General features: G+C 37.0%; 6 protein-coding genes, 6 long non-coding RNA genes, 1 other non-coding gene and 2 pseudogenes across 21 annotated transcripts; 5 read left to right on the top strand and 10 right to left on the bottom strand.

Moving 5' to 3' along the window:
- The first annotated feature begins 216352 nt into the window (after positions 1 to 216352).
- LOC118354254 (uncharacterized) lies at positions 216353 to 221375 on the top strand. 2 transcript variants are annotated; one of them, XR_004814413.2, is made up of 3 exons: positions 216353 to 216484; positions 217897 to 218035; positions 220795 to 221375. It is a non-coding gene; the product is annotated as an uncharacterized LOC118354254 (long non-coding RNA). The 2 variants fall into 2 exon arrangements; XR_007409722.1 differs by lacking the exon at positions 220795 to 221375 and having other exon boundaries at positions 217897 to 218180.
- A 120480-nt stretch (positions 221376 to 341855) lies between these two features.
- On the top strand, positions 341856 to 396564 carry LOC112654143 (uncharacterized). The gene is made up of 4 exons (XR_003132831.3): positions 341856 to 342256; positions 347075 to 347351; positions 348288 to 348413; positions 396487 to 396564. It is a non-coding gene; the product is annotated as an uncharacterized LOC112654143 (long non-coding RNA).
- LOC112654139 (uncharacterized) lies at positions 363620 to 373529 on the bottom strand. Its single transcript, XR_003132817.3, has 2 exons — positions 364835 to 373529; positions 363620 to 364079 (listed from the first exon to the last, which is right to left on the bottom strand). It is a non-coding gene; the product is annotated as an uncharacterized LOC112654139 (long non-coding RNA).
- On the bottom strand, positions 378107 to 397328 carry CETN3 (centrin 3). 2 transcript variants are annotated; one of them, XM_025437558.3, is made up of 6 exons: positions 397190 to 397328; positions 394835 to 394970; positions 393023 to 393137; positions 386459 to 386650; positions 384622 to 384701; positions 378107 to 379779 (listed from the first exon to the last, which is right to left on the bottom strand). In XM_025437558.3, exons 1-5 carry the CDS (start codon positions 397204 to 397206, stop codon positions 384631 to 384633), a joined length of 531 nt encoding a protein of 176 aa, XP_025293343.1. In that variant the 5' UTR covers positions 397207 to 397328; the 3' UTR covers positions 378107 to 379779; positions 384622 to 384630. The 2 variants fall into 2 exon arrangements, with proteins under 2 accessions (XP_025293343.1, XP_025293344.1); XM_025437559.3 differs by lacking the exon at positions 384622 to 384701.
- On the top strand, positions 397221 to 500379 carry POLR3G (RNA polymerase III subunit G). Of its 7 annotated transcripts, XM_049108278.1 has the most exons (9): positions 458399 to 458549; positions 463848 to 464022; positions 466734 to 466883; positions 470032 to 470161; positions 475270 to 475326; positions 479271 to 479321; positions 487965 to 488047; positions 492777 to 492923; positions 498004 to 500379. In XM_049108278.1, the coding sequence occupies exons 3-9, from the start codon at positions 466767 to 466769 to the stop codon at positions 498088 to 498090; spliced, it is 672 nt and encodes a 223-aa protein (XP_048964235.1). In that variant the 5' UTR covers positions 458399 to 458549; positions 463848 to 464022; positions 466734 to 466766; the 3' UTR covers positions 498091 to 500379. The 7 variants fall into 7 exon arrangements, with proteins under 7 accessions (XP_035570331.1, XP_025293340.1, XP_025293338.1 ...); XM_035714438.2 differs by lacking the exons at positions 458399 to 458549; positions 463848 to 464022 and adding an exon at positions 397221 to 397330; XM_025437555.3 differs by lacking the exon at positions 463848 to 464022 and having other exon boundaries at positions 458391 to 458549; positions 487968 to 488047.
- On the bottom strand, positions 440651 to 458255 carry MBLAC2 (metallo-beta-lactamase domain containing 2). The gene is made up of 2 exons (XM_025437552.3): positions 457549 to 458255; positions 440651 to 443922 (listed from the first exon to the last, which is right to left on the bottom strand). The coding sequence occupies exons 1-2, from the start codon at positions 458000 to 458002 to the stop codon at positions 443537 to 443539; spliced, it is 840 nt and encodes a 279-aa protein (XP_025293337.1). The 5' UTR covers positions 458003 to 458255; the 3' UTR covers positions 440651 to 443536.
- A 2509-nt stretch (positions 500380 to 502888) lies between the features above and the next one.
- Positions 502889 to 513492, bottom strand: LYSMD3 (LysM domain containing 3). Its single transcript, XM_025437550.3, has 3 exons — positions 512983 to 513492; positions 509952 to 510214; positions 502889 to 504774 (listed from the first exon to the last, which is right to left on the bottom strand). The coding sequence occupies exons 1-3, from the start codon at positions 513008 to 513010 to the stop codon at positions 504112 to 504114; spliced, it is 954 nt and encodes a 317-aa protein (XP_025293335.1). The 5' UTR covers positions 513011 to 513492; the 3' UTR covers positions 502889 to 504111.
- Positions 513493 to 541822: 28330 nt separating this feature from the next.
- On the top strand, positions 541823 to 1059190 carry ADGRV1 (adhesion G protein-coupled receptor V1). The gene is made up of 90 exons (XM_025438360.3): positions 541823 to 541968; positions 574712 to 574896; positions 576868 to 577017; positions 578515 to 578610; positions 580897 to 581001; positions 583005 to 583118; positions 585951 to 586516; positions 586863 to 587133; positions 587518 to 587847; positions 594365 to 594541; positions 596959 to 597182; positions 601398 to 601524; positions 601627 to 601812; positions 602547 to 602727; positions 603462 to 603625; positions 604868 to 604991; positions 606591 to 606857; positions 611551 to 611677; positions 612310 to 612527; positions 613155 to 613898; positions 616168 to 616541; positions 627733 to 627909; positions 632327 to 632507; positions 633412 to 633614; positions 637871 to 638000; positions 640072 to 640152; positions 641547 to 641686; positions 643221 to 643830; positions 647015 to 647230; positions 649112 to 649327; positions 650033 to 650277; positions 651472 to 651653; positions 652466 to 653277; positions 655765 to 655974; positions 662400 to 662530; positions 663563 to 663662; positions 664613 to 664792; positions 665575 to 665738; positions 669169 to 669262; positions 671149 to 671227; positions 671330 to 671468; positions 672116 to 672257; positions 676614 to 676876; positions 679023 to 679198; positions 679983 to 680107; positions 682782 to 682939; positions 683025 to 683171; positions 683813 to 683920; positions 686783 to 687047; positions 687766 to 687888; positions 693815 to 694037; positions 694360 to 694564; positions 699397 to 699543; positions 702218 to 702473; positions 704220 to 704422; positions 705607 to 705783; positions 706284 to 706466; positions 708709 to 708888; positions 712576 to 712740; positions 713298 to 713415; positions 715202 to 715322; positions 716376 to 716514; positions 716690 to 716875; positions 717230 to 717462; positions 720647 to 720795; positions 723176 to 723377; positions 723886 to 724105; positions 726636 to 726875; positions 728143 to 728292; positions 729574 to 730047; positions 732427 to 732570; positions 735293 to 735467; positions 736272 to 736407; positions 738318 to 739426; positions 743135 to 743252; positions 744120 to 744291; positions 751965 to 752207; positions 757654 to 758061; positions 763979 to 764163; positions 769616 to 769865; positions 770387 to 770526; positions 772060 to 772220; positions 780898 to 780998; positions 873450 to 873566; positions 886473 to 886651; positions 966577 to 966734; positions 994488 to 994609; positions 1046634 to 1046825; positions 1049701 to 1049878; positions 1058728 to 1059190. The coding sequence occupies exons 1-90, from the start codon at positions 541947 to 541949 to the stop codon at positions 1058844 to 1058846; spliced, it is 18927 nt and encodes a 6308-aa protein (XP_025294145.3). The 5' UTR covers positions 541823 to 541946; the 3' UTR covers positions 1058847 to 1059190.
- Positions 630925 to 631477, bottom strand: LOC112654067 (40S ribosomal protein S23-like; annotated as a pseudogene).
- On the bottom strand, positions 717744 to 719475 carry LOC112654065 (40S ribosomal protein S11-like). The gene has a single exon (XM_035714425.2). The coding sequence runs from the start codon at positions 718892 to 718894 to the stop codon at positions 718547 to 718549; it is 348 nt and encodes a 115-aa protein (XP_035570318.1). The 5' UTR covers positions 718895 to 719475; the 3' UTR covers positions 717744 to 718546.
- Positions 741881 to 742055, bottom strand: LOC112654231 (U4 spliceosomal RNA; annotated as a pseudogene).
- LOC118354252 (uncharacterized) lies at positions 817484 to 821156 on the bottom strand. The gene is made up of 2 exons (XR_007409720.1): positions 820990 to 821156; positions 817484 to 819680 (listed from the first exon to the last, which is right to left on the bottom strand). It is a non-coding gene; the product is annotated as an uncharacterized LOC118354252 (long non-coding RNA).
- Positions 1017144 to 1036155, bottom strand: LOC118354251 (uncharacterized). Its single transcript, XR_004814404.2, has 4 exons — positions 1035929 to 1036155; positions 1030738 to 1030865; positions 1028052 to 1028192; positions 1017144 to 1017277 (listed from the first exon to the last, which is right to left on the bottom strand). It is a non-coding gene; the product is annotated as an uncharacterized LOC118354251 (long non-coding RNA).
- Positions 1059191 to 1096537: 37347 nt separating the features above from the next.
- On the top strand, positions 1096538 to 1129396 carry LOC125754837 (uncharacterized). The gene is made up of 3 exons (XR_007409719.1): positions 1096538 to 1096922; positions 1099020 to 1099087; positions 1129260 to 1129396. It is a non-coding gene; the product is annotated as an uncharacterized LOC125754837 (long non-coding RNA).
- Positions 1129397 to 1137278: 7882 nt separating this feature from the next.
- Positions 1137279 to 1137385, bottom strand: LOC112654245 (U6 spliceosomal RNA). Its single transcript, XR_003132894.1, has one exon. It is a non-coding gene; the product is annotated as a U6 spliceosomal RNA (small nuclear RNA).
- Positions 1137386 to 1153433: the final 16048 nt, after the last annotated feature.

The following is a 1153433-nucleotide window of genomic DNA, read 5'->3' as shown; positions in this document are numbered from 1 at the left end:
ACTTATTCTCAAACAGCTTAAGAAAGGTGGTGGGGAAATGATTACTACTCAGGGAAGCTGAGTGTATCCTTAAACACTTGTACTATTTTTTCAGTATTTCTGAAATTTTTAATTATTTTAAGATGGAAAGTTAAAAAAAAATATTCCCCCACTTGGTGGATATATAGATTATGGCATAGAAAATTCAGCCAGGAGGTTAAAGAATAATCTCAGGAGATAATGGTGTTATTGTTACTAGTCATAGGGAAGCAAGAACAAAGGTACTTTAATCAAGGAGAATGATCTTCTACTGGAAAATGCAAAGTAAGTACTAAAATAGAAAATGAAAAATGCAAAGGCATAGTAAGAAAACACCATGCCCTTTAAAATGTATGTAACCATTGAAATCTAAAGAACAACATCTTGGCAAACTGGAAGGCATATCTAAAGTTTTCTGGGAGAAGCAACTTAATTAACAATTGCAGTTTTTTTTAAAGATTTTTTTTATTTATTTATTGAGACAGAGAGAGGCAGAGACACAGGCAGAGGGAGAAGCAGGCTCCATGCAGGGAGCCCGACGTGGGACTCGATCCCACGTCTCCAAGATCACACCCCAGGCTGCAGGTGGCGCTAAACCGCTGCGCCACCGGGGCTGCCCTTGCAGATGTTAAAGTCAATCTATCTTTGGGGAATTCAAAAGGACCGCGGTGTCAGGGTATCTAGGTGCTACTCAGAAGACAAGCAGATGTTTTTATTCATCTTAAAAAATGAAGATCTTAGAAGAGGAACACAAATTTGACATTATACAGACAAAATTCTGAAACTGATTTTCAAATATTTAGGTCATGAGACTGAAAGGATCACTAAGATCAAACCAAATCAAATTAACCTTATTTCTTTTTCTGAGAAGTCCAGTAGATATGCAGGTCAGGATGCAGGTCTTTGCTACCAAGAAGCCACTAGCAACATTCTACAGTGAATCATCATGAACAAAACAGAAGGGTATGGGTTGATCACACATTCTAAAACAGTTGACAGGAGGTGGGTTTAAAATCATTTAGATCATTATTTCAAAGTGGATTCAAACTGGAGAGAATGATCTTATACTGTAAAGGATTCCATCCTGCTCAGTATGCACTAGAAAGGCAAATATGCCAAATTATTGGACATGGCTTCAGAATTGAACTATAGAAGCAGAAATGAAGGATATTTTTACAAGTTGGAATTGCTGGTGGAAGATAACAAGGCTACTGGTTCAATAAATTTTGCCTGATTATAAACTATAGAAAATTTGGAAATTACTGAAAATATAAAAATAAAACATAATGACCAACATAGAGATTGACATTGCCAGTATTTTGATGTTTTTTCTTAATTGTGTGTATATATGTGTATGTGTATTTTTAAGTGGAAACATACTGCGCATTCATTCATGATTTAGCAAATATGTACAGCATGCCTGCCAGTGCCTGGCACTATTCTACGCACTGGGGACAGTCAGCTATAAATAAAACAGACAAATACTCTTGAACTTATAAAAGTTACAGTCTATATATACTTGAATACTTTCTTCACTTAAAATTACAATGAAAGCATCCTTTATGTCATTAAATATTTTTTGAAAATGATACTAAATAACTGCATAATGTTTCATTAATGCTATTATGATGCATTTAACCATTTCCCTACTGTTGGATGTCTAAATAATTTAAAATGTTGTTGTAAATAACACTGGACAATTTGGGGAACAAATCATTAATCTTATTACTCATTTATTTCCTTATGATTCACAAAATGTTACTAATGTTCAATCCTTCCTCTATATTTATACCCAAACCAGTAATAAATGAAAGCTTGTATCTTTCCTTACCATAAGTGTTAAATTAAAATTTGAAAACAACCAACCACCATTTGGCAATTTGATGGGCTAAAAATATTTATTTTAGTGAGATTTCAATTCACATTTTTATTACAAGGGCTGGAGTTTTGCATGTTTATTGGTCATCTTCATTCACTTTTTTGTGAATTGTCTGTCATGTTTTTTCTATTGGTAAATAAAAATGTCTGTCTAGTTTACATTATTTATAAACACTCTTTATATAGGTAGGGAGAATAATTCTTTGACAAGGTAAACTTTAATATGGAAAAAGAAAAAGAAAAATGGAGTTAATCTCCCTTTCCCTCCTTCTCCCTTCGTCTCTCTCTCTCTCTCTCTCTCTCTCAGACACACATACACATCCATGCAGAAGATGAACTCCTAACTTAACTGCACTTCATCTCAATTTCAAAATCTCAAGTTTTGAGATAATTTAAGTAAATAATGAACAACACTGAAATGTATGGGGGGAAAAGCGATATTAAGAGAAGGCATGTATTCAACTGTGGAAAGCAATAGTTTTACCAGTTTTAAATAAAAAAGATCCCCCCTATTTGAGTGTACATTTTAAGAGGGATATCAACATACAAAGGCTTTTCAGAAGGCAGTAATCAGAAACAGAATGGAGGGGTGCCTGGGTGGCTCAGGTTCTAATCTCAGGGTCCTGGGATCAAGCCCAAACCCCATGTTTGGCTCCCTGTTCAGTGGAGAGTCTGCTTGTCCCTTGTCCCTCTCCCGCCGATCCTCCTCTCCACTTGTGCTCTCTCTCCCTCAATCCCAAATAAACAAATAAAATCTTTAAAAAATCAGAATATTTTAAAATTATATTGTGTCAGCAAAAGTAGAAGTGAGGATATTTATATTCACGAATGTAGTTTTTTCTCTTTCCAACTATAAGAAAAAGAAAGATGGTGTATACCAGAATGGACTAATTTTGTATACTCCAGGGCCCTGAGCTAGTGTAGCCCCAACAATGGTAGAATCTCAACAAATAACTAAATAATTATTAAATGCATGTATCAATGAGTGAGTGAGTGAATGAATCACCAAATGAGGAAAACTAATGTACTAAAACAAGTTTCAATATATATGTTTTTAGTGACACAAGGATTACCTTTCTAATCAGGAGGTTTTCCCAACAAAGGAAGAGCTGCCTCAAGGAATAATAAGCACCCCAGCATTTTTAAGTATAGAGGAGAAGGAACTGGGGTGCCAGAAAGATGAGTTAGCATCCAGCCAAACATTGAGTAAGACCACTCTTACTTCTAGGATTCTTAAATTGTATGAAAGAAGACAAATTTTATATATATATATATATACACACACACACACACACATATATATGTATATATATTCCATATATATATATTCCATATATATGTGTGTATATATATATACATATATATATATATATATGGAATCAAAAAAGAAATGAATGGAATAAAAAGGAAGCTGAGAAATAAATAGACAAAACTCTGATTTCAAGCCTGAGGTAAAGAGAATAGGCTGAAGAAGAAATTATTGGAAACAGCCGAGTATTTGAAAACCAATTTCAAATTGGAAACCTGAGTGTCCAGAGCTCAGATTTTCAGTGTCGTTTAAAGTAATTCATATCTGTTTATACTATTTTTTGTATTTTAGAAAGGAATCATAAGTTTGAATGTGATATTTGACCAAAATGTTGAATGAATAGAAAGTGTTAGTGAAGTACACTCCATTCATATTCAAATTTTTTGGTTTTGTGGTTAATGAAGAGCACTCAATAAATATGATGTTTCATGATTATTAGCATTCGTCATTTAAAGATAGCTGCATTGACAGAATAAGTTATTCTAGAAAATGGGTATAACTAAAATGAGAATTTTCCTCTAAACTTTTCTACCTAATACATTAACTGCAATCATGTTTCCAGCCAAATTAATCAAAGAGATATATAAACTATTTAAGACGTTTGAGTGGGAGAGCCAGAGCCACTCTTTCTAGGCTCAGTCTGCCAAAAACCATTGGAGGCGTCTCTATTTCTAATATTAGATACTACAATTGGACCTCCGCCTCCTGTCTCCAGATAGCTACTCAGTAGGGCCGACTTTCTCTCGGCTTATGCGAAGCTAGAGGAGAACAGGATTTGTGACATTCTGGGATTTTGCCAGAATTCAGGGGGAGGTAGGACCGAGGCTGAAGGCCAAGTGACACATCCACTAGATAGCTGCACAAAACATACCCTCATGCTTTTGTTGATTAAAGTGTCATATTATATTTTTTTTCCCCAAGCGTGGGGGTAGGGAGGAAATAATCTACTTTTTGCAAGTATCTCTCCAAGAAAAATAGTTCCAAGTTGAGGCTGGTATACTGTGAGGGGGAAAAAAAAACAACTAAAATAAAAAGCTTAGCTGTAGTTCATTAACTTTAATTGGTTTTGGTTGCCTCTCCTCAGGTTTCCTGGATCCTTCAGCTATCTTCTCCCCCAACTCTCTGCTTCCCCTTCTTCTACCTCTCGCCTCCTCCCCCTCCAATCTGGCTTTCCCTCCTTCCTGGCAGCAGTTGGAGCTTTAATTTGATAGTAAAAAACTGAATCCAAAGTTACAAAATTCTTCAGATTCAACTTCTTTGAAAGAAAAAGAAGTTTTGGAAAAAGAATAGGTCTCTCAGCTTCCAACCAGCACTCCCTCAAAGGCACAGGTCTCCACAGGCTGCAGGTGCTCTAGGAAGGTGACATGGAGAGGACAAATGCCTGAAATCATTTGTCTGTTTAAAAGTGTCTTTTGGAGGACTGACTCAGTACAGGCACTGTTCTGGGCCCCTAGAGGCAAGCAGAGAACAAAACTGAGTCCCCATTCTCATGGAACTTACAGTTTAGTCAAAAGACAGGGAAAAAAAAAAATGAACCACTATATTAAAACCTGTTAATGAAAAATGCTGTCTAAAAAATAAAAGCATGGAGAAGGAATTAGAGCATCGGAGTGTGCCTTAGAGAGTTTGGTCAACAGAGGCGTCTCTAAGGAAGTGCCTCTTGAGCAGACACCTAAAGAAAATGAGAGTATAAACCATGTGACCCTAGACAAGGGAACACACAGCAGTAAGAAGGCCAATATATCTAGAGTGCAGTAAGCATGAGGGACATGAGAGAAAATGAGGTCAGAAATAAATAGAAATATATGTGTCTGTCTCACACCCCTATCCCATGGAAAATAAGACTGCATTTTATCAGCCATGTTTGATATTTAAAATGTGGCTTCAGAAATTACAAGAACCTGCCTATTTTAGATCCACTTAGAACTCCCCGCATATACAGATTCTTTTTAAAACCAAAGCAAAAACAGAAAGGAATGCTAAATTGCTTTTAGGTCCACTGGATGATTTCCATTAGCCTTGACTTATTTTAAGCTCAAGGCACACACAAGTGCTAATTTTCATCACTAATGTAGTCCAACCTGATCTATCCAGGCAGAATTGCACCTAAACCTCAGACTTAATTCAATGCTTCCTAATGGAAGTAGAAGTCAATTTTGGAAGAAAAAAAAGTTTTGGAGAAATGAAATATAGCAATAATGACTAGGCAAAGAATATTGTCCTGGACCATGAAAACAGAGTTCTAATCCTAGTATATGATAATCAGAAAGTGATTTTATTTCTCTGAGTACTCACCTGTGTAAGAAAGGCATAATGAGTTGATGATTTCTACATTAAACTTCAAGTAGATTCAAAGATTTGAAATAGATTCTGGGATAATAAATCCATAACCATGACTTATTATCCTATGATGACACTGTAGCAAACAGAATAGTAGTCAAAGCTGACAATTGTTCCTTATGGAAAAAAAGACAATGTAAGAATAAATGGAAAAGGAAAAGCAAAACAAGGAAAGATTTTGAAAAGAAGAAAAAAAGGTTAGGAAAATGAACTAAAAATGAAACCTTAAGCCCAATATAATTCTATAGATACTCAAAATACTCACCGAATGCTGAGAGTAGAACAGGAAACGAGGAAGTGGATATAGTTCAACACTAGGAAGACAAAGAAGTTCTCTTAATAGCAGCTTTTCCACCTTTAATCTCCCCTATATCCCATAGGGTTAAAGTCAAGTTGATTCAAACATGTCCCAGGACCTTAAATATATGTATATCACTAAAAATTTATATATAGTTATACACAAAATATATTGTATGTATTCTATGTACATTTATATAAAATATTACATGCTATACATATTTGACACATCTGTATACACACAAGGTCACTCAAATTAAAATACTGGCTGAGGTCCTAACCTCTGCTGTGATGATATTAGGAGATGGGGCCTTTGGGAGGTAACTGAGTTTAGGTGAGTTCATGAGAGTGGAGCCTCCATAATGGGATTAGTGCCATTACAAGAAGAGAAAGACACTAGAGCTTCCTCCTCTTCATCCCTCCCCTCCACATGAAGATAGAAGAAGAAGGCAACTGTCTGCAAGCCAGGAAAAAGGTCCTCACCAGAACCAAACATGCCCACCTTGATCTTGGACATCTCAGCTCCAAAACTGTAAGAAAAAATGATAGATGTTGTTTCAGGCACACGGTCTATGGTATTTTGTTATAGGAGCTTAAGCTAAGTCACACTCATTGCTACATTGTTCATGAGCTATTAAATCAGAAAGGTCACCTATAAAATGAATTTAAACCCAGAAGTCTTTTTTTTTTCTTTTGAGAAGAGAGACATATTAAGAGATTTTACAAATTCTATATTAAAAAAGATAACAGGGGCAGCTCGGGTGGTTCAGCAGTTTAGTGCCGCCTTCGCCCCGGGGCGTGATCCGGGAGGCCTGAGATTGAGTCCTGCATTGGGCTCCCTGCATGGAGCCTGCTTCTCCCTCTGCCTGTGTCTCTGCCTCTGTGTGTGTGTGTGTGTGTGTGTGTGTGTGTGTGTGTGTCTTGTGAATAAATAAATGAAATCTTTAAAAAAAAAAAAAAGATACAGGATGGGCACCTGTGTGGCTCAGTCAGTTGAGCATCCAAATCTTGGTTTCAGCTCAGGTCATGAACTCAGGGGTCGAGACTGAGCCCACCAGAGGTCTCCATGCTCAGTGGGGAGTCTGCTTGAAGATTCTCTCCCTTTACCCCTCCCACATCCCTTTCTCTAAAATAAACGAATATATCTTAAAAAAAAAAAAAAAGATATGGGGGGAGAAAGAGGAAGTTAAGTAGAGACTTCAAGAAGACAATGCTTCAGGGCTCCTCCATTTTGTATTCTTTCCCTTCAGCATGTTCCCTCCTGGGCTCTGGAGAAAACTATCAAAGGACTCTATTCTTCCAGAGAAAGAGGGATGAGATAGAATTTAGGTAAGAAAAGAAAAAAAGAAAAGAAAAGAAAGAAAAGAAAAGAAAAGAAAAGAAAAGAAAGAAGAGAAAAGAAAAGAAAAGAAAAGAAAAGAAAAGAAAAGAAAAGAAAGAAAAGAGAGGAGAGGAAAGGAAAGGAAAGGAAAGGAAAGGAAAGGAAAGGAAAGGAAAAGGAAAGGAAAGGAAAAGAAAGAAAGGAAAAGAAAAAGAAAAGAAAAGAAAGAAAAAAAAGAAAAGAAGAAAAAAGCAGAAAGAAAGAAAAGAAAGAAAGAAAAGAAAAGAAAAAGAAAGAAAAGAAAAGAAAAGAAAAGAAAAGAAAGAAAAGAAAAGAAAAGAAAAGAAAAGAAAAGAAAAGAAAAGAAAAGAAAAGAAAAAGAGAAATGAAATTAGGTACAGGGACATTGGGTCTAGCAAAGATAAGTGTCCAAATCCAAGAGGCTGATACTGAAGCTTTCCCTATCCAGAAAACACTGCCCCCCCCACTATGACAAATGGCATATATTTGCCAGAATTAATATTTAATCGATAGCCATTTATGTAGTAACATGGCCACTCAGATGAAGGCTTTTAAAAAATTGAGTATTTGGCTAGTTGTTTCTCAAATAATCCTCAAGCTACCCTTTTTGTAAATCTATGTTCCCTAGAATTTCTCTTCTTCCTAATCTTAGTCTGACTTACTTTATTTGAGAAACAGGATTAATTCTGTTTTTAAAAAGTGGAGGGGGCACGAGGGTGGCTAAGTCCGTTGAGCACCTCACTTTTGGTTTCAGCTTAGGTGGCTCAGGTCATGTGATCAATCCCCCTATCAGCTCTGGGCTCAAGCAAGGAGTCTGCTTGAAATTCTCTCCCTCTCCCTCTGCTCCTCTCCCCTGCTCATGCTCTCTCTCTTCAATCAATCAATCAATCAATCAATCAACCTTAAAAAAGGGGGGGGAAGGGAAATCCTGCCATTTGCAACTACATGGATGAAACTGGAAAACATTACGCTAAATAAAATAAACCAGACAGAAAAAGACAAACACTGCATGGTATCACTATCATGTAAAATTTTTTTAAAATTATACTACTCAGAAACAGTAGAATGGTGGTTGCCAGGGGTTTTGGGGTGGAGGAAGTAGAAAGAAACTGGTATAAGGGCACAACTTTCAGTTAAGATGAATAAAGTCTGAAGATCTAGTGTAAACCATGGTGACTATAGCTGGTAATACTATACGGTATAATTGAAATTTGCTAATAGGGTAGAACTTAAGTGTTCTCACCAAAAAAGAAAAGGTAAATATGTGAAGTGATGGAAGTGCTAACTTGATGGTGGGAATCCTTTCACAATGTAACAAATCTTCACATAGTACACTTCAAATATATGTCAATTTTGTAAATTAAGCCTCAAAAGGTGAAAAAAAAAAGAAAAATTAATATTTTATGATAACTGTGAAATTAGGAATGGGATACTTGTTCCCTGAAAGTTCAGAATCAAAACATGATTTTAAAAGAGTATAAAAAATGCAAGACACCTGGATTGCTCAATGGTTGAGCATCTGCCTTTGGCTCAGGCCACGATCCCAGAGTCCTGGGATGGAGTCCCACATCAGGCTCCCTGCCTATGTCTCTGCCTCTTTCTCTGTGTCTCTCATGAATAAATAAATAAATAAAAATCTTAAAATAAATAAATAAGAGTATTAAAAATGCAATTAATTTGCTCTTACATGGATCCTTTGCCCCTAAGTACTCTACTGCAACAAACCTACAATAGCTTTTCTCAATTATTTGATCATTAATTAGCACCTATAATTATGAACCACTTTTATGCCTAAGCATACTATTTTTCTAAGAAAGGGCACACAATGATAAAACCATATAACATCAGCACATTATTTCCAGGGTGTTCTGGGTGTCAATAGTCAGTCAGCTCAACCTCTTTTCCATTACATGTAGAGCTGCACTACTGGATAAGGATCACTTCATATTCTGTGATAATCTTGAGCACCATGATATCTTTAATCATCAAAGTCTGAATCATGCTGGCTCTAAGCTGATAGGAGTAAGAAAGCATATTCATAAGTATGTTTGAGGAAAAGGATTATAACAAAATGAAAAATCAGATTTTAATTTTTCATGCAATCTCATCCTGATAAAACCTACCTTAATTTCTTTTCTAGCCTTTAGGTGTATAGTAAGAAAGAAATGTTTTCTCTCAAATTTACTGACAAAATTCCCTAAAAGACTTTACTTCTGGTGTCACCTCTTAGTTGCATTTTGTGAGATAAAGGCATAAGATTATATTTTCAGTTGCCTTGATCCCCTTATGTGGCTATTGATATTTACAATAATTTGCTACTAATATGTTTCTTAAAAATAAAAATATTTTACAATTTCATGTTCCTAAAATTCATTAATTATGTATGAACATGTAAGTATGAAGATGACAGTGTCATCCAGTATACACAACACACCTTCTCTTGAGCAGAATAATAAACCATTTATATCTTGTGATATCAAGTCATCACAAGTAGATTTGCTACTCTTTGAACCAGTTATCTTGCATACCTTCATTTCCTGTACCCCATACTGGAAGTTAACTGAAATTCCATTTCTGGAATGTAATTCCTTTAGTTTGAATTCTATTAAAATTCAAAAGTATTATAGAATGATAAGAATGAATGAGTGAATGAAAGGATGAAACTGCTATTAATATGGGTTTCAGGTTCATTCTTGAGAACTGACTCAGATTGTGAGGATTTATGGCCTCTTTCCTATAACTGAATAATATTCCATTATATGTACAGACACAACAACTTTTTTATCCATTTATCTGATGAAGGTTGTTTTTCTAGCTTGGCTATTATGAATAATGCTGCAGTGAATATGGGGATACAGATATCTCCTTGAGATAGTGATTTTGTTTTCTTTGGATATATTCCCAAAAGTGGGATTACTGGATCATATGATAGTTCTATTTTTAGTTTCTTGAGGAAAACCCATATTGTTTTCCACAATGGTTGTACCAGTTTGCATCCCACTAGTTACACAAGGGTTTCCTTGTCACCATAGCCTCACCAACATTTGTGAACTCTTGTCTTTTGGTAATAGACATCCTAACAAGTGTAAATTGGTATTTTATTGTGATTTTGACTTGCATTTCCCTGACATTTACTGAATGTTAACAGTACCTTTTTCATGTACCTGTTAGCCATTTATATGCCTCCTCTGAAAAAATGTCCATTCAGGTCTTTTGTCCACTTTTTAATTGTGTATTTGTGTTTCTGCTATTCAGTTGTATAAATTCCTTGTATATTTCAAATATTAACCATATTTAGTTATGGTTATATATCCATATATTGGACATATGGCTTGCCAATACTTTCTCCCACTCTATAGATCACCTTGTCATTTTGCTGATCATTTACTTTTTTGCACAGAAGCTTTATGGTTTGATGTAGTCTCACTTATTTATTTTTGTTTTTGTTCCCTTTGCTTTTGGTATCAATTCCAAGACTTTATTGCTACAATCAATGTCTAGGAGCATGCCCCCTTTGTTGTCTTATAGAAGTTTTGTAGTTTCACATGTTATATTCTAGTCTTTAATCCCTTTTGAGTTGATTTTTATGTATGGTATAAGACAAAGGATCCAGTATAATTCATTTGTATCTGGCTGTTCGGTTTCCCCACACCATTTATTGAAGAGACTATCCTTTACCCATGGAACATACATGGCTCCTTTGTCATAAATTAATTGACTAAAGGGGTGCCTGGATGATTCAGTCAGTTAAGCTTTTGACTCTTGGTTTTGGCTCAGGTCAGGATCTCAGGGTCAAAAGATGGAGTCCAGCATCTGGCTCTGCACTCAGCAGGGAGTCTGCTTGAGATTCTCTCCTCTCTCTGCCCCTCCCTCTGCTTGGGTATGCTCATTCTCTCTCCTCTGTGTCAAATAAATAAATAAATAAATCTTTAAAAAATTTAATTGACTAAATATGCATGGGTTTGTTTCTGGACTTTTTGTTCTGTTCTATTGACCTATGATCTGTTTTTATATCAATAAATATACTGTTTAGATTAGTAGAGCTTTGTAATATAGTTTAATATTAGGAAGTGCAATGCCTCCAACTTTGTTCTTCTTTCTCAAAATCACTTTAGTTGTTTACAGTCTTTTGTAATTCCATACACAATTTTAGTACTGTTTGTTCTATTTCTTTGAAATATGCCATTGGAATTTTGATGGGGAGTGTACTGACTCTGTAGATCGCTTTGGGTAGTATGGACATTTTTATAATTTTTCCAGTCCATTAGCATATAATATCTTTCCATTTATTTGTGACTTCATCAATTTTTTTCATCAATGTTTTATAGTTTTCAATGTACAGTTCTTTCATCTGCTTGGTAAAATTTATTTGTAAGTATTTTATTCATTTTGATGTTATATTAATGGAATTGTTTTATTTTCCTTTCTGACCATTTGTTTTTTGGTGTATAGAAAAGCAATTGATTTTTATATATTGATTTTGTATATAAAACTTTCCTAAATTCATTTTTTAGTTCTAACAGCATTTTGATGGAGTCTTTAGGGTTTTCTATACATAATATCATGTCATCAAAAACGAGACAATTTTACTTTTTTTTTTTTTTGCCTTTTATTTTACTTCTTGCCTAATTGATCTGCCTCTAGTACTATGTTGAATAAAAGAGGCAAGATTAGGCATACTTATCTTGTTCCTGTTCTTAAAGGAAAATCTTTCAGCTTTTCACCATTGAGTGGGATGTGTGCTATGGAACTGTCATATATGCCCTTTATTATGTTGAGGTACATTCCTTCTGTACTCAGTTCACTGAGAGTTTTTAATTGCAAAAGGATGTTCAATTTTGTTAAATGTTTTTTTCTGCATCTATTAAACCATGATTTTTAGCCTTCATTTTGTTAATGTCGTATATCACATTCCTTGATTCACATACATTGGACTATCCTTGCGTCCTGAGAACAGATTCCACTTGGCCATGGTATGATTCTTTTAATGTATTTAAAAGTTTTAGTTTGCTAATATTTTGCTGAGGATTTTTGCATCAGTGTCTTATTTATCAGGGATACTGGCCTAAAATTTTCTTTTCTTATAGTGCCTGTGACTAGTTTTGGTCTTAGGTAAATTTTGGCCTCATGAAATGAGTTTGGAAGAGTTTCCTCTGTTATTTTTTGAAAGAGTTTGAGGATTGGTATTAATTCTCCTTTGAATGTTTAGGAGAATTCATCTGTGAAGCCATATACTCCTGGATTTTTGTTTGCTGGGAAGTTTCTGATTAGTGATTCTATTTCCTATTCTATTACTGATTCTATTTCTCTCAGAGGGAATTACAGATTTTTTATTTCTTCATGGTTCAGTCTCAATAGTTTTAGGATTCTAGAAATATACCCATTCCTTTTAGGCTGTCCAATTTTGTTAGCATACAATTATTCATAGTAGTTTCTTATAATCTTTTGTCTTTCTGTGGTATCAGCAGTAAATATCTCTTGTTTCTGATTTTATTTATCAGTCTTCTTTTTTCTCGGTAAGTCTAGCTAAAGGTTTGTCAATTTTAACTTCTCAAAAATCAGCTTTTAGTTTCATCTTAGTTTCATTTTGGTTTGATCTTTTCTATTGTCTTTCTATTTCTCACTTCAGATCTGTTAACATTTGCTTTATATATTTAGGTGCTCCAAAGTTGAGTGCATAAATACTGACAATTATTTCATCCTCTTGATGAACTGACCGTTTTATCATTATATAATGACTTTATTTGTCCCTTGTTAAAGTCATTGATTTAAAGGCTTTTTTACCTGATAGAAGAATAGCTATCCTGCTTCTGGTTTTCATTTGCATGGAATATTTTTTTCCATTACTTCACTTTCACTTTATGTGTGTCTTTAAAGCCAAAATGTCTCTTGTAGGCATGTAATTGAGTCTTTTTTTAATCCATTTAGCCACTCTATGTCTTTTGATTGGAGAATTTAGTTCATTTACATTTATCTTTTTTAAGATGTACTTATATACGTTAGAGAGAGCATGTGTGCAAGTGGAGGGTGGGGAGAGGGAGAGAATCTACAAGCAGACTCCATGTTGAGCATGACCAGCCCGACACTGGGAGCTGGACACAGGGGGCTTGATCCCATGAACCATGACCTGAGCCAAAACGAAAAAGTCAATGCTTAACCAAGAGAGCCACCCAGGAACCCCAGTTTATTTACATTTAAAGTGATTATTGATAGGTATACACTTACTATTGCTGTTTTGTTCTTGTTTTTGGCTGTTCTACAGTTCTTTTGTTCCTTTCTTTCTCTTTGCTTTCTTACTTTGTGCTTTGATAATTTTTTAATGGTATGTTTAGATTTGTTCTTTTTATCTTTTGTGTATCTACTGCAGGTTTTTGCTTTATGGTTACCATCAAACTTACATAAACTATCTTCTCATTTTTTAAGCTGGTAAGTATTTGAGGGTGTGCCAAGACCCATCAGTGTTCCAAAGGAAGGATGCAACCTTCAGCATGTAGATGCAACCTGATTAGAAGCTGTACCCTCTGACAGCATCTGAGAAAATATGTATTGAAGCCCTTTCCAGGGAAAAACTGCGAGGTGGGCATTTTCACCTGCTTCTTCCTCTGCACAGAGTCCAAGTATGTAGCTGCAGGGGGACGTATGGGGGGGGGGTGCTTCTGTTTCTGTATAAAAACTATTTCTTTTTTTCTTTTTCCTTTTTTTTTTTTTTTTTTTTTTTTGCCATAGACCTGTGGGACTCATGAACGCAAACCCCACTGACTATCAAGATGATTTAGCAACCCATTCCTTGGGTAGCAGTTATAAAAGTTAGAACACAAGATGTTTGGACAAGCTCATACTAGCAATTTGGCTTTACTGTTGGAGTGAGCCAGAGGGAGGAGGTAAGGGAAGTGTCCACTGGCTTCCTTGCCCTCTGGGAGAACAACAGCTGGCCCCTAGATGCGTGCAAATTAGAAGCTGGACCCTCAGGCAGCGGCTTTTAAACTATGCATTCAAACCCTTTCAGGGAAAGACAAGGGGACAGGTCTTGCTACCTGTTCCCCTCTACCCTGAGTCCTGGGAGGATAGTTGCAGAGAGTGCTTGCACAGCTATTAAGAACTGCTTCTTTGCTTACTACAGTCTTTGGATCTTGCAAAAGTAAGCCCCATGCACTTTCAGATATTGGGGTTATGAGGGCTCATTCCTAAAGTGGGAGCTTAAAAGTGGGGTACTAGAAGTACAGTAAAAACTCTTTACTGCCCAGAAAGAAGCTGGGAATTAGAGGTTCCCTCCCAACTGCAGTCACTGTGTCAGAGATGGAGAATATGGCAAGAGTATGTCTCAATCTTTCCTATTTGTTTCAATATATATATTTTTTCTCATTTGCCCAATTTGTAGGACTCACTCAGCTATTTTCTGAATTTCTCTCAGAGGAAACTGCTCCACGGGTGGCTGTATGTTTAGTGTCTGTGGGGGGAAGGAGTTTAGAAGCCTACTATGTCTCTATCCCTACTGTGCTGTTATCTTTTAATTGTGCTAGGGATTGATGATTACCCACGGCTCATCATGAGTCTGTTTCTCAACCAGAGAAAAGTCTGATTTTTTTTCTTTAACCAATTTATATACTGTTCTTCAAGCTGTTATACATGTTCCTTCCTCTATAAATCAAGTATTTTGAATATAATTTTTTATATCAACAAATATATTTTCAAGCAAAATACTGAACTTCTGAAGTGCAAAGATATTTTAATAAAAAGAGTGTTAGCCCTCTGAACTCACAGCCTAGTTAAGGAGATAAGGATGTCAGGAAATAACCATGTTATAAGCAGGCCCATTTCTAATATTTGCTGGACCTGCACAAGCATACAAATGGAGGTTCACATACCCGATGTCTATATACTTTTTAAAATCATAAACTAAGCTACAAACATTTGAATAAAATGTTTTATTATTCTACCTTGACAAATATGCCTTCTTAACAACATGGACTACCAGGTTCAAATTTAGAATTCCTGAATTCCTCAGAGTTCCAGGTTGGAGATCAATGTCATCAAACAGGCTGCCCTTCAGCCCCAGGCCTATAATATTCTTAGCCTTCTCTCACCACCCTCAGCTCTGTCTTTTAAAAGTGTGGCACATGGGATCCCTGGGTGGCGCAGCGGTTTAGCGCCTGCCTTTGGCCCAGGGCGCGATCCTAGAGACCTGGGATCGAATCCCACATCGGGCTCCCGGTGCATGGAGCCTGCTTCTCCCTCTGCCTGTGTCTCTGCCTCTCTCTCTCTGTCTCTGTGTGACTATCATAAATAAATAAAAAAAAAAAAAAAAAGTGTGGCACATGTCTGTGGACACCACAGGCAATAAGTCCAAGCGCCAGCCACATTCCACCCAACCTTCAAACTTAGTGGTGCTCACACCAACTGCATGGACTACTCTCAGATGTAAAGACCCAGAAAAGGATCCTTGGCAGTTTCTGGGTGGGAAATTTTATGGTACCAGGTATCCAGAGTATAATTCAGAAAAGGGGAGATTAGTGCTTAGGGTAATAATCTTTTGACCACATGGACATCTCTCAAATTAGGGGATGGTCAGAGACCTTTAAGTCAGGGCCCCTCTAGCCCATAGTTGGCACAGTTGGGGGTGGCACTATGTACAGTTATCTTAAAAGAGGTGTCCACAAAAAGCTAGTGGATCTCTGAATGGCAGTTCTTCTTTGCAGAATTGGGGAAGTTTTCAGAGAAGAGATGGCATTTGAGCTGGGTCTTACAGCATGAGTGGGAGTTTGCCGTGCAGAGAAAGGAGGGAAGGGCACTCCAGGAAAAGAAACAGCATATGGGAAAATACAAAGTTTGAAAGAGTGGCATATTCAGAGAATGGTGAGAAGTTCCTTGTGGCTGAAGCGTAGGGGGCATGTGGGAGATGAGAAGAGATGAAGGTGGCAGGGTTTGTGGAGGGGAAAGATTGGGGAGGCATCATGATGAATGTCGTTCTCCCAGGAGGCACTGGAGATTATGTAATGGTAGCATGGCACACTCTAGGATCCGCCTTGTGATTTCAGAGAGGACATCTGGCAATGTGGACAGATTAAAACTGGGGAGACTGATAGGCAGTTGCACCCAGAAAACAATGATGCATAAAGCCCCTGTTATCAAGCATTGACAGCCTATATATGAACATTCTTTGTTACACCTAATCTATGGGATTGGAAAAGAAACATGAAGAATGAAGAATGAAGAATGAAGAATAAGGTCTCAAATGTGCAATAATCCCCCCAAACAAAGCCATGTATATTAGGACAGAGACCCAAAATGAAAAGTACTTAAGAGGGAGAATCAGTAGGACTTACCTAATTGGGTAAGGAAGGAGGGGAAAGGGTAAAGGGAGGACTGAAGATGACTCAGAGGTTTCCAGGGTCAGTAGTTTGTGACACTGTTAACTGAGATGAGACTATGAGAAGGGGAACAGCTCTTCTAGAGTTGGCAAAATTCACTTCATTTCTATGGTATTATCCTAATGTGGAAGTAGACTGTCAGATCACAAGATTCCTGGCCTACACTGAAAAACCCCCAAAGTTTTGCAGTTTTTCCTTTTTCTATTTTTTAAACTTTCTGTCCTAATCCTTGTTGAAAGATTGTATTTTGTCTGACCTTTGTGTTGTCAAAGACCCAAAAAGACCTATAAATCAAATTATGCTATACGGTACAAGATTGAACGAGGATCAAAAGATGGACTCAGAGATTCCTCTTGATTAAAATGTGGAAACTTCAGGGCATCTCTGCTATTATTTCTTTCTTGGTTGCTTAAGAGCCCTAGCCTAATAAACTGAAATTGTCGAATTTTGACCTCCAAATAAGAGGTATAACTGCCAAAATGTGCAAAAGAGGCCTTGAGGTAATCTGAAAGAATAAGGTGTTTGTTTTTAATCTTTCAGTCCAATGGCTTTATCTTCCATGAAATACTAATTTTTTTGAAATGCTCATTTTATATTCTCCGCGATCACATCAACACTGTTGGAAAATCTCTTTATACCAACTCGGTACATGTCTGAAATATACAGGCAAACTTCAACTCAGCCATTTAAATTTCTCTCTCCCATTTCTCCCAAACCTTTTGGATAGTTTAAAGGATTCTAAAAGAAGCATTTACAGCTAGCTCAGTCCTAAGAGAACAACTGAGTAGCCTGACCTAGAAATAAAGCTGGCATCTTTAGCTGAGGCCTGGTAGAAATGCTGGAGCATGTACCAGCTGTGCTCTGTGGAGTTCACCTCCCTGGCGTGGGAAGCAGAGCCTCGCCTACTGTGGCAGGGCTGGGAGGGGCTTTCTCTGACTCCACTTGGGCTGCCGGCATGCTTCTCACCCTCCCAGCCTGTCAATCTGGTACCACTCAGTGATTACTAAACAACAGCCAAAAAATCAAATACAACAAAAACAATATTAGCCCAGGAAGGAAAACGACGATAAGTAGAATATAGATATGTTAGTGATTGCTTTCAGTTTAATAGAAATATTTCTGTTTCAGCAACTTCAGTTATATAGATATCTGTGATTGGGACTGTCATATACAAAAACAATAACGAATGTATTTTTTTTTTTACATTCTTTCCAGCATAGAATTTTTTTCAGGCATATAATTTTAGAGACTAATTTCTTCCAATTATATAACCGTATTAAGAATTTTCTCATAATTTTTAAAAATATTTTTATTCCTCCATATTTTGGTTGCTAATTAATTCAAGGTTTGGGGGTTTGTTTTTTGTTTTCTTTTTTTTTTTTTTCTTCAATAAAAACATACTTCTGAAAGACCTCAATTATTTGCTCTCCCTAAATGTTTTTCATTGCAAGGATTAGAGGTGATAAATCACATTCAGTTTATCTCCTACGGTTTCTTCTAGCACATTGTCAACTCCCCTCTCACCCTCATGTGCACACCCCCTGCATAGTAACTGCATATGGGACAGTGTAAAGGCTGTGGGATAAGTGACACTATTAGCACAGTGTGGTGGCTTTGATGTGTAGCTCTCCGCAGGGTTGCCAGAAGAGTGACAGACTCCTGCTCTAATGCAAAGACTATTTCTCATTTACTCGGTTCACTTCTAATAGTCTTATAGATGAAAAATTTTACATCCTTGGAATTAGATTATTAAGTGCCAGTTTTCTGTATGCAATAAGACTTTTATTAAAAATAAAAATAAGGAAATATACTTTTACAAAGAAAAATACTCAAATGTATAATACTGGTACGTACCAAAATGAGGTCGATCATTTTTACTTTAATCACCACCACTTCACACTCAGGGGTAGGGGTACGGAAAACTCAAAATTTTTCTGTGCAATTTTATAAGGCAAAAGCTGTCCTACTCTCCCTGCGTGTGCCAGTGTTCTACAAATGTAGTTTGCCAGTTTCTAAGCCTTGAGCAAAATGCTGTTCCTAAACAGGAACAAAAAAAAAAATTAATGAATAATTTTGTATCTAAAAATGAACTATATTAACAGTTGAAAATTGGAAAAATAAAAAATAAAAAAATAACGATCCAAGGCACCCAAGAAAATAGAGTGGATTGCACTCTGTGAATGAAGAAGGAGTTAACCAATGAGCAGTTAACCAGTAGGTTTAAAACAGAAGCCAACCTACCTATAAATGTGGGAACATTTAAAGTGTGAGAAAGCTGTTAAAGGGGACTTAAAAGAACAAAAAGTACCATTTGTTCCCCTAATTAACTTTGAAGAGTCTAATTAAGGGCAACATAAAAGCCTAAGAAATGCTGGTTATTAGGCATGTACTTTAACTTGATCAGTGAGATGGTATTCTTGTAAACAAAGATGCTAATTTCACCCAGCCCAAAATAAACTTCTCTGCAAATATCTCACAACATAATCATGCAGTACCTTGGGAGCAGAATTCCTATCTAGTATAGGCTGCCTCTTGAGGTTCCTAATTCTCGGCATTAATGGTACTCAATTTAAAGACACATGGGAGGATAAAGAACATTCTGATAATTTGGTCTGAACACAGAGACTCCTCAGAGGAGTCTTCTTTATGTCATATTATGACTTGCCTAGGCAACTCCAAGAATTGGCCATTTTAATCATAAATTGGTAGAACTTTAGATCCAAAGTGGAGAGGAACAGGACAAAGATAAGAGTGTTTATATGTGATTAAAACAATACACCAGTATTATTCAAGGTTAAGTTAGGCTTTGCTTTTGCATCAGGAATATGCTTTGATTTTAGTTGGAACACTCAGATTTAGAGAAAAAAAAAAACATATCCCTTTTTAGAGAAGGAATCTGCCAGAATTATAAAAGTTATTATAATATTAGAATAACATTCTAATATTATAATAGATACAATTGTATAGATACAATGATGTTTTTATCTAGTTTTTATAAGTATTGAGAACCCTCATCCCAGAGTTTAAAAGTGTGACTTCTGGGAACCTGTTTCATGTTTTGATTTGGTGAAGATCAGTGTCTTTAGTTGGGGAAACCCGGATGGAGGTATTTTCAAGGAATGTTTCACAGGAATGCTGGAAAAAGACTGTTTTAAAAAGCTCTGCATTTCTTATGAAAAATGTATGATGATTCTTATTATTGTCAACACCAGTGCTAAGCACAAGTGTGTCTAAAAGTAGACAACTGTGGCTTTATGATACATTCCCATCAAATGGGATTCCCAATCTTTCTTAGTGTTTTGAACTAGCCATAGCCAGCAGTAGCCTTGCAATTGGCATACTATTAAAACTAACCCTAAAGCTTGCAGTTAGGAAAAGAGTAGCTTCTGTGATGCTTTGAGACTTTGGTTCTAACATCAGCACTCAAAAGGACAGCTTGCAAAAAAGGGCAGTGTCTAACAGCCTTGAGATGAAGGATTACAGATTATAAATAGAATGAGTTTTAAATATATATTTTGGCATACAGATACTCTTAAGCATTTTCTCCTGCTGGAATCTCAATAGCTGACTGCCTGTACTTAACCTGGCAAAACCTGTAGGAATAGCTACTTTGCTGAGGGCCTTCTGCACCTGGAGAACCAAATGAATGTAGACATTATAGACCACAAAACTACACATACCAGAGTCAGACTGGAAGAGTTACACAAAATTAAGCACCCTAGACTTGGTAACAGAGTGACCTAAACTTTAAATGTGAAAACAATACTCCTAGTTGTCTCGTGCATCAATATGCACAGGGTATGTACAGAACTGTCTGTACTATTACAAAACACCACGTGTATGTTTTTAAGAATAGCAAAAACCTGGGTAGAAAATAGATGTAAGGGGCAAGAAAACATTCAGAGGACAGAGCCACTGAATCACTTCCTTTAAGCTTAGATCTTTTACTTTTACTTTACTGAGATCTTTTAATTCAGCCTTGAAATTAATATTTAGAAATTATGGGGCCCATGAAAATTATATTGCATTGCTCCAAACTGCAATTATCTTGTCTGATTATACTCCTGCTGCTCCCCACCTAGCCATTTCCATCCATTTCTACATCCTTTGCATCATTTAGGTATGAGAATGCCATCATCTTCCAGAAGCAGAAAGAGAAACTCAGGTTAACCACACCAAATCCCTTGCAAAAAATTGACAAGAACAAAGGGCAGAATCCACTTCAGATCCATTTCCAAAGCACTACCTAAAATTTTATAAGCCTTAATCATATCATTCTTAACTACTTTTATCTCCATATTTCTCCATCACCTAGTGATAGGAATTATCCCCAATAAAAGCAACGGAGACAAGAATCATTTCTTCCAGTGACAGAGATTCAAATATAAACATTATATAGGTTTTTTTTTAAGATTGTATTTATTTATTCGTGACAGATACAGAGAGAGGGAGAGCAAGGCAGAGACACAGGAAGAGGGAGAAGCAGGCTCCATGCAGGGAGCCTGACGTGGGACTCAATCCTGGGTCCCCAGGATCACACCCTGGGCTGAAGGTGGCACCAAACCACTGAGCCACCATGGCTGCCCCTCTATAGGTTTTTGATTAGAATATTCCTCTCTGATTTGACCACGGCTATTTATGGTATTTTTCTGCTACACTGGTCTGTGAGCCTTCGATAGGCCTATAGCACTCAATGTGTCTTTACTTGCAGCAAGAGACTAATTTAGTGTTAATTGCTCAATATTGTCATCAAATAGTCCGTGTTGTCTGCAACACCTCACTACCTGCGCAGAGCTTTGGGCAGGAATGCTCTCAGTCTGCATATATATCCATTTATTAGCCTTTTAATCCATCATAGCCTTTCTTTTCCACCTTAGCCAAATTAACATCAACAACAACAAAAATTCATCGTAACTGAGAACACCATAAGTGCTGGCCTGTAAGTAATATATGGATCATTCTCCACTCTTTTCTAGATTACAAAGTTGAGGGAGAAAAGAAAGAATTGAGAAGACTGAGAGGAGGTACCTAGGTCTGTATTCCAGATCTCTTTTTCAATGTAGTGCATATCTGTATACAGATTTTCTCAAATCCTCCACCCTTACACCCTAGGGGACTTCTGTAAAGGAAGAAGTACTTCTCTGCCTTTCTCCTTATCAGAGGTTAGATGATTACATATAAGATCACTTAGCAAACTGAACATTCCTCTTCTTATCAAAACAAAATCAGGAGTCATTTCAATACCCTATGAAAAGCCAACCTTCTGCTTCCTCCCAGTTGTTTCTCTGAGCATCTAGAAGCACGCTCCCTTTTTTTTTTTTTTAAAAATTTTATTTATTTGAGAGAGAGTGAGAGAGAGAGCACAAGGAAAGGGAGAGGGAAAAGCAGACTCCACACTGAGCAGGGAGCCCAATGCAGGGCTCAACCCCAGGACCCCAGGATCATGACCTGAGCCAAAGGCAGACGCTTAACTGACTGAGCCACCCAGGCACCCCTAGAAGCATGCTTCCTGTGGTTATCTTACTCAGGTTTGGGTCCAGTCCTGATAGAAAACAGAGAAAATCTTCGTAAAATTCCATTAAACATTTCTCTTCAAAGCTGCATTTCTTACAGGTGGTTTTTGAAGGCGTACTTACCAAATTCCACATTTGTATTGAAAGGCACTGAATATGCTTTCCCTCCAAAGAATATTTTCTAACAGCATATTCAGATAAGCTGTGGGAGCCAAAGTTTAGCCTCCAGAGTACAATACCTAAGATATGTTGTCAACCTGTGTCTACCTTGCTTGATACTTGGATGGGTGAAATGCTTTATAACCAGATGTTCTAACACCTCAGTATTATTTATGACTACAAAAATACTTCAACAAGCTTCGTCAGAATACATTTTTGTTGTATTTTGTTGTGTGGGGATCAATGATTTGAGATGGGAGTTACAGACACTCACAGCCACAGGTAGCAGCCTGTTTCCTGCCATAGTTGGAAGGAAACTCACTGACGAGCATGGTGTTTACCAAGACACAGAAGAATAGCACTACAACTCACTTTTTATTGCAATCCATACTTCAGGGTTTCTACACACAAGAAGCAATGAAATTGTACTAATCAATCCATATTCCGCTTCCCAATCTTCTCGTATGGACCAACCACATCTACCCAGGATAAGTAACAGAAGGTTGGAGTCTCTTTGTAGACATAGGGCAGACAGGAGGTAATTCAGTCTCAGGGATATAGACTTGGATCATTGAGAAAATGCTATATCTAATCCACTGAGCTAACCATTTGGACAAGGGAAGAAGTGGTGTTAGAATAATGTGGGTGGGCCGACACAAATTTTTTGTAAGAACTGCTATATTTCAACCATTTAGATTGACACGTCCCTGAAAAATAGGTTTCAACAGCATGCTGCAGGTGAATCTAAATTGCACAAATGAAGGAAAAAAAAAGAAAAAGAAAGGTGCTAAAGATAAAAGTGCAAATTTACATACCATCTCCTAAAAGTTATTCATTATTAGCATTGTGAAATACCTGAAAAACATTTGTGATTTCTGTGCGACTTGTTTTATTTTTTAACAAAAATTCTGCGTTGGTGTTAAACAGATTTTCAACCCTCAACAAACCAGATGGCTAATCCAAAATTATTACATGAAATATGAATAGGAAACTAAGAACTGTACTCTACAAAAAGATAATGAGGATTTTTCAGCATTTACATTTTTACCAAATAAATTATTTCTATTTCATTGGTATCTACTTTGTAATTGTAACAAATAGTCCCAGTGATAATTACCAAATGTCTATATTTAGGGAAAACTAGCACATGTGTATCATAAATAATAGCACAAATTGATATTTCTGAATTGCCTGTTTTTCTAGATATAGACATTTGGTAATTATCGCCAGAGCTGGCATGTAAAGAGGTGTTCAGACAATTTTAAAAATGCATATTGCTTACTCAGACTATGCACTAATGATATTCTGCAATGAAACCCCAGATTTAGGTTTGGTATGATAAGGTGAGATCTTGACCCAATAGATAATAAAGGAGAAGTATACACTTTGGCTTCGTGAGCACAATAGCTTCCCTTTAGGACCACCTAAAGCTGTCCTGTCAGTGCCTGATAAATCACTTGTTAATCTAATAATGGTCCCAAGGTGAAACAACTTTGACCTTAAAACGAAAATGTTTACTGCTCAAATATTATTTTTGTACTTTGGCACAAAGAAGTTCATTAATTCTGCATCGCTTTGTCTGTCTCCTGCAGCTTTTAGTTCTGACTTATTGCCTGACTGGCAAAGAGTAACTTCCAACAGAGAAAGGCTATGCACAACTTGGCCAGAAAGGGCTTGCTTTTGGCTCCTCACCTGGTAAAACTGCTGTCTATGGAGGCAAGTCTCTTTTTCTGCTCAGGTAATATGCAGGATATACACAGACAGCAAATGCAGGCAGCAGATGGAAGGCTTGCTTGATTCCGTCCACTATCATGTCTGGCCAAGCCTTGGCAAATACTATTTTCAGAGCACAGGGAAACACGTGAAACACCATCAGCCATTACCAGGTGACGCTAACAACAGTGATGGAAGCTGTGACTTGAGCAATGGGGAGGACCAACTGGCTGGTGGTAATGTGGAGCTACTAAACCGAAGCTCTCTTGCTTGTTGCCACTGTGAGAAGATGATGCAGCTCAGTGGGCTGCTAATGAGAAGCACAAGAGGAATATAAAGGCAATGCCAACAGGCGTAAGAAAAGGAAGGAAGATAATTAAGAGACAGCATTTAAACTTCAAGTGAAATCTAAATTCTGTAGCATGTGGATTAAGGAACAGGCCCGCTTGAACTGACTTATAGTAAGAATTTAACAAATATGTATGTGATGCTTAGGCGATAAGAACAATAATACAGCATAACAAAATAGTTGGAATGGAAAGACAAGAATGGAATTTATTAAAAAACATAGTAACACAATTAGATCAAATATCAAAAGGACCTCAAGCTGGGATAAGTTAGTATGGTAGGTGCTTGCTGGTTCTTGACAGTTTTCTAAGAATTGGATAAAATTTTTCTAGATTACATGTCTTCCAATAATCTACTAGTTCAATTTAGATAATGAAATGTGCAAAATTATATAATTAAATGATTCTTCTCTTTCTTCTCACACATCAACTTACAGGGCCATTGATTCACATATCTTTTTTGTTGTAGTTGTTAATGAGTAATCCCTCATGAGACATAGTATAATGATCTCATATTGTGATAGAGACAGAGCTTACCTATTATTCCACATGCTCCCTTGCAATGCTTTTCTTCTTCTCCTCCCCTGCTTCCTCCTCCTCCCCCTTTCTCTCCGTCCTACTCCTTCTCCCCTTCCTCCCCCCTCCTCTTCTTTTCATGTGGCAACTTTTCATGTGGCCAGCTACAGTAATTCAAACACCAGTAGGTGTTGCTGTCAAGGGATTTCACAGATATAAGTAAGAAGCCACAATCAGCGGAATTTAAGTAACAGATTATCTTGGATAATTTGGGTGGGCCCGATTTAATCAGTTGAAAGGCTTTGAAAACAGACGTGAGGCGTCCCTGGGACAGAAAGAAAAGTCCTCCTTTGGATAGCAGCTTCAGCCTGTGCCTCTGAGCTCCAGCCCACTTGTGATCCTGATTTCCTTGTGGCCCTCTCTATGGATTTCAGACTTCCCTATCCAGCCCTAACAATTTTATAAAACAATTCCTTATAATAAATCTCTTAGTATCTGTATCTCCTAATAGTTCTACCTCTCTAGTCAAACCCTGGCTGATATACCCCACACATTTTCCCAACCTCCCTCGCCATTAGTTTGAAGCTGTGTGGCTAGTTTGGCATATGGACTAAGAGGTGAGAACCGACACATGTCACTTGGATACTGAGGGAGTTAAAATAAAAGTCGGTGTGCTGCCTCTGTCTCTTCCTTTGTCAGGGGCAACCTTAGAGGCCATATGTCTAGATGATAAAGCCACAGACTTCTAGAAGCAGCCTATAACCCTGAGTCCTAAAAAGGAAGTGTCCATTGAATTACATCCAACTTGGTAAAACTGAGAAACAAATCTTCCTTCTATTAAGCTTCAGATTTCTTAACCTCATTTACAGGTTTGTTTATTAGGTCAGTATAGCTTTCTTAACATATTCCCGATTTTCCTTCAGATCTCTATATTCATAGATGGAAGGTACCTAGGCAGAAACTACCTAGGCACGTTTTCCTCATAAGTTACAAAGAGTAGCACTAGTACCGAATCATAGGAAATTTTATTTTTGTTGGCAATGATTTACACTAAAAGTAAAACAAAGGTGGAAAACAAAAACTAGGTCAAAAGCATAAGCTGTAAATACTGAATTGATAGTAACTATTTTAGCAGAATCTTTGTTATTTGTAAAATGAATTTTACACTTGTTTGTTCTTAGTTTCACTGTAGCCCACATTTATTAAAATCCAGATTCTCCCAGGATCACAGAAATGTGTAAAGGGCACCACACCACAGGAAGGAGGAGGAAGAATTAACACCCTATTATTGGTGTTCAAGGATGACGAAAGAATCCACACAATAAACTGGAGAGATGGTTGACTGAAAAATACCAAATTATCAACTCTTCAGTCTTACTGGATCCTATTCTATTCAGCTGGGCTACTGATGAATAATTTCAGATTAGCCTCCTTGACTTGTCTACAGTGTTACAACCCTATCTGAAAGTAACAGATGCCCTTCTATTTGTGCAAAGTATTATTTTTCTTACAAAGAGGAGAGTAAGAACACTAAAACTTTCACCAGTAGGAAAGGTGATTATTCCAATGGTGGAATAATAGGCAATTTTAAAATTATTTTCTCTGCTCTCCTATTTTCCAATTTTTCTAAAATGAAGATGTATTATTTTAAATCAGGGGAAACTTTTATAATATAAGCACAATAAAGGAATTAATTAAATATGAAATACTGAGATAAGCATTGCAAAAGATAACATTATAAGTACAGGTCCTTGCATTTATTATAACGTTTGCTTTCCAGATAGATTTTCATCGAAAATTCACAGCACTTGGATTATTAATAAATACCTTTTCTACAGAATTATCTAAAGTATTTTTTTAATGAACATCTAATCTTTCCCTAGCAACTAATTGATGACTTTAAGCAGTAAAATCTCAACTTGAATGCACATTTCTCATTTTAACAAATATCTACTTAGCTTCCTTAGCAGATTTTTTAAAAACAAATGGGTAGGACTAAGTCATAATTAACATCATCAAATGTGTTTTATGATAAAAGATGCTACTAAATGCATAGATACACTGGAAAACACTTTATTTCTAGTCAGTATGAACATTATATTCACTTTCAAAATGTGTAAATATTAGCTTCCACTACCTTCTGCTAAGCAAAAGTAGGGTTCAACTAGTCCCCACCCAAATGATCATAAGATCTTTATTTGCAGGAACTTATTAACAGGTTTTAATGATTACTCAATTGTCCTACCACCACCCCATTTACCTATTTTTCACTATTTGTTTATTTTTCTTGGTGATACCCTTGATTTTGTAATTGTATTCTATTAATTCCAATTATGTCATGGAAGTCATTTCTAGCTTATATATACATGTTATTCCCTTTCATGTACTATATTTGCCAATAACTGATTTTGTCTTTTCTCCATTTTAAAATCTTTACCAATTGTAAGGTCGATTCAGATTTATCTTCATGGATGCAGAATTGGCATAAGTAACTAAATAAGTAGGTAAACAAATAGATAAATAAGTGAATAAACAAATTTTGAAAAACTAACCTATTACAGAGACCAGCTAATAGAGTTGAAGGCACTTCGTGACTTGTAAAGATTTAAAAGTGTTCAACCTTAGAAGTGAAGGGACAAAGGAATATGAAGGTGGTTTTGATCCATTTGAAGTTTTAAGGTCCCTACAAGTTGAAAGGGAAAGAATAAGCTACTTTATGATGAGGGGGTTCAGGGCAGGCCTCCCCAAAATATGCCACTTTGCCATAATGATTATTTTGAATTTAAATTATTTAAGAAACAACTGATGCAAGAAGGACACACTGACCCTCTGTCTCTCTGAAAGTAGGAAGTAAGTCTCTCATATGAAAGGTATCCTTTCTGAAGCAGGAGAGAGATATCCTTGGTACCAGAAATAGGGAATTTAGGGCCAACGCTATAGTAATAAACCCCGTTACTTCTTCACTATTTTACTACCCCAAGCTCAAACTTCTCTCTTGCCAATTCTTCACAAATCTATTATTCTTGGCTGAAATATATAAAAGTTGCCTGTTTTGGTCTCGTATCTCTATGAGCTCCCACAAATAAAAAATTAAATGTTTTTCTCCTGTTAATCTGTTTTATGTCAATTTATTATTAGACCAGCCAAAGAAGCTAGGAGGGAAAAAAGGAAAAGTCCTCCTCTCCTACAACAATTACTGTCTGATCTGTTCTTCTCTGACTTCTGCCTAACTTCAGTAACTCTTTCCTTCTTTCCTTTAACCCTTAATTATACACCAACCTCAAAATACTGAAATGTTACTTTTACTATGTCACCGGATCAGTCTAAAGACCAAATATAGTTTTGGTTTAACCTGTTTTACCAAGAGGCTCCACGTTTCTTGAAGCATTTTCTAGACTAGTTTTGGGGTTTGTTTATTTTAGAAAAGCTCTTTAATGTTTTTCAAAAGATAAGTAAATAAGAACAATTACACCTTTTTCTTAACGAGCAGAAGGAATCAAGGGTGTCCCTAAGGCTGTGGTGACTAAAAGAGCACCTGAGGTGAGGGCAGGGGACTGTCTCCTTCTGAGGTATTCTGCTTTGCTGTAGAAGTGCAGGAAAATGGAAGCTTTCTGTATCTTAATAAATGTAGTCATGTCATCGCTACCATAAACATGTGTACCACCCTGCCACTAGAGAAAACTACAGAATTAATGACTTTGGGTGTCTATCTACTCTTCTGGATCCCATGACTCTGACCACAGTGCCCACACCCCTATAAGTGGTTTTTGAAATTAGAAAGCCACATATATTCCCAACCATATATACAATGCATGTACAGAAATACAGCAAAAACAGCCCCGTGACATTTTCAATGAACACTTACCCAAAATACCAAGTGACTGTTTGCTGTTCCAAGACCTGTTTACTGAGAGACATAAATATAAAAATACAAATAAACATGCAAATAAAACACATAAAGTCGTCTCTTAGGCAGAAAAAATCATGTTCACCATGCGCAGTTAGTTGTAATGATGTAACCAACATTTATTTAAATTCTAAAATAATGACCCAGTCACAGAGTATACAAGTTTTTTCATTTTAATTTTTTTTGGTCTCCCAATGCTGAGTTACCGCAGGCATTACCAATCCCCATGGGGAAAATGGAAAGTTTTATATGATGGAGGAATTAAATAATAATGATAAGAGCCAGCCTACGAATCAACCCAGTTACTGGCTTAAACAGGGTTTCTTCTATACTAGGGTTTTACAGAATAAAAGAGAAACTATCTCAGATGCCAAGGCTAGCATAGATATGCACACAGAGTAGTCCGCCTGTTCATCTTGAAATATGTACCACATGTACAAAGAAAAAAAAATAAGATTCATTATCACTAATTAGCTAGCATGTAATAAAACCCAATGACAATTTTTTACAGTTCAGTATCACCCCTCTACACTACAGCTGAGTATTTTTCTTCTTCCTGAAGTGCCACAGCTGTTTCTGATTCTTTTACTATTGTTATAATTTAAAGACCAAGAAGTTTGTTTTCATTTGCACTGTATTAGATTTTCAAACTATTTGCTAAAAACTGCTCTCTAATTTCTGCTGTTACTGTTCTTCTATTTGAATAGCATTAAAAAGTCAACCTTTTCCTGGTGTTCCAATTGAAAAAGTACCCCCAGAAAAAAGTAGGCTGACAGAAAGACAACAGTCAAAATACATCGACCATTGCCCTGTAGAATTAGACCTTTATCATGTCTGTTCATCCCCCAATCAACTAGCTCGTGGTTTTATCAGATCTGCTGGCTTTTTAAAAAGAGTAAATCAAATGCCAAAATGGGCCACAAACAGGATGTAAAGGGGCATATTTATATATTTGATACACTATACAAGACCTAAAGAACTTAACAAAAATGCAATACTGTGGAAAAGTGTTACTTTTTATTTTCTGTCAATTTATGTCTTCTGATTTACACGATACCAACTATTCACCAAATCTAATAGCATTCCTCTCTCTCCATAAACTGTGCCCTGCCATACATTCTTTTCCTGATGGAGGAAGAGTAGGACACATTTCCTTTATCACAATTATCACCAAATAACTTTTGTACCCACAAAGTAGCTGCTTGGCCTTGCCTAAATTATTTAACCTCCCTGTGCTTCAATATACCCACAAATGAAATGGAGATAATAATAGTTTCAACGCTATAGGGCTGTTATAAAGATTTTTTTTTTTTAACTAACAAGTACAAAACAGGACATTCCTGGCATGCAGAGGACTTGATTAATTGTTAGATACTGTCTTATTTTTATTATCATTATTCTTTCATCATCATCACATTTCTCAACATAGAGTTTATCACAAATTTCTCAATCATGACACTCCTAAACTAATCAAATATTTCAAGACCATGGAGCCCAAAAAGATCTTACAGTAATACCAGAACCCTGTCTATGGTAGAGTTCCATTCTCATGATCATTTTTAATATTCCATATTTGGATTAAGTCATATACTTCCATAACAAAAGAAATTTCTCCTAAATTGAATTAATTTTTCAAATCTTAACATAAATTCTATACCACATAAATAAAAATTACATTTGTGGGTAGAGGTCACTTCTATTTAGAAACTGGAAATATTTAATTATGTCTTGTAATTCCTATGAATTTTCTAGAGAATAAAATATTAGTTGGAAATGTCAATTGAACAGTTTAGACTAGTTTCTGTTAGATCTGTTAAGTTGTACACATGTGTTTGTATGTATGTGAAAATACAGCCAATCTCCAGCAAAAGAAATAAATCAGGTTGGATTTTTATCATAACCTGTTGATTAACTACTAGCAATCTGTCATGTTTTGAGTCACATTACTACAGAAAATGGAGCGTCGCCTCCTGGAGTGCCCCTTTGAGAACCTCAAGTTCATGGGAATGAACAGTAGAAGGGACCTTTGAACTCTTTCCCACAGCCAAATGACAGCTGTGATTCTTTGGCCTCAGCTTGCCTTCTTAAGCTGATTCGGTATGAAATTTATGGTGCTTCCTCCACAGTATCCCATGCCAGCTCTGAGCATTTATTATCCTGGCTAGTTATTGAAGGATATATGTTTTTCCTATCATCCAGTTTGATCAAAATTCCAGCCTATAAGATAGTAGGAACAAGGCACAGCTGAGGAATGAGGTAGGCGTGTATTGGATACGCTGCCAAGTTCTGTTCCCTGCATCTCAAGTACAAACTTAAGCACACTTTGATACTGTTTTTTAAAAAGTCATGATAATGCTTCATTTTGTCAACAAATTTCTCACATCAGAACAATATAGAGGAGAAAAAAAGACATCAAAGTGGCAGATGAAGAGCCCAAATTCATTTTACAGGAATGTTAGGTTTCAAACTTTTTAAGCTTCTACTACTTATGAGAAGTGGAACCGTTGGTAGTAGATTCCCTAATCTCATTATGCCTCAGCTTTCTCACCTGCAAAATGGAAATAACAAAGCATAGTTCACGGCATTGTGAAATTCAAACAAAGTAATATACATTTAAATATTTCATACAGAGATGATTTCATGAACATTTGCTTTTACTGAAATGATCAATGAACTTTGGGTTCACATGTACTTGCTTTGGTCTTTGTTGAGATTTTTTAATTACTGACTTACCTCTTGAATACCTGAGTCTTAATTAGCTTGTGTACTAAGTCATTTAAAATTGGAAAATTAATTTTTCATCCTTAAATTTTAAAAATAAATGAGTCTTTATTTGTATGATGAGTGTGTTTCCATTTTAAGTATGATGAGCATACTCCATTTTACTCACACATAGAGGCATTACTATATTTACACAGAGAGGAATTATTATATTGGTTTTTATTATTAGCTTTATTTTTAGTTTTGTAGGATTTTTTCAAAACTATAAGAAAACAAATGTCTTCATGAATTTTATTGCTATATCCCAAATATGAAACTTTGTACCAGCATTAATTCAGCCAATATTTATTGAGCACCTGCTTTGTGCCAGACACTCTTCCTGGCACTGTGTAGTCAATGGTGAAAAGGCATGGTCCTTGTATTTAGAAAGCTTACATCACTGAGGAAGGTAGACATAATTTATACATAATAACAGTCTGTGTAGGGTTATGGAGGAAAAGTAACAGGGTGATATGAAATGACAGAAACGAATACTGGGAGAAGTGGTTTGAACACAGCCCTCTGAATAGGGCTTTTAGATAGGTAGCCATGAAATGATCTCTAAGAAGTAGCATTTAAAGTAATTCACAAGAGGCACACTTGGGTGGCTCAGTCAGTTAAATGTCCAATTCTTGATTTCAGCTCAGGTCATGATCTCAGGGTCACAAGATCAAGCCCCATGTCAAGCTCCATGCTGGGCATGGAGCCTGCTTAATATTCTCTCTCCCCCACCCAGCACTCCTCCCCCAACCCTGCTTTCTCTCTCTCTAAAAATAAAAATATATAAATAAAGTGTTTCACAAGAGATCAGAGAAGGACCTAGCCACATGAAACTTTGGAAAGGAGCATCCCAAGGTAAGTTAATGCTGTCAAACATTACAAGTGACCTTGGTGTGTTACTGGAACACAGAAAAACAAGATGGTGCAGGACTTGGAAGGCCATGAGTAGAAGCTGGTTTTATCTTAGCAGTAATGGGAGATCATTGGATACGAAATGGTCTGATTAGTCTTTGAAATAGAAGTTAAATAAGAGCACTATGAAAAAACCAGCAGGGATACTTGTTAGAAGTTAGGAGACAAACAATAGAGATGTGAACCAAGAGAGGTAGTGGAAACAAAGAGAGGTAGTCATATTTAAATACTATTTGTAGATAGAATCAAAAGGATTCTCTGATGTATCATATTTGAGTGTCGAAGGCAAGGATCAATGATGACAAATGGTGGTGCCATTTGCTAAGATGGGAAAGAAAAAAGTGAGGTATGAGAATGAGGTATCAGAATTTATCTTTTAGGACATGTAATATTTATGACGATCATTCGACAAGCATGCAGACGTAGTTAGGGCTGAGCTCACTGATCATCAAAGTTGTCATCGTATCGATACTGAGGAGTCAGTTTTAATTTAGCCAGAAATGCTTTATAATGATTTGATGCAACAACAATAAGCCCCTCCCATATAAAATTCCCTTAATTAAAGTGTCAAATATTTACTGGGAAGAAACGTTTCCTTGTTATGTGACAGGGAAAGAGAACTTTGGCTGATTGAAATTACTCTATTAAGTACATAGCCATGTGCACCTTTGTCATTATCTAGGCCTGAGACAGAGTCACATAATCATGTCAGGTGTGGGACATGGAAGATTTGGATAGAGAACAAATCAATCAGAAATCTTAGGCATACAGAGAACATTATTTAGTGTAGAAAGTAATTCCAGAGATGGCATCTAGGATAGCTAGGTAGGGTGGAACAAATCCATATCAGATGTAAAAGATAAACTTCTTCAGAGATTTCCTTTGAAATGGTAATAGGTCCAGTGAACTCTTAGTTATGGAATCATGAAATCTTGTGTCTCCAAATATCTATGCTACATATTAAACTCCTCCAATTCACATTTATAAAACAATCAACAATTCACCATACACAGACTTATATTGAGCTTTGCACTTGTTCTCTTCATTCTTTTCCTCAAATACTGTGTAATAAAATGTAAAATGAGGGCAGCCCGGGTGGCTCAGTGGTTTAGCGCCGCCTTCAGTCCAGGGTGTGATCCTGCAGTCCCAGAATCAAGTACCATGTTGGGCTCCCTGTATGGAGCCTGCTTCTCCCTCTTCCTGTGTCTCTGCCTCTCTCTCTCTGTGTCTCTCATGAATAAATAAAAAAAATCTTAAATAAAATAAAAATAAAATGTAACATGAAAAAAAAAAGGCACCCAAGGAGAAGAGACAGTACAGTCAATATATTCCATGTTTCAGGATAAACAAGGCTTTGTAAATATCCAGAACTACGATTATTTCTGAATATCACTTAATATAAATCAGAGCTGCTGTTCATAGAATGTTGAAACATATCTTGAACAATTTTCTACTCTCTGTCTAAAGGATAATACTTCATAAGAAAGGTGAAGTGTGTGTGTGTGTGTGTGTGTGTGTGTGTGTGTGTGAGAGAGAGAGAGAGAGAGAAAGGAAAAGAGAGAGAGAGAGAGAAGACATTTTGAAACACATCCAAAATATCATTTAAATTCTAAATCCTAGCATGGAATCATAGCAATTGGTCTTTGGAACCCTGGTGATCCCTGAGCTGGTGTTAGAGTTCTAAGTCTGAAGTCTTCCACAGTGTGGGGTAGTGGAGTGCTGCTGTCCTGCAGCTGAGCCAGCAGAGTTACACTTTCTTTTGGTCTTTCCTTCTGAGCTGCTACACAAAGACCAGGTTTGGAGCAGGTTCTTAGAGCATGAAGCCATCAAGACTGAAGCTTGGTGCTCCAAACACAGACACATTCTCACTTCCACGAATGTTTAAGTAAAAAGAATGTGCTGAAGGAGGAAATTGCTCTTTTTGTTTCCTTCCTTTCATTTTCTTTTCCTGCACAAGCACACCTCATATGGTGTTTTGACTTACAGAAATTGAAAATCAAAGACTAATTCTGAAACTGCTAATGGTGTAAAAAGAGGATTTTCAAAGAAAGTAAAAATTTTTTCATTTCCATGGAAAAACTTTTGAAGAGAAAGTTTTAATCCTTTACCTTAGAATCTTTCTTCTGAATGAAACATATTTGGCAAAGATTCATCAGAATCTTTCAATCTGTTCAAAAAAAACCTGCCATCACAAGCTGAAACTGCTACTGTTTCTATAGATTGTATTTAAAATTAGTATAATTTCTAATACAGAAATATTCCCCTATATAACAGATTTTCACTTAACAAAATACATTGATTTCAGATAATGATCACTGGAATTAACATAGTTTACAATAATGAAATAAAATCCATACTTCTCTTAAGCCAAGGAAAAGAGAATAGAATGGTTAGACCAAATAAATTGAAAATTTCCTGGTTAAGGGGATCCCTGGGTGGCTCAGTGGTTTAGCATCTGCCTTCCGCCCAGAGTGTGATCCTGGAGTCCCAGGATCGAGTCCCACATCGGGCTCCCTGCATAGAGCCTGCTTCTCTCTCTGCCTGTGTCTCTGCCTCTCTCTCTCTGTGCCTCTCATGAATAAATAAATGAAATCTTTTAAAAAAAGGAAGGAAGGAAGGAAGGAAGGAAGGAAGGAAGGAAGGAAGGAAGGAAGGAAGGAAGGAAGATAGATAGATAGTTAGTTAGTTTGTTTCCTGGTTAACTATTGCCAGAAATCAAAGTTAAAAATCTCATCCATCTCTGGCTTTTTCCAGAGCTTTCTTACCATAGCTCTGAGATCTGGCAAACCAACCATGAAAATTAAGAAGACTCTTCTCTAAAATATTACCCCTGACAATTTTGGGAGGAGAAATTACATATTTAGACACTTTGGGGAAAGGTTGGTGTCTTCTAGTGGCATCCTGTCCAGTTTACTGGTATACACTTTTGGTGTTAGCCATTGGTATTGAATCCTGTACACTTAGCACCTTGCTTACTGCCCACTCCACAGGAGTGAGAGATTAAGTGGTTGTGTGCACAGTTACCTTCTGAAATAATAATCCCAAAGGGAACACAACTATAGTTGGTTTCTTTGGGAAGAAGCTCACATGATTTTATGAAAATCATTCAATGTGTTCCTTCATTTGACTTTTGTAAAAAGGAGAAAACAATGTGAGGCCTGCAAGGAGATATTTATTTTTTAAAACTATAGGAATAAGTTGGTCAATTACCATTTGCTGACAGATTAAATAACCTAAATCAACCTTCAAAATGGGTAACAGAATCTTGATGAAGAGTACAAATCAAAATGCTTTATTTACTGGCAAATTAAAACTATCCCAGGGATTGTGGAATAAAACACTCCTCATCTCTGTTTCCACTGTTCAAATGCTTCCTCTGCTTTGTGAGCCCCTTGGGAAATCACAGTTCTCTTTAAGTTGCACTTTCCCCTTCAGCCAAGTAAACTTATGATGCAATTGCACTGCCATTTAATCCAGTATAATTGTAGTAATATATACAGTGGGGTCCACTCAGCAACAATGCCCCTCTGCCCAGGGGGGCAAAAGCCTTGTGGAATCTGGGCACTACAGTGCTAGGAAAGAAGCTCCCATTGCTCGGGATGCTGAAATCATTTCCCCCAGTGGCTGGAACTGAGAAATATATGGGTTTCCTTTTCTTAAGAGATGACAAGCTAAGTAAATCATTATGGGGAAAGACTGCAGCAGGTTTCTGGATATATGCTAACAACACTAATGCTCTAGTAAAAAAGAAAGGGGGCATAAAAAAAAAATATTAAGACTAAATAATGCTGCTGACAACAAGCTTGTCTCTCAGTGGTCATAATATGTTTTCACTCTCTTGCTCTCTTCATCTGCTTTTCTCTGGCAAAGTGAGAGGTGAATCACTTTTGTTCTGCTGTGATTATTTTTACCCCTCAAAACATAGCTTAAGGGCTCCATTTTAGGGCATAATTGCACACAGAGCCAACTTGCTCAAAAGGTTAAAAAAAAAAGAACTCCTTTAGTCTCAGTAAATATCAAGCAGCAGATGAGTCAGGTTCAAGTGAAAGCAGAAGAAACATTAACCATTTCTTACTAAAAAACAGTACATACTTCATTGTTCCTAATCAACCTCGCTCAGCTCTTTATCTGTACTTCAAGTTTCCTCTATGCAGTACACACAATAAAGTCTCCATCTTTGCAAATAGTTTGAAATCCAAAAGCATATTTGTAAATCAGTGTTTGAGCTCAAAATGTGTCTTACTATAAGGAAAAATATCACATGGTGGTAAGATTTCTAAGCTAAGGGTGGTTAATTTAACTTTGATGTATATAAAATGGTGAGCATTGTATTTGTGGTGAAAACTGCAGAATTCAATATTCTTAGACTACTAATAATCCTATACAAAGAAAAACATTTGAACTGGTGCTTTGAGTTTTTCAATGTGGAAAGCTGAAAATTTGAGTTTTAAAAGAATACTAGATTTGGGCAGCCCGGATGGCTCAGCGGTTTAGCGCCAACTTAGGCCCAGGGGGTGATCCTGGAGACCTGGGATTGAGTCCCACATCGGACTCCGTGCATAGAGCCTGCTTCTCCCTTTGCCTGTGTCTCTGCCTTTCTCTCTCTCTTTCTATGTGTGTCTCTCATGAATAAATAAATAAAATATTCAAAAAATAAATAAAAATAAAAATAAAAATAAAAGAATACTAGATTTGGTTAGAGGCCTCAAATCATTGCCTCTATGAAGGACACTAAATTTAAGAGTTAGGTTTTGATATTACAAAGAACAAAATGATAAAATTCAAACCAATAATTTGTTGACAAATTGCAAGTTACATCATCAACACGTGTGTTTATTTTGCATGAGTCTTCTTCTATGAACAAGAGGCTGAATCACACCTGCCAATGATTTTATTTCAATCTCCACATCTATTGTAGGTTTCAATCCTCTTTGGGCACAAGATGAATGAAATAAAAAATAAACCAAAAAAAATAAAATAATAAAATAATAATGACCACTTTGAAGCTTTCTTGAATCTTGTACTGCATCTCATACCTGATCAATGAGAAGGGTCTACCTTGAGCTACTTACATTGCTTGTCTTCAAGACCTGCAATAACACAACATGCCGAAGTTGTCCCCTTTACTTGTTTGGACTCTTCAAATTGGACAGTGGAGGGGAAAAAAGACATACCAGACTGAAGAGAGATGCAGCATGAGGAAAACCATGTCATCAACAGGTTTCCCTGCTTCTACTATTTTTCTATTTCCACATAACCCACAGGGTTTTATGAGATGTTGCATCACAACTCGGTCCAGATCTTATGTATTCAGTGGCTTCCATTCATACTTGGAGAAAAATCCAAACTTACTACCCTCACCTTCCAGATGTCATCTGACTACCTAGCCCCCCTCACCTCTCTGAGCTCAGCTGACATCACTCTTTACCTCATCCCCAAGCTCCTCCACGTCTGAGTACCACTTTACTCTTTCTTCAGCCTGAAGTGCTCTGCTCCAGATCTTTGTATAACCTTAACACAGTTTTGCTCTCTGTAAAGTATCATTTATTATGTGACCACTATTTTTAAAACTGCCCCTGATCTTTCTAGTTTCTATCATTCTGTGCTGCTTTACTTTTTTGAGATAATTTATACCTATCTGAAATCATATAACTTATCTTACTTGTTTCTCTTTGTTGTCTTTTTCCTCTCCACTAGATTATAAACTTCATGAGGACAGGGACTACTTATGTCATAGCTAACATTGTTTCCCTACCACCTAGCCTAGCACATAGTAAACAATAAATATGTATTAAATGAATGAACAGCTACTTATGTTAAAAAGACATCCTTGAATTTATGTTGATGTCTGTAATCATTACATTATTGTTAAATGTTATTATAATTAAATCATATTGTGACCTAGCAAAGGAAAATCACACCCTTTTTGACTGAAATGCCAAGTTCAAGAGGTGAGAGTTCAAGACACAAAGTCTGAAAACACTTTAAGCTGATTCTTTCACAAATGAACTGAAAGGAAAGGTTAAAGGGATCGAGTTTTTAGTCTACCAAATAGAAACTCTAAAAGATTAGTTAATTATTGTCTTCACATATATGGAGACATTTTTATCATGAAAATGTCAAGCTTTTTCCATCTATGAAGGGGAAAGAAAAGGAAACAGATTTAAATTAAAGCTAAAGGCAATCAGGGTGAACGTAAGACTCACTAGGCCACAACAGAATGGGTTACTAGTAGTGGTTGGGGAATATAGGGGCCAAAATTCTGACAAGACAGAGTTGAAAACATCCTTTCTGAACACATGGACAATAATTTGAGTGAGACGTGGGCACAGTTGAAATTCCCAGATGGCCTCATTTTGGTAAGGAATGTGTTGAGCAATATAAGGTTACACAAACTGATACATGTTTACATAAAATAGTTCAAATTCATACAAACTCTATAAACACATTTCACTCTTTTAATAGTCCTCTGCATCCATCTAATATTCTCTACCTGTCTGTCCAAACACACAGCTTATCTTCCAAATAGGAACTGAGTGCATCATAATTCTGTCATGGCTGATTTCTCCTTCTCCCTCCTCTCCTCTTACTTAGTTTATACAGTAGATCCCATAGGAAAACCAAAGATAAATGTCCAAACAGAAAACCACCTGTTGTATAAGAGGCATTGCTCCTATCTATTCTGTGATATCAGAAAAACAGTTTTTCTACTCCAAAGTTAGCTAAAAATAATATTGACAGTTACTGAATATGTATTATTTGTGAGGTGTTTTTCAAAGGGTTTACATGAATTACCTCACTCAAAACTTACAACTATTTAGGAAACAGAAAGGTAAAATTCATTTGTTCAAGTTGACTCAGACAGTAAAGGACAGAGCCAATCTTAGAACCTGCCCTGTTTGCATTGGCTATGTTCTGAACTCCTCTGCTAGATTAAAGTGAAATAGAGTAGGTACAGACAATAATTCACCATACAGAGGTGGCATTTTCATTTATCAGAGAACATTAGCATCTTCCTGAGTCCCATGAGAAAGTGATTATTCCTTTTTTCCTCCCATAATCTCTCCTTTGAGAATTCCTTCCCATCCAACATTATCCAAAATTGGCGACCAGCCAGTAAGTATTTTTAAGTCAATCCGTTTAAATATTGGACAGACAACCATGCTGAGACACAGAACAGTTCCAAGAGTGTGAACTGGAGAAATGCCTACAGTCTCCAGCTCTGTTTTCAGCATCCCCTCATTGTGCTCTCTCTGAGATGCCCAATTGGGATTATAGTCATATGAACTCTATCCAGATGCATACTCTAAAAAGCATTGTTATTCTGTGTAGAGACATAAATGCCATGTTAGTTGGGGCTTCTTGAGGGCAATAGGGCACGATATAAATATTTTTCAAGTGTGCATAATGTTTGCCCTAACAATTCTGCAAATTCACAAAGAAGATAATCACAATGCACACAAAGTTTAGTTAAAATTAAGGGTGTTCATTGCAGTGCTTTTTATAGTATTAAAAATAAATGAAAACAAACTGAGAATCCCCACATAGTGGATTGGTTAAATCAGTAATGGTACATCCATACAAGGGTATTAATATGATGTCTAAAAAGAAAAATTAGTTTCATTTAAAAAAAAGTTCATAATATATTAAATGAGAAAGCAATAAATAAACAATATGCACATTATAGGCTCATTTTTGCAAAAATGTTAAGATGTGTATAAACGTGCTTAAAAAAGGAAAAGTTAAACATTAAAAAGTTAATAGCTATCATTACATGATGAGATTGTATATTAATTTTATTTTTTATTTTTTGCACATATGCTTTCTAAAGCTTTTTTTTAAGATTTTATTTATTTACTAGAGAGAGAGAGTATGAGAGAGCACAAGTACAGGGAGAGGCAGAGGCAGAAGCAGGGTTCCCGCTGAGCAGGGAACCTAGATGCGGGGGTGGATCCCAGGATTCTGGGACCATGACCTAAGCCGATTTGGGCAGATGTTCAACCAACTGAGCCACCCAGGAACCCCGAAACCTTTTTTTTTTTTTTTTTTTTTTTTTGAGAGAGAGTGCGTGCACATATACATGGGGAGAAGAGTAGAGGGAGAAGGACAGAGAATCACAAGCAGGCTCCAAACCCAGCATGGAACCCGAGGCAGGCTTAATCCTACAACCCTGAGATCATGACCTTGAACTGAAATCAAGAATTGGACACTTAACCAACTAAACCACCCAGGCGCCCCACATATATATACTTTCTAAAAATCACATGTATTACTTTATGAGAAAATCAAAAGAAAGAAAAAAAATGCAGTCTACTATATTGTCCTTGCATAAAGAGCATAAACTTTTGTTTTTTTAACAAGATTACTATTTGTATCAAATGATTTTAATAAAACTGTATGCCTAGGGATTTGGCATTTAGTCAGAAGTAGAAAGAAAGATTTATCATAGGTTTAAGATAATGGAAATTTCTTATTTTCATCTCTTCATGGAATTGTGAAAGAAAATGTGACATTTGATATTTATAGACATAGCTAGCACCTGAGCAACCCCTATGTGGCAGAATGGATGGAGGAAGCCAGCCAAGGTGCCCAGAAAGAAATCACTGAATACATGTTAGTGAGTTGAAAAACAGCCAGAAATTAATTGAAAGTGAAATATAATGAAAGACACCATTATGCAGAGTATTAAAATATTTTTAAAGCAACAGAATACAAAAACTAATCCTTGTATATAGATTTCCATATATTCAGTATATGGGAAAGGTGGCATTTCTTTTTTTTTTTTTTTTTTTTTAATTTATGATAGTCACTGAGAGAGAGAGAGAGAGAGAGAGAGAGAGAGGCAGAGGGAGAAGTAGGCTCCATGCACCAGGAGTCCGACGTGGGATTTGATCCAGGGTCTCCAGGATTGTGCCCTGGGCCAAAGGCAGGCGCTAAACCGCTGCGCCACCCAGGGATCCCAAAGGTGGCATTTCAAATCAGCTTTAAATGTTGAACTCTTTAATAAACAATGTTCAGATAATTGGGGAAAGAAAAAGAAGAAATTAGATTCCTACCTCACACCATTCAATGAAGTAAATTTGATAAAGATCCACATGTATACAGCCAATTATGTAAGAAATGAGAATAAAATAGTGCAATGTGGAAGTGGCTTTTGATGTCATACGTCAAAACTGCCAAGAAAATTAGTGACAGATAAAAAATAAAATATAATCTAAAATTCCTGGGATGCAAAATATACATTAAACAATATAAAAGATAAGTGGCACTTTGGGACAAATTGTAATGTTTAATGCATAAAAATCAGCAGACATTCTTAGCACAAAGGTAAGCTCTCACAAAACGATAAGAAAAATAGAAAGGGTGTATAGGAAAATAAGCATAGGATAAGAACAGGCAGTTCAAGAAATAATCCAAAGCTAATCCATGAATATAAAAAAAAAAAAAAGAAAGATTCAACATCACGAGTAATTGAGTGAGCACAAAATAAATAATGAGACACCATTTTGATCCCTGGAAGATTAACAAAAAAATGTTTTAATTAGGAAAAATATTAGGGTTGGCAATGCTGCAGTGAAATGGAGATGTTCATACACTGGATTAATGGATTATACTTTGAAACACCTGTTTTGAGGGTCAGAATAATATTACCTATCGAAAATTTAATTGTACTTCTAGGCATCTACTCCGTAAGAAAACCTCATAGTTAATAAAGACATGCATCCAGCACTGTTGTTAGTTGGTAAAACTACATACTAATCAACATGGGAATGGCTAAAGAAAATACACTACCATATACACACAAAAAGCAAAACTTGTATGTACTGTATATATTTTACAAATAAATATATGCACATTAACAAATGCAAAGATAAACCCTAAAGCAAGCATAAGTCTAGAGAAGTATAATCTCTTCACTATGTGAGGGAAAAAACGGATGAAACCTAGGTTATTAAGTAGAAGTCTGAACCGCAAAGTACATTATCTTTTTATATGTGAAGAAAAACTCACTTCTTGGTTTCAGAGAAGGACCTGGAGAAACAAAAATTTTCTATACAATAAAATCAGATGATATTTTTTTTCCTTTTGAGAGTAAAATTCTTGCTCTTGGGAGAGAAAAAAAAAAGAGGGGGCAGAAAAACATGGTGGAAGGGACAAAGGAATTCTAGGAACTACAATGAATAATTTCATCCTAAATTGTTTGTGCTGCTGTGTCATCAAATACACTGTCTTCCCAAGCTTGCAAAATCATCTGCTCTACACAAAAACTTGGTGTCTATGTAGAGGGCATGTGGTATAGGTACATGTGTGTGCAAAGTAAGGAAAAGGTCTGAGGTTCCACGCGTTGGTTGGAGCCAGGGCAGAAATAAAGAAACAGCTAGAAGAAAGGGAGAAATGAGGAAAGTAAAAAGAAGCAAGGAAGTCAGAGCCATGAAAATGTTAAGTCTACCAGTATTACTCAAAAATCTTGGAGGTGACATGTTCTTACTATAGGTCAAGTAACAGGGGTTCAAGAATATCTTGCCTAAATCATAAAAAGCAGAGATATCTTAGCTAGTACACAGGTCACAAATGTTTGTAAACATAATGGTATAATGTTTACAACATTCAAAAACTATAAAAGGAATATTATACTGGTATAAAAAATATCATAGATTAAAAGGAGAAAGCCTCTTCAGAGGCCTGGGTGGCTGAGTCAGTCAAGCGTCCAACTCTCAATCTTGGTTCAGGTCTTGATCCACACTGGGTGTGGAGCCTACGTAAGAGAAAAAGAGAGAAACCCTCTTCTCACTAGCTTCTCTGTCATTCCCACTCATTCATACAGTGCAGCGTTCTAGGCATTCACGTATTCATTGATATATAGAGAGGCTGAGTTGAACTGTTACTATTATTAATGTTGATGCTTCCTGACTTTCCATGAACTGCTCCACCCTGACAGCCTAGCTAGGATATACTAACAAGTGATACACCAGCTATCTCTATTTAGATAGGTAAAGGAGTATAATTGTGCACATTAATTGACCAAGTAGAGAACTGGAGAGTCCTAAAATGTAGTCAGGCTTACATGTCCAAGTGAACCAGAGAATGAAGAGAACTGCATCTACGCAGAAAATGAGATCAATGAATAAAATATTGTTTTGTAGAAATTGAGAAAAAAATTGTCAAGCTGATCAGATGTATTGATTATTAAATTCAGAAAGTCAAAAATCTATTTCTTAGTAAAACTTAAGGCAAGCTCAAGTATGACCAGAGATAGTGTCTAATAAAAAACAGAAAGACTAGAGACATCATGCATGATGAAAAGGCATTGACAAAGATATCTCTAAATATCTGACAAAACCAGGGATAGACTAAGAGTTAGTTTGCTGCTGGTACCTATTACCTCAACATATCAGACATTACTAATTGATCCCACCCTGTTTTCCATTTATGATAAATTCATAGTCCTTGTTTTTTTAATTTGTTATTTAAATTCAGGGATCCCTGGGTGGCGCAGCGGTTTGGCGCCTGCCTTTGGCCCAGGGCGCGATCCTGGAGACCCGGGATCGAGTCCCACGTCGGGCTCCCGGTGCATGGAGCCTGCTTCTCCCTCTGCCTGTGTCTCTGCCTCTCTCTCTCTCTCTCTCTGTATGACTATCATAAATAAATAATAAAAAATTTAAAAAAATTAAAAAAAAAAAATTCAATTTAGTTAACATATAGTATATTATTAGTTTCAGGGGTATAATTTATGATTTATCAGTTGCATATAATATCCAATGCTCATTACATCACGTGCCCTTCTTAATGCTCATCATCCAGTTGCCCCCACCCCCTACCCACTGCCCCTTCAGCAATCCTCGGTTTGTTTCCTATAATTAAGAGTCTCTTTTGGTTTGTCTCTCTCTCTCTGATTTCATCTTATTTTATTTTTCCTTCCATTCCCTTATGTTCATCTTTTTTGTTTCTTAAATTCTACATATGAGGGATCCCTGGGTGGCGCAGCGGTTTGGCGCCTGCCTTTGGCCCAGGGCGCGATCCTGGAGACCCAGGATCGAATCCCACATCGGGCTCCCGGTGCATGGAGCCTGCTTCTCCCTCTGCTTGTGTCTCTGCCTCTCTCTCTCTCTGTGACTATCATGAATAAATAAATAAAATCTTTAAAAAAAAAAAAAATTCTACATATGAGTGAAATCATATATTTGTCTTTCTCTGACTGACTTCTTTTGCTTAGCGTGAACCCTCTTTTTCTTTTTTTTTTTTTTTTTTTTTAAATTTTTTTTTTTTATTTATTTATGATAGTCACAGAGAGAGGGGCAGAGACATAGGCAGAGGGAGAGGGAGAAGCAGGCTCCATGCAGGGAGCCCGACGCAGGACCCGATCTCGGGTCTCCAGGATCGCACCCTGGGCCAAAGGCAGGCGCCAAACCGCTGCGCCACCCAGGGATCCCGAACCCTCTTTTTCTATCCATGTCATTGCAAATGACAAGATTTCACTCTTTTCAATGGCTAATATTCCATTGTGTCTGTGTGTGTATACACACATCTTCAACCATTTGTCTGTCAATGGACATCTGGGCTCTTTCCATATTTTGACTATTGTGGACACTGCTGCTATAAATATTGGGGTGCACGTGGCTCTTCAAATCACTATTTGTGTATCCTTTGGATAAATACTTAGTAGTGCAATTGCTGGGTCATAGGGTAGCTCTATTTTTAACTTTTTGAGGAACCTCTATACAGTTTTCCAGAATGGCTACACCAAACTGCATTCCTACCAACAGTGTAAGAGGGTTCCCCTTTCTTCACATCCCCACCAACATCTGTTTCCTGAGTAATTCAGTCCTTATTAAAAAACAGCCCAGGCAGCAATTACCAATGGATCATAATTAATACAAGAGATAAAATCTTTTCACCACTTAAATGACTGCACAGAAATGTGCAGAAATAAAAATATCTCTAAGATATCTCCTTACCAAAGAAGAATGCAACATATATGGAATATATATATTCCAGGAATATATAATGCATCATTATATGTGTATAGCTTTTACTCCAAAGATAAAATAAATTCCTGTCAATCACTGTGTCATCAAGTATTACAGGACAGAGATGCCCTCAAAGCTATAATCAGGAAAAAAACCCATGTCAGTCTCTAAATTTTAACAATAACAACAAATAGCCTAGTCATGGTATAGAAATATAAAATGCCGGAAGGAATACAGAAGATCTCGTTCCAACTTTCAACTTCCTCTCTCCTGCCTCACCACAAAAAAAAAAAAAAAAAAAAAAACTCGAAGCAGGAATTACCAGCTCCCCTGACAAACCCATCAGCCTACTCCACTCCTAATCATGCAGAGAACAAAAATCTCCTGCTACACAATATTCTGTGCCTGGGGGAGGGGGGGCAGGATTTCTGCTCAAGATCAGAAGAGCAGAGAATTGCATTTGTCCTAGAGAAGGCTCTTGCAAAGTTTCTGCTGAATTGAGCTTTACATGCGGGTGGAAAACCTAGTGTAAGGCATGTGGTTGCATTAATTATAAGATTTCAATTTGACAGTTTAATTAGGAAAAGGAGAGTTAGTGTAGGGCTTGCAGAATTCATGATGAATCACATACTCCAACAGACTTCATTTTCATATTTCAATTACACACATTTCTAACTGATGAACAGCAACATAGCATTTTCTGTTTAATAAATGTGATATCTGTTGGAATTGATAACATTAGTTCAGTAATTACTGAGCCATTATTGTCAGGCTTTTAAAAAACATGGAAAGAAGCCTTAGTTATTAAAGTTTAGCATCAGCACAAAACTACATTTTCAAATGTTCCTACTAAAGAGCTTTTTAACAGTGCATTAGCTATCCCTTACATGGAGAAAGGTAAAACTCAATAGCAGATATTTGCACAGGATTGATTTTGATCTAATCACACCTATTTGATTCCCTGACATACTACTGTAGTTATTATGTTCCTTCTAAATCTTTACTCAGAATTTCAGACCAAAAAAACAAAAAACAAAAAAAACAGGGGAGCGGAACTTAGATTTGAGTGACATAATTTAATGCAAATCATGCAAAGATTCTCATATTTACTTAAAATAATAACAAAATATAACAAAAAATGTATTTTCATCAATCTAAAGATAAATGTAGATTCAAAGGGGAGCTAACTTTAAGTGACTCCGTCTGTCAAAACATGTGGAAACTTATGAGTCCATTCTCAGAGTGCCTGCTTTGAGTACTGGGAACGAAAGTTGAAAAGCTGGGTACGTTCATAGATGCACTAGGGTCTTTTCTTTTGCATGGGGTTATGAACAAACAGAAGTTCATTAAATCAAATACAGATGTCAATTTCCTCAGGGACCAAGAAAAAGATCATATCCTATAATAAACACAACTGCATATACTAGATGAAGCACACTTCTGTTTTTAAAATTACTTCCAAATTTGTTCATAATGAACTTCTGTCTACCTGAAATACCTGCTTACTACAGTTTGTCTTCCAAAAATCTTGATATTTTGCTTAATAAAGTACATTTATGTGTTTGCGTAACATATATATGTAACAAATATTTGATACAAATATATATATTTATATCAAAAGTGTTTCTAAACATTCAAATCACAAAACATAGGTAAGAAAAACAGTCTTGTAATATACTACCTATTGCTTGTTAGAATTATGGATGTAAAGAGTTTGTGTTTTGTAGTTTCAAAAAGTCTTATTTCTTCACACGATTGGTAATTCACTTCTATTAGTTTAGGGAGAAACTAATAGAGTGGAATTGAGTATTTTGTTGATTGCTTCAGAATGTTAAATACGGTAATGACTTTAAAGTAGCCAGCATACTGCCTAACACATTGCTCAATAAACGGTAAACTCTGATTATTGTTAGCAGGCTTGATTTTCTTGTACAAAACTTAAAATAATACAAAAATATAAAAGTATAAAAATTATAATCACACAAAAGTAAAAAAGTCTGAAAATTATTTCACATTTAAAAAGAAAAATCAGAAAGAGGGCATTCCTATCCACAAATGGCACTTAGAGAATATTTAAAATTAACATTCTTACTTCCTTCTCTGACATGAACTGCAGCTTGACTAATGGTCAAAGGGCTATTTTCAGGACTTAGAATTGCTCTGCCCTGCCAAGTGGTGGCAATCTAGAAGATGCAAACAAAAGAAAATCAGAAAAGCATATAGTATTTAAGGGCTAGAGATTTTCACTTTTCCTCCTGTTGTAAAGTAACTGAGGCCTAGAAAAGCAAACTTCTTTTTTCAAAATAACAACAGCTAATACATGTCAGACTAGATTGTTCTGTCTATCTTAGTAAGAGTTGCCAAAATATGGCCCACAGAGCTCAGGAGGCCCCTAATTCCCTTTCAGAGCCCAGAAACTCAAAATTAGTTTCCTAAAAATCCTAAGATATTATTTTTTTATTAACTATTGACATTTACACTAATGGTGCAAAAGAAATAGCAGATAAAACTGCTGGCACCTTTGAATGAAAGCAGTGGCACCAAACTCTATTAGTAGTGTTTGCATTCATTGCTGCCATGCTCACTATAAATAAAAATAAAAAACCAGCTTCATTAAACTTCAAGTTTTAAGTACACATCTGTGTATTTAAGGTTAATGGTAGTCTTTGGGGGAAAGCACTATGTGATTGTTCGAGTTTCCACTAAGCTAGACATTTTTCTCAATGGGACAATTTTTTTTACTTGAAAGAATGAAATCTGGTTATTCATATTTGCTTATTTAGAAGACATTACCTTGGAATTGACAAAAAGGACTCTGTCACTTCAGGGAAAATTATCTGGACAATATTTTTGCCAAAGGTAAAATTCAAGCTTTCAAGCATAAGTTACAATTTTGGAAAATTTGCACCTGTCATCATGACATCATCCCAATATTTAAAGACGTTTTTGATTAGTTGCTGATGACATTAATGAATGTACTTCATTGATATTTTAAAACAAAACGTGTGAGCCACTGGTAAATACATAACTTAATAGACCATTATTTTCCAAATCATCAATAATGATGTTATAAAATCATGTATGGGTTAAAGATAAATTTAAAGTAAAAATTGTCCAGTAGAATTTAATGTAATGAGTACAGAAAGTTCTTGGCATGCTTTCAGATTCAACAATGCAAATTACCTTTAAGATTATTAGCACTTGTTGAGTTCTGGTGTAGTATCAAAGAAGAATATTCATAATTGTCTGAAAATGCTACTTAAATATTCCCTTCTAACTATGTATGTGTATAATACTAGATTTTCTTTATATTACTTGACCAAAACAACACATAACAACAGACTGAAGAAGCAAATATATTTTCTATTAAACGAGACATTAAAGATATTTATAAATATGAAAAAGAATGCCATCTTTCTCATTAAATGTGTATTGAAAAATATAGGCATTTTCTCATAAGTATGTATGCTACATTGTACTTACAACAATGGCTTTAAAATTATCTTTAAATCAATACAATTCTTCAGTATTCTTAGCTTTAATTTCTAATATGGTATATATTGATAGTTCTCACAAAAACAAAAGGTCTTTTTGATCTTCAACAATTTTTAAGTATATAAAAAGCTCGTAAGTCCAAAAAGTTTGATAACCACTATACTGTGTTGTCCAACAGAGATGACAAATGGGTTTCAAATAGCATATAAACTTGGTAATGGCTGTATGGAATGGACAGAGAGGGAACTAAAACCTATGTTTTGAGCTATGAAGATAGAAAATTAGAAAATGTGGTGTTCAACATTCCAGATCTTTCAGAACATTCCAGATAGTCCAATATCCTACTCAACTTTCTCTTCCTCACAGCGTTAATTAAGCACAATACCTAGACAGAGTAGATGAATAAATGTTTAAAAATTTAACTAAGTCTAATAAAAATCATGTCAATAATTCTTTCTCACAAATTCTGGTACAAGATAGAGGGCCAATGGTTATGGTTCTAGGAAACAAATGCTAAAAAGGAAGTTTCAAGGTGAGGAGAAAATAGAGTGGACAACTACAAAGGTTGCATGATATCAAGGGAACAGAATAAACTTCTACCCTTAAGGAAATTTTTCTTAAACCTCTTAATTAGTGCCGAAATTCATTTTTATAATTGAAGAGATGGCCTTTTATTCTACAATGAAATCCCAAAATACAAATATTCTAAAGAGAGGTAGCATATTAATTTGAACTCACAATAAATTAAAAATGATTAATATTATCCAGGTTTCAAAGTGACATGATCAAAAGGAAATGACAGGGTAGTAGATCCCAAATGAAAGACACTAAGAGAAGATAAAAGAAACAACACTAAGTGGAAAAATCAAAGATTCAAAAAGAAATGTTATTTCATAATTTGATATAAGGCCAGTCATATTTTCAGATTCCCTAGAACAATAACAAAATTCTAGTCATGTATTTTCCAGCCCATACAAAGTACAGTAACCTACATAGAATAAAAATCTACTAAATAATATCCCAAATCTAAATCTAGCCTACTGGACTCCTACATGGCAGCTAACATTCTATCAAGTTACTGCACTGCATGTCTAGTATGAAGACTTCAACAAGACTTCCCTCCTGCAATGAAAGGAAAGAAGGGAGACTTTCAAATACACAGTGATGGCTCAGCATAATGGAAATAGAACTAGAGTTGAGATAAGTTAACTTGGGTTCCACCCAACCCTGACTATCGATCATTAGCCCTATGACTTTGGGTTAAGTTTTTTATGCTCTCTTGGTCTCAGTTTTCCCTTAAGGGAAAGGTTCTAATGATCTTTTTTTGAAATATAAAATGCAATAGTTATAAATTTAATTATTTAGATAGGAAATTAACATTTCTGTCACAGACATTATTTTTAGCATGTCTCATTGGAATTTTGTAGAACAATATTTCCTTCAAGGAAAATCAGAATACAGAATATTAAAAGCATTTTAATGAGACAAATTATGTGAGGAGAAAAATCTATATTTAAGCAACACTTTTGTTTATCTCAATTTTTCATTAACCAATTAAGTACATATACTTTCTTACCCTGCTTTCCTGAGCAATGCCCAAAGGGCTACTACCTGAATAATAAGAAAAATGCTTATAAAGAGTTTAAAATGGGAATTTGTTTCTATCAAAATCCATCTCTGGCTATTTCCTAGGGGAATTTTAAGAGTTCAAGATGTCAGAATCATGCAATTTCCAGCCCTTATAAAAATGTTACACCATATAGAATAAAAATCTACTCTTCTTCTTTCTGTTACCTCAAGAAATACCAAAAATAATTTTGTGTGGTACAGTGTTTGTCATTTTAAGTCTGCTGACAACTATGTTTAGTCAAGGTTCCCCCATTGTTGTTAAATATGACTTCAATCCTAGAGTCACTTTAGAATAGAAAGAGTAGTCTTTTCTAATATAATGGCTAGTGTCACATTACGAACTCTCAATCACTTTAAAAATCTCCCTGCCATTTTTAAAATGTGCTGTACCATGATGTAAAGAGCGCTGGATTTTATAGAAGACTGATGAATCACTGAACTCTACCTCTAAAACAAATAATACATTATGCATTAATTAGATGAATTTAAATAAATAAAATAAAATATGGTGTATCAATTTTTTTTAAAAAATACACTTTTTACCAATAACAGCTACACACTAGATTTCATAAGACCACCAAAACGACCCATCATCCAAATTCTCTGCCTGGGCTAAGTTATCAGTTACTACCTCTAATCCTTCCTTTTACTTTTAGCTTCTCTTTTTTATGTGGAACTCTCTGACATCTGTTGATATTTGTATGAATTTCCCCTAAGCTCCTAAAAAAGAAAAGAAAAAGAAAACCTAACAAACACAATGTAATTAAACACCAGAAAACAGAATGGCTGTCAAATTATCCCATGATTACAATAGATTTATTGGGAGAAATTTTCCCTCTTACTTGCCAAAGGCTGCATAACTGACAGAATTATTGACTTGGAGCATGAAATGAAGAACACTTGTCAATATGGAGCATTTTTTTTTAAAGCCAGTTAATCAACAAAGATTCCTATTTGGTCTTCAGACAGAGTAGTGCACAGTAATAATACTTTAGGTTATAAAATTTGCTCTTTGTGCTGTACTGCATATGGGCCATCGCCTTTGTGCCAAAGATCTCATCACTCACTTTGGGTTGGGGGGAGGGAGATGACTTTAAGAAGATAAAGTCTGGGCTGGTCACCATGGTAATTCACATCCAGAATAATTGAAATAATGGTCTCCAGACTTCATTTGTTTCTTATGTTCTTTTTTTTACTGGAGTTTCTAAATTATTTTTAAAATTCCAGGAAAAGCATTTGTAACAAATATAGAAGACCTCTAAAATTTTGCTGTCCTTTAAAATATGAGTCAAGGATCAATTATCAAAACAAACTCATCCCGTTAATCAGTTTACAAAGGTGCAAATTATTTGTTCAGAATACAATGCCAGAGAGGCTGCTTTGTTTAATGACAACCCTAACAGCAAGAATCCCTGGGGCAGGAAGCAAGTAATCAAGAATCCATCTCTGAAACTTTGAGAATGCTGGCAACAGTCTATTATAATGCATAGTTACAGGGAGACCTTGTACAGAAAACAATACACTGAAATAGACCAGACTTGTTATGAAACAATAAACTTAAATATAGCTCTGGACCTGACTGGCTAAGTGATTTTCGCCTTCTAGGATCGAATTTAACACTCTAGGCTAAATATTTCACACAGATTTTTTACTGTCCACTTCATATGCCTAAACGCATATACCTTAATCACATCTGGTATGCAATTTTAACAACGTGTGTGTCCACAAAGGGTCATGACATCATTAAAACCCAACTTAAATGGCTAAAGGAGCTGATGTAAAGATTGTTTGGTCATGAAACAGATTATTTGAGTGCTTCCAGTGCTCACTCTATATTAGAAGAGATAAAGGATACCAAAAAAAATTGTTTTAATACATTCCACAAACCCAGGAGCAAGAAATATGTATGCAAGTGAAATATCAAGCGAAGAGAGGCCTAGGATTTGAGAGAAAGGAAAAGAGGGAGGCTGAACTGAAAGAGCTGGGTTTGGATTGAGCTTAAACATTAAAGAGGCAGAGAAGCAGCTACAGCAGACACTGAGGAAAGGTGTAGAACTATACATTACGTAGAATAGACAGTGAGTCAGCCACCTGGGCTAAAAGCAAGGGTCCCTGAGAAAGAACAGCTAGAGGGGGTCAAATCCAGCAAGGCAGGTTGAGACCCCACTGTGCAGAATATAGGGCTGGCCTTCTAAACACAATTCCCTCCCCCCCACCCCTTTTTTTTCAGCACAGTATCTCATGGCTTTGGGAGAATGCTGTGAGGGTTTCATGACAAGTATTATTTTCCCCAACTCAGAGGTGGGGTCAGGAATGCTGGGAAGAGGTCAGGGTCACACAGAGAGTGACACAGGGAATGACAGAGAGTCCTGTTTCCCAGTCCAGCCATCTCTCAGCCAAGATACACTACAATCTCCCTGCCTCTTTCCCAGGTTCCAAAATACTGAAATGGAATGACCGTGCTGGAATGAGCTAAAATACTGGAACCGCCCCTTATTTTTTCCTTTCTCTGTGACGAGAAAGAAAAGAGAGGAGGACTATTGAACTTTAAACTTCCTGATAAACTCTAATGTGGGAAAGTGCCATTTTTAGGTTTACATGAAGGAGTTACCTCTGAGAATGGCCTCTTGGCCTGTGAAAAACTAGAAACATCCCAGGAAGTCACTGAAATGTTGTAGCACTGTGAGAATTTGTATAAAAATAAACACTGGATTATTTCAGGCCTACTCCCTTGAGAAAATGAACCAGAATTACTCAGAACTACTAGCCTAATCTTGACAGAACAGAGGAAATTAACAACTGAAGCCAGATTTTTTTCCCTTCAAAAAAACCTATTTGTGATCTTTGGAAAATGAAAAAAAGAACCAGGTTAACATGTGATTCAAATGACCCTGAAACCAAGATGGCTGAGTTTCCTGATGAGAAAATGCAGCGCAGACCAGCACTTCTTAGAAGGTGTCTGCTGGAAGCCACAGAAGCACAAGAGCTGAAATTCATGGATTCAAAGAGGCACATAATTCAGCTCTCTGTAAACTCTACTCTCTAGTGCCTGGGAGATTCTTTAAAGCTTTGCTCAATTTCTTTTTTTCCTCAGGAGAAATAAAGATTTAAAAGCCAAAGAAGCACACGCTATATCACTGTGGAAGCTGCCCCCAAGTTTGACTAAAGTACTTCCTTTCCACTGAAAAATAATTTCCCACTGAATCTCTGGTTTGAAAGAAATCTCTTTTAGGTTGCCAAGTCAGTCCACAATGCACTTCATATTTGTAACAAGAATGACTAAAAGGCAGCTCAGAGTCATTTATTGAGATGTTAAAGACAATCACTTCTTGGCAACAGCACATTATATAGTTTATTTAGTTCAATCAGTACAGCAGGTATATTGTTCAGTACCTTCTAGGGCCCAGCGCTACTCCTTCAGCTGTAAAAAAGGAAGGCCCAAGCCTTCTGTTCAAGAAATCAAGCCACTTGTACTCACAAGCAGAGAACTGTTAGTGTCATAGCTTCCTGACTTGTACCTTTCTGGGGCCACAGAGACAATCTGGGGACATAACAAAAAGCAGAGAAGGAAAATGAAGTCAATATCACGCCCCCTTATCCCTTACACCTAACTAGGAGCACTTTATTCCTGATGTAGAAAATTAACTCATGAAAGAGAAAGAGATCACAGGAAAGGCCACAAGAGAAGACAGAGCTTCTGCTAAAACTAAATGATTGGCTGGGCAGTTTGAGGTTATTATGCTTAATCACACAGAAAAATGAAAATTTAAGTGGCTTTTTTTCTTTCCAGGACTGAGTGTGTTCCTGAGAAGAGCCTGTTCCATTTAGGAGACAGGATCTCTATCATAGAGAGCTCAGTTGTAAGGACTCCTCTAGGGGATCCATGAGTGGCTCAGCGGTTTAGCGCCTGCCTTTGGCCCAGGGTGCAGTCCTGGAGTCCCGGGATCGAGTCCCGGGATCGAGTCGAGTCCCGGGATCGAGTCGAGTCCCGGCATCGAGTCCCGAGTTGGGCTCCCAGCATGGAGCCTGCTTCTCCCTCCTCCTGTGTCTCTGCCTCTCTCTCTCTCTCTCTATGTATATCATAAATAAATTAATTAATTAAAAAAAAAAAAAGGACTCCTCTATCCACTTCTTCCACACAGAATAGGTGATCAGGTCTACCACTAGAAACTCTGACAATGGAAAAGTCTTTTACTTTTGTAAAGCAACCACATCCATTTTCAGTGTGATCCACATAATGAATCAATGTATATGATTATTTAGTGAGGACTCCATTGATTATTTGGGCTTTTTTTCTCTTTCTTCAGCAGCATAAAAGACCTCCCCAGATGACCCAAAATATGAGCTAAGGAAGGGTTCTGGTGCAGACAAAGGGGGAGAGATCTCAGCTACCTGCCCATGCAGTTTTCTTGTGCTTTCTGGTCTGCTCAGGCCCAACACAAATTTATCCTTTATTCTTACAGTTCCACCCAACTTAAAGCCTTCAGGCATCCAAAAGAATCTCTACTAGGATCCAGTAACATCTCAGGAGCTATTTCCCCACTGCAGATGGCAGGGCCTTGCTCTAGAATTGTAGGACCATCAATATGATTCTCGCAGTGGGCTTGCCATAAGCTGTGGACTGCATCTTTTCCCACTACTGACATCTCCAGCATCTTAGACTCTGCTAGAAAGTATAGAGGATGTTTGCTCACCTTATAACCTTAATCTGCTGCAAAGTCCTTTCCCATTCTAGGCCCCACTCAAAGCTAAGCCTTTTGTATCATTCACATATCAGCTAGATCATTATTTCAAATATGGAACGTATTGCCTCCAGAACACAAAGAGGTTTACCAAATGTTATGTCTTCTTTGTGGTAGGAGATAAAAGAAGCTATTTGTCTTTAATTTTAGATGAAATATCCCAGCATGCCCTTGACTACCATATCTCTAAAAACTACAGACATATCAGATCTCTGAATCTTCAGTGGGTTTGTTTCCCACCCTCTGAGGCACATGTGCCTTACTGAGACCTCACAGCATACTAATCACATGTCTCTCATTCTTATCAGCTTTATTAATGCAAGATAAACCAATGTGATGCTCTGTGGAATGTCTGATTGTTCCAGGTATCTTCTATGTCAATGACAGACAGTGGGAGAGTTAATATATACCTGGAACAAAACTTTAAAAGTATATTATTGCCCTTTCCACATTAGTTCAAACTTTTTCAAATCTTTTTTTTGACTATGATAGAAAAGAATCAATTAGCTACATCAAGCCTCATGCCATATACCTGAGAATGTATTCTTTTACTCAAGCAAAGATAGCACATCCAGCACAGTGGCTTCACTCAAGTCTATACTTGGTTGAGCTTGTGGCAGTCCACTTCTCAACAGTCTATTCAGTTTCTACAGAGACCAGACTTGTGAATTAAATAGAAATATGATACAGACCACCATTCCTGCATTCTTAAGATCCTCTAATCTCTGCAACCCTTCCCAGAAGTCAATACTGGTTTAGATTCACTATCTTGGTGGCAGGAGGAGGCAATTCCAAAAGCTTCTACTTGATATCCTCTACTGTAATAGTTCTTACTCCATAGTCTAGGGATTCAGTTGGTGTTATTACAACAGCTGATTATCAGTGTCAATTCAGACTCTGTGTCAAATAGTCCTGGAAATATCTGGCATTTCCTTTCCCAACAGCATCGGTACTCAAGAAAATATCCATAGATGCTCTTGGGAAAAAATTAGGGGAATCATTACAGTATATACTTGACGCTGTGTTGCCAAGGGTTCTCTGGGGAATTTAGTCTCCTCAAAAATCATTGGACTCTGTGTCTGAAAACTAATTCAGGAACCAAAATTGGGTAGGAGAATACAGCTTCTGATTAGAGCAACCACCATCAGACACCTTATCAACATTCTTGTCTTTTTTTACATAGCACATATTAAGTAGCTCTCATAATAGTTGTCTATTTTTGACCTAGGAAAGCCATAATCTATTAACCACAACCTTTCCTATGGACAGCATCCTTAGCCCCTTACCTTGCCTTACCCCTCTTACCTTGCCAATTCTTTTTTTTTAAGATTTTATTAATTTATTAATGGGGGGGGGTGCCAAAACATAGGCAGAGGGAGAAGCAGGCTCCACGCAGGGAGCCCGATGTGGAACTTGATCCCTGGACCCCAGAGTCAGGACCTAAGCCAAAGATGCTCAACCACTGAGCGACCCAGGTGCCCCTTTCCTTGCCAATTCTTAAATAATTGTGACACCTTTGGCTTTTAGGGATTAAACACAGCTTATTGTTTCAGAGACCCATTATTCTCATGAGGTCATGAAGATTCCCAGTTCACTGACTCCTGCCATCAGCCCCAGCCTACAGAGAAAAGCTACCACTACACCTCTCAGGGTTGCTGACAGTCCCCTTACCAATGAGTTTCTGATGGTCTTAGTGAATGGGGTGTCCCCTGGGACCTCCCTGCAACATAACTCTCTGGTGGGTCTTTTGACCTCACATAATATCTGCATGCCAGCATGCCCACTTCCCTGAGCCTTGCAATACCTTCCTCCACTATCTGCCCCAGCAATTCAGGCATTTTATTGTACAAGTATGGGCCATCACTGTCTTCAGACTTGACCAAACACCCTCAAAATCCAATCCTGTGGCCCCTACCAGTACACACTAGCTCATCCTTGCAATTCCCTCAATATGACTGTTATAAATATGCCCTTTCTTCTAATCCTCAAATCCCCAAAACATCTCTGATTTGTCCTCAATAACATTAAGATCAAGCCATCAATTACACAGTCATAATAAAGAACACAGCGATTCATTTTTGCCACAGAAGTATGTAATTTTGGGATCCCTGGGTGGCTCAGCGGTTTAGCGCCTGCCTTTGACCCAGGGTGCCATCTTGGAATCCCGGGATCGAGTCCCATGTCGGGCTCCCGGCATGGGGTGGAGCCTGCTTCTCCCTCTGCCTGTGTCTCTGCCTCTCTCTCTCTCTCCCTAGGTCTATCATAAATAAATAAATAAAAAATCTTTAAAAATTTAAAAAAAAGAAGTATGTTATTTTAATTCAAACAACTGTATGTATTCAGATACTTTTAGAGCAGACAGTGGTTGTTATATGTTCTGATTCATCCTAAACCTGGTCCCCTCACAGCCCCAAAATGGCTGCCAGTGGCAACTAGGCCGGACCACTGTTTTGTTTATGTCTAGAGGGAAAGAAAAAGAAAAAAAATATTTTTATTTTCTGCAAGCAGAGATAAAAACCTGTTCTTCAGTCTGAGGAAGGCCATTTGGCCAGCATACCCATCACTAGCACTAGACCATGAGAATAATTGGGAGCTGCTGTGGCCTGAGTGGCTTTACTTTAATTCATTAACTCCAATCATAGTACGTAGGTAATTTTGTCTTTTTATATTGCTTTGGTTTATTTGTGATATTTGGCTTTGTTGTTTTGTTTTATTCTATTTTCACAGCTATATTCCCAGTGCATCAAGCAGTGCCTGGCCATAACTGGCATTCACTACATATTTGTTCAATGAATGAATGAACTGATTAATTAAAATGCCCTTCTGAAGCTGAGGATAGGTGAAATCCTGAACAGACTTGAGGAAGTCGTTAGCAAAGGGAAATTGACATACAGTGGCCAACAAATATAATCTGCCTTTCTATTTTGAAGCCGACTTTAATTTTTCCTTGAGCTGTGGGCTGCTCGTACCTATCTCAATAAGAGAAAAACACCATTTCAACTGATGAGAGAACTAATCAAACAAATGTTCTTTGTCCCTAAGAGCTAGTTCTGCCTCCATTTGGAAATATTTAGTTTTCTTGGTATTAATCAAAGTTAAGGTACTTTTTTTTCTATTTAAAATAACTAGTACTTACAATGCTCTTAAGGAGGTGTTGTAATTTTAAGACCATCATATACTCATATGTCTGATATTCAAAATAATCACTCTGAAGCAATATAATATCTAATGTGAGAATTCAATATCTTCTGCCATTAACAACATCATTAATAACAAATGTCTGTTTAATTACTCTTGCTAAGATTAAAAAGGCCATTATTCTTGTAACTTGAGAAATTCATTAGCTGGAAAAGGCTGTTTAATGCCAAATGCACTCCTTAAAGATGCAGTCTTCGATATCTGAAGGTATTTCTGACATTCATGCATTTGCATTACTTTAAAAAAGCACTACCCAACTGTGCTGAAGATCATGCTGTGACAATAAGCAAGCACTGTAACATTTCAAAATCAGAAATGAAGCTACAAGACATTTTACAATACCATACAGAGTCTGTTCTTTCGAATATTTAAATTCCACACACTGAGCCCATTATTCATCATTCACCTCTCACTAATTCTGTGCTCAAATGAGTCTTGTACCAACACAGTGCATCCTAAGGTACAGTTAATATTCATAAGCACCTCCTCCAAAGGGATTCAGAGCCATAACTTAAGATCTCTGCAAGTCAATTTTAAAGTCTGAGACTTCAAGGAATTTAGACCCATTAAATGAAAATTACAAGATGGGATTTAGATCAACATCTTTCTTAATCCACTGTTTCAGCTCAATATATTTTTAGCACAAAAACCTGCTTAACATTTAGTAAAAATTAGATCAGTGACAGTATACTCACAGAAAGCAATTCAGATTGCTTCAGTAGTAATGGTTATATACAATATGCTGTATGACTCTCTCACTTTTTTGCCATGGTGAACAATAAATCAAGAGTCATAAAATGAACTACAGTGAAGCATCTCTTCTTCTAGGATCTATCTTCTTACTGAATTTGATTTACATTTCATACTCATGTTTTGGGCTCTGAGAGACAAGATTTCAACAACAGAGGGGCAGGAAGAATTGCAGAGTCCAAGGCAACTAAGGTGAATTATTATCTGGAAGGAAGTTGCTGTTCAGGAGGACAAAGAAGTATAAGTGTCTTGCAAAAGGGAATGCTTCTTCTTCTTACCTTTCTTCGTAATCTTAAGTAAGTATAAATTGAGTACCTCTTCAGTGTCAGGAATTAGCCTACCATCTATTCAGAGTTGAATAAGCCATGGTGCCTGCCATCATGGAGCTCTTAGAACTTGGTTCACATTGCTAAACCTGGAGGCCAGTGGATACAATCATGTTGTAAGTGCCTGTGCTAGACATTTGTGCAGGACATAGGACACAAACAGGAAGTGAGAAGTTTTGTACAGTCAATAAAAGCAGTTTAAAAAAACACATAGAAGAATTCAATTTTGATGCTCTTAAAGAATCAAAGAGGGTTTTGGTCATTTTTTTCCTACTGCTCTTTCATGTGATAGGGAAGATTGGAAGAAAGGTCAGTCTGATACTAACACTGAGCTTTATCAAGTGAGTTTGATCCTGTTCTTCCTGGACACTGGAGCACAGTTTGTCTTATTTCGTTTGTTTGTTTGTTTGCATCTGGCACTAGACCCAATAAACTCATAATTTTAGCACCATTTGCCACATTGCTTCTTGGGATACTTACCTTTGAGATACTCACATATCCTTCAAACATGATTGATTGATTACATGACTTGCCATCTCTAAGATTTTTACCATTCTATAAGATATATATTTATTTAAACAAAAGGAATTCCAATTGCAATAATCTTTTTGGTCCTCAGAAATTTCAAGGCAGCAATACCTGTCTGATTTCGCATATACAAAATGAAGGTAACAAGAAAAGTACATTAATCTTGGCATGTTTTCTTACTTGGAACTTTTTACCAACTTAATGCTTATGAATTTTAATGAATATAAGTAATGTAGGGCCAAACATAAGATACTAAGTGGCATCTTCATCTGTATTGACAACACTCTTATAAACACACACACAGTGTTTTTAGGTGACATGAACTGCTCTTTGACCTCGGCTGGAGCTTACTGTATTTAGCTATGCTACCCATTCCTGAAAGAAGTCCAAGGAACAACAGATAGAGTTTTATCTGGGACTCTTCAGCAGTTATAGTTCTGATACAGAATCAGAACAGGAGTCTATGACCATGGAATCCCCTCAGGCTTTTAAAGACTGCAAATAAACACAATGAGTCTCTTAGGGCTGAAACCCATCTTCATGAGAAAGGTCTGGTGTCCAAGCAGTGCTCAGAAATAAGGTTGAAAAAAAAAAAGAAATAAGGTTGAGTCTCTCCAGGCATCAGTTTCGCTCTGTTTTCCTTCTAACTTATGTTTTTATTTTTGAAGTTTCTAGTGAAGGAAATCGTATATAATTTTTCAAAGAACGAAAACTTTAGAAGGTGCATTAAAATAATTCAAATATACTACATGTTTTCCTTAGAACTTTCCCTTATTCTCCTTCAACTTTCAATAACCCTAGTCCCTTGAGCTAGCTCCATAGAAGACAAAAGGGTCTTCTTGCCAAACTTACCTGATTTCATTGTCAGAATAGAACATTAGCCTGCATGACTGGTGCTTTACTCTTAGCATGATTTTCCTCATACACATACACAAACACATGCACACAGATATTTTAAACTTGAGTTTGCATTTCCATGGGAACTAAATAGACGTTTATAGTACAGATAAAAATGAAAAGAGAAGAGACTTTTTTTCTTCTATAAAAGAATCATTTTTATTCTGTAAAACTCTACTGGGAAAAATTTAAAAGGTAAGAGTATAACTCCTTAAGTGGAAAAAAAGCTTCAGTTTTTGCTCTGAACATTAAAATTCACACCAAATTGGTTGAAAGTCTAGCCCAGGAGAAGAAAATGTGTGTGTGTGTGTGTGCATGCGCATGTGTGTGTATACATATGCATATATATTATAAAAATAGACAAATATGTAATGTTCCAAGTTATTTAAAAATTGTGAAGTTTTTACTTTAAAAAAATCCATGAGAATAAAACATATTGAAATATTTTACATGGAAATTAATTTTCAGTGAAAGCTTTCATTTCATGAAATAAATAGCTTCACAAATAGCACAAAGAGTTTCATATTTGATAAACCACCTTGAATCTGAATCTTTAGTATATGGTTTTAAGACTTTGGAGGAAAAATTTGACAGGGTCACAGCTTTGTATTCAAGACATGGTAATAAGTAAAGGATAGAATGGACCATGTGATTGCTAGTATAGTTCTAAATGAAAACCTTTAATGCTAGTCTTATGAAAACAGGTGAGATTTAGTATAAGGATAAAGGAACTCAAGAAGAGAAATGCAGCTGAGCTTCAGGAAGAAATATACTGAAAGCAACGACTAATGTGTTATACATAATTTGGGAAGTCATCTCTCCTAATCTCTCATCACCTACATCTTTTTACCCATATGTTTATTCTACTCAAGATCTCAGCCTAATACCAACTCTCTTGGCTTCCTAAATCTTTTAAATAAAAAAGTTCCCTTAAGTTCTTGATTTTATAAAAGAGCAGTCAGAGTGAAGCCACAATGTAATAGGTATAAGTCCAGTCAAACACTCTGATGGCATATTTTGGGTAACATCCCTAACTTTGGGCCGATCAACTTGGCAAGGTGAGTAAATGCACATCATCTGCAAGTGATTGCCTCTGCTGTTAGTAGGTGGGCCAAAGGAAATAGCAGTATTCAGAAAAGTGGCAGGCAATAAATTCAACCATCATCCTTGTGCACCACAAAGATTTCAAAGGCCACCTGAGCGAGAAGTACAGCCAGGGAGCAATCACAATAAGCAATGAAGGAGTTATTTGACCAATTCTTTAGCTGTGGATTAAGCAGAAAGTCAGAAACCTATGCTGGAATGAGTGTATTGGGAGATAAACTATGGCAGGGAGAATTAAGGAATTTTTTTAAATGTCAGCTACTTAAATAATAGAAAGAATAGTACACTTATTAATGTATACAGTGATGTTAGGATGTCACCTAGGAAAGTTCTCATGGGATCAGAGATCCAGAGATCAGGGATCAGCCTCAGAATCACATAGATTGTCAGTGAGAATTTTCCTTAGGTGAGGCCCTGTTCCTTAGATTTGCAGCACCTGAAAGTCCTCTCTCTAAGGCAGATGCATGTTAACTCCCCCTCTAAATAAGTCACAAGACTGATAAGTTCCAGTGCAACAAAACACCGCACATTTATATATAAGTTATAGATACATAGAGTGTGATATAAATCCAAATGCAACACACACTCACATGTGCCATAATATTCATGTGAACATAACAGACACATTCTTTCTTAAAATTCAGAAAAGTGGAAAACAACTTCTTAAATGTATCTTACTGACAACATTGCATGTGCTTAGAAAGTATGTAAAACAGATGTTTATAGCATTATTTGTATAGCAAAACATGGGAAAAAACCTAAATGAATTGCATGTTTGTTAAAGTAAACAAAGAAAAAAAAAGACAAAAAAAAAAAAGAAAAACAGACTCTTAAATACAGAAAACAAGCTGTTGGTTGCCAGAGGAGAGATGGGTGGGGAGTTGGGTAAAATAGATGAAGAGGATTAAGAACACACTTATGGTGATGAACAATTAGTAATGTACATAGAATTGTTGAACCATCATATGATCATTGTACACCTAAAACTAATATAGCACCATATGTTAATTATACTTCGGTTAAAAAAAGTAATTTAAAAAAAGATCACACTCATACACACACTCAAGTAAATGGAAAACTATACAACCATTTAAGAAATGTTCTTTCTCTTTAATATGCAATACTGCCTTTTAAAACAGACACATGGGAAATAAAATTATAATCAGAACACCAAGTTAACAATTTACAGTGAGAAATACATTTATTTCAGCAATCAGAACTCTCTTGTCCAGATAAACAGTCAATTTTCTTCCTAAAAGCAGACCTATATGGAAAACCAAATAATAATCAAGAGCTTGCCCAATGAGCATGGAATTAGAACACAAGAGGATTTAGTTAGCTAAATCAATGTTTAATGGCATCAGGATAACAGAGCCTTATGTCACCATTTGCAGATAAAGGAGATGGTATTTTATTAAACTTGGCTGTTGTTAACTACAACTCATTGTAGACTTTCCCGCAGAAATTATGGTTTAGTAAATGGGACTGCACAATACCAAAGCCCTTTAGCTAGGGGAGGCTCACCTCCTTTGGGAAAGCTGCATGGGCACATCCAAAGTTTATCTCTGTGACTTTCCTTTCTCTAAACTTCATAGACAGATACTCCCTTTATTGTCAGACAAATTCTCTGATACCCTCATTTGGAACAGATTTGCCTATGGTGTATCTTTGAAAAAGCTTAACATTTCCCAGTTTTGATGCAGTTATATAAAAATTTTAATTTAGAAGGCAGGGGGAAGATGGTGGCAGAGAAGGAAGAACCTAGGCTTGGGACACCTGGGTGGCTCAGCAGTTGAGTCTGCCTTCGGCCCAGAGCGCAATCCAAGGTTCTGAGATCAAGGCCCGCATCGGGCTCCCCGCAGGGAGCCTGCTTCTCCCTCTGCCTGTGTCTCTGCCTTTCTCTCTCTATGTCTCTCATGAATAAAAAATAAATCTTAAAAAAAAGAAAAAGGAAGAACCTAGGCTTGCCTCATCCCACAAAAAACATCTAGATAATTATCAAATCATCCTAAATACTCCCAAAAAAATCAGCCTGAAGCCTGGCAGAACTAACTCCACAACTAAAGGCACAGAAGAGGTCACACTGAAGAAGGTAAGAAGTGTGGAGAGAAGTGGATCATGGCTGCTGTGGTTGGGAGGGAGCCACCAACGCAGAGGAGGGTGAGAGACAGATTAGCACACAGGGGAAAGCATGGGAAAATGAATCCCCATAGCAATTGGCTTGGAAAGGGGAAGGCCAAATTTCCTGAGTTCTTGCAACCAGTGGCATTTAAAGCCTGCAGTTTTAAAGGTCAGCATGCTTGGCTCTGGGAGAGTTGGGAAGACATGGGTGCTGCTCTTGGGAAAAAGGCAGGGCAAACAGCCTGCAGACATAAAGCATGGAAACCATGTGAAGAGTACATGGGGCACACAGTGAGGAGGTTAGCTGCTTACCTCAGAATGTGTCCCAGAGTGGCAGTGTTCACAGAGAGACACCTCCATGAACAAAGGAACTGGCAGGCACCATTTCCCTCTCTTCCCCCTCAGCATAAGCATAGGGCCACCTGCAGGAACCAGTGTAGCATCAGCATTCCCCACCTAACTTGCTTAGGCCAAGCCCCACCACCCTCTCCCTCCATGCTCTGAAGGAACCACCCTTCCTATTCATACTTGCCTCAGTCTCAGCCCAGCCCTCCCTCAGAAGATCAGCCCAAACTCCTGCCAACACCATGTCTCCTGACCCAGGAGTTTTATGAAACTTCAATTCCTGTGGCAGCAGTGACAGGTCTCATTTCACAAGACCTAGTTTAACACGTAGTTAAAATGCACCACATTCGAGCCAGGGACCAAAGAAACACTGCCCACTATAGGCAAAGAGAGCCTCTGCAGATGACTTGCCTGAAGGATAAAGCATGCAGGACACAATAACAGACTGCAGGCAGCACATTAGAGACACTCTGGAAGTGCCAGCCCTTGAGGAACAGGGGATACTACACAGCAAGGCCATTACCCTCAAGAATGAGAGATGTAGCTGTCTATCCTAACACACAGAAACAAGCACAGAGACTTAAACAACATGAGAGAACAGAGGCATTTGTCCCAACTAAAAGAACAGGACAAGGCAGAGGCCAGATATCTAAGCAAAACAGACATAAGTAACATGTCTGATAGAGAATTTAATGGCAATGGCCATAAGGATAATCAGTGGACTTGAGAAAAGAGTGGAAGACAGGTGTAAGACTTTTAACACAAAGATAAGGAAAAACATAGCAGAGATAAAGGGCTCATTAAACAAAATGAGAAACATGCTTGATGGAGTAAATAGCAGGATGGAAGAAGGAGAGGAATGAATTAGTGACCTAGTAGACAGAGTAAAGAAGGTAATCAAGCTGGACAAAAGATACAAAAAAAGAATTATGTAAAACAAGACTAGACTTAAGGCACTCAGGGATTTCATCAAACATAATAACATTCATACCATAGGAGTCCTAGCAGAAGAAAAGAGAGAAATGGAAGCAGAAAATGTATTTGAAGAAATGATAGCTGAAAAACTTTCCTAATTGGGGGAAGGGAACACATCTAGATTTAGGAGGCACAGAACTCCCAACAAAATCAACAAAAGCAGATATATTATAATTAAAATGGCAATAAATAGTGATAAAGAAAAACTTTAAAAGCAGCAAGACAAAAGAAGTTAGAAACTTAGAAGGGAAAATGCATAAGTCTAGCAGGACATTTTTCAACAGAAACGTTGGAACCAGAAGGGAGCAACAAGATACATTTAAAGTGCTAAATGGGGGGGAAAAAAGTGCTAAATGAGAAAATGTGTAGCCAAGAATACTATATCCAGCAAGGTAATCACTCAAAATAGAAAGAGAGATAAAGAGTTTCCCAGATAAACAAAAAATAAAGGAGTTCATGACCACTAAACCAGCCCTGCAAGAATTATTAAAAACTATCTGAGAGAAAAGGAAAGACCAAAAATGACAGAATGAAGCTAGAAAACAGAAAGGCAGTATAAAAATGAATCTTCCGGTAATTCAGTCAATGAGTTCACAAAATAAAAGGATGCAAAATATGACACCATATACCTAAAACTTGAGGAAGAATAAAGAATGGGTTGAAACTTAAATTACTATCAACCTAATATAGACTGTTATGTGCAGAAAATGTTATATATAAACCTAACGGTAACCACAAATCAAAAACCACTAACAAATTTGCAAAAAATAAAGACAAAGAAATCTAAATATATCACTAAAGAAAACCAGGAAACCATTAAAGAGTAAAAGACAAGAGAGATACCTGGGGACTCAGTGGGTTAAGTGTCTGCCTCCCGCTCAGGTCATGATTTCAGGGTCCTGAAATTGAGACCCCTTGTTGGGCTCCCTGCTCAACAGAGTTTGCTTCTCCCTCTCCCTCTATCCCTCCCTCCATTTGTGCTCTACCAAGTAAATAAATAAAATATTTTTTTAAAAAGAAAAAGACAAGAAAGAATCAGAGAAAGTCTTCAGAAACAACCACAAAACAAGTAATAAAATAGCAATAAATATATACACATCAATAATTACTTTGAATATAAATGGACTAAATGCTCTAATCAAAGACACAGGCTGACAGAATGAATTAAAGAGCAAGACCCATCTCTATGCTGCCTACAAGAGAATCATTTTAGACCTAAAGACACCTGCAGATTGAAAGCTAGGGGATGTAGAAACATTTATCATGCAAATGGATGTCAAAATAAAGCCAAGGCAGCAATACTTTTATGGGACAAAATAGACCTTATAACAAGAGACAAAGAAGGACATTATATAATAATTAAAGGGGACAATCCAAAAAGAAGATGAAATCATTGTAAATATTTATGCATCCAACATGAGAGCACCCAAATACATACAACAGTTAATAAGAAATATAAAGGAACTAATCAATAGTAATACAATAATGGTAGGGGATTACACACCCCACTTACATCAATGGACAGGTGATTCAAAACGATAATCAACAAGGAAACAGTGGCTTTGAATGACACACTGGACCAGATAGATTTAAAAGATACATTCAGAACATTCCATCCAAAAACAGCAGAACACAGTTTTTTCAAGTGTATATGGAACATTCTCCAGAACAGATCATATTTTAGGCCACAAAACAAGCCTCAAATAGTTCAAAAAGATCAAAGTCATACCATGCCTCTTCCTGATCACAATGCTATGAAACCAAAAATCAAACATAAGAAAAAATCTGAAAGAGAACAAATACATGGAGGTTAAATAACATGCTATTAAACAATGAATGGGCCAACCAGAAGATCACAGAAGGTTAAACAACATTCTACTAAACAATGAATGGGTTAACCAGGAAATAAAAGAAAAATAATAAAACAGTGAACAGGCTAACTAGGAAATAAAAGAAAAAAAATAAAACCATACATGGAAACAAATGAAAATGAAAACACAATGGTTCAAAACCTTGGGGATGCTGCAAAAAGAGTTCTAAAAAGGAAGTTTTTAGCAACACAGATCTATCTCAAGAAGCAAAAAAAAAATCTCAAATAACCTAATCTTACACCTAAAGGAGCTGGAAAAAGAACAACAAACTGTAAAAATAGCAAAGGAAGAAAATAATAAAGATTAAAACAGAAATAAATGATATATAAGAAAGTGAATCAGTAAAACTCCAGGACCAGATGACTTCACAGGCAAGTCCTATGAAACATTAAAAGAAGAGTTAATACCTATTCTCAAACTATTCCAAAAAAAAAACAGAAAAGGAGGGAAATCTTCCCAATTCATCCTATGAGGCCAGCCTTACCCTGATACCAAAACCAGATAAAGATACCATTAAAAAAGAGAACTACAGGCCAGTATTCCTGATGAACACAGATTTAAAAATCTTCAGCAAAATACTAGCAAACTGAATCAACAATACATTAAAAACATCATTCACCATGATCAACATGAGATTTATTCCTGGGTTTGCAAGGGTGGTTCAGTATTCACAAATCAATCAACATGATACATCATATATCCATCCACAAGAGAAAGGATAGAACTACATGTTCACTTCAATAGATACAGAAAAAGTATTTGTCAAAGTACAGCATCCACTCACGATAGAACCCTCAACATAGTAGGTATAAAGGGAACATACCTCAACATAATAAAGGCCATATATAAAAAACCCACAGCTAATGTCAACTCTAATAGGGAAAAACTGAGAGCCCTTCCCCTAAGGTCAGGAATAAGATAAGGATGTCAACTCTCACCACTGCTGTTCAACATAGTACTAGAAGTCCTAGCCATGGCGATCAGACAACAAAAAGAAATAAAAGGCATACATATCAATAAAGAAGAAGTCAAACTTTCACTTTTCACTTTTTTCATCTTTTATCAGATGATATGATACTATATACAGAAAACCTGGAAGATTCCACCAAAAAACTGCTAGAACTAATAAATGAATTCAGCAAAGTCACAGGATAGAAAATCAATCTAAAGAAATCTTTTGTATTTCTATACACCAATAATGAAGCAGCAGAAAAATGAATTGAGAAAACAATCCTATTGACAGTTGCACCAAAAATAAGATACCTAGAAATAACTTAAACAAAGAGGTAAAAGACCTGTACTCTGAAAATTATACAACACTGATTAAAGACATGAAAGACAACACAAAGGAATGCAAGGACACGCCATGCTAATGGATTGGTGGAAAAAATAGTGATAAAATCTCTATACTACCAAAAGCAATCTACACATTGAATGCAATCCCTATCAAAATACCACAAGCATTTTTCATAGAGCTAGAAGAAACAATCCTAAAAGTTGTATGGAACTGCAAAAGACTCTGAATAGTCATAGCAATCTTGAAAAAGAAAAGCAAAGCTGGAGGTATCAAAATTCTAGACTTCAAGTTACATTACAAAGCTGTAGTCATCAAAAAAAGTATGGTACTGGCACAAAAGCAGACATATAGATCAATGGAACAGAACAGAAATTCCAGAAATAAACCTATAATTATATGGTCAATTGATCTCGACAAAGGAAAGAATATCCAATGGGAAAAAACAGTCTCTTCAATAAATGCTCTTGAGAAAACTGGACAGCAACTTGCGAAAGGATGAAACTGGACCACTCTTACACCATACACAAAAATAAATTCAAAATGAATGAATTACTGAAATGTAAGGCCTGAAAACATAAAAATCCTTTTAAAAAGAGCACAAGCAGTACTTTTTCTGACATTGACTCTAGCAACCTTTTTCTAGATCTGTCTCCTGAGGCAAAGGAAACAAAAGCAAAAATGAGCTACTGGGACTTCAAAATAAGAAGCCTCTGCAGAGCAAAGGTAACAATCAACAAAACTAAAAGGCAACCTGAGGAATAGGAGGATATATTTGCAAGTGACAATTCCAATAAAGAGTCAGTATCCAAAATATATAAATAACTTACAAAACTCATCACCCCCAAAACAAATAATCCAATTAAGAAATGGGCAAAAGACATGAATAGACATTTCTCCAAAGATGAAATCCAAATCACTAACAGACACATGAAAAGATGTTCATCATCACTTATCATCAGGGAAATGCAAATCAAAACAACTGTGAGACTGATATATTTGACTCATATCTGTCAAAATGGCCAAAATACAAAACACAGGAAACAGTAAGTGTTGACGAGGATGTGGAGACAAAGGAACTTTCTTGCACTGTTGATGGGAATGCAAACTGATGCAGCCATTCTGGAAAACAGTATGGAGTTTCCTCAGAAAGTTAATAACAGAACCACCTTACAATCCAGCAACTGTACTAATAATATTTACCCAATGAATACAAAAATGCTAATTCAAAGGGATATGTGTACCCAATGTTTATAGGCACATTATAGTAGCCAAAATATGGAAGTAGCCCAATTGTCCATCAATTGATAAATGGACAAAGAAGAAGTGGCATGTTATTCAGCCATAAGACAGAATGAAATCTTGCCATTTGAAATGACATGGTTAGAGCTAGAAAGTATAATGCTAAGTGAAATAAATCAATCAGAGAAAAGATAAATGTCATATGATTTTACTCATATGTGTAATTTAAGAAAAAAAAAGGGGGGACGAATTAAAAAGAAAAGGAGGCAAACCAAGAAACAGACTCTTAACTATAGAGAACAAATTTATGGTTACCAGAGGGGAAGTGAGTAGGAGAATGGGTGAAACAGGTGATGGAGGATGGGTGAAAAAGGTGTTGTGATGAGCACCAGGTGATTAAAATAAAAAAATAATTGAGTGAAAAAAGCAAATTATGGGGAAAAAACATTTTTGGTTTAATTTTCTAGGGACAATCTTATTTCCTTCACTTTCAAATTCTTTGGGGAAGCTTCACCTTAAACCTCGTGTGATCAATCTGCAGATTCTCTTATACATTATTCTTTGGTTCCATGGAAGTCCACTTCAAACGAGAGAAACTGGATAACTGACTACTGGATGTTTAAAAGTTTCACATCTCACCCTAGCTAACACAACTACAAGCCATCCAGGAGTCTTCACAGTGAGCCACAAGAAGAATGTAGAACCACCCAAGAAACAAATCCAAATGTAGAACTTGACCCTGAAAAAGACAGCTCGTGATTCATATCCAGAGTGAGGTCATGACATCAGAAAGTGACAATATTTGAAATATTCTGGTTGGCAATATCATAGTCCTGGGTGGTATCTTGGTTTAGATTAGGAACTCAGTCAGTGGCTAGATAAATGTGAAAATGTGCCAATTTTCAGAAGGAAGATATACTGTTAATTCACAGAAAATATTAAGCAAAACAAAGCTGATATACCAAGATCAATAGCAGACAAAATAAAATTCACGGCAATTAGTATTAATAGAGATAAAAGGGAGCCTAAATAATATTAAAATGATTCACTAATAAGAGATAGTTGACTTCACAAAGAGATAGTTGACTTCACATATACCTAAAAAGATAACTTTGAATAGATTTTTTTAAATACTTACAGAATTACAAGAAAAATACTGACAAAACCTCACTCAAGAAGGGATATTTTAGCATTTTTCTTTCTGAAACTAACAAAACAAACAAAGTAAAAGAGATATATACAACTTAACACATTTAGATGTCTCTGTTAGAAATATTTAGAACACTGTGCTCCCCAAAATACAAAACATGTATCCTTTTAAAGCACAGATGGGAAATTTTACATATATTGATGGAGCATTAGGTCACAAGGAAATCTCAACAAATATAAAAAAAATTATTACCACATACACTATGTCATCTGACCACAAGTGAATAAGAAATAAATAATAAAAGCACCATACAGTATATGTTTGGAAACTGAAAACACATTTCTAAACAGCTCTTAAGTTAAAGAATAAATCTCTAAATAAAGCATATGATAAAGAGTAGATCATGAAATAATGCATTGGTTAAAGAGTAAAGGGGAAATTATGAAATATTTAAAATTGAATAGCAATGGAAGAATTGCATTAAAATAACTAGTGGACTGCATCTAAGGCAAAATTTAAAGGTAAGTCTATAATCTGAAATAGATTTGTTAAAAAATAAGGATGATTCAAAATAATTAGCATTGAATTCAGAAAACCAGCAAAAGAGCAAAGTAAAATAAAAAAAAATAGGCAATATGGTAAATTAAGATAGTAAAAGAGAAACAATTACAGAAATTAGCAGTGAAAGTTGGTACATTAGAAAAACTAGTAGAAAAATACTTCGAAGACTAATCAAGAGAAAAAAATGCAACTATTAAAAGCTTCAAAAAGGATGAATATAGAATATAACCACTGAAAGAGTAGAGATTTTTAACATCATAGTACTAAAAGCAAATAAAGGATAATATATTTTTTAATTTCAATGAAATTTACTTTTCTAGAAAAATACACATTATCAAAACTGACTAAAGAATAAATGGAAAATTAAAGGGGTCATGAATATTCAAAAACACAAATCATTAATCCAAAAGCAGTTCCCATGAAAAAGATATGAACCAGAGACAATATTAGAAATGATGCTACAAAGCCTTCAATAAACAGATAATTCCTATCTTACAAAGTCTGTTCAAGAGATCTGGAAAGAGAAAATGCTACCCAACTTATTTCATGAAGCTAACATAAGTATGATTTCCAAACCAGGCAAAACTATTCATGAAACCTTAAAAAAAAAAAAAAAAAGGATTCTAAAATTCATACCTAAGAGTAAAGAGCCAAAAATAACAATGGCAATTCTGAACAAGAAAGAGGAAGAGGAGGGGTTTACTGAACAATGGAACATAATACAGAGCCCAGAAATATATGTGCGCACAAATGGCAACTTTATATAAACCAAATATTTATACTTTGGTGAGAAAAGAACAGATTATTTAATACAAAATTCTGGGTCACTTCACTAATTACATGGAAAACAATTTCCTGTTTCTCTAGGACAGGAATATCAAGTAGAATAAGGAAACTGGATCCCTCTATATACCACTTACAAAATCAATTCCAGATACCTTCAGAAGGTATTATGTAAAGGATAAAACTTGAAAACTTTTAGGAGGAAATTTGAGAGAATATTTTAAGGTCACAGTAAGGAAAAAAGTGTCTTAAATAACAAACATAAAACAGGGTAGAAAGTAAACTGGCTATAGTAAAGTTTAAAACAAGGCTATGACAACAGATTCCATAAACTTAGCTAAAAGATACATTCATTTAATTTCAAAACACTCTCTTGGAAAATGTAATTGTATCCTGTATAACAAATGAAAGTATTCATAATATAAAATATACAACAAATAAGAAAAGTAAAGTTATCAAATAGAAAAATGGGCAAAAATTATGTACATTCCCAAATGAAGAAAGTTCATGTCCAATAAATACATGAACATGTACTCAATCAACCTCCTCCACTTGAATGTGGGAAATTCAAATTAAAAATAACATGACATTTTACCCAAATATATATTGACCAAAAAAAATCTTTTAAATGCTAAGAGTTGGTCAGAGTGTGGTAAAGAGGATCTAATATACAATGCAGGTAACTGTAAATTTGAAGAACAATTTGGCAATATCTCATTAAGTTAAAGATATATATACATAAGGTTAGTAAAACATTACATGTACTAAAATGCACTGATTTTGAAAACATAAATTTGAATTAAGGAGTTTACAAAATGATGTATATTGCATGCTTCCATCTATAAAACTACACAAGCACATAAACAATATTCTCTATTTCATAGATTCATACATAAGCAGCAAAAGGACAAAAGAGGAAAAATATCCTTCCGAAGGATACAAACCAACTTAAGAGTGGTGACTCAAGAGTGGGAAGAGAAGAGGATGTGCAAGGACTACAGCAAGGGGGCCATCAATTTTATCTGGAATTCTATTAAAGTCTGAAGCCAAAATAACAAGTTATTAAGATGCTTAAAATTTGGTAATTATATGGGTGTTCACTGAATTAATCTTTATAATTTTTTATGTTTTTATTATGTCACAACTTAAATAAAATTTTGAAAACTTCAAAAAGAGAATAAAGAGATATAAATGGCCTCTGTCTTAACATAATCCCTTTGGTATTGCTTATCTAAATCAAGGTACCCATAGCCCTTGGAGCACACAATACTGTGCTGAGGACTCATCAAAGTCACATAAACACATTACATCTTCCAGGAACATCAATGTTGTTCAGGCACTGGGGAAATACACATAATTATAATAATGTAACAAATACATATTTCCATGAGTGAGAGTTTGCGTTGCCTTTTATTACCTGTAACCATCGCACAGGTATCTCCTCCATTCTACCCTTTCACCACAAATGTGTTCACTATCACCTACAGCTACCTAATTGCATCTGTAAAAGCAATGCCCTAGAAGAATTCACAATACCCCATCAAATTCCCTTAACAACAGAAGAATCTATACAAAGATGAAGAGCCCAAAGGGAGGACATAGGGTCATATGGATTTACCCAACATTTGAACTATTGTATTAACAATCCTCTTTCTTGGGGATCCCTGGGTGGCGCAGCGGTTTAGCGCCTGCCTTTGGCCCAGGGCGCAATCCTGGAGACCTGGGATCGAGTCTCACGTCGGGCTCCCGGTGCATGGAGCCTGCTTCTCCCTCTGCCTATGTCTCTGCCTCTCTCTCTCTCTGTGTGACTATCATAAATAAATAAAAATTAAAAAAAAAAAAACAATCCACTTTCTTTAGCTTCATGATGTTTATGTTCAGGTATAATATAGTATGATAAATGCCAGTGAATTTCTTTTATGAATTGTGTTTTGGTGTGATACATTAATCTCATATTGAGAGACAAGGTAAACAACCTCACAAAATTCTAAGAACACTGCTAAAAATGTTCATGATACTATATAATGTCATTTTATGAAGATTCTCAAAAGTAATTTCCTTCTGATCTTATTCCAATGAAATCTTTGTTTTTTCCAAGTCCTTGATTTCTCATTACATTTTGAATAAAGTGAACTATAGAAGAGATCACACTTCTGAGTAAGAATGAAATGTGGCTCTCCGAGTACAGGTAATGAATGCTACTGGTGTCTTTTTCCTTTTTTTAAAATGTAATTTTATTTGTTTGTTTATTCTTTAAAGATTCTTTAAAATGTTTCTGTTTTGTTTAATTTTAGGGAACTCTATAAACTGCCTTAAGTCTGAAATAAACTATAGTAAATAAATAATAGCCCATAAAATAAAAATATACACTTCAAAATTTATGAACTGGAGATGTATTTTTTGCTGCTTAATTAACTATTTGGGATTTTTTAATCAAGCCCTTTTCTAATTTTTATTCTAAAATTCAATGTTTTTTCCTTTTATTTTTGATTTATTCTTAATCTGACAGTAACTGTACTCTGAATTTTTGAGTAATGAACAATGTAGAAGGCATTGATATTTGAGTAAAAAAATCATGAAATCAAGAACTGACTCTGCCACAAATGAGTTATACAATTTTGACCATCTTAGTGGGATTTTTATAAAACACACTTGCCTTGGCAAAATGTGTCCACAGGTATGTTTTTAGTATTAAGTAGATAATGTATATAAACCATATTTTAAATCATAAAATTGCCTAAAAATATAAGCCATAAGAAGAAAAGTAAATATCCCAAGTTTAACATGTAAAAACCTAAATTTAACTTCTGCTTCCATATTTACTGTGAAGCCTTGGGCAAGTCTCTTAACCTTTAAAATCTCTGAAAAGTAGGGGTAATAAGCTACTTCAGAAGTAGCTGCTAGAATTACATAAGGAATAAAAATAAAACTCCATAAAAATAAACCACTATTTTTATAAGTCACTCTTTACAGAACACATGATTATTAATTTTGTATTGCCAGAGTCTAAGACATTGCTTAAAATATAATTGCTATTTAGTAATTATGGTAAATTGAATGAACTACATTTTAGAATATAAAACACTTGTGAAATGGACCTAGCTTTTTAATATATATTTTATCTCAGAACTGTTTTTCTGAAATAACTGATTGAAAGCAAAAAAAAAAAAAAAAAGAAAAGAAAAGGAAAAGAAGGAAGGAAGGAAGGAAAGAGAAAGAAACTAGGGAATTCCATTTATACACGCAATGACTTTTCTGGTATTTTTCCTACTACACTGATTGGTACATTAACTAGATTTCCAAACTATTTTAAAATAATTTTTTTGCAGAAAAAATAAGCTAGGGATGCCTGAGTGGCTCAGTGGTTGAGCGTCTGCCTTTGGCTCAGGGCATGATCCCTGGGTCCTGGGATTGAGGGGATCACAATCACAAAGGGAGCCTGCTTCTCCCACTGCCTATATCTCTGCATCTCTCTCTGTGTCTCTCATGAATAAATAAAATCTTTTTTAAAAAAAGAAAAGAAAAGTTAACAGCATATAAAATAAAATAACCTCTGTGTTTTAAGTGGTCTTTGGGGAAATATCTCCCCACACATATTTCCTTTTAGTAAACCAGTTTATCTTCCTGCATATCAACCAACATTATCATCTGTTCATCTGACAAATATGTGTATGCATGTTGACTTCATAGGTACATATGTATGTGTGCATATTCATTATTTCTTACTATGTATCATATACTGTATGCTGAATATTATGAATGAAGAAGGATAAAGGGAACACAGAATGGAGTATGTTAGGGGGAGGTTTCCCATTTTACCAAAAGTGGAAAGGAAATGATTCTTTGAGCAGTGACCTAAGTAAGATGAGGGAGCCAGCAGTGCTGATAGCTGGTACATGTGAACTTTCACATAGTAAGTAAAAGGCTAGAGGCTGGAACCCCTCCATATTTTTGGAGAGCAATGAGGAAGTCCATATACCAAGAGCAGAATGAACAAGAGGAAAATTACTAGGAGATGAAGTCAGAGAGGTGCTGAGGGGTAAGTTGAAGGGTGCTCGATGGAACTATATGGATTGAGGGGTTGCATCTCGAGCTAGATAAAATGGGAAGAATGTAGTGAAACTGAAAAGGAGCATGGAACTATGATTGTTAATTTTATGCATCAACTTGACTAGGATGACAGGTTACCCAGATATATGGTTAAATATTGTTTCTGGATGAGATTAACATTTGAATCCTAACAAAGCAGATTGCATTCCCCAATGTGGTGAACATCATCCAATCCAATAAAGGCCTGAATAGAACAAAAAGGTGGAGGAAGGAAGAATTCATTCTCTCAGTCTGACTACTGATTTGGCACATCACTCTTCTGCACTGAGAGTGAGACTTTTATACCATCAGCTCTCCAGCTCTCAGGCCTTTGGACTTGGAACTTATACTATCAGCTTATCTGGTTCTGAGGACTTTGAGCTAGAACAGGAACTGCATCGCCAGCTTTCCTGGTTCTCCAGCTAACAGATGGCAGAGGTGGAACTTCTCAATTTCCACTCTTGTTTTCCAATTGCTTATAAATAAATTCTTTGTAGGTATAGACAGATTGAAAGCTAGAGAGAAAGAGGGAGAGATACTATTGATTCTGTTTCTCTGGAAAACCCAAAATGATGACTACAGTAAATTATTTCCAAATATAAAGAGAGAGTAGAAAGCCCTCCCCTAGAGGCCCTGGTGAAGTGAAAATCAAGATGAGAGCCAGAGGTAGAGCAAAAAGGAATCAAACTTGAGGAGGAGTCATGGAAACTCTAAATATCTATGCAGAAATTTGGGAACATTAAAAAGTTGCAAGTATTGGGCAGTGTGGAGGAGGAAATGCAGTCTAGCACCAGTAAAGAGAGGCAGCAAGAGACATAAGCCAGAGACAGTGCTCTCATTACAAGCAGTCTGCATGTAGAGGCCTATGCATACCTTGATGAAGAGTGATGGAGGTTCTGAGGGGAATGGTGAAATAACAGAAGCCCAGGATCAAGATCAAGAAATTTTAGGATATGAGGGCAATCTGGCCATGACATCTGTAACCTCATGGATCTCCAGGGTTGATGTGCCTGATCTGGCTGGCTAGACGAGTGTCCCCTTCTTCCCTCACCACTCCACATGTATCCTTCCCATAACTGCATGCTCAGTCTAAGAAATGACCTTCCCTGAGAGGGGATCTTTTTTTGGTCAAGGATATGCAAGTAGCTGCACTCTCCTAGTAGAACTCCAAACAAGCTCTTGATGTCCATTTGTAGGAGAATATAGGGTAGTCAAGCTTCCAAGACTCTACACATCTAAATGAGGCACTGCATGTGGCAGTCTGCCTTTCTTTTTAAATAAATAAATGAAGTTTTTTTGTTTTTTTAAGAAAAGAAATTTTAGTGAGCTTTTAGTATGCTTGTATGCAAGTAAGTGGGGCCATGGACTTTAGTGTGGCTTCCTTCATGACAACCATAGAGGCCATATGAGACTACTCACATTGCCCATTGCCATCAATCTACCCAGATGGTATCTGGGGTAAAAGAGGAAATCCAGAGGACTAGCATTGTTATAAAAGAGACTCTTAAATATGAAGAGGCCGGGAGACCAATGATTGTGAATATTTCTTCCTTAACACCCCTCCCTGCATACTTCTCAGTGATAAGAGTGTCATAAGAAAGATGACTTATAGACCACACAATTCAGTTGTAATTTATGAATTGTGAATCCACTCCATGCCACATTTTGGAAATCTCAATTTTATATGTTGTTTACCAAAGATTTATGCCATACATTAAAATGAGTTTTCCTACTTTGTACAAGCAGATGTGACCAATAACATCTAGTTAAAAAAAATAACGATGCTTAAAAGTAACTTGACTTTATAATAAAATTTAATTGTTTGAAAGTTTGATAGGGCATCTTACTACATACAGTCTACTTAGTAGGCAAAATCTGTTGCCACTGATCATTTGCTAAAGTGCCCAACATTGTCCCGACACCTCAACTTACTGAATGGGTCTACTAAAAGCATGAGCTATATAAGTCCTGCAAATAATTTTTTAAGTATTAGAGTAACTGACTGAACTCTTCCTAAGGTTTACTATTTATAGTCAATTGAAACCAAAACACTAGATCTGAAGCTTACTGAGGAACTTTATCATTTTCTTCCTCTCCATTTAAGTTCAAGTCAGATAATATTTTGAAAGTTATATTTACTTGGATAATATCAGAAAACCAGCCTAAACAAAGTCCTTCTCATGCTATTAGTCCATTGCTATTTTTTGTATGCATTTTTTTCCCTCTTCCTTACAATCCTTATAACTTAATCCTCACTGGGGTTCTTCTGTATTAAAGCAGATAAGCAAAAGTGAATCCTTATATTAGCCGGAAGGCAGCAGGCATGAGAAGAAAAAAGAAGTAGTGGTCACAATCGAAGGACATGCTTTTCAATAGTGGCTCAGACATTTTAAAAAAGCTTACTCATCTCCTTTCATATCTGCTAGTATGACCACCTTTTTCTTCTTTTTTCAGATTGCCTTCAGGGTTATCTGCTGTTTGAATGTCATTACAAAAGTCAGGTCTGCTCAGGATCATGTCAAATAATCTATCCCCGTGTCCTTATTTTAACTCCCCATTGCTTCTTCCCAGTCCTGCACTCTGGGTCCTCACCCATACATCATGTATGCTTCCTTGCATCATTTTCTCTCTCATTATGAGTACCTATGTTATGCAAACCCCTCAAGAGTGTCTCAGGTTGTAGTTTTGCTGTGAAATCTGAACAAATACTAAGCCTCTAAGGGGGAGTAAAATAAGGCATCCTCAGAACGTATTACCTCTACAGTTTATTACACTGGGATTTCTAATCACTTAACAAAATATAATTTCAAAAATTAATTATACTTTATACATACTTTACAAATAAATCCATACTTTTAAAATTACATGCTGCTTTAACTTTGTCTGGAATCTTACCTTCTGCCCCCATATTTAACAGCTTAGTTATCTACTGTCTAAGCATTTGCCTTACATTTGAATAATACAGTTTAATCAGATTTTCTAAAGCTTTTATTAGATTATTTTAGAGTGGCATAAATAATGTAAAGTAAGCCTAATTTCATATTAGATACCTTCTGTGGTTGCTCATGCAGCTCAAGTTCTTTTTTTTTTTTTTATTTTTTTAATTAAGGCGATTCTAGCAGTCACTTCTGACTTCTGTGGCATCTTCCTACAAATCCTATCTACTTTACTGCTACACCGAGGTTCATTTGTGTCATTCAAATCTTTGCTCTTTAAATATCCACTTATAAATTTATTATGGCAATACATTCATATCTTTACATTTAATCTGAAACTTCGATAACAAGCAGGAGATGGAATAAATGAATAGCAGACACACTTGACAAAATTAAAATGCTCTCCTGTCAGTGCCCATATGAACTATTACAATGACAGAATAGCATTTTAATTTTGTCCAGTTCTTCTTTCTCCTTTTCACTCACATTTCTCCTTCTCCAGCTTGCTGTGGAACCTTTGATAAAAGACCCAGACTTTAAGTGCCCAACATCCTCACAAAAATGTTGGAGGATGTTTTAGAATCATGGATTTTGAATGACAGAGATGAACTTCGCTGCAGCACTGCTGCAGTAGGGGATTTATCATTTTGTTAATTAAGGAGGGTTTTCCAATAGTCACTCCAGAAATTGCCTCTGGAATATCATTAATTAACAATCTCACTTCCACCATGGGAGGGAGGAGGAAGGCCAAGCAGCAAAACTGACAAAAGGAGTAACTATTAAAATACACACACATACAAATTTGAAAAGCATAGAGAAAATTTGGAAAGAAGGCAAATTATTTAAAGCTGGTATTATAGGATCAACAGAGTTAACAAAAATCCAATTCATAGAATTAAAGCTATCTCTGTTCACAGGCCTTGCGCTAGACTCTAAAAAAGTCAACAGTTCAGAAACTCTTTACCTGAATTAAATAATTTACCATGTTGTTTGGAATTTGCATGTTTTTTTTTCCCCCACAATGACTGTTACCTTTCTAGGGGAGAAGAAAACAAGCCTTTTTTTCCAGTTTTCTTATTTGTTGAGTATCCAGGTAACAAACTACTTAAAATCAACCAAACAAAACTTGATAATTGGCCCCTATCCCCATCTGAGCCACAGAAGAATGTAACCATGGCAACCTGTCATTTAGAACAGACCATCTCGTGTACCTTTCAGGATTTAAGTATGTGAGAATCTATCCATTCCTAAGTAGAATTACCGTGCCGGGAACATTTTGTTCTTTATTGTAAAGGAAGTATGAAGCCAGGTTCCTAAATAGTTCTCAACAAGGTATTCAGGTGAAAGAGAGGTTCAGTAGCTGTGAAGATGCACATACATACTCTAACTGAAGTTCTTTCTGTTAAGGAATAAACAAGAAGTGGACTTTATGAAAGGGCAGCAATTAAAGCCACTACAATTGTAGCAGGGTAGCCTGCTGAAACCTTAGTTCACAAAGTAAGAAGCTTTTATAGTTAGAATGCAGTCACAGCCAGACACAGAATCAAGTCACCTTGCCTTGATTTAAAGTGGTTTCCTGTAGGAACATTTAGCATATAACAGTAAGTACTATTCCCCTTACTTTTGTTGTTGTTGTTGTCTTTCGGCAATCAAAACTACAAACAGGACATCACCTGTCTGGATTACATAATATCTGAGAACAATTGTTTTTATTTCTAGTGACAGAACTTAACCTGCCAGGTAATGATCTTAAAGACTTCATCTTCAGTTGTCCCAAACTGGTGAAAGAGTTTCAAAAGTGGTCCCTTCGGGCACCTGGATGGCTCAGTCAGTTAAATGTCTTGAGTCTTGATCTCTGCTCAGGTCTTGATCTCACACTCATGAATGAGTTCAAGTCCCAAATGGAGCTCCATGCTGGGCTTGGAGCTTACTTTAAAAAAAAAAAAAAAAAAAGTGGCCCCTTATTGACAAGAGCTAGTCTCTTTAACTGTTAAAATATTGTTAGTTATGATTAAAATATGTGATCAGTTTTAATTCTATCAATGAAACTGGCAGTCAACTTCTCTATTTCCATTAGAATAATTTTAGAGAGTAAGAAGACAAAAAAAGAACTTACTGAGTAGATATTTCAAATTGTGAGACTAACAGGAATAAAAAAAGTTTTCTTAGAGCTGGCCGTACTCTCTATGTAGTTTCTACCTCAAGGCTACAATGAGTATGAGAAGAGAACTCAAGGGTGAATTTTGTACTTTATATTTATTAACATGTTGTCAGCCAATTTATATTTCTATGTCATTGCTACTGGAGATTACTGTGAATATGGCTAACCTTTTAATCTATATACAATATCAAAGCAGCCGTGATAATTCTCTAATTCCTATTCAAGTCAACAAATGTGTACTGAGCACCTATTGTGTGAAAAGTACTTTGCAAAGTATAGTAAGGCATTCAAAGGAGCAGTGGATGATTTCCCATAAAGCTAGTATAACTTTAGTATTCCCTTCCATCTTTTTGCAAGGATCTGGCAGGAAAGCTGGCAATTTTTTAATTAATAGAATTCATAATTTTATTTATTTAAATACTTTTATTTTTATTTTATTTATTTAAACAATTATTATTTTCTTTTAAAAATTCTTCTAAAATGGTATGACCTTTAGGTTCCACAAACCTAGATGTTCATCTCTATTATCTTCCACTGAGGTTTAACAGAAATTTAACACTTGCACATTCTTCAGTGTGAAACTATTGCAAGAAGAATGGTGAGGTGCTGACTGATGGTGCTGCTAGAGGTTTGGAGACTTTTCACGGGGAAAAATAAATGTGGCTTGCTTGGGGAACATAGCACTGAAACCTAGAATAATTTAAAGGAGTCTCTGTTTTACTTATTGGGGCATATATATATATATTTATTTTGGGGCATATGTATATATTTTTTTAAGATTTTGCTTATTTATTTGAGAGAAAATATGAGCAAGGGGAGGAACAGAAGAACAAACACACTCCCCACTGAGCGGGGAGCCTGCCCGGAGCTCAATCCCAGGACCCCAAGATAATGACCTGAGCTGAAGTCAGAGTTTTAACCAACTGGGCCACTCAGGCACTCCTGGGGCATCTGTATTTAAAATTAATTTTAATATGTATAAGTTGTTAACATTAAATTTAGGAAACCATTTTAGAAATTCCCTCTTGCTAGCAAATATATGAAGTCTAAAGTAAAAAAATATATAAATGGTATAATTGCTAAATACAAGGGCACTTGTAATCCTAATAACGTTTTGTGTTGGCAGCAGGCAAAATATTTTTATATATTAAAGCCTCGTGAGGTAGATCCTATTATATTCTCAACTTTACAGAGGATCCTGGGGACAAGAGAGATTAAATAAATTTCCTAAAGTTATATTACCTTTATTTAAAATCTCACAAGAAAAAAACAGACTGTTCAGTCACTATTTCATCACAATAGATACAGGGCTCTCTTATGGAATCTTGGTTTGGTATTATAAATTAGTTGGGCTGCCCCTGAAAGAAATTTGACAACATGTGTTTTTTTAACTATAGAATTTTCATACCTTCAACTCAATAACTCCATTTCTAAAATATTAACCTAAAGAAATATTCTGAAATTAGACAAAGATTTATATCTAAAAATGCTTTTTCAGTATCATTTATAACAAGAAATAACAAATATTCAAAATTAGAGATATATAAATATAGTGGAATGTAAGGCAGATTTATACACTAGAATGATATACAGCCATCAAAAGTTTGTTTAAAGTTTTACCTAAAATTATGATATAAAAGTATTAAAGACACAAAAATGCATTTTAAAAAAAGGACTGGAATAAATTATGCCAAATTGTTTGGGTTTATGGCCATCTAGGTGGAAAAGTTTTGTGTGCAACTGAAGGTAAGAGACTGAACCTGGATTTTAAGACATTATATCAGGCTCCAAAAGGGAATCATCGAACTAATGATGAAAGTCAGTCAGCAAGACAGCATTACATGATATTTACATGTATTTTTTTTCAACTTTTTGAAGCTTTTTTGGACTTCTGAAATCTTATTTTTAAGTCTGTATTGTGTTTATAATAAAAAATTTTTAATGTGGGATCATTGAAAACAGAGATGTCGAAGAAGGATTTCAAGAGGCAGTAAGACTTAAGCTGGATTTTGAAGCATCAGCAAGATTTATATGAAGAAAGATGAAATGGCAATCCAGGCTAGTCCTAGGAGTAAAAGCTTGGAGTAGAGAATGTTCCGGCTGCACCTGTGAGAAAATGTCTTACTTTGATCTTAATTTGATGGAATGCAGGATTCTCTTTGGAAAGATAGAAAATAAACTTTAGCAATTAGCATGTGCAATTTGATGCCATCTTGAAGATTCTCAATGTTATCTAATAATAAATTGTAGATCAGTACCAACACTGAGCTACGGACTAGCATGTAAAGCTGTACGAAGATGAAAGGAGTGGCAATGTGTGGATGAAACAAGAGCTCTGGAGGTCTGGAGAGTAGAGAGTACCCTACTACAATCTTCAAAGCACAGGATTATTAGTCTTGAAACTAGTGTATTCATAATGATAATAGCAAAGAATATAAAAACCTCAGAGAGAGTTTAGGGAAAGAATCATTAGCACTTGATGGACATGAATATATGCGATTAAAATGACGGGGAGGGTACAGACCTTGAGTTCTGGTGACTTCAGTGATACCATTTTGCCCATAAAGGAGAAAGGCATAGTTTATTTGTAAAGAAAATGATCTCAAATTTTAATGTTTAGTTAGAGGAAATAGGCAGTCCATCAAGGGAACAAGTCCCAAAAAGCAATCAAGATACAGACCTCTGACGCTGGGGTAAATGGAACAAAAGTTTCTCTTATGACTCAAACAAAGCTTTGAGCCAGAAGAGAGGAAAAAAATAATCAGCTCTGCCTAGTACCATCAGAGGGTGTTAGCAGTTACTCATTTTAAGCGTCACTTTGCAAACAGACTTAAACCAACCTTTTGGAACCTAACCAAATTATAAATAGAAGTAGTTCTGTGAAGAGGAGGGCCATCAACATGGAAGTGAAAGTCAAAACCATGAGTCATAGTTGATCCAGGGAAAGTATATAAAAAGGAAAGAGAAATGGCCAAGAATTAAACTCTGAGAATGTTCACAGATAAGAAAAAAAGAAAGAATAACTTAACTCCAAAACATAGTGCCTTTAACTATTTAAAACTCTAGGATGTAAGGCCAAATTTGCTTTTCCGGTCAGATGTGGATAACACACATTGAAACTCTAGAAACAAAAGCCAGAGGAAAATAAAAAATAAACCTACTGAATTAGAATTCAGGGTCTATTGTTTACTGAAAAACAAGAAAACTCTTAAAATCAACCAGTAAATGTGTTTCACAAAAAATCAATCCATCACTAAAACAAAATGTCTTTAGGGTAAATAAGATGGAGTTAGTTACATTTTGGTTTCAAACTCCATGACCACGAGATTAAATAAGAATATATTTACCTAGTAAATAGCCCAATTAGCAGAATTAACCTGTAATGCTGAAACTGAAATGGTTATATTTTCCTTCTAAAGATACACATGTAAGTCAAAAGGACATTAAAAATAATTACCTACGTAATACAAATTTTAAATCTTTTATATGTATTTTTTTTAAGATGGCAAATACAGTAACCTGCTTTCTCTTTAAATATTCCTTCTCTAGCTATGATTTCAGAAAGATAAACTCTACTCTTAGAGAAGCACACATTTATGGGCTCTCAAGATACGATTTCACTTTCACTTGAATTAAAGCAATTATGTTCTTTTTCCTAATGGCCAAACCCAAAAAGCCCAGTTAAATTGAATCTGGACAAAGGTACCAGGTCTTGAGAGCACTTATTACTGGGAATGTAACATGTCTTGTCACCAGAGTTAGAGTAAAATACAGCACCAACCATGGAGGTAAGAGATTGTACATCAAAAACAATTAAAAATGTTAAACATGTCGGGGTCCTGGGTGGCACAGTTTAGCTATCTGACTCTTAATTTCAGCTCAGGTCATGATCTCAGGATCATGAGATTGAGCTCTGAGTCAGCTTCTGTGCTCAGCAAGGAGTTTACTTGAGATTCTCTCTTTCATCTCCCTCTCGAACCCACCACCCCACTCAAGCGCACATGCTCTCACACACTCTCTCTCTCTTTTAAACAATTTTTTAATATTACACTTGTTCTATAATGTATGACTAAAAAAAATAAAGCTCCTATTAACATACCTTTATTTACATTTAAAAATCACCCAATTTTTCTGTATTTTTTTCAAGTCCTAGTTTAAACAAAAAAAAGCAGTGCAGATAAAACCTAAAGTCCTCTATAACCATCTCTTATTCCCATTTCACTCCTTACCTCCCTAAGGCAAACTCTATAAACAGATTTCTACTTAGAAATCTTAGAAATTGGTCAATCTCACTAGTAGCTAGGGAAGTGCAAATCAAAATAATGAAACAACGATAGATAGATATAGATAGATATAGATATAGATATAGATATAGATATAGATATATAGATATAGATATAGACAGATCTCGGATTGGCTAGAAGTTACAAAGTCTAACAGTGTCAAAGCTCAGTTGAATCTTTGAGGAAGCAGGGATTTTCTTATACATCTCATGGGAATGTAAACTTGAAGGCATCACTTTGGGGAGGAATTTGCCAAAATCTTATAAATGCAGAATGTGTTTACCCCATAACAAGACAATTTCATGGCTAGGTTATAAACTATTCTTTCCTCTTTCTGGGTATATAGAAGAATTACACTCCTCAGTACCTGTGTCTTTAGGTGGGGCTAGTTCTGGGCAATAACTGGGAGACAGAAATGGATGTCACATGTTGCTGGATATATAATTATGAGTGTAAGACCTCTAAGCTACTACTTGTCTTGCCAAGATGATCTTGGAAGCATATGTTAATGTGTCAGGGACATCAGATTAAGGCAATCAAGGCAATGCTGAGCCAAACACAGCCAAAGCTGCCCCGGAGAGTCACCTGAATCCATAACAGATTTCATATGAGCAAGAAACAAATTCCTTTTGTGTTAAGCCACTGAGATTTGGAGGGAGTTCTCTATGGCAGCACAAAAAGCTTACTCTGACAAACACAAAAATATATACATCACACAAAAATTCTCACATATACACAAGGAGATATGCATCTTTGATGCAACCCTTGCAATAGTACAAAAGTGATGAATATCTCAATGTTTATGAGTAGTGAGATTGATCAGTTGTGGTATATTTATACAATGATACAATAACTGAAAATACAGAAAAATTTATGTGTGCATGAATTAATCCTAAAAACACAATTTTGACAGAAACAAGTTGCTGAATGATAAGTATAATATGATAATGCTAGAACATAAACTCAATTAGAGGAGGAAATCTACTACCATATTCCCAGTGCTTAAAACATCCTGGTAGGTGAGAGTAATGACTCAGTAAATATTTATTAAGTGAATATACAAATGGTTATTATTTTGAAAAGTTTAGAAATATATACTACATAATATCTATGGGTTAATATATGTAGCAAACATGTACTAGAAACATTTTGTTAGCTCATTTTCAGCTCAATAAAGAAACTATGACATTAGCTTAATTGCCTTGTCACTCTCAAATTAATCTTTCTTTCTGTTAGGACATTCCAATTTGACATTTGTTGTTGACTTTAGGCAAGCTACTTAATTCTTTTTTTTTTTTAAGATTTTATTCATTTATTCTAGAGTGAGAGAGAGAGTAGGGGGAGGAGTAGAGAGAAAAGGACAAGCAGACTCTGAGCTGAGCATAGAGCCTGATACAGGGCTTGATCTTAGGACCCTGAGATCATGATCTGAGTCAAAACCAAGAGTCAGACTTTTAATCAAATGAGCCACCCAGAACCCCATAAGCTACTTAATTCCTTGTTGCCATGGTCTCCTCACCAGTAAAATGAGGATTAAAATATAATATTCATAAAATTCTTGTGATGATGAAACTAGATAATATATAAAGTGCTCAGAACAGGGTGATGCATAAAGTAAGCAATCAACAATCACTAGCTGCTCCTGCTGCTGCTGCTGATTACTGCTATTATTTCTCATCTGGCCTTTAAAGCAAAGGTAAGTCTATTTTTTTAATTTTTTTTACTTGTGAATCATGATGTACATATTAAAAAATAAAATTTTCTCTTCTGTTTGCTTCTTGGCAATATATTAAGTTTTTAAGTAAACTTTTCCAATATTTAAACATTTATAGTAATAAGGAGTCCAATGGTCTAAATAAATTTTTGAGGCTGAAATACAATGGGAAAAGAAAATAGGTTAAGGAAAGAAGTTTTGAGGCACTGGCTTTCTTTTCTTAACAGTTTCCCAAATTGTTCCATTTCACACTGCAAAGCTGGATAAAAGAAAAGGTGTGTGTGCGTGTGTGTGTGATACAAAAAAAAACATTGCCATCAGCCAACTGAAATTTAGAGGTTAAAATGAATTGGCAATGTGTAGAAGTTCAAAATTCAAAGTTATTTTCTCCACTGATGAGAATTAACTTTAGTTTGGGATTGTACTCTTAAGAGTGACAATGACCCTTACCAAACTTTGTGATCACCTAAACAGACTCTCTTACATTAATCCTTCATAACTATATCTTTCTATTCTGTTTCTCATTGACAACTACTTAGAATTCTAATGTGATGGGGCACCTTAGCTCAGTTGGCTAAGCAACGGGACTCTTGATTTCAGTTCAGGTCATGATCTCAGGGTCTTGAGATCAAGCCCCATGTCAGGCTCCATGCTCAGGAGGGAGTCTACTTGCAATTCTCTCTCCCCCCTCTATGTCTCCTCCTACTTTCTCTCTCTTTCTCTCTCTCTCTCTCTCTCTCAAATAAATAAAATCTTTAAAAAAAAGGATTCTAAAGTGAAGACAAGTTGGCCATATTTAATCTTTTGTAATTTGTAATAATAAGATTGTTATTTCCAACAATGCTTTGTTCTATCTTGGGTCATGTGAAAGAGTCGCAGTTGATAGTAGACATCTGTTCACCACAGTATTTCTTCAGATAGAGTGTTCCTTTTGGAAATATGCATTAGTTAGGAAGTGACAGTGGGTATCCGAAAGAAGTAACAGTTTACAATGCCCTACTTTAAATGAACACAGTGGTTTTACTGTTTTCATTTGGAACAACTTTTGACTACTCTGTACACACCTGCAATTAAAATAATAGATACAAATTATTTTTAAAAACTAAGAGACTTCCCAATATCAGGCAAAGAAGTTTACCCTATAGCTAAAGTTCAGTGTGAAAACAAGTAACATAAACATGTTCTATGTCCATTGCACAGTTTTATTTGTATCCTTTGAACCCTCTGTGTTCTATGCTAATATCAATAATTTATAAATGTGTGTGTTGAAAATAAAGCAGATAAATATCAGATATTTTAATTTCCAGAAAGCAAATACTGCTATACCACTAAACTTTATCCTTGGAGAGTTTTATATTTCATAGATATGGATAGAAATAAAAGCTCATTAACAAAATAGTTTTTACCCAAACCATTACAACTTCATCATTTTGAATCACAGCTCATTAAAACAATTATAATCAAATGTTTCATTTCTTTTTTCCCTTGCGAGAAACAGCTGAAAAGGTTATGTTTGTTTTTCTTTATCTAAATCTCTACGGTGATATAAACAAGCTACATAGATTTGTGTGCTGTTTTTCATTTATGTTTCAATGTGTCTCTGATGCTAGTTTGAGTTTTTTCATATTTATTTTAACATTATTTCAACAGGATTTCAGAAGTTGGTGTTACAAGCATAGTTAAATTAACAAGACATTTAATACCATCCTCTCAAAATTCAAATATTGGCAGATGATTGCTTAATGGAATTCACTTACATGTTCCTGCAGGTGTATTCTATTTTGGATCTCTCTAAAGTTGTAAGAAGATAAATTCTCAATGGTTAGTTTTAAGTCTTCCTCATACTTTGAGGTCCAATATAACACACCACATAACCTGAGCAACCCTGAACAACAACAGAATAAAACCAAATCCTGGCTACAACCAAAGCCATACATATTGTAAGAGCCACAAGTCTCTAACTGAAATAGCCCCAATCTCTCCTTGTATTTTTTTTGTTTCTACTTATTCATTCTAAATACATTTAAATTAAGTATAAATCCATACTTAAGATTTGATTCAGATTGATTCACCCCAGGTCTCTGAATTGATAACTAAAAAGAGACTTGCCACTAGGATAATTTTTTAAGATTTTTTTTTTTTTTTGAGAGAGAGAGAACATAAAAGAGAGATCAAAAGCAGGGGGAAGGGGAGGAGGGAGAAGCAGACTCTTTACTGAGCAGGAAGCCAGATGTGGGACTCAATCCCAGGATCTCAGGATCAAGACATGAGCCAAAGACAGACGCTTAACTGACTGAGTATTCAGATGCCCCAGAAAGACATTTTTAAGCAGAAGTTTGGCATCTGACTGCAACTTCTCATATGAATGCTATTCCACTGTAATATGCTATATTTTTCAACCATTTCAACAATATGTATAGTTAGAGTTTTAATTAGCAATTAACAAGTGCACAATTACTGACTTAAGTTGACAAAACTCTAGATTCAAAACTAATATTTTGCATCTTAACCTACATAGGGTAGGCAAATGTTTTGTATTTTATGTTTAAATATTTATAATTTAATAGATATTTATAAAGAAATTATTCTATGTAGAGTACTGTTCAAAGTGTTATGGAGAAATATAACAGAAAATCATCTTCCTGAAGCTCATGTTCACAACCAGAAACACATCAAATTTCTTTAAGATTACTGCATGTACAATTTTACTTCTTTTTCATCAGTTCTTTCCCAGTGACATAGGCTATAGACTTGCTAGTCATACATGAAAAAAATTAAGAAAAATAAAATTTTCTTTTTATGTGGACCAAAAAAATATTTTCTGACTTTTTTTCTCTCTAAAGTATACCCAATCCAACTGAATGGTTGTGTAGGCAAGTCAAAGAGTATAAAGCAGATTAAGTAAATAAGATGAAAATTCCAGGTTACTATATTATATACTGGATCCATCTTCCTTTTAAGTTTCAAATCATGAATAATCAAAGGGAGGTTATATTGTACCACGATGTTTAAGGACTTAAACTGAGTTGACTTTCCTTGAATGACATGGATTTCTTTCTAATGCATTTATGTTTTAAATGGTCAATAAAAATACTAAATGATTTTCTGTGATATAACTTCAAATTCTTGACAATATTTCAAAGTTGCAAAGAAAATCCACTTTCATCCAACAGGTTTTTATCAATGTATTTGCCATGAAGCATAAATGGTTAAATAAGGGTGACAAGGTCCAAACAATGGAAGCTAGCTAAGTTTACCTTCCATAAGTCAATTTGTCTGTCAGTCTATACAGCTCAAATTATTCAGGTACCCAAGAGCCCAGATAAAGACTCTCATTCACTTTGGCTTTAAATATGACAGATTTATCATTATATTAGTCTTTTCTATAATCAATACCACATGTAACTAATTACTAATTATGAGACCAGTATCTATTAACTTTAAAAATGTAATTAATCCATGCTCACCTTTATGCTATAGATAAATCCATGTTCCCCTTCATGCTAAAGATAATCCACATTCACATTCATGTTTATTAGATAAGTTGACTTAAGTGGTATAGAAAATTAAAAATGTACTAAAACATATTGAAAACTGAAAGAAGTTGTTTCACCATGTAAATGAAAAAAGTGAGGCCCAGAGGGCAAGTGACTGGCCAAAGGTCAAGTTACAAGCTACAGAGATGGTACCTGAACTCACGTCTTCTGATTCCTAATTTAGCTTTTTTTTCATTCAAACCATATGTTTCCTTGAGCATGACTATGTAACAAATGACCCCAGAACCTAGTGACTTCTTTCATACCCACTAAAATGGTTATGATCAAAAAGACATATATTAACAACTGTCGGTAAGGATGTGGAGTGATTGGAATCCTCATATATGACTGACGAAAATGTAAAATAATATAACCATTTTGGGAAACATGTTGGCATAACTCAAAAATTGAACGTACACAACCCATATGACCCAACAATTTAACATTAAAATAACAATAACAATTTAATAATTTTTTAACAATTAAAATAATAACGTTAAAAAACGTACACAACCCATATGACCCAACAATTTAACATTAAAATAACATTAACAACCTAAATGTCCATTAACTAATAAAAAATAAAAATGAAATAAATAAAAAGGTGGTATATCCATACCATGGAATACTATTCAGTCATAAAATGAGTGAAATACTGATATCTGATACAACATGGATGACCCTTAAAAGCACTATGCTAAGTTAAAGAAGTAAGCCACAAAAGGCCACATACTGTATGATTCCATTGATGTAAAATGTACAAAATAGGTAAATCCACAAAAATAGAAAAAAAAGTAATGTTTGCCAGAGGATAGGGAGAGGAGAAGAATGGGGAGTAACTACTAATGGATATAGGGTTTCGTTTTCTGGTGATGAGACATTATTAAATTAGACAGCAGTGACGGTTACATAAACTTGTGAATATACTAAAAGCCACTGAACTTTATGCTCTGAAATAGTGAAATATATGGCATGTAAATTATATCTCAAATAATATAATTAATATAATATCAAACCAAAATATCTCAACAAAAAATATTTTTTTAAAAACTTGATTTAAAACTATAATAACATATATCTTCCTAACAAATCTGCAGGATTGTCAGGGCTTTGTGTGAAATCAAGGTTGGCTAGTACTGCTCTAAGACTGAGATTTGGAGTTATCTGTAGGCTCACTCACCTATGTGTCTTTGTGCCTGGGCTGAAATTTGCAAAGCTGGTGCTGAATCAGTTAGAGATCCTCTTTCTCTACAGCAGCTTTAGGGCAAGCATACTGCCTACACATGGCAAGTTTGGCTTTCTTTGTCATACATCCTGAGAAAGAAACACAAGCCTTTTATGACTTAGCTTCTCAAGTCATGCTGCATTACTTTCACCACCTTCTCTTGCTAGAGGTGGTTGTTATATAGGTTGGCCCTGGCTCAAGTGGGAAAGAACATAGAACCTACCTCTATGTGGTGGCAGAGTATCAATGTTACATTGCAAGAAAAGCATGTGGGCTAGGTGCAACTACCTTTGGAAAATGAAATCTGCCACACCATACTTAGTAGTCATTATAAGAAATCTAAGTCTACGACATTAATATGTGCATGTCTTCTGGGGAGAACATACAACAAAACAGCAATAACAAAGACATTAATTGTGTGGAAAAAATGAAATATTGGCCACTTTGAACCAACTTTTTGGTGATGCCAACAAAATAATTCCTGCTTCCCTCTTTCAGATGTCGACTCCACACATACACCCTATACCACTCATTCTGCACTGGTTTCTAAAATTTCCTTGATGACAAGTATTTAGTAATTCCTGGCCTCGCTTTCATTTTGTCTCTTTGATTTAATTTAGGTAACTAGGTTTTAGTGTGTTGAGTTTGAGGTAGTTTTCTTTTACAAACTAGAGAAACACAAAGTAATCTTTAGTAAGGTGGAAAAATATCTAAAATACAGGTTATGAGTGAAATCTTAACACTTCCCCCTCCCCAAACCAAAAAAAAAAAAAAAATTTGAATCAATAGTACATAGAAACTCTTATTTACTTACCATCCTGAATTCAGCTTCCATGCTTTGCCCATACATATAGTAATAATAATTTGAAAGCAATGGGAGAATGAAGATAGAGTGATATCATGATTCTAAATTTTTGCTTATTTGGTATTTTTTCTCTGAATATGAGTAATTCAATCTTCCCCAAACTGAAGATATATTTAAACAAAAGTCATTGTTTTCTACAATCAGCACTGTTTCACCCTCTACATTACTTAAGATATGAAAAGTTATGCTGTGATAACAAGCTCAAAATTTCAGTGGCTTAATACAATAAAAGTTTATTTTTTCCATTATGCTAAGCCAGCTACTAACCCAGGCAACTCTTGACACAGCTATACTCCAATCGAAAATCTGTAAATCCAGGCTAATCCGATTTTGTGGTTTATCATCTCAATCCCTTAGGATCCCAGAGATTGCTTCCACAATCCCGGAGACAAAAAAAAAGTCTAGAGATGTCAGCAGGACCTCACACAGCCTCAGACTAAGAGCACCACACATGACTTTTGTTCATGTTACACTGGTTAGAATTAGAAATTAGTGCCTCTTATCTGCAAGGTAATAGAGAAGTATGTCCTTTCTTGAGGAAGAAAAGGAGAATCTGTATTAACAAATTATAGAGATGTCCATCACAATTTATTATGGTTCCTAATTCAACTGGAAAAGAAAACACTTAAGTAAATTCATAGATGCCTCTCAGACAACCACATTAGAAAGTCAAATGGTCTGAATCTTGCTAAGATCCACACTTGCTACAATGATTACTGTAGAAATCTCCTTTATGCTCACCAAAAAAGCAGAGAGTGAAAGGGTTATTAGATATTTTCTATCAGCACAAAGATGGTGTTTATAATTCACAACAACTCTAGAATTTCTGCATAAGAATACTTTAAAAATAGTAATTTCTTGTAAGATAGGGCTTTTACCTTAAAGGTCAATATTCATAGAAGGCACACTCTATTTGCAAAATTGTATGCTGATAGAGGTTTGTGGGATGCTAAAGTGCTGTCCCTGAATGTAGCATGGGTGACGTTCTGACATCTCTTCTGTTAATTTATATTAACCTGAAACTATTAATTTTTATTAACCTTTAACATTTTAACTAAAATATTTGTTTCATCTACTAATCTTATATGTCACACAGATTACTAAACATGACCTATGCCCAAAGCGATCACAACCTGCTTTCCATGGCTCTGTCTGCTAACACTGTCCATTCTGTCTTCTGAAATAATCTGCTACAGTATATTCTTATGGTTGATATTTTATAAACCAACTGCAATTCTGTGTTATAAACTGCAAACCATTTAGGTATACAAACATAGTTCAATTCAAATGCCTCTGATATGGCACTGTAAAATATCTGTGGAGGTGATGATTCTAATTCTGAAATATTTTAGAATTATAAAGTCCAACTGAGCTACGCTGGAAATAATAATCTCCACTAGATTATTACTCCTAGAGTAATAATTTCTAGGATTTATTGAACACTTACTATAAGCCAGGCACTACTCTAAATACCTACTGAGTACCTACCAGTGCATACTTCAGAGATACTAATCAGCACAACTCCGAGATACATCCTAAGATTTTCCAATTTTACAGAAAAAGGTTATGTAACTTATCCCAAGGATACAGTTAGGTAATGGTCAAGAGTTCAGATCCAGACACTTTGAGAGACTTTTGTCCTCTTTCCTACAGGCAATGTAGATAAAGTGGCAGTTTGCAACCACAGGAAACATATAAAAGTGCTGGTTATGGTTTGATTTATTTCCTTCTCTCTTCCTTATCATTTCATTCATCCCAACTTAATAAATTCTAGAACAATCTATTTTTTCACTTCCATCCATCACATTATTTGGAGCCACCAGCATTTAGAATTGGGGAGAAAAAAAAACAGCAAAAGAAACAAGCCGTTTACTTGGGGTAGCTTAATGTGTTTCCAGACCCTGAACTCAAACCCCAGTTACTAGGACTCTGGAAATGACTCACCAGCAAGAATATAATGCTTTTTACTCGTAACATACGGAAATGAATTAATACCTTATGGTTCCCTATCACAAATGTCACAAGGACATGAAGATAGAGTGGCGTAGAGAAATTGAGAACAGCTGTGTTGGTGCATCAGAAAGGAAAGCTGAATCACCTGAAAGCCTCCTGAAAAGGACTAGAAAAGGAGCCCCTTGATAAGAACTTTTGTTACATTTCTTCCATTATTCTTCAAGGTTGCAGTATTTCTAGAACTTTTAGGATAAAATTTAGGATAATAGATATTTGAATTTTCTTCAAATGTCTTTTAAGATATGGCTTCCTTAATAAAGAGTTATATCATTAGGCATCTAAATATTTTGGGTCAAAGTGCATTGAAAAGGAAAAACAAGAGTCTAAATGTAGGAGGAATACAAACACAATATTCAGATTTTCTTCAGAAATTGAAAGTACAAAAACACTGTGCTTTATGGAATTCTTTATTAATCAATACAGCCAAGTCCAAGCCTGCAAAGTGTTAATGTCTGATACTACAGACATTTAGTTATTCCAACCTCATTTACTTATGTAATTTTCCCCTAAAGTCTTCCTGTTTTCTTCCCTCATTTGTTCAAATTGTATCCCTCACTTGGGACCAGTTTTTCTTACTGCTTCCTTGATGGGAGTTGTCTCCAGATCTTTGAACTCATACTAGTTTCCTCTTTTTAATAAGAATTCTTGGACCCGGGCAGCCAGGGTAGCTCAGCGGTTTAGCGCCGCCTTCGGCCCAGGGCATGACCCTGGGGTCCCAGAATCGAGTCCCATGTCGGGCTCCCTGCATGGAGCCTGCTTCTCCCTCTGCCTATGTCTCTGCCTCTCTCTGTGTGTCTCTCATGAATAAGTAGATAAAATATTAAAAAAAAAAAATTCTTGGACCCTTCACTGCCTCTACTTTATAATAACTGTTATGCTTACCTGTTATGGTAAAATCATTAATTTCTTTGTACTGGAACATTAATTTCAGTTTTTCTGGTATCACTCAAAGGATATAATGCTGTGTTTTCCACTAAGTTAAACTTCAACAAGTATGTCTTGAATTTAACTGAATTTTTGTTGTTGTTTTGTTAATTATATTTCAAAGTATTAAAAGGTAGATGTTGCCGTTTTTATGATCATGCAATTTTAGCGAAATTATATGTCATGTACTGGAGTTATACTTTACTCAGAGGAATGCTGGCATTAAAGAAATAGATTTCATTTATCAATCTATCTTCTCCAATGGGAAGGCAAATCTTCATTTAAAAGTAAACTGACTTGTATGTTACATTTGAATTTCAAAAATAAAATCATTGTACATTTATACTTTTGAAAATCTGGATTCCTTAAAAAGCAAATCGGGATGTCATCCAGTGAAAATTACTTCAGAAAGCACTACTTAAGAATAGAGTTTGAACTGACCCTAGATTTTTAAATATACCCAAATTTAAGAAAGTCACAAAAAATAAGTTACCACAAAACTCTTTTGACTAATTATAGCTCTCTAAGATTATCGTTAATCATACAAATATAAGCACTTATTTAAAAAGAACAAAGTTCTGACATACTCAATATGAAGCCTCTGAGCCACTGGACATTGAATTTCTTCCAAAAATGAATTAGTTTATTTAGCAATGTCAAGCTGTCAATCAAATTGTCATTCATCTATCCAAAACTGTCAAGTTTGATAAGAAAAACAACTTCTAAAAGAAGGAGAACTAATAAGAACCACGGGGCAGTATTAAAATGGCCTTTTGAAAATGGAGTCCTTAAGAAATGCTCTATAGATTATTAATGGCTATCTTTATTTCAGTACCTGAAACTAACATTTAACAATCCTTCTCTGGGCTCTGTGCTCAGGATTTCTTGGGCTTAAGTTTTGCTTTCTTCTTATGAAAGTCTTATTTGGAGAAATGTAGCAATTGTGGCAATCCTGTTCCCATCACTATATCCTATAATGAAGTGGAATCTACAACTATCCTTAGTTGCTCTGCTCTTCGTCAAAAAACTATTATCACATTTTCTCTTCCAGCTATGATATAATTATAACCAGTCATATTCTTTTGTGTCAACTCAAGTTCTACTGTTTTTTGAAACAACATAACCAATCTGGCTATCTTAAAATATATCTACATATATACCACTCTGAACTTGTAATGAAGGGTGTTAGTTAGGTCTATTGTCATTGAGATTTAAGTGAACAAATTATTTTCGCAGAAGAAAGGAACCTCCAAAGTGTTGCATAAAATTAAGAGGTTGGCTTCTATTATTTTATGTTAGAGCCAATTAATGCCAACATGAGCTATTAGCAAAAAGTAATAGTATCCTGACTATAATACACATTTCTCATGATAAGCTGATTCTAATATTAACCATGGGTCCACTGTTCCCACTAGATATGTGTTTGCTCCAAAGATGAAAGGGATTATGAGAGTTAAAAACCAAGGAAGCAGACGAATAAAAATGGTCAAATGTTCCTCCATGTTTCTCCCATAATATCAAATTAAATAATATTTTTGCCTTTTATATAAATTTAATAATGCATTGTATGACCAACCTTCAAAAAAAAACTTGAACTCTTTTTGTTTTTTGCTTCAGCTGCATTTATCAATGAGTAATGCATCATCCAAATACCTTTTAGAAATTAGACCTTGTATTCCATTATGCATTCAGACATTTATAGCTGGATGATAAACCTATGTGTATCTCTGGGAGTTGGACTTATAAATCAGTGCTCACTGTAAAAATATTACACTCATATTTGAAATTATTGGGGTTCTATATCTTGTTCTGGCTTTTCCAAAGAAATATGAATTCTTTGAAAAAATATACAAATATTTGATTAAATGTACAACGTACTGTTTCCTTTATTAAAGGATACTGAGTTACATGGGTCTCCTTCTAGAACCCAGATGATTTACTAACCTCTCCACTAATAAAAGATTCAGAACAATGGTTTCTCCCACACAGCATATCACCATAAGCCCTACAACTTCCCTAATTTCTTTGAGAAAATGCGTTTGAATAAAATTGTAGAGAAATAACCTATTTATCTACCATTCTGTAGCTATAAACTTGTTGGGGAAAGCGTTAACTTATCAGAGTTGGGCTTTTCAAACCCTGCCCATTCCAAAGGAAAACCTGTCTTAAGAATGGCCCTTGGCCTGGCTCCTGGGAGATGACCTCTGACCCCTGGGAATATTCTGCATGCTAAGAATGGTTTTATACGACTGAAGCCATACTCTTACTTCAGTATGATCTGGGGTGGCTCTGGAGTCTGACTAGCTGAGGTCAGTTATGAGGACGCCTACATGACATAGCCCTAATAAAGACCCTGGTCACCAAAGCTTCAGTGAACTTCCTCGCTGGTAACACTTTACATATTCTGTCACACATTATTTCGGGAGCATTAAGCACATTCCCATCCAACTCCACTGGAAGGGAACCCCAGAAGCTTGCCAGTGGTTTTTCCCAGACTGCCCCACAAGCTTTTCTCACTCTGCTGATTTTAATCTATATCCCTTCACTGTAATAAACCATCACTGTGATTATAACAGCTTTTCAGAGTTCTATGTGTCCTTCAATCCTCAAGCCTGAGGATGGTCTTGGGGACCCTCAACATAAAATCCAATGCCAGTTTTCAAAAGAAATGTATTGGTTTCAGCCAGGTCCCCATTAATCTGCACTGCAATTACTAATCAGAATTTGGAGACCCACCCAGCCATTTTGCAGGCTTTTTTGGTTGCTCTCCAAGCCTGCTAGCACAGTCATATTATTCCCTTCTCCGCCATATTCCACACTTTGTGGTATGTCCGCATTCCTAAACTTGGATTCCTAAACATACTGGTTGATAAAACAGAATGTCTATTATCAAAAATAATGGGAATAAATTTGTGTCTTCAGAAGTGGTTCACTAGTAATTACAAGTAAGATCATATAAATTTACAGAGAATAGGATTCAGGATTTTCAAGATATAAAAATCCCAACAAAAATCTTTATTATGACCAGAACTAAAGAACTTGCCCCTTATCATTGATTTTAAAAGATTCTTCTCTCTCTCTAAAGTTGAGAGTAAGTCATCACTTCATTATGTTATCTAGGCAATATTAATATTTTCTCTGAAAGACTTTATTTCAACTGGATACGTGCTTTTTTAAATCTATATAACCCATCTGCACTTTTAATTTTATACAAAATGGTAGGCATTCATTACTTTACTTGGATTCAATTAATCTTTCACACTAAAAACTAACCCTCAAGTCTCAATGAAAATAAATCAAGATTTATATTCTAATTAAATGACATTTTAAAAATCATAGGTATGTAGTTTTCAGAGATTCTTCATAGTATCAATCTCTATTTTTACTGTGTTGCTGACATGGAGTTTGTTGATTTTTCTAAATCGGTTGAAAAAATTATAATATCTCTCCAAAAATCCTAAAAGGATTTTTCAAATTAAATTTGAGGATCAGTAAAATATACTTGAAATTGATTATCACATCATAGTTTTTTTTAAAGCCTGTGTCTAAAATTTAAATATAAGCAAAACAACAGAAAAGTAAAATATTCCCCTCTCTGCCAATCTCCAGGACTGTTATTTAGATATTAATATCAATAAAAAGAAATAATAATTACTGAATAGTATAGGTGCATATGAATAATTTCCTTTCATCAGTTCTGTCCTTCATACATTTGTAAAAAGTAAAGCCTATAGCTATAAAAGGACAAATGATGATTATATCTGCAAGATTCTGGGAAATGGTGAGAGTGTTTCCTTTTGTATAGAGAAAGAGAAAAGTCTCACAATTCAGGGACAGGAAGCTATGATTTACATAATGAACATGGCACAGAGACCCACAAAGTAGCAAGACTTAGATGGCAGGAAAATCACATTGGCTTAATTCCAAGACACCAGGCACATCCCTGGAAAATTCTGATGTGCCGGAATATAACAGTATGTACTTTTCCCAGAGCCAGAATCAGTTCAGTATTTGGCTTTCCCACTTATACTTGGAACATGGGATTCTTTTTCTCAAAGCCTATCAGGGTTCCATTTATGTTTAGCACCTGCATGCAGCCTATGGGCTCTAAGAGGGACTTTTTACATATAGGTATGAATTTCTTAACATACAGTCATTTTGTAACTTAAAGGTATAATATCTGATAATCATGAAGATAAAAGTGTTACACTTATATAATTAAAATAATCCCCTTTAAATAAGTTTCTACAATTCTTTCATAACCATAAGTAGTGAGAAATTGCTCAGCAATATCATATACAATGATAAAAGTTTATCAATAATAAAATCCAGGCCACTCTATATTACCAGACTTAAGAAACCAACCTGTGAAGTGTGAATTCCAGCTCTACCATTTACCAGCTCTGTGATACTTAGTAACTATTATAATCCCTTTAAACACCAGTAAATATGGATAATAATTAGTAAATAGGGGTAATAAATTTAGCTAACTTAAAGCTAAGGTAAAACTGAAAAGAGTATGAATGGATATAAAACACTTTTTCATAGTGCTTGATTCAGACCAAGTGTTCAATTAAAGCTACTGAGGTAAGAAAAAGGCTATGAACATGAGAAAGTCCACACCCTTCCTTCTCTCTTTGCCAGTCATGTGGAAAACTAGATGGGAAAAGAGAACGAAGTTAGTACATGCAAATTCTCAGAAGAAAATCATGAGATGAACAAACAACTTTTCTTCCAGAACCTCCACTCTTTAAGACAAGATCTAGTGAGCAAAATAGCAGAAACAGGTGGACATAGAGGAGGGTCCTAAATGGGATAAAACTGAGTAGTTCTGAAGAATCGGGAATGTTCAAAGATAGGAAAAGACAGGAGATAAGTGTTAGTGTTGACAAAAATCATTAGATGTTTATTAACCGAAAGAAGTATGATAAAAGATTGAAATTTTTGCCTGAAGCCCATTTTTTTCTAATGTACACATTCCAGAAGTGGATTTTTGGGGTCACAGATTATAGAGGTGTTATGGGCTGAATGTATCCTTCCAAAATTCATATGTTGTAGCCCTAACTCTGAGGACTCAGTATATGGCTATATTTGGGTCAGAGGGTCTTTTAAGAGGTAAGTTAAATGAAGACCATAAGGTAGGTGGTCCCTAATCCAAACGACTGGTGTCCTTATAAGAAAAGAAAATTTGAGCACACAGAATACATCAGAGATGTATGAGCAAAGAAGGACCAGGTGAGGACACAGCAATGAGATGGCCATCTGCAAGCCAAAGAGAAAGGCCTCAGGAGAAACCAAACTAGCAGACACTTTGATCTTGAACTTCCACCCTCCAGAACTGTAAGAAAGTTTATTTCTGTTGTTTAAGTCATCCAGTCTGTGGTATTCTATGGCAGTCCAAGTAAACTAATACAAGAGATAAATATTTATATTAGCTATTAAGGGGCAATAATATGCTTAGTGGTTAAAGTAGTTTGCCTGAAATCAGAATGATTTTGACTTCTCAGTTCAAATTTTAGTTCTATTACTTTGTTTGTATGACCATAAACAAGTCGTTTACTCCCTATCTCAGTTTCTTCATTTAAAAAGGGAAAGGGGGATTCATTATAATGGTGTCTACTTCATTTGGTTGTTATCAGACTTCAAGGAACTGAAATTATTAACACCTAACACAGTGACTGGCATATAATATTGATCAATGATCTTAACTATTTTAATTGGCTATTATAATTCTCCTCAAGGGTTCTCTATCCTTCTGACTTGCAGCATTTTCAAAGACTATGGCAACGCTGTGGAGAAAGTCTCCAGGTTAGCAGAAGCAATTCTGGCTGTGGAGCTTTCGAGGGACAGCTTACTCCAAGTCATATATCTTCTTTCATTTCAGTTACAATGAGAAAAGGTCTTGGATGCCAGGACCCCAGGATCACAACCTGAATTGAAGGCAGGCGCTCAACCATTGAGCTACCCAGGTGCCCCGGAAGTATGATTTTCAAAATGAGACTCATCATTGGTTCTTGAGCAGGAGGTTAAATTAAGCAGTGTTCTAGAAGGGATGTGCAGAAGAAATTAAAATTGGGGCTGTGAACAGAAAAACCATCACCCTATTTGCAGGTGTTACATAGTAAGGACCTGAACTTGGTTTGTGGCAATAGCCATGCAAAAATAGAAAGCAATGAAAAGTGTTGTGAAAGGAAAATCAGATTTGGCCACTCATTAAATGGAAGTAGAAAAGAAAAACAAACTAAGATTCAAAGAAGATCGAGGCTCCTTGAGTCTAAGTTCATTGGCTCATTCAGAGGCTATCAAGAGAAAGTAGCAGGAGGAGAAGATCCTGGTTTTAAAAAAAGATTAAGTTTGATTATATGAAATAAAACTAATATAAATACATTTGTGCTATTTTTACCTTAAGAAAGTAAAGTTCTCATGATCTAAAATAACAGGGACCAAGGAGAAACATCTTTGAATTAAAGATACATAAATTCAACATTATTTGATTTTCAGTGAGCCAGGCAAGCACATAAAGAAATTCCCCCCAGGCAAACCCTTTGCTATTGACACAAATTACTATTTGACAAGGGATTAGAAAAAAGAGTCCCAAGAAAAAAATAAAATGTAAACAGTGCTTTATCCTCTTCCTTTCTGCTTTTCGTTAAGTGCCTTACAAATTGTGAGCTAATTCTGTTTTCAGAGTTTTAAAAACAGTTGCTTGATGTTAGCCGTTTCTAGAGACATAATGCACTAGTACCAAATTTTCAACTTTTGTATTTGTACAGATACTGTAATTTATGTGACTTGGGAATAGCTCTTCACAGGAGACCTAGTTTTAAAATACCAACATCAGAGACGCCTGGGTGGCTCAGTGGTTGAGGTCTGCCTTTGGTTCAGGGTGTGGTCCCAGGGTCCCAGGATCGAGTCCTGCATCTGCTTCCTGTGTGGAGCCTGCTTCTCCCTCTGCCTATGTGTCAGCCTCTCTCTCTCTGTGTCTCTCATGAATAAATAAATAATGTCTTTAAAAAAATACCAACATCAAGTTAATGAAATTTCACTCAATTTTTAGGAATTTCAGAAATATGGAGATTTTACAGAGGCACTGAGGATTATTTGCAAAACCTTTAGCAAAATCTCCAGAGTTCTGTTGTTTTTTGTTGTTTTTAATAAGTCATTATGCTTCTACAGAAGCCAGCATATTCTCTGGAATTTTAACAGATGACATTCTTCACTTTGCCAGCATAGTACTCCAGGATATACAACAGATCAATGAACTACTCCAGCAGAGCAATAAATGGGGGCCTGAAAAAGTTAATGCACTTCTTAAATGCCAAATTCTTATAAAGTGGCTTATTTTTAAAGATAGATGTCAACCCAGAGTACTATACACATTAAATTCTTTAATGACAGATATTACTTAATAATATAAAGCTAACAAAGAAAAGTAAACACACTTTGGGAAATAATTTCTTTTTTATTTTTCTGACTTTTTAGGAAAATAAAAGTCTGATAAAACCATTAAAACTTTCTACACACCTCCTGAAATATAATTAAATGCAAAGGAATGTTGGTAATTTCTGCATTTTGGTATTTTAGTCAAGTACATAAAAGCAAAGACTAGGGACACCTGGATGGCTCAGCAGTTCAGCATCTGCCTTCAGCTCAGGGTGTGATCCCAGAGTTCCAGTATTGATTCCCACATCGGGGTCCCTGTGAGGAGCCTGCTTCTCCTACTGCCTATGTCTCTACCTTCTCCCTGTGTCTCTCATGAATAAATAAATAACATCTTTAAAAAAAAAAAAAGAGCAAAGACTAATTTACTTGCTTTTAGTTGCTCCAATATTATAAACAAGTGGATATATATATATATACATGAAATATATACTTGTTTATATATACATATACATACATAGATACACATATATACATATCTAGTTGCTTGTTGTTTTACTATTGTACTTCATATATGTAGTTCCTTTTTTTTTAAAGATATCTTTAATGAATGAATGATATCTTAAATGAATATCTTTAACGACTTCAATCCATTTAGAGGTGAATCTTTACTTTGGAAGCCCTTGCTTTGCTGTCTGCCTTTTCTTCTGCTTAGCATCCCCTTTCTTCTCCCTTTAGGGTCACTCATTCATCTTTCAAAACCAATTTCACAAGTAACTTGCACAGGGAAATACTTTTGATATCCTGAGACTTGAATCAAATCCTCTTCATTTGACCATTAATTCAACAAATATATGAACACCTACTATGTGCCAGGTACTATTTTACACATGGAAATACAATAGTGATCACATTAACTAAAATCCCTCCTGGAGCATACCTCCTAATGAAGGAAAGAAGAGAGAGATAAAACACCAAATATACCACAGGGAATAATGAAACATGTAAGTGAAAGGAAAACACAGGATGGCAGAAAAACAAAGCAGGCTAGGGGAGCTAGGACATTCCCATCAGTAGGGTCATTGCTGTTAAATAGGATGATCAGGGAAAGCCTTAAGGATACAAAGGCATTTAAGCAGTAATTCCAAGGAAGTGAGGGAACAAACCTCTGTATATTCAAATGGAGAATGCTCCAGACTGAAAGGACTGCAAGTGCATAAAGTCTGAGGTAGGAATGTGCTCAGTATGTGTTAGGAACTAGAAAGGATGCCTTCACAATTGGAGCTCTGTGATTGCGGCAACATGGTGAGGAGAGGTAACATGTGAGGCCTCTCACCTAACAGACCTCGAGAACTTGAGCATTTGCTCTGAGTGAGCTGGGAAGCCACTGAGGGGGTTGAGTTGAAGAGTGTCATAATGTGACATAGGTTTAAATGAACTACTCTGATTTCTGTCTCAAGAATGGGCTTTAAAAAAAAAAAAAAAAAAAAAAAGAATGGGCTTTAGTGGGACCAGGGAGGAAGCTAGCAGATCAGTTAAAATTTTATGGTGGTTCAGAAGAAAGATAATAGGGGCTCCCTATGTGTTCCTTTTGCAAACTGACCACAAGTCCAGCCTACCATTATCCTACTCCTCTACTTTTTTCTTGATAAAAGTGACATCCCTAAAAGGAGAAACAGAATCTCTTATCACTGTATCATCAACATTTTACAAAAAACCTGGCATATTACAGTGCTGGGTAAATGTTTACTGAATGAAAAAAATCTATTAACAGAGACTTTAAAAGAAATTAAAACCCTGAACCAAACCAAATATCATGGCTTTTTAAATGGAAATATTTACGTTAACGAATAATTTGGGCTGATTCAGTGGGGGGAGAAAAAGAACTAGTATTAGCCTATATTTTTTGAGATATTGGTCTCCAATTCCATGCAGTAAAAATGCAAAGGAATAAATTAGGGCTGTGAACCAATCCCAGAAATGGCAACTAAAGTAATAAAGGTAATGGATTTTGATCAGTACATAAAATAAAAATCATAAATAATGTACATGAAAAATGTAAAGTGACATTAATAAATAAGCATCTGTTTAATATTATTAAGGTCAATTGAGAAAACCTAATTGTAGTAAATATTTTAATTAGTGTTTTGGCAAAAAGCATTTGAAATTTGAAAGATAAGGAAAAATTTTATGAATAAAGGTAGGTTTTAATATCCTACTCTCATAGTGAATCACAAAGAAAGCACTTGCCTATGTATTAGTTTGCTATTGCTGCTGTGACAAATCCCCATAAACTTAGTAAGTTAAAACAACACAAAATTATTAGCATAATTTGTAGGTCAGAATTCTGACACAGGTCTCATTGAGCTAAAAATCAAGGTGTTAGCAAAGCTTCATTCCTCTCTAGAGGCCCTAGGAGACAACATGTCTCCTTGTCTTTTCCAGCTTCTAGAGAATGTCTCAAATTATGATACATCCATATGATGGAATACTATAGAATCATTAAAATTAAGTTTCTGGAATTTTTAGTTATACGACAAAATATTAAAAGTGACAAGTGTTACAAGCCACATTAATATATGCAAAACTACTTCAACTATACAAAAATATATAAGCATGGACAAATAACTGAAAAAAGGTGTGACATGACTTCTAAATGTTGTAGTTATAAGTATCTATTTCTTCCTTATGCTCTTTTCCTAATTTTTAAATGAACTTGTATAACTTTTAAACTAGCACATTTTTAAAAACAGCACCATACATTTAAATTAATGTCCATGTTTTCATACAAATATTTCATTATCTCCTTCTGATACTTTCTTCTCCCCTTTTCCTCCAGTCAAACATGGAATTAAGACTTTGTTTCAATTTAAATGAAAAAAGGCAAACGTTGCATCGTACTCTTTCCCCTTTTATTCCATAGCCTAAATTCTTCAAAGTACCATACCCAATGCCATTTGGATTTTCTGATTTAAGTTTCAAAGATATCCTATTTCTACGAATTCCTCTTACTCTCTAGCTAGACAGTAGGTAACCTTTTCAGAAAAAAACAAGATTTTTAATTTTAACTCTGCAAGACATTCTCTTAGCTTTCAGATCTATTGAAATATTATAGCATCCTAGAATTTCTGGTATATACAAAATTGAAAGGAGGTACAAAACTATGAACACTTTAAAAAGATGAGTAGTTGTGGGGTGGTGAGGTGGGAGGAGGGATGAAGAGACAAAACACAGAGGACTTTTAGGGCAATGAAAATATTCTGTATATTAGAATGGTAGATACATGTCATCATACATTTGTCCAAACTCACAGAAGTTTGGACAACATCAAGTGAACCATAATGTAAACTAAGAACTTTAAATGATAATGCTGTATCATCATAAGTTCATCAATTGTAACAAATGCACCACTCTGGTGGGAGATGCTGATAACGGGGGAGGCTCTGCATGTGTGGGGCAGAAGTACATGGGAAATCTCTGTAGCTTTCTCTCAAATTTGATGTGAACCTAAAACTTCTCTAAAAGTGTAAAATCTTTACAATTGAAAGGACAGGTAAATTTTTAAAAAAGAAATATAACGTTGGCAAATTGAACCCCAATTTAAAAAAAATGAAAAAGAAAAAGAAAGAGAGAGAGAGAGAGAGAGAGAGAGAAAGAAAGAAAGAAAGAAAGAAAGAAAGAAAGAAAGAAAGAAAGAAAGAAGAGAAAGAAAGAAAAAGGGAAACTCACACCTCCTCATCTATTTAAAACAACAGGAAAATTAACAAAGCTTTGTCTTTCATCTGCCAAATTTAGCTACTACAAATAAAAGGCCAACAAAATCATTTCAGCCATTTTGTTTTCATACATGTTATACATATGTACATTTGTGCATATCCATACATCACTTTCAAACAGGAAATAAATAGCCTATTATTAGATAAATCAGGCCGGGAATCAAACATATTCTCCTCTACCACTTGTCTTTCGATAATCACTCTTCTCCCACTTTGAAAAGAAAAAGCATACCCATCTTTATTCATCTAGAATCTCACAATGGTGCACTGCACTGAAGTATACATTTCTCTGGTGCCTATCAAAGGAACAATTTGAAATACTGATTATCTGTGAAGACTTCTTTAATCAAGGCACAATATACGCATGCCATAGCTCTGTATCTGTCCTTATATTTATACCTATTTCCACTGAGGGCTAAAAGTGAAATTAAACACAGGAAATTTGGCCCACATTGGAATCATTTGAATTTAGATAAATTCTGAGTAGGGTAGCATGAGTGAAGCAATTTCCATTACCTACTCCATCTTGTCCTTTTACTGCCTATGGACACTACCTCTGAGAGAGAGACCATGGGCACATAGGCACAAAATACTAAAGGTGAAGCCACCTCACTGGCAAATTCATGTTAAGACTCAATCCCTGCTTTTCCCAGCAAAATCACCTCTGGAAATCAAATGATGCAGTTATCATGAAAAAAATACCAATTTTTATAAATTTAAAAATGAAGTAGGACATTGTGTGACAGCCTGCCTTGGCTGATCTATTTGACAATGAAACTAATCTTTCCAATTAGGTTTAAGATGAACATTTTCCATGAACTGAAAGAGTTAAGTCTACAACTGAAGTTTTGATATAAAAAAAATATAACATACTTTACAAGAAAAAACTACTTTATCAAAAAATATGCATTGGCATAAATGTATTAAAATAAATGATACTTTATTTCACCAAACCTTTCTAAGTATACTGAGTTAAGCAAGGCGCCCTCATGTGAAAAACAGGAGTGACTGTCACTTGAAAAACTTTGGGAAAGCCTTTATATTGTTGATAAAGTTCATGACTAATAACTGGATAATAAATTATTTTGCAAGAGAGATGATTCCTAATTCTTTGCTTACAATGAAATTGAAAGAGACCTTTATCAACTTGACAATTAAAATTTTAGTAACATATCCCCATTATGATTTTTGACATATGACTGATAAAAACTTAAAATAGTAACAACTCGATAAAAAAAATTTCTACCTACTTATTTAGGTGAAAATATTTATCAATGTTTTCAACTACAAAAACAAAAAATAGGAATAGAAGGGGTGCAAAACTTGCCTCATTCTAGTAATATATAAATTCATGAAGATATAATACTTTTCATACCAAAAAAAAGACCTGCTACACAGCAAAAGCTGATAGATTAAGTAAAATTTCTTTCACAGAAGCTGTGGTAAAGATCAATACATGTTACCACCCATCCTCTCAGTACAGAACTTTCCTGTATATTCCATCTGGTATGAATTTGTTCTTTCCACTTTCCTCAGTTTCTTCACTAACAAAAGCAGACACCTGTGTTTTTTCTTCACTTAAATGACTTACGCATCCCTCCTTTGACAGCGTCTAGAAGTAGATGTTGTTTTGCAAGCCTCTTCCATGCATTTAGTTTTTTCACTTTTACTTTTTATTGAGATACAACGTAAAGTGCATAAATCTTAAATGTACGGCTTAATTAATTTTTGAAAATCATATGCCTTTGAAACTTCCTTCCAGATCAAAATGTAAAATACTATTTAACACCATAGGAGCTTCTTATTGCATCTTCCCAGTCATTGCTACTCACCCCACACACCGAAGGGTAAGCACTGTCCTGACCTCTAATAGGTAAGTTCTGCCTGCTTTCTAAACTTTACACCTCAGGATCATACAATATATCCTCCTTTATGTCTGGAAATTGAAGAAAAAAAAGTCATTGGATGAGAGAATATATTGACAAAACATAGTTGACAAGAGACTTGTACCAGGACATATATGTACAAATCAACAAAAAGACAGGCAATCCAGTTTTAAAGTGTGCAAACGATTTGAACAAGTATGTTACTAAAGAGACTAACCAAATAATATTTCATACATTTTGAGTACTTTCCATTTACCCCGAGTCTTTTGCGATCTCAGACGCCAAAGCTTTCAGTTCCCTTATTTAAATTAACTAATCTCTTCATTCACATATCCATAAAACATTTGTTTCATATCTCCTATGTTCAAGGCACCATGTTGTACAATGGAAAAAAAGATAAATAAAGTTCCTGGCCTCGGGGAATGAAGGGTCCAGTAGTTGAAATAAGCCATACAAAAAAAAATCCATATTAAATAGCAATACTGGCCATAATAGAAATAAAATTATTGACTGTTCCTACTTGACATTAGGGGAAGGTAGAGAGAATTGATTAAAGAAGAAAAGGTGGGATCCCTGGGTGGTGCAGCGGTTTGGCGTCTGCCTTTGGCCCAGGGCGCGATCCTGGAGACCTGGGATCGAATCCCATGTCGGGCTCCCGGTACATGGAGCCTGCTTCTCCCTCTGCCTGTGTCTCTGCCTCTTCTCTCTCTCTGTGTGTGACTATCATAAATAAATTTAAAAAATTAAAAAATAAATAAATAAATAAATAAATAAATAAATAAATAAATAAGAAAAGGTGATATTTGACAGATTTAATATCTTGTGTGATTAGTGTCATACACCTAAAACAAAACTTAGACAAATATCCCCAGGGAATGTCTCTCCTGATGATTTTCTTTCCTATGCTTCTCTCATCGTGGAAGTCAGACGTCAGCCCTATGAGAAGAGGCTATAAAAAGCTTTATAGCAGTAATTTGCTGGATCAGAACACCAAGAACCATTTTTACTTTTAATTCTACTCTGACCTTAATACTCCAGAACTAGGTAACTCTTTTATCTGAATCACATTCTACAAATTATTGGATCTTCTAACCCTTAATCCTAATATCCTACTAACTGCATTCCTCACATCTACCTATAAACCTTAATCTAGCATTTTTAATGCTTAGATCACCATCCATTATCTCGTCTTTCCCTCCTGTTCCTGTATGTTATATCTGGAACCCTCAGTTAACGGTAGCTATATCTATAATATGTCTATTTGTTTGTTTTGATTTTGGAATTTTTTTCTTTGTGTTTTAAATCCATACTCACTTCCAAAAACAACAAACAGACCTGGGTCTTCCTCTTGAGTTTAGACACCTGGTTTTCACTGAATTCTGAACTATGTCCACTCTCAAGATTCAAGGCTTTCTCAGCCTAGCCCATCTTACAGCTATGGAAGTGCCAGCCACAACAAAAGGAAAAGAGGAAAGGAATTTTTTAATAAAAGCATACCATGAACACAACCTATTCTTTTCAAATCAGGATATCAACTTTGAAATTGTTGCATCTCTCACCCAAATGTACTTCATGAATTTCCCTTATGCTTTGTAATAAACTGAGTCATAACCGAGAACAATTTTCTCAAAATCTAGCCTACCTACATCAGAAAATCCTAAGCATACTTACTTTGATTAAGATCCTTAGACCCCACTGCAACCTACTGAATCAGAACCTTTGGATCTGAAGTTCACATATCAGATTTTTCCCTAAGAAGCTCCAAAGGTGATTCCAAAAGGTGGTCCAAAGAGTCCAAAGTCTTAAAACAACTGAAATGGAACAATTCCATGAACAGAATGAACACTAACCAATTTAAGGCTTTATTTTTACCTACTCATGGATAGGCACTATGGGAGAAATTCAAAGAAACTCTCCTAAAGAGGCAGGGATGACTCTGATACCATGTAAATAAACCCAGGATAGCTTCCCTTAAGGGATGAGAGATCATATGTGAAGATACTCCAGCTTTCCCTTCTAAAGCAGCTATGTGACTGAGGCCATCCGAGATTATCTAATCCAAACCTAAACTGACTCAGATGAGAAAAATTATCCTACTGATGCACAGGATTATGAGAAAAATTTTTAAAGTGTAACTTTAAGCAACTAAATTTTGAAGTGGTTTGTTATACAGCAAACACTAACTGATACACCCACTAAAATTTCTTTCACAGAAACTTTGTGGTAAGGGCTGATACATTTTACCACCCATTCTCTCAGTGTAGAACAATCTTCCTGTATATTCCATCTGGGGTGAATTTGCCTTTTCCACTTTCCTCAGTTTCTTCCATTCATTCACAAAAGTCTTGCCATTTGTTTTCACCTTAAGAGGTTCTAATCATTTTTTAAATTTTGTTTACTACATTTTAATTGCACTAACCCATCATTCACCATCTACTACATACAATGTTTTATAACAGGGTCAAGACATTCAATGAAGTTCTTTTTACATGAGCACAAAAATTGGGAACTGCCTAAATCACTAACAATAGAAGGATAGCTAGATAAATTATGGAATTTGATTGAAAAAATATTCAACTACTGAAAATCGTATTCTTTAAAGAACATTTAGTGACAAAGAAAATGCTTACAATGTAATAAAAAGTGAAAAGGTTTAAAAACTATACATATAGCTATTCAAATACCCATATATAGAAGGACATGCACTGGGATCTTAACAGTGCTTATCTCGAGATAATAAAATAACAAATGATTTTACTATCTTCTGTACTGCTTTTCTTTATCCATAATATAAATAAGCATTTATTGTTGTGCCCAAGATTGCGAATCCAAGAAACCACCAAGGAGCCAAGACCGATACAAGCACACGAGGGTTTATTAGCAAGCTCGAGCTTGGGTCCAAGTATACCCGACACAGTGGAGCAGGGACTTGGACCCCGAAGTGGGTTACGGCTGGGTTTTTTATAGGCTGGTCTAGGGGATTTTCAGAAGAGGTGAAGGAATTTCTCAAGTTCTGTTTACATTCTGATATGGGGCTTAAGGGCATTGAGCTCTGTTCTCATTCTAATATGGGACTTTCTACCACGGGCGTGGGCTCTGTTGTCTTTCTGATATGGGATTCCCTGCCAAGGACATTGAGGACGTTCTGCAGTTTTTCCCATAAAGTTCAGCTCTTATTCACAGGGGCCTAAGATGGCTGTACTTGTGCTAATGCTAAACTTTAGGTGGGATGGCCTTAATTCTTCTTGGCCTCCACATTTATTACTTTCATATTTAAAAAAACATTAAAAATACATAAATGAAAAAAAATACATAAATGGTATTCTTGCTTCCTACCAGTTCTCCAAATTAATCTGTAAAATCTTTCTAAATTACATGAATAAAAACAAAAATAATAAGGAAATGTTATTTTTGGCCACAAGAGCTTACATTTGGTCAAAATGGTATCTAATATATACACTGTTTTAGATGAAAAAATTAAAAACCAAAAAAATATATATAAAAGAAAGGTACTGCTACAGGAGTGCCTGGCTCAGTTAAATGTCTGCCTTCAACTCAAGTCATGACTGCAGGGTCCTGGGATTGAGCCTGTCAGGATCCCTGCTCAGTAAGGAGTCGCTTCTTCCTTTCCTTTTGTCCCTCCCTTCCATTCATGTTCTCTCTTGCTATCTTTATCTCTCTCTCTCAAATAAATAAAGTCTTAAAAAAAAAAAAAAGGTATTGCTACAGCCCCAACCACTCATGCACATTCACTGCTTTTACATATAAATGATCACACTGTGTTTTTCTCAAAATACAATTTTTCTATTTGATATGGAATAATGCATTAAATTTCTTGGGAGTTGGGATAACTAACCCATGCATCTGTGCAAAGCAGTTCTTTTACTATATACTGCTAGAGCAGAGACATGAATATTGTACTCTAAGTTATGTTTGTTTTCCATAGGAGTGTAAGATTAACAATTGTGAAACTACCTTATGTGTCATCTAGGATTCAGCAAATTAAATATATTATGGTATCAGAGACAGCTATCTCATTGTCAGAGTAAAGATTAATAAATAGGATAAAAGAGAAGGCTAGAATGGATCTGGTGGTTTGGATCAGAAAAGGATTAATCAGTATAAACTCGTTGTTGCTGTTGTTTTTAATACAGATAGACCTAGAAATAGATATAAATGTGTATGATGCATGTGTATGTGCACGCATGTGTGCATAAATCTTTTTCATATATTTATGTTTGTGTGTGTGTACGTCTTTCCTAGTTCTGTCCACTAAGAGTGTCTAGAAGAAAGATTACCCAATAATAATGAACATGCCTAACACCACATTTTGTTTTCCAAATACCATTTTTCAAAAAAACAGTCACCAGGGCTAGGCTAGGGAAAATGCTGTCAAAGGTTGAAGAGTATCTTCTGACATGATGCACTGAGGACACAAAATTACCTATTTTTGGCAAAAATGCATTACATCAACTCTAACATGAGATAACATCAGGCAAATTCAATTTTAAATAGATTTACTCTACCAAATATTGGCTAGTACTCTTCCAAGATGTCAAGATCACAAATGAAAAAGTATGACTGAGAAAATGGCCCAACTAAAACAGACTAAGGAGCCATGATCAGGGTTAATTTCCAGGCTTTGACAACTGTATTATAGTTATGTGAGATGTTACTGTATGGTGAAAATGAGTGAAGGAACTCTCTAGGCATTTTGTAAGAGTTTTGTAAGTCTGGAAATACTTGAAAATTAAGAGTGTAAAAAAAGATTTACTGTAGGAAAGGGAAATTTATTTTGATATTGAAAACTTTTTAAAATGTTGTTCCTAATTCTGTATTTAATTATCATTTTATCTTTTTTAAAGACCTTCCTTATTGTACCACTAATGCCCCTATTGGCAACAAGAAGAATCAAGAATTAAATGTTCAATGGTAACGTTTTACCCTTTCTTCTTCCAATACCTTTATTCTATCCTTTTAAACTTGAACTGGATTATTCTACCATTAAACCTGTAGAAGAAAGAAGCCCTTGCTTATCTCTCTAAAATTTATGTATTGTACAGCTTTTTATATACTTCCAACATCACTGAAATACTATAATAATGTGATTTTGGACACTATGGTTAAATAATTGCTATTGTCTTCATAGTTACTCAGAATAATGTAGTTAAAGTATTATTCCAAATTCCATAATAATTAGGGTTGTCTTGTTTGCATGCTACTTTCATTATTAGTTCTGTTTTTCCTTATTTTTGTCTTCCTGAGGCAATGCTGCTGACTTATCTCTGGAATGTAGTGGCTTTTTTTTTTTTTTTTTTTTTTTTGAGTGCTGCCTCTAGTGGAATGACATGACAACTTAAGTGTTTTCTTCCCTTTCTTTTTTTCTTTATTTTTATTTTCTTTCCTTTTTCTTTTTTTTAAGTTACAGTAAAATACACATAAGATAAAATTTACCATTTTAACCATTTTTAAATGTACCGTTCAGTAGCATTTAATATATTCACATTGTTGAAAAGTTCTAAGGTTTTTTGTTTTTTTTTTTTTTAGTTTTACTTATACATCCAAAAAAGATGCAAAACAAAGATGATTTGCTTAAATTTGGAGGACTAATAAGGAGATTAGATTTCCTGTACCACTTTTTCAGACATTATTTGGAATCATTCACATGAGAGATGAATGAAAGGATCAGAACTAATCTTGATCTCAACTGATTAGGAACAAAAACGAAAAAAAACAGAAGTAGAGAACTGAAATAGTTATGTACCTCCTGTATAGAATTTGTCTAGCCAATAAACTCAACTGTCCAGAATACAACTTTACCAGAAAAAGTAAGTATATAAAGGTCTCCAAGATACAAAATTAGTGTAACAAAATTCATGTTTTTAATTTTGTATACTTTAGGCACAAAAGAATTTCATGCCTTCAATCAAGATTTTACTCTTATTTGGGGCACCTGGGTGGCTCGGATGGTTAAGCACTGGTCTCTTGATTTAGGCTCAAGTCACGATCTCAAGGCCCTGAGATCAAGCCTCTACAAGAGCTCCAGAATAGCAGGGAGTCTGCTTGAGATTCTCTCGTTCCTCATCTCTCTGCTCCTTCCATCCCCCGCTCCAGCACATTCATACTCTTTCTCTCTCTCTTTTTCAAAAATTAAACAACAACAACAATAACAAAAAGAGCTCTTACTTTAAGGGCAACACAACATACTTGGCTACCTGGTGTCTAAAAATAGCAAATACGAAGTAAAAAGAGGAATGCTTGTAGGCAATATTGGTAATATACTGAAAATAAGTTATATGTGGAAAGGATGACCATGAAAAGCAAAAAAAATGAGTGTATTGTTAAAGAATTGTGAAAGAATAAAAATATCTTTCATATCTCAAAATTCCTGGAGGCTATAAGAAATTAAAAAATGTTTTAATAAGTGATTCTTATAATGATATGTTCAGCATATTCTATTTTTAAATACAGGTAATGAAAATAAAATCATACTTAGTGTGGTGGTATCAACAGGTTTGTTATCAGATATATACCACATTCAGAATGTAAAAAATAAAGTGGCTTTTCTTTTCTTTTTGTGGTTGTTTTAAATGTGGGTGCTTCACACTAATGTGGGGGAAGGGAGACATACTGATGCAAAAAATTGCACCAGAATCTTTTTCCCCAAGATATTTCACAAAACTAGTTATCCTAATTCTCTGATTTAAAACAAAATGCTAGAAATATGAATTCCATTCTTTAAAAGTTCATTTTTTTCTCTAAATGTTGACTTTCCATTAAAATGTTACTAAACATATAGCATTAGAACAAGATGACAACACAAACACTGAAGAAAAATATGGAGAGATATTTTTTTTTTTAGACTAGAAATGCTTAAAGACATTCACTGAGAAATGACCACAGGCATTCACAGAAGATTTTATGTCTCAGAAGATGCCCAATTTGACAACTGATTAAGGCTTAAAAGGAAAATCCCAATAAAAACGGAGACTATAAAAGCTCCACGAGGCAAAGAATCCTGTCTCTCATTACCATATTGCCAATGCTTATTATGTAGAGCAAAGACTTTATACAGCAAAATTAGGACCCAGATGGGGTGCTTTCTACACACTATTACTCTTCATTTTCTCAAGTGTTCCACTGAACTACTGAGATATAACACCTGCAGCAAATAAACACAGTTCCTTTCTAGACTTAAAGTAATTTATTGCAACAGACCCTGTGTATCTAAAGTAGTATTATATTTGTTGTTGTTTTTAAGCCAGCTCACAAAACTTCCTGAGTTTTTGTGATGATAGCTTTATTAAACATTTCAATAAGCATATTAGCACCATATTAACTGTGATGTACACAAAGCACAATTTTTGGCCTAGTACACCTCCTCAAACTCTATGTCTGCTTTAATTATAGCCAATGAAAGAAATTTCAGAATCTAGGTTCTCTATATTCTTGCAATGTTTTAAATTTAATATGAATAACTGACACTTTTCATTCATTTCTTTATCAAACATGTACTGAGTGTCTACTCTTAACCAGTTACTCTACTAGACACCAAAAATACCGCGGTGTGGAAAACAAACACAGCATTTTCTTTCATGAGTCTTATACTCTGGTATGAAAAACAGGTAAAATATGCAACAAAATTAACAAAATTTTGAAATTGTAAGAATAAGCAGCAGGAGAGGTGAGAGGGAGGATCTAATTTAGTCAATAAAGTTTTCCCGAAGAGGTGACACTTCAGCTAAAATTTGAAAAAATTATGCAGCACATAGATTGAAAAGAGATTGAGAAGACAATTCTCTAAAGCTGGAAGGAGGGATCCCTGGGTGGCGCAGCGGTTTAGCGCCTGCCTTTGGCCCAGGGCGTGATCCTGGAGACCCGGGATCGAATCCCACGTCGGGCTCCCGGGGCATGGAGCCTGCCTATGTCTCTGCCTCTCTCTCTCTCTCTCTCTCTCTCCCTCTCTCTGTGACTATCATAAATAAATAATAATTAAAAAAAAAAAAAGATAAAGCTGGAAGGAGACTGTCATGTTAAGGAATTGAAACAAGACTGAGATAGCCAAGATCTAGCAAAGAGGTCATAATACAGAGTAAGGTTTTTCCCTAAAAGGGCTGAGAAGCCATTGAAGGAAGTTAAAGAGGAGTTTATATGGCTTTATATATTTTTATTAGTTCTTAAACTAAATTAAATAAACACTGCTAACTTAAATTTGATTTGCTCTGAAGTCTTCCATAAGGCACTTGAAATAAAGGTTTCACCAATCTTTATTGTGAACCTATTTGTGTTAAAGTAAAACTCAATTTTAATGGCGGTTTTCCAAAGTCACTCCTAACTGAACTCTTATAAACTCACAACCACTTAGGTCCTTAAACATCCTAGTTGGAAGCTCTGTTTTCCCTCTATCCTCATCATGACCACGGAGATCTACAGTTCCCACTATAATATGACAAAGTGCATTAACTGTCTGCACCAAGGGGCTCCATTAGTTGTGTTGGCAGTTTTTGTTCTTCCTTTCACCTCCCTAATGAGGCCCAGTCCCACTCACCGATGTCCTATAGCAGTCAGACAAACCACTGTCTCAAGTTCTGCCAGGAATCAAAAATAACATTAATTGCATTCTATATTGTGTATCTATATTTAATGATAATGGATAATATCTCTGATGACATTTTTTCAAAATTTGTTTCTCCATTTCCCCTTCATTTGGAAAAATGCCTTCCCGAGTATCTGTCTACCTCGCTTGTTTTAAGAATGTAAACGCTCATTCATCCTTTGACTCCTATATTATAACCTACTACAGAAGTGCTTTAAAAGATCCTGATTTTACCACCTGGAAAGAGAGTAGGCTTCATAATTGTTTAGGAGAGTTATCTATATAACCCCCACTGGGAGCCCATGCAGCTAACATGATTCTGCAAATGGGCTCACGGATATCCTGGCAACTCCTCAAGGGAACAGGAGTCTTTTCCCAGGGCACAGGACATTTCAGAAAAGGGATAAATGGAGATACCTTCTCCTTGAGCACTCCTGAAGCTGCATAATTTATATCTTTCAGGCCCCAATAATCCTTACTTGTGGCAGTCATGTTTCTCTAGGCTTTACAGTTCCACACTCTTTCCAAAGTAACATGAAAAGGTGCCAGACCAAGATATAGGACATGACTCTTCACAACGTTCCCCTGCAGACTCTTATGACCTGCATACACCAGCAAGACTAATTATCTCTCTGAGGACACAGAATAAGCTAATACATGCAAAAATATCCTGAAAGATACAAAATGGGGTATAAACATAAGGTACTAAGAACATGGCTTATTTGCTTCTGTATTCCCACTGGCTAACACCAAACCTGGTGTATAGCAGGCTCAGAGGAGATAGGTAAGTAGATAGGTAGGTGGATAGATATATATATAAATTTTATATGTAATATGATATTTATGATAAACTATACATGAAGGTAGAGAATAAATAAATCTAATAACTGCATTTTTGAGTACCAACAAATTTAGCTAGGTAAACTTTGAAATTCTCATCTTATATTTTATTGTTATCATCATGAAAATATTTTGTATTTGTTTTTGGGGTTATCTCACCTTATCTTTTCTATAATCTCCTATTACTCAACTTTCCCTAATATACACATATATATATCCAAGGTCTTCCCCACTGGCACATGGTGCCCCCCTTCCCACTCCTTAGCACCTTAGCTCTGTTTACCTCTAACCTTTTTCTAACCACTTTCCCATCAGCTATTAAGTGGAAGAGCAGAAATTCAATTCCAGGGATGTCTGTCTCTAACACTCTTTTCACTAATCTCTGCTCCTTTCCAAGGAATTTCTGGTTTTGATGACTTAACATTGATGGAAGGATTTTCCTGGAATTCCTCATACTGCTCATCATGTGGTACTGTCTCTCCTCCCATTAGTAACTGCAATACTATTTAGAAGTCACCTTTATGTATCAGGAAGCAAATGCTTTGAACTTTGAAAAACTTGAGTTTGAGGTGTTGAATTGAAAATGAAGTCATCTGAAGACTGAGATGAGGACAAAAATTCTATCTTGTGTTGTTAATTCTTATGCTCTTAAGCCAGTGAGTGTGAGAATCAGACTTGAGGAGTATTTTAGAGATACAGCCAGTTGTCTTATCACTCACTGACTCAAGAGCAGTCCCTGATGAGTCACACATTGCTTCTGTCACAGCACATCGGCCATGAGCCAAAAGTCATCAGTTGCATGGAGAGCTGTGCTATCAGTGATTCAGAGCATCTTTTCCCTTTTTCTTCTGAGGACCAAAAAGGATTCAGTTAAAGCACAAAGAATTTAGAATGGATTTGGATAAGAACACAGAGTGTAAAAGTGGTAAGAAAGTGAAATTTCCCAGTGCTAACATAAATCAGAGGTCCTCCCCCTTTATTTTAATTAAAGGATGAGGCAGTTTAAGGTGGCAAAATAGGAAAATCCCGAACTCACCTTTTCCCATGGAGACAACAAATTTATAGCCGTGTGTGGAACAATTATCTATGGAAAGATTCTAGGTAGCTAAACAGCTACTCCACAACAAAGAATAAGGGCCAGATCAAGATGGTAGGACAGTCAGAGATCATCTTGTCAAAAGCTCACCCCCAGCACAGTGACCCACCATCAGGAAGGGTCTCACAAATATGGAACTCCATCCTGAGGAGTGAGGGATTTGTACTCCACATAAGACACCCCAACAATTGGGACCTATATCAGAGAGATAATGTTTCAAAGCCAAAATGTTTGGCTTTGAAAACCAATGGGCCTTATATCCAGGAGAACCATAGGCTATAGAGAATGGAGATTATGCTCTTAAAGGGCTCCTGTGCAAACTCAATAACCCCAGGATCCAATGCAAAAGCAGAAGTTTGAAAAAGACCCAGATCATATGTGAAAAAGATTCATTTGCTAACCTTAAAGCATCTGCCAGAGGGGCAAAAGCCTGTTGAGACTCTCTACAGAGATGGAGGTACTAGCAGGCACCATTTTCACATTTTCTCTCTATTTTGCTAGTGCTGGCACTGGTGGGAACCATTTTTGCACCATTTTCTAACACGCTAGTATACTCCCCAACGTGCTGCTGCCATGCCCCACCCCACTAAGGCAATGTGTGAGGGCCTCGCCCCCCACCTAGGACCTTCTAAGCCAGGGTACACATACACAGACCACACAAGAGACATGCCCCCTGGAGCATTGGACTTTAGTAGCCAGGAGGGGTTGAATTTCTGAGATTTCGGGCCTAAAACAATCTAAGTAACAGTTCAAGAGACAACCAAGAACTAGGGAAGGTAAGCAATAAGGTTTATCTTGCTATAAAGGGTAATCCCTTCATGACTCAGAAAGATAGCTATTCATCTAACACATAGAAATAAAAACACAGTTAAGCAAAATGAAAAATCAGAAAAATATGTAACACATAGAAACAAATACACAGTTAAGCAAAATGAAAAATCAGAAAAATACATTCCAAATAAAAGAACAAGATAAAACTCCAGGAAAAAAAAAAAAAAAAACTTCAATAACATAGAAGATAAGTAATTTATCTGATAACAAGCTCAAAGTAATAATGATCAAAAAGATACTTGCCAAACTTGGAAGAAAAAGGGATGAACACAGAGATAACTTAAAAAGAGACAGAAAATATAAGAAAGTATCAAAACGAATTCACAGAGCTGAAGAAAATAACAACGAAAATAAAATATGCTAGAGGGATTCAATAGAAGACTAGATGAAAGAGAAGAATCAGTTATCTGGAAGACAGGGCAGTAGAACTCACCCAAATGGAGCAGCAAAAAGAAAAAAGGAATTTTTAAAAATGAAGATAGAATAAAGGACCTAAGGAACAACATCAAGCTGAACATCATTCACATTACAGGGGGTCCCAGAAGGATAAAAAAGAGAGAAAGGAGTATAAAATGTATTTGAAGAAATAATGGTTAAAAAATTTCCCTAACCCAAGGAAGGAAATACATTTGTATGCAGATCCAGGGATTCTGGAGAGTTCCAAACAAGATGAACTAAAAAAAAACTCACACCAAGACATATTATAATTAAGATGTCAAAAATTAGAGATTTTTAAAAAGCAGTAAGAGAAAAACAACTTGTCACATACAAGGGAACCCCCAATAAGATTACTGGCAGATTTTATGAGCAGAAATTTTGTAGGTCAGAAGAATGTGGCATGATATATTCAAGGGGCTGAAAGAAAAACACTTCAACTAAGAATATTGTACCCAACAACATTATCATTCAGAATTGATTTTTTTAGACAAGTAAACACTAAAGGGGTTAGTCTTTACTAAACTAGCCCAATAAGAAAACTGAAAGGGACTTCTTCAAGTTGAAAAGAAAGGACACTAGTTAGTAATAAAACCTATGAAAGTAAACATCTCACTAGTAAACGTAAACATTAAGTAAAGGAAGTAAATTACTCACTTAGACAACTAGTAGAAAGGTTAAAAGACAAAAGCAGTAAAAATAACTATTAACTATAATACTTAGTCAAAGAATACATGAAATGAAAAGATATAAAATGTAATAACAGAAACATAAAATGTGGGTAGTGGGAGTAAAAATACAGATTTAAAATGTGTTTAAAATTAACTTGTTATCAGCTTAAAATGGACTTTTATATATAAGCCTCATGGTAACCACAAAACAAAGACCTATAATATATACACAGAAGACAATGAAAAAGGAATCTAAACATAATACTACAAAAGTCATCAAACCACAAAGGAAAAAAATGAGAAGAAAAGAACAGAGAAACTACAAAACAACCAGAAAACAACAAAATGGCAATAAATACATATCTATCAGTAATTACTTTAAACATAATTGAACTAAATTCTCTAATCAAAACACGTAAAGTAGCTCAGTGGATTAAAAATAAACCATCTAGGGCAACCCAGGTAGCTCAGAGGTTTGGTGCTGCCTTCAGCCTGATGTGTGATCCTGGAGACCCAGGATCGAGTCCCACGTCGGGCTCCCTGCATGGAGCCTGCTTCTCCCTCTGCCTCTCCTTTCTCCTCTCTGTGTTTCTCATGAGTAAATAAATAAAATATTTAAAAAATTAAAAATAAATAAACCATCTATATGTTGCCTATAACAGACTTACCTAAGATGTAAGGACACGCACAGATTGAAAGTAAAGGGATAAAGAAAGGTGTTTCATGCAAATGGGAAAACAAAGAATAGCTGGGGAAACAATACTTGTATCAGACAAAATAGACTTTAAAACAAACAAAAAAAAAAAAAAATGTAGTAAGAGACAGGACAGGCATTACATGATAAAGGAGTCAACCCAACAAGAGGGTTTAACAAATGTGACTATCTATGCATCTAACATAGGAGTACCTATATATATAAAGCAAATGTTAAAGGACCTAAGGAGAGAGATCAACAGTAATAATAGTAGGGGACTTTTATACCCTACTTATATCAATGTATTGATCATTCAGTAGAAAATAAACACCAGCCTTAAATGATGTATTAGACTAGACAGATTTAATAGATAGATACAGAACATTCTATCCAGAAACAGCAAAATACACAATCTTCTCAAGTACACATGGAACATTCTCCAGGATAGATCATATGCTAGACCATAAAATAAGTATCAATAAGCTTAAGAATAATGAAATATAACAAGTATCTTTTTCTGACCAAAATGGTATGAAACTAGAAATTACAACATGAAAACTGAGAAAAATCATAAATATGTGGAGATTAAACAATAAGATCCTGTACAACCAATGAGTCAATAAACAAATCAAAGAAGAAATTTTAAAAAATACCTTGGGACAAGTAAAAATGGAAACACAATGGTCCAAAATGCTTCGGATGCAGCAAAAGCAGTTCTAAGAGGAACATTTATAATGACACAGGCCTACTTCAAGAAACAAAAAAACCTCAAATAAACAATCTAAGTTTACACTCAAAGGAACTAGACAAAAAATAACAAAGCCCAAAGTTAGTAAAAGGAAGGAAATAATAAAGATTAGAGGTGAAATAAATGACTAAAGACAAAAACAAAAACAGAAAAGCTCAATGAAACTAAGAGCTGATTCTTCAAAAAGATAAACAAAACTGACAAAACTTTACCTAGACTCATTAAGAAAAAAAAAAGGTTCAAAAAGTAAAATCTGATATGAAAGGAGAGAAATTATAATTAACACCAAAGAAATATAAAGGATCATAAGAGACTACATGAACAATTACACACCAACAAACTGGACAATCTAGAAGAACTGGATAAATTCCTCAAAACCTACAATATTCCAAGACTGAATCAAGAAGAAACAGAAAATCTGAATAGAATGATTACTAGTAAGGAGATGATTCAAGTAATCAAAAAACTCCTGACAAACCAAAGTCCAGGACCAGAGGCTTCACTGGTGAATTGTACCAAACATTCAACAAAGAGTTTATATCTATCCTTCCCAAGTTCTTCTCAAAAATTGAGGAGAAGATTCTTCCAAACTCAAGGTTGGCATACCTTGGTATCAAAACCCAGACGAGGAAAGAGAAAGAGAAAGAGAAAGAGAAAGAGAAAGAGAAAGAGAAAGAGAAAGAGAAAGAGAAAGAGAAAGAGAAAGAGAAAGAGAAAGAGAAAGAGAAAGAGAAAGAGAGAGAGAGAGAGAGAAAGAGAGAGAAAGAGAAAGAGAGAGAAAGAGAGAGAAAGAGAGAAAGAAAGAAAGAGAGAAAGAAAGAGAGAAAGAAAAGAAAAAAGAAAAAGAAAACGAAAACGAAAATTAAAATTACAGGCCAATATCCCTGATGAACCTTACATGCAAAAATCAACAAAATATGAGCAAACTAAATTCAACAATGCATTAAGAGGATCATATACCATGATCAAGTGGGATTTAACTCCAGGAAACAAGGATGGTTGAACATCTGCAAATCAATCAAAGTGTTATAACACCTTAACAAATGAAGGATAAAAATCATATGATCTTCTCAGTAGATGCATAAGAAGCATTTGACAAAATTTCAATCCATTTATGATAAAAAGTCTTTAACAAAGTGCGTATAGATGAAATGTAATTCAACATAATATAGGCCACACATGAGCAGCCAAAATCTAATATATTGAACAACAAACTGAAAAGTTTTTCCTCTAAGATCATAAGCAAGATAATACCCACTCCTGCCATTATAGTATTGGAAGCCCTAGGCAGAACACTAAGCAGGAAAAAAAGGCATCCAAATTGGAAAGTAAGAAATAAAACTCTTTTTTTTGCAGATAGCATGTTTTAAATATAGAAAACCCTAAAGACCCCACCAAAAACCTGTTAGAACTAAAAAACAAATTAGGTACAAAATTTGCAGAGTACAAAATCAATATACAAAATTTCTTTGTTTTTATATATTAACAGCTATCAGAAACAGAAATTTAAAAAAAATTCCATTTATAATTTCATCAAAAAGAATAAAATAACTAGGAAAAAAATCTAACCATGGAGATGAAAGACGTATACACTGAAAACTATAAGACACTGATGAAAAAACAGAAAGATAATACAAATAAATGGAAATATATCCAATGCTTGTGGATGAGAAAAATTAGTATTACAAAAATGTCCATATAACCCAAAACACTAGAGATTCAATGCAATCCCTATCAATTTCAGTGGCATTTTTCAGAGAAATAGAACAAACAGTTCTAAACAAACAAAAAACCTCACAGCTACAGAAACCAGATTGGTGGTTGCCAGGGGGAGGGAGGCTGGTTGGGTGAAATGGCTGGGCACAAACTTCCAGTTACAAAATAACTAAGTCATGGGGATGCAAGGCGGCTAGCTCTAATCAATAACATTGTATGGTAAATATGAACATTTCTAAGAAAGTAAACCTTAAAAGTTTACAGGAAAAAAAAAAGATTTTTCTTTGTAGCATTGTATTGTGAGAAATGGTAACTAGACTTTGTAATGTTTACAAATCATTTTATTGTATACCTAAAATTAATACAATGTGTCACTTATACTTTATATGTTTTAAAAAAGAAAAAGGAAAGGAAAACTCATTTCCATAAATTTTTATCAGGTGGAGCTGGGAAAGGAACTGCCAAAAAAACCAATAGGCTGAAAGCAAGACAAAGATCACTCCTCCCAAATACAGCCCCAGAGCCCATCCCAAACCTCTGCCTACAATTTAAGGAATTGTAATAGCACAATCCAGTACATGTGTGAAACCTACTAGTTCAATTTTGAAGTGTTACTTGGAATCTAGTGAAACAAAGACTTTCTGAAGAGAATTTTTTTTTTTTTTAGAACACAGTTTTCCCAAATGATTGAATGCCATTTTATTTAAAAGCGGAGAGAGAACCATAAGATACCTAGTAATAACTTAACCAAAAAGGTAAAGGATCTGAAAAGAGGTAAAGGTTCTACTCTGAAAACTATAGAGCGTTTATGAAGGAAATCAAGGAAGACACAAAGAAATGGAAAAATATTCCATGCTCATGAGTTGGAAGAACAAATATTGTTAAAATGTCTATGCTACCCAAAGCAATCTATACAATGTAATCCCTATCAAAATATCATCAATATTTTTAACAGAGCTGGAATAAACAATCTTAAAATATGTATGGAACCAGAAAAGACTCCAAATAGCTAAAGGAATGTTGAAAAAGAAAACCAAAGGTGGTGGCATCACAATGCTGGACTTCAAGCTGGAATCATCAAGACAGTATAGTACTGGCACAAAAACAGACATATAGATCTATGGAACACAAGAGAGAATCCAGAAATGGACCCTCAGTCCTATGATCAACTAATCTTTGACAAAGCAGGAAATAATATCCAATGGCAAAAAGAGAGTCTCTTCAACAAATGGTGTTAGGAAAACTGGGCAGACCCATGCAGAAGAATGAAACAGGACCACTTTCTTATACCATACATGAAAATAAACTCAAAATGGATCAAAGACTTAAATGTGAGACAGGAATCCATCAAAATCCTAGAGGAGAACACACACACAGCAACCTCTTGGACCTTGGCCACACCAACTTCTTGCTAGACATGTCTCCAAAGGCAAGTAAAACAAAAGCCAAATGAACTATTGGAACTTCATCAATATAAAAAGCTTTTTTGCACAGCAAAGGAAACAGTTGATAAAACTAAAAGATAATTGACAGAATGGGAGAAGATATTTGCAAATGTCTTATCAAAGGGCTAGTATCTAAAATCTATAAAGAATTTATCAAACTCAACACCCATAAAACAAATAATCCAGTTTAAAAAAAATGGGCAGAAGACATGAACAGATATTTCTCCAAAGAGGACATACAAATGGCCAACAGACACATGAAAAAATACTCCACATCACTCACCATTAGGGAAATATAAATCAAAACCACAATGAGATACCACCTCACACCAGTCAGAATGGCTAAATTTAACAACTTGGGACACAAGAAATGTTGGCAAGGATGAGGAGAAAGGGGAACCCTCTTACACCGTTGGTGGAAATGTAAGCTGGTGCATCCACTTCAGAACACAGGATAGAGGTTCCTCAAAAAGTTAAAAATAGAACAACCCTATGATCCAGCAGTCACAATACTCAGTATGTACCCAAAGGATACAAAAATACTGATTCAAAGGGGCACATGCACCCCAATGATTATAAACAGCAACGTCCACAATAGCCAAACTATGGAAAGAGCCCAGATGTCCATTGACAGATGAAGGGATAAAGAAGATATGGTGTGTGTGTGCGTGTGCGTGTGTGTGTCTATATATATATATATACACATATACATATATACATATGCATATATACATACACATACATACATACAACGGAATATTACTCAGCCATCAAAAAAATGAAATCTTGCCATTTGCAATGATGTGGATAGAACTAGAGGGTTATGCTAAGTGAAATAAGTGAGTCAGAAAAAGACAAATATATGAATTTACTCATATGTGGAATTTCAGAAACAAAACAGATTAACATAGAGGAAGGGAAGGAAAAATAAAATAAGATGAAATCAGAGAGGGAGACAAACCATAAAAGACTCTAAACTAAAGGGAACAAACTGAAGGTTGCTAGAGGGGAAGTGAGTGGGGGCTGGGGTCACTGGGTGATGGGCATAAAGAAGGGCACTTGATGTAATGAGCACTAGGTGTTATATGCAACTGATGAATCACTAAATCCTACCTCTGAAACTAATAATACACTATATGTTAATTAAATTGAGTTTAAATTTTAAAAACGAAGAGAGAAAACTTCAATAGGTAAATTTTTTAAATCTTTGAAAATCTGTAATTCTGATGTTTATTAAAATAAATATATAATACAAATCTTTTTATATATCATTAGCTCTGGATATTTCTATTGTTAACAATTATATTCTGTGAAGCTAAAACAAAATAAATGCTACAAAAGAAGGAATGTCTTGGCAACTTGAGTTCTACAACCAGCTATCTGCATTGGACATATAAGCTAATAATCTCAAGCCAAAGGTATTTTATAGAAATAAACGAATATTGCTGTGTATTTGCCTTCCTAAACCTTGAGCATCCTCTAAAGGAAGTGATACAACCCAGTTGGTCAAGAGTTGTTTAGATACTTATGCAACTGAATTTAATTTCAAATTAATCTAGTATTTTGAATGCTAGTTACACCTGAATTTTTTTAAGGTCTTCTATTTTTAGTACAGCATAACTTTAGTAGCTGATATTGGGTTCTCAAAATGCACTACAGTAGGGGAGGGGCGACCAACCAACCTCTTAAAGAGAGTAATACAATGAATATACATTTGTCTATCTATCCTCTCTGGAAGATAGGAATGCAAAGAGTTTTTATTTCCTACTCTTCACCCAGGGCTAGAACTTTATCAGGTCCCTGCCAGAGCTGAGTTCTGCTAGTTTCAGAAGGAAATCTTGTAAGCAGTTTAGTAAATTCTAAATGGAAACCCTGGGGAATCTGACTACACAAAATTCAAAAGTAATAGTTTAATAATTCAAAACAGAACCTCTGTGTCTCTCCTAACAGTATGTTAACCTAAGTAGAAAGATCTCTAGAGTTTCAGCAACTCTAATTGTGCCCTTTTTGCCCCTATTACCTATAAGCAATGTTTTCTTAAGAACATTAACAAAGCAACGTGTGAGCTATTTGCATATTTAATCATAAAAGGGCCCAAATCTTACTTATATGTGTTTGTTTCTTGGAGCCCTGATAAAAAGTTTCAATAAGTGTCCAGTCATAACATTCCACGTGAAAATAGTTTTAATTTTTGTAGTCACAGAACAGCTCCTGAAGAGTTTCCTTGCAGTTTAGTTAAACCAATATTTAGAGAGCATTCTATTAAGCAAAGACTCTCAGCCTCCGGTCATATAAAATGTATAAATTATGGTAGAAAAGAGAGAATAACAATTTAAGAGCTATTTGAAACGTAGGTTCATAGACAGCTATAAAAATTGAAAGTGTGATTGAAACAGACTAAAGTATATAAGTAGACATATACCAGCACCCTATGAACTCCTCAGGGAGGAGGCAAAACACTTGTGGGGCTCTCTCAAGCTTCAGTGCATTAGGAGCCAAAGCATTTTCTAATTCTGAATTCATGGGGAATAATTACAGCCTGGGTGTTCTTTTTAGGAAGCTCCAGAAACATTTGCTACTTTGAAGACATTTTTTCTTTAAAATTGGTGATTTTTTAAGCATAATTCTCAGAGAATTATACTTCAATGGATAAGTCACATAAGAATTTATATAAAACACTGTATGCCATGGCAATATCAATTAAAGTTTCTGCGGTAGATATACAGATAAAGGATAGATGATAGACATTTTAGGCTTTTGCAAGTAGGCAAATTTCAAGATTTATTCAGTCATTCTCAGGAACTAGAACAAACTAAAGAGAAGAATTCAAGGGTTAAATCCTTCAGGTTTTTATCTTACATCTGCCTTTATTTACCATATTCCCCATACACAAATGTTTCTGGAAGTCAAAGTGTTTTTTTTTTTCTTATAATCTGAGTCCTGGGGCTTAAGGAGCATGGCTATCTAGGGTCTGACAAAATTCTCTCTACATGTTGCATCTCAAATTCACAGAAGAAATCACTTTGGATTTCCCATGTTCAGAACAATTTATTTTGTGGCTTATTCATGGCCAAATTTTAATTTTGGCCTGTTACTGTATTTTACCTGGTAATTATATAAAAAGGAAATCTTATAAATAGATGATAATCAACAATAGAAATCTATGTAACACTTCCTAAAGCACAGTATAACTGATTTGCATACTTCCATTCTACAATATCTATGTTGTTACTGACAAGATGGGTAACAATTTAATTTTTTAAAAAAAGGTCGGGATCCCTGGGTGGCGCAGCGGTTTAGCGCCTGCCTTTGGCCCAGGGCGCGATCCTGGAAACCTGGGATCGAATCCCACGTCGGGCTCCCGGTGCATGGAGCCTGCTTCTCCCTCTGCCTATGTCTCTGCCTCTCTCTCTCTCTCTCTCTCTCTCCCCCATCCTCTCTCTCTGTGTGACTATCATAAATAAATAAAAATTTAATAAATAAAAATTTAATAAATTTTATTAAATTGTCATTTAATAAACTGACACAAAAACAGCCATCAAAATTATGAAATTTTGAAGTAATTCTAACTCAGCTTTCATAGACATTTTAATTGTATTAAACAATGCTTATCAGTGATAAAATACCCAAAATTTATCTACATTAACTTGCATTAGTGGGTAATAGCATAGATTTTAGAGACAAAAGCTGAGCATACTCCACACTGCCCTGTTTTGATTCAAGTGTTTTAGAATCCATGGTTTGAACTTCTACTTAAAAGACGATACTTGTGGGATAGTAAATTAAAATAGTTTTCATATGTTCTTAATTATCTACAGTTGAGGCGGCAAAAATTTTAAGTTGTTAAAGGGAAAGAGATACTTTCAAACCCAAATCAGCTAAATATTAATAGGCTGAAGCTAGAATATCAATAATCAAAAAGATGTCACCTTAAAGACACTTGATTCCTATAACCAACTGTTATTTGCTGAGTTTACTTGTTATTTTTGTCTTTAGAGAGGAAATTAGTATAGTACTTTAAAAATTACCAAAAGAATTTAGATGATTGATTTAGCTCTCTTACTTTTATTCTTTTATAACACAATCTCTGAGGTTTTACCATGTCTATCTTGATACTTACCTTTTAAAGCTCATAATCTTGACACCAAAGTTGGCCAGCAATATATCTTTATTTTATTATAGGTCTGTTTTGTTCTAGATACCTGCAGCTTTCTCAGTCCTATTAGGCTCATATTATTATTTTTTTTAAGATTTTATTTATTTATTCATGACAGATACAGAGAGAGAGAAAGAGAGAGAGAAAGGCAAAGACACAAACAGAGGGAGAAGCAGGCTCCATGCAGGGAGCCCAACGTGGGACTCAATCCCAGATCTCCAGGATCACACCCTGGGCTGACGGCGGCGCTAAACTGCTGGGTCACTGGGGCTGCCCTTGGCTCATATTACTTTTTTTTAAAAAAACCTGTTCTTTGTAGAAATTTTGGAATATCTTACTATTGAATATCTTGCTCTTGAATCTCTCCATATATGCTAATTCAGTGTCTCATAAATGTGGAACTTAAATGGTAAGGAAGTCAATTGAAGTAAGATTGATAAATCAAATATAAGGCATTAAATGTAACTATTTCCAAAGAGCATTTGGAAAGGGTCCTCATTTACTCTGAATGGACAGAACTGGTCAATAACTGGAAAGAATTTCTCAACCCTAATATTAGTATCCCAAAGAAGTGGGTAATCTTAACCCAAAAAGAAATATAATAAAAATCAGGAAATTTAAGGCTTGGAAAATGGACAGGTTAAAAGTATCAAAGGCAAGATCTGTGTAGCTGGCCAAGTACTGAAAGTCAGATGAATCTCAGGCGTTGTTGCAATAGTGTTTATAGGACAATCACAGACTTCGAGAAAAGTTATAATTGAAATCCACTAAGCCACTGTGTCCCAACTTTCTTTCTTCCCATTGTATTCCACATGTCAGATAGTGCTTACAAGAGCCATACAATTCAGTGGCAAAATTAGACTTGTTTAAAAAAAAAAAAAAAAAAGGAAAAGATAAAAGTGAAGAAATCTGAAGAATAAACCAAATAGTACTAATATCTTATTTTCATTAGCACAGCATTCAAAACATATTTATAAAACATGAAAATTAAATATTTTTAAAGATGTCAAAATAGTTTTTATAGGGAAAAATAAATGACTAATATTTTCTTTAATATTAAACCATGTTTCTTAAATACAAATTTTGAACTTTCTAGTTTCTAGAATTCTACTTAACAAATAGCATTAATAAGTTGAGCAACTCTGTAATACTAAGGAATATTCATAAGTAAATATAATTCTTTTATTACTATATATAACATACAGGCTATAACATTTTTATACAAAGAACATTCTCAAAAAGACAATTGTATTAAACTCTAAGCACCAATGTTTTATTTGGTCTCACCTTCTTTTCACTAGAAATGTATTCATAGGTAAAATTACAAAGACAATGAAAGTAAATGTAATGTCATTTTTCACAAGTTCTACAAAATACTCCAAGCCACAACTTAGTCATAAATCATTAATGGCTGGTCACTAGAGGTTACTGTGTAGCTCTGTCTCTACTTGTGATCTCTCTCACCCTTCTCAAAATCATATCCAAATACATATGAGGGCATGAGTGCAAGTGACAGCATTAGAGGAATAACCTTGACTCCTTTTAGATACATGAAAAATTCATGTCATTCACAAACTTTAGATCTTTGACTATTATTAGTAACATAGTACTTGCTACACACCCCCAAATAATACAAATATTCTAGTTCTGCCCCCAATTGAAAACACTTTGATGAGATTGTTAGCTCTTTGAGTTTCCAGGATTAGTTCTCAGCATATGGCACAAGAAGGGCACACTGTCAGCATTCAGTAATTGTGGTTGGAATTCAACTTGGCATCCGTTAGGTGACCCTACCATTGAGGAATGGTCTCCCTTCACTAATTGCAAATGAGAACTGCCAAATACAATTTGGTCCTCCAGACTGGCTGTCAGCACTTTTAATCCATATTAAAGTAAGCATGCTTACAAAGGAAAAAAATAGCTTACTTTTATAGTTTTTAGAATGATTGATAAATTTTTTATACATATATAATATTTTAGTCTTATTTTGTCTCTTTATTGAGATTCCATCAAAGCAGAGTAAGTGGGGGTGGCTACCTACATCTGAAAGTTTTGTGTTTATAAACGTGTATGTGTGTATATGTTAGAAAAAAAGTGGCATTGTTTAAAAAGGTCTCTGGAAGAAATCTAGGAGAAGAAAGATGTTGATTCTATATGATGGATGACATAAAGGATAAATCTTAAAATCTGGGATTCACAATTTATATTGATTCCTGGAGAAGACATTTTGTGTCCAATTAGGCTGTCTCAATCTCTCACAATTCAGTTTCCTAAATAAGTTTTTAAAGCTAGGTTATAATAACAGATGGGCCCTCATTCTCCAATCCTTTTTTTCCATTCAAGAAACAAAATCTTCAATTGCAATCTCATTCTCAGTTGAATGGTTAAAAGAATCAATACATGATACCAAACTTTCACAGAAACTTTAAAAGTTACAAAAACTTTGTAAAAGTTTTTTAAAAATTGCAAGGAACAGAGCTACATTTCTTTTAAAACACATTTTACTTCAATGAACACATGTAAAAGCGCCCCAATGGAAGCAGCAGCTACCAGATCATATTGAGCAGGTCTCTTTTGTTATCTGTGGATAATTATGTCCAAGATTAGTAGAAAAATGTTTTTTCTCCTTTTTTGGCAGAACTGATCTGGAATGCCTATTTAAATTAGGACAAAATGCATTAGCATTTCATAAAACTCCCATTTTTTTTTTAACAATGCAGCAATTTCCTAAACTTCTACAACCTCAACTGCAAATTAAATTTCTATGTCAGTGCCAGGTTAATTTTCCAAAAACACTTTTTGAAAAGAGGTTTATTGAATGTTCCTTATGTGCTCAGCACTATGCTAAGCAATTTTCAGGCATTATCTCATTAATTCTCACACCTATGAGGTAGGTACTATTAAAATTCTCATTTTACAGATGAGAAAAAGCAGCTTGGGGAGATGTCACCATTTGCTCAAGGTTGCAACAGCTATTACATGGTAGAACTATATTTTAGACAGAGGTCATTTTAACTTCAAAACCCACGCTACTTATCATTGTGCACATTTCTGTGTGAAAAATCTTCACTTTGGGCTTCTTCTTGCATATAGACAAAAAGAGCTTGTAGAATCTCACCTTTAGAAACACCTCTGGTGATCCTCTAGTCTCCTAGTCTTACCTCTCTGTTCTCTGATGGCTCTAAGGCTAATGAAGACATTGATGGTTATGAGGTGAGGATAGTATCTTACTTCTGCTTATTTGTCAATGCACAGAACTCTGCCTTTAATACAATAAAAGGGCAATTGGTCTTTGATGCAGACAAATTCAAAACAAGGTTTTTCACAGGATGGACCCGATCTGGGCTTATTTAATGTGTAGTCATTCAAGAAATACAGTTTTTACTGATCATCTATTACATGCTTTTCTAATTTTCTTCCCCATTTTCCAATTCAAGAATTTTTGAATGAATGAAACAGGCACATAATATATTCCCTACACAGTAAGTAGAAGTTACCCAAAATTCAAAAGCACACTAGAGATATAGGGAGTTCATTTATAATCCATATCCTTTAATAATTCAAATGTAAAAAAGAAAGCTATACAAGTTTTAAAAGTTCCTTAGTTTTAAAGGCAACCAGTTTTTCTTAGGCCAAATAAAGCAGAAATAAAACCATCAACTTATTTTTACCACTCTAATGGAATATCTACTTTAAAACACTCCTAGAAAAGACTAACTCTAACATATAAAATTAAGAAAAACATTTATTACTACTTTAAGCAACATGATATCTAATATTCTCTTTCATATCCTGAAAATATATTTCCTTAGAATCACTTTTTAAAAGAAGCTTCTCATATATGTGTGTATGTGCCTATGTGTATACGTTTCCACTATTTTACCATTCCAGACCTGATTACATTGTTATGTTACCCATTGAAAGGTTTACAAAACATGAAACCTCATAACCTCTTGACAGATTTTCCTCTCTCTTCTTAACTGGTAATGAAAGAGTGAAAATATGTGGTGAATGATATCCAACCTGAGGATCTGTCTACAAAAGAGAAACAGACATTTTAAATCCTTCTTCCTCTCTTTTTCTCTGAAAATATAAAGAGGACAGTTCTCCATGGGGACTTTTCCTTTCAGAGTAACAATACTTGAAAGTTGAGAATTCATCCACTTTCACCACCTGTTTAAAATGCCCAAGCCTTCCTTGGCCTATTGCAGCAAGTGGTCTGTAAATTTGAACAAACTCAGATTTCTTACATTCCTCCCACCTGCCACATTTTCTTAACTGAAAGCAAAAAGTGTTGCAATTGTATGTATTCCCGTGAGCCTGAAGAGATTCACAGAGTTCTAACAGACATTGCTTTACGTTTTTAAAATAGGACAAAGCAGTCTGAAAATAGTGAGGTTTTGGGGTAGATCTGTTTTTAAAAAGACTTAAATATGGTAAAATCAATCTAAAAACTGTTCTAGGCAGCCGAGAGGCTGGGGATAACACGAGCAAAGGGAATAAAGAGAGCGCCGAAGAGCCAGTACCAGTTGCTAATACTTAATCTCTTTAAATAATGAATTAGCTGCTCATATCTAGTGTGGCTGCTAAGAGAAAGCACTTTCTTTGTGGAGTGAAGTAAAGCTTGAATACCCATGAATTATTCAATATAAAGTGTGCCAGTTAAAATGCCTTGATATTGGAAGTCAAGTGTAAGATTATCTCTTGTCTGTCAAAAAGCATCTCTACCGTGTTACTGAGCCCTAGAGGAGGGGCCCAAGGAGGGGGAAAAGAAAGAAGGAAAGCCATCCAGAAACAACATAATAAAGCACTAAGCATTCAAAATGAGCTGGTAGCAGCTTTCTCACTGTAGGGAAACCTTTATTGACATGCCCTCTTTAAACAGAAGGCATTGCTTACTGCCTACTGTCACTACCTCCCTGTCCGCCAGGATGCAACACGGAAAAGTTGACTAACTCTTCCATTGGAGATAATACTTACTAATTCACCACGGCTTAATTTCCCTCACGGTGCCTGGGTGGCTCAGTCTTTAAGCTTCCAACTCTTGATTTTGGCTCAGGTCATGATCTCTGGGTCATGGGATCAAGCCCTTCCTAAGACACTCTCTCTCTCCCTCAGCCCCTCCCCCCACCCTGCACATATACACACACACACACACACACTTTCTCAAAAAAAAAAAAAAAAAGCTTCCCTCCTACTTTACCTTTTGATCAATTTAGAATTTTTAAAGCAAAATGATTAACCACAAAATATACTGGAATGTAGACCACAGAAAAATCTCAATGTACAGTACTGCATTATTACTCTATGAAGTGATTTCATATTCAGCTGGATTTCTTTTCATTGCTGGAAATTCTTCAAAAATTTGCCTTTTTTTAATAATTTGGGGAAATAATTTGGTACATAAAGAAATCCAAATCCTAAAGTCACTGTGCTCTTTTTAAAAATAAAGTACTTGGAAGCTAAATATGCTCTATCTTCAAAAAGCATTCATTAAGCACTAGTTATGGGAAGGCACTGTTCTAGGTCCTGAAAATAAAAAGATCAATAAAGGTAGTCCTGGCCCTCCAGGTATTTGCAGTATAGAAGAGGAAGCAGACATATACACATTAAACCTATAAAATGTCATAGATGATATGATAGAACATCTCAAAGGATAGAGGGCAATTATTTGAGTGGGGACAATCAGAGAAAACCCATAGAAACTATAATTCTAGAGGCTAGATTTGAAAAAAAAAAAACATGAAAGATGTTCATTTAGGCACACTGGCAAAGGGTCTTTTATTATAAGGGATGAGGATGAGTAAAAGCAGTGCAGTGAAAGCCACCTGTCATGTTTGGAGAAGTACAGCCTTCAGGGTATGAGTGAGGCATCATTTAGAGGAAGGCAGGTAATAACAGGCTAGGCTACAGACAGAAGGCTGATTGTGGATACCATGCTAAGGAGTTGGAATTGTTCTCTAAGCAATAAAAAATTCAAAGTGTTAAGCAGAAGACTTACATCTTAAGGTTCTCGTTGAGAAAGATCCCTCTGATGATGAAGTGGACAGCAGACTAAGAAAGTGCAAACTGGGAATGCGGGGGACCAGCTATGTTCCAAGAACTAATACCAGGGCAATGAAAATGAAAAAGTAAAAATAAAAAGGGTTGGTGAGGAATGGTAGTAGCTGAGGGATCTAATCCGACTGCCATGTATCTGATTCAGATGAATGAGTAGAAGTGATATTGTTCACTAGAAGAGAATAGGTGGGATGGTTAGGAGATAAAGATAGTGAGCTCAGTTCTGGATATGATAAGCAGAGATATCCAGCAGGGATTTCATCATTGTAATCTGGAGTTCAAAGTGGTCTTGGCTAAAGATGGAAATATGAAAATCATCAATTTACACTGATCAACTTACAGTAAGTGAAGACATAGGGATGGATGAATAAACCAAAAAAAGTACATAAGACTCACAGAAAACCTGTGAATACATGTGAGGCACAGGAAGAGTACAGGTCATAAAAAAAAAATTAGAACTTCCTAAAAACTTCTTCCTAGAGAAGTAGGAGAAAATTATGAATGTATATTTGACATAAAGGGATAAAGAAGTTTTAGGTGAAGAGAAGTGGCCCACAGGTTCAAAAGTCCCTTTAGAGGTCAAGTTTGAAGAGGATTAAAAATTACCTGAAGGATTTGGGATCACTGGTGACTTTTTTCATGGCAGCTAATTATTAGTGATAGGAAAAGAAACCAAATTATACAGGATTAAATAGGATCAGAAGAAATTCAAAATGATGAATACAGATAATTCTTCAGAAAACAGGTACAATAGGTGGGACAGTGGGTTGAATTGTTTCCTCTAAAAAGATATTCAAGTCTCACTTTCTGGTACCTGTGATACAGCCCTTATTTGGAAACAGGGTCTTTGGAGATGTAATTAGTCAAGCAGGCAGTCCTGGGCACTCCTTGGCCTGTAGCTGCATCACTCCCATCTCTTGCCTCTGTCTTTTCGTGGCTATCTTCCCTTTGCAGGTCTCCAAATCTCTCCCTTCATATAAGGACATCAATCATACTGGATTAAGAGCCCACCCTTCTCTAGTATGACCTAAACTTAACCAATTACATTTGCATGAATTTATTTCCAAATACAGTCACATTCTGAGGTACTGGGGATTAGGATTTTCTTTCTTTTTTAAGATTTTACTTATTCATTCATGAGAGAGACAGAGACAGGCAGAGAAATAGGCAGAGGGAGAAGCAGGCTCCCTGAGGGGAGCCCGATGAAGGACTCAATCCCAGGACCCCAGGATCACAACCTGAACCAAAGTCTCAAGACACTCAACCACTGAGCCACTTAGGTGCCCTGGTTATGATCTTCAACATATCTTTTTGGGGGACACAATTCAACCTATTATAGTATTCTAAAGACAAAGTAATCTAGCAAATAGATATAGATGTGGATAAGAATATTAAAAAGGATACTGATATACAGATATGAATACATGAAATAATTAAGGCCTAGAGGTTCACATTTTCAAGTCATACAGCAAGTCATACAGCATGAGAATACAGGTCCACTAATTGCCAGTTAGCTGCTCTTTCTCTAATGCCAGCACCCTTTATAGTTTATCGAGTGGCTTCATCTGGTCCTATGGATATTGTCCGAACTCTTTAATATGGTCTAAGGATGTGCATTATCTGGCCACAGCTTTTACTCAAGCTACTTCTCCTACTCTCCATGCTCAAGTCACACTGGCCTTCTAATTTCATAAACTGGCCTCTTTCCACTTTAGCCCCTCTGGCACAGGCTAATTCCTCTACCCAGAAAATGATACTCAATCATTGGTCCTGCTCACTTCTCTTCATTTTTCACATCTTACCAGAAAGTCATTTTCTTGAGAAAATCAATGCTGAGGTTAAATCTCCTACTATATTCCTTTATGGCATCCTCATACTTTGGAAAACTTCTCACAGGTATAATTAATGTTTTTAAGGGTTTAATGTACATTTTCTCCCACAAATTGTAGGCTCTAAGAAGCCAGGAAACATGTTAATCTTCCCCAAAGCCCAGCAGGCATTTGCTATGTATTTACCGAATGAAGGAAGAGAGTCTTGATTTCCCATCCTGTCAGATGACAAGGCATGCTGGACATGGTGAAACACTTGGATCCCTGCTGTTCCTGCAATACACATTTCCACAGGGGCATTCTTTTCAGGACATTCATTCATTCATTCTGGACTCCCCACACCCAATGTGAGGCTTGAACTCATGGCCCCGAGATCAAGAGTTGCAGGCTCTATTGACTGAGTCAGTCAGGTGCCCCATTCTTACCCAAGTTATCCTCCTTACCTTCTTCAAGCTTTTTTTTCCCCAATATCATCTCAGTGAGGACTAGTCTGGACTTACCATAATAACCCAATCCTGACCCTGCTTTACTGTTTCTTTTATCCATAGCACTTACTACTTTCTAACATATTATAATTTACATACTTATTATTTGGCTATTATCTGCCCTGCTAGAAATGTAAATTCTAGGGCAGAGATCCTTGTCTTTTCTATTCAATAATGTATCCCAACCACCATGTACTGGCATGCCCGACATGCAGTAGACCTTTCAAAAATGATTATTAAATAAATGTATTCCAGCAGCATGAAGAGGCATTACTAAAACTATCTTTATAAGAAATCAGTACAGATGCTCTGCTGCCTACATAATAATGTAAAAGAAATAGAAACAGGTATATGGTCTGAATTTCATTTTGATGCAACTCTTTTTTTTAGAGTAAAAAAAAATGGCTATATTTTGTATGCTTTGTGGTCCACATAAAAATGTCAATTGCAATCAAGAAGAGAAGTATTAAAGTAAGAGTAATAGCTAACCTCTGTTTTCCAGTATTATTTGGGAAAAAAAAAAAAACCTAAACATGAAATTCAGTAACTAAACTAATCTCTGATCCTTCCTGACAACTTAAATCACTTGACATATTGCAATATTTTCTGTAATTTTCAATGATTTGCTTAAAGCCAACTTCTACCTACTACTCTGCACATAAAGTAAAGCCAGCTTAGATGTAAGCACTCTGTGGACATTTCATAAATCTAACAAAACTATAACAATAAGCACTGTCCCAACGTTTACATTTAAATTTAAAGCTGTAGCACAAATTGTGGTAGAAAAGAGAATCTTGGAGCAATTCAAGCTAATATACTAATTCATGTGGTAACCCCCCTTTCATGCTCTCATGATCTCTTTTAGTACTCAACTGCCTGCAACTGTTCAGTGAGGACAACACCATAATGTACCAGTTGAAGGCACTCCAACTGCCTACCACACCCTTGTTGGCTCACCATTTCAGCTGCTGCTTCCAATACTGCCTTAATCTGTTGAGACTGCTACAACAAAATACCATTGACTGGATGGCTTATAAATAACAGAAACTTATTCCTCACAGTTCTGGAGGCTGGGAAGTCGAAGATCAAGATGCCAGTAGATTGACTGTCTCGTAAGAACCCATTTCCTGGTACACTGACTGTGGTCTCTCCTCCCTCTACCCTCACATGGCAGGAGTGAGAGAGCTCTCTGGGGTCTCTTTTATAAGGGGATTAATCCCATTCTTGAGGGTTCCCTCTCATGACTTAATCACCTCCCAAAGCTCCATCTCTGGTTGTCATCACATCAGGGATTAGGTTTTACCATAATAATTTTTAAGAGGACACATTCACTCTCTAGTAAACACCACTAATAAGCATTCTTGAACTCCAGCTCCTCCAAAGTTACTTTGCTGCTTCTGTCCATATAGCCTTCACCTTCTCCTTCACCGCTTCTACTACTTGACACTACCCTGGATCAATACTCCACATTCAAAAACACCAACAAATGCTACCATTGTTATGGTCCCCCAGAGTAGAAGAGTATTTGGTCATGATTTGATGGTGCTCTATAAAGTGTTCAAAAGATCGTTGAAAGTTATTTTTAATGTATTTAACTGTCTGTAGGTAGACAATATGCTTTTAATATGCTATTTTCCATTGATTCATAGAAAAAAGTTTTCAAATATTTGGACAAGTTTTGAGTTGCAGAACTCACAAATGTTTAAATAATAAAATGCATATTTTACTACCTTTAATGGTGGTGGGGAGAGGATTCCAGAGGGGAAGAAAACAACAAATGATGAAAAAGTGAAAAATAAGGGACAAAGGTAGGGAGAAAAAGAAAAAAAGAATATTTGCCAAAGAAACTATCCTGTTATAAAGCTGAGTATTTCACATAGCTTTAAAATTAGGACCACTGTTCAAGAATAATAGGCATAGAAATCCAAATCTTTTAGGTTAGAAAACATCAAGGAAGAAAAAGAAACTGCCCAAAAAAACAAGAAGGAAAATGCAAAATGTGTAAAATACCCCGAAGGTAGTTGTACATACGTGTATAACTGGCATTTTTCCCAGTTGAACCCATAAAGTTGCTATTTTTCTCAGTAGTAAGAAATAGGCCTAACTTGCCATGATGAAAAAGAATTCCCTTTAAATATTAAGACATACTAGATTTCAACATCTCCCTCATTGCTGACATTCAGTAAATATTTATTTTTACTATTAATCTCAAAAAATCTTGGAATTATGTTTGTCAAGGATATGACAATCTTAAAGGAGATCTCCAAGTAAAAATATAACTTCCTTTTGGATAATTTCAAAAAGAAACTAAGTTTGAAGCCTGGCAATCATTTTAGGTATTATGTTGTCTTTGTATCTTCCATGATGCTTCCAAAATTTAGTGAAGTTCTTTTCCTACTCGGAGATATCCATCTTTGAAAGACTAGTATAAGATAGATCTTCAGGCCTTTTGAAACCAAGTCCCCTATATTACAATATAATTCCAAATTGCTATAAATTCAAAAGGATATGTCAAGAATCTTGAGTTTGTGTTCATAATTGACTGTTTTCATTTTTTAAGCAATAGGATATATGGATAATTTGCAAAATGCATTTTAACTATTTTTTGTTTTTCTCTTAGTTCTCACATTAGATATAATTCTAAAATTAATGCACAGTTTAAAAGCTTCATTTCAAAGATATAGCAGTGGGTGTATATTTAGAGAATTTTAGAGAATTTTTATTCATTGAAAATAAGTCTACTCAGAAGGTATACTGTCGATTTTCTAACAGACATGTATCTTATTTATTTTTTTATTCTTTTTCAGGTTTTTATTTAACGGACATTTAAACAAAATATTTCTCCTACACCATTACTTTTGACCAAGGTATAATCATCAGGGATTTTTGAAAAGAGATATTAACATTAAAAAAGAAAAAAATATTTATGTATCATGTCATATAGATCATATAGCAATCTAGCTGTAGCTGCCTTTCTCTTTGATTTCTCCTTCTTCATTACACATACTAAGTGATTCTATCTGTAAAAGGTTAGGCAAAATCTTCTGCATTGGGAATTAAGAGTCTCCAAAAGCTAGTATTACAGAGATCAGCTAAGTACAATGTTTCCTTGTGGCAAGTAGGACTTTATTTTGGCAAACCTCCAAGTCAGAACTATGAGGACCCCCTAATAACATAGAAAAAAAGCAAGTTCTTACCAAAGAGGAATACACACACACACACACACACACACACATAATTTCATCTACTTGGTTTACTTTAAAAAGCAAACCCACAACTTTGAGCATTGATGAGCTTGAATTTTCATATTGTATCAGATTTTCTAAACTGTGTGTGTGTGTTTTCTATACATATTTTACATATATGCGTATATATGTATTTTATGAATACATACAAATCATATACATACATATACAAATCACAGTTACAGTCTTAGTAGAATAGGAGGTACACCCTAGTTGTGAATGAGAACAGCAAGAGACCAGTTAAGTATACTACCTACCAACCACATCTCAGCAGAGACCAGCCAATCCTCACCCACCAGCAACACACCTGTAGCACCCTGAAGCAAAGACCAGCACAAGATCAAAGATCATCCCCTCATACCCCAGTGCCTCAAATCATTGGTATTTCTCCTGAACCCAAGGGCTACCTTGAGAAAAAGAAAAGGGAAAAAAGAAAAAGGTCTGTGGAATAATCAGAGGATCAATTAAACTGGAAGAGAGTGAAGTACCACAAACACTACAAGCTTAAAATTATAGGTTAGGCTTTTTTTCCTCTACTACATAGCACAGTTGGGGTCAGATAGGGGGAGATACCAGTAAGCAAGATTACAAGAGTTGTAGAATAAAGAAGTAATGTTTTCTTTGGCCATCTCATAGACCATGAATACATCTTTAAACCACTATAGAACCAATACACATTTGAGATTTAAAAAGATGAGAAGTACATATATAATCTTTTTTTTTTTTTTTTTTACCTTTCCCCCTTGGTCACTGTACTATATTTCTTTTCCATTTTCCTCCCCTCTTGTGTTTATTTGTCTTCGAAATAACATAAAAACTGAAGAAAAAAAAAAAAAAACAGAACGGACTTTGAAAGTATTTAAGTATTTGTTCTGGTCCGCTGTTTATCATTTGGGTACCAAAACACAGAAATTACATCTTTCTGTACCTTAATAAGCTCAATAAAATGGGGATACATACAAATTCACTTCAAATAAAGTTAAGAGCAAGAGCTTTAAAAAAAAAAATGCTTGCACTTTGCAAATGTTATACAATATAAATAATTCTGTATTTTTCCAAGTGTTCCCAAAAGAGAATCAGGGCCTTGTCCTACTCTCTAGAGGTCAAGAGAGAGAACTCCCTCCTGCTCTGTTACATTTCCTAGTACCTATTGACCGAACCAGATGTTGGCAGGTATAAAATCTGAGACAGCTGGTTATCCAACCCCTTAGGGCCAAATGCTCCAAAAAAATCACTTTTTTTGCAGCACACATCCTGATTCAGAATCTCTAAGCTAATTATCAGGGTTGTGATTCTCAACCTAATCATTTCTCCTATGCCTCCAGAGTAAGAGGGAATCTCAAAATTAACACTTAGTATGCGGAATTGTACACAGACAATATGCAGATGGCCCACACAGGTTTAAATCCTTAAGGCAGTTTCCACTTCTGTTTACACTCCTCTTAGGTTTATAAGTTATCAGAACTATTTACTGAGCTCCTACTGCATGCAACCCACTTCAGAGTGACACCAAGAACTAACCTGTTTCCTACCCCTTACTGAACTCAGGATTTGAAAAAATTATAATGCAGACAAAGATGCAACTATTCAACTGACAATGCACAAAAAATAAGGAAATTTCACAAGTATGCAGGCTTAAGTTCATGACTTTGGGCATAGAGCAGCTGATAACAAGAATTATAGGCCATATTGGGTTTTCTTCTGGTCTGTAGAGATACCAGACCAGAAAATCTGGAGTCATGTTTCAAAGAATACAGGAAACGTGAAAGAAGTAGGGTTTGGCAGAGAAGAGTATGAAATTATCCTGATCATAGCAGACAGTGACTGCAAAAAGCACAGAGAGGAGAAACAGAAAAGGGATTTTTCTGACAGCTGTTGAAATTTTACTTAGTACTAAGATCTACAACCCATATGCAATCATATATCTGTATCATCACACATACTGGGGACAGGGCAGCATAATGGTTAAGAGAGGAATGATATTATCTGGGGTCAAAATCTGGCTCTCCCACACAGCAGCTTATTCTCAGTTTCTTCCTAAGTAAAACCAGAATAATAGTGGTACCTACTTCATGGGGTTGACATAACAATTAAGAGATAGCACATATGAAGCCTACCACAAACACTGAGTAAAGTTAATTGTTAATGTTGTTTTATTGTTATTTAGAAATGGATTTCCTGTATCAGTCTTGGAAAAATAGGAATTCCAAACCTATTTTCAATCTTCTTATCATGTAGTAGAGTACCTGATACTGATAGTTTATTTATAAAAAGTAGAAAAAGACTGCTTGCTCACCTCTTTAAATATATTATTCATTTATAAAATAACTATGTTAATAGTTTAAATCAAAATTCTTTGGGGATTCTCATTACCAATTATCATTATCAATTAGGCAAGGAAAAATTAAGACTCCGATAAAGGATATGTGCCTGAGAAGAGAAATGAATATGTGGAGGATGTATTTTTCTCTACCTACATTCCCAACTGGGAGTGGCATGGATTCTTACCGGGATACAGATGAGGCTGGGTAATTGATGAAACTGAGATAAGCAAGAAGAGGCTTGCTCTTGATCTTAGAAAGAATTATTAATACGCTTTTACCATGTGTGCCAGGCATTGTGTTAAGTATTTTACAAACATTGGCTCTTGTGAACTGAGATAAGCAAGAAGAGGCTTGCTCTTGATCTTAGAATTATCAATACGCTTTTACCATGTGTGCCAAGCATTGTGTTAAGTATTTAACAAACATTGGCTCTTGTGATTCCCCAGACCTAAATTGTAAAATATGAGCTACTGTCACCACCCCTGTATGATCTATGCACACCTTAGCTTGAGAGGAAGAGCGTCTTGATCAGTCTCATAAGTAGCAGGGGACAGAGTCAGGACCTGAACCTAGGCCTACCTGGTGCTAGTTCAGTTTCTTATCTACAATGTGACACTGGGAACTCTGAAGGAGGAGCCTAAGAGAAAAATAAACCAAAAAGCATCTGTGAGACAGTGTTTTTAACTTAAAAGCCAGAACTGTTCATTCTCCTGTTAGAAGCCCATTCCTCTAGAAATGTGTTTAGTTTTTATCATGGATATTATGCACATTTTAGAATTTTTTCTGAGCACTTGAGTCTTCAGAATTATTCTACTCATGCTGGGAATCTACTACAGTATTTTGTACAGCTTAGTCTAAACAATTCACAGGTGAAAAGGAAACTTAGCTTAACTTTGAAAAATTAAGCTTAGTCACCAAAAGCAAGTACATACGTGAATAAGTAAGATACCAAGGAAATACATACATATACATATATATATGAATGAATGAAGTATTTGGGATAGGAAATCAGACTTTTAAAAAAAACTGCTTATAACCATGAGATACTTCCCCATATTCCACGACATTGTCAATTTCTCCGTCAATACATGTCAAAGGTTGAAAACACCCCTATCTGGGAAGACCATGGTATCTGAATGCTAAACAAGAGTGTATTACACTGCCAAGAGAACCCCCCCCAATCCATGAAATAATAAATCATGTCAATATTTATCTTTGGGTTTTATTATATCAACCATAACTTATGTTTTGGCACAAATAATAAATTACTATATCCTCACGGTAAACAAAAAATTAAACATGACACCTAAAGCAAAAGTCCCCCAGCACATACACTTTGATCCCTCTTCAGAATAAAATTATTGAAATAAGGTATATCCTTCTAAACATCTTTTTATGTATGACTCAAACTGTGATGCCTGGACCAGCAGCAACATCACCTGGGAACTTATTAGAAATGCAAATTTTGGGGAACGGCCTCAGTGACTCAGTGGTTGAGCGCCTGCCTGGGGTTCAGGTCATGATCCTGAGATCGTGGGATCGAGTCCCGCATCGGGCTCTCTGCATGGAGCCTGCTTCTCCCTCTGCCTGTGTGTCTGCCTCAGTCTCTCACAGAGTCTCTCATGAAGAAAAAGAAAAAGAAAAAGGAAAAGAAAAAGAAAAAGAAAAAAAGAAAAAAGAAGGAAAGGAAAGGAAAGGAAAGGAAAGGAAAGGAAAGGAAAGGAAAGGAAAGGAAAGGAAAGGAAGAAAGAAATGCAAATTCTTGAGTTCCATCCCAGATCTAACGGATCCTAAACACCGTGAGTGGCACCTGGAACTGTCCTTGGCAGACTCGCCTGGGTGGCTGACGCCCCCTCAGGTTTGAGCTGCCCAGGGAGCTCTCAGTGCTCCCGGGCTCTTGTCCTCCGGGCCTCGCTCATGCAGCCGTCGAGTCGAGCCTCATCTTCCCCAGACAGGCCATCCTACCTTCTCCCGCCAAAGCAGACGCAGCGGCAGCCGCTGACCGCAGTTCCGCCATCTTGCTCTCTCAAGGCCTGGTCCTCAAACGCGCCAGTTGAGGAGACACGGCAGCGGCGCGAACCGCGCGGGCGGGCCGGGCCGGACAGTGCCGCCCGGGGGCCGGAAGTGCGCAGAGGCCTGTGGGAGGCGGGCTGACCCCGGGCGGGGGCCTCTCCTCAGGGCTCCCGCCCGCCTCGTCCTGTCAGCCTAAGCCCACCAGTGCCTCCCGGACGCGCCGTACGCACGTGAGGGAGTCCGGCAGCTCCCGGTGTGCGTGTGCGGCCAAAGCCCGGAAGCTGATGGCGCCGGAAGATGCTCCCACCGCCCGGAAGTGGCCCTGCGTGGGGTCCGCGCGGCCGAGTCCACCCTGGGCACCCACCCTAACTGACCTTCTGAATGTCTCATCTTAAAAACCTCTGACAATGTGAATCTAAAAGTATGGACCATGCAGTTAAGTTTTTATTTTTCCACCTTTAGTTCAATTCCTTTTTTTTTTTTTAACTCCAAGTAAATGGGTAGAAACAAGAACTGTGACTTACTTCACTAAGTACCAATAACTTTAGAACACATATTTCAGATCCCAGTTAAATTAAAAGTTGAGTCAGGTGGAACACACAATTACATTTCTCCACCGTCCTCATTAAATTTCATTTCAATGGGGAATGCTGTCATTTCTTCCAGTTTTTCCTATTATATTCTTATTTTAGGCCAATACCAGCATACTCTGCAGCAAGTACTTGCAGATCCTAAGTAAATAGCGTTATATTACCAAGGAGCGGCGTGTTTAATTGTTTCTAATTTTTCTACACAGTTATTGCTTTGGTGTGAATGATCACAGATTGTTTCAAAACAGACCCCAGGTGACTACTCGGCAAAAGTCAATAGGCAAAGCTGAGGCCTAAAGTTTTCTCTTGGGGCAGCTCTGCAGTAAATTGTGTTCCTCACAACAGCTTCAACTATCTAATTTTTCAAATCTTGCTGGAATAACAAGTGGCAAATTAGTCTATCTGTCACATGAATGCTATTTGCAATTTACTTATAGTACACTCTTACTTCACGGTCAAGTTTTGTCTTGATGTTATTGACTTAACAGGCAAGTATTTATCACACTTACTGCTAGCAAACATTAATTACCTTTGACCCTGCTGAACCTCACACCCACTTATGTTAAGAAAACTTGACGAGGTTAGAGTTAGATGATTACAACTCATTGTGTACTAGCAATTCCTTAGTATAGAATGTTGCATCCTTAGGAGTCCACAGACTTATTCAAACATATTCAGAAATGTGAAGCAAAATATATCTAACAGTAAAGTACAACATTCCAGAAGAAACTGGCCAGTACTATGAAAGTAACTTCAATAGTTACACCTTTTCTTTTTTTTTTTAAGATTTCTTTTTTTTTTTTTAAGATTTTATTTATTTTTTCATGAGAGACACAGAAAGAGAGAGAGGGGCAGAGACACAGGCAGAGGGAGAAGCAGGCTCCACGCAGGGAGCCCGATGTGGGACTCCATCCCAGGTCTCCAGGATCACACCCTGGGCTGAAGACAGCACTAAACCACTGAGCCACCGGGGCTGCCCAGTTACACCTTCTCAAAACTGATGAAGCTCAAGTATTTTAGAGTGCAATATCCTGTGTCTGTGTTAATGTGACCAAGGTCCTGATGGGAAGCTGCAACACACCCTTTCTTAAAAATAATAATAATAATATAAAGACCATGTGATCTTTACTTTCTGGGAAAACTTAGATTTTATGTTTTATGTTCAAAATTCACTGCTAATGAAGAAAAGTTAAAAATTGTTTCAGATGCTAGAAGGGTTCTGAACACAAATCAAACAGTGGATAGCATTAACTATTTCATTTGTAAAATTATCAGTATGTCCAAAATTTATTCTATACATATATGAGTGTATGTTCAATGGAATCATGGCTTAAGTTCATTTAACTTATGCAAAATTAATTATATACATTTAAGAATTTAAAAAATAAAGGGGGCAGGCGATTCTCCTCACCTTCCCACTCAAAGAGCATATAGACTGGGATGTTAGAGGGACACCTGGGTGGCTCAACGGTTGAGCATCTGCCTTTGGCTCAGGGCATGACCCCAGGGTCCTAGATCGGGCCCTGCATCGAGCTCTGTATGGGGAGCCTGCTTCTCACTGTCTGTCTCTGTTTCCCAACCCCCCCCCCCACCATGTCTCTCATGAATAAATAGATAAATCTTTAAAAAAAAAAAAAAAAAAGACTGGGATGTTGGGAGTGGGAGATGCAGCTCCATGGCCCCTCAGTCATCATAGTTCGTGTATGCCTTTCATAATCTGAGCATCCTATCATGCTGAATATGATTCTGAGGTTTAACAACATGCATTTTGATGTGAGTGTGTCCTCTAAACAAGTTAGCTAGTCATTTGTTTCACAACTAAGGAAAGAGCAATTTTTTAAACACGAGGAGGAAAATATGGATATTTTGGATTCAATGAGACAATAGCTCACATCCATCTCCCATGTAACAACTTCTGAAGGGAATTAAAGTGTTATTTTGATTCTATGCAATTTTTGCCCCTCTTGTTCATATAAGAACCCAATCTACATATAAAAGAAGAATTCACTGTACCTAAAATTCACTGCAGCCATCTATTATCACATGTTCATACCCAAGTAGTATGAGAGCGGGACTGAGAACAGTAGTGCCAAGAAGCACTTTACCTCAGTGCAAAGTAGATTATATTTGCATATTTATAACTGACATGGAAGCATCGCATACCCATAATGCACTGCATACTCATAATGCAACTTGATTTAAATATGTAAATACTGATAAATATGAATATTTACATCTCAAAGAAGATTTTACATAGAAGTAGAGCATATCCATAATGTAACTTGATATTTGCCTAATATTATACCACAATCAAAAAGTTAGTGCTATCAATTGGAGATGCCTAGTAAACAAGCTGTTCCCCACCACGCTGAAAAAGCCTGCCTCAATTGAACTCAGTTTGATTCCATGCCAGGAGGTTCTCCAGGACTGAAGACAGAGGGGAATTCAATCAGAATTCTTCCTGGACAGATTCACCTTTCTTCTTGATCATTCTTAACACAAATGAAACCCAAGTGTGGTTTTAAAAAGTCACAAATATTTACTGAGTCCCTACTATATGTATAAGGAGCTGTCCTTGTTACCACAGGAAATGTAAGATATTTTTACAAGAATTCTAACTATCCACTTGGAAACAGAATTATATCCACATGAAAAGTTACAAGTAAACTGTAGGGTGGCTAGAAATCTATTGCAGTAATCTATGGAAAAAGTGATGATGGCCCAAAGCAGGACAGTAAACTGGGAATATAATGGAGAGAGCCTTTAGAGACACCTAAGAACTAGATTAGTCTTAGTAAGTAACTCCAGTTGGAGTGTGAGAGAGAAGTTAAACTGCTCTCAGTTCTAACTTGGGATAGATGGTGATAACATTAAACAAGACAGAGGATTACAGGAACGAGAAAAGGTTTAGGTAGGGAAAGAACACTTTTTTTTTTTTACTTTGTTGTTTTTGGCTTTGTTTTTTAAAATTAAGATATGGGGACCTTTTTAAATATGAGTATTTTGGAGGAAGTTGCAGATCATCTATCTAAAGTGAAATAGCAGGATCTACTGATCTATAAATCACTGTCATATAGATGATTATTCATTCAATGAATATAAATGAAATATCCAGTGAGAGTACATGCAGTATAAAGAATTGAATCTAGCAGTGTCCACATTTAGGAGCTTAGAGCAGAAATAAAAATGATGACATGGAGCGAAGAAAAACTCATGGAATAGAAACTGATGAATCCAAAGAAAAGAATAGTTTCAAGAAATGAGAGCTCAGTAATTTGTCTGCTATTATGTTGAGGTCAAAAAAAGACAAGAACAGAAAATATACTGATATTTATTTTAGTAATTAGGTCATTTGTACCTTGGAAAAGATAAGAAAGGAGCAGGGGAAAAACCATATTTTATGCTAACAAGACGGAATTAGGGGTTAAAAAATGGTATTAGAACTATAGACCAATCATCCAAACAAGAAAGGAAAGAGATCAGACGGTCATTACAACAAGTTAAGAAATGCATTTTTCAAGGTAGGGGAAAACCTTCCAATAACAAATCACACAGTTTCTCTCGAGAGCAGTTTAAAACATAATTTCTTTAGATCCCTCCCCCTTCTTTCAAACTCCCTCACTCACACTCTCACCACTAGAGCCACACTTTTCTGGTGGAGGCATGTCAAAGTTTGACATGATAAGTGTATGTCACAACTGTCCCAGCATGAAGATGGCCGAGATGCCATCCAACCTTCCTTAGGGTTCATCTTTATGAATATATGGAAGAAGTTGTCCCTTTTATTCTAAGAACTGAAGGTATGTGCTAAGATGAAAGTTCTTCTTGATTTAGTGGAAAATGGAAACTCCAGCTCTAGCATGGGGGCTAGTTCCATCTTGGAATAATGTTAAAGAAATACAATACCAAATCATGTATCCAGATGGTAAGCCCTAGGCCAATTTGAGTATAAATACTGTCTAAGTAGAAACTAGTTAGCAGAAACTAGTAAACAGGGGTAACATGAAAGTTCAGCTCTTCTTTGTGTACTTAATACAATACCTAGCATGAAGTTTCAATTACTATTTGATTGAACAGCATTTTCTAAATATTATACCAATCTAAAATTACTCTACCAAACAGCTTGTTATAGTGACAGAAGCATAAGACTAGGACACAAAAGGTTAGGGTTTTAGGTGTGCTCCAAAAATTTTTTTAAAAAAAGATTTATTTATTTTAGAGTGTGTGTGCAAGCTAGGTAGGGAGGTGAGGGAGAGTGGCAGAGGGTAAGGAGGCAGATAGACAAATAGATTCCAAGCTAAGTGCAGAGCCCCAACACAGGGCTCCATCTCAGGATCCTGAGATCATGACCTGAGCCGAAATCAAGAGTCAGGGGCTTAACCAAGTGAGCCACCTGGACCATTTTAATAAGTCTTTTATCTCTCCAATAGTTCTCTCATCTGCATTCCCATTCTGCCATACTTGACAGGTTTTAGAGGGGCACTCATGAAAAAAATGCACATGAAAATGCTTGGTATATTTTTCTATACTATACAAATATTAAGGCAATTTTTATTATTACTATTAATATATCATTTAAGATGATCAGATGTTGATATAAATTGTGCATTCTTTTTCTAAGTTGCTTTGCTACAAGTGTTATTTTATTCTTATTTACCCCTGTTTATCTAATCCCTGTTTGAAATCTGCTAAACTATTTGCCTATTTATCAGGGTGGCCCTAATTTGGAATACAGAGACTAATGGCATTGGAAAATTGCACTGAAAGGAGCCACCCATGTATTATGATAGATCATAAATATGGATGACTAGAAAGTAAGATGCTTCGCTTAAGATGCAAATTAGCAAAGAATGAGATGCAGTGAGTTGTGCACCAGAGATTCAAATCCTGATGGAGAAGTCCCTGTAGGGTCACCGACAAAAAGCAGGTTTCTGCTGTCACTCCCCAGTGAGACTGTAGACACTCCCAGGGCCTGTCATGCAACACTAATTGAACAGGATACTAATAGGAGAGAAAGTGTGCCAGCCACATCCCTGAGTGTGGAGCCACCAAGTAGAGTCTGGGGAGGCACTCCTTGCAAAAATCACACAGGCACAGAACCACAACCCAGAAATCCACAGCCAGGCCAATCCTAGCAGCAGAGTGGCTGAGAAACTGAGAAAGGCAGAAAGGGAGAAACGGAAGCTTTGCAGGAAATGCAAATGGTCATAATAAGGATAAACAGTCCTCAAGGAAACTCTAGTGCTCTGTAATCCAAACTCTCCTCCCTGCCCTCCCACAACTTGCAAGGTTTGTCACCTAAGTCCCCGATCCTGCCACCCTTCCAGATAAGATTCAGACAATGAGGTCCTGGCTGTAATATATCAAACAACAAAGGTTTGCAGTATGTCTATTCATGTAGACATAGTAATAGCATATGAATCTGTAATCTTGAGTATGGCCAATAGCAGAAATAGGGGAAGAATTTAGAAGTCAAACAGGAAGATGACCACCATGTAAAATAGAATTACAAAGTGTCTGCCATAACAGTCCCTAATAGAAGCAGAAAGTAACCAGAAACCTGGCTTTAGTTTCATATGTACTCGCATTGCCTTCTTTTTACTACTGTTAGTTCTCATATCTCTTCTCCCCTGTCTCTGTTATAAGTCTCTTCTCAGAACCAAAGTTACAATCCAAACAGGTCACATTCTTTGCAGTAATGAGTGGGAGATGAAAAGGCCAAAAGAAAGAGGGAATATGAAAAAGTAAAAGTGGGAGCAGAAAGTAAAAAATGACAGTGAATTAAAACACCATGGTTTCGTTGTCATGACTCCAGTCACCTACACACTTTTCACAAATTCTAGAACATAGGCAGGGCCATGTTCATCAGGATCACAGTCTCAGGAACACCAGACCTGGAAACAGGCATCTCTCAAGTCTGCCTTACATGACCCTCTTCCCAGAAACTCATCTGTTAAACTGAACTGCAAATTTCTCAAAAGCAGATCACTGATTCTTTCTGCTTCTGGTCACAAGATGAAGTCTTTGAAGGAACTGCCTCTCACCAAACACAAGAACTTGAGATTTAAAAGAACCAAGAAAGGAAGATAAACAAAAACACATTTAGAGCTTCTACTCCCTTGGTGGATCAGATTTCATAAATGACTTTAATAAAAGAAAAAATTACGATTGAGGAAATTTGTAATTTACCCAAGTCTTGTTTAACACAAATAAATTCAAAGCACTTTCAATCCAACAGCCAAATCATTTTCTTAAATACATGAATGGATATATCAAATGATACTTATTCATTAAGAGATCTTCACTCAGCCTCAACTATAATGAGCCTCAATACATCAGAGTCTTGCCATCAAGAATGCCATCTCTAATAACTAAAATCTAGGGGTGGGAATAGGTTGTGTGGAGGAGTACACATTAAACCAAGATACCTGCTATTACATCATATGCACGATAATCCCAAGTGTATAACCAGCATGAAGAACAGATGCCAGGTCACAGAGCAAATTAACCTGAGTGTGATCCACGGTGTTGACAGGAGCTATCAACAATAGCTACAGATCATAAGTCAAAGGAGGACAAGTAGTAATAATAATAGCTCACATTTATTGAAACCTTACTATTCGTCAGGCACTGCTATCTCACTTAATCCTTACTACACTATCATGAGATAAGCATTATAACTAGGAAACTGAGTTTTGAGAGATTAATTTGCTCAAGGCCACACAGTGAATAACTGGCTAGATTTTGAATCTGGGTACTTGACACCAGAGCTTCTACTAACCCCCATCCAAAGTTTCATCTTCCAACCTTGCCCCTCACTGAAAGATCCTTCTATGAACTTTCATGATCTATTCTTCTAAATGGGTCTCTCATTTTCTCCCCTGAGTGTCCTTCCTTCTCTTATACCACTTTTGTGTCTATTAATTTCTCCCTCTTTTCTTAACATTTCTCTTTTCTCTCCCTCTTCTTTTTCCCTCCCCCCACCTTCCTTCTCTTTCTCTCTGTCTCTTTCTTTAAATCAAATTGAATATGGAGTTCAAATAGTTCTTAAAATGATGACTATTTTATATCCTATATTTTCAACTCAAAATGCATATTGGCACTACAGGAAAAGGAGGTATTCTTTTCTATATCTAGTTCTCTTCCTCCACAGAGGAAAATATTAAAAATAAGTAGCTTTCTACTTCTTTGTGGCCCCTCAGTGATCTGTTTCTGGAATTGAGACTTATTTACATCAAAAGGTTTCACACTACCCACAACTGATGCTGTGGACTGAATTGTGTCCTTCCCAAGATATGTATGTTGAAGCACTAGTTCCCGCGCATCTATATTGGAAATAGAGCCTTTTAGAAGTCATTAAGATTAAAGGAAGTCATATGGGTATATCTCTGATCCCATAGAACTAGTATCTTTGTAAATGAAGAAGAGACACCACAGATCTCTATGTTTCCACCATGTGAGGTCACAGGGAGAAGGTGGCTGTCTGAGGCCAGGAAGAGAGCTCTCACCAGCAACCAAATCAGCTGGTACCTTGGTCTTGGACTTCTCAGGATCCAGAACTATAAGAAATAATTTTTTGTTGTTTAAGTCACCCAGTCTATGGCATTTGTTATGGCAGCCCAAGCTAATATAATTGGTTTTAAAAATATGGCTTTTCTTTATGCAAAAATTTCACTGCTTAAATTGTTAACACTATAATTTCAGTATGGGCATTCACATCATTACCAGTTTTGAACTTACTGAGTCTTGGTTAAGATGTTTCCCAGACAAAGAAGAAATACATTACAAAAATGCATGTATATAAAACATCTATTCTTTAAATCACACCAAAGATTTACCTGGCTACTTAGGACAGAAAACCACTTCTCTGAAAAGCCAAGAGATTTTGACAGATGTAATGTAACCTGGATCCCTCCTATAACAATAAATAAATAAATAAATATTTTTTACAAAACCACACACACACACACACACACACACAACACATACACACAGCAAGAAGAAAGGAAGGAGGAAGGAGAAGGCCCTAGATTTATATACATGTGAGTGTGAAATTTGGTGATCTTTTTTCCTGTTATTTTATTCAATATATAATAGATGACCCTGCTACCAATTCTATCTATATATGATAAAGAAAAATAAACTATGCATCCAGCTATCAGGTCCAAAAACTGGAAACAACCTAACACAAGAAAAATATTTTTTCAAAGTCCCTTTATCTTCCACGCTAACAGTAGTGTGTATGCTATTGTTTTGCAGCCAGTTACTAGAGCTGTTGAAATATTAAACAGTATGAAGAAAATACCAGCAGTTTTAATTATTCCTCCATTGGGAATCTTTGGCTTCATTGAAAGGGTATAGGAGTTGTTTAATGGCCAAATAGCAAAATAAAAAGCAAATGATACAGAGAATACCTGCATCAACATCTAGGTTTCATGAAACTTCAACATGAAGTTTGATAGCCTCTTGGATGACCTGAGAGGGGAAGAGTTACTGTGAATCCCTACCTCTTCTTCCTGTGAAATAAGCTGAGAAATTTGAGACAAGGGGGCCTTGTATTTGAGCCTGACTCAGACATGCTTTTTCTGATTCAGCCATAGCTTTGTTTGGAAACCTGTACGTCATGGCCTTGGCGGGCCCCCAAGCATCCTCCTATGCAGTCTGCTATTTTTCCTCTAGCTTACCCAGAATAGCTGGGCAGAGATTTAGTACAGTTGGTATGCCGGTGTTTATAGGCCAAAGTGCTGTCGACTTTCTGTGGGCAAGCAGAGGTGCTTGGAGACTGGCAAGAACAAAAGGAAAGGTGCTTCTGGCCTTCTGGTTTTGTTTCCTGGAAGAATTAGAGATCCACTTTCCCTCTTCCAAACAAGCCCAGGCTTAGAAGACCCTTACCATGTTGAACCTCCCTCATTATCTTCTTTCATTCTCTGAAAAGTCATTATCCCATTCTGAAATCCAAGTGCTTAGGTTTATAGTATATCATTAGTCATATATTTAAACGTATTTATTTATTAGGATCCTACACCGGAAAGACAGGTATAGAAATTTCCCTCCAGAGAATTTTCTGGTATATTATTTCTAGGTATTGTATTTTAAAATGCAAAGGCTGATATTTGGGGGGAGAAATGGAAGGAATAAAGATCCTATCCTAAGAAAAGAAGAAAGAGATTTGCTAACTTTTAACTATTCTATCTAGAAACTTTGTTTCTTTCCACTTATGATACAATACTTACACCTTTGTTTGCTGGTTTTATAGAAATGGAGACATGATTCTTCACTATAGTCTCCTCTTTTCTGCTCATTGTAGCCCAATAAAATAAGAAAATGGTCCCGATCTTACTTATCCATCACACTCTCTTTGGCAAATTGCTACTCCTTTTGCAATTTCCCAGCTATACCATTGCTGTTCCATTAGGCCATGCTATGAAATAACATTCAAGTTGGTGCCTTGATTCAGGTTTCACTCTTTGAAGGCCCAATTATAGATCAAGCATATGTCTCTGCCATGAAGAAAAAAAGGCAAGAACAAAATTACAGATTATACTCAGGAAATCTTCCCACTTAGAATCCCTGACTTCTTCCTGCAGCCATAAGAAAAACCACTCATGGCTCTCAGCTGCTATTTCTTCTCACCAGGGCAGGATTATGGAGCTTGGATGCCCTAAGCACTCTCCAGGTCCTTGCTCCTGACCCGAATGCATCATTAGAAACAAAACCAAACAATGAGTGACTGTTTTATAGTTTCCAAAATTACACTCATATGTATGAGTATAACATATGTTTATATATGTATGTAAATATGAAACTAGGTTCTGTCTACATCTACTAACATGTGCATTGTGTATCTGTGTTTGCTTTGCTGGGCTTGTAAGTGCTGGGGTGTGGAGCATGACTGTGTCATGTAATCATACTTGAGGCTCCTGGATTGGGTGCTGGTCTTCTTACTTTACATGTGTATGAAATGACTGACCGAACCTGACATGGCTCATCCCTGCAGAGAATATCCTAGGGAAACTGTGAGAAAAACATCAGAGAGGATCAAATAGCAATGTTCTGTCCAGCTGCCAATGTAGTAGCTCCCTAATAATAGGTTGGAGGCACCAGGAACACTAGATGTTTACATTTATTTTAAAAACACAAGCTCCAAAAGAGAGCTCTTCTTGGCACAGTACACAAACATTTATAGTGAACCTTTCATCCCCAGCCCTTTTTTAAGCATTACCTCATTAATCTTCAAAGCAGCTATACAAGGCAGGTAGAACTATTTTGCTCTGCAATTTTAAATGTGCCACTTAATATGAGTAGGAAAGTGTGCAGGGACAGCGCTACCAAGGTAGACTTTCAACAGCAAAGGTCACTCTCCAGAGAGGAGGAACCTCTCTGGCAACTTCATCTGGCCAAGTCTTCCCATCCATTCCCATCTCTCCGGAACAATTACCTACCTCTTTTAGGGCTATATCCCATCTATAGGAGCTTCCCATTGTCCCTCACCCTTAAGTTCCCATTCAAATTTGCCCATCTTTCTAGAATCCCCATAACTTTGCCTTTAGTCTGAGCAGCACTTAAATCCAAAAAATGTTCTGTGCTACACGGTCAATATGCCCTACATGTCACCCTACTATTTATATCTTGACAGAGACCTTTAGGAAGAAGACATCTTAATACAAATAAAATGAAAGGAATATGGGGGATCTGGGTGGCTCAGTCAGTTAAGTGTCTGCCTTCAGCTCAGGTCATGATTTCGGGGTCCTTGGATTGAGCCCTGTATCAAACTCCCTGCTTGTTAAGAAGCCTGCCACTCCCCCCTACTTGTACTCAATCTCTCTTTTTCTCTCTCTCTCTCTCTCTCCTCTCTCCCTCTCTCTCTCTGTCAAATAAATAAATAAAATCCTAAAAAAAAAAAAAAAGGAATAATACCTTAAGCAGGCAGAGCCGGTGAATGTCTCTTACATGACATTAGACATTGTAGGATTTACCTTATTATTGAGTCTGTCCAGTAAAAACATAAAGTGGGTAGATTAGAATGAAGCTTAACCATCTCTTATTCTTCTTTACCACCTAAAAAATTGTGTGTGTGTGTGTCTCTGTAAGACTAATACTTCCTACATCTCTACTTCTGCACTCTAACTTTCATCAACATATAGGTCCTCTGTGTTTTCTTTTAGAGTTTAGATATTAGTTTGCATTTTAGATATTCCATTTATTATTTAGTGGAGAGATACCTGGTGTTCTGCGCTTTCACCTTTAAGAAAACTGACTATCCACAGCAGTTCTGGAAAGATTAAAAGCATCAGAAATATTATTATATCCTTACTGTAACCATTTAGAAATATTAGCTTTGAGAGGCAAAAGAGAGTTATCTAACACAATTTATTGGTTTGTGTGTGACTTCCTTCCTATTCTAAAAGAACGCTAGTTCAGCTTCATTAAATCTTCTTCATACTTACTGAGTTTTCTCCTTAATAGTGTAATTCAGTTTTAATCACCTGACCCGACAATATGGCTTGTCAAAGGCAGAATTTGCCTCCTAGTGTATTGAGAACATTTGTTGTATCTTTACTTAGATTATATCTCAGAAATTACATTAGAGGCTAACATTTAATCTATATAATGACAGTTCTGTTGACATCCCAAGTCTCTCTGTGCAATTTGCATACAAAGATACCAGCTAATCCAGGAGGATTCCTCCGGGGACAACTTGAGAAAAAGCAAATTTTACATTAACCTAAGGAAAAAAAGTCAAGTCCCCACTAAGAGTAGACTTCTGGGAGAAATGAAATATAGGACGAAAAACAGCTTCTCAATAGCTTCTCTACTGTTTAAAATTGTAACCTAGGGCAGCCCAGGTGGCTCAGCGGTTTAGAGCCGCCTTCAGCCCAAGGCGTGATCCAGGAGACTAGGGATCGAGTCCCACGTCAGGCTCCCTACATGGAATCTACTTCTCCCTCTGCCTGTGTCTCAGCCTCTCTCTCTCAATCTCTCTCTCTCTCTCTCTCTCTCTCATACATAAATAAAATTTAAAAAAAAAAAAAAAGGATTGTATGCTTAACTGACTGAGCCACCCAGGTGCCCCAACCATAAAATTGTACCTCTAACGTTTTTTCGATGATGAAATTCTAAATTGACTTCCATGCTTATATTCAAATAAGCACATATATCTCCAGTGCCCAGCACTGTGTCTGACTATAAAGATGCTCAGCAAAGTTTTGCTGGAGAAAAAATGAGTACAGAAACATTCAAATGTCAAATATTAATAATTTTTGGGCTATCTTCCATTTTTTATTAACCAGAACTCAGCTTTCTTCCATTAGAGGAAATCATCAGAATTGGCAATAGTTTAATTATATTTGAGAAGATATACAAAATCATAATATCTATGCTTATAAAACATGAGCCAAAAAACATCTAACGGTCTAAGTATGGCCATTCTCAACTGCCCTCTATTTCCTTTTTAAGCGCCACTTAAATGTTCCCATATTGCCAATTCCAGATATGTGTCTTAAATAAGTAATAAGATAATTAGCCCTGAAATACACACACTCAATAGGCTAACAACAAAAATAATAGAAGACCTTGAGGAAAAAATAATGCATTATAAAAAGAAATCATGAAGACCCAGTGGAGAGTAAGAAAAGCTGGCTACAGGACAGAATCAAATAAGCATGTACTGTGGTGTCCATGATTCCTCTTCAGCATGGCAATTTCTGAACAAAGCAAGGATTGTCATGGAGATCAGGAGATCTGGGATCTGGCCTAAATGTAAAACTACCCTGCTCTGAAGTCTGAGCATGTGATAGTCTCCTGTCTGAGTTTTGTTTTGTTTCCTTGCACACTGCAGACACTGAAGAAATATTTGAACCAACTTTCCTCATCTGTAAACATGATCATCTCAAAAATCCTCCTTTCCAAAACCAGCACGCAGTGATTCGAACATTCTGTTTCGCTGGCATGAAATCAGACACTAACTCCAATGAGAAGGGGGGAAAAATAAGAGGAAACTGTTGCTTCTGCATCAACTATCTCTAAAACACTAGATCCAGCCCCAAATTGACATGAAGGCTTCCTATTTTCTCTAATACTTAAATGCCTTATGTCCAAAATGTTTTACTTCACACTGAAAATTTGAATATTTTGAATTTTAAGAAACCACATGGGCTTGGTACTGTGTTCGTACTTGAGGTGCATCCTTACATGAGAACCAGTATTGGAAGCCATGTCATAGTCTAGCAATCAACAGGATAGATCAGGCTAGAGTGTCCTTAACCTCAGTTCTCTCCCATCAGCATCCCTATAGCAATCCAAACTGAGATCTTCAAGTAGCCAGCTGACTCAGTTGAGTAAGACTGACTTGGCCCAGCCACCATCTAGATCCATTTAGACCTGACCATTCAATAACTATTTCTTGTCTCCCTCCTCTGCATCTGGTACTACCTTAGGCAGTGAAGATTCAGAGCTGAACATTACTTAGCCTTTCCTTCAAATGTCATAGTCTAGTAGTTCATATACAGAAGTAAAGAGAGAAATAAAAACCATGATATATGTGCTAGGATGGGATAAGGACAGAATGTACAGTAGTTCCTACAAGAGGCATCTGAAAGTGTTTGGATGTAAGAGGAGGCAACATCTGAGATCTACATGTCAACTGGAGTAGAATAAAATGACAAAATCTTCAGAAAGAGGCACCCCTCTGATAGAACAAGAAGTCCAGTGTTGGCCAACATTCATATAGCAACAGACAATGGGGCAGTGTTTTTCTCCATCCACCTACAGAGTCCTACCTAGGGAAGCTGCTAAATATGCAGATTTATAGGATCCTCTGCAGCCTGACTGAATCAGAATCTCTTGGGGGTGTAACCCAGAGTTCTGAATTATAAAAGTTCAAGTGAAAAAATAAAAAATAAAAAAATAAAAGTTCAAGTGATTTTGGTGAAAGCTGAGGTTTAAGAATCACTGCAATACCATGTAGCCTCTTTATAGACACGGCTGCCAACATCCAGCAGCTGAAAATGGTCACGGGTCTGCACAGGAAGATAGTCAGCAACAGAGAATCTTGAGTGTGTTCCCAGCCACTAAGTTACAGTTTTAGAACAGATTGGAGTTATGGGGGGAAAAAAAGACTGTGAACTTGAACAAATGACCAAGCCAGAACTCTAGCAAGAGGAAAATGGACCAGAGCTAGAAGATAGAGTAGGACCATGTCATAGGAATAATGAAAAAGTTTAAATGATAATTAAATCCTAAGATCAGAGACAAAATGGTACGATGAGCGATCTTTCCTGAGGGCCAAAATATTGGGCCAGGTCTGTGTCTAGGAGTCAACTGGACTCCAATGATGAAAGAAGACAATTTCTGGGGTGTCAGCGTGGCTCAGTCAGTTGAGTGTCTGCCTTTGGTTCAGGTCATGATCCTGGGATTGAGCTATAAATTGGGCTCCCTGCTCAGCAGGGTATCTGCTTCTCCCTCTGCCCCTCACCCTGCTTATGCACTCTCTCTCACTTGCTCTGTCTCTCAAATAAATAAATACAATCTAAAGAGAGAGAGAGAGAAACAAACAAACAAACAAAGAGGGCAGCCTAGGTGGCTCAGCGGTTTAGCACCGCCTTCAGCCCAGGGCCTGATCCTCCATCCTGCATGGAGCCTGCCTCTCCCTCTGCCTGTGTCTCTGCCTCTCTCTCTCTCTCTCTCTGCTCATGAATAAATAAACTTTTAAAATCTTAAAAAAAAAAAGGAAACAAAGAAGATAGTTTCTGAGGCCTGATAAATCAGGCCCATATACCCTGGGAATGATAACATGGTGTGGTATGCCAGCTGATGTTATAACTTGGTATTCTAATAAAGCCATTGAAACCCTTTTGCCCTATTATCATTCTCAGTGCTTGTAGATACATAGTTCTCAATATTTGAACATTCCTGTCCTTTATAATTAAGCAGAATCTGTTCATATTCCTAATGAGAACCAAATCTCAAATTGAGGTGCCCTCCAACAGGATTTGAGACCCATTTTTCTGATATTGAGATCAACACAAGTTTGTGATTGTAATTTAGAATCACTGATCAATGCTGGCCTTTCTAGTGTAACACAAACAAACAATCAAAATCCCTTTATTCCAAGCATTTTTTTCTGACTTAAGCTGCATTTAGAGCGTAATTAATTTCACTTGTTGTTCCTAAATGATTAGCATAGTTTCTGCAGGTCTTAGGATCAGTTGAAGGAACTATAAGCAATACTGAACAAAAAGCCCCAGCTGCGTCCTGTTATATTAATGAATCCAACACTGGTATTCATGGCTTGGTATAATAGGCTGGTTGACATTCAACCATCTCCAATACTTATGGTAGTTCTAACCGAAAGGTGTACAACAACCTCTTCAGCTGGTTTTTTTTTGTTTTTTTTTTTTTTTGTTTTTTTTAAGTAAGAAAACAAAGTATAATCTATGGCATGGGCTCTGGAATCAGAAAGATTTGATTTAATCTTGCCCTGCATTGATTAACTTATGTGAACTTGGCAAGTTATTTATCTCCAAGATGCTTATCTGTAAAATGATGGTATTAATATTACCTAGCTCTCTAGCTCATTGAACTGCTTTAGAGATTGAGATAATCATATGTAAAGCATTCGGAAGAGCTCATGATAAGTTAATTATTACCATTCTTGTCCCTATTGTTATTGAGGCCACCCCAGTTTATAGGTACTATGAACTCACATACACAGGAATCATCTGTGTTTTACTGGGATATGTCTTCTTTTGATAATACAAAGTGCCCCACAGATTTCCTGTGGAACACCTATGGGAATGTTGCCCGTACTCATGACCAAGTGCAATCTATTATACTGTGGTCTTCATGATGTTCTGGCTTTCCTGCTTGGTGACCTGAGTAGTGTCAAAGGTCCATAACTTGAGACCACTGTAACTGCAGCTGGTACCAATGCTCATGTCTGGGATGCCTGAGTGTCTCAGTGATTGAACCGATGCCTTTGGCTCAAGGCATGATCTTGGGATCCTGGGATCAAGTCCTGCTTTGGGCTCCCTGCAGGAAGCCTGTTTCTCACTCTGCCTATGTCTCTGTGTCTCTCATGAATAAATATTTTTAAAAAAAAATACTCATGTGTGAACCTACAATGTTGCCCTTCAGTATTCTCAGAGCTGCAGTTCACTGAAGACCCAGTGATGTCACACTCCATCACTTTGAGCAAGTTGATTTAGTACCAGCCTCCATAGTTTCTGGTGAGAATAGTTTTTTCAACTAGTATGTGCAGCCCCACCCTTCACAGAGCTCAACTGTAAGTCTATGCACTGAGTCAAGTTAACTATTTCTGAAAGGAACTCTAAGCTATCCCTCCCATTTCAAATTCCTTTCACCAATTTCCACAAATCAGTATGTCAATAAGCCTTTATAACAGTGATTACTGGAAGAGAGTACAGTTCAGTTGTAAAAGTAGAGAATAGAGTCAAACTAACTGGGTTTAAGGGGGAAATGACAGCCGCTCTGTGCCTTGGAGTTTTTTGGGTTTCTTTTTCAGCAATAAAATTGATAAAATAATTAATCTAATCAACACAAAAATTTAGGGGCCTAAGTAAGATGAAGTAAACAAAATGCTTTAGCATGGTGCCCTGTACATAACATTGGCTCAGTAAACGGTAGACTTGGAGATTAGCTATTATTCCATTTCTGGTAGTAACATATGGATTGAGTGTTTGTGTCCCCCAACTAAGACTTCTTCCATAACCTATCAGAATCACAAATATTTCTATTCCCATAGGGATTTTTTGCCCCTCATTTTAATGTTTACTAAGTACTTGACAGCTATTGAAATAAAATCTCTTAAATTATGAGAAAATTATATGGAACTTTGTTTTTCAAAACCAATAACAAATTATATCCTATGTAAGGTTAAAACATCGGGTTTACAAAAGATGAATTCTTCATTTCTATAAACTTGCCACCCAACCAAATAGATTGACACATAGATTTCATTACAGTTTTATAACCATTGTTCCCCAGACTTATTCTCTTGTTGTAAAAATTAACCACGAAATATGTCCACATAAATATGTATTAAAGCAGCTCAACCCATAGTAATAACATTTATATATCACCTAATAATATAAAATATTATTTCACTTCTGTAATTTAAGCCTCACAACAACCATGTAAGGAAAATACAGTGGATACTGTGCCTATGTTATAGATAAAAAAAACTAACGCACAGAGAGGGGATAGGTCATTTGTACTAGTCACCCAGCTGGCAATGGTGAAGGCAGCACTTGAATCCAAGACTTTCTAAATCCTACAGTGATGCCTATTTACTGTGATACTGTTGGTAAAAATTAAGTGTTTGCTTTAATTTCGCCATATTGTATTTTGATATGCCAGTCCACTACCCTCCAAATCTTCCCAATTCACTTACTAAACATTTAAAAAGAATTCATTCCACCACGTACTACAATACGATGCCAAGTATCATCAATTCCTTCTCCTTCTCTGACCTCTCTTTTGAGCTTCTTACCTGAGAAAGATTGTGGACAAAGAGAATCCAGAAAGCAGTTTAGGAAAAGAGTCAGGAACCATGGATCACCACTGAATTCACCAGAGACTGGCCACACTGGGTTTTGTGAGGCTCTGGGGGACCTATGGGAAAACATTAAATTGAGAATAAGAACTATGGCTGAATTTCAGATTGTGATCTCTTTCTTCTTCCTTCTCCACCATAGGTTCTCAATTCTAGTTGTACCTTAGAAATACCTGAGGAGCTTTCCATATTCCCAAAGCCTGAGCCCCACCCAGGCCAATTAAATCAGAATCTATGGAGGAGAGACCAGGATGTGAACAAGTTATAAAAACTTACAGGTGCTTCCAAGGTGCAGCCAGGGTTTGAGAACCAGGCAGTAGGCTAACTTCACAACTCAAAGGCAAGGCTACATTGGGAAACAACAGTGGCTCTTAGGATAAGCACTCACTTCTATTATGGAGAAGGGCAAAGACCATGAAAGAACTGCTGTGCCTGGTCCCTGGAAGAACTGGAATCTGGGTCAAAAGACAGTCAGATCCAGAGTCAATGTACCAGCCCTGGCAGCAAATGCTAAAATAATACAGTGAAAATTTTTTATCTCACCCGGGGTAAGCCTCCATTCCTATATGTTGCCTGAGTTCTTTCTGCGCAGAAAGATTACTCCCAATTTTCATTGTGCCTTCTATGACAGTGATGTTAATGTTAGGGGTTTGGGGTTTTTTTTAGGATGATTCTTCATTACAAAAAAAAAATCATTCAAAATTCACTCTTTTTAAAAAAAAAAGATTTTATTTGTTTATTCATGAGAGACACAGAGAGGCAGAGACATAGGCAGAGGGAGAAGCAGGCTCCATGCAGGGAACCCAATATGGGACTTGATTCCAGGACCCCACGATCACGCCCTGGACTGAAGGCAGATGCTCAACCACTGAGCTACCCAGGTGCCCCTCAAAATTCACTCTTTAGAAAGGAATCCAGAAATATAAAACCTAACATTTTATCCCCATATACATATATATATATATATATATATATCCTTTTTTTACTCTCTGAAATTTCTTTCAAACCTGGATGATTTTGTGAGGTAAAATCTAACAACAGTCTTAATTATAGGTATTAAATGTTAGGGAAATAAATATAACAAGAAAAAATAAATATAACAAGAAAAATACATTTCACATTTGTTATATAGTATGTTTAATTTATAACTCCAATCCTCTCATTGTCATAACTGCTGATATTTATAATATACTTAAGGTCTCAGCATTTATCAACCTTTCTTTAAACTTAAGTGACCCATTGTTTTTTGCACCATAACTCACATATAAGAAAAATCCTAAATTTGTCCTTGATTTATATGACTAAAAATATTTTTCAATGTGAAATCATTCTTTATGTGTTTGCAGTATATTTCAGATGAAGATGTAGTTTTTTTGCCACTATTCTGAACTTCTCCCATCTGCCCTGATAAAAATACAAGTTATAGATTCAAGAATCTCCATAGGAATTCTTTAACTCTGTATCAACAGACAAAGAAATCATTCTTGAAATACATCTGATGACATGATAGACTGGTAAAGTCAAATCTCTCCAGAAGCAAAAATTAACTATGATTACTTGATGTAAGACATCACTCAAACCAATCAAATGTTATTTTGGGAAATCATAAATTTATATCCAGCGTCAGTTTGTCACTCATTAAGTTCTTATAAGAATGATTAGGAAATTATCTTAATAAGTAAACGTTAGTCTTAACCTCTTCTTAGTTTGATGGCTTAAAAATATAAGTTTATATCAATCCATTGAGTCTCACTAAAAGTCTCTGCCTGCTTGGAGAGTTATTTATTGTATTATTAGTAAAATTTATCCAAGGTGAAAGAGAAAATTCTTGCATTGCTCCATTATGCAACAAATCTACCTATAACATGTTAGCAAAGGCTTTAAAATATGGTTCTACAGTAAATATTAATAAATATTGACCAAGTAGATACTATGTTCCAGGCACTGTGTGAGATGCTGGGAATATACGAAAACCTCATTATCGAAAAGTGTTCCCCTACACAAAAACTCCGGGAGCAGATTGCAGTCTTGCCAAGGTGTCGTTCTAGTGACTGACATGGATCACCACCTCCAGCAGTCAACAGTGACAGCAGGCAAAGCAGCTTAACAGGGAGTTACTGATTTTGCAGCTGTATTTTGCTTGTCGCTCCTTTGAAAGATGCTTACTTTGAAGATCCTGATCGTGTGGAAGAGAGGAAGCACGATATAACCTATAAATTAAGGAACAGAGAGATTTTAGGGCCACAAATAAATCACCTTGCCAGTAACTCAAAGAGATCACAGGGGAGGTAAACAGAATGAAGAAAATACAAAAAAGGTTCCATGACTTGATGATAAAGGAGTCAATTTCTTCTCCAATAAACATTTTTTAAAGCACTGCAGCAAGAAGAGAACTGAATAGTCTCCCTCTCACCCCTTGTGGAAAGGAAGAAAGATCCAGTCAGAGGAACTTGTCCCAGCTCTTTGAGGTACCACAAGGAATAGTTCTGGTAACAACTACCTTTTAAGGAAAAGTATGTGCTTCTCAGATTTGCTTCCAAAGTACTAATCAGTACTCTCTTCCACCCTTACTAAACCTAAAGAAAAACAAATTTCAGATACGTTACCGGTCATGTATCAATTCCTAGAACTGAGAATAACAAATTTTCTTAGGTTGACTATTCCTCAGGATTATGCAGAATGTGTGTATGAGTCTCTGGGTTTTATATCTGCAGAGATTTCCTCATTTTCACAAAAATCATGAAATAAGATGGTGATATAACTTACATTTCCTCCAATTTGTTACATTTTAAATATTTTGAACATGAAGACAATGAGGCATTGGTCATAGAAATTGTCTAAAAAGAGGACCATGTTAATGACTCTTAATTTAGCCTAATCCACCTAAATTATAGTAAAATCTCATTTAATTAGACTTCATTAATTTTAAATGTGACAAAACAACATGACATTTGGCTGAAGTTGATTTGTTGACTTCTAGATATAGATTTGAATATCAGTTTATCACTTATATAAAAATTGGTTAAACTCTCTTTACTTATCTGGAAAATGGGAATAGTCTCTTATCCATTTTTACTTTTTCTAATCACCCATACTGTTAACACTCTATTGCAATCTATGAACACCTTGTGCACAAAATCATACAAAAGCCTCCGGTTAGAGCCTTCTGCCACCATTCTTGCCCACCTACCCCCTCAAAATTATAGGCTATTATTTACACAGGGGCCATAGTGATATCAAAAATCTAAGTCAGAGAATATTACCCCTTTGTTTAAAACTCTGCAATGACTTCTTACTTTACTCAGTGAAATTCAAACTCCTTCCCATGGCTGACAAGGCCTACCTGAACTCCCTGCCCACACCACTTCCCCAACCTCATCATTTTTTCCAGCTTAGTGAGATGTGACTAAGATTGCACATATTTAAGATGTACAGTGTGGTGTTTTCATATAGATATACATTTGGAGGTGATTACATTTTGAAATGATTAATGAAGCTAATTTAAAAATCCATTACCTCACATGGTTACCTCTTTTCTTTGTGTGTGTGTGTGTATGTGTGTGAGAGAGAGAGAGAGATGAAGGCTTAAGGTTTACTTTTTTAGCAAGTTTCAAGAATACAACACATTATTATTAACTAGTCACTATGCTGTACATTAGGTCTCCAGAACTTATTCATCTTATATCTGAAAGTTTATGCCCTTTCACCAGCATCTTGGTATTTCCCCTACCCTACGGCCCCTAATAACAAGCATTCTGCCCTGAGTTTTACTTTTGTAGATTATTTCACTCAGATTAATATTCTCCATTTTTGTCCATATTGTCACTGATACAATTTCCTTTTTATTAAGGGTGAATAATATTCCTCTGTGTGTGTGTGTATCTATCTCCCAAATGTCCATTTATGGATGATGAGTGGATAAGATACACACACACACACACACACACACACACACACACACATATTTACATGTCAGTTTCATTTGAGATCTAAGAAGATCCTGCCCTTAATAAATGTGGTTAATTATATAATAGCTGGTACAAAAGTCCTACTAATTTGGTATTAAGAGTTATAAACTTAAAAATCACAAAAGCTAGGTGTGGTGATTTTAAATATGGCCCCAGATTCTTTCACATTTCTTTTTATTTATTTTTTAAATTTTTTATTGGAGTTCAATTTGCCAACATATAGCATAACACCCATTGCTCATCCCATCAAGTGCCCCCCTCAGTGCCCATCACCCAGTCACCCCTACCCGCCATCCACCTCCCTTTCTACCACACCTTGTTCGTTTCCCAGAGTTAGGAGTCTCTCATGTTCTGTCTCCCTTTCTGATATTTCCCACTTCTTTGACATTTCTTACATTGGGTGTGTCTACCTCTCCTTTATTTGAATCTGGGCAAACTTAAGACATTTACTTAGGGAGCTAAGTCACTATAGATGATGAGGCTTCCACCTCATTCTCTAGGAAAACGCACTGGGATTAAGCTAAGCACCATGTAAAAATTTTGACCACTCCAAGATCTCTGGTGAAGAGGACACATGTAAGAGCTCTCATCAACAGCTAAGTTTGCTGCTGCTGACCAGCATTAAGCATCAGGTGTCTTGGATCTCCAACCCAGTCAAACCCACAGATGACCACAGCCCTGGCTGACATCTAACAAAAACCGCAAAAGAAACCCCAAGGGAAAACTATCCAAGCAAGCCCTTCCAAAATCTCTGACCCACAAAACAGCATAAGCTCAAATAGTTGTGGTGTTACACTTCTAAGCTTGGAATCAATGTATTACAAGGTAATAGAGAATCTTACATGAAGAAATGTCAAAATTGACTTTCTTGTCACATACTATTTTCACCTGTATTGTTCTGACTCTACTTGCCATGTGGTAAGAAAATGATTCATGTAAAATTTGGCCATGTATAACATTGACTTTGATTCACATAAAAGGATAAAAAAATATTAAAAATGGGAAGTGTTGATTTAGGGCCTCCTAAAAATGGAGCCCAGGGAGATTGTGGCTCATGAGGAGCACTGAGAGCAGGGTGGTCAAATCACAGGACTGTGCGCCAAGTCCAGCCCACTTCCTCTTTTGTATAAAATAAAATAAATATGGCCCACAATGCCTAAAAGGTTTACTGGCTTAACCTTCACCAGAGAAGTTTGCCAATACCTGAGTTAGAAAATGGCAAAATTGAAATAGGAACTTAATTCCTCTAATTCATAGACCAGTATTCTTATTCTCATATGCTGCCTGATAAGAATGTTTCATTAACATCAGCATATTTTAATGAGCTTATTTCATGATTCTATGAGTTTAATTTATATCAGTACTTCTTAAATTTTCTAGGAGCTTTCTCTTTTTGTTTTTTTTTTGGGGGGGGGGAGACCGTTGTTTTCGTACTTTTAGTTTTGCTTTTGAAAAGAGAGGTGTTAGTCATAAGAGGGTAAATTATATTATTCAAGGTCTTCTGTGATACTATCAGAGAGGAAAAGAGAAGAGAACTGATATCCTGGATTAGGGGTCAGCAAACTTTTTCTCTAAGGGTCAGACTATTTTTGGCTTTGCAAACCACATAGTATGTGTCACAAATACTCCACACTGCTTTATAACACAAAAGCAGCCACAGACAAGGCTTAAATAAATGGGCATGGCTGTGTCCAGAAAGACTTTATTTGCCAAAGCAAGTGGTGGGCTAGAGTGGGCCTCCAGGCCTAGTTTACCAACCTCTGTCTCAGATAATCTGGGGACATATGAATGTGTAAGAATGCAATGCTGCTGCTTACAGTAAGCTCGTGGGTACAAATTCAACCGAGAGAAGTAGGGGAATATCAAACGTGACATTCATGTAACAACAATATTTTGCCTGTGTACTACATGTTTTGTTCCCTATAGTTTAAAATAATACTTAATATCCAGACTGGGCATACTATTAAATTAGATTTGAGTGAATATTACCAACTGTAAGTTAAATTTCAGTCTTTATTAGTACAGCTTGAAAGTCTTAATATTTTTACAGTTGATTTATTTCCCCAAGAAATAAAAGGAGACCATTCTAGATGTCAACAGCCCACTAAACAGCTACATCCTAACTGTAGAATCCTAAAATGGGGTCTGTTTTCACTCCGTTGCCAAAGTTTCGTGAACACAGTCTTCTCAGACAGTGTGAGATTTTTTCTTGCTAGTTTGTAGAACCTATGAAGTTCTCCCAATACCAAAAACAAAAACCAAAAAAAACAAAAAAAAAACAAAAACAACAACAACAACAACAACAAAAATAAATAAATAAATAAGACTTATTCTTACCAATTAGTAGAGGACATTCCACTTTCAAAGAGAGAGAATTTCTAACTTCCACAGGACTTTACACCATCATATATTTCCTAGACATGTTGTCACCCACATAAAAAAGGCCCGATGCCATCTAACTGCAAACCACTCTGGGACAAAGTGGATAAGGTGAGGAAGACAGTAACCCAGTCTCCATCACACTTGGTTGAAGGAGATATTAAAGTAGACTTTTAGAAAACACAGAGTATGCTTTATTTTTCAACTTAAGGTAAATGCCTACTTGAACAAAAAATAACAAAATTTTTTCCAGTGCTAAAAGCAAATAAGTGGATTTTCCAGAGTTTCAAAAAGAAAAAGAGGATTTCCTTTGTGCCTAAGATATATATAGATCTCAAAAAGATTTTTTAAAAATGCAGTGATAAAGTAAGAAACCAATCAACTACAAATTCATAGTAATGTTAATTACATTATTATATAAGTGTGTATATGTAATAATAACTATGAAAAGCAAACTAAAAACACAATATTACTTTCAACCACTTCAGTTTAAAGAATAGGAGATTTTGAAGTGTTTGCTTTGAAAACTCATAGAATTATCCACATGTGAAAAATCCAAAATTGCTGTAAAGTGTAAAAATTATCCTTTTCTCCACCTACAGGTAAGTCAAAATTGCTGTGCAAATTTTCTTCAAACTTCTTGAAAAGTAATTATCCGGAAAGGAAAATCTCTGAAGCTGCACAGTGAAAACTTGAGAGACAGAAGAAGACTTCCTGGTGCCTGCATCTACAGAGCACAGGCAAAACAGACCACCCGCCCTGCGTGTGCACACACACACATGCTATACACACATACTCTCTACAGCATGTTTATTAACTCATTCAACACAACTTTATTGGGTGTCATGTTCATTAATTCTATATGATGTTACATGTATGAACATGTGTACGTTATGTGAACGTAACCTTATGTATGAATATATCTGTGAAAGCAAAGCCAAGAGAAAGGCCTTACCTGTAAAGAGGACATATGCAGGTAAGATGACACCTTACCATGAAAGGACACCAGAAATTATCCTCTGAAGCAGGTTATACATGCACCATTCTTCTCTACACCTTTCAAATCAACATTTTAAAAAGATATATTTATTTATTTAAGAGAGTAAGAAAACACAAGTGGGGGAAGGACAGAGAAGAATCTCAAGCAGTCTCCCACTGAGCATGGAACCCCACAACCAATGAGATCTTGACCTGAGTCAAAATCACGAGTCAGATGCTTAACCGACTAAGCTACCCAGGGACCCCTCAATTCAACATTTCAAAGTGAAATTATATGAAAATATTTCTGAAGTTGCAGGGAAGACTGCTTAAATTTGTGGTTTTTCAGGTTGTAATTTGCAGTGCAACCGCACCACTGTTTTCACTGGTAAAGTAAGAGGAAGAGAGCTGGCCATTCACTTTTCTCCTTAAGGTCTGACAAACTTCTACTTCAACAGCCCTTTCATATTGATGAGAAAAGATACCAAATTAGAGTACTAGGGGTGAGATCCTGCTCATGTGGGAAGCAATTCACACATTAGAGATAAGGACTGCTCTTGTCAGAGCGACCCAGCAATCTCCAGCCTCACAGGCCACCATGTTTGTTTGAGTTAGCAGGTAGATCATAAGGATACAAGTAGGAAAAATCCAACATGGTAGAACGATAAGCAGCAACTTCTGCAAAGATGAAAACACCCTAGTAATTACAAAAGTCAGACCCTAGATTTCCAAACTAATAGAGATCCAGTCTTAATTCTGATTTAGAAATATGCACACATTTTAGAAGTTATTTCCCAAGAGAAGCAAGCAGGAAAAAAAAAATACCTCTGGGTCCTAGGAATTAAGAAAAAACAGTTTAGTTTTTAAACTGTCAGAATAATACCTTACAGAATGCAAGATGGGGGAGGGGATAAAAGAACATTCCCTCCTCCATTGCTGCTCCCAGGGAGACCAACCCTTCCCTTACTAAGAGGAAATGGCCCACTGTGAAAACACAGGGCCAACCATGAAGCTGAAGAACCAAACAGACCTGACTACTTAAGATCCAAAAGTCTCCCCAAAAGACAGAGCACTGAAAAGAGGGGAACCTGGGGAGTCCAGAAAAGCATCAGAAACTGTCCAGGCTTGGGACACCTGGGTGGCTCAGCAGTTAAGCGTCTGCCTTTAGCTCAGAGCATGATCCTGGGATACGGGATCGAGTCCCACATTGGGCTCCCTACATTGAGCCTGCTTCTCCCTCTGCCTGTGTCTCTGCCTCTCTGTGTGTGTGTCTCTCATGAATAAATAAATAAAATCTTTTAAAAAACAAAAAAAGTTTCCAGGCTTGGAAGCAATTGCTTTGCCACCTTTAGCTCCAAGCTTCTTGCAATACCTGACTTTATACACCAAGATCCCTTTATCCTGTCCTTTAGAGCTAGCACCAGACCACGTCTGCTCACCTGGTCATCCTTTATTCCCGCCTAATCAGCTCATGACGTCATTGCAGATGGCCAGACAAGGCTCCCTTCTGGGCACTGAAGGAATAAGCTCAGACACACCACCCATGAGATATGCCACTTTGGTATATTGCTTATTTTGAACTGAAAGATACTCAAAAACAGCAAATGCAGAGAGGCTGTCTCTCAACCTGTCTTATCTGCCTAAAGATTTCTCCAAAAGGAATTCAATTGTTGTAAATCCCCTCCCTAGGAGTTTACTCACCGGGGGAAGATTGATTCTGGTCACAGAAGAGACTAGATGTTGACACCACCCCCTGACAAACTGTCACAAACTACCAGACCTCCTATTTATTCCAAGGGTCCATTCATCTTTGTTAAGTGGCCTAGATTCCCACTAGCTCACATTTTGGGGAGGATTTTTATTTTTCCCTGTGATTCCCCCCATGTATGTAATGTTAAAAATGAATAAATACAATAGAGCTTTTTTTCTCTTATTAACCTGCTTGTGTTTTATTTATTTCCCGGACCCTGCTATCAAACCTCAGAGAGTAGAGGAAAAAACTTTGTTCCCCTACACAATTTCCTCTCAGCACCATCTCATCTCTGCCAGGCTGCAGGCTGCCCAACACAGGCACTTCAGAAGGAAATTGTAAAAGAGGATGAAAATGGCCTTTAATATCTTGAGCAAGATGATAACTTCTTGATAGGTTGCGCCATAATGGCACTTTTGTTAAATCGTAAGCATCTCAACGTCACATTCATTTGAAGAAGCCTTTGCCAGAAAATCATCACGATTATCCTAATGATAGTGGCATACAGGGATTTGTTCCATTACCAAAGGATGGGAATCCTTTACCAAAAGTAAGCCGTGTCTCTAAGCCACTCCTGAGCCTCTGCGCAGGTCAGCTGCCAGTTCACCTTGACTCAGGAGCCAGGGCCCAGGCAGCTAGAGCCTTCTATGCCTCAAATCAGAGGGTGCTGGAAGTTTGGCCTTTACCAGACCACCCCACGCCCACTTTCCCCAGCAGAGGTTGCTGAGAGCAAAAACCACCCGGCTCAGCCATCACAACTGGTCCACAGCCAAGTTGGCTGAAACTTGCCTATACCATACCCAGTATGGCTAACAAGAACCTTTGTTCCTAGTACATTTGATCATCAAAATAGCATTGCCTTTCCCCCTAGAGAAATGTAATTTTGTCTCTATTACAAGTAGTTTGATGTGTGGTAATCGAAGGGAGACACATTTTAAATTTGAGCTTTATGTTGTGACTAACATTAATTTAAATACCCTACATCAAAGGGCTGTGCTATTTCTCCAAACTGCTTTAAAACCCACCATGATTTTTTGTTGTTTCAAAAACCCACAGTGCAATCTGCAATGCATTATAAATTTTGAGCACAGAATCTTATCTATATTTTCTTGTGCATTCCAAAACCCCCCAAAATACTGATCAGAGACAGTTCCCACATTCCAAGACTAGTGCCACAAGCTTGCTGCAAGTTGAGAGAGAAAAGATTGAAAGTAACAGATGTTTGAGTTGCCTAGTCTTGTTATTTTCAAGACTTCATCAACAATGCAAAGTTTTAAATTAGAAATGTACTATAGTTCTATTGTTCCCTATGGAAATTTCTAACTAAAACCAGAGTCTAAGAATTCATTGTCAAACAAAAATTCTAACTTTGCTTTTAAGAGGGTGAAAAAAGTAACCTCTCCGAAGGGAAGAAAGTTCAGTCTGATGAGTCCCCCCATACACACACTCCAGTCAGCACCACTTAGGGGAGCAGGATTCAATGAGTGGCAACGGTTCTCCCACTTCTCGCAGACTTGGTGACTCCATGGGGTGGGCGCCCTGGGAAAAGGGAGGCCGTGGGGGATGCTCACAGCCCCACTACAGTGAGAAAGTTTTGTGGGTCTGTTCTCACTACACTCAGGATGGTTCCACATGCGGTATCCCGACTTGGTTCAAAGAGCAGAGAGCTTCAGAAGCCTCTCCAGAGAAGGTTTGCCTGCATCAATTCCCCCATCCATACTGCTCATCCCCTGCTAGGTTTTGTGCAACCGGGAAGGAAAGTTATTAGCTCCCTCCTGGACTCAAAGGGAAGTATGAGCAAAGTCCATTGTTTGCCCTCAAATCTGCATCCCTGGTGGCTGTTGGTTCACATATTAGCCTACTTCAAAGAGACAGCAACACAGGGCTTAAATTATACAGGATTTCAGAAGAGCTCAGATCCAGGGTTTCTAGCTGAGGATAGACCAACCAGTGAAACTGATAAAGCACTGACAGTTTGAATTGAATAAAGATTTATAGAAGGAAGTCAATATATTGTTGTCATTATTGTTGTTCCTAAAATCCTTTTGTCCTTTTATCCCAACCCTTTAAAAACACTCCTGACTACTCTAGCCCACAATGATCCCTCTGTTCTCTAAACTCTTAAAAAAATACGTATGGTATCTGTTGCCAACTAAGCACTTTATTATATACCCACCTGTATTACTGTCTGTATTATATTTTTAATACTGACTCCCTAAATTGATTTTGAGTGTCTCAAGGGCAGACAAAATGTCTTACACTTACTACCGAGGACCTATCATGGAGATAGTGGGGATGGGAGAATCCAAGAGAACCATTTGGCATAAGCTTCATATTCAAAAACAAGACTCAAATTTAGATTTTTGATGATATCTCCAAATGAGATTATACCTAGACTTTCATAGACATACTGGCAAGAGTTTTAAAAAGAAGCATTCCATCCAACAACTTTAAATTCATCACAGTTTCTATGATCCTTTTTTGGCATTACTTTATTTTTTAATATCCCAGGAGCCTCAGGGAGAGAGAGAGAGAGAGAGACAGAGAGACAGAGAGATGGCTCAGTTTGCCTCAGATTTTCTGTATTTTCTGGCACCGTGTTACAAAAAATATGCTCCGAAAATATTCTTTAAGGGTCAACAGACAATCTGTGGCCGGAAAGAGAAAAGTACGAACCTGGCATGGCACTTTCTTATGCCACAACCAGAAGTCTGAGACCCAGTGCCACTGAAAAGGGCCCTAGGTAGGCTGGCTAGAGTCCATCTCCAAAGTGATTTTGTCTTCAGGGCCCTCTGTCCTTCCATCCTTCTGTAGGGAGGAAAATATTATCAAAAGAGGGAGGATGCCTTCTTCTTTTTTAATGAGGTACCCTCTAGAAACTTGGAGATAAGGTGGCCTTTCTAAGTTTAAACCAGCAGAATCCAGAGACAATGGCTATGCTTACTTAACCAGCTGTGAGAGACAGTCATACAGGAGACTGTCATGCATGGACATGGGGATCTAAAAATCCCAGAACTCCCAATCAACGTAGTCTCTCGAGGTAATCTCAGGGAAGCAGGACTAGAATGTAATTGTAGCGTTCAAAATAACACATATTCTTAGAAGAAACATAGTGTGAAGCAAGTGTATGAGTAGTAAAGGGAAACACAAATTTGTCATGAGTTCATTGTGTAAGTTCATTTGTAAAGAGACTCCAGGGCAGCTGGTAATCTTCTGGTGACATGTCCAAAACTGCCCTTGGATCTCTTAGGTACCTCTTTCTGCTCCATTCTTGATTTTAGCTGATGTGGTAAACATTAGTCCTGTTTGCCAAATCTTTCTGGCTCTCTGCCTTCTGGAACTTTATAGAAAGCCATTCCCTCCTTCTTCTTTGCAGCTAGGCATGGTCTTGTAACTTGTGTTTCAGTCAATGAACTGTGAGTGATATAAGAACTGGTGAACAATTCACCACATCTCCATTGTCCTGCCTGGCCTAACACAGACCATAAAGGGCAGAGATGAAGCATTCCTCTTCCTGGGCCCTGAGTGAGAATGAGAGAACTTCCTCGCTGACTGGTGGTGACTATTCGCTATGAGGAAAAAAATAAACCTTTATTATTTCAAACCACGGAAATCTTAAGATTACTTTTACTACAGTATAATCTACCCTGTTCTGATTGATACGTGCAGGGAAGAGCTAAAATGGTTAATCTGCTACATCCCCAAACTGAAGTAACTTTGGCAGTTACACTATTACATACCAGGGGATTGTAGAAGCCTCCGAATAAGAAAGGCTCATCTTGTCACAGCATCCACTGGACTCGTTAATTTAAATGTTATTTTTATACTTGAAAGCTCCTAAGAGAGTAAGATCTTAAATGTTCTCACTACAAAAAAAAAAAAATAGTAATTATGTGACGTGATGGAGGTGTTAACTAATGCTAGGCTAGTAATCACTTTGCAATAGAAAAGTGTATCAAATCAACACACCATAAAGTTTAAACTTATACAATGTTATATAACATTGTATATCCCAATAAAGCAGGAAAAAATTAAGCAAGTGTTTAGTGGAAAAAGAAATGAAATGTTATTTTTGTGTTAAGATAAACATACACAGACAAGTGCAAAGTCTCATACATTTTTAAGAGAAAATAGAAAATATCAAAGAGTTTCGGAAGCATAGGTTTAGGGATGAAACAAGGAAATTAGAGCAGAAAAGGGACCTTTGTGAGGAACTTTGAGAGCCTCAGTGAACAGAAGAGGAAACTGAGATGCAGAGAATCTACATGATTCATCCAAAGTCTCCAGCCACTTAATGCAGTCCTGGTAAGCTGATTCCAGTTCAATACTCTTTGCCACACCTCGAGTGTGTAAGATAATGATTTTCCTAGTATTCTCAACGACACAGGGAAGAAAGAGATTTTTGTGCAAAAACCAGGCATCTTATCTTGTCTTCACTGTTCACTTGCAAGTGATTCCTCAGGTTGGTGGCAATAAGGTGCCCAGGAGATAGCAATGGGGTGACCCACTATTAAACTGTCACTTGTTTATAGAGAGATCTAATATTCTGTTTTCCTTTCCCAATTCCTCACTTTATCTAGGTGGACAGGTTTTAAAAATAGAGTTGTCTTCCCCCAAGGTCCAAAATTTTCCAGTTTTTGATCTTTATTTTTTTAAGATTGATTGATTGATTTGAAAGAGAGAGAGAGAGAGAGAGAGAGAGAGAGAGCATGTGAGGGAGAGGCAGAGGGAGAGGGAAAATCTTAAGCAGACACTGCTGAGCGCAGAGCCTGACAAGGGGCTTTATCCCAGGACCCTGAGATCATGACCTAAGCAAAACCAAGAGTCAGATGTTGAACCAACTGAGCCACCCAGGCACCCCACAGCTTTTGGCTTTTGATCTTTATAATCTAATCAATTATCTGCACTTTGAGATAATTAAATATAATGAACTATTTAAAAAATACATATATATATATGGGGTATATGTATATACCCCATATTTATTTTTTTAAGATTTTATTTATTCATCGGGGCGGGGGGGCAGAGACAGGCAGAGGAAGAAGCAGGCTACATGGAGGGAGCTCGACGTGGCACTCGATCCCAGGTCTCCAGGATCACGCCCTGGGCTGAAGGTGGCATTAAACCACTGAGCCACCTGGGCTGCCCTATATATATATATATATAAATATGGTACGTGGGTGGCTCAATCAACGAAGCATCTGCCTTCAGCTCAGGTCATGATTCTAGGGTCCTGGGATCAAGTCCCTCATCAGGCTCCCTGCTCAGTGGAGAGTCTGCTTCTCCCTCTCCCTCTGTCCCTCCACCCTCACTCTCAGTCTTCTGGAGAAATAATACTTAAGATAACTTGGTTTGAAACTCTAGAAGCAATGATATGAGCACTGGGTGTTATACTATATGTTTGTAAATTGAATTTAAATAAAATTTTGAAAAAAAGAAATTCTAGAAGCAACCTAATTAACATTCTTTGCATCTATAAAATCAGCTTATAACAATTTCAGTTCAGTAACTCATAAAAGTCAACATTCAAGTTCTACATCTTGTAAGTAGGCCCAATTTCTACTCCAGACATTACTGAACACTGGCACTGTGAGAATGCTCTGAGCCATGTTATAGTCCTATGTCATACAATGTCCCTGAGCATTGACTCAGGTTCTTGCCCACTCCCCTCTTTGTGCACATTACTCACAAAAGAGGAATTTCTTTTGCTTTGGCTCAAAACCCTGTCATTTTTAGAGAATAAAGCTTTAACAAATCAACTTTTATTTCCCTATTGTCCTCTCAGTAAACATTTTTTTTTCCTGGGATGCTCTTTACATGAACAGTGTTTCTAAATCAGTGATGACCACCTGAGTCAGATTTTAGTGATTCTATTGTTATAGCAGCTATGGAAGGAAAGTTCACAAGAAATTCTCAAAAGATCCCAAACTGAATGCTCCAGGAACATTCCCATTCTACCTGTCCAAATTTGTCCCCACTGCTCTTTACCAAAATCTTCCCTCTTAGGGTCATCTCTCCAGCAGTATTCCACACTGATTCCATTTTTCAAGCTTTCTCATATTATTTTAACTAATGCACACACCCCATGTTTGTTGCAGAAACTCTTCTGTCTGCCCATCTAAATCCTAACAGCCTAACTTTCAAAGCCTAATCCAAGTTAAAACTTCCTGGAGCACTCTCCATATTAAAATCTACTCTCAACAATAATCCAATTCTGTGAATTCTGACAGTAATTTCTGTGCTTACCATTAATTCGGATGTTTAGTTTCATTCTGCTTTGCATCATCATGCAATTGCTTCATTGCACATGTCCTGGTTCTTTGATTTGATCAAAAGCCCATGGAGAGGAGGAATATGTATAAATCAAAGAATGAAATTCATCAGGAAAAGCCTACATGGCAAATAAAATCTTCATATCTTGTCCAATTCTTAGTTCATTCACTTTCAAAAATATTCCATATTATCTACAATGACCCAAGGAGGTAGACAGAGCTTCACCTCTATCCATCCACCACAAAAGCCATCCCCAATGGTTTGCCCTTTGGAGTCAGACTAAAACAAAGGCCAAAACTCAGATGATTCAGCAAGCCATTCTACCAAATGGACTATTTCATCAATGAAGCTGAAACATTGGCCAAGGCCAGGTGGCGTGAATTTTACAAAGCAGCAGACAGTGGTGATGTGTCATAACCAGAGAAAATCAATGCCCAGCCACTATCAGCTGCAGACTCTGCCCTCATTCCCTACAGGTATAATCTACTTCCAGAAATAGTAAGCATCACAAAGATGGCCACAGAGCACAGGCATCCTTGACACGTCAGGAGATATTATCTCAAAAAAGGCAACACACCTATGTCATATAGGCAAGTTTCTCACTGTAAATAAAAGTAAAGATGGGGCAGCCAGGTGACTCAGTGGTTTAGCGCTGCCTTCAGCCCAGGGCCTGATCCTCGAGACCCAGGATGGAGTCCAGCGTTGGGGTCCCTGCATGGGCCCTGCTTCTCCCTCTGCTTGTGTCTCTGCCTCTCTCTGTGTCTCTCATGAGTAAATAAATAAAATCTTAAAAATAGGGGATCCCTGGGTGGCTCAGCGGTTTAGTGCCTGCCTTTGACCCAGGGTGCGATCCTAGAGTCCCGGGACCGAGTTCCATGTCGGGCTCCCTGCATGGAACCTGCTTCTCCCTCCTCCTGTGTCTCTGCCTCTCTCTCTCTCTGTGTCTATCATAAATAAATAAATAAATCTTTTAAAAAATAAATTAATACATAAATACATAAATGCATAAATAAAAGTAAAGATGGAAGTAGATTTCTATTACCTTGGCAGATAATATGTAGTTCTATTTATGTTTCAATGTTTTGGCTGTGCGGCAGGTTTAGTAGAGAGTGGAGAATTTTTGGTGTTTTTTTCTGCATTAGTCAATAATAACATTGTAAGATGACAAATCAGTTCACTTTTCCCAGCATCATAGACTGTGTGCATGCACGCACACACACACACACACACACACAATCTTCTTTGTACTTTACTTTTTTTGGTTAACGTTATAGTCAACATGCAGCACAGGTGGTCATCCATACAGAGGAAAAATGCTATTTTAAAAGCTGCTGTCAGTTTGTTCCTTTTGTTCTAGGGCAGCAGTTTTCAACTAGGGGTGACTCTGCCCCCAGGACACATTTGGCAATGTCTGGAGACATTTTGAGTTGTCATGACTGGAGTGGTGATGCTACTGGCATGCTGCTAAAATCTTACAATGCACAGGACAATCTCCCACAGAAAGGAATTATTACATTCATAATATCAGTAGTGTCAAGTTTGAGAAATGCTGATCTAGAGGTAAAAGCAACATATAATTTTAGGAAGAGAGTGCTTTGGATTTAAAGGAAATTACTTTAATCGCCTTTGTTTTATGCAAAAGAAAAACTGAAGTCTTATTCTGAAATAGGGAATTTCAGACTAAAGTTGAATGATGGCTTTATGAACAGCATCTCTGTGGAAACCAGTATGTTGTTAACTTCATTTTAAATTCCTTGGCTAGGATGAGAAATGAAGAAGGAGGCAGGAACAAATGTCCCAGATTTCCAGGAAGAACTGATTTGAGAGGACTCCCTTTTAAGATAAAATGACCTTGAGTAATGTCACAATAGACAAAGGGCTAAGCAGAGTCAGTCAAAAGAATGCTTCCTGTGATGAGCATGATTTGAACCAGTGGTAAGTCTTTCTTTTTCATATTATTGTTCTCTTCTAATACCCCCCAAGCCTTCCAAAGAAGTTTTGTAAAGCACCACTACCTACTACTGTTCATTGTGTTTAGGGCATAAAGATTATCAAGACAAGGATTTCATTAGGGCAAGTAGAGGTAAATGTAAGGAGAGAGCCAAGGGAAAATGGAAAAATGGTGATATCCACATGCAAGTCATAACCCGCAGGGCCTAAAAGAGAAAGAAGATTGGGTGCACTCACCCAATAGCCTAAGGGAAGTTCTGCAAGGCCGTAGGCTAAGTCTATGAGCCTAAGTTGACTGTCAGAGGCGTCATGTGTCTCCCAGGAAAGAGTCTGCCCTAATATGCCTCCCTAGCTCGATTACTGGCTAGAAAGTGTGGCCCTGGTGTGAAATGGCAGAGTGTACCAGCTGGGGAACCTTGGTCAATTACACTAACTGGACTCTGTTCGGTATATTCTCACAGTCATCTCACAAATATGACCATCACCAGCTATTGGACTGTGTCTTTTGGACACCAACTTTCAACCCCATCATCTGTTCAAATGCCTTCCTTTTTGTCACTTGCATTGATGCTTTAATTATTGATCAACAGCTCAGTAGTAGTTTCCACCCAACTGAGAGTTGAAAGAAAAAAAACAAATCCTCTATGATTGCCAGAGTAGTAGGAGAAAACTAGTAGACTTCAGAGTGCTCCAAACCAAGAAACCCTTCACCTATATGATACTTTCACCTGAAACTGACCCTGACTGTGCTGCTCAAAACTCCAGCTCAGTACCTTAGCATGTCACCAACCTCTGTCATGCAATGACTGCCAGCCCCCTTTCCAGACTTGGAACCACTCCATTAGAGACCCATCATTATCCACTATAGAACTAAGAGAAAATTGAGCTGAATAAATTATTAGCAATTTCATAATAAACTTCAAATCATCTTCCATACATTTTCCTCAAACTGCCAGAGTAATTTGTATATTAAACATTTAGATAGTACCATCCTTCCTTGTCAAGACTCCCATCTGAGAGATTGCTAAGCAAAGAGGAGACCATTATATTCCAGGAGAGTGTAAGTTCAGAAAGGCCTCAAGGCAGACCGTAAGCTGGAAGACTTCTCAGAAGTTTGCCAGCTCTGAGATTTTGTGATTTTATGATTTCAGATGAAGAACCAAATAAAATACTGAGAAACTTTCCCCACGACAGAAAAGAAAGTCAGTGGAAAAGCCAGCATTAGAGAACGCCTGGCTTCTTCAGCTAGCTCCTAAAACATGAAATATATTTTTGAACTATAGACAATCAGAACGTCTTCTAGAAGAAGTGGACAGTAGAAGATAGTATTTGTCTGCATTTGCAAACAATTCCAAAAACAGTATGCAGAAGGACAAGTGAGCTTAAAAGACCATCATGAGATTTTCGGTTTGAGTGCTGGACAGAACTTCAAGCCTGCCTAGCAGTCATGTTTTGAGTAAGTGTGGACCTAAATTCATTTCGTCCTTATATCTTACACAGTATGTTCACACCTACCAGCCCCAAAAGAAGAAATATTGATACAGTGATTTTAGACAAAGTTACAGTCAAGTTGGCCTAAAACACAGAAACGCCCTTTAGTGTGTTCTTCACACAAATCCATATGATTTTTCGTTGCTCTGACATTAAAATTACTGTACATATTGTTCCCATCTTCTGTTTGCCTAGTGCAAGAACACAGAAATGTTATTAACTCATAGAGTGAGTGCCGATGCGCATGCGCGCGTGCACACACACACACACACACACACACACACACACACTCATGCAGGCACACAAAAAAAGCTCAGCTTGTCAACAGCTTTGGCGGAGTAAAATACAAATGATAATTAGAAACATGTGTCCCCAGCAAAGAGGCACAGAAACTAAAAGGTCATCTTTTTCCAAATGACCTAATTAGAAAAGCCTGGAGTGCTGGCTACAGTATAATGGTTTTACACAGCTTTTAACTCAGACTTCCTGTTTTAAAACAGTGCAATTTACTGCTCCTGTAGCAAATATGAATTGTCACTTAATGCCAACAGAATTACGCCTCACAACACCACCTGCCTCCAGCAATCTCCTCATTGTTAGACCCATCAGCTGAGGGCTGCTGATTTACCATCCCAGAATGACCATTTAGAACCTAGTGCCAGGATTGCTGCCAAGTTGAGAACAAGGATTTCATGTAGAAGAGAGCCCACGAGGTACTTTACATTAATGCCGATTGAAATATGCATGAATAGAGCAAAGGGAAAACAGTTGTTCGGAATCCGACTATCAGTGAATGCTTCTTAGATTCTTTTTTCCTGGTCCCAGAGCTAAGATTTTGATGCTGAATAATTTTAATTGCCAAGAGACAATAGACACACACTGGCTGAAAATGCCGCGTGGTAGAAACTCACACAGGCACCCAAATAGAATTGTCGTTTTAAATAGATGCCTCTGTAAATTTGTATTTAATCTCTCTCATATTTATTCAATATGTTGTGATGTTTCATTAAGTATTCATTTCGCTTGTCTGTTTCATTGCCTCAGTTCTCCCAACTGCAACACCTACCCAATGCTATGAGGAAGAACGTTTATCCTAGACCCTAAAGAATTTGGGTCTAGGATGCAGTCAATAACAGCAATGGGTACTCAGCTATGAACTATTTTTCCCAACCTCTCACGAATGGAAGGGATGAGTACAACTTCCGAGTCACCTTCGTATAGACTGTTTGCCTTGAATGCTCTCTGTCCCCGTCACTGGCTGTGGAATGGTGATGACTGGAGCCACCCTGGGTGACAGAGCTGCTCGGACAGCCCCGCACTATTCACCCATACACTTCTCTGTGAGAGAAAACCCAACCTCTATCACTCTTAAGACTCCATAGAGCAAGTACACTTTGGGATTTTTTTTCAACTCCTACACATCTTTTTTTTTTTTTTTTGTAGTTTCAAGTTTTTATTTAAATTCTAGTTACTTAATAAATAGTGTAATATTAGTTTTGGGAGTAGAATTTAGTGATTCATCACTTACGTATAACACCCAGTGCTCATCACAGCAAATGCCCTCCTTAATACCCATCACCCATTTAGCTCATCCTCCCAACTACCTCCTCTTCAGCAGCCCTCTCTCTTCTTTTTCCTTCTATGCTGCTTCATTTTTCTTTTTTTTTTTTTTTTAAGATTTGTTTATTTTAAGAGAGAGAGGGTGTGAGCAGGGGGAGGTGAAAAGGTAAAAGGAGAGGGAGACAAACAGACTCTTCACTGAGCAGGGAGCCCAATTCGGGGCTCCATCCCAGGGCCCTGAGATCATGACCTGAGCTGAAATTAAGAATCAGTCACTCAAATGACTGAGCAACTCAGGTGCTCCCATCTATTTCATTTCTTAAATTCCACATTGCGTGAAATCATAGTTGTCTTTCTCTGACCAATATATTTCGCTTAGCATAATACATTCTAGCTCCATCCACATTGTTGCAAATGGTAAATTTCATTCTTTTTTATGCCTGAGTAATATTCATATATATATATATATATATATATATATAACATCAATTGATGGACATTTGAGCTCTTTCCACAGTTTGGCTATTTTTGATAACACTGCTATAAACATCAGGGTGCACGTAAACCTTCAGATCAGTATTTTTGTATCCTCTGGATAAATACCTAGTAGTGCAATTGCTGGGTCATAGGGTAGGTCTATTTTTAACTTTTTGACTGTTTTTCCAGAGTGGCTTCACCAGTTTGCATTCCCACCAAGAGTCTAAGGTTTCCCTTTCTCCATATCCTCACCATCTGTCGTTTCTTGTATTGTTGATTTTAGCCATTCTGACCAGTTGGTGTGAGGTGGTATTTCATTGTAGTTTTGATTTGTATTTCCCTGATGATGAGTGATGTTGAATACCTTTTCATGTCTGTTAGTGATCTGTATGTCTTCTTTGGAAATATGTTTATTCATGTCTTCTGCCCCTTTTTTAACAGGATTATTTGTTTTTTGGATGTTAAGTTTGATAAGTTCTTTAAACTCTTTTATTTTTCTTAAAGGTTTTATTTATTTATTCATGAGAGACACACAGAGAGAGAGGCAGAGACATAGGCAGAGAGAGAAGCAGGCTCCATGCAGGGAGCCCGATGCAGGACCCAATCCCAGGACTCCAGGATCACACCCCACCTTTAAGGCTGGCGTTAAACCCCTGAGCCACCCAGGCATCCCTGATAAGTTCTTTATGGATTTTGGATACTAGCCTTTTATCAGATATGTAATTTAGAAATATCTCCTCCCATTCCAAAGGTTGCCTTTAGTATTGTGGATTGTTTCCTCCATTGTGCAGAAGCTTTTTATATTGATGAAGCCCCAATAATTTATTTTTCCTTTTGTTTCCCTTGCCTCAGGAGACATGTCTAGCAAGAATTTGCTATGACTGACATCAGGGAGGTTGCTGCCTGTGTTCTCCTCTAGGATTTTGTCTCACATTTAGGTCTTTCAACCATTTTGAATTTATTTTTGTATTTGGTGTAAGAAAGTGGTCCAGTTTCATTCTTCTGAGTGTTGCTGTCAGTTTTCCCAAAACCATTTGTTGAAGAGACTGTTTCCAATTGGATATTCTTTCCTGCTTTGCCGAAGATTAGTTGACCATAGAGTTATGGATCCATTTCTGAGTTTTCTATACTGTTCCATTGATCTATGTGTCCATTAATGTGCCAGCACCATACCGTCTTGATCACTACAGCTTTGTAATCTAACTAGAAGTCTGGTTCTTCGGAGTCTTTTGCGGTTCCATACAGATTTTAGGAGAGTTTGTTCTTGCTCTGTGAAAAATGCTGGTGCTATTCTGATAGGTACTGCATTCAATGTGTAGATTGCTTTGGGTAGTAAAGACTTTTTAACAATATTTATTCTGCCAATCCATGAACGTGGAATGTTTTTCCATTTCTTTGTGTCATCTTCAATTTCTTTCATAAGTGTTCCCTAGTTTTAGAGTACAGATCTTTTACCTCTTTGGTTAAGTTTATTACTATGTATCTTATGGGTTTTGGTGCAATTGTAAATGAGATCGATTCCTTAATTTCTTTTTCTGCTGCTTCGTTGTTGGTGTATAGAAATGCAACAAATTTCTATATGTTGATATTGTGTCCTCCAACTTTCCTGGATTCATGTATCAGGTACACTTTGTCACAGCAGATTAGCCTGTACCTCAGCTGATAAAACAGATGCATCAAGAAGTTGCACCCTCAAAAAAAAAAAAAAAAAAAAGAACAAGAAGAATTTGCACCCTCTTATTTTTCCTTTGATTTTGTGTGTATCTTAAATTGTTGAATTCATTAGTAAACCAAAGAGAAAGTGATTTTAGGCTAATCCTTGCTAATCCTCGAACCTAAACCAGTCTTTAAGATCAAACAGAGTTCATGAGATCTTTTCTGTAAAATAAGAGGATGAGTGTTGTTGGGAGTTTCAAAATCCTATGTTCTAAGGTTCTATACTGCACTATGACTTGAAGTAAATCAAATCTCAATTCATTTTCATGCATTATATCAAAAGAGATATACCTAAAGATTCTGTTTTTATAATTTCCCAGATAGACTTTTGATACATGCATTTCCTTCATTTAATACTTCCTTTGTAATATTTTAAATTCCTCTCTTTTTACTGGCTCCTCCCCATATCCTTAGTCACATAAAGGTCTATTACAATTTATAAAATCTTTTTATTAGCTTCTTCTGCTCAGATAATTTTATTTTACATATTCCTTTCTCTGTCCAAATTTCTCAAATGTGTGGTCTAAGCATTTGTCTGTCTCTAAGCCCTCATTCTCATTCTCTCCTTAAATCCCTAAGACTTGTGCCTCCCTCCTTCCAATCTACTATGATTTTAAAATATAACTACTCTATTTTCCCAATTCTTATATCCCTGAACCATTTTATTTATACATGCAACAAACATTTGCTGAGCCTCTCCTGTGTATGGTGAAATAAAGGAATTGGGATACAAAGCAAAGTGCTTGAGGATTTCGTCATTCTGGGCTGTTTTAAAGAATCTCCTAGGATTTGCCTCGATTAGCATGGAAACGCCATTCTGCTTCTTATACTTCAGCTCTGATTATTCCACAATCTTTCTTGGCTGTTCTCCCTCTTCTAATAGCCCTTAATAGGGGTTTCCTCCCATGCTCAGTAGCAGGTCCTCTGTTGTGTCTCTCTACTCTCTTCCTTTGGAAATAGTATCAGTTCTCCAGCTTTCAGTTATCACTTCTTAGGAATGATTCTCAAAAAAAAAAAAAAAAAAAAAAGGAATGATTCTCATCTGTCTCTAGGCATAAAATTTCACCCAAGTTTCAGTAATAAATTCACAATTATACCTCATTGCCAAACTGCCCTTGATGTCATGTCCCAACATGTCCAAAACTAACATCCCAACATGTCCCAACATGTCCAAAACTAACCTAATTCAGTTTCCTTACACATACTCCCATCCCCACATTCTATCTAATATATTCCCCTACTGACAAGTACACTAACTTCCTTAGCTTTCCCTCTCTCTTCATAGGTTAGCCACACCTTCCTATATAACAGTAGAAACAGAAGTTTCATTTGAAGTAACTTATTTCCTTGGCTGCTTTAATTTGAGCAACTCACTCATGGTAACCAGAGAGCAAGCATTTGCCCTTTCTCAGAACATGGTTTCTTCTATGCATTGCCAAATAGTTGGGAGAACAAATGAAGGAATGTCAATAAGCAATTACATAATTTACTACCAACATTAACCTGACAAGAATTAGTGGGAGAGGTAATATGCTCAATCCCCAAAGAGTTCTCAAATATTCAAGCTTCAATGGATATATTTATAAAAGCATTTTACTGCAGAACCAATTAGATGAGCACTCCTTGTTCCTCCCATTTTTGTATTATTATATAATGGGAAACTACATGTTTCCTTTCCTTTCCTTGACTATGGTTGATGTTAAACTTACCTGTCTATTGTCCTCTTACTTTTGGTTCCACTTTATGTCAGAAACCTGTTTTTTCTTGATTATGTGTTATACGTTTGCCTATCTAAAAACAAACAAACAAACAAACTATGAGACCTACTTTTGTCTTCTTTTATACCTCATTTCACACACACATACTTCTTGTTTGCTTTATCATTTAGAGTTCTCAGAAGCAAGTGGACATAGAAGGGTTCTTAAAGAATGTATATAGAGTGTCCAAGATCATCGAAAGGTCAGGCTTGGAGGCTACTTAGGAGCAATGCCCAAACCAAACTGCAGGACCACCCAGAAAAGCCCCACTTACACAGCCTAGGGCACCCAGGACAGGACACCAGAAATCATTCTACTGCTGCTCTGGAAGGCCAGATGTGTCTGCCACCATCTTCTCCTGAAATGACTTACTCATCATGCCTACTTTTTTCCCCACTGTTCACTTCTAAACTAAAGTCTCCCCAGTGGCTGTCTGATTGGAGATACCTCCGTTACGTGAGTACATCATATCTGCAAGGGAAGTTGTGAAAGTGAATTACTGCCCTCAGCTTTAGAGAAGGACTAACAGGATAAGTTACAGGATCAAATTAGAAAAGGTATCCAAGGATTCTGTGGAAATAAATAGTTCTGACACAAGAACACTACATTCACTGGCGTCTCTTCCCAACTTCTCTCTTTACCAATATTGCTATATTTTACCAAATAACCAGGACTTCTACTATAAGTCATGTGTACCTTTTTTCTCATTCAGTTCCTGGATCCTACTAATCAATAATTATTTTCAAGTCATTCACTGCTTGCCCAGCATACATGTATTGGTGCTAGGGGGATTCAGTATATGTGCTGCCAAAGTGAGCACGGTGCTGGGGGATTCAAAAGAAGTAGAGCCATAAATTAAAAAATCTGGAATTATCCTATAGAAAAAGATAAAGTATTATAAATGGCAAAATAAATGAATTGATTTATTATAACAGAATTTTGAGGAGAGATCTATCAGAGTAGATAAAGAAGACAAGAAAGGAAGATTTTATAGAAGAATTTAGTACTTCAGTGGGCCTTAAGTTTGGACTAAAGACCAGGACTGTATATACAAATTCACTGTGTTCTTCCCAGGACTTCACTAAAATAATAGCAATAAAATAGAAAATTATGAACCTATAACAAGTGATACTTACTCAGGAACAATGATCAAGCCACAGTGAGGGAATGTCCAGGAGAGATCCTCCAGTGATGCCCAGGCACTCAGCATAGAATCTGGAGAGGATCCATCAGCAGACATCAGGTTTCAGCAAAATTATAGAAGATGTTAAGTAAATAGGGAAATAATAACCAATGTGGACAAAACCACAGATTAGAAAGCTTTCACAAAAGGTTGCAGCTAATAAAGAGGTCAATTAGCCCCCACAAAATCTAGACTCATTTACCATGTACTATAGTGACTGGTCTCTACACCATAGGAAAGAGAATGAATGTTTTACCTCTGGAAAAACTGAATAAGCCTGGAGAAAGACCATAACATTCTGATACATAGCACTTCTCTAGTCATAAGCATCAGCTCCCCGAACAATAACTTCAGAATAATCCCTTCTAGTCTATGAGCCACATCCAAAAATACAAATTTGCGTTCAATTTTTTTTTTTGGTCTTTCTTTTAATGTAAACAAGATCATCAGATTTGGGGAAAAAATTGTTCAAAGTGTAAGAAAGAAGTAAAAAATCAGCTCAAATATATAACCACAGAGAAAGCAAATACTGAAAATATTTTTAAACCCCTTAATCATTACATTGTGATTGGACTAAAAAAAAAAAAAAAGGTGCTATAAAAAAAAGCGAGAGTCAGAGAACAAGAAAGAACACTTGAAAATTAAAAATACTAATGAAATAAAAGTGTAAATGATGGGTTAAAAGATAAAATATAGGTAGATTGAAATGATAAAGCAAAACAGAAAAAAAAAGATGGAAAATCTGACAGAAACTATGTAAATAAAAGGTTGTGATCTAGGAGGTTTAAGAAATGAAAGAGAACAGAACAGAATGGAGCTAAAGAAATTATCAAAAACAAGTATTAAATTTCCAAAGCTTTTCAGAGGGGTTTCCACCTTCAAATACTCTACTAAAAGAACAGAAATATTAATAAGTAAATGGAAATAGTCATACCAGATATCCTAATAATATTTCAGAACACTATTTAAGAAGAGGAGATTCTCCAAGGTGCCTGGCTGGCTCAGTTGGTTAAGTGTCCAACTGGCTCAAGTCATGACCTCACAGTTGTTGTGGGACTGAAGCCCATGTTGGGCTCCGTGCTCAGCAAAGTGTCTGCTTAAGATTCTCTCTCTCTCTCTCCTTTCCCTTTGTCCCTCCCATAGCTCACAGTCTCTCTCTCTCTCTCTCTCTTTCTCTCTCTCTCTCAAATAAATAATTTTATTTAAATGAGACAATCCTAAAATTTTACTATAAAAAGAAGGGGAGAAAATGGAGCAATGCCTTCAAATTTCTGAGGGAATATAATTTTCCATATTGATTTTTATAGAATTTTGCCAAACTACAAACTATACAATTAAATGTCTATGTATAAAGACACTATCAGACATGCAAAAACTCATACAATTTTCCTCTTATGCACTCCTTCTTGGGAAGTTATTTGGGAATGTGCTTCAGCAAGAGGAAGGAGTAAACCAAAATATATAAGCTGATAAAGTAAATCCAAAAAAATCAGTTGATTCAAACCAGTAAGGTATTGAGGGAAGTTCTAAGATTACTGTTTTATTGCAGGTTTGGTAATAACCATCCCACATGGCAAAAGAAAAAAAGGGGGGGGGGTCATGAGGACATTAAAAGAAAAACATTTTAAAAACTTGAAAAAAAAAACACCTGATATGATAAAGGGTGTGAAAAGTTATTAGAAAGAAACCATGACAAGAAAAAAAGGGAAGATTTGAAACTTCAGAAAAAATATTCAGAAAAATAAGAATAGCAATTTTCTTAGATCTAGAGAGAACAACATTCACACAGTCATAATAATGAAAACTGACTTGAAATATCACATTACTGTATAGAGAGTATAGAAAAGGGAAATGAGGAGTGTAAGAGGCCTTTATCCTATGTTCAGGGCCTAGAACAATAGTTTCTAAAATTTTTCATCACAAAATATCAGCATAAAGAGTTAAATGACTTAAAGCGTTAAAGATTCTTTCCTCTAGGATATAGTCTAAGGGTTGACGGAGCAAGAGAGAGTTAAGTCTTTTTTATCAGCCTGTCCGTCCATGCTATTTGCTTTTACCACGTGTTAAATTTTGTCTTTAAGGGGCACCTGGTTGGGCATATGCCTTTGGGTCAGGGCGTGATCCTGGGGTCCTGGGATCGAGTCCCACATCGGGCCCCTACAGGGAACCTCCTTCTCCCTCTGCCTGTGTCTCTGCCTCTCTCTGTGTCTCCTATGAATAAATAAAATCTTCAAAAAAACTTTTTTTGTTTTTAAAGTGCTTTTGGTTTTTTGTTTGTTTTGTTTCTTAAGTAGAGAGCTTAAGGCAATGACTAGGATTCAGCAGAACCAAGGCGGGAAGGCACATCAATATCCTCCAGGAGAAGTGAAAAAGCAAAAGTACAGTGTTAATCTCAGGCACCGTGAAACGCCTTGTTGACCAGAACTGAAGGGTCACCCTAGGGTAAAACACATTTTGGGAGAAAAGGTGAGGCTAGCAGCTTATTGGGAGCTTTCAGAGATACCTGGAGGAAAGCAATGTTTTAGGAAGATCTGACTGGCTGTAGTGTGCAAGATGACAGACAGGAGAGAAAGATTCCACTTCCGGTGCCCCCCTCCCCGCCGCCCCGTCTAATACATCTATGGTCAATTATGTCCGCCAGTTCATTTTCCCCTCATAATCATAAAGCGTAACCATCATGCACACCTCTCACTTGTCAACTGGGGCCATCATAAAATCCAATTAGCATTCAGGGCTTTCCATGATCAACAGCAGTGGTTCTCACTACCAGCTTCTCACTAGTATCATCTAGGAATACTTAAAAAAAAAAAAATCATTTCTGGGCAACATCTCACACCAGACTTTCTGGGTAATGGTTTTCAAAATAAGGTCCGCAGACTAATAGCACCAATGTCATGGAAACTTGTTAGAAAGTAAATTCCTGGTTCTCACCCTATAACATTGAGTCAAGCGGGGCCCTCCAGGTGATTCTGATACTTGCTAACCAAGAACCACTGCTGTATGGTATACTGGTTCTGGGTGAGGCTTTGAAGTCAGGCAACCAATTATATGATGCTGAACAAGAGGCTTAGCCACTCTAAGCCTTGATTTCCTCATGCAAAAAAAAAAAAAAAAAAAAAAAATGAAGATAGGAATGTCTACCTAACAGGTTTATGGAAATGATTAATTTGAATAATAAATTTAGTGTATAAGAGCTCAATAAATTATTTTAAAATATTAGGGTTTAAAGATCTATATACTATGTAAACTATGTACTTTTAGATTACATACTATATGAACTATAAACTATATTCTTTTATATTCTCTATGGTCCAGGCAAGCCAATCTACTTACCATTTAATACACCTGCGTCCACATTCTATTAAATGTCAGGAAAGTGGTTTTTCCCTCAAGAAACTTGCATTGTAATGGAGACCCACACATGCTCACACACTAATAAAATTTAATAAATGCTGAAACTCATATTCAAACAAAATGCTAATAGAATAAAAAGAAATTTCAAATTAAGTCTTCCTTAAAATGGCTCAGAGAACAGCTTAAGGGGGAAGGTGGAACTGAAAGGCTGCCAGAGTATCAGCAGCTAGAAAGGGGGAGGAAGAGAGTAATGCTAACAGTCACAACAACGTGTGGCCAGTTGAACAGAACTCCTTCCAGCACATTTAATGTCCTACAATGGCACATCCCTCCTTCTCTTACTGTTTCCTCCTCCAGCTACAGCTTAAAATTGATTTTAAGCTACATTTACCCTGATCATGAGCAGCACAGGCAGTCTTCTGTGGACGAACATGGAGCTCATTACATGGAGTGTCAGGGGCATGCGTGGACCTGCAGGTGGGCATTTCAGCACGCTGGCCCCACCGCCTTTCTTCTCTTTGTGCCCTCTCCCCTTCTCATCCAGCTCCTTTCTACTTCCCACCATCCTGCCCTCACCCACATCAACTCTAGGCCTCTGAGCTCCAATATTTTCTATACTGAGAATGCTCTTCCCCTGGTGTCTCTCAAAAATCACATTTTATTTTTGGACTAAAATTCAAATGTTATCTTTTTTTTTGCAAGTTTCAGATATCCCAACCAGAACTAGAGTATTCCTAAGTAATCTCAGAGCATTTCTGTATTTATATCATAGGCCTTAACATGTGCATGCTTTCATACAGCCACCAATACACCTCCTACTATATGTATGAAACTTTAAAGAGCAGGGATCATATTTTGTTCATCTTCTTATGGTCCTCTACAGTTCTTTATAATAAGTTTTCAGTTCCTGTTAGTTGAATCGAACTGAATTGACTTTTTGCCCAGAAATCTTCAGTTATACCCTTGTGTCTATGTCATCATGACCAACATCAGAATCTTGCCATCTTCTGTGGCTATTTAGTGCCCACTCAATTTTATTCCCTACTTGACCCCAACACAAATACACCAATACAGTGACTCAGCACGGGCTGCACCTTAGAATCCCCTAAATAGCTTTTTAAAATTCCATTGCCCAGGTCCCCAAGTCTCTCCACCAAATATTTTGTAAATTGGTCAAGGGTAGGGTTTAGGTCTTTGAATTTTATTTTAATTTTAAAGATTTATTTATTTATTTGAGAGGGAGGAGGGATAGAGGGAGAAGAAGAGAATCCTTAAGCAGATGCCCCCTGAGCACAGAGCCCAGTACAGGGCTCCAGGCAGGGCTCTATCCCAGGACACTGAAAGCATAACCTGAGCCGAAATGAGAGTTGGTCCCTTAACAGACTGAGCCATCCAGGCACTGGTAGGTCTTTGCATTTTAAATAGCACTCTAGAGTATTATAATGTGAAACCATAGTTAAGAAATGAGCTAGTGTATTTGCCTCACTTTTTCCTGATAGCAATTCATTGACTTATATTTTTTTAATTCATTGACTTTTAGTAATGTTTTCATGTTTTTCTACCTATTTTGGTGACTTTTAAATACCTCTGTGTTTGTACAGGATTCACGTAGTCTCACCTCCTACAGAAACTAGTCTTCTCCCGCACTATCCCTAGCTACTCCAATCTTCTAGTTTCACATTTAATGAGTTATTATTTCATAGTTTCAAGATTAGTGCTTGACTTTCTACTACAAATGCCTGCAGGGCAGGAAATCTGACTTAAACTTGGTAAATATGCCACACTTTCAATTATCTCTGATTCGATCACATTTTAAGATAAACACTTCGTACAAAATAAATAAAACTAATAAAAACTAAATGTATAAATATATTATGATTCTATTTCTGTAACATACTATTAGGAGCCCAAACTCTAGAGTCAAGAGAACTTGGATTTGAATCCTAGCTTCAGCACTGGCTAGCTGTGTCAACTTGGGCAAGTTAACATTTCTGAGTCTCAGTTTTCTGATATGTAAAAAGTTTGTAATACTTCATTAAATTGTTGTGAAGATCAATTTTTTTTTTTTATGATAGTCACAGAGAGAGAGAGAGAGAGGCAGAGACACAGGCAGAGGGAGAAGCAGGCTCCATGCACCGGGAGCCCGACGTGGGATTCGATCCCAGGTCTCCAGGATCGCGCCCTGGGCCAAAGGCAGGCGCCAAACCGCTGCGCCACCCAGGGATCCCCGTGTTGTGAAGATCAAATGAAAGCTTAGCAAAACATTTGGCACATAGTAAGCAATCAGTTCATAAATATAAATATAATTATTATTTGAGTGAAATCTCATGCCCAACTCCTTTTAAATCAACACTTTCTTGAGAAGCATCTACCTTGTAAGTATTTTCTTCAGAAATAAAGATAAGTGATTCTTTATGCCTTATTGCTATATCTAACTAGATTATTTCCCCATATCAAAGCTTAACTGTGTTATTATTATGTTAGAATGTTCATTACATGAAATGTTCCAAGCAATTTCAATGCTTATGGATATATCATTGCATTATATGCAGTTGCCTACAATTTACAGATTTTAATTTAGTTACCAAATAGTAGGAAATTCTGATTAAGAATTCGCCAGAGGGGAGAAACCAAATTGAAGGGGAGTGAGGTCCGTATCATGGGCCATTTAGCGGAATTAAACCCAGCTTCCATGGGATGGTACAGAAAATGATTAGAACGCTACATCTACATCTCCAGTTACTACAAACATTGAGTCGATTACCAACCAATCTGCATCTCTACATTTTCACTCTCACCACCCATGACTTCAGAACATTTCAATAATGAAACTCTACAGGGAGAAAAACTTTGAGTGTTTTTCCTTCACCTTGTGTAATCTCACTCAGCTATCTCACATTGTTGCATTGCCCTCAAATGACACCGCTGAGAAAGATGGAAAAAAGGGAGGAGGAAGGGAAGGAGTCAGAGAGAGGAGGACACAGGGGGAAAGATCACAGATCACAAAGCATGTAACTATAAAAATCAATGGAAATTCATTATAAAAAATGCAGGAGAAAAAACTTTCAAGTTTATTTACTTTGCTCTGAACCATACTCTTCAAAATAGTTTATTATTTTGCTACTTAGAAAGTGCTAAGAGATTTCTACAACAGAAGCACTTCACTGTTTTATTAGAGATTATTTTAAAATGAGCACTGAGCAATTTATAGAAAAATCCATGTTCTCTTTGGCTCGTGTGATTCAACTCTACCTGTTAAAGGCTCAATAAACTGTTATTGCTTCATATTATTGAATAGTTGCAACTATAAAAACAAAAATATAACAGCTTCACATTCCCATTCATTCTTCACATTTCATCTCCTTCTAGAGGTTTATTCTTTCCTTAACCAATGTCTTTACTTTCACTGTGTACACAAATTCACATTCTTTAAATAGTGTTTTCAGATCAAAGTACAAGTTTTCATCTGAAGTGTTTGTGTTTAGCAATTAAAAAAGAAAATGTAGCTTGATGAGTTCAGATTTTTACTGTTCAATTTCACATACTTGGTACAACTGAGGAAACTTCAAATGTAGAAGCTATATAATATGCACGAACTGTATTTTTTTTTCCCTCAGAGCACATACTGAAATCATTGGCTTATTGCCTGAGAATCAATTAACAGAATTTTTTTAAAATTTAAGAACTCATCTTTGAATATAGAAATTGCAAACATTTTTCTCTTTTAAGTTTTTGGTTTTTGCTTAGCAAATTTAAGTAAAAAACAGAAGTAGTAGCGTCTGTTGTTTCTGCCTAATAATTAGTACAGGCGGCAGGGTTACAGAGGTTAACATGAGGAAATCATTTGTTTCTGCCTACACATAGGAATATGAAAACACTTTTCAATGTAAACATACTTGAGATGCTGAGGTATATTGTGAAGAGTTAAACTGTGGGTCTTGTGTAAATTCACTTGTCTGACAAACTAGAGCATGTTTCAAAGGTTATCTATGCCTGGAAGCTATACCAGGCAGAGAGACTCTCCCCCACGCCTTCTTTATGTGCATTTGGGACACAGCGGCAATGATAATATGTATTATGAATGAAGTGCAGAAATTAAGAGGAGCAAAAGAAAGAAATGGTCTTTTTTTCCAGTTAACACAAATTGGTTATTGCTTCTTCCTGTGAAGGCCAAAATACTTTAACTATTGAGAAGTCAATGAAATAATTTTCCAGTCTTATGAATTGACACAGCAGAATTTATCTTCTTAATTTAAAAACAGATTTTGCAGTCAAAATAATCCCATCAAGCCTTCAGTATTTGGTGGCAGTGTTTGGTAGCAGCGTTTTGATCTTTGAGAAAGAATACACAAATTAGGATTATTTGGGGACACACTCACCACAAAGTGACCAGTTAATTTTTAGAGTCCACATTAGTGCTAGCATAGCAACACCTACTGGTACGTTTATGAAGTAAAATTGAAACCAACATGGCCAGAAATCGGTTCCTCCATCTTAATAAGAAAAGTTACAACCTGTTTTTTTTACCTGTGATATTGACGCATAAAAACAACTACTTCCAAACTAAAGAATGGAAAGGAAAGCTATAGTTGTTGAAGAAAAATAACTCTCTATGTTTACAGTGCCACTAAGGTGAATGTTGCACTTCTCTGAGGTTGCCATTCAGCCTGCTTCTAAAAAAATGATGCCATATAGTTCATGTTTGAGGCTGAGCTCCCTCCCCCTCTCCCCTGCCCTCTTTCCCTCCCCCTTCTCCTCCTCCTCCTCCTCCTCCTCCTCCTCCTCCTCCTCCTCCATCTCTTTCTTCTTCATACATTCTTTAAAGGCAGTCTACACAGTTACAGGAAGCCATTCAAGAGAGTACTGAATGGATTGAAGTAAGCTAAGAGGCATCATGTTTATTTTTACCACAGATATGAAGTCTAGTCACCAAACAATGAATAATACAGCATGTAATGTCATCGTCTGCCAACTCTACCAACTCCTAAACATCTTAACTTAAAGAGACCACATAGAGCTGCAGAGAGTATAACAAGCACCAAAAGGAAAATAACCCAGAGCACTGCTAATCCCGAGGTTCAGTAGAACTTGACCTCACGATATTTAGAAAAGCCATAGCCTCGGTTAAATCCCTCTGTTCTGTAATAATTTCTTGAAAAAAAAAAACAGCCCCCAAAAAGTGAACATTCTTGTTCTTGTGGCTTCTGCCACATGCTGCTAGTTAACCAAATTGTAAGCTAGGACACTAACGGGCTGCCCTCTGTTTTCTCAAGAAAGGTAACATAAAGTTTTCGTTCATTGTCAAGTGGTCCACCAAGAGAATTTAGGAGGTAGGCAATATGAACTCTGTACTAATCCATGGAAAGGCCAGGCCTAAGGGGAAACAAAGAAGATCCAACCAAGGCAAGTCTGGTCCATCTCTAAAACCCTGAAATAAAAACCCTTTCCCTCCTCAATGAGGTAGTGACTCTTCCTTACAGTCTTCAAGGATCATATAAATTGAGCATCTGCTACTCCTAGTCTGCAATTTTACATTTCAGTTAAGTTGGACTCCGTAATATTTCTATTTCTTTAGTTACCAGTGTGGATACATTCATAATCTCTACAGACATTTTTTTAAAAAGATGTTATTTATTTATTTATTCAAGAGGAAGAAAGATAGCTAGAGAGAGCATGAGCAGAGGGGAGAGGGATAAGCAGACTTCTGGCTGAGCAGGGAGCCTTGATCCCAAGACTCTGGAATCATGACCTGAGCCGAAGGACCTAACTTACTGAGCCACCCAGGTGCCCCACTACAACAAATTTTTAAGTATTCCATTTGGCCTAAAACTCTTGAGATTTATGGCCTTTTAAGGAACACTGGGGAATTTTGTGCTCCCAAAACACAGATACATGTGGGTTTTGTACAGAGCTGGCTTGAGTCTTGACCTTTATCACCTGATGCCTGGCTTCCTAGGGCCACCTCCTAATTGCTCTCATTAATACTAAGCTTAACTCTTTCTGAACATTCCTGTCAGATTTGCTTGTCTAAAATCCTGCTCTCACCAAGTCAAGTCCCTTCTCAGAAACCTTAGCTGCTCATCTAGCCCAAGATTCTTCCAAATCCATAGCTTAATGTGTGCTGTTTTCAGCCATGGTTTTTTCACCAGCCCCTTAACACAAACCTTCCTCCCCTATCAAGCCAACTGGCAAGTTACTCTGCTTCTGTCTCTTGTGCACAGGTTCATAAACATTGCCTCCGTGTCCTAAGCAGTGCTGTTTGCCTCCTCCTTGCTCTGTTATTATAGCGTCTACTCCCTCACCCACCCCCGCATCAGTACTTTTGCCATTTCCTCTGGGTCTCTTCTAGAAACTTCTATATAGACTTCAATAGTTTATTCCAACCCCACATGGAGAATTCCTGATTTCCTTACTAAGTTTTTACTGTTTGAGATACATACTATCTTGTAATTTAATTTTTCTTCTGTATATGCTCCTTCTTCCTAATGTGGTGATAAACTCCTGTAGGATAGGGATGGAACTTTACACTTTTGTATATATAGCCTCTGTAACTCCAAACACAAATCAAAAGGTGAAAAGGGCAAAAGTAAAAAGTTTCAAAATTACTAGAAATACACTCTGAGAATATGAAATAACATCTAGAATAAAAAATAACTCCCATGTTTAAGCATTTTCACATGCATTTGTTCATTGAGTGTAAAATATTAGTATCTCAAAATAGAGCCAAGAAATTCAGGGAACTCTCATAGTTTCCACAGGAGAAGAAAATGGAAAAGCCGGTGGAATCAGAATGTGGGGTACCTATAATATCTTTTCAATGACTCAGTAACCTTTACTTATTTAAGGAGAATCCATCTCCTGAAATATTGCCATGGTATATTTTCTATAACTTGGAGTGGTATCACTGTACTTTTCTTTCATTTTTTTATTATGGCAAAATAGATATATAATCACTGCTACACAGAGTGGCTACTTCGTAATTCAGACCTCCCTAGTTTTTCCTCCCTGAATGTCCCTTTTTTTTGCTTTATAAAAGTTATATCTTTGGACTTTTGTACTTACCTACTAGGAACATATCTTGGGAAAAAACTGGGGAATCCTTTTAAAAACTGCTTTAGAGGTTCGTGAGATGATAAATGTAAAAATATGCTCTGAAACATGAGTCACTCTACAAGTTCCATCTCTTTTTATTATTGCTACAGTTATTATGGAATATTCTTAAAAAGTAAATTTTTCTCATAATACAATGCATTTGGCATCTCAGCAATCAAACCGTCTTCTACTAAACCCTCTTTTAAAGCATATTGAAGGTCCTACGCATTCCAGTGGTCTGTTTTTCCCACCGTGACATCTCAAATTATTGTTTAGGGAAGTCAAATGTTATGATCAATGGTTTGTGATGAAGTTGCTTTTGGATGTTCTTTCACTGCAGTATTTCTTTCCAGTCATCCGTTTTGAGCTAGCATCACTCAAGGTTCTCTAAGGGTAAATGATAATAAGTAATCTTCAGAGCCCCAGAGATCAGCAGGCAAACCGTCCTCCCCACAAACGTTATTAAGTTAGGGGACTTCTAAGAGGAAACTGAAAGCAGGAATGGGCGGTGGAGAAGAGGGGAAAACGTGGCATTCGTACCATGTCATTTCCATATAAACTACTACGTGAACCAAAGTAACATGCCTAAAAGCTAAACAAAGTCAGTACAAACTCTGTTCAAATCACTGGCATTGAGGAAGATAAATAAGCTACTATTGATCTGCATCCTCTTTGCTCTTTAGATCTCACTAGACATGACACAATGGTATTTCCCTCTGGGACCCAGTGTCTTGATCTGAAAACATAACCAGTCATTTCTCAGCGAGGGGGAGAGAGTAGTTTTGTTAACATCTGTTTTCTAGGCTTCTTTATTTTTAAGTTCTTGTTGAAACCTCCTTGATCTGCCTACCAGGGAATTGGAGCACATACCATGTGCCTGCTGCCTAAATCTCTCTTCTCTTTATTTGTTCTACAGAATATTGATTTAGATTTTGGCCTATTCGCATCACTTTAAACTTTTAAACACTGGCTCTTATAGCTAGAGGAAACACTTTGCTGATGCTAAAATGATCACCCAAGAGAACTTATTGGGGAAATACATAGACCAAAATTAGCCCTTGGCTCTGAATGTACAGCTCCCATTGAAACCAGTGGAAGCTGAACTCTAAGGATTTGAAGACACATTTTCCTTTACATTGAATATAAAGGCTTTTTGAAAGGGTTGGGCTTATTTGAGTTCCTGTTAAAGAAGCTGAATTAGCTCTTTGTCATATTATAAAAAGAGAGGCAGCATTGCTTCTCCAATTTGTCTTCTAAGGGTTCTTTTGATATCTAACAAAATTGCAAAGACACCCTTTTTTGTTTCTCTACACTGATTGTTTAATATTACAAAGGACCAGGCATTACACCAAGCACTTTGAGTTTTCTGTAGTTCCTACGACATTTTACTATAACATTCTCTAGTCCTTTACAACCCAAGTAGCAATAAAAACAGAGTAATGTGTAGAATCAAGATAGGAAAAGGAAGAAAAGATGGTAGAAAATCAGCAGTGTGAGATCCCTGGGTGGCGCAGTGGTTTAGCGCCTGCCTTTGGCCTAGGGCGTGATCCTGGAGACCGGGGATCGAATCCCGCATCGGGCTCCCGGTGCAAGGAGCCTGCTTCTCCCTCTTCCTGTGTCTCTGCCTCTCTCTCTCTCTCTGTGTGACTATCATAAATAAATACAAATTAAAAAAAAAAAGAAAGAAAATCAGCAGTGTGATACTTTAATAATAGAAAAAAATTAAGTTCTGACTTTACCAACTGACCACATACATCCTTCTCACTCTTCAGAAAGCTCTTTCATCATGCTGTGGATAGTGGTGTTGAGACAGAGCAGTTTTCCAAATGCCTAGCGGTGTAGCCAATCTTACTGCTAATAAGTGTGAATTAACAGGCACAGACTGATTCTAAGAGTCTGTGGCTCTATACATTCTGAAAGATGCAAGTGGTGTGGCTATGCTGACCACAGGAAGCCTCCGCACCAGTGCTAATCCTCCCACAGCAAGTGGGACTTCTCCAGGATTCATCCAGGTGCCCATATAGCACAATCAGGTTGCTAATTTATTCAAAGGAATGTTGCCCTCTTCCCATCTGATCATGAACATAAAATGCATGTCATATACTTTGAGGTAAGCGAGGGCCACAGCCTTGCCTCACTCAGTTTTGCATCTCCCATCCCTAACGTAATTCCTACACAGAACCAATTAACTAATGTCTCTCAAATTCAAATGATGAATGAGAGATGCCAGATGATACAAGCAACCTTATGGGTTCATAAAAAAACAAATTTTGAACGACCTTCAGATAATTTAATCCGTTTCTCTGCTTATAAAGTAGGACTACACTTAGACCATAGGCCCAGTCTAAGTGATAGAGCAATTTCAGGAGCACTGAGGTGGAAGCCTGACCTACCCTAAGAGGGTGATAGAGGGTTTCCTGGAAGCCTTGAGTCTCGAAAATAATAAGAGGGTGTGTATACATATTCCAAGCAAAGACAACATGCAAGCCAGAGGCAGGAGCAGGAACAATGGCACAGAGATATGAATCTATGTAACAAATATGAGTCAGGCTGTGGAGAGCTGGGCAGAGACCAGACCATCAGGAACCCTGGCTGACAAGTTAAGGGACTTCAAATTTTCCCGTCGGCCATGAGCAATCACTGAAACACTATTTAGGCTAGATATGACAGGGCCAAAGGTATTTCAGATATAACACTTTGGATGGCTGTGGGAAGAAAGAGTTAAGGAGAACAAACCTGCAAGTATGTAAGTAAATGTTGGAGATGTCACAGTAATTCAGGTGAGAGAAAATGAAGGCAAAAACAAGGGAAGTGTGAGAAAGCGAAGTCAACAGGCCTTGGTGACTAATTATCTGGGAAAGAGAGGGAATTGGCATGATGAAGACAGCAAAGAAGTTGAAAGACTAATGAGTCAAAGGTTTATGACTTGGGTGACTGACTGACTACCTGGTTACTGTCCCTACCGAATGAAAGGGAAAATACGAAAAACAAAAACAAACAAACAAACAGATGTTGTGAGAAGCAACATGAATAAAATGAGGAGAGTTGTCATGTCAAGCAAACAAGAGAACAAAGCACTTTTTTAAAAAAAGAGAATATAACAGGTAATGGGTATATTTAGCAAGAAGTCATCATGGATTGCAATCACACAAGCAACTTGATCTTGTCTCTAGTCCCCTTAAGTTTATTCAGCGAACATAGCAATTCTTCCCCTCTGGAAAAAAAATTCAGAAGTCCTCTCACTTTTCTGCTTATTTTCAGGTAACTGAAACTGTAACAATCACTTTAAGTCACAAGCACATTTTTAAGTTTTTTTAGAAATAATTAGACATTCACAGGAATTTTCAGAGAGGCCCCAAGTACCCTTCACCTACATCTCCCCAATGATTAGTTACATTTTAGATAACTATAGTGTGCTATGGAATTCAGGAAATTGACATTGGTACAATGTGTGTGGTGTAGTTCCACATCATTTTATCCATCCCTGCAGTCACAATATCAAACTATTTTATCATCACGAAGATCCCGAACTGCCTCTTAAATGTCACTCCTATACCCTTCGGCCACCACCCCAAACACCTGGCAACCACTGATCTGCTTTCTAACTCCATAATTTTGTAAATTCAAGAATTATGTTTAATGTAACCTTTTGAGATTGGCTTTTTTTCACTCGGCATAATGTCCTTGAGATCCACTAACAAGTTGTGTGTATCAATGTTTTATTTATTCCTTTTTATTTCTGAGCAGTATTCCGTAGTATGGATGTGCCAGTTCATTTAATCACTCACCAATTGAGAGCCATTTTGGTTGTTTACAGTTTTTGACTATAACAAATAAGGGTGCTATGAATGGTCATGTGCAGGTTTTTGTGTGGACGTTGAGTGTTCATTTCTCTGGGATTGCTGGGTTGTATAGTAAATCCATGTCTATTTTTTCAAGAAACTGTCAAACTTTCTTAGAATGGCTTCACCATTTTATAATCCCAACAGGAATGTATGAGAGATCCAGTTTCTTTTCATCATAGACAGCTTTTTATGTTCTCATTATGTTCTCTTTTTACTGGGCTAATAAGTGGTGGTGATATCTCATCATGGTTTTAATTTATATTTCTCTAATGTCTGGTTATGTTCAATACTTTTTCACATAGTTATTTTTAATCCATTTATCACTTCAATGAAATGTCTCTTCATTCTTTTATCTATTTTCTGGTCGAACTGCTTTGGGGTTTGTTTGGTGGGGTTTTTTGTTGTTGTTTGGGTTTTTGGGGGGTTTTTTGGTTTTTAGTGGGTTTTTTCACTATTCAGATTTGAAAGTTCTTTACATATTTCAGATATGAATGTCAGACATATGTTTTGCAAACACTTTCCTCTTAACAGAGACTTTCACAGAACAAAAGTTTTAAAATTTGATGAAGTCCAATTTATTATGCTTTTCTTTTATGGATAGTACTAGTAGTGTGATACCTAGGAACTCTTAACCAAGCCCTAGGTCTTGAAATTTATCTTCTATTTTATCATCTAAAAGTATTATAGTTTTTATCTTCATTTAATTCTATGATCCATTTTGACTTAATTTTTGTACAAGTAAGGTTTAGGTCACAGTTCATATTTTTACCTATGGATAGCCAATTGGTCTATGGATAGCATCATTTGTTGAAAAGACTATCCTTCCTCTATTAAGCATCTTTTGCACCTTTGTCAAAGATCACTTAGCCTTAGAATTTTTGTGGAGCTATTTTGTAGCTTTCTATTCTGTTGTATTGGTCCAGAAGCTTATCCCTCCACCTATAACATATAGTCTTGAATATTATAGCTATATATTAATTTTTGACATTGGGTAAAATAATTCCTCCCACTTTATTCTTTTTCAAAACTGTTTTACCTATAATATACCTTTTCTTTTTCATATAAATTTTAGAAATAAGTAGAAAAGTTGTCTTAAAATTTTCTGCTAAACTGGTACTTAGATGAGAAAGAGCAAGAATTTGTTATGTGTATGTTTTTGCTTTGTTTTTGTTTCTACACCCATTGGTCTGGATTACTGACTTCTATAGTCTTCAGTCTGAAGACTACTAGCAAAAAGAAAATCCAGGAAACTCCCCGTGCTGTCCCTCAGGTCCCAAGTTCCCTAGTTAGTCTGTCTTCTCTCCAATGTTCACAGTCTATGTCTGTTTTATACATAATGTCCAGGGATTTTTAGCTCTACTTAATGAGGGGAATATGGAAAAGAACATCTAGTACATACCTTTGGAAAAATAAGTCCTTCCAATCATAAACACTTTCTGTCTCAATTAAATTACTTAATTTTTCATTTTCCCAGTTAAGACCTCTACTTTAGGAAAGGAAGAGTAGTTGACTTCTTTTTTTTCTTTCCATCCTTCCTTACCTCCCTCCCTACTTTCTTTGCCTTTGCCTGTCTGCCTTCCTTTCCTTCCCCATCTTGGAATTTCTATACTGCCACCAACTTGGTAACCACAGCTTCTAGCCCCTCTGTGGTTGAAGGATTTAAAAGAAAGAAAGGTAAAAAGGCATCATACTCTTTAGAACAGGTGTCTATTTCAAGTTGACTCTTTTTCTTATGGATACTTTCACAGCTTCTCAAGAATCTCTCCACCCAAGTCCCCCTGAATGCCAGTCTCTTGTCATAGGAAGTACCTCCTTTTTTGGCCAGGTGCTACTGATCACACTGCAACTGCAGATTCCAGGTAGTACTCTCCATTGCCACTTGCTTCCATGGCTCTCCTTAGGCAAGATTTCTATTTAAAAGTTTCCAACCACCACCACCAAAAAAAGTCCCCAGGAAACATTTCTACTGAGAGTTCCACATCTATTTCTTAAAATCTAAGTTCTTTTGGCTATGATGGATGGAAGAGAAGTACTGCGTCAAGATCCCTAGACATGGCATCTATGTAGCTGCCAAAGGCTTTTAATTTTTTTCCCAAATGGAAGTAAGGCTAGTCTACTGTGTCCCTTTAATTAGGAAACACTTGGGGGATCCCTGGGTGGCTCAGCAGTTTAGCACCTGCCTTTGGCCCAGGGCGCGATCCAGGTGTCCCGGGATCAAGTCCCGTGTCAGGCTCCTTGCAGGGAGCCTGCTTCTCCCTCTGTGTCACTGCCTCTCCCTCTCTCTCTCTCTCTATCTCTCTATCATAAATAAATAAATCTTAAAAAAAAATTAGGAAACACTTATAAAGCACTTTCCCCACCCTTCCTGGCAGGATTTAGAGGAAAAAGAGAGAAGGAATCACACCTCAGCCTTTTCCAAAGAAATGCCATTTACTTGGGTGCCCGGGTGGCTCAGTCAGTTAAGCATCTTTCTTCAGCTCAGGTCATGATCTCAGGGTCCTAGGATCAAACCCCACATCAGTCTCTCTGCTCAGTGGGGAGCCTGCTTCTCCCTCTCTCTCTCTGCCTGCCACTCTGCCTATTTGTGCTCTCTCTCTGTGTCAAATAAATAAATAAAATCTTAAAAAAAAGAAAGAAAGAAACCCCATTCACCAAATCATCTTGAATTTTTAGCTCTCCACCTTTTTAAATGCTCAAAATAAACAAAAGGCTCACGAATCCTAAACCAGTTCTCTATCACTCCCATTGAAAATACGCATAATCATGTGATACCTCTCCCTGGCTTATGATATTATCATACCTGGTATGTGAGTCAACTTTTACCATTTAACACCTTGTTACACAGTTACAATAAGGGCAAATTCAGTAGGCATTTCATAAATATTTGTTGAATGAATGTGATATTATTGCATTTATTTACCACTTCCCTCAATTGATTAAAACAAAATGATGAGCTCCTAGAAAGAAACTGAATTTCTTCTCAATCTTAACTAAGATATCTATACATAAACTACACATAGTAGGCACTCAAATTGTAAATTGCTGAATTAGTTACACAGAAATACTACTGTTTAACCAAAGGTCAAGTAGCATATAATGAATTAGATGGCATGCAGTAATCATGTGTTATTGAATTTGGTGATGATTTACTTATTATCTGCAATGGGTTTCTGAAAAATATTTCTCTTTCCATTAAGGATTTCATTTTCAGCATTTGCTTGTCAGTTAAATCCTCACATCACTAATGTAACTTCTCATCACAGGCAAAATTGAATATTCATGCCTAGCTCAAATCACTGTTACTCTGGCCTGTTGCTTTTTTTTTCCCCCAGATAGTTAACCCATCATTTGTATGGAAAATTTATTACAGTTTTCCACTTATAGACTCTCTTTCATTCTGTTCTGTTATATAAACTGTAAATTTGCTAAGAAATTGTATTGGATTGTTATGGAGGGTGGGGGGTCATAAAAAATAGACACACAAGTAATAATCTTATATTTGTTCCACCTATTGAGATATTTACTATTCTTCTTACTTTTGCTGAATATTCCTACATGTAACAGAATTCTTCTACCACTGAAGTGTTCTTCTAAAGTTATATATTCATAATAATGAAGAAGCTTATTAAAGATCAAGGCAAATTAACCAGTGTAAGTACTTTCTATGCATATGGACAGGATGAACTGCTATGATGTCATATCACAGAAAAAGTGTACTGTTCTTTCTACCTGATAAATAGACTTGCAATTTAACTTTTTATTAGATTATCTGGTAGTAGACCAATAAATGTACTCTAGCATCTTTTGTAGATGTAATGAATTCTTTGTAATAAGAGATTTCATGACAGCCATTAATAAACTTCACTAAGAGTAAAGAGAGATGGCTGAGGTTGGTTTGAGAATTATTGGATCTGCAGATTAGTGAAATGAATGAGTCAAGTTCTACTGTATCAAAAATATTATCCATAATAATTTGTATGCTAAACAGTGTATAATGATTCTGGCCAGCAGCACAAGAAGCCACCATTAATTCATACTGATAACCCAGGGCTGGCATGTTCCTTTACTAGGCAACTTATGAAAATAAGTCCAAATTATTGTTGATGTTTAATATTAATTAGGCTCTCTCTTGCCCTGTGGCTTTCCCAAATAACTCTCTGATAGTAAGTAAACCATTAAATGGCTAAGCATGACCTGAAACAATATGTGTGCCATCAAGAGAGTAATGCAAAAGGAGAATTGGATTAACGGAGTCTCATAAACAGCATATTCCACAGAAATATGCTTACTTTCTAGGAGCTTACATTCTGAAACCTGACATTCATCATTGATATGACACACATTTTAGCATAAACACTCCCTAAATGAATATTAGTTGCATATTAACAATGTAACCCCCTTGTAATGCTCTCATAGAAAGCCAGAACTGTACAATTCATTATCAAAAGAATATCTTATTATTAACTAAGCAATAACAAGCACAAAATCCCTAAGTATATTCAGGCTTCAGTTATCTACTATAATCCACACAGCATCCATTCTAGATGTTTCCACATTATAATTATATTCAGCTCATTCTAACCACACTCTTTCATAAAGAGGTACAATCACCTTGCATCCTCTCTGTTTTCTTATATCCCCAGAATCTCTTCCCTCTCTCCTTCATGACAGTTCCTATAGTTCCTTAAAATCCATTTGCTTCTCACCAACAACCCCCCTACACCTCAGCGTACCCTCATATCTCCTATTCAACTTTGGACTAGTTGCCAATGTTTTATTCAGTTTAAGAAACTTTTGTTTATCTGTTTGTTCTTTAGGATTAGGTGTTTTTGTTTTCTTTTCCTTTGAAGGAGATGAAGGAGGCTTCTTTCAATGACTATGACTTAGAATCAAGCAACCACAAGATAATCAGAATTTTTAAATGCCAAGGGTTATCTAATCTCAGAATATACAAATCCTCTGAGTTATTATGCAAAAAGTCTTTGTCTCTTCTTTTCCCTTGTGGTACTTTTACAAAAGGCCTCTCACTGTTACCTTAGCTCAGTTAGAACCTGGCCTGCCTTAGAAGGCAGATGGCTATGTGCAAGGAACCAGTATGGTGGTAGTGAGGGGGAGCAGAGGTTGGTGGCAGGGAAAATAAACTCTATCCTGCCATAATACAGATTAATAAAAATGTTGTCCTTGACCTTAAAAAAATGTATTTGTTAAGGTTGATTCACCAAAAATGAGATAAACCAACAAATAGAATCCTAGAATCTTATGGTTATAAGGGGCTTGAGAGACCATCTTGTCTATGCTTGACCATCTAAAAATACCCTTCAACTGTCTTTCAGACAAGGAAATTAATTCCTTGGGTGAAGGTCAATAATTTGAGAGAATGATCATCATTAAAGGATTGTATTTTCCATGCATACAATCAGGCAACGTGTTGTATGAAGAGTTGAAATAGCATGGCTCTGGGACCTAGAATATTACCAAAAAGTTAATAAAGTAGGTAGCAAAGAGCAAGGGGCTAAATAACATGCTTGGACCTGGTCAAGGTTAAAAGCAGAAATTACCATCCATAGAAAAATGACTAAATGTAAACTCCAAATTACACTGACAAACCAAAGCAGTCTCTGGAAATTTAACAATCTTAGCTGTAAAGTGATGGGTTAACAATCTACACTTTCAGGGGGGAAAAAAATGTAAGAGGCCAAAATAACAGTGATTTGAGCTAGGCATGAATATTCAATTTTGCCTATGATGAGAAGTTACATTAATGATGTGAGGATTTAACTGACAAGTAAATGCTGAAAATGAAATCCTTAATGGAAAGAGAAATATTTTTCAGAAACCCATTGCAGATAATAAGTAAATTATTACCAACTTCAATAAAATATGATGATGAACACGTAAACCTTTAATGTCTAACATTAGGCATTACTGAACAATAGAGGTTTCAGAAAGATGAGCACCTTTTCATGTTGCTCCTTTTATTTTTAAAGTATCCACCTCTCCTTGAGATTTCTTTTAGCTACTAATAAAAGAAAAGCTGTTAGAGGGTTTTAAAGGTATTCTTTACTTCTTAAAGAATAAGGGAAATTGGAAGGTTCCCTTTTTTCTTACTAATAAATGTGATTTTTAAGAGAAGTAGGTGATTGTGTTTTCTTGGACATGTCAATAAACACATATTTATAATTTGTAGTTTAAATTTTTACCAATAGACTTCCACTAAATTAGGCTTAAAACAGAATTTATTTTATCATATTTTAAATCTAAAGTGTCAGTGTTCTCCAGTCAGTGTTACTTTGTTATTCTCAGGGGCAAAGAAGAAAAACCAACCTTTCAGAAGGTTCTTGTTAACAGTGTTACTTCACAAAGCAAAATGTATTCAGAATTCACAGTGGCTTGGCCCTTCTGGAGGAAATCCCCAAGCAGAGGACAATTTGTCAGTCAACTAACTGTGCAAGTTTGAACAGACACTGATTCCTTTCTCATCCCGGTTTACTATCTCAGCCTCTTACCGGATTAGAAAATCATCAGGATGAAACCCACCAGGATGAAAAGAAAATCAAAGACCCGTTCTGAAGGAGACTAGAAAAGGAAATCTGTAACTGCAGTAAGGTGCTAATTTCCAGTATCTACAGTGACTGAACTAGAAAGAAAGAAAGTAAGTCGGCCCAAGGTGGTGGGTACTTGGTTGGGAACCCTAAGAGTCAAAATTCCCAAGAGCTTTTTGGCTACAACAGCCTTCGAAGTTCTGCAGATGTCCAATCAGAATGGACTAATCTCTCCTCCACATAGTGATCTGAGGTAACGGTTACCTCAGTAGAAGCCAGGGTAATTTACCACTGAATGCTTGGAAGTATCTTCCTGATGCTTTCTGCTGGGAATAAAAATTAGGGAAAAGGGGGAACAAAAATTATTTGGAAAATAATTTCTTATCTTCTCTTGATCCCGGATTGAATTAACACGATTCTAATAGTATTAAGATGGGAATGACCTCCAAAAATAAATTGTTTCCATACTGAACATGATCTTACTTAGCATAATACTGGTTCTGAGTAGTCCTGAGTAAAGAACTCTATATATTCTCAGTGAGTACTTTTCATTGTATACAAGTATTCCTCTGGACTTGTATTACAAGTATTTCCAGTTGGGAAATACTGCCCTGAGCTGTAAAAAATTAAGTGAATCTTCCTTTAAGCAATATTAGCCCTGGTATTTGCCCACTAGATTTCTGTCTGCTTAGATCCTTTATCTTTCTAGTATACCTTAATGATTCAAGTTGAATTTAAAAAGAAAAAGTAGCCCTTCTATCAAAAATCAACTAGGATAGCTGAATAAAATTATAAAGAGGCTTATAGTCTGTTTTTTAAAAACATGAAACCTGAACTGAAATGACAAATGGCCACGAAAAGGGTAATGTGGCCAAATCACACAGGACATAAGACCAGGACTAGCATATGCCCCAGCCTATAACCCATTTTATTAATTCAGCACAGTGGCCCAAACCACAGACCTACTTTTTCTCTCCATGATTGTCCAAATCTGCGTCTAATTCATCCACTCTACTATTCAGCACTCTCAGAACTCCTGATTTATCAGTCTATTCCCTCTTCCTTTTCCTATCTCTCTTTCTTGATTAGATGCCCTGGTTGTGAATTGTTTCTCCCCTTCACGCTTCAGCTACTATGACCACTACCCTACTCTTGGATACAAATCTTATCCCTGATTTCCAGATCCACATACTACCCTGGATCCATCAGTTCTCTGGATCCGTCTGAAGGAATCAAACAAAACCCAGATCTTCAAACTACTAATCCACACATCATTCTTTTTTTTTTTTTTTAAGATTTTATTAATTCATTTGACAGAGAGAAGGCACAAGTAGGGGGAGCTGCAGGCAGAGGGAGAGGGAGAAGCAGACTCCCTGCTCAGAAGGGAGCTCAATCCCAGGACCCTGGGATTATAACCTGAGCCAAAGCAGTCGTTTAACCAACTGAGCCACCCAGGTGACCCACACACATCATTCCTCATGTTAGATTCACACTCACTATCTCTTCAGTAAATGCTCTCATTTATCTTATTCAAAAGGATAGTCAAGATGGCAGGTTTCCAGTTGGAGCAGGGGAAGAGGGAAGTATGCAAACAGTTTAACATAGCAAAAAATATTATTTCCCTATATTTGATCTTTGAACTAACCAAATACAGTATTAAGCTTTTATTTTAGTTTTTAATTGAAAACTGTATATTTAGCAACCGATTTATCACAACTTGAGTTTATACTGGCCAGGATGATCACATAGAGTTATCCAGCATAAGCAATAAAATTTCTTGTGTAATGGAAATCTGAGTTTTCCAGATAGGCATTGTATGAGAGGAAAGAAACTTTTCCTCTTCCCTCTAGTGTTAGTGCCAGGGTCTGTGAATTAAATTGAGAAAAGATAGAGTAAGAAGAGAAAAAAGAATTTATTTACATGTATAATGAGCATGCACATAGGTGAATTCAGTGATGAGTAATTCAAAGGAGTGGTTAAAATTGGGGGCTTCTATACCATCTTAACAAAGGGCAATAAATTATGGAGAAATGACAAGACAAAGAAAAAGGATTTGGGCTTCTAGGGATGGTAAATTGTAGGAAGGTAAACATGTGAGGGGAAACTAATGGAAGGTAAGAGTTATGTGAGTAAGGTTTGTTTATAAGGACTCATCTCAGTGCTAACTTTCTGCCTCCTATGATAAGAGTTGTTCTCCTTCTGGTACAAGATGGAGGAGGGAAGCCTATCTTCACAAAGGGAAATGCATGCCCTGCTTTTAGATAGAAAGAGGAAAGGGAGAGAGTTCCTCCTGCATTGGCTGTTTCTTAATTGTCTTCAGCTCAAAATAATTCTTATGCCAAAGTGGCATATTTCAAGGTGACATATTCTGATTCCCTTCAGCATAAAATGGAATGAAAAGAAAGTTATATGCATTTGGAACTGTAAGGATAAAACACAACCAGGCTTCAACCTAGAAAAAAAATTATTTTAAAGTGATGGCTTTTTATTTCACTTTGTGTGAACTGATACTTGATTCATATCCTATGAACCATATTTGATTCTACAGAAAATAGGAAGACTTGAAACTATAAATCAAGAGATTAAAAATATGAATAATCCCTAAATTCTCTATCTGTATAGCATATCTAGACAACTTACCATATTTATCTTCCTTACTAGGGAGTTACACAAATGTATATATGACTGTTTGGGTCCTGAAAACTTCAAGTAAAAATATTTATGCTCTGTAAGTAAATGCCCCACTGCTGGCAAGATGGTCTTCTCATTTATTATAGCTGCTAATATACCTGAAAAATGGATAAGCAGCTTTTTCCTAATTATGAAAAGTAAGAATCCCTAATGAAAGAATGAAAAAAGGATGTTTCTCAGAGCAAGTATTAGAGGAGAACTTATGTAATTTTTCACTTAATACCAGTAGAAGGCCAGGACTCTGCTTATTCTGGTGATGAGTATAAGGAAGAAGTGAGGAGCAACAAAACTCAAGGATAAGCTTACAGAATTCCAGACCAATTATAACAGCCTCCAGCCTTCCCTCCTCCTCTCCACTCTTCTTCTCTCTCTCTCTCTCTCTCTCTCTCTCCTCCTTTCCCAATCCTTGTAATCAGTCTTTAGTCTTTTTTTTTTTCTTACCCAGAGAACTAAGATTTGGGGTAACATGAATATTTTTTAATTTTAGTCTCACGAGTTTTTATGTATATGATGCTTCCTGCCAAATAGCTGAGCCATTAGAATTATAGATCTAGCCTGAAACATTGTGTGTTGTCCTTTAGTTGACCGTCTGCGCCAATGAAAGGCACTGTTGTCAAGGCATGCCCCTTTGCCCTTGTGGTTACCATTTTACTCCAAAGGATTTCCAAGGGTGAGCTATTATATTGCTTCAGCTACTGTATTCACCCTACTGAGTCACATTTTGGCCAAAAGCCTAATAGAAGGCAGAGTCAATACTGAATTCAGATGAATTTATTCTTCAATATTTTTTAAAAGACACTTTTATAACAAGGCCCTACTGGCAATTAACGGCAATATAATTGACAGTTATAAAATCAAAATAACATAGACACATGTGTCACTTAATTTAAGTAACACTTTAAAAGAAAAAAACATTCTTATGTAAAATGAATTCCTTTTAACCTGTCATTGATTTTAATCTAAATTCAGATACACATTCTGCTGGCAAAAATTTGCCCTCTGTATGTGGTAGTAGTTATAACTAAGAATATGGTTACTTACGCAAAACCAAATATTTAAAACAAAAGTAATATTGTTCTGATAAAACATTAACCAAACCTTCAAAATTATGATATAACAAACAAAAATAAATAATAAGACTCTACTATAATACCCTGAGAAACTCTGGAAGTACATCTCATTATGCCTCATTTGATACTGCTTCTCTCGAGAAAGCAAATGTTAAATCTAAAATATCCCACTTTCCCCAGGCTTCAAAATACTCCCATGCTTTAGACAATCATCTTAATTTTTATTTGTACTTTAAACACAATTTGAAGAAATTGATCTCTAAGCACTTAGGTTTAATAATCCTGAGTCATTTGGCTGTTAACTTGTTGTGTTACCCTGGACAGTTTACTTTAAATCTCTGGATTTTAGTTCCATTTACAGAATTAGGAGTAATAGGAAGTACATACTTCACTGGTTTTTCACTTTAAGGTTCCTTAGAGATGCTTGAGAGACAGCAGGAGAAAAGCTCAATTTTGTCTCTATCATGTACTCAGGTCCCACACAAGGACACCATGAAAAATGGATTGTTGGATATTTAACTGACTCCAAAGGAGCTATCTCAAATAAACATACGACCTAAGTAAAAATAGCATCCTAGCTATGTAAACATAGCTTCAAGACGAGACCTCAGCCATAACATACCTACAAACAAATTATTGCCCCCAAATCCTTCCATATAAAAATTCTTAAGCCACCACTGGACCCACTTACTATTTCATTTTAAAAGGTTTTTGGGAGAGCTTTTGCTATTTTTTTTTATTTATTTTTTTGAAAATGACTAGAGTATTCAAATAATAATGGGTTTTATAGTTAGTCCAGTTAGGACTCATATTTGCATTCTACTTTCTGTGAATCTTGGGCAGATTCTTTAATATCTTAGAGCTTCAGTTTCCTCATTTTAAAACCAAGAATAATAATATCCAACTCACAACGTTGCTGGAGCAATTAATAAAATACATATTAATTAATTAATAAAAACATATAATGGATGTTAAAAATTGGGTGGCTCTCACTGGGCTGTGAGAACTTCCCAGTTCTTCAAGCTAGCACTTCCAAGATTTCTGATAATCCCCGAGGCAATTATACACATTGTGTCCTTTGCTTCTGAGACTTTGGCTTCCTTAAATTTTACCTCTGCCTCATTACACAGGAAAATCTGTCTCCTCATTTCAGTTTTCTCTAGTGTTCATCAGTAAAAGCATGATCACATAAGGTGGTTCAAATATTTCTCTCTCTTCCTGACTTTCTCTCCCACATCTATCTCTACATTCCCATGCCTCCCTCCAGGAGTGGCCTGGAAGCTTTAATTTTTTCTCTCTCTATTATGAAAAAAACTTCTCTTACTATAAAACTTTGGCAATAGTTATTATTCATATCCGGATTCCAGTCCACACATTGTACAAGCATTATTTTCAACTGCTACCAAAAATATACTTGTAAACAACTTTAAGCATTGTGATTATCTCCCCAACACTTATTCTATCAATCTCTCATTATTTAATAGTTATGGTGGTTAAATTTAGTTAAATCTTGCTACTCAAAGTGTGGTCCATGGACCAGAAACTGGCAACTTCACCTGAAAACTCATTCAATACGCAAAATCTCAAGACCCACTCCAGACTAATGAGCTGGACCCACAGATAACCCCATCTCTCTTGCCACACAATCCTGAGAGTTCAAGCAACTCATGTCTAAGCCAATAAGTGTCATAAATTCCTGGTTTCAAGAATCAGTCTAGAATGTGGATAATGCTAACATTCTCCAATCGGAGTGATGCTCCGGATTCCTGCTTTGTGTTTATCAGCAGAGCCTTTATCTACCCTACCATATTATACCTTACACATGAAGAAGCATGGAAACCAAACTGTTCTGTGCCACCACCTTGTAATGATGAAGGAAGAAATAGGAGGACTAATCCAATGCAAAGACGGTCTCAGTAAGTCTGAATGGAGTGGAACCAGAGGTCTGATGAACTGTCCTCCAAATCTCACCCTACCTTTCAACACACAATCAAGCAAATTCATTTTCATTTCTAAAGCTGGGTGGGAAATCATGACCTAGAGCCAAATCTGGTTGGTACTGCTTCAAACTCAGAATGATTTCTGCATTTTAAAAAAGTATAGGAAGGAACTCTGAAACTAATAGTACACTATGTGTTAATTAATTGAATTTAAATAAAATAAATTTTTTAAAAAGAAGCGAATTATAAATACCAAATAAATGCTGAGAAAAAATTTAAAAATAAATAAAAAATAAAAAGGTATAGGAAAGTAGGAGGAGGAAGAGGAGGAAGAGGGAGAAGGAGGAAGAAGAAGAGGAGGAAGAAGAAGAGGAGGAAAAGGAAGGGAAAGAAACAAATATATGGCCCACAAAACCTAAAATATTTACTATCTGGCCCTATATAGTAAAAGTGTCCTGACCCCTAAGCCAATTGAAGCATCCAAACAGATGCTGTCTCTACCTCTTCATGCATACAAATGACCGGCACTTTGCAAACAATTAATATTAGTTCTCACCTACACCGTCCTGCTAAATTCTCCCTTCTCTAAGATTTTATGATATAACACATAAAATTAGCAAGTGAAATACACAATACTATGTTATATAAAATCATATTTCCTTACATCTGTAATGCTGTATATCCATCAGGAGATTGTTGTACTCTACAGTAGTTAAGGGGACTAGTTCTAGAACTAGAATGCCTGAGACCTAATCCTAATCATTCACTAGCTGTGAGATTGTGGGCAAGTTATTTAGCCTTTTTATGTCTCATTTTCCTTATCTAAGTTGGAAATAATATTAATAGCACCTACCTCATTAGGTTGACATGATGATTAAATGAGTTGTTATATATAAAGGACTCCAGATTGTGCCTAACACATGGCAAAACAAATCAACAAAGGTTATCTTTATCACATCTCTGCTTTATAATTTTCTAAAATGTTAAAATACCAATCAAGATTCATCCTAATGTTAGTAGAGAGATGTAATTGTTCAACAGATGCTCCACAACTGTGGGGAATAAAGAGCAGATTGTTCCCAACCCTACAAACTTTCTCTAGCTGATCACCGATATCCTCACCCATACTTTTAGTACATTGTTCTTGGGTAATGATGGTTTGGGGTTGGTAAAAGCATACTTTGTTGCCCATTGGTTCTCAAATTATGGGCATTGGGAAATGAAGAAAGAAGACTAAAAAGGTACCTGGAGAAATTGCTATTCTGCTTTCTCCTTTATTGGTTTAAATGCTAATCAGCCATTTCTAAAAACAAGAAATTTCCCCTAGAGCATTCCTTTTGACCTTTCTTAACTTCCTCTCCTTTCTTTCCCTCTGATTTTATTTTTAGATGGATATCAAACAGGAAATTCCAGTCCACTAGGAAATGGTGAATTTTCTAGCTAAAGAGCAGAGGGTGGAGCCCATTGGGAAATCAGTAATGGAGAACAGACCAGAGGTTTGGGCAGAGGAAGAATGGATAGATACTGGTAAACCAAGAGGCAATCTCTTTCTTTTTTCTCCTACTAGTGATGAAACCAGTAGCTTCCATCTATGCCTAAAGAACAAGTTAAAAAAAAAAAAAATAGACCAGTTGATTTAAAGCAAAATTCAAAAATCGAAAGACTGGCAAGACCTACAGAGCAGATGTAGCCACAGGACTGTTCTAATGCCCCAATACCGGATGGATGAGGGTGTGTACGGTACCAAGAGACATAACGATGATTTGCCACTTACTGCTAAGTGTTGCCAAATGTGCTTTAAGTACCTTATGTACTGGAAATACACTGCAAATTACTTTCTTTATGTTGTGAATAGGAAAAGGAGCTTTTTCTTTCTTTCCTGTTTATATTATCGATCACTGCATATTCAAATCCACCTCTTCTGCCTTGTAAGAAATTGATGTCTAGGGTGTACTTAATAATACTTTGTACTTTCAGGGTTTGAAACTGTAAGATTTCACACAGTATGACCTTTCTGAATGAGTTTATTAGCCTGAATGTAGTTTCAACTTCTTAAGCCAGTAAATACAAAATCTTAAACAACTGCTAAATTTTTCACAAATTATTTGGGATTCTCAAAGGTAGCACTATAGAGTTAGTTGATTCTGGATTAAAGAATCCACTGGAAACTTAAGTCCACAGATTGATATTACTAAAAGCCTCTAGCATTGGTTCCTGTAGTGTAAGAGATCTGGAAGTAGACTTCCCGGCTGGAAGAACAGCATCTTTGCTTAATGCTTGCACATAACAAGGAAAAGACTGTTATACACTTACATTACCAAACTGGTTAAGTTCACATAACAAATGTAGATCATAAAACTCCTTCTTATAAAAATAAGGATTCAGAAATGATTTAACACTATGAAAGCTTTCATAAAGTTTTAACCTATTAAAACTCATTAAAACTTAAGGTGCATTTTTAGTTGGCCCTCTATTTTTCTAGTCAAGTAATACTTGCTTATAGTAAAAAATGGAAACAGTACAAAAAGGTAAATATACCCAAATATTTGACTCCCTTGTACCATAGTCACCATCACAGAGGAAACTATTACTAATAGTTCATTGCATCCTTCTCAAAATTTCAATACAATATAGTAAGAGGTATCCTTCTTTAAACCCAAAGGGGAACATCTTCTGCACTTTTTTTTTTTTAACTTAACATTTTTGGATAAACTCTCATCCTACAATCTTTCAATCTAGTACTCAAATCCTAAAATCTGAATACCATAACACAAGCGCCAACTGTCATTTATGTTTCTCAGTGCACCTTCTACTTATCCAATATATGCTAAGTGAAAGAATGGTTGATCAGACATATATGAGAAACACTTGAAAAGGTAACACTTTAAAAAAAGTAAACAGCCTTCTTTCTTGCTGAGCTTTCCAGACTCCTGAATGCACTAGTTTTCATAGTGGCTCAAAAAGTTTAGGGCAGCCCGGGTGGCTCAGCGGTTTAGCGCTGCCTTCAGCTCAGGGCCTGATCCTGGAGACCTGGGATCGAGTCCCACGATGGGCTCCCTGCGTGGAGCCTGCTTCTCCCTCTGCCTGTCTCTCTCTCTCTCTCTCTCTCTCTCTCTCTCTGTGTCTTTCATGAATAAATAAATAAAATCTTAAAAAACAAAGTTTAGGGACGCCAGGGTGGCTTAGCAGCTTAGCGCCGCCTTCAGCCCAGGGCGTGATCCTGAGGACCTGGGATCGAGTCCCACATCAGGCTCCCTGCATGGAGCCTGCTTCTCTCTCTGCCTGTATCTCTGCCCCTCTCTCTGTGTGTGTCTCTCATGAATAAATAAATAAAATCTTAAAATAAATCAACTGGAGTAAAAAAAAAAACAAAACAAAGTTTATGCAGTACACTACATTTCACAAATTAATTTAAGCAAAGAGTTTCCTCCCAGAGGAGTACCTTTTGCAATTGGTATTCCAAAGAACACACTTTGGGAACGGCTTAACTACAATACCTAGTTTAATCATCCTAAAAATCCTGGCAGATGGGTTCTATTATGCCCGTTTTATAAAATAATGAAGCTGAGACACAGGAAATTTAAGTGACTTTCCTATGGTCACCAGCTGTTAAGTGACAGAATTGGCATCAATCCACCAACTCTAGAGTTTCCTTCCCATAGCACCCAGAGCTCATCATCCTTTTAACATCACTAGGCACTAGTAATATTCAGGAAATACACCTTGTCTTTAATCTACCTGAGAAGGCTGAGCTTAAACATATTTTGACAGTGTAGGTCTGGATACCGGAAGGGCCAAAATCACACTATATATAAAATGTGCAACAGGATTTTAGAGAAGAAATGACTGTGGACAGAGGAGCCCAGGAGAGGCTGGTCTGTCTGACCTAGAACACGTTAGTCACACCCCTCCACAGCCAGTTTCATCAGCTACAAATCTAACATAGTGCCCTTCTGGTAGCATTTCAAATCAGATAAATGAAAGCTTTCACACAAAGCCTGACTTCTTAGTCAATGTTGGTTCTTATTGCCATCTTCAAAATTTGTCTCCAATTTCCTTCCACCCCTAAACTTTATATTATTTGGAGAATGGATCATATTGTAGAAAATCGCATATTCTTACTGCATGATTCACATCAATTTCTAGCTTCCTGGAATTCAAAAATGCTAACTCTTTAAAAAATATATTTTTCTGAAATAAAAGTTCAAAAATGTTTGAAGATTTCCAAATCAAAAAGTATAGATATTTGCAAAATAAGTATCAAGCCCTGTAATTTTTGCTCACAGATTAGAAAATGGAAATGGCAAGCTGAAACCAGTCAGAAACAATTATGGCCTCAGATAATGAAGATGGGAGAAAGTTCTTGCTTGAGGTCAGCAAGTGGTGTGGAGGAAGAGCAAGGAAGACACAGACTTCTCCCATTTCCCACTGAATCAAAATGGAAAGTGGATGGGAGGAGTTTAGGAGATGTCTATCGGACAACTGAGCAGCAGAATAGAGGGTATCACTATTCCTCCATAAGGTATCAGAATTCTCTTGGCGTCATAGTTTTCTCTTCTAATCACATCCACAGCCCCAGGAATAACAAAATCCTGAGACATTTGGTTTCCAACCTTTGTTTTTAGTTGCTTCTTTAACCATTACCAAGCTGACCTATCTCTTGCTATTTCCTGAATTTCTGACAATGTCTCCTCTTCCTTGCCATAGTTATCTATGACCTCTTACTTTTGGCAGAGAAAAATGTCATTTCTTGGACTAGTTGGCCTTTTGTTCCAGTAAGATGCAATGTCTCCTAGTAAATTTCTATAGTAATATAATTTCTAGTAAATTTCTATAGTAATATAATTTAACATCAACTACATACTGCTTATTGCCTTGCTCAATGCTTATTTTATACAGGACTGATCTCCCACGCACTCTCACCCTTACTGGATCTAGATACCTTTAAGGAAGGAACCGAGTTGCAGCTCATACATTCTTCAACTATTGATTTAATTTTCTCACCCTGAGATTTTAGCGAAGTTTTCATAAGACATTTGAGAAAAGATTTTTAAATATTCATTATTTATTTTGGTAATTATACCTAACACCCCTATATACTAGCTTACACATTCTGTTGGCTTTAACTAGTATTCCAATCACTGCTGCGGCAACCAGTTCTCTGCAGGCTTCAACCACTTTCAAGCTAATGTAATCTGGCAGGACTTCACTCTGAACAATGGACATGGAAGCCAAAAAATAAAAAACTTTCTCCACTCTTTCCACCATTAGTTCTGAGATATATTTACATGGTTTCTCAGAAAGTGCCATGGGATTGAAAAACCAGTTGCCCATCAGCATGACCAACTTGATAACACATTGTTGTATTGTCTCTTCCTTCTTCCCACTTCAGTCCCCTGTCCTTAATCTCCAGCACTCTAAGAGTACATTCTCACATAGGCCTCTGTCTCAAGCTCCAATTTTGATGGCAAGTTGGTGTATTGATCAGAGTCCAGCAGGGAAACAGAAACCACCCCAGAAATTTGAACAGAGAAAATGTAATATAAAAAATTATTGGCTTCTACCAGAGGATTAACTACAAAGGGATAAGAGAATAGTAAAGAACATGATAAGAGCAGATAAAGGAAGCAGTCACTACTTCTAGGGCCAAGCGAGAGAATAAATCTGGAAGAGGGCTCTCCCCAAAGCTAAGAGTTGAACTCATTAGGGAGGTATGGCTGTGGCCTTTGAGTAGCTGAGGAGTTAGCTTGACCACCACTCGTCAGGGCTGGCCAGCAGCAGACTGCCTGGTGGAGCACCAGAGACAAAGAAAGCCATCCCCTGGAATGTCAGGAAGGCTCTCTGGGAAGCTGCCCCCCAAGGCTAGGTGAGATCCTTTAGGAAGCCATTACTGCTGTTGGTGAACTAGCCAGAAAGCCACCCTCTGGAGTATTGGTGAAACTCGCTGAGAAATGACCCCTGGCATCGGTAAAACTAACAGGAGACTGATCACTACTGGGAGCAAGAACAAACAAATACACTGAAAAGATGAAGAGAAACCCCTTTCTCCTGCAGTGACCTTCCAGTTCTTTCTACCAACAAAGCTAACATTATGCCAGCTAGCTAAGGAAAAATGTTTACAAGTTCTAGCTCCGGTAGCACAAAGCAAGGACAAAAAAGAGTGGATTGAGAACAGACAGGCAATAAGTAATAACTACCACACAAGGCAAAGACAGCTTTCTACCAATGGGCAAAACACGTTTTTTCTCCCTGGCCATTTACCAAAGTAGTTGGGACAAGGGAGCTCAGCCATGAGCAGAGTTTCAGGCCAGGTCCTACCCAAACCACATCCTACTCACTACTGTTCTTTCCCCTTTGATCCTTTCCCTGTTTCCCAGTTCACAACTGCACCTGGGTCTTCCTTCTTTCATGACTTATACCTTCCACTCAATCAGCTCCTCATACCCGTGATTGTGTGTGAGAAGTGTTCTTACAGCTCAGTTTTGACCACAAGATCCGACACAGGCCATGCCAGCTAATGAGCATCTCTGCCACCAGGGAGAGACAGTCAGCACCTACCTTTCTCTCACACTTCCATTCAGATATAGTTCTTACATGTAAGGTGCTAACTGAATCCCAGAAGTCCAAAGTGTGTAGGTGATCTCATCCCGTCAACTTCTTTTGTACTCAATAAAGCCATCATAATCACTGTTAACCTTTGGACTGGTAACCTCTATTAATCAAAATGTCACCAAGGTCTTGTTACTAAGACATTCATTTGGAAGTCAGACAAATCTGTGTTCAAATTCTGGCTCTGGCTCTACCATTTGTTGTCATGTGCTCTTAGTCAAATTTTTAGTTTTAACCTCATTCTCTTCTGTAACATAGAGATAAGGTTTGCTTTATAAGGTTATGTCGAAAAAATTTTTTTAAAAAGGAACAAAAGGCATTCACTCACCTAACAAATATTTGTTGGACATCTACTATGTGCCAGAAATTTTGCTAACCACAAAGAGAAAACAACGTATGTAAATATCTGGCTCTTAGTAGAAACTTAATACAAAAGAATTTCTTTTCCTTTCCCTTCCCTTTATGCCTGAGAACATCATCCACAGTAAGTAAGCAACACAATTTAGTTATCATTATTCCTCTTATTTGTGTTTCTTTGTTTTATAGGAAGCACAATAGAAAATTCTTTAGAGATTACATTCGTATACTAACATCACTAGGGCTAGTGCCTGTAAGGATACTCAGGTGACTGCTATGCATAATTAAGATCATTGTTAGTGATCATATATGCTCTTTATTGCACTCATTATAAGTAATAGTACATATGTCAAATACCTTTGACAATCTTATTATTTCAAAGACTTTTGTAAGTGTGAAACAGTTACATTTTATGTATGGGGATGGAGAGGTTAAATCATTTGCCCAAGGTCACTCAGTACATCAGTGACATAATTACTAGCTAAACCCCAGGCTTCTGGTGTCCTGGTCCTCCTTCCTCGCCCTCTCCTTGAGAAAACATTCGCCTACAGGGATGCCTACTTGCCTTTTACTCTTCTCTTAAAAAAGTACACTGAAAAAAAAAAGTACTTGCATTTTTCCCCCAAATCAAATTAATCAGAAAATGAAATTAAAGTACATTTATTTAGCAGAAAGCTACTCTTTCCATTAATGAGAATTTTATTAAATATAATAAAATATTTCAGGCAATTCCTTTCTTTCTGGTGTTTTTTTCCCACTTCCTTTCTCAGATTTATTGAAAAGCATTTTTATTAGTGCAATAATAGGCTCCAGGACATGCAATTATATTGAGATGCTGACACTTTCCTGTTAGTTGCAGCCTTTGGCCTGAGGCCAAACACTGAACCCAAGCACATGAGTTTCTATGCGAGCAGTCCTGGCATGTCATTCGTGTGCATTTGTCCTTACAGCAACCTCCAATTTTCATCCACTATAGAGAGAATTAACTAATTTTTCCCTCCCATTACAATTAATCCAAAGAGATACTCTCATCTCTCTTTTAGGGGAGACCAAAAATTCCTTATGAAATTGTTGGAGGATGCATTTAAGGACAGACCTGATTAAAAGCTTTTGACTTCAGTTTCATGTGGGGAAATACTATAAAGGGTTTCATTACTTTATGAGTCATTTACAAACATGAAATGCAAATGCTTGTGCCTTTGTCATGAGTATTCTTTATGGCCTTCACTTCTGTATGTTTTTTTATTACAAATCCTCCTCCTTCAAGCTCTAAACCAGAGTATCTCAGAGTAAAAGTGTAGATATTAACTATAAATAAAATACAGACCCATACCTCTAAACTTTCTTTAATTGCTTAGGCAAGAATAAACTATCCTTTAAAAAGAATAAAGAAACGACCAGAGGATGCTTCTGAATACACTCCCACTTTTTGTTTAAAAACATTAGTTCTAATCTTAAAGGAGTGAAATCTCTTATTCTTGCTAGATTCTGTGCCATAGACCTTTCCCACATATCCCAACCTCCTTCTTTGAAATACTCTATGTGTTGTTAGAAAATCCACATGTGTTGTTAGAAAATCCACCTTAAAAACTTAGCTTTTCAATTAGATATAAAAAATGAGAACACACACAATTAGACTCCGCCTTCTAAAGATGTCTCTGGTCAAAATGAGAACAAATCAAAGAGCTAAGTTGGTTCCTGTTTTCCTGAGCTTTGCCCAGAGATGCCCTGATGACCTTCAACCCCTATAGGTCGTATGACTGTTCTAATAAAGCTTGGGAGTGTTTTGGGTGTGACTTCCTCAGCTGGGAAGGATGGAAAACACTTGTTTTTCAGACCTAAATTTGGTGTGGGGGGCTCCTGAGAGAAGTCCCAAACACCTGTGATGCCCATGAACCACAGTCCCCTAGAAAGTGACCATATTTCCCTCTTTTTCTAATGACTATGCTTAGTTTCCTGGGGTCATTTCAGTCCTGTTAGATTAGGACCCTGACTCAGTGCAGCTCTCATCTGTCTCTCTTCCTGAGCACTGGCCAGACTCCTACTTGAATCTAGCCAGACCTCCTTGGAAGCAGAATGTCCCAACCTGCTGATAGAAATCATTGTGAGCACTTTACACATCGTTGCCAACCCAGATCAGGCCCTGCAGGCAGAGTCCCTTGGACACTGGATGAACTCTGCAAACTTTCCCTTAAGTTAGCCCTACAGCCCAGTACCAGGCAGATGAAACCCTAGTCCTACCCAACTGCCACCCCAGCCACTGCCCTCCAGAGATCCCACAAAACTCTAAGTAAGTCTTATTGATACAAGTGATGCAAAACTCAGAAATGACCATTTTCCATTATTAGGGAGTTATAAAGGAGCAAAAAAGAGATTTCTAGAGAGAAATCTCAGATTCAGAATGATGTGAAGTTGGGAGCAGTGGGGTGGAGGGGAGGAGAACTGAATTTGTAACCAGAATAGCCTTTTCGTAACAGGTGGGAAGTTATGATGAGGTGATGCTTTGCTGACCACCAAATCACCTCCATTGCAGCATCCCAGAGAGCTAGGATGGAGGAAGGAAAACTGCTTGGCAGATAGGAATAGGTAAGGGCCTAGTTTACAGGTAACAGATGAGGCTCCAAGTCACCTCTCCCTTACATACAGAGTATAAGACAAGGAGCCACATTCTCACACTGATAAAGCAAGATAATACAATCTACACACTAAAACATTTAGTTACTCCATTCTTTTAATGTAATCATAATATGATTAAGCATATAAAACATAGGAACATTCACATATATATGTACATATGTGATGTGATCATACCTATAGATAATGGTGATTCATTAGATTTATCACAGACTGATACCTCTCTTATCAGTGAAGACATTCTCACCTCTTAACCACAGGTATACCCCTCTATATATTCCCTCACAGCACTCATAGTTTACCTGAGTTCTATTCCCTTCCCACCTGCCCCCACACCCAGATTACAGGTATTGATTGTTTTATATGTTCTATCTCCTACCCTTTTCTTTCTATCATCAGCCAGTGAATCACTGATTCACCTTTCTCCTTAAACCAGCTTCCTTGTCTCTTTACATATCAATATTTTACCGCTTTCTTTAAATAGTCTATTCAAGGATAAGAAATAATACCCATATAATTTTGCCCTTATAAATATCATTCAAGTACATCAAATTTTCTTTGAAATTTGAAATTACTTCTCTGTTTTTATTCAGAGCCTTAAAATGACTTGACAAAGACTAAATGTAAGCAGGTATAACTAATAAATTTTCTTCTAAATTAATATCTGAGTAACTGTGTGGATAATAATTGCCATTCATACCAGTAACAGTTTAATTTTGAAGCTAGACCCAGAGAATCCTAAAGATCATACATATTGGGAATTACTCTGTTTGAAATGCTTATTTCATTGGAATCTGGTTCTATAAAATATTTCAGGGAACCTGTTTCTAAAACAACATTGTAACACTGTATCCTAATGTTTACGTTTCAAAACCATACATTGGTCACATTTTATGTATAAAATAAATGAAAACTTTGCCCGATTCAATAGTCACATAATTTACATGTTACAAAGGATGAGCATATTACTGCTTACAGCTTAAGTGTCAACTCCAGGCAGAAACAAAGAAAATACAGTTTCAATATTTGGTCTACTTGACCCACCCGGTTTGAATGGCGGAATTATTAGAATTTTTTTTACTTAAGAGGAGTTGCTTCAAATTTTGAACATAAAGTGAGACTTCATTTTCTCAATCCCAAAATGAGCAAACAGTGCTCAAAGTTAAAAACAAAAATAAAAAATAATTTTAATACCTGCAAATTTTAAAGAGATTTACCAATGATTTCGGAGAGAGACCTTCCCCAAGGCTTACTAAAAGTCAGCTGAGAGGACTGTACCACTTAACCACTGCCATCCTACCACTGCCTCCACCATAGATATTAGCCATAGCCAGGAAAAAGGAGGAAGAAAGAGTCATTAGGATCATCAGCCTTATGAGAAATTCAGAATTCATGGTGAGAAAAGGTTCTCTTGCCTCCTCATGGGGGAAAGGAAAAGGGTGCCTTCTCCCAACCAGACAAATGAAGAGGGATCCAAGAGAATCACTTGTGAAGTTCAGAGGAAGCTACATGGAGAAGGAGCTCTCAATATGATAGTTTTTGAGGTAGCAGACTTGCTCATCACCTGTTTCAAGAGAGAAAAAAAGAGAATTGGGGATGTGGATAGTAGGGTGGGAACAGCTGGCAAGTTCACACCAGTTTTCCATGATTCACATGAACAGTGAAGACAGCAGTTGGCCTGAGCTATCTAACCTGAATTCCACCCAGACAGGAGACCACCATTCAAACCTAAACCCACACAGCAAGGAAATCAGAGTGAGGTAGCTCCCCTAACCCCCAGAGGTCTTTGAAGAACTTGCACACATGCCCTCAAAGGAGCCAACCTGCAGATACCCACCATGCTGGCGTCCCTATATGTGAGCCAGGCAAGCAATGATAACTAAGTGAAAACTGGTTAAGGGACACATCCCCTTTCCCCTCATCCCATCTCCTCCTACAATGCCAAAGGAGCTAGACCCAGCATAGGGAAGAAGACAAGACATTCAAAACACATAATGTGAGACCCTCCCTTCCAACATGCTAGAGTGAGAACAAGAGCAGGCCTCATTCCCTTCCTCACTTCTGGCCAGCTCTGCTCCTGAAGTAGGGATGGTGATCCAATTCAAATCATTCAGTAAACTGAAGATTTTAACTGAACTAAACTGATTCAGCCCAGGAAGTTACGCCATTTGCCTAGAATGTGTCTATGGGCTCCACAACCCAGACAGATTCTTAACAGTACACTTAAAAGTAGATATTAAAGGGTTAATAATCCACTTGCTTAAAACTCTTCAATAAAGCAGATACATTTTTATAAACCCTAAACATGAATTTACCTAACTTGGATTTGTATTAAATTACTACTGTGTACTCTACTTTTGAAAAGTATGATGTTCTGGAATTTGAAAGGGTAGGTGTAACAGTGGTTTCCAATATGTCATAAGAAGGAATATTAATGAATTTAGCCTAGATGAGTAAGAGAGGAATTTGTAGCTATGCCAGATGATAACCTAGGGTCAGCCCATACCCAGCTAAGTCTAGCTGTACTGGTCTCAGTCACAGCAAGTACAAATTCTCCATGTTCTTAACTAGTAAAATGAATGATTTATTTAATATTCTTGCTATAGTGCACTTACCAAAAGTCCAAAACTAATAAAATCTGCCTTTGCTACAAGCAGGAGGCACCAGTCCAAACTTTTCTATTTGTAAATTACAGGCAAATGCCCCATTTATAATTCAGCCATGAGTCAGTTTTAAAATGAACAGAGCTACAAATACAACCACTGCCTGCACAAACACAATTGCTTTGGTTGTATAAACCTAAGTACTTAAATTTATACCCATTTTGCTCAGCTTTGGAAAGCACAGAAATCCAAGCTTAATACTAATGGTAACAAGTATGATATTTTGATTGGGTTTTCTGTGCTTGTGAATATCAAGGAGCCCATATTATTTAAAAGTAGAGTCCTTCATTTTCTCTCATGTTAATAGCAGACGGTCGTAGCACAAACACAGTTCATCAAAGCTTTCTGTTGAGAGGAGCCATGTTAAAGCAATAGTGGGTCAAGCAGCAAACAGAGCCAAATTACACAAGGTGTTTTTGATCATGGCTTCTTTCTTGAGCAAAGAATGGCAACACATACATAGGATATCAGAGGTTGGAACAACCTTCCAATCGCAAAACTGAAATTCTGATCTGTTTAAGGTATTTTTTCTATAATTATGATAGTTCAAAAAATAATAATAATTATTATGATAGTTCACAAAATCAAAATCCAAACACCCAAATTTATGTCTGTATCTATGATATTTGGGAGCATATTTAGTATACCAGTGATAATAAAAACCAGGAACTCATAAATATGATTGTATTTAATAAAAATTTAAGCTATCTGGGTGTGTGGGTGGCACAGTCAGTTAAGCATCTAACTCTTGCTTTTCGGCTCAGGTTATGATCCTAGGGTCATGAGATCGAGCCCCGTGTTGGGGGCCACACTCAGCACAAGGTCTGCATGTGATTCTCTCTCTCTCCATCTCTCTCTGTCCCTCTCACTTGTGCACGCACACACTCTCTCTCTTTCCTCCCTTCTCAAAATAAGTTTTAAAAAAGCCTTAAAAATTAAAAAACTAAAAATAAGAGCTATAAATCAATATCAGTTATGCTAGAATACAGGTTTTATGAAAAACTATGATTATATCTCTTTTTTTCTTACTTCATTCAAATAATTTAAGCTTTTACTATATAAATTTATAATTTAGCTTCATAAAAGCAACAAATTAATTTCTTTTGTTTGGATTTCTGAAGTCTCTGTTTAAAGAGAAAACAAGTTGGTGCAAGCAATTTAACTCCATTTTTTCTCAAAATAGTAAAACCATTTTTCACCTACAGAATTTCAAGAGGATTCTCCTTATAGAGTTAACTCATCCTATGCAACTGCTCCCATCGACTTTGTAGCCAGTGACAATGTGACTATCTAAGTATTCTAATGATTCCTGATGGGAACCAAATTTAGCTACCGTTCAGCTTTTCACTATTCTGACACTTTATTTTGAATCAAAAATAAAAGTACAATCTGTTTTTCTGACCTGAGCAGACACAAATAATTCATAAGTTCAAAAAGCTAATTTTAATATTAAATATAAATATATACAGATACATATATTTAGTTTTTGTGTATATTCAGGTTGTCTTAAAAATAAGATGGAAAACAATCTGCAAGAATTGTTTCTTCTATCTGTTTTGATAAAGCTTGTAAATAACACTATACTCATGAGAAATTTCAATCGCATAAGGTTTCTAGTTTGACATTTAGGCAAGATAAAGGCTCCACATTCTTTACTAAATAGCTGAAAATTCCTTTCCACTTCTCAAAAGGATGGAAGGAAAGAAGGAAGCAAAAATGAATCTTATTACAAAAGCTAGCACAAATCAGTAAACTATTTAGGTAGTGTAATACTTCTGAGAGTAAACAGATATTGTAGAAAAAGAGGAGAGGCTATTGTTCAAAAATTAAGAGTCATAAGGAAGTTTACTTTCTTTGTCAATAAGTGTCTACAAAGTGGCTTCAATGTGCCAGACACTGTCCTAGAAGCTGGTGAAACAGCAATGAACCACATATATAAAATTTCTCTCATAATAGAGCTTGTATCCTACTGGGAAAGGCAGATAATTAACTATTTAAACCAATATAAAATGCAATGGTAGGGAGTAATAAAAGCTAGGAGAAAAAATAAGCAAGGCATGGGATAGTGAGATGTGGGCAAGGAGATTTTGGTGAGTAGGTTGGTCAAGGATGGCTTCCAGCAGAAGTGACCTGTCTCCAAAGACCTGGAAGATGGGGAGAGTGCCAGAGGAGCATCTAGCAGATCATTCCAGGAAGGGGAAAGAAGAAAACCAAGGTAGTGATTTTCTCTTGATCACTCACATATGATTCACATGCCAGCCTTCTCCAGCTCTTACTGACCCACTCAATTTTTATCAGCTTTTTAATAATAATTTCTTACTGAAGAATGGCTATGTTTTCAGTGCATTAAAATGTACATCATATAAATGTGCCCTCTTTTTAATAATGTTTATTTAAGGGAAAGGATCTTGGAGACAAAGCAGTTCATACTCTCATATTACAGATGTGGAAACTAAGTTCCAGAAAGGCTCTATGGTCTGCCTACTGTCACATAACTAGTGGATAGCAGAACCAGAAGTAAGTGTAAATCTTAGCCTGACACATCACAATCTCTCTTGCCTTATAGTTATTTGCATCTATCTCATTTCCTCAAATTGACTCTGAGTTTCCTAGGAATAAAGAAAAAAAAACATGTGTGTATATGTAAATGTATGCATATATACATATATATGGATATGGATATGGTCCAGAAGGATGCCTTTCATACAACTGTTTGGCAATTAATACCTCATGAACAAATATTCTTCTAAGTAAGCCATTTTTCAAAATCCCCTCAGATTTCTTTAAATCTTACATTATCTCTTTGGTAAACTTATTTTGTCTCTCTTACTGGAATTCTTCAAGAAACTGATAAGGATCTATTTCGCTTACTATTCTGTAAGTGCCGATAGGATTAAGCATGGTTCTTGCCAAATGGTTCATGATCTAAATTAGAAATAAAGATAGAATATAAACACAGAGGATACAGTAACATGTTCATTTCATGCCTGGATAGTCCTGCTGAATAATATGTAATTTTGACAGTAAACCCTTAAGGAAGAAACTATATTTACTGTAGAGACCTGAACACGTCTTTGGCATGAAATAATCAATACTGCTAACTCCCTAAATTTAGGTAATATGCTCTCAATAAAACACACTGATCTTTGTTGATTGCTATATATGCTATTAATACACATTTTCTTACAAACAATATTAGGCTTACTATACTTATAACACATATAAATCCAAATTGGGGCTACAAAGGCTATTATCACTTGATCCCTATAATTTGTCAATAATAACAAAATACACTGTTATATGGCATGGGAATATATCACTGGGATAGTTGACAGTTGTTAAAGAAAGTTCTTCCTAAAGTTGTTCTTCCTTTATACAAACAATATAAAAAATAATTAAATCCTTGCAGAAAGACAGCAATAAAAAAAAAAAAAATGACCTGGTTTCTGTGCCCAAGTTCCCAGTGCTCTGCAGAGCATAAGTTAAAAGTCTCAGCTTTTCCACCGTGCAATTCAGAGAATGTGGTGGGAACAGAATTTGAAGGCAACTCAGCTGGAAAATATCTTAGATGAAATATTTTTATCAAGCACTTTTCTCATGTGAATTTGCTTCTAGTTTGGTATATACCAGTCACCAGAACATGGCATTCATTTTACCTCATGTCTTGAGGATTTTTTTTTATTAATCAACAAACCGCCATATATGCCAGCAGCACAAAAGCAAAAAACAAAGCAACCATGTTTAACAGGAGCTATATCTGTTATAAGGTCAGTAGACAAGAGTCATATTTTAATATTCTCAAAGGTCGTGTCCTATGATAAAATAACAATGAGGAAAACTGCTTAAGGCTCTCTGCCCAGTTGGCTTTCTTCTCAAAATCAGATTCATTATTACCCCTAAGGATTCATTTCTATTTTTTAAAGATACATGTCAAGTTTGATAGCTTTTTATTCAAAGTGAATAATAACCTAAATATTAAAAGCATGTTTTCCCCCAGATGTGCTGATGTCTCAATAGGTTTGTTTTAATATCAAGGAAAAACAAAGCACACAAACTGCTTATCAAATTAACAGCCTGTAGAACTGACGTCCTGGAGAAAACAGCAGCCTATCTAGTAGGTGTCATCTGATCAAAAATATTTCATATATACAAAAAAAGAAAGTTAAGAGAACTGTATGAAAATATGATAGCCAGAAAAACAACCAATCTAGAAATTAACTCCTTAAATGATAAAACAAAATTAAATTAGTTATCTTGAACCCATTAAAAGTCTACATTCCAGAGCAGTGATTCTGAATTGCTCTCAAATTTCATTGTTCTGGGATAGGGGCCAGGTATCAAGATTTTTTTTTTTTTAATTCCATAGGTGACTCTAATGTGCAGAGATGGGAATCAGTATACTATATTAACAAGAAAAACTGAAATAGAAAATGGGATCTAATTCCAAATAATTTCTCAGAATACAACCATAAAGCAAAAAGGAAAATAAAAAAGAGCCTTATAAATCTAATCCTGTTCATCCAAATCATCATTTAACTTTACTTAACACTGATCACCAACTAATCAGATCCAGTAGAGGTGAATCTTCCAAAGTGCAGCCAATACTATACCCTCCAGGCCCATCACAATCCCATAAACTCCCTCCCACAGAGTACTAAGGAATGTTTTTCTCTCATTTGTTGTTGTTCTATCTGGACTGTATCTGGCTTCAAAATTGCCAGAGATCACACAAGACACAAAAGAGATGGTCGTTCTACACTTATTTATGATGATGATGCTGGTACAGTCTTAGAAGCCCTTCCTAGAAGATTAGCCTACAAAGAGGAGGTCGTCTCTGATGAAAATTTGTCACATTTTTTCAAAATTACTTGAGGTAAAGACTCCTGTGTTTTTCCAAAAACCCAGAATTTCTCATTATTTTAACAGTCACCAAGATTCAAAGATAGGCAGGGAAGAATGAATTAATCAAGATGTAGACTTTCACTTCTTTTTTTTCCATAGCTTTATTGAGGTATAATTAATGTGAAAAGTACATATTTGATGTATACAATTTGATGAGTTTGGACAAGTGTATATACCTATGATGCCATAATCAACGTAAAAAACCCATCCATCAGGATGCCTGGGTGGCTCAGCGGTTAAGCGTCTGTCTTCAGCTCAGGGTGTGATCCCAGGGTCTGGGATCGAGTCTTGCATCAGGCTTCTTGTGGAGAGCCTACTTCTCCTTCTGCCTATGTCTCTGCCTCTCTCTCTCTGTCATAAATAAATAAACCTTTAAAACAAAACAAAAACAACCATCCATAGCTTCCAAAAGTTTCCTTTGTCCCTTTGTTGTTGTTGTTGTTGTTGTTGTTGTTGTTGTTTTTGGGGGGGTGTTTGTTTTATAGTGAGTACTCTTAACATGAGCTCTATTCTCTTTATGAATTTTAAGTGCATTTTTAAATACCGTATGTTTGGGGATCCCTGGGTGGCTCAGCGGTTTGGCCCCTGCCTTTGGCCCGGGGTGTGATCCTGGGGTCCAGGGATCTAGTCCCGTGTCGGGCTCCCTGCATGGTGCCCGCTTCTCTCTTTGCCTCTCTCTCTCTCTCTCTCTCTCTCTTTCTCTCTCTCTCTGCCTATCATGAATAAATTTTAAAAAATCTTTTAAACAAAATAAATAAATACATACATACATACATACATACCATATGTTTAACCATAGGCAATATGTTGAAGAACAGATCTCTAGAACTCATTCATCTTCTATAACTTTAATACCCCTTGAACAAGAATCCTCCATTTCCACTTCCCTTGGAAATCACCATTCTACTCTCTGCTTCTATGAGTTTGACTATCTTATATTCCTTCTCTAAGTGGCATCATGCAGTATTCGTCCTTTGACTGACTTATTTCACTTAGCATAATGTCTCCCAGATTTATCCATGTTGTCACAAATGATAGAATTCTTCTTTTTTAACGCTGAATATTATTCCATTGTATATTTTCCACATTTTCTTTACTCATTAATTCTTTAATGGATATTTGGATTATTTCCTTATTTACGCTATTGTGCATAATGGTACAATGAGCTTTGAAGTGCAGAAATCTCTTTGAGATTTCAATTATCTTGAATATATATATCCATAAGTGTAATTCCTAAATCACATGGTAGTTCTGTTTTTTTTTTTTTTTTTTTTTTTTTTTTTGGTAGTTCTGTTTTTAATTTGGGGGACTACATCAAACTAAAAAGCTTCTGCAGAGTAAAAGAAACAATCAACTGAGGAAAAAAGGCAATCTACAAAATGGAAGAAAACATTTGCAGACCATATATCTGGTAAAGGATAAATATCCGAAATAATAGCAAAAAAGTTAACTCAATCGCAAAAAAATACGTAAACAAATTAAAAAATAACCTGATCAAAAATGGGCAAAAGACTCAAATAGACATTTTTAAAAGAGGACATACAGAAGGCCAACAGTGTATGAAAAGGTGCTCAACATCAGTAATCATTAGGGAAATGCAAATCAAAATCACAATAAAATAACATTACATCTGTAGGATGACTATTATCGCACGCACACACAGACATATACAAAAGGTAGCAAGTAAACAAATGTAGATGAGGTTGTAGAGAAATTGGAGTCCTTGTATACTGTTAGTGGGTCTATAAGATGGTGTAGCCACTATGAAAACAGATCTACACCTGATACCAATGAGCCTATAATTTCTCTATGTAGTCACAAAAAGAAAAGAAAAAGAGAAATAGACTGGGTTAGAACTTCATCCTTTAAACCTCTTTTTAGAATTAGTAAATAATTCCCCTTCAATTTAGTCAGAAAACACATCGTCTGCTGTTATCCCTTTTCTACAAAGAAATAGGAATATTGTATTTTCATGATGGGGTCTATGTGGCTCATAAAGATACGTGTGTCAAAAACAGTCTTCAGAGAAAGATAACTGAACAGAAGGACACAAGAGGTGGGGGTGGGAATGAGAAGAAACCTTGATTTATATTTTTTGTCCATTTCCACATTGTAAAAACTTCCATCATGGCAGAGCTCAAGCTTCCCAATATGATGTCAACCAATTAACATAATTCTGAAAATGCAATAATTGGTTCTGGTGAGCCAATACATGGGGATTTCAGCACATTGCTGTGTATTAGTTTCCAGTTTGTTTTACCTAATTCTCCCTTGTATACATCCTAAAAGCTTGATCCTATTGAAGTAATCTTTCTCCACTCACAAATGCTAAAATATATTAAGATTATATTCTATGGGAAGACATGACTTGAAGGAGAAACTCTCCAGTCAAGATTCATACCCTTTATTTTATGCTACTTGCCCCATTTCTAGTCCCTCAGAGGAATCACATTTAGAATCTCATTCTTAAGATAAATTTGAACTTGGTCGTTTTAATTTGGACATAATATTGTGGTATTATATTGTGCAAAATGTTGTCAGATTTCTAATCCTAGCTTTGCAGGTCCAGGATTTTGTAGCCCTGAAGGAAAAATCGCAATGCCCATGCAATCTTCAGTAGATTGCTATTAATGAAGGAAGTATTCTCCGTCAAGCAGGGGCAATGTTACTATTAACAGTGGAAAGTGCAGGAATGACATTCCAGAATCTCTCATTAGGAATTAGAAAGGGCAGAAGGATATTTTGTAACATAAATTACAATACAGATCAATTATATGACCCTATGAAATTTAGCAATCAATAACCAAAAGTTTATTTATATAAATTACATAAATAAATATAAATTAAAAATCATATTTTAAAAAGATTTGTTTATTTGAGAGACAGAGTGTGAGTGCATGTGTGAGCAGGGGGAGGGGCAGAGGAAGAGGGAGAGAGAGAATCTTAAGTAAGCTCCATGCCCAGCGCAGACCCCACAATGGGCTTGATCTCACAACCCTGAGGTCATGACTTGAGCTAAAATCAAGAGTTGGAGGCTTAACTGACCGAGCCATCCAAGTGTACTAAAATAAAGCATATTTTTAACAAATTCTTTTTGAAGTCAGGGAGGAACTTCCATTTCCTTGGATGTTATATAAGTTAGCCCATTCTCAGTAGGTACTGGAGGAACACTAAGAGAAAAAGGAGATCAAGAAAGGACATTTAACATTTGTTAGTTGATGAGATCTGGTTGTGACTGGTCACTTTAGTTATCTTTTAATATATTCTTTGAGTCTCCTCAGGAGGGACATGAGAACTTAGGAGAGAGAGGTATTTTCCCCAAATTTTTAGATAATCTCTTGTCATTTGTCCCCTCCCAAACACATCTAGTCATAGATACTAGGAGAGCGTCACTCACCTAGTAAAAGAGGGAAAAAATACTGAGGGAGGAGAACCATTCTACTATACCTGGAACAGAGATGTATTCGTTGCAGGCTAATATAGGGCAAAACACAGTTATTAGATAAAGCAAAAACCTGATCTTATATTGGGTTTGGGGGAAGCACAGAGTCCAGAGATTGGCCAAGTTTTAAAAATGTGAGTATAAAGGTACTGGCTAACTTTCAGTGTGTTTAGTGATTGGCTAGCTTTCAGAAACATGGATACAAGCGCAAGGCTGCTGATTGTTTAGGAAGGGTGTACAACCAGTTTTGTGGTTCCTTGCTGACAACTTGGTACTAGAACCAAACAATTGCTTCTTGTACTTCCTTTCATGAACTTGAAGAACAGGAACACCTCAGTCTCAATCAGAACAGTGACTGTTTCAATCTATTATAGAATTTCTGACAAGTAATACTTTCCTATTACATTTTATAAGAAAATATGTTGTCTTAAGAAATTAATTTTTACCTCATTAATAAACACTAATTAGTATTTACTAATAGGATAATCCATTGTATTTTTGCAATTAATCATCAAATCTCTCATGTCTCAAATATGTGATTAAATCTAGCTTTAAACCTGAGAGAATAAGCCTGAATAACCAAAGTTAAAAATGTTAAAACATGGACTATTGCATTATTGCATGTGATAGCTTGAGGACTTTTGTCCGGTATTTATCTACACCAAAAATTGGAAATTTGGGAATCAGCTGGATCTGTTCAAAATCTGTCATTTACTAGATGTGTAGCTACAGAAAAATTAGTCACATTTTCTTCACTAAAAATAAAGATAGTAATAACTTTCAATGTTGTGAGAAGTATATATAGAAGAGATGTCTGCACTCACATACAATACATTGTTGAAATTATAACCAGAAATGGAATGTGAGAAAAGTAAATGATAATGTTCCATGTCACTGCATCTATAAGAGTTGTTGCTAAATAATGATGAGGATGTTAATAATAAAATTATGTAAATCCCAAATTATGTTTGGCAGTATATTTCTATCATTTTTATATATGATTTTATCTTTATTTTTTTCCCCAGGTTAGGTTGAGACAGAAGTTTTGCCACTTTCGGGACACTTAATAATTTCCTCCCATGTCTTAATTGTACTTAATTGATGAGACACAAATTTATTAAGACTAGTGATAGCATTTTCATTTTTCTATTTCCATAAGGCAGTTAGAGAAAAATATAAAATATTCAACTCATTGCACTAATTGCCAAAGACAGCAAGAGTGCCAAACTCAAATCACTGGCTAAGAGACAACACTGCCAATGCAATACTCAAAATATCCTTTTATCCACTCAGGTGTGGATGCTGCTGCAATTTGTTATGGAAGAGATACTGCACTTATATAGTAACTATTAGCTACATGGGGCTGTTTAAATTTAAAATAATTAACATCAAAACTTCAAATTCAATTTCTCACTAGCCATATTTCAAGTGATCAATAGTGACATGTGGCTAATGGCTGCCATATTGCACAGTGTGGAGAAAATTTCAAAAATCAGAAAGTGCAGTTGGATAGAGCTGACCTAGAGACTTTTCCTTGTGTAATGTTTGAAAATGTAAATATTTTCTGAAGCCTGTCAATTCTTCCCTCATTATTTTTCATCCCTTTCTATTCGCACAGCTATGACTTTCTGAGTTCAGGATCCTCACAATTAGCTATTGCAATAATCTATTAAATGGTCTCACTGTTTTTAGTCTCTTCCCTAGCTAATACATCCTATAAACTAAAGCTGATTAATTTTTCCCAAACAATGTATTTTTCCCCATCCCAAACTTTCAGAGTCTTCACCTTAATCATGATATACGTGCTAAGTAAAAGTGTTCAGTTCGCAAGAATCTTCTATCAACTGGTTTATTTCCTTCTCCTATAAAGGGATTCCCAAACCTATGCAAGTCCTCAGTTTCATCACAATTATCAGTTCATTGTCCCCTAACTATCTTTTGCCCATTTCCACTTTTGCACAAGCTATATTTTTCTAACTGGAAATACTTATAGTTTCTATCCCACGTGCTTGAATGTTATGCCATCATCCTATCAAATCCAGTTTGTCTGATTATATCCATACTGCTGAACTTGACCACCTCATACTACCTCTATTAACCCATGTTGGTGATCTCTCCACTCTGTCTTTATTGACTATCATATTTTTCGATGTTCATCATAGCTGCTGTCCCTCATATTCAAGGAATTTACAATCTGTTTTCTAGAGAGAATTATATATCTATAAACGTAAACAAGACCTGTGGGAGGTTTTTGTTTTGTTTTGTTTGTTTTTTGTTTTTTTTGCCCCTAATCCTTCTGTGACTTCTGACCTCAGTAGCATACCCCTTAGTCTCTTACCCTGGGATCCTCTCATCCTGACTCACTATCTTCTTTTGCAGAGTCCTGTCTCCCCACCGTCTGCCACAAGTTTCATGAAATATATATATATATTTTTATTTATATATTTATATAAATTTATATATATATACATATATATAAATATGTATATATATATACATATTAAAGATTTTATTTATTTATTCCTGAGAGACACAGAGAGAGAGGCAGAGACACAGGCAGAGGGAGAAGCAGGCTCTGGGCAGGGAGCCTGATGTGGGACTTGATCCTGGGACCCCAGGATCACACCCTGAGCCGAAAGCAGATACTCAACTGGTGAGCCAACTCAGGCATCCCATGAAGTATATTTTTTAAAGTAAGAGATTGAGATTTTATCTAGAAAAGGTAGAGAAAAGTGGTATTTCTTGAACATTAACACTGTCTTTTCACAAATGATTATTAGTTACATTTTATAAAGGAGGTTCAGAGAAGTTATGTAAATTTTTCTAGGTTCCAGCTAAGAAACGGTAGATCAGAAATTTTAAAAACTTTTAAAATCTTTTAACTCAAAGGCACATCTCCTTCGAGAAAGTGCCTATGCTTTTTCCTCCAGAGCCAATACTTTGAAAAGTACTCAAGGCATATAATCAAAAGTTATCTCTGTGATTTCTATCTTCCTCTGAACTTTTAAACATGATCACAAAAGGAAATCCATCCCTGTCATTGGATTAAAAGTCAAGCAGTCCCCATGATTTTCTAGTCTCTTCTTGGTAACAGAAATTCCTATGGTCACTTTAATCCTTCACTAAGACATCACAATATTTAATCCAACAAATGAATGAACCCTTCAAACTTCATTCACAACTAAGACTCTTACACTGCTCTCCATCCAGCAGATGTGCCACCTGCCTTCAGGAATGAAATGTGGTTCATTTCTTCTCTCTTTCCCTCACTCGTCTTATCTTTCTCCCTTAATCAATAACTGCTGTTTCTTGACCTTCCAGGTTCAAATACCCAGTGGTAGGTAGGAGAGGTAAAAGACATAGAAAAGTTCTCAATGACTTTGCTGTCATGGAGAGACACCATGCTCTTCAGACCTTGCAGGATCATTCTCTCATGGGTGCTTTTGCAGATTCTTAGGAGACTTTCAGGCCAGACACCTACAAAAGTGATTCCCTTGACCAAGGCAGTGTCTCACCCACGACTGGCTGCCCCTAATCCTTCTGTGACTTCCGACCTAAGAGGCCTACCCCTTAGCCTCTTACTCTGAGATTCTCTCACCCTGATAAATCATCTTCTTTTGCAGAGTCCCATGTTTAAATGACTTCAGCTTGTGTTTTTACTGAATTTTCCCCATGGCTACAATTCATGAACCTTTGCCCCCTTAACAGAGGCATATACAGAAACTTTCCAGACCTGTTCCTTTTTCCTTAAAGGCTGCTTTAGGTTACTCAGGCATGAATCAGACATCAATCTACTCTCTTCTTAACTGTAAAAAACACGGAAACTGAACTTCTCTCAAAAGACTCCACTCACTCCTATATAGAGGAGAGGTGACACCATAGCACTTAGAGTTCTCTCCCAAACTCCCCTCACAAAATCCTAATCTCTCCCTTCTTTCTTGGTCCTCAACATAAGTTTCAGAGCAATCTCACTGATTCTCAGGCAAGGGGTCACTCTCATAATCCATTCTCAAATGTAGCCTCCAGTGTCTTCATGCCTCAGCCAAAGCTAAAAGAAGAATCTCGTTTTAACATCCTGTTACACATGTTAATGTGCAATTACCTCAGCCAGAACACAATCTCTGTTGTGGGTTATACACTGTATTGATCACAAAGTGGCAACTTATTTCTCTAAAATACCCATTTTCTATGTATCAACTCACTCTGCACCCATTCAGTCACCCAACTATTTTTTTCATGGCAACCTAATTTTTCTTTTTACTTTTTTCATCACTCTCTATATATTATATCTTCTAAGTACTTAATTATATTTTGTTTTAATTTTCATCTCAAGCATTATTCATGGCTTTCTTACTGTTTTCATGTTTCACTTTTTACCTGGATAATATTGTTCAATAATATTCCTCATCTCCACACATTTTGAGTCAGAAAAAAGGAAAAGTAGATATTGTTCTCTGCCTCTGATTTCAGATAAATTGCTAGTCTTATTGCAAGTAGTAATCTTCACTCATCCAGTTGTCTTTCACAAATAGAGCAAAGCAGAATCTGCTTCTAAGTTAAACAAAAAGCAGAAATCAGAATGTCAAATTATAATTGGCATATCCCAGACATAATCAATATTGCCTTTTGCAAGTTCCTCCCACAGTAAAAGCAAACCCTGGTTAGCGCTGGCCAAATCTTGACTAATTTGGCTTCAAGTTATTACCATACTTAATATCTCTGAATCAACAGTGATGACTAAGATAAAGTGAACTACAAGAAATGATCAGTCTTCATTGCAAAAACTTTTTCACTTTGTGCCAACTATTGCTGGTGCACCTGTTTTATGTTCAGAGTGGGAAGAAAATCAAAAAGACATGGCCAATTTTGAAAGAAACACAATGTTTTCAATGTCTCAAAATAGCTCAAATACATAGCATTGCTTCTACTACTTATTCAGGCTACAAGGCTGATTAAGCATATGTGTAAGGCAGCATGCAAATAAAAAGATTACCTACTCACATCACACCTTACTCTCCCAGGTCCCAGTTTCTTATCTAAGCATTGATACTGCACCAAGTAGAGGCAGAGAGAAACCAGTAATCCAAGGGGTTTTCAATGAGGTATACACAAGGAAGCAATATGAGAGGAATTCCAGCTTTCTGATACTGCATTTGTTAGGGACTCTAGAAATAATCTAAACCTATACCTGCTTTTTAGGGGCAGAACTTAAATTTTAGTTAAAGTAGATTGCATTGGTTAAGCTAACATAATAGTTCAATAAAGCCTCTGTGATCTAAATCCTAGAAAATTAAGGAGTGGATTTTATACTAACTAGAGTCAGATTTTTCCCAAAATTGTCATCCTAGAACCATGACAGGACTCAGAGATTGGTGATAAAAATGTATTTTTTTTTAGGATTTTATTTATTTATTCATAGAGACAGAGAGAGAGAGGCAGAGACACAGGCAGAGGGAGAAGCAGGCATCATACAGAGAGCCCGACGTGGGACTCGATCCAGGTTCTCCAGGATCACGCCCCGGGCTGCAGGCGGCGCTAAACCGCTGCGCCACCCGGGCTGCCCTAAAAATGTATTTTAAAGGATACTAAGTGAATAAGCCAATATCATTTGCCTAGAGAGCTCACAGAAGAAAAGTGGAAATGTGAAGAATCATGTTCTAGATTCATTTCTCAGTTTTGTGGGTCCCGCGGGTCCTCTCAGGGTTCAGGACAAAACGTGGGATTAGATACGTAGGGACAGTCTGAGACTTACATTTGTGCAGATCAGATATAGGCTGTGTGTGACAACATGAGAGTATGCACAATCACCAAGCATACCGGATGAGCACACTGTAATGACACTAAATATGACTCAAAACTGTGGGTAAATCCCTAGGAAGAAAAGATATCTACAGTTTTCATACAAATAACGAAAAATTCAAATCAAGTCAAAATTCAGAGTGTATGCCCAAGAAATATGGAATAGGAAGGGGTTAGAAGTCCAGATGGGTAAGGATCTACGTCCAAAGAAGATTTCAAGCACCCAGTAGCAGAATAGTGGAGAACATGACGATGCAATGCCTCCTTGCTGGGTGAATGCACATTATTTATATGGATTTTTCTCTATTGATCAAAAACGTCATTTCCCCTCATCTCCAAGGGAAATTTTTTAAATGAAATTGATATACTGACATTTTAAATAATCCACCAACATTTCCTAAAACTCTTAGGTCACTTTTTTGGGCAATTGATTCATAAACTAAATTTCAGATCAACTTCCTATACAATGGAATGCAAAAATACATTTCGTTTAAATATTGGGACAAAGTAACCAGGATACAACGATGAACAAACCATAGGATTTGCCTTACTAGAATTCATAGTGTGACAGTGAAAATACCCAAGCAATTAAAAATGTGATGAATGTTAGGAAATGAAAGCTATGGGAGTACCACGTGGAGAACTCAGCCTAATATACGGAATCAGAAAACATCTCCTAGACACACTGATATCGAACTGAGATTTGGAGACTAAGTCTACATTTACCAGGTGAAAATTTAAAAATATATGGGGGTATTTTGGACTGTCACCATGACTGAAGAGGCATGACTCAACTGACATTCATAGGAATTAACTGCCCAATAGCCAACTAACTCATGAGAAGAAATAACATATTATTGTTGTCTTCAGCCATTCAGTCTTGGGGTAATCTGTTCTTCTGCCTTCACATGGCCTAGGAAGGGGCTGATAAAGTAACAATGGTCTTCTGATCGTCCTAAGAAACTACTGACGGCAGAGTCTGATTTCTTATGCTTTTGCAGACTAAAAATTGTGAGTGCTCAAGAATGGATCAGGCATTTAAGTATTTTGTTGCCACAGTGATGGAGGGTGCTATTAGCATTTTGTGGATGGAGCCCAAAAATGCTGGACACCTTGGACCACAAGAAATTATTCAGCATCTCTTTTGACTTGAGAATATCATGCCAAATATTCAATTAGGTGAAAAATTTGAGCTTACAACTTAAGTTTCTTTTACATATAAACACAGCGTATACTTGACACAGTTTTTAGATCCACAACACTGGAGGAATGTAACTACTATGGAAAGTGAAAGAAGATTGCATTTTATTTTGTTTGAAAGCATACTTATAGTTGTTCATCATTCTGGAAAAATCACATCAGTGCACACCACTCATGGCGTCTGGGCTGCCAGTATAACACAACTGTGTCAGTTTGCATTAATATCATTAAATCCACAGCAATTCTTCAAATGGGAGCATACATCTGACTACTTCATTATGTCTTTTAGGATCACTTTGCCAGAACATTTACATATGGAAATACATACTATTTTAATATTAATCTTTTCATTTATTTCTCCTCTATGTAGAAATGGTCATATTATTGACTATTCGTGGATTTTGTTTCAGAAAAGTATAGATAACATTACCAAACAAATATTGTGAAAAAGAGAATTTTGTAAAAAGAGGACTATGCTCTCGGTCACTTGGATAGCTCAGTTATTTGAGCATCAGACTCTTGATTTTGGCTCAAATGATGATGATTGAGAGACCAAGTCCATGTTGGGCTCTAGGCTCTGTGAGGACTCTGCTTCAGAGTCTTTCTCTCTCCCTCTGCCCCTCCCACTGCTCTCTCTCTCTCTCTCTCTCCCAAGTAAATAAATAAATCTTTAAAAATAAATAAATAAACAGAGGACTAAGCTCTGAAGGAAAAATGTATCCACCATGGTCCATCAAATTCCTGTAAACATTTTTAAATGTTGGCATTTTAAAACAAGATGTTATCTTTGCATCAAGCTGATAGTTGCCCTATTCTTAGACAACTCCTTTAGAATGAGATATGAGTTAAATGTGCAATGTTTACAGCCAGTCATAATGCATACAGCTATTGAGTGCCATCCATGTGTCTCACAGCTTGAATGAATTTCTTAAGTTTGTCCCTATTTTCCCCCGAACCCAAAGACAGGCTTTCTTTGGTCATTATTGCAGCCCAATCTATTTTAGTCAGGGTTTCAACCAATTCTTCTATTGAATATCAAAATTGCCTTCTTTGAACAATTCAAACACGAATCAGCATCAGGACTGTACTCCATCCACACAAGTTCCCTGAATTAACCTTTCTCACTTTCCTCAAGTTATTTCATTTTCCATCTTTACTCACTGCTTTATCTATATATAGATTATTCCCATAAAATTCCAAAAGATATATTTCTTGTATGTTGAATTTTCCAGCACTCTTACAGTTTCTATACTACCATCTACAGTGCCATCTGAATCTTCAAATCTCTCCTGGTCACTAAATCTTAACTCAATGAATCCCTAAATCAGGTACCCATCTCCTGATTTTTGCCTTTTCCTACACAAACACTTGTAACCATCAGTCCACAATGAGTTCTATAAAATATTTTTGTCATTCAAGAATAAACGTGGGAGGGATCCCTGGGTGGCGCAGCGGTTTGGCGCCTGCCTTTGGCCCAGGGCGCGATCCTGGAGACCCGGGATCGAATCCCACGTCGGGCTCCCGGTGCATGGAGCCTGCTTCTCCCTCTGCCTGTGTCTCTGCCTCTCTCTCTCTCTCTCTCTGTGACTATCATAAATAAATAAAAATTTTAAAAAAAAGAAAAAAAAGAATAAACGTGGGATATTTTCCAAAACCTTAAGTTTTTGTGTAATTTAGGCAAATCACTTAACCTCTTTTGGCCTTAATATCCTGATATGTAAACTGAGGTTAATAAAAGGAAATTAATCTAGCAGAGTTATGAGAATTAAATGAATTAATACAGGTTCAGCAATTAAAACCGTGTTTACACATAGTAAGCACTATATAATATATTATTATTATTACATGCAATTTTGCAAGCTATATTTTACAGTCTAGTTTGGTGTTTAAAGGCAATAATTTTAACTATACTTAGTAAAACACACTAATTCCCACTTAATTAGAAAATGTGCTGATTACACAAATATAAACATGCACTATAAAATTCTAGAGTCCCCCAGGAGACAGAGAAAAATCTGGCCCATTTCCAAACAATTTGCTTCAATACCAGCAGCATGGGTGAGGCAGTCAGCAACAGTCACTAAGTAAGCCCTTGGCTGGACCTTGGCATTCACTGGGGTTTTGGTCCAACTAAGGCAGGGTAAGCCCTCCAATTTGGCAGCATCACATGTTTGCTCCAGGTTATAGGATGTGAAAAGTCATCCACTGGGCTTTCTAGAAGCTTTGGTCTCTTGGGGAAGATGGCCCACCATTTAAGCAGTTGTTCTGTGCATGCCAAATTACTATGAACTTTAAAGCCCAGAGAAGGTAAGAAATCAGCTTAAGGTCTTACCAGTATGAAAATTAATCAGAATAATGTTCAATTCTTCCCCTTAGCCTTCAAATCTGTGCTTTAATTAGACTGGTGAGGGGGAACCAGACAATAAGCTGAAACCAGTCATGAACCCCATTTCATTAAGCCCCTAGGAAACTTCCTTATTAATTGCCTACCCAACATGCCTTTCTTGACTGATAAGTTCATCCAGTTGTACAAAAGTCCAAATTAGAATTCTAATTGTATGGTTGAGGTCCTGACATCATGTGTAACATTTCACTCCAAGATTCTCAGGAAAGAGCCAGGTGTGTCCCAAGCAGTTAGTTTCAGAAGTTAAGATTGAGTGTGAGAAGGAAATATGAACACTGCAAAAGAACAGGACTTAAATCACCAGAAGAGTGATGGTTTAAAGAGGCGCTGGTTCCCATGTTCCCACCAGGGACACTAAGAGGATCTTGGCCTTCAGATAAAGGTGGACTGTAGGGAGAGACAGAGGTATGGGTCACAACAAGAGCAGAGTAGCCAAGAGATAGTGGGTAACAGGCAACAGTCATGGATTTTTATAGCCATTGGGCAGGAGAAAGATGCTTTTCTAAGCCTTTGGAAAGAAAAGTCAGGGCTTAGGCAGTAGAAGAAAGAAATATAAGAATTCAAAACACAATGAATGAGAGATTCTGTCTTCATACCCTTCCCTTTTCTCTTTCCCTCAGTGTCTCTCATTCCTTAACTGGCCATGATATAAAACTATTTTTATATGACTTGTGAAATGTATATTTATGCATCTTAATAGGAAATAGATTAAACTGCTTGAGCTTGGAGGTTTGGGGCTTTTCTTTCCTTTTTTGGGTAATGATCACTTGCCCTCCAGGAAAAAAAAAAGTAGCTACTTTGAGTAGCTACTTTGCTAAAGCAGTAAATTGTATAGCATAGTTACCAATTTTTTTAAAGGACATGCAATTTATCTGAAGAATTTAGTTGATTGAAGATGTGAATTAGCATACAGAAAACTCATCACTTGGATGGTTCACTCAATCATAGAGAGTTACAAAGTTACAGAAGCAAAATAATGATTTCATTGACAAGTCAAAAATATTATCTCTATTTCTTTCAATTGCTTATTTTCTTAACAAAGAGATTTCAAAACCATCCTTAGTGTGCTTTTATTCCCCTTTATGCCTCGCGCCATTTCTTAAAAGGATATTTATTAAACATTTTAAATGATATCACTTCCTATTTGTATGGGGTATTTGTTTTATAAGATGTTTTCATATCATGGCATTTGACAATCACCACAATTCTATAAAGGAGATAGAAAAGTCATTTTTTACTTGAATTCTATAGATAAGGAAATTCAGACTCAGAATATGTGACATTCCAAGCATTCATATTGTTATGATTGGTGGAGCTAATATTCAAGGAAGGATCTTCCAACTCTAAGTGTAGTTAGTGTATTTCCCCTATGCCACAGGACTTTAGTTAGAACGACCAACCAAGGGAGATCACAGTTGGAGCAAACGATTTACAACTATGCAAGAGATGAAGCCATGAGTAAAGAGAAAGTACAATACTTAGTTCTTATCTTTAAATAATATGTTTTCATGTCATTTAAATATATGCAAATCTAAATAGGAGAGACAACCAACCACTTTTCAAGGGTTATATTGACAGAATATAAGCAGTGCTTCTACTCAGAGAATACAGAAAATATTAACAGCAAAGTGGGGTCAGATAATCCCCACCAGTTCACACCCCAACATAACCAGACATATCCAGACTAGCTCACTGCAACCATGAAATCTCAAATTTCTTAAGTGAGACCTTATGTTAATACCCTGAGTGTCCTCAACTCTTCCAACTGTATACAATCTCCCCTACATTTAATATTTTTTAAGAAATTAAACTTATCTCACAATATGATGAATAAATAAATCCAGTCTCAAACCTACCTACTCCCCCAAACATCCTCAATGTTCCCTGCTACATTATTATTTTCCTGCTCACCCAACGGTGAAATATGGTCCACTTTTCCGTCAATTCTCCCTTGCCTCAAGTACCAATAATAAAAGGCAATAGTGAATAAAAGGCATTGTCCAAAGTATAGATTTTTAACTATAGATTAAGTGGACTGTGTCTGAAGATGGAAGGCAATATATGGAAGCATCATGCAAACCAAAAAATTAAAAATGTATTTCAGACATCCCTACCTCCTAAGTGCTTGTGCCAATCCATCAGAACAATTTCTTTTCCACAGGCAATATCTTCTCTTCAGGCCCTGGCCTCTGGTCATCTCATGGCACTCTCTCCCCTCTTGCTTTATAGCTACTGGTTTCCCCCCATCACTTGCCCATTACCCTCTCCCTCTTTGGAAGCCCTCTTTTTAAGCAGAGCCAGAGCCAGTGAGCCTTCCCTAGCAGACCACAACCTGAGACCTATCTTTTCATACTCAAATGGGCCAATTACTTGCTTTACTAAGAGTAAATAAATAAGTAAACATTAAAAATCTCTCCCAAAGTAAAAGCGTGATTAAAACTTTTGGAATAACTTAATTTTTCTCTCATCAGGAAAATCTTGATGTTTATCTTAGAAACTCCAGAATTTCTAGTAGAAATATTCTAGTCTACTCTATAAAATAACCATTTTTAATATAAAGTATTATATTAAGGGACTTTTCATCAAGTAAAATCAATACTCGGAATATATTCACAAATAGCAATTAAGACAAATACATGGGAAGTTACAGGAAAATAGGGTTTCGCTCAAAAAAAAAATTAAAACACTCCCTAGAGTTATTTGAAGTCTCACAAGTGAAAGCCATGCTTTCACAAACTGGAAAATGTTAGAGACACTAGATAAAGACTTATGAGATGGGGCGTGGAGAGAAACATCCATTATGTAGAAAGTTGGACTCCACAGTCTCTAAAGTCCCTCCTAATCCTCAGAGTCTAGAGGCCTAATTTCAGTGCCAATCAGGGCAGGAGTCTCTGTACACTTGCAGCCCTGCCTGTGGTTTGTAGTGTATCTCTGTTGCTTGGTTCAAATTCTTTACTATGTCCTAATATTTGTACTTAATAGTCAAACGATAATAACAAAGCACATTACAAATTTCATAAAGAAAACATTTAGAAAGTTGTTTACACAACTAATCTGATTCATTGGTACATATGACCAAGACTTAGTTACATTTGTTATTATGAATAATACTTGGAGATAAAAAAATTTGTTCTAAATATAATCTTATCTAATTAAATATGTTAAGGATCACTAATTACATATATAGAGTTAAGGAAAAAAAGAAGGACAGTCTTCAAACATCTACATATCAGCTGACTCACACAGGAGAATAAATAACAAGCTCTGTATAGAATTTAGGAATTCAGGGTATGGAATCTATAATCTAGTGGAAACATCCTTATGCCATGTGCCTCATAAAATGCTTCCCAGAAGTCTTCTTTATATTATTCATAATTATATGGTGTATATTAGAATTATGCTAGGTAATACCAACAATTTTAATTAAGTGAACACTTACAGTTTTTGTTTCCTAACCCTGCAAATCAAGTAGCAATTATGAAATCTAGAGTATTCTGTATTCATATCCTTGACAATACAATGTGAAAATGGTCAGGTATCCAAACTGCTTTGAACTTCAGATAGTTTTCCCATAAGAAATTCAGATTTAAAAAAAAAAAAAAGAAATTCAAATTATCCCCAAGCTTTATAAGCCAATTTTCTTTGGTATAGACCTATTTATTCAACCAACCAAAATTTACTGAGTATCTATTAAGTGATATATACCAAGTTAGAAACTAAGGATAAAAGACACTATTCCTAATAATACCATCAACAACAACAGATGATATTTGTTACACACACACGAAGTATGCACCAGGCAGAACTATGCATTTAATTTGCATTATCTTTTTTAATCAATAACCCATCATAACAGATTTAGTTAGTTTTCCTGGTCACACATTTGATTAGGAGGTCTGCATAACTCCAATGGCCACATTTCTAGCTACTATTCTATATACCGAGATACACAAAAAGATGAACCAACAGAGATAATACAATAAAATCATACAGTAGAGTCAAGCACACAATGTAAGAAAAATCTCCTAATTCAACCCAGGAAGGGGGTGACTGAGTCAGACACAGGAGCCATACAAGTGCTTATCAGAGACAATTTTTGAGCTGAGTCTAAAGGAATGATTTGGGGAATCCCTGGGTGGCGCAGCGGTTTAGCGCCTGCCTTTGGCCCAGGGCGCGATCCTGGAGACCCAGGATCAAATCCCACGTCGGGCTCTCGGTGCATGGAGCCTGCTTCTCCCTCTGCCTATGTCTCTGCCTCTCTCTCTCTCTGTGTGACTATCATAAATAAATAAAAAATAAAAAAAATAAAAAAAATAAAGTCTAAAAAATAAAAAAAAAATAAAGGAATGATTTGGAGATAGCCAGAAGATTGAGGATGAAGGGGAGAGGCAGGAAGAAGGAAGGGAATTTGAAAAGTCACAGAATTATGAAAGTTCAGGTGTATGTTGGAATTCACATTTCAGTGTAACTTAAGTAGAAATGGCACGAGATGAAAAGAAACAAACAGGTAGCTAGGAGGCATCAGTCATTTATCAAAGACTTTGTCTGATTTGCCAATAGATTTTAATTGTATTTGAAGACAATAAAAAGTCAGCGAAGAATCTTAAGCAAATGAATGAAGTGATCAAATAACGCATTTAAGAAAAATCATTCTAACTGCTTTTTCTTTTTCTTTCCTTTTTTTTTAAAGTAGCCTCCACACCCAGCATGGAGCCCAACACAGGGCTTGAACTCACAATCCTAAGATCAAGACCTGAGCTAATATCAAGAGTTGGACACTTAACCAACTGAGCCATCCAGGTGCCCCCATTCTAACTGCTTTAATTAGTCAATAGACACGGAGGAAAGCAGATGGATTCAAGAAATCAGTTTAGGGACCAGATGAGGGTGAGAAGAGAAAGAACAGAGGAGAACATTATAGATACTCAGTAAATTTTGGTTGATTGAATAAATAAATCTATACCAAGGAAAATTGGCTTATAAAGCTTGGGGATAATTGAATTTCTTATGGGAAAACTATCTGAAGTTCAAAGCAGTTTGGATACCTGACCATTTTCACATTGTATTGTCAATGTGAAAGGAGAACATTATAAAAATGTCCAGGTTCTGACTTAGTTAAATGGGTTAATGGAGGCACATTTGCTGCAATAATGAAGAAAGCAATAGACAACTATAGGGTAAAAGAGATGTTCTGTTCTGCTTTAGATTGTTGAGACCTAAGGTTGAAGATTTCAATTATTTTAAATTTAAATAAAGATTGAATCAAAATTCCTCAGCTTTTCACTCAGTGACCTCTCAAATTCAGAAATCAAAAGAGTAGAAACAGTGGCCTTTGGATGTCTAAACTTGAACCTCCTTTACACTTGGAGAACATAGAAAGGTGGAAGGAGAGGGACGAATATTGAGTTTCTCTCTATTGGCTTATATCCTATCAGCAAAGGAGGGAATCTGTTGTAAGTGGTACCAATGATCTCTGGTTGTGAACATGTGAATGAACACTAGAAACACTGGACCTAGGATTCCAAGGTGAAAGCAAACAGTGATGATATAGGGGTGGCTTGCTTAAAGATCTTACCTACTCAAGTAAATGTAACTGGGATATGAAAATTGAGCCAGAAGCTTCGGATTCTAAATCTCCTACCTTGATGGACAGATCCTTCTTATTACTATAGATAATTTTCCTCTGAGGTCTATTTCATCTCCAGTTTATAAATATTTTTGCTAATATCCTGTCTACCATCATCTTGCATGCTTTCAAGAGGTGGATTTGTGGTATACATGTACTTGACTAATAGAAACAGGGCTACAACTAGTACTTAATTAGAAGAAGATCATTCTTTAGGATACACAAATTATATAAGAGCAACACTTTGGACAGTGAATTATTAAATGTTCCCTAGCTGGGATAGACCAACTAGCAAATGGTACCCCCCGCCCTTCCTAGAGACAGACACAGTCTCCTAATAGGGTGTAGTTTCCAGTCCTCAGCCAGCCCTTCAGGAGAACATAACCAGACATGGAGACCCTCAATCCAACTAACATCCCATGTTAGAATCTTTACAGGCAACAAAACACAATCAATATTTCACAGCCCCAGGGCCATTGCATTGCACAATGCCAGGGGATACCAAGCACACGGAAAAGTTGTGAGGGTCCCCCTGAAGTTGTTCCACATGGCTGCGTTGCATTGTATTTCTCATACAGTCATGTGGGTGGTTGGTGGGCTAGGGAATCTCTGACAAATGACACTTTTCTTGCAAACTCTTCCCTAATACACATCGTTTACCAGATATCTGATTTATCAATTCTACCTCTCGATTCAATATGTATTCAGTATTCATAATCTAATAATCAATTCAAAGTACATCTTGAATCCATGTCCTTCTCTCCATCTCCACCTTCTTATCAAGGCCCCATCCTCTCTCAGCTTTACCGCTGTTCTCATGTTTCTACTATTTTCCCTCCTCTGGTATATTTTCCACAAATAACCATAGTGATTTTCTTTCAAGAAAATTCTAGTCATGTCAACCCTTCTTAAAATTTTTCGATGGTTCTCTGTTTCTCTTAAAATAATATCCTCAATCCCATGTCAGCAAAGTCTCTGCGTGATCTCCTCATGCTCATGCTGTTAGCTTTCCCTGGAGTTCTCTTCTTTCCAACTTCCAACTGGCCACTCCTGCTAACTCTACAGGTGTCAACAGAAATGCCACTTCCTTAGAGAAGCTTCCTAACCTAAATCAAGTTCCATCATGAGGCAGTAATCCCTCATCTTCTCTTGTGCAATTTATGATTAAGTATGTATTTGTATCCTGGATTGAATGCAACTCCCAGGGTGTAAATGTTTACGGAGGGGGTAAGTGCTGCCAGGGCAAGAGCAGTGTCTGCTCTGCTAAACACTGGATCTACTCACTGTACTAGCCCACCCAGTGCCTGCTATTTTTGATGGATAACGGAGTGGATAATGGGCTCATTAGCCATTAACCCATCAGCCCATTGTTCCAAAACATTCACAGTAAGGATATATGGCCAATGACTGGAGTCTAGGGATCTCAAATATCCCTATGTATGGACAGGCCTTATGCCCAACCAAGTCAATTCCCAGCTACCCAGATGAAAAAAGAAAAGTCCATGTGAAGATGAGGGTAGTATTTGTAGCAGTGGTATTGAAGGTAGCAGTGATGTTGACAATGGTGATAAAGAGAAATCCTTATTTCCTACTCACCGTTTCCTGAACAATTTTAGTAACCTATTTTGATGTCAAACTTTATCACAGCCGAGTTCTAACTTCTAAGCATATAAACTACAGAACATAAAATCCTCCTCTTTGAGAACCATAGGCAGTTTTGACAATATATTTGAATTCATTAACCTCTTAACTCTGGTACAAGTCCATATTCACAAGTATGACAATGATTAAGTTAATGAGTTAATCATTCCCTTCTAGTTACAGTCTTTCTTAATTAGTTGATTTAAATTGGGGAGTGGGAGGAGGAAGGGAAAGAATCTTCTGTGGAGTCTATTTTCATAGTGCCAGATAAAATTTCTGAAGGCTTTTTTTTGAAAGATTTAGAAATGTAGACATCTTTTCCATACCGTTTATGATTTTTTTAAGCTACCAAGTCCTACTAAGCCGATTATCATATTTTAGCAAAATAAATCACTTGGCAAGCACTTCTTACATGCCTGCCCTGCAGAGACCATACCCTTAAATCGGGCCCTCCAGGAAACACCAAGAGGCCAAGGGGTGTGACATGGGCTTTGCAAGCTTGCAAATTTCAAATTTGTTAGTCATCTAACCAAAAATTAAGGGCCATGGATCCGATTTTCAGGATCAGCTGCATCCCCTTATAGGGCCTTAGTTCACATGCACTAATCTGTTATGAGGTTTAAAAAAAAAAAGAGTAAAAAAAATTTCCTCTTATGTCCCCACATAAATTGAAGCAAACCCCACAAATGCCCTATCATTATAATATGCAGACATTGTTCAAAAAATATTATCGGCATTTTAATTCCCCTTTCTCATTTATGATTTTAAGAGCTCTCTCAAGCAACCTTAAATAAATGCTAGATGAGTCTCAAATTTCCTCACTTCAATAATTGTTCTCTTATTGGTGCTCTTGTGAGTTTTTAAATATCTTTGCCCTTCCCCCTACATGGTGTACATAACTGGGATAATGCATGCTTATCCTGAACCTTGGGAGTTCAGGAGTCCTTATAAAATTTTATATCCCAGTGTCTATAGCAGAAAGAAGCAGAAAAGATGAGTTATTTAGTAAAAGAAAATGTAGCTAAAGAAGTTGGATGATCATACCAGAGATTCACTTGAGTGAAGTGATTTATACACACCTTCTCTTTCTACTTCTGCTCTCCTCCAGTCCCTAAGACATTTCTCACTTTTTGCATCTATGAGTCTATTTTACGTACCTCACGTAAGTGGAAGTACGCAGTAGTTGTCTTTCTGCAATGGGCTTATTTCACTTAGCATAATGTCCTCCAGTTTCACCCATGTCACATGAGCAGGATTTCCTTCTTCGTTAAAACTGAATAATAAAAGCAGAGAGTGGAATGGTGATTATCAGGGACTTGAGAGACGGGGAAATGGAGAGTTGTTCAACTGGTATGTAGTTTCACTTAGGCAAGATGAATGAGCTCTAGAGATCTGCTATACAACACGTGCCGGTGGTTAATAATACTGTATTACTGTACAATTAAAAATTTGTTAAGTGGGCAGAGCTCATGTTAAGTGTTTTTACCACAAAAATAATAATTATTTAAATTTCTCCTTCTCTCCCTCTCTTCCCCTTCATATATATTTTTTTTCTTCTTACTAATATGTTCAATTCTTAAGATAAAAATCTTACCAGGATGAATTGATTTTTTTTCTTTCTGCTACTTTTTAATCAAACTCAAAACATGCTTTGATTTAAATATTTTTAGGGTTTTTTTGTTTGGTTGGTTTTTGTTTTTGTTTTTGTTTTTTTACTATGCATTAGTCTCCAGGATCCAAAGAAATAAAAACTGGGAACTCCATGACACTATCATCTGGAAACATTGGAAAGAGAATTTTTTCTTTAGAAGGTTTTTGAGAGATCATCTAATTGCTTATATATTTTTACAAATTTATCTTACTTTACAAATGAGAGTATTAAGGCCTCCCTGGGAGTGAACTGCTGTAATTCTCTTTAGTAAATTTAAGGATTATAATAAAGAAAGAAGGCTTTGTGAGGGCAGGAATTTATTGAAAACTGAATCCTTTTTCCAAAAGGCCAATGACCCCAGGACTTCTACATGGGTCTACAGAGAGGTTTCAACCTTTGTTTGATTTCTACTTGGCTTACACATTGCTCCCTCCTCCCCATGCAGGGGGAATGGGGTCTCAGTGTAGCTCTGAGGTCCTTAATAGGACCAAGGAGAAGAAAAAGGGGGTATGTGGGAAAGAAAAGCAAGCCAAGCACTGACTTTGCACTGACTTTGCACTGACTTTCCTGTCATTTGGTTACTGATTTGCATTTTTTTCACATATTCTGAAAAACAAAGAATATAACAATTATATGTAAGAAATCAAGAACACTGTTCTGAAAAGTATTAACCTAACATTTTCCACTTTAATACAAAAGAACAATTTTATATTGCTTATATCTTTTACATTTATTCATATTATATTGATTCTAATCTTATTTTCACACTAGATTAGAAGCATCTCGAAGGCAAGCAACTTGACACAGGGCTTGTATATACTGCTTGGGCAAATTATAAGGCGCCAAATACACAGGTGCATGAATGCTGAAATGAACGTTAGTTCGTAAGCAGTTCATAAGAAGGAAATGTTTCCTATTGATTTTACCTGTATTCCAGTAATTAATTCAAAAATGCATTTACGAAATATTTTTGATAACTATACAAGTGTTTCTTGTTTATCTGTAATTTTCAAAGACTAAAAATTGCAGAGTATGATGATCCCAGTCTAACCTTGTGTGTGCCTACCTATGAGGTTATGTGTACATTTATTCATGCGTGTATGTGGGAGGAAATGTGTGTGTGTATAATATGTGTACAAATACACGAGAGAATGGAAGGAAAGAAGCATCTCTGAGCACCTGAGCAGCCACTTGGCTGAAGAGGACTACAGCCAGCATGGCTTCTTGCCCTTGAGATTAAACACTTAATCAGTGCCTGTCTTAACACTTGCAAATCAAAAAGCTATTGATTTGCAGCTTCCCTGCTTCAGAATGTGCTACTGGTCCAGAGAGTATCTGGCAAGTGGGAGAATCAGAGTGCAAGGCACTGAGGGAGAGGGTTGCTCCGCTCAAAAACAGGGCACAGGGCTTCCGTCTTCACGATGCATGTAAAGGAAAAGGAACAGCAGCAGGACAGAGAGTAGTATAATGCATCCAATGTGATCAGACAAAGAAAAATAAGTCCCCAACAAATAACAATGTGCAACTATGAACTTGACTTGATGCAGCACGGGATAAAGAAATCATTTAACCATTATAAGTCCAACAGATCAATATTAAGCAGTCAATGTTTAAACTAAAAAGGGCATTTTTCAGACTGGTTTATGCAATTTGACAATTTCGCTTTCTAAATCAATTGGTTTAAGCAGATTGATCTATGTCACCACCCAAGTTCTTTCCACATGGATATAGTCTAAGAATGTTACAAGAATCTAAGAAAGCACATATGCAGAGTCATTTCATAGATGACTGACCAAAACTGAAATTTCCAACACTAGATAAAACAATTACAATTATGTGGATGGTGGTGGAAATTGTGTATGTAGTTTAAGGCTCTAAAACATAGGATACCTTCGATGTGTATCCAGTTTTGTTTTATTTTTAAAGATTTTATTTATTTATTCATGATAGACAGAGAGGCAGAGACATAGGCAGAGGGAGAAGCAGGCTCCCTGTGGGGAGCCTGATGCAGGACTTGATCCCAGGACCCTGGGGTCAGGACTTGAGCCGAATTAGACACTCAACCCCTGAGCCACCCAGGCATCCCTGAATCTAGGTTTATAAAGCTGCCCCCAGGCAGCCTTGCCCTAGAAGGTTCAGGGACAAGGTAGCAGAGACTCACTGAAGCATCTCCGGGCTATGAAAGGGGCTTTCAGGCCACAGCACTGTCGCGAGTTCTGAGAAGTCATTCCCAGGGAGAGGGACCACATTCGAAGAGGATTGACAGTTTAGAGTGAAAACAGCTTTCAAAGAGACTAATCTTATAAAGTCTTGCAAATGAATAAGGGCAACAGGAGTAGGTGTTCACCTGCCAGTCTCCGCCGTGCAAGATGAGAGCCTGTCTGCACTCACACATGTGCTGACTTAAAAAAAAAAAAAAAATCACATAAAAAACAACATCTTTGCTTCGGAGACGTTTTTAACAAGTATTACAGAAAGAGCACCAGCTACCAAAAAGAGTTGCCAAGGCCAGAAGGAGCCATCAATCGAAACAGTTTACATTTCAAAGTTTTTCCAAGAAGAGTGAAAAACGTCTCCCTGCCTTGATGGAAAACAGAGGCGCTGTAGTAGTCTCTGCGCTGCCTTCCCGGGGAAAGCTTGCCTTCCCTAGAGAGGCCTTTTAACCTCAGCTTGGTACCTAGAGGTAGAGAGAAATAGAGGTGTCTGCCTCTCCTGGAGCTTATGCTCTGAACAGTTTACCAGCCAGTGGAATCAGGATGAAAATCTTCCTTTCATGAGTTTGATAAGAAAAAAGCCTAATTGCTCTTGGGCACTATTTGAGATAGTAGGTCACTTTTGCTTCTATACTCTACCTCCTGACATCACTTAACAAACAATTATACATATCTGCTTTGGAATGCTCCCCCCCACCCATCCCTGGAGATAATTCAGGAATTGACTCTTACTTATCTCAGCCTCTTTTACAAGGGAGGAAATGAATGCTAACAATGCTACATTTTAACCAGGGTGTACATTTTTTTGTTTGTCCCCTAAAAAAAAAAAAATTTTTTTTTTTCAATTTGAAAGAAAAAGTATGCATGCTTTTCTGTGGCCCTGGGAAGAAAAAAGAACATTTCTTAAATTTAGTAATAATTTTCAAAAGGTACATAATCTAATGGATACTTTTGTTTTTAGATTTTAATTTTCTGCTTAATTTTTCCATGACATTACCAAACTACCAAATCTAATTTCCTGAATCTATTAGAATAAATTCTGCATACTTTCATTTTTCGTTCTAGAAGCAGGTCAAATGGAAACACTAGTCTAAGAAAAAAAATTTAATTTCATAATTAAGACTTGGCGAAAGAAGATACAGTGAGAACCTTTTGTCATTGATTTGTGTCCCATGAAAATGGTTGTTTGTGCATCTCCCTCCCACACACAATATGCCAAAAATCCCTCCACTAGATCCAAATGTGTCACCACATTTCTTTGACCGGTAAGCAATTTGTACAACCATAAGGAGGACTCAAATGCCCTGATTGCCCAGAAGTATTGCCATGACTATTTTCTTAGATTGCAATAGAGGAGATTGAAAATGACCACATGACCATAGTCTCTTTTTGCACACACAATACATATGACGTTCATTATGATTAGAAAGGTCACAGTCACTTTCTTAGATTGACCTATTGATATAAATTACATAATATCACTGAAAAATATTACGAATTTCCATACCAACGTCCTTTGTAAATACCACTGGTTCTCAATGAACTCCTTCTGACCTCCTGGTCTGAGGCTGTCACCATATGATGTACATAATTCTCTCAACACTGATCCATTACTTCTGCTCAGTGTTGGGGGTCAGGCCAATAGTGTAAAGTCAAAGATAATTAGCAGCCCTATCAATAACCAGCTACAGAATTGCCGCCTAAGTGACAGGCCAGAAAAGCCAAGAAAAGAGGTAGCAATATAAAGTAGAAGAAAAGTGCTGGTACATTCTGTGGTTCGAGCAGCTGCTATGGACTATCAGCATCACCAGGAGACCTCATTGCATTAGCATAAATTCAAATGACAAATGCACAGTGCTATTCAGAGACTCATTAATTTGCAATGGGTGCAGTGCTCATGACATATTAGTGCAAAATTCAAATGTCTTTGTAGCGATGTGAATTTAGTTGTGAGACCAAAGTCGCTAAAATGAAAATGTGTGGCTTTTTTAGCAGTTTATTAAATTATGAACTGTGATGACTATATCCGTGCATCTTTTTAAGCAGATGAGGTCCAGCGTGCTCCAGCGGCAAATCGCATGGTTTGTGTTGATATTTTCCTGTCAGACAATTTCCAAGCAGCAGATAAGATCCTAGACTGTCTGCTTTGCTCTGCGGCGTGCGGACTGAGAGCTCCCCCTTCTGGACAAATGTCATGGCCACTCTAAAAGAATACAGGACCATTTATTGTCTTCTTTTTAGATCTTTTAACAACAGGTTTTGGATGCAAAGAATTTCAGTGACCGCCTAAAGCCAAAAGAAAATAAGTTGGTATCGTTTGTTGTAAAGGAGAGTAGGTGATAACTTTCTACAAAAATGAGAACGAGTCACCCTCAATTGAAGTTGGTCTTACATAATTTTATATGAAGCTACTCCAAGACCTCTCATTTACAGGCATCTTTTAAAAAATAATTGCCTGATTTATGTATATGAAGAATATATGCAAAAATATTAAAAATTGTCGTATTCATATCGCTTCCATGATACCATAAACAGCTTACAATTACTAAGCAATTGAAATTGCAATTGTAGAAAGAAAAAAGCATGCATATACATAGACAGAGCCTGTTAAACAAAGCTACCGAGTGTATATTGTACTCAGCTCTACTGAATGAGATTATGAACAGACACAGACAAGGAAAGCCAGATCATACCTGTGCCACTTGTGTCTGGTGGACTAATTTCTCTTTTTAACATAACAAATCTTCTACCCAATTATTTCAAGCCAGTCAAAGCAAATGTATCACTGTTATGCCTTTTAAAAATTGGCATCCAATATATACATAAAAAATGACTCAGAATAGTACGATAATGGGACAAAGGAGGTTAACTTTGTCTACAGCATTGACATAACTCAATTATATGAAATGTCAACACCTGCACTTCTCAATATCCAGAACTCATAATTTCTTAGAGCAGCCCTGAATCTTCATTTATATTATACAGATACTCACGTTCATAGTTAATACTTATAAAGACATACATTTGGCATTTTTCAGTAGAAGCTATAACTTTCCAAATGATGTGTCATACCTCTGCATAAATTAAAAAGCAGGTTACCGTTTGAAAACTGCTTTGAGGAGAAGTAAAAGATTTGCCCTTTGGCCATTTGAACTAACTAATCGCCACTAGGCTATCAAAAGTGTGCTTTTGCAGATCCTTTAGAAAAAATATGTTTATCACTTTCTAAACTTTGAATACATTATACCACGTAAAAAGGAGACTATGTCATCCTATTATTGCTTCTAGACTTAATTACGTACTCTCAGCACTCGATTTATGGTGAATTTGGGGAAAGCTATTCCACTAAAAGCTGTGTACTTTTAAATTACGTTTTATAATATCATTGATGCTTTGTGTCATCTTCAACAATTAAAAGTAAGATCATTGTAATCTATTCTACTTACTTGAAATTGAATTGGTCTTGAGTTATTTAGCAGGCTCATTTTATTTTACAGTAACTGCTACATGAAAGATACAGAGCTAATGAGGATTGAGAAGGATCGCTGTACATTAAACATGTGGAGAGAGCATGTAACTCAGCAATATCAAATTTGTCACTGTAGCTGGATGTCTAGGCACTGTTTTTCCCTTTTACGTTCCCTTTCACCAAGTAATTAGAATCCTAGACTCACAGAATGTTAGAGCTAGAAGGGCCATTGTTGATCATCTCTCATTTTGCAGACACAAGAAGCCGACTGAGAAAAGTTCAGCAAATTTACCAAGATCTAACAGCTAGAAAGTGATAGAATGGTGAAAAAAGCTCTGGTCTCTAGACATTCCTTCTTAAACTTTAGCACACAAAAGAATCACCTAGAGGGACTGTGAAAAGAGATTGCTGGGGCCCCTCCCAGAGTTTCTGATTCAGTACTTGGGGAAGGGGGGTTCTCATTTCTAGCAAGTTCCAGGTAATACTGCTGTTCTTCCTGGTCCAGTCATCACATCTTGAGATCTTAAGAACTACTGCTCTCTAAACCAGTTTTTTGTAAACTGCTGTTATCTTATTTCTAATAACTTCTCTAATCATGATAAGCAAAAACACACTCAAGAATACCTCATTACTTTTCTGTCATCTCTCTAGTAGAGGGCAGGGGTCATACCTACAGCGTAAAAAGTCTCGAAGGGCACAGGAAGGAAGAAAGAAAGAAAGAAAAAAAAAAAAAAAAAGAGATACCCAGAGCCAGAATAAAGCATTCAGGGACACTAAACACTGAAAAGATTACGTGGCCACTGAGATGAATCGCTATCCTTATCCAACCCATCTAAATCTCAAGGCAGAAAGCAATATTAAACCACACACAGTGTAAAAGAAGACAATCAAAGCCTTAAAGCATTAATATTCTCTCCCTCCCCCTTCCTCCCTCTCTCTCCTTCTCTCCCTCCCACCCCTACCCCCAGCCTCAAAGGCCTCTGTCACTTATACCCTAGCATCTCCTAGTGTATCTCTCAAGCTATTCTAAAGGCAGCTCCTTGTCTACATTTCTAAACTACCCTTTTTCATTATATCTTATCATGATCACTTGTATATTTTGTGAGTGTAAAATGATGTTTGAGCTGCAGTTTTCTTAAATTATGACAGAGTCTACTTAGAAGCCAAATGGAGGCAAGATGGCCTTATCTCCATTGCCTTCCCCGACGAGCTATCAATATTTATGCAAACACAGAAGTTTGCATTGTTTTCAGACTCTAAATAAAATAGCATTTACAGACCTCACGAAATCAAAGTGCAACTCATCATTACCTATATAATATTGTCAAATTTAGGTCACAAGAACCAGAAAGAAAGAGTTCCTGGATAAAGTAGACTTGAAATTGCCGGTGTCTGAAGAACCAGCTCAGAAGAACAGAAATATATTCAAGAGAAATTTCGCCCCGGCATTTGCTAGTTCCTTAGCCTACTGCACAGAATTCAACAAACCTGCTCAGCACTCTGGTCTCACAGTTGTAATATCATTGCCTTTTTTCCTAGTTTGGAAGATGACTATGATGAAGTTAATCATCAACAACATCAACAACAACATATATATATATATATTACATATATATATATATATATATGTTTTTAAAATAGTGTCAGTTTGGAAAATGAAAGTGACCGATGATAGGAAAATATTTTAATTCTACATATAGCCTTTCTGTTCTCTCTGCCTTTTTTTATTACGGTATATAATTACCTCTTTTTTCATAAGATTTTAAGACTTACCTTTTATCAGTTCTAGAAACTTTTGAATTCATGGAATAGATCTTATCTCAATTCATACCATAAATACTGCATTTTTCCAAACATAAAGAGTCCTCCCCCAAAAAATAACATCCCTATTTCTAGAGTTCTTTAGTAAGTTATGACATTAAAAATCTGCTTTAAAATATTAAACTTCTACAGAAAATAAACTTTTCATTTCAAAATAATTTTCAAATATAGTTCCCAAGCAAATTTACTATGCTTTTGCCTTATATTTTCTACCATCGTCCCCATTTTTTCAGATAAGTCAACTAATCACAGAAAAATTAACATAAAGTTTCTCATGATTACAGGTGCACCCATGGTGTTGCTGAGCTTACTATATGCCTAGAGCAACATTTTATGTTCACCATCATTTCACCAGACCTTCTAGTAATACCCTCCTAATCTCAAATTCTTCCCCACTCAAGGTGCTTTCTTTTGCATTTCTTCTTCAGGTGTAGATAAAATAGACCTCCTGTTTACCACAATCCTTGAATGCTATGACATTTCTGAATTGTAACAAAACTTTTAATTTCCTCTGTCTAAATTAAGCTGAATTATTTAGTGTTTCAATCATCACTGTAAAAAAATCATGAGTGGCAAAATGGAATTTGTTTATTTAGGACAAAAGACTATGAGAATATGATTCTTCTTTACAAGACAGTGAAATACTTATTCCTTCAAAAAAAACTCTGTCCTTTCAAAAAAATTTAAGTGAGATCAAGTATTGTAACTCAGAGGTTTTTTGGCAAAAACTTTATTAATGTAAATGGCTAAAATCTAGCCTCATGTGAATACTAAAGCAGATAAAATAGCAGTCTATTAATTCAGGTTATCTGCTCTACAACTGCATTTTTATTTATACCCTTTCATTTCAAAATATATGCGCATATACTATTTTTATCCCTCAGTAAAAATAAAGCCAGATATTTTCTGGTATATTAAGCAAGTCTTTTTACCTGTTTCTAAAATCTTCTCTCTGATATTTTTAAGACAGTTATCTTACACAGACTCTAGAAATGCAAAGGCAATAAAAATGAATCATTTTGTCTCAAGCAGGAATCTTTATTAATGAATATGTGAACATTCTCTGTACAATTTAATATGCTATACCCACCCATAAAATTCTACAAAGAAGTATATTTTTGTGCATAAGCTGATTGGTAAATTTGATTTTAATAAGAAATCAGTAAAATATGCATATTACAAATGAAGAGAGTACAGGTTCCTATCTGCCATTTATAGTAAGATCTTATATTTCAGAGCTTAATAATGAACCTCCCTGGGGAAGATTTAATAAAGCAGGTGCTCTGGTATTGCAGGCACTTTTGCTTTTCTGTCTCCCTTTTTATTTCCTACCCCCACGGGGGAAAAAATCTCAATAAGATTCATGACCCTGTTTATCAAGGATAAATCTAGTATAGTCTGGACTATATACCACCCAAGCTGACCCAGATCTCCAACCCAACCCACTGTTTGTCACTGCGTTTATAAAGCACAACGTGCCCTGTGAAATTATATGTTTAAGCATTCTCTCTCCATCCTTACCACAAGAAGTATAAAACCAGTTTAGAGTAACTGTCAATAGTACAGTGTTTCAAATTTTTAAAAATACAAGTTTTGGGGGGAGGGGGGAATAGATCTTAACTGTTCTTTTCTCCTACAGAACACTGAATGTCTAAAACATGTTCAATCCTGTTAATGCTTGTCAAATATTTCACAGTTCAGCTTTGTTCAGATTTCTTACTGACTATGAAAAATCAATTTGGTGGGATTCAGATTCTAGAGCTGGAAAAGACCTTAAATGACCTTGTTCTACCAAATCTATGGGTGAAAAACTGAGTCCAAGAAAAATAAGTGATTTGCCCAAGGTTTTGCAAAGAATCCAGTTTAAAACTCATGTCTACAAGACACCTAGTTCAGCATCCTTCTCATTGCTCATTTCATCTGATTTTTTTTCTTTAATAATTAAACAATTTCAAAAGGATATATAGTGTGATTTCACAATTAAGATACAGTAGTCACATTATATCCAGGATAGTGTAGAATTTTACTTGTGCAGAATTTCATTTGGTATTTAGTCATTATAGTCGAATAGTATCATTATCTTTCAATTACAGAGATCAATTCTATTCATTAGCAAAATAAAACGCTTGCAGAAGGTCCACATGAATTCCTCAAAGCTGCAATCTTCCTAATGTCAAAAGTGAAATACATTTCATAAAAAAAAAAAAAAATTTAACAAAAGTATTTGAGGTTAAATCAAACTGTGCAATCCTCACTGACCTGAGTTATCACAGATCTACTTTAGAAAGTGTATTTCAAAGATCTGAAAAGGAGAATACATGCCATGACCAACTAATAATAGCCATTTCCCCCTATTTCATGGTTTTAGCAGTTTTTCCAAGAAAGATTAGGGTCACAGCATATTATAACATGACTAAAGCATTATAAGTATAGATTCAAGCTAAAATGACTTAGAGGCTACATAAAAGGAAGACTAGATTAATGTTTAAGCCTTACAAGAGGATTCTATCTACAGGTAAAAACAATGGCCCAAACAATATAGCTATTAAAGGTAGTGGCAATCCTATCAGGCTTTCTGAACTGACAGGCTTAATTGCTATGCAAGCAAACCCAGCCAGCTCAGCAGAGCGAACAGCAAAGAGATAACAATATTATCAATCTAAATTGATGCTAATATCCTCTCAATAAAACTATATTGGTGTATCTTGGAAGAAATCATTTACAAAAAAATATATTTATGTTCAATTATTATACAGTTGTCATATTAGAGTTTCTAAGATGATATGAACATTTCAGTCTTAAATTGTTAGAATATGTGAACCAAAATTATAGGCTTTGGCTTCCCAACATATTTTTTATTGTAGTTTTTTCTAAAGTAGTAATTGGTGATCTGCTCAGACTATAAAATGACCGACCATACTAATATCACAACTAGTTATGATCATGGTATAAAATAGGCTTGCAATAAATGGGATTTTTCCCCCACTAATAGGGACAAAAATTTAAAACCAAAAAAGTTGAAGGTGGCTACATTATGCTTTTATACATAAACCCTTTTCAATATAAGTCAACCCTTCAAAGTTTGGTTATGCAACATAAATATTACATTATCTCATTCTTCTTAGTAATAATTTGTTTCATGGGACACAATCCCTGGAATTCTAAATTAGTAGAAACTCAAGATGTTAGTTTGCTAATATAGTAGAAAGACTTTTTTGTGTCACACTGGACAAAGTGCAGTAGTAGTCAGGAAGCCTGCACAGTGTGCAAAGCAGGCAATTAGGTAAAACGGGCGATCAGGGGTGCAATGAGTTGTCAGTAAACAAGAGGAAGAACCATGTAAGAAATTAAGAGAACAGAAACAGATATAGCCTAATAAGTGAAAGAACCCTAAAAAGGATTAAAGAAAAGCCTGGCCTAGATACTAAACTTCTGAGGAAAAAGATAATACTGTTGTCTGATGGGAGGGGAAGGATGGTCGAGTGACTGTGGGATTCTCAATGGGCAGACACTGAAGCAACTCTGTGCCCAGCTATGGGGACTCAGAAGGGAAGAGTTGTGTATGTGATTAAAAAGAGGGGCACTGAGGATCCACTAAGGAACACTCAGAGTCCTCTTCCTTTGAAAGACCACATGGGTGAGCCCCAGCCATGTTTGCTGCAGCATGGACTAGCAGATGGAGAAAGTCTGAGGCTCAGCAGCAGCAGAACTCAGTGAAAAGCAAACTGATAGCAGTCAGGGACACAAAGCTGATGCAGGGAGCATCTGTATGCCTGAGTGCTGTTGGGGAGGGGCTTCCTTTTGTCTGCATAACCCCTAAAATTCTTAGATAAACATGTAAACTGGTTGGCCCCAATGCATGCCATTTTGTATTTCTAACCAATCTGACACATGGAGGCTTGAGCCAGTCCTAACTGAACCTAGCAAAGAAAAAGCTATGCATCAAGAGCCTGGAGGCTGGTTTACCCAAATTCTGTAAGTACCATAGTGTGCTGCTGTCTCTTCTACTTTAAAAATACCACAACTGACGGTAACTGCTACATATGCAGATGAAACTGAAAACTCCAGTCAATGACTTGATGGGTTCTGCATTTTTCACCCGAAAACTTAGTGTTTTGGATTATGATATTTACAAGTAAAGACTTTATGCCACAGAATGTGGTGGTGTTCCTACTCTTGCTCTCACACTTTGCTCTAGAAATAATTCCATGTTATTAGGGATGCTGATAGTCAAACTGTCCTGAATGCTACCATTACTTGGAAATTTCCAGCAATGCCCTGTTGTTTCATGAAATGTTGCTCAGCATTTTTCACTTATATTCACTTTTTAAGAAGAAAATAGAATCAAAAGAAATGCTTAGAGATATTTATGTCCACTTAATTTGACTTAGAGATCAAGGAAAACATTTTAACCATGGAGTCTAAAAAATACTAGAATGTCTAGGAATGCAGCTTTCCATAGATAACTTTAAAGTAGAAAAATAACAGGCTATCTTGAACAGCTTAGATGTCTGTTTAAGGGCAAGCACCTAGAAAAGATAACTCTGTAAATTATTCTAATCCTCAGTGTCTCAAGTGACACATTTATGCATGTGCACTAAACCACAAATGTTACAAAGAACTCTAAAGTCCCACTCAATCATCACCCCAATCCAAATCCACTCCTAAGAGGTAAGCATTGTTACCAGTTACAAGTGTATTTCTCTAAACTATTTCTTATGCATTTATAAAGAATAAGTGTATAACTGCCTTTATACATATAATTAGTGCATTGGGATATATCTTTTTATTTTTTTTTTGCTTTTACACAAACAAAGAGAAGATACCCTTTAATTCTAGCATTGCATAATTTCATTAATTGTTCTGAGCAAAATAAAACATTTCCCCGGAGCTACCAGCCTGGAAGATAGAATTGCACTTTGCTCCTGAAATAACCTATTAGTAGGAGCATCCCTTGACTAAGGAGGACAAATCTGCTTTAGTAGCCCCATCATGTCCTCAGCAGCCCTCTGACAGTGTATATTTAGCTTCAGGCTCATCTACAAACTACGGATGTTATTCATAATCAGTATCCATTATAAAAATTTGTACCTGGTGAACCTCAAAGCAAGTTTCTGGATCACACACCCTTCTGGTCCAGGAACCCACTTTACTCATCTTTTATCGCCACTGCTTGTTAAATTTGCAATGCACACACGTACAAGCATGCAGCCATGGAGAGAATTAAACCCCACACTGTTGCTCCCTTGGGGAGAAAGGAAGGAAAGAAAAACAGGAAAGTCAATATTCAATATTTGCTGTGGTTATTTAAGTATATATACATTTGTGTGTTTCCCCTTGGAGGTTGCTTGATAGAGGATGGATTTACAGAAACTTTAAATAAGTAGGTCAATCGCTATAAGACACGCAGAGACTTAACTTTTTTTCCAACTCTATTATTTGGGGCTCTTTGATTTGAAATTAAAAGGCTTAAATAAATGCTTGGAAAGTATACTGGATGGCAGTATTTAGCAATCTTGTTTTCTTTACATAACGTAACACACTAATGGACTACATTTTTCTTTGCTTTTTGCCATTAACTCTGAAAATAAGCAAGTTACTGTCCAAATCAGAGCCAAAAACACCACAGGGTTTCTGGCTGCAAAGGGACACTTCATGCATAAATGTGGGAAAGGAAAAAGTTGATAAACAGCCAGTTGGGAAGTGTGAAGAGATTATTTTTATTTCATGGTGTTTTCAGTGTGTAGTATCTCAGATGTTCAAAAATATATCACTGTGCCTGAAAGTTTACAATCCCCATAGTAGATATTATCCAATGTAGTAGATGTGAAACACTTATAATGAGGACGCTCTCCTCTTGCTCTTCCTCTTTCTTTCTCTCCCTTTCTCTACTCCAAATCTAATAGGGTTAAAACGCAGCTTTGCAGAAAGCAAGCATAGGCACATTGGAATTTTAATGAATGGGTCCATGAGATGCGGTTCCTAAAAAAGTGAAACAGATGCTGCCCCTCTGCTGCTGTTCTCTCTCCCTGGTTATTTTTATTTCTTTGCCAGTCAAAAGAGTCTGGTACTTCAGGGTGATTTTCCTTTACTAACCATCCTCTTTCCAACATTGAACACCAAAGTATTATTGTCAGACCTCAAGGTTTGCAATCAGTGTTTTAACAAAATGGGGGGGGGGGGAGCCCTAACAATTACAATCAGCATTCCACTGTTAATTCTGTAGAAAAAAAATTTATATAAATTATATATAAATTATGTATATATATGTATATATAAATGCACACACAAATGCCTACACACATATACAATATGACTAGCCTGGATCTCTGAAATGATAAAAATTAGTCATCTGACCAAAGTTCCAACCTTCAACATCTTTGCCAGGTTTCCAGTGTGTGGTACACATTTTCAGTCTATGTGAAACATTACCTCTGCTAGTTTTGCTCATTAGTTCATTGTTCTCATTGTCATTGCCTCTGATTATTTTATTAATTATGAGCTCAAATTTTTTATTATTATTTATAGTCTGTGCTACTTTTATAATAGAGAAAACATTTGAAATTTAATAAAGCAAAACTATAACTGACTTATTTAATCAATAAAGATGTGTTGCTTGGGAGCATAAATGAGAAGTTAATTTGTTTTGCAAAATAAATGCCACAATAAGGGAAAGACAAAAAATAGTCAAATTTCTCTTAAAATAAAGGACAAAATGGAGAATATTTCCATCTGATATCTTGGAATAAGGAAGAATGAAAATATAATCAATTGACCATTGTACAATCATACAATTACACAATATAAATAGGTGTATATGTCTACCTCCTAAAACAAAGCTATTTAAAAACAAAGAAATTATCACATATGAGCTCAAAAGTACTCACATCTATAGGATACATCTTTTGCACACACATAATCTGTTGAGGGAACATTCTGAAAGGCAGAGACTTAGAGCTTTTGTGAAGCTAGAAAACAATTTGAAACCACTGTCTAGTCATAATAGGTAGTGATTACCTGGGTAACTCCCCTAGATATCCCATGCCTGTTCATTAGTTGCAAACAAGAAAACTCAGGATAAAGCTTGTTACTTGCACCCTCCATCCAAAAGAAATCAAAGTATATTACAGTATTCCCAACTTAATTTTGGAAGCTAGTCAACCCTCTGTTTAAACTTCTTAAATAATATTGGTAAAATAGTCAAAAACACAGACTCCTATCTGTTAGCTTTCCAAAGACATGTGGTCCTTCTGTTCTTAAGCAAAGAAAGGGTTTATTTCTAGTAAATAAATTATTTCATAGGAAAATTTTTTTTCATAAAGATAAGAATAATACTTTTCAAAGGAGTAAGGGGGAAAAACCCAGTGTGCTTATACTACATGTCCGTTTCTTCTTATATTAGCAGCTTTCTATCAAAACAAGGGAATAACCTGTTCTGATGATATTAAAAGATCAGCCTCTGAAGGATAGTGGTGCTTGACAAATACAAAGTACAAAACAGTGATGCCTCCTTTTATAACTTGTGAAGTTTGGTAAATTCAAAATAAATCTAAGAAATATGATGGACTAAGGAGAGTGGGCGGGGGGGGGCGGTGTTGGGGTCACTGGGTGACAGGCACTGAGGAGGCCCGAGCACTCGATGGTCACTTGACCGGGCATTTGATGGGATGAGCACTGGGTATTTTATACTATATGTTGGCAAATTGAACTTAAATAAAAACAAGTGAAAAAAAGAAATATGATGGACTCAGTAGCATCAGGAGAAGTGTTGGATACAGAGAAAAGTCTTAACCGAAAACTCCCCCCAAATTTCCTATCTCATTTTATTTAATAAATAATCAGTTGATGGAGTAAGGGGTTGGGTGTTAAGGCTTCCTTCTTGAGTCTGCTTAATTTAGAAATAACTAAGCAAATATGCTCCCATTATGTGTTAGATAGTGATATTCAGGGTGCCTGGGTGGTTCAGTCAGTTCGGTGTCTCTGGCTTCGGCTCAGGTCCTGGTCCCAGTGTGGCTCCCTGCTCAGTGGAGGTCTGCTTATCCCTCTCCCTCAGCCCCTCCCCCACCATGCACACGGGGTCTCTCTCAGTCTCTCTCTTTCTTAAATAAATAAAATCTCCTTTTAAAAAAAGTGATATACATCTTCGGGTCTTAATCTTTTAAGGAAATGGTCTTATACATTGATGGCCACTCCCAAATCCCTGTCCTGGGTGACCTCTCAGAGCTGTCCTGCCCAGAAAATGAATTCCATGGTTTTTCAAAAATATTTAACAGAGAATTACCACATAACCCAACAATTCTACTCCTAAGTATGTATACCCCCCAAAACTGAAAACAGGTGTTCAAACAAAGACTTGTGTAAGAATGTTCATAACAACATTATTCAAAATAGCCAAAAGGTGGAAACACCCAAATGTCCATTAATAAAAAAAATAAACAAAATATGGTGTATCTGTACAATGCAATATTACTTACCCATGGAAGATAATGAAGCATTGATACATGCTACTACATGGACGGACCTTGAAAATATGATGTTAAGTGAAAAAAGTCAGACACAAAGGGGCCTCTATTGTGATCTCATTTATATGAAATATCCAGAAAAGGCAAATGCATAGAGACAGAACACAGTTTACTGATTGCCAGGGGCCAAGAACGGTGGGGAATGCAGACTGATTCCTTAATGTGTATGAGGCTTCCTCTTAGGGTCATAAAAAAATGTCCTATAACGAAATCATGATGATGGTTGCACAGCACTGAATGCTAAAAGACACTTAATTGTAAATGGTTAAAACGGTACATTTTATTTTATGTGAATTTTAGCTCAATTAAAACAAACAAACAAACAAAAACTCAAACTAAACTCCAGTGCATGTGACCTGGCCCAGAAAGTCATCAGAATTGGTGTGTGCCTACCACAAGTGAGCTGGGCAGCCAAGATTCTTCACAGCAGCAAGGGAGATGCTGTTTTTAAATTGGGTAAAGTTTCCCCCTTGAAGCCTAAATAAACTTCCTTGAAATGTGGCCCTAAAGGCAAAAACCCTAACATGTTGACATTTATTAGTTTAACAGTATGCATTTTCAAGAGTCCTAGATTTTGGATTTTTTTTTTTTTTTTAATTTAGCACTTTCTACCCTTCAGTTATTTGGCCATTAGACAAAAGAAAATTTTCAGAGGAAACAATGAATTGGCTTCCTTATGAGACAACCATATATCCAGTTTCCTGGAAGACTTCTAGTTTACATCTATTGACCTAGAAACTAATAGTAGTGTCCATACCACTTTCAAAACTGTTCCAGTCCGGCGGGTACATTAAATGGTCTCCCTACTTCACAGGGACCACTGTTAGGTTTCCCTGACTGATCTGTCCAACATGAGTCTTTTTCTGTGCCAGCTTTGATCAGTTCTCTGGCAAGTTAAATGTGATTTGTCTTAATATATGCATTCTGTTTGCCAAGGCATACATAGCATGTTTGGACAATATGGTCTCATTTCATGATCTTTTGCTCTTATTTTTTCTTCATATCCTATGGTAAAGCTAATCGTTTGTGGGAACCACAATGTTAGGAATGATGCCACAGCAAACTTTCCTTATAGCAATAGGATATACTTTTTAAAGTGGATTAACTAAAAAAAAGTCTTAATAAACTCAATTTGGGTAGACCCTAGTGTTACTATATGGTAGTGTTGGGCTAAATCTAGATGAAGTTTCACACAAGTCTATTTGATAGGATCAAGTCCTATAGTTGATTTCATAGTTGTCTTCCTATGCTTACTAACATGCCTTTAGGTAAAAAGTAATCATCTTTAAAAAAAAAAAAAAAAGATTTTATTTATTTATTCATGAGAGACACAGAAAGAGAGGCAGAGGGAGAAGCAGGCTCTATGCAGGGAGCCCGATGTGGGATTCCATCCCAGGACTCCAGGATCACACCCTGAGCCAAAGGCAAATGCTCAACCGCTGAGCCACCCAGGCGTCCCTCATCCTTCTTTTTTTATTTTTTTAACCTATGCAGAGTTTTAAAACCTATGTTCATACAAGATTAGATCAGAGAAGTAGGTGGGCTGAGAAGACAGGAATGGACTGATTTTGAAATTAGGTTACCAGTGAGCATATTAAATTTAATGCCTTCCTCCTAAACAACGCGATCTGCTTCTTATATCTACAAATTTCTTCTAGAAATTTAGTGACATAGTGATCACACACTTCAGTATTTTCTGTCAAGATCATCCTAAATAAAAATTAACCAGGCAGTATTTTAGTCGGCTTCCTTTGACTACAAGAGAGGTTGGCATAGGCCATTGTAAGAGCAAGAAAGTTTGCTGTGAGATTATTACCCAGGGACTTGAAGAAGCAGTTACTCTCTATGTCTGCCTCCCGTGGGCTAGGTGGTCATAATTACTGCCTTCTTTTGCCTATTCAGAATGTAAGCTCCCTAAAAACTTTGGTTTCATTATGGTCTACTCTGGCACTGACTTCACACCATCACATCCTTTCAGCTCTAGCTCTAGCTCTTACTTCTTTCCATTAGTTTAGGTCAAATAACTAAAAAGGAGAGTCTAATCGGTCCAATTCACCTTGTATTAGACCATGGCATAGGTCACTGGCTCCTCTCTAAGACAGCTGCCCCTATTTCAGATTCATTACCCTCTGACTATGCCCCCCAAAGCAAGATAAACTGTTTTGGCTAGAGAAGAAAGGTTGAGTCATGTAGTATAGTTAAAATCCTCACCACCGCCCTGTCAGCAGGGGTTTAGAGCAAGCCGGTTCCCTCAGAATGGGAGATTCCATATGCCCAGAGCTTTTCTCTCATGTTTTCCTCTCACTCCCTCCAGCCCATCTCCATGAAAAGCTAGTCCTGGAAAAATGTTTTATCACCATTCCTGGTCAACCGATCTTAGACCCCATTCTTATTACCTCTAACTCTTAATTAGATATCAAATATTTCCAATATCAATAGTTAATGACAACTTGATCCTGCCCTCAGGAGATTACTTTTAAATTAGTGACTCCTCAGAGCTAATGGCAACATATTGAGAACCTCTCTATACTGTTAGAGAAATATTTAGAAACAAGAACTTCTGCCGAGCACCTTCCCAGCCCCCAATCACACTATATCTGCGTGTGTGCAGTTTCACCAACTCAGATGTTCTTGCTTTTCCATTTCATTCAAACCAATACCCAATCAAGAGATGTTCTGCTTTATGTTTATCATTCCATAATTGTTTCAAGGCACAAAAACTAATAGTCTTATTTAAAGTCTTATTTTGAAAGTATTCTTCAATTATAAATACAAGGTGCATCCGGAAAGTCCTTTCTGGAAATTAAGGCAAGCCATCGATCAGGATGGAGGATAGGATCAAGCATACTGTGTATCTGTGCTCTCTGTTGCACAGTCTGTAAAGCAGTTTCTATGAAATGCTTAAAATTGAAAAATATCTACTATGGGACTACTTACTATAACATAGCGGTGCAAAATAATCTATTTCTTTTATAAAAGTGATCTCCCTGCCTTGGAAGAGCCTATCATGGGTATTCCCACCTTTACTCAGTTTCTCAAGTTGTCTAAATGAATACCTCATACAGAGACCAGGGAAAATAGCAAGTGGGCAGCCCTAAAAAGCTTCTCTGGACAGAAAAAAGAAAAAAAAAATCCCATAAAATTTAATGCGTTAAGAAAACATCTTTCCTATCTCTCTGGTCCCCTAAGCAAGCCTACAGAATTTTGTTGTTTGTCAATGCAGAGGACAATCAGGGACTGTAGCAGTAGTCAAGGTTCAGGAGTGAAGTGTAGGAAGCAGAGGGAGGCACCCAGAGCAAGTGCAGAAGATAAAGGCACACCTATCTTTAAGGAGCTGCGTCTTTAGGCTATCCTTTGTTCTTTCTGTTTTCCTAGGAAACTGCATTTTGGTTATGACACATGGAGAGGAAGCAAAGATATCAGACAAGGAAAAGGGGGGCAGGGGTAGATAAAGAGCCTGGCATTTCAGTATGTGAGGATTTTCCCATCTATAGGAAGTTAAAAAAAAAAAAAAGTTTTCTCAAGGAAATTTAACACTTTCATACTATGATTAATGTATTAACACTTAAAAAAATAGTGATATAAACTGTAGCTAATTCTGTGCTGAAAATACTGTATTCAGGCACAAATCATGCAAAGAGTCCTCAAATGTACAATGAAATACATTCCTGGAAGAGGAGCCATCAATTACATGGTGCCACTAGATTAGATTTTTCAATAGAAGTAATGTCATAAGTGGGCGGAGGAACTTCGTCCCTGGCTAAAGACTGACGTCAAACATTTTATAGACTAGGCAGCAAAAAAGCTATTTAATCTCCCCAGTAAAATGTTTGTTTTAAAATTGTACAGATTAAAACCTTCTAAACTGTACTGAAATTGAATAGCACCCCGTTTTGAATTCCAGCTCTATCATTATCAAACTATATCATTTCAGTAAGTTTTACAGGGAAACTAAAGAGATCCCATGAAAAACTGCTTTTTTTGCTCCTTTACCTGGTTCTAGTTTTGCTAAAACCTACACTTCCACCCTACCACATGCCTTATAAAACTGATAACATATGTCCTCTTTGTAAAGGTCAAGGAGTTAATGATTTCTTTGGAGTCTTCCAGCACAATCGATAATATCTAAGGAGTGACTGGAGAGAGTCGTCAAGGACATTTTCTAAGACTACTGACTCACCATGACCCCTGCCTCCAGGGCATAAGTGACTTACGGAGGACACTTGAGCACTGGTCCTTGTTTTGGTCAGTTCCTAGAGGCCTGAGAGGACACACAAACCAGATCCCAATCCTCAATAAAAACCCCAGATCCCTTGGGACACCTGGGTGGCTCAGCAGTTGAGCATCTGCCTTCGGCTCAGGGCATGATCCCATGGTCCCCAAATCAAGTCCCACATCAGGCTCCCTGCATTGAACCTGCTTCTCCCTCTGCTTATGTCTCTGCCTGCCTCTCTCTTTCTGTCTCTCATGAATAAATAAATAAAATCTAAAAAAAAAAACAAAAAAAAAAACACGGGCCCCAAACAAAGACAAGACTCATTTAGCTTTCCTTTCTGAGTCTCCCAGAGGCTCTGTCCATATCTACACTCTCTATATCTTCAGTAAACTCTGTTCTTACTTCCTCTCGGCTCGATTTTGATTTTTATTGTACCCAAAGCCAGGGACCCTCTTGGCTGGTCCTGTGGGACCTCCTCTGGGTCCCCAGACTGGACCTGCCTGCCTTAATCCTCTCAAACTCAGTTTTCTCATCTATAAAATTGGATTATAATGATACCTACCTCATGGAATAAGAATTTAGGATAAAATAAGCAATATATTTTCGTCTTCATTCCCGGGCTTCTGGCCAGAGCTCCTAAAACCCTTACAAGTCCTTCACTGAAAAAGGTGAAAGGAATATCTTTTGTTGTAATATTTGGTTTTTGTCCCTGGATTCTGATATGGCTAGCTGTAGAGGGATAGAGGTGAAAGGAATATCTTTTGTTATTTATAACAAAATCTTTTCAACCACACCTGAGTTTATGTTAATGAGGTGACGTTTGGAAAGCCCCTAAGAATGGGAAGGCTTATTGCCAGAGGAATCAACAATGGGATTAGAGGTTGGAACTTTCAGCCCCATCCCCCCAACATGCCTGTGAAGGAGAGGGGTTGGGGGAGTGAGAGACGTTAAGCACCAATTGCCGTGATTTAATTAGTTATATTTATTTAATAAAGCCTCTATCAAATCCCTGGCTAAAGGGGCTCAGAGAGCTTCCAAGTTGGTGAAACCATCAAGGTGCAAGGAGAGTGACCCACACAGAGAAGTTACTGAAGCTCCACAACCTTGCCACATATATTGTCTTATGCCATTTGGCTGTTCCTGGGTTGTATCTTTATTTTTTTTTTAAAGATTTTATTTATTTATTTGAAAGAGAGAGAGAGAGAGAGTGCAAGCTGGGTGAGGAGCAGAGGAGAAGCCGACTCCCTGCTGCACAGGGAGCTGATGCAGGGTTCCCTCCGCAGACTTCTGGATCATGACCTGAGCTGAAGGCAGACACTTAACTGACTCAGCCACAGAGGCACCTCCTGAGTTGTATTTTTATAAAAACCAGTATTTTTATAATAAAGCACTTTCCCGAGTTCTGTGTGAACCATTCTAGCAAATTATCAAACCCAAAGAAGGGGTTGCGGGAACCCCTGATTTATAGCAGGTCAGCCAGAACTACAGGTGACAATTTGGCAAGTGACATTGGTATCTCAAGCCGGGAGCACACACTCTTCTAGGACTGGGTCCTGAACCTGTGGGGCCTGCACTAATTCCAGTCAGTGTCAGAATTGGGTTAAATTGTAGGACACTCAGTTGGTATCCTCCAAGAAATGGAGAATTGCTTGGTTTATAAAAATCCATACATTGGGTGTCAGAAGTGTTATAAGAATAGAGGGGAGGAGTTTTCCTTCTATACGGTGTTTAAAAAAGAAACAATAGGTCCAAAATAGAGTGACTTGTGCTAAACCCTACATCAGCAACCAGGACTTAAAACCTAGCCTAATTGTAGTTTCAACTTCTCCCAAGATTGGAATTTTAAGCCTATAGTCCAGAATTCCCTGATCAATACTAGAGAGGAAATCTGCCTGATAGACCCATGCCCACTCCCTTTCCCAAAGGAAAGTGACCTTTCCTGAAATAATTCTACCTTCTGCTTATGACAGAATTTCCTTTCTCCTGACCCTTCTGCCTATAAAAGGCTTCTATTTTCTACAGATCCTCAGAGCTCCTTTCTACTTGCTCTAGATGGGATGCAACCCAATTGTTGAATAAAGCCAATTAGTTTTCAAATTTAATCAGTTAAATTTTTGTTTTTAGCAAGGGTATTATAAGAGTTAAATAATCTATGCAAAACACTTAGCAATGCCTAACAAACACTATGCATTTAATAAAAGTTAGTTGTTATTATCATGTGTACTTATTAAGAAACACGTTCCTGTCTTGACACTCAGCCTCTAAAACCATATCACATAGAGTCTTCCATACTTATTTCTGATATCCTTTTTTTTTTTTTTTTTTTTTTCTGATATCACTTTTGTTCAGTCACTTAACCAGGCTTGAATCATACCTCTGGCTTCCAACAGCCTCACTGTACCCTCTTTCCCTGTAGCCATTATTTCAGCCCCCAACACTTAGTTGGGACCTGCCCAGATGAGCTATGCCTCCTGCACCAACCTTCCCAGCTCAGTGAAAGGATTTAGGTTACTGTAATTAATCATGTAAAGTTATATTTAAATAATCCAATATAAACGTATACAATACTATGTTCTCATATTTTTCCCTAATTTAATTCAATCTTGACTCTTCTCTTACTTCTATCTCATCAAAAACTGTTCCTTCCTGAGAACTTTTCATTTCAATAAAAAGCCCTCCCCCAAGTTCCCCAAATTCTAGAGGTCAAGTCCTCTTTTTTTCCACTCCCTAAATTCAATTCACTGCCAAGTTCTACCCCTGCAACTGTAAAATATATTCTGAATCCTTCTCCTTTTATCTGTATTATTAACATCTTTGTCCATTGGAGAGTCAGCATCAGTATCATCTGGGAACTTGTTGGATATTTCTTAGGTTCTGTCCCAGAAATACTGAATCAGACATCTGGTGGAGGGAAAGAGAGGAAGGGGCCTCAAACTTTGTTTTAATAGGCTCTCAGTGTGATTCTGATGAACACCCTGGACTGCAAACCACTGTTTCCAACAAAACCACCATCAGTTTCCAGTGTCAGGGTATGGGAACATTTTAACAGCCTCTTGAATCATCTCCCTGCTTCTCCGCTTGTTCCCCTACCATCCGTTTTCCTCACAGCAACAGGAATAAGATTTTTGACCTGAAATCTTCCAGTGATTTCTTATGTCCATTAAACTAAAATCTATTCCCCTTACTCTGGCTTACAAATTCCTACATGACCCAGCTACCTGCTTCTTCTCCAACCACATGCCCTCTATCTCTTTTGCTCTAGCAACAATGATCTTCTCTTTCCATAACTTAAACGTATCATGCTGGGCCTTTGTAAAAACTTGTTCCTTTGCTGGTATCATGCTTTTTGTTCAGGTCTCAGCTACAATGTTTCCTCCTCAGAAAGGTCTTCACACTAGTTCAAGCTTCTGGGGTCTAATAATTAGTCACTAACAGATAACCAACATTCATTCTCTACATATCACTTGCCATGATCTCATAGCTTTCTTGTTTCTTATTTTTAAATTCATTATCTTTCCTCTACTAGAGTAGGCTTCGAGTAAGGACTTTGTCCATGATGTTCACCTCCGTTCATCCATAAACCAGAACAATCATGGGCATATAGCAAATGTCTAATAAATAATTACTGAAATAATTAATTAATTGTAACAAAGCAGCAGAGGAAAAAATACTTCCAACAGTATCAGGGAATTTGGAAAGTCTTTGAGGAGACTGTGTCAAGTGACTAAAACGAAACAGAGTAGGACAATGGATCAAAACTAAGCTTTGGAGTAAGATCCAGCAGAGCTCAAATCCCAACTCCACCTCACAAGGTACAGGACCTGGAGAAAATTTCTATTTTTTAAAAAATATTTTATTTATTTATTCATGAGAGACACACAGAGACAGGCAGAGACATAGGCAGAGGGAGAGGCAGGCTCCCTGTGGGGAACCTGATATAGGATTTGATCCCAGAACTCTGGGAGCATGACCTCAACCACTGAGCCACCTATGTGCCCCAATTTCTATCTTTTTTTTCCCCTTCTCTTTTTACCTTTTCAACATCATCGCATCAGGGGTGCCATTGGGAATAGCTAAAACTATAGAATAGGAAACTTAGCACATGGTAAATATACAGTAATTATAACTTGGAACCTTACAGAAGATTTGGAGCTCCTTGAAAAATATGTTATATATTGCATATGAAAGGAATGTTAATCAAAATGAAATAAAGGAAGAAATTTACCTATAATCTTGTTACCTCAAACAATTTCATCTTGTCATTTCCTTTTTATATACATAGAATATTTTTACATAATAAAAATCCTATAGTACAATCAATTTTGTAATTTCTTGACTTTTTGAAAACTCAATTCAGAGATGTCTCTTTTTCTGTCTCATTTCAAAATCTCCCTCAAGCAGGCAGAGAGAAGCGATCAAGTTGCTGGTCTTCCCTGCCTTTGAAGCCAAAACTTTTACTACCTTCTTGAACTGCAATCTCTACATTAGCGATTTCATCTTGCACTCTGATATTATGAATGTCATGTCTTTAAAATGCATGAGCCAACCTTTATTTCCACTAAAAGTTCCCAGCCTTTGATCATTTCCCATCCTTTTGTCTCAAAAATAACTGCTCCAGGTTTTGACTAGAATAGTGGTCAACTTACAGACACACATTTCTGTGTTTGATCATGAATCTACAAAATTAAAAGCCTTTGTTCTCATTGGAGCAGTGTTAGTAACAGGGAGAGGAATGAATCCTGGAGGCAGATGGAATCTGGAAGTCACAGTAGCATGATGACTATTATTGTTCCAGAGAAACCCTGAGTGCCATAGTTTTCAGGGTATTCTATTCGTGGTCATTCTAAGTACTGGGAAAGGAGATAGTGTAGTGAGAAAATCATTGTAAACTGATGAATTCTCAAAAGTGTTTAACGGGGAAATGTGAAAGTCTCCAAATTCATAATCTGTCTAAACAATATTAATCAAATGGTTGGTATGTCCATGCAATATGTTAAGTGTTGGGGGAGATTATGATGATCAAAAATAAATAAATACATAAAACTGAAAACTAAATATGGTTCCTATCCCCATAAATTTATAACCTAGTGTATGAAACAATAATGAGCCCAAGAAACATACCAATAAACATAAATTTATAACTGAGATGACTACTGGAAAAAAAGACACATAGTGTTATAAGATCATTAAATAATTGGATCTCACCTAGATTTGGGGATAAGAAAGGCCTCTCTGAGTAGAAAGAATTTGAGCTAGATCTGAAAGTAGATGTTAACTAAATGCTTTGAGTTGATAGGTGGGAATGAGTGTGCAGAACATTCCAGATAGAGAACAGCATTCACAAAGGCCCTGAATAAGGAGGAATAAGGCATGTTAAGGGATCTGATAGGATGGGGCACCTACGTGGCTCAGTCGGTTGAGCCTCTGCCGTCAGCTCAGGTCATGATCTCAGGGTCCTGAGATGGAGCCCCACGCCAGGCTCCCTTCTCAGCGGGGAGGTTCTTCTCCCTTTCTCTGTGCCTGCCCCTCCTCCTTCTTGTGCTGTCTTATTCTCTGTGTCAAATAAATAAATAAAAACTTAAAAAAAAAAAAAAGGAACTGATAGGAAATCAATATTATGACCAAAGCTGTTCAGAAGGTCAGCTGAAGCACACTGCCAGTCAAGGTTAGATATATGTGAACCAGTGATGGGATTCTAACTCACAAAGTCTGTTACTGGGCTTAAATAAGCTAAACGAGAACATCCTGGTAAAGTTCAGTGCATGGCACAAAATGAAGTGCCTTGTAAGTGCTCTCTATTATTATAATCATTTGTCATTAGCATGTCTACTGTTTATACATTAACTATTTTCCTTGTTTCTGCCACTGTATCAGGTCAGTTCAGGTTGCAATTGTCCCTCACAAGGATCCCTGCAATAGCTTCCTTCAAATCCATTCTCCACACTAAATCTTCTCATTCCCACATGAAAGAATTTAGGGTTTCTACCTCTAGATATAGATGGAGATCTAGACAGAGATAGAGATGATAGAGATAGAGATAGAGAATATTGTTTTGGGATATGATATACTGCATGTAAAGATTACAAGATTAAAAGCCAGAAGTTATTTATACTGGCCAAAATGTATAGAAAATATAATGTCATTATTTCCTGAGACTGGTACAGAGGGTTTAAATTATAAATTTAAAATACTAGGTGGAATTAAAATATTCAGAGTAATTATAATTTTAACTAAGAATCATCTGTCAGGTACAAGCTGTAAATATCAAAACCTCAAATAGGGTAGCTAGGTAGATTGATAGGGTAAGGAAAATCACACACAGAGGGAAGATCTAGAGAGGCCAGGAAACCCTCACTGGATGCTCTCGTCACCTCAGAGGAGGACCAGCCTTTAGTAATATCCCTCCACAGTGAAGCTCCAAGAAAGTCACAGCTCTCTGCTCCTCTCAACCAATCTAAAACCCCAGCCCAAGTGTCTCCCTCACTTTCTGACCCAGGATTTTAACTTCCTGTCCAACAGGTAAGAGGTGAGGCTGGGAGGAGACAGAAAAGCAATAAAATGAACACTTGACGGACCCCAACGTGACATTTCTTCCTTTACTTTCAAATTACTCCTTCCTAGCCTCCAGGTAAATACCAACTATAACAAAGGAACCTAATCAGAGGACTCTTCAAAACCAAGAGAAGAACCAAAGTAACGGAGGACTTAAGTGATCCAGACCCTTCTAACGAGTCACCAGTTGCCTCAAGATAAAATCAAAAGGTCTCAGCACTCCATGTAGGGCCTCTTAAGATCTGTACATTCTGGTGCCTCCAACTTCACCTCTCATTACAACTGCACTCACAGAACTCCAAACAATCCTAATCATAGCTTTTAAAACTTCTTGAATAGACAACACTAGAGCCCACCTGTGGTCTTGGTGCAGATGTGCTGTTCTCTGCCTAGAATTTGTTTTCTCCAGATGAGAAATCATCTCCTATAAGAAGTCTGTCCTAGATGGCTTATCCTGGGATTTTGCGTCCCACCTAAATGCCCCATCTAAAAAAAAAAACAAAACAAAACCGACCCCCCTAAACAAAAACAAAAACAAAAACTACCCAAAAAAACAGTACCCTTCTTTCTATGCTTATCATGCTGTATCCATTGCCCATTTAATTTTTGCCCCAACTAGATTGTCACTTCCATGAAAGAGAGAAAATAATATCCTCACTCATTTCTTTTTCCATTCATCTGCCAAATTGAGGACTTTCTTTATAGCAGTGAATAAATCCCGTCCTCTAGAGGCTTATGTGCTTCATTTAGCTTGTCTTTGTAACATGTAATAGAGAACCTAGTATATAGTAAACACTCAGTAAGTAGGCAGAGAGGAGAGTTTGGGTGGATAGCAGTTGTTCCTGATAGTGTTATTGATTGGGAAACCCCTGAGAACAACATTGCCTGGAGGATGAGAGTTGAGAACATTTACTTTGTTTGTAATATTTATTTATTTTTTGGTTACTGAAAAAGATATTCAGTATAGAGAATTTTAAAATATATATACTAATGAGCATGAAGCAGTAAGTAGAAAAACAGCTAAAACACACGAGGGTTTTATTAATATTTCAGTGTATTTCTTTACAGTATGATTCTGTCTGTGTATGTGTTAATGTAGGGGTATCCTTGTATGCATACTTTTTTTTTTAAGATTTTATTTATTTATTCATGAGAGACAGAGAGAGAGAGAGAGAGGCAGAGACACAGGTAGAGGGAGAAGTAGGCTCCATGCAGGGAGCCTGAAGTGGGACCCAATCCTGGGTCTCCAGGATCACACCCTGGGCCGAAGGCAGGTGCCAAACTGCTAAGCCACCCAGGGATCCCCATATGTATACTTTTAACAGCTTTATTGACATATAATTTATATACTGCTCACTTTGCCCTTTTAAAATGTGCAATTCATGTTTTTTAGTAAGTTCACAGAGTTATGTATCCATTACCACAATCAGTTTTAGAACATCTACTTCCTCCCCCACAGAAACCCCAATACCCTTTCATTAACAACCACTTCCTACTCCCTCCAGTGGCCCACCACCCAGCCCTAGCAACCATTGGCTACTTTCTGTATCTACAGATTTGCCTATCCTGGGCATTTCATATAAATAGATTTATACAATTTGTAGCTTTTATGACTTGCTTCTCACTTAATATGATGTTTTCAAAGCTCATCCAGGGTGTAGCATGTACTTCATTATGTGGATATACCATATTTTTTAAAAGATTTTATTTATTGGATATAGCATATTTTATTTATCCATCAATTAATGGACATTTGGGGTTTTTTTTCTACTTTTTGGCTATTAGAAATAATGCCACTGTGAATATTTATGGACAAAAGTTTGTGTGGATGTGTGTTTCTATTCCTCTTGGATACATACTGAGGAGCAGAATTGCGGGGCTATATGCTAACTCTGTGCTTAACATTTGGAGGAACTGCTGGCCTGTTTTCAAAGTAGCTACACCATTTTACATTCCCGCCAACATGTATGAGGGTTTCAATTTCTTCTATACTTTTTAAGTTAAGATCTTAGTGCATATGAAATTGTGCCCCATAGCGTTAATGAGGTTATAAGTGTCACCAGCAAGACCCCCACTGACCCCAGGCTTCTTCACAGGAATGTTAATCCTTTCTTTTAGAGGCAAACAGCTGGAAGAGCTCCTGCTGGCCTAAACCAGTTAGAGCTCAACCTGCACAGATGGACCATAAAGTGTCCAACAGTTACCTCTACCTCCTTCTAATGTTAAACTCTCTACCCAAGTTGAAGCATGGATATACATATAGGCATGTTTCCTAAGTACAACATGTGCAACCTTATGCCCATCTCTACATATAATGACAGAACTCCTTCCGGAATATTCATCCTAATCCCAACAAACAGAACCCCCTGGCCCTCCCTCCCTTGTTCTGGGAGTCAGGACTTTAGAAGTTATTCCCCATGATCTCTTTATTCACTGCACATAGTTCCCAACTCCACTGGTGTAGTCTCTATCTGTGACTTGCCAAGGAGCAAACTCTCATTAGTTGGGTTACACATAGTTTTGTGTCCTGCTTTACAAACTACACGAGTGCTTCTCTCTTTAAAAGAATTTCTTCTTCTTTTTTTTTTTTTTTTTTAAGATTTTATGTATTTATTTATCTACTGTGAGAGAGCTGGGGGTGGGGGCGGAGGGGGAGAGAATCTCAAGCAGACTCCTTGCTGAGCCCTATGCAGGGGCTCAATCTCATGACCCTGAGATGGTGACTTGAGCAGAAATCAAGAGTCAGATGCTTAACTGACTGAGCCACCCAAGCGCCCCCTAAAAGAATTTCTTTTAAGGGTATATCAGTTGCTCAGGCTGCTGCAGCCAAGTACCATAGACTGGATGGCTTAAACAACAGAAATGTATTGTCTCACAGTTCTAGAGGCTAAAAAGCCTAAGATCAAGGTTCTGGCAGGGTTTGGTTTCTAGTAAGAACTCTTTCCCTGGCTTGCAAAGGGCTACCTTTCTGCTTTATCCTCAAGTGGCCTTTCCCCGGAGCACTTGTGAGAAAAGAGAGACATTTGGTCTCTCTTCCTCTTCTTATAAGTACACCAGCCTCAGATTACGGCTCCACCATTATGACCTTATTTAACCTTTACTACCTCCAAACAAAGTCACATTAGGGGTTAGGGCTTCAACATACAAATTTCAGGGGGGCAAAATTCAGTCCATAGTAATGGCTAAACAATAGTCTACTGAAAAATTCCATATGAAAATAATGCTCCAGGAGCAAGATACTAAAGTTAAGAAACTTTTTCCTTAAAATATATTATTTGCAAATTTCCTTTAAAATTCATTTTGTTGTGTTAGCTACATACCCTTCACGTCCAAGTGTGGATAAAAGTGTCTTTCTGAAATTTCTCACCTGCATCTACTTGCAATCTGGAAGAACAGACTTCACACTCTTTCAAAAGATATTTAAATTTTCTGTGTAGCTCAACTGTTGTTGTCTCTAACTCCATTTCTATGCTAAAGAAAATGATGCCTTTTACACCATTGAGAGCCTGAATAATCTTGAAAGTTTTCATATGAACTGATGAAGGAAAAGAGGCCATCCTAGAGTTAGCCTTATTGGAAGCTTCTACTAAGCAAAAAACTTTAGAATTCCAAAGAAAACTAATTGGAACCCTGAAGCAGATGGGAAAAGCAGAAATTTCAGAACACCTTTGTGACCTCATTACAAGCATAATGAAGGAGGAAACGATGGAGTTAATTAGAAAAGAGGCAAGAAAAAGATTAAATGAGAGTACAAAAACAACAAAATGTAACTCACAGAAAGGGAGGCATTCAGCAAGAAATAGAATATGCTGATCTCTGCAAAACTATTCAGAACCTAAGAAGATGGGAGCTAGAATCAAACAAAAGGAATATAAACCAGGTGGCCACTGAGGATGAAAAGTCTGTAGAAAATACAAAGGGCAGGCACCTGGGAAGAAACTGGCAGATATCTGCATCAAGCAAAAAATATAGCCCTAGTAGCCAGGGGAATTTAGCTGGTTATACAAGAGGAATCATTCTAAGTTGGGTGGCACTAATTGTGTACCTGTGTAGGTGATGGATAAAACTCATGAGTTTCTTAGCAGCCATAAAGAGACATTAGTCCACATTGGTCCTTTGCCACTTAAAACCATCTTAAACTATTGACATCTTTACTAATTTCCACTACGTGTAGAGACTGAAAATTACCTCTAAAGATCAATGATTATTTTCACAAGCAATATATGTCTTTCGGATATAGTCTGTAGACAGTAAATTTTAAAACTTGTTAATAAGGTGGCATTTTACACATGCAATTTGTCCATCTATCTACGACTCACATTTGTTTTGACAGCAGCAAAGAGATAGCGTCATAGTCCCAATTTCACTGCAAAAGTTTCTGATAAACATAGACTGCCATGCTTTATGATTCAAATATAATCATGTTCCTTGTGTAGACTGACGGTTTAGATTGTGAGGAATAAGAGAAGGGATCAGGGAATTACTCAGTTTATACGAGCCAAATTCTAGCAGGTTCAGCCCCAAATCTTGTTTCTGAATTATATAGATGCATTAGATATGATGAGTACACAGACTAGATATTTTCCACATATTTTTTTATTTATATTTAAAATAATTCATATCTACATGCTGTGGTTGAATTGAACATGAAACCATGAGATATCATTTGCTATAATTCACCTTAATACCACAGCAGTAATAAATTTAAGGCTCCAGGTTTTCACTCATGCACTGCCCCAGGGATGTCCAAGCACCAAATTGAACTGGCCAGTCATTTTTGCTATACTTATCCAGCTCTGTGTATCCAGAATGTAGGATTTCTTCCAGCTCATGATTGATACATGAATAATGTAGAGGATACATTTCTCACATGTACCACATCTTTAAACCTCTCACAGCCACTACATTTTAAAGGTAAATGAAAAGTTAATGCTGCAAACTTCCTTTACAGTGTAAAGGAAGAACTGAAAATTTGAAATATAACCAGAGAAAAGGGTCAAATTATTTTGAATATGATTTTTGCAGAGTTGATTTTACTCGAGACAAAGGTAGTATCTTGTTGGAACTTATTTAAGAATTTATACCATGACAGTCTACATTACTTAACGCCATCATGACAATTGTTTCCTAGCAATTAGTATCTCCTAGAAAGTCAGAACCTCATTTTACCTAGTCCACAAATCTCTTTAATCACTCCACCTCCAAACCCTTCCAATTAACTGCCTGGCCAATTCCAAAGCTTAAAATTCCTAATTATTCTCTTCTGCTCTGAGACAGTAAACAATTTCTTTAAAAAAAAAAAGTCAGATAGCAATATGGACTGGCTTCCACAAACTCCTACTATGTGTTTTTCCTGAATGGCTTTTAACTTCCAAGATTGCTACCACCGAATCAATAGCACCAGCTGTCCACATGTCAGCTCTGGAATCATTCCTGGCCCATCTTTTTTATAACCTCATCCTAATCTTTTTCAAGTTTTTTTTTTTTTTTTTTTTTGTTAATAACTTTGGCTCCTTATGTAGATTTCTCTCTTGACTGGCCACTTGGATTTAAACTGTGTTTTGTTTTGGTGTGGGGGGGTAGTTTTATGTTTTTTTTTTTTTAAAGATCTATTTATTTTATTTTTAGAAAGAGGGAGAGAAAGAGAGCGGGGTGGGGGTGGGGAGAAGAGGGACAGGGAGAGCGAATCCTAAGCAGACTTGGTACTGAGCACAGAGCCCAAGGCAGAGCTTGATCCCACAACCCTGAGATCACAATCTGAGCAGAAACCAAGAGTTGGACGCTTAACCAACTCTGCCCCCAGGCGCTCCTAAACTGGATTTTCAACTGTAGTTATTTGATTTTGGCTTTGCTTTTTGATAAGCCACATTCAGTGCAAAATACACTATTTACTCTTTGAGGATAGGTCTTAGTCACCTTTAATTCCCCCACACAAAGATACCATTGCAGTCACTGAATGGTATCCTGACCCTATCACCTACCTGAAAAGTTCCTACCTAACCTGGTGCTCCTTCTTGGCTCCTTCCAGGTGGGGATCCATTCCAAATATTTTTCTTTCTTTTTTTTTTTTAAGTTTTTTTTTTTTAAAGGTTTTATTTATTTATTCATGAGAGACACAGAGAGAGAGAGAGGCAGAGACACAGGCAGAGGGAGAAGCAGGCTCCACACAGGGAGCCCAATGTGGGACTTGATCCCAGGTCTCCGGGATCACGCCCTGGGCCAAAGTCAGGCGCCAAATCACTGAGCCACCCAGGGATCCCATTCCAAATATTTTTCAATCTTATTCAGGCCTCAACATTACTTGATAATCCTTTTCCAATTTCTGGTTTAATTTTATCATGTTTCCTTCTGTGTTCCTCCCAGCTTCTACCATTCTCCAGAGAGTTGCCAAACACTCTACTAGACTAGACACCCTACTCCACTAATCAGTCCAAAGTCATTCAACAATATAAAGGCTCTCACCTTCTTAACATTCTAGGGGCAAGAATCATTTTCTCAAGAGCTGAGTTTGGAATGTCCATCTGGAGCCCTAATACTTGATGCTACTTGCAGGATCCTTGCAAGAATGGCAAAAACAAGGTGGTCTCCAAACTTAAGGCCCCCCTCCCCCATCTGGAGTTCTGCTAGCTAAATTGGTTTTGTTTGAAATAGATGGAAAAACTTAATAAAGTGTGTAAAACATTGAGGTACAAAGAAGGAAAAAGGGGTTACTGATATCAAATTGAGCTCATGAAGATCTTGGAAAACATTTTAAACATTCATCAAACAAGGCCTGAAAGCCAGCATCAGTCTCTAGGAAAAGTATGAGTAAACAAGCAGCAGTGAGAACTGGGTATACCAGGATGACCGTGCAAATAGAGCAGGGTGGGGAATAAAGGCATGCCTCTCCTTTGGTGGAGCTGAGCTAGGTGACAGCAATGCAGGGTGATGACAGGGGTAGAATGAATAGGATTGACTGAGTCCAGAACAAAGTGTCAACAAGGCCTCTGCTCTCACAGCAGAGGGGAAGAGAGGAAATAAGCCCACATTATTAACAAATCCTGCTCCTTTTAAAATAAATCAGGAATTCTATTGTTATAAATTGAAACATAGTCTTACACATTTTATTCTTATTCTTATTCTAAATCAGAATTACAGGCATGAAGCAACTATGTTCTACATTATATATGAAAGTTTCATGGACATATTTGGCAGCAGGTGGAAGGCATAAGGGTACAATAATAACACCACCATTGTACCTATATAGTATTTTATCTCATGCTTTTGGACAAAATAGTTAATTTTAAAATAACAGTATATATGTATAGTATTTTGTTATATAATAACAAAGACTATAATACTATATACATATATAAAATCTCTCTCTATATATACATACATATGTATGTATATATTTATATATATAGTATAATAACCAATACTATAAAATGATATTTGTCTCCAAGCCTTCCACTAAAAGACCTATCATCTTCCTTTCACTTCTGGCTGGCTTCTAAGTTCTTCACACAACTCTTTGTGTGTGATTGGACTTTTAAGAGTACTTTTCTACTCAGTGAAGACCTTGCTCTGTGGTTCCTCTTTTCACTGCTTAAAAAGAGAAGCCATCCCTTTAGCCTCCGAGGCTACTGCTGCTTTTTGCTTCTCTACCTCCATTATCACCCCAGTATCAGTGTTCAGGAACATATTCTGCTCATTTATCTCATCCACTCTCAAAGCTTTCTCAATAGAACCAAAACTTCTATTGCACAGTCGCCTGAAAGCAACCAGGTAAACATCAGTTCACATTTTCAAATCTCAAATATTATGCAACGTGCAAGTAAATAGAGATTAGGGACCTGCTCATTCCAGCTTCCCTAGAGAACTACAGCAAAGAAAGACAGTCTGTATTGTAGGCAATCACTTACTGTGTACTCAGGTACATAGATCATCACAGAGGAAAATTTTTTAAAAAGTTGATGGCACGCAAAGGCCACTGAATAGTCTACTGGGGTTATCTTTAGGTTCAAAACCTGTGGAAGGCAGGTAAGTATGAAGATGGAGGAAGTAGTAATGGACAGGAAGGGATGAAGAGGAGGAGAAGGAAGAAAATAATGGTGTTCTTATTTGAAAATACATATGATACCACCTATATATAAATTGACTTAATGAAACGAAAAGTATATTTGGAAAACAACCACTGCTCAGTTAGAACCTAGATAACCACTTACCTTGATGGCTTATTTCATTCCCACAGTTGTCACTTTCCCCTAGCCATAGAGATACAGGTTGTCAAATAGAAGATACTGTAAGTTTACCTACGTGTCACTTAAGCTTTTAGCCATGTATAAATACTTGTGTTGTTCTACTTCTCTTCCAAGGCTGTAGTGCCTAATCAAACCTTGGTTTTCTGAGGGAAACCAGTGTTTAACAAATGTTTAAAGATTATAGAGTTAGTGATCCTTCAGAATGCAAAGTAATACAATTAGGATTCTTTTAAATGGTGCTGTACTACTCTTTCTGAGACTACAGACTATAACTTCATTTCTGTAAAACGTTTATAGTATATGTGTGTGTGTATATAACTTTCGAAATGTAACCATTTGATATTTTAAATTTCCTAATACTAAGCGTGAATCGATTTCAAGTAATAGAGTTCTTTTGCTTCAGCTAATTCTTTGGTCTCTGTCTTTAATGTCTTAGTGCCACATGATAAGTGCAATTCAAACTGAAATAGAGCTAGATAACACAGTATGATATAATTAGAAAACTCTTGTCCCTTGCAAATATAGCATAAATGTCTCTGAAAGAGTTAATGTAATTTCCAAAAATACCAAGCCAGGGACTATAGGAAAGCAGTGAGAAAACTGGTTCAATATGCTATTGATTTGTGGAATTCTTGAGTTCAGAGCAAGAGTTCCCCACTTGGTCTATATAGATCTAGGTATTCCTGGAACCAATATCCATAGTTCAGACACAGCTCACTAGAGATCCAGCAATCTCTAAACTTTGACTAAATTAATTGCAGGATGGTTTGGTTACAGATGCACAAACAATGGTGCCAATGTGCTCCTGTAAACCTTAGACCCTCCCATGCTAACCATCTTGCTGTGAAATGTCCAGATATACCCCAGGAGCAAAGTAAATAATGGGATTTAATAAAAGCAAATAAAGTTTAACATGTTTAACGTTTTGAATCCATTTCTTTCCCTAATATAGCAGCAGAAATTTAAAGCAAATGCTTTAATTGTGCATTTCCTCTGGCCAGTCTCATTCTAACATTAAAACAGTTCCTCCTACAACTGTGTCACTCCCACCTGCCAGTACTAATGTAGTTACAGGTCCAAATTTAAAGTATTATGGAAGTTGGTGTTCCTTTTCAATGTACATTTCTATATACAAACAGGAAGAAGTTAAGCCTAGACAAAAATCTGCATCTCTTAAGACATTTGTCCTTTTTGTTTTTTGAAGTATAATTAACATAGGACATTTTGTCTTAAGCATTTTCCTCACACTTCTTAATCTTCTTCATAAAATTGCTTTGTCAAATAAAAGCTGCTAAATTCTTAACAAAAATAGCAGAAGATTGTAAATAAATAAAGAACAGTTAAATAGTTCCTTGTTCCAAATTAATACATTTCTCATTATATTTTGTCAGTGTAGTTACAGCTTAACAGATATAAAAGGGCTCTCCGAAGCAGCAGTGTAAACAATAAATATTATCTAAAAATGAAACTCATTTTATTAGCTATTTAGGACTTTCTATTTCTTTTGGCTAATAAAGTGAATAATTCAAATATTACATTTGAAGCTGAATCATAAATCCATCAAAGAAGCTTATTTTCCTTAAATCCCAACTTCCAAAACATATGGAAAATTGCCTTAAGGTAGAGAAAGTTGTTGCCTTTATCACACTGTGCATCTAAATTCCCAAGATGATTGATTTAACGAGGTTTGCACATTAGAAAGCTTTTCCATTGTTACAATAAGAGGAAATCACAAGAAAGATTAATGCCCTCCCCATGGTGCCACTGTATTAAAATGTCTTTGAAATGTCTTCACTCCAGGAGCACTTCCTACCCATGCCAGTGCTTAGTAAAGATGGTCTCAGTGTAAAGAATTTATTAGCAATGGCGATGAAGCTGTTGTGCTGGAAATAAATACCTGTGACATGCTTACTTTCAGAGAGAAGTATAAGCCAGTCAGTTTCCAAACAAAATTTGATTTCATGGCTTGGTTACAAGGAGAGCACATCTCTGAGGTGCTTGCAAGTGAGGCCACCCACAGGTCTGCCATGGTATCTAGGATCTTGTCACAACAATGCAGTGTTAGCAAACGGGAGCTCAGCCGAGCAATCCTCCTATCACTTGGAAAGCTTCTCACACTTAGAACCTTCCTGGTGTTTTCTCTGAAGTGACAATGTTTTTCTTACCCTTACCTTCCCTCTTCTTCACAGACACAGAAGAAAAGAAAACATTTCAATCCACTCTTACAAATCACTGGGATGATGACATACACACATGAATCTGTCCCTTCCTACAGATTATATGTATATATACGATTATATAAAAGAGGTGACTTCAGAGAATAATTTTTTTGAAAACCTAATTAAGCCCTATATAGCATATGTAATCAATCATTCCACTAATAACATTAACAGGGCACCAATCATGTGCCTGGTATTGTGCTAAATGCTGGGATACACACATGAAACAATTTATGAACCAAGAAAATATTACTATTACATGAAGTAAAATAATAAAGCCCAAAGAGTGTAGCCCATAGAACAACAAAATAAGTTAGAAATATTGCAAAGCAACAGAATTGTGACGGACAGTTACTAAAATGTGCATGGCATAGAAAGACAACTGTTGGCACAGATCAAATATTAAATCACCAACCACAAAAGCAGGAAGGTTTCTATGTATCACTTCAGTCTTACTCCCTGGCATTCATGCATTTCTGTTTCTTTGCCTTGACTCATGCTCCCTTGGTTTGGAATGTTTTCTCTCCTCTTCATCAATCCAAGGGATGCTCTCCTTAAAGAGCCAGCTAAAACCCCACTTCCCCATGTGGCAACTCCAAACCCCAGCAACCTCTTTCTTCTGTGAATTCTTAATACTTTTCCTAATCTCCACCTTATATTTTGGCAAATGTCCTATACTGCTTGCTATTGTTTTCCTAGGTTAATTTTACAATCTTAACTACCTTGCAACTGTAACTTCTACCTCCCCACAATACTTATTACAGAAGTGAACACATTATTACATGCATTTAATAAATATCTGACAATTTGATTTGTGCCAGGATGGCCTGTTACCAAAAGGTTTCATGAGGTTACAAAAAAGTTGAGAATTACAGATTAGAAACATGTATTTACTCGCCACTTTGAAGTAAAACATGAAAACAATTATCAAAATATATAGAAAACTCAGACATTGAGGTACAAATAATAGAGAGGTAAGCATTTAATTAGGTCATCAGTTTCAAACAGTAAAGATAAGAATTATGAAAAATCCACAAACACATATAACAGGAACAAATATTAATGTGAGAATTCATAGCCTCTTTGCCTTACTCCAAAAATTCTAGCATTGCTTCCTGGACATCTGCTTCCCTTGCATTGGAAAAGTTAAGATATACTCTGTAGATTAACGGAGATCATGAGACTATTGGGCACAGAGGCAGAAGCAAGGAATCTATACACATGAGGCATTCGGGGAAAGAATTAAAGAGAGGATCAAGAGCAGGGCACTCGGGTGACGCAGTTGAGTAAGCAGCCAACTCTTGGTTTCAGCTCAGGTCAGGATCTCAGGGTCTGTGACATCCATCCCCATGTGGCTCCATGCTCTGTGGGGAGTCTGATTGAGATTCTCTCCCTCTCTTTCTGCCCCTCTCCCCCTCATCTCTCTAAAATAAATAAATATTAAAAAAAAAAGAGAGAGAGAGAATCAAGAAAAAAGCTATTGAGGAAGCTGCTGGTAAGAGAGGTAGGGGTGAAAACAAAAATTAGGTTTTCAGTTCTATTCAGCTACTACTGAGCAGAAAGACTTGGAAAAGTTATTTAAACTCTTTAAATTACAGATTTCATGTTTGTAAAAATCAGAGTAGTAAAACCTAGCACACAGTGTTGTTGGGAGGATTAAATGAGTTCTTAGCCTATCATTGATTCTCATTAAATGGAGTAAATTTAACAATATTATTATCAATAGCAGGTTTTGAAATTTTGACTGATAATTATTTAAAAGAAAAAAATGTATAATTTATTCCTACTTGAAAATGTTTCATCTTACATATCAGTATATCCGTAGGCAAGTTATAAGAACTGGGCATAATTGGAGGAGTTAACTAGACCAGAGACTCATCCAGTGTGATGATAGTGCAGAGTGAAGCCAGGTGAGCCGGGCAGACAGTAAACTTTCCACACATCTCCTTTCTCTCTATTTTGCAGTTCACCTTTCCCTTTCTTTTCACTATTTCAACAAGCATTGTTGCCCTCTTCCTACTTAAATCCTACAGTCACCTAATCCTCTTTCCCTACATTTTTGCATGTTCTCTTTCATCTACTCTATTACCTACACATATTGCTCCTGGGACCACAGAAATGCAAAAATAAAAAGAAAAGTATTGACTTTCTGCATGTAATAAACTGAACCACATGAAATCATCATTTTGTAGGTAAAATCTAAACAAATAAACAGTATGTTTATAATAGTATGCCTACAACAAATATCTCCTAATGCTCTTACTATCTTGAGGTTGTGAAAAATGAAGATAACTTCACTTTGGTAACATTGCAAAGTCATGTTCAAAGTGTGGTGAAATTTCAGTTGGTTTTGAAAAACCTTAAAACTTCCTTGCATTTGGCCAAGATGTGACTACAATTTGTTTTTTTTTTTTTTTGTGACTACAATTTGTAAGCCAAAAGCTTTTTCAAAAAATAAGCCATAAAAAACGGGTATGTGCGGATATACAGTTAGGATTCTTTGGTTTTAAGCAATAGAATGCAACTCTGGCTAACTTACGCCTAAAAAGTAATGCAAAGAAAGGTAAAGGATAGTTTATAGAATTTTTAAAAATCTGAACAATCAGTTCTTGGAAAAAAGAGAAGGTCAATCATGAGATCTCAGGAGCAGAAATTCATATTTAGAATCCTTAGGGCGTTCCTAAGAATGGTAAAACTCCACTTTAAAAAAAGTTAATAGAATTTATTGTTTTAAAGATTTATATATTTGAGAGAAAGAGAAAGAAAGAGAGCGCACAAGCACTCACACACACCTGAGCATGCAGAGGGAGAGAGAGACTTTTTTAAAAATATTTTTATGGTTTCAGTGTAATTAATATTCTGGGTACATCTTACCTGTTTCTTAAAGTATTTAAAACATTTAATACAATCTTAAAGTTTAGGCCTCTGATTTTAATGAAATGTTTAGTGTATTTAAATTTGAAATCAGTGGGTTTTTTTGTTTTGGTTTTATTTAAATTCAAATTAGTTTACATATAGTGGGATTTTTTTTTCTTATTTATTCTTTTATAGGGGTATATTCCATAAGTTTCCCCCATTATCAGTGTCCCCCCCAGAATGATACATTTGTTACAATAGATGGATCTACAGTGACACATCATTTTCACCCAGAGTGCAGAGTTTACACGAGGTTTCACTCTTGGTATTGTCCATTCTATGAGTTTTGACAGATGTGCAATGACATGTATCCCCCATTCTGGTGTCATACAGTGTAGTGTCATTCCCCTAACAAATCCTCTGTTTTTCACCTATTTATCCCTCTTTCCACCAACCCCTAGCAAATAATCTATTATTATGACATGATCTTGGCTTTCCTCTGAACTCTCTCTCTCTCTCTCTCTCTCTATATATATATATATATATATATACTTTTTTTCCCCTCAACTCTCAGAAAACCAACATAGAACACTCCTTTTCGTTAGACCTAATTTTCTTCCTACTCACATATTGCCCCATAATCAATCCCTTAATCTGATCTCTTATGACTTCACATATGTGAACAAACCAATGAGGAATCTGACCCTAGGTATTCAAGACATCACCCTCATATTGTATAGGAAAGATACAAACAAAATGTACTCATCCAGGCTTTTTAGGATTTGTTTTTTTCCACTAACCAGTTGTTGATGAATGGCACATTAGTGCAACACTGCCAGCTGAGATGCCATGTGGAAAAGAGTGAAAGAGGACCCAGGGATTTTGCTAATGTCACTCCCTCTTCATGCCCCTCGGCCCTGCTGTGGTGTGGGTATTTGTCTCCCTAGCGCCAGCTTCTGTTTACTAAGTGTGAGATGAAGGTTGAACATCAGCTAGTAAGGTCATTTGTCATCCTTAGGATGTGCCAATGAAATGACAGTGAAAGTTCCTTTCTCTTTGGTGAATTCTTCCCCCATTAATTGTATACATATGATCCAGCAAAATGCAATTTCTAGTGCCTTCTCTCAAATCTGTTCTTTCCTCAGAGTGAGATGTCTACAGATTTCTGGCCTTGTTTTGCAACATAGTCCCATTCACACAAATATTTTGGGGATATTAAAGCAAAATAAGCCACTAAAAAAAAAATAGAATATAGCTAACTTGGGATAAAATCCTGTATTATGGAAATCTGAGCCATCTCTGCTAAAATTATCTTCCCAATGTTCTTCTATGCTTCAATCTCACACAGAGGTTTCAAATATTCACCAGGTACCTTGGGTAGCAAGACCTTGGGTATTGAAATCAACCCCAGGAAAGGTTTCAGGCTGTGGAATCTTAGAACAATGGCAGGCCATTGAAAAAGAAGGAAGTAACACAAGGTAAATTCACTATTACAAATTGCAATGGATTTGGTTAACATTAAAAATAGATTCAAAGAAACTAAAGAGTACTCAGAATACACAGGTAAAGGGTAAGGTTTATTTTAGTAAATTCAGTTAACTTGCTAGTGATCAAAAAACAAGCAGGTAACAATCCCATGCAGATAGACAGTAGTGTTCCACCTTACATTGTTATTGCCTACCCACTAGCAATTTATCTGCTTTTTCTTTACTAAAACCACCCAATTCACTCAAATATTAGGTCAGCCATGTTCTTCTCAAAAGACTGGGTTTGTGTGATTCAAGTCAATTTTGGTAATTTCATTTCCCTTGCAAGTGATTACTTTAAAAAAGGGCATGTGTTGCACAAGTGCAAATAAGAAGTAAGGAAAATTTTTGAAAATGGTTGATGGGTGGATTTCATCACTCTTGGGATGCCTGGGTGGCTTAGCAGTTGAGCACCTGCCTTTGGCCCAGGATGTGACCCTGGAGTCCCAGGATCAAGGCCCATGTTGGGCTCCCTGCATGGAGCCTGCTTCTCCCTCTGCCTATTTCTCTGCCACACTCTCTGTGTCTCTCATGAATAAACAAATAAAATCTTAAAAAAAAAAGAAAAGAAAAGAAATTCATCACTCTTAAAAAAGGAACGGGAGAAAGTAAAATATTAGGAAAAGAAAGTATAAAGCATGTATTCTCTCTCTCCTGAATTTTGAGTAACCGAATAGTTGATGAGGAAAAATTCTTTATTCAAGAATTCCAATTAATAAATACAACCATTAAGAGATAATGAAGCTAGGCAACAAGCATCAGTAGATGCCAAAATATTATGCAAAAGTTGACATGGAATTTTATAAAGAATGGAACTATTGACAGCTTCCAAATTCACAGATGAATCATAATATCACTAAAAGTAGAACCACCAGACATTATCTGTGCTCTGATTTGAACTTTTAGGAAGTATCCAGTATCACTTATGTAATATTCTTGGAAAACAAAACAAAAGTAAATCTAAATCTGTTAAAGTCTCTATATTTAAATGTCTAGTTTGGAAATATAAGGAAGAAGATCAAGTTAAATGCATCACCAGGAAGCAATCAGCCCAATCCAGAATATGGATAGTCTACAGGATAAATGACACAGATCCTTCAATAAAACAAATAGAAAGAGACAGTTAAAGACTAAATAGGCTTAGAGAAATATAACAACCAAGTTCAGTGCCTGGGCCTTATTTGAACACCTTTATTTTTTCTCTAGATAGTTGGGGAAAAATTGAACACAAATTAGTGTATAAATGATTTTAAGGAATTACTATGACTTTTATATGGAATAAAGACATTATAGTTAAGTAAAAATGTCCATATTTGCTAAATGCATGCTGAAATGTTTATAGGCAAAATATGTGATGCTTGATGTAATATACTTAAAAAAAGGAGAGGAAAGAAATAAATGAAACAGATTGGCAAAATGTCAGTAACAATTAATAAGTAACAAATGCTCTATTATTTCAGATAATTGTAAGGTGAGTTTCCTATTATTTGCAGCCAAAAATATCCTATGTCATCCTAAGTGTTACATAAAGTTATTATATTGCTGTTTTAAAAATTCTCTTTTTAATTAAACAAGTAATTGCACATTCATTGAAACAAGTGACTACACACTCTTTGAAAAGGAAAACAAACAATAGAAAAGAATATAGGGCACAGAGTTATTACTTCTCTTCATGGTCCCCCCAATCTCTTAGTCCTTATCAGATGTGACCACTAACACATTTTGATTTAAATGTCATTGGAATATCTGTACCTATGTTTGCCTAGATCATACCGCTTGTGAGGACTGCTTTGTGAGTCCCTGTGCCTGTGCATCTGTGTGTATCCTCGTGTGGGACATAATCCTTTTGGCACAAAGGACTTATCTTTTCATTCACCTATAATTATCTCCCCAAGTGGCTAATGTAGCACTAAAATTTCACCCGGCACTCAGTAAACAGTTGTTTATAGGTGATACTGATGTTAACAAGAATAACTAGGCTTATAAGAATTATTTCCAAACTGCACACAAATTGAACTCCGAGTCTGAAAACGCAGTATTGCACCTTCCCCATCCCCACAGAAAAATAACAATAGAACACAACCAAAGACACCAGCAGGTGTGCAACATGCAAATGGCAAGCATGGAAACTAAAGTGACTGACATTCTGAAGACATTTTCCAGCAAGATAAATTGTCAAAGCTGAGAACATTTGAACAGCAGGGCACAGCAAAGAGGCATTACATCTTCACATTTCAAGTCATTTGGCTGTGCACAGCAGAGTTACTTGTAAAACTTAGTAAAGAGAAATCTACATTAACTGTTGAGCCATCCATAGGACTGCATTTGGTTAGGAGAGAGGGCATATGTGCCCATCTGTTCCGGATCTAGCTACCTTCCCAACCTTCCCTCTCTTGTCATTTTTAGAATGTAAACATTTTGAATGTAGGGAGGAACTGGGTTCTGTGGTATGTTCTGAACAGTTTCCAGCACTTCGAGCACTTAGAACATTTTTAAGGAATAACAACATTTTGCATTGGACTGGAGGGAATAGAACTTCCCCTTCATTTGCTAAAATGAGAATATCTTTTATTCACCAAAAGCTGTTCTTTGGCTGACCAATTTAGTAAAAGAATAAAGAACTCCTCCTCTCATGCTTAGAAGAGACCTGTTCTTAAACAATGAAATGGTAATTCAAAGAGACATGTAGCAGCAGACAGCCAGTTTGTAAAAGTATTTCTCTGAACAAGAAACATAGTTGTGGAATGTAGATGCTCAGTTGGGCCCAGCCAGGGGTTCTGTTTTGAAAGGTTCATACTCTCTAGAGCAGAAGTAGGAAAAAAAGTGTGCAGTATTTGGCCAGTTGTTCATAAAAGGGACAGAAAACTTTTGATTCCACATGCCCAAGTTTCAAAAGGGGGAGTGGGTTGGCGTCAGTCTTGTAGAATCTTTAAGAAGTATTAGTAACCTGTTTCTTAAAAAGAAAATAAAAAATTTTTAAATCTCATTTGAATTTATCCTACAGATATCATTGCTGACGTGTGAAACAGGTATAAAAATAAAGTATGTCATTATGCACTGTAATAGTGAAATATTGGAAACAGTATAAAAATCCACTAAGAGGGGACCAACCGAGTGACTTATACAGCATTTATATAGTGGAATACTACGTAGCTATAAAAAAGAATGGAAAAGTACTCTATATAGTCACAAAAGGATTTGAGTGCTACAATGCTAACCTTTAAGAAAAATACAGAATAATGTGTGTAATATAGTGACAGCTTTATGATAAAAAATGGTAAGTACCTGTATTTGTAGCAAGTATATGCATCAACAAAACTCTGTAAGGGCACATTTAGAAACCTCACAGTAACTACCTGGCAAAGAGTAGGACCAAGCATGTGAAAAAGGACTGGAGGGCTGCTTTTCATCATGTAGTTTTTCATAGTTTCTCATTTTGAATCACAGAGCTCTTAATAATTTTAATGAAGTTTCTTATAAACCTTTATTAAAATGTAAAATCAATTACAGACTAAATTTCTTCTTTAGAATGATTTTTTAAATATATTCTTCCAACTACTACAAAAGGAAGGCCATGCTGCCTCTCCTGATTGCCTCAAAAAATAAAAAATAAAAAATAAATCAGAGCTAGTAAAAGGATTTAAGTGTACAATACACTATTTTTCCCTAGACAGCTGATAACCTGAATATATAAATATTTGAAATGGTGAGTTGCTAATGTAAAATGAAAGATGTAACCTCAGGGGTAGAACTGAATTCACAAGGGAATGACTACAATTTAGAGGAAGAAAAATACATATAGTCAGACTAATGCTGAAACCTCAATTGTGTCCACAGAGACTGTAAACAAGAAGTCTAGGTGAGTGACAAACATTATAAGATCTTCAACAATGAATGCTAGTTTATATGCTCCATTCCATTTATGTCAATAACACTTATATTTATGGAATATATAGATGGCCTCACCCAAAGGCCCTATTACCATAGAAAATAAAAGTGTGGGATAAAGGGCAACTTTGCCCCTCGTCCCTGGTGAAAATAAATTGTTGAAGATACAACCTAGTCAAAGAATAAATGCCTAAAGGCCTCTGTTAAAAGTTTTAACTTAATTTCTGAAACCTTTTGTTGCATCTTTATTTTCTGTTATTTCTCAATTGTTTTGAAAATAAGTACCCATACTAGTAGGGGAAATAAGAGCTATATTAGGTTCTGTCAAGGCAATATGGATCCTTTTCCCTCAATAATAACACATAACAAAACAATTCAAGTACTATTGTTGCCTTCATTTCACTCTTTTATTTAAAAAATGTTTAAGAGGGGCACCTGGGTGGGTCAGCAGTTGAGCATCTGCCTTTGGCTCAGGTCATGATCCCAGGGTCCTGGGATCAAGTCTCACATCAGGCTCCCCATTGGGAGCCTGCTTCTCCTTCTGTTTATGTCTCTTCCTCTCTCTGTGTGTCTCTCATGAATAAATAAATAAAATCTTTTTTTAAAAAATTAAAAAATGTTTAAGAAAATCACCAATACTTTTTAATATTAATTAAATGAGAAATAAACCAATGTTACACTTTAAAATGCAATGAACATAAATGATAAACCAGTCAACATTACTGTATTTGCTATTTAATTTATAAGATACTAATTATAAATGTAAATCAGGATAATGGAGGTATAATGTTTTCTTAAGTGATAAATAATTACATATTGTGATTCATATAAAAATATTGCATTTAGGGGGATCCCTGGGTGGTTCAGCGGTTTAGCGCCTGCCTTTGGCCTAGGGCATGATCTCAGGGTCCCAGAATCGAGTCCCACATCAGGCTCCCTGTGTGGAGCCTGCTTCTCCCTCTGCTTGTGTCTCTGCCTTTCTCTTTCTCTCTCTCTCTGTGTGTTTCTCATGAATAAATAAATAAAATATTTTTAAAAATCTTGCATTTAAAAATGAAATCACTTTTTCAAATCAAGGAAAATATACTTGGGAAGATTGGAGCCTCTCCAAATGACACCTAGAAGCATAAACATGAGTTAATAATCTGAGCGTCACTTCAATTAAGTGTTTGTGAGGCGTCAGATGTACAAGAAACTATGGGGAAGAACAAGGGGAAAACATGCCTCAACAAATTATTGTTAAAAGATATTTTATTTCTATATATGATTTTGAGGTTTGTTTTAAATCAGTAATCTTTCCTAAAATCCAGACCACAGTATATCATTGAAATTTATACCCAAGTGGCTATTAATAGTTGCAACTTGAATTATAAAAGGCTCTTCAACAATTTGGGTATGCCGTACTGTGGACAAAACAAACAAAAATCCAAATACAAAAGTACAAGTGCAATCACTCATCTTAATATTTTGCTCTATGTCTCTAAATATCTGAAAGTAGAAGTAAAAACTCTTGAGGACTGGAAAGCTCTTAGAGGTTTCGGTAATCCAGCAATCCTTGACAGATGATCATTTACACTGGATAATTGGTGAGTGCTCTCAATGATGGGAAATTAACAGCCAACGGTTCCTTGCTGAATAGTTCTAATTCTTATTGGAAAGGTTTTCCTGGTTCCAATAACTAGCCCCCATACCTTACACCAATTATTCCAAAGTAAACAACAAAAAATTCTCTTTCCCCAACATGGCAGCCTTTCAAATATTCAAACATTGCTGACATGTACCCAGGTTGTTTTTGGTTCCAAACCAAACACCTTCACATTATTCAAGTGTTTTCTTATACTTTCCAGACTTTCTACCTTCTACCTTCCCCCTTTCTCTTTGATATTCTCGTATGTCAACATCCCTCCTAGTATGACACCTAAACCTGAATATAACACAAGTTTGGTCTAACTAGCAAACACTGCCCCAGGAAACGTCTCTCTCTTGATGGGGATCATGCCATGCCTCAACTAATGCAGCCTGTAATTATATGCCTTAGCAGTCAAAATGTATTTTCTTTGTCTCATATTGCATTTAGGATTAACCACAATGCTAATAAGGTCTTGGCAATATGATACTTTCTGACTATTTATATTATTTTAATAATCATAGGACTTAACATTAATATCTGCAAAATTTTATCTGATTGGTTTTATTCCATTTTTCCAATGAGTATTAATCTTGTTATCCAATATATTCACTGTACCTCAAAGTTTATTTTAATTGTATTTATAAGTTTGGGAACTGTTTCCAAAGCAGTAAAAAAATTAAATTAAATTTTTTTGCATTTAGTTCACAATTATATATAATCCCAGTTAATTGCATTATCATGTATTTCATTATCTGCTCAAAAAGCATATAATGAGCAATTGTCAAGTGAACAAGCCAGTCTCTACCATGGAATATTGCTGACCCATCAATTTAGCAATCCCTTAAGAGAAATGAAAATGGCATTACTTAGAAAGGACTTTTTGCTAGTGAATACATGCTGCCACCCAGAGATTATATTTCACATTTCTATGCATCATGTACAAACTTATTTCTTCACCAAAAAAAAAAAAAAATCTACACATATGACCATAGAATTTGGAATGCAAATGTTCTGAAGTGTGAGATTTTCAAAAACCTAAACACTAATGAAATTACTAAGAACAATCAAAAGAAGGAACAGAATTCAAGGAGGATTGATTACTCAGTTCCAGTTATATTTGGATATCCTCTACCCAGTTCTATCTCCCGTGTAGTAATAACATAAGATATTCCAGAAAAGATAGGCTTCTTTTAAACATGAATCTTATTAATGTTATTCAAAGTTGCATGTGTGTTTGTTTAAACGGCTACTCTTCTGTCAACACTTTTTATCTTCTTGGCAAATAGAGGAAGATGCTAGTCACAAAGTACTCTTCTTTATGATAGTATCTATGGTGAGCAAATGAATGAACTAATAAACAAGAAAAAGATGGGAGAGAGGGAGTGAGAATTTTGTTTACTAACAAATTAGTCCTGGTTTTTTAAAGATTTTATTTATTTTTGAGAGAGAGAGAGAATCAATGAGCAGAGGGAAGGGCAGAAGGAAAGGGAGAAGCAGACTCCCTGGGGAACCTGATGTGGGACTCGATCCCAGGGTCCTGGGATCAGGACCTGAGCTGAAGGCAGATGCTTAACTGACTGAGCCACCCAATTGCCCCTACTAACAAATTAGTCCTGTAGCTCTCTCTCTCTCTCTCCCTCTCTCTCTCTTTTTAAGATTTTATTTATTTATTCATGAGAGATACACAGAGAGAGGCAGAGACATAGGCAGAGGGAGAAGCAGGCTCCCTGCAGGGAGCTCAGTGCAGGACCCAATTCCAGGACCCTGCGATCACGACCTAAGCCAAAGACAGAGCTCAACCACTGAGCTACCCAGGCGTCCCTGTAGCTCTTTTTATTAGGGTATAAATGCTTTCCTTAAGTGGCTTATCTTGGGAGAGTGAATTCACTAAGGAGAGGGGCACAGAGGCAGTGAGAAAGAGGTATACCAATGACAAGACAATACCATCCAAATCTTTCACACAAGTTCTTGGACAGAGTTGGTTAACTTACTCCAAAAGAATTTTTAATTTTTAATAATGGGATATAAACCCTTTGAAATCTAGTCTGTGGATTATTTTTTTTAAGATTCTATTTTGTTTATTCATGAGAGACAGAGAGAGAGAAAGAGAGATAGGCAGAGGGAGAAGCAGGCTCCACGCAGGGAGCCTGACGTGGGACTCGATCCTGAGACTCCAAGATCATGCCCTGGGCTGATGGCAGGCGCCAAACTGCTGAGCCACCTAGTGATCCCCCAGTCTGTGGATTAATACAGAAACATCACAAGCCAGTTAAGAGACAGTGGTGTACCTATATGTAACATTTTAGAAGTCTTAATTAAAATTGTAAAAATGATAGAAATTATGCCTTCAATTATTTTTAAAAATATTCTTTTCTTAAAAATGATTTTAACAAAAGGCACTTCTTTTCCCCAGAGAAAAAAGTATACTTGAAATGAGTAGATTTCTGAAAAAAAAATAACTGAGTTCATGTAACTGTATAAGAAAACATTCATTATAGTACAGGTAGACTATTTAGAGATTAACTGGTCTAAAATGCCACATATTGTGAGATAAAGACAACTTGGTATCACAAAGCAACTCTATAAGGCAATCCAAAGATAAGGTTCAGAGATCATGGAAAAGTCTCAGTTTGACCTCTGCAGATTCTTTTCTTTAAAATTTCCTTTAGATTTTTTTTTTTTTTTTGAGAGACAGAGGGGCAGAGATAATGAGAGAGATAGTAAGAGAGAACATGAGCGGGAAGGAGAGGGAGAAGCAGGCTCCCCGCTGAGCAGGGAGCCCAATTCAGGGCTCAATAAAAAAATTCCTTTAAATTTCCATTTTCATTGCAGCATATCTGCAAACTCTTGCTTTCCTTGTGGATGATGAAGCATGACATATCTAATTATTTCTCACAGAACAGTGGAAACTAAGATTTAGAACTATCGGAAAGATACCTGATATATTGGTTTTAAGGATATAAGAGTGAACTGGAGTTGGAATCTCTGGGGATGGAGCTTTCACATCTATATTTATAGAAAGTTCCAAGCATGCTTCTGAAGCGCAGCCAGGTTGGAAAAGCCTTCTACTACAGCGGATTGTAGGGAACTCCCTCATGGTTTAAATTAAGATTAACCCAGACTTTGAAACTACTCAAGTTGGGCTATTATGTTCTGATGTGATTGTTTGGAGCAAAGACACACCAGAAATATTCTAAGACTGGGGTTTCCTTAGAAAGAAGTGGAAGTGGGAAGATCCAGGGACAGGAGAGACCACCTAAGACAAGTGTGAGACTGGGATGGTGATGTCTCTGCTCATGCTGGGCCTCACAGTTCAGAGTACAGGATCTTGGAGCATTAAGAGTAGAATGTGCTTTTAGCTATGGGATATGCTGAACTTCATTCGTGGAAGCCGACCAGGAGCTAGACTAGAAAGCACATGGGAATGGACAGGGCATTGACGACTTTACCTCCATTCCGTTAAAGGATCACGTGTGCGGGGAGTTTGCACAATATTGCCCAATTATCCTTCTATATCTTATTTGTGTGTGTGTGTGTGTGTGTGTGTGTGTGTTGGAGTTTGCTAAATTTTATTCTGCTTTAGGACACAGATTTTCAAGAAACTATAATCCAGATATCCTTTACACCTGGTACAAAAAAAGGGGGGCAGGAAAGTTTTATCTGTCATCTCTTTTCATTTGACGTCTTCTCCATCAATAGCTCAGGATGAAATGCAAGGGCTCGCACGTGCTCCAGGCCCTGATAGAAGCAAATGTGTGGAAACCAGCAACTGCTGCTACAGTGTTCAAATTTACATGGACCGTGGAGATGACTTTGCAGGTAGCGTCAGATTCAATGATGAGGCTACATTTCATGTAAACAAGAAGTGTATCACCATAATATTTGCATGTGTACACTGAAAACTAACATGCTGAAAAGAAACATGCAATATCCACAATATTTAATGATTTTTGTGCCATTTGATGCACAAAGTCCTTCAGACCCTTCTTTTTTGACTGATGGATCTCATGACTAAATGTGCCAATATCGTGCATTTTCCCATGGCTATAGGTAGCCTCTTTAACAATTTGCACAGATGTATCCTTAAGATTCCTATTGCTGGGTAAAAAGGAACAAGTCACCTCTTGTTAGATACTGCCAAATTCCTTCCTGAGAAGTTGTACCATTTTATACCTGCTTCCCCCAGTAATATAAGAAAGTGCCTATTCCTATACGCTTACTAACAGAGTGTATTACCAAACTTTTCTATGTTGATAATCTGATAGGTGGTACATGCACCTTGGTGCCATTTTAACCCATCTTTCACTTATGACTGAGATTGAGTATCTTCTCATATGTCTAAGGATCATGTGAAATTTTTCTTTCTGTGCTGTCTCTGTTCATGTCCTTGGCTTATTTTTCTATTGGGTTGGTGGTCTTTCACTTCTCAACTTCTAAGAATTTAAACATTCCCTAACGTAGCTTACAAATTTAATACCAAGTCCAATAAAAATGCCAATATATTTGTCTTTTTTCTGAAATAGACAAGAAAGGCTGTTTTTTTTGGGGGGGTTACATCTTGCTTGTTTATTTTTTTCTATAACTTGAGAAACAACTTGGGTTTCTATAAGTATATAGAACAACATATACAATTTGCATATTTCTTGTTAAGTTTTATCTAGGTACTGTATTTCATCTTTTTTCTTGCTGTTGTAAATGGGATATTATTTTTGATGATATCTTTTGACTCATTTTTTGTGTCTGTTAAGGCTATTCATGTATATTAATTTCATATCCTGTTAACTTTCTGAGCTTTGTTTGTAATCATTTTTAAATAGATTCTCTTGCAATTTTCCAGTTATTCATTCATAGATTGTCTTTTCTTTCCTATTCTTGTTTTAATTTTCTTCTTACTTACTGTGCTAGTTAACATTGCCAGTAAAATTTTAAATAGTTGTCATTGTCTTATTTCTGAGGCCAATGCTTCCTTATCATGTAAGATGTTGTGTTGGGGATGACACACAAATATGCACATATGTTTCTACATTTCTACATATATTTTATCTATTCATTGCCATTTTATTTTTTTATAAAGCAGAAATGGAGATTGAATTTTCTCAAATGTTTTTTTCAGCATTTATAGACATAATCATATGATTTTTTCCCTTAATTCTTTTAAATTATAGTATTAAGCCATCCTCACTTTTCTGGAGTAAACCCCTACTTGGTCATGAAGTGTTCTTTTTAATGTATTATTGAATACTGTTTGCTTATATTTTATTGAATATCATTGCATCAATATTTAGAAGTAATATTGTTCTGTGGGGTTTTTTTGTCTTATGCAACTTAAGTGGTTTTGGTATCCATGTTAAACTCACTTCATAAATGAATTTGGATACATACATTCCTATGTTTTCTTTATTAAACTGGAACAGCTTAGGGCAGCCATGGTGGTGCAGCAGTTTAGCACCGCCTGCAGCCCAGGGTGTGATCCTGGAGACCCAGGATCGAGTCCCACGTCAGGCTCCTTACATGGAGCCTGCTTCTACCTCTGCCTGTGTCTGCCTCTCTCTCTCTCTCTCTCTGTCTCTCATGAATAAATAAATAAAATATTTTTTAAAAAATAAATAAACGGGAACAGCTTAAATAGCATAGAAAACATCTAGCCATATAATATTTTAACAGTTTGATAATTTTTCTATTTCCCCTAAACTCTTCTTCCCCCACCTTCTTTTCTTCCATCATCAAATTTAAGTCGATAATTATTTTTCATAATGCTTATTTTCAGAATCTTATATATGCTTACAATTCTACTACTTGATTTGTCACCTTAAAATGATATTACTCACTTCCCACTTATGACTTACAGAGCATTATTGGGCTTATTCTACTTTCTACTATCTGTACCCCCTCACCTCCCATTTTCCCTCAGGTGTTCCATTCTTACATCATCAAGGCATGTGACAATTGTACACCATTATTTCACCTTCATCCCTCTATATATTTGCTCTATTCTTGGTACTATATCTATGTATTTTTTACCACCAGTTATTGCTTCCTAGTTGGAAAAATGCATCTGCAAGTTCTTAAATGTTTTAGATTTTTTATCTGAAACTTCCACATGTGAAGGAGAGTTTGGCTAGATGTATATTTCTTGACTCCTACTTTTTTTCTTGAGTACTCAACCCTACAACAGTCTCTTAACATTGAATACATATTGAATATTGCTATTGAAAAGTCTGATATAACTTGATTTGACTTGGACTTCTTGCCTAGTTATCCAGAGGACTTATTATTATTGTTATTGTTGTTTTATTTATTTACTTTTAAGTAATCTCTACGACCAACTTGGTGCCCAAACTCACAAGCCCAAGATGAAGAGTTGTATGCTCCACTGACTGAGCTGGCTGGGTGCTCCCAGAGAATTATTTTTTTATTCTTTAAAGTACAATAATTTTATTAGCTTGTTTCCTTAGGTCTTCTTTATATTTGTTATGTTTTTTATTTGTTATATGTTTGTATATCTTCTTTGTCTTCTCTATCATTTTTCTCACTACCCTTTTTTGTGTTTTCGTCTTTTTTTCTTATTGTCTTCCCCATACCCTTATGTTCCTTGTGCTTTCTGTAATTAATTTGCATTTCTGAAATAATTGTATCTTTTTCTTTGGTTTCTTTCCTGAACTCTGTCAATTCCCATTTTCATCTTCCTATTTTCTGGCCATCTTTTCTCTAAGTTCCTTTATTTCTATTTCATGATATTTTTATAGCTGCAATTGTTTTATATACATATAGCATTCCTTTCTTCCATTGCTAAGCTCTGACTTTTCTTTCCTAATGACAACTTTGTGTGGATGTAGCAGTTTTACATTTTTACTCATAACTGAATATGTTTCTTTGTCCTGGAGAAGAGAGGTAAAGGTTGCTTTTCCAGTTTCTTAGCTCAAGGGATCTGCCCGTTGTTGTTGCTGTGACAGGTATATTCTTTAATGACTCCTAGGGCAACTTTCCACACTTCTCCCTGCTTCTTCTTGCCCCAACACCCACAGCAGTTCTCACTCAGGGAGGGCTCCCTCCTTTGGAGGGTGAATATTCGCCATTACATTTTGTGTTCTGCTTCTGCTATAAAAATCTCACTCCCAGTTCTGTCCTATAGCACCTGCCACCCTGCAACACCATTTGGTATCCCATGCTGTTCTTGTTTCATATGTTCTTCCCCAACTTATATTTTGTTTGGAGTTTATAGACCTTCCTAACTCTCCCAGTTTTACTGAAAGAGTAGAATGTGGGGTTGTAATTTTTGTTGTGGGCTCTTGTTTTTACCAGAACCCAGAATTCCTCTAGTATATATGTCAAATTATTATCTCCATTGTTCTTACCTTGTGTTATCCAGGAACCTTCAGTTAATTTTGATAAAACTCAGAACCAGGTCTCTGACAGATTGTAGAATGCTAAGAGAAGCATCTATGCTCATGTGTGGTATCAAATAAAGAGTGTGGAGGCTGCTCTTAGCCTAAGGATGGGCAGCCATCTGAGACTAGAGAAAGAATTCAGAGTAGAAGAAGGCTAGAGTCAGAGAGTGTATCTGCAATGTGGAAACAGCCAAAATAATACATGATGTGTTATTATCACTAATATTATTATTTAAGAAACTAGTAGGTAAAGTCAGGCACCCCTGCGAGTTCTTGTAGAGGAAAATAATAGTCACAGCAACGAGAGCTAATACAGAGTACCTGCTATGTGCCAAGAACTGTACTAAGTCCTTAATGTATATTAATTCATTTATCTCTCACAACACTACGAGATAGTTAGTGCTCTTATCCCTATTTTACAGATAATAAATTGAGACACATAAAGTATGAGTAATTTACAAAAGATCACACAGCTAGTGAATGGTAGAACTGGGATTCAAACCCAGTCTGCTCCAAATTCCATGCTCTTGACCACTGTGTGATCTGTATCTGTCAATCTTTTTGAAAAAAAAAAAAGAAAAGAAACAATAAGGCATCTTCAGGAAAGCTGATTTTTAGATGTGTCCAAAATAGAGAACTGTACTTCTTCAATTTTTTAGGATGCATACCTAAAGCTATCTCTAAGTGGTAATGTTATTGTGGCTGCAAGTGAGTAACAAGATAATAGGTCAGAGACTCTTCACTTCAGGTATATATATGTAGAATAAATACTACTCTGGTATTTTACAACCCAATGGTAAAAATTCAAATCTGGAAGATAGTCATTTAATTGAGAAAGTAAATGGTTTACTTCAAGATGGCAATGACTTGACGTGCTCCACATTTTAAATAGAAAACCCAGTTAATTTGGGGGGGCTCCTGGGGGGGGGGCTCTAAGCATCTAACTCTTTAAAAAAAAAAGATTTCATTTATTTATTCATGAGAGACACACAGAGTGAGAGGCAGAGACAAAGGCAGAGGGAGAAGCAGGCTCCTCACAGGGAGCCCGATGTGGGACTCAATCCTGAACCTGGGGATCACAACCTGAGCAGAAGGCAGATGCTCAACCGCTGAGCCACCCAGGCATCCCTAAGCATCTGATCTTGATTTCAGCTCAGGTCATGATCTTAGGGTGATGAGATCAAGGCCCCCTATCCTTCCACAGGCTCCAATAATGATACTGGAGTCTGTTTCTTTCCTTCTTTCTCTCTCCTTCCATCTGCCCCTCCCCCCCAAAAGCGTGTGCTCTCTCTTTAAAATAATTAAATACATTTTTTAAAAATTTAATTTTAATTTTCTAACAACTGCCACGATCTTAACAACCACCATTGACTTATTAGCCTCACAGTCATCAGAAAGTATAGACTCTCATAGACTATTCAAGTTCTTGATCCCAAACCACTGATCTTTCTGAAAAAAAAAAAAAAAAAAAATATATATATATATATACACACAAATGTGTATATACATACACACACACACACACTTTCAGGAAAGCTGATTTCCCATCAACATTTTGAAATATTTTTATCAGAAATGCCTAAAAAATGGTTACTCTGATTCATATAATAAAATTTCCTAAAAATTTTTTGAGGAAACTCACAGTTTCAGAATTAAAAATTTCTGCTCACCAGAAAAACACCATTAAGAAAATGGCAAGACAATGGCTAGGAAAAAATATTTATAATACTTATATCTGAAAAATGATTCAGGATATGTAAAAACTCTTGTAAATAAACAGTAAGAAGATAAGCTAATAAAAATGGCCAAAAAATGTAAATACTACAGAGAAGATTTGCAAATGGTCAATAACAAAGTTTCTTTTAAGTGCTTAGCATTATTAATTTTTAGAGAAAAGTAAATTAAAAAACACAGTATCATTCCAAATAGACTGAAATAGCCAAAAAACTTTTTTAAATGATAATGCAAAATGTTGGCAAGGGATCAGAGCAACTAGAATTCTTATACCTTTCTCATAGGAGTATAAATGGTACAACTACCTTGAAAAATAGGTCGACAGTTACTTACAAAAGCAAACATATATCTATACTGTCATAGTGATTTCACCCCTATGTACTTACTCGAGAAATTAAAACAAATGTCCACACAAAGCCTTACATGGGGATATTTATAGCCAAAAACTGGGAAACAATCCACATATCCATCAACAGGAGAAAGAATAAATTATATTCATACAATGGAATACCATTTGGTAATAAAAAGGAATGACTTCTGAAACACACACAGCATGGATGAATCTTAAAAACATTACGTTGAACAAATGAAATAGGATACATAAGAATATCTATTGTGTGATTCCTTTTATCTAAAGTCCAAGAATAGGTGGTCTGTGGTGATAGATATCAGAAAGTGATTACCTCTTGAGGGTTGGGAGAGTGACTAGAAACAATCCTTATGGGGATCCTTTGGGGATAATCTAAATGTTTTAATCTTGATGTTTATACATGTGAATTCAATTATCAAACTCATCAAACAGAACACTTAATATCTCATTTTATATTTTATTTACATTAAATTTTATTTTACTTTTTATTCTACTTTTTTTTTTTTGGATGAGAAATATACCTCAACAAAAAAGGGGGACATTAACAATGGTTATTTTTCATTTATCTATCCAAAAACATTTTTTGAGTAAAGGTAGTATAATTATATACGATTTTAAAGTTTAGGCTTTTAATGATAAAATGCAATATATTTCCTGCCACTAAGGATCTTAAAGTTCATTATTATTTCTTTCTATTAAAAACAAGGGAAGACTTGTATCTGGAGTGATCCTTAAATTTTTTGGCTGGTAAGGAAAGAGCCTAAGTCCAGATTACTTCAAATAATAAGAATATTTATTGTGAGCATGCACATTCACATAGTCTCCAGAAAATCCAGAAGCAATCATGGAATAGACCTCTGGAATTTGGAACAGCTCAAAAACTGAAAGACTCAAACCACGTATGGGAGATAGCCTATCACCCCTTCAACAGAAGGGTTTTGTCGATCTCCTTCTGTTACTCACTTGTATGGGTATAGATGTATGTTTACAACTTCTGCTTCTTCCACTCTAGCTACCAAGCCAACTATCTCACTCTGTGCTGTAGTATGTCTTTTGCCTCCTGCTTATGATGCATGATTTCTGCTTGCTCATAGCTTACTCTCTAAGTGACAACTGCTTACTTCAGCTCACTTAGCCCTACTGCTGCTAATAAAATAATTCTTGTCTTCTCCATATATCTTCAGTAGGATGTACCCAGATAGAACATCTGAGTTGGCCTAAATAATCATCCATGTTTCTACACAACTTTTTTTCTTTTTTTTTTTTTTAAGATTTTATTTATTTATTTGAGATAAAGCTCAGGAGAGAGCACAAGCGGGGGTATGGGACGCAGAGGGAGAGGGAGAACCAAGCTCTCTGCTGAGGGAGCCTGATGCAGGGCTTGATCCCAGGACCCAGGATCACCACCTGAGCCAAAGTCAGATGCATAACTGACTAAGCCACCCAGGCATCCCATGAAACAGAACTTTCACGCAAAGTTACCTCATAGGCCATTCACTGGACAGCCTGTAGGCTAGCTGCACTGAGCTAGTTGCTCTTCCTTGGGTCAACAAGCTTGACATAAAGATAACATAGGCAATACTATCATAGCAAGATACAGGCAAGAAACTATATATGGCTTTTCCTTCAACAGAGGGTTTCTTAGGAGCAGAGCAATCTCCTTTATTTTTTTTTTTAAGATCGTATTTATTTATTAATGAGAGACACAGAGAGAGAGAGGCAGAGACACAGGCAGAGGGACAAACAGGCTCCATGCAGGGAGCCTGACATGGGACTTGATCCCAGGTCTCCAGGATTCCAGCCCCGGCTGAAGGCGGTGCTAAACTGCTGAGCCACCCAGACTGCCCTTATTTACTCTTTTGATTCTCATACACTCTATGAAGTAAGGAAGAGACATATGTGGAATAAGTCAGTTGTTCAATGCCAAATATCTGCTAAATGCCAGAGGTGGGGGTTTGATCATAAGCAGCCTAGCTCCAAAGTCTGTTTTAACCACTATGTTGTTTGGCATCTTTGTAGCTATTTACCAATTTACTAAGATAGAATCTAGTTTGAAAATGGAGGGCTTATTTTGTTTTGTCCTGTTTTTTTTTTTGTTTGTTTTTTGTTTTTTTTTTTTTAAGTAAGTTCTACACCCAACATGGAGCTTGAACTCACAACCTAGCAACCAAGAGTCACATGATCCACTGACTGAGTCAGCCAGGTACTACTGATGACAATTTTAAAGAAGATAACAAAACCCTACTCTCAAAAATGACTACTTCCATGGAAATGACTTGATTAAAACTGGTAAGAAGCCACTAGGAAAGTGGCTCTTTAATTATTACTTTGAGAATAACATCTAAGTGACTCTATATCTGAAGGGGAAAAAAAAACCCACAGGCTCCATTCCTGATACTCTCTGAATATTAGTGATGCGAGAGAACCTTCTTCACCTGTAAAGTGGAAAATAGATACAAACAAGAACCAAAGTCAGACCCACAAGGCAGCAGCTGTTCACTCACCAGCAACATATGCACCTAGGAAACACCTCCCCTCCCCTCATCTTACCTTACATTGTTATACAGCACCTAATGATTTTCAAAGCATCTCTACTCCTATTTTGAGCTTATGTAGACTCACTAAAGTAGGTGGGCCTTTTCATCCACATTTCCAGATTATTATGCACAGGTGCCCAGAGGCTAAGTGATAGTGCAAGGCCACATAAAAAGTTAAATAGTGAGAAGGGATGAAGACACAGGGTTTCCTGTCCCCAGATGCAGTATTTTCCCCACAGTATATCACTAACGGACATGTGAGTGACAACCCAAGTGCTTTCACATAATAGAACAATGGGACAACTTGGCCAGGCTTTCCAGGTTAGGTCCTAAGATCAATAAGTCAGACCCCTAAAAATACCACCCTACATATATGGCAGTTCATCACTTCTGATTTCTTATCCAGCAAAGATTATAATTCATTTGGTTTTCTGTGCATTTGCCTTTTGAAGCCATCCATCTATTCACCCAGTCAGTAATAACTGGATATTACGAGAAATGTTAAGTTTGTTAACCAAATGTACACTTAAGTTTTCATGGGGGCAAATAAAAGACTCACATGGGTTAAAATAACTCAATTTCCACTACAAGTACATCCCAAAACATTAAAATCAGTTGTCCTAAACCAACACAAATGATCCACCTATATGATATTTAGGTATAACACAACATTTTACTAATAGTCTATTTTTACAAAAGCGTGTTTTAAAAATGAATTAAATAATTCTATGATTTCTAAATTATGAACAAAAACACTGTTTAAATTTCCCAAGAAATTTATCACTCATTAGGAAATAATGCATTTGTTTTGAAAATCAAACTGCATTTGATCAAGACTTTATGGATTCAAATAATTCATTCAGGAAATACATCCCCAACATAGTTTCTTTGTATGCAGCAAATACTTTCTAAAGTTCTCACTCATTCAGTTACTTATTCATTCAAAAACAGTCACTGAGTACCTGTTCTGAACTATGCTTGACACTAGGGATACAACAGTGACAAAAAAACAAATTAAAAAAAATCCTTGCCCTCTTGGAGATAGCAGTGGGGGAGGAGGCAAGCCAAATGATAATAAACAGAATGAGACAGTAAAATTTATGGTATATTAGATGGTGATGAATGCTAAGAAAAAAATAAGAAAGAGGGATCCCTGGGTGGCGCAGCGGTTTAGCGCCTGCCTTTGGCCCAGGGCGCGATCCTGGAGACCCGGGATCGAATCCCACGTCGGGCTCCCTGCATGGAGCCTGCTTCTCCCTCTGCCTGTGTCTCTGCCTCTCTCTCTCTCTCTCTCTGTGTGTGTGACTATCATAAATAAATAAAAAAATTAAAAAAAAAAAAAAAAAAAAAAAAGAAAAAAATAAGAAAGAGAAACCAGATAGAAGAAGCTGCATTTAAATAGGGTGGCCAACACATCCTAGTTTGCGTGAGACTGAGTTTTAAAACTCAAAGACCTACGTCCTAAGAATCTTCAGTCTTAGGCAAAACAGAACACTTTGTCGCTTTAAATCTACAGTGAGTGGGGCCACCTGGGTGGCTCAGTTGATTAAGCTTCTGACTCTTGATTTTGTCTCAGGTCATGATCTAGGGGTCATGGCATCGGTCCCCTCCCCACATTGAGCTCCCCACTCAGCGGGGAGTCTGCTTGGGATTCTCTCTTCTCCCTCTGCCCCTCCCTGACTCAGGTGCACAAGTGCTTGCTCTCTCTCTCTCAAACAAATAAATCTTTAAAATCAATCAATCAATCTATAGTGAGTGGTCAGAGGAGGCATACTATGAAGATATTATTTGATTAAAAAACACATTCCAGTAGAGGAAACAAAAATGCAAAAAAGGCTGAGGCAAGAACAGGCCTAGCTTATCTGAGCAAGAGCAAGAGCAAGGACCAGTGTGGTGGGAAGTGGTGTAAGCAAGACATGAGAAAAGCAAAAGAAAAATGAAACTATGACCCAACAAAGTGCTTCAGGGAAATGCTCAGTTTCCTCAGAAGGATGAGGGAATATTGTCAATACTGCTACTCCTTACCAGGAAGAAACCTGTCGTGGATCCTGGTTGTTCCAGTTCTGACTTGTGGGACTTCTGGGGAAACCAAGGAGCAGAAAGGGACAAGGAGAATATTTGAGGAAGTGGAAAAAAATGAGCCCAGTCCCAGGGTAAAAGATTCCTCCCACAGATACATCTTCCTCAAGGAAGTTTCAGGTTAAATCCTTGGATGTGCCTGTGTATTTATCCCATCTCTTCATTTCTTCCTCTCTAATCCTGTTCAACTAGGCTCCTTCTGTTTGTTGACAATTCAGGGTTTTAAAGTTAGTACTACCACCAGGCATTCCTGCTAATGGAAGAAATCCAAATTCTATTTGGCCACGAATACAATTACACCCACAGAAGTATATTTTTGCTCCCAGCTCCAGTCTTCTTTTTGCCAGGTAGATAATTTATACAGAGCTAGAAAAAGATTGCTTAGGGGCAAATGACACAATATACTTGCCACAGATAGATACAGCACCATCTCAGAGACCAAGACACTAAGCAGTTCGCTTAACTTTTCAACTCCCATTTCAGCATCCTTTTTCATTTAAATGGAGTGGATATTTCTTTACCGTCTACTAGTTCCAGAAGGGTGTCACGAGGACATCTTTAAATGCTTTAAACTACCCAAGATGAAAGATACTTTAGGAGGAGTATGCGATGCTGTCACTGAGTCTTCCTTCTCAGTAGCCCTATTTATGTGTCTCTCTTTTTTATTTTCAACAAACATAATCATGAAGTACACCCATTGTCTGCATACTTGGCAAATTGGCTAACTATGAATTTGTGTGCTACTTCAGGTGTTTCATCCATATTTATTGATATTCATCAAATAAGCAGGAGTAGTGATGTCGCCTGTTGGCTCTTTTTTTTTCCTGCTGCTCTAGTTGCAGACGAATTAAATTGTCTCTCAGATGTTATCAGCAGCTGTCAAAAAGCATACCTTACTCAAAAATCTGTTTTGTATTCAGAAAGCATGAAATCGCACAAGTCACTCCAGCAGCAAATTCGATAGTTATCTATAGCTGTTTATTGAAGGCCAACTATGTGTCAATCACCAACTTCTTAAGATTGTATCTGGGGGCATTCCCAGGAATGGGTAACCAGCATATGAGATAAATGATTTCAAAGACGCCCAACAATAATCCTTCCCCTTAATGTATTTTCCTAAACAATTACACTCTAAATAATGTAAGACGGCCCATTAATAGTCTCCAGGCCTTGAGTGGAGGCTTCACAAATAAATGAAGCCCAAACACCCTCAAAAGAGGGATGGAGGGATCCCTGGGTGGCGCAGCGGTTTAGCGCCTGCCTTTGGCCCAGGGCGCGATCCTGGAGACCCGGGATCGAGTCCCACGTCGGGCTCCCGGTGCATGGAGCCTGCTTCTCCCTCTGCCTGTGTCTCTGCCTCTCTCTCTCTCTCTGTGACTATCATGAATAAATAAAAAAAATTAAAAAAAAAAAAAAAGAGGGATGGATTTAGACTTGGAGGAGGGGGAATTAGAGGATAAAAGCAAAAGTATAAGAAATGCACATGAGGGACATTGAACTGCGTATGTCAGAAATGTAAAATCTGCCTAACAGGAAAATGAAGAGCAAAAATGAAAATACTGTATTTGAAAGGGCACTTTTTTAAGGTACCTTAAGTCATTCAATTTCTACAAATTCACAACTGCTACTTTGCAAGAGTTCCTAATCCAGCAAATGTGTACTCTCTAGAAATTACTCATTATGAATATTAATATAATATTAATATAAACATAGTAGGTTTTGTTGTTGTTCCACTCTCTTTTTTCTTTTATTTTCTTTGTGTTTTGTTTTGTCCCCTTTCCTTGGAAAAAATAAAATAAAAGAGGGACGCCTGGATGTCTCAGCAGTTGAGCATCTGCCTTTGGCTCAGGGCGTGATCCTGGGGTCCTGGGATGGAGTCCCACATCGGGGTCCCTGCATGGAGCCTGCTTCTCCCTCTGCCTGTGTCTCTGCCTCTCTCTCTGTGTCTCTCATGAATAAATAAATAAAATCTTTAAAAAAATAAATTAAAAAAATAAATGAGAGGAAAGTAAAATGTTTTACTAGAGCACATACACACACACACACACACACACACACACAAACATACACTAAGGAAAAAAGTTTGAATTTCTGAACTCATTTGTCCACTAGAAATAAGGAGCAATTCATTTAACTTTCATATATATTGATCTCCTAATCTATAAAATGGTTATAATATCACCATCCTTCTCTTATCACAGAGCTACTTTATCATGTGAGATAACACACACAAAAGCACTCTGAAAAATATGTCGCTATGCAAATATTAGGTGGAAATCATTATTTTTCTTGTAATTAAACTATTAATTTTATGCTCCCTTCTGTTCATCAAAGGTTGCCCTGAACCAACTTGCAAAAAGAAACCTTTTGTGTTTGCATATATAGTTGCTTTCTGTCACTTCCATAAGAGCATATGCTTAGGTTTGTCCAGCCTCTGGCAAGCACATCACTCCACCCTGTGTAGCCAGAGGGAAAGAATAGTCCTGAATAAAAAATAATGGTCAAACATTCAATTGACATAAATTTCTTCTGGTTCAGGCACTATTTGTCATGATGAGAAGCAACAAGGCTACGCTTGTATAGGAAGTTCAAAAGGAAAATTAAGAGAAAAGAAAAAGAAAAACCTGAGCAATCATTGCATATTTTTCCTTTGAGGGAACATTCCTCAGTCTGTGTTTCAAGAAGGTATTTTTGTTAAGGATTTTTTTTTTTTTTGTAGATTTCCCAATATGTAACCTTATAATGATGTAACCTGCATCTCTATAAATTATATAGCATGTGTCAGAATCAAATGCTCTTAAAATATTATCAAAGGTTGCTAAATATATTTTGCACATTCCTTCCTAACTCTATGTTATACAGTAATTGATACAGAGCCCACAAAACATCTAAAAATACTTTTACAGCAAAATAAATGCCTGCAATTTCTTTCTACTCTATGGTAAACGTGGACCACAAAAACCAATATAGAAATTCAAAAGTACAATTCAGGAAGCAAAGGAAAGGAAAGATAAAACAGTGGTCTCCGCAACTCAAGGTTTACTTCATCTCCCCCCCTAATTACCAAACTACACATGGTTGAAAGGGAATCCATTAGAATTATGACCTTTTTTCCCCAAAGATATGGAAGTATTTTTTTCTCTGGTCAGGAGACCAAATTTGAATTAAACAAATATGAAGGAACAGCAAACAACGTGGTTGGACACACTGTTGTTTTTCTATCCCACATCCACTGCCCCTTTCTCCTTCCTAACAGAAAGATGATTTTTCTTAAGTATCCACGCCTCCTCTCCATGACTCAAGGGAGGATACCCTGATTTGTCACCAACTTTAAGGGTACTTATCCATGGAGCAAATGAAAAATTGTGTAATTCTCAAAACTGCTTTGAGCCCAGGGTAAGACATGTCCTCAATTACACCAGACTAAAGTGAACCACTTGGTTCCATACCTGAGGCAGATCTCACTCTAGCCTGCTCAATGTGAACAAGAAATCATATAGCTCTGATGGCCCTGATGGTAACCATAAGGGAGAAATAGGAAAAAGATGAAGCTGGTGCCACATATGCCAGAACACACAAGAAGAAAGAACCTGGATCGTCAATGACTTGACACCAGGAACTGTATGACAAAAGCCTGCCTTACTCTTGACTTGCCAATTCTATAAAATAAATTACATAACTGTTTAACCAATTTAGTTTGGATTTGTTGTTGTTACTTGCGGCCAAATACATTGTAATTATTCCTTTTAAACATTCTTTTATTCATGCAGCTTCTTAATGAGTATAGCTGTTAGGTAGGTACAAGCAAGGGCAAACATGCACGCTTACATTCATTGTATTATATGCAAGTAAGGAGTCCAGCTAGTTGCTCTTACTAGGGGAGCAGTCAACAGTGAAAAGGCTTCATGTGTCTCCATATGAAAGTATCCACTTTAGCACTTGCACAAAGCAAATAGTCACTCTTCCCTGCTAGGAGTAATTTAAAACACCATTCCCATCACCGATGTACAAGAAGTATTTATGTACAGGAAATCTAATCATTTTAAGAGTGTACAAGCTATTTCATCAGGGAAGAGTCTTTTCATTCTTCCTCTGTATCTGATCTAGCTCTTCAGGTTTTAATTTCACTGCCTCTTCTCCTGGGAAAGACCTTGACCCATGATGACTAACCTAAATGCACTTCTTTGACATGATATGCCCATTTTTGAGAATGATATGTTCCCATAGCATTCCCAATTTACCCCAAACCCCACTCTCTATTATATGGCAATTACCTATTTGTTTATTTGTACTCTCCACTAGCAAGTAAGAATCCCTAAGGCTGGGATGGCATCTAATTGACTATTACATCCATAGTATCTAACACAATGCCTACTCATCATAGGTGCTTAATAAGTATTTGCAGAATGAACACTGGCCCAAAATGCTTTGAATAGAACAAGACAGAGAGCTGCAGCATAATATAGCCATTCCTTTTAGATTTAATAGGATGGAGCGCCTGGTTGGCTCAGTCGGTAGAGCATGCAATGTTTCATCTTGGGGCTGTGAGTTAGAGCACTGCGTGGGTATAGAGATTACTTAAAAATAAAATCTTTTTAAAAAAGATTTATTTATTTATTTGAGAGAGAGAGAGAGCGGGGGGAGGGGCAGAAGAAGAGAGGAATCTCAAGCAAACTCTCTGCTGAGCATGGAGCTGTCATTGCAAGGTTTGATCTCATGACCCTGAGGTCATGATCTGAGCCAAAACCATGAGTCGGATGCTTAACTGATCGAGCCACCCAGGTGCCTCAAAAATAAAGTCTTTTTTTTTAAGATTTTATTTATTTATTCATGAGAGACAGAGAGACAGAGAGAGGCAGAGACACAGGCAGAGTGAGAAGCAGGCTCCATGCAGGAAGCCTGACATAGGACTCAATCCTGGATTTCCAGGGTTACACCCTGGGCTGAAGGTGGCACTAAACCTCTGAGTCACCCGGGCTGCCTCAAAAATAAAATCTTAAAAAAAAAAAAAAAAGATAGAAAATTAAGTGAGAAATATTTTGGAAAAAGTAAAATTTCCAAAAGACTTTAAGGTAAATTTATCAATTTGTAATTGTATATTTCAAAAATTTTAATAAAGGTTCTGCTGCAAGAAAATAAATAAATCTTATGCTATAAAATATGGAAGAAAGAAAAACCAGGTTTACAGCAGAGAAAATGCCTTTATCCACATTGTCTAGAGCTATCACCAGTTTCTTAATGAGAAGGAACTAAACATGGAGATTAGAACTCATTTTATGTCCTTTATAGTTTGTTGTTCTTAAATACAGCTATACAGTTCAGCCATTTTTAACAATTTTGTAGGGTTCATAAATAAAGGTCCAGATTAAAGGATCCTTTCAAATAGTTTTGATATAGTCAAATCCTACTTGGCTGTTTTACCCTAAAGACTGTTGCCCAGAAATGATGATTTCTATTATGAATGAAGCTTTTAATAATTATTATCTTTTTAAATTTTAATCACTAGTAACATTACTCTGGGTGCATATAATTCTAGAGGTCAATTACTATTTAAAATGGATAAAAGGACTACTAAAACTATTTTATTACACTATAATTTTGGTATCAAATAATTACAAAAACTCAAGCTTCACTAGAACTTGGAAATCTCTTCAAAACACTTTTCCAATAGAAGACTTTGTTAAAAATAAAACTTGTATTATGCCATTAGAAAATGTCAAAATATTAATAATATAAATTGTAGCAGAAGGCTTTCATTTTGCCTAATTAGAGCAAAGAAATTTGTTTTGTTTTTAAAGTAATATTTTTATTCATAAACAGCAACACCCCAAAGAGGCCATAAAGGGTGTGAAGAGCAGATTTTATGAGAGATAAAGCAGAATAGTCATACTAGATTTCCAGAGTATTTGCATTTGGTTTTTATTTGATGCCTATTTATACTTATGTGATAGCAAGATTTTCCAATTTTATTTCTGTTGAAAGATAATGATTTTAGCTGCACACCTCAAGATGACACCTATAGAAGTTTTAAGGTGCCCTTAATATGGATTCTCCAGGTATAATTTATTAAAAGCAAACAAAGTAGATTAACTGAATTTCTTTGGAAGGTTATCATTTCTATTCATAAACGTTTCCTGAAAACCTGTTGTAGTTACTACTCAGCTCCTGCGTGGGTGCAGGGGAGTTGAAGAGGTGGTATTTAAAATACTTTCATCTTGCTTCCTAGCACCTAGATTCTTGCCTTTCACCAATAGAAAGAACGATCAAGAGATGTAAGGAGAGAGGACAAAGTCAGTGACCAAAGCTAGCTTCATAAATGCTAGGGCCCCTTTGGGCCTCTTATAACCATATGAAGGGTTCTGGTTCACTTTTATTGAGCATGTAGCCACTTAAATCTGAGCTTGTTAATTGGGACAGCCTATTCTGTTATTTCATTGGTGGTTGACGGGTTGATTTTTGTTGCTGAGGAAAGAAAGATATTATTCCCTAGACTACTATTTGTATTACTAGTTTGTTGCTATACTAGTATGTTTCTCTTAGATAGTGACTGTTCTTGTATGCCACATTAATACTACCTCCAAATATATTATATTTGTGTCTCAGTCTCATGCTCTAGTTTTCTGTCTCACTTCTCTTCTCCAATCCTATTCCCCTATGGGAAGTCACTTTTGAAAAAAATAGCTAATAATATTAAAAATGAAATTTTACACCCTACAATTATATGCATCCTGTTTTTGAAAAGAAGACTAGATAGGAAAGAAATCCAAAACCACCAATAGATTGTACCTACATAGCAGAGTTGAAATAAGAGATATATGACTACCAAGCTGACTAACTTGAGAGAGACTAAGTAAAGTTCCAAGAAGGAAGGTATTTGGAGCCTAAATTTTTGTGAAACTACATTTCACAGTGCACCACATAGACCAAAAAGCTTATGTTAAGTGAAGAGAAGTGGAAATATTAGAAACCTGACATATGAAAGGGAGAAAGGTAAAAGTTAGTTACAATCCAGAGATTAAATGGGAGGAAGGTGGCACTGAGAACAGTGAGAAAGAAATCTGAGAAATCAGAAATGCTGCTGTCCAATCCCAATCTCTTCTATAGTAGGCACAAAGGAAAAGTAGATAGTAAAGGGGAACTAAAGAAAGAGTTTATTTAAGAGAAGAAGAATGTTATCATCAAAAGTGGAAAAGTTAATAAAGGGAAAAATTAAGTAAAGTGGGAGTGCAAATTATAAAAATAATTGCATGAGATCTTGAATATTTACTTACACATACATATATGAAATATCTATTTAACAAACTGAATGCAGAACAATGGAGAACACATTGGGGCCCCTTTATGGAGTGGAAGTCAGTCTTAGGATCACACCTCCCTATGCTTGCTAAGACATTAATGTCAAAACCTAATATTGATATTAAATAAATCACTGAGTCTTTGCTAAAGTCTATAATATATACCTAGAAATAATTTTCTAAAGATGTGTGGATAAATGTGAATACTCATAATAGTGTGCTGTGAGTACTACTATAAGCACTTTTTCCTTTTTTGATATTTCAATATCCAGCAGTGTGTAATTATATAATGTCAACCTGTTATGTTTGAAAATAATACCCCCACAGGGGTTGGCTTATATCACAAGATCTTTGAATATGAATGTGGTTATAAGAATTTTCCTTTTGATTATACCTATGTTGAGGTAGATTGTTGCTATAGGTTATGGTAATAATACTTCACATTTTATAGCCTTTTCATCCAAGGATTTGGGAGATGCTGCTAAAAATAGGAGAGCTAAAATTCAATAACTAGAAAACCTAAAGTTGTGGTTCTTTACTTATTGTGGAACATTTTTGCTTACAAAAAAGTAAGATTATTTTTTTACTATTTTTTCAAATTTTTCTTTGGTAACACTGAAGAAGATTATGCTAATATAAATGTAGAGGCAATTATAAGAAACATACATAATGAATTAGAATATATATAATTGAAGAAAAATTTATATCTAAAGCAAAGATAAGCAGTTAAAAATTGCTTTGAACACTAATGAAAATATGCTATATTTAAAAGTAAGATGACACAAGTGAGCTTCTTTTTTATAATTGCTTTCTTGGGAATATAACTGGACCCATGTTTGCAAAACAGTAGACTATGTCTTGAGTGTTAGGCTAATTCACCACTTGGAATTAAATGTACAACTACTCATAAATATAATCCATTGAGCAAATCCATGATGCAAATGGCAGCTCATCTTTAATACAAAGAGTAGACCAAAGAGAAGGACTAGCAGAGGAAGAATATGATTTAGCTTGTCAAGACACAAAAAAATATTGCACGAGTGTTGTAAGTACATTCATGTGTAATGAAAATAATGAGGCTAGGGTATTATACTACTTTAAGGAAAAATATTTATGATATTTAATATCAACTACTGTGCATCTCAGACTGAAACGGATAGTATATGTAAGGGACACTTGGGTGGCTCAGAGGTTGGGCACCTGCCTTCAGCTCGGCCGTGATCCCAGGATTCGGGATCAAGTCCCATATCGGGCTCCCTGCGGGGAGCCTGCTTCTCCCTCTGCCTGTGTCTCTACCTCTCTCTCAGTCTGTGTCTCTCCTGAACAAACAAAGAAATCTTTAAAAAAATAATAACATATTAAAGTGGTAGAAATTCAGAGTATCTCAGGATGGTTTGAAATTGAATTCATGTTTCAAATTCCATTGTTTATTCATTCGATAAATATTTAAAGAGGCCTATTGTGATCCAGGCACTGGACTAAGGGCTGGGGAGAAAGCCAAAAGTTAGGCAGATGAGGTCACTGCCTTCATGGACCTAACAGTCCAGAAAAGAAGACAGATCCCAAGAAAGCAAGTGCTGTGAGAGCCATGAAAAGAAATGCAGGAGCCATGAGAGTATTGAACAGAATGGCTGTGGGAGAGAGCTGTGTAACATAAGCCATGAAAGATTGAGTAAGAGTTAGGGCTTAGCAAGGTAGAAGCACAAAGGGTAAGAGGAGGAAGAAGGACGCTTCCTGAGAGAGGGACCAAGGATTCTGAGGCAAGAAATAGCATGACAAATCAGGATAAGCCAGGAGTCTTCAAATGCACAGTCAGCACCAGCTGGGCAGTAGGCATGTTGGTTCACTGATCTATCATCCTAGTGCCTAGCACAAAGTAGTCAGTCAATTAATATTCGCCAAATAATATTTGGTTGAAGGATAGATGACTAAGAGAAAATCAGCACGAAATAGCTCTAGAGTTAATAAGGGCCAGACATGCAGGACCTCATAGAAATATTAAGAATATTTAATTTGGGAGCACTTGGGTGGCTCAGTCAGTTAGGCATCTGATTCTTGATTTTGGCTAAGATCTTGATCTTGTAGTCCTGGTTGGAGCCCCACATTGGTCTCTGCACTAGGTGTAGAGCCTAAAGAAGAAGAAGAAGAAGAAGAAGAAGAAGAAGAAGAAGAAGAAGGAGGAGGAGGAGGAGGAGGAGGAGGAGGAGGAGGAGGAGAGGAGGAGGGGAGAAAAAGAAGAAGGAGGAAGAGAAAAAGAAGAATGTTTAATTTTATCCTAAAATGGGAAATCACTGAAGGTCCTGTGCTGGGTAGTAGCATATCCAGAAAGATGGATATCCAGAAAGTAGCATATCCAGAAATATTATCATATTTCATCAACTCTAAGATGTCATTTTATATATACATATGACTTACTTAAAAAAACAAATACTAATTAAACTACAGATATAAAATCAGTTGTAAGACTTATCCCGATTTCAAAGAAATCCAAATATTTAAAAAGTATGTATCGCATATAATGAAAAATAACATGTGGAGAATGGATTAAAAGTGGGAAACCATGGGTACAGAGCAACTAGTTAGAAGGGTACTATCATGGCTGCTTCAGTGACTCAGGGTATTGCAGAAGTGTAAGAATGGACCATAATTGGGATGCCTGGGTGGCTCAGTGGTTGAGCGTCTTGCCTTTGACTCAGGGCCTGATCCCAGGATTCGGGATTGAGTCCCACATCGGTCTCCCTTCATGTAGCTTGCTTCTCCCTCTGCCTCTGTCTCTGCCTCTGTCTCTGTGTGTCTCTCATGAATAAATAAATAAAATCTTAAAAAAAAAAAAGAATGGACCATAATAATGGTAGGTTGGAGAAAAATGAAAGAAGGAAAGCTATTCAGGAAGTAGAACTGTGAGCATTTGTAATAGCTGAGTATTAGAGTGAGAAAGTCGAAGGCATTGGGAGGATTGTTAATTGAACTGGAAACATTAATATGGATACTATGAAGTAAAATCTGGCCTAGAGATATAAATTTGATTTATCAGCATATTGATCATGAACTATATGCTCATGAGAACTTTGCTCATCATAGCAAAGAGATTTTTTTTCTAGGGCAGCAGTTTTTAACCAGGGCCATGACTCCAGCTACATTACTGAGTTTGGGGTGGAAACGATCATGATGGAAGACAATAAAACAAATCAAAATATTCTTGACCTAATACAAGAGAAAGAAATGAGGGTCTGATGAAAGCATCATCAGTGGAATGGAAAGAGGGTTCAAATTGCACAGATATCATAAAGATGGTTCAAATTGCACAGATATCATATCATAAAGGCCTGGGACTTAGTGACTATTTTGGCTGTGTAGGCTGTGAAAGCAGAACCCTTCACAGGTTTCCGGGTAGCACAGTGCCATTAACTATAATAAGGAAAAAGAAGAAGAAAGAAGAAGCTTGCACAGAAGACAATGAGTTCCAGTTTAATGCCGGTTAGTAGTTGACTCTGACGTATAGAACATCCAGATAAAGATGTTCTATATGTCAATTTTAGTGTTCAAACAAAAACAAAAACAAACAAACCTACAAACAAAACTGGGGACATTCTGATCTACCCATTTTGTTCAAGAAGAGGTATCATCACAATATCTGAGAGTTTAAGCTCTACACTTAAATGGACTTGAAGCCAGTCTTGGCTCCAGTGGCTACTGGGTAAGAGACCTTGGGCTAGACACTTGACATCTCTAGGCCTTGATTTCCTCACTGGTACACTGAGGATAATATTTAGCTTCTAAAGGTGTTTTGCAAATTAAGTAAGATACAAAAATATTTAGAACAGTGTGTGGCATGTATAAGCATTTGATAAATTGCAGCCATTTTATTATCTGTTTTGGTGTGGAACAATTTTGTCCAATGTCGATAACTGTATTTATTTTTGTCATTCTTACTTCAAATATGTATTGGACCCTTCTCTGTGGGAGATACTGGTAATTATCTGCTTCTACTATATCTCTCATCCCTTATTCTAATTATCTGAGTTACTAGCTGCTATTCCTCATTTTTTTCATCTTCTTTGTATTCTTTGATGTTTTACCTTCCAGTCTGGGTTAAAATATCAGCAAGACCTCACATGCATGTCAGCAAAGAATCATACAAACTTTCTTCCTAATAGACCAAATTAAAGGATATAAGGAAGACAGACATAATTCAAGGTAGAGAGAACCCAAGTTTGGATCAAAAACTTCTATCTCTGCATGGGTTATGTATTAAAAGAGAAAAGCAGGGGCACTTGAGTGGCTCAGTCAGTTAAGTGTCTGCCTTCAGCTCAGGTCACCACCCCAGGGTCCTGGGATCGAGTCCTACACTGGGCTCCCTGCTCAGCAGAGAGTCTGATTCCCCCTCTCCTCCTTGGTCCTGCTCTCCCTCACAGTCTCTGTTGCTATCTCTCTCTCTCTCAAATAAATAAATAAAATCTTTTTTTAGAAAGAAAAGTAATCTCAACATCAGAGAGAGTCAGTTCCTCAAAATGATTTAAATCTCTTTTTCTGCTACTATTGGGGGGAAATTGCATCATTAATTTGTTATTCTTTTTTTCTAACATTTGTAATTTTAATACCAACTTGTACCTTTCTTCCTCAGGGATTTATTCCTCTTTGCTACTATTTTGTTATCATTAAAAGGTTCTGAAAGAAAGTCAGTTTGAAGCTATTCTTGCTTATGCTTTTATTTTCTCTACTTGGTTCTAACACTAGTTTTTAAATTCTGACCCAGAGTTGCCTGTTGGAAACTGCCACTGTTAAAGAAGAGGTCACCATGATTTATAATAGATCTAGATATATATTCTTTTGTGCTTTCTAGATTTCCCTTTGCTTACTTGTTTTGGAAAATTCTACAATCTGTCTCTAATTGCTAATTGATCACTTACTCAGCTAGAACTTCACTACTTTACTTTAAAACTGTTTCCTTTTTAAAAAAATATTTATTTATTCATGAGAGACACACAAAGAGAGGCAGAGACATAGGCAGAGGGAGAAGCAGGCTCCCTGTGGCGACCTCAATGTGGGACTCGATCCCAGGATCTCAGGATCACGACATGAGCCAAAGGCAGATGCTCAACCCCTGAGCCACCCAGGTGCCAATAAAATTGTTTCCTTTTATTTATTTAATTTTTATCTTCCTCTGGTCTGTGTATGCCTGTAGAGTACTAAGAAAAATATCCTAAATATCAATATCCTGGTTTAAAAAGATTCCCATGTCAGAGCCACCTGTTGTTTCTTTGCCCATAGCAGACAACCCAGGATCCCATGTGGAATGGGAAATCTCTCATCAGTTCCTTCACTAAAGAACACACACTCCAGAATTAAAACACAAACATATATTTCCCGTATTTAGAAACAACATTTACTGGGCATATTTTTATGTGTCAGCATGGCACTCCTTTGTCAAATGTAAGAGCCTGTAATCCAGTTGGGAGAGAAAAAATACCATGGAATAGTTCAGAGGTCACCACAAACACACACAATATGAAGTGCAAATTTGAAGGGACAGTAGATAAGCTGAGTATACAAGTCACTCAAAGGGAATACAGAGCAAGTAACTGTTTCTGATCTAACAGGGTGAAAGAGAGTTCCTAAGGAGTAGAAGTTTTTAAAGTAAGTTCATCTGTTAAGAATTTAACAAACGAAAGTAATTTTGGTTCTTTCAAAAACAGGCAATGAAGTGGATGTTTCAGAGTTCCAAGAGATACAGAAACCAATGGAATAGTTTGAGACCCATTTTATTCTCAATGCGATTAATATTATACAACATCAGATGCTTTCTTTTTTTATTTATTTATTTATGACAGTCACACAGAGAGAGAGAGAGAGGCAGAGACACAGGCAGAGGGAGAAGCAGGCTCCATGCACCAGGAACCCGATGTGGGATTCGATCCCGGGTCTCCAGGATCGCGCCCTGGGCCAAAGGCAGGCGCCAAACCGCTGCGCCACCCAGGGATCCCCCACATCAGATGCTTTCATATTGGTTTCAGTTCTCTGATTATCTGGATATTTTTCCTGCAAATGTTTAGCAGATAACTGCCCTACCTCTTAAAAGGGACAGAGGCACAGACAAAGAGGTTTTGCCTGAAAGTAGGTGACAACATCAAAAAGAAAATATGGTCCTTTATAACTCTCATGGAACAAAAATGTTTAGAAGTGATAGCAGCTCATCATAACTCCATTTCCTCATGTGAAATTGCCCCATAGGCAGGGCCTTCTCCATGCTTTAGTAGGAATATGAAAGTGAAGCTGGTATGATCTTTAAATGGATTTTCTTACAGAAATTCTCCAAGCAATATATGTTATATTTGTTACAAAATGTTTAAATTATCTTCTGAAAAAGATCTTACTTTTTTCCTTTTTTTTTTTTAAGTAAATCATTAATTGTGTGGTGAATACAAGGGGAAATTTTTATTAAGGGTCAAAGATATATTGAGACGAACCAAAGGGAATTCTGGAAAGCCCCCCAAAAAACAAAATAAGAAACTTCCCAGAAATTTTCAGACTTTAGGTAAAAGCATAACATGAGGGTTAAACAAGAAACTTTATTCTCTATGAAAGAAAATGGAAATAGTCTATTGGAGAGAATAATCTTGACTTAGAGAAGTCTCAATTAGAAAATAATTTGTCCATAATGCAGTATTAGTAATTTCAAGCATAATGAAAACTATATTAGTAAAATTACATTAGATTTTGAAAATTTATAATTCATTATAGAGTGATAAGAATATAAGAATTTACTGCTAAATAGAGAAGGCAAAGATGTGTTGCAAAAATTCCTATTTCACAAAAAAAAAAAAAATTCCTATTTCACAAATCAGTTAGTTTTGAAAAGAACTGGGTTTCTTCATGCTTGTGAGTAAAACCTAAAATTTGAAGTAAAAAAATACAAAAAACAAAAAACCCCACCTCATTACAAAATGAGGGCTTTCATGACAGAATTTTAGTTCTAATTTTATCATTTACTTTGTTCCTTTAGTATTTTTTTCTTTTTTTCCTAAGATTTATTTGTTTATTTTTAGAAAGAGTGAGGGAGTTTAGAAGGAGAGAGCACATCTCGGTCTGCATGCTGAGCACGGAGCCCAATGCAGAGCATAATCCCAGGACTCTGAGATCATAACCTCAGCCAAAACCAAGATTCAATGCTCAACTGACTGAGCCATCCACCCCACTATTTTCTTTATGTATATTAATCCTTGCTATGGAAATTTGTTATGATATATACAAAGCACCTAAAGCATCCTGTTAAGTAAAATGGATTAAACAATTAAACACACCTATTCTCTGGTCCTTCCCCAAAACTCTGTATTAAACAACAACAACAACAAAACAAAACAAAACAAAAAAACACACATGCACAAGGAGAAAAAAAACAAATTTTAAGTATAAATCCTCAAGGACAACAAAAATGAGATGAAAGAGAAGAATGTAGGAGACAAGAGATGACAAGATAAGATTAAAAGCTGAAAAGCAAATGGATGAAAGGTAAGTGTCTCAAATATCAGAAAAAGCTGAAACTAAGTCTACAATCTAATTGTGCCACAGAGCTTGAAAAGCCTCAAGAACTAGCAGCATCCAGTATTTCTGAAACTGGGTATACAATGGGACTGCAAGTAAAATTATAGACAAATCTCTCATCCATTTGTTCAGAAGGCTGAAGTTTACTCTGTGGAGACGATAAACTAGGGAGGTTTTGAATCCAGGGACAGATTACAGCTCAAGGTATGGGGAAGGTATCAAGTTGATAACAGGGGCAGTGAGTGGAAGTTTACATTAGAACAACTCCATCCTCTACTTGCCTCTAAGAACACCAGCAACCATACCTACCCCAAATCCCAAGACATAAGATTAAAGATTCTCTGAATTAGTTCAAGGAAAAAACACATAGAAATAGAAACTCAAGAGAAAGAAATTAAACATCAAAGGATCCATCTAAGAGATTTGATATCAAAATATCAGGAATTGTTGAAAGAAAAAAAACAAGCTAAAATGGAAGGAGATAAATTATTAAAGAATTAATGCAAAAAATGTGAAATACTGAAAGTCAGGATTTGCAAATTAAAATCTGGGTGAGAGATGCCTGGCTGACTTAGTGGCTAAGCATCTGCTTTTAGCTCAGGTCATGATCTCAGAATCCCAGGATTCAGTCCCACATCAGGTTCCCCGCAGGGGGCCTGCTTCTCCCTCTGCCTGTGGGTCTGCCTTTCTCTGTATTTTAAATAAATAAATAAATAAATAAATAAATAAATAAATAAATAAATAAAATCTTTATTAAAACTTTTAACCCAGATTTGTTTCGTTTTTATTTTTTAAAAAGTTTATTTATTTATTTATTTATTTGAGAGAGAGGGACAGGGGCAGGGAGAGGAGGGGGAGAGAGAATTTCAAACAGACTTCCCACTGAATGTGCAGCCCAATGTAGGCCTCAATCCCACAACCCTGAGATCATGACCTGAGCCAAAATAAATAGTTGGACACTTAACCAACTGAGCCACATAGGTACCCCAAAACAGTTCTTTGAAGGCATTGAAAACAACTAAGGCAGCCAGGATTTCAAGAACTAAGATCATAGAGAAAGAGAAATGCGCTGAAGTGAATCTTATATTCACTGATGGTCCTCAGAGCATTTGTTCATTTGTATTGTGTGGTTTTGAAGCTGAACAAAAAGGTTTGGTCCGGAGTTTGTTGTTAGTTTCAATGGTTTGGGGAGACCCAAATTCAAGTTCAGGGATGGCCAGGCTTCCAAAAATTGAGGACCCAATATCTTAAAAAAAAGGGGACCACACGGGGAAGTAAACTTGACATTCCCTGGAACTTTTTTTCCTTAAGGTATTCGTAGATTCTTAAATTTGCATTATTAGAAGCTAAGAAACCAAGCAAAAATCTGCAGTTATAACCTAAAAATGAGAAAGAGTATTTAACTGACCACAGTGTCAAGAAGACGAAAATTGGAGTTCAAAGCCCAAGAAGGATAAGAGATCTTGAAAAACACTTCCAGACTTTTAGCCAAGACCCCCAAAAGGAAATACTCTAGGAGCAAGAACAGGCTGGAAATAGACTATTTCCAAATGCATAAAGGTGATCCATCCCTCCTCCCATTGCCTGCTAAAGAAGAGAAAATTCTCTCTGGAAAAAGATAAAAATCATCCAGAACCTCTATAAGTTTTAATTTACAATGTCCAGCATTAAGTCAAAAATCACCAGGCATGAAAGGAAGACAAAAATGACTAAAAACAAAGGGAAAAAAAGAAAACAGAAACAGATCCACAGGTAGTTTAGGTATTATAGTTACCAAATGGACTTAAAACAGCTATAATAATATTCAAGGAAATCAATGGCAAGATGAAGAATCTCATCAGAACTATCTAGATTAAAAAGAATCTGATAAAAATTTAGAACTAAAAAATAAAATAACTCAGAATAAGAAATCAGTAGATGGGTATAGTAACAGATTGGACAAGCAAAGGAAAGGATTAATGAATAAGAAAATAGTTCATTAGAAAAAAAAAATCCAAACTAAAACATAAAGAGAATAAAAGAACAGAAAAGTCAGAAAAAGCATTAAGAGTTAAGCAGGGCACAGTAAAAAGGTGTAACAGGTTTAAAATTGAAATCTCAAAAAAAAAAAAAAAGGAAATCTCATGATGACAGTTATAGGGCAGGTCTATATAGCAACTAGTACATATTAGAACAGAGCAGAGCTCTCAAGAAGAGATATTTCTAACACATAGTGAATACAATGGTCACCCAAAGTATTAGAATTCAGTTCTGTCACAGAATTGGATGATGGATTAGTGATAGTTACATAGAAAATTTTGAAAAAAGAAAAGGAAATTTTTTATTTCAGAGAAAACATGTTATATCAGAAAGAAAATGAAATATAATATATGGTTCAGTATGCATAATGTTATATGCTCGTAATAATAAACAAATGTTGACTTAAGTAAAACTTACAGAATTTTACTAAAAGGATGAGAAAGGAGAGATATTTCTGTGTTGAAAGCATGGGATACAAGAGAGTTAACCCATAATTTTCTAGAGCAGAAAGTCAACAAATAATATTTAAAACTGACAAATCAAAAGTAACAATAAAAGCTGTAATTTAGATATATGGAAGCAAATTTTTTTTTAAACAGTTAAAAATAATTAAAAGTAGTTGCCTCTGGAGAGAAGGAATTCATAGAGAAGAGAAATAAAACAGGGGCAGCTATTTTTTTTTTAAGTCTTGAAGTATTGTTTGCTATCTTAAGCATATACAAGTATGACTTTAAAAAGAAAAAAAATTAGGGTGCCTGGTGGCTCAGGGACATGAACATCTGACTCTTGATTTCTGCTCAGGTCATGATCTCAGGGTCATGAGATCGAGCCCCATGTTAGGCTCTGCACTTAGCATGAGTCTGATTTGGATTCTCTCTCCCTCTCCCCCTTCTCTTTCCCCTGCTTACACTCTCTATCTCCCTTTAAAATAAATAAATAAAATCTTTTTATTTTTTTATTTTTATTTTTATTTTTTTAATTTTTTTTCTTTATTTATGATAGTCACACAGAGAGAGAGAGAGAGAGAGGCAGAGACACAGGCAGAGGGAGAAGCAGGCTCCATGCACCGGGAGCCCGATGTGGGATTCGATCCCGGGTTTCCAGGATCGCGCCCTGGGCCAAAGACAGGCGCCAAACCACTGCGCCACCCAGGGATCCCAAAATCTTTTTAAAAATTAAAAAAAAAGATTACAATACAAATATCATCAAGATAAAAAGATAAAGCACCTAATAAAATGACTGCTATATAGTAGGCAATCCATAAATATTTGTTATATAAATTATACAATCTCAGGGAATGTGGTAAAAGGTAAGTAATCTACATTTGTGGAGTTCAGGATTCTTCTGGAAGAACGAAGCATTTTCTGAAATTATGCCCCTTTGTATTCCCTGAGTGTGTCTTCTGCCCCCATTTGCTGGAGTCTCTCCTGATAACTATGTAGCAGTACTGTCCTGCCTCAGAGCAGAGCAGAGTAAGTAGCTGCCTACACAAGGCTATTTGGTAACAGTAAATTGTCACATGCTTATAAACTAATAATATGAACTGTCATAGGCCTAGATTCTTCAATTTGTCCAAGTTCATAGAGGTTGGTTACTAACCAAATTATGAGGTCAATTAGCTTTCTTCCTTTGATTATTAAACCCTAGAGAAACTTCAAGTCCTGATTTGATCATGCTAAGTGGTTCAGATTGTGGTGGCAAGCAAGAAATCCTCTATGTTAAAAAGTTGGAATAGTTTATCCCTCCTCCTCCCCCCACTAAACAACAACAACAGAAACCCATAACAGTCACATTTCACCTCCAAGTCACAATAGGGTCTGTTTAGGTGATCATATAACTAAGAAATGACATTTATAGTGTGGCTATTTACAGCTTCAAGTAGCACAAGCAAACCTGATAAGAACCTGGAGAAATAAAACTAGTATATAGCAGAGGCTCAATGTTAGGATGGATGGATGGAAGGACCAGTATTGACTCAGAGGACAAAATAAAGCACACAGCAACTTAATCTTAGACATGTCGAGTCTGAAAACATGAAGTTAGGCAATACCTCATATACTCCTTCCTCCCCAATTTTGGGTCCAAACAGGGTTATCTTATACCGTCACAGATCTCAAAGTTGGAAGGGATATCAGAAGATCATTTTATTCTCTTTAACAGGTGAAGAAACAAAAGCTTTAATAAGTCAAGGTAAAGGGAAATTCTGGGAAGATGGTGGTGGGTGGTGACAGTGGGGTAGTTTTAAATCACCTCAAATTCTGTCATAAGAACAGAAAAATAGTTAAGACAACAAAACTAAAAATCCACAAACAAATATCTAAAATAAAATGGGTAATAAGATATTCTTTTGAATCTCCAAATCAAATAGTTGGTAATAAAACATCAACAGTTAAACAATCAGTGTAGAGTTAGCATTTCTGTGTAAGGAACCAGAGGGATGTCTTGACACCTGAGGACAACAAATCCCCCAAATCACTGGGGGAAAGTGATGCAGACCAAGATTAAGAGTTTGTCCTACAAAAATAAAATTGTTGCTTTAGAGATGTATGTTGATTTAATTGATATCACAGAAGATTCATATACTGTAGTCTGTAGATTATGTTCAGGAAATCTGAGTATTTGTAAATCATCAGGTTATACCAGTCCATTAGTTGGCAGTTTTTAAAAATTGCTAAGAAAATAAGTAACAACCTGAAAGACTCTGTGTGTGTGTGTGTGTGTGTGTGTAACCTTATCTATAACAATGTATCAATATTTTTATATAATCTTTCCTTCAGACTATTAGTTTTGTACTCTTTTGGCACCAAAGCAAATAATTCTAGAAAATCACTATATTTTAATTTTAAAATCATTTGGAACTATGAAATTGACCTTTAAAAATACTAATGTTTCAGGTAAGTGCTCAGGTATCCTTTTAGCATCAGGAATACATGTTCTCATCTTGCTAATATCAAAACTGTTATTTTCCTCTCAAAATGCATGAGAAGACCGTCCAGTATACATTGATATGGTGCCCCGAGGATGTCTCTATTTATAATGTGGGGTATCTCATGAACAATTCTGGTTCCAGGCAATAGTGCTCCAAGGCAGAACAGAGTGGTCTGTCCCAAGTGAGTTTCTTAGGTGGCCCCCTATGATGCAAATTGGGCTGCCCTCAAGGCACCCTATAAATTTATTATAAAAATCTAAAATAAAAAAAACACAAAATAACAAAAAAGTTTGTCTTAACTAAAATGGAAACTATTCCCCTGAACTCAGTGTAACTTTAAAATAGAGCAGAGCAACAGTTACTCTAAGAAACAATAGAAGAGTCCTCTAGAACTATTTTATTAGGAAATTCCATTTTATCAGGAAGAAGTCTGTTGTTAGGAAGAAGCACTCTAGCACTGGTATCTTGTCTATAACTCTGAGAGAAAAAAAATTCCAATTTTAAGTTGCTAAAGTGACTATGGTGCCCTATGTGCTTTGTAATCATTAATCATTTGCAATCAATCATTATGTTGCATTGTGGTTAGACTTTAGCATTAGCATTGTTGCAGTTTACTGTGCCCAGAATTTGTTTTAAAAACCTTCTTATGGAAATCCCTGGATGGCTCAGTGGTTTGGCGCCTGCCTTTGGCCCAGGGCACTATCCTGGAGTCCCGGAATCGAGTTCCGTGTGAGGCTCCCTGCATGGAGCCTGCTTCTCCCTCCTCCTGTGTCTCTGCCTCTCTCTCTCTCTCTATGTCTATCATGAATAAATAACTAAAATATTTAAAAAAAAAAAAAAAGAAAAACCTTCTTATCACTTACTTTGATGTCTCCAGAAATATATATTGGCAAGAACTAGTGAATAGTTAAATCAAAATCTTAAACTACCTTTTAAACTCTAGTTATGTGAGACATCTGCTTCTGGTCATGATTGAGTTAACACAGAATCTTCCACCTTAAACAATGAGAAAATCTGACAAAAATATAGGAAAGAATTATTTTTAGACATTGAGCGACAAGCAGCACAGGAGTGTGGTCCCTAAGAAAAGGCACAGTGTGAGCTCTACCATTGTTCCAGCTTACTCCCTGAGGGCAGTTTCCAGTTTTCAGAAAGAGAAGGAAACCCTAATGGAGCCTTGTGGTCTTGCTCAGTTGAAGAGACAGAAGTTGAAATTCAGGGAAGCCAAGACAGGTAGAATTTTCAGAGCAAAGTACCAGAGAGGAGGGAGCTACACAGATAAGAGATTTCCAGAGCTCTGTGGAGGATTTCCCACAGCCCCCACTGATGTGTGCAAGAGAAGATAGTACCTTTGACCAAATAAAGCAGCAGCAGAAAGCAGTAGGCCAATTTCCACTCCTACAGGACCAGAAATTGTGCCTGCCCCTACCAACCAGAGTGGGAAGACCTCAGTATACAGGAAACCTGAGGAAGTATCTTCAGATTACACTGCCTTTGTTGCAGAGCCAAATTAGCCCTAGATTAAAGGCTGTTCAGGATCTGCCTAATAAAGCTTAAAACTCAGCCAAGACAAAATACAAAATATCCTATTTATAGAAATACCAAAAAATTTAGCACTCAAAAACAAAAGCACAATATCCAGTATCCAAGCAATAGTCACTACACATGAAAAAAAAAAAGGGATACACGAGAGATAATAGAGTTAGCTAATCACGAGTGTGATGAGAGAAATGAGGTGTTTTCTTTTAATGGAACTTTCAGAGATGAAAAATTAAGTACCTGAAATAATAAAACATATATATATATATATATATATATATATATATATATATATATATATAATGATTAACAGCAAATTAGGAACTGCAAAAAGGGAAAAAGTGCATTTGAAGACCTGCAGTAGCAACTATCCAAAATGAAGCAGAGAGAAAAGAAAAAACTAGGGGAAAAGGTATCACTGACCCTCCAGATATAAAGTTGTCTGATATGTATATAATAAAAATCTAGGGGAAAGCCAAGAGTATGGAAGAGAGAAAAATACTTGAGAAAATAATGGGTAAAAAATCTCCCAAAGTTGGTAAATTATACTTATTTTTAAAATTCATAATATCTCTGAGAAAATTCTATTCTCCAATGATTGATAAACCTAACGCTTGACTTAGGGGAGACCAAAAGCCAGAAATTCAAAGCTAGTACTAAGAAAGTCAACACAATGTCTTAACTATTTTACCAAAAAAAAAAAAAAAAAAAAAAAAGAGAGAGAAAAAGAAAATAATTAACAGCCATAAAGAGTGAATTAAGGTTGAAATGTCATGTGGTATTTTAGCCTTAATTCTGAATTTCCTTGTTCTCATCGATCTAAATCAGGCCCTAATGATATTTAAATGAAGCTACTTGTAATTCCCATAATAGGCAAACAGAAGGGAGGTTAAAATAATTCTATTATTTCACAATGATGAAACAGATTGAATATTTCAATTATTCTACTTATTATAGTACACATAGAACAATGCTCTGTAATCTGCTTCGATATATATAGGCTCTTTAACCACACACGGTGGGACTAATACAGTCAATTTGGTTGAGCTCCACTCGCTGATTCAGTGTTGGAATAAAGTACTTCACAGATTAGCTTAGTCTGCAGCACTTAAAGGTCAGGATTTATTGTAATGTAAATCACAAAGCAATTTTATCTTGACAGAGATTACATACTGTTACAATATTTCTCGCTGAATCTAGTGATGCGTTTGCTTTTTCTTTGCAACTGCTGTGCAAATTGGACCGTAGCCCAGAAAAGAAAAAGAGATGGCAGGCTGCTTTGGCTTTTTAGAAACAACTTAATTCTCTTCATTTTTCAAAGTTCCACAAGAAAAAAAAAAAAAAAAAAACCTCTGAAGATACACATAAAATCATACATAAATACTTGTAAACCTTTATAAACTCTAAACTCCAATGCACACAGATATCTGTGAATGACCATCTATCAAATATTTTTATGTGTTTTAGAAAAAGTATAATTGCTAAGGGCTGACCTCTAATCATTCATACTCAAGTGTCTTGATACATTATCTAAATTGTCTCCATTTTAAGCAAACAAACAGAAAGAATAAGAAGCATTCATTTCTGATGAGAGAAATTACAAAGAAAAAGAAAACAGGGTAGAAACAAAGTGAGGTGAGGAGGATTAGGGAGGCCACTGCTGACAGTGGTCTTTGTAACAAATGCTGGGAGGTAGAAGGGCAACACCCTCCCAATTTTTCTGTTTCTTTGGAGCCTGCACTTCCAGAACAGACTGGGACCAGAAATGGGGAAAGACCTTTTTGATTACCAGGGAATTAAATGAGCTGTTCAAACAGTTCAAGGAGTTTTTATTCCTGGAATTCTCAAGACAAAGCAAACTGTTTCCCAACCTAATGTCTCTCAAAAAGTAAATATGAATAAAATGTCCCCACAAAGCTAAAATCAGTGTATTAAATTTTGCCAAGTGTTGTCAATTGTTCATAGATAGTTTACATTAATAATGTATAAAAATGATGGTGAAGCCAAAGACTTACCAGAAAACGTATCCAAGCCTAATCTTCAACTGCAATTACTCCATTTCTATTCTCCTCACCTGGACCACAAGTGGGCATCTTAACTCCAATTCTCACAAAGCACTTTTCCTGGAATGCAAGGTGATGTATTGTAATACTGTTTATCCCAACACGGAGTAGCTTGATCTTTCATCCTTCTGGCTTATCTGGTCAAGCAGGGCTTCCTGCCTGTCAGTCATGCCAGGTCAACCTTCCTATAACCGTAATCTCATTTTAGTTTGATTTACTTAATTGTTTTTCTTTAAATCAATCCAAATGTCGGTCTAAATAAACTTATTTAAAAAGTTTTACTTCCAAAATTATAGGTCTGGCTCAATAGTTTAGAAAAAATAATGTTTGCTGTATACCGCTTGAAATAGTCTCATGGGCCAACACCTGTTGTCCATGTAGCACATTTGGGGAAACACAAGCTACACAAAGAGTTGTGATTATAAGAGAGAAGCGATAGAAGTTCAACTTGTATGTGGGCAATAAATGATATTCGTATTCATAGAAGGCAGGCATCCCTGTCTACAATAATGTACACAGTTAGGCATTTGCCTGAAAATTCTCTCTACAGGAGACTAATCACACATCCTAGGTTGTTTGGGACAGTCCCCATTTTATCTGTGCTGTCCTGAAGTTCCTTCTTTCACTCTTGAAAGTGTCCTGGTTTGGATGATAACCAAAAGGGTGGAGCAAATCATCCCCAGAAAACCAGACAGTTGAAGATACTTTTTCATTGGCCACATTTTTGTCTTCAGCTCTTCTGTACATGTTATTTTATTTTATCTTACATGCCGCCCCTGTGAGTTGGCAGTATGTAAAAATTACAAATGGGGAGACAGGCTCAGAGAGCCTTAATGACTCGGGGTTTATGCAGTGGTTACAGGACACAGCTAGGATTCACGTCCAGGTCTCTGCTCCACATGGAGGGATCTTTTCTAGGGGATCAGGAGATGTGGGGGTGGAGGGAAGGAAAAGGGTATGGTTTGGGAGGCAGAAATATTCTGAGAGGGACGCCTGGGTGGCTCAGCGGTTGGGCTCGCCTCCCTCCGGCCCAGGGAGTGATCCTGGAGTCCTGGGATCAAGGTCCACATCGGGCTCCTGCATGGAGCCTGCTTCTCCCTCTGTCTGTGTCTCTGCCTCTCTCTGTGTGTGTCTCTTGTGAATAAATAAATAAAATCTAAAAAAAAAAAAAAATATTCTGAGAAAAAAAACATTCCTTTTCATTGGATTTGAAGAGATTAGAGCAAGAAACAGACATGTCTGCAATCTTGCCACGTTCCCATTTTGAAAAACTCGTTTTCCCATAAAACTACATTATAAGTACTGGTTGGATTGCTAGGATCATAGTACTCGCTTCGGCAGAAAGCGAAAAGAAATGAAAGAAAGAGAAGAAAGAAAGAAAGAAAGGAAGAAAGAAAGAAAGAAAGAAAGAAGGAAGGAAGGAAGGAAGGAAGGAAGGAAGGAAGGAAGGAAGGAAGAAAGAAAGAAAGAAAGAAAGAAAGAAAGAAAGAAAGAAAGAAAGAAGAGATAGGAAGGAAGGAAGGAAGGAAGGAAGGAAGGAAAAGGAAGGAAGGAAGGGAGGAAAGGAGGAAAGAAGGAAGAAAGAAAGATGCCAGGATTATAATCAACAGGCCTTGTGAATCAAATGGACTTTTGTGTTCTGCCTTGAAAATCTAACCAAACACTTAATCACCAGTTAAGTTTTAGAACTCAGTTTGCCTTTTTGATGCTGCAAAGAAAAGAGGGAGACGGAGGGAAAGGAGACACCCCTGCGTGAGAAGAGAGGAAGCAAAGGGCAGGACGCTGACACAACAGTCAGCCCGCCTCTGCGCCCCTCCCTCCTCCTGCACCAGGGCGCGCTGCCAGCACATCTCTCCCCCCAGCTCCCCTGGGGGAGGGCCAGAAGCTTTACATTACACCACTGGTTTACACCCTGAGAAACGTCGCGGGAGCTGCAAAATACACTTTGAAGCAACTTTCTAAAAGGCACATCTATATTTACCAATGTGTTCCACATGATTAAACTGTGAAATTTGTCTCCAGTTTGGCAATACCTTTGAGAGATGTTGTGCGGTTTAGGAAGAAAATGCCTGTGAAGTGCCTGAAGTCCCACGAAGGGAAAGCACCATACACATCCGAGGTGCTGTTACATGCCTCGGTGCTAAAGTGGTGCAACAGCAAATAGAATAGCGTAAGTTATGATGTCACAATGTTGTCATGCAACATCATACACAGTGAGATCAAGAAAAATCTGTTTTTGAAAGGCCTCTTTTCCCCTCCTCTTCTGCATGTTAAAGCATATGGTATCTGAAACTAGTTCACAGTGAACTTCATTTCTGCCGCTGCTGTAAATGAAGTATCTTCTCAGGCAGATGTCAGTGCTAAAAGTTTGGTGCTCATAAATACCAAATTTACATAAAATCTATACAGTTCTTTTTTCAAAAGTCTTTCTTGGTTGATGTAGGCTGATTGTCTAGGATACATAGGTCACTTTCTTCTTCCTGAACCGATTATACATTCCCAAATTCACTAATTTGAAAAACAATAATTATGAGTAGGGAACAATGACATTCCTTGAGGTCTCTCTGGTCGTAAATGTCATGTGCCACTTTGAAAAGAGACAAAAAATTAGAAAGTCAACTCAGATATTCTTGGACTGATAATTTAGGCCTAGGATTCCAAATCCTAGAATCCTTATTCTTATAAGGATAAGAAATGAATCTTGCATGTATTCTATTCCCTGAAAATATCACCAAAATAATGTGTTCTTAAAGCAAACTTGAGTTTATTGCTTGCCACAGAAGTGAGGTCACTACTACGACAAGAATCTTGGTGTTTCAGAAGAGGAAAAGTAAAGATCAGATACGTTTAAGATTTGGAGTTTGTTTTAAGATGGATCTTTTGGTGTGAGAAGTGGGGCTTGATTATAGTTTAGGATTGGTACACATGGAAGGGGGAAGTTTGCAAAGGGGGCTTTCAAAACAATTCTTGAAGAGTAACCAGCTGTTTGATGTTGCTTTAATTTGAGTAGTCTAACATAGGTTTAAAAGGATTTTCAGGGGGCACCTGAGTGGCTCAGCGGTTCAGCATCTGCCTTCGGCTCAGAGCCTGATCCCAGGATCTGGGATTGAGTCCCTCATCGGGCTCCCTGCAAGGAGCCTGCTTCTCCCTCTGCCTGTGTCTCTGCCTCTCTCTCTCTCTCTCTCTCTCTCTCTCTCTGAGTCTTTCATGAATAAATAAATCTATAAATAAATAAATAAATAAATAAATAAATAAATAAATAAATAAATAAAAGGATTTTCAGGGGGCGCCTGAGTGGCTCACTTGGTTAAACATCTGACTCTTGATTTCGGCTCTGGTCATGATCTCAGGGTCATGAGATCGAGCCCCACTTTGGGCTCTGAGCTCAGTGCAGAGTCTGCAGGAGATTCTCTCTACCTTTCCGTCTGTCCCTCCCTCCATTCGTGTTCACGTTTCTCTCTCTCTCTCTCTCTCTCTCTCTCTAGACCAATAAATCTTTTAAAAAAATGATTTTCAGGAACTTTCTGGAATTAACAGTAAAGTTATTAGCAACTTGATCTTCTCAGACAAGAACTTGCTGAAACAGTAAAATCAGGTTGATGAAAAGAGTGGGATTATAACACCACCTTAATGAAGCATCTCAATAGTAAAGTCTTATTAATGTAAGCCATAAACTGTTCCAGGTACAGATGGGCTGCATTTTCAATACATACAATGACTAGTGTTATTCAGATTCTACTGGAAAAACCCAGACACCAAGAGCAGCTGCTTTTTTGAAAAAAGGACCCACTTTAAACTACCAAAAGCCGGCAAAGTCTTCCTTTCAGATAACACCTAGCTTTACCTTGTGTCATTGATAACTATATTCAGACTGATTCATTTTTTTCTTAAAGAAGTTCTTGCCCTCCAAAAAGTCACAGTCAATTCTTGCCTTAGGGATTATTCCTTTCTTTAACACAATATCACATACCTCTATGTATACAACATAGTTTAACACTTTGGGGATAAACCTCAAGTTCTTAAGGATAAACCCTTCATTGTCATGGCCATAACAAAAATCCTGATCATATTTTTATACTTCTTAAAACTTTTTAGTAAGTCTTTTTTGTCTTCTAGATGACATCTAAACTTCTCAACATGCTTCTTGAACTTTATTTCTCTGTGTTCCTCTTTCATTCCACATCTAATGAGTACATACATAAATTCTATATGGCAATCTTATTAAACTACTTGCAATTTCAGAATATAACTGGCTCTGTCTTCCCTCACTGGAATGTCTTGTCCATGCATAGCTGTGTCTATCTTGTAATTAATTGTCCATTTATTTGCTAACCTGTTCTTCTTTGTCAGTAAACAACTTAAAGGTGAGTATTATGTCTTAGCATACTGTCTGGGAAAAAGAGGCCACTCAAGATATTTTTTCAAGAGACAGTCAATAAATGGACAGACCAAACCTTATGACTGTGAAAAGAAAGATCACAAAATGACAGGATCTCAAAATAAACATCTGATAGATCCTGAAAAATGAAGAATAATTTTCAAAGTGTTAGTTCCAAATCAAAAGTAAAATTTAAGAGAATTAAAATAAAGCTTGCACCAACCAGATTAATAAATGCATTCTGTTGTGAGGCTAGGGAAAGGCAAGCACTTTCATATATTACTGGTAAACCCTTTTGGAGGGGAATTTGGCAATATCTAACAAAACTACATGTGCATTTACCTTTTGACTCAGCTATTTCAGTTCTAGGAATTTACCCTGAAGATACACTTACAACAATAGAAAAATACATATGTACAGGGTTATTCATCACAGCATTGTTTATAATTCTGAAATATTAGAAACAATCCAAATGCCCATAAATAGAATAGTGATGAATAAACCATGCTACATCCATACACAGAATTATGCAGCTATAAAAAAAGAATAAGGAAGATCCTTATGCACTGATATGGAGTGATTTCCACCGATACATGGTTAAGAAAGGGCAGCAAAATGCAAAAAAAGTATCTGTGGCACTCTCTCATTCATGTAAGAAGAAGTAAAGGGAAATATAAGGAAATACACATGTATCTGCTAGTTTTAGCAAAAAGACACATGGAAAGGATACACCAGAAATGAATGAAATTGAGTAGTGAGTAGGAACAGAATGGAAGGGGGGCACTTGGGTGGCTCAGTGGTTGAGTGTCTGCCTTTGGCTCAGGTCATGATCCTGGAATCCTGGGATCGAGTCCCACATTGGGCTCCCTGCATGGAGCCCGCTTCTCCCTCTGCCTGTGTTCTCTGCCTCTGTGTGTGTGTGTGTGTGTGTGTGTCTCATGAATAAATAAAATCTTAAAAAAAAAAAAAAAACAAGAATGAAAGGAATGGAGGAAAAGGAGCAAGTAGAATGGATAAATGGGATTATCTCTAAGTATATCTTTTTATATAATTCTGATTTTTAGAACAATGACATTGTTTCACATACATAAAATACAAACAAATGTTTAAAATCAACCAGGACTTGCAGAAAACCGAGAATGGAATATAAACAGCCACAAATGAGACCAACTATATTAGAAATTAATGATATAACCCTACTTAAGGGCACAAAGGAAAACTAACCTAAGTAACTTTAGATAAAAACATTTTTAATATATATTTTAATTCTAGAGACAAAAGAAACTGTACAGAAGTACTATACACTAATTAATAAATTATTCTGAAACTATATTCTAGGATTGAGCAAATAAACATACTGTGGACAATGAAAGCCAGGCATCTATTTTACAAATAATGAAAGGGGCTAGAGTGGATCCAGGGGTGTTGGATTAGAATTGGAGATATTGGTATAAACCACAGTTTTTATCATACAGAGAGATGGGGAAAGAGAGAGAGAGAGAGAGAGAGAGAGAGAATGTGTTTCCGTGTTATGTCCACTAATAGGGTTTAGAAGCAAGGACACCTGAGTAGTGATGAACACATCTAGCCCTCAGATCTTGATTTCTAAAGACATAAATAAAGGGAACCAGGACTTATTGGAGAAAAGGCTAATTCCAGGGCTAGAGAATTCAATATGGGCATGGAACATCTAATGGAACCAGAAAATATGGAAGTGTTCATATAGATAACACTCACACACATATACAAATCCTACAAAACCTAAATGAAATAAAAGAGGAAAATATACAAAATTTAAAAAAAATCACTGCTGAGGAGCACCTGACTGGCTTAGTTAGTGGAGCACACACTCTTGGTCTTGGGGTTGTGAGTTCAAGCCACACATTGGTGTAGGGAGCACTTACAAATAAAATAAATCTTAAAAAAATTACTGATGGCAAGGGAAAGTATGGAGAAAAATAAATATTCAAATAAGGTGCCTAAATTAATTCATTTAACCTTTCTTTGATTTTTTAATTTTACTTTGTCTAGGTATACAGATCCAGCTTCCCCATTCACTTATTAAAGGGTGTTTAGAATCAAAGCATAAGCAATTATTTATATCATGTACTCTAATACCATAAGCATGACAAAGGAAACATTCCATCTGCTTGATCATTTTAATCCTTCTTCTCTTTGCCTATTATGATCATTACAAAGAAAGATTAAATACTACATACTTCAATGCTATTCTCAAAAATAATTTCTAAAATAAAAAATAAGGTCCAGTTTTATGCTCATGAACTTACAATAGAGATTGGTAAGTAACTATAGACAGCATTCCTTTGCCTTCTCTGGGTTGTCCTGGAGATGGGAGGGGGGGGAAATGTAATTCTGGTTGCCAATACCAGCTTCAGGTAGATGTTTTTTTTCTTTTCTTTTCTTTTCTTTTTTTTAATGTAAAAGTTGACTACTCAGAGAATTGCATTACCATATATTCATGCTAATGGTGGGTATTATGACAATTACTCAGTTACTGCCTCAGTCAGCTCTTCTAAAGTTGCTTTTAATGTTATTTAAGTCTTCTATTTTTACTCACTTTTCCATCTGCTTTTTGTGTCTCTCTACTAGTGAATCCAAGACACCTGAGGACATAAAACTTAAAATTCTCTCTTTTGCACATCCTAAAGAATGGATCGGGGTACTAGCTTCAAGAAGATACAGTTTGAGTAAGAGTCTGCTCGGTGCCTTGCAACTTTGATATACCTCTCCATACAAAGAAGAGATAGATCAATATTACATACTGTGAATTTAAAGGAGAACCAATTAATCAGAAAAACACCTTTACTCATCTTCAAACTACTTATTAGAAAAAATTAAACACAAATAAATTGATAATCTGAAAATGGTAAGTACCATTAATCGAGTTAAATTAATCTAAATATGTTTTTATATTGGCCAGAATTTTTCTAAGAAAAAAGTAAACAAATATAAGCATCTATTTGTTTCATCCTTACAATAACTTTATAATGTAGTTATTATCCCATTTAACAGCTGATGCTCACAGAATTATTAAATTTGCTCACATTCACTTAGCTAGTAAGTGGGAGAAGTGGAATTCACAATTCAGTTTGATTTCAAATCCAATGATCTAACTATACCACATACACACACACACACACACACACACACACACACAATCACTTTGCTTTCGAAGCCAATGATTTTTCTAACTATACCCTCCCCAAACAGCCCTAATAAAACCTGAAAAAGATAAAAGCAAAATTGTTGACAAAATTTTAAATTTTGTTAAAACTAAAAACTGAGCATGAGAGGCAAAAAACAACCCTAGAAAGATAAAACCAACACAAACAGCACTGGACTAGAAGTAAGGAAACCTGGGTTCTCAACTTTTTCTCACACTATACCTCTCCACTCTTCTAATACCTATCTCATTAAAACCACTCATTAAATATTCATTGCCACACTGACTGTCTACCTAAGGGTACAAATAGCCTTTAAAACAGGGATCCCTGGGTGGCGCAGCGGTTTGGCGCCTGCCTTTGGCCCAGGGCGCGATCCTGGAGACCCGGGATCGAATCCCACATCGGGCTCCCGGCGCATGGAGCCTGCTTCTTCCTCTGCCTGTGTCTCTGCCTCTCTCTCTCTCTGTGTAACTATCATAAATAAATAAAAATTAAAAAAAAAAATAAAAAAATAAAAAATAAAAAATAAAACAAAATAAACCCACCATATTATAATAAAATTTCAATTAGCAAGAACAATTAGGAGATTGTTTGATATAATCTTTGATTAATCACGAATGACAAAATTCTTTTTGTAGATCCAAGTTTGCTATTGGACATCTGTTTTCTAAGCAGAGCAAATTTTATGGTACAGAAGAATTACTGGAGAACTTGCTATACTGCAGATTCTGGGGCTCTACCTTAAGAGATTCCACTTGAATTTGGTACGTATGAAAATAACTGGAGTGATTCTGACTCTGATCTTTAAGATGAAACTAAGAGTAATTACGTAATTAAGTAAAGGGTACAGAACATTAAAAAGCCTTTTTAAAATTTATATATTCATGATAGACAGAGAGAGAGAGAGAGAGAGGCAGAGACACAGGCATTGGGAGAAGCAGGCTCCATGCAGGGAGCCCAACGTGGGACTCGATCCCAGGAGCCCAGGACCAGCCCCCGCCCAAAGGCAGGCGACAAACTGCTGAGCCACCCAGGGATCCCCAAAAAGCCTTTTTTGATGACAAGACTAGACAACACCTTAGCCATCATTCTGACCATTAATCATTTTTTTCTACATCTCTGATGTTAAAGACACAGAATCCTGGACCAAAATCTAAGAGCTGATAACCCTGGTTTTTACCTTTCTCCTCTAAGGAAAGTATATATAATTGAAGTTCTATTTGCCAACATATATTATAAAACCCAGTGCTCATCCCATCAAGTGCCCTTCTCAGTGCCCATCACCCAGTTACCCCATTTCCCCCCCACCTCCCCTTCTGCTACCCCTTTGTTTGTTTCCCAGAGTTAGAAGTCTCTCATGTTTTGTCACCCTCTCCAATTTTTCCCACTCATTTCCCCTCCTTTCCCTTACAAACCCTTCCACTATTGCTTTTCTTTTTTTTTAAGATTTATTTATTTATTCATGAGAGACTCAGAGAGAGAGAGGCAGAGACATAGGTAGAGGGAGAAGCAGGCTCCATGCAGGGAGCCCGACGTGGGACTCGATCCTGGGTCTCCAGGATCACGCAGTGGACTGAAGGCGGCGCTAAACTGCGGAGCTACCGGGCTGCCCCTCCACACAGTTTTCCAGAGTGGCTGTACCAGTTCATATTCCCACCAACAGTACAAGTACATATTTCCACATCCTCTCCAAAATTTGTTGTTTCCTGTCTTGTTAATTTTCGCCATTCTCACTGGTGTGAGGTGGTCTCTCATTGTGGTTTGCATTTGTATTTCCCTGATAGCAAGTGATGCGGAACATTTTCTCATGTGCTTGTTGGCAATGTGTAGGTCTTCTTTGGTGAAATTTCTGTTCATGTCTTCTGCCCATTTCATGGTTAGATTGTTTGTTTCTTGGTATTGAGTGTAATAAGCTCTTTACAGATCTTGGATACTAGCCCTTTATCTGATAGGTCATTTGCAAATCTCTTCTCCCATTCTGTAGGCTGTCTTTTAGTTTTGTTGACTGTTTCTTTTGCTGTGAAGAAGGTTTTTTATCCTGATTAACTCCCAATAGTTCATTTTTGCTTTTGTTCCCTTTGCCTTCATGGATGTATCTTGCAAGAAGTTGCTGTGGCCAAGTTCAAAAAGGGTGTTGCCTATGTTCTCCTCTAGGATTTTGGTGGATTCTTGTCTCACATTTAGATCTTTCATCCATTTTGAGTTTATCTTTGTGTCTGGTGTAAGAGAATGCTCTAGTTTCATTCTTCTGCACGTGGCTGTCCAATTTTCCCAGCACCATTTATTAAAGAGACTGTCCTTTTTCCAGTGGATAGTCTTTTCTGCTTTGTTGAATATGGTTGACCATAGAGTTGAAGGCCCATTTCTGGGTTCTCTATTCTGTTCCATTGATCTATGTGTCTGTTTTTGTGCCAATATCACATTGTCTTGATGATCACAGCTTTGAGGTACAGCTTGAAATCTGCCATTGTGATGCCTCCAGCTCTGGTTTTATTTCTCAATATTCCCCTGGCTATTCAGGGTCTTTTCTGCTTCGACACAAATCTTAAGATTATTTGTTCCAACTCTCTGAAGAAAGTCCATGGTATTTTGATAGGGATTGCATTGAACGTGTAAATTGCTCTGGGTAGCATTGACATTTTCACAATATTAATTCTTCCAGTCCATGAGCATGGAATATTTTTCCATCTCTTTGTGTCTTCCTCAATTTCTTTTGGAAGTGTTCTGTAGTTTTTAGGGTATAGATCCTTTACCTCTTTGGTTAGGTTTATTCCTAGGTATCTTATGCTTTTGGGTGCAATTGTAAATGGGATTGGTTCCTTAATTTCTCTTTCTTCAGTCTCATTGTTAGTGTATAGAAATGCCACTGATTTCTGGGCACTGATTTTGTATCCTGCCACACTGCCGAATTGCTGTATGAGTTCTAGAAATCTTGGGGTGGAGTCTTTTGGGTTTTCTATATAGAGTATCATGTCATTGGCAAAGAGGGAGAGTTTGACTTCTTCTTTGCCAATTTGAATGCCTTTTATGTCTTTTTGTTGTCTGATTGATGAGACTAGGACTTCTAGTACTATGTTGAATAGCGGTGGTGAGAATGGACATCCCTGTTCCTAATCTTAGGGGAAAGGCTCCCAGTATTTCCCCATTGAGTATGTTATTTGCTGTGGGCTTTTCGTAAATGGCTTTTAAGATGCTGAGGAATGTTCCCTCTATCCCTACACTCTGAAGAGTTTTGATCAGAAATGGATGCTGTATTTTGCCAAATGCTTTCTCTCCATATATTGAGAGGATCATATGGTTCTTGTTTTTTCTCTTGTTGATATGATCTATCACATTGGTTGCTTTACGAGTGTTGAACTAGCCTTGCATCCCAGGGATAAATCCCACTTGATCATGGTGAATAATCTTAATGTACTGTTGGATCCTATTTGCTAGTATCTTGTTGAGAATTTTTGCATCTGTGTTCATCAGGGATATTGATCTGTATTTCTCCTTTTTGGTGGGGTCTTCGTCTGGTTTTGGAATTAAAGTGATGCTGGCCTCATGGAACGAGTTTGTAAGTACTCCATCTCTTTCTGTCTTTCGGAACAGCTTTAGTAGAATAGGTGTGGTTTCTTCTTTAAACGTTTGATAGAATTCCCCTGGGAAGCCATCTGGCCCTGGACTTTTGTGTCTTAGAAGGTTTTTGATGACTGCTTCAATTTTCTCCCTGGTTATTGGCCTGTTCAGGTTTTCTATTTCTTCCTGTTCCAGTTTTGGTAGTTTGTGGTTTTCCAGAAATGTGTCCATTTCTTCTAGATTGCCTAATTTATTGGTGTATAGCTGCTCATAATATGTTTTTAAAATCATTTGTATTTCCTTGGTATTGGTTGTTATCTCTCCTTTTTCATTCGTGATTTTATTGAGTCTTTTCTCTCTTCTTTTTAATAAGGCTAGCTAATGGTTTATCTATCTTATTAATTCTTTCAAAGAACCAACTCCTGGTTTTGTTGATCTGTTCTACAGTTCTTCTGGTCTCTATTTCATTGAGTTCTGCTCAGATCTTTATTAACTCTCTTCTTCTGCTGGGTGTAGGTTTTATTTGCTGTTCTTTCTCCAGTTTCTTTAAGTGCAAGGTTAGCTTGTGTATTTGAGTTTTTTCCAGTTTTTTGAGGGAGGCTTATATTGTGATATATTTCCCTCTCAGGACTGCTTTTGCTATATCCCAAAGATTTTGAATGGTTGTATCTTCATTAGTTTCCATGAATCTTTTTAATTTTTCTCTAATCTACTGGTTGACTCTTTCATCTTTTAGCAGGATGCTCTTTAACCTCCATGTGTTTGAGTTTCTTCCAAATTTCTCTTTGTGACTGAGTTTCTAGTTTCAAAGCATTGTGGTTTGAAAATATGCAGGGGATAATCCCAATCTTTTTGTATCGGTTGAGACCTGATTTGTGACCCAGTATGTGGTCTATTCTGGAGAAAGTTCCACGTGCACTTGAGAAGAATGTGTATTCAGTTGTTTTCAGATGGAAAGTTCTGTATATATCTGTGAAAGCCATCTGGTCCAGTGTATCATTTAAGGACCTTGTTTCCTTGGTGATGTTTTGCTTAGAATATCTGTCATTTGCAGAAAATGCCATGTTGAAGTCTCCTATTATTAGTGTATTATTATGTAAGTATCTCTTTACTTTAGTTATTAATTGATTGATATTCTTAGCAGCTCCCACATTAGGGGGATAAATATTCATGATCATTAGGTCTTCTTGTGGGATAGACCTTTAAGTATGATATAGTGTCCCTCTTCATTTCTTACTACAGTCTTTAGCGTAAACTTTAATTTATCTGATATGAGGATTGTTACCCCAGCTTTCTTTTTAGCATCAATTTGAATGGTAAATAGTTCTCCACCCCTTCATTTTCAGGCTGGCAGTGTCCTTAGGTCTAAAATGAGTCTCTTGTAGAGAGCAAATAGATGGGTCTTGGTTTTTTATCCAGTCCAATACCCTGCGTCTTTTGATGGGATCATTTAGCCCATTCACATTCAGAGTTACTATTGAAAGATATGAATCTAGTGTCATCATAATACCTATTCAGTCCCTGTTTTTGTGGATTATTTCTTTGGGCTTCCCCTTTCTTTTACAGGGTCCCCCTTAATATTCATTGCAGAGCTGGTTTGGTGGTCATATATTCTTTCTGTTTCTGCCTATCTTGGAAGCTCTTTATCTCTCCTTTTATTCTGAATGAGAGCCTTCCTGGATAAAGTATTCTTGGCTGCATGTTCTTCTCATTTAGGACCCTGAATATATCCTGCCAGCACTTTCTGGCCTGCAAGGTCTCTGTGGAGAGGTCTGCTGTTAATCTGATATTTCTCCCCATAAGTTAAGAATCTCCTGTCTCTTGCTGCTTTAAGGATTTTCTCTTTATCTTTGGAATTTGCAAGTTACAATATTAAATGTCAAGGTGTTGAACGGTTTTTTATTGGTTTTCAGGGGGGTACCTCTCTATCCCCTGGATCTGAATGCCTGTTTCCTTCCCCAAATTAGGAAGGTTCCTAGCTATGATTTGTACAAATATACTTTGTGGTCCTCTCTGCCTCCTGGTGTCTTCTGAAACCCCAATTATACGTAGATTCTTCCTTCTCAGTGTATCATTTATTTCCCTTAACCTTTCCTCATGGTCTCTTAATTGTTTTTCTCTTTTTTCTTTCAGCTTCCTTCCTTACCATCAACTTGTCTTCTATGTCACTCACTGTTTCTTTTACCTTATTAACCTTAGCAGTTAGGACCTCCCGTTTGGATTGCATCCCACTTATTTTTTTAAAAAATTTTATTTATTTACGATAGTCACAGAGAGAGAGAGAGAGAGAGAGAGAGAGAGGCAGAGATGTAGGCAGAGGGAGAAGCAGGCTCCATGCACCGGGAGCCTGACGTGGGATTCAATCCCGGGTCTCCAGGATCGTGCCCCGAGCCAAAGGCAGGCGCTAAACCGCTGTGCCACCCAGGGATCCCCCTCACTTAACTTATTTTTAATTTTGGTCTGATTAGATCTAAATTCTGCAGTAATGAAGTCTCTAGTCTTTTATGCTTTTTTCCAGAGCCACCATTAGCTTTATAATTGTGCTTCTGAATTGGCTTTCTGAAATCGAATTGTAATCCATATTCTGTAACTCTGTGGCAGAGAGTACTGTTTCTGGTTCCTTCTTTAGTGGTGAGTTCTTCCTTCTAGTCATTTTGCTCAGTGCAGAGTAGCTGTGTGAGTGAGCTGAGTCAAAAATATCAACCACAACCTAAGTAAATTCCACCCTAGATGACACTGATGAGGTCAGAGACCAGAAAATGAAAAAGAAGATCAGAACAAAATAAAACAAAAGGACCACTAAAGTGAAAAATAAATTTTAAAACAAAGTAGTAAAAAATAAAAGGCAAAAATCCCAAAGAAGAAGAAAAAAGAAAAAGAATAAAAGAAAAAGGGGGATCCCTGGGTGGCTCAGTGGTTTAGTGCCTGCCTTCGTCCTGGGGCATGACCCTGGGGTCCCAGGATTGAGTCCCATGTCAGGCTCCCTGTGTGGAGCCTGCTTCTCCCTCTGCCTGTGTCTCTCATGAATGAATTAATGGAATCTTAAAAAAATAAATAAATAAAACAATAAAAAAGTAAAGAGGAAAAGAGAAAAAAGGAAAAAAATGGGGGAGGACTAGGGGATGGGATGGTGGTGGTGAAGAAGTAGCAGTGGAGAGAGAATGTTGTCTACCTGAGGGTCCTAGAGGGTGATCCTCTTGGTTCTGAGGGTATTTTGTTCTGTATGTTAGAAGATGCTCAATCCCAAAATTATATAAAACAGCAATACTTACAGAAAGCCCCAACATTGACCCCAAAACATAAACAAGATAACAGAGGGGGGCAGAATGGGGAGGAAGAGAGAATATAATCTCACAGAAAAACCAGCATCATATTCCACTTGGTTCTGGATGCATGTTGGTCATGTTTTAGAAGGTATTAATGTCCACCATTGTACAACAAAATAAGGCAGGGGAAACAAAAACAAAAACAAAAAACCCCAAAACCCATATCTCATAGATCTCCCAAAATTAAATTGAATATGTTGAAGGGAATCAAGAAGTGAAAAATATATCTAAGACTTGTAGAAATATGAAAGTCGAAAAGGAAAAAAATTAAAAATGAAGAGCTGGTAAAATATTGTTGTTAAGGTGGGAAAAGAGAAAAAATATTGGAAAATTTTAGTCTGATACAAAAATGAATTGTGATGGAAAAAGGAGGGGAGAAAAGAATAGGGGGGTACCCTGGTTCTATATACTGTAAATCCCTCAACTTCCCCTGGAGCGTTCCAGCGCTGCTCAGTCAAGAACTTGCTCTTCCCCTGTCCTTTCAGCCGGTCTCTGGGGGGAGGGGCTGCTGTGCTGATGCTCAGGGGTATGCACCTGGGGAGATGCCCCCCCCTTGCCAGGTGCCGGCTCAGTGATAGCTGTTGACCCCCTGAGGCCCCTGTCCCCTGGCGCCCCGCTCAGTCCCAGGCACAGGGTGACACCAGGAGGAACAACCCCACTGTCTGCGGCCAGCCCTCCAGCCCTGGAGTCAGCTCCCCCAGTAACTCCCACAGCTCGCGGTCCGCAGGGGCCTGGGTGCTCCGGCTGTGGCGGGGCCGCTGACCTGCACAGCTCGCGGGTGCCCCATGGCAGGGGAGTCCTCCCTGCCTCGGCCTCCCTGCCTCCACCCACCCCGGGCGAACACAGGATCCTGGCTGTGTCCCCTCGGGGGCCCTGGGATCCCGGCCCTGTGCCGCTGGACCCGCTCCAGGCCACTTCTCTCCCCAGGGATTGGGGCTCATCCCCCCTCTACCCGGAGCCCCCCCACTTCTCCTGAGGCCCCGGGCCGCGCTCCAGCCCTTCACCGAGACCCCGCGGGGTGGGTGCGCTCCCCCCAGCGCCCTCCTCCCCTGGTGACCCCGGGACTGGAGGCGTCACCCCCCCGCGTCCCCCCATCTCCCCGCTGTGCACTTTCCCTCCGGGAAGAATCCAGCGGATCGTTAAAGCCCCGGCATCTGGGGGGCTCTCCCGCCCGAGGCTCCCCCCAGCCCGGCTCCTCGGCCCGCCCCCTCGATGCTGTTTCATTTCTCCTTCTCCGCCCCCGACCTCGTCAGAGGCGAAGGCCCTTCCCGCTGCAGCTCCCGGTTCTCTGCTCACCTCCCAGGTGGAGCTCGTGGGTGCTCAGGGGGGTGGAAGGTTGCCCCGGGAGCGGGTGGGGGGGGGGTGAGGCCCCTGTTCCTCCGCCAGCCTGCCCCGCCTCACGCAGAGAATCAGGAAAGTGTATGTTAAAACTTCAAACTGAGGTTAGTTGCCTTCTGGTAAATTGAGGTTTTGAAATTTTCATTAGTCAGAATTATCTGAGATGGTATACAAACTGAAAATTGGTATTATTAAAAACAATGTTCATGAAAAATCATTTCTCAGGATTTATCAAGAATGCATAGGCACAGTGCAAGCATTACACAGTGTGCACCAGACCCACTCTTTCCATCTTTCTATTTGAGTAGATCATAGGCTCAGCAATTCATGGTTACAACAAACAGTGCAGAATCAGTCGTCATGGTTGCTGATAGATATTTTAAGAATTAATCTATAAGTGGCAAAATTTAAAATATATATATTAAATAGCTGACACAAGAATTATTCTTCGAGAGAGAAAGAATTATATTAGTTTAGGAAAATATCCTGCTGACCCATTTAGATGGAAAAATTTAGGTCAGAAGGAAAAAGAAGAAAAGCAGGACTAAATTTCTTTGCATGAAAAAATGCAAGAAATTTGGAGAAGGGGGTGTTCCTTAAGAATGGAGGAATAATGAAGAAGGATAAAGAGAAACCATATAGCAAATACATTGAAAGTTACAAGAAATAGCCAAGTTGGATTTTTTGTTTCCCTTTAAACAGAACAGTGTTTAATGCAATTTAAAGCTGTCTGAGATATAAACTTTTTTTTATCTCTCCAAACATTCAGTGAAGTCTGCTATGCTCTAAATTAAGTGTACTTTTCATTTTAATGTCTTCTGAATTCTTCTATTTTTCACGTATACATTGACATTCATAAATAATGGAACAATAATATGCAAGTACCTTCTGAACTCTTTAACATTTAGTATCTCATTTAATCTTCAGAATAATTTTATAAAATAGGTACTGTTATTAAATCCATTTTACAGATGAGGAAGCTGAATTCTAGAGAGGCTAAATAACTTACCTAGAATGATATGCTAGTAAGGGATGTAGCCAGGATTCAAACGCCAGACCTCACGCTCTTAAACTTTACTAGTTCCAACTTATGTTCAGAGCTAAATGAGTTCATCCTTCCATAGATACACACATAAAATACATCCTAGTCTCTTTATTTAAATAGGATAGGAATATCAAAATATGAGGAATATTCAAAATATGGGTAATATTGTCATACTACTATCATTTTCAAAATATTTTGAAATCACAAAAAGTAAAAACTTAATAATAATAATCAATTTTGGCTATTGAATTCCCATCCAGTATTTCTACTTCTACCATATTATCATCCTTGAAGAGTTAATCACTGATTAGTTTATTATTATTTATTATTAATTAAGTAAAAACTAATTATTAGTTAAGTACTAAAATATAATCTCTATACTAGTTTTTAAAATACAGCCATAAGTTTCTTAATACTCCTCCCTCCAAAAGGTGGAGGCTAATTCCGTTCCCCTGAAGGGTGGGCTGGACTGTGAGCCACCTAGGAAGTGGATCCTGTAGTCTCAGTCAAGCCTTCAAATGACTGCAGCCCTAACCTTGACTGCAACCTCATGAGAGACCTCAAGACAAATCCACCCAGCTAAGGCACTCCCCATTTCCTAGGCCCACAGAAACTATGTAAGATAGTAAATAATTATTGTTTTAAGTCATCTAAGTTTAGGATAATTTGTAGAGTAGCAATAGTTAATTAATACAGTCCCTATGTCAGTGATTATCAAAATGTGGTCCAAGACCAGCAGCATCAGCATTTCCTAGGTACTTGTTAAAAAATGCAAATTCTCAGGCTCCACACTAGACTTACTGAATCAGGACCTCTGGGGTTGAGGAGCAGCAATTTATATTCTAACAAACCCTCTAGATGGTTCTAATGAACACTCACACTAAAGTTTGAGAACCATTATGCTAAGCCTTCAGTAGTTTGACTAACAATTTATCTCAAACCTCCTTAATACCAGCCCCAACTCCTACTTCCCCAGAAATCTGTGTTTATTCTTGGAATATAGTATAATATTTTAGCATCAGATTGTAAACAAGCCTCTTTGTCATGACAAAATGTCAATTCTGAAAGGGTAGGACTGCCTATCTCCACATTGTGCCCAGCACACAGCAAATGTTCAATAAATATTAGTTGGATAAATATACAAATGACTAAATATATACCTTGCTTGGTAAAGAGTAAAGTGAAGTCTTATCTTTTTTCTTTTATCGTCACTTGAATTCTTTCAAAGTGACTTCAGCTAAGAACATCTGCTGTTATGGTATCCATGGAGGTGAGAGTACATAAAAGTATAGATTAAAATGACTAAGTAGTATATAAAAGTATAGATTAAAATGACTAAGACTAATTTCATCACATATGCTCACTTAGGTGGTTTGTGGAGTTGTCCAACACAAACTGATAATCCATCAATTATCAGTCATCAACAATATGATCCCCCAGTGGATACTTATAAGGGGCTGTTTGAATACCAAAAGAGGATTTGAGGAGCCTGGCAAATGCCAACATTTGCCTAGCATTGTTCTTATCATTCTTTTCTAAAACATGTATTATTAGAATATAGTAACTCCAGGTGCCTATAGGAATATATAAAAACTAACAGGTAGTGATAAGAAGCCCTCAAAATAAGATAACTTGCTGAGTTCATAACACTAATTCTATAGCATTTTTATATAGTTAAATGAAAAAAAAGTTATATTCAAATAATTTTGGGTTACAAAGTTAAACAACTTTCATTCCTACTGGACTTATCACAGCTTTTGAAATTCTAATGTGAAATGTGAGTTTCCAAGAGGTGAATGTAGTGAGCAAGCCTCGTACATACAGCAGAGGACCTTTTGGAAGAGCAGCTTATAAAGCTAATACTTCAGAAAACACTGCCCAAACGTAAATCTTTAACAATTTCTTTACTTACTTGAGTTTGAAATTTGAAATATATTGTTTGATTTATAAAGCATCTTTTCTAGTGATAGTTAAATCATTTAAATCACTATTTCATATAATTTCTATAAACTTTACTCAAAACCCATTCTCATCTCCATATGTTATTATATAGTCATTGATATTATGATTGTATACAAAGTAATTTTTTTATTATAAAGTACAATTTGGTTGTGAAAATGACATGCCCCAAATCACGTTTTCTCTTTATATTATTAATTTAAATAAAAACCATATAGAAATATTTTAATAGCTATAACAGCTCAAAGGAATAATTTTATGAAATGATTGTAATAGTTAAATCCTTTGAGGGTATACTACTAATCTAATTGTACTAATAATACACTAGGGCAATGATTTCCAACTATACTGTATTTCAACTTCTATCTGCAGCCTACACGTTATAGGTTGTCAGCCTCCTTCTGAGAGCAAATATGTCTTCCCCACCCAGAGATGAGTCATGGAACCAGTGTATTAGTCAGTAACCCATTGCCGTAGGCCATGATTAATTGGGCCAGATTTGGATACTACACTAAAGCTTATCCAATCAGATTCACTTTCCAGGAAGTTGTATTTAGGATTAAACCATTCTAATTTGTCTCTGCTGGTGGTAAAAACTGAGTCTATATAAATTTGGGAACTTTGGGGGTGACTATTTAGATGAAAAAGAAAAAATCAATCTGCAGAAAAAAACAATAAAACATATACACCAAACAAAGTGTGTATGATCTTAGAAAAGTGCTTCATAATTATCTATTTTATAATAGCATGCCTCTTGTTTATAACGGATACTTTGCAGATTTAACAAAGAAAGGCCCTTCAGTTTGCTCACAACTTACCTGAAATAAAACAATATGATTACAAAGTAGTAGGTAAACTGTGAGTCACAGAATTATACTTAGATACTTCTAGCTTAACATAAATAAAAATAAGTAAACAAATAAAAATACATTTGCCTAGCATTCTCCATTCTCCAAGGTCAAGGTTTCAAAGATCCTTTACCCACATCTAAAGCAATGGCTCTATTTTTGTAGATGGCTTTTGTGGCTGAGCCACAAAAGAACTCACACACTGCTCTCTGACCCTCTATGGGCAGATATGATTATAGGTAATGGGCCCTTTGTAAGGAAAAACTCACTTCTGTGTGCTTCTCCTTTACTCTCACACTGCTATCACACTCACAATACTTCTGACACCAGATGTGTGGAGTTTTTTTGTTTTGTTTTTTTTTTCCCTCACATCAAGCAGTTTTCTGTGACCCCAGCTGGGTGTCCTACAATTCAATTCAATTCTGACACTAACTAGAATTAGTGCAGACCCTGCAGGTTAAGTGGTCAGTCCTACAATACTGCCCCCAATTTTAGATGCCAATTTTAAGTAGTAGGTTTCCAGGTTGCCCACAACTTCCGTCCAACTTAGCTACAAAGTAGAGGTTCCCATGACCCCTCTCCTCAGATTCAATCATTTGCTAGAATAGCTCAAAGAATTCAGAGAAACATATAGGTCTACAAATATAATAAAGGATATGATAAAAGGATACAGATGAACAGATAAAGAGATACATAGGATAAGATCTGGGAAGGTCTCAAGCACAGGAGATTCGATCTCCATGAAGACATACCACCTTCCAGCAGAAATGTGTTCACCAATCTAGAATCTCCATGAACCCTCTACTATAGGGGTTGTTATAGAGGCTTCATCACATAGGTATGATGGAATATTACCTATTTCCAGCCTTTCTCCTATCTCTAAAGAATGAAGGGTAGTGCTGAAAGTCTCAAACTTTTAATCATGACTTGGTCTTTTTGGTGACCAGCCTCCACCCAGGAGCCTACCTGGAGTCAACTCATTAGAACAAGGCATTCCTATGACCCAGGAAATTCCAAGGACTTTAGGAGTTCTGTGTTGGCCATTCCTATTGCTCAGGAGATTACAAAGGTCTCTGTGTCAGAAACTAGGGTTAAAGATAAATGTTAGGACAAAAAGATTCTCCCAGCACCCCTATTTACAGGGGTTTCAAGAGCTGTGCGTCAGGAATGAGGGTGGGGGTTAGAGATCAATATATTTTTTATTACTTACAGCCATGCCAGAACAACTCCCACAATCTTATGAACTGCCTATGACTGATATGACCCACAGAGAAAGCTAAAGTTAAAACCTAGGACATTCTTTGCCCTAGAAGGGGTGGATATTGAAAGTATAAATGACTCAATGTCTGAGATTTCAACTCTTCCTGATTCATTAGAGTATGATAACCGTTTGGGTTTTTTTTTTTAAAAATCAAACAATTCGTTTGAAAGACAAAATATTCAGTGAGTGATCTGTGGATGGAAATCTGTGTTAAGATATCTAAATATAATAATTTTTGTTTACCTTTCTCATTAGTTCAATGGGACTGCACTATGATATGAGAATTAACTTCTAAAATGTTGTTTTAGTAACTTAACACAACCTGTTTAATTCTTCCCACACTAAAGATGAAAGGGGGAACACAGGAGATTTCAATCCTATCACTAAGTCACTAAGAAACCCAGGCTGTAGAAACTCCATCTTAACACAGAGTTTCATGATCATCACAGCAAGGGAACACCATAGACAGCAGACAGGCCCTTACCCTTCCCACCTCTGGTTGACACGTAGCACTTCTGCTCAGATTTCATTAGCCAAAACATGTGACATAGTCCACCTAACTTCACAGGGGGTGAGACTTTCAATCCTTCTATTGCCTGGAAGTAGATTGGAATACTTGTGAATACATTACGACATATTTTGCATTTGAGCACCTGACAATTCACATTTCTTAGTAAGAAGCAGGAAAACACTCAGACTCATACAGTTTCCTCTCACTTAAAGTTCAATTCTGGCCCAAGTATTTCTACTCATACCCAGCACCTCAAGCATTTCTGAGCTAGCTTCTTATGATACAGAATTCACTATGGGATTCTAGGATTTTAGCACAGGCAGTAGCAATCTTTCAAAAATCAGGGGAAGACAATTTGTGTAAGTAAGGGAAAGAGTGAGGAGTTGAACATCTCCTATCTCTGAAGTTCATCAGTTTGACATCTTTAGAGTACAGGGGACTTAAAAAACTCTATAATTTAAAAAGCAATGTATGCTCAGAAATTTTTAAAAAGAAAAAAATTAAGACAATTAAAAGTACTCCTTTATACTAGCTGGAAATATCAACTTCTTATTATAGAGAATTTTAAAACATATGCAAAAGTATCTAAGTATTTAATAATGATGCAATGGGAATTCATCTGCATCAATATTTGTGCAAATCTCTATTTATCAGATTGGATTACCACAAATATATTAACAATCAAAAAGTGCAGAAAAATTTCAAGTCCTTAAAGCATATTGCTAACTTGTAAAATCCATGAGGTCAGGAACTATCTTATTTGCTGCTGGGTCAGCAGAGCCAGAGAAGTGACTAGCGCGTAGTAGACATTCACTAAGAATATGCCAAATGAATGAATGAATATCTTACCAAGGGGCTTTCCAAAATAAACTGTACTTTCAAGTACAATTATTCCCACAGAAAGTTAAGTCTATCACTTGTCACCATCTTGGTCTGATTATTTAACTAATTTATTTCTTCCTAATACTTAGTAAAGGAATGGGTATGTTTAATGAGAGTTATTTCCAGGTAAGTAGTAGATGGGAGAAGGATACAAATTTACCTTTCCCTCCAATTCCACTCAAAATTTCCCTGGGACTTTAGGATTCAATAATTTTTGTTAACTTTACAGCAAGAAAAAAATATATACTCAATAGGTTGAAAATATTTATATTTTCCTAAAGCCTGGGTAGGGAACAGGTGCTTATAGGTGAACATAAGTAATGAAAGTAACTGGTGTGTGTGTGTGTGTGTGTGTGTGCACATGCGCTTGCTAATGGCTACAAAAACACCAATTACATTTTGTCTTAGATTAAAAATTGTTCATTTTCTTCAAATTAATCCATATCCAAAATGCATATATTGCTTCCCACACAGTACTGTGATCCCAGAACAGTCTTTAACAAAATCTTTAGCCTGCCTGGCTCACTTTCTCTAATACAAACGAAGTATACATGTAGTAGTTTGTTATCGAGCTTCTCTATCTCAGTTCCTAAATTAAGGCCTTTCAGAGAGCTTTTAATAATATAGTCCCATGCTTCTAGAATTACAGGCAAAGTTAAAAATCATTCCTCCTTTGCCTTTCAACAAATTTCAGTTCTCTCCTCTGTGTGCATATAAATTCTATTAATGCTAATGGAGGCGATGCACGTGCATACGGCATGAAATATATCTCTAAATCACACTTTAATCTTTAGCTACATAACTCTGGCGCTTGTTCAAATGATACATGTGCCTCAAATACACTCTATATGTCTGTTATTTCTCATCTGAATATTAAAATTTATTCATGTATTTTGAGTAGCTATTACAACATTTTGGCCAAAAAAATCTCTTACTATTGTTGTACATGTGTTGAGTTTAAACTGAGTGCTAGATGAGACCATAAACATTCCTGATTTATTATTATGCAATTAGAATGTAAATTCGATTCCTGACCAGGTTATATTTATTTTTAAAAATGAAAATTTTCTGTTGTTTTCCACCTGGTTCAACATATGTAGTAAAAAGAAAACATAATGCAAACAAAATAAATATATGTAACCTGGTTGCTTGTTTCTGTACTGAATCATGGTTATCATTACATAATAAAAAAACATTTTAATGGGTGCATTAAAAAAAAAAAACTAGTTAAAGGACATCATATTTGGTTTATTTACAACAACAGTATTTTATTAACCACATTAACTTCTTAAAGTGACCAGCTAATTTTACATCATTTTTATGCAATCCTAATTAATGTTCATGTAACCGTATCATTAGCCCTTTCTCAAGAGGATCTTCACATTTTTTATTTCATATTCCACTTTCCCGACAATTTTTCACCAAAAGGTGAAAAAAAGGAAGACAATCCAAAAAAAAAAAAAAAAAAATAGAGCAAAGCCAAAATTCATATCATTTGAGCTGAGGATAAATAATAATTCTTCTTCATAACTGACCTCCTATTCTGGAGCCATATTCCTTTGGACAAGAGCAACTTGCCACTTAAATGTAATTCTGTCTATCTTCATCTTGAGCTGTGAATATTCAGTTAATGCAAAGTTCAAAGTCCTTGTCAGGATTGTTTTTCACCTTCCTTCAGTCATCTTCTTTCCCCTTCATCTTCCTGAGAAGAGTAAAGGCAGGTGAAGCTTTCATATTCTCAGGCTCTAGTTTAAGGGAGCTCCCCTGTAGTGCTGCAGGTTTTGTCAATCCTTTTGGATGCCTTCCCAAAAGACTCTGGCCTTAACCAAAGTCTTTAGGCATAAAATCCACCTTCTGCAAAAACTTCAGATTATATGGAATTTGCACATAATATCAGATCCTTCACCTAGCCTCATTCTTCACCCATCTAATCTCTTACACAATGAGTGACCCATTGGCTGTGGCTTCATCTCAATTTCAGGATTCCCTAAAAAACTTTCAATTTCTTTTTTTGTTTTTTAAGATTTCATTTATTTATTCATGAGAGACACACAAAGAGAGGCAGGGACATAAGCAGAGGGAGAAGCAGGCTCCCTGTGGGGAACCTGATGCGGTTCTGATCCCAGAACCCTAGGATCATGCCCTGAGCCAAAGGCAGACGCTCAACCACTGAGAGCCACTCAGGCATCCCAAAAACTTAAGATTTCCTAGGCTATCTTGAAAAAGTAGAATTAAGGGTCCCTTCACTAGGACTTTGGGTGTTTCTATCACCCTAATTTCCACAGTAACCCTCCCTAAATTTAAACCTCAATGTAGGGAACCAGAATATTAATCTCTGATTTACCAGCTACCTTTCTCTCTCTCCCCTTCCCAATGAAATAATTTTCTACTTCCTCTTCTTGTCACAACAGAACTATTGCTAAAGTATACATATCTTCCCTATTCCATGACATTTACCTTCTCCTCTCTTCTTCCTTGGTAAAATAATCCTGACTTTTTTCAAGTATGGGTCAGAGGTGTGTTTCAGAGGAACCTGAGCTTCTCTCCATCTTGAGTATTATTTGGATTAAGGGAACCCTGGTAATTCCATTACTCTGGCTTACTTAGTTTAGGAATGACATGCTATGCAATATGGTCACTGTGATGTAATGAGAATTGTGCTGGGGGTTTCTGGGAAAGGGTTCCTTTCTTAAAGAGGGATATGAATATGGATGTCTTTTCCTATACAGCCTTTGGATGTTTCTGAGGCATGAGATCTGGAACTGGTGAAGTCAGTTATCTTGTACCTAAGGAGAGAGTAGTCAACATAATACAAATTGCAGCTCAGAATAAGGATAGGAAACTCTGGTCCTTAATAATGTCATTGAGCCATTGAACTAGACACCCTACCCACTAATCAACCATCTCAAGGTTTCTTTTTATGTGTGAGAATATTTCTTCATGGTTAAACATTTCTAGTTGGCTTTCTATTACTAATTGATTATATCTTCCATATCAGAAGGGCCACAGGGAGACAAAACAGAGGCCAGATAAAGGAAACTATATGGAAATACAATATAAAAATATTATTCCCGTAACAAATATATAACGTCTCTTACCAAGTGCTGTAAGAACTATGTAGTATCACTTCACAACAATTCACTTTGAAGGGGCTCAACTACAAAAGAGTTATTGGTGAAATCAGGTTCCTACCCAGGAGCAATGAGTCCTAATCAGCTATTTGGACAGTACTGAGGCTGGACTAAATTTAGCCGGCATTCATAAAGAGTGCCCAAAGTGCCATTAATCCCCCTTTGATGGCATCTTTGATAGAACCCCAGATGTCCACAGTGCTTGAAAGAGAACTCCAGAGAGTTGTTAATCACTCAGATGAAAAAAGGCAGGAGGTAACTCTGATTTTTTCAGACACTGCCCTTCATTTTTTGGTCTGTACTTTTACCAAATTTAAGGAATTGATGAGTTCTACAAAGATTTCACTTAAAAAAACAACAAGACAAAAATCTCTCTTCCCTACTGTCATATCCTGCTTCCCAGAGGCTCTTTAAATTGAATCTTATGGTGTTCAATCCAATCTTTCAATAACGATAATCTATTTGTTTGCTAAGACTGATATAACAAAGTATCATAGCCTGGGTGGCTTACGTAACTCATTTATTTTCTCACAGTTTTAAAGGCTAGAAGATCCAAAATCAAAGTGTCAGCATGTTTGGTTTCTCCTAAGGCATTTCTCCTTGGCTTGCAGACATCCACCTTCTCTGTGTGCCATCTGTGAGAAGGAAATGCTGTGTCCACACATGGTCTTTTTTTCTGTGCCCATGCAGCCTTTGTGTATGTCACTGTATGTCTTAATCTCTTCTTCTTTTTTTTTTTTTCTAAAGGTTTTATTTATCTATTCATGAGAGATGCATAGAGAGAGGCGGAGACACAGGCAGAGGGAGAAACAGGCTCCATGCAGGGAGCCTGATGTGGGACTTGATCCTGGGACTCCAGGATCACGCCCTGGACTGAAGGCAGGTGCTAAACCGCTGAGCCACCCAGGGATCTCCAATCTCTTCTTTTTATAAAGACACCAGTCAGATTAGATTGGGGCCCACCCTAAGAGTCTCATTTTGACATAATTACCTCTTTAAAGGCATGTGCCTGAATCTTCACATACAGTCACAATGTAAAGTACTGGAGCTTAGGGCTTCAACATATGAATTTATGGGGGCACACAGTTCAGTCCATAACAGATAACATAAAATGAAAATATTTATATAGTAGCTACTTTATAAAGTATGTTGATGTTCTAAGCTCACATTTATATTATCCTCATAATAACTATGTGATATAGTGTTATTATGATCTCTCTCTTACATATAAATACTGATGCACAGTAATTTGCCCAAGATCATACTTCTGGAAAGTAGCAGAGCTATGAATCAAACCTAGGTAGTCTGGGCTCAGTTTATGCTCTTAATACTAAAGTTTGCTCCATTCTTACATTACTAGTTCTATCTATAGAAGATAAACATTTATTTTCTCTAATTCCACCATATATGCTTATATGAGCATATATACACATATATACAACACACATTTCCTTAATCCTCCCAATATTATTTCATAAATTTTGGTTAGATCAATATTCAATGTCTGCACTTTATGATGTGTTTTTTTGGAGTCCATCAATAAGGAACATTATTACTACTTTTTTTTTTGCATAGATTTTCATTTCCCTGGAATTAATAATGGTCTTGTTTTTACTTTTGTTTATTTAAACCCCAATTCTCTGAAAATTGTCAAATCTCTTCAATTTTTTATTCATATTAGGTATTCTAGTAATTTCATCTTCTTGAATAATTTCTGCCAGACTCTTCTTACCTGCTGCCATCTGAACTGGCCACTCTCTAAGCCTAGAGCACAGCTACCATCTTGGTATTGCCCTTAAATCCACATCAGAGATTCTGTTTTGCTTCTGTGTTGCTGGTTCTTTCATGGACATCAGATTTTTATGTTTATTATTTATACTCCCTCCTTTTAGGGAAGTATATCTTCCAGGAGCTTCCAGAAAAGACAAGTGAAGAGGTAAATATTTTGAGAACTTTTAGGTCTGCAAATGTTTTTATTCCACTTCACACTTCATTAATAGTTTAGCTAGGTATAAAGTATTACCCAGGAAGTCATTTTTCTTCACCATTTTAAACCTATTGATCTCCAGTCTTCAAGCTTCCAATGTGGTAAGAAGTCATCCTGATTTATAATACTTTTCATGTGGCCTACCTATTCTCTCTGGAAGTTTATAGAATCTTCTTTTTGCTCCTCAGTATTCTGAAATTTTGCTATGAGGTGTCCTATATACATAATTGGGCCAAGCACTCAACCTTGAAACGAGTTCTTAAGTTCTGTGAAACGTTATTGGATTATTTTACTGATGATTGCTTTCCCATTATCCTTCCCATGACACCCACTTCTGTTCTCTCCTTCTGAAACTTTTATTCAGATGCCAGATAATTAGAATGACCTTCAAAACATCTTTTCTTTCCTCTTTGTCTTTTTCTTCCACTTTCTGAGATTTTTCTCAACTTTATCTTCCAGCTTATGTACTCAATTCTTTTCACGTCTGCCATCATATATTTTCTTTAATTCCCAGAAGCTTTTTTATATTCTTTTAAGATTTCTTCTATGGTGTCTTGCTTTCTTTTTAATCTAATGGGTTTAGTATCTTATCTACCTGCAGTTATTAATCTTTTTCCCCCCACTTTTTTCTATTTATTTGTTTTGAATTCTGTTGTGAGCAGGGTTTCCTGAGACTGAGATTTAAAGGTGGATAGTTAACTGGGGAGTGCCTTCAAGAGCAGTACCTTTAAGTGACTAAGAAACTAAACTGTGATGCATTTGCAACAGCCGATCCCATAGGAAACTCTGGACCTGGGATGGCCTTTCAGAGGTGTTCCTGAGGCAAAGGAAACATATCTTTGTGCCCACAACTCAAATCCTGTATCTCAACCAGACTGGATATGGTCTGCTCTGGGGAAGAGATGGAAGCCCAGGATTAAGGAATACTCTACAGCCACTCAGCTGTGAGCCCTCAACTCAGCATAACAGCAGCTGGAGGAAAGAATGCCTCAGTCCTTGAAGGGCAGAAATGAGCAATGCAACACAGCATCTACTATACTCTTTATCTTTTATGATTAAAAACTCTCCTTGGTTACTTAGTAACCTTGTTTTTACATATTTAAAAGTGGAGGTACTAAAACGTTGTTTAAAAGCTCCTAGTTCATGCTAGCACTCATCAACCATGAGATTTACTGTAGGGTGTTTGGCTGGTCATTTCATTGGGTTCTCCAGATGTCTTTTCTCGTGACTGGTCGGATTTCATAATGAAGCATCTTCAGTGGAGATTGGATTTTAATCTGCACACCAAGTCAGAAAAGAGAGGCAAGGGAGAGGGTCTTGTTATTTGGTATACAAATGCTCAATTAATCAGCTTCGTTTTCATCAAGTTACTGTCCCTTTCCCCTCCTTCCCGGTACATTTCAATCCAGAGCGTTTTGTGGTGAGTTTTGTTTATTTTTTTTTTGTTGTGTTGTTCCCCCCCACTCCAGAAGCTAAACCTGAAGATTGGGGAAGAGAATTTGCCTGGTCATGCAACTGAGGACTTAACTGCTTCTTAAAGAAGCTGCCAAGCAATCCTATTTATAGCCCCACCTTCAATCTCAATTCCAGAGATACCTGGGAAAGCTAATTCCTGAACCTCTTGGACAATCTGCAGTGTGAAAGCTTCTCAGCATTTCCATCAGCAAAGAATTTGGCTTTTTAGGTCTGCTGAGTCAGTACCATTCATTCACCTGCTTTCCAGCTTCCAAACATTTGCTCTTTCTTCCTCTTTGGTTCTTTGTCCTTTCAAGTGTATGCCATTTAAAAAAAAAAAAAATCCCTTTATTGTCATCTTGGGGAGCAAAAGTGTGTCTTCTTAAGCTCTGGCTTATATATTCTCTTTCTCACTTTTAAAAATAGGTAAAATATTCTCATGGTTCTAAAGAAAATATGTCTATCTGTTCCTCAGCTATCCAGTTCCCCTTTTGCTTCCAATTCCAAGCAGGTGATCACTTTTTTAATCCTTTGTGTATCCTTCAAGAGCTTATGTACACAGAAAAATGAATATATTCTTATTCTTCCCTTTTTATGCATTATGTAACTTAAGACTATTTGGTACCTTGCAGTTTTCATTTAACATTGCTTGAAGCTCTTTGCATACCGGTATAAAGCTTGCTTGTTCTTCTTAACAGCTGTATAGTATTCTATTTAATCAACCTCCAACCAAAGGACATTTGCTTCCAATTTTTGTTATAATAAACCTATGAATAATCTTAAATATAATTTTACATGTGTACAAGTATATCCATAGGCTAAAGTTCAAAGAAGAAGTTGCTGAGCCAAGTGTTGTCTAGCATTTATAGTGTTGATAGATGTTATCAACTGCCCTCCATGGTAGTTGTACCAATTTTTAATCCCAACAGTGGAGAAATGTCTGGTTTATCTACTTGCCCCAAATCCCAGCATTTAACGGAGTTGATGAAATTGTATCTCAGTGCACTTTACCATGCATTTCTCTTAGTGTAAGTAAAACTTTTCATATGTCTAGGACACACTTTCATTTCATTTTGCTTAAGCCATATTCCTTTCTTCATAATGGAGAGTTAACACTTTTCTTTGGAGAGAAAAATGGTGTGTGTGTGTGTGTAAGCAGAAATTCAAAGGCATTATTACAACATTTGGAGCCAAGTGTATTATTATAGTATCTACAAAAAACATCTCTTACTATATCTAAAAAACCATGCGTTGATATTTACTAAGGACAATGGAAATTATTTGAAGGGTTATCTAGAGCAAGGTATTTCTCTTATAGAAAAGCATGTCTGACTAGAAGGCACACTAGCTCAAATTAGGAGCTCACTAGTCTAGGTTGAGGAAAGATGCTTAGAATAATGGTTAGTCCATATATAGGATGGTTAAAATAAGCTATGTTATTGTGGCAAAAATATTGGGGCAGAGTATAAGATATTACTCAAGTAATGTAATCACTCTTGGCCTTGATTTCCTGATCTGAAAAATGGGAATAGTATTATCTCCTCCACAGAATCTGTGAACTCTACTCACCACTGAGAATTATTACTGTAAATTACTTCTAATCAATAAAATTAAAAAGAAAGTAGTAATATGAGTCAGGTAAAAACAGCCAGAATATAGAAGTGGAATTACTTGAACAATAAAAAATATTAGGAAATATTAAGAGATATTAGTATGAATAAGATATGAATATGAATAAGAATAAGTAAGAATAAGATAGTAACTGATGCTAAGAAAACATATATAATCAGAAAGCACAAAATAGAATGTCCTCACAACTAGAAGTGAAGCAAAAATACAGATTTCCCAATTTTGTGACTATAAAACTTATCCATTTTGTGATTATGAGTATTATAATATTCATATACTATATGAATGAAAACATTTCATAAAAAATGTAAGCCTTTAAGCCCTAGACAAAAGCAAGTAGTTGGTAATAAAATAAACTGAATTGGCAAAATTTAGAAACGTGTTTTGTGAAAAGAGTTTCTCTGCTTTTATGTAGGTTTATCCTATAGATATTTTGAATAAATTATTCTCAGCTAAAGACTGAATTTATATTTTCATTTTTAGTCATTCTAAAAAAAGGTTAACAAAAAACCCTCATAACTTATATCTCGATTTTTATATCTTAATATATAATTAAAAATAAAAATTATAAGATGTGAAATACTGCTATGTAAAATATAACATTTTTTCAAATGTATGTATACTTCTAAAAAAATGAAAATTATTGTCATGTAACTGACATGTGAAATGCATGTTCTTCCTCAGATTTAATTTTTTAGTTGCAGCAATAGGTCCCCCTGGTGGAGGCTGAAAATATATTTTGTCCTATTTTTCTCTCCAAACCACTACTCTAATTTGAACAGATTAAGTACATTCTTTCTTGAAAAAAATGCGTAAGGAAAGGTTTAAGAGAAGAATGGGCTGATTAAAGATGGAGGTTAGAAGGCCTCTGGTTTGACTGTTATCTGTTCTACATGTAAATCTGTAGATAATTACCAGAATTAAATTCATAATTACCAGAATCAAAACCCCTCCCCCGAAAAAGAACACCCTCAAAACAAAGATTCAGTTACTAGATTAACAAAATTGAATATGCAACACAATAATGGTTTCAAAAATTAGATTCATAGAGGGGCACCTAGGTGGCTCAGTCGATTAAGGGTCTGACTCTTGGTTTTGGCTCAGATTGTGATCTCAGGGTGGTACAATTGACTACCCGCCCCCTACCAATCTTCTGCATGGGATTCTCTCTCTCTCCTTGCCACTTGCACTCTCTTGCTCTCTCTAAAACGAATAAATGAATCTTTAAAAAAAAATTAAGATTTGTAGATTATGTGAATCTAGCTAATGATTCCTTGTATCGGTCTGTATCTATTAATGCATTCAAGGCAAATGGGTCCTTAGGCTCTAAAGCACCATCAGATGCAGGGATGAAACAGGTCTCAAAATGAAACTAGAACCAACTATTCCCAATCAATTCCATCAGTAGATACTAACCCACAATCACCTTAGAACAGTCTAGAACTCAGATTTCATTCTGTGCCCTTTTGAAAACTGAGGTCAAGCAGCATCAGTACCAGGGCAAAAATAGAAATTTAGAGGATTCTGTCTTTCTTTAGCTGTTCCCCACATGCTAGATATCCTGGATACTCCAGAACATCCAAGATCAGATTATAAGCCTATAAATCACTTGAACACACAAACTGATAACTATTCAGCAGTCCTTTGCTATCAGTCTCTCTCTGCTACTCATTATTTTAACTCCTGCCTGGTTCTCTCACAGCACTCCTAAATTTCTGGCTTCCTTGAGGCCTAGGAACCACTGAGCAGCTACTGATATAGTATATTCCTCGATGCTTATTCCCTAAAATCCTAAACCACACTTCAGGATACGTCATACAATATAACAATCGTAGTTTCCTTTAATTTCATGTTTCTAGGTTTTCTTTAGAAAATAGAATATGGAGTATGTCATTAGGCAAATAAAGAGTATGTGAATTAACTAGCACTTCAGAAACTTCTACATGGATACTCTAAGTCGTATTCTAAATCACGCTCTCTTTTATCTTTCCGTCCTCACTCATCTTTAACCTTGGTCTGGATTCCTGGATCCAGTTTCTTGACTATGTAGGAATTTTAACTAGATTAACAACTCTAAGGCATAGCAAGGGATTGGCATTTTCCCTTTCCTACCGTGCTGGGACCTGGGGGAGGGGAGGGGAGTGCTGAAGAATGAGGAGGGGTTGCTATAGGTTCTGTCCCCACTTTAATGAGAGATACTTCTCAGTTAATTTAGCACTTCTCTAATCCCAGGGAGACAAGGGAAGAAGGGGAGAACAAACATGGTAAAAAGGCAGCAATCTGTGATGGAAACATGTCTTGTCCAAAGTCTCTGGTGTGAATTAGCCACAGTTAATCTCAGGGTTCAAATGTACCTCCAAATAACTGAAGTTGACTTCAATTTATCTCTTCTTCCTTCTATGTGGTTTGTGATCTATTGTTTCCAACTTAATAATCTTATTGTATTTATCTAAGGAAATTTGCTATAGATCCTTCTATGGAAAAAGACGAAAAAAATTTTATAAAATAGAAACAAAGAACTTTCAGTAAAGATCTGCCTCTTTTTTTTTTTTAACATGAATTAATTTTTAGAAGTGAAGACCCTAATAGCTGATAAAAATCAAGATTAGTTTAAGATAAATTTAAAATGTCCGTGACCATAATAGCTTAGTAGAAATTATGATTTTTAAGCTTATTTTGACCAAATGGAATTAGTTAACAGTATTATTTCGATGAAATGTTAACGGTATATGATTTATAGGTTTATAGAATTCTCTACTTTGAGATACCTCAGGCATATATTTCCTTCAAAAAGACTTAACACGAGATCCCTGGGTGGCGCAGCGGTTTGGCGCCTGCCTTTGGCCCAGGGCGCGATCCTGGAGACCCGGGATCGAATCCCACATCGGGCTCCCGGTGCATGGAGCCTGCTTCTCCCTCTGCCTGTGTCTCTGCGCCTCTCTCTCTCTCTGTGACTATCATAAATAAATAAAAATTTTAAAAAAAATTATTAAAAAAAAAAAAAAAAAGACTTAACACTTGGCTTACTTATCTGGTTATGAATACTCCAGAAACTAATGTGAGTTTAGAATTTACTCCCAAGCATATCCTAGCTACTTGGGTCTGGGTACACTCGAGAGTTCCCAAGAGGCCTTGCAAATTCCAGAATTTCCAGGTTAAGATCGCAGAACTATACCACCTTGGCCCATAGTCCAATAATCCCAACTACAGGATAAGTATAATTATAACAATTTTTTTTAATTTTGCAATTCAAAAAACATTTTCATAATCTATTTTTCCAAAACCAACTGGATACTAAATTTTCTAATTTCTAATTTCCCGGTTTCATATTTTAATCTTTGCAATAGCAGTGAAACCAACCTGTTAGATTTGAAGTTTTCCTTCATAAAGAAAAATTTTAGAACTCAAATTTTGCTTCCCCCCCCCCGCTTTAAGTGAGTTGTTTTTATTGCCAGTGTTGAATAATGTCCCACTATCCCTTAGGACTTAGATTAACAACAATTATCTCCCGGCAAGACTGGTATAGAAAAGGTCCCCTGGAAAGTCTAGTTTAGGGCCAGCTATTTCAGGTTTAATTGAACATTTTATTTTAATGGAAAGTGAAAAAAGGAAAATGTAGATCTTGCTTAAAGTATGGTTAAGTCTACCTGCTTGGCAGGGACTTTAAATGCATGAACTTTCAAGACAAGCAAATGCGTATTTTCTAATGAAAGATTGCTCCTCAGTAGGCCAACCCCAAATCTTTAACCTGCTGTTAAATTTAAGGAGGTCCTCAATGATAGGGAATATGATTTGGAAATATTTTTATCACTTAGCATTTAGCTGATGTATGTTGAGTGATTTTTACTCTAAAGAGCCATCGATCAGGAGTAGGCCTGCATCAGTAAGTCAGCAGAATTTATGTTCTACAACAGTACACGTTACCTAGCTGTCAGGTTTACATGGACCTTTTGGAAGACCTCGGGGATATAGAGTCTATCCTAATGCCATACAGTGAAAATGATCGCTCTTTTCAGAGAACACAGTGGTGTGTTGGACAAATGTTACAAGCATATTAAAAGTAGAAATGTCGGACTCCAGGGATTCCATTAAGTATCCTTATTTCTTTCATTATAGAATAAAAACCCACTTTAAAATATTTTTAATTAAGTATAAAATGGAAGTAACCCTGCTGATCTTTGATTCTATAAAATGTCAGTAATCTTCCTAAAATTATCATATAACAAAAAAAATCTTACATATTCTCAGATTAGCACAAGACATACAGGTTTTCCAGAGTTCTGAAGAAAAGGGTAATTTGGATTTTTGTCGGTAATTAGATAATATTATTAATAGCTCACTTAATATTTAGAGTACACCTCTCAGAGGTAACTCTAACAAAAAATATATTATCAGGCAGCCTGGGTGCCTCAGTGGTTTAGCGCCACATTCAGCCCGGGGCATGATCCTGCAGACCCGGGATCGAGTCTCACGTTGGGCTCCTTGCATGGAGCCTGCTTCTCCCTCAGCCTGGGTCCCTGCCTCTGTGTGTCTCTCATGAATAAATAAAATCCGAGATTTGGTTTTCCTAGTTTTCTTTTTTAAAGATTTTATTTATTTATTAGAGACAGAGAGAGAGGCAGAGACGCAGGCAGAGGGAGAAGCAGGCTCCATGCAGGGAGCCCGACGTGGGACTCGATCCTGGGACTCCAGGATCACGCCCCGGGCTGAAGGCGGCGCTAAACCGCTGAGCCACCGGGGCTGCCCTGGTTTCCCTAGTTTTATATTTAATTTCATATATATAAATTTAACCAGTTCTATATTTCAATCTTGGATAAAGCTTTCAATGAATGCTTTAACTACAGGGCGACAGGTGACTGAATACAGAATCAGCAAACATAAACAAATTACCTATTTCAACTGAATATGGGGGAACCTAAGCTGCTTAATTAACCAAGATCCTCAAGACCTAAACTGTCATCCAGATGACTGCCATATTTCCAAAAATTCCTGCTTGCAACCCAAATCCTGAACATGGTTTTCCTTCTACTACTAAAATAACCTTTACTGACTCCTCCTTTGACCAATGCCTTCCATTAAGACCTAGAAGAGCTTTACCTTATATCAGCTTCAGATCCATAAACCCTCCTTTCCAGCTTGATGCCTCCCATACATCCTTTTACCAACCATACTCCTAAACCCAAGCTTCCTTCCATTTCCTAAGAATTTAAGAGTTTTTTTCTTCATTCAAGCAATTCCCCCCCCCAAAAAAATCTTCACAAGGGTAAATTGAAAAAAAAGTTTTCCTAAATTTTACTTTCAAAATGAGTCTTTTGAGTCTTCACTACTCAACATGTGCTTTCTCAATAATTAAGTGCTTGATATTCTATTTCCATTTAATATATTTTTCCCCAAACATCTAGTTTTTCAATATGTTGCCCCCCTAACTATAGACTAAGATTATTAGCTTCCAGAGGTATGGCAACAAACACTAACTCACATGGAATAACATAATACAATGAACACCAAGCTAGATTAAGCATAAGTGTTTAATCAGTGCTTTTGCTGCTGAGCTTCTGTAATCAATGTTTTTGCTGCTGAGCTTCTGAATTCTAGATATTATCTTTTAAAGGTCTTATCCTTTACACCTTGAGATAGTATATAAAAGTCACTGTAAGGAGACAGTATAATCAAGTGGTTATGAGTAGGCTCATAAGTCAGAAAGCTTACGATTAAATTCCAATTCCAATTCATGTTACCTGGAACAAGTAACTTAAACTCTCTGAGCTTTTGATTTTTCTTGCATGTAGAAAAACGTTAATCCCACAGTATCCATCCCAGAAGGTTATTAGATTATATGTATATACCTATGTGTACACCTGGTACACAGCAGCACTTAATGTTCCTAATTTTTTAAAGACATTTCCTTTATAAAACTTAGCTGCACAGCATACAGTATTCATGCAAAAAAAAAAAACAAATCTTTCTATACTTTCATCTAAGTGCAAAGGAAAAACAGGTAGAAACAATAACCTGGTTCCAAAGATGTAACATATGGCAAATTGTGCTGGTTAACTAAGCTATCTTTTTTTCCATAGCTCCAAACCACTAGTCTATGCTCAACTGCATAATATGGGGATTAGAACTGTGCAAACTACATTTCTCCTTTGCTGACTTTTTGTTAGCATCCCAACAAATGGGAGGACTAGAAGAGTGAAACAAAGGCAGAAGAGAAATTTTGCTATTTCCTGCTTATTTTTCCTGTCAAACTTTCCCAGGGCAAAAATTCATTCCAGTAGCAGCACTTGGTTCATCTCCAGTTTATCATTCCCCACCAGTACTAGCAGTACTCTCTCCTCAAATGTCCCTAAGTCCCTGCATTAAAGGACCTTTTCTCCATGCTTCTAATTTCTGGTAACCTCTATCTTTCATTCCCTTGGCTCTAGGCATGGTACTTGCTTTAGCTAAGTGTTCCCCTTCTGAATTTTTTCTTCTCCAGTATCAGATCAACCTATTGCTCATCTAGCCTATTAAAACATCTAGTTGTATCCTTTTTCTTTTTTTTCAAGATGTATTTATTCATGAGAGATACAGAAAGGCAGAGACAGGAGAAGAGGCTCCATGCAAGGAGCCCGATGTGGGACTTGATCCCAGGACTCCAGGATCACAGCCTAAGCCGTAAGACAGCTGCTCAACCACTGAGCAACCCAGGCGTCCCTACTTGTACTCCTCTCATCTGAAATCTGACATTGATATTATTCAGAAAGGGGTAGCAATAAATTTTTTTTGCCTTTTATATAATGTCTTTATATATTACATAATTTAAATTTATTTAAAGTGATTTTAAAATTTTTGCCTTCTTCACAATGGTGTTCAGAACACTGTAAATAACTTTTTCTTTTTAAGAATACATCACTAGTAAATCCCCAAGAAAATTTACTTCCAGGGACTAGAATCAGATATGTGGGCACATTGATGTGGGCACATTAACTAAATCTGAAAGTCTTCCATAAAAGGCACATAGGTTCTTTAGAGAGTAGGCTCTGTTGTCGTAACAAAGGTGAAGGAAAAGATCTAAGCTGACAAATCCTAAACTATCAAAGCTTACCAAGACACCAGAAGAGCAATAAACTAGACAAGTTTAGCAAAAACCAACTATTTTCTTACATCATGAAATGCACTGCATGAAATAGAACTATAACGATAAATAAGACTAATACCCACCACCACCTTTCTTCTATTAAAGCAAATTCACTATTATTGCTATCTCTACCAGCTATTTTACTGGCCCTTCAACTCTACAGATACTGATTATTAACACTGAAAAAAATTATTCATACCCTTCTGCAGGAGGAAACTTCCACAAATATTAAGAAATGACGTGAGCACTTTTCCCTCAGCCCTCAGTAAAAAGAGAAGAAACAAAATTACTGGTATCCCTAAGAGTAAGTACTTAGACATTAGGAATAAAGAAGTTATCTCTGTAAGTGAGAAAAAGTAGCTTGGATTTTTATTCCAATAAAGTGGCAGAAGACAAGAAAGCCTAGATTGATTGATTAAAATTTTATTTATTTATTCATGAGAGACACAGAGAGAGTCAGAGACAGGAGAAGCAGGCTCCATGCAAGGAGCCTGATGTGGGACTTGATCCTAGGACCCCGGCCGGGATCACGACCTGAAGCAAAGGCAAACGCTCAACCACTGAACCACTCAGGCATCCCAACCTAGATTTTTTGTATCTGTTTTAGTCTTTATTTTTTTTATTCTTTAATTTCCTGGAAATCAACATACTTTGTGATCAATACATAGAAGGCAATTCATCAGTAAGGGTGATAAAAATTTTTTAATTTCAAAGAATATTTGCTGCCCTGGATATTGTTACTACTGTGACACTTATTTCATATTCAAAATTAAATTTTAGTATGATGAGCAATTAGCTTACTTTCTACTTAACTATTTGAAATGGCATCATTGTTATGTTGTTCCCTACTGATTTGTTTGTAAAATTTCTAGTGGGTAATTCTTTATGTAATACTCTCAGAAGCACACATTTCAAGTGCCTCAAATTATTACTGTACTTTAAATTTAAAACAAGAAATCTAAAGAAAGATCACTGAAATAGACAACTTTCTTCCAGAGAGCCCATACCATCAGGAACCAGATTATTAGTGAAGGATCAGCAGAGGTACCAAATCTATCTCCCATAATCATTTGTTTCCCCCACTAACATACATTTCTGTAAGGCAGAGGAGCCCACTAATACCTGGAAATTCTGTCTCTACTGTTTCCTGGTGAATCATAGAATGTTCTTTTATACAGGTAAAACTATCTTAAATGATTTCTGTGGCTTAGTTTTCTACTTTCATCATTGTGACGTTTAATTGAGTGATAATTATTGTAACAGATCAAAATTCCAAAATTTCAATCTTTCACTTTGTCAAGAAACCAGATGATTCAAACTGTACTCAATTAGTTTAAGAGGGAAATATCCAGATTTAACTGTCATAACTTATGTTAAGACACCAGAAATGCTATAGAACATAATACATGAGGATAAATGGGTCTATATGCACATTTTCTCCTTCCAAACTGAAAGACATGACTCTTAAAAAAGGAATTATGCCTCAATTGAGTCGTCATCTTGTACTGAAACATGAAATGCTAAAGTTACAATGGAAAGATGTGCTATTCTATTGTTATTTGTATTTCAGTTTTTGTTTCTGAAACTAGTAGTATAAAGAGAAAAGATATAAGAAAGATACCACTGGTTATAGGTATTTGTAATTATAAGACAGAAAATTTACCATACTTTAAAATACTACTAAAATAAACATTTTATTAATGAAAGTCTGTAACGTGTACATCAAAACAAAAGTGACTGCTGATGCCGAATAAAAAACTTTCAGAGAATGTATACCACATGATTCAATTTTTTAAACTTTATATATATATAAAAGCTGTACTATAAATACAAAGTTAACCTATTAGAGTGCTAACAATACTGTTCATACAAAGAAACTTAACAGTAGTAAAATATGAATACATAAGACACTTATTTTTGGTCCTTTTGGAAAAAAAAGAACTAAGTTGGGTTTTTTTTCTTAACATGGCTCCAAGCACAAAAATAGAATATGAGATGAGAACTGCAACATTCTTAGTGTTTATCCTTGTAATTCTTTAAATGTCACCAGTCATAATAGCAATGAACTCCTCTTGATTTACTGTGGTAAGAAAGAAAATGTAAGTCAGAAATATAAATTTTTTTCACAGAACAATACTAGTATTTTATATTAAGTATCTTCAAATTCTACATTATGCAAAATTGTTAATAAACCAAGACATACTGTTTTGCTTTTACTTCTTTGATAGGAAGTTGATCATGTTTACTAAGTACAGCCTCATGAGTACAAATATGTAACATGTGACAAATATAAATTAATATTCTATAATATTACTGAAAAGACATGATTTAAGTTATAAAGAAGTCCCTCATAATCATAATATGTATATACACTTACAAAAATATTTTTAAAGCTTGACATTTTTAATTTCTTAAATGGTTAAATCTTCTTTATAATCTTTATTCTACTAGTTCATTTAGTAAATCCTTCATAAATAAGCTTAAATCTATCATGCATATATATTTGAATTCTTTTTTTTTTTGTATATTTGAATTCTAAAGGAAAATATATTAGATTTAAAAAGTCAAATTGCTTTTTGAACTTTTATACATTTAAAAGCCTACTAAAAAACCAAAAACATAAATAAAAAAAATTGAAACCAGCTCACCAGACTTCAAAGTATCTAGATACAAATTTAATCTTAATTAGCAAGGTAATATAGCAACTATACTACATGGATATAAATACAGAAATAATTACTCATAAAAGGCAAACTGTTAGTTTACCAAAACCATCAATAAAATTCAGTTGGAACTTACAGTTTATATAGTACAAGATTTAAGAAAGCAACCTAGAAATAGGTAACAATCTTATTAAATATAATTTTTTTTAAAGATTGTATTTATTTATTCATGAGAGACACAAAGAGAGAGGCAGAGACACAGGCAGAGGGAGAAGCAGGCCCCATGCAAGGAGCCCTACATGGGACTTGATCCTGGAATTCCAGGATCATGCTCCGGGCAGAAGGCAGGCGCTAACCCGCTGAGCCACCCAGGGATCCCTAAATATAATTTTTTAAATGTATATATACATATACACACAAATTAATAGAGATGTTCAAAAAAGAATGTTTCTTTTTGGTAAAACAGGTGACTTCATGGGCTCCAAAACTTAACACATACCCTAACAATGCACAATTTATGAATGATCATTTTGATAATGATAACAAGAACAATGTAATGAGGAAAAAAGAAACCTGGGTTCCAGTCAGAGCTCTGAGACAGAACAGTTCTGTGTCTTAATTTCTTCATCTAAAAATACTGAACTACAAGATGATCTTTTATGTTGTTTCTACCTGGTAATAAACAGACACCAGGGTTCCTGTTCTATTGTATCTTGCAATTTAAATGAAGATATTAGGTGATATTATAAAATTATTTTTAGTTTTCTTAGCACAACAATGGCATGATAATTATGAAAGATAATATCCTTATTCTTAGCAGATGCATGCTAAAATGTTGGGAAGGTCAAGTTCATGATATATTTTTCAAATGATCCAGAAAAGAAATCTACTACAGACAAAGCAAATATAGTAAAATGCTAATTATTGAATCTAAGTAGAAGGTAGAAAGGTGTTCATTGTATTAAATTAACATTTTTTTCCTCTGTGTTTGAGAAGATTCATAAGGAAAAGCTAGAAAAAAATTAACCAATAAAAAAACATTGAGATAAATATGTACATCAAGAATGAAAAAAGTATACCGGTTCCAGAAACCACAAAGAAAATCAGTTTCAATAAATTATGTAAGTCATGTTTCATAACTGAAACAGAGAACTATTGCTGTATAACACAAAACATGATCTATTATTAAAAACCACATATCTGTGTTGAAAAACATCATAATGGGAAAAATCATTACTTCTGAGAAAAATTTATGTAAGAATAAATCTTGACTTGGGCTCTAAAATAAAAACAGGATTTGGTTTAACAGGAGGTGGAAAGAAAGCTAGGGTAGGAGAACACCATCAGCAATAGTTAAAAAAAAGAAAATAGTGTGAAAATAAACTTGAAGGAGTTAAGAATGAGATGTCCAGAAGCTGAAAATGAATCAGAATCCAAAGATTCCAATATTAAACATCTATAAGACACTATGACAGAGTAGAACAGAATATATAACCTGTAAACTTTCAATGATCTTACAAATTGTAGTAGTGATCTTTAACTTTGGCACTTAAACACATGTCTCAGTATGTTATGAAAGCTATGGCCCCTTTCTCTCCTACTTTAAAAAAGAAAAAAATAATAAGGGAAAGGAGAGGAACTGAGGGGGAAAAATTAGAGAGGGAGACAAACCATGGGAGACTAACTCAGGGAAATGAACAAAGGATTGTGGAAGGGGGGATGAGCAGGGGGTTGGGGTAACTGGGTGATGGGCACTGAGGAGGGCACTTGATGAGATGAGCATTGGGTGACATACTATATGTTGGCAAATCGAACTTCAATAAAAACAAATTAATAAGAAAATAAATTAAAAAGTACAAAATATATAAAAGTTTAAACAATCTCATCATTACACACTTTCATTTAAGAACCTGTGACTTAGTAAATCTAGACTGAGGTATCTAGACCAAAACAAGAAATAAAGTATGTTTTTAAGGAAAACAACATAAAGTAACCTCGAATGATTTGACTATAAATTATTTTAATAGCATAACAGAGCCATGATTAAATTATTCAAAATATGGAATACATGATTTGTTCCTTAAAGACCTAGAACATTTTTCTCTCAATCTGTAAAATTTCAATACTCAAATTTCAAAATTAAGTTTCATGTATCTACCTGAAACCACAAAAGTTAACTTTTCTTATATTTATGTATGAACACTTTAAAGTATTGTAGCAGTTAAACATATTTTAATCTATTCTATAATTTCCACAGCCTAAAAACAGATTACTTAAAACCAAAAAAGTAGAAAGCTGAAAGGAAGAATGTTGCTAAGGAAAGTAAATGAGCTCCTCAGGTACCAGTGAGCCTTTCAGACAATTAAGAAAACCTGTAATGCCTTTGTACATTTAGTTTCATAACCTTCTCTATCAATATTTATATCAAGTTCCTATATTTAATGTAGCACAATGCCTCCCTTTAAATAGGCACCTGATAAAATACTTACTGAATCAAACACTTCATTTTCCTCTACACCGTCTTTTAAAACAAAATTTTCATAAATCAATCATTCCATAGTGTATATCTGTCTTTTAAATAAATATTTTAATAAAGATCTTATTTCTTTGAGAGACAGAGAGCACGAGTGGGGGGAGGGGCAGAGGGTGAAGGAGAAACTGACTCTGCTGAGCAGGAAGCCCAACGTGGGGCTGGATTCCAGGACCCCGGGATCACTGACCTGAGCTGAAGGCAGATGCTTAACGGACTGAGCCACCTAGACGTCCCCACTCTGGGTTTTTAAATGCTGCTTTTATTTTTTCAAAAGATTTGGGCAGCCCAGGTGGCTCAGCGGTTTGGCGCCACCCTCAGCCCAGGGCGTGATCCTGGAGACCCCGGATGAAGTCCCAGGTCGGGCTCCCTGCATGGAGCCTGCTTCTCCCTCTGCCTGTGTCTCTGCCTCTCTGTGTGTGTGTCTCTTGTGAATAAATAAATAAAATCTTAAAAAAAAAAAAAAGATTTACTTTTATATATCTTGAGAGTGATAATGGGGAAGGGATTCATTCTTTCTGTATCATTGCCACAGCTCTATTTATATTTTACATTGTATCTTCCTCTCCTTTAACTCCTCATTCACCATATTTATTACTCTATATACACAATCTTTAAAAAATTTCATTGCTTCTAAATACTAAAGTGTGAAAAATTCATGAAGACAGAAGAATTACTAAAGTCTACAAAAAAGACAGTAAATACTATGATCTTTACTAGTTTAACATGTACAAAGAAAACAGGTTATATCTAAACCAAACTGCAGCCAAAAGTATCCAAATTAACAAGTTATTATAAAATGTGACTTGTGCTTTCTCAAAAAATGGGCAGTTTTTCATATAGCTGCAGAGATCCATATAAAGCAGTAGTCCAAAGCCAGACGAAATAGATTATAGCTCTCATTGTTTCTAAATATGAAAATGCCTTTCAAGAATAATTTCCTGGACTTGCCATAAGAGTTATACTTAGTATGCCTTGTTTACGAAGTAGATAATGTCAAATAGCTACTACAAATTCTGAATAAGTATTTTTATCAATTGCAAGAGCATTTACACATATAAATAAAAAATAGCAGTATATGTATTGTATACACTGGCAATACTATTATTCATATGGTCTACAGACAATATTTGATGCATACACCTAGACTACATGCAATACTTCAGGAGGACCCCATCCCCAGAAACTCACATCTCAGATTGGAAAGTATTAGATTAGTTGAACTTAATATAATAAGAACACCCTCTCCACACACAAAAAAGACAAATCTTAACAATAAAAGACTATGCATTACTGTATTTTATTTGTAATCAATCACTTGCAAAAATGAGAAAAAATGTTATCTGCCTATTGATCATTTGAATAAGTACAGTAGGATGCCCAAGCAACAGTTGTACAGTCACTTAATGTAAAGCAAGCATTGAAAACCAAAGAAATGTTTTAAAGATGCACTAAAATCTTCAAGCAATGGAGCACAGGTGTGAACTCAGAGATTCAAAAGCAGCAAACAAAGCAGACTAACAAGGGATGCGAGAAATGGGCACATTTTCTAGGCAGTTTCACATCAAATTTGAATTTAAGAGGCAGCTTCCTAATTGTTATTTTCTTCTAATGTCAAATGAGGCTAATAACCAAAATCTAATTTGCATGTGCCTAGTACAGGAAAAGAAAATAACTATCTTTTGACACAGGTAAAAGCCATTACTAAAGATTTATGAACTAGACATACCAAAATTCTCTATGCCACTGAAGATAGTACCCTTACAGAATGGAGTTGCTTTAAAGCTAGTTTAGGGCAACAGCCAACAACTGTGGAAGACACAAAAATTTTTAAAATATTAAGGGAGTGGATACTAAATCCAAATATTAGAGTGACATCTTAAGAAATCATTTAAATGTCCTCAAGTTTTAATCATCTTTGTTTTAAAATATAAATAAATCTATCAATACCATTTAAAGAACTAGTATTACAAAGTATTATAATGCTCAAATAATATTTATGTAACTATGAGAAAGTATAATAATGCACAATTCTAAAGGACAATCTACAAACCTGAACTAATACCTAGTCGCTACTGTCTCACCTCCTTATTAAAGCATGCCAGTATTTCCAAGGTAATATATGTATTATGTATATATATATAGTTGATACTGTATCAATATATAACTACTGTAATACATATTCCTGCTCAGGGCTTTAAATCAATAAACATCAGAACACTTACTATGTTCAAGAAAATGCAGGGGAATATAAACATAAGTTAAGATACAAAAAATGGAAAACAAGCTTCCATTTAAGCACCTTCAAATATCTTCCTTTAATACTTAGAACCACCCTGGAAGGTATCACCATTCTCATTTTAATAAATGGGAAGCCAAGACTTAGGAAACATTGAAAACTTGCACAACCTTACATAGCAACTACATAAGTGGTAGAGATTCAATTCGAATTCAGATCTCTATGATTCCAAAGCCTTAGGGCTTTCACACTATGATTCCATAGAGCTCTTATGGGACTTACAATATACTAGAGAGATACACATACATGTAACTAACAGAAGGCATTGCATAAAAGTGTCAAAATACTTTGTTCTTCTAAATGATTCACAGAGACCACTAGAAAAGGCTTTTGAGAAAAAGATGGGGTTTGAAATGATCCAGAGAGAAAGACAAACATTAATTAGCAGACAGAAATTGGCAATTAGAACATCCGAGGATTAAGGAATGGCATGACGAAAAAATGCACAGTATATACAAGTGTTTTCAGGATAGACTGTATTTGGTCAAAGTCTGTATGTGTGGGAGGTGAAGGTTAAAGGAGAAAAGTGGAAGACCACAGTGGAAAATAAAACCAGATAGTTAGGGCAGAACATATCTTAGAAAGCTTTGAAATTTACTCTGTAGGCACTGAAGAATCATTCAGCATTTGAAGAAGGTAATGACATCATCAAACCTGTTCTTTAGGAAAAGTTATCAATAGATTAAATTAGAGGGTAGAGTCCCACAGGCTTAGAGGGCAATTAGGAAGTTAGAGGAACCACATCTGCCTTCTTCATTGTGTAGCATCAGTTAGCACACAAGGCACGGTATCCAGCAGGCATTCAAAGAAATAATGAATGAGGCTATGATAAAATTCCTACAAAGAAATTAGGGCCTGAACTAGGGCGGCAGCAGTAAATAAAGATACAAAAAAAGATTCAAAACATTTAAAGGGTAGAACCAATAGAACTTACAGATTAGAAGTGTATGTAGGTTAACAAAGAAGGCATTAAAAACTGATAGTTTATTGAGTATCTGAAATTTTGGTGATGCTTCATCCTCGAAGAAAAGTACCTTCTTGGTACTCATATTACTGGAACCACATATTACAAACAGTACAGTTGGTTTTAAATCATTCTGAATTAAATTATGTGAAATGTTTATGCAAAAAGCCCATTACAAGAAGACATTTACACCAAACACAGACAGTCTGCAATGGGTCTTGAAAATCATTTGATTTTAGAAAAATTTACTATATGCATATATCAGGAATAATACCTGGAATATATGTTTTACCCAAAACTTACTTTCTCCATCACCATCTTTATCAAATTCTTCTATCATAGCCCGAAGTTCTTCATCACTCATGTTTTCACCCAATTCTCTGGCAACACGTCGCAAATTCCTCAAGCTTATTTTACCTGAATCATCATCATCAAACAGTTTAAATGCCTTTAATATTTCTTCATGTGGATCTCTTTCCAATATCCAGTCTGTCACTACAGTTAAAAAAATTGTTTTTAATTTAAAAACACTTTGTAATCACAAATGCATTCATCTGTTAAATCAACTAAGTATTAGATGAAAAGTTATGAATCTTTCAACATTTAGTTTGATAATAAACTGCCAAATCAGAGCCCAAGAAACCAAAAAGATAAACGTGAAATTACAAATATGAAATCCATATTTTAAAATTTAATCTTTACATTATCAACAATTCATCCTATTACAAGAGTAAGCAAAACTAACTCACATAAAGGCAAAATAAAACGGATTATATACCATATTTATTTAAGGTCTACTATTATCAAGAATTGTACTAGGCTCCACTGACAGCAAGCACAAAAGTCTAGGAGTTTGTTACTTAGTCGTAGAGATGATATGCCAACAAAACAATTCAGACTCGTTAGATAAGAAAAGTTGGATGGCTGAACTTAATAGTAACATTACTGTTCTCAAATTAAATTCAATTTAAAGGAAAAAAATCATGACAAATTAATAAAATGCACTGCCAAATTGATAAAGACACAATGTCAGATGAAAATTCCGCTGATATCTTCATGATTTAAGGAACTTCCTGGTTTTCCAAAACACAAAAACTAGTTTTCAAAAGGACCATGATTACAGTAATAAAGTCCCTCCACTGAAAAAAGAAAAAGAAAAGGTCTGGAAAGATATCCCAAAAGCTATGCCCATTTTGTTCAGCAAGATAACTCTCAGACAACTAAAAGTGAGAAATATCAGATCTCAATAGTAATAATGTATTTTGGTAGGCTAAGTGTAATAATATCTAATAATATAGTAAGCTTAAACAATATTTTCAGTCTTTAATCAATAGCCACAATAAAAAAATTTTTTTTCACAATAACAAAAATTAAAAAATTTGTGGTAGAAAATTTTTTAAGTTACTAGATCAAATTCTGAAAATATCTAAGTAAACATCTCTGAAGCAATTCCACATGCTAGTTGACTACTACAACAAAAATTATTTATGACTTTCACTGTGCCATTAAAAATAATTCAGTCTTGGTGAGGTTTATAGAATCATTAAAAACTTGCACCAGTGTTTGTAGATGGAAAGTACTGGAATGTTTAATGCACCCAAAAGGAAGAATACAATTCAAGCCCACAAAAAATTATTATTGTTTTGCTGCAGTGTCATATTTGGTTGAGTAAGCTTTATTTTTTGTTTATTTTTTTTAGATTTTATTTATTTATTCATGAGAGAGAGAGAGAGAGAGAGAGAGAGGCAGAGACACAGGCAGAGGGAGAAGTAGGCTCCATGCAGGGACCCTGACGTGAGACTCGATCCCGAGTCTCCAGGATCAGGCCCTGGGCTGAAGGCGGCGCTAAACCACTGAGCCACCAAAGCTGCCCCTTGAGTAAGCTTTAGAATAAGCACCTATTTGAGCTAATGTTAAATCGTCTACATATATATATTTAGTAGTTTTCTATTATCCATTAATTGTACCCAAAAAGTCTTTCAAGTAACTAATTGAAGTATATTACTATAAGTATGCAAATCACCAAAGCTCATAAATATTCAATCAAAAAGGAGTTGGCATATATACAGCCATAACACCAAAATAAAATACCATGCTTAACTCTATGGCTCATACTCAACTTATTTTGAATTTAGTCCCAACAAAAAAGCAGGACAAGGAAAAAAAAAGTGTTAAGAAATTTTCTTCACCAATTAAATAATTTACATGACAGGTGAACCAAAAAAGCAGCTTGCTGAAAGTATTAATGTACTTAAAGAAGCAACAGGGTGATGTGGGGAACAGATGGGGCTCCAAGATGTATAAATTCTTATCCCACTAGTGCTTTAATTGTGTTAGTTACTTCAGACTTATGTGTATATATAATCTTTTATCAATACTTTGCCTTAGAATACAACTTTTCTTGGGAATTATAAATACCCATCATTCTGGACAGCTAAAACATTGTAAATTTATGGTGACTCTCTTCCATGCTTTCATGCTCTACTCCTATTCCACAAAGTAGAATTCAATTACAAGAAATACACTTTTTTTCCCCAATGAAAATAAATCACTAGCATACAGTTAAGGTGTGTTCAACCTAATTCACAAATCTCTGTCCTTGTAATTCTGTTTTTAAAAAAACTTATTACCAGAATTATACTTCCTCAAAATAGTAGGACCTACACATTACAAAAATTACTTAAAAACATAGCACATTAAAAGTTTATCAAAAATCATTAAAAGTACTGCTAGAAATATAGCTTCAGGTGTATTTCTCACTGCCTTTTAGGTTTTTTTTTTTTTTAAAGATTTTATTTATTTATTCATGAGAGACAGAGAGAGAGAGGCAGAGACACAGGCAGAGGGAGAAGCAGGCTCCATGCAAGGAGCCCAACGTGGGACTCAATCCTGGGACTCCAGGATCACACCCTGGGCTAAAGGCAGGCACTAAACTGCTGAGCCACCCAGGGATCCCCGCCTTTTAGGGGTTTCTATCCTAAAATACAAGTTACTTTAAACTTAACTTTTTTTTAAAATAAAGTATCTTTAAAAACAAAAAGATTTATTCATTTATTCCTGAGAGACACACAGAGAGAGGCAGAGACACAGGTAGAGGGAGAAGCAGGCTCTATGCAGGGAGCCCGATGTGGTACTCAATCCCAAGACCCCGTGATCACACCCTGGCCGAAGGCAGATGATGCTCAACCCCTGAGCCACCCAGGCATCCCTAAACTCAACATTTTGGAACCCAAACTCCTCCTACTATCACCAAGATAGTGTTTGATGCCCCACCTCCAAAAAAGATAACAGCACATTTAACAGATAGTCTCCCATATTTGAAGTCTGAACATTTTGAATCCCATAAACCTAATCAATGATTAATTACCAGAATACTGAGGATACTACCTTTTTTACTCTTAAATGTGTGTCTTTTCATTCTCACCACCCTCAGCATAAAAAGTCTATTATTTTCCTGTCTGCAGTCTCACTCCCCTGAAACCCATCTTTAATACCCTCAACAGTTACCTTTCTAAAATATATCATCTTCTCTTCCTCAGAAACTTAAAATGATCATCTGCTGACTAAAGTCCATGCTTGGGACGCCTGGGTGGCTCAGCGGCTGAGCATATGCTTTTGGCCCAGGGCATGATCCTGGAGTCCTGGATCGAGTCCCGCATCGGGCTCTGTGCATGGAGCCTGCTTCTCCCTCTGCCTGGGTCTCTGCCTCTCTCTCTGTGTGTCTCTCATGAATAAATAAATCTTTAAAGAAAATAAAGTCCAAGCTCTACATCTGATGCAAGACTTTACCTATTTGACCCAATCCTATCTTTCCATTTCCCTAACTTCGACAGTAAGAACTACCTGAAGTTTCTCAAACATACTATATACTTTTACTATACTGCTCTTTGTTGCTGTTTTCTTTGCCTGCAGTGTCTTTCTGTACTTGCTCCCACAATCTCAAGATAAAATGCTAGTCACATTCCCAAAGGCCCAAATTAAAAATCCCCTCTGCAAAGTCTTCTTCAATTGCTCGAGACCAGGAAATGACAATTCTTTTTTTGTTAAAGGCCAGATAGTAAATATTTTAGGTTTTGTGGAGAGTATAAGGTCTTTGACTCAACTACCTTATCTGCCAAGACAGCACAAAAGCAGTATAAAAGACGAGGTACTGTGGAAGCAAGAGCTGAATTTGGCCTAAGGGGTGTAGTTTGCCAACTCCTTCTCTAAACAAAATTATAATTTACCACAGAACATTATAGTTTGTTATTACCTACATTCAAATAGTAAGCTCCTTGAAAGAACCTTAGTAACTTTTAATTCCTCTCCCTCAACCCATTGAAGTACCTAATACCAAAAACTTCAGCAAATGTTTGTTAAATAAGCAAAGCAAAAACAATAATAAATATTCTTTTCTAAATAGGCAATGGAATGATTAGTTTGTGCCCAAAAAAAGAGGGAGTACAAATATCTAACTTATCTTGGTCTTATTTTGAAGGAGCAATTCCTAAAACGCCTTTGTTACTCACTAACCTCAAGCTGTCTAGATTCTTAAGTTACATTAAATATATTTTAATATTTTTTTCTAACAGTGGAAAAATTCTGGTTTAATATTAGACTTCCTCCAGAAATAGCTGTGGAACAGTATCCTTCAATAGTAATAGATAATACATAAAATTATGTATTAACCAGAATCAAATGTTCTGGTTCAGAGTTACTTGTTCCAAAGTATAAAATAGACACTCATTTGTGGTCAGTTATCATTGAAAAGTAATTAACAAATGGAGAAAATATACAGTTCTTGGCTGTTTGATTTCTAAACAGTAATAAATTTTTATTTGACTACTGGTATTTTCAATAGGTAGCCTTTAAGATAGCTAAAGTATGTGCTAAGTTGGTCAAAAGTTCTATCTTTCAAAGTCAGAGCAGATGTTTAGCCATGGTCATTTATTCTGGAAAGAACCCAGTATCAGCGGCTCCAATAATAACATAGAAAAATGAAGGGTAAGGAAAGGGTGAAGATGGCATGGGACTCTGACTTCAACTGCTAATAAAATCACATTTTAAAACTGTATTTACTTAAGATGTTATAATATGTTGCATAAAATCATTAATGACGATGATACAATGCCTAAAATAGCCTGCAACTATGAAAAAAATGTAATCAGAAAAACATGAATACAAGACTTTTTATGTTCAAGTGGATACATACACAATTATTTCCGGGTACTAAAGCAAAGTGAAACAAAGACAATTTTTTAAAGTAATAATAACAAATACTAAATAGTACTTACTATTATAGCTAGGACCCCTTCTAATAAACATTTGACATATTTTATGTATTAACTTATTTATTCCTCCCAAAAATCACAAGATACTACAACTATCCCACTATATATAGCTGCAAATGAGTCAGAGACAAGAAAAATGACCAAGTCATACAAAAACCAATATCTGAACCCAGGCAATTTGGTTCTAAAATGTCCATGATAAACCACTACATTGTATCAAATGTGCCTGAACTGTAGCTCTTTCCTAATAGTATCATTGCCACTATATCCTAATACCTGTTTCTATAAATTAACAATCTAAGTTGGAACTTGGACTAAGATCACTAACTGTAGAAGAACTTCAATAATGAAAGACTAAAAGAATAAAGATGGTTCCCTCCCCCTTCTCAAGTAAATAAGTCTACAGATTAGGAAAAACAACAACAATAACAACAATATGCTCCCCAAGAGATGAGCTGCCTTTCTAAACAGTTATTTCTTAATTTATAAAGTGGGGATATTCTGTGTTGTTCTTCCTTTCTCTTTTAGGTTTATCCTTTAATTTTCCTCTTCCTCACCTTGGTTTTGAGTTTTCAAATTAAAAAAATAAAACCAATGATTTAATGATATGAATCTATCTTTTCCAAACTCCCATTTGTTTTTGCTTTCTGTACTGCTTCATGCAGTACAATATTCATGCTGAATATTTACACAAAAGGTTTGTAACTGGATTTGTTTCTAAATTTTTAAAATATCTTAAAATAACTATATGCTTATATCATGACCCATATTAAGTATTACTGCTTTAGAAAATTAAACTCTGAATAGATGCACATTCTATGTATAATATTCTATGCAATATATTTAAATCATAATAACAAAGGCCTTGCTTCCAGAATCTTCTATTCTAAAAAAGCTTGATATATGCTATAACTAATTCACTAAAATCAACTATATAAAAATTCAATCATATTAAGCTCATGACACATTATGCTTAGTTGGTTATTCTAAAATGTTTTCTCCTGCTTGAGTTTGCCAAATGCCTTTATTACAATCCTCTCCCCATTCTCAACTTTAAACAGATGACTTTATTCACTGAGATCAAGTCATACAGAATATGCAGCCCCTTATAAGCTTTGTCAACCTGAAGGCATGCACTTCATCTTCAGCCAAAGATACCAAATGCTATAGGTTTTCTCTTCTCCCACTCTGCCAACAAAAATCACACACCAGAATGGTCTTAGGAAATATTTTCCAAACAAAAGGATACCAAATTTTCTGTTTTAGTCTAAGAAAATAATTTTTTGATCACCTTTTTAGTTTTATCACATGATATAAACTTAGGAAGACATCATTCCACAAAAAGCTACATAATAGTTCCTTAATTAGAATCTTCAGAACAAAAGACAAAATGATAAATCCCATAGTGAAGCTGTAAATCTTATTTTTTTCTTTGAAAATAAGTAAGAAGAGTGCCCCCAAATCCCTATAATAATATCTACATTATACAGCAATGTTCAATAACAAAATTCCATAACCCAGAGAATTAAAAAAAAACTAATATTAACCAGATAATTTCCTAACAAGTGCTAATTACAAAGACTATTAAAATACACACCAACTTCATTAAAATCTTCAAAGGTGATTTTCCCTGTGGCTTCTCTGTCATAATCTTTAAGAATCTTCAGTACATCAGCTTTTTTTACATCAAACCCCAAGGCTCTCATTGCCACCTTTTGGATTAAAAGGGAAAAGCAAATTATAAAGCACTCTTTCAAAAGAAGTGACTTCCAATTCTTAAATAAGTTTTTACAACTTAAGAGATGTCAGCACATTAATAAAACATTTAAATCTTTTGCAAGTTTTATGTCTCTTAAAAAATCAAAGTGATAGCTTTTCTCCACTACTGAAATAGCAACTTTTTCATTTACATATCCTTTTTTATATGACAAACCAATCAAATGTTTATAAAATACACCATACAACACTGACTTACTGTACAAATCATTTTAACAAATTATTTGTTCTCAAATGATTACCAAAATGAAAAAAAGTATAGCATAAATATTAAAAATGTATACAACAGAAGAGATAAAAAAATTAAAGTAAGAGTTATCATGAGACTCTACATGATTAGTTATTAAGTAAATAGTCCAGGCCCTGAGTTTAAAGAAAGAAAAAGATCTTGTTACTATTAACAAAAAGGAGAGACAGGATACTGATTAAAGAAATCTTACTCGGAAAGGTTCCATTTGTTCCCTGATATATGGATGAAATAAAGTAGAAGAGCACTGAGAAAAGGATGACTGGCATTAAAACAGATACCATAATATATAGGCTTAAGGACAGTGAACAGAGCAGCTTACCATACCTGAACCGGAAGAGCTCAGGTGGAAACAAGTCCTTAGCAATGAGAAAAGTAGGTAGTAGTAAAAGTGTGGGGAGTATTCAATAAAAATCAAAGGAATCTGAACTTTATGCAGTGTACAATGAGGAGCCACTAAAGGTTTACGAACAATGAATAATAGGAGGAAAGAGTCTTAGAAAGGTGAATCTAATGGTAGTATACAGAGCGAACCAGAAATGGAGAAAACATTTAAGAAGATCCAGGTATGAAGTAAGATCCCAAACCAAGATAATAACAATGGTAACAAATGGAAGAGACAGGGCAGCCCGGGTGTCTCAGCAGTTTAGCACCATCTTCAGCCCAGGGCGTGATCCTGAGAACCTGGGATCGAGTCTCAGTCGGGCTCCCTGCATGGAGCCTGCTTCTCTCCCTGTGCCTGTCTCTCTCTCTCTGTGTCTCTCATGAAAAAATAAATAAAATTAAAAAAAAAAAAAAAATGGAGCTACCAAAATGTCGCCTTTCTCATGCTGAGTGTGAGATCTGTACTACCCTAAACTTTAATTTTCCCTCACATCTTTATAAATAATTCTAGGCCCTAAAGTTGACATTTTCCCCCATTAGCACTGCGTTGACATCAGACATCACTTATATTGTTTGCACTAGAGAAAGTATGTACAGAATGTATTACTAACGTGTTCCAATTAAAAGAACACTCTCACAATGTGAAAAAAGAATGAGTCATACACAAATGAAAAAAAAAAAAACCCAGCAGTGGCAAAAATACAGTAAGAACTGTTTAAAACCTATAGTTTGAAATCTTTTTATTACATGAGTGAAAATAAGGCCCTACCATAGTAATATACTTTTATATTTAAAATACTATTCGCTTCACAGTGTGAAAAGGAAAGTCTAAAAAGATGCTAGTATTTAATTTTATTATAGCACTTAACTGTGAACATCTCAAATGGTTTCATATTTCCACAACCAGTTTAGTTAAAATACTTTAGATGGGTTATTTTAGCCAACTATAGAAAATGCAAACAATTTTAACAGAAAAATATACATTTTAAAGTACATTATTACCTTTAGTTCATGATAATCTATTGCTTCATCTTTGTCTGTGTCAAACAGTTCAAAAGCATCTTTAATTTCTTGTTTCTGTTCTTCAGAGAGTTCTCTTCTTTTTTTTCTCTTTGTTTTGTCTACTACAAGCTCATTTCTATGAAATGAGAAGAAAAGTCTATTCAGTCTACTTTAATTCTATTCTCCTACACATCTAGATAATTAAAATTTCAAAATGCGACAAAGAAATTAAACAAGGAAGAATTTTTTTAATTTCTAAAAAGGAATTATTTGAGAGAAAAATGAAATTTTTCTTCCCATGAGTCAAAGCCTTGCTCAATCCATAGTCTAAGCTGCTATAAATCTGCACTTTCCAAAACTGAAAAGTGTTACATGTTATTATAAGAAAAAAAGGACCTAACTTTCTTTCCTTCTGGCTTTGTATTTATTCTGATATTAATGTGGAAGAAATAACTGTGAATAAAAAAATTATTCATCACAGAAATCGCAACAAAACTAAAGCACTCCTACTTATTAACATTACTCTACAACATAGTATTAAACTAATCAAAGGAAAATTCATAATTGAGGATCATTGCATATTTGGCTTACTTTTGAGAGCATTTATAAGTTATCAAAATTACTACCAAAAAAAGCGTATCACTTAACAATTAACTTACAAAGTTTGTGGCATTGTGGGTTCAAAGTGATTTACAGTACACATTGCTAAGTTTGGGGCTTTATTTATAATTTCTTCCATTGATATTAACAAATCAACCGAAATACTGAAGTCTAAATATACCATGAAAATTAAAAGCCAAAACAAGAATGTTTGTGCTAATTTTCTATATTTTTTAAATTTCTTAAAAGGAATTATTTGAGAGAAAAATGAAATTTTTCTTCCATGAGTCAAAGCCTTGCTCACCCCATAGTGAAGAGTCCATGGTTTTCTAAATTTCACTTGTAAATTTAGATATAGCTTCTCCTAAATCCTGGAAATTTCTTGAAAGTAGATTTTATTTAAAAAGGCAGAAATGGGGATCCCTGGGTGGCCCAGCGGTTGAGCACCTGCCTTCAGTCCAGGGCGTGACCCTGGGGTCCCGGGATCGAGTCCCTGCACCGGGCTCCCTGCATTGGAGCTTGCTTCTCCATCTGCCTGTGTCTCTGCCTCTCTAACTCTCAAGAATAAATAAATGTTAAAAAAAAAGGAAAAAAAAAAAAAAAAGCCAGGTATGTCTTAAGAGATACTCATCTTAGTGTTCCAAAATTTCGAATGGTGCCGCAACATCCGTACAAGAAGTTTGAAACCAATTTCCTAACACTTTGAAATGTAAAGCCTAGTTGATTTTATTTAATAAAAACACCTTACCTATTTGCCTGTGTTTTGCTTTCTAAAAACCTACCACAAAACCGTCAAGAGACAGACGATCAGAAGATGACCAGGAGACCTATAGTAATAAACAGAGCGGGGGGACAACCTTTCACAAGACACCTGACTTCGCGCGAACAGGGACCCCAGTCCCCGCGGTCACCTTCTCTGGACGGCCAGGTCAACAGCAGGACCCGCCACGGGGTCGAGGCAGGGCTGCCACCATCATCTCCCAACCCAAAGCCGCACCTGTTCAGAAAGGCGTAACCACCTTTTTTTTTTTTTTTTTTTTTTTTTTTTTAAGGTGCAACGTGTAAAAACATCTAGGTGCTGCTGCTGCTGGGGGCAACGAACGGGGTTAGAGATTGGAAGTCAATGAAAGGATAAACAAAACTAAAAAAAAATTTTTTTTTGAGAAATCAATTAAAGTCATTTATATGGGTCGCCCGTTATATCTTAAAGCAGGGCCCCAGGATAAGAGCAAGGAAGAGTTTAAAGCTCTTTCCAAAATTTATAGCTCGGTCTGACGGCTGCAGGGGCTGCAGGGGCTGCAGGGGCTGCAGGGGCTGCAGGGGCTGCAGGGGCTGCAGGGGCTGCAGGGGCTGCAGGGGCTGCAGGGGCTGCAGGGGCCGGAGACCCGGAGGGCGGAGCTGAACCCAGGGAGGCTCCCCGGCCTGACTTCGCGGAGAAACACCGCGAGAAGAAGCATCGCGATATTTCACTCCCTCCTCCCAACTAGAAACCCATCTCCTCGGTGGTGCAAAGCCCGACGCGCTGATACAGACGCTAACTACCTCGGCACAAATGCACGGGACTCCTCACCTGCGGAGCACCAGGGCCCCCAGGGTGAGGAATCCGAGCCAGGAAGGCTGGCCGAGGCTCCTCGCCCTCATCCCAAAATGCATCCCCTTCCAGCTCGCCTCGGCCCAGCTACCTCCCTTCTACACACGCCAGCCCTGGGGCCCGCTGCGAGGTGTGGAGGGCATTGCGGCCTCCTCATTACCGACCTCAGAGCTAAACTCATTTTCTCTTCGGACAGAGACGTTCCCCTCGAGAACGACTTTAACGCCCTGCCCAAGGCAGCACGACTTCCACAAGCCGTTCAACAGACACCAACGACCTCAGCGGCCTCAAGGACCTCCCACAAGGTAGACGCTTCGGAGTCGGATTGGTTGACGTTGCTAACAGCCCGCCCATTGAGGCGGAAGCGTCCCTGGTCCTCTGCTCTCATTGGGCGTGCTTCGCGTCAATCAAAGAAGCCGCTCGTCCCTCTTCTTCTGCCCCTCCTCCCCGCCCTTTATTGGCTTGTTGAGGTTTCCCGGAATCCTTTGCGGAGCGAGGGTCCAGGTGTCTGCGTGGTAGTTTGGGCGGTAGGTGGCTGCACCTTGCCTCCCGCTGGGTGACCGCCGACGAGATGGACGGCTCCGGGGGAGAAGGGAGGGAGGGAGGAGAGGCGCGCCGCGGGGCCAGCCTCCTTAGCCGAAGGGAGGGAGCGGCTGGGGAATGAGGCCTGCCGAATTTGACTGCGCTGTGTTCTAAAACCTTGGGTGGCCTGAGTCCATGGGGAGTTTGTTTAAAACGCAGATTTAAACGTCCCGTCCTCCCAATTCTGATTTTAGTAGGTATGAATTTGCATTTTTTTCCCCCTTACAATCCCACGTGCTTTTAAGGCAGGTGCTGTCGCTTATAGATTGTATATCTAATGGGTTGGATTATTAGGCTACTTACGGTAAAGCGGCACTTGACGGTACCTTAGCTCCCTTCTCCCTCCCTGAAGGGATCTGTTCTCTTGCATCCTTTGTTTTACAGGGTTGGAAGCTGCTTATACACGTTATATTATCTTAAGCTCCAAACTAAGTTCTTGAAGCTCACCTGGGTAATTTGTTTACTTGTTCATCACTCCTACTAGGCTTTCTTCAAGTGCAGGATGGTATCTTTCATTTAACGCGGATCCCAGTGCCTGATACGGTGCCTGATGCACAGGCGCTCAATGAATATTTGTTGCGTTGGGTGGGATCTTGCTGTGAAAACCCACAAATCACTGAACTAAGTTGTAACCCTTATAAAGGAGTGAAATAGCCTGAATATGGCGTTGAGGCAGGGTAAGGGGGAAGATGTATAAACACTATGGGCTATGTATAAAGGATATATATATATATATATATATATATCCTCAACATATATATGTTTATATATGTTTTTATATATGTTTATATATAAATATGTTTATACGTATAAACATGTTTATATATTTAATACACATGTTTATGTTGGGATCCCTGGGTGGCGCAGCGGTTTGGCGCCTGCCTTTGGCCCAGGGCACGATCCTGGAGACCCGGGATCGAATCCCATGTCGGGCTCCCGGTGCATGGAGCCTGCTTCTCCCTCTGCCTATGTCTCTGCCTCTCTCTGTGTGTGACTATCATAAATAAATAAATATATATATATATGTTTATGTATATATTTATATATGTGTTTAGGTATATATTTTTATTATATAAACATATATATATATATATGTTTAAAGAAGGGAGAGAACCAGTAGGACAGAAGAAAGTCTTCTTGAAGGATTTGGCCTATATGTTAGGCTTAGAAGGATGAACTAAATTTGGACAGGTAAAACTAGTATGATGGTGTAACTCTAAAAATTAAAGGTTAAAGGAAACCCCCCCCAAAAAAAAAAAAAAACAAAATTAGAACACCTAACCTTTTAAAGTATTTCTATAAATCACTGTTGACTCGAAAAGGAAAGGTAATATTGCCACTAATACGGTTTTTGGTAGTTTAAAAGGAAGGTTGGGGCACCTGGCTGGATAAGTCTGTAGGGCATGCATCTCTCGATATCTGGGTTGTGAGTTCAAGCCCCACGTTGGGCATAAAGCTTATTTTAAAAAAATAACAAGAGGGAGGTTTACAAATTATTAAAGTACTTTATACGACTTCATGCTGCCAATGAATTTTAATATTGAAATGAAATAGTCACTTTCCAAGGGAAACAGATGACTCAAAAAAGATAGAAAACTGAATTAGGTCGATAACTATAGATAGAACTGAATGATAGGATGATGCCACAATTCCATGCTGTAAAATAAAAAGGCGTCCAACCCACTCAGAGTTCTGGGTGAGTTTAAAAATTCATGAGGAGCAGGCGCCTGGCTGGCTCAGTTGCAGGAGCATGCAACTCTTGATCTTGGGGTCGTGGATTCAAGCCCCACGTTGGCTGTAGAGATTACTTAAATAAAAAAGAAAAAAACACCAAACAACTTTGAATTCATAAAAATTCCCAAGGAACTAATTCTGGTGCTTTAAATTCAAAGTATGATGAAGAACTTAAATTTTGAAGCTTGCACAGAGAACATTTAAAGCATTTAATATCACTGACTGTATGCTCCATGATAAGAGGGTACATGTTGGGATGCCCGGGTGGCTTAGCAGTTAAGCGCCTGCTTTCGGCCCAGGTCGTGATCCTGGAGACTCAGGATTCAAGTCCCATGTCAGGCTTCCTGCATGGAGCCTGCTTCTCCCTCTGCCTGTGTCTCTGTCTCTGTCTCTGTCTCTCTCTTTCTCATGAATAAATAAACAAAATTTAAAAAAAGAGGGTGCATGTTACTCACCATTTTATAAGCTCATGTTTCATGTTCGCTATGAACATATGTGCAAAAATTTTAGATGTTGACAAAATCAATTTGGGATTGTCTTAAGGGAACATTTCACTATAACCAAATAGAGTTTATTTTTAAAATGCAAAGGGATGATTCAAAATACAAATCTGTATTAATTAATCATAATTCTGGATTAAGGAGATTAGCTAAACATCCAAAAAGAGACTCAAAAATACTCAAAATCTATTTCTAATAAAATATATGTTAATAAACCAGATATAGGAGGTACATTTTTAACATGAACAACATACTTCAAATATGCTAGTGTTTCTTAAACCTGGTAACTGCAACACTAGAACTTTATAGGATGTGGGCAAATAATTTGGGAAAATAGATTTTTAAGTGTTAAAATATTTTCAACAGGATATCTTTCCAAGGGAATGACAGGAAAGTTAATGCATCACTTCTACATAATTGGGAGAATTAGTGACATGTCCACTCCTTGCTACAAGGGAGGCTGGAAAAAGAAATTTCTAGCTGGGGACACCTGGGTGGCTCAGCAGTTGAGCATCTGCCTTTGGCTCAGGGCATGATCCCAGGATCCGGGATCAAGTCGCACATTGAGCCTGCTTTTCCCTCTGCCTGTGTGTCTGCCTCTCTCTGTCTCATGACTGGATAAATAAAATCTTAAAAAATAAAAAAGAATAAAAACTCTAGCTGAAAAACTGTGTGCTCTGCTAAAACTTGGGGTCAGATCATCTATTACTAAAGATAAGATAGAGGATTAACATCTCTGTCACAAACATCATTAAAAGTTATCAACACTCTCTAAAATTCTAATCAGTGATGTAATAAAAAAGAAAAAGAAGTGATATATAAGATAAACATCATGTATCAGACTATTAGAATTGAAAATAATTCAATAAAGTAGCTGATTTTCAGAAAAATTTGCAAAATCAACAAGCAAGTTAAAATAATAGCAGTATGAAATTCCTACAAATAAACTTAAAAAGAAATCTGTAGGATCAGTAGGTAGAAAATCACAAAATTTTACTAATGCACATAGATCCATAGATTTATCTGTAAGTTTAATCAAAATGAAAATTCTCCATTTTTAATTTTTTTAAAGACTTTATTTATTGAGAGGTCACATGCGCACACGAAGGGAGGGGCAGAGGAAGAGGGAGAAGCGGACTCCCCTCTGAGCAGGGAACCCAGTGTAGGGTTTGATCCTAGGTCCCTGAGATCATGACCTGAACTAAAGGCAGATGCTTAACAGACTGAGACACCCAAGCACCTCCATTTTTTCTTGAATAATAAAAATTATTCTAATGATCATCTCAAGGATAATTGGATAAAAATAAGTTACAAAATGGTGAAAAAGAATAGTAATACAAAAATCACTCTATAGGATATTAAAATGTATTTGCTACTATTGTAATCAAAATAGTAAGTCCAGAACCAGAGCCAAAAGTAGATAGAACTTGTGGTTTAAGAGGATAGTAGCATTAGTATTTGTTTAGTCTTGCTCCTGAAACCTTAATAAAACAATAGCTGAGAAATAATTTCCAATACTAAAGTGATCTGGAGAGCTAACATCAACAGAGAAGATATTTCAAAAAATATCTGAAAGATCGGGGCACCTGGGTGACTCAGTGATTGAGCATCTGCCTTTGGCTCAGGTTGTGATCCTTTGGTCCTGGAATGGAGTCCCTCATGAGGCTCCCAGCAGGGAGCCTGCCTCTCTCTCTGCCTATGTCTCTGCCTCGCTGTGTGCCTCTCATGAATAAATAAATAAAATCTTAAAAAAACATATATCTGAAAGATCCAAAGAGACATGGAAGCCTGTTGACAAATGAGACAGATCATCAAAGTCTCAACTCCTTAGAATTTCAGATGACCAAAGCGTCAGAGTTGATCTGCCTGACAGAGTCCCAGAGAGGCCCTAGGCTTAGAGTTGTCTGGCACAGAATGGGATGGAAATGAGAAGAGAGCCAAATGTAAAATTTAAAAGCTGTTTAGGAAACCATTGCACTCGAATTGTTTCAGATTCCCTGCCCCGGTATAGTCTCTCTTCACATCTATCTAGACTCCCATTCTTAAAAATGAAGAATCAAAAACTGTCAGAGATAAAAAGAAAATCAACAGCATGAAAGATAAACTAAGGAAAACCATTATCTAGGAAGACTCAGAGTCAGCTTAGGAAGCAAAACAAATTCATAATAATATTAAGTTTCCTAAGAGGTAGTCAAAAAATACTATTTTAGAGAACAGCATACTCTTGAGAGAGGAAAATTCTGAGAATAATGAAAGACTGTTGAAAATAAGCATATGATTGACAAAATCAAAAATTTAATAGAATGATGAGATAATTTAATTGAGGAAAAACTCCAGAACTTGGAGATTTCAAACAAAAACATGGAAAAATTGAAAAAAACATGGAGGATTCATCCTATAGATCCATCATATGACTAATAGGAATTCCAGAAACAGCAACAAATGGAGAAGAGGTAGAAAAATATCAAATAAATGAAGAAAATTTTCAGGAAACTGAAGATCAGTACAAGTTCTCAGATTGATAGTCCTATCCCACCTAGTACTGAGCAAACTAAAGTGGTAAAAGAAATTACATATCAGACATTTCAGAATATCAAAACTAAAAAGGTTAACTTTCAGGGACAATCTGCTCTCCTATAAAACAGTAATAATTGAACTAGCATCAGATTTCTCATCAGAAACATTAGATGCCGGAAAATAATAACTTCAAAATTATAAGGGAAAATTATTTTGAACTTAGCATTCCATTCCTTTGCAAGACAAAAACCAAATGTGAGAATGTGATAAGGATTTCAGAAAGTTCAATCATTGTATATACTTTGAGAGTTGTCCTCCAGATCACATAATCCAGAGGTACTCCAATATTGTCTATCACTCTTATTTTTATATAAATAACTATAACATAAATATGTAAGATTACATAGAGGATAATATAATTTTAAGAGTGTAGTATATACATATACTTACCATAATTAAAAAGAAAAACCCTCACAATGAAAACAAATGTGATAGTAAAACCAATAAAGAACAAAAAAAATGTCAAGATTTAAAAAAAAAGTAAAGGCAGGTGATTCAACCAGTTAAGCATCTGACTCGATTTCAGCTCAGGTCATGATCTTAGGGTTGTGAGATTGAGCCTTGCATCAGGCTCTGGGCTCAGTGGGGAGTCTGAGACTCTTCCTCTCCCCTTACCTACCCCCTCCTTCAAATAAATAAATAAATCTTTAAAAAAAATAATAAGCCAAATAATGAAATAGGAAAAATATTTGCAAAATAGAGGACAAGGGGTTATTTTTCATCATATAACAAACCTGTTTATTGTGCAGTCAGACCTTGACCTGTTCTAAATGGAAAGGAGTTTATTCTCTTTTTTCGCCAGTTGCTGCTTCAAGAATATTTTATCAAATTTTTTCTTTCCTGTTGCTTTATGTTTAGGGCATATGTTCTAGCTTCCTTTTCAGTCATTTCATGATTTTCATATTGATTATAGGAGTAAGTTCCATTTCTATAAGTATGATTTTCTCTCTGGTATTAAAATGTGCAATGTTGGGGTGCCTGGGTTGTCAGTTGAGCATCTCACTTCAGCTCAGGTTATGATGTAAGGATCCTGGGATAAAGCCCCGAGTCAGGCTCCCTGTCATTTGGGGAGTCTGCTTCTCCCTCTCCCTCTGCCTCAACTCATGCTTTCTCTCTCTCTCTCAAATAAATGAATAAAATATATTAAAAAAAAGTAATTAAGGTTAAATGAAATCATGAGAGGGGCTTTAGGGGCACCTGGGTGGGTCATTGGTTGAGCATCTGCCTTCAGCTCAGGTTGTGATCCTGGGGTCCTGGGATCCAGTCCCGCATCGAGCTCCCTGTGGGGATCCTGCTTCTCCCTCTGCCTATGTCTCTGCCTCTCTCTCGGTGTCTTTCATGAATAAATACATATAAAAATCTTTTAAAAAGAGAGGGGCTCTAATCTGACAGGAGTGATGTCCTTATAAGAAGTAGAAACACCAAAGGATGTACACCCACAGAATAAAGTCTATGTGAAGACAGAGGGAAAAGGCAGCTATCTGGATGCCAAGAAGAGGCTTCCAGAAAAACAAACCCAGGTGGCACCTTGTTCTTGAATTCCAGCCTCCAAAACTGTTAGAAAACAAATTCCTGTTGTTTACCCACCAAGTATGTGATATTTTATTATAGCAGACCTAGAAGACTAATACAATAAGAAAAAATTGACAAACTGTACTCTATGACAATGAAAATTTCTCTATGGCAAAACACTACATTAAGCAAAGTAAATAGGCAAACAAAAGCATGGAGTTAAGGTAAACGGTATTAAAAATCTTAGAATCATTGATTTGTGATGGAGAACTGTATCTTCATATATTTCCAAAGTAACACACAGCATGCATTTTCTGGTCCCAAGGGAGAAAATGTTAATTTTGCCACAGGGTGTCACCAATCTAATCTAATGGTCTAAGTTTGCATCACCAATTGGAGTATTACCAGATATTTTTGTCTGCCCATGTAATTCAATAGGAAGTACTCAATCTTAGATCTTTTATCCAATAATGTTTAACCTGAATTTAATTAAATCTTAAAATCTAATTTCTCATGTAGAGGAAATTTAGGGGATAGAAAAATCACTTTCAAAAAGAAAAAAAAGAAAAAGACACTGTGGGGAAACAATCAGACAAATCCAAAAAGTGATGCAGTCTATAGGACAACTGGCCATTCTCTTACAAATCAGTGCCTGAAAAAAGGGATTGATGTGGATTAATAGGGACTTAAAAGACATCACCCAGATAGAATGCTTTGTCCTGGACTGACGCATGGTTTGGACAAAGTAGCTATAAAAGGCATTTTGGAGACATTGACAATTTGAATATGGATAGGAATTAGATGTTACAAAGAAATTTCTATTTCATCAGGCATTTCAATAATACTTTGTCCATTTATGAAAATGTTATCCTTTTTAGAGGTGGAAACTAAAGTGGTTGAGGTGAAATGTTCAAAATGTCTCTAAAAAGGAAACTAAAGTGGTTGAGGTGAAATGTTCAAAATGTCTCTAAATTACTTTTTTTTTAATTTTTTTCTCTATTTTTTCTAAATTACTTTAATCAGCATATAAACATCGTCTTAATAACTTAAAAGGTACAATGATAAATTCTATGAAGAAAGTAAGAAGGAACAGTGAGAAAGGAGCTGACCATGGGTGGAGCACTATAGCATTGAGAAGGTCTGTGATAAAGTGACTTTTGAACTGTGACAGTGTAGGTCCTCTGAATTGGAGATAACAAGATAGGATCAGTCATAAAAGAGACTAGGAAACATCTGTGAAGGATAAAGGTGCGGTACGCAGAAGACAGGCGAGTCTTCAAACATCAGTACTGTCCTGAAACCTGGAAAAGGAAAGCAGGAAGGAAGGATGACTGGGTGGGAAGAGCTTCAGGGTACAGTGAGGCTGTGAGAATATTTTAAGTCAATGAGGAGACCCAGAGGAAAAATGGCTGTGTTGAAGAGTCCTGTGTTAGGCAGGAATAGATGAGCTCTAGTATTTGTTCTGTACTCCGTCGTCAGCTAGACTCAGCTCAGCATAAACGTGGCCTGAGTGTGAGTAGATCAGAAAACATGGCAGCTGAAAGGCGCTAATGATGCTCCTCACAAAGGAAGATCTGACCCATACACCTTCCTTACTGTTTCACAATCCTTCCAAAAGCCAGAAAGGACAGTATACCAAAAAGAGGAAATGGCAAAAGCAAAGGCCCTGTGTTAGGAACGGTGTTGGCATAATCATGGAAAGGAAAGAATTCAGTAAGTATGAGGTATGACGAGAAGGGCAGAACATTCCAAGAAGTCGGATTGATAAGTAGAGTCCTAATTACATAGAGAGTCTAGTAGTTTATGATGAGGGATACATTTTATTTCAAGTGTAATAGAAATCCATCAGCAGGTTTTAAGCAGTGAATCATTGTGTTCTGATTTAGGTTTTAGAGGCAAACTTCCTGAAACATGAATCTATATTCACAGCATCCATTTCCTCATATCTCATTTTCTTTCAACCCACAGCAAATCTGACTTATATTCACCTCTCTACTGGAAGTGCTTTTACTAGGTCACCAAAGACTTCTTAATTGCTCAGTTCAGTTGCTTCTCTTCAGTTCTCATCATGTTGTCCCCTGGGTTGTATCTGCATATTGACCACTCCTTAAAATTGCTCTCATGGCTGCTTTTTACTACTCCTTCATAGTTTCCTTTGATGGCTTTTCTTTATCCACTCCCTAATTGTTTGTTTGTATTCAGAATGACGTTCTTAATACTTTAATGCTATTTTTAAGCATTCTCGCCTCCTAAATTTCAACAATCACCACATAGTGAAGACTCCAAAAATTCTTCGGTTTTTTCCACTAACCCTCAACTCTCAATCTTTAAACCTAGATTTCCACTTGTGTCATGCATTTCCATCATAATGAAAAAGAATATACCAAAACAAAGATAATTATCTTCTTCTAAAATATTTATGTATTCTCCATCCTGGGTAATGGCATTACAGTGAATAACATTAAACTCATCACTATTGTCAAAGCATAACTTTCAAATTTTAAATATATGATTATTATACAAATAAATAATATTTTTAAAAAGATTTTATTTATTTATTTGACCGAGAGAGCAAGCACAAACAAGAGGAGCAGCAGAAGGAGAGGGAGAAGCAGACTATCAGCAAGCAGGGAGCTTGACATAGACCTTGATCCAGAACCTTGAGATCATAACCTGAGCCGAAATCAAGAGTTGGGCACTTAACTGGCTGAGCCACCCAGGCATCCCTCAGATCTATTTAACTTTTTACTCAGGAAACCAGCAAGATGATAAAGCTGGTTCACAGAAAAAAATAGAAAAACCCAGTATACCTAGGCAGTCACAAAAGACAAACTGAAATAAGTTGGCTAAATTACAATGTCATACAAGTTAATGTCCTACAAGTCAAAATAAACTATAGCCTTTGGAGTTGCATTCTCTACTAGACAAAAATGTTTTGTATCTCTAGAGGGCAAGAATCTATAAGTTAACATTTTACACAGTCTTTGCTGTAATCAGTAGCAACTAAAAAAGGTAAACCTCCTAGAGAATTAAATTATCATTGGGTGGAACTATTAAGCAATATTCCAGAATAATATACAGCCATCCTTTGGCATAATTTCCAAGTTTCAAATAGTTTTTCTTAAACTTTTATATGATCCCACATCACCATGTGGAGCTATATTTTAAAGGCAAATCTGATTCCTATGCCTATGTTTCCCTATGAAAAATGTGAATAGTAGACAAATTCAAGTAGTGCATAGAAATGAGAAGGAGTAAGATTAGAGAAAAGGCTTCTGATTTTCAAACTCAGTAAATCACAATAATTAAGAGAGTATGACATTGGAGAAAGTGGAAAAATACATCAATAGAGTAGATCTACTCTAGTCTGTTGATTCATTATAAAAACCCCAATGGAAAAAGACCTTAGAATAAATAGAGATATCACACAAAAAAGGAATAAACATGATTCCTACCTCCCACCAACACAAAAATTAACTTGAGATGGATGATAGACTTCTATGTGAAAGAAAAATGTAGGATAATATCTCCGTGACTTTGAGGCAGATAAGATTTCTTAAACAGGACTTAAAAAGCATTTATCATTAAAATAAAAAACGACAAACTGACATCCTCAGAATTAAAAATTTCTGCTCATCAAAGACACCATTTGAAAGTAAAAAGACAAGCCATGGAGTGGAAGAAAACATTTACGGTACGTATATCTGACAAAACATTACAACTCAATTATAAAAAGACTGAAAGCCCAGTAAGAATGTTGGATAAAAGATTCGAATAAGCAGTTTGCCAAAGTGGATATCTAAATGACCAATAAGCATATGAAAAGATGTTCAACATCATTAGTTATCAGGAAAATACAATTTAAAACCACAATGAATATTATTGCAAATACACCAAAATGGCTAATATTAAAATAAATTTAAAAAAATTTTAAAAGACTAATAATATCAAATGGTAGAAAAGGATATGGACCAACTCTCAAAAATTGCTGATAGGAATATAAAACGATACATCTACTTTGTAAGATTGTCTATCTCTACTAATGTTAAAACATTCACTTATCTTGTGACACAGTAATTTCACTCCTAGGTATATATCCAAGGGTAGTGGTATGTTCCTCCAGAAAAACTTTCACAAGAATGTTTGTTGCAGCTTTATCCATAATAACTCCATACTGGAAATAGCCCAAATTTCCATTAACATGTAAAAGGACAAACAAATAGAAGTATACTCATATAAAGAAATACTACCAGTGATAAAACACACACACACACACACACACACACACACCCCAAACTAATAGTAACATTGACAATAAGATTGATATTCATGGATGTTGTTTTTAGGGAAATAACTCAGATACAAAAGAATACATGCTAATGAGTATGTTATACCCAATCCATTTATATAAAGTTCAACAACTAGCAGAACTAAATGTTTATAGTTTTCAGAATAGTGGTTACCTCTGGGCAGGCAGGGATGGGGTGGTAGTGGTGTTATATACTGCAAAAGAACATAAAAGAACTTTAGATAGTGTTAGAAATGCTCTATATCTTGATCTGCATGGTGATTTCAAGAGTGCATTAAAAAATCATCTTTGTACTTAAAATTAATTCACTTTATGCATTTTACTAGGTTGGTTATCTATCAAAAATATTAGTTTCTCACAAGGCTTTTCATTGCAGTTTTTGCAAAGTTAAGGAAAAATAGTCTAAGACTATAAAAGGCTAAGGGATGATGAAGCAGTGAGAATTAACTTCACTTTAAAGAAATTTGTGAAGAGAAGCATAATATTAAGGAATTAATAAAGATAACAAGTAAAAGAAAGTTGTTTAAAATTCTTTTAGAATAGGGAATGCTTTATTCAGGGAGAAGAAGCCAGTGGAGAGGTATAGGTTGAAGCTGGGAGTGAAAGAGGAGAAGGGAAAGTTGATAAGACTAGATATCTTGGAGTGAAAAATGAGGAATTATCTAAATAAAGAGAAGGAAGATTAAGCAAAGAAGGAGAAGTAGGATGAAGAAATTAAAGGCCTGTAAAATAGAAGATGACTTAGGGAGTTTCACAGACTTTGTCTCAGTCTCCTTAGGAAAATATAAAGTAAGGGCATCCACTAAAAGTCAGGAGCTGGGGGGAAAGGATAACAGGAAATAGAGTAGAGGGCTTGATGAAGCCAATTACTTTTTCATTAGCTTTGAAATCTGGGCAACATCTTTACTTCTTGAGTTTCCTCATCCCTATGATAGGGATTCCACTCACTTTACATTTATAGGAAGATTAAATAAGCTAAAGTGTATAAAGTATTCACATAAGATAATCAATGAATACTAGTTCTCCTTTAAAAAGGACTATAGTTGCTGAAAATTACCCTCCACAAATAGCTTGAAAAATAGAATAATCTGGAGTCAGAATAAAAGACCCAGTGTAGATAAGGAACCTAGTTACTTCCTTAACATCTGTGGAGGCTAGGGCAAATGAAGCCTCATACCTTATGTAAAAATATTTTAAAGTTATAAATCAAGCTAATAAGATGTTAAATAAAATATGTTCTATCCTCCTACTTTGACAAATATAGCTCCATAATGACCTGAGGTCTAGGTTTGAAATTAGAATCTGATTCTTGGTGTTCCACACTGAATCCTGGTAATGTGAGAAGAGCCAGACTAAGCTGGCCTTTTCTTTCTTCTTCCCCCAGTAAAAGGGGCCTTTGGTGTAGGTGGATACTCCAGCCTGAAAATCCGAGCTCCATTCTCACCTTTGGCAAAGAGCAGCCATTTGGCCACCATTAAGCTTGGGTTGTGTACTCCAATGGCATTGTTCTTGCATTCAGCTCAAAATACTTATGTCAAACAGGCATGTTTTGAGGTAGCATATTTTGCTGCCCTTCAGGTGAATATATCTCTTGAGGTGCCTGGGACTGTTCATCTCATGTAAATGCAGCATAGTAGGGCCAGAGTGGGTTCCAAAGCATGAGGCTCTGAGCAGAGGACTCTTGTGCCCAGAACTGAAAACCTTATAGTGAGTCACATTCAAGTCTAGGATTATGCATATTTCCTGCTTCCAGCAGTGAATACAGGTAGACTGTAATATTGTTGACTAGAAAGAGCAAAATATTCAAGACAAAAATATGCTAAAAAATATAATGAAAATGAAGTAGAATCTGTAAGTCCTTATTAAGAGACTGCTTTCCACTTAAAAAGTAAGCCATCTAGCCTTTTTAATTATTTTGTTGGATTGAAAGCTTTCCTATGAAGCATTGCATAAAACTGAAAATGATTTGTTAATCTCAGATCTCTTCTTCAAATCAAAATATTTAGTAACCAGCCGTGGTCTGGTAACCAGCTTTTGTGAGCTTTGGTTAAAGATAAAATCTCATAACCTCTTTTGTCTGGCTTTACATTTCTTAAAACCAAACAAGTTGTATTTAGATATTTGTGTTTATAGATTCATAGGATGTCTTTGAATCCAAATGGTGTTCTTATCACAACAGCCAAAAACAAAGGGTTTTGTATTTTTTTGATGAATTCTCATTAGTAATGAGGCACTAAGCATGCTCCTGAATACAATGTAGAGGTGAAAATTAATAGGGTTATTTTTAGCTACCACCTACATGCTATAGGCAGAAAACATCAAGAGCAAGAGGGAAATAATGGTTCTTTTAGTTTAATAAATCATAATATTCCTGAAAAATTCTTCCTCCTAAAATTGGTGCATCTAATTATATAAAGTGATTACTGTGGCAACAGCTTAGATATGAAGAGAAAGAGAAAGAGAGAGAGAGAGAGAGAGGGAGGAGGGAGACCGAGAGGGAGGGAGAATAAATTAGGCTATTAAACAAAAGGAAAAAAAAGTATTTTGACTAAAGAGCAAAATGTGGGAACTGCTGACTAGAAGAGAAAGGAAACGTTGAAAAAGTTCTGTTTAGGGCTTAAACCAGTCAATATCTCAACATTAAAGTACAGGTAAATTTTGTAAATGGAGATAAAAGAAACTAAGAATCATAACAGTGTCTTTCATAGGAGAGGGTGAGGAAATATGTACTTATTTCTAAATTATATAATAAACTGCAAGTGAAAATTTGATAGACTATAAAATGCTATGTACAATAAGAAAGCTAAAGATTACATGTTACATATTATAATATTAATGTATTATATGTTATATAATATAGAATGTATAATATGTTTCTATATTATAACAGAACCCAAAATATGGCTGACCCTTGAATAACACAGGTTTGAACGGTGGGGGTCCACTTATATGGGAGGTTTTTAAAAATAAATACAATATATACCATAAATGTGTTTTCTCTTCCTTATGGTTTTTTTTAAAAATATTTTATTTATTTATCCATGGAGACATAGAGAGGCAGAGGCAGAGCTCCCTGCAAGGAGACTGATGTGGGACTTGATCCCAGAACCCCGGGATTATGACCTGAGCCAAATCAGATGCTCAACCACTGAGCCACCTAGGTGCCCCTCGTTATGGTTTTTTAATACCATTTTCTTTTCTCTAGCATATTTTATTGTAAGAATACAGTGTATAATACATATAACATATAAAATATGTGTTAAGAGATTGTTTATGTTGGTAAGGCTTCTGGTCAAGAGAAGGTCAACTTAATTATTAGTAGTTAAGTTTTGGAGGACTTGAAAGTTATATGTTGATTTTCAACTGCGCAGCAGTGGGAGGGATGGCAGTGCCCCTAACTCCTGTGTTGTTCAGGCATCAGCTGTATATAAGACGGATCACATAAAAAGATCTACAAATATCTTGTAAACATATGACTTGTTCAGCGTCTTTAAAAAATAAGGAAAATGCTCAAGTAAACTGTAATGAGATACCTGTCTTCACTTGCTGGATTCACAAAGATCTAAGTTTGGAATTACAAACTTACTATGGAGAATAGCAGGAAGAGTCTTCCTTAATCATTGTTTCTAGTTAGTTAATTTGGGGCAACCTTTTTGGAGAGCCTTGGAGATCATATGTATCGAAATTAAAATATACTTTGAACTAGCACTTATACTTCTCAGAAATTGTTCTGTAGATATACTTGTATATAAAGTATGTGCAAAGCTATTCATTACAGCTTATAAAAGAAAAAGATTGGTTCTCATGGAATCACCGTGAAGAATAAAATTTGAGCTTTTTAACCCAAATCACAGCTGGCCCATAGTAGAGCTGCTTTTGTGAACTGAGCAGCCCCCACAGAGTGTTGATGCAAACTGGTTGCATGTCACTACCTTGGTAGAAAACAAGAAGGCTCCCTTGGTAGTAATTGCACATGATGTGGATCCTGTTGAGTTGGTTATAACTTCCTGCCTGCCCTATGTTATAAGATGGGGGTTCCCTATTGCATTGTCAAGGTGAAAGCCAGGCTGGGGCATCAGGTCCACAACAAGACCTGTACTACTGTCACTGTCACTGTTAACTCGGAAGACAAAAGAGCTCTGGCTAAACTGGTGGAAGCTATGAGGACCAATTACAAAGACAGTTATGATGAGATGCACTATCACTGGGAAGGCAATATCCTGGGTCCAAAGTCAGTGGTTTGCATTGCCACATTGGAAAAGGCAAAGGCTGAAAAACAGGCTGCCAAATGAGCTAAGTGTATGCTATTGGATTTTCTGTACAGAAAAGTAATAAAAAGTTCTCTTTCAAAAAAAGAGAAAGATTGGAAAAATATTGTCCATGAACAGAAAACAGGTTAATACATTAACTTACATCCATAGCATGGAATTATTATAAACTTGTTAAAAAGATTAAGATAGATCTGTAGAGGTCACCTGGGTGGCTCAGTTGTTGAGCCTCTGCCTTTGGCTCAGGTCGTGATCCTGGGGTCTGGAGATTGAGTCTCGCATTGGGGCCCCCCGCAGGGAGTCTGTTTCTCTCTCTGCCTATGTCTCTGCCTCTCTCTGTGTGTCTCTCATGAATGGATAGATAAAATCTTTCTAAAAAGACATCTGTAGATACTAATATGTAATATTTTTTGAATGTATCATTAAGAATAACCAGGGAGGAAATTGAAGCAGTCATCAAAAACCTCCCAAGACACAAAAGTCCAGGGCCAGATGGCTTCCCTGGGGAATTCTATCAAACGTTTAAAGAAGAAACCATACCTATTCTACTAAAGCTGTTTGAAAAGATAGAAAGAGATGGAGTACTTCCAAACTCGTTCTATGAGGCCAGCATCACCTTAATTCCAAAACCAGACAAAGACCCCACCAAAAAGAAGAATTATAGACCAATATCCCTGATGAACATGGATGCAAAAATTCTCAACAAGATACTAGCCAATAGGATCCAACAGTACATTAAGAAGATTATTCACCATGACCAAGTAGGATTTATCCCCGGGATGCAAGGCTGGTTCAACACTCGTAAAACAATCAATGTGATTCATCATATCAGCAAGAGAATAAACAAGAACCATATGATCCTTTCAATAGATGCAGAGAAAGCATTTGACAAAATACAGCATCCATTCCTGATCAAAACTCTTCAGAGTGTAGGGATAGAGGGAACATTCCTCAACATCTTAAAAGCCATCTACGAAAAGCCCACAGCAAATATCATTCTCAATGGGGAAGCACTGGGAGCCTTTCCCCTAAGATCAGGAAGAATACAGGGATGTCCACTCTCACCACTGCTATTCAACATAGTACTGGAAGTCCTAGCCTCAGCAATCAGACAACAAAAAGACATAAAAGGCATTCAAATTGGCAGAGAAGAAGTCAAACTCTCCCTCTTTGCCAATGACATGATACTCTACATAGAAAACCCAAAAGACTCCACCCCAAGATTGCTAGAACTCATACAGCAATTTGGCAGCATGGCAGATACAAAATCAATGCCCAGAAGTCAGTGGCATTTCTATACACTAACAATGAGACTGAAGAAAGAGAAATTAAGGAACCAATCCCATTGACAATTGCACCCAAAAGCATAAGATACCTAGGAATAAACCTAACCAAAGAGGTAAAGGATCTATACCCTAAAAACTATCGAACACTTCTGAAAGAAATTGAGGAAGACACAAAGAGATGGAAAAATATTCCATGCTCATGGATTGGAAGAATTAATATTGTGAAAATGTCAATGTTACCCAGGGCAACCTACACGTTTAATGCAATCCCTATCAAAATACTATGGACTTTCTTCAGAGAGTTAGAACAAATTGTTTTAAGATTTGTGTGGAATCAGAAAAGACCCGAATAGCCAGGGGAATTTTAAAAAAGAAAACCATATCTGGGGGCATCACAATGCCAGATTTCAGGTTGTACTACAAAGCTGTGGTCATCAAGACAGTGTGGTACTGGCACAAAAACAGACACATAGATCAATGGAACAGAATAGAGAACCCAGAAGTGGACCCTCAACTTTATGGTCAACTAATATTCGATAAAGGAGGAAAGACTATCCATTGGAAGAAAGTCTCTTCAATAAATGGTGCTGGGAAAATTGGACATCCACATGCAGAAGAATGAAACTAGACCACTCCCTTGCATCATACACAAAGATAAACTCAAAATGGATGAAAGATCTAAATGTGAGACAAGATTCCATCAAAATCCTAGAGAAGAATACAGACAACACCCTTTTTGAACTCGGCCACAGTAACTTCTTGCAAGATAAATCCACGAAGGCAAAAGAAACAAAAGCAAAAATGAACTATTGGGACTTCATCAAGATAAGAAGCTTTTGCACAGCAAAGGATATAGTCAGCAAAACTAAAAGACAACCTACAGAATGGGAGAAGATATTTGCAAATGACGTATCAGATAAAGGTCTAGTTTCCAAGATCTATAAAGAACTTATTAAACTCAACAGCAAAGAAACCAACAATCCAATCATGAAATGGGCAAAAGACATGAAGAGAAATCTCACAGAGGAAGACATAGACATGGCCAACATGCACATGAGAAAGTGCTCTGCATCACTGGCCATCAGGGAAATACAAATCAAAACCACAATGAGATACCACCTCACACCAGTGAGAATGGGGAAAATTAACAAGGCAGGAAATCACAAATGGAGAGGATGCGGAGGAATGGGAACCCTCTTGCACTGTTGGTGGGAATGTGAACTGGTGCAGCCACTCTGGAAAACTGTGTGGAGGTTCCTCAAAGAGTTAAAAATAGATCTGCCTTACAATCCAGCAATTGCACTGCTGGGGATTTACCCCAAAGATACAGAAGCAATGAAACGCCGGGACACCTGCACCCCGATGTTTCTAGCAGCAATGGCCACGATAGCCAAACTGTGGAAGGAGCCTCTGTGTCCATCGAAAGATGAATGGATAAAGAAGATGTGGTTTATGTATACAATGGAATATTCCTCAGCCATTAGAAACGAGAAATACCCACCATTTGCTTCGACGTGGATGGAACTGGAGGGTATGATGCTGAGTGAAATAAGTCAATCAGAGAAGGACAAACATTATATGGTCTCATTCATTTGGGGAATATAAATAATAGTGAAAGGGAATAAAGGGGAAAGGAGAAAAAATAAGTGGGAAATATCAGAAAGGGAGACAGAACATGGAAGACTCCTAACTCTGGGAAACGAACTAGGGGTGGTGGAAGGGGAAGAGGGTGGGGGGTGGGGGTGACTGGGTGGCGGGCACTGAGGTGGGCACTTGACGGGATGAGCACTGGGTGTTATTTTGTATGTTGGCAAATGAACACCAATAAAAAATAAATTTATTATTAAAAAATAATATATCATTAAGTGAGATAAAACAAAGTTCAGACCAGTATAGATAACATACTATCAATATGAGTTTAAAATAATAATAATGAGAGATTACAGCCACTTCATAATGTCAATCCTTTTCAGCCAAAAACTACTAGAAATACCTGTAGTTAAACAAGTTGCATTTTTATTTTGGGGTTTTTTTTCCTCCTTCAAACATCATGAGGGAACTCTCTTAGAGTGTAAAGAAGAACTTGGCTTTGGTTGGATGATTTTGAGGGGTCCAAGGAAGTAGGGGAAACTATATGGTTGGAAATCTTAACAAATTTTGTTATAGGGAGGGCACCCTTTAGGAAGATAAAGCTATAATTTCATGACATCTAGGTTCCCCACCTGGTCTTTGCTGGCATTAGTGAGGGTGGGGCCATAGTTTCTTTTACAGTAAATTGGTTATTTTCTAAAAGTTTGCTGTCTTAATGAGGCTTCCCTTTTCCTGGTCCTTTGGCTCAAGGGAACAGCTTTTGCTGAGTCTTTTTCTGTAGAAGCCTATTGGTATTTCCAGGTAACAGGAACCTTTTGGGAGAATAATCTCACTGAAAAAGCCAGACTGTAGTGGGCTGAGAAAGAGATGACCAGGGGCCTCCTACCAGGTAAAGAAGACCTACAGGAGGTATACTTAAATGTTTAATTTTGTTGCTAACATTCCAAAACCATGAACAAAGAACAAAATCTTTTGATTTCTGGCTTCCTTAAGGAAACCAACATTTAGTATCACAGATGCTGTACCCCTTTACAACCAAGGCATTGCTGTCCCCTTTCTGTGGGATTTGAGCTCTCTCTCCTTTTTGCCATAGTCCTCTTCACTCATTATTTTATTGCAAATGTACTGCTTCATTTTGTGAATTATGGCCTATGAGTATTTGAGTTCATTTATATACTAATGATATTCAACCTGGAGTGTTATGACACTCTAGCGTGGGTCTGATAAGTGAGAGAAAAAGGCATAGAGTCATAGAACTCAATGTGATTTGTCCACCACATGTTGAGAACTATAGTCCAAACCACCTCTGTGGCAATTAATTCTATATTCTATGCCTATTGTAATGTCTCATGCAGAGTTTTCTTGTTCTATAAGTGCTAAGTGCCATATGAATGAGTGGTGTGAGAATAAATGCTCAGGGATTCAGAGGAGGGCACAATTATTTCTGCAGTCATTAAGACAAAGAATTTTTTAAAAGTTGGGTCAAAATTTTATAAGAGAAGAGAAATAATTCCAGATGGGAGGAAAAAAAGAAAAAAACATGAGCTTAGGAAAGTACAAAATATGTGTAAGGAGTGGGAAAGTGGACTAGTATATGTGAAGCTTACTCTCCTTATCTAAGAAACTCTAAAAAAAAAAAAAAAAAAAAAAAAGAAACTCTAACTCAGGATTTGATAGAATCACAGAAATGCTAAAACTAGAAAGGAACTTGCAGATCAAATTACTTGAAACCCTTCTTCTCATAGACAGCAACCAAGGTTTTGAGAAGTTGGGTGATTTGCTTGATGGCACATAGCTAATTCGTAAAGGAATTGAGATTAGATCTTCGGATTTCTAATGTTCTTTCTTCTATGTTTCCCTTCAATGTGGGTTATTTACATTATTGGGAAGGAGAGGAAATTATAAGCTATATACAGCTGAGTTCTGGATATGTTATTTTTAATGACCTCAAGTAGCAGTTGCCCTTTTCCTTTCATTACTCACTCACACTTCAAATTCTCAATCAGGAATTAAATTTATAAAAGTGCCCAGGAAACCTGACACATAGAGCAAAGGGTTAAAAATAGTTGATCTAGGGGCATCTGGCTGGCTCAGTCTTTGGAGTTGGTGATTCGTGGTAAGTTTGAACCCCACATTGGGTTTAGAGATTACTTAAAATCTTTAAAAAAAGAAAGACTCATGTATTTATTTTAGAGAGAAAGAGAGTGCAAGTGTGGGGAGGGGCAGACAGAGAGGGAAGAGAATCTCAAGGAAACTCCTCACTGAATGCAGAACCGCATGCGGAGCTCCATCCTCACCACCCTGAGACCGTGACCTAACTGAAATTGAGAGTTAGACATTTAACAGACTGAGCCACCCAGGCACCCCAATTTTTAAAGATTTATTTATCTATTTGAGAGAGGCAAGGGGAGGGGCAGGGGGAGAGAATTTCAAGCAGACTACCTGCTGAGCATGGAGCATCACTTGGGGCTTAATCCCACAACCCTAACAGCATGACCTGAGCCAAAATCAAGAGTTGAATGCTTAACCAACTGTGCCACCCAGGCACCCCAAATTTTTTTAAAGATTTATTTATTTAAATAAAACATTTATTTTAAATAAAATCTTAAAAAAAAAAAGAGTAGTTGATCTATCATACCACTTTCTGCCATTATGTCATTACATTTGATTTCATTCAAAAGTGACCTGCCCAACTTCTAAATTATTCACAACTACCACGCTCCGAGAAGGAGAGGAAACATTCTAGCAGGCAAGTCTCAGGCTCAGCCTTTATAATAATAAAGATTGGAATCTGAAAACAAAGGTCTCAAAGTCGTCTAAAAGAGCTTGACATACTACCTCTGGCTTTCACTCCACAGTTGGTGGTGCCTGGTTTACACTTTAGAATTTGAAACTGATGATATAGCATAGTATTGAAACCACAGGCTTTGGATTTGAATCCAGGCTATAGCATTTAGCAGCTAAGTGATGTGGATAATTTATTTAACCCCTCCAAACCTCAGTTTGCACATATATCAAATGGTGTCATTGTGTTGTCAGAACTGAGTACCTCAATTCAGGTTTCCCCCAAAGTAGACTCTGAGACAAGGATTTGGATTCAAATAGTTTATTTGGGAGATGACCCAGGAAACATGCAGAGGGTGTGACAAAGTGAGACAAGAAAAGGAATCCTACGGGATCCTCCACCACCTAGGAACTAGGAAGAGAAGGTAACCCCAACCTCCATTCCTCATTGGTTGAGGGTTGCTCCTGGGTTATTATTTCATGGACACTTCTGGCTTACCTTGAGCACAAGTCAGGCACACTGCAGGGCCCAAGGAAAGCCCTCACACAGAAAAGTTCACAGCTTGAAGTAAGAAAGAAGCATTGGGTTTTCACAGGAACCATCCACCAAGGCTCTAGGTGATTTCTGGAGGGTGCTAAGGGAGCATGAGCAAAGCATGAGCAGCATCTTCTATAGTGTTAGAGTGTGTTTGTCATAGTAGCAAGAGCAGTCTTCCCAATTAAAAAGAGGAAACACTATTACCAAGAAGATGAGAGGAGTAGAATCAAACCAGAAACCCAGAGTCAGACTTCACATTATCCTCTTCCTCCCATCCTCCACCTTTTATCCCTATCTCATCAATTTAATTACTTTAACAATCTTTCCCTTCTCTCTTCATCCCAGCAACACTACCTGAAAGCAGGCATATCACATTTCTTGCTTGAATTATCACTACAGTCTCTTAACTGGCTTTCCTGCCAGTCATACTTTCTTGCTCCACTTTGACTCCCACTCAACCCATCCACTAGGTACTCTGAGAATGCTTTTTCTAAAACCCAACTCTGATGCAGTCATCCTCTACTTCACTACTTCAGATACTTCAGTGATTCACCATTTATTTCTGGGTAAAATTAAAATGAAAGAAAGAAAAAAAAAAGATTCTTCATGGTCTAACCCTGTTTACTTCCCCATTCCCATATCCCCTGTGCCTCACTCTCAACTTCCAAATCCCAGCCAAATATAAGAAACCTTCTTTGGTGCCTCATGTATACCACATTTCTCACTGTTCAGTGCCATTTTCCATGCTCTTCCCTATCTTTCATCACGTAGAAAGTACCAGTTTTCATTCAGAAACTCAAGGATATTTAACTTTCAGTATTGGTGTGCATCAGTGATCAAATAACATATCTGCATCTCTCTCAAAACTTACCATTCACAGGAGTGCCTGGGTGGCTCAGTTGGTTAAGCATTGGACTCTTAGTTTTGGCTCAGGTCATGCTCTCAGGGTTATGGGATTGAGCCCCACCTTGGGCTTTGCACTCAGCGTGGAGTATGATAGAGATTATCTCCCACTCCCTCTCTCTCTCTGCTCCTCCCCCTGCTTGCATTCTCTCTCTCAAATAAATAAATAAAATCTTTTTTTAAAAAAAACCAACAGCTTACGACTTGCAGGGTACCTGGGTGTCTGAGTTGGTTAAGCATCTAACTTTTGATTCCAGCTCAAGCCATTATCTCAAGGTCATGAGATAGAAACCTGCATAGAGCTCTCTCTCTCTCTCTCTCTCTCTCTCTCACACACACACACACACACACACAAAACAAAAACAAGAAACTTAGCACTTGCATTATAAATGTCGATTTATTTTCTGTTACAAATTAGACTGGTATTCTTCATAATCAAAATACTGACCCTCTGCATTCTTAACAAGTTCCCAAGCTAATTTATATTCCCACTAAAGTCTACGAATCATTTTATTATATTAAGAGCTTCCTAAGGGGAAAAACTTTCTTTTTTCTCTTTAATTCTAGTGCCTAATATAGTACCTAGCATGTAGTTGGTATTCAATAAATAACTCCTGGGCCCCTGGGTGGCTCAGTGGTAGAGTGTGTGCCTTCAGCTCAGGTCATGATCCCGCATCGGGCTCCCCATAGGGAGCCTGCTTCTCCCTCTGCCTGTGTCTCTGCCTCTCTCTCTGTGTCTCTCATGAATAAATAAATAAAATCTTAAAAAAAGAAAAACAAAATAGGGCAGCCCCGGTGGCACAGCGGTTTAGTGCCGCCTGCAGCCCAGGGCATGATCCTGGAGACCCCAGATCGAGTCCCACATCAGGTTCCCTGCATGGAGCCTGCTTCTCCCTCTGCCTGTGTCTCTGCCTCTCTCTCTCTCTTTCTCTCTCTCAATGAATAAATAAATAAATCTTTAAAAAATTAAAAAAAACCAAAATAAATAACTTCTGAATTAATTACTACAAGTGTTTAAGTTTTGAGTTATTTCTGCCCTTTCACAGAGACTTTATCTGGTTGCCACCTATGGTAATAAGACTCACTAAAAAATCATTCCTTGTGCCAATGGTATTAGAAATTGGAAATCCCCTTGGTCATCTGCCAATCCTCTAGTTAAGTGACTATTAAATCTGACCTGCTGTTCTGCTTTTTCACCCTTGATTGCCTTTAAACCATTTCCATCAAAAGTGTTTAGTCTTACTAGTTTTGTTAACAAAGTCTAGAAGAATGATTCTCAAACCTACATATGTCAGAAAGACCTGGAGAGTTGTTAACAATAGAGACGACTGAACCCCAATCACACAGATTCTAATTCAGTATTTTAGAGAGAAAAGGCAAAGTTCTCTCCTTATAGTAAGATCTTGGAGATAAAAAATTATCCCCTGTAAAAAATAGATCTACATATTCTATAAATAGAGAAAAGGTTGACATTTCTACAAACTGATAGACACTTATGTTTTATTTCCTCCAAAGAAATACTGTGGTCCGTTTTGAAGCTAGTTACTAGCACACTTTACAAATAGCTCTTGAAGTTTAGAATTACTGTATTTTGCCTTGATTGGCTTATCTAGTAACTTAATGTACCAAAAGGAAATCCAGTGGCTAATTTTCTTCTTTCACTTTTGGTAGATATAAAGATAGATTGCATACTTATCAAAGTTAGCCAAGGAATTCAGAGTATGATCATACAGTTTGGTTCCCATGTGCTCACATGACACTCTTCCTGCGCACAACCTTCCTACTAGATGACAAAATCAAATCTTGCTCTAAACTTTGAATCTATTCTTATTTTCCAGAACAACCACAGCAGGATCTGTAATAACCTGAACCCTTGACAACAACAAGGGGACGCGGTGCTTCAGGATAGGGTGAATATGCATAGTAATATGCCTTCTTTCTCCTTACCTCTCACACTCTGCCCCAGGGTGGCATGGCAGTCAGAGCCATGAACATTTTCAGAACAGATGATTTATCATTTTATACAGGGATTATAAACTGAGTCTATCTGTCCCTCTGTCTGTCTAGTTTATTGTCTCCCCTCTAGACTTTTATATCTACTCCAGAAGATGTCATGAAAAGACATTCTTTATCTTATTTGTCCCTGGTTGGGATGTATTCCATCAGGTCCTGTCTTGATCAATGATGAGAAAGGAGCTCTCCTCTGCTAAATTCGGCATAAGCCATTATGGTCCCCAGAGTGTAAAAATGCTTTACATGTGGAGTCAAAATACTCAGAATTTTTTTAGTTTCTTTTTGATGATACCTGGGTACATGATCATCTGAAAATACAAGGGGAACCTGGGAAAATCCCTATAACAGCCAGATGAAGTCAGAGTATTTTTTGTGAACTATAGTCTCTCATACTGGTATTAGAAATTAAATAGTTCTGTAATACAGTAGAGCAATCTCGTTTTACACAGACTTAAAAAATATACCAATACAGAAAATAGATAATAATATCTGTGGATTTTTCTATCTGTACTGTAAAAATTCTGATGGACTTATAATTCTTATACATTTAAATGTCAAAGTTTTTTTGGATTGGAGAGTTTTATAGAAATAGATTTCTTATTTTATAATCAAAGTCAATGCTAATATTTTATTTTATGGAATATCTTTCCAAAGCTAATTTTGCTATAATGGAATATTAAATAAAAGCAAAGGATTTTGGTATAAGAACCTAGCTTTAGACCATGTATAATATATACCAATTTATTTTAAACTGTACTTTTTAAAAGCTTGATACGAACTATTAATTTGATTACTTGATTTTATGATTTGATTTAGGCTGTTTAACAAGTTCTTCAGTGAAACATTGTCTTTTATATATATTTGCTCCAATTATGACAGCATCTTTGCCTGTTCTAATTCATATCCTATTGAGCTTAATAAATGAGAAATATAACCTGAAAAGAAAAAAAGAGTGGCCAAGTCCGAAACCTTAATTTCAAAAAGTGTATTAATCATTGCTTTCTAAAAACTAATGCTTTTTCATTTAGCACCACATAAAGAATTAATGGAAACTTTGAGAAAAATTTTTACTGAATTTCTTCAACTAAACCACTAGATGGCAATATCTTTGTTTCTTTGTGTTTCCCCTAGACAAATGGCTCTTGAAGAAAAACACTGTCAAATGTTTTAAAGCTCTGACCTCAGCTACCAAATTGCTGTTCTTAAATTTTAAAGAAAGATAACTACAGAGGAGAAAACTCCAGTCCAGTTAAAGAGTACTTTATTGTGTTCGGGTTGTAATGAATTAACATCCTTTGCTAATAAATAGAGAAGTCTCTGGGTCGCCCAGGTGGAAGAGGATCACTCTGCTTCACTTTGGAACACACAAGCTTCAAGAGTCTAGGCTTGTAAGGAGACCAGATACAGAAACACCACTGAAACAGCACCCTCAAATCAGTCTTCATTACTTTCCACTAATTTTTTTCATTTCTTAACTAATTTTACCATCTCTAAAATTTCTTTTTCTTCTTTATGGATTAAAAAACACAGCCAAAGTTGGAAGGTAGAGTGTGAGGGCAGATAAACCTTCTGGGGGAGATTCCTTTACCACAGATAACTTTACATACTGAAGTAGAAACTATAGTCACTATATTCAAAATATCCTTTTTACTTCAAGATTATTACCTCTAGTTTTTGTGTAATTTAAGTTTACATATTTAGTAACCTGAGTTTCTTTTTCATTTGGAACTATTGAAATATAATCAAAATGTCAGGTATTTAACTGCTAAGGTATTCAAAAAGAAACAAATACTTTTTACTCCACAAAAATATAAAATCAAGACATGTGAAAGATTTTTTTAAAGATGTATTTATTTTAGAGGGAGAATAATAAACTGGTTGATAAGCTATAGAGCAATAAAATTTAATACTTATGGTAATCTTTTCTACAAGAAGAAATGAATTTTGCATCTACAAGGCAAAAAAATTTATTTTCATTGCTGTATACAATAATTATTTTCATTACTATTAGTTTTATATAAATTAATTTCTACTGTATTGAAATGTAAAACAGCCTCCTCAATAGAAAGTGATCAAAGATATACAACTTTCTATAATCTGATAATCTCCAGAGGATCTGCAAAACTCAGTAATCTCTTCTGCTCCTATCCAAGTAATCAACATTTTTTCCAAATATTACCATTTTTAAAAATAGTTATGTTGTGGGCAATACTGGTTAAAGAAAGAACCATAGTATTCCATGTGTTGCAATATTAGGGCAAACCACAAGGAGGCATTTTTTTTTTTCCAGTAGATTTCCTGCACAAATAGTTACAAGGGCCAGTGGTTAAATCAGGAACACTGTTGTTAAGATTTGGAATAAACTCATTAGCAAACAGTGGGGTCTTTAATTCTAGAAGTAGATGTCAGAGGAAGAGAGCAAAGAATTGTTCCTAAATTAAAGGAAAATAGAAATGACTTATCTGACTTTACTCACTATTTTGTGACGTGCTGCCACAAAATATTATCAAATGTGGAGATGTGTTCCAATTACTCCAGAGATAGATTTGAAAAAAGGTAAGAGAATACAGTACATCTCATGAACTAAGTAAAAAATATCAAGGCTTGCAAGCACAAATGTCTATAAGGGTAAGGCAGATAAAAATGAGGAAAGCAGGGGGGCATATAAAACAGCAAACAGTAGGAGAACTATGACATACTGAGAAGCTTATGCCCCATGTAAAGCAAGAGACTACTATTTGGACCCAAAAATTGCTGCTATATGGAGATAAAGATCCCAAAAGGCAGATTTCAGATTTTTTTTTGAAGAGAAACCAAAAAATCAAATTGTTATATGGATTCTCCTGATTTTTTTTAGATGCTGACCACTTAATAAATATATAAGTAAATACATACATACATAAATACATGAATAAACATGATGTGTTTTTTTTCTTCCTCTCCCCCCAAAAATTTCCCTAAGAGAATTTTATAGAATATCTCTCCTATTTGAAGTCTGCTGAAGGGGCAAGTTCTGAGAAGAGTGTGATTGGAGAAGTAGTGGCTAGAATTGAAGTACAGTGATGAGCAGGTAAACAGTAAGTATGTGCAAACTGTATACCTGTGAGCCAGCTGGGAAACAATAGAAATGGGTTCCTTTGGGGACTTGGACATCTCATAACTTCAGGAAAACTCGAGCTTCAAAGACCAGTTATGTTACTTTTTCCAGTCCCAGTGCAGCAGTGCTGAGTTCACTGAATGGATCAATAAATATTTGCTGCTTGAGTTATCATTCAGATAACAAGTCAACTGGAAGGATCAATATAACAGCATTAATTGTCAACTTTTTTGGTAATTTAGACACTATGTATGTACTGTCTTAATTTCCTAAAATCAGTGGGAAATGGAAGATGTGAATGATTTTTTAACATATTTCAGTGCAGAACTGGATATATACTATCTATAGCATGCTTTACTCCTTTATCCCCTAAGGATGTCACAAAACTTTAATAATGTGTATTTTAACTGACCCGGGCTTCTGTAAGGACTTATATTAGATCTCTACCCCCACCACAGCCTATTGGTCCACTTGGAGATACCTGACCTAAACTGAACCAATCAGATTCTTTTTCTTGAAACTTTTGGATACAGCTACGGAGCCAATGAATGAGAAGATGCTAAATACTCAACTGAAAGATCAGGGGTGGACCTACAAAGGAGAGCAAATCAAAACTAAGTGCAAGATAATTTATAGGGGAGCAGAGATGCCACAAGTAAACTCAGAAGCACAGAGAGAAGCAGAGGCCAGATGAAAGGAAAAGCTGGGTTTTTGAAATGGCCAGTTTTCTCCTTTAGATAAACCTTTCTTTACTGATGCTAATTTGAGTGTGTATTTGTTACTCCAAACACACAATTCATAAACACTGTCTACTAGTTGTGGCAGTGCCAGATGAAGGAAACTCATCTTTGGCAGACTGGAGAGACTTGTTAACATGACCTGAGGACACAGTGTGGTCTCCATGGTGATTCTTACAGCAGATTCCCCAGTGCTTTTTATCTATAACTCTGAAGGTAAATTGAAATGTTGCTAAAAAAGAAATGAAATAGAAGCTCAGAGTCAAACTGAGTTTTCCTTGGCATTTGCTATGTAATTCTCTCAACATATGTGTATTTCTATTAAAAATATCAAACTCTTGGTAACTGCTAGTCTTATATGTGAAGGTTGTAATTTTTGCAGTTTTAGCCATAGAAAAACATCATTTTATTATTTAAAAATTAGTCCATTTTATTGTCTACATAATGGCCAGGCTTTTCTTTTTACGATTTTATTTATTTGTTTGTTTGACAGAAAGAGAGAGAATGCGTGTATACAAGCAGGTGGAGTGGCAGGCAGAGGGAGAGAGAGAAGCAGACTCCTGCTGAGCAGGGAGCCCAAAGTGGGACTCGATCTCAGGACCCCGAGATCATAACCTTAGGTGAAGGCAGATGGTTAACTGGCTGAGCCACTCAGTCACCCCTGGTCAGGCATTTTTAAAAGCTTTAAATAACCTATATAACTCAATGGAAACAAATCACCTCAATATAAATATATTCTTGATTCCTTGATCAATGACTCAGTTATTTTTCTTTCTTTTCCTCATTGTATGTCATTTTTTTACAATAGCTCACCATAATATCTATCTGGCTTAATAATATAGAACACATTCCCAATATTTTTGTGTATTCATTTGTTTATTATCACAATATTTACTTTAGTAGGAGGTATTTTGTAAGTATTAAATAACTAAGAATTAAAGGAAATGATAAAAGATGCATATATAAGCACAAAACAGTTTTTTTCCCTAAGTTTTGTTTATTTAAGTAATCTCTACACCCCATGTAGGATTTGAACTCATGACCCTGAGATCCAGAGTCACATGCTTTCCAACTGAGCCAGTTGGGCTCCATTAAAAGTTTTCTATAAACATTTTTTCAAGTCTTATACTAGCAAGTAGCTTTATAATTATATCTAACTATACCAACTAAGTGGACAGTTATGTTATACATAATTAAATTTCATTATGTTATTTTGCTATGAACCAGCAATAAGAAGAAATAGACTCTTCAGTTTCTCTATGTCTAGTAATAAGCTTCCCTGTACATTAGTTTCAACTATCAGTAAAACATATAAGTATTAAGTGATATTGAGCTGGAAAGTACTATTGAAACCAGTGTTTTAAGGGAAATTCTTTTTTTTTTTTTAAGAGTTTATTTATTATTTCATGAGAGACACAGAGAGAGAGGCAGAGACATAGGCAGAAGGAGAAGCAGGCTCCCTGCAGGGAGCCTGGTGCGGGCTCAATCCCAGGACTCTGGGATCATGACCTGAGCCAAAAGCAGATACTCAACTACTGAGCCATCTAGGTGCCCCATAGGGAAATTATTCTAATGATAGTGCTCAGGATTAGTTATTAATATTAACATTGCACATAAGAATCCAATCATTCGGAATAATTAGGCTCACATATTGAATAATTCTAGCCTACTCAAGATTGGCCTGAAATAGCGTTCTGTTGGCTTCCTCAGTTATTCATTTGATATATTACTGAGCACCTGTCTTCAGCATGTTTGTCTTATCCAAAGAGCAACAAGGGGCGAATGGGACAGGAATTGGGTGAACTGGGGTAGAGTGTAGAAGAGATTAGAGAGGGAAAGGGATGAGACTGGAAACGTCTTATAAAACTATATAGACCATCATAAGGGTTTAACTTTTATTTGGGATGAGGGGAAAAAATTGTTGAAGGTTTTGGGTAGAGGAGTGATATGACCCACCGTGTGAAGTTTAAAAGGTCACTTGGGATCCTTGTTGGGAATACACCGTGGGGAGTCAAGGGAGGAGAAGGGAAACCAGGAAGAATCTGGTTGTTGCAGTAATTCAGGTGACATTTGATAGGAGCTGGGGCCAGGGTAATAGTGGTGGAGATAATGAGAAATACTCAAACTCTGAATCTGAAACTAGATTTTTGAAGGCAGAGCTAATAGGACTTGTCATAAGTGGCATATATCGGTTAGGAATATCAGTTCTTCATTGGTGATTAAGAAAAGAAATATACCTAGAGTGTTTATTTGTTTAATGCAAAGTAATTCCAGAAGAAAGCCATCCATCCAGTGGTGATATGGTAGCTCTCTATAGTTATCAGGAACTCAAGTTCCTTCTCATTTTCTGCTTTACCACTGTTACACCATAGTTTTCTTTCTCAAGGGCATAGATGACTGAGGCCTTTTTCATGACTGGAAAAGAGAGGAAGGCGGAGAAGTAAAAAATGTCTTCTATTCAGCTAAGTTGAATCTTTAAAGCAGCCTTTCCATAAGTCCTACACGACATTTTGACTTACAGATTTAGCTAGAATTTAGTCACAAGGCCAGCCCTACCCTAGAAGGAATGTCTGGGAAATGTAGTCTTTCAAGTGAGAACATTATTACTGCCCCCACCCCAAAACCCTGCTGTTCCATTACTAAGGAAAATAGGAAGAATGGATACTGGTGCTAACTAGCACCCTCTGCCACATGGCTGTGAACTAATTTGAAAGGTCAAAGTTGACCAGAAGGAAAGGACTTTTACCCTTTCTATGCCATGGGCATCTTTAGCTCTCCACTGAAGCTTATGACTTGCCTTCTCAAAATACTGTTTTAAGTATATGGAGTGATGCATAAGATTACAAAGGCAGTGAATTATATTGAAATATCATTATCAAAATAATAAAACTTGTGATAAATATATGTACTTCTTCATAGTTCCTATAATTCAGAGCAATGATAAATACTAAAGATATTTCGAGATCTCTGTAACAACTGTAATGTAATATAAAAATATCTGTGATTTTTGTTGGTAACTAAGTCACAGATACTACCAACACTATTGTGGTTGATTACCTGTAATAATAATCCAAAGAAATACTAAATTTCAGTTGTACATTAGTGGTATGATAGATGTAATTTTTTCCATTCAAGTTTATAGATTCCTTGATCCCTTGAACCTTCATTAACCCAAAGGTAAGGACCACTTTTCAAAAGATTTCAGTCTGTGCAACCAGCAGGACATGGATGGAATTATTGAGATTTGAAAGAAAAAAAAAATCCAGAGTTCATCTTCAGATATGTTGAATTTGAGAGGTCTATGTTATTAGTTAGGACTGGATTCAATAAAAGTAACAGGAAGATCCAAACCACTAATGGCTTAAAATAGCATTAACATATAAAAGCCTGACACAGATGATCCAGAGTTGATATGATGGTCCCACGGTGTCAGTTACCCAGGATCCTTCTGTCTTGTTGTTCCACCATGCGTTTTTTGGTTTCTAAGTTCCCCCTATGGACTCTGCAGTCATTGTGTCCATTGTAAATGCCTACAGCAGAATTCTTGCAAGGAGTAAATATTTGTTGAATGAATACGATAGAGATTCAAATGCAATCATCTTCCAAGAAGTAACAGTGCAGGTTTTAAGAGGGAGTAAGATTTTTAAGAAAGAGGGATCCCTGGGTGGCTCAGCAGTTTAGCGCCGCCTTCAGCCCAGGGCCTGATCCTGGAAACCCGGGATTGAATTCCATGTCGGGCTCCCTGCATGGAGCCTGCTTCTCCCTCTGCCTGTGTGTGTCTCTGCCTTTCTCTCTGTGTCTCTCATGAATAAATAAAATCTTAAAAAAACACTATTTGGCAATTAGCCAAAAATATTAAAAAAAAAAAAAGATTTTTAAGAAAGAGAATAGCTCTGTGTGTGTGTTTGTATGTGTGTGTGTGTGTAAAATCATGTATATTTGAGATTTTTTTCTTAAAAACCCAATTTTATACCTAAAAGCATGTGTGTATACATATATATAGTCACATGCACACCACACACACAGAGAAGGGCCCACATTTAGAAGAGCTCTATACTTGGTTTAATACTCTACGATTGCCAACTAGCAATTCTTCATAATTTCTGAACAAGAGACCCCACAAATTATATTTTAATATCAGTTTGGAACCTTAGATGGTCTTCACATTGTACTTTGTCCCCTAGAGAAAACAAAGTCAGATAAAATTGAGTGAATGGTCCTAGAATATCAGGAGTGAGTTGGTAAAATTGCAGGTTTTAGCTCCCACAAAAAATCTCAGTTCCCATCAAATAACATATATTTAACATATGCATATAAAATTATTCAACATAAGCCTTATAGGTACCTAAAAATAACCATATATTGTGACTTGATGGAATCTAGAATAATACTGCTTTACTGTATTTACTATTTTTACTATAATTCAAAACAAGAATTTAACTCTTGTACTTGTCAGAAAAAGCTCTTAAGTGAAATTCCAAGTCTTGAGATTATTCTATCTCGGATGGATGGATGATAGCAAGAAATAAAGTTTAAAAAGAACTTGGCAGTAAGACAGAGGCTGATGGCAGATTTAAAAAAAAAAGGATTTTGAGAGATTGTATCACGAGGAATGCAACTGATTGTTCTAGTTGCATTTATCAGCTACCCTTCCATCAATCAAACATAGGCTGCTCTTCATCCTCCAAACCAGTCAAAGTGACTCACTAGCAGTTCTGAAGCATGATTGGAGAACTGGTTTGGACTGCGTCTAAATACAGAAGAGGAGTGGGGCACTGGGTGGCTCAACTGATTGAGCCTCAGACTCTTGATTTTGACTCAGGTCACGATTTCAGGGTGGTGAGATCAGGCTCTGCACTGAGTGCTCTGTGGGGAGTCTGCTTCTCTCCTCCTTTCCCTCTGCCCCCCACTTCCAAGCACATGCACCCCCCTTTAAAATAAATAAATAAATCTTTTTTAAAAACCCAGAATATGAGAGACTAACTTGTCACTTGTTGCAAAGGATTTTTAAATTTAAAAATATGTTGAGGGCAGCCCGGGGGGCTCAGCGGTTTAGCGCTGCCTTCAGCCCAGGGCCTGATCCTGGAGTCAGGGATCGAGTCCTACATCGGGCTCCCTGCATGGGGCCTGCTTCTCCCTCTGCCTGTGTCTCTGTCTCTGTCTCTCTCTCTCTCTCTGTGTCTCTCATGAACAAATAAATAAAATTTTTTTAAATAAAAATATGTTGATTATTCCAATCCAAAAGACCCAGGTTATCTTGGAAAGGGTAGGGGAAATAATATGGGTTAACAAATGTATTAATTAAAGTTACCTAAGTTGACATTCAAAATATAAATATAATAATATTTCTAACAACAGTTCTTAACCCTCTTCCAAGAATCACATTAACCAATGAAACTTTTAAACACTGAGATATCTAGGCTTTTAAAATTACAGATCCCCAGATATATTGTTTAATTAGCTTATGTGCATCCCAGGCATTCATATGTTTAAACATTCCTACATGAGTCAGATGTTCAGTCAAGGCTGAGAATTGTTATTTCTCTGTTTTCTATATAAAGAAATTAAAATATCAGTCTACTTTTTTTCTACCACACAAATACCTCTGGATTGTTTTTTGTTGTTGTTTTATTTTGTTCTGATTTTAAGTTGGAGGATAGGTCTGTGATTATCTGACTTAAACTTTAAACTTAACGGCAAACTTGGAATTCATTTTTGTTGAGTCCTGGGATTATGTAAAAAAGATAGGCAGTCACTTGCAGAATAATGCAGAAATCAACATATGTTGAGCTGATTCACATGGTTTTATTTCTGTTTTTAATTAATTAATTAATTAACTTATTTATTTATTTATTTTTGAGAGAGCGAGCACAAGCAGGGGTGAAGGGCAGAGGGAGAAGCAGACTCCCCATCCAGCAGGGAAACAGATATGGGGCTGGATCCCAGGCCCCTGAGATCAGGGCCCCAGCCAAAGGCAGCCCTTAACTGACTGAGCCACCTAGGTACCCTGATTCACATGATTTTAAAGAAGCCTTGTGTGGCATAGCATGCTCCAGGGTGAGTAGCAGCAGGACTTTATTTAATAGTAGTGAAAGGAACTTTCATGCAGTGCAAGGAAAGCCACGTCTAAGTTCAGCTAACTGGACACCTTGGGAAATAAGGCATTCTGGATGGCAGTTTTCTGGCTAACTGGATGATCTTTCCTTGAAGCGCCAAAATCTACTTTAACCATTTGGAATGTAAATAGTTGTAAATTGTGTTATATATTTGCTGTTTTTCTAAGAAATTTCTTGAATATAATCCTTTGTTGATAGTATAGAATCTTTATCAGAGTAATCAGTCAAGAAATTGTAGTGAAAGTTGGAAGTGGTCAAGTTTTATCCAAGGTCAGTATCCAAGTTATCCAAGGTCAGTAGAACTTGACTTTCTAACTTGAAGGCCCAGACTCATTCTAATCATGGCTGTTAAAAGATAAAGGGTGGCATGTTAAAATTTTTTAAGAGTTTGGGCAAAAATCAATTCTACTAAAGCAGCATCCAATCTAGCAGATAGAAAGGAGCTTTGAGGAGCTGTACAAAATCAAAGACTTATAGCCAGAAGCTAGTGGGAACAAGGAAGTTATACTAGACAAAAAAACAGATTAGTTATTCCAAAGTTACTTTTCTTTAGCAGATGGCAGAGGTTTCTCAGGGAAATTACCTAACAAGTACTGATCAGGTAATTGCTGATTGATTGGTTTAAGATTCCCTTTCTGGGAAAACCAAAACTGTAATTAGGTTAAGTCTCAGTTTGGTGACATGGGGCTTAGCATAAATGACTCCATTTTTAGGTTGTTGTCTAGTTTTTAGCATGGCCCAGAGCCATGATCATATAGGATTAAACTTATAAGATGTTTACTGGGGGGAGGGTGGTGTAAGAATGCCAAATTTGATTATGATTCTCCCATATTTTTCAGTATCACTGTAAATATTGGTGTAATGACAACTAGCACATTTTTCCTAATTTTCAAGCTTCAAGGGAAGCCAGATAAAAATTAGAAACAAATTATAGCTTTATCCTGAGAAATCTTTATAACTGAGACTCAAAATTAACCATCAAAACTAAAATTTTCTCTGTTTATGGAGAGTATACAATAATGATTGAGTGTGGGCTTTAGAACCAAACTACCTAGAATTTGATCCTGGTTCATTTATCTGTAAACTCTGTTTATAGATAGCTGCTAACAAAGGTGTGGAGGGAGGCAAGCTATTAATAGTACTTGCTTTATAGTACCTTGTTGTGAGTAGCAAATAATATAAGTGAAACAAAACAGTGTTAGTCATATGAAAAGTATTGTAAAGCAAGCCAGTATGAGAATAAGTCATATTAAAGGATAATTTTCAGAGATGGCTAAAATAATGGCTCCAATATAGATATAAAATGAACATATGTCAAAGATTATATTTAACTTATTCTTTTTTTTTAAGTTTATTTAAGTAATCTCTATACCCAATGTGAGGTTTAAACTCATGACCATGAGATCAAGAGTTGCATGCTCTTCCATCTGAGCCAGCCAAGTACGCCTATTTAACTTATTTTTAATGAGAGAACTAGGAAAATGTCACAACTGTTTAAAAGGAGAATTCAAAAAACAGAGATATCTGTAGACCAAAAATATTGAAATGAATTTGTAGAGGGACATAAAACTTGCTTTTTATGATAAATGTCCCTATTCTCCTTCTGCCAGAAAGAATTCATTTGCATGTCTATAGACAATAATTTCATGCATTGTTATTTACTCTTCCTTTTTTTAAAAAAAAAAGATTTTATTTATTCATGAGAAACAGAGAGAGAGAGAGAGAGAGAGAGAGAGGCAGAGACACAGGCAGAGGGAGAAGCAGGCTCCATGCAAGGAGCCTGATGTGGGACTCGATCCCAAGACCGCAGGATCACACCCTGGGCCCAAGGCAGGCGCTAAACCGCTGAGCCACCCAGGGATCCCCTGCTATTTACTCTTCCAAGGCAAGGAAACTAAACCCGAGAAATTCTCCGACTTGCATTTCAATAAACAGTATCCATTAATTTGGGAGAATCTCTCCTTCTTGAAGTATCCAAAATATCCTAATGTTTCTGGTCTGCCAGGAAACAAATTTCTTACCACTTGTAAGTCTGAAACTGTCTTGGTTCCTCCAGGTTACTGTTACAAAAATACTATAGACTAGATGGCTTATAAACAGCAGTAATGTATTACAATTCTGGAAGCTGAGAAGTCTAAGATCAAGGCAGATTCCATGTCTGGTGAAGCCCTTCTTCTTGGTTCATAGACAATCACCCTTTCACAGTGTCCTTGCAAGGCAGAAGGGATGAGGGAACTCTCTGAAAGCTCTTTTGTATGGCCATTCATCTCATTCATACAGATTCTGCTCTCATGACCTAATCACCTCCCAAAGTCTCCATCTCAAATACCAGCATGTTAGGGATTAGGTTTCAACATACAAACTTTGGGGGACCCAAACTTCATTCTATAGCAGAGACTGTGCAAGACAGGCACAGGCCGGCTTTCCTGAAGGGACTCAGTAGGCAATGGGTGCACAAGTAAGGGTAGTTTTAATTCCCAAAAAGGGGCCTATAATATCTAATTAAATGAGTTCCATTCTTAAATATGACATTGTAGTGCCTCATTAATGATTTTTCCAATTACATCCTAACAAAAAGGGGGACAGATTCTCACTGAAACCATGCAAATAACTATAGTACCTTGCAAAATACGTGTATCATTAAGAGTGTCTGAATGTTGGGGCTGGGTGTGGTCAATGAGAAGCTGGTATCTTTTAAAATATTTTCAGTTTACAAAAAGTTTATTAAATTGCTGTGGACTACAGATAGCTTAAGAAGGAAAGAGAAGGGCCTCTTTATAGATCTAGAAAATAGAACATTAAGATAATGTCAACAATACTTTAAACAAATAACCACAATAAAAATTTCCCTTATCAGTTTTTTCAGTACTGTGTAAGAAATTCTTTTTCACTACATCTTGAAATGGCAATCTTGTGAAGCCATCTGCTTCTCAACAAAGGGTTCTAGAATCTTGACTTTAGTCCCCAGTATGCTCTGAAAGTGGTCCAAGTGATATCATGAAACGCCTATATCCAAGAGCCTGTTCTTTGAAGTGTCAATATAGTCTGAAGTAGCTGGCACATTCCTTTTCCATTGGGCTCTGAAATGATTCCTTCTTTGTTAAATACACACACGGAGGCCTGTAGCTGATTTGTTGTTTCAGGCCACCATAAGAATAAAACAAAACTATTCACAGATGAGAGACTTAAAATGGCTATGGCTAATGTATTACTAATAATTTTCAAATTTGAAAGGTCTAATGAGTACTCATAATAAGATAAATGTAACAAAGAAGTTGGCTGTTTCTATTGCATGTAAATCAAATAAAGCCATTTCCAAAAAATTGACAAAATGTCCTTAAGACAATGATTAAACCTATTTTCAGAGGTCAGTGAATGTTAAAACGGATCCATAAAAATAGATGATCATAAAAAACAAACAGAAAATAGATGATCATAATTTTGAAAAGAAAAAAAAATATTGAACTATAACATATAATCCTGAGAAATAATATACCTAGTATACCAGGAATATTAAATGACTGGATTCAGTATATCTGGCATAGGTCCTGGACATCTATATTTATTTATGTAAAACTCCATATCCATACCAGGTTGAAACCACTGGCCCATATAATACTAGATTCAAATTATAAAGTAAGACTTTGGCAAGAAGCATTTTTTTATTAAAGATTTTATTTATTTATTCATGAGAGCCACAGAGAGAGAGAGAGAGAGAGAGAGGCAGAGACACAGGCAGAGGCAGAAGCAGGCTGCATGCAGGGAGCCCAATGTGGGACTCAATCCCGGGTCTCCAGGATCACGCCCTGGGGTGAATGTGGTGCTAAACTGCTGAGCCACCCGGGCTGCCCAGCAAGAAGCATTTAAAAACATAACTGAAATTATGACTAATAATATAATAATATAGTGTTGTCTTCTTTTACTAGGCAGCATACTGCCAGGTCCCTCATAAATACAGAAAAAGTCAATAGAATTATATTTTAGTCATTTTGATCAGTGTCTTAAGTTAAAACTCATAATGGGAAATGAGGCATTGGCAAATCCCGGGAACATCCCATGAAGTATATAAAAATTTAACCTCAGGAGAAATTAAGTGTCGTTTCTGATTGGACAACTCTTCTCTTGCAACTCATCACAAGTGACATCAAAAGAACCTGTGCTTTGCTCTGCTGCCTTGGCTGCCCTCTGTTCCATTTAGCCTCTCATGTCCCCAGCCACATACAAATATTTCTTTGAGTTCATAGAATTTTTAATAATAGTGAAAAAGTAGAAACAGCCCAAATGTCTATCAACTAATAAATGAATAATCAAACTGTGGTATATATGATCAAATATTATTTGGCAATAAAAAGAAATGAAATAGTGATACAGGCTACATGAGTGAACCCTGAAAACATACTGAATGAAATAAGCCAGACTCAAAAGACACATGCTGTGTCATTTCATTTATCTGAAATGGCTAGAAAAGGCAAATCCCTAGAGACAGAAAGTAGATTAGTGGTTACCTGAGCCTGGCAGGGAGAGAAAATTCAGAGAGATTGCCAGTGGGTACAACATTTCTTTTTGGGGTGATGTTCTGGAGTTAGATAGTGATGTTGGTTGCACATTTTAGTGAGTATACTTAAAACCACTGAATTGTACACTTTAACAGGGTAAATTTTATGGTACATAAATGATATCTTAATAATGGACATCTATTTTCCTTTCTTTTTAAAAAAATTATTTACGAGAGACACAGAGACATAGAGGAAGAAGCAGGCTCCCTGCAAGGAGCCAAATGTGGGACTCGATCCCAGGGCCCTGAGATTGTGAACTGAGCCAAAGGCAGATGCTCAATCCCTAAGCCACCCATGTGCCCAATAAACATCTTTTTAAAAAGATAGTGTGGAGCAAAGGCAGTCAGTGTATCTGTTTGTCAGCTGCACAGAAGCATGAGAGACCTATGGAGAATTGTCTCCCACTGTTTCTATCCAAGTACATAGTATTTTTTTAAAACAGTTTTCCTTCTATGTGTTTTGAACCTATATATTCAAATATATATTCATATATATTTCTGATATGTTTACATATGTTTCCTTACATATTTTAAGTGTATGCCTAGATATTTAAAAAATATTCAAGTACATATTATTATTATAAATTATATATTTGAATTCATTTTTGTTCATATAAATAGAGACTATAGATTTTTAAAAGTCTTTTTTTTTTTAGAGGAGTTTTATGTTCATAATAAAATTGAGTAGAAGATAGGGATTTCCCATAGGCTCCCTGCCTCAGCATGCATAGCCTCTTTCATCATCAACATCCCCCATCAGAATGGAACATTTGTTACAATTAATAAGTCTACACTGACCTATCATAATCATCCAAAGTTCACAGCCTACATTAGGGTTTACTCTTGATGTACATTCTATGGGTTTGACAATTATACAATGACTTGTAACCATCATTATGTATTCCACCTATTTATCCCTTCCTCCAACCCCAACCCCAACTCCTAGCAACCACAGGTCTTAAAAAAAAAAAATTATTTATTATTTTAGAGAGAGAGAGTGCACAAACGAGTGCAGTAGGAAGAAACAGAGGGAGAGGGAGAGAGAGAATCCCAAGCAGACTCCCTGCTGAGCATGGAGCCCAACACAGGACTTGATCTCCTGACACTGACATGGTGACCTGAGCCAAAGTCAAGAATCAGAAGCTTAACCAACTGAACCGCCCAGACCTCCCCACCCCCACAGGTCTTTTTACCATCTCTAATGTTTGCCTTTTCCAGAATATCATTATAGTTAGAATCATACAGCATGTAGTCTTTTCAGATTGGTATCTTTTACTTAGTACTAAGCATTTCTGTTTCCTCCATATCTTTTCATGACTTGATAGCTCATTTCTTTTTAGCACTGAATAATATTCCATTATCTAGATATAGTACAGTTTATCCATTCACCTATTTTTTTTAAAGATTTTATTTATTTATTCATAGAGACAGAGAGAGAGGCAGAGACACAGGTAGAGGGAGAAGCAGGCACCATACAGAGAGCCTGACGTGGGACTCGATCCCGGGTCTCCAGGATCACACCCTGGGCTGCAGGTGGCGCTAAACCGCTGAGCCACCAGGGCTGCCCTCCATTCACCTATTTAAGAACCTCTCAGTTGCTTATTTGCCACTGGTATGTCTTCTTTGGTGAAGACTATAGGTTTTTAATGTTGATGTCATATATTGCTATTTTGTTAAATTCTCTTACTGCTTTAAGTGTTTTTTTTTTACCATTTATTTTCCTTTATTCTTTTGTTTTTCCATAAGTTGTTGGCTTTGGTGTATATTTTTAAACTTAAGAGTAGAACATTTTAGAGGTCTATGTGTAAGAGAGGCAAGGAACGGAGGCCCTACAATTGTGAACTGCGTTGTAAGGTGATTTCACTGGGCTCTTTCTTTGGGGATCCCAGATTCAGTATCATTAGGTCTTTTAGGTGTCAAATTTTTCTTTCTCCTTCCTTCCTTCCTTCCTTCCTTCCTTCCTTCCTTCCTTCCTTCCTTCCTTCCTTCCTTCCTCCCTCCCTCCCTCCCTCCCTCCCTCCCTCCCTCCCTCCCTTCCTTCCTTCCCTTTTTCTTTCTTCTTTTCTTTTTGACAAGGACTGCACTGGAGCTAGACAACAATTTGTGGAGAATTGACATTTTAACAATGTTAAGACCTCTATAGATGTCAAATTTCTAAGAAAAGATCTTTCCATCTCTTGCCTGGAGGATAGAATTGCCAACATTCTTTGAGCTAGGTTAGAGGACTCTGGGAGTGTGAACTTTAAATATGTAAACTTTCACTGTACATAAACCTTTGCTAAATCCCTCTCTTTTCATCATAGGACCCCAGTTTAACAAGGTCTAGTTTCCTCTGAATAGAGATCCTGCCTTAGCTTTTCTACATAATAAACCTACAGTCAGGACCAGATTACAGTTTTGTGGGACCTGAAACATGCAATTTGGGGGTTTGGAGAGAAAGAATAAAAAATAATTTATCTTTGCAAATTAAAAAAAAAATGACGATCTGAACATATTTCTTGGGCCCCTCTCAAGCCTTGGCAGGTGTCCATGCAAGTGCTACCCCCTAGCTACAGATTACTTAACTTCATGGTAAATCTAAAATAGCCTCCAATTTTACCCCCCAAGATGAGGGCGAGGAAATTGCTTAGTAGTGTAGTTAGGAAGGGATTTGGTGGTCTAAATTGCAGAGAATTTAAATAAAAAAGACCTTTACCACAACTCCTAGAAGTGCCTGGTACTTTCAGTTTATCAGCCTTTTGTCGGGGTGAAGGGGTGTTGTCTAAGATTGCTTCTTGGTTTCCGCATTCATTCTGTTTTCTTGGGTTTACCAAGTTAGTTTTTGTTCATCTCTCAGCTTTTCAGGATCAGAATGTTGATGCCGTTGTCTTCTTTGCCATTCTTGATGTTCTTTAGTTTTTACCAGTTAAAAAAAAAAAAGATTTTCTTGTCATTTTACTAAGTTTCAGAAAGGGGCAGAGGTAAAGGTGTATGCTCCATCTCCCATTCTGAACTCAAAATCAGAATGTGCCAAATCACACTCCAAAACTGCCCCCTTCCCAAGTGGCTGGAAGCATTTTATACTTTGAGCAGCACAGCATGAAAATATCCACTTACCCTTACCTTTGCCAGTATTCCATGTCCTCAAATTTTCCCTATCTGGTTACAGTGAACTGTCTGATGACTTATGCATTTTCCTGATTACTGCTGAGGTTCCGCATAATTCTGTGTGTTTATTGTCCTGTGTTTCCTCTTCTGTGACTAACCTGTTCATATAATTTACCCATTTTTGTAATAGGTAGTACTAAAGGGGAAAAGAACATGCCATCCCGAAATATGCCACTTTGGCATACTGATTGACCATGAAGGCAAGTGGTAAAGGCAGATATAGGAAAGTCCCTCTGACTTTTCCCTCTCTAAAATGGGGCATACAATTTCCCATGAGAAAGGTGCCCTCCCTGGTATCGGGAACAAGAGAACATTCTTATCACTGGAGACAGGGAGCTGACACCAAGATTAATCTATATCAACAAACCTTCTAGAATAACCCTTGTCTTTCATTATTTTCCCTCGTCTATTTCCTAATCATTTTTCCACAGTTTACCAACCCTAGCCCAAACCCCCTTTTCCTGTCTCATCAGTCTCTACAGTTTATTGTTCTTTGTTTAAATGATATGCAAACTCTCAATCCTATCCACTTCTTTGGGTTTTTTCATTTCTTATATATATAAGCCTTTTACATATATGTAAAAATATTAAAATCCAATAAAAGTTGTATGCTTTGCTCTCATTAATTTGTCTTTTTAAAGATTAATCCTTGGGCCCAGCCATAGAACCTGAGGATAGAAGAAGGGTCTTTCTTCCCTTATAGTAATTGACCTTTTTCTTATGATTTGTAGGCATTCCTTATAGCTTTAAAAAAAATTTTTTTTTGCTGTTACACAATTTGTGATTATTTTCTTCTAATTTATCTTTTTCACTTTATGGCATCTGTGTTCTAGGACATTTTAAACTTTGATATAATCCTGCTTTTTGTTTCTATATAAAGATCTTCCCTATCGTAATCTCTTATCACGATTTAAATTTTCTTTTAATATACATGTGGTTCCATTTTTCAAATTTAGGTCTTTATTCCATTTGGAATTCATTTTTATGTTGTCGAGGGTCTTTTTACCCACAGTAACAATTGGGATACATTCTAGTTTATCTTTTATCCATTGATTTAAAATACCGGGGAGGTGGTTGGGGGATGGGGTAACTAGGTAACAGGCACTGAGGGGGGACACTTGATGGGATGAGTACTGGGTGTATACTACATGTTAGTTAGCAAATTGAATTTAAATTTTAAAAAATGTAAAAAATGCCATATTTATTAACTATTAAAAGTTTATATGGGCATTTTCAGTTTCTGGATTCCTTATGCTTATCCACAGAGTTGATATCTTATTTATTACACATTTTCAAAACTGCACTTCACCTAAGAAATATCCTTGTTAGAAATTAAATGGGAATTTGCTAATATTAGAAAAAAATACCAACTAGAGATTGAAATAAAACGTCCACTTTAATATTTATCACACAAATGTTTACTTACACGTATCTGAAAATTATAAGACAATTTTTGCATGTCACAATTATATTACTATTCATATAAGAACTACACATAGTCATTTATTCAACTATATCAGGATAACACACAAGGTTTTTGTTTTTTTTAGACTTCTTAGTTAAAAGCAAACACCAAGGAAAATGAATTTCCAAAGATTAAGTTATTAACAATATAAATAAAAATTATTTCTAAATGTCTTACATTTTGACAACTTTGAATTATACTTACATACTCTTAGTTCCAAAACCATAAATTATAACACGGGTCACTGTCAGGGTGAAAATATATTTTTTTAAAGCTTCTTTTAAAATATGCTATTATTATGCTTAACATCACTTGATTTATTCTTGGCACATGTGGCATCTGGAAAAGTAAAAATACACTTTGCCAATTTTATGTTATTGTGCAGGTACAAGAGAAAGAGCACAGTTTGGGAGGCAGATAGACCTGTGTTCAATTACCAGCTTTGTTCAAAGTTATGTTGTGTGAGGCTGGTCAATTACTTCTTGGCACGGGGCCAGGATTAAACCAAATAATGCATATTTTAAAATGCATAGCATGGGCACTAAATGAATGATAGATCCTTTCCCCAATCTATTCATACTGAAACAAAAGCAAAATATCAGTCTTATGTTTTTGTCCAACTTGAAAAACTGAAAAAAAATTGGAAATTTAAAAATAAAATTAACCATGTTTTGAAAAATTGTACTTTCAAGAAATAAAGCCTTCATCAGGCTTAAATATTTCTCAATAAAACTTAGTGCCTACTATACCCTGATTTTTTTAAAAGTCCTAAAGTATGATAAAATGGTCAATGGTTAAGGACTTTTGGTTTTCTTTTGTGCTACTGATATAAAAATAATGGCTATATTTAAGGCTCATTAAGTGATTGTAGTTGCCCTGAACCAAATCTATATTCTTGATGTTGAACTATCAATTGAAACAGACCTACTGCCTTGAATGAGAATGCTCATTTGGTGGCAGGTGGCAGTACAGCTTGACTCATATATACAATCACAAACCCACCTTTCTCATGCTAAATACTTGGTGTTTGGATGATCTAAGATTCCTGAAAATTAAATTTAAATTGTCACAAGGAATAGCCTACTTCAGACAGCAGTGCTTTCCATCCCTGTTCTTGGCTCTTCTTGTCCCCTACCCTGACTACCCAACAAATCATCTTTCCAAATCTGACTAAAAAACCTCTCCCTCAGGAATCTTTTCTTCACCAAACTCCACATCCCTCCATTTATGTCCCTGAAACTATTCTGTAATTTGTATTAGCTTCAACCTGCATATAATATTAGTCATGTTTTGTTTGCTTTCTACTTCCAGCTAAGATGTAGTCTCTTTGACTTTTTAAACTTCCACAGTGTTTAGCACAATACTGTGCATGTATGTATTTATGTGACTGTGTATATGCATATGGTGTGTGTGTGTGTGTGTGTGTGTGTGTTGAATGAATAAAAGACTAAAGAACCTGGGTGGGTATAGGGTGGGAACATTTACTAATTTTTCAGAAATAAAAATTTCCTAAACCTTCTTAAGACTAAAAAATCTGGTTTCCAAAGCTATCTCAGTTTGGGTTTGAACATGTCAATAATAAAAAAGGCAGTGAAAAACCTGTTTAAAAAACCTTTATGAAATATTCCAAAAGGCTTTTTAATAAATTATAAAGAGCACCAAACTAAAATATTTTACTAAATAGTGGGTAACCTTTCTTATAACTTTATAAATGTAGACTTTTTATTCAAGACAAAGAATACTGAACAGGAATAGGTGTTGTGAATCAGGATAAAAAAGGCAATTAATCTAAGTCAATATCTAATGTGTATTTTGCAATTCATCTGAAAAGCCTTCTGTGGTACACATGTATGTTATGGTAAGTAAAAGAATGATTTATATCAGGATGTTGTAGATCTCTATAGTTTTCTGATACTATAAAATATGATACATATACTGAAGCTGCTATTTAACAAGAAAAATTTTGTTTATAATAGCTGTTAATATTAAAATAGGATATAATAAAAAATTATTTTCAATGTGTATATTTTCAAATTTGCCTGACAGTGTCCTTTTGAGAAATCTGACAATTTGTAATTAGATTACAGACATTTGAATTTCATTTTTATGATCGAAAATATTACACTCACATAACAAACAACGCTATATAGTAGCTTTTTACTGAAGCACTCTGCAATTTATATTTAAAGCTTTGCAATAAAACAAAATTCATTGTACTCTGTAAGTAAAATTATACAACATATAATACACCATAATTACATTAAGAATAAATAAATGAAGCATAAAAACTCTGTGCCATAACAATGGATTATTTTAGCTGTCATTCTAAATATTAATTTTTATGTTTGTATTGAGTCCTAATGTATTTTAAACTCAAGAACCTTTATCTTTAAAGAATATACTCAAAATACCAAGTTTGGAGTATAAACATAAAATTTTATGCCTCTTTCTCTAGGTCACGTAGGAAATAAAATAAGACAAATGGAAGGCAAGGACAGTTCTTTCTGTTACTGCAAAATGCCTCTTTGCTTTCACATAGATTTCTGTGTCATTTCTGGAATATTACAAGATGACAAATATTACAAGACGAGAGCTTGGCAAATTATAAAGCTTATTTAAGTGATTTCTTATTTGGAAGAAAGGAAAAAATTTAAACAAAACTTTTGGCTTACTCATTCTCAATCTTTTTTTCGCTAATAAAGCACTTCTTGAAATGCTCACTATTAATCATTTTAAACAGCACAAAATGAATTTGATTAATTTACAGAATTCATCACAATAGGTCATCAGTATAGATACTAGGGTGAGGTCCTAGAATTTGTTACACGTAAGGCTAAACTCGCAAGAGATCGCATGGCAAAAGTAGAAACTTTGTGACATATCCCAGCTTTTGAAATATAGTTAGAAGCCAATCGAAAAAGCCTTTCAGCACCAAAGGTATTGAAGTGCCCAGGAAGCACCTTCTCTACCAGACCTCTGTCCACTAATTCTATCAGACGTTCACAGGTTCCAACATAGTCACTTATCCTGCTGTACGGGAGCCAGTCAATCAGTGATCCATCATACACGACGTCTCCACTGAAGAGAATCTTTCGGTCTTTGTCATGTAAGCAAATACTGCCCCTGGAGTGACCAGGCATGTGCATAACAGTGAGCTGTCTGTCACCAAGGTTGATCACATCCCCTACAAATGGAAACAGATTTTACAGATAAACATGTTGTATACTTGCTTCAATCACTTAAAGAATAAAAGAACATTAGATGGTTTCAAAGAGGTTGTAGGGAAGGATGACACTTAATTTTATTTCAAAAATACAGTATTTCTTAATGATTTAAAAATAAGTTGCCCATATTTCATTTCTATTGTTTGCTTGACTAGTGTTTGTCAAGTGAGTTATGTGAAACACTATTTCTGCAGGTTGTTAGGATACATAAAAAAAGGGAAGATGCTGTAGTCAAAGAGTTTTGGAAACCTTTCCTTCAAGGAAAATGAAGCAGCTTCTTTTTTTCTGCAAGGCTTCTGACAACTTTTTAATATGCTAATCTACATTGTAGATATACAGAAGGGAGATATAATTGTACCATTTCTCAAACTTATTTGACCACAAAACTAATTTTTCAGTAAATCCATGGTACCAGTGTCCTGATGACACAATTCATGAATGCTGCTCTTTGAGGTATGAGTGCAAAATTGCTGTTTCACTGGATTTAAATCAGTACTAATTTAAGTAAATCATCATAATCTTAAAGTTCCATATGGTTATCTTTAGTGCAAATATATATACATGCAGAAAAAAAAATCAAAGACATATAGTTAAAAAGTTAATAGGGGGGATGCCTGGGTGGCTCAGTGGTTGAGCATCTGCCTTCGGCTTAGGGTGTAATCCCGGGGTCCGGGATCAAGTCCCACATTGGGCTCCTTGCGGGGAGCCTACTTCTCCCCTGCCTATATCTCTGCCTCTCTCTGTGTCTCTCATGAATAAATAAATAAAAATATCTCTGCCTCTCTCTGTGTCTCTCATGAATAAATAAATAAAATATTTTTTAAAAAGTTAATAGAGGAATTAAAACAGTGTAAAAATCAGAATTTGTTAAACCTAAAAAACAATAAAAGAGGAGAAGAGGGATAGATAAGAAATAAGGCATAGAAAACAAATAACAAAATGGCACACTTACATTCAACTATATCAATAATTACATTAAATGTTAATGAGATAAACATTCCAGTCAAAGGCAGAGATTATCAAAATAGATTTAAAAAGAAAGACATGGGGCGCCTAGATGGCTCATCGAGTAAGTGTCTGAATTCCATTCAGGTCATGATCTCAGAATCCTGGGATTGAGCCCCCTATCTGGCTCCCTGCTTAGCAGGGAACCTACCCTCCTCCCCCGCCATACACATGTGTGCACCGTCTCTCTCCCTCTCAAATAAATAAATAACATCTTGAAAAAATAGTAATAAAAAGCAAGATACATATGCAGTCTGTAAGAGAGGACCTATAAGGTCAAAGACAAAAAGAGGTTGAAAAAGTTATACCACATAAAGATTAATAAGAGATCTAGAGTGGCTATTTTAATATTAGACAAAATAAGGACTATTAGTATAGAAAAGAGGTATATTTTATTAGGATATACATTAAGTCAACACACTAAAACATTATGAATGTGCTTGTACCTAAAGTAGAGACTAAAATTCACAAAGCAAAAACTGATAGAACTGAAATAAGAATAAACAGTTCAAGAGTACCTGGGTAGCCTAGTCATTTAATCCTCTGACTCTTGATTTTGGCTAAGGTCAGGATCTCAAACTCATGAGATCGAGCCCCATGACAGCTTAGTGTGGAGTCAGTTTAGGACTCTCTCCCTTCCCTCTGCCTTTCCCCTAGAGCCTGCTCACACATGCTCTCTCAAATAAATATCTTTAACAAAAGAATAGGGGGGAAAAAACAAAAAAATAAAAAAAAAAAACAAAAGAATAGAGGATCTCTGGGTGGCTCAGTGGTTTAGTGCTTGCCTTCAGCCCAGGGCGTGATCCTGGAGTCCCGGGATCGAGTCCCACATCAGGCTCCCTGTATGGAGCCTGCTTCTCCCTCTGCCTGTGTCTCTGCCTCTCTCTCTCTCTGTGTGTGTGTGTCTCTCATGAATAAATAAATAAAATCTTAAAAAAAAAGAATAAACAGTTTAACAATTATCCTTAGAGATTTAAATATTCCTCTCTAAATAATTTGTAAATAAATAAGTAGATAAATAGTAAGACTACAGAAAACATGAACAACACTATCAACCAACTTGACCTAAGTAACATATATAAAATTCTTTTTCTTAAAAGAGCATATATTCTTTTTACTGCACATGGGATATTCACTGGGGTATACAGTGAGGCCATCAATAAGTCTCAGAAAATATGAAAGGAATAAAATCATAAAAATATGTTGTTTAACTACAACATAATCAAATGAGAAATTAGTAACAAACATAAATATGGGAAATACCCAGATATGCACAAAGTAAGCATCACGATTCTATATAACTTATGGATCAAGGATGAAATCCCAAAGGAGATTAGAAAATCTCTTGAATTGAATGAAAATAAAAATAAAATGTATCCAAATTTATGGGATGCAGCTAACACAGTGCTTAGAAAAAAATTTATTGCTTTCAATGCTTATTTATAAAGGGTTAACTGTTTAAAATCAGAGTTTCTAACTAAAGTTTCAATCTTAAGAAGTTAGGAAAAGGAGCAAATTAAGTACAAAGTAATTGAATGAAAAAAAATTAGAGAAAACACAAAGTTCAAAAATTAGGAAAGAAAGAAAGGGTATCACTATTACTCTAAGGAAATTAAAGGGAGTATATGGGAATGTTATGAATATCTTTAAGTCAACAAATTTGACAACTTAGTTAAAATAGATTCGAGAATGGTGAATAACTAACAAGACAGGAAACATCAAATGTTGGAGAGGATTTGGAGAAAGGGGAACCCTCTTGCACTGTTTTTGGGAATGAGAACTGGTTCAGCCACTCTGGAAAACTGTATGGAGGTTCCTCAAAGAGTTAAAAATAGATGTGCCCTACGACCCAGCAATTGCACTGCTGGGGATTTACCCCAAAGATTCAGATGCAGGAAATCTTGGCAGGACACCTGCACCCCAATGTTCATAGCAGCAATGTCCACAATAGCCAAACTGTGGAAGGAGCGTTGGTGTCTATCAACGGATGAATGGATAGAGAAGATGTGGTCTATGTATACAATGGAATATTACTCAGCCATCAGAAACTACGAATACCCACCAGTTGCTTCGATGTGGATGGAACTGGAGGGTGTTATGCTGAGTGAAGCGAGTCAATCGGAGAAGGACAAACATTATACGGTTTATTCATACAGGGAATATAAAAAATAGTGAAAGGGAATAAAGGGCAAAGGAGAGAAAATGAGTTGGAAATATCAGAAAGGGAGACAGAACATGAGAGACTCCTAACTCTGGGAAACGAACAAGGGGTAGCAGAAGGGGAAGTGGGCAGGGGGATGGGGTGACTGGGTGATAGGCACTGAGGGGGGCACTGGACGGGATGAGCACTGGATGTTATGCTATATGTTGGCAAATCGAACTCCAATAAAAATAAATAAATAAATAAATAAATAAATAAATAAATAAATAAATAAATATTCTTAAAGACAAATTACCTAAAGTGATTGAAGAAGAAATCGAAAATCTAAATAGACCTATATAAAGCAGAGAAATTGATTAATAATTTAAATCTCCCACAAAGAAAAGTCCAGGCTCAAAGATGGCTTCATTGGTCAATTGTGTCAATCACTCAAGACAGGGAAAGAATCTAGACTTTCAGAGTATCAATGAGGAGGGAAAGTTTTCAAATGCAATTTTAGACAAAGACAATGTAAAAAAAGAAAACTACAAAACAATATTCGTAATGAAAGTAGTCTCAAAATCTATATCAAAATATTGGCCAATTAAATACAGCAATTTATAATAGAATAATGATCAAATGGGGTTTATCACAGATATGTAAATTTGGTTTGATGTCTGAAAATCAAGTAATGTAATATACTATATTAGTAAAATAAAAGAGAAATGCCATATGAACATTTCGATAGATGTGGCAAAGCATATGACAAAATCCAACCCTTACTAGTGATAAAACTCAGCAAACTAGAAAGAGAAGGAAAGGTCCTCAACTTGATAAAGGGCACCTATGAAAAACCTACAGCTAATATATCACTGAATAGAAACACTAAAGGTTTTCTTCCTAAGGTAAGAACAAGGCAAGGATGTTTACTTTTGCCATTTCTATTTAACATTACACTAAAGATTCTAGCCACTGCAGTAAGACAAGAAAAAGAGAATAAAGTCACACAGAGTTGGAAAAGAAGTAAATCTATCTTTATTCATAGATAAGATTTTTTTGTAGAAAATTCTAAGAAATGTACAAAAAAAGAGAATTAAAAGGCAAGTTTAACAATGTCACGGGGTACAAGATAAGATACAAAAATCAACTGTATTTCTATATATTACCAGTGAACAATCAAAAAATGAATTTAAAAGCCATTTCAGGGAACCCTGGGTGGCGCAGCGGTTTAGCGCCTGCCTTTGGCCCAGGGCGCGATCCTGGAGACCCGGGATTGAATCCCACGTCGGGCTCCCAGTGCATGGAGCCTGCTTCTCCCTCTGCCTGTGTCTCTGCCTCTCTCTCTGTGTGACTATCATAAATAAATAAAAATAAAAAAAAATAAAAGCCATTTCATTCACAACAGCATCAAGAAGAATAAAATACTTAGGGAGGAAAATCTAATAAAAGATGTCTTTTATATCTATACACTGAAAAAGTATAAAAACACTATTAAGAGAAATTAAAGACCTAAATAAAAGGAGAGGGATGCCATGTCATTTAACTGGAAGCCTCAAAATTGCTAAGATGGTATTTAAATTTGATTTTTCCTATAGCTGCACTGTCCAATAGATCTTTCAGAGATTACTGAAATATTCTGTATCAACACTGTCCAATAGGGTAGCCACTAGCCTCTGGCTAATGGTACTTGAAATAAGTCAAATGCACTAGAATTTTAATTTTAATCAATCCTAAGTAACTCAAATTTGTATTTAGGTAAGTCTCATATGGCTAAGGGCTACTGTAATCATAAGTATAGATCTACTAGGTTTAATATAATCTCAGTCAAAATCTTGACCTTTTTTGCAGAAATTGGAAATCTCAATTTAAAAGGTATATGAAAAAATGCAAATAAAAAAATAGAAAATCTTTGGATCTTGGGCTAGACATAGCTGCTAGATATGACACAAATAAAGCATAAAGAAAAATGACTAATTAAACTCATCCAAGTTATCAACATTCTTGCTTAAAAATATACCATTAAGAAAGCAAAAAGGCGAGATGCCTGGGTAGCTGAGCAGTTGAAAGTCTGCCTTCACTGAGGGGGTGAATCGGGTCCAGGGATGGAGTCCCGCATTGGGCTGCCTGTGAGAAGCCTGCTTCTCCCTCTGTCTGTGTCTCTGCCTCTCTCTGTGTCTCTCATGAATAAATAAATAAAATCTTAAAAAAAAAAAAAAGAAAAAAAGCAAGGTATACATTGGGAGAAAATATTTGCAAAACATACGTCTGATAAAGGACTTGAATTCCAAATACATAAAGAATATTTATAACTCAAGAATAATACAAAGATAATTTTATTATTTTTTTTATTTTTTAAAAGATTTTATGTATTCATGAGAGAGAGAGAGAGGCAGAGATACAGGCAGAGGGAGAAGCAGGCTCCATGCAGGGAGCCTGACGTGAGACTCAATCCTGGATCTCCAGGATCAGGCCCTGGACCCAACGTGGCACTAAATTGCTGAGCCACCCGGGCTGCCCAAAAGATAAAAATTTTTTAAAAGAAGAGATTTTAATAGACCTTTTAACAAGGAAGATATTTGAATAGCAAATAAGTACCTGAAAATATGCTCAAATTAATTAGTTATTAGGGAGATGCAAATTAAACCACAATGAAATATCACTACTTGCTCACTTGACTGGCTAACATAAAAACAGACTGACAAAATCAAGTGTTGACAAAGATGTGGAGAAACTGGAACTCTCATCCAGTTTGGGATGCATTTGGGAATGTAAAATGGTATAACTACATTGACAAACAGGAACTTTCTTAAAAAATTAACGTCCACTTACCATAAGATCAGGAATTCCATTCTTAGGTATCTACCAAGGGAAATGAAAACATGCATCCACACAAGACTTGCATGCAGATGTTCATGGCAGCTTTATTAGTAACAGCCTGAAACCAAGGGTGCCTGGGTGTCTCAGCAGTTAAGCATCCAGCTATTGATTTTGGCTCAGGTCATGATCTTAGGGTTGTGAGATTGAGCCCTTCGTTGGGCTCTGCACTGGGCATGAAGCCTCTTAAGATTTTTTCTCTCCCTTTGTCCCACCACCGTACTCATACATGCACACAAGTCCTCTCTCTCTCTCAAATAAATGAAAGATTCAAATTTCCTTCAACAGGTGAGTAGATAAAATATGTTATATCCATAAATGGATTATTTCTGAGCAAGAGAAAGGAATGAATTATTAAAAGGTACAACATGGACAAATCTCCAAAACATCATTCCACATGAAAGAAGACAGACACAAAAGATCATATATGATTGAATTTGTAGAAACTTTTCAGAAAAAAAACAAAGAAACAAACAAAACACCATAGTGACAAAACAGTTCAGTGGGGCCAGGAGTGAGAACAGGGATTGTTCTGGTATTTTCTTGAATCGCAGTAATTATGTTAAGATGGATTCAGACACTCAACTTTTTCTGCATTCTAGTCATAAGGGGCCAGCCTCCTTTACAAGATAGTTGCTCTATATTTAAAGTGCCTCTGGGGAATCACAAACCACTGTCATTTATGTATGGTTGGCAAGTAAGGTAAGAAATTATAGCTAAGTTAGTGTAATATAATAGTTGTTGGAGATCGATTTTTTTGTAAGTGTATAGAAAGGAGGGGAGTGAGGGAAACCCTCCCAAAAAACAGCTGTAGCTAATTGGAATCTTACAGATCTTTCCAGGTGATATTCAAGATATTTAGCAAGGTAAGTCATAAGTGCCCACCTATCAAAATGGATACCAATTGTAAGCAGTTGATAAGGTCATGATGGCTAAATATCAGTAGATCTGCCATTACTCTGTGGCTTTATAAATGCCTCCCATATGCTTATAATGCTCACATATATAATTTCATCATGACTGCTCTTACAAGAATCAGAATTGCCTGTGAAATGTATTTATATATAAATGCCATATATAAATATATAATACACATTCATGAACAATATCTTTCCAAGCCCTCACCCTGACCCAGTTGTATCAGATTGCAGCCATACTAAACTTCTCTAGGCTTCTCAAATACCCTTTCCCATCTTGGTATTCCCCAACCTTTTACTTCATTTTTAATCAAAGAAATATATGTACATATTTCAATTAAGATATCCTAGAAGGGCTTAAAATATAAGAAAAAGTTACTTGCTCCATTCTGACTCTGTCTCCAATCCTGCTCCAAGAATCCACCACTTTTTAACAATTTTTCTTCTGGTAGCTGCCTCTACTGGATATACCCATCTCTAAATAATTTTTATATTTCATTTCTTGATTTACCAATTAGATACACTGTACTGATTTCATTCATGTATTACCATTTCTTGGTTTTTAAATTTTAGATGATATTGATTGACTTCCACTACGAAATACATGAATTTTTAGCTCTTTTACTCTTCATCTCTTGGAACTATGTATTTCTCATCCTCTCACCCTGCAAAAGAGTAATGATTTAACAGCTCCAATGTGGAGGTCTTTATGCCTGGCATAGTATCATTGTTCAAAGTATCATCTTTGCCATTATCCTGATGCTTCCTTCCAACTATCTCTTGTATTAAATCTCTTGTTTCCTGTATTTCATGTCTCCCTCTTGCTTTACTTCCTTATTTTGAAGGGAGTAACTAAGATAAAATTATTATTATTTTTTAAAGATTTTATTTATTTATTCATGATAGACACACATAAAGAGAGAGAGGCAGAGACATAGGCAGAGGAAGAAGCAGGCTCCATGCAGGGAGCCCGACGTGGGACTTGATCCCAGGATTCCAGGATCACGCCCTGGGCTGAAGGCAGGCACTTAAACCACTGAGCCACCCGGGCTGCCCAAGATAAAATTATATAGTAGTAACTTTCTAAGCAACAGCATGTGGGAAACAATCTTTTTGAGTATATGACTGTTAGTGAAATGGATGCAGAATTCTAAGCTGGAAATAAATTGTATTCAAATAAGGCATAGTTTTCCTTCTTTAGCTCCAAAGCCATTATGATCTGTGCAGATGACTTTTTTTTTAAGATTTATTTATTTGAGAGAGAGAGAGAGAGAGAGAGAGAAGTATGTGTGGGGGGTGGTGACAGAGACAAGATAGAATCTCAAGCAGACTCCCCACTGAGCACGGAGCCTTACACAAGGCTTGATCCCAGGATCCTGAAATCATGACCTAAGCTGAAACGGAAGAGTTGGACACTTAACCGACAGAGCCACTCCAGGTGCCCCTGTATAAATGACTTTTTAAATTAAAATTTCTGGAAGTTTGATTCCAGTATTCTGCAATTTTACAATAATATGCCTTTGGTTGGGTGTGTTTTCATTCATGCTAGACACTCTGTGGGTTCTCTCAATCTGAAAATTTATGTCTCTTAATTATGGGATATTTTCATGAATAATCTGTTATGTTTTCTTTTCCCCCACTTTCTCTATTCCACTTGTGCTTCTTTTATTCCAATGTTGAATTTTCCAAACTGGTCCTCTCCTAGTCATCATTTTGCCTATCTGCTCTTTTCTTTTTAAGGTTTTCAACTTTATCTTCCAGTTCTTCTAAGAAACTTCTGCCATTTTAGGGGCATCTGGGTGGTTCAGTTGGTTAAGCAACTGACTATTGATTTCAGCTCAGATTATCATCTAAGGATCACGAGATCAACCCTCATGTTGAGCCCCACATCAGGCAGCGGGCAATTTCTGCTTCTCTCTCCTCTCTCTCTCCCTCTCCCTCCCTCACCCTCTGCCCCTCCCCCTGTCACAAGTATTTTCTCTCTGAAATAAATAAATCTAAAAAAAAAAAAAAAAAAGAAACTTCTGTCGTTTTAAATTCCAAGAGCTCGTGTGTGTGTGTGTGTGTGTGTGTGTGTGTGCACATACTGTTCTGTTGCTTATTTTTAAAGCTTCCTATTGGGCAGCCCCGGTGGCGCAGCGGTTTAGCGCCGTCTGAAGCCTGGGGTGTGATCTTGGAGACCCTGGATCGAGTCCCACGTCAGGCTTCCTTTAAGGAGTCTGCTTCTCCCTCTGCCTATGTCTCTGCCCCTCTCTCTCTGTCTCTATGAATAAATAAAATCTTAAAAAAAAATAAAGCATCCTATTATCTCTTGGATATCTTTTTTTTAAAGATTTTATTTATTTATTCTTTAGAGAGAGAGAGAGAGAGAGAGAGAGGCAGAGACACAGGCAGAGAGAGAAGCAGGCTCCATGCAGGGAGCCCAATGTGGGACTCAATCCGTGGTCTCCAAGATCAGGCCCTGGGCTGAAGGTGGTGCTAAACCACTGAGCCACCTGGGCTGCCGTCTCTTGGATATCTTGAATGCAATAGCTTCTGTTATCCCCTGATGCTATTAATGATAGTCTTCCGCTCTCACTAGCTTTATGCTGTGTATTTCAGTATTTGATCTCATGTTAGACGATTTTCTCAGATTTTTCATAATGCTTGGTTGCCTGTTTAAGAATGGGCATGAAAAGGCTGCTTAAAACACATGCATTGGAACTAGTTGACCAAGGCTTCACTGTAGAGACATCAAGCCAAAGACTGACTTAAGGATCATCATCTTAGTTTTTCCTCCAGGGCTGAATACATTTGCCAGATAAGATTCTTCCAATTTGCTACTTAGGGAGTAAAGATCTGGCTTTCATCCTTCTTGAAAACTAGTAGGAAACATTCTCTCTCTCTCTCTCTCTCTCTCTCTCTCTCTCACACACACACACACACACACACACACATATCTGTTTTCCATACTGAATTCTGAGCTCAAAGGTACTCAGCATCCTTCAATCAAGAAACTCCTCTGCTTTACTCTCCCCAGAGAACACACTAACCGAATGGGCATTCCAGAATTTTAACAGTTTCTTAAATGGTTTTCAACTAATTCTACTTATTTTAGTATTCTTTCCTTTGCCTCCACTAAGGTACCAGCTACTGCTAATTCCTGGGTCTTTTAAGGTTCCTGCAGTACAAACTGGATTGGCTCTTGATTTCCCCTCACTGTCAGGAGATAAAACTGCTGACTCAGTCATCACATTTACTCTCCAGCGTCTAAAATAATTCAATAGAGATTTATAGTTAAACAGACAAACCATGGTCCCTTTATTCTAGTCTTAGGTTTGGGACTGGAGTCAAGATAGATGTGTTTTTCAATCTGCTACCTTTCTGGAATCGATTTTTTGTTTTTAACCTCCCCAAACGATTTAAGTCCACCTGTCATAACTGTGTAATTATCTTGGTGACTCAGGGCAAATTGTTTAAACATATATAATAGGGGACCAAATGTCTACAATTCATATCACTTGAATATTGTGAAAAACAGACAAAAAGATGTGTGCCCAGTGAAGAAGAAGGTGCTCTATTTACCTAAAGTTTATCTATCTTCTTATAGGAGGACACTATTTCACTATTAGTAGGGGGAGTTGTTTTTCCATCAAAGATGACATACTGGATGATGATCTCTCCTTGTCTCTCATAACCCAAAGTCAGCTTTTGGGTTATTATACAGTGCCCAGATTTATGCTGCCTTATGACAGGTGAACATCAAGTCATTAACTGTAATGTAATAAACTAATGACTTCAGCCTCCTTATGCTGTAACTAAAGCAATGACTTTATGTTGTTTGGGTGTGTGCTGTTCATGTGTGTGTGTAACTATGTATGAGTTTTTCATATAAATATTTTATATCTCCTTCAAGGCATTTGGATTATGATAACAGCAAGTTTTAGCAGGCCACACCATTCAGAAGAGAAAGGAAATTAATATTCCTGAAAAAGAGAAAATTAGATTCTACTTGAGAGGTGAGGCATTCTGCTTCTAATGAAAAACAACTTTTAATTTTAACACACTATTTTCAAGTTTAGGTGTTTGGTAAATATTAAGCTTTTTTTTCCACACCTGCAGAGGTGTAAAGCACCACACAAGTAGCTTGCCAGGCCTCCCTGCAGTTCCAAAATGCTATAATGCTACCACCATCAACTGGAATTTAGGAAACCTGGGTTCTAGTTCCAGCTCTCAAACTGACTATGTGACCTAGGCAGGATATTCAGGCCTGGTTGGACTCTTCATCTATAAAATAGTAATTCTTAAAATTCTTTCACAATTGGGATGGCTGGGTGGCTCAGCGGTTGAACCTCTGCCTTTGGCTCAGGGCATGATCCTGGAGTTGTGGGATCAAGTCCCACATCAGTCCCTGCATGGAGCCTGCTTCTCCCTCTGCCTGTGTCTCTGCCTCTCTCTATTTCTCTATTTATCATGAATAAATAAATAAAATCTTTAAAAACAAAAACAAACAAACATTCTTTCACAATTGATTTCCTATTGCTGGCACAGGAGCAAAAGTAAACAAATCAGAAATAATGTATTCATTCAGACCAGTTAATATATATTAAATACTAATGCAAACATTTTTTTTTTGGTCTCAGTGCTATAATTAATTTACTTTGAATACCTATCAAGTGCATGAAAATCCTATCTCTAAAAAGTATCAATTTTATCAAGAAATACAAGAAATACTGTGAATGTACTTTTCTTTCCCCTCAAATTGTCAGATAATGACTCCCACATAACCAGTCTTTTTTTTTTTTAATCTTTAGATATAATATTTTAATGAAAAGACTTTTTGGGTGGGGTGTGAGGGAGAGAATCTTGCTTTCTATTTTTTTTTTTTATATTTCCAGTGATCAAGATCTTATTTATACAATAAACTGATTTTTGTAAAGATATTACATTATTTGTCATATTGGTCAGTCATAAAGTAGCCTTATTGTGCTGCAGCAACAGGATTTTTCTACCTCTTGGAGGAACGTTTTAATAAAATTGGTAATTAAAATGTGAAAAGAGGGGATCCCTGGGTGGCTCAGCAGTTTGGCACCTGCCTTCCGCCCAGGGTGTGATCCTGGAGTCCCCGGATCAAGTCCCACGTCCATCAAGTCCCACGTCGGGCTCCCTGCATGGAGCCTGCTTCTCCCTCTGCCTGTGTCTCTGCCTCTCTCTCTGTGTGTCTCTCATGAATAAATAAATAAAATCTTTAAAAAATAAATAAATAAATAAAATGGTTTCAAGATAAAAATGTGAGAAGGGGGTTTCACATCCTACTCAGAATTACCATAATATGTTTATGGGGTAGTATTTATGATGTACATGCTTTAATCCATTGCACCTTGGTTCAAATCCTAGCTTTTGTCACTATCATGCTCTGTGGACTCTCAGCAAGCCTATTTATTTATTTATGTATTTATTTATCTAAAAAAAATTTTTTTTGAAGATTTTATTTATTCATGAGAGAGAGAGAGAGAGAGAGAGAGAGAGGCAGAGAGAGAAGCAGGCCCCATGCAGGGAGCCCGTCGGGGGACTGGATCCCTGGTCTCCAGGGTCAGGCCCTGGGCCAAAGGGAGCGCTAAACCACTGGGCCACCGGGGCTGCCCTCGGCAAGCCATTTAATTAGGGGTCAGCCACCTCGCTTCAAACGTGCTGTGAAGATAAAATGAAATCAACAAAGCATTCTAAAAAAGAAAAGAAGGAAATTAATATACAAATATTGCTCTTGTGGCTAATTACCTCAATTGTAAGTGCCTGCTTGGGATTGAGAGGGCTGGGGCCCTACTCTTACATTTTATCCCATTAGTTTCTCTCCGATCCGCATCTCGTCTTTTATTACAGAGCCCAAGGCTCTCCATGCATCAGACCACATACTTCACTATCACCGGAAATAACCTTCTTATTGATTTTTCTCAGGCCTTGCTCGAAACCAGACCATATATCGTCATCCTGTAAGAATCACATATTCTACTTTTTTACGTTCGCTATCAAGCTTTTCTCTAATGAGGCGACATCAAGGACAGAAACCCATGTGGAAGACGAGGCTGCACGAGCAGACTGGAACCGCTGCTCTCCAAGGGCTTTCTGAACCTACAGGTGGGCATCGCTCATGCCCAGCGGCGACCACCGACGTAGCCCGTGAAGTCAGCCGTTCTCGAAAGCACAGAGCATGTCGTGAACTCTATCAAGAGTCATTTCTTAAAAGTCTTTTCGCTAGAAAAAGCTCCTGGAAACCAGACCGGTGTTCAGAGAAAAGAATGGGACCTCCCTAGTCGCAAGCCCCTGTGAGGTTACCAGTGTACCCGACGCAAGAAACTGGCTGGGGGGTCAACAGTGGCGGGGTTTCCTCGATGTGACAAGGAGCCAACCTAGGGCTGCAGCATGCATCCGTCCCGGCCTAGGGCTGCAGCAAAGCATCCCTCCCAGCTTAGGGCTGCAGCATGCATCCCTCCCAGCCTAGGGCTGCAGCACGCATCCCTCCCAGTTTAGGGCTGCAGCACGCATCCCTCCCGGCCTAGGCCTGCAGCACGCATCCCTCCCGGCCTAGGCCTGCAGCACGCATCCCTCCCAGCCTAGGGCTGCAGCACGCATCCCTCCCGCCCTGAGCAAGCGCGCGCCCGAGGGCCCTTTACCGTCTTGCAGGACGAGGCTGGGCTGCACCGCCTGCACCCGGAACTGCCTGGCCCTCCAGCCGGGGCTGGGCGCCCGCACCACCTCGCTGTCAGACAGCCAGGTCACCGTCTCAAAGTTGTCCCCGCGAGCCAGCGCCTCGGCCTCGGCGTGATGCACCGCCACCCGGTCGAACTGGTAGAGGCCCCCGGAGTGGTCGAAGTGCACGTGGGTGGCCACGGCCAGCAGGGGCCGGCCCGCCGCGTCCCCCCCGGCCCCGAGGTCCTGCAGGAGGCCGGCGGAGTGCAGGTACTCCGGGAGGCTGCGCAGCCCCAGGCCCGTGTCGATCACCACGTCTTGCTCGGAACCGCGCACCAGCCAGATGTTGGCGCGGTTGCCGGACTCGTAGAAGCGCTCCTGGATCCAGAAGATGCCGTCGCCCAGGGACTTGTGGGCGTACCACTCGAGCGCGGACATGCTGGGCAGGGGTGCGGCCGCGCGGGCGCCAGGCGCTGCGGCGGCGCGGGGCGGTCGGCCCGCAGCCCGGGGGGAGGCGCAGAGACGCGGCCCGCAGCGCCCGCCCGCACCCGCGGCCGCTGGCAGCGCTGACGCCGGGGCCCTGCCGCAGAGCGGAGGCGACCGGAGGCCGCGTCCTCACCCGGGCGGCCTGACTGCGGGGCAGGCGCCAGGTGCTCCCGCCCACCGCGCGCCGCGAAGCTCCCCCTGCCGGCGCCGAAAGAGTCAGGCGAGGCCGGCGGGGCGGGTACGGCGCCTGCCAGGGGCTAAAAAGCCTCTCGCCCAGTGGGCGGGGCCGGCGCGGGCGGGGCGGGGCCGGCGCGGGCGGGGCGGGGCGGGGCCGGGCCGGGCCGGGCCGGGCCGGGCTGGGCGGCCGCGTGGAGGGCGGGGCGCGCTGCTCCCGAGGTGGCTCCGGCCTCCGGGCGCCCGCGCCGGGCTCGCACCCCTTCCCTGCCGCCCGGCGCCTCGGCTGCACCCGGTTGCCCCAGGCTCGGGGCTTAGTGAGCAGGTAACGGGGGGAGCCCTTGAGGGCTTGGGAGGAGGTGGAGAGGGCGCGGGGAGGAGGCGGCGGAGGTCCGGGCTGGCGAGCCCCTCCAGCGGTTCTGGATTGAGGGGCGTCGGGGGATGGCTTTACCTTTCCTTCTCCTGTAATGTCTTCAAAGTCTTAGAAAACCGTCCTTTCCCCTTCCCGGGACTGCTTGCAGCGAGTTACCTAGAAGGGGATTTAGGCTCCCTCACTGATGCTAGATTTTTTTTTTTTTTTCCCCAATCTGGTGGCTCTGGGATCGTGGCTCAGGCACGAGTCCCTGCCGCAGACTTGCTGCCTGAGGACACACCACCCGGTACGTTGCCTTAACTCATGGCACTTTGCCCTGTATCGTGGGGACAGGATTTGTTCATAACATTTTTCTGATCTTCCAAAAAAAAAAAAAAATGAGATTAATGAGATTCTGTATTCCTACCCCCTAGCCTCCATTTTTTTCTTTTTCTTTTTCTTTTTTTTCTTTTCTTTTCTTTTTTTTTTTTTTTTTTTTTGGTTAGTTTGTTCACTCTTGAAAGAGAGCAAAGGAAGTTGTTAGAGAGGCTCAACTAAGTAAAGGTGGAGGCAGTCGCACCTCGTGAGACCAGGAAACGTGCATAATGTCTGGGCGTGGCCCAGCCAGCCTCAGAAATCACCCCCACTCTGAACACCAAATCCCTGTCCCCAACCAGCTACCTTCAGCTACTGAAACACCGAGTTAGGCTTCAAAATTTCCCTTGAGAAGTTGACTAACCTCCCTCCTCAGCCAGGAAAAAAAATTATAAAGATACCCATGAGATAGCATCATACAAAATAATTAGGAAAACCCTTATTGTGGCAGCTACTAATAAGCCTTCATAGGAGAGATGTACTGTCTTCCCTTACACTCCTAAAGATGCAGCTTTTCTGAATATTTTCCTAATCTAGTTAGAATCTCTGCAGTCACTCTGTGCAGGGCTATCCTTACATGCAAAGTCCTGAACTAGATGATGTGTGAGAATAGAACTGGGTGGGGGCAAAAAAAAAAAAAAAAAAAAAGTTGTGATTTGGATTCTCAAGAATTTGAGGGAAGATAATATCTATGTGCAAATATTTGCAATGTAAAGCAATATGGGATCTATACCACAGAGGAAGTAAAAACTAGATGCTATAAGGATACAAACGGAAAGGATTGTTGAAGAGTGGTATTTGAGCAGGACTTAAAACACCAATGTTTATTAGGATGCTCTCAACCGGGAAGTACAGAGCTTTCTGTAATTTGGGTATTTTTCCTTTAGAAAGAGGGGGGAACCATTGCAGGAGAAATGGAGGGGTATCCTTTCTAGGCAGTGAGCTCAGCAATAATGTGCCCAGTATTTATTGGACTTTTGCCAGGCTCTGGTTAGTGGTAGAGCATGAAAATGTGAAAAAGTCTTCCTTCATATTTACAGATTCTTCTGCTTGTATGACACTTCCCCCTGGCTGGCTGTCCCTTCTTAGTTCTCAGTGTGGCCTTTCCATTTCCTGTGCTAGACTATGAGCTCCATGAGAGCAGAAGCTTTGTTTTCCCAGTATGTAGAAGATGGTCTGACGCAGAGGGTGCTTAATAAATACTTGTTAAATGGATAATGGGAGAGCTTCCTGGGAAAACAGACAAGACCTGACAATTACAGCACAATTTCAAAAAGGATAATAAAAGCAGTGTAGTACTTGGGAAACAGGGAAGGAGAGACCCACCTCCATGTTGGGTGGAGAAAATGGTCACAGAAAAGTATCGTTTGCACAGCATCTTAAATGATGCTGGCACTTGCTCAGGTGGATATGAGAGGAAGGCATTCCAGACAGAAGGAATGCTACATGCAAGAGCTGGTGTAGCAGAGTTGAGAGTGTGTAGAGTATGGTGTGCAGGGGGCCAGAGGCAGAAATTCAGACTCAGAGCTTTGTTAGTTAAGGAGAATGACACATCAAGGTTCATGTTCTAGAAAGATGATTGAAGAGTAGATTGAAAGGGGGAGTCTGACCATGGGAATATATTTGTTCTATGTTAGAGATCCAGGTGAGAGCTGATAAAGGCCTGAACAAAAGCAGGTGAAGGAAGGACAGGCAACATGTAAGAGAGATACAGCCAATAGTTCTTCTATTGATGAGGGGATTGAGGAGGTCAGTGTGACTATCGGATTCTGATTGGGGCAATTGAGGTGTCATTCATCAGGAAAGATAACTGTGACCTGGCTTTCATTGCCTTCCCGCAGCTTCCATACCTACTTACATCTGCTTGTACATTTATTCACCTAGCTAATATCTGCAAGGGACAGTGTGAGATGTGGAAGACAATACATTTAGGCCACAGCATAAGTCATAAAATGTTAGTGCTATGAGGAATTTTAGGGATTAGCTCAGGCTCTGCCACAAGGTTGTCTTTGTAGTTGATTAGAATAGGCTTTGCATTTCAGCTCTTGGATGCTTGAACTACACCCATCACACTATCTCAGAACAGTTCCGAATAGGAATTTTCAGGAGACATTCCAAAATGGAAGATGATGCTTCTGACTTTGCACTTTTAAATTCAGTCAATTTTGCTGCTACTAATTGGCTTCTTTGTAAATATTAAAGTCATCTGTGGGATTAAAAAAGTCTTCAACTAGCCTGAACCTGTGTTTCAGGTAGTATAATGCAGATGAATGAACAAGGGAAAGGTACCTGAGGCTTTAACCCAGTTCTGGCTTTGTTAGGAATTACCTGTGTGTCTTTAGGCAGTCAGCTAGCCTCTCAGGGCTTCACTTTCCTCTTTTACAAACTGTAAAGTATAATCTGAAGCAGTGATTCTTAATTTGGGCTACATGTTATAATCTCTGGGAATGCTTTAAAAAGTCCTAATGCAAAAAAAAAAAAAAAAAAAAAAAAAGTCCTAATGCCTAAAGCCTATCTCTAGAAATTGTGATTTTGTTATTTTTTGTTCTGGGGTGAAGCCTGAGTTTTGTTGTGTTTTCATTTTGTTTTTAAATTCTGATGATTCCAGTGTACATCCAGGTCTCCAACTTTATAGTTCTGGAAGTTTAAGAACAACAACAGTAATAATAGTAGGCTGACTGATTTGGGTAGATTTGCTCATGAAATCATATGACAGACAAAAAAAGAAAGAGCTTAACATTAATTGTAGAGCTGTTGCTATGTAGAGAGCACTATGCTAGACAGTGGGGAAATATAAAATCTCCACTGTTAATACAGCCAAAGAAATAAGCAAACAAAACATAAGTGAAGCTCATTCCCTTTAGGAAAGGCCCATTTCCCAAAAGAGGTACTGTCTCTGTTTCTTCCAGAATTAAAGAGGAGCAGGGTGTAACACCTCAATTTTTAAAAATCCATTTATTGTAACAGGAGGACCTTTATAAGAGCACAGTGGGATGAAATGACTGTTGTGGATTTTGAGGGGCTTAAACTGGATCTTAAGGTGAAAGGGGATACAGTCTGGAAGGGAGACAGAGGGAGCAGATTGCAGTGGAGAGAATGGTAAACAAGACATGATGATAGAAGGAGTCAGGAGGATAGGTGCAGCCATCTTAAAAGGGCCCTGAATTCTTGGGTAGGGAGTTTGGATTTAATTCTGTAGCCAAGAGGGAAGATGAGAAGAGTAGCATCATCAGAACCATGCCTTAAGACTAATAATGTGGAAGAATGAATTAAAATAAATAAAAGAACAAGGGATACCACAAAACTTGCAGTCAGTCAAAAGGGAGGTAGAAGGGTTTACCCTGGAGTATGGTAGAGGAAATGAAATTGCAGGGACGCTTGGAAGGAAGAATTAGCTGTTAGATTTGATAGGAAGGGTGGAACAGAGTGAGGAATCAATACTGATGCACTTCTTCATATCATCAAGTGTTGGTGACTGGGAAAGAACATACCGCAGGTAGGCATATAGGGACGTAATACCTAAAAGGCGAGCTAGTTGGTGTATGCAGAAGGTGATCTCAGTATCTTAAGTTTAAAGAACTTTCAAAATATTCTTTTGATAGTGAGAACATGGACTGAAATTCAAGATAAAGGTCAGTGCTGGAGATAATAGTATGGGACAGGTCATCAAACCCTGAGTGTGGATGTGTTTTTTGAAGACCAAAAAGAGCAGAAGACCAAAGATTGGATCTCAAGGAAATCCATACTTAGGAGCTTTAAGCAGAGAAGTAGACCAAAAAGAAAGTCAGTGGGGTAGAAAAACCTGGAGGGTTTTTGTTTGTTTGTTTTTCTGAGGTCTTTTTTTGTTTTTTGTTTTTTAAGTAGGCTCCACACCCAGCATGGAACCCATCGCTGGGCTTGAACTCACAACCCTGAGATCAAGAACTAATTTAAGATCAAGAGTTGGATGCTTAGCTGTCTGGGCCACCTAGCTTGTCCCAAAACCTGGAGTTTTAATAAAGCCTAGGAAAGAGGGACTGACAAAAGGGAGGAGGCAGCAGTGAGCCCTGTGCTTTGGAAGTCTAAGAGCATGACAAAAGGCCAGTGTATTTGACCGGTGGAGACCAGTGGGGATCACTGGGGCCTTTGCATTTCAGCATCTTTGTGAATGTAGTTCCCATCACAAGTAAGGTAAAAGCCAAACCCCTACACAGCTCACGCAGGGCCCCACAAGATCTGGCCTTGCCCCACCTCTCCTTGCCCCTCATCCTCACTGGTGACATGGGTTTTTTGTTCCTCAGACACCCCTAGCATGTGACTTCTTCCTCTGCACCTGCTCTTCCTTCTCTCTGTAGCCATCTCTGTCTCAACCCTCCCTCCTGTGGCTCACAGGCCTCTTCCAGCATGCTACTCAGATTTATCCTCCACACAAAGCCCTTCCTTGTGTGAAAAGCCACACCATATCCCTTTGTTATTCTCTATCCCCTTACCATGATTTCTTTTTTATTCAGGGCTGTACTGATGATTTTCTAGGGCTGCTATCACATTTTACCACAAACTGGGTGGCTTAAAACAACAGATGCTTATTCCCTCGCAGTTCTGGAGGCCCGAAGTCTGGAATCCTGGCGAAACCAAGGTGTCGGTAGGGTTCATTCTTTCTGGAGGCTCAGAGGGAAGATTTGCGCTGTCTCTCCTAGCTCGTATGTGCCCTGGCACTGTTGGGCGTACCTGACTTGCAGCTGCAGCCGTGTAGTCTCTGCCTTGATCTTCACATGGTGCTTTCCCTGTGTGTGTGTGTCTCTCTGCCCGCATTTCCCTCTCAGAAGGACACCTGTCATGGATCCGTCTGAGGATCAACTATGACCTCATCTTAATGTGATTCCACCTGCAAAGACTTAATTTTTTTATTTTTTAAAGATTTTATTTATTCATGAGAGACACAGAAAGAAGCAGACACAGGCAGAGGGACAAGCAGGCTCCCCACAAGGAGCCCGATGTGAGACTCGATCCCGGATCCCGGGGTCACCCCGTGAGCCAAAGGCAGACGCTCAACCGCTGAGCCACTCAGGCATCCCAAAGACTTTATTTCTGGGTAAGAAAGGTCACATTCTCAGGTACTGGGGTTTAGGAGTTCCAGCATATTTTTTTTTTGATGGGGGGGGACACAACTCAATCTACAACAAGAATATGTACTATTATGTTACACACTTATTTATGTGTTTGTGTTCTTTCAGGCACTGAAATATAAGCCCTTAGGACAGGGACACAGTTTTATTCGATGCTTTCTGGGTCCTGCCAGAGTGCCTAGAATGCTCAATATTGGTTGAATCAATGCCTCAGTGAAATTAGTCTCTCTGAAATAGACGAAGATTTGGATAACGAGGAAATAGGGAAAGTTGGTTAAAAAAAGCCCTTCATTCAAGAAGCTTAGGAGGTTGAAAAAAGAACAAGGCAGTGGTTGACTCAAAGGATTCCAAAGATTGAGGCTTAGGGCTCACCTGTGAGCCACTTTCCCTATGAGACAGTTACTAGAGTCTAAGAAATACCTCTCAGCTCTGCAAGAGAAGAAAAGGAATTTGTCAGCTTTTCTAGGTCCAGGAGAACTGACTTATAATAGTCAGACTAAAAAGAGATGAATCTGAGGCCAGAGTGCCATGTAATCATTAATGGGTGGCTCAAGAGCTAGGATTGACTTTCCTGCCAAGGGCAGTATATTCACTAATGATACCAATTTATGCACCCAAAGGTGCTTGATAAATATGGAAGTTTAGAGGCAGCAGAGTTCGATATTTCTCCAGGGATATTCTATCAAGTGATGGTAGCTGATGTACTCTCTTTTTGGGATGAGTTTTCCCAACTGTTTGTGAGAGCCACCTCCAAAGATTCTGGTGTAGACTTGAATACTTGGAGATGACTTGAGATTCGGTGTATTTAACAAGTTCTCCAGGTAATTCTCATGATCAGGCATTTTGGGAAATGTTACCTGGAATTGTTCTTAATCCTTAGTTAGTGGCAAATCCCAGCTTAGAATTAAGCCCAGTGGTCTCAACCGTGCCTACTGGGCTCCCACAATTCATTTCTTAGAATGAAGGTGTGTCTTTCTGCTCAGCAGTTGTCATACTTGGGAAATCTGCTTTCTGTGGGCTTAGTATATGCTTGAGTGACTCAGCAAATGAAACGCAGCCTTTTGATTATTCTCCCTCTCTTTTATTGGGGACAGATGGAAGGAGCTTGATTACTAAAATAAGTCCCTTTCCAATACAACTTGTGCTTCATTTGTAACTCAATAGTGAGTGACGGGAATTGAATCCTGATAGAATTCCAATTAGTAGATATAGAAAGAATGAATTTATAATCTGTAATGGAATAACGAATCTGGACCCTGATCACAAATGACTGCTAAAATCATTAGGTACAAACTGTTGGGGAAGTTTATACTAGATGAAACGGATTGACAGTACCCGAAACCACTGAGCAGAGACCATCACTGAGAGAGACATTTTGCGTGCATCCTAATGTGATGCAGTAGGAAGAACAGAGCATCTCTTTCAAGTGTTGTTTCAAAATAACTAACTCAAATTTGAGCAAGCCTCTGGTCCACCTATTAGGAAAATACAGGGAATAGATGAATGTATTAAACCACATTTCATGTATTCAGTTGTTCAGATTCAGAAATAAGAGAATGTACAGCCTTGCTACTTCCAAACTGTGGACTGCAACCAGCGACATCGATAGCTCCAGAGAGCTTGTTAGAAATGCAGATTCTCGGCCAGATGAATGAGAATCTGCATTTTAACGAGATTCTTGGATCATTCTTAATGTGCCTTAAATTTGGAGAAGCATTGTACTGGAAATGACCTCATGCTTTCAACAGACAATGGAAAGGAAAGAGAAAGAAGGGAACTGTTAAGTGATATGGGAGGATATATTACTGCTTTGTTGGGCCTGCAGGACTGAATGATGCCCAGTATTGTCAATGGGAAAAGAGATTTAGGGGATGTATTCTAATCATCACTACAGTCAAATGAAGGCTTGTAGTGGAAGAGCCTTGGTATGGGGATCCCTGTTAATATGCTGCTGACTTGGTTCTCACACTAGAGTATAATCGTGTTTCAGACGATTCAGAAATTCAGTGCAGAACTTGAGTATGTGACATCTCTATTGTCCCCAAAGTTTGAAGAGTACAGGCTTGTCTTACCTTTAATCTATTTCAGATGTTTTTCTCTGAACTGCAGAAGTTTTGGTTTTGCCTGAACAAACTTCAGAGCCTCTTGAGCCTGTTCCCATTTCTAAAAGGACATTGGATTGGATCTCAAGGAGTCTGTCCAACACTCAATTTCTAGGATAAATAAATCATTTAAAAATCTCAAGTGTATATGACTAAGATAGTGTATGTGACTAAGGATAGTCATCAAATTGAATGAAAAACCAAGGCAGACTGTCTTCATCAGCCAGACCTTTCCTTGTCCACACTTTTCACATATGTCTAAGATCTTGATGCCAAATTACGGGGGGGAGGGTGGGGGGTGGGGGGGTGGAGAGAATTGCATCAGCTGGCTGTGCGGTGGTCCAGGCAGCACCTCCAAGGAGACCCTTTGAGCTGTTGACCCAGGGCGTAAGATGACGTAGTTGAGCCCATCCTCGTTTTACCTGCCAGGCATGACTAGATTGGTCTACCATATGTTTATTTCTTTACAAGTTTTACTTTCCAGAAGTATTTTAAATTGGCCATGCTACTTAAGGAGCAGAGTTTTATATTTTGCTTTAAAATGTTGGTTTCCTTTTTTATATGATGTCTTTCAGAATTTGCCCACTTTTCTGGTATAACTAATTCAGATGGCTGGGAATAAAGGACGTGGACGTGCAGCTTATACCTTTAATATTGAGGCAGTTGGATTTGGCAGAGGTGAAAAGTTACCTGATGTAGTATTGAAACCACCCCCACTATTTCCCGTAAGTACATTGGAAAGTGGACTTTTCAGGATTTGTTTTTTCGTGTTTCAAAGAAAATTACAATTCTATATAGGACTGAATATAGGATATCATTGTAATATTTAAATCTAAGAAAGTAAAAGAGAGTGTGATTGGCTGCTGCAGTTCTTACCTGAACCTCTTCTAATTTTAACACTGCTTTCTTAAAACGCAGAAAAAACTGTGTACACCTTTTCACAAATCTACTCAGTACTATGTGAACTAAGAAAGAATTCTTTTTTTCAATTCCTGCATCTTCTATTGCTATTTTTGATGTATTCCAACATCAAAATAATATTTCTGAAAGTCAGGCTAGGTTTTACAATGATCCCCAATGGACCTTACTCTACCAGACTTTCACTTAATGATTTTCTTCTCATCTTGTATCTATAGAATTTGATTTTGCTCCCTAGAATACCATTTGGTCTTTTATTCCCTACTCAACCTTTTTTTTTTTTTTCTTCTTTCTCTATTTTTAAAAAGTCATTGTGAATTTTGTTGTTTCTCACAATCTAAGTGTTCCTACTGCATTTAGTGTTGCTTTTAAATTTAATAAGTATGCTGTAAACTTAATTGATGTAATGTTTAATCTAATGCTTTCACTTTGCATTTAGTTTAAAACATAAGCTTACACTTCCAGGTATGTATATGCTTCAGTATAAAAGAATGAAAAAAATCATAAATAACCAGATATCTCTCAATCCAAGAAGATTTCCCCTATTTCTTTTTTTTTTTTTTTGGAAGTTCAGAGGCAGTTTTCTCGGCCAGATGAATGAGAATCTGCATTTTAACGAGATTCTTGGATCATTCTTAATATGCCTTAAATTTGGAGAAGCATTGTACTGGAAATGACCTCATGCTTTCAACAGACAATGGAAAGGAAAGAGAAAGAAGGGAACTGTTAAGGGATATGGAAGGATATATTACTACTTTGTTGGGCCTGGGCTGAAGGCGGCGCTAAACCGCTGAGCCACCCGGGCTGCCCAACTTTCCCCTATTTCAAAAGGGAAAAATCCCTTGTCAAAAGATATATGTAAGCTGGGACGCCTGGGTGGCTCAGCAGTTGAATGTCTGCCTTCAGCTCAGGTCATGATCCTAGAGTCCTGGGATTGAGTCCCACTACAGGCTCCCCACCAGGGAGCCTGCTTCTCCCTCTGCCTGTGTCTCTGCCTCTCTCTCTCTGTGTCTGTCAAGAATAAGTAATAAAAAAAAGATTTATGTAAGTATAGGACCCTGAACAAATGTATCTAGGGATGTAGGTATCATATATAGGGAGTGTCTATTTTTTGCTCTTGATATTTGCCTTTTTGATATTTAGTATAGCCTGAAACAATAATAAACATCTCATGTATAGGCGTACTGTCACTTTATACATTTATTTTATTTTTTTTAAGATTTTATTTATTAAAATTTATAATTTTAGGCGTCCCTACATTGATTTCTTTTAAAATAAGCTATTCTCATATGTGAGGTTACTTCTAAACACTGGTAATATTAATACTTATTGTTGTTTTATACTTAGAATTAAATTGAATTCCTTGCTGCTAGCAAACTGGCTCTGTTTGATATGGCCTTGTTGATGTCTCTCTAACTTTTCCTATCGCAGTCCTTCTCTCTCCCTAGCCATCTTGGTCTCTGTGTTCTCTCAGACATTTTCCTCTGCTAGTTTTCCTGGCTGGAACCATCTATTTTCAAGTCTTTCTCTGATGGCTTCCTAATTTTATCCAGAGCTCTGCACAAGGTGACTTCTTGAGAGGTCATGTGTGCTTACCTTGTCTAGATTAGCTACCTTCAACCTTCATGTACTCAGTTGGTCACTCTTTCTTCTACCCAGCTTCATTGTTTTCATGCCACTTATCACTACCTGAAACTGTGTATTTCCTCACTATTTCCTTATATCTTGTGTTTTTCTTCCCTAGAATGTAAGTTCCATAAGGGTAAGAAGTATCTCTTATTGTCTAACCATGTTTGGATTATAGTAAGCACTTAATAAATAGTTGTAGAATTTTGAAAATGTACCCTATATTTAGCTCTGGTACTAGAAATGTCTTTTTTTTTTTTTTTTTTTTTTTTTTTTGAGAAATGTCTTTACTGAGACACCTGGGTGGCTCAGTGGTTGAGCGTCTGCCTTTGGCTCAGGTCATGATTCTGGGATTCTGGGATCAAGTCTCATATCGGGCTCCCCACAGGGAGTCTGCTTCTCCCTCTGCCTATGTCTCTGCCTCTCTCTGTGTGTCTCTCATGAATAAATAAATAAAAATCTTTATTAAAAAAAAAGTCTTTACTACATACCCTGAGGCCCCACTTTTTAATAAATATATATTTTTAAAATATATGTGCATATACATATATGTGTGTGTTTGTAATTCTTTAAAATTGAAGACTTAGAGGGGCACCTGAGTGGCTTGGTCACTTGGGCATGTGACTCTTGATTTCAGCTCAGGTCATGATCTCAGGGTCATGGGATCAAGCACCATTGTTCTCTCTTCTTCTCCCTCTGCCCCTTGCCTGCTTGTACATGCTCTCTCTCTCTCTCTTTCTCTACTGTCTTAAAAAAAAAAATGAAGATGTAGATTCAAAGCCCTGCTTTGTCATTTACATGTCATATGAGCTTATAGATTGTTTGCTTCACAATTTATTTATTGTTGAAGAGAAAATATTGATGATACTTTAAATGGGATCATGGATGTTGAATATTGAGGACATCCTGGTTAGCATAACCACTTGCTAAGTAATAGCTGCTACTTTTAATCTTTTTTTTTTTTTTTTTTTTTAACTACTACTCCTATCAATACCACAGCTACTAATTGAGGTTAATAGGAAACTAAAGCAGTAGCTCTCATTTGGGTGGCTTAACTTCTAAAGTGTGTAATCACGGTCAACAGACGGTATAACAAAATAATTGGTGTGGTCAGTAGGAAAATTAAACAGCTTTCCTACCTCTAAAATCAGAGCAAAGTAGGAAATAAGCTAAAAGGTTAAAAAGATTACAAAAGCTCAACATCTTTTCAGTTGATTGTAAAACTTAGTGCCTGTAAAATGTAGTTTTTCAATAAAACTAACATTTTCCTGTTTATAGACAAAAAGGGATATTTAAAAAATTTATTTTAAAAAATTATCTCTTAAAAAGGATACAGATTATAAACCAGTGCCACTGAAAGCAGGAGAGGGTGAAGATTACATGCTGGCCTTGAAACAGGAGTTGAGAGAAACTATGAAAAGAATGCCTTATTATATAGAAACACCCGAAGAAAAACAAGGTGGGTATTGGACTCTTTGATTATATAGTTGAATGTATACAGATGAAACAATGTTTCATGGTCATTTAATGCTGATTGATTGATAGATTTACTTCAATCAGAAATTATCCACCACCTTGAAAAAGCATGCTTAATGTTGATTTAACAGAAAATGTATTTTAAACTTTTTAATACTTTATTTTTAAAATTACCTTTCAAGAGAAGTTTCATATGTTTGGTGAAAATGGTGAAAAACAAAAATATTAAAAAGTAAAAATCACCTGTATTGCTTATGTGTAGAGATCTACTATTAATATTTTATTGGGTATTCTAGATTTTTTCTTTTTATAAAATTGGATTCACAGTCCTTTTATCTTTCTTTTCTACCCAATAGCATGTTATTAGCATTTTCATATATCCTTAACATTCTTAGAAAATATTATTTTTAATGGCTATGTTGTATTTCACTGTGTGTGTGTGTGTGTATAAATATAGCATTATTAATTGTAAGTAGTTCTGATGTTAGATTTAAAGTGTTTTTTTGCTCATATATGTGTTACTATCCTTGTACATAAATCTTTATGTAAGTCTCTGATTATTTAGTATTTTGTTTGAAACTTTTAAAAGCCTTGACTGTATTTTTGCTTATGATTTGTATGTCAGATATAATAGGAAACATAAAGCATGTACTTATTGGTTATGCCAAGGACAGAGAAGAGAAATTACAATTGGAGAAGGCTTTATAGTCTCAGACAGGGAGTGGGAAGTGGTTTTAGAGGAAGAGAACCCATTCCTGAGTAGATATTTAGCACAGTAGATCTATATTGATTTTCAGTTTCTGCCCTCAGAGGTTGAAATTAGAGAGATCAATATCATCCTTGAGTTCCCCAAACAACATCATTAAAGCATGAGAAATTCATACAGTGTCATCTCATTCCATTAGTATTAAAAATGCATTCCATTTTCACTCTCTCTAAATGACTTAGAACTGGCTAAGAGTCAAAAAAGAAAGTCTTATATAGTAATATTATCTGTGCTTGTAATTATAAGAAGCATTTTAGACAGGATCGTTTAATTTATCAAACATAGCTGCTTGAAGTTGATATAATGGTTTTATAAGACATTTTTATCTCAAAAATACTGAATTCCTTTTTACTTTCATGATTATGTTGTATGCTTTTATCTGAGTTCACAAATGAAATTAAAGCACTTGTTTTAAAAATTTAAAAAAGTAAGATTAAATGAATTAATAAACATCCATTCTTAGTAGAAAAAATAATAGTATAGGGTATAATCTTATTAAAATTCGTGTTTTCTCTAGACCATGGAACAGATTTACTTAACTAAGTGTGGTCATTATTAAAGCATGGGTCTAATTTACAAGTATATCATATTTGAAAATATATCTGTGAGTCTTTTAGACAGGGACCTTAGGAACATAATTTTGTTGCTGCTTTGTGGTAATGGTTGGTTTGTATCTTAAGAGGCTCTTTATCTTTGATAACTGCACTAAGTATTTAAAAATACAAGGAATCTTTGTTTCTTTTTCTATATGGAGAAAATGTTTATGTAGATTTTTCCAAATTGAAACAAGACCTTCTCTTTCAAAATACTCATATTTACTTTTCTTTTCTGATGTTTTTTAAAAACTAGGTTAAAATGAAGTTTTTTAAAAGAGCATACATATATTTATGTGTGTTTGTAGGTTAATATATATATACACATATAATGTGTGTTTATGTATATACTCATATATGAAATGTTTACGTACTGTGCACACCATGAATGAGAAAGAATCAGCCAGACTGAACAAAATTATGCAACTGTCAGAGGGAGCTGTATTCTCGGTCATGTTGTATCACCGTTCCCTCATCAGCCTTCTCCTATCACCTACCACTTATGTACATCAGAAAGGAGAGACTTAGGGACTAATGTAAAGAACTAAATAAGGTCTCAAGGCTTCCTCATTGTCAAGTGGCTAGTGGCTCAGGGCAGTGAGATCACAAAGAACTGAGGGCATAGAATAAAAATATTTCTTGTGATGTCACAATTTGTTTATAATATTTTTGGGTAGAATTATAGAAATTATTGGTGCTTTCTTTACAATGAAATTTATTTTTTTTAAGAAAAGATTTTACTTATTTATTCATGAGAGACACAGAGAGAGAGGCAGAAACAGGCTTTCCGCAGGGAGCCCGACGTGGGACTTGATCCTGGGTCTCCAGGATCAGTCCCTGAGCCGAAGGCAGCGCTAAACCGCTGAGCCACCTGGGCTGCCCAAAGAATTTTTTTTAATGGAAAAAAAAAAAAAGGAAAGAAAACTCATTTTATCTTAACATTACCATATTGGCCCATTGGACTCTTATAAATCTAATATGTTCTGGAATATTAGTGATCTTATTTTTCCTTCATCCTTAAACATCTTACTATTTCATCAGTATAGATATTATTTCATCATTACTTGTGAATTATTCCCCCCATCCTGGAAGATAAAAGATTAAAATATCCAAAAAAAAAAAAAAAAGGAAAAATGATGAAGTTGCATTGAAGGGTGGTGCAGTATTGAAATAAAATCAGCACTATTACATTTTCTTTTAGTGTTTCTATTGTGTTGCACATAGTATTACATTAATTTTTAGGAAGCTATAAAAGAAGTCTAGAGAGACTCTTGTCTTCGTGGCTGTTTTGTTTGTGTTTTAGTTTTCATAGAATATAATTGAGATTTCAGAATTGTTCATTTTCTGCCCATAATGGCAAAGAGAAGAAAATTGAGAGAGGAAGATGTTATACAATCACTAGACAAATCAGAATATGAATGTAGACGCAGTAGCTCTTTGGATGCTAACAATGATTGTGAAATTGATTGTGTAAGTGAAATCTCTGAGCTTCAGATGACAATATTCTAGATGAATTTTCTCAAACTCAAGAGTCAGTGGGTAAAGAATATATCTCTAAGAATAAAAAGGAAATATGGCATCCTCACACAATTAGTCCTTGAAAAGTGCCTCATCACATATTTTGTGATAAGAACATGGAATATCCTGTTTGTCAAAATGACGTGACCATATTTTTCTTTTTTATGATGTTTTACATATCAAAAGTTATTTGATATAGTTTATTACTGGAGAAATGCTGAAGGCAAAGACAAAGATGATCAAGAGGAAATAGGTTATGTAGAAATGAAACAATTTGTTGGATTGATCATGTTAATTGGTAATTATAAATTTAATAATGAAAATGTTTTATAATTATAGACCAAAGAAGATGGCCGGGCCGTCCTCATTTCAACACAGCTGTGAGCCATCAAAGCTTTTTAAAGTATTACATTTTGAAGATGCGAATATAAGAAGAATTGGAAGCTAGAATCTATTAGAAATGTATTTCTAATCTAGAATCATTTTGATGCCTTTTTTGGTTATAGTCACTCTACTGGGTATAAAGTGGCATCTCGTTGTGATTTTGATTTGAATTTACAAAGTAGCTATGATGTTGAACATCTTATGTGCTTTTTACTATGCATATCTTTGGAGAAATGTCTGTTCAGATCCTTTGCCTCTTTTTAACTGGATTTCAGTAGTTGATTTTCAATATTGCTTATTTTTCTAGAAGCTTACTACTGAAGGTTAAATTTTTCCAAAATATACAATCTGTTGTGGAGAAAAATTTTAAATGCAAATCTGCCATTTGCATCGACTTCTTTTACCAATAAAAAGCTTGATAATGGGGCTTGAGAGCAGGGTGCCTGGGTGGCTCAAGTGTTTGCCTTTAGCTTGGGTCGTACGTAGTCTCGGGTCATGGTCTCGGGGTCCTGGAATTGAGTCCGACATCGGGCTCCCGGCTTGGCAGGGAGGCTACTTTCCCTTTCCCTCTGACCCTCCTCCCAACTTGTGCTCTCTCTGTCTCAAATAAATAAAACCTTGAAAAATAAGTAAATAAATAGCTTGAGATCAAGATTGAAGTCAAAATAGTTAAATACCTAGAAAAACTTGGTTTCTTGGTCTTACTGATCCACTATTTATTTTAGTTATCTTTGTTTAACACTATGGTCTTAGTATTATTTGGAATCATTTTCTTAACATGGAAGAGAAATCAGTACATATTTGGGCCTTGCTTTTTATGTTTTCATCTTTAGTATTAGTTTCCCTATTTCATGTCTATACTCCTCAACCACATTTTATGATGAACCATGTTTTTAGGCTATGGTACTATGGTGTTGCTTGCCAACTTACATTGCTAGGAAAGGGTTTGGGCCCCCATTGAGGGAGTTTCTTGTGGCAAAGTGAACAAAGCAGCAACAAGAACCACTCCATTTTGGGCAAGCACAGAAGGTCCCTGCAGAATTGTCAGTAGTTGGCATAGAATCTTGCAGCTTGTTCTTTCATAGCCCACCAACCTTACTTTCTCCTACCCTTTTCTCCATTCTCCTCAATGGGTTGTGAAGAGTAGCTCTTGAGAAGCCTGTGTTTTAATATGTGTATCAAGCACTGAAGTTGACCATACAGCTCTCCATCCTCACTTAGGTAGTTAATACATCCCAGTTACACAAGATTTGAAGAATGGAAGCTGGAGGCCAGTGTCACAAGACTTTCTTGCTCTTTTATGTAGGTGACTTACTGACCTGGCTTTGGGCTTTTGTGAATAATCTCAGAGATGAATCAGGTTATCTGATTTTAAAAACCATGATTAGGGGCAGCCCCGGTGGTGCAGCGGTTTAGCGCCGCCTGCAGCCTGGGGTGTGATCCTGGAGACCCGGGATCGAGTCCCATGTCGGGCTCCTTGCGTGGAGTCTGCTTCTCCCTCTGCCTGTGTCTCTGCCTGTGTCTCTCATGAATAAATAAATAAAATTTTTAAAAAAACAAAACAAAACAAAAAACATGATTAGGGTTTAGGTTTCTGCTCACTCCCAGCTATTCATACCCAGTTGCTTCTTGCCACTTCCTTAAACATATAATATTTATTGAACTTTTCAATAGGTGTTTAGAAACACCTATTGAAATATATGTGTATAAATATAGGAGATTCCCTGTGTGTGAAATAAAAGATGTTATCTGGTGTTTTTAGTTATGGAATGGCTTAAATCCAGGCTTATTCTTGACTTTTCTAATGAACACTTTCTTATTTTTTTATAGATATTGAAAGATATAGTAAAAGATATATGAAGGTGTACAAAGAGGAGTGGATACCAGGTAATTATAAAACTGAAAATATTGGGCAGCCCAGGTAGCTCAGCGATTCAGTGATGCCTACAGCCCAGGGCATGATCTCGAAGACCCGGGATCAAGTCCCATGTCAGGCTCCCTCCATGGAGCCTGCTTCTCCCCCTGCCTGTGTCTCTGCCTCTCTCTCTCTCTCTGATGAATAAATAAATAAAATCTTTAAAAAAAAACCCTGAAAATATTAAAATAATTTTTAAAGTTTATCTCCTTACTCCATATATTTTAGGGAAATTTTTCTTTTTTCACCATAGGAATTTTTGCTATAGGAAAGTAGGCTGGTTCTTTTCCTATAATTAATTAGTAATGCATATCTTTTGAAAACTAGGATGAAAAGATTTTTATATTTTAACAAGGAAGAGTTGAAGTGTTTTTGAAGTTTTAGAATACTCTTCTATAAAACAGGACTTGCTAAACCCATTTGAGCTTTCCATTTCCATTTACTGCAATCATAATTTTAATCTACAGTACCAGTAATACTTCTGTGTTTGTGGGGGATTTTATAGCTTTTGAGGAGAAAACAAGTCTAGTTAAAGGATATTTTAAGCCAAGCTCATCGATCTTCCTTTCTTTCAAGCAGACATAGACTATTTTTATTTATTAAGATGCCTTTTCAATAAAACCATATCTAAGAGATTTTTTTTCAACATTCACAAATTTCCCTTAGACACAGGCAAGATGCAAGAGGTCAGAGAGATTTCATCCAGCTCTTTCCTTTTGTAGATTAAAAAAAAACTCGATAGAAATGGAGTGATTTATCAAGATGACTTGAACAGTAGTACTAGAACCCAGGTCTTCTCATTTTAACTCACTTCCCTTTGACTTCTCTGTCTTTGGAGTTTTGTGAAAACTGCATTTACGTAGGAACATAAATGGCATTTACAGCATTATTGCTTGCATGGGCTATAGTGGTCCTTTCAGTGTGGATCATTGAAAAGCTTGAGTTTCCCTTGAACACTCTCCAATCTCCTATTTCAGTTCTTTCATAGCTGCCACATCATAAATATTAATCTCCTGAAGGATTCTCTTTACATACATATTCATGATTATCTATTTTACTTATAAAAGCAGAAATAGGGCAGCCCGGGTGGCTCTTCGGTTTAGTGCCTGCCTTCAGCCTGGGGCGTGATCCTGGAGTCCAGGGATCGAGTCCCGTGTCGGACTCCCTGCATGGAGCCTGCTTCTCCCTCTGCCTGGGTCTCTGCCTCTCTCTGTGTATGTCTGATGAATAAATAAATAAAAATCTTTAAAATAAAAAAAAATAATAAATAAATAAATAAAAATAAAAGCAGAAGTATATCCAAAGCCAAATTTACTAGTTCAGGCTAAATAGCTTGAGATAGAAATGTTTTCTACAAAATACACTGAGTCTTTATTAGCAGGCAGTGTTGTGGTTTTTTTTTTTAGATTATTTATTTATTTATTCATGAGCAACACAGAGAGAGAGGCAGAGAGACACAGGCAGAGGGAGAAGCAGACTCCATGCAGGGAACCCAATGTGAGACTTGATCCCGGCACTCCGGGATCATGCCCTGGACGGAAGGCAGATGCTCAACCACTGAGCCACCTAGGCATCCCCAGGCACTGTTTGTTTGTTTATCTATCTACCTATCTATCATCTATCTATCTATCTATCTATCTATCTATCTATCTATCTATCATTTTTATTATTTTTTTCCAGGCATTGTTTTTTAATCCATTTTCGTGTTGCTTCATTTTTCTGATTAATTCTGTGCTTAAAAAGGAAAAGAAAGTGAGGTGTCTGGGGGGCTCAGTCAGTTGAGCATCCTGCTCTTGGTTTTGGCTCAGGTCATGATCTCAGGGGTAGGACTGAGCCTCACATTGGGCTCTGCATTTATTTTTTTTTTTTTTTTTTTTTTTTTTTTTATAAATATTTTGTTTTTTTTTTTTTCTTTTTTTTTTTTAATTTTTATTTATTTACTTATGATAGAGAGAGAGAGAGAGAGAGAGGCAGAGACACAGGCAGAGGGAGAAGCAGGCTCCATGCATCGGGAGCCTGATATGGGATTCGATCCCGGGTCTCCAGGATCACGCCCTGGGCCAAAGGCAGGCGCCAAACCGCTGCGCCACCCAGGGATCCCTGGGCTCTGCATTTAAAGGGGAATCCCTCTCCCTCTGCCCTTACTCCCACTCATACGTGTGCTCTCTCTCTCTCTCTAAAATGAATAAGTAAATCTTTTTAAAAAATTGAAAGAAAATGACAAATTAGAGGCATTATTTAGCTAATTCAGGAAAAAAAATTATAGTTGTTTTATTTAAGATGGAGAGTATAGGAGGAGGAGTAGAAGGAGAGGGGGAGAGGAAATCTCAGGCAGACTCCTCATGGGGCTCAATCTCAGGAGCTGAAATCAGGAGTCTGAGGTTCAAGTGATAGAGCCACGCAGGTGCCCCCAGGCAAAATTATTTATTAGAGAGAATTTACTTTTCCATAGCTATTTATATTTTTAGTTATAAAGTTTTTGCCTAATTATTAGAATTATTTATTTAATTTTGCATGTGTTGGGATTGTGGTCATATATTTTAACTTGCCTTATTATATAAGAAATACATATCAACTATAGAAAACAAACAAAATACAGCATAGTCAAGTAATAAATAATGCTTAGGAAAAGCAGCTGCAATCCCAACACCCACTAAGAATTATTGTGATATTTGTTCCCAACCTGGAGGTTTCTCTACACAAATATTAGATATATAAAAATATTTACATATTAAACCTGGGTGGCTCAGCAGTTGAGCATCTGCCTTTGGCTCAGGGCATGATCCCAAGGTCTGGGGATCGAGTCCTACATCAGGATCCCCTTGAGGAGCCTGCTTCTACCTCTGCCTGTGTCTCTGTCTCTCTCTGTGTGTCTCTTATGAATAAATAAATAAAATCTTAAAAAATATATATATATTTATATGGATTATTTTTCTTGTTATGAAAATTTCTGTATTTAAAATTGACTAGATAGGGGTGCCTGGGTAGTTCAGTTGGTTAAGCATCTGCCTTAGGCTCAGGTCATGGTCTCAGGTTCCTGGGATCAAGCCCCACGTTAGGCTCCCTGCTCTGCTCCCTCTACTCATGTATGCTCTCTTTCTCTCCCTCTCAAATAAATAAATAAAATCTTAAAAAATAAATAAAATAAATTAAATAAATACTATGTAGCTGTTAAAAGAATGTTATAAAAATTTTATAGCACCATTTCAAAGTTGTTGTTTTTAGGTTTATTTATTTTTTTTAATAATCTCTGCATTCAGCAGGGGGCTTGAACTCACAACCCCAGGATCAGAGTCACATGCTCTACTGCTGAGCCAGCCAGATGTACCCCCAATTTTTTTTTAATGAACTCTTTCTTCTTCATAGGAGAAAATACATCTCTATTATCTTTTGATGCCCAGGCTCAGTACAGTCAGATATTAAGAAATTTTATTTTCATTGCAGAAGCAACTATCATGTCCTTTAAATTTTTTAAAAAAGATTTGTTTTTTTACTTGAGAGAGGGGTGGATAGAGGCAGAGGGAGAGAGAATCTTAAGCCCTGGGGCTTAATCTCACAACCTCAGATCATGATCCGAGCCAAAACCAAGAGTCCGATGCTTAACCTCCTGTGCCATTGGGCACCCCTGTTATGTCCCTTATTATTTTTAAGCTATTTTATTTATTTGAGGGAGAGAGGGGCAGAGAGAGAGCTAGAGCAAAGGAAAGAGCAGAGGAATAGGGACAAGCCGACTCCCTGCTGAGCGGGGAGCCCAACTCAGGGCTCTATCCCAGGACCCTAACATCTTGTCCTAAGCCTAAGTCAGATTTGCTTAACTTACTGAGCCACACAGGTGCCCCTTGTCATGTCCTTTAGTCATGTTGAGTGCCACTAAACCCTAGAAGAAATTACAATTTTTTTTCTTTTGTACGTGCAGATTGGAGAAGACTCCCAAGAGAAATGATGCCAAGGAAGAAGTGCAAAAAAGGTACATTGACTAATGTAATAATCTAGGTTAAAAAAGGTTATTTATTGCTCAAATTCTAATTATGGAATTATCAGTCTGAAGTTACACTCAGTGTTCTGAATGCTTTTTCTTAAGATACGTTTGGCATTTGGTTATTTCATTAAATCTTTTTGTTGTTGATTTTTGTTTTGTTTTTGTTTGGTTGTTTTTCCTTTCTTTAATTATGGAATTTTGATGTGTTAAGAAAGATTTTTCAAATATGCAGACATTTTTTCAATTTGAAATTTTGCATATTTGAAATTCTTTTAGTGGTTATACTGTCCATATTTTAAGGTTTTTTAAAAAAAGATTTTATTTATTTATCTGATAAAGAGAGAGAGCCAAAGAATGACAGGGAATGGCAGAAAGGGAGCGAGAAGCAGGCTCCCTGCTGAGCAGGGAGCTGGATGTGGTGCTGGATCCCAGGCTCCTAGGATCATGTCCTGAGCTGAAGGCAGACATTCAGCCAACTAAGCCACCCAGGCACCCCTATATTTTAAGTTTTTAACTAAAACATTCATAACTGGTAAAATTTGAGAACTGGTAGATTAGAACTTTATGTTGTACATAAAATACCAAAGTGAAAGTTTCCAGCGTGTTATTCTTTCATAATTCCACTGAGTAAAAAGTTGTTGAGCAACTACTATTGCCAGACACTGTGCTAAAAGGAATAAAACAGTAAGCCAAGTGGGAATAATCCTTGCCCTAATGGGGCTTACCGTTCAATGGAGTAAAAATATTGACCAAAAACACAATGTCCTCATTGGGAGGTCAGGGGAGTTTTTTTGAGGAAATGGAATTGAAGTCCAGATTGAATGATGAGTAGGACTTGGGTGGGATGTGGTTGGTGGGAGAATGTTGGAGAAAGACCAGGTTTGTGAGGGGTAAGTCATGAGCAGTTTAAAGGTAATCTTTAAGGTTCCTTTGAAATATACAAACAGAAGTGTTGAGCATGTTGCTGGATACAGGGTGGGTGGGCCTCAAAATGGAGATGGTAGTGATCAGCATAGATACTATAATTCAAACTATCAGGAAGGAAGGATGAGATTATCTGGGGTAAAATTAGAGAATTAGAAGAAATGAGGGCCCAAGCCTAAACTTGGAGGAGTGCCAAAATCTAGTAGGCTCATAGAGGAGATTCAATCAGCAAAGAAAAGAGATGGAAAGAAAGAGGAGAGGAAAAGGAGAACCCAAGAGAGTGGAGTTGCAGAAGCAAAAATATGCAAGAAGTAGAGACTATTTTAGGTCACGTGAGTGGCTCAGTTGGTTAAGTGTCTGCCTTCAGCTCAGGTCATGATCCCAGGGTCCTGGGATCGGGCCCCAAATAGGGCTTCCCTACTCAGTGGAAAGTCTGCTTCTCCCCCTGCTTGTGCTCTCTCTGTCAAATAAATAAATAAAATATTTAAATTTTAAAAAAAGAAGTAAAGTCTGTTTCAAAAGGTGATCAACAGTGTTAAAGGAGGTTACGCAAAATTGCTGTGAGGTCAAGTAAAATAAAGATTGGAAAATGTAAACCAATATTGACATGTTAATCATTGTTGACCTTGTGAGAGCTTTTTATTTTTTTTTTAAAGATTTTATTTATTTAGAGCATGCAAGTGGGGTTGGGGGAGAGGGATTCGTAAGGGTAGAATCCAGTTTGGAAGGGGTTAAACCGTAAATGGGAATTTAGGAAAAGGGGACAGCAAGCATAAGTGTTTGGGGAATTTGGATATAAAGAATAAAGAGAGAAAAAGGAAAGTAGCCAGAGAGGTTAATAGCAATGGGATTAGAAACTAAGAGAAGAAATTTCCCTCCCTTTTACCCCTCTCTGGTATTTTGTGTTTTGCTTTTTAATATACTTCATTTTCCAGAGCAGTTTTAGATTCATAGAACATTGAATGCATAAGTACGGATTTTCCATATACTCCCTGCCCCCACACATGCATAGCCTCCCCCACTGTTAACATCCCCCATCAGAGTGGTGCGTTTGTTGCAATCAGTGATCCTACCTTGACGTACTACATATGGTCTTACACAGAGACCATAGTTTACTTTGGGTTCACTCTTGGTATTATACATTTTGTGGGTTTGGGCAAATGTGTAATAACATGTGGCCACTGTTTGAGTATCAAACAGGGTACTTTACTGCTTTAAAAATTCTCTGCGTGGGCAGCCCGGGTGGCTCAGCGGTTTACCACCGCCTTCGGCCCAGGGCCTGATCCTGGAGACCCAGGGTCAGGTCCCACGTCGGGCTCCCTGCGTGGAGCCTGCTTCTCCCTCTTCCTCTGCCTGTGTCTCTGTCTCTCTGTTTCTCATGAATAAATAAATAAAATCTTTAAAAAATAAAAATTCTCTGTGCTCTGCCTTTTCATCCCTTCCTCCTCCTTACCCTTGGCAACCACTGATCTTTTTTACGGTCTCCATAGTTTTGCCTTTTCCAAAATGTCATATAGTTGGAAACATACAGTATGTAGCCTTTTCTGATTGGCTTCTTTTAGTTAGTAATATGCATCTAAGTTTCTTCCAGGACTTTTCATGGCAGACAGCTCATTTTTTTTTTGTTAGTGGTAAATAATTCCATTGTCTGGCTGTGCCACAGTTTTATTTATCCATTTACCTACTGAAGGACATCATGAATGCTTCTAAGATTTGGCAATTATGGATAAAGTTACTATAAACATCTATTGTTGTGTGGGCATAAGTTTTCAACTTCTTTGGGTAAGTACCAAGGAGGATGATTGCTGGACTGCATGGTAAGAATATGTTTAGTTTTGTAAGAAACCACCAAATTATCTTTCAAAGGCCCTCTGCCATTTTGCATCCCCCCTGGCAACCAGTGAGAGTTCTTGTTTTTATACATCCTGGCCAGGATTTGTTATTGTCATTGTTCTGGATTTTGGCCATTCTGAAAGGTGTGTAGTAGTAGCTCACTACTGGTTTAATTTGTGTTTCCCTGGTGACATGTGATGTGAAGCATCTTTGTGTACACCTACTTGCCATTTGTGTATCTTGTTTGGCAAGATATCTGTTACGGTCTTTGGCCCATTTTTTAATGTTTTTGTGTGTGTGTGTGTGTGTGTGTGTGTATGTGTACGAGCTTAGTGTTGAGTTTTAGGAATTCTTTGTAAATTTTGGATAACAGTCTATAGGAATAAACCCCTCTGGCTGCGAGTTTCTCCTTTTACTCTGATACTACTACCATATTCACAATATTTCTGACACCAGATGTGTGGAATTTTTTTCCCCGCAGCAAGCAGTTCTCTGCAACACCAGTTGTGTCTTAAAATTTAATTCAATTTCAGCAGCAACTGGAATTAATGCAGACCCCACAAGTTAAGGGTTCAGCCCCATAAGACTACTTCCCACTTCAGATGCCAATTTCAAGTAGTAGGTTCCCCACATTACCCACAACTTCTGTCTGACTTGGATACAGATCAGAATTTCCTATGACCCTCCTCCTCCCACTTGGATTTCATTTGCTAGAATAGCTCACAGAACTCAGGGAAACATTTCGGTTTACCAGTTTATTTAATGAAGGATATGATAAAGGATATAGATAAATGTCAGATGAAGAGATAGATAGGGCAAAGTCTAGAAGGGTTCCCCGCGCAGGAACTTGTGTCTCTGTGGAGCTTAGGTGCACCACCTTCCCAGTATGTAGATGTGTTTACCAGCCTGGAGACTTCAAATCCATGTACTTTGGAGATTTTTGTAGAGGCTTCATCATATAGATTTGATCACTCATTAACTCAATCTCCTGTCCCTCTCCCCTTGCCCAGGGAATGTGGAATGGAGCTGAAAATTACAGTCTATTAATCATGTTTTTTTCTGTCTTTTGACCAGCCTCCATCCTGAAGCTATTCAGGGGCCCACAAAGAGTTCCATTCTTAGATCAAAAGGCACTCCTATCACCCAGTAAATTCCAAGGGATTAGGAACTCTGGCAGGAACCAATTTCAAAGACTAAGTATTAAAACAAAACATGCTCCTAGTGTTCTTATCACTTTGGAAATTATAAGAGTTTTAGGAGTTCTGTGCCAGGAACCAGAAACAGAGACCAATATATATTTTTTCTATTATTTCACAGAATCCTTTATCAGATCTGTCTTTTGCAAATATTTTCTCCCAGTCTGTGGTTTGTTTTCTCATTCTCCTGACATTATCTTTAATAGGGTGGAATTTTTAAATTTTAATGAAGTCTAGCTTATCAGTTATTTCTTTCATAGACTGTGGCTTGCTTTGGCGGTGTATCTGAGAAGTCATCACCAAACCCAAGGTCATCTAGATTTTCTCCTATGTTATCCTTTAAGAGTTTTATAGTTTTGTGTTTTGCATTTAGGTTGTGATCCATTTTGAGTTCATCTTTGTGAAGGATGTAAGGATGTACCTAGATTTATTTTATGCAACACCATTTGTTGAAAAAACTATCTTTTCTCCATTGTACTGCCTTTGCTTCTCTTTCTATTTTTATATGGGTCTATTTCTGAGCCCTTTGTTCTGTTCCATTGACCTGTATTTATTCTTTCACCTTTACCACACAATCTTGATTACTGTAGCTTTAGAGTATGTTTTAAAGTCCAGTAATATCAGTCCTCCAATTTTGTTCTTTCCTTCAATATTGTGTTGGCTATTCTGGATCTTTTGCCTTTCCATACAAACATTAGGAACAGTTTGTTGATATTCTAAAATGACTTACTAGGATTTTGATTGAGTTTGCTTTGAATCCATAGATGAGGTTGGGAAGAACAATCATCTTGATAATACTGAGTCTTACTCTCCATGAACATGCAGTAGGTGTCCATTTATTTAGTTCTTTGATTTCATTCTTCAGAGTTTTGTGGTTTTCTTCTAGACTGTATACACATTTTGTTAGATTTATATCTAAGTATTTCATTTTGAGGCATGCTAATGTAAATAGTATTAGATTTTTTATTTCGAATTCTGCTTGTTCATTGTTGGTATACAGGAAAGCTATTGACCATTGTGTATTAACCTTGTAGCCTACAACCCTTCTATAATTGGTTATTAGTTTTCAGAGTTTTGGCTCATTCTTTCAGATTTTCTGCATAGATGATCATGTCATCTGTGAATGAAGACAGTTTTATTTCTTCCTTCTCAATCTGTTGAAAGCAGTGATATTAGGGAACTTTTTTACCTTGTTCCTAATCTTAGTGGGAAAGTGTCAAACTTCTCACCATTAAGTATGTTGTAGCTATAGGATTTTTTTGTAGCTGTCTTTTTTTTTTTAAGGTTTTACTTAATATATTCATGAGAGACACAGAGAGAGAGAGAGACAGAGGCAGAGGCAGAGGGAGAAGCAGGCTGCCCATGGGGAGCCTGATGTGGGACTCAATCCCTGGACCCCAGAATCACTACTTGAGCCAAAGGCATATGCTCAACCACTGAGCCACCCAGGCATCCCTGTAGGTGTTCTTTATCAGCTTTAGGAAATTCCCCTCTACTCCTTGTTTACTAAGAATTTTTTAGTCATGAATGGGTGTTTGATTTTGTCAAATGCTTTTACTGAATCTTTTGATAGGATCATGTGATTTTTTTTTTCCTTTAGCCTGTTAATGTGGTGGATTATGTTAATTGATTTTGGAAGGTTGAACCAGCCTTACATACCTATGATAAATCCTACTTAGTTGTGACATATTATTCTTTCCATACATTGTGGGATTGGATTTGGAAATATTTTATTGAAGATTTTCACTTATATTTTCATGAGAGGTACTAGTTTTCTATTTTGTTTCTTGTAATATTTGTCTGGTTTGGTATTAGGGTAATGTTGGCCTCATAGAATGAGTTAGGAAATGTTGCTTCATCTTGTGTCTTTTGAAAGAGAGGCCCCTCCCTTATTTAACAGCTTGAGTTACATTTTACATCTAATAAAATGCATATATCTGAAATATATAATTTGCTAAGTTCTGACATATTTATTTAAAGTGGAAATATTTTTATTTTGTTTCATCTCAGAACTACAATATATAAGAATATTTATTTATTATTATTTTTTAAAAAGATTTTATTTATTCATGACACAGAGAGGCAGAGGCAGAGGGAGAAGCAGGTTCCATGCAGGGAGCCCAATGTGGGACTCAATCCCAGGATACCAGGATCATGTCCTGGGCCAAAGGCAGGTGCTAAGCCGCTAAGCCACCACGGATCCCCTATATATAAGAGTGTTTAGCTTGCTTGAGTATAAAATATTATATTAAAAAACCCCAAAATATTGTATGTCGAGATATAATAGTTTATCTCCTGTCTTTATACCTTTGGCTTTTATTGGGCAAATATGTTAGTTTTACAAACATGCATTAATGATACTGGTGGATCATGTCCTAGTGGATCACGAATTTGTAGCAGACCTTAAAGAGTCAAAAAGAATGTGTCTGATTTGGAAAAATAAATGTTTTCAAATACATCCCACTGACTGCTCATCCCTGGAACTTTATATACACATTGATAATTAGGAGAAAGTCCAATGTGTCAGAATTTTCATTTGTGAAAAAATAAAGCAACAACCACAAAACTTTGTTTCCATTCTGAGCTTTTTTTTTGTACATTGTGTAATTTTTTGTATTTTATTCTCGATAAGCTTATACTTTCTCTTTTGTTAAAATGACCTCCACTTCCATGAAAGTAAACAGTACCCAAAGAGCCAAAGCTGAAAAAAAGTTTGTTTCTTGAAGAACCAGCTATTGGCCGGTATTGAAAGAAACCAAAAAAATTTCAAATATATGCATGTATCTGGCTAAAGGTAGGGAAAAAATGCATGTTAATGTTTTGGGGTTAAAACAGTCTTTTAACAAATTTTGGTAATTTTTTTTAAGATTTATTTATTTTAGAGAGAGCGAGAGACCACATGAGTTGGGAGAGGGGGAGGAGAAGGAGAGGGAGAGCAAGCATTTCAGCAGACGCTCCACTGAACACAGAGCCCAACACTGGGGTCTATCTCACAACCCTGAAATGATGACCTGAGTCAAAACCAAGAATTGAACACTCAACCTGCTGAGCCACCCAGGTGTCCCAACAAATTTTGGTAATTTGACACTTCTCTCCCAGTTATAGGTAAAAGAATTCATGATTCTATAAAACCAGATTGATAAGTAGCAAAAAATGCTTAGTGGCTCTTCGGCAACTAACTTTCTTACTTAAGAGATAAGTAGGGTTTATTTTTATTTGTATTTTTTTTTTATTTTTAAGATTTATTTATTAGCAAGAGATAGCAAGAGGGAGGGAGGGGCAAAGGAAGAAAAAGAATCCTGAAGTAGACTTCCCACTGAGTTTGGAGACAACACAGGGCTCAGTCCCAGGACCCTGAACTGAAATCTAGAGTCAGCGGCTCAACCTGCTCAGCTACCCAGGCACCCCTAGAGATCGGTAGTTTTTAATAAGTTTATTTATCTGACCATGTTCTGTAACAGCCATTTAACAGACTTATGTGTTACGAAATTTAAATAATTCGACAAATGATTCTTAGAAAAAAAGACTTCATGATGTGAGTAAATTACATTCTTAGCTAATGTTTTCTGGCATCTGTATATGATACTACAGTTTATGTGCTTACAGTTCAGATTAAATAGCGCTTACTCTCAAGGGGAACAGAGAAAGTTACCCATGATTAAATGTCACCTTTCTTTTGAGCAAAACTTCAAATACATGTATGTTTGGGGTTCTGAGCTCAGTGACTCCATGAGGGGCAATTTGGTATAACACAGTAAATTGTAATTCCGTCACTTATGGGCCATCCACCACAATCTAGAAATTTCTTCTTCTATAGGTTAAATGTTAATCTTTAACAAAATTACATCTTTCTTAGCCATATTTCTCTCTGTTACCAAGTAATTTCTAGGTATTTAGTTTGATTTGGGGGAAGGACTATAATACTTTTTGATCACAGTGGGACAATTTTGTAGCTTATCCTAATGCCTTGGTAACTGACTGGCAGGATCTATATGTGAAATAACTCTCCATTCCATGCAGTTGTAGAATAGCTTCAAATGCATTATTTTTTTAATATGGCTTTAAAAATATCACAGAGCCATTAAAACATTTTATTTATATTGCTTTGAGTTTTCAGATCCATGTAACAGGTGTGTTGAGTTTAACCATTTTAATCTTCATTCCAAAGATGAGGCTTATGTTCCATGAGTATAACTTCTTCGTCATTTCTTTAACCATTGTCAAATGTGTATTTATTTGGCACTTGTTTTTTTTATTTTCCAAACCTGGTCCAATTGCCCTAGTTAAAGTACGCTGATCAGTGAACAGGAAGCCAGTATAAGATGATATATTTGTGAGAGTCTTTCGCTGGTCCCCTGGTGCTTCTATTGGACTTAAGTTTTTAGTATTTACGCCTTAATAACATTACTTGCCAGTACAAATTTTCAGTACTGGTAAAAAGATACCTGGTTACAGTGTTAGAAAACATTCTATGAAGTGATTATCATTTACTTCTTATCATGGAAAACTGGTGAGGCATACTGGTTTGTTATTCTTTAAGAAAATCAGTTCAGTCTGCAAACTCTGTGACTACCCACCATGACATATCACTATGCTACACAGAATATAAAGAGGCAAAGAAATAATGATAGACAGCTGCTATTATAGAAATAACGTGTTAACAGTGGTTTTACTTCAGCAGGCCCCAAATCCGAAAAGGCGAAAGATACAGGCAAAGGCACCTCGCTCACTAATACTGCAGATGTGTTGAAAAAAATCGAGGTAAGGTTTCCTTCTTGCTACACAAGCAAGCTGAAAAAGTGTCGTGCCTCCCTTCGCCTTTTTCAGTCTTTCCACCTTCTCTCACTTTTTAATATCCACCTTCTCTCACTTTTTAATAATACGTGGATTTGGCAGAGCCAAGCCCCGCACACAGGGCAACTGAACAGATTTGAACATTCTTAGCTGGGAGATGAAGAAGTCTCATCCTATCCTTCTTTTTTATTATTTTTTTAAAGGTTTTATTTATTTATTCATGAGAGACACACACACACACACACACAGAGAGAGAGAGAGAGAGAGAGAGAGAGAGAGAGAGGCAGAGACACAGGCAGAGGGAGAAGCAGGCTCCCTGCGGGGAGCCTGACGTGGGACTCGATCCTGGGTCTCCAGGATCACATCCTGAGCTGGAGGCAGACATTCAACTGCTGAGGCACCCAGGTGTCCCATGTATATGTACTTTTTTAAATGCTTTTTTTGTCTGTCTCATGGTAAGTGTAGAACATTCTATTGAGAAAAACACATTTTATGGAACTTACTTTTACTTTCATTGCTGTCCATATTTCAAAAATAGAAAGGTAAAAAATCCTAAAGGTTAGTAAACTGAAAATTTACCCTCCCATCCCTGCCCATAACCATCCAGTTCCCCTCTTGACAATCAGTATTACCAATTCCTATTGATCTTTCAAAAACATTTTCTGCATAACAATACCAGATTTTTCTTTTTCAATGACAAAAGCTAGCATATTACACTCTTCTGCATTTTTATCACTTATAATCAGAGATGGTTCTAGTCTATATAGAGTTTGCTTCATTCTTTTTTTTTTTTTTTCCTTTTTTAGCTGCAGTATAAGAATGAACCCTAATTTATTTAACCAGTACCCTATTGGGCAGCCTGGGTGGCTCAGTGGTTTAGCACGCCTTCTGCCCAGGACCTGATTCTAGAGACCCGGGATCAAGTCCCACGTCAGTCTCCCTGGGTGGAGCCTGCTTCTCCCTCTGCCTGTGTCTCTGCCAATCTCTCTGTCTCTCATGAATAAATAAGTAAAATATTTTAAAAAGTAAAAGTAACCGGTACCCTATTGATGGGCATAATGTTCCATCTAGTGTTCTGCTATTATAAACAGTGCCATAGTGAAATCATATTAAATATGACATTTTACATATGTAGATTTCTTGAAGTGGGTTTCTTGGGTCAGTTGTTATATGTATTGGATAATATGGAAAAATATTGACAGATCATTCTCCATGGAGGTTATGCCAATTTATTCCCACTCTCTATGCATATATTACCTTGCATTGATGGTGATGATGATGATAATGATAGCAACTAGTGCTTATTGAGAACTTATGTACCAGGCTCTTTGATGAAAGCTATTTCTATACATTATGTCCTGAGGACTCCATAACAACAAAGAGAGGTGTGTATTATTTTTCCTTATTTATAGATGAGGAGGTCAAGGCTTTAAAACTTTTACTTGCCTGGTCAAGTTGGCACAGCTATATAGTAACAGAAACTCTTATTTTTGAGCTTTTTTTGGCCAGTACTTGAGCTGGAAGTAACATGTCTGAAAATAATACCAGGAGGGTATTGAAGGAATAGTGATAACGGTCAGGTGTAACTGTGGTGGAGTGATGATGCATGGGGTTGCAGAACTAGCCAACCTGTATTGATTGAACAGAGTCTTACTGTTTTTAAAGCTTCCCGGAAAGAAGTTGCTAAGATGACTTGTGCAATAAGGAAGATTGATCTGATGTGGTTTCTCATCAGAACAAATTGTGTTTCCCGATTTTCTACACTTGAACACCTTTTTCGTTTTGCACATTGTTAAAACTGGAGTTTTAAATCTGGAAATCTAAATGAGTTAGCTTTATTTTCTCTCAGTTAAAGAGCAAAATTAGCATCTCGCTGACTGTTATTGTTCTTCAGCAAAAGTAGTTGCAAGTTTTATTGTAATAAAACGTCTGTGGGTGGAGAGGAAGGGAACAGTCAAATCTCATGATTAATGTGTGAATAATCAGACAGCAGTAAACTAATATTTGAGCTTTTATCTGCTTGACTTAGAAGAAGCTGTCTCTACAGGGTGGCTGCTTATTATTTAAACTGGAAGAATTGTTCCCTCTCTATAAATTAACTGTTTGCAAAGTGTTTCCACGATGTGTTAATCACATTGTTCTGTAAGATAGTGCCAGTATATAGTTAAATCTCACAGAGAAGAAAATGGAGACTAATAAGTAGATAAGCCAAAACTAGTTGCTAAGTGCAAAAAGAAAAAAGTAATAAGACAATATGTGTGGCTCTGAGATCATTTTTTTTAATTGCATAAATCTGCTATGGTTAACTGATTTAAGTATTTTATGGATTTGATTTGGGTCTTTGTGATACAAATAAAGTTGTTGTTTATTTAAAAATATTTGAGGTGACAGTAATGGAAATAAAGACTTCCTAGTCCTACAGAGCAGTGAATGATTTTTATATTTTGAAAACATATTCCATAACTGGTTAAATAAGTTTATTGTTAATTATGAAATAATAGCTAATAGGATTTTTCAGATACAGTATATACCTTGCACAGTGCATTTAAAGTGTACTTAATAAATACAGCACTATGATTCTCTTTTAACTACACAAAATTTGTGGGTTGTAGGCCTCTTTACTGCAATTTGATTAAAATAAAAAAGAAAAAAGTCCATATGTTAATATTGGTGTAGCATCATTCTGTGTGGGTATGTGTATGTATATATTTATAGACACTTTAGAAGATCTATAAACACTATTTTGTTTACTTGCAATTTCCCAAAGGGATTATCAGTTAGAAAAACTGCACACAGTATATTGTAGTAATAACTCATATAAGGCAGCATAGGTCAGTGTGAAGATAAATCATCTTATGTCTACATTACCTTGACTTTATTTGTTCTGCCTCAGTGGAGTGAAGTACGAAAGGTGAAACTTGAATTTTGGTTAGAAATTGAATCTATCTGATGTAGTGTTTTTATTGCCTTTGATCTCCTTAAATTCAAACTTGAATGTAATTAAAGAGATTTTAAAAATAAATATTTAAGAGCCAATAAAGGAATCGCGAAGTTGTAGTCACTCCAGATACAAAATGTGTTTTCTCTCTATATGTAGTCTACAAAGCAAATATAATAGGATGGAGCATTTGCAGCTATATGAACTAACGTTCTGATTATTGTTTAAGAATAATCATATCTTAGCTAAAGTGATCCTGTGCTTTAAGTATGAGTATTAATATATGAAATTATTGTTGTATCCACTCCTATAAAGCTTGTGGAATTCTCTCACTCGTGCAAATTAAGCATAGATCAATTTAGTGAATGGATAGTGACAGTAATGAAAACAGACCCTTTTTTATCAAAGGGAAAGAAATGTTGGTAGTCATAGAAATTTAAAGATGTAACTGTAAAGTTAAATTTGTTACGAGAAAGTAGCAGTGATTTTAACAGTGAATAAGTGAAGCCATCAAGCAATCAAGGTTTCCTAACAACATCTCTCTTTTGCCTCCTGAGTTGCTAGGAAGTGCTAATGTTGACAGTGGTTTTATTTTCTTTTTTTTTAAGATTTTATTTATTTTATTCGAGACAGAAAGAAAGAGAGTGAGCACACAGCTAGGGCTGGGAGCAGAGGGAGAGGAGAGGGAGAAGAGACTCCTGGCTGAGCAGGGAGCCTGATGTGGCGCTCTATCCCAGAACCCTGGGATCATGACCTGAGCCAAAGGTAGACGCTTAACCAACTGAGCCACTCAGGTGCCTGACAGTGGTTTTAACTGTTATTTGTTTGTTTTGTTTTTAGCAAAGATTAAAGTTTTAATCTCTTTCTCTTCAATCTGCCAGATATGTTAAGAAGTAAAAATTCCTGGAAATAAGTAAATAATGAAGGAGAACAGAGAGAAAGATGGGGATAATCTGCAAGCAGGATAATCCACACCAAATGATTATGTATTAATTGTTTTAAATGATCTCTCTTTGGGGCACCTGGGCGGCTCAGTGGTTGAGCATCTGCCTTTGGCTCTCAGGTTGTGATCCTGGGGTCCAAGGATCAAGTCCCATATCGGGCTCCTTGTGGGGATCCTGCTTCTCCCTCTACCTGTGTCTCTGCCTCTCTCTCTCTCTCTGTATATATCTCTCATGAATAAATAAATAAAATCTTTAAAAAAAAATTCTCTCTCTTATAAACTAAAACATAGGAGCAGGAGCACCTGGCAGGCTCAGTTGGTAGAGCATGGGACTCTGGATATCAGGGTTGTGAGTTCAAGTCCCAGGATGGGCATAGAAGTTAGTAAATAAATAAATAAATAAATAAATAAATAAATAAATAAAATTTTAAAATGTAGATATTTTTGAAATGTTACCGTTATATTTTCTTTTCTCCTTTCATATTGAAAAGATAACAAAGTAGCATTCTGAAAGTTTCTCTCTATAAACTAAATCAACATTTTAGAAGAAGGTAGGATAGAAACCATAAAAATAAGTCATTGTGCTTAGAGCCGATACCCAACAATACCTGAGACCTAATTATAAAGTAACAAAATCAATGAAAATACTAGTATAATGACAGGACAGAGAGTTCCTCCTTTCTTGAGTGAATTCACAGTTAGGTAGTGGTCTGGAGGATTAGAATAAGGTTATAGGTAACTGTTTTCTTGAGGCTAAGCAGGGAGGTCAAAGTGTAGTGGTTTCCATTTAAATTAATGAAGTTCATTTATACCAGGAATTGGAAAAGAGAGGTGATGGTGAAAAATCAGATGAGGAAAATGAAGAGAAAGAAGGAAGCAAAGAGAAAAGTAAAGAAGGTGATGAGGAGGAGGACGATGATGCTGCAGAACAAGAGGAATATGATGAAGAAGAGCAAGAAGAGGTAATGGTTTATTTGGGGTGGGTAACAAAGTTACAAAGTTTACGGATTATCTAATAAGGAATTGGATATATGTTATATAATTAAATTAACAAACCAAAACCAAGTCAATGGCAATGAAGGATATGTTATTATCCCTGGTATCAGTTCCTTAGTTCAAGAGAATTATTATAGCATTGAAATAATGATACCAAACTGAATATAGGAAGTGAGAATAAGTTGATAGGCAACCCTAAGTGGAAGTCCATAAGTGAAACAAATTGATAGATTATTTTAAGATTTATCTACATAAAAATTTAAATATGCCATTACTGTAATTAAGGACTTAGTCATTTAGGGTGTGAAGAGGAAATCCTTGGAATATCATCATGTTTCAAGCCCCAAAGTTCATATGGACCCTGCCAGAGAACAGTTATGATCTAACCTCAAGTATTTGACTGAGTTAGGACTTAGTAGTTTGGATTTGGGATTTCTAACTTCTAGAAACATGCATGGTGCATTTCAAAATAAGCTAGAGCAAATAAGGATATTTTTGAGCAGGGTAACTTTGTTGGTCACAGCATCTTTGGGACTTAGTAGATACCTCATACAGTAACCCTAGTTTCTTTCTCCTTTCTTCTCCATGGCAGTGAACTTTGTCTTCACTCCATTTTAGCCTCTCACAGGACAATGAATCTTTACTTTACCTGAAACTGCTATAACTATGAAATCGTTATTATTCATTTACATTAAATTTGGTTTGTTTTAGAATTTACATTAGTGTAAAGGGAGAGGTACAGATCCATTTTTATCTATTTCCAAATGGCTAGCCAGCTGCTAACCTCATTTATTAAATAAATTGCTTTCTTCATTGATTTGAAATTCCCCTGTATCAGCTATTAGATTTCCCACTTCTATTTAGATATATTTCTGGGACCTGATTTTTGAACTATCACTCTGCTGTTCCAATTAACAGAAGCTTCTGATTATTTGTTAATGTTTCTAGGGAGAATTTTCCTGAGTATTCTTTATTCTTCCAGATAAGTTTTAAACATTTTAAAACTAAACATGTCTTATTGTCTCCAACTTTCTTTCCAGATCATTCACTTTTTTATCCCTGCACTCTGATGTGATTGAGACTGCCAGACCTCTGATTCTCTATTTCCTCTTTACTAGTTCCCTGTCTCAATTTCCTTCCCTAAGGGGCCTAGACCCTTGCTCACCCTTAAGTGCTTCCTTGCCATTACTCTCATCCCTTGTCCTCTCAGCACATCCTTGAGAACAAGGTAACCTTTGATCAATTCCACTGTCTCCCCTCCAAACCACCTATTGAACTTTTCTGAGGAGTCACAGAAACTGATGCCACAAAAACAATACTCACTAGCCACTGTTGGCTGGCTCACATGCTGGTTTCTCTGTTTCTCTTATCAAGTCATTTGTCTACATCAGTTTAGATCATCCCTTTTCTTCGTAATCCCTCTCCTTGACTGCCTTTCTTAGTAGATAATACCTTCATACAGAAAATGAAGCCATATAGAAGGAACTCCCCTAATTTCATGTCATCTGCCTTCAAACTAAATGTCTTTCTTCCTCCCCCTTCGTTTTCAGTGGAAGAAGTAGCCTTCATTTTATTTGGAGCTAATTGTCTGGCCTTTGGGGGATCTATAATCCTTATATCCCTTCCTTTTTTCATATTTTCAGGGTTTTTACCTACTACTTACTGCTTCCATTCATGCATTAAAATATGTTCATCTTTCATTATAAAGTATGTTGCCCACATTCTCTTCCAGGTGTCCTGGTATCTCCTGGAAAGCCGCTTAGCTGGCTTCACTTGCTCACTCCTCCCTACCCTCCTCCATTTAGTTCTTTTTAATGTGATTTCCATGTACATGCCATTGAAATTATTGCCACCAAGTTCACCAATAGACAAATTTTAGTCCTTATTTCACTTTTCTGCAACATTTAACACTGCTCACAACTTCATTATTAAAATATTATTTCCTTTATTTAAATTCAACAGTTTAAGGCAATTATGGCATCAACTATATGCCAGGCATTGTGCTGCATGCCAAGACATAGGCAAACATTGTTCCTTTTCTTGCTTTTTGTGACACAACACTTCTTGTTTTTCTCCTATTTCTGGTACTTTTTCATGGTCTCTTTTGAGTTCTTCTCTTTCTAATCTTTAAATGTCAGTATTCTTCAGACTTCTTTGCTTGGATTTCCTTTTCTCTCTGCAATCTCCCTGACTGCATCCCTAGCCAAAATTTCAGTTGCCCTGTATATACACCTATTAGTCCTCATTTTTCTTCATTCACCGTATAATAATTGTACACCAAGCATATGCTTGGAATTGTACTAGGCAAGGGAAATATCAAGATAGATACAGTTCTCTCATCAGGGATATGGGTATAGTGAGGAGACATACTAGAAAGGAGACCCTTACAATACATTGAATAATGCTATAGTGTAATATAGTAGAGGATGCCATAGGGGTACGTAAGAGGGGCACCAAGCTCCGTTTTAGTGATATGAAAAAGATATCTCACAGAAGACAGTCTGAAGACTTAATCAGATCAAGATGAGAAATGGATGGGAAGAGACTTGCAGATAGAGGAAAGAGCACGGAGAAGTTTTGCAGGTGATGAGAGTGTAGCCTAACAGTGTGGACCAGGTAAGTCAATGTGGCTGGACTAGAGAGTCCAAGTGGGAGTATGTGGAGATGTGAAGCGGAAGAGACAAATACAGGATCTTAAATACCAGGCTGAGCAATAGGACTTTATCCTGCGGGCTATGAGGAGCCTTTGGAGCCTTTGAAGGGTTTAAAGCAGTGGAGTGATTTTATCAAATATTTGTATATTAGAAACCTTGGTTGCTTGGATTGGAAGGAGCCATGGTTAAATCATGCTTGAAAGCTTGTTGCTATGAACCAGTGATTCTCAACCAAGGTATATTTGGTAATATCTGGAAACATTTTTGGTTGTCCCAACTGGTCTTAGGGGTTGTGCCATGCTATTGTCTTTGAGTAGGTAGTGGCCTGTTTTCTAGACGAGACTGGCTTTTGGAATGCTCTGTTTATAAAGTCTGCTTGAGGTCAGCTCTGTTTATAAAGTCTGCTTGAGGTCTAGTAATTTCAGAATTCCATGTTAGGCTTTAGCAGAGTACTAAGCACAGTTTATATAAATGTATTTCATTCAAAACAAACAAACAAAACCTTTCCACTTTAATAAAGGATATAGGTTTTGGGTATGAGGCTGGGTGAGAGATGGAGAGGGAAGCTCAGTTAAAGACTTTCTAGATTTAAAATCATCTTGGCCCTTTTTAGCAATTAATGAAAAACTCATATTAACTAACTTACTGGACATATTGAGAATTTGATAAGCATTATTTTTGAAGAGTAAATGGAACAAATTATCTATGTAACACCTCTATGTAAAATGAGAGAAATGCAGACTTTTTCTTTCTTCGGTCTTTTGAATAATGTAATTAAAGAAAAAAGCAAGGGTTCAAATGAAAGCCAAGAACCATTTAAGCCATCAGTTTCAAGAAGTTCTCACTTTGTACCTGCATCAAGATTATTAACATCATGAAATTACCTAAGGTGAATGACTGAACATACTTGGAGGTGCTCACATCTGAAGCATAAGTTGTATATGCTTGATTTGGAATAGTGAGGTAACCTTCCAATCTCATTTACAAGATGATCTCATTTGAACTCTCAGCCATGCCACCCCTCCTCTGTACACTAGCTCCAGGCTACAGCCAGGCTTCTAGATGTTACTGGATTTCTCGGCACCAGAGAAACCACGCCATCTTCCTAGAGATGCTATGGAAACTTACTGGATACAGAAACTTACAGTGTTTAGGGAAGACAAAGTAATGAAATCTACATCTGAATAATATATCTTGCATTATTTATATAAATTTATATATTAAAAAATCCCACCATGCAGATACTAAAAAAGCTGATATCCAGATGACCTTTTCAGAATAGTCTCTATTTCTTACTCTATCATAATTCCTGCTATAGAGAGCAGAGATGTACAGATTAATTTTTTTATGGCAGATTTCAATGATGAATAAAAATCTAGTGATGAGTAAAATAAAAAAAACATAGACTTTATCACCCAGCTTTAACAATCATCAATTTATAGCCAGTCTTTCAACCACTCATTCATTCACCCAATCCACTCTCACTTCCATTCCCCATCCACCTTGGATTATTATAAAAAGCAAATCCTAGACATTGTATCATTTCATCCATAAATATTTCAGTGTGTATTAAAAAATTAGGGCTCTTTAACAACATCACACTATCATTATTACACCTAAGATGATGAATTTTTGTCTGAAAAAAGGTAATTTTCATTCCAATCAAAATCCAAATACAGCCCATACACTGCAGTTGGTTTTAAATTTCTAATCCACATCCAAAATGGATTTTTGAATTTTTGACAGAAAGCACAGAAATATCAGGAAGGAATCATTTACATGGATAAGTCTTCCCCAATCTTAATAATTAAGTTGTTCCCAGGTGCTTAGTTCTTCTTAACCTCAAGGAAACTGTGGGGCCCTCGATGGAATATGGCATTTTCTAGGTTTGATTTGGTGTCTGGAAGCCTGTTTTTTGATAGGAAGCAAAAATCCCTGTACTCGAGTTCAGTTACATGGCCTAATTGAAAACCTTTCTGGTGTAGTTTAATGAACGTTAACATAAATTGGCTGTTTCTTGAGCGTCTGTACATTTGTTTGGAGTGTTTAGTGGTTTAGCTAACTAAACCCCATGTGCCATCCTACTAAGGTGTAAGGAATTCCAGGTGTCTATTCTACTAAAGTGTAACGGAAATTCCTGCATTTTCTCTTAACTAGTTGGTGCCTAAAAACAGTAGGAGGTAATGGCCTTGTGGCAAGCAGCACAGGTGGATGGGAGTGAAAACTAATGTTTTTTTTTAAGCACGAAATAGAGACTTTTTAAGGTCTGTTTTATTACCCAGACTTGATATTGATAAACTTAAAGGGATCGCCTACCTTATATTTTTTAATAATTATCTTACTACTCATTCATTTTAATGTTTACTGAAGAATAATATATCATTTCACTTAGGAAAATGACTACATTAATTCATACTTTGAAGATGGAGATGATTTTGGTGCAGACAGTGACGACAACATGGATGAAGCAACCTATTAAGCTATGAAATTTCTCCAAAAATATCTTTCTGATACCACTTCTGAACATTTGGACAGCCTTGTTTTCTATTTCTGATATTTTTGTTCTTGTTTTGTTGGACAAATATTTGCTGTCAAAATACTCAGAACCACTTAGAGTTTACATACTGGTTATCTTACCCATTAGTCTCTGATACTGTCCCATTCCTTTTCAACACCTCTGTCATCTTATGTATTCAGATGGATTTTTTTGGTATCATTTCGATTTCAATGTGCCTAGAGTTTTTGCATCTTTTAATCTGTGTATTCACATTTGGACAAATTATTCTTGTTGAACTCGATCTGTTGTAAAACTGTTACTAGTCATCATAGTGGATTTCTGTCATCTGAAAGTTGACTTCATACTGCACAGAGAGCACTTTAAAAACAAAGAAACTTGAAGCTAATTTTCTTTTACTTTTGCATGGGTACGTTCTGTGCTGCATTAGGACTACAGAAACCTGAGCTCTTAACAATTGCACATTTTATGAGAGTGGAAGTTTTGTGATCAAAAACAGACACACACAGGAAAATGCTGATCTGAATGGTATGGGTTTCCCAGCTCACATCTCAGCCCTTAACAAAAACCTGGGATGAATATTAACAAATACTTGAATTTGGAGCCAACTCAGTACCATATATTGATTAATCATCCCACTATAAGTTTGATATCTTTGAATAGTTGGGCTTATGAAAAATTAAGATATCTTATTTGTATTTTACCAAAGTGTAGAGAAAGTGCTAGTCATATAAATCTCACTGCAGAATGCACATGTTTGAAATCTGTGAGGTGTAGTTGCTATTACTAAATTTCACCAGGACTCCTAGTTATCCAGCCGATTTATATAACAATGCAAAATGCAACTCAGGTCATTTTAAAATTAAGATTAATTTTTCTTGTTTCAATTAAAAACTGGCTCCCTTGCCTTATGTTTTGGCAGGGAAAATACCTAAGACCCCCAGCCTCCAAAGACACACAATTGCCAAAGATTTTCAGTGGAATTTGTATTATATATTTTTTAATGATTTATTAGTATTACTTTCCAAAAAGAATAAAGAAAATAATTTTTCCCCTTTAGGAAGATACTACCCATCACCCTCTAATCTTGAGAATCAAAGCGGTAGATTCTATTTCTACCTTTACTATTAGTCTCAACTTGAAAATGAGCTTGGTTAAGTTTTCTGTGCCTTAGTTTCCCCACCTGTAAACTATTTCCTATAAAAATTGCTTACACACTAAACAAAATTTGCCATGTGTATTCATTGATACCTTAACAGAAATGATCGCTTAGTTTGGTTTTTGCCCTCTAAAAAAGATGTGGCCTTAGTGACTGAAAACAAACTTTTGGAAAACTAACATGTTTTCCTCACAAAATATATTATAACCTGATTTTCCCATCTTATATTCTGGAGGGGAGGACTGAAGAAAATTTATATTGTCTTGGACCATTTTGTAACATGACTTTCTCAGGAAAAACATCACTTTCAATTTTAATACCTCCTCAGATAATTCAAGGTGGGTGTGAAGACCATTGTTAGTTCAGTGCTATATCAATCATATGTGCGTTACCTGTTGAAGTAAGCTTCTGGGGAATTTTAAATATTTTAAATGGAAAACATAAAAAGTCCATGTTAAAACAGCAATCTGCTGGACTTAAAAGGAGAAACTCAAATCAAGTTTCTAGTTGTGATGGGCAAATTACATCACTTAGGATTGTAAAGTAAGACATTGATGTTTTAGTCTCTTACCTCTTTAGTCTAATACCATTTAATTTATACAAACCTGATTTCAACGGCTCTGTTGACTTGCTTTAATATAAATCTGCAGATAACCCTGTGAATTGGTCAAATGCACTAAAGATCTAGGTATTTTTATTCCTAGCTCTCAATTTTGCCTCCAGTGTTAGTCCAGCAGATGGTAAGACAACCCATTTGGGCAAGGACTTGCTCCCAGGAGGCCCCAGCCATCTGCCTTAAGTGCAGGGTCTTCCCTCTTTGGAAGATCTTTTTTATAAGTTTAAAGTAGACTAAACGGTGAAGACAGGGAGTATTTAAAGGTTGCTTTACCAGTATGAATCTTGTCTTTCTGGCTTAAAATCTCAGAGACTGTGAAGTTAGTTATTCCACAAGAAGGTAAACTTTAATGCAGAGATAGCCTCCTGTATATAAAAAAGTACTTGTTGGTGAAGTGTCTTTAAAATTGCTATATTAACAGGCAAAATTGTTTTGTTGCTTATTTTTCTGTTTACACATTAAATTCTTACAAAACAAAGTTGTGTCCTTTTGTTTTATACAAACATTATTTTGAACCTCCTTAAATACGCTTGAGAAAAGTAATTTTACCTAATAACTATTTATTGAGCAAGTATGACAGTTACCAAATACTCTTGAATAAACCACCCACAAAAGAAAACTCTAGGTGATTAAAGTCGTGTTTACAAATAAAGAGATTTGGCAGAAGTATAATATTAGTGTGATCATTAGTATCACAGACTTACAGTGGATACAAGAGAATGCAAAGAAATTTAGAGGATCTTGTTAACCTTTCCATTCCTACCACATTCAAATGTAGTGTCAATGGCTTTGCCTTAATATGCTTAAAGCCTCTGGAGTTAGTAAAAGCTTTTTATTAAAATAGGAGTTTAAATACAATTTTAAGGGGAAAAAGGATTACATCACAAATTCCTCCAATAAATAAAACTTCAAACAACTTTTTCAATTACTTTTGCTGCTGGTAATTTAAAAAAGTATCCTTGAAGTGGAAAGGTTGTTTCATGATAAAATTTACATATAGAGCATTTTGTTAAATGCCCGACCCACAACTTGCTAAGCAGCCATGAACCAAGCCTCATAAAGTCTTCCCTGATATCGAAGAACATCCAAAGAATATCAATCTGAAATCTGTCTTCATCTGTGTCCTATAAATAATCCAGTGGACTTTATTTCTGTATGACAAGGGGGAATTCTATTTACCTTACACAGTATCTCTACATAAAATAGTTTTTAGAAAAGAAAACATGTTTGCTTTTATTCAATTAAATTCACCAGCTTCCATTTTAGACTGAATAATAAAATAGAAACTTTATTATATTTGCATATCTTTTAAAATATGAAAAATAAGGGGCAGAAAGTTTTAAAAACCAGTTTTACAGATGTACATGCTAATAATGTTCTACAATTGCATTTTGCATTTGTATAAAATACATCATACAAAAGATTTATAGTATTTGCATACATAAAAAGAATTAAATAAAGCATTCAGATATTTCTATTATCTAACAGTGCAATATGCACATACTTGGAAGAAAAATACTGATTTCCTGAGCAACGATGTTGTAATTCAAAATAAGAATGATACTCATCATAATGCACCATTTAAATACAGATTTCTAAAACCTCCACATTTACCCTGTAATGCTTTGACTGGATCCTGGCTTCATGATATTTCTGAAACACCCTTCATACTCCCATATAGGTAATTTTAGAAACAGATACCTTAAAAAGAACTAATTACTAAGTAGTGGTTCATTTAAAGAATTCTTGCTGAACAAGTGAGTACAGAAAAAGAAAAGCTTTAAAAAACAAAGTCCTTTGGAAAAGTTCATTTAATATCTTCTTTCTAATTCTAATACGGCCAGCAGACTGTATAATCTTTTAATCTGTCTTTTGAAAAACGAATTCCATACTTTTCTAGGAGTAGGATGGCAAAAACTTTAAACAGCATTCAACAGTTCAAAACAATCTTAACCATTTATACCCAGGTTTAAGAGAAATAATAATCTGTCCTAAAAATAGATTTTTCTTCATTTACAACTCCAATTTTTTAAACAAACCAAACAGAACGATTTGTTAGGATATATATAACATACATACCTTCTAATGTAAAGTGTCCAAGTAAATTCAAATAAGGGTTTCAACACAATTAAAACCCACAATATCAAATAATAACTTATTAAGTTTTACCAAGTCATCTGTATTTGCTATAAATTTTGATGTATACGAGTCGTTTTTAAAAGCTAAAATTATTCTAGAACTATTAAATGCTTAGGAAAATTTTTAAATGACCCTTAAAGATTAAATTCTAAAATTCTATATATATGACATATATAGAATTATAAAGAATTCAAAGATATAGAGAAGGGAAACTGCCTGATTGTGTCATAAGGATATGTTAAATTTCCTTCAAGGAACAGACACTGCAAGACAGAAATGGTTTTAAATCAAGTACATAGTACACTTCACCACTTTAAGTCACTTACTTTGGAAATCAGACCTATCACAATTTCAAAGTAGCACTAGCAAAAAGGAATTACTGACTCTGTGTTTTCATCAATTTGATGTAAACAAAGTTCTAAATTCTACCCTAAAATCCATTTTTCTTCCCTAAAACTTGATTTTTCGGCAAGTGTAATAAATACAATGTAAACTGACCAAGTTAACACTGAGCATAGATTAGAAAGATCATACATTTTTTTTAAGAAACCAAGGCACATTAAAATAATTTTTTAAATTCCAAATTAAAAGAGTTACTCAAAAAATGATTTTGCTACAACTTCTATATTAACATTTTTCATTAATTGTCTAAGGTCCTCTAATACATGCAAGGGCTTTAATTCTTGACTTCTTTGTCCTGTCTTTTTATGATACTTTCCTCCTGAAAGTACATGAAAACCTCATTTACCATACTTATTCACTCCTCCCCCTTTTTAAAAATCAATATTGGAGTTGCAAATATAAAATGACTGGTCAAAACCTGAAACTAGGAAATAATGCCCAGAAAATGAGGTGGTATTATATAACTTAAGATACATACTTTATTATACACAAAACAGACAATTCAGACTCCACCAAATCTTTCTTCTAATGAATCATTTTGGTTAACATTTTTAAAACACATACTTTATAAAACTAAATGATGGAAATCAGTAGGCAAATGATGCTTAGTTAGCCAAACTATGTCTGATCCCCGCAAATCTTAAGAAGTAGCACTATCAAGCCCTTTCAATTGATCCACACACCTCTGGCCTCTGTTCCCCAAATTAATGCTACAGTTCAGAGGGGAAAAAAAGGTCTAAGTTGGACATTTTCTCTTTGAAAACCAGGTTAACGGATCAAGAAATAATTTGTTACTGTTAATGCAAAAGGGCTCTTTCACCTTTGCTTTTGCTTATTAATCATTTTCTGCAACAGACCTGAGGCAGCCCATGAAAATCTGTTTTAATAAACTTATACTGTTGTGCTTGATAGTGAAGGTGGAGACGAACTTACACAGCATATGTTATGAATCCTGTTGGACCATATGAAATAATACTTAATTTTAATTCAATACTTAATTTTAATTCTAAAAATTGTATTAGCTTACGTAAAGCAATTATCATAAGGCATTAAATGTAATTAAGGCATGTTACTGCATGTAACACAGCAACAACTTATCACAGTATGTAAGGATTTATTTCCTAAATAATGCTAATTCGTCTAACACTTTTCATTAAAGAATTACAAAAGTGCTTTCAAATAACAGAGGCAAATATAATCACTTAAAAAACAGAAGCAGAGGCAGTGAGCTTTAAGAGACAAAGAATACTTTTAGGTCTTGACCCAATCCAGTGTTCTAGTGACCAAACGGCAACTTCTTAACTAGAATACATTATTTTGGGGACTTAAGCCAAAAAATAATTCCTTGGAAAATAAAACTTAAACATAACCAACCTTGAATAAGAAAAATGATGCATTTTCCAAGTTAAGAACTTCCTAGACCCATATTTAAATTCATTTCTGCTTTAAGCATTGATACAACAGATACATGGATTCACAACTCTCAATAACAACTAGCAACTGTAAGAATTTTATACTCAATTTGTAAATGGCTCCCCCAAAAGGGCAAAAAACAAAAGCATCTTCAATCTCCCTAACTTCTGCCCTTAAAGTGGTTATTGAATATAACTGATTCACCACACTCCAGATACACATGATCATTAACAATGTTATTATTATGAGCTAACTGCTATGTCTTGTGTTGAGCAGCAGGTGATTGAGAATCTTGACTATATAGTTTATGATCATGTTGGCCAAAGGGTATTCCTTTAGTTGGACCAATTCCATTTTCCATTTCTCTTTGTTGTGATGGAGGTGTCACTCCTGAATGCAAATGTGAAGAATCCATTGTTGAATGGTGACTAACATCCACTTTCGCTAAAATTTCATAATACAGTAAATAAAATACTGGCGTTATTATACCTACTATCAACATTATCACTACAGCTGTCCACCACCCTATTCCCCAGTCCGCTCCATAATAAGGATCCTTACGTTGAATGTTTTTGTTATCAGGTTCAAAACGTATCTGTTGTGCTGTTAAAGCAGATACCACCTCATTAAGATTCTCTTTTTTGGTGTCTGTACATTTTACTATTTGTTCTATGTCTCGGTCTACTTCTTTTAAAAAGTTATCAGCTGACTCACTGGAAGAAAGAGAATCATTAGGTGGCAAAATTTCCTGTTGTTCTGGAACATATTGAACAGATGAAGGACGTGAAGCCTGTCTTCCTTTTGGAGGATAAAGTGTTTCAGTCAATGAACTAAATTTTTTAACTGGTATTTTGATAGACCTAAGGGCAAAAAAGTCTTGATCGCTGATGAGATTGTTAACCCTCTTGATATCTGCTACCTGTTAAAAAAAAAAAAAAAGGCAACATTCAACTGAACTCTCCATCAAAATAGAGGTAGCAATAGTCATTTATCTTAGTTACTTTGGAAGGGAAAAAATAGTGGAGCTTAATTATTAGTAGTATTATCACACCCAGAGAGATTTTGTAGATAACAGTTCTACACCACTTTTGATCTACTAGTCTTAGGAAATCACTACTTACTTTTTACTATCACCCATGTATTATTAGCACTAATGGTAGGTATTTAAGTAGGTTGTGGGATCATTTGATATTTCTCTTTGTATATCATGCACAAATATCACACTTTCTATTGTTTTTAAACCATCTAGGAAGGAAGGATTACAAATATGTTCTTTCTTCCAGTCTGGCAATTAAAAGTGTAGGCAAATGTCAACTTACACTAAAACTACTGTATTTTATCAAAACTAAGATGCCATCAACTCTAAGATGTGCCATTATTTTACATATTGCTTAGGGGGGAAAAAACCAAAACACCAAATAATGAGGATGCCACCATTCCAATTTCAAGGATGTTAAAATGTTTGAAAAAACATGCACCTCAGGAATGATACTATAATTTATCTCCCTCACTTGTGTTGATAACATTTCCCCTAACTTCTCAGTGTTCATGCATTATTCAATTACCCCCAAGATCAGTCATTTTTTTCTAAGCTTTTTCTATATATTATATAATCTTCAACCTGTCTGTATATCCTATCCACCAGCCACTGTCAAGAGGGAGATCATGGGAGTGCTCCTCAATTACCAATTATAATGGTAGGCTCTCCCACCATCTTTAAGTGATTAGTCCCATTCATGATTTCTATCAATGGCTTAACCTAAGCCCTGATTATTTATCACCTGACTGATGTCAGAAAGGCAAAGTGAGTCTAGGATAAAACTTTTTTGGCTTGGTCAACTCAATGGATGATGCCATTTACTGAGATATGGAACACTCTGGAGGGAGAAAAGAAAATAAACGCAGACTTTATATATGCTGACTTTGAGGTGATTGAAATATCCAAGTGGGAGCTATCCAACAGACAGTTACAGGATGTTTGAAATTTAGAAGAATGATCTCAGGTAGAAATATAGATTTATGGATTGCCAGCAAAAATAGTAATTGAAACCACAAAAGTAGACAAGTTCACCAAAGAAGACTGGGAGAAAAAGGTGACATATAAAACATCTCTGAGAAATGTCAACATTTGAGGGATATATTGAATAAGAGAATTCATACCAGAGATTAAGAAAGAGTGGCCAAGGGGTGCCTGGCTGGTTTAGCAGGAGAGCATGTGACTCCTGATCTCAGGAGTTCGAGCCCCAAGCTGGATGTGGAGATTACTTTAAAATAAAATTAAAAAGAAAAAAAGAGTGGCCAAGAAACCAATATGACAGTAGTTAGAAGTATGGACTCTCTGGGTTTGAAGGATGGCTCTGACAACTTTCTAGCTATATGATCTGGGGCAAGTTGTTTAACCTCTCTGCAATTCAATTTCCATGTATGTAAAATGACCGTAATAACACTATCTACCAGATAGGGTTTTGCAAAGATTAATAAATTAAAATGTATGAACATTTAGAATAGTGATATATAGTGTGTTGTAATAACTCTAACATTTAGTATTTATATTTAATATATTAAGTATAATTAAATATTACTAGCAGGAAAATAAAAAAGATGCAAAATCAAGGAGGCTGAAGAGGGCTTTTAGGAGGAAATGAATGATGAACTATCAACTGCAGATTCCTGATCACAAAGTCCACTGAAGAATGAGAGCGTTCCTGGTTTTTTGGTTTTTTGTTTTTTTTTTAAAGATTATTTATTTATTCCCGAGAGACGGAGACAGGCAAAGGGAGAAGCAGGCTCCCCACAAGGAGCCGGATGTGGGACTCTAACCCAGGACCCTGGGACCACACCCTGAGCAGAAGGCAGCCTCAACCACAGAGCCACCCAGGCATCCTGAAGAATGAGAGTTCCTGTTGGAAAAATCAATTCCCTGGAAGTGTACTGTGTGGAAGGAGGATGGAGGGAGGATTCAGAGTAACTATATGAGACAATAAGGAAAAAGGATGCTTTCAAATTTACAACCTCAAGACTTTTTTTCTTAGAGCAAATAAAGATTCATTTGATAAACCCCAAAGTCTGACCCCATTCTCTTTAAATGTTCATTTGTTTGATATTGTCTATTCTATTAACTGCTTCATATTGTTTTTAAACCAGGCTTCCAACTTTTAGTAGTCTACCTAGGTTCTCACTCTGAATATCCCTGTTATTTTCTTTTATACTGACTTCCTTGTTGCATTCAGGATTCCAACCTTGAACTTTGTCCTCTTGTCACTGTTTTATGACATATGTTTATGACATATATGGCATTATGTTTAGTAACGTCTAATACTGAGTACTTATAAGTGGAATACAGCACTAAGTACTCTGAAGTGAAAAATCCTGGAGTGCCTGGGTGGCTCAGTAGGTTGCAAGCATCTGCCTTCAGCTCGCATCATAAACCCAGGAACCTGAGATCAAGCCTTGCATCAGGCTCCCTGCCCTGTGGGAAGCCTGCTTCTCTGTCTCCCAGCTGCTCCCCTTGCTTGTGCTCACGTGCTGTCAAATAAACAGAATCTTTAAAAAATAAATAGAGAAATCTTTTTGTAAGGTTCACCATTTTCGCTGGTTGAGCTCCTGGCAAAAGGGAGCACTGTTTAACTCCCTGTTATGTCAATTTTCCCTACTGTGGATAGTGCCTTCTTTTCTCTAATGGTAAGCTAACTGCCCTTTCATCATTCTTCATTTTCAACGAGGAACCAGCTAAAACATCTTGGGAATACCCCCAAATGATGTTCTGTAAATTTCTCTATACTTACTGCACATATTTTAGTCTAAGCCCTGATCAATCTTCACTTGAATCATTCCACTAACCGTCTCATTGGGTCCCCTCCAACTTGCCAGCAGGCTTCCCTACCATTTTGCAGCACTCTTTAAAACTCTGTAATGGTGTTCTTAACTACACAGATCAAATTTTTCCTCAGGTAACACAAAGTGCTTCTTCCCATCAGTCTATGCCACTCATTTCTGGAAAAATGAGTGGAAATCTATTAAATTTCCTCTGTTGTTCTTATTTTCTCCTATACCTTTCTCTTTATATACTCATACAGTTATATACTTTTTCTTGTTCACCTCATTTGAAATATGACCTATTTTTAATCATTGAGATGGCATTTCAAACTTGTATTCTTCTAAGATAATTTAAAAGGTTCATTAAAGGAAAACCTATGTCTTTCTCTAATAAAGCTATTGGACCACATTCTTCTCTTGGACCTCCACTTTGATAATTTTAGCCTTATCCCTAATTTTAAATCTTGATTACTTTCTATCAACTTTCTTAAACATTTTCTATAACTTATTTACTTTCTAAAGCACATTCTGTAACTTTTCTACAAACATGTATCACATGGTTATTTATGCTAAAAAATGAAATCAGATATACTAAGACCTCATAATAAATAGTGTTGCTATATGTGAACAAGTTGCAACCCCCCAATCTAGCTCTTATTACCTCATCAAGAAATGCATTCCAATAAAATACTTTATTAAATTTTTAAATAAATATATATCTGTTTTGATCAGCTGAATTGCAATAATTACCCTATTCAGAGAAAAATAATACACAAAACTTCATGGCCAGAGGAAATTTTTAAAAATTCAATTTAAATTTACATATATTGTAAATATTTACATATTTATTGTATAAATAAATTTATAAATATATGTTTCTATTGCAGAGAACTATGACAGATAACCAATAAAAGGCTTTCAAGTACAAAAATATAACACATCATGAAAGACTGGGGGGGGGGGAGGATAAAAATACTAATCAAGGAGAAAAAGGAATGATAAAAATTTCATGCTATTAAAAAAGTGCATATAGGGTGCCTGGGTGGCTCAGTGGGTTGAGCATCTGACTCTTGGTTTTGGCTCAGGTCAGGATCTCATGAGTCATGAGGTTGACCCCTTGTCTGGTTTCCCACTGGGCAGGGAGTCTGTTGGAAGGTTCTCGCTCTCCTACTCCCTCTGCCCCTCCCCCCACTCATGTACTCTAAAATAAATTCTTTCTTTAAAAGTACATTTAAAGAGTTTTCTAACGGTCATATTTTTAAATATCAATATTGACAACATTCTGGAAATTATATCCTTTAAATCATTAAAAAGTATTTAAGCTTCCTTTAAAATGTGTAAGGTGATACACAGTATGTACATTTCAAAATTCTGCTGGAAGTATGAGAAAAGAATGTTTGAAAAAATATTCTAACAATTTCCATATAAATGTGTTCACGTGAAAAGATTTCATGCTAAGGATGCAAGATGGACATAATGACATATATAAAATGGGTTTAATGTTACTGAAATAAAAATACACCTTTCCTTCTATCTATCAATTCTACTTTTGGGAATCTATTCCACAAAAATAAAGGTACCACCCTTTAAAGATAGAGCTGTGATGATATTCACCACACTATTCAAAACATGGGAGAAAATCCCGACTATGTTATAGAACAGCTTCATAATTATGATACGTTCATACCATGCAATATTATATAGCTACATAAAACATAAGTTAGATTTGTAAGACAATAAAGGGATGTCCATGATATACTAAGAAATGAAAAAGGCAACTTGAAGAGTAATAGACATAAAAATAAACCAATTTTTAAAAACAAAATCACCAATGCCCCAAGTGGTTTAAATATATGTAAATATTTATACTTATGTACGTATTTTACTTCTATAAAGCACAAAAAAAGGAATGAAATACCTTATATATATACGTATTTTACTTTTATACAGCACAAAAAAGGTATGAAAAGAAACACACCAAAGTGTATCATTTCAGGAGCTGAGGAAGAGAAAAACTTTTCCTTATGTATTTCTATATTCTCTTACAACTTGAGTAAGGAGGAGAGATAGCACAATTAGGTGTTTTTCAATACTGAAAACAGAATCAAGAATTTAATTACAGTAATCACTTAAAAATGTAAAAAGTAACATCTACCAACATAATACAGATTTCTATGGGAAAAAGGGGAAAAACAAGATAAAAGAGCACAAAACTTATTTGTTTGTGCTAATGAACAAATTATTTTGGACGGCATTATCCAAAATCAAATTAAGACTTACCGTACAACAGTACTGAAGGGCTATTGCATTTAAAGTATCTCCTTCCTGTATATCTTTTGTTAATACTATAATGTCATCAAGTCTATCTCTTGATGTACTTCTTCGGATTTTCTCTTTTCCTCTGGATCGAAGCTCATATACTTCAGCATCCTCCTCCAACACATCACTGTCTGTACAATTTCCAAATGCATGTACTTGACCACTTGAATGAACTCCTGGAAGAGGAAAACTACGGTTCTGATGTCTCCCTGCCATGTCAAAATCTGAGGAGGAAAGAAGGCAGAAAAAACTTTAGAATGTGCCTCATCCATTTAACTGAGTTACAAGAATCTTATATTCAGGACCCCTTTTTAAAAAAAAGAATGATTTTAGTTATTTAAAAATTTAGGTTGAAGTTTTACAGATGTTAAACTGCAATTAACATCTGACAGCAGAGACAATGGTACAGGAAGAAGAGGTAATTCATTCTTACAGACTATCCCAAAACATGGGGGTGATAAACATTTTCACAAAAGTAAATTGCTATTTTTTTAAGGTTAAAAAGCTAAGCTCCTTTATTCTGAATATGAATAAAATTAAGGAAATATTTTTGTATTATTAAAAACCTGTGATCATATACTACAATTTATAGTTCTGATGGACCTAAAGAATGTTTTATATGTACAAACACAACACTTTAATGAACCCGAATATCCTGGCTTGTTCTGCATTTTAAGTGCTTGTGGGATTGAAATATCTTTTTTATTACCTCCCTACCTCCCTGCATCACAATGACTTCAGTATTTTTTTTTACTTCAGTATTCATAATTAGTACAGTATGTGCCTTCATATAGGTCATAATTTTGCCCTCAACCAAGGATTCTTATTCCTTGGAAGCTTTTCACCAACCTCTATCAAAGTCCTTGTCCAACTCAATTTATGGTCCATAAAGACTGAACAAATTTTATGTCACTACATCCATTTCAGAAAAGACATTCTAAGACCAAGCACTGACTTAAGGGAAAGGCATACATCAATGAATACTTTTTGCTTACTGGCACAGGCACTCTCCACTCCCCTTCATCAAGCTGAACTGGTTCTCATTAAAAACAGATGTAACAAAAACATATAAAAACTAATTCCACATTCCCAGTGCTAGCTTCATATTAATTGTTCACATAAGAAAGGACCTAGATTGCTTTCAGTTATTGTTTTGAAAGATGGAAAGAAGTAGACAAGTAGTGAAAGGCATTTTGGACATAAAATGTCCAAATTAATTATGAATTAAGACTTCATACTGTGACTTAGACTGAAGAGAGGTAAGACATTAAGGATCATGCCAAGATTTCTGATTTGCATCACTGAGTAAATGGTGATGCCATTCTCTAAAATACCGTACACTGGAAGAAAAGCTGGGGGGGGGGGGGGGGAGGCTGAACAATAAATCATAAATTCCTCTAATATAGCCCCAAAGAATACCAAATAGCCAAGTGGGCTATAGAGTCAAATTCAGAAAGGGTTAGAAATATAATTTCCTGGCTCATGTGCATTGGTAGAAACTGAAGCTGTGTGGGTATAGATGAGATTACCTAAATAAAGTATAGAATAAGAAGGGGTGAAGACAGCCTTGAAGAGTTGCTACATTTGGTATGTGAGTGAAGGAAAATCAGCCTGCAAAGAAGATAGAACAGGCTATTCAGAAGAGGAAGAAAGCATCAAAACAATGTGTCATGGAAGGCAAGCCCAAAGGGTGTCTTAAAGGACTTCGTTCAGTTGAAAATACTACAGACAAATACCAAGTGAAAAAGAAAACAAACACCCTTCAAAAGTCTGAATTTGTAATATGGATGACAACAGATTACATTCTGCATGTAGGCACATACATATATAATTAACGAACTATTTAATTCATTGAATTTATTGATTGTTGACTCCAACCCCTGAAAACCAGTTTCTAATCCTGCTCTACAGTAACACTGGATTGCTTTTAAAACCCACGGATTTCTATGAGGGTAACACAGACAACTAATAACTAATTATTAAGTAGACTATTTCACCCATCCGCACCCCCTCGGGTACTCTTACCGTGAACTGGGGTTCCTAAATTCACAGCCACCAAACTGAAGAAAGTTACCAACACTGTACATCTCTAAAGCAGTTTTAAGTCCTGATCACACCTATTCCTTCATGGAATTCTAAGTGACAAGTCTAACAAGTTTAAAGACTAAACTTGTTATCAACTTGTTATACCGTAATTCACAATGCTTTATTTTTAATTTTCAAGAAGTTGAAAAAGAATCTCCCCTTCACCTAAAATGGGTAATAGTTTTATTTCCACTTATTTAACCAGGTCTTTTCTATCTTGTGTTTTTAGTGTCGGAAATGTCTGTGAATCCTGTGCATTCGTAGGCAAAACTTTACAGTCATGTACATTTTTCTGGGGGGAAAGGGGGTTAATATTTGTTTTCCTGTTCTCAGAGGAGGGGTTTTATGATTTTAAAAATTTAAGAGCCATCTAATATACAGCAATTTGCACGTGGTTATACTGACACACGTAGGCTGCCCTTTTAGACTGTCTCCCTAATTATTCGTTCTTAGAATACCAAACTGGCTTGGAGTGGCTGAAATCCACTGAGCAATGCCCAAAAGCCATTTTACACATTTGTATCAAACTTTCTCCGTGGTGCACCGCTACATAATACTTAAAAGGCTAGCACTTCATCTCATCATCTCTTCACGCTCCTGTGTAATCAAATGCAAGCAGCGGAGCCCCACAAACTGGGTACCTTTCTCTGAATAACCAAAAACTGGCTGCGCCTCCGAGCGAAGCGGAAAAGCTAGATTCCGGCGCAAGCAGGTAATTACCTAAGCCAACCACACACAGGTTACAAAGGGCACAGTACTCAAGTCATCGGGCTCGATTTTCTTCAACCTGTCTTAATTCTCTTAGAGGTAGGAAAAAATGCACGAACTCTCTCTTCTGAAAACTGAGGGGGGGGGGGGGACCAACCCTGCATGCTGCCTAGATTTCCAAGCAGTCGCAAAAACTTACGCAATGGATACGTTGCTAAATAAAGCATCCATCAGCTCGCTCTGAACTGAGAGTGGCTTCCCACACACCTTCGTTATCTGCAGCGGCTGCTGCCGGGTGTTTCGCTTCGGTTTCCCTTAAGCAGAGAGCAATAAAGGGGCCGCAGGGCGCGAGCGGCCCCGCACCGCGATACCATCACAGGGGCTGCATCCGCCTGGGCCAATCCAGTTTTTAAAGACTTCACTTCCCGCTCCTCCGTCCTCCTCCACTGCACGCACCTAGGGGCCTTATTTCTGTCTACTCCTCGAGATGACCTCAGATTTTCATGTCACGCCGTGTATTCAGCATCAACAACACGTTGTGTGGGGAAAAGAAAGCGCTTAGGTTCCAAACGCGGCGACCCGGGAATCCGGCAGGTGGGAGGAGTCCTTCCTCCGGGCCTCAGTTTCCCCGAGAGTGTGACGAGGGGCTTCGGTGCGGCCGCGCCGCGAAGGTCGACCCCGCCCCGGGAGCCGAGCTCCGTGTGGCCGCCGCGGCTACACCTGCGGCCGCAGGCTCCGCGCCATCTCCCGCGAGAGCGCAGCGGGGGCCGGACCCCCCCCCCGCCCCCCGCACCCCGCGACCTCTCGCCGCCATCTTTACCTGCTCCGTTAGCAGCGGGGACGCACCAGGGAGCCAGCTGCCAGGTCCGCCGCCGCGGCTCCAGACCCGGGCAGACTCATGACCGAGCCTCCGCCCGGGGCCGTCCCGCGTCCCCGGCCACCACCGCCGCCAACGTCTCCGCCTTCCGGGCCGTGCGCCGCCGCCACGTCCGCAAACCTGCCGTGCGTCATCGCGTCAAGTGGGCGGAGGTGGGAAGCGGTGGAGGAGGAGGGCGGAGGTGGGGAGGGGCGGGGAAGGAGGCAGAGGGAGGGGACGCGGGGCGAGGACCGGAGCAGGCGGGAGCTCCCCCAGCCTCGGGCTGCGCCGGGCGCGCAGGCGCAGGGAGGCCGGCGGGGGCCCGACTTCCGGCCCCGCCCGCGTTTCCTCCCCGATGCCCCGCCCCTTCCGCCCCCGGGAGCGGCGCGGCGCGGCGGGCGGAGCCGGAGGGCTTCCCGGAGACCCCGGGGCGCGCGGGCTGCGCCTTTGTCCCTCGCCCCACTGACTGTCTAGGAAATACGCGGCCGCGGGGGGCCGGGAGGAGGGAGGTTCTTAAGGGCTTGACGGCGTTGTTGTACATCTCTTCCTGCTCTGCATCTGGAGGCTTCTGTAGAGTGGAGGACTGAGCCCCGCAGCTCGGTGTTGACATCCGTGTTTTGGCAAATTGCGCCTTGCTGCTTCTTCCTGTGGAAGCTTCTCGATGTGCGGAAGAGGCCACATACTGGAGAGAAGTCTGGCTGGCGGGGTAGGGTGGCTGCAGTCTTTGCGTTTATAGGCGAGGAGAGTGAGCCCCCTAGAGTCCGGCCCCGGGAGAGCTGGGCCCTCAGGCTTGCTCTTCCCCACGGACGCGACGCTTCTCTGCAGGCTGTTAGCTCACTTGGTTTTGAAAATTAACTGAAAGTCGCAAGTCTGTGAAACCAGTCTGTTAAATCGCAAAACTCACGACTTCGTACGTTAGTTTTCTCAAATTTACTAAAGGAGTACGATCATCTGTTTGAACCTACGTAAGTGACGTAAGGCGTTTTAGTGACGTAAGGCGTTTTAGTGACGTGCGCAGCGTTTCCCGATGTTGACGTCACAGACTTTGCAGACTTGGGTGACTGGCATCTTACGAGGATGTACAGGTTAGGCCCAAACAGCTGCAGGTGCAGGGTGCAGAGCGCTTGTTTTCAGAACGTCTGGGTTATTTATGCATCACGAATATTTATGCATTAGGAAGCTCTGTTTTAAATTACTTTCAAAGAGTTTGTTTTTGCTTGCTGGGAAAATGCCTTCCGCAAAGTTTAGGAATTCTGCACTGCAGTGTTTTTCTTTTATTTAAGGAGATAGGCACTGGGGTCCACAATGCTACAAAAAGAACTGCAGGAGAAGACTTTTTTTTTTTTTTTTTTTAAGTTTGTTGGAGCTGTTCTGTGTGCTGTTGCCCTTGTGACACCCGTCTGTAACCATTTATCACGGAGACGTTTTCTCATCAGTAGACAAAAGATATATTCCCTACTTGATATGTAAGGCTTCAGCTGCCCAGCCTTCATGAATGTTAATGTGAATACAACCTTCTTTCTGCATGTAGGTTACTTTTCTTATTTTAATGTCAATAGGCAGTGGAATCCATGTGAGAGCCTGAGTGATACAATTTCAAGCATTTCTACAGCACTGCTACCTGTTTCCTTTCTATAAATATATTTTTTTCCAATATCTGCATGATCTTGAGTTGTTATTTATGTTTAACCAAAGGTGCGGTTATTGAACTTTTTATAAAAAGATAGTAATAGAACTGTATTTTATTATTAAAATATACAAAGGAGTCAGTTAGCCATGAATTTTGGCCAAGTTCCAAAAAGCTGGCTGGTAGGAACAAGTACTTTGTCTTTGAGAAAAAGGATGTCCCCAGAGCTCAGCAAAGCCAAAAGGGTTTTCAGTTTTTTTGAGATCACATCTGACACAGTTTTCATTAAAAGGCCATACATGAAAGAATATGTAGTTCCTAAGAACGTGTGTTTCTGTTACTAACTTTAAGGTTTTGTGATTTGCTCCAGAATAAAAACAGTATTGCAATGAGAGTATAAATTGATGCAACTGGCTAGGAGTGTTACTTGGCAATATCTATCAAATTAAAAATGTAATTGACTAAACTATTAAATGGTTAAGTAATCACCTTGGATTCACTTCGAGATTACATATGTATAAAATTTAATAGATATGTCCAGGAATGAAAGCGTTCCTACAGTAATACCCCCAAAACCTGAAAATATTCTAAATGGTCATCAATAGCGAACTAGATACTTCTTGTACATTTAAATGATGTAATGCTATGCTTTTAATGTTTAACGTCAAAAGAATGAAGTTAATCTGTACTTTCTGATTTATTTATTCATTTACCTAACAAATTTTTGTTAGTTGAAAAGTGTATGCAAACCCTGTATTCAAAGCAATGGGGACACGGTGCTTAAAAAGACAGTTTCCTTGCTCATAGAGCTTCCATGACTAGGCACATGGAAAAATCTCCCAAGTGTATTTTAAAGAGAAAAAGTAAGTTACATACATATAAGAGGTATGGTGTTGGGGATGCCTGGGTGGCTCAGTGGTTTGGCACCTGTCTTCAAGCCCAGGGCATGATCCTGGAGACCCAGGATCGAGTCCCACGTCAGGCTCCCTGTATGGAGCCTGCCTCTCTCTCTCTCTCTGCCTCTCTCTATCTCACATTAATAAATAAATAAAAATATTTTTTAAAAAAGTATGAGGTTGTTCCTTTGGACTAAAATTTTAAATATATCTCTCCCATCCCTACCCCTATACATTCATATATCTATGCAGGGAGATGCATTTAATTTTTCTTTCTGGAATATTACTAAAGGAATTTTGAACAGTGGTTGAAAAGAAGTAGATGTGTCAGGGGAATAAAGAGAAGACTCTGCCTTTTCTTCTTAGACCTCTCTGTATAGACCGAATTTTTATTACCACATGATTACTGAACATATTTCATTATTGAATAACTGGACTTGTTTTATCTACATTTAACCAATAGTCCACCATCCATCTCTTCCTAGTTACTCTTGAGTCTGTTTGTCCTTTTATATTCAAGTAGTGAGGGATCCCTGGGTGGCGCAGTGGTTTAGCGCCTGCCTTTGGCCCAGGGCGTCGATCCTGGAGACCCGGGATCGATCCCACGTCGGGCTCCCGGTGCATGGAGCCTGCTTCTCCCTCTGCCTGTGTCTCTGCCTCTCTCTCTCTCTCTGTGACTATCATAAATAAATAAAAATTAAAAAATATATATATATTCAAGTAGTGAGTGCCTGGAGAAAAGAAGCAAATCGAGTCCCTTGGAAAATGAAAGGATAACAGAACACTGAATTCTTTTTACATTTTTCTTGATTTCCCTCTGCCAGATTTCTTTCATCCATGCTCTTTTACTCTCTGCTCCTTCCTATATCCTTTTTTTGATCTAGCTTTATAGGTCTACTTTCCAGAAGCAAAACTGGAAAAAAAGAAACAACCGTTGTACACTAAGGAAATGATTCAAGTCTAGTGAATTTAAAGTTGTGTTATGAAAAAAATAAATAAATAAAATAAAAAATAAAGTTGTGTTATGGGTGAAACCTGAAAAAAAATTTATTTCCCTCTTCTGTCATTTTCATATATATATATATGATCTATATATAGAGAAAATTATTGTGTCTCTTCTCTAAAAGTCTTGGAGGAAAAAAAAAGACTGCATGATTTAGATATGTTCTGCTGGAGACAAACCAGATGACCTCCCTAGTTGCCATTCACCCTGTGATTTTAAAACATAGTGATTATTATAATCACAGTTCTGCCATAATGTGGATGAAAGAAGAACCAAGGGTACTTCAAGAGTCTAGAATTGCTTATAAATACTAGTAAGTGGGCAGCCTGGGTGGCTCAGCGGTTTAGCACTGCCTTCAGCCCGGGGTGTGATCCTTGAGACCCAGGATCGAGTCCTGCATGGGGCTCCCTGCATAGCGCCTGCTTCTCCCTCTGCCTCTCTCTCTCTATGTGTCTCTCATGAGTAAATAAATAAAATCTTTTAAAGAAATACTAGTAATTCAGGGATATTAATTATGACTTGAAAACAAGCATTCCAATGTCTCTGTCCATACAGCCTTACCAGATGAAAACTAGTCTCACAAATATTATTCTTAAATTCATTAGCCAGGTAGTTGGTTCGTATAAAAATGAGTAGTTACATGTTTAGAATTAGGTAGACTGTAACTTAGTATATGTGCCAAGGAAGTGAGCACAAGTAGGCTATAGCTTAAATACTGTTTCCCATAAACTTTACAGTCACTGTGGTCACATAGGTAAATTGGTGCAGGTGAATGCCCAGGAACCTGTAATCTGCTTGCTGTTGTGCCTTCTCCTGCAGAGACCTGGATCGTCAGACAGAATCCAATTAAATCCACTTCAGCAAAGGAAAATATTAAAACAGTGACCCAGCTTATAGAATTTGGCGAGGGCAGAAGATGATTATCTGAAAGTAGAGAGTAAGTCAAAACAGAGTCCAGATAGTGGACATCCGGTTAGATTTTTTTAGGTAGTCAATAGAGTGCTCATGGAGTCAGGACGATTAGAGGATGGGGAAGCATAACGGGAGAATCGAAGAGGTAACAATGTCTTTTCATTCTAGCCTCCGCTTGACCAACAGTATCTGAAAAACCAAGCTAGAAGTTCAAAAGTAAAACCTTTATGCCCTTAATATAAAGAATCAGGGATCCCTGGGTGGCGCAGCGGTTTGGCACCTGCCTTTGGCTCAGGGCGCGATCCTGGAGACCTGGGATCGAATCCCACATCGGGCTCCCGGTGCATGGAGCCTGCTTCTCCCTCTGCCTGTGTCTCTGCCTGTCTCTCTCTCTCTCTCTCTCTCTGTGACTATCATAAATAAATAAAAATTTTTAAAAAATTAAAAAAAAAAAGAATCATAGGACAATGAGGTGTATATGCCTAAATGAAGTAGTGCGTCTCTGAGGAAATACTGAAAGAAATTACATCTATTGAATTGGCAAATATTAATTAAGTATCAACTGTATTTAAGGCCCTGTTTTAAGCACTGGGCATACGTACTCATATAGGTACTCAAACAAGCAAGCCCAAATCATTGCTCTCGTGGAGCTTATATTCTTGTGGTAGAAGAGAGTGAAAAATAAAATGAGTAAATGAAACTGTGTTGGAGGGTTTGGGGTGGGGGGAATTTGTGTTTGTGATGATGGGGTGCGTAAGAAAAGGCAACAGACTAACACAGGCCTGAAGAAAGTAGTATAAGCCATGTTGGTACTTGGGAGGAGGACTTGCTCAGCAAAAGGAACAACCAACTGCCAGGTCCCTGAGAGGAAGTATGCCTAGTGTATTAGAGAAACAGCAAGAAGACTAGCAGGGCTCAAGCGGACTGCACAATGTGGGAGAGCAGCAGGAAATGAAGTTAGAAGGAGGTAAATTGGATGAGACTTTGTGGACCATTATTACCAGGACCCGGGTTTTACTGTGAGCAAGATGGGAAACCATGCAGGGGAGGGTTCTGAGCAGAGGAGGACACTACCTTTGAAAAAGATCACTTAGGATGGCTAGGGTGGAAGCCAGGAAATTAGTTAAACTACTGCAGTAACTCAGGCAAGAGGGAGGTTGCCTTGAATCAGAGAGAATGTCAAATTTGTCCAAATGATTTGGATTAAAAATACTTGGCCTAAAAATATTTTTTCAAAGGGCCCGAGTGTATGAGGTTGCACAATTTTGGCTTTGAAGATATTTTGCACTGGTTTCTTCTTGTATACTTTGATTCGTGAGTCTGTCCTTGGGAGTCTTTTCCCCTGTTAATTCTGAATAAGCAAGATTTACCACCTCAGCAATTGCTGGATCTAAGCAAAGTTTTCCTTCTCCCTCCTCACCAGGAATTCTTCTATTTACAGTTAAGGTTGTTTTTCCTCCCCTTTTTTCCCCAAGCTTTAATCCTATCTGGCTTCTAAATCCCTTCTGAATTGTTTGAAGCAAAAAATGCCTGCTGACTTCAAAGAGAATTTCACACTTGGATTTACTTGGTGGGGTATAGAGCAAGTAGTGAAACCTTTCTTTCTATGCAGAATGGTGTGTTTGGCAGTGATATATGCTGATCAGTGAGCAGTCTGTAAGAAGAAACACATTGAAACATTTTTTTATTTGTTGTTTTGAAAAGGACTTACTTTCCTTTAGAGTACTTTTCAATTCTAAATATAATCTGTTATTTTGCAGGAGAAGCAATCTGTGTTAACAGAAACTCGATCGCTTGCTTCCCTCTCACTACTTTGTCCTTAAAGTTGTACTAGAGATTTGGTTATCTGTAGTGTAACATAATGTAAACGAATGCTTGGCTTGTACAGGTCTCTCGATCTTATTGTTTCACTCATTTCAATGAAAGATAAATATTTTACTACACCAGTCCTCAAAAGAAAATTCCTTGTGTGTTATTCTTGGCTTTGTGAAAAACAATTTATAGAGGCCTTATAATTAATACTGATACAAAAGAAGGCATTAGCTTGAGAAGGAATTATTCTTTGTGTAAAAATATTATGGTTGCTCATAAGGCAAAATCCATAAAAGTGTTACATAATACTAGTCTCATAAAATAGATATGCTAGTCCTGCTTTATTTGATCTTCACAACTAGATGGGATAGAATTGGGAGGTGAATGTGATGTGAATACACAAAAAGGTTTATAGTAAATTCTTTTTTCTTCCTGCCTTCCATGAACTATATTAGCCTTCCTCTAAATATTGCCCTTTATCCATTAGAATTCTAGTTTCATAAGAACTGGACATAGGGACTGCTGTTCCTCGTTGGGTGGGTATAATGAAAACACCCAAATGCATTGCTAAGGGAATGGAAATTTTCATCCAGGAGATTATTATAAGAATAGTAACATTTACTTCTTTTAACATTTCTGAATTTGAGAAAGTCTGTAAAACTGACATTTCAAAGCTGTACCAGCCATTGTCCAAGTGTGGTCTTGCCAATTCCTGAGAGTCTTCTTTAGAGTCTTCAAGGTCAAAAATATTTTTGCAATAATCCTAAGAAGTTATTTGCCTTGCTCACTGTGTTATCATTTGCACTCATACTAAATCCATAGCATAAATCAAGGCAGTAGCACCAAATTGTATCAGTAGTCATTATATTGTCCAATGCTACATACTCATTAAAAAAAAAGGTTTTCTTGAGAATATTTGTTGATTATTAATCTTAACCCCTGACTGCATTTTTAAAATTATTCTTTCTGGGCAGCCCAGGTGGCTCAGCGGTTTAGCGCCGCCTTCAGCCCAGATCATGATCCTGGAGACCTGGGATCAAGTCCCACGTTGGGCTCCCTGCATGGAGCCTGCTTCTTCCTCTGCCTCTCTCTGTGTGTGTGTGTGTGTGTGTGTGTGTCTCATGAATAAATAAATAAAATTTTTTTAAAAAAATTATTCTTATAAAAGGGGAAATACGCATAAACCTCTTTTTACTGCATATTAAAATAACAATGGTTGTCAGGCTGGAGGAAAAACTCTTGTGCCCTTGTTTGATTTGGGAAGTGAATAATCCATTGTTATCATAGGGCACAACTTTTATTATTTTTTTAATTTTTAAAAATTTTAAAAGATTTTATTTATTCATGAGAGACACAGAGGGAGGCAGAGACACAGGCTGAGGGAGAAGCAGGCTCCCTGCAAGGAGCCCGATGTGGGACTCAATGCCGGATCCCGGGATCATGCCCTGGGCCAACGGCAGAAGCTCAACCACTGAGCCACCCAGGCGTCCCAGGGCACAACTTTTAATAGAAAGAATGGCAGAAAAACTATGGTCAGTAAGACTTAAATATATGGTAGCCATTTTCCTGAAAATGAACAGAATAAGTCAGTTACTTCAAGAAAAATAAGAATTTGCTATCATTGATAAAAATTAAAGTATTATCTCAAGCAAAAATTAGATTTTAGAGAACTTTATTGCCCCTATAGGCTTCCTAAAATTGAAAGAATTATGTGATAAAATTGGTGGTGATAATAAAGTGGTTTTTAAAATATCATCAAATGAGAAGTGTCAACACTTGGAAAATCTGCATAACTCAGAGAATCAAATATCTTCCAAATGTACAGTGTTATAAAATCATGCAGAGATGAAAGATCCATTCGAAGTGTAAGGCCAAAGGATTTCAATGTGACTAAATAATGCTTAATATGATTCAGATGCCACATTGCAATGAACATTTAAGAAACTATCACTTATTCAGTCTTGATATAGTATCAAAGATGAATATCCACAATTATCTGAAAAACCACTGAAAATCCTCCTCCCTATCTTAACGAAATATTTATGAGGGTCTGGATTTTTTAAAATACTTCAACCGAAATGATATATAGAAACACATTGAATGCAAAGCAAATATAAGAATCTACCTATCATTATAGTTAATAAATGCAGAATGCAAAGTTGCAGGATTCAAGATCAACACATAAAAATCTCTGATATTTCTATACACTAGCAGTGAGCACCTGAAAAGAAAATTTAGAAAATAATTCCATTACAAAAGTATCAAAAAAGAATAAATACTTAAGAACATATTTAACCAAGAAGACACAAGACTTGCTCATAGGAAACTGCACTACAAAACAATGCTGAAAGAAATGAAAGGATATCAATAAATGGAAAGCAATTCTGTGTTCATGGATTAGAAGACTTAACACTGTAAAAATGGCAGTACTCCCCAAAGCAATTTACAATTTCAGTGCAATCCCTGTGAAAATCCTAACAGACTTTTTTGTAGAAATGGAAAAGCTGGTCCTGAAATACATAACAAAGGGCAAACAACTAGTCAAAACAATCTTGAAAAAGAGAGGCAAAGTTGGACAGTTCACACTTCCTATTTCAAAACTTACTCTAAAACTACGCTAATGAAAACAGTATGATACTGGCATGAGGAAAGACCTATGTTAATAATCTATACATCTGTTGATTTTTGACAATGTGACAAGACCAATCTTTTTTTTTTTTTTTAAGATTTTATTTATTCATGAGAGACACACACAGAGAGAGGCAGAGACATAGGCAGAGAGAAAAGCAGGCTCCATGCAGGAAACCCCATGTGGGACTCTATCCTGGGACTCCAGGATCACATCCTGAGCCAAAGGTAGATGCTCAACTGCTGAGTCACCCAGGCGTCCCAGACAAGAGCATTCTAAAGAGAAAGACCGTCTTCAACAAATGATAGGACAACCGGCTATCCAAACATAAAAGAATGAAGCTGGACCCCTACTTCATACTACATACATACAAAAATAACTCCATATGGATCAAAGACCTAAATTATAAGACCTAAAACTACAAAAATCTTACAAAAAGGCATAGGTATGATAAACTTTCATGACCTGCAACTTGGCAATGGTTTCTAAAGATATGACACAAAAGCACAGTCAACAAAAGAAAGATAGATACATTGGACTTTATTAAAACTAAGAATTTGGGGGCACCAAGGACATTATCAAGAGAGTGAAAAGATACCCCAACAGAATAGAAGAAAATACTTGTAAATCACACTTCTGGTCTAGCATATAGAATATATGGTGAACTCATAACTCAACAACAAGACAAACTCTCAATGAAAAAATAGGCCAAGGACTTGAGTAGATAGTCCTCCAAAGAAGATACATGAATTGTCAACAAACATAGGAAAAGATGCTGAAGGATTTGTCATCAGGGAAATATAAATCAAAACCACAATGAGATGCCACTTCATACCAAACAAAATCTGGTATAAGCACACACACTTCAGGTGATCCCTGGGGGGCTCAGCGGTTTAGCTCCTGCTTTCAGCCCAGGTCATGACCCTGGAGACCCAGGATCGAGTCCCACATTGGGCTCCCTGCATGGAGCCTGCTTCTCCCTCTGCCAGTGTCTTTGCCTCTCTCTCTCTCTCTCTGTCTGCCTCTCTCTGTCTCTCATGAATAAATAAATAAAATCTTAAAAAAAAGCACATACTTCAAACAGGATATGGTATATACATAGAATTTAATATTACTCAGCCACAAAAAGAAATGAACTGCTGCTATATGCTACACCGTGGATGAACCTTGAAAACATGCTAAATGAAAGAAACCAAACAAGAAAGGCCACATACTGTATGATTCCATTTGTATGTAATATAATATCCTGAATAGACAAATCCATAAAAGACAGAAAGCAGATTAGTTGTTGCCAGGGGCTGGGGTAGGGGGGAATAGGAAGTGACTGCTTAATGGCTCCAGGTTTTCCTGTTGGAGGGTTGAAAATGCTGGTCATGGTGAGGATCGCATAATATTGTGAACATACTAAATGCCACTGAACTGTACACTTTAAAATGATAAAAATGGTAGATTTTATGTTACATGTGTGTTACCACAATTATAAAAAAATACACGTGTCAGAAGTCATTAGACAAATTTGTAAAATGGTAACTGATGCCACTGATCTCACTAAATATTTTTGTTTTGGAAAATACGGTTTTCATAAAAATAAATTATTGACGTTAACCTGAAATGGATTTACTTTTACTTAAAGTAATAGATGCATATTTTGAATCATTCTTAGTTTTAGTTGTTAAATATTATAAATAAATATTATAAATATTGATGGCTATTATACCATAATTAAAAACTTGAGTCCTCAATTTTTAAGAGATTAAAGGAGTCCTGACTTTTCAAAATTTGAGAACCACTAAGCTGTGCTGTAAAGTGAAGCCTTATTAAAGCCAAGTTACTGTGTGAGTTTTAAGGCACAAAAATTTCTAATATAAGTCAATTGTGAATCTAAGTGTTACGGATTAAAGTATAACTTGTAAAAATATCCTTCTGACCATATTAGTTAACACAGTGTAAAAGTAGAAGTTTGGAAACTATTTTATTAGTGGAAGACATGGTTTGCAAGGAGGAATGGAGAAGTTAAAGAAAAACAGGTATTAGGATTGGAAAAGGGGAGCAGTAGGTGAAGAGTGTATTAGATAATTTATGATTGAGTACATTAACTCAATTTGACAAATGTATACTAATTTTAAATGAGATTTTTTTCCCATTGTCTGGTTGTTTGTGCTAATAATCCATAATTTACTCTTACAGAATTGTTTATTATGTGCCAGGTATTGTTCTAAGAGATTTATGATGTGTATAACACTATTATTTATATTTGTAAGACAGTATTTTAAGGACTAATTTGAGAATAAGTTACAGATATGACACTTCACCTCTAAATACCTTGGCATATGTCTCCTAAGTACAAAGACATTCTTCTATAAAACCACAATCATCCCTCAAGTATAATACTGAGAAAATCTTATTCTTTAATATTCAGTCTACATTTACCCAAGATTGTTCTGATTTTGTTCTTTGCCGGGTTTTCTTTTTGTGTTTATTTACTTCTTTTCAAATGAGATCCAGAATTTAACTAAAGTTTACAGATTGCATTTAGTTGTCACGCCTCTTTAGTTTCTTTTATTCCAGAAAGTTCACAAACTCCCCTCCCCCATTGCACTGTTTTTGGTCCTACATGACTTTGATATTTTTGAAAAATCTGGACTGCGGTTGCTCTCCATAGTGTACCTCAATTTGGATTTGTTTGATTATTTCCTCATGATTACATTCAGGTTAAATTTTTTTTGGCAAGAATTCCACATTGATGATGTTGGGTACTTCTCAGTGCATCAGACCAAAAGGTACACTTGTCAGTTTGCTTCATTGTTGGCAACCAGGCACCTCGGTACTTAATATATTTAATTTTTAAACAACGTAGGCTGTAGCTATTGCTTTCATTTCCTTTTTTTTAAAGAATTTTATTTATTTATTTATTTAGATTTTATTTATTTATTCATAGAGACAGAGAGAGAGGCAGAGACATAGGCAGAGGGAGAAGCAGGCTCCATGCAGGGAGCCCGACGTGGGACTTGATCCCAGGTCTCCAGGATCACACCCCAGGCTGCAGGCGGTGCCAAACCGCTGCGCCACCAGGGCTGCCCCGAATTTTATTTATTTATTCATAAGAGACACAGAGAGAGATGCAGAAACATAGGCAGAGGGAGAAGCAGGCTTCTTGCGGGGAGTGCAATGTGGGACCCATTCCCAGGGCCCCAGGATCACGCCCTGAGCCGAATGCAGACTCTCAACCACTGAGCTACTCAGGTGCCCTTGTTGGTTTTATTTCTTATAGATTTCAATACTTTGTACATAAGTACAAAGTTCAAAGATACTGAGACATTAGGTATCTTGTCTACGATCACATAGTTGGCAATAGTGGAGAGAGCTCTGAACTCAGATAGTTGTTCCAGAATCTGCAAGATTAACCACACCACTCCCTATGTTGTAAAAAGACTGATAACCGACTTTGAGATTCTTGGTTCTTCACTGACCTTCAGGGTATACAAGTGGAGGCTAGAAGATTGGTCTTGAGGCCTGGAGTGAGAATTTTTTTTTTTAAGAGATCTGTCGTTGTACCTTCTCCCTCTACTACCTCTAGGCTAAAGTGGTGGAGAAGTAGAGAATCACTTGGAAACCTTGACCTGTAGTTAGAGGTGGCTGACTCATCCTGAAAAAGTCAAAAGGTGAGTTTGATCCTGTCCTGCTGTCAGCTATGGCCGGGGAAAGATGCGATGTTCTAAGGGTCAGTTGTAGACACAACAGAAGGATCTAAATTGTCTAAAGAGGGGCACCTGTGTGGCTTAGTGGTTGAGCATCTGCCTTTGGCTCAGGTCGTGATCTCGGGATCCTGGGATCAAGTCCCGCATCAGGCTTTCTGAAGGGAGCCTGCTTCTCCCTCTCTTTATGTCTGTGCCTCTCTCTCTGTGTCTCTGAGACCATACCCAAGAGATCTGTCTAGAGGGATGAGGTTGACTCCAACTGATGACTGGAAGGTAGAGACTGGAAGGTTATTTACAAGTGGCCTGCCCAGAGAAACATAACCCATGTCAGATATCCCCATAGATGAGAATCTCCAAAGAACTCATTCATGAAAGAACCTTTTTTTACCTCTATATATCTCCTCTGCTGAATGAGCCATTAAAGAACAGAGTGAAAAGTAGAGGAGTTGGGAGGGACAGAAAAAATGAGTGATTGTGTCTTCCTTCCTCACTGCAGGCTTTGTAACCCGGGTCAGGCCCAAGCAAGAGAAGAATTTGCAAAATTTAAATGGAAAGTTAAGCTTTGCTCTGCACTATCTGAGAATGAGACTATTTGTTAATAATTGAAAATGAATGTGAAATGTGGGGCCCACCCAAGATCTCATCCTGGGGACAGAAAAGAATTTTGAACAGTGTGTGTGGTTTTTTTTTAAGGTTTGTTTATTTATTTGAGAGCAAGCGAGCAGTAGAAAGGTGCAGAGGGAGAAAGATAAATCCTAAGCTGACTCCCCACTAAATGAGGAGCTTGCAGGGAGTGGGGATCTTGATGGGCTTGATACAAGGCTTGATCTCAGGACCCTGAGATCATGACCTGAGTCAAAACCAAGAATTGAGCACTTAACCAACTGAACCACCCAGGTACCCCTTGAACAGTTCACATTTAATGAGTCAGTGGTGAGAAAGAACAGGATTGTGTTAATTCAGTAAACTGGCTACTTAGGTATTGAGCCCTTTCCAGTATTTCCTCCTCAGGGTAGTCACATACGGAACACTGGAAAAGAACTACTTTCTCAGGCAATGCCAGAGTGCTTCTGATCTTTGATTCTGATTTGGAACACATTGTTTAATGGTTATTCTCCTGTCAAATTGACCAGAATTGTGTGTTATGTTGCCTTTGTGTGAACTGCAAACAGAACCCTTCTGATTGCTGGGTCGAGTAGATTATCACTGACAACATGAAAAATGTTCAGTAATGGCACCCAAATTCTGCCCCTGCCAGGGGAGTCAAATGCCATTGTCTGAGCATAGGCTAAGCATTTGTTTGGATATTGATTCCACTCTGGCTGCTGAGCTCTGGCACACAGGCAGTGCCTATCCATTTCCTCATCCCCCTTCCAGTGCTATCTATATTTTTTATTTTAAGATTTTTAATTCATTCATTTGAGAGAGCGAGCGACCACGAGGGAGAGCACAAGTGGTAGGACATGAGGGGAAGGAGGATCAGAGGGTGAGGGAGAAGCAAACTCCCCACTGATCAGGGAGCCCAAATGGGGCTTAATCCCAGATCCCATGACCTGAGCCAAAGGCAGTCACTTAACCAACTGAGCCACCCAGGAGACCTTCCAGCACTATATATTTAATCTAGATTGTACAGGCATCCCTGAGTGGCATGGGGTTTTTTTTTGTCTTTCAACTCAGTCCCATTCTGCCTTTCTTCTTGCCTCCCTCTTTTCTCCTCTTCTTTCAAGGGTGGTCCCAAGATGAACTAGGTTCTAATCTTTTTTGTCTTATCTTCTATTTCCGTCATGAGGCTTTCTTTTTAAACCCTACAGGAGACTCATTGTTTCTGATTGTAGATAGGATGATCATCCATGTGTTGGATTTGCTCTGGCCTCTAGTCTTGTTAGTATCAAGCTTTACTCAATTCCACTCCACCAGCCTTGGACTTCCCTCTGAGATGCTTCAATCTGTCAACATTCCCATGGTACCTATCCCTGGGACCTTCAAGGTACCCAGAGGGAGAAGCCCTGGCATTTAGCTCTTACAAGGGTTATAAAAGCAGAGTTGGTCTGGTGAAGAGCATCCTCCTCCTATTATCATCTCAAGTGAGGAAGGGTTTCCCTTAAAGTGCCTTTTGATGCTGAGAGTAGGCTTCAAAAGACTAATGAGTGAGAAATTTTGGTATATCCAACTTAAACAATTCTTGATTAAGGGGAGAAAAGGAACATTAATTGACTCACATGTTTACAGATGAGGTGGCTAAGAACATTAAACAACTTAAAATTAGATAAATTACCTAAAACGGAATAAAAATTAAATAAATGACTCTAATTCCATTGAGTGATGATGATGAAGAGAACAGGCTGTTTGAAATCAGGAGAATTAAGTATTAGGTTGAATCACATGAAATTTCTATTATTCAGCCATTTTGCCCATGGTTGACCATTTTAACATAAGAAAGTACCAGTTTCAAAAAAAAAAAAAAAAAAAGAAAGTACCAGTTTCATATGGTTTGGCCTAATATTGATGTTTTAGACGTCTTTGATAGTAGTTCTCCGCTGTAAATGCTTTTCTATTTGAATGATAATATATGTCAGTCCAAGTTCTTTTTTCATATTATTTTCAATTTCTTCACACCACCAGTAGAGTGCATTGGGTGCCTGGCGATATCAAAGGAAATTTTTATAATAAAATGTATGCATAGATGCATCTGGTTATGATTTGCTTTTCCTTTTCTCCAATTGCATAATTCAAGTTGATACTGCATAATTCTTTTTCCTTTTATTCCATTCCATATGGTGGCAGAACAAGTACCAAAAGATGAATACCTTCAGTACCTTTCATATCAAAGCTGCAGCTCTCACATTCTGTTCTATTGATACTGCATTTTGGCAGTGGATAAAGGGACACCGTTCAAGTCTCTGCTCATAATTGGTTTTGTTTGGGGAAGATTTTCTTTGAACTACTGACCACCCGTGATTTTATAATTATCGGAAATTAACCAGCTCAGCATTTCTGGTAGGAAATACTCACAATTTACTCCCTTGGTTTTTGAAGAAATAAAAAGAGAAAAGAATGCAGGAAAAAAAAAAACTAAAAAGTATTAGAGAACTCCATTTTGTTTGGGAGTATTCCATGTGGGATTGCTCTAATGGAATGCTAAATCTGTATTTGTCTGCATGGTACTCTTTCAAGCATCGTCTCAAAAGCCTTTTTACTTTCTCAGAACCCTACAAAGAAGAAAACTCAAAAAGAAATTTGATTTTCTGAAAGGTGAGACCATGCCAGTGTAAGTTTTCTGATATGACCTGACTTACATACAAGCTACAGGCAAAGCGTTAAAGCTTTCTTCAGAATACTCTTTTCTTCTTTTTAGCCACTTACTCGAGACTTAATCCATATAGCACACAATTGACTCATTTGAAATGTGCCATTCAATTCTTTTTATGTATAACAAAATGAGTTTTTTAAAAATTGTGGCAAAATAAATATAACATGAGATTTGTCACTCTAACCATTTTAATTCCACAATTCAATAGACTTTATTACATTTACAATGTTGTACAACCATGATCTAATTCCAAAGCTTTTAATTTTTTAAAATATTTTATTTATTTATTCACGAGAGACACAGAGAACGAGGCAGAGACATAGAGGGAGAAGCAGGCTACCTGCTGAGCAGGGAACCTGATGGGGGACTCAATCCCAAGACCCCAGAATCATGACCTACGCCGAAGGCAGACACTCAACCACTGAGCCACCTCAGTGCCCTTCAAAACTTTTTTGTAACCGTAAACAGAAACTACAGAGAATATTCTTATATGCCTTTCAATATGATTTGAAACTCCTATGGCTACATAAAATTGTTTGAGTAAAACTTACTGGACATTTGGAAGGTAGAGTACTCCAAATGGAAGTCTTATGCTGCTGGCAGAGATGTCTGTATTAAGCGGACCAGGCACCCCTAACTGTACAAAGTTTTCAAGGCCCTGCATGATGCCCAAACATACCATCAGCCAAACCTGTCTTCCCACTGGGCTTGATTTTCTCTTCCATGTGGGAAATAGACAGTGGGAGCTTTGTTCGCAGTGGCTTTGTTTGCTTGCAGCCATTGGTAAAATAAACATTACCTCAGTGCATAAGTCCTTGGTAGAATGGGGGGGGGGGGGACGGTCCTGGGAGAGCAGATCCTATAACCCAACACAGATGACTTCATCATGTTATCTGGTTTTGACTCACCCCATTGAGGATAATTACATTGCAGCATACTGTGCAGATCCCAATAGGACCAGTCTAGGTCATGGGATGTTAAACCATAGAGTCCTCAGCTCTGAGAAGTGATCTAAAGGAAAAATAATGATGAGAAGCTTGCCCTATCTCACTTTAGCTTGGCATGACAGGTCAATGATGCTTTAATGACACTTCAGGATCTTGTCAGAAAGATCTATAACTAGGAAAAGTTCTCGTAATTTCATCTTTGGATGGTGACCTCTGCACTGAATTTGGTCCATTGCTAACTGAAAATACACACGGTGAGTGCTTGGATTGACAAATCAGATTCATTTTGTGACCCAATCCACTAGAAACATATGTGGTTATAAAACCATCTTTGAAGAAATCTCAGTACTTTTAAATAGAACAGGCCAGTTTTAGAATTCTGATGAATGGGGAAAGTATTGGTAAATGTTCATGATTAAATAGATTTAATAGATTATATGCTTATCCTGGTTCTTGTTAATTATGCTTCAAGATGGGATATACAGGGATGCCTGGGTGGCTCAATCAGTTAAGTGTCTGCCTTTGGCTGAGGTCATGATCCTGGGGTCTTGGGATCAAGCCTGGAGTTGGGCTCCTTGCTCAGTGGAGTCTGCTTCTCTCTCTCTCTCTCTCCCTCTGCAACTCCCCCCTGCTCAAGCTTTCTCTCTCTCTCTGTCTCTCTCTCTGTCTCTCTCTCTCTCAAAAAAAGGATATGTATATATGTATATGTATACATATATAGGTGTGTGTGTGTGTGTATATATATATATATATATATATATATATATAATTTAAAGAATCTTAAAGATTTTATATCGGGATGCCTGGGTGGCTCAGCGGTTGAGTGTCTGCCTTAGTTAGGCTCAGGGCATGATCCTGGGATCTGGGATCAAGTCTTGCATCAGGATCCCTGCATGGAGCCTGCTTCTCCCCCTATGTCTCTGCCTCTCTCTCTGTGTCTCTCATGAATAAATAAATAAATCTTAAAAATAAATATTTTTATATCAAAGGCATTACATCTCTCCGCCCTGCCCTCTTCCCTGACACCTCCCAAGGAATTAGCTATTTGAATTCAGCATTTGGTAAGTTTACCACAGCCCACAGAGTGTTTCTGGAAACTTTAAATTCTTTTCCACTGTACTATCAGGCCTGTAAATGCAGGCTTATTACAAGATAATTATGCAAGGAGTGGAAACCTTATAATCTATCCCCATAAATAAAGTGCAGACAGAAATCATAATCTCAGCCCAACAAGAACTCAATGTTAGGAATGAAGGATTTGTTTGCCTCGCCTGCTCCCAAACCTCAAGTAATAAATCTCAAAAGCTTCAATATTGATTCAACAAAATGAATGGCTGAGTCATTTCAGAAGGACTCTGACAAGTGGACAAATGCTGCCATGGTGACATTTTGATATGCAGTGTGGTTACTGAGCTTCGCGGGTTTCCTTCCCCTGCCATTAAAACAAAATGACAAACCATGGGAAGTACCACACACAGCGGGCCTATACCAGAGGCAACTAGGGAAAAAAGATTTAATTAGCTGTTCTTAAAGGATTAAAGATTCCATATACATTCACATTTGATTTATGGGGAAATTCCTTTTAAAATATGAGAAAAACTGTTCTGAGACATGTTTCTTGTCAAGAAATAGAAACCATTATTAATCTAAAAAAGGTCAGCATTTTCTGTGAATGTTTTAGAAATAAATTTCTTGAGGAAAAATATTTTTGACTTGGGAAGACAAAGAATTAAAATATTTCCCAGAGGACATAAAATTGTATGTAATTTATTCTTTGCTAAGTAATGTAATAAAATATTGTACATGGCCATAATAAAAATAAAATACATATCTATAATCAAATACTATTGCATATGTTTTAAATTTGTAAAGAGCTGAGACTTTTTTACAGAGCAATATGTACACTTAGCTATTACTTAATATTCATTTGTTAGAGCTATTAACAATTATATATATATTTGCTTCCTTATTAGTATAAAAGATATCCAGTTATGTTAAATACAGAGACAGTCACATTATAGCAATGAAAAGAAATTGTTTAAAAATTTTAATGGGAAAATGCTTTAAAATACATAATTATGAAGTTGTAAATTTATTTGTATATAAATACCACTGTGGTGTATTAGATTGGCTAACTCAGAGGAAAAACTTTTTCAACTACACTATAATACAGCTAGAAGGAAATAATTGTTTTTATTTTATTTCAATGTTTTTCAGCCAGTTATTGAAATCTTACTACATATCAGACTTCACTATCTCATTAAACCTATACACAATTCTGTGTAGTGGGTATCATAAAAATTTCCATTTTGCAGATAAGGAAACTAAAGTGTGAAAGAATAATACATTTATCTAAGTTTGCTCAATTTATCTACACTGTATTATCTTTTTGCATCATCTGGACCCAATCATAAGAAAATGCTTTCATTTTTGCTCTTCTATGCCTTTAGAAATAGAAACTGTGCTACTGATTTTACAAAATCTCAGATATGTTCTGTAAATCTACTTCTTGAGGAAAAACATTTTTAATCTAGGAAGATGAAGATTTAAAAACTTCGCAATAATAGAACATAAAAATCATGCAATTTAATTGACTCTTTGCTTTTTATTTATTAATTTTAGAAAAATTTATCAAGAATATAGAAATTTTTAAGCAGGAGACATAACTAAGTACAAAAAATATTTTATGTGAAATATTAACTTCCTATACAAAAAGCAAGAGATAGAAAGGTTTTGATGTTGTTATTGGGTCTTGTTTTGTTGTCATCATATATCTGGTTTAAAATTCTAAAATGCCCTCTCAACTTCTGTTGTTTGTGACGGTCTAGGTTGACTGCTACCTTGGTAAAACCTCAATCTTAAGGAAGAACTAATCTTTTTACACTCCATCTATGTAAAGACCAAATCATTTACAGAGAAGCCTCTGACACAGAAAGTTAGAGATTTTAAAACAATCATGATACATCATGACAAACTGGCCACCTCTAGGTAACTTGTTAAGTAGTTTCTAGAAAAGACCCAGGATAATCAAAGGCTTTGGCAAGCCAGTAAAATATAGAGACCGTGACTCCTGTGAGCTGTTCAGCCTCTTTCAGTTGGCTTGTTGTATAGTTTTCTGGACAGCGGCAGTCCGCGGTCCCAAGTTGCCAAACCAGAACAAACCAGGGTTTAAAACACTCCTCTTTGCTTGAGAAGATGGGGAGCCACCTCCCCAGCCACTGGAGCTGTGTGTGAGCCTTTTCTGCAATTCTCCTTTGTCCTGGCTCCTCCCTCGCACAACTGTACATATGTCACCTTTTCTGGGGTTTTAGTATCCATTTTGTTTTGTTTTTAGTCTGCACAAGTTTGATCATAGAAGTCTTGCATAGGATAGGAAAGATGTGAAAAATGCCTCTTAGGAGCCATGGAATTGAAACCTTCCAGCTCTTTTAGGCTTCCAACTTTAAGCTCTTTTCTGATATAAGACTTGAACCTGCTAGAAGGACTTACTCCCCTCAATTTTCCAAGACCTTCTACTTTTCAATCCCCTAATAAGGTACATGTTTTTTTGTGGGGTCCTCATTGTTGGAACAACTCCAGGGGGATCCCAAGAATTGCACAACCCCTGCATCCCTGGAGGGAATGACACAGGCAGGCATGGCCCCAAATCAGAAGGATCTCAAACCCAAAGAAATAAGTTTCTTCCCCACTAACTGCCCGGTTGGCATTTATTTGACTTTGATTTTAGATCCATAGCCAGGCTTTCATTCTTCTTTAGAACAGAATTGCCAAAAATGATGCATTTTGAGGAATATTAATGGAAATCACATGGGCAAAAAAAATTCTGTGATCAAAAAAAAAAACCAAAAACCCCAAAACCCCAAAACAGTGAGTTAAACAAATTTAAATCGGTTTATTTTTTATAATAGTGAGATCTTTTTACTATTTTATCATGTTTCATGATTTTCTAAGGATGTTCCCTATATTTCTGGTTTAATTCTGACTTTTGCCCTTTGCAAGTTTGGGGTAACTGAAATCCATAGTACACGCTTTCAGAAATGTTTATCTAACTAGTTTACTGGGGTTTTTTAATTCAGTGGAGTTTAAACATGAACTTCAAACATATACATGAAAGTATTATCGTCTCTAGACTCTTCCCTATCTGTTCCATGTCAAGTAATTCTTTTCCACTATGTGGGGGAGATTCCACAACTTCATTATATGGCAATCTCAGATCATATCCTAAGCTTCTTCCTGTTCATTACCTGAAATGGGGCAGAGGCAGGGTTAGAGCATGTGTAGAGCGTGTGTGTGTGTGTGTGTGTGTGTGTGTATTCTGATTTTAGAATTATCTCTCTTTTCTACCTACTTCATTTCAAGGCTTAACTCTTCTGAGACTCCCTGGTTGTCCAGTGGTTAGGACTCAACACTCAAGGCTTAGCTCTTCTAATACTGAGAATTGAGGGGCAGGCCAGGAGCACAACTATCTCTTTGACTGCTTATGGACATAATGGACATAGTGCCCTTTTTTATGGCTCTGGCTATTCTCTAGCAGATGAGCTAACCCCTGTGTGACTGGCATGCTGACTTTCTCAAAGGCACATGGATAAATTTGGTGCATTCTGTGAGCCCTCCCATTTGCATGGTTCCTTGAAGTGAGTTCTTCCTTGAGCATTTTCTTTCAGTTATTACCTGAAGTATACAGCCTCTTGTTGCTGGAATCCTCTAACTGCATGCACAGGCTGTCCATCTCTAGGGGCAGGTATTGGCAGGATTATGCTGCACTGCAGCTTCTGTGCTATCACAATCTATAGGAGATCTATAGAGATCTTTGTACACACTCTTGTACAAAGGTGAGAGTGAGTCTGCTGACTTGCACTCTTTCTCTCTCTCTCTTACCATCTTTCTTTCCTAGTTCTCTTTCCTTTTCATGGCAGGGCAAATCAACAAATCTACCGGACCTGAGCTGATAATCAACAGCAGAATAAGTTGCCAGTCCTCCCTCTCTGGAGAGGAGGAGAGTTAAAAAAAGCCTACCTCTCCTCATGGGTGATTCTTCTTTCCCCTGGGGTGACAATGGAGGTAGATAATTGTCCTATATTGTCATTTTACCTCTTAAAAAGCCCTGGGAGCAGAATCTGGTCTCAGTGTTTGGCAGCTTTCTTTTGAAGTCAGGTATTTGTTTCTTTGGTTCCAACTTGGGCTAAATCCCCAGTTCTAGGGGAGATGAAAATGGCCGATTCAGTACATTGACTTATAATACTGTACAGAGTTCAAAGCAAATGAACAAGTAGCCCCAGTTGGTACATATGTTGATAATAGCTGTTAGCTGCTTCTTTTTTTCTTTTCTTTCCTTTTTTTGTTTTTGCTGTTGTTTTCAAAGAGGGTGAGAATGAAGAACTCCAGGCAAGACTGTTAAGGGTAAGAATTTAGATTAGAGCAAGAAGAGTTTAGCCAGGATCTGAATATATAGATGTTGTGAAGCTCATAGAAAATATTGATCAGTGGGGAATCTTGGGTGGCTCAGAGGTTTAGCACCTGCCTTCAGCCCAGGGCGTGATCCTGGAATCCCAGGATCGAGTCCTGCATTGGGATCCCCACATGGAGCCTGCTTCTCCCTCTGCCTCTGTCTCTGCCTCTCTCTCTCTCTCTCTCTCTCTCTCTCTCTCTCTCTGTGTGTGTCTCATGAATAAACAAACAAAAATCTTAAAAAAAAGAAAATATTGATCAGAAACTAGGCAGAGAAAAAAGAAACAGTATATTACAAAACGAGTACCTAGGACAAGGAATAGTCCAGATTAATTACAAAGAATCAGACTAGAATATATATAATATGTCCTTGTGGAACAGGACAGCAAAGTCAGCTAAGAAAGCTTCTTGAGCGACGCCTGGGTGGCTCAATGGTTGAAGGTCTGCCTTTGGCTCAAGGCATGATCCTGGGAGTTCAGGATCAAGTCCCACATCAGGCTCCCTGTGTGGAGCCTGCTTCTCCCTCTGCCTCTCTCTCTATGTCTTTCATGAATAAATAAATAAAATCTTAAAAAAAAAAAAGAAAGCTTCTTGAGGACTGGGACCACATGCCAATTCATCTTTACATGTCCAAAGCATCATATATCACTGGCAATAAGTGTTTGGTGAGTGAATTAATCAATTTCAAATACAAGTATCAAAACAGAACCTGATAACTAAAGTAACTTTGCTTCTACGTAGAGCAGGGGTCAGCAAACTTTGGCCCTTCAGCCATTTCTGGCCGCTGCCTGCTTTTGTAAATCAGTTTTAATTGGAACACAGCCATGCCCATCTGTTTACATATTGGCTTTGGGTGCTTTCCCACTACAGTGGTAGAGTTGAGTATTAGTGACAGAGATTGCATGGCTCACAGGCCTAAATTATTTACTGTCTGGCCCTTTGTTGAAAAAGTTTTCTGACCTCTGCTGTAAAGGTTTAAAATTATTTTTATATATGTTTTCTGTTCAATGTGACTTGATCACAGCATGGCTAGGTTAGATCCAGAGCTAACTGGGAGCACTGTCTGTTCTGTGAGGCAGGATTACAATAAGTCCTGGGAACCAAATCAGGGCAAGTGTGACCGATCTATTAGAGACAAGAGGAAAGTTAACTGGATGCAATCCAATAATTTCATCTCTCCCTTCTCTGAACCATCTTTATATGCTCTGACAGCACTGGTCACATTGTACTTTCAGTGATCACAATTTTGTATCTCTTTCCCCTATTCAAAGCAGGCTACAGGAGGGAAGTTCATTTTCAGAGTGTCTACAATACTTCTGGTTAGATAGGTACTCATTTAAAATATGCATTGCAGCCAGCAGGACTATGGTATTATCTGAAAAAGAGGAAAAGCAAGGTCTGGCAGCTCAGAGGCTGTAGGCTTTTATGTATTGGCAAGCAAGAGAGAGTTAAATGAAAATCAGTTTGGAGTAGTGTTCAATTAAGTGGTAACACCAAGGATTAGCTCTGTGTGAGAGTGTTCCAAGAATCGCTCAGATTTTCTGAGGCTTTGTATTCTCGAAAGGTTCAAGAATACTTGTGTTTTCTGACCTGGGAACAGAATGTCAGCATCAAGTATGCTTAGTTATTAGATGGATTCTCTGATCCCTGTGTTGCAGGAATTATTCTCTTTGGCTCACAAATTCTAACTGGGTCTGACACGGGCCTCCTCCTCACTTATCTGTCTAGTCACATCATTCGTCCAACAAATATTTCATGAGCTATTACTATGTACCCAGGCTCTTTGAGGACTTGGGTTTAAGCTCTGTTTTTCCTTCATGGAGTGCTAAGATGATAAACACTACATGTTATTGAGAACTTTACTACATATTGGTGTGCAAGGGAGGAGAGAAGGGGGAATAGTAGCCTGGGTGGGTCTGATGGGAACGTGGAGAGAAAAAGGCGTCTGAGTCTGGCAAGCTCCTGACAAGTCTTAATTTGTTTCCTCTCTGGTATCTAAGGCCTAAACAGAAGAAGCCTCTGGCAGACAGATTTGGACACTCTTGCAGTAAACATCCTCCTTTTACTTTTTTGGAGGTGAGGCAAAGTGGAGACTGCCTAAGCTTGCTTAAATTCCCTCATGTATACCTACTCTTTGATACCTGCACTCAGAATGTCGATTATGAAAAATAGCTTTTTCAAGGAACTACAAAGATCTTTGGAGATTTATAAGGCTTAGTGTGCAAGGCTAGCTAAATTGAAGGTAGAAAAATTGTATGACACCAGTACTTTTCTTATAGGGTTTAAGCAAACTAATTACTTTTTGATGGTGTGAAATTCAGAGTTCCCGAAAAGTGATTTGATGGAGATTACTATAGAGGAAAAAGATTTACACTCCATCAGTGCAGCATTTAGGTCGAGTTAGGAACTTGGCTACCTTTGTCTTCAGAAATTTCAACTTTCCTTTCAACACCCTTCTCTCTCAACAGCACCTGCCACCTCCCACGTCTACATGCCCAGGAATATACTTCCTTTCTATTTTCCTTGTCAAAGCATGACTTGAAGAACAAAATCTCTCAATGTTGCAAGTGGAATATCTCTGTTATAAGTGTACCTGTATTTTAATATGGGATCAAGTCATGTTTTCCAATGTAAAATTGTGAAGCACCAGGACATAGGCTTTAGGAGCCATAGTTATATGGCAGTGTTCCAGGTTCTTTATGAAACCCTATTCTATTATGTGCGCCTGCCTGCCCTTCCTCCTTCTCTTCCAAATGTGTTGTATTTCTACCACTATATCCTAGAGCCTATTCTAGCCACTAGGTAATGAATAGCAAATGAAACATAGGACCTACCCCTCATGAAGGGTTTTTTTTTTACAAGTAGACAAAAGCGCCTAAATAAGCAAATAAGGTATTTATTAGGATAAATGATATAAAGAAAATACAACAGGGTAATGGCTAAGAGTGCCTATAGAAGTTATTAGGACGATTCTTGTGAGGAAAGGATAGTTCAGCTACTTCTCAAATGAGGGAGATGATAGAAGCCAGCCATATGAATATCTCCATCAACAGTGTGCCAGGTAGATGGGAAAGTTAGTGCATAGGTTCTCAGGAAGGAAGGATTTTGATGTGTTTGAGCCACAGAAAGAAAGTGAGCATGATAGGAATACAGTGAAAAGGAGAATGGTACAAGACGAGGCTAGAGAGGAATTTGGGGGCAGAATCATGTGGTCCTTTTAATCCATGTGAGGAATTCAGATTTAAATGTGTTGGGCATCCAGTGAGTACTTCCCAGCATTTGATAGCATCTACACCATATTATCACATACTTGTGCTAAAAGTACCAGCTATTCTGTTTCCTAGTATTTTATTTTTCAAGGCAAAGATCATAAGCTCTCTGGAGAGGCTCTCACCATTCCACATAATCTCTTCCTCTTGGAACACCTCTAGCACTTTCTGGGATGCTCTATTTTTTTTTGCTTGGCATCTTCTGCTTTTTTGGCTCATTAAACTTTCACCCTAGACATTACGAGCCAGGGCACTTAGGGTTGTGTTGTAGGGATCACTGTTTTACCCACAGTGTCTTCCAGGGTCTTCTTCTCCCTAAACACTCAGTAAAAATTGTTAATGAATTACTTAGTTCCCTGAGGCAGCTTTAAGAAGGAGAGTGGGTTTAAGGTTTCATTTCAATTCATAACAGTGCCCAAGATGGTATCCTACACAGAGTAAAAATGCATGCTGAGTAAATCCAGTTGTGGAGAATGTGTTTCATCACAGGACCTGGTGAAACAATGATAAAGCCAGAATAGGTTGATAGACACTGACTTTGACAGGGTCTTAATAAACTAATGTAACATTTAGCCTGAAATAAAGCCTTTTTATGAGTTATATAATAAAACTGTTGTTGAATATAGAATATTGAATAATGTAGAAGCTGTAAATCTTTGGGGGCATATTAACAACACACGTTTAAATCAATGTCTAGAAAACATTTTTCTGGTATTATATTTTTCTGTTTCACATTATCACCACATGAATAACTGATTCACTGTCTTGGTGATAAATTGTCTGCATGTTTCAGTTTCCGTACTGTAGGTTATAGTAAGCACATCTGTGTCTACTCTTTGACTATGCCCCCATGGATTTACAGTTTCTAGACCCCGTCCACCTTTGTAGTTGAGCATCACAGGAAAGCTATTCAATGCCCTTGATCATTTAGGTTGCTTTTCTCACTACCTACTCTCATGCTTTGAAGTGCAGCATTTGCATTCCTACAGTTTCTGTACCAGAACCCTTTTGTCTGAATCATCTTTGCCTTAGTGCCCAACTGTTTGTTGACTGTTGCAGCTGTGCGATGTGATGCTCGGCAACAGTCCATAATAATGCTAAATTAGTACTGCTTGAGAGCAGTTTGCGGCCCAAAGTAACTATAGCAACTCAAAGTAACTACCTAGTTATTCCAATTGAGATTCATTACAAAGGGTACCCTTATGCCCTGTATTTGGAATTAGGAGACATAAGACCTACTCCTGTTTCTGACTTTAAGCCATTTAATCAGCATTGATGTTAATTTTTTTCATTCATAAAATCAGCAGTGAGGGACTCTTGGGTGGCAAAGCGATTCAGCGTCTGCCTTTGGCCCAGGGAGTGATCCCGGAGTCCCGGGATCAAGTTCCACATCAGACTCCCTGCAAGGAGCCTGCTTCTCCCTCTGCCTGTGTCTCTGCCTCTCTCTCTGTCTCTCATGAATAAATAGATAAAATCTTAAAAAATAAAATAAAATCAGCAGTGAGGTAGTGTTGGACCGCTAATTGCTAATCTTTAAGCTCCTCCCGGGTTTGCAACTTCTAAGAATGCTGCATGTGCTTTAAAAAAAAAATCTCTGATGTAGATAAGCATTTGCACTTTGCGGACCTCGGGAGTTTTACTTAGGCTAAGAGTGCCTATAGAGTTCAGAAATTCAGAGTTCCCGAAAAGTGATTTGATGGAGATTACTATAGAGGAAAAAGATTTTTTTTAAGCCCTGGAAATAATTGCCAACATCTTTTTTTTTTTTTTCAAGATTTTATTTATTCATTCATGAGAGGCACAGAGAGAGAGAGGAAGAAACACAAGCAGAGGGAGAAGTAGGCTCCATGCAGGGAGCCCGACATGGGACTCGATCCCGGGTCTTCAGGATCACCGCCAAAGGCGGGCACTAAACCGCTGAGCCACCCAGGGATCCCCTAGTTGCCAACATCTATTGGGGTTTAACACGTGTCAGCTGTAGCACTGCAACTCTCAGTCTCATTCATCTTGTCCTTCTAACAACCGTAGGAGGGAGGAATTTACCTGTATGTTGACCCGAGTCTGCGCTCATAAGTACAAGTAAGGGTAGAGTCCTCATTTCTAATATTTCATCAATTTGTGCGCAAATTCTCATTTTGAACATCTCAATGGGGTGCGCCTGTCAAAGTTAAAATAAATGTCTGTAGCACAGGGACAAGAATCCGTAAATGGCCTTTCTCAGAACCCTGGGAATTGCTTCCAGGGGCGTACCCAGGGCGGAGCGCCCGCCAGCCGGGGGGCAGGGTGGGGTGCGTGCCGCGCTCGTGCCTAAGCGGACAAACTAGAAAGTTCGGCCAAAGAGCGCAGCAGCCCAGGGCGCGGGGCGCACCTCCGCAGCCGCGCGGGCCGGGCCCAGGCTCCGGGTCCCGCGCGCAGGCAGGTCGGCCTGGCGCCTCGCTGCCGGAACAGTCCATTAGCGGTGGCCTTTGCAGGGTGTTCCCGACGCCGGAGCGCAGACCTGGCTGCCCGCTGCGCAGACGGGGGCGCGCTGCCTTGGGCGGCCACCCCCGCTCCGCTGGTCAGGTGAGCGCAGCCCGGGGAGCCGCGAGTCCTATTGGAGCAGACGGAGGATGCAGGGGGGCGGGGGGGAGAATGGAGCCAGCGTCCTGACCCGACCGCGGGAGGCAGAGCCAGCAGCCCCGGCGAACCCTGGGGACGCGGGCGAGAGGCAGAACGGCGGCGTGCGAGGGGACCGGCGGGGACCGCGGCGCGCGCGGATGTCGGTGTCCCCAGGGCTAGGTAGGCCGTGGCCGCGGGTGCTGCTGCGAGCATCCCGGGCTCCGGGGAGGGTGGCGCGCCGCTCGCGCACCTGTTGCTGCGGGCGGAGGCGGAGGCGGAGGCGGAGGCGCGCCGCGGGCTGAGGCCGTGCGGGGGGAGGGGGGGGGCGTGCGGGGGCGCCCGCGTCCTGCCCGCATATTCTCTGCGCCCTCCCCGCGCCCTCTCCGCGTCCTGCCCACACTTTCTCCGCGCCCTCCCCGCGCCCTGCCCGCGTCCTGCCCGCATATTCTCTGCGCCCTGCCCGCGCCCTCCCCGCGTCCTCTCCGCGTCCTGCCCACACTTTCTCCGCGCCCTCCCCGCGCCCTGCCCGCGTCCTGCCCGCATATTCTCTGCGCCCTGCCCGCGCCCTCCCCGCGTCCTCTCCGCGTCCTGCCCGCATATTCTCCGCACCCTCCCCGCGTCCTCCCCGCGTCCTGCCTCGTCCTCCCCGCGCCCTCCCCGCGCCCTGCCCGCGCCCTGCCTCATTCTCCCCGCGTCCTCCCCGCGCCCTGCTGCGTCCTCCCTCGTCCTCTCCGCGTCCTCGTCGCGCCCTCCCCGCGCCCTCCCCGCGCCCTCCCCGCGTCCTCCCGCGTCCTCCCTCGTCCTCCCCGCGCCCTCCCCGCGCCCTGCCGGCGTCCTCCCTCATCCTCCCCGCGCCCTCCCCGCGCCCTGCACGCGTCCTCTCTGCGCCCTGCGCGCGCCCTCCCCGCACCCTGCCGGTGTCCTCTCCACGTCCTCCCTGCATCCTCTCCGCGTCCTCCCCAGTCCTGCGGGCGTCCTCTCCGCGTCCTCCCCGCGCCCTGCCCACGTCCTCCACATCCTCCCCGGGTCCTGCCCGCCGCCCCTTCCGAAGCAGCCTCCGCTCCAGGAAGGCAACACGGGAGTGAGCGGAGGCGAAACTGGCCTTTCTTCTCTTCTCGGCTCGTTTGAAACCCCAGCCCGAGCTTTAATTTTAAAAAGTGTGCTTGGAAAATAACCGACCAAGAACAGCGCCCCATAGGTGATAACTAATAATGGGAACGTTGAAATGGACTTAGGGAGGCTTGGGTTCAAAAGTAACCACCGTGTAGAAGAATTTTCAGTAAAATGTTGGTTTCAGGGAGTTTGGAATTGGTCTGGAGCTGAAGAATAACATACTTTTTAAAAGAGCTTAGACATTCTTTAACGTCTTCAAGAATCTGAATTTTTTTTTATTAGAATTAAAACCAAGAAACTATGCTAGGACTCCTCTTAAGGTGCAGTATTAACGTACTCGTTATAACTTTTATTTTAGACTGACTTTTAACATTTCACAAAATCCACAACCTTTAAAAATGTGTGTAATGTGTTTATATGTAAGCTGTGGACTCTTAGAAAGTACTCATACCGACTCTTGAGAGTGCAAAGTAGCCATTAGGATAAAGCTAAAAAAATATACCGTAGGTAATATGGCATTATTTAAAAATTCTTTCTGAAGTTATTACTTTAAGCTACTAAAGTGCTTTTTCTCCTGTGTATCGTTTATCAAAACACTTAAGGTGGAACAAAAACAAGTAATTAAAAACAAGATGTTCTAGTTGAGATACAGGTGAACACCAACAATTTATTTTTGGGTGATTTGCTACAGGGAGTACCAAATACTCCCTGAACTGTGACATAATAAAATCTTTTAAATATATGCAATTAGATACAAGTCCTGGCTTGCAATTAACTTACAGTGACTTTGGACATTCCTCCATTCTTCTATGCCTGACTTTTCCTAATTTACAAAATAAAGGGATTGGACCAAGTGACCGAAAAGACTTATTTCAGGTAGAAATAGTAAGTCTCAAGATTATAACTTTTTAAAGGAAGTAGCCAACATGTATACACTAAAAATAAGTATGTCTAAATTCTTATCTCAAAGTTATTTCCATACTAAGTGACGGTAGCAGCCACCCCATACTGAATGCCTGTTATTTAATGAATTCCGAGAAGACCTCTATATAGGTTATTTAACACTTACCACGAGACATAGATTAGTATTATCCCAATTTACAGATAATGATACTGAGGCATGGAAAGTTTAAGCTCCTTGCAAAAGTTCCCTAGTTATTAAGAGCTGATCAAGGATCTTTCCTGAGGGCTCCAAGCATCTACAGTATACTGAATGTGATGATTAAAAGCTGAAATCACCCATAAACATCAACTAAGAACTCATCTTAGACTAAAATGTAAATCCATAATGAGTTGCAAATTAATTAGGGAACAACATTGAATCTTGATATCGGAAATAGAAATGGTGTATCAGTCAACGTTGATTATATTTTAATAACAGCAGTTAGTTCTATGCTGTGTACATGTCAAATATTGAATGCCAGTTGTATTCATTGTCAGAAAATGATAATGTGAGAAATGTTTGGACTATAAATACTTTTATGGTAATAAAAGTAATGGTTAGATATAATATGGTAAGGCAGAGGCTAGTGTTAAGCACAGTACTTCACATATCTTTCTACTGCTGGTGTCCTTGCCCATGCTCTACCCAAAGAAAAAGAGTGTTCACAACAGAATTAGCTGTGACTAGACCCTTTTGTTCATGTTCCCACGATGAATGATAATAGTGTACTACATTTATTGAATGCTCACTGTATATTAGAATTCTAGGCTCTTTAAAAAGAGTAACTGTATTTAATCATCAAATACTATTATCCTGATTTGCAGATGAAAAAACTGAGGCAGAAAGATCTATGACCAGGGAGGACGGACAAGGAAAATACATTTTGCCTTAGGTTACGTATATGATCCTTTAATGTTCAGAAAGTCATAGGCTGTGAATACACTGTTGCACTCCTTAAGCACTGGGAGGAAATTTGGAGTTAAACTAGACAACCCCTTTATTTCATATTTGGGGAAACTGAAACATAGAGGAGTTGAGAGACTTAAAGTCATACATCCTCTTTTTGCATTTATGACTTGAGTCACCTGGATATTCCCATAAACTAATAAGTGAGAAGCATGATGACTGATTAACTTGGTTATTACATGCTTGATATTGACACTCAACCAAACACTGCCTCATGCTCTTAATATTTCTCCTGCTGTTACTGGAAATCTCAAGGTCTCCCAGTTAGGATACTAAATCTTTGAGGCCAGTGACTATATTATATATTTATCTAGTATCTCCAGAGTTTAGCAAAGTGGCTAATATATTGAATTTGTTACAGGCTTTGTTACCTATTTATGTTTGGTAAGTCATTATTTTATGCCCTAGGTCCAAAAATCTGCACAAAGCAGGCACTGGTGCAGTCATTACTTTCTTTCATGTAGATAATTTACAGATGCTTTTAAAGCATATTGAGGTCCTTAGATTTTTTTTTTTTAATTTTTATTTATTTATGATAGTCACAGAGAGAGAAAGAGAGGCAGAGACATAGGCAGAGGGAGAAGCAGGCTCCATGCCCCGGGAGCCCAACGTGGGATTCGATCCCAGGTCTCCAGGATCGCGCCCTGGGCCAAAGGCAGGCGCTAAACCGCTGCACCACCCAGGGATCCCAATTGAGGTCCTTAGATCATGATTGCTTAATTTGATTATAAAATGTAGTGTGACCATGGTGAGAGAGATCTGGCTGGGCATTCCCCTGATTTTGTGGGAAAAGTCCAACAGCTTAGCATTGCATGCAGTTGAATATATATTTTTCTCTCTCTCTCTCTGACCTGGAAATAACTTTTTTTTCTGATTGTAAAGATAATATAAAATCATGTAGGAAATTCAAACAGTACAGGGGAAAGACCCCCCCCCCCCCCGGGAGTCCACTATCCAAAGATTTTGATGACCATCCAGCCAGAAAGATGTCTTTTTTTCCCCCCCATAACTCTTGCTGAATCAGGGTAAGAGCTGAATTATTTATTGGAACTGTTTCCGATTTAAAGTTCTACTTGGTATTCTTTGACTCCCAGGCAGCTCAAACGTTATACAAATGATGATCCTTGTTGCAAAGGGAAGATAATAAGACTCTATCTCCTACAGCATGATATAGTACAAAAAGTTGATTTCCCTATGCATGCATGCCCGTTTTTCTCCCTTCACAAGGCAGGAGTCGGGGGACAGGAGGCATCTTTGCATGTATGGAGAGTTCCCCAATGTGTCAGGATGTCAGGCCACACAAGAGGCCGCAGCACCCGAGCTCTGTTGCCCTGAAGGAGGTGTGGTAGAGGAGGAGAAGGGTGGAGCTGGGACACAGGAGGCTGTGGTAATACAAAGGCTGTGTTTTCGGATTCCACTGTGACACACTATACACTTTCAAATGTACCAGACCAAGTCCCTCCCCCAGCTGCTGGGCAGGTGGTCATGGGGCCCTTTCTGGTGCAGTGAGGCGTAAGGCTGGCTATACCTCAGAATGAGGGCAGGATGCTGATAGGGCATTTCTCATTCATTTATTCAGGATTCTGAAACCTCAAATGGACTCTTTTTCATATAAAGGGGGGAAATTGGCTGTTGGAATAATTCTCCATAGATGAGTTTTGAACTAATACAAAAATTATTAGGTATAAAGGGAGGCTGGGGTCTCTTTGAGATGGGCAATGATAACTCTTTCCGTGTGCATTTGAATATAATTACATTGAAAATATTAACGTTTTAAAGATCGTATTATTTGATTACTTTAATTCAGAAACTTATTTCTTACTCTTGCCCTTTTCCTAGGTACGTTTTCTTGATTTGTGCTATATATTTGAACATAGAATTCTTTCATGCCTTACTTTATTAGGGGCTTAACATGGCTTAAATCCAACCATCTGTTCGCATCTTGGCACTTCAGCGCATTGGAGGTGCTGGTAGGGGCTAAATAAATTTCCCACATTTTAAAGGTTAGGGAAAGAGCTACCTTTATGAATAGATTTCAAATGATTCTCAGCAAGACAATAGTGCAGAAGTGGAGTAAAAATGCATTTCATTCTCTGAAGCACAGGGTCCCCTGTCTGTCTTTAGTTTTGCTGAAAGGCAATTAGCATTTCAACTAGCCAATTTGGTTACATGCAATGAAGTACTTGGGTTTATAATTTGCTGCTCTCTGTCTGAGGCAGTTGAGCTCCAGCTCTTATGTAATCCTCTCCAAGTAGCCTTCTCTCCAGCATAGTTATTGTTGCTGGTCTTAAATAACTAATCAACAGAGAGTTTTCCTTGCCTTCGACTGTGGGGTGCCATAAGGCAAGGAAAATGAAATGCCAAGCTAATAAGGGGATGATTGTAATTATTAAATAGTCATTATTGAAATGTGGCACAGGTTGAAAGATGCAGAATAGCTTCAAATAGAATGGCTTCAAAATACAACTTCAAAAAAGGCATTGTGTGGCGTTCTTAATAGTTTATTTCTGCATGTAGTAGGCAAAGTGAACAGAGGGTATATATGTTCTACAGGGAATTAAGTGAGATGACTCAAAATTAACAGAGAAGAAGCAGTTCTTAATTATTTATATTGACTTTGCACTCTTTCTACAAGAAAGAATTCTGTGGGGAATTTGTGTAAAAGAGAGAAAAAAATTTTAAGTGTTATAACAGGTGGGCAAGTGCTCTGAAGCACACTGGAAATTATTCAAGGGTTTGTATTTGTGTGCTAATCAAAGATAAGATTTTGTTAGCTTCTTTAGTTATGAATTCTGATAACTAGGTAATATTAATATACTTCTTGCACATACCATATTCTTCTTAAGGAACCACTCTATGTTTTGATAATCCTTTTGTTAGGATAATTGAAATGATATTATCATTTAATCCACCATGGGGCAGTAATTCAATTTAGCTCATCTTTTTTATGCAACACTATTTTTGCAAAGTTGTTCCTATGTAATTATTTGGAAATAAAATTATTTCTTATTTTTCAAAGAATGTTTCACTGAAAGAAGGCATGATCACGAGAAATGTTTTAGATATAAGCCTGGCAAGTGATCAATATAATTTAAGAACGTATATGAAAAAAATTGCATGACTTTTCTATTTCCAGCCTCTGATATAAAGACAAAGCCATATCTGCAGCTATAATTAGAGTCATTAGTATATTATGCAACTAAATTCAGTAGTGTTGATGAACAGGAATGAAATAAAGAAGGCTTACCTGTCCTCTGGCAGACTAGTCAGCTAGAGATGGAAAGTGTTATGGAAAAAGTGGGAATTGATCTGGACTTTGAAGAATGGTGGAGAAGAGGGAGTGGAGAGAGGTAGAGAGAAGAGCCCAAGGAGTAGCTTGGATCAGAGTGCAGAGGGAGGAGTGATCCAGGTATCTTGTCCCAGATACACATTAGATCAACTTGACTGCAGCTGTTGAAAGAAGAGAAAGAGATGGCTAGAAGTGCAGCATCAGTTGGATTGATTGATTGATTTATTTATTTATTTATTTATTTATTTATTTATTCATTCATTCATTCATTCATGAGAGAGAGAGAGAGAGAGGCAGAGATACAGGCAGAGGGAGAAGCAGGCTCCATGCAGGGAGCCAGATGTGGGACTCAATCCTGGATCCTGGGATCAGGCCCTGAAGCAGAGGCAGATGCTCAACAGCTGAGCCACCCAGGAGTTGCCCCCACTTTAAAAGTGTGTAATTCGGTTGTATTTGATATATTTACAGAGTTGGACAACTGTTATCACCGTCTATTGCAGAACATTTTTATTACCTCAAAATGAAATTAGGTACTCCTTAGCTTTCCCTCCCCATCATCTCCCACCCCCAAGTCCCTGGCAACCAATCTGTGTCTCTGCAGATGTGCATGTTCTGGACATTTCATGTGACTGGAATCATACAGTCTGTGGCCTTTTGTGTCTGCCGCCTTTTACTCACCATGGTGTTTACAGAGTTATCATTCTGTAGCATATATCACTACTTCATTCTGTTTTTGTGGCTGAACAATATTTCTTTCTATGAATATATGACTATACTGCCTTTATCCATTCATCAATTGATAGACATTTGGGTTGTTTCTAATTTTTGACTATTATATTATGGACACTGATATATAAGTTTTTGTGTGAACATGTGTTTTCAGTTCCGTTGGTTATATATCTATGAGTGGAATTGCTGGGTCACTTGGGAAGGTGGATACAATAGCCAGGATGCAATCAGGAGAAACTTCTTCCTTTTCTTTTATACCTTCTTTTAAGCTCATGGTTACATTATGGGGCAGATGAATCAGGTATGGCTTGAAGGTTCATCACTTGGAACTTACGTTGCATAGACCTCTGTCAATTAACTAAGACATTTAAGACAAGATTAGATTGTGAGAAAACAAGAGTTTGCAGCCAATGATTTTTATTTTTTTTTTCCTTATTTATTTATTTATTTATTTAGGCCAATGACTTTTCCCTCACCACTGGCTATAGGTTGTCCTAAGAAGGAATTATGCTCCAGGCTGACTTAGTAATTGATCTATGTTGGATATGCTAATGTCAGAAATATGATTGGATGTTATCTGATGCACACTGAACTCAATTCTCTGATGACTTCTGTGTTTTCTTTAGGGATTCATCTAAAGGATACTGGTTGAACTACCAAAATGAGAAAAAAATTATTTTTGCTTCTAAGTCAGATTACAGAAGGTTTAAAATGTTGTTTTGTTAATGAGGGCAATTCAATAAATCAGTTGATTGAGAATTGGGCTTTAAGTAAAAGACAAGTCCAGTTCACTTATGTATAGTGTATTAGATCTCGGTAATTCTGGTTTGTGTGTGTGTGTGTGTGTGCATTTATGCCTTTGTTTATCTGAAACCTTAACTAATTTCCTGAAAGAGTCTGGTATATTTTATAAAGTAAACAAATATGAACAAACAAATTTCAACAAATTTGTTTAATTTTGGTGGAGGCAAAATATTTTAAGGTTTTTTGAAAAAAACCTAAAAAATATATTTGCTTAGTATCTTGTGATTTGCAACATAGATCCATATGAATTAATTCATGTAATCTTAACCACATGCTTGTAAGTTATTAACTTTTACTTTATAGATAAAAAGAAGAATTATGGACAACCCAGGTGGCTCAGTGGTTTACGCCGCCTTCAGCCCAGGACATGATCCTGGAGGCCCGGGATCTAGTCCCATGTTGGGCTTCCTGCATGGAGCCTGCTTCTCCCTCTGCCTGTGTCTCTGCCTCTCTCTCTCTCTCTCTCTCTCTCTCTTACAATCTGTCTCTCATGAATAAATAAGTAAAATCTTAAAACAAATTATAGAAGTCAACAAAATTTATTAAAAACAGGAACAAGCTCAGGTCTTCGATTTAATGACCAAAAGTTGTCCACTCATTAATAATCATAGTAATATCATAATCTATTATTTTTTGATGGCTCACAAAAATATTAATTGTTAATTTTAAAATGAATTGACTTATCTTAAATTTCCTGATATAAATAGATCTGTTTCATCAATTAGCATTACATTGGAAAACTTACTATAATAAAAATATTTCCAAACTTCAATCAGGACTTCACTTCTTTTGAACATTTGTTACCAAAATTATAAATAATTAGAGATAATCTTAGAATATCATTACAACCAATTTGATCCTGAGTGGCAGTTTTACATAATAATTTAAGTACCTTTCTTGGAGAAAGTCAGCAAGCTCAGGAAATTGTTCTTGTTTTTAGGTGATTAGAATGCCCTAACTTTTGTAAGTCAGTACTATATGTACTACTTGAGACCTCGAAATAATATAATTAAAGAATTTCCAGAAGCTGTTTTAGCTTAGAGGATTTTATTTCATCTTCTTTAACTTCTCACTAATATTCATGAGTGCTGTGATATTGGGGGTTGGCCATTCATTCATTCATTCATTCAGTGTTTACTGAAGCACTCTAAACCACGCTTAGTTGATGATTTCTACTTTTACATTTTATCGTAGCTACTGACCTCAAAATTCAGATTTTATAGTGATTTTTAACATTTTAAAATCCCAACCATTTCATTGGCACCATGTTTCTAAATCTTATAAATCTTCTTAACCCTACTCTTCTAGGCAGCTAACACCTTTTCCCTCCCTCCCCAGCTCATTTCGACACAGGAGATGAATTTAAGCATGGAGAGAGTTAGGGCTGCATATTTGCCTTTTTTCATTGCTTCTACTCTTATTAAAGTATCATGTCAGCCACAAATAAAATCTATGCTGAGAACTAATTACTTTGCAAAATGGAAAATCACTGTGAGTGTGAAATTCTACATAATATGACCATTCTTATTACATCATTAAGCATTGAGTATAGGGCTGATGTCTTTAGTACACCATGTAGTGAGTAGGCTGCCAATAAGAGGCTGGGTTTGATTATAGAAGAAAATAAGATGTGCATTTTTCACTTAATGACTTTTTATATGATAGGATGTTTAGATATAGTGACTTTTAAAATTGTCTTTCCTACAAGATCTTTCCTAGCAAGATTCCTTTGTTAATAGAGAATATTAATCTAGTATTTAGTTAAGAGCATGGGATCTGGACCTTGAGTGCTTAGATTTGTATCCTGGCTTTGGATTTTTGAGGTCTAATCTTAACAAATGTATGTATGTATGTATTTATTTATTTGAGATTTATTTATTTATTCATGAGAGACACAGAGAGAGGCAGAGACAGAGGCAGAGGGAGAAGCAGGAATGCAGGGAACCCGATGTGGGACTGGATCCTGGATTCCATGAGCCAAAGGCAGACACTGAGCCACCTAGGTGTCCCTTAACAAATATGTTTAATCTGTATGTCAGGCTCCTCATCAGAAAATGAGCATATTAATAGTACCTATCTTATATTTTAAATGGTTGCTATGAGGATCAAAGAAGTTTTTTTTTAATTGGAGTTTGATTTGTCAACATATAGCATAACACCCAGTGCTCATCCCCTCCAGTGCGCCCCTCAAGGCCCGTCACCCATTCACCTCATCCCCCCTGCCCGCCTCCCCTTCCACTACCCCTTGTTCGTTTCCCAGAGTTAGGTGTCTCTCATGTTCCATCACCCTCTCTGATATTTCCCACTCATTTTCTCTCCTTTCCCCTTTAATCCCTTTCACTATTTTTTATATTCCTTGAATGAGTGAAACCATAGAATGTCCTTCTCTGATCGGCTTACTTTACTCAGCGTAATACCCTCCAGTTCCATCCACATTGAAGCAAATGGTGGGTATTTGTCGTTTCTAGTGGCTGAGTAATATTCCATTGTATACATAGACCACATCTTCTTTATCCATTCATCTGTCGATGGACACTGAGGCTCCTTCCACAGTTTGGCTATTGTGGACATTGCTGCTATGAACTTTGGGGTGCAGGTGTCCTGCTGTGTCACTGCATCTGTATCTTTGGGGTAAATCTCCAGCAGTGCAATTGCTGGATGGTAGGGTAGCTCTATTTTTAATTCTTTGAGGAACTTCCACACAGTTTTCCAGAGTGGCTGCACCAGTTCACATTCCCACCAACAGTGCAAGAGGGTTCCCCTGTCTCCACAGAGGATCAAAGAAGTTAACACATGTAGAGGAATTAGAATAGCCTAGCTTTTAGCTATTAGCTAATATTGTCACACGTGAAACCCAAATTTTTGATGATTAGAGTATATGAAGGATAACCTAACCTCTTCCTTTGCTCCTTTTGCCTCCTCTAGATTCCTGAAGAGGATTTAAATTTACCTTGAAGCTACTAGAGCTCAAGCGTCAGCTCCTAACATTTCTTTTCTTACTTTTATTTTGGATAAAATAAAAACTGATCATCTGTCACACAAACCCCACTAACATGCTAATTTTATGATATAAATTCTTTTGGATCCTTAGCACATTAATCTCGTAGTCTTTTTATTTTTTAAAGATTTATTTATTTGTTCATGAGAGAGAGAGAGAGGCAGAGACACAGGCAAAGGGAGAAGCAGGCTCCATGCTTGGAGCCTGACGCAGGACTTGATCCCGGGTCTCCAGGATCACGCCCTGGGCTGAAGGCAGGTGCTAAACCGCTGAGCCACCCAGGGATCCCCGTCTTTTTATTTTCTAATATAGGTACTTCCTTAGAGAAATCTCCCTAAACTCTTTGATCAGGTTTTACATCTTCAGTTTTTGATGCTGAATAATTGCTGCTTTGATGATAATGATGATGATAATAATAATAATTATTATTGTTGCTTTAACTCATGATCCTTTCTAAAGCCTTTTATTTTTTTAAAAAAGATTTTATTTATTTATTAGAGAAACAGGGAGAGAGGGAGTAGGGGGTAAGGGAGAGAGGCAAGCAGACTCCCTGCCGAGGGCGGGGCGACAGGCAGCTTGGTTTCAGGATCCTGAAATCATGACCTGAGCTGAAGCCAAGAGTTGGGTACTTAACTGACTGAGCCACCCAGAGCCCCTCTTTCTAAGGCCTTTTAAAAAGTTTCCAAATGATGCTGCTTTATTTTTATCTTTTTTTAAAATATTGTTATTTTTTTAAGATTTTATTTACTTATTCATAGAGACACAGAGAGAGAGAGGCAGAGATACAGGCAGAGGGAGAAGCAGGCTCCATGCAGGGAGCCCGACATGGGACCCGATCCCGGGTCTCCAGGATCACGCCCTGGGCTGCAGGCGGCGCTATAAACCGCTGTGCCACCAGGGCTGCCCTATTTTTGTCTTTTGATATTGTTAATTTATAAATGAATTTTATTGTATTCAGAACGCAAGCACTAGATGCTATCCAGTTTTTGGAATTTGTTGTCAATTTTTATTAACCTTTCCTCTGTGCTCAAAATAGCATTGTATTCTTTGGTTATTGGGGTATATTCTGTATGCCCATCAGATGAAGTTTAATATAACTGTGGGGTTCATGCCCTCCATATTCTTCCTAATTTTTATGTACTTGACATATTAAGTACAGAAAAAAGGGAGAGAGAATACTAAAGTCCCTCACTTCTCTTTGGTGTTCTAGCAGTTTTTTAAAAATATATTTTGAAGCTCTGTTTTAGCTTGTCTCCTAAGTTGACATTTTTTTTATTGTATACTGTCTTTGTATGCTTTTTGCCTTGAGTCTATTTTGTCTGTAACAGACGTCAATAGCATTTCAGTGACATTTGCATGTTATCTCATGAACTTCAGGAAGAAGGAAATGATCCCAGGAAGGTGTAAGATACAAGGAATGTTGACTGAAGTCGAGAATGAACATTTGGATAAACAAAGAATACTCATGATTAAATTTTATAATTCTAATGTTACATGTTGAGAGTTAAGTAAAATAAGATAGAGCTTATATTGTAAAATTAGCATGTTAGTGGGGTTTGTGTGACAGATGATCAGTTTTGAATATTGTAAGATCCTTTTATTGTTTAGTAGTAAGGTGAAGATATTTATCCTTTTATTGTTCAGTAGTAAAGTGAAGATATTTAACTCTAAACGTTTAAAGGTGTATAAGGCAAAAATGAAATCTCTCAGAGAACAAGCACATCAGTCCCAAGCACAGTGAAGGGAAGCAAGAGCAGAAAAAACTGCATAAGAGCAGGGCAAAAAGCACAAATAGAATGGCAGAGAAGGATCTAAATGGAAGACTAATTATAATACGTGACTATAAATTAAACTCAGTAAGAGCACAGAGACTATCAGAGAGGGCCAAAAATAATAGAAATCAATTACATGTTTATAAGGGACACATGTTAGACAAAAGGATACAGAAAGAATGAAAGCAAGAGGCTGCAAAGAGACATAACAGGCTCTAACAATTTTTGTGTTTAATTTTGTACACTCTTACTTGAAGAGTAGCCCCAAATTGTATATGCTTCAGTCATAGCTAACCACCCTAAAACTTAAAATCTAAAATAATTACTTTGCTCATAAATCTACAACTTGTGAGGGTTTTGTGAGCACAGGTATCCTTTGTCTTTTTGATTACAGCCCTTCCAATAGGAATAAAGTGATATTTGATTGTGGTTTTGATTTGCATTTTTCTAATGACTGATTAATCATGTTGAGCACTTTTTTATGTACCTGTTAGCCATTTGTATGCCTTCTTCTAGAAATGTCTATTCATTTCCTCTGCCAATTTTTAAGTCAGATTGTTTTTTGGTTTTGAGTGCCTCAGTTCTTTATATATTTTGGATTTTAACTCCTTATCAGTATAGTATTTGCAAATGGTTTTATTCTGCTGCCTACCTTTTCATTTTGTTGGCAGTTTCCTTCATGTTACAAAACTTTTTTAGTTTGATATAGTTTTACTTGCTTGTTTTTGCTTCTGTTGCTTTTGCGTTTGGTGTTAAATTCAAAAAATAATTGCCAAGACTGATGTCAACAATCCTACCCCCTCTATAATTTCTTCTAGGAGTTTTATGGTTTAGGTCTTATATTCAAATCCTTAATTCAATTTGAATTGATTTTTTAAATCTGATTGTTCCATCCACTAAATGATGACTTTAAAATTATTTTACTAGAAGTCACAAACATGTGCTTTGTTAACTCTGTCATTCTTTCCACATTAGCTGGAATTATTTAAGGAAGAACTTTTCCTTAGTGGCTAGGCTATTTGGTTATTCTGAAAGGGAGTTTACCCAGGATAGATAAGATAAATATTTAATTCTTACCTTTTAAATGTTAATTTCAGAGTAAGCCATTGATGCTCCAGTTACTTTTAGTGGTGACCAGTGAAATTTATTTTTGTGTTTATTTTAGTATCCTTATAAACATAGGGATTTATATATTCAACGTGTTTCAAAGAATTGCAATCATTACCTTTTAGATGCACAGAAATTTTAATCTTTGGCTAATAGGAGCCCTTTCATGTTCCTTTGTCCCATTGATGTAACCTCATTAATCTTTAATAACTTCTTTGGTGGTATAAGATGACAGGTTCATTTTGCATATTTTCCTCCCCAGATACCAGTTAATCCTATAAGAAACTGGTTTTTCTGGCAAGTGGTATTTAGAGACAAAAATCTGAGCACTAGTGATGCTTATTGTTACTGAGTTGTCATTACTTCTAAGCCTTTTTTAAAAGATAAAGTCAGAAATAAGTATTTTACAAAGAAAAAAAGTCATAAGATGGTACTGGTGTTTCCAGTTTAAGTTTAACCTTCCATGTACTTTACATAATTTCTTTGGTTTTATTGTCATTTCTCTTTTGTCATATGTAATTACTTCTTATTTGCCCTATCGTATAAACATATATAGTTTTAAAAATATATATTCTACAGCATATAAAATGTGGTTCCAAAATGTATATTCTACAATATAAAAATATAAACACAGTAATACTGATATTGCCACTGATAAAAAGAATACTGATCTTTGCAGCTATGTTTGTCATTAGAATTTATTCTATGGTCAGTCAAAATACTATGTTCTGAAGTCACTGGAAGTAATTATTTTGTCTGTGTGATTATATCATCACTTGATATACAGTTGCTTTATTTCAGTTTGTCTATATGCAGTTATTTTTGCAAAGAAACATTGGCAACATAAATCAAGGGCTAGTAAAAGTGGTTATCTATAGGGAGAGGAAAAGAAGAGGTGGATGGAAGTGAGAATTCTCTAAATATATCTTGTTTCATATATAGATATCCTTTTTTTTAAAGCCAGTTGATTAGCCTAAATTTTATGATTGAAGGAAGGGACAGTTACTGTGATAAAAGTGAGGACACAGTGGGTGGTATAACTTCAAAGTATTTTGTGTCCTGGACACATTCATCAAAGGCAAAATAATGAAAGAAGCAAGTCTGGGGGAGTCATTGCATTATTAGAAAAAGACTTCCTTATTTCAATTTATGACAGCAGAGCTCCTAAGGCAAAAACTCAGGAGATGAAAGATACCGTAGTGATGCACAATGAATTCTATTAAAGGGTTCCTTTTCACTTGTGAATTTTCTTCAAAGGTAAGTTTTAGGTATAGAGAATTTCTTAGAAGAATGTGAAAAACGTGTGTGTGGGAGGGAGGACGGTTCTCTCTTCAAGGAATGCATTGCAGCTGAAGGAAGAAATTGAGGAATGGAAGATAAGGAGGAAAACATCTTAGGAAAAGTAAAAGATGATGAGAGATTTGTCTATATTCTTGATTAATATTTCTGCCTTTTTCATTTTGTAAAAACAATTGGGTAATAAACACATCTGTTTTGATAATGGATTGAAAATATATTCATGTAACTCTAAGAGTGTAATTGTTAGGTTTTAATTGAGCTCCAGGAGTTTATATCCATAATTCACGTATTCTTCATTAGTTTAAATAATTAAATAAAAATTAAAGTGACATTTGATTTGGGAAAATAGTATATATTAAAATGGCAGGATCAAGAACAGAAATGTTCAAGTTATTTATTTGCTGCATCAATAAGCCACTTCAACATTTAATGGCTGAAATTAATTTGTGACGATCTCTCATAGCTCTGGGGTTTAAAGGGCTTCCCTGGACTCTTCTTGCTTGGGGTCCACCATAAAACTGTGGCCAGAGAGTCACTGAGGATGAAATCATCTAACACTTAGTCACTTCCATGTCTAGGTTGTGATGTCATGTCTGGACAACTTTCAGTTGTCCCTCTTTCCATGCAGGTTCTCCATGTAGCTAGCTTGGAATTCCATAAAACATGGTGGTCTCAAAGTAGTCAAATGTCCTACATTGTGGTTGGCTTCTTTTGGGGTAAGCACAGGCAGTGTTTATAATTTTCTATAATACATATTCTTTTTTTTTTTTTTTTTTTTAAGTCTTAATGATTTGGAATAAAACTAGGCTTGGTGCAGAGGAGGATGCAAAGATAGACAAAGTATAACATTCCTTCTTAAGTAGGCCAAAGTGTACTGGATGATGGATGCAGCTGTAAGCCAAAATATAATATTATAAGCCATTTATAAAAGAACTGAACTACAGGGATGCAGAGTTAGAGAATAGAGGAAGAGGGTGGGTTGGGAGGTGTAGCATTTTGTTTTGGTTTGAGACATGTTTGAGGGACTGGTAGGACATCTGTATGGACATACCTAGCAGTTAGTTGAAAGTGTCTTGAGGTCAACATGTAGGATTGGGGTTTTATTTAATGAAGATTATTGCCTACTATAGTCAAAATAGTTTGCTAGATATTGTGGGGGTAGCTACCTGGGAGTATCTAGGTAGTTGACAATATGAGTCTAGTTCTGTAGGATGTAAATAGGTATTGAGGGGAAAATTGTTCTGTCGTTATTATAGATTTGAAAAATGATGGATTAAATAAAGTCAAATCTATATTTAGGCCTTCTTGGTGTTAGTTTAATACATTAAGTAATTTGAACATTTAATAAATGTTTAATAAACTATACTGTGTATAGTATCCATACAAATTTATTTCCTAAAGATAGTTCACAACAGAATTCTTTAGTTTGGCCAAAATTTGGGCCTAGCATCCATAGAACATGCTTTGGGGAACACACTTCTAAGAACTGTGAAAGTTTAAAAGTTGGAATTTAAAGTCTTTTATAGGAAAAGCTGAGATGTCTCAGAGGAAAACTTTAAATTTGATATTGAAGGGATGGATAGAGTTGAGATGAAAGCAAGGCTGAGGATGGGGGATTGTTTGTAAGTAAGAGGACTGTATTTGGGAGACAGGGAGGATTGGAGAGAGGGAGGGGGAGAGAAGAGAAGAGAAAGAGACTAATAGGAGTAACGTCTTAAACATGAAAGAATGGAGTCAGAAGCATGGATGGTGCATTATTCTTAGAGGAGTATGGGTGTTGCATTTTTGGAGATACTGGAGGTGGAGGAATAAAGAATTCTGAGGGAAGGGAGATTGTGAAAAATAAACATTCAGATAGGCAGTTAATATTGATGGGAACTCTGATATATCAGTGAAAGCAAAGAAGAATAAACATTAATTTCTAATGTATAAAGATGTAGAATTCATTTTCCATAACTGTTCACATATCACTGTGGCGGGTACAATTGGGAGGTAAAAACTGATCTAGAAATTTGCCTTTTCTTTACCTAGGAAAAGCCTTATTCAAGACAAATTCTAATTTAATATCTTGATTTTGCTCATATTTGCTGCTGCATGTCTAGGTCTTAGACAATACCTGGCGTATTGTAGAGACTGGCTATTCTTCGGATGTTGCCAAATGAATGAATGTTAGATACAGCCACAGCTAAGACCATCACTAGGGTCCACATTCCTTTAAGCTCTTTAAAAGTTGTGTCCATGAACAGAAAGACTAAGCTCTTGAAGGACTTGGCACTAAACTATAGTTAAAGCGAACTTGTGAGGAACATTGTGGACTGAAGATAGCACTAAAGAAGTCGTAGAGGCAGTTGTGTGGTCATTCTCTGAAAGATAGTGCTGACCTATGCCAGGAGCTGGGCCAATGTGGCATGAGGGACACAGACTGAAACAGCAAGCCTAGGCAGATGGAGGAGGACCAGGTTCAGACAGGGCAGTGGGTTCTGAGGTGCAGTGGCAGCTGGATCACTGTAGACTGGGAGACTCCATACATCCTTTAGGAATGCATATGCCACTGGAATTCTTGGAGCCTGCAAATAGGGGGCCTCCAAGAGGTAAAGCTGGATTTCCTTGCAGCATAACTCATGGTGTTTGGAGTAGGATATAATTTAATTTGGAGAAATAATGTCATGGTGACATATTTGTCACTAGCCCAGGGCTAGTTCATACTTGTTACATATTGGTGATTCCAAGGATTTAATATTTTTCATTACATCACAGCCATAAGAAAATTTAAATCAAATTTAACCCTGTCATTCCCCAGCATAGTAGTGAAACAGAGTTTGGGCTACATTTGAAACAACAGAAATAAGCACCTAAAAGAATGGAAATTTAAGGTAAGACATTAAAAAAAAACTGAGATGATTTAGAGTGAAAAATTTTCAAAGATTTTATTTATTTTAGAGAGAGAGAAAGAGTGTGATAGCAGAGGGAGAGATTAAGGGGGAGGGAGAGGGAAAGAATTCAAGCAGACTTGGTGCTGGGCACGGAGCCCAGGGCTTGACCTCAGAACCCTGAGATCATGACCTGAGCCAAAACCAAGAATCAGACACTAGACTGAACCACCCAGGCACCCCAAGAGTGAATGTTTTGAGAAAAGAGCAGATACAGCTATAAAACATGTTCAAGAAAGTGAGAAATAGTATAGTTAATATATTAATAGGTATTTGCTTCTCTGTAAAGATAAATTTAAATCAAACCTAACAGATACCTTACTTATAATGAAAGATCACAAGAAAAAAATAAAATGAAAAATCAGAAGATCTTGTAAAATCTTTTATACAGCTCAGACCCATTCCAATGATCTGTTAACTGACAAACTCCTAGGTTCTCCCTGAACTCAAAAATTTCAAACTTTGACATAGAATTTTTGAATGTTCTGATAAAAATTTTGAACATTTTTATTAGTAAAAAAAAACAGACTGAAATGAATCTACTCTGAAGTTAGTGGCACTTTCAGGGGGGCACTTAACAGTTTTGAATGGATTCAATGAAGAGTGTTTTATTCATGTTTGGAAATTTTGACCTGTTTGGTAGAGATACTTTTGTAATCTTACCAGGCATTGTAGAGTGGAGAGAGGAAAGTAACTTTGCAGGGGAGAATCCTGACAAATACTATCTTAGATAGAAGTACTAAATCATATTGATAGTATGTACCTTTATGTGATATAACGAGAATGTTACTCTGCCTCATTGTCTCCCTGCAAAACCCATAACCTCAGTCTAATTATGAAGCAAATCATCAGACCAATCTCAGTTGAAGAGCATTCTGCAAAATACCTGACTAGTACTCTTCAAAACTGATAAGGATATTAAGAATAAGAGAAATCTGAGAAACTGTCACAGCCTAGAGGAGCCTAAGAAAACATAACTAAATGGAATGTGGTATCCTGGAACAGAAAAAAGGACATTAGGTAAAAAGTAAGAAAATCTGAATAAAGTATTGACTTTAATTAATCAAAGTGTATTATGTGGTTTTCTCATTTCATTGTGAAGATAATAAACACTTTAAAAATCATGATATAAAGTTATAGTTGTGGCTTAGTAAAAGCTGGGTCGTTAAAAGGTTTGTGTATACCTAAAAGGTATAGAAAAAGAACAATGCCCAAAGTTAGTACAAAGAAGGGAATGATAAAGATCAGAATGGAAACAAAATAGAGACTAAAAAACAATAAAGAACAATGAGACTAAAAGCTGCTTCTTTGAAAAGATAAACAAAACTGATAAACCTTTAGCCAGACTAATCAAGTATATGAGAGAGAGGACTCAAATAAAATCAGAAATGAAGGAGGAGAATATACAACTACAGAATACAAAAAAATTACAAGATTACTACAATAAAATTACATGCCAACAGATTGGATAGCCTAGAAGAAATGAATAAACATGATTTTCCCCAAGGGCACCCGGGTGGCATTGGGCTCTGTGCTTGGCACAGAGTCTGCTTGAGGTTCTCTCTCCCTCTCTCTCTACCCCTCCCACTCATGCACACTCTCTCTCTGTCTCTAAAATAAAGAATTTTTTTTTAAGCAACATATGAACTTCCCAGATTGAATAGGAAGAAATAGAAAATATGAACAGACTAATAACTAGTAACAAAATTGAATTGGTAATCAAAAATCCTTCCAGGACCAGATGGCTTCACAGGTGAATTCTGCCAAACATAAAGAACAGTTAATACCTTTCCTTTTCAAACAATTCCAAAAAAATTCATTCTGTGAGACTAGCATTACCATGATACTGAAGCCTGACAAAGTCATTACAAAAAAAGAACATTACAGACCAGTATTCTGGATGAATATAGATGTAGAAGTCCTCAACTGGGTATTAGCAAACTGAATTCAACAATACATTGAGAGGATCATTCGCTAAAATCAACTGAGATTTATTTTAGGGTTGCAAGGATGGTTCAATAGCCACAAGTTAGTTAATGGGATACACCAGGGTGATTAACAAAATAAAAGATAAAAATCATATGATCATCTCAATAGATGTAGAAAAAGCACTTGATGAAATTCAACATCTATTCATGATTAAAAACTCTCAACAAAGTGGGTATAGAGAGAACATACCTCAACATACTAAAGGTTGTATATGATAAACCCACAGATAATGTTGTATTCAATGGTGGAAAGCTGAAAACTTTTCTGCTAAGATCAGAAACAGGACAAGCAAAAAAAAAAAAAAAAAAAAAGAAAAAAAGAAAAAGAAAAAGAAAAAAAAAAAAACAGGACAAGCATGCCCACTCTCACCACTTTTATTCAACATAGTACTAGAAATTCTAGTTATAGGCATCAGAGAAGACAAAGATGTAAAAGTCCTCCAAACTGGTAAGGAAGAAGTAAAATTCACTATTTGCTGTTGACATAATATATAGAAAATCCTAAAGACTCCACCAAAAAAACTATTAGAATAAGTGAATTCAGTAATACTTAAGGACACAAAATCAATATACAGAAATGCTGTGTTTCTGTATAAATGTTGCTAATGAAATACCAGAGAGAAATTTTTAAAAATCTCATTTACAGTTGCATTAAAAGAATAAAATACCTAGGAATAAATTTAACCAAAGAGATGTGAATGATCTAAACTCCAAAAACTATAAAGACATAGGTGAAACAAATCAAAGATGGCACAAATAAGTGGAAAGTTATACCAAGCTCATGGATTAGAAGAATAAATACTGTTCAAACTACCCAAAGCAATCTACATATTTGGTGTAATTTCTATCAAAATACCATAGTACTTTTCACAGAACTAGAACAAAAAATCCTGAAATCTGTATTGAACCACAAAATACCCTGAATAGCCAAAGCAATCTTGAGAAAGAACAAAGCTGGAGAAACAAAGCTTAAAATCCCAGATTTCAAGATATACTGTAGGCTTTAGTAATCAAAACAGTATCATACTGGCACAGAAATAGACACATGGATCGATAGAATGGAATATAGACCCCAGAAGTAAACCCACACTTATATGGTCAATTAATCTGTGACAAAAAAGGCAAGACTATAGAGTGGGAAAAGACAGTATATTCAATAAATCTTGTTGGGGAAATTGGATAGCTACATGCAAAAGAATGAAAATAGGGATGCCTGGGTGGCTCAGGGGTTGAGTATACAACCTTTGGCTCAGGGTGTGATTCCAGAGTCCTGGGATCGAGTCCCACATTGGGCTCCCTACATGGAGCCTACTTCTCCCTCTGCCTGTGTCTCTGCTTCTCTCTCTCTCTCCCTCTCTCTCTCTCTCACTCTCTCTCTGTGTGTGTGTCTCTCCTGAATGAATAAATAAAATATTAAAAAAAAAAAAAAGAATGGGGCAGCCCCGGTGGCTCAGCGGTTTAGCGCCGCCTTCAGCCCAGGGCCTGATCCTGGAGACTGGGGATCAAGTCCCACATCGGCCTCCCTGCATGGAGCCTGCTTCTCCCTCTGCCTTCTGTCTGTCTGTCTCTCTCTCCCTCTCATGAATAAACAAATAAAGTTTAAAAAAAAAGAATGAAAATAGACCACTTGCTTATACCATACACAAAAATAAATTCAAAATAGACTAAAAACCTAAATGTTAAGACCTGGAACCATAAAACTCTCAGTGGGAAATATAGGTAGTAATCTCTTGGACATCAGCCTTAGCAATGTATTTCTGGATTTGTCTCTCCAGGCAAGGGCAACAAAAGCAAAAATAAAAAAGGGACTATGTCAGGCTGAAAAGCTTTTGCACAGCATGGTGAAGGAAACCATCGACAGAACAAAAAGGTGATGTACTGAATGAGAAGATATTTGGAAATGATATATCTGATAAGGGCTTAATATCCAAAATATATAAAGAGCTCATACAGTTCAAGACTTTAACAAATTTGGGGTGGCTCAGTCAGGCTCACTGCTCAGTGGGGAGTGTGCTTCTTTTGCCCCTCCACACTGCCCATGCTCTCTCTCTCTCAGATAAATTTTTTTTTAAAGCAAGGAGCCTGATGCAGGGCTCAATCCCAGCACCCTAAAAACACGACCTGAGCTAAAAGGCAGATGCTTAACTGACTGAGTCACCCAGGTACCCAAATAAATAAAATCTTTTAAAGAAAATTTTAAAATCCCAAATTATCCATTTAGAAAATGAATAGACATTTTTCCAAGGAGGACACATAGATGGCCAAAAGATATATGAAAAGGTGCTCAACATCACTGATCATCAGGGAAATGCAAGTCAAAACCTCCATGAGGTATTACATTATGGCAGTCAGAATGGCTAATATAAAAAAGACAGAAAGTATTGAGTATTGGTGACAATGTGGAGGAAAGGAAATGCTCATTCTCATAATGGAGGTATAGCCATTATGGGAAACAGTATGGAGGTTCTTTAAAAAACTAAAAAAAATAGAAGTATTGTATGATCCAGCAATTCAACTAATGGGTATTTATCCAAGGAAAATAAAAACACTTGAAAAGATATATACACATTTATGTTTATCGCAACATTATTTACAATAGCCGAAGTATGGAAGAAACCTAGGAATCCATCAGATGAATGGATGGTGAAGACGTGCCGTATATATATATATCACAGAATATTACTTAGCTGTGTAAAAGAATGAAGGTTTGCTGTTCACAACAACATGGATTGACCTAGATGCTAAGTTAGATAAGTTAGAGAAAGATAAATACCATATGATTTTACTTAGCTTGAACAAAGCAAATGAACAGACAACAAAAAAAAATAGACTTGTAAATATAGGGAACAAACGTGGTTGTCAGAGGGGAGAAGGATGTGATCAGCATTTCATAATGTATGCAATTGTTGAGTCACTGTGTTGTATGTCTGAAGCTAATATGCCAAGTATAATTCAATTGAAAAAAATGAGTAAAAGATTGATTGTGGTATTAAAGGCTGAAGATGATTCTGGGCTACAGCATAGTTGTGACAGTAGTTTTGACCTCAAAACACCTTCAGGCCCTCTTGGTCTGTCTTTTTTGTTTTTTGTACACTTTTGTTTCTCAAGAGGAACCTCAAGTTATTATAGATAGAATACAAACTTATTTTTCTAACTCTTGAAAAGTACTGTTCTCCCTCTCTGGGGTGATAGATGTGACCAGGTAAAGTTCCTAGGTCTCTCTTCTACTTGTACTTTCCATGCCAGTTACAGTATGTAGAGGTAGCTGATTCTCTGGTTTGAGTTTTGCAGACATTCCAGAACATCAGGAGCCCCACTGTTTTGTTCTTCAAATACAGTGTTGCAACTCACTCCTCTCAGACCTTGCAGTGCCAAGGTGGCTTTTCATTATACTTTGCAAATGTCCCTAGGTTCTGGATGTTTCCATCTTACCTCACACATCCTCCTTTCATTCTAATGTTGCTATGGTGATGGGGGATGGGTGGGAGGAGAGCCTCACATAGGACAGCCTAGGATGCCCAGCTTACTTTCTTTGTCTCTTGGCCATTGGACATTGAAGGAAGCTGGTACTTCATGGTGTACTGGAATGCATTTCCAAATACCCTAGTGCTGTAGCTTTTCTATTTTCCTTTAACAGTTGAGGGAACTTGGGGCCCAGAGAAGTGGATTAACTTGTCTATTGATGGTAAAGATGGGAAGATGGCAAAGACTAGAGGTGATTGGGGACTCAGCCTCCACAAGGGGCACTGGCAGTGTCCAGCTAGAGACTTCATAGCTCCTATTGCAGGATCCCCAACTAGGTACTGTTAGGAATGCTCTCCCTTTGTCCTGAAAAATCAAATTCCTGGGATCGTACAAGGGGGCAGCCTGTAAGTGTGTGCGTGTATGTGTGTGGACACACATTTGTCCTACCTTTGAATGGCATGAATATAAGAAATATTTTACTCTCCTCTTTGATCCCAGTTAGAGGAGACATTGGTGTGGTTCTCTTTATACTTAACAGTTGCTGTTCAGCTGGGGCTGACTGATACATGTAGAAATGTGGACTCAGTATTTTCAAAATAATCTAGAAATCCATTTTTAAAATGTGACATCCTCAAATATTAAATCTTGGAAAAATTCTTTTATTAATATTTTGTGGACACAATTTGACCTAAAAAACATGTCTCTAGACCTTTCTGGGTGAAACCTCTGGGTTTCAACATGAAACATGAAACTATCTACTTTGTTCTTTCCCCTACCTGCCATGAGCACATATAATTTCTTTAGAAATGACAGTGCTTAGATTCTTCATTGGAAACAAATGATATTCAATAAATAGGTACCAAATAGAAAGAAACACAAAAAATGGCTGAGAATTTTTTTAAGGTAATACCAAATCTCAGAGAAATGAAAGACGAACTAATTACAGCAGTTTTCAATTAGATCTTTTAATTTCAATAAAATTGCCTTTGTGATTTTTGCCTTTGAATTTTATGAGGAATTGCAAATTATATTTTTACAAAGAATGAGATGGCAAAAATCTATCTTTAAATTCTTATGACCTTTTTTCATGATTCAAGAAAATGTTTTTGAAGATAGAGGGGTGCCATCTAATGGTGGTTCAAGAAATCTTTGTTTAGACACATGATCCTTATATTTCCAAGGAACAAAAAGGCAATAGTGTCTTAGTTTTCCTTGACAGAGATAACTTTAACACTCGTCGTTGGAATCTGTGTGCACACATCTTCACTGATTTTATTGCTTCTGAATTTGCCTCCTAAGATTTAGAGTAGTGAATCTTTCATGTGGTGCTTTGCCAAAGTGGGATACAGAGAGCACAATTGAAATCCATAATCTTCTGGAGCCCCACATGCTCTAAAGTTGAAGCTTCTGCACATTGTTCTTCCTGTTTTCTTGGTGAGCGTTTGTAATTCAAATATGAGCAGCTTGAATGGCTTTTGTGATCTAGTTGATGACTCAAGCAAATGGGACTGTATGGTCTCATGGAAAATGTCAAGCTTAAATATTTTGGAAATAGAGAAATCAGGAGTGAACAACATACATTATTTAAAAGATTTTACGTCTCAAGCATTTGCTTACCTGGTATGTGTTTAGTAACATGTTACTTTTCTTGGAAGTTTTGGTTCAAGCTGTACAATTGTTTACTCAAATGGTTTTGTGGAACCAGCATCCTATGCAGGTGCCAAGGTGATTTGTTCTGTGCCCTTTCCCACATATGTTTAAAACTTCAAATTTTCATTTTGGTCTTTTATTCTTAACCATATTCAGATAAACAGATCGATGTATTCAGCACATCCAATCATCCTTTCAGTCTCTTACTTTTAAGCATATGCAGATAATCAAGAATTGCCAGGGATCCCTGGGTGGCGCAGCAGTTTGGCGCCTGCCTTTGGCCCAGGGCGCGATCCTGGAGACCCGGGATCGAGTCCCACGTCAGGCTCCCGGTGCATGGAGCCTGCTTCTCCCTCTGCCTGTGTCTCTGTCTCTCTCTCTCTCTCTCTGTGACTATCATAAATAAATAAAAAATTTTAAAAAAAATTACCAGATGTTTGTAGAAATATTATATAGAAGATCCATTCCAGATTAAATAACAAAGCAGAAAAAAAACAAAAACAAAACAAAAAAAAAAAAACAAAGCAGCTTAGAGGTAACAGGGACTATAAAAAGAAAAGAAAACTGAAAAAAAAATTAGTACTTTCTGAGAGACAAAAGAAGGTATTTGTTGAATGGAAAAAGAATAGGATACCATTAAATTCTTGTAAATTGAAAACAATAGCATAAATAAAATTGGTAGAGGAAATTTAATGATGAATTAAATTCTCAGGGCAAAAATCAAAGATTTGGAAATTAGCATAAAGGTTTAAAAAATGAGAGGGCCAGTCCCAAGATACTAAGATCAAATAGCAAGCGTTTTAGGGATTTTAGGATGAAAGAGCAGTGAAAATGGAAGGGGGAGGATTCATTGAAGAATAAGGAAATTTTCCATTTGTGAAAGTTGAATGTCAGACTGAAGGGGGCCGACTGAGTGCTCAGACAAATGGGCAAAAATAAATCTATTTCAAGAACAATCCTGTGAAATTTTATAACACTGTGGACAAAGAGAAGAACCTTCCAGAGGGAGGACAAAACAAACACATACAATATTTTATAATCAAAATTATTTTGGATTCTATACCCAATGAAAGTGTTAAATGGAAGATTAAAATACAATAATTTCTAACATACAAGATATAAAAATGTTGTTTCTACACACCCATTCTTAGGAAGTTTCTGGAGAATATTCTCCATCAAAACAAAGGAATAAGCCAAGTAAATCAAGAAAGAAGGAAACATGGAATAAGCAAACAGATCAAAGGGAAAGAATCAAAGGGAATCCCAGGATGATTCTTATGTTCCACGTGTAGAGGTCAAGAAGTCCTGATGAATGTAGGCTTGACAATGTATGGTCTAGGAAAAGTGCAGGTTGTCAGACTTGTGTCTTTTTCCCTAGAAGGTGATTTGATGGGTATAGTAAAAGTCAGTGGACACAGTCATTTAATTAATGAGATCTACAATGGTGATGGAGTGTAGTTAGACAATTATATGTGTTTCTATCATGAATGTCAACATCAAACTGTCATATCTATTTCTCTATCAACCACCATCTTGAGAAAATGTGCTGATTCCTGTAGTCTGTATGCAGAAGAAAACAAAATCTGTCACAAGAATTTTCTCCTATAGACTTACAGCTTAATATATGCATAGAGTCTCTCTTGTGAAAGACAGATGAAGTTGATAATTGTAATTGACTCTGAGTAGGAGAAGCATATGGCTGGTACAGGCTGGTGTGAGGGAGACTTACTTTTTAATATTGTGCCAGTGTATATATGTTAAAGATGAATAAAATAAAATATATTACTTAAAAATTTTAAATGAATTTTAAAACAATGGTAATAAGCTTTATGGGTAGTCCCAATAACTATAGAGACTATCTCCTTTTTTATTTAAAAATATCTAGTTTTTCCTGTATTTGTATCATCAGCTTACTTTTTTTTAAAGCTTTTATTATTCATGAGAGAGAGGCAGACACATAGGCAGAGGGAGAAGTAGGCTCCCTGGAGGATCCCCATGCGGGACTTGATCCCGGGCCCCAGGATCATGCCCTGAGTCAAAGGCAGGTGCTCAACCGCTGAGCCATCCAGGCATCCCTCATCAGCTTACTTTTTATTGAAAGCTGCAAATTTGGGCAGCCTGGGTGCTTCTCCCTCTGCCTGTGTCTCTGCCTCTCTCTCTCTCTCTCATGAATAAATAAATAAAATCTTAAAAAAAAAGTTTTAAAAAAAAGAAAGCTGCAAATTTAAATTCTGTTTTGGTATGGAAGAAGGAAACCATCAATTTTTTGTAGTACTCACCCATATTAATAACACAAGAATTCTTAGAAGCTGAATAATTTATGATATGAGTGATGAAACTTCTCTTGTTCCGTAAGAGTAACTCTATAGCCTTAGAATGCCTGTTAGTAAATGTAATAGAATTGAAGTAATTCTAAACTAGAAAACCTTTCTCCATTAGGATCATATTTTCAGTATCAGTTACCTGGTGGTCGCACTGTGGGAAGATGCTTGCTATGGCATTGACAAGGCAACACTGAAACAAAGGGTCAATGCATCCCTTCAATTCTGCACTAATAATGTTTGTCATTTCACCATATCCAGTCACTCACAGGGGTTGTACAGTTGTTTATTCTGAAACTTAAAAAGACAAAGTTAACTTTTATTATTTATTTATTTATTAGTTAGGTGGGGGAAGGAGGAAGGAGCAGAGGGGGAGAGAGAGAATCTTAAGCAGGCTCTACCCCTAGCGTGGAGTCCATGGTGGGACTCTGTCTCACAACCCTGAGATCAGGACCAGAGTCAAAATCAAGAGTCAGAGGTTTGACCCATCCAGCCATCCGGGTACTTTGACAGGATTAACTTTTAAATTGACCAAAGGTTTTGATGAAAGCTGATTACTGCAAAATCACTCAAATCAACTTCAACTTTTTAATATATGTTTTTCTTTTTTTTAAATGTATGTTTTTCTTTATATTGTCATCTGTTGGGTGCTGATTCTCATTTATTTTATTCTATTCCTTATTCTATTCTGTTCCTATAGACTTACTGAAACTTAAAATAGCAGGCTATTCCCATTTACTCAGAATATGCTATATGTGCTACCTTTCCTAAGGTACCCAGTAATAAGAGGCAAGACAGGAGGAAGATAATACCCTTGATAACCAGAATTTAGAATTCTGTGATTACTATGACATATTGTGTTGGAGGATATTATTTTATAAATGACATTTAATATGTTGTGTGCTAAGTAACCCAAGTGGAGATTCAAGTTAGTGAATACTAAATTTCCAAAGAGAAGGAAGAGCTGGCATTCAGGAAAACAACAACAACAACAACAACAACAAAAACGAGAGAAAGGAATTAACTCCATGCTAATTTAAAGAAGCATTGGGTTCCTTGTGACAATCAGAGTGAATCAACTTATTCAGAACACTGGGTCAGTGTGGTGTATTCCTGTCCTATTTTGTTTTATTGTGAAGACATCTTTGGTTTGTCTGCATGTCCTGGATTTCCTTACTAGGCATGTTAGTTTTGAGGAGGAAGGGAAAATATAGATAGTGATAGTAATTGCATGGGAGCAGGAAAGATAGGGACCAGGAAAGGTAGTATGGTATCCTTTCATAAAAGTTTAGAAAGATTAAGACTGTTGAATATTGGAAGGATCTTCCACTTGGTATATTCTGACATGGGTTCATAGTGTCACAGATTGGAGATTAATGGATAAATATTGATGTTGAAAGTGACAGAAACTTCATTCTAAGCTGGCGGCTGAAAAAAATGTAATTTATTGCCTCAGTGACTGAAAAGGCCAGGGTAAAGCTGGATTCAGAAAGCTGAGCTTGATTATCAAGACTTGGCTCCTTTCCACCTCTTGGCTCTGTCTTTGGCTGTGTTGGCTTCATTTCCAGGCTTTGGAGGAAATTGGCCCCAATCAAAATGATCTCAAATCCAGTAGTAGAGGGAATCTGCATCCTTAGCCCAAGCGAGAATCTCAGAATTGTCTTTTGGGCTTTGGTTGGTCTGATCTGAGGCATACGCCCATCACTGTGAATATCGTGGAGCCAAGAACCATATTTTATGGATGTTTATATCCTCCGCGATGAGCCCAGGGTGCTGCACAATGCTTGCTATACAAACGTCATACTACATTTTAATGTGCTCTTCTGAAAGCAACCAATTTGCATTGTAGGAATTATTCTAATACATTCCTGATTTTAATTTTGAAATATTTTTTGCAGAATTAGATGACTTGTTGGATAGGCTGAATGCAACTACTAGAATCTAAAAACTGAGGACTTTGTTCCTAGATCAAGATTCCATCAAAACTTCATAGTAAAATTCAGGAAACAAGCAAGAAAACAACAGATATCTCATATTGTTTTAGTATGATAAGAAATCTGTTCAGAGATGAGAGATCTGTTGGTAGGAACAGGTTTCATTCCCTTTGACTCATACTGAGCAAGTGTGAGGAGAACATATATGATAGTTGAAAAGAAGAGGGTTTGAATACTGGAACATCATGCCACTGCAGAGCAGCAGAATGCCTTAATAATGCTAAAATTATTCTTTTACAATTGTGACAGAATATGAATATTAACTAACTTTAAACACATGTTGTTTGAAATTCATTTCATAGAGAAGTTTAGAATAGGTGATCTGATAGGTTATGTAAAACTTTTCTTAAATCTAGTAAGAGAAAAGTGACCTGAAATAGACAGACTTACCTGTTGTGTCAGCTGCTAATGCCTTGTCTTCAGTTTAATAAAAGGATTTCCAAAGACTAGATTTTTAGTATGATAGAGGAAAATGTACCTAGTTACTCTAAAAAAGAAACCAGCATTGGTGTAATTATGTCTGTCTTCTAATGGGAACTTCACTTTCAAAGCTTTTTCTTCATCTTGTAGTCTCTATTGAATGCCAACTTTGCCTCAACAACTTTTCTTACAAGTTGAAAAGATGAAAGCAGGGGAGATTCAATTATCAATGATGTCACAGAATTTGAGGCATTTCCAATCATGCTTGTTTGTTCATTTCACATAATCTCAAAATTCACTGATGTGCACCAATTTAAAATGAATTTACTGACTTAACCACAAGATCTTGGAGCTCTAATTGCCTGGGAAACTGCAAGAATGCACCGTTTGAGCTCATTGGCCCTGATATTAAAAGATGCTGTTAAATATTTGAAGTAGTCAAGAGAACTGTAGTTTCTGTTAAATAAATGTAATGTTTATTAGAATAGTATAATGTGAAGACTTTTAGGAGACTTGTAATTATACAGCTTTATGGTAGTTTTGGTTATTGTGCATGAGTTTAAAATATTTGACAGGTTGATTTGATAGTTTGGAAACATGTAGCATAAGCAGTCCACCAAATTTTTTAAGATAGAGACATCTAATTTGTAGGAATAGAGACAGTATAGTGTGGTTATGGGGTAGAGTCTGCAAATGGACTGCTGATCCACTTGAATCTTCAAATCCTGCCTGGTCACCCCTTAGCTAGGTAACACTGCATGTGTTCACTGACCTCTCTGTGCCTTAGTTCCCTCAGCTATAATTGGGATTAATGCCACTAGTGTCTTCTTCACAGGGATATTGTGAAGGTTAAATATGTTGTTATTATATAAAGTATCTACAACATCAGTACTTCTGCATTAGTTATTCTGATTACTTTCTATAGTAATATAGGTCTTTGCAGTTCTTCAGGATATATGGAATCTTAGAATATAATATAGTAATATATAAAAAATATATATAAGGAAGTCTGTAGTAAGTCCAAGCATATTGCATTGAAAAATTCAGTAATTACATCAGAGATGCACATGCAGCCTGTCGTGCATCCACTCCGGAACACACTCCTCCCACTCTTACACTCTAGGACAGTGTATGTCAAAGTGTATCTCAAGGATCCGTTACATTAGAATCAATAGGGCTGTCTGTTGAATGCAGATTCCTGGGCCTCAACCTAAATTCCCTGGATTAGAATTTCTGAGTGTGTGAGTTACCATTTTAACCAACCATTTGAGTTGATTCTTACGCAGAACAAATTTTGAGAACCTATTTCATGATTCCCCCTTGTCAACCTGTAATTCACTTCCGCTCTTTCTCACTTCAGGTGTCTTCTTATTTCTCTCGAAATTCTGTCACATGTCACATTCAAGGAATTTTTTCTTTGAGATTCACAACAGACCAAAGTTGATCTTTTTCTTCCACATCCAAGGCCAAGCTCACTGCCTCCTCACCCCTCCATTCTGTATTCTCTTTTTCATGCCTAGTTCATTTTTTTTCCCACTATTTGTCATAAGTGAGGTGTGAAATCATTCTGGCTTTAGAATTCCACAGAAGATCTTCACTTGTCTTTGGTGGCCCAGAGCTGTTCCTAATCTCCTGCCTCAGGCTTTGCCATTTTCCTTCCCTTTCTCTCATTTTTTTTTTTTTTTTTATTAACTTTCTTTTGGTTAAGGTTCCTACCTTAGATGTCAGGGAAGAGACACTGGTTTTATTTCTCCTCCCAAGTCCCTTATCTCCATTGCAAGTGAACATTCTTAGAGAGAAGGCACAGGTGTACAAAATGCCTTAGTCCTCCAGGATCTCTGTCCCTGTTGGCCTGTTTCTCCTTCCTGGACTCCATCTGACCTCTGCATCCCTCTCTTTGGATTTTGCAGCCATAAATACGTGAGACATCATTAAGCAATCCCAGATTGCATTGTCTGAATATACTTGACTGAGAAAATTGCATTTAAACTAAAATATATCAAGGTTTGGTGGTTTCTAAATAAAGCCATGTGTAGCTAGGTGGAAGTACCACATACATGAAAGTTTTATTATTTCTTGACCAAGGTAAAGATTAATAGGAAGCATTTTGGCTCATAGAGTGCATAATGCAACTCTCCTTTAAAACACATGAACTTGTTATGTTCGTGTGACTGATCACATAATCCATTGGAATCTTAATGATCCGTGAGATCAATTGTTCACATTTTTAGAGGAACATCTACATTACAAAACAACACTGCTTTCAAGAGTCCACTGCACTGTTGTGCTTTTGAAAACACTTGAATTACACAGTGCTGAAAGTAGGAACACTATTGATGAGTCATAAACACACACATTCTAGTTAAGAAGGAAACATAGAAGTTATGGAAAAGAAGGAAATACTTTGCCAAATTTGCTTATTTTTAAAACAACATAGACATTTTCTAAAGAAATGATATTAGTATTTTAGCTAATAAAATGGGAGAAATTTAAGTCCTGGAAATTTATGTTGAAAGCATTAGCATTTCTTGCAATAACTAAAACATTTTTAAAAACATTGTCAAGACAAATTTCAGGAAAAGATAGACACAACCAAGAAATCAATTTATTAATAAAGTTTTAGCTTCAGCTGCTTTTATATACCACTTTTAAGAATTCTCTCATATTTGTGTGATCATCAAATAAAAAGACAAAGACGCCCCATTAGGATTATTGATCCCATTTGAATTTTTTAGCTTTAGCTGCATTTTACAGTTTTATTTGGAGGAAATATGGGCTTTAATTCCATTTCCAAAGGTACTGCTTTATGTCTTTCTTAGAATAAATTAGAGGGTCAAAAAATTTTTAAATGCTAATTTAATAAATATGTTTAAGGCTACTGATAACTATTATCTTGATATGTAAGTTAAAGAACAAAAAGTAGTTACGAATTGAAAAAAGAACCACAGAAGAGATTGTAATTTTCAACTTATTTCTTTGATCACACATTTACGTTGGACACTTAATATTTGATTTATTTATGTCTTAGTTGCTTTCTGTCTAGCTCTTCACTCTGTGTTTATACCTGTAGGTAACACAGTCTAATGAAAATATATTAGATATGTTTTGTGAACAAAGCTTTTTTTTTTCTCATAGGGATGCCCTCTGCATCTTTACTAGTAAATCTCCTGTCAGCTTTATTCATCCCTTTTGTGTTTGGAGAGACAGAAATAAGGTTTGCTGGACAAACAAAATTTGTAGTTAATGAAACAAGTACAACAGTTATTCGTCTTGTCATCGAAAGAATAGGAGAGCCGGCAAATGTCACTGCGATTGTATCGGTAAGAAATGATGTAGCTCTATTCTTACTGAAGTAGATGATATGAAATTTTTTAGTTTCAATGACAGAAATTTTTTTTAACTGTTTGAGATTCTGAGTAGTTTCATTATGATAAATGATTTGCAGTTACACTATTCCACTTATATTTCGTATAGATTTTATACAGTGCCCCAAGGTAGTATATGTACTTGACAATAGTATTTAAAGATATAGACTGATTATTTTTAAATGTTCATATATTTATTTTAAAACGTAAAAAACAAAGATATCACTAAGTATTTCTAAGTAAAAGAAAATTTGAGTAATTTGAATTCAAGTCCATATCTCTGCTCAGATATTTATTTATCTGATATTTATTTCAGTGGTTTAGGGACAATAAATAAAATATTTAAAAGCAGAAAAGTGGCAAATTAAAAATGAATTTTGTCAGAGAGCTTGGGAGAAATGAAGTACATTAACTTAAGTAGAAGTTAGGCGTGGTTTGTTAAACTGTCAAGCTATCTTGCACACAGTTTAGTCATTGGATGGATTATGTATGCATATATTTGTGTTTAACCTGAAAGTAATGTCATATGACCACTAAGAATATTGCGCTAGTTGAGGCCCAAAGCACTCAAAATTTTCTTTCAAAAGTAGGTTTTGAAGCAATAGGTTAAATTAGCACATCGAGAAACATTGCAAAAAGAGATAAAGAAGAAAAACAACCTATGAAATAAATCCAGTTTTATAATTTTGTGCATTGCTTTTAGTTTTTAATTTATGACGTGCGTATATATTTACTGAATTCATTTGAACTTGAGTATACATTGGTACTTGGTAATCTTTTATGCATAATTTTGATTGTATCATAGGAATGTTCTGGGGTTGCCCTGTCATTTTCACAGCTTCTCTGGATGGTGACATTATCATTTCCCAATCACTTTCACCTGTTTTTCATTGAGGCTCCTTCCAATATTTGCTGCTATAAATGCTACTTTGATGAAAGTGTTAAAATATGTATCAATTTTTGCATATTTTGGATTGTTAAGTCATGTTTTGGGTTGGATTACTCTTATTTGTTTCAGTAGCTCTTGATAGTTAATGCTTTTCTAAAAGACTCCTACTTTCTATGTTAAGGAGTACAAGTTCCTTAAAAATACTCTTAACACCTTGATTGGATATCTCAAGTATTTAAGCTTTATTTTTATAAGCTAGACATTGAGTATAATTTTTCTATACATGTTCTTTATTTTTTATTTTTACTAAATCATAGTTTTTTCTTAGTAGCTAAGTTCATTTTGAGTTGGTTGGCAAAACAAATCTCATTTAGATCTGCACAAGAAGTTGCTTCTTTATAATTTCATAATTATTGTTCCCTTGAAAATTTTTTTTTTTCCCTTGAAAATCTTATTAGAAATGTCTGTGTTACAGAATGAGGTCTTAAAATGTTAAGGAAAAGTTTATTGGTGACTAATAATTTGGAATGCTAAAGGAATTGGGTCTTGATTTGAGTTACGGGAAAATATAAATAAAATTTCAGTTGAAAGTTTTGGAAAAATCATTTCTTTGAAATCCATATGGTAAATAATTGATTTTCCTGATATATTTTGGCAGGCTATTTCCACCTCTTCTTTGGGAGCATTTTAGCTACAATTTATTTTCTTGTGAGTTCTTCTGTTATCCACTTCAGACCAAGAGGCAGGGAAAAAAATTCACATCCTTACTTTGCTATATACTTATTACTTTTCTGTGTAATGATTTCTTTACCTTCCAGAGCATAAGCAAATATTTTTTGTTTCAAATCATTTTAATAATGTTTTTTGAGGATATTTTTATCAGTTGTTAAATACTTGTTTTGTTTTTGCACATCCTATCTGTAAACATCAGTGTGAGTTGATGATTCCTGTTTTTTGTGTTGATCGCTCCAATTAGTATCCGTTTTGCTTGTCCTAACACTATGTTATAAGAACTATCTATATTTTGCATTTGATAGCTGTATGGAGATGACACTGGTGACTTTTTTGATACATATGCTGCAGCGTTTATCCCTGTTGGAGAAACAAACAGGACAGTGTACATAGCAGTGTGTGATGACGACTTACCAGAGCCTGATGAAACTTTTATTTTTCACTTAACATTACAGGTAAGTCCTTCTTGCCCCTCCCACCCACCTGTAACTCATAGAAACCTTGCAGTGCTTAAAAATATGTTTCTCTGGAGATAAGCCCATCTAGAGACTGGAAGTGGTTTTCGTAGAACTCAGAACTGACAACCTCTTTGGCAGTTCCACGGTCTGGTTATTATTCCTCAGACAATCTTGTTTAGAAGATTCTACAGTTAGTTTTTGGATCCACTCAGCTTATTTAGGAATTGCCGTGACAGATGCTCCAGAAAACCTGTCTTCCATTCGGCCCTTTTCTCTTTTATCCCTCCCCTGCTACCAGATGCACAAAGAATGACCGAGACTTCTGAGTTCAAAGGAAAGGGATACAAAAAGCAGGCGTGGAAGTGGGAGGTCCCTGCGCCTTAGAATCATTTTGGACTGCCCCTGGGAAAAATGGTTGAATAGCCTAAGGTTTAAATTGTCCTTTATGGTTTGATCTATTAGGTTGAGGTAATGCCTGCTAACACTGCTCTAGTTAATTTTTCTGAGTGGCATTGAGAATTTTTTTAAAAATGATTATGTCAATATAAGTAAAATTTTTGTGAAAATGATACTTGAAAAATAATCCTGTTTTGCTTTTATATATTACTTTTTTGCATATTCCTTTATGGTTCTGTTGCATATCAATAGAAATGTTATAGAAATGTTTTCCCTTATTGATTAGAAAAGATATTTTATGTATTTTATTTTTTATTATTTTTAAAATATTTTATTTATTTATTCATGAAAGACATAGAGAGAGAGACAAAGAGAGGCAGAGACACAGGCAGGAGAAGCAGGCTGCTCGCAGGGAGCCTAATGTGGGTCTTGATCCTGGGACTCCAGGATCACGCCCTGGGCCCAAGGCAGGCGCTAAACCGCTGAGCCACCCAGGGATCCCCTAGAAAAAATATCTTAATATTTCAGCTTTAATTTGGTTCTATGCTTTATAGAATAAATCTTAAATTTTAGGACCTTTTGTAGTGTAAGAAAAAATCATATTTGAATAGAATTTCATACTGCTTACTTCTCTGTTACATTAGTAATGATGTTAGAGTAATTATGTCATTACTAGCCAGTGATTACTTATCCATTATAATGATTTATATTTTAATAGCCAGTGATTAATGTTTTTTAAAACTTTTTGGAAAGTTTTTATATGGAACTTTTTTACCATGTTAACTTAGTTTGAATATATTTTCTTAATCTGCATTAAAAGTGTGCTTGTATTTTTACATATATTCTAAACAATTACATAAAGAGAGAAACTTTTAAAATGATTCTCTGGGCGCCTGAGTGGCTCAGTTGGTTGAGCAGTTGAGCATCTGCCTTCAGCTCAGGTCATGATATTATGAGATTGAGTCCCACATCAAGTTCCCTGCACAATCACTGAAGAGTCCTCTCTCTCCAAAATAAATAAATGAATCTTTTTAAAAAAAGACTCTCTGTTCCTCATATTTTTAATTTCATTAACTTATTTTTGGGCTTTTATTTTAGAAACCTCCAGCAAATGTGAAGCTTGGATGGCCAAGGACTGTGACTGTGACAATATTATCAAATGACAATGCATTTGGAATTATTTCATTTAATATGGTATGATTACAATTTGATTAGTCTTGTGGTTGCTAGATGATAATTATTTAATTTTTTGGTTATTTTTCATGATGTCACCTGATATCATCCTGCCATTTGGTATTTAAATAAAATTCACTCGGTCTCTATCCATGTCCCACATTCTATAGACTATTCATTTGTTCTGCCTAGGATTTCTTTAGATCGAGGAGGTAAAGGCCTGCTTTCTGGATGTTGTCTTCTTACTGTGCTTTCATAGGACAGGAGGGGCAGAGGAGCTCTCTGGGGCTTAAGGACACTAATCCCATTTCTGAGAACGAGAACTTTGCCATCACGACCTAATCATCTCCACAGGGCCAAACCTCCTAGGATTTGAACATGACTTTGGGTTGGTGTGGGGGAGGGGCACAGACATTAAGTCTGCAGCAGATTCTATAGTCTAGTTTCTTTTGCTTGATTTCCTTAGCTGCCACTTAAAATATTGTTTGTCAGCCTCCTCTGAAAGTTGGGAGATAAGAAAAACTTACTGGAAGAGTGCTGAAAAAACCTACAGTAAACTTAGAATTGAATAGAATGAAGATATTATAGTTCTTAAAAATTCTGTAGTCAATCCATACCCTGAGACTTTTCTCACTTATTAATATTTCTTAAAGGATGAAACTCCTTATCATCCCCCTTAGTTTTGCTCAGCAATTCATTTTTTTCTCCTTGATCATTGTATTCCTGTGTCCCTGGCCAGTATGTTCAGAGAGTTTTATCTTTAGAAACAAATACTCAAAACAGATTCCCCCTTGAGAGAAATTGTTTCCAGCTCTTAAAACAAAATTTATCTTGGATACAATTGGATTTTGCCACTAAGTTTTAGACTACAATAACCTTCCTGATACTGAGTCTTTTTGAATCATGTTACTAATTATCATTACTAAAAGATGATGTGAAACTCCCCAGCTTTTTATTTATTTTCCAATTTAGATTGCTGCTACAATTGCTGTATTATATGTCATTTTCTTACCTTAAATTATCTTTGAAACAAGGAAGGCTGTAGATAAATATGATCTTTTAATTGCAGTATCTTTATTAAAAAAGATGTGGATAATGTCAATATAGTAGACATTTTGTGACCTCCATTATATTGTCATTTACAAAATTAATTAAATTAATTAATCAGTCATTTCTATTTAAATGATAGGGAAACACTAGTTAATTATGAAGCAGGCTCCCTTAATTGCTTAATTTTTCTCCTACTGTCTTTCTTCTATATTCACTCCCAACTTATTACCCCTAACCTCATACTGACTTGTTTAAAGGTTTCATTTCTTTTCTTTTTTAAAATTTCTTTTCTTTTGCTCTCCCTTCCTCCCTCCCTACTTCATTCCTTGCTCCCTTCCTTTCTTCTTCCTTTTGACCTACTACGTTTTAGCCTCTGGGGATGAATCCTGGTCTCTAGCATTGGTCGCAGGTCCCTGACTATTCCAGGCAGCCCAGACTGGCCACCTGACCCATGTGGTAAAAATTAAACAGAGTAACTGTTGAGCTCACACTAGTTGCAAAATAGGCTGACTTTGATTCCTGGCCTGGATAATAATTATGTTGATGATGAAGATAACACTGATTATGTTTGATGTCTTTGGGACAGGCATTCCTATCCCTGTTTATGGAGAGGGACACTGAGACTTGGTGTCACCATGGAGAGATGGTCACTGCCGCCCTAGCTAGCATGCACCTGGCTTCTTCCCTCTTCCTCTCTAGGCCTGGTTTCAGGCAGCCAAACACATTTCAGCATCTGAAGTCCTGACTTCTTTCCTTCAGTGATCATGTCTTGAAAATCTTTAGCAGTTCTTTGCTTTTCATTGTCAAGCAGACCAAGGAGGAGGGCATAGTGGATTAGAGCAAAGCCTTTTGGTGGAGCTCCCAGTGGGTGGTCCCAATGAGCTGCTCTGGTGTGGAGACACAACTTGGTTTTGGGACATCCAGGGCCCTTGTGAGCTTTTGAATTTCTCATCTTTCAGCTAGATGACCTTTAAGATCCTTCAGCAAAGCAGCTAGCTAATGAATGGTAGAACCAGGGCAGGAACTTGCATCTTTTGCCCGACTAGTTTTATGTTCCCTTTACACTATTATTTTGAACCTTTTAAGCATTTTTATTAGCTGCAGTTTATTAATGCTGGGAATGCTACCACATTCTTAGCATACCATGTACCATGTAGATTAATTTGTCTATGTAAATACAGTATTTCTAAGGTAACAATTTGTACCACTTCTACCTCTGGTTGATGAGTGCCTGATTGCCTTTGCTCTTCCCAATAGCCTTTTTCAGTCACAGTGAGTGAGCCCAGGAGCAGAAATGAATCTGTGCCTCTTACTCTCATCAGAGAAAAAGGGACTTATGGAATGGTCACTGTGACTTTTGAGGTAAGTATACTCTGAAATTACTTTAAATGGTAAGACTTCAGAGTTTGTATCGGTGGCTGTAACTTAAAAAATTAAGGTCTTTTGTATAATAAGCATGGCCCTTAATAAAAATGAAATAAAAGTAAATATCTGATAAATTTTATGGTTAATAAAAAATGTTTTGCTTGCTGCTCACATACAGTATACTATCATGAAACACAATTTCTCATTTTATATACAAGGACAGTAATAAACCACAACATAAAATAATAGTAATGTTAATCCTGTAAAATTCATAGAACCTTTATGATAGGGACTCCTGGGTGGCTCAGGGGTTGAGCATCTGCCTTTGGCTCAGGGCATGATCCCAGGGTCCTGGGATTGAGTCCCACATCGGGCACCCTGTGGGGAGCCTGCTTCTTCTTCTGCGTATATCTCTGCCTCTCACTCTGCATCTCTCATGAATAAATAAATAAAATCTTTTTTTAAAAGAATCTTTATGATAAACCTTTTCAAGGAATAAATTTTAAAAATGCCCATGGATTACTTAGGCTTATGTAAAATTATTTGATGTCTAGTCTTCCCCCATTTACATTCCCCATTTAAAAAAATTCTCAAATGAAAAAAAAAAAATTCTCAAATGGATGCTGTTAAGAGCAGTCACACTTCACCATGGAGGTCCATAGATGTTACAGCATTTGACATGAGTAAGATATCATGTCAAGAGTTTTTCTTGTGCTTGTGGAGACTTCCATCATAGAATGGTTATGTTAATTTTATAAAAAAATAAAATGTCATAAGAGAGTAATTCATGAAAAACATTGTAACCTAATTAAATATGCAATAGTCTTGCAAGTTCTACAAAGGAAGCCTTAAGGAATGTTTCATGTACTTAAAAATATGTGCTTATGCAGTATATTTTTGAAAATGCATTGAATACATGTGGGAAGAATTGGAAAAAAATTGGCTGTGGAAAGGATAAACAAAATCACAAATTCTGAATGTTATTTTATGGATGTCTAGAGTCACTTTCCTGAGTCTTGAGCCTTTGTTTTATAGAAATAATTACAACTAACATTTACTAAGCACTTAATGTTGCCATATACTGTTTTAAGTGCTTTACACTGATTCTTAGTTCACATAAAACCAGTGTCTCTTCCCAGAGCCCCGTCTCCTTCATGCCCTTCTTAATTTTTTCTCCATAATACTTATCATCATCTGAAAAATACATATTTATTTGTCATTTTTCCCTTTCATTAAATGTAAGGTCCTTGTGGGTAGGGAGCTTGCTTGTTCCCTGCTATAGCCTTAGCATGTGAAAAGGATCAAGCACAGAGTACTTTTCAAAAGGAATGATTTTATTGCATCTTCACATCTAGCCTGTGAAGTGGCTGTTACTATGCCTATTTTGAGGATGAGGAAAGTGCCACTCAGAGTTTTTTAATATCTTGCCTGATGTTACACAGTCAGTAGTGGTACTACCATTTGATTATATTACTTAAGAGAATTTACCAATTTTGAGCACCTTCCTCTTAAGAAAAGATAGATTTTTTTCCCCTCAGGTTTAATATAATGGCTGAGAAGAAAAGAAAGCTCTAGGAAACCATGTAGTTTAATGTGATTATAGTCAAGATCTATAACTATTTTTTAGGCCTTGACTGTTAACTAGAAGGGCAGAATCACATACGGTTTCTATAATTCTTCTGGCAAAAGGTTTTTTTTTTTTTTTTTTTTTAAGATTTTATTTACTTATTCATTAGAGACACACAGAGAGAGAGAGAGGCAGAGACACAGACAGAGGGAGAAGCAGGCTCCATGCCGGGAACCCAACGCGGGACTCGATCCTGGGTCTCCAGGATCACGCCCCGGGCTGAAGCCAGTGCTAAACAGCTGAGCCAGCCAAGCTGCCCTGGCAAAAGGGTTTTAAGTAAACTTCAGATTTTTGTTAGTCGAAGTCACAGCAATGCTTTCATACTCTTGTGAAAGTTTTGTGTTTATTGATGGCACTGTGTGTTTCTTTGCAGGTAGAGGGTGGCCCAAATCCACCTGAAGAAGATTTGAGCCCAGTTAAAGGAAACATCACCTTTCCCCCTGGCAGAGCAACAGTAGTTTATAACTTGACAGTACTTGATGATGAGGTGAGATAATGTTAAATGCTTCAGTGGAACAGGGACCGTGCCTGTAGTACAGGCATGTTAGAGAACATTATGTCAAGTATTAAATTGTATTCAGTATTTGAAATTATTCAAGGGATCCCTCGGTGGCGCAGCGGTTTAGCGCCTGCCTTTGGCCCAGGGCGCGATCCTGGAGACCCGGGATCGAATCCCACGTCGGGCTCCCGGTGCATGGAGCCTGCTTCTCCCTCTGCCTGTGTCTCTGCCTCTCTCTCTCTCTCTGTGTGTGACTATCATAAATAAAAAAAAAAAAAAAAAAAAAATTTGAAATTATTCAAGAACATAGTCCTATGTAAAGTTAGCGTATTGTACTAACTAGTTAGTATATACTTTAGATATAAATAGTGATTTTGGAATCTATTTGGTTAATATTTGCCTGATTTATTTTATATTAAATTGTATATCTAAAAGCTGATGAACCTGAATATAATTGGCAACCACATTTAATACTAAGACTTGAGCATTTTATAAACCTTGATAATTGATTTTTGTTAGTGATTTCAGCTTTGAGCTGAGGTAGTGCTATACCTATCCTTATGCTGGATAGATTTTACTATAATTTACTATGATTTTACTATAAAAACAAAAAAAAATTCTACTGTAATTGGTGTTATTTTGTTTGGATATTTTAAATGTTCGTATAATAATGGTAGGTTGTTTGTATTTTTAATCCTACTATTTTCAAAAATGGTCTTGGGACAGCCAATAAACAAAGGTGGGCATGTGTATTTCTTTACTAATTACTAGATTGAATGATTATGTTTTCCTCATAAATATTTAAGATGTCAAGAAACATAAATGTAAGTACTTACTTAAAAATGTGTAATAACATTTAAAATTGTAGTTCTATTGTCATTCAGTTTCCCTGGCCAGTTTATGCCATCTATCCCAAAGGGAGTATGAAAAGTTTCTGGATACAGATTGAATCACAAGAGTGTATCCTAATTGGGGCAGCCCTGGTGGCTCAGCGGTTTAGCGCCACCTTCGGCCCAGGGTGTGATCCTGGAGACCTGGGATTGAGTCCCACGTTGGGCTCCCTGAATGGAGCCTGCTTCTCCCTCTGCCTGTGTCTCTGCCTCTCTCTCTGTTTCTTTCATGAATAAATAAATAAAATCTTTAAATGTTCGTATTCATGGGAAGGCTTTAATTGTTTACATTTCTCATTGAAGTTACCAAGGATTGAGATACATGACACAGCTCAACTAAGAAAAAAATGGATTTGAACAATAATGTGCAAAGATATCTCTTGTGAACTAAATGAGAGAAAACATAACTTTTCTATGAAATAATCTTGGTAGTATCAGAAAAAAAGAGATAATAACATAGCTGGGAACTTATAACCATCTCTCTATCTTCCTACAAAAAAATCATAAAGACACATCACAACAAATCCCCAGGGAAGAAAAACAAATGAATTAGAAGACATTGTTAGAAATTGTTTCTCTTGAAAAAACAAAATATTAGGTGGCATTGATAACTCTCTTTCGTCTGGTTCTTTAATAAAAACCTTTTGTTTTTAAATACTTGAAAAGGTTATAATTTAAGGCAACAATTTATTATACATTTTAAATAGAAACTTAAAAGATCATCCTCTGAGATCTAATGTATGGCATGGTGCCTGCAGCTAATAATACAGTATTGTATACTTGAAAGTTGCTGAGAGCAGATCATAAGCATTCACTCACTCACACCAAAAGAATCAACTATGTGAGGTGATGCATGTTTTAATTCTCTGGATCTCAGCAGTTATTCTAAAATGTATATGTGCATCAAACCATCGTGTGTACACTTTAGATATATTACAATTATATTTGAATTATTCCTCAGTAAAATTGGGCAATAAAAACATCATCAATCAAAACATAGCATTTTTTGTTTTAGATAAATAGCCTTACCTCTTATATTGCTGTAGAGGTAAAAAGATTTATTTTTTCCCTTTCACTCATAAAATAGAATTTATGTGGTGCTGAGGTGACTTAGTCAGTTGAGTGTCTGCCTTTGGCTCAGGTCATGATCCTGGGGCCCTGGGATCAAGCCTCACAACAGGCTTCCTGCTTAGGGGAACCTGCTTCTCCCTCTGTTGCTCCCCCGCTTCTCTCTCTCTGTCAAATAAATAAATAAAATCTTTTAAAAAAAATAAACAGCATAGTGAAGATTATCCCTAGGATTTCTATACAGTTGCAAAAAAAAAAAGAAAAAGAAAAGTTTAACAGTGTCATCATTTGCCTGATAATGACTCTTATATAGCTTGTTCTCCAGAGGCATGATGCATATTTTGGAAATCATATGATTGGTTTGATATGATTATCTTGTGAATTAGATATCATTTAGAGAAAAGAAGAATAATTCACATGGTTGAAAACAGTTTGCATGTGATGTTTAATGTAGTTTTCCAGATTTTTAGATATTATATATCTATAATAATACCATTCCAGATTCTTAAAAGTTCTTATATATTATTACTGGATTACTGTCATGTTACTTCTGACACTACCAATTTGATAAAACCATTAAATTTTATGTCCAGCTTTACTGTCAAATCATTAGCATTACCTAAAGATTGATCAGGTTCAAAGACATTATGCCTTTGCTTTAATACCTGACCATACCATTGCTTATGAACTTTTCCTTCCCTATCCAAAATATATATGGACAAGCCTCTGTATCTGCTCCCTTCAGTTAAAACATTTTTTGTTTCTGTGTTTGTACTGAATCATAGTGACTTGGTACACTTTGGTTTCTTTGCAGATATTTTGGCTATTGATATTTTTGCTACTGTTTATATTTTTTTGACAGGTACCAGAAAATGATGAAATATTTTTGATTCAACTGAAAAGTGTAGAAGGAGGAGCTGAGATCAACACCTCTAGGAGCTCAGTTGAGATAATCATTAAGAAAAATGATAGTCCCGTGAGATTCCTTCAGAATGTTTATTTGGTCCCTGAGGAAGACCACATACTCCTAATTCCAGTGGTTCGTGGAAAAGATGACAATGGGAATCTGATTGGATCTGATGAATATGAAGTTTCAATCAGTTATGTTATTATAACTGGGAATTCAACAGCACATGCCCAACAAAATTTAGACTTCATTGATCTTCAGCCGACCACAACAATTGTTTTTCCACCTTTTATTCATGAATCACACCTAAAATTTCAAATAGTTGATGACACCATTCCAGAGATTGCTGAGTCATTTCATGTTGTATTACTAAAAGATACCTTGCAGGGAGATGCTGTGCTATTAGGCCCTTCTATTGTGCAAATCACCATTAAGCCAAATGACAAACCTTATGGAGTCCTCTCATTCAACAGTATCTTATTTGAAAGGACAGTTGTAATTGATGAAGATACAACATCAAGGTATGGTTTATTTTAAACCTTCTACTACAATTATTTTAATGTATTATTCTAAGATTTAGTATTTGTGATGTTGGACATAGTGCTGAACTCTCATGAGCTTCCACCATGGTTTCCCTATTTTCTTTCTTATTTTCAGAGTGATTTAAATATGCAAGTTAACTTATATTATGATAGACTCCTGGGACACATCTATGTGTCTACCCTTTCATATTAAAAATCACCATTCATTCTTTATTATATGGATTCTGCTTTTGCCAATATCCGATGGCCCTGTTGACATTGAAAAAGCCTAGCTAAGGGAAACACAGTATAATATGTAACCATATATATTTCTTTAAAATTCTAGATTTGAAGAAATTACAGTGGTTAGAAATGGTGGCACCCATGGGAATATTTCTGTGAACTGGGAATTGACACGGAATAGCAGTGATCCCTCACCAGTAACAGCAGATATCAGACCAAGTTCTGGAGTTCTCCATTTTGCACAAGGGCAGATGTTGGCATCAATTCCTCTTACTGTAGTTAATGATGATCTTCCAGAAGAGGCAGAAGCTTATCTACTTCGGATTTTGTCTCATACAATACGAGGAGGTGCAGAAGTGAGCGAGCCAGCTGAGGTAGATCATTTGTTATGCTTTACTTGTATACGTATTTCTGTGTCACAGAAGAGCCAAAGAATGTGATCACACAAATCACTTCTATGTTTAGTTTGATGAAGCAGGAACAACACTGGTTTTGGAAATGGCGTTTGTTTCTGTTGTTCAAGATTGTTCTGTAAACAAAAGATTTACTTTTCAAAAAAAATTCCATGAACAATACATTAGGAAAGTTATCAAATCTGTTTTTGATTTATCTTTTACTCTGTTGCATATAAAAAGTGATCATCCTTAGATATGACATGTAAATCAATAGTAAAAATCAGAATAGCCTAGATATTACACAGTTTGATATTCTCAGCTGTGAGAATTCTACATTTTAATATTTTATTTTTCTATCTGCAGCTTTTGTTCTACATTCAGGATAGTGATGATGTTTATGGCCTAATAACATTTTTTCCTATGGAAAACCAGAAGATTGAAAGTAGCCCAGGTGAACGATATTTATCCCTGAGCTTCACAAGACAAGGAGGAACTAAAGGAGATGTGAAGATGTTTTATTCTGCACTTTATATTCCGGCTGGAGCTGTGGACCCTTTGCGAGCAAAAGATGGCATCTTAAATATGTCCAGGAGAAATAACCTCATTTTTCCAGAACGAAAGACCCAAGTCACTACAAAATTACCAATAAGAAATGATGCATTCCTTCAAAATGGGGCCCACTTCCTAGTAAAGGTACTTTAATAATTAAAACAATTTCAATGTTGGTTAAACGTTGTGTGAGAAAGTTAACTAACCATTATCTTGTCCACGTTTACAGTTTGGATCTACCATTGGTTACTAAAATTTGTTGAGGGAGTCCAAAGAGAGACTGTTTCTGCTCCTAAGTCATATAAGGATAAATAAAACCAGAGTTCTACTAAAGTTAATATTTTAATCAGGTGATAAAAGTACACCAACTTGAAATGCAGGTTAGAAAATAATGGGTAACATAATGGAGTAGCACAGATTGTTAATGGAGGAAGGGGAGGAGAGGGAAGATTGAGAGAGAAAGAGAAAGAGGTCTACCATTCTTTTGAGTTGGTTTGGGAAAATATGACATAGGAATAGGGTTTGTAGATAAATACTGTTTTTTTCATAATGGATGCTGCAGAAGAAACATTACAGAAATAAAGAAGCAATATGAGAAAGATTGTGTAGATATTTTTCAGTAACATGCTAAAATCTATTTCTTTGTCTATTAACTACTGATAGAATCTCTGGATTCTTATCTTCTTAATAAAAAGAAGTTAGGGCCCCCTAACATATTCTTCCACTTTGTCTTTTTTTATTTCTTAAATTTTATTAACCAAAACATTATTTTTATTGCCAAAATTAAAAAAAATCTGCACTTACTTATGTTAGTTTGGTTCTGTTTTCCATGGATTTGATATTGATTGATTGATTCTGAAAATTAGAAAGCAATAAAGGGTGGTTATCAAATTTTGGTTATGTAAATAAATTTAATACAGATTCACCTAGTATGAGTGGGTTGATAAAGAGTTTATCATCCTGTATCACCATACACCTTGCTAACTGAAATATATGTCAAATGAAATTTCATATTCCATTAATTTTTTTGAATCATACATATTTAAATTGGTCTCATATTTTTGCCTAGACTTTGTTTTATGGCTTATTTTTGCTTCTGTAGTATTTCTAACTGCTCCCTTCCTATATGCCACCCTCACCACATTATAGCTTCCAGCTGTTTTGTATATGTTGGAGGGTGAGTTTAGCCGTACTAACTACTTTCTACACTTACTTCACACCTGCTACTTGGGATGGTTTTTACTGAGCTCCTGAATTATCTTGATCTCTTGCTTTTTCCTACGTGGATTGTGTTTTGGTTTTGTTGTAGTATATATTCCTCAAATACATGTGCAGAAAAGGAGTTTACAAGGTAAACTTTTTGAGTCTTTGAGAAGCTAAAAACAAAACTTCAAACTCACATTGATAATTTTGCTTGGTAGAAATTTTTAGATTAAAATAATTTGGGAGAGTGCCTGGATGGCTCAGTTGATTAAGCATCTGACTCTTGATTTCAGCTAAGGTAATGATCTCAGGATCGTGAGATTGAGAGCTACGTTGGGCTCCACACTTAGTGAAGATTCTCTCTCTCCCTCTGCTTCTCCTCCCTTTTCTGTCTCTCTCTCCTTCTCTAATAATAATAATAACAATATTTTTTTTCTTTAGAACTTGAAAGGTATTGTCTTATAGCACAGTTGCTAATGAGAAATTTGAGGGGAAACATTATTTACTTTTTTAGGTAACTTGCTTGTTATCCCTGGAAGCTTTTTTTAATTTATTTTTTTAATCTTCTTGGTGTTCTGAATTCTACAGGACTGTGTCCCACTTTGCTTAGCACTTGGTGGGGTAGGCCCTTTTATTCGAAGACTTGTCTTTTTTAAAATTTGTTTTCAACTGGGCCACTGTTCATGCTGGTACCATTTGTGTATTTCTTGAGGACTCCTAGGGGAGGGGGTCTAGTAGGTGACCTGTTATGGGGATATATGATTTATCAGTATATAGAGGATACTTCTTTGTAATACGTGGACCCAGAGGGAGACCTTTTGCCATTGTTTCTAAAGGCTTTGTCACTAGCAGTGGGAGATTCTGTTCTTCATCTTTTATTATTATTATTATTATTATTATTATTATTATTATTATTTTGTGTGTCCCCTCAAAATGGGGAACTTATGGTGTGATGCATACTTCTGTCTATGAGGATAACCCATTCTTTGGAGGACCCCTGAATTTCTCTTGGACTGAAGAATGAAGAGAACATGGCCTTGTACACAGTTGTATCTGCTTCCCCTGTGGCTTGTGGGATCCCCTTGTGAGATGAGTGGCCAGATGGGCCATTTGGATCTGTGAAGTGGAATTGAGCATGTGGTCCAGCCCATGGCTCTGGCCATGTTGAACAAAAATTTTAAAGGGAATAGAATGCTCCAAATTCACATTTGGAGATATATTTAGAAAAATTTTAAAAAGGTATACTTTTGGCCTTATAAAAAATATGTCACATGATTTTGGTCCTAACAATACATGGAAGTGTATTGGAAGTTACTAATCTTAGCAGTTTGCACTTAGGGTAGCATTTCCCAAACTTAGGATTTCAAGAGTCTCTGGGAGATAATAACTTGTCAAGAGGAGTTTCAGAATTTAATGGAGCTTTTTGTTTTTATTTTTGGTGTCAGCTCTGTCTTTTGCCTTTTCTGCTGTCCGTGTCCTTTGGATTCAGAGCAATCTCATTAATATGCATTGTCTTAGTTCAGGCTGCTATAAAGAATACCATAGACTGGTGGCTTAAACAACAGACGCTTATTTCTTACAGTGCCGGAAGCTGGGAAGTCCTAGGTCAGGGTGCCGGCATGGAGAGTGTCTGGTGAGAGTCCTCTTCCTGGTTTGCAGACTGATGTCTTATTGCTGCATCCCCTCATAGTGGAGAGGGGGCAGGAAACAAGCCCTGTGGCCTCTCTTCTTATAAGGCACTAATCTCATCGTGAGGGCTCTACCCTCATGACCCAATTATCTCTCAATGGTCCCATCTCCAGATGCCATCACACTGGGGATTAGATTTTCAATACATGAATTCTGGGGGAGCACAAACATTTAAATTCATAACATATGTTTAAGGTACGTCAGTATTCAGTTCTCCCTTCTGTCTGTCTCCAGTCTTGCATAGGGCACAAGTGATATGAGAACCAAATTACTAACCCAAGTGAAATGAAGCACAGATTTTACAGTTGCTTTTGCTTTCATGGAGGCCTGGGCATCTTGACATTCTTGTAATTGTTGTAGTGATACGAGGTGAGTTTAAGGACTGGCGATGCAGTAACATTGATTTTGAGTTGTGGAGAACTTTTCTATCCCCATTTTAGCTTTCCGATTTATTTTCTCATGCTTTCTCAAGACTAGTTTTTACTGTGGATACAGACCCCTCCATATCTCTGCCAATATTAGTAACCTTTCTATTAAGCTTTTAGTCTTTTGAAAATATCCAATATCTCTATCTAAGTAGCTGCAGAGAATCTCTTGGTAAACAAAACCTTATTAAGGACCTTCTCTGGATCAGGTATTGGCAGAGCTATTTTCAGCATTCTATATGAACAAGACAGATTTTATTCTTGTTGATACTTGAAAAGTGGAAACTTGAAGAAGCGTGTAATATCTAAATTTTGGTGATGCCGATTAAGAAATGTGTTTGCACCACTAATTCCAGACTCAATTCTTTCTCTCTCTGTATTCAGTTAAAAAACAAAAGGTCTTACAGTGCAGACAGTTAATTTAACAGTTTAGAAAAAAAGACGTTATTGGTCACTGACACAGTTCCTCGAGGTTCAAAACAGCTGTAGGTTCTGGAAGGCTGGTTGAAATTAGAAGGTTGTGTAGTTTGTACAGTACATAATGGATGAGCAACTCAAGAATAGGAGGCATCAGATGCTGCATGGAAAGTTGAATGAAACTGAAGAAAGGAGAATCTGAGACATGAGCTCCTCATTCTTCACTAACCCTCACAGCTAAATACATTAGTCTGAGATACAACTTCTGGCAGGCTTGGGGTTTACTAATGTGCTGTCCCAGTTGCAGACCGTCTGAAAGCAAAGAACGACTCTTTATGAATGGGGCAGTTTGATTTAGCAGATGCTTAAGGAACCCAGACAAAAAGGCTTAGAGACTAGGAAACAAGCCATCGAAAATTAGCATTTTCCTTTTGATCAGTTCATTTCATAGCCTTCTATATCTTCTTTGTATTTTTCAAAAATCCTAGATTTAGAATTCTATAGTTTTTTTTGAAAATGTAAGATACGACTTATTTTTCTCCTTTATTTTTAGAAAGTTTTAAGGTAAAAATATATTAATGTTTTAAATAGTATTATCAGTGTAGCTCTTTGCAAATATATGGGAATCAGTATTCATTCACAAACACATGCTTCCTCACACATGACCAAGTATTTCAAAAACATCTTTGCCTCCAAACAATGTACACCTTATATCTATATGCATTTTATATATGCATTTAAATACATATATAAATTAAATATGTATTATATATACATTTAAATATATCCATTTTATTTATTCCTTGTGATATTTTTTAAGATAAATAGAAATTTATATGTATGTATATTTTCTCTAGAAAGAATGACAGATAAGTGGTTTTTGCCATTTATGTTTTCATTGTATTTATTTTATAAAGTAAATGCAGTATGCTAAAGAATTACATGTTTTATTTCACTTGACTTGGTCTGCGTACCATATTTGGCAAAATTGGTCAGTCTAATTTTTTTTTCTTTTACTCAAATGGCTACTTACCAAATAATGGAATTTTTCCTATCTTTCTTCTGTATATGGTTTTTAAACTTTTAAAAATATTTGTTTGTTAGAGAAGGGGAAAGACTGGGATGGGGAGGGACAGATGGAGAGGAAGAGAAAGAATCTTAAGCAGACTCCATACCTAACACCAGGCCTGACGCAGGTCTCGATCTCACAACCTTGAGATCATGGCCTGAGCTGAAATCAGGAGTCAGACTCCTAACCAACTGAGCTACTCAGGTGCCTCTCCTGTTTGTGATTTTTAAAGCAAAATGTGTGACTTTAAAAAGGCATTTCCTGGAGCATCTCTCTGGCTCAGTTGGTTAAGTGTCTGCTTTCGGCTCAGGTCATGATCGAGGGTCCTGGGATCAAGCCCCAAGTTGGGTTCCTTGCTCAATGGAGAGCCTGCTTCTCCCTTTCCCTTTGCACCTCCCCCCGGTTCGTGCTCATGCTCTATCTCTATCTCAAATAAAATAAATAAATCTTAAAAAAAAGTCTTAATAAAAGGTGTTTACTTTTGCCCTCTGAAATATATATCATTTATCATAATATATGACATTATGTGTGGGATCAGAACTAGCTCTGTCCATTTGTGGAAAATCAATTTAAATCACAAGTCTCTTCTGGTGGTTACTTATGGACATTGTTTCCACATTACAAAGCCTAACAGAGAACTCTAAAGAGTGGTAGATCCATATGTCTTACTAAGTTCAGAGTTACTTTTCAATTTAAAATATTTTTTGTTTTTTAAGTCCTGTAATGATTATCTGTTTCTGTACTCCTCAAGTGGACACTGTATGGATTGATGAATTGAATTTTGGAAAGTTAGAATATAATATGTTGAAGGTTTGTGATATACCAGGATTGTTGTAGAGCTCTTTTTTATGTTGGAGGGATGGGTTGACAAACATTTACTGCATCTTACCTATAGTTTTGGGTCTACATCATGAACTGAGAAAATGCTGAGAACAACACAGACTCACAAGGGTTTTGTTGGGAAGTAAAAGTCTGGAATGCACAAAATGATGATAAGCAAGCAACATGTGAAATTTATGATGAAGTTCTAAGTTTAGGGAGAGTAGTTGGAGAAGTTCAGAAAGATAGAATAAAAAGGTCTGGAGATACCAGATCTTCATGAGAGAGAGGGAAAGAAACTAGTCTTTAAGAGTGGGTGCATTTTGTACTTGTGAGATGATGAAGGGAGGCCCTAGAGAACACCATGGAAGTTGCTTTAGTGGTCATGTTTGTTAAACACAGAGATACTATGTGTCATACGTATGCTGTTTTTCAATAAATGAAAAGACAGGTTATGTTACATTTGGAGTTCTGAATGATCTTCTGATATTGAATTTCCTCTGGCAGGGAAGTGGAGTGGGCAATTGATTGGAGATGTGGGTCAGTGGAAGAGAAGAAAGAGATGTGGGTACCCTCAGTTTGGCTTTAAGGTCAAGGTAGTTGGGTATAGGTGATGAAGAGGAAAAGCAGATGGCAGTGTGATGATGTTAGTGGTGAGGGGACATGGAACAGAGACAGTGGTTTCTGATTTGAACATTCTAACTATAATGTCTATGTGACATTTCTGATGTCCAGGGGCAGTTGGTTACAAAGATTTGGAATTCAAAGGAGAGATCCAGAGATTACTAGGGAAGGGTATGAAATTATAAGATAAAAGGCTTAGAAAGAACCCTGGAGAGTAATAACTGAAGAGCAAAAAACAGCTCAAGAAGCCAGTGCAGGAGATTGAAATAGGATGGTGAATGAAAGAGGAGATGAAATTGCCACGTTTGTGACCTTTACCACATTTACCTTATTGCCCTGTGCTATTAAGACTCCTTTTTAATTTAAAAATTTGTTCTTTTCCATTTTTAATGTGTTTTTTGTTTGTTTATTATAGTTGGAAACTGTGGAATTGGTGAACATAATTCCCCCAATCCCACCTGTAAGTCCTAGATTTGGGGAAATCCAAAATATTTCTTTAGTGGTTACTCCAGATATTGCAAATGGAGAAATTGGCTTCATTAGCAATCTTCCCATCATTTTACATGAACCAGAAGATTCTGCTGTTGAAGTGGTAAGTAGGCTTTTTCTCATTGATGGGGCCTGATAAGAGTCTGAGGTAATGCAAAGACACTATTCTTTTTTGTATAGTTAACATACAGAATGAACAGATGTTAAAAAGCTTCACCATTTACAGCAAGTCTTCAACATATCATTTGATACAAGTAACTGATAAGTATATGATTCATCATCTTTTACCATATTTGTTAGAGTAAAATTAGAATTAATTGCTCATGGCCACAATTGGGTATTTTGATGTGAATGCTTTTAGATAGTGCTATGACATTTGCCAGAGTGATAGCCAAATACACACACACGCACACACACACACACACATACACACTTTTTTATTGGCCAAGTCACATGTATTGCAGGTATCCTTGACTTATTCCATTTATTAGTATTCCTCATGCTTGTCTTAGGCAGGACTAGGGTGACTGCTTTGGGTACTATAATTGGTGGTGGAAGTGATGGTGGTAAAGTTGTGGAATGCCAAATCTGAGGAATATTATATTATATGGAATTATATATATGTGTTGTATATATGGGTTAATTATATATATGGGTTAATTTTTGTGTGCATGCACACCCACACACACAAGCATGCTTACATATGTAGCACCCCTACCTGCCCCCTACCCTGATTGAATTTTCCTGCCATCTATCTAGGGATGGCTCTGACTTTCAGCTTTACCATTACCTGTGTCATGGTCTATCCCTGAAACATTCTCTAAGATTCTCATAACTTAGATTTGATTTAAAGTGGGTTGGAGTTCTGATCAAAAAAGAGAATTGCTTTTGTTATGAAAGTCTCACGTCAAAATATAGTGTCCACAGCTTTCTTTGTTTTTATATTTGATTCTGTAAATTGGCAGAACAGCTTATTTTTCAAGATGGCTGTGATTCTTTTGTATTTTTTGTTAATATGTTGTTTCTAAAAACTAAAAAACAAAAACATTTAGAGAGTGAATTGCTTTTATCTGCTGTCAGTTTGCCATTTCATATTTTTCCCTTGAGGGAGATTAGTTTTGAGGGAAAGTTTTGGACTCTGTGAAACTGTGTTCTTCCCCTCTGGGAAACAGAAAGGGTAGAAATTTCCCTCAGTTATCTTTCTCTCTATCCAATCCATAGCCCAGACTACACGCACTCCCTCAGGGTGATTTAAGGGCTCAGCCCTCTGTTATTTTTTTTTGTCTGCCCTAAGTATCTTATTTTGCTCACTAGTCTCTAGCCCTAGCCATTGCTAGTCAAATTAACAGGATGGTTAGTGAGGAAAATATCTTCCATTTTTCACGATGGGTTGTGTTAAAAAGCAAAGAACAAAGAAGATACATTTTTAGGGGCTTAAAAAGAATAGTATAGCTACCATGAAGTATTCATTTATATTCTTTATTTGAAAAAAACTTTATCATTATCTTCAATGATTCTTTTATTTTATGTATTTGAAATATACTGCACTTAGGTAAAACTACCAAATATAATTTGTTTCAGAATTACTATAATAGCTGTCATTTATTTAGCTCATACAGTGGAGAGGCACTCTAATCCTCCCCACAAACTTGCAAAATAGGGAAGCCCTAGCTTCATTTCACTTGAGGAGATTGAGGTCAGAGAGGTTAAGTAACTTGCTCAAGGTAACCCAGAACTATGATTGAGTATCTGATTTTGTTTCTACTGCATTTTTTGTATTGGTTACAAACATTTCTTATTCTTATTTATATTATTATTATATTCTTATTCTTGCCTTCATCACTTTAGGATGAATTTTTTTCTAATTTTCTAGTTTTAATTACAAAAGTTAATCTTTGTTTATATTGTGATATTACATTAATTCCTTTTTTGGAGAAACTCTAATGGAAATTTAGTATTTAGCCAACATGTTCTATGTTTTTCATGATTCTTTGGGTTTAAAATATTCTTTTTATTAAGACAAATAACAGGTTAGGGATATTTTTGGGTAGGGGCAGTTTCACAGATAAATTTGGTTAGCAAAAACTAATAAAAATAGTTTTATCTAAAATTATTTTTATGTGGGATCCCTGGGTGGTGCAGCGGTTTAGCGCCTGCCTTTGGCCCAGGGCGCGATCCTGGAGACCCGGGATTGAATCCCACGTCGGGCTCCCGGTGCATGGAGCCTGCTTCTCCCTCTGCCTATGTCTCTGCCTCTCTCTCTCTCTCTCTCTCTCTCTCTCTTTCTGTGTGACTATCATAAATAAATTTAAAAAAAAATTTAAAAAAAAATCTTGAAAAAAAAATTATTTTTATGCTTAAAGAGAAGGCAGGCCCAGTTGTATCTTAATGTCATTTAATGGTTGGCTTCTCTGCAGAATACATATATATTCATATAACATGTGCATGTACTAACTGAAAAACTTACATAAATTTGTTAGCATATATTTCAGAAGAAATTGTTTCATTTTTTTTTATAAGGTATACATTCCTTTACATCGGGATGGAACTGATGGCCAGGCTACTGTCTATTGGAGTTTAAAACCCTCTGGCTTTAATTCAAAAGCAGTGACCCTGGATGATATAGGTCCCTTTAATGGCTCTGTTGTGTTTTTTTCTGGACAAAGTGACACAACAATCAACATTACTGTCAAAGCTGATGACACACCAGAAATGAATGAGACGGTAACACTTTCTCTAGACAGGTAATAACCCGTTTAGATTATGTTTATTTAGTAACATGTGTATATTATATGTTTGAGTCCTCTGAAATAATTTTGTTTTTTGTTTTAATTCTTTCCTCCATATAAAGTAAAGAGAAAAAACTAAGTAGGTAGCATTTTCTGGGCTTCTGACTTTTCTGTTTTTTTGTTGATGGCTCTGGTTAGACTGTGAGTATTATAACGTAGTAAACTTTTACCCTGCTATTCATTTTGGGGAAATATTACACACAGAATTTTTGGAAGGTATCAGATATAACATAAGCATAGTTAATAAGTTGCTATATTAAAAGAGTAGGCAGCAACAAATCCAAAATGTTAGGTTAAGTAGACAGCTCTGCCTCCTTCGTTTTCAACAGGGGAGAGGACTAGAGCTTTTTTGAGTGAGTAAAAAGAAAGCATTAATCTTCATATAATGAAATTCTTGATTTCACATAGAATTTGAACACTAAATAATACGTATTTTTCAAAGAATCAAAAATACAAATTTAAGAGGTATTTTTCAGTAATAATAAGGATTTACTTAAGATTTCTCAGTGGGTAATTTATATTAGGAAAATATTACAGTCTCTCAAAGAGAGATTTTTTTTCAGTAATTCAGAAAATCTCCAAAAATGAAAAAAGTTCTTTGTTTAACTGATGTCAGTTAATTAAAAAAAAAAAAATCAAAACCAAGCTTATCAGCTACAGTTTCCTATATTAAAGTTGATATATATTAGAGAAGTTTAGTGTGACTGGAGGGCTTTGCAAAGTTCGTATTTTATAAACAATAAAAATCACATATAAATTCAGCTGGCATTATATTATACTACATTAATGAGGTAATAATACTCATTTTATGGAACCCCCTGATCCTCTCTATATTCTACTAGTAGGTTTTTCTTTGTAGGTATTTTGTGCAAACACCTTCTATAACCCTGATAATTAGCTGTTCTTTATTTTTATGTCAAAGAAAAATATAGAATGTAGGGAGCAAATCTAATAAATGTCAGCTGTGCAGTTTGTTGGTTTTCATAAGCGCATTCTATCTACTTCCCTTTTTACATAAAAAGTAAAACAAAACAACAAATCATATAAACAAAAATTAAAAAGCAAAAACCAAATGTAGCAGACACACTGTCTAAATGAGTTATGCTTTTAATATGTGTGTCACATTAAATCTTAAAGAAAGGTATTTCAAATGATTTTTAAACATCAGTGAAATGTAATATAAATGAAAACTGAAAATTATCGTTTTTTCATTTACATCCTTTTTCCTTTTAGTTAGGTTTGAGAACTCATTAAATCAATGGGCAGTCGTCAAAAAAAAAAAAAAAAAGAAAAAGAAAACAATATTTATAAACCAAAGATATAGCAATTCATAAAAATTCTTAGCTCAGTTTCTGCTTTGGCTAAGAGTTTAAAGAATGATTTAAATTTCACCTTCGAAAGTTTATAGTAAGTAAATTTTTAAAATATTTTTTCTAAACAGTCATTTTTTTAAACTTGATCATATAAACTTTTATATTAATTAAATATAATTTTTAAGCATTTATTTCTTTCTCTCCTATGGACAAAAACAGTACAAAAGGAAGTATAAATCATGGGGTAGAGTATTTTGGAAATTATTGGTTACACTCTTCAAATACAGGAAATTCATTCAATTTTATATTAAAATGTTTTAATTCAATTAGTAATAGTGCTTACTTATATTATCTCAATTGTGCATGAGTAATGAGCAAGTAACGTTTGAGTGTTCTAAGACATATTTATTTATTTATTTTTTCTAAGACATATTTAATTAAGTAAATGTGAGAATAAAATCTGTGATTTAAAATTATATTTTATCTAAACTTCCATCTCAATTTTGCAAATTTTTAACAAAACTAAAATGAAAGAATGAATGGTAGTAAGTGTTATTACAATGTTATGATATAATAATGCAACAAAAATAACACTTTATTGTGGTACATTATACACTCTCTAAAGTCAAATTCAAATGCAAACTCTCTGTATTTACTAGGGATAAAAGTTGCTCTGGATTTAAAATTTATTATGCTTTCAGAATCATAACAGTTAAAAATATTTTACTGGTTAGTTTTCTCCAAATCAGAAAAAATTTCACCATGCCAGTTTATTTCAGAAAAATTTTCATATATGTAGTATATAACTTCATATTTATAAATAGTATTATTTGACTTTAAAAATGAAGCACTACGGTTGTGCATGTAGTCATGTGTTTTTCAAGGCTATTTGAAAATGAAATACATTGGGGATTTGGAAAAGCATTTAGATTTCCTGATATGAAGTTCTATTTAAGTAATATTTGTCAAAGTTAAAAGATAAAATGCTATCTATGGCTTCTTAAATGTATTTCTATGTAAATGATGAAAGGTATGTATTTCTTTGCGTCTAGAGTTTTTTATTTTTTCAAAGAACAACTGGCTTTAGATCTGAGGATGAAGATTTTTGTTTTTTTAAAAACCTCATTAAAGCTACTAAGTAATTATAAGTCAAGCTGAATGAGATTTGCTCAGCTGCTGTGGCTTGTGAGCATGCACAGTGCTTGGCAGGCCCCAGCGCCTTGGAGCAGGCCTGGAAAGGAATGTCTTCAATGGGTGTTGACATGCTGGCTGGCCATGGGGTCATCTTCCCTAAGTGGGAACTGCTGAACCTCTTGCTAGCATTTGTCAATAGCAAAGAATCCAGTGTGCACAGTTCCCATAAAGTGAACATTACTAGCCTGTGGGGGGAAAAATGAAAGGCTTTCTTTAGCTTATTTTTAAAGCTCGTTCACATTTCTAGCAGTATTAGTGAGATTTTGGCAAATGGTGTCTCTGTCTCCTTTTTTCCCCTCCCACACTTCTTTCTGTATTGACAGGGTAGAAACAGAAAGGTTTGTCGTGTATTTTGGGTAAGTGTACAAAATAATGCCTGTTTTGGGTTATTCGACCTTTTGCTTTTCAAGCCATTGTTTTGGACAAGGCTGCGGTTCTGCATGACCACAGGTCTTGAGAAATTTTGCTTGATGCCTGTGCATGCTTTGTGTGCTTTCATTTTCTAATGGTAAGGGGAGCGTGTATGAAATATGGGTATATTTACTATGAAAATCACATGACTGCATTAACAGTATAACAAATAACTGTCCTATTATTTGAACTGTCTCTTCTGTGGTCATGAGTATGCTAGGTGTTGGTTGTCAGATTTCCAAAAGTAGCAGAGGATGCTAATTCTGATTCTCTATTACATAGGAAGTGAGCTGTCTTTTCTACATATTAATTGTGGTTTCACTGTAATTTTGAGGTCTGATCATGAATACTTTGTAGTTCAACAGAAAGTGACATTTTGGAAGATTTAGAGCAGATTGCAGAATTGAGAATTCTCGAAGAGTATGCTGGCTTTTATACTCTCAGAGCTCTGTGTCCCAGTCTCTTTGATCATTCTAATTATACACTGAGCATAAAAACTAGAAATAATAAAAAATTCTTGTTTTAAATTCTGTTCTTTTGAGAGATGTATAGGAGTTGTTTAACAAGTCATGCATCTCAGATCCATTCTATTCCATTTTTTTTGTGTATGTCCTATATTTTCTTTTATAATAACAAAAGATAATGAGGTTAAAATTGAGATGAATAGAATCCTATGAAAGGTCACAAAATATTTCTAAAATATAATCATAATTTCATTTATTTTTGATTAGTGTGGTTTGCTTTAGTCCATACAGTTATCCAACTTTTATTTAGTTAGTATAATCTTATGTCTGTTTTTTTTTAAAATTCAAGTGCATATAAAATTAAAATGATTTTATTTAAATGTATTTTCTAAGTACATATCACAAATTAAATTTTCCTAAAACTGTAAAAAAATTCTGTAGATTTAGTACTTTATAAAAATATATTTACAGCCTTTGATTACTTGTTTTTTGGTGTAGTTAGACAATAGTTTTGGTGTATTTTTGGTGTACTATGACAATATTTGATTTCAGTCAAATATGAAAAATATAATGGATTCAGAAATAAAAATTCTTCCATAAATATTTTGGGTAAAAAGTATTGTGATCTTAGGTAATTTTAATACACTTACATTCAGTTTAAGTTTTAACTCCTAATAGCCTTCATATTCATTATCTGGAAGTGTTGTAAATATTGTAGATAAGGCTACAGAATTCAGTAGTAAGATTATAGGTGGCAGGTCCCTTTCTTTTCCTTCTGACTTCTCCAGGGTCAATGTGGAAAATCAAGTGCTAAAATCTGGATATACTAGCCGTGACCTAATTATATTGGAAAATGATGACCCTGGGGGAGTTTTTGAATTTTCTCCTACATCCAGAGGACCCTATGTTATAAAAGTAAGTATGAAAGAAACTTCAATCCATTCTACAATCACAACTTCAGAAGAACAATCTTGAAGGACTTGAACTTTCATGGATTTTTTTTTTTTTTTTTTTAAGGAAGGGGAATCTGTAGAGCTCCACATCACCCGATCCAGGGGAGCTCTGGTTAAGCAGTTTCTTCACTACCGAGTAGAGCCAAGAGATAGCAATGAGTTCTACGGAAACACAGGGGTGCTAGAATTTAAACCTGGAGAACGGGAGATTGTAATCACATTGCTAACAAGATTGGATGGGATACCAGAGGTATAGGATTTTATTTTTTTTCTTGTGCTTTTGTGGAATGCTAACAATATCTAGTTTATTATGAATATGATATTTTGAACATTGACAAGGAGATACAGGACTAAGAAAGGATTGAGAAGTACTTATGTTTGCAGAAGAAAAAAAACTTAAAAAACAAAGTAAGATTCATTCAACTTTGAATTACATATGTTTGTCCTACATAAAGAAATAACAAACGATCTGAAATGTGTATGATCAGTTTTCATCTTCTTTAAGCTTTATGTTCAGCCTTATATTAATGTAACCTGTTGGAACTTTTAATGATATGGGTCTGAACTGAGGTTTTTCTGTAAAATCACTGTTTAAAAAGAAATCAACTTAAGTTTTATATTAATGGAACACATACTGCTCTATTGTGTTTGCACACCAGTACGTAGGTAGCTTTTTCAGTTAATTTTTATTTACTTTTATTAGTTTAAATGACTAGATCATCAATGTAAGGTCTAGTCTTCTTACTATTTTAGTATAGTATCACGGCTTATCTTTTCCCTTTCTGGATAATATATATTTTATATCTGATGTCTCCCTGAATTGAGGAGAACGTTAAACAATGTTTTTAGAAATTATATCAATTCTTTTGTTTTTTCAGTGAGTGGGATATTTCTGAAAAATAGTATTAATATTCTTGAATAGATATATTTTTATTTGCTTTGAAATAACTTTATATTTTTCCTAATTTGACATGTTCATTTTAGTTGGATGAGCACTATTGGGTGGTCCTTAGCAGCCATGGTGAACGGGAAAGCAAGTTGGGAAGTGCTACAGTTGTCAACATAACAATTCTGAAAAATGATGATCCTCATGGGATTATAGAATTTGTTTCTGATGATCTAATTGTTATGATAAATGAAACTAAAGGAGACGATACCTATAGTGGTAATTGATTCTGCTTCTTATATTCTAGTACTGTTTACTGAAGGGGAAATAAATCATCTTTTAGTTTATTTCTTTAGAAAATAGTTATTTTTAGTTGTCTATCTGCCTTAAAAATTACATGTAGTATAGATATCGGCATTTTAAAAAAATTATCATGTAGGATTGCTATTTTTATTTCTTACATCAGTATTGTGATGACAACTGATGTTTTGGGTATATTTTTATTTCAATTTAATTATATGTGATAGAATTCAGACACTGAAGAATGAGTTGAGTCAAATAGGAAAGACTTTAAAACTGAGAATTATTGCTAGGGAAATATTGCAGTGGCCTGAAATAAGAAGGTGCTTATTTTTAGAGCAGTGTCTGTTTAGGTAAGAAAATTGCTTTTGACTGTGCAACTTCCTCTAGCTGCTTTTAGCAAATATCCTTGTAGAACTTTGTCATGGATGTACCTAATTAATTACCATTTTGTTCCCTGTGCAGAATGATTTTTAAAACCCCAAACTGTGATAGAAAAGACCAAGTCCATTTATTTTATAAATTTTTATACCTACAGAAAGAAGACTAGGTTACTACATTTAGGTATATACCTTGAGGCTGTCTAGTTAAATGATTGACTTTTATTAAAAAGAGGTCTTATTTTTACTTTTGTTTTTTTGAGCAGTTTCTTTACTCATTTTTAAATTGTTAACTATGTATTCATATGTGTTATGTACATTTGTTTTTCACAGCTGTTTATGATGTAATAAGAAATCGAGGCACCTTTGGTAATGTTAGTGTATCATGGGTGGTTAGTCCAGACTTTACACAAGATGTATTTCCTGTCCAAGGGACTATTTTCTTTGGAGATCATGAATTTTCAAAAAATATCACCATTTATTCCCTTCCAGATGAGGTAAATGTTGCTTATGTAACTCTCTTTATTTGTTGTCATTGCTTAATAATCATTTAATAATTAGACATCTGACAATATATTTTGTTATGAAAATAGATGATAAAGAATGCAGGTATGAAAATGTCTAAATAGAAGCCAGAAGAGAAATATTTTTGGTTTCTCTGATGGCATCTTTAACTCTTAGAACTCACAGTTATCAGTGACACTGTGTAGGTGCTAATTATCAGGGATTCAAGTTGAGGTTAAGTGCTCCACTTGCACTTCAAGCCTTTGAAGATAAGGGTACTATCTACCAAGCATCCTGTTGGTGCATTCTCACCAGATGGATCAAGGATCCAGGGTGGTGCTCATCTTATTGGTAATAAAGAGAAAGAACTTAATTACAACAGGGATGGACTTTTCTGAGTGGAGCTATACTTTAACGGTCACAGAAACCTGCTTCCTTTCCCTCAGGCTTGTTCATTGAGACACAAAATTCCAACACTTTCATTTTATTTTATTCTATTTTATTAGATTTTATTTATTTATTTATGAGAAACACAGAGAGGTAGAGACATAGGCAGAGGGAGCAGCAGGCTCCCCACAAGGAGCCCAATGTAGGACTCAATCCTCTGACCCGGGATCACAGCCTGAGCCAAAGGCAGACTCTCAACCACTGAGCCACCCAGACCTCCCCCAACACTCTTCATTTTAGGCTGCAGAAAATACCAGCTTACGTGGATAGAATGAAAGAGAAACAGTGTCCACCCAGAGATTTCTATAGGCTCAGAGAATGGTGGGGAATCTCATCTTTGTAGGACATGGGAATAAGGCCTTTATGGGTAAAGCTTCAGTAAGGTTTGTTAAGAGATCTTTGAGAGCTAGCTGAGCTTTTGTTACTATTATGACCTCTTCTAAATGCACCAGAAAGTTATTTTTCTGTGTTTTTTTTTCTTGTAAACAACATATCTCATCTTTTTACAGAAATAATGTGACCTATGTAGTATTTATATTTTCAGCTTATATGAGGCACAATATCTCTATTTCCATTAAATTTTTTGATGAGTCCAAATAAAGTGGCTTTTTGGATGATATGCACATTAAAATGGTATTTTTGGGTCTGAGTCCTACTTGAATCAGAAATGGCAGTGAACATTAGTACCGTCATTAATAGAGTTTTTTTTAAGATAAATAATTTAGGAAAATATGATAGAATTATTTGTACAAATCACCTAACTTAAAACATGTGTAACATTTTCCAAGATTCCAGAAGAAATGGAGGAATTTACCATTACTCTACTTAATGCCACTGGAGGAGCTAAAATAGGAAATAAAACTACTGCAATTCTAAGGATTAGAAGAAATGATGACCCCATTTATTTTGCAGGTGGTATTGCTATCTTTTTTGAGTGAGTTTACATCTTTTCAAACAGTATAGATATGTTTTTGATGGCTTTTTAATTTTATTTTTTAATTTAATTTAATTTTTAAGGTTTTATTTATTTCTGAGACAGAGAGAGCAAGAGCACACAAGCAGGGGGAGCAGCAGGCAGAGGGAGAGGGAGATAGAGGGAGGTGCAGGCTCCCTTCTGAGAAAGGAGCCCCTGATGTGGGTCTCGATCCCAGGAAGCAGACGCTCAACCAACTGAGCAGCCCAGGCATCCCTTGATAACTTTATTAACTGAACATTTTCAATAAAACACAATTGAAGCTTGTTTAAGTATAATTTCATGATTTGCGTGGATGCTCATTATTCAATCTGTTTGATGTTTTATGAAATGTTTTTAAAGGTCTTCTGAAGGAAAAATAAAATAAAACAAGTACTGTTGTTAGCTTTGTTCTCCCTCTGCCTTCAAATTTCAAGGGATTTCTTTTGTGTTTGTGCAAGAAAGGTTACTCTTCCTTGAAGCTTCTTCCAGTACACAATGTAGCCAGTTGAGGGTCCGGGTATACCTAACAGATGCTCACTTAATACCTCATCTCTTTTGGATATGTAAATTAAGGCTTCCCTATTTGCATTTTAATTCTTTATTTAGAACTCTCTTTGCCACCTGAGACATTTCTTAGTTTTTCTTTTAATTCCAGTATAGTTAACATGAAGTGTTTTATTAGTTTTAGGTGTATAATATACTGTTTGGGTACTTCCATACAATACCTGTTGCTCATCACAAGTGCACTCCTAATCCCCATCACCTATTTCATCCACTACCCTACCGCCTGGTGACCATTGGTTAGGTCTCTGTAGGTGATTTATTTTGGTTTTCTTTGTGAGCTTAATTGGTACCTAATTCTTTTTTTTTTAAAAAAAGATTTTATTTATCCATTTATTTGACAGAGGGAGTGAGTGTGCACAAATGGGGAACAGCAGAGAGAGAGAGGGAGAAGTAGGCTCTCCAATGAGCAGGGAGCCCAACACGGTGCTCAGCTCCAGAACCCTGGGTTGAGGGCAGATGCTTAGCTGACTGAGCCACCCAGGTGCCCTGGTGTCTAATTCTTTATTAAGCCCTTTTTGTAAGCCATTTTTACAATTGTAGGAATCTTTTAGAGCTCTTGAATTTTATGGATTCATATTCTTAACCTTCAGTTAACATGTACATAATGAACTAGTCCCGTATTCAGCCTTCTGCTAACTGCTGTGGCAAAAATAAAATATAAGGTACCTGGGCTTATTCTCAAGGAAGTTACAGTCTAAATTTGGAAATGAGGCATATGAAACAGTAGGCCAAGGATTTCAGATAGCACCTAATTTGCTGACAAATTAGGAGTTGAAGACCATGGATTTTGTAGGAATTAAGGCAAGGGGAGAGTGATTGACTAGAAGTAATCAGAGGAGGCTTCATGGAGGATTTGGCACCAGAGCTCAATCTTTAAGCAAAGACACAATGGAGAATATTTCTTGTGTGGGCAGGGAGAAACATCAAGTGATAGGAAAATATGTAGATAGAATCGGAAAAGCTCACATGTTCCTTCTTCATCAATATTTCAGAACCTCGTGTGGTGAGAGTTCAGGAAGGTGAGACTGCCAACTTTACAGTTCTCAGAAATGGATCTGTTGATGTTGCCTGCACTGTCCAATATGCTACCATGGATGGGAAGGCAACCGCAAGGGATGGAGACTTTGTTCCCATTGAAAAAGGAGAAGCCCTTGTTTTTGCGGTTGGAAGTAGAAAGCAGAGGATATCTGTATTCATTAATGAAGATAATATTCCAGAAACGGATGAGCCCTTTTATATAATCCTCTTTAATTCAACAGGTAAATAAATGATATTTTTATGGCAGATTTATTCTTTCAGTGCTTTTTTTTTTATTAAGTATGTAACTGTCATCTGTGACTGTTCAAGAGCAGAATGTGTTCTTGAGGGAGAGTGAAGAATATATGTGTTGAATCTTCATGTACCTGGTACACTCTGTGGCATTATTTGAAATCTTTTTTCACAATGGAGCATGGAGAAGAGTATGATATTATATAAAGAATAGGAATCTTCTAGCTAAAGCTACCCCGAGCCTTGTTTAGTAACCCAAGGGCCTAGGGCATCAGTATTGTGTAAGCCTGTGCCCTTCGAGCATGGTGCGGGGCTTACTGTCTGGGAAGCTGCATTCTGTTTAAGGCTGAATGCAACGGGCTGTTTGATAATTCTCTGGAGCCACAGCCCTAATGTATGATAATTTGCAAGGGGGAAAAAGACAGACTCTTTCTTTTTGTCCGTACTATAAATGAAGCACGATGTTTGGACCTCAGTATTTGGGTCCTGAGAATACTTTGACCCGACTTTTAGTAAATTGGAGGCGCTGTAGCTTGTTTTTATATTTATTCTTTTAAGTGTACAAAGAACTATTTTTTTCTGAACCTTTTGAGAGTAAATTGAAGACACAATATCCCATCACCTCTGAATACATTAGTGCATTTTTCTACAAAGACATTCTCTCACATAACCACAGCATAATCATTAATATCAGGAAGTTAACTTTAATATGGTCATTGGCTCAGATCCCATTCAGATTTCTCCAATTGTCCCAATCATGTCCTTTCTAGCAAAATTATGCTTTGAATTTAGTTGTGATGACTCTTTAATCTCTTCAGTTGGAGTAGTTCCTCAGTCTTTCCTTATGATCTTTATAATATGGAAATTGCAGGCTATTTTTTTGAACATCACCCATTTTGGGCCTGTTTGATATTCCCCCATTATTAATAGTCTCAGGTTTTGTATTGTTGATGCAAATTCCAGAGAAGCGATTCTCTGTTCTTACCATCTCTTCAGTTGACACATGATTTCGTTTTGTCCCTTTATTGCAGTGTTTAATTTGACCACAATATAGATGGTGACTGCCAGGCTTCTCTACTGTATTTTTTTTCTTTTTCTTTTTTAAACTAATAAATATTTTGTGGGGGAGATACTTTATGTAAAAATCCTATAACTCATCAAACTTTCACCCTTTATCAGTGTGGACTCAGAATTTCTATTTAATGCAGCGGGTTATATTTCACTATCACTGTTTGTTTTGGTGGTCAAATTTTCCCAGATTTGGCTAGTGGTAGCCTGTCTGAGATGACTTCTTTGTGTTTTTGACACGTCCCTATTATCCTGTGAGCATTTTCTTACTTCCTGGCACAGCAAGCTGTTCCAAACTCATACTTTTCTTGTCACAACCCTGCAATTAGTCATTTTTCCAAGAAGCACTGGTTCCTGTTAGTGAAGAATGTTATTTAGAAACCAGAATCTGGTGCTCGCTGGGCTGATTGTTGCTGAGCTTATGCTCCTCCTGGGCCTTTAGGGTGACAGAGTGGGAATATTTTTATGCATGTATTTCCATATATATACATGTGCATGTTTACATCTGCAGTTTTATGTCCAACTGTGTGTATTGAAAACCATTACTTCACAACAGCATTTCCATCTGTGCCTAGGGTTTGCTCTAGCTTTCTTTCAATATTTGTCCCTTCCTTCTCTGACAGTATGAAATTCAGCCCCCTTTATTTTTCATTTATTTACTTCTTTGATCAATTCCCCCATATCCACTTTCCCATTGCTTCTTTTACCCTCCTGCCACAGTGAGGTTGCCTTTCTTATCCCCCTAGGGTTCTAGCTTACTGCTCTAGAATCTTCCCACCGCCACGTGGATGGATGCCTTTGCCCTCTGCTCAGAGTCCAACATCCAACACTAAGGTTTCCTCGAGTGGAGGTGCCCTCTTTCTCCCACCTTATGCTAGGTCACTGTTATGCCACAATAATCCACCGTTTGTATGAATGCCTGGCTTGTGCTTTACCTTGTACCTTTTTTTTTTTTTTTCTTTTTTTTTTTTTACCTTGTACCTTTTGGATTGAAATGTTCAGAAAGAAGAAAAGAAAGAGATTATTTAATTTGTGTTTGTGCTGTAATTCTCTACCATTTTCCTTGTCTTTATCTCTTGTCAGTTGTGTCTCTCTTCCTATTTCCTGTTTTTCTTTTCTCATTTTCACACAGCTTAGTATAAAAATCAAAAAAGTAAAAAATAGAAACTGTCATCTTATGAGGAAAATTTTAACCTTGTAGAATGCTGGCCACAAAAGAAGTTTTGTATTTGCAGAAAAACCACAGTTAGGCCTTATGTAGATGAACTAACATTTTGACGAATTCAATCATTGTCCTAGAATTAATTAATTAATTAATTAATTAAATTTTTTGTCCTAGAATTTAAATGAAATAAATTGCTACAGGTAAAAATAACTTTAGTGATGTAAAAATGGAAAACAGAAAGTTTTGTTATCATATATAGAAAGTGGATAAAGAAATGCCAGATCTTAATACAGTTTGCTGTAGGAATAAGTTCTTTTTTTTTTTTTTTTTTAGGAATAAGTTCTTGATTCCATTTATTACTTTGGTGTCTTTCTGGGCAAAATTATTGTATCCTAAGCATCCCTTTAAGCCCAGAATGTCACTGGGCTTTAACTGTTATCAGGAAAAAAATGTCACTGTGATTAAAATAGTGGATCAGAACATCCCAAACCTCTTATAAAGATAATGGAAAATGACTGTGCAAGGAGAGGATTGGAATTTATTTTATAAAATGTATCATTGGGGAAATATATATTTGTTATTAGAAGAGAAAGGTGTCACTGGATGACTAGCCTGAAGTACACTGCCACTGCATTTGTCTCCAGTGTTTTTCCACGTGGTGACAACTGAGGATCTAATGACGTCAGCTATGAAGACTTGAATGACATAATTTGTGCTTTTACATCCCTTCCTAGTTCTTTCTCTTCCACTTTTCTCTCCTCTTTCATGACATCAAAACATTGAGGGTCTGAGAGGATCAATGGTGGGAGGGCTGGAGGTGGCATCTCCAATGTGACGTCATGCTGGCAGTGTATATTTGTGCCTGATGTTTACTCTTCACAATATATATCCAGAGATTTAATTATTGGGTCAGAGGATATGGCCATTCTCAGAGCCCTTGTTAAATATTGTTAGTTCTCCCTGTGGAGAGACAGAATGAGTTTTTCGTACCACCTCTGATATGGTGCATGACAAATGCACATGATAGCAGAACCCTGACAAAGTGAGATTTCATTATTTTAATTTTTCTTAGATTTTATAATACAGTTTTTTTTATCACTCTATATTGCTAGCCTTTTCTATACAATGATTTACGGTCACTTTTTGTGTATTTTTCTCTTTTCATTGGCTACTTATCAAGTAAGTCAGTACAGTTGTATATTTATATAATTTATTTTTAATATGTTGGGTTGCTACATATAATTTATGATTCTATAATTTTAGTTTTAAGTGTTTCCCTTATCTAATTTTGAAAGTTTTATTTCTTTCAGTTCAGCTAACATTCATAAATAACTTTTGTGAGGGTTCCTGGATAGCTCAGTCGCTTAAGCATCTGCCTTCAGCTCAGGTCACATGATCTGAGTGTCCTGGGATGGAGTCCTGCATCAGGCTCCCTGCTTAGGGGGGTGTGTGTGTGTGTGTGTCTGCTTCTCCCTTTGTCCCTCCCCTTGCTCATGCCCTTTCTGTCCCTGTCTCTCTCTCCATCTCTCAAATAAATAAATATCTTTTTGAAAAGTAACTTTTGTGTACAAATTATGGAGCTCTACTCTGCTAGAACATAAAATTTTTTAACAAGCATCTATTCAAGAATTCACAGTAAAATTATGTGTGCGTGTGTACTAAATACAATAATTGTTATGATAGAATGACAAAATAGGAAGTGCTGTGGGAACACAGTGGAGATGTTCTTACCTTAACTTTGGAATTCAAGAAGAATTCCTGGAATATGTGTTGCTTGAGCTGCTCCTGAAAGCCAACAAGTGTTGAATAGAGATGAGGACTTTTGCTTGCATAGGGAACAGCAGGAGCAAAGAGAAAGAGCTTTGGATCTCAGGGAAGTGATGAAAAGAGACCTAACGTCCTGGTAGTAACAGTACTGACATACTGTGGCTGGAATTTGGGTAGAGGAGGCAAGTTCAGCATCATAAAGATTGCTTTGTTCTGTGTATGACCAGATCATACTGCTACCTAGATTTTTTTTTTTTTTTTTTTTTTTTTTGCTACCTAGATTTAAAGGGAAATTCTCAAGCCTTTCATTCCAATTAATATGAACAGGAGTATTTTTATGTTATGGGATAATCCTTTCATTATTTTTATTAAATAAAAGAATCTTCCACAAAAATTTGAAATGACATAAAGCTATGTTTTTGATTTATTAAACTTTGAAGTAATATTCCTATTGCTAAGAAAAGATTCATGGGTCTTTTTCAATGAAGTACGTCTCCTGGAATTAAATATTTCCACAAAGACAGTCACATTAAACTTATTCAGGCATCTCTTTTTTATTTATGACCTTTAGTGAGAAAATGCTTGCTGAAATTTGAACTTCATTATAAACTTTTTCATAATTTAAAAATATGAATTTACCAACAAGTTAACCACATCTTTGTTATTTTTATTTTTTAATATAGGTGATACAGTAGTATATCAATACGGAATAGCTACAGTGATAATTGAAGCTAATGATGACCCAAATGGCATTTTTTCTTTGGAGCCCATAGACAAAGCAGTAGAAGAAGGAAAGACTAATGCATTTTGGTAAGCAAATTTGGATAAGGTAAATTCAAAATTGAGTAACATAAGACCTTTAAGTATGCATAAATTTGAAATATTGACAATATTTCAAAAATTTAAAGTTGGTTAAGAATTGGATAATTTCAGAGTTGGTAGTCTGAATGAATGGTCAGCTTTGTTTATGCTGTTGCCCTTTGTTTAAAAAGAAAAAAACCACTTTAGCTGGTAAACAGAAATTATCATTCCTGCCCTTTTCACCCCAAATTCTGTCATCTTTCAGGACGGAAAGACTTGAGTTATCTGAGGTCTTCTGTAACTCTTCTTTCTAATGATACGTGACTACCCTCACCCTGTCCTTTGCTTTTGAAGAACTTATGCCGGCTCTCATCTCAATATTTTTCAATTGGTTTTGAAATTTACCCTTCAGTTTGCACTTTGAAGTCTATGACTTTTAAGACTGCTTCTCTTTGTTATTTAAAGTTCTGCCTCATTCTCTTACTATGAGATTCATCATGGTTACTCATCAAGGACTGGCTGGCTGGTTTTTATTACAGACCATAAATATTTCTGAGATAACACAGAAAGCTATCATTAGGGTAAAATTCACTACTTACAAATTTTTCATAAAAATTAATTTTCTTTAATTTGTTATATAGGATTTTGAGGCATCGAGGACACTTTGGCAATGTTTCTGTGGCTTGGCAGCTGTTTCAGAATGATTCTGCTTTGCAGCCTGGACAAGAGTTCTATGAAACTTCAGGGATTGTTAACTTTATGGATGGAGAAGAAGCCAAACCAATAATTCTCCATGCTTTTCCAGATAAAATTCCTGAATTCAATGAATTTTATATTCTAAAGCTTATAAACATATCAGGTGCTATGTTTTTCCATGTTTTTTATTTCACTACTGAAATTTAATGTTTTAAAAAATAAATAATTAGAGCTGTATAGAAAATGCGATTAATGAAGAAGTAAGTGCATCTTGATTTTCTAACTTTAAATGTCAAAACACCCTTTTTGGTAGAAGTGTTATTTTAAACATCCATTTTGTAGTCTTAGTTTGGCTAAGTTTTATGGATGGAGACTTTACATTCATCCTCAAACTTGTAACTAGATTTTTTCCACACCAAGTAGAATATCTTCAATGAAATATTAATGGAAGTTATGAGGTACAGAGTCATGATAGCTTAAAGCTTGCTCTTTGTGCCATTTAAACAATTTAAACAATCAATTTTCCCATAACTTTTAGTTTTAAGCACAGGAATTAAAACTCTCTAGTTAATATTCTCTTTTAGGGCTTACTTGGTCAATAATGAAATTATTCTGAGCCAAAATACCCCTGAAAACATGATGAAAACCATATGGGGACACAGGTGTTCATTGATCGATCAATATATTATTTTACCAGAAGTTTGCTAGTCAAGTTCCTTTTGTCTTCACCTTATACTATAAAGGACTTTAAATTCTGATTTCTTATTTATTATAAATCATCTTATTACAGGTGGATCCCCAGGTCCTGGGGGCCAACTAGCAGGAACCAACCTCCAGGTGACAGTAATGATTCCATTCAATGATGATCCCTTTGGAATTTTCATCTTGGATCCAGAGTGCTTAGAGAGAGAAGTTGCAGAAGATGTGCTCTCAGAAGATGATATGTCTTATATTACCAACTTTACCATTTTGAGGCAGCAGGGTGTGTTTGGTGATGTACGAGTAGGCTGGGAAATACTGTCCAGTGAGTTCACTGATGGTTTGCCTCCAATGATAGATTTTTTGCTGGTTGGGATTTTCCCCAGCACTGTGCATTTACAACCACACATGCGGCGTCACCACAGTGGAACAGATGCTTTGTACTTCAGTGGACTAGAGGGTGCATTTGGAACTGTTAGTCCAAAATACCATCCTTCCAGGAACAACTCAATTGCCAACTTTACATTTTCAGCTTGGGTAATGCCCAATGCCAACACAAATGGATTTGTTATAGCAAAGGATGATGGTAATGGAAGCATCTACTATGGGGTAAAAATTCAAACAAATGAATCTCATGTGACACTTTCTCTTCATTACAAAACTTTGGGTTCCAATGCTACATATATTGCCAAGACAACAGTCTTGAAGTATTTAGAAGAAAATGTTTGGCTTCATCTTCTAATTATCCTGGATGATGGTATAATTGAATTCTACCTTGATGGAAATGCAATGCCCAGAGGAATCAAGAGTCTGAAAGGAGAAGCCATTACTGATGGTGAGTGTCATCTTTATAGCAAGAATACTGAATTTTGAATTTTTAAGAATTTTGATTTCTTAAAAAGAGCTAATAGGTCTTAAAAATCTGCTTAGGTATTGGTTTCATTCCTTAAAATAAAACTTATACCTACCAAGACCATAAGTTCCGTACTGAGTGTTGCAGAAATGAATAGGCAGCCTTTCCCCTTGGCCAAAAATAGGTTCTGGAAGGGAGATATTTAAAGAGATCACTTCAGTGTGTTGTAGGAAGAAAGAAAAAGATTATGAAGGAGGAATATTTATCCTTCCATTGGTAGCAGGAGGGATGGGGGGCATGATAGGAAAAAGAGCAGAGATATAGAAATGTGAAAGAGCATGTTGTATTTGGGGAACTGCTGCTTGGGAGGTTTTGTTGGAAGCGAAAGGTGGTGGGCATAAGGTGAAAGAGGAATCAAAAAAGAAAACTTACTTTTAAAAGTCCAGCAATTACAGGGGTACCAGTAGGTAAACTGGTGAAATCTGTGGAGAGCTTTGAAGAAATAATCTTTGTTGTCTTTAAGCTGGATTCCATGCTGTTTCTTTGAGAAATATATTTTTGTGCATATTTAAGCATAAATATTGGTTATCTCCATTATAATCACCACTTCCTTCCCAGCCCCTCCATCCTATGATGTGATTATTTTTTGTTTAGTAAGAAGTTAGAACAGAATATATAATTATAACTTAACAATCTTTTCCTTCTGAACCTCCTTCACTGGATATCTGGTTGTATTTTTTGTTCCTAGTAGAAAAAAAGATGGGCAAAAGGAAATAACATTCACACACTACTGATTCCAACTATAAGTATTATGCGTATAGCACTCTCTAGCATTAAATTAATCACCTTTTGATTGTGTGAATACATTGATTCATTTGGTGATGACACGTTGGTAGAATGAAAGGGGGAAAGATTGGGGAAAGTGAGAGCTGGCGGTTTCTTTTCTCTATTTAGCTTACTGTAAGGAACTTAGATTGTTTTTGTAATTTGTAACTTGGAAAGAAAAAATTTTAAGTATATTTAAAATTTATTAATGAAATGTAATATATGCTATGTATTATAAAATACATAAAAGTATACATATCATACGTGTGCAGGTAGATCAATTTTTAAAACTTTAAATTCATTAGTCTTAGCACCTGTGGAGCTAGCCGCCAGATCATGAAACAGCATTCCAGAAGCCCCTAGGCTCTTCTCCAGTCACTGACTCACCACCGTGCCCACCTATTATTGCCATTTCTAAGAGCATAAGATGAGCTTCTCCTGTTTTTTACTTTGTGTAAATGGAATTGAACATTGTGTATACTTGAGTGCCTGGCTTATTTTGCCCAGTGTTGTTGATAATGTTTATCCATATTTTTGCCTGTTGTAGATATTTTCCTCTTATTACTAAAATAGCTTAGAACCACTGAGAATGTGTGGGGACCATTGTGATAATAATGTGAGGATACTTGTGACTACTGTAAAATAGCTACCTGGATAGTGACTTGTAAAAACTGCCTTGGTTGATGATTTTGATAAAAAATATTACTTGTATTTTTTCCTCAAAGCTGCCAGGTGATCAACTTATATAAATGTGTTATTTGAGTTGTTGGAGAGGGAATAAGTAAAGAAATAAGAACTGGTGAATTTTCAAAAAGAGTTGTTATTGATATAGAGTAATGTAATTGGGCTGCATGTTGTGATTACCATGAAAAAAATCTCTAAGACTTGCCTATGATATTTTTCCTGGGAAGGAATACTACTTTTTCTACATCTATTGCATTACTTGTTTGGGTAAGGAGTTATATTTGGTCCACTAAAACTTTTGTTAAATTCTCATAGCTTTATTTAACTCAAGATGCATTTCTAACAGATCAAGCCTTGAAGTTCTTGAAGAATAGTAGTACAAAAGTCTAAAAAATTGTGACCGAATTGAATCACCCCATTTTTAGATGCACAAGGAAAATTTTAAATTTCCTGGAAGAAATGTCTATTTAAATATACACTCATATATACCTGTATACATATACACACATATATATACACATGTACAATATATCCTTTAGTGCAAAATATCTTAAATCCTAGCAATTACTAATTCATTTTTCATCATAACAGAAAATAACTTTTATTTGATTGTATTCTTATTGTATGTTTTACTTATCTAATAAAAACTCAACAAAATTGCACCACTCTTTTGAATCGCACTTCTAATGTGGGACAGGATACTTGTGGATATTGTAGCATTTAGACCCATTTCTAATTTCAGGTCCTGGAACACTGAGAATTGGGGCAGGAATGAATGGCAATGACAGATTTACAGGCTTGATGCAGGATGTGAGGTCCTATGAGCGGAAACTGACCTTGGAAGAAATTTATGAACTTCATGCTATGCCAGCAAAGAGTGATTTACACCCTGTTTCTGGATATCTGGAGTTCAGACAGGGAGAAACTAACAAATCATTCATTATTTCTGCAAGAGATGATAATGAAGAAGAAGGAGAAGAATTATTCATTCTTAAACTAGTCTCTGTGTATGGAGGAGCTCGCATTTCTGAAGAGAATACTACAGCAAGATTAATAATACAAAAAAGTGACAATGCCAATGGCTTGTTTGGTTTCACAGGAACTTGTATACCAGAGGTAAATAATGAGCTTGGGGAATTTTGGAGTTAAAAAATTCATTGTAAAAAAAAAAAAAAAATTCATTGTAGGTGGAATTGTTTGGGAGTGGTCTTTCTGTTTCTTGGTAAACATGCTTAAGTATCTACTCTAAGCCCAGAAGTATGCTAGAGTCAGTGGTTGCAAAAGTAAATTATAAAGTCCTTGCTCTTACAAGTTCACGGTTTGAATCAAAGGCTTAATCAGCATAGAAATGATAACAAGATAGCAAATGAAACTTTGGCAGTTATCTTTAAAGTTAATGCATTTCACAAAATGTCATTTACTTTGGCTACTTTTTGGATACTGTATACATAAATGAAATAATATATATTGAAAGCTTCTATGAATAATAGTAATTGAAACTATTAAAATGTGATTTTTTGAGGGTTTTTTTTTTTTCACATGTGAAATGTACTTAAGTAGTTGTAACATTCTTCCATGTTGGGTGTAATGCCTTTCTTATCACCCTTCTTGGCCAGCTTCATTCATTAGACTGTTTTACTGTCTTTATCAGTTCTTTCCAGGTTTTCAAAGATTCGTAATCATCTTGGTTTCTTATTCAGTAATGTGAGATCTCCTGACACCACTTCACAGGTGTTAAGTGTGACAGCAGCTCCATGCCCGTGAAAGGATGCCAAGGAACAAGAGTCTTTCCCTTAGCAAGTTGATTCTCGTAGATTTAGAAGGGCATTTTTGAAAATTGAAGCAATTAAGAAAATTATGAATCAGTAGAGGGTGAAAAAAGTATCTTGTTCATAGGCCTGCCTTTGCTCAAATTGGGGAGCTATGTCTCTGAAATGTCTTCTTGCCCTTCCTAGCTCTTTGGTTTGGTGATAATCATAGAGATCTTCAAATAATGGGCATTTTCTATACCAGAAATAAAAGAATATCCTACACTAGGGAGGACAAATGTCATAAAAATCTATAACTTAAAGAAGAAATATGTTTATCTATAATAATAATACTTATAAATACTCAATCATTAAAGAATTTTACATGTTAAATTTTTTATATACCTTACAATCCAGAATACAGTTGCAAAAAATATTAGTTATGATTCTCTCCACTTAGTAAGGTTAGAAACTGAGGCCTAGAGACCTGAAAAAATAACCCAAGTTGAATTAAATAAGACAGGATCAAATGCCTCTTTCAAGCCTGGCAGTTACTAGCACTAAATAAATATTAATTTTACTTTTTTTTTTTGTCCTAAGATACAGTGGGAAGAACTGGAATTTGAACCTATGTCTTGTGACTTCTGATCTTTATCTTTAACCGTATATTTTTAGTATTATCATCTCTATTTTAAAAAGACAGGTGGCTTCCATCAGGTTGTGACACCATTAGGGTACCGTATAAAATCACCTTCCCTTTTATTCCGTTTACTACCTGGCACCTGCCTGTGCCTCTGGCTTCCTCTTGGTCCTCATGTTGGTCAGACTCCTTTTTGGTCAATATGTTTCAGTCAGAGTTGCAGGTTTTAGTTCCAGTCTCAGGGCATCAGGGCTTCCTAGCCTCTCTATTTGGAACACTCTTGGTCCAGATTTTCAGAGTCAGTCATTCAAGTCTCAGTTTTAAAGACATCTCTTCAGTGAAGACTTGCTTCTTTAAAGTAATCCACCATTCCCTTCTCCCAACTGGTTGTTCTCCATCCCTTCACCTAGTTTTACTTTTTCTGTAGCACTGATTACACTCTTAAATTTCTTTTATTATTTAAAAGTTTACTTATTTATCGGCCATCTCTTCCCACCAAAGAGATAAAAGAACTCTGAGTGTAATAAGGTCTTATTTATTGTATCTCCAGCACCTAGAATGGAACATATTAGGTACTCAATAAATCTTCATTGAACTTCTATTTTAATAGTAAGGCATGAAAAGGCTCATTGTTCAAACCACAAACACATTTAGATTCAGTTAGCTGCCTTAACAACCAGGCTGAAAAAACAAAAACAAACCCCAGAAGTTTTAAAAACCTGTCCAAAATGGGGAATAGTTTTTGAATGTTTCTCTGGCTTCATGGGCCATTATTGTGAGTTTTCAGTTTTTTCTTGTCTCACAAGTTCCTCCGATAGATTATGTTGGTTCTGGTTTATCTCCACATAGGTATGTAGCTTTGCTGTTTTCAGAAATCTTGGAATTTGAACAGAATCAGTAAGACTTTAATGGCAGAAGAGAGAACTTTGTTCTGTAGGCCACAATACCTATACTGTTAGAACTGCTGGAAAGGAAAACAGGATTAGTTATTCTCCAAGCCCAAATAGAGGTAAATAGAATATATTGGAAGGAATAAAATACAGACAGTTAATATAAGAGAGTACTGTTGAGTCCAAAGATCCAACATTGGAATTTGTCAGTAGTATTATAGCATTTTCATTCCTGAAAATATTAAGACTATAAGTATAGAACTCTTATTTACTTTCATCTTGGTGTGATTTGAAGACAGGAGAAGTATAAAATATTTCTATAATCATCATCAATAATATTTATTGATTGCTTACTGAAATCGTGATTCAAAGTGCAAGGTAGACCAATGGATTTTAATGTATTAGAGTCTGATTTCATATTGCAACTAAATTTGAAGAAACTACCATTTGTCAAATAGGTGTAATGTGGAGGAGGAATATCCATAAGTATCTGCCAAGACCATTTAAATACTCCCTTTCCAGTTACATATATCTCTGTGAAGCTGGATATTTTATATATCTTTCAACCAAAATAACAGGTGGCAACAGAGAAATTGATTGTGAAAGGAGGTATGAGAATTTGTCTTCTATTAAGCTAGACATTAAAAGACATTTACAGAAATGTAAAACAGTGCTCCTTTGTCACTAGTTTTTTTTAAGAATATATAGCTATTCACATAAAATACATTGCTTATGTTAGCATGTAATGAGTTTTTATTTATTTATTTATTTGTTTTTAGATTTTATTTATTTATGCAAGAGAGACACAGAGAGAGAAGCAGAGACACAGGCAGAGGGAGAAGCAGGCTCCATGCAGGGAGCCGGATGTGGGACTCAATCCTGGGTCTCCAGTATCCCACCCTGGGCTGAAGGTGGCGCTAAGCCGCTGAGCCACCAGGGCTGCCCTGTAATGAGTTTATTATTGCTATTTTAAAATGAGTTAATTTGCCAATATTTAAATTCTTTTCTATTTTCATTAGTAAAAGAGTAAATATAATCAGATTTCATCAAAATAAGCAAAATATCATCAGATTTCATAAAAATGGGGTTTTTAGTAATTTTTATGAGTGTTTAGGGGTCCTGAAACTGAAATATGTGAGGATTGCTGGTTTATGCTAGGCTTGGAATTGTCTGGAGGGATTAAATTTTTTAGTTATCTGATCGATTTTTAGAAATAAAAACCACTATCACTTCCATAGATTCTTCTCATTGTGTTGTTGCAGTGACATTGAAAAGTTAATTTTTTTTCTTATCCCTTTGGAAATGCTGAAGGCAAAAGAGATGTTTTAAACATCTTTAAGAAGTCTTTTTTTTTTTTTATGAGTCATAGAGAGAGAGAGAGAGAGAGAGAGAGGCAGAGACATAGGCAGAGGGAGAAGCAGGCTCCATGCACCGGGAGCCTGACGTGGGATTCGATCCCGGGTCTCCAGGATCACGCCCTGGGCCAAAGGCAGGCGCTAAACCGCTGCGCCATCCAGGGATCCCTAAGAAGTCTTTAAGACTTCTGTCTGAGTCATGTTATGCTTTTACAGTTTCATAGATTCATGAAGTAAAATAATACAAAGATTAAAATGAAAGCATAATCACATCTAAAATAATGAGAATATGACATAGTCTATACTTGCCATATTGAGAGAGTTGATCATTATTTTGTAATTTGCTCCATCTTAACCAGGTACACCATATTTTACTAAATAGCAGGTTGCTTAATAAATTATAATTGAAAGAATGCATGTAGTTGAGAGCCCTGATGGGGCTGCGCCAATAGTCCTCTGGATTCCAGGTGGTATCTATATTGAACAGATGACTGAGTTTTTTTGGATCTGTAGCATAGCAACCACATTCTCCTGTTTTCCTCCCATGTTTTGTTATTCTGTGTAATCTTTAATGTTACTTTCTCTCCACCTTATTTTAGCACTATTTTTGTATGTCCTATAGTTGTGTATATCAGATAATTATAAAGTAATGAGATTGCCTTTCCTAGTGATTCATAGAGCTTGCTAGTCTCATTTTTTTAATAATACTTGGATTGCATTTTATACTTCTAAACTCACAGCTTATGAATAAATTTAGAGACATTTTGAGACGATCTTTGTAAAAAATGAAGTATTATTTAACTTGGACTGTGGTTTTTTTAAGTGCTTGCCATATGTTATGTGAGTAGATTCCTTTAGATATGTGTGTGATATTGATATAATCTGGTATCACAGATTTTTACCCAAGTGTGAAACAAAATAAAAAATTAATTGGCTGTGTAATTATTAGGCATTAGCTTTCATCTTCTCTTCTAACACAGAAAGCCAATTTATGGCTCAGTGCATTATTTTTTTCTGAGAAAATATGCTTCAAAAACTTTTCTGATTGTTAACCTTTATAATTACTCTTCTGCAGATCTGAAGATTGAGGAAATTTCTTACTCAAAACAGTAGTGGCTACTATTGTTCCTTGTGAAAAACTGGATATTGGTTTTGAGGATTCTTTCTTGATATTATGCTTCTCATATACTGGCCTGATCATTTGCTTTCATCATGATTCCAGAGGCAATTAGATGTATATTTTAATAGAAAATATATTTTAACTTTATTTTCTATGTCTTAATTATCTTCTGGTATTAATAATTCCATAATCTGGTTCAGTATTTCCCAAAGTATTGCATGTGATGACAATAATCAGAAATATCTAATATATATTCCAGAGCACCATTCCTGATTGGGGATTCACTCCATTTCTTTTCTTTTTTCTTTTTGGATTCACTCCATTTCTGAATCAGAATCTCTGGCGGGGAGATGGGATGGGACTCAAAAAGCTGAATTTAGAATTTTTTTTAAAAAATATTTTATTTATTTATTCATGGGAGACACACAGAGAGAGGCAGAGACATAGGTAGAGGGAGAGGCAGGCTTCTTGTGGAAATCCGGATGTGGGACCGGATCCCAGGACTCTGGGATCATGCCCTGAGTCAAAGGCAGATGCTAAACCCCTGAGCCACCCCGGTGTCCGTAAGAAATCTTTTAAAATGAAAATTTTATATATCTCTATATAAAACCAGAGAAAATAGAATAATGAACCGCAGTGACCCACCATCTAAGTTTCAAAATTTATTGGCCTTTTGCTGATTTTCTCTCCTTTATTTTGGCTAAAGCTATTTTTATTTATTTATTTATTTTTAAAGATTTATTTATTTATTTATTCATGAGAGACAGAGAGAGAGACAGACAGACAGACAGGCAGGCAGAGGGAGAAGCAGGCTCCATGCAGGGAGCCCAATGAGGGACTCGATCCCAGGACTCCAGCATCAGGCCCTGGGCTGAAGGCAGACACTCAACTGCTGAGCCTCCCAGGGATCCCCTGAAATTATTTTTATTTATATTTATTTTTTTACGATTTTATTTATTTATTCATGAGAGAGAGTGAGAGAGAGAGAGAGAGAGAGAGAGAGGCAGAGACACAGGCAGAGGAAGGAGCAGGCTCCGTGCAGGGAGCCCGATGTGGGACTCGATCCCGGGTCTTCAGGACCAGGCCCTGGGCCCAAGGTGGTGCTAAACCGCTGAGCCCCCCAGGCTGACCCCAATTTTTAAAGCAAATTTCAGACACTGTCATTTCTCTGTAAATTTTTTAGTATGAAAGGTGGATTTCTATGGACCTTAAGCATTTGAAGCTTTTTCCCTATTGGTGGTTTGTAATTTACTAAATAAGTTATTCATTAAATTTTGTATTAAACTTATGTATAGGGATCCCTGGGTGGCGCAGCGGTTTGGCGCCTGCCTTTGGCCCAGGGCGCGATCCTGGAGACCCGGGATCGAATCCCACGTCGGGCTCCCGGTGCATGGAGCCTGCTTCTCCCTCTGCTTATGTCTCTGCCTCTCTCTCTCTCTCTCTCTCTCTCTCTGTGTGACTATCATAAATAAAAAAAATAAATAAATAAACTTATGTATAGCATATATTTGTATACAGTTGTATTGATATGACAGTCTTTGTTTTTCTTTTTCTTTTTTTTAAGTTGAAAATAGTAGCTAATACATTTTGATTAGGGCTTTACTAAATGAAAGCATGGTTAAATAGCTTTTCCTGTGTGATTACTGCAAATAAAAAGCTCCTTTCTTAGTCTTGGGTGCTACATAGTAATAATGATTATTGACTTGGTGAAAAGTTGTAAGGAGACATAAAGATTCCTGAAGGTGTCTTTGGCCATGCCCCTTGCTAAAAAGGGAAAGGTTGAAAATATACACATCGGGATTAATGGCTTATTAACAGAACTCACTGAAAATGTCCATTCTAGTTAAAAATTTGGGGTGGTATAATGGAGCAAATGTGTTTGCATTGTGATAGGAATCAAAATGGATGGGGATTTGTATTTTTCAATATGTAAGCATATGTATTTCTTGATAAAAAAAAAGGAATGTAGCATTATTTTTTGCAGTTGTGTATGTGTCTGTGTATTTGTTAAGGAGAAGAAATATAACAATTGTTCAGTACTTAATATATTACTATAGGTACCATACAAGACACTTGTTGAATCTCCACCAAAATCCATGAGACATTATGATCTTCATTTTAAGAAGAAATCATGTGATAAGTGGTAGTACAAAGAAGCTCAGGATTGTTTGACTTTTCTTTTTTTTTTTAAGATTTTATTTAACTATTAGCACAGGCAGGGGGAATGGCAGGCTGAGGGGAGCAGCAGGTTCTCCCTGCTGAGCCGAGAGCCCGACGTGGGCCTTGAGCCCTGGACCCAGGATCAAGACCTGGGCTGAAAGCAGACGCTTAACCGACTGAGCCACCCAGGTGTCTTGGGACTGTTTGCCCCAACTTAAAGCTGTACTCTTTCCATCACACGTTCATGTACCAGCAGCTGTGGTGAATATGCTGCTGTAGATGCCTAGGTAGAAGGTAGGAATTAAATTAGATGCTTATTGAGGACTTGGGTTTTTTTTTTAATTTATTTTTTATAGGTGTTCAATTTACTAACATACAGAATAACCCCCAGTGCCCGTCACCCATTCACTCCCACCCCCCGCCCTCCTCCCCTTCTACCACCCCTAGTTCGTTTCCCAGAGTTAGCAGTCTTTACGTTCTGTCTCCCTTTCTGATATTTCCCACTCATTTCTTCTCCCTTCCCTTATATTCCCTTTCACTATTATTTATATTCCCCAAATGAATGAGAACATATAATGTTTGTCCTTCTCCGACTGACTTACTTCACTCAACATAATACCCTCCAGAGGACTTGGGTTTTGTTTTTATTTTATTTTTTTAAATTTTTATTTATTTATGATAGTCACAGAGAGAGAAAGAGAGGCAGAGACATAGGCAGAGGGAGAAGCAGGCTCCATGCACCGGGAGCCCGATGTGGGATTCGATCCCGGGTCTCCAGGATCGAGGACTTGGGTTTTGTACTGCTTCCTCTTCTCTACAGCCTCAGGGTTGGAGGGCCCCACCTTCAGAGCAGTTAGTTCTGCCATCATGTGATAGAAGGGCTCCTAAAAACATTCCTACACTATGCCAAAGTAAATAAAGAAAACAGAACTTAAGGGAAAAATAGGTTAGGAGAACACTACTCAAAAACTTGGTCAGTGGCATGTGAAAAAGGAAGATAGGAAAAAAAAAAAAAAAGGAAGATAGGGACCTAATAAACAGTTTTACACAATAGATGTTTAATACTTAAATACTGCAAGAAATATGGTGTGTACCTAGAGAAAACTTAAGTTTCCTTGCAAAAGCATGTGTCAGAGGAATTGCAGATTGTGTATTCTTGTGAAATCATGGGAAGAGGGTTATCTGCCATCAAAGGGAAGGTTGTCACATTAGATGCAATTAAGTGTGGCTAACAACACACGTGTTGGATTGAGGTAGCTAGTAGATGTTTCAGGTATGTTTGTGTTCCCATGTGGCTTGTTTCAGGTTGCTGCAGTTTTCTGTGTTCACCATTTCTTGAAGATGAAATCACATAAGCAAATGTGAATCCACATGACAGATTATGGATTATGGGTTATCTACATTATGCTCTCTGATATATCAATTGCATGGGAACAATTTTATGATTTTATTTTATTTTTTAAGATTTTATTCAGAAGAGACAGAGAGAGAGAAAGAGGCAGAGACACAGGCAGAGGGAGAAGCAGGCTCCATGCAGGGAGCCCGATGTGGGACTCGATCTGGGGACTCCAGGATCATGCCCTGGGCCGAAGACAGGGGCTAAACCGCTGAGCCACCCAAGGATCCCCCAATTTTATGATTTTAAAACCAGTGTTATAGCATGGCTGATTATACTTGGTCCATTTCTTTCCATCTATAGTTACTTCTTTTGTCATCCCCTCTAGTCTTTCAATAGCATTTATATAATGATGTATTTACATACCATTTGTATGTAACCTTAAATACATTTTACATTGATACATCTCAAATTTATGTCAATTGTGGCCTCTCTCCAAAGTTCCAGACTCATTTCTCTAGCTGCCCCCTTGACACATCTCTTGGATATTTAGTAGACATTTCATACTGGACATATTTAAAAGTCAACTCTTTGCCCTAGAACCTGTAACTAACTGATGGAGGAGGAAAAATCAAGCCTGCTTCACACAAGCCTCACTGGCTTGATGTGTTGCTGCTTGTAAAAGTGGGCCACCACTACTCTAATGCTCCGTTCAGGAGATGCTCTGAAGGATGAGGGCAGAGCAATGAACAGCCCACTTAGCCATTCATCTTCTGTGAATGGAGAAATGGTCTGAAGTTATGAAGATCCGTATTTGCAGTACTAATGACATAGTGGTCTGACAGGGGCTTGAGATCACCAAGACTAGGGACAAGGAGGTTCTAGGGAGAGTGACGTGAATAGGCGCATGGAAGTAGGCACTAAGTGTGAGGCTTTTACTCCAGAGAGGACAGAAACTCCTTATTATTGGAATTAACACTTACTTTAACTGATGAGTTTATGTTCTTAGTAGTTCTGCTAGACCATCATCTGAATGCTAAAATAATGCCTGCTGCGTGCCCCCAGAAGCTTGACTCAAAGGGACTCCCTTTATGTGAAGGAGGCGTAACAATAGGCACACAGTCCTAAGATTCCCTGCCCTTACTATGTGTCACATCACTTCGGAAGCAGTTGGCTTCAATAATGGGTTGGGATATTAAAGACTCAGCTAAGGGGACGCCTTGGGGGGCTCAGTGGTTGAGCGTCTGCCTTTGGCTCAGGGCATGGTCCTGGGGTGCCAGGATCGAGCCCCGCATCAGCTCCCTGCGGGGAGCCTGCTTCTTCCTCTGCCTGTGTCTCTGCCTCTCTCTCCATGTCTCTCATGAATAGATAGATAAATCTTAAAAAAAAAAAAAAGAAAGACTCAGCTAAGTTGCCAGCTCAGGGATCACATCTTGTAAGGTGGGGGTATTGTCCCCCATGATCCAGTATGTTATCCAGTGACTGATACTTGTTCAGTGTTCTCAGTACCTGGACTACATGGGTTCAGAAGGCAAGACGTAGAAGTAAGAGTGGCTTTATCTCCATCACTGCCAGTGGCCACCTGCCAGAATTTGTGTTTCCCACTCTCATGCTGGTTCTGGTTCTGCCTGGGTCAGAGGTGTCTGCCAGGAGACACACTGGGGGCTCTGCTGAACAACCACCTGTCATTTTGGGCTTCTCATGTCAGGGACCTGGAAGCAAATAAAAGAGTTATAGTATTGTCCCAGGAGTGCTTGGTCTTGTTTACTAAGGGCACCTAAGGTTGCTATTACTTTTCGAAGCAGAAGTGCTGATGGTTGGAGAAACTTGGGATTTATTGGAACATCTCCTGGTGTTTCCATGCTCATTGATAACTGTTTTGACTATTGCCTGTTTGTGGATAAATTTAAAATCTGTTCTTTCCAGCCCCAGAGTTGGCACCAAAGTGGCTCTGTCTAATGCTGACAGAGGTGCTTATGATTGATATGAAAAATAGAATGACATTATCTAAATTAGGATTTGTATTTTGAGCTTTATTCATTCAGTTTCAGTACTTTTTTCTATGAATTTTATATCTGCTTACTAACATAAAAATAAAATTGAATTTAAAAGACTGAGAATTTAAGAGTATGAAAACTTTTTTCTAAAAGATCTTCTGGAGCGCCTGAGTGGCTCAGTCCTTTAGGCATCTGACTCTTGATTTTGGCTAATGTATGATCTCAGGGACATGAGATCGAATCCCATGTTGGGCTTTGCACTAGGGGTGGAGCCTGTTTGAACTTTTTGCTCCTCCCCTGCTCATGCATGTGCTCACTCTCGCTCTCTCTCAAAAAAAAAAAAAAGCTCCTCTAATTCCTTGCTTTATATAATTTTTAAGTATTAAGTGTTACAGATAAAAATATTTTCCAGGTGAAAAATACCTACAGATGTGTGTATACATGTGTGTATACATGTATACATGTATATATGACAAAACTATCAAAAAATATTAAGCATAACATAAATGCCCTCGTTGACCTGAGTCTTATCTCCCCAGTAGACATTTCTCAAGGCTCTCGCCACTTATCACTTTATGCTATCCTTAAAATTATTTCATGAAATCCACTCTGTTACTTTTTATCCATGCCTAGACTGTTCTCCCTAGTAGCATATTCTATCCTCTACCCCTCACTTCTGCTCTCCCCCCATTTGGTTTGTCTATGCTCAACTTATCATAAAACTTTGAATTTGTCTTCCTTTTTAGATTTATCCAGAGAACAGACTGTGCTTTTTTTTGGTAATCTTTTGTACCATAGTGTCCAGCACAGTGGCTGGCACACACATGGTATCAGTGAATGAAGTTTATGTACAGTTAACTGCTTATAAGAATTATTTTTGTAATTTCTGTATTTTGTAGCTTTGTAAAATCTATAAAACATGAAGAAAAGATTGTGGAGTTCTCAGAGTGTTAGAAAGTTAAAGAACTAAGGTTACGGTAAAAGGATTCCATGAAAGCATAATAATTTTATCACTGATTTGAATTAGTATATACTTACAAATAATTTATATTCAATTTCAGATTGCAGAGGAGGGATCCACCATTTCATGTGTGGTGGAACGAACCAGAGGAGCTCTGGATTATGTGCATGTGTTTTACACCATCTCACAGATCGAATCCGACGGCATTAATTATCTTGTTGATGATTTTGCTAATGCTAGTGGAACTATCACATTCCTTCCTTGGCAGAGATCTGAGGTAAACCCTACCTTTTGTTTCCTTGAAAGCCTCCTGGAAGGCTTTTTCCTTATCTGTTGGTTCTGTAATTTGTTTGCAGGGTGTTGCTATTTAAGCAATTTATAGAGAATTAAATCATCATGTAAATATCATGGTTTAAAATGTTTTTGTACTTATTAAAGATTTTATTTAATTATTTTAGAGAGTTGTGTGCTGGGGTAGGGGTAGAGGCAGAGGGAGAGGAAGAAGCAGACTCCTCACTGAGCAAGGAGCCCAACTTGGGGCTTGATTGAAGGACCCCAAGATGATGATCTGAGTCGAAAGCAGATGCTTAATTGACTGAACCACTCAGGTGCCCCTGTTTTTGTATTTATTTATGTAAAAGAAAAGCAGGATTTTTGAATGATGTATATTACAGTTTTATCTGTTTTTTTTTTAAATCTCAGTGTAATAAAAATGGTATGGCTTGAAGAGTTGTCAGTGTGAGTTTTTTATTATTTTTATTTGACACAATGGGAAATGTAGAATTCTTAATGGTACTCCGCTTTCAAATACGCCACTAAAAAATTCTTGTAACTGTAATCTCAACTTTATTTTTTAATATGGAAAAATGACATAATTTTCTTTGCTTTGAAAATACAAGTCATCTCCAATTTTATCAAAACTTTCCATGAACCATCATTTCATTTCTGAATAGATGCTCCAGAAGTAAGTGGCACTTCTTGCAAGTAGAATCAGGATGAGACTGTGTCCTCTATCAAATATTTTAAACAGTCTTTTAATCTATCATGTTAGAGTAGTCACATCAATATAATTTAGAGTAGTCACATCAGTATAATTTTTTTTTTTTTTTTTTTAATTTTTTATTTTTTTTATTTTTTTTTATTGGTGTTCAATTTACTAACATACAGAATACCCAGTGCCCGTCACCCATTCACTTCCACCCCCCGCCCTCCTCCCCTTCTACCACCCCTAGTTCGTTTCCCAGAGTTAGCAGTCTTTACGTTCTGTCTCCCAGTATAATTTTTCATTAAAAATATAATTAGTTTATATGTCATCAGTGATAAATAGTAAAATGGCTTAATGCTTGCAAATAAAATCTTTGAGAAAATTTCTAAGGGATTTAGGAGTTAATTGGGTGAAAAATATAAAATTGAGAGAAGATATATTTAAAGAGTTAACACTAAACAGGAATGATCAAATCTCAATAACTTTGGGGAAGAAGGAGACTAAATGGTTTATAATAAAATTTCTCCTATAGCAGGTTGCAAATAGATCCATGATAAATATTTTCCTGGTCTTTGGTAAAATGAGGAAAAATAGAACATCTAGCAAGTTTTAATAAGGCTTAAAGTATTCAATTTAAAGGACTGTATTTAATCTGATACCATTTTTTTCACTACCCTTCTGGATTTAAAGTTTTTTTGTTTTTAATCAAGTAATAATTATATTATATGGTCCTTTTTAAATTGTTTTAACATTTTTTAATGTTTCTATTTGGAAAACGGGGCTGATCCCACAAATTTTCCCTTGGGAAATTTACCAACTATAAAATGAAAATATAACTTGAAACCATTGTTGTAAAGTGGATTCATGCATATTTTGGAAGAGATAATAATCACATTTTGATCAGGAAAATAGTTATACATATTCTTGTCAAGATTTATTTAAAATATTTCCTCCTATCATTTCATTTTTAATTTTTTTAAAAAAATAATTGACCTTTAGAGCAAAAATAATAACACTGAACTATGGGATTGACTTATAAGACTACTGCTAGATACACCAGCCTCTCATTCTTACAAAGCCAATGACAGGGTCTTGAGATGTCACTAGTGCTCCAAGACTGTGCTTTATAGTATGCACAGCAGTAAGGTAGCCTCCACTTTGCTGCTGCCTTCCAGATATCTGGAGGGTACAACTAACTGAATATACTTAAATCATATCTGAAAACCTAGCTGCAAGGGAGTCTGGAAAGTGTGTGGTATGTCTGTGTGTGTGTTTCTTTAAGGTACAGGAAAGTATATTGAAAATGTCTTTTTCAAGTTTTTTTGAATGACCCATTAATTATAAAATCAATTAAGCAAGTTATGAAGACTTTAAAAATAGAACAGAGGGACACCTGGGTGGCTCAGTGGTTGAGCATCTGCCTTCAACCCACGGTGTGATCCCAGGATCTGGAATCGAGTCCTACATTAGGCTCCCTGTGATGATCCTGCTTCTCCTTCTGCTTGTGTCTCTGCCTCTCTCTCTCTATCTCTCATGAATAAATAAATCTTTAAGAAAAAATAGAACATAAAGTAGAGTATATATCATGTAGTAACATAAAGGTAAATACTTTTTTGGTTTACTGAGTTACTATGTAAAATACATTTATTTATATCTCGATAGGGTCTTCATTTCACTAAAATGAATGATTACTTTGGTAGCTTTAACCCCTTAAAAATATTTGCTGCTTTATTTTTAGTGTACATCTTGATGTTTTGGTGTTACTTTTCAGAGCAGCATTTGTTAGCTTGCTTCCTAGGGGCAAGACATTTTAAATCATCAAGCTAAATATTGTTCTCTTTAGTTTAAAAATGATGACATGATTTGGGTAGTAGGTGTCATTTTTACACTTCCCTCTCAGTATATCGGCTATGCCATATATTACTTTTTTATTTAAAATCTTGATAAAAATGAACATAAATACTGAATTCAGATTCTACCTCAGACCTACTAAATCAAACTCTCTAGAAACACTACATTAAAAAAAAAGACCCATCAGTTCTGGGTCTTTTCTCTCCAGAACAAATCTATTTTTCTTCATCTCCACTGAATCTGCATTAGTTCAGAATCTCATTATTTCTGTTCAGTCACTTCCTATCTCAACTCCTAGCATCCTTTCTTGCCCTGTCCACTCTGTTTACATTCTCATTTTGTCAATTTCTTGCTTATGATTCTTCAGTTTCATGCCACTGCCTTTGGAATAAAGTTCAGTTTTTATTAGCATGTGAAAATGTATTGCTGTCATGTTTTTATCATCAAAATTTGTGATCATGGTCTTTCCTTCTTGGCTTTGTATAAGGCCAAAAGAGAGACATTGGCTACTTTGACAATTTTAAAGCCAGCTCCAGGAATGTCACCAACAGCGTGACCCTTTGCTATCATATCCAGCAATCAGAACTACATCATTTTCCTGGAATAAAATAAACAGTTTGCTTCTGGTGTCAGCAGCAATCACTAAAAATACCTGTTCATCAAATAAAAATTGGAAGAAACTATTTCAGAAATAAAAACTGTAATAAACTGAAACACCTCAATAAAATTGAAACAACCATCTTTGGGTACAAAGGCTGTGCTTTTTTTTTTTTTTTTTCATTCTTCATCAGCTGGACCCTGACCCAATTCCTGATGGCACAGTTTGGCTATTTGGCTTCAACTCTTTTTTTTCCAGCATAATTCCCTTTGAGTGGGATGTACCTCTAAAAGCATTGGCCTTCAGGACTCTGCCCAAATGGATTTTCTTGTACTGTTTATCTTGGCACTTCTGATCTCGACAGTGGCTATGGAGCTTCTTGACTGTATGAAGACCACAACATCTGCTCATCCTGCTGGTACCGTGGGCCTGAGCAAAAGAGTCATTTTCTTTTTTAATGATAGTGTAAAAGATCCCTGTGATCTGACTCCTGATTATCTATCCAGCCTTATCTCCTGCTTCAGCCGTGGTGGTCTAATTGCAGGTCTCTGTGCGCCTTATTCTTTCATGCACTGTGCCTTTACAAGTGTTTCTTTTACTTGGAATGCCCTTCCCATTTATAATTTCAACTAATATCTTAAGACTTGCTTAAAACGTATCTGTTGCAAAATCTTTTAGAAGGTAGAGTTGGTTGGGTTTTTTTGTCTGTACATAATTCTGTCATGACTATTAACATGTATTTATTTTAAATCTTGCAACATTTTTAATATGTGCCATATATTAAACACTATAATATCTGTATCTTGTAATTCAGAACTAGACAACAAATCTGCTAACTAGCATTTTACATTGCATTTTTAAATGTTTTCTTCGTAGATTCTCTCCTACAGTAGACTGTGAGCCTCTTAGGGACTGGAGCCATTTCTAACCCTAGCACATTGTAGGTGTGCTAATGCTAATTCAGTTAGTAAAAGAAGGGTGAATTGTTTTTTCACTTCAAATTTTGACTTAAATTTTTTGGAGTATGGCTGAATTATTATTAATTTTTGGAAGGATCACTTGTGCCATAATTGCAAGGTCCATCGTGAATCTCTTTCCTAAAATGCGGCTACTGTGTATGTCAGGCATTCCTTAATGGATCATGTTAAATAGTAACTTCAATTAAATATAACTTAATTGGCTGTTCTATTTTCTTCTGTTAAGTGGTAAGTAATTTCTGTATACCTCATTGCTTCATGCCTTTGGATTTTTACATTTTAGGTCCTGAATCTGTATGTTCTTGATGATGATATTCCTGAGCTTAATGAGTATTTCCGTGTGACGCTGGTTTCTGCAGTTCCTGGAGATGGGAAGCTAGGTTCAACTCCTACCAGTGGTGCAAGTATAGACCCTGAAAAGGAAACAACAGATATCACGATCAAAGCTAGTGATCATCCATATGGTAATCAAGCCCTTTGCAATAATCCTCTCTTCTCTGAGTGTACTTGGTCTAGTTAAAAACTTCTTAAGGAACTTTTTGCAAATGATTGAAATAGAACTTCTTCAGGCCCTCTAACTTCTAGGCTCTTGAAGTTCTGAGCTGCCATTATGAGGGACATTGTTTATAAAAGAAAATAAAAAGATCAATTTCTGAAGTTTAAAAATATGTTTTGCAAAGTACATACAGGATTATTTAAAATGAAAAAAAGTATTCCTATTCATGGCTTTCAAAAAATTTTTTTAATTAAAAAAATTATCCTATTGTGATATGTTATCCCTAACTAATTGAAGTACTTTGTAATTTATATTTTATTAAGCTTCAAGAATTGGAGTCAATGCTGTTTATGTTAATTCCTTTTTGTGCTGCAAAGTGATAATTTTCTTAATGGGGGAATAATTATAGATATCTGTCCTAAAAAATTGAGACTATTTTTCTACATTGAAAATTAATAGTTCTTTTGTAGGAATAAAGCAAGAACAACTATTAAAAGGTCTGTGTAGGAAACTTGGGAGACTCCTCAACTCTGATTTTCTTAGTTAAATTTTTCTTAAGTATTTTGCAAATATTTAGAGTGGCATTAATCATGTTCTGCTCTAAGTCCAAGAATGAATTTTAGAGATACAAATATGAGATTCTTTGGGCAGAGACAAGGAAAATTATCATTTTAACTTTGAGCATTTTGAAAACTCATATTCTGTGTCAAAAGCATGTTAATTGAATCTTCACTAAAGTCTTTTCTAAATGAAAGCCCTCAAAATTTTATTCTGGTGATCAAAATAATTGTGCAAGATTGTTTCAAATGGAAAAGATGTTCTTCCACAGATCATGGGGGCCCGAATGTCCTGCCTTTCTTTGTTTCCTACAGGCTTGCTTCAGTTCTCCACAGGACTGCCCCCTCAACCTGAGGACACAATGACCCTGCCCACAAGTAGTATTCCACACATCACTGTGCAGGAGGAAGATGGAGAAGTGAGGCTATTGGTCGTCCGGGCACAGGGCCTCCTGGGTAGGGTGTTGGCAGAATTTAGAACAGTCCCACTGACGGCATTCAGTCCTGAGGACTACCAGGTAAATTGTTTAATCCTTTGGAAGTGGTGTGTGCCCTTGTCAGACTCTGTCCTTCTCTTGGAGGCCTGGAAGGGACTTGCACTAGTCCCAGGACATACTCAATAAGGAAAATAAGCACTGACAGCTCTCTCACCTTTTACATTTCTGTGACTTAAGGTACTTCAGTCCTTTGAAGCCTGACACTTAAGTAGTATTATACTGATGATTCCACTTGCACCTTGTATTTGTGATAGTTTTCATTTCTATTCTTTATTTTAGTGTTACAGGTTTTGATCAGGTATATTAACAATGGTTTCTTACACATTTAAATCCTCTTATTGGGGCATCTGGGTGACTCAGTGGTTGAGCATCTGCCTTCAGCTCAGGTTGTGATCCCGGGGTCCTGGGATCAAGTCTCACATCAGGCTCCCCACAGGGAGCCTGCTTCTTCCTCTGCCTGTGTCTCTGTCTCTGTCTCTTTCTCTGTGTCTCTCATGAATAAATAAGAAAATCTGTAAAAAAAAAATCTTATTTATGTCCATCAAATGGGACCAGATTTGTGAAGAAATTATATGTCATGTCCTTTCCATTTTAATTATATTTTTCTCAAGTGAAAAGCAGTGTGGTGCTGGCAAACAGAAACTGGGATTTTGAACCAGACCAAACTGGGTTTAAACTGCTCTTCTAAATGTGTGGCCTTGGGAACTCAAATCTTCCTGACCTCAATTTCCTGATCATTAAGAGGAGATGATATCTGCTGGGTAGGATTGCTCTGAGGATGGATGGCAGCATTTTAAGTGTCACGTACTGTACATGGCACATATACAGTGACAGTAATCACTGCTTATTCTTATTATCACCAGTATTCATTCATATTAAGCAAATGCTTGTAATTTCTTCTTGGCTGTACTTCTTAGGAAGTATTTTATATCCTTCAACATTTCTGTTTTCCCAAAGAATCTTTCAGTTTAATAATAGTTTCCCTGTTTTTCTCCTTCCTGAGAAGACCTGCACAGTGGTGCAGTGTCCAGTAATTTGTATAGCCTTTCTGCTCAAACTTCAGAAATCTCGGCTAATTGAATTCAATTAATTTTAGCTGTAGTCCAGTTGGCAGAGTTTTTTTTTTTTTTTTTCAGATTTCTTCTTTCCCAAACTTTTTTACTTGGGCAATATATATTTCTCTTCCCTTGACGTTACACCTTTAATTTGGTATATAACATATTCCACAAGAATGACAGCTTAGTTTAGTATTCTCTGCATTTTCTTAAAGAAATACTTTAGTTCTTATATTGATAGTGTCCGGTTCTTAGGTAGTCTGGAAAGCCCCAATCTCCACTTGGATTACCATTTTCTTTAATAACTAAAACCAAAATAAAACAAAACCTATGCCTCCTTCTTTCATGACTATCAGAAAGCTACTACCCTTGAAGACCTCTGTGTTGAGTTTTAGGGTACTTGGATATCCTGTCTGACTTTGGATTCACCACGTTGAACTGTGATCTTTGCTTTGTCCCTGAAAACTTGATAAATAATTTGTCTCCACTTCTCTATGATGGGTCAGCTGTCTCTGATCTGCATTAGCACAAAAGTAGGGCTTCTTAGGCTGTGTGTGTGAGCATGTATGTATTGTGGGAAGGAGGGGAAGTGCCAGGAGAGATCATCTACAGGAGAGGATACAGTTGAATATCAGATATCCTTTTTCTTTTTTTTTTAAGGATTTTATTTATTTATTTATGAGAGACACAGAGAGAGAGAGAGGCAGAGACACAGGCAGAGGGAGAAGCAGGCTCCCTGTGGTGAGCCTGATGTGGGACTCGATCCTGGGACTCCGGGATCACGACCTGAGCCAAAGGCAGATGCTCAATCACTGAGCCATCCAGGTGCCCCAGACATCATCGTTCTTAACCTTATTCTCATATACTGAGATACAGGTGATCCCCACCATCCAGGTGCTTACTTCCAGCTCTTGATAGTGATATGAAACAACTAATTAGTGACTGAATCACAGTTGTAGGCATATTCAGGATTGGTACTCTGGGAGAGAGGTGGGTATTGACATAGTCAAGGTAGTTAAGGAGGCCTTGTTTAGGGAAGTGATACCAATGCAGAGTGCTGAAGTTTAAGGAGGAGGAAAGTAGTAAACTAAATGAAGGGGGAAAGCACTACTAGAGACTGGTAAAATAGCATGAGTAAAATGTTAAATGGTCCTAATGAGGAGCAGAAAGAAGACCAGTGCTTCCTGGAGTGTGGAGAGCCAGGTGTCATGTTAAAAGATAAGATATGTGGGCACTGGGATTTTGCTAGGCCTTAGAGATCATGTACTCTTGTGCCTTATGTTTTAAAAACAAAGAAGTAATTGAAAGGTATTATGTATTTATAAAAGATCATTAGTCTGAACTGAGGAGAAAGAATTGAAAGATACAAGCACTAAATATAGGAAGACCAGCAAGGAGTCCATTTTGTAGAACAAGGCAAAAGGTGTTATTAGTATCTTGAACTAGGTAGGTAGTGGTATAGATGTGAAGGAGAAGATGGGCTCAAGAAATGTGTCAGAGTTAAAATGGCAGGATTTGAAGATTGTTTAGTGCTAAGGATAGGCAGAAAAGAGTGTCAAAAGTGACTCCCTAGTTCCTGGCATGAGTAACTTGCTTCTGTATAACTTAGTACTGTGGAGAGGATTGGATAAAGCATAGATTTTTTAAGGGAAAAATCATGAATTAAAAATCCTGACAGAAATTATAAGAAAACTTTGAAATAGGAATTAAGAGTTAAGTCTGGATATCAGAGTTTGGAGACAGAATTTGAGACTGGAGAATAATAAATAATATTTGAAGGCTAAGTGTATAGTAGCCTTGTCTAGAGAGAGAGTCTAGAGAGAGTCTGATGAACAGAAGTTTTTAGAGGTTGTAAGGAGACTGTTAAAATCAACAAAGAACACTAAAAAGGATGAGCTAAAAAGGAAAGGAAAAATTGAGAGTGTGATATGGAATATCAGAGAAGAACATACTTCTGGAAGAGGGAATGGCTCATTGTGTTGGATATTGCTAAGGTCAAGTTAAGATGGTTTCCTAAGGCAGTCAAATATCATTTCTGTTGTTACGACTCATAGAGTTAACTCCATTGATGACTATCCTCTAGGCAGAGTTAATTACTTCCTTCTTGAGGTAACTGTATGCCTTTTACATCAGTTATTATTCTATCTGGATTATATTACATGGTTAACACTCCTTATAGAATCTAGCTAAAATTTATCTTGGCTGCTTTTGAATCCCAAGCATCTAAAATGGTACCATGTCCATGATACCATGCATTTGATAAATATTGAAAAAAGTAAATAAATGAGTGAGTAGGTAAATTGGTACTTCAGTTTCTCAATTTAGCTTTAAGGTCATTAATAGCTACTGAGAATGAAATATAGTTTACCCACACAAGTTAATAACACTAGAAAAATTTAAACAACTTTAAAATATGTTCTCATGAGTTGGGGGAAAAAAGGGCCTTATGACTTTGAACTTAACTTTTTGCTATAGTATGTGAACTTTTCTGATGAGAGATCTATATTATGAATTGCAGCTGCAAGTATAATCAAGAAAGTGTTAATGCCCAATAGACTGGTCTTTATTATTATTTGGAGAGATTCTCAGAATAAAAACGTGAAAATGCCATTGTTATACATTGAGTATTTATATTACTTAGTGATATAATTTGAACAGTTCTAAATATACTTGGTCAAAAGTTATGTACATTTCATTGAATTAATTTAGGAATTTGTGGATGTCACCTATTCAGATTTCTCATTTGCCTTAAGTACTTTATTTTTTTTTTTTTTTACTGAATAGGCAAACAAGAGAAATAAAAATCCATCTGCTTTACCTAGTTGAATATTTATTTAGAATTTATATTGAACACTATTCATATCCATTTAAGTGTTTTCAGGTTTATATTTTATTTATTTAAATTATCTTGGTTTATTTATTTGAGAGAGAGAAAACACATGGTGGGGAGGGGCAGAGGGAGAGGGAAAGGCAGTCCCCCCTGAGCAGGGAGCCTGAGGCAGGGCTTCATTTTAGGACTCTGAGACCATGATTCAAGCTGAAAGCAAATGCTTAACCAACTGAGCTATGCAGGCACCCCTCAGGTTTATATTTTACTTATGTTCTTATGTTCTTCTGTTTCAGTATTTTTAATAATTTGGGACATAGAAAACACTCTCATCTTGCACATTAACACACAGAATAATTCTAATCTAGTGGATAAATCTTTTATTTGTATTTCAGAGTGTTGCTGGAACCTTAGAATTTCAACCAGGAGAAAGATATAAGTACATTTCTGTTAATATCACTGATAATTCTGTCCCTGAGTTGGAAAAATCTTTTAAAGTTGAGTTACTGAACTTGGAGGGAGGAGGTAAGCTGATGACTCAAAAGTATTAAATATTTGCTTGTCTGTATGGAAAATTTCCCCAAATTTCCCTTCCCTGTGTTCCCAAAACCCCAGGTGAAAGCAAAGGAGGTCAAGCCAGGGAATAGATTAAAAAGCGGCCACAGCTTGGATGACTGCATAAAGCAGTAAAAATATGCTGGATGGTGTGTTTGGAGGGTGACATGTAAAAATACCATCTTTGTTTGCCCTCCAGAGACAAGTGCATCCCCAAATCATATTTTTGTGAAATGACTTCATTAATTAGAGGTCACTATAAAACATTTGAAAAGTTGTTGTTTGTATCACTTGTAGTTAATAATACTTAATGTGATGGAGAAAACGTTAATGATCATTATTGTGTGATAAGGAACATTAAGTATTCTTTAGAAGTAATATTTCTGATCATAGTGATACTTGGTATTTTATGTGGAAACTTCTTCCTGTATCTCTAGATTATACATTGTTAGGTATTGTGCATGAGTACTCACTTGAAAACCTATCTTGCAGCCTCTTAGTAAACAATAGTGACAGAGAATTTCATTTTTCCCTCAGTGAGTTGGGCTTGGAGTAAAGGAATCTAGACACTGGCTTCTATTCCCCAAGTCATAGCTAGGGACTAAGAAATGCAGTATTGTTAGGAGCTAAATTCACCCGAGGGTTAAGGGAAAAACTGTTATTTCATATTGTTTTGTCTTTAAAACCAACTCTACATAACATAGACATCTGCTGGGTGTTTTATGTTATTCAGAGTGCATCGGTGTTGAACTTTACCCTCTCTTATGACTTGTAGATAATATGGGGGATGCACTGGATATTCTCTAAAACTCATTTTGCCTCTTAGTCCTCTAAGGTTATTTCAGATTTGGGGGGCCATAATGTTTGGTGTATCCCAGTCTGGCTGATGGGAAGAGTAGAAGAGCAGAGCAGATCTTAAACTCGTATGTCAATCAAGGATACTGTAGAAGCACATAGACATGGATGTGGACTTGCTTCTCTTACTCCTCTTCTCTTCCACCATTGTCATTGTTACACTTCCTGTCTTCTTTTTAAACTGTTAGTAAAGAGTAAAGTAATGGGTAGGGTATAAGATGTATTGGAAGTGAAGGTAGAAGCACTTTCTCTTTGTCTTAGTCCTTATATATTGCCAAGTGCTTTATTTTTTACATTATTTATTTGGTCTTTAGAATAGTCCTGTTAAAGGCAGCACATTTTTTTTAGGTGAGAAAACTGAGGTACCAAGAGTTTTAATGACCTGTTGGAGGTTTTACAGTGGGTATTTCTCACAGCCAGCCTGAAACAGATTGTTGTAGACTGCTTATCTAGGGTTCTTTCTACCATGTCAGTAGCAAAAGGGTGATCAACTCTGAGAATGGCAAATAAAGTGGGAATTTGAACCTTTGGCTGGAGGGAAATGTTAGACACATTTCCCTAATTTTGAGTTGATTGAGGTGAGTGGTAAGGTGACTCTGTTATAGTCATAATCATAGAGGCCTAACCATGTGATTATACACAACCACAAATATTTTTTAAATGTTTAAAATGTTAAAAACAATTTACATTGCTTTAAGTATGTGATTTAAAAAGACGGTTGGTCAGCCCGGGTGACTCAGTGGTTTAGTGCCACCCTCAGACAAGGACGTGATCCTAGAGACCTGGGATCCAGTCCCACATCAGGCTCCCTGCATGGAGCCTGCTTCTCCCTCTGCTTGTGCCTCTGCCTCTCTGTCTGTTTCTCAAATAAATAAAAATCTTAAAAAAAAAGTCAGTTGGTTAAGTTGGCAGAAATGGGAAATACCAATTACAAATTACTTGGAGTATTTCCTAATGCTATGGATGACTTTTCAATAAATTGGTAGCTTGACTAATGTTATACTTTTACATTATAAAATAGTGTTATACTTTTACCACTTAAAAATATATTTTCTATGGAAGAATGCATGTCATAGGGTGACTATTACTACATTTTTATCTTTTCTGGATATGTTTTAAGAGCTCTCCATTTTCTCATTGTGTTGATGTGTATTGTGTGGGTGTGTCTCTGTGTCTTCTTGTGAAGTGACTGAATTCTTTAGGGTTGATGGCAGTGGTAGTGGTGACGGGGACATGGAATTCTTCCTTCCAACTATTCACAAGCATGGTAAGCAGCTCTTCCAAGGCCCTTTACTAGTCTACATTTTATTTTAACTCTTCTTTTTAGAGACAACAATACTAACCAATTATTTATACCTACTGTGTGCAGGTTCTTTACATATTTTATCTCAGTAACCATAACAGCAACTTTATATTTACTCTGTGTTATAGTTACCTACCTAGAAAGTGATCAAGCCAGAATCAAGTCCTTGCCTGCCTCCAAAGCCCAGATTTCCCTTAGTATGAACCCAATAGAGTTTCTTGATTCCAACTATAATAGAAATTTTGCTTGAATATCAGTCATAAAATGATTTTTGAAAAATATTTTACATAGCTTTGAATACCTGAAAAGAGAGAAATAGAACATTTATATTTTTATGTTAAATGTATCATGCTTATTGTATTTACAGAAAGAACCAGCAGTCTTTACATGTAGCATTTAATCAAAACAGGAAAAAAGAAATTAAAAAGGCAGTAAATGGAGAGAATAAGTTGTCAGTGAGTGGGAGGGAATACTCAAAAGAGAATGCATTTGATTCATATGCAAGCATGATTCAGCTTTTTACCTCAAATACTTTTTTTTTTTTGTATTGGGAGAACAAAAATGCATAGAATACTTATTTCTGGAGGGAGAACTTTTTCTAATCCTCAAATGTTCCTTTTTCACAATTTCAGGTTTTATATTTTAAGGTTAGAACTCATGTTCCCACTCTTCTCATTCCTAACTTTCATCAGTGCCTCATGTAACTACTGTATTTAATTACTGTGTGTTACTTTTGGAATTGTTCATTTTCTGTCTGTATATATTAATACAACATAATAGTTGAATATACTTCTTAGGAAAAAAATTCAGTATTTCTGTAGGTATTGGCACTTCTTTAGTTACAAGACTGTTACAAGAGTGTTTGGGCGCCAGGAGAGGTAGATCTATAATATCATAATATGATAATAAAATAGACCTAGAACTCATGCACATTTAGAAACCAAGAATCTGTTCAGTCAGATTGATAAAAATCATAAGGAAACTGTTTCATGAAGGTAAGAGTCATTTTGGCTCCTGTTCTTCTGAGGTCAGCAAAGGTCGTGGGAGACTTTCCTCATATACTCTGTGTGGAAGAATGTTCTCTTTCATAGAGCAGAAAAAGAAAAACAAGTTTTTCTTATTCATCTCCAAGTGCTTATACAGCACTTGTATATCATGGTGGTGCCAAAATAGAGAAAGGTCATAAAAGCATGAATATGTGTGGCAACCATTTGTGTCTGCCTTTCTTTCTAAAACAAATTAGAAAGTACTCAATGAATGGTAAAACTCTTTTCAAAAAGTTGTTCCTTGGCTTTTCCTTTGGTTTGTAAATTACTTATTAACATTTTCTTGCTATTTGTTGGAACTTATTCATGCAGCCAGTCTAGGAGTGGCTTCACAAATACTAGTGACAATTGCAGCCTCTGACCATGCTCATGGTATATTTGAATTTAGCCCTGAGTCACTCTTTGTCAGTGGAACTGAACCAGAAGATGGGTACAGCACTGTTATATTAAATGTGAGTACATTTTTTCTTCCAGTCTTAGACACTTTCTGTTCTTTTAAAACTTTTATTGTATTATGAAGGTGTCCTTTATGTTTTTTTTTTTTTTCCTTTTTAGGTAGAGGGGAATGATCCTAGTGGAACACACAATACAGATCGATAACTGAATAGTAATTTGACATTTGTCTTTGTATGTAGTTTTGTATATAAGTTTGTCTTATGATTTTGAGGACTCCTGACTCTTTAAGGAATATAGTAGAGTCATACAAGTATTAATTTATATAGATTTTGTATTAATTCACTTAGGCTGTGGAAACAAATGTCTCCTAAAGCTCACTGGCTTAATATAACAAAGATTTGTTTTTCTACCGATGGTGTTTTTGGAGCCTAACTTGACAGTCACCAGTTATTGAGGCATCAAGGATCACAGAGGTAGCACCTCAGCAGGTGCTTCTGTCTTCACGGAGGGGGAAAGTGTGGATGTGGAGAACTGCATATGGCTCTTAGAGTGTCTTTCTGGAAGTGATTCATAACATTTCCACATTTTCACTTAGTCACATGGTCAAAAGTCACATGGCGATGCCTAATGTTAATGGGTAGAAAAATGCAATCCTATCTCATCTCTCACCCAAAAGGAAATAAAATCCAAAACATTTGTGAACAGCAGTTCATAATGACAACTCTATATGATGTGTGTGTGTGTGTGTGTGTGTGTGTACTTCCTCCTCTGCTTTGTTCAGTTAGGAATTAAGTTGAATTCAATTGTTAAACAACTGGGAGGAGCTAGAAGCTTGCTCAGCCTCCTCAGATTTTGTATAAATAATGAAGAAAGATTACTCAATGGCAGATTTTCAATAAGTTGTTGTGGAGTAATTTGAACAATCTTAGAAAGGATAACTAATTATTCAAAAAAAGAAAAAAAGAATTAAGGGAAAAAGATTAAGTTTTCTAAAATCCCTATCTTGACTGTTATTTTAAGTTAACATTTGTATTTAAAGCTATTTTTATTCCCCTTAATATATTATTGGCAAAAGTATTGCTGAAGTATATTTTAGCGAACTTTAGGAGAAATATGTTTTTTGGTGAGTTTTTCATATTATATTGAAGATAAAAGAAAATATAATTTGTTTTCAAAAATGAGTTTCATGGCTAACTTTTTAGAAAATATCACTCATTTATTACTTACAATGAAGTATATACCATCTTTGTAGTAAAAGCAAAAATTTTCATGAGTATGCTTACATATGATAATTACATTTGCTTCATTACTAATTTATGATTGCAGAAAACATACTGCTGTAGTTTGGTTAGTAGCTAAAAATGTTCAATCAATTTGTAGCTTTGTGCAATAATCACTTTTTAAGTACTCTGAGGGTCCTCAAAGATGGGTAGTACTTGGCCTTGCCTCCAAGAATCTTATATACTTGAGAAAAACTAGTAGAAAATAAAATAAAAATTTAATATCTTGCTATCATTCTATATTTACAAACTTCTAAATCAGTGATTTTAATCTCTCTTTTAATACATTTTGCTATTAAATATTTTATAGATTATAAGAAGCCATGGAGCTCTGTCTCAAGTGACTTTGTTTTGGAGCATAGGCTCTGATCCTGATGGCGATCTTGCCTTCACCTCTGGCAACGTCACATTTGAGATTGGGCAGACGAGTGCCAACATCACATTGGAAATACTTCCAGATGAAGATCCAGAACTGGATAAGGCGTTCTCTGTGTCAATCCTCAGTGTCTCCAGTGGTTCCTTGGGAGTTCATACTAATGCCACGTTAACAGTTTTGGCTAGTGACGATCCTTGTGGGATCTTCATCTTTTCTGAGAAAAATAGACCTATCAAAGTTGAGGAAGCAATGCAAAATATCACGCTGTCAGTGATAAGGTTAAAAGGCCTCATGGGGAAAGTCATAGTCACATACACAACGCTGGATGATATGGAAAAACCGCCTTATTTTCCACCTAGTATAGCCAGAGCAACTCAAGGAAGAGACTATATACCAGCTTCTGGATTTGCTCTTTTCAGAGCCAATCAGAGTGAGGCAACCATAACTATTTCAATTTTGGATGATGATGAACCAGAAAGATCGGAGTCTGTGTTTATTGAACTACTGAACTCTACTTTAATAGAGAAAGTACAGAATCGCCCAAGTAAGTAATCATTAGTGTGTTATTATTATTATTGGAGGTAAGAATCCTAAAAAAATAAATCAAGAATTGGTATAGTAGAAAATTATATAAAAATAGTAAGCTCCAGTTTTGAAAGTATTGCCTTACAGAAGTTTATAAGACAAATGGAAGTGGGACACCTGAAAACATACGATTATTTTTAAGAGCCCCTTATGTTCCCAAACTAAGTTGTTAAAAGCTGCTGGGTAATCCGGTGCAACTGACATCTAGTACTATTGTATTATATATTATAGCTTCCAAATCATTCTAGAGTCAATCTGGGGGTTCCAGGGACAGTCCTGGTAGCAAGATCCTGAGTCTCTTTCACCTTGATCCAGTCTGAAAGATTCCTTCACCCATAGAGCCTCTTTGGCAATGAGCATATGGATACAGCAACTGCATGAGGGAAGGGGGACAGAAGTGTGTAGCAGTAAGAAATCCTGTACATTTGTGGGTCACTAAAAGTTAAGAAGGCACTGGTTGGCAATAGGAATGGGGAGTGACCTATGTTAGGCAGATGATGTGGTGCGGCAACTTCTTTGGAAAAGTAGCAGCCACTTCCCCTGGGGTTGTGGCTCAGTGGCTTTTAGAGTTAGGTGTCTACAGGTAGAGAGCAGACCTTATGCTTGCAGAGCTGAAAGCAGTTATTGTGTTATACCTTGTTCATTAGTCACATCTCTCTAAGAGGACATATACCTTTAGAAAGTTGTTTTTAAACAAAGGCAAGGATCTAGATCTCCTGGAATAAGAGAAAAAGCAGATGAAGAAATATTAGTGATATTAATTCGATATCAGTTTAACATCAGTTTTAGGACAATATTTATAAGAAGACAAACAAAACATTCTAAAGGAAACTGGAATTACATATTCTAAAAGTAAGATTCCAAGAGCTACATGTTGACTGTTGACTGTGTTTTGCCATATAGACTAAGGTTTCTCGTAAACAAATTTCTTCACCTTACTGTCATACCTTTATGGATATACTATATAGTGAGCAACATTCTTGTCCACAATGTAGGTAATTGCAGATCAGTATTATGGAAGGAAATTTACTTTATAGGACAACTATTAACATTAAATATTCAGGTTATAGTCAAGGTTAAAATTCTCACACAATATCCATCCTTTTTTTCCTTAACAAGATTTAGGATCAGTTCTAATAGCAAATAAATTGTAATAAAATCTAGTGACTAGTCTTACTAAGTAAGAATTATAAATAAATAAACAAAAGGATTATGAAGTAAAGCCTGGTTTCAAAGAACTCACAGTTTATTGAGCGAGATAAAAATAAAACCAGAAGGGAGTATCAAATATAGCAGTGGCTAGGAGCTATGTGTGTTGGTGTAAGATAACTTATCTTCCAATATATTGTAATAAACTATTGGACATAAACTTTTTCAGCCCCAGTTTCCTTATCTTTTATACCAAAATACATTGGGGCTTGAGTACAATAATGTATATGAAAATTTATGCAGTATCTGGCACATGGTAAACATTCAGTAAATATTAACAGTTATTGTTAATAACAAGGTATGCAGGATATCAGTGTGCTATGGGATAGGTGAGACAATTGACATGTAATTTATACTTGTTATGTCCCTGGAACCAGGTAGCATATTTGGGGCAATTCACAATAGGCATAAGATAGATGTGAAATAATTAAAGAATAATTAAATGCAAATCTGTGTGATGTTGACTACAGTGTAATAGGCAAAATCAGTGTAGGACCTGATAGGGTCTCTGTTACTGTACTCTGAGTATAATCATTAACTTGGAGGAGAGCACTGTGAGAAGACTGGTGATCAGCACCTGGATAAGCGCAGAGCACAGTATGAACAGTTTGAATAATTGAAGGTATACGTGGCTTGATGAGGAATTGTATATAGGGAGCAAGGGATTACATAAACCCTCACAGGATGCCTCTTGATGTGTCTAGCAGGCACTGGCATGATACCTTATGTGACTTCTTCACCGTCTATGTGCCTCTGATTACTCATCGGTGAAATGTGGACAGTGTTACCTGCCCCAAAGAGGTGGCGTAGGGATTAAATGACTTGACACAAGAGAAGTGCTTAGAACAATGCCTGGCAAATTCTTTTGTAATTTAGTTGTATTTAATTATATTGGTTTATAGTTTTTTATTTTCACTATGATATAATTTAGCATGGTCTGTGGGTTTCTATCACTGAAATTAAATGGTGTTACTGTTTTTAGATTGTCCGAAAATGTTACATTTTATTATCACATATTTCCAAATAATGCAGTTGTTAGAGATACTCTAAATATCAACTCAAAATTGTTTACTGCTATTAAGTTTGTTGATGGTTCTTCATTTGTGTTAAGAGGTCATTTTTTACGTTGTTTTGGCAAGGGTGGTAGTTGGAATTGAACCTAGAAGATAATTTAGAGAGAGTTTGTAGAAGGTCCTCAATGCCTTCAAAACAAGTTTTGCTGTCTCCAAAATCAGTGGAAAGTGAGAAGAGAGCCTTGAAAGTATTGAGCACACTTTATTGTACCAGCATTGGGGTAGCACTGAGGCTGACTTTGCACTCTGCATTCTGCACTCTTAACTAAGATGGGACAAAAAGGAATGGGTTTGTGAGCAAGGACAGGGAAACAGAGAGGCAGTAATCTAATTACAGTATGATGATTTGCAGCTGGTCTTTGAGGGCACGAAGCTTAATGACTTTCCTACTCAGTTTTGCAACTGAAATGCTGTTTTTTAAAATTTTTATGTCATGCTGGTAACTAATTAGAAGAGCACAGTCCTGTAGGTACTGTTATTATCTGTTGTAATATTATGTAAAGTGATGATTGACTGGAACTCCATAAACTGTGAGTTTTGACACATTTCCAATGCTTATTAAAATATTCCTGTAAGATAACTATTCCTTTGCTAACAATTCTGTAATAAAAATCTCTCTAAAATGTAAAGCTACAAGAGAGCAGGGACTTTGTTTCATTGATTTTTGTTAACCCAGTGTCTAGATTAGTGCTGGTACATAGTAGTCAGTACATATCTTTTTTTTTTTTTTTAAATATATAAATAGTAGAGAGAAACAACAAATGAGGCTCCCATTTGCTGATGGAATCTTGCTGAGGTTTCCTGATGACTTTTGGCCATCGGGTAGAATTTTGATATACTAGCCTTTCTTCTGTCTTTCAGTTCCAAATTCTCCACGTCTTGGGCCTAAGGTAGAAACTATTGCTCATCTAATCATCATCGCCAATGATAATGCATTTGGAACTCTTCAGCTATCAGCACCAATTGTTCGAGTGGCAGAAAATCATGTTGGACCCATTATCAACGTGACTAGAGCAGGAGGAGCATTTGCAGATGTTTCTGTGAAGTTTAAAGCTGTGCCAATAACTGCAGTTGCAGGTAAGAAAAGACCTCCAAGGAGCAGTGAAGTGGTTTAGAGGGAAATTATATCCTTAATTAACCAAAGCCACTTACAGATGTAGTTAGAAAAATCAACCAGAAAAAATAATTCTCTTGCATCTTTTTAAAGGCATAAAAATAAATCTTTTGTCTTGTATTTATGACACAGATTTTATAGAATTTTTTTTAAAGATTTATTTATTTATTTATGACAGACATAGAGAGAGAGAGAGAGGCAGAGACACAGGAGGAGGGAGAAGCAGGCTCCATGCTGGGAGCCTGATGCAGGACTCGATCCCTGGACTCCAGAATCGCGCCCTGGGCCAAAGGCAGGCGCTAAACGGCTGAGCCACCCAGGGATTCCCAGATTCTGTAGAATTTAAAAAAAAAATGTTAGCAAAACTGTATATGAATTTTAAAGTTAAAATGACCATAGTGCCAGGTGGAGTGCCAGGTGGCTCAGTCAGTTAAGCATCTGCCTTTGGCTCAGGTCATGATCCCAGGGTCCTGGGGTAGAGTCTCCCACACACCCCCACCTCCCAAGCATTGGGCTTCCTGCTCAGTGGGGAGTCTACTTCTCCCTTCCCCGCTGGCCCCCCACCCCACTTGTGCCCCTGCTCTCTCTCTCTCTTTCAAATAAATAAATAAAATCTTAAAAAAAAGGTTAAAATGACCAAAATTTGCACAAACCAATGAAAAGGAAACTAGGGAAAGTATTGTTAGGCTTTCTCTGTGTGTACTTTTTAGTTATTTGAAAGGGATTCATGTGTAAATGATCCTGAGGAATGCAGGATAAAATGTGCAGCCACATGGTTGCAGTGCTTGGCAACAGTCTTGTCTCTCAACCCATTTATCTTGCTTGTTTATTTATTTATAAAGAATGTGGAAGAGGCAATGGCTAGAATTAACTATTCTCTGTAAGCAAAATGATTTCATTGCCAAATGCAAACATGAGGAGACTGCCTTTTTTGTTGGTGCAGTTAGAGCATCTAGAGGGAGATCTGCCCTGAGAGATTCAATTAGAATCTTTCTAGCATGCATTTAAAGGAACATGAGTGTGAATGGATAGGATAGCATGTTCCATTCTTTGAAATAAATCATCTGGATATGATGTTTGCTTGAAAAGATAATAAACCAGTCTCACCTAGTCCCTACATGGGCTGTGTGTGTGTGTGTGTGTGTACGTGTGTGCATGTGGAATGGGTAGCCTAGAGGAATGCCTGATTGTCCAACAGTAGGGATGAATCGATGTTCTAGAAAATTAGCCCTTAGACTTCATACGAAGGCTCTCTGCTTTCCCTTCCCAGCGTTTGACCAGAAGCAAAGCCACTGCCAATCTGAGCAGTATGCAGTAGCAGCTTTTAATCCAATTTTTAGGAAAACCCATAGTTTCCAGCTATAACATTGATGATGCGGACATGCCTATGTCTGTGCAACAGTACAACTTATCTTTTTAGTGAGGTCAGAATTCTCGTTCTGTTCTTTGTTTTAAAAGTATTGTGAGTATTTTGTTTCTCTTTGTAGATAAGAGGTTATCTTGTGGTAACAGATGACGCAATGTATCTTTGTCTCAGGTCATATCTGTATCATATCTATATCATCTGTGTCTGTTATGACAAGTAGAAATTATGTACCTGACTTTCTAAAAATAAAGGATAGCCTTGAACACCCTCTGGAGGTTGTTTTCATTATTTTATGATCTCAGATCTATTTTTTTCTGGGAAGAGAGGTAAAATCTTTTTGTTTACGATATAGTCAATATCCTCAAAAAAGCTTTACAAGTGTATCTGTGGAATTTGATATAGTATTCCACTCATGTATGGCATGTTTAACGATCATATTTGGGAATAAGTCTCGGCATTTTGCTTTTTATTTTTATAGGTGAAGATTATAGCATAGCTTCATCAGATGTGGTCTTGCTAGAAGGGGAAACCAGCAAAGCTGTGCCAATATATATCATTAATGACATCTACCCTGAACTAGAAGAATCATTTCTTGTGCAGTTGCTGAATGAAACAACAGGAGGAGCCAAACTAGGGGCATTAACAGAGGCGATCATCATTATTGAGGCCTCTGATGACCCCTATGGATTATTTGGTAACCAAACTAGTTTGTGCCTTTGTTTTAACTTGTCAATATAGATCATGCATTTCTTTATTTTTAGGGACTTAGAATTAATTTGATTGTGTTCCCCTTTTTAACTGGGTGTTACTGACATATAGGGTATTTAAGCACCCGCCCTAGTAGTGGTTAGTGGTCATTAAAAAAAATAAATCAGCATCTTAGCATAAATACGGAAGGGACCAACTTTTAGGCTTGTAAGTCAGATCTGGCTTCTAGATGTGTTTTGTGGATCTTTGACAATTCTTTCAAAAATTAATTTGCATAAATTTACACAAAAATCTGGATTTCTGGGCTTTCTTGACTAGCAGGAAATCTGGCAGCATTGTGCCTCCCTTCCTGCATATCATCAGTCGTGAGAGCAAAATAGCAGTTGCCTCTGTGGACCAGCAGTTAGCCACAGAACTCACTAGACCCACTTCACTAATGACTGATACATGCCTGACCGCTGTGGGATTCTCAGTTTGTAACTTCTGCTTCTGTCATAATGAGTAATAATGTGGAAATTTTGGCAGGCCTGAACGATTAGTATCACAGCATGCTACTCTGACTTGAGGGGGTTTAGCTATTTATATTTAGACTGTGTAGGAGAAAAAACAATCAACTCTAGGCGATAATGGTTAGCTTTGTGTTGCCTCAGTTTCACTTTATATTTGAAATTAATTCTGTTCTGCCCTTCAGGTTTTCAGATTACTAAACTTATTGTAGAGGAACCTGAGTTTAACTCAGTGAAGGTAAACCTGCCAATAATTCGAAATTCTGGGACACTCGGCAATGTTACTGTTCAGTGGGTCGCCACCATTAATGGACAGCTTGCTACTGGTGACCTGCGAGTTGTCTCAGGTAATGTGACCTTTGCCCCTGGGGAAACCATTCAAACCTTGTTGTTAGAGGTCCTGGCTGACGACGTTCCGGAGATTGAAGAGGTGAGAGGAATGGCTAGTATAGAATGACACTGTAAATCATACCTTGTCTTATAGTGACTAGAACAGATAGCTGTTGTGGCATTTATAGAGAATGTCAAGTTAATTATTTCTGCAAGAATTTTCAAAATATGGTAGTGTAAAAGTGATTCTTACAGATAAACAAAAACAATATTCTACAAGGTCTTATATATATATCACAGTTCATTAATGTAAATTTTTTGTACAATGATGTATTTTTCCACTTTTTTGTTTAGTGATTAATATATCTTTTCATATAAACTCTTAATTTGTTTGTATCCAGAGTCCCTTTTAGCTTGAGTGTGAACCAGTCTTAATTAAGTTTAGATTTTGATTTTCTACTCATTTACTTATTTATTGTTTGATCATTTTGAATATTTCCTACATGACAAATACCAGCTAGACATATCTTCCTGATATTTATTTTTCATGATGAAGAAGCTAGGTGGCAAATAAAAATAGAGTCTCAATAGGAAAGTTGATTCATTACTAACATATATTAACTGAAGATAATTTTATATTATGAAATTCAAGTATTATTAAAGCCTAGGTCTCATTTACTTTTAATAGCATTTATTTTTAATAATACCAAGTTTTCATAGAGGTCCATAACATTTCTTTGGAATCCTAACTGTGTCATTTTTCAGTTTTGAAATATTAGATGTCAGTTAATACATATAAAACACTTCTCTTTCCTTTTCTCTGAATTTAGGCAGTGTTATGATATGATGGCTTTTGGTTTAAATTTTGTGAGAATTTCCATTTAAGACAATGTGGGAAATGAAACATAATAGATTAGCTACTTACGAAACATACATGCAGTATTTTCTCTAAATAAAAAAACGTATAGAATGGACATAAAAATGTATTATTGAAATGGTGACTATAAACAAGGATCTTAAAATTGATTCACAAATTATATAACTGAATATTAAGAAATTTAAATGGCCTGTTATGTATAATCGTGCTTTATTACTAAAAGCTGATAATGTATTATTCTGTTACATATTGGGTTTATAAATGTAATGGGGGGAATTCTTTTGAGTCCATTCATATTACATTATGTTTTGTTCTTGTCCTTGTATGAATTGTATTTTGATGATTCTCCACCTGCATCATTGTTATTTTAATTTCAGAACTGGGATTCTGTTAAGGAAATTTTCACTGTATTTTTAGGTTATCCAAGTGCAACTAACCGATGCCTCCGGTGGAGGTACTATCGGGTTAGATCGAGTGGCAAATATTGTAATTCCTGCCAATGATAATCCTTATGGTACAGTAGCCTTTGTTCAGTCGGTTTATCGTGTTCAAGAGCCTCTGGAGCGAAGTTCCTGTGCTAACATAACTGTTAGGCGAAGGTATATGAAATAATAGCTTGCATCTGTGGGGGGATGGGGATTGTGTGTGGTGGGAAATGACCTCTTGTGCAATTAAATAATTTAGGTTTGGTGGTGGTTATATAATGTAAATTACTTTATAGGTTTGGTAATTTGTTAATTGAATTTTGCCTGTCAATATGAAAAGCCCAATATGTTTATCATACCTGTTATTAGTGAAATAGATAATAGATTATACATCACTGGGCTTTGTAACCACAGAAAGTTATTGCTCTAATCTATGATTTGTTTGAATTAGATCTTCAATACAACTAGCTTCCAAAGTAAAGAATATTCAGATGCTGCATGAAGTGGTTGGTTTTCAGTTTTGTTTTGTTTTTTTTCTGTGTGTGTGAGAGGCAGTGTAAAGTTCACTGAACTCCTTCAGAAATAGAGAATAAGGGGTCTTGGGAATTGGTGGCAAGTAATTGCATTTTCTTACAGTGCACTCATGCTATTATCATTATTTGTTTCAGTGCAATCTGGTAATGAAAATTCATTTTCTAATTCTGTTTGATAATTCTGAAACAAATAAGATTTGCATATCTTGCAGAACCTCTTTATAGCTTGGTCAACAATAACGATTGTTTAATTGAAAATCGGCAAGATTCACTTACATGAGAAAATAAAATGTTGAAAGATAAATATATTTAAGGAACATGATTGTGTTTGTACTTTCACTTTACATACTTTAAAAAAAAGTGGAAACTGCAGTCCATATTTTCCTTTTCTATGTAATCCGCAGATTGCTTTGAGTGCTTAACCTGTCTTTTAATTGTTACTCCATGTTTTAGCGGAGGGCACTTTGGTCGGCTGTTGTTGTTCTACAGTACTTCTGATATTGATGTAGTGGCTCTTGCAGTCGAGGAAGGTCAAGATTTACTGTCCTACTATGAATCGCCAATTCAAGGGGTGCCTGACCCGCTGTGGAGAACTTGGGTGAATGTCTCGGCAATGAAGGAACCCCAGTATGCCTGTGCCACTGTATGTCTCAAAGAACATGCATGCTCAGCGTTTTCTTTTTTCAGTGCTTTTGAGGGCCCTCAATGTTTTTGGATGACATCATGGATCAGTCCAGTGGTTAATGACTCAGACTCCTGGACCTACAGGAAAAACATGACCAGGGTAGCGTCTCTGTTTAGTGGTCAGGCTGTGGCTGGGAGTGACTATGAGCCTGTGACAAGGCAATGGGCCATAATGCTGGAAGGTGATGAATTTGCAAATCTCACAGTTTCTATTCTTCCTGATGATTTCCCAGAGATGGATGAGAGTTTTCTAATTTCTCTCCTTGAAGTTCACCTCATGAACATCACAGCCAATTTTAAAAACCAACCAACCATAGGACAGCTAAATACTTCTACAGTTGTCATAGCACTAAATGGTGATGCCTTTGGAGTGTTTGTGATCTACAGTATCAGTCCCAATACCTCAGAAGATGGCTCGTATGTGGAAGTTCAGGAGCAGCCCCAAACCACAGTGGAGCTCATGATCCACAGAACGGGGGGCAGCTTAGGTCAGGTGACAGTTGAATGGCGTGTTGTTGGTGGAACTGCCACTGAAGGTTTAGATTTTATAGGTGCTGGAGATATTCTGACTTTTGCTGAAGGTAAGTGATGGTTCTAAACGGATTTCAGTTTCCCCTAGTAGAGTTGTCATAGTTAATTTTTCTGATAATGGCCATTCTTACTGTGTAGATTCTTGCTAATATATGTAAGTGCAACGTGGTTTAAACAAGAAGTTAGTTAGATTGTTAATGGTTGACCCATGACGTATGTAGGCTGATGTGTATCTCTTTTAGTTTATTAAAAAGAGAAGGTTTTCAAGGAATGTATGGATTTTATTCCTTTATAGTACTAGCAGTGCTTATAAGTCAACAGAGGCAACTCTAAGGCAAATTCTAATTTTCTAAGGGAAGTTGCCAGAGTTCATACTGTTTATCTTTAGAAATTATTTTCATTGAAGATTTATCCTGATTTGTCTAGTACATGTAAAAAGAGCTTCCCAGTTAATACTCATTTTCCTAGTTACCAGTACTTCTTGCACAGGATAATCTTCAATGAAAATAATTTGCATAATAAATAGTATGAACTTTGCATAAATAGCAAAGTAGCATAAATAGTATGAACTTTGATGATTTCTTTCATATTAAATTAAGCATAGGGATAGGTCAATTTATAATAATGTTCTTAGGCTTGGATGGGATAGCTATTGTAAATTTTTGTGAATAATATACTTAAAGATAACTTGGCCTAGAGATGACAATTAGGGTCAGATTCACTGATTCTTTTTCAGGAATGGCTGAATCATCTAATATTTGAAAGTTTGGAAATTTCATTTGTTCAAATAAACATCTTTGGGTGGAGAAAGTTATTTATTGTTTAAATCCTGATTTGGGGAATTATAGATTCCATATAGTTTTTAGCGTAGTGTTTTTCTGATAAGAAAAATGTATACTCACTATATACAAAAAATGAAGGAAATAAGAGTATTCACGATTCCATGTCTTAGAGCAATTCATTGCATCTTTTTTTTGTTTGTTTGACTTTTTTGCGTATACTATTTTTGGAAACAGTAATTGGGGGTCATGATCATGATTCATATGTAGTATACTTTTTGAAATACCTAATAAGCATTGTGTTTAGAGTACATTTTAAAAATAGTATGTCACATTTCTATAATGGCTATTTCCTAGTAAATCATTTAGGTAATGATGGGATATGATCTGCTTGGTGGAGGTTGGGATAAAGGTTGGTATTTGGTAACATTTCTTCTTATTTCAAATAAAATAATGGAAATTTAATGAGAATGACTGGAGTTGAAAATTTGAAGTTAGATTTTTTTCAGTAGCTTTAGTAACTACAATGAAAGTTTTCATATGAAGTAATACCATTATACAAGTTAGTATTACCTTGAATTGTAACTTTAGCATCACACAAAATGGACTATTTTTAATAGCGAACCTAGATTCTTAGGTAATCTTTAATCTTTTGATGCAGTCTTGATACTGTGAATTGATGAAATGCAGCAGGGTCACAAGAGAACATGCATTCATATCCCCTTTCTCCTTTTCCCTGCCTTTTCTCATTTCACTCTTTCATCATCTTTCCAGAAAGTGGCAAAGCAATAGGTGGAGGATAATAGGCTGAACTGCAGAAGCCATGTTGAGTTTAGGGGTGTTCACTGATGCTTTATATGCTAGTGGGGTCCTAGACCAAATTGAAAAGTAGATTGCTTGAGCCTTGTCACTGTCACTCATTTCTGAATTCCCTTTTTACCTCCTTCCTTCATTTACCCACATCCTGGAAACTGGTATTTGATGCTGTCATCTCGTTTTTCCAAAGATCTTATCTCATTCGGGCTGGTTCTTTCACTTGGAATTTGCCATCCCTTTCCTGTTTGCCATTTTGACCACCATTCTCTTAGTGTTCCTAATCTTTCAGGGAGGTATTGGCTTGATTACCTGAAGAAATAATGTGTGAATCCCATTATTCACAGTAATGCTAGAATGAGAGAGAGACTACATTCACCTAGGGAGAGATCTGTTTCTCAACAGAAGGTGCTTTAGAAGTACTTTTACTAGCTGGGCCATTGTTCTAGGCAAAAGACCAGGAATAAAACTGCGATTCTTTGAAATAAGTCTACCCTTTAGGGACGCGGGACGCCTGGGTGGCTTAGCGCTTGAGCGTCTGCCTTCGGCTCAGGGCATGATCCGGGCGTTGGAGCCCCGTATTGGGCTCCCTGCATGGAACCTGCTTCTCTCTTTGTCTCTGACTTCGCCTCTCTCTCAGTCTGTGTCTCTCATGAATAAATAAAATGTTTAAAAAATAATAATTTTACCCATTAAATTTTTCCATAATTCAAAATGTCCTTCTCTACAATCTGTTCATATTAATAAAATTTTACAGTGTTTTATATGTGAAGGAATATAGATTACCATACAACATTTGCTTACAGTTATACTGATATTGCTCATAATATTCATTTACATATTTGTACCTAACTTTTTGAAGTGGAAGTAATTTTTGGGTCTTTGTGGATTCTCTGTGTTGATGATTTTGTTACTTTGGTTTTTATTCTATTAATTTTTTTATAGGTGAAACCAAAAAGACCGCCATCTTAGCCATTTTAGATGATTCTGAGCCAGAGGATGATGAAAGCATCATCATTAGTTTGGTGTACACTGAAGGGGGAAGTAGAATTTTGCCCAGCTCTGACACTGTGAGAGTGAACATTCTGGCCAATGACAACGTGGCAGGAATTGTTAGCTTTCAGACGGCTTCCAGATCTGTCATAGGTCACGAAGGTGGGTTCCTTTTTTTGCTCAGCATATTCATTCTTTTTTCTATGGAGGTCATTTTTTGCTTACTCTTTTAAAGTTTCCAGTGTGTTGTGTTTGTTTGTTTGTTTTTTAATCCTTTCATTACTTTGTAGAGCTGTGTACGTTAGCATGCTTGGAGCTTAGCTGGGAAGGGGTCTGTTTAACTACTTAGGAGCCTTGCAGATTCTAGCTTGTTTCCCTCCACTGATGCAGTTTTAGGAGTTAGTCAAGCTAGGGAGGCTCAGCTTTCTCATTTGTTAAATGACAAGTATTACTTACTTCGTAGTGAGGATTACATGAGTTAATGAACACTTATCACAGTTCCTAATAAGTGTATATGTACTTAGTGGTAGTAATTGATATTAAACAGTGAAACACTGACTCCTTATCCAAAACAAATAGTAGGTTGTAATTAGAGAATATTTTAGCCTGGATTTTTGTATTGTTTTGATAGATTTTACAAGTGAAGTGCCAAACTAGAAAAAAATTAGAAAGTGTCAATTTTTTTCCTTAAGAAATAGAAATTTTCTTGAATCTTTACTTAATATTTTATGTCATATGTAGGATTTTGTATATATAGACTCGTTTTAGCTTCAAATATTTTAGCAGTGTAGATGACTGCTAAAGTCTTTGACTAAGTCTGTTTGAGATAAAACTGGTATTTATAGCCTGTGTTTCACTATAGTCTGTGTTTAGAAAAAAGAATAAATAGAGAAGAAATGACAAGAACATGTATCATGTATTTGGACTTCTATTTTACAGATGAGAAAACTGAGAGGCAGAGAGATTAGGTGACTTGACAATATCATATAGCTCGTTAGTTGCTGTGCTGGAAATGTAATATGTTTTAGTGTGCATTACTTCACTGTACTCCCAACTTGCGAGTTTAACTTACCAATGCAAATGTCTGAGCTCTTTTCCAACACTCTTTCCTTTTATTAGGGGCTTAGAATCTCATGCTGTCATAGCAGTAGCGAGTAAAAATGACTAACAGGTTGCTCTGAATCCATTCTAAAGACAGATCATCAACTCTCAAAAAATTATTTGTAATACAAATAAAAAGTCATTGCAGAAATTAATGTTAGTAATAACAACAATAATACTTACTGAGTGTTTTCTGTGTGCTGGACATTATTATACTTAATTTGAACAACAGTCCTATAAAGCGGGTATAATGGTATATACATCTCATTTTCCCACAAGGAGAGTGCATTTTTGAGAAATTAAGTAGTACAGTTATTCATAGTGTAACTTAACCCCAGAATTGTCTGAATCCAGAGCCCATATTATAAGAAAATTTGTGAGAAGAAACTTAATCTGCTGCAGAACTCAACTTTGCAGGAACTTCTGGTAAATATTTCAAGTGACTCTATCTCATGTTAGAGGTGGAAATTGGTTTTTTAGAGATAATAGTTGAACTCAGGAAAATTAATAAGGTGTTTGTGGTTAGAGGAATAAAAGCAAGGTGTCAAAGATGGAGCTGTATGGAACACAAGGCTAAGGTGTTAGGAAAGGAAAAAGACCTTTTTGGAGAGAGAGAAGGCTCTGCCAGAGGTGGGAAGAGACTAAGATAAGAGTGTGTTTTCATTAATTATCAGAAAGAAAATAATTACTGTGTCTCATGATACCATAGGCAACCAGTGAGATCAGATTACCAAATAGACTGGAGGAAATAGTGGTAACTCTAAGAGGATTTTAAAGGAGAATTTGGGGTGGGAAGCAGGTACCTAAGGATGTAGAGGCCTTTAAGCAGTGTTCCTCAAAGTAGGGGCCTCAAGTCAATGCCCATCCATAAAGTGTTTGCTACTGATTTGTGGAAAGAGAAGGTAAGAAGTTCAAATAAGCCTTTCTAGAAACTTATATCTTAATTTTGCTGATAATCAAAAGCATTATCTATGGACTTGTAATTTGTATATCAATATGTTTTTTTTCAAAGAGTTTCCTCTTTGGGATCCCTGGGTGGCGCAGCGGTTTGGCGCCTGCCTTTGGCCCAGGGCGCGATCCTGGAGACCCGGGATCGAATCCCACATCGGGCTCCCGGTGCATGGAGCCTGCTTCTCCCTCTGCCTGTGTCTCTGCCTCTCTCTCTCTATCTGTGTGTGACTATCATAAATAAATAAAAATTAAAAAAAAAATAATTAAAAAAAAAAAAGAGTTTCCTCTTTGATTAGTAATTAAAATAAATGGCCATGGCCTAAATTGGTAAAAAATGTGCATTATCATATTACTCTTTGAGCATGAGTTTGGTACTAGAAAGAAAACACTGAGTTGCTTTTATTGCTTGCTTGTGTGCTCCCTAGATTTTTCATATTTTCTACATAAAAACTGAGGTGAATTTTTATTCCTTTCCTATGCCTTTATTCCCAAGTTTTTTCTAGAGTCTAAGTTAATTTTTTTAAAGCCACTGTATTGAACCTCAAGAATTCAGAATCTGTGCGTATTTTTTATGTTACCACAAGCTTGTATAGAGAAATGTGTATCAAGTGTATATGTTTACCAAAGTGAATTAATGAAAACTTAATGGTGATTCTTCAAGATAACTGCCTAACAAATAGTATTAAAAAATCATGCCTTGTGGTCTTAAACAATGTTAACACTGCTTTTGACCAAGTGTTGGAGTTTCATTTATGTGAATAGATTTAAAATGTGGACCATACTGAACTTCTGATTCTACAATAATACATTTTCAGTTCATAGGGAGAAATTGCTTTAGTGTTTAACAATGTACTGGATTCAGTAGAATTATGTTTCTCTTTTTCATGCTAAAGCAATTGGACAGATGCCCAGTAGTAAATATTACTTTCTTTCAAATGGAATGGGCAAATTTAAAAATATGGGACAATAGATTTTTACTGTGGTTGAAAACTATGTATACGTGTGCCCTTTATAAATCCATGTTAGGTGTTTCATTCAGTCATCCAGCTTGGCAGCATCGTAATCATCATGTCGTATTCAATGGATTTAAAAATTTACCTTTTTTTCAGAGACACTTTGAAATGTTTTTAGACAAAGATTGGAACAAGAAATGCAATTCTTTTTAAAAATATAGAACCTGCTATATTAGAAACACTCAATTTTTTCTTGGTTGTTTTTTTTTTTTTTTTAAAGATTTTATTTATTTATTCATGATAGTCACAGAGAGAGAGAGAGGGGCAGAGACACAGGCAGAGGGAGAAGCAGGCTCCATGCATCGGAAGCCCGACGTGGGATTCGATCCCGGGTCTCCAGGATCGCGCCCTGGGCCAAAGGCAGGCGCCAAACCGCTGCGCCACCCAGGGATCCCTCTTGGTTGTTTTTATTGATAGTTTGTGTCGTACAGTATTCATATCTCTATAGTTTAAGTCATCTTCTATTTATTGTAGAGGGCAATTAATTTGGATGGTCCATGTATATAGCATGTATACATATATCTGTTAAAATACATTTCCTCTGTTTTAATTTTCCATTATTATTACAGTGTAGTTGATGTTTATCTTTTAGAAAAACTCCTGGTTTGTTTTGGGAAATAAAAGTAGACAAAACACTCAGGGTTATTAAAATACATTTTATGTTTACATTTCATAATCTGCATTAGGTTAGGCCTAGATACTATGTGACAGATCCATTTTAGAGTTGAAGATATGTATCACCAACTTTTGGTGGACTCTGGATTTTATATCAAGATGGACTTCTGGTAATGTCATCAGACTCTTCTGTGGGTACGGGCCCTATTTAGGCTTTCATCCTGGGCAAACACTCGAAGATAGCATAGCACACAAGAAAATGTTTATATGAAAATTATAACCTACTCTCTCTGGGACATTCTTTTGGTCCTTTCCTTTATATTTAAAAGACTAAGGATTTGTTTCTTAGCTTTCCTTTTTTTATGACTATTCTTTGACTCCTCATCTAGGTAGAGGGTAACTTTCTGGTAATTTTTCCCAGGAGACATTTTAATAGACCTGGTCCTGGGAGTCTGCTTTAACGAGGAAAGTCACAACCTCCATTTTGAATATTTGTTTGGAAAATTTGCACACTCTTCATGATTTTTCATATGATTTGTAATAGACTCAGCTTACAAAATTGTATTCAAGGAATACTTTCTTTATCTTTTATTTGTGTGTGTGTGTGTGTGTGTGTGTGTGTGTGTGTGGACTGCTTCAAATTGTGTCTCTTGCAATATTTCCTTGCAAGTTACTTGCATGGTAACTTGTTTAATTTTTAAAGGTGATGCTGACTAAGTGATATTAGACTATGAGGCTTTTTTATGTAGAATTTGTAGGAGAATTTTACTTCTTTTCTCTCCATAGCATTTCATTTTTTTTTTTTTTTGCCTTTTAATGGTATATTATTCCCAAATCTCCATGTAAAATCTTGCAATCCTTTTTTATTATTATGATTAATAGTTCCCCATCAACATGGATCTTTATTGACCTACATTTTGTTTTCTTGCCATTTGTGTTCATAATGCATTTTTAGCACTGGATCAAGCTTCTGTTATTTTCTTCTTGAAGTATTAAAGTTTTGTCACTTAAAAAAATCTGAAAAACCATGACTGTGTAAATATTTTTATTTGTGTCACCAGACCTCACTGTAGGTGAAAGTGCTTAATTACTCCAAAGCTCTCTTTGTGTCTCTCAGTAATAAACTCTTTGTTTAATACAAAGCTACCCTATGGGAAATTGTGCAAGGTGTACAATAGAGGAACTCTAGGATTTCATAGTAGTGTCTATATTTTGTTCATATGAATTATACAAGTACACAATTTTTCAATGATAACTGGCAATTATGGCTGATTGCACAGGCTTTCAGTAACTCTGAAACAATCTGATTCCTAACTAGCAGTCCCTATATGGTTTAAAAAAAATCCCAAGACATAGTCTACTAATATAATGGTGATTAATTTTTTTTTGTATTGAAACACTTAAAAATGTATACATTGAAGTGTTTGAGGAAGTGTGGTTTGGAAATCTTTCTGATCCTTTGCCTTGTTTTCTGTTCTCCCCAGATAATTCATTGCACTAACGTTATGTGTGCTTAAATTTAGTATGAAGTTTTAGTGTGTTTTTTAGTAACTGAAATTAAAGATAATCTCTAAATTAATTAATCCATCATATTAGAAGAAGAAGTCTATTTTAGAAATATTTGTTCTTTTATTATCTTCAGAAATAAAAATTATAGTTTAAAAGATAGAAAAAGATGTTTATATTTTGTCATATTTCTCCTGTCCTTGTTTAAAAAATGTCAGAAGTGTTTTCTTATTTGTATAACTAAGTAATAGTGATATTTTCCATGAATATGCAGGGATTTTAACTATACATCTGTGCCACAAAATTTAAATAAGATGTGTTCTTTTAAAGCCCTCTAAACACCACTCATATCATTTCATAAAAGTAATTATTTTCTTAAAACTTCTTTTTAAAGATTTATTTATCTATTTATTTGAGAGGGATTGAGGGGAGGTGGTAGTGGGAGGGGGAGAGAGACCTAAGCAAACTTCATGCTGAATGCAGAGCTGGATGTGGGGCTCGATCCCATGACTCCAACATCCTGACCTGAACCAAAACCAAGAGTTGGTAGCCCAACCTACCCAGGTGCCCCAAAAGTAATTATTTTTTTAGTAATACAGTTCATTAGTGTACTTTGTTTTCATTATTGTATAAGACTTTTGAATTAAGTGCATTTTCAGCAAGCCATGTGGCCATCAGCAGTACTCCCTAGGAACTTACTTTCCACTTTCAGCAGTTTAAAAGAAATGATTGTCATGATTTTCAATGTGGGGATAAAAACCAGGAATGGAAACTATGAAGCATCTAAAATACCTCAATTATCCAGGAAGGAAAACTTTGGTGAAGTTACAGAGGCTGATGTACAAATTTGACATTTTCCTTTGTATTTCTTTTTATAAAACAAAATCATTGATGGTATATGTAAGTTACAATTTAAAGAAATGTGATTTTCAGGTATTTGCAAGCATTTTTATGCATGCACTGTGTAAAATCACATTGCATATCAGTGTAAGGAATTTGTGTCCTTTGGAGAAGTGAAGGAAGAATTTACTTGTGTTATTACTAGTTTTGACCATAAGGACTTTATTAATTTCTTTAAATTACAGAACATTTGTGTTCTGGTGCATGTTTTGGAGTGTATAAAAGTTTGTGTTCCCCATTTTAGCATGTGCTTTTGGTAACTTTTACGTATTGAACTTCTTGAAGTTCTATCTAAATGAAAATACTTAAACATGGGATCCCTGTGTTATTAATAAACAATAAGCATGTATGAAGCTTCTGGAAAATTTGAAACAGAACAGTCTTGTAATGTTTTTGGAAAAGGTGCCATAATAGTTGCATGTTTGGGATTTGGGTTTTGTTGAGTTCAGATGTTGCTTATTTTCTATTAAGCATTTATCAGTCTGTACATTTCATTTGCAGGAGAAATTTTGCAATTCCATGTGGTAAGAACACCTCCTGGTCGAGGAAATGTTTCTGTTAACTGGAAAATTATTGGGAAAAACCTAGAACTCAATTTTGCTAACTCTACTGGACAGCTCTTCTTTCCTGAGGTAATACCACAAAGAAAAGATTTAACACAAATTCGTAGAGAAGACAATGTATTTTGAAGGAAATGGGAAAACTCCGATTATGTAAAACAAAGTTTAACAGAAATTGACAGGGAGCTTGCTTAGAAACCTAGAGGAAAAAAAAAAAACAGTACTCAAAGAGGTTCTAAGACTTACAACGTGGGTTTGTATTTTCCTGTGTACTTGGCAGATCTTCTTGAAGGCAACAACAAATGTCAGCTTTGCATTTGAGCCAGGCTTTCTTGCTGCTCCCCTGACCTCCCACCTTTGGTGTCCCCTGTGTCGTTCTAAACATGATGGACAGTGCATGTCTGCTTCTCTTAGTCCTCCCTGTCTTGGAACTCTATCTGCAAGATGATAGCAAATATAGCTCCAAAAACAAGTATCCTTTTATGTCCTGTTCACATTGTATTTTTGAGGTTCCATTTAGAAGCTCTCTGATAGTTTGAAAGAAGGTGATAGGAAATAACTTTATAAAAACATTTCTTGGATAGGAAATCAGCACCATTTAATTATAACTCTCTCATCTTCATCTCCTTCCCATACACACTTAGTATGAATTCTTGTTGGATTATACATTTAATTCTTTTTTTCCTCCTCATTTACACTCCCTTGATATTAAGCTAAATCCCATAACTTTCCGCCTTAAGTAACTACACTGGCCTCCTACTAGCTGCTTTTCCTCCAACACCGCCTTCTTTTTCATGCTTCCATTTTCCCTGTTCATCATTGCCATAGAAATCTCCCAACGTATTGCTTTGTCTTAAATTTTCAATATTGGGTGAGATCTACATTCACTAGCTCAGCATTCAAGATCCTCCACAATTAGCCCCTATCTAACTTATGCCTGATTTCCCATTCATCAGTAGTTTTTATTTATTTTATTTTTTAAGCCACAGAATGCTTCCTTAAATGAAAATATATTTGCATGCACAATTTATAAATCTAATCAAAGCAGGAGATATTTTGTGTTCAGTGCCAATAGGGGGGTGAATTTCTTTCTGTTCAACATAGGGGTCCTTGAATAAAACAGTCTTTGTGCATTTGTTGGATGACAACGTACCTGAGGAGAAAGAAGTATACCAAGTCATTCTATATGATGTCAGCACACAAGGTAATTCAAAATTCAGTTTGATCTTTTTTTCAGGTATAGCTGTTCTTTTTAGAAAAAAATAATACTTGCCATCTCTATCTTTAACAACTAGATGTATACTAATTAAAAAGTATTACTTTATTTTTTAAAAAGTATTACTTTAAATATTATCTATCCCATAAAAATGTTAGGTCTAAAAAAAAAAAATGAGCTCCAAATGCGAACACTTCTCTTTGTGGACTCAGGAAAAACCTCTAAAGATTTTGCTAAGTATTTTCTTACAGAATAAAATAGATTTCCAAAGGAAGAATTTTTCTGTGATTCATTTTTATTAGCAGACCAATTTGGATTTGGACCAATTATATAGGTAATTCAAAACTAATCACTTCGAGCAAATTATCTGGGTACTTTTTTCAGTGTCTACTCAATTTCTGTAATTCAGATGACCATTATAGCAAATAATAACAGTAATATGTCAAGTGAAAAAATTTTATGATTTACCGTCTAGAAAAAGAAAACGAAGTAAGTCAATCGGAGAAGGACAAACATTATATGTTCTCATTCATTTGGGGAATATAAATAATAGTGAAAGGGATATAAGGGAAGGGAGAAGAAATGTGTGGGAAATATCAGAAAGGGAGACAGAACGTAAAGACTGCTAACTCTGGGAAACGAACTAGGGGTGGTAGAAGGGGAGGAGGGCGGGGGGTGGGAGTGATTGGGTGACGGGCACTGGGTGTTATTCTGTATGTTGGTAAATTGAACACCAATAAAAAATAAATTAAAAAAAAGAAAAGAAAACGAAAATGTAGGTTCTGTTTGTCAACCTGAAGATTTCTGTTAAAGGAGCCAATGAAACAGAACACTTCATGGGTACTTCAGTATGTTTCAGAGAGTGGGGCTATCTTTTAAGTATTTAGAGGTTAATGCCAAATCACCGTTAGATTTCTTATGATCCCTGTTGTTTGTAGGAGTCCCACCAGCAGGAATTGCTCTGCTTGATGCTCAAGGATATGCAGCTGTCCTGACTGTAGAAGCCAGTGATGAACCACATGGAGTTTTAAATTTTGCTCTTTCATCAAGATTTGTTTTGCTGCAAGAGGCTAACATAACAGTTCAGCTTTTCATCAACAGAGAATTCGGATCTCTAGGTTTGTGTTACTAAGTGAATGGGGTTTCTAGGCAGATTCTTTTTTAATATTCTACTTGTGTGGATGAAAGCCATTGCTAAAATAAGTCAGACAGGAAAAAAATATTTGTTAATTCAGAACAGGACTTTATAGCTTCTTTATTTTTGAAGTATATTTATTATTATTATTTTTTTAGTAATCTCTACATGCACTGTGGGGGCTCAAACCCACAACCCTGAAATCAGGTGTCACATGCTCTTCTGACAGAGCCAGCCAGGCACCCCTAACTTCTTTATTTTTGAAAGATTAAAACAATTACCTATCATCACAGAAATACTGTGTAACGATCATAAAATCTCAGCAGTGTATAATAATAGGCTGGCTCTGGGTCCACTACCATATGTTGGGGTTAGCCAAGGGTTGCCCTACTCCACATGTCTCTCATTCTTCTGTGATGATTGGAGGCCAAAGAAAGCAAGCAAAAGAATGCCAGACCTCTTGAGATCTGGGCTCAGAACTAGCATGTAATCACCTTTACTTTGTATTAACAGCCAAAGCAAGTCACAGCCACACAGGGGACGTACTGCATTGCAAGTCTAGAGGCAGTGCAGTACGTCCCCTTGCCCACAATGGACATCATTGAGCCATTACATGGCAAAGGCCAAGGGTAGAGGAGGAAGTAAGGAATTGGGGCCAACAATACAAGCTACTGTAGATGTTAGGAAATAAAAAGGCTATAACACTCTGATATTATTTTAAGAGTTTAAATAATTATAAGATCTTTTATCATCTGATTCAATTAGGAGCCATTAATGTCACCTATAGCACAGTTCCCGGAATGTTGAGTCTAAAGAACCAAACGGAAGGAAACCTAGCTGAGCCAGATGTTGACTTTGTCTCAGTAGTTGGCTTTCTGATTTTAGAAGAGGGGGAAACGACGGCAGCCATCAACATTACTATACTTGAGGTAAAACTCTTTATTTTGCTATTATCATATTAAATCTGAATAACTTCCAAGAAAGTAGAAATTCATGGAATACTCTGGTGCTTTTAAATCAGGTTATTTCTTTTTGTGAATTTTTAAAAACCACACAGGAGTTTCTGTTCTCATCTGAATAGGCTGGTCTGCTGTTGTGTATTTTATTATAGAAACATCTCATGATAAAGAGAATTTCCTTAGAGCAGTCACCTTTAAGATAGACATTGGCCTAAGAAGATTCCAGGAGAGCATTTTGACATTTTGGTTATTCCAAAGGATTTATTGGACCAGCAAATCCATGTAGGTCAGCCTTTTAGTTATTAAGGACTGGTTAAATTAGAGATAGAAACTCACTAGAGGCTGTTGGTATAAAATGTGATTACGGTCAACTTAAAGTTATCACTGGTGTTTGAAATTGCATTTTAAATGATTTTTCATATTGTGAAACCTCATGCTGTTTTGAGACTCAGTGTTTCAGCTACCTTGAATACATTTCCAAGAGGTTTATGAAAATAGTATGTATGGAGGTGATAGGAGATGATATGTAGGGTGGAGAGGGAAGAGAATAAATATTGCTATAGGAAAATTTTTAATTACTATGTATTTTGGGGTTCTGTTTTTGAAAAGATTTTATTTTCTCAGAGGCTTTTTACTTTTACAAAATTATTAGTGGTGTAAACTATCCACCATCTGAAGTTATTAACTCCTGTTTTGTTGATTACCATAGCACAGTGACCTAATACAATAGTATGAGAACTCTAGAGCCGTAAGATAAAAGGTAATATTTAGCATATGACATGGAACACACGATTTGATAAAATAAAACTTTAAACCAAGTCTTCTTTCAAATATATAATCTATTAATATAATGGAATACAAATAAATGGATTATTCCTTAGATATGATAGTTTTTAAAACAGAAAATATGTAGCCAACCCTCTTTTCTTTGCAGAGTCTAGTTTTATGAACACAGGATCTCCAGTTTCCGTTTTTTTCTCCTTAGCTCTTTGTAGCAATCTCTGTTCCCTGAGTAGCATGAGAGTAAGAGACTGCAGACCTGTATACACAGAAATCAGCCAGGCCTGGGTTGATGGTGGGGGACAGTGGTCAGTGATGGGAGGTAGTTGTGTGAGAGTGAGGAACAGTGGGGATTGGGGGGGCTTCCCTTTTATATCATTGATTCTGTAACTCCCTGTGGTGTATATATTATAGAAGATAGTTTAGAGACTTTCTTATTTTTTCATAGGAAATACATCTCCATAAATAAAATGAATAAAATGTATGAACTGACATTTTATATATACATATATGTACATACACAGACGTATAACACACACATATGTACAAACACACATTGGATTTTTATGTAAATATTGTTGGCTGTCCAGTCACAATTGATATGGGTTTTGCTAGTCCTCAAGTTTTGAGCACCTGCCTTTTTTTCATTGCTATTATGGGCACCAGTGATTAATAGTAATAGTGTATTAAAATTAACCGTCACAAATATCTATCACTTTTTAAGGACCCTCTCAGGCCAGGCACTCCATACTCATTATTTTTAATCGTTTTTACAGTTCCCAAAGTAGCTGTTATTTTCCCCATTATAAAGATGGTGGAAGTGAGGCCTTTAAGTTGAAGTAACTCACTTAAAATTACAGAATTTGCTGTTGGATCTCCAAAAACTGCGAAGCTTGTTATTTTTTCCATAGTATTCTGCTCCACATTCTAATTATTGGATTTTGACATAATTTAAAATCTTTTGCTCCCAGTATATTTAAAATATATTAGGTTGGTATATATTTCTATAATTGGTTTACATATTATGTTAGTCTAGGAAAAATGATACATTAGCAGTCTTATGTGGTTTGACCTAACAACTTATCATATAATCAGATATAAGTTTATACTTTTATTATTTTTTAATGTCAGCTTTATTGAAGTATAATTAACAAATACTGAATGGTATCACTTATATGTAGAGTCTAAAAATGTATATAAAACTATAAGATATTTAAAATGTATATTGTGGTGGTTTTATATATATATATACATACATACATAGTGTGTATATATACATACATACATATATACACACATACATACATTGTAAAAGGGATTCCCCCTGTTTGACATATTCAATCACCTTACGTGTTTATCTTTTTTGTGTATGAAAATATTTAAGTTCTATTTTCTTAGCAAATTTCAACTATATAATACACTGTTGTCAACTATATAGTCACTACATTTTACATGAGACACTCAGACTTTACTTATCTTATAGCTGAGTTTGTATTCTTTAACCAACCTCTCCTTTTTTACCCTGCCTCCAGCCCCTGGCCCTGGCAACCAGTTTTTTACTCTCTGTTTCTATGAGTTTAATGTTTTCTTCTCTTTTTTTAGACTCCACTGATACTGCATGATACTATGCAGTATCTGTCTTTCTCTGTCTGGCTTATTTCACTTAGCACAATGCCCTTTCGATTGATCCATGTTTTTTGCAAATGGCAGGATTTCCATCTTCCTTGTGGCTGAATAATCCATTGTGTTTCTATATACCACATCTTCTTCATTCACTTACTCATTGATAGACACTTAAGTTGTTTCCATATCTTGGCTATTGTGAATAATTCCACTAATATGGGAGTGCAGATATCTCTTTGATATCTTGTTTTTGTTACCTTTGGATATATACTCTGGTATGGGATTACCTGATTATATGGTTGTTCTATTTTTAAGTTTTTGAGGAGCCTTCATATTGTTTTGCATAGTGGCTGCACAGTTTACATTTCCACCAACAATGCACAAGGATTCCCTTTTCTCCACACCTTCACCAATACTTAGCTCTTGTCTTTCTTGATAATAGTCACTCTAAGGGATGTGAGGTGATGTCTCATTTTGATTTTGATTTGCATTTCCATGATGATCAGTGATGTTGGGTACCTTTTCATGCATGTATGGACCACTTGTATACATCTTCCTTGAAAAAATGTTTATTCAGTTCTTTCTACATTTTTAAACCAGACTTGTTGTGTTTTGTTTTGTTATGTTTTTGCTGCAGAGTCGTATGAGTTCTTTATATATTTTGAATATTAACCCTTTATTACATATGTCATTTGCAAATATTTTATTCCATTCCATTGGTTGCCATTTCATTTTGTAGATGTTTTCCTTTGCTGTGCTGAATCATTTTAATTTTAATATAGTCCATTTGTTTATTTTTGCTTTTGTTGCTTTTGGTGTCAAATCTGAAAAAAATCAGAGCCAATACATGTTTATTTTTAAAATTTTAAATATTTTTATTCTAGGTTTGCATGTTTAAGCATATATATATTTATTAGATAATTTTAAAAGCTGCTTTTGAGAGGTTATTACTTTGAGAACATAACTATGGGGGATTTAATGGATATAATTTTTGCAGGATGACATACCAGAACTAGAAGAATATTTCCTTGTGAATTTAACTTATGTGGACCTCATCATGGCTTCTTTAACTTCATTTCCTCCTAGACTAGGTATGGTATTTGTTTTCATTTATTCACTTCAAACAAAGTAAAGTGATCACTGTAATACTTGTTAATCTCAGCTATAGAAGAAAATATGGTGAGCTTTTAGATTTGTTTTAATTTAGAGAGTGTCATCTATTGCAGTTTTATATACTGGAGATTGTAAACACATTTAAGGATTAATTATTGTGTGGTGCTTTTTAAATTTTAAATTTTACAACTATTTATAACTGAATTTGTAATCTTCAAAATAGAATCGGTTCTTAGGAAGGCATTTTTTCCTTTTAAAATTTCATTTGCTGTTTTCATTAGATCTCCAGAGTATCAGATGATTTTATTTTCCTTTAGGTTAAGCAGAACATTTGTTTGCTTGTTATGTTCTCTGCTTCTTTTTTGACCTTTTACCTCTTTCTTTTCATGCTTTAGAAAAGACTCAGTTAATTCATTACAGACTGAAAGGTAAAACTTGAACCTCAGATTAAATTTATGTAGATTAAAAAGATGTATTTTTATTTTAAAACACAAACTTTTGTTCGCGTTTTAGACATTTAATATCAGGGATTTGGTGGAAACTTATAGGTGTGATAGCCCAGGAGGTGGTGGTGATGAATAGCACTGTGATAGCCTCTTCCCCATCCCTTGGTTAGAATGTGCTCTGGACAGGGTGGAGGCTGATTAGGCGGCAGGTTAGTCTGGGTTAAAGGAGGATAATCATGGCCAAGAGGAGTGAGCTAAGAAACAAGGGTTCCTTATTCACTTTTGAGGCTCCGTATGACAAGGATTTCCTTTGGAAATAATGGAAGGGAATCACCAGTTTTTAACATATTATTATTATTATTTGAAAAGTTTCAGTTCTTTTGCAAAAGAAATATTTGACTCCAGTGACTAGGCTGTTGATATGAGGCATTTACTAGATGATAGTTATTAATGCTAATAAAGCTAATGGATATTTTGTATTTCTTTATACTCATATTAGGGGTCATTTAAATAGTTTAACTTTTGTTTAATGCTTTCTTAATGCCCCCATTTCAAGTGCTTTATTTGTTAGTACCATCATTCCTTCTACTTTCCCATTTTACAAATGAGGGAGCTGAGGCTTTGAGAAGCTTAGTAATGTGCTGGGAGCCACACAGCTAGGAGATGCTGGAGCTGGGCTTGTGCTTTGTAGCCCCTAGTCTGATGGGCAGATTTTTGGTAATGTTCTCTTTACTCAGAGAGAATGACACTCTCCCTATATCCCATCCCCACCTAGGCAGCTGCCATAAGTATTCTAAGAGTAAAGTAGAGCCTCTGAGTTTTAAAAGGGAAAGGCCAAAAATATTAAAAAACTAAACAGGAACAGAGTTGGTTAATATTTCAATACTGAATAATGAATGATGGTAACATACCAAACTTGGTAGACAAAGTACAAAATTAAAAGGGGTAAGAGAAATTTACTTGAGTCTGTTAGTCTCTGTCCCCCTAACCTCTTCCCCTTTTTCCCCTCCTGTCCCAACTTGTATCCCTGTCTCTCCCTGCATCTCCTTCTTATACCTGTTTTTACTCTGCAGCACTTCCTGCCTGTCTCTTCCCATTTCTTTCTCTTTTCTTGCGCTTTATACTCCTCCCAATGATCTCTATTATCCTTTCCTCTTTTTATTAAATTAATAGAAATAAAACCATAATCTCAGGTGCCTATTTTATATTGTTCTCAGTTCATTAGATTTCTATAAGTCAATGCTCTTGTTAGCAAAAAGTTTTCTTAATCAGATAGCATAAGCATTGATATCTTTATTTTCTTAAACATCTTTTGAGTGATGTTGACTATTTCTATATGAAAAATTATGTGATCTATATGTCAAATAATCTTCTTTGTAATCATTTTTATTTAAAAATATATTTCTGTTTTTTTTCAGATTCAGAAGGCTTGACTGCACAAATTATTATTGATGCCAATGATGGTGTTCGAGGCATAATTGAATGGCAACATAGTAGGTAAGACCAAGGCTGTGTGAGAGTCCTTTTCTGAGTGTCAGATTCCTTATCTACTGAATAAAAGCTAATAAGGAAAAGATTAATGTATTCTGTTTATTTTAGGTTTGAAGTAAATGAAACCAAAGAAAGTGTAACATTGGTAGCCCAGAGGAGCAGAGGGACTCTTGGCCACGTTTCCTTGTTTGTGTATGCCCAGAATTTGGAAGCACAGCTGGGGCTGGATTACATCTTCACCCCAATGGTGAAATCCTTGAGAATTATACTGAATTGGGTCTTGTATAAATAAATTAATCTTAAAGTAATAAACTATTATGTATTCCATAATAAATTAGGGTAGAAGACTTTCTACATTGTGGAATAGCTTCCCTCACTATTTTGGTAAAATATGTAAATTGAATTTTTAGTTCTAAATATTATTCTGCATTTTATTTTATTCATCCATTATTTTGTTTTAATATTTGATACTATTTTATTCACTATCTTTTTGCAATATTTGAAAATGTGTACACAAGTTATCGTGTCAAATAATTTGTCATCATATTTTATCAGAGTGTTCCAGAGTGTTTCTTGAGCTTCTTAAAAATTTTAAATCTTTTATTTCTTTGTTTTAATTTACTGAAATACCATTAGTGTTTTAAAATGCTTTTTTGTGTCTGATGCCTTTTATCCTTAGTCAAATACTTACTTTTTCTCTTCTCCACAAGTTTTAATTTTTAAACTTAATGTCAATTTAAATAAAAAGAGATCAAAAATTAAGGGAAAAAATCCCTTATTTTTATTTAAATAGCTCATTTCATGTTGCCACCCATGTTGTATTTCCTGTCAAATATTCTATAAAAACTGAACACTGTATTTAAATATATTATCTACTCTCACTTTCTTGACCAGATTCTTCATTTTGTTGATGGAGAAAGGTATAAAAATATTGATATCATGATTCTTGATGATGACATTCCAGAAGGAGATGAAACATTTCAGCTGATTTTAACAAATCCTTCTCCTGGACTAGAGCTGGGAGAAAAAACAATAGGTATTTGATAATTTTTCATACACAGTTCACTCTCACTCATGCTGTTTTCCTAATATGGAGGTAGATGTTGAGGGATTAGGGAGTCTAGATAGTTTTCTGTGCTTAGAATTAAAAATATTATAAGGTAGACATTTTGGAATTCTTGTGTCAGTATAACAGTAGTTGTGTGTGTGTGTGTGTGTGTGTGGTGTGTATGAAACAAAAAAGTAGGTTGGTAGTAAGGTAGTAAGAAATTAAATCATTTCTGTAGCTTTCATAGGTTTTATTTAATTTGTAAATGTCTTTCATTTGAAATTTGAATACTGCTCTGGTTTCCTATTTAACAATAGAGGGAATGACAAGGTTTTGATGTCATCCCATTGCTGTATTATCTCCACATAGAATTGAAGTATATTGACACCTAAGATGTTATAGGGGCCATAATTGTTATGAAAATTCATCTAGTTTACTGCTTATTAGATATCCTACTGACTGCTTAGAGATGATAAAAAAGAGAGGAGAATTCATGTAAATCCAGAACTATGGGATTGGAAGGGCTCTTTAAAAGTCACTTAATTTAGTTCCCATGGTAATATATAAGTCAGGTGGACTTACTCTTCAACCTCTTGTTTAAGTTAGTGGCTGACTGTTCTTTGGGATTCCCTTGACCTAATTAACCTTTGTATTCCTAAATTATTGGCCCTTATGTGAAAAAAAATCTGATTTGTAGAAAAAAGAAAGAATTTTGAATAACCCAAGAACTGGTTTTCACTTTTCTTGCCATATTAATGAAACAGATTGATATTTCTAAGTCTTTCGAAACTTTCTTGAGTCAATGGCCATTGTTTCAAATTCAGAGTATGTCGGAAGTGTACTCTTTTTTTGTTGTTGTAGAACCTAGTGGGTTGTATGTAAAGGGTTATAGGAATGGACATAATGTGTTGGTTAAGAATCTTTTATGTATAAACCATAGAAAACCCAATTCAAGTGGACTTAAAGATAGTTTATTGGCTCATTTAATCTATGGGTCCAGAGACATACAGCTATAGATGAAGTGGGACCAGGAATTAACATGCCACCTCTCCTTGCCTTTTGGAGTATTGGCTTCATTATAAGGCCAATGTTACTTGTCACAAGATAATTATTCACGTCATTCTTTTACACTCCACATAATAGGAAAGAGGAGCACTCAAACTCAAGCCATTCTTAAAGAAGTCCTAATATAATTCTGTTTGGAATTATGAAGGTTACATGCCCACCACCATGAGTAGGGGGAAATAATATCTTGTTCTCTGTTTATGTTATGCTTGTAATTTTCTTTTCTTTCTTTCTTTTTTTAAGATTTATTTATTTATTTATTTATTCATTCATGAGGGAGGAGAGAGAGAGGCAGAGACACAGGCAGAGGGAGAAGCACGCTTCATGCAGGGAGCCCAATGCGGGACCCGAACCCAGGACTCCAGGATCATGCCCTGGGCCCAAGGCAGGTGCTAAACCACTGAGCCACCCAGGGATCTCCTGCTTGTAATTTTCTATTTTAAAATATAAAATAATCCTCAGAATAATAAGTGCTTTGGAAGTGGGTAATTTCTTAAACTATGCCCCACTTATCAGCCTTACACTATTCCCAAACTTTTTTTTTTAAAAAAAAGAATTTATTTATTTATTCATGAGAGACACACAGAGAGAGGAAGAGCATAAGCAGAGGGAGAAGCAGGCTCCCTATGGGGAGCCTGATGTGGGACTCGATCCCAGAACTCCAGGATCACATCCTGAGTCAAAGGCAGACGCTCAACCACTGAGCCTCCAGGTGCCCCTATTTTCAAATTTTCATTAAGTTTCAATAAACATTCTTATATGTAAATCTTTGTATATGTGAAGAACCAAGTACATCTGTTGAGTACAAAGTCTTGAGTGGAAAGGACATCAGCTACCTTCTATGTTACTCCCACTCCAAAATGTGTATATAAAATTTCTGTTTCTCTACATTCTTAACAGAAATTTCTATGGACTTTAACATTAAAAAATTCTAATGTATAAAAGAAATGTGGTTGTATTGTACATTTTTTCTTCATTTCCATGTTCATTTATTAGGTTGATCCTGGCAATTTGTTTTTTGTTTGTGTGATTAGATTTTTATATCTCTTACTGTGTTTTTCTGTGGCATCTACTTTTTCTGGTTTATAGGAATAACTCCTATATTCTGAAGTCAGTCCCTTGCTTATTAAATGTTGTAGTTTCTCCCAGTCCCTCATTTATCTTTTAGTATGATGTCTTTTATTTAAAATTGTTTAAAATACTTAAAATATCATATATTTTCTGATATGCTTTAAAATGCTATTTAGATATTTCCACTCAAAAGCTATAAAATATTTTCATAATTTTGATACACATTTAATTATGTAACATATCACTAATTTATTCATTAGTGGCAAATGAGGTAAGGCTACAACTTGATTTTTCTCCTAAAATGTATAATCAGTTCCCTAAAACTTTATAGAGAATGAGACATCAATTTTCCATTGATTTTCAATGTAAAACTTATTTTTGTCTGTCTATCTGTGTCATCTGTTTTTCCTGGACTCTGTTCTATTTGCCTGTTCATGTACTAATAACAGTTTTATTTGTCATAGTTCTGAAAGACATTTTATTATTTTTTTAGGCCAAATACTTTTTATTTTTCTTTCTCTAAATCATCTCACCTATTCTTTCAGATGTCATCCATTATGAACTTTAAAATCAACCAATTGAATTCTGTAAGACACTGTTTTGATAGTGTTGGGGTTGAAGTTTTAGGTTAATTTGGAAGGACTCAACATCATTATAGTATTGTTTTTCCATTTAGAAATATGATACATACCTCTCCATTAATTTAGATCTTCTTTTGTTTTATTGCCTTAGTTTGTGTTCCCCAAAAAGCAAACCCTGAGACAAAGATTTGGGTGGAAGTAGTTTATTTGGGAGATGATCTCTGGAGGCATAGTGAGAAGGGAAGAAGTGAAAGAGAGAGAGGAAAGCTGATAGAAGACGTGCTAATGAAGGGGTACTGCTTTGGGCAGCTGGAGCTCAGTCCATGGACACGGAGTTGAACAGAGCTCAGGGCGATTGTCCTAAAAGGAGGGAGCTAGGCTAGTCATTCCCCAGCTCCTATCCTTCACTGTTTGAGGATGTTCTTGAGTATTCGGTCTCCAGCAGTTCTGGCCTTATTCCTGCATCAGCTGATGCTGTCCTCAGCTAGAGAGAGGCCAGGGCAAGACGAACTACCGCAGGGGGTATGGGTGGGACACAGAATCTGCCACAATCCTGCCTTAACACTTTATATGTTTTTTTTATGTAGGTTCTGTATTTTTTACCTTGATTCCTAAGTATTGCTACTATTATAAGTGATGTCCCTTTTCTGTTATATTTTTTATATAGTTACAGCTGATGTATAGAGATAGTATAATAACCTTTAGACGCATGCTCCGTAGCATACTTCCTAGCACTAGTAACACTAGTTCTACCACTTTCTAGCTTGTGAAGTTCCACAGATTACCTGTCTGTGCTTCAGTCATTCCATCTGTAAGATGAAAACAGTAATAAAATCAACCGTGTAGGGTGGTGAGGATTAAATGAATTAATACAGTTTAAGCAGTTAGTAAGTTCTCAGTAGTATTAGTTGTTTCCATTGTTAGTATTATCACTAGTGGTAGCAAAAATAGAAAGCTCTTGGTTTTCAAAGGTTACTCAGCTTATATTTTGAACTCTTACAATAGTTTAATAATTTCTTTCTCTTGGTTTTCTTTTTTCTTTTAATATTTTATTTATTTATTCATGAGAGACAGAGAGAGGCAGAGACAGAGGCAGAGGGAGAAGCAGGCAGGAGCATGATGTGAGACTCGATCCTGGGACCCCAGGATCACGCTCTGAGCTGAAGGCAGACACTCAACCACTGAGCCACCCAGGCATCCCTCTCTTGGTTTTCTAAGAAGCCAGTCATGTTGTCTAGAAAATAGTGTACCAATTCTTTGTTTTCATTGCTCTTGTACCTGTTATGTGGCTCAGAGCTCTAGGACAATGCTGAATAGTAGCAGTAATGACAGGCATTGTCTTGTTTCTGTTATTAATGGTGGCCCTTCTGATGTTTCAGCATTGAGTAAGGTATATGTTACCGGCTTCCTAGGTTGAGGAGGAAGCTGCCTTTTATTCTAAGATTACTGGCTATTTTTATATCATAAGTAAATAAGGAATTTTATTAAATGCCTTTTAAAATTTCCCTTGCTTTTAAGGTGATCTAGAGAAGAATTGGCTTAGTTTATAATGAAACATCTACATACTTCCCAGTACTTATAACCCACTCTATTTTCATTTACTGCTTTAATATTTTTATTTCAACAGCCTTAATTACTATCCTTGCTAACGATGATGGCTCTGGAGTCCTATCATTTAACAACAGTGAACACTTTTTCCTAAGAGAACCAACAGCTCTCTATGTACAGGAGAGTGTTGCAGTATTGTACATTGTTCGGGAACCTGTGCAAGGACTGTTTGGAACCGTGACAGTTCAGTTCATTGTGACAGAAGTAAATTCCTCCATGGAGTCCAAAGATCTGACCCCTTCCAAAGGCTACATTGTCTTAGAAGAAGGTGTTCGCTTCAAGGTATAGTATGAGGCTTTAATGAGAATGAATTGCATTTATGAATAATTTTAGAGGAGCACCCTAGGTCCTAGAAAGAAAACAAAAGTACCCTTAGCTTAGATGACAGGTAAAGATTAAATTACTGTGTGAAAGTGTTAACAAGTGCTATATAGTCTCCAGAGAGTGCTGCTAGAGAAGTTTGCTCTGTTAATATGGTAGTGAAATATACAAATAAGGAAAATGCACATAGTGCTATTGTAAATGTTAAGTATTTAAGTAGCATACTTCACTTTGTATTATTCTTAAAACATAAAGGAAACTCCAAGCCATTTACTATAGTCACTAAACCCTAGCAAGTCATCCTTTTGGTCACATTTTCATTTGACAAAATATAATTGCTTACTTTAGCCTGCTTATGTGAGAGGCAAATATCCTATGTGAATACGAATAGCTTATTGGAAAAAAAAAATACTAGCCTTAGGTTTAATTATAAATGTGATCTATACTTACAGAAATTTACCTTCTGAAACTCCTTTTTTTTGTGTATTGATAACTTTCTGTTCCTGCAATTAAATTTTATTTATTTATTTTTTATTTGATTTTTTAAAACAATTTAAGTTTGAAGTAGCTAATCGCATTAGCTTAAGATAATTTTTAAGCTTGACATATTAAGTATAATAATTATAAAGTGGTGGCTCAGCGGTTGAGCATCTGCCTTCAGCTCAGGGTGTGATCTTGGTTCTGGAATTGAGTCCCACATCGGACTCCCTGCAAGGAGTCTGATTCTCTCTCTGCCTATGTCTCAGCCTCTCTCTTTGTGTCTCTCATGAATAAATAAATAAAATCTTTAAAAAAATCAACAAAACTATTTCATCTAAAAAGAGTCTACCCAGTATTTAACTTTCTATGTGATCAGTTTGTGTACACTGCAACATATTTTTGAATTCATATTTATTTGCATCATATTTTTTATGTTCTTGGAAATTTGAACCTTTGATTTAAAAATATCTACATGGTATGTTGGTAAATTGAACACCAATAAAAAAAATAAAAATTAAAAAAATAAAAATTAAAAAAATAAAAATATCTACATGGTGATATAGATATAAAAGAATTCAAATTTAAGGTGTTTAATGAATTTTCCACTGCTTTACATTCTCAGGCTTTTTCTCCTTTTTAAAAATGTTTACAATTTTATTTACTTAATTTTTTGTATATTTTTATTATTTTTTTTCTTTAGAGACTTTTTTCACAATGTGTTTAAAGATCTTTCCGTTCATTAAGCAAATTAAAATTTAAAGCAAACTGGAGTAAATAGATTTTTCTTTCACCCACATAATGGTCTTTGTTTCCTCATGTTTTTATTTTGAAATATAAACAGTAAAGTCCCAAAATCTCAAACGCATGGGTCAGCAACTTAAATATATATACGCACACACACACACACACACACCCATGTGACCACTACTCAGATTATAATATTGAGCATAACCATCATCTGGAAGTTTCCTTCTGGTCCTTGCCCTCCCCCAGAGGAGACTACTTTCTGATTTTTGTCACTGAAGACTCAATTTTGCTGATTCTTGAGCTTCATATAAATAAAATCATATAGTGTATACTCTTTTGTGTCTGGCTTTTTTTGATCAACATAATTTTTCTGATCTATTTGGTTACATGCCTCAGTAGTTGGTGGTTCTTTATTGCTGAGTAGCAATGCATTGAACAGACCATTATTCGTCTATCCATTTTTCTGTTGATAAACATGTGAGTTGTTTCTAATTTGTGCTTACTATGGCTATAACTGTTTTTTTTTTTTTTCAGTGACTCCTACACTAAAATGAGACTAATGCAGTTATGTAACTAGGGCAAGATAAAGAATTAGCAAAAATTAAGACCTAAATTTATTTTCTTAATCTTCATATTATTTTTAAATCATGAGATTTATTTTTAGACAGTGCAATATATCAGAGTGTTGAAAATCTTGAAACTGATAACTTGAAAGTCATAATAACTATTACATATTATAGGGATCAGTATTAAAATAAAAAAGAAGTCATGTTTTCCAAAACATATTATTTTGTTGTCAAAAATGTTTAGCAGATCTCCTTGTATCTATGTTGCAGAAATATTGTAGTCTAGTAACTTTATCTTTTGATTTTGTTTTCAGGCCCTACGCATTTCTGCCATATTGGACACTGAACCAGAGATGGATGAGCATTTTGTTTGCACCTTGTTTAATCCAACTGGAGGTGCCAGGCTGGGGGCACATGTTCAAACCCTGATAACAGTTTTGCAAAATCAGGCCCCTCTGGGGTTATTCAGTATCTCTGCAGTTGCAAATAGGTACAGTTTATTCATAAGGAAATTGTCACTTCTGAAGCTAGGTAGGAAATACCTTTTGACATAAAGAAAGTGGAGAGGGAAATTGACTATTTCAAAGGGGACTTTTAAAATGAGCTCTGGCAGATAGATCTGAGAAACATTATGCCCTCTTGTAACAAGGAGCATCAAAAGCCTAATCATGTCCTGTATAATGGTATTATTAGAATTCTTATTTCCTCAGAATTCACACTTTCAGGTAAAGGCTTGCACAGTTTTGTGTTGTCAATAATAGTAAAAAGCAAGAAATAGTATAAAAATATTTAGCTGCTCAAACCAAATGAATGATTCTTCAAGCATATATTAATATGATTGTAGTTTGAAAATTCTTCTGGAAGCAGACACATATTTGGTTTTTTATTTCTTAGAAAAACTTCAGTAGATCTAGTTTTAGTAATAAACTAAGAATTTCTGGATTCATTTTTTTTTCTTTGTGATGTTTTTAGATTATATGAGAAGAAACTAGGAATGGCAAAACTTTATTTTTTTTAGAATATACAGTATGAAGTTACTGACTGATTATTTTCTTAAGATCATAGTATCAGATCCTAGTGCTTTTTTAATCCTCATAAATGAATATTTTGAGCTGTAGAGTCTAATTTTCCTGCCATGTGAAATTTGTGGATGAATCTCACCTTGGCTTATGTAAATTTAAAAGTATATTAAATATATGCTAGCAATGTGATGTATGTATTTAATATGTAGAAATTATGTTCTTTTTCTGCTTTTCTGCAATCCATTTTTTTAGAGCCACCTCTGTAGACATTGAAGAAGCCAACAGGACTGTATATTTAAATGTGTCCCGCACTAATGGCATCGATTTAGATGTGAGTGTGGAATGGGAGACAATATCTGAAACAGCTTTTGGCATGAGTACGTTTGATTTCTTTTGAAAACAAAATTCCATAACCAAGAAAGATTGCATGTATCAGATGTACATTCTCCCCCCATGAATTGTATCCTATGGATCTGTTGAAAATGGAGAACAGATATCTAATTCTTTTATCATAGCCACAAATATTTATTGAGAGCCTATCATGTGCCAGACACGATACTGAACTCATGGTGCTTAGAATATAGGTGGAGACAGAAAAAAAACCAAATAAGTAAAAACCAGTGTGTAGCTTAAAATTATAATAAATATTTTAAAGGAGTAATTCTCAGTGTTGTGAAAACATAAGCGAATGCTTCTCAGGAGTATCAGTGTTTGAACTAGGACCTAATGATGATTAGGGATTGATTCTGCAAAGTCTTGAGTGAGAGGGACATGGAAAGAAAGTGAGAAGCTATTCAGGTACACAAGTCTAGAGGCACACAAGAGTGTATTAGTGAAGACTGTAGAGTGAACATTAGGGTTAGAAATAAGGAGGAGTGTTGAGTTTGGAGAACTAGGTAAGACCTGATAGTTCAAGAACTTGAAGAATATGTTACATATGTTAGTCTTTATTGTAGGGTTAATTGAAAGTCTCTGAGTGGTTTAGGCTGTCAGGAGAGTTGCTGTGTGTATTTGTGGGGTGGTATGATTATATTTGCATTTCAAAGATACCATTCTTGATACCATTGAAAGAATGACTTGGCACAGAAGGAAAGAGTGGATGAAGGGAGATAAACAAAAGGTCAGCCCATATGCTGGCTAGATCTAGGTGATGGATTGGGTATGAAGGAGATACCAGAGATTATTCCTAGATTTCTGGCTTTTGTGGTTAGAGGGAGAGTCATGATCTTTAGTAAGAAGAGGAGTCTGAATGGGAACTAGGCATTATTTTGGTGAGGTGGAGTAAAATATGTGTGATTTAACATATTATGCATTTGAGTTACTTTTGAGAAGTTTCTCCAGACTCAAAGGCCAGTCTCTGTTACAGAGATAAATTTGGAAATCTTTAGCATGTAAATTGGTGTGAAAACCTGGGAAGAGGGTCTATAGGTAGAGAAGGGAAGAGGACCTAGATTGAGTTGAGTAGGCTCAAATTGAGTTACCAAGGAGAAGAGGAGGATATAGCTATAGCAAAGTATATGGAGAAGACCTGGTGAGAAACCCAGGGAATGTGGGATTGCAGATAGCAGCACAAGAGTATCTGAACAAGGAAAGAATGGTGGCTGTGTCAGTTGCTGGTGTAGAAGCCCAGTAAGATAAGAACCAAAAAAATATCCATTGTAGAGAAGGAATAAAATAGCAAGAGCTATTTGTGTAGAGGGATAGGAACTGAATAATATTTTGAATGGTGGTAAAGGAATGGCATCTTCAAATGTATGCAAACATTTCAAGAGGTTTGACTGAGAAGGTAGGACCAAGCAAAGGAGGTGGTGTGGTATAGGATTCAAGGGAGTTTGTTTGTTCATTTGTTTAGTTTGGAGAGACCTGAGCATATTTACATGCTGATGGAAAAGGTCTATTAAGTAGAGAGAGATTGAATATTTAGTACAGAAAGAGATCATCAGTAGTGGTATAATTGTCTAAAAGACAGGAGGAGATGGGATCCAAAAAAGAAAGACTATGATTTCTACTTCATAGTTATCTCATTATTGTTTGAGATCTGCATGTGTTTTTAGAAGTAGTTGTGAGAGTACATGTTGGAGATTCTTAAATGTCAGCATTGTTTATTTTTCTTTCACCATCTTTCTGAATTATGGTACGGAAGCATTGGGCCAGATGGTCAGGACTTGAATGTAAAACATTAAGAATCAGTGTGAAAGCTGTGGTGTACCTTTAAAAGATGACAAAATAGGAATGAAAATACTGGTTTTCTAGGAAAGGAAATCACTAATGGATAGTACATATGAGGCATTTACATGATTTCTTGAACTGGTAATCTGAAAATGATCAATGATTTATAAGGGGCCTAAATTTCAACCTTGACATTTGTTCTTGCTGTTCACACCATTAGCTTAAGATTTAAAAGAACTTTCTTTAGGAAACTGGTGTAATAAAACATAAAGCTTTTTAAAAATTATTCTTCATGGGATAGGGATTTTTTGTTTTTCTCTTTGTTTAAATGTGGTACAGAATTTTAGGACCTATACTTGTGATAGAATGTTGATTAAAAAGTTAACAACCATTTAAAGTAGGTGAGTGTGCTTTGGTGTATATACATAAGAAATATATAAGAAATCCTTGATATCTGAGAAATCACTGGATGGGCATAGTTTCAATTTGATGGTGTAACTTTTTAAAACCCAACATTTAGCCTGTTTCTATAAAACTATATATTATGTAAACATTTCTCAATTATATTTTCATCATCTTTATGAAAGTTAATAAAAATCATGTAGAGCATATTTCCCTTTAAAATATATATTTAGTATTTTAAATATACTTTGGAAAAGCCTATGTGGATTTGGATCAGGGTTTTAACAATTTTTAAGAAAATCATTATTTTTAGTTATTTTTAAGTTCTCTAGCTTATAATTTCTCTGACACACACACACACATCATAGAAGGATCTTTGTTTTTGGTAACAAACTCACTTGTCTCACTGTTTAAACAATAAACTTGACATAAAGTTTTGAAGGGATAACACATTAATAAATCATGATTTATGTATTTCAGGGGGAATGGATGCTGTGTTTTCCATAGTTCAGAGTTTTTTGGATGCATCAGCTTCTGGTTGGTGTTTCTTTACTTTGGAAGATTCAATATATGGTGTAATGTTAAGAAAATTGTCTTCTACTATTTATCGTTGGCAAGGGATTTTTATTCCACTTGAGGTAAACATCAGTCATTTTATAGTACATAAAATGTACATGTAAATTTTGGATGTCTCATGAATTACTGTTATTTCTTATTTCCTAGGATTTAAATATAGAAAATCCTAAAACTTGTGAGGCCTTTAATATTGGTCCTTCCCCTTACTTTGTGATTACTCATGAAGAAAGAAGTGACGAAAAGCCTTCTGTTCACAGTGTGTATACGTTCACACCTGGATTCAAATTATTCTTGGTAAAAAATATTTTCATTTTTTTGTAGATTGCTTTATTTATTTATTTTTAATTTTTTAAAGATTTATTTATTTATGATAATGTGTATATATATATATATATATATATAGAGAGAGAGAGAGAGAGAGAGGCAGAGACACAGGAGGAGGGAGAAGCAAGCTCCATGCCGGGAGTCTGACGTGGAACTCCATCCCGGGACTGCAGGATCGCGCCCTGGGCCAAAGGCAGGCGCTAAACCGCTGAGCCATCCAGGCATCCCTAGATTGCTTTATTTAAAGGAAAAATCATATTTGTAAGATTGATCTAAATGGAAGATAATATATATTTTATATTAATGTAAAAAAATTTTTTTATAAGTTGATACACATTTTAGCAGAGTGTCTTAGTCCAGGAATATTTCTGTTTGTCTTGAAATGATACCTACGTATTCATACCTAGTGCTCAGAATGATTTTTTAGCAGTCTTAGTCCAGGAATATTTCTGTTTGTCTTGAAATGATACCTACGTATTCATACCTAGTGCTCAGAATGATTTTTCAAGTTTTAAACTTCAAATAGTGACTCATACTAGTACTGTATTCAGAGCCTTTCCTACTAAAATTCTTCTTAAGTATTTATTCCCTTGGTTTTGTCTTCCTTGCAGGTACAAACAATCATTATTTCGGAAAGTTCTCAAGTAAAATATTTTAGTTCAGACAATCAAGATTATTTAATTGTCGCAAGTCAAAGAGATGATTCCGAATTAACTCAGGTTTGATTGTTTTAAAGTGAATTTAAAAAAATAGTATATTTGAAACTCATCAAAGATGTAATCTGTAGGTTTAGTATAAAGCCCCCCCCCCATAATTTGACTGTGGTAAAGTAATAAAGTAGGATGTAGATATTAGTCACAGTTAATTATTACACAATAGAATTTTCAATATTGTCATCAAGAGCCAGAGCAAGTGTAGTAATAAGCATGAATATTTAATTTGAGTTTAATGGCATTGGAAAACATTATGGAGAAAAATCATATAACTGGACAGATGGTATAACTAAAAATTCATGATTAACATTGCCAAATGGGCACTTACCATCACCCGAGAAATTCCACATTTCTCAAGTGAACTACATTTCCTAATCCTAATAATGCCTATTTGATAATTTTCTCACTTCTCAGACTCCCATACCTGCTTCTCATCTCCTCATTTTCAGCTAATGACTGTTGAAATGAAAACTGCAAGAGAGGACCTTAGTCATCTTTGAAGACCAAATTCAGAAACTCTCTTGCAACATAGTCTTATTCCTCTGTCCTGTTATGAAGGAAGCTTTCCATCTATAAAAGCCAGGCTCCTCTGGCCATCAGAGGGTTTAGTTACTCCCTCTGTGCCTGGCATCACTAGCGTCTCTGTCAGATTATTGCAGTCAGCATAAAGGCAGGATCTCCAAGCTTCAAAAGAAATTTCTCTCCTGATCTCACCCCCTTCTACTTTCTGTTTCCTTTGTTTTCTTCCCTCTGTGGTTAGACACCTTGAAGGAATTGTCTACCTGCTTTGTCTTACCTCATGGTCACTGATGACAACTGGATGTTTTTCTGTGGTTGTCTTGGGCTGCTTCCTGTTAGCATGGGACAGCTACCTCATCCTCAAATTCAAACACCTCTTCTCCTAATTTCTAAGATACCACACAGATTCTCCTCCTGTCTCTCTGTGCCACCCCTGCCAGTCTCCACTGCTGCTTCCTCTTCCCTTTTCTGAACTCAGATGTCTTGGAGTTTTCCAGGTTTAGTTTTAGTTCAGATTTCTTTTCACTCACTCCAGGTACCTCTGTCAATCCTCTGTCTTTAGGTGTCAGCTATAGACTGTCTTCCACTTTTCTTGGTAGCCTTTTCTCTTAATTTCTAGACTTACATATCTAACTTCTGATTGGCATCTCCACATTACATGTATTTTAAGTATCTAAAATTTAACATATCCTGAACTGAACTTTGATTTTCTCTGTGAAACTTGTTGCGAAGCTTGCTTTCCTCTCAAAAAATAGCAACCTAAAAAATGCTGTTGCTCAAGACAAAATACTGACACACATCTTTCTTGATTATGCATTTTTATTCATTCACATATGATTCATTAAAGTTTTTAATTATCTCTCCCAGTAATGTTTTGAATACAGATATTTCTTTCCATCTCTGTTTCTCCCTCCCCAGCCCAGGTCCCATCATTTATTTCTCTCCCACACTATCGGAGTTGCCTCCTAACTGGTCTTTGAACTTCATCTCTGACTCCTCACATCCATTCTCCATCCAGTGGCTGGAGTAGTCTTTTAAAAATATTAATTATTTCATGTTATGCCTCATTTTAAAACTATTCAATGATTTCTAATTATACATAGAATAAATTCTAAGTTATTTAACATAGACTATAAGTAGCATAACTTTAGTTCTTTATCTACCCAGCACAGGACTGGATTATGTCTGTTGTCCTGATATAATTGTCAGTTTTGTCCCTTTTGCTCTGTAATGATCCCCATGATACATTATATGGTCAGTCTAATAAAAGATACCTTCAGATTTTATCTCTCCAGTCTTACTGTCTTCATCCCTCAGCACTATCAACCGCCTTCTAGGTGGACCAATCTTCATTCAGTTTATGACAAACATGTTTTGCCTTAGAAACTTTGTCATGTCATTCTTTGTAACTTTATTTCCCTAGTAACGTCAGTTACCTCTCATATCCCAATTGTTACCTTCAGCATTTGTTTCAATTAATAGTATATTTATTTAATTATTGATATGTTTATCATTTGCCTTTCCCTATCAGTTAATAAGATCCATAAGCAGAAAGGCCACTCTGTCCCTAACTGCCAGTCTCACATAGGTTCCCAATTGTTGAAAATTTTTTGTGCAATTGGCCAGATTGTATAAGAAACCAGGTGGATTCAGGATTTTCTTTTAATTTTAGATGTATGAACATTCACCTTAAAACCTTGTATACATTGCCACCTTCAGGACTAAAGAGTTTTAGTATTTCTCTTTATATTCTATTGCTTAAATAGCGGGTAAGGAATGATTTTATAGCATCAGAAAGTTTCTTATCCAAATCTGAATTTTTTTTTAATTTTATTTTTAAATTTTTATTTATTTATGATAGTTACAGAGAGAGAGAGAGGCAGAGACACAGGCAGAGGGAGAAGCAGGCTCCATGCACCGGGAGCCCGATGTGGGATTCGATCCCGCGTCTCCAGGATCGCGCCCTGGGCCAAAGGCAGGCGCCAAACCGCTGCGCCACCCAGGGATCCCTGAATTTTTCATATTTAAGTTACTTCTCTCCTGTTTTTGGCTTTCCCTTTGACTTGTTGCAACTGACCCCTACCCAGATGTGCATTTGAAATTGATTTATTTTCAAATAACTTCTTTTTCACTTATTTCTCTGTGTGTGCTTACACACACACACATACACCCCACATAAAAAAAGGAGAGACAGTGAGAGAGCATCAGTTTTGATATTTCTCATTTATGAAAGTATTCTACTAACTAAATAAAGGGGACTGGAAGAGTGAATATATGATTTTTGCATAAATTCACACAAGTGCCAAATTCCTAATCACAAAGGGTTTTGTATTTGAACATTTCCCACAGGTCTTCAGATGGAGTGGAGAAAGCTTCATGTTACATCAAACACTCCCTGTCCGAGGTGTGCTGAGCACAGCCTTATTCACCAGAGGAGGCTCTGTGTTCTTAGCTATCTCCCAGATTAATGCCAGTCCAAATTCCCTTTTACTCAGATGGTCTGGCAGTGAGTTTATTAACTTTCAAGAAGTGCCAATCAATGGGACTACACAAGTTGAGGCCTTGACTTCAGGCGATGATATTTATTTGATTTTTGCCAAAACTGTCTTTCTAGGTAAGGAGATAATGCATACATAGTTGTCAAAATTATCTAGCATTTGTGTCATATGTTCTATGTGAAAACATGTAGCTCTTGGGATAATTTTTTGCTAATCCATTTCTTGATGGATAATGTATTGACTGTCAGCTACAAATGGATTTTGGAAAAAAACCCCACATTTTAAGTGATATGTCTATAATCTTTAGATTATGAACAACTGCCTTAAAGTTATATTAAAATAAGATTGGGGATGAGTATGTAAAGTGGAAATATCTCTGAATATCCAAAGTGCCAACAGTAATATTTGATAGTCACAATTTATGTGACTGTACTTGGGGACCCATGAGTAATCTATAGTAGTAATAATTAGTGTTCAGCAACTTTTGATAAGACTATTTGAAAATATTCTCTTTCTTCTGCCTAGTGAAACTTTCATAGGTAAAATTTCAACATTCCTAAAAAACAACATGTCACTGTTTTTTCTTTAATATCAGATCATGATTAATCAGTGGCCAGCCATGTATATATCCTTCATCTGGTAAATGTGAAAAGACTTCTGAAGTATTTTCCTACTAGGTTGTATTTTTGCTTAACTAAATTAATTTGGAGGAATATCCTACTAAACTTGTTTTTTAGATTAAATTTAATATTTTAATAATTATTATTGTGTAATTTTGTCATTTTTTCCCTATGACTTTTGCCTTCAGATTTGACTTTTATTCCATTATTGTAGGAAATCAGAATTCTATTGATATTTTTGTCTGGGAAACAGGACAGTCATCTTTCAGATATTTTCAGTCCCTGGATTTTACTGCTGTTAATAGAATCTACTCCTTCACACCAGCTTCAGGAATTGGTAAGGGTGGTTAAACTGCTAACTAATCTGAAATGCACTGTAGAAAGCTAGAATAATTTTAATCATATTGAATTAGAGATGGTATCGCATTGCCAGGCACTGGGTATTTTAATGAGAATATAAAATCAAGATCTTAACAGGAGTATTTCTGGAAATACTAGAAGCTCAAAATTTTAAAATAGGCATTGTGCTTGAGAAGAATTAGAATAACGGAAATATGGCAGAAAATATTAGTGAAGGATAAAAGTAAGATAATACATTTCTTTTACCTAGAGAAAAATGAAGCATGACATTACATATAGTATATGTTTTAAATATAAAAGTATAAGAGGTTAACATGTATCTGCATTGAAGTATTTTTAAAAAGTCAGAAAATGATTGTAAGGACTCTGCTCTCTGTGTTTACTTTCTCATCCTTCCAGTCTGATTCCTTCTTGGTTTTCTGTACTTTCATCCACACATCAGAAACATAATCAATATTTTTATTCACAGTGGTTTCCAAAACAAAGTCTATTAGTGAGAAACCAAGGGGTGAATGTTGTCCAGAGGCCATCGGATTATTTCAGAGTTGGTGAAGAATCACTTGGGTGGGCCCATAGTAATAAGGCTCAGAAGGCAGCAGCAGTTGGCACAGTGTGCTTGTGGGACTGCCTCCCAGAGCAGGTGTGAACAGAGCAGGGGGCGTGCTCAGTGAGTCAGCGTGTCTCCTGTTAAGATGCCCAGAGGAACTTGGCAGCCAAACCAAGTAACTTAGCCGTGAGTCTGGATGAATCAAACACCCACTTTTAAATTGAGATATAGCAATTTTGTATGAATGAAACAGCACAGCTTATGATTAGACATTATATGTAAGTCATTGTTTAAAGTTATAAAGAATTTTTTGCCTTCAAAGGTTTAATGTCTGGTTAGAGAAGCAAGAAAAATATTAAGATAATTCAAGATAGAATACCCGTCCCATTTGCTCTATGAATGGTAGAATTGAAGTGGCTACGAGGTCTCCGAGGGGAATTTGAGCTAGGCCTGGGTAGGCTGGTTGGAAATGTTGTGGGTAGAGGGAAAGGTGTGAGCAAAAGAGAAAGGTAGAAGTATATATGATGTTGCAGGCACAACGAGCAGACAAGAGTGGTGGAGACAGAGTATTTGACTCAGGTTGTAGTGGTGATAAGGTTGGAAACACACTAGCATCTACACAAGAAGGTCTGGAATGTCAGGCTCAGTATTTGACTGTATTGGATAATTCAGTGATTCCCAAGTATTTTTGCTGTAGGAAATTTAAGAATTAAAAATCCTCTTAAAAATTTAAGGATTTCATATGGATTTTATTTACTGATATTTATTGTATTCAAAATTGAAGACGAGAAATTTTAAAGATACTTATTAGTTCAATTGGGAATAATAGCAATGAGCGCATTATATGTGAACAAAAGTAGTATGTTTATTTAAAAAAAAAACGTATTTTCCAAGACAAAACTTTTGTAAGAAGGGTGGCATTACTTTCTTGTTTTTGCAAATTTCTTTACTGTCTAGCTTAATAGACAACATCGGATTCTTAAGTCTGTGTCTGTATTCTACTTCAATATTATTGATTGTATGGACTCTAGAAAATCTCACATACACTCATGGAAGAATGAGAATAATATAGACAAGTAACATCTTACTATTACTACAAAAATAGTTTTGACTTCACAGACCCTCCTAAAGTGTCTCAGTGACCGCTAGGGGTCTGGGGACTACACTCTGAGCATTATTGGGGTAGAGAAATCCTTGAAGGCATTTCAAAGGCAAGGAATGATCAAAGGGATGTTTTATAACTCCACCTAGCTTTGGTGTATAGAACATGCTGGATGCAATAGTTTGCAACTGCAAGAGTCAATATAGAAGCCTCTGCAGGTGGTTAGAGACGTGGCACTGAAGAAATCAGTTAGAGGTTTAGATTTTGGAGTCATCGATGCATTCAGGTAGTTGAACTCATAAAAGCTAAAATCTACAAAGTAAATGATATTGAGAAGAGCAGAGGATTTAGTGCAAATATAGGAGTCTGTTCTTGTCCTTTTTCTCCTAGGTGCCTGGCTGCAATTTTCTGCGTCAGGCAGGATAATCATTAGACACTGTCTCCTTCAATCACCTCAGTTACTGACCAGGAATTTTATCTTATTTATTTCTCATTTTTTATGGATTATCTGTTTAATTGTGCTTTATTTCCATGTGCCCTACCCCTCCTTGGCCTGGTGTCCCAGACCCTGGCCACCTCGTATCTGGTCTGTTACATTATCTGGCCTCCACTCCAGGTTCACTCTGTTGTCAGAGTCCTGTATCTGTCTCTGTTCTGAGCATCCTGTCCGTAAATAACTTCTCTTTAATTGTCAGCCTCTTTAATTGACAGGCCTTAAAGCTGTGATGCTATCCTGTGAAATATAGCTCTGTGACTTTCTTATCATTCACTCAGCAGTTGATTTACTAAATAAATGATGTATCTTTCATCATGTATTTGTTTAGTTTGTGTCTACTTGTCTTTTAATTTTGTGGCTTTATTATTTTTGCTTTTCTTGTACATCAAGTTTTCAAGTGGACTAACTGTATCTACTTGAGTCACTTATTATAATTCAAAATAGTTTCCTAATGAATGTTTTTAAGGATGACAAGTGCTGCCTGAATGGGCTGCTAATTGAAGTTATAGAATTCCCTTTAAAGATTTTTAAAGAAAGAGAATAGGCACACTTTCTAAAAGAATTTTTGAAAAATTCTGCCAGAGGCTTGTTAAGGGACCCATTGTAAGGTCTTTTTATTCCTTTTGTTTCTGTGACTTGAGGTTGTAGAAGTATGAAAAGATTATAAGTAATTATTTAGGATGGCTTATTATAGATCCCCTGAAAGCTGAAATTATGCATTAAATAATATTCAAGGACTTTCTTATTTTGAATATGTCAAATATTAGATTGGAGCCATGACTGTGAGGATTACATATTTATTCTGCTTAATGACTTGACAGAGATTATTGGGTGGTAACTGAATTCTTTAAAGAGAAGAGGAAGAATGAATATGACAAAGGCTGCAAGGACATATAAACTTGTCTTTCCCTTCTTCCTTCCCTCCTTCATTATTTAATAGATTTTTTAAGGTGCCATTTATGTACCAGGCATATTGGTGGGCCCTGAAGAAACAAGGGTAAACAAAATCTTTTATAGCCTCTTCTCTGAAGAAGTTTTAACATGCAGTAGGGAAGGAAGACATGATATGTAATTACACAAATAAGTTACTAGCTACAAACAGATAACTGCTATGAGAAGATAAAGTGCTCTTGTCCCAGAAAATGGAGAAAATTTGACCAGGTCTAAGGGATGTCCAGAAAGTTTCTATAAGGAAGAGAGATGTAATTAACACTGCTAGAAAGACACTGACCCCACCCCCTCTCCTTCATTTCCCAGCACTCTCCACTTCACCAAAACTATTACCTTTGAAAATCATCATCTGTGGAAATCCTTGGATGAATTCATCACTTTCTTCATCCCTGTGTAGTCATCATAAGAAGCCCAGGTTCCCTCGGGAGAAAGCACCTCATCCCATATGGTCTGGGTGTGCTCTGGACGACATGAGCCCTAATTTATAGACTAGAGGCCCAACCGTCCACTCCTCCAACTCCCCAAATTCTTCCACAGCATCCCCCAGAACAGATACACTCTTAAACTTCTCTCAAAATGTCCCTCATCTCTTTGCACTGGAGTCCCACTCTCCTGAGGACACTGCTTCCCATGGACTCTCTGACTCTCTATGTGCACTCTCTGACTGTTCTGTGTGTTACTGGTTTCTTCTTTTCCCAGATCTCTAAGTGGTAGGAATGCTCACTCTAGCCCTTGGTCCTGGACTCTCTCTGTACATTGACTCCTTAAGTTATCTCAGCCATTTGCCTTCCTTTGGGATACTTTTGTTTGTGTATAGTTTTGCTAACTGGAAGGGAATTCTATAATTAATACCAGTTAAAATTCTGCTCCCCAGGGTAGAGACTTGGGGTTTTTATCCTTATAAACTTTTGGCCCAGTTCTATGATCTGGAGCAGTACAAATGGCTATTTTCTGAGAAAACACTCTCTGCATATGAAAATGCAGATTTGAGCCCCCTACATTTCCTACTCTGAATGTCTATTTATCTATTTGGGGCCTTCCCATACTTACCAGATTGGGAGGAAGTGAATAAGTTATATCTCCAAGGATTAGGATACATAATCAGTAATGCTCAGAACACTTTGTGATTTTAGTTGAGCCTATAGATTGATTAATTGATGATTTATTGAAACTATAGAATCATTTAAACTTGGAAGATGTGAGATCCAGCTGAGGAATTTGCTCTTTACTGAATATCTCTAGTTTATAGAGCTTTATGAAACATATATGGTCATTTTTAAAAAGCATGTTTATTATTAACATTTTTCTTGTTTTTTACCTTTTATGCAACATTTACTAACCTGCAATAGTACTTAAATAATTACCGTAAATAAACATAATGAGTAATTCTTGATACTTGAGAGTAGGGATATGGATCTTCCATTGTAATCTTATAGACTAAAATGTTTGTGGCTTCTAGTTCTGTGTGCTGTTTTAATAACCAAACCCATCTTAGTTGGTATCTTTTATGTTCTGATGTGTTTCTTCAGGTTCTGGAATTTGTGCGTGTTTCTAGATGGTTTCTTCCCATTTTCCCTAGTTTTAAGTCTGAAGATTGCTTAGTGGCGTATACAATGTAGTAAGCTCCCTGACTCTGAATTTCCCCTCCTATACAATGTACTAAGCCCCTTTCCCCTCCATATTTGCTAATATTTTCCATTGGATTGAATCATTAATAGCTCTTTTTTCATTTCAAAACAAGTAACATTTCAAAAAGCATTGATAGCATGTACTCCGAGATCATAAATCTGTTCATATCCTTTGGCCTAATTATCACCTTTAAGAATTTATAAGGTGAAGGGGCATCTGTGTGGCTCAGTTGGTTAAGCGTTCAATTCTTGCCCTCAGCTGAGGTCTTGATTTCTCAGGGTTGTGAGTTCAAGCCCTGCATTTGGACTTCATGCTGGATGTGGAGCCTACTTAAAAAAATTTGTCAAGTGAAAAGAATTAATAACTGTCTCTAATTAATATTGGAAAATAAAAAAATAATAATGTAGAGAAATTAAGTATATTTTAAAGATAAACTCTATAGATTATGCATTAAAATCATAAGTTTGAATGCTTTGTAGCAACACTTAAGAAATGCCATATAGGGCACCTGGGTGGCTCAGTGTTTGAGCATCTGCCTTTGGTTCAGGTTATGGTCCCAGGGATCGAGTCCTGCCTCAGGTTCCCCACAGGGAGGTAGCCTGCTTCTCCCTCTGCCTATGTCTCTGCCTCTCTCTGTGCGTCTCTCATGAATAAATAAAATCTTTTAAAAAAATAAAAAAGAAATGCCATATAAATATAGGATTAAGCTTTTTAATTAAGAATTTTTGTAGTCTGTTTATAATTATGTTCATCATGAATTCATATGGATGGTGGCTGGAAAGGAAAATATAAAAATGAAATATTTAGTTATGGGATTATGCATGTCTTTCACTTTTAAAAATATCCTACTATGCTATCCAACAAATAAGTACTGAGATGAATATAAAGAGTCCACAATCCACTTGGGCTTGACTATCCAGTGGTTTCTTATTTAGTAAGTGAATTATGGGTTTACTGTTAGGCTGGTTTAGTTACTCCATAGCATTATAAAAATTACTATTTACACATTCAGTTATTTCAAGTAATATTTTGATTTTCAGAAATCAGGTCATATCAGTGAAATCAAAAATCAAAATGGAACTTTGAGTATGGAAAAATTCTGTTTTGGTACTGCGATGGGAAGTGTGCACAGTGACATACATGTTTTACTATAATTGTCTTTTCTGTCCTTCCCACAGTCCACATCCTTCTTATTGGCCAAGCTATGTCTGCTCTTTACTGCTGGAATTCAGAGCTGAATCGATTCTCTTTCATTCTGGAAGCCCCTTCTGCTCGTGATGCAACTTCTGTTACAGTAAAGTCCCTTAATTCAAGCAAGAATTTAATTGCTCTAGTGGGAGCCATCCACTCATGCATATATGAGCTGGCCTACATCTCGAGCCAGTCTGACTTTATTCCAGGGTAGGTTCAACATTTTATATAGAATCTCTTTATGCTCACCATAGTTTTATATGACACTTAATTTCTGAGTGTTTATTTAATGACTGGAAATATACAAAATATAAGAGTAATTTATAATCTAGAAATTTGGTTATATACCGTATTTCTTATATCTATTTTATCAAGTTAATCAGTATTATGAACATTTTGTATTATAAGTTTATTTATGAAATATGATTTTTCCAAATGTGTAATATCAGTGTTCTGAGAGTTTTATGGGTATGTGTATGTATATGCCTGAGATTTGTTGCAGCCGACTTATTTGATATACTTCTTATGCTAGTTCAGGTGAACTGATATTTGAACCTGGTAACAGAGAAGCTATAATAGCAGTAAACATCCTTGATGATACAGTTCCAGAAGAAGAAGAATCCTTTAGAGTTCAGCTTAAAAATCCCAAAGGAGGAGCAGAGATTGGTATTAATGGTTATGTAAAAATAACGATTTTGTCTAATGATGATGCCTATGGAATCGTTGGATTTGCTCAGGTAAAGATCCCACACTTAGAAATCAAAATGATTTATTATATTTATTTATTTGTTTGTTTGTTTATTTATTTATTTAGAGGGAGAGCATAAGAGTGGGGAAAGAGCAAAGAGAGAGGGAGTAAGAGAGGGAATCTCAAGAAGACTTTGCACCAAGCACGGAGCCCAATGTGGGGCTTGATCTCTCAACCTTCAGATCATGAGCTGAGCTGAAATCAAGAGTCAGACACTTAAGTGACTGAGCCGTTCACCCCCCATTCACTCTGCATTTTACAGTGAACTTTACTGATATCTTATAATTTATAGTCCTACACATTGAAACCTCTGAGTCTACTTGCCCTAATTTTTTTTATTATACTGCTCCCTCTTACAAGATTGACTTTGAAATGTTACCAGTTGGCCCTAGTTCTAGGATTCAGCTCCACTATTAGCCTTAACTCTAGAGGGTGATTATGAAGCAGATTAAAAATAGACTGTATACTGTGTTTTCTCACATACCTCAGCTACTGACCTTTGTGTATTAGAGAGAGAGAGAAAGAGGGAGGGAGGGAGATGTTTATAACTATACATGTATGATGCACATGAAGGTGCTTTTTCCTGAGGAAAGAGAACTATGCAGATCTTACCAAGTTAGCTTCCATGCTCAGACTTCATATTCCTTTACCCATAAGCAAAATGTCATCCATTTATATTGTATCATTTAGCCCTATTTGCCAACTCTATCTTGATTTCTTAAGTAGAGTTATAGCTGCAGCAATCATTCATCTTTCTCTGAAATATTCTCCAAGGAAAACCCAACTTAAAGTGGCTTAAACACCAGAAACATGTCCACAGAGAAGATGGGCTTCAGGGTTGGGTTGGTACTCTACTGTGTCACCATGACTCAGATTCTCTCTCTCCATTTTGCCAACATAAAGCTGATTCTTCATTGGTTGTTTGAAAGCTGATGTTATTGTTAGGGCTACTGCTTTCTTATTCATGTCCAGCTGGGGAAAGAGACAAATGTGGCACTTGGGATAAGGAAGGGATTTCCCAGATGCCTCTAGAGAACTCTTCTTATGTCTCCCTGGCCAGAACCAATAAGCCACTCCATCTGTTCATTAATTTATTCATTCATGTAGCCATTACTTAGCAAACTCTTCCTATGTATCAGATACTGTTTCAGATGCTATCAAAAAATAAAATAGTAAAAAATCTCTACCCTCACTGTCCCAAATTGTAGAGGAGGCAAAGGGAGACATACAGTAGACAAAGACATGTGAGACATCTCTACTATATCTGATGGCAGTAAGTGCCCTGGAGGAACGTTAGGCGGGGAGGCCAGATGGACAGCGTTTTAGAGGGGACTGAGGTTGTGTGCAGAGAAATAAAACATAGGCTGTCAGGGAGGGAGGCGCTGAAGAAGTGATATTAGAACAAAGGCCTGGGGGAGAGAGGTGAAGAACATTCAAGGCAGGGGAGCCATGAACAAGATGAAAGGCCCTGAAGTGAGGCCTCCATTTGGTGAATCAAGGAAGCCACTGTGGCTGAAATCCGAGTTTGAGGGAGAGATGAGGCCCAAGAGGTGAAGGGCCAGGGCCCTGTTATGGGCTTCCCCAGTAGTAACCACGGGTTTGGTGACTTGCTAGGAGGACTCAAAGGATTCAAGGTTTAGTCATACTCATACTAGGATTTATCTATTACAAAGAAGAGGATACAAAGCAAAAATCATCAAGGGAAAAGACTTATGGGACAAAGTGTGGAGGAAATGAGGGGCAAGTTTCCAAGAGCTCTCTCTCAGGGAAGTTATACAGGACACATTTAATTCTCCCAGCACTGAGTTGAATTGTGACAGCATGTGAGATGTGTTGCCATCCAAGCTCATTAGAGACTCAGTGCCTGGGGTCTTAACTGGGGACTAATCATGCAGGCACCCTCAGCCTGACACGTGCCAAAATTCCAGACTCCCAGAGAGAAAGTAGGTGTTCAATATAAACCCCATTGTGTGTACAGTTCAAGCATAGGGAGCCAGTATGAGTCCCAGGAATAGTGGGAATCCTCCTAAACCCAACTTCCTAGACACCGGGTGAGGGCCAATGTTAGAGCAGGCCTTGGAAGGATAGGGAGACTACTATGTGAACTCAACTCCTGCACAAGCTCCTGCATACTGTAATGAAGTTAGCCCCCGAGGGAAAGGGTTGGAGTGGAAGAGCAACTTCATCTGGCTCATTTTAAAAGAACCACTCTGGCCATAGAATTGAGACTCGATTATAAGTGGGCAAGGACAGAAATAGACAGGAAACTAGTGCAGTAATTCAGCAAAAAAACCACAGAGCTACAGGAAGCAGACATTTGCCTTTCAGTGACATAAGGATACCTGTAGAAAGAGCAGATTTGAGGGATGAGATGAGTTTTGAATGTGCTAAGGCCCTGAGTCAATTGTTTGCAGGGGTGGTAAGATCACCCTGTTACCCAGTCTAGCCCCTCTCTGGAGGTAAAGGCAGGTCAGCTTCCTCTGAGGCAGCTCTGCCCAGTATTATATTGTGAGCCATATACATATCTTTAAGTTTTTTAGCCACATAAAAAGAATAGAAACAGGTGAAACTCTTGTTAATGTTTTATTTTACATAACTCAACATATTAACCAACATAAAATGATTGATGGAATAATTTATATCCTTTTTCTTTATACCGTCTTCAACCTCCAGTCTGCATTTTACAGTTATAGACCAGTCACATTTTAGGTGCTCAACAGCCACATGTGGCCAGTGGCTCCTGTGTAGGACAGTGCAGCTCTAAGGCATGAGCTGTTGTGGGGAAGGTTAGGAAAAAGGAAAATTATCTCTGTCTCCACCAGGTCCTCACATGACTTGTTTCCTCATTTTTTGCCAGTCTCTGCTGAAATGACACCTTACCAGAAGGGCCTCCTGGATTAAAAATTGTAACTCCCCACCATCATTCTGTATCTATTTTCTCCTGCCTTGTTCTTAATGAAACTGATAGTGGGCTTTTTTTTTTTGTCTATTGTCAGTTTCTTTTACTAGAATTCAAGGCTGTGAGAGATGACTGAGTTACTGCTTTATTCATAACTTTATTCCAGAAAAGTGCCTGGCACATAGGAGATGCTTAGTAAGAACCCATCGTTATGCAGGGGAGAGGAGAGAATGCTCACATGGCTTTCTCAGGGTCACACAAATACATAGGGCAGAGCTGGGGAGCCTGGAGCAAGAATCAACATGCCCTACTACATGGTCTCATCTTCTCACCTTGGAGCCCTGCTGCAGCTGGGGAGCACATTTCTATGATAGATTTCTCCTTTTGGAAGTTGTTCTAAGATTATTCTAGAGACATTAAAGCACTGTGGTTTAATCCTGGGTTCTTTTAGTCCGTTCAGTAGAATTTCTCAGTACAGGCCTCTTGTGTCTGGACAGCCTGTTCTAAGTTAAGATTTAGTAGATAAAGAGAGTTTCTTGATAATTTTTGGCTGTATTAAATCCTTATTTTTCTAACCCTTATCAACAAAGGGCATTGCCAGAGATACTTCTGTTTGAAAATGCATATATTTTTTGTGAACAAATTATATGAATATTTTATTTCTTTAAAGATTTTTGTTTTTAAGTAATCTCTAAACCCAATGTGGGACTTGAATTTACAACCCCCAAATTGAGTCACCTGCTCTACTGATTGAGCCAGCCAGGTACCCCTATATGCATGTTTTTAAATCAAGATATTTTCTGTAGGAACTTTGAATACTTTGAGCAAGATTTTATAACTATGTAATATTTGTAACAATATGTTAAAATACAGTGTAAAACACTGCCTGCCATCTGATATCCATCCGATAGACTATTTGCATTCCATGTAGAAGCTTTCAGAAGCTTTAAGAAATTCATGGAGGAATTTCTTTTCAGATTACCATTGTAAAAAGACAAGAAAATTAAAACTATTACTGGAAAGATTTTTGAAAATCTTTATACTCCACATTCTTCCTTTATTGCTTATGGATAAACTAGGGGTATTGTAAGAAGGAGCTATGGATAAACTAGGGGTATTGTAAGAAGGAGCATTAATTTTGAGCAAAAGCTCATTCAGCAGCTGGCAAGCTGTAGATGTTAGAGAAGGAGTTCCAGTCACAGGGAGGTAGAAATCAGTCTGGAACAGAAGAAAGAGACTGCAGAGTCTAAGTGAAAAAAGGGCCAGGGGATATTTCTGGCAGGAAAAATAGTTGTAAAGACCAGGGGCTAAAGATGAAACACCATCAATGGAAACCGCAAAGCCTGCAGAACATTTGAGAGGATATGAACTTAAGGGTAAGAGGCATTTGTAAATGATCAGAAAGAGTGCCCTGATTCTCATGATGTCTTTACATTTGACTGGGATTTTAGAGACTATGTAGACCAAAAGCTTATTTTAAAGTAGAAATCAAGACCTAGAGGGGTTGCCAGAAGTTATACAGGGGAAGAAGACTTTCCTTATTTCCTGACTATGTCCTTTCATTTCTATGAACTCTAGATGCTATGTATGATGCTTTCCAAAAGGTATGCTTTTGGAATGTGAAAATATTATGTTCATTGAAGAAATTTGAAAATAAGAGCAACAAGAAGACAAAGTAAAAATAACCCTATAATGATTAACATTTTAATTTACTTTTAGTTATTGAAAAGTGTATTTCAAATTAAAACATGGTCATCGTATATTGCTGTGTTTTATAAAACTATATTTTTCACTTGTATCATGTTGTTTTAATGTATCATGTTGCTTAGTACTGTGAAGTTTGCACACACACAATAGCATGAAATAAAAACCTACCTAGGTAATTTCATCTAATCCCTTGTGACTTCCTGTGTGTTTTCCAGAATTCATTATATAAGCAAGTAGAAGAAATGGAGCAAGATAGCCTCATAACCTTGAATGTTGAGCGCTTAAAAGGAACGTATGGTCGTGTAACCGTAGCGTGGGAAGCTGTTGGAAGTATTAGTGATATATTTCCTACTTCAGGAGTGGTATGTAATTTACAAAATTGCAGGAGAGTCACTTTTAAATTATGATTACTATTGATGCATGGGACCAAACCCTACTTCAAGGATGAAGTGTTTGAGTTTAACCATGTCAACACTGGAACCTATTAATCACTGTAGAGAGGGATACAATTTAATGTTAGCTTTAATGTTAGTTTTAATGTTGTGATTATTGTTCTTTTTTTCTGTAATTCCAAAATTGTCTGTAAAAAAAATCATCCCTTTTGTTGGCCAAATTATGGATGTGTTACAGTTTCAGAAAGATAAAACCAATCAAACTGGAGATGGAAATATGGTTTCAAGATTTGGGTAAAATGGAAGCAGTAAATAGGGCACAATTTTTTTTAAGTTTTTATTTACTTATTCATGAGAGACCCAGAGAAAGGCAGAGACATAGGCAGAGGAAGAAGCAGAGAGCCTGGGATCCCTGGGTGGCGCAGCGGTTTGGCACCTGCCTTTGGCCCAGGGCGTGATCCTGGTGACCTGGGATCGAATCCCACGTCGGGCTCCCAGTGCATGGAGCCTGCTTCTCCCTCTGCCTATGTCTCTGCCTCTCTCTCTCTGTGTGACTATCATAAATAAATTTTAAAAAAATTTTAAAAAATTAAAAAAATAAAAGAAGCAGAGAGCCCGATGTGGGACTCGATCCCTGGACCCCAGCCCTGGGATCACAACCTGAGCCAAAGGCAAAGACGCTCAACCACTGAGCCACCCAGGTGTCCCAGTAGGGAACAAATCTATGTAAGGTAGACATATGTATGAAAAAGTAGATTAGAATTGCTGAATGATGTAAGTTGAGTTTCCTGTAGACAGACTCTGTGATTGTGGGTGAATTCCTGGGGAGACACAACTATAAGGAAACAAGGAAGGTAGGGATGTGCAGAGGGGAATGTTGATCCCTGGGTAGTTGTACCTGAGGTTGAGTCTCTGAGGAAGTTCTGGAGCTGAGCTGGTCCTTTGGAGTTGTTTCCAGTTAGAGCAAGGAGGCTGAGATTTTGCATCCCTGTTTTAGCCATCCTAGACCTCACACCACATTGAGTGGGGCATAACCTTGAGTGAAAGTTTGCTACAGCTGAAGGCAGCTCCCACTGAGAAATGTAAAAGCTGTTATTCCCACTAGCTGGGGGATGGGTGCATCAGTCCCAAGAAGGGATTTGGGCAGAGGATCACTTTATCTACTCTTGGAAAATAGTATAAAATTGGGGCACTGGTTGAAGAATGGAATCAGAATTGGGTCAGAGAAGCAAATGGAAAGAGAGAGTTTAAAGAACCTTTAGTTCCTAATTGGAAGATGGGTGGTCTTCTAGACTCATCTCAGGTTTCATAGATTTATCCCTGTATTTTCCCCAAATACTTCTTTGAAGAGTTCCTTTAAAAGATCTCTCATGAAATTATCTCACAAAACGACAAGTGAATGTTATGACCCACCATTTCTAGGTTTCTGTATCGTTTGAAAGGAGATTAGAGCTTCAGTGTCTTAAAAATGTTATCGCAAATTTTATTGCATTGAATATTTACTTTACACAAATTATCAGATCTATTTATACAACTATATAAGTTGTATTTATCAGGTTCTGTATGTTCTGAATTGTATTTTCACAAATAATCTTTCTTATATAAACATGACTAAAATGATTTCTATTTAAATGGAGAATAGTATATTAAATGTAGACTATATTTGGAAGAATTAATTGTTTTATTCAAGATTCAGTAAACCATTGATATAGAGGGCCAGATAGTGAATATTTTAGACTTGTGTGCTATTATAGTCTCTTTCCTAGATACCCAACTTTAGTTTTCTAGCACAATAAAGTGTTGAACAGTATGTAATTGAATGAACTTGTCTGTATTCTGGTAAAACTTGATGAAAAAAAAATGGATTTGGCCAAAGAGTAGTAATTTTCTGACCCCGATTTTATTAATAAAGCTCTTGAGTTTATATCAACTACCTTCTTAAGGTGGAGAGATGAACAACAAAATGGGCCTGGAATGCTAGTTTGAATGATTGCAGTATGTAGTCGTGTTGCTAGAGAATAGAGCAAATGGAGAGAGCTGGGAAATAATATTCAAAGAGCATACAGAAGCCCTATCAGAAAGGATTTCAGATGCCTTTTAGAAAATTTGGATTTGACTATAGACAATAGAGGCACAGCAGGAGGAGAGAGATGCTTTGATTTGTATCTCTTTTAATCTTTCTCTACCTCTATTTTGGTTGATTCATTGTTAAATTACACATCTATTCAGAGTTTAATCAAAGGAAATAGCAAACCTGGCAAAATTTTTGTAGGGAAAAATGTTTAAACTTAGTATGTCAACTTTTTTTATTTCTACAGATTTTTTAAAAATACAGTATCTGGGACTTAGACTCCCAGAGAGACCGTGTACCCTATATTTTAATAGAATGCAGCCTTCAGGATGTGACAGTTCAGCTGCATGTTTTATCAGATTGAGTTTCCATAATGGTTTACTTTTTTTCTTTTTCCTACAATCTTCCATTTTTAATATGAAAAACATTTGAGTGATTTGTAGAATCATATTGTGTCACTTAAATCCCTCTTGTTATATAAGTTGTGGTCAGTATTGAAAGAAAACTTAATCTTTTGAAAATGCACGGTGATAATTACAAAATAAATAAAATCTTCTTTCTTTAAAATTTTAGATCTCATTTTCTGAAGGTCAGGCACTGTCTACAATCACGCTGACTATTCTTGCTGATGATGTTCCAGAGTTATCAGAGATTGTGAGCATAACACTCATTCGAATTACCACAGAAGGAGTTGAGGACCCATCAAAAGGTGCTACCATTGATCAGAAAAGAAACAAATCTGTGATAACGACTTTGCCCAATGACTCACCTTATGGCTTGGTGGGTTGGCATACTGAATTTCTCTTCGTTAGAGTAGCAGAGCCTAAAGGTAAGTGTTAAATATTTTTCAGGGTCTAGTAAGTTTTACTGGGTAATTTCATTGTAATGTTTACTAGGAATATAAATCCCTTCATATATATATATATATATGTTAAATATATATATATATATTTAACAGATCATATTCAATCCTTTTTACTTTTTATCTGTTTATTAAATTTTATGATCATATAATCACTCAGCAATAGTGCTATAAGAAACATCTTTACTCTTTTGAGACCTTGCTATCGTAATAGAGACATTAATAGTTTAATCATTACAGTAAAGGTGATAGGTTTTTATTTTACTTTCTCTTCATTCTTTACTTATCTCTTCTCTTTTTTTTGTTAAGATTTTATTTATTTATTCATGACAGACAGAGATAAAGAGGCAGAGACACAGGTAGAGGGAGAAGCAGGCTCCATGCAGGGAGCCCGACATGGGACTCAATCCCGGAACCCCAGGGTCACGTCCTGGGCCGAAGGTGGTGCTAAACCGCTGAGCCACCCGGGCTGCCCTGTTCTCTTTCTACACCCAGATACCTCTAGGTAGATTTTCAACAGTTATAGGGACAATAAGCAACACAGCGAGAAGTATTTGGAACTCAGGGTATTAATTGTTAAACCCAAAGCAGTAATTAGAATGATACATTTTTTGTGAAGTGCTAAGTAACCAGTCCCTATTTCCCTTAAGCTTAGTGCTGAAATCTTTGCCTAAATAACTATTCGAGCAGCTGTAGGATAAATAGATTTTTGTAGATAAAGGCCATTTGACTTATTTGAACAAATATATTTGAACATATGTGTATCTTTAGTATGCAGTGTGAAGCCTCTAGAATTTTCAGACAGAAATGTGCATATCTTTCAAAGACCTTTCATTTAAATAGTTGATGTGAAAAGAATGGCATATAATCATGTACCTGGGCCTTTATATGACTGTATATATGGGAAGAGAAGTGGGAGACTTAAAATATGTTCACTTATTCATTCAAGAAACATTTTGAAGCACCTAATAAGTGCCACAAATTGTGCTGTGTGTTCTGGAAACAAAAACACAATTTTAGTTTATTAGAACGATTGACCAGTGGGAAAGATTGACAAGCATTTTTTGGCCCATTTATATGGCAAGTAAAATTTTAAAAAATGAAAAAAATTAAGTTAAAAAATTCATGCCATGAAATACTTTGATTCTTGTGATAGACCCCTCACTATAAGAACAAAATTATTTTTCTTCTAAAGATTATTAAATGAGTTTGTGTGTTTAATTTTTCATTTTCTTTTTTTTTTTTAAAGAACTTTATTTATTTGAAAGAGGCAGAGAGCAGAGACCCCGTGCTAAGTGCAGATGCAGGGCTTGATTCCCTGACCCTGCAATCATGACCTGAGCCGAAATCAAGAGTTGGAGGCTTAACCACCTGAGCCACCCAGGGGCCCCATAGTTTTTCATTTTTGAAGAATCTTCTTAGCATTTGTAATTAACTGTCAATCTGCACATATATACTTTCCTAAGACTTTCAGCCGTTTTCATTAAAGCTCATGTTATATGCAACATAGGAGAGTGCGTTAGAGAACCCAAAATGAGGATTCACAACTGGGATATAATGTGTAGCAATTGTCAGCACAACTTTAGAGCAAGGAGGATAAAGCGCAGAATGCTCCTTGGGAGAATACATTAGGGTAGTATAGAACATTCCACCTTAAGTGCTTGGAGTGGTATCGAATACACAGAGAAAAACTTGTTTACTTGTCTTTCTCAGAGAATGTCACCATTCTTCAGTTACCAATTGTTCGAAATAAAGGACTGCTTGGGGACATTGCCATTCATTTGATAGCTAAACCCAATTTCTTATTGCAAGTCAATAATCAAGCTACTGAGAATGAAGATTATGTGCTACAAGAAACAACAATAATAATGAAAGAAAATGTAAAAGAAACTTATGTCAAAGTTGCCATTTTGCCGGTAAGTTTAGGCTGCAGTGAATCTGATGTAAAATAAAGGAAAATGCTCTTAGAGATAAAAATGTGATTAAAAAAAAAAGAAAGAAAGAAAAGTGTGATGCTCTTAAAGATAAAAATCTTTGAAAAGGTTGCTCTCAAATGTAAAATTGTGAGTATTGTAACTGGAATATTGTTTGAATGACCTCTGAAGCATTGAATTAGGATTTAATTGCATATCTGATTGGATCCACTATTTTGTTGGTTGGTTTTGTTAAAGTATTGAGCAAATGAATGAAATGCCCAAATTAATCAGATTATTTTTATTGTTGGTTTGATAGGGCAGTATTTTCATGTCATGATACAATTACTCAAATCAAGAATATTCTTCAGAGATTTTAGATCTGGTATTAGTGCTCTTTCATGTATGTAAGGAGAAAGGTGTATATATCTGTAATGATTCACAAGAAACTGACAGTAGTAAATACTGTTATTTATAATATTATAACTAAATATTGTATATATTACAATACTATATATAATAATATTAAAATAAATACGTCCTATATTATTAGACAAAGATAACGTTGCAGCATAGTAACATCAGTGTTACTAATAGTGTTATTAGTGATAATAGATAGTAGTACCCTCTGGAAAGGACATTCTGGGAAAGACATGTGGGATGGGACAAAACATAAGTTTCCTGCCTTGTTCATTATGTATTATTTTTGTCTTTTGAAATTTTTTATTACCTATTCCAAAACAAAGTAACAGTGTTTAATAAGTTAATTAAAATATAGGAATAATGTCTAGATTTACAAGTCTAAAGCTTTCACTTTTAAGATATATGTAGCATTTACCATTTTTCCTATATTTGGGGGTGTGTATTATACACAAAAAACATATTGATAGAATATGGTCAGAATTGTGTGACGGATTTTTAAAAATTATTTTACTTGCTATTAAGTATTAGGCTTCAATTAAAAACTGACCAGTAACCTTGAATATCCCCTAAGATTCTGAAGTTGTCAGTGGGAATGTGTTAAAATATGAAAAGGAATCTTTTTTGTTTGTGTGAAAGAGCTTTTCATTCCTGTAGGCAGCCATTTATTTCTCACTGAAAAATATCAGGTTTCCAAGGCAAATTCAGTGTATTTTTAAAAATAGAACATAATCTCTCTCCTGTTCACCCCTCAACCCCCACCCCAGGATGATGCTCCCGAGTTGGAGGAAGGATTTATTGTCAACATCACTGATGTGTACCTGGTGAATTCTGACTTCTCTGCAGGACAGCCAAGTGTGCGGAGGCCTGGGATAGAAATAGTTGAAATAATGATTGAAGAAAATGATGATCCCAGAGGAATTTTTAACTTTCATGTTACCAGAGTGAGATAAATTTCAATATATTTATAGTAATACAGAAGCTTCTACATGCTGACTTGACCAATGTCATATATTTTCTGCAAAATAATTGGCTTTCCTTGTAGATATTTATAAATATCTGTCTTAAAATTTATCTTATAGACTAATTCTTAGTTCTCTTTGTGTTAGAACAAACGATTAAGCAAGATTATTTTCATTACACTTAAATGTAAGAGTCCTAGAGGCAACTGTCTGACTCAGTTGGAAGAGTGTGCAACTCTTGATTTCTAGATCGTGAGGTCAAGCCCAACACTGGGTGTAGAGATTACTTAAATGAATAAATAAATAAATAAATTGAAAAACTTTTAAAAAATGTGGGAATTCTGAAATTTATTATGTATGTTTATATCTGATGATTGATTTGTACTTTGAAGGGTAAAATAGAAGAATAATTCATTTAGAAAGTGATGACACATAAGAAGTTAATTTTGTCTTGTATTTTAACTTATTTTCTTTACTTAAAGGATGTTGGTGGAGTTATTTCTGCCTATGAAGTGCCTCCGCCCCTGAATGTTCTTCAGATTCCTGTAGTCCGGCTGGCTGGAAGCTTTGGGGCAGTAAATGTTTATTGGAAGGCAACATTGGACACTGCTGGCCTGGAAGACTTTAAGCCATCTCATGGGATTCTTGAATTTGCAGATAAACAAGTATGCTAATCACGAACATATTAACAATTTTTGGTTGTACTTCAAACATTTTATAGATATTCACTGAGTGAATGTGCATAGTGTATTATACTTTATATATCAAGCCAAACAGAATTATTATTAGTTAACATGTTTAATTTGTTAACGGACATAGGAAAAGAACATAAACAGGCAAGAATCCCACCCTTTTCTGAACTTCCCCACCTGATTCTATTTTAAGCAGAAGTTAAAGGGGAATAATAAATGGCTTAGAAGTGCCTAAGAATGTATTTTAAAAAGTGCCTGATGAATTTCACTATTCCTATTTAGGTTAATTTATTTTATTTATTTCTTAATGCTTATCAGTATAGGTATTTATTTACTTATGGTTTGCACTAAAAGTGTGCACATTTATTACTTTTAATATCTAAAACTTTTTGTTATAATTAAAAACAAGACTTTTTAAAATGATAGAAAAACTAATTAAAACTGGAAAAATTGAAAAACAGTATTTTAGATTTGGGCCAAAGCATTCTCTAAGGGTTATAAGTCTTGCAAAGTGGGCATTTTGTAATATGTAAGTATAAATGTTTTCATAAAATTTTAAATCAATAAATGGAAAAAGCATGTGAATAACCTTGCAAATGTTAATAGCCTCAAATGGCAATATCCACCTACACAAAGTCTGATTTTGCCAAGACAAATTTGTACAGTATGCATCAACTTATTAGTTGCTGCTGAAAAGTAACCATACAGATCTAGACTTTCCTACACATAATGGTCTATGTTGTTAATATTTGAGATTATTAATTTTTAACAAATTTAGAACTTTGAAACATTTCCTACTAAAAGGTGGGGGGAAATGCAGATTTTTTACACTAAAAGTAGAAAGACATTGATTTTTCATCAAAATAGCCTTCCACCTTTACTTATTACCAACGTTTTATTTTGTATATAAGGTTGAAATCCCATTATTTAACAGTGCCTGAAGATCATCATCATTCTTAAAGTTAACATTCTCTAGGGTGGGTACTCAGTATTTTACAGTATAGATTTGAGGTGCAGACATTTTATTTTATTTTTTAAGATTTATTTATTTATTCATTCGTGAGAAACACACAGAGAGAGGCAGAGACATAGGCAGAGGAGAAGCAGACTTCCCGAGGGGAGCCCAATGCAGGACTCAATCCCAGGACCCCGGGATCATGCCAGATGTCCAGCCACTGAGCCACCCAGGCATCCCAAAGTGCAGACATTTTATTAAGCTTCCATTTAACATTTGGTTTTGCTTAAGTTTCTGCCTGTGAGTGTAAATCCAGTTTTCTTGCTTTGCTCTTTTATTAAAGGATTTAGGTAGATTTAGGTAGAAAAACTTCATTTTCTGGTAAATGTCTGTGTCAAAATACTGGACTTTCCCTCTGAGATATAGGAAAGATTTTACATGTGGAGATACAACTGGAATATTTTTTTAAAAGACATATTTATTTAATAGAGAGAATGGGGAAAGGGGAAGGGCAGGAGCAGGGGAGGGGCAGATGGAGAGGGAGACAAGCAGACTCCTCACTGAGCAGGGAGCCTGATGTGGGGCTTGATCCCAGGACATTGAGATCATGACCTGAACTGAAACCAAGAGCCAGCGGCTCAACCACCTAAGCCATCCAGGTGCCCCACAACTGGAATGTTTTTATGACCAATAGTGAAATCACAAGGTGGGCCAAGTTTTACTTATTTGTAAGCTATAAAAATGTTTAACATGGACCCAGACAGATGAATGACATCCTGATCATAAATATGTAAGTACAGCAGATTTGGGTTTTCTTCCTACCATTATAAGAGTGATGTTTGAAACCAAAGGGATTTATTCTAACTGCCAAAGACAATGGTAATTTCTGTGATTTATGCTTATGCAATGGTTGTTACACCCTGTGTGGCATTTTAAATATTTTTGTTCAAGAATCAGGCTTCATGCTTTTTGTATACATAAATAATGCTATATTTTATTACATATATAATTTCCTTTATCTTGAAAATAATAGACTGTAAATTTCTGACTTTGAAAATCTCTGTAATCTATATATTTTTAAAATAGTATTATGAACATAATTAGACAAAAAATACTTTTCTGTCAACTAAAAGTTTATATATGATCAAAAATTGCTATTACATTATATCCTCCTTGCTTCTTACTCTCTGTCCTTCCCTCTTTCCCTCCCTCCCTTCTTCTTTCTCTCCCTCCCTCTTTTCTTTCTTCTTTCTTTTGTAGGTTACTGCAATGATCGAAATTACCATAATTGATGATGCTGAACTTGAACTCATGGAGACATTCAATATTTCCTTAATCAGGGTAGCTGGAGGTGGCAGGCTTGGTGATGATGTTGTGCTAACTGTTGTTATTCCACAAAATGATTCTCCATTTGGAGTATTTGGATTTGAAGAAAAGACTGTAAGTTACATGTATCAGGGAGAGGATGCCTTCTTCTAGACTAATTTTTGTAATTTTTAGAAGAAAGATTTATTTTTTAAAAAAACTGTTACTGCTCACTTAATGATTCTCTGCTCAAGAGTACTTAGAGTTGGCTATTGAATTAAGGGCCAATCTTTTCATGTATGTTTGTTTGACAGTGATGAGTACTCTTACATCAGCATTTATGAGGAGGAACAAATTCTTATTATTTATTTGTTTGTTTATTTTTAAAGATTTTACTTATTTATTCATGAAAGACACACAGAGAGAAAGAGACAGAGACACAGGCAGAGGGAGAAGCAGGCTCCATGCAGGGAGCCCAACATGGGACACTATCCTGAGTCTCCAGGATCACGCCCTGGACTGAAGGCGGCGCTAAACCACTGAGCCACCTGGGCTGCCCATAAATTCTTATTTATTGGGTAGCATAGACTAGATCCACTTTTTGTCCATACGTTCTGTTCTCAGTCTGTCTTGCTGCCAATCCCCCATTCTGGTCACAAGCCAAGATTCTAAAATAGATCTAAGTGTTACACCCTAGGATACATTTAGCTGAGGGGGGGGGGGCAGGGATTTATTTTGCCCACCCTTCTGATACTCTCTTTTGACTTATATTGAACAAACACCACAGTCACCCTAGCTTAAGTGTTTGTCTCTTCTTTCTTCCCTCTTACTTCCCAGGGCTATCTCCTTCCAAGACTTGCAAGAGGGAAGGCAATTATTTTTATCAGTTTAACTGCAGAGAGAGAAAAAAAGCTTAACCAATCATTTATGCAGCCAGATTTGGTGGCTAGTACTAAATGACCTCTACATCTTAAAAATAAAATGAATTTTTAAAACTATACCATAATTATCATGATGACTTTATGTTATAATTTTTAAGACTTTATCTTTCAAAGGAAATTCCAGGATGCAATAATCATAAATACATGTAGGTAATTCTGACATATACAAATTTTCTGGCTCTATAGGTCACCAGTCTCTTTATTTGATCATTTATAGATAATCAGTAATTCATCATAGGTCATTTTAAAATAATAAACAGTTTGCTCTAATGCTAATTATCTTTACTGTTCTATGGATACAAGGCTAAACCTATAAGCTTGCCTGTTAGGGCTGGGCTTCCCAGATGCTTCAAAATTTAAATAAAGTGTAATAATTGCCTAATGATTTGATTATTGAAATTTCAATTTCGTAAGAGAATGAGACCATAAGAGGGACAGGACACACTTCTGCTACAGTTTAGTGAGACCCTTTTGGGGAAGGAATAAGCAGAAGTGTTTGTAAGGAGTGGTAAATTCACAAGAGAGTGGCTGTGAATGTTTGTTCAGCAAAATGAAAGTCTGGGAAACATAAAACTATTAGCATAAAGAAGAGAGTAAGGGGATCCTTGGGTGGCTCAGTGGTTTAGCGCCTGCCTTCAGCCCAGGGTGTGATTCTGGAGTCCCAGAATCAAGTCCCATGTTGGGGTTCCTGCATGGAGCCTGCTTCTCTCTCTGCCTGTGTCTCTACCTCTCTCTATGTGTGTCTCTCATGAATAAATAAAATCCTAAAAAAAAAAAAGTAAAAAGTATCCATATTATTATTAACTTGAGATATGGATATCATTAATATTTTGTTGTATCTCAACAATGCTTTTTTCTTTGCATATGTGAAAAGAAATATTTTAATCCATATAAATATGTAATTTAACTTTTATAACTTGTCTCTGTTAGCTTCTGAGGTTAGATGAAATGTTCAGGGTTTCAGTCAAATCTTCAATGGGAAAACCTTAAAATAATGTTTCCACTTTTAATTTGATCATGCTTCTGGACTCTTAGGTGTTAGACTGTATGTTTAGAAGCTTATCTCACTGTCAGGGAAAATGAAGAGTTATATTGCTACTCATAAATAATTTTTGTTTCTTCATTTTATCTTAACTACTGTCATCAACTTTGGTGCACATTTGGTCTGGAAATTGATATCTTATTGTGATAACTTCAAATTTCCAATTTGTCTTGTGATCCAGAAGTAAGAGTGAGGTTACTCAATCCCTGTGTTATTTCTTATAAGTGACGAGTAAACGAGTTAACATACATAAAGCACTTGCAACTGGGATGTACACTCAGTAGGGGGTCAGTTACTGTTTTTTTCATTATAATATCAGGAGCAGCTTGTTGCTCAGCACTTTGTGGCTCCTTCTTTTATATTGTTTCTTACTGCCAAAGGCCCTTCTAATACAGAATTTATCTTTTACCATGTATCTAAGATACACAGTATTATGTATACAGTGAACATTTTATTAGCATTATTTAATGAAACATTAGATTTAGAACTTAAGAATAGTGAGGAAAGATTGTTGGTAGAAATCTGTCAAAATTAATAAGCTGCTCCCAAGGGCAATATGGTAAGTATACCAAAGCACTGACCATAACAGAGGCTCAAGAAATCTGTTTGTGAAACCTCAACTCAAATGTCATTATCTATGGAATATCTATGGAAACAAAAAGGACTTACATATGAATTAGAAGTTTATAGTGGATTTCTTTTTTCTCACTTTGTTTGCTTCTTATTTGATATTTCTCTTCTCTGAGAAGTGGTATGAATAGCAATGGATGTGGAGTCAGAGCATCTGAACCACAAGAGGAGGTTCCTCTTCTCCAACTATGTGCATATATCTAGCCCTTAGATTTCTTCGAGTTTCTGTGAGGCTTAAATAAAATAAAATGTATGCCAGAATTGACATAAAATGGAAGCTTGATAAATATTAGTTGGCTGTAAATCTCTGCTCTGGGTACCAGTACAAAATCTCAGGAAAAAAAAAACAACAACAACTTTGTATTAGGCATTTCAGTGTCTGTCTTAAAAGTGGAAAAGATTATGTTATATTTTTATATTTACATAACAGGTGGATATTATAGGCTCAGTTTGGACTTTGTTTTACAGAGTCAGTGTATGCAATTCAGTTGCACTAAATCTCTTAATAAGGATCTTGTGTAAAAAATAAATGGTACAGGTAAATCAACATACTGAGTTTCCTTCTCTCTTTATGGCAGGTTAAAAAAAACCTCTTTCAAATTTGGGTTTACTAAATTGGCCGGCTGTAGATAATTAGGAGGGCACATTTGGTCTGTATTATGTGGGGAGCCTGACTGCCATTAACAAAGAATCCCTAAATCCTACTTCCTTAACATAGTAAGAGTTATTTCTTCTTCATGCAAGAGTCCTACATTTGTGTTCCTGTTGGAGGTCTTATGGACATCTCCTCTCCAACTGGCATCTTAGGCACTGGACTCTTTCCTTTTGTGGTTCTGTCTTCTTTAGGTCCTGGGAGTCCTCTCTAGTCACTCAGCAAATGAGGAAAAAAGGAATGTGGAATGTTCTGTGTAAAGCTGATGGCCAGACTGTTAGGAGGAGCATACTTAATTTCCCACATGCTCTGTTGGCCAGAGTTCAGTCACATGTTCCACCTAATTGCAGGAGATCCCAGGAAATGCCAGTAGCAGACCACCTAGTACAAAGAAGGAAATGGGGTTTGGTGAAACATTGTTTTTTTCTGCCACATGATTATAAGATGCCATGAATAGAGTTCTAAATTGAAAAGTTGCAGTCATTGTCAATAGAAATAAGATTGTTTTTCCTGCTCTTTTTTTATTTTTCCACCTAACTGGATTTTCTTTCTTTTAGGTAATGGTTGATGAATCTCTTTTGTCTGATGACCCAGATTCATATCTGACATTGACAGTTGTCCGATCCCCAGGAGGAAAAGGAGCTGTTCGACTTCAGTGGACCATAGATGAGTCAGCTAAAGATGATCTCAGGCCTTTGAATGGGACACTTCTTTTTGATGAGGTACAGTCAGCATCAGGATTCCTGTAGGTTTACTTGAACTTATGTTTGTTTTATTCCATAATATTGCTTATGAGTTCATATGATGGTATTTACTACAGCTGGAATTTTTTTGAAATCATATGCATTTTGTAGGACAATGACACACACACCCCTACATGTCTGAAATCAGATTTAATTCAGACACTGCCTCCATCCCACCATCAAAACTTCCTCTCTCAACATTTCCTGTCCTGACTGAGTACAAAACCAGTCAACCAAGCTGGACATCTGGGTGTCCCCATTTCCACCCATTCTGTAACCCTTGCATATATTTTATCACTGGGCCTGGTCAATTTTCAGACAATGTAGAGGTTATGCTAATTTTTTCCTATTGAAAACTTAAATGAGATTTATGGTCAGAGTTAATTTTTATATAGTAATTTGCTCCAGAGGCAGCTTGTAATTCTAAGGTACAAAAAAGACACACTTTAAAAATGCTTATGAACATAAGGATTATTCCACTAATGAGAAAGTTTGGCACAATCTAGAAAACTTATTATTCCTCTCATTTGATATAGACAGAGTCTCAGAAGACCATTGTATTGCACACACTTCATGATACCATGTTGGAGGAGGACAGGCGTTTCACCATTCAGTTGATATCATTTGATGAAGTAGAAATATCTCCAATAAAAGGTAAGAGAAATTCATATTTTTGGAACTTAAAAAGTAGATACTCAGAAAAAATATAACCAAATAATCAATAGTTAGAAAGTTAGGTTTTATAAATTCCTAAAATATTTGCTATAACATAAAGATGTCATTTTGTACATATATTACAGCCAAAGAAATTTTAAAACTAAAATCTAATACCTGATATTGGTAAAGTCATATGTCAAAAATTTTATAATACTTAGCTGTGTGATTTTTTTAAAAGATGTTTATTATAGTACTGTTTATAAAATAAAATATGGAAGCTTCCTAAATTGTCCATCAATCAGAGACCTGTTAAATATGACAGGATACCATGTAAGTATTCAAAAGGATATAGTATAAAAAGCCTTAATTATGTTAAAACTTAAAAACAATTAGTCGACAGTAGACTTCATAACATGTTCAGAGTTATCCCATTTTTGTCGTATGCACGTTTTAAATGTGTTTGGAATTATTTACTTGAAATAGTGGGTTTTGATTACCTATATTTTCTACACAAACATATAATGATCACATATTACTTTTATAATAAAATATTATTTTAAAACCTAGCATATTGTGCCTATTTTCAGCCTACTATTCCTATTTTCATCTGAAAGTGATTACTTCAGTATTTTGACATTTTAGAAACGGGTGTTGTAATTCTCATTTGCCTATGGTCTATATGAAAATTTGTTTCTTAGGTCTGGATAAAAAGGATTAATGGTTCTAAAGTGGTTTCATAGTGGTACAAACAATAATACCCATAAAAAAATGCCCAACAACTTTGCTATGAAAGCTTAATGACTGTTACACGCCCCTTTTTTGCCATTAAGAACTCCATTCTACGTGAGGGTGTGTGGCCAAAAAAGCAGAATGCCATGGCCAAAAGATTGTCGGAATTGTAGAGAAAAAATCACTGTATGGTAGTTATTCTTTTTGCATTTTCATCTAGAGAACTTTCTAGCAAACTTGTGAGAGAATCTTCTTCCATACATCTTAAGTTAGCTAAGTTGTCAACACCACATTAAATATCAAGATTGATGACATAGACTAACTAGCATAAGAATATACCCGTGGTTCAGGGTGAATTATATATCGATATAAAAAATTACTAATGTATTTCGAACTGTGACATACTTGGACATGAAAGACCACTGTTGGTTTTATTAATCCACTGCCAAAGAAAGTGAGAGTATGGTAATTCAGTCCTTTGTTTCATGAAACCCTAATACGAGCTTCTGGAAATGATTTTCTTCAAGTTACTGCTAAATTATAATATGAGTACCCACATTACTTGGTATGATTTTTCTTTCCATTAATATTTGACACATTTTTATAAATGCTTATAAGCAAGTAGTAGAGTCAGAAAATTAAAAAGTAAAAAAAAAAAAAAAGAAAATTAAAAAGTACCCAGAAATTCTTACTTTTGCCACATAAACCAGTTGCAGTGAACTGCAAAATGGTTACTGCAGAAGTGGATTAATGCAAATGGTAGAAGAGTATTTGCTTATCATGGGAGTGATAGTCAAATTATTACCCACTCTTTCCTGCCCTCTTTCATTAAAATATGATCTAGGGCAAGTTACTTGCCTCAATGTCTTGAGTGCCTCAGTATGCTTAAATAATTTCATTGATAAAAGGAAGATAATGTTAGTACCTAATTTATATCATTGTCATGACAACTCATAAGATTAGCATATGTGAAGTGCTGAGAATTTTGTCAGGCATGTACTAAGTGATTACATGTGTTTGCTACATACATGTTACGTATCAACTTCCAACTTAGGTAGTGCATCAATAATTATTCGGGGAGATAAGGGAACATCAGAAGTTGGGATAGCTCCGTCATCTAGGCATGTCCTCATTGGAGAACCTTCAGGAAAGTATAATGGTACTGCTATCATCAGGTAAGGGCTTCTTGGTTTTTTTTTTTTTTGCTTAGGTGTAGATTTTGAAGTTTTATTTAAATCACTAACATTTTTGTGCCATTAAGTGTGCTGTTCTCATTACATACATATTTTTCAAGCATCATCATTTTATATATTGGTATCATCTTGTGAAAAGTAGAAAAAAATTTTGGCAAAAATTGAAGATATATCCTGACCTTGTCTTGAAGTTAGATCTTAAAGAGTATTTAGGGAATGTTCCTTCAACAAAAATATATTGATCATACAGTTGTGTATTGACCTCTCTTGATAGTAGATCGTGGCCACTTCTTGGGTGATTTGCTCAACCCATGACAAGGAAAACACCTTGAGCGTCAGGAGATCTGATGCTTTTGGCCTTGGTCTGTCACTTACCATGTAAAATAAGAGAGTTCCTTCATCTCCATAAGCTTGTGTCTTAGCTACAAAATCATTCCATTGAAAATCCTCTGGATCAAACATTTTATGATTCTAAGTTCTCTAAAATTAGGGCCTATTGTGTAACTAAAGTAATATGACCATAGGCAATTTTGTTTAATACAAATTTTCTCATGAAAAGTGGGACAACTGTCAATGAAGTCACTGAAATTGAGTTAATGTTTTATCTTTTTGGTAGTTTTCTGTTAGTGTTGTGTGTATGAAGTGAGAACTGTATAAGGCTTTTTTAGAGAACTGTATAAGGCTTTTCATATTTTGCACCTTGTATATTAAGTGAAAAGTTTATAAAATTTTTTTAGAGAACTGTATAAGGCTTTTCATATTTTGCACCTTGTGTATTAAGTGAAAAGTTTATAAATATTTTTTTAAATCCATTTAAATCTTACACTTTTAATGGTTAGGTTTTGCCAGTATCGTCAAAGCTCAGTAAAATATTCCTATCCTGCAAGTATAAAGCTTTCATTTGGTTTATAGTTGATAGATAAGGCTATATAATGCATAATGTTCTTGAAATAATGAAAATTGTTGAAAGACAGAAAATGTTTAGGAAAAATTACTTCAACAAAAATGTACTGCTTATCCATTTGTGTATTATAGCCTCATTCGTGGCTCAGCCATTTGGGGGGAAGTCACAGTGTACTGGAGGGTATTCCCTCCTTCTGTGGGAGAATTTGCTGAAATATCAGGAAAACTGACGATGCGAGATGGACAGTCTGCAGCAGTTGTAATAATACAGGTATCAATATGACTTCTTTCTGCTATGCCCCTCGTTGTGTGTGTGTGTGTGTGTCGGGGGGTGGGTTGTGGTTGGGGGTGGTTGGTATCTCTGAGTTTGTTGTTGCTGTTGACATCACAGGTGTTTGTCTCTGAATGTTATGGATCCTGCTATTAATGGCTCTTATTGTCCTTAGGCTTTGAATGATGATATTCCTGAGGAGAAGAGCTTTTATGAGTTTCAGCTTACTGGAATCAGTGAAGGGGGATTACTGAGTGAATCCAGTAGTACTGCCAATATCACAGTGGCGGCCAGTGACTTTCCCTATGGCCAATTCTCCTTTACACAGGAGCAACTTCGAGTATCAGAAGAAACCCAAAGGGTAGAGTATAAAATGCTTAAAATCTTAAATATCATATTTGCTCTTTATTTTGCACGTGATCCTTTTTTTTTTTTTTTTTTTGCAAAGCTGGATTAAGCTCTAATTTAAATATGAAGACTTAATGTAGCAAGATAGGTTGTGAGTGATCTTTAAAAAGTGTTTCCTTGTTCATATTACAGAGTTTTCACAAACTGTTGGATTTGCTGCTAGCATCATTATTTTAACACATGCTTTATAAGCTTTTATCAATTTCTATATGAACATAACCCTGGTTATGAATCTTTAGTTAGAATCTTTAGTTAAAAACAATAAAAATTAAATATCCAAATCAAATAAAAACTGCTTCTTGCATAGGTGAACATCACAGTCATCCGTTCAGGTGGATCATTTGGCCCCGTGAGACTCTGGTATGAGACCGTGAGTGGAACAGCAGAGGCAGGCTTGGATTTTATCCCTGCGGCGGGGCAGCTCCTCTTTGAAGCAAGGGAGATGGCGAAAAGTGTGCACATTGCAATACTTGATGATGGTCTTCCTGAAGGCCCAGAGGAATTTTCTCTAGTAATTAAAAAGGTGGAACTCCTGGGAAGGTAAAGTTAAAAAAGAAAATTAGGAAAAACAAAACAAAAATAGACTGAGAGAGAGAGAGAATGTGTTGTATAGGAAACTTGCTCTTTTTCAGATTTATGTGACAGTGGGACAGGGTGTAGTAGGGAAATCATGACAAAGACTGTTAATTTTGCCAAGTTCTAAAATTTCAGTTTTTCTTGAAAGTTGAAAGTATGTTGTTTTTATTATGAGAATTCACTCAGATTAGTAAGAGAATTGAACATGGTATGGGCTTGTGATAATTTGGTAGGGACTTGGAGGTCAAAGTTCAGCTAGCATGGTGGAATTTACTTTCCCTTCCATTTGTCTCTACACCTGAGGGCTGAGTGCGAAATTTCTTTCCTTGGTGTCTCTGAAAGCCATGCTGTCTTCTGTGGGGGTTGAGGTGGATGCTTGCCCTTTGGCAGTTTTCAAGTGGAGAAAAATGTGAGTCAAAGTTAGTCAGCTATTATTGTGCATCATGTTTTTATCGAAGATCAAGAATTAATCATATTGAGGCTGTCTGGCTGTCTTATTCCCTGATTTAGGGGGAGCAGACTTGATTAACAAGGGTGGGAAACACCTGAAGCATGCTGAAATACCCATGAGTTGAGTAGCCCAAGGAGCACCTCTGGTTTTTTTGTTTTGTTTTGTTTTCAAGGATCAAAATTGAATTATTTTATTAGAAGACTTGAGGAGTCAAAGCTGAGGATTTCTTTTTTTTTTTAAATTGGATTTCAATTTGCCAACATAGAGCATAACACCCAGGAGCACCTCTGTTCTGACAGATTATACAAAACCTTCAACTAGAATAATGTTTGCATTTATATAAGTCTTAAAGGAATTTTTCTTGCACATGAAAATGATTTTGCATCTGTTTTAGTTAGAAAAAACTTTGAAGGCTAAACTATTTTATTGAGTGATTTAGGTAGAAAATATATTATTCCATGTGGAAAACATATTGTAGGTTTGTGTACACTTCAAATCTTAAATTTCCCAGAAATGATTCTGTTTCTGGCAATAGGAATGATTTTTTTTTTCCCCTGGGAAAATACCTTTATTTTCTTCTGGAGTGTGGGCAGATGTCTAACTAATCTCAGAACTTCTGGACTTGCTTCTTGGTGTTGCAGCCTTCATGACCAGGAGCACGTTGAAGCTCACAGTCTTGCTCAGGGGCCAGCACTTGCCCACTGTGGCAGTGTCACCGATCTGGACATCCCTGATGCAGGGGGACAGGTGCACAGATATCTTCTTGTGGCATTTCTCAAAGTGGTTGTGCTTTTGTTGTAGTGGAGGTAGTCTCTGTGGATGACAGTGGTCCTCCGCATCTTCATCTTGGTCACCACACCAGCAGAATCCACCCGCAGATGGATACATGATCAGCATAGGGGCCCTCGGGTCAATATAGGTGCCCTCCATGGCCTTCTTGGGCATCTTGAAGTCCAGACTGATGTTTTTGTAGTATAGTGGGAGTGTCCCCTTACCAGTTTCTCCAAGCAGGACCTCTGCTTATTTTGAAAGAAGGTTGCCTGGTTTTGGTTAGGCACATTCAGTCTGAATGGCTGCCATCTTCCCAGCCAGCTGAGAAAAGGAAAACTGGCATTGGGAATGAATTTGAACTTGTATTCAGTGTGTTAAAATTTGAGCTGATCATGGACTATTTTAATGAGGTAAGTGAAATTTAGTCATTAGTTCCTTAAGTGTGAGAGACTATCTGTGTTATTGACCAACTAGGACTTGGAGATTTTGTCCTCCGTGCTACCCTTTTAAAAAATGATTTCTGGGATCCCTGGGTGGCGCAGCGGTTTGGCGCCTGCCTTTGGCCCAGGGCGCGATCCTGGAGACCCGGGATCGAATCCCACATCGGGCTCCCGGTGCATGGAGCCTGCTTCTCCCTGCCTGTGTCTCTGCCTCTTTCTCTCTCTCTCTCTGTGACTATCATAAATAAAAAAAATAAAAATAAAAAATAAAAAAAAAATAAAAATAAAAAATGATTTCTACTTGTTTAATTCTGAAAAAAACAAGTTTTTCCTTCTAGGTAAATTTCTAGCCTTCCTTTGATTTGGAAAAGGAAAGTAATATAATCTCATTTTGCCTAGCTGCTAGAAAATTCACTGCTTTCATATTAAGGTAATCAGCTAATCTACAGTCCATCTCAGGCAACTGTTAACATTTACTCTTATCATTTAATATTTTAATCCCCGGGGCACCTGGGTGGCTTAGTGGTTGAGCGTCTGCCTTTGGCTCAGGTGGTGACCCAGGGTCCTGGGATCTAGTCCTTCATCAGGCTTCCCGGAGGGAGTCTGCTTCTGCCTCTGCCCATGTCTCTGTCTCTCTGTCTGTGTCTCTACTGAGTGAATAAATTAAGAATCTTTAAAAAAATGTATTTTAATCCCCATTTTTTTGTTTTTGCCTTATATATTGCCTGATTAACTAGCTTTCAACCTTTTGAAACTAGCATAAAAATACCAGGTAAATAGAACTTGAGAATTGAAGAAAAGACTCAATAAAATGGTTTACTGCCATTTTTCAGTTTCAGGAATTAAAGTGATACGGAACTCTGGAAGTCAAAACTTTTCTTCAGTTAGAATAATATCAATAAAAAAAGTGACTTCCTTAGCAGAAACATGTCATTACCCAAGTAAACTACCATCTGTATTAAAGAATAGAGGTATTGATTGTAATTGGTGTCCACAGAAATATTTTCTTGGAGCTTGAAATTTCTGTAGTGGCATGACATCCGTTTTCTTTTCTTTTTTTCTTTAAAGTAACTCTTCCAGCCTGACGCTGTGCTTTCCTGACTCTGAGTGCACTACAGCCTCATGTACATCTCCTTCCTTGGCCTGTCACTGTCGGATGAGTGTAGCAGTGCATTCCTAGCCCAGAGGTTCATTTTACAACTTTTCCCCAATTTCCTGATAGTCTTATTATCTTCCCATTGCCTAAGTTTAATAACCTAATTTTGGTTTTGGTTTCATGCAGGCAGTGATAATTGGGAGCGGCACAGAAGTCTATTTTAGACATTATTTCAGGAAAAAAAGTATATTTTAGTGTTGGAGTTCTTTAAAATATTAAAATGCTTAATAGGACTAAGTTATAGGAGCCAAGAAGACCCTTTAGTTCATACTCAGCAATTATGTGATCATTTTATTTTCTTTTATTGTTATTTTTTCATGACTTTGCAAGCGGGTATGATTTTACTATCCAAGAGAATGGTCTTCAGGTAGATCAGCCTCCTGAGATAGGAAACGTCTCCATTGTCCGAATTATAATAATGAAAAATGATAATGCAGAGGGCATCATTGAATTTGACCCAAAGTATACTGCCTTTGAAGGTAAGTTCAGTAATCTTATAAATTTACCACTACTTTCTGAATTACAAAGTACCTGAACATGACACTGTCAGTTTGAATCCCCATGTGTAAATTTTATCAGTTTGCTGTGTGTGTGCATGCATGCATGTGTATACGCATACATGTACACCTTCATATACATTTATGTATGCATTTATATATTTATTTTTTAAAATCTATTTTGAGTTGCCCTTGAGCAGTGTTGAACCCCACTTGTGTATGGCAAAACTGAATGGTAAGGAACAAGGCTTTAGAAAAACTATTTAATCTTAGGATTTTTGAAATCCTAAGATTTCAATATCTTATTGAAATATAAATCTTTTTTTAATAATAAATTTATTTTTTATTGGTGTTCAATTTACCAACATACAGAATAACACCCAGTGCTCATCCCGTCAAGTGCCCCCCTCAGTGCCCGTCACCCATTCACCCCACCCCCCGCCCTCCTCCCCTTCCATCACCACTAGTTCGTTTCCCAGAGTTAGGAGTCTTTATGCTCTGTCTCCCTTTCTGGTATTTCCCACACATTTCTTCTCCCTTCCCTTATATTCCCTTTCACTATTATTTATATTCCCCAAATGAATGAGAACATACACTGTTTGTCCTTCTCCGATTGACTTATTTCACTCAGCATAATACCCTCCAGTTCCATCCACGTGGAAGCAAATGGTGGGTATTTGTCGTTTCTAATAGCTGAGGAATATTCCATTGTATACATAAACCACATCTTCTTTATCCATTCATCTTTTGATGGACACCGAGGCTCCTTCCACAGTTTGGCTATTGTGGACATTGCTGCTATAAACATCGGGGTGCAGGTGTTTGAAATATAAATCTTAAGATTTATATTTCAGACATCTTTATGAATCTTTCTCATTTATGAAATAATTTCCTTTGTGACTAGAAATCAGTGAATATTCACTACCTAATGAATAATCACCTTTAAAATTACTGTTTTACTGGACTGCAGATGCAGGTGGTGTCTGGGCAGCTACTCATACTTTCCTGTGACAGTTCCTAATAGCAGCTGCCTACTGTTCTTTGTCCTCTCCTCCTGTAGAAACAGAATGCAGAAACTATGCCTCTATGTAACAGAGCTGGTTGCTTTTCAGATTTTATTCAGAGGCATATTACTTTCAAAATAAACATATTCTTTTCTTGCTGCAATTAGTTTATTGACTTCATTGACTCGATCAAATTCATTGTTTTCTAGCCATTTTTAAGTTCATCAGAAATCACTTTGAAATTGATTAATACTGACATTACGAATAAAGTCATGGAAGATATCACCATTTTTGTGAACCTCAGTTACAGCTAGTAAAAGTCATGCTGCATTTTGTATAGCAAGTAATACATAAATGACTTAGAATTTTTTTTCTATTCACTGATTTCTGTTTGATTCATTGTCTTTGGGGGGATTTGGAGCAATGCATATTTATAATTATAATTAAATTCAATATTATTTAGCCATAGCTAATATGAACTGTTGTCTAATATGAGCATAGCTAATGTAAACTATTAAGTGATATTTTAATTTGCAGAGGTTAACATGGCTTAAGAGGAAAATAAATTTTGGAAAGAATTTTTAAGTTGAAATTAGACATTGAGGATACATTTTCAGATTCTCAAATTTCACAGGAACTTAAAATATAATAAAATTGTATTTTTATTTGGATTTTTAAAACATTCATATGATTTAATTAACATGAATGTCAATTATTTACATTTTGTATGTTTCAACTAAATGTAAAAGCGATCCAGAACACTTTCCTTTGAGTACACATATTTTAAGTGTTTTTCATATTCATCTAGCATTATCTTGGAAAGCAAGGATCATTTATTTGTATGCAGCACACAGAGGAAGTATACCTATGCTAATGATTAAATAGGTTATTTGAGTTCTAACTTATACTACTCACTATAACTTTCAACTTATGGCAAATTATATTTCTCATAAAAAATAAGTCTTGAAAATTTCACTATTTTTTAAAAGATTTATTTATTTGAGAGAGAGAGACAGAAAGAGAGAGAGTGGTGTGTGTCTCCAGCTGGTGGGGAGGGGCAGAGGGAAAAAGAGAGAATCTCAAACAGACTTCACACAGAGCAGGGAGCCTGACACAGGTCTAGATCTTACTACCTTGAGATCATGCCTGAGTCGAAACCAAGAGTCGGATGCTTAACTGCCTGAGCCACCCAGGTGCCACTTAATATTTTTTAAAGTGATAAACGAACTCTTGGAAAAAAAAAAAGAGAGAGCTTGCATTGTACTGTTATTTTTAGTCACTGTGTTTAATTTGACTGAATCTTGTAAAAGCTGGTTGCTTTGTCCGGCATACCAATTAGTTGCGTGTTCCTGCTACAGTGGAAGAAGATGTTGGAATGATCATGATTCCAGTGGTGAGGCTGCATGGAGCTTATGGCCCAGTGACTGCTGATTTCATCTCTCAGAGCTCCTCTGCAGTTCCTGGCGGTGTTGATTATATCCTGCATGGCAGCTCAGTCACCTTTCAGCATGGGCAGAACTTAAGTTTTATAAATGTCTCCATCATTGATGATAGTGAAAGGTAATACTATTTAGTAATGCTGAAAATAATATGGGCATCTGTAGGGCATGATTACTGTGTTCTAATCCTTACTTACGTTTTGCACTGATAATAGAATATTCCCACTGAGAAACAAGTGAGGAACTTTTGGGGGGTCCTTGGGGTAGGAAAGAACGGATTAGGAGAACATTGGGATTTTATGTTCACTTTTTCATACAGAGGGAAATAATAACTTTTGCTCTTTTATATTTGAAGAGTCTAATCAGAATGTAGAAGCATCCTGCAGTTCACTTCCTTAATGCATTAAGCAATTCAAAAGAGAGGAAGAAAGTCTAATAACTATTGCAGGTTATATAGTATTAAAGTTGATCATTTGTGCTTTTTAGCTGAACACCCTCTTCTTACCATTTGGTGTATGAATGCAGTGTCTTGAATATGTATGACCAATTTAGAAAATGACTAGTTATTTGGGTTTTAGAAGCATTTTAATATGTTTAGACTCACAGAATTCCTCCTCCTTGCTATGCAGTGAATTTCCAGAGCCCATTGAAATTTTGCTCGTTGGAGCTACTGGCGGAGCGGTCCTTGGGCGCCACCTAGTGAGCAGAATAACGATTGCCAAGAGTGACTCTCCCTTTGGCGTTGTAAGATTTCTTAACCAAAGCAAAATTTCTGTTCCTAATCCCAATTCCACAATGATTTTATCCTTGCTGCTGGAGCGGACTGGAGGACTCTTGGGAGAAATTCAGGTAGAGTTATTCTTCCCATGTTTTTAAAAATAATTTTGATGGCTTGAATATGGAGTTGGATTTTCTTACTCTTCAAATAAATCCATTTACTTATTCACAATCAGTAATATTTATTAATTACCCATTAGGTGTTAAGTGGCTCCAGTCCTATGAACTACATAAAAATATATAAGGCATAGCTGTTATCAGGAACTCTTGAGAGCAAGTTAGAAATGAAATGAAGAATTCTGATAAAATGCATTAGGTCAAGTATTTATTGAGTGCTTTCCATGTTCCAGATCCTCTTCTGGGCACTAGAATATGCTGGTGAATAAGACAGACCTCATCTCTATTCTCTTAGATTTTTCAGAACAATAAACAGATAAATAAAAAAATATATGTGATGACACTTAAGTGCTCTGCAGGGATGTAAAATTGAGAGACACAATCTGAGTGACCTGCTGACTACTCTAGATTATATGGTGATATTGTGATATTTAAGCTGAAAGCTTGATACTGAGAGATGGTCATGTAATTGTTAGAGGGATGAGCCTTTTGGCAGAAAGAATAGCCATGTGTATCTACAAGCCTGGCATGTTTGAGGTGTGGAGGGTTGCATGTGGTAGAGGACTTGGAGGGGAGGGCACAGGATAGGTCAGAGAGGTCAGTAGGTGTTTGATCATAGAGACTTTCCCAAACCAAATTAAAGAAGTGCTCGCTTTGGCAGCACATAATACCAAACCAGATTAAAGGGCATTCTAAGTGCAAATAGGATTCCATTAGAGAGTTTGAAGCAGGGGAATGGTGTTGATGTCACTGGGTTGCCATTTTAAGTAGCTCACTTATGACTGCTGTGGGGGAAATGGAATATCGAGAAGCCAGATTAGAAGCTGGGGGGCAACTAGGAGGGTCTTGCCCTCTGTCATCCAAGGCACAGCTGACAGTGGCTCACATGTGTGGAAATGGGATGGGGAGAAGTGAATAGACATTGAGCATGTTTTGGAGGAAAAATTGGGCTAGTGGAGGTCGAGGGAAAGAGGAATCAGGAATATCTGCCAAAATTTTAGTTGAGCAACTGAGTAAATTATAGTGCCCTTTACTGAGACCTGCAGAAGCTTGGGGGAGGGGATCCCTGGGTGGCGCAGCGGTTTGGCGCCTGCCTTTGGTCCAGGGCGCGATCCTGGAGACCCGGGATCGAATCCCACGTCGGGCTCCCGGTGCATGGAGCCTGCTTCTCCCTCTGCCTGTGTCTCTGCCTCTCTCTCTCTCACTGTGTGCCTATCATAAATAAATAAATAAATAAATAAATAAATAAATAAATAAATAAAGCCTGCTTCTCCCTCTGCCTGTGTCTCTGCCTCTCTCTCTCTCACTGTGTGCCTATCATAAATAAATAAATAAATAAATTAATAAATAAATAAATAAATAATAAATAAATAAATAGATAGAAGCTTGGGGGAGAATCAGGATTTCTGTTCGGTCTTGTTAATTTGAGATGGCTACTGAACATCCCAGTGGAGGGCTGAGTGCATGGGGGAATGTGTGAGGATGGGTTGTGGGGAGGTCAGAAGCTGCTGACACATGTGGAGGCATTTGAAACTATGTGGCTGAAGGAGTGGTGATAAGGGGTGTGAGAGATACAGCCTGAAGTCCTGGGCTGCCAGCATTTAACTATCTGAGGAAGGAGAGCTAGCAAAGAAAATTGAGATGTAAAGGCAAAAGGGAAGGTGTACAGAGGCCATGAAAGGTAGGATGCTGTGTTTCAAGAAAGAGGAAGTGATCAGCTATCCTCAATGCTGATGAAAGATAAAAGAAGCAAAGCAAAATCCCCAGTTTTCTTTCCTTGTGGATATGAAAAGTGTATAATTTTATATTATAGAAATATTTAAAATGCATTTATTGTAAAATTTTGTTTCTTATAACAATTTATAAAAACTTATGTTCATCTTGCTCTAAGAGTTTATTTAAGTATATTTAGAAGAAAGTGCACACCCAGCAGATTTTTCATGTGGTTTTATTGTCTTACGCAAATAGTTTTTGATTGACAGAGCCTGTGCATACAGCAAGACAGTGTTGTACTCATTTTTTAAGTTTGTATTTCTCTAATATATGTATATTTAAAATATGTGCTTTTACATTTTTATTTTCCTGTGTGGTGACAAATTACCATGTATTCATACGTTTCTTATTATCCATGAAAACTGATATCCTGTAAGTATGTAGTTTATATTTGCAAATATTCATATTTTTAAGAAGATGAGGAATTCACTGGCAATATCTTACAATAGTTTTCATGTGTATATATATGTATATATATATATTTTTAATACTACATATCCTACAAAGTAATTCTTTGTTTAAAATTGATTATTTCTGAGGCACCTCCCTGGCTCCTTCAGTAGAGTCAGCAGCTCTTGGTCTTGGGGTGGTGTGTTTGAGCCTCACATTGGGTATAAAGATTACTTTTAAAAAATTTTAAATAGATGGATAGATAGATGATAAAAATAAAATAAAATTGATTACCTCTATTAAAAATACAAACACCCTGCAGGTGAACTGGGTGATATTAGGACCCAATTCTCAGGAAGCCTTACCACCACAGAACAGAGACATTGCAGACCCAGTGAGTGGGTCCTTCTATTTTGGAGAGGGAGAAGGTGGTGTGAGAACCATCACTCTGACAATCTATCCTCATGAAGACATTGAAGTTGAAGAGATTTTCATTATTAAACTTGACCTTGTGAAAGGAGAAGCTAAATTAGACTCCAGAGCTAAAGATATTACAATAACAGTAAGTCTAACTTTATTTTTTGCACAAAATTTTAGAGTAATGGATTTATCAGAAGATGCATTTTACATTTGTTGAAACTCCTTGGGCTTATGATGAATTGAAAGTTATAAAACCAAATGAATCATAATAATTCCTATGGGCCAGACTTTCTGGTTATTATGTTAGTTTATTATATAGCCTGATTTTTGGTGATTACTCTTCAAAGGACTTTCATATAGTGATAAATACTTATTTTCCACTCTGAGAAAATCTGGTGTTTGGGGAATATTTTCACACTGTCAGAAGTTATTTGTTATATCATCCTAAACGTCAGACATCTTTGCCATGAAAGTGCATAAAAGTTACTAACTCAGTCACAAGTCAGATTGTTGGAAAGAAGAATGGTATTTGTTCAATTCACACAGTGATGTGTTGGGTCAAATCTGAATCGAGCATATTTGCTATGAATGAACCATTCAGTCCATCAGGGGTAGGAAGTGTCGGGTATCAGAGCTACTGAAAACAATGCAGAGAAGTGCTCTTTTTTTTTAAGTTTGGAAAATATTCTAGTTTGGGAAGAGGGAGAAAGGGAAAGTTTGATTTTAAAAACTTGGCTCACATGTGTATGATGGTCAACAAGTCCAAAATCCACAGCACAGGCTACTAAGCAGGATGGTCAGGAAAGACTTGCTGTCGTGATCATGAGTTTGGATTTTGGGGAATAGGCTGGAAGACCGGAAACTCCGGCAGGATTCCTAAATTGTAGTCTTGAGGCAGAATTCCTTTTTCTCTGGAATTTCTTTTCTTTTCACTAAGGGAAACCTTAGTGTTTGCTCGTAAGGCCTTCAAGTTACTGGCTGAGGCTGACTCACAGTAGCAAGGGTAATCTCTTTTACTTAAAGTCAAAAGACTGTAAGTATTAATCACATCTACAAAGTACTTTCACAATGACAAGTGTTTTACTAAACAATTAGCTCTGGTTATGTGAAGGAAACATGAAGCAAATCAAGCCAAATTCAGGCAGTGACGTATTATCCTTTTGAGACCCTACAAATTAGTTTTCCAGACACTCCTTTTGTCCTTGGGGAATAAGAACCTACTTGTTTTAGATGACAGTCGGTGTACTAAAGAAGCTTTTGAAAAATCAGGTAGCTAGGCAGATGAAATTCAAGTATTATTCCCGTGTTTCTTTCATTTCTTCAGCTTATCTGTCTATTGATTTGTTGGGTAATGTAATTTCATTTATAGTTGTTATACACATTATTCACTCTGTTGTCTCTATTTTTAGATACAGAAGTTTGGTGATCCAAATGGGGTTGTTCAGTTTGCTCCTGAGTCTTTATCTGAGAAGATCTATTCAGAGCCATTGGCTCTGGAAGGGCCCCTGATTATTACTTTCTTTGTCAAAAGAGTCAAGGGCATTTTTGGAGAAATTACGGTAACGTGTTTCATTTGATTTTTAAGTAGTGTAACAATTTGCCTAACAAATGTGGTTGTGAAGGACAGAGAACTGTGTTCTGGTAAAAGTTTTAGAAGTGACATGAGTGAGTTGCAGACAGGTTGAGAAGATTCATTTCAGTACCTTTGGGTTCTCCAGACAACACAAACCTCTCTTTCTAGATTCAGTTACACTTAAGAGTGAAAAGATCTTCCTCACAGTTAATCATGAAGAGTATATGACTGAACTATTTTGTATTTCCTTGTTTGCTATAACATTTAACTTTTCCTCCTTCAGTCCCTCAATGATTTTTGTAAATTGCTTAATATCTTCCTCAGGGCTTTATTTTCTCAGTATAGATTTATTGGTTTACCAGCTGTTTTTTAGCAGGTTGCATTTGCGTGTATATTGACATAGAATGTTTGGAAATGTTTTTGTAAATCATTGAGATATCTGTCTGACAGATCAAGGTTATTTGTTTGCTGGCAGAAATATATCTTTATGGATTACAAAATATCTTCATGGATTTAACCCTTTTCCTGTATTGTAGATTAACTGATACTTCCTCAGTGGAAGCTTTTTGGTTAGGAGCCCAAAAATTCTTGGAAAATAATTTTTTAATTCTTGAAATCTTGTTGATACTCCCTTTTTGTTAAAAGGAAACAAAAACAAATTACAATATAAAGCATCAGATTATCTACTCACTTTTTACCTTCAAGTATTGTCTGTGGTTCAGATACCTATCAAATATGTATTCGGACCTTTTGAAGGTATTTGTGGAACTGCCTTTTTTTTTAAAGATTTTTAAAATTAATTTATTCATGAGAGGCACAGAGAGAGAGAGAGAGAGGCAGAAATACAGGCAGAGGGAGAAGCACGCTCTCTATGGGGAGCCTGATGTGGGACTGATCCCTGGACCTGGGAGCACGCCCTGAACCAAAGCCAGATGCTCAATAGCTGAGCCATCCAGGCATCCCTGGAACTGCCATTCTAAAGTTAATTTTGCTTTGCTTTATCTCTTCAAAGTATGCTATTATTTCAGAAGTAGGTGAAGTGAGATTTTGTAATCTATTGTCCTACAAATTGCATACATTAGCCTGAAAGAGTTCATATACTTTTGTGATGCTAATGTCATTCCTGCATACTTTCTAAACTATTTGGGGCTTTGAATATAATGACAATTAGAATTTATTTTTTGTATATTATAGAGGAAAAATAAAGGATTTTGATTCAATATAATGAATTATGTGACTTTGTTGGATTTTTTTCCTTTTATTTTAGGTTTACTGGGAAATAAGCAGTGAGTTCAATATTACAGGAGACTTTCTTTCAACAAAAGGATTTTTCACTATTGCTGATGGAGAGAGTGAAATGAGCTTTGATGTTCATTTGCTACCAGACGACACACCTGAGATAGAAGAAGATTATGTGATCCGGCTTGTTTCTGTAGAGGGAGGAGCAGAACTCGATCCAGAACAGTGCATCACACGGTTTTCTGTTTCTGCAAATGATGACCCACATGGAGTATTTGCTCTGTATTCAGATTACCAGTCAATCTTTATTGGGCAAAACCTTAGTAGATTTATCCAAATTAATATAACCCGGCTTGCTGGAACATTTGGAGATGTTGCTGTTGGATTTCGAATCTCATCTGACCAAAAGGAGCAGCCAGTTGTTACTGAAAATGCAGAGAGGCAACTGGTAGTCAAAGATGGTGCCAGATACAAAGTGGACATGGTGCCAGTGAGGAGTCAGGTTTGTATCATTTCTTCTGTCTCCTGATCATTCCAACAAAACTCCTTCATGATCAGCTTATATTCTTACTGAGATATTTAAATGTAATCATAGAAATGCATAATAATTATTGGATGATACATGTGCAGATTATAAATGAGTTAAGTATATTCCCATTTAGAGATAACATATTTTTGTCTCAATGGTATCAGGCTCTTATGTATTACTTATGCCTATAACTCTGTATTCTTTTGAAAATTGACTCAATGCCCTGACCCTGTTGATTAATTTCTAACCTCCATTTCCTATTTCTGAAAATTTTCAAGGCTGGAATAAAGATTGCAAAACTGGGGAAATAAAAGACTGCAAAACTGGGGAAATAAAAGATTAATTTAGCCAGAATATGATTGTATTAAGTCTCATTTACAAATTAGTTTTTAAAAAAATGCAGTGTGCTTGAATTATGTACCTTGAAACATTTTCCCATATATATCTATCTAACATTCCCCTCTGAATGCATTCAGAAATTTAAAACTGTTAATGAATAGCAGAGGACATTCCTTTAGCTTCTCTAGGAATAACTTTGTATTATTCTATAGTGAGATTTCATTTGACCATAAGACATGCTACAGTGAAGATCTGATTATTCTGTTACTTTAGTAAGCGATGTGATGTGAATAGTATAAAACTATTATCATGTTGCATATGGGAAAACCAAAATATGTGATGTATATACTAGAGGGACTAAAACCCTTGATCTGCCTAACTCTCAGACCATGTCCTGTAGTGAATGGTGCCTGGACCATTTTGAAGGATGCTAATCCTCTAATTATTTCCTTTTCAAAGCTGAATGGTATACAGTTAACCTTGGAGCAACGCAGGTTGAACTGTGCAGATTCACTTTTACATGTGGGTTTGTTTTGGCAAATGCAGGACAGCACTATAAATGTATTTTCCCTTCCTTATGATTTTTTAAATAACATTTTCTTTTCTCTGACTTACTTTATTGTAAGAATACAGTAACATTAAAAAAAACTTCTAAAATATGTGTTAATCAACTGTGTTATAGGCTTCTGATCAGTGGTACGCTATTAGTAGTTAAGTTTTGGGGGAGTCAAAAGTTACACAGATATTTTTTTCCTTCTTACTAATATCTCAGTCTTCAAAGAGCAATGCAGTATATCTGGAGCATGAAGGAAAAAGGGAACTACGGAAAGAATCCTCCCCTTGATTTATGCACATGTCACACCTTAGCAGCCCAGTTAGTGAACTGCATGGGCGAAGGGTAGCTCTAGAGGACACGTGGAAGGCACATATTTGAAGTGAGGACACTGATTTATTTCTGTTTCCTTAGCACTTGATCTGTGAGTCATGTTCAGTGAATGTCACTTTGCAAAAATGAAGATTGATTGAATGAATGAAACACCTGTTGTCCTCGTGTTACAAAACATTTGAAACTATTACAGTACATATTTTGTACATTTGGAGGGCTTTGGTGTATGTTTAAGTACATTATATTTAAAAGAAGAACAGAGGGACTCCTGGGTAGCTCAGCAGTTGAGCATCTGCCTTCAGCTCAGGGCGTGATCCTGGGATTCCGGGATTGAGTCCCGCATTGGGCTCCCTGTGAGGAGCCTGCTTCTCCCTTTGCCTGAGTCTCTGACTCTCTTTCTGTGTCTCTCATGAATAAATAAATAAAATCTTTAAAAATAATAAAAGAAGAACAGACTCCACAAAAATGGTTATTTTTATGTTTAATAAAGATGTATAGTGTTGTTAGTATTATCCAGGTTATGGGATAAATTGGGGGATTATCCATTATCTATAACAATGTTTCTATGGGAATATATTTTTTCAATTTCAGAAAAAGTTAGGGTAACATTAATTTTTAAATTATTGAGTTAGATTTGAAAACTTAAAAAATTGGTAATCTCTTTTGTTAGTAATTTTTACTTATCCAAAATATTCAAAGGTATCAGTTACCTGAATCGTTATCCATTTTGAGTAAATCTCATTGGAGTATTTAGTTACTCCCAATGAAGAAAAAAGTGAGTTTTGCTGATTTTAGGACCTGACTCTATCCCCCAGTGAGCTCTTTCATTCCTATAGTACATGATTCTATTACTAACACTGCTTCTGTGATTCTCATCATTCTCAAGGCCTTTGGGGACACATGGAGGATTTGCAAATTTGTGGTTTTTAGGTTCTATCACTCATCACCCCACGGTCTTCATACTGCTGATTTGTTTTTATAACCTGAGGGGAAAGGCATATATTGATGAAACTGTACAAAAGTACCCTGAGGCAGTGCGCTAATGACTCACATCAAATGTCAGTATTTTTCTCTGAAAATTATTTTTTTTTACTACTAAAAATGTCATTGATATTGTTTGTTTATAGGTCTTCCTATCCCTGGGCTCTAATTTCACCTTGCAGCTGGTGACTGCGATGCTTGTCAGTGGACGTTTCTACAGCATGCCAAAAATTCTCCAGGAAGCAAAATCTGCTGTCCTTCCTGTCCCTGAGAAAGCCGCCAATTCTCAGGTAATTGGTCCTCAGTGTGGGACCATCCAGGAACCACTAGAGGGCAGCTTTTCACAGCAAGGACTAAAAAGATTCTTAGACCTAAAATTTCTCAAAATTACTATTTCCTTAAATCAATATCAAAAGTAGACATTATGAATACATTATATGAAAATAATTTGCCAATTTTTGACATTTTCATTTTTGAAGATTTAGAAATTTTCTGTCCCATGGTGTCTGAATATAAGAATTTTTAAAATAATGGTCGCTTAGAATCAAAATCTCCAGGGTTTTTTTTAGGTTGTTTATATTGAATATTTAATATTGAGGTATTTTATGCTAAATAATTAAAATTAGAACAAAACATCAGTTAATGTTCCAGATTTTTTCATTTATTAATATTGTGATTATTTGTCTTTCATTTTTGAGACTCTTTTTACCATGGTAAGTTTGTGTTGGTGGAGATAAATGCTAGTGATGAAATCCTGTGACATGATTGCCCCTAAATGTTTGAATCTTCCACCAGAGTTCAATGTGGGAAAGATTGTTTCCTAATCATTTCATAAGTTCACAAAAGAACAAAGAATAACTTAAGGGCTTTACTTCCTCTGTAGGCCGTTTCTGTCAAAATGGGAGCAAGACAGGGCTGTTGTTTCTGTCTCATGGTAATGTGTGTATTTTTGAGACCATGATGAGTTAACATTGCATCATGTTCTTTCAGATGGGAGCTCCTTCAGCTTAAGGCAGGCCTAGTCCAGTATGTGGATGTGTAGTCTGCGTAAATGATAGCCAGGTCTGGCCAGAATCTTGTGTAATAGGAGCTTTGACCGTTAACGGTATGCTCTTCAGAAACTCCCTTCTGGGCTGCTTCTCCACAGGGAATGGATTTGCTTTGCTCCCTGAATGGAACTCATCAGCGTTAAAAATAACTGAGAATAGTGAGTTTTCTTTCTTCTGCATCTCATCTGTTCAAGAGGGAATGGAGGAATAGAACTTAGTAATATTTTGAAGTTTTGCTGTCTTCTTTTCACTCATATATAAATCATTATAAAAAAAGATTCCTTTCAACATGAACCGTTCATTCGGGATAGCAAAATATTCCTTACTCTTTGTCCATGCACATGATCACATGTATCACCGCAAAGGGAAAGATTGGGTCCAGTCATGATGTATTCCTTTCCTTGGTGGATGCTCTGTACTCCTTACCAGTATTTGTGTGTGTGTGTGTGTGTGTGTGTATGTGAGAGAGAGAGAGAGAGAGAGAGAGAGATGTAGCTAGGACACTTCAAACAGCCTCTAGCCATGTATCAAGAATTATCTTAGATATGCCAAAGGTTCAGACAATTGATAAGAAGAAGCCTCACTGTAGTAGGGAATCTAGGACTGGTTTCAGGTTGAAGTTTCGTTTTTGTATTTCTTTTCTTTTTTTTTTCCTGTCTGTCACTCCAGAAGCTATCTTCACTTTTCTGCTACTTTCCATTCCAATTTAAAATGGAGAAAATGAGGGGCACCTGGGTGGTTCAGTCGTTTAAGCATTCAACTCTTGATTTCGGCTTAGGTCATGAATTCAGAGTTGTGGGATCTGACCCCACATGGAGCCTGCTTAAGGTTCTCTCCATCTCCCTCTGCCCCTCCTCCTCTTTCCCTTTCTCCCTCTTTTCTCCCTCTTTCTAGAAAAAAAGAAAGAAAAAAAAGAAAAGCTAAAAAAAGAAATGGGAAATCTAGTCTTAATATAGAACCGTCAGTCATATGGTATCCCAAATTATAGATATTAGGACCAAAAGAGGTAAACTGAGTTATGCAAGTCACAATATGAAGCCAGGAATCTAGTTTTATTTTTACTCATTGGCCAGAACTTATTTTATCTATAAATCATTTATAAATCACAGGGTTCCCTGAGAAAGTTACCCTTAAAACAAAATCTTACTTGATATGGATAAAAAGGCGTTTATTTTTAAAAAATCTTTGGATGTTGCTGATCCTCCAAAAAAAAAAAAAAAAAAATTAAACTGAATCAAAGAGCTGAAAAGAACCATAATAGAAAATCTAGTTCATGGTGCTTATTTTATAAATGAAGATTTTATTATCATATCTTAGAAAGAAGTCAGATTTCAGTTACAGATAAACCAGGTTCTATAAAAACCCACAAACAAGTCATATTAAAATGCCATTTAAAAAAAAATAAAAAAATAAAATAAAATAAAATAAAATGCCATTTTTAATCTTTTGCTTTTATATAACCATAATTGCATTTATCTCTTTTTGGATATTATAAATTCAAAGGATTACATTTTGATAAAAAAAGATATAAACTATAATCAGAATTTTTAAAAGGGATAAATTTCCAAGTCTCAGATGTCATTTCATAATTGAATCTATTTTTTTTATTAGAGTTCAATTTGCCAACATTTAGCATAACACCCACTGCTCATCCCATCAAGTGCCCCCCTCAGTGCCCGTCATCCCGTCACCCTCACCCCCCGCCCACCTCTCTTTCCACCACCCCTTGTTCATTTCCCAGAGTTAGGAGTCTCTCATGTTCTGTCTCCCTTTCTGACATTTCCCACTCATTTTTTCTCCTTTCCTGTTTATTCCCTTTCACTATTTTTTATATTCCCCAAATGAATTAATCTATTTTAAAACAAGAAAATATGTTATGTAAACAAAGTTGGCTTTTAACTCACTCTTCAGAAAACAAGAAGCTTTAAGGAGAAACAAATATTCTAAGCATGTTTTTCCTCAGGTTGGATTTGAATCTACTGCTTTTCCACTCCTGGACATCACTGCAGGAACAAGCCAAGTTGTGATTTCCAGGAGAGGCACGTATGGCTCTCTCATGGTTGCCTGGGTGGCTGGATATGCTCCTGGATTAGAAATCCCCGAATTCATTGTTGTTGGCAACATGACCCCAAAACTAGGTGAGTTGTAGTTTTTCTAAGATCTACCCTGTAGAACATATAGATGTGTGATCGGCCGCTAATTTTCTTGGCTCATCCTTACTCTGGGTAGTAAACTGCTTGTTTTGTAATACAGTGCTCCCATATTTTAGTGATCAGAGTCCAGTCGAAAGTTGGAAACAGAGATTAGATAATGGACTCAATCTGGAAAGTCTCTGAGGGGCAAGTAAAACAAAGGGAGCATTTCAGAAGCAGTAATGGTGGTATATACAAATGCTTGAATCAGAAACCAACTTATATGAGAAAGGAAGGAGATTGAGTCACACAGTCTACTTGGTAAAAATGGGACTCTTTATTCAGTCAAATTAAAAACTCATATGTCACTTGGAAAAAGTGGTCACTAAGCAGACTACTCTGTTGATATACTAGGAGTTTGTTAAAAGTAGTTCTAAAAACCTATTTGGGCCCATACAATGATTTGAAAAGATATACCTTTGTATTCAGTTACATGTTTACCTGAATATTTCTGACAATAGAGCGGCTGTGGCTTCATCTTCTTTGTTTTTTAATTATACCATGAGCTCTGTGTCCATGAGATGCAAATGTTAGATGATGTGACCACTACTGTGCAAAATAGATAGAAATTGAAGGTGAAATTTTGATGGAGAGGCCTTCCTTTAAGTTTACTTACCCTCCTCCCCAACTTTTTAAATGTGTAACCTTTTGTGGACTGATATAAAATTTTGGAAAAGACTGTATTTTACTACATATTTAAGAGTTGAATCCCAATGTAAGAAATAATACCCTTCTCCTATTCCCTTTCAGGGAGCCTTTCATTTTCCCATGGAGAACAAAGTAAAGGAGTCCTACTGTGGACATTTCCCAGTCCTGGTCAGCCAGAGGCCTTTGTCATTCACCTCTCAGGAGTGCAGAGCAGTGCCCCTGGTGGGGCTCAACTTCGGTAAGACCAACTTGAGTTTCAACCAACAAAGTCTCTGAGGAATAATCTGGAATTTATCACTTGAAACAGAAGAAGACACAAGGATCACTTTGCTTGAAGCAGATGCAAAAACAGTTTTAGTGTAGAGCAACACATGGCCTGCATGCCAAAGATGCCACAGAGGGAGAGACTAAGTTTCATAGAGTCACCACCACTGTTTGCTTTTTTTTTTTTTTAAGATTTTATTTATTTATTTATTTATTCATGAGAGACAGAGAGAGAGAGAGAGAGAGGCAGAGACACAGGCAGAGGGAGAAGCAGGATCTACACAGGGAGACTCAATCCCGGGACTCTGGGACCACACCCTGGGCCGAAGGCAGACGCCCAACCACTGAGCCACCCAGGCATCCCACATTGTTTGCTTTGAAGAGCATTCTCTCTGACCTCTCACTCAGTAGTGTTGGTCTGGAGTAACATCTCCAGTAAGAATCATGATGGCAAAGTCACCTATTACTAAAAGACTCTGTCTTTTAAGAATTTTCTGAAAAATACCTAATTTTCAATTAATAATAAGAATAGGCATTACAGGATTAATCTGACTTTACCAGTAGCTCTTCTGAGTTTAACTTAAATCAGTATATTTGCAGATATATGTGTCCCAGCCAAAAGCAATTTACTTTTCTCATACCTGGGATGGGTTTAGATTATAGTATGCCATTTAAAAAATGTTTGGCAAAAAAAAAAAAAAAATGTTTGGCCACAGAATGTATTGCTGGGTAACAAATCTAAATGCCTTTAGCAACAGCAATAGTTAATAGTTTTATGGTACTTACCCTAGGCCAGACATCCCTTTAAGATATAGATAGATATAGATATAGATATAGATATAGACATAGATATAGATAAAATATAAAAGATATATATGTAGATATATATATAAAATTCATGTGTACATATATAATTTATATTTGTTACATGTGTCTTATATATATTTTATGTGTATATACATATATATATGTTTACTGTTACTCTTCACAACACCCATATGACATGGTTACGATTATTAGTCCCATTAGAGAAAAAGAAACTCACTGGTAGATATATAGCAGACATAGCATCACATAGTTAATAAGATTGGGACTGTGATTTGAACCTAGGCCACTGGTCTACTGCCTGAGCTCTTAGCCACTATACTATGTGCTGAGTGATGGATGCTTGACACTAGAGAGTGATGGGCTCTGGTGTGTCCTGCCTAAAAGATTAAAAAAGCTGATTAAAAACAGATTTTAAAAAGCCTGTCAGCCAAAGAAAATACATCTGTGGCCTGAATTCTGTTGATGGGCCACCTGTATTAGCTCTCTGGCATAGCTATTAATTCCCAACAAAACTCCATAGGGAAAAGCTAAGGATAAATCACTGAATCATGGATGTTTCTTCAAATTCATATGTAAAACTTTAGCAACAGTTGTGTGAGAGAATACTTCCATTACTGGTCACCTGGAAGAAGCAAGGATTTTGCATCTAATATAGACAACTATTTCTATTTGGTAGATAAGAAATTCTGGCTGACATCCAAGGATCTTGATTTTTTTTGGCTCCCTGTGTACTGATCATAAGAGAGAGCCTGATATTTCAGATTCTTGAGAGAGCTTCTTTGGGATAAACTGGAGAAAGTGACTAGAGACCTATAAGCTTTTCACTGTGCTACAACTTGTCAGGGCTTGTCACCTACAATTGCAGCTTCTATTCTTAAATTTCGTGTGTTCTTGTATATGTATCAGTAAGTAAGTAGGGGGTTTTAGGGAATTTGAAAGGGCAAGACATTCTCATGAGAAGCACCTTAAATATCTGACAAATGAATCTCTACAATAGTATTCCTGGGTTGTTGTTTTTTTTATCATTTCTTTCATGTTTTTTTTTTTTTTTTCCAGATCAGGTTTCACCTTTGCTGAAATTGAACCAATGGGAGTCTTTCAATTTTCCCCTAGTTCTAGAAATGTCATGGTGTCAGAGGATACAGAGATGATCAGATTATATGTCCAAAGACTATTTGGGTTCCATGGTGATCTTGTTAAAGTTTCCTATCAGACAGTTGCAGGAAGTGCAAAGCCCATGGAAGACTTTGAGCCTGTTCAGAATGGGGAACTACTCTTTCAAAAATTTCAACCTGAGGTTGATTTTGAAATAATCATTATTAATGACCAGCTTCCCGAGGAAGAAGAAATTTTTTACATTAATCTAACTTTAGTCGAATTTAAAGCATTGAAAAGGTTTGATGCCAGTTGGAGGCCACGCCTGAATCTAGATTTCAGCGTAGCATTGATCACAATTTTGGATCATGATGACCCGGCAGGAATGGGTATTTCTTTCCCTAAGACAACTGTGGCTGTAGCAGTTGACACAGCTCTCATTCCTGTAGAAACTGACTTCTCAACCATGTATCCTGACACAGTCAAGATGACAGCTGTTCCACAGCCCACCGAAATGGTTGCCATCATTACCGAGGCCACCGGTGTATCTGCCATCCCTGAGAAACTTGTCACCATTCCTGATACATCTACCTTGTCTGAGAAGCCTGATGTGGCCCTTATGACTGCAAATGTTTCCATCCATGGGACATTTAGTCTTGGGCCACCTATTGTTTATGTTGAAGAAGAGGCGGAAAATGGTACATTTAATACTGCAGAAATTCTTATCCGAAGAACTGGTGGGTCTACTGGCAATGTCAGTATAACAGTTAAAACTTTCGGTGAAAGATCTGCTCAGAAGGAAACAAATGCGTTGCCCTTTCATGATGTCGATGGAATTTCCAACCTAACGTGGGCAACTGAAGAAGAAGATTTTGAAGAACAAACTCTTACCCTTAAGTTTGTAGATGGAGAAAGAGAACGTAAAGTATTGGTTCATATTGTGGATGATGATGAGCCTGAGGGGCAAGAATTCTTCTACCTGTTTCTCACAGACCCTCAAGGTGGCGCACAGATCGTGAAGGGGAAGGATGACCATGGATTTGCAGCTTTTGCCAGGGTTGTTATTACAGGTATAGCTCTAGAGTAATGGAGGTAAAAATGTGTTCGTGCTACAGAATCTGTAATAATATTATTCTGTTTTAAATTTAATTTGAGAGCCTGAATTACCTGAATCACTCCTAGTTATTTATTAAAACATTGTTTTTTGTGGCACAGACCCATAACATGAACTCATGATATTGCTCTGAGGCACCAAGCTAGAATTTAATGCACTGTAAATGTCACTTAACTCAGAGCCAGTTAAACAATCTATAAAATTTATACTTTCACAATATAGGGAAAACCTTAAAAATGCTTAAGTCCATGTTCTTCCTCTGGAAAATATTTAGTTATCGAAATGTATGATTGCCTATCCTGTTGTGAAACCTCATTCTGAATTTCCAAACCACTTTCAACAATCTATCCCAAAATCTAAGTCTCATTATTAGGAAATTCTTCCTTTATGTTGGGGAGTAGATTAAAACCATTTTCTTTAGGTCTCCCTTTGAACCAGTGTTGGTTTATATAACTTTTTACTCTTGGGTGTATATATTGCAATCACTTAAAATTTCAATGAGTTTTTAAAGAGTTCCTTGTGTATCTTATAAAATATTCCAGTGATAATTTTTAGTTTTTCTCTGAAACCATTCTATATTTCTTAACATGGTTTAGCTCAGCTTGTCAGTTCCCTAGAGTATTGACAAGGCCATCTTATGATTCTTACCTACTTTGCTCTTTTTAAAAAATTATTTATTTTTTTTAATTATTTATTTATTTATTCATGAGAGACAGAGAGAGGCAGAGACACAGGCAAAGGGAGAAGCAGGCTCCCTGTGGGGAACCTGATGCGGGACTCGATCCCAGGACCCTGGGATCACGCCCTGAGTTGAAAGCAGATGCTCAACCGCTGAGCCACCCAGGCTCCCCTGCTCTGTTCTTCGTTTATAAGCATTTGTGAATTTTATATAGTGCTTAAAAGTTTCAGATGACACCATGATAAAATAATGTAGTGGAAAGAAAACAAAATGTCATGAAGCCTTTATTTATGGCCCAGATCAACCATTAATTGCGAGACTTGATGAAATCATTTAGTGTCTCCTCTTTATGTTTCTCTTTTATAAAAGGAAAATTTTAGAATAAACATCTTTATGGTCTACTTTTAGGATTTGATGCCTTCTCCTAGAATTTTCATTTTATTCAGCCATTCAGTAATAATTCAATCACAGTTTTGCAATTGTGTAACTTCCATTTATATCGAGCATCATTACATTTATATTATCCAACAAATTTATACCAGTCAGAATTGTTATTTGTTCCTTTTCCTCCAGTTTATTGAGTATTGTAAACTCTAATTCTATTCTCCAAGTTATCTACTGATTTTGATTCACATTAGCTAAATACCACCTATATTTTTCTATTAAAATTATTTTGACACTCAACAATCTCCTTCCCCATTCCATGGGCATAGATATTTAATTGTAGTTACTTGAATTCAACAAGGGGATGACACTCAGAATGTTTAGCATCTGTTTTGGCAGAGGCACAGACCAGTCAAAATGATTGCTGGAGGCTCCTTGCTATCCTGAGCATTACCCATTTGTTATTGGATTGTGGGGAGACCTTGTAGTCCTGGTTATGGTGATAGCAGAGGGTTCTTTGACCGCTCAGGAAAGCAGCTGTTTGCCAATTGGAATGAAAGTGTAAGTATGGCATACCAATACCAATGCATACCAATGGGGCATGCCAATATCATCCCAATGTGGCATACTAGAACCTTCCCGTATATCATCCCCAAGTCTAAATCACCAGGCAAATAGTCAGTAGTTTGAGCCTTGATGAGGTAGGTACTCTAATATTTACCTTCCCTACATAAGGTACATCGATGACACACAGATGGCGAATGATGGACTTCATACTTCCCTCTTAATGTCATATGATGACATTTGCATGGTCATATACACCAAGTTTCCTTATTTATTTGTCTTCTCCTCTCCTGGATTTTTTTAGATTTTATTTATTTATTCATAGAGACACACACAGAGAGGCAGAAACACAGGCAGAGGGAGAGGCATGCAGTGAGCCTGACGTGGGACTCTATCCTGGGTCTCCAGGATCACACCCCAGGCTGCAGGCGGCACTAAACCGCTGCGCCACCAGGGCTGCTGGTCTCCTGGATTTTTAACGTAGTATTTAGTATTTCCCTCTTAACCACATCATTAATTTTTCCCATTTCTCTTATTTGTAGCTAATCTTCATAGTCTTTTCACATTTAGATTTTAGAACTAACTTTCAAAATAATATCAGGAAAAAATAGTTTAGTTTTAGGTTTGATCATTAGCACATTAGAAATCTTGATTCATCTTACTAGAAACTTGACATCAAATTTATTATTATAGATGTGGTAAGGGAGGTATTATGTTCAACAGAACCAAGCTGAATGCTACTACACGGAAAAGAAACTGCTTATGCTTGTGAGAAGTTTTAACCTCCTGTTTGGAGAGATCAAATTCCCACAAAAATGACAAGGAAACAATTGCTGCAGAAGGAAAAAGTTGATGGCAGGTTCTGATGCAGGGCTAAGAAGTGATTGTAGTTTTCAATTAGCAATAATCGCGCCTCTGATAAACCTCATTAGCTACAATACTGCCACTGCGCAAAGCTAAGAAGTGATCCTAGTGATTAGTGGGTGAGGATGATGATTGGCATCTGGCTGCAACAAGGCCCACATGAGACTGCAGGCCAAAGTGGTTCATCACATGCATGTCCGTAATTCATAGGTTCCACATTTACTCAAAGTTCAGACCCACAGAGCAGGCCGTGGTGACTACTGGCTCTCTGCCATCGGGACCCTTAGATGGTTTTTCTGTTTCCTTATCCTGACCCCTAACTTCAGAGTTTCTGTCAGAACCTTAGCAGTCAGGTTTTGAGATGATGGGTGCAAGTGGTTTTTGAAGTTTATAGCTTTGGACTTATTGCTTGTAGGATCACTTTGCAAAACTGGGCCACCGAGATACCAGAAGCCGCAGGAACTGTTTACTGGCATTTCTCTAGTCTGAGAAGCTAATTTATGAGCTGCCAAAGATTTGGACTGACTAGATCAGTGTAGTGTGGGCAGTAGGTTTGTTCCAGTTTAAACATGATTGGTAGTGTGATGGTGCATGTAACTCAAATGTTTCTTTTACTAAGAAACACTTAGAAGAAAAAAAAAAAGAAACACTTAGGAGCTCAATGATTATTCTGTTTTTCCCTGGGGCAAATAATGTGTAACATAAATGCTCTTATAGGAAGGTAAATCAGTTAAATAGAATTCATTATTCAGTCAGTATTCATGAAACACTTATAATATGCTGGGCACTGCTCTTGATACTGAGGAGATAGCAGTAAATAAAAACATTTGTACTCTGGTAGGATATACTAACTTCAAACAGTAAGCGTGTGTAAAACGTGAAGGACTATCAAATATAAAATAGTCTCATAAGAGAGAGATGAGCATATATGTCATTGTGGGAAAATAGGATTTGATGTTTTCTTTCTCCTAGCCTAATGTTCTCAAAGTTGGCTACCTTGATATTATAATTTCACTTCCACTCTATTTTTAGTATAGATCTTTAAAAATCGTAACTTGCCCTACTCACTTGTGAATTTCTCACTTTTATACTATCTGAGCTGGAAATATTAGTGAAGCACTGTAGATCTTTTAAAGACTTAAGCGTATTGTAACCCTCCATTTTTCTTCCCAGGGAGTGATCTTCACAATGGAATCATAGGATTCAGCCAGGAGTCCCAGAGTGGACTGGAGCTGGGTGAAGGAGCTAATAAGAGCAGACTCTATCTTACTGTCACAAGGCAACCAAACAGGTATGTTGATATATATGTAAAAGATGTAACATCCTGTGTGTGTGTATATACAGTATCTTAAATTCATAAAATGCTAGAGACAAGAGGAAATGCTAATAGAAGGTCATGTGAAATTTGGTATGTCAGTGTTGAGATGCTCTAGTTCTTTATCTATGGTTTAACATACTTGGATAATGAGTATAACCTAGGGCCACCATGAGTATTTTGTAGTTTGTGAAGTACCATACGGATGTCAGATTATATAGATCATCACTTCAGCATATTTACTATTCTCTGATCATGCTGCATATGTAACTGTTCAACATTAGGGAAACTTGAAGCACCAAAATTTTGCTTGCAACTTAATACTCTACAGCACACGTCTTCTGAATGCTCATCACAGATGTGCATGTGGTGTGCACCCATGTACATGGATATAAATCTTTTCCATTTTGGGTATAAGTTCTCTGGAAATGTAGGTCATCTCTTGCCCTTTATTTTTATAATAACAACCATTTTTAGCAGTAGTGTGTTTAGAAGAATTCTTGACAAATGAGGAGCGTTTACTTGAAGGCTGGGGTACTCTATAATTTTTATTATCAAATTCTTGGTACACAATAGGCATAGTAGGCAGAAAAGTATTCTTGTTTCTACATTCTTGATAAATAGTAGTTTAAGAAATACTCAGTATTGAACTCAGTGTGGTCAAAGAATGCCACATAAATGCTGGCCTTAATTAATTTCTTAACTGTAATGAGGAGAATTGGTTATTTTCAGCATTATCAGTGGTCAAGGAAGTGCTGTGCTTTGGGTGAAGAAGTACAGTTAAGCACAGTGCCGACACATTCTGCATTAGACACATTTGCATAGGTTTTGCTTTGTTCCTAGGGCCTTTGAAGATGTCAAGGTCTTTTGGCAAGTCACATTTAATAAAACTGCCACCATGCTCAAAAAAGATGGTGTGGACCTGATGGATGAACTTCTGTCTGTGTCAGGGGCCACAACGTGTACAGTGGGTCAAACAAAATGCATGATCACCATTGAGCTCAAACCAGGGAAGGTAAGAAATGACAATGAACTGTATTTTCAACTTCTAATTAAATTTTTTTGGAATTAGTAATTTTAAAGTCATTTTATTGAAATTTACATATTGGTTATATGGAGATTCTCTGTGTCTCGCCTAGCCATCATATCTGAATTTCTTCTCTGGATAATAAATTTAAGACTTACAAATTATTACATTGTGAATTTTTTAGTAAGCTCATCAGTTGCACAGTTAAAAGTAGTGTTATATGCCAGTTATATCTCAATAATGATAAAAAAAAAACCTATCAGTTTTCTCCATTTCTGTTTCTTGTCATTTGCAAGACTCTTCCTGTACCACGTGCTCATGGGGTGAATGATTCTTAAGTTATTTTCAGCCAGATTAATATCTCTGGAAAAAAAAATCTCAGGTTTCTCTGAATGTTTAATGGTATGTTCTTATTGTACCCATTTCTAGCCAAATCATACTCTATCTGTAGACTTCATCCATAGAATGAAAGTTGTCTCATTCTTTATTCATATATAGTTAGAGAGTTCAGTTTTGATCTACCAAAAAAAGAACTGAGGCCATGCTTGGTGAGTGTTTAGATAAATTGTCTATGCATTTATATTGCACATGGAACTTAGGAGGATAAGCATACTCCTGTCTTTCCATGGGAATCTGCATTATTCATGTGGTATTAGTCACTGATGACTTACCGGAGCTAGTCATTTAGTAATGTGTGAGACCTTTTTCTTTAATGTGACAATCTAATGCCTAAGGAAGCACTCAATGGTATTTTTTCTTTGCTACTTAATTTATTAAGCTCAAATATTTAATACAGAAACTAGCCATAATATTATGTTTTTTCAAAGGTACCATGTTTTCTTTGTCCATGCCAGATACTTTATTTATTAATGGCATTAAGGATTTATTAGTTATCTTCTTAGTTCTAGTAGTGGTATCATGGATATATATATATATATATATATTTATTTATATTTAAAATTTTTAAACTTAAATTCAAAAATTCAATTAATTAACATAATGTATTATTAGCTTCAGAGGTACAGTTCAGTGATTCATCAGTCTTACATAATACCCAGCGCTTATCGTATCACGTGTGCTCATTAATCATGCCAGACTCTTTAAATAGCAGAAAAAGCAGGCACAAATGCAATTAATTCAAAACATATAATTATGCATAAATCCATTCTAAATAACAACATTGTAAATTTACTTTTTTTTCCTACTTATTTTTTCACTTTCTGAGGATTACTCTACCAGTTATATTGATCTTCTCTAAGGTTACAGTAATACTTATTTTCATACCTCCCTAGAATTAAAATAATTTTATTGGTTCCAAAAGAGAAATAATACATATTTCAGAAGGTTGCATAGTCTTGGTTGTCACTACTTTGTTCTTTGTTTGGGTTATGTGTCTTGGTTCTTGTCTAAAGTCATTTCAAATGAAAATTGCTGGTTATCTGGTTGGGATCTATCTTAGGACTTCACTTGTTATATCATTTTTTTTTTCAAGTTTATGACTTACAGGTTGATTTATATTTTTAAGCACCATGTGTTTTCTCTAGAATGATTTGTTCTTCTTTTTTTTTAATATAATTTGTTCTTTGAACTTTGCTGTGTCAGCTTTATATTAACCATTGCCCTATTACTTTAGAACAGGGAGCTGGCCTACTAGAGGTATTAGAAATATACACCTGCCTTGCTAGTATCTTGTTATATTTGGGAAGGCAATCTAGATGCTTCATCGTGTAAAAGATAAGATAACAAATCTGTGTTCTTAGTACACCTCTTTTAGCTCATCTCTTCTATGACACTGGAACATGCGGTTGTGTAATCTTTCAACTTGCGTGCAGCTACCAGCATTCTTTCACTTCTGACTTGTTTTCCTCTTCATTCCTATGTGTTTCATAGGTCATAGTAATTTATTCTTGGTACAGTTCTTACCTTTCTAGGAATTATTATTTTACTCACAATTTTTTTGTTAGCTCCTTCCTACTTACATATAAAAAGAATGTTTTTTGTTCTTTAATAAATGAATGCATAATCATGTTAGTTAGCACTCTTCTTCACATTAATATTAATAAAATATTAAGTACATACTATTGTATTTACAGTTTTCATTATAACGACTTTTTTATACACTACCATAACTTTTCTCCTTTAAGTACCATTATAGACTCAAATTCAACTAATTTTTTCAGTTAAAAAATTTTTATTTTTTATTGACACACAATGCTACATTAGTTTCAAGTGTACAACATAGTGATTCAACAAGTCTATATGTTTTACTATAGCGTCATAGCTATAGTATAACAAGTATAGCATCATATAATGTTATTACGGTATCATTGACTATATTCCTTAGGCTGTGTCATTCATCCCTGTGACTTGTTCATTCCATAACTGGAAGCCTGTATCTCCCACTTCTCCACCCATTTTGCACATCCCCCCACCTCTGCCTCTCTGGCAACCACCAGGTTGTTCTCTGTATTTATGGGTCTGTTTCTGTTTTTTGTTTGTTTGTTTATTCATTTGTTTTGTTTTTTAGATTCCACATACAAGTGATGACATAATAGGGTATTTGTCTTTCTCCGTCTGACTTAATTTTTTTAGCATCATATCATCTAGGACTATCAATTAATTTTAATTATTTACTGAATAGCTTTCTTTTTCCTACTCAAATAGCCATGGCATGGCCACTGAAAGCCCTATTAAGGTGATCTTTTGTCTTTTCATATTACTTTAAAACTCTCTGGAAGTATTTTTGCTTTATAGCAATAACATATATGTTCCATAGCCATACTGATTTTTCTTAAGACATCAATCAATTACTGTCCAAGGAATTGATTTCTTTCACCAGAAACAGTTTTAGAAATCTAAATATATTCTCTAGATAGGCATAGAAGTTGATGGTTGGCAAAGGTGCTGGTGCTATAGATCACCTTGGTAGTGATAGAGCTAGGAAATAAATTTTTAAAATATTAAATTCCCACTGATTTTTTCTAATTTAACATGCTATCTTTAGCATATTTTACTTTTCTTGAGAAGTAATTTCATTAGCTGCTAATACTTTTCTATTGCACTGAAATTTCAGTATTCAAAACATTTGATGATGTTATTCTACTTGAAAACATTTAAGTCCTCCTCTAGGCATTTTTCAAATGATTTTGTGACTTCAACCCCCAACAACCTCATGTTTTCTAACTTTCTCTTAGGGACTAATCAAAATGCCACTTCCTCCATCATGCCTCCCCTTATATCTCCAGTTGGAATTCTTTTTTTTTTTTTTTTTCTGTGAAAGAGAGAGCGAGCATGAGAAGGAGAGGGGCAGAGGGTGAGAGAGAGAGAGAATCTTAAGCAGGCACCACGCTCAGTGCCGAGCCCAGTGTGGGACTCTATCTCAGAAAACTGAGGTCATGATCTGAGCCATAATCAAGAGTTGGACACTTTACCAACTGAGCCACCCAGGTACTCCTGGTACTCCATTAGAACATGGTTTTTATTCATCTTTACATTCCTCCCATCATCTTTCTCCAACACAACAAATATATGTTGCATATTTGGAGTTATTGACAATTCTATTGTGCATTTTATTTATTATTTTATATATTGTGCATTAATTCTGTTGTGCATTTTATCACAAAAAGGATTTTTGATGAATTAGAATCTTGGATGGATCTCACTAGACTTAAAATATCTCTCTCAGACACTGTTGTCAACCTTATAATTGTAAGAAAAAAGAAGTTTTGAGATCAAAGTCAATTCAGTTCTATATTGCTGTTTAAATAAATGTCTTTATTAGCCTTTTGCTGACTCGGTTCTAGTAAGGTGAGACTAGTTTGTATTTAGAGATAAAAATGATTTTCATGCAGTGGAAATGTCAGAGACCGGGGGAAATGCAGTCTCCCTCTGGGTAGCCCCTTATGGGATTCGATCCCAGGACCCCTGGGATCACGACCTGAACCAAAGGCAGACGCTCAACCACTGAGCCACCCAGGCATTCCTGTACTTTGTCTTTTAATAGCTGGGAAGGCAATGAGAGCAAAATGCTTTGAAAATTAGCTGCTTCTCAGAATGCAGAAGAAAACTCAACTCTATGATTTGAGCATTATATTAGAAAGAGAAATAAGAGGTAAAACCTAATTCTTTTTCTTACCTAACTGAAACCGCTTAGATATAGGTTTAGCAGCATTTCCCTAGTTAGGAAAAAGGATATGTGCATATCCTACAGTTAGCATCCTACATACTTCCCACCACATTCTCTTAATCCATAATGATAGTATCTTTAGTATCTAGGGCTTCTTTTGGTATCTCCTGCCCGTAGGGCAAGTTCAGAGGAAGCAGTCTCTTCTCCCATCCACAACTCTACCCAGCCTATTTTTCCCTTCCTTTCAGCTTCTCTAGGACCATCTCTGATTAGCTCTTTATTTTTCTCTCTGCCTCCTGCAAGTAGACACTCCCTTTAAATAAGATTAAAATGCAACTTCTCTTTCAGTATCTTTACCTATACATAAAAAAAAAAGGCAAAGTACAGGTAAGAGTAATATACATTCAGTAAGAGGAAATTTTTAAAGAAGGAAGAAGGTTATAGTCCTAGAAGAATGAAAAATATTTTTCACAAATGTATTGTAAGCTTTTAATATGCATTTTAACACCTCACATTTTGTGACTAGAAGGAAACATCACTTTATGATGTTTTAAATTCTTTTATGTCTGATAAACTGATACTTAGAGATATAAATGAGACTGGTTCCATGGCCATGTCCTTTCATAGTAGGCTTTGAGAGATTATTTGGAGGTCCCAGCTGACCTAAGAACCATCTCTTCATTTTTAAATAAAGTAAGGGCTTCAAGGATCCTGAACTTATTCAGGAAAGTGGTGGTAAGAGCTTGGACTCTGATGATAGAAGACTTAGTTCAAATCTTAGCTCTTCTGCTAGTTAGCTGAGTGACATGCGACAGGTTACTTAGCCTTCCTGAGCCTTCTGTATTTGATTGGGTTAGTAACAGCGTTCACTGTTAGATTAAATGAGGTAATGAATGAGAAGAGTTGCTTGGACAGTTCTTAGAGGGAGTTGCCCCTTCATAAGAGAGGGTTGTATTACTGTTATTTAGGATGGATGGGAATGGAGCCTAAGGCAATTCAGGGGCTTGAGCAGTTGCTACATTAACACTAGTGGTTAGGGAGGGAGTAATTACAGCCCAACAACGCAACACAGCAAACACAACACATTCATCCATAGAATGACATCACTGATTAATGGTGGTTTCTAATAGCTTCAATCCAGTCTCCCAACGTTTGACATAAAGTTTTTCTACTCTGTCATATGTCCAATGACTATTTTCATTTTGAAGTTACGAAGAATTTAGGTAAATTTCCTCAGTCAGCTACTTGGCCAAGATTAGAACTTGTCTTTTGAATTCCAGACCATTTCCCCTTTCTCTGCTGCTTTATTGAATGGTTTTATATTACCAAAATGTGTAAAAGTGATAGTGAATTAACTTAGGAGGCATACTCTTAAACCACAAAATCTGGTTAAAGTCAACAGATTACTAAAAATTTGCTGCAAATATTTTTAAAAAAAATTTAGATATTATTTTATTATTACTTTGTCCACTTCTGAGCAGATGTAGGGCCATGAAAAATAATTATGTACTAGTTGAGCAAAAGCTCACCCTGGAATGCTTCTGACCTAACCAGGAAAGGAACTTATGGCAGTTAAACATGAAATGGGTTCTTGTGAAGTCTCCAAGTCATGTTGAAGTCTAGGGAGGTGCAGATATGATCTGTGAGTTTTGATTTCCCAATAAGATTCAGAAATATTGTTTGAATAGAGTATTTTGTTATAAGATTCATTTGTCTCTAGTCTGATTATGTGTTGGCACCCATCAATGTGCTGTTCAGTTTTAGATGATTCTTTACTGAGATTATAACATTTTCTTTTGACTCTGAGTTTTTATAAGTAACGTTCTAATCATCATCACAAAGGGAAGAAATATTTCACTGGAAAATAAAGGCAAGCTTCTATGTTGCAATCTATTGTGCTGACATCCTTAGTTACATGAAATTACTGTGAATTCAAGCTCACTTGGCCTTTAGGGAATAACAATTCCTGAAGACGTTACCTATACTTTCCTCGTGTTTTAGTTCATTGTATTTGCCGAATTTAGTTTCTCAAAAGTGAGAAGAATACTCTCCATATTTCAATATTACTGACAGTTGATCAGGAAAAGTAAAGAATGATATGCGCCATGGAGAAGCTAAATATATTTCTTCAAATAATAAAATGAAATTAAGTTCATTTACTGTTTGACTAAAATTCGACTTACCCTTGCATGATATTAAAGTTTGTTGTATTGTTTCATGACATAATTATTCTTATCAAAATGATCATAAAGCAAATGATGAATAAGGCCCCTGATTGGTAAAAATAATGTATTATATCAAATTGGACAATGACACAAGCAGTTGAAAAATGTATAAGCTTAGCTTCTTTGAATTATGCCAGAAAGTTCACAGTACTGCTAAGATTTTTAGATTATTATGTAAGAATAAATAAGTAAAAACAGGTGAGTAACAGTATGTTACAAATTGAATTCAGACTTTAGAGAATAATTTTTTTGAGATTGCTAATAAAGAACTGGGATGAAACATGACAATCTATAACCAGCAGACTAAATTTAGACTTATTTGATACTGAATTTGGGTAAATTTTGAAAAATACATAAAATTACAGAATTGACTATTATAAATATTTGGCCATATTTCTGTATAATCTTTTAAAAATAAAACCTTACAAAGTTGAGTCTCTCTTTTCCCCTTATTCTCAGTGTTGTTCCCCAGCTGGACACCCTGCCCTGTCCCCAACCCAACCCCAGCCAGCTACTGTCACAATGATATTGGGAGCATTTGTTTTTTTAATTTGAGATATAAGTATTTTTTCAATTGTTATTTTATTTATTTTAATTTCTTTGAGTATAGCTGACATACAATGTTACATTAGTTTCAAGTGTACAACATAATGATTCAGCATTTATATACGTTATGTCCATACTCACAGGGTAGCTACCATCTGTCACCATACAACACCATCACAGTACCATTGACTGTACTCCTTGTGCTCTGCCTTTTATTCCCATGAGCTATTCATTCCATAACTGGGAACCTATTTTATTTAAATCTTTACCTAAATATGTATCCATCACATTCTGTAGTAAGCTTTATCTAATTTTAAACCTTACATTTATTGTATTGTGCTATACATATCATTGTGCAACTTGATTATTTTTACTCATTGGCATGTTTTCAGGTCCATCCACTTTGAAAAATATTGAAATAGTTCATGACTTTTAGCTACTACAGAGCATTTTATTGTATGAATATGTTTTATTTATCCTTTTACTTATTGAAGTACATATAGATTGTCTCCTGACACTGATTTTTCTAGTAAGAAGCTCAGTCAGAGAGAGTAAAGGTGTTTCTTAAGGAAAATCCTAAAAAATAAACCCTGTGGTAATCTAACATGAGAGCTTAATCCTATGATTATACAGAATGTATCTCCAGATATGTATTTATTTTTATAATTATGTATATAAATAAAACTATTTCTTAATACCAGAATGATCTAAAAATAGAAACATATTGGTAATCATCCTTCTTTTTTTAATTTTCTAATTGTCAGATACCTCAAGTTGAAATGGTTTTTTTTGTGGAACTGTATGAAATAAGTGCTGGAGCAGCAATAAACCATAGTGCCAGATTTGCACAGATTACATTCTTACCGAGTGACGAACCTCAAAGCCTCGTGTATTTTTCTGTGGGTTCTCGGCTGCCAGTGGTTCATAAGAAGGCCACTTTAATCAGTTTGCAGGTGACCAGAGATTCTGGGACAGGACTGATGATGTCTGTTAACTTCAGTACCCAGGTGAGAGCATGAATATATATTAACCTACATTAAAGTTTTCTTCTTTACCTATAACTTACATAATGAGAAAGAATAATTGATAACATTATTTTCTCATAATGCCATCATAATTCGCCCTATTATTACATTAAGCTTTGTCCTTGAAACAATTCAGTTATTTCACTTAAGTCATGTTTTAAAGTGATGGTCTTTTGTATTTCTTTTTTTGAGAAAGGTAACAATACAGTGCAAAGTGTCTTACATAAATCTCTTTTATAAAATCTCTAGGGAGTTAACATTTTTCCAGAATGTAACTGTGGAAGACCAGAAACAAAAAGTAAGATCTATAAAAAAAAAAAAAAAAAAAAAGTAAGAGACTTTGTTATGTTCTGTATGAGAATGAGAAATAGTTGAAAATCTCCTTCTCTAAAACATCACACACTAATTGATCTTTAGGTTTCTTTAAATCCCTGAGTTCATGGTGTCAATGCCACTCTTCACATTCCTCCTATTAGACAATCTTGAGGTGAAGGGAGGGAGTAGATGGGTAACCAGGGACTCTGCAAAGCAATGCTATATAACACTAAGTGACCAGACCCTAGGATTGGTCCAAATTGCACCATATACCTTTCCAGCCACCTTCACCGTCCCCGCCCCCCCCCCCCCTTATTTTTTCTCTTGACTCCTCTAACTCGAAGAAATCCAGTTTGGAAACCACTATTCTGGTCAATGCTGCCATTTCCCATTTCAAGATTCCAAACCTGGTGACTCATTAGGGTTTCAATGGTGGTTTCTGTTGTGTTTTATTTATAAACTGCAACATAGTACGTATTTGGTTGTGTCACTGTTGGGTGGCTCAGTCATGTAGAACAAGTACAATTTATGTGCAGTCAGTTTCAGTAGCAATTACAGAGTCAGGGATGAGAGATTAGAACCAGAACTGTGGATAGTGAGCTGTCTGGAAGCTTGCCAGGCAGAAAAGCTGGTCTTTGTGACAGTCCACAGCTTGGCAAACAAGAAGACAAAACTATCATATGAGACTCTAGAAATAAACTCCATTCTACATAGCCTTGAAGTGGTATGAACACGAAGAGAGGGATCTTGATTCACATTGGGGAGATTTTAGTATTTTTTCTCTTGAGCATTGAAGATAGGAAGAGAAATGGGGATAAAACATGTGCTTCATTCTTCTTCTGTGAAGTATATCATCATATGCTCACTACTTTGTAGAGTGGAAGAAGGGGGACTGGAGATGAAGAACAGGTAATAAAGAGATCTGAGGTACATTATAAATTAGTTCATGCACTCAAAGGAGAGAGAGTTTGAAGTTGCCAAAATAAGAATCTGAAAATGCCAGTATTTCTGTCAGATTCACTTACATTCTTTCTAGATTCGTCATAAATGATTCCCTGAAAAACACATGCTATCACTAGTATGTAAGTCATAGCAGTTTTATAACACTCTAAAAATCAACATGAAGGATCCCTGTGGTGATAAAAGTGTTCTGTATATTGACTTTATCAATGTCAATATCCTGGTTATGATATATTATAGTTCTATAAGATGTTACCAAGGGGCGATATTGAATAAAGGGTGCAGGAGAGCACTCTCTGTTATGTCTTACTACTGATGTGAATCTATAATTACCTCAAAATCTAAAAAATTAATTTAAAAATTTAATGAAAGTCTCACTTCTCTGGTATCATTTTATTTTCCTTTTCCTTCACTGACACTGCATTTTTTCTCTCTGAATGCTGGACATACAACTAGAGACAAAGACGTATAATTCTCTTTTCTAGTAGATGGTGGGAATGAGAAAATAATTATGGACTAACTATTCTATTACAAAGATATCAATTTTCATTGTACTTTAAATAAATTACAATAATATACTTAACATAGGAGCTGTAACATACATACCCTTTGGCAGGTCAGTGTTCTCAGTACATAAATACTACAGTCTTAATATAAGTTCCCTTATATCTATGTGTTTATGACATAAAATTAAAAGATATAAGGATTTGAGATAGTGAAAATATCACTGATTCCAGTTATCTTTAAATAGGCCTATGGCTAAGCCATCTTTGAAAGCCACATCCAAATACTTTTATTTATATATACATGTACTATAACACAAGTTCAAGAGACTTTTCTTCTTCTCCCATTGCCTGTTCTTTTCGAAATATATTACTATATTGATTTTTGTTGTTGCTTTTATTTTTTGAGTTTTTATTTTTTTAAAAGATTTTATTTATTTGGGAGAAAGGGAAGGGGAGGAAGCATAAGCAGGGGAGGGGCAGAGGCAGAGGGAGGAGCAGGCCCCCCACTGAACAGGGAGCCTGACCTGAGGCTCAATCCCGGACCCTGAGATCATGACCTGAGTGGAAGACAAACGCCCAAGTGGATGAGCCACCAAAGAGCCCCTTGTCATTGCTTTTAAATTGCATAATCCTTGTTTGCTTTTGTAATATGTATTTTTGGAACACAAGAACATTTCAATTGTTCCTTTTCCTTTAAAAATCTGAATTGTGAAATAAATTTAACAGAAAACAGTGGACAGAGTGTATATATGCAGTTTATAATCATAAAAGGACCACCATCCAGTTTAAGAGATCCAGCTTTACTGGACTCATAGAACTAGCCATGGTGAACCCTTCTCTGATACCATTCTTCTTTTTTCTTATAAGATAACTCTCCACTTCTTGCCAGTAACTTCCATCCTGAATTTCATGTTGAAATATTCCCTTGCTTTTATTTATGATTTTATCACCTACCATGTGCTGTATAGGTTTACCTCTTTAGGAAACTATGCAAATGAGATTCTTCCGGTTGTATTGTTTTATGGTGTGCTGGTTTTGCTCATCACGTTTCTGTGCAATACCCATGCTGAAGTTTGTAGCTCTTACTTCTTCTGTTAGATAGTATGCCAGTGGATACTGTATGCATTCTGAAGTCAATAGGCTATTGTGTTGTTTGCTTCAGGGAGATTTTGTGGTTTGGTTTGGTTTTCCCACCGCTGTGCTGCAGATGCTCTCGAAAACCCTTAGCTTCATCTGCTTTTCATTTTTTTTTTTTTTTTTTTTTTGCCAAAAATGGTCACTTTTTCCTTACAGAAGCATGCCCTTCTCCTTTGTGCTTCTGGAACACCACTTTTTCCTACTCTTAGCTCTTCCCTCACGACAGCTCCTTCCTGTTGCCTGTGTTCGTCTTCCTGACCAATACATGCTGGGGTCCACCAAGACTCATTCCCTGGCTATACCACCAAAACCTGTTTTCTTTAAATATTGTATATAAAATGAGAACTGCAGTTTTTATTGCCAGCCTCTTTACCACCCTTGATCTGGACTTATATCTGATTGCTCATACTTGATATCCTCATTTGAATGTCTAAAAGGCATCTCAGGCTTACTGTGTATACTAAAAAACTCTTGATTTCTCCCATAACAGTATTTCCCCCAGTTTCCCATCATTCATTTGGGCAAACAGCTATCCTTATTCTCCTCTTTCTCTCCACCCAGCATGGAATTAACCAGAAAGCCCTACTGACTCTACATTCATAATATATTTCCATTTGGAGCACTTCTCACTCTTCCATTCATACAGCCTTATTCCAAGCTACCATTGTGTTTGCATGAAGTAATGAGAAATGTCCTATCTCTTCTCCCTGCCTCCATGCTCATCCCCTGCTCTAGCACAAGAGCCAGAATACTCATGAAAATCTAAGATAAAATGTGTCATTCTCCTGCAGGAATCCTCCATTGTCTTCCTGCCACCCTTTATATAATGTATATTGTCTGACCCTGCCTACCTCTCTGATGTCAGCTTCTAATCACATCTTTCATCCTTCTAATCTTTCATCCTTCTAATCACACTGACCTTCTGGTTCTTCCTCTGACATTCTAAGATGGTTCCATCTCAGGGCTTCTGTAATGCTATGCCTTCTGCCTAGAATATTTGCCCCCAGGTGTATGTGGTCTCTTTCCATCACTAAGGTCTCTGCTCAAATATCACATCAGGAGCTTCTATGACCAGCAGTATTAAAATAGTACCCTTCTCATCACCCTGTATTGCCTTACGTAGTCTTATTTTTCTTCAAAAATTCCTCCTCATGTAAAATTACATTGTTAATTCTGTAACTTTCATACTGTATGCTAGAATAGGTGCCATGGGGCAGCCCGGGTGGCGCAGCAGTTTAGCGCCACCCTTGGACCAGGGTGTGATCCTGGAGTCCCGAGATTGAGTTCCACATCGGGCTCCCTGCATGGAGGCTGCTTCTCCCTCTGCCTGTGTCTCTGCCTGTCTCTCTCTGTTTCTCACGAATGAATAAATAAAATCTTAAAAAAAAAATAGGTGCCATGAATGCAGGTATTCTGGTGTTCACCTCTCCATCCACAGTATTCCACCTGGCATAGTTGAGTATCTGTTGGCTCAGTAGTAAATAAATATACATTACTTTTGTTCTTTCTTTTTTTTTAAGATTTATTTATTTATTCGAGAGAGAGAGAGAGAGCAAGCGAGCATTGGGACAGGCAGAGGGGGAGGGAGACAGAGTGCCCGGCAGACTCCGTGCTCAGAAGAGAGCCTGTTGTGGGCCTCAGTCCCACCACAGGGAAATCACAACCTGAGTTGAAACCAAGAGTTGGACGCTCAACCTATTGCACCACCCAGGCAATCTCTTTTGTTCTTTCTTGATTAAGTTCCCATGCTTCACTTAAAAAAAAATCTTTTAGTGGCGCCTGGGTGGCTCAGTCAGTTAAGTGACTGCCTTCGGCTCAGGTCATGATCCTGGGGTCCTGAGATCAAGCCCTTGTGTCTGGCTCCCTGCTCAGCAGAGAGTCTGCTTCTCCCTTTGCCCATCCCCCTGCTTATGCACTCTCTCTCTCTCTCTCTCTCTCTCTCTAATAATAAAATTTAAAAAAAACTTTTAATAACCATGGTTTGAAGAAATTCACAAGTCTATACAGCCAGGACCTTAATCTTTAGGGTATTTTCACATCTTAAGTGTGACCAACAGGAAATCAGTTTCTTCTCCTTTGTCCGCCTCCCATCTTCCTTCCCTTAATTCCTTCCTCCATCTTCCCAAAATTTGCAGGTGAGAATGAAAATGTAAATATCCCTTTCCTCCATACTGCTGTTGTGCAGCATGTGTTGTTTAAAGCACAGTTTTTAAGTGTGTTCACAATTCCAGAACTTCCACAAGGCAGTAGTGCCATTTCTTTCCTAATCCTCATCATCGGCATGCTGCAAGGCATCTGTTTTTCCTAACATCATCACTATGATGTATATTTTTCTCCCTAATTTATCTTAGTAGCTTAGAAGAAGTATAAAACCCATGTTTTAGTATTAATGTTGTTATGGCCCATCAGTTTGCTTAAGAGAAATAAGATTTGCTTAAGAAATAAGAGTTTGTTCAGGACAAGATCAGAGGTGTTACAGTTTCACTTCAATGGTGGTGTTTAATTTCTAGGAGTTGAGGAGCACTGAAACAATTGGCCGTACTCTCATCTCTCCAGCTCTTTCTGGGAAGGATTTTGTGAGAACTGAAGGGACTTTGGTCTTTGAACCTGGCCAGAGAAACACCATGTTGGATGTCATCCTAACACCAGAGACAGGGTCTTTGAATCCATTTCCTAAACGCTTCCAGATTGTGCTTTTTGACCCAAAAGGTGGGGCCAGAATTGATCAAGTGTATGGGACAGCTAACATCACTCTAGTCTCTGATGCGGATTCGCAGTCCTTTTGGGGACTTGCAGATCAGTTACAACAGCCCCTGGATGATGACATTCTTAACAGAGTACTGCACAGCATCAGCCTGAAAGTGGCCACGGAGAACACGGAGGAACAGCTCAGTGCCGTGATGCATTTAATAGATAAGGTAAGAAGCCCTTGCAAGCGTTAGCAGTCGGGTTAGTTAAATTTCATAAATTAAAAATAAAACAGTTATAATGTCAGTTGTCATGAAATTATGGCAGGGTTAAGTTTCTGAACATAAGAGTGAAATGCACCAAGCTGATACTACTTTTCATGGATGTGACTGCTGTGTGTCTGGAAACTTCAGTCTTAAACTTGGAGAATGATCAGTATTCTACTGCAGCAGTAAGGACAACCCAGCATCTGAAAAGGAGCATCAGATGTCAGAAGCTAAAAGCTCTTTCTGATTCTCCAGAAACTGGATGAGTCTCTCTTAAGTTGCATCTCAGTTTTTTGAGTATATAAAAAGAGAGACTTGGCCTAGGTTACATAGTTCTTCCACGTAACGGGAGCTGTTACCCTCTGCTTGTTCCCTGTTCCTCCTGGGCCCTGAACACTCCCTCAGAAAAGGAGAAATAAAGAATGACCAGATTGGTGTGGACTTAGATCAACTTGGGTTTAGTTTTAACACATTTATTTATTTACACATCTGCGAATGATGAAATGGAGATTATCCTAAAAATGTAAGTAAAAGAAGAGATCTGAAAAGAATTATTATTAAAGGAAAAGACTCATGGGGATTTCTTTGGGGCTTTCTTATTCAAGATATTTCTTATCAATATATTTATATACAAGAATGAAAAATATTGAATACATACATGTGAATTTATAAATACTGTATTTTTACATGGTGACCCTTAAATACTTAAAATGCTAACAATGGGTTTTTAGATTATCATGCCTATTTTACTTCTCATGCTGTCTTTTAAATACGATGCCTGAAGGGTAGAAAAGAAAATTATAAAGTACACAGGCAAGAAGAGGAAGCCTTGCCAAATAGCTTGTAAAACAGAGAGAAGTGACTGCTATTTCATGCAAAGAAAGTTCTAGAGATAAGAATTTACTGTGGGAAATATTGTTACTTAAATTTTCTCATGATGAAATGGCATAGGACAGTAACAAGTTGATTTGGCTAAGAAGAGGGAAAGAATGCACAGTGGCATTTTAGAAAAGATAACCTTTATTCATATGATTTAGAGAAGAAAAAGATTCTGCTCCTTTTTTCCCCCTCAATGAGTTATATAAGAGAGCTACATATTATTGGTCTAGAATCAACATTTCTTTTTTTTCTTTTTTAAGCTTTTATTTATTTATTCATGCGAGACAGACAGAGAGAGAGAGAGAGAGAGAGAGAGAGAGAGGCAGAGACACAGGCAAAGGGAGAAGCAGGCTCCATGCAGGGAGCCCAATGTGGGACTCGATCCCGGGTCTCCAGGATCATGTCCTTGGGCCAAAGGCAGGTGCTAAACCACAGAGTCACCCAGGGATCCCCCTAGAATCAACATTTCTTTAACTAGCATTGTCAAGTAGTACTTCTTAATTGGTTTTTGTTGAGTCTGTCATGAATAATGAAACTGAATTATGAATGAAACTCCTATGGAAAAATGTAAATTTTTTTGAATAACCATTAGCAAACATGATTATTTTCAAATCATGTATTGTTACTAAAATATTTTTTAATATTGTGGCATATTGTCTTCTCAAATTCAATTTTTATATGTATGTCATTACTGAGTAACTGACTTATTCGATAATTTATACATTTTATGTTTTATATAATGTTATATGTAATAATATATAAAGAAAATTGAAAAATTCTACTCAGCAACATGAAACACTTGAATAAATAGAAACCTATACCTTGTCCCACAACAGAAAGACTCAATGTCATAGAGTCAACAGTTTTCTGTAAATTAACCTATAATTCCCTATCAAAATAGCAGTAAGTTATTTTGTTTTGTTTTGTTTTTTAACCTGGACAAAATGATACCATTGTTGACCTGGAAAAAGAAACATGTGAGAATGGGCAGAAATTTTATGAAAAAGAAGAAAATGGCAGTGATCTCACCACACTAAATATGAAAAATGTATTATGATCTTACAGTGATTAAAACAGGGGGTGATGCTGTCTTAGGCATAGATATTGACATGAGAGGAATAGAACAGAAAGTGCAGAAATAAATGCAAGCACATAAGAAAATCTCAAACATGCTAGAAGTGACATTTCAGATTAATGGGTCAAAAATTCTTATTCTGTAAATGTTACTGATACAGGTGATTTAACCATGTAAAAGAAAAACAGAGCTGGATCTGTATCCTAAACCCTACTGCAAAATAAATCTCAGACATATCAGAGAATTGCAAAAATGAAACCATAAAAGTATTAGCTGAAAACATGGATGAATCATTTGTAATATATAAGTTTGAAGTGGAGAAGTTAATTCTAAAGCATAAAACAAAACCCAGAAGCCTTAAAGGAAAAGAGTTTAACAAACTTGACCATATAAAGTTTAAACAAAATTTCTCTCTGCATATACCATAAGGAAAGTCAAAAGACAACTAATGTTATTTGTCACTTATATCTCAGTAAAACTTAGGTGGTGAGGGAAAGTAAAAAAAAAGACAACTAATGGTTGTGGGAAGCATTTGTGCAAATACATGTGTAACGGAATGTTTATGTCAACATTACTTATAATAACAAAAATTGGGAAAAAATAATAGCTATTAAGAAGACCCTGGTGTGTTCCTAACATGCAAAAAAGAAAGAAATTATATTTTAGACATTTATAATAATGCAAATAAGACAGTAATGAAACAGGCCTGAAAATGTAGATAATCACATATAATTAGGTTAACATTTTAACATAAAAACACAGGATGCCCTGTTAACCAGGAATTTCAGGTAAACAATACATTTTTCAGTATATCACAAATGACAAATGTTGCATGGAGTATTTGGGATATACTTGTATCAAACAAATATTGGTTGTTTATCTGATATTTGCTTAGAGTCCCCTGTACTTTACTTGTCAAGCCTTCATATATCCCATGTGTACCTAATACATATAGACTTCTAAGATATCCTCAAAATCAAGAGTATAGAATAGAGCTTCCAAATACTAGATTCAACTTCATTCTCTAAGGTCTTGTATTTTGAGTGAAATTGTTTCATATTTGTAAGTTTTATTTTTCCCCAGATTCTAACTTTTTAAAAATAGAATCTGTTCCCTGCTGTGCCTTTCTTTATATGGAGAACTCCATAAATCTTAGGTATTGTTATACTCATCAGAACAGAAGAAACAAGTACTGTACCCAAAAGAACAACAGCTTTAAATGATTCACTATAAAGATTTTCTGGATAAAATCTAGCTGTGGCTTTTGGAAAATTTTTGCTGTGACCTAATATTCTATCCCTTCATTTTCCTACTATGCATGGTGCAATGAAAATCATTTAAAATGCTGTTGGTTGCTTTAACAATATTATCAGTCTTTTAAGACCGCTGGGTTTGATATGCAAATTTTTAATTTCTTTGGGATTTGGTTTCCAGGTCATTGAAGCTTGTAAAACATGAGTCAGGGGGTGTTGCCTCTTATTTTGTGTTCTGGAACAATTGAAAGAGCACAGGAATACTTTGTTCTGTGAAAGTTTGATACCCCTCTTCCCCCAACAAAGTTCTTTTTTGTTTTCTCTCCTGACAGTTTTAAAACCTTTTCCCATGGTTCATTCAGATTTTCTATATTTTTGTAAGTCAACTTTGATAATTTTTAATTTAATTTTATTTTTTATTTATTTGAGACACAGAGAGAGAGAGAGAGAGGCAGAGACACAGACAGAGGGAGAAGCAGGCTCCATACAGGGAGCCTGATGCGGGACTCGATCCCAGGTCTCCAGGATGAAGGCAGCGGCGCTAAATTGCTGAACCACCTGGGCTGCCCTGGGGGTTCTTTTTATTGTTGTTTATGTAAAATGGCCTTTTATGGCCAGAATATTTCATCATATACTTCTTTATATCATAGATCTTCTTTTTCAAGAATTATTTTTTACATTTGGTTTATTTTATAATCACGCTGACAGCGATTGAGACTCAGCTAATGTTTTGAGTCAGAGCAGGGCAGCTGTCACAAGTGTCTCCTGGGTTTGACCATTCACCATATTCATGCCCTCAGACAAATTAGGCAGCCTCTTTCTGCTTCATTTTCCCTACCTGGAAACAAAGTAACACCAGCACCTCTCTATCAGGATTGTTGTGAAAACTAGAGAAGTTAGGACAACTTGCTGAGAATAGCACCCAGACAAACCGGGGGTTATATAAACGGCCTTTTTGTTGTGTTTTTTTATGTGCTTTACTAAAGGGAATTTTCTGTTGCCCTTGAATATGAATGAAAGTTTGCATGGCTCTAGAATTCTTAGATGACAACCTTTAATTCTTAAAACTGCACATGTTCTTATTGGCTTCTGGCATTTCATTTACAAAAAAAAGTCTGATGTCAAACTGAATTTTTGTCTCTCTGTTAGTAATTTTTCTTTCCTATCTGGTTTCTGGTAGAATTTTTTTTAACACTTGAAATAATATTTAAAACTCACCCAGATGCATCTGGTGGTGTTTCTTTTTTCGGGTATAAAGCAAGCTCTGCATTTTTAGACATGACTATTTCTTTAGCTTATTAAGGCACTGTGGCTTTCTCTCTCTCTTTCTCTCTCTCTCTGCTTCTATCAGCTCTTTTATATGCTTGTTGTATCTTATAGATTTGTTTTATTTATCTGTTATATTTTCTCTGAATTCTGGGAGCGTTTCCTGAGCTTTTTTTTCCATTTAATGTATTCAGTTGATTGTTTCAGGAGTCAGTGGGCTGTTTGCTTTCTTCCTTGTAATGTTTATTTGATAAATTTTTACTTTGTTAAATTTTTACTTTGTCTTGCTGCCAGATAAGTAAATACATTTACTTTGTATTTTTGTCATCTTTTCTTTGTGGATTATTCTCCATACTTACTCCATACTGTGGATTCTCCTCCTTACTTTCTTTGCGATGGATATTCTTATAAACTTAGATCTTGAGTTCAGCTATCACCTTGGCACTGTGTAAATTACAAAGCTTTAAAAATAATATGGGGAACATAGGGAACTTCCTCAATGAGCTCACCTGGTAGTAGCGACAAACAAATCATTTCAGTGCTGTCAGAGATTCATTATAAAGGTATGTGCAAGTTACACAGAGAGTGATTATGTATATTGGCAGGTGGGGGTACAGTGTATAAATCACAGAGCAAGTGGTGACTAATTTGGATTTTGAAGGATTTATAGGGACTTCTCAGGTATAGAAGAATAGTGGGATAACAAATCAATGGCTTTACACCCATGCTTAGTCAGACAATAAAGATGTGGTCCTTGACACTCTGGCAAGGAAAAACAAAATAAATCATGAAGGCTGTTTTCCTCTTACTCTCCTTGTCCCTCAAACAACAAATAACCTAGTTCTTTAAGGTAGGAGGGCTCATACTTCCAGATAAAGGCAAGAGTGCCAGGAGCTGCTGACTACTCTTAGTTAGAAAAAGAGTCTTTCATTTGATGTTTTAGAAATTTGGTGGTAGGTAGTGGATTCTGTTCATGGAATGCCAGGTAATCAAGAATAATCTTGCTTCCGTTGTTGGCAAATATTCTTGTACTTATTTCTTTGGTTGTTGAACAAAAGAAAAAGAATTCTTGGGGTAGATATAAAAGTGAGATTAATTTTAATTCATGATGTTAATTATTGTAATAAAAAAATAAATGAACCATGCAACTATTTTGGGCTTTCTCTAGTTATCAAATAAAAAATATTTTGCTGATCACAACTCTTCTTTATAAATGGTTATGCTTTTTTAAAGTACAAGTGTATTTTTAAGTGTATTTGAAATATAATTTTGATCCCAATTTTTCCTAGATTCCTCCTTATTTTGCTTATTTTAATAACTTAATAAGGAACATGTACTGTACCATACATATCATTAAAGCAGTTTTATTTTTGAAGATATTTTTTCATACTGGAATTTTTTTTTCTAGATAACTGTTGAAGGAAAAAGCCAAGTGCTCAGTATTGAAAATCGAAATCTTTTTTATGAGATTCTCTGTGCTCTTATTAACCCAAAGCGCAAAGACACCAGAGGATTCAGTCACTTCACTGAGGTGACTGAGAATTTTGCCTTTTCTCTGCTAACTGATGTTACCTGTGGCTCTCCTGGTGAAAAGTAAGTGTTTTTTAATAATAATACCTTATATGTGTTCCTTCACGGTGTATGAAGTACTATGCAATGCAAAATGACATTTAAATGTAACTAGGGATTAAACTGTCAGTGCATTGTATCTTTTTCCCTTTAAAGATAATAATTCATTCATTCATTCCTCATTCATTTATTCATGTAAGAGCTGGAGGGGGGGGTGGGTCCGAGGAGGCAGTGAGCAGACTCTGCTCTGAGCCAGAGCCCCATGCAGGGTTGAAACCCGCGACCCTGAGATCAGGACCTGAGCCAAACCAAGAGTCAGATGCTCCACCGACTGAACCACCCAGGCTCCCAATGCATTGTATCTAACGGGCAAATGAAGTAATTATTTGAAGAAAGCATAGTAACTATGTCAAGAAAAATGGACTTATACTGTCAATAGTACATTCCTCTTGTTGTGAAGGATTTTTTTTTAAGAATTAAAAAAATATCTATTGCTTACTCTTATGATGATAAAAAATACATTCTTTTATGTATGGAAAAATCCTTTTATTAAGGAGAAAAAGGAAGGTGACTCCAAATTTTAGACATGTTTTGATGTGCTGTGGCAGTGGAGTCATGGTTCAATTTTAGCCATTTAGAAGCAGCTCTCCTCGTGTTGTTGACCTGTTGAGTAGTTGTTTTGTGGTTGGAGTTTCATGACAGAGTGCAAACAAGAGGAAAAGGAAAAAATAAAATGTTCATTGTGTTCATTATCAATTTTGTAATTAATTTTGTAACTTTATGTTAATATTCTTCAGAAGATATGGTGTTTTAAATTGCATTCCAAAGGTAAATTGAGTCACTATAGTACCAAGACTTAAAAATTTTTAATTTCTATTTGAGCTAACATAAAAACGGCTAATAGAAATTGGTTAGAAATTGAGAAATTGAGTGGTCCTTCCACTTCTCACAGAGTAATACAGGTTATTTAAAGAGCAGTGATTTTGAGGGGCACCTGGGTTGCTCAGTCACTTAAGCAACTGACTTGGTTTTGGCTCAGGTCGTGATCTCATGAGTCCTGACATTGAGCCTTGCCTCCAGGAGGAGGGCTCCTGGCTCAGCAGGGTGTCTGCTGGAGATTCTCTCCTTATGCCCCTCTCACCCCCAAGCATGAGCACGCACTCTCTCGCCTTCTAAAATAAGTAAATAAATCTTTAAAAAGAAAGCAATTACTATTACTTAATGGGACATATCTGATTAGGAGTGTTTATATGGGGCGTCTGGATGGCTCAGTCGGTTAAGCATCTGCCTTCAGCTCAGGTCATGATCCCAGGGTCCTGGGATTGAGGCTCCCCCACCCGGGAGCCGTCTCTGCTCAGTGGGGAGTCTGCTTCTCCCTCTCCCTCTTCCTCTGCCCCTCCCCCACTGAATTTGCTTTCTCTCTCGTGCTTGCTAGCTCTCAAATAAATTAGTACAATCTTAAAAAAGATAAAAGTGTGTAAATCTTTATAGCATTTATTATTTATTTGCTGATGAATGCTGTCATCAGTGTTTATTAAGTCACACTGAAATTCAGGGATATTTTGAAGACTGTTTTTTAAAAATCTGGAATAATAATTTAAATCATCTATATAGGGCCCTTTATGAACTCTGACAGGTTAATTAAAATAACATTCGGATATGTAAAACTTTTAACTTTAGTTCTTAGATCATAAGACATACGAAGTTCAAAGAGATAGTCAATCCAGATATAAAAGGGTTATAAGAGAAATCAAGGAATAAAAGAAGAGCTGATATTAACTGTACCTCTGCTCTAGTCTTGACATTGTATTAGACTGAACAATATGAAGTTGCCTTTTTTTGTAGGTAGAATAGTATAATATATTGGAGACTATATGTTTCAGCATAATCCTTACTAAAAATTATACATATTTTATTCTTATAAAAGATCATTTTAGCATCTGGTCCAAGGCAGGGTTTTTATTATTCCTGTTTGCAGACATAGAAACTGAGAGACCTTAAACAGCTTGTCAAGGGTCGGACCATTAGTCATGGTGAGGCCTCAATCCCAGGCCCGCCTGCATCCACATTCCTTGCTGGCCACCATGCCTTGTGGTCAGAAGAGACTGTAACCACTTGCTTTGTAACAAAATCTCCACTTCCAGCCCTGTGGCTATAAAGTGCCCCTAGACTTTTTTATCCCAGGTTAGTGCCAGGGTCAGTCTTGAGGTGAAGGTACAAAACCAGCATCCTTTACACTGTACTCTTCTTTCAACTCTGATGAGTGAGTCCTAAGGATCAAGGTTTTCTTTTTTTTAAGATTTTATTTATTCACGATAGACACACAGAGAGAGGCAGAGGCATAAGCAGAGGGAAAAACAATCTCCCCACAGGGAGCCTGATGTGGGACTCTTCGGGTTCATGGTCCCAGCCTAAGGCAGATGCTCAACCACTGAGCCACACAGATGCCCCAGGTTTTTCTTAATGGTGTTTATCAGAAAAGCTCTACATAACTTTTTTGGAGGCCCCTTCTCTATCCTCAGTACTGGTCCTAAGCGTCTATCTCAGAGCAGTGATTAGCAGTTTGGCTACTCAGTGCCTTTAATACATGTCTCCAGTGTCTTCAGAAACCTCTGAAATGGATCATTTCTTTACTACAAGTAAGTTTACAATGAGGCTACAGTGTGTGTGGTTAAAAATATCCTTTCTTTTCTCTCTTGAACTATGTTCAGCTGTGTTGTTCAGTGAAGCCAGATAGTTCATAGCTTTATAATTCCCCATAATCCCAATTCTTTCCTTTTGTTTTCCCATATTTGTACAAGATCACTAGAATATTGAGGTTGTTTTAGATGCGAACCATCCACCTGGCTGTGAAAGTTGGTTTCCATATTTGTGCCCTCCGCATAGGGAGAATTCAAGAGTGTAAGATGCCCAGAAGGAGTTACCTTTTCTCCCTTGTTGCTGAATATGTTCTCAAGCTTGGAATGGTATCTGGTTTGTGGTGGATTTTCAGTGGTTATAGTATAACGAGTGAATAGAATAAATAAATGGATCAATATGTTTACTGCCATGGGTTTCCTCTCCACAAACTTACCTTTCCTTCCAAGTTGTCTGTGGAAAGGAAGCAGCACATCCAATGGCAGTCAGCCAAGAATAGTGTGGTGTCTTTGGGGAAATCATGAGCCTTTAAAGATTAAACATACAATAGGATTCATATGTGTGTGAAAGAATCAGATTTTAGAGGCAGCATGTTGAAGACAATGTCAAAAGTTTAAGAATGTGATAAATCAAGGAATAGGAGGACTGCATAGGAGATCAATGTTCAGATAAGATGAGCACTGAAATTAAGGCACAGACTTGGGGAGGATGGTAACTTGAAAACCGTTAAGTGGAAGAATTATCATCCAGTGACAAATTAAACAGAAAATAAGAGCTATCAACACTAGTTTTTTTTTGTTTTGTTTTTTTTGTTTTTTAACCTGGAAAACTCTAAAGCTGGTGACTATGCTGGTATGTGTTATGTATACATTATCTTAAGCAGTATTCAGGAGCATCTGCTGAGAGTGAAAGATTTGGGAATTGAGCAGGGATGTTGAGAATGATGACATCTAGAGCAATTACTTGGAAGCCAAGTAAAAACTGTCAAGTGGCACTGAGGGCACAGCTGTGGTTGGTCACTGGATTTGTAGTGGTTCCAGTCTACATATTAATGTGGAGTTCTCCCTCTGACTTCAACCAGGATGTAAAGCAGATTGTGGGATTGATCAAAGAGAATGTGGTAGAAGGGCATGGATCTAGGAGTGTCAGTGAGAGTATAGTCATTTGTAAGTGAGAGGGGCCAGGAATTTGGCACACTAGTGTCAGAGGTAGGTAGAGTACTGTGTGTGTTAGATTGGTCTCAGATGCCAAGATACTGGCATCCAGGATGTCTCTGATGGGCTAAATCTCAGTAGATCCAGGGAGAGTGGGTGGAGGGTTTGCAACCATGTTGGTGAGATTCATTGGTCTCAACCACACTGTACCTGTCAGGGGGTGCTGCAGTGGCAGCTTTTAGCTTACCGTCACCAGTGAAGATATGGGAGGCTGGATGGGATGATGAAGAGATGAGTTTTTGGTGAGCTGTTGTGAATACAGATTGAGATGTTTGGGGAGGAGTCTTGAACAACAGAGGTCAGTGCCTGTGTGAATGGCTGGATTAAAGATAGATATTTGAAGGCACTGATTCAAATGTAGTTAAAGTTATGGAAGATTTTTTTTTAAAGATTTTGTTTATTTATTTGAGAGGGAGAGAAAACATGCATGAACATGAGTAAAGGGAGGAATGTGGGGAGAATGGGGTTTGGGGGAGGGAATCTCAAGCACACTTCAGGCTGAGCAGGACCCCAACCTGGTGCTCGGTCTCATGATCCTGAAGTCATGAGCTGAGCACAAACCAAGAGTCAGAACCGACTGAACCACCTAGGAGCCCCATGGAAGATTTTTTTAGAGAGAGGATTTAACTAGAGGAAAAAACCCTTCCTCTTTCCTTTTCTTCTCAGATTTTCCGTTTACAATTCTCTGCTTCATTTCCCAGGTTAGGGATTTTGATAAGGTATCATTTAGATCCATGATTTAATTATTCATACTCTTTTTCTGTTGTGGTCCATATAACTTTTAACATTTAATGCATAATTTTTATCCTAACATCCCAATATTCTCCAAACTTCTTCAGGCAGGATTCAGATCTGATTTATTTTTGTATCTCTTCATTGTTCATAATCATAATGGGTCCAAGACAAGATTTATCAGGTTCCTTGGCAGAGTGGTAAAAAAAAAAAAAATTAGACTTGTAGAACCTCTAGCGTCCTCTTCAGACAAGGATTCTTCTGAGTAAGTCTGGGGTATGATCTTTTTTAAACATACTTCCGAGTGATTTCAACACATACCGAGGTTTGGAAGCACTTTCACAGAGCACAGGATCTTAGGCCTACAATGTTTAAACAGGGATGTCATAGAGTGAGCCCAGGTCTAGGTTGTTTCTCTTACCAATCACATGATTAGACTCAAAATGCTTTAACGATAGAAAGAGATGAGGTAAACTCTTGATGAAAACATGCTCTAGGTATATAAGGCTTATGGTATTCTTAAATAAAGCAGAGTTTTCAATTTAGTGGTGCACCCTTTCCTCAAACTATTCCACCAGTACTGATGTGACTAAAACAAAAAAGTACATTTTATGGGCACAGATTATATCTGATATCCATTAAACAGCTTTCCTAAACCCGTGTTTTAGATTACAAGGGGATCAGGCCAAAGGATGCAGAAAGTGCTGTGCAAAAAATCATGACCGTTAACCACAAAAGAACTGAAAGTGCATTGTCTTTACTGCCTCTGAGCTAGGAATGCTATGGCTGTGCATAAAGAACAGAACCCCTGTGTACATGGATTTTAACAAATATAAGTAGATGCGTAGGTAAATGCATGCCATTTTAGCAGAGCCTTTGCTTTTCTCTTCTAGAAGCAAAACTATCCTTGACAGTTGCCCATATTTGTCCATCCTGGCTCTTCACTGGTATCCTCAGCAAATCAATGGGCACAAGTTTGAAGGAAAAGAAGGTGACTATATCCGAGTTCCAGAGAGGTTATTGGAGATTCCAGATGCAGAAATAATGGCTGGAAAAAGTACATGTACATTAGTCCAGTTTACAGAGTATAGCAGCCAGCAGTGGTTTACAACTGGAAACAATCTCCATGCCCTGAAAAATAAGGTAATCTATCATTTAAAGAATTCTGTGGTTGGAAACAGATTTTTTTCCTTAGCAGACACACTCCTCAGAATGCATTTACGTGATCAGATTTGTGGGAAGGACTACACATGGTGAGCTAATTATGAGACATGTCCCATCTTTATGGACTATTTGTAGAATGTATAGTCTCATATATATAGTTGGAAATATTTCCTTCACGTTTTATTGAGAAAAGCATATATAGTGGGGGAAGTAAAAAATGTAGCCTTCACTAATATCATATCATATTCCTCACTCCTGATGAAGTTGGACATGGAGTTAAAGGGAGCATCATCAGCTGAAGGCTGCTCAGGAACTGAAATAGAGGTAGAACGTTTGCAATGAAAAAACATACTCCCCGCATTCATAAGGAAACTAATAATATAAATAGTGGCGTTAAGCAAGTGACTAGAGTAACTAGGAATATGAATCAAAGTTCAGAATTCAGTCATGACATTTATTTTAAAATATCACCCATTTCTCTGTGTGTTGTGGCGCTGCAGGTACTATCTTTGAGTGTGAAAGGTCAGAGTTCACAGCCCCTGACTGACAACAATGAGGTCCTCTACAGGATTTATGCCGCTGAACCTAGGATTATTCCCCAGACGTCTCTGTGTCTCCTTTGGAATCAGGCTGCTGCAAGGTATTTAATAATTCTTTAAAATCAAATTGCAGTCCTTCCCTGTTCTATTACCATTGAGCCCAGCTTCTGTACCGAACAGAGAGGGTGACCTCAGGTGAAACTTGTGGAGTGGAGACAAATCTCTGCCATAAAGATGACAAAGCAGCATAGGAAGTGGCCTAGCATTGTGCAGGGAGCAAGTGCAGCCCAACAACCTAAATGTGTGTTTCGCACACTATTTACTTCTTTATTATTACTGCTTCCCTTGAACCTAGCATGACTTCTGCTCAAATCACATAACCTTCCTGTGGTTATTGGTTAATTTATTGGCAGGAAAGGAAATTTTCTTTGCCCCTTCCATCTGGCTTATGGTTCTGGCTCTGATGCTCTGTGTTTAGAGAGATTAGCAGGGATTTATAATTCTAGTCCACATATGGCTTGGAGTACATTTTGGAATTAAGCCATGCACAGGAATGGGAGAACAGAATGATTCTTCTGTAGAAGCTCATTGGCCTCACCTGGCCTCAGGTTTCTTAGCAGTTCTATCACCCGGAGCTCAGTTAATGCCGGAAGGTCAGGCGTTGCTTGCCCAGAGGGTAGAGGTTCCAAACCAGTCACTTGGTTCTGTTTATTTCTGACTTTCAGCTGCACAGACTAAAATTCTAAATACATTTAACAGCTTTGTTGGGTAACCAACTGTCCCCCCAAACAGCAAAATTCTGGTTAGTCTTTTTCTTTGTGAAAAAATAATTTTCAGCTGAAATTTTGCATGCCTGGTGACAGATCTTAAACTTAATACATAGGTACTGTGCCATCCTTAATCCATAACTCATAATGAATGTTTCAGACTTGAATCTGCAGTGAGGGTTAGGTTTTACGCCCTTAAAGGAAAGGATTCAAGATGCACTGAAAGGGAGGAGACCCCACCAGGGGTCACGGAAGAACGCTCAGAAGGCTTGGCACGTGACATGACGTTTGCTGTAATCATGACAGAGTTTTTATGTTAAAAGCCAGATCTTCTAGAAGAAACATTCAAAAGAACCCTAGAAAGCATTTATGTAATATATGTGGCTTCAAAAGAGAAAAACAAAAAAGATGAAGAAAGTAATGTGGAAAATCTTTTAAGGAACTTACGTGATTTGATATACAAGGAGTTGTGAAATGAGGAAGGGTAAAGAGGGTGTGTGTAGTGGCTCTGCCCATCCTTTGGTATTTTCGAATGTGAGGAAGGCATGCCTTCTGATGAAAACCTGGGGTGTATTTGCTTCAGATTAGGCACTAGCACTGCTCTGTTGAGAAGACCAGCTTCTCTGGTATCAGAAATGCTTTTGCAGGTTTGGTGAGTATTTAGGCTGCTTCTTAAGGTATCTTGTGGGACCTATTGTGTCATGTCTAGACAAGATGTTCCCTCCAGCATTTTTCCTTGAAAATTGGTCTGCTTGATGCTTGAGTAAAGAACACTTAAGTTCACCAAGTTATTTTTACCTTACAAGCCATCTCAGTACCTCACGTGTTGATTAAAGAGCATTAGTGACCATTGTGTTTTTGCCCTAGCTGGTCGTCTGACAGTCAGTTTTGCAAAGTGGTCGAGGACACTTCAGACTACGTGAAATGTGCCTGTTCGTACATGTCCATGTACGCAGTCTATGCCCAGACCGACAACTTGTCTTCATACAATGAAGCTTTTTTCTCTTCTGGATTTATATGTATCTCAGGTCAGTTGTGGCATTTTTACCTCAATAGTTTTGAACATTTATAAGAATGAAAGTCTGTTTTCCCATGTTTGCAAATGTACTGTAATTCATCAGTACTAGGAAAAGATAAACTTTACCATTGTCTTATTCATTACTTCATAGAGTGGATGTTTATAGAAGGCCAACTGCGTAGTGATATAATGAATAACGAGGATATAATAAAGGATACAGTATAATTATATAGTAAAGTATAATAAGGAAGAGACAGTTCAACTCATAAAATATAAAATACAGCGTGAGACAGAAGCTAGATAACAGGCAAAGGTAGAGTTAGTGTTGTGAGATAGAGGGCAGGTTCTCCAATAGAATGTTAGGATTGTCTGAGATAAGATATACAAAGCATTTTTTATATTCATTTAAAAAACCAAACATACAGTCTAGGAGTTCTAAATATACTCAACCACTGTGTTAAAAAATAAATTATCTCTTACCTTCTATATCTAGGCTCCATTTCTGGAAGAATGGGAACCCCAATTATATTAATGTCTGTCAAATTATTCACCTGTACCTTAATTTTTGAGAAGTATAAGACTATTCTCATTTGCTGTATTATGTAGGTGGGAGTCTGAGAATTCCTTAAACTGGTTTTCTGCTGCCTATACTCACTCGTTCCATGCTCTTAGTCATCTTTTACAATCCTCTGCTGCTTCTGTGAACAATGAGCTATACAGAGAACTGCGTCTAGGGTACCTCTGGACCCAGGTTGCCTGGGTTCAAATCTTGGTTCTGCCAGTGGCTAGGTGTGGGACCTGGAGCAAATTATTTAGTTTCTCTATGCCTCAGTTTCTCCACCCATAATAAATGATTTTAAATTGTATTATTATAACAGGGTGGTAAATGTACTAGCTCAGACATTTCCAGTATCCTGCTTTAATAATGTTTTGTCTGTAAATGTGATTATCGCTGCATTTGTGTCTTTTTTTATTTGATGTGCAAACATCCTCTCTAATAATCTTTATTATGAAACTTTTGTGGCAGTAGACACAAGTAATTAATTATTATTTTTTATCCTAGTTATTTAAAATCTTTTCACTGTAATTTCTTTTTATAAGATTATACGTTTCTCTTAATTTATCTTAATTTTAAACCTAACAGATTCAATAGCAAAAGTTAATACTTTATTTATTTATTTTTATTGGAGTTTGATTTGCCAACATATAGCATAACACCCAGTGCTCATCCCATCAAGTGCCCCCCTCAGTGCCCGTCACCCAATTAGTAATTTCTTATTCTTTATAGAATCTTTTATAAGGATAACCTTTCTTGCTTGATAGATTCTTCTTGGTCTACATAGTTCCAAAATCATATAAAGACATCATATTTTATTTCAATGCTAATATATTTACAAAAATCTCATAGACATAAATCCAAAAGGTAAAATGTTGCAGTAAAATCTAGGTATAATTTTATGTATTTCCATAGAGACATAAACCCAAGTGCTGCTGTGACTCACAAAAATCCCTTGGTTGTTCTAAATACTGAACATCAAAACAAAGTTTTAAAAACTAAAGAGATAATGTCTTGATTCTATAGAGGACTAGTAGGATTGAAACATATTTTCTTGGAAGAATTGTTAATGAATATATCTGTTTTGCAAAATCAACATGTAAATATCAGTATCTGCCTTTATTACTTTTAACTTAGAGTTACATTTCAAATACTGGGTTTATTCCACCTCCGTCCATGACATATTGTAGTGTACATTGCATGGTCTGTAGATTAGTAGGAGACATAAAGTCCTGTGTTTGTATCTCAGTTTCCACTCTCATGGGAAGATAATTGTCCATCCCTCTAATAGGCCTGAGGAGCTAGAGATGAGAATTTTATGTATCTTACATACACATTTCATTTATTTATTTATTTTTTATTTTAATAGGCTCCACACCCAATGTGGGGCTTGAACTCACAAATCTAAGACCAAGAGCTGCATGCTCTACTGACTAAGCCAGCCAGGCACCCCTTACATACACATTTTATAATTTATGTCAGATCACAACAAATGTCCATCTGAATTTGGAAGCAGTCTGACCAGCTCTTTTCATGAAAAGTGGCAATGTACAATTAGGCACAAAGTAAACCTTTTTATTTAAATCAGAACAGATTACGGTGTCTCCATTCCAGTTCTAGTTTATAGGTCTGGTTACTATACTAGAGCAGAACAACTAAAATGATCAAAGTATGTGAAATGGGCGTACAGGCCAAAAAGTTTAATTATTTCTCAGCTTAGAAAGATGAAATATGAGGGTATATCTGTGGCTTTTTATTTTTTAAAGATTTTATTTATTCATGAGAGACACGGAGAGAGGCAGAGACATAGCCAGAGGGGGAAGTAGGCTCCCTGCAGGGAGCCCAATACCGGACTTGATCCCAGGATCCCAGGATCATGCCCTGAGCCAAACAGACGCTCAACCACTGAGCCACCCAGGCGTCGTCCTTATCTCTGTGGCTTTTAAAATTGTAAACAAGTTTACCAAATTTTAAGAAATTAGACAAAGGTTATACTTTGAAGCTAAAAAGATAGAAAGAGAGGACAATTAAAACATAACTGTGCACTTGATATAACACTATAAAACTCACTGTCAAAAGTGACTTGAAAGAAATGCAACTTAAAATAACTTTAAATGATAATGCCACAATGTCATAATCTTACAGTGTAATTATTACAGAACCTATGCATGGTTTGAGGTACACAGTACTTTCTGGAGATATTGTCGAAGAAGCCTACCCTGCTTTCTGTAACTGTTGATATTATACTTAGACAATTGGGTTGGAACCAGAATGATTTTGACTTTCAGAACAATTCCTACAGCCTTATGATCTGAACAAGACCATGTAGCATTCCATAATCCATTTCAGTTTTAATATCAATATGTGAGCTTGGTCTTATGTGATGCACTTGCTGCACTTAGCACTTGCTGAGTCTCTTATGTTCTTTTAAGCTGAGATTTTAAAGATGGACCACAGACCTCACGTCTATTTCATTTGTTCTTTTTTTGTTTTCTTATGGTGAGAAATCATTTAACACAAAAGTCAAACTAAAGCTTTCCCTTTTAAGTGGCTGATGGCTTTATGTACTTGACAGATTACTAAGTGTATACATGTCAACACAATGTCAGTTTTACAGTTAGGTAACAGAAAATAATTGTCTATAAATTGCTAGATAATAAGACTTACAGGATAAATAAATCAGTACAATCCAAAGTCCTCTGAGTCTTGCTTATTCTTTTGTCCAAGGTTTATTAAACTGCAAGACTTCTAGTTATGACTTTTATGTTTTACAAGTTGAGATTCTGATAGTTTTTCCAGATGCCACCAATTCATTTCAAATTATTTTTTGAAAGTAAGAGATTTTTCTAAAATTTTTGTCACATTCTTCCAAAAATATCAGGTTTACACTGTAATCATTTTCCTAAAATAACCATTATGGTTATGGGGAAGGTATATCAAGACAGCTTCATTCTATCAAGGGGGAGAGTAATTATGAACATGAAAAATAGAAAAAAATATTAGAATTTTTTTTCAAACAAAGTCATTTGAAGAGATAACTGTGAGTAGTAAGTCAAAGAGCTTAGTTTTAATTCTGACATAGCATAAAAATGTTGGATTTCTCTGTACATGTTGGTGTATTATTTAGGATGCACTTGGCTGCAAGTAACAGAAGACAACTCCCATTTCTTAAACAAATCTAGTTCAGGGTTGATTCATTCAGTACCTTAGTGGCCCGACCCCCATCTCATTTTTCTGTCTTGCTCTCCTCAAAGATTTTGTTTTCTGTCTTGCCCCTACATGGTCTTGAGCTGGCTACAACTCTCAGCGTCACACGACGGCATCTTGGCTGCCAGAGGAAAGGCACTTACTTGGATCCTGTTTTAAGAGCAATGAAAACTTTCCTGAAAACCACCCAGAATGTTTTCCCATACATCTGTTTGCCTAGAATTATGTCCTCTGACCTTTCATAAACCAGTCCGTGTCCGAGAGAGGCTACGACTAGAAATACAGACACAAGCAGTAGTAGAGCAGCAAGCAACTACCTTTTTGAACATTGTGTCCCCATTGCTCAGCACAGCCACTGATGTGTAGTAGTTTCTCAATAACTAGCTGTTAAATTAATACATGAATGAATATACATTATTGATTGACATCCCCCAATAATTAGCTATTCTTGTGACTGTGTAAGTCAGTATCATGCTTTGAACTCCCAAACTATCTCATTTTAGCATTTTTTAATAAGAATTTTTCTGAAATACAGCATACTCTTTTTTTTTGTTTTGTTTTGTTTTGCTTTCACTCAGTATAGTTTAATACAGCACTCTCCCAATAGATCTTGCTGTAATGATCGAAATGTTCCATCCTGTCCAATGTGGTAGCTACTATCCACACCTCATTATTGACCCTTTGAAATATGACTGGAACAAGTGAGGAACTGAAGTTTTCATTCTATTTAATTTTAATTAATTAAAATGTAGATAGCCATGTGTGGCTGTTGAATCTTTCAGAGTCAACACTGATTCTCTGGAGGCTGGTCTCCCGGCAACCTCATCCCTCTGGAAGAAATCCTTCCCCCACCCAACACAGACCTTGTGTTCTCTAAGGTGATTCATATTGACTTATTTTCAGCAGAGAAAACTTTTCAGGTCCTGACAATTTTGTTTTCCTGTCTTTAGCTTATTATTATTTAGCAGTAACCAAGAGGCACCATGCTGAGAGGAGAGGTACAGAAATGTGGTAATCAATAGAGATGAGCAACAAAAAGTTCAAAAAAAGTTTAACAGTTACAGCTAGCATTAGGTGGGAAAATAGAAAAAAAGGAAGCTAATAACCTAATAACTGATTTAATAATATATAATGAGCATTTGGTTTGGTTGAGATTTATTTGTAGAGAAGACAGATACATAGGGAGGTACAAAAGTTACAAACATTTTACAGATATTTCATGGCAAAAAGTATGAATATTTGGTTAGTAGAGGGATAAACTGGTAATTTGGAAAGCATATCTGATTCTTAAGGAATGCCAATAGATAATTTTATTGGATATGCATATTCATATACAAACATTATGTATGTTTATACACATACAAATATTTAAATGTTGTATGGATAGTTAAGATCTTTGGTCCAGTTTGATGATAGCAAAAGAATCTAGAAGTTCCATAGAGTTTTTCTTATTTAAGTCAAAGATTATCCATGTTGTTTTGTTAAGGGTGATTTATCTTCCCCCTCACTTTCTAATGATACAGAAAAGTCATTTGTGTTAGTGAAATAATTGTTCTTTTTCAACTGAATCTGTAACCCACACTATATGTGGGGAAAAAAGTAAAGGGGAGGGCACCTGGGTGGTTCAGTCAGGGCAGTGTCCGACTCTTGATCTCACCTCAGGTCTTGATCTCAGGGTCATGAGATTGGGCCCTGCATTGGGCTCCATGCTGGGTGTAGAACCTACTTAAAAAAAAAAAAAAAAAAAAAGGAAAGGAAAATTATCCAGTCAGCTGCTTGTTGTTTCTACGTAATTGCCAACAAGTCAATTTTTTAAAAACTTTAGAGTACACCTTTACTGATAATACCTGAAGTTTTTATACTTTATTTTTATTTTATTTATTTATTTTGTAAAGATTTTATTTATTTATTCATGAGAGAGAGAGGAGGAGACACAGGCAGAGGGAGAAGCAGGCTGTATGCAGGGAGCCTGATGTGGAACTCAATCCGAGGTCTTCAGGATCAGGCCCTGGGCCGAAAGTGGCGCTAAACCACTGAGCCATCTGGGCTGCCCTATACTTTATTTTTTTAAAAAAACATTATAGTTATAACATTTTGTACCCTGTGATTTACATATTTATATTAAAGGAATTTAAACCAAAAAATGTATTGCTACTTAAAAAAAACAGACTTGTGGACTTAAATCACGTATGCTAAATGCAGCTATTTGATATCAGATAAGAAAATAAAAGAGGGGCGCTTGGGTGGCTCAGTTGATTAAGCAGCTGCCTTCAGGTCAGGTAATGATCCCAGGGTCCTGAGGTCAAGCCCCACATGGAGCTCTTTGCTCAGCAGGGAGTCTGCTTCTCCCTCTCCCTCTGTAAGTCAGTACATCTGCTGCTCCCCCTGCTTGTGCGTGCTCGCTCTCTCTCTCTGTCAAATAAATAAATAAAATCTTTAAGAAAACAGAAGTATTAGAAACTGAAATATTTATTTCTTAAATCTAAGGTATTCAGTATCCTTCCCAAGGCCAGTTGAGGCTAGGGAACAGACTGCTTGAGGTTTTTTAGCACCTTTTCCCCTAAGTAAAAAATGCATCCAGAGAACTATCATGCATTATAGTTATAGGCTAATAGAATCTAGCCCATTTTCCTGCCACTGCCTTTGAATCCAGGACCGCCACCAGGTGTCATGCTAGCATTTTAATTGAAGCTTATATACTTAATTAAATATTCTTGAGCTGGTCAAGTTTAACTGTACTAAATTTATCTTGTGAAATGTGACTATAATGGAGAATTACTAAGTTAAGGGAGAAGGCCTTGAATAAACTCTTCTTGTGAACTAGGAAAAAAAAAGTTGACTCATGTATATTTCTTTGTCCAGCACTAATTCCCTTGCCTCACATTGCTACCATCTACCATAATAAATGTACAGTAAAGCACATATTTGTGATCACATGGCCTATTGTGACAAAAATTTGCAAGGCCTTGCTTTTGAATCAGTATATCACACACACACACACACACACGCACACACACACGCACACACCTTAAACCTTGAGTTTAAACTAGCTTTGATCATCACAGGAAATTAAGTATAAGTTCTGGTAAGTTCACAGCATCAGCTTCAGTAATTTATTTATTTATTTTTTAAGGATTTTATTTATTTATTCATGAGAGATGCAGAGAGAGAAAGAGAGAGGGAAAGACATAGACAGCGGGAGAAGAAGGCTGCATGCAGGGAGCCCAAATATGGGACTCGACCCCGGGACTCTGGGATCATGCCCTGACCCAAAGGCAGACATGCAACCACTGAGCCACCCAGGTGTCCCAGCTTCAGTAATTTATATACTACCTAAGTAAAGGTACAAAGTCAGGCATGACTCTGCAGTTTCTCAATATTCTTTGTACCTGTGTGGGTGGATTTTGGAGGCAGCCCCAAGACCTGCACACCTGTCCCAGAACACCCTAGAGCAGCCTTCCTAAAAATGGATTACTTTAGATTTCTTGGCCAAATTTCTAGGCTAAAAGCCTTGACTAATGCAAAGACTCCCTTCCTGTGTGGAACTTCATCTAACTTACTAAAATCTAAACATACCGAAAGCCTTTCCCAAAAGGAGTTATGAGAGTCATTGTTGCAAAGAACATTAATCATAGACCCCATGTGGGCATTTTGCAAATGCCCAATCCACTTATGCCAAATGCAGTTTGTTCCGTAGCTTCAGAGAAGATAATGAAAAAGCAAATGTTGAATAAATGCAGTGTTTCCTGTTTGTTGTCAAGGAGGCTTTGATAAGTGAGGTGTAATACATATAAAGTACATGGCAAAGTAGCATATACATACCGATTGCTATGTTTTGATAATTCTTAGACAAAATAACTGTTAAGGAGGAGAGGGATTAAAAGGCTTTTAAAAGGCTTACATGAAAAAGCAAATGGGTTACCATTTGCAGCACATTTAAATTTTAGAACAGGAAATATTTTTAAAATGTGTATTTACTCAGGGTGCCTGCGTGGCACAGTTGGTTAAGTGGCCAACTCTTGATTTCAGCTCTGGTCATGATCTCAAGGTCGATCTCTGTGTCAAGCTCTGCACACAGTGTGGAGTCTGCTTGAAATCCTCTTTCCCTCTCTGTTCTCTCTCCTCTAAAAGAAATAAGTAAATCTTAAAAAATTAAAATATGTATACACTCCACATTTAAAACATGGTATTAAAAGAAATATATATGAATTGCAAGATAAAAGATTTGTGTTAGTGCTGAGTTTCTAATCATCGCCTTGAAGTAGCATAAAGAGGTGAATTCAAGTAGCTTTAAAGAAAATAAGAGTTTTCTTCACTCAGAAATGTAGATGCTTATTTTAAAAGTAATCTCAGGAGGAAAAACACATTTTGTTCCTGATTTTGGCACCCAGTAGCGTAAGGTAACTCATAAAATTCATAATTACCACTGTCGTAATTACATAACTATTCCTTCTAGATAAAAAGGGAGTAATTACCAAGCCTGAGTTTTGGTCGTACCATTCACAATTTTATGCCTAAAAAATCCTATTCACCTCCCTAAATATCTCTATTTAGCCAAGCCACCTGTTCTTAGAAAATTAGATTGGAATTTGATTCTTTTCTTAAAGAGTAAAACTTGTCTAATGGAAACACAGAAAGCCAGAAGCTTAATGAAATTATTAATTTGCTTAATATGGGTAGTCTTTTTACTAAGGAAATGAATATGTAGCTATTTGAAAATTAAAGTTGTCTTTTGGCTTTAGTTGACAACTGTGAAGATTTTCTATGTTGTGTAAAATGGAGTAGATTAAATTTGCAGTATAATCGTTTCCAGAGATACCATGCAAGACAGTATAGGCAGACTACAGGTGTTCCAAAGATTGTTGCTATACTACTGTTTGTTCATGGATTGTAAAATCACATGTGGACTTTTTTGTTCCTACAGGTCTTTGCCTGGCTGTTCTTTCCCATATCTTCTGTGCCAGATATTCCATGTTTGCAGCTAAACTTCTGACTCACATGATGGCTGCCTGCTTAGGTACACAGGTAGGAGAGCTCAGGAGCTTCTAACTTGCATAAGATGTTCATGTTTCTTCTTTGATGGTCCTTGAACTGCATGTATAAGTAAAGTTGAATCTCAACTTAGTTGAAGTAAGCTTGTTTAGTTTTGTAGCAGAGCAGGATGGAGAAGGACCGTGGTAAGAGGAAATGAGAATTTCAGGGCCTAAAAAGTGTATTTTGTAAATTAGAAGTAGCTTAATATCATCCCTTCCAAGAAAATAGCTGCTTCTTATCACGAAGCATTATATTCTCAACTCATATATGCTAAATATATTACTAATGTGTTATATGTATTAATATTAGCATATTTTTAAATCTGTTGGAATGAAATATGCTCTGTTACAAATCCTTTTAGATGGGGAGCATTAAGATGATATCTATTTTAAAATATCTGGATAATACACAGTTGACCCTAGAACATGGGATTTGGGGCACTGACTCCCCATTTAGTCAAAAATCTGCATATAACTTTTGAGTCCCCTAAAACTTAACTACTAATAATCTACTGATAACTGGAAGCCTTGCAGGTCACATAAACATTTGATTAGCATGTATTTTGTATGGTGTATGTATATTAAATACTGCATTTCTACACTAAAGCACGCTAGAGGAAACATAATATTATTTTTTTAAAAATCACAAGGAAAAAAAATCACAAGGAAAAGACATTTACAGTACTATACTGTACTTACCAAAAAAGATCCACATGTAAGTGGACCCGCATAGTTCAAAATCATACAGTTTGAGTCACCTGTATTTTGTTTTGTTTACTATATTAAAAAATACAATTTGGTAGAACATTCTTTTCTGAAAAACTACTCAGGTGTTAATTGAGGAAAATATAACATGAGAAACATATTCATTAGCATGAAATTTACATTTTAAAACACAGAGACAGATCAAAAGATGAGATTAGATGTCCTTTCTGTCCCTGAGGTCCTCATGGTGTAGAGCAGTAGAGATATATATAAATGTGATGAGCTTGAACTTAGACTATTTGCAAACTACCCTGTGAAGGTGGATGATGACTTCATTTATTTTTCTGTGAAGGTCCAGGAAGTCTTCATAGAGGAGATGATATCTGAGTTGGGACTTGAATGAGAAATTCTTGTAGTTTGTTGATAAGGGAAAGGTGAGCACAGATGTTTGTATAAGCAAAGGGGAAAAAGCATAATCACTTTGAAGGCTGTAATTATAGATCCAGACAGTAGGAACACACTATACAATATTATTGTTGAGAGAACTTTGTATTTATTTTACAAAGTAAAATCTTCCCTTTTCTAGGTAGTTGGGACCCTTCTGGAGTGCAAAAAATACTATTTCTTGATTGGGTCCTGCTGGTTACATGCATATGTTCAATTTATGTAAATTTATTGTGCTGTACGCTTAGGATTTGCATACCGTCTTTCAGAGTGCTAAAAGCATTTTATTGAAGTCTGAACAGAAGTTTTTAAAATAATACTAGTGGAGGAGCTGAAATATAAAATGGAAACCTACCTGAGATACTGGACTCCTGTTGACATTTTTTGTCCCAGGAGTGAAAATGGCACGTGTAAATTTCAGAACTTTATTTTTGAGGGAACAATTAAGTGCTGGATTCCAAGCAGAGGATTCCAGATTGCGTTTTTTAAAGTACCTATGAGCTATGGGAGGTAACAGCTGTTACCAAAAGGGGGCTTGCATTGAATTTGACAACGCTATTTATATTGCCTTGGTAACCTATCTTAGCTGTCTGATCTTGTCTTTGCTTCTTGTATGTAAGATCTTAGAAAACCCGCCTTCCATAATTAGAGTTTACTTGGCTGCATTCGCCACCCACTCTGGTGATTTTTTGGCAGCAGAATTTGTACAAGTCTTAATTATAGCACTGTAGAATTACAGACAACTCTTCAGTGTCCTAGCAGACAAATTTGCTCATGTCTAGGGATGTGAAAGAAGGACCCAGGATTTATATGTTGGGACATTGCCTTCTGATTCACATTGTACTTAACATTAATTTTAGAGGAGAAGGTTAGTCAAATCCATGTTTTTCAGTTTATTTTTAGAATAGATGAAGCAGTGTGGCATGAAATATTCTATAATGTGTGGCTTGTGACATGAAATAACTAAAAAATCATTTCCATAGTGTATTTTGGTAGGAGGAATTGGTATATTGTTGATAGAGAAAGTACTGTTTCTTCAAAATGGTGTACCTATCTACTATCTACTTTGATTTTTAAAATACCCTCTAAATTACAGAGAATGGTTATTTCCCTGAAAATCTTTTAGCAAAGGCTTTTTAAAATTCTCAGACTCTCCAAAAAAAGAAATGAAGCTAGCTACAGGAACTGGGGCCCGCCCTTTCTGCATTTTAAAATCGTGTTTATATCTCCAGTTAGGGAATCCGGCCAGTGGGGGTATTCCAGTTCCAACCTCAGATCTCTCATTTAAAATCCTCCATCAACGTTATGTTGACATCCCTGGAGTGTGAGTTTCCTCTTGAGAAATCTTCAGAAACACACTTTTGGCTCGTCATTTTTTGGCTACAAGAATGAAACTTCTCTAGCTGGCCCTAGAACGTTTGAGTTGCAATTACTCACAGGTCAGCCAAAAGCATTCAGTTTTAAATCTTTAGTGCTTACCTTAAATAGGTTGAAGGGCCTTTGTGGGAAAGGAAAGAATGGAAATGTGATCATCTCTGACTTCCTTTCAGAGCTTTGAGGGTCAATGAGCAGGGCAGTCCACAGTCAAGAAAAATGTGCTTCTGGCTTTACTTCTCTACTAGAAACCTATGTAAAAATGTATACTTATATTATATATACATATATCCATAATTTATTATAAAATATATGTAATCCATAAATGGGGGAAGTAGACAAAAATCCAAAGATTATCCTTGTTTTAAAAGTCAAAAGATTGGGATCCCTGGGTGGCGCAGCGGTTTGGCGCCTGCCTTTGGCCCAGGGCGCGATCCTGGAGACCTGGGATTGAATCCCATGTCGGGCTCCCGGTGCATGGAGCCTGCTTCTCCCTCTGCCTGTGTCTCTGCCTCTGTGTGTGTGTGTGTGTGTGACTATCATAAAAATAAAATAAAATAAAAGTCAAAAGATTCTGTTTTAATCTGAAGTTTGTCATTCTAGCATCTTTGAGAATTATTGATTATAAATTACCAGCAGGTGGCAGTAGAAGATTTTTTTTAATGTTTTTTTTTTCAGTCTAGCAAAAGTGGAGTTCAGGAGAAAACTTGAGAGATGTTTTTACAGCCCTTCTTTGGGCTAGAGACTATTCTTCTGCCACATAGCAAATGTACATTTGTGGCTTCTTACCATTGTTTTTTTTTACCCATTTTGTTCAGAATTATGCTAAGTAGACTTGTAGGCTTCTCTAAGAAAGCTTGTACATCACTAGCTTAAAATATATCTTTCTGTCATTTATCACTTTCAGTTAAATTCAGGAGTATAATGTCTTCCTCATTATATTTTTGCTGTGGATGACTTTTAATAAGTGTGCTATATATACAGAAATATGTGTTCATTGAAATATCACAGGTAGAAGTTTTGAGATAAGATCTGTATTTTCAGTATTGCTTATTTTCAAAAGTATGTATTTTTCTTCAGTGCCAAGTTAATACTTCTCACTTACCCAGGAGAAAATTGCTAAAGGACAAGAAATTGTGAGACCACTCCAAGTATGAAGTGAAAAACAGCAAACAAATTTTCATGGCATTGGGTGATATTTCTCGGAAAAACATCTAATTATATCTTTGGAATTTTTATCTTAGAATCACATTGCCAACTCATGTGTGCCCTGATAAGGCTGGTAAACAGCTAGGACAAAGAACAAGTTTGCAGTTCAGGGTTCTTAGTTCTGGGGGTTCTGTTAGGAAAAGCAATTCTCCAAATCTAAAAAAAGAACAGAAGTTTTCTCATAGAAATCATGGTGATAAGATAGAACTGCATTTACCCTGGTTGGTAAACTTAACAGAGGGAAATATTTGGGGGTTTTTTTCCCTCTGTTTTTTGTTTGTTTATATGGCTTAAGCACAGATTTTGAAACTGAAGGGTAAATTTATCTAGAAAAAAAAAATGGATGTGAAAATGACTAAATTGGCCAGACAGGCTGTACATTATCTGAATTCAGAAGACACTAAATATCTGAGAATTTTAAATACTTAAATTTAAGTTTTTGGTGGCCATGGGATGTGCAGGAGTTTTAACTATCTAAGCCTTCTCCTCAATAAAGGACAAGGGAATTGCCCTTAAAATTCAGAAGATTGTTCTTTGGTACTTAGCTGAAGTCGGCCTATCCTTGTTTGTCCAGTATTATTCTGCAACATCTGGGGGTGTCTTTCTCCCATGTCCTGTTGTTTCCCAGGGAGAATGCTGCTCACATATTCCTGTCAGCAGGTTCTGCTTTAATCTACCGCCAGTGTCATTTTACTTTGAATATCTAGCATCTTTGAGACTCAGAATCATTGCATGAAGCCAGAAGCCATGTGTAACCTCTCAAATACAGGCTCCTTCTGGCTACTGCAGACCCCGGGTTCTCTCCGGGCTGCTTGCACTATTTTGTTGAGACCACCAGCTCGGAAAAGTCCTTGTGTGTGTACTCCAAAAACATGTATCTAACAAGTATGTTTTTATCACTCAAAGCAGCGCGAGACAGAAATGGTCAACTAATCAGAACACTGGTTGGAAGTTTTGGTCAATCACTCGGTCACCAGGGTATCCTATGTTATTCCTGCTTTCGTTACTAAAGGAAAGTGTGTAAGAGTTTAAGTACAAGGGTCAGAACTAGATCTTGTTTTGAGGATTGGGTACTTGAGAAACACAAAGGGTCATTGTTCAGTAGAACATTTATGATTTTGTGTTAGTGCATATGTAAATAGATTTAAAAAGTGTTTCTTACACTTCCGTGTTGGCATCCTACTAAAATTCGGATACTGAACCCAGTAGGTCTCTGGCGGGTTTCTGGTCAGGGCTTGCTAGAAGGTTAGGTTGACCATGTTATGACCCAAGCACATTTCTGGTTGTTGCTATTGCTGCCTCTCCTGCCGTTGCTGTTACCATTACTAAACACACACTGTCAACCTATTTTCCCTACTATGAAAAAGTATTTAAGAACTGCCGTTAATTAAATTTTTACTTTCATTTAAAGTGCCATTGTCTTTGAAACTACTAACAAACATTTGTCTTGCCTTCTTGAAGGAAAGACTTCTGCTGTTGCTCTTTTCTTGTTTAATTCCCCTTCCCTGCTCCCCGCCCCCGCCCCCTCCTCCAATCTCTAGGTTACTAAGAAAAGGAAAGGTACTTAGACAAGCAAACTTATGTACAACTCAAAGTGCAGACTAGGCTTTTATTTCGGTCTTTCTCATAGCATTTCATAGTTGGAAGAATTTCTCAGTGTTGTTTTTGGACATAAAATAAGCCACTAGAAAGAAAGTGTAGCCAGCCCCTCCCCAATTCCTTCTTTCCTCTAAAGAGCTTGAGAGTGCCCCCACTTAAATGGTATTAAGTATGGAAGCCTTCTATTTCTGTCTTTTGTACAAAAACATTCTGTTTTTAATTGTGCCTTTTCTTCACGTAGAGATTAATTTGGTGAACAAGAATGAAGAGTGTTCTGCACACACATATGAATATGCATTTAAGTTGAATTGACTAATCTGTTTGTGTCTTAATGGCCAAAATAGTATCACATTCATGACTGGGTTCAGTTGTCCAGTAGTGAAATCAAAACGAATCAAAATTTGAGCAAATCTTACTTATCACAGGTGAGGAGCATCATACATCCATAAACTCAACCACTTTGAACTCATCTACCATATACACAGTTTTGAGATTATGCAATGGGAAATTCCAGGCAAGATATGCACACAGGAAGTATGTAAATAAAAGTCTAAAACAGTAACCTCGTTGTAAGAACCAAGTATGTACATAGATCTCTTCTCTAGTGTACTATATAGAACTCCATAAGCTGTGAACAGGGGGCCTCAGTTTGAAAGTCTTCATGGAGCAAATGGAATCGACCTGGTTGTTTTAGAATGTGGCACATTCTAGGAAGGGGGATAGATAACAGTGAGAATAAAAGCACGGAGGTTGTAATGGACCTGGGGAATTCCACTTACCTGAGGCCTGCCCCTGTGCATGAAGAAATAGATCCGCCGAGTACAGGTGAGGCCGTTTCAAATTGCCTGAGAACCGTGGGGAGTCACCGATGGAGTCAGTCCAAAAAGGTGCAGTATGAAAGGGGTGTTTTTAAGGATTAATCTGGCAATTAGGGATTAAATGAAAAATGGATTAAAGTAGACGAGAGGCTGGAATTAGGGAGATGAGTTTAGAGAAGCTGGGTAGGGCAGCTTTTACCATTATCTGCTTGGGATGGGTTGTGAGCTTGGACAATGGTAGAGGTAATGAGAATCCAAAGGATGAAATAAGAACTAATAATAATAATAAAAAAAAAAACAGCCTGTTTTGCTTTATGAAAACTTTCGAATTTCACTTCTGTCTTTAAAGCAGTAAAATTTAATTTAATAAATACTATTGCAAATTTAATTGCAAATTTAATTTAATAAATACTATATAATACTTACTGAGTATCATATGAGGTAAGGATTATGATGTAGGGACTGATATCACTCCTGTTTTATGGATGAGGCAGTAAAGGCATAGAGACTGTAAGTTGCTTGCCCTGAGTCACACAGCTGTAAGTGCAGAACCAGCAGTTGAGCACAAGCAGCCACGGTCCAGTCCTTGCCTTTAACTACTATGCATACTGCCTCATAAATCAGGAATTAATGCGGTTAACTCTATCATAAAGAAGGTAGATGGTTTTTTAAGGTGCCTGCGAAACTGGTGGTTGCATTTGACTTAAATAGAAAAGGCAGAAAAGGTTAGGATACATTGCAGTTTGCAACCTTAGGGGTTGAAGATTTCTATAGCAAATTTCAGCTAGTGGCTTAGGTGTTACTTACATAAATGTGGAGGTCTTGACACTGTAAAATAGGTTCTCTGAGACAGGTTGTGTAGAGAACCTGTGAGTTTAGAATGCACAAAGCTGAGGTCACTTATGGCACCAAGCTAAGTTATATATATGTATTGCCTCATTGTTATAACAACCAGATGAGCCGGGACCTGCCATCATTCCTATTTTACAGATGGAAAAATGAGACTAAGTTCCATTACCTGTCTTAACCTTCATTGGTAGAATGTGGCAGCTGGAAGAAAGCTTCAAACGCAAACTCGAGGCAGTCTGGCTTCGAAACTCACGTGTTTAAAACACTGTGCCATGTGGAACGAGAAGGATCATTAGATGCAGATGATTAAAGCACAGTTAAAGTTTCTGAAGCCAAGGAAGGGCAAAAGGTTTCAAATGGAAGGACTGAGCATCAGTGGGAGGTTAGTCTTCACATTTGGCAAGAACAAGGTCACTGGAAACTTGGAGAGAGATGATGAATGAGACATAAAAGGTTAGGGAGGAAAGGGGTGGGGAAGAAATTGGGAGTGGCTGATTCAGACTGCACCTGAGAGAAGTTTGGCAGTGAAGGAAGGAGACAGTGGGCCTGGGAAGGGGAGCAGCTCAGGTGCCTCTGATCATAAAGACTTGCTTGAAGGGAAGGTGGACCCTGGGGCTACCAGCTACCATCGGCCAAAAGGGCAGAGTTCCCCATCTCCCCATTGGTATTTTCCTCTTTTGAAAGAGAGCTTTAAAAAAAAAAAAAAAAAAAGATTTTATTTATTAATTCATGAGACACACACACACACACACACACACAGACAGAGAGAGAGAGACAGGGGCAGAGACACAGGCAGAGGGAGAAGCAGGCTCCATGCAGGGAGCCTGACATGGGACTCGATCCTGGGTCTCTAGGATCACTCCCTGGCCAAAGGTGGTGTTAAACCACTGAGCCACCCGGGCTGCCCTGAAAGAGAGTTTTTATAGAAAATTGATGAACGGGTAATAAGATCAAATGCATTTCTCTTTGGTCCCTGTTTTTATTTATACTTTTTGATTGCATGGAAATGTTTTTATGCAAGTGATACCCTGCTAGTGTGCTTAGTCTTATCATGTTACATCTAGAAGATTAGAGCTATAGTTGGTCCCCTTCCCCATTTCTTCGATCCAAATTTCTTTGATGACTTTATATGTGAATCTGCAGTTAAGTAAATTTGTAGCTAGTGATTATCAAATAATTTTATAGTCTTTTCTGCAACCAGAAGTATTATGGTATTCACAAGTTACGTGCTTTGAAGGGTTAAAATGATACTGGTATTCAGAGAGATGGAAACTTGAATATTAATCCAAGTATTGAATTCCAGAAGAAATGATGTATTTTATTTTTGCTTTCTTCTTGAGTACACATTTTCTTTATTTATCCAATTTTTCACTCTTAATACTTTAATAAAGAAATCCAGCCTTTTTTTTAGCATGCTTTCAAAATTCAGCTCAACCATAAGCTGTTCTCACTAAATTGAAAATAAGTGGACGCTGAAGATACAAAAATAGTATCACAGTCACACTACTGGGAAATTCAAACTTTCCCAAGTGCTGAAGTAGCAAAGCAACAGAAAGAGTGAGTAATATTCTGAATGAGGCTACAGTGACATTATCATGTTTGCAACATGGCTTTTGTTACTAGGAAAATTTGTGAGGCAAATCCAGACTTTACCAGAAAATACCGGTTTGGAATCTTCTATTACAGCCTCAGAAACATAAACTATCCTTGACTTTTAAAAGACTACTTTTGATGTCCCTAACTAGGAAAAATCAGGATCTGAGAAAAATTGTTTTCATGAATATTTAATGATAGCTTTAAAGAACTTTAAGTAACAAATATGGAGTTTAGGGGGAAGAGACCTAGTTTTGGAATTAAAAGGATAAATGGAATAATATCCTTGAGCTGTATAAAAAAAAAAAGTCTTTGGAAAAATAAGAATGCCTGCCCTGTGGAGTTGTTAAAAGGATAATAGATGGTGTTCAAAGAGCTTGAAACACAAGACCCAGAGAACAAGGGAACAAAGGAGGAAAGCGAGGTTGATTCCTGCTGCCTGCCGCACAGCATTCAAGAGGCTCTTTGGATTCTGCTCTGAGTTGAACACTTCCTAATTCCTTCTGGAGCACAGAGCCTGGCTTTGTGTTCTTGAGGTTTTCTTAAATCAACTGTGAGGGAGGGGACAGTTTTGTTCAGCCCCACCCTTTTGAAACAGTCAGCTCTGTCTTGCCTGTTGCCACCCTTCTATTGTACTGTCCTAGAAAAGTGTTCTGCTGGTCTGCATTATCTGTAGACACCGTATTAATTCTGCTTTGTATATATATATTTTTTCTTTTTTTTTTAAGATTTTATTTTAGAAAGAGAAAACGCATGAGTGTGATGGGGGTAGAGGCAAAGGGAGAGGGAGAGGGAGAGGGAGAGGGAGAGGGAGAGAGAATCCCAAACAGACTCCCACTGAATGCAGAAGCCTACTTGGGGCTCCACTTGAGGCTCGATCCCATGACCCTGATCATGACCTGAGCTGAAATCAAGAGTCAAACACTTAACCACCTGAGCCATCCAGGTGCCCCTACTTTGTTTATATTTAAATTGAAAAAAAAAATAAATAAATTGAGATTTTTCCCCCCTAATCTTGAGTATTTTCTAGGTACTTGTGTCTTTATTACTTGTGTTGAGTTGTTGAAACCTTAGGAACTGGAGACAGGTGTGTGTGTGTGTGTGTGTGTGTGTGTGTGTGTGTGTGACTTTCATATATATATATATGCCTTTTCATATATGTTTAATAGGTATATATATGTCTTTTAAAATATATATATGCCTTTATATATGAAAAACATGAAATACGTATATATTTACATATATAGTGTGTATATTATGTAAGCTTGTCCATGTGTTGTGTATACATTTGAAAATTGAAATAGGCTTATATTTCAAAACTGCAGAAATATTGTGATGAAACACGTGGTACTAAGTACTACCTACTATAAACACTGATATGAATAAATTCCATGTAATCCTTACACTATGAGGTAATTAGTATTATTTTTATTATCTCTATTTCACCTGAGAAATAGGAGACCCCCAAACCTTATGTTATTTGCCCCCCTTTGCCATTCCTCATCAACTACATCTGTCAGCTCCAAATCCTGATCTCCCTCTTCACCCTACTGCAGAGGACACCAGAAAACTCTTTGGTGGTGCCTTTCCTCCCCTTCCATGGAATGTAAGATCATGGGCTCTGGGAGACGTTTTTAAAGCAGTTTGGTTGAGATACAATTCATATGTCCTACATTTCACCCATTTAAAGTGTACAGTTCATTGACTTTTAGTATACATGAAGAGTTATGCACCCATCACCACAATTAACTATTTTTTCTGGCTTTATTGAGGTAAAGCTAACATTTACTCCTATACTAATCATATTAAGGGGTCTCTCTTCAGTCTTGTTTTTATTTCTCTGACACCTTGCTTCCTTTTGTACATCTTTTGAATGACTGGCCCATACAAAATTGGTTTTTAAATTTACAGATTCATCTGTACATCCTAGGAAGTTGTGTCTTTGAGCTTAGCTCCTTGCTCTACCAACAGAATGTCTTACATTTAGTTGCCTATCTGCCTAGCTAAGCTTTAAGTTCCTGAGCTAAAAGATTCTTCTTCTTTTTTATGTCATATGCTATGCCAAATGATAAACAAGAGGGCCAAAATAACAATACCTATAAAAGTAAAGCAGCCTTTCCTATAGGCTTGATAGTTGTGTAGGGTCTAAAACCACCTGTCCAGCAGAGCCCCATTTGGATCCAATCTCCCAAGTACATAGCTCTTTGTTCTGCCGGAGACGGGAGGAACTTGGTTTCAGGCACTGTGTTTTGGTTGTAAGGGCGAATGTTGTTGCCAAATTGAGACATTTACATGTTATGTGTCGACAGCCAAATGCACTTCATGGTCAAATTTCATCGGCGGAAGATGGCACGTGTAAGAGATCTTATGGGGCTAGGTGTGGAAACTGAGAAATTCCATAGCAACCCCAGACTTTACCCCTGAGCCCCTCTCTAATTCATTTTATGTCCTCAGCCCTTCAGGAATACAGAAATCAAAGTTGCAGGAAAGTGTGAAACTCTGAGTTCATATTTTCAACTTCTTTATATTTAATTTTTTTTTCAGTATGGATTTCCCTTTTATAGAATATACATAGTTAACTGCATTTGGGGATTTAAATGTGTTTTATCTCAGTGCTTCCAGAGTTTATCCTAATTGTTACCATGTTCCTGTAAACCATCTCTCTTATGCAGTAGCCTCGAAACTATTCCCCATGGTTTGACTCTGGCCCTGGCTTTATATAGTATGTTCTCTTCTCGGGAACAAAAGTAGTTCTTTCAAAGATTTAATCACCTCAAGTCATTCTCTCACCTAAAATCCTGCATTGACTTCCTATAAAAGGAAGCACTTTTGACCTTTGTCCAACAGACCCATGAAGATCGTTCCTCCTGCCTGCTTTGATCTCACCACCTACCATCTCCACCTGTTCACCAAGCACCAGGCACAGTGGACACTTTTAGTTCCTTAAACTGCTACCTCCTTCTTGTCCTGAGTTCTGGGTTCCAGTTAATTCTGAAAAGTTCTGCACCAGTGTTTACTTATTCATAAATGTAGTCATCTATCCATCCTTCATTCACAGCACATATTACCTTAGAACAGCCTCCCTGAGCAGCCCCCCCATCCCACAATATCACATCACTGTTATGTTTACTTTATTTTTTTTGTGTTTACTTTATATCACAAATCAGTATCTGGGTTCTCTTGTTTATTTATTATCTTCTGTCCTCTTCCTCACTTCCTACTTCTCACCTCCTAGAATAGAAATTCCATTCCGTCTGGAATTGCCTATCTTGTTCATTGCTGTTTCCAGCACCCATAAAAAGCTTTTGGCGCATACTATATTTTCAGTAAGAACTAGTTAAAATAATGAGAAAAGCAATCAGGTGCAAGGAAATTGTAGGCTTGCTCCTAAAAAAAAATTCTTCAGCGATTTAAAACGAAGCTATCACCATTTTCTCATGAAAATAAGCTCAATTCCTTAAAGAAAAATCAGAATTAAAAAGATTATTCAAATTACTAAAGAATTGTAATGTTGTAAGGTCTACAACTTGTAGACAAAGTGTATTATAAATCTTGAGTGCACTCAATTCAGAATTAGTTTTTCCAGAAAAATAGTTATAGAGAGAAGTTAAGATCCCAAGTCAGCCACCAAAGTCTATTCAACTCTTAATCCGGTTGTTATGGATCCTAATTGTACTTTGTAATTATCCTTCATGTTAAAACACATCCTGATGTCTGATTGGGAACTTCAAGAAAACCCTTGTTACTCCCACAGCCTGTCCTTTCTTCAGAAGCCCGCAGAAGCAGATCACAGAGGCCCAGCATTGGGAGAGAGTAGGGGCAGGTGATACGGAGTTAGAAGTGAGAGGCAGACTTTTGGAAGCCTGCTTCCTGAGTTCAGGGAGATGTTTCTGCAAGTGACTTGGATGACAGATGTGAAGGTTTCTGATTCTGGTGGACGATAGTACGAGGACAGGGATCTGCCACTTAAAGCAGCTTTATTAACTTTTTATTGAGAAGAAGCGGAGGTAAAGATGAGAGAACAACCACTGAAGTATACAGAAGAGTTTTCTTAAATCTCTCTGTATTCCATAAATGTTTTGCATTAGGTTGAGTCTAGACACTAAGGATAGATAATAACGAACTCTAATAGCTAATTTTAATAAATAATTAGCTCATAAATGTCTATAGTGCCAAAGTAGATAATATGGGTCATTAAAATAAGGATCAAAGTAACAAGGTTGTCATACTGATAGTGTGTTGGAATTAGAGCTGAGATGAAATATCTTAACATACTATAATATATCTAGACATAATGAACAATCCTGCCATGTTTAGGTCATGTTTGTAATTATGACGAAACCACTGATTATTTCTGAGTTTATATTCTATTGGATACTACACTCCCAAAGCCTTTTAACTTATGAGTAGCTGAAGGTATTTGTTATAATGCTTGGCTTAAAATCAAATAATTGATGAGACATAACAATCATAAAACCTTGTTCCCTCCCCACAAAAACAAATTTTAAGAACTGAATTCTTTGCACTAAGGAATATGGTTTTATACCTTGGAAACCCTCAGATAAAAAGTTAAAAAGTGTTAATTTTCTTTGCCTTCTTGAACTAGAGAAGTGTTCAATAAATATTTGTTTTAATAGGGCAATATAAGCATTTTAAATTATATAAATAGAGGCTTGTAGGTATTGCTTACACTGTTTCTTCCCTCCACAGAGGTACAAAGGCTGGAGAAATCTAAGAGATTAGCCTCAGGAAGTCAGAATAGTTGGATTGCCACTGTTTTAACTCAGATCATGATCATCATTACTGTTTACTCATTACTTACCTGTGAGATCTCAGAAAAAAATGGTCTATATTATACAAAACAGTCCACACTTGAACAACCTATCACTCCAAGTTAAGGGCTGTTCTTTTCAAAGTGTTTGTTAGGGTTGATTATTGAAGGCTCTTGTGTGAATATAGGAAAGTAAGATGAAGGCAAGTCTGTCTGCCTCCGCCTCTTTGAGTCTTAACCAGAGCTGCAGAAAAAAATCTGTTTATTCTCTAGATAACAAAAAGAAGAGAATCTTCTCTGAATTTTTTGTAGAAGCCCAATTTCAATTTATCTCATTGTATATAACAGCTATTCATTGTTTCCATTCTGCAAATATTTAGTATCATATGTAATATATCAGGTTTTTTGCTAGAACTACAGACATAAAGGTAAATAAGATATATCCTCAAGCAATTGATAGTCTACTAGGAAGGGAAGAAACATGTAAATAAATGAATGCCATGGAGTTTTATAGGCATAGGATGGCAGCCTATACAGCATGCAATGGGAACAAAAAAGAAGAAAGGGAATTATTAATTCTCTCCAGGATGAGGGGTGGGGTTAGAAAATCTTTTATGGAGATGAAAATGCTTAAGCTGTCTTGAAAGATATCTTCACCAGGTAGATTCTATATATAATTAAAATACAGACATTAGTAAAGGCAGAGGAATGGGCTGTGTCTGGCAGGATTAATGATGCAAAAAGGATTGCTCTATACTGGATTATATTCTATTTATTTTGCAAGGCTTCAGGATTGTTCAACTGGTTATGGGGTGCTGAGTAAAAAGGAGAATTTCTTCTGTGGCAGATCTAGAAGAGACGGGGAGTAGTCTCCGGACCTGAGCAGAACTGATATTTGTGGAAATGATAATTTCTTACTGGTTTTTCAAGGATTAGAATTTGGGTACCACATATACATTTTCATGTCTCATGAGCATTTTTCTTAGAAATGTGTTAAATAATCTCATCTGAAAAAGCCACTGTTCTATGGCTTTTTCTGTGTTCCATTTCTATCCCACTACTCCCCCCACCAAAAAAAAAAATCAGAAGTGTCTATTCTGTAAGGCGTCAGGTTCTGTAGGGTTTCCGATTTTTGTTTTGTTTTTCTTGTCTTTTAATAATGCAGAAGATAATACCTCCTTAAAAGTGAAGCATTCATTACACATTAAAATAAAAAGCTATTTCATATTTTAAAGAATAGTTCCTCAAAATGACTCCAGTGAATTCTTTGTCATTAGTTCAGGAGAAGAAACAGGAGAAAGCTAATCAGGTATAAAGTGTGTTTTTCAAAGTTACTTTGAATGCAATCTGCTATGATCATATCAAAGGCCCATAAAGGCATAAATTAATGTAGTTTTACATATTATTTTAAAAGATTATTTATTTATTCATGAGAGACACACACACACACACACACACAGAGAGGCAGAGACATAGGCAGAAGGAGAAGCAGGCTCCATGCAGGGAGCCCGACGTGGGACTCGATCCCGGGTCTCCAGGTTCAAGCCCTGGGCTGAAGGCGGCGCTAAATCGCTGAGCCACCCGGGCTGCCCTGTAGTTTTACATATTACGTATTTAAACTTGTATAAAAATATTAATACAACAGTATATTTTATATGTCTTTTACATAAGCCCCACGGACAAATTTCAGAAAAACACGAGAGTGAAGTTATTAACTCCGGTGTATAACTGTGATATATCCTGTATATATTTTCCATAATATTACCTTTTGTGACTCTACTATTGAATTCATGCTTATAGGGTAAAGATAGAATTCAGAACATAGAGAAATACAGTGAAAATACCACAGGAAAATATTTGTGTCATGGTTGAAAATTCAACATGTGTACCTCTCTTCTAAGTTATTAATAGGCCTGAGAACAACAGTATAAGCAATTTCTCCTAAATAGAAGCGAGTCTGAGAGAATAGACTTCCGTCAGAAGTGGCTGCTGTTAGGGAGAGGGGAAGCTGGATTCAAACAGTTTTGTGAGAAACTGGAAAAGAGGAAGCAATTCAGCTTCACAATCGGTCACTGATATTTGGTTTACTCTCTTTGGAGTTTACAAGTGGCTGCCAAGTTACGCAGAACGCGCGCAGCCTAATCCTTGGAGGCCTCTCTTCCAGCTGATGTCTGCGTCAGTGGTGGCCATGAGAGAGGAAGCAACTTGAAGAAAAGATTGTTTACCACTTGAGTTTAACATGGAATTAGAAGGCTAAATAAGTGGTTTTGAACACCACTGGAATGCTGTTTTGTATACATCTAAAAGACATAGTGACTCCCGAGAGCTACTGAACCTCTAGTCCTCAATGTGGATTAGGCACCTTCTTACCACTTCTTTGGGGGTAATTATGAAGAGTCCAAGATCTGCTTTTAATAAATACCTCTTACATTTACAGTCATGTATAAATTCTGTGTGAGATTAGACAAATAATCTAACAAACCCCAAAGTTATCAAAATCATGTCCTCCTCCAGATTATAATCTAAGGAGTGCTGGGTATATTTATAGGTCTATCAGACGAAGGAAAACAGAAGTTTGAAATTGGCTACATAAATGTGGTAGAGCTGTCACCCATTTTTTGTTGCACATTACACTTTTTCCCACTTACAGATTATAGTTTACTTGAGGGTAAGGACTCTAACCACATTTGTTTGTTAAATCTCCTTCTGTGGACAAAGTGGAACAAATGGGAAAGAAGCCATTGACCAGCTGCATGTGAGTAATTCTTTCCCCAGGATAAGCCCACTTCAGCTTTTAAGTGGAGAATGGCTTGGGGAAGGTGTTGTAAAAAGAAGGTCACAGACTCAGACACGTTTGAAATAAGGCTTTTATTCCTGTTCTCCAGTCTACAAACCTTGCTGAAGGAAGGAAAGGGAACATCCACCAGCAAAAGCAGGGTAGGGACTCCAGCTCACTTCTAGGAGTAGGACCTAGGATTCCCACACCGACTGTCTTTCCAAAAATTGTTTTGAGTTCCACAGAAGTGATAGACCTTTATATTCATAAGTAAACCCACTTCATATACGCATTTAAAGAGCAATCTGCGTGCACATTTTGAAAACCAAAAAAGTATCAGTAAACAAAATCGACTATAAATTTGAAAGGAGATTTGAAAAGAAAGAACAAGCAACTTTCATTTAGAAAAATAAATGAAGTACGACAGGAGAATAATACAGTTAAGATTTTTGTTAAAGTTAAAAGTTTTCTTTTACTTTTAAAATGTGTGACATATAGATATTTTGATTATGGAAGCACTGATTCCCTCATCAAAAGAAGAATGGCCTTTCTTCCACCCCTAAACAAGATTTTTCTTTTCTTTTCTTTTTTTTAAAGATTTTATTTATTCATGAAAGACACACAGAGAGAGGCAGAGACATGCAGAGGGAGAAGCAGGCTCCCTGTGGAGAGTCTGATGCAGAACCCGACCCAGGACTCTTGGATCATGCCCTGAGCAGAAGGTAGATGCTCAACTACTCAGCCACCCAGGCGCACCCCTAAATAAGATTTAGCCTTGTTTCTTGAAATTTAATTTTTTTAAATTGTGCTACTTTGATTTGATCTTTCCCCTTCATTTTCCCAAATCAAAGTGGCATATAGTTTAAGTTTTAATTCAGTTAAATTATTTTAAGAAGCCATTTTTAAGTGGCTTTTAAAAAAATTTATTTACATAATTCTGAGAGGGGTAATTCTGAGTGGCTCAGTCAGCTAGGCATCCAACTCTTGATTTGGGGTCAGGTCATGATCTCAGGATCGTGAGAACAAGCCCCACATCAAGCTTCACACTAGATGTGGAGCCTGCTTAAGATTCTCTCTCTGCCCCTGTCCCACTTCCATTCTCTTAAAAAAAAAAAAGTAATAATATTCTTTTTGAGCTTCTGGTGTGATCCAGAGATTTTAAATATTCTCCTCCATTTTATTTTCACAGTAGTGCAATCAGTGGCCATTAGTGTCTTCATTTTATAGCTCTGTAATCTGAGTCTCACAGAATATAATTAAATCTGCCCAAGAAACCATAATTATGAAGCAGGACTAAGATTTGAACCCATGTTTGTGTCTTTTATCCACAAAAGTGCCCACAAATGTGTAGAAATGTGCATAGGTATATGTATGTCACATGTATGTACTTTGTTATGCACCTCATCCTTAGTTGATAATTGATGGAATATTTTCTACTTCTTGGTTTCTACTAAGTGCGTTGCCAAGAAACTGCTGGATGCCACCTGTGCAATTTTTGAAAAGAAATTAAATGATGCACCCCAGGAAGGGATCACATTTGCTCATTATTTCTGGCTTAATCAAGTTAATGGGAAAGAACCAAAAAAAAAGCCAAGACCAGCACCTGTAACCAGTGTTGCCGGAAGTCATGCCCCTGTAACTTTGACGTGTGTGTATATGTGTGTGTGGCAAAGGGTCTAATTATTGAGCTGTTAACAATATAATTTAGGTACTCATTAAATGTGCTACCATTTAATAGACTTGTCTGATCACAAACCTTCATTAAAAGTCTTAGAAAGGGTTTTTTTTAAATCTTGTATTTTTCCATACAATTCATCTCATTGGATAACTGAAGAGAGATGGACTTTGGCTAGTGGTTCACAGTAAAGAATGAAGACTGGGTGTGTGACTGATACTAGAATTTGTAATATTTCTCTGCTGTTTTTATAGTATTGCTGCAAATTTTAGAGATTGGAAAAAAGAGACACAAAGAATAAAATATGGAGCAAATTTATATTTAACTTTTGAATACAAGCTATCTTTTACTAAGGATTAAGCCATCAGAAGAACTTCTAAAATTCATGTAATGGGAGAAAATTCCAGATTTTCTCATAGGTTTTTAAGCAATTACCCTTTCCATTAATATGTTTGCCTCCAAACAGAAAGCTATTCCTAGATTTTAAATTTTAATTTAGTCTTTTTTCATATTAATTTGCTATTTTTATCAAGTATAATTATTTTAAAATAAAGATTTTTCTCATTTTTGAAGCCAGTTTTACAGTGCTCTTCAATGTTTCTTTGTGTGTCTTTCTCATTCATTTTAGCGGCGGGGGGGCGGTGGGCGGTGATAGGCAATAACATTTTTTAATACTCTGTTGAATATCACATATTGTACCTTTTTGAAATCTCTATTTTATAGATATGGAGACAAATAAACTTAGCCCTCATCTCTTGCCTCGTAACTGATGAAGATGTAAATAAAACTTACATCTTAAGACTTAGAGTTTCTCTTTACTACACATATACCCATATATACTTTTCATGATAAATTTTTAAAAATTCCTCTCTGTGATATTTTCCATTTAAAAATTTCAAGAAAGCTTTGTTCTGGATGGGAAAGTGCCACCTGTGCCCAGACAAGCCTTTGGATGCACTTACTACTTACCTGCTTAGACATGATAAATTGCTCTCTAGGCTGGCATTTTACATATAGAAAATGAAGGCCTTTAAAAAGAATCTCTTATTGAAGTATAATTAACATTCAGTGTTATATTAGCTACAGGTTTATGATACAACATTTCAACGATTTTGGTTTTTTTTGTTTGTTTTGTTTTGTTTTTTGTTTTTTTTTTCCATTTCAACGATTTTGTACATTAGTGCTCATCATGATAAGTGTGCTCTTAATCCTTTCTATTTCACCCATTCCCCATGACCTTCCCTCTGGCGACCACCAAATTTGTTCTCTGTATTTAAGTCTTTTTTTTGTTTGTTTGTCTCTTTTTTTCTTTGTTTGTGAAATTCCACATGGGTGAAATCATATGTTATTGTCTTTCTCTGACATGCTTCACTTTATACCCTCTGGGGTCTATTTATGTTGTTGCACATGGTGAGATCTCATTCTTTTTTATGGCTTAGTAATACTCTAGTGTGTGGTGTGTGTGTGTGTGCGCGCACACGTGCATGTGCACACATGCATATGTGTATGTGTGTGTACACCACATCTTAATCCATTCATCTATCTATGAATACTTGCATTGCTTCCATATCCTGGTTATTGTAAATAATGCTGCATTAAACATGAAGGTGCATATATCTTTTCAAATTAGTGTTTTTGTTTTCTTTGGGAAAATACCTAGTAGTAGAATTACTAGATCTTACGGTGATCAGTATCATATACAGATCATATCTTTTATGGAATATGAACAATACCCAAAAGTACACAGATGTTTTTAACCAATAAACAGATACATAATAAATACATAAAATTTATAGTGCTCTCAAAATTCTAAAAATTCCATCAATAAATGTCCTCAAAATCGTTAAATTAAAAACCCTCACTTTAAAAAGTGTCTGTGACGATATTATATATTACGCTATTAATAATTCAAGATCTTTAAATTAGGGTAGATGTTTTTGACAGTAATATTTTCATCAAACTGGAGGTTCAGTAAGAAAAAAAATTCTATCTCGACCTTGCAAGTTCAGGCTTTGAACATAATCTTAGCGGGTCTATGCCTAAAACTGCTAGTGTCAGTTGTCTCTGCATTGATTTTGTTTGTTCAAAGATATGATTGTGAAGAATTGTGATTCTTCCTAAAATATTTTCAGATAAACCCTAACACATCTTTAGCAATAGAGATATCATACTAAAAATTACACGTTCATCTTCAGGAACCAGTGGGAAGGCCCTATCTTATTTCTGTCTTCTAAAATAGCTGCATGATATTTCAGGCCTTGAAGAGGATGCTGTACTAGAGAGGCAGCAAGTATATATTCATTCTTAAGTACTTAGGCCTTTTTTTTTTCTCTTCTTCTATTATTTCAATAGATATAAAATCTGACATTGAAGTGCTGATCTTCAGATCCCTATTTAGTACTTGGAATGTTTTTTATTTTAAATCATGATCCTTTTATGAATTGGTCACTCTGGAGATACATGGTTTTTTGTTGCAGTTTCCATATTTAACTGGAAGCAGTACTGGTACAATGCTAGCTTGCACTCCTGGCAGGAAATTTATTTGCATATGTGCAGAATATACCTCTAACTGCCACTTCTCTGCTTTTTTTTACTTCTTTGGCATTTCACCTTCTCACACCCCCTTTTCCTAACTCCTCACATTAAGGCCATCATTCTTACTTGGTGACTGTCAGATGTGTCCACATGCACTTCATTTTTTTTTTTAACAGAACTGTGATATGAAGAGGTGAGTTATAGTAACTAGCACTGCACACTCTTGAGGGGGAAGAGTTATACACATCTGTTGGTGTTGATTTGCAGGGTGGGAAGTCATAATGAGCAGAAGCTGTGGTTGTATACATGAGTCCCCTTCTCGTTCTTGTGGGGCTCCTGTTTCATACATCATCCTTAGAATTACTTATTCCTCATTGCTTTTCTCCTTCTCTTCCCATTTCTGTCCCTTGTTATCTTTATTGGCATTAACCGAGTGTTTTTTTTATTTTTTTAAGAAGTTTTACAGCCCTAAACTAGGATTTCTCAACCTTAACACAACTGACATTTTGGGGCAGAAAATTTGTTGTGAGAGACTATTTCTGTGCATTGTAGGATGTTTAACACCATCCTGGCCCTTACTTACTAAATGCCATTAGCCCCCACTTCCCTGGTTGATACATAGAAAAATGTCTTCAGGTGGAATCAGATGTTTTCTGGGGGTCAGAATCACCCCCATTTGAGAGCACTACCCTAACAACTAGTCTAATTTCTTTCATCATTTCTTTCTACATGTTTTATGAAATTATCCTGTTGCTTTAAATTACAGAACAATGATCTCATTTGACTTCAGGATGTTGGTTTCAGCACCACTGTGCCTCATTGCCTCTGATTCTTTTTGTTTCATATCATGGTCTCTTCAAGAGCTGCTAATACATGTTCACAGTGTTGTTTTTGTGTGAGATAGTGAAAAGATAATGTCAGTGACACATATACTGGGTTGGGGGGGGGGCAGCTATGATAGTTGATTGCCCTATAAGTCTAACTACTAGTTTGGAGACTATCTTGGTGATTACTCTGCCTTCTGATATGCTACCTGTCAATTTTTTTTTAAACCAAGCTACCAATTTCAACTTTTTGTGAAAAGTAGACCCCATATTATTGTTTTGTTCCAATAGCCCCAAAGCACAGACCAGGTCTTTTGACTGTCCTAACATTAGCACTGAAAGTTCTGCATTCTGGTAAACTTTTCCATCGTGAAAAATCCAAGATAGCTCAAAATCCTACGTGATATTCTTTTTATTTCCTTTGCAGTCAGAGCATCTTAGCCCTACTTTAATTTCTATTATTCAATGGAGTGGGAAATTTAGTGCAGGGACACTGAGATCCGGGGAATGAGGTAGATCCATAGTTGTGGTATGCGTAATCTCACAGTGTTTCCCAAAAACTGAGTTTGAATGTTTACCATGGACCTCCTGGCCCCGTCTTGGTTTATATCTGGTTCCGCTACACTTTTGTATTGATTGCCTTGTACCTGACAGTCTTTGTTTTGCAACTCTTCATTTAAGAACTGCTTCCCACTTTATTTGATTAAAAAAAATCTTTAGTTTTGTGTAGATTTTTCACAAGGCAAATTAATAGATATATTTGTTCAAGATTTCTTTCAAGGGTACCTGGGTGGCTCCATCAGTTGAGCGTCCAACTCTTGATTTCAGCTCAGGTCATGATCTCAGGCTCTACTCACTGTGGAGTCTGCTGGAGATTCTCTCTCTCCCCCTCTGCCCTGCCATCCTGTTTGCATGTGCTGTCAATCAATCAATCAATAAAATCTTTTTAAAAATTTCTTTCAGCTATCCCATAATATGAAATCAGCTTTATAAGGTAATTTACAACCTCTTGGCATTGTTTCTAAATGGCTGCTTGCTCCCAGGAGATTAACTCAAAGAATTCTTAAACTGTGGAGACTTTACAGGTGGAAGGATAACAATCTGTGTGGTGTTGATTAAGGATCATTAAAATTATCTTTCCAAAAAAAAATTATCTTTCCATACTTAATATATCTCCTCCATAATAATATAGGAATATTCCAACATTAGCTCAATTCCTTCCAAGTTCAAGTTTGTATCCACAAGTCTGTTAAAATACAAATTTGTGGGTGATAGCAAACTCATCAGCATATAATGTGCGATCAGCTCATTATTACACAAGCCTACATGAAACGCAATGAACTTTGAGAAGTGATCAAAGGGAGAGTTATGAGGTTGGTTTGTCTGACACAGCTAAGGACTCAGCTGTGACAGTTCCAAACAGAGCAGTATGGAGACATGGAGTGCTAGGAAGGGAATTGCTAACAGTATAAATTGAGAAAAAGAAATGAATCTGCCTCATAATTTGTCTGAGCCTCCTTTTCTTAACCTATTATTTTAAGGGGTTAATAAATAAGTAGCGTCCTTAGGCTAGTTGCCTGCTACAGAAAAGAAAAGAAGAAAAGGTAGTGGTGTTACTCATTCTCTACCCTTGGTAATACTGAGGTGGGTTGGCCAAGGGCTTGTTAACTCTAATATGGTCAATACCAATCCTATGATGCTGTCTCCTGATTTCAAGATAGCAACAGTCATACTTAGAAGACATGAACAATCCTATTGCTGATATTGTTTGTGTTTTCTTCTTGCAATGACAAAGCACAAATTCACAGAGCACTTGAACCAACCTATAGTCTGGAGGCCTGTTTTTATAGGAACTTTCTCAAAGGAACTCTTACACAGCTTTGCTAGTCATACCTAATAGATACCTTTCAGTTTCCCTTTGAAGATGGTGTAGATTGCATGGACCGCTTTCTCCTAGGTGGTCTGTGGCTTCAGTTCTTCAAACCCCTCTTCTTGCCAGCTACCAATTGCTGGAGTTTCTCATCTTACTGCTAGGCTCACTTACTTTCTGTTGCTATAGCAGTACTTAATAGAATGGTACTAAGATGAGATCCACCTAGAGAGTTTTAAAAAAATGCAGATTCAAAGTCACCATCCCTAACCTACTGAATCAGAATTGCCCCAGGAAATTTTTCTACATGGTGAAATTGTAGATATACTACTCCCCACTCTCTCCATCCATGATCTCATCATTAGCCATAGCTTTAAATACCATTTGTTTGCTTCATTATCTGTAAATTTATGTCTTCACTACAAACCACTCTTTGAAGCTCTGGTCTTTTTTTTTTTAATTTATTTTTTATAGGTGTTCAATTTACCAACATACAGAATAACCCCCAGTGCCCGTCACCCATTCACTCCCACCCCCCGCCCTCCTCCCCTTCTACCACCCCTAGTTCGTTTCCCAGAGTTAGCAGTCTTTACGTTCTGTCTCCCTTTCTGATATTTCCCACACATTTCTTCTCCCTTCCCTTATATTCCCTTTCACTATTATTTATATTCCTCACATGAATAAGAACATATAATGTTTGTCCTTCTCCAACTGACTTACTTCACTCAGCATAATACCCTCCAGTTCCATCCACGTTGAAGCAAATGGTGGGTATTTGTCGTTTCTAATGGCTGAGTAATATTCCATTGTATACATAAACCACATCTTCTTTATCCATTCATCTTTCGATGGACACCGAGGCTCCTTCCACAGTTTGGCTATCGTGGCCATTGCTGCTATAAACATCGGGGTGCAGGTGTCCCAGCGTTTCATTGCATCTGTATCTTTGGGGTAAATCCCCAACAGTGCAATTGCTGGGTCGTAGGGCAGATCTATTTTTAACTCTTTGAGGAACCTCCACACAGTTTTCCAGAGTGGCTGCACCAGTTCACATTCCCACCAACAGTGTAAGAGGGTTCCCTTTTCTCCGCATCATCTCCAACATTTTTGGTTTCCTGCCTTGTTAATTTTCCCCATTCTCACTGGTGTGAGTTGATATCTCATTGTGGTTTTGATTTGTATTTCCCTGATGGCAAGTGATGCAGAGCATTTTCTCATAAGCTCTGGTCTTATATACATTGTTGCCCCTCATTTCTCCTGTAGATGTTTCAGAGGTATCTCAAACTTAACATGTTCAAACAAAATGCTTAATATTCCTTGGAACCTGTTCGTCCCATATTTTTCAATATCTCAATAATTGGGGCCATCTTTCCCAGAGTTTCTTGAGCATTATTCATCCCTTCCTGCACATTATCCATAGTATCCAACCTATCAGCAAGTTCTGTTGATCCTACCTCCACATTATGCTGTAGCTTCATATACATACCCTTTTCCAAATCCCTCCACTACCTTTTGTTCTAGCCCACCACATGCCTCATGTAATTCCTGAAATTGGCTTCTAATTGGTCTCCCTACTTCACCTTTAACTTGCTTCCTACTGATCCTCTATATTTAGGAGCCAGTGTCATTTTTTGAAAATGTCATGTAGGTCCTCTCTTGAAACCCTTTAATGGCTTCCCACTCCTCTTCAGATTCAGTTCACATATCCTAGTATGGCTTCTATAACAGTGGACCTCACCAGTCTGCCCTCGCCCCCAGGACTCTGCCCCTCACTCACTATGCTCCAGCCACAATGACTTTGCCTTGGTTCCCTGAGGGTCCCCTGTCTTGAAACCTTTGTGGGTACAGTGGCCTCTTCTGGAATGGTTTTTTCCATCGTCCTTGACTCTTCACATTACAGATCCCTTCACTTGAGTCAGGGATCAGGTTAAGTGTCACGTTCTTAGGGAGACCTTCCTCATCCTCAGCACACAGTATTCTCCTGGTTAATTTTGCCATTCCTTTACAGTACTGGGCATGTTGTGGTTATTGATTCATTTATTGCTATTTCCCTCACGAGAACCATGGCTACTTCCATCACTACTGTACACTCGTTATGTAGAACAGTGCTGAGCCGATAAAAACCACTCAATGCATATTTATTAAATTATTAATTAAGTTTTAGATTTTGTTTGTCCTTAATGTAGGGCCAATAAATATTAGATGGGGAATAGAATTTGGGTGAGACTTTTAATAATAACTGGTTTTCATATTGAAAGTGGAAACCTATGAACTCAAACCTAGTATGTAGCTGTAATAATTCAACTCTACACTACATTTTATTTGTCATCCTCTTAAATGGTTTAACATAAATATTTAACAACATTAATTAGCCAACATTTAACTTCCTTTACTTGTATAATTCACAGTAATATTTTTGTACCACAGTTTTTAAAAATTCAGCATTCCTGAAATAATTTTTTCACTTACTTGGAAAAAGAACAAACACAAGTTTGACCTTAGATGCAGGTATAAAGTGGCCATTTGCCCACATACTCTTGACTTGAGGGAGATTATTAAAGCAAAAACTACTAAAAGCTATTCACTAACTCTTGATTATTGCTCCTGAAATTTCACCATTTTGAATATTGTCTTCTCTGAGTTCGGTTAAAATCACTTGTACATGAAACAATCATTACATTATCAAAGTTCAATGTACATGAGATCTGTTGCATCACTTTTATCCTAGTAGAACTGGATACCAATAAAATCTTTTTTTTTTCTATAAATAGGAGTGAACTTTAAGAGAAAATTGATCCCCATGTAACTATGATAGCATAATTTTATTGTTAAACAGAAATATTTGAGTAGGTTTCTGCCTATTACCACACTGTGAGCCCATAAGAGCACAAAAGGAGTCCATCCTTAGGATATGACATGATAGAATTCACAAAATTGTATTGAAAGAATGAATAAATAAATAAGTAATAGCAACCTTTTGTGTCTGGTGCCAGTATTTAAAATAAAAAAATGTGTACAATTGAAATAATGTTAAAATATGCATAAATATGCTTATGGACTTTGAAGGAAGAAATATGTCCTAATTGACCTTTTTCACTGATAATACATAAGGTGTTAGAGACTGAATACCAGGTGTCAGTCATTTGGTGTTTCTAATTGTTGTAGTACAAATTTGCTTAGTCAGCTCTTCCATGAGGTCCTTTGGGTTCGTTCGTTCTTTCTTTCTTTCTTTCTTTCTTTCTTTCTTTCTTTCTTTCTTTCTTTCTTTCTTTCTTTCTCTATTGAAGTATAGTTGAAACACAATGTTATATTCGTTTCAGGTATGCTTTCTACCTTGATCTAGCCATTTTCACCTTCTATGCTTGGCTTATTTTTGTTAAGTGGTACAAATATTGAGTAACCTGTATTGACGTTGGCACACTTTCACAACCCGCCTGTGGCCTTTCTCCTCATTACCTTATCTGACACTCTTTAAACTGTATTTTTACAATTCTTGCACAACTGATTCTAGTGAAATAAAGAAGCTATCATTTTTAATCCCCTGTCTGCTTTTTTTTCTCACAGCGTAAGCTGTGGCTACTTCTGGGGTATCATTAGCAAGTTGAAAGCTGAGTATCACATTTTGGATTGTGGCCTCTTATGAGTCATTTGTCTTTTGAACAAGGTGTGTCCGATGTTGGAAAGAAATCATAGCAAAGTCTATGGAGTGCCAACAAGTTTTTCAAAAGGAGTTGCCACACCCAAACCTAAAGCATTTTTTCAACAGCTAAGATTAAGAGTAATTAACATTTAATATACCCCCACTTATATGTCCATTAAGTTACCATGAAAATTAACATTTTAGCCATGTGTGTCAGCACTCATTTAACTTATTTATCTTTCAAAGTTTGGTCTTTATTAGAACAGTCTTTTCTCAGCAGAGATCTTTGTTTTAGATTGACTGCTTTTCTATAAAGAGTAATCCTGCTCTATGGAGGCTGATGGTCTAGATGAACTGATGTCAACATCAGGTCTCCATTGTTCATTATGCAGAGAAGGCTCATTTGGGTAGTGAGGAAAAAGAGCTTAATGCTATGACCTTGTACGGATCATTGCTTTCAGAGCTGAAATCTCCTCCTAAGTCAGTATATTCTTTTAGAGATTACTTTTTTGTTGATATTTTGGTAGGAGGGGGAAATTCCTTGGTAGACCTGTCTTCTAAGACTCTAAAGTATAAAACAGAATTAAAATGTATTTTTTTAATCATTTGTTCACGTTTTCTGTTTGGGTAAAAGTAGCCATATTTTTTTACTATTATATGGTTTTCTATGAATATTTTTTAATGCGTAACTTGGGATTTAACATCCTTCTATGTACTTGAGAAAACGCTATCTGATGTATATAAAGTTAAAGAGTTGTTAAAGTATTTATTAGTGTTTTTGTATGAAGATAATTGTCCTAAGTCAAAAAGATAAACCCTATCATAAGTACGTACCCACATATTTGATGGGAAGCCTGTGAGGAAAGAGGGGGATGATGGAAAACATTGTCTTTTCTTGCACACTTAAAAGCAGCCTATTCCCTCCTTTGAGAGACTTTGCATGCATACTGTAAACCACTACAAAAATCCTTCATCATTCTGGCTGCTTACTTCAAAATCCAGTCTAGTTGATCAGTCTTGCAATTCCTGGAACTGGCACATTATTCAAGGTATTATCACTTCTTAACTCTAAGGGGAAAAAAGGCTCCCCCTTTTTTCTGCTCTTGATTCTTTAATTTCATTAACATAACTTGAGATTGCTTTAGCTCTTTTAGCTATAGGAAATAAATCATAAAGATAACTTTAGGTATTGAACAGTACAAATCATCTTTCACCTTGTCTGCTCTCCCTATGTTAGGTTTTTGAAATGTACGCAAGCTCCTGTGTGCAGTCTGGCTTGCATCCTTGTGGCTGTGCTGTTCTGCTCTGCATGAATGTACTGTGGCCTGTTAGTTCCTTCCTGTTTTGATGGACACTTGGATGCTTTCCACACTTTCGATCTTCCATGCAGTGTTTCTGGGACCCATGCAGCATAATGGTTAACAGACTCCAGAACTGGATTGCTTGTGTTTGTGGTTCCACCAATTATGCAACTTTGACAAGTTATAAACTATGCCTCAGTTTACTCATCTGTAAAATGCAGTACGTTTTCTAGGGGGTAGGTATGTTATGAGCATAATAGAGTAAAAACACAGGAAGGACTCAGCAGTGCCTGATGCTTGGGGGCATGGTACAAGTATTGGCTGTTACATTTGTTAACACAATCCTTTTCCATGCTTCCTGAGGTATTTAAGTGTGACACTTTCTCTTGGGTAAATACCTAGAAGGGTAATTTCTGGGCCATAGCATAGGAATACCTTCAATTTTACTAAAATAAATAAATAAATAAATTATTCTCTGAAGACATTGTACCAACTTATATCTGTGGTACATAAGTTGCTTTTTGTCCTCCACGTCAAGTCTGTTGTCAGACTTCTAATTTTTTTCAGTCTGGTGGGTGACAGAGTAGCTCTCTGTTACTTTAATTGACATCCCCTAATAATTGTCCTTTCTGGGAATGCCTTTAATGTTCTTTGCTTAAAACAAAACATACAATACTGTATTCCAGCATATGAAATTAAAATATAAAGAAACTCACTTTTTACCTCTAGGAGGAAGTGACAGAAGAATAAGATTTATCTGTACCTGTAAAATTTTATTTCTTTAAACAACAAAAATTTGAAGAAAATTTGGAAAAATGTTTATTTCTTATATTTCCTACTCTTATGAGGAGTAGCTGGTTATATTTTTTATTATTTTATATATTATTTATATTACATATAAATAATGTATAAATAATGCATTATGTTGTCATTTTCATAATGTTTTCAATATTTCATAATTTTTAAAAATCAATTTAGGTTTCATTATCAAGCTAGGGAATCATGTTTGGGATTCAGCAATTAAAAAGGGATAGCAATATTTTAAATATATTTGATTAAGAAAATTAGTATGCACATGTTACTATAAGGAAACCAATTACTTGCAGGTAACATTTTAATCATAAAAGTGTAAATGGTAGAATTAAAATAATAATAGCATCCCATTTATTTTTTTTAAAAGATGGAAAATATATTTGGAGAGAAAATTCTCCAGCTTCATGACAATAGAGGATGATTATGGTGTGACAATATAATAAAATATCATATAGGATATTATATTTTAAATGTTTTACTGAATATGTTATGAAAATTATGTCAGTAAAACTTTACTTGAATATTATATAAAAGTACCATTTTTCTTAATCTTAGAATGATTTCTATTTTCGGTGTCTTTTAACCTATTTTAGGTTAAATGTGATGTTATTGCCAATATAAGGAGGCAAATGGCATAAACCCATCTGCTGTCATTGTTTATGTATGTATATAATATTTAATTTGGCATGCAGTGCTATCTTTAATAATTACTTAATTTAATTAACATGGGAACCTTGATTTTAACATGGGCAAATGATATATATGATTATATCATCTATAATAGATAGTTTTCTTATTTACATTGAAAAGTTATGAGTTCACAGCAAAAAATGCAACTTTAATTTTACCCATTAGGATTTAAAAGCTAAAGGGTCAATTTTCCTGGACAGTGTTGACTAGAATTTAAGTTTTTGAGGAAAGTATCAGGTAATCTTTTGTGGATTTAAAAAATCGTTATGGATGGATCTGTTCAATTCCTGTGCTTTGAAGTTCTCACTATATTTCTCAACATGTTTCCCATAATGAATTTTAATATTTAAGAAGATCCTTGATTTGATTATACTAGTACTCTGATTCAGATTTTCCAACACAGATTATATTAGTTTATGAAACATTTCAGGGATAAAAGGATAGAATAATATGTAATGAAACTATTGGTTTCTTAATTTTCTAGATCCCAAAGTAACAAAGTCTAATAACATTCAGACCTGGCAATTTGAAATTTATGGCAATTTGAAAATTAGGTAAATTGTGGATACAGTAGTCAGATTTTTTTTAAAGATTTTATTTATGTATTTGAGAGGGAGAGTGAGTGAGTGAGTGTGGAGTGAGGAGCAAAGGGAAAAGCGGACTTCCCAATAAGCAGGTAGCCCAATGCAGGGCTCGATGCCGGGACTCTGGAATCATGACCTGAGCCAAAGGCAAATGCTTAACCAACTGAGCCACTAACACACCCCTACAGTAGTCAGATAGTTTAAAATAACTATATTGGTGCACCTGGGTGGCTCAGTCGGTTAAGTGTCCGACTCTTGGTTTCAGCTCAGGTCATGATCTCATGGGTCATGAGACTGAGTCCACATCAGGCTCTGTACTCAGCGGGGAGTTTGCTTAAAGATTCTCTCTCTTTGCCCCTCCTCTCTCTCTTTCTCTCTCTCTCTGTCTCTCTCAAATAAATAAATCTTTTAAAAATTTTTTAAAAATTAAAACATCTATATTGAAGCATATTTGAAAAAATGTATACACATTTAAAGTGTACAGTTTGATCAGTTTTGACACGTATGTACACCTGTAAAATCATCAATACAATCAATATTGTGAACATACCCATCACCTCCCCAAATTTCCTCTCACCTTCTGGTAATCCTTCACCTCACTCCCTCATTTCCAGCCCAACCACTGATCTCTTTCCTCTCACAAAAGATGAATTTGTATCTTCTAGACTTTTACATATTTTTTTTGTATGTTAACACCATTCATTAATACTGCACAGGTAAATTCCAAACCAGGATATAAAAGTATTAGACACTAAGTCTAAGTAATTCTTACATACTCATTCTTTCCTTAAGAAATGTCCAAAACACAGCTTATTTCTAACTATAATCTTCAATCAAAACTTAGCCAGTTGACTTTGGCTTTTGGCCATCATGGGATAAGACGGCAGCTAAATTACAAGAGGATGTTTGTATTGGTTACCTATTGCTGCATAACAAATTATACCACAACTTAGCAGTTTAAATGACAGACATTTAATTCTGAAGGTCAGAAATGCAAGAGTGGCTTTGTTGGGTGATTTTGGCCCAGGTTGTTTCATGATGTTGCAGTCACATGATTGGTGAGGGCTACAATGCTTGACCTCACTAAAAATTCTCTTCCCAAGATGGCTTACTCATATGCCCAGTGGCCAAAGGCCAAATTCCTCACTGATATATTGTCAGAAGGCCTCAGACCCTCATGTTTTGGCCTTTTTCTGGGTTTGTTCAACATAGTGTTGAGCTTCCTGCAGAAAGAATGCTACAAGAGAGAGAATGAGCATGATCAAAATGAAAACTGAATTATGTTGGAAGTCATATACCATTTATTCTCCCAAATTCTGCTGTCACTCAGAACAATCCTGGTTCACTCTGGGAGGGGACTACACACCTGATTTACTGTAGGATCTGGATGTTATTGAGGCCATTTTGAAGGCTAGCTACCAAATATATTTAGGCTATTTAAAATCAAGTTTTAAGACTTGTATAATCAACCCATAAATCCACATTAGCCATTTGCCTAAAATTTATGGGCTGATTACATAAGTCTTACAATTTATTGAATAATAATTTTAAAAGCATTATTTACTTAACACTTTATTACCAGCATTTGAAAGTAACAATACTGCATTTCCTTGAAATGCCCTCTATAGGGGCGCCTGGGTGGTTCATTGGTTGAGCATCTGCCTTTGGCTTAGGGCATGATCCCGGGGTCCTGAGATTGAGTCCCACATCAGGCTCCCCACAGTGAGTCTGCTTATCCCTCTGCTTATATCTCTGCCTCTGTGTGTCTGTCATGAATAAATAAATAATATCTTAAAAAAAAAAAAAAAAGAAATGTCCTCTATATTGTGGTGCCTGACTGGCTCAGTTGGTAAAAAATGCGACTCTTGATCTTAGGGTCATGGAGTCAAGCTCCACATTGGGGGGTAAAGATTACTTAAAAATAAAACCTTTAATAGATAAATATCTGTATTTTAAGAACTTTCTGTTAAATCTGATAGATTTCATCCTTCAGTGTGTACGTGTTTAGTAGGTATATAAGTATTTATGAGAGTTTCAGAACAAAAGATAACCATCTGTATCAGTTAAACCTTAAGCATATTATAAAAGAATCTGAATCTATTATATGTAGTTTTATTCTCAAAAATTAGGGGATCCCTGGGTGGCGCAGTGGTTTAGCACCTGCCTTTGGCCCAGGGCGCGATCCTGGAGACCCGGGATCGACTCCCACGTCGGGCTCCCAGTGCATGGAGCCTGCTTCTCCCTCTGCCTATGTCTCTACCTCTCTCTCTATCTCTGTGTGACTATCATAAAAAAAAAAAAGTTATACTCAAAAATTAATAATAAGGGGGGACACCTCGGTGTTTCAGCAGTTGAGCGTCTGCCTTTGGCTCAGGGCGTGATCCCAGGGTTCTGGGATCGAGTTCCGCATCAGGCTCCTGGTGAGGAGCCTGCTTCTCCCTCTGCCTGTGTCTCTGCCTCTCTGTTTCTGTGCTCTAATGAATAAATAAATAAAATATTTTTTAAAAAAAGAATTAATAAGGGGCACACCCGGGTGGCTCAGTTGGGTAAGCATCAGACTCATGATTTCGGCTCAGGTCAGTCATGATCTCAGGGATCGAGCCTCACTTGGGCTATATGCTGGGCATGCAGCCTGCTTAAAATTCTCTTTCCCTTTCCCTCTGCCCCTCACCCATGCTCATGCACATGTGCATGTTCTCTGTCTCTCTCTCTCTAAATAAAAAAATAAACAATGTTAAGAAAGATCAGCTAATTCAATGTTTATTTTTCACAAGTTCTACTGTAGCAAAAAGTTGTTCTTATGGAGATTGTTATTATTCACACTTCTCAATGCATTTCCAATATTTTAGGTGTAGATGCATTTTTAAAATTCTTCACCAGTGTTGCTTTGAAAACTGGTATGAGGAGACATAAAAAGGAGGATTTGAATGTAAAAATAAATCCCACTTAGAAATTCAGTATACTTTTAAAAGATCATCTAAAGCTAAATTATAGCTTATACTTAAACTCTAATGAAGACTCAAAATATTAATAGATGTTCTCCTATATTACTAGTAATAGAGTATGTGACTCAAAATAAGCCCCCATTGCAAACAATGAAAACTAAATTGAGCACAGCATCAAAAATCTGGCAGTAAAATCACTTTGCCCCACCCTGTAGCACATGCTGTTCCCAAGGAAGAAGCAGTATGTTCTAAGGCTTAAGGTTTGGCAAAGGTTCTCATCATTCTCAGACCTCCTTCAAACTCCCAGATCTGTATTCAATTTCATTATTCTTTTCATACCCCTGCCTTCCCCCATCTGCTCTTGCTGATCACTTTACAAAACATCAGGAATACCTGCACAATTTAATGTAATTTTAATTGCACCCATAACACAGCAGGATATAAAATGAGTTGGTGAACTAGCTTGCCTTTGCTTAGTGAGTTGAAGACTTCTAAGGGTAGTGGGGGCCACTGTATGTTGGCTGACAAAACTCAGTAGCTTAATAAGCTTTGACTGTTCCCTTTCCGAGATAATTCTTTATTTCCCTGATATTTCATGACTTTGTTAAGAGTGCATCAGTCTGACACTGCAAGGCACATTGACCTCTCAGACTCCATCAGGCTCCCTGAGTGTAACTGGCATAGCACCCAGATATGGGCATAGCACATGACAGGGTGCAGGGTCCCAGGTATCTATTCCCAAGAACAATTGTGGAACCTAATTTATTATTTACCTTGAATTTCTTCAAGATAATTTTTAAACGATTATTTATTTATTTATTCATGAGAGACACAGAGGGAGAGCCCGATGTGGGACTTGATCACAGGATTCCTGGATCACACACGGAGCCTAACTGCTGAGGTACCCAGGTATCCCCTTCAGATAAATTTTAATTAAATTAGGAATGTCAGTATTAAGAAGCAAGGTCTTGTTTCCTAAATTTGGTCCTTAAATCAGAATGCTTCCATTCATTACATTAATCAGTATTTATTGAGTTTCCAATAAAGGCCAAGTGACCATGTTCACAGTGGTAAACAGGAAAAGGCAAGGTTTCTACTCTGAGTATAAAATACCTTAGCATTTGACACTGACATAAGGGGGTAAATAAACACACATCAGGTAGTAGTGAGTGTTATGGTCAAAATCAGTTGGAGGGATTTGCCGTTACAGAAGGCATCATTGTGGAAATGACATGTGAACTGAGAGGAAATGCAAAAATTGAGCCAGGAATGTTTGAGGCAGAGAAAATAGAAAGTGCAAAGGAAGGCCCAGAGGCTAGAACAAGCTTGAAATGCTTGAGAAACAGATAGGACAGGATAACCATCACTTAGTGTACAAGATAGGAAGCCTTAGAAAATGGGGTTAAGAGGTAGGCAGGGCCTTGGCATAGCATGTCTTTAAATTTTTAAATTTATTTTCTTTTTTCTCAGTTTAGTAAAATACATAGACCATCTGCCTCTTTGTAACAGAGTAAAATTTCACATTAAAGGACTAGCTGCTGAACATGTCATTGTTTTGGCTACTTATATTTGAAATAACTTAATTTGCTGATGATGTCTCCAGTTTGAGAGATGTAGTATAAATAACATGGAGCTTACAGCCAAGATCATGTAAGGCATTGGTAAGCAAGCAGGAGTAACATATCAATAAGATAGTATCTACACTTTGCCTTAATTGAATACTGCATTTATCTATTAATTTTATGCAAATAGTTGAACTGGAAGCTGTTTTGTTTATAGATTTGTACTCTTATTAGAATGAGATGTGCTGTCCTATATCTAGGCTTAGGAGTGCCTATAGGGTTGCAGATAAGTCTTTGAACGCCAGCTTCTAAATGGTGGACTATCAGTCAAACTAAATGGATTTACTGCAGTTGAAAATGTAAATTGTTGGAATATATATATAGTCATATAAAATATTTTGTTTTTGAGAGAGATGAGACAGAGGGAACACGAGTAGGGGCAGGGGACAAAGGAAGAGGGAGAAACAGGCTCTCCAAGGGAGCTCTACACGCTACAGGGAGCCTGACACAGGGCTTGACTCAGGACTCCAAGTGGGGCTCCATCTCAGAACTCAAGAACATGACTTTCACCAAAGGCAGATTGTTAAGTGATGGAGCTACCCAGGCACCCCAAGGAATATATACTTTTTTAAACTACCGTGAATTAGTTTAAATGCAGTAGATCTGACATTTCTGAGATATTTCAAAGTCTAAGGAAAGAAATTTATCCCTTTATGTTTCTTGAACTAAATTTCTCCTGAAGTGATAAAATTTAAAATCTGATGTTGCAGCAAATTATTCGCTACTTAGTGTCTAAACATTGGGGTTCATTCTTCAGAATTGAGACAACTGACAACCATTCAGTGTATTTGGTCCTTGACTGCTATGTTTTTATCTTTATGATTTCAATATATATAAATATTAGAAGTGAAACTAGCATAGTAAAGTAAATATCCTTTGTGAGTGAAAAAAATAAGCAGTCTGATTTCTCAAGAAAAAACCTAAAATATATTCTTGTTAAGAACTTCTTGTCCTTACCAGCACAAAACAGTATTGAATGCACAAGGAGAGGACTGCCAGGGTGAAATGCCCCTTATGGTACAATCTTGTTGGCAAGCTGACCAACACAGGGTGTAGACTATGAAGGCCCAGGAAGCACAGACCTAAAGTTCAGACAGATTATGAAATTTGAGTCCCAGCTTTACAGAATGATTTCTTTTATGTGTATTTACTTCCAAAATAGCTACTTCTCATTAAGACTCCTTCATTTTCTGTCGTTTGTACCTGTGTTTTAAAGAGGAAGATGTCTTACCTGAGACAAATAGTATTGAATCCAGAATGCCCCTGAGCCAGCATGAAGTTTAGCACATTTAATATATATTTTGTATAAATATAAACATTTATAATATAAATTAAAAGTTAATTTTATAAGTTGAGTTCAGACAAATGAAAATTAACCTATGGAAGGAGAGATATCATATATATACCATTTATATCATATATAAATATGATGTACTGTCAGTGTTGATACAGAAACAGGAGATGTGTATTTTATAGCCTTACTTGCTATTTATTAATTTCATACCTGTTTCATCAACTATGAAATTTGAATAATATCCTGTTAAGTGTTCAGAATAGTAAAGTGTGGATGAACATATATATGTATGTAATTTTCATATGCTTTAGAATTAAATTCATTATATGAGGAGTCCATAAGTACCACAGGCTTATTAGCACAGTGCCTCACAAAATATCAGCATTCAGTATGTTAACTCTCATTGACAGCCAAGTTTTTCCTTTTGTATCCCCAAAAGGTACTTGGACATTTTGCATTCTACTATCTTAATAATATATCAGGACTAGATCAGCTTGAAAATAATTTTTTACCTATGTGCAGTTAGCAATCAGGAAAATAAAAAAGTGGGAGGAGGAGAGAAATACATTTATTTTCCTTTTTTAGGAGATCCCAGATGACGAAAATTTACTTGCCTCTACATTTACTGGCTTTATTCATCTGAACACACAAATATTCCTTCTTTGAAGGCTATTATTTTTGTCTCTAAGGCTCTCTTTGGCTCATATTTGCTTAGTAAGAGGTTAAGAAACTTTTTTCCCTTTAGAGAATGTGTAAATAGGATGGTGTGCTCATGTAGCTTAACACCATAGAATAAGGAAGCACAGCTTCAGGGACTCACTGTGACTTACTTAGCCTGTAGCAGTAGTGATGGAGGAGGTCAGAAGGTGGCTTGCCCTGTCTACTCAGCCCCTGCTGATTGACCTGAATCTGACTTTCCTGGGGTTGATTGCCTTTCCCTTTGCCTTAACCAGTTGCCTCCAGGCCCAGCGGGATCTTGAAAGTAAGACAGAGAATTTCAGGTGAACAAAATTGTTTGGCAAGTATTCTAAGAAACACTCTTGTGTAAGTGGGTGCAGCGTTACTTTTCCAAGTGCTTCGAGTTCCATTGTCACCTAGGTACATTCATATGCCTTAATCCCTGAGAACACTTCAGAGTGTTCATGTGACTTTCAAGTTGGTTTCCTTTTGTCATGGTTGACTAGCTGATGCTGAAAATCCTTTGCAGACAAAGAGAATGGATAACACGTTCTGTCTAGAATCAGAACATAAGAGTAGCCAATGACTTCAATCACTGAGCTTGGGCCAAGAAGTGGAGGATCTCAGCAATTCACCTTTGTTGGGTCCTCAGTGGTCATTTCATTGCTTTATGTGCTTAACATATTTTAATTTACCTCTTGCTTTTCAAGTTGGTCATCGAAATTTGTTTTTAAAGTCTGGTGAACAGACAAGTTCCACAGCTGAATTCCCTTAGTCAGCGTTGAGTCATTATTCTTCTCACTTTTGCAGCCATGTCATCATTGGGATTTGGGATTTGCTGAAACACTTCCCTCCGAACAAAAAGTTTCACAACTTCATGTAGGTTAGCATTTTCATTGTGTCTGATTTTTAGCATGCTCGATTAAGTTTAAATGCTGGTAACCAGTTGAAAGTAACCAAACCAAAGGAACTGGGAATAGTGTCACAGGTTCTTGGAAATCAGTTATGGTTAAAGATTAGAGCAGACTCTGCTGCTGCCTGTCTTTTTTATGTAAACATAAAGTTCAAAGGTCACACATGAATTGGAAAAAAAAGTATTTAGCTTCTGCAAAACTTTTTTCTTTTTTAACTCTTTCTTTAAATAGTTTCCTGATCATACCCTGTTTGCAAAATAAATGAAACAGTTGAACTTCCTGGATGCGGGTTTTAGCAGAAATAACATCAGACAGCGAACTTACTGGCAAATCAATCACAGTATTTTTCACCTGCAGTTGAAGATAGGCTGCTCTGTCCCAGGTCAACCACCAGACCTTGGAGATACTGTTTCTGGCCTTGAGTCTACTTAGGGAACAGATCACTCTCCGTACCTGTCTGAGGTTTTGTTCTCTACTCTATCTGGCCTTCAATAGGTAAACATCCCCTATGTGGCCAAAAGCAACAAAGTTGAGAAAACTTGGCTGAATCTGGAAACCTGTTATTAGTCTGTCTCTTCCCATACCAAGAGCCTACATTCTTGCTTGTTTCCCAGGGTCTAACTTCAGGCCCTGTTCTCTGCTGGCTGTGACCTCAGCACCTCTCTAATACAAGAATTCAGACTTTTGTCTCTCTGCCTCATTTCATCCTCTTTGCACCCTACTACTAATCTTTCCACTGCAGATACTTTTGGTTTCTCCTTTCTTTGAATGGACTTTTAGGTTTCTCCAGGCATGCTCTGCCCACCACCTGTACCTTCCAGATTTTTACTCTCCATCCCTTCCATACCCCTGCCACTTCCTTAATCTTAACTACTTCATTGAGCAGTCTGGTATCAAGAGTGAGCTTCTTGCATTTTAGCCTGTTGGAGTTTGAGCCAGCTAACCTTCTCCATCATCTAATGGACCTCACCAACTTCTACCTGGGGTGATGCCATCAGTTCTTTAGAAGAGGATACGGCTGGGGGCCTGGATGGCTCAGTCAGTTAAGCATCCGAGTCTTGATTCCGGCTCACATGGTGATCTCAGCTCAGTTCTTGATCTTAGGGTCATGAGTTTGAGTTCGAAACAGGGCTCTATGCTGAGTATGGAGCCTACTTGAAAAGAAAAAAAGAGAGAGAGTATGGCTTTGTGCTGATTGATCCTTCTGTTTTCTCTTCTTTGACTGACTATTCCATGTACTTTTTCACACCACAAATTTCATATTGGATAGACAGTATATATAAGAAGAACACACATACTTCTTTTATTTACTATTTGAGTAAAGTTATATCACCTAGTCCCTGTTTTAGATGTCACTCCACCAATCTTGTTTAATCTGTTAACATGGGATAGAGACTCAATGATAAATAGAGTGTAATAAATTTTACTAAACTGGAAGTAATACTTTAGAATGTCTGCTCTTAAACAGGAATATCTCCACTGAGATGAGGATTTAATAGTTCTCTGAAAAGCATTGCTTGGATGCCCAGACTTCTGCATATAGACTACTGCCATTCTTTTCTTTGATCTAAAGCCATGCTTCTCAGACTTTAATGCGAATATGATTTGTATACAAAATAAATAGACAAATATGTACCTTGAACTTTATAGGCAAAATCACCTTTGAAAATCCCTTTTGTTTGGCCCTTCACAGAGGGTTTTTTTTTTTTAATCATTTGCCAAGATTTAAAAATCAGGAAATTTAAACAGAAATCTATATTTTTACTTCAAAAAAAATTTAAACCTGATAGCACCACTACTTGCATTTCTTTGCAGCAATTATGAACCGGCTGCAGGGAACAGCTGCCTCTTGACATGAGTATGTGCTTGCTGGTTTGACAATTCCTGTCCTGCAGGCCTCACTCACTTACATTAGCTATTGGGCCTTATAGGCATATGCATTTGTGATCCTTGTTTTAAAAGGAGAAGAATTAAAACATACAAAAAATTACAAAGAAAAAAATAATGGTCTTATATTACCACCACCCAGAATAATGTTAGGTTTTGGGAAACTTACTTTCAGGGATCCCCACCCCCCAGCCCCATCCAACAAACACCATTTTCCACCTGCAGAAATTATTAGAATGGGCAGGAGTTAATTTCTCCCCCAGCAAGTCCCCTCATTCTTAAAGATTTTGCTACTTTGTCCCTCAGGAGATGTAACAATTTCAAGTTTGCAAAGTCTAGTCACTTTGGGACAAGAACATTAGACTTCCTCCAAATCAGGGACTTTCCTGGTTCCTAGTTACGGATTCTTTTTGGACACTAGGCCCAAGCAGAAAACATGATTGTCAGTTGATTTCATAGTGGTTTAAATGAGACAAAGGCACAGTTGTAAGTACTTTTAACAGGTTAAATTATGATTATTCATAAATGGGGAACATTTCAAGGCAGTTAGATTTGCCTTAGTTCTGACCTTACCTGTATAGGAAGGTATATTTTTCAGATTCTGGCCAGGTTCAGACCAATGGAAGTAAGTGAATACAGTCAAGTATTCATCTAGACCAAAGTTGAGAAATTCAGCTACCTTCCTCATGTGGTGTGATATCTCTAGCCCCACCTCTATTGCCTTCAAACCTTTGTACCAAAGAGCTCTCCCCTTGGGAATGAGTGTGAACCCATCTGACTTTTGCTCAGACTACTTACATAATTATCAGCTTCTGATTTGTAGTTGCTTTGGATTTTAGCAGTTCAATCATACTCAGAGGATTAGGATGCAAATAGTTTTTTAAATTAGAATTTAGGCTGTTTTGTTTTCTTCCAAGAGATAATTTGATCCAATATATGGCTGTGATATGTAAACAAATGTATGATAAGGATGTAAAATATATTTTCCAAGGAGATAAAGTATAGAGTTCAAAACTTTGGTCTTTAATTAGTGTTCAGCTGATGTCAATATATTCCTTCCTAAACATATGCATTGTCCCAGAAAAATCACAGATTAGATAGAATTCTGTGAAGATAGAATTCAGGAAGCCTCACCATGTCATAGCATGGTTTCTGTGGGAAAGTACACTCTGTGAAACACATATTAGAAAAGAAAACAAGGATGCTGGGAATCTGACTTTCTTATTCAGCCACAACCCTAGAGCGTGGTCTATGTGACAGTCATTTGTGGTGATAGATGCCCACAGAGTCTAGTGTTCTTGTTGTTCACACCTTGCAACTCAGGCTAGAGCCCTCTCCCCTCCACTTTTCCTAGCTCCATGAAGTATATTTGGCACATTTTGGCACCTGCAACCCATCTCTATCCCTATTTCTCTCTCTCTCTCTCCCTCTCTTTCTCTCTCTCTCTCCCCCCCCCCCCCCCACCATTCTCTTCTGTTTGTTCCCACGTGTGCAGTATTGGTGAACTTCAGAAAGAATGTATTCACTTACAGCAATAGGCCATTTCCGTTTGTCTTTCTGTAACAAATGCTTATTGTTCTTATCTTAAAGATGAATTTGAAAATCCATTGTTTGTCTATAATCAGGTAAATCACCATTGTTATTATTCCCAAATATACATTTCTATAATTCAATGCTAATAGCAAATTCTCCTAAGAGAGGACACAAGATTAAGCAGTGTCTGTACACAGCCCAGTTTCAGTGTTACATGAAATTGCAGGTAACTGGGATTTTGCTTTGAAAACCAGCAGGAAGTCCAGTACAGCCAAGTTAGGGAACAGAGGGGATGGATGGAGAAGTAGAGGGCAGATAATGTAATGTCTGTTTGCTTATGATAAACAGTTTTTGTATCATTCTGAACGTGATAAGTCATTATAAAGTTTTGGCTGCTGGGTGGTGGATGGGTTGTGGTGAATAGTAGGTGGTGGGAACAGTGAACACAAACAATGAAGACAGCTTTGCTAGAGTCCAGGGGAAAGATAGTGATGGCTTGGACTAGGGGGTTGGTAGCCAGGAGAAAAGGTTTCGGGTCGGCACTGAATTTTGAAAGTAAAGCCAACAGGATTTGCTGCTGGATTGGATGTTGCCTGTGCGAGAAAAAGAGGAGTCCAAGAGGACCCCAAATTTCAGTCATGCAGTCTTTACTGATTCCTTGCCTTCTACACATCAGTTATCCAAGTCATTTCCCCCTTTCAGAAATCAACTGTAAGCCCTACTCTATTCCTTACTCACTTCTCATCTTTTCTCTCACCATCTACCTCTGGAAACTTACAGATTATACCTGTTTTGTGAACTTTCTAACAGATTTTGAAATCCTTGATCTTTCATCAAACTCTTCTGATTGACCAAAGACCACACTCTTTCCACATAGTTTATTCAGTTGGGAGGAAGAGTTTCCATAGCTGTTCTGTCCTCAGCCCAGGTACCTATGTTGCCTCCTGGCTACAGTGCTCTACCTTTTAATTGAGAAATACTAGTGCCTCATGTCCATTTATATATTTGCTCTGCATGTTTAATTCCATATTTTAATATGTTCATCCATGTAAGAGTCTGTTTTGATTTTTAACACTTAGAGGGCAATTCCTGCCTTCCTTATACAGTTAGGTTCAGAATAAATATTTTTTAAGTGATGAGAACATTTCAATTCCAATGTAGTGGCTAGTGGCTTGTTTGGTAGGAATTTTAATCACACGTTCAGTATGAATCAGTCTCTTTTCTCCTCACATTTTAAAGTGATGTTGTACCTGGGTTTTTCTGAAGGCAGCACTTTGCTTTCAGTTTTCAAGGACTGGCCTTTGAAAATTCCGTAAACCACACTGAGTTTACAAGCTCTCTGTTATGCCAACATCATACCTTTGCCATTCTACTACGTGCAACACCTATTTCCCAATATTGGAAAGTCACTTTTGTGTTAGAAACTCTTTGAAAAAGGATGGGAAAATCCTTAATTTAGGGGAAAAGTGATATCCCATTTGCTAGTAATAAATCTAGAATTTTCATCAAGCTGACTTTAATAATATGTTTTTATGAACCATGTTTAGCAACGGGAATTAATTTCCTTTGAGTATCACCATGGACTTTTAGAAACCAAGAATGATTTATTTGCTTTGTGCCTAAGATTAACCAAGTTAAGAATGGAAAAATCCTATTAGATCATAAGAGACTGTTCCCTTCCCCACTGCAGGATTATGTGCTACAGTATATTTCCTAATCTTTGTTCTTTTTAATAACATTCTTCCTGTATTCATTTGAAAGTCATTACCCCAAAATATTTCCATGAAATTATGTTGTGCATGATTTCAGATAAATTTCTTATGTTTGTTTTACAATACACACCAAAGTTTATTTTTTTAAATATTGAGCAATATTTATCTCTTTCAAATGAGACAATCATACTAGCTCTCTACAAGTTTAAGTAATAACAGTATTTTCTTGTACTTGAGTAACTTGCACTATAATTTTGGAATAGTGATATTTTGTTTGGAACACACTGTGGACTATGTGTCATTTGTCAGATATACTTTACAAAGATATTAGAATGTGCCCTAAATGGAGAAGGAAGCAAATCAGGGTACATTTTCTTTTTTGGCTTTCTGTTTTTTAGTATATAAAAAAGTCAATAGATTAATGATCCATTGGGACAGGGATAACTCAATAAAGTGGTAGTCCATATTCTCAAGTAGTATAGAAAAGCGCATATAGACTTGCCAAACCTCAGCAAGTGAATACTGCTGTGGTCCATGATTCCTACACAGTGTCCGGTCAGGACTTAATTTGTTCAAAGGTAAGAAGAAAATATAACTAGGAAATAGTGTAAGTTAAATTAATCAGCAAATTAGTTATTAGGTATGTCATTATTTAATACATTAAATGGGGCTACTGTGGACATTTCTTTTTCAACCTAATGGTGTGTGTGCTTTGAATTATTCTCAAAGATAGTGTGAAAATCTATCTTTAAAAAAACCAAATAGCTAAGTTGAGAAACAAAAGAATAAGCCTGAATGTCCTGTATCACTTAAGTTGAATTTGCATATTATCTTAGTAACAGCCTGCAATTAAATAATCATCTAAATCAATAAATTTACTTTTTCCCACCAAACCACATAAAATCTACTAACTTGCTACTTAAAAATTGGCTATGGCTCCTCAGTGCTTCCAAGATGAAGTCTAAACTCTAGCACAGTAGATGCTTCAACACCAAGCCATGGTCTCCTCTTCCATCCCTTCTCTTTTTCACATCTCCCACTTGCCCTTCACCCAAATTCCAGTGATCTCACATCTTTACTGCTATGGATTCTGCTGACAGCTACAGCTTCTTCCCTTTCTTTGCCTGGTGAATCACTATGCATTCTCCATTGCCCAACATCAAATGGCTGGGCAGTTTTTCTCAGCTTGACTTCGTGGCCGTGAAATATTTTATATTCTCTGGGTTTTTCTAAGGCTGAGATGATGTTTTTTTCATCTCTGTATCCCTCTCTTCATCTAGTACCTGCCTCACTGTCTGCTGACTATTTGATAGCAGGGATATCGAAGGTATTTCTGGAGTTTGTCAATAAATGAATGAATGAATGTTACAGTAGTCCATCCATGGGTGGATACTAATCAATGCTTTAATGAGTAGTATACAATGTTTTCTATTCTGGTTCTTCACATTTCACACAAGTGAATAAATCTAGACCAATTGTATTTTGGTACAGAAACCATTTTTCTTATTTGCTTACCTTTACTTTGAATTCAGCAGCAGAATTTTATTATAATTATCTTAGGAAGTTACCTGATCTCACACAATTATATACTAAATATTGTGCGCTTTTGCCCTTCTCTGCATTTGTTTGGGTAAAGAAGGATATCGTAGCATTCAAGGAGCTCTCAGAAACACTTGAGAAACACTCTACTAAAAATCAAAGTATAACATGAATCCGAAGCTCTTTGGGTATTTGGAATCTCTTTGGGGAAGCTAAACAGAGAAAAAAAAATGAAATGAGGGGATAAAAAAAACAGGGCTGTACACAGTTGTGTTAAAATGCTCGAGGATGAAATAATTGCTATAGACATTCAGAGAGTGATGTGTTGAGATGGATAAAAAAAGATTAAGGGAGAGGGTGGCATATGAGTGTGATTTTAAGGGTGAATGGGGGCAGAGTGCTGCAGGAGGTTAGGAGCATCATAGCAGAGGTACAGGCTCTGGAGAATATTTCCTTGATCCCCCTTCCTTACTTTACCTTTACTCCAGACACCCCAGTTTGCCTGCTGCTATGCACAGGATCACACTAGCCAAGTTCTGGGAAAGGATCCAGTAGGAAACATGCAAGAAACTTCCTGGCCATAACAAAATTGCTTCAGTATCAGATTGCTTTGTTGCTTGGGCCTCACATCTGTTTCCTTGTCCTTTCACCAACCCCTGTGCTGGTTAAAGTGGATCTCCTGATTCCTGCCTCCTTGACCTTGTTACCATTCCAGAAGCCTTGCCATTGTGCCTTGGGGTTCTCATCTGCCTGCCTGATTTTTTTTAACCTTTAGTTTCTGAGCTCCTATGACCTGTATGTTCTAATTTCTGCCTAGCTGAGGTTCCTGACTTGTTATTCTCACTCATATCCTTTGCTTGTAAGGGTAGCTGGTTTACCATCTATTTGGTTGCTGACCTCTAGTTTTCAGTATAGTTGGCTTACTAACTTTTTGCGTAGACTGCATTTCCAACCAGAAAATATTGTAGTCTCAGTTTCCTGCCCTGCATCTTGTTCTGTCATAACAATCAGCTCACTTACCATGAGTGATTCATTTATGGGAATACTGAAAAAATAGGATAAATCTGTGAAGGGATTTCCTAGATAGGTTGAAGTTTTTATTTCAGGCTTGGTGCCAGTCATTTTTGAAATGGGGAGTTTGCACTTCAAAAATATGCAGGATGATTTATTGGGTTGGAAAGAAATTATTACAATGACCAGTTCAATGTGTTTTATCTTAAAATTTTAAAAAGAAATACAGTTATTTAAAATGCAAAAAACTGAAAGATATAAATATTTAAAGTAAAAATAAATAAATCCTACAAATATTTCCATTATAGGTTGACCCACATTACTCTGTATGCCAGATGCTCACATATCAAATGTGGCAACAGGTTTGTGGAGGGAGGTGTCTGAACTCCACATCTTTTAAGAGCTGACAGTGGAGTCCTGACCTGTTTATTCACTTTCATCATATTTAAGGAATTGCATTTTATGTGTGCCTAGATTTACAGATTGTGTTTTTAGCTTTAACCAGAACAGTGCCCAAAAAATGATCAAGTGCCTGAAAAATATTCTGGCCTACAGCCTACAGATTGAAGGTACTTACTGCATGTGATACAACCACATTTACAGATCTTAGGCAGCTGAGAGCTAGTACTCCTAATATAAACTCTTCCTTAACTACACTTAGAGCAAAAATAAATGGTATTTTAAGCAATTATAATAGAAATTCCACCAACAAATATTGGTAATTTCCAAGAAGACTATTTGAAAGGTAGATACATATAAATATCTTTTATTGAAAAACCTCACTCTATGTATGTATTTTACTTTGAGATAATAAGCACCGTGAGCATGGTATTATTTAAAAATAGTGTTTATTTCACTTTTAGACTTAACCTGTAAAATTTCTACTTTTGCTCATGTTTAGTTATATATTCTGAGAATAAATATATATATATTACATATAAATAATATCTGTATTTTGAGTATATGATCAAAAAATCTTTGGTGATTAGGGTTGTTGACTGCTCATCTGATTGAAAATGTTTGGGGGATCACAGGCACTCGCAGTGGGGGCTGGTTTCAATCTGGGAGTGACTAGATGAATTTAGACTTCTCTGAAGTTTATTCTAAAGAAGTTAAATATGGAATACCATTTATTAAATCACTAGGTTCTCATTTGAAATCATAACAGAATAAATTTTTAGGAAAGAATTCTCTTCTGCTAGAAAATTAAATTGTATACCATTTCCCTAAATATAGCATAAGTGTATATAAACTAATTTTGAGGAAGTAGACACACACACACACACACACACACACAGAGACACCTACATATATATACACCATTGAGTTTTGCTCTAAGTGTAGTAAAGAAAAAGTTCCTCTTTAAAGTGTCACCTATGACATGTGATTGCATCATGAGAAGTACCTTCAATCTGCGAGTTCTTTGCAAGAATCTTTTTAAAGATGTATACATGTTTTCCTTGCTATCCAAAAATTCACTTTATGCCACTTTGCTTTTACAAAAGACCTATACTAGTAGCTGTTTGGACTAACCAAAAGAAATCTGAAGAGGATTTCACTGTTACAAAACGGTAACTACCTCTTTGCTTTACTCCATTTTAGCTTATGCAAGGCTCAACAGGAACGCTCTACTTTTAGATAGGAGGACAAACTTGCATATATATACTTTTATATATATAAAACTTTTTGTTTAAATTCAATTTTGTTAACGTATAGTGTATACACACACAAACACGTTTATATATACACAGAGAGACATGCACACACATATACTTTTCACAGTTCTTATATTTAATGCCAAGAAACTGCCTTTGACCAAAAATCTAATTTTTTATCAAGAGTTGGATGCTTAACCGACTGAGCCACCCAGGCATCCTGGGAATATATTCTTTGATAGCAGTGATGGCAAGTTCTTTTGTCAGTGTTCTCTATTCCTATTACAATTCTCATCAGGTATTTGAACTTTGCAACTCATAAGAAACAAGATGACATTAACCTAGTATGAGATGGTCCTTATATTAACTAAGTACTAGCCATACATTTTTAAAAGATTTTTATTTAAATTCAAGCTAGTTAACCATACAGTGTAATATTCATTTCAGGTGTACAGTACATGTTTCAACACTTTTATACAGCACCCTCTGCCCATCACAAATGCACTCCTTAATCCCCATCACCTTTTTTCACCCATCCCCCTACCCACCTCCCCTCTGATAACCATCAGTGTGTTCTCTAATGTTAATAGAGTCTGTTTCTTGGAATACCTGAGTGGCTCAATTGGTTAAGTATCTGACTCTTGATCTCAACTCAGGTCTTGGTCTCAGGATCATGAGTTCATGCCCCATGTTGGGGTCCATGCTGGGTATAGAGACTAAAAATAGTCTTTTCTTGGTTTACCTTTTTTTCCCCTTTGCTCACTTTTGGATTTTTTTTTAATATATGAGTTGAGCCTGTTTGACCCTATGCTTATTATATTTACTGTGTATATGATGCTACATTCACTGCATGTTTTTCACTATGTGATTTATTGCCTTTACTATTGTTTCTTTGAGCATTGAGGGAGATTTCCATCTTTATTCTAGTGATTATCTTTGTACTATTACTTCTTTTAAAAAAAACTTTTTGTTTAAATTCATTTTTGTTAACATATAGTGTATTATTAGTTTCAGGGGTAGAATTTAGTGATTCATCAGTTGTATATAATACCCAGCGCCCATTATAAGTGCCCTCCTTAATACCCATCACCCAATTACCCTATCCGCCAGCCACCTCCCCTCCAGTAGCCCTGTTTGTTTCCTATAATAAGAGTCTGTTATGGTTTGCTTTTCTCTCTGTTTTTATCTTGTTTTATTTTTCCTTTCTTTCCCCTATGTTCATCTGTTTTGTTTCTTAAATTCCACACATGAGTGAAATCATTATATTTGTCTTTCTCTGACTGATTTATTTGGCTTAGCACAATACCCTCTAGTTCTATCCATATCATTGCAAATGGCAAGATTTCATTCTTCTTGATGGCTGAATAATATTACATTATACACACAAACACACACACACACACACACATACACACACACACACCCCACATCTCCTTTATCCATTCTTTTGTTGATGGACATCTGGGCTCTTTCTCTAGTTTGGCTCTTGTGGACATTGCTGCTTTAAACATTAAAGTACATGTGCCCCAATCACTATTTTTGTATCTTTTGGGTAAATACCTAGTAGTGCAATTCCTGGGTCATAGGGTAGTTCTATTTTTAATTTTTTGAAAAATCTCCATATTGTTTTTCAGAGCAGCTGCACCAGTTTGCATTCCCACCAACAATGTAATAGGGTTTCCCTTTCTCTGCATCCTCGCCAACCTCTGTTGTTTCATGAGTTGTTCATTTTAGCCATTCTGACTGGTGTGACGTGGCATCTCATGGTTTTAATTTATATTTCCCTGATGCTGAGTGATATTGAGCATTTTTTCATGTGTCTATTAGCCATTTGCATTTCTTCTTTGGAGAAATGTCTGTTCATGTCTTTTGCCCATTTCTTGATTGGACTTTTTGGTTTTTTGGGTGTTGAGTTTGATAAGTTCTAAATAGATTTTGGATACTAGCCCTTTATCTTCTATGTCATTTGCAAATATCTTCTCCCATTCCATAGGCTGACTTTTAGTTTTGTTGATTGTTTCCTTTGCTGTGCAAAAGCTTTTTATCCTGACAAAGTCCCAGTAGTTCATTTTTGCTTTTGTTTCCCTTGCCTTTGGAGAGACATGTTTAAGCAAGAAGGTGCTGTGGCCAAGGTCAGAGAGGTTGCTGAGTACTGGCCATATATTATTTAATATTGAAAAATAGAGTTCCAATTAATGTGTTTTCTGTCCATTCTACAAATAAACCTAGAAAACCTTAAGGATCTATAGTAGAGAACTGTGACATCTTAAACACATTGAATGAGTTTACCAAGGAAGGTAAATTCTATTAAATCAGAGTGGCTCTATTTTTAAGTGAAGTTCTTCAGGAAAAAGGGATAGGTAGCATAATGAGAATTCTATTTTTAATTTATATCACTTTCATATATTGACAATGGTATGACTCCTTTAGACAGACAACTAGACATTTAGCTTTTGAACTCTTTCATAGTCTGTAAACATTAGGATGTACCAGTTTGTGTCTTAATCCAAACATTCCCATCAAGGACTCATGTGCTGAATCCATGATCAGTTACCTCTATTTACTCAAAACCTATTAAAAGGTCTTATTTGGATTTGTTCTCTTAATATCATTTTATATATGGTTTACCTAAGAGAATAAAGCTTATATTTGCTCATGGTAATTTTTATTAATATAAACAATATAAAATGAATCACTCAAAAGCTGACTTTGAGACTTGTCATATGTTATATTAGGATTTTGATATTACACACAAAATATATAATGTCTATCCCCTTTATTTATGTATTTATTTTGGCCTCAGTCTTCTTAGAGCTTTCTGAGGCTCCAAAAGAGTCTAAATTTTTGGAATCAGAAACAATGTCATATACTTTATTCCCTTGTCCTGTCAGGAAGTAATTAAAATGGAAAGCTTCCAAATCTCCTCCAAAAAGTGTCTTCCAGTAGCTTAGGCTGAGAACCCCTATGCATAAGAGGACAGTTCAAAGTGTCCTGTTGATTGGCCCCATAATGGTCAGATTGCTGAGTGTACGGTGCTTCCAATCTGCCTGGGTTCAGATTTTGGCTCTGTCAATTTTGAACTGCATGATGGTAGCAGTTGACTTACTGAACCAATCTCAAGGAATTGTTATGAGCATAAAATGCAAAAAAGTATATGAATGCCCTAATGAGGTACCTGAAGCATGGTAAATACTTCATAAATAAAAACTGTTAATTTTGTCATTATGATTATGGAGAAGAGAGAATCTTGTATAACAGATGCGTATATGGAGAAGAGAGAATTTTGTATAACAGGTGTTTAAAGAGATAATTAGACTCTCAAGACTACTGGAAAAAAAAAAAACAGCAAGCTTGTTGTAAGTGCTAATACCAGGTGATTTTATAATGAAGGAAGGGGGGAGGAAAGGAAGAAGGGAAGCAGGTGAATAGGAGGATTTGAGTCAACTTGAGGCCTGAGTAGCCTTTATGATTTTAAGTAACAGTACCAAGCATTTTTCTTGAGGCCTCCCAAGCATTTTTCTTGAGGCCTCCCACTGAACATTATCTTTTGCTCAAGGTTAATTAAGTCTGTATTGTCCATATTTATTTTTGTATAGCAGACATTTGGGACTTTGACGTCCCAAATGAAACATTTTCATTCCCTATAACTTTCAGGTTTATGCTGTATGAAAAACAAGACTAGATAAATAGAATAAGTCTTGAAGAAACTATTTTCTGTATTGAATGAAATAAGAAAAATTGTTCAGAGCAAACCCTAAAATTGAAAGAAGCCCATTCCTATGTTTGATGAAGAGAATTGGAATATTTATAAAGGTTAGAAGCACATATTAAGAGTTTATAGGCACTGTTCACTTTAATATATATTAACTTGTTTAATCCTCGTGGTGACCCTCTGAGTAAGTAGTTATTGCCATTTTACAGATAAAGACATTGAGGCACCAAGAATGTAACTTTCCTGGGGTCAAACATCTATTAAATCACTTAGTAGCTAGTTCTGCTCCAGAGCTCATGCCTAAACTTGTGTCCTGTCAACTCTCTTAACCCCATCTTATTCTGTGTTCTGCATGTATTTCTGATGATTAAAAGACTCCATGTAAAAATGCTGTGCCACACTTAACCAGGAGTTTGTGTTTGGGGGTAGATAATTGGGCCCCAGGCAAGTCATGTGCATCATAGACCGCAGAAATGAAGGCCCAGTGCCTTCTCAGTAATCAGTTATTACTGAAGCAGGGTGGAGGTAATCTCTGTATTTATTCAGGTCCAATTTTGGAATGGAAGTGTCTTCTCTCTCAGGAACAGCAATTACACCAGTAATCAGAGAATCCGTGCTCTTATGAATTTCACTCATACCCAAAGCATAAACCTAAATTTGTAGACTCTTTTTTACTACATTATCCTGTTATATCAATATTTACCATTTTCTTAGAATTCTTATTTTTATGATTTTGGTGGAAGTTATCCAAGTACTTAGGTCTAAGAGAAAATTTTCTTTGGAAAAATGGTAGCATAAAAATAAATTTAGAAATACTGATTAGCATACATATGAAATTGTAAAATGCCCTCAGTAGGATTAGGATTACAATAAAATTTTAAGAAGTGTCATCAAATTTTATTTTTTCTCAATTGCAGGAAATTGAAATTTGATGAGGAAACCTAGATAACCTCCATTTGGAATTGTTCAGTTCTGTGCCTTCTAAACCACATTTATCACAATTCATGTATCTCTTCCCATGGCAAAGGAGTTTTCAAAATATAATCACAGGGGCGCCTCGGTGGTTCAGTTAGTTAAGCATCTGTCTTCAGCTAACATCATGATCCCAGGGTCCTGGGATTGAGTCCCACATCAGGGCTCCCTGCTCAGCAGGGTGGGAAGCCTGCTTCTACCTCACTCTCTGACTTCCCCCACTCATGTGTGCATGTGCTTTCTCTTTCTCTCTCTCTCTGTCAAATAAAGAAATAAATAAAATTTTAAAACAATAAATAAAATATAAAATATTATATATATAAATATTATGTGTGTGTGTGTGTGTGTGTGTATATATATATATATATATATATATATATATATATATATATATATAAAATCACAGAGAGTTTCCTATCTATAAAACTCATTCTGAGAGGAGTTCCATGTAAGTGTCAACAGGAAAAATGAATCAAAAGGCACTTTCAGGATACATATGTTTATTTTATTTGAAAATATTTAAAGTCTGTTGTTCATAGATACATGATACATGATACTTTTGTCATGCCTCAACATCATGAATCTTTATAGGTGAATATCATGCTATAGGGTTTTGCCACTGTGGTGTGAGCTTTGAAGATTTTTTTTTAAGATTTTATTTATTTATTCATGAGAGACACAGAGAGGCAGAGACATAGGCAGAGAGGGAAGCAGGCTTACTGCCGGAGCCCAATGCAGAACTTGATCCCAGGACCCCGGGATCATGACTTGAGCCAAAGGCAGGCACTCAACCACTGAGCCACCCAAGTGCCCCTGAGTTTTGAAAATGTAATAAGATCCTCTTAGCATGGTAACTTTAACAGTGAAAATCTAACCCTTTGTTCAGTAGAGGATGGGACTATCTTCATGGATCCAGGGTTAGCTGAATACCACTAACCTTCAGTGAGGCTTTATTTTTTTTTAAAGATTTTATTTATTTATTCATGAGAGACACTCACAGAAAGAGAGAGGCAGAGACCCAGGCAGAGGGAGAAGCAGGCTCCACGCAAGGAGCCTGATGTGGGACTCGATCCCGGGTCTCCAGGATCACACCCCAGGCTGCAGGCGGCGCTAAACCGCTGCGCCACCCGGGCTGCCCTCAGTGAGGCTTTAAATTGTGCCAACTATTGCGCTAAACCCTTCTTGTCTCATTTAATCCTCACAACATATCTATAGTGAGCTACTCTTACTGTCCCTATTTTAAAAATGATAAACCTGAGGCCCAGAGAGTTTATTTAGCTTGTCTAACTAAGGTCACCAAATATTAGGTAGGGATAAACTGCTTGGCCTTAATTCTGGACCAGAGAATTTGGATATTATGTTCAGTGAAGCATAAGTATTACAAGTGTATTCCTAAAAATTATGTAAGTAAAATTTTTGTAAAAATGTGATTACTATATCTAATAATTAATCTTTAATAAAAGAAATATCTCTCCTGTTTCTTATTGATTTTCACTTACCAGCAGCTTCCAGATCTGGTTTCATTAAGTTTGTAGGTCAAGTGGTTAATAATCTTTTAACAGACTTTTAAATCTACAACTAAGTTTATTTATTAACAGTAACAAAACTAAAACAGCCTCTTTTTCAAGAAACCTTTTCTAATTAATAGTAGTCATGTGATTATGATGTTTTGATTACTTTTAAGATCTCATAAGAGATGAATTCTCTAAGTGAATATTGGAACATTTGTGAACAGAGATTTTATCGTCTCTGCCTGTGTGCTTCCCTCAAAACTGGATAAGTTGTGATGTTTGTAATTTTTTTCTTTTTCTTTAATTTTGAGAAATTTAAGCATATAAACTTTCTTTTTAATATTCATTATTATTAATTTGTGTGGGGATTATTATCTAGAAAATACTAACTTGTCAAAAATAGCACTCTTAAAGTAATCTTAGGAAAGGTAATATATTCAGATGTAGTTTAAGGTAACTTATTTTTAATGATTTGCTATAGGGTATTATTTATCACTTTAAGACAATAAAAATTAAAAATAATCAGTATTCTGCTTTAAAAGCACCTTGATGTTAAAATAATTACTTTAAAGCTTGTTGTGTTGAGTGACTATGGAGTTTGGCTTAAGAATTCAGAGGTTGTTTAGTTCCCCTGACTTTAGTATTACATATTAATCTCTGTGGCCTTTGCTCTGAAATCTGGGGAAGAACCACATGAACTGAGCATGATGAGGTCCATGACCTTGTTTGTTTGTTTTTCCATTGTGTCTGAAGGCTAAACTCTTTTAGAAACGCAAAAGCACTCTGCAAAAGTGGACATTGACTGTGAGATTGGTAGAGAAGGGGGTGGGAGCGAAGTAAAAAAAAAAAAATACACATGGAGTTCTAAAATTAGCCACTGTTATCAATGCACTTCCCCTGAGGGGCTGCTGGCTCTCCTGTGGTTGGGAGGACTCTCCTCCACTTCCACTGGGATGCACTGAGGAGGATCCTAGCCTCCTGGTCACAGGCTCTGCCCTTATATAATGTACTACATGGTTGTGCTTCATCCTTAGAAAAATTACCAAAATTAACTTCAAAAGAGCAGATCGCTGTATTTTACTTATTATTATACACATAACTAACAGGCCAGCATTCCATAATTCATATGTGTAAACATTTAGACTGTAATGATGAGGCGTTTGGCCATACTTAGCATTATTTGTTGATACTTTCAAGCCCTTAAACATTTTTGATCCTCTTATATTTGGGGTGACAGGTTGTGGTTTAGATAGGTATGGGCAGAAACTTTTGACCTTTTCATAGCATTTCCAGAATATCTTCTTAGGGTGTGGACCAGCACCAGGGCCTGGAGAATTGGAAATTTGCCGGGGGTGTTTGGATGTTTTATGCCTTTGGCCTCCCAATGACTATTTAGTAGAGCCACTTTATTATATTTTTATGGGATTTCTTCTAGAATCCCATGCCAGTGAGTTAATTGAAAGTAATGATTATATTTAACAAGGCAATGACAGTTTTTAAAAACATGGATTTAATACAATAAATTTTCATTTGCAGTGGCACTTTAATAACTATGTCATTTAAAACATTAAAAATATGAAGATACTTTCAAGGCATCTGGATGGCTCATTTGGTTGAGCATCCCACTCTTGGTTTTCAGCTTAGGTCATGATCTCAGGGTCGTGAGATTGAGTCCTGCCTGGGGCTCCTGCATTCAGTGGGGAGTCTGCTTGAGATTCTCTCCTCTGCCCCTCCCCGCTCCTCCCACCTGAACGCACTCTCTCAAATAAATAAGTATTTTTTTTAAATGAAGGCATTTTGCAATTGATAGCATCATTATACTAAATAAAATCTAAAGGAAATGTAAATTTTCAACCATCCCACTACCAACAGATAAATCGATTAGTCCTCTTTGTGGTGGAGCCTGAGCACTTGAATTTTTGGGAAACTCTGCAGGTGATCTCATGTGCACTCCAGGTGAAGAATCAATGTTTAAAAAAAAAAAAGAATCAATGTTTTATATATTTTCAACCACAGTGTATATGTTATTTTATGTTCTGTTTATATATTCTGTTTTACTTAATGTTATATCAGATACTTTCAGTGCTCTTTCATAGTCTTTAAAATGTTTGTTAGAATGTATATTGATGTAATTTTTTGAATCGTTCTTATTAACATTGCTTTTTAAGTCAGTAAGAGACAATGATGCATTATCATTTAGTTTTTATTAGATCGTTTACTGGCCAAATCAAAGAGAATGAACAAACCTTGCTGTTCATTACTGCCACATTGCTTTCATAAGGGATGTGGCAATCACAATACTATCAGCAGTGAGTGCTTATTTCAGCACAACTTTCCTGGAATTGGGAATTATCATTTACTGAATGTGTTTTAAATCCCCATCATTTTCAGGGCTCCCGAAATAAGAAGGGAAAATACCACAAAGAGCTACATTCATAAATAAAGCCATGGGTAATTCCCTGGAAGTAGGGGGATATAAATAGTGCTGTATCTTTAATCAAATAGATACCAGTAGGTTACTCACATTTAAAAGTGACTTTCCAAATCATTATCATCAAAATTTGTAAAATATAAATTAGCTACCATAACCAAGAATGGATAATAATTAACTACCATGACTTATGCCAACCATATGTTAGCAGTCAGAATATTCAAAATGAGTAAACAAGACTTCGGTGAATCAAAACAAAATGAACAGATATAACCTGCTTCACATAATTAAGGCTTATACCATGCACTGAATCTGACACACTGCTGAAGAAAAGATTTCAAACCTGACAATCTCTGTAATTAAGTGGACAAACTTCTTTCCTTAGAAGCATAAATCAGCCAGAGTCTCATTTTATGTTGTCTATTACCCCCTTGGCTATAGGAAACATGCTTTCAAGCAGAAAGTAGGCAGTTGGCTAATAATCACCTTAAAAATGCAGACATTCAGAGAACATCTCTAAACTTTGGAATTGCACTCCTCCTCTTCCTCTTCCTCACCCTCCGTCATTTTTATCATCATCATCATTTTGTAAAAGAAGCATTTGTAAAGTAGTAACTATGCTGAGTAGTACTTTTTCTTTTTTGATTTAATCTTTATCATTGCTCTTAGGTGTTTCACTGCTCCGTTTTTTATTTTATTTATTTATTTTTTTAAATTTTTATTTATTTATGATAGTCACAGAGAGAGGGAGAGAGAGAGAGAGGCAGAGACAAAGGCAGAGGGAGAAGCAGGCTCCATGCACCGGGAGCCCGACATGGGATTCGATCCTGGGTCTCCAGGATCACGCCCTGGGCCAGAGGCAGGCGCTAAACCGCTGCGCCACCCAGGGATCCCTGCTCCGTTTTTTAGATGAGGAAGCTGAATTGGGAGGATAGAACACTCAATTCAATGTTGTGCAACCAGTAATAGCAGAAGCTGAAATTTGACTGAAGTAGGGCAAATCCCAGTGTCTATCTTTCCAACCATTGCAATCAAACATGTAAGTGGATTTTCTGAGACTGGCTCTCACAGATGGTGTGTGGTTTTGTGCTGGATCAGCCCAGTCCAATGGTCGTGGAAGGTGCTAATTTTTGGAGGACATAGCCCCAGAGTTTTGAATCAACTCTGGTTCTAATGATCCACCAGAAGACTTTCTTGACTTTCAAAATGCCAGTAGTGGTTTTATGACAGGAGATGTCTACTAGACTGGACAAAGATCCAGAAAGAAAATAATCTAAACATCTCTTTCCCAGAGACCTTTTTTTTTTTTTTTTTTTGAGACTGGTTCTCTTATTGACATCCACATCACTAGGTTTTAATCTTTGGGCTACTTTCAGCGATTTTATCTTTTGCATCTTACATGTCCATGAGTCACTGAATTCATTTGAGAGGTAGTTACAAAGATTAGTGGAAAGCCTATTTTGAAAGTAGCTATATCTGAGTTTGAAATCCAGCCCCACTACTTACTATTTTTATAACTTCCATCAGCTAAGTTACTTAATGTCTCTGTCCCTAGATTTTTTTGGTCCTTAAAATGTATGTAACAGTAACAGTTTGCAATATTGTTACAAAGATTAAGAAACAACTCGAGTTTGAAAAATGAAAGTTCTTGTTCAAAGTAATCTTTTTCCTTGCTAAAATGTACTACAATTATTGAATGTATTTATCTGTGATTCAGGTGAGGTTTAGTTTAAGCTTTGAGTATAGTCCCCTTTAGGAAATAGATAAAGAATGCCTGGGTGGTTCAGTCAGTTAAGCATTTGCCTTCGGCCCAGGTCATAATCTGAGGGTCCTGGGATCGAGCCCCACATCAGACTCCTTGCTCAGAGAGGAATCTGCTCCTCCCTCTGCCCCTCTCCTTGCTCTCCTGCCTCTTCCTCAAAGTTTTGAAACAAAGGAAATAGCTTGATAGAATAAATATAAATATTTTGAAAGAAATATTTTGCAATATCTTTTGAAAATAGTTTGTTGGCTTCTTGAATAAAAAGGATTCTTTTTAGGGCACCTGGGTGGCTCAGTCAGGTAAATATCAGACTCTTGATTTTGGCTTAGGTCATGGTCTCGAGGTCATGAGATCGAGCCCCAAGTAGCACTCCATGCTTAGCAGGGAATCTGCTTCTCTCTTTCTCCAAAATAAATAAATAAATCTTTTTTTAAAAGAGAAAAGAAAAAAAAAAAGATCCTTTTTTCTTTCGAGTCAGTTTAACTTCTCATTATTCTAAATTCAGCTGCCCCCTAGAATTTACATAATTTTATCAGATATGACTTATTTTAATATGTAAATTGGGAATGATGAACATTTTATAGTTTATTTCTCTAATGAGCTAAGCTAATCAAGAAATTTATGTTTTGTTAGATGAATTGGAGAAGTTATAATCTCATTATTATCTTTTCCTCTAATTATTGCAGAAAACTGTTTTTTCTCATTATAAAACAATTAGAAGCAATTATAAGTTTTTAATAAAGTGAATAATTCAACAGAAATTGTGTAGTTAATATTTAAAGTGTAAATATGGAATTTTACTCCTTTAAGTTATAAAATATCTAACCCAAGTTCCTCTGCACTTAAAAAAATCCCTCTTATAATAAATGTCATTACCAAACTGCCACTTGCCAAATGTAATTGTTCTCCATTTCACATCTTCTTTTGATATTGTTTACCACATCCTACTTTGTGCAACTCTTTTTAACATTTTAATTAGTTTCAGAATTTTATTATGAAACATATATAAACTATTAAAAATGTGAGAACTCTTGTGCTTCCTCCCAGTGTAATAAATGAAACATTATCAACGATTCAACTTCCCTGTATGTTCCTCTTTGTAATTTCCTCCCTGCCTAAACAGAAATGCACCCATTATCCAGAATTTGATATAGAAAATTCTCCTGTGTTTCTTATACCTTTATTGTACACCTAAACAATATGTCCTGTCATATTTTTGTGTGTGTTTAACCTTTATATATATGATACCAAGGTGTGTGTGTGTTCTTTAGTGCGTGTTTTTATATTTTTTCACTTGACTTTTTTTTTTTTTTGAGATTTGCCTTTTAAAAAAAAATTCTGTGACACTAGTTGTCTATTTGCTGTCTCCCATATTTGTCCTACCCATCTGCTTTGGTTGTACCCTACTCTTTTACAGATTTTTTTCCCCAGGGTTCCTGTAACCGACAGCCTTCTTTTCCTACCGCACAGCCTGTACCTATCTATGCATTCCCTGCCTCACTTGGCTTCTTCAAAACTCTTGTATTCTTCTGAGATCCAGGCCTGTTTGTTTGTCTAAAAACCTGCTGGATATCTGCAACAGGATATCCTGCAAGTACTCTAACCTTCATCTTTCAAAAAGTGAATTCATTATTTTCCCCCTAGACCTGCAGTTTCTTCTGCTTTTCTTTAATTTGAATAAGGACACGCCGTCAACTCTGCAATTTGTACTGTTAAATTTAGATATTTTGAAACCCCTAGTATTCTTTACTCTTCACACTACTTAAACCACTAAATCCTCTAGAGGCAAAAAGCAAACACTAAGCTGCTAGAAAAAGACACATAATAATACATAATAACTAAGACTTAAGCTAGTGAACATTACCTTATTTTGTTCTTTCTTCTACAACAGTCTGAGATGAGCATACAAGTCAACGGGCAGCTCACGTCCACATAACCCTTCAGAGACTCAGATCACAGTAGCTCTTCTGTTCCTCAAAATATGACCACCAAGGTTATGGTTCCAGCTAGGGGGAGAGGGGATAGAGGAAAACTAGGGTCAACAGTTGACTCTTAAGCAAAGCCTGAGTGCATATCACTTTCATTCAGTCTGCTGGCTACAAGGGCTCTCTTGTTTTCTTAAGTGGGCAGCCACCCCCTGGCCATAACTCTATACCACAAAATAAGAGAATGGATTGTGGTGGGCAGTCTTATATCTGTGCCACACATAGAGTCATAACATCTCTCTCAGGGACTTTCCTTTCTCATTTCATTTACCATTGTTGAGTGGAAGATTCCATGCATGTCTGTTAGGTCTAGTTGGTGCATTGATCAAGGCCTCCATTTTCTTACTGAGCTTATCACATAAACATCCTTTTAAAAATGTACATTTATTTATTTATTTATTCATTCATGATAGACACAGGGAGAGTGGCAGAGAAATAGAAGGAGAAGCAGACTCCTTGCAGAGAGCCGGATGTGGGACTCGATGCCCAGACTGGGATCATGACATGAGCCAAAGGCAGAAGCTCAACCGCTGAGCCATCCAGGCATCCCCCTTTCTAATCTCATTTAAATGTCACTGTTGTAGTCCAAAGTTTCAACATCTCTTGTTTAAAATATTTCAAATAACTTTTTGCCTAGTCATGTTTATTTCTTCCAATCCACTTCCCATGCTAATGTCAAAATTCTTTTTCTAAAATATTGGTATTCTGGGACACCTGGGTGGCTCAGTGGTTGAGTGTCAGCCTTCAGCTCAGGGCATTATACAGGGACCTGGGATTGAGTTCCATATTGGGCTCCTTGCAGGAGGCCTGCCTCTCCCTCTGCCTGTGTCTCTACCTCAATCTCTCTGTTTCTCTCATGAATGAATGAATGAATGAATGAATGAATGAAAATATAAATAAATGAATGAATAAATAAATAAATAAATAAATAAATAAATAAAATATTGGCATTCTGTTGTTTTTCTTTAGGAAAATAAAAAGCTAATGCATAATATAATGAGTGTTGACAGAAATATCATACTTACAAGCATCAGATTTGGTAAGAGACTAAAACTTAATTACCCCTATCACTATAAAGAAAGGATAATTATATAATATGGTAAAAATCCTAAATATCTCTACAGTAGCAATCATATTATAATATATAAATGTATCAGTATGCTATACACCTTCAATTTATACTGTATTTTATATATATATCAAAATACATGTGTATATTGAATGTATATCAAATATATTCAATTAAAATAATTTTTTTAAAGTATAGTATCCCTACAGGGTCTTTTCAGAGCTTGTGGAATAAACTTGATGATACTTGACAGATGCATAGAACAGTCACAATCTGGCCTCAGGTTACTTCTCTGACCTTGTCTCTTGGCTCTCTTGTGCTTGCTTACTGTGACTTAATCATGTTATGTATTTTCATAGCTGTGTATCTTTATTTTTGAAATTTCCTACGACTAGAGCTCTTTGTCCCTTTATTTTGCAGTTGCCACCTCCTATCAGTGGCTTTCCTAGATAACCTTCCACCGAAGCAAAGTTCAATGCTCCTTTACCTACACTGCCAAGTATTTAAACCTTCACTACTCAGAATATGATCTGCAGACCAACAGCACCAGTATCATTAATAAACTTGGTAGAAATGCAGAGTATCTGGCCCCCCTGACCAGTAAACCAGGATCTGCATTGTAACTAGGTCCCTTATGATCTGATACAGTTGGCACACAGGCTTTAAAATCAATATGATATATATCATATATACCATATATATATGGTTTTTCTTTTTTCTGTAATATGGTTTGTCTAAAACATATTTGGCAAAGAAATATGTTTCTTATCAGTACTATTTTAAGGAGAGATCATGGTGTGATTCTTGATGCAACAGCTTCCTGAGCTACAGGGTCAGGTGTACAACCCTCTCATTAGAAACATTGATGCCAATATTTACTTTCAGTGTTGGTCTAACAAAACGAATATGTTGCTAGAGGCAGGTGATGGGTCCTTTGGCAAACTATGAATAAAAAACAGATATAGTGAATGAGAAGGCCAAGTTTATAAAAAAATGTTTTTATTGTAGACTTCATTTTCCAAGAACATTTCTACACAATCTTCCAAATTTATAATGACCAAGTGGTAATATCCTTTCATTGTTCTGGTGGTTTTGTGCATATATTGTTACAACTCAGTACTTAATATATGAATTTGTGTAAATGAAAGAATATTATTTTGTTGTGTGTATGGGTTTATGCTTTTTAAACCAAATAAAAAGTTGGTGTTAGCCAGCCTTTTACTTTTTAAATATTAGAGAATTATTTCTAGATTTATGTGAATCCATATTTCTGAAACTATAATTCTTCGCTTACATGATAATTTTTTATTACCCTGATCAACTTGGTCTTCCAGTTTTATCAGTTACTTCATTTAATGAAAAAGAGGAACTATTGTGATTTCAAGACTACTAATTTAACCTGAATGTCAAAGAAAGTATCTCTCGCAATATAAGAACCTGCATAATGTAAAGTATTCAACTCAGTAAACACTTGCAGAGTGTTCACTATGGGTAGCACATGGTGCTGGGGACTGAGGTTGAACAGTGCCTGACTTTGAGAAGGAGAAACCTAAACAGGGACACCTGGGTGGCTCAGCGATTGGACATCTGCCTTCAGCTCAGGACATGATCGCAGGATCCCGAGATGGAGTCCTGCATCTGGCTCCCTGGAGGGAGCCTGCTTCTCCCTCTGCCTGTCTCTCTCTGTCTCTCTCTCTCTCTCTCTCTCTGTCTGTCTCTCATGAATAAATAAATAAAATCTTAAAAACAAAAAAGAAACCTGAATAAATCATTTTAGCACCATGAGAGCTCCAAGGGGGGCCACTTTGCTCACCACAGGGGCACTTGGGAGAATGCATCCAAGCTGAACACTGAAAGATTTGTAAACTTTTGATAGATGAAGCAAAGGAGGAGGGTTAGAAGAGATACTTCTTGGAATGTGTCCAGGTAAGAGAGAGTGGCACTGGTAAAAACAGGTACTGCTGCCAGAGTGTCATGTGTTGATGCAGAAAGAGGATCAAACAGCAGTTTAGGATGACTGGAGTGTAATGCAAAATAGGGCAGAAGTGCAAGATGAGGCTGGACTCATAAGCAAGAGCTAATCATCAAAGGCCGGGTATCAGAGAAGCTTTTAATTTTACCTTTGATGAGGAGATAGTGAAGATTTAGAGTAGAGAATAATAGGAGAGGGATCAGTTCTTCATTCAAGAAGTCATCCAGCACACTTAAGTAGCTCCCATAAAACAAATTTCTTTTCTTGGGTTAGGTCCTGTCTTGCTGCCCCAGTTGATGAATATCACTAGACCAAAAATGTTTGCTTTCCTAAGAGTGATACAGTTCTAATTAGTGAATGTTTCAAAATCCCAAAGTGTAAGAAAAAATAACCTTTACTGTTATATGAATGCTTCTGTGCTAAACTTTATATAAACGATTAAATTCAAGTTATAGAAAGTGCAGTATGATTCAACAAACATGCAATTACATTGACAACACAATTTCCTTTTTCTAAAAGAAGATTGTATTTCTTTATTTGACATAGAAAGAGAGAGAGAGAGACAACAAGCAGGCAGAGCAGGAGGCAGAGAGAGGGAGAAGCAGGCTCCTGGCTGAGCAGGAAGCCCAATGCCAGGCTCCATCCCAGGACCCTGAGATCATGACCTGAGGTGAAGGCAAACTCTTAACCAATCGAGTCACCATTTCTTAAGAGAAATATATTAATAATTGCCCATTCCTACTTCTCTGATAGTCCATAATCAGGTTCGTTTCCTAGTTAATGGGCAGATATGAAATAACTATTTTTGGCCAGGCATATGCTTGAAAATCCTCTATTATATATTGACTAAGAGGAAAAGCATTGGAGTTTATTTGGACACCTGACATCTTAAATTTAACTGAATATTTAGTGGTCATAAAATAAGTGATCCATAGGCGTAGAGAGACAAAGTTGGAACAGCAAGGAAAACGATGAACGTTATCTTTCTACTCACTTTGTTTTCTTTTCCTTCCCCATGTAAATTATTATAAATTTTCCATTTGCTAGAAAGGATTTCTCAAGCATTGCTGGCCAGTTTAGTTTATTTTCCTCGTGAACAAATCTGTGTGTAATCATTTTAGCAGGTGAGAGAATTCAAGGAAGTGGTGACTTGCTAGGAAATGAGTTTGCAAGGCTGTGAAATTTTTGTTGTTAGTGGTATGATTTCCCAAATATCCCATTTCGTTTTTACGTAAAAGGTACTTTTCCGTCTCATCACTCCTACATTGAGTATGTGTACCCACTAGGAGGCACTCTTTGCAAACTCTCTTTCTCAGAGCATTGAAAAGACTTCCCCAGTAAACTCTGGTTATTTATTCATCTTTTCTGATTTTCTTTCTAAGCTAAAAGTTTTTGTCTCAGACTCTATTTGCAGTGGAGATGGGCTTTCTTGGTTGTTGAAAGAAAAGAAAAGAAAAAAAAAGAAGAAAAGGAAAGGAAAAGAAAAGAAAAAAGAAAAGAAAAGAAAAGAAGAAAGAACACTTCCAAATATTTTGATTGGTACCTATTTTTTTAGGTACTATTTTGTGGAAAGAGATAGTTGTTAGATAATTTGTTAGAAAAACACAGGCTATAGGATATCATATATTTCTTAAACTTTTTAATGTTGCCTTGAAAATAGTGACTCTCTTGTCAACATTTTTTTTTTCTTTTAGGTAGAAACGTAGAGATCCCTAGGTGTATCTTAGTTATTGGCAGTTGATTATACTAAGTCACAAAAGAATGCAATGTCACAAAAAGTAAATATTGGAAACAGTTTTCTGATTTAAAAAAAATCATGAGAGACTGTCAGATTGGTGTGCGGTATATATACATATACATACATACAGATGAGAATGACCAGACTTAGAACATTTTCATAGTGGCACATGAAGGTCACTCTCATCGTTGCTGGTCATACAACTCATATGCATAGTTGGAATAATGATTACATGCAATTAAACAAGAGTTATTAGTCATGTCAGAAATAATCACACCTTGCATGTTAGAGGTAGTAAACTAATAGAGCTGTTAAATGTTTAGACAGTTTCAAATTTCTGTTACCCGAGATTATAACTGAACATTTAAAATGTACTGCCTATTGAAATTGGCTGGTTTACTTAAAAAGCATGATTTTTCAAATTTGTTATATCAGTGTTAGAGACCTAGCTCCATCGATTCATTCATTTATTGAACGCACACTACATCAGGTCCTGTTCCTGACTTTGTTTAGAGACATAAACATCGAGACAAAATTCCTGTACTTGTGGTGTTTATATTTATTGGCAGTGGTGGCAGGAAGCAAGGGTGCATACCAGGTTGGGATGAAGTGCAATGAACAAGGATAAAGCAGTTGCAAAAGGAAAGAGTAGTAGAAACTGAGCTACTAAAAAAAAAACCAAAAAAAACGAAAGAAAAACTGAGCTACTTTATAGAGGAGAGGTCAAGGAAGGGCTCTCTGAGAATATATCATTTGAGCAGAGATCTGATGGACATGAAGATGAAAGCCATGCATGTAACTGGGGAAAAGCATTGATGAAAGGGAAAAGCAAAAAGCAGGCACTATCCTGAGGTTTATACTAGGAACAGTAAAAGCATGAGTCTGGAATGTGGAGTCAGGGGAGCAGTTGCAGAGGAAGTCAGGGAGGTCTGAGAGGGCCTAGTAGAGTCTTCCAACCAACGGCATGGCAAGCCACTCACAGAATTTGTGCAGAAAGCAGGGCTCACTTGACTAACTTTGTAGAGGGTCACTAACTTCTGAGACGAATCTTGACAATACGTGAGGCTGGGATGAAAGTAGGAATACTAAGTCATTCTGCAGTTGTCTAAGCAAGTGATGATGGTTCTGCATAAACTTGAGGAAGTTCCTTAACTTTGTTGAGACTGTTTCCTCGTGTTAATGTGGGGATAATGGGACACATGTATCAACTTGTTTGGAGGATTAAATGATAGAACCTCCTGGTCCCATTGAACCAAGACTTTGTGGAGCTGATTCATTCAGAAGATCACCTTTAGAGTTTTATACACAGGCACACACACACAATCAAAATTGCACCTTTGATTATTTCAAGTCTGTCTACTTAGTATCCTCCCAATCTTTTGTCTTCTCTGTCAAATATTTTTTTTAGATTATTTATTTATTTATTCATGAGAGAGACACAGAGAGAGGCAGAGACAGAGGCAGAGAGAGAAGCAGGCTCCCTGTGGGAAGCCTGATGCGGAACTCAATTCCAGGACCCCGGGATCATGACCTCAGCCAAGGCAGACACTCAACCACTGAACTACCCAGGTACCCCTCTGTCAAATATGTTTTTCACTTTAATTGTATTTCTCATCACAAGTAGGTTTCTTTGACTGTATACCCCACCCCCAATTCACAAACCTGTGATGGTTCCCTGTAACCTTAGCTTAAAGTCAGAACTTCTGGATTTAGGATGCCTGTAAAAGCCCTGCTGTCCAATCCTCTTTCACTTTCTTTAGGTTTCCTGCCTAGGATGTCAAGGGTATGAATCTCTGTCCACCCACACAGATACGTGAGGAATCTAACTCTGTTTGATCATAGCGCTGAATTGGGCTTCATTCTGCTGGGTGGTGAAAATTTCATCTGCAATTCTGGGCTCCCTTGGCCATTTCCTATGGCTGTACTTAGGTTCTTGGAGACTCGTGTAATAGTAAGCCATTTTGGGGGGAAAAGACAAGGGCATCCTCAGTCTGATCCTCTGTGATCATTCATTGGTAGTTCCAATCTGGCTGGCAACCCTGGGATGTCTTCCCGTCAGCTGCTACGGAGTAGGGATGGAGGTCTTCACTTCTCTCTAGAGTGAGGAGTTTAACTCAGGGTAGGTGGTTCTGGGGCTTTGTGTCTCCCTACAATACTCACTTCAATGTGTGCACTCCTTGGGCTCTGACTGATAGCAGTGGGGTGAACAACAGCTCTAACATATTTGGGCAAGTTTTGCTCTGTAATATAGAGAGGAGAGATTGATTATGCTCTTGAAGTTTATGGAAATTCATAGTCCATATGTTCAACAGAAAAAAAAAAAAGCCTGAGGAAAAGGGAAAAGGCATGTGATTTTCTAATGGTTTGTTATTGTTTTTAACTCTGTGAGTACCACAGTCTTTACCTTTACCCCTTTACACACATAAGGTATGTATTTACCAGGAAGGTGGACTGAGCTTTTAAAGGTAGATGCTCAAATGTCTTGTGTCTTGAAGCAGTATTTCTAAGAATGTGGCTTGAGAACCAACTCTTCAGAGTTACCTGGAATGCTTGTTAAAAACGTTATTCTAAAATTTTTGCTTTAGAATCTCTCGTGATGAAGCTTGATAGTTTGCATTTGTAATAATTTCCAAGATGATTCCTTCATACCTTAGACTTTGTGAATCTCTAAATGGCAGAAAAAGACATTGACTGTGTTCTGCAGTGTTCTCCCAAACAACTTTTTTCATTTCTTCTGGACTTAGATATTTTAGATTATGGATCAAATTTAGTTAATTATTACTAGATTAGTAATTTTTTATTTTCTATTTGTAGCATGAACCGTGGTGTTCCTTCTCATGCACACACTTCTACCTGTATCTAAACCTATACCTACTTCTATAATTTTCATATATATTAATATGAATATTTTGTATCTCTGTGACTTTCTTTTTTTAATTTTTAATTTTTTTCTCTATGACTTTCTTAAAGTGACATCAGTTGTATGTCTAAAAATCTTCCTTTTTTCATACCCAATGGTGTTTATTTCTGCCTCTTTTCTTGATCAGCCTTTCTTACGGTTTATCTATTATATTGACATTTTCGAAGATCAAGCTTATGGTTTTGTTTACTGTGTCTATTTTTTCCAGCTGTTTACCTTTCTTATTATTTTCTTCTAAATTTGTATACTTATTTTTTATTTAGCTTTTGAATTAAATGACTTTTGAGTTTTGTAAGTAAATAAAATTAAATCTATAAATTTACCTTTAAGTATCACTGTAGCAGCTTTCCAATACATTTTGGTACATTTGTTGTCCTTTGTAAACATTTTGTGATCTCCATTTTAATTTATTGAATTAATCTGGGAGCATGTTTTTAAAAAATTAAATGTTTTTATCTCTTTACTAGTTTTTTAATTGCTGATTTCTAGCTTAATAATATTGGGTCAAAATATATATGATACCATTTTAAAAAAATTTGTTGATATTTTAGGGAGAATCTAGTTCCTAGTCCATTTCTGTGAGTATTTTTTCTTACCTTGTCACACTTTCTGTCTGTTTAAACTTTTTACAGTTTAAACATTTCTGTTTGTTTAAACTTTTTACCCTTACTATTTTTTATCTGTGTGGCCTATTAGTATCTGATAGAAGTGTTTTAAATCTTATATTTTTAAAAAACTGTTTGCATGTGTCTATTTATTTAAGTACTCTCTATATCCATTATGGGGCTCAAACTCACAACCCTGAGATCAAAAGTCGCAGGCTCTTCTGACTGAGCCAGCCAGGCACTCCTTAAATCTTTTATTTTGACTGGATATTTCTTACTATCTCCTTTTAATTCTGTCAGGTTTTGCCAGATATGTTTTAAGATTACATTATATTTTTCATATATTTTTGGTACTTTTTTTCTATAATAGGTATTCTTTTATATCCTTTAATGCTCTTTTCTTTTAAATCATGTTTTGTCTGATTTTTTAATCCTAAGATATCCTCTTGTTGCCATTTTTAGTATATTTGTCTGCTATTTTTTTCATGCTTTATTTTCAACCTTTCTGTTTTTATTTTTGATGTAATTCTTGTAAGCAGTTAATAGTTTGATCATTTTAATTAAATCAGGTATTCCATCTTTATTAATAATGTCTATTTATTGTGATTACTGATGTATTAGATGGAATTCTACATTATTTCTTTTTTCTGTCCATCATTTTTTTTTCATTTTTCTCCTTCCCTATTTTCTGTTTAATTGATAATGTTTTCTTTAGCCTTTTCTATGTCTCTGAAAATTTGGAAATTGTGGATTATATTGCATACTCATAAATTTTAACATATATTTAATTGTAAAAAAGTAACAATGTCTGTAGTTATTATTTTTATCTTCTTTCTAATCATAAAAAGAATCTTGCCACTTTTTATTGTTTGTATATTTTTTAACAAAAATTATTATCATGTATCATTCTTTTAGTATATAGATAAAAGTTTCAATGTGTATAATAGTTCCTTGCTTTGGGTACTGTTGTTTCTTGTATATTACACCTTCCTGATGAGTTTTTCTCATTTTAAATTTCAAGGTTTGTATAAGAATTTGCTGATTCTGAGCACCCCCCGTGGCGCAGCGGTTTAGCGCCGCCTGCAGCCCGTGGTCTGATCCTGGAGACCCAGGATTGAGTCCTGCATCGGGCTCCCTGCATGGAGCCCACTTCTCCCTCTGCCTGTGTCTCTGCCTCTCAGTCTCTCTCTCTCTCTCTCTGAATAAATAAATTTTTTTTAAAAATCTTTAAAAAAAAAGAATTTGCTGATTCTTATTTCATTTCTGACTGTATACACAGAATATAGCCTCTTGCTATTTTTATTGATAACTTTGTTTTCATTAATTTCCGGTCATTGTTAACATACTCTTTTAAGATCTTTGTTAGGGATGCCTGAATGGCTCAGTGGTTAAGCTCTGCTTTTGGCACAGGGCATGATTCTGGAGTTCAGGGATCAAGTCCCACATAGGGCTTCCTGAGTGGAGCCTGCTTCTCCCTCTGCCTGTGTCTCTGCTTCTTTCTTTGTGTCTCATGAATAAATAAATAAAATCTTAAGAAAAAAAAAAAACCTTTGTCAGATTATGAAGTTAATTTTATTTAGAGTACATTTATATTCAATTTGTTGGTTTTACTGATTGCCTTTTGTTTGCATTAGATTTATTGACATGTCCTGAAATATTGCTTGACAGACTCACTTTTGAGTGGCAGATTTTTTGTTTTGTTTTGTTTTCTCCCTTCTTCTCCTCTCTTTTCCTTTCTTCAACACCTCTTTGTGTCTAATAGTTTTGTAGTATCTTCCACCTAAAACTTAGAGCCCCCATTCTGGAACTCAGATTTACAGTAATAAAGTTAATACTGGGTATATGGTGAATCTAGTCTTGGAGCCAAATTATGACATGGTTCTTTTCTCATCAGGCAACTATATTGGTATTTTACTAAGTCCTACGACTCTGTAAGACACTACTGTGGGCAACATTTGGCAGAAACTGTTCTGGTCTTTTTTCAGGTAAAGAAGCACCAAAACATGCCATGCCACCTGCAGTTTCCATTTCCTGTGAAACATTTCTTTTTTAACTCTGCAGGAGCCAAAATATCTGGTATCTCTGATACTCTAAACTCATAGCCCAACAAAGTCCCTACTTTTGTTCCATTTCTGGTTCACAAAAATGCTTGATTGTATTTGTGGCTGTACTGTAAACTTTACTCCTTCCACTTTTTTTTCACTCCATCATTGGTATGTATTTAGAATAGACTTTCCTGTATGAAGCCTTTGTGTGTCTTGAACTGGAAGTCCCAAACAGCCTGTTTGAGAAAGAGGGAAAAATTTAAAATTGTATTAGTGTTGTTATTCAGTAATTTTTAATGTCAATTAGGACAAAAGCAGATTCTTATTTACTAGTTTTTATTCCAGTTATAGTTGTACTTATTGCTCTGAAAAATTCATTTTGACTAACTTGAAACTATTCTTATCTATATTTCCTCAGTCTTAGAACTGCTTGTTTTTTAGGTTTTTTTTTAAGATTTTATTTATTTATGAGAGACAAAGAGAGAAGCAGAGACATAGGCAGAGGGAGAAGCAGGCTTCCCACAGGGAGCCTGATGCAGGACTCAGTCCCAGGATTCCAGGATCATGACCTGAGCCAAAGGCAGATGCCCAACCACTGAGCCACCCAGGCACCCCAGAAGTGCTTGATTTTAACTTGCATTTTGTTGCCTGAGTTAACACACTACCATAAGTATTGAAGAATACATTTTTTTTGGAAACAAAAGATAACAGTGAGGCCAATAATGTTTAAGTGTCAAAAGAGATATGATTTTACTAAAAGCTTCCCCACTAAATGCTTCTGTTAGGGCTTTCTGTAATTTACACTGAATCATGTGACTCTACTCTGCCATCCAGAGCCTCTGCTTAATTCTCCACTCCCTTTCCCTCAACAAATCATTTATTGAGCATCTATTAAATGCCAGGCACTCTTCTGTGCACAAAATGTGAGTGTATGAGTCATATAACACTTCTATCTTCCTTGAGCCTACATTCCAATTTATTGTTAATAATGCCTAGGATTAAGCAGGGTTAATCACTAAACACAGAGGAAAGTTACAGTTCTGAGATGGGTTATGGGCTTCTGGTAGAAGTATAGTTGATGATTCTAGGATTCACTTTCATAATCTTTCAACTCAGAAACTATATCTAGAGGAACTCACCTCTATTCTTCATGGCACATTCCTGGGACACTGATAGAAGAAACACTCCCCTATCTCTGTGTGTATCTCTACATTTTCTATTAATAAATCTATAGTAGTAGAAGACTATCAGTAACTCTAATGCTATAGCTATGGATTTAAAATTAATCTAGAGGATTGATTATCTGTTTTATTTGTCTATAAATCAATGTGTCATTTTTAGAAAATCAAATCTTTCAGGTTGGAAAACAAAGTCAAATCAAGACAATAAAGGAAACATATTGTCAGAGTAAGCCTTGGGATTATGTTTTAAAACAAAGTAGTCAAAGAAGAGGCTCATTTTTAATGAGGTACAAGATGTAGATCAGAGTTTGATTAATTAAGTAGCTGTGTGAGGAGTGACGCTTAAAAGCAGTTTTAGGGAATGGGTTTTCATTGACTTACCTCATTCTGTTCTGATTTGCTCTTGTGATTAAAGAATTTTTGAGCAATGATGACCAGGTTAGTTTGAGTTCATTATTCAAATATGAGGGCCTGACAAATGGAACACTAAATAGAATGTCAGGAAATCTGAATTCCATTCCAGGCTCACTGCTTACTTTCCATGCAATTTGAATTTCTTCCTGCTTGTGGAATTATGGATTAATGTTATTGTGAATGAAACGCTTTAAAGGACAAGGATACAAAGTACTATGAAAGTACATGGGGAAGGGCGCCTGGGTGGCTCAGGCAGTTAAGTGGCTGCTTTCAGCTTGGGTCAGGATCCCAGGGTCCTGGGATCAAGCCCCGTGTGGGCTCCCTGCTCAGCGGAAAGCATGCTTCTTCCTCTGCCTGCAGCTCCCGCTGCTCAGGCTCGCTCTCTCTCTCTCTCTCTCTCTGTCAAATAAATAAATAAATATTTTTTTAAAATGGTTTTTAAAAAGAAAGCACACGTGGAGAAAAAGGATAATAGTTTGGAGGGGGAAACTGTAGTTCATCTGGGAATAATGCTTAGAATTGATAAGCAAGTTTTCCTTGGAAGTTTAGATCTTGTGCTCTACAGGTGGAAGAGTAGTATTTCCTTTCACTTGGTTTTAAAATAATTATATCTAATATTCGAATAGTGATTTCCAGGTTTTTAAAGCACTTTCTCCTTGGAATCTTCCATGATCCTTAAAAAAGCCCAATAAGTTAGACCATTTCTGTATGGCCTCATGAAAAGCAGAAAATCATATTTTCTCAGAGAGCTTAAGAGAGATTGGACATATATATATCTCACCCTTCAACATTGATGCCATTTTAGAGTTCCCCATGCAGACAAGAGATCCTGTCATTCTTACCTTACTTCACCTCTTCATGCAGAACAGAAATAACATATTTCCCATACATACAGCTTGGTGTTTTTATTTACCTTAGGCCTTCAAAATGGCATTGTTGACTTCTTTTCTCCTTAAGAACTGGTCCTATAAATAGTTCCTAGCATTTGTTGCACACTAGCAGAACAGCGTAGGAACTGCATTTGTTTCACAGAAACAGTGTAAGCAGAGTAACAATCTTCCACTCTCCATGGAATTTTTTTTTTAAAGATTCTATTCATTAATTCATGAGAGACACAGAGGCAGAGACACAGGCAGAGGGAGAAGCAGGTTCTATGCAGGGAGCCCTACGTGGAACTCGATCCCAGGACTCAGGATCACACCCTGAGCCAAAGGCAAATACCCAACCGCTGAGCCACCCAGGCATCCCTCCATGGACTGTTTTAAGGTCTTGGGTATAAATTTGATTCTCTTTTCTCCAAAATATGAGTTGCTTTAGGAGCACACTGTGTGTGTGTGTGTGTGTGTGTGTGTGTGTGTGTGTGTATGTGTGTATCTGATGTATCACAAACAGAAGATACATCACTTGTGTCATTCTTTAGTTTTCTCTAAGAATCCAAAATAAATTAAAAAGGCACAGCATATTTGACATTTACTCAGAATTTATGAGTCATCCATGATTTTGATGATGTGCTTTCTCATTCCAAGTTTGTCCATTTCTGGCAAAGGGATGATACCCAGGTGAGTTGGCTGATTTTAGTACCATGCTCTGTTTAATTGTAAACATATACTCTGGGGACAGACAGACTGGAATTTGTATACTCCGCTAAGCCTGTTGCCACAGTGACTGTGCTTCTCAGTCAGAATTCCTAAGATGGAGAGGGAAACCTGTGTCAAGAGCTTCAGTCAGGCTTTAGGTTATATATGGCCAGTGGAGATGCCGGGTTGTGGGACTCAGCTTCTGAGGTTACATCACAAACTCAAAGGCCTTCATAGGCCAGTCACGCCATAAATGTGTGAATGAAAACAAGTATAAAGCAATGTGGAATGGTGACAGACAGGGCATAAGGACTACATGCCCTGCCTAAGGGCTTTCTCATTCAGATTATTAAAAGCACTGAACTGGCCAAAGAAAACACATGTGCAGACAAAAGTTCACTTTCTAGCGTGTGACGCCTGCTGGTAAGCCAAGTTCAGTTCTATCGGCTGCTCTGGTTTGATGAATCCTATTAGATTTGTCAAGCGTATATTAGCATCTAAGAGTGTTCTGAAGCCTTGAGTGAAAGAGTCAGAGTCACTGGCCCTATTCCACTGGCCTCATCTTCTCTCTGTTCCTCTTATTCCCCAACAGCACGCATACGTGCATGCATGCACACGTACCTGGTCGTGCACAGGCCTAGAAACTTGGAAGCCTGAGGCCAAAAGTCCACTCCTAACAGGCTGCTGTATTAGTCCTCAACCCAAGCAGGGACACTGGACTTAATATAGGGTGTGGTGGCTGTTTTAATGTTAATTTTTATTTCATCAGAATATAATATTTCTATGCTTTCAGTTGCTTGTATTTTCTTTGAATTTTGGTAATGACATATTCTGAAAACAAAAGTTGCTTTGGAATAGTTTTCCTTCTCAAAAGTACTGTTAGGAAGGGACATATTCAGTACTTAAAATAATTGATTCTAAAAGCAGTGCATTGCTTATTATAATGCCACCACATCAGGGACATTTTCTGGTTCTTCCTTTGTTGAATGACTCAGGACTGTTCTGTTTACTCTTTTTGTCTGTCCAGTAGAAAAACAGAAAAAGTTAGGATATTTGAATGGACTTTCCTTGCATTCTTTTCAAATTCAGCACTTAAATATTTCTGTAGGACTTCGTAAACAGCAAACAGAACAGTTACACAGAATGACTTATGATTAGCCAATGGGTATAAGCTATTGAACAGAACCAGGAGAATGGGTGAAAGACAAATATGTATGATAATAAATAGTAAACATGGAATTATATTCGCTTCAGGTTAATAAGATCTTTTCAGGCAATTACATCCTTGAAGAGGTAGTGAATGATACACCGTGATGTTTTTCAGTCTGTGGGTTAATTGAACAAGCTACGTGGAAGCAAAAAGCCATGCTCCCTGTTGTAACTGGAACAAAAGCTCAGAGAAAGAGAGGAAGGATGCTGCAAACACTGGAGCCAGCCAGTTTAAACCGGCGCTAGTTAGAACTGACAGGGAGAGGAGAGGTGGGACCAGCAGAGAGGAGGGGCACTGGGAAGGGGAATTACATTCAGCCAATTCCTCATTTCAGAGCTTCACCGGAAGGTTGTTTAGAAGCTCTCATTTGAATGCGTGGTTATGGGCATAATGTTCTCACAAACTTCTTATTCTTCTGTGAAAGAAACACAGAAATAGCTGTTTGTACTAGAGCAGAGCTTTCTACATTTTTTTCTCCTGGGATTTGCCTTTTTTTCCTCCTTTCCAGAGTAGAATATGAATGCTGGTAAAATAGCACTCTTAGTTTTGAACATTTCCTCAGAAAAAAAAATAAAAACAAAGTATAAACAAAATCTGTTCTAGAGAATTCCTAATAAATTCATGCCAAATAAAAGCACTGTTTTAAATATTGTAGGCAGATATCACCGATATCACCATCAAAAGAAAACAAAACTATACTTCAAAATGATGTCTAATTCTAATATTATAGAATATGCATTAGGGATGCATGTTTGCTCTAAATCAACAAGAGACAGGAAATCACTTATAACCCTTGTGAGGATTAAAGTCACTAAAGATTTTCTTAGGTAAAAGGAAATGAAATTGGTTAATATTAAATGATCAGTCTTGTGAAAATTTCTATTGCAAATAGCCATTTAAAAAAGTCAGAATGACTTTCAGGAATGAGTTAAACTGAGTGGGCAGGAGGGTAGATATGGATGGGGCTTCTGGTATGCTTCAAACTCATGATTCTCAAATCAGTTCTATCTCATTAATTTTGGGTTTTACTACTACTAGGCAGCCATCCAAAATCACTTAAAACTTGCTAAATGGTTTCTACTCCAAGAGTCACTGCCAACCCTGTCCCCCAACTGCAAATACAGAAATTGTAGATAGAACTGAGAGCACCATCCAACTAAAATTCTCAGCCGTACAGGTATCCTGAGGAATTTAAAAATTCAACTTCAGAACGGACTCTTAGGCAGAATAGAGATGGTCTAAATGCAAAGGCATATGAAATAAAACCCATAGCTAACTTAATATTGTATTTTGACATTTCATTTATAGAAACCATCTAAGCTTAACTTATACATGTTATTGTAATGATTTTGGAAGTCCAAATGTAATGATGCAGTTGATTTTAAATTTTCCACGATGATTGTGATCCCAGAAAGCCTGGGTGATCTAGTCTTACTTTAGCCATTGATTTCAATCTTTCTTCTCACAAAGCCTTATATTAGAGCAATATACAAGAAAATGATAACTTTTCTTTATTTTCCTCCTCTTTGGTACATATTGAGTAAGGAACTCTCTAGAAATAACAGGGTTTACCTGTTATTTAGCAAAAAGGCTAGCTAAGCTAATCCAAAAGAAAATAATTAGAATTATTAACTAGCCACCCTTTCTTTGGTGATGACTCATTGATACCATCCACTTACTATGTTATGAAACATGTTATGAAAGCCAACCTTGTGTATTGTAGCTCTAAGTAGTAAGATGATAGCAAAGAAGTGCCTTTGGCCGATAATCTTTGGCCAGGCATACGTACTTGATAATTAAGTAACGAGGCGGGGCAGCATTCGGTTAAGAAAACTCTAAGTAGCAAACACAATAAAGAGTTAGTTCTGGAAAAATAGTGGGCCAGATGTATTTGGAGAAAGAGCCATAACTTGGTTTGTTCACTGAAGGAGCAGTAGAACTGAGTAGAAAGGCGGGAAAACAAATGTGAGGTATTTATAGAAGACTGAGGAGTTTTTCAGAGTTAATGATACATTCTGAGTTTGAGACTAGTGAAAGCTTTAAGTGTACAGATAAAGTGGGGTCAGGTTAGAGATTGTAAAGTTAATCCTTATAGAGATCAAGGCTCACAAACCCAAATGCCTACAAGAGGCCAGACAAACTCTTTAAGGTGAGGTTCAAGGGATTGACAGGTAACTGTAAAATGTGTGCCCCTTCTAAGTAGAAGCCACTATTCAACTGACTGATTCAAGAGCATCTTACTTTTCAAGAAAAATCAAATACGTGAACTGTGTGACATATCTGGATTTTTAAGGCAGTGAGTAAAAGAAACAAAACCTGTCTGGATGCCGTGACGTTATAGCCACAATTTGTGTAGGAAAACTGTGAGCCTTGCAACCTGTTCATCGGGCCACAGATATGGTGAATATTTTAGGAAGGTTGTCACAGTTGTTACCTATTGGTAATTTTGAATGGACAATAGCTACACCGTCAAGGAAGCCTTTTCTGTTCCTTCTCCTAGGAGCTATAAATAGTCCCCAAGACTCGGAGACTGATTGAGCTGGTCCTCACATGCTTCTGTAGGGCACTTTGGGTAGGAGGGGAAATCGTAGAGTAATTCTTCAAAACTGGCCTTCTCCTGTCACTCATAAAAATGTCCTTTGTCAGCAGTATCTGCACTGCCTGCCTCTAGCCACATTTCACTTTTAATCACCAAGAACAGTGAAGGATGAGTGGGTGGGTTGGTTAGTTGGTTGTCATGAGGATGTCCTGAGAGCTAGATGTGATGTGGAGGCTTTAATCACTGGTTTTCAAATTAAAAGACCTGGAACCATTCTGCTACTTCCTGGCCTTAAGATCTTGGACAAATCATACAGCCCCTTGAACCTGGAGAACTCTTTGCCATCCTGGGGCCATGGCACCTGCTATCTATGTTCCTTTGGCCTGCGAAACTTTTTTTCTCACATTTACTGATTGTCGCTTTCTTGCCCTTAAGATGACTACTAAAATATCACTTTTTCAGAGAGGCTGCCCATGATCTTCCCCTCTAAATGGAGCCTGGGGCTGCTGTAACAAAGTACCACAAACTAGGCCACTTAAAACAACAGAAATTTATTCTCTCATGGTTCTAGAAGCTAAATGTCTGAAATCAAGGTGTTGGTGGAGCTGTGGTCCCTTCAGAGAGTCTAGGGAAGAGTCTTCCCTTGCTTCTTAATCATTTTTGGTGGGTGCCAGCAGTTCTTGGCATTCCTTAGATAGTGGCTACATTGCTCCCATCTCTGCCTCTGTCATCACCATGGCCTCTTCCCTGGTGTGTGTGTGTTTCTGTGGAGTCCTTATAAGAACACGGGTCATGGGATTTAGGGCCCACCCTAAGCTGGTGTGACCTCATCTAAACTGATGACATCTGCAAAGACCTTATTGCCAAATAAAGTCAACCTCTGAGGTTCCAGGTAGACATGAATATTGGGGTGACTCTATTCAAATTATTGCAAGACCCCTGTTTGACTCTCTCCTCCACTGTGTTGACCTTTTGTAGTTATATGCTCATTTGCTGGCTTATCTTCCTGGCATGGAAATGCTGTAAGGGCAGGCTTCGAGTCTCTTCTGTTTCTATCTACTGTTTGTGCCTGGGTCATTATTGATATCTAAAAGTGAATCATAAATATTTATTCAGTGAATTAAATAACCTTTTTCCCTCAGGGCAAATTTTCTTTATTGGTAAAAAGATGGGATTGGAACTGCTGGTCCTTGAATTATTTCACAGTGCAAATAATATGTGATTCTGGCCTTTCTTTAGACGTTGGGTGACGCCAGTTTGGTCTATGAATCAGTGCAGCAGGCATTTGCACGAGATTTTAAAAAAATTATGATTGCAGTATGTCTTTTATTTAGAGTTCTACTTGAAGGGAAAGGGAAAAAAAATAAACACATGACCCTGAAATGACAATTCATTTGCCTGATATTAAAGAGAGAATTATAACAGGGACAACCAAATTCGATACTCTGATTGTGTTTTAAGTATAAGGAACATTCATTCTGGATTATATAGTAAATACAGGGCATATTATGAAAACTAGACCCAGAATCTAAATGTACTTCAAGCAATGTTCACTTTTACCTTCAGAGTGATTGATGCCCTAAAAGACCTTTTTAAACTTCAGAAAAACAACTTTATTTCATAGGAATATAATTCATTTCTTTTTTAATTTAAAAAGATGTGGGACAATTATTTTTCATAATTTATCAGTTTGAATTATTTAACTGAAAAACAATTGGAAATTAGTTATCAGTCTTGACACTCTTAACACTACAGTGTTGCTGAAACATACTCTTTGGGACCTTTAAATTCCATCAGGAAAAAAGTCCACTTAATTCTACCACTGAGAAAATGGGCTTTTTAAAAAATTAAAACATGATTTTGCTTGCATTAAGTTTAGAATGTTTATTTTTAAAAATGCAATCCTAAAAAATATGCAGTTCTAAAATTCCTAAGCACTTATAATTTAAAAAGAACATGTCAGTGATAAAAATGGTAAATAACTAACTATATTAATACTTTAGGCTGTTGCTATTAGTGAATATAAAAGCTGTTTATAAGCATTTTTTATTTTGCTAGAAATATCACCAAAATAGTCATAGTTTTGGTGTCAGGTAAAAAATCATATGTCAGCTATACTTAAATTAAAACTTTTTAAATAAATCAGATAACTTGATGATCCCAGAGTCCTGGAATCAAGCTCCAAGTGGGGCTCCCTGCTCAGGAGGGAGCCTGCTTCTCTTTCTCTCCCTCTGCCTCTCTTCACTCTCCACTCCTGTTCTCATTCGTATGTTCTCTCTCTCTTTCAAATAAATAAAATATTTTAAAAATCAGAAATAAAAATAAATCAGATGACTTCAATTCAGTAGATTTTAATCCAGGCCCTGTGTATATGTTGAAGATAAAAAGCAAGATAGTAAAAGGCACTTCCTAGCCCATGAACTGAATTTTCTTCTATTCCAAAGACAAATTTTTCTTTTTTTTTTTAGTATTCTAAACTAATCACTGTAGTAGGAAGACTGGAAAATTGGACCCCCAGTGACTAGGAGGATGGCAGGACAGGAGCCAGGAGTCAGCTATGCCCTTTTATTTCCCATCTTCTCAACCAAGAAGAGGACTTTGGTCATGAGCATAGGTGAAGAAAAGAGAGTAGACATGACTTTCCCTGTCGCTGGGAAACTCTAGAGACTGTGTAATAGGGTACCCTTGCATATAATGGATGGACTTGGTTTAGAGTCTCACCCATGTATTCTGAGATGATTTTGAATAATAAGTCAGAAGGAAGCTGAATTGTATTTTAGAGCAGTATTGTAAGGTACGTTAGCTTTCACCCACCTCTACCTTCTGATTTTAAAATGGATTGTTTCCATTGAGTATTTGGAAGTGACTCAGTAAAGTACATAATGCTGTGATGTGAGGTTTCTTGTACTAAGGAGAGATACTTTTATTCATGTTTGATTAACCATTTTCAGAATAATACATTGTTAAACAAACTTTGTACTATGGTTAGTCCATGATTCCTAACAAACTTTGTACTGTGGTTAGTCCATGATTCCTATCAGCAGCTTATCAATTGAATGTTTTCTACATGAAGAATATGTTCACTAAAATGTGGCAGTCACTTCAGTGGAAATGTAGTGTATTGGTGCACATTAAGGTAATTACACCATAAGGTTCTCTGTGGAGTAGTCCATGTGAGAGATAATAGTGGAAAGGGAGGAGGGATTGACATATTCAATTGACATTTGACAATTGTCAATTGACAATTCAATTTTAAAAGCATAGCTGATAGAATTTGAGAACTAATTGCAGAGAATTAAAAAAAAGAAGTCAAGGGCTTGAGTAACCAGATAGGTTATCGATCACAGAACATAGGAAGTCCTTCAGTGGATAGGAGCAAATTTCCAAGTAAAGTCTTGTAGGGAATGGTTATACCTGAGTATATATCTCTGATTAATTCACATAATCAAAATCAGTCTTGTTGAAGTTTTAAATTTAATACAATCTGATCATTATTTTTGCCACTATTTACTCATAAATATGAGCATTTCCCTTAAGTTAATGTAATTTGTTTTATTATAAGCCATGGTTGTAATAGACACAGAAATGTAAAAAACAAAAACAAATAACTTTTAATGGTGCAAGCAATAAAATGAAAAGGTCTCCAATTCAGATTTTGTTTCTGAATCACAGATTTGTAAACATTTCCAAATGAATTGGTATCCTGCAAAAAAATTCAAAATGTTTATTTAAATGAGGTAAAAATGTTTATAAGTGTATTGTTCATAAGTAATAAATTATTAATTTAAATAATAAATGCTATTTCTTTAAGTTGAATAATTAATATTCAACAAATATTTATTAGATTCTCACTAGATCTTAGCCAATGTACTGTTAAGCATACCTCAATAAAAGACATGAGCCCTGCCCTTTGCAACAATATGGATGGATCCAGTGAATCAGAGAAAGACAAAGATCATGTGATTTCACTCATATATGGAATTTAAGAAACAAAACAAGTGATAAAGAAAAAAAAGACAAGAAAGAACAACTGGTGGGTTGCCAGAGGAGAAGTGGGTGGGTGAATGGGTGAAATAGGGTGATGGAGATTAAAGAGTACACTTACCGTGATGAACACGGAGTATTATATAAAACTGTTGATCCACTATACTGTACACCTGAAACTAATATAACACTGTATGTTAACTGTACTAGAATTAAAACAAAAATTTAGCTATTTAACTTAATTTGAAGTACAAATATGAATTGAAACTAATTGTGAGAATAATGTGTGCCTTTATGTAATAATCATTATGACATAATTTTGTGGCATAATTCTAAAAGGAGAAATGGTACAAAGAATTACATAACAGAGAAAGAATATGGTAATAGCTATAGGAAATTTATTTCACTTTTTATTCCTTAAGAACCTGAATGAAAGATAAAAGCTTTTTTCTTTAAAGGCCCATAGAGCGGCCCCTGGGTGTTTCAGTCCATTAAGCAGATGCTTTTGCTCAAGTCTGCCTTTGGCTCAGGTCATGATTGGCTCCACCCCCAGCTTCTCCTCCTCCCTCTGCCCCTGCCTATACTCTTTCTCTCTCTCTCTGTCTCTCTCTCTCTCTCTCTCAAATAAATGAATAAAATCTTATAAATAAATAAAGGCTTATAGAAATGTATTTGGTTTGTCTAATTGTGAATCAAATTTTTGCTATGCTTATTTCATTTTAGCTATGCCAATGCACTGATCAAATAATTATCAATAATAATTAAAAGTACTTCTTACATTGAAGCAAATACTAAGATAACTAAATCTTAAGTTGAAGTTGATTTTTAATGATAACAGAATATATTAGATATCCACATATTGTGTAAAATCCTATGGAAAATATAGGACTTCTTTCCTAAGCTTTTTCTTTTTTTTTTAAACTTTTATTAAGCTTCAGTTTCCTCCTCTGAAATATAAAATGGAGGCAATGATCTCTAAATTGCATGGGTTATTTAGGGATAAGATGAAATAAACGTTTAAGATAAGATAAGATGAAATAACGTCTTGTAAGGCATTTAGTATAGTACCTGGCATGTAATAACCATTCATTAAATGGTAATTATTATTATTGTTATTATTACTGATATAAATAAATGAGTGCTTTTTTGGCTCTATACCAGATGAAAAAGACTAGTCTTGGTGGTAATGCATGACTCATAAAGATCTCTTCCTCAGAAAGAAAATTACTTAGAAAAGAGAAGAAATAAAAACACAATAAAACACCTCTAAAAATTTCTGAAAGAGGGGCTGAGTTGGTTTGTCTTGTTTTTGTTTTGTTTTGGCAAATTCTACCATTGTTTCTTGCAGAATGGCCTTTTAAAATGTCTTTATTTGTGAGGACAGATATGCCAAGCAGTCTACCTTTACCAAAAATGAGCTATGACAAAAATTGTGATATGTATAAGGGTTTTTTTTTTTTTAATGATAATTACCAACAGTTGATTGACTGACTGAAGTCACATACTAAAACAAATAACTTGGGCAGCCTGGGTGGCTCAGCAGTTTAGCGCCGCTTTCAGCCCAGGGCGTGATCCTGGAGACCCGAGATAGAGTCCCAGGTCGGGCTCCCTGCATGGAGCCTGCTTCTCCCTCTGCCTGTGTCTCTGCCTCTCTCTCTCTCTGTGTCTCTCATGAATAAATAAATAAAATATCTTAAAAAAATAAATAAAACAAATAACTTAATCTATGTACATATACAATCTAAGTGGACGCTCCCAATCTCCATCTGCTTCTGATTCTGAGTAATAGTGACTGATTTCCTTAAAGGTATGTGTTTGTCAATTTTAATTATTGGATGTGATGAGAAAACGACATGCTTCATGTTCTGCCAATCTTGTGTTATTTACAGCAGCAGGGACAAGGATATACTAAAGACCGGACATATACAGAATGTGCCATTCGAAAACTGTAAATGTTGATTGATTTTGGTACTGTATTTTCACTATGGCAACTATAAAAAAAGTAATCATGATAAAAACCTGTTCAGACCTGTTTCTGACATTCAGAGGTTGCCAGAAACTATTGCATTGCATAATATACCTCCCTGACACACCTAAGGCATTTAGTATTCAAGGGTCTTGGATTCCATACATTTTATATAACTGTCAAAGTAAGTATAAAACATAGAGAGTTGGGATTTGTAGGAGAAGGAAGGAAGCAAGCAAGCCAGTTAGCTAGCTAGCTATGAATGTAAGCATAATAGATTTTGTGTTCTGTGACATGGAGACCATAGGAAAGGCATCCAAAAATATTTAAAGTATTCCAGTGAAAATAGTTATATTGTTAAGTGTAATGTTTTTAATAAGAGTGAAAATTCAGATTTGGTATTGACAGAGTATTTAACATTCCCTTAAAGGCTGAAGTAGTGAAAAAGATGCTAGCCCCGGGTGGGGCAGGAGGGTGGAGAGTGAGGTCGGGCAGGGGGAGGGGAGAGATAGTAAATGTACTATGTAATCTCAAGGTAGTGAAAAAAGATATGAGAAATTAAGTATGGCCTTATTCCAAGTGTTTTGTTTTTAGGGACATACTACAGGCAGTCTACTGAGCATACCAATAAAAAAAAATGATAATCTTTCCTTTTCTGGGTTCTACCTTGGTGCATAAGGAATTAACTATGATCATTGAGTTCAATTGATGTTTTATGTTTAGCACTCTGTTAAAGTTTTTCAAATAGTTTTAAATGTTTCTTCAAATAATTTTAAAAGTTACACAGATAATGCTGATTAAAAGTTAAACAAAGGAGAGCCTGTCACCACAGAATGAATGCATTAGTCATGGAAATGTCATTATACTTTGTGAATTCCATTATCATTGGCATTGCCACATTGGCAATGGCCAATACATCAGCAGCATACAAAGTTCTCTTTGTCTTTAGCATCGGATTAATGTTATACACAATTTTCTAATGAAAGGGATTTTGCAGACATTAATGATTTACAAGTAGCAGAAATAATTTAGAGCTCAGCATTTTGTGTGTTTTTTTAATCTTAAAATATCTTTCTTTTGTCATTGAAACAAATGTTTAAAACAGCTTACTCATCAGTTAACTTTGGAAGAAGAGAGTAAAAAAAACTTTTCTGATCAGGAGATGCTAAGTGCATTAGAAAATGAGACCTATAAAAATTCACAAAATAGAGTAAGTGGATGATTTAGATTCAAATGCTGTTTAGTTACGCTCAAGACAGAGTACCATAATAATAGTAAATATTTTAACTTCAGGGAAAATAGGAAATTAATAACAAGATCTAAAAGGTATTAATACCTGCAAGATTCTGCTTCAAGGCAGGATGAAATAATGGGGACCAGATTTACCCTCAGATCTGAAACAAATGAAAAAAATGGAACAGTGTACAAAACAATAATTTCAATAGGCTAGCCATCAGGCAGTGGAAGAATAAGGATCTCTGAGGTATAAGAACAAACAGGGTGAGTTTAATAATTACCCTGGAATACTGTCTTATAAAATTTTCTAGATTTTGACACAAAAAGGAGGAACTGAAGTGGAGTCTGCAGTCACAGAACTAAGGAGACAAGATGGGAGTCTGAGGAAACCAAGGTGACTAAAGTTTTCAGACTAGAGTACTGGAACAGAAAGAACCCTGGAGATTTGCAAAGGGTTCTTAGTGTTCAGCTGAGTACTGACTAGCCCATGTGTACGAGGAAATGACCCAAGTCTAAGAAAGCATCCCCTAAAAGGCAAAAGAGAATAATGGGAGGTGCTTACACAAAGACAAGAATAGTGTCTTTTCCCACTATTAAACTAAAAAACCACAAGATCCACAAACCTGGGTAGAGTACACAGAAGGATCTTGCATCAGCCCTGTTAGAATGAGCAGCCTGAGCACATGGCCCAATACATCTTAATAGCAAGAATTGAAAAGACCAAACTGCTTCCACATGCATCCTAGGACAAAGCTCAAAAATATAGGAATACAAATATCCAACACCCACAGGGGTAAAATCACAATATTTGATATTCAATGAAAAACTATAAGACATGATGAAAGGCAAGAAAATATGACACAAAATTAAGATATTAAAACAATAAATCAACTAATACTGAAATTTTTCAGGTGTTAGAATCGGCAGACCACGACATCAATACATTTATGATGGTTGACTCTATGCATTCAAAAGTTAAGCAGAAACATGGTAGATATTAAAAGTAAACTAAATCAAAATTTTAGAAATGAAAACTGCAAAGTGTGAGATGAAAAGTACCCTGGTTGGGATTAATAGCAGATAAGAAATAGCAGAAGGAAAAATAAGTAAATTTGATAAACAGCAGTACTAATTATTCTAAAATGAAAAAGAGGGATCCCTGGGTGGCGCAGCGGTTTAGCGCTTGCCTTTGGCCCGAGGCGCGATCCTGGAGACCCGGGATCGAATCCCACGTCGGGCTCCCGGTGCATGGAGCCTGCTTCTCCCTCTGCCTGTGTCTCTGCCTCTCTCTCTCTCTCTCTCTCTCTCTCTGTGACTATCATAAATAAATAAAAAGTAAAAAAAATAAATAAAATAAAATGAAAAAGAGAAAAGGAAGTCAAAATAAATCAACAGGGCACCCGTGAGCTGTGTTGAAAAAATTAAGCATTTCATATATGTGTAATTGAGACACCAGAAAGAGAGGTGAAAGAACACTTAGTGGCTGGGCAAGGCATTTTAAAAAGTAATGATTAAAAATTTCCAAATTTCTTAAAAACAGAAGAAATATGAAGAAACTATACAAAAGCATATCATGATCCAATTGAACAAAACCAACATACAGAGGAAAATCTAAAAAGCAACAAAAATTAAAACCAAAAAAAACCATACAGAGGAAGAAACAAAAATTTCATCAAATTTCTTGTCAAAATTATTTCTGTAAAACACAGCAGAGCCTCTCTCTCTGTGTCTCATGAATAAATAAATAAAGTTTTAAAAAAACATAGCAGAGCAACATGTTTAAGTACTAAAGGAGAAAAAAAACAGTCAACCAAAATATTTTTCAGAATAAAGGTTGGGGGTACCTGGGTGGCTCGTCAGTTGAGCATCTGACTGTCGGTTTCAGCTCAGGTCGATCTCAGAGTCTTGAGATGAAGTCCTATGTACGGTTCTGTGCTCACCGGAGAGTCTGCGTGAGATTCTCTCTCTATATATCCATCTGCCTCTCCTTCCCCCTCTAAAATAAATAAATAAATTAATTAATTAATTAATTAATTAATTAAATATTTTTTGAAAAGAATAAAAGTTGAATAAGATGTTTTCAAATGTACAATAGCTGAAATAAATTATCACCAGGTAATTCTCAAGATGTAACAAACAAAAATTGAGCAGCACGATGCTGGACTTAAACTTCAGCACACAAAATCAGATTACATGCAATTTAGAAGGAGATTTTCAAATTGAATAAAAAAGCAAGGCACAATTATACACTGCCTACAAGAAACACACTTCAAAACTTCAAATATAAAAACAGCTATTGGTTGAAAGTAAAAAGATGGGAAAAAATTGGATTGACTCTATTTAAACAACAAAGTAGATTTTAGAGCAAGGTGATACCAGAGAAAAAGAAGACCATTCCATAACATCAAAGGGGTCAGTTTATTGAGAGGATATAATTACCCCTAATATTCAGGTACTTAATAACTAAGCTTCCAAATATACCAAATATACTATGCAGGGCCACCTGGGTGGCTCAGTCAGTTAAACATCTGACACTTGATCTCAGCTCAGGTCTTGATCTCAGAGTTCTGAGTTCAAGCCCCACATTGGGCTCTATGCTAGACATTGAGGCTTTAAAATATACTTTTTTATAAACTACTTTTTTGTAAATTATATACATATATTTTTATATCATGCAAAAATTTATCAAACTACAAAGAATACCTGACAAATCCACAATTATAGTTGGGAATTTAAAGACCTGTCTTTCAAAAATTGATAGAGATTTTTAAAAAGAACAGTTGGGAGAGCAATTTTAAAATATAGAATATTTTTAAAGGTTATCATCCAACATGACCTATTGAGATTTATAAAACACTCAAACCAACAATAGTAGAGTACACATTTTTATAAAGTACACACAAAACCTAGGCTAGTAAATTCACAATGACTAAAGTTATAGAGAGTATGTCCTCTGACCACAATGGAATTAAACTAGAAATCAACGGAAAGATCACTGGAACATCCTCAAACACTTGGAAACTAACTGGCACACTTACAAATAATCCATAAGTCATAAAGAAATCAATAGGGAAGTTTCAAAGTATTTTGAACTGAATAAAAATGTAACAATATATCCAAATTTGAAGGATCTTGCTAAAGCAATATTAGGAGAAAGTCTATAGAACTAAACGCCTATGTTAGAAAAAGAAGTAAGGTTTCAAAAATATGACCACATAAAAAGAAAAATAATTTTTAAATTAAAAATACATAGAAGAAATGAATAATAAAGAACAGGGCAGAAATCACTGAGATAGAAAATGGCAAAACAATAGAGAAAAATCAGTGAGACCAAGAGCCAGTTCTTTAAGAAGATCGATAATGTGACCAATCTTTCAGAATGATCAAGAAAAAAAAAAAGAGATCTGAATTACCAATATCAAAACAGAAAAGTGGCATCACTACAGATTCTAAAGATCTTAAAAGAATAGTAAGGGAATATTGTATATACCAACAGATTTTCCAATTTTGGTTAAATAGAAAATTACTTAAAAAGACACATATTACCGAAACTCATTCAAGGAGAAGGAGGTTTTCTGAATAGCTCTATATGTATTAAAGAAATTGAATTTATATTGAAAAATTTTGTCACTGAGAAAACTATTGTCCTAATGTGCGTTTTATTGATGAATTTTATCAAAAATTTAAGGAAGAAAAAATTATGAATTCTATACAAGTTTTTTTGGGAAAACTAAAAAAGAGGAAATATTTCCCAACTCCCTAAAACTAACATTGCCCTGATACCAAAATGAGACAAGGACATTACAAGACAAGTACTAATCAGTGTTCCTCATGAGCATTGATGCAGACATTCTTAATATAGTTTTAGCAAATCAAAAGGACAGTACATCACAACAAAGTGATAACTATCCTAGTAATGCAAAGTTGGTTTAATATTTGAATATTAATCAAATCAATGCATCATATTAACAAACAAAACTGGAATAAATGTTTTTGTGATTTCAATAGCAAAATAGTGTTTGCCAAAATTCAATATCTATTGCTGGTAAAAACTCCCAACCAAGTAGGGATAGAGGGGTGTTTCCTTAACTTGATAATAGCATCTATAAAAAAAATTACATAACTAGCCTCCTACTTGTATTCATTTGCTAGGGCATCCATAACAAAATACCACAGACTAGATAGCTCAAATAAGACACTTATTTCCTCGCAGTCCTAAAAGCTAGAAATCTGAGATTTAGGTGTTGACAGGGTGGATTTCATATTGAGGCCTCCCTCCTTGCTGTCTTCTCCCTTTGTATACACTTGGTCTTTCTTCTGTACATGTGTTTGCGTGTATTTTCTCCTCTTATAAGGAAACTAGTCATATTGGATAACAGCCCAACCTAAAGACTTCATTTTAATTTAATTATGTCTTTAATGACCTCATTTTCATATACAATTATATTCTGAGTTACTGGAGGTTAGGACTTCAACGTATGAATTTGAGGGGGGCACAATTCAGCCCAAAGAAATACTTAATGGTGAAAAACCGAATGTTTTTACCCTGAGATCAGAAAAAAAGCATGGGTATTCATGTTTGCCACCTCTTTTCAATATTGTATGTGTGTGTATACTTTATATCCGTTGCCAACAAGTACAGTTAAGCAAGAAAAATAAATTAAAGCCATTATTATTAGAAAAATAAGCAAAATTCCATTTATGCAGAGATGACATTAATCCTTTATGTAGAAAATAATGATGTTTTCTACAAAAGAGCGACTCAAACTAGCAAGTGTATTCTGTAAGTTTGCAGGATGGAAGATCAATATACAAAAATCAATTGTATTTCTATATGCTAGCAGTGAATATCAGAAATTAAAATTTAATGAAATAGCAATTACAATAATGACAGAATTCTCAAATACTTAGAGATGAATCTTTTAAAAATATATGTAAGGACCTGTACATGGACAATTGCAAAACACTCCTGAGAGAAATTAAAGAAAACCTAAGTACATGGAAATGTACCCAGTGTTCACAAGATCGAAGAGTTGAACTGTTAATGTGTCAGGTCTCAAGTAAACACAATTCCAATCAAAACTCAGCAGGCTTTTATTTTTTGTAAAAGTCTACTCTCTAGTTCAAAAATTCATATGGAAATTCGGATGACTTGGAATAACCAAAATTTCTTTGACAAAGAAGAACAAGTTACATTCTAATGCTACCTATTTTCAAGAATTATAGCTACCGTCATCAAGATGAAGTGGTGTTGGTGTAAACACAGACAAATTGATTGGTGGAACAGATTAGAGAGTCCAGAAGCAGACTCCCACATATATAGGCAATAATATAAAGGTAATTCAGTAGAGAAAGGATAGAAAAAAATTTCAGAAAAAATTATACCAGAAGGTTGGATATCCACTGCAAAACAAAAAGCTTTGGACCATATATTCAAAATAACTCAAAATTGATCAAAGACCTAATTTTAAAACTTAGAATTATAAAACTTCTAGAAAAATATATGGGAAAACCGATGTGAATTTGTGTTAAGCAAAGTTTTCTTAGCTATGATGTCAGAAGTATAAGCTATAAAAGGTCAAAAAGTATGGTTCAATGCACAATTGGGTTTCACCAATGCTAAAAACTTTTGTTCTTGGGCAGCCCTGGTAGCGCAGCGGTTTAGTGCCACCTGCAGCGGTTTAGGGCATGATCCTGGAGACGTGGGATCGAGTCCCACGTCAGGCTTCCTGCATGGAGCCTGCTTCTCCCTCTGCCTGTGTCTCTGCCTCTCTCTCTCTCTCTCTCTCTCTGAATAAATAAATAAATCTTAAAAAAAAAACTTTCGTTCTTCCAATTACATTATTAAGAGAATTTTTGAAAACAAGCCACAGAATAGAAGGAAATATTTGCAAATCAAATGTCTGAGGAAAGACTTGTATCATGAATATAAAAAGAACTCCTAAAACTAGACAGTAAGAATACAACCCAATTTTAAAAATAGGCAAAAGAGGGATGCCTGGGTGGCTCAGCAGTTGAGCGTCTGCCTTTGGCTCAGGACATGATCCCTAGTTCAGGGGTCAAGTCCCACGTTGAGTCCCACATCAGGCTACTTGTGAGGGGCCTGCTTCTCCTTCTGCCTATGTCTCTCTGTGTTTCTCATGAATAAATAAATAAAATCTTAAAAAACAAATAAAAGGCTAAAGAGCTAAACAGGCATTTCTTCAAAGAAGAGATACGGATTGCAGTTAGACACATGAAAAAATTATCAATATCATTACTGATTAGGAAAATACATATTTAAACCACAATGAGGAACAACACATACCTATTAGATAAGAAAGGCTAAAATTTTTTTTGACTAACTAGAACAAGTTTTAGTGAGAATGTGGAGCAGCTGGACACTTATATATTGCTGGTAAGAGTGGAAAATGTTACAACATTTTGGAAAATAATGTATCAAATCCTAAGAATATTAAATGCACACTTGTCATAGGATCTAGCTATTCCCCTCCTAGACATTTATTCGAGAGAAATAGAAAGCATATGTCCATACAACGACTCATGCATTCATAGCTACTTTATTTGTAAAAATAAAAAACTGGAAGCAACCCAAATATCCATCAATAGGTGAAAGAATACATAATTAAAATACTACTAGGGAGGTACTATGAAGGTCATGAGGAAACTTTTGGGAAGAATGTATATGTTAATTATCTTGATTGTGATGATAGTTACACAGGTGTATATATGTCAAAACTTGTTAAATCATACAAACTTTAAACATGTACCATTTGTTGTCTGTCAATCATACTTCAGTAAAGCTGTTTTAAAAACGATATGCTCAAACCCATGATAGGATCTGTACAAGATAATGAGTACTTGCTATGTTTTCTTTTTAAAAAAAATGTATTTCAAAATAATTATAATAGAGAAGAAGATCAAATCATTGCCTCTAAGGAGTTGACAGTTTTCCAAGAGATTAAGGCTGTTTTTATCTAATAGTTGGGAGAATTGAAGTTTATAGGAAAACCAACCTTTCTGTTAATAAAATCCTATTTTAAAAATTCAGAAGAGGGAAAATTTGTTTATGGTTAAAAGAAAATAGCCATATAGCCATGATAGAGTTGACATTTCAACCATGGCTTGAAAAATAGACATAATTTCAGCAGGGAAAGAAGATGAGAAACAAATTCTAGGTAGGAGAAGGAAGAAGAAAAAGGCAAAGAGATGATGGAACATGTTTTAGGAATAGCAATCAGTACACTTAGAGTAAAATGTTTGGAAAGGTCTTGTGGAAGATAAGCATAGGAAAAGTATGTGGGGCAAATGGGACTTAGAGGCCTGGGGGACGCCTGGGTGGCTCAGCGTTTCAACGTCTGCCTTCAGCTCAGGACATGATCCCCGGTCGGGGGATAGAGTCTCATATTGGGATCCCTGTGAGGTGCCTGCCTTTTCTTCTGCCTATGTCTCTGCCTCTCTGTGTCTCTCATGAATAAATAATTTTTTAAAATAAAAATAAAAAATAATCCTGGAATCCTGGGGTGATAAGGGGTGTTAGAATATATCTTTTTCATCTTCTTCCTACTACTGATGAAGAAATTAGTCCCATAAGGGTAAACTGAGTTTAGTGTCTACAGCTTAAAAAAAAGGGGGGGGGAAGGGTTGTTGTTTTTTTTTTCTTTTATACCTGGTACAGTAAGCACTCAAATAATTTCCAAGAGGGAAAAGTCACTTCAGCATGGCATGAGATATATATCATTGTAAATTTTTTAATTAGCATTTTGGTTTCTTCTTTAATTGACTAAGTAGTCTGGTGACAGTGAGTCTTGCCCTGCAAAGTGGAGACATTGGGAGCATGTAAGGCCTCAACCCAGATCCTGACAAATTCACCACAGTGATTCTACTACCATAGGGCCACCATTGGGTAGATATTTTCAAGGAGATTTAATGACACAACCTTTGGAACAAAGGAATTGGGGAGGCATACTTCATTTGAAAATAGAAACAGCACTTAGTTCTATTGTTCTAATTTGGTTTTGAGCACATTATTTATTTTTTAAAAAATTCAAACAGACTTAAAAGTATTTGTGTTTCCTTCTCAGAAGTGAGGTTTTGAAGCCTAAGTCAGCTAGTTTTCTTCTTGTAACACCAGTCTGTCTTTTTGGAATCGATCATTCTTTCTTTAAACAATTATTTATGGAACATTTGTATATTCCAGGCATAGTAATAGCTTATTAAAATGTAAAATATAAAATCAAAAAGGCTTGGCCCTAAAAAGGGAGTTTATTCCTTAAGAAGTTATGGTATACTAATTGCTTCAAATTGTCCCTTCCCATCTCTATTTGTCATAACAAAACTTAACACAGTAAGCACATATAAAAAATACAAAATGGTAGAACCCCCAAGAGTGTTTCACCTCATTTATTTATTCATTTACTCAACAAGTATTTATTGAGTATCTACAGATGACAGTAGCTACACTTGTGGTGAACACAGCAGGTATAAATTCATCAAATCACCAAGTTGTACACTTGAAACTAAAATAACATTACGTCAACTATATTCAAATAAGTGGAATAAAGAGAATAAAGATAAGAATCTATGCATTGCCATTTTTTGAATGACTGCTCACCATCGCAATTTGAGCAACAGATCAACTATTTTCCCTTTGAGTCATTGAATCCTAGGTTCTGATAAGAAAACAGCTTGTTTTCTTAATATTCTTGATTAATTTTAACATGATTTTAAAATACAGGTATTTGTTTCTTACAGGTTGCATTTCTGGTGTCCGCATATGCAAGTCCCCAGCTCACAGATGAGAGCTGTTCGGCCGTGGCTGCTGTCACACATTATCTGTATCTTTGCCAGTTTAGCTGGATGCTCATTCAGGTTGGTATTTCATTTCCTCCTCCCCACTCCTTCTACTTTCCAGTGACTCTGCATGGAGAGTCTTCCTACCTGCTATACTTTATGCTGAAATGGAAATGATTCCATATATCCATTACCACATTCCCTTGAGATCAGGGGAAAGAAAACTTTATAAGCCAAACAACATTAGAAATGCCTGAGTGGCTCAGTTGGTTAGGCATCTGCCTTTGGCTCACGTCATGATCTCAGGGCCCTGGGATCAAGCCCTGCATCCGGCTTCTTGCTCAGCAGGAAGTCTACTTCTCCTTCTCCCTCTGCTCGTGCTTGCTCACTCTTGTGCCCTCTCTCACTCTCTCAAATAAATAAAATAATTAGTTAATAATTTATTAATAAAATAAATAATCTTAAAGAAAAAAAAATCTCATTTGGGGAAATGAGAAGAAACATAGTAGGGGCAGAAATAAGGGAGTGGTAGGTGATGAGGCCTGTGATGTGGACCCACAAGCCCAGTAAGGAATATGAACTTTTTTCTAGGGGAGGTAATAGAATTAAATCACATGATAATATTTGTATTTTGGAAATATCTCCCTGTTTGTAGTGAATTGGTGACAGAAGAGTTGGTATGGGAACTAAGCTGTTTCCATGCAAAAGAACAAGGTGGTGTTGTGGCCAAGCTGGGAGTGGCCGAAGCAGCAAAGGGAATAAGATAGCTTTTGAGATTTCTTTATTTTCTCTAAGTATAACAATAGAATGTAGAGATTGGTTAAGAAGAATACAGATGGTTGAACCAAAAATGTTCCCCAGGTTTCTGGTGTGAGTGGCTGAAAGGATGGTGGTGCTTTGAACTGAAATAATGACACCTGAAAATTGCAGGAAGGAGGATAAGAATTTTAGGACATACAGAGTGTGAAGTTCCTCCAGTGAGAATTGTGAGAGAAGTGGGATACACAGGACTAAGTCTCAGAATGGAGGCCCAGGCTATATAAATACTTTAGAAAATTGTTGACTTACAGTTGAAAAATAAATCCACTGCTTTGGAAGAGAGAAAGTACAGGGTGAGAGCTGAAGAGTTCTAGTATACTCTTCTGAGAAACTAGTAAATGTTGGGAAGAGACTTGAACTCTTCCTTTTCTGACTAAAATCCCAAATTCTCTTTATTGTCCTATGCTGATTTACTTGATAAAGAAGCAAATATGAAAGTTGGATCCAACTCGTCAATTAAATGGCTCAACTAAATGAAATGCTGCCTTTGGTGATGCTTTCTACATAATAGAATTGTGAAATCTTTCACATGATAGAAGTTGTTTCATATGTGTTTTTGAGTATGCTAGTGAACTATTTTATGTAAACAGATGCATTCAGTCATTTGCATATTCTTTTCTTCTTGTTGAATAAAAGGGTGTGGGGTTTTCACTGTACAGCAATAGCGAAAGCATGTGAGAATACCATAGTGACTCGTGGAAGGGATATTTTCCCAGGTACGATATTATAGTTGTATGCAGAACTGAACTGAGTTACTTAGTTAATAGAAGTAGTTGCAATAATTAGAGCTCTGAATCTGGGTTTGAATTCTGCTTTTGCCACTATCTTTGTAACCTTAATCAAGTTACTGACTCTTCCAAGGTTTTGTTTCTTAATCTGCATGTGATAATAATTCCTTCTGCATAGAATTGTTACTTCATGGGTCTTAGCTCTAATAATGGAAAGTTTATGGTGTTCTCAGAATCCCCCCAAATTAAAAAGTAGAGTTAAATCTAAAACATATAACATAAAACTTAATATTTGCTGAAATCAAAATATTTGCTAGACTCTCAGCAAAATTTTTTAAGAGTTTATCAATGCTGAACTTCTTATGTGCACTTTGTGCATGTTGTTATTTATCCACTTGGACTGAGGTCCCCAGGGTTATGTGGATGATCTTTGTCCATGTCCCTGACTTACTCAGTTTTTGATTAATGACTCGGATGAAGACACAGGAAACTGTCTTATCAGGTATACAGATGATATGGAGCTGAAAAGACAGCTGAAACAGTGAGCTACCTGGGTTAGGGATGCAGATAGAATCAATATAGAGAAAGTGCTGTGACAGATGGAAAATTGGAGTGAAAGAGACATAATCGGATAGGGGTTAGGATGAACAACTTGAAATATTAATTTAACACAAACTTATTAGCAATTTAATGTGTGACCAGATTGCTTAAAACAGTAACTACAAAAACAACACAGACCTAGGTTACATTAATAACAGCTTGGAGGCAGGTGAAGGAATCGTGGTTACACTGTAATCTACAAATGTTCAGGACAAGCTTGGGACCCTGTAACTACTTTTATGAATCATGTTTCACCAGGAGCATTAAACAGCTAATGAGAAGTTGGAAACAGTCCTGTAAGAAACTCTGAGGTTACTGGAAATAACTAACCTGGAAAGAATTTAGAGTGATGTGATGGCTGTCTACAAATACTGGAAGGGCTGCTCCAGGAAGGAAAGAGTAGACTACAGGTCCATTTGAAGGAATGGAATAAATGGGTAAAAAATTAGAGAAGCAAAACAATTTTTTTTAAAGAAGCAAATTTTGATTCAATTAAGAACTTTGATAGCCAGTAAAACTGTCAAAATTGAAGAGGCTGTTCCTACAGGCAAAAAGCATCCCGTCAATGAAGTATATTCAAGCAGGGGGAAATGACCAACTTTCAAACATGCTTTTCTGCTTTGGGAGAGCAGTAGATGGGATCGCATATAAGATTTCATCCAACTTAAAGAGACTGGTATATTCTGTATCTCTTTTTCCAGTCTTAAGTAAATAAAATTGTGGCTGATGAACATTTAGGAAGCTAATTAGATTTCTCTATGGCTAATGGTTAGGAAAACTATTTAAAGTACCAGTGAAGTTTAATGTATTTCAGATGGTACACCACACATTTTTCATGGTTTGTGGTGTACCACAAGAGGAAAATTTAATAACTTCTGATTCTAGGTAGGATACGTCTAATGAGTTATTTTGTGGGAAGAAGTTGTCACTTTACCAACCTGTGTTTTCCTATTTATAAAATAGTCTACTAAAACCTTTTTTTTTTAAACTAGAATCCATTTTTAAAACATTATGTAAAAGATTAGGCTCCTGTTAATACAATCCTGCTAGTCAATTAGGGCGAAAATTTTTTGAAAAAAATATTAACATTTTAGTGATTCTACTTCATATTTTTTAAAAGATTTTATTTGTTTATTTGATAGAGAGGTGAGAGAGAGGTCCAGTGGGTGGGGAGGGGCAGAGGAGAGGGAGGAGCAGGCCCCCCATGGAGCAGAGAGCCCCATATGGGGCCTGATCCCAAGGCCCCAGGATCATGACCTGAGCCAAAAGCAAATTCTCAACCAACTGAGCCACTCAGGAGCTCCCCTACTTCATATTTTTAACAATATAGGAGAGAATTTAATATATGTATGTGTGTGTGTAGCTTATGACAAAAAGTTAACCCTTAACTTTTAATCACTGGGCTTAACAATTACTGTTTATTTTGATCTATATTACATCTTCAATCTTAGAAAAAATGTGCTTAAGTGACTTTATCTTAAACTTTTACTTTTCTGTCATATACTTTTGATACATTATAATGAAATTGGATTGTATTTCAGATTAGCTAATGGAAGATTTTATTGGTAAACAAGTTACGTGACTTTTCTAAGTCTAGATTTTCTTATCTGAATAATCGAATTCGTAGTAACAGTACCTGTCTTTGGGGATTGTGGAAAGATAAAATGAATTCTTACATGAAAAGAGCTTGGAATTGTGCCTGGCACAGACTCTACACTCCATACATATTTATCATATTTATGCAGTATTATTGGTTAAGCAAATATGAGTGACTAATATTTCATAGATTTTGAAACATATTGAAAACTCTGCTTTTCTAATTTAATTTACACTTTTTTTTTCCCAAAAGGGAATTTACTTGATAATAGCGGGGAGAGACTTAGAGTGAGGCAAACACCAACTAGCCATCAAGTTCCAGCAAGCTAAATAAATAACCTCTAACCTCTTACTAAAGTATATGCATGGCTCATTGTGGGATCTGCAGCTGGTGACCTTCACTCTGTGTCTTTAGGCCTCCTCCTTTTTCTGACAGAGAAGGTATACCATGCATGATGGGACTATAGTAACAAATTATCTTGCTTATTTTTTTTAAGCAAACAACTCTATTCCCTGTTAGGCCATGGAACTTGACTTATCCTTCTGTTTGCTCATCATGTAAAATCATCCTGTGAAATTACTGAAATAATTTCCCACTTCCTTAAGACATCAGGTCTTGCTACTTTGAGAAAGACTGAAGAATTTAGTCATATGTTTGCTCTATTTTCCTAGTTTTTTATTGTTCTATCTTCATTTCCTTCTTCTATTTGACTTGCTTTCATTTTAGAAATAGCATATATAATGGTATAAAACATAATCAGACACTGAAGAGAAATATAAAATGAAAAATGCATGTTTCTCCCTGTTTCACACACTCTCCACTCTCTGCTTTACCCTCAGCCCTATTCCCGAGGGTAAACACTGCTAATGGTTTCCTGTGTATCTTTCCAGAAATATTCCACAAGTATACAAATGTTTATAAATATATAAAAAGTACATATGTGTATGTTCTTATGTGTAGGTATAGTGTGTGTATATATATTTACTTATATACAGTACATACAAGTTTATATATATACATTTATCAAGTACAGATACACTTTTTTCCCACTCTATAATATGGTTATTCCATAGTTTATTTTTCTAGTCTCTTATTTTTTTTCTAGTCTCTTATTAATGAAATGCTAGTTACTTCCAGTTATTTTTGCTCTTATAAACAATGTTTCCCTGAACATCCTTGCATCCTGAATATTTATTTACTTATGGAATATTCTTAGAATAAATCTCTAGAATTTATGCCTTTACTATTAACATTTATATGAAATACACGATGAGTTGGACTTCTAGAGCATGAGTTAATCCACGAAGGAAATAAATCACAAGCAAATTATTTGAGGTATAGTATATAATGTAGGTAAACAGAAACTTAATTTTTTGTGTAATCATTTGGCCCAATTTTATGATCATTTCCTGTCACCAAATCATATAGCAATCTGCTTCAATTATGAACAATATCCAAACCTTAGCTTGCTCTTGCAGTTTGTTGATTGCATGCTGAGGGAAACAGTATAATATTTTATTTTGAAACTAAAGCTTCCTTGAAGAACATATTTTTTAAATGGTAGAATAAAGTTAGAAATCATTCTATAATTATACTTGACCATTTACATCTTGTGTCTTAGTTTTTTGGTAAAAATCAGACTATGAATAAGCAAATACACATTTTATTCCTTAGTAAAAAGGCTACTTAGTGCCAGGGATTAGCAACAAGAAGAGAAATGCTAAAACTAGCCATGTTTTTCCTTTGTCACTGATTTAATTGGGCAGGCAGTGGGGGAAAAGGGGGGGAAGTTGACATCAAAGATATTAAGGACAACAGACTGATAATTACCTAGATAAAAATGACATACCCAGGAAATACTGAATTATCCAGTCCTCAGAAAGCCTTGTAATTTATCTCATGCAAAAGTTGCTAAGAAAGAGAGGGGATAACTGGAGCAAGGACATGTGGTAACATTTCTTAGACTTCTCTGAAATGAGTGACTAAGAATGGATAATAATGACAGAATTAATAGCATCCATGATCTCTGACTAAACTTGATACTGTAAATCAGTCCAAGGTTCGTGGTGATACAATTAATAGCCAAGTATTGAATAATAGACTAGATACAAATCTTATCCCACACAGCTTAAAAATGTATGTTCTAAAGGACTAGTATCCAAAAATGTATAGGGTTCAAGCAACCTATTTTGGGGGGGGGGGGGGGTTGCAACCTATTTTTAATTAACAAAAAACAAAAGCATTTCACTTTTATATTTTACAAATATACTAATATACATTGTATTAGTATTTATTATATATTATATGAGTAAACAAATGAATTTGTGTTAATGGAACATATGAAAGCATAATTATAACCTATGATAATTTATTTTTTATTAATAATAAATTTATTTTTTATTGGTGTTCAATTTGCCAATATACAGAATAACACCCAGTGCTCATCCCTTCAAGTGCCACCCTCAATGCCCGCCACACAGTCACCCCCAGCCCCACCCTCCTCCCCTTCCACCACCCCTAGTTCATTTCCCAGAGTTAGGAGTCTCTCATGTTCTGTCTCCCTTCCTGATATTTCCTACTTATTTTTTCTCCTTTCCCCTTTATTCCCTTTCACTATTATTTATATTCCCCAAATGAATGAGACCATATAATGTTTGTCCTTCTCCGATTACTCAGCAATTAGTAACGACAAATACCCACCATTTGCTTCAACGTGGATGGAACTGGAGGGTATTATGCTGAGTGAAATAAGTCAAAAAAAAAAAAAAAAAAGAAAGAAAATAATTAATTTAAAAGGTTGTCTTCATTTTTCCTATGTGGACATTGGAAAATAGTAGCCACTGTTACCATTGAAAATGTTACTGTAAAAATAAATAGACATGTATATATAAGAATGTAAGTAGGGACGCCTGGGTGGCTCAGTCGGTTAAGTATCTGCCTTTGGCTCAGGTCATGACACCAGGGTCCTGGGATGGAGCCCTGCTCCCTCAGCAGGGAGCATGCTTCTCCCTCTGCTTCCCTCGAGCCCCCTGCTCCCTGAAATAAATAAATAAAATTTTAAAAAGAAAAAAAAATAACGCAAGTAAATATGTTTACAAAAACACAGTCGTTTAGTTTATTCCTATCTGTATTTGTCCTAATTTGTATCTGGGTATTTTGGTTGATTTGCATCTTAATTAGAATCAGTTTAAATTCTAACAGCTTCAATTACTAGTTTTGAGAAATACACTTCTTCCATCCTCAGCTTCTTCCTGTGTGTAAAGAAAAAAAAATTGTGATAAAAGTTAGGAGAACAGTTGTCTCAAATAAATGAAATATAGTTTATTATGGGGTCTACATTTATCACCCAATGAGTAAATAAATATTGGTTCCATTCTTCCTCTCATACACTGTTGCATTTAACATTTTAAAATTTGCACTAATTAACTTTGACCCTCTTCACTAGGAGTGCAATCAAATCAATTAAAATTGTTGAGCCTCCTAAAAATCTTTTCTGGCAAGATAGCATATAACTGAGTAAACTCTAACTGAACCAAATTATGAAATTGTTAAATTCCACAAAAATTGTTAACTCAAATTGTATAAATCTTCATTTGTTTGGCATTATCTCAATAAATACTATATGCAAAGCATTTTACTGAGTACTATGAGGTCTACATAAATCTACCACAGGTCACAGTCATGTTTGAGCATTTATATTCTGATGAAACCTTTATAAATTCTCATTTAGTGATAGCAAAAAACAGAGAGAAAAAGATAATCTCCATACTTTTATCAAAAAAAGGCATCTTCACTGTAATACAAAGTGTGTGCTGGGGGAAATAAAAGAGGAAGAAAAGCTCTCATGCGAATAATATTCTCAATATTTGTGTGAGTCTGTATGGAAATAAATTGTAATCAGTCCCCAGTTTTATAACCAACCAAAATATGAAAAAACTATACTTTTCTCTGATTGCATCTGTTTCCTCATCTCTGAATGAGAAGGTATGTGTGGTCAGATGGTCAGTAAACTCTGCATTACTTCTAAAAATCATAGGCTGTGCACCCATGCAATTAGTGTTTCTATTTGAGGAATTGTAATTTCTACAATGATTCCCTCACAAACTATGAGTCAGGAAATTGTTAATAACTAATAGTTTAACCTGTCCCTTTACCAGAGGAAGAAGTTGAAACCCAGAGGAAGCAAATAATATTAGCCAAAAACATACAGCTTACCCATGCAAAACCATGTCAAAACCTAAATCAAGTCACTAATCACCATGTCTTTTCAATTTTTTTAAATCATTATTTATAGTATTCATTATTTGAGAGTTTATCTTTTGAGTGTGTGTACCTCTACAAGTTCTCCTTTTCTATATTTCTATAGATTGTATTTATGGCAGGAAATTTTCACAAATATCATTAAGTAGTTTTCTTTAAGTTTGTTAAAATGGGGGACACAGGGGGTGGCTCTGTTGGTTAGGTGTCCAACTCTTGGTTTCAGCTCAGGTCATGATCTCTGGGTCCTGGCATCGAGCCCCACAGTCTGGGGCTCTGCACTCAGCAGGGAGTATGCTTGAGACTTTTTTCTCTCCCTCTGCCCCTGCCCCTCTCTGTACTCACATGCATGCACTCTCCCTTTCTCTCTCAACTAAATAAATTTTTAAAAATCTTTAAAAAAATAAAATAAATTTGTTAAAATGGACTTTTAATTAAGTTCTCCCAAGTTACAGTCGCTTAGATAATCTCAAAATGCCAGTAATTGTGTTAAGTGTACAAATTCAAACACATCATCCTTCACTGGTGAGCATTAATAGAAATAAGGTGGCAATTCAAATGCTGCATTGTTTACAAGTGACATTTAAAAGGTGACTGGTAACATCACTGATTTTAAGGCAAAACATTTATTCAGTTGTCTCTTTTGAAGTGTCTAGTTTGGTTATTAAAGCTGAAAATAATTTTGACTTTTAGGGCTTGCCTTCAACCTTCATTACATTAATGCTAGGAACATGTATGCTGTGTGTTTGAAGTATAGTCAAGTCAGGTTGGATTAATGTAGTTGGGAGATTATACACATATATTATATATTACACATATTACTATTTAACATATTATACCTATTACTATATTTTATATATATATATTTTTATATATATATATATATATATATATATATATATATATATATTTTTTTTTTAGAGAGGGAAAGAAGGGTGGAGTGGCGAGGGACAGAGGAAACCTTAAGCAGGCTCACGCCCAGCACAGAGGCCAACACAGAGCTTGATCCCACAACCCTGAAATCAGGACCTAAGCTGAAATCAAGAGTCAGATGCTTGTTTAACTGATTGAATCACTCAGGCAACCGCAGGATAATATTTTGGCTAAAAATGTAACATGACTACATAAGTGATGATGTCTTGGTATGGCCCATAAGATGATTCTGACAAAATTTTTAAAGCTTAGAGATAGAAATATAGAGACCTAACGATTAACATTTTCAGTTCACAGTCAGTCATTAGCAGGAAAAAAATTCATATGGGCAGGGAATAGTAAGCCATGCTCAGTCCACTTGAATCATGTTTGGTCAAGAGTGACACCCTCTAACTTGTATTGAGTTCTCAAAATTTCATTATCTCCGATACTGGATAATCACACAGACACCAAGACACACAGATCACATATGCTATGTGCCTGTCAACATAAAATTATTATGCAAACATAATGGTCTTTAAATACTCTTAGATTACAAAAAAGGAACCATGATTACAAGGAAAAGAAATAGCGCTCCATTGTTTTCTCTGTCTAGAGAATGGTAGTAACTAAGGGTTTTAATTCCACTGCTTTTGAATAATAATATATACCTCAGTCAATTTCTTTTTTTTAACAACAAAGAAAATCTAAATTGAGCTAATTTAAGCAAACATTTAAATCATAAAATGAATAATAAGCATATAAGAGAACTTACTGAACCCAAGAACCATAAGAACTTTTTCTGTTCTTCTCTAAAATCACACTTTCTCTCCACTGTGCTTTTGCCCATCCCACCACTAAAGTTCATATGTCCTCTTTTTTCAGTTGACCAGTTTAGACTGTCACAGAATTTCAAGGAATTCATGATTGGCCCAGGATGGGATAAACTTTTACCCCAGATCAAATCAACTATGGATGAGGAGCAGAGTCATGAACCCACTCTGCATATGTTGGGGTGGGATGAGATAGGGTTCCGAGAAGGACAACTCATGACCTAGACATATCCAAAAGGTACCTACCATACTACATTAAATATCTTAAAATTCAAGTAAAACTTGAAGTCAGCTAGTCAAAAGGAATCTTACATTTGGGCCATATGGTATTTCAAAAATAATTCAACATTCTTTAATTACATAGTATTCTGATTCCATAGCAAAAAGAAAAAAAATACAATGGGAAATATTGTCCTTAGACTACACCTCAGTGGTTGGATTCTTTTGGGAAGAAAAGGAATTTTTTTTTTTAAGTCAACAAAAGCTTGTGACTATAGACACTTGTTTTGCTTAAATGACTGTTCACCAATACTGTGCCTTGAGCCCTTTGGAGCAAATCTAACAAACAGTTGTACTTATTTCAGTCTTATCTGATTCTCTGGTAAAGGCCAGTTGCCCTTTGCGTGTACAAATCTAACAAACAGTTGTACTTATTTCAGTCTTATCTGATTCTCTGGTAAAGGCCAGTTGCTGAAAGGTTGGGTGATTCTAACGTCCATCTTCGTAAAAGCAGACGTTTTGGAAATATTCCAATCTCTATCATGATGAATCAACTTAGCAGTCATTTACTATGCCCTCCTTTCTGATTCTTCCACCAGCTACACCCCTGAGTTACCGTCTTACATGGATACACACAAACATCTATTTAAAATAAATAATTACAGGCTTCCTGCATGGGGCCTGCTTCTCCCTCTGCCTGTGTCTGCCTCTCTCTCTCTCTCTCATGAATGAATACACGAAACCTTCAAAAAATAAATAAATAAAATAAAATAAATAATTAATCCTTTTATTTTGGAGATGGGTTAATCATGCTTCCTTTGCCTGAATTTTCATTCAGGCAGTTTGATCTCAATGTCAGACACTTGATATGATCCCACTTAGTTGGGTGTGTGTCCCTGTAGTAATTATGGAAAGAAGGGGGAAAACCCTATTGGACTGGATGATTTGAAAAAGAAGTTAGAACAAATTTACATAAGCAACAACTCAAAACATGCTTCATAATTACAGATATACAGATGTACATAAAGATATGGAGTGCTGACAGGAAACAAAATTCAGAGACAGAAATATCTAAGTAACCAAACATTTTTATTTTTTCCTGGTTTAGCCCAATAAATATTAATCCCTCAAGGCTGATATGGTCCAGATAGGCTTACTCGGAAGCCTCCATAAACAGTGCCTAAAAGCCTTCCTGTGAACATTAGGCATGCTTATTTACCACACAGAACGAGTTTCCATTGTATCACAGCTTACTTTAGGTCTTAAGCTATTTATCTTTTGTTTTTTACACTGTCTAACATCCCAATAGGAGATTTAAAGGAGGTGGCAACATTTTTCCAAAGGTGACTATGTGCTCAGCACTTTATACATAATATTGCATTTAATCTTTATAGTAACCTCATTGTATTCCTGAGGAAACTAAAGCTATGGGATTGTTGCTACTTGATACTGATTATCCCTCTGATGTACATATAATTACATGTATGTATATGTATGCAGATATATGTAATTTATCTCTACTCACACTTTTTCCACTGTGTGACCCTGAGAAGGGATTTATCTAGTGAAGATATATCATTGTGCGAAATACATATGACATTTAGTGTTGTTTCTGTACTAAATGATAATTAAACGTAAGTGCTCTAATGGCAAAAGAACAGAAGGCGGCAAAACATAGAAGCTTCAGATTTGGCTTAGGTGTAGGAGCTAAGTGTGGTATTTGGGACCAATAAGAACATTTCATTGTCCTGCCCTGTTTATCTAATGTGTCCCCTTAGTCCCTTGACTCTCTAAATACTTATATTTTTTATATTTTTATCTTAATAAGAAATAATCAATATAACATGATATAAATATAAAATAGATATTTTCCTTAATGGCCTCTTTCCCACTTGTTTGGAAACTAACATACAAAAAAGTAAATAAAAACTCCACCCCCCCTCTTTCCCTGCTATATCCCCTGTACTTGGACTGGTCCCTGAAATTTAAGTCAGGTAAATGAATGAAAAAATATATATATAAACTGAAAAATAAAAACAGGTGCAAAACCTACCTCATTGCAGTACTTTTTTCTCTGTGGAGTCATTTTCTGTTTACTCATCTATGTCTCCTGCTGAGAACTGACATGGGGCTATCTTCACAATTATATGCTCATTCCCTGGAAAAGAGTCTAGCCCTGTCATACGATAAGGCCTTAAGAAAAATTGTCAGGGGTGCCTGGCTGACTCAGTCACTTAGTGTCCGACTCTTGATTTTGGCTCAGGTCATGATCTCAGAGTCGTGAGATCCAGCCTGATGTAGGGCTCTATTGCTCATTGGGGAGTCAGCTTGAGATTATCTCCTTCTCCCTGTGCCCTTCCCTCCATGTGTTCCTGCAAACTTCCTAAAATATGTAAATAAAATCCTTTTTAAGATTGTCAAAAAGTCTGGAACAAAGGGCTATATTCACTTCATTATTATGAAGTTGTTCACATGGGAAGTAGGTTTGTATGTTTCTTCAAAGACACATGCATGGGGATCCCTGGGTGGCGCAGCGGTTTGGCGCCTGCCTTTGGCCCAGGGCACGATCCTGGAGACCCGGATCGAATCCCACGTCGGGCTCCCGGTGCATGGAGCCTGCTTCTCCCTCTGCCTGTGTCTCTGCCTCTCTCTCTCTCTCTCTCTCTGTGAGACTATCATAAATAAATTAAAATAAAAAAATAAAAAAATAAAAAAAAAGACACATGCACAGAACAATCACAGATGATTATAGCTGAGAATAAATCAAAGCAAACTAAGGAAAATAAAAAGTACAATAAATATTTTTCAGTGTTTCAAGATTTGCAGGTATCCTGAATTTCTTGGGTGGATGAGGGAATGAAAATGTGAACTAATGAAAAAAAATCAAACCAAAAATAATTATCAAGTAATGCTAGCTAGCCCTTTGTTAGTCAATAACTCTTTGTCCAAGCCAGGTGAGTTTGTGTCCTGTGCCATTAGATCAGAACTTGTTCATTTTATGTTCTGTTTCCTTCCTTAGTCTGTGAATTTCTGGTATGTGCTGGTGATGAATGATGAACATACAGAGCGGCGATATCTGCTGTTTTTCCTTCTGAGTTGGGGCCTTCCAGCTTTTGTGGTGATTCTCCTCATAGTGATTTTGAGAGGAATCTATCATCTGAGCATGCCACAGATCTATGGACTCATTCACGGTGACCTGTAAGTACATCCAGGCAGAACTCATTGCCTTCTTAGCCTCTGTGTACCCAGACAGCGTTATTGGTAGATGGTGAAGCAGTTGACTGAGCAGTAGAACTGAACAAGTAATACCAGGAAGACCTTTGCTTTCCTACCAGACTGACTGACTCTCTCCTTCCTCTAATTATCCCTTTAAGGAAGAAACTATTTGCCTTTCTAGTTTCTTTGATAGATGCAATTTTCTCAGGTGAGTTGATGTATTAGGCAGTTCACAATAATTTGTGCCGTAGCATAACTCAGTTTACTAGATTGAGACAAGAATACTCAGTAAAATCAGGCAACTATGGAAGTTTTGATGAAGAGTAGAAACTGAAAAAAATACAGAGCATGTTATCTAAGGACTCTGATATTTTGGAGGAGGTTGGTACAGGGTGGATGGCAGTCACTGTCATCCATAATATCCTTAAATACTGAAAGACTGTATCAGAGTGAATGGAGAGTGTCTGCAAAAGTTCACGGGAAGGAGACAAGGTCAACTGGGACCTTCTTAAATGTTCTTACTAAAGTACACTGATAGTCTTAAAATGTAATAAATCTCTATACACACATGTATATACATGCCTTAATCCTGAATCTGGTATCTTTTTTTTTTTTTTACGATGCCATTTATTTATTTGAGGGAAGGAGAGAGGGAGAATCTGAAGTAGACTCTACACTGAGCACAGAGCTCAATGTGGGGCTCAGTCCCACAACCTCACGATCATGTCTTGAGTCAAAACCAGGAGTTGGACGCCTAATCAACTGAACCACCCAAGCACCCCCTGAATCTGGTATCAGGACTCTTTATTGATTCTGTATACAGGAAAGGAAAACACACACACACACACACACACACACACACTTTTTAAGTAATAAAGTTTAATCAGGTTCTTTTGTGTAATGAAAAAGTAACATTTCTAAGTAAGAAAGAATAACTTATTCACAATCTTATGAAGACAATTTTACCTAATTATCTCACAGATTATTATGAAGACAAAAATTGATTAATAGGTGTAAAAAATCTTTGAAAGTAAAAGTACTATATAAGCAGAAGCCATTTCAATACCATTATTGCCGCTGATCAGTTATAATTGTCCATTATTATGTAATAAATAATTGTTGTTATTGATGTATGCAAACGTATTGCACTGACAGGCAGTCACACACACATATCCCACACTATGTTCAACCAAGAAAACTAGCTAAGTAACACACACACACACACACACTGAGGTGCCATATATAGTAATTTTCTATTGAGATTCAGTAAGATTCCCTCATACTGATTATAGCGTTATAATGTGTTTTGTGCATATAAAATTCTAAAAGCCTAATCTTCTTAGAAGGGAATTATTATGTCTTTTTAATATTATGTTATGACATTTTGTTAGCCCTGGCATTAATTTAAGTCTTGGGCAGCCAGGACAAATTTCAGAAAGTTCAACATCATTCTCTGTCAGATACAAAGGAACCATGAGACAAACACTGGTGGCCAGCTGCCCATCCCTTTCATGAGCTTCCTGGCAAGACAGAACTTATCTGGCAGCAGTTTTAGCATTACATGTGTACCCACCCAGCCTTGATAAATGGGACCTGATGAAAGTGATATTAATTAAAAAAGAATTCTTTGGGTGCTTCTAAAGGGATTTTTAAAGAGAGAAATAAACTATTATACAAGAATGTCCAAATCGACTGACTGTTAAGATATTTGCCTTCTGAGGCTTTTGCAAAATATTTTTTATTATCAGCTCAATTATAGTAAGTGAAATGCAAAATACATTAACCTCTACCTGGTTTTAATAGGGATTATTACACCAAAAGTGACTGGGTTTTTTAAGTAGGTTACTTATGTCCTCCATTCACATAGAATTCCTAAATCATCCCTATGTAAATTTATTATAGTTTTAAATTTTTTTTTAATTCTGTATTTTTATTTTCACTTTAATCTCAATATAAGGATACAAATTACTATATTATTTATGTAAAATCTTGTGTGTCTATATCATCATTTAAAAACATACCTTTTCTCTCACAGTAATGATAGGATTTGTGGTTGGGTGAAATAGCAGCTCATTTGTTGTGTAGTGGTTACTTCATAGTAATAAAATATTTCTTTTTATTAAGATTTTTCTCTAAGTAGATCTCTAATGCATCAGTATTTACAGATTGCTTTTTTAAAAATGTTTTTGTCAAATTTTAGAACCAAGATTATGATAATTTCATGAATTCAGGTAGGAAGTGATCTCTCTTCTCCTATTAGCTAGAAAGATTTCAAGTTTGGTGTTATTTCTTCCTTTATATATACATTTTTTTAAGTAAGCTCTATGCCCAACATGGGGCTTGAACTCAATGACCCCAAGATTCAGAGTTGCATGGTTGGGCACCTGGGTGGCTCAGTCAGTTAAACATCCAACTCCACCAAGCCAGGCTCCTGTGTAGCTTGCATGTGCACTCTCTCTCTCTAAAATAAATAAATAAATCTTAAAAAAAATAAAAACACGATCCTGGGGTACTTGGGTGGCTCGGTCAGTTAAGCGTCCCTTTGGCTCAGGTCATGATCATAGCATCCTGGGATGGAGCCCCACATTGGGCTCTTTGTGCAGTGGGGAACCTGCTTCTCCCTCTCCCTCTTCCTGCCTCTCCCCCTGCTTGTGTGCACTTGCTCACTCGCTCACTCTCTCTCTCTGTCAAACAAATAAATAAAATCCTTAAAAAAAAAAAAAAAGACCCTGATTTCATTTCCTTTGGATATATACTCAGAGGTGAGATTGCTGGATCCTATGGTAGTTCTGTTTTTAATTTTCTGAGGAACCTGCATACCGTTGTCTATAGTGGCTGCACCAGTTTTCATTCCCATCAACATTCTGTGATCTTTATTATTTCCTTTCTTCTGCTAATGGTGTGCTTAGTTTGTTCTTTTTCTTGAGTTCTTGAGGTGTTGTTAATTTGTTAGGTTGTTAGGTTGTTAATTTGAAATCTTTCTTTTTTCTAACATAGATATTTAGAACTGTTTTGTCTGCAATCCATGTTTTGGTACATTGTGTCTCTTTTTTTGTTTGTTTCAGGATATTTTTTATTTCCCTTTTGATTTCTTCTTTTACCTATTAGTTGTTCAGGAGTATATTATTTAATTTCCACATATTTGTGAATTTTCCAGTTTTCTTCCTGTTACTGATTTTGAGTTTCATACCACTGGTATGAAAAGATATTTGGTATGATTTCAGTCTTCTTAAATGTGTTAAGACTTGTTTTGTAGCCTAATATATGATCCATCCTGGAGACTGTTCTGCGTGCCCATTAGAAGAATGTATATTCAGCTACTTTTGGATTGAATGTTCTGTATGTATCTGTAGGTCCATTTAGTCTAACTATAGTTCAAGTCCAACATTTCCTCATCAATTTTCTTACTGGATGATAAATCCATTGTTGAAAATAGAAATTGAAGTTTGCTACTATTATGGTACTATTGTTTATTTCTCCCTTCACATCTGTTAGTATTCCCTTAATATATTTGGGTGCTCTGACATTGAGTACAGATGTATTTATGATTGCTATATACCCACTTGATGAATTGACCCTTTATCATTATTATATCATGGCTTTCTTTATCACTTGTTACACCTTTCGAGTTGAAGTTTGTTTTGTCTGATATAAGTACAGCTCCCAGCTTACTTTTGGTTTCCACCAGATGGGATATCTTTAACGTTTTTTTACTTTGAGTCTATTTATGTCCCTGAGGCTGAAGTGACTCTCTTGTAGGCAGCATGTAATTAGATCTTGTTCGTTTGTTTTATCCCATCAGCCACTTTGCCTTTTAGTTGGAGAACTGAGTTCATTTATATTTAGAGTGTATATTGATATGTAAAAACTTACTAATGCCATATTATTATTTTATGTTTTGCAGTTCCATATTCCTGTCTTCTTTCCTTGCTGTCTTCTTTTATTAATTGATGGTTTTCCTTAGTGGTATGTTTTGATCCCCTTCTTTTTTGTGTGTCTACTATAGGTTTTTGTTTTGTGGTTACCATGAGACTTGCATAAAACATTGTTCAGATATAACTATTTTATGCTAACAACCTAACTTCAATCACATAAACTCTACCCTTTCATTTTACCCCTCTTTTTACAACTTACCTCTTTCTACATTGTGTATTCTTTTAAAAATTGATGAGGCTGTACTTATTTTCAGTCCTTTTTTCTTCAACCTTTATACTAGAGTTATGTGATTGACATACCATGACAATACAGTGCTGAGAATTCTGAATTTGTATATTTTCATATGTGTTCAGGCTACCAAAAGCATCCTTTCATTTCAGCCTGAAGAACTCCTCTCATCTTTTTTCATAAGGAAGGTCTAGTGATAATGAAGTCCTTCAGCTTTTATTTGTGTGGGGAAATCTTTTTTCTTTTTCATTTCTGAAGAATAATTTTGCCCAACTAGGGTATTGTTGATTAGCACTTTTTTTTTCCCCCAGCACTTTGAACATATCATTCCACTCTGTCCTGGCCTACAAGGTTTAAGCTGAGAAATTCACTGATAGCATTAGGGGGCTTCCTTTGTAAGTTATAAGCTTCTTTTCTTTTTCTGCTTTTTAGATCCTCCTTGTCTTTGATTTTTCAATTTTATTATAATGTGTTTTGGAAAAGTTGAGTTCATTTAGGGACTTATATATGCAGAAGTCCAATAAACATCTTTACCAGAATGACACGCAGCTATCTTATATTTAGCCTGTTTAAAATTGATCCTCTAAATGTGTGCTTTGACCTGTATTTCCTAAGAAAGGTCCACCATCCACCCGTGTACCCAAGCTGTGAACTTAAGAGTTTTTCTACTTCTTTTTTCTTACACTTCACATGTTATTAATCACAAGGTATTTTTTAAAAAAGATTTTATTTATCTATTCATGAGAGACATGGAGAGAGAGAGGCAGAGACATAGGCAGGGGGAGAAGCAGGCTTCATGCAGAAAGCCCGATGTGAGACTCGATCCTGGGACTCCGGGATCATACCCTGAGCCAAAGGCAGTCGCTCAACCACTGAGCCACCGAGACGTCCCAATCACAAGTTATTTTCTAGCCTAACTTCTAATTTACTTTCTCATTTTCATCTTCATCTCTTATTTCATCATTGTCTCTTCCATTCATTTCTGTCATCTTTGGTCTGTTGGGTTGCCTCCTAACTTGTGTTCCTATCTCTAATTTCTTCCTTTTTTAATTCATCCACTAAATTCTGGAATATGGAAATGATCATATCACTCTGATACTCAAAACCCAACAGTTACTTTTCATTATCTTCAAGATCATGGATTGTTAGGTCATCCATAGTTGACATGAACCTGTTAAACTAGCTTCTTTTAGCATCCCTCACACCCATCCTCCCCAGCTACCCTTTGTAATGAAATCATTTGATATCTTCCATGATCTCTTGTGCCTGATACCTTTGAATATATCTTTCATGTCTCAAATGGTTTCCTTTCCCTTTTTCTGCCTATAACATACCTATATTTTCCTTTAAATATCAACTCTGTGGAGTATCTAGTTTCAGATTAAATACTACCACATAGAAGCCTCATTAGACTTAGAGCCTTTCATAAATCCTATGATGGTACAAATCATATTATATTGTGAACATATATTTGAAGATTATATCAGGTATATTAATTGAAATTCAGACTAGAGACCAGTGATTAGTAACTGGTAACATATGGTAAAAGTTACTAAATTTTCAAAAGATGTAGAGCTTATTTACTCTTTAATGTAAATAACTGAAAATAGGAAAGCCTTAACAACCCAAGGACGTATATAGAAATGAGGGATTAGAGGTAACTTTCATGCTTTCTCTATGCTGTAACATGCGTATATTAAAATTTTACATGATGATATGATTATCAAAATGTATCTAGGGAAGCCTGGGAGGCTCAGTGATTGAGCGTCTGCCTTTGGCTCAGGTCATGATCCAGCGGTCCTGGGATCGAGTCCCACATCAGGCTCCCCACGGGGAACCTATGTCTCTGCCTCTGCCTCTCTCTGCCGTGTCTCCCATGAATAAATAAAAAAATAAAATCTTTGGGCAGCCCAGGTGACTCAGCGGTTTAGCACCCCTTCAGCCTGGGCATGATCCTGGAGACCCCGGATCGAGTCCCACGTCTGGCTCCCTGCACGGAGCCTGCTTCTCCCTCTGCCTGTGTCTCTGCCTCCCTCTCTCCCCCCACCCCTGTCTCTTTTTCTCATGAATAAATAAAATCTTTTTTAAAAATCTTTTTTTATAAAGTATCTAAAATACTTGGAAGTCACCATATAATACTGAATGTCTCAATGCTTTAAATACTTTATGACTGTCATATCTCATAAGAAAAAATGTTCTTATATGTACATAAAAGATCAAATTCTAATTTACCATGACTAATGGATTTTTTAATCTACATTTAAATCACACAATACGATCTGGAGAAAGGTCCTAGAGAGATTATAAAATTCAAAACTTGCTTTTGTCTGTTAAGTAGAAAATCCAGTATAGACTTGTTATTGCTTCTTTGTCACTGAGCCAGATGATCTTATGACTCCATGAAGAATCATACTATACTCAAACTTAACAAAAAAACTAAACTAAAATTAAGTCAAAGTAAAGGAAATCTGGCCTTGATTGATTTCCATTGATTGCCAGAAATAATACTATTGAGAATACCTAGAAGTAGTCTCTACTGAGTAGTTTATAGAGTATCTTTGGAAGTATTCACCTGTTTTTTTTGGATTTGCTTCCTGGCTACATTAGGAAAAAGAAACAGCTAAAGAGAAATCCCTAAGCTGATTGTGTAAAGTGTAGAGGAAAAAGAATATAGAACTGAGTCAAGAGCCAGGGTGTAAGTAAAGGGAATGTAGTCCCGAGAATTGTCCCTAAATAGATGAAAAGCCATTGATTTGGGCCCACAACTCTGTGGCTATGGAAGGATAGAACAATTAAGAAAGTGTCAGAGTCATGCCATCCAGAGGAGAGGACAGTGAAATTATACTTATGTCAGTATTTCTTTCAGCTGCAGTACCCTGACACATTAATAAAGGTAACAGTAAAACTGGCATAATGATGATAGGTTGGTTTGTGCTTTGAAACACTTGCTTTTTTCTCTTTCTTACTAATTCATATGAATTCAAACTTAAACAAAAATCAGCTTATACTTATAGAATAAATATTACATGCAAAGGACTAAATGAATTCTCTTCTATTTAAGCTGAGGATTTGTTAACTCACAATGAAAAAATAAATAACTTAATTTTAATATTGATTGCAATTTTTTAGTTTTTTTGGTATTTCAGTATCTTAATCTTTTAGTATCATGTTTTACTCTTGATATTTTTAACAGATCTTAATTATAATCTCTCCTGATTATCCTGATCCTGAACTGAATTACTCATTTTATAAATTACCCAATCCTCTGAAAACAATCTAATTTTGCTAGCTATATTAGGAGAAATGTTGCTAATACAGAGGACAAATCTGTGTTTTCTAAATTAGAACTAAGTAGAAGTAATAGAGCTCTATGGGAAGTATGATATCATATGAGAGTCTTTATCTTTATTAAATTACTTAAAAAGAGAATCATGAAAAAAATGTTTATAAATATAGGGAGGCTGTTTACTTATTGTCTGAGGATTAGAGAAAATTGCCATAAATCTATGGAGGAGGAGTATTGTCAAGATCTCTTCATAAATTTGCACAGGTGTGGGCTGTATTGTTGCACATGGGTATGCACACACACACAGAGCGTATGAACGTAAAGATAGCAGCTTCAGACAACCTTTTTCCATTTATTCAGAGCTCCAAAATAAAGAGGTATTGGAAGTATGCTCTCCTTCAAGGTCTTAAAATCACAGTATTGAAGGGCTGGAAAATGTCTAGCTTGCCTTAATAGAGTCCTCAAAAACATGATTCAAACCCTGTTCAAAGTATCTTGAACTTCTTTTTCCAGATATTCAGTTTATTTGACCTTTTAATGGGTACTGATGAACAACTCATTCCAGTTATCTTATCTCATTCTCTTCTGTTAGCTTTATCTCTCCTAGCAACAACCTTAGCTTTTGTGACTACTGCTTTCTCTCTCTGAGAAAAATTCTATTAGGTGCATTGAGTTACATCCCTCATGGCTTCTCAGTCCCTAGATCCTTCTCTTTTCAGGCCGGGCAAAACCTGGACAAAAGAACTTTATGAAGCATTGAAGCCAGTCCCCATGGAATCTTTGGGTAACCTTCACATCACTGCAGACAAATGTTCATTTACTTTATGGTTGAACTCATCTGTGAGAAAAAACTTACTTCCTCCCAGGGCTTTTTCACATACAGTAGAAATCTTTTAGATTCCAGCACAATGTTTAGTTGCTGAGTTTGTACCAAAAACAAACAAGAAACAAAAAATAACCTCATATTCTCAACTTGATAAGCCAGTTTATCACAGTCCTTTTTTTTCCAAGCTAAATATTTCTGATTTGTTCAAATATGTCCTCATATGGCACGTTTTTGCATCATTTCGCTATCGTAGTAGCTCTCCTCTAAACTCATTCTTTTGATATCAATCTTTTTTCTTCTTACATTTTATTTTTGAAAGAATTTTAAACACAGAAAAGTTGCAAAAATTGTCAACATTCACATATGCCCTTCATCCTGGGTACACACATACATACTTACATAGCTATAGCACAATGTTCAAAGCAGGATATTAACTGTGATAAAGAACTATTAACTAAAAAAAAAAAAAAAAAAAAAAAAAAAAAAAAAAAAAAAAGAACTATTAACTAAATGACAGACTTTGCTGAGATGTCACCAATTTTCTCTGCAGTGCCCTTTTTCTGTTCCAAAATCCAATGCAGGATTCCACAGGCCATTCAATGATTGTGCCTCTTTGTCTCCTCCAATCTGACAGTTCCTCTGTCTTCCCTTGTTTTTTTACTTTTTGATGAGTACTGGTCAGTTATTTTATAGAATGTCTCCAAACTGTTTTATTTAATGTTTTCCTACAATTAGACAGAGATTGGGCATTTTTTGCAAAAATTGCACACAATATAAAAGTATAAGTTTTTTGTGTGTGTCAACATATTTTCAGTTCTCCTGGATATATACCTACAAATAGAAATGTTGGGTCATATGATTTAACTTACTGCTTTCAAGAGTCTCTCTTTGTCTTTCAGCAGTTTAATTATGACATGTCTACATATGGTTCCCTCTGGTTTATCCTAATTAGAGTTTATTGAGCTTCTTGGATGTGTAAAATATTGTTTTTCATCATATTTGGAAAGCTTTGGGCCATTATTTCTCCAAATATTCTTTCTGCCCCTTTGTTTCCTTTCCCAGGACCCTTAAAATGCATTCGTTGATAAGCTTAATGATGACTCAAGAGCTCTGGGGTTCTGTTGATTTTTCTTCATTGTTTTTCTTTTTGTTCCTCAAACTTGATAATCTCAACTGTCTTATCTTCATACTCCCTAATTCTTTCTTCTATCTGCTCAAAACTGCTATTGAGCCCCTGTAGTGAAATTTTTTAGTTATTATACTTCTTAACTCTATAATTTTTTTTAGAAATCTCTTTCTCTTTATTGGTATTCTCTTTGCTGAGACATCATTCTTGTACATTCATTCAGTTCTTTAGACATGGTTTCCTTTATTATTTTGAACATATCTTAAATAGCTGATTTAAAGTCTCTATCCAGTAAATTTGACATCTGGTTTTCCTCACTGATAGTAACTATTGCTTGCTTTTATTTTCTTGTATATGGGCCATACTTTCTTGTTTCTTTGCAGGTCTTGTGATTTTTATATAAAGCTGGATATTCTAAATATTATAATGTGGAAAATTGAAAGTTATATTCTTTTTCCTCAGGTTGTTGTTTCTGTTCATGATAGTAGTAGTTGTTTATTGGGTTTTATAAACGAATTCTATAAATGTATAAAACTAAATTCAATAAACATTCTTTTGTGATATGTAGCCACTGATCTATGTTCTGTTAGTGGTTGGTTAATGATTGATAGATATTTCCTTAAATGTCTACAACCAAGAAATCTCCCACTCTTTGCCAAGGGGCTCTGTGTGCATGTTAGAACATGACTTCAACACACCATCAGGCAGTTGACAACTCCCCCTTAGCCTTCACTTCTGCTTATGTAGACACTCAAGGTCAACCAGTGGTTAGAGAGCTTAAGGCCTTCTTGGGTCTTTCCTGAGCATAAGCACAGCCCTAGACATGTGTGTGGATTTCTAAATTCCCAGGAACATATTGGAGCTTTTCAGGACCTCTGTGGACATCACATACTGCAGATTTTCTGTTTGTTTTTTTTCCTAAAGATTTATTTATTTATTTGAGAGAGGGAGAGAGTTCTGGGGAGGTGGGAGCAGAAGAAGAGGGAGAGAGAGTCCCAAGCAGACTCCAGGCTGAGCATGAAGCTCAACACAGGGCTGGATCCAATGACCCTGAGATCATGACCTGAGCTAAAATCAAGAGTCAAACACCCAACTTACTACTACACCTAGGCACCACACCCCAGCTTTTCTTTTCTTTTTTAAGACATTATTTATGTATTCATGAGAGACATAGTAAGAGAGAGTCAGAGACATAGGCAGAGGGAGAAGCTGACTGCATGCAGGGAGCCCAAAATGGGACTTGATCCTGGATCCCAGGATCACACCCTGAGCGGAAGGCAGATGCTGAACCGCTGAGCCACCCAGGTGTCCCCCACCCCAGCTTTTCTTATAAGCTTTTTGGTTTGCTGTTTGTACCAATTGTCATTGTCCACTAATTTAGACAGCCATGAAGTTAAATCACTTGCCCTCCATTTTTTTAAATAAACAATCCCCTCCCACCACGCCTTAATTCTTACCCCTAACCAAAGAGCAGAATTTCTGCACTGACTCTGGACTCTGAGACAAGTCAAATACTGGGATCCTTACAAGTTGGGGCTTTCATTAGAAATGAAACTTTGAAAGAAATAACAGCTGCATTCTTCTTGCCACCCGGGTTTCTTCCCTAGTGACTACCAGATTGTGCTGGGCATGTGAGCTGTTATTTTTCAAGGCTACATGAAACTAGAGACCAGGGTATGAAACTAGAACAAGTTAAACTGCCTTGAAGCTTGCTGTTCATATTAAAAATCAGCTTTTGAGTCTTAATTCTAGTACACAAGCATTCAACTATTAAGTAAATATATGCTTCATTCTTGAACACCCAGGTACTGAAATGTAGGGACCTAAAAAAAAGTATACTTTAGCAAACTTACTCTACCAAATATGTCTGGAGATGTAGCTGTAAAATTTTCTTCAATTGGAGTACGTGGAAAAAACAGGAGCTTTGGAGGTAGATAGATATGGAATTAAATACTGACTCTACCATACATATTCTTACTCTCTGACTCTGCACAGGTTACCCTCTGAGAGTTTAAAGTTCCCCATCTGTGGAGGGGGTATGATAAAAACCTGTATCACAGAACTATGACATGGATTGAGTGAGATGATGGATATGCAGTGTCTGGCACACAGGAGGGGTCAGTTTGTGAAAGCCTGATTTATCAGTCTGTGAATGTGTGGCTCGTATGAAATAGTACATGTAACCTATCAGATAAGCCTGCCTAAATACTATCGACCCTATAAATTCTTTTTTTTTTTTTCAAAGATTTGATTTATTTATTTGAGAGAGAGGCAGAGACAGAGAGCACAAGCAGGGAGGAGAGGGAGAAGCAGGCTCCCCGCTGGGCAGAGAGCCCTAAGTGGAGCTGGATCCCAGGACCCCAAGATCATGACCTGAACCAAAGGCAGACACTTAACCAACTGAGGCACCCAGGTGCCCTGACCCTGTAAATTCTTAAAGAATTGCTTATCCTTTTATTACCTCTAGGTATTCTGATACTATTATTTAAATTATTTCTATCCTTTTCTTTGACTTTAAGATTATAAACAAATACAGTCTTTAATATTTCTGAAACTCAGAGGCTTTTATCAGCCTCTGATGTTGAAATTTTTTGTTTTTGTGATAAACAAGGGGAAAAAATACCTCTGAAGCTTTCCATCTTTTATGATACTGTCTCGTTTAGTTTTGCCTGATAGAACAGAATACCACATACTGGGTGACTTAAACAACAAACACTTATTTTTCATAATTCTGGAAGCTGGAAGTCCAGATCAGAGTGCCAGCATAGTGAGGTTCTAAGTAAGAGCCCTCTCACTGCTTATGTCCTTGAGTGGCCTTCTGGGGGCATGCACAGAAGGAGAGATCCTGCATTTCCTATTTTTATCAGAGCATTAATCCTATAGTGAGGCCCCCACTCTCATGACTAAATCTACAATAATTACTTTTTAAAGGCTCCACCTCCTTTACATCACTCTGGGGAGTAGGGTTTTAGCATATGAATTTTATGGCAGACAGAACATTGATTCCATGGAAGGTATTTTTATAGTTTATCTACATGTGAATATAATCTGAAGTATATGATTAACTATCCATTTAGTTCCAAGGAGTCATTTTTGGTAAGGCTGTGAGTTGTGAAGAATAGTAAAACTTTAGTCTCATTTTTGATGAAAGATGAGGAGCTATATTCTTCTATATTCAGAAACAACCAGGTTTATTCTAAAACTATCTCAGTAGTGTCATATAAATATTTTTATTTATGATGACTTCATTAGTATCATTAACAAATCTTTCCAAGTCTTTTTTTTTTTAAGATTTTATTTATTCATTCATGAGAGAGAGAGAGGCAGAGACACAGGCAGAGGAAGAAGCAGGCTCCATGCAGGGAGCCCAACATGGGACTTAATCCTGGGTCTCCAGGATCACGCCCTGGGCTGAAGGCTGGTGCTAAACCGCTGAGCCACCTGGGCTGCCCTCTTTCCAAGTCTTCATACTTACTGTTATAACAGTGGCATTTTAATGTATGACCTCCCCTATAATTTCCACCCAAAGATAACTTGTTTTTTTTTTTTGCCTTTTTTCTGTGTATATGCACACACTCATACACATATGCATACACAATCACAACAAAAGCAGGGTATTTATTATATATACTATTTTGCAATTTACTTTTTATTTATGTGACAGTTTTCTTTAGCAGCATATATATTAATCAGATTCTGGCCTAAAATGTTCTATTATGTTTATTTCACCAGCCCTCTATTGGCAGACTTCTGGACTATGTCTAGTTTCTTTTGTTTTGTTTTTTTTAATAACACTGTTGTAATGAATATACCTGTAAAGCTTTGTTTGATATACTTGTGTTAATATTTTCCATAGGATGAGTTTTGAGCAATGGAATGGCTCACTTAAAAAATACATGTATAATTTTTTACTTTAAAATATATTACCAAAGTATTTTCTGAAATAGATGTACTTCTGCATTCAAATCCCAAATTACCACAGAGCCTGTTGCCCCACATTCTTGCCAATTCTGGGCATCATAAGTTTTTTTCAGTGTTTGCCAATGTGAGATTTTATCAAAAATATTTTTTAAATTTTCATTTCTTTAATAATTGGTATGTTTTAATAGCTTCATTTATTATGTACCAAACATTATACTAAGTACATGGTCTCATTTATATATCTTCGCATAGCTTTATTTAGTATTTTTCTTTTATCACTTGCTTGTTCATCTCCTTGCATTAATTTTGCTGATTGTTTGTTCATGTTTTCCAATAATTTGAAGAGTGTTTGTTTCCTCTTTTTCTTTTTTTAAAGGTGCGGTTGGCTATATTAGAGCTATTACTTTTGTCTCCCTTGAATTTTTATTTCTCTATTAACACATCATTCTCCTATCAATTTTCAAGGAAATTTTACATTTTAATGTATGAAATGGGCTTTTGTGTGATATCAGATCATTTCAGAGAATCATTTTAAGTATTTTGTGTGCTAATTAAATTTTCCAAGTACAATAACAGTACAGTTAACATGTTGAGAACATTTAAAGTGATTTACTCAAGGTCAGAATGGGGGAAATGTGTTGCAACGAGAACCTCAGCCTGTATTCATCCTAATTTATTAACTAGAGGGAGAATCAGGAAGACTAATGATGACTTTTTAATGCAAAATGCTAAGAACTTAGGCATTAGAAATACCAAGCGAAATAAAGCATTAGTAAAGAGATAATTGTAAAACTGTAGGAGGTGGAGTTATATTGGTAGAGACACTTGTGAAATGGCATTTTATCTTCCTTATTTCCTTTAAAAATTTTTGGGATCAAATGAAAAAGTTGGTCAGCCTCATTTTCAGATGTTCTTTATTACAAGGTATTTTGCAATATCTCAAAAATTCTCATTTGAAAAACTGAAAAAGCTTCTACAACCACAAACAGTCAAGTGTGTATTAGTCCAGGAAACAAATCAGTTATTTATAGAGGAAGTTCTGTTAAAGATAATTCTAATGAAAAAGGAAATGCCCACAAATATAAACAGTGTGTCAAACAGGATACTTAGTGCAACTTAAGAAAGCTGTTCCTGGTTTAAAAGCCTTTTCTGACAGTTTTTGAGTTGTATTTTTTGGTTCTTAACTTCTCAGGATAAGAGTATCTGCCTCCTATTTCTTTTTCTTAATATAATTTTCTTTTCATGTTATAAAATTAATCAGTGTTTTAGAAATTATGGAAAACTTAGAAATATAACTTTTTAAAATAAAAATTAGATATATCTCCATCTTTCCAATATTAGCACTTCTAATTGTTGATTGTTTCTATTTATCAGTTTCTGTTTATCTGTTTGTCTCCTCCCTATTTCACTTACTGCTGTATCATTAGAATTTCCCATACCATTAAGTGCACCTCCACATTTTTTTACTGGCATCACAGTATCTTTCTTATGATAGAATATCATAACATTTGTCATTTAATGTCCAGAATAGGCAACTCCTATTATTCTATCCAGAATAGAAACAGAAATGGATTAAAGGTACAAGGATTAGAGGTCACAGGTACAGGATCTGTGGGATAATTCTGGGCAATGACTACCAAGGAGTTCGAGGTTCTTTCTGGGTGCTGAAAATATTCTGGAATTAGATGATGGTGATAGTTTCATTAACTGTGAATATACTAAAAATCATTAAATTGTATACTTTAGAAGGGTGAAAAAAAAAACATCGGACATTTAAGTTCTTATCACCATTTTTAATATTTAAAAATCTGCAGCAAATGTGCTATGTCACATTTCCACATCACAAGACTCCCTAGAATGAAATCGCTGAAGATAAGAAGTTTTTAGAGATACTGAAATTACAAAACTATCATCCAGAAAGGTTGAAAATACAGTCTTACTGATATTTCTTGAGAGTACCAGTCTCCCAACACCAGTGCTAGTCTTGATTGTGAGCTTTATGATTTTGACAGGTAAATGTGATATATTAGGGTTCTTCAGAGAAATAAAACCAATAGGATATAGATAAATGAGAGATAGATGGTAGTTAGAGAGTATAAATTTATTATAAGAAATTGGTTTATGAGATTATGGAGGCCAGCGATTACCACAGTCTACAAGGAAAGTCAGCAAGCTAGAGACCTAGGAGAATAGATCCAAAGTCCAGCAGGCTTGATACCCAGGAACAGCCAGTGTTTCAGTTGGTGTCTGAGGCAGGAAAAAAGCCAGTATCCACTTCTAAAGCCATCAGGCAGAAAAAATTCCCTTTAATTCAGGGGAGTGTCCGGTTTTTTTGTTCTATTCAGGCCTTCAGCTGATTGGATGAGGCCACCCACATTAAGGAGAACCATCTGCTTTACTCAGGTTATCTATTGATGTGTTAGTCTCATCCAAAAACACCTGTGCAGACACATCCAGAATAATGATTGACTATCTGAGCATTCCATGGCCCAGTCAAGTTGCATATAACCAACATATGCAATGAAATATTGTTTTTATTGCTACTACTTTCATGAGACCAGAGAGTTTGAATATACTTTTTGTATATTTATTGGCCGTTTGTGCCTATCTTAGAAATTGCAGAATCCTGGGGCACCTGGGTGGCTCAGTCAGTTAAGCATCTGCCTTTGGCTCAGGTCATGATCCCAGGGTCCTGGGATCCAGCTCTGTGGTGGGCTTCTTGCTCAGTGGGGAGTCGTCTTCTCTCTCTCCATCTGCCCCTCCCCCCCCGCTGTGCAAGCACTCTCTCTCTCTCTCTCAAATAAAATCTTTAAAAATAAATAAATAGTCCATATTCATTGTTTTTCTGTTTTTACTATTGATTTATGAGAACTTTGTTTCTATTAAAGATATCTTCCTTTGTAGTATTTGGTTAAATATGTCAAATTGTGATTTCCATCTTTTAATTGTAGTAGAATCTATCCATCTTTTCTTATATATTTGTATACTTAGAAAAGTCTGTGTTCTTTCAGTATGAAGATTTTTTGTTGCCTTAGTTTCAGAAAATGTTTCTTCAATTTACATCTTTAAAAACCTCTTTACGGCAGCCTGGGTGGCTCCGTGGTTTAACACTGCCTTCAACCCAGGGTGTGATCCCGGAGTCCCAGTTTCGAGTCCCACATTGGGCTCCCTGCATGGAGCCTGCTTCTCCCTCTGCCTATGTCTCTGCCTCTCTGTGTGTGTGTCACTCATGAATAAATGAATAAAATCTTAAAAAAAAAAAAAAAAAAACCTCTTTATTCCTTTCCATTTGGGGCAGTTCTTTATTTCCTGAACACCAATTAACTTATTGGATCTTTCTGTCTTTCACATGTGCATTATGTTCTCAATTTTTTCCCCTTTGTGTTTTTGTCTATGTTTTTGTCTATCAAACATTTCCTCCATTGTGCTAATTCTGTTGCAAGCAGTGTTTATTTTATTCGATGCTCCTAAATAATTTATTATTTGTGCTTGATATTATTTTTCATATCAGAGTTCAGGAAATATATTATTATTATCTGGCATTTTGTATTCAGAGAGTAGCTTGAAATTGTTTTTCCATTTAGGTAAATTTATTCTTCACCTTCTTGAATGCTTATAGATCTTAAAATTTTCTTTATGTAATGTAAAAGTTTGTTTGGAACATACAGTTTAGCTATTTTTTCTTTAAATTTGTCTAGTACTTGGTGGTGCCTTAAGTCCACAGATATGTTGTATTCTGCTCAATTGAATTTTTTAGTCTGAGACATTTTCTTTACTATTTTCCCATTGTTCTAGAATCAGAGATACCAAAGTATTTTGAGTACTTATCACTATACCTTATCTCTTCTATGATTATAATAATCACACTTTTTAAAAAATCATTTTTCAAGTCTTGACTTTTTCTCATGTGTCCTGGCACAGCTCTCAGATTTGTCTGCCCTGTCAGTCATCCCAGGACCCTGGAATCATGCCCTGAGCCACCCAGACCCCCCTGGAATCTCTGTAAATATCAAGCTTAATTTAAACTTCATTTACATAGTAACATACATATAAAGGTCTATATACACAGCAGAGTTAACCGTAATTAATAGCATGCTTCTGCTATAGGTTTTTAGGACGGAAATGCTGTTTTCATCTACCCTCATAGCCTCGTTGTCTGACGCTTTAAAACAATGGAATACATGAAAGAATGTAAGCCCTGAAAGACATTGCTGCCAGATTTTATCTGTCTCTTTGCCTCTGTAATATATCTTTCCCAAGAGCCATACCTCTCTGAGTGCCGTGGCCTAACAGTCCCTCTTGCTCCTGCTGCTTCTTTGGATTTGGTGAATTGTAGGCTTGGAAATAATGGATAAAGATCATTAGTACCGAGGTGCCTGGGTGGCTCAGTCTGTTAGGTGTCTACCTTTGTCTCAGGTCACAACCTCAGAGTCTGTGATCAAGCCCCACTTTGAGCTCTCTGCTCAGCAGAGTCTGCTTCTCCCCCTCCCTCTGCTTCCACTCCCCTTGCCTGTGCTCTCTTTCTCAAGTAAATAAATAAATAAAATCTTTAAAAAAAAAAAAAAGATCATTAGTACCAATTGGAGGGGTGCAGGGCTGACAGAAGGAGAGGAACTCTGGCTGTCTCACCAAGAAATTCCTGTGAGCTGCCCAGCCTCCCAGTTGATAGAGATTCCAGCCCTTTGTAGCTGAATGAATACCATGTGAACCATTAGGTAACTTATTTTTTTCCATGGGAAATTCAGGCGCAAAGAGGTGCAAATCCAGAACGATTACAGGTAGCACAGCCGGAGTTAAACCCAGTGTGTGTGACTCATCTGTAGACCCAGTGCTGCTTCCACACACACGCATACTGGAAATCCTATTCTGCTTGAAACAGTAACTGATATATTTTATTTAAATATCTGACAGTTATTCAGGAGGTAGAGGAAGCAGTAAGGCAAACAGCTTGACATAATTCTGTTTTATTCTAGAAATAGAAATGATAAGATCCAACAGAAAATAACCCTCACCAAATGGAGCTCTTGATAAACAGAGAGGGAAATCCTGAACATAATTAGATATGTGTGCACACTAAAATTTAGGAAGATCAATTTTGAAACAAGATAAAAATTGAATGATATTTTGTGACCAGAGACTCTGAAAGTAGTAGAGGAGTGAAAGTTTTAAGAAAGAACTTCAGGGGTGTCTGAGTGGCTCAATCTGTTAAGCATCTTCCTTTAGCTCAGATCATGATCTCAGGGTCCTGGGATCAAGCCCCACATTGGGCTCCTCGCTCAGCAGGAGCCTGCTTCTCCATCTCCCTCTGCCCATCTCTCTGCTCATGCTCTCTCTCAAGTAAATAAATATTAAAAAAAAAAAAAAACAAAGAAAAAGAATGAACTTCAGTTGGAATGGTTGAAAATAATTTTAAAGAGGGGGAAACTCATCAGAATCAATATGGGTGTGTGAACTATCGTTCTGGGGCAGCTCAGATGAATGAGGGCAGGCATAATGCAAGAAAGTATGAACACACAGAAAAAGAATGACTAGTGTAGGAAAAGGGAAACCTAAATGAAGTGAAACTTGCTAAAAAATGATAAAATGACAACTAGAGGAAAGGAGGGGTCATTGAAAGTTGTTATTCAAATTAAAAATACACTCAACAGTGGAGAAAACTTCTATAGGGTGGCTTTTAATATTAGGAAAAGAAAAGATGATTACATTCGATTTTCCTTTCATTTTCTCCATCAAGTAGAAAGAATCTCTAGAAGGGGAAGAAGGGAGCAACCAGTAAAAGACTTGAACTCTCAAAGAAGTGAGCTGATTATGGGAGTATCTAGATGTTCTTAATCAGGTCACCTTTGTCTTCCTGCATGAATAATATTCAAATATGAGAGAACCTGATAAACTAACATTGAGGAATGTGGAATATAAGACAGTTTGGTAATAGAAAACAAATGGAAAATAAGCAGATAATTGTCCTCAGTTTCATAAATTGGATTCTCAATCTTCCTGGTCCTTAAAAAAACCTCCAATAATATTAAATTGATTCTCAAGGGGATATCTGGGTGGCTCAGAGGTTGAGCGTTTGCCTTCGGCCCAGGGCATGATCCTAGGGTCCGGGGATCGAGTACCTCATCGGGCTCCCTGCATGGAGCCTGCTTCTCCCTCTGCCTATGTCTCTGCCTCTCTCTCTGTGTGTCTCTCATGAATAAATAAAATCTTTTTAAAAAATTGATTCTTAAGAACATTTATAAAAAAGGAAAATGGTGATAAATTAAAAGATAGCATGTAGGTGCTCAGTTGATTGGGTATCTGCCTTCAGCTAAGGTTGTGATCTTGAAATCTGAAATGAAGCCCCGCGTCGGGCTTCCTGCTCAATGGGAGTCTGCTTCTCCCTTTCTTTCTGCCCCTCTCCCAGGCTTGTGCTCACTCTCTCTCTCTCTTTCTCTCAAATAAATAGGTAAAATCTTTAAGAAAATAAAAATTAAAGAAAATATGTAATATTGGACCAATTTCCTTTATAAGGGGTATACCAATATAATCAGGAGAATGCTATAGACATTGTAATCTATGGCATATTTTCCAGCTTTCTTGATGACACAATGGTGAACTACAGACTGGGTATAGTAGAGTTGTTTTATGCTTGCTGAAATAAGTATACCTAAAGAACATTGATTGATTTACTATTCATTTTGAATTCTAAAGGTAGAGAGAAATTGCTGGGAAGCAATGGCATGTCAGGAGGAGAATGACCATGATGGTTAGGAGGGTATCACAGAACATCACATAGATGGTTCATGGAACCTATCCGTAGGTTAGGTTAGGTTAGGTTCATGGAACCTATCTGCAGGGCCTTGTCTCTAAAACACTGAACAGGGCAGCCTGGGTGGCTTTGGTGCCTCCTTCAGCCCAGGGTCTGATCCTGGAGACCCAGGATCGAGTCCCACATCAGGCTCCCTGCATGGAGCCTGCTTCTCCCTCTGCCTGTGTCTCTGCCTTTCTCTCTGTGTGTCTCTCATGAGTAAATAAATAAAATCTTATAAATAAATAAATAAATAAATAAATAAATAATAAATAAATAAATAAATAAAAACACTGAACAGAACTCCACTTTCTTCAAATGTGTGAAGAACTGACATAACAAAAACAGAGACCAGAAGAGTCAACTGGGAGAATCAAACATTGATTAGAAGTTAATTAAATGACCTCTAAAGTTCCTTTCCCCTCAGTATTTTATAATTTGATTCTCTTTTTATAAATCTGATATATTGATACATATTTTTAATTGCTTTTAAAATACACTACATTCAATTTTACACTAAAAGAGCATACTTTGTATAATTTTTTAGAATTTATTTTAAACTTTAAAGCTTATCTATGTTTTAAAGTAAATGCTCAATAAATATTTAATAAATAACTTTGGTGACCAATTTGCTGTCAGATTCTAGTTGTTGCTCTAATATCACCTAGATATAACGGATAACCCAAAAATTGACTTCTCCTAAGGGAAAAAGATGTCCCAAGATACTTACCCAAAAAGAAATTTAACAGTATTTTAAAATGTATTTTAAAAATGTATCCAAAAAATGTATCAAAAAAAGTTTAAGCCAACAATTATAATTTGTTTTCCATTATTATTTATGTTGTGAAAAATCTGCTTATGCTGCATTCTCTAACCTTATCCTCACCTAGGTGCTCAAGCTATTAATTTTGGAGTCATCTTTAGCATTTCTACTTTCCACATGCTGTTAGTCACAGGGCTATTATTCCTTTTGATAACACTTAAAACCTGTTCTCTCCTGTTATTTTCTATTTCCTAGGCCTAATTGAAGTTCTTGTGATCTTGAAGCAAGTCTATTGGAATAGCCTCCAACTCAGTTATACTATTCACTCCCCATTTTAATCCTTTCCCTATCCCATCACTGAAGTTCATTCTGAAACAAGATCTGCTTAAAACCCTTCAACAATTCTCTGGAAAAAAAAAATCCAAACGTCTACACACAGCAGGCAATGCCCTTAATGCATTGGCCCCAATCTGTGTTCTTTTAGCCCTTTATAGCAGCTCATGCATAAGGTACTTACAAGAGTACCCCAGAGTCATAAAGCCTCAGAATAGACATGGCTTATCTTCCTGAAGTTTATTTTATTTAAATAAAGGTAGTTTAGCTGATAAATATGTTAAAATATTATTTTTGTACGAGGCCCATAATATTATGCTCTATGGAATTTGAATGGGAATGCATGAACAGGGTCTTAGAGGGGCAGATCTAGATTCTATGCAAACTAGAAAAAGAGTAAAATACAACTGGTTTCCAGGAATTAGGGGGAGAGAGGAATGAACAAGTGGAGCACAGAGGATTTTTAGGATAGTAAAATCAGATGTGTATGTAGGTATATCAGATGTATGTACAGAATGCACAACACCAAGAGTGAACTGTAGTGTAAACTATGTACTTTGGATGATTATAATGTGTCTGTATAAGTTCATCAATTGTAACAAATGTTATCTTTCTGATGGGGAGATGTTGAATATGCAGAAGGCTATGCATATGTGGAGTCAGGGTGTCTACAAGAAATCTCTATACTTCCCCCACAATTTTGCCTTGTACCTAAAACTTCTCTAAAAATACAAACTCTGTAAAAAATAAACAAAGATATGGAGCATTTATAATTTTATACATTGCTTATATTTCTGACAGAAGGAAAGCAGGGATCTAGTAATAATTGGAAACATTTTCCACAGACCAGCGTCTGAGTGTATGCATTCTAAACTTTATTTGTCCTTCTGTCGCTAGACTCAGCTGGGTATTTTAACATTTCTATATGATCTCTGACCCTGCATGTCCTTTTCACTGATACCAAGGGAAGTGATGATACAATGGGTGATGGCCAACAATAATTTTGTGATAAATGGATGTAACTCTTGGAATATATTCTATCCCAAACACTGGAGCAAAATGTGACCCCCTCTGTTCTCCCTCTTTGCCACATCCCAAATTAGCAGTCATTCCAATACCACCTAATGCAAAAGGCAGTGTTGAGATGGAAGTTGGGATTGAAAAGACAGTGGTCTTAACTAATTGCAATTAAAATATTTTGGTTTTGTAAATTTTCCAGAAACCCGTGACCAGGAGAATGTACTGCTAAGGCCACTCCCTGGGCCTTGAAAGGGCCTGTGCAGATGAGTAGCCCTGAAACTTAAGCTTGATTAGCTTCATGGTACATCCTCCTCTAGTTCAATTAAGAAGGACCAAGCATATTCTATTGATACCTGATCATTAAATATATTGGGATCCTAGGGAATATTAGAAAACATATGTCTGTAGTGTGGCTTTCAGTGGTTAGAGTCATTCCAAGAAGTTTCCTCCCTTAATCTCTGTTTCCTTTTCTGTCCCCTTGGTCCTGCTCCATCCTGCTCCTGCTCATTCCTCTCCATCCTAAAAGCTCATTAGTGGATCCTTCCATCCTCAGAGCAGAGTGTGTGTGAGGGATACTAATGTTTTCCTTGATAATACTGATTTCCCCTCATACCTTTAAATAGTTTGATGTGCTTAGAGACCTTTCCCCTTCTAGTGGAAAGGTTAAGATGAAAAAAAGAAGGCAAAGAGGACAGAACTCTATCCAAGTGAAAATATGTGAGAGGGATAATGGAAAATCTCAACGAATTTTAAAGTGGAATAGATAAAAATGAAAGAAATTCCTCTAAGCAGTGGGCCTTTTCAAGCTACAACCTACAATCACCAGAATTACCTGTTCATTCTTTGTTGTTAATAGTTCTAAATGGAAAAGGCTAAGGAACACTATTCTAGACATATTTAATTGTTAGCCATTTCTAGAACATGCCGAGGCATTTCATACTTTACTCTTCTTTTTTGGAAGACAATTTCCAATCTTTTTTGCTAAATGAATTTTTACTCAATTTTTAAGGTCTACTCAAAGGTTGTTTATTTTATGAGACCTTCTCAGAACACCTCAAACAAAATTAATTTTATCTTTCTTTTCCTGTAATACCTTTAACCTCTATTATCAATGATAAGATGTCTTACAGTTAGAAATTTACCTACTTCCCATTAGGTCATAATTCCTATGAAGGCAAAGTCTTATTCTTCTTTGTAATCCTGGAACCTACCCTGCCAGTCTTATGTTGGTAAATGTTTAACAACTGGTTTACGGGAATGGGACAACTGATTTGTAGCACTCATTAGTTTCCATAGCTAGTTTCAAGCTACCAGTGGGATATCACCAAACACAGAGGTGGAAGGAGATGCATACTAACACACCATTATATGAAATTTCCACCACATAGTACAATAGATGGATGGGTAATAATAAAATGTAATAAAGTAATAAGAAAGTAGTTAGCTTTAACTTCGCTTTTAATATAATTAACTTAATTATAAGTGTATATAATTTCATTTTTAATATTTTTTAACAACTGGTTCACAAAATTCTTAAAAATTTAACAGTCAATTCTCATGAGCTCAGACAAGGGAGACCCAGGCACAGCACAGTTTGTAGCTCCATAGAAGTAAATGTGAACAAATCCTAACAATCATTTTCAAAAGATTCAAGCAAAAAAAAAAAAATTGTATTGGTAGTAGGGTGGGAACACAGATTCTTCCCTCAAGTTGATACCGATGTTATCTTCAGATAATCTTATTACATCTGTGTGTGACTTCAGTTCATAAGAATCTTCAAAATGTGCTGCCCATAGGGGCAAATCACAGGGTAACACAAAGACTGTTGGCTATTTTTCCTAAGTTCCCTCCAAGTGTGACTTTTTCCCCTATATAGATATGAGGTGAAAGGAAGCAGAATACGTTCTGCTCTCAGAATCTCTGCAAAATCACCTTTCATCAAGGAGATGATAAAGAAAGTGAATGCGGTATCCACAGCTGTCAGTACTTCCTCTGATAAAGCTCTTGCTCGCCCATCATTGCCATCAGGCCACAGGTCCTCATATTGTACCTACTGCCCCGTTGGAGAGAACTAACATGAGACAGAGTGAATCACTCAGTTTGGGCATGTCCCAAGAATGACTTACTGCTGACTTCCCTTGACATGAAATAAGATATTCCTGGTAGATTTCAGAATGAATTTTATTTTTTATTCCAAAAGTTTAGCCCTCTGATATTTGTTTAGTCATACATTAAATATCTGTCTATAACAGCTAGAGCCCAAAATTGGGAAATAGAGATTTTCATTTGTTAAACTGTAGCTTTTGGGTTTTTCTGTTGTTGTTGTTTTTTTTAAGATTTTATTTATTTATCTATCTCAGAGAGAGAAAAGAAAGAACACAAGTAGGGGGCAGAGGCAGAGAGAGAGGGCGAGGCAGGCTCCCCACTGAGCAGGGAGCCCGATGAGACATTCAATCCCAGGACCCCGAGAACATGACCCAAGCCAAAGACAGACGCTTAACTGACTGAGCCACCCAGGCAAATCGAAAGCTGTAGCTTTTAAATATGATTTTAATCAAAGAATCTCATGTAGGTTTTCTTTTTCCATTTTATAATGGCAAAAGAGAGGCAAGTCAGTCATGTCATGAAATTAAGTTATGGGGATGCCTGGTGGCTTAGCGGTTGAGCATCTGCCTTTGACTCGGCATGATCCTGGAGTCCCAGGATTGAGTCTCGCATCAGGCTCCCTGCATGGGGCCTGCTTCTCCCTCTGCCTGTGTCTCTGCCTCTCTCTCTTTCTCTCTCTCTGTGTCTCTCATGAATAAAGAAATAAAGTTATGTACTGTGTGTATTAAGTTGTGCTATAGTGCCTGTGGCACTAAACTGGGTGGATTTCAGAACACTCTTTCACAGTCTGGTAGGGATTTGGACTCAGAGAGAGAATAAAAGCATCAGAAAATTAAGAACATACACTTAAATATGTTTCAATAAATTAAGGGCAGTTATATGAATATGAATATATAAATATATAGTCCATGTGCTTATATAATATATAAATATATATTCCATGTGTTTCTAGAACACTGCAAGTTGCTTCATTTTCCTGAGTTCCATTAAGGCATTCAGAAATGAAGGGATTTGACTAGGTCAAGGTCACCCTAGTAATATTGTCATCATCTTGACATCTCATTGATAAAAATGTGTCTGTGGTGGGTCACAAACAAAATAGTCTTTAAATGTGAGTTACTGAAAACTAGCTGGGTTAAGAAATAGATGTTAGTAGAGGAACAAAATGAATGGGCATGTATATTGAAAAATGATCTCACTTTTAGCATTTCTGAGAAGCAGTAATTTCATACACAGTTCCTAGGCAGATCAAAAGAACCACCTAAATATGAGCACACATCTGTCCATCTTCTAAAATAAGGGGAAATGCTTGAGTGAATACAAAGGTTGTGTTAAAACACCAGCCGTGTTCTCAGAGATCAGATGGTCTTTGATGCATTTTTCATTGACTCTTGTTTGCCCTGTCCAAACCTAGTTATGGATTGTAAATCAAGTTTCATTTTCCTCTGAGTCACAAAATTGACTATTTGAAAATAGAAAAATCAGTGTTCACATTTATTCAGATAGTTGTGTTGTGTTTTGTTTTAGTGAGCTCTACACCCAAAATGGGGCTTGAACTCAGGACCCCAAGATCAAGAGTCACATGTTCTACTGACTGATCCAGCCAGGTTCCCCTGTTCAGATAGACTTTTGAGGGGTCAAAAACAAAATGAAAAGTTTTAGTCAAAGATATTTTCAGATATTAAAATCACTGAAAAATGGACACTTTAAGTGATGGTCACTCCATTATATAAAGAGACTTTGACGTCTGAAAATTCCTAGCCAGCTCTTATGCTACTTACGTTAGAAACCTAAAAATCTTGTGTCAGCCTATATTTGTATCCTAGAAATCATCTTTTATTCAACTAAAGTATATTAATCATAATTTTTTAATATTTTCTGAAATTTTTGAAATATTTAATAAATATTAGACAAAGTCAGATTCTTAATAGTACTAAGTTCTGTACTGTAATAGTTGACATACTTTGTTTCCCACTAGACTATAAATTCTCTGAAAATAAAATCCAGACATTAACTTTGAATTTTCAGCATAGTATGCAAATTACTAAGTATTTGATAATGAATGATTTCTTAGAAAGAGATAGCAACATATTTTATTAAATTCTATTTATATTACTAATGCTAATATACCTAGAACAAATCCATAACGATATACATCAAACCACTAACAGTGGTTTTCTCTAGGAAATGGGATGGGGAGGGGGTATCAGAAGCCCTTTACTTTCCTTTGGACTCTTCTGAATGTGTTTATCACAAACTTGCTTCACTATTTTCATAATAAAAATGCTTAAGGCCAAAAACAGTTGTATCTGAAAGCTTTATGGGTGGGAAAACTTGGCAAATATCTAACTCCTTGTTATATGTCTGTTGAAGTCTTCACTACATTTTATTACCACTTCGTTTTCAAAGGAAGAAAAACTGAACTTGAACATTTTTGTAATCAACAACATATCATTTCCCGTTCTTTTCTGGCTTCTTAGATTTGGCCTCTCTTCATAGTTTCTGTGACCCCTTCCCTTTCTCCCATGGTTTCCATGGTCAGTCATGAGCACCTGAATGAGTGGCAAAAAAAAAAAAACACAGCTGCCCAGATCCTAGGAGAGTTCACTCCACATTTTTCCTCATTCATTTAAAACACTGTTATGGGGACACTGAGTGGCTCAGCTGGTTGAGTGTCTGCCTTCAGCTCTGCTTGAGTCATGATCTCAGGATCCTGGAATCAACCCCCACATTGGGCTCCCTGCTCAGTGGGGGAGCCTGCTTCTCCCTCTCCCTCTGCCCCTGTGCCCCTCTGCCCTGCAAGTACTGACACGCTCTCTCTCTCTCACTCAAATAAATAAATAAAATCTTTAAAAATAAAAATAAAATGCTGTCATGTTCACAATATTTACTTTTGTGGACTCTTTACATGTATTAGTATATTAGTGTATTGTGTACGTATCCAACATTTCCCATCTAACTAGAATATGACAAATGTTAAATTTCTCACTTATACGCACTTTTATCAATTATCTCTTATGACACGGCTATGTTTTCCTTTCACAAGTCTCTTTCTATCAAGATTTGGTAAAGCAAGGAATAAAAAAGTGGTGCTTGCTTACAGACATGGTGTCCCACTTGTTAGGCTACTTTATTAGCTTTGAGTCTCATTCTGTTGATAGTAGTAGCAGTGAACTGATCTATCCATTCAAATGAAAACACTTTCCTCCCTGGAAAATGAGCCATAATCCCTTCGATTCTGAGAGTTTTCCCAGGTTTCAAAACTTAGCTTGACTCTGTTTCCTACCCTCCACTCTTCACATCTAATAAAAATATCCCCTTCTTTTTGGTTCTTTTTTTATGGTACATCTCACATTTGACCTTTTCTTTCCATTCCCACTACCAGCACTTAAATCTATGACCTGAAATATTGAAATAAAAACAAGTTCAGTACCTTGCTGGCTCCCCAGGTTTGTCTAATTGGGGCCAGGTTAGTCTGCCTGCCGCTGTTGCAATTCTCCTGGTGACCAGTTTCCTAGTTATTCCTAAATAAATTTTGATTTCCCTTAACCTCACTTTCACTGTCCCTGGACACCTTTTCAGCTTGGTCTGTAACTGTGAGACATTTCATTTGTTTCAGTCTAGTTGGAATGCTTGTTATTATTCCCCTTGCAACAACTTATTCTGTCCTTTCTCTACCCATATGCTTATGCCATTTGTTTTAATAAATCGCCTTCAGTCTTCCTTTCCTAACTCTGTTAAAATCTTATGTACACCTTGGGGTTTAATTCCATGACCTTCTAGAAGCCTTGCTTCATTTTCATTATAGGCAGGCTTTCTCTCCTATGAATAGCTTTCTATTTATTTAAACACTCTTATGGCAGAAACAGAATTGCTTATATCATTTATGTAGGTTTCTTTCTCCCTATTACTTTACTCACTTACTATGTGTCATGGAGTGAGCTGATGCTGAAGGAATAATGGAAAACAGGAAGCAATTGTTTCCTGCCTGAGATAGAATCAGTGATAACGTATATTCATAAATGTTTAAAATTGAGATGCCTCTAATATACATCTCTTTTTAAATTTCTAATCCACATTAATTGACTGATTCAACCCATATTTTGCCTTTACAACAACAGAAGATCGTTTATTCATTCAACAGAGATTCCTCTATTTGGTTCTAGGCATCGAGTGGTAGGAAATTCTTCAGAAATCACCAGATCCTGGGAGTGCCTGGCTGGTTCAGTCGGTAGAGCATGCAATTCTTGATCTTGGGGCTGTAAATTTGAGTCCCACGTTGGGTACAGAGATTACTTAAAAACTAAATCTTAAAACAAAGAAAAAATAATTTACCAGATCACCACCTACACACTTTGTTTCTGTCTAGTAACCACTCCTGCACACTTCACACACCCATGTACACACAAATGAAGAGACAAATACCCATACATGGATCCAGACTTGTGACCCATGCCTCTTTCTTGGCCTCTTTTTCTATCTGAATTTCTTTAAGCCTATTATCATTATATTATTATTATTATTATTATTATTATTATTATTTAAGATCTTATTTGAGAGAGAGAGCAGAGTGAGAGAGCACGAGTAAGGGGGAAGGCAGAGAGAGAGGGAGAGGCAGAGAGCCTGATGCAGGGCTCCATCCCAGGACCCTGAGATCATGACCTGAGCCAAAATTGAGAGTCAGATGCTTATCCGAGCCACCCAGGCACCCCTCTCTAAGCTTATTACTGATTCAAGAAGAGAAAATCTCAGACTTTGGAAGGAGGGGACATGCTGGCCAATATTTTATAAAAAAATGTTCTCCATCTCCAGGATTATCAGTTGAGGAAGCAGACATCAATCCCACAAGTATGCCAAAGAGCCAGGTTGATGAACTTTAGATATCTTGTAGCCAATGGTGAGAATAAGAGATTACTCTCATCCACTCCAGTTTACATAGACTCAGTGAAGCTCACTGGAATGGAAGATAATGTGACCAAAGCAGAGAAAGCTATTTGGTTCATTTACTCATGTCTTTATTCATTCAGTAAGTAAGTATTAAACACCTTTTATGTGCCAAACCACTGTAGGAGTTATTGGAAGTATGGTAATAAAAATAGTCTGTGACATTATTCCTAGTGATAGTAAAGAGACAAGGTACAGGGTTGCAAAGGGAGGGATAAAGAGGGAAGAACAGAGAAGAGGACTTTAATATTAATCAAGATTATCATATGTTTCATCTTTTTTATTTTTTAAAGAAGAAATGTTATTGTTTTTTTTAAGTAAAGCCTATGTGGGGGGTTGAACTCATGACCCTGGGATCAAGAGTCACATGTTTTACCAACTGAGCAAGCCAGATACCCCTAAGACTGTTGTGTTATTGTAAAACTTCATGGTGTCTACAATAAAATTTGAGGAGTTCCAGGGGGAGAACCATTTATGGAACTATTGTCCCTTTACATTCAGGGCCACCCAGCAATCCATAAGAATTAATGTTTTTCAAGCATGACTTATGATAAGCGTGGCTTTCAAAATGGATATATATGACTCATGAGGAACCTTTTTCTACATGCTGCTGCCAAACTTTCATTTTGACTGTACATATGTTTTTCATAAGAGATGTTGTTTTCTCCTGCAGTGTTGACCAGCTACCAAACCATGTGAGCTAAATTTAGACCACAATTGGCAGAATGTGTTCTAGTGTAAAGAGAGTGTAATAAATCAGGTACTTCTTGTAATTCTGTGGTAAAAATCAGAGTAGAAAATAAGCACCAAAAATATGTTAACTTTTTAAATTAAAATATTATCAGTGGATCCATGGGGGTCTGTGAGCTGCCTCTTGCTTTTGTCACCTGTAGGAAAGCTGAAGCTGTTTATATTGTGCTGCCGCTTCAGCAGTGAGTCAAGAACACTTTATCCTCCTGTGGCAGGGATACAGGGGGTGACTGCAGACATTATAACCAGTCACAGCAATATTACATACCCTTTTTAACTCTGTGGCTCTTGATAAATAAGATTCTATGAGAAAAGCATCAATTTGTGGACATGGCCGCAGCGATGTGAATTGCTGGCCATTAGGTTGGATGTGTGCCCTTGGATGTGAATTAACTCCCAGGATGTTTCTCAGTGTGCGGTTCTCAGATGATTTGCTTCACCTGAAAATTCTGATTCCAAGGCTCTGCCTATGGATATTCTGATTCCCTCAGGTCTGGGGTGCGCCATGAAGGTCAACACCCCGAACAAGTCTTCAGAGGACTCTAGCACAAATGGAAGTGCGAAAGCCATGAACTTAGAAGGAAAAGAACCTCTTCCTGTCAGTCAATATAACTAAATTGTTAATAGAAATCACACTATAAGGATTACATGTACAGAAGTATGAAATATATGTCATACACTGAATGACAGTGTAAAACAAGTTTATTTTATTCAAGTATTCATAGTCAGCCCTACCCAGTTTTTACCAAACACATCTGAGGGCCTCCATATCTACTTAGAAAAAGAAAGGAACGCACAGAGACCTAATAAAGAACCTGGTCCTGAAAGGGAAAGGAAAACCTTTTCTGCAGGACTGTCTCCTTTGCCTTCTGACCTTGTCTGTTTTGAGAGCCTGATGTCCTGCAGGAAGTCCCAGGTGGGCTTCCTGGGATGCAATTTCATACCCTGCCAGCTCTTCCTGTCCTTAAATACTTGTTAATTGAAGCTTTAGACAGCTGGGGTAGCCAGTGGAGTTTCTCGAACAGTTCTCTCTGCTGTCCCAGGACCTGGACAGAGATTCCATGGGAGGTGTCATCAGTAAACTGGATATGGGAGATTTACATAGCAGCCTAGTAGGGTGAAGTTTTTGGCAGAGCCTCTTCAATAGAGGTGTTGAAAGAAAAGTTGAGATTTATGTTACTCAATATCTTGACCTCAAATAGTATTTGCTTTGGGTTTGTAGGTGTGAATTGCCCTTCTAAAAAGTAGCAGACACTCTTATATTTGCTTTAAAGCAGCTAGAAGAAAAGATGCACTGTACATTCATAGAAATAAGTGAGTTTTAAATCTTTTATGAAATAGTCATGTTGAGATTCCTTTAAAAAAAGTGTGTCCTAAAACACATTGATACCAATTTAGTAAAAATCCCCACATTTTATGAAGCGAAATTATATTACTCCGAATTCATGCTGATACAAATGACAGAAACCCGACGCAAACTGGCATGGCATAAGCCTTAAGGATTGTGTGATGTAATTGTCTGTGAATGATAGCTTCGGGCATTGCTGGATCCCAGGGTTCAAGATGTCACAGCACGCTGACTTTCACCATCTAGGGATGGAGCCCATGTCACAATTATCTTTTAGTCATCGTGCCACTGGAAGGTGCTTCCTGCAGGGTGGCAACATGATGGCTCATGGCTTCAGGCTATCATCCTTTCAGCCTAGCAACCCAGATGAAAGCAATTTTCTCTTTACAAGAGTTCCACAAAAAGTCCTAAGTGTAAGTCTCATTAGCTTCATGGAGTCAGTGGGACAGCCCTGAACTTATCCCTATGGGTGAAAGAGCAGATAGCATGAATTGCCCAGGTTGTCGGCCCATCCTTAGAGCAGTGAAGAGTGACGTCAGCTGTGGCCAGATCACATGCATCTCAAAAAAAATTCTAAAGTGCTGTTATCAGAAGAAGAAGGAATAAAGGCTGGACAGGCAACTAGCATTTGTGTTTATCAACATAGGTTCATCATAATAAATAAGTAGTATGTAAAAATCTACATGAATGCAATCCTAGAGTTAGGAAATGTGAGGGAAGTGGCAGAGATCTTTTTGACATCCACCCTTATGATTGCTGTCTACTTTGATCTGGTATAGATGACCGTTCTTGGCTAGAACACTTTTCATTATCTCTTCTTGCCTCAAACTCTTTGATAAATATGTCACACTTTGGCGCAAAATGAAACCAACTTTAAGATTGCTCTTTTGTACCCGTGGCTAATGGAAATAGAGGTGGTGGCTTGAGCATTGGTGTGCCATTAATTTAATTAGGTTACTTCTCCTTCCCTGGAGGGAGATTAAAAGTGATGCCATTAGGTCCCCACTTTTTTGCACAGGAATCTGATGATTAGGAAACTGCTTTATTAAAAAAAAAAAAAAGAGGAAACTGCTTTATTTTTTTAATTATAAAACTCAGCAATAGATGTCACCCAGATAAAATATTTGTTGGTAAAGAACTGTCATCCAAGCACATCACCTTTAAAAGGTAAATGTTTTTAGTTCTTTGCATTTTAACTCTCTGAATTTGTATAACTATTTACATATGTATGGAAAGAAATCTAATTCTTCTTTGTCAGAATTTTTTCATTTATTTGTCTAAGCATTTCCTACTTTCTGTCCTTCTCCCACCACCACAGACTTCCCCCCCACCCCAGTTTTTGGTACTTCTTGTATAGTTGTCATTTGAGCAAGTGGAATTTTAAAATTCTCTTCAAATAACTGAGCCTGTCTAAGGTGATCATAATAGGTGACTGTTTAAGAAAAATTGAGAGAAAATACACTAATGTTTCTAACTTATAATTATTTTATGGCTTATAGTTATGGCAGGATGGCTGATTTCTTCCCCCTAGATTGCATATGATGCTACTATCTGTGTAACGTTAGCCGGTTTATGTTATTTCTGGGCAGGTTCCAGTAATCATTCTTGTCAGGCTGCCATGGGTGTGTGCTTTTGTAAGCTGGCCTTGATCCCAAGGAGTGGGACTAGGAATCCAACATGTGTCCAGTTCCATTCTCAGCCCTCTAAACTATGCAACTTTCTTAGTACTGACATATTTACTGGCCTCCATGATCTAATCAGCTGGCCACAGAGAAAAGAATTTGCCAGATAGCTTCCATTTGTAGATGACTTTCCATTTTGGTAACTACTTCCATGTACATTATACCACTTGATTTTCAAATAGATGAGCTATCAGTATCCTAAGTTTTCAGGTAAAGACTAGAGCTTAAAGACCTTTAGTGACTTGTGCCAAGTTACATAATTAGAAAATGACAGAGTCAGGGCTTTGACTCTGGACTGAGTCTGTGTTCTTTCCATCATGCCATCGCCTGGAACCCATTCTGGCATTTGCAGACAGTGAGACAGATAGGCATGTGTGAAAGACCCATTGCCACTGTGCATGTCACTCAGGAAGGCTGCAGGGCTGAGGAATGTACAGGCACTTCAGTTGGAAGGCATAGGGGCTTGACAGAAACTGAGACACTGAGAAGACACCAGAAAAGAGGAATGAACCAGTAGGAGACATTTTAAAGGACTCTTAAATCTACTGAATGCTATTGCCTTGACATCTAAATCTCTGAGATATTATTTAAGAGCTACTGACTATGGGGAAAAGTTAGTCCTTATATTACCTGTATCACAATTCAAATAAAAGAAATCTTTTCATTAAATGTCACTTAATTTGGAATACATAACACTTTGAATTTTTTCAAGCTACTTTATCTTCAGTTTACTAGCATGTAAATGAGAATTTGCTTTTATCACTTAAATCCTTTTTATATATTTTCAAAGTTGTAATGTAAATTTAGGCAAATATTTCCCTACAGAAAGAGACAAATCAATGGTTTGGATCCCTAAGGACAATTATTTTAAGTCCATTAATTATTGCTGGGACTTTGAATTGCAAAAGGAAAATATCTAATGTAATTTTTGTCTTGTTTTAAGAATGTCAGTTACAGCTGTCACAGCTGATAGTTTTGAAAGACTGTAATGCAAAATGGCATGAGTTTGTCAGTTTCATTCATCAATACATAAGATACGACTTGAATTCTGACTGAAGCCTACTATCTTTCTCTTGGTGATATTATTTTGCTCTCAATTTCCTCACAATGTTGTATTTACAAAGTACATAAAATCCAATTTGAGTGGCTAGAAGCAGATCAGATGGTTTTATGAATTCAGCTTTATTTATATTAGGTGGAGAAATTAAAGCTAAGATTTCTGTGCCCATGAAAGAATCAGAGACCTAATTAAGCTCACAAGAGAACCAGGTCAGAGATTGCTTATCTTCCACTTTTCCTGTATGAAATAGTCCTATTTCATCAGCTTTCATATGAATCTTTACCAAGAAAGTGCAAAACAGAGGAAAGCATAAATAACACTGGCTCTCCTGAAAAGATGGCTGCAAGTAAACATGGTGCGGTTGCACACCCAGATCATTGCAGCTGTGTGGCACAGATTCATGGTCACTCTTGTCCTGGCTTTTTGGAAAAGACCAAGGCAGTTCTGAATTTTCATTTAAAAGAAAGATAGGGGAATCCCTGGGTGGCTCAGCAGTTTAGCGCCTGCCTTCAGCCCAGGGCGTGATCCTGGAATCCCCGGATTGAGTCCCACGTCAGGCTCCCTGCATGGAGCCTGCTTCTCCCCCTCTGCCTGGGTCTCTTTCTGCCTCTCTCTCTTTGTGTGTCTTTCATGAATAAATAAATAAAATCTTTTTTAAAAAAGAGATAAACAGATATAACAATGGAATAAAGAAATGTTGAGATACTATAGCCAAGACTTCACATGGGCCCCTGTCACTGCCTGGTAATGGCCCTGTATTTAAAATAAATAAATAAATAAATAAATAAATAAATAAATAAAATAAAATAAAATAAAATAAAATAAATAATAAAATAAAATAAATAAATAAAATAAATAAATAAAATAAAATAAAGGATAGTGTTTGGTAGAAGGCATGCTATTATCTGCACCTGGAGCAGCTCAGACCCTGGGAATTCAGATCTAGATGCTTCAGGTGGGCAAGGATACCATATATCCAGGGAAAAGCCAGTGAGGTTTATTTTTCAAATGACTGCCTCCTCATGAGAGTGAGTCAGGTCAGCACCGTGATTAATGTATTCCTCAGTCAGCAAAGATGGCAATGGAAGGTATGGATATAATGACAAGGATTCTAAAATCATGCAAACATTCGATATAGCATGCAATTCAAAATATTTTGAAATTGGCCAAAAGAGAAAGGAATGATTCATTCAGTAATCACAATCCTTAGAACAATTCCATTTTGCACTAGTTAAAATGGCATAATCATCATTCTTCCAGCCTTATCTGCCTGATTCAACCAAGGCAGAGGCCATCTGCCATATGTGTCATACAGTCCAGGCTCTGTGGCAACAGATCTTTATGAGTAGATCTTATAGCCAAGTTAAGCAAAATATTTCTACTAAAACTACACTTAGGTACTTTCATCTGCTTGTAGAATGTCCAAGGAACCCAGATGAGAAGAACTATTATAATTACCACCTGGGAGAGTAGAATAGTTGAGCTACAAAAAATTTCTATGGCTCATAAAAACTTTTCTCTCTTTCTCACTCTCTCTCTCTCTCTCTCTCTCTCTCTCTCCATGAAAATAGGACAAGGAAAAAAATTCTTTGAAAGATTTGATTCAGGGAAGGCTCAGTAGAAAGTAGCCCTGTACTTTAACATTTAGGGAAAGGAAAGACTCCAACAGTTTTTTTTAGTCCTGGATACATTTGGGTTCTTATTTGTGTAACTAACCCTTGTAATCACACTGAAATACAGAGAGCTAAGATGTTGGTTTGGCCTGTGTTTTCATGAAATGGCTAACATCCATTTATAGGCCATAAATCCTTCAAGTGTTTCCACTGTGTGGGTTTATGGAGTCCCACCCCACTTATGAATAACTAGAATGGGGTCACAGATAAGCTTGATTACTTGTGGGAGAATTTGGGGGGTAGATGAATATAGTAATTTAGTCTCCCTTAATGTGAGGACTGAACTTGTTCCAACAGGTTTACAAGCTATAGTTTTAGCATGCAGCTTTCTGCATTGCTATTTTAAGGTATGACATTTAAAGGAGACAAAAGAACTAAAAATTACTAAATTTAGGTGTGGAATCCTAGGACTTCTGAAAGGAAATTTGAGATCCTATGGATATTTCTATAATTTTTTAAATCCCCTATTATCTCAGGTCTTACTTCCATTTTGTGTGAGTTAAAATTGAAATTATTTCTTTTTCCATATTGAAGATCCTGCAGATAAACTTAAGGCCTACTGATTTTAGAGAGGAATTGGATTGATGCTTAAACAGAAACCCTTATTTATAAACAAACTTACGTGTTACAGTTTTACAGTTAATAAGCCAGTGTTTAAATGTCTCCTCTCCTTATTTTTCTGAGTTAGGGTTTATTTTTCTGGACTGGTTCAGATTTAGTTGCCAGAATAGTAAGTTGAAAGATACTTAGAAATGCCTTCTGGTATCGGATTTAGAATTACAAATCATATTCCTACCATAGTTTCTATCTCATAATCCCAAAAGGATCCTGAGCCACCCCCAAGCTCCAAAGGTGACTTGGTAGGCCGGGGACCCGGAGTCCTAGCAGTGATTCCCCTGCAGCCTTGAGCAAGACTATTAGAGCCTCATTTCCTTTTTTAAAAATACAAGTGTTTTATACTGATGGAGATGGGAATTTTTTAAAAAACCAAGAATGTTTCAAGAATGCCTTAAATATATTACTTTGTTTATTTTTGGAACCTAAATGTAATAATATATATAAGCTAGTAATTTCCCATAATGGAACTCTGCAAATTAAAATTTATACCTTGATATTATTGGCCAGTGGCTCTCAGTCCTCACATGAGGCTTTGTTTTTGTAGCACTAACTTTCAATAGATTGCAGTGAGGGAGCTACTCTTTTAGGTACAAACTCTGCACCCAGAAGCAGGTCATCAAATGCTTTAGCACCAGGTTCTCCATGAATGTGCTTTGTATCGTGGACAAGGGGGCAGCCCCCTTTCCAGCTGTGCCTGTTTCCTGGGATGAGGGGCTCTCTACACCAGACCCTTTTTCCAACAGCAGGGCAGGTGGGGATCCCACTATATGAGGCCAACCAAGGGCTTCACCATGCTAGTGTGTCCTCCCACCTGGGAAGGATTCTGAACTAGAGGCATTGAGTCATAATCCTTCAGAGGGTAACTGCACCCTGCAGGCTCCTCAGACAAACACATACACGAATGGAAAGCTTTTTAAAACTAGTGCGATTGCCCTCCTCCCAACCCCCACGGTTTCTCTTCCCATGGTTTCTGTCTGCCATGGTCCACATTAGTCCAGATGCACAGGATCATCCTTCTGACATATCATCAGATCAGTAGTAGCCTAACCCTAGATCACAATGCCTCCATCAATGACCTCACTCCATGTCATCACATAGCCATTTCACATCATCACAAGAAGAAGGGTGCATAGAGTACAATAAGAGATTTTAAGGAAGAGAGAGATCACATTCACATAACTTTAATCACAGTATATTATTTTAATTGTTCTATTTTAGTTATTGTTATAATCTTTCACATGCCAAATTTGTAAATTAAACTTTGTCCTAGTTATGTATGTGCAGCAACAGAGTATACATAGGGTTTGGTGCTGTTCATGGTTTCAGGCACCCACTGGGGGTCTTGGGCCATATCACCCAGGGATGAGGGTAGACAGCTGCTGTACTGATGCATAAAACCAGTTTCTGCACGTAGGACCAAAGACCCAGACACAAGTAGGTTCTAAAAACTCCCCAGCTAATTCAAATATTCAGCCAGAGAATTCCTCTTCTCTAGACACTTAAGCCTGTACCATCACTTTCTCTTAGCTGTTTAGTCTCTTGGTGATCTTAGCCATTTCTTCCATTGTACTATTAGCCTTCTGTAGTGTGTGATGATTTTTGAGACAGAAGAGTGGCAGTGAAACTGAAGCTTTGAGCATTTTCAGTCTAGTTGAAGAAAGGAAGTTCACATTAATAATATCCTGTTTTAGAAAGGGAAGTGATCTCTGTACTCCCTAAATTATTTTAGTGAGATTAATAAGGCCTAAGGCTAATGCTCTATTAACTCCCCTCCTTACCATGCCAATATTTAGAGTTTGAGAACATTATTTTGCTTACTTCCTTTATAAATCAACACCGATTTGTTTCTCTCTTGAGATTTAACAAAAAGCAGTGCTCAGTTACACACAAATTTTTAAAAAACTGAACAGCTATGCAAAATGACTAAAAGGTAAAAAATAAAATTCCTAATCCTTAGAAAATGCCTCTGAATGTGTGCATATTTTATAATGAGAAGAACTAGGTTCCACTAAAACTTTATCTCGTTGGCTTTTAAAAAAAAAGTCCGTTTTTTTCTCAAAGACACAAACATGAGCATTTCTGTGCATAAGAGGCTAAAGAGGTTGAGACTTTCTTTTCAGTAGAAAGCATGTCCTTTCAATTTCTTGCCAGGCTAAGTGACAGATGAGACAATTTACATCCACTAAAATTTCAGAAACTTGATGCAGTAGCCTTGGCAACAAAATTCTACCAAATGAAAAGCATCAAATTGCACAGGATGGTGTGCATAGCCAGTGGGTCTCCACATCGACTTCCCTGGGAATTGTGCCAAGATAAATGGCTTTAAAGTTTCCATTGCTGCTTCTGAATTATAAACTGCAGATTTTGAGCTCTTATGAGACTAGGAAAGTTGATAGCCTATAGCAAGCTTCTCTAACCAACCCTGGCAAGCCTGAGACCATTCCTGATCCATCAGAGTAGAAGACCTGCTACTCATTCAATTACAGTATCCCTTCTCTTCTACTTCAGTCTCCCTCTCTTCTCTCTAGCATTCCCTTGCTGTCTTCTTTGTCCATTTGCTCCTTTTCTGTGCACAGTTCCTCACCTCCTCCCCCATACAGACCTTAACTAACTTGCTTAAAAATCACACAATTAGGACAAAATCAGGAGCCAGCATACTGCAAAAACAAAGTTGCCTAGGGGCATGAGGGAGGGTCCAAGGCCATGTCTTACCTAAGTCGATAATGAAGCATTTTAATACCAGTTATCAAAAGGGATGCATAAATACCTTTGAAAGAATTTGAGATTGAGTTTGAATGAAAAATGTAGTGTAACTGATTTAGTGTATGACATATAGTTTGTGGACATATAGTTGCAACAGTGGAGATGATTACTTTTGAATACATACAATCTTTTTTCTGTTGGGAGAGACATCAAGGAAAGGTAGGCTCTCAAATAAGATGGTTTGTTTTAGCTGATGTCTCAACGGACTGCTTGGGCAGAAGAGAGCCAGTAGTGCACTCTTTGGCCCACCTTTTAGCTACATGTTCAGAATGGCAGCCTGCAAACCAGGACCCGCACCAGTCAGCAACCACGTAAACCCCAAATTCTCATTTCCATGGTGGGGCATTGCACGTGTTCCAGTTAACTCCACTGATAGCCTGGACAGGGCCTTGAAACAAAGCCGTTTTAGTGGTGGTGTTCCACTGAGATTGGTTCCTACTCTGGATATACTGTTAAAAAATAAAGCATATGACATAAAAAAGCTTGGCAGGCAAGCTTCAACACAGAAAAGCACCTCAAGGGGCACCTGCGTGGCTCAGTTGGTTAAGCGTCTGCCTTCAGCTCCGGTAATGATCTCGGGGTCCCAGGATCAAGCCCCACATTGAGCTCCATGCTCAGCAGTGAGCCTGCTTCTCTCTCTCAAATGAATAAATAAAATCTTCAAAAAAAAAAAATCACTTAATCTTCAACAAGGTAGAGGTGACAAAGTTGAAGAATTGGTCATGTTATATTGATGAGATGATAACTAAAATGCCATGTAATATTAATTATTATTACCTGCTTACTACAGAGTGCTGCTATGAAGTACACACTACTATTATCAATCCCATTTTAGAAATGAGAAAAGCTACAAAGTACCTACATAAAACGTGTATGAGTCACACAGCCAGCAGGCAGCCTTGCTGGGATGGGCGCCTGCTTCAAGGCCAATGCGTTAAGCCACAGACTACAGCTCTGTTAACCTTTAGGAAACTTCCATGCCTTGCAAGCAAGATTAAATGTTTGCAAATGCTTTGCAGCAGAATAGGTGTGACACTGGCAAATGAAATGTAGTGTGTTTTATCAGAGCAGGGCACGAAACAATGCCCTTTAAAAAAATAAAGCAGTCAGAGATCATTTGACCACTCTGGTGCTTTGTAAATATTAATCAAACTACTATTTTTAAATCCTGTGATTTAATTATTATATAATATTGCTTTCTCTCTTGCTACAACTCCCTTACCCTGTAATCCAACACAAGTCCTGGAAAATGGAAAGATTCAAGATTAAATCTCTGGGCTCGATATTGAGGAGTAGAAGGAACTAAGTATACACTATTAGTATAAAGTGTACACTTTGGATTGGTGCCTCCTTGGATTTCAGTTAATAGAGGGAATGTGTGTAGTGTTGAAGCTCTTAGGGAAGTTTAATAGCGCTTTGAACATGAACATTCCTGAACTCATGGGCAGCATAGCCATGGAATTTAGGGGCTTGCCAGAAATACCTGGCAGGTGGGGGATGGGAACACTCAAGGCCTCAGTTAAAAATGGCTAACCTAGGGGTAGGAACAAATGTTTTCATAAAGACAAGTTAATCTCAGCTCTAGTATGAGGGTAGGACCAAAAGTCCACAGACTAGAAACTATTCCTCTCTCTATCATTAATGAGCTGTCCAACTAGAGGAAAGGAACAATCTCTCAGATCTTCCTTTTCCAAACCATACAATAATTAATGGACTAAGTAATGGTTGCTAACCTCTTTGATAATCTAATAAAAGCTCAGAGCTCACTCTCTCGAGAAATGTGCAGGCATAAATTCAGTGAAGTTCTCGAGCTCCTAAGCCTCATCATAGAACCTAGGTTAAAAACGTAGATTAAATCTCACATTCTTTACAATGCCTCCTTTGGTGATTCTGTTAATTTATAATGCTGGGAAGTTGAGATATGGTCAGTGTACTTCCTCATTTGGGAGCAAAGCAAAGCCAGCTTTCCAGAATATGGAAAGATATGGGACCAGCATGAGAAAGGGGGTCAGGAAGATTATTGGGTTAGTTGGAACAGGTACCCAGTGGACAGAGGGAGGTCATCAAAGTGATAAGACTCCACTCTGTGCTGAGGGCAGATGGAGTGACTCACAGGAGAGGGGCCAAGTGAAAATTTTCATTTTGCTCTCCTGCTCTAGTATACTGTGCTGTATGCATTGGTCCAGACCCTCTAATCAGGATCTCATTAAGGAAAAGCTTAGCATTGTTTGGGCTCTCTTTCCCACAGCAGAGCTAAAAGTAAACAGCAGGCAAAGATAAACAAGGAACACTGCTTTTTCCTCTGTCATACAATAGTAAGTCTAATTTATTGACAATATTGTTGCTATGGTAAATACTGAATCTTACAATGAACTTTTTAAAGAGCTTGCTGGTTTCTAAGCTTAACAAAGGCAGCAGACTTTTTTTTTTTGTCATTAATGGAATTTGTTTTCTAAAGCAGGATTTTTTTTTTTTAGAGGGGTGGGCAGAGGCAGAGGAGGGAGAGAGAATCTTTTTTTTTAAGATTTCATTTATTCATTCATAAGAGACACAAAGAGAGAGAGAGACAGAGACACAGGCAGAGGGAGAAGCAGGCTCCATGCAGGGAGCCTGACGTGGGACTCGATCCCGGGTCTCCAGGATCAGGCCCTGGGCCGAAGGTGGCACTAAACCACTGAGCCCTGCCGGGCTGCCAGGGAGAGAGAATCTTAGGCAGGCTCCATGCCTGGCACAGATCCTGACACGGGGCTCGGTCTCATGACCTGAAGATCATGGCCTGAGCCAAAACCAAGAGTCAAATGTTTAACTGACTGAGCCACCCAAGCGACCCACCAATCCGGATTTCTTAAATAACAGTCTTCGTGTGCTGGAAGACACAAGAGACTCACTTGCTACTCATGTCCAGTGTTTTGTTTGTTTTATTTTGTTTTGTTTTGAATTCTCTAAACCAGTGAATGGCTGCATTTCAACTTCCCTCTGCTTTTGTTTCTTATAAAAAGAAGTAGAAAGACAGATTTGTGAGTAAAGAACAGAATTGTACATCCCTGGTTCTGAATCTGTTTTGAGACTGTTTGGATCTTGGTGTGAGGAAGGATTCCTACTCAGGTCTCTGAAACTATGAACAACTCTACTATTCCTCCTCACCCCCATACCTAGTTATCTACCTAAAGTTAGATAGAAGAGCTACCCCATAGAACCTGGAGTTCTAAACAGAGCCCAGGTGGCCTGTATTACAGTCCTGGTTGTGCAAGAAAATTATATTTACTGAGATCTGCTTCGCCATTCCTTCTTGGCTGATTGCTTATTGACTTGTGGCTGTAATTCCAAAAGATTGTAAGCTGACCTTGACATCCTTAAAGTTGGTTTTGGTATCCTTTTATTTCTTGCTTTGTTTGTCTGACCCAGCCCACGTCCTGCCCCTAAATAAGCTTATTATTCTCCTCATAATAAGGCCTCTGTGTATGTGAGCAGACTTACCTAACACATCAGACGTATCCTAATCGTCTGGTGATGCCTTGCCTTGCTCCAGTGTTAAGGCGTCTCCGCCATGGAGGACCAGCCTCTTTCAGTGCAACCTGTTGCAGACTTACCATGGCACCAGACACGACTGAGCCAAAGTCCAACGATTGAAAACATTAGATATTTTTTCCTTCTTTTTTTTTAAAAAAAGAAATATACCACAGGCACAGTGCAAGTGTATTATGAAGTTTAGTGTTTATGCTTTCCACCTGTGTTTTTATACCCTTCATGAACTACATAGAGTACTAATTTCTATAATTGTACCTTTCCATCTGCAATTTGCTTGTTTAATCAACATGCTTCGAGGTTATTCCAATGTGATGCACATACCTTTAGTTTCCTTATTTCAGCTGTTCTCCTATATGCACAGGTATGAATATAATAGAACTTATTTCTCCGATTTATTGCTCTCAACAGATGCACATGTAGATTTTTCCCTAAGTCTTCTTGTTATAAACAAGTGGTTCAGTGAATATATTTGCATATGTATTAGTACAAAAATTTCACTGGAACATGCAACTGGAAATGAAATTGCTGGACTTCCTGTAGGCACATCTTAAACAGTAGTCATTGGCAAACTGCTCTTGAAAGTGGTTTCAACAATTTACACCCCACCAGACATGTAGGAGCACATCCCCATGGCTGTACCAACACTGGGTACCTTGTTCTTGCAGATCATTGCTCATTTTCCTACTGCATTGTTTGCCGTTTTCTTATTGATTTGTAGAAGTTTTAACTTTTCTCATGGCAGTGACAATTTGTCAATTAAATGTGTTGCAAATACAAGCTTCTAGTCTGCCGTCTTTTGAATTCTGAGTATCAAATGAGGTTGCTGTGGTCACATTAAGCAGTATTTCCCTCTAACACTTAGAGTTTTGTATCCAGCTTGAGGGGGGTAAAAAATCTGTCCCAACATCATAATCTCTTACATGCTCTTCTAAAATATTTGAAGTTTTACTTTTTCCATTTAGGTATTTTATATTTTATCCAGACAGCCCGGGTGGCTCAGCGGTTTAGCGCTGCCTTCAGCCCAGGGCGTGATCCTGGAGACCTGGGATCGAGTCCCACATCGGGCTCCCTGCATGGAGCCTGCTTCTCCCTCTGCCTGTGTCTCTGCCTCTCTCTCTCTCTCTCTTTCTCTCTCTCTCTTTCTGTCTCTCATGAATACATACATAAAATCTTAAAAAAAAATAGAAAGAAAGAACTTCATTTTCAAAGTGGTTGCAACTGGAGAACAGAAGGAGGATGTACAGAGCATATACATATTTGAGTTTGGCTTTAAAGAGTGATTAGTGATTAGGGTTTCAAAAGGTGAAGAGAGAGGATCAGGTTGGATGACAACTTAAGTCAGAGTCATAAGAGCTATGTGGATGTTCAGCAACTGGTGTCTATAGCAAGGGGAAGGAGTGGAATGGGTCATGGAGGGAGAGGTGTCTGTCAGACTGAGAAATACCAAGGGTGCCCAGTGACAATTCTGCAGGGCATTTGGATTAAAAAAAGAAAAAAGATATTTTATTCATCTGAAATATATTTTTGTGAGTAGTGAATGACAACCAATTGTCTCAGTACCATCTATTGAGTAATTTATTCTTCCCCTATCTATGTGTCATGTACTAAAATTCCCATTCACATGTGGGTAGGCCTTCTTTTCCATTTGCTTATCCTTATACTAAGATCATATCTGTTTAATTGCTGTATTTCTCCTTTAATCTGTTATGATGAGATTCTTTTGACATATATCCTTATGTAAAACCATCTCTGAAATACTTGGATAAACCATATTTTGTTTTGGTCTACTCTTGGATTCAAATTACTAACATTTAATTTCATTTTCTTTCCATGCATATGCAAAAGCAAGATTGGTTTATAATAATTCTTTTCATACATTTCTGGTCTTTTGGTTTCCAAATTATAGTATCATCAAAAACTGAGGTTGAAAACTTTCTGTTTTATGATTCAGTTTGTATAAAGTGGAGTTGTCTTTTTTGTAAAGGTTTAACACTCATTATTGCCCTGAAGAAATGGAATAAGTCTTGACTTTAATTTCTTTAATAGTTTTTGGTCTATTCATGGTTTCTATTTAAGTCACTTGAATTTTTTTCTAGAAAATAATTTACTTCATCTGAATTTCAAGCATTTTTGCATTAAATGCTTCATATTATTTTCTTATATCTAAAGTTCTATTCCTTTTTACATCCTTAACATTGTTTTTGTGGCTTACTTCTTTTTAATTATCAATTACAGTATCTTTTCAGAGAAGTAGCTTTTTAAACTATTACTTCATTCATGTGATCAATAAACTTCATTGAGTAATTGCTGTACGCTGTACTCTGCTCTAAGTGATCGGGGTAAGGGACAAAAAAGTGAAAAATAAAGAGATCCTAGATCCCTACTCTTGTGGAGTTTATAAGGCAGAGACAAAAACAAAACCAGAAAATACAATATAATTAATTATATGGGATACTATAAGATAAGGGATGCTATGGGAAAAATGGGGCAGGGTAAGCAGGATCAGAAGTGCTGTAGGGAATGAGAGGATATGTGGGCTACAATTTTAAAGGAAGTTTTTAAGGATAAGAGAGATGTCACTGAGAAGATGACATTTGGGCAAAGATTTAAGGAGGCAAGGAAGTTAGTCATGTGGATAACTGGGAAGGAATATTTCTGGCAGAGAAAGCAGACAGTGCAAAGATCCTAAGGCAGAAAAAGCATGCCTGAGATGGCTGAGGATTGCAAAGAGAAGATAGGGAAATAGGTAAGTGTAATCACCCCGAGGCTTACACTGAGAGAGATGGGAGAAATGATAGGATCTGAGTTACAGTTTCAAATGTAAACGGAAGCAACATTGAGAAGTTCAGAGGCTACTGCAGTAAATAATAGAAGCAAGAGATACTGGTCACATGGCCCAAGGTGGTAGCTTTGAAGATGCAAAGGTGATGTTGGCATCATCTATCTGTGCTATTTTTGTTTATTTCTATTTCACCAATGTTGGCTTTTATCTTTATTGCAGTCTTCCTTCTACTTTTTTTTTTTTAATGGAAGCATAATTGACACACAATGTTAGTTTATTTAGTTGAATGATTAACCAGCTTTTCTTGTCTATTTTGTTCAATTAGTTATGATTAAATGTGCTATTTGGCCAGGTTTCTTAATTATATGGTTTATTTTTTCATTGTTTTCCTCACTTTTGGTTTTTGTCAACTTGACCTATCAGTTTCTGAAAGAAATGAAATCTTACAATATGACTGTGAACAAGTTGATTTTATCCTATATCAGGGTTTGCATTAATGTATTGGAGACCATCTTGTCAGGTACGTGTAGGTTCCACATCATTATATCTTCTGAGAGAAATGGTTCTTTTATCACTAAGTAATATACATTTTTGTCCCTATGAATGCTTATAAGCCATGCCTTCTACTTAGTTTCGTATTAGTACTACTACCCCAACTTTCTGTTTTGCTGTGTCATTTCCTAACCCTTTACTTTAGACTCTGTGGGTGATTATTTTTAGGTAGAACTCCTATGGCATATATCTGGATTTGTGTAAATCAAATCTATAACCCTATTAGCTAGTGGGTTTAATTCATTTCTATTTATTGCAATTGTTGGTAAGCTTTGAGTTATTTCTAACTCATTTTGTATTTTCTATAAATCAAGCTTTTGGGTAGCTTTCTTTTACTGTCCTTTCCTTGGTTTGATTAAACAACCCACGGTTTGTTTACCAGTTTGTATAGTTTTTTATTGTTCAAATGTAAGTAACATACAGTGTTATGTTAGTTTTAGGTGTACAGTAAGATTCAACAGTTCTATACACTATTTAGTGCTCATCATAAGTATACTCTTAATCCTCTTTACTTATTTCATTCACATCCCCATTCACCTCCCCTCTGACAACCACCAGTTTGTTCTCTAGATTTAAAAATCTGTTTTTTTTTTTTTTTTGGATCTCTTTTTTTCTCAGTTTGTTTGGTTTTGCTTATTATTTACTTCTTTATTTTTTTGAGAGAGAGAGCAAGGGGAGGGGCAGAAGGAGAGGGAAACTGAGAGAATCTTTTTTTTTTTTTTTTTTTTAAGGAAACTGAGAGAATCTTAAGCAGACTCCCCGCTGAGTATGGAGCCTGCCACAGAGCTTGATGGCATGCCCTGAGCTGAAATCAAGAGTCAGAAGCTTGACTCCTACTGAGCCACCCAGGCATCCCTTGTTTGTTTTGTTTTTTAAATTCTACATATGAGTGACATCATATGTATTTGTCTTTCTCTGACTTATTTCACTTAGCATCATACTATTTAGATCCATCCATATTATTGCAAATGTCAAGATTTCATTCTTTTTTATGGTTAATATTTCACTGTATGTGATACACATACATACCTTCTTTATCCATTCATCTATGGATGGACATTTATGTTACTTCCATAATTTGGCTATTGTAAATAATGCTTCAATAAACATCGGGTGCATATATCTTTTTAAATTCATGTTTTCATTTTCTTTGGGTAAATATCCAGTAGTAGAATTACTGAATCAAATGGTAATTCTATTTTTAATTTTTTTGAGGAACTTCTATATTGTTTTTCTTAGTGGCTCCACCAGCTTGCATTCCCACCATTCTGACAGGTGTAAAGTGATATCGCATTGTGGTTTTGATTTGCATTTCCCTGCTAATTAGAGTTATTGAGCATCTTTTCATGTGTCTCTTGGACATATGTATGTCTTCTTTGGAAAAATGTCTATTCATCTCTTCTGCCCATTTTCTAATTGGATTACTTGGGGATTTTTTGCTATTGAGTTGTATAAATTCTTTATATATTTTGGATATTAACTCCTTATTGGATGCATCATTTGCAAATATCTTCTTCTATCTGGTGGATTGTCCTTTTGTTTTGTTTTTTCTTTTATTGTTTTTGGGGTTTTGTTTATTTTGTTTTGTTTTTCCTTTTGTTTTGTTGATAGTTTCTTTGCTGTGCAAAAGCTTTTTGGTTTTGGTGTAGTCCAATAGTTTAATTTTGCTTTTGTTTCCCTTGCCAAAGGAGACATAACTACAAAAATGTTTCTAGGCTGATATCAAAGAGATTATTGCCTAAGTTTTCTTCTAGGTATTTTATGGTTTCAGGTCTCATCTTTAGGTCTTTAATCCTTTTTGAGTTTATTTTTGTGTATGATATAAAAAAATAGCTCAGTTTCATTCTTTTGCATGTAGCTGCCCAGTTTTGCCGGCACCATTTATTGAAGAGACTATCTTTCTCCCATTTTATATTCTAGTCTCCTTTGTTGTAAATTAGTTGACCATATAACTGTGGGTTTATTCCTGGGCTCTGTATTCTATTCCCTTGTCTGTTTCTGTGCCAGTACATATTGTTTTGATTACTACAGCTTTGTAGTTTATCTTAAGATCTGGGATTGCTTTGAGCTTTGAAGAAATTTTCAAGATTGCTTTGGCTATTGGGGGTCTTTTGTGGTTCCATACAAATTTTAGGATTGTTTGTTCTCATTCTATTTAAAAAATGGTGTTGGTATTTAAATAGAGATTGTATTAAGTCTGTATATTGCTTTGAGTAGCATGGACATTTTAACAATATTTGTTCTCCCAATCCATGAGTTTGGAATGGAATATCTTTCATTTGTTTGTATCATCTTCTGTTTCTGTGATCGATGTTTTATTGTTTTTGGAGTACAAGTCTTTCACCTCTTTGATCAAGTTTATTCCTAGGTATTTTATTATTTTTGGTGCAACTGTAGTGGGATTGTTTGGGTTTTGGTTTGGGGGTTTATTTTGAGAGAGAGAGAAAGAGAGCAAACAGGAAGGAGATGCAGAGGGGCAGGGAGAGTGAGGGAGAAAATCTTAAGCATTCTTCTCACCTAGCACAGAGCCCAGTGCATGGCTCAGTCTCAAGACCTTGAGATCATGACCTGGCCCGAAATCAAGAGTCAGACACTTAACCACCTGAACTACCCAGGTGCCTCTAGGATTGTTTTTTAAATTTCTCTTTCTGCTACTTTATCATTAGTATATAGAAATGCAACACATTTCTGTATATTGACTTTATATGTGTTTGTATGATTTTAAAACTAAAATATATATACTTCACAGAAATTTTATAGTTCATGTCTTTAACCTTTTCTTGAATGATACAAGCACATGTATTTTCTTGTGAGGTGTATAACTTTTTTATTGAAAGTCCAGCTAGAAAAAGGTAATTTTATAAAGGAATTCCTTGTGCCCTTTAATGGATCCTGCACAATTCACAGCTTCTAGACCTGTTTTATCTTAATTTCTCAGCTTGATGTTCCTAATCTATAGGAACAATGTAAATTTGGATGCAATATCTACATGGGGGCAGGAGCTGGAGTTCAAATCTCTGGCTAACAACTATTTTCCACTTCCTCGTGGCAGTCAGCAAAGATTTTTCTGGTCCCCCTTTCATGATGTTAGCAACCACTGATAGTCTCTGGAATTCTGCATTAACTCCGTCTTAATCACTTGCAGGCCAAATCCTGCCATCTCCACACGAGCACATAACCCAGGCTTCCCTGGTTCTGATGTGCTCTGCAAGCCACAGGACTGTACCTTACATTAACAAATGTGTGACTTTATTTTAGACACATGAGGATTTGTGGCTTTATATATTGAATTAGACTATATGGTTAAATTTTTATTATTCTTGTGGAAGCTTTTCTGTTTATTTGTTTTAAGTGAGCTCTATGTCCAGTGAGATCAAAAGTCGCATGCTCTGCCAACCAAGCCAGCCAGGTGCCCCTCTTATTTATTTTTTAAGCAATTTATTTGTTTGGACCAGAGGGAGGTTCTTACATGTTAGTACAATCAACCATATTGACTTGAAGTCCATTTTCTACATTTTTGCTTTATTTTTTTTTAAGATTTTATTTATTTGAGAGAGAGAGAACCTGAGCAAGGGGGAGGGGCAGAGGGAGAGGGAGAAGCAGACTCCCCGCTGAGCACGGAGCCTGATGTGGGGCTCGATCCCCAGACCCTAGGATCATGACCTGAGCCCAAGGTAGATGCTTGACTGACAGAGCCACCCAGGTGCCCCTCCACAATTTTACTTTAGACTGATACTCAAAATCTTAGTGCTATTATTTTATATTTCTGATGCTGCCTTATTCAAAGACATTGTTTATTTGAAATTCCTGTTCTTCTTGTTTGGGATCATCAAATATTTTAATTCCTTTATATAAGGGGTATAAAGTTTAGTGTGCAGAAATTCTTAACCAACTGTAGTTTTGTGATATCTTTAAAAAAAATGATTTTATTTATTTATTCATGAGAGACACAGAGAGGCAGAGATACAGGCAGAGAAACAGGCTCCCTGTGGGGTCCCGGGATCATGACCTGAGCCAAAGGCAGACGCTCAGCCACCAAGCCACCCAGGTGCCCTGTGATATCTTTATTTTTTACATGAGTATTAACATTTAGAAATTTCTAAACTTTTTATTTAACATTTTGTTGGGTGTTCCTGAGAACATACAAACAGTGATTGCTTTCTCTAAATCTTCCGAAAGAAGCTGGAAGACTAAGTCCAGGGTAGGCCAGGAGGTTACCCAAACATTTTTCTGAGGCTTGTGAAAACAGTCAGAGTCAGTTTAAATACAAAACACATTGTATTTCAATCCAATAAGATCTGGTGTATAAGCTTTTTGAATGGGTTAAAATCTGAATAACAGGGATCCCTGGGTGGCGCAGCGGTTTGGCGCCTGCCTTTGGCCCAGGGCGCGATCCTGGAGACCCGGGATCGAATCCCACGTCGGGCTCCCGGTGCATGGAGCCTGCTTCTCCCTCTGCCTGTGTCTCTGCCTCTCTCTCTCTCTCTATGACTATCATAAATAAACAAAAATAAATTTAAAAAATAAATAAATAAAATAAAATAAAATCTGAATAACACAAAACTTATGGAATAATCTTCCTCAGTCATGACAGCATTGTAACAAGGCTTTCTGAACATTCAACAGCAAAAGAGATTCAAGAAGAGTGATGTGACGTGGTAGATTATTAACATCAATTAATCAGTTTTGTTTTAGAAAAGGATCCTTCTAGAACTTTTGTCATATCCTCTGTCTTCCCAGTATCATTCTTCCATATAATGGTTTTGAGAGCCTGACTTGATCCCCCATCAGAGGAAAGGTGAAGAAAATGTCTTCATCCATTTCTCCATGAACACTTGTGCTTTGGATTTCTGCATCTAGCAGTTCCTACGGTTTTCTTCTGTCTGTTATGTACACAGACATGAAACATAGATTCTTTTTTGCTAATTTGTGTCTTGCCGCATTCTACAAGGACAAGTCATGGTAAAGAGAAGATAAAACAGAATAGTAAGCACTTTGCTTGGCATCCTTTTTTTTTTTTAAGATTTTATTTATTTATTCATGAGAGACACAGAGGGAGAGGCAGAGACATAGGCAGAGGGAGGAGAAGCAGGCTCCATGCAAGGAGCCCAATGCAGTACTCGATCCTGGGTCTCCAAGATTATGCCCTGAGCCAAAGGCACACGCTCAACCGTTAAGCCACCCAGGCATCCCGTCATTCTTATTTTTAAAGATTGTCTCATCATATGCAAACTCCTTAGTGATTATTTCTTATTCCAGCCCCGTCCTTCTATCAGGAAGCCTGTCCTGTGTTCTCTGCCCTCTAACCCTTTTATGTGCTCAGTTCTCACTGCCTCCCTCTTGAACTGCCCCTGAGAGGAACCTTTTTTTTTTTTTTCATTTCCTTTGAAGAACAAATCAACTTTTCCTTGGTCTCACCTTTCTCTCGAGGCCCACACCTCATGAGACCCATTGACCTCCCAATGGCTTATTAAGGAGTTTTGCTAACCATATTATATCCTTAGGAAATGTTCTGTTTATCGTATTTTGAAATAATATATTTTTCTTCCCCAAGATGTTTCAAATCTATTGTACAACTTTTACTTAACACTAATTTTCTGAAATGCTTTGACTAACTCTGATGTTAAATACAAAAAAAATTAAGAATGTAATTTTCAAGAATGTGATTGGTAAACTATTATTGTTTTGTCTTAATGTTATTAACTAGCCCAATTTACTGAGGTCAAATCAAAAATATATGAAGACCAATATATAACAGCAAAAAGAATCCAAAAAAATCTTGGAGTTTTAATCAAATTAAAAGCCAATATAGTTTGGGGATCAAGATCATAGATAAATTCACATATCTACCTGTGTAGTTTCTTTTTTTAAAAGACTTTATTTATTCATGAGAGACACAGAGAGAGAGAGGCAGAGGGAGAAGCAGGCTCCACACAGGGAGCCCGATGTGGAACTCAATCCCGGGACTCTAGGATCATGTCCTGGGCCAAAGGCAGGCACTCAACCACTGAGCCATCCAGGCTTCCCTACCTGTGTAGTTTCAAATCTTCTTTCGTCACTCACTATTTATGTGACCTTGAACGACTGATTTAAGCTTTCTGTTCTTCAGTTTTCTCATCTGTAACATTTAATAATAATAATAATATTACCTACCTCATATGGATGTTGTAAGTAATAATTGAGTTAATACATTCAAAGCTCTTAGTACAATGCCTGACCCTTGTTAGCTAAGATTTACATCCTCACACCACATATGTTATCTTAAGGACTTGAGAACAAAAGTATGTCAAAAAGAAGTAGGCTGACAGACTAGGATTTTTAGATTGTCACAGATATCTGACATTTAAAGTATACTCAATAAGGAAATCACTTGTCTTTCAGCTTAATTCCAATATATGCCAAATAAATCTAGAATATTCACATGGAAGTAAGGCATTCACCTTTACATTTTTAAATATTCTTAAAATATTTTAATATTTTAAATATTTTTTATTAATTTTTTCCTGACCTCTTGAAAATTTGACTAAAGCAATTATTTGTTTTAAAAAAATAAAGCATGATTACTTATTTCAAGAGCTGTGTTAAGGCAATAGTGCTTACATACTGAACTCGTAGTTCCCATGAAACCCATCCTGATACCCCAGATTAAGAATTCAAGGCTTAGGGATGCCTGGGTGGCTCAGTGGTTAAGTTTTGCTTTTGGCTCAGGGTGTGATCCTGGATTTCAGGGATTGAGGCTCACATCGGGCTCCCTATGAGGAGCCTGCTTATCCCTCTGCCTATGTCTCTGCCTCTTTGTGTCTCTCATGAAAAAAATAAATAAAATCTTTAAAAAAAAAAAAAAGAATTCATGGCTTAAGAATCTCTGGCAGAGGGGTATCTGGGCGGTTCAGTCAGTTAGGCTCAGGTCATGATCCTGTGTGGGGCTCCCTGCTCAGTGGAGAGCCTGCTTCTCTCTCTTTCCCTCTGCCCCTTTCCTCCCCCTGCCCCGCTCATGCTCTTTCTCTCTCTCTCTCTCTCTCTCAAGTAAATAAATTTTTAAAAATCTTTTTTAAAAAAGAATCTCTGGTTGGAAATCAGATGCAAAAAAGGGTTTTGGTGTTTTTTTTTTTTTTTAGCTGTTTTTAATGTAAAGAATTACAAGACATAGATGACCCCCTTGGAATTAGAACTCTGATGTATCTAAAATTTTACCCTCCTTGCTAGCTAACAAATTGGCTTGCCACAGTGCACGAATACTGCCAGAAATGAGAATTCTTGGTCAAAGACAACGCAATTCATGACCTGGCAAGCAGACAACTCAGGTTCACATAAGTTCCCCTTGCACACCCTCAAGACTCAGGGTTAGTGCAAAGTAGTCTGGGTGGATGCTGTGCACATAGTGCACTTGCATCATACCTGAGGATTCTCAAGCTTAGGAAACCTTATTTTTTTATCATGGGCTGCAAGCAAATCTCTCTGATCTTCACACTAGAGAGACACATCTTTATGATACTTGACAGCAAATAACTCTGTCCTCTGCTCCAGAGGAAAGTACTATCTCTATCTTCCAAGGCTTTCCCTACATTCTTGAAAACAAAAGCTGTCAGTGCCTGTGCTTGCAAGCCATTGCAGAAACAGACTCTTGGAGAACTGTGTCCCAATATGTGTACTACTATGTGTTGGGGAAAAGATACTGTCATATTTTATTTGGGGGAGGGAGAGTAAAGTTAGTTATGTGGATAAATAATCAATGATCTCTTCACTGTAATAGGAGTATGAAAAGGACAGTGATTGCCTTTGGGAAGCTTACAGGCTTTAAACAGATAAGCCTCAAAAGCTACTACCATTTAGATGAATTCCACCAGAGGGAATTAAATGGATTTATGAAATTGTACAATGGAGGAACTTGATTTTTAGTTGATGATGTCATAAGAGGTGTCCCTGAGAAATAACATTTGAAAACAAGGCCTATCAGAATAGTAGCAATCGTTAGGTTAAGAGTAGAAGGAAAATCCTACTGGAGGAAGGAAGCCTGGATTACTGGAGGAACTACACAAAGGCCAGATCAGAATAAAATAAACAGAGGCCAGATTGGATTTTGGACTTGATCCTGATAACATTGCAGTCACTGAAAGATTAAGGAGAAAACACGCCCTTATTATATTTGAACTGTAAAAGCCCCCCTCCCCCCAACCATCATTATTGTTAATAGGGAAGAGGTTGTAGGGAAATCAATGATGAATACAGAGAGTGGAGGTGAAAGCTTAGTTACATAAGCCAGACAAGAGGTAATAGTGACCTGTGGATAGATAGTGGCATTGTAGATGAAAAGAAATGAATGGGTTGAAAAATATTTATAAAATATAGTTGTCAGTCCTGGGTGATTGATTTGATTTAGAGGGAGAAAAGTCATGGACAATTCTCAGATTTCTGGCATAGGCAACTGCACAAGTAGAGTGGCTAGAAAGAATTAACTAGTCTCTTGGGGATTCATCTCATAAATTCACTTCTATTTCAGTGACAGCTAGCATTTTAGATATATGCACATAAGGAACCTGATTCTCTCCAAAACTCTTAAGAACTAACTTTGGTACAGATGAAAGATGAGCTGTAGGGGATTGAGATGTCACATATACCTCCTAACATCAATATAGAACTCAGTTTTGCTTGAATTCTTTGAAGAAAGAATACCCTTATGTTATTTGGTAAAAAAAAAAAAAAAAAAAAAAACTATACCTCAAATGTTCCTACCAGTATGATCCCTTCCAAATAGCACAGTTTAAATTGGGGTATAATGCCATCACTAGCTCTCCCCGAATTCCCAATGTGTTCATTTTCTCATATTGTCTTACTGCCCATGGACATTCCAAATATATAGGAGATATGTAACCATATCAAATATGTATTGAACCTGATGTTCACAATGTGAAAGTTATTTCGTGGGATTTAGAAGGTCCTAGCATCTTCTTGGAGTATTTAAAATTGCATTTCACAAAAGTCTAACTCAAACTATTCTAGGAAAACCCATAGCTCATGTATATAAAAGCCTTCAGAGCGGCTGAAGGAGTCAGGCAGCTCTGAATACAGATGTCATCAGAGTTGTCTCACTCCATGACTTACCTGTGAGTTCCTTTATTACTTTCATTACTGGCAGGTTTTCTCCATGAGGCAGGAAAAGAGACCATCATGGCAATTCCCAGGCCACTGATCTTTCTGATTTCCCAATGGAAAAGCAATATGCTTTTCCACCATAGTGGGAAGACACTGTTGGAGTCATTTCCCATCTCTAATCAGCATGGCCAAAGGATGAAGCACTGACCATCCAACTAGGGTCACCTGTTTGCTTGACTAATTTAACCAGAACTATATGTAATCTGTACTCTGTAAGAAGAGGGGGATATGATTCCAGAACATGGGAAAGGGATGACAGAATGGCACAGAAACTAACAAACAACAGATGTCCATTTCAAGTAGAGAAACTGGGAAAGTGCTGAATTATCATGGGATGATTTCAGTAAGGGCAGGTGTAGAATCACAGCTCTGAAAGATTGAAACAAGGTGGATAGATGCAAATGAAGAAGAGGAAACGGTGCAGGAATACAAACAGAAGATGAAAAGACTGTATTGTGCATTTTTTGTGAATCAGTAGGTGCCAAAGTTTTGAAAGCAAGGAAATAGATACATTAAAAACTATGTACAGAGTAAAGGAATGATTATGCTTTACAATTTTACTACCCTTAAATTAGATGCTTGTCTCTAGGCTGTGGCTTTCACCTAAAAAAATAGACTGAAAACAAATTAGAAAGGCTTCAGAAGTGTTCTACAAAGATGAGTAACAGGGCAGCCCTGGGGCTCAGGAGTTTAGCACCGCCTTCAGCCCAGGGTGTGATCCTGGGGACCCAGCATCAAGTCCCAAATGAGGCTCCCTGCATGGAGCCTGCTTCTCCCTCTGCGTGTGTCTCTGCCCCCCTCTCTCTCTTTGTCTCTCATGAATAAATAAATAAAATCTTTAAAAAAATTAGTAACAGGTAGAAAATGAAATTTAAAAATCAATAAGTAGGTATGTAATGCTTTGTCTATGCAAAATAAGGCCTTTTGAGAAGGATGAAAGATGTTAAGTTACTGTCACAGTAAAAGAAAAATGTACTATTTGTGTGTATATGTTCCAATTTATTTTAAAAATGGCTATTTTTCTCTCTGCATCTGTACTTAAGATAAAACCGAATAAAAGAAATTTGAGCAGATGCATAAAACATTTGGATTAGAAACAGGGAAATTTTAACTGGAGTCATTAAGTGTTTGTGTGAATACAGAGCCTTCTCTGGAATCTTTTAAAATAGGGTTCTTTCTCACCTGTTAGATTGGTGGAGGACCCTGCTGCTCAAAGTCAGAGCAAGAGTTCAAGGAGTATTGGCTTCACAAAGGCAGAAATCACCTGTTATACAAATGAGCAAGAGTTTGTAGACTCTAAAATATTTGCTGAGTCAGTGTATGTTGATGCTGACTCCTATATACACTCAATTCTTAATTATCTGCATATGGAATCTGTTTTGTGGTTCTATGAACAGATACTATATTTATGCTGGTGTTGTCATCCCGCATAGGCTACTCCCAGACTGCCAAGTTTCTAGCTACTGTGTTTTCAGTGAATAGAAGTGATATTTGCTATTAATCCAAGTAAAAGATTAATGACAATGTGATACTGATATAATTTCCAATTATCTGCAGTTTTGGGTCACCTGGTCCATTGTCTCCATCAATTATTATCATCAACTACGAGTTTATTTTAGCACTAATTATGGAGGATGAAGTTTATTAACATCCCAGGTTATACTGAAAAAAAGCACGTGGTCATTGCACCTTGATGAATGCATTCAATATTGAATCCAGGCCAAAATGGATTTGAGTGATAGAATTTAGGTTTAGTAAAGAAACTGAAGTCCCATCTCCTACCTAACCTCTCCTGTTGGCATCTCATTATTTAAGTGATGATGAGATTGAGGCCCAACTAAATTGAGTGAATTGCCCAATGTCAAATAACCTCCTTAGGGCAGAACCTGTACTAGAACCACTTAAAACAGGGAAATTTTCTGAAGTCAGAGGCCTAACTTAATGGAAATATTAATTTCAGTGGGTTAGTATAATCTCTTAATACCTTAATACCATCGGGAGATTTCAGTGACTTCCAATTTTTTTCATGATGCTCTAAAAACACATTCAACACGTACAAATTAAATATGTGCTTAATATTTTTGTTTTCTTTCTCCTTATATATCAGGAACACCTTAGGGAGCACCTTCGATTTGAGGAGAACTTCAGAGGTATAATTAAAATTAGCTCTCCATCAGGAAATAGTTTTTAGGATGAAGAAATCTGATTATTTAACTACTTCACAGAGGTTTGAAGTTTGAGGCTAATAGTTTGATTCTACTGACTTACCTAAAATCTAATTACTCTAGTCCATACACCATTGGCCCAGGAAGACATGCTCACTCAGCTCAAAGATGCTCCCTAAGGTCTGCCTAAACTTCTCTCGAATCAGTTGAGTAATTAATGCATTATGAAGAAATTGTGTTTTGCTGGGTTTTTTTTTTGAATAATTAAAAAATCCAGTGTCATATGATTGAGAGTCATCACAAATGATAATGAATCATAATTATCACAGTACGGTTAGTGTACATACACACACACACATACACAAAGACACACACATTTCTTACAGCCACAAAGTAAACTGTTTTATTTCCATCACATGTGGGCCAGAGCTGCCCATTTGGACCTCACAAGACATGTCTACCTCCATCAATATTAAAATAAAATAAATGTTGCAGTGCTTTGGCATGATACATTTGGGTTTAAGCCAATCACATCACAGAGAGCCATCTTTAGATACTAAATCAGGATAATTTAATCTGTATAAAATTTCAGTATTAGAAACTATAGCAGTCTTTAAAAAATAATACTCTACACATTAGCAGACAATATCTGTTCTGTCTCTTCTATGCATTTCTAAAGTTATGTGTGTCAGGGCTTTAACAAACATTGCTTGTAAACTCATAAATGAGAGGTACCCTAGGAAGCAGTCTCTATGATGGTGTCACATGTGATTCCAAGTGCTGAAAGGGTCCACTGTTTGTTCCAACTCTTTATTGAAATCCTGATTTCTGGCTTTTTATTTTTTCTTTCTTAACAGAACAAACAAGCTATAGTTTGAGCTAATCGTAACACCAAGCATTTTTTATTAATGTGTGCTCAGCAACAGCCTGAGCCTTGTGTGGTTGCTTTATCAGCAGTCTCCTGTTCCACATCTGGGAAACGCACATGTAATTCTTTTGAGAGGAAGCACCAAAGTTCCCTCTCTACTTCATTATTTCAGATGTAATCAAAGAAGGAAACCTATGGTGTGTTCTTGGCTGTCATACCATAGAGTTGTCTATAGCCTGAACACATATCTGTTGTGTTTATTTGCCTTCCAGAGGAATGTCTATTCTATTCTATTCTATTCTATTCTATTCTATTCTATTCTATTCTATTAGTATTATGGTATTACTATTATATTCTTTACATATATATGTATGTATGTATTGTTTGTACACTACATAAACATGATAGATAGATAGATAAAGAGATAGATAGATGATAGATAGATGATAGATAGATTCAAACTAATAAATCTTTTTTTAAAGATGTCTTGATGGAGGTACTCTTTGAAGCTCTAGAAGTTTTTGCCACAAGTTTTGTGGGGGGTTTTCCCTAGCTTTTTTCTTTTTTTTTTTTTTTTTTTAAGTAGGCTCTGCATTCAGCATGGGGCTTAACTCATGACCCTGAGATCAAGAGACGCATGCTGTACCAACTGAGCCATTTTGCTGTGTTTGGTAAGGAGACATTGCTCAGTGCCCAGTCCTAAGAGCCTCCTTGTTTAAAAATGCAGTGTGGTACAGAGATTAGAGGAGGGACTTGGGAGTCACACTGATTGCTTGGGTCCAAAATCTGGTTGTTCTGCTTCCTCCTTGAGTTCAGCCTAGAACAACTTATATAACCTCTTTGTGCTTCGATCCTCCTGTTTGTAAAATGGGAATCATAATACTAGTAATTCCCTCTTAAAATTATTGTGAGGTATTAAATAAGTTATTCTGCTCACTCTGCTCCTCTACTGCTGAAAAGAGCACCTAGCGCTTAGTCAATGGCGGTTACATGTTCACACTGCACTCATACCTCACGCTGAAGAGTGTCTATAGTGATTTACGACAGAAGCCTGATCTTTTAGTTTGACTTCTTAAAGTCAGTTTTGCTTTCATGGTACATGAAGTTTAACATACATTTGACACAGAAAAAGAAAATAGACCTTAACCATTTAAGACGTTCCCTCACACACGAAGATAGCAATGCTTTCTATCACTGGTAATGAGTGTTTTTTAAGTAATAATCACTTAGTATGCATTTTTTTTTCATGTTACTATCAAAAGAACTTTTTCATGTTCAATTTTGAGCTATTCAACAAAGAATTGTTAAGGCTCTTGCTTTGCTTTGGAGCATACCTCAAGGTAAAATAGCCAAAGGCTCTTTAATCTAAGCAGGATAAGTAAAAATAGAGATGTCAGAAAAATGAAAGACCTAACCCAGATAAGAATTGCACTTGCTTTGATATTGTTATTTCAATATTTTCAAATAAAAAATAAATTGACTTTGCTTTTAGCAATCTTATTTAAGTAGAGACTGGCAGTACCATAAAGGTAAGAGAAAAAATATTTTTTGTCTCTCTAGCCTTTATCATGTGCCATTATGTACAGCACTGAACAGTATACAAAAATGAGCAAACCATAGCTCTGCTTTTGAAAAGCTTATACTCTGTTTGGAGCAATATGACACGAAAACAACAAGAGATTGTACAGATCAGTAAATCATTAGTAATATGGAAATTCAGGTAAAGGAAAGATCATTGTGGGTAGATTCGGTCAAAGAAAACTTGAGGAGAGGGTGATGTTTTAGCCAGGCATTAAAGGATGAGAAGCATTTTACTAGGTAGTTTGGAAGGAGAGGAGAACATTCCATGCATAAATTCCAGGCTAGCCTGAGCAAAGAAAAGAATGGGCAAAATAACGTGGCTCAAAGGCCAGAGCAAACTGTTTGAATCCAGGATCACCCAATGGCCAGAACATATTTTACTAGTTTATTAATACCTTGTAAATGTGATTATCACCCTCTCCAACTAGATCCTTACACCTGTGCATTCAAGTTTTTCAATGAATATGAGGCATGGGCTTTAGTAAGTTAGCAAGTACAGTATTTAACTCTTAAAAAAAAAGCAGTGTATTTCTACTCATATTTAGTTAGGAACCTTGGTCAATAATAAAATTCTCAATGTCCCCTTCCAGATCCTGCTGATAAAGAATTAGAATAATAACCTTCCCTATTGGGTACGTGTGGTAACAATGAGGATTTTTGTGTAGAAACAAGGTGGACTCTTTCCTAATGTAGTGAAGCAGTCACTGGGTGATATCCTACCATTTCTAGACCGGCATTAATTTGTTTGGGACAATAACATGCGGAGAATACCATTGGAATATTACTATCTATCCTTGTTGTTCGATGGAGACATCTGTGGTCTAGTTCACTGATTTGGTCATAGAAAACTCTCATATCTCAATTTTACTTCTTATTGAGAGACTATCTCTCTGACCCTCTCACATAATATGAGCAATATTATTAGCAATTAACAATAAAGATCACTTTATAATGACCTTATCCTATTTCATCTTCTGTCATGGCTTCATCACCCATCAGATGTAGTATATTTAGGGCAGCCCTGGTGGCCCAGTGGTTTAGCGCCACCTTCCGCCAGGGCCTGATCCTGGAGACCCAGGATCAAGTCCCATGTCGGGCTCCCTGCAGGGAGCCTGCTTCTCCCTCTGCCTGTGTCTCTGCCTTTCTCTCTGTGTGTGTCTCTCATGAATAAATAAAATCTTTTTTAAAAAGTATATATATTGTGTGTGTGTGTGTTTCATATTTTTCTGTCTCCCAGGTATCTATGCTAGATTCCAGCTGTGGTCTAAGGAGAATTTTTACTTTTACATTTCTTTCTAATCAGTTAGCTCAGGACAAGGTTGGATTTAAAAGAATTAAGAGGAAGCAGTATCGGGGCACATAGGTGGCTTAGTAAGTGTCTGACTCTTGGTTTCAGCTCAGGGCATGATCTCAGAATTGTGGGGATCCTCTCAGGTTGTTGAGATTCTCTCCCCCTCTGCCTCTGTTCCTTTACCTGCTTATTCTCTCTCTCCCTCTTTCCAAATAAATAAATACCTTAAAAAAAAAAAGAAAAGGAAAGGAAAGGAAAGGAAAGGAAAGGAAAGGAAAGGAAAGGAAAGGAAAAAGGAAAGGAGAGGAGAGGAGAGGAGAGGAAAGGAAAGGAAAGGAAAGGAAAGGAAAGGAAAAAGGAAAGGGAAGGGAAGGGAAAGGAAAGGGAAAGGGAAAGGGAAAGGGAAAGGAGCAGTATCCACTAGAGTATAAGCTCCAGGAGGGCAAAGACTTTTGTTGTGGTGATTAGTCACTGCTCTAACCCTGGAACCTTGAACAGTATCATACATCTAATAAGTGCTTAGTAAATATTCAACAAATGAAATAATGGAGGTAATAGTGCTTGTTTTATGGAGTCGTCATGAGAATTGAACTAAAGATTGTGTGTAAAAGTATGTAGAGAGCACCTAGTATGGGACACGGAACCCAAAAATCCTAAAAGGACCCATATGGCACCCAGTATTGCCAAACCTGACTCTTCAGTGTATGAACTTCAACCCATAACCTGAGAGGTACTGATTAAATGCATGTTTTAAATGTATTTGACTTTTGAAAATTATATTCAGCATCCTTGTTTTCATAATGAGTGATTTTTTTTACATTGATGCTCACTTCATGATTTCATCAGCAGTTGGATTTATGTGTGGCTTATAAAACCTTTCATATAAAAGATAGAAGAATGTCCTAAACATTTGCCTAACTATAGACAGAGAACTGCCCGTGGCTTTATTATATCAGTATCTTGGTACTGTTTATTTGGTAATAATTATATTTATACTATAAAATGAAGTTTCTGGCTTTCCTTTTAAAAAAAAATTAAAAATCAATCAATCTCAAGAAAGACCGGAGACAGTGTTCCACTTGAAACTCCGAGCAAATGCAAATGTTAACATGCAGTGAGTTTTTATGAGGATTAAAGGGAGTTAAAAAGAATAAGGCATCTGATTTTAGCATGTGTGACAGCCCGATAGCCTATTTTCTTGAAACTTTCTCCTCAAAAAGATGCCTCTGAGGATCTAACTTTCCAAAATTGCACAGTGTGTCATTTATGGGATGGATTATAGTGTTTTGTACTCTGTTTTCTTGATGGCTTTGAAATATAGGAAAAGCTCGGCTTTGCCATGTTTCTTTGCAAGATAACTGCATGCTGACAACCATCCTGCTACTGGGCTCTCAGGAGAGTCTGGCTTTATACTTAGTGTTTTAAATAACTCGTGTCTAGTTAAAGATGTTTATGTCAGATTCCAGTTATAGTTTAGGGAGAATTTTTATTTATCAGTAAAGGACAATTTTACATTTAAAAGATAGAAATGTAAGCAGTTTCAATATCAAGAGCCCTCTTCTCCCTTCAGAAATATTGCCGCTCCAGTCTTCATCAGTTTGCTACTTTTATCCAATACGAATACTCATCTTCAGTTGTTTTGTTTAGTTTCAGGCCACTAAAGGAAAGTGGAATTTTTTGAGGCCCAGTGAATACTACCTCTACTCTACTTCCCAAGCCCCTCCAGTCAGCTTTGATCTTCCAGGTCATACCTTGACATCTTCACTGGGTCGAAGGGTCCTGAGAAGAGAGCATTTGGTTCAGTAACTGCTTCCTTCCTGATGCAGCTGTGATTTCTGGATTATTTGGGGCACTTTTGAAATTCTTACATGGCAGCTCTCTTGAGCTTTCCTCCATAATTATCCTTTACACAAACTATAGTAGAGGGTTTGTGAAATGATGTGTCTCCCTCTCACTTCAGGCCTTTTTTCTAAAATTGGTAAAAAACATAGTCCGTGTATCTTTAGACCAGTCAAGCCTGTGTTTTAATTTTCTACAGTTATTAATTCAAGTCCCTGCCCCCCAAAAATCAGGGCATGTACACAAATCCTTAGCCTTGAAAGTTTTATAGCCCCAGAGGAACAAAGATTAATCATAATTATGTTATCTTCCTGAAAATCTCAAGCCATGCTTCCCTTTTTAAGAGCCCAGATGATTCCTGAACCAACAGGAAGCAAAGCTGAGAAATCTTTGAGCATTGCCTTTTCTTTGCCATTGTCTGAAAAAGAGAATATGGCTTTCCCAAGACTGTGCAAATGATTTTCTTCTCAGGTCATTTAAGTAAGAAACATCCTTCTCAAATATCATTTCTTTATTGGCAAATATGATTTCCCCATCCAACTTCCCTGTACACAATAACTCACTCCTTCCTTTGAGCTCCTGCCATGCTTCAGGCGACTGTGCTATTGCACTTAACATATTGCATTAAGATTTGGCATGAGCCTCTCCTCTATGCTAGTCTCTAATCTTCTCCAGGTCAGAAGGCATGTATGCAGAGAGCCTGGCTAATAGTTTGCACATACTTGTTGCTGAATGAATGAATGAATGAATAGCAGTCATGTGAAAGTCAATACTGAATTTTCCGTGAATTTAAGATCAACAACATTGTCCATTGTAAGACATAGTAACCAGGTTCCTCCACATTGGAAACCATTGTCTTCTCTTGAACTACTGTGGGTGTGTGCATGTGTGTGAGTGAATGCACATTCGCCTCTGAAACACCTGCATATTGGGATGCATGTATGACTCATTTATAGGAAATGGCACTTTGGTACCCTATTTCTGATTTAATCTTAGTTTATTTTTTATTTGCCTCATTTCTCTCATTCTTATTTTTGTTTGTATAGAGTATGTTTATAAGCTACTTAAAACCCTTTTAGAGGGAACACCAGGTGGTTCAATCAGTTAAGTGTCTGACTCTTGGTTTTGACTCAGGTCACGGTCTCGCCTTTGTGAGATTGAGCCTGCTCGCATGTGTTTTTGCACACTTGCTCCCTCTCTCTCAAATAAATAAATAAAATGTTTAAAAATAAAACCCTTAAAAAATAAAATAAAATAAATAAATAAATAAAAATAAAAATAAAACCCTTTTAGGAACATAAGCTAAACTTGAATATTTTATAGAAATAATAAAGAAGCATAAGAAAGGTTCAGTGCCTCTTTGCTGAGAGGGAAAGTAGGGGGGAAAAAAAACCATCATGAGGATGTTCTTTGCTGTTATTCAGATATTGAAATTACATGATAGAAACCTTTAACAAAGCTGCCTCAACTGCCAAAGAAAATATCTTCCAAGTATAGTAACATTGCTGTGAAAATAACAGCTTAGTCAAAGTAGGGGAGGCCACTGAGACAGTGTGTGCTCTTACCTCAAAACAGCAGCTGTAGAGATTCCCTGAGTAGTTAAGTAATCTCTAGCCCAACATAAAGATTTAATCCCACCCGAACTTTCTGTGATTTTAAATCTAGGATTTTGTATGCACTATGTGGGTTATCTTGGCAGAACCAAATGGATATTTAAACAGATGTATTTTAAAGATCGTATATCCTTCCTGCTTTCAAATGACCATTGACCAGGGCTTTCACATTTAAGTCATTGCTGTGGGTGTTCAAGGAAGTACTTGCTCTTCTGAGAAATGGTGTCAGACGCTATGTTAGAGGTGTTGATGATTTTGTGGATAAACTTGCTTTTGCAAAAAATCAGTGACATTAACCAAATATTAGGGTATCATATGAAAGGATTAAATAGTTAAATGCCACATATAATTTCTATACAAGAATAAATATAACAGTGTTTCAACAAAGAATTAAACCATTTCACATGCTAAAGTAAATTATAATGGGTACCCTTTATTGAGCTCTTACCACATGCTAGGTACTATGCTAAGCACCTTAATCAAATTAATCTTATTTCTCACAGCACATTTATTTAAAAAATAGATTTTATTCATATTTTACAAGTAAAGATTCTGAGGCTCAGAGAGGTAATTTCACTTGCCCATGGTCACATAGCTATTAAAATAGTAGTGCGAAGGTTCAAAGCCAGACCTGATTCAGAGTCCACACATATAAGCACTTGGCTCTCTCACTCTGTTTTATGAAGTTATCATTCTTCCTTTTCCAACTTAGGATGTTGCAGACAGTAAGTAGTAGGTTTTGATGTATTTTCACCCATAATCAAACCCAGTTAGATTAGCCTCTGTTTTTGGTGATAGCAGGCAGCAGAATCTTCAAGTGAGTGATTTAGAGGAGGTGATATCTTTGAACTCCCTTTCACACACCTGAGTAACAGGCTTCCAAATGAGTTACGAAGAACAGTCTTGACATTTGATAGGATTTTATCATTTAAAAGCACATGATACCATCCCAGATGATATGTATATCCCACTCTTGAATTTTAAGCATATTTTTAAAATTATTTCCAGGGGTGCCTGGGTGGCTCAGTCAGTTAAGCATCTGCCTTCAGCTCAGTCAGAAACCCTAGGTCCTAGGATCAAGTCCCTCTAACCCCATCCCTGCCCCACATCAGGCTTCCTTCTCAGCGGGGAGTCTGCTACTCCCTCTCCCTCTGCCTCTCCACTCTCCCCTTTATGCTGTCTCAGGAGTGCACACACTCTCTCTCTCTACCTCAAATAGATAAAATCTTTTTAAAAAATTATTTCCATTTCATGGCACATGGAAGTTTTTATTTGAAAAGAAAAAAGAGAAGTAAGGGAAAGAACCAACCATCATAAAAGGAAGTTTTTATGGCCTAGCTCTACAATTAAGAAGTTTTGCTACAAGTTAAAAAGAACCTCAGCCAGAAATCTTTAATGCATGTTAGATCATGACTTTTTTTAATTAAAAGAAATTCAGAAAGTTCGTGAAGGAGATAATCTTAAATTTTTTAAGGCAGGTTTTAGGCTCTTTGGATTTTTCTTACACATTCATGGTTATGCTCAGAAATTAATATCACTCTGCCATTCCCATTTTATTTCATTGCCTTGAAATCCTGTTGTTGAAATTGCAAGACTTGAAAATAACAGGAACATCCTGTTGTCAAAAATAAATTCCTTATGATAAAATACTGGTTCAACTGAAGCCAGTTTTTGTTTTTGTTTTTTTTTTTTGTTTTGTTTTGTTCTGTTTTTTTGATTTTTGGGTTTTTTTTCCTTTAGGGGGTGAAAGAACCTCAGTGGAAGAGGGGCTTATAAGTGACAGAATGTGACTTTGGATTCACTGCCCTTCTCATATCTTTGTTACATCTCCAACTAAGTGGGACTTCATCTTTTGTATGAATTTTTACATTATGCAAAAATTTTAATGTGTGGTGTCATTAAAGGAAGGGGAAAAATGTGGAAGGAAAAAAAAAACAAACAACTTTCATGGGAACGGTAACTATTGTCCAAGCTGCCTGGCTCATGACTATTGTGTATTATATTCAGAAATATGCCTGTTTATCATTCTATTTTATAATTGGTTCAGTAGTCCCCCAGCTCCTAGGAAAGAGTAAAATAAAGCACCGAAGACACTTCCTAAGAAAGGGATTTTTAGATTTTTAGCAGAATGTTACCCTTGCAAACATTTTAGGTTATTTTTCTCCAGTTCTACCTGTGCCTCATTTAAAGCATTGACTTAGGGGGCACCTGGGTGGCTCAGTGGGTTAAACATCCGACTCTTGGTTTCAGCTCAGGTCATGAACTCATTGGTCTTAAGATTGGGTGCAGGCCTACTGGGGATTTACCCCAAAGATACAGATGCAGTGAGATGCCGGGACACCTGCACCCCGATGTTTATAGCAACGTCCACAATAGCCAAACTGTGGGAGGAGACTCGGTGCCCATTGAAAGATGAATGGATAAAGAAGCTGTGGTCTATGTATACAATGGAATATTACTCAGCCATTAGAAATGACAAATACCCACCATTTGCTTGGATGTGGATGGAACTGGAGGGTATTATGCTGAGTGAAGTAAGTCAACCGGAGAAGGACAAACATTATATGGTCTCATTCATTTGGAGAATATTAAAAATAGTGAAAGGGAATCAAGGGGGAAAGGAGAGAAAATGAGTGGGAAATATCAGAGAGGGAGACAAAACATGAGAGACTCCTAACTCTGGGAAACGAACTAGAGGTAGTGGAAGGGGAGGTGGGCGGGGGATGGGTGCCTCGGTGACGGATACTGAATGGGGCACTTGACGGGATGAGCACTGGGTATTATGCTGTATGTTGGCAAATCGAACTCCAATAAAATAAATAAATAAATAAAATAAGTAAATTTAAAAAAAAAAGATTGGGTGCAGGCATGTAGTTCAGTGCTCACTGGGAATCTGCTTGAGATTCTCTCTCTCTTGCTCCTCCCACAGTGTGCACACTCTCATGCTCTCTCTCTCTCAAATAAATAAATCATAAAAAATAATAATAATAAAGAATGCCTTAGGAGTTCAGACAGGTGCTAGGCAAGCAAGCCTCAGAAGTTCTTGTACCAAAAAAATAAAATAAAAATAAAAATAAAATAAAATAAAATAAAATAAAATAAAATAAAATAAAATAAAAAGAAGTTCTTGTACCTTGGTTTCTTCACCTGTAAAGCTGGAGGGCAGATGGCTGGCCTTCACTATCCTTTTAGTCCTAGAATTCTGTGAAGAGCATTTTCTAAAATGAAAGAAGGAAGTACAGTTATCCATCTGGTGAGCCTCGAAGGATGATGAGCATTCACAGTGCTTGCTTTCTAGCATTTAACACTGAGAATCCCCCAGAAGCCACCCTATCCAGAATGCAGGCTCCCAAGACCCTAGACATTCTCCCTTTTCTAGAAAAACCATCAGTGAATTGGCTTTCTTGTCTTGCATCCTTTGCCTTTTCCTTGAAGGCTTTGAGGATCAGGAATACAGCAGGTAGGAAAGCAGCAGTTCAATCCCTAGGGAAGCCCCTGAACCAACAGCTCTGTGTGCTACTGCTGACCCTTCTGCGCCAGGCCTGCTCGTCAGCCTGTGGTGGTGCCATCATGTTGTGTGGAACTGCCTTCTCTATTACTTGCCTCTCTTTTGAATGACCCCTAATTACCTTGACTTTTCAAGTTAGAACCAAGTTTCAACAACTGGTCTTGCAGAAACACACATGAGTCATAGGGAAAAGCTGCAAAGGGAAAGTTTTCCTCCTTCCCCTCTTGCAGAGCCATTGTGGACACAGGCAGATCTTCTTATTTGCATAACTGAATCACTAAACATGTGCTGATTAGTAAGGAATTGGAAAGGGGAAAAACTGATATCAAACCCCACCTCTTCCATGAGGTCTTCTCTGATTACCCCAGTTAAAAAAACTTTCCTATCAAAATACCTGGGTGGCTCAGTTGTTGAGCATCTGCCTTTGGCCCAGGGCATGATCCTGGGGTTCTGGGATCGAGTCCAGCACCAGGCTACCCACCAGGAGCCTGCTTCTCCCTCTGCCTGTGTCTCTGCCTCTCTCTGTGTGTGTCTCATGAATAAATAAATAAAATATTTTTTTAAAAAAAACCTTTCCTATCATTGACCTCAAGAGTGTTAAGCACTTTCCCTGACACATAAAAGTGATAAATGTTACATTTATCTCTCTACTATTTGGAATCTTTTTCAAATGCAGGTTAAGTCATGTATGTGTGTTTAAGAGAGTTTAGGGATTAATTTCAGAAAAGGAAAGTATATAAATATGAGGATTTGGGGCTTAGTAATAAATGATGATAATAATGAGAAGTATTTTATTGTGCACCCACAGCATGCCAGGCTTTGATCCAAGGTCTTTACATGTATTAACTCATTAAGTTCTCACTCCACTCCTATGAGGGAGATGCTCATTCTTTCCATTTTACTTGTTAGGAAACTGAGGTAAGGATCAGCTCAATACTGGCCCAAGTCACCATGTCAATAAAAGGTGTACCTCGATTGGCTTAAATAGTCTGATTCCAGAGCCTTCATTCTTAACAGTACACTCTTTTTTTTGTAGGCCGTATTACCCTAATCCAGTGAGATGCCTCTACCTACTTTGATCTTCCGCACACTTAGACCCTCAATAGCAATATCATTTACCATCTTTTGAGAAACTTCTTTACACACATCATAAAGGAGATCACTTTATATCAATCTAGTGTCTAGTTTAGGGCTTTCCAACCTGGAGCTTTTCAATGTTGCTTCTACAGCTGTAATCTAATCCTTCAGATAGCAAAGCTTCAAGGAGAGTGAGATGTGTCACTTCCCCCCATCAAAACTGGGGATTTCCCACAGAGTGGATGGAATTTGGGCTCCAGATTCTTTGCTTCTTTTTGTTTTTTTAAAAAAAAGATTTTATTTATTCATGAGAGACACAGAGAGAGAGGCAGAAACACAGGCAGAGGGAGAAGCAGGCTCCATGCAGAGAGCCCGATGCGGTACTCGATCTCAGGACCCTGGGATCACATGCTGAGCCAGAGGCAGACGAGACGCTCAACCTCTGGGCCACCCAGATGCCCGCAAATTCTTTGCTTCTATCTTTACTTTCCTTTTCTGAAATTAATCCCTAAACTCTCCCATTTTCCCTGGATATTGTGGCCCATATTTCTTACCCTTCTAAACCGTTATTAGGTATCCCTCATGTGTTGGCAGTGCATTTATGGGATTTTATAAGTCTCTTTTAGTTGCATTTTGTTTTTCCTGCTCCAAGGTCCTTCAGGAAAGGAGGACCTTTTATACTTCTTATGTTTTTATCTATAACTGTTACCTTGCAGGACACATAAAAACACTAAACAAGGGACACCTGGGTAGCTCAGTAGTTGAGCGTCTGCCTTCAGCTCAGCACATGATCTCTGATGTGCTAACCCATTACTCTGAAGATCAACATCCATAAATATTTGTTCAGTAAAAAATCAGGATATCAGAATTGAAATGGGCTCACCAAGAGAGCTGAGTGTTGGAGTTAAGACAAAACTACAATATATACAACTTAGGATAATGACCTTAAATGCTTGACAAGTCACTTCATGTAGTCACATTTCCCTTGTTTTCTCAATAGTTAAGTTAGCCCTGTTTTCAGGATTTTAAGATTTAAATTTTACTAATAGCACAGGAAGAATACAGTATATTTTAAACACTATGAATGAGTTCACTTAACATTGTCTTAATGATTTGTCATCAGCATTTAGGAATACCAGTTTTTGCAGTGTGCTGTACATGTTAGTGGGACTATGGGTAATTCAAGGTGGAGGTATGATTGAGCACTCACTTATGCAGGGAGTCCTCTAGAAATTTTCTCTTGCAGCATATTTGACCTTCACATAAATTTGGAGAGTCTGTGGACCTAATCTCCAGGACAGTATAATGTGGCTACTGATCAGTAAAATGTGTTCAACCAAAAGTTGGTTTATTGGGGTGCCTCGGTGGCTCAGTCAGGCATCCAACTCTTGATTTTGGCTCCAGTCATGATCTCAGGGTTGACATTCATTGAGGAGTCTGCTTCTCTCTCTCCCTCTGCCCCCCTCCCACACCCCCTCATGTTCTCACACGTACACACATTCTCCCTCCCTCTCTCTTTCTCTAAATAATAAATTAAATATTTTTTATAAATAAAATAAAAGTTGGATTAGCCTTCTACCAAGTGATTCTTGCCCTTTGGAGAAACCATTGCCATGGCTTGTCAGAGTTTGTTGATCCTTAAAATATCTGTATCATCACTAGAGTGGCCACAGGGATGCTCTTGTCAGCATAGACCTACATTTCTACCTTTTCATATTTTTCATGGGCTCTAATGAAACATATGCAAGTGTATTGTAAGAGTATTTGGTGAAGGAACACCTTAAAGCCTACCAAGCCTTCATCAGGAAAAGGAAATAAGGGCAGCCCGGGTGGCTCAGCAGTTTAGCACCACCTTCAGCCCAGGGCCTGATCCTGGAGACCCAGGATCGAGTCCCATGTCAGGCTCCCTGCATGAAGCCTGCTTCTCCCTTCTGCCTGTGTCTCTGCCTCTCTCTCTCTCTCTCTCTCTCTCTGTGTGTGTGTGTGTGTGTGTGTGTCTCATGAATAAATAAATTAAAAAATCTTAAGGAAGAGGAAATAATATTCATGATAACACAACACACCACCTGCAGTCTCTTCTACACTATTCCTAAATGTTTTGAGTTTATTGAAATCTCAGGCTTAAAGCACAAAAAAATAAAAACTTCATTTACAATATTAATCTAGGATGGAAAGTACTGCCTCCTGCCTATGATGTGATGAAGGCTCAGCCTCACCTGAAGCTGCTTTCCTGCTGAAGGTTACACTCTAAGGCTCTCTGTCCACAGGTGCAGTCATGAAGCAAAATAGAGGTTGGGAGATACAAAAAGACAACTATTTTTTTTGGACATTAATCTTGTATTTCAGCTTATAGATCTATTTTTTGTCAATATAGAAAGACGTATAATTTTACTATCTTCAGATACAAGAAGGGGATATAATTAGTCAGAAAAAAACTTTTTAGCCACCCATTTAGAGGTTTGGTGAGTAATAATAGGTAAGGGCAGGACAGCTTTGAGCACACTACGACAATGACATTTTCCAGTACCAAACAATTTTATTTTATGAGAACATAGAGCATTAGTACATGCAAAAAAATAACAAGTCAGCCTGACCTTATTTTGATTAAATTCTGAAAGGGCTTGATTCACTGGAACTTACCTGGAGCAAAGTTGGCAAGCACGGTCCAATAGGCTGATTTCAACAGAATCACCAAGTTGTTCAGGGAACAGACTGCTCGGACTTGAGTTTCTTGGAAAAAGAGAAAAAGACAAGGTCGTTTGTGGAATCATGATTTTTAGAATGTTTTTCATTAACTATCTCTAACCTTTGTTTATGATAGTTTGAGCCTACTATTCATCTTTGGAATTTATGTGTAAATATATTTTACCTTTTTAATGAGCTAGGGATGTGGGCAACTATCTCATTCAGCAAGAGCTAATTAGACACAATAAAAGGCTGGGTTTTTTAATGTATATATCTGCTTGAAAATTTTAGACAATTTAATATTTGACAAACTTAAATATCTGCTCTTTTTTTTTTTTAATTTTTATTTATTTATGATAGTCACAGAGAGAGAGAGAGAGAGAGGCAGAGACATAGGCAGAGGGAGAAGCAGGCTCCATGCACCGGGAGCCTGATGTGGGATTCGATCCCGGGTCTCCAGGATCGTGCCCTGGGCCAAAGGCAGGCGCCAAACTGCTGCGCCACCCAGGGATCCCAAATATCTGCTCTTTTTGAAGTATATGAAACAATACTGCTCTGATATGTCCATGTTCTTCCTTGTTCAATCTTTTCAACTAATAGAAGCATAGAGATATATTCTAAGTACTGGAAAATGAGACTGATTCTTATTTTTTCCTTTGGCTTCTTCAAAGGCAGTTGTCAATGTGTCTGTCAAGTTAGATAGCAACACTAACCTGGCCTAGCCTGAGCTCTAAAACCCATGATCTTCTACTCCATCTTCAAGAGCAACATTGTTTTTAAGCAACAGTGTGTCCTCACTCCTTCTTTCTCTATCACTTACTCACTCACTGTGTTTTAATTGTGGCCATTATAGTTGCACATAAAAACCCACTAAAGCTACTTAAAGAGGGTGGAGTTACAGTCTCAGGCATTCTCATAGAATTTCAAAAGCCAATGATGAGGTATAGTTGGACTTCAGAGAACCTGAAATTAGAATGCTAAAAACTCAGGATACCTGGGAGGCTCAGTGGTTAAGCATCTGCCTTCAGCTCAGGTCGTGATCCTAGGGTTCTGGGATTGAGTCCCTTGTTGGGCTTCCCCACAAGGAGCCTGCTTCTCCCTCTGCCTATGTCTCTACCTCTTTCTCTCTGTCTCTCATGAATAAATAAATAATAAATAAATAAATAAATAAATAAATAAATAAATAAATAAACTTAAAAAAAAAAAAAACCCTCTTCATCTTTCATGGATCACAGAATCTCTCACTTCTCGTTTTAAGCATCTGAATGTTCCTCCAACCCTTCCTTGTCTCCTCTCCTTCTGAATGGGAAGCACAATGCCCAGGCATCTTTCTGTGCCCTTCCATGGCTAGCACTGTACATAGTATGTGATAGATATTCAAACGTTGCTTGGGTTATTATTGACCCAGGCGCACATGAAATGCGGGATTTTCTGTACCTACCCTTTTTTTGGAGTGATTTTTAAAAAGTACTAAAAATCAGTTACATCAGTGAACATTTCTTAAGGGTCTGATTATGCAACAAGCATTTCTTAAGGAGAAAGAAATATAAAGAAAATATTATACTTCCTGTCCTCAAGGAGGACACTAGCATGTTTACCACCAGCTCTAATATGTCTCTACTGGAATTGTAGAAATAATTTTAGAATTGTAGGGGTAGCAGTGAAGATAAATGAGCCTGCTTATGCTGCTAGCAGTTTGCCCTCCTGTAATCCAGACGTCATTTTTCCATACATACAGTGAGGCTAATGGGATTGTGTAGATGTTCATGTGTGATAATGCATATAACAAATGCCTAACACATAAAAAGTGATCACTGCTAGTATTAGGAGTAGTGGTGGTAGAATTAGGAATAGTAGCAGTAAAAAAAAAAAAAAAAAGGAATAGTAGCAGTAATATTTAAAACAGTTTTCATTATCCATCTAACTCACTCCAGGAAAATACTTTGTTCCTTCCCTTCCTCTCTAAGTCCATACAATTACCCTTATATGCAATTTCACTTTGTAGGGCTTGTCTGCAACATAATCTTGTTTTTTTGTTTAAAGTTGAAACTTCAAGGAACATGCAATTTAAAAATTCAGTCAAGGGGCACCTGGATAGCTCAGTTGGTTAAGCATCAGACTATTGATCTCAGCTCAGGTCTTGATCTTAAGGTTGTGAGTCCAAGCCCTGCATTGGCTTCCACACTGAGCTTATAAATAAGTGAATGAGTAGATGAATGAATGAATGAATGAATGATTTCGCTTGGTATGAAAACCGCTATATGCACTACAAAAGGAGGACAGAGAGAAGAATAAACATATTTTCCTACCTTGCAGCTAGTTAAATCCAAACTGTTATTTTTCTCTTCTCTCTGATGTCATCATAAATGTATTCAGTAGGAAAAATTAATGTGCTTGAAGTGTTTCTCTAAACCTCTCTGGCCATGTTGGATGAGACAGGAAATCTGTACATACACACAAATATAAATTCACAGGTGAATAAAAAATATGTGTTAAATAATATCATCTTTGGAAAGAAAGTAAATTGTACATGCACAGAAGGGAATATTGAAATCAGAAGTATTGGCCTAGATTTTGTTTATAACTGATAAGCATCTATCTAATAGCATCCGTATTCTTCACCCAGGGCCAACAGACAGATATATTGTACATTTTTTTGATGATTTATTCATTTATTTGAGAGAGGGAGAGCGAGCAGGGGGAGAAAAAGAGGGAGAGGGAAAGAGAGAGAATCTCAAGCAGACTCCATGCCAAGTTCAGAGCCTGACACCAGGTCTGTCTCAACAACCCTGAGATCACAACCTGAGCCGAAGCCAAGAGTCAGATGCTTAACCGACTGTGCCACTCAGGCACCCCTATACTCTTCACACAAAGTAGAAACCAGTTTACAATAAACGAACAATTTTTTATTTGTCATACATTAAGTACATTTCTAGGGTAAAACTGACAGGCCATCCATCTCCTTTATCCCCGGATAAAGTAACATATCACCAGGAGTTTCCAGGAAGAAAAAGTTGGTTGAAACAACAAATGTAGCTGCTGATGTAGGTGCCATCAGTAAAGAAATTTTAAGGAGATTTACCTTGGGGAGATTGGCATGTGGGCCTCCGAATCATTACTGTTATGATTGTCTTACTGAGGAGAAGTACTTACAAAGAAGGCCTTGAGAAAAAAACATTTAGAGTTGACCCTTGAACAACATGATTTGAAATGTGAGGGTCCCCTTATATGCGGCTTTTTAAAAATAAATACAGTTCATACTGTAAATGTATATTCTTTTCCTTATGATTTTTAATAACATTTTCTTTTCTGTACCTTTGTTCTTTTTTTTAAGATTTTTTAAAATTCATTTATTCATGAGAGACACGGAGAGAAAGGCAGAGACACAGGCAGAAGGAGAAGCAGGCTCCATGCAGGGAGCCTGATGTGGGACTCGATCCCGGGACTCTGGGGTCACACCCTGAGCCAAAGGCAGATGCTCAACTGCTGCGCCACCCAGGCATCCCACTTTATCCTAACAGTACAATGGAGAATACATATAACATACATATGTATTTTAATGCACATAATATGTGTTAGTCAACCATTTATGTTATCAGTAAGGCTCCAGTCAACAGTAGGCTCTCGGTAGTTTTTAGGGAGCCAGAAACTATACGTGATTTTTTTTTTTTAATTAAGTAGGCTCCATGCCCAATGTGGGGCTTGAACTCATGACCCTGGCATCAAGAGTCACATGCAGCACTGACTGAGCCAGCTAGGCACCCCTATATGTGGATTTTTCAGTGGAACAGGCAGTCAGTGCCTCTAACCCCTGCATTGCTCAAGGGTCACCTGTATTTTTTCATCACCTAGTTCTTTTTTCATTACCTATGTAACCCAGATGTTACCCTGGATTTCTTCAAGTCCTCCAGTTTGCCAGGGTCAACTTGTTCTTTAAAATATAATTTAGGGACACCTAGGTGGCTTTGTCAGTTAAGTATCTGCCTTCGGTTCAGGTCATGGCCCCAGGGTCCCGGAATTGAGCCCCACATCGGACTCCCTGCTCAGTGGGGAATCTGCTTCTTCCTCTCCAACCCAGTCATGTGCTCTCATGTCTCTATTACTATCTCTGTCTCTCTGTCTCTGTCTCTCCAATAAATAAAATCTTTAAAAATGTAATAAGCACATTAATTTATTTGGACTCGAATCACAGTCTCACACACAAGGAGTTCCCTGTGTCTCTCCCAGTATGTTTAGCAGTTGTGAGTGGAGCTTATGTCTCTCCTGGACTCCTTTGCTTCTGAGTTCCTTCTTATGCTGATTTCATATGGGAAAAAAGAAAGTGAGATATCCCATGGTACCCACATAATTTTTTTTACATCAAGTTGGGTAATGTAAGTGAAAACACTTCAATAAGTATAAAGTGCTACCTAAGGGAGGTAATCTCAGTAAATTAGAAAGTGATGTGGGCAGCCCGGGTGGCTCAGTGGTTTAGCGCCGCTGCCTTCAGCCCAGGGTATGATCCTGGAGACCTAGGATCGAGTCCCACGTCGGGCTCCCTGCATGGAGCCTGCTTCTCCTTCTGCCTGTGTCTCTGCCTCTCTCTGTGTGTGTTCTCATGAATAAATAAATAAAATAAAATTTAAAAAGAAAGTGACATAAAGCATTGTGGTGAATGCTCTAAGAGTAGACCAGAAGGGGGACGACGAGGTTAATGAAACAGAATCTACTTGTTTCATCTGGCTGAAAATAGAGAAAAGGATGAAGCTATGAAGTTTTGAGAAGATGTTGAAATAAATTAGATTGTCTGTGGGTTATAATAAGAAAGGAAATTCACTCATGAAACTTTGAAAGGGAACAGCAAAAATTAGTCATGTGATTGCAAGAATCCCGTAGTGTGCAACGCCAGAAGAGAGGAGGGCCACCAGAATACTTTGAAGCTGGGTGAGCTGGTAATTATATGAGCCACACTTTCCTCACCCTTTTTAAGAAAGCAAATCCACATAGCTTTTGTGTCATTTCTCTGGCAATTGCCAGATCTGTTCTTGAAGCAGTAGCTGCCAGAGCGCTCATCAGCTGCTTCCACAGCTCATGTGTGTATAGCATTCAGTCTACTTACTCAGTTCTTACATTACATTCACTTTTTCCGAGAATTTGTTCCCAGCCTTTCTTGAGAAACTATTTCTAATGTAATATTCAGTTTCCTAACTCCACACATCACATTCATGTGACCTAATCTTCAGACTACCTGGATGTACTATATATCTTATTCGATGGGACTGAAAGAAATTCTGGTTGGTGAGGCTTGTGTGCTGTTGTTGTTGTTCTTTGTTGTTGTTACTGTTGTTGTTGTTGTTGTTGTTTAAGGGTAGACTGTACTTCATTTATCTTGGGCACTTTTAAACGTATGTCAGAAGTTTTATTCTACACAGTAGAAATTCCATACTGTATTGATCAGAAACTTAGAGTAATACCTATTAGCTTTTTTTTTTTTTTTTTTTTTTTAAGATTTCATTTATCCATTCATGAGAGACACACAGAGAGAGAGGCAGAGGGAGAGGGAGAAGCAGGCCCCATGCTGGGAGCCCTGAGCCAAAGGCAGACACTTAACCACTGAGCCCCCCAGGCATCCCAATACCTATTAACTTTAAAGGAAAAGTTCAAGGAGGAGAATTTAAAAGAAAGTGTTGTGGAATGACATAGCCTGCTCCACCTACTTTCCATAGACATAGTGGGGGGGGGGGGGTCCTGACTACTGTCTGCACTGGTGGGATACCCTTTTAGCCCTGTCTCATTTGCATCTGTCTCATTTGATAGTGTTTTAGAAGAGTTGTCTGGATCCCTAGTCCCTAAGAAAGGTGGTACTTACATAAGGCAAATCATTTTTTGTTGGCGGAAGACTGGCATGGAGTGACAGCTACACAGAAGTGGGCACGGGCAGGGCTATGCAGTATAGCAGTGCTGAGGTAGCCAACAAGGCAGGAGGTGCTGCCAACGGGACCAGGCATGCTGTGGGCCAAGGCCCTCCCATCGATGATCTGGCCCCACGTTGACCATGTGGAGGACAAACTTTGGGCACTCTCAACAGCCCAGTACTTATGAGAGGCCATGACTGTACAAGTGTACAGCTCTGAAGAAACAGAAGAAAGCGGGTCACCTCAGAATTGGATAATTTTCCTGCCCCCTTCTCTGAAAGAATGGGCCAGCATAGCCAAGTAATTGTACAAGCAGGGAGAACTGCAAAGATTTTTTAAGAGCCATGTATGGAACTTAGAGGATTACCTCCTCTTCCCAAGAGCCACTGCAGACTTGCCTAGTCCCTTCTAACTTCCTAGGGGTTCACTTTGCCTCATTTATTTTTTTTTAACCAGGACAGTGTGCCATTTGTTGGGTTCTGCTTTCAAGGGTTGTCTTCTAAAGTAAAGTTTTTAGGAAAGCACTTCAAACAGAGACATGAGAACCAAACTTGGTCAGCCACAGAACAATGTAGATGTTGAAGAGTCAAACCTCTGCCACAGCACTTGGTATGAAGTGTTTATGACACCATGAACAAGTCATAATAGATTCAGTAACTCTACTTTACAGATAGAAGTTGAATTGTGATGACATTTTTCAAGGTAAAAATAAAACATTGAGGCCTATGTGAGTTCCTTTGTCAGTATCCATGTCGGTCTAAGCAACTTTCAGCCAGACTCTGGCAGTGAATCCATAATTCAGACGAAAACAATTGTTTAAAGCCAGTGTACAGAAAATGAGTAGCCAACATGACTACTATTTTTAGTGCAGAAATATATTCAAGATCAAAGCCATTAGCATTTGCCTGTTTTATTTAATCATACGCCTTTTACCTGGAAGATACAGGTCTTCTGGCATACAGATGAGTGTACAGGGAATGATTCAGGCTTTGTGCTGTCCAAATTAAATTCTAAAAGCCAGGATATTCATCATTCTGACATCTCTTTGCAGATGCAGAATGTGTATTGAAATATCTCTTGAAATGTGTCTTGTTTACTTGAGGAATACATTTACCAGATCATGTTAATCAGAACTAATACCTAAGTAAGGTCTTTAATAATGTATCTCTTTTTAAGTTTAAAATTGAGGCACTATTTTTCCCAGTTGCAAGAATGGCTGTTTGTCCTGATTACCTATATTTTGGATTTTGAGGTTTCCTTCTAAATAGTTTTACTCTTTCATTGAGTTTCCTTCAGAATCCATTATTTTTAGTTATACTGTAATCTAGGTTTATAGATATTAAAAATGAAGAAGTCACAAAAAGACATCTGAAAGGAGTTACTCCCTACTATTAAGATTTCTTGTAATTAAAAGTATTTTAGTATTATAAGTTGTGGGAGGTGTGTTCTTTATACCTCAAAAGCACAGTTTTAGATATTGAGATATTTATATATTTAATAGTCCTCCATTTTGACATTCTTTGTGAAGGCCTTTATGTAAAGAACAAGAGGATTTTATGACCGATGGGTAAAAAATTCTAGTTATATCTCTGAAACCATTTTCCATGGATTTTCAGTGTTCCCAAAATAAATAATGTGAGTTTACCTTGGACCTCACTGATCTAAATAAACCCAGTAATCATAGATACAGTTGTACAGTAGAACTTCCAAATGGAAAGTTGTCATTTTCAAAAGAATTAATGGCTCTTGGGGAAATGTATAACTTAAAAATGACAAAACTGTCTTTCACTCAAAAAACAAGATTGTGGAAACAACAGAGCCCTAGGAATCTTCAAATTCGCTTTTCCATGATGCCACCTTTTATGCGGCGCTCAATGAGACCTTGGTCTATTAGAGCCAACCAGATGGAAAAGCAAACATGCTCTTCTCAGATTTATTCTATCACAACCTCTGTTAAAGTTTCCTGAGCACCTCAGGATGCACGTGTTCCGTGGAACTGACTGACTTCGTGAAGCAGTGGGTTAGATGTAAGCGGGTAGCCTCCACTCAAACAAAGCTTCAATCTGGCAAACCAAAAATTTGCTTTTGCCCACGTTTCCATACAAAGAGTTAGTATAAAGTGATGACGTAACACATTCCAAATTTAGAAATGTTTATATTGAAGCTGTCTGAGTTACCTCGTCGCCTCTTCTCTCTTCCAGGTGTTTCATCCCAAACATCTATGCAGCTCTGTTCACCGCGGCCCTGGTTCCTTCAATGTGCCTGGTAGTGGTGTTCGTGGTATTTATCCATGCCTACCAGGTGAAGCCACAGTGGAAAGCATATGATGATGTCTTCAGAGGAAGAACAAACGCTGCAGGTTTGGAAGGAACCCTACTTATACTTTGGAGATGGGAACTTTTTAGTGGTGGGAAAATGTCACGGAATGATTGTAACCAAGCAAAAAGAAGAAAGGAAGGAAAGGAAATGGAAAGGGCAAGGGAAAGGGAAAGGAAAAGGGAAAAAAAGAAGTTAGACTCAGCTTCCAGCTCTGAGGCCATAAATTAAACTATGGCTCTCTAGTTTCTCCTGCTTCTTGACATTTCCTGAAATGTCCCTTTCTTCAGGGCTCCATAGGTTTTATTGCTGGTTCCAGTTTTGTCCTTAAGATATTAATGTTCAGGGGCAGCCCCGGTGGCTCCGCGGTTTAGCGCCTCCTGCAGCCCAGGGCGTGATCTTGGAGCCTCGGGATCGAGTCCCACGTCGGGCTCCCAGCATAGAGCCTGCTTGTGTCTCTGCCTCTGTGTGCGTGTGTGTCTCTATGAATAAATAAATAAAGTCTTTAAAAAAAAAAAGATATAATGTTCAAGTAAATGCCTCACAGCCTTGGGAGCTGCTTCCCCAGGCTTTCTTCAAGTCAGGCAATAACAACCTGTGTTCAGCCTGTGAAATCTATTCATTTCTTTCAGCTTCTGAAACTTCATCACAGACAACCCTCGCTAACGCCCTTGAGTGCTGTAGTTTGCATGTGGAGTTCTGATTTGTGCTGACAGATGTTTAAAAACATATGTGATCAGACAGCTTCATAACTGGCTACACATGTCTGGTTACTTAAGAGTGCAAGTCTTTCCAGCTCAAATTGGCTTTCACTGCAGCTCATTTTTTCCCTTTGAATCATCCTTAACACAGGTTTTTATGGTCTGATTCTTTTTTGTTGTTGTTAGATTAGAGTCTCTTAGGAATTTTCTTAACTAGGAACAGTAACCACACACCTACACAGAGAAAATTCCCCCTAAAATGGTGAGTGGTGGGGATGTTGGAGAGAATCTTGTGAGCCGGGGCTGGGGAGCCCTCTTGGGCCAAAGAGGAAGTCTCCTCTTTTCTAAGTTTTTATAGATCTAAAGCCAAATGAGTGAGAGGAATTTTCACATTTTAACTGCTTTCGAAAAGTTTAAGCAAGATACCATCTATGAAGTCCCTTGAAGAGTGTCTACTACATTATTAGCTGCTCAATAGATACTGTCACAGGATAAGAAAATGAGACCCTCTAATGTATAAAGAACCTTCCAGTTTTTGAAATGGATCAGGAACACTTGAAAAGATTTTCCTCATGATGTAAAGAGAAGGGACTTTTTGATATTAGTTTGTGGGGTAGTTTGTAGGAGAGCTGGATCTAGCCAGCTCTTCTTTCTTCTTTCCATTTAAATATGCAATCATTATGTGGGCAGAAATATTATTTAAGGTTATAATCAATCTTAAATTATTCAGTAAAAGAAGCAATATTCAATGTAGAAATCCTACTTTTTCATGGGACATAGAATTTATCCAAAAGCTGTGCTTTTATTCAATTTGGGACTCATTTTATTAAAATACATATGCTTTTTGAACGGAAGGTTTGTTTCTTTCCCCAAATGATAAGATTTCATTTGTTTTCCATATAATATAAAAGTGCCAGTGTTTTCATGTTTTCAATAGTGATAACATAAGGTCCTAGCCTAATGAGTTCATTCTTTTTCATAGCTAAATCACCTTTTGGATATGATCCATCATGGATATAGTAGATAATAATACTCCAATTATCTGAGAATAATAGCCCTCAAGCATTAAACATAATGCTAAAAGCTTCAGCACTTGTTTCTCAACTAGGGAGACCTCTTGCCATGAAATATTAATAGAAGCATTGTTCTGTTGTAGCTTTTCAAGCAAAAAAAAATTATTTCTAATTCCTCCATCCCCATAACATTCAGTCTAATAGTCAATATTTCACACTTGGACTCATATTATTTTGCTGATTGGTCACTAGTCTATAGTCTTTCTTCTCCATCTCATTTTCTCAGATATCTGTATTTCAAAAATGTAAAGTGGATTCTCTCATTCAGCATTACAGCCTTTCAGGTTTGCACTCATTGCCTGAGAAAAGTCCGGTCTCTTTGGATGACAATACAGGAGTCCCCACAGCCTACTCCTGCGCCATCTGTTCATCCCCAAGTTAGTTACTATCAATCCTGCATTCTGACCATGCCATGTGTTTACTCTTTCCTAAAATTACCTGATCCTATCATCTTTGGTTATGTAAGGAGACCTCTACTTTGAACTCTTCATCATTAGTTGATAAAAGCCATGTGTTAAGTAATGTGGGGAAATGTGGATGAGAGAGAGGTGGAAGGGGCTTATTATCCTTCCGTAATCTTCATTCACTCCCCACAGCTGTCCAGAATAAACCCATAATCTAAGTAAAAATGGTATGCTGGTATGCTGGATAAGCACAATTTAATTCCTCTAAACCCCCCTTTCCAACAAGGTACTACGCAGTCTTTTATAGCAGTTCTGGAAGTTCCCAACATGCTACCTCTTCTCTGAAACCTTTGCAATTGCCTCTTCATAGAACCACACCAAAGAAGAATTGCTCATTTCCTCATCTATGCCTTTAAAGCATTTTGTCCCTACAGCCATTATAGCACTTATCTTAGAATAAAAGGGTGACTTCCTTTGGTGTGTGTGGTTGATTTCCTTAATAAATTATGAATTCTTGGAGTGCAGGGACCATTTATTATTCATCTCTGTATCACCATGGCCTTTTAGAGTGCTCAGTGGAGAGGAGTATAGTTAATATGTGTTAATTTTAATTAACTATTGTTAATAGTTGATATAACAAATGAATAAATTAATAATCATAAATGCAGGGATGCCTGGGTGGCACAGTGGTTGAGCGTCTGCGTTTGGCTCAGGTCATGATCATGGGGTCCTGGGATCGAGTCCCGCATCAGGCTCCTTGCATGCAGCCTGCTTCTCCTTCTGCCTATGTGTCTGCCTCTCTGTGTCTTTCATGAATAAATAAATAAAATATTTTAAAAAAAATCATAAGTGCAACACAAAATCGTTTAGGTTTGGATCCTTAAGCTAACTATAGCATTAAAAAGAAGAGGAATGTTATATCATCAAAAGTAAAAATTAAAGGATTTATCTCCTTGATCTGTTTTGTAGGTATTCCTTTGAACATTACTATCATTGGGGCTATAATTTTTTTCTGGACTTCTATGATTCCCAAAATTACGTGTTCAGCATTGACTGCTGGCCTAATCTTTTATATTTTATTTGCAATCTGCTATATCACACTACATTCGAATATGCTCCACTTCAAATTCAGATTTTCTAGAAGGAAAATCTACCTACCAAGAAGCATTTGATACTCTTTTTGAATCTTTGTGCTAAAATTCCATTGCACTGACCTGAAAAGTGTCCAGTTGGGATGGCACTGTAAATCCATGTGTTGCCCTCTGCCCTGCTCCATAAAAGCCTTTACACAGGAGTTAAAGACAGGCTATAATAAGAGAAAATATTTGTTAAAGCGAACATCTCTGTGGATCAGAAATAGAGCAGACACCCAAAGTAGTAAACTGGACTGAAACCATGGCCCCAGTGTTTTCTTTGTCCTTAAGCTGGTGGATACAGGAGTAGCTCAGCTGCTGTGGGATGAATTAGGACCTAAAAGATTTCACCCAAGGCAGGTAGAATGGAGCAATAGCACCTGCATGAAAGGAGCCTGAAAAACATCTGCCGCAGTAGCCTTGGCTTTGACTTACAGGAAATCGGGATTCCAAGGGGAAGGCAAAGCATCTCATCCAGTATCCGGGTCAGGTTTGCAGACTGAGTAGCTGTCATATCCACATGTCACCATAGGGACAGGAGGCCCAAGACATCAAACTAGTTCTCTTTGAACAGGAGAGCTGAGTGGAAACACCCCATAAAGCCACTAGACAGAAAAAAGTAGGCAGACAATGAAAACAAGCAAAGAGACAGATGCTTTCTACTCAAGATTACTTGTGGTTTAAAAGTTTCAAACATTGGAGGAAAACCAACAGCCCTCAAAATCAGCAATCAAAAAGATGAATTTAAACCAGAAAATATTTTAAATATAGAATGAACTGTAAATAACTTTATAAGTATGTTAGGACACTTATCAGATATAGAACAGGAGTCATCAGACTGTGGCCCCTTGGGCACTCAACGTATTTTCCCCATTTCATTCTTCTTTAACAGCTTCATTGAGATAAAATTTACTTGGCAAAGTTCATCTGTTCAAATTGTGCAGGTCAGTGGTCTTTAGTATATTTATATAGTTGTTTGACAATCATCATATTCTAATTTTTCAACATTTTCATCACCTCAAAAAGAAACTCCATACCCATTAGCAGGCAGTCCCCATTCTGTACTTCCCTAGGCCCTAGGTAACTATTAATCAACTTTCTATTTCTATAGATATGTCTATTCTGGACTTTTCCTTTAATCGGATCATAGATTATGCAGTCTTTTGTGTCTGGCTTCCTTCATTTAGCATAATGTTTTCAAAGTTCATGTATATTATAGCGTGTATCAGCACTTCGTTGTTGTTTTTTTTTAATTGACAAATATTCCACTGTATGGATACATTACATTTTGCTGGTCTGTTCATCAGTTGATGGTCATTTGGGTCTTTTTTCACCTTTTTGGATATTATAAAGAACACTGCTATGGACATTCATATGCAAGTTTTTGTATTTTCATTTCTCTTCAGTATATACTTAGAAGTGGAATTACTGGGTCACATGGCAGTTCTATGTTTAATATTTTGAGGAACTGCCAAACTGTTTTCCGAAGTAGCAGCAGTGACCTGTTTTTGTAAGTAAATTTTTCTTGGAACTGAGCCAAACGTATTTGTTTACATATATTCAATGGCTGCTCTCACAGTGCAGAGTTAAGTATATGTTGTTGTAACTGGGACTGTGGTCTGCAAAACCTAATATATTTAATATCTGGCCATTTACAGAAAAAGGTTAACCGACTCCAATGTAAGGAAATATTTATCCACCAAAAACGTTTAAACATAAAAAACAAAAATAGATATAAACAATATAAAAACAGGCACATATGAAAATCAAATAATTTCAGAAACATTGGTAATGAAAAACATACCCTTTGAAATTTTGAAAGATCTTAATATTAGGGCAGCCCTGGGGGCTCAGCAGTTTAGCGCTGCCTTCAGCCCAGGGCCTGATCCTAGAGACCCCGGATGGAGTCACACGTCGGGCTCCCTGCATGGAGCCTGCTTCTCCCTCTACCTGTGTCTCTGCCTCTCTCTCTCTCTCTCTCTGTGTCTCTCATGAATGAATAAATAAAATCTTTAAAAAAAACAAAGATCTTAATATTTGAGATAAGCCCTAAATGAGAAGCTGTGACGAGGAATGAATTAGAATCTGATGCTAGAATTGAGAAATTTACCAAGGTAACATACAGAAAAGAGAAAATATGAAAACTAAGGAAGTATGAGAAGAGACAGCCAAAAGAAAAGAATATAGGGAATGAAGAAAAAGATTTGAAGAAGTAATGGTTGAGAATTTTTCAGAATTGAAAGAAAATGGACAGAGTTACACATGAAATAAATATCTACATTGTACAAGAGGAGTGGGGAGAGAATGCTGAAAAGGCCAGTATATTAGCAAAATATTAAGCACATTTTGAAAGTTCTCATGTCTGTATTTTTGAAAAACTGGAGAATGAGCACCTTTTCTTCACTTCTAATATTCTGTATTGTTGTAAGTGGCACCAACCCAGCTTCGGAGTTCAGATGCCACCATCCAAGCACACACCACTAAGCTCTCTGCAAACCTAAGCTTCAGAGGCAACATGTAGTCTCTTCTTCGCTTTCCTCTGAGAAACCTGCACTTTTCACACCCCATGTACACTTAGTACCTGAGAGGGAAGTTCTAATTAGTCTCAAGTATATCCCACTTAGTCCTGCAGTTCCTTTTTTTCCTAAGGCAGCTTAGATGGTTTATAATTTAGTTATATTTTGCCCTGCATTTTTTTAACTGGATGAGCATTTTTAGATAGATAGTATCATGAGAAATAGATACATAATGAATCAAGAACTGAAAGTAAATCTCCTTTTCTTATAAAAAGCACAGTTTTCTAGTCTTACAAATTATGCTTAAATTTTGAGTATTTGGGGTCATACACTACCAAGGGTTTTTTGTTGTTGTTGTTGTTTATAAATCACTTTTAACAATGAGAAGGAAGGGTCAGTTTGTAGTTTCCTTATAGCCAAGATGGGTTTTGTGTTTAGGTAACTGGAATGATTATGATTATTTACTTACCTTTGAGTTTTAGGTTTGGTAAACAGATGCGATTAGTTAATTCCAGCATCAGACCTCTTTGAATAACTGAAAAGCTTGCATCAATCATTTCGTTAGGCCTGGAATCTTCCATATCTCTACAGAACTTTTCTCCAAACTAATCACTCTTATGCAGGTTAGATGTGTCTGACAACAGGAGCAATTTTGTATCAACACTGCTGCATTTGGTTATGACCAGTCCCTTTGCCCTCTGTATTTTGAGTGACTTTTTTTACTCCTGCCAGACTTTAATTTCAGAGTTCAGATAAACAATGAAATCTAAGGGGAAGAAGAGACAGAAAAGGTGCTGCCAGTAAATAAAATACACTCTTGTGCTAAAGTCTCCCAAAGATGGCCACTGTCAACCCCTTCCTTTTCCGAGTGTGGTCTGGGGCAGTGATTACAGCCTGGCATTCTATGGCCCTGTCGCTGCCAGACTGCTGTGAACCACATTTTCGAAGGTCAGTGGCTCCTAATGAGATTCACTGGCCTCCTCCTCCCTTCAGTGGGGTGAGTGTGCAGTGAGAATGAGTCAGGAAAAAGGTATGTTCCCTGAACTAGATTTCAGTGTCTGAAACAGCATTTTAAACAAAGCCTATAATTTTAGGGTTTGGTTTTGATCTCTGGCAATGATAAGCTTTTCTCTCCTTTTAGGCTCATTAGAATTTACTGGTTCTTTCTGAATCATCATCCAATTCCTATGTGAGGAATGATTCATGGATCAGGGAAGGAAAATTAATTTGAATAAAAAGAGGAAGTAGGTGATTACAAATCTCTTTCTTATGAAATCCCACACATATGTTTCAGTATGTTGTATAAAAACATAAAGGTGGCTTGGTCCAGCTACCTATGGATAAGCATAAATCCGAGGTGTGTGGAATCTCTGATACTATAATGACCACTTCTCTACTTGGGAGCATATTCGAGGATAGATGCTTATTTTTTTCTGAGGCTCCATTTCCTCATATTTAGAGTGATCACTATATGTGGGACACCTGGGTGGCTCAGGGGTTGAGCATCTGCCTTCGGCTCAGGGCATGATCCTAGGATCCGGTTTCAAGTCCCACATCGGGCTCTTTGCAAGGAGCCTGCTTCCCCCTCTGCCTGTGTCTCTGTCTCTGTGTGTGTGTGTGTGTGTATCTCATGAACAAATAAATAAAATATTTAAAATAAATAAATATTGCATCGAAATTATGAAAAATCATTAGAAACTTGTTATAATTAATATATGATGTGTCGTCCCTTATACCCTAAAGTTGAGTGGCTTTTTCTCTCTGGACATTTTGAAAATTTCAAAAAGAATTTCAAGAAACTCAGTGAAATCCAAAGGAAAAAGAAGAAAGGAGGGACACCCAGGTGGCTCCGCAGTTGAGCATCTCCCTTTGGCTCAGGGTGTGATCCCGGGGTCCTGAGATCGAGTCCCACGTCGGGCTCCCTGCATGGAGCCTGCTTCTCCCTCCACCTGTGTCTCTGCCTCTCTCCCTTGTGTGTCTTTAATGAATAAATAAATAAAATCTAAAAAAAAAAAAAAACACACAAAACAAAAAATAAATAAATAAAATCTAAAAAAAAAAAAAAAAAGAAGAAGAAGAAAAGGAAAGAGCTCCTGGCAAATGCGGTACAGTCTGTGTTGTATTCTCTAGAGATGGCCGCCGTCCGTTATTCCCCTCCCTTTGCATGTGTGCCACTCCTTACATAAAGCAGTGGAGTCTTTTTTCCCCTCCCTTGAAATCTGGATTGGCTCTGGACTTGCTCAGACTAGTATAACATGATTGGAGTGAAGCTGTCCCATAATGGGCCTAGCTTTTAAGAGGACTAGCACTTTCAGCATCCTTTCTCTTGGAAGTCAGCCACCAGAAGTCCAATTACTCTGAGACCACCATGGTGTTAGGAACCCCAAGCTAGTAGTGTGGAGTGGCCATGTGAATAGACATGCTTGGCAAGTTGTTTCAGGAATCCCAGCTCTGATTCCAGACATGTGAATGAAGAAGCCTTCTTGTAGGTTCCAGCCTGAGTAGCCACCACACAGAACAGAAAAATTGCCCAGTCCAGACTGTAGGACTGTGAGAAATCATAAATTATCTTAAGCCACTAGGTTCTATAGTGCTTTATTATGTAGCAATCAATAGCCGAAACACTCTGGTTCTAGGAGCATTATTATTCTCACATCAAAATGTCAAGTATGTGATTGTCACTTCAAATTTTATTGCTTGCATAAATAGACATGGTTTATAAATAAAAATGGAAAAAAATATAATTTTTTTTCCCAAAGCAAAGTTGATGCTTCCACTAAAGCAAAGTAAAAGTAATCTTACCTAGTAACAGTATGTGCTTGAATAGGATCCAGAATGACCAATATAACAGGTTTCACATGTCCTTGGCAATAAGCTGCTTGTTTGCAGTCTACTCCCAGTTCCATTGCTGAAAAGAAAATAAAAAAACAATGCCTGGGGACCTAAGGAAAATCCCAGAGCTTCTCACTAGACAATGAACAATCTCTTCCACTTGAACTTGAAAAAGCTTTGTGAGCACAGTTCAGTCTTCCCACATTTTGCCAGTAGTGGTAGAGAAAATTCAGAACATTTAAAGAAACCTTATAGATGCTCATCCTCTGCTTAGATTTTTATCTAGGATGTCAGTCTTCAAAGACTTGAATTAGAAATCTTTGAACCTGAAAGATGATGTGTAATCACTGAATGTTTGTTTTCTGCAGGATTTGATAATATTTTTTAAAAACTTTTAGAACAATAACATCAGGAATCAGTTTCCTAAGGCTTAGGACATCCAAATAAAAAGTAAGAAATAAAATAATAGAGTTGAGGGGGTGCCTGGGTGGCTCAGTCAGTTAAGCATCTGCCTTCGGCTTAGGTCATGATCCTGGGGTCCTGGGATCTAGCCCTGCGTTGGGCTCCCTGCTTGGTGGGGAGCCTGTTTCTCCCTCTTCCTCTGCCGCTCTCCCTGCTTGTGTTTGTGCGTGCTCTCTCTATCAAATAAATATTTAAAATAAAATAATAGAGTTGAGAGAAAACTTAAATTTCTGTTTCAACTTCTGATTTACACATATAACCAAAGAAAAAAATAGGACTGATAATTTGTAGAAGAGCTGGGTCTTGCTAGAACTCAAGTTTGCTGAATATCTTTACCTCAGTGAACTGCCTTTTACCTATTCTCATTGGATACTGATGAGGGCAAGGGTAGTGCTCTACTGAGGCTGTTTCAATATGCAACTGTTAAATTCAATTTACATTTGTTTTCTAGGTGGGCAGAGAGCAATGAGCATGCATGAGATAAGGTTGAAAGAAAGAGTAAAAAGCTGACCTACATATAAGTAGCAGGTGTGAATTATGCCCTAGTGGTCATAGTCATTATCCTCAGCACCACTGACAATTAAGGCTCACCGTATGCTAGCCACTGTGCTAAGCATTTTGTATATATATTATCTCAATTTTTACAAGAATCTGCTGAGGCAGATATTATTATTCCTGCAATCAGACAAGAAAATCAGGGAAATGAGAGCTTAGAAAAGTGTCCAAGTTTTAAAGCTGTTAAATTTGAACAGTTGGGATTAGAGCCACTGGTGACTCTCATGCTCTCCAGAGCTGCCATTACTGCTAGCACTGGTACTTCACCCCTTCTCATTTTGTTATCAAAAGTTTTATTGAGGGCCGTGTGACTAGTTCAGTCAGTAGAGCTTGATCTCAGGGTTGTAAATTTAAGCCCCATGCCCAGTTTAGACATTACCTAAAAATAGTCTTTAAAAAAAAAAAAAAAAAGTTCCATTGAGGGGCACCTGGCTGGCTTAGTTGGTAGAGAATGTGACTCTTGATCTTATAGTCATAGGTTCAAGCCACAAGTTGGATGTAGAGATGACTTTAGAAAAAAGTTCCGTGGCACCTGGGTGGCTCAGTCAGTTAAGCATCTGCCTTAGGCTCAGGTCATGATCTCAGAGTGCCGAGACCAGACCACATCTATCAACCCCATATCGTGTTCCCTGCTCAACAGGGAGTCTGCTTCTCCCTCTGCCCCTCACCCCACTCATGCTCTCTCTCTCTCTGATTCTCTCTATATATCAAATAAAGTCTTTTTAAATGAATAAAGTTTCATTGAGAAAAATAACATGTAATTATTAAACCTAGAAAACACTAGTTCCATAAAAGTAACTATTAGACTCCATTTCCCAGAAGGAATTTGAAGTGACCTGGTCTGGTAAATTATTCCTTCAATTTCAAATTTCCAAGAAAGACTGCCCCCTCTCTGTATAGTACTAAACACACCTAGTTTTCCTCACTATTCTCATATAGTGCAGACATAATGATAATAATTAACTTTATAGAGCTGTTTGAAAGATTCAATGTTAATTCATATAAAGTGTTTAGTACACTCTCTAAACCATACTAAGCACTCAGTATGTGCTAGTATTTTTATTAGCATAACAACTCTTTCATGTGTAACTAATAAGGAATACAGTCAGATATGTAGCTCCTTTGTCCTGTTTATTTCCTAAATATCTCTCAAATATGCCTTCCTTTTTTTTTTCATGATTATGCCCGGTATATCAGTCAGCTTGGGCTGCCATAACAAAATACCTTAGGCTGGGTAGCTTAAACAATGGAAATTTATTCCTCACAGTTCTAGAGTCACATCTGGGGGCTGGTTACTTCAGCTCCTGACACAGCCCTCTTCCTATCTTGTATGGTCATCTTCTTGCTGTGTCCTCACATGGAAGAGAAATAGTTCTCTCCTGTCTCTTTTATAAGTGCACTAATCCCATCACAAGGGTTCCACCCTCATGACTTAATAACTCTGTAAGTCCCCATCTGCAAAACCATTACACTGAGGGTTAGGGCTTCCACATACAACTTTTGGAGGAACACAATTCAGTCCGTAGTGCCTGGGCTATATTCCCCATCAACTTATACCTAGACAGTTGAGACTGATATTCTCAATTCTTGTCTGTCTCCACTCCACACTGAACTATCTAAAAAGTGAAACCTGATCACATCATTAAAATCATTCAGTAGTAATAACTGTAGGATAAAAGGAAAATGTCACTCTTACCTGCATAAACTCTCTGTGTACTCCAGCCTAAAAGTGCTGTGATCTCTGGTAAATCTGGACTTAAACAACGGGGCTGAATTCACCCTCACTTGCTGAGTTCATCAGTTATGGTGGTCAGAGAGGAGAGAGAATGGAATTGAAGTTAATTTCCATCTAGATACACATTGTGAATAGGCTTCAGTTGGGTGTTAGCAGAAGATATGGCCAGCGTGGCATACATATGGTCAGTGTCTAAGAGCATCACAGTGGCATTCTTGCTTAGGTATGTTGCATACTCTTTGACCTTCAATGCAGTTGGCATCTTCTACTAACATATGCATACCATTGCCATTCCTCAATTTGACCCAATTGTTTATAATTTTTGTACATAGGCTGCATTTTTATAGATTTCTTTGACAGTTTCTCTGCAAATTAATAAGAAGTTTAAATTTTAATTTTCCTGGCATACTCCATTCTCTTAAAGGACTTCCTCCCACCCCCACCCTTCTTTATCCTGGAAAAATTACCAATGAGGCATTTCTTCCTTCCCCTTTGAAAACTACATAAAACAGTTATTCATGTTTAATGCTTTGATCTCAGGGTATATTCATTTATTTTTTAAATCAATAGATGACTGAAGTCTTCTATTCAGCTGTTGGCTGATGAAAATAAAATTTCTGATTTTTTTGTATCACTCTCAAATTTGTAGTCAGACCATTGCCAAAGAATGTATATAAAACTCTACTAGAGAGTAGAAAAATCATTTTTCAAGGCTGTTTTATCTTGGGATATTTATGGCATCAAAAACATTATGCTCTAGGAGCCACCTCATTTGATGTCATTTTGGTGATCCCGTAATACACCATGACTCTCTGTAGTCAGCCAAATCCTAAATTCTTTGGTGTAAATGCCATTCTCAATTTGCAACTTTTTCATGTATTATTTATTGCCATTTTCATCATTTAGAGGGAGTTCCAGCTTATGACTCCATGCCTACACAGTTCTTTAACATATATATACTTACAAAATAATTGCTTGATCACACATTAATCAGCTGGTACAATGTTAAAGATAGGATCCAGAAATAAAAGAAAACGGAGTTGCTAGAATTAGGGAAATAGGAAATGGGGATGGGTAATCTACAGAATTAGCAATTGCACCATAAATTTCTTTTAAAAATGTATAATTGGCATAATGTCTGTGATCATAATGCCATACTTAATAGTTTACATATTATAAACTATTTACATATTATAAACCATAGTGGCCCGAGGAGCAGGGAGCAGCTCCCACTCACCTGTGACCTGTCGCTGTGTGAGCACCTACACTTTATACACTGGGGTACTGGTGAGAGTCGGATAGTTCGGGCTCTGTGAGCCAGATCAGGAGCACGAGTGCCTGCAACTGCCTGTGGACGCAGACTAGCACCAGGCAACGGTGGAACCCTGGGGCGCCACAGTTCCGCCCACAATGGGGCCCCGTGTCATCACTGTGGTCGGCGGGGTCCAGTCAGCCCCTAGCCCTTCACCCTGAAGGCCAAGGGTGTGAGGGGAGTTCCTGTCACCACGCTGGATGGGAAGGTATGCAGGCACCTCCCACGTCCTTAGTTCCCACCCTCAGGCCCTCCAGGCCACCCACCCTTCTCAGGAGACTGGTGTCCCAGCTGTCCTCCCATCTCCAAGGGTTCACAGCATGGATTTTGCACTTAAGAACATTCGAGGGGCTCCTGGGTGGTTCAGTCGGTTAAACGTTGACTCGATTTTGGCTCAGGTCAGAATTTCGAGGTTGTGGTGTGGAGCCTCACATGGGGCCTGAGCCCAGAAAAAAAAAAAAAAAAAAAAAAAAAGGAAGTTTTTTGGGGGGAAAAACTTCAGGAAGTTGAAAATGACATCTTTATAAGTTGTTTCCTTTCAGAAGAAAAGTACATTATCACCATATCAAAAGTGAAGTTTGAGTTTCATTGGGCCAGAAGGCAATAACAAACTTGGTCTGATCCTTTCACAAAAGTGCTCTTTCAGTTACCTTATCATAAGTGAAATGACCTGCCTCATAAAAAAAATCACTTTCCTTACAACCAGTTCCAAGAGGCCACTCCTTCCAATTAATAGGATGTCAAAAATATCTGTGCTTCCTTCCATAAAGTTACTATGTCCCTGGGTAACAATTTTTCCTATTTTTAAATCTATGCTTCTTGCTTATACCGCCCTTTTCTTATTCATCTTCCTGTGGCTACCATTTCTCATGCTAGCCCTCCTTCCTGGATCACAATTTCCCTCTCCACATCTCTCTCTGAACACAACCTCTCTCTGCCTGTCTCTCCTAGTTTCTTATTTCCACTTGTTCTTCATTCTCACTGTGACCTCCCTTCCCTTGACCCTGTGATGGGATAGTCCAAGAATATTCTCACTAGCTCTTTTGATTTCTTCACTGACTTGGCTCCCTCCTTAAGAAATTTGCCAATCACCAGTCCAGTCTATGCCACACACTTCTTTCCTGTTTATTAACTAATTGGTGCTGCTCTGTAATGGATACTAGTTTATTCTAACCGAGCCACCTCTGCTTCTCAAAAATCCTTCGGATTATCTCTCATTGATTCTTAAGTAATCTTTGAAACAGATTTCACTGTGCTTAACTTTGGTGCTTATTACATGCTAGTCTCACTCTCTCTTCAAAGTATGAAAACAACGTGATGTTATCTCACTCAGCTGTCCTTATTTTTATCTGATCATTTATCTGTGTTGTGTCCCTTCTTTGCCACTTTCCTGCCATTTTTAAGTAAGGCAGTAAATAACTCATTTTCTCTGAAGGCAACCCTCCCCATTGTGCCCTTCATCTGTTTTCCCTTTTCTTGGAACTTGCTTCATTAAATTTTCCACAGTTCAGTCTCTCTATCTCTCTCTCTCTCTCTCTCTCCCTCTACCCCCCCTTCTCCCCCCCCCCCCCCCACATCTTTCCTCTTCATCTAAAAACAAGCATCACTTTTCACTGTCTGGAAAGAGCTTACTCATAATGCCATATCAAGTTACTTCCCTGCCTTTCTCCTTTACCAACCAACTTCTTTTTTGGGGGGAGGGTGTAGGTAGGGAGGGGCAGAGAATCTCAAGCAGGCTCATGGAAGCCCAGTGTGCAGCAGACACAGGGCTCGATCCCATGACCCTGAGATCATGACCAGAGCCAAAATCAAGAGTCGAACACTTACCCGACTGAGCCATCCAGGCGCCCCACCCACCAGCTTCTTGAAGAGTACTTCCTGTACCCTTCACCTTCTGTTCACTGCTAAGCCTCAACAGGATCTTGCTTCTTCTCTTTCATTCATTGCCTATAACCCTGGACACCAGATCTACTGACTTCTCTCCTAATGTCCTTATCCTTATACTCTTCTGCACAGATCAGTACTGGTAACTGCTCTTCACTGAATAGTCCCATCTCCCTTGGTTTTTATGATACTTTTTTTTCCCCTGCTAAATCCCAGACCATGCTTCATTCTTCTTGTGACTCAAAACTCTGGAGTATATATCTTTTCCAGGGATTGCCTTGGCCTTTTTTATTATCATAGTGGTAATTTTCAAATCTCTGGGCTCGAGCCCAACTTCTCTTCCTAACTTCTTCCCTGTCCTCTCCCTGAGAGTAATATCTTCTCCTCAAGTACATTTTCATCATCTTTGCTCTTCCGCCTGCCCCTACTCTTCTGATGTCTCTATTATTCTTTCTCCTCCTTCCTTTTCTTGCTCCTTTTAATCTCCTGATTTTCCTAACCTGAAGCCAATGTAACTTAACTCCACAGTCATAGATTTTTAGGTCAGTAATTGTCAGATCTGACTGATCCTCAAAATCAGACTTTCAGAAAGGTACCTGATGGCTCCATCAGTAGAGCATGTGACTCTTGAGCTTGGGGTTGTGAGTTCGAGCCCCACATTGGATGTAGGTCTACTTAAAAAAAGAAATCAGACTTTGAAAATTATGGTTTAATGAGAGGCCCCTGGGTGGCTCAGTTAGTTAAGCTTGTCCAACTCTTGATTTTGGCTCAAGTCATGATCTAGGATCATGAGATGGAGTCCCATGTCTGCCTCTGAGCTCAGTGGGGAGTCTGCTTGAGATTCTCTCTCTCCTTCTGCCAATCCCCACCCTCAGATGCATACATCTTTTTTTTTTTTTTTTTTAATTTATGATAGTCACACACAGAGAGCGGGGCGGGGGGCGGGGGCGGGGCAGAGACACAGGCAGAGGGAGAAGCAGACTCCATGCACTGGGAGCCCGACGTGGGACTCGATCCCAGGTCTCCAGGATTGCGCCCTGGGCCAAAGACAGGCGCCAAACCGCTGCGCCACCCAGGGATCCCGCATGCATCTTTTTTTTTTAAGTTATGGTTTAATGAGTCTCCCTATAGACTTAGAATTAGAATCTTCAGTGATCAAGTCCTAATATCTGTATAATTTCAAGTTTCTCATTGTTTTCTGATTTGGGGGTGTGACTATAGAGTCTCTGTAACATTTTGTGTGCATCCCATTCTTTCCTTTGTAGGGGCTCTCATCTGCCCTTCCCTTGCCCAAGGCTCTCCTTATTTCCCACTTTGACCACAGCTGGAGTTGCCTAACCAGTGCCCTGGCTGCAGCATTCTCTTTGCCAAATGATTTACTTTCCTATGAGATGATGCTTGGTTTTGATAAGGCCACACCTCTTTCTCAGAAATTTTAAATGGCTTGCCTTTCCTATAAAATGATTTTGTATTGCTGTACCTAGCCCACAAGATGCCTTCCTGACCTAGTGCTACAAACGCTCTTTTCATTAAGCACCTTCATTGACCTTTAATTCCAATCAAAAGGACTAATTTACACTAATTTACGCCTATGCCTTTTTTGCCTCTTTTGCCGATACCAACTACCTTAATGTCAATATGTACATGCTCAGATAGAGCTCAGCTTCAAGTCTCAGCTGAAATTCCTTCTCCTCTCACAGGACTTGGTGATACTACCAAGGCGAGGTAACTGTCTCTTTCCCTGGGTTTCTATTTAACTTTGTCTCTCTCTTCTAATACTTATCTTCTGCCTTTTATTATAGGGTGTGTGTGTGTGTGTGTAGTATTTGAAAGAATATCCATATGTGATTCATCCTCTTATCTGTCACATTTTACCTAATACATTTTGATACTTGCTAAAACATAATTCTTGAAAAACAAGCAATAGCCAAAATTTACATAAAACTATTGAGTGTTCTGCATTTCAACCATTATATCCTTACTGGATACAGAGAACCTTATTTGGGAGATACTAATATTACTCTCATTTTACAGATGAGGAACTTGTGTCCCAAAGCAGTGAAGTGACTTACCAAGGTCGCACAGCTAGTAAATGGCCTGCAAGTAATCAGACTCCAGAGTCCATGCTCGTACCTGCAATTCTATTTTTCTTAGGAATAAATCCCAGTCAACCTCAGTCAACCTCAGTGCATGCCTTTAAAAAAAAAAAAAATGTAATTTACCAGGGGCCCATATTCAAAACATCTTTTTCTTTTCATTGAATTTGACAGAAGCAAATTATAAAATTTATTATCAATAACCTTCAGGAAAGCAAATGATGTGATTCATAATTAGGATGCACCAACCTCCAGAAAGAAGTCGAAATTGGATTGTAGGGAAGGGCAATCGCTGAAGAGCAACTTAAAGCCCTATTGTACAGTTCTGTAAAGATAGTGTAAGTCAGTGTGGTCATAAATTAATAAGTGATAGAAATGAACAATTTTTGATCCTTATACTCATTTAATTATACAGTTTCTAAGAAGTGTGGTGGTTTCTCTCTCCATCAGTTTCCCCCTTAATGTCAGTGTATTTGCAAATAAACACTCAATCTGTGGTTATATTAAAGCTGCTTTACCAACCTGGAAAAAAAATTGTTTTTTACAAATGTGTTTCACAAACAGTCTAACAAGATAAACTCCACCTGGTTTAAAAAAATAATAACAAATGAATAGAAACAAAAAATGTAGCAGGATCTGTCTAGTCTATTAAAGATGGAATCAAAATAATTTTTAAATAAAGATGGACTCAAATAGTAAAAATGGCTCCTTTTGGGAGCTTGGGAAGCACAGTAACCCAAAAAACGATATGGCTGCTCATTAGTCTTATCTACTAATGCCAAAACTGTGGTACCTAGAGTTAAATAAATTCCAATGCTCTCATTTGTTTTCTTTCCCTGAGGAAGATAAATTTAATTTTTTTAACTTTTTTATTTGTATGTAACACAAGGTTACAGTAGTTTCAGGTATAGTAATTAATAGTAATTCAGCAACTCTACACATTATGCTGTGCTTACCACAAGCACAGCTCCCATCTGTCACCCCACAGCACTGTTACAGTATCATTGACTATATTCTCTGTGCTGTACCTTTAATTCCCATGACTTACTCATCTCGTAAATTGAAAGCCTGTACCTCCCACTTCTCTTCACCCATATATATCCACATCTTCTTTATCCGATGCTCTCCCCCTTGGAAAAAGAAGTGGAAACATACAGCTTTAAGCCAAGGACAAAATTAAGTGGTAGCATCTATCTTACAGTTGCTACTAATATCAGACACCTGTAAATCAGTCTAACCATTAACAATTTAAATTCCAAATGAAAGACGAGAAAAAGAAAAAAAGCTGGAATTAAGGTCTCACAAATTTTAAGGTCTGTCTGCATATGACATTGACAACCAAATATGCAAAGATTTTAATGGTATACCAGTGGGTACGATTCACTTTGATCAAATTATTTTGATCACTAGTACATAAATATTGTCAGTATAGATATTACTGGTTTTTTGGACAGCCTCCTTCTTTGTAAATGATACACATGGCATTCAATCTGGTGATTGCCCTTCTTTCTTAACACAATGGTCCCTCTTTTTTTCTCTGTAAGGGCTTGGTCCAAGGTTGTAATGAACAATAAGATATTAGTTTACTTCCATACGGATAAAACTCCCAGCCACACCTGTGGGTACTGTGCCAATGAACAATGATAAGCCTGTGTATAACACACACATCATACCACTTTATGTTCTGTTATTATTGTGCATTCCTGAAAACAGCCCTATATGTGGTTTTGGTGTTAGTTTTCTCAGTTTACAGATATAGCTATATAAACAGAGAGTAAGTAATATCCCTAATGCTTTTGTGAAATATATTACATTATTTCTAAAACCAGACAATGCCCTGATAATCTTACAGCTATAGGGAGAAAAGACGCAATTAAGCACAAAACAGAGAAGATCCAAAGGATTTAACTAAAGTAGACTTTTTAGAATAGTAATATAGTAAAAGAAATAAAAATAAAATAAAATTTTAAATTTGTGTTACAGTTTTGTAATATGATAGCCAGAGAACCGAATTAAAGGAAATAAATGTGAGGTCAGCTGGCATTTATCCAGAATGAGGGTCTACCAGAAAACAATTCTAGAACTGACATATTTAACACACTGTAAAAATATTTTCTTGAACACATCTTTAGTATTAATTTTTATGAGACATTGTGTCAGAATTGACTCAAGACTTCAGCGTTGAATTTGAGCCTGTTAAATCCTAATGACTGCTATGTGATGTCCTATCAAACCATCTATAAAACATAACTGGCTATTCATGGCCAAATACATAGTAACCTAATTTCCAAAAATTATGAGGCCAAATAGCAAGATTCAAAATATAGATGTAGGCAGGTTGAAAGATGCATTGTATATTTTCATAGTATTATAAAAGCTAAGTGTGTTGGAAATTGTTGTTAGGTGCCTGAGCATGCCTGGAGATGAGTGTTTTGAACTCTTTAACGGCTGAGTAACTGGTAATGTAGTTAGAAAACTAGGTTAAGCCAGTCCTTAGATGTTAGCTGGCTGGCCTCATGCTCGTTTAAAAGATCTCCTAAAAATTCTTGTCATAATGTCATTTTGTGAAATATTTATGAGGTGTGTTAAAAATTACTTATGTTGGCTGTGAACCCAATGATAATTCTTCCCATAGTTCCGAGACATTTTCCTCACAAGAAGAAAACATACCATTGAACCTTTTCCTTAAGTATCACAGACCTATTTTACTCCCCTCAGTAGGGTATTATCTAGCAACTTGGAAGGACATGGCTCAAATGGAATCACTCTAATAACAGTTTGTGCAAGGTCCATGTGGGTATGTCTCATCTAACTTGATTATTCTCCTTAGATTCAAAATTATAGTCTGCAAATTGAAAATTATATATAGCTTTTGCAAGGCGAGACCATAATTCTAGGCTTGTACTGTTTTTTTTTCATTCCCAATAAATCACACTCAAAGTGGGCCTGACACTGGACTGTCCTTTGGCGTCCAGGAAAGCCCTAAGTCAATTGTTGACCAAGTGCCACTTGCTGTTTAGGTTCTCTGCAGACCTTGAGATTCCTCTGAAAATTTGCTCACATTCCTCCTCTTTACACCTGGAAAGTAGACCCTGGGCCAGTATTGATTGACTCTCTTCTCTGCCTGCAGATCCAGTTTTTCACCTGTGCAGATCCTTCCAAATTAGGCTGGCTTCCTTCATATCTCAGTAAGGGTCAGGGTAAATCCCTGCCAGAAGGTGGTAGGTGGAGGCCTTCACTATCAGTTATGTTGACTGTACCCACTGTATGTCCAAGGTGTCCTGCAGGCTACTTGAATTACCTTCTAGAGTAGAAGTTTACAGTTGTGAGTCACAAGACATTGGTGAGACTCACTGGCAGCATTTTTAAGCAGGATGGGAAGGGCTAGAATAGAATAGAAAAGGGGAGGGGAGTGGGAGTGGATGGAAGACACTGAGAGGTCCAGTCTAAATCCACCGGTCAGGAAGTTTTCAGTGATGGTTTGGATATGGTGGAAATCACAGTCCACAGTCTGAAAGCAACCCTCCTCCAAGCGTGATCTTCAGACTACATCAGGTAAACGGAAGGGTTCTTTTTTTTTTTTTAAGATTTTATTTATTCGTTCATGAGAGACACACAGAGAGAGAGAGAGAGAGGCAGAGAGACAGGCAGAGGGAGAAGCAGGCTCCATGCAAGGAGCCTGATGCAGGACTTGATCCCGGGACTCCAGGATTATGCCCTGGGCCAAAGGCAGACGCCAAACCACTGAGCCACCCAGGGATCCCAACAGAAGGGTTCTTTAGCTGAATGGGTTTGGGAAATTCAGGTACAAAAAAGTTCAATGTGTTTTTTTCTTATGTGATTTTGGGACTCTTCAAATATGCAGGAAGGGGCTGTGTATAGCCATGCGCTATTTCCTGAACTTGACCAAAGTCATCATGGTCATGAGAATGAGGATGATAGTAGGTAAAGCTTACTGAACATGTGCTTTGTGCCAAGCTCTGTGACAACAGCCTTACGTGTATGCTTTCTCCCCCACATTCCCCATGTGGTGCCGCATTTGAGGGGAAGGGAGGCATGGGGTTCAATCTATGGGACTGGTGGTACTAGTTGTACTCAGAAGGAAGAGAAAGTCTGAGAAGAAGGATACTAAATTCAGCTTTGGATGAACTTAGCTGAGATGTGTTAGGGATCTCCAGGCCTGGAGTTCCAGAGCTCAGGAGAGATGGAGGTGCACATTTGGAAATTGTCCCAAATCACTCATCGAAAGAAAGTGACTGTGGAGATTTTAAATGTAGTCAGGATGGCAAACGGAACTGAAGAACCTGGTGGGGAGTGGAGAGCAGAGATGTATAGTCTAGCCTGCTGGAACAAACATCTGAGAACTCTTAAAGCCCATCAGGAGAACAGGGAACCTATCCTAAGTCCTGTGGCTCCTATCCCCAGATACAGTTGTAAATGTTTGTAGATTCCTTATCTCCTCTACCCATAGCATCCTAATGCTGATTTGGCAGTTCTGTGAAATCTGTGTCCTGTTGTGTTCTTCTATGACTTGAGGTTTATTTGCTGAGAACGCTGGTGGGTGACCATGCATTGTGGGGTCAGTGTTAACTCTTGTTAAGAAAAGCTTAAGAACACAATTAATGTGTTCTCACCAAGAAATGGATCAGATCAGCGAAACTTCTCTGCCTCCAAGTATCTTTTAATTTCAGAGTAAAGGCCCATAATTTAGAAATAAAACCTTTTGATATCTTTTTTTCAATTACCTTTTTTTCCTCACTTAAAAATAATGCATGCCTGTTGTTGGAAATAGCCTCATAAATATCTCAAATCTACACATTATTTCACAGCTGTGTTCCTTGTTTTACATTGATGAGTTTGTTTTAGTAGCACATCCAAATTGTTAGAATCAGAAGGTCAGTGAGGTAAAATTAAAACAAGTACTTTAGAAGATTGTAAACACAGAATAAATTTCAGCCTCATGTAAATGAGGTGTGATTTCCATAATAAAGCCATTATTGTTGTCACTGGTGCATAGCAATAAAGTCAGGGCTGCAATTACAAAGAGAAGAGATAATACAGCACCATACTTTCTTTAAAAATGGCAATTAAATTCATTGAAATCATATTTTCCACTAAAAAATAAAGAGATTTTATGTATTCTCACTGGAATCTACAAAATCCCATAAGTAGACTTCTTAATGATAGTTGTACTAAATGACACATCCACTTGCTGATTTTTTCCTTTCCACAAGTTAATTTCTTTTACTAAAACCTTTTCAGACTACTTTGTTTTTCACATTAATGACTCCTTGCTAATTTAAGTATCTAAATTGAGTACTTGGAGGATTTGATTTTTTTTTCTCCCTGTCAAAAACCTCCATCTTAACACAAGTCTGCCTTTTTTGGCATAGCCTTTTAAAAAAATTTTTTTTTGTAGTAAAATATACATAACACAAAATTAACCATTTCAACCATTTTCAAGTATACAATTCAGTGGCAAAAAATGCATTCACAATGTTGTGCAACCATCACCACTGTCCATTGCCAGAAGCTTTTCATCAACTCAAACGTAAACTCTATGTCCAAAAAACAAAATTCCTATTCCCCATTTCTTCTAGCCCCTGGTGACCTCTCTTCTCCTTTCAGTCTGTTTTAGGCACCTTGTATAAGTGTCATGTAATATCTGTCCTTTTGTGTCTGGCTCATTTTACTTAACACGATGTTTTCAAACATTCATCAATGTTACAGCACATGTCAGAATTTCATTCCTTTTTAAGGCTGAGTAATATTCCATCATATGTATATGCAATAGCAAGCATTTTCATTGCAAACATTTTCACCAAATAACTAATAGACCAGAAGGCAATTTGGCCATAAAATATAAAGTCAAGAAAAATAAAACAGGATTCATTGAAAAAGAGATAATGAAATATGAAAAATGAATAACAAAATTAAAGACTTTATTGTGAAATACAGAATACTTGAATTTATTTATTTTTATCTATCTATCTATCTATCTATCTATCAACAGACTCCATGTCCAGCATGAGGCTTAAACTCATGACACCGACATCAAGAGTTACATGCTCTACCAACTAAGCCAGACAGGCACCTCTGCATACATTTAAATGAGTGTAGATTCACTGTACAGATAACAGGCTTTATTTTGTGGCATGCATTTGTTTTCCAAGCCTTTCTTTCATAGTATTATGCTCTTGTTGGTTTATTGATTCATCATCTTGTTCAGCATCACCCTTTTACTTGTTTCACTAAAATTTCTTCTTTCATTAACAGAGTTATTGGTTTCCAAATACTAGGATGCATATTTGTAACTGAGCTTTGAAGTGCGTTGTGAAAGCCTTCTACACTGTTGGTTGTTCTTGGCATATTGTCACATGTTCGTTGACAGACGTTCCAAAGTTCTGTGGGAAATGTGGGTTCAAAACTCTGCCAGTGTATAGACCATTCTGAGGGCCAAGATTTGTATAAAATGGAAGTACTATGTCAGTGGAGAAATGAACCCAACCGTCAACCAGTTATCTCTTTGTTTTTTTAGGCCAAAATTGCTTAATGGCCAGTCAGTTGCTTAGCTAAACTGTTTGCCCCAAAAATGCTTGCAGCAAAAATGTTTATGGTAAAAATACCTAGAACCATTGAAATTCTTTTTTCTAACTAATTCACCTCTAATCATAAGTTTCTAACATTGCCAGTTATAAATGCCTGCTTTAGTAAGCATTGACTTATACATACAACAGAAAAGTTATGACTAGTTCACCAAATATGAAATGTCAGCTTGTGAAGTATGAAACTGAAATGATTTTCATTAAGTGCGGCATTAATTTTCAGTTTGCCATGTGGAATTTACAGTAGCTGTTAAACAGCAACATGCGCCTCCCACTTCATCACCATCCCCCATTCCCAATAGCCCTTCTCCTGTGGCCAGTTACTGTACACCCTAAAGAGGATGAAGGTACCTCCTCAGAGGTGGTTAGCCATAAAGCTGATGAAATTTAAGTTTTAGGGCCTCTCCCTTGCATAGGCCCCTTCAAAGATTTTATACCTAATTTTTATGTTTTGGCAATTCTTATTTTTTAAGAAGCTTCTCCAAGTTTTATAAACTTCAGGTCCACAGAATCTGGATGTGCCTCTGGATATGTTTCTTCCTTCTGAAATCATGTCCTCATCATTGTTGCACTGCTGGAAAACCAGCCTGGGGTCTGTTGTTCAATATACTGAGTTATTTATGACTGACTTTCTTTCTTGCAGAGTTTCTGATCTGGGGTGCCAAGCTACCACACTTTTCTGTGGAGTTCCAGAGAAACATAGGCCATGGATGTTTCTAGTCAGTCCCAGTATGCTCTCTTGGCTCTCCCGCTGGGCTTTGTCAGCACACAGTACTTGTTTGGCTCTAGGCACTTCAGAGGAACAGGCAGGCCAAATTTTGAAAATCGGGTTCCTAGTTGTTCATGCAAAATATGCATGTCCTTTTGTACTCTGCACAGAGCCATAAATAGAATTTTGTACTTACGCAGTGGGAACAAAGAATGCAATTGCCAGACTTGGTATCTAATCTTTAAAAAGTTTAATGAGCAAAGCATAGGAAGTTTCCTAAATATTAGGGTATCTTGTCATAAGTAAAAATGAGCCTCTGGCCCCTTATCAAATTGTGTGATTTCATTAAACAAAAATAAATTTTTATAAAATTTAAATAAATTTTAATATATTCTCTCCTGTCAGGCTGTAAAGCATTAATGACAAAGGAATTATTCATCTGTATAAACTGTGTTTATTATTCTTTATTCTTATTTTCTCTGTAACCTAGACCATTTTATATTTTTTATGAAGGGTATAGTTGGGAAGGTACCAGCATACTGCCCTTTTAAAGGCTTTTTTCTCCTCAAAAAAAGGAATGCTCAGGTTCCCTGTTCCTGCTCCCCTCCCTCATTCCCTTTCCTTCCTTTCTCTTCTAGTGTTTTTCCTTTCCCTTTCCTTCCCAAAGAATCCCATCCTAAAGCCCTCCTCATAGTTAGTATCCACAGAAAGGTGTTCAAGCAACAAGTGTAGGAACCCCTTCATTGTGAGGGGGGCATTTGTATGAGGTGTGGGTCATCTGTGCAAGGGAAGGAATGACGGCACCAGGATATATACTAAGAATAATGAGAAATAGATTTCTTAACAGAGAAGATATTTACAAAAATTAAAAGGAAGAAAATTGGAATTAACCCTGTGGTGTTGGATTGAAATTAGAAGTATTGGTACAAAAAAAAAAAAAAGTATTGGTATGACCTACTGAGGTTACTAGAAAGCTCTAGTACTCTAGTCATCTAGATGTAACTGTGTGTGTGTGTTCATATGTGTAACTCCATATATTGTCTAGCTCTGTCTGCTAAGAGGGCTTAGGGGCAGAAACACCCCAATAATAGTATACCTAGCACCCAATCTTGGTTTCTAAATACCATATTCCCCCCAAAAGAAACCAGAACTGGATTAGGGAAAATACAAGATGAGTGTAAAACATCTGGTCGGGCCAGAAATCAAGGAAGTACTTACAGAATGATGAGTACATCACAAAAGGCACAGAAGCAGTCTTGCAGGGGCTCCCATTAGTCAAATTTAGGATATTTGGGGCTTCGACATAATAATAATGGACAATAACCCATTAAATAAATTGAGAATCTATGAGACCATATTATAAAAATAAATAAATGAGTAAATCCAACATTCGATAGGAGAAAGGGTATTTATCCACACAAATACTTAGTAATCACAAAGGGAAACAGACTAATAACTTCATAGGGGAGAGCGTATACAGCCACTACCTTAATCAAACAACCTGAATGAGCAGCCTGAGTAATGGGACAAACTGAATTTTTGTGCTACCCAACAGAATGCTATAAAAAGAACCCAGCATCCCTTCTGTGATTTCTGCCAAACTTTATAATCTGAATCACAGGAAAACATCAGATGAACTCAAATTTAAGGACACGCTACCGGAAGAACTGGCTGGTAATCTTCAAAAGTGTCAGTCTTGAAAGCCAAGGACACACAGATGCAGGGTTTGGGATTAAAGCAGTCTGCAGAAGCATGTCAGCTGGACCTTCCTGCTACAAAGGAGATAATGGGAACAATGGACAAATCTTGAACGGGATCTGAGGATGGCAGTAATAGATCAGTGTTAATTTCCTGATTTGATGGCCCCATTGTGTTTTTTTAGGAGAATATCTTCGTAGAAAATATACATTAATGTATTCAGAGAGGAAGGGCACCTGGGTGGCACAGTCAGTTAAGCATTCGACTCTTGGTTTTGGTTCAGGTCATGATCTCATGGTCATGAGATCAAGCCCCATGTTGGGCTACATGCTTAGGAGTCTACTTGAGTTTCAGTCTCCCTCTCCCTTTGCCCCTCCCGTCTCTCTCAAATAAATAAATAAATCCTTTTTTTTTTCTTAAAAAATTAAGTATTTAGACAGGAAAAAGAAAAAAAAAAAAACAGAAATAAAGTATAGGGACACCTGGCTGGCTCAGTCAGAAGACAGTGCAACTCTCCATCTGGGGCTTCTGAGCTCTAGCCCCATATGGGGTGTAGAGATTACCAAAAATAATAATAATAATGAGGGCAGCCCAGGTGGCTCAGTGGTTTAGCACCGCCTTCAGCCCAGGGCGTGATCCTGGAGACCTGGTATAGAGTCCCACATAGGGCTCTCTGCATGGAGCCTGCTTCTACCTCTGCCTGTGTCTCTGCCTCTCTCTCTCTCTGTGTCTCTCATGAATAAATAAATAAAATATTTAAATAATAATGATGATGATGATGATGATGATAAATTTAGAAAGTGTTACTTTAAAAAATATATTTAAAAAATACAGTATTCAGAGGGTGATGTGGGATTCGGTTGGCAACTTTCAAGTGGTTCAGTAAGAAAAAAAACCTTTGTTGTCATACTGTACTGACAGCTCTTCTGTGAGTTTGAGATTGTTTCAAAATAAAATTTTTAAATTGCTAAAGTGGAGTTATTTAATTGTTCTGATTTCCAAAATGCATGTAGATTCCAGGCAGCAATTGATAATGTTGGGTATACATGGACCTTGAGGTCTGTACTAAGAGTTGTCGGTGGTCCACTCAGATGTCTTTCAACAGCTTGAAATATATTTATTTGCAGCTGCCATGATCTGACTTGCTTTCCTAATCTTATATAGCTTGCCATGTCAATGATAAAATCCCCCTTTTAAGGTTATTATTCTATAATGTACATCTCAAAGACAAATGGAAAGAAAGCGTAATGAAGTCGTTGGCCCCGAAGAAATCTGTCCTGAAAACTACTGAAATAAATTGCATGAGAAACAATGGGTAGAGAAAGCTTAGTGTTGACAATAGCCAACCTGTCACTTCATCTTTGCTCTAACATTAACTTTAAAGTTTGGTGTCTTGGGACACCTGGGTGGCTCAGTGGTTGAGTGTCTGCCTTTGGCTCAGGTCATGATCCCACGGTCCTGGGATTGAGCCCTACACCAGGCTACCCACCAGGAGCCTGCTTCTCCCTCTGCCTATGTCTCTGCCTCTCTGTGTCTCTCATGCATAAGTAAACAAAATCTTAAAAAATAATAATAAAGTTAGTGTCTTTTCTGTTAGTAAAAAAGAGATGAGAATATCCTTTTCCATGACACACAAACTGCTTTTTGCATCCTTTCTGCTTTAAAATTCGAGTCAGACTACACTAATTTCGGGAGCACATCGCTGCCTGCCTTTTTCTGGTGGAGAGCTCTTTCAAAGGGGATTTACCTGGGTTTGAAATGGGATTGCACCTCTGTAGTTGTTGACGGCACTTCCTGAACAGTCCAGCAGGTGGTAGTCTAGGAGAGGAACAGTTCTCATTCTTCCCCATCCCCCTCGCCTACCAGCAAAACAGAAAGAATGTAGACTCAGCAATGTGCCTTCTCTTCGCTGGCATAAGAATGGGATTTCCAAGGTTGTTCTTTCAAAATGGGTACTTAGGCATACAGAGTATCACAAAAAAAGACCCAATTTGCATCTGTGTGTATGTGTGACTATGCAGTATACCAAAGCTCAAAAAAAAAAAAAAAAAAAAAACGTTTTGTTTTTTTTTAATTTCTAGAAATTCCACTGGTTTTATATCTCTTTGGCCTGATTTCTGTGACATGGCTTTGGGGAGGCCTGCACATGGCTTACAGACACTTCTGGATGTTGGTCCTCTTTGTCATTTTCAACAGTCTGCAGGTAAGCTTACAATTTGGTTACTGATGGCACACGTGTATCCTAACGAACACGGGGCATGGAGTTTCAAAGTCAAGGAATCAGGTGTCTACACACAGATGAATTCTTAAATACAACGTCATGCCGCGTTGTAGAATAAAATGATGGGGGCAGCTAAATCTTTAATAACTGAAATATGGCTTCCAACTTGCTGATTGTACAGATAGGGAAGACATAAAATATTTACCCTCCTTTATTTAGATAACATCTGAGTAACTACAGAATCATATTTCTCTTTCAGCAAGATTGATGTTTGTAAACTTTTCAAATGGTAGCCATGGAGGACCTATGCACATACTTGAATGGTGGCTGAATCTAGAAGTTAGATCGATTGAGGAGTGAAATAGCAGTGTTCAAGCAGTCCACGCTCAAGTCTGCTTAGTGAAATGAAAGTGTTTTGGTTCACTGAAAAATGATTGACATCCTCTAAGTCTGGCAGTGCCCAGACTAAATTAGTTTTGTGAGCGTGCTTGGATAGCTAACTAGAAATTATATAACTGTAGCAAAAATTAAAGCTGACTTTTTTAGTGCTTTTGTTAAAATGGAAAAAAGTTGCACCCTGAAATTAACAAATGGAACAAATGAACTCATTTTCCTTATTTTCCAAAGTGAAAAGATCTGTCCAGACCAAAATAATTTCTTGAGTTTAGCAAAGATATCTCTAAACAGTCCTTATTTTGACCACCATCTCACAAGGAACACGTGTAGAAAAACCTATTAGGATTATAGCATACAACTAAAATAAGACTCAAAGCATATTTATTTCGATTTAATTTTGAGGAGACAGTTTATTCAGTGACACCATATCTTCCAGCAGGGTGCCTAATCAAATCATAAAATGGATTTAGGAAGGGCGAAAATACAAAGTAACTTGAAAGTGTGGCATCAAGTTGATACAAGTACATACACAGACATCTCGCTTATAACAATAGTGATAATCAAGTGCCTACTGCTGGCACATTGTGTTAGCACTACCAGTACCAGGATGAAGGTGACAGGCCTGCACCTCAAGAATGTGATGATTCAAGACACTAAAACGATTACCGGTAAGAATACACTCTGGCAGGTGCAAACAAAACATTTTAAGAGCTGAGTGAATGGCCTGTTTACTCCTGCCTGTGCTAGCATTTGAGATGAGCCCCAGAAGTGAGCCGCTCAGGTCAGAGACCCTGTCAGGTCACCTTTGAATCCCTAGGGCCTAGTGAAACTAACACCAGGATCCACACTGACAGATCCCGGATGTATTTTATTTGGTGGACACACAACAGTACACAGAAATTGCTTGCTATTTGTTACAGACTTTTAAAATTGAGAAATCTCACATAAAAACCCAAATTTCTGGCTTTCCTTTAATGACAGTACTTGCTTGACAGCAATTCTCAAGTCCTAAGTAGATGCTTCCCCCTTTAGATGGGGTGTGTGACCTTATTACACATGATAGACTGCATTCGTTCATTTCACCTGCTCGTAAGTTTGTGACACCTTTAATGGTGATTGAGTAAGTGATGAGTGTATGGTTAGAGATGGGTATTTCAGGCAGAGAAACAGCATTAGCCCGGGCAGCACAAAGGGAAAGTGATTCATCTTGCCGAGATTTAGCAAGGAGCTGGGGTGGGGGTGGGAAGAAGAAAGGCTTTGTAGTCAGGAAGGTAATGCTGGGCACAGAGGCGGACAAGGGAAGCTTGGCCTCCATGCCATGTTACTGTGCTTGGGATGGGATGTTACACTTCAGCTTTTAAGCAGTGGGAAGCCATCAAAGTTGGAGTTTTTGTTTGTTTTGTTCTGATTTTTTGTATTTTGTGAGTTTTTTAGTTTTTAATTTTTTTTAAGATTTTATTTATTTATTCATGAGGGATACAGAGAAAGAGAGAGGCAGAGACACAGGCAGAGGGAGAAGCAGGCTCCATGCAGGGAGCCAAATGTGGGACTCGATCCCAGGACTCTAAGATCATGCCCTGGGCTGAAGGCAGGTGCTCAACCGCTGAGCCACCCAGGTGTCCCTTAATTTTCTAAATTTTGACTGGAAGTGACACATTGTACTACTTGTTAGAAGGATAACTAGAAACAATTAGGAGGGTATTGAAATGTGGAACAGCTCCAGTTAGGTGAGCGACTATCATATTCCAATCTCTAACGCTCTGGCAACATATCTGCAAATAGAAAGTAGGTGGTAGGTTTGTAAATTGTAAAGGTAACCATTAATGAAATTTGGCTAGCCAGTAAAATGTAGGAATGTGGAGTATGAAAGAACAACATTATTTAGAAATGCCCAGCTTCGGGCACCTGAGTGCCTCAGTGAGTTAAGGGTCCTACTCTTAATTTTAGCTCAGGTCATGATCCCAGGGCTGTGGGATGGGATTCCCCACTGAGCATGGAGTCTGCTTGAGATTCTTTTCCCATCCCTCTCCCTCCCTCTCTGTTCCTCCCCCTTGCTCACGCATGTCCTTGCTCACGCATGTGTTTGCTCACTCTCTCTCTCAAATAGTTAATAAATAAATAAAATCAGAAAGAAAGAAAGAAAGAAAGAAAGAAAGAAAGAAAGAAAGAAAGAAAGAAAGAAAGAAAGAAAGAGAAAGGAAGGAAGGAAGGAAGGAAGAGAAAGGAGAGAGAGAAAGGAAGGAACGGAGAAAGAAGAGAAAGAGAGAAAGAGAGAAAGAAAGAAAGAAAGAAAGAAGAAAGAAAGAAAGAAAGAAAGAAAGAAAAGAAAGAAAAGAAAGAAAAGAGAAAGAAAAGAAAGAAAAGAAAAGAAAAGAGAAAGAGAAAATGCCTGGCTCAGGTGAATGGCCAAGCACCAACAACTTTAGTCAACATGAAGATCACATCCAGTGCAGGGTTCTAGGAAATCTGCACTGAGCTTGGTGAGTTGGTAAGATGTGGAAGACAGTGGTAAAGCTACTAATATTTCAGTAACTAGGTATTGGGAGAGGGCTAGTGAAAGTGATTATTAATGAAAGGGAACCAGGTTAGAAGAGTTTGGAGTTGCAGATAGAAAAGAAAGCTTCAAAAGAAGACAATATTAACTCTGTCAAGTGTAGCAGAGAAGGTAAATAGGATGAAAGCTGAGGGCAGTGTGGTCCAGTGTAGTGCTCCCCATCTGGTTTGTGGACAAACCAGTGGTTTGTATCAGAGTCACACGGATGACTGGTTGGAACACAGATTGTGAGGCCCCACACCCAGACTTTCTGATACAGTGCATCTGGGCAGATCTGAGAGTTTGCTTTTCTAACAAGTCCCCAGATGATGCTGATTCAGCCGGTCTAGGGACCACAGTTTCGAAACTGCTGATAGAGTAGAGCAACTGGACTATCTGGTTGACTTCAGCTGAGTCACGGATACAAATTTTTTTCTACTTTCTATTTTCTTCATCTGTGAAATGGGGATAAATACTATTTAGGATTACGATGTGATTTAATTAAATAGCATAACAAATATAAAGCAATCGTACAATATTTCACACATAAGGAATGGTTATTTTTATTGAAGAGTTTAATTGAGAACAGAGAGAAAGTAATAGCTTAGGAAGAACGTTTGACTGGTTGGTTCAAAGATTTTTTGTTTGTTTTCTTGTGTCAAGAAACAACAAAGGAGACACTGACAAGTGTAAGAAAGATTCCGCTGTGGCAAGATCATGGACACAGCAGGAAGAACAGAAGTGATAGAGGGCAGGGGAGAGGTATTTTGCTCTCTGAGGCTAGGGAAGGAGGGAAGAATAGGTAAACATGGAAAAACCATTTTAAAGCTAGAAGTGTGGAAAGTTGGAATTTGCATCTAATGCACTCTTTTCTCTGAAAGTCAGGAAGCAGGGACATTTGCTGAGAAAAATATGTTGAAAGCTTGAGCTAAAAGCAGTAAAAGGTGGGACGCCTGGGTGGCTCAGCGGTTGAGCATCTGCCTTCGACCCAGGGTGTGATCTCAGTCCCGGGATCAAGCCCCACATCAGGCCCCCACAGGGAGCCTGCTTCTCCCTCTGCCTATGTCTCTGCCTCTCTCTCTGTGTCTCTCATGAATAAAACAAAACTGTTGGGCATTAAGCAATATTTCACGGGGAGATATAAAAGAAATCATAATGGTCTATTTCTTAGAGCACCTTAAAGCTAAGTGTATGTAAAAACTAAAAACATTTCAAATTCACATGTAATGAGCTTAATTCCATCTATGTGGCACTATTGAAGCAATGAGTTTCTGTATCACTCTGGCACATTAGTACATTCCTGGTACCAGGACTCAGTGAATCATTCCTAAAAAGAATACCTGTTAAGAAACATTTAAAAATATGATTCCACTAGCATTTATTGGGGTTCACTTAGTTTATAAACTGCCTCATATCTTTAACTTGAGCCTTTTTCATGGAATGGGACTATTCTATGACTATATAGTAGCAAGATCTTCCAAGTATGTTCCATGAAGACCTAATGGTTATTATCTTTTTTTTAAAAAACTAGCCTTTGTATTTTTTTAACTGGCTTTTGTCAACACAGGCAACTACAAAAGTATATATCTTATGCTTGGCTACTATGTTTTGCTCAAAGGAAATTACTGCCTTGTTTTTTATCCAGATTATTATTATGTGATAGGTGCTCAAAGACTAACAGATGAAAGGTATCTTTTTATAATATTCTGAAATTTTAAATATTTATTATTTGATGCAATTTTTAAAAGGGATTTTTTTTTTCAGTAAACTCTATCCCAACATGAGACTCAAACTCACAACCTGAGATCAAGAGTCTCATGATGGGATGCCTGGGTGGCTCAGTGGTTGAGCATCTGCCTTGGGCTCAGGATGTGATCATGGAGTTCTGGGATCGAGTCCCACATCAGGCTCCCTGTGGGGAACCTGCTTCTCCGTTTGCCTTGTCTTTGTGTCTCTCATGAATAAATAAATAAAGTCCTTAAAGAAAAAAATTCTCATGTTTTATCAACTGAGCCAGCCAGGTGCCCCAAAAAGAGAGTCTCGGGAATTTTTTTTTTTTACCTGAGTATAGTTGATACACAATGTTACATTAGTTCCAGGCATCCAACATAGTGATTCACCATCTCTATACATTATGCTATGCTCAGGACAAGTGTAGATACTGTCACTATGCAACACTATTATACTATCGTTGTGTTCTCTATGTTGTGCCTTTCATTGCTGTGACAGGAAGTCTGCTGTATCTCCCACTCCCCTTTATCCATTTTGCCCATCTTCCCCCACCACCTCCCTCTGGCAATCATCAGTTTGTTCTCTGTATTTATAGGTCTGATTCTGCTTTTCCTTTGTTTACTCTTTTTTTTTTTTTTTTTTTTTTTTTTAGATTCTACATGTAAGTAAACTCATATGGCATTTATCTTTCACAGTCTGCCTTATTTCACTTAGCATAATACTCTCTAGGTCCACCCATGTTATCACAAATGGCACAATCTCATTCTTCTTTAAAGCTGCATAATATTTCATTGTGTATAAATAAATAAATAAGTAAGTAAGTAAGTAATCCCAGTAGTTTATTTTTGCTTTAAAAAAGGGAATCCTAATCACTTGAAATATTATCAGGAATTTCTTGATCACCTTCTGAAGATTCAAAGTTGAGCTACCAAGTATCTAATACTTTTGAGCATTTAAGAAAATGTTTATGAAGTATTTTATAAAGCATGATGGATACAAATGCAAAGTGAGGTTAGAAAAATTGTCATTCTAAATATGTCTGCTATTATTTTTATTGGTTAGTAATCTTATTGACTGTTGTGGTGCAAGACTCACCTCCTACCAGCTTTCTAGCTCTAGTACCAAAGGAGCTTATTCCTGAATAGGAACATCCTATGTAGGACTTAAATTACCCTCACCCTGGATCACGGACAATGCAGAAACCAGTCACATGGTGACGGGTACTCTGGCCAGTCCTGGGTCATAAGCAGACTCCATTGGTAGAAGGAATTGAATTGATCTCATTGATCTCACAAAAACCACATAGAATGGAGTTCCCAGCAGAGGAAAGGATGCTTTTATCATAAAAAGGTACAACAGTGGTAGGTAGGCCTGTAACATATGTCCACTATATATATTTTCTAAATTTTCTTGTTCATTCATGTGAGTTTGGAAAAGGCCAAAGACAGCTATTGTCAAACCACGAGGATACTTCATCTGTGTAGTGTCAGTTTATTATGAATATCATCTAACCAAATGATGATATATATAACTCTGTAGAGTCCACAAGAAATTCATAAGGGACCACACTTAATATGTTTAATATTTTTCTAATTCCATTATCCATTAATCCAATAACCTTTATTTTTTAAATGAATTGAGTTTGTTATTTCTGAGATTTGTGCTAATGTTTATACATCACAGCTTTCTTAGACTCTTTAGTCCAAGGTATAGCCAAACTGTGTAATGATAATGGGAGTAATCACCAGGCTTGAACTCAGCTGGTAGGCACTGCTCCAACCCTATCAGTTGCTCGGGTATTGAAACAGCTAGTGCTTTAACTCTGTGCATGTGTCCCAGGCTCTTAGCCACGTAAGCTAGGAGCATCCCCAGGCTTCCAGCAGCCGAAAGGCTAATGCTTGGCCAGATGGGGAGCCTCCAGGAACCTAACTGCAGTTCTAGACCTGCAGCCATTCTGATGGGTCAGTGTCTGTGCCACACTGCATCAAACATTTTACGTATCACTCCTAGCTTAATTATGTTCTAAGGTATTTTCTATTTTTAACCTGAACCAGTGAGATTCAGACTTAAATAACAGCATTTATTTCATATTTTCTTCTAGAGCTTTCTAGTGCGAAATCTAACAATTTTGTCACATGTGTAGGGAATCCCATGTAGAGATATTAAGGGTGACCAGAATATCAGGCAGGAGCTTCTTGAAGATGCTGGAAAACAAGTTTTTGGAGGAGATTCATATACATAGAAGAACCTTTCCAAAAACTGAAATGCATTCTTGGAATGCATAAGTTGGCAAGGGAGCCGAACTTCACATAGTATTGGGATGTGACACTTCTCAGGATGGGAGTTATGAGACCACATTGTTTGGAGTCCTATTTGACTGTCTCTCTGTAACTGGCTTATACGTGTTCGTTTATACGAGCATCTGGTCTCGAGATGTTCCCTGGCAGTTTTTGAACTATTCGGTATTCCAGAGAAGGGAGTCACAACATGGTATTTGTAGCTAAAAATACATAGCCTATGTTCAAATTTAAGATCAGCTGGTTAAAATCGTTTTTATTTCTAGCCCCATGTCTTCAAACAGCTAAGTGGCTGGGAAGTAAATAACTCAAAGGTGGAAACAGTTTCTTCTACTTTTTTATTGTATTTTGGTGGCCACTAGAGTGCTTTGAACACATAATGCATCTTTTATACAGAAAAATAGTGTTTCTGGGACTCCCTGGTGGCTCAGTGGTTGAGCGTCTGCCTTTGGCTTAGGTCGTGATCCTGGGGTCCTGGGATGGGGTCCTGCATCAGGCAACCCACAGGGAGCCTGCTTCTCCCTCTGCCTGTGTCTCTGCATCTCTCTCTGTGTCTCTCATGAATAAATAAAATCTTTAAAAAAAATAAAGAAAAATAGTGTTTCTTTTCTTCCTCCTTTCTTTCCCTCCTCCTTCCTTCTTTCTTCCTTGCTTTCCATATATCTCTTGTTATATGTCAAATTTCAGTTTTAAAACTAAAGCCTTTTTTTTAAAGATTTTTTTTATTTATGAGCGAGAGTGTGCGTGTGCACCAGAGGGGGAAGGGCAGAGGGAGAGCAAGAGGGACAAGCAGCCTCCATGCTGAGCATAAAGCCCAATGCTAAAAAAAAAAAAAAAAAAAAAAAAAAAAGCCCAATGCTGAGCCCCATGCAAGCTCAATCCCAGCACCCTGAGATCATGACCAAGCCGAAGTCAGATACTTAACTGACTGAGCCACCCAGGTGCCCGAAAACTAAGGCCTTCTTTAACGAAGAAATTTTCCCAAATTCAAATAGTCCTTGAGTTATCATGAAATGGATCATGTTTCTTTGTTCATAAAAACATAGAGTTCATTGCAAACGGAATAGAAAATTAATAATCGTCCTTTAATTTTCTTCTGTGAGAATTCCCCTTTAGCATCCAGAGGGGTTCAGTGCAGGTGTCGGCTCAGATACAGTACATACTTAGTCTTGGCTGCTTCCTTTTGAGGATAAACAGCTCTTGGGAAATACACATTGTTAAATAATCAGTTACAGAGGACTAATTGTTTCAAGGCACTCCCTTTGCAATTGCTTTCCAACAGCCAACAGTAATAAGAAATGTCACTTTGTTTCCATTGGAGACTAGCACATGAACTATTCATGAAGAGTGGAAAAGCAATCTTCCCAGAAAACCCTGGAATAAACATGGTGAAGCCAGGGGAGGTTGGGACTCTCATTGATTTGTCCCAGAGCCATGTCAAGTTCAGTGAGGAAAAAAAATAAAAAAAGGCTACACTCGTTTTGTAGCATGAGATGCAGAGACTAATGAATGCCTGGTGTGCTCTTCAAAACATCCCAGAACATTTCTATAACTTTACAAATAAATATACAGAAGCTAAGACAAGGAGGTGTACTTAAATTGTCTTGATTAGGTCATGCCACTGTCCAATGTTCAGTAACATCTGGGCTTGTGAGACAATCTTTGTGTTTTCCTGTAGTGAACTTCTTAACTCTATTTGACAATGAGTGACAGTGTCTAACATTGCCTCCTCATTACCTGGTTGATTGGCCAGGCTGGGCTCTTTGGACAGACGGCAGGAGTTTTACTTCTGTTTGTACTAGTTTCTGTAAATAAAAGTGTCAGGGTCCAATTGGCCAGTGGATGTCTTCCATGAATACAGTTTTAATAATGAAGAGATTGTAGAGCCTACCTTTTGACATCTGGCCCTATCCTTGCAAAACAACAGGTGCCTCCATTTTTCCTGCCTTAATGCTTCCATTTCAGAGTTTTTTGTGTGCCCTTTGGAACCCATTTATTTATTTTTTTTTTTTTCTTTTTTTTTTTTTTTATTTCAACCAAGTAGCCATGTCACAAGCGGTCCTGGATTCTGTAGGCCCTTACCTTACCAGTGAAGAGATCTAGCACACTCTGGTCCTTGAAAATAGCAATCGTATAAGAATTAGAGTAAGCAAGTCGTATACCTCGTTTTGTTAAAACTGTTTTGGGAGAGCAAAGCAAACAGTTAACATTTGGGGTTATTTTCTACCTTGTCATTCAGATTCTTTGCCTTAGTGTTAATTCATAATTTTTCCAGGGTCTAAAATTTTATTCTTATCTCTTACTCAAATATTGGGGCGGGAACAATGCATTTTTTGTACATACTTTTTATATGTATATAATTAGATGTATATAAATTCAAGGTTGAGCTGCGGGAAGCAGTGGAATGAGCATGCAGTTAAGTGTCATGAAACCTCTAGTCTATTGAATGACTTGACCCCTCTGAGTTTTAGTTACCTACTTTCCAGATGAAGGTAAAATCCAAAAACGCCTTAAATTTTTTTCCTAAGGATTATGTTAAAATTTATGTATAAAAATATAATTTGTGGGGCACTCAGGTGACTCAGTTAGGTAAGTGTCCAACTCTTGACTTCAGCTCAGGTCAAGATCTCAGGGTCCTCAGATCCAGCCCCATGTCTGGCTCCACACCCAGGGTGGTACCTGCTTGAGATATTCTCTCTCTCTGTCTCTCTCTCTCTCTCTGCCCCTCCCTGCTCACGCTCTCTCTGTCTCAAAAAAAATGTATATGAGGGCACCTAGGTGGCTCATTGGTTGAGTGTCTGCCTTCAGCTCAGGTCATGATCTCGGCATCCTGGGATCGAGTCCTCACATGGGGCCCGCTTCTCCCTCTGCCTGTATCTCTGCCTCTCTCTCTGTGTCTCTCATGAATAAATAAATAAAATCTTTTTAAAAAATTTATATGTATATAATTTATAAACTACATAACATTTTATGTACTATAAAGGAATAAATAGACAAAAAGAAATGGTTATCTCGGGAACTCTATAAAAGACAAATGAGAAGCCAAGGAGAGGAGATTTGTAAGCTTAGCCTTTAAATCCTCTCTTAAGCCACTCATTGTCCCATGAATGATCTCATCCCCTCACTCCTAGGTATTCCCTTCATGCAGGGGCCATAGCTCCCCTAGGTCTCCCATCACAGTGTTTGTGTTACGACATGGATCCACTGTAGTCATTCATCTGCTTTGAACTGTGTAGCAAATGCCTCAGGTCCAAGCAGGTAACTTTATGTGAGTGACATGAGTTTACTGCCAGACTGTAGGGTTTGGTGGGGACTGCAGAAGTGGAGAGTACAGACCCTGCTAAAAGCACGAAAATGACAAAAGCAAACATGGTGTGGGCCAAACAAAAGCTCTTCCAGGGGAAACCCCCCTGGGTCCAGGAGAACCTGGCTTTCAGGCTTTGTGATGGTCAGTCTGTTCATGGTTTGCCCCCTCCTCTTGGGGCAAAGCCAGGTTTGCTCGGGGGATCCCGGTGACTCAACTGAAAACGTCCTGTGTTTACTGGAACTTCTCCTCCGTGGCAGTCCTGGGACTCTGTTTTCTTGTCCTCTGCTGCTGTGAGACTGCTGCATGCTCTGCTTTGCTTTTCAGACTCAGGAGCGGCTGTATTCGAGTAGCTTCTTACCCTTTCATCCCACACCATAGGCAGCTTTGGAAGTGGCAGATGCCTTTATAGTTCCCTTTTGCTTCAGAATCTTGGCCCCTCAAGTCCTAGTACATTTGAACCCTACGTTTTTGTGTCCCCAACCTGGTCAGATTGCTGCAGGTCCCAGGCTGCAACTGTCTGTTCTGCCTCGAGGTAACTCTCTTTGAATCAGAAAATCCCCTAAAGGAAAGAAAAAAAAGGCAGTGACTGTAGGGCTCCCCGCTCTCTGGGTTTTGCTTGTGTCCAGGATCGCGGCCCCTGAAGTACTGGCTGTGTGGATGTCTTTCACCCGCTGCTTTGTTACTGCTCGTGTTGTCGTTTCATTATTGTATGTGTGTGTCTGGAGGTATTTTCTCCGACTGGTAGAGTGGCACCCAGTGAGGGTTAATCTGATGTAAATTCCATCGGAGCCAAGAGCAAAAGTCTCAATGAATTTATTTTAACAAATCGCTAATAAATGTTTAACACAACCTGAGTGCATGTTGATAAATGAATTTAGAGCTTCTGCAAGTCATCAGATATGGAGTGGATAACCTCTAAAGACACATGCACTGTCCTGGTGCTCCTGGGAACATGAGGAAGGAAGTCTGTGCCTGGAACTTGGTTTTTTGGGTTTTGGGGGGGTTTTTGTTGTTGTTGTTTTTAGTAATCTCTATACCCAGTGTGGGGCTAGATTTCAGAACTGAGATCAAGTGTTGTTTTCTCTCACAGCTGAGCCAGCCAGGTGCCCCTATACCTGGAACTTCTTAAGGTCAGCTGATGAGGTGCACTTTATGTCTTGTACATCTCACACACACACACACACACACAGAACAAGTAAGATCTTCATGCCTATTTCACAAAACTGGAAGAAACCAGTGAGGAAAACAGATAATCCACAACAAAGAGCAACTAAAGTTTGCATGTTCCAAAAGGTTACTGCTCTAGGAAATAGGTCTACCATCTCAAAATGTAGATTTAAAAACATGCCAGCTAAAATCCTAATGAATGGGACACCTGGATGGCTCAGCGGTTAAGCCCCGCCTGCAGCCCAGGACGTGATCCTGGAGTCCCAGGATCGAGTCCTGCATTGGGCTCCCTGCGAGGAGCCTGCTTCTCCCTCTGCCTGTGTCTCTGCCTCTCTCTGTGTCTCTCATGAATAAATAAGTAGAATCTTAAAAAAAAAAAATCTTAATGAAAAAAAGTTTTAAATGGCATGAATTCAAATATAAACTGAAGTTTAAAAAAAAAATCTCTTTAGATAGATGGATCTCTCTATCCTGCAGAATAAATCAATTCTATGCCACTGTTTTCTTCCGCAAATGCAATTTCCTCTGCAAACAGCTTTAGAAATTACATGAAATAGTTTAAAATACTTTGGAATACAAATTTATAGTTTTGTGATCTTAGCCAAGTTCTTTATTTTCTCTGAAATGGGGATACTACGACTTACTTTATAAGGCATCTGTGGAAATCAACCAAAAAATATTTTAAGTTTCTAGCACATAATAGATGTTTAGTGACATTCACTGCTTTTATCCTGTCCCTAATGTGACCATATGCATTTGGTTTAAGATTATTTTCCCAAAAACAGAAACCCTGAGCTCCAGATCTTCATAGCATGTGTTTGAAGCCAGTTAGCTGTGTTTCTCTAATTGCTGATTATTTAGTCAGTTTAGAACCTGACAATGTCACAGGCCACATTCACTGAGCTACCATTTCCATCATCTTATTTGGCTATAAGACCCCAGTGTATAGATGCTACATAAGTATGATGTACACATTAAATCTATTAGTTATAATTTGTCCTTTGTTCTATAACATTTTGGAACATTTGGGGGCAATACATCAGGCTCTCTGTCAGTCTTGGGAACTCTTTTTATAAAGTGATATGATTATATATATATATTTTTTATCCTCACTGTTTGAGCCAGTATTGTAACACTGCAAATCTTGTCTTTGTTCATTGAAGAGCATTAACCTTAGATAAATTTTAGATAAATGTATTCATGTGTATATATATATTAAACTACATGCCTCTATGCTCAATATATATTATAATAAAAATCAACAATAACAACTAGTATTTATTAAATGCTTATTATATGGAATTATATCATTAATTTTTACAACAATCCTGCAAAGTAGATACTATTATTCTTGCCATTTTACATATGGAGAAATGGAGGCTTACAGAAATTAAGTAACTTAGGCAAGATCACACATCCTGTATACTACAATCAGTTCCCCCACTGGGCTTTGCAAGGCTGGAAGACCATAGAACCCTTATTGTTTACTTATCCCACAGTACCTTAGCAGAAGGCTTGTCAACAAATGCTTATTGAATCAAAAATTTTGCTAAATTAAAATACGTTAAATAGTAAAGTGAATTAAAATGCATACATAAGCATAACTAGCATGAATTATTGTTTGGTTATCTTTCACTTATAAAAATGAAGGCATTTCGGTAAATGTTCATCTAATTTAGCACTTATGGCCATTGCCAAGTTGCATTCTTCCCTCATTGGCTTAGTTGAAGATCATTATTTTTTTTAAATATTTTATTTATTTATTTATGAGAGACAAACACACCCACAGAGACAGAGAGAGAGAGAGAGCGAGAGAAGCAGAGACACAGGCAGAGGAAGAAGCAGGCTCCATGCAGGGAGCCTGACATGGGACTCAATCCCGGGGCTCCAGGATCAGGCCCTGAGCTGAAGGCAGTGCTAAACTGCAGAGCTACCCGGGCTGCCCAGTTGAAGATGATTATTGAGGGAGCTGGAGAGCAGTAGCATCCTACAGCAGGCTCCATACAAGACCAAGGATTCCACAGTGAATATTCTCCCACAGGTTCTCATATCCTTCATTTCCCTAGTACTCTAATTAGGCCAGTTTCAATAGAAGTGACTGAGCATCAAGTCAAGTTAGCAAGTTAGGTTCCTGTTGCTTGCTGAGGAACAGAGACAAGCACAGAGACAACAGAAATGGAAACAAACAAAATAAGTGACTCCTACCCCCAAAACTCTAAAAAGAAGCGTGGAGTTGGTGTTGTGTCTTTGGCTTCCTTATGTCCATCCCCCTCGCCTTCTCTTCCTGTCACTCTGTCCACTTCACTTTGTAAAGCCCAGGCTTTCCAGTTGCTGCTACACCTGAACTGCCTTCAATCTAGATCAGTTGCCTAGTCTATCTTTTTAAATATGGTATAGACCTCATTAGACAGAAGAAAACGTACATGGGAGACACATTTAGAGGCTGAGACAGGACTGGAAGAAATGAAGTCCTAGATTGCATGGCCCAGGCTCTAAGAACAGGCATCTAGGAGGATGCCTGTTCCAGGAGACCCAGAAGCCATGTGCACTGACCTAAACAGGCCAGATACAGTACGTTTCCCAAACCTCCTGTGATACTCTCGCCCATGATCTCCACTGTTCTCTGAAGTCTGTAACACACAATACCTTTCCGTGAATGTCAACCGAGTCCAAACATGACAGCAAATGCACAGTATACTTAACATTTTTCTAGGAAAACACTTGAAGTCTCTAGCTTTATTTTTCTACAATTAATTGATTGTTCTTGTGTGAAGACAAAGACATAGTAAACTTAGCACTAACTGGGGCTAGATGGACCATCTGAAATGATGGAATTGCAAAAGGAAGAGAACGGGAACTGTGGATTCATTGGCTATATGCAATCCAGAAATTGTCCCAAATGTGCCTGGGGTCTCCTAAAATGAAGGGAAGACATTGGTGCTTGAGAAGTCCTTGTATCCCTTTTGCTTCTCTGCTCTTTCTCCTCTTTGAGCATATATGTAGCCTCTTGTTGGTTGATGTGGTTGTAGCATTTTGTACTGAAGATTTGTCATTTTGTCATTGAATATCCACTTCCATCTTCAGCACTAGCAACAGTTAGAGAATCTCCAGTGGAATAGTGCAGAAAAGGAGTTTACTAGAAGTATATAATCTGATAACTACAGCTATATTAGTGACCTGATCACCTGCTAAAAGGAAGCTTTTCAAAGGAATTTTTTCTTTTTTAAATGAAGATTCACAGGCAGATTAAAATTGAATAACTATATATATGATCTTTCATCAAAAAGCTCTCAAATATTTTTCCCCTTCAAAGCCTGGGAAAATAATAGTTCATGGGGGGTAATCAGCACTATTACAATGAATTGGAGGGGCTATAGTCTTGCTAAATAAATTTTATAAGAGTTGCAAATGTTACTGAATGACAGGTGATATGCTCTTAAGTTATCTGGTTTCATGAAGAATCACTGTAAAGATAAAAGGGATATGTCTCTCTTCAGTGCTCATCCCAAGTATGAAAATTTGATCTGGCACTTCTGAGCCCATGAGGAATCTACTTTGTTATTCTATCATAACAGGACTGCATTAGTAATAAGTTAATTCATAATAATTTTTGTAATATTAACAATAATACATTTACATTTGTCAGTGTCTTTTAGAAATGTTTATGCTTGGGGCTCCTGGGTGGCTCAGTCATTTAAGTGGCTGCCTTTGGCTCAGGTCATGATCTTAGGGTCCTGGGTTCAAACCCCACATCGGGCTCCTTGCTCAGTGGGGAGCCTGCTTCTCCCTCGGCCCCTCCCTTCTTCTCGTATGTGCACACTCTCTCTCTCTCACATAAATAAATAAAATCTTTTATAAAAAAGAAATGTTGGGATCCCTGGGTGTCACAGCGGTTTAGCGCCTGCCTTTGGCCCAGGGCGTGATCCTGGAGACCTAGGATCGAATCCCATGTTGGGCTCCCGGTGCATGGAGCCTGCTTCTCCCTCTGCCTATGTCTCTGCCTCTCTCTCTCTCTCTCTGTGTGACTATCATAAATAAATAAAAAATAAAAATAAAAATAATAATAAAAAAATAAAATAAAATAAAATAAAAAAGAAATGTTTATGCTAGAAGCAAGGTTTAAGTAGTCATCCCTATGGAAGCTTTTCAGTATATTGTATTCCTATGAGATACTTCTGAGAATTGTGTTTTATTTCCAAATACATACTGGCCTAAGATAAAGTGTTTGGATTGTCTCTCATAAGTGCCCATTTGAATGTCTCTCATAAGTGCCAATATGACTTTATGTGCATGCAGTCTTCAGTAAAATGAAATTATATGCTACAAGTAAATGAATATTGACAAATTACTGCTGAGTACAATAGTTGACTATAGATTCTCTACTAGAACCTCCTCTCCATTCTGTTCTTTACCCATGAGCTCCACTTCAAAAATAAATTATCAAATAAATAATCAGAAAAATGTTAAAAGAGCATAATATAGATGTGATCTGCAAGTACAAGAGATATCTTGAAGAATGGGTGCCTCGTTGCTGCAAATTTTCTGGACTTGCTATATTTATCACTCACATTTTGTGTGTTTTACAATATGTGCTTGTAAAATCTTCATTTTATCTTTTTCTCCATGTTTCAATATGTTGTTATTTATGTCTGAATAATAAAAGCCACAGTGTTTTGCAATTGGTAGGTTTCTCTTGGTACACTGTAATTTAGTACTTTATTCTCTGGACAGAGTCCACAATGCTTTCTTTTTAATGCCTCTAAACCATGTAAATCAAATGTTTTATTAGGAAAAGTAGAGTCAGAGAAATAGAAAGGTCATCTCTACCAAAACAAAACCACATTTCTCTGGTCTTTGATACTTAACTTCATCTGTGCTCTTCCCTTTTAGCATGGAACACACATTTTTAATGTAGAAGTGAATAGAAACCAAATATAAAATCTGGTTGAAATATGGCTCTGTTTGAATTACTGAATGGGTTCCTTAATCAGTGTGAATTAGCAAAATCATATAGATAGATATCCCTGATCTTTTTTAAGATTTTATTTATGATAAATAAAATCTTTAAAAAGTAAAATTTAAAAGTGGGGCACCTGGGTGGTTCAGCGGTTGAGCATTGCCTTTGGCTCAGGTCGTGATCCAGGAATCCTGGGATTGAGCCCCACATCAGGCTCCCCGCAAGGAGCCTGCCTCTCCCTCTGCCTATGTCTTGCCTCTCTCTGTGTGTCTCTCATGAATAAATAAATAAATAAATAAATAAATAAATAAATAAATAAAATCTTTTTAAAAAATGATATTTTATTTATTCATTTGATAGAGAAAGTGATGTAGAGAGAGAGAGAGAGAGAGAGCATGAGCATGAGCAGAGTGAGGGGCAGAGGGAGAAGCAGACTCCCCACTGAATAGGGAACCTGATGTGGAGCTGGATCCCTGGACTCTGGGATCATGACTTGACCTGAAGGCAGGCGCTTCACCAACTGAGCTACCCAGACGCCCCTATACCCCTGATCTGAATCCTCACTAAAACACTTTTGCTATCTCTTGTCTCCCCTTGTGGAGCTGAGAGAAGCAGGCTAGTTCAGTCACTCTATTCTTACTGCTATGCTCATCCCTCTGAATTTTCCAAGAATCCTCCCGGCTGCTACTACTACCCCTCCTGTCTGTAGGATTCATTCCAGTTCTTTTTCTTTATACTTATCTTCTTCTGAAGACCTAGAGAAATGGTCTCTCATTCTGAGTACAGAATTCTGAGAGATCCTGTACTTCAATCTACTGGTATTCAGTTATACCCCTTATAATTCCCTTCTTCCATTTACAACAGTCACCAACCCCTGCCTACCCTTTGTTTCCTGCTTCTCTGGATTACTATCTCCCATGACATATATTGCCTTTTTGTCCCTTTCCCTACAACAACTTGGGAAATTCATGGGCACCAAAAATATTTTTATCAGTCTATCAGAGAAGGAATCTAGGGTGGAGCAGTTAACTTGCTAAGTGACTAATTTTTCTTTCTAAAATTTTTAGTTTTCCTTTTTCTTTTCATTTGGGGTAAGATTGTCTTTGAAAAACACAAAAAGAAATACATTTGAAGTTTATTGCTCTATAGCCCAGACATAAACAGACATGTAAGGATTGGCCTGTGAATTGATTTGTATTGATGGTTCATAATAACCCACAAAGTTTTGAACTAGGAGTTAGGAAGCACAGAATGTCACTAAATAATTGGGTGACTTTGACCAAATCATGAAGATGGAATTTCTTCTTCTATAAATGAATGGAATCAGCATCTTGCCTAACTGGAAATTTATGATTCTATTACAAAACTTTATAACACTGAATAATGCTTTATGTGAGAAACGAAAAAGTCTTAAGAGACAATGCTTTTCCCATTCATTCTTTTCATAACTTTTACCAGTACATGAGTCCTATTCTGCTATTCTTCTGTTTTGAATTAGAAAGGAGGGCCTGAGAGTGAGAAGAGCCTAGAGTAACAGGCCACTAAGGGAACTAAGCCTGGATTTCCAGCAACAACCACCCGTCCCAGGTCTATCCCAGTGGTCTTCTGAGACGTTACTCTTCTGTCTTCATTCGTAGGTGCACTTCAAGCTTCTCTCTGTTCCATCTCAGGCATCTCAGGAGTTTGCTAGACCCTGAAATATCAATCACAGGATTAACTGAAGAGCACACTTTTAGATTTAAAACCTCAGTTTTGCTTTTACTAAAACGCTTTTCCTAATCAGTACATTTTAAATATTTTAATAACTGTACAAATGATTACTTCATAATTGCATGCTAACTTGATGATACTGGGGCACCTAGTTGGCTCAGTCCATTGAACGGCTGCCTTCAGCTCAGGTCATGATCTCAGGGTCCTGGGATCCAGCCCTGAGTCAGGCTCCCGCCTTGGCGGGGAGTCTGTTTCTCCTTCTCCCTCTGCCCCTCCCCCTACTCATTCTCTCGCTCTATCAAATAAATTTTTAAAAGATTTTTAAAAAATAAATAAATTGATAATACTGACAAGAATTCCCTATCACTTATATCATGGGAAACTTACCTAATTTCTCTAAAGCCTCAGTTTCTATCTTTCTGAAAAATGTGAATAAAAGTATCTACCTTAGCACCGTTGGGAGGATTGAGTAAAATGAATAACATAATATATGTGAAGCATGGCCAAGCGTGTGGAGCTGAAGGAATGCTCAGAAAATATCAGCTACTCTTATTGTGATGGTGGTGGTTATCATCTAGTATTATTTGCAGTAATTCTTAGCAATAATAATAATAATTGGAGAAGTGCATAAAAAAACTCTAGAAAAGCCAGAGATGGCCTCATGAAAGATGTGGTCCTAGAGCTGGACTGCAGAATACACCAAATTTGGATGAGTTTGAAGGAGGGGGAATTCTTTTCAGGTTCTTCAGATAAAAAGATGTGCAAAGGCACCAGATGGAAGAGAGCATGGTCATCTTTGTCTAGCTAGAATGAAGTTTAGGCAGGAGAATAAAAGGAAACAGCATTAAAATGGCCCTGGGGTAAAGGTGGGGCTGGTGAGAGGTGACTGGAGCAAAGCCTTCGTGACACATTATTATGGGATCTATTAAAACAATTTAAAGGGCAGCCTGGGTGGCTCAGCAGTTTAGCGCCGCCTTCAACCCAAGGCGTGATCCTGGAGACCTGGGATCGAGTCTCATATCGGGCTCCCTGCATGGAGCCTGCTTCTCCCTCTGCCTGTGTCTCTGCCTCTCTCTCTCTCTATCTCATAAAGAAATAAAATCTAAAAAAAAAAAAAAAAAAAAAAAAAAAAAAAAGATTAAAAAAACAATTTAAAGAACTTACAAAACAAAAAAACGTCCTCAAAAAATCATGTTTCTGCAGATCCCTTAACCACCACGACTTTGACTCCTGGCCTCTTGTGTTCCAGCCATAAAGACAGCCACACAGCAGGGAGTTTCTTTGCTGGAACAAGAACCTAGTGGTTGGTGCTCCTGCCCTTCCCACTGTGCTGGCTGCACAGAGCCCGGAGCAGCATGAAAGGAATCGACCATAAACACGTAATATGTACATGCCCTGAATAAAATTGTAACCCAGAGTGCAGCTGTCCTGAGACGGGGCCCCTGACATCAGCCTCTCCTCCAGCACCAGCCACCCGCTGAGCTGAAGGGCGGGCGCTGGGGTCCGGGATGCTGCCGCTGGACACTGCACAGAGGGCCTAGGTGATGCCTCGGGCCTGGAGCAGGTGCCTGGGGGAGCCTGAACCAGCATTGTTTGCACCCCTCCCAAAGCCCTGCCAGTTCTCGTCTTTCCCTTCCCATCACCATCTCTCTTTCATCAGCTCTAATGGCTTATCCTCCTTTCTCGCTCGACATCTGTTTTCCATTGTCTCCCGTTGTTCTCCCCATTGTTTGTCTTTCTTGATCATTCTCACAGATCCAGGGCTCTGTCGCTAATCCTAAAGATGACCAGCTACGGCTTCTCCCCTGAGAGAGCAGGCCTTCCACTTACCAGGACCCAGCTCTGCCCTGGGGTGTAGGGGGGCAAGCCCCAAACACCCCCCCAATAGTGTTCAGCGGGGGCTTTTTTCTGTTTTAGGAGACCTGGTGAATTTCGCAGTACAGGAAGGGCTCGGAGAGATAAGACAGGGTCCAGGGGGGGCCGTCGGGGAAGCAGGTGCGCGCTCCCAGGAGCCGCGACTCGGGCAGGTGCAGGGGGCAGGGGCAGGTGCAGGTGCCGCGGGGAACCCCGGCTGGGCAGCTGTTCCCACAGTCAGCCAAGAGCCGCTGCGAGTGTTTCCGCACCCCGCTGTGCAGCCAGCGGGTGCCTTGCTCCTCGCCCCGAAGCGCTTTGAAAGTCGCCCCTCGTTGTCTTTAGCCTCCCTGTTCCCCACTTAGCACCTCGCCCTGCCGCGATTTTCCTGCCGCGGGGTCATCGAAGGCAGCCTCTGCTATTTTATGAGCAGAGAGCTGGCAACAGGCCTGAATCCGGAGCCTCAACGCAGGCTCCATAGTTTCAGGTTGAGACAAAGACGTGTTTTCTCGAGCTCTTGTCATCTTGACTTCAGACAGCAGGCCATGCATGTATTGATCACCTGTGCAGCCCCCTTTGGGGCCCGTATTGAGAAATAAAATCCTGCACACTCCCCCCCACCCCCCCACCGGGCCCTTAGAACGCTCTCCCTTGGCATGACTCTATCTTTTTCCTGACACAGAGTTGGCTCGATTGTGCGAGCTGTGCATCTTCCTCACTAACAAGTCCCTCCCAGCCTAAGCAGCTGCCGAAGGCCCAGACACAAGGACATCAGAAAGCGGTGGCGTTTTGCCTTTGCTGGGCCCATCGTGCCTGTGCAGCGCTAGGGCCGTTAGGAGGCACATAGAAGGGGGTTGGGGAAAGGTGAGAGAAGAGCAGGAGCCGAACACTGCCAAATACCTACTGAAAAGAGCATACCCCCTACCCTGGTTCTCCCTCAGGTACTCGGGACGCTTACCCCAGAAGGTGCCTGTTCCCGGGTCTCCAAGGGCCCGAACGCAGACCAAGCTGGGCCCTGTGGTCAAGAGCCAGGATGCCCGGTCTAAAGGGGCAGCAGCTTCTTGGCTCTACTAAAGCATTTGCTAGACAGGAAGCAGATCCAGTGTCAGCCAGATCTTCTGATTTTTCTACAGAGGCCAGAAACCAAATTTTTATGAGAAATCTCCTAATTTGTTAATGTTGGCGACTATTAAAAGACAGCCTTTAAATACCGTGAAGGCCAATCAAAACCTGTTGGCAGGCAACGTTCAAGCTGCCAGGTTTGGACCTCTGGCTTACCTAGTAGGCACACGCTGGAAGCTTCTAAATGACCCAGAGGCCTCCCCCCCCCCCCCCCCAGAGTCCATGTGGATCAGGGATAGGAAACTTTTAAGCTCTGTCTTACAAATTCTTGATACCAAACATTTTTAAAAATCAGAGTTGTTTTAAGAATTCCTGGACCCCTTTTCTGAACATAGTCTGGAACAAGCCCCAGCTTCCCGGGTGGCCTCAGGATGATCCATCCCCTCAAGTGACCTCCAACCCATGGCTGGTCCAAGAGGGGAAAAGGGAGATGCTGGCCATTCGGAGCCTGTTCTGGATGACTGCAAAGCACTGCGCTCACCCTTGCTCAGTTCTGTAGCCCCGGAGCAGACACAAATCCAGTAATTCCTGAGAGGTGGGGAAAAGGCACATGAGGGTTGGAAGATAGGCCAGAGACTTTTCAGCTGTGCTTGGCAGGCTGAGGTATGTCCATGCCGAAGGGAATGAGACGCTGTGGGAGACAGAAGAGACAAAGGAAGCATAGAAAGGGAGGTGTGGGGCAATTTATTCCTGTTCCTCAACTGTAAGTAAGAACAAGCCATCAAAAGCAGAAGTAGAAGAGCTGAAAAACCAGACCATGGGAATGTTCAGGGCTCCTTCCCAATATGATCCTTGAACATGCCCATCCATCCACCCGGCTATTGGAAATCTTTGCCAAAAATAGAAGTGGTGCCAAAGACTGGGATAGAGGCAACAGACTATTTTTATTCCAAGTGGAGGAATAGGCCACGTAAGCAGACGAAAACATAGAGCAACTCAAAAGAAATGTCAGCCCCTGAGCCCATGGGTGTGTTTCCTCCTCATGGCATGAGATTTGGGCAGAAATCTGTCTCACCAAGTCGGGACCTGCACTTCGGGCTTTCTCGAGCTGCGGTTCAGAAATGCAGCACAGGATTTGAGACAAAAGCAAGTCTTTCATGCCCAGTGTCATCTGTGTCTTATGTTTCTTTCTTTTGTTTTAATAGATTTTTTTTTTTCCCAGAGTGAAGGGGATGACGTCAGGCAAATATGCGATACAGGCTCATCTAATTAAAATTTTGTTTATTTACTTGTGATTTTAAAAGAATATGAAGCATACTTGTGAGACATTTGTGTCTGGAAAGAGTTGAGCAACTCTAAAGCTGTAACGTGTGGCGATTGGTTAAAAATTGCTAAATTATGTGTCTTTATTTTCCGCGAAATGTCAAATGTTGTTCTTTTGCTTCTATAAAGGTCAATATGGCTTAAAGAGAAAGGGGGCAAAAAACCAAACTTGGACCATTAACTTGTTATTGAACTTTAGAAGTGTTTTATTTACCAGTAAAATTAAATCTAAAAATGTTGTGGTGGCTCTGGAACAAGAAAGACTAGATTGCAACAAAGTTAATGACTTTGTGTTACTCTCCTCTTCTTTCTGGGCCTTTCAGTAAAAAACAAAAGGGAGAAAACGAGTTAGACAGCAGAAGTTATTTATAATTACTCTGTGTATACATATATGTGGAATATATATTCTGCTGCATGGATGGGGTGTCATAATTTTTTCCTTATGCTTTCTGCCCTTTGATGTTCTTGAACAGAATAGAGCTGGGGAAATAAAATTCTTTTGGTAAATACATTTCATAGTGGTATTTACTAATGGTAAGCATGGACTGACTTCTCAAAGAAGTCATCTCCTTTTTAGAAGCGATGATCAACAACCATATACACGCTCACACACACACACACACACACACACACACGGCTAGAAAAGGAGAAAGCACTCTTTGTTCTAGGTTATTTCCAAATAACCATTGTTATTCGTTAGTACCATTTGATCTGGTCATGAGGCACTACTACCTCATACCCCTTTTTGGGGTTGGGGGGGAAGTAAAAATAATGAAAGCACTATTTAACAGTTCAAAACCATAAACGTCTATTGAACTGCATCTTCTAATCCTGTTGCGAAGGCTGAGAGTAGTCTGGCAAAATGCAGGTCAGAAAATTTTTGCTGTCACTGACAGACACATGCTAGTGACGTGTTCAAAATAGAATACGCAGAAGTTTATCTTTTTTTTTTTTTAATTCCAGTGTAGTTAACATTAAAGTTCATCTTTTGTAGCTCCTCACCCACTTCCCAAGTCTTTCTCCTTCTCTGGCCCCCTGCCCACGACCCCCTAATTTGTGCTCTTTTGCTGAACGTGGCTTACTGTCCATTAATCCTCTGTCGGCAGTCCCACAGTGCTAGTTTCAGGTGTGCCTCTTGCCATGATATTGGCATTTTTTAAAAGATGGTATTTATTTATTTTGAGAGAAAGAGAGAGAGTGGGTGCAGAGGCAGCTAGAGTGAGAGTGAGTGGATGGGGAGGGGCAGAGAGACCCTCCAGCAGGCTCAGTGCTCAGCATGGAGCCCAACACAGGGCTGCTTCTCCACCCTGGAATCATGACCCAAGCCTGACCCTGGAAAGTGGATTGCTAAGGCACTTGGGCTTTACCAAGTTGACTTCCTCTCCAGGAGTAGAGAAACAAGAGAAGGCCTGGGAGTCCCCCTTTATTTATTTAAATTTTTTGTTATTGAAGGCGCCTGGGTGGCTCAGTAGGTTAAGCGTCTGCCTTCAGCTCAAGTCACCATCTGGGGGATCCTGGGATCAAGCCCTGCTCAGTGAGGTGTCTGCTTCTCCTGCTGCCTCCTCCCCCCTGCTCATGCTCTATCTCTGTCTCTGTCTCTCTCTCTTTCTCAAATAAATAAAATCCTAAAAGGCAATTTCTTATTGAAGTATAGTTGATATTCAATGTTATGTTAATTTCAGGTGTACGACATAGTGATTCAACAATTCTACACAATATGCAATCAAAGGAAACCATTCACAAAATAAAGATGCCACCTACTGAATGGAAGTCCCTTTTTAAAATGCCAGCAATTGGGGCTCCTGGGTGGCTGAGTCGGTTAAGCATCTAACTCATGATCTCAGGGTCATGAGATCCAGCCCAGTATTGGCCCACTTGATATTCTCTCTCTGCCCACCCCCCCAACTCGCTCTCACTCTTTCTCTAAAAAAAAAAAGAAGATAGCAATGGAAGGTCCATTTTCAGTTGTTTGGTGCAGACAAATTTAAATTTTCTTTAAAATTTTTTTTCCTGAATTGACTCTTCTGTTTGTATTATTTCTGAATCGTCATCAGTGAGTTCCATTACATTATTAGTTTCACAAAGTGAGGGTCTATTAGAGTAGGTATTTTGGTCTGTTTTTTGGCTTTTATCCTAAAATTTCCTATTGCATTTAGTTTCCATTATATTTTGAACTCATCTACCCAAAAGCGCCTCAACATTATTTTTAAACATGTTTGTCTTGTTTTTCTCTCACAGTTAAGTGTGGTTAGTATTAGGTTCATTATGTAAGGTTCCATTTTCACTTTAGGCTCATCTAGTATTACTGCATCAGAAGGAAGTTAAACTTAACATCATTTACCAAAACAGGTGTAACAGGAGGAAAACGAGGACAGAGATACTTGATGTGGAGATCGAAAAGTTTAGCCCTAGTGCAGACCCCTGAAGTGAACACAATGAAGGACTGATAAGATGGCAAGTGGGACAAAACAATCAGGGTAAAATGTACTTTTCTTAAAAAAAAAAAATTGTTCATAACAGACTTCAACGTATTCATTTTAGAGTCAGGAAGAAAACTTCAGATTGATTGGTTTAGTTTAGAAAATTGCCTGAAAATATGTGACTCTAAAGTTTTCCATAATACTCTCTTATATTTGAGTTCATGTGAATTTTTATAATTAACTTCTGAAGATCAATGTTAATTTTTTAGTATCAAAACTATCACTTCGAATGTGAGGTTTAAAAGTCTCTAGAACTGCATGGTCTACGTTTGGGAGAGACAGAGGAAGAGGGAGAGCTAGAAGTGGCCCCTCCGACACTTGGGGTTTCAGCAGCTTTGTCAGGGGGTGTTGCAGACCTCAGAGAGGCCGGGCTCAGTCCTGGCCAACAAAACTATCTGGAATAAAAGTAACAAGGTGGTCAGAGGGGAAGTCACATGCTACTTTTTGCTCTCCCTTTCATTTCAGGTATTCTTAGCCCTCAGGTCTTACCTCTCCTAAATTTATGAAAGTAGATGAACATGACAACTAGTGCTCCCTAGACCTGTCAAGATAATCCTTTAAACTACATGCTGCTAACATGATATGTAAACACTGGTCTTGAAATTGTCCACTTGGAGTGGGCCATGTAATATAATTTGCCTAAATGACGCTTCTCTGAACAGATCAGGAATGCAGTTAGAAGAACAGTGAAAGCTGTAATCTGAAACATCACATCCTAGAATCATTAGGGTGAATAACCAGACCCATAAGAATGCATTGAAAACCCCGAAGAGGGATGCCTCAGTGGCTCAGCGGTTGAACATCTGCCTTTGGCTCCGGGCATGATCCTAGGTCAGGGTATCGAGTCCCACATCAGGCTCCTTGTGAGGAGCCTGCTTCTCCCTCTGCCTGTGTCTCTGCCTCTCTGTGTTTCTCATGAATAAACAAATAAAATCTAAAATCAAAAAGCAAGAAAGAAAGAAGAAAGAAACCCACCCCAAAGAGATTGCTCAGAGAGAGCCCAGGCAACATCAGTCTTGGTAAATGACAGCACAGAGTGAAGGACCTGGAATCAGACAGGCTTAAGTGTGAGTTCTAGGTAAAGTGCCATACCTAAGTCCCAGTTAATGAAATAACAGTTGTAAAGTGCTTAGCCCTGGTGCTTGGTGCGTAAGCAAACACTCAGTAAAGATAGTTTCTTTTTTAAAAAAACAAAAAGGAAACAAGAAAGGCAGAAAAAAGTTGCATGGTCTTAAATAATTTTCCAAATTTATTTTGAATAAATGCATTTATGCTAGAGCTTTTCATGGTAACCAGATCAACAAAGCACGGAAAGTACTATTGCTAGGGTATATTGGCTGGAAAGAACAAATACTGAGATTATGGCCATACACGATACAGAGGGATTTTATTTCATTCCCGTCTTCTTGCCTTAGACTGTGCTGATATGTTCATGTGTAATTCTGTTCTCCTTTTTAAAATTTTTCCAGATCTTCCCTTTCTTAAGGATCCAGCTTTAAATATACCACTTCCTTAAAACCTTCTGTGCCTCCCTAGTTTACCATAATCTCTTCTGATGCCAGCCCCCACATTGTATTCTGTATTTTCGCTTATTTGGCACATCCTACACTACCTGGGGCAGTTCCCCAGCCATTTCCCTGAAGACCCACTCTCCTGCTCCTTTTATACTGCTGGGAAAGCTTAATTACAGGGCTGGCACAAGGTCCTCAGTAAATTCTTGTTGAATTAAATCTCTTATTTGAAATTTCCAATGCCTGCATTCCCCTCCTACAAGTCCCAATTTAGGGAAATCTCTTGAAATGACTCACAAGTTTTCACACCTCATCCCAAACTGACATTTTCAAATTATTTACATGCTTCCTAGCTTTCCAGTGTGTACTATCAAAAGTGTTTATATTAAAAGGACATACTTAGTTATCAAACATTTATCCTAAGAAATGTGGTGATAGCCAGCAGCATTGTCCTGCCGAAGAGCTAAAGGTTACATGCTTTGCTTCTAATAATAGATTTAGTGGTGGAATTAGGAATACAAGTAAGGTTAGCCTCCCAGAGCAGTCTGGTGGCCTCAGGCAACCAGGAAGGTGAAGTCGGTGTCTTAGCTAACTCACTAACTTTACTGGAAGTGCATATTTTCCATGTGCCAAGTTCAGTAACTCATGGAGTAAATGTTTGTTTTGCTATGCTTTGAAAAGTTGCTTTGCTTCTTGTAAGTTTTCTCGGTGGAAGAATTCCAAGATATGACCTAATCTATGTTTGCGGCATTGAACTAGAAACAGGATTTGTTCTGTGACTTGGCTCTGTCATTTATGGGCCACTTCTGTAGGGAGGGTGTGTGGAAGCAACAGGAGAAATGCCTGGCCTGTTAATGCCAACAAGCAATATACTCATAAAGTTTTTGATTTTCTAACATCTGAAGGCAGGCATCCAACCTTGCAGAACAGAAGGTATCCATCTTGCAGATCATGGTCACTCGTTCCCAGAATTACAGTAACCAGGTAGTACGTAGGATCACCTCAGAGGACTTTCCCATAACCTCCACAAAGAACACCTCTGTACTTTCCTGTAGGTGCTGTGGTTTGACTCTTTGTATAAACTCCCTCAGGTCAGAGATGAATTAGCCATTACTAGTAGGGAAGCCTATTGCCAGTTCGGGCTATTTGTTATTAACCCTTGAATTTACTCTGTAGGCATCCTATAAAGCATTTGAGAATTTATGCTTGTTAACTAATGGTAATCTTTTGTCTTAAAGATTGATTTGAGAAAGAGAGAGAGAACAGGAGGGAGGGGCAGAGGGAGAGAGAGTCCCAAGCAGACTCCACACTGAACATAGAGCCCAACTTAGAGCTCATTCCCATGACCCTGAGATCACAACCCAAGCTGAAACCCAGAGTTGGTTGCTTAACTGACTGAACCACCCAGGCACCCCAACTAATAGTGATCTTATTAAAGATTTGAGTTATTACCAAAGGAACTACTAAAGAGTTCATGTCAGGGCACCCAGGTGGCTCAGTCCATTGAGCACCTAACTGTTGGTTTCAGCTCAGGTCATGATCTCATGGGTCATGGGATCAAGCCCTGAGCAGGTCTCTATGTTCAGCTGAGAATTGGCTTGGGATTTTCTCTCTCCCTCTGTCTCCCCCTCTGCCCCTCCCCCCCTTCTTTTCTCATAAATAGATAAATAAATCTATCTATAAATAAATAAATCTATCTATCTACCTTTAAAAAAAAAACAGAGTTCATGCTATAGAAAAGTATCTCTTAGCCGGATAAATAATCCGTAATCACACAGTAGACAAAGCAAAAGCTAGATCTTATTGATGGCTATAATCCTGGGTAAGAAATTAGGAAACTAACTTCATAGATGACACCAGTACTTAGCCTGAACCATTTTAAGTCTTTTCTGTTTTCATAAGATCAATCTGGGTTGCTTTTGAAATCAACAGACTGGCATGCTATTGATTCACAACCTCAACAACTTTGTTAACCCTTTTTAAAATAAAGTCACTCTGGGGCTCCTGGGTGGCTCAGTCATATAAGTGTCTGCCTTCAGCTCAAGTCATGATCCCAGGCTCCTGGGATCAGCCCCGCAGCTGGCTCCCTGCTGAATGGGGAGTCTGCTGCTCCCTCTCTCTCTGCCCTCCCACCCCTCCCTCCACTTGTGTATGTTCTCTCTCTTTTTTTCTCGTTCTCAAATAAATAAATAAAATCTTTAAAAAATAAAGTCACCCTGATGTTAGAACTCACTAGAAGTATACCAGCTTTACAGTTCTTCAGAGTTCCTCATGCCCCCTCAAGCAACACTCTACAATATAGTTTAAAATCTAATCACACTTCTCAGAATTATAATTTTGAACAATCAACAGGATTCATTTTGGGTTTGTAATGTACTCATTGGGAACCATATGGCCCATTTAAGTAAACATCTGTGATTCCCTTTACACTGAAAATAAAGTGCTACATGAAGATTTTATTCAGTCTGATATCAGAAGCTTCACTGCTCTTCTCTACCCGTTACTCTGGCAGGAACATGTTTGGTCTTCTTGTACTTACTACCCTTTCCTGCCTCCTCTTGCAAGGGTTCTTCTCTGCTTAGTCCCAGCCACTTTTTGGTGTATTTCCTTAGATCTACAAAATATTTTTTTTCCTTATCACTGCATTTAAATGCCAAAATATCCTCACCTTTGTTTTTCTCTCACTGACCTGTAGCCACTTGAAGATAGGTGTTACATGTTTTATCTCTGTTCTAAACCTCTTCAGATATGTTGAGTGAATGAATGAACCCATGAATGAATAAATAGTTGAATGAATGCTAAGAATATTGAAAGGTTTATTGTACTTTTCCAATATGTTTAGTTATACTGGTGTATCTCAAATTTATTTTTTTAAACATTTTATTTATCTATTCATGAGAGAAATAGAGAGAGGCAGAGACACAGGCAGAGGGAGCAGCAGGCTCCCCACGGGTTGCCTGATGCAGGACTTGATCCCAGGACCCTGGGATCATGACCTGAGCCAAAGGCAGATGCTCAACCACTGAGGTACCCAGGCGTTCCTGGTGTATCTCGAATTTAAATAACTGTTTACCACCAATCTTCCCTTACACACACACACACACACACACACACACACACACACACTGGGGCAAAAATAGTAAAAACATGAAGGCCCATTCTGCTGTATTTGCAGTAAACTGATAATGACCACACTAATTCCAGAATGGTCTATCCTTGGTTCCCAGTACTTAGCATTTGAATCATCACCATTGTTCAGTCCCAGGCAAATCTGAAAGGACAGGATTCACTGGGAAAGAAATGTTGCCTTAAGTTCCTAGAGGATTATTATAAAAACAATGAGGCAAAGATTCTTTCATGTTGGAAAAATAAAACAAGACTTCTATAATTAAAACCAAAAGCTATAGCATAGATGAGAAAAAGCAGTAATCAGCCTAAAATGGGAAAAGCCTGGGTTTCAAATATTTAATTTTCTCTGAGCTAAGAAATTGATGCAGACTGTTGTGGGTGTTTTAAGATCAAAATTATTTAGACAGATATATATAGAATGTTTTGCTATTATATTTATGGATTAGAACTAGCTCCGAAACTCATTTCCTTTCCTTATAAACAACTATGGTTGACATTTACTCGAGGTACTCTTTCTTCTCCACCACATATAATTGTGATCTATGTAGCAAGAAGAGCAAAAATCACTATTAAAGATCTGTTTTTTAAATTTCCCTACTACCATTCTCAGCCATGCAGGCCATGATCCAGGCTAACTTAGAAGGCACTTTGGAAAGCACGTAGAATATTTCCCTTCTTGTCTGTTCTATAATCACTTCTCTTGATTGGATTCAGCAGTATTTTAATGTTGTATAAGATGTGGTATTGTTTGTTTTCTTTCAAGTATATTTTAGAGGCTGAATTTATCTTTGGGGACACCATAGATCAAAGTTTGATCCTTAACTTTGTAGGCTGAAAAACAGATTTGACAAGGCTCCAAAAGCTGATTCACTACTCAAGTATTCATGATGTATTAATTTACAATGAGATTTGTGTGTGGCTGGGGAAATGGACCACTTGTCTATAGAAAGTAAACTCATAAATTTAACCTTCTTTGTGATAATACCCAAGAGGAAACTGAATATCTACAACTATGTTGTATTCTGTAGTTATTTAAAAAATCAAACTGTAATTCTAGAAAGACCCATATAATCCAGTCTCCAGCCTTGATTTTGCAGATGAGAAATTGGGACCCCAGGCTTTCACAGCTACAAATGACAGAATTGGAACTAGAATCCAAGATTGCCAGATAGAGATCTATGTACTTTTTACAAACCCTGCTGCTGCCCTGATTTTGGAGTGGGATGGGTAGTGGTACCCATGGTAGTGGTAGTGGTAGTGGTAGTCAGAAGTTGAAACTAAAGATGGTCCAGGGGTGCCTGACTGGCTCAGTTGGTAGAGCATGCAACTTTTGATCTCAAGGTTGTAATTTTGAGCCCCATACTGGGTATAAAAATTAGTTAAAGTCTTGGGCTGCCTGGGTGGCAAAGTCAGTTAAGCCTCCAACTCTTGGTATCATCTCAGGTCATGATCCCAGGGTCCTGCGTCCAGTCCCATGTCAGGCTCCCTGATTGGCAGAGGGCCTGTTTCTCCCTCTCCCTCTGCCTGTCACACTCCTTCCTTGTGCATGCACGCTCTCTCTCTGTCAAATAAATAAATAAAATATTTAAAGTAATTATAAAATTAAAAAGTGGTCTAAATTCTTTAGTTACTATAAAATTAAAAAGGAAAACAAGCTTAAAAGGAAAATTTTTTATGAAGCTAAAGTCATCTGATAAAGCACCTTTACCTCTACTTTGGTTGGAGGACATTGGTAAATTTCTAAATTTAAAAATGGAAGAGGAGGGGCACTTGGGTGGCTCAGTTGGCTAAGTATCTGACTTCAGCTCAGGTCATGATCCCGGGGTCCTGGGATCCAGCCCTACTTTAGGCTCCCTGCTCAAGAGGGAGTCTGCTTCTCCCTTTTCCTCTCCTCACTCATGCTTTCTCTCTCTTTCTCTTTCTCTCTCTCTCAAATAAATATTTTTTAATTTATTAAAAAAATAATAATACAAATAAAAATGGAAGAAGACACCAAGAAATAAAGGATCTGGGTCACAGGTTCATGATGAAGAATCTCTTGACAGATTCTTGACTCAAATGGCTAAACAACCATTTGTCATTGGTTTCCTGAATGTTTTGTCTTTGTACAACAAACTGTTAGGTTTAGTTTAACTATTTACATTCTAAATCTGTCTCTTTTTTTAAAGATTTTATTTATTTATTCATGAGAGACACAGATTGAGAGAGGCAGAGACACAGGCAGAGGGAGAAGCAGGCTTCATGCAGGCAGCCCGATGTGGGACTCCATCCCAGGACTCCAGGATCATGAGCTGAACCAAAGGCAGACACTTTAACTGCTGAGCCACCCAGGCATCCCAATCAATGTGTCTTTAGTTAGAAGTCCCTTTGGGGTTTCCAATAAATTTGCGTTTTGTTATTACCTTCATCAGTAATATACTTACAAATCATATTTTAGGTCATTTCTACAAAGATTTCAACACATAGCATCTCTCATCACTTATTCATTCAAAAGTACTTAAGTCAGTCACCACATCAGGTTCTGAGAGTAAAATGGGAAACAAAACAGGAATGGTCCCAAACAGAGCTCACAAAATCAGAGACTGCTTCTACTGTAGGAGGCAGATTTTAATGAAATAATCACACAAACATTGCCAAAACCTGTGATAAGTTCTACAAGAGAACAATATAGGGTGCTATGAAAGCATAAACAGAAGGAAGTCATATAATTTGGGAGATTGCTGAAGAAGTGAGATCAGAAGGCTAAGTAGTACCAGTCCTGAGGGAAATTAATGCATTCTCCAGCCACAGAGAACCTCGCACGAGGGAGCGGCCCTTAGGACTGCACCTGGCCATCCTACCTATGTAATACACAGTCATGGGATAATTGGAAAAATTAATATGCAAAGCCCTTGGAGGATTTGAATTTAGAATAGTGTAGCTGGATGTGGAAAATACAAGTGGGGGACAGCAAAGAGCTTGGAAAAGTAGGTAGAATCCAGGTCTTCTAGAGGCTTATAAGATATTTTAAGACTGGAGCCTTTATCTTAGAGGAGGAGTTAGCATTAAAGCATTATAAGCAGTGAAGTGGAATCTTCTGTTACAGAGAATTATTGCAGGAGAGGAGGGCAAAAGGGTAGAAGCTAATTGATACAGAGATTCTTGCTTTGGTGAAGGTGTGATGTCATGGTGTCTGACTAGCATTTTAGCAGTGGATTTGGAGGGAAATCCAAGGTTCAAGAGATATTTTGGAGGGAAAACTGCCAAGACATGGGGGGTGGAGATTGAATTGCAGGGTAGAGAGGAGGAGAGAGAAGGTGCCATCCCAGGTGTCATGTCCAGTGCCGTCCTTGTGACTTCAGTATGTGAAGCCCACCCTACATAGCTTCTGGTGCTCTCTATCTCCACAAATACCTCCTGGTCCCACCTGGACTTTGACCTTTCCCTGAACTACCTCACTGCTCCACTGTAAGGGAAGCACAAAGACCGGTGCTGCTAGCCACTTCAAACCCACATTTCTAAACCTGCTAAAGAGAACTCTGTGTACTTGAGGAAGTTACTGAAACTCTCTGAACAACGGCTCATAGGATAAAGGATGATAATACATACTTCATGGCATTGTTGAAAAGTTTGAATGACAGTGTTTTCAAAGCCCCTGATATGTGATTGGCACATAGAGGAGTGCAATGAAGTAGAAATTTCCTTTCCTTTTTTGTGTGCTGATTTTTGCATCTTATGTTTCTGGAAATCCCACTAACTTTGTCTGATTTACTACTACAATAAATGAGAATGTTATTATTATTTTTTTTTAAGTAAGCTCTATGCCCACCATGGGGCCGAACTCATGACCCCAAGATCAAGACTTGCATGCTCTACCAACAGAGCCAGTCAGGCACCCCAAAAAGAGTATGTTTTTAATAGAGTACTTATTTTATCAGTTTTTGTGCAGAGGTTAAATCCATCATACAACTTATTAAAGACACATACTTACTGTCAGTTTGGCAGTAAGTGGTATTCCAAGGCCAGGTTCCAGTGTGTGTGTATGTAGGGGGTTTCCCATATACCACCAACAAGGAGTTCTCAGGACGCCAACTGGGAGGCCTGCTGTTGAACTCAATTCTAGCACTAGCTGCTGGAGATAACATCAGATTCCACAAGTTAGAGGTTCAGTCCCACAGGACTACTCCCCCACAACCCCAAGTCAGATAGCAGTCATAACCCAGGTAGTTACCTGTACTTGTGACCAACTGGCTATAAATCAGAGGTTCCCAAGACCGCTGCCTTGGTTTCAGTTAATTTGCTAGAGCAGCTCACAGAACTCAGAGAAACAGATGACTGGTTATTGTAAAAGGATATAACTCAGGATCAGCCAAACAGAAGAGATGCACTGGGCAAGGCAGGGAAGATGACACAGAGCTTCTGTGTGCTCTCCAGGCGCCCCACTCTCCCAACATCTCCAGGTGTTCACCAACCTAGAAACTCTAAACCCCATCCTTTTGAGTCTTTATGAAGGCTTCATTACATAGGTGTGATTGATTACATCATTGGCTATTGGAGATCAGTTCAACTTCTGGCCCCTGCACTTGTCCCCAGAGGTCAGGGGTCAGACTGAAAGGTCAACTGTGTAATCACAGGCTTGGCTCCATGGGCAACTGGTCTCCATCCTTAGGTACTTTCCAAAAGTCACCTCATTAACATAACAAAAGACAATTTTATTGCTCTCCTCACTAAAGGAAGTTCCAAGGATTTTAGGAGTTTCATGTCAGAAACTAAATGGAAAACCAAGTCTATATTTTTTATTAGAAATTGCAATGTCACAGGCAGTCAGTCTGCTTGTAGGATGGAGAGAGTGCCCCTTTCTTAAAATGTAGCAACTATTTTTTTTAAAGATTTTACTTATTTATTTATTTATTTGAGAAAGAGAGAATGAGAGAGAGAGCGCTCACCCATGAGCAGAGGGAAAGGCGGACTCCCCACTGAGGAGCGAGCTCCATGCAGGGCTCCCTCCCAGGACCCCAGGATTATGACCTGAGCTGAAGGCAGGCGCTTAACCAACTGAGTCACCCAGCCCCCTAAAATTTGGCAAGTATTAAAAAGGAAATGTAAATACTTAGTATGCCACTGACTTCAAGTTTGTATCTTAAAGATTTAATAAAATGAAGAGGATCCAACTACCATATCTCAAGCCTATTAATTTCACACATGGACATAAAATATGTAGGAAAGAGGAATCAATATGCTGTAAATGTAAAATGTGCATTCTCTTATAAAGGTGGTAAAATTTAAAGGGAAAGTACAAACCACTATGTGCAAAACTACATAAAGGAAACCAAATTTTAGGGTTTGGGATTTAGTTCCTTAATTTTAGCAAATTTTCTTTTTAGATATAGCTATTGCCTGATAGACTTAAATTAAAACTATATTTAAACCAATCAAATAGTAAAATGTGTCATGCTTTTTTACATATACTCCCAAAAGCTTTAGACACACACAGAATTCAGCATTTATTGTCTTTCCCATAACATGCCTTTCATCCGCTCCCACTAGTGGTGGTGGTTGTTCCAACTTGGCCTATAAAAATTTGTGAACACATACCTTCATACTTAAGTGAAATGAGTCACAGAGCAGATGCCAAAGAGAGTACCCCAATTTAAGTCTTCCAGAATTTCTAAGATGTGTTGAGGAAATGGCATAGATAGTACAATTTTACTCATATCTTAGATAAGAGTAAGCCCTTAAGATGTAGAAGCTGTTCATAAAGATATCTTGATTTTTCTTTTTTTTTTTTTTAAGATTTTATTTATTAGAGAGAGACAGAGGGTGTGCATGCTCATGCACCCATGATGAGGGGAGGTGCAGGGAGAGAGGGAGAAGCAGACTTCTTGCTGAGTAGAGGGCCCGATGCGGGGCTGGATCCCTGAACCCTGAGATCATGACCTGAGCCAAAGGCAGACACTTAACTGACTGATCTATTCAGGCCCCTCTGATTTTTGTTGTACACATTTTTTTTGGACTTCATAAATTCACTTATCCACTCAACAAATATTTATGAAAAACTTGCTGTTTGTAGGGTGCTGTGCTGGGCTCATAGAAATGAAGAAATCCCATTATCTTGCTTTTGGACATTTACAGGCTACAGTGTGATATAGGAAGCCAATTAGAAAACCAGTAGGATAGAGCCTAACAAGTGCCGTAAAGCAGGTGCAGTGAGAGGGTCTGGTTACCCAACCCAGTATGGGCTGGTGGGATGTCCACAGAAGTCAACAGAGGAAGCCAGTACTTAACTAATGGGTAAAGCTAGCCAGGCTAGGCAAGGAAGAGGAGCAGAGGGTAAAAGGAGGCAAACCCGGGAGAAGCTAAAGCACATTTGGAGGAACTAAAAGTGCCTGATGATTCATGTGCCTGGAGTGGGGAGTCTCAGGCAGGGAGTGGTAACAGGCAAGGCTCAAACACACAGAATGCTTTATTAACCAAGTTACAAATTTGTATGCTTTACTCTGAAGGTTTTGGGAACCACTGAAGCATTAACACCCTCCCTTTTGTGAAATGACTCAATAAAGAATAAGTCATAACAGTGAAGAAACTGATACCCATACCCATGCCTTAAGAAATATAGTCAAGAATTGTATTTCTAATCACACTTAAGGCAGAACAGCACCTTGGTTTGTATTCTTTACCTCTTCTGGGAAAGAAATGGTTCTTAGCCATGTAAAATATTTAACCGCGAAGATCCTGCCCGGCCTCACAATGTGACATTATTTCTCTGAACACAGCCATGTGGTGGACCACCTCAAATGGTAGGAATCTGTTATACAAAGAAATAAATCAACCAGGTTAAGATTGAGACCAATTATGGAAAATCCTTTTGGCAATTAAAAATAATATCACCTTATCTTTAAAAATACATATATATATCTCTAAAGATTTTATTTATTTATTTATTTCAGAGAGGGAGACAGCACAAGAGAGAGCAAGGGGAGGGGAAGAAGCAGACTCCCTCTGAGCAGGGATCCCAATGTGGGGCTTGATCTCAGGACCCTGAGATCATGACCTAAGCTGAAGGCAGATGCTTAACCGACTGAGCCACCCAGGCACCCCTAAAAATATATTTTTATGTTTATTTTATTTTATTTGAGCTTCCTAATAACCCATTGATGTAACTGGTGTTGATATTCCCATTTTACAGACGAAACACTGAGGTTCATATAAATAAAGTATAGCTCAGTATAGCAGTATTCAAGTAGCACAGCTACATATTATGCTAATTAGTATATAATTATATTTATTATATTAATACTACTTATTAGAGATTCAGTCCCAAGATATCTGACTTTAAATCCTATTCTTTTTTTTTTTTTTAAAGATTCTATTTATTTATTTGTTTGAGAGAGAGAGTGCTCACACTCACTTGGGCATTTGAGTGGAGGAAGAGGGAGAGAGAGAGGGAAAGAGAGGATCTCAGGCAGACTCCTCACTGAGTGTGGAGCCTCATCCCCCAACTCTGAGATCACAGCCTGAGCCAAAATCAACAGTTGGAGGCTTAACGAACTGAGCCACCCAGGAGCCTCTAAATCCCTACAAGAGAATGGTCATAAGCAATAAAGAAAATTAAATTTTGGGATATACTAAAATCCTTGTTTAGATTTCTTTTGTTAAGTTATCAGTCAAGAATTGAACACTCTACTTCCTTAAAGAGTAGAAGCTAATGAATAATGTCCTTGGACTCCAAATATAAAACAATATAATACCTTTTCCTAATTTTTGTGTTTATTTTGGTCTAAGAAAAAAACCCTATTTAAAAGGTTGTTTTTTAAAAAATAAAAGGAAAATAATTTCTTGACTTGAAATCATGGTATTTAAATACTAGAAAATTTATCTTTCACTCTGGTATATATGTATGAAATTTGTGTTCTAAGAATTAGCTGTGGAATAAATACATGAAGTCTTTTTTTTCCCTTTGAGTTTCCTTGTTTTTGTTTTTGTTTAAAGATTTTATTTAGGGGATCCCTGGGTGGCTCAGCGGTTTGGTGCCTGCATTCGGCCCAGGGCACAATCCTGGAGTCCCGGGATTGAGTCCTGCATCGGGCTCCCGGCGTGGAGCATGCTTCTCCCTCCTCCTGTGTCTCTGCCCCTCTCTCTGTGTCTCTCATAAATAAATAAATCTTTTTTTTTTTTAATTTTTATTTTTTTAATTTTTTTATTTTTATTTTATATTTATTTTATTTTTTCATGAGAGACACAGAGGGAGAGAGAGAGGGGCAGAGACACAGGCAGAGGGAGAAGCAGGATCCATGCCGGGAGCCGGACGCGGGACTCAATCCCGGGACTCCAGGATCGCGCCCTGGGCCGAAGGCAGATGCTAAACCACTGAGCCAGCCAGGGATCCCCATCTTCGAGTTTCTTTGTAAGAACATTAATACATGTCCACATATGAAACTTGCCTAGTATTGCAGAGTTGAAAAATTCTGTTGAGGAAGAAGTTGGAGAGTGTGGACCTACATCATGGCAGGCATTTTAGGCCATAGGACTTAATTTTATTTCCATATCTCATATTTTTAACTCTACTGTAAGTTTTTTGAAGCAAGTACTACATCTTTTACATTATTTGTACGAATGACAAATTTCCCATGCATTGGACAATCAAAAAGGCATGCTATGCAACATTATTTTGTTGAGGAAAGATAAAATATTTGGAAGAGCATCCCCAGGTTTCAACAAGGCCTTTCATTGAACCCATCTTCCACTTCACTCATTTTCCCTGAGGCAGTGATATGAAATTCGGGGAGCTTGGAACACTGAACCACGTGAGTGAACATGAAGTACTTTTGGAGAGAGGACTGAGGCTGTCTGGTCACTGCCTGCAGGGGAACCCACAGTGCACTACTAGGTGGACACTCAGTTCTTCTGTATTAACTCAATGAATGAATCAAAGATAATCAAGAAATAATTTAAATTGCAGACTATCATCATGTCAAGAAGGCTTGTTTGGGGGACACCTGGGTGGCTCAGTGGTTGAGCATCTGCCCTTGGCTCAGGGTGTAATTCCAGGATCTGGGATCGAGTCCCGCATTGGGCTCGCTGTGAGAAGCCTGCTTCTTCCTCTGCCTGTGTCTCTGCCTCTCTCTCTCTCTCTGTCTCTCATGAATAAATAAAATCTTTTTTTTTTAAAGAAGGATGTTTGGAATCTGAGGAGTTGTTTAAGGTATACCCAATAGCTCTGCTGTGTCAGACAGTATAGCTTTCACAATGCTGGGCCCTTGCTGAGCCCTCACTAACCCCACTAAACTGCCTTGTAAGGCACTATCATCGACACTTGAGTGAAAGAAGGTGATGTTAATAAAAATGCTGAGACAACAAACTAAACCAGGAGTCCCAAGCAAACCAGGGTTGTCCCAGTAAACCAGGATCTGAGGTTACCCTAGCAGTTGCCCAACTATAAATCCAATCTTCAGCTCTTTTTCAAAAAAAAAATGCTTACATATGAAAACATGTCCTTACATAATTAACGGGTTGGAGAAAATAAACCCTCTCTAGAAACTTAGTTTTAAGAAAGTTCATATCCAAGATAAAGTGGTTATTTCTGAGACTTAGTGTAATTCTAAGATTTGGTGTAAATTTTGGAGGTTTCTTTGGCTGCTCTGTATTTTTTCTTTCTTTTTTTTCCTTCTTTGCAATAAACATTAACAATGAACTAGAGCTGCTTTATATTTTTGCCTTTACAAAATTAAAATATCCTTAGATTTCTTTTTTTCAGAGTTTTGTTGGTAAATCAAGTATTTCATGGAGCATTCCTGGAGAAATTTTAATGTCTTTGTTTCTCTAATTATTATTTTTTTTTAATTTTTATTTATTTATGATAGTCACAGAGAGAGAAAGAGAGAGAGGCAGAGACATAGGCAGAGGGAGAAGCAGGCTCCATGCACCGGGAGCCCGATGTGGGATTCGATCCCGGGTCTCCAGGATCGCGCCCTGGGCCAAAGGCAGGCGCCAAACCGCTGCGCCACCCAGGGATCCCTGTTTCTCTAATTAAAACGTTACAACAGAGGGGCACCTGGGTGGTTCAGTCAGTTAAGTGCCAGACTTGATCTCAGCTCAGGTCTTGATCTTAGGGTCACGAATTCAAGCCCCACATTGGGATCCTTGCTGGGCAGAGAGCCTACTTTAAAAAAAAAATTACTAACAAAAGGATATTAAATGATTTGTCCCTACTAAGTAGCTCATTAATCAGCAGAAAAGAGTATTTGAAAACAGTAACAACATATTTGATACTATATATTCTGGCTCTTAATATCTGGAATTATTATTGATTTCTCTTTAGATCCTGTATTATCTTAAATCTATGAATGTGAATATTTCCAGGAGTGTGACACCTCAAAGAATTTTTATTTATTTATTTATTTTTACCTCAAATAATTTTTATCTGCTCTGGAGATGTCCTAGAATTTGCCAGTTTGGCCAATTATAATGACAAACCTATTCCTGGCCTCCTCGGGGCATGATTTATACCTGTATTTCAGTAAAGCAAAACATGAGGTGTTGAGTTCCACATTTCTTTCTTTCTTTTTTTTTTTTTTTTTAATTTATTCATGACAGACACACAGAGAGAGAGGGAAAGAGAGAGGCAGAGACACAGGCAGAGGGAAAAGCAGGCTCCATGCAGGGAGCACGATGCGGGACTGGATCCCGGGTCTCCAGGATCACACCCTGGGCCAAAGGCGGCGCTAAACCACTGGGCCACCTGGGCTGCCTGAGTTCCACATTTCTATAAAAGTCTACACAGACTATGTCATTATTTTGAAATTGACACTTGAAAATTCCTAAAACAAGATTATTTAAATCATCTGATACTTGATTAACCACGTTGTGATGAAGAATTCCTTCAAAGTTTACTAGGGTGTGTTTTATTTTATTTTTTATTTATTTTTAAAAAAGATTTTATTTACTTATTCATGAGAGACAGAGAGAGAGAGAGGCAGAGACACAGGCAGAGGGAGAAGCAGGCTCCATACAGGGAGACTGATGCCAGACCCGATCCTGGGACTCCAGGATCAGGCCCTGGGCCGAAGGCAGGTGCTAAACCGCTGAGCCACCCAGGGATCCCCTTTTTTTCCTTTTAAAAAAGCAATACAACAACTAGGAGCCTCTGGAGCCCAGCAACCTTTGAGGGGCCCTATTGGCAGCCCCCCTGAGGCCAGGGCTTCTGCCCAAGCCTCTCCCTGAAGCCACTAGGCAGCTTTTTAAATACCCCAGGACCTTTGCCCAAACTGTGGACCAAATGGAAAAAAGGTTTTGTAGCAAAAAAAAAAAAAAAAAAAAAAAAAAAAGGCAGTATAGAAGATTTAGAAGCCCACTGACTATCTGCTTTCAGCAACTTGTGGGACAGGAAGTCAGGGATGCAAAAATTGGGCATCTCCGGAAAGGATCTTGGTGTCAGAGAAGATGTAAAATTGACAGGAAGGCACACCCACATTCCTCTCTCACTGTAGAAAATGTATTCAACATTCATTCAGGACCTTCACATGGAACACCTGCTTCAGTTCTCAGTTTAAAGGCATTGAACTCTGTGCTACATAGTCTTTAGCTCTGAATAAGAATCATAATGAATGAAGTAGGTGGAGTGGAAGGAAGAAAACACTACCATCCAGGGTTAACAGAGTTATCAAGCTAGCTGATCGCACTTCGTGACTCAAGTGATTCCCTCACCTCAGGGTACCTTATCCTGCACAGCACTATATATTATATATTTCGGTCTATCCTCACGACTCTCTCTTTCGTCACTGTTTTTCCCAGAGACATTTGTTACACCTGAAATAAATAAGTGCCTCTTTTTGCTTCTTCTTGAAGTCTATTCTTGACAGTGTGGCCTACCTCATTCTTCTGGAACGGAATCTTCCTTGGGTTTCCCGTGGTATAGTTAGCTGTGGCTGTCCTCCTCTCTGACCTGCCTGACCGGTCAGTTCTTGTTTATGCCACTGGTTCCTCTTCCTGTTCATGTCCTCCAGCTGTTTTTAATCCTGAGCACTCAGCCTTTTCCTCTTCATTGTGTCTTCCTTAAAATAATCATATAACCACATGGCTTCTGCTTTTACCACCCCACTTAGCCTCTAACTTTGCCTTCTTCCCTGGTCTCCAGGCTGGTACTTGAAATAACTCCATGTGTTTTCACTTCTGCATGTATGATCTTTAGTTTACACAGCGAAATTATTCCTTCTCCTGTTTTTATTGGCACTCGGTCATCCAGTTTTCCCCTTTTCATCATCAACCCTATTCTTTGGTCACCTACCACTGTCCAAACAATTGGGCTTCATCCATAGCATGGTTAACAGATCCCTGAATGATAAATTTTTAAGGTGTGGTTTTTCAAAAAGGCATTTTAAAGGCTGTTGGAAGGACCTATGTTTAAAAGTACTAGTAGAGGGGTGCCTGGGTGGCTCAGTCGGTCATCTGTCTGCCTTTCGCTCAGGTCATGATCTCAGGATCCTTGGAACAAGCCCCGAGTTGAGCCCTGGATCGGGCTCCCAGCTCGGCGGGGAGTCTGCTTCTCCTTCTCCCTCTTCCTGCCTCTCCCCGACTTGTGTTCTTTCTGTCAAATAAATAAATAAAATCTTAAAACAAACAAACAAACATAAAAATACTAGTAAAGAATGGTTTCATGCTTATAAATATTGGGGGGAAACAGGAGAATAATATTTTGTGACTTGTGAAAATTGTATGAAATTAAAAATTTCAGGATAGTTTCAACAAAAATCATTATGTCCTGCTAAGTCTAAAATGTTTACTATGTGACTCTTTTCAGAAAGTTTGCTGATCCTCGGTTTAAATGATTAGTGTCCAATGGGATAAGACAACAAATTCAAAAATAAAAAAAAAAATTTTAAAAGACAACAAATTCAAAACTCTAGTTTGTTATCAGGCTTTTAAAAAACAAGATGGAAAATAATAAAATAAAATAATAAAATAAAATAAAATAAAATAAAATAAAATAAAATAAAATAATAAAAAAAATAAAATAAAAAATAAAAAACAAGATGGTTACACACCCATGAAACCACAATAATTTCCATTACCCCAATAGATTCCCAGACCCCCCTGTAGAAGCTCTCTCCCTCTGCTCCCAGAGCAGGGCAACCACTGGTCTGTTTTCTGTCCCTGTATATGAATTTGTATGTCTAGGATTTTGTGTCAATAGAGTCATGCAGTTAGTACTCTTTTGTGTCTGGCATTTTTTTTAACCAGCATACGGATTTTGATTTCTACTGATGTTGTTATGTGTATCAGTAGTTTTTTTTTTTTTTTAATTGTTATGGGGTTTTTTTTTTCAGCTTTATTGAGATATAATTGACAGATAAAAATGTAGGATATTTAAAATGTGTATTATGTGATTTGATCTACATATACACATAGCAGTCGGCCAGTTTGACTCATGGCCATAGTTTGCTGGACACCTTGTAAACTTTTTACTGTTAGACAAAACAAAAAGCAAACTTTTGAATAATCTTTACTATGTAGAAAAACCAACAAGAAAACATGAAGACAATTTAACCATTTTGTTACTATTGTTGTTATTACTATCATTAATATTATTTCAGTGTACAAACTTTGGGTATTTCCAGTGCCTTTAGCAGAGGTTTCTCAGAATAAACCAAAAATGGTTTCAAATTATATTTTTAAGAAGTATTTAGAGATACAACGTGATTTAAATAAATAATCATTGTACAGTTTGGTATTTTTATAATTTTAATTAGAAAAATCTGTTTCACATTCAAAGCTCATTCCAACTCAGTTCTCTTTACCAGTTCTTATTAAAACCAGAAAAAATTGTTCTCGGGTTCCAAACTTCTGCATTATTTAGTTCCATCTCACTATTATTATGACCACCTTCAGTCTTTGTCTCTCAATCCTACCATCCAATTCAATTTATACTTCTGAAATTTTTCTAATCTAGGGATTCTCAAAGCAGGAGGTTGGTGAGGTCAGGGATTTGAGAAGTAGTCTGGTTCCTGATAAATAATATCATGACCGATTAATGTTCCATGCTTTGAAACTTAACAGAAACATGATGAACAATGAGAATCTCAGAGATGAACCTTCTTTTCTAGACCTCCACAGTAAGTTCAAGGGAAAAGGCTGAAGGAACAGGAATCCTACCTAGAGATGAGATTGCTGAGACATGACCTAGTAACTATCCCTTGTTTCATGAATATTTATCGCAAAGAAGACTAACCAAATGTTTCTTATGTCCATAAGTGACATGCAAGAATTACGTCCTTAAGTTGCAGAGAGAAACTTCGCATGAAAAAAAAATCTTATCTATGGTCTAGATATATATGATTAAAATACATAAAATTGATATTGTTAGATATTATGAAATTTAATTTTTTAAAAGATATTATTTATTTACTCATGAGAGATACAGAGAGAGAGGCAGAGGCATAGGCAGAGGGAGAAGCAGGCTCTCTGGGGGGAGCCTGATGTGGGACTCAATCCCAGAACCCCGGGATCCCAACCTAAGCCAAAGGCAGTTGAGCTCAACTACTGAGCCACCCAGGTGCCCCGAGATTACAAAATTTAGAACAGACATCTTTCTAAGCCAAATCTTGAAAGTAAATTACACTAGGTAATTGCCTACCCTATCCAAGTAATTCATAAAAACATTCAGATAATAATTGTTCCTGTAGATTTCGAAGCATTTCAGTTTGCTGACTAACTGATGGCCATCAAGATAAATTCTTGTTTCCTCTCTCTGATATGTTTAATGCACACATTTGATTGTGGGTTCTTATAAAAAATAAGAACCTCAACAAAAGGGACTGAAACTGAAAACTAAAAGAGTTAAGAAGCAAAGAACAGGGGATCCCTGGGTGGGTGGCTCAGCAGTTTAGCACCTGACATTGGCTCAGGGCCTGATCCTGGAGTCCTGGGATTGAGTCCCGCATCCAGCTCCCTGCATGGAGCCTGCTTCTTCCTCTGCCTGTGTCTCTGCCTCTCTCTCTCTCTCTCTCTCTCTCTATCTCCATGAATAAATAAATAAATAAAATCTTAAAAAAAAAAAAAAAGAAGCAAAGAACAATGAAACTCCTGCTTATCTCACACCTGAGAAAAATATACAAGTACACAAATACTGGATTTATCTTTTCAGTTCTGCCATTGGCTTGAAATCCCTTGTCTTTGCTGCTAAATCACTAGTGATACAAAACAGCAGTAGGTCAGCAGCCCAAGAGGATGCAAAGCCAGAAGCAAGAGATCACAGAGACTTCTCATGGTTGTCTGCCAAGGGAAGAGTCAGAGCAGAGAGCTGTGGAGCACTTTGAGTAGAAGTAACTACAAGAGGCAGCAGCAGCAATATACAAACCCACCCCCAACAGAGAAGCCAGACGCAGCCAGGAAGCCACCTGGGCACTCAGCACCTAGTAAGCCTGCCACCCAGAGGCGCACCAACCCAGAAAAACAGAGACCCAGCCCGGAGTGGATGCTTGGCTCTCCCATGAGAGTCTTGGCAATGTAGCATGTGAAATGGAGAGACCAAACCAAAACAAAATTTTATTAAGCAACTACTGGACTACCTATGGTGAGAGAAATAGAGGGCTAAAACCAACACATGCCTCCAACTCACATCTGTCCCCACCCCCATCCTACTCTCTCCCACTGCTGAAATTTAAAAACCATGATCTCTTCTTCCACAAATATTTCTTAAGCTCTTCTTGTGTGCCAGGGTCCATGCTACAAAATTAAAAATACAATGGTGAACTGGACATAGTCTCTTGCTTTCTAGGACAGCAAGATGTCAGCTTAATGGAAGATACTCTGTTTTTTAATCCCAAATTTGTGATTTTAATGAAGATTTCAATTCTCTATTTTCTTTATCCTGTTTTGTGCACTTAGACTAGTTTTGTTTGGGCCATTTGTATGATTCCACTGTCTATTTCTTAACTGGATTTTATAACAGATTTAACATTTATCTGGAGGTTTTGAAATTGTACATTTTTCCTATGGTTCCCAAAATATTATTCCTATTATTTTAATATCTTTATGTTTCAAGGTTTTAAAAATATGGAAAAGAAAAACAATAATAAATCCACATGTCCATGTTCCCATTATATAGAATTGATCATTATTTAATATACTGGCAAATTTGCTTTAGTTGAAAAAAAAATCACTGAGAAAAAAGGAAAATATTATTATAAAGAATTGGAACAAAGAATAAAAGTATAAGAATTAAAACCTTTTTTTAAAGTAATCTCTACACTCAATGTGGGGCTCAAATGCACCCCAACATCAAGTCACATGTTCTATTGACTAAGCCAGCCAGGCACCCTAAGGTTAAAAACTTTTAAAATCACTTCAAACTGCACCCATAAATAATCCTCATTAAGTGATCATAATGAAAACAATGATAGCCAGGAGTTTTCCAAATGTGATAGTAAAAACCACAGATCCAAAAAGCTTAGAGAATCCTCAACACAGAAAATCATACCTACATGTATCATAGTCAGACTCTTGAAAATCTAAATAGGAAATCAATGTTCCCTTCACTTCCCCAAGTGAAGGGAACATTGCATACAAGAAAATGACAAAAATCAACATTATTCTTATCAGAAATTCTGGAAACCAAAAGACAATGTGATGATATTTTGGGGCACCTAGCTAGCTGACTTGGAAGAGCATGTGACTTTTGATCTCAGTGTTGTGACTTGGAGCCCCATGTTGTCTGTAGAGATTACTTAAAAATAAAATCTTAAAAAAAAAAGACAATGTAATGATTTGAAGTCCCCAAACAGATGAACAACCTGATAACCTAGAATTCCATATCTGGTGAAAATATCTTTTTAAAATGAAAATGGAATAAAGACATTTTCAGGCAAATGAAAGATTTTATTTCTAACAAATCTTAACTACAAGAAATGCTAAAAAGAAGTTCTGCAGGCTGAAGGGAAAGAAAAGTGATATGAGAAAAACCCGCTTCTATAGAAGGAAATCAAGAGCACTCAAAAGATCAAATAAGGCATTAAATACAAAGGATCATTTTTAAAACCATTCCTATTATATTCATATGTATGTCATTAAGTCTCTTTAAATACCATTGGCTGTTTAAAAATAAAAGTGACATTAAGTGAACACACTAAATATTGAATGTCTAGTTAAAAGTAAATTTTAAATATGTAACCATATTAGATAGAGTTGCTATAATGTACAAGACCTAATTTCAATTTACTTGAATTTGTCCCAAGAAAAACTAAAATGGAAGAGGAATAATTGTTGAATTACAAAAAATTATTCTATACCACAAAAGGTACTCTAGACTCACTTGGCTGGCTCATTGGAAGAGCATGCGACTAGATCTAGAGTTTGTGAGTTCAAGTCCCACGTTGGGCATAGAACATAAGAAAGAAAGAGAAAGAGAGAGAGAGAGAGAGAGAGAAAGAAAGAAAGAAAGAAAGAAAGAAAGAAAGAAAGAAAGAGAGAGAAAGAGAGAAAGAGAAAGAAAGAAAGAGAGAAAGAAAGAAAGAAAGAGAGAAAGAAAGGGAGAGAGAAAGAAAGGGAGAGAGAAAGAGAAGGAAGGAAGGAAGGAAGGAAGGGAGGGAGGGAGGGAGGAAGGGGAGAGAAGAAAGAAAGAAAGAAAAGAAAGAAAGAAAGAAAGAAAGAAAGAAAGAAAGAAAGAAAGAAAGAAAGAAAGAAAGAAAGAAAGAAAGAAAATAAATTATAAATACATTAAAGAATTAGAATCACTGTTTTTATAATCTAAGTATTTTAATTTTATAGTATTGATTGATTCTATGCTATAGAAGATGATAGAATCATCAATATTCAGATCTCCCACCTCCTCTCTCCCAAACTTGGGAATTTTTTTAGTTAGTATTATGCTTTTTAAGTTGTCTAGACTTAACTTTTTCATTTGACCCTCTGTAATTCTCCTAATTTTTCTCAATATTGGTTTTATATCTAAATGCATAGATACAGATATTTTTATGATTTGTTTGCCATCTTCACATTCTGTTTTTTCCTCTATGGGAAATTCATGTCTTTATTGGTCATATTTTATTATCATGGAATTTGGGTTTTCCTCACCCAAGAAGATACATGGACTCTGCATTGCCTGTATTTTGTGTGTGTGTGTTTGATAATGTCAAATGCTATATTGGCTGGGTATAATATTCTTGGACAACTTTTCCCCTCAGAACTTAATAATTATTCCATTGTCTTTTAACACTAGTAGTCAATTTAAAGAAGTCTGAAGCTAGTCTAAAATTTTCCACTTATTAAGAGATTGGCCTTTTTTTCTACTCGAATATCTTAAAGTGTAAAACTTAGTAAGGCTACAGTTTGGTATTAAGGAACCTGTATCAAAATTTCTCTGGTACGTGGTATTATACTTCAAGCTGCAGATTCAGTTGCATTTTTTCCTTTTTTAGGAAACTGTTCTTAGATTAACATTATGGATTTTTATTCATCTTCAGTGACATTCACTGGATTCCTTAATTCAGGGACAGCAGTGAACAATTTTTGAGTATTTTTTTTACCTGTCAGCCTCTTTAATTCCTTTAATCTCTTTTTCGCCTTAATTCACTGGAATTTTATATTAGCAAAATCTCTTTGTTTTCAAATTCTCTGAATCACGATATACCTTATTCATAGTTAATTCCAACTACTGACAGCATAGTTAGTTGTTCAACTTTTGTGGCATACAGTGAGATGTGTGGTGTCTGTATGATCAATTCCTCATTGCCTATAGAACTCTAGCTTTGTATTCCTCAGATGTTTAAGTGGTGGCCCCACTATAATCTTTACATTTTAGTATCTAGACTGATGGCAGGTTAGACACCATCACCTACATATTTTTATCATGTATCATTGGTCAAAACTCTTCACCAGAAACTGAAATAAGTATGAGAGGTCATGCAGAGACAGTATGTCAGGTTGCTCAACACACTTAGCTCAGGATTGCTGAGAGCTCTTGTTGGATGGGTGTACTGGTGGAGGATACAGTGTGAAGTCTGTCACATGAGCTCCAATTTGCTGTGAGTGCATGATCACATTCAGAACATGAAAAAATTAGTGAGCTAATGCTTTGCTTTATTTAGCGACAATTTAAAATTAAAGGAATGGGCCTGGGCAGCTGTCTAATGGGTTCATTAAATGTATTTGAGACTTTGACCCCTTTTTTGTAACCTGAAGGAATTATGGGTTGAGAAAGACAAGGACCAGGAGGATTGCTGACTGAGAGCTTGCATGACTGATAGTTTAAATACCTGGATTCTGCTCTCCTCTGAGATCTTTTTACAAGCCCTGCAAAGATTAACTGCTCTTGTTTGAGGGCTGTATCGTGGCCCTTAAAGGGAGACACTCTCAGATTGAAGATGAGTCCTCCCAATTAGTGTGAAGTCCCAGATTTCACTTCCTTCAGGGGCAGGCAGCTTAATCAACTTCCTGTTTCACTCAGTTCTCTGCCTCCACTTCTCTGTCAAATATGTAAAATCGTAGTGTTGATTTTTTCCTACTTCACCTGAAACTGATAGAAATTATTGAGGAGCACCTGGGTGGCTCAGTCTGTCAAGTGACTGACTAGTGATTTCCACTCAGGTCAAGATCTCAGGGTCCTGAGATCAAGTTCCACCTCTGCTCAAGCACCGCAGGGAGTCTGCTTGAGATTCTTACCCTCTGCTCCTCCTTTTGCTTGCACGTAGGCTCTATATCTCTCTCTCAAATAAATAAATAAATCTTAAAAAAAAAAGTTATGAGATAAGCAGCCAAAATTTCCTGCACATTTTTTTGCTCTTTGAAGATGTTAAGAGCATTTATTAACTCTTTTGGACATTATGAACTCATTTGTGTCTCACTCAATGTTTGCTAATAAGTTTAAATTCCTGAGTAAAAAAAAAAATTTTTTTTAATTGGCCATAGGGGCGCCTGTGTGGCTCAGTGGTTGACTGTTTGCCTTCAGCTCAGGTCATGATCCTGGGGTCCTGGGACTGAATCCCACATTGGGCTCCCCACAGGGAGCCTGCTTCTCCCTCTGCCTGTGTCTCTCCCTCTCTCTGTGTGTCTCTCATAAATAAATAAATTAAATCTTAAAAAAAAAAATTGGCCATAGTGGGTATGGTTCATCCAGCTATGATCTAACTAAAGACTTTGGAAGCATTTTTCATCTTTGTAGTAGGAGATCCAACAAAATAAAACAGCAATGCCCAGAAAGAATTCCCCTCGGTCAGCCTTCCCTAAGTAAGGAATAGGAACAACAGGTGGATTCTATAGGTCCTGCTGCTAAAAGAATTTAAAAAAAAAAATTTTAACCCGTTATTTTGTAAGAGCTTGTTGTCTTTATGAGCAGCTTGAGAGGAGGAATCAGATGTTTTCTCTTTGCATTTCAGTGCTTGGCCTGGCACATAGTGGGTGGTCAGAATATTGGATTGAATACTTGAGATTCTAGATTCTCTCTTAAATTATTTTACAGACCAGCATACTAGGGAGAGCCTGAGATTTAACATGCAGCATTTGAAAAGGGATTTGTTTTTAGAAATCTCCACAGCTGAGTACTTTGGATTATGAAGGTCTCTTTTCTATATTTGCCCGACCTGGCTGGACACAGGCATATGTCACATAATCTGCATTTAACCATTTTTTTCTTTTCATTTTAGCAGTGTTTATGTTTCTTGAGGTACATCTGAAAGATCCCAAGTATTTACTGTATATGTAAATATTCTTTTAAGAAAAAAAAGAAAACACATGTAGTTTTCGCATGCAAGTTATTTTCAGCAGGCAGTTCCTTTCCTGCAGCACAAAAGGCTAGATATAAAAACAAACAAGAGGGAATGTGCTTTTTTAACAAATGGGTCCTTAGAGATGGGTTTTAAAACATGGTTTTTGTTTCCTGATCTAGCTTTTACCCTATCACTTTGTAACACTTAGAGAAATCCTGAAATAAATCAGTGACATTCTCACAGCTTTAAGGCTGACAGTTTAATTTTTTTCCTGTTTTGTCTATTGCTGTGGCCAATGTAATTAGGTCATACCCATGTGAAAAATTACTTGTACGAGAAAAATTTTGGATGTGTATGTGTGTTTTCAGGAAGATTTGTTTCTGCTAACATTCACATCATCGTTTGCATATGAAACTAATTTGCTGATCTTACATAATTTAAAATATTAATGTTGAGTTAAAAAAACACAACCCTAATTCAAAAGGAAAAAAGTTTCTATTATAATTTTATATTGTAGTAAGAGTAATTATATTTTAAAATATTTGTAGCAGACAGACCACTGATTTTTTTTTTTTTTTAATGATAGTCACACAGAGAGAGAGAGAGAGAGAGAGAGAGAGGCAGAGACATACACAGAGGACATACACAGAGGGAGAGGCAGGCTCCATGCAGGGACCCCGACGTGGGACTCGATCCCAGGTCTCCAGGATCGCGCCCTGGGCCAAAGGCAGGCGCCAAACTGCTGTGCCACCCAGGGATCCCCCAGACCACTGATTTTAAAACATATTTGTTAATTATATACATTGGATGCCAACTCTGGAAGGAGTCATTCTAGCAGAAAGGGGAGAAAGACCTAATTTCTCGTTTTCTTCTTTTAATAAGCTGAATGTCTTGCTTTCACTTCTGTGGATTAATTTAAGAATTTTAATAACTATTCTTACTTGCTTCCAAAACTTAAACACCAGGATTAACAGATACAAAAGCCACAGTTTAACTTATTTTATTGGCTGAGTGTAAAGGTCAAAATTACCAAGCATTATAGAAGCACCATTAGAAGTATACAGTAGACCCCTTGTAGAAATCATGAAGGACAGCCAGTGTAGGCCATGTCTGGAACACAAATACAAAATTTGAGTTGCTCCCAGTGACAGAAGCAGAGCAATTGTCAAGAGTTTGACCCGGTTGAGAAAGAATTTAAAGGGCCAGCAGATCTTTCAGCGCTCACAAGATAGCTTTGTTGTCTCCTGTAACATTTGCTGAGAAATAAGGCACGCTAAATATTAAGCAATTCCCCAGAATTCCTCTGAGTCCCTACCCAGTGATTCTGTTTTCAAATGAAATAGTCGGTGAGCTAAACAAAATGGGAAGGCTCAATTAGTGCTGCCCTTCTGGAAGTCTACAAGGTGATTGGAGCGCTAGTACCTCATTTCAACCTTTTTGCTACAAAAAAAAAAAAAGAGAGAATAAGAGAGATCGACAGGAAAAGAGTGGTTTTTTGAGAGGCAAGAGGTTTGCTTTCTAAAACAAGAGCTACACGGCTAATCAGATATTACTTCTGAAGTTCTGTTTTCATGTCTTAGTAGGGCTGGATTTCAGAGTCGCTTGTGTTCTAATCAAGAAAAATATGATTTTTTAGGGAGAGGGCAGTTTCCCCAAATAACACCGAATCACTTTTTTTTTTTTTTTTTTTTGTGACATTCAGAAATTTACAGGGGCCTCTTGCTCAGCTTGTAATATTTTCTGTAATTCCCTGCTTTGGGTAGAATTTGGAGAACGCTTGCAGAAAATTGACTGTGCTTACAAATTACAACCACCTTTATTTTTCAGCTGCGGAAGCCGGACTTCCTTTAACAAGCTGGTGTTATTTTCTTTTGCAGGGACTTTATGTTTTTGTGGTTTATTTCATTCTACACAACCAGACGTGTTGCCCTATGAAAGCCAGCTACACAGTGGAAATGAATGGGCACCCAGGCCCCAGCACAGCCTTCTTCACACCGGGGAGCGGCATGCCTCCTGCTGGAGGGGAAATCAGCAAGTCCACCCAGAATCTCATCAGTGCTATGGAGGAGGTGCCTGCCCTCGCCCTTGCTCTTGCACTTGCTCATGCTGTCCCCTCCCTCCTCTCCCCTCTTCCCCCTCCCTGCCCCCCTCACCAAGAGTGACAGAAGGCACTATGTGACTTTCAAACCCCTTTCCTACCAGTAGCCTCTGATCTATGGTATTTGATTGGCTTACTCTGATATCATGCCTGTTATCTAATTCTTTTTCTTCCTTGTCCTGTGAGCTGTACTAACCAGCAGTTTGTACTGGGAAGTCAGCGCAAAATTTGTCATCACTTTCTTCAGAATCTTCCTAATTTAACGTGGCAGTGACTGAATCTGCTTCGGAAATGGTTTTTTTAAATACTGTGTTCTTCCTAAAAATACTATCTCAGCTCTCTTTCTTCAGTCATCCCAACTCATTACTTTGATCCCAACAAACACTCAGTGAAAAGAAAATAGGCTAAAACTCCCTTTAATTTAAATACCCGAAAATATTTTAGGACAAGAGCTTGGAAGAAGGCTTCAGCAGCACTACTAGGAAATCTATCTGGGACGTCCTCTGCGAGATCCACCTCCCATTGTCCTCTGCATTCTGTCCATCTCGTTTTGCTTTCCTGCGTCTAAATCATATTGCCACCAACCTGTCAGCAATGCTACCCATAGCCCTGGGACCACCACTCAGATTTTAAAACCTACCTGAAGACATTTGTCCAGTCAGTGATGGTATGCAGGTCCCTGGCCAGTTCTTTAATGCCTCAGGCGTGCTTGCTTATACCATTCCTTACATAGCTCATATTCCCTCTCTGTATTAAAGAGCCAAGGGGCATGGGGGCGGGGGCATCTGGGTGGCTCAGTGGTTGAACATGTGCCTTCGGGCTCAGGGCATGATCCCGGGGTCCTGGGATCCAGTCCCACATTGGGGTCCCTCCATGGAGCCTGCTTGTCCCTCTGCCTATGTCTCTGCCTCTCTCTGTGTGTGTCTCTCATGATAAATAAATAAAATCTTCGAAAATAAATAAATAAATAAATAAATAAATAAATAGCCAAGGGAAGGGGCGCCTAAGGGGCTCAGTTGGTTAAGTTTCCAACTCTTGATTTCCCTTCAGGTCATGATCTCAGGGTGGTGAGATTAAGCCCTGAATCAGGCTCCCTGCAGAGCAGAGCCTCCTTAAGATTCTTTCTCCCCCCTCTCCCTCTGCCCTTCCCTCTTCCCTCTCTCTAAAAAAAAAAAAAAAAAAAAAAAAAAAATTAGAAATAAAAAAATAAGGAGCCAAAGGGAATAGTACTTGTGTTTGCATCCTGAAAAATGGCAGGCAGCTAAAGTGCATCTGTCTGTAAGTTAATGGCTTACAGATAGATAAGTAGGTAAAGAGGTAGGTGGGTAGAGAGATAGATGATCTATCTGCTCAGTGATTATTTTTTGTCTTCCATATTAATGTAGAAAGGAGTTTTATTCATGTCAGGTTAAAATTAAGGTTAAGTGATCACAAGTCAAGTACAATATTTAAGAATTTAGTTTTTAGTACCCTTAAATGCTTGGAAATATAACACCATTTCTATATCCCCAAAGTTCTTAAAATGGAACTTTTTTCACATCATATTTGATACCAATAGAAATAGATCTTTTTGGAATGAGACTTTAAAAAAATTTTTTTTTTGTCCTTTTGATTGTGTACCCAATGTAGCATTTGTCTACATCTGGCCTATACAAAACAATAGCCATTAGCCATGTGTGGTTACTTAAATTCAAACTCAGTAAAATTAAAGAGCATTAAAAATTCAGTTCATCACTCACCCTGGCCACATTCAAGTGCTCAATAGCCACATGGGTTCGGTAGCTGCCATAATGGAGAACGCAGATGTAAATATTTGTGTTGTCACAGAAAGCTCTGTTGTGCAGTGCTGGTCTAGATGTTCAGCTTTTTACTGAAATATTTTAAGGTTTAATCTTCTCTCACAAGATCTCTACAGTCCTCAGGTCACTTTTCTCAATACAAGGCATCCCTGCAGTCTCTCAGAATACCTTCTGTTGGGAGGGAGCAGCTGTGACAGTTTAATTCCTGCGTCTGAGCCACCACTTGAATGTGTGTGTGGGGTGTTGCATGATGCCATACCCTTAAGTGTGCTCCACATTCCTCAGAGGCTTAAAATTGGCCTTGATCCAGCTGTCGATGAAGGACTGTCAGAGACATTCTAGGAAGCCCTGCAGAGAAGGGAAGGCATGAGGAAAGGAAGGATTAAGGGATTGGTTATCAGTGATCTTGAGGGATGTGGATATATTTAATCATTTCAGGTGAGAACTATCCTCTTTATCATTTGATCCAAGGATTATGTGAATACTTTATAACTGGAAATTTCACTCCCCTTCCCCTCTTTTGTCCACCATGCCCCATCCCTCCCCTCCAGTTCTTAAATTCTTAGCAGTTTTCTTTTTATACATCCTACAAAAACATAAAACATGTTGTTTGGGTTAAAAAATAATTTTCTTTCGACGCATAACAGCATAGAGATCTATAAGTAATTTTTTTTTAAGATTTTATTTATTCATGAGAGACAGAGGGAAAGGTAGAGGCACAAGCAGAGGGAGAACCAGGCTCCCTGCGGGGAACCTGATGTGGGACTTGATCCCAAGACCTGGGGAGGACCTGAGCCAAAGGCAGGCACTCAACCACTGAGCCAGGGAGGTGCCCCTATAAGTAATTCTAATAGAGAAATTGTTTAGGATCACCAAATTGGGTTCTCTCTAAGGACCAAAGGTAAAATTAAAGATAGATCTCTAAAGAGTTCAGCAGTCCCTTCGCTTGGCCCCTGTAATGAGAATGTGGAGCTAAATTAAATATCAGAGTAAATATGTATGTATTGATATTATGGTTTCCTTTTCTCACTACTCTCCCCCAAAAAGGTGCCCCCTGACTGGGAGAGAGGATCCTTCCAGCAAGCCAGTCAGGCCAGCCCTGACTTGAAGCCAAGTCCACAGAATGGCGCCACGTTCCCTTCCTCTGGAGGATATGGCCAAGGGTCACTAATAGCCGATGAAGAGTCCCAGGAGTTTGATGACTTGATATTTGCATTAAAAACTGGTATGTATGAAAAAAAATCCTGGTATGTATGAACCCACAAACCACATTAGAAATAGGCACTCTTGCTGTGCTACAACTTGTATCTTCTTCCCATGAAATTGCAGAAGTACAGTCAGTCACCCCTTAGCACATCCTGATTCTCATGACCCATTCTTAATCCCAGCAAACTTTAGGATATTTTGTTCTTGGCACCAAATATAACACAACCTAAAAATAATTTACAATTTGCTCTTAAGAAAAAGCCATATTCCGACTAAATGTAAATATCTCTGTCCTGGAATCCTGATATAACACCAAGATACCACTGAGACAAATTTAATATTGTAAAGACAAGCTGGTGGGGATCTCACCCAGAGAATTTGCCTCTGACCTGCCAAAGACACCTGGAGTGTCTCTGAAGCAAAAAATGTCAAAGGCAATGTCAAAGGCAAGATAATGGGCCACATATAGTTCTACTGCTTTCCAAGCACCATCATGTATCATATTTCATTGGTTCCTCCTACATGTTCAACCCCACTCAACCTGTGACCCTAATGGATGGTTGTTCTCAAATCAAATATGCAGGATGTTTTCTTAATTTTTTTTTTTTATTAACTAAACTATTCCTGAATGTGGGGCTCAAACTTATAACACTGAGATCAAAAATTGCGTGCTCTACCAACTGAGCCTGCCAGGCACCCCTACAGTTTTTTTTCTTTTATTCTTTCCCTCAGAAAAACCTCAAACTGCCACTGTTATAAAAATTACAGGGCAGCCCGGGTGGCTCAGTGGTTTAGTGCCACCCTCAGCCCACGGCATGATCTTGAAGACCCGGGATCAAATCCCACATTGGGCTCCCTGCATGGAGACTGCTTCTCCCTCTGCCTGTGTCTCTGCCTCTCTCTCTCTTTCTCTCTTTCTCTCTGTGTGTCTCATGAATGAGTAAATTTTAAAAATATATATTTAAAAAAAATTTCAGTGAACTTTTCATTTCTAGATGTACAAGCAAGAAGATATGTCCTTACTCAGATGAAACTATTAAGATAATTATTCAAAGTGCATTTTACTGTATATCCCCTGTATTAAGAATAGTGCCTGGTTCCAGAGTGGCCAGGTGGGACACCTCTGTGACCCTTAATTTGTTTATTTATTATTATTTATTTTTTTTAAAAAAAGAGAAAAGAAAAAAAAGAACAGTGCTTGGCACTTGGTAAAACTTTTGTAGATATCATTGGAAAATGAATGAATGAATGAAAAAATGAAATTTAGAGTTTGCTTGGTGGAATAGACAGTCACACAAACATGACATAAAGAAGAATAAGTAAGTGTGAAACAAGTTACTAATTATTCAAAAGATCAAGGAAATTTTTTTGAACTCTCTCAGTTGATTCTTGAAAAATATGTGGTTTTAAATAGGTAGAGAGTGGACAAAGGGCATTGCAGACTGAGGGAATAGGATCAGCTGAAGTCCAGGGCTTACAGGTGCGTGGCCTACAGGTACTTGGGGAGAAGCAACCCTGTAGTGTGGCTGGGGTGGAAGGGGAGTGCAAGCCAGGCAGCAGGAGAAAGGCCCACAAGGTAATTTACCTGCATTGTTACTGACTTACTGTAGTCCCCCAACTGGGTTTTTGTGAACAACCTCCTTGAGATATTTATAGTCATCCTCAATGGGAGGATCCTCTGACTGAGTATATTTGGGAAATTGCAAGGATTCACAATTCACATTAGCATTTAGCAGCTCTGAAAAGTCCTAGAGTAAAGAAACCCACTTCACTTAATTTAACCTGGTGTTTCCGGAACACATTTAGTAATAGATTCATTTTGTGGGAGCAGAACACTTGCTGGTATTTTACATAACATTAAAATGCTATTCAGAAGCCATGCTAAGGAGTGGGATTTTTATAGAACCTAGTGAGCCATGGAGGTTTTTGAGGAGAGGAATGGCATGTTCCCACTGGTTTTTGAGGCAAAATAACTCTTACAAAAGTATGAGGAATAAATTTAGAAGCAAAACCAGAAAGGCTGGGAGATTATTATAATCGTCCAAGGGAATGAGATTTGGGCCTCAGATCTGGGGAGTGGAAATGAGAAAGAGAGGATGAACACAAGAGGAAGGCTGAGGGAACACAGAGAGGACAGTTCCCAAAGGCTTCTGCTTCTCACTTTGGTGGCTGAGGAATTGTATAAGGAGCATGTATTCATTTGTTTTAGGGGGAAACTGATGAGTTCAGATTTGGAAGTATTGGTTATTAATCCTGGGGGTCTTAAATATTCAGGGTTGAAGGATCTTAGCCGAGGGTGCAGGCTGGAGGTATTTGTTTGACATGTATCCATGTAGAGACTACATTCAACACTGTGGGAATAGACAAGTTTGATCTTGGGAGCGTGAAGGAGAGAGAGAAGAAAAGGGAAGAGAAGAGGAAGGGAGAGGAGACAAAGGAAGGGCAATGAGAAGAGCATCCTGTATAATATCTCTAAAGATTGAATAGGGGCAACCTGGGTGGCTCAGTTGGTTAAGTGTCCTTAAGTGTCAGTTAAGTATCAGTTGATTTCAGCTCATGTCATGATGTCAGGGTCGTGAGACCAAGCCTGGTGTTGGGCTCTGTACTCAGTGCAGTCTGCTTGAGATTCTCTATCTCCTCCACTCCCATCCCCCCGCCCTTGCACTCCACGTTAGCTCTCTTGCTCTCACTCTCTCTCTCTGGAACATAAATTAAAAAAAAAAAAAAAAAAATGAGTGAATAGAAGAGGATCCCACAGAGGAAACTGCAGCATGGTGAGAAAGAAGTAAAGAGAGAAGTTTCATGAAGGAGGGAATGAACAGCTGTCTAAAATGTTCACTAGCAGGACTAAAATGGGTCTTTCAGATTACTAGTAATTCTCAGGGACAATTATGTCCCCAGCACTACAAAGTTGATGTTGTGACACTGGAAACATAAAATGAATTCTTGCAGCATAATTAAATTAGATGTGGGTCCTATATATATCACAAGTATTAAATGCATCTAGTTCAGGAATGTATGGAATGACTTGCTTACTTATAGATGAGTTTAGCATTCCTTGGAACTCACTAAACTCGTTAGGAAATAAATACTTTAAAAGACCGAAATAAGAGTCTCTAGCATTGGTTCCCTCTATTTTTAGAAAAGGTACTATAATAATCAAGCACCACCCCCAAGACACTTCATCATAGGATATGGGCAAATCAAAGGAGCAAGTCTACGTGCCATTCCATTTACAGCTGAATTTAGAGTTGACACGTAGGCCTAGATTTGGCCCAGCAGAGGGTTTTGTTTGATTGTCATGGCATTTTAACATTTTTTAAGCCCAAATTTTAAAATTCAGAGATATCCCAGGGTACCTCGCAGTCTCAGTAGTGGATCATGTGACACTTGATCTTGGGCTTGTGAGTTAGGGCCCCACACTGGGTGTAGAGATTACTTAAAAAAAAAAAAAAAAAAAAAAAAAAAAAAACAGAGATAGCCCATAAAAGCCCAGAATTTCTTTAAAAAATAAAATTCTAGCAACAAAGTGCTTAAAATCTAGGCAATCTTAAAATCTCTTGATTGGAATTGAGTAATGGCCATCCCTTTAGACAGCACATGAGCTCTTTGATTTGTCCAGTGCTCACCAGACCTGTGTCACTGGTTTATGCTGGCCGACCTAACATTTGGGTTTGCAAACCTTGATCTATTACCAGTCCACTTTAACCATGGGCACTCTAAGTCTAGTACTGGGAACAGTGGGTCTTCCAAGTCTTTTCATGTAAACTCTTAAACAACTTTGGAAAGCTATGTAACCCTTTGCATATATATGAAAATCTAAGGATTTTCATCATAAGTTTAAATAGTTTCAAATAATGTGATTTCCATTGTACTATAGATTTTAGTGTTTAAAAATGAAAATTTCACATTATTGTTTTAAACTAATTCAGAGCAATCTAAGTACCATAGCAATTTGATACACACTTATTCCTTTTTTTCTTTTAGATATTTATTTATTTATTTGAGAGAGAGAGAGAGTGCAGGGGAAGGGTCAGAGGGAGAGGAAGAAAAATAATCTAAAACAGACACTGAGCTCAGCATAGAGCCTGACTCAGGGCTTGATTCCAAAATCTTGAGATCATGACCGGAGCTGACATTGAGAGTCAGACACCTAACTGACCCACACACCACATATTCATTTCATTTTTAAATTATAGGAGCAGGCTTTTCTCTTACAAGCTTATGGGCTTTTCTGCCTTCAGCTCAGGACGTGATCCAGGGTCCTGGGGTTGAGTCCCGCATTGGGCTCCCTGCATGGAGCCTGCTTCTCTCTCTGCCTATGTCTCTAACTCTCTTTCTGTGTCTCTCATGAATAAATAAATGCAATCTTTTAAAAATAAATAAATATATGCATACATAGAATCTTTAAAAATAATAATAAAATAAAATATTAAGTGTTCTTACAAATAATTATCAAAAACTCTTCAGAAGAGTGCACATGGGAGTGCTTAGCTGGCTCAACTGGAGGAACATGCAGCTCTTGATCTCAAGCTCATGAGTTCAACCCCCACATTGGATATAGAGATTACTTAAAAAAAAAAAAAAAAGTTTATTTATTTATTTAAGTGCACATAGAAGCTAAAGATCTAGGAGTACATTTTCTTTAAGCTGTCCTTCTCACGCCACCCTGGACCCTTTGAAAAACCTTCATGTACCACAAGTTAAAGGAATCCCATTGCTTCAGACACTTTATAAAGGAATTCAGAGGCACTGACCAGAAGCATTGTATAGTATTAGATTTTGAGGTGGGACAGCCAGCTCAGTGGCCAGATTTTTATGTTGATCCAAAGCTGACAAGATTCTAGAATATGTCAAGCTTGGAGCGTATTGAGCTTAGAAACAAGATTTCCTTCACAGAAGGCCTCTTCCAGAAAGACTAATCTGATTCCCTATCAGCCTTCATCCCTTAGCTTCCTTCCTGGTTTTACCTCAGGCCAAGGACATAAATGTCATGGTAAACATTTCTTTATTGGAAACCTCAAATGATTTCTTTTTCAGTCAGAAGAAAATAAATGACAAGTCCTTGAATAGAAATGAAAACATTCAGAATCAAGGCCTAAATACTCAAATTCCTCTAAGAACTCATTAATAAATTTCTCTTTCAGATAGATCACATAAAACCACAATGACTTATTTAACTTCAAAAACTTCTAGAGACCAGTGTGCTAAATAAAGTTAAATGGGCATCAAAGCGGAGGAGCAAAATTTGGAAAGATTTTTTTTTTCCTTCAGAAAAAGGTTGAAGGAGAATGACCTTTGTATCACTGTCACATTTGAAAAATCTGTAGAAAATAGGAATGGGCCGTGGGATCAGAGAGCCCTGACTTGGCATCCTAGTTCTGTAATGTACTATCTGTGTGATTTTCAGCAAGGGACTCAAGGTTTCAGTTTCCTCATTTAGCAAATAAGAGTTATTATAATTAGCTTATAAATTTTCATGAAGGTTAGAGATTGTTAATGTGAAGAATCTATCACTATCTGACAGATTTGAAGTTCAGTAGCACATTGTATATATTATTTGTTGGGCTCAGCTTATTATGCTTAAAAACTATTTGAAATGTTCATCATGTATTCCAGAACACCTGGGTGTTCGTTGCACCATGGCTATAAGTGAGGTAGGAATGGCATTGGGGGTGAGCCAAGAAGGTAAGCAATGTATTCTATAGCTGAGGTTGCATACTCAAAGCCTAGAGGACAAGGAAGCAACACAGTAAGAACTGCCACCACAAGAGGCAGTGTGGTATAGAAGAAAACACCTTACATTTGGGGTTGAAAGACCATTGGATATCTGCATTCTGTGACTTCCCTGCTGTGTGACCTAGAAACTCACTGAACACCTTTGATCCCCAGGCGATCCCTGCATCTATTAAACAAGACTAATAATCATCCCTTTCCTAACTAAAGCGTGTTGAAATATCGAACAAAGGAGAGGTACTAGATGAATATAAAATATTACTTCTAGTTCCTGTGTTCCTCACTGTCTGCTCAGTAGGCTTCCACTACAGAACACTCTAGTGTGCTTTGTCAAGATGGTGGGCAAACACTTCCATATTCCTAATGAGATTTGGAGCAGGCAGGCAGAGTCATTGGGAGCTGATACTAGTTCATTCATTAAGCCCCACTCTGCCCTGATGGTAATTGTGGTGCCCTCTCTGCTTCTCTGTAGTTGATCCCATATTGGGCAACTTTGTTGTGTAGCCCTTTTGTTCCTCCTCACCTGGATTAAGCTGCTATGGGCCTCGGGGTCCCAGTTACCTTCTCCTTATACAGTGGCCAGTGTCTTCCTAAGCTACTGAGTTTCTTCCAAGAGGGACAGCTCCCCTGTTCCCTGGGCAGAGAAGAAGCATGGGCCTTTGGCCCTTTTAAAGCATAGCAGCAGACTCAAATGTTATCAACCAAAAATCATAAATGATTCAAGAGGGCTAGGTAAAAACAGGGGCAAACAGAGGGTAGCTCCAGATCTGTGTTTTTGTCAAAATATTGTCATTGGGAACATTCTAGTTCTTAACCAGAGGAAAGAGTTCATGGGTGTTTGTCACACATTTTGTTCTGTGACTTACATACATTATCTGGGGGATACCATATAATTTATTATCCAATCCAGGAAAGTTTAAGAGAATAAAGGGGATGTGATTCTGGTATAAACTAGGATTTTTCTTTTCAAATACTGTATCCCTCACCTCCTTGTTTTGAAAGAAGGTGAAAGAACTATCTGCAGGAGGGTGTGAAAATGGGCTTTGGTGAATGGGCAGGAGGAAAAGACCCTCAGGCTGGAATTAATGTGGCATGTGCAGGACCAGACAGGAGATCTGATCACTTTGAGAAAGCTTTCCAACAGGTACAGGCTGAAATCTATTTAATAGGGTAGAGCCAGATTAGGAAGTATCCTGAAAGCCAACGCCAGACTTGATGCAGTTGGTGATAGGAACTGATTGTTCCTGGGAAGGAGAGGGCAGTGGAATGCGGAATGGATCAGAGGAACAGAACGGGCAAAAAGACTGAAAGAGACATTGGTAAGAACTAGAATGCAGAGCATGGTTAATTAATACATTCAGCAAACATTTATTGAACACCCACAGTGTGCAGAGCACGGTCCTATGAACTAGAAGATAGAAAGATATGAGGGACATGATGCAATGAGGGAGTCAGACATGATAAAAGAGAATCATCATGTTTCTGTGGATGGCAGTGGTGACAGCTGAATTGATATTGACAGAAAGAATGGAGGCAGCCAAATTAAGGAGGTGGGGGGTAAGAGCATGTTGGACAGAGGTGGAAATAGTAGTGAGATGTCAAGCTAGTGAGCAAGCAGGGGTCAAGCAGATGGTGTGGGCCTTGAAGCAGGGCTGAAGACAAGGTCTCCAGTGGTGACCGGAAGGAAAAGATTCAGGAGGAAGCACAAGAGCTCTCTGGAAGGAGCCAACAAATCGGAGGATGAGATGGACAACTGCAGTGTCCCAGAAGCAAAGAGTGGATGTGGGGTTCCAACAGCAGCCTTTTGCTGAGACATTGGAAAAGACAAACCCAGAAGAGGGAGGGCTCAGCTGCAAAAAGGCAGTGTGTGTGTATGGGGGGGGGGGGGGGGGGATGCTTCCTGCTTCCATCCCCAAATAAGTTAAGAACCTAATCCACCATCTTCCCACACCTACCGAATCTCCAGAACTGTCTTTCCTGTATCTCAAACAGAAAGGGAAGTCACAGCTACCCAGCAACTGGGTTTTCACTCTCCTTCTTGTTTGTAGAGTCTAGTGCCCAGCGGAGGGGGAGGAGTGGGAGCCGTAATCTCTTGTGATTCAACCCAGCAGCACACCCCGTGACCACATCCCCATTCTGTGTATGTGTGTGTGTGTGTTTGTGTGTGTGCGCGCGCACAAGCGTGAGAAAGAGAAAGAGAACATGAATTCGTGGTCCTCTGCACATTAGAGAAGAAAAGAACGAGGCATTACTCTGGCACAGTGTTAAATTCTCTGAATTATTCTGAGTTGTAAAAAGAGTGGTGAATAGTGGAAGTTCCTCAAAACAGAGATTCTGGGCGCTATCTGTAATTAACAGCTAGCCTTGTGGGATTTGTGTATGGATCTGTTTTGGTACCGTGTTACACAATTATTTTTATCTTGGGATCAGATCTCAGTCATTCAGAGCCGTGTCTTCTGAGCGCTGATATGACAGCATGTGTTGTCAATACATGTCTTTCTTCTCAGATCACTGCCCACACTGGGTCTCAGCGGAAGGACCCATTAGGTTCAGTACACGTGGGGTTAGAGGTTTGGTTTTCTAACTATAAACCCTACCCTCCTGCTAAAAACTACTTGTTGTGTTTTTGTTTTTTTTTTAATAAGCTCCCAGTGGAGAAATGCAGTTCTTGGGAGTAAGTTACACATGTCAACCATGTGGAAACAGAAAAGGTTGAGAACCTAGACTTGTGTCTTTAGAAATCACTTTTTACTTAAAAAACTACCAAAAGGAATTTTAATACAGGCTTATAATTGTTAGGTTTAATAATATTTAGTCAAGCTGCACCTGGCAGACTCGGTCGGTAGAGCATGCAACTCTTGATCCACTTTGGGTGTGGAGCCTACTTTAAAAAAATGATAATGATGATATGTATTCGAAACGTATAGCTCACTATATACCAATATAATAGAAATAACCGTGTGTCAACTTGATGTAACTTGATTCTTAATTCACTGCACTAATGATTGGGAATTTTGTGTTGATTCTTTTTCCTCTCTCCCTCTGCCTGTGTCTCTGCCTCTCTCTCTGTGTCTCTCATGAATAAATAAATAAAATCCTTAAAATTGTATATATATTCTTCTTCTCTTACAGGTGCTGGTCTCAGTGTGAGTGACAATGAATCTGGTCAAGGCAGCCAGGAGGGAGGCACCTTGACTGACTCTCAGATTGTAGAACTCAGGAGGATACCCATTGCTGACACCCACCTCTAGTGCTTCAGTAACAATTAGAATGATGCTTTCCTGTTTGTAATGGCTTTGTGCTAAACTCTGTAACTTTTTTTTTTAAACTCTGTAACTTTTATACACACAGCTATATAATAGGAACCTGTGAATTGTACTGGACGATTAACCCCAAGGTGATTGTTTTTTTTTGGAATATGAACTACTTACCTGTGTGCAACCTGAAAATTCACTACTATGATGAAAGATGGGATCAGTTTATATCAATTAATAGTTCACACATATTCCAAGAATATTCATTGTTTTTTAATCATCTGACCTGGCTAACATTGTTTAATAAAAGTAATAAAAATCAATAAAAACAATAGAATCCATTTGACATCACCCAAGCTCATTATTTACGTGGAAATGTGTATGAGCAAAGAAATGCACTATATCTAGATGAGGTCAAGCCCTCTATTTCTTCCGGTATTGATACAGGTCATCCAGATTTAAGACTTCACAGCTTCTAGAGGATTTTCATTCCTAAAAAACATAAAATTCATTGTCTGTTGAAGATTCTTCACCTACGTATTGATGGGGATACTGCAGTCTGCATAGTCTTTCATAGAAAGTATGTATTTCTGCTCATTATGAAATTAGGGATCTGAACATTTTCCAAAATAAATGTTCTGTTCCCAGTTAAAAATAACCACTACATCAAGCACTTCAAGCACAGCTAAGACAAGAAGCATTCAAACAGTGTAGTTTGTTTAGGAGAAATATTTCTTGGTTTCCATTTTTCAGTCTTTGTCTCAGAATGAAAAATCAGAAAGTCTATCTCAGAACAAACACTGTTGTGTTCATGATGATTTCATTTACTATGGTTCCAGAAAAATCATTAGGAACAGAACACATTTGTCCTAAGGAAGCCTTTATGACCTTCTGTTTTTGAATTCTTCAGTATTTCTGAGAAAATCAATGATTTCTCAAGAAAAAAATTAAGAAATAATTATCTAAAAGAAAATTTTGTTTTGTTAATAATTTCCTATAAAGCCATAAAACATCACAGTGCCCTATAGTCACTGTTAAGGATGGCTTTATTCTTTATAAAGCCTGAGTGGCATTATTTATCTTGATAAATTATTAAATGACTCTTCTGTTAGTCTTCCCCCCTCCTATCTCCTCCCTCTTATATTGAGTGTTCATGGGTATATTGTCATTGTAGGTAGAAAACAAAAGCTGCACTGCAGAATCAAATAGCATAACAAGGCTCCATCCTTGGTGAAGTTTTAATCCTTTTTAGGAACTTTAGAAATAGTGGTAACAAGATTGCATTTATCTTAAGTGACAAATAAGTTAATTGTCTCACCGATTCTACATACATTGCTCATACAAACATACATAGTCTGTTTCATTATAGGGTAGAAGCAATGGATGAAATTGGTTACAATATGTAAAATATAAGAGAAAAATGTAAAATTGGTAAACATATTAAAATTGTTCATAGATTTTAATGAATTGGGGGCTTAGGTCATGATTATTGAAATGTGAGCTGTCCTTGTATGGAATCCAGGAGTCCTATCACTGTAAATATTTTCCCCAGATAACTAGATTCTTATTTGTCACTTAAGATAAATTCAGTATTGTGACCACTATTTTCAAAGTTCCTAAAAGGACTATAACCTCACCAATGAGGGATTCTCTAACAAAGGCAATTGCCAATAGCTACTTTCATTTCTACATGTTGTCAGAATTTGGGGAAAATCTGGCCCAACACACGACAAATCGGGGATACGTTTTCTCCTTCGGGTGACTGGATTTCTAGTGCTGTCCAAAATGCCATCTTGATAAGGAATCAAAAGGACCACCTGCTAGTGTTCAGCATGATTCTTTTAAATATTGGAAGGAAAAAAAACAAGATTTCTAGAAGCCACAGTGCTAAAATAAATAAGCTTCCTATTCCAACAGCAGCAATATTTTGCCATCCTGTTTCCTCCCAATGTAGAGTAAAATGGGACACTTGCCAAAGAAGTATAGTACTATGTAGAAAGAGGCAAATCAAGTCAAATTCCTCAAAGTGAAAACTAAAAGGCTGGGACTATAAAACATTGTGGTCTTTATCTTTCAGGGGGTTTGGACCTCTTTTTCTTCATGATATTTTTAAAGGAGCTTTATTTGATATGATTCACATTCCATACAACTCACCCACTTAAAGTGTGCAATTCAATAGTATTTGGCGTATTAGATTATTGGGTTTTTTTTTTTTTTACATTTTTAAAAAATATTTTATTTATTTATTCATGAGAGACACACACAGAGAGAGAGGCAGAGACATAGGCCGAGGGAGAAGCAGGCTCCATGCAGGGAGCCTGATGTGGGACTCCATCCCAGGAGTCTGGGACCGTGCCCTGAGCTGAAGGCAGACTCTCAACCGCTGAGCCACCCAGGCATCCCTATTGTTTTGTTTTTGTTTTTGTTTTTTAAGATTTTATTTATTTATTCATGAGAGACACACAGAGAGAGAGAGAGAAAGGCAGAGACACAGGCAGAGGGAGAAGCAGTCTCTATGCAGGGAGCCTGACATGGGACTCAATCCCAGGTCTCCAGGATTGCACCCCGGGCTGAAGGCAGCACTAAACTGCTGAACCACCGGGGCTGCCCCTACTGGGGTTTTTTAATTGTAAAATATATGTTAACACAAAATTTCCATTTTAACTATTTTTAAATGTGATTTTTAAATTCAATCACCTTAATTAAATTTATAATGCCCGGCAGCTATCCCCTCTATTTTCAAAACTTTTTTCACCACCCCAAACAGAAACCCTATATTTCTTATCTCCATATTTTCTGTATTCTCTCGGTAGGTGGCTAACATTTCCTTGGGTGATGGCTCTACTTCCATGTTTTTGTGATTTTAAAATTTGCTTTTTTAGTTTTTTTTTTTTTTTTCAATTTTTATTTTTTAGAAAGTTAGAGATTTTCCTAATCTAGACACAAGTGCTGACAGGCATGCAATTGAGTATGGAGTGGTGGTGATGCTACTAAAATTCCTACCAAGACAGGAGAACAAATAAGTGAAAATCTTAGTGTGCAAAACACAGAAAGAATTTCACTCTGGTACTTTGAGTCCATGTTCAATTTATTGAAGTATCTTGGGTTTTGTTTTGTTTTAAGACATTATTATTTTTTTTTTTTTTAATTCATGATAGTCACAGAGAGAGAGAGAGAGGCAGAGACACAGGCAGAAGGAGAAGCAGGCTCCATGCACCGGGAGCCCGACGTGGGATTCGATCCCGGGTCTCCAGGATCGCGCCCTGGGCCAAAGGCGGGTGCCAAACCGCTGCGCCACCCAGGGATCCCGACATTATTTTTTTTAAGTAATCTCTAGACCCAATGTCAGGCTCAGACTCACAATTCCAAGATCAAGAGCCTCATGCTTCATCAACCTCAGCCAGCCAGGTGCCCCTGTGGTGTCTTAGGGTTTAATCAATATTTCCATGTCTCCCAAATCTGATCAGAGAAGTTGAAACACATAATTGGGGTATGACTGGAAAAAGAAAATGCTCTTCAGGAACATAGTTCCCAAGCAATTTCACCTTATGTTTACCAACACTTAAGATGCTCCTTGAGTTTAGCCTTAAGGCCTCTGGATAGATCTGTTTGAGGGTAGGTCTCAATCAGATAAGTTAAGTGATGTTAACCTTCTCATAGCAGCTGAATGCCAGAGTAGATTTCCTCTAGACAGCCTGATCTTGGTAGGAACAGAGAAAACAACAGGGCATCCCTATGTTTCTATGGCCTTTTAATTGCTGATGGCATGGGCCTAGTCTCCTCAGTGCTTCTCTGGTAGGATGTTAGTAAAAGAACCACATTGTCTATAAGTGGTATTTAAAGAATGAACCAAGTTACTAAATCTAGGAACTCTTCTATTATCTTGAATCTCTCCTAGGCTTTTTGACTAATAGAATAAGTGAGACAGATGAGTGATATTCTTACTGATAAAATGTAGTTGGTACACTAATGTTATTTTTATCTAATATATCTCATCTACCAAAATTGTTTTTAGGGTATCTATCTATCTATCATCTATCTATATACCCAACGGGAGGCTTGAACTCATGACCTTGAGATCAAGGATTGCATGGTCTTCCAAACGAGCCAGCCAGGTGTTCCTCACCTACCCAAATTTTTAATCTCATAAAAATAATTTCAATACTATAGTAGAAAACTAAACTCAACTTTACAAAAATCTAGGAAACTCCAGATGCTTTATTATAATTATAACACATGCTAGCTGGCACATACTTGTGAATATATGCACAATATTCCTGAGGGGGGGAAAAAGCAAACATTCCTTTTTACTGCTGTCTGTAACTGTTCAAATCACTTTGACAAGTTTGGCAACCCCCTTAATTGGGAATTTACTACACTGGAGATAAAAGAGTCTAACAAGGAATATATTTAAAGCAATCATGATGTTCACTAATGCTTCAGTATCATTGATTTAGGGCCAATAAACATCTTTTAAGAAGATTACATAGTTGCAGGATAAGAAGCAAATGGAGAATAGCCCTGTTTCCCATCATCTATGACAATGGGATGCAGTTATCAAGTACTATTACCATGGTTCTTGGGAGTACTATAGGATGCTTCCAATTTAATTCCCAGTCTGGCCCCTGCTGGGGACTTAACAGCTGAGTCTAGCAGCTTTGACTATCCCATGAGCACCAGTGTTAGAGCTGAAGTCCCTAAAAATGACTCAGCTCGAGGAAATTGTTAGCACTCACAGAACTGAAATAGTATTTTAGTCCTGTGAGAAAACAGATAAACACTGCTTTCTAATAGATAGAAGATTTCAGGGGCACCTGGGTGGCTCAGTCAATTAAGTGTCTGGTCTCAATTCAGTTCATGATCCCAGGGTCCTGGGATTGAGCCCCACACTGCACTCCCCACTCAATGGGACTTCTCTTTCTACCTGCTTGTGCTTTCTCTCTATTTTCTCTCTTTCTCTCTCTCAAATAAATAAATAAAAATAAAATGAAAAGATTTTAAATTAAGCAGCATAAATCATACTTTTTTCTTTAGGAGTTTATAAGCAAGATCACGATTTTGACCTTTTAAAATATATAAGGATGAGCTATTTTTTTCATAACATTAATGAAGGGAAGAGACAATGCAAATCATTTCAATGTCACTTATTTTGGGTTTGATTATGACTATGATTATAGTTATTTTAAAAATAAAGGTATATATATGTATATGTCTGAGAGAGAGATTGAAAGAAACAATTCTGGGAAGTCAGAGCAAGAAAAGCAAGGAAATATTGATAATAACAATTTCCATTACAGTTTACAAGGCATGATTTCAAAAGATTTTGAAAAGCTGATTAATGAAGTATATGTAACTGTCCATCATCCTGCCCCATAATATATATCCTTACTCTATATCCATCAAAATCATTTTTTTAAGACTTGCCACATTACAGGGGAGAAGTAGTATTTATTTATTTATTTTAGAGAAAGTATGTGAGAGGGGATGGGGTGGGGGAGGGGTAGAGGGAGAATGAGAGTGAGAGGGAGAGCGAGAGGGAGAGTGTGCGTGAGAGAGAGAGGGAGGGAGGGAGAGAGAGAATCTTAAATAGACTCCACATTCAGCATGGAGCCCAATGCAGGATTTAATTTCATGACCCTGAGATCATGACCTGAGCCAAAATCAAGAGTCAGACACTTAACTGGCTGAGCAACCCAGGTGCCCCAGAAGTAGTAATCGTTTAATAAAATACTAGAAAGAGTAGATGAGAACAGTAAAACAGATTAGAAAGGTGCTCAAGAGCTGTCAGGGGCATTATAGTTCCTTTCTGGATTATTCCATCAAATAATGCACAGGTATCATGTAGTAAGTGGTTTGTTCCTTATTTTATTTATTTATTTTTTATTTTTTAAAAAGATTTATTTATTTATTTATTTATTTATTTATTTATTTATTTATTTATGATAGACACAGAGAGAGAGAAAGGCAGAGACACAGGAGGAGGGAGAAGCAGGCTCCATGCCGGGAGCCCAATGTGGGACTCAATCCCAGGACCCCAGGATCGTGCCCCCGGCCAAAGGCAGGCACCAAACCGCCAAGCCACCCAGGGATCCCCTGTTCCTTATTTTAAAAGGTGATCTTTACCTTCCAGTTTCATCCATTTGGTCACATATTGCAAAACTTCCTTCTTTTTTAAAAGGCTGAATAGTATTCCATTGTATGTATATACCACATGTTCCTTAGCTGTTCATCCAAAGATGGACCTTTGGGTTGTTTCCATATCTCGGCTATTATGAATATACTGCAACAAACATGGAATAACTTCAAGATACTGACTACAGTTCTTTTGGATAAATACCAAGAAGTGAGATTGCAGGATCATATGAGAGTTCTATTTTTATTTATTTTTTTTTTTTCTTGAGGAACCTCCATACTGTTTGCCATTGTGGCAGTGCTGTTTTGTATTCCCACCAACGGTGTGTAAAGTTTCTAATTTCTTCACATCCTCACCAACACTGGTCTTCTGTTGTTGTTGTTGTTTTATCATGGCAATCTTGACAGGTGAGATGATATCTTGTGATTTTGATTTGCATATTTTCTTGTGATTAGTGATTTGATCATTTTTACATATGTCTATTGACTATTTGTATGTCTTCTTTGGAGAGATGCCTCCATTCAGGAAATGACTCCTATTCAAATCCTCTGTCCTTTTCATAATTTCATCATTGGTTTTTTTGCTATTGAGTTGTAGGAGTTCCTTATATTTTGGAGATTAACCTCTTCTCAAATATATGGATTGTAAATATTTTCTCCCATTCTGTAGGTTGCCTTTTCACTCTTTTGATAAGTGAAATAACCTAGTGACAGAAAGACAAATAGTGCATGATTCAACTTATAGAAGCCATCTAAAATAGTCAAAATCATAGAATCAAAGAATAGAATGGTGGTTTTCTAGGGCTAAGGGAAGGATGAAATTGAGAGTTACTAACCAATAGTCATAAAGTTTAATTAAGCAAGATGAATAAGCTCTAGAGATCTGCTGTACAATATTATACCTATAGTAAAAAATACTGTACACTTAAAAATGTTTTTAAAGATTTTATTTATTTATTCATGAAAGAGAGAGAGAGAGAGAGGCAGAGACACAAGCAGAGGGAGAAGCAGGCTCCATGCAGGGAGCCCGAAATGGGACTCGATTCCGGGTCTTCAGGATCACACCCTGGGCTGAAGACAGCGCTAAACTGCTGAGCCAGGTTTAGCTGCCCTGTACACTTAAAATTTTGTTAAAAGGGTAAATCTGTTAAGTGTTGTTACCCAATAAAATAAAACTTTTATTATTTTATTTTTAAAAACTTGCCAGCAGGGCTTCTTAATCACTGTAATTCACTGCAACTGCTGGCATTGATAGAAAAGGAAGTTCAGACAATTTTTAAAAAGTTTTTCAATCTCTTCTGAAATCTTAGTAACCCCTCACAGAATCCCTAATGCCATCTGCAGACCCTCATTTGAGAAACCCACAGTAGATTGTAAGCTCATGAAGAGTGGGAAATCCATCTTACTTGTTTTGGTATCTAAAGCACCTCACACAATGCCTGGAACAAAATTGATGCCCAATAGATACATTTGTTTAAAAAAATCATTTTTATCCTGAGAGCATGATTTTTCTTGATCTTTTATATATTTAAGTAGAGATGTTTTGCTTTTAAAAATCCAAATGGATAGCAGTTATTGAACAACTTAGATGCCATATCATCTTCATGTTAACAGCAGCTTTCATTTTCAAAGCTGTAATTTGTTGAATTATAACTACTAATTCATTCCGCTGCCTAGTTATCTAACGAGTCTTGAAAACCACTGAGGTCCTCTGGAAAACTTAATTTCATTTGGCAATAGCCTATATAAAAAGTTATGAAGTAGGATTTTTTTAAAGGATTCCTTGGTAGGGGCAGAAGGGAGGCCAAATTGAGAGTAAACAGACAAGAGGCAATATTTACTCTTCATATCTCATTGTTATCCATGACCTATTAGTCATAAGGGTTTTGTGTAGAAAATTACATATGCATGAGTATTTTGTAACTAAAGGGTTATAATTTGCAATCTCTCTCATACTTATCTGGTTCCACAGTAGGAAGTCAAAGAAGTGTGTACTGTGTCATTCATGGTTGATTCATTATGCCTGTACTAAATACATTTGAAATAACAGTCTGCATTGTAACACTCAAACATAGATAACATGTAATTTCTAATCTTAGTGAACCAAGATAATAAGACTAATTGTTCTCTGAAGCTAAGAAATCAATGTCTACCAGATTAATTGTAAGTGTCCAAGATTCAGAAGAACACACTATCATCTCCATAACACAGCAACGCCTCTATTCCATGCTGTCAGGAATTAATTATTGATAAGAGTCAAGACTTCATATCCAGCCACCATGTGATTTCTCAGGATGGCCCAAATGATTGCGAATCAAAAGTCATTACTTTTTGCCAATTTCCAAGATAAAGACTGAACTGTGAGTAGAATTTTTCTGGTAAAGGACAAAAAAAATACATCTGAAAAAGTAACATTTTTAAAGGAATAAACATTTTAAAGTCAGAAAAAAAAGAGAATTTTGATAAATTGCTCCAAATCACAATTTGCCAGTGTTTATGCTATAGCATAAACAACAGAATTGCCAGAATGGAAGATAACTAAACAGATGAACAGATTCTATTTGACTTTATCTTCAGTCCAGGTATTTTAAAATGCTATAAACTACAACAGTATAGAATATTTTGCAAGAAAGAAAGAACACATTTGCTTAATCCTACAAAATTTCTTTGTCTTACTATGTAAGACTGCTACACATCATACTGAATGTTTTGGATCTTTACCCTTTTTGTTTTATTTACCCTTTCCCCCTTTCCTCATTCAAGAAAAGATACAAGAAAGAATTATCTTTTTTTACCCTTTCCCCCTTTCCTCATTCAAGGAAAGAATACAAGAAAGAATTTTTTTTTTTTAAAGATTTTATTTATTTGTTAGCGTGAGCCAGCGCGAGAGAGTGACCGCACAAACTGAGGGGAGAGGGAGAGGGAGAAGCAGGCTCCCCACTGAACAGGGAGCCCGATGCAGGGCTCAATTCCAGGACCCTGAGATCATGACCTGAGCCAAAGGCAGACGCTTACCCTACTGAGCCACCCAGGGATCCGGAAGAAAGAATTTCTTTAAAAGTTACATTAAAGAGGCCCCTGGGTGGCTCAGTGTTTGAGCTTCTGCCTTTGGCTCAGGTGGTGATCGCAGAGCGCTGGGCTGGAGTCCCTGCATCAGGCTCACTGTGGGGAGCCTGCGTCTCCCTCTGCCCATGTGTCAGCCTCTCATGAATAATTAAAAAAAAAAAATTTTTTTTTAACTCACACTAAAATCAAACGTTTAAAGACAGCATTTCACTTTTTTTTGTTGTTTGTTTTTGTTTACTCTGGGAAAATCTGATTACAAAATAAGGAATGCTTATTAAAGATAAGCTTATAAGAGGTAGTGCATGTGTCTGCTCATCAAAAGATAAAAAGCGCCATCAAGAAAACGAAGATGCGGGGTCCCTGGGTGGCTTAGCGGTGTGGTGCCTGCCTTCAACCCGGGGCGTGATCCTGGAGTCCCGGAATCGAGTCCCACCTCAGGCTCCCTGCATGGAGCCTGCCCTCCCCCCCCGCGTATGTGTCTCTCATGAATAATAAAATAAAATCTAAAAAAAAAATAAAACTAAGATGGTGAGCAGCCCCGGTGGCTCAGTGGCTTAGCACCGCCTTCGGCCCTGGGTGTGATCCTAGAGCCTCGGGATCGAGTCCCACGTCGGGCTCCCTATACACGGAGCCTGCCTCTCTCTCTCTCTGTCATGAATAAATAATTAAAAAAGAAAAAGAAAAAGAAAAACCAAAGATGGCTGTTCCATCAGGCCACCCCATCAGGCCTCCTCAGGGCCTCAGTCAGCACCTGGTGATGGCTTAGCTGCTGGAGGCCGGTCGTGCAAAGGCACTCATGGTGCAGAGGCCATGCGCAGCTGGACGCAGCACGGAGAGCGACGAAAAATGTGTTTCTTTTTGTGTTGTTATACTATTCCAGAGTTTGTTTAAGATCGATAGCAGCTCTAACATGTTTTAGCTGCTCCTTAACCCAGAGGCGTTGCCGCGGCCGCTGGACCCGCCACCTGAGCGGCGGCGCTGGGGGCGCAGTTAGAGACGCAGGCACACCAAGGCCCTCCCGCAGCTAGAGCTCCCGGCGCTGAGCCTCCAGATCTCGCGAGGAACGGGAATCTCTCCTGGGCCCGCGGCAGCCCCGCCCCCAGGCGGCGCCTGCACCTGGCCAACGGCGCCTGGAACGTTCCAGAACCGCGCAGGCCGCTTCCGAGGGCTGAGCCCCGTCAGGACGTCAGTCAGGTACCCAAACGCTCGGTGTGTTCTCCTCCCCTCACGGGGGTGTTTTGTACGCACATTCTTTCCACGTTGTAGGTGAAGAGACTAGATAATTTTTTCTTCACACGATTCCTACCTGCCCCCCTTCCTATCAAGTGTGTGTGTGTGTGTGGTTTATTTTTTTTTCTTAAGACTTTATTTATTTACTAGAGACACACAGACATGGAGAAGCACAGGGAGCCCCATATGGGACTGGATCCCGGGTCTCCAGGATCACACCCCGGGCCGAAGGCAGGCACCAGACCACTGAGCCACCCCGGCGTCCTCCCGTCAGGTGTTGAAATACGAATTATTACATCTTCCATCCTTGGTTATCAGAAGATCCCTTAATAAATCCCAGCGCTGTCCATGCCCTCGGAGGAAGTAGAGAGCAGTTCTGTTTTCTGCCTTCTAGGATTTTTACCAACAGAGCAAATACATTTTCCACATGGAGGAGCTAGAAAGACCCCTCCTCACTCAAGTTTCTCAGTGCAGTTTGCATTTGTGGCGAAAGCATGGAAAAGTTTGCACGTGAGTGAATTATTTTGCTATAAAATAGGGACCAGGGTAGCCTGGGTGGCCCAGGACCTGATCCTGGAGACCCGGGGTCGAGGCCCACGTCGGGCTCCCTGAGGAGAACCTGCTTCTCCCTCTGCCTGTGACTCTGTCTCTCTCTCTCTCTCTCTGTCTCATGAATAAATAAATAAAATCTTAAAAAAAAAAAAAAAAAAAAGATAGGGGCCAGAAACAAGATGGCATGACCTTTTCCCCTCCCCTCCTCACTCCGGAGGATTTTGTTTCGTTCTTTCTCCCTCATCCTCCCCGGACTTCCTCTCCCTCTCTCCCTCTTTGTAATAAACACAAAACCTGAAAACTGTAGGAAGTCTGAAGTAGTTGTTAGTGGTTAACGACGTAACAAGTTCGAACAATTATCCCTGGTAGGTTCCAGGATAATTTATTTTATTTGCGCAGTAATCAGTTCCCTTTGACATTCAGACTGGTAGGCTCCGCCTGCTGCTAGCTGGGAAACCCTATAAAGGAAACTACTTTCCTGGATTGGAAACAAAGGAGCTTACACAAATAAATATGACCAGTTCCGGACTCTGCAACTAAAAAAAAAATGTATAGAACATATGCTAGATTTTCATAATACACAATATTAAGACCAAATAAAATGAATGAGTTTTATGGGCCACTGGGTAGCTGAGTCAGTGAAGCCACTGACTCTTGATTTCGGCTCAGGTCATGACCTCTGGGCTGCTAGATTGAGCGCTGCAGAGGGGCCTGCTTAAGATTCTCTCTTCCTCTCCCTCTGCCCCCACCAAATCTCTGCTTGCTCTCTCTCCCTCTCTAAGAAAAAAAAAAAAAAGAATGAATTCTAGTCAGGGGAGGAGGGAAGTCATTAGTTTTTGAAGGGTCTACTTATTTAAGTAGATGGAGTTTTCTGAAATAAAGTAGGAATTGAATATGCCTTAAAAACAGATGAATTGGGGCACCTGGATGGCTCAGTCTGTTGTATCTGACTTGATCTTGGCTCGTGTCATGATCTTAGGGTTGTGTGAGGAGCCCCAGCTTGGGCTCCCTGCTGGGTGTGGAACCTAAGATTCTCTTTCTTTCTTCCTCTCCCTCTGCCCCTTCCCCGCTTAAAAAAAAAAAAAAAAAAAAAAAAAAAAAGAATTGGATTTCTTTTGTCATACAAATATAGAAATCAAGGAGTAAAAGATGCAAGCACTTTAAAAGACTTGAAAAATTTGGAACACAAAGATTCACTAAAAATTGGAAAATGATTACTCTGGAAAACTTCCTTTGCAAAAAAATCCAACATTTTCTAAAACCCCATTAGATTTAGCATCCTATGATTCCATATAAGTAAACTCAGATGCTGCTTCGTTGCCACACGGTGAGCAGCTTATATTTTCTATTAACAAAACACATGTAATTACATACTTTTCTTGGTTTACTGGTACTATACTTGAGATTATATGCTTCTATCTCATCTAATTCATAGAAATCTATAGGCAAAGTTCAGTGGATTTTGTATTTTGCTCAACTACTATCTCTAGAATACAAAATTGTCCATTTGGAATTAAATTCCTTCACTTTCCAGAATTTAATCTATTTGAAAAGTTTTGTTCCTCTTGGAGAACAACCATTCTTCACAGGATTTAGATTGTAATAAATAACACTGTGGCCACAAATTAGAAACTCCCGAAAAATGACAAGCCTTTTAATTTCAGTGATTTGTATTTCTCTTCACATCTACACCTTCTAAGCATGGTTGCTGAAGACAGACCTTCAGAGTAGAAAGTACCAGTTGGAAATATAATAAATTTCATGCATTTCATCAACTTGGTTTCGGTTGTCATGTGGAATAATCTGTAGAACTCAAGGCTCTGTATGGCTCTTGGAATAAACAATAGTTGCTTTCTGTTTTAGGACTAAACTGTGTCACATAAAGCAGAAAGGGGACTTGCTCACACTCTGCCTGCTTCAAGGCAAAGTAAAAATTAAGCTCAGCATGTCATCACATACTTACAAGTGACTTATGAGAGCCTTCTTTATAAATAGATTTTGAGAGTGCCAAGGTTCCCAGTGAAATAGGAAACCATTAAAATGGTTTATCATTTTCATTGTGAGAAAAACAGAGACCACTCATTCCCCTAAGGCAGTAACTGACCCTTCCTGACTGTAAAGGAGTAATAGAGGATGGCCCAAACTCTTAAATTCATTTCCAAATAGGTGGACTTTTAAAAACATGGCTTCTACAATGATCCCCGATGGCAGTATGTGTGCTCATGACCTACAAAAATACACATGATAAAAGATTTAATAAGCATCCTTTGGATGATGTTGATGGGTGATAGTTCACAGATCCACCTTATAACTCTAATGCTTCATTTCAAAGATGACAATATATTTGTTTTTAAGAAAAATGTGAGGTGCCTGACTAGCTCAGTCGGTACAGCATATGCCTCTTGATCCTAGGGTCATGAGTTCAAGTCCCATGTTGGGCATGGAACCTACTTTTTAAAAAAATGTAACAGTGGTAAGATTAGAAGTTTACATGGTATACACGCTCTTCTATGGTACACATTTTTTGGAGAGTGAAATGAATGTACAAAGAAAGTTCTTGTGAAGTCATTTGAGAGAGAATATTTTTAGAGTATGTTTTTTTTTTTTAATTTTTATTTATTTATGATAGTCAGAGAGAGAGAGAGGCAGAGACATAGGCAGAGGGAGAAGCAGGCTCCATGCACCGGGAGCCCGATGTGGGATTTGATCCCGCACCTCCAGGATCTCGCCCTGGGCCAAAGGCAGGCGCCAAACCGCTGCGCCACCCAGGGATCCCTAGAGTATGTTAAAAATATTAATGAATAAGGGCACCTGACTGGCTCAGTCAGTAGAACATGCAACTCTTGATCTCAGGGTGGTGAGTTCAAGCCCCACATTGGATGTGGAGCCTACTTAAAAAAAATGTTAATGAATAAATCAGACAACTTTTTAAAAATATTTATTTGAAAGAGAGAGAGAGAGGGTATTATGCTGAGTGAAGTAAGCCAGTCGGAGAAGGACAAACATTATATGTTCTCATTCATTTGGGGAATATAAATAACAGTGAAAGGGAATATAAGGGAAGGGGGAAGAAATGTGTGGGAAATATCAGAAAGGGAGACAGAACGTAAAGACTGCTAACTCTGGGAAACGAACTAGGGGTGTTGGAAGGGGAGGAGGGCGGGGGGTGGAAGTGAATGGGTGACGGGCACTGGGGGTTATTCTGTATGTTAGTAAATTGAACACCAATAAAAAAAAAAAAAAAAAAGTCGGATGGTTACCCAAAAAAAAAATAAAATAAAATAAAATAAAAAAAAAATGAAAGAGAGAGAGAGAGAGAAAGAGCATGGGGGGGGCAAGGTGGGAGGAGTAGAGGGGCAGACAGAGAGGGATAGGCAGATCCCCTCTCCAAGCAAGGAGCTCAATGCGGTACATCCCAGGACCCAGAGACCACGACCTCAACTGAAGGCAGATGCTTAACCAGCTGAACCACCCAGGTGCCCCAAGATAACTTTGGTAATACAACCCACACTTGATAGCTAAAATATGTATAATAAAATTCTACATATTTTATATATACAAATATGTAATATAAATTTTGAAAGTAGGCACCTGGGGGGTTCAGTCAGTTAAGCATCTGCCTTCACCTCAGGTCATGATCCAGGGTCCTGGGATGGAGCCCTACATCTGGCTCCCTGCTCATCAGGAAGTCTGCTTCTCTCCCTCCCTCTGCCCCTCCCTCCTGCTCATGCACTCTCATTATCTCTCTCAAATAAATAAATAAAATGTTTTTAAAAAATAAAAAGCATGTATTTGTACACCATATGCATATAAATATACAGCATATACATTATAATTATATAAATATGTATTTATACACACTCATCTTCACACAAACACACATCACACATAAACACATACATGTACATAAGTCTTTAATAGTGTTCAGAGAGTCTCAATTTCTTCTTTGGCTTTTCTGTATTTTTCAAGTTTTCTACAAAGAACACGTGTTATCTTTGAAATCAGAAAAATATTGTACACTTTAGTGGAAATTATTTAAGCCCTGAATTTAGCACAGGTGGTGTTTAAGACACTTTTTTTTTTTGCTCAGTCAGCTTCTAGTGAAACAATTCTAGCTGGTGAGGTTTTTTGTTTTTTGTTTTTTTACAAGATTTTATTTTTTAGGGCAGGTTTACAACAAAACAGAGAAAAGTAGAGATTTCCAACATACCCTCTGCCTCCACACGTGCATAGCCTTATTATTATCAACATTACTATTAACATACACTATTATCAACATCACTCACCAGAATGGTACATACACTTTTTACAATGGATGAACCTGCATTGACGCATCATAATAAGCCAACATTCAAAGTTACCTTAGGGTTTACTCTTCGTGGTATAAATTCTGTGGGTTTGGACAAACCTATAATGACATAATTCGGGCAGCCTGGGTGGCTCAGTGGTTTAGTGCTGCCTTCAGCCCAGGGCGTGACCCTGGAGACCCTGGATCGAGTCCCACATCGGGCTCCCTGCATGGAACCTGCTTCTCCCTCTGCCTGTGTCTCTGCCTGTCTCTTGCTCTCTGTGTCTCATGAATAAAAAAATAAAAATCTTTTTAAAAAATGACATAATTCATCATTATAAAATCATACGGAGTATTTTCACTGCCCTAAAGTCCTCTGTGTTTCCGCCAGCTTATTATCCCCCACCACTGGCTGGTCAGATTCTCAGTGAGAACCTCAGGTGCTGTTTCTGGTGGAAATGACTGATGCTCTTTGATGTGCTTTTATAATATGCCTCACAGATGATATTAGGTGAAAACAATGATTGATTCCCATGGCCACCATGAGCCTCAGGACCACTGGAGCTGTGGGTACTAGAACTTGTGGACTCTCTATTCATAACTCCCTCCCAGCTAAAGGAAATCTCTAATTTGGGCTTGGAAAAGAAGGCAGAAGAAAGGAAGCCCAAGTCGCAGGAAAGGTCTGTCACTGGCAGTTTATAGAAGGAACAAAGGAGAGCTTTCATTCCAATCAATGGGTGTTACAATGTTAGCATATTTTAAAGATAATAACATATATTTGATGGTCACAAATGAATTATTCCCTGAAGAATGAACATTAGGGGTATTATTTCAGACTTTTGGATTTATTCCACATTTTAGAAAAAAAAAAAAAAACTCTGCTATATTTCAAAGGAAATTTCAGCTTTAAATTTTTACCCTTCAGCTGTTTGGAAATTTCAAATAACTGTTCCAGATCTGATCACTAAATATTTCTTTTGTTGCATAGAAACTGACTTTTAAGTCACTATATTTAAGTCCTAAAGAGCAAAGGGAAAAACTCATTCTCTCTTGCCACTTTCTCTGACTCCCAGGCCCAGCATGCTTCATATTTAATTGCAGACAGTCCAAACATTCTCCACACACAGTGCCCTTCCTCATAGCACCTTCCACTCATCAAGTTTAGGGCTTTCGACCTCAATTTCTCCCCCTGGTATTTTGAAATACATGTAGCATACCTCATTCTGAAAATCTTTTATATATTTAAGAACTTGATATTTGATCTCTGACTTTTCTTAATATTTTCAAGTAAACTTAATTTATTGCACTTCATTTATTTACAGTTGCATCATATATATATTCTTTTAATTATAGTTGTCAAAATATGTCAGTTTACTTTTATAGAAACGGAGGCCCATTTAGAGGTGTCCTGCCTAGTTCTAAAATGTTTTCTATCTCAGGAGGCTCTCTGTGCCCCCATGCCATCTGTTTTCTCCTGCCTTTCACCCCCCTTCCCAATATCCTTCTCTGGGTAATATTTTCCTTCTTACTTATTTTTTTATTTACTTTGACAATATCAAACCCCACATCAGAATCAAAGAGATACCATATGAGGATATTGTAATAAACACCAACTTTCAGGGGCTTAACATAATTGTATTTCTTGTTATGCAAAGTCCAGTATAACTCTCCTCCAAGCAATGACTCAGGAGTTACGGCTCCTTCTGTCTTGTGGTAGCCTCATCTTTTAGACCCTCAGAATCCTTCATTCTTAGCAGGTGGCCTGGGAAAGAGAGAGTGGAAGCTTTCGTGGAGTATGTTGTGAACAGAACTAGAAGTTCATTGTCCAGAACTCAGTCAGATGGCCCTGTCTAAGAAATGTGTTGAGCTGTGCGCCATAAAGGAGCAGATGCAGAAGAACACAACCGCCTCTCCCATAGTCACACCCTCTTAGGTGACCAAACCTCATCTAGGGCATGTTTTCATGTACACATGGCTCTTCCCATTCCAACCACCCTGGGCACCCCAGTTGCCCTTTCTGTCTTACCTTTCTGGTATTATCATTTTAACTCACCCACAGCTATTCCTCCCACAAACCCAGTACATTTCTTCATGCCAACTCTTCCCACACTCTACCTCAGGTTCCAGGTAGGAATCAAATGCTTTCAAAACTAATACCCTTGCTTCAGATCTTCTTGGTCCCTTCAACATGTATAGGGAATAAAAAATGAGAGAGAAATAAGTAAACAGAGTCAACACCAGCTACCATAAGGACCCATAAATACAAAGTGTGAGAACCAGTAAAAATGGCTATGAGGAGAATTCTGGAAAAGATAGAAGCTAAAATAAGAACTTACAGTTTTTCAGAAAACTAACACAGTAATTTTGATACTCTCATACATGTTTACAATCCTTAAAAATTCCCTGAGATAAAAAGATAAATCCCCTGTGCCAGAACAGACAGCCTAGGGGTAGATACCAGAGTTATGAAAGAGTCCTCCAAAGAACAAGCTGCATGAGGAAACATCTTGCAATTTTCAGACCTGAGGTCAATGCCCCAAAGATGAGTTGAAATATTCTGAAAAACAATCTCTTACACTAGACGTCACTACTAAACCAGATATTTTTCTTCCCCAGAAACAAAAGAAAAAAAAGCTCATGATGAAAAGACCTCACTGTTCTTCTGAAATTCAAAATCATCCAAATACTGTTGGAAAAAAGAAATAGAGGGAGGTATTACTGCATTTCTTAAGTCTTTGTTGGTATCCATCCAATTAATTATATACAGTAAAATAAAAATGTTCCTATTTGACTTAATTATGATAATGATACATTTTTTTTAAAGTGCATGTTAATGGTTTTTCGAACACCTTTTGAGGTTTATCATACCAACCTCTTTTTATCTCTTCAATGACTTATGGGAGTATGATGGTCCTTCTGACTTAAATTGACCTATTGTTGCTATTGAAACACTTTTTTAAATCAAAATTAGGGATCCCTGGGTGGCGCAGTGGTTTGGCGCCTGCCTTTGGCCCAGGGCGTGATCCTGGAGACCCAGGATTGAATCCCACGTCAGGCTCCCGGTGCATGGAGCCTGCTTCTCCCTCTGCCTATGTCTCTGCCTCTCTCTCTCTCTCTGTGTGACTATCATAAATAAATAAAAATTAAAAAATAAATAAATAAATCAAAATTATTCTTTTTTTAAAAAATTAGATTTTATTTATTTATTCACGAGAGACAGAGAGAGAGAGGGGCAGAGACACAGGCAGAGGGAGAAGCAGGCTCCATGCAGGGAGCCTGACGTGGGACTCGATCCTGGGTCTCCAGGATCAGGCCCTGGGCTGAAGGCAGCGCTAAACCACTGAGCCACCTGGGCTGCCCAAATCAAAATTATTCTAAAGCTTCACACCAGGTCAGATTTTTCTTGGCTGAATGGGGCAATAGTAGGTATTATAATTACAAGTGAAGAAACAATTTAGATCGGAATTAAAAAAAAATTCCCTGGCTCTTCTACTTACAGGAAACCATAGATTATTCTTTTCCAAAGGGGGGAGGGAAAAAGAAAAAAACCTTGTGTGAGTAATAAGACAAATTTTTACACAACCAATAACATGAGCTCGACAGATGTTGTTTATAAATTCTTTTACTTGTACCATTTCCTTGGGAAATTTTTCAATTTAGAAAAAAGAAAAGCATTTAAAGTGCAAAAGAAAAGACACTTTGCCATTAGGACCTTTTTGCCATATGCAATAGACAAAGTTCAAATCATTTTTAACGTTATAGTCTAAACTGTAAAATATGAATAGTATTATGGCTGGAATCTTTCAGTTGCAGAAAAAAATCCACTTGTAACCAGTTTCAGTGATAGAGGAAAATTGACAATTTATTATAAAGTTACAGGTTATACTATAGAACTCTCTTCTGTATTTGTTTCTTTCTCTTTCTCCAGACTAGGTTTCTGTGCTTCCTGGGTTGAGAACATATACCAACATACATACCCGCCATGTAAGAGAGTACCTTAACCTAGTCTCAATTCTTTTTTTTTTTTTTTAAGATTTTTATTTTATTTATTTGACAAAAAGAAAGCAGGAGAGCAAGCGCACAAACAGGGGGAGCTGCAGGCAGAGGGAGAAGGAGAAGCAGGCTCCCCGCTGAGCAACAGCCATGTGGATGTGGGGCTCTATCCTTGGGATCATGACCTGAGCTGAAGGCAGATGCTTAAATGACTGAACCACCCAGGCACCTCCAAGTCTCAATTCTTAATTCCCACAAATGTATCTCAGGTTTCAGTTTGAATCCGGTGGTCAACCTCTAGTCCAATCAACTTTGGCAGTAGCGGAGTCATTTCATAGAAATGGAGATTAAAGGCACAATGCTGGTAGTTTAAGAAAAACACGAACGGCAATAAACAATGGCAAGAACAGAGTTAGAATTAACACCCGGGAAAGTAAGCTTCCACAGTGATTAATCAACTACCCTACCCGCATTTTTTTTATTAATCTGACTGATTAACTTTGTTTTAGTAGCTTGTTACATGCAATCTCGATAAGCTACTTAAAGATCGAGGTTGATGTACTAGTTCCAGCACTGCCTTCCTCAGATATTGCACAAGTTTGAGGAGGATTCTTGAAACATATTCTACCCAATGTCTGTCGGGCTTGCTCCCTGACTCCATATTATGTGTGTAATCTGTACTGCCACACAGGCTCCGAATTGCTTAGCTTCAGCGCACTCAGGCACAAAGATCATGATATGGATTTTTTTTAATTTATTTTTTATTGGTGTTCAATTTACTAACATACAGAATAACCCCCAGTGCCCGTCATGATATGGATTTTGATGTAGGAAAGATGTTAGCGTTTGAAGCCAATGGCCAAGAAAGAATTCTTGAGAGGTCTTTGGTGCAAAAAGGTGATTTTACTGAAGCACAGGGACAGGAGCCCTGGGCAGAAAGAGCTGCCCTGGGGTCATGAGGAGTGGCCCATTAGGAGTTTAGGGCCAGTGTAAGCCTCCTGGGTATTTTGGAAACAAGGTTTCCAGGATCCTTGAAAGGGCTGGCTATTGTTAGGCAATACTGTTTAGTAAAAACTCAGTCATGAGACCCTTCAGATGTATATGGTGAGTCATATACTTGGGGGATGACTGCTGACATGTATCTTGGGGGTCGAGATAAAGGGGAATTTGTATATGTTATAGTAGACTTACAGGGTCCTGGGGGTTGGGCTAACATTGCCTTTAGCAAAGCATCAACACTGAGGCAGTGGAGGCCCTAGAGGAATATCATCACTATGCCTGTTTCAAGGACTTGTCAGTGGGCTGTATGTAGGTAGAGTAGTAAGGAAATTAAATAACTTTTTCTTCTGCCTTTGTTTCCCACATGCGGTATCATCCTTTGGAGTTCACTACACATCAATCCTCTTCATATGTTAGAACATCCAGGGCCTTTCCCAGTTCATTATGTTTTCAGAGCTGTAACCTTTTTCAGCTGGATGCACACTTATGGAAGCCAGGGATCAGGTAATACTGTATTAATTTATCTGTTGCTGTATTGTACAAAAGCTTCCCATCTTAAAACGACACACATTACCTCACACAATTTCTGAGGATCAGGAATTGAGGAGGGGTTTCGCTGGGAGCTTCCAGATGAAGGGATCTCAGGTTGCCGCGAAGGCGTTAGCCAAGGCTGCCACCTCCTGAGAAGTCATCTGATTGCTTGACCAGATCTAGAGGATCCACTTCCTAGATGGCTCACTGAGATTGCTAGTGGCAGAAGGCCTTAGTTCATCACGATGTGGGCTTCACAGGCGGCTGAGAGTCCTCATGGTACGTCAGCTGTTTTCCCTAGAGCAAGTGAAGAGAGAGATAGGGCAACAGTGCCTTTTTACGACTTGGTCTCTGAAGTCACACAACAGCTTCTGCTTCATTTTATTGGTTAGAAGCTAGTCACTAAATCCAGCCCACACTCACGAGGAGGGAAATTAGCTCTACCCCGTTTAGCATTAATTGTGTCTCCATAAACCTCATTGGCTACGACACTGCCCACTGCAGAAATCTACTTCTTGAAGGTAAGAATATAAAAAAAATTGGGGAGCATATTTTATTTTTTACTTATTTACTTTTTTAAAAGATTTTATTTATTTTTTCATGAGAGACACAGAGAGAGAGGCAGAGACAAGGCAGAGGGAGAAGCAGGCTCCATGAGGGGTGCCCGATGTGGGCCTTGATCCCAGGACTCCAGGATCACACCCTGGGTGGAAGGCAGGCCCTAAACCTCTGAGCCACCCAGGCACCCTTATTTATTTATTTTAAAGGTTTTATTTTCAAGTAATCTCTACACGCAACATGGGCCATGAATTTACAACCCTGATATCAAGAGTCGCAGGCTCTACTGACTGGGCCAGCCCAGCTCCTGGGGGGGATATAGTTTAAAATCACCATTAATTTCTTTAATGGCATTTTCAGAGTTTGTCTTGCAGCTGGTACTCAATTTTTACTATTTTTTGTTGTTGTTGCATGTACGATTCACCAAAGTAAGGTGTAACAGTGTGATGTTGTGATTTTTAATCAGAAATACCTGTTTGGTTTTCCCATTTCTGGCACAGAGCTCCTAAAATGCTCGCAATTTCCTAAGTGATAAAAGCCACAAAGGTGTCTCCTGTTATGTTAATGAGGTGACTTTTTGACCACACCTAAAGATGGGGGCCGGTTGCTAGGAGAAGGGATCACGTGATGCGAGGGTTGGCATTTTTCAGTTCCACCCCTTAGCCTCCGGGGAGGAGAGAGCCTGGGGGGGTTGAGTGAGTGGCCAAAGGCCTGTGATTTAGTCCAATCCTATCATAGGGAAGTCCCTATAGAAATCCTGAAGGGAGGGGGTTCAGAGAGCTTTCAGATTGGTGAACAGTTGGAGAGTCGGAGAGGGCATGGGAGCTCTCCGCTCTTCCCCCCCCCCCCCCATGCTCTTTGCGTCTCTTCTATCTGGCCATTCCTGAGATGGCTCCTTTTGTAGTAAGTAAAACGTTTCTCTGAGTTCTGTGAGCCACTCTACCCAGTTAATTGAACCCAAGAAAGGAGGGGGTTTTGGGAACCTCTGTTTTACAGCTGGTTGGTCTGAAGCACAGGTTACTATGTGGGCTTGCTACTGGCGTCGGAAGTGGGGTGGAAGAAAGACATGGGCCTGTAGAACTGAATCCTTGGTCTGTGGAATCTGACCGTACTTCTGGTACAGTGTCAAAACTGAGCTAAACTGTAAGATAGCAAGACACCTGGGTGGCTCAGTAGTTGAGCGACTGCCTTTGGCTCAGGGTGTGATCCTGGGGTCCTGAGATCGAGTCTCACTTGGGGCTCCCTGCATGGAGCCTGCTTCTCTCTCTGTGTCTCTCATGAATGAATAAATAAGATCTTAAAAAAAAAAAAACGATTGTAAGACACCCAGCTGATGTCCCCAGATAATTGGTGGTGTGGAGACCACCTCCCAACACGTTGGAAATTGGGTGCTCAGAACACCAAAAGGAGCAAATCCAGACCATGTCTCTAAATGTTTGCTCTTGTTTCCAACTTTCTAGAAAAGTGTGTTTATTTATTGCATCAATTAGTGTTTAATTATGCATTTATTAATACATGTATCCTTTTCTTTGATAACCAGATTATTTGAGCCTAGAATTCAACCCAGAGTAATTAGAATTTCCGGAGAGTAGGGCTTGCCATTGGTAGCATGTATAATTCCTCAGGTGATTCTAACATACTGCTAGCAACAAGAACCACTGAACTAGATAATTTTGGATGTCATTTTCAGTTCCAGCTTTCTCTGATTTATTCTCTTCTATAATAGTCTTGTGGCGGTACAGCTGTTCCCTCATGCAAGAGCTGTGCAAGAATGGATCTATCCAATACCCAAGGACTTCCAAAAGACAGTACAAAAAAAGATAATCGGTGTTTCTCGACCTCCTGGCACATGGTGTGTTTTCAAGTTTTTGGTTATATGAAAATTATATTCTCAATTGCTGATTCATTTCCCTGACAGAATGCCCCCGAATACCACTTGAATCTGTTTCAGTTGTTAGATTGTGACTAAGATTATAACTAAATGAAGCATAGAATCTCTCTCTGCTGGGGTAGGAGCAGGAATTCAAGAGACCACAGTGGATGTCTCAAGATTCGCCATAAGGCAAGACCTGATATGCCTTAAAAACATTTCTTGGAGTTTGCTGGCTGAGCTTATAACTAGATGATTTCCTGCTTCATATAAACACTAGACCGGAAGGTAAAGATAGAGGCCTCCGCTTCCTTCCCCACCTTCCTTCTGTATTTTTATATGCAGAGCTTTAACAAAGTCATTTCTCTTTGGCTGGCTACAGACAGACTTCTCTCCTCTGGGTGGAGCTGAGCTCACTGAAAACAGGGTAATTTTGAAAATACCACACCTATAATTGAAAAGGATTTCGGAAGGCCTTTTATGATCTATCTTTTTCTATTGCCTCTTACACCATCCAAAGTCAAACCAGCTGACTCCAGAACCCAGGTGGCAGCTGTTCAGGCTTGGCACCAAATAACTCTTGGGACTCAGGGCATGACTCTTCAGTGAGCTCAGGCGCAACCCATGAGGCATCTATGACTACTTTCTAATTATTTCCATTGCAAAAGGCCCTGAGTTATTTGATGAATCATGTCATTTTTATTGAAACAAGCCAAGGGTGTTAAAGACCTATGGCCACACACACACACACACACACACACACACACACACACACACGAGTCATGGGTTCCTAATTAGAGTCCATACGAAGCAGATCTATACATACTCACTTTAGACTTGGATCATGGGCACCAAGGATGGTGACCAAAGGCAAGGATCTGGTCACCTGTACCATACATTTCAGGAAGGGTAGGGATTATGGTTTCTTAAAAAAAAAAAAAAAAAAAAAAAAAAAAAAAGGATTACCTTTGGCTAAAGATAGATTGATGCAAAGGTGACTTTGACAAATTATTCCTTCCACTATCAATTGTGCTATAATAACACAATAATTTTTGGTTGCCAGCAATATGCCAGGCACTGCCTCCTGTCCTTTGTATGCTTTATCTTATAGACTCCTCCCAGCTTACCTAAAAGGTATTTAGTTGATTATCCCTGTTACAGAAGAGGAAACAGAAACCCAAAACAAAAAGGGTCTTTAGACCCATTAGAAACTTCCACCTCAATCTCTTCCTCTCTATTCTCTTGCTTTTCTCTTTCTGTTCCACCTTCATTTCTCTCTCCCTCTCTCTTTCCCCCCCTTTTTTTATCCTCCTTTTGATTTTCCTTTCATTTGCCTCTCTGGACTTCAGAAGCCAGACGTTCAGAATCTTTGAAGCATAAATATTGAACTCAAATAAAAAAAGACAAGTATACTCCTAGTCAATGTGAAAATGCTGTGCAAAGATGGAGAAAAGCCAGGTCAAAAGGACAAGTGTTTACTCTGGACCAAACCCTTCCCCCATTGTACTGTCTTCAGAAGAAGTTGGCTACCTCACCCGACTGCCAAAACAAGTTTGAGGAGGGAGAAGTAAACACACTAACCTTGCGACAGCATTTGCCACACCTCCTACCCACTTACAAGGAGAACGGGATGGTAAACAGCACCTCTACTGATGTAGTTTCAATTCAGCTCTCAGCATTGTACAGTCGTGAGGCCAACTACCCTAAGGAATCTGGAGGATGCAGACATGTGAAATTTTAACCATTATAACACCTTCCATTTGTGTAACTTTACAGAGAATGTTCTCACATGTCATCTCCTGTAATCAGGTACATTATTCATTAAAGGGTTTGTGAAATTTGAGAGAAAGTGAGGATGGTGTTACCCTAAATTAGCTTGAAACCAAAACTAAAAAAAAAAGTTTAAAAAAAAGTCCGATCTTTATTGTCCATTCTCATAGTTTTTAAAAGTTATTTCATGAAACAGAAAGGACTTGGCACAAACTAGAGCTATCTCGGGAGAGACATCTGTCTAAAAAGCCCTGAATAGGTCCCTCCAGTATATGCAAGCTGGCAATATTTAATGCAATATTAGACTCTTCTGGCTCCCTGTAAGACCTCTCCCTGTAACCTAGAAGTATCTCCTGCTTTCCTAGACAGTTTGTGAATGGGAAAGATCTTAAAGTTAAAGGACTGAGACATTTGTATGGAAATTTGGGGATTTGGATCAGGAAAATTGACCTAAAGCTTTAATTAATCTTTACACTTGTCTTGCAACCTATAAATATATTGATCTTTCCAGAATTTGTAAAGGAAACTTGTGTGAGATTAATATACTCTCCTTAATCCCTACCTCAAGGAGACTTCTTTCTAGCTTCACTTCCCAGCAGTCCATGCCCTTCTCATCTGCCTTGTACAGGTGGTTTATCAAATGGAAAGAACTGAATAGTAGTTCCTACCAGACACTAGAATTTGCAAATCCACACAAGAATTATTGCCATAATACGTAAAGCAAAGTTGGGAGCCCTCACATCCTAGAAGCAACACCTGTTGAGAAATTTACCTTAGTTTCCTTCTGAAGCAGGTAGTTGTAGTTAGAGCTCTACTTTTGCAAATTAGGCAAATAAGCCTTTTATTCAGCCAACATGTTAAATGTTGATCTACTTTTATTTATATGAGGTGAAGCTAAAATTTACCTAAGCCAAGACACTTCTAAGATCTAAAGAGGGGCACAGCGAATAAGCCTGGACTGCTTAGTGCAAAACAGGACATGTGTTCAACCTGCCCGTAAGTGAACATTTGAAACAGTTTTTCTCTGTTCCTCATAATATTTTTATTTCATCAGAGTGTGGCAAGGATATTATTCACTTTCTTTTTTACAAGAAGTAAATTCGTTCCACTTTCTGGGAAAATAATACAGCGTTCTAAGTCTCAGCTAATCTGTTTTGAGCCTCCTCCTGTATTTTATTTCTGTAAAACTGAGATGTAGGTTTTCTGCATACCTACATTTCTGTGAACCCTCCAGGACATTATTTTAAAATCGCTGCAGTCCTTCCCACTATTTCAACATTTATTCAAAGACATTTAGTTTTATTTTGAATAACTTCAAAGTTTATTTTGGAGGTAAAGTATCAGCTCTTCCCCCCAATTTTCCAATTTTTAGTTGTGTAATGGATTTGCCTTTTAGAAGAATTTCAAGTTGCCAAACACATTATCAGTTTACTGTTCATTATCAGATGTCATAAACTAACTTAACTCCAGCCTCCACCCAATGTGTCAGTTGCTTGCTTAATTTGCAGATACATAGCTATAGAAATATAGAGACAAATATATATATGTGTGTGTGTGTGTGTATATATATATATATATATATATATATATATATTTAGGTAGATAGATAGATACATTTTATTGGGCCTAACTCAAACACTTAGGGGGAAAATTGGTTTGAATACTCTAGATCTTAAGAGGGGTCATTTGGCTACATTTTAAAATTTAAATTTTATTTAACAGGGTATTGTGTATTTGTTTTCTCCTACTGTAAACACTCCCCCCCCCGTAAACATTTTTTTTTTTTAAAGATTTTATTTACTCATTCATGAGAGGCACAGAGAGAGAGAGAGAGAGAGAGGCAGAGACACAGGCAGAGGGAGAAGCAGGCTCCATGCAAGGAGCCCGATGTGGGACTCGATCCTGGGTCTCCAGGATCCGGCCTTGGGCCAAAGGCAGTGCTAAGCCGCTGAGCCACCCAGGGATCCCCCAACATTTTTGTGAGTGTTCTTAGATTGTTTGGAACTGGGTGAAGTACAACCAACCACCTGTAAGGTTGTGATGAAGGAAAAAAAACTAGGGTGTTGAGAATTGAGACATTCAGAAGTTGAAGCAATGGTGGATTAGAGGAGAAGATTGACACAGCACCTATAAGAAATGGGTCCTCCAAGTTGGATTATAAGGTACTACTTATGAAATAGGTAAATCAATAGGTATGATTTACCTATTTTTCTCCCCTGTATTGGCATCCAAATATAAGCTTTCTTTTCTGTGTTGGTCGACATGGTTCCTTGACTTAAAGGCATTCATTACTTTAAGGAATACTAGAATACTTGTTCCAATAAAATTATCAGCCATTTATGAATATTCTGCTCTAGTATCTAACTTTTTTTTTAAGATTTTATTTTTAGGTAGTTCCTACATCCAGTGTGGGATTTGAATTTATAACCCTGAGATCAAGAGTTAACCTGTTGTACTGACTGAGCCTAGAATCTAACTTATTGGCAGTGGGAAGCTATTCAGGTTTTTCTAAGTGGGCAATGACATGATCAAAGCTGACTTAGTAAGATTAATTGGTTAGTGAATAAAAGAATAACATATAGTGCTTGCTCTGGAATACAGGTTGTATCATTTAATTTTTTAAAAAAGATAATTTTATGATATGTTCTTCAGGTGAAAAAAATCAGAGTTATTTGTGTTGAAATAAGGTGCCTGTGTTCTTTTAACTATGAAAGAGTAGAGCCTAGAAGTCAAACTCCTGCAGTATAGTCCAGAAGGTTGTCTAATAATCCATTACCCTCTTACTCACTAGAAAAAGACAGCTGAGGGACGCCTGGGTGGCTCAGTGGTTGAGCTTCTGCCTTCAGCGTGATCCTGGAGACTCGGGATCGAGTCCCACATCGGGCTCCCTGCATGGAGCCTGCTTCTCTGTCTGCCTGTGTCTCTGCCTCTCCCTCTCTCTGTCTCTCATGAATGAATAAAATAAAATATTTATAAAAAAGAAAGATGGCTGAAAGCCAGAAAATGACGTATCAAACGATTGTAGTAGTCCTGACACAAAAGGATGAGACAAGGGGAAGGAAGGGTAACGGAAATGTTATGAAGGGACAGATGACAGTTCTGTGTTCTTTGAAATTGTTAGATTATAAAGATAATAGATGTGATTAGCTTGATTAATAGGAATAACATGGCTGGTAAACACTGATTAAAAAAGAGAGAGACTTTGTTGGATAGGGGAATAGTTTTTCCTTGGACATTTTGAGGTGAAAGGATATCTAAGATAAAGATATTTGGCATGTTGATACTTAGTTTGCAAAGCAAAATAAAATACCCCAATTAATGTTTGCTATGTTTCTCCATGTGTTCCCCCTTATTAAGGGGAAATCCTATTGGTAGAATGTATAGGATATCTCCTATCACAAACCATATATAAGAAGTATTATAATTTTTTTGCAGAAATGATACTAGGCTCTTGAGAGCTTAAAGAATTCGTTCAAGATCACATAGCTTGTAAATAACCAAAACTTCTGTTTCCTTGGTGATTGATAATTATAAGTCAGAATACTCCTCACCAGTGATGCCTTTCCATCCCTTTAGGCAAGGAGAGCTCAAAGTGTGAAGAGGAGGAGAGAAGTAACAACAAGTAACAGACTAATGAATAAATGCATGATACGTAAATTTCAAGAAGAAAGAAATTCTCTCCACCTGGAATTTTCTTTTTCTGCTTTTCCAATAAACTATGTGGGATGTTTTAAAATATTACCCCAAATTTACCCTTTTTCCTTTTTAACTTTTGTAAATGAAAAAAGTCATTTGCTTCTAATCCCTTGGTTGTTATTTAGCAATTTTTAATATACATTAGTGTGATCTTAAGATACTTATACTTCGAGCCTTTATAGATGTTGGTCTTGGGCTAGGAACTACAGCTGTCTGAGAGGATTGGGTAGTGACTTTCATTCTGCACTTTGTTCAGAAATCCCTGCTCAACTATGGTAGATGGTTCATTGGGCAAACATGTTAGACACTCCATGTGTCTTTGTGTTTGTATGCATGTTAACTTGTCTTTTAGCTTTTAAAGCACCTAGTTGTGGGAACAGGTTTGTTCTTGCTGGTAATGGTAAGTCAACTTCACCTTGTTTGCAAGCATTTTAATTCTTTCCATGTAGATATTAATTAATCTAGTTTATTGACTGGAAGCTATAATTCGACAGCAAAAGGAGAGCAATGTGGCCTCTTCCTTTTGACAGATTCATGTCCATTGGAGTACATCAACAAACGATGACCTACCCAGAAGGTAACTGAAGATTAACAAGGCTTGGTGATGTTTTATTTTTATTTTTATTTTATTTTTAATTTTTATTTACTTATGATAGGCACACAGTGAGAGAGAGAGAGAGGCAGAGACACAGGCAGAGGGAGAAGCAGGCTCCATGCACCGGGAGCCCAACGTGGGATTCGATCCTGGATCTCCAGGATCGTGCCCTGGGCCAAAGGCAGGCGCTAAACCCCTGCGCCACCCAGGGATCCCTTGGTGATGTTTTATATAAATTTTTAAGCACTTATTGAAAAAGTGCTGTGGTGGCCATAAAAAGTCGATCTAATCTGTCTATTCTCAGAATCCTATTTCATAAATTAACTTTTTTTTTTTTTTTTTAAAGATAGTGTGGGTTAGAACTCTGTTTTCCAAAACTTGGTCAACATGTCTTTGAGACCAGTTTAAGTTATAGCTGGTGTGAATTTAGTTATTCCCTTAAATACAGGTCAAATTTCAGCCACCTGGACGGCTGAGTTCCAGCCCTAGAGCTTCTGATTTAATATGTTTAGTTGAGGGTGAGGCCCAAGAATAAGCATTTCTATCCAGTTCTCAGGTGAAGTGGATTCCCTGGTACCACACTGGGAGAGCCACTGCCTTACGAAGAGTTCTCTCTCACCAGGGGGCATGGGAGCAATAACATCCAAGAGAAGTTGTGAAAGCTTCTCCAGAGAGGTTAACATGTGGTCAACTTAAATTAAGTCTGTTTTTGGTTTGTTTTCTTATTGTTTGTATTTGTTTTGGAAAGGAGCTGTGAAGAAAGAGAGATGATTTCTGATATTCCTGTCTAAACCTCATGTTATTTGATTAAATTTCTATCAATACACTCTTCTAAATCTAGTACCTGTGCTTTACATCCTCCCCACCCCCGCCCCCCAAAAAAAGAGAAAGCCAAATCTAAATGTTGTGGTCTCTTTCCTGCACTTAAAAAGTTAACAGTGCCAAACTGAGTTGCTCAGGTCAGTGAAGGGTAAAACCAGCATTTGGAAATGCTGTGAGAACACAAATAGTTTAAACTGTAGAAGAGGCCTGAGGAAATGACAGAGGGAAAACTTTCCGTCCAAGGTTCCAGTTGCCAAGGAGTTTGTGTAGGTTGCTGGAGACCTCACCCCTCCCTGGCTCCTCTGTGACTCACTGTGTCCCTGGGAAGCCTCACGTTCAGCAACTGGAGGAAACTCCAAAATTCCACCTTTGATCTCACTGGGATGAAATGCACCAGAGAACTTTGTTGTCTGAAACACGCATGTTTCTGATCTAATGGACAGTAGCGGAGTCCATACTCAGATTCCTAGAAGCCAGTCTGGTTCTGGCCCAGGTGCAAAGGTTGGATTAGAGAAAGCTGTGTTATGGGTTTGACTGTGGCAGCAGGAGCAGGGGAGGGCAGGCTTGCAATCAGCTTGGACCCCGCTTAGATGTCTAGTTGGGTTTGGTACATCAAAGTCACTCCTGTTACGGTCTTGGATTTCAGCTCCACTCCCTGGAAGTGGAGTGGGATGCCTCCTACAGATCAGATGCCCCGCACATCAAATAGCTTTTCTCTTTGGATGACTCTTATTTTTGCCATGTCACATGCTGCCCTCGCAGGTCCAATTCAGTACTCACCGGAGGCAGGTATGTTAACTTGCCTTTCCCAAAGAGGAGAGCATAACCCGATGCTGCGGTGCTGAATCAAACCGTTTCTTGGTTGAGATCTGTGCTTCTCCTACTTTAACAGGCTTGTAAATTACCCGGGGCTCTTGTTAAATAGAATCTGATTCGGTGGGTCTGGGTTGGGGCCTGAGATTCTACATTTCCTTTTTTTTTTTTTTTTTTTTTTTTTGGAGATTCTACATTTCTAACAAACTTCGCTGCTGCTGCTCTGAAGACCCCTGCTTTAAATAGCAAGGGGATTAGTCCTCAGCCCAGGCTGCTCAGTAAGATCAACTGGAGCAGCCGTTTGTTTGCTTGCTGTTTTTGAAGAGTAATACCCAGGTGCCCAGAGATTTTGATTTGACTGGTCTGAGGTGGAGCCTGGTGTTTTTTCGAGTTTCCTAAGTGATTTGTTACGTAACCAGGATTGAGAAAACAAATCCAAATTAATTTTTTCAAACTGAGTAGTAATCATGAGTGGGTGGGTCAGAATCAGAAATAACATTATAAATATGGTTTAAATGAAATAGAAATGAGCAGAACACAGTAGAGCACTTTTTAGTAGTGTGAATATTGTTTTGTGACACTTTTCGGCTCTATCCATGTAGATATACAGATCTCGATGTTAAATATATTACAGTCAAAATTTTGAGAAGTCTCTTGGAGTTACCGAACTCTGCCATCAGTGTGAAAGTAACCTAGACAGACACTATGTCAACGAGTGAGCATGGTAGTGTGAACTTTGTATTTAATTCAGTTTTTAGACATCATGAAATATTTTCTATTGGTTACTTTTCAACCATTTAAATACATAAAATCGTTCTTAGTCCATGGGCCATCTTGATTGCCAACTTTGAGATATCTTGTTTTTTATTTTTAAAAAAAGATTTTATTTATTTATTCATGAGAGACACACACAGAGAGAGGCAGAGACACAGGCAGAGGTAGAAGCAGGCTCCATGCAGGGAGCCGGATGTGGGACTTGATGCTGGGTCTCCAGGAGCACACCCCAGACTGACGGCGGCGCTAAACTGCTGAGCTACCCAGGCTGTAGCCAAGATATCTTTGTTTTTGACCCTCAACCTGATTTAATCAGTTACAACAATTACTTCAGCTTGCTCTCAAAATAGTCTCCTATTATGATTGGCTACTTCATCCTTTGTATTTTCATTAAAAACACCTGGATTTAGGGGTGCAGCCTTTTGTGGTTGTTAATAATAATTGTTATTGTGAAAACAATATAGTATTTGGGGCTTTAAAAATCTGTGTTCAGTGAGGTCCCTGGCCAGATCACACACAAGAGCATGTGACTCTTGATCTTGGGGTCGTGGGTTAGAACCTCATGTTCGGTATAGAGATTACTTAAATAAAACTACAACAAAAAAATATCGATGTCGAGTCTTATGTTAAATATGACAAAGTAATTTTAGCAAATAACTGAATCACTGGATAGAACATATGTGTCTTTACACTTTTGTGTAGCAGAATTTCATTTTGATAATGAAATCCCAACACTTCGATTAGTAAATTGGCAGTTGATTATAAAAAAATAGATTTAAAAGTATGCCTTAACAATAAACAATTGAAGACAGATAATTACCAAATGTAAGCAAGTTGCTTACCAGAAAACATAATTCTTTCATACTATTTACAGAAAACTTTTGTTCTTGAACAGAAAACTAAACAATTGCAGTGAAAGCCATGGTTAAGGCACTACTTCCTTTTCTCAGTCACTTGGCATGCCATATAGTATAGTAACCTGTTGATGCATTTTGTTTTAGGCCACTCATGAGGCCAGAGATAAAAGGTCTTGGGTACTTTTTGGGGTGAGGGAGAGTGTTCTGCTTCTTTTGGTTATAGTAATAAATACTTCCCGAATGCTCACTATGTACCTGGTCCTCAGCTCAGCCTTTGAAGATGTGGCAGTTCAAAAAACATACCATGACTTTTGAATTCCCAGAGTTTCCAGTCTAATGGCAGAAGCAGCCATTGGGCTGTTAAAGATAAATCTAATTACCAATTATGTTAAAACCAGATGTAGGTGCTATGAAGAGAATTTGACAGGAGGGACTCCATTTTGATTCGGTTTTCACAGGAGGCATCACTGAGGGGCCACATTTCAGTTGAGGCCTGGAAGAAGCAGAAATTACTTGGGACGAGAGTGGAAGAAACAGCTTTCCAGGCAGGGAAGATGGTGTGTAAACATTGAAGGGGAGAAGCAGGGGGCCGCTTCAGAGGGAAGTGAGGCCATTGCAGTCAGAACTGAGAGAGGAAGAAGTAGACCCGGCCGTATCACACACCTTGTGGCCAGGTTAGGACACTGGCTTTTATTCTGAGGTTAATGAGAACAGATTTTTAAGGTTTTTTTTATTATAGAAAGTAGTAATGTGAACAGATTCGCATTTTGGACCTTCAGGAAGACTAAAAGGTTTGTTTTGTCTTCAAGTGCCAACAGAGTAGCACATGGTAGCATATTAACTTGCTGGGGTTTTTGTTTTGTTTTAGATAGAGAAGATGTGCTTGATTGGGAGTGGGGTGGGGCAGAGGGAGAGGGAACATCTCAAATAGGCTTTATGTCCAGTGGAGCTCAATCTCACAACCCCGAGATCATGACCTGAGCCAAAATGAAAAGTTGGATGCTCAACTGACTGAGCCACCCAGGCACCCCTAGCTGTTACCATTAAAATAAATACCCAGGGCAGCCCGGGTGGCTCAGCAGTTTAGTGCTGCCTTCAGCCCAGGGCATGATCCTGGAGACCCAGGATCGAGTCCCACATCGGGCTCCCTGCAAGGAGGCTGCTTCTCCCTCTGCCTGTGTCTCTGCCTCTCTGTCTCTCTGTGTGTCTGATGAATAAATAAATAAAATCTTAAAAAAAAATACCCCAAATCACTCTGGCTTTGCTTAGAAAATACACAAGTGGAGGAGGTGCCAAGAATGAACGTGGAAAGACCATTGCTGTGCTCCTAGCAAGAAATGGTGGCATTTTGAACAAGAGGGGCAGCGGTAGAGATGGAGCAAAGAGATGGTCAGGTTATTGACTGGATATAGAGAGGAGAGGAGGGAAAAACTAAAGATGACTCCCAGTTTTTGCTGGAATCACTATGTGAAGAGGAACATGGGAGATGACCTAGGTTTCAAGGAGTAGATTAATCAATTTTGAAAACTTAATTTGAGATGTCTATGAAATTGTCAAGGTAGGACACCAAGGAGGCAGTTAGGATGTCTATGAAATTGTCAAGGTAGGACACCAAGGAGGCAGTTAGGTATAGGGGGCTAGAAATCAAAAGAGACCATTAGGATGACAATATATATGTGGAAGTTGTTGGCATCTGTGTCATTTTATTTTTTAAAGATTTTATTTTTTCATGAGAGACAGAGAGGCAGAGGGAGAAGCAGGCTCCATGCGGGGAGCTGGAGGTGGGACTCAATCCCGGGACTCCAGGATCATGCCCTGGGCCAAAGGCAGGAGCTAAACCACTGAGCCACCCAGGGATCCCCTATTTTTTATGATAAGTGCTAATTTACTGCCTACTATGTGCCAGGCACTGCTCTAATTACTGAGACTATAAAGAGAAACAAGGTGAACTTTCATAAATGAAATCCTTTGAAGATATGGTACTTAAATTAACCAGAACATACATACAGTTCAAGAGAATCAAAGAAAGTGGAGTGCCTCAAGGTGACATCTGAGGAGGTGAAAATGAAGACTGAGAACAAGCCATTCAAAGATCTGGAAACAGCATGCTCCTGACCAATGACACAGCAATTGCAAAGTTCCTGAAGGAGAAATGAACATGATGTGCTTGAGGAAAAGTGAGAGACTTGGTATGGCAGGAGTGAAGTCAACAAAGAAGGAACTAGAAGAGAGGGGTCTGAATCATAATGGAGAGTCCATGGAATAGTTTCAGTGTGACGGGAGGTCATTAGAGGATTTTGAACAGGGAAGGACATTATATGATTTCTATTTTTCATTTTTTTAAAGATTTCATTTATTCATGAGAGACACAGAGACAGGCAGAGACACAGGCAGAGGGGGCAGCAGGCTCCATGCAGGGAGCCCAACGTGGGACTCTATCCCAGGACTCCAGGATCACGCCCTGGGTTGAAGTAGCGCTGAGCTACCTGGGCTGCCCCGATTTCTATTTTTCAAAAGCTTCTGTTGAGAATAGATCATAGGATCTAGTGAGGAACAGGGAGATCCATCAAGAAACTAGTAGAATCCTCCTATTCATATATTAGTGCTATAGGCTAAATTATATCTTACCAAAATTCCCGTTGAAGCCCTAACTCCCAATGTGATGCTCTTTGGAGATGGGAGTTTGTGGAGTAATTAGGCTGAGATGAGATCATGAGGTGGGGCACTTAGATGAGGTAAGATTTGATACCCTTATGAGAATCAACACCAGAGAGCTTGCTCGTTGTCTCTCATATATGAGGACACAGCCTGAAGGCAGCCATCTGCAAGCCAGGAAGAGGATCCTCACCAAAAACCTGATTGTACCGGCACCTTGATCTCAGACCTCCAGCCTCTAGAACAAAATGATTCATGTGACAGGTAATTCTAGTGACAAAATAAATGCATGCTCTAAACTGACCGGTCTATATGGTATTTGTTATGGCAACCTGAGCAGACTGATAGAGTGAGAAAGCAAAAAATGATTTGTGGAGGCTGGTACGGCCTGTCCCTTACCGAGTTAGCTAATCTGGGCAGGGTTCTGATTTCCACTGTGAACAAAAGTAGTGAGTTTGCCTGGCAAGAGCAAGGAATTACTCTGGCTTGGACTATAATTCAGCTCTTGAACAGGAGGACAGCTTCTAAATTCTGCAGCTTGTTTCCCTTCTGTCAGTTTCCCTGTCATGTTCATTTTCTGTCTCTGAGAAAGGCCGAGCCATCAATGTACAGAGAGCATTTCCACAGGTTGTGGGATTAGACAGTTCTCCAAGGGCACTCACAACTCCATCTACCACTATTTATTAGATCACTCCGAGCCAGAAAAATCTATTGATGAGTAGTAGCCTATGATAGGCCATTGCAGCCATAGCACAGTGTCCTGAAATAGTCACCCATCATCATGGTTATGTTGAGATTGTTTCTCACTGCACTGAGTACATTAAAGGGCTGTATTTCTACCCATCAAACAGAGTTCTGGTGCTGGAGCTCCTCAGAGATACCCGCAGTGAATGAAAGGTAGCACTATGACAATGATTACTTTTGGGAGAGTGCACAGGAAGATGCCAGCTGTGCTGGGCTGTGTAACAGAGTGGGTGTCAATTAAACTGAAAATCCAATCAGTTAACTTTAAATTATTTAAATTTCCCCATGAAGCAAAATTGCAGGTAGGCTGATTTGTCTTGTTCAGTTTTCTCACCATACATACATTGGGGAATAGGCTGCAGTGAGGCATAGATAAATTGCTATTCTAGGCTATTCCTAGGATACCTGTTTCACAGCAGTGCATTCAATGTCTGTTTTTCCTTCTGAGGAATGCAGAGGCCTGGAAAAAAAAAAGATTTTTTGGTTGGATGTTTGAACCTGTCTGGTTTGTTCTCACCCTGGGTCACTGAAGAAAAGCACCCTACCCCTGCCATATTAAGTGAATCACAACCAGTGTTTAATTACTGCTTTCCCAGGGCTGAGTCAAAGCAGCTCCTTTGACCTCTAGAGTGAGAGATTATCAAACCTGCAGCATACATTCAGTGGCAACTGAACCTGGCAGTTATGATCTGGGATACGTGAGAAGCTGACAAGTAGCCTGAAAAGAGGATTCTATTCCAAGCCTTTGCTATCCTAGTGAAATCACAACACAACCTGAAGGAGCCCTAAAATGTAAGGCCTCAGTTGGAATCTACACTGTCATGAACTTGTGATTGTATCCCCACATTACTGTGCCTCTGTTACTTCCCACACAGCTGCTCAGGGAACGCACTGAGATGGCAAGAGAATTTTCTGAATGCTTCTCAGCCTTAAAGGAATGACAATGAGAAAGGTGCTAAAGTTTTTCTCAATTTTATTCTAAAAAGAAAGATGACCAATGCCTGGGTGGCTCAGATGATGATCGAGCCCCATGATGGACTCCCAGCTCAGCCAGGGGTCTGTTTCTCCCTCTGCCTCTGCCTCTCCCCCTGCTTGTGTGCTCTCTCTCTCTCTTTCTCTCTCAAATGAATAAATAAAATCTTAAAAAAAAAAAACCCAACAGACTAGATGACCAGAGACGATAGTGCTTAACAAATGTCTATATACTTTTCACATTCCCCAGCCTCCCTGACACATCTGGGCCATGTAATTAGCTGTGGACATAGGATGAGGGCAGAGGCACTTGGTCACTTCCAGGCCTGGCTCCTTAGGATGCCCCACCCATCTGATTCTCTGTCACCTTCCTTGTTGGAGGCATGTACAATTGTATAATGACAAGATGGTAGAAACTGCTAGATATGTATCAGACCAGAGTGCAAGGGAGAAATATACATCTTTGTTATATTAAGCCACTGGGATTTTTGGAGTCTGTGCATTGTACCTAGCAGTGCTGATGATCCTGACTACTATAGACCATCTTCCTGCTGCCTCATGAATTGGTATTCAGGCACTGTACCTTGTCGTAGTCTGACCACATTCGAGTAGTAGTAAAGCTTAGGCTTGGACTAATGGGTAGGAAAACTCAGTTAAATGCTTGCAGTTAAATGCCTTATGTGCTATTGACTATACATACAAAGCAGTGGGCTGGAAATTGTGGGAAACACCAAAAAAGTGTAAGTGAATTTCAAAGAGGATTATGTGAGAGCCAAGGGAAAAATGGTTAATAGATGAAACGGTTAAATAACAGTGGTTCTTATAAAGAAATTCAAAATATGGGAAGTCTAGTGTGATTTGGACTTATCCAAAGAATCTCCAGGTGTAGTCAAAGGCATAGCCCCGAATAAAACAAACAAAAACAAAAGAAAACAAAAATAGTAAATGGTTAAGTGATTCTTTTTTTTTTTTTTTTTAAGGTTTTATTTATTTATTCATGACAGATACACAGGGAGAGAGAGAGAGGCAGAGATACAGGCTGAGGGAGAAGCAGGCTCCACGCAGGGAGCCCAACGTGGGACTCAATCCCGAATATCCAGGATATGGCCCTGGGCTGAAGGCGGCGCTAATCCACTGAGCCACCCGGGCTGCCCTGGTTAAGTGATTCTAAAGAAGAGTTTTCTCTTGGGATCTGCTCATGTAGAGTACTAACACTTCAAACAAAGCTGATGAACATAGGGCTTATGGTCTTCATGTATCCTCAGGCCTTAGAATGGATTCTAATTCTTATAAAAATTAAGAGCCTACCCTCTCATCAAAAATCCTTACTTTTTTTTTTTTATTTTTATTTATTCATGATAGTCACACGGGGAGAGAGAGAGAGAGAGGCAGAGACACAGGCAGAGGGAGAAGCAGGCTCCATGCACCGGGAGCCCGACGTGGGATTCGATCCCAGGTCTCCAGGATCGCGCCCTGGGCCAAAGGCAGGCGCCAAACCGCTGTGCCACTCAGGGATCCCAAAAATCCTTACTTTAAGGATGTCTGGCTAGCTTAATTGGAAGAGTATGCAACTCTTGACCTCAGGGTTGTGAGTTTGAGCCCCACGTTGGGTGTGGAGATTACTAAAAAAAAAAAAAAAAAAACTCCTTAATGCTACAGCTTCTCAAAAAAAAATAATATAGAAACAGCATACAGCATGTATTAAGGGCAAATCAAAAAGAGCAAAATACTGATAATAGGTTGGAAAAAAAAATCCAGTATATGAGAAACTCTTTTGGAAAAGATTTAACAGGCCAATTCAAGAATATGAATAGGACTATAATGTGTAATATGGATTAGAAAAGGTGATGGACACTAATTATTGCTTTAATAAAAATCAGATATTTTCTTAGGCAACTTGAGGAAATTCTTAGAATAGGTAAAAATCTATGTTAAAAAAGAATAAATACATCCTAGAATAAGTGGTAGGAAAGCCCAATATTGGGAGTGTATATCAGTATGAGCTTATCTAAAGTTTAAGAAAAGATTGTCTCTAACATAGAAACCTGGAGACATGCCCTGTGTACTGTTTTAATTTTATGGTAATCAGAATCAATATTTGAGTCATAAATGTGAACATTTCTAACAGCAAATAAAATTGATCAAAAGGTGTTTATTAAGGGTCTATAATACATATCAAACTACTTATGACACAGATATTGCCTTGCTGTGTGAGAAAATAAAAACAGATTCCAGGTAGTGAAAGAAGAAACATAATAAGATGATAATAAAAGATTATAAGTATATACACTGTTTAAAGATCAAAGCTTAAATGAGCTCTAGGACAGCAGATACAATAGAGTCAATTATTGAGTTTATATGGGCACTAAAAGGAATAAAGGCAATCTGGAAGTTAAATTTTTGTTTATGTAAAAAAAATAAGAATATAAAATGCCAAGCCACAAAGATGCTTAATTTCTTTGGATAAGTATATCTGTTTTTTAATTTTTATGCTTTAAATCCTTACTTCAGTATTTTACTCTGAAGGATAGAGGCTATTTGTCCAAATCCTACTTTCCTTGTGTTCTCAGAAATCACTAATACCAGGACACCTGGGTGGCTCAGTGGTTGAGCGGCTGCCTTTGGCTCAGAGCGTGATCCCAGAGTCCTGGTATTGAATCCCACATCAGGCTCTTCTCGAGGAGCCTGCTTCTCCCTCTGTGTATGTCTCTGCCTTTCTCTCTGTGTTTCTCATGAATAAATAATCTTAAAAAAATCCAGTAATATCTTGGGGGAACTTCAAAGGAAGTTGTTTTATAACTTTGCTGGTTGATTTTTGTGATTTACCAAATGAAATATAGATTATCTGTAGAAATGAGGTTATCTCATTCATTAAGGGTATTAACACATTTTTCTTTAGAACTGTAAATTCTGCATTTGTAGAGATTTTTAAAAAGATTTTATTTATTTATTCATGAGAGAGGCAGAGACATAGGCAGAGGGAGAAGTGGGCTGCCTGTGGGAAACCTGATGCGGGATTTGATCCCAGGACCTTGGATCATAACCTGAGCCGAAGGCAGATAGATGTTCAACCACTGAGCCACCTAGGGGCCCTATAGAGATCTTTTTCTACAGATACATCACAATAGTCCAATAAGGAAATTTATTATTGCTATGATGCAAATAGTGAACCTATTTACGTTTAGTGTAAGATAAACCTGGGATTCCAATTTATATTTTCTGACTCTACATCCCTTGTCACCTCTCTTTCTAGGAAGTACTTATAACTAGAAGAATGCCATTCTATTAACTGTCTACTTGAACAACGCGGATAAGTAGCAGGTAACCTATTTTAAATAGGCAAGTAGAGACAAACTAGAAAAAAAAAATTTTTTTTTATTGACTTGACTGAAATGACACAAAGTTGGTGGCCTTGAAATAAAAAATATTTTATTTAAATCATGAGTTATAATGAAGTTCATAAGAGAACTAGTTGAGAAGTAGGAAACAACATGTATCCACAGATGGTCTAAAATTGTGTCGGTTTTCAGATGAATCAGATGTACCCAGTAAATCGTGTTTACATCTCTGGTGTTTCCCCTCTTTTTATACTAGTGATCCTGTTGGTTTCAAAGTTAGTACAGAAGGGACTTTCTTTGTGGAACCCGTAGTTAGAAATGGTTTCATTTCAGAGCCAAAGTACCAGAACCTGCCACAGTGATTCTGAACAAGGGAAAAAGAGGCTTCCTTTGTACCTCATCCCTCATTTAAGAGTTTGCCCCTTATCCCCGGGCTTTCCCAATCCTTGGGATTGATTGAGTTTCTTTTTGAAGTGTAGTTAACATACGATGTTTCATTAGTTTCTGGTGTACAACATTGTGATTTGATAAGTCTCTGGGCCATGCCATGTCCACCACCAGCATAACTGTCATTATTCTCTCTAGGCTTTTTCATCTTTAGTGCCTTTCCCTTCTTTGCGACCATCCCCAATCCTTATGGACATTTTCAAATCTTTGTCCTAAGAGACTCTTTCCTCTATCCTACATTTCTTTCAGTCTCTAGCCATCTTGCAAAATTTCTAAAAAGGAGACTTTTGATGGTTTCACATCTGTGCCTTCCTCTTCTTCACCATACTCTGGCTTTCATTCTTGCCCCCATTCCACTAAACTTTTCCTCAAGAGTTCTCCAAAGACTTGTGTATCAGCAAGTATGGAAGCATCTGGGCCTTACTGTTGCAGCATTTAATATGTTTGAGTACATACTGTGATTGTACCGTTCTGGACTTAGGGCCTTCCTCAAAAGTGCTTTCCTCCTTCTGCTTTAGTCTCTTTTTAAAATTTTTATTTTTGTTTTAAAAGTTATTTATTTCAGAGAGAGAGCAAGTGGGCATGGTGGGGAGGGTCAGAGGGAGAGAAAATCTCAAGCGAAGATTGCGCTCAGCATGGAGCCCAGCTCAGGGAATCATGTTGCTTTCCTTCATGCTTCTGCTGGGACCCTGATACACTGATGATTCTCCACAATTTATCCCCACTTTTCTCTTAGATTTTTCCATTCATGAAAGACAGAGAGAGGCAGAGACATAGGCAGAGGGAGAAGCAGGCCCCTTGCAGAGAGCCTGATGCAGGACTCTATCCCGGGACCCTAGGATCATGCCCTGAGCTGCAGGCAGACCTCAACTGCTGAACCACTCAGGTGTCCCTATACCCACTTTTCTAATCTTTGCCAACCAGAGCCTGTATTTCTTTGCAAACGAAGGCTCACAGTTTCCACTTGGATGTGCCTTGGTCACCTCAGGATCAGCATTCCCAAAACCAAATTTTTTCTTCCTCCCAATTTTTCTTCTACATCTTGCCCCTTTTGGGGGACTAGCATTACCATTTCCCTATTCACCCAACATAACTCAAGTCATTTTTGGTGTTTCTTCTACCTAACTCCACTCTTTACGTTATTTAATCCGTTTCTCAAATTCTTGCCCTCTTCTTTCTCTCCTCTTATTCCACTCTAGCACAGACTTTCACCATCAGTGTCCTGGACAACTGAGAGCCTCCTGGCGTGTCCCTTTGCTTCCAGTCTTTCCTAATCCAGTACATGGATTATGATAATCCATAAGCATTAAAACTGTTTCCTCTCATCAAATATTAAGGTAGAATTCAATGGGAAAACTCATTGCAATAACATTTTTGGTAGGGAAAAAAAAACCCCAGTACTGTTAGGTTAAAAAACTGCATAAAACCTAATCTGTTTTCCACATGACTTATGGGCAGAGGAGTATTTGTAAAGTGAAAATATGTTCCATCACTTCCCTGCTTAAGACTCCTTACTGTTATATTGTCTTCAGACTCAAGGTTAAGGAGAACAAGGGTCTTACCTTCTACTCCTTTCTTATCTTCCCACATTTTTCTGCTAATTTGTGTTTAACTTCCAGAGATCACTCTCCTCTTTAATAATTCTGTGCTTCGTACATTCTGCTTTCCTGCCCAGAATGGCTTCTGCCCACCTGTTCTTTGCCTGTCAGATGTCTATTCCTCCTTCATTAATTTGCTCCTCTCTACCTTTCTATGCTCGTATCTCCAACACTCTCTTTAAAGTGAGCCCTTCCCTGGGACGCCTGGGTGGCTCAGTGGTTGAGCATCTATCTGCCTTTGGCTCAGGTCATGATCCCGGGGTCCTGGGAAATAAATAAATAAATAAATAAATAAACAAACAAACAAACAAACAAACATAAATCCTCATCAGGATCCCCACAGGGAGCCTTCTTCTCCCTCGGCCTGTGTCTCTTATGAACAAATAAATAAAATCTTAAAAAAAAAAAAAAAGTGAGCCCTTCCCAAACATCTTCCAATCCTTTGAAATTACTCTTTCCTACTTGAGGGCTTTTATACATGCAATTCTGCCTTGAATACTCTTTCCCTGTTTAGTTTGCCTGACACTTAGCCTTCAAAATTCAGTTCAGATGTCACCCCCTGTATGCTTGACTTCCGAGCTATCCTCTGAGCTTAGATGATAGCGTATTTTACCATTATCAAAGCACTGTACTGTATATATTAAATATAGTTTCTATTTGATTTTTACTGCAATCTATTAATTAGGGCACTACTAGCTATTGTAGGAGATAAGCTCCTACATCTAAGTAGCTAAATGCAGTAGAGGTTTATTTCTGGCCCCCAAAGAAGTCCAAAAGAGACCTTTCTAATTGGTGACTACCCTGAGCACGAGACGTGGTCTCAAGTTCTATCTGGTGGCTTAGTTGGTTTCAATACATGTTTACTTTGAAAAAGGGGAAGGAAGTGTTATGGGCTAGGCCTGCTACTGTCACACACGACTTATGTCCATAAGCCATTGGGCTCAAACACATGGCCACACCTAGAAAGGTTGGGAAAAGTAGTCTAGCTGTGTTCCTAGGAAGAACAGCAAATGACCTGGTGAGCAGTCATCTAGTCTGTGCTAGAGCTGGACACTGCTTTGTATCTATCACTGGTGTTGATCATAATATATAGTTCTTGAATGAATGTGTAAATGTGAGATAATAGGTCTTAAAAATCTCAGCACTGAGGAGACTATTCTAATAATCCATAAAATAGCCCCTAGGGAATCTGGACAGATTCAGAGAAGGACAGAAGAGATTCTTAAGGAATTGGAAATGAGGTCTCTGTGGAACAGTTGAAAGTTTTGGGTTGTTCTTCATGAAATAAAATAGCCTAAGAAAAAAAATTCCTCATACTTTTCTAAGTTATCAAAATCTTAAAAAGTACTCCAGATATTATACTTATTCCACCACCAAACTTGGTTGGTTGGTTGTTAAAGGGTTTTCAGAGGTGTACGTAGGTATAACTAGGGTTCCTAACAAGAAACAGTGCCTATAGTGATCTTTTAAAAATTTGTAGGTTGGATGAGATTTGCTGATATTGCTAAAGTAACATCATTTACTTATGATGTGTAAATCTTTTTAAAAAATATTTATTTGAGAGAGAGAGAGCACACTCCAAGTGGAGGGGCAGATGGAGAAGAGAGGGTTGCAAGCAGAGCCCACAGCCCTATGTGGGATTCCATCTCAGGACCCTGATCACTTCCTGAGCCGAAACCAGGAGTTGGATGCTAAACCAACTGTGCCACCCAGATGCCCCATGATATGTAAATCTGAAGAAACATTTTGTCCATAGATCTTTAGAAATGCTAGGTGGTGAGATATTTATCTTTTTGTTTGTTGTAATTGTAGAGAAGAATGTTAACTTTTCAGATTAAAAAATAAAATCTGAAACAGGATTTACCCTCTTGATGCTACATTATAATTAGTTTTTCTCTTTTACTGTGTGCAATAAAAGATAAGAAAAGTTGGGCATAATGAACTAGGGTAGAATTTCTATGTGATTCTTGCTAGCAGTTCTCAGGTTAGAGTAAGAGGGGGAAAAAGATGAAGAGAGTGCTTGATATCATGGTTGGTCTAAAGTTCTGAGGAGGAGGTTTTATTTTATTTATTTGTTTGTTTATTTATTTATTTTTAAAGATTTTATTTATTCATGAGAGACACAGAGAGAGAGAAAGAGATAGAGAGGCAGAGACACAGGCAGAGGGAGAAGCAGACTCCAGGCAGGGGGTCTGACCCCAGGACTCGATCCCAGACCCAGATCACGCCCTGAGCTGAAGACAGATGCTCAACCGCTGAGCCACCCAGGAGTACCCGTATTTCCTTCTTTTAATAAAGAGCCCAGTAATACTGCTTTAGTTTATGTCACAAGTAAAATATATGTGAATAAGCTGTATAATTGGAAATAGCATAGTATGGATACTGGGGAAAACATTGGGATGAGAATCAGGACACCTGGGTCCTCCCAGGCCTGGCACAAGCAATATCATCCTAACAAATATAAAACTAAAATGAAAACTATCATGGTTATGAATCCTGTGTACCTGAAGATGAGACATTGCAGGAATTTTCTATGTGAGCACTAGAGCCGAGTGATTAAAAGTGGGGCCGTGGAATCAAATGAACTTGAATTTGCTTTGTGACCCTCACATATGAATGTGTGTGTCTTTGGGAAAGCTACCTGGTCTGTCTAAGCTTTAGGAAATGAGGATAATGTAATGAAACGACCCAGTGCGTTGCAGATGGTTAGTTTGAGAGTAAGATGAAATAATTGATAAAAACTTTTAGCCAGGGATCCCTGGGTGGCGCAGCGGTTTGGCGCCTGCCTTTGGCCCAGGGCGCGACCTGGAGACCCAGGATCGAATCCCACATCGGGCTCCCGGTGCATGGAGCCTGCTTCTCCCTCTGCCTGTGTCTCTGCCTCTCTCTCTCTCTGATGACTATCATAAAATAAATAAAATTAAAAAAAAAAAAAAAAACTTTTAGCCAGTGCCTGGCCCTTGCTGACCTAAGATTATTATATGTGCATTAAAAAATTCTGCATTCATCTAGTCGCTAATGCTAATTTGTAGACCAATAATTGGTCATGAAACAATCTCCATGAATACTTAGCTTTGAACAACTTCAAGAACATGGCATAGCGTGTATACTTTATACAACACAGGTTACTTGATTCTACTTTCATAAAGAAAAAATAAAACTGTTACACTGAGAAAACGGGTTATTTATAGTTGAATAATATATTTTGCATTAATTAGAATTGCTAAACATGAGAATGGCTTATTTTGTCCCAAGCTAACTTTACAGACATTCAGAAATTTCTTGTTAGTATACAGTTGTTTCTTTCACTGTCTCCATTTTTAAAGATCTCAAATTTTATATGTAACTTGATAAAATAAGAGAATTATAGGCACAGGAAATCCTTAGTAAATCAGGCTAGGCTAAATTGGGGAACTGTTCACACACATGTGATTTGCTAATAATGCAAAAATTAAATATTTCAGTTACAACCAAACACTTCAGGCATAAAGTCGATTTTATCAACCACAACCACTGACCAGAGAAAAACCTAAATAGTTAAATTTACTTATATTTCCACGGATAGTCATAATATTAAAAAATAAGAGTTTAAAATCATAGATCCTTTGTAACAATTAGAAGTACATGAAGTATATTTACTTCAAAATGCAAGAGAGTGATAAAAGTTTGTCAGGGACTATGGTGTAAAACTCCTTTATATATGTGTCATAAGAAAGGCTCAAAAAAAAATCTTGTAATAGGCTAGTGTTAACTCTTAAAATGTTTACTGTAAAGAATTTCTTACCTTACAAGGTAGTGGGCAGACTATAAGGGGTGAGGTGGAGAGAAATTAGTATTGATTCTAGCCTCATGTACACATAGATCATTCACTCAATATATTTTCAATCACCTATGGAAGATACCGTGCTTGGTACAGAGATTAGATTAGATCAGATTGACTGTAACACGATATTTATAGAATGTTATACAAACATAGGAAACAAGATAGATACAGTCACAGAGAACAAGATAGATAGTCCCTCCCTTCGTGGAACTTAAACTCTCCTTTAAAAAGGAGAGACCTATATGAAACAATAAATCCTGGTATAGTTGGAATTGTGACAAATACTAGGAAGATGTACAGAACACTGATAGAGTACAATCAAGGGAGACTGTCTTGGTTTGGAGGCATCAGGGAACATCTTTACATGAAGTGCCACTAAGCAAAGCCCTGAAGGATGAGTTGGAATTAGCTAAGAGAAAGCTGAGGCCGGGGCAGAGCACAGTGAGGTATGTGTGCAGCAGAGGAATTTCTTTGTTCAGAGACCCAGAGAAAGCAGGTATAGCTGGAAACAGGCTATAGAGTTAGACAGGGTCCATGATAAGATTTTGGGCTTTATCCTAATAATGGCGTAGAAGAGACAGGAACAGGAAAGTTAATTGTCTTTGTATTTTAAAATCTTTCCCCCCTCTGGCTGCACTTAGGAGGAGAATGGTTTCAAGGGGCAAGTTGTTGGGGAGACAAGGCCTTTTACATTGGTCCACAGTGAATGATGGTGGAAGCTTGACCGGGGCATGCAGGGGGCATAGAGAACAGTGGATGGACTTAGCTTCCTTCTGAATCCTGGAAATTTCCCTTACTTTCCTATGAAATCGGCTATGGATTCTAAAGGGAATTTACTGTATTTTACTACTGTTTTTGTTTTTAGAGCACTTAGGCCACAAGTCTACTAAGTCTTCTCCTTTATATGGCTTTGAAGAAAGGATTTCACATTTTATAAAAGAGAATCTAGACCTAGGGAAATGGTGACGACTCTGATTCCTCTAGCCAGCCAGCGAGCAGCAGAGCGGAGGGAGAATCGAAGTTGTTTTCTCTGCCGTGTCATAGTAAGCTACATCTCTCCTGTTACACAGTAACAGGGAGGGGAAATGAATCCACTTCCTTTTAAGGCCTGTACATAGTGTGCCTTGGTCAGGTGAGCTTACAACGACTCAGTCCAGGGCTTCATAAAAATAACCCAAACCTATGTTGGAGCACTTTTTGCTGAGACCTCATAGCGCAGTGAGAACTTTGAGGCTAGAAAGGCATAACTCTTATGTATGGTCTATTATTTTAAGTTCATGACACATCTAGACCTTTATTCCTTATCTGCAATGCTTTCCCAGTTCAATGAAGAGTACCTAATTTTTAAAGGTCAGGTTAGAGTGCAACTGAAGCTGATCCAACCAGAGAAGTGTTTCTTCAAATCAAACATTACATAAAATTAATTTCAAAGAGAGTAATAAGCATTTTTATGTTACATGTAAATACTGTCAAGCCAGCTTGAAGCTGCTGCTTAAAATTTAGTGTGCGTAACAGATGGACCACTTTAAATAAATACACTCCATGTATTGTATTTAGTATCAGTAGTTACTTTCCTGTCTGTGCCCAAGTGGTCCTTACGAATGCCCTCTGCTGTGTGCCTCAGTGTGCTGGCCATCTCTATTTAGGACAGAAATCATCAAGACTTGGACAGGAGCAGAGGTGGAAAAAAGGGAATCCTTTTCCTCTTTAGAAGGGAAGTTAAAGTTATGTTAAAAATAGGAAAGGGAGAGCATCTGATGGATCAAGGAGTTAGAGGAAGAGGAAGGGAAGAGAGAATGGATGGAGATAGGAAGCAGGAGATTGTAGAGAGAATAAGATGCATCTCATTATGTCCTTTCTTTTCCCCACATCTTCATTGTCTTCTCACTTAGAAACACATTCAAATTAGCTTAAGTGGAAAACAGGAATTTATTGGAAGGACACAAGAAATATTTGACATGAAACACAGTTTAGATCACAGGAAGGACCAGCATCCATAGCAGCACATTAACAGGTTCCAAGAAAATTCTCTCCCTCTGGTTTTCTTATTTTGCTACTTCTCCCTCCCTCTTTTATTTTCCTGGCTCTTCCTCCCTACCCCCAACACATAGATCCTCCTCTCTTCTCTGTGTTCTTCATTCTTTTTCTATGCATGTGGGCCCTCTGCCTGTACATTCTCTTGACATGACTGGTTCTCTGGAGCCCCTGAAAAATCTCTTCATTTCAAATATGCACCTCTGCATATGCACCTCTGTCCCCCAGTTGCAAACTCCCAAGTTAAAATAGCTGGTTGGTCTGGCTTAGGTCCGGTATCCTTCCATGGTTCCATCAGTTCTGGCATAATTGCCAAAGTAACTATTCTTTTTGGACGTGTGATGAGCTACCAGGTGGTAGAGAAGGAGAACTGTGGGCTAACAGCCCCCTTAATATGTATATACATATACATATTAATATGTATTCCCTGGTAACCCAGCTCCGAGCTTTCAGCCATTGTCCTCAGTTTCCTGCTCTAATCACAAGAGTCTTCAACCTCTTATAATAGAATTTCTCACAGTATTGTTTAGATCATTTGCATCAAATGCATTAACAAAAACAACAAAAATGCAGATTGTCAGGCACTTATGGCCCTTACCCATTCCAGATACCTTGTGTATCAAATGTACTTTGGAAGTGGGCAGGAAAAATTCACTGTTATAAGACCCTTTCTCTTGGAAAACATGCCATGTATTTCAGGTAACACATAGTCTAACTTCTGGAATAAACATTGCAAATAATAAAACCTAGTGATAAAAATATATACCACTTTGAACGTTAAAAGGATATTCATTTTCAAATTTCAGAAAGGAAGGAGACGATACTATCCTGAAAAAATTAACATGCAGAATGTTCTTTGCCATGGTATTTGCTAAGTGCATCTGCAATAACAGTAGGTCTTTAAGGAACCCAGGAAATCTGCATTAGTTCAGTCACATTTCTGCCTCTTCCGTATCCATCTTGATGACTCTCTATTTTGAGTTTATTTTCTATTCAATTTCAGTGCTATTCAGATACTCCTGACATCCCTTTCTCATTACAACTATGCACTAGATCTTATCATCAAATGCCACTGTTGCCCTGTGAAAGTCATCCACGACAAACTTGGGCTAATCCTTCTTACTGACTGACTGATCATTAATACACATTCTTCTTAGACTAGATCCTCTCCCTCTCTGTTCTGTGAGCCTGTGTTTTTCAAATTTGAGTACATACATCCCTGGAGATACCATTTTATATCAGCAGCCATAAGATAAAGGTATTGCTTCTTAACTGAAACATTCATTTAACTGAAGATTTAATAACTGGAAAACAGCCTAAAATATTTTTGTCTTAAACATGGGTATATTACAGAGAAAGATAAAAAACATCACTTTAAATTTTAAGAACAAAGGTGAGCCTTCAAAAAATTTGTGCCATGTTCCCGATTCCCAATTTGGGGCACATATTTACCTCAAAAATATTTTATTAATTTAGCTGATCTTAGAACACATATATTCAACAAGTTGGTATTTTCAAAGATCAGCCTAAACAGTGAGAAAGCTTATAGAAAAATGCAGAGTAGTCCCAGCTGTCATCTTCCCTCTCTAATTCTTTTTTTTTTTTTTTTAATTTTTTATTTATTTATGATAGTCACAGAGAGAGAGAGAGAGGCAGAGACACAGGCAGAGGGAGAAGCAGGCTCCATGCACCGGGAGCCTGATGTGGGATTCGATCCTGAGTCTCCAGGATCGCGCCCTGGGCCAAAGGCAGGCGCCAAACCGCTGCGCCACCCAGGGATCCCTTCCCTCTCTAATTCTTACTGAGCCCCAAGGGTCTCTGGTTTTCAAGGGGCTAGGTGGGAGCCAAAGGAAAACGTTTTCATTTTCAAGTAAGTGTATCTTTCAGTAGAATTTCAACAAAGTAAATATCCTCTGGAGCTGGTTTCATAAGAGGTTCCTCTTATGAAGACTGGCTCTAACCAGTTCTTGGGAAATGTGCTTACAGACAGGGATTGCCCAACTGATTTCTGTAGACAAGAAAGTACATAGGGCAATAGAGGTCATGCCAATGAATGTATACTCTATAGACATCTTTATGAACAGACTAATCCACTCAACAGTGCCACATATTTGTTACCAGGATTTAGATAATACTCTCCAAAGAGCATAAAGCATTCTTCATAAAAACTTAAGGGTAAACAATGTTGTTCATTCTTTTCCTGCTGGCAGAATGAAAATGACCTCTGTGGGAGTTATGACCATATAGATAGCTAGAGGAGACAGCTGCCCACACAGTTTAATTTGAGGGAAGCCATAAGGTTCTGACTGTTGGAAAATATTTTCCCCTTTGATTTCCCAGAACATAGCCTTCCCCATATGCTTGGCCTCCATTCCCAGCATTAGTTACCAATGAATTAGACACTAAGTAAAGCAGTTATCTCTGTAAAGTCACTGTGAAAACATACACTTAAGTGACCTGGGAGGAACATTGTTTTTTTCCCCCTCATTTATACAATAATATCTATTTACTCCCTGATCTAGGTTAATTTACCTAGATTAATTGTCAGCTTGGAAAATAAGTACTGGGATTCTGATAACATAAGACATAAAATGGTAAGTTCTTAATGAGAGTTGAGGTATGGGTTTCATGGGCTATTGCCCAGAATCAGCAGACCTGGTTGGAGCCCAGCAGAGGGCACCCTAGGAAACCAGCACAGGGAGACTAGATCCATAATAGCAGAGACAGATTTATTAGGCCCAACCTTTTTTCTCCCTTGTAATTTTTCTAAGCTGGTGCTCATCACCACAAAGCCAGTCAGGCAATTCAAGGTTAACTGGTCATAAGTAGACTGGTCAGAAGGCAGCAATTACTTCTGAATTCTATAAAGTGCTAAAACAGCGACAGTCTTCATCTTCATCTTTACAATCACCATCACCATCACCACTACCACCAACACCACCACCACCACCTCCTCCACCTCCTCCACCTCCTCCGCTTCCTCCTCCTCCATCACTCCTATGGGGCCATATGTAACTTCTCAATTGCCTCTGGTAGAATCAACCATTTTCATTCCTCTTGTAGATAATAGAAGGTTGCTGGCAGCCACAGAAAACCAAAAAATCGTTAGAAAGGCACAGAGGGGAATCAGGACTGATGAACCACATTCACAGGGCAGTTTTACATAACATCCTCACTGATTGCTCCATAATGTAGATTGCTAGAAAGGCTACCCAATTTCTTCTCTTTGAGATTTGTTTGCTCACATACCTGTAAGGTTGTTTTTTTGTTTTGTTTTGTTTTTTAGATTTATTTCTTTATTCATGAGAGACATAGAGAGAGGCAGAACACAAGCAGAGGGAGGAGCAGGCTCCCCAAGGGGAGCCTGATGTGGGACTCAATCCCAGGACCCCAGGATCATGACCCAAGCTGAAGGCAGACGCTCAACCATTGAGCCACCCAGGCTTCCCTGTAAGGTTTTTTTTTTTTTTTTTTTCTTATAGAAATTGACAGATGAAGCCAGATTGGTTTTTAGAGTCGGAAGATACCGTATTCATTCAGCATACAAAATTGTTTCTAAGTATGGACTTCACTTTATTTTTTTAATTTTTAAAGATTTTAGTTTTTTCTTCATGAGAGACACGGGGGGAGGGGAGGCAGAGAGACAGGCAGAAGGAGAAGCAGGCTCCATGCAGGGAGCACGATGTGGGATTCGATCCTGGCTCTCCAGGATCAGGCCCTGGGCTGAGGGTGGCGCTGAACTGCTGAGCCACTTGGGCTGCCCTGGAATTCACTTTAGATTCACAGAGATGAACCCAAAATAGAATTAGTATGTACTTGCACTATGCCAATGAGTAGAGAATGAACTTGGAAAAATTATAAAAACAAATTAATAATCAAATCCAATATGTGGAGCAGAACATGAGGATCCAACATAATTTATATTAGCCCATAACCATTTTCCTTGCCATCCCTGCCCCCTAAATGAAAAAAGAAAGAAACTTTAACAGTGACCCTATTTTGTGACAAAAATTAATATAAAAGTATTAAGCTCTGATGAGAAAAGAGGATATAGGGATCATCAAGGCCTAGACTTGTCCCTTTTCTAATACCTTTAGTTGTCAATCTTCCTCCACTACTCTTTAAAAAGCCTATGAGTGCAGAATCAAAGTGCTTGGATTTGGTAAATGTCTTACAGATATTGGTTTAATGAACATTCCCTCTGGTTGAGATAGAATTTGGGGTGATAGCCCAATTAGAGGTACTAAGAGGAAGTCTAGTCAGGCTGATGGAACTTGGTGCCCAATATGTGTACTTACTGGTGACAGCTAGCAGTGATGTGCAGGAAGAAGTTCTGGAATGTGCCAACGGTCGGGTAGCAGAGGCAGGAAAACAAGAAATCTAGAAGGGGCAGCATATAGTATAGGTGCATAGAAAAATAAGATCAGGACAGTCTATCAGTGGGTAGCATAACACCAACATGGGGCTGGTGTCAAGTAAAGATTATAGTCATTGAGAAGGCATCCACACTCAGAATATAAGGTTATCAAGATAGGACTGTAGATACTTATAAAAATAGAAGCTTCCAAAGCTAGGGTCAATGGAAAAGAAGGTTTGGTTTCGATAACAAAGAAAGCAAGAGTAGCAGCTCAACAATAGGTTGGTCCATTTTACAGATGAACAAGATGAAGCTTAGTGAGAATAAAATGCCCAAGGCCATAAAGCTAAGTACCCAATACAGGTTTTTTATTTTTTATTTTTTTATAAGAGTTTTTATGTATTCATGAAAGAGAGAGAGAGGCAGAGACCCAGGCAGAGGGAGAAGCAGGCTTCATGCAGGGAGCCTGATGTGGGACTCCATCCCGGGATTCCGGGATCAGGCCCTGAGCCAAAGGCAGACACTCAACCGCTGAGCCACCCAGGCATCCCCCCAATACAGGTTTAAAAATAAACCCTATCTGGGGTGCCTGGGTGGCTCAGTCAGTTAAGCAGCAGACTCTTGACCTCAGCTCAGGTCTTGATTTCTGTATTGTGAATTCAAGCCTGGCATGGGGCTTGAGCTAAACAACAAATCCCTACCTAAGTCCAATGCTAATTCTTCTTCTTTTTTCTTACTTTGGCCCGCACCTCTAGAAGATCAGTTATTGGAAAACTAGTAAGTCATCCTGGCTTTGTAACTTGATTTTGACTTCTGAGAGCACTGAACTAGAACTCTTCTTGTCCATAGATGATTCCAGAGCCGAGGATGGAGTTGAGTCTTTATTGGTGGTTCTCAACGATGCCTTTGTAGTGTTTAAAAAATACCAATGCCTGGGTTCCACCACCAGAGATGATAATTTAATTGATCTGAGGTGTGATCTGTGCATTAGGATTTCTAAAAAACCTTCCAAGTAATTCTAATGTGTTGCCAAGCTGAAAGCTACTGGCCATAAGCAAAGGTCAAGAGGTGTCAGCTGTTTGTACAGGACAGCTATGGTGGCCAAACTTCCATATTTCAATGTAATAGGAAAAATACTAAAGACTCATGTGCTTACGACTTTTTCTTGGACAAGTGGACCATAACCTACTCTTTGCTTTTCCAGTTTAACCTCTTAAAAAATATGCCAAAAGTAAACAGGTGTACAATTAACTTTGCAAGTCAAATGGTACTGTGTTCTTAGATTCTAAGTGCTAGTTATGTGTGACCAAAGGCAAGGTTTTGAACTGGATCTCCCAAATTGCTCATTACTACTCTATGCTTGGTTAAAACTCTTACATCATCCCACAATGGAATGTGACCCAAGTCAAGAAGAAAACAAAAACATTTGCATTGCTTTCATGATTAGTAATGGGATTAGAGAGGGTTTGAGGTGTCTCAAAACAACTTGTACTTTTCCCAACCTATTTGAAACCTGATTCATGTTACAGTTACTAACCCTGATGCTCCCAAATGATATAGCGGATGTGTAATTTTTGGATGGGTTCATTCTAGATGTGCAGTTTGTTTGGACTGAATCCAAATCCTGTAACTCATTATTTAAGGTACATTCTGAATGCAACAAATACAACAAAGTCTCTACCTTCAACCTCCATGATCAGAATGCTTGTCCACAGTTTCCCAATAGAAAACAAATTACAGGGGCAGCCTGGGTGGCTCAGCGGTTTAGTGCCACCTTCAGCCCAGGGCCGGATCCTGGAGACCCAGGATCGAGTCCCGCAACGGGCTGCCTGCATGAAGCCTGCTTCTCCTTCTCTCTCTGCCTGTGTCTCTGTCTCTCTTTCCCTCTCTGTGTGTCTGTCATGAATAAATAAATAAAATCTTAAAAAAAAAAAAAAAGAAAACAAATTACACAACAAGTGTAATTGTGTTACACAACAGTTGTGTACGGTGACAGTAAATCCTGGTTTGCCCAGGACAATCCTGGTTTACTCCTGTTGTTCCAGCATCATTATTAATAGAACCCCATCTCTCAAAAATGTTTCAGGTTGGGTGATAAATCATCTGGCACCCTACATACAGCTCTCTCGGTGTACTTTCCCTCTACAACTCTTAACAGGGAAACCTCATGATTGGAATGGGATCCCTTTATATTTTAGAATACTCTTGTAGCTGTTAAGGAAAATAAAGTCACTGAAATATATCCATCAGGTGACCAACTTTTCTTCTTTAAAAGCACAATAACAAAGATTATTAACGTGTTTTTCTGATTAACTCCAGTAACACAGAAAAATAACTGCACTTTCTGCCTTAAGACCTGTGTTCATTATCTTTCTGCTGATAACTAACCATGTAGTCCTGAACAAAAAGTCTATCGTGATCCAAGTTTTCTCCTTTGCAAAAAAGAGTGGATTGAGTTAAGTAGTCTGTCATTTTTATGAGTGGCAGTTCTTGATTTAAGATTGCTACTTTCTTTAAGCATTTTATTTAACCAACATTTTGCTGATTATATACTTGCACTGTCTGTGTAAAGCTAAGCTCATTAATATCTACGATCAAATCTATTTAATGTACTTTATTCGGTATCTGCTTTATCATCATAATTCAACATTGATAATTATTTTAAAAATCTTTATTCTACCAATATTTATTTAATATTTACCATCTATAAAACTGTATCCATGTGGATGCTCTATGACATTTTTACAGTTACATTTCACTTATTTGGCTATTCACTGTGGCATTATCTATGAAATATTAAGGCTACTTTGGAAAATACATGAAGAGCTATTTAAATATATATATGTTTTATTAACAAAGAGAGAGTGGGGTGGAAGAAAGGAGAGGAACAGAGGCTGAGGGAGAGAGAGAATCTCAAGCAGGCTCCACACCCAGCACAGATCCCTACGTGGGACTCGATCTTACGGCTCTGAGATCATGAGCTGAAGTCAAGAGTCCTACACTTAACGGACCGAGCCACCCAAGTGCCCCATAGAGAGCTATTTTAAGCACTTAAACGTTACTGCCAGTTATAGGTATACCTTAAAAAAAAAAAAAAAGTCTATTAAAAAAAAAACTTTTTAAAAAAGATTTTATTTATTTATTTATTTGACAGTGAGCAAGCAGAAGCGGGGGTGGGGGGGTGGCAGGCAGAGGGAGAGGGAGAAGCAGGCTCCCCACTGAGAGAGAGCCCAATGTAGGGCTTGATACCCGGACTCTGGGATCACCACCTGAGCTGAAGGCAGATGCTTGACGGACTGAGTCACCCAGGTGCCCCTATAGGTGTACTTTTTAATAACAAATGCAAAGTTTTGTGCTTAAGCTTAAAACAAAATGACAGGATTTATTCATCCCCTTATTCAGTAAGTGTGTATTAAGTATCTGCTATGTCCTTAGAACTGAGTAACGTTCTCAGAATACAAAGTGAAATAAAACAGTCTCTCAAGTAGTTCACAGCTTAGTATACCTGTACCACAGTTCAAGAGAAGTTTAAGAGAAGGGTGGCCAAATGAGATTTTGAAAGGGACACCATTAATAATTACACTAGCCCAAAAGGCATATAATTTGGGACTATCCTAGGCAGTGCAGTCTGTGGTCACTCTATACAGGAAAAAGTATAAAGTGGCTTACTGCATCCAATTACCTCCCTATCCAAGGATTGGTATTCTGACCAAATTGGACCGCTTAAAGAAAGAAGGGTCATGGTTGGGGCGCCCAGGTGGCTCAGTTGGTTAAGCATCTGACTCTTGGTTTTGTCTTGAGTTGTGATCTTGGGGTCATGGGATCAAACCTCATGTCGGGCTCCTTGCTCAGTGGGGAATTTGCTTCTCTCCCTCTCCCTCTGCCCCTACCCCCATTCTCTCTCTCTCTAAAACGAGTAAACAAATCTAAAAAAAAAAAAAAATTGTCACAGTTAACAAAATGATAGGCTATATTACATGGTACAATCATATTTTATTTACTACCCCCCCCAACATTCTTTTATAGAAACATATTTTTATGATACCCTAGTAAAGAAAAAACAAAAAACAAAGATAAGTGAGAAAATGTCTTGAGGAAGCGTCCAAGACAGTGAAGGTCATGGAAAATGTGTCATTTGACAAATGGCTGAGGAAACCAGAATCCTGGATGGAAGGCATGCTTTGCATGATATCCGACCTCAAATACTTGAAAGAGCATCATTTTTAAGTAGGAAGGGGCAAATGTTGTACTCCAGAGAGCAGAATATAGACAGATTCATGTTTTTAAAATGCAAGGAAGCAAATTTTAAATCAAGGAAGAATTTTAACACTTCCTGGCAAAGAATGCATTGCCAAATGAGAAAGAAAACATACTGACACAAGCAGTGTGCAAGTCAAAATTGGGTAAGTCAGTGGTGTCTACGAGGAGCTTGATGTTCCTCCACGTGGTGCTGAGAATTCAAGGTCTTCTGGAAAAATGGCTGTTATTTCTTTCTGGCCAGCTCCCCACTCCTCATTTTGTTAACAGTCTGCCAGTGTTCTTTGTTGAGCCTACTCTTTTCCACTTCTCTGGGGTTTGAAGTCATACTCAGGCTCTAGCGGTGAGAATGTAGTTCTGATAGAGATATTCAGTGTCTTTCATATTCTTGGCCAAGAATGGCACATGGGTCATGCTAGGCAAATCTGAATCAGTCCTCACAGGGTTTTTGTTTGTTTGCTCTTGTTTTGTTTTTTAAAGTAGACTACACGCAGCATGGAGCCCAATGCAGGGTTTGCACTCTTGACCCTGAGATTAAGGACTGAGCCGAGATCAAGAGTCAGACACTTACCCGACTGAGCCATACAGGGGCCCCCAGTCCTAATAGTTTTTTAGAAACTGGTGGGTACAATTCTTTTTTTGACAGGATTGCTGAAAGACATGGTGTAGGCCCAGAAATTCTGGCAGCTGTCTTGCTAGCAGTAGGGGAGGGCTTGCCTGAGAATAGAACCAGTACAGAGGAAAGTATAGCCAAGAATGGAGAAAGGTAGGGTGCCTGGGTGGCTCAGTCTATTAAGCGTTTGCTTTTGGCTTGGTTGTGATTCTGGAGTCCTGGATCAAGCCCTGCATTGGACTTCCTGCTCAGCAGGGAGTCTGTTTCTCCCTTTGCCCCTCACCCCACTTGTATTCTCTCTCTCTCACACTCTCGGTCTCAAATAAAAAAAAAAAAAAATATATATATATATATATATTTTTTTTTTTTTTTTATTTTAATGGAGAGATGTAGATTGGGTCTTGGTGCTTTTTGGGCCCCTACATCTAGCAATGCCTAAAGCCAGACTAACTGGATCTTTCAATCTTGTGTGCCAACACATTCCCTTTTTAAAATTTAAGCCAGTTGAATTGAGTTTCTGTTATTTGAAACAAAGAATCCTGAATGATGTAGATCTGTTCCAGCAAAACTTGAGTGTATAATCAGGTACTCCATAAATCTAGCTTGGCAAATTTCTAGTAATTTCTAGTAGGTTTTTTTTTCTTAATAGCATTTCTAGTACTGCTTTGTTGGCTTAGATATAGTTACTTACTATACATGCTTGGAAATTATAAAACTTCATTGCTTTAAAAACTGTATTTTACATGTATTTATTATTATTATTATTTAAAGATTTTATTTATTTATGAGAGACACAGAGAGAGGCAGAGACATAGGCAGAGGGAGAAGGAGGCTCCACGCAGGGAGCCTGATGTGGGACTCGATCCTGGGACTCCAGGATCACGCCCTGAGCTGAAGGCAGGCGTTATACCGCTGAGCCACCTGGGCTGCCCTATTTTACATTGATTTAGATAGTTGTTTTTCCTATTTCATTTGAATCGATGGGGCTTTTTAAATGGTAGTTGACACATAATGTTACATTAGTTTCAGGTGTACAACACAGAGACTTGGTAAGTCTGTACCTTATGCTATGCTCCCCACAAGTGTAGCTGCCATCTCTCACCATACAACACTGTTACAATACCATTGACTATATTCCCTTTGTTGAACCTTTTATTGAAATCAGAGGTTTTGTTCTACAGTATATACTTTATCTCAACTTGATGATTGTCAGCCTGGTGCTCCTAAAATTATCGATGAAGGCGTATGTTATTTTCAGTGTTTTATTTATTTAATTTTTAAAGATTTTCTTTATTTATGAGAGAGAGAGAGCGAGAGCGCGCACTCACGTGAGCAAGGAGGAGAAGCAGAGGGAGAGGGAGAAGCAGGCTTTCATCTGAGCAGAGAGCCAGACATGGAGCTCAATCCCAGGATCTCGGGAACATGACCTGAGCCGAAGGCAGAGGCTTAACCAACTGAGCCACCCAGGTGCCCCAAAAAGTATTTTTTAAAAAAGGATTCACAACATTGGCAAAATATTGGTGTATTAGGTGGGGTTCTTGATTTCTAACAATTCTAGCTAGAGTTAAACAGAAAAGGAGTTTTTATACAAGGATATTGGATAGTTTACAAACATACTGGGAGGGCTGAAGAGTACAATTTCAGGCTAAGAATCCAAAGGAAAAGCTCCAAACTAAGTCAGCCTTGGTTTTCACAAGGAACTAATTGCTGTCACTGTCTTGGGCAGTTGGTCGGTTGGTCTGTCTGTCTCTGTCTCTCTCTGTCTCTCTCTCACACACACACACACACACACACACACACACACACACACACACGACTCCTGTTCTTGGTTTCTTGCATCACTAACTCCTCGGTCAAAAGTTTAGCTCTGAACATAAGTCTGATGAAATTGTTCTGTCTTCAAGGCAAGCTGCTAAGTACCTAGTGTTCTCAGTCTCTATAACAATAGGCTCTCTGCCCCACATTAAGACTTCTAAGTGGAGAATTCCCAAATATAGAAAGGGGCTTGATTGCTATGTAGCCAGAATGAATCACAGATGTCCACTATAAGCCAAGCCTTTGGCAGATCAACATCAACTTACAAGCTTCTCTTCATACTTAAAGTTCCAGACAAATAACACTTGCTCTTAATGTAAAGTAACTATTCTTCCCCATATAAAGGGAATGAGCTGAAGTCTTTTCCAGATTGCAATCCAGGCTTTCTGGAAGATGTCCAATTCTGGAGTTGTTCCATGGTCTTGTCTCAATATTCTATGAACTATGCACTAATATTTAAAAGTTAACCACTACTAAAATACCCTATATAAATCATTGGAGAAATAGAGGAAAATATAGGAAAACTTGATAGAATATATAAATATACATGGAAAGAAAATATGGATAGATGCTACAGTTCATATTTTTGCAACTCATCTTTGTGCTATATTTGTGTTGTTTGACTTGCCTCCTCCATTAATTTCACCTTTCTTTTATCCTCAGCCAAGGGTTGTCTATACCTTTATCCCTGAGAAAGCTGACCCCTTGCCCATATTTCCTATATTGTGTTGTTTTGGATTTCCTTCAACCTTTAACATTGGAAATGGCAGTATTAAGAGTACCTCAGGAGACCATTGGATTTCCATTAACACTTCTTTTTTTTAATCTCATTGTGTAATAAGAACACTATTTCCCATTACAGCTAGCATCAATCATTCCTGTCATACCATAATCCTCTTTTTGACTATTTATCTGTGGTTTCAGAATCGAAAATGTAGAAGTGGCCATCTCAACTTCCAATTCAATTAAACTAGTCTTCACTTGATGCCCTGTGGAAGTACCCCTCCCTTGCCTACTGAGAGCCCCCTATAGCAGTGAAGCCTAAAAGAACTGGATTAGGATGCAGAATTTTTGTGAGTGAGGCATAGTTGAATTTGTTTGAGGTATTACTCCCAGTTCTGCCCTTTGCTTACTAGATTCACACATTCTGGCTGTGGAATTTTCAGTACCATAAATGGTTTCAGAACTGTGATGGTTCAGAGCACATACCATATCTTAGATTAGCACCCCATCTTCATGGAGTGTTGTCTCCAAACTGACATTCAAAAATTTTGTAAGGTCAGATGCCACTGGATAATGGAAATATATGGTAAAGCCAGTGATTCCATAAACATGAATCCATTTTCTTCACCATAAAAAAATTTCTTGACCAGAAGTTATGTTGTGTTGGGGTGCCTGGATGGTGCAGTCAGTTAAGCATCTGACTCGTAGTCTCGGCTGAGGTCATGATCATAGGGTTGTGAGATTGAGCCCCACCTTAGGCTATATGCTCAGTGCAGAGTCTGCTTGGGACTCTCCCTCTCCTTCTGCCTCTCCCATCCTGCGTGCTCTCTCTCTCTCTCTCTTAAATAAATAAGTAAATCTTAAAAAAGTTGCATTGTGTAATACTTCATATAGAGAATATGAGTGTAATTCTGGCAGAAATATGGTGGGCAAATACAAATACAGAATAATCAATTAATAATAATAATAATAATAATCATTATCCCCAAGTAATTGCACTCTCCATTAAAGAAGGAGTCCAATATAATCAATGGGCCACCGGGAGGCTTGCGGGTCTCCAGACAGTATGGAAACTTAAATGATGGTGGTTCAAGCCTAGCTGGGGACAATATCATCCTAGAATGTATTTAGTGTTTTTTTTGTTTTTTTTTTTTCTCAGAGCTAGTTCTGGTTTGGGTGTTTTGGGAAGATTTCCTTGGTTTCTTAGGCTAACTTTTGGTTCTTCAGCTCTCCCAGTGATTCTGTGACTTACCCTATATACTACTGTATTGTCTAATTCAGTAGTATTATTTCACGTGTTTATAACTAAGTAGTAAGTAACCTTGAAATAGATGCTTTTATGAAAGGTGGTTATCAATCAACATTCCTCAAATTGAATATTCATAGAATTGTTTACTCCAAAGCACCAAATAGCTAGCTGTCTGATAGGTATCTGACTCTTAACATGTCCAAAATATAATTCTTGATTTTTCCACCTTTCCTCCCTGAGTCCTATCTTCATTAGTTTATGATGCTTCAGCCTCCCTGTTTGCTCAGACCTAACATCATGCTCTTTTCTTCCTTACTTTCTCTCATCATTTATAGACCCACATCCAGCAAGTTCTTCCTACAGCTTTGCTTTCAAAATTTGATCTGAATCCACATATCACCCTAATTTCCCCTTCATCAGGGCCTTTATCTTCTCTTATCTGGACCACTGCCTTAGACTTACAACTAATTTCTCTGTTTTCACTCTTTCCCCATATGGTCTATTCAGCACACAGCAGCCACAGTGATGTTTAAAAAATTTAAGTGAGACCATATAATTTCTCTTATGAACTGAATGTGACCCTCCCCCCTCCCCCCACCAAAATTTGTGTTGAAGTTTTAAAATCTTGTATGGCTATATTTGAAGATGGGCCTCTGAGTAGTACTTAAGGTTAAATGAAGTCCTAAGGATAGGGCCATGATCTGATGTGATTAGTATTTTTATAAAAAGAGATACCATTAACAACAAAATGCCTGGAAAAGAAATAAAATGATTCCATTTAAAATAGCATCAAAAATAATAAAATAATTAGGGAAAAGTTTAACCTACGGGGTGAAGGATCTGTACACTAAAAACCCTTAAGACTCTAATAAAAGAAATTGAAGAGGACACAAACAAATGGAAGGCTATCCTGTGTTCATGGATTGGTTATTGTGAAAGTGTCCATACTACCTGAAGCCGTCTATAGATTTAATGCAATCCCTGTCAAAATTTCAATGGCATTTTTCACAGAAATGGAAAATTCTAAAATCCCTATGAAACCACAAAAGACCCCAAAAAGCCAAAGCAATCCTGAGAAAGAACAAAGCTAGAGGCATCATACTTTCTCATTCCAAAGTATACTAGAAAGCTATAATAAAACAATACAGTACTATCCAAAAAACAGATGCATAGACCAATGTATCAGGATCAAGAACTCAGAAATAAACCCTTGCATATATAGTCAACAAATATTTTACAGGAGAACCAAGAATACTCAATGGAGAGAAGATAGTGTCTTATATAAGTGTCTGTCTATGGATGATTGGACAAAGAAGATGTGGTATGTGTATGTGCACATGCACACATACACAGAGACACATGCACTTTGAAATATTATTCAGCCATGAGAAGGAAGGAAATCCTGACATTTGCAGCAGCATGGATGGACCTTGAGGGCACCATGCTAAGTGAGATAAGCCAGACAAAGACAAATATTGTATGATCTCATTAATATGTGGAATCTAAAAAAAGCTGAATGGATAGAAAGAGTAGAATGGTAGTTGTCAGGGGCTGGGGGGTCTGAAAAAAAGGGAAGATGTCAGTCAAAGGGTACAAGCTACTAATTAGAAGATAAGTAAACTCTGGGGACCTAATGTATAGCATAGAGGCTATAGTTAACAACACTATTATGTATTTGAAAATTACTATGAGGGTAGATCTTAAATGTTCTCATCACACACATACAAATGGTAATTATATGAACTAATGGAGGTGTTAATTAACCCTATTTTGGTAATAATTTTGCAGTATATAAGTATATCAAATTATGTTGTATACCTTAAAAACTCACACAGTACCATATGTCAATTATATTCTAAAAGCTGGAAAAAGATACCAGAACTTGCTTGCCCTTGCACAGGCTCTCTTGCTCTTTCCCCTTTGCAAGCACAAATTGATGAAATGCTCTGTGACGATGTAGTGAGAAGGTGACTGGCTGCAAGCCAGGAGGAGAATCCTCACCAGAAACTGGCCACATTGGCACCCTGACTTCAAACTTCTAGCCTCAGAACTGAGAAGCTGCATTTCTGTTGTTAAAGCCACACAGTCTATATAGTATTTTGCTAAGGAAGCCTGAGCTGACTAATTCAACTCCCCACTTAAACATGTAGAATGAAATCCAGAATTCTCACTAGTACTTAAAAGATCCAACATTATCCTAACTTGCCTGCCAGCAGCTTCTCCCACATTTACTTAGCACCAAGTACCCTGGCTCTTCTCGGTGTTCTGGAAACACATCGTGCACTGTGCATTCCCATTTCAGGGACTGCGCACCTGCTTTCCCTCTGGTTGAGTCGGCTTCCCGAGGCCTTTTCATGGCTCAGCCCTTTGCTTCATTCTGATCTCTGACACCCCCTTGGCACCTCCCACTCCTGCCCCATCACTCTGTCCTCACACAGTTTTCTTCTTTGTAATGCTTATCCCCGCCTAAAATTATATATTTGTCATTTTACTTGTTTTTCTTAAATATCTTCCCTGTGGGGCACCTGGGTGGCTCAGCTTCTGAGCTGAGCCTTCAGCTCAGGTCATGATCCCAGGATTCTGGGATGGAGCCCCACATTGGGCTCCCTGCTCAGAAAAAAAATCTTCCCCACTGATAGATGAACTCTATGTGGGCAAGAATCTAGTATGTCTTGTGTACCATTGTGTTCTAGACACATTCTTTTTTAAAATTCTAGTTTTCTAAACATTGGTTTTAAAAAGCCATGTGCAGTTTGAAAAAAAAAAGTTTAAAGTTTGCACATGAAACACAGGCAAAGTTTTAAAAACTATGCACGAAATGAAATAATAGCTTTCTAGGAAGAATCGATAACATTTAAGTTTAAACAATTTGTTAAATATTCAATACTGCTAAGTAACACATACCATGACTTTGCCAGAAATACATAGAAAGGGAAAGCCCTCAGCTTACTATTTATGATAGAAACACCTAAAAAATTCTACTTAATGGACTATAAAAAAATAGATGTTTAAATATAGTTGCCTTGACCAACTTATCCTGTTGTCATAGCTTTAACCCATTGGCCTCATCCCAGGAATTTTTGTTTCTGTGATGAAGCTACTGTAAAGAAAAGAAATGGCATGCGCCTATGATGCCTTTAGGTTGACAGTATAATTAAGATTAGCAGCTGGAGACAAAACCACTGCTAGAGACTTCTGAACTTTAGTAAATTCTCCCACCTACACTCCTAGCAGTGATAGCACAGCTGCTGTGAGCAATGCTGCAAGGCATTTTGCTCACACACACAGTTTAGCCAAGAGTGGGTGGCTTCAAGCTACCAGGAAGACAGGTTTAAATTGGCAACGTCATTTTCCTGATTTGACCCCATGACTGAAGCATCTTGCTTTGGGATTTGGGTCAGTCAATCAGCACATATTTATCCAGTGCTTACTTTGTGTCCAGAACACTGTTAACTCAGCTGGATAATACAGGCAAAGGCAGAAAGAAGCAAGAGGAAAAAAGGCAAAATAAGAAAAAGTGAGATTTAAGAAGTTCTGTTACACTGAAGAAAGTTTGAGTACTTAGGAGATAAACATATAAGTTTACAGATACATCAGGTAAGGAATCATGTACAGCTGTAATTTTTTCAAAAAGATTTTATTTATTCATGAGAGATACACAGAGAGGCAGAGACATAGGCAGAGGGAGAAACAGGCTCCCTGCCAGGAGCCTGATGCAGGACTTGATCCTAGGACCCTGGGATCACAACCTGAGCCAAAGGCAGACATTCAACCACTGAGCCACCCAGATGCCCCTGTACAGTTATAATCTATTAATTTAAACCAAATGTGTATATCAAATGTATGCTAAATATATTGGGGATATATATATATATATATATATATATATATATTAAATTTTTTATTTATTTATGATAGTCACAGAGAGAGAGAGAGAGAGAGAGAGAGAGGCAGAGACATAGGCAGAGGGAGAAGCAGGCTCCATGCACCAGGAGCCCGACGTGGGATTCGATCCCGGGTCTCCAGGATCACGCCCTGGGCCAAAGGCAGGCGCTAAACCGCTGCGCCACCCAGGGATCCCCAAGGTATATATTTTTTAAAACCTGTTGTTTCCCAGTGAGAACTATAGGGGTTGCATGGCTGTTTAATGATATTAAATTCTGTATATCACCCCTCCACTAAAAGTTCTCATCTTTTCAAAATTAAACAGTTATTTGAAAATGTTTAAGAATTCAAACCTCTCAGTTGAGGTACAGTCAAGCATTACCAGGTAGCACCCAGAATTCTAGTGATTCCTAAAATGCACTCCAATGGCAGAGAGAAGGCAGTGTCAAGGCCGACGTCAGAGAAGAATCCATCTATCATGGAGAGGATCTCACCTGCTGTCCCAGCTGCTTTCACATGCTTGACTTTCAAGCCTCCTCCTCTAGTCTTGCACCCTTATTTCTGGTCCAGGAGAGCCTAGACCAGGCCATGTGCACATAACTGCAGAAATGCCACAGCCTTGAGTATTTTATGTGTGGAGCAAGTCCTAACTAGGAACCCTTGACATATGAAACCACTATGGTTTTGCACCATAAGATATATCAGTAGAGTGACTTAAGATTAAGTTTTCATATCTTCTGGCCTCTCAGCAGTGACCATGTCTCCCAGAGAATTGGAGTAAACAGATGTTTAACCAGCTGATGACTCATTTTTCTTATCTCAAGACTTTGCCTCTTCACTGAAAGTTACTTTTTTTGGTTCAGAAGTAGGTCCCTTATTCCCCCTGGTAATAATTTGTTTTATGGATTGTGTCCTTAAAAAAAACCCTACACTTCAGTATCATCCTTCTTCCCCCTACAAAACAGATTTTATCTCACTACTGTAAAAAATATAAATGAAATACCTTTCCCCAACTCCACCCTCCCTTCATAGCAGGCTACCCTGTTTCTCTACCTCTGCCGTCGTTCCAGAAAAGAATGGGCATCAATCTGCTTGCTTTTCTTTATGTCCCATTTTCTCTTCAGTCTGGCTTCTTTCCTTTTAGCTCAGTTTCTCGCATGTCTCTGGTAAAACTCATCAAAGACTTTTCCTGTTTCCAAATCCCTTGGTCCTTTGAGTTCTCACCTTACCAAAATTAGCTGTTATGTTTCTGCTGTGAACACTTCCTTCTTCACTGTCACGTTCCCTTGTTGCCAGAACATTTCTGTGACCACTCCTTTATCTTCTTTACGAGTGCCTCCTATTTAAATGTTGGCATTTCTTTTGTTTTTTTATTACTCTACAGTATTTTCCTAGGAGACAGTATGTGTGCAGAACTCCCTAGATCTGTATATCCTTCCCTGCCTTTTATATATGTAGCCTATATTCTTCACCACATAGCGGTTGCCTCTTCACTATCTCCATCTTGCAGCCCCAGCTCACTCAAGCTCAAAATGTCATAAGCAGATATCCTTTCTCCCAAAACTTCATCCTCAGTCTCTTCACCTTATTTTAATAAATATCACTGCTGTTTCTATGCCAAATGGTTTCTTGCCTCTCACTCTCTTTCTTTTTTTAATCTGTTGTCTTCCCTCTGTTGAGATTACACTGCTGTCTTGTCTGCCTAGGAATAATCACCCATCTTCAAATTTGAGAATTGCCTCTGTCAGGAAGCATTACCAGCCTGGCCTAGAAAAAGTAACCACTGACGGCTGCCTCCTAACCCTTAAAGAGATATCTAGGATAGTATGTGTAGTACTGCATTGTGAAGGAGAAGCATGTTGCAGGAAGAGGGAAGAGCACGGGGGAAGAAAGCCCTAAGATAAAGGAATGTGGGGCTTTTGAGTGACCACAAGGGCTCAGTGTGGCTGGAGCAGTAAGTTAGAGGGGCAATGGCATAAAAGACAATTGAAAAAGTCTTTTTAAAATATTTTATTATTTGAGAGAGAGAGAGAGAGAACACAAGCAGAAGGAGCAGCAGAGGGAGAGGGAGAAGCAGGACCCCTGCTGAGCAGAAAGCCCAATGTAGGGCTCGATCCCAGAGTCCCCAGGGTCCCCGGGATCATGACCTGAGCTGAAGGCAGTTGCTTAACCAGCTGAGCCACCCAGGCACCATGAAGAAGTTAAAGTCTTAATCAGGCAGGACATTGGCTATAGTAAAAATGTTTACATTGTATCCTAACTACCACAGAAAGCCAAGAATTTATCTAAGGCTGGAAGTGGCAAGATCCAAATTAGGTCTTAAAATGATCTATCTGTAAGGCTTCAGTGTAAATAGATTTTAGGCAAGCAGGATTATTAAAGAGGAAACTAGTTAGAAAGTCACTACAGTAATTCAGCTGAAAAACAATAGTCACTCAGTCTGGGATGGTAATAGGGATGATAGAGAACAGTCCAACATTTTAAACAAATTCTCTCTTACTAGCAGACAAATGAGACTATGTTGCTCGATTAAACTAATAATCTGTTTCAGGATGTTCCATGGTCATTACTGGCTGCATCCTGTGACCATCTGGAGACCAGAATGACCAGCCAAACCTTGTGTCTTTGCACACACACAAAAACAACTTTTACAAAATTCACTGGCATGTTCCTGAAAGTTTGCTGTGTTCTTTGAACTCTTCTGACCTTGGGAAAATGCTTTGCCCACAGAAAACTTTTCAGCCAATTGAGTTTGGACTCTTCTTATAGGTCACATGGACTCATGTATTAAAAATACCATTTTGTACATTTCTATTTCCTTTGTTGGTTCAAGATTCTGAACTTCTCTCAGAGCTAACAAAGAATAAAGTGAAATCAAGGAAGAAAATGAATTTGAGGGACCAAAATATCTGGTCTAACTCTGAATTCAAAGCTTGTAGCCTTAGTTGCAAAGATGTTTCATTTATTAAATCAGTTATGCAATGTTCATTCCATAAATATTTATTGAGAACTGATTATGATCTCAGATTCATGCTAGATGTTATGGATGACAAAGCCATTGCCCTCCAAGGAACTCACTATCAGACTATCAAAGACTTTTTGTTAATAATTCACTAATTTCCTGCCCCTTCCCCGATAACTCAATTTTTAAAAAATATGAAAAAGAGAAGTATAGTGTTAGTTACTACTACTGTCTTTATATAATCGAAGCCAAATGAAAAACCCAGATTATTTTTTAATGGTTTTTAAAACCATATACTGTAAATCTGGATAATTGAATTCATCTGAGTTGGCTGTTCCTACTGTCCAACCCATATCTGTTAAATAGGTACTGATTTTTCTCTTGTTTCTATAGTGGATCTATGATGATTTCTTGGGTTGCCTGGGTGGCTCAGTCAGTAGGGCATCAGACTCCTGATTTCGTCTCAAGTAATGATCTTGGCTGAGGTCATGATCTCAGGGTCCTGGAATTGAGCCCCACATTGGGCTTTGTGCTCAGCAGGGAGTCTGATTGAGATTCTCTCTCTCTCCCCCTCTCCCCATCCCCCAGGTCTCCCTCTTCCTCTCTTTCTCTCTCTTGAAAATAAATAAATCTTTAAAATAAATAAATGGAAATAAAAATGATTTCCTCTTTCTCTCAAGTAAATAATAAATGAAACCTTTAAAAAATGTATTTTAGGTCAGCTCCCGTGGTGCAGCGGTTTAGCGCCGCCTGCAGCCTGGGGTGTGATCCTGGAGGCCTGGGATCGAGTCACACGTCAGGCTCCCTGCATGGAGCCTGCTTCTCCCTCTGCCTGTGTCTCTGCCTCTCTCTCTCTCTCTCTCTCTGAACAAATAAATAAAATCTTAAATATACATATGTAAACAAATAATAATATATATGTAATATATATATAATATAACAAATAATAATATATATATTTTAAGGGACACCTGGGTGGCTAAGCAGTTGAGCATCTGCAGGTTGTGATCCTGGAGATTCCTGATTGAGTCCTGCATCAGGCTCCCTGCAGGGAGCCTGCCTCTCCCTCTGCCTGTGTCTGTCTCTCTCTCTGTCTCTTTCATGAATAAATAAATAAAAATCTTAAAAAAAATACATAAAAAATAAAAAATATATTTTAAAAGCAATTCTTATTAAGCATGTGGATCTCCAAAATGGGGAAGGAAAACCATCTTATTTCATTGCACTATTGAGAAGCGGCTTCTCTGGGGTTTTTAGCAATGACTGAGTTTACTCCTTAAAATCAGGTTATTTAATGGCAACCTCATTTGACTTTGAGGGAAGTTACCATTTCTTATTAAACTACTAGCAAAGTATTTTCTTAATTATTTATAGTAGGTTATAACATCTGAAACACACTTTTAATGGTTATTAAACTAGGTACAAATGAGTAACGTTTTTTCATGCCAGGTTTGTATGTGCATCGTCTCTCTTTCTGATTTTAATGGTTAGTGCATCCTCTCTGTTGTTTTTTTTTTTTTTAAGATTTTATTTATTTATTCATGAGAGACACAGAAAGAGAGAGGCAGAGACATAAGCAGAGGGAGAAGCAGGCTCCATGCAGGGAGCCCGATGCGGGACTCGATCCCGGGACTCCAGGGTCATGCCCTGGGCCGAATGCAGGCGCTAAACCACTGAGCCACCCAGGGATCCACTTGTCTCTGTTTCTGATTTTAATGGTAACTGTGAAATTTCGAGTAGAATCCTGAAAACTTTCAGTCCTTGGATCTACTGTACCAATCAATTCATTAGTTTATTCAGCAAAGATTCATTATCTGTCATGTGCCAATCAGAGATAGACATAGCAGTGGAGATAAAGTCATGAACAAACAAAACACACTTGCCTTCATCCACATTGCAGTGGATGGATATAGATAGTATAAGAACAGTGAGAAAGGTATATAGTGTGATATATAGAGTACATGGAGAAAAACTAATCCAAGAAAGGCAATGTGGCATATTGATTAATAACAAAATGTTAGTTCCGAGAATAGGCCCACTTATCATCTGGATATCATAGTGGCTTCACATATTTGAATATACATATGTTTATTACTTGTAAATAATTATAAGTAGGATGCCCTATAGATTCATATAATCAAAATAGCTGGTTCTATATTTTGTATGTCATTAAGTTACCTATCGAAGGTGAGCTATAATAACAATGAGTTTTTCTTTGTAAAGTTCACTGTGGAACTCAATTGGGTCAAATTAAAACATCTTAGAACTTTGTTTCCTTTGCTCTAAAGTAGAAACTGGCTTAAATTGGCTGTACAAAGCAAATATAATATAATTATTATATAAATGACATAATAAACCGATCCCTTCCTATGTATGTACATTTACTTTCCAGAGTACACCAACTTAAACACTACATTTGAAAGTCTTTTAACCCTTCCTGTCAAGTTTGGCTGAGGTTCTAGGGAAGACTCTTTTTGTTTCAAATTGGAATAACCTGGAGCAGACCAGAACTAAGGTACTTGATTAGATATTCATTTGATTGTATTATATATCCCTTTTATAAATACACTAGATTCCTCAGGACTTCCCATAACTTAAAATTCCTAGTAGGCTGCTTCCAATTTCCAAAACTAATTGCTCTCACAAAAGATGAAAATACTCTTCAAATACACAACATGTTGAGTAATATTTTCCAATTCTAATCTGACTAGCAACTAAAATTCCATTGCCTTTCTACAATCCATTTTCCTTTCCTCCCCTGCTTCCCCAAATAGTGATGTGCTAGTAAAGGTTTAATGGCTGGCTCTTCAGGGTAAAAAGACCTGACTCACAGTGTATTCCTATTTCTGTGATACAAATACTCCTACCATAGCTGATTTTGAACTATTAATATGACATCATTGAAAGTGGAGTTGCAAAGACTTGCTCATAGTTGGCTCTCATGAATCAGGCTGGGCCAGCTCTAGCATACCACTGACAAAACACACCTCTGTATCCACTGGAAGGCACATAGAACTTGACCTGTTAAAAGTTTTTTGTTTAACCGTTTTTAGACAGCTTTTTGGGTTATAGTTGAGAATATTGGACATAGGATATGTGAATCTGGAATCTAGTTTATAAACAAGACGACTGCCAAGATGCAGTCTTCCTTAGTATCAACAGTAATGGTTATTAATGATAATTTTATACCTCAGAGGAAAGAACTAAAGATAAGATTTATTTGAATTACAAAAAAAAAAGATTTATTTGAATTACAAATTCCTGATGTTTAAATTTCTACTCCCCCATCCATTCTTAATTGATTAAAAAAAACATTGTTTTCATTGAGAGGTAAAGGCTTTATGAAATTTTGTTCTTGGCATCCCTGTACTGATATACTAGCCAGTTGACTATCAGCTGGCCAGCACATGATTAACATAAAAAGTATTATAAACATAGCAATCTTTAATTATAATGACATTGGGTTGTTTTCATTGTTGAAGGACAAAGTGTGTTTGTCTTGAAGATAACTCAAACTGAGCTATTTTGAAACTTAATACAACACCCCCAATAACAAGTGCTAACAGAAATAGCAACATTTTAAACTTCCAAAATATTACATAATGCATTTAAGTTCCATTTCATGCTTGTAAATTACGCATGAAATCACAAAATTTTTTGTCATTGCACAGATATGCATGACCTTCAGATTGTAGTCTCTGTACATGCCTGGGAGATAATAAATGCTTGGCTGTGGCCTTGGAGCAAGCATCACTGATAGCAGCATGCAAACACAAGCAACACATACAGAATGTTGCATGTGCTGAACTGGCAATGAAGAAATTATTCAGAACACATTTGTTAAGCAATTATCACCTTTAATTAGAAATATACAAGATATTTTCATTTCGACTATTAATTACTTGAACTATGAATTGGAGGTAGACCAAAACCCAATATTTGTAGTGTTCTATCACATTTTTAGATAGGCATTAAACTGTTTATTTCCATCTATACATCTCCTATAAAATTACCTGAAAAATGGGGGAAAAATCTTTATTCTTTATTGTATTTTTTAACAATTTTTTTAAAATTTATTTGAGAGAGAGTGAGTGAGAAAGAACATGGGAGGGGGGAAGGGGCAGAGAGAGAAGCAATTCCCCCCCTCCCTCCTCGGCCCTACCCTGCCCAGCCAACCAGGGAGCCCAATGCGGGGCTTGATCCCAAGACTCTGAAATCATGACCTGAGCTGAAGGCAGATGCTTAAATGATTGAGCCACCCAGGCACTCCAAAAGTTCTTTGTTTAATTATACTGGCACATCACCCCCAACATTTGTAGATGATTTTCTTGTAGAGTAGCCAAAATTTTCATCAAAGTCACTAGTTTAAAACTCACTGGTTTTATATCAAAGGAAACTGAGCTTAATGGTAATAATAATAATACTTTTCATTTTAAATATGTTTACTCTAGTGATTCTGGGATTATTAAAATTATCACCATTTTATACAGGGAAAGGAAGAAAGCTTGGGACATGTGATTAATTAGAACTGAAATGCAGAATTTTTTCTTGCTTTTTTTTTTTTTTTTTTTTTATGCTATAAAGTCACAGCGTTTTGTAAGCACTTGCTGGAAAACCGCATTTATTTCAGATCCTATTTTCTAGAGCCTTCCCCCAACCTTAAGGGTAGAATATGAAATGTCCATGGAATGCTCTTCTCCTTTTATCTTCTTAAATGTTGATATTTTGAAGGTTCCTGCTTTTTACATTACATTTGATTTCTAGTAGAACTCTTACTTTTCTCCATGTGTTTCTTACAGTTGGCCTTTTGCGTTTTCATGTAAATGATACTTGTACACAATATCAAGTTATACACATACAGACACACATGAATTGAAGATGGATACAGAAAAGTGTGCTAGGGAAGGGGAATAGGAAGAGAATTTGGGTGATTTTGTCAGGTATGTGATGTGTTAGGCACATGGCCAGGAGATCACACCTACAAATTTGTGTTCCTCCGCTAAGTTGTATCAAGCAAAAAAAAGAAAAACAAAAAATTAATGCTCCCTTTTCATCTAATAAGTCCAACTCTTCTATTAGGTTGTTTTCTGTAGCAGCTAACTACAGTCGTATGCCTCCAAAGATGGTGATTCTGTTCCTTACCGCTTGGGAGTCATTGAAAAAGCAACTAACAAAAAAAAAAAAAAAAAAAAAAAGAAAAAGCAACTAACATTAGAGTTAGGATTTTCTCATTTGGTGGAAAAATCCATGCTATGCACCATGCAATTTTAAGGCTGTAAGGTAGGGGAATGCAGTTGAATAACATTGGCTGGGAAAAGGAACAATACACTTTGCTTTTTAATTCTTTCTGATGGGACATTAGACTCTAAATGACCAAATTTCCAGAGATTTCCACTTTAGGGACTGTCAATCAGGAGCAGCATTGAGGAGCTAAATGTGTGCATGTCTGGACTCCACGGCTGCTAAAAATGTTCCAGCTGCCAAACGGGGAGTGAATGTTTCGTCAGCGTGCAGCTGAGGGGTAAATGAGGACAGCCAGGCTGGGTACACTGCCATAGTTGCCTGTGTATGTTCACCTCATGCCATAGGCTTCCTTTCCCACCAGTCAGCAGCATCTTTCTCTCCTTTATGCTTAATAAGTAGTCATACATTTAAATTTAAATGTAACTTCTTTATGTATTTTTGTGTGTATTTAGATGTTTTATGTGTCCTTTTGAGATAAGCCTGTTAAAGTTAGAGATCATTTCCGGTTTCCTTACAACTCATGATCTGATTGACGAAAACGTGAACTATGGAAGAGGGCCATGTTGCAGAACAAGGCATTAGTAAATTTTCTCAACCCTGGGAAGAAGTGCATGGCAGACCATGATCGAATTCTAGAGGGTCTGTACAGCTTTAGATTTAGTGACTTAATATATAAAAGATAAACTTGAGGATCCATTTGGTATATAAATTCCTTTTTTTTTTAAAGATTTATTTATTTATTTATTCATGAGAGACACAGAGAGAGAGAGAGAGAGAGAGAGAGAGAGATGCAGAGACACAGGCAGAGGGAGAAGCAGGCTCCATGCAGGGAGGCTAACATGGGACTCGATCCCAGGTCTCCAGGATCACACCCCGGGCGGAAGGTGGCGCTAAACTGCCGAGCCACCAGGGCTGCCCTGGTATAGAAATTCTTAAGACCCTCACTCGACAACAGCAAAAATCTCCCAATGCGATAACTAAGAAAAAAAGGAAATAAGAAAGAAACTTGGCTCCCTTTGCATTAACTCTGGATGAGGGTAGGAAATCTTGATAATATTTAACCTCAAGCTAGCTGTCAACCTGAGTTTAGAGTTAGAATTGATACTCTGTATATGGCTCAAAATGCCCAAACTAAACATTTCCATTAACGTGGTCCTAGGTTGGGAGTGTTCCTGGGTAGAATGGATAGAACAAAATGTAGGTGTTTTAAATCCAGGTCTCAGAGAGTTCTCACAAATAAATTTCCAAGGAACAGGAATACAGAATGAAAAATCTCAAAAACCTAGAACAAAACAATCCACTACGAGTAGGAGAAACAAAAACAAGAAAACAGTATCATCACCACAACAAAAATCAAAGGCCATCGATACTGAAATTATAGGTCATGGGATATATGACATGTTTAATAGGATATCAGCATGTTTAATATGCTTAAAAAACTAAATAGAAATTCTAGAAATTAGAAACTCTACATATAATTTAAAAGCAGTTTATAAACACAGCTGAAGAGTGAATTAGTAGGCTAGATGATTAAAGTAATTTTCCAGAATTCTGCAAAGTGATATGTACATTAAAACTGCTGGTAGAAGATATAAATATTTATATTTAATATATATAACACATAAATTAAATATATAAATATATATATTTAAGTGTAGCTGAATATATGCTGGGACTGTAAAAGATACAAATCTTCACATTCAGGGATGTAAAGAGTTCCAAGCAAGATAAATGAAATCCATTCCTAAACTTGTCAAACTGTAGAACATCAAGAGCAAAAATAAAGGTTTGTTAACAAGAACAAAAGAATGGGAAGTCTAACTAGGAATCTGAAACTAGATGGATTTACCAGAATTTGAAAAGCTTCCTACTCTAAAATGACATTATGAGAAAGTATAAAAAGTAACCCAGTCTATACCTCAAAACCCACGAACAGCTCAGCAGTGGCAGTATCTGATAATTTTGGAAGTGGGAATAAAGGTGGAGCTAAAAAAGGAGGATTGACTCGATGTTGAAGAATTAGAGACTCCTATAGCTAGGGGGTTGGCATTTTTCTCCTTCAGCAGGGCACTGGAGGTCTGTTCCCCAGAGAGGGTACCCAGTGTTTCTGGACTACAGGTCTCAGGGCACAGTTGAGGGCAGAGCTGACTATCACGATAAAAACTGAACCAGTTAAATGAAATGTTGACATACTGACTATGGAGATACCGCTGTTCCTCCTCCAGCCTCCTGGCTTTGAAACATTAGCAATCAGGTTTTACTGGCAAGGAAGGATAAAGAAAGAATCTCTCCTGGGGAATCTTCCAGCTTTCTCACAAGCACCCATAGGCACAGATACCAGGATTTGATGAGTGAAATGGTTTAACCCAAAACACCTTGAGGTATGCTTGCGGTCGGTAAGCCCCACGCACGCACATGGAACTCCAAGCATCTGTTGAATGCCTCATTCTTAAATGAGATCAAGCAGCCAGGGATCACTGTGCAATGTTGAGGAATATCAAAAAGACGTCAAACAAACAGAAAAAAGCATTTCAAGAAAACAGACCATATGAAGAGGAGAAAAAATTTTTTAAGGTTATTTTATATATTCAGAGTGATAAGATCGCGCAGCTGTAAAGGTAAAGGAAAAATAAAAAGCTTTATTAAAAGGACAGGAAAATGGAACTGCATAAGAAAAACCACCCAGGTTTTCCCTCCAAAGCCTTTCTCCTTTACTACTCACACAGAGCACTTCTGTGTCATTTCTGACTCTTCTGGTCATGAGATGTATACAGATTTTTCCCCAAACCAAATAATTTTCCATGACACCAGCTGGGTGCCCTGCAATTTGACTCCATTCTGACATCATCTACCTTGAGATAGTATTAGACTCGGCAGGTAAGGGGTCAGCCCCGCAGGACTGCCCCCCACTTCAGCTGCTAACCACAAATAGTAGGTCCCCAAGGTACCCACAACTTTTTTCAGATTTGGCTATAAATCGGAAGTTCCCATGCCCCCCCCCCCCCCCCCCCCCCCCAGGTTAAGGATACAGATGAAGAGCCAGACGAAGAGATAACGTAGAGGGAGGTCTGGGACAGTTTTTTTTTTTTTTTTTTTTTTTTTTTTAAATTTATGATAGGCACACAGTGAGAGAGAGAGAGGCAGAGACACAGGCAGAGGGAGAAGCAGGCTCCATGCACCGGGAGCCCGACGTGGGATTCGATCCCGGGTCTCCAGGATCGCGCCCTGGGCCAAAGGCAGGCACCAAACCGCTGCGCCACCCAGGGATCCCGGTCTGGGACAGTTTTGAGGGCAAGAGCTTCTGTCCCTGTGGAATTTTGCAATATGTCACCTTCTGGTGTGGATGTATTCATCAGCCTAGACACATATCCCACCATATTATTGGGATTTTATGGAGGCTTCCTCATGTAAACATCAATTATTAACTGCATTTCTAGTTTCCTTCTCATCTCTAGAAAAGTGGGAGTAGGGCTGAAAATGTCAAGCTTATAATCATAGCTTAGTTTTTCTGGTGACCAACTCCCATCCAGGAGCCCACTTGGAGCCACCTCATTAGAACAAAGGATGCTCCTGGTGCTCTTGTCAATTTCCTAAGCAGTTCTCTGCCAAGAACCAGAGGCGGAGAGATCAATATACTATCTCACAGGAGCCACTGAAAATTGTAAACATAATAGATATTAGAAGGGCCTAAATTTAGAATTAAGAAAATCTCCCAAAAGTTGAGCATAAAGGCAAAGAGATAAAAAATAAGAGAAAATAAAAGAAAGTTAAGACACCAGCCCATCATATCCAAAATTCAAGGAAAAGTAGGGAGTGTAGACAAACAGCAAAAAAGTAATATAATAGTATTTCATAGAGCAGAAGATCAGGAATTTCCAGATTGAAAAGGCTCAGAGAGTTTTCAACACATGGATAAAAATAAACCCACAACAAGATACATCATTGTAAAATTTCAAAACACTGGGGCAAAGAGCCTCTGATTGTAGAGGGTGAAAAGCAGGTTTAACACACAAAGACTAGAGAAGCAGAATGGCATTAGATGTCTGAACAGCAACACTGGAATCCAAACAGGAATGGAACAGTGCCTTCAAAATTCTGAGGTAAAATTATTTCAGCTTAGAACTCTGTATTCAAACTCTCAACATTAGAGAGGCAAACACAGATGGCTGTTAAGGAGTAATGCTTTATTTTTCAGGTTTGCTGGACAGTATATAAGTATTTGTTTTATTATTCTGAAAGTCATACAGGTATATTCTATATACTATTTAAACTGTTACACAATTAAAAAAAAACAAAATTAGTAGGGCAAAATGTTAGAAGTTGAATGATGGGACATGATGTTCTATACCTTTTGCATACTTAATGTATATGATGATAAAATATTTTAAGAAAAAATTTTAAAGAGTAAAGTTTGGGAGGGAAGGTGGGATAGCAGGAGAGAATGAGTGCTAGCACACTAATACAACATTCTCTTTCTCCGGAATTGTAAGAAGTGTTCTCCACGGGGGGCTCCGTTCTGTACCAGGTTCTTTTTTTACCAGTTCTGTACTTAGAGTTCTAAGCAGATGTCCTCAAGGAGTAGTTTCTTCGACTTACAAACACCACCACATGAGTCTTTCTGTCAAATTAGAGAGGCCTCTTGGCTTGTATGTATGCCCTACAAGATGCAGCTTGGTGTCTGTCTTTTTCAGGTATTATTGGAAGTAGGCAGCCTGTCACAACCTTGCTGATCCTGTCTTATGGTTTATTACCTGGTGTAGGCTTTGGGTTCAGACCAGCTGGGCTCTTACATCTAGTAGTATTGCCTTCAGTAAGTTTCTGTCTTCTTTTTCAATCTCCTCATCACTGTACTGGGAATAATGATAGTGTCTAACTCGTAGGGGTTTTGTGAGACTTACTGTTAACTCTTGTCATTATCATTATTTGCAAATGGCAAGGTCATATTGTCATAAACTAAAAGTGATGATTATAGTCCTCTAACACTGATAAATAAATGCATAATGAACATATTTACTTGTAAGCTTAGATATAAATATGGCCACACTGCAAAGAGATTAGTGAAAGAATCATAAAACAAATATAAATACAGTGACACTAAAGATTGGTGGAAAGCACTATTAAGAGGCTATGTAAATTATGGAGCTGTTCATTTTATTTATATTTTTATCTATACACAGAACATTTCATGAATTTGCAGGTCATCCTTGTGCAGGGGTCATGCTAATCTTCTCTGTGTTGTTTCAATTTTATTATTTGTGCTGTGGAAATGAGCACCTGTTCCTTACTTTTGAAATTCTGCTGGTACTTTTTTGTTGTTGTTGTTTTGTTTTTTGTTGTTTTTTTTTTTTCCAGTCAACATTCTTGATCCTATTGTAGTGCAAAAAATTTGACATACAGCTAAGGACTTTTAATTGGCTAAAAGATATTTATTATCAAAAAAGAAGGGAGGATCCCTGGGTGGCGCAGCAGTTTGGCACCTGCCTTTGGCCCAGGGCGCGATCCTGGAGACCCGGGATCGAATCCCACATCGGGCTCCCGGTGCATGGAGCCTGCTTCTCCCTCTGCCTGTGTCTCTGCCTCTCTCTCTCTCTCTCTGTGACTATCATAAATAAATAAAAATTAAAAAAAATAAAAAAAAGAAGGGAAAATGATTGTCTTGCCTCCTTAGGCATGACCAAAATTGTGGGTAAACTGGATGGCTCTGTTGGTTGAGTGTTGGACTCTTGATTTCAGCTCAGGTCATGCTCTCTCAGGGTCCTGAGAGTGAGCCTGGGTTGGGCTCTGGCACACTGGGCATGGAGCCTGCTTAAGATTCTCTCTCCCTCTGCTCCTAAAAGGAAAAAAAAGAAAAAAGAAAAAAGAAGAAAAGAAAAGAAACCAAAATTGTTTGGCTAAAATCTCACACAGTGGGTAGAGTAGTATAAATACTAATTCATATAGTCACTGGTTGCCTCACTTAATAGGTTCTGGAGGTCATAGTACTCATCAAAAATTATATTAAATCCTACATTTAAAAGATCAGTTGAATGGAATAAAAACATGTTTGTGGGGCCCCTGGGTGGCTCAGTTGGTTGAGTGTCTGACTCATGCTAAACATGGAGCCTACTTAAAAACAAGAATAAAACATATTTGTGAAATTAAAAGATGCCACAAATTCACTTTTGTCTTAACTTTATTAATTTCTACTACTTGAATATCAGTACAAAATCTCTGAATTAATCTAAAATCATAATGCTATTATTCCCTGGACAATTTTAAACTTGAAAACTTGATTTATATAATGTTTCCTCAGCCCAGAGTTATCACTTACTCTTGTCCTTTCCAGCCTATAAAATTCTAGGACTTTTTGAGTTCGAACTATGTTATATAGTTACAGAAGAAGATGTAAAATGCATTAAAATTGTTCTCAGCCTGTTTTGTTTGCTGAGACTGCCTTATTCTCAATCCCTGAGACTCAGATAAAACTTGACTCCACCCCTAGCTAAAGTGGTGACTCAGGAGAACAGGAAGAGTAGCACATCCTCTTGAGCAAGAGATTGATTCTCTTAGTAGAGTTGTTGAGAAAAAGGTCCCCTTTATCTGCTGAGGTTTTTCTGCACTGCCAGTTTGGAGGTGCTTAGAGCCTGCTTGCTCGAAGGGTTTGCCTGAGAATGAGGGTAACTCAGAAGCAAGCACAGCAGATTGGAGGAGGGGACTGTTTCTTAAAGACAATGTTGACTCTATCTGAAATGGGTCAAACCATGAACTTCCTTATTTTGCAAGTAAAGAAACAAAAAGAGAAGGTTATACAGGAAAGAAAAATTATAAAATACTACATGGCTCAGCTGTGAACAGTTTTATGTTTACGTTGTCACAACAATGTAAATATTGAATATGATTTAAGCAAAACTACAATATAATTATAGGATGTGGATGTGAGGATGAGAAGAGTGATAGATATGAAGGGGTAGTGGCAAAACAACACTAAATCCACATCTCCCATGTTAGGAGGTCAAAAAATGCCTAATTCTGCAAAATCAAGAAGGAGTATAAACATATTACCCAGAAATATGGCCCCAAATTACCCTTCCCTCTGCCCCGCCCCCCCCCAAAAAAAAAAACACTGAAATATTCAGAAATCTTTGCTCTGGGCACTTTTTAGTCCCTTTTAATTTGGAAACTCATATCTTTCAATGCAAAATGTTCTTGATTTACTTATTTGATAATTTTCTTTTATCCATTTCCTCTTGTCTCCCTTTCTACAGTTACTCAGATGGGGCCTCCTGGACTGTTCCTTTAGTCCTCTGATTTCTAAATCTTCTGTCTTGTTATCCTCTCATTGTCTTTTTTTGCTCTACTGAAAGAGAGATCTCTGTGACAGAAACATTTCCTCAATTATTTTTTTATTTTTAAGATTTTATTTATTTATTCATGAGAGACACACAGAGAGAGAGGCAGAGACATAGGTAGAGGAAGAAGCAGGCCCCTCCAGGGAGTCTGACATGGGACTTGATCCTGGGCAGGATCACGCCCTGGGCAAAGGTGGCGTTAAACTGCTGGGCCACGAGGGCTGCCCCTCAACTATTTTTTTTAAAGATGTGTTTATTTATTTTAGAGAAAGCATGTGTGCACAAGAAGGGAGAGGTGCAGAGGGAGAGGGAGAGAGAGAGAGAGAATCTCAAGCAGACTATACTGATTGTGGAGCCTGACGCTGTTCCAGCTGAATCCAAGAGTCAGGTGCTTCACTGAGCCACCCAGGCACCCCTCAACTTAACTATATTTCAGCCCTTTTATTATTTTTTTCAAAAAATGTCTGCTCTCATATTTTGAATTTTTAGGAGCTCTTTTTTTGTTCTCTTTAGATAGATGATAATCATGCTGTTCTCATGCTGTGGATACAGTATACTCTCTCATCTCTTTGGGATATGAAAGATAGCATTTCTGTTTTCTCCCCTCCCCTATGTTCATCTCTTCAGTGTTGGCTTCTATCTCCTTGTTTCCATCTTTGTCGTTCACACAGAGGCTCTCCTCAGATACCCAATGACCTTTGGTTTTCTAAGAGTGGAGGGATTAGACAGCTATGGGGAGCTCTGGGTACCTCTAGGCGTAGTATGTTGATGGGGGACTTTGCTCTTGGTTGGTGTTTTGGGTGGTCTGTTTCACTGAAAGAACCCTGGTGTCAGGATTTTTAGGTTTTCTAGAATCACACTCCCTAGAGGTGACTTCGCCATTCCTAGGCCTAAGGAGTAGAGGTTGGAAGCAGGCATTACAGGAACCAAGTGCAGGAAGACAAAATAGTTGCTCTTAGAATTCCATAAGTCAAAGGTCACTTGAATTCCACTGTTTTTTACCCCCCTAGCTTTGATTTTGCCTAGTACCCTGTTGTCAAAGACGTTCTCTAGAATAAACCTGCCATTATCTATCTACCTGCATAATAGATCCATCATTCAGATTAGGGGAAGAGTTCTGGGGAGGTGTCTAATTATTCCCTATAAACACTTTGCCCTCACTCTCCTGCTGATAGCCTCACAGTCCAAAAGTACCCATTGCCAAAAATTTGGAGGCTTTAGGAAATCTGAACTGTAAATTAGTTTCTTGACTTTTCCCACAGTTGCTTTCTAAAGTTTAATAGGTAGTTAATACTCCTGTGTCTGCTGTTTACTTTCTAAAATTTTCTTGTATTCTCTTCTGCTCTCCGTTCTTATGAGTTTGTTCTTTTTAAACAGCTTATCTCTCATTTTGATGAGATTATAGAAAGGAAGAAAACATGAATACAAGTATTTTGCCCTTTATTTTTACTTCGAAGTCTAATCCTCATTTGTCATTATTTTAGCTATTACAGCAAGCACTCTAAAGCTATGGGTATTAGGTATATGAAATATCTGAAGACAGTTATCTTTTAAAATGGTGACGGTTGAGCATATTTAGGCAAAACCATGGATATTCCTGTTTGGCTCTCATAATTTTACGCAATTGTTATTAACTTTTATATTATGCAATTTTTAAACTGAATCAGAAAAAGCTATTCTCCCATCTTCAAGGTTCTAAAACTGAATTATTCCCCATATTTTGACTTCAGTAGATAATTTCACTAATGCAGGCTACTTTATTTTTATATCTATTTTCACCAAAATACTTTTCTCTATGTTTAGTAAATTGCTTTTTCATGGCATATAAACAATGAGCAAACTCAAAACTATTTTCCTTACAGATCACATTCTATTATCAATGATGAAAGTATAGTTTAGTTGCACTTTCACGTACATCTCAACAATACAAATGCAACTTTATAGAATTTATGAAATTATTCTAAATAGTAAGCAGCGAGACATGAAATCTAGGTTAATACTTATGGTTATTTTCTTTTTTCAAGATTTAATTATTTTTATGACAGAGAGAGTGCAAGCCAGAGAGCACAAGCAAGAGGAATGGCAGCAGGAGAAGGAGAAGCAGGCTCCCCACTGAGTAGGGAGCCCAATGTGGGGCTCTATCCCAGGACCCTGAGATCATGACCTGAGCTGAAGCCAGACGCTTAACTGACTGAACCTCTCAGGTGCCCCATTATATTTACATTTTTGGGTTTCTTTCTGTGTCTGGCACAGAAAATTGTACCTTGAATTTGAATTGAATTTTATTTACCTTCAATAAATAATTATTGAAGTGCTGTTGATACTCAGTATAATGACCTTGAGTCAAAGTTACATACAAGAAATCTGAGGTGCCTGGATGGCCTAGTCAGTTAGGTGTTAGACTCTTGATTTCTGCTCAGGTGTGGTCTCAGGGTTATGAGATAGAGCCCCACCTGGGGCTCTGCGAGTGCAGAGTCTGCTTGAGATTCTCTCCCTCTCCCTCTGCCTCTCCTGCCCCCATTTACTCTCTCTCTCTAAAATGAATAAGTAAATAAAATCTTTAAAAAAAAAGGAATTATGTACAAGAAATCTAATAGACTAATAATAGTCTTTAGGTAATTATTATCAAAAACTTGACACCAGAAAAATGATTGACATTCTTCCTTCTAAAGACCATCAAGAGATGGGCACCTGGCCGGCTCAATCGGTGGAGCAAGTGACTTGTGAGTTTGAGCCCCCCATTGGGTGTAGAGATTACTTAAAAATAAAATCTTTTTTCTTTTTAACTGTTTTTCTTTTTTTTTAATTTTAAAGATTTTTATTTATTTATTCATGAGACACACACACACACACACACACACACACACAGGCAGAGACACAGGCAGAGGGAGAAGCAGGCTTCACACAGGGAGCCCGACGTGGGACTCGATCCCAGGTCTCCAGGATCAGGCCCTGAGCTGAAGGCGGTGCTAAACCACTGAGCCGCCCGGGCTGCCCTTAAAAATAAAATCTTAAAAAAAAAAAAAATCAAGAGAAAGAAGTTTAGACTGGGTAAATTTTAAGTTCTTTCCTAAAGCTTAATTGCTTCATTTAAATGCTTGGCTCTTTGATACTTTGGAAATCTTCGATGTGCACTTGCATATTCATTATCTCATGTGTTTCTTGCCAGCACCAGGAGGCAGAACCAGTATTATTTTTCTTTTCTGAAGGTAAAGAGTTCTCAGAGGTCACCTAATTGGTCAAGGCTTCTTCCACATTGAGGTGTTTCAAACAGGTATATAGAATCTTCATTCACTGAACACAATAAAGACACGGTTTACAGGAAACATTTTCAGTATGTACATGGTATTGTACATACCATGTGATTCTGACAGATTTTAGTTCTCTTAAGCACTGGGTGTTATTCTGTATGTTGGTAAATTGAACACCAATAAAAATAAATTTATTATAAAAAAAAAAGAATATCAAGGTACACCTAAAGCTTTTATCTACCACTGTGAAACAAAATTGTCACTAAGAACTAGATTATAAGTCCTTTGAAAGCAAAGAACATTTCATTTTCTCTCTCATATCTCTTCATCAGCCTAGACCACTGATGGACTAAAAATAGATGTTCAGTGTCCTTGTTGGTTGAATAATTGACAGCAGTTTCCAAATGGGCTTATCTGTTCCAATTTAAAATGGTTTTTATTAAAATTTACTACATGGGTAATGTTAATTTATGTTACTTCAATGAGTCAGATCTATAATTTACATTTTTCTGCTGGTTAGTAAGTTTTCCAAAGTTGTTTAGCAAAATAAACATGATATGCAGTGAACCACAGAAATCAGAAAAGTCACTAACAAACTTTACTTTGTTTATTATTTTATCAGTTTCCTCTATCTATTCTGATGTTCCAGAAATATATCAATCTTAATTATGTTTGTTTTTGAATCTTGGATTTTATTTGGAAGAGGTGATCATTCTCACTAACAATTTATTCTGCCTTCAACTTATATTAGTATAAAATGTGCATTTGGAGTCTCTCCATCAGGAAACACAGCAAACATCTCACCAGAAAAACAGCCCAGAAACAAATATGCTTGGGGCTCACTGATCTGTAAATACAAAATTAATCATGTTCTGCTACTTATTCTACTCTCATGTGATTTTTAGCTTGTGCACGATACTTGAATATTTATAACTTTGTCTATAAAACAGAAATAGTACCTCCTGAACAATTACAGGGAATAATCAAGAAGATAAATTTTAATACTAAAATATGTGTGTGTATAGATGTAATGAGTCATGATTGATTAAAAAAGATGATCAAGCATCAAATTGTATGTGGGATATTATTGGTCACTCTAAAGAATTAAAATTACAGCCTTAGAAATAGTTCTTCTTTAATTCTCCTCAAAATTAGGGAGAATGCTTTCTGTTTAAAATTTTAAACTATGAAGTCTTAAATATTTAATATTTAATGAAAAACAAGTACGTCATATCAAGTAAACAATAAGAGTCTTGCTAGCCGTCTTAGAGTTTGGTAAACAGGCTCCCAGAATTACTGAACAATCTAGTTCTTAATCTTTCCAAATACACACAGCTGTTGTGTTTAAGAGTGACGAGTTACCAATATGGCCTCTTTACTGGTGCTTGCTCTAGACATATGCAAAATATTTACAGTGTAATAAAAGAATCCACACAACCCAAATGCTTTGCTAGAGTTAAATTCTATAGCCCTCTCTTTTTTATTTTAGGGGAAATGTAATTATCATTTGGTTAGAATCAGAGAAGTAAAAACTACAGTTCCCAAACCTGCCTTGTTTAAATGTGTTTATAAATATTCTTTCTTTGTAAATTTGGAAACCATCTCTTTCAACCCTCTACCTGCAATATACGCATATATTTGAACAGATTTTGCTATTGAAAAAATATACAGAAAGGAAGTCTACACAGCTATAGCAGCATTAGATGTTTCAAAATACTTAGAGTAGCTGATAAAGATAATCAAGTTTTCTTAGAAATTGGTTCTTCTAAGTTCTTTATGCTTTATTGAGCTTTCATTTGGTGGGCCCTGTGAAATCTGCTAACACCTTGTAGGATATTTTAGTTATCTATTGGTGTTTCCAGATGTATATCTTGGGTATTAAAGGTATAGGTATAGGTATTTAATGAAAATAGGCAGAAAAGATTGACAGTCCTGAGTAGGCGTCAGCAATCGATCAAAAAGTTCATCTCAGTCAGACTTAGAACCAGCAGACTGATCCTAGTCTCCAGTGCATTAGATTTGGCCCAAAGGGGCCATATATTTATCTGGACTTAAAGTTTATAACCTATGGAATAGTAGGATGAATAGTTGTTCGTCTCATATCTGATAGGATTGATGTGATTTTTGTTTTCCAGACCTTGAGAGAAGTATTTTTATATGCCCCAAATTCTAAAGTGTTCATAAATTGGCATTATAATCTATGTATTACATTTTCCCCATAATGCTAAATTTTTTCATGCAGACACATTGAGCTGTTTAGATTGAAGATATTTTAGGGTGGCTGAAATAGTTTGGTATTGCCACTGACCATGAGTTTCAACTTAGTGTCTTACTATTTTTTAACCACACAAACTGCATTTTTTTCTCCCTTTTTCTTCTTTTTCCTGTACTTAAAGGAAATAAGGATTTAGAATTAGATTGACCTAAGTTGATTTGACTCCTCTTTTATCACGACACTTTCAATCCATTGAGAATATTGCCAGCTCTACCTTTAGAGTAGGTCCAGAATGCCATCACTTTTCTCCAGCTTTACTACTATAATACTAATCTAGTCTTCCATCTGGGCAATTATAGTAACATCCTAACTGGTCTACCTACTTTCCTGATTGCTTCCTACAGTTTATTTCCACATCAAAGTGATCATTCTAAAAGATAAGATAAATTGTGTCCCTTTACTTTATTTTTTTTAAAGATTATTTATTTATGTATTCACAATAGAGAGGCAGAGACACAGGCAGAGGGAGAAGCAGGCTCCATGCAAGGAGCCCGACATGAGACTTGATCCTGAGTCTCCAGGATCACGCCCTGGGCCGAAGGCAGGTGCTGAACCGCTGAGCCACCCAGGGATCCCCAAACTGTGTCCCTTTAATGCTCAAAATCCTTCAGTGACTTCCCATTTCATTCATTCCAAAGTTCATTGGCCTCTAAGGCCCTATATGAGTGACCTCTTTTCCTATTTTCCTTCTCTCACTCAATTGCAGATACCTTGGCCTCTTTGATATTCTTCAGACACACCAAGGAATACCCTTTTGCATGTGCTATTCTTTTTGCCTTCTGAATTCTGTTCCCCTAGATATTCTCACGGGATTTTCCTTTACTTCCTTCAGACTTCGGCTCAAATGTTTTCTTTTCTAGGAAACCTTTTCTTATTATCTTCTTAAGTAGCAACATAATATCTGCTTGCCATTTTTTTTTAAACTTCTCTGTAGCACTTATTCCCAATGAATGTATTATACAGTGGACCCTTGAACAGCATAGATTTGAACTATGTGAGTCCACTCGTGGATTTTTTTTCAGTAAGTATAGTATTATACATATAGTTTCTCTTCCTTATGATTTTCTTAATAGTTTCTTTTCTCTAGTTTAATATAAGAGTTCAGTATATAATATATATAAAAATAGGTATTAATTGACTATTTATGTTATTGGTAAGGATTCTGGTAGACCATAGGTTACTAGTAAAGTTTTGGAGGGGGAGCCAAAGGTTATAATCAGATTTTCTTTTTTTTTTTTTTTTTTAAATTTTTATTTTATTTTTTTAATTTATGATAGTCACAGAGAGAGAGAGAGAGAGAGAGAGAAGAGGCAGAGACATAGGCAGAGGGAGAAGCAGGTTCCATGCACCGGGAGCCCGATGTGGGATTCGATCCCGGGTCTCCAGGATCGCGCCCTGAGCCAAACGCAGGTGCTAAACCGCTGCGCCACCCAGGGATCCCATAATCAGATTTTCAACTGCATTGGGGGTTGGAGCTTTTAACTCCCCATATTATTCAAGGGTCAGATGTATTACTAGTGGGAATTGAAGATGATACAACCATTCTGGAAAGTAGCTTGTAATTTTTTGAAAGCTAATCATACAACCTAGGCATTTGCTTTTAGATATTTTCCCAGGAGAAATGAATAGTGCACAAAAACCTATTCACAATCATCCATGGCAGCTTTACTCATAACAACCCCTAACTGGATACTATGTAAATGTCCGTCAACAAGCAAATGGATAAACAGATGATGTTGTATCAAAAAAATGGAATAGTATGGGGGGGGGGTGTAAGGGGGAGAACTAATTATAGATACATATAACACTGATGAACCTCAAAAAGTTTACATTAAGTACCAGACCCCAAAAGAATACACTCTTTAAAAAAAAAAAAAAAAAAGAATACACTCTTTATAGAATATTCTTGAAAAAGTACAACAATCTATCATGATAGAAGGCAGATCAGTTGCCTGAGGTTGAGAGTGGAGGCAGAATGGACTGAAAAATTAGGGAGGCTTTGGTTGGGGCAGGGTGCTCTATATCTTGTAGTGTTGGAATATGCACTAAGTATACATTTGTTAAGATTGTACACTTAGAATGGGTGTATTTTATTATATATAATTCAATAGAGGGTTTATGTTTTCAAAGATGTTATTTATTTTTGAGAGAGAACGTGAATAGATGGAGAGGGTTAAAAGATGGCTTCATAAGAAAAAGAATGTAACTCATGGCTGAAAATATTTTTTTAAATTAAAAATCTTAGAAAAGGGTGAGTGTCTTAGGGCACACCATTGAAAAACCCGATATTTTTCTTTAGACCCAACTGCACTATGTGTTACAATTCAGTATGTCTGGTGAAAGCATCCTGGTTAGCATGATAAGAAAGCTTAAGAAGTCACCATGAAATCAAAACTCAATGATTTTTGTTAAGCTTATGAGCTAGTGCAGAAGCTCTGACCTTCCTGAACATAAAGTAGTGTCCTAGAGAAGCCATCATCACAAAAAAATAAAACCCAAGGGGCTGGGGAGGTGGTGAAAAGGGGGGTGGTGCTAATACCAATCTGGCTTCTTTGCTGGGGACTCTTGTTATCTTGTTCTGTATTTATCTAGTGCTGTATTTAGAAAAGACTAAATCAAAACTATGAAATTAAAACGTGATGAGTGATTAAAAGCTGTAAGAGAAAAATAACTTGTTGTATACAAGGGAATCCCTTCTCTCCCCTTAAGGCTGTCAGCAAATTTCTCACTAGATACTTTTTAGGCCCGAAAGGAGTGGCATAATATATTCAGGTGCTGAAAGGAATAAATTCCAACCAAGAATACTTTACCCAGCAAGGTTATCATTTAGAACTGAAAGGGAGATAAAGAGTTTTTCAGACAAACAAAAGCTAAAGGAGTTCATCACCAGTAAACAAGCATAAATAGAAATGTTAAAGGGAATTCTTTAAGCTGAAAGGATAGGGTACTCATCTGCAACAAGAAAAGTATGAAAGTAAAAATCTCACTGATAAAGGCAAATATATTGAAAAGATACTAGATTAATCATTTATAAAGCTAGTATGAAGGTTAAAAGAAAATAGTAAAAAAATAACCATAACCACAATAATTACTTAAGGGATATACGAAATAAAAAGATCGTATACATAAAATTGGGGGTGCACGCAGTAAAAAATGCAGTTTTAAAATGTGTTCAGATGTAAAAAACGGGAACCTTTGTGAACTCTTGATGGAAATGTAAATTGTTACAGTCATTATGGAATACAATATGGAGGTTCCTTGAAATACTAAAAGTAGAACTACCATATGATTGAGTAATTCCAATTCTGGGTATTTATCTAAAGAACAAAAACACCAATTTAATAAAATGTCTGCACCCCTATGTTCATTGCAGCATTATTTGCAATTGTCAGTATATAGAAACAACCTCATTGTGTTTCAGTGGATTAATGGAAAAAGAGGATGTGGTATACATATATACAGTGGAATACTGTCATTAAAAAAGTGAAATTTGGCCATTTGTGACAACATGGATGGACCTTGAATGTATCATGCTAAGTGAAATAAGTCAAACAAAGACCTGTACATTATGATTTCACCTATATCTGGAACATAAAAAAGCAGAAAACCAAAATAAACTTCATACAGAAAACAGATTGGGAAGGGTATGAACAAAATGGGTTCATCATCCCAGGGGATGATGAGTTATCAACTTCCAGTTATAAATAAGTCATGGGGATGTAATGCACAGCATGGTGACTATAGTCCATAATGTGTTGCATATTTGAAAAATGCTGAAAAGATCCAGCAAGTTTTCATCATAAGAAAAAAAACTTACATAATTATGGTAACTAGACTTATTGTAGTGATCATCTTAAAAGATACATAAATATTGTATCATTATGCTATACCCCTGAAATTAATATAATGGTGTATGTCAATTATACTTCAAATAAAAAACATTAAAAAAAAAACCATGATGAGTGACAGTTGTGAGAGACAACAGCTGTGGCATTAGATTTTCATCTTGTCAGGCCTGAGATCTGTATTTCAGGTCACTTTTTTCCATTGGCACTGATCCTGAAGGACAACAGTTGTCCTTCTGTTAGCTATTTGCTAACCCACCTGTTGCCTCCATGAGCTAAAGTTTAAGAAGGTTGCAATGGGAAGTGAGCCATTTCAGCGATCTTGGTTGCTTAGGGCATTCATATAGCATTTACGTTCAGAAGTTTAAGCAAAACATTATCTGGTGTTATCAGCAATATTAGTAGTATATGCTGTTATTACCACTCTAGGTAAAAAAAAAAAAAAAAAAAAAAACTTCAAATTATAACACATGGTTCAAATGCATGCCAACAAATAATACAAATACAGATAGAATAGATATAAATTTTATATAAATATAAAATAACTTTTTTCAGTTATATAAAAAATACAGTTTTTGAAATAGGTATACCTATTATATAGTTGAATACTAAGGAATTTCAAGGCAAAAGAGAATTTATCTAATTTTTCCTTCTTGATAAATAGCATAATTTAATAGTCATGAATCCATCCTCTACAAAATAAAGTTACTAGTAAATGATTAAACATCAGTAATTGGATACCTCCATACAATAGAATATTATGAGCAATGAAAAGGAAAAAACTCATGATACATGCAAGAAAATAGATAAATCTTATATGCATTATGCTAAATGAAAAAAGCCAAATTCAAAAGGCTACATACTCCCTGATAACATTTATATGGCAATCTGAAAGAGGGAAAAATAAATAGAAAGGATTAACAGATCAGTCATTGCCAGAGGTTTGGGGAAGATTAGGCTCTGACTTCAAATGAGTATGAAGGGAATTTGAGGAGTGATTAAATTATTTTATCTGATTGTGGTTATATGACTTAAGTGTCAAAATTTACAGAATTTTGCACTAAAAAGTCTAAAAATTACTGTATATAAATTATACCTTAATTTTAAGAAAGAAAAAGTCAGTGTTTTCATAGAACTATTTCCCTCCCAAATAGGTGTCTTAATGTGAAGGAGGTAGTATTGGTCATCACAGATTTAAAAGTCCTCATTAGGGATCCCTGGGTGGCACAGCGGTTTAGCGCCTGCCTTTGGCCCAGGGCGTGATCCTGGAGACCGAGGATCAAGTCCCACATCGGGCTCCTGGTGCATGGAGCCTGCTTCTCCCTCTGCCTGTGTCTCTGCCTCTCTCTCTCTCTATGTGTGACTATCATAAATAAATAAAAATTAAAAAATAAAAAATAAAAGTCCTCATTAGACTCTAAATGTACCAAATGAGTCATCAGGCTGTACTATTCATGGAAATTGAACTGTGTGAACAGCAATATTTTAGTAAGAATATAAACTGTACAAAGAGTTGTAGATGTTATTGCAAGGCGTTTTTTTCTCCACTTTTGTCTTCAGATTTGTTAAGCATAAGAGGTATTGTATATTTGAATTTTGCTCTTTTACACTTGGAAAATTAAGACACTTGTCTGAAAGACCAGGAATTCTCTGCTAATAGTAACTCACATTTGGTTTTGGAATGCTCCATGCATGTTTTTTCTATGCATATTTTTTAATACCTTCATAAATGGTCAAAAGTGGATAGATTGTTTAGCTTGTGCATATTAATACTAGTTCTCCAGTCTAAGAATGTATTTATATATCTATTTATTTATTATTTTATTGTACTCTAACATCATTCTTACTGGTAATTTTTCTACATAAGGAGCTCTTTAGTAATATTTATAGAGTTGGCATTTAGTACAGTATCTGGAAGAAGAAATCAAGAAGGAAGTACTCTTTATCAGTTTCCTTTTTATGCTAATTTCACTATCATTTTTGGAGTCACTCAGGGTTAAAACCTAGTTATTGTTTATTCCATCCTCTTTCTTCTCCCCATATCCAGGCATTTGCCAAGTCATGAGGCTCCTACCTCTGCTTTGTCTTGTAAAGTTACTTCTTCCCCATGTCACTGGTAACTTCTTGGTGGTGCCCCATACTGGTTGTGTACATGAGCCAGGGAAGGTATTAGAAAAGGAAATACAGATATTTAGACCCATCCTAGAGGTGCTGAATCAGGATCCCTCAGTAGAATCCAGGGATCTGTAGTTTTTTTTTTTTTTAATTTTTTTTTATTTTTATGATAGTCACGGGGGGGAGGGGCAGAGACATAGGCAGAGGGAGAAGCAGGCTCCATGCACCAGGAGCCCAACGTGGGATTCGATCCCAGGTCTCCAGGATCGCGCCCTGGGCCAAAGGCAGGCGCCAAACCGCTGCGCCACCCAGGGATCACGGGATCTGTATTTTTTGACACTGTCCTAGCAAAATGCAGAAAGCTGCCTAATTGCAGTACCTAGATAACATCTGTTCTCAGAAACTGAGAGATTAAGAGATGGTAATGTGAGAAGTGAAATGAACACATCCATGTAAATTAAAGGTGCTAGAGAGAATACTGAGCCACAGGGGACCATGTTCTCCCCTGTCCCTCCTCCTGGCCCCCTAGTTCAAAACATCTGATAATTAGCTTTTTGCCCCAATTCAAAACAAAAACACAAGATTTTCATCCAGAGTCACTGAAAACACTGGGGGAACCAACCTATGGCAACCTAGTAGCACAAGGGGTTGTTGATGCCCTAAAATAAAATTATTCTGGAATTTACCCAGAAGCATATGTATCCTAAATTGATGCCCCTTTCTAAATATAAAAACACAACCAAGATCCCTAGACATTTGAAAAACCTGCAAAATAAATTAAATGCATCAGGAAATACATATAATCATGGCATAAGAAAATACAAATAATTCAGGGAACAGAAAAAAATTTTTTTAAAGATTTTACTTATTTATGAGAGACACAGAGAGAGACAGAGACGTGGGCAGAGGGAGAAGCAGGCTCCTCACAGAGAGCCCAATTTGGGACTCGATCCCCAGACCCGAGGATCTCACGCCCTGAGCCAAAGGCTCAACTATTGAGCCACCCAGGTGTCCCAGAACAAAAAAAAATTTTTTTAGAAAGTCCTAATAAGCGGCAGCCCTGGTGGCCCAGTGGTTTAGTGGGCCTGGAGACATGTAATCATAACTATACTACATTCTCTGCCATGAAAAATATTCATATAGTCTTAGTAATGCCAATGTTTATTTTTTATCAGTGTTAAATCTTAGACAAACCCCAGAATAGTTGGGATATATAAATGTTATCAGTCCCAATAAGGTAAGAAAGGAAAGATACAGATGACAGAATTTAACAGATACAAAGAGAAAAAAGTGAGGAGAATGGCAAGGAGCATGTGTGCCCTTCTAACAAAGTAGATACTTATATTGTCTGTCACAGATTTTTAAAAAAGTCTTCTGGTCTCCGGGGTGGCTCAGTTGGTTAAGTGTCTGCCCTTGGCTCAAGTCATGATCTCAGGGTGCCTGGGTCGAGCCCTATGTCCTACTCCCTGCTCAGAGAGGAGTCTACTTCTCCCTCTCCCTTTGCCCCTCCCCCCTGCTTGTGCTCTTTCTCTCTCAAGTAAATAAATCTTTTTAAAAAAAATCTTCTGAGACTTAAATATTTTATTTAAAGTCATAGGTGATATCAGAGACCTAAATCTTTACCTATGAAAGATACAGGAAATCAATGGCAATATATACTTCCAGGCACACAATATGTCCTCGATAATGTTACTTCTTATCTCGATCAAAAACTCTTTAAGAGGGGCACCTGGGGGGCAGTCCTGGTGGCTCAGCGGTTTAGAGCAGCCTTTGGCCCGGGGCGTGATCCTGGAGACCTGGGATCGAGTCCCACGTCAGGCTCCCTGCATGGAGCCTGCTTCTCCCTCTGCCTGTGTCTCTGCCTCTCTCTCCTTCTGTGTCTCTCATGAATAAATAAATAAATAATCTTTAAAAAAAAAAAAAAAAAAAAGAGGGGCACCTGGGTGGTGCAGTTGGTTGAGCGTCAGACTTTTGGTTTTGGCTCAAGTTCTGATCTCAGGTTTGTGAAACTGAGCCCTGAAGGTGTGGAGTCTGCTTAGGACTATCTGCATCTCCCTCTACCCCTTCCCCACCCCCCCTCCCCAGGGTCATGTGGGTGAGTACGCTAGCTCTGCTCTCTCTCTCTCTCAAATAGATAAAACTTTTTTTTTTTTTATGATTTATTTATTTATTCATGAGAGAGAGAGAGAGAGACAGGCAGGCAGAGGGAGAAGCAGGCCCCATGCCGGGAGCCCGACGTGGGACTCGATCCAGGGACTCCAGGATCGCGCCCTGGGCCAAAGGCAGGTGCTAAACCGCTGAGCCACCCAGGGATCCCCTCAAATAGATCAATCTTAAAAAAACCCACAAACATCAAAGAGGGGTGCCTGGGTGGCTCAGTCAGTTAAGCATCTGTCTTCAGCTCAGGTTGTGATCCCAGCATCCTGGGCTGGACTCTGCCTTGGGCTCCCAGCCCAGCAGCGAGTGTGCTTCTCCTTCTACCTCTCCCCCTGCTCATGCCTGTTCTCT

This window comes from Canis lupus, chromosome 3 (assembly GCF_003254725.2).
Source record: "Canis lupus dingo isolate Sandy chromosome 3, ASM325472v2, whole genome shotgun sequence".
NCBI lineage: Eukaryota > Metazoa > Chordata > Mammalia > Carnivora > Canidae > Canis > Canis lupus.
Note: the sequence above shows the minus strand (reverse complement) of the source record. Positions and strands in the feature narration are given on the sequence as shown.

Excerpts from the sequence above, each read along its gene's own strand:
- CETN3 (XM_025437558.3), bottom strand. Across the intron at positions 393,138-394,834 it reads TAGATTATCATGAACTAAAG|GTGGCAATGAGAGCCTTGGG; the intron begins GTAATAATGTAC and ends TTAATCCAAAAG. Across the intron at positions 386,651-393,022 it reads TGAAGATTTTAATGAAGTTG|TGACAGACTGGATATTGGAA; the intron begins GTGTGTATTTTA and ends TTTTAACTGTAG.
- MBLAC2 (XM_025437552.3), bottom strand. The coding sequence starts at position 458,002 with ATGTCCGCGCTCGAGTGGTACGCCCACAAGTCCCTGGGCGACGGCATC. Across the intron at positions 443,923-457,548 it reads CAGCCTCGTCCTGCAAGACG|GGGATGTGATCAACCTTGGT; the intron begins GTAAAGGGCCCT and ends TTCCATTTGTAG.
- POLR3G (XM_035714438.2), top strand. The coding sequence starts at position 466,767 with ATGGCTGGGAATAAAGGACGTGGACGTGCAGCTTATACCTTTAATATT. Across the intron at positions 470,162-475,269 it reads AACACCCGAAGAAAAACAAG|ATATTGAAAGATATAGTAAA; the intron begins GTGGGTATTGGA and ends ATTTTTTTATAG. Across the intron at positions 492,924-498,003 it reads ATGAAGAAGAGCAAGAAGAG|GAAAATGACTACATTAATTC; the intron begins GTAATGGTTTAT and ends CATTTCACTTAG.
- LYSMD3 (XM_025437550.3), bottom strand. The coding sequence starts at position 513,010 with ATGCTTTATTTAGCAACGTATCCATTGC. Across the intron at positions 510,215-512,982 it reads TTTAGCAACGTATCCATTGC|ATTTTGACATGGCAGGGAGA; the intron begins GTAAGTTTTTGC and ends TTTCCTCCTCAG. Across the intron at positions 504,775-509,951 it reads CCCTTCAGTACTGTTGTACG|GTAGCAGATATCAAGAGGGT; the intron begins GTAAGTCTTAAT and ends TTTTTTTAACAG.
- ADGRV1 (XM_025438360.3), top strand. The coding sequence starts at position 541,947 with ATGTCGGTGTCCCCAGGGCTAG. Across the intron at positions 574,897-576,867 it reads ATGTCACTGCGATTGTATCG|CTGTATGGAGATGACACTGG; the intron begins GTAAGAAATGAT and ends TGCATTTGATAG. Across the intron at positions 770,527-772,059 it reads TGGAATCAGGCTGCTGCAAG|CTGGTCGTCTGACAGTCAGT; the intron begins GTATTTAATAAT and ends TTTTTGCCCTAG.
- LOC112654065 (XM_035714425.2), bottom strand. The coding sequence starts at position 718,894 with ATGCCCAAGAAGGCCATGGAGGGCACCTATATTGACCCGAGGGCCCCT.